The sequence below is a fragment of the Spea bombifrons genome, chromosome 3 (genome assembly GCF_027358695.1).
Source record: "Spea bombifrons isolate aSpeBom1 chromosome 3, aSpeBom1.2.pri, whole genome shotgun sequence".
Classification (NCBI taxonomy): Eukaryota; Metazoa; Chordata; class Amphibia; order Anura; family Pelobatidae; genus Spea; species Spea bombifrons.
The window spans coordinates 78,384,129-79,531,526 of NC_071089.1; the positions used below are offsets into that span (position 1 = coordinate 78,384,129).

Sequence of the window (1,147,398 nt, forward strand, 5' to 3'; positions counted from 1 at the left end):
TCCCCATGTATACTCTGAATACATTTAAATTAAATATATTCAATGTAGTAAGAAAAGTACTTAATCTACCTAAATTGTATTTATAAATAAATAAATAAAAGCCCAGGAATGCAGCTCAATGGTGACACTCAATGCGTTTCGCCTTCTCAAGGCTTCTACCTGGTGCCAGGTGCTAACTTCGTTATGCATTATGAAGGGCTAACACTGGAATGTTTCTCCTGTTAGAAGGGCTAAATTGCAGGGCCACGTAATGAGGCACTTTTCAAAAAAGCTCACAAATTTAATAAAGGGGCAACTCAGCCATTCTTCTTTAAGCTGATTCTTACTAAAGGTTAGCCCTTAATAATGAATAGTGAAGCTGCAACTTTCTTACAAACGTCAATGTATGTTCTTGGCCTCATTAAAGTATAACATATCTGACACCCCACCCCGCTCTTTACCTTGAAGAAAAAAAAATGGCTGCATTTAGCAAATCCCATCGTGCACGTTCACACTGTTAGGTTGATATAAATGTAAGGTTATGACCACGTCCAGCGCTTGGAGAAGATATTTGATTGGATCCAAGCCACAGGTATGACCATACGTCAGTGTCAAGTTGGTATGGCATTGTTCCAGTACTTTTGTGAGGTATAGGATGCAGTTTTTCTGATAACAGAGACTATCGGGATGATGCCCCACAACAAAAAAACAAATATTTTATTAACTACAGAGGAGTACTGCCTTAAATTTGGGCCTTGTTACAGTGAAACAACCAAAATCCTGATAAGTTGTGCGAGCTATAATAGGCGCTATACTTTTGAAAGTTGCTGCTGCATGTAGTATGTACTGGCAGTTTCTTGACACTTGTCAAAAATGAGTTATGTTCCAAAAAGTAGATATATAATAGAAGCTATGATTGCAGCTTTGTATGAAATACAAGTACATCTGACATCTATGTAACACACATTCAAACTCATACATAATTATGACAAATCGTTCGTGAGCATTATTTATTATTTAAGAGGTATTTAAGAAATCTGAATTCAGTTAAAAAGAGAATGTACAATGCAAAATAAACAGTTAAAATCCTACAGGCTTAAGACATCAGACATCATCTGTACATTTGGCAGCACGTTCTTCCATTTTTCAGGTCATGTATTTTCAATGCTGAACCACACTTTTCGGACCCAGTATCCAGGGTGAGGGGTCACAAAGCAAAGTTCATCGATTCAATAGGTAGTTTTCTAGAGACTGCAGCTTGTGTTGGGTGACAGAATCTAAAGGAAACAATAAATGTATTGAGAAAATTAATTGTCTACTTAATGACCAACATTCTCAATTCAATCTAGCATATGGTCCTGAGTACCTGGCAGAATTGAGGACCACATCCTGGGAGTATCCAGGGCTGGGTCTCAGAGCTCTGACCATAACATTTGTTTTGGGACGCCAAGGAATTCCTTGAGTCTCCAGTTGAAATTGATAGGTATGGCTGTACCATAGGGGTATACTATATGCATTATAAAAGACACATACTCAGGGCATCCATGTGTTGAGATATCAATGCATAATTTTGTACCCTTCTAATGACCTAGCCAAACATACCCAAGCATTGCTCATTGGACAACTATAAAGGCAACCAAAATGTAAACAGATTTGTCAATCACAGATAATAGTGAATCCCACTAGGAAAAATACACTATGCAGAGAGATGTATCTAAATACATGTAGTTGAATAACAACATATAATTAAAAATAAAATGATAACAATCTGCCCAAATAACAACCATGCTGCTTAAATATGAGAAAAGACAAACCATATTGTGGGCTAAAGCAATACATATTAGGATAGTTTTATCATTTCTTGCACTTTACTTAGAATAGAACACCCATGTTGGTGTATGAACAAAGCAAAACTAGTTGGTAAAAAGTATGTAATATTTCATCATGATATATTAATGCAAGATTATAAACTTATAAAATAAAGCTAGAGGTTTTTTTGGCAATACATAATAGACAATGCAAATATATACAGTTCTTTGTAATAGTAAAGGGAATATAAAGGCAGTTTATGCATTTTATTTCCACTGTTTTACATTAGTGTTGGAGTTATAGAAATTAAGAGCACCCTGGGATCAGTATTTTATATCTGAGAACATTTTAAGACAACACAATTTTATTGGCATTTATTGGCTCTTTTTTCCCTTTCCTTTTTATTCTGTCATCTGTTAAACCCAAACCTTTTATGTTTAATCCAAAACTCAGACAGCTATATTTTATTTTGCTTTTAACTTCCTATGCAAACTATATTTTATAATTTAAAGGTGGTTTATCTACACCTAGTGAAATACCATTCTGATTTTGAATTATTTGGCCTCTATGTTTCTGGGTGTAGAATTATGCCCTCTCACAAAGGAGCCACCTGACCTGTAAATCTCTGTGGTCTCTTGCAATCTCAAAATAATAATGAAGTTACTGTGATCACAAGACAAAACACTTTACCTGCAGGTTGAGCTTTTGAATTGAGTCGTTATTAAAAATCAAAGTGGACTTAGCTTAGACAGTGTGGGACATGTATGATGCATGACTAGTAGTGATTTTTGGCATTTTCATTGGATATGAGAGTTACCGGTGAGCTTAAGTCAGGAGTTGGTTAATGCATAGAATCTAAATGTTTCCCTTACCCTCTTAGTTTCTTGGCAGGGCTAAATGGGTGCCAATAGTCACATTTCATTGGTGATCAAGACCACTTTTAAAACTTTACTTCAGAACAGTTCTTCATAAGTGCCCCCAAATGATTTGCATATGAGATTGTGTGATGAGCCTAAGCTTTGTAACTAAGCTTTGTGTCTTTCTTTATCCTAGAACCCATTCTAAACCTGCTGTTAACCAAATTTAGTTTCTGATTACCCTACTGCTTTTGAAGCTGGTCACCCACAAATGCCTCTCATTCTTTAAAATCATCACTCCTCTCTTTCTCATTGTACTTTGACCTCGACAGTCCATCAGTTTTTTATTCACTGACAGATTCTGGTAATTTCCCATTCTTTTTTCTTGGGATTAAGGGAAGCTTTCTTAATAAATATATTTTTAGCCAAAGTATTTGGCGTTCTTCCCCACATACCAACCTCCTTGCTAATACCATGAGAGGCATTACCCCCCTACTTAAATGTGCAGGCACCAAACTTTTGGAATATTGTACAAGTCGCCAACCAGGTTTACTCCCATCACTAAGTCAACATGCTACAATATGATATAACAGAGTACAATACTATCTATCTAGGGAGATCTCCACAGTAGAGCAGTCTGTGTATCTACAGATTTATTTTATTTTTTTTATTATTCACATCTGTGGTAAAGAAGATTATATATTTGATTCTTATTTAAATGTCACTTCCGTTTCTTTGTTAAGAATTATTCCTTTGTTTCACCCATTTTTCTTACGGTTCATCATACCAATCTGTCAGCATAGATAGCGTGACAAGGACCACCGTGGATGCACAAGGAGTCCTCTTTACTCTATCCGCAAATGATGACTTCCTACTTACAAAGATAAGTGCTCTAGCATTGGTTCTTGTTGAAGCCTGGCTTTAGATAATAAAAATAATGGCGAAGCATTTAATATCGCTCTAATAACCACAAGCCACGCATGTTTAGAAGAAAATGCACACTAAGTATATTAGAATAGATTTCTATTAGATTTCTGCTTACCGAGTAGAAATTTTTCGGACACATTCTGCATGTCAGGGGGTTTCTTCCCTTTAAAGTCTCCAATACAGATCTTGGCATGGCGCAGTGTCTTGGATACTTTACCTCCACATAGCTGGACCATTTCAGAGAGTTGATCGCATGGTGGCTGACTGTTTGGGGATATGAACAAAGTAGGAAGGCTAGAGAGCAAATCCTGCTGATGTTCTCCAGCTGATAGGTGGCGCTGCAATCGGCAAATCTGTTTTAGATGGAAAATAATTAAAAAGTTATTATTGAGGTTGAAATTCTATTTTTTGATGAAAAAACATTTTCCAACACATCATAAACAACCATTCTCTCTATCCATTATTTTCTGATTAGATACATAGCTCCTTTAAACCTTTAGTGACTCTTATCTTTAGTCATTGATAAGTTGGGCTTCTCAGATCAATGCACACAATTAAGGAGCAGACTATTTAAGGTATCAGATGAGCTTCAGCCTCACAGTTATAAACATTTAAAAGCAACATAATAACCCAATGCAATACTTGGTACATTTCATTTTCATTCACATATGCTTCTCCACACCCCATGCATGCCCTTATTGACAATTACCGAAAATACAGTTTTAAAACATCCATGGATTAGTGGTTTAGTATACCAACTGAATCACAAAAAAGCAATATTAACGCTACAAGGTGTGCTAGAAAGGGGGCCAATACTGCAGGGTTGCTCTAGTTTGAAGATTTCGGGTCACTACCTTAACACCTTTTGAGTTTTTATGTGCAATATGGCCACCAGGCTGTCTAAAGTAAGAACAAATGTATGTAGTATATACCCTGATTGGATCCTTTCTGTGCAATGCCTTAGTGTACCGTTAGTGGGTTGTTTCCTAAATGTGTTTTTAGATCCTGAATTCATTTTGCTGGATTAACTACTTGGGTTAAACATTACCATCTGTAGTTATACCATCTCTACCGTTATGTACAATATAAGCATATCCACTATTTTTACATAGAAGCTCCTAATTGAAGGCTGTGTCTTTCTAATCACATTAGTTGATCATGTATTGAAAAAAAAGGAAATTTATTATTAAACATATATTTACATAGGCTAATTCATGCCACTATTGAAATTATCACAGAGCAATACTAGCTATCCATCCATCCTAAGAGGGACTGACACCCATAAACAGTCACACTGAGGACAAACACAGTACGTTAGACCGTGAGATTGCTGAGTTTCCCCAATCAATGCAATCAAGGAGCAGAACAGTCTTTGCTCCAGATCACCAATATGAGCCCCTCAAGTAAATGTGCAAGGGGTAAGAAATAAGTTGGGCTTCATGACCAAAAAACTCTCTGTTATAGTGGTGCCATAGCCCAGCATTTCTGTTCTACTTCCTTTCTCTGTAAAACAGCACAAGCTGCAGATCTTTTGTGATGTGGTGTACAAAATGTCATTAATAAATTATGACTTATATGACATAATCCTATTGGCTTGCAAACAATCTCATCAAGGATAGCCTTTCAAATAATTCACATTGATGCAAATATTTATATAAACATCATTATTAAGTATGTTTTTAAGAGAGAAACAGATGTGGTTCTAATACTAAGAATTATGCGTCAAGGGAATTGCTCAGCAGAGTGTGTATTTTTATAAAGACTCAGGAGAAATGTGGTCACTACAGCTGAAGAGTAAATCATCTATATTTATAGAGATATATATATCAAAATGATGAACCTTTAATGCATTCGGAATACATTTATGCAATATCATGTTGGGGGACATGGGCATATTAAGTCATTACAAAGATGATTAAGCATGAGCCCCTTGGTTTTCTTTTGTAATTCTGTAATTGTATTTATATATATATAAGGATGTTGATTTTGTCATATAATTCCAATGCTATTGAGTGATCTCCAAAACATGTACTTCTGGAAACATCAGATACAACATCATAGACAAAATGGTCTGTCAAAAGATGTCCACCTTACTGAGCACCCCTGATACCCCTACATTTCCCCCTTCCACGCACATCTATTTTATCCCAGTTTAGTTTATATGTCTGGTCATAGTCGAAAGCACGACATGTGCCGAGTTGTCTCTGTATAATAGATAATGCGAGAGTGAGTAGAAGATGTGCCCTTATAAGCCTTTGTGTTACTCAACTTATTTTTATGCCATATTTTTATAGTTCCTTTGCAATTTTTTTTTTTTAAGTGGTCGTTTCTTTGTGTTTCTTTTGCAATGTAGCTGAAGCATTTTAGGTTTATTTAGCGTTATAGATATTGTTCGTTTTGGAAAAGAAAAACAAAACAAAAAATATAAGAATCACTTAATCCGCATCTTTAGAATTATGTACAATCACCTGTGTGAGAGTTATTCTACACTCTGAAATTAATAGGGTGACCAGATACCACTTTGAATACATATGCATCAGGCTTTACATACAGTTTTGTGATAATCTTCAAGACAGATTGGGGATTAAAATTGGCCCTGGTTTTTTTAAGGCCAGGAGCCACTAAAACGATGAGGGTGCAGCTACTGACTGGGATACATGTGGCCACACTTTACGTTGCTACACTTTTGCAGCTGTGTGTGTTCAGCTGACGGCCTCACATTAAAGAACGGCATCTGCCACACAAGGGGTAATACAAAGTATGCGGAAGGAGCCATTGTCTAGGCCTGATCTTTCATGACCAAGCAATTGGCATTTCAGGTGGCAAGGGTGGTTCTTTATTTTCCTGACATTTTGCTTCTGAGATTGTTATTCTTATTTCCCACAGCTCTCCTCAATAAACCTTTTTTTGGAGCCTTCCCTTCTGCTGTATGGGGATAATAGATATTGACTGATGACTAATGAGCCGTCATCCAGCCAGCAACTCAGGGGTCATTTCAGAGGTGTAGCTGGTGTTTTTATAAAAGGAGGCAGATGTGTTAATAAATCTCTTTATAGTTACCCGTCTGAAACATGTCATGCTTTCCTACCTTTTTATCTGAGTGCAGTGTCAATAATGAAATGTAATCTAATCAATGATGCCTGCAAAGGAATTTTGGGTATTCCTTATACAGACATGCAACTGTATTGACAAAAGCAAAGAAAAATACGATATCCTTACAGAACTGCATAAAATAGCAGTGAATGATACATACGTCTAATACATTATAATTTGATGACAATATACATGATGACTATGTTAAGAAATACATTTCCCAAGACTAAGACACTCAAAGGGTTAAGTATTTCTTTTTTTCTTCTTAACCAAGCGTACATGTTCCTTAATACTGAAAACATGACCAACTAAAGCATTTTTCAGCATGAAGAATGTGCACCGATGTTAAAAGAAATAATGTTTGGATTGGACATGCAGGCCTCATAAGACTTCCTATGTGTGCCAAGTTAGTGAACTTAACTAATGGGGTAATTTATCAAATCTAAATGAAGTTGTACACCCCTTGCAGCTGTAAACCTCTTCCAGAGCGTTTACTTAGTGGAGCAGTTAAAGAGGGTCTGAGAATGGGCACGTCTCGCTGTAAAGAACTATAAACAATGGCTTCATTTTACCTGCTCATGTCATAACAATGAATCAGATCCTGCACAGTTTTAGTAACCTAAAAATGAGCAACTTAAACAAATATTTTACATACCAGTAGTTGAATACTGTAGTTGAATAATTGGTGTTTGAGGAAAAAAAGACTCATAAATGAATATGTTGGAAACATGATATACAATTAACTTTTGTACTAAGAAAGTCGTTTTGTAAGAACTACTGTGACTTATAAAATGTGTTTTACTTAAAGGGATAGTTTACTGTTCCTGACACTCGGTAAATAAGAATGCATATTAAAGCACAATGCTGTGAAAAAAGTATTTGCCCCTTCCTGATTATTTCTTCTTCTAGTTTTGCACGAGTCGAAAAATGTTTGACCGTAAAATTAATTTTAATATTAGAAAAGATAACCTGAGGAAACAATACAATTTTTAAATGATTATTTCATGTATAAAAGGAAAAAAAGCTATCCGACCCTACCTGGCCCTATGTTAAAAAGTGATTGCCCCTTTGGTTACTAAATTAACCAATTACCCAAATTTGAAGAGAATTGAAAATTGGGTTGAATTTCCCTAGACACACCCAGGCATGATTATTGCCCGTCCTAGTGAATTTAAACTTCAGTAAAATGCCTGCCTGTTCTGTGGACTGTGGTCCCGTTACAATTGCTTAAAACGAACACAGCATTCCACAATAAGATCATACCAACAGTCAAACACAGTGGTGGTGTGATGGTCTGGGGCGACTTGCCATAATTGACGGAACCATGAATTCTGCTCTCTACCAGAAAATGCTGAAGGAGAATGCCCGGCCATCAGTTTGTGGCCTAAAGCTGAAAGCGCGGTTGGGTTCTGCAGCGGGACAATGATTTGGACCACACAAGCAAGTCCACCTCTGAACCTCTGGTTCAAAAGGTTTTATAGTGGCCTAGTCAAAATTATTATGATTGTATATGTGTGTGCATTTCTTATCCACTGTCACACAGTTTATCAAATGTTCACTACTTACAGATGCATTTTTCCAGGTATACTGCACCAGTCCCTTTCACCATCTCTCCACACAACAGAAGCTCTATCAAAACTGAGAAGTACACAGAGAGAGAGTGACTGAACTTGCCTGATGCAAGACGTGTTTAACTACTACACACCTATGCGTTATAATTTTGTTTTACTCCTGTTCCCAAAGACATTCCAAAATAAAACATATACCAAAATGAGAATGCATGTAACTGTATAATGTTCTGCCCAAAACAATTAAAGATAAGCTTTTTTATATTCAAGTTCAAGTTGCATCATGTGATATTGAAATAAAAAGAATATGTAATGTAAAACTATTTTTTAATGAAAACAATGCTTCCTTAGCTTCAAAACAACCCCAATGTGAATGTTTTTTTTGGTTCAGCTTGTAAGTAAATGTGTTGTTTTTTTGTTTGTTTGTTTTTTCACTGCTGCATTTGCTCTCCTCCTTCAAGGTCAAACAATTTTTGCCACTAATTGGTCACTGGAAGCAGCCAATCACTGGCAAAAAAGTAGTTCAATTCAAACTTCCATTCTAGAAGATGTCACACAATCTCTGTTAACTCTGTCTACAACATTGATGTGGAATGGTTTTTTTTGCCTGTAATTAGAATTATTTTAATTTGGAAATCATAGTTAACAATTCAGTCAATATAGTTAGCGTTTGTTATAATATGATGGTATTTCTTAACCTTAATACTATATACGATAGTCTAAGTATCTAATATATGTTTTACCTATTTTCTTTTGGACATATGTTTAGCTTAGTTTACCATAAGTTTATACTTTCAAGTAGATTCCTTTCCTTGTAATCTTTTTGCCATAGTAGTTATTCAGAGGAAGTTAGCATAGACTCTGACATGGCATATAAATCTACCAATAGTTCATTATTACAACTGACTTTCTTTGCAAAATATAACAATAAGTATATTGTTTATACAAACTTTGAAGAGTAATTTCACAGTTTTGGCATATCTTCAGTTCGGATAGATAAAAATGGTCAGTTAAATTCTTTCAAGAGTCCAGTCTGAATTCCCAAGGGAAGGGAAATTGCCATTATTTATTTAAGAAATGACATGTAAGGAACAACAAATCCTTGGAATGGGAAAAGTTCTAAGGAGCATGTTTCCCATTTTCTGATTTAAAGCAAAATCCACTAGGATTATGAACATCAATGTGACGTTCATTTAAACTCCGCTACAGTTTGAACCTAATTAATCTGTATGTGAATTTAGAGGAATGTTTTATTTTAGAGTTACAGTATTTGTCATACACTGCTAGGGGGTTGGTGAGGTATCAGGACGGAGTTTGACTTTACTAAGTGTTACTGGAGTGGGAATAATATCCTATTGCGTTGTACATAGGGTATAAAATTAGAGCTATGCTGTAGTAACAACTTTTGCTCAAAGATTAATTGTCACATTGGATGAAAACAGCACTAGATTTAAATCTCAGGTATGTATTTGGCTAATTGTGGAGGGAAGCAGAACTTCTAAAGCTTCACCTTTTGTATCAGTGTGTGTGTGTGTTCATGTTATTGTTCACTTTGAGTATAGTTAATTTTATATTCTCCCACCACTGTAATAATGCTATGAAATCTACTGGAGCTCCATAAATTACATGTATTACTTTTTTTTTTTTATTATGAACCTTAGCACATTGAAGGTGGTGATATTGTTGGCGCTTTTGGCTCTCTAGATATGTAGTTAAAAATTCAGTAGCCCATAATTACTCTGGCATCTGTGTTTATGGAAGCAAAGCTCCTTGAGATAACATTATTGTTTGAGATGTGCTTAGAACCCATTTGGATATAATTTTCATCCTCAAGGATGCTTGTGTGCTTAGATTTTTTTCTGTGTTATAAAAGGATTTTGTTTCTTTAGGCTGTGCCTCAACTCCATAAGGGATATGCTTTATTAATAATTATATTTTCAACCCCATGGGTTATTTCAGCAGTTTATTAAAGAAAACAAACCATGGCTAGAAATGTAACAATTTTACATTGCTAACAGAACATAAATGGCTCTAATACATACAATCACTCTGTACTGACTACTCCAAAACACATCCATGAAGTTGGGAACCATTTCAGTGACATTTCTGACAATGTATCACATTTCTTCTTACTTATGACGGTATGAATTGTGGTGTTGACATTTCAACTCACAGACTACACCGTGCATTATGAAATGCTAACCTCTCCAAGATCGTCCACCTAGAAGGACCAGATCGCCCTGCATAATAGTTAATTTCCTATGCTGTCATAGGGTGATGTCACAAATGCAGGTCAGATCCATTCAATGTCTTGACTTATGTGGGCAGGACTCAACCGACGATGGTCGGGTGGCCCCCTGATAACGCCAGTGCAGCCGACATCTGGATATGCAGAGCTGCATGCTACTTTGTTCTGCTCACACAGCATTTGCTTGGTGTGCCAGATGGCCAGTCTGGGCCTGTTCATGGGTTCTACTTGCATTTCACTTCAACTTGCTGATTATACTTGCACAAAGAATCCCTAAGGGATACAAGCCTGCAGATTTGGGGGATTTGCTGTTAGTTCCACAGGCCTGTTTCCGTAAAAGCCCATAGAAAGTCCTTTGATACAGACAACTTGACAACTAATTTGATACGTTTGCTCTTTGTTTCGGGCCATTTAGATGTTGCCTCCCATTGTCTATGAGAACATCTTGTACTTGCAGACCATTGGTCCATGTATAGTCAAGCCTACCAGTCATCGTGTTAGAATTAATATTTATTATGTTTTCTGTAGACAACCTTTAACACTGAAGGTGCTGATCGGCATTACTGGTAATTTCTAGTAATTTATTTTAGCAGATCTGTCACTTTATTTTTTTTCATCTAAAGGTTTAATCACATAACATTAAATTTTCTGTCCTTATAGCAATGTCACCTGACAATTAACTTTTTCTCAAATTTTTACTTGATTAAACAAGTATTTCTGGGAAAGGTCTATGGACTTAATAGTAAAATGAACATTAAAATTCAGCAGAATAGGTGAAGCAGCAACCTTTTTAATTATGAACATATATTAATATATTTTGTAAGTACTTTGTTTGTGTGTGAGGGCGTCTCTTTAGCCCTTTTGGAACTCTTGAGCAAATCAGCACTGGAGCCGGCTGGCAGTGAGTAACTCGCACACATGCATTGCTAAGCAGAAGATGTTTAAACAGAGAGAGATCAAATGATAAATCTCTCTATGTATTTGCCTGCAACAAAAATGGTAACACTCAGCTATCATATGCATTAGAGTGTTTATGAAGGCTCGAGTGTAACTTCTAATTCTCATAGTATATGAAAAAATATTTTAACATGTACATTGGGTATGTTAGGAAGGTATAAATCACAAATGTTGTTATAACATTTGGATTAAACAATATCCTGTTCATTTGGATGAAACTATACTAATGAAAAAGCAGAGAACACAGATTTTCCAGTTTATTTCTGGTTCTCTTCATAACAGGGCTAAAATCTCTGAAATAATTCCAACATAATGAGCACCATGGGTACAATACTTTTATCAGGAGAATTTATCGTGTGTATCGCTGACATATATGACGAAATGCGCCAAAGTAGCAATTTTACTCAGGGTCAAATGTGTTATGCGTGTCATATAGGGACAAGTACTATGAAAGATGTTAACTTTCTACGTGCCATAAACTTGTTTGCATGCTATACATGTGCATAAAAGTTCAAATAGCTAACTCCTAACTCAGGTAGAATAATTCCTTATCAAACATAAATGAGTAAGATTATATATATTTTTTAAATGCACTCCATCTCAGTAGATGAAATTGTTTGAAGAAAAATAATTCCTAGAATAATCTCTAATATTAGATGCCTTGTAGGTACACTCTTCTGGATCTCTTCATTAGTTTCCTACTCTCGGATTATAAACTGGTATGCATACTCTTTGAATTACAGAAATTAAGGAAATATGACCTCAGATAAACAACACGACATATCACACCATGTCATGATTTATTCAACTAAAATAAAGCCAAAATGGAGAAGCCATGTATGAAAAACTACGTACACCTTATGATTCAATAGCTTGTAGAACCACCTTTAGCACAATTACTTGAAGTAATCAAGTATGACTAACAGTCTCACATCGTTGTGGAGGACTTTTGGCCCTCTCTTCTTTACAATGTTGCCTAAATTAATATGCGGTTTGCGAGCATTTGTTTATGCACAGCTCTCTTTAGGTCCCGCCACATAATTTCAATCGGGTCAAGGCCTCGACTTTGGGCCATTGAAATACCTTGATTCTTATTTTCCCCCAGCCATTCTGTTGTTCCCAGGTCCTTTTGCTGCAAAACAAGGCCAAATCATCACTCCTCCACCACTGTGTTTGACAGTTGGTATGAAATGTTTGTGCTGATATGCTGTGTTTGATTTTCACCAAACGTGGCACTGTGCATTATGGCCAAACATCTCCACTTTGGTCTTGTCTGTCCAACGGACATTGTTCCAGAAGTCTTGTGGTTTGGTCAGGTGCAACTTTGCAAACCTAAGCCATGCTGCCATGTTCTTTTTAGAGAGAAGAGGCATTTCTAAGTAACCCCAAACCTTTGAATGGAAGTGTATACACACACAATATACATATAGTTGAAATGAGTGAAGGAAATAAAACTGTCCTTTTTATCCGTAAAAAAATACTATTTAGGTACCCACTAGTATGCAGACTAACACGGGATTGATAAGAAAAACACTCCCTATTCCTGCTAAAGCACAGAGCAGCACTGTTGCCGAAAGGAAAAGTCTGGCAAACGCACAAGGTCACAGAGTGAGAGATATGAACAGTGACCTGCATATCCAGACTGAGATACTTTCCCAAGAAACATTCTTCTCCTATCTTCAAATGAATCTAACTTGACACAAATACTCTTCCTTGATTTATCTGACCACATTCATATAAAGCATTGATCTCTCGTTATCTAAATAAAAATCAAATTGATCATATGGAACATAATATAATTTTAATTAGTAGTGCAGATATCACACAGTGTATTTAGCATGTGCCAAAAGGCCATATTTTGTTATAAAAGCAATAAAATAAGATGGGAACATAGTAATTATCTCAAACCCACAAATAACTTAAAGAAGGTCATAAATCAGGCTCATAGATCCAAAGCCTTTCAACAACTGTATGAAATATGCCAATTCTAGAACAAACAATCCTTGGTTTAACAACCTGCAACTTGAAATAGGAGAACCAAAAAGGAATCACAAAATGTATAGCATCTGTTTTTGTCCAAATCACAAAAAAACATTAGAAATACCTTGGGATCAAAAGGTTATCCTCCTGACCTCATGCATCGGACATTGAGTAGGTAATGAAGAGAAATTCAAAAAGATGAAGTCTCTCCAGCAATTAACTGTAGTGACTGACAAGCAGCACATTAGGGAAGTTGGCGTATAACCCCTTTTTGGGAACTTAATATTATGGGATAAACAATAAGAAGTATTCATAAGGCTGAGTGACAGCTAAGAATTTGATCATTCCAGTGACAGTATAGATTAAGAGTAGATAGAAAAGAATTAATGTATGTATTGATTTTACAGCATGTAGACTGAGCCATTGTAAATATTTGGATACACTATATTTAGATTAGCGCTTACTTGCCAGAAGCTTCCAAACAACATTTGTGTTTCTTAACTTAGACACTTTGCGCATATTTGTTTGACTTTGTGAACAGCTCTGAATTATGAGTTGTCTTAACCTGCCAGGAAATAAGCACAAGATGGATTTGAAGAATCTTAATGAAAAGTCAGGTCATTCCAAGAAAAGTAATGTATGTTACTAAATAATATTTGAATTGGTAAAATGCTTTGTTAAAGGAAAATGATCTCTCGATTGTTTCCCTTATATGTTTAATAAAAACATTTCATTAAATTTCTAATTTTATTATGTTATTGCTAATTTGTGTGCCAATTTACACTGGCAACACTATCGTTCTAATTTTGGTTGAATTTTCAGAGGCCCTGGGAAAATCCCTTGCTGTGATGTCAGAACTCGACAGGACAGCAGGGCTTTTTTTTCAGCCTCTAATTTAAAAATGTAATCTAAAAAGTAAAGTAGCATAATATACCAGTATATTATTTATAAAGCATCAATACCAGGGCTGTTCTTTATTTATAACAGGGGGTTGCCCCAGGGGCCATGCTTCCACCTGTCCTGCATGCATAATCGCATGTTGCTGTAAATGTGCCTGGAGAGAAGTTGCTGGGAGCTCTTGGGGTCTCTCTTTCGGTAGCTTTGTCACTAATGGTGGACCCTGTACCCTACTAGGCCCTAGCCACAAAGACCCCGTTCTTCATAGGAGCTTACACATTGGCTTGAAAATTTAAGTTTTATGAGCTGCAAAAAACCCAAAACCCCCCCAAATTTTAAATTACTCATTTTCAGAAAACAGAAACAAAAATGCTGAGATAAAAAATAGCTCAAAACTGTTGGATACATGCAGATATAACTTTGTACAAAGACTCACTACTTCAACTATTGCCCACCCCAGTCTACCTCTTTTCTAAATGAATGTTGGTAATACTTGTTGTTCCTGTTGATACATACTAAATTATTGTATATAAAGTTATTATTGTATATTGTTTCTGTTATTAGATTTTATAACCGGTTTGTCAATTCTACTATTGTCATATCCTTTGAATGTATGTTTTGTAGAAGCTCTGCATAAATTGTTGGAGCTATATAAATAAAAATTAATAATTAAAATAATTAAATATAATAATAAATTATTGTAGCCAGACTCTTGCTCGACCACTGCCGCAAGCATTCCATCCACCTCTAAAAGTAGGGGGTGAAGTCTTCATATCCCATTCAGAGCACAAACTTCTTACGGGTTTACGATAGGATAGCTTTGTAAACATGGCTGAACATAAATTTAAAAAAACCAAACAAGGCAAAAAACTACATTAAATGTTTTCCCTTTTTAAAACTTCAACACTATCTGATGAATTCTATCTGACATTCTAAATCTAAATTCAACGCTTTTTTTTTTTAATGCAGCGTACATTAACAATTCCAAACCAATTGGAAAGCATGAGAACTCTTTCTACTTCTCGAAGGCTCTCTTTCACACGGTCGGAAAATATCTAGTAGGAAAAAATAATAAAATATAAGATAGTTTGGGTAAACCATCAGTGCTGAAAAGGAGTTGGCGTGGTAGCTTGACAAAGTGGGCAATGGGAATGCTGCTTTCAATTATACTGGGATGAGAAAATATATAAGAACAGTTATGTTTGGTATGAAAGAATTTTTGCGATTATAAAGACTTTGCAAACTGCATCCATGTTACTAAACATGCGTCTGTGTCCAAAAGTCATCATGTGTTAGGGCTTACACAACATCCAGAACTAGAATTCTGTGTGGGTCATCTTCATGTACCTTAATCTATTAATTCATGCATTTATTGATATGATGTTATGGGAAGCCTTTTCACAACTGCTTCAAGTTACACGTAAACTGAAATGAACAAATTATTTTGTATATTACATAACTCCAATTGGTCAGCATTTCCTTCCATTCTTTTTTCTTCTTCTTCAAATTGTGGATGAAAAGCAACTTCAGAGGAAATTTACCACCGCAGACTTCTAACAACAGATGACTCAGTAGCACCTGAAAATATGTTGTACTGGTATTCTGAACTTCCTGCAGCACTGAAACACCAAACAAGTTGTGTTTCCTTTACAAATAAGCTATTACATCAAACCTTGTCCCTATAACTTCCGTATGTGTCTCCGATCCAAAATTTTTGTTGGCAGACGTGGATATTCTAATTAAAGTACGGAGGAAAACAAGCATCATTCAACAGCAAAATGTTTTAACTCTCAAAAACAAGTCTCCACTAAAACAACTTAACAGAATGTATTCCATGAAAAACAAAAAATATATGGCAATAACAAAAGCAAAAGAGATCAGCTATACACAAAAAAAAATATAGAAAGTGGTCATGTTAAGTTAACCACCATTTGTGCTCTAAATCTGATATGCAATCCATGTTGAACATGTATAAGAGGTTATTTCAAACAGCCCGATGGTCAACCTGCATGTCTGAGAAGGAAACCAGCAGATCTGCAGTTTTTTCCATACTCGGCAGTTAAGGGCACCTTAAAGAAGTATTTTTGCTGCTTCAAATCGATTAGTGCTCTATATAATCGGAGCTGCTTGCAAACTGCACTTGCCTGAGACAAACTGGAAAACATTTTACATTAATAGTATCATTTTCTATAAAATATTGCTTATCTATTTCAACTGTCAAGAGCTGCCCAAGAATCTTCCCCTTCAGAAAACCTCTGCAGAACACAGCAAACTATGCATACTAACATACCTGGAAACTTCCCATGGTAGGCTACCTGGAGCTCTCCCTCTTCAGGGGGGAGTTGATTCATGAAAATATATGTCTAGCCAGCAAAAATTGAAGTGGGCATGACCAGACACCAGTCCAATGCCCTGAGAAAGGAGGGAACTGATTCAGAGACTGTGGAAAGCAGGGCTTTACCCAGAGACTCCAAGCCAAACCCGGAGAGTTCCCAGTATGCCTAGAAACCAGAGGCTTATCCTAAGTGAAGGAAACAAGCGCAACATGTTTGGATGCATCCTGTTCCATACCTTGTACTTTCACATAAAGTATAAACAGATTTATTTGTTAAGAATCCCTTACTAATACCATACACAACTGCCCTGCTACGCTTCTTGTAAAACAAGTGCACACCTCTTGTCATCAATAAGGGTACTTGCTAGATAACATGATATTTTTAGTCTGAGGTTATCCAGGCCAGGGGATGAGTTTGGGAAGTTTTGGTATTTTTCCTCCTTCCTGGGCTGATGATGAGTATGTATGGCTACAATGGGCGTATAATTACAAGCACGAACAACATTTGTTATAGGCTTAAATTCTTTGGGTGTCTGTGCTTTCCACTAAGCACTTCATAGACCATAAAACTAATGTAAACTAATTAAAATTTAAAAAGGGATGATGGATGTAGGATGGCGAAAACAAACTGATGTGTAAAGACATAAAAAAAAAAAAAAAAAAAAAATTAGTTTGCAAGATGTGTTTGTAGTTAGGATATGGCCATACCTCCAAGTCTCTCAAGACCCATCAGCCAGAGCTTTCCATCCCACTTCATATGGGGGAGAGCCAGCTCCATAAGAGTTAGGATTGAGGGAGGTATAGAATTTTATACTCCATGAATGGGACTTGAAGGAGTGTGGACAGAGCTAGCAGGCACCCAGAGGTGGAAGACCTACCCTTGAAGCCTGGAAATCTAATGTGCCTGGAAATCTATTGCACCTGAAGCCTCAGACAAATCCCAAGAGTTCTCGCAGGCTTGTACTGGCCGTCTGGGACACCGGTATACCGCTGTCAGACATCACTCTATACACACCTGATCTGCTGATCCAGCGACTAGTAAAATATGCCCAGGCGCACGCTACATGAGTATAAAAACCATACCATGCAGTCTGTTATAGCCAGTTGTCAGCCATGTTGATGTAAGTTCTCAGCCGCTGGCCTAAAAGTGCCAGGGCCGCCATGTTTTCTTCAGTCTGGCCCTAAGTTCTCAGGTACATCACCACTTGTAGTTGACATTTTTAGGATAATCCGCCCTTAAATATTCTTCCTATATTTTGTGCATGTAAAAGTACCTTAATTCTTGTGTGCTTACATCCACCAACGTTATGAAAATACACAGGGAAGGAGGGGCAGAAGGTAGAAGAAATATTTTTAGAAATTATTTATGGAATTCATGAAAAACACATTTTATGTTCCACAACAAAATAATGAATCCAGTAAACAAATTACTGGCAGGTTGTTCTGGTAAATGCTTTAAACGTTGATACATTTCACTTCCTGAAGAAACCCAAGAGACCTTATCCTATTGGGTCAGGAAACTGCTGTTTTCATGGAATGAGGAAGACTGAGCTTTACTTTCAGTGTCCCACATTCAGATTCTGTCAAGTATTTCTATTTCTGTGAGGCCACAGAAGTTCTAGGGAATTACCAGCTTCTCGTTGAGTTTGCTGTCAGTGATTGCAAGTGTATTTTATGCATTCATGAATCTCTGACTTTGTGCAGGTGTACCTAGAAGAACCGACAAAGGGTGGTCACACCAACTATTATGTATATTTTCCTCTCTTCACTCACTTTTCATTTTGTCAGATTATAAAAATAAGCATTCTTACTTTACAGTGTTTTTTCACACCTGCCTAAAATGTTTTCACAAAACTGTATATATATATATACACACACACACACATACATGCTGTCTATATAATATAGTGTTTGTGGTATCAAAGAATAAACATTGCTATAATCTTCTCAAGTAAGACATTGTATTAATTATGCTTAGGTCTAACCAAGAGGACACATTCTGTGACTTAACATAATGGTCTAAGGAACAAACGTTAACATTAATACATCACTGCTCTCCTCTGTATGTGCTTCGTCCAGTTAAAGCCCATCCTTCACATCATTATTTGCCTTTGTGTGTGTTGTATTATACTAGTTTTGTAAATATCTTTTTTTCCTTTTTTTAAACTTTTGATTTTGTTTTTAAATTCCAGAATAACTATTTTGCACTACTTAATATGCCTAAGGAAATATACTATGCACTCATTAATTAGTAAGTAACATTATGATTTCCTGCGAGAGGAAATAATCCCCAAATAACACTACTGCAATTGAAAGGCTAGACAAATAAAAGCAGGGTTTCACAGTGCTAAATACATGAACATTAAGGATGAAACACAGCCAAGAATCTGTGAGTTATTTTAGTCTTTTGTTCACCAAAATATAGGTGTATGTTCTGGTAAAGTCAAGAAAAGCCAGTACTTTTTACCTAGATAAGGTAAATCCAGTATGGAAATATCTGTTGTCAGAAAGATGTAGAAGAGTAGTCAACGTAGCTCATCCTGCTTCTTTTTGTTCCCAGAAAATGTATAGTTGGCGTACGTAAACCAGCACTCACAGACTTGTTAAAACTAGAAGGATTAGGCAGATTCATACAAACAGGGGACTGGGAAAATTGCCAGATCAAATGTAGAATGATAGTATATCTGGGTGCTGGAAAACATATTCACAAAAATGCTTGTTACGCAAAATACCCTGAGAAATGTTGGCAGTGCATTCAGTTCAGACAAGCACTTCTTGTCCTGGAGGGTAGATGTATAAAAGGTTACGGTGTGATCCACTGGGACATTATCCTTCATGTCATTAGAGACTAAAGCTTTACAAATATACCTTAAAAAGGGAACGTAAGTGAGATGACATCTCAAAAGGAACTGTGTGTTCACCCATTGCCAAAACGAACAGAAAATATAATTGTTTCATAGCTGCTAAATTTGCTGTAAAGTGTCAGCTGTACTTGGTTCTTGGCCTTGTCTTGTCAGTGATATCATTAGACCTAACCCATGCATGCCGACATTCCATCGTAATCATTTCTACAACTGTTGCTGGGAAGCTTCTCTCTTATTGAAGTAACTATTCTGTATATTACATCTAAGCTTCAGCTCCTCCAGTTATGATCTAGTAGGCCTCTTCTGTAAAATGAGGTAATATATTATTCTTGAAGTGCTATTCTAACACTTTACTGTTAAAATGGGATTATTTGGGTTATATCCCTGCTATTATATTTTCTTTGTTTTGTTTAGCTTATTGGTATGGTTTCATGTATACATTAATACATATTATTGGGACTGTAAGATTTTGTATTTTCACCCATTGCCATTTCTATGTGTATTCAGAATGACTTACCGTCTAGTCTACATTTAATTGTTACTTCCCTAATTCTTTTACCTCTGTTGTGTATACGCCATTGTTGAATGTGTGAAGAAATTAGTCTTGTGTCAGTATTTTCTGGATAATCTTTTTCTTGCATGTATATGTTTCTTGTCTAGTATGTGTTAATTATGTTAATCTTTTATTTTTTTCTGTCCCCTTCCCCTTGTGATATGGTTATATAAACCATATCTAGTCCCGATAAAGGTTCTCTTGCATCCTCACTAGTGTCTGGTGGTCAGTTTTTTTTTTTGGAAACCCTTTTTCTCTGTGGAGTACCTTTACATTGAGAACTGAAGCTGCTATCCATTTGCTTTCGCTACGACGAAGGTGGCAGGGATGACCAGGGTCGTCCCAGTAGGCCCCTGGTTCCAGCTATAAAATGGGGTTATAGATAAGATGACACATTTTAACTGAAACAATGAAAGTATAAATGAAATTTCCGATTATATCATAATCTATCATCACCAATAACAATAGCAACAATCTTACAATTCCCTATGTCAAAACCCATCTTGGTGCATCTCTAAATGATAACAGGTTCAAAGTGGTTGTTATTATTGTATATTATTGAGGATTTTTTTCCATTCACCACAACTCTCTGTTACTCTAAAAGTCTACATGAGGTTGTAAATATAAAGGCAAGGGTATGAGCACAGGCAGAGAAGAATCTCACTTTATGATTCAATAGCTTGTAGAACCACCTTTAAAAACAAAGTGATCATTTTCATGGTTGTGGAGGCATTTTGGCCCATTCTTTTTTAAAACTTTGCTTTAGTTATCACAGCATTTCAATCGAGTTGAGGTCTAGACTTTGACTATGCCATTGTAGCACCTCAGGTCTTTTTTCAGCCATTCTGTTGTAGATTTGCTGATTTGTTGCATTACCCAGTTTCGACCAAGCTTTAGTTATCAGACAGATGGCCTCACATTTTATTCTAGGATACTTTGGTATACAGATGAGTTCATGGTTGACTTAATGAGTGCAAGGTTCACAGGTCCTGTGGCTGCAAAACAAGTCCAAATCATCACCCTTCCACCGCCTTGCTTGATAGCTGGTATGAGGTGGTTGTGCTGATATGCTGTGCTCGGTTTTCGCCAAATATGGTGCTGTGCATTATGGCCAAACATTTCCACTTTGGTCTAGTCTGTCCAAACAACCAGTCTTGTGGTTTGTTCAGATGCAACTTTGCAAACCTAGGAGTGCTACCATGTTCTTTTTAGAGAGGAGAGGCTTTTTCCTGGCAACCCTTAAAACAAACCATACTTGTTCAGTCTTTTTCTAACTACACTGACATGAACTTTTAACATTTCACATGCTGTAGAGTCTAAGACTAAGACTGTAGAGTCTGAGCATTGCAGGGTCTGACCTTGGGTTAAAGTTGCTAGGATGTCCACTTCTGGGAAGATTGGCAACTGTCTTAAATGCTTTCCACTTTCGAACAATCTTCCGCATTGTAGAATGATGGACTTTAAATTGGAAATGGCCTTATAACCCCTTCAAGATTGATGGGTAGCAACAATTGTTGCTCCAGACCAGCAAACTTCAGCTTTTATAGAGGTGGTCACATTTGCTCATGATCAATTAATCAAGGGCATTTGATTAGCAGCACCTGTCTGCTACTTAGCATCTTAAGGATGTACTTAGTTTTCACACATGGCTTCTCAATTTTGGCTTTATTTTTCTTGACTAAATCCTGACAGTGTAACATGTATTGTTATGTCCTTTCTTTTTCACAGCACTGTGTGTATATATATATTGCCACTGCCATAGGGAAATATTTTCTGTGTTGAGCTGTAACTGTGGATAACCCACATATTGTTTTATTTTTTGCTACTTCTCTGCTCTCTACTTATACTGTTAATTTATAAAGCATTACATTTAAATTGAGTATTTAAAATATACTGTAGAGCTGTTAGTATTTTTACTATGTACAATATTATCAGACAGTAGAGCTTGCGACAATGTGCATATTTTATTTACTGAGAAGCATCACCGTAGCTTCAATAATAAAAAAATATTATATACGCCAAATGTTTGTGTGTCACTATAACAATCTATGCTGAAACGTTAAGTTGTATTGTGACAATTGTTTGGGGCACCTGAGACACAGAATATGAGAATTCAACACAAAAACCTGTACAAGAGTATATTACGTCAGGTTGTGAACACTGTCAAGACAAGAAACGCAGTCTGGGAAAATTTGTCAGTGAGAAGAAATTGCCATAGTCAATTTGTCTAATGTAAATAAAAAAAAAGTGAGATCGCTGAGAGAATCTAGAAAAATGTGCTGCTGGGATTTCTCGGTTAAGAAATTATAGCTGAGGTTAAGTTATTCAATTTATAGAAGACCGATGTGGAGCAGTTGATTCACATGAGACCAGTTGAGGCGGTTTGACCCAAAGTGTTAACCGCGGGGAGCTATGCGCCTATTGGAGCAGCACGGCTTGCCTACTATTCTCAGTGGCTACACACTTCCATTGGAAAGTGCCAAGATGTCTGGCACATATGTTATGACTCAGATTGGATGTGACAGGGTCTGTGAGAGAAACACCTTAATTTACCCTTTCAGAATTATTTAGTAATGCTTAGTGCACCCACAAAGCCTCATTAAGCCAAGCAGATAATGAGTGTTTGCAATATTTTGTAACAGAATGTAATTTATATTGATAACTTATTTATGGTGCATAAAGTTTGTATTTGACAGAAAAACTGAAAGACATACTAAAAATAATGCATTTTGTTTTGGCCACTTTTAAAACACACAAAAAAACGTATTTGGTTGTTCTATAAATGCTTGCTAAAAATCTGCTGGTATCTGGGGCAGCTCACATTACAGACCCAAGTAACAAATACATTTATTTAGGATAATACAGATACCAAAATCTAGGACTTTGAAAGGATAGTATAAGAGGTAATCTCAGAGCCAAAAAAAACTGTTAAACAGTATTGCAAATAATTACATTTGAAACGCCTCCTCACCAATGTGCCAATGTTGCTGCAAACACCGATACACCTGAAGTGTGCTCATGATGTTCTTGTATATTTGGGAACCCATTTTAGGCTTTCCAAAACTCTTCCTTTTCTAGCGGTGAGGTGTTTCGAGGTCGTGAGGATAACCACATGTAAGGCAAAGGTAGCCACAAACTGCCTTGAATGTTCTGGCAGTTGGAGAAGTGGGCAGTGAGTGAGCTTTCCAAAATGCTGCTTCCCTGCCCAAAGAATGAGGAAAGCGACCTGAAGACCTGCTCTTCACCCAGAGTCTCCAGGAGAATTTCCAGGTATGCACTCTCCAAATATCAGACTGTCACTATATAATACTCACTGATATCTTGTAGCAGCACACCTGGGACATACTCTTTACATGTCCAGCACAAGTCATGGCTGGGATAACTAAGTAAATACATTCATTTGTCCTTATACTTGTTTTTGCAGCTCTAATTCTGCCTGTAGGTAATTATGTTTTTGTTACCATGTAAAAGTTGGTTACCCACAGCACTAATCGTTTCGAATATGTTATTTTATTTAAGTGGAAATGAGAAACAGCTAATCGTTTTACTCATTGCTTCAGGCAGCAGAATGACTGGAACTTGACCCAACATGCATAATATCTAATATGTTCTGTTTTCGTGGCCATTATTCAAACTCCTCTGCAAATGACTACAATAATCCGGCTCACAGGGTTTTTATCAATAAAAATGAAACCCAAGCTGTTAAAATCATGCTCGCCGTAACAGCTAATATGTCCTGCTCCATGGGTAAAATAAACCGATACTTTTGAGAAAAGTTAAGACAGAGTTGATGGAAACAAATGTTTGTGTTGGCAATAAAACATGATTCTAATAGAGGATGATGGCAAACCACTAGCACTAGAACATTATTACATATTTTTATCATAAAGACCTCCTAATTCCAAAGTTTGTAAAGATGCATGGTCAGATCCAGAATATTTTATATTTAAGTTGCTTGAGTACAAAATATATGCTTAAGTAGTTTTCACATGAAACCATACATTTATATTCTCTCTCTTTTCTATGATAATCTTTGATGCTGTTTGCGGCTAGTGGCCAGAACTAGCAAATAGCAGGGGATCGTAGGTAGGTGAGAAATCATGTGAAACAGTAAAAATTGTAACATTACTATTTATAAGGTTTTTTTGCTACAAATATTACATACATATGAAAATATGGTGGGAGTTCCCCTTTATAGAAAAAAAACCTTAAATGATTATCCTGTACGAAATAATGTTAATATAATTTAAATATTGTTTGCGCTGGTCGTATTTACTGGTACATAACAATTAACCACACAATGTCTCGGACAGGAAGCTCACTCCATGTTTATAAAATGAGTGCCAGCAAATAATAATGGCTTTGATGTCCGAGTTCAGTGAACGGTTTAAATAAATGAACCATTTCCAAATTCATCCTAATTATACTGAATGATAGACTTTGTGCAAACTGAACTTATTTATGCTGATGTTGTTTTTTTCAATAACTATTATGGGTTTAAACAAAAAAAAAACACAAACAAAAAAACCCCCAACAAAGCATATGTTTTTCTATATTCTATGAAGTACTACCTTATTTTATTCATATAACACAGTAAGTTCATAAATTACTGGATGATACACATACTTCTAATATTCTTTATCACACTGAATACTAAATAAGCCTATTACTATGTCTGTAAGTAAAAACATTGACAAAAATACCCAGAGATGAGGACGATAAGTTATATTACTTACAAATGGATATTCACTTACTGAAAATGGTTAAATGCCTAAGGAACTGGAGAAAGGTTTAAAGGCTGTTTTTTGCATTTATAAATTGGTGTGTTTTTATACTAAACAAAATATATATCAGTACCAGCACACATTTATCAACAATGTCATACTGATCACAGAGAAGGCAGAGGAAGCACAAGATCATTTTGGTTGAGAGAACAGTACAATGTTACATGGCCTTACAAGTACATCCTTTCCAAGCATTTAAACTTACATGAATCTAGGCTGTGCTGCAATAATTTCCAGGTCCATCTTTAAAGCAGCACTTTAGTCTTCTGTCTCATTTAGCCCCTCCCCCAGGTGCCTCTACTGAAAACAGGAAGCATTCATATGTATGCCTTTTGCTGATGCTCAGCAGAACTCTCATTTGGGTCCACAGGACTAGAATGAAATAGAAGTAGCAGCAACTAATCACATGTGTGCTAGCAAAATATCAGCATTCAGATAGCATACATGTGGTTGACTCCTGCTTCTCCCACTGAATATCAAGTAGTTTACATACGAACGCTTTGTGACTTCAGTTAAAACAGTCTGGGGAGGACCTAATGTCACCTAAAATGTATATCTCAAATAACTAAGGAACGCCTGCAGTTATAATGCTTTGGCACTCGTGCATAATGGACTTAAGCTTGCATTAAAAATAAGACTTTTGGCTTTTAGATTGTCTCTTTAAGATCCGTTACCGATGTTATTCTTATAACCACAAAGCCGTAACTAGATCACATAACGAAGGCAGCTCCCTTGTGCATCCAGTGAAACGATACAGGGTTTCTTAATTTCAATCCTACTTGTATACATTTTGTCTGCATGGCATTTTTTTCCTGTTTCCTATGAGAAAAAGTAATTTTTCAAAATATCTGCAACATTAAAAGTAATATGATTTAGGTCTCTAATATTTCAAGAAAAAAAGCTGATCACAACAAAGAAAAACACTAGATCGTATTTTGAAAATGCTATGATTTCCTTTTTAACGTCAAGTTACTGTATGTGGCTGTATTATTAAATTATTAACTTAAAAAAAAAAACCTGAAAACACAACTGTTTAAATATTCAAGGGCTTGGGGGGAAAAATAGCAGACTTCAGATACGTTTGAAAACCAAACTTTCTTGACCAAAAAATATCTTGAATAGTTTTCATTGGGGGGTGTGTTTAATAGCGGGGATACCTGTGATGTCACAATCCTTGATCCCTGCATGTCAGCAGGGTCTGGGTTTTCTAGCGGCATGCTAACCAGCTTATCTCACAATAGATTCTATTCTGCAACAGAGTCATGTTGCCAGGGTCCTGCTCTGAGGACCCGATTGCTGCCTTTGGGGTTTCACTTCTAGGGTGTTCCAGGACATAAAATATTTGTAATTATTGCAAACTTCCCTTTTAAAGCAATTCATAATGGGCTAAAAGTACCTAAAGTCGCATGTCGGCTACTCTAGTTAAATTCCGTGTACACAAATACAATTTTTTGTGGCTGCATATTCAGAAACAACATATTTACCCGTTATTAATGGCAACTCATGCGCAGTAATGCAGACGATAGTTTCAGCCAGTAAAGGTCTGGAGGAAATTACAGGAGATATTGCACGAAAGGTCTCGCATCATGTAGTGTGTCCCAACCACACAGCTGTTTGATAGAAAGGATGGCTGGTGAAAATGCTCAGCTGGTGACAATACAAACATACAATAGGAGGAAGCACCCTGCTCAAAACAGCTGACATCTAGATGAACACAATTACACAGCTAGTGGTCTGTCTACCTTCCATGTTTTTTTTTAAAGAAGCACTGCCCCATTACTCACGCACTTGGAAATCAAACAGTTAAATGGTTATGAGTGTAACGTCCTTGAAAATAGTGCACAAGGAACAAAAAAAAGTCACACTCAACTTTATGTATAAACGCACAGATTCCTACCTGGCCATATTGTGGTTACAAAGTATTGGTGATGAAATCCCTGATGCTCCATATTTTTAATTTGTATTTCATTCTTTAGATTTTCCAGTAATAAAAATACACCCAGTGCTTCACATACTTATCAACAAAAGGATGACAAAACTCTGACCGAAATGAAAAGGACTTTTATAAATCTTATTTGTTTCTATGCAATTATTATTTGCTGTACTGGAAACTTGTGTGTGATGTCACTATGCCTGTTCTCCCCTGTATACAGTTGGGGGGGAAAGTTCAAAGGTAATAAATTGGTCAGTGATCTACAAACGGTCCAAGAGAAGATCAGTTCGATATGAGGACTGGGAAGAGATACATATTACCTATTAACTATAGCCACTTCTGTATCATAAAATGTTGCATAAACTCAACTGGGGGCACAGGAGTCCAGCTATAAAGGTTAACACAATGCCCAGGTGAGTAAAAAAGGGGCCCTGCCACTTTTATATAAATGGCTGATAAATCACTGGCATTGTAGCCACCGACTGAATACATTTGACTGCAGCTAACTTAGACATGTACAGCTGCATGTTAAAGTATTACACTAAATGGCCTTAATAGTGGGTAGGAAGCGTTATGAGACACCGATACACCTGTCCACTTGCCCTCCAAAGGTGATGCTCCAGGTAAGTACTGGGTCTCCATTCTGGATCTTCTAGTTCTGGTGACATCCTGTACAATATCCTCATTGTTTTATACAGAGCCATAGCACGTATTACAGATTAATCAATTGAATTATTAAAAATAGTTTTACCTTTAAATCCCATAATTATTGATTTGTTCATTTAGGAAAAATGTTCATGAGGAATGGCCACTAAATACACATTCATAAGCTGTTGAGTGTTATCGTTTGGAAATCGTGCCATCCATGATTGAACCAACTCATTGATTTCGTTTTATGTTAAACAAGGCAAGTGTACGTTTTGCGTTTATGAATCATTATTTTAACCAAAACAGCTACAAGTAAGTACTAAACAACAATTGGAGGAGATGCTTTCTTTAGTGGCTGTAAAAGAATTTCCTCTTCCCAGCAGGATCTTTTTGTACGTGGATTCATTCACAAACATATTTGGCATTTGCTTATTCAATGAATTTGTATAAAAGTAAATATTGTTAGCTATAACGTGCTTTCCGTCATTCCGACATGAAGTTTACAGCTCCAGTCAGGAGATCACTGGACCTCCCCAACTGGTGCATGATTGCCACTGCCTGCAAAAACTGGCCAGTGTGGCAGCTACTTGAAGCGTACAGTGCTCAGAAATCGGGATTGTTGGGAGGTATAGAGTAGTACTGAATAGGACAATAAAAGGGACAAGATATGGATGGAGCTGGGCAGAAAGCGGGTCGATCTAAACACCACTTTTTGTCTAGCTGGAGACCAAAAGGCAACACTTGTGGACCTCTAACCATCTAGACCTTCATGGGCAAATCTAGAGAGTTCCCAGGTGTGGCCAAAACACCCTAAAGAGAATAAAGACTACCAGATTAACACACATGGAGAAAAATAAAATGAAGCCCACAGTATTTCTTGGAACCTTAAGCTTTGAACAGAAGCTTAAAGGCAAGATTGCCTTGTTATAGTAACTGAACTGTTTTGCCCAAAACAAAGTTACTTTGTTTCTAATATACAGAAAGCCAGAAGGCTTGGTTTTAGAAATACATTCCTTAAATCAGATAAAACATATTTTCCATTAAACACTTAAAACTTCCTATATGAGCTTGTGTAGGTTTTACTTCTGTAAAGCATGCTCCTTGGATGATCATTTGGGAATAAAAGTACATTTTCTGATACCCGTATTTTAAATACTAAGGGTTAAAGTACCAATCCACTTAAGGAAGAAGGAAACTTTAGATCCTAGATTCAGATGGTACAGTTAAGATCTTCTCTCTTGGCAAATGCCTTGATTCAATCCAAAAAAGGGAGTTTTAGAGTTTATTTTTATGAAACGAAAATCTTCCAAAATTACAGTTGTGGAGGCCAGAGAAAACTGGAGAAATGAAGAGTAAGAAGAACTTGATGCTGTAACCGATACATTATGGAAAATTGTGTTTTTCTTTTTTCTTCTTATGGCGACCTATTTCTGAGTGGTAAGGTGCTCTAAATGGAGGATAGAGACAAAGAGCTCAACTGAGATGGAATTCCACATTTCACATGTGAGATCTCTAATGTCCCTACAGCATACATGGGTCTTCACCTTGTTCAATTAAAACATTAATCCACCTACTGTGTATCACAATCAGCTAAGAAGCATCTGGTTTTCTTGTATTCTCTATGTTATACATACACTATACATAGTATACTATGTATACTATGTATGATATGTAATAAAAATATAGGGCCAACACAAACTCTTTTTACAACTATACATAGTATACCATAGGTATCGGTGATGTATTTCTAATGGTTGCTGCATCAGGCTTTACCCAGGAGAGAGCCCCACAGGCCTAGAGAGAGGCAACTGAGACTGCCTAAATTAGCAGAAGAACTGTGGTTAGTTTAAGATACTAGGAACAACCTACCTGGTGAGTTCCTTAGAAAATTATGTCCAAGTGTACCTAGAAGAAATAATGGTGTTTGAAGGCAAAGGGTGGTCAAACCAAATATTGATTTGATTTAGATTTTCTTCTGTTCGCTCACTTTTATCATTTTGTTAAATTATAAAAATAACCTATTGAGTAATTTTTAAAGCATTCTTGCTTTACATGTTTTTACACAAAAAAAAAACCCTGTACTATGCGCGTGTGAAAATATATATATATATTCAAAGGCGGGAGACTGTTCTGACACAAGCAGTTCTCTGTACGTTGAGAACAGTATATCTGTCTTAGTAAACATCCTTATCAACTGTGTTTGGATGTATATAATCTTTTTGCCTGCAACAACCGCATGATTTAAAAGCATGCTGGTATGTAGAAAATGCTTACTTTGTTAGAGACCTAAGCTGTCATGTATGATCACAGTCTGGTTTATTTAAAAAAAAAACACACAAAAATGATAAATGAATACATAGAAATGAATAGATCACAGATTAGGCTTATCTTGAAAGGTTGGTTCAGCTAGTGGGCTACTCAGGCGTCTTAGCGCTTGATGTAAATCACATACATTTATTGAAAAATGTATCACTTATTTCAAACAATAAATGTGCATTATGTAATATATACTTATATTAACTTGTATTTATCTTTAGATTGTGCTTTTTGTAAAATGTAATAGTTTGACTATCCATCATATAAAAGCTGAGGTTGGTGGCAGTCTGCGGTAAAGGCAATATTATCCAATCAATTTCATATCTGCTAAAATATTCCTTTTGTTAATCCCAAGTCTCTCTAATACTTTTTTTGTACACAAAAGTTCTAGGGAGCCATATAAACATAGAGGGAGAATGGATATTCATCATTAGTTGGCACCACACCTATTTTCCCCCACTGTTGGAGCGTAAGTCCTTTTAAAAAATAAATTAATTTATGACAGCCAAAAGTAGGGATACCAACATCATGCCACAGAGCTGCCGTGACTTGTAGACAGGCTTCTTTATCAGCACTACGCAGATTAGTGTTTTAACTGAGACAATATCCTTTTACATAAAATATATTGTCTCCAATTAGTGCATATTTATATTTTACAGTATGCATATATGCCATTAAGTCTAAAAAATACAAATAATCAGATGCATGATGGTATCTACCGTATAATAAATGCCATATGGTATTTTCCTCATTTGCTGTTTTATCTCCTCTTGGGTAATTTGTGTTGTCTGGTTTCTGTCTCTATTACAAGCTGCAAAAACCTCAGCATAACAGTTTTCACCATGTAATAAGTAGCCCAGAAATATGTTTCTCAGAAGAGCTTTTAGAAAGTGGACTTTACTGGGAAAATCATTAAGCAAGTTGGTATCTCTCTTTGTACCTATCCATGACTTGTCACTATACTGGAAATGATCAGTGTGTGTCTCTGTGTGACTTGAATTCTTCTTCATTAATTATTACATGGATTCATGTTAATAAGACTTACAACAAGAGGATGAAGGTTTATTACTACTTCGACACTACTTTGAGTTTGTTAGATAATTATACGTAGTAGACAAAGTACACATTTTGTCTTTAATACAACATGAAAACTCGTATATCCAGTATATTACCCAAGCTGTACCAATTTGGAATTGCCTACCTTGTTCTTGTGAGACCCAAACCTATTAATTGTATTTAAAATTGTTAAAACTTACCTACCTTTATTTTAGAAAAGCAAAATCTATCCTCTAAAATCTACAACCTGCATCCAGAAAGAAAACATCTGTTCTCCTCACCTTCAAGATATCTACTTCTTATCATTATCATACATGAAGTCCCTTATGCATCTGTCTTATTCTATCTCAATCTCCAAACCGAGTGAAAGCTTGCAAGAGCATAGCCCTTTTCTCCTTCTATGTTGGTCTTAACTAAGTCTATGTCTTAACATGTGTTAATGGTATGTGTTAATGTGTTAATGGTCAAATTATGTATCTGGTCACAAAGCAAAATTTATTGCAGTCGGTTCTGCAATATTCAGTTCTTACGCCTTGTTGCAGCATTTTACAACTTTGCATCTTGGCAAATTCCTGAGGTTTGGCAGATACTTAAATTAATCAGTTAGGATGGACCTGTTTAGCACCGCAAACTGGAACATGAAGAACTTTAGATAGCAGGAACTTTGAAAATATCCAGGTCAGTTGTGACAGACAAATGAACCAAGAAACCTTTTTTTATTGTTAAAAGACCTGTATAAACCTAATAAAATTATCTTAAAGGTCCACCTAGCTTGCTGAATTTTATACCGTAAAAGTGAATAAAGCATTGGGAACATCCAAATCCAGACAGGATCAATATTTAGTGGAGAAATGCTGCCCTGCAATGCTTTTTTAAGGACACAGTTAATCTTTCCTGTAGTCATTTGATTCAATTTGTAGGTGAGGCTATTTGTCAGACAGCTAAAGCTTGGCTGAAATTGGGTCATGCAACAGGACAATGATCCAGAACACACCAGCAAATCTACAACAGAATGGGTTAAAAGGAGAGAATCAAGGTGTTGCAATAGCCCAGTCAAAGTTCAGACTTCACGCCCATTGAAATGCTGTGGTGGGACCTTAAGAGAGCTGTGCATAAACAAATGCCCACAAACCTCAATGAACTGAAGAAATGCGTTAAAGAAGCATGGGCCAAATTTCCTCCACAATGACGTGAGAGACTGATAACGTCATACAGAAAACAATTACTGCTAAAGGTTGTTCTACAAGCTATTGAATCATAAGCTGTACTGTTTTTCAGACATGGCTTCTCCATTTGGGCTTTATTTTTGTTGAATAAATCAAGACACAGTGTAATATGTCATGTGTTGTTGTTCATCTGAGGTTATATTTACCTAATTTGTATACCCGCTAAGGAACATATGATTGTTAGTATGTCCATAGAATTTGGAGAGGGGGTACTTTTTTCACACGACTGTATATGACTTAAATATAGTGTTAACATGGGTTAATATGTGCCAGTTTGGCTTTCATGGCCTCTCAAGAGTAGGGAGGTGCAAACACATATATCTGCTTCACAGTAAAGGCTATATATTTCCCAGCCCTTTCTTAATCCCCAACTCTGTTCCCTAGGGAGTAAATTGGTTGTCTGGTTTCTGTCTAATACAAATTACAAAACACTAGGTTCTACCATGCAACACACAACCCTGTAATTGTCAAATGTATTCAGGAATAATAATAATAATATCCCAGATGCTTAAGCTAATGTAACATACAACTTCCTACTTGGGATTCCAGTGCAGCTTTCCTTGAGGAATTGTGGGAAATTAACATGTCAAATTATGTCAATATGGGTATATCTACAGACAGTATATCTGCCCTGAATACAAAATGTGCAACATTTCCAAAGCACAAGGATTGTCGGTGGACACATGCAAATAAGAACACATGGTACATCACACAAGCTTGTAATGATGTATATCATTATATGTACCCTTGTTTGCATTTTTTTGTGTCATTGTATACATTTCAGGCAAGATTTGGTTTGGATTGTATGTGCCACTTTGTTCTTCTTTTTCATGTATTTCAGGAAAACAAGTCATGTTGCTTTTTCATATAACCATCACATGCTTTCACTCCTGCTGGGTATCAGTACAGGCACACATGGTCCTAATGGTACAGCGCTGCAGAATGACGGTGCTGTATAAACAAATAGTAATAATTTTGTGTTCTTCTTAGGGGCTAGGTTGGACTGAACCCAGCAGGCATCCATCTGTGTGCATGGTAATCTGCTACACAGGGTAATGTGCAGTTATGGGTTAAAAGGACACTGTTGCCCCCTTATGCATTTGCTTATTTCCACATCCCAGCTCTTTGTCATGCAAGAGATGGTTTCGGCCAAACACATGATATACTTAATGCTAGTCAGCTCCAGTGCTGCCTCGTTTAGCCTTCCTGGTAAACAGGGGTCCATGAAGCCCCCATGTACATGCTCCTATCAATTTCAATATGGGAGCTTTTTTTGCCACTCCAGCAAGTCAGTGGTGTAAAATGTCAAACCACGGTGGGGAGTTCTTCTTCAGCTCTGGAGCTTAAGCTTCTCCTTAGGGTATGTACATTTTTTTTTTTTTACAGGCTTCAAGAATTTATATGAGAGTAGTTACAAAATACTTTCATATGTATTCATTGTTCAGGGTGCTCCCTGGGACTCTAGGGATACCACTAAGGGGAAGGCTTAGGAACCCAGCAAATATTTCACACAAAACTAATCTGCGCTGCACCAAGATAAATAATTTTTATTTCTAACAATAATGGTAAGTAACGGTTACATTTATTACTTTTGAACATAAGCTTAAAATATGAAGTTACTACAAACTTTACGGATATAAGAACCAAGTAGTGATATTTCACATATCAGCGCCATTTTTAGTAAGTAAAATGGCTTTGAAGATATTCACTACAAACGGTAGGATTTATAAACATTGTTTTAGGCACTTTTAGAAATATGAATGTGTATATACAACAGATCATTACAAGCGCTAGATATTATAAATCTTCTTTTACGATTAGTGAGGCTATGTTCACGTCTCAATACCACGAGCCATTCAAAGACAGGCTCACAAACATTATATTACCAGTTTTCCCAGGGCTACACCGTACGAGAGGTTGTCTGGAGTTTCCTTCTACAGATAGTGTTGGAAACTTGAAAACTCAACTTCTAGCTGCCTTCATGTGATAAGGATCCCCAAAATAGCACATTGACAGAACAGAATACCTTGTTTGAACAAGGCAGGGATGTGAAAAGTCATTAAGAGCTGTTAAGACGGCGATAACGCTTATACCATAAAATCCCACAGTGGCAGGGTCACAAATAATCCTAGAAAGCTTAGATATAGATATTTCTAGTACAATATCCATAAAATACATGGGCCTGGAAGAAACCCGATATGAATATGCTAGTATATATTTAGATCCTTAACAGAAGTAACACAATTACATACATTAGAAGGAAAATATGGAATTAAATATAAATCACACCAGACAGGATAACTAGGCATTGTTTTATTGGAATATATATAATAGAAAAGTGCAACTCAATTAGATTATGCTACTATTTAAATATTTGAGAAATCAAATTAAATTATTTTGAAGTAGAGGTTGAAAAAGGAAGGTTGATGCTCTTGAAAGCTCATCCATAAGATAGAATATTTATACTATAATTATATCTACCCTACTGGAGAAATACAGCTGTCAAAGCTACATTATAACTACACAGCAAATATGTGTATGTATCACACACATATACAGGGATGTCTAGGAGGCCTGGCACTTTAAGGCTAGTGGGTGTTAAATGATGTAAGGGGGACCACTGGCTGGACATGCGCTGTTAATGCACACTGAGCTCTGTTGGCAAGCAGAACATATACACATACACCCCTTGAATCCTCTTAGTAGCCCTTAAAAGGTTAAATATCCATGTACCGCTTACATAAAATAACAAATATATATGAAAATGTCAGCATGTTTCATCAAGGTATACTTAACATTCACAGCTCAACCCCATCTACTTGAGAACCCCGGCCTCAGGAGACCAAATGTTGTTGGGTTTCCTTGTTTGTATGAACAGTCTTAGGACAACTGACTGCTCAAGTAAATGGCCTGTCTTCAACATCATGGGTACTGTGAACAGGATAGCGGGACAGGAGAAGGTTAATGCTTCCAAATGTCATCTGCCTACATCTACATGTGCAAATATCTATGTAACATATAAGATAACTAGTGCTGGGAAAGCCAATGGACACTCAAGCAGGAATCTGCGGAAGTACTTCCTCTTAACCCAACACTGTCGCATGTGAACAGACCTATGTCATGTACGGTCACCTCAATCTGGACTTGGGTCTGGCTCAGCCCTGGTACCGCTTCTGCAGCCAGGGGTCGGCACCAACATTGCTCATGATGGACATTTACTGGTGGAAAATTTAATGGTGTGCTATGGACCTTCACAAACCTTGCCACAGACACTGGTGTCCTTGTATGGATGCTTTGCCTATCCCAGGTTACAGCTAGCTCATCCATCTCTACAAATTCCATTAAACGCTGTCCAAACTATATAGCTCAAATACAATTGTAGTAGAGACCCCTGAGGTCTTGAAATCTTACCTAATTCTACACTGTATTCTATGACTAGGAGTCTGTATCAATAGTAAAAATGCAAGATGCATAATGTAATCACAGATCCAAAAGCTATTAAATATCTAGATTTTTACATTTTTAGAATACGGCTCTATGAAATATAGGTAAGAAGTTAGCAGAGGAACATCTGAGTTCTGGCTGTGGCCCAAGTGTTAGCTGAGCTCCTCACCAGGGCTAGGTTAGGACTAAGTTGGGCTTCTGGACAAAACAGCAGATCAGCACCATAATTTTCAGGTATTTATCCAACCTTTTTAATGATTCACGAATGTCACGTAAAGGAAATTAAAAAGTTTTATTAAAACAAATTTCTAATTGCCACATGAACATCACAGCAATTTACAAATGGCAGAAATTAAATATTTGCACGACAACCGGTTTTAGTTTGTGATTTATTATTGTTATTAATAGTAAAACAAATATATTTATTGATTAAAGATGAATATGGTTATTAATAAAACTGGCTTTTTTAATATGCATTTACATTCTGATAGGGTCACTTTAAGGTGCACGTTGTTAAAATGATTACACATTCATACAACAGTACAAGACATGGGTCATACTGCAGCACATCTGTGATTGCCGTTTATGTATACAGTGCAGTGCAACCCCCAACACAAAGTGTATAGATTGTATACACACAAGCACCTATGATGTTTATTGTATCCTTGTCTCGACGTTACTGTAGACTGCAAGCGCCGGGTACATGGTCGCCCCTCGTGTCAGTGCAGCCAGTAAGCAGTGAAGCCCCTGCAGGCAGCTATATGGTGTGTGCGGGATGTATAGGGCAAATGCTTGACCGGCGTGTGTTGGACAGCGGTGGGCGTGGTTTCTGGAAGCTGCGCCTATAGCAGCGAAGGGGAGGTCTGGTCTCCTTACAACACATGTCATCTGTCCCTGATGAAGGATAAGTGTTCCAGGCTTCAGATCTCTCACCCAAGAAGCAGCCAATATAACATTAAAGAGACAGCTCCTGCTCGGTTAGCTAGGTGAGCTCCGCGCGTGTTATAGTTGTGCAGCGTTTCCATTGATCCAGCCCGGAGAACTAAATCATGATGTGGCTGTCTGCTGCTGTCACGCTGCTCATGGTCCTGAGGTCCTGTGATGTTAGTCTGGCCACTTTTAGGAAAGCCGTGGAGGGTCCAGGAAAGAAGCAGTACCAGGTCCAGCACGGAGCTTGTAGCTACACCTTCCTGCTGCCAGAGGTGGAAAGCTGCCGATCTGCCCCTGCCAGCACCTACGTGTCCAATTCCGTGCAGAGGGATGCCCCCTTGGACTATGATGACTCTGTACAGAGACTGCAGGTTCTGGAGAACATCATGGAGAATAACACACAGTGGCTTCTCAAGGTAGGTGCTCAGAAGATCGTAGATGTGCAAGGATATTGGGAGTGCGATACAGGTTGTGTGTGGATTATGTATTACCTTCTGTATAGTGCTTGTGGCTAGGTCAGCTATGGTCCTATTCCATCATAAGGAAAACTTTATAATGAGTCTTAAACTGCTTGAATAACGTTCTGTAGCTCAAACTGAATGTCCAAATGGTGACTGGTGATGTGGCATTGACCACAGATATAACTTTTGGAGCCCAGAGAGGTTTATGGGTACTGGGGTGCACACTGTCTTAGACACACTACATTGGGGGGGTTATTCAGTAAAGGGAGAGTTAGCAGTAGTGTTTGTGGATTGGACTCCCTCACTTTTCTATTCAATATGAACAAGCAACACTGACAGGATTCTTTGTCTAGAAGGGCTGGCTACACTTTATACAGGGCCAGTCAAGCTCTACCTGCAGGAGAAGCTTTCTGAGGATGTCCCTTCATAATGAATAGAGAAGTCAAGGAGCTGAAGCTACAACTTTCCTGTCAACCCTCCCTCTAGTGAATACAACCTGTTAAAGCAAAAGTGAATCCTTTACCCTTTCTAAAGTACTGCTTGCAGGACATTACAAGACAGTCTATAAAGCTACCTGTAACTTTTCTATAATTGGCACCCCAGTTAAGTAAATCAGGCATTGGATTCAACATTGTCTTCTGTCATGGTGTGTTAGATTATACAATATCATTAATATTATTATTGCTCATTTGGCATGATGTTCTAAACTGCTTCTGCTCAATTGGTGTCCCGCTATGTTGCCCTCAGATGAAGCAATAGATGCATTTTGGCTTATTATTATTTATTATTCTCTATGTAGTGGCAACAATTTACGCAGCGCTTCTTACTGTACATACATTCAAAGGGTACAACAAAACTAGAACTAGCGTGTTGTGGAAGTTTGGAGTTTTGATGGTAGCCTAACCTCGCTGAGAACTTAATCCCAGAAAATATGTGAAAGGGTATCAAGGCACAGTATGTGTAGCTAGTAATTTAGAAACACAAAACAAATGCTGTGCTCATATCAATCAGGGCAATGTGTTTTCTGGGTCCCCCAGCATGGGGCGATCATTTGGGAGATATGAATTCCTCAGGGTTCTGGTGTGTAGCGAACACGCCAGAGGACCAGTGTGACTTGACAGGGAAGTTTAGTGGATGTGACACTGTAACAAAGGCTCTGTCTGGTATGATGTTTATCCTGCACTCCATGCATGGGGTTACCCCCACATGGCAATGTTCTTTTCGTTCAAGCACAAACCCCTTGTGGCTCTTGGGAAATCACAGCCATGCGACAAAAATATAGTATGCACAGTCCTAGCAGAACGTGATAAATCGTTTTTACGACTGTCGCATTAGAGTCGCGTACAATGGGGTATGGAAAGGTTCAATGTAGGAACACTTGACTACAGAAAGATTGCACTGATGTGTAAATCACTCTGCAGAAAATCTTAACTGGACCTGACAGCATATAGTGAAAGTTTCTTCTTTTTTACATCAAATCACATTACTGTTGGCATTAAGTTAAAGGGACAGTTTTTTTCTCCACCGGAACGGAAGCCCACAGAGGATGAATCTGTTTTTGATCCATTAATACAGATTCCCCTGTGACTGTTAATACATTTGCAGTAATGTAATGTGACCCCGGAAACATGCTTAATTAGGGGTTCTTGTGGTTTGGAGTTTCTGGGCTACATATATTAGAATCAACTAATATATGACTAATTTTCTTGAAAAAATGCCAAACATAGATCTGCGTTAGAAACAAAACAATGTGTATGTTTAAATAAGTTAGAGGTTGGATAGCCTTCTTCTCTAGGGAAAACATTTGTTACTTAGATTTCGCTGCAAAGTAAGACTACACAGTGCCAGCTAACATGCAGCTATTTCATGATGTCCAGGAGTCCATTGGGATTCCAGTCTTGTTTTAGGGTGCTTTCTGAGCATTTTAGGTGTTGGCATTCCCTAATCCGCAGAATTATATAGGGGAGTTCCTATCTCGTCACCACTTTGTAAATCCCGTAGGGTTTAATACCATATGGACAATGTTCTTTACAAATGGCTTTACACTTTCTTGCATGACCACCAATTACATAACAAGCACCTTTAAGCATTTAAAAAGCAATGCCTTCTAAATCATGCTTGGTAATTGGTACATCTGGTTCCATTTTGTTTTGCCAATTTGCTTTTAGCCTACATTTTATGTGCTGATTTGTACGGCATCTTAGAATCTCCTCCGGTTACACTCGTAACCAGAGGTCAAGTGGAATTAAGATGAAGGACTAGCTTATTGATTAAGTAAGAACAGTGGTAGACCAAGCTGCCCTGGTACCAGCTCCCAGTTTGATTTCAGGCAATCATATCTGCCTCTTTGTTACATTTCCACGACAAAATAGCAGATTTATTGTATCGCCACCATTCCTTGTATATTTTCACAACCCTATTCCCTCACTTATAGATAAAAACATTACAACAAAAACAAAGTCTTCACATGTGGTCAAATGAATTATCACTGGAAAACGTTCATTATGATATGGTCATTATATCATTAAACATTTTAATAAATGACAATATTTTATCAAATCCATTGAAATATTTAAGCGTTTTCCACTAAATCCAGAGCATTGCCCCTGAGTGACATTTTAGAGCTATTTTGAGATTTATTTTACTGCTACAAGATGTTTGTGTTCATAAAACCCAATGAGACACCCAAGACATGGACTGTAAACCAACACATGGTGAACATACTAGAAGACGTATGAGCTACAGATAGTTTGTAAGGGGATGCCCTTGTCAGCAAGACTCATCTTTATAGGCAATAAATTAATGTGTGAAGTTTCCAAAGGTTGGAAAGAGATTGCGCAATAGACTTAAGGGTGTAAATTAGCATGGCCAAAGAGCCACTAATTATTCCCTGGCAAAGGCTGAATAGCTGCAAAGCTATCTGGGCCCTTCTTGATCCTATTAAATGTGCTGCTCAACCAAAGGCAACCAACCATGACTTTTATCTGTAATGATGTCTGCCATCAACCTGTTCGCAGACAGGCTGGAGACAGACTGGAGACAGTCGTTTTTTGGCAACATGTAAAGCAGACGCGTTCATAAAAAGCAATTTCTGCTAATTTCTATGTCATAATATAACTTGACAAACCAAGCATATATCTGGGCAAGCCTGCAAAGCTGTCACAGTTATTTCATATAGTCTAAATAATACAATAATAATTGTAGGTCAGCTACAAATGTTTCAAGTATTCAGCACCTTTATCAATATATATTATTCCTCGATACGGTACATTACTAACACACTATTTGTTTTGAAAGTACGTTCAAAACTCACAGCAAAGAGATGAATGAATTTGGTCAAGTATTGTGGTCTGACTCTAAACCGAGAGGTCGAGCCTTAAGAGGTGAGCAAAATTAAGAGAACTAGAAGATATTTTATAAACTATAGATTGCCCTTGTATTCGAGGTACAGTTTTTTTTTATATTGTCAGAGTTTGATATGGCAAGAAATTGCTAATTTGAATATATCATTTTAGCACTTGTTGAGGAACACAGTTCCAAGAAAATGGGGGAACAAAATCAGGCCGGTGACACTAAGAGGCTGGGAATATACCTTTTCAACAAGACCCTTTGTATCATAAAACGTGTATTACGTTCTATCTGTTCACAATTGATTTTATTCTGTAAAATAGGTCTAACAGAGCAGCTATTTAACAACCAACAATTACAAGAGGAAGTATCGTGTAGTTAATATATAGCATCCTGTCTGTTGTTGCATAGAAAAATTTTGTGATCTCTGGCTTATGCATATCCAAGCCAAAATCCCATAGGATAAGTTGCTTCCTATTAGCGTTGATGACAAATAATATGGATAATGTATAACAGTTCATTTTTTTAAAGACACTTCCCTATTTATAGCAATGTTTGTCTTAAACGTCTCCCCCTTAACAGAGTTTTCTCTCTTACAAATCCTTTTTATAAACATAAGTCACTCTCTATGAATCTATCATATGAATTTGATCGCTATCTATTTATAGCTTCCATAATTACCAAAATAAAAAAATAAATATAATAAACATTATGTTTGTGTCTTTCCATATCGTTGGGATTTAAACACAGAAGAGTTTGTGTTTGTTCAGACTTTCAGATCATGGCAGTACATTACATTGGTATTCATAGAAACCTATAACAGAACAGCATAGTTTTCCATACCTCACAATGGGCTTTATTCACTACAGGGGAAGTTGTGGTTTCCCCTACCTGCTTTCATTATTCATCATGAAGGGCCATGATTGGCATGTTTCTCTAGGGTTTAAGGCTGAGTTGGCCCTATGTAATCCATAATTAGATAGTCGTGAAAGCACCATAATTAGGTGTTGCCTGAAGAACTCTCTAGGTCAGTTTAGATTATGGGCCAGAACATCACATTTAGAGGTTGGTTCATTAAGCTCAATAAGCTTCAGTTTGATCATTTTCTTCTTAATCGAGGACTGATTTAAACTTTTTTGTCAAGCTAAATGGTTTCTCAGTTAATGCAGGATATTGTTAAATGGTGGCTCTTGGTGGAAATCTAGAAGCTTTTCAGATACTTCAGGCAGAAAACTGAAAATATGTTACGAAACATGTAACACCTAGCATGTAAAAATACTAGATCATAAAAAAGTGCTTATGTGATCTGCCAAAAATTTTTTTTATGTCCCCCTGTCAAAGTTTTTAATGAGTGCGTTGTTTCAGAGGGGGCATTGGATTACACTAATGTAGCACATAACACTGAGTTAACTCAGAATGGGGTTTTGCAATAAAGGAAAATGCTAATTTTTGTTACTGTGCCTATAAAAATGATTTACAGGGACAGTCAACTCCTAATTCTGCAACTGATAAAATAATAGATATATTTTCAATTGGTGACAAATATGTGCATGAGAAAGAAACACAATAGAAAAAAATGTATAAGATGACATTAGGTAGAAAGCCATCGATCTACTTGGTATGACCACGTCTGGAAAGAGTCCTCTAGATGTGTTTCATGGAAACACTGCTTACATATAAAACACATACTATGGATATACTACCACTGTGTAAGTAAAACCAGTAACAAGATGGTTTAGGTGGACCCAAACCTTAGCTGCCAATATCTATGTGGAGAGAAATCTGAAAGGAGGGTGTGGGGCCAAAAGGCCACTTGGGAGGTTTAGAACAGTTGGCAAAACAGCATACATTTTAAAGCACGGGTATAAAGGGAAATGCTCGACCGACCCCTTAAAGCTCATAATCTAGTGTTTCTGTGTAAATATTCTGCACCTTTGAGTTAAGTGTTAGGCTTTTTTTACACACTTCTTTTTAAAATTGTAAACGAAATACGAACAGAGCTTGGAATTCCTTTAGACATAGTCTGCACATAATCCGCATTACATTCCTGACCTGCATGTTTTCTCTGACAGGGTCAAAGCGAATCTTGTCTTAGTGGTGGGAAGTGGCAATCATTGCAGACTGCTGCGTGTTACAAGCTGGGGTCAGGTAATCATTTGAGCCAGATCATTAATATTTACATGCAGAACTAAGTTTAATTGAAACCAGATTAGATTTCCCATAGTATTAGCATCTCCCTGGGTGACAAAATATTTAATTCAGCAAAATATATATTTTTTTCATGAATGTTGTATGGTTTAACAATCCATTTTTTTTAGTCAATACCTGATGTATAAGAGTGCCAATATGTGTACTTGTAACACACATCTTAAATGAACTACCGATGTTCTACACAGGCATGATACCGCTACATATAGGCCTAATAAACAAACGTGAAACGTGTGAAAGGCAGTTCTGTCTCATCTAACGATCTTCTCCTGCACACTCCACTCCTCGTGCTCCTATACAAAACTTCTCAAAGGTTGTCCTATAACATGACCTACATTGGCTTATCAGACTTTCCCCTTGTCTCCAATACTTCAATAAAATCCCTCAAGACCTACTTCTTCAGGGAAGTCCATCAACTGGCATTAACTCCCTTGCTCCCACCTATCACTATAAAACTCGTCTTGGTCTTAACTCCTCCTGTCTCCCACTATGTCTTCTTACTCTCTAGTCAGTCTATACATGTCTAGAAATATTTATTTAAGCAATCTTTACACAGGGATACAGTTGTGTTGCTGGTCCACCACAACATTTGCACTCTTACCTGTTGTGTAATATACCGCCACCTCCTTCGAGATGGTAAATTCATTTGAGCAGTGACCTCTTCCTCCTGTAAGACCAAGTTTGTTATGTGATGCACTACTTGTTATGTCATGTTTACCCATTGTACAGCTCTGAAGAATAAGATGACACTACATAAATAAATAAATTATAACACGGAGTTAAGACTGGGGAACAAAACAGATATGGCTGGTGCATATCTACCATGTGTTTCTTTATCTTCTGTATACGTCATTCCTGTAGTTCTGTTACTTCCATTTAATAAATCATGCAATAATCTGTGCATTGTGCCTAAATGAAACGCGATTCCCCTATTATTGCTCATGTAAAGCTTCTGTTGTCTTATGGTGGGGGCTGACGTAAGTTGGGTTCAGCTCTAGGCACATACTGCATCACGCATTGCAACTTGGCAATGTAACCTACAACTACTGCTTGTCCTCTTTACACATGTCTTCAAATACCAAATAGTTGTTTTTAAGTTTGGAAACCAACCCAAATCACTATTACTTGCTGCATGTAAAGAAGGTAGTTAACAAATACAAAAAGTGGGACAGGGGTCCCTAAGGTTTCCAGATTCTTCGCTGTGACAGTTTGTTGTTTGAGAATAAGACATCTTTTGGACATGTCACTGTAAACCACTTCCTTTACCTGGTGAAAGTGCTAGACAAAACTTTCACTTTGCAGCACAATCAAGCTATTGCTGTGCAATGTCACCCTTCACTCTACTCACATGCCTTTTATCTTCCTTGCAGTTGTGTCTTGATCAACCTTATCTTTGTGAAATATGCTTTTTTTTTCATTTGAAAATTAACACTTATCAGACTTGGGGTTGGGGGGACATATCTGTTTCTAATTCTCTCTACTAATGGAACTCCTAAATTGTAATCCATCATACTTAATTTCTGAGATCACAATGAATTTAGTTCATTGAAAGTAGTGGTATTTTAGTATACATCTTAATCGGTTTAATGCTGGTACTTCTTATAACATCTATGACTAATTGAAAAGCAAACATTAAATAGAAAAGCAACTGAGATTTAACATATACACAGCCGAAAAAAAAGTTAAGAAAAAGTTAAGCCAAGTACTGTTGGTCCCAACAACATGAACATTCCATTGGCTATGGATAGTAGACAATTTGAAAAAATATGACAACCACTGATGGATGTAAAGCCTTAAGACATTGCAAGTGTGTCTTGAATAGCATATTTATTCAACATTACCAGAAGCCAAATAGTGCCCAAGTTACCTTGTACAATTCTAAGTTTGTGCTCCTTAATAACACAGCAGAAAATACCACATGGAAGCAGTTTAGATCACTATGTATCATTGGTATTATTCCTATATTAGAGTATTAGATGAGCGGATAACCTTTAATTCTGTATAGATTTCTCTTTTTACTGCACAATGTTTGTTTGTGGTGGTTCATACAGAATCCTTGAGAGCACATAGTTAAAGGAAAGTAATCACTTTAGACGGTTGATCTTTGACTCTTCTCCATCTTTCATGGCACTCTTTTGGTAAATGGAGGTCAAACATTTGTTAAGGGCAAATACATCTAACAGGGTTGTTTTCTTGGACCTTATCTCCCTGCCCTTGCATTCCCTGTTACAAGCTTGCCCTGTGATCTTTGGCACAATTGAGCTTTGTCTGTCAAATTGCAGGGTGCTTTAAAGACAAGCCTGTTAAGTCGACAACAGAAAGATGAATGGCATTGTTACACAAAGTTTGTTACCTGTTATATCAGTATCTCAATTAGAGAATAAATTAGAGCCAAGGTAATAAAGGTTCCTTAGCCAAACATAAAAATAACCAGCAGTCTTCCGTCGTTACAACCAACAATGGGTCTCTTTCTTTGTAACGGCTATTCGGTTCAGCAGTCGGTAGGTTTTTCTAATCATGCATTTCTGTTAAGGCTTATTAACAGAGGAAATCATTCAGCATATCTGCTAGTAAATTACAAATATCTTTGGTCAGGCTTTAATGGTGATTAGGCTCAAGTACTTGGAAAAACAGAGGTAATTATTGGATACATTGATTGCACCATTTATATTAAAGACAAAAAATAGATGGGATGTTTTTGTCCAGTATGCATGGAACAATGCATTTTCTATAACTCTTTAGAAGAGAAGAACGATGATGGTAGCATACCACAATATACTGTATGTTAGTTAACTTGTTTGGAAATGTTAGGGTGTTAAGTTAACAATTGCTAAAGAGCCATTCTAAATCTTCTTATCCTTCTAAATGATTAGGTATTTAAAATATACCTAACTTTCTAAACCTCCACAATAGAGATATGAATACTCCTACTACACCTCTGCGAATAAGCTAGATATCATTTGATGCATTACATGTTCTTCACACAGTGCATGGAGGATGCCTGCAAAGCATGAGACATCGACATCTAGATGTGCCACTAAATATGACACCCATTGTTGCAAGGCAATTCTGCATAAACGTATCGCAAGACCAAACATACTTTTAGTAGTTTTGAACAAACATTTTTATTTAACTTCTTTACAACAAACACAGCAGTATATTATAAAGGCAAAACCTCAGCTAACTTCTCTTGCGTGAGGACCCTATATAATTCATATGTAAACTGGTGAGATGCAATTTTAAGAATCCACTCCTATTTAGCAATACAAGGAGAACTATGTCAACAGACTCAGTCCTTTATAATAGGTATTCAGTATAAAGAGCAATTATATGTAAAAATCTGTTTTGTGGCAAAGTATCAAATGTGTAGCAATCAGTAGGAACGTTCCATTAACTTAAATGATGATTGCGCCCCATTTGGAACTATACTCCCAGAATGGTTCTTTAAAAATGAGGCTTATTGTTTTTATATTCCTTGCCGCGTGCAAAATGTAGTAAGGGGTTATTGTATCATTAGAGGAGATGACATTCGCAATATATAGCTACTGTTCTAATGCAACAGAAAATGCTGTTAAAATGTGTTGACAGATAAAGATACTTTGGTCCATCTAGTCTACCTAATTTCTGAATACTTTCCTTAGTCCCTTACCTTATCTTATACCTAGGATTGCTCAATGCCTATCCCATTAATGCTTAAACTCCTTCACTGTATTAAACTCTGCAACTGGAAGGCTGCCCTATGCATCCACCACCCTTTCAGTAAAGCAATCCTTGCCTCTATGTCCTCTTGTTGTGGATACTCTTCTCCCTTATGGTGTTGATTGCCTTTATGTATTTAAATGTTTCTATCATATCCCTCCTGCCATCTCTTTCTCCTAGGCTAAATATGTCAAGATCAAGTTTTATCCTGCAATCCATGAACCATTTTTGTAGCCTCTCTCTAAACTTTCTCCAACATATCTATATCCTTCTGGAGATATGGTCTCCAGTACTGTACACAATACTCCAAGTGAGGCCTCACCAGTGATCTGTAAAACGGCATGAGCTCTTCCCTCTTTCTACTGCTAATACCTCTCCCTATACAACCAAGCATTCTGCTAGCATTTCCTGCGCTTGGGTTTTATTGCCCCTAGGTGTATTATCTTGCACTTATCCAGATTAATTGCCAGTTGGCTTCTCCCTCCAGGAACATCAACCCAGTTACAAATCTTTGTGTCATCAGCAAAAAGACATCCCTTACCATCAAGACCATCTGCAATATCACTAATAAAAATATTAAATAGAATGGGTCCAAGTACAGATCCCTGAGGTACCCCACTGGTAACAAGACCTTACTCTGAATAGACTCCATTGACTACAACCCTTCTGTTGTCTGCCACTCAGCCACTGCCTGATCCATTCAACAACATTGGGATCTAAACTCATAGATTGCAGTTTATTGATAATTATTCTTGTGAATAGGCGCAACATTTGCTAATTTCCACTATTCTGGTTCTATTCCTGTTAATGATTGGTTAAATAAATACGCTAATAGTTTTGCTAGTACACTACTATGCATCAACTTTTTCAAGTCTTTTTTTTCCTAACTGAGGTACCTTTCCTTCATTTTCATCTCTAAAAACTAAGCAGAAATATTAATTGAAGCAGTCTTCTCGTCCTTTATCCTCTTCTACATACCTTCATTGTTTTGTTTTTCTTGTTTTACTTTCCTTTTCTCATTTATGGATCTAAAAAAAAAGATTGTATCTCCCTTTTTACTGACTGAGCAATTGTCTCCTCTGTGTCTCCTTTGGAAGGTCTTATAACTTGCTTTAATTGCAATTTTGTGTGAATAGACTGCTCAAGCAGGCCACACAAAGATAAATTATGTTTACAATGTTTTGTGCCGTGTTTTTGTGTTTTAAAAATATGAGAATAATTAAAAGAGCAAATATTTTTAACAACTCAGATTTTGCAGGAGACATTATTTGCAGATTCCTCTGGTTTCTATGGTTGCTTGTTAACCAACACAAGAAAAACATCCTCTGTGGCTGACAAAACATGTACCAACAAGAGCGATACCACTTCGAGCCTGAAACCCTTTGCTTGGGGGTGCAGAGGCAAGGGATGTTTAGGCTGCTTGTTGGAGGAGATAAGGGGAAATAGTTTTCATTTTCAGGCAACAAGACCCAAGGTTAATATCCTTAGGATATAATATGTCAAAATACATCCAAGTACATGGATAACATATCAACGCATCACTGATTCACAGCACCTTGGACTCGTCAATTGTTTTATAGAGCGTTAGGCTCCAGTTAATAGTATTTTCTAAGTGTTAATCCCCCTTTTTCAAAACAAGACCATTCAAAGTATTTATCTACACTCATATCACCTGATCATACACAGGTTATTAAGTTATTGGTAGATTCTGAGAGATTGGAATCCAGCAGATATGTAGCCAAAACACGCCTGACTCCTGGAAAATATTGCAATTATTGCTTATTGGGCAGCTGCTAGTGGAGTCAGTTGTGGTTGCTGCCGGACTCACCCTAAGGGAAGGTCAAGCATGTTTTGGCTACTATTTGCTGTATTCCATTGGCATCAGTTGATATTGTATAGGAACATTACTTGACACCTAAGTCAAGTCACAGTCTCTCAGAATCGACCAATAACCTAATAACCTGTGTATGATCAGGTGATATGAGTTATACATAACAAGATTATTACTGCCCCTTACAGATAAAAAGACAGCTTAACTTTACACATGTTGTTGTTATAATGGAGGTGGATGTATCATTCATCTTACTAAAAACAGCAATGCTCATATTTGCATTTACACCACCGGGCTAACACAGCTATCAAAGTTTGGTGTACCAATAAATTGTGATCTACCATAGCAAGATCTTTTGGTTTCACAGGCTGCATACAGTGCTGTGACAAAGTATGTGTTACCTTACTGATATCTTCTTTTTTTTTTTGTCACACTTAAATGTTTAGGATCATCAAACTTAATTTAATATTAGAGAAGGATAAACTGAGTAAAAACGAAATGCAGTTTGTAATTGATGATTTCATGTATAGAAGTAAAAAAGCTAACCAACCTTACCCAGCCCTATGTGAAAAAGTAATTCTCCCCTTAGTTACTACATCAACCAATTGTCCAAATTTAATTGATAGGTTAAATTTCACTACACATACCTAGGCATGATTACTGTCAGCCCTGTTGAATCTATACATCAACTAAATAGGACCTGTCTTACAAAGTGAAGTAGGCTAAAGGCTTCAAAAATCAGCACATGATGTCATCTGTTTAAAAACAGATGAAAAACAAAGTCATTGACATCTTTCAGTCTGGAAAGGGTTACAAAGCCATTTCTAAGGCTCTGGGGCTCCAGCAAACCACGGTGAAAGTTGTTATCTCTCCAGTCCTACATCTCGTACCTAAAACATAATCTAATATTCTTTCTAATGTACAGTTAAGGCAGACAGCAAAATGTTTATAAAATATGCCTACAAGAAACAAATAACTAAACTGTTTGAAATTACCATTATTAATATTTTAGGAATGCATTTTAGGAATGCAGTTTGTCTGACATATTTAATATGTTGCTGTTGGCTTCTACAGTTTAGAATGCATGATTAAAGTCCCGGGGGAAACAGTATTCTTTATAAAATGTAGCGGTTTATACAGTGATGTAGGTTAATATTGACAAAACCTGGTTTATATCATCCTGTTTCAATATACTTCCTGCAGATCTGGAGGCAGCCATTGTTTTCAGTCATGTGATTTTTGCATGATACTTCCTGCTCAAATCACACTGAGCTTATTCTTTATGGTAATGCTAATGAAGTTCTGTATTCCATAAACTCTTTTTAGAGTATCAGTGTCTGGGTGATTAAGACACTCCATTGTTTACCACAAGGAGTATGATGAGGGTGTTTCTCTAGTAGATTGGCTACGATTGGCTAGATTGGCCTTAAAACATGCAAATATATATATATATATTTTTTAACATATCAGAAGGTACCTATATATTCTGTATAGCATGAATTATTTGTTAAAAGTAATCTGAATTAATAAAATGTTTAGCGTTTAAGTTTAATTATGAGGGTATGGCATAACTCTGGAAAGGGCAAAAGGGAGCACATTTGGAATTGTGTATGGAGCATATATTTCTGGCTAAGTGTGCCTAGGAGATGGCTTATTGTTGTTATGTGAGGAGGATACATCCAAAGTCAGTTGTTTAAAACCCATGCAAAGTCTAACATGTGTAATTAATTTTCTCTTTAAAGGAATGTTTGGACAAATTATATATATTAAAATTGACCTAAGGTTACACTTCAGCAGGGGCCTTAGCAGGCAGTTTTAGTTTATGTTACCTATAAATGCAAAACAATGGCATGCAGTTTGAATTAGGTAATCACAAATTTTAAATACATGAATATTGTGATAACTTAAAAAGAGTTAAATAGGTTAATTAATGCAAAAAATAAATTTGCATTTTAGCACGTAAGTTATTTAAGTAGCATTTAATAGTGATGATGAAAACTTTTTTTTGTTACCCATTGCATACTTGGGAAAAGGAAAAAAGACATTTATATGCAAAAGATATAGCTCTGAAACAGTAGTTAAAACAAAAACCTAGCCTTTTATGAATTCTTACTTGGGAGAGTCTCATTTTAGCCTCCTCCTGTCATTAGAGCAAAAATCAGCATTTTAGACTATCAAGGGAAGCGAACACTTTAGGCATACCGCATCAGCGGGATGTGGTTGATATCCCTCTAGGCAAAGTGAGCAAGGAGGTCCACATCTGGATTCACTCTTACGCTTGGGGAGAACACCAAGAGAATCCCAAAGGGAGAAACACATACCATAAGTTATGAGACAAGCTCAGCTGAGAATGGACAGTGTTAAATGAGATTTAAGATGACAATAGTGGTCATCCCTGCCTAGTACCTGAATATATTGTTATATGGTAGGCCACTGGATATTATAAAATGTAAAATATAAAATATGATATTAGTACCTAAAATAGTGATTTTCTAAAAATAAATCCATAATTTGTGATTATGTGACAACTTAAAGCGGTATGATTATAAAGTATGAGTCTGTTTAGGGTTTTAAAAAAAAACATTAGTGCCATAAAGTTGGTAATATCTTAACATGTACTGTTTTTAGAAAAAGCATTATGTAAATGATAATGAGTTAAGCAAATCATTTTTTGTGTTCATAAAAGCAGTAAATAGTCTGGCAACAGGGCTTGAAATTACTTTCCCTTTTGTTATGCGTATGAAACTATATATTATACATAAAATAGTGATCTGATGAGAGTGAATTTTATATTATCAATTTTGGAGCTAGACAAACACATTTAGGAGATTTTATGTGAGAGGGGGTTTACTGCCATAGGTGCCAGCAATACATTTTAGAAGCCATTTCTACTGGAATTTGGCACTGGTCATTTTATGCAATTATGTTTATGTATGGGAACAGTTATGTGTGGTGAGATTAAACATCTTAATTTAAGATGTAATTCCAGATCCTTGGTGCTGACTATTATAAACAAAATATGGAAATGGTTTTGAGACCCCCCCCAATCACTTGCAAAGAGAAAATCGTTTTAACTAAGTAACCAGAAAGAAAGAAATCCAAAGCGCTCTTCCTTCTTTGTAGAACAAATATAACGTATGCCGCGTGGGTACCCAAGGGGTCACCACACGACAGATGCTACAAGTCCAAAGCAGAATTATTCATTGCAGCTCCTTAAAGTCATTTCTTTTCTATGTTGTGGAACCGGATATAGAATGCATTTTTCTCATGAACCTGCCCAGCACAGTACTAAGTTCATGCTGTGAGCTAAATGGCCTGTTATGTTTGCAAGCATTGTCCTTTTATTAAAATTTTATATTAAATACAATGTTTGTTTTGTATTGCGTGGGTAACAAGAAAAAAATAAAATAACAAAATGAATGAATCAAAACAACAATGTTTCTCTGAATAATGATAATAATCACTCTTCTTTTATATAAAAATAAAAAAACAATGAAAGATGTTGCTAAGGAAAAACACTAGGTGCACATTAATACAGTTAGATGTAAATATATTTCTATATACCAGATTATATATACAGCTAGGGATTTTATGGTACGTATGGTAGTCTGCATGTCCAAAAAAGTATATTTTAGGAATCAACAGCTAAGGGAATTAACATTTTTTTAAAACTTATTTAATATGATTCTAACTAGTGCGTCGACAAACAATTCTAGGGACGAGCCTATATTTTGTGTAATTTTATTGGCTAAAAATATACTGAAACTTGTCTAGAACATCAGCTATGTGTTCCCTTATATATTTCAAGAAAATATCTTAAAATTTTACGAAATACGTAGCCATATTTACATTTGAATGCAACATTTTGCAGTGCTGACATTAAAATGAATGCTTCTAGCTGAGTTCACAATTCTTATCTCCACAGCTGATCAAAACATAAGAAATGTCATGTAAATACTAGAGGTGCACATATTTTATGCTTTATTCCTTGTCAGCCATAAAAGTAATGGGATTAAATTAATTTTAGAACATGCTATAAATGTAATGTATATATTTGGTGCATATTTCAAAGATATTTTGATTTGTGCACTGATGATTCTTGATTATAGCCGATGCATGGTTCACATCAGCAGATGTAATAGCGTGAATAGCAAACTCAAAATGTTTGAATGCTTTTTATGTCAAAATAGCTTTAAAACACACCTTCAATCCTTACATTGATTGAGATCAGATTTGCCAACTCCTGACTCCAATTAGCTTTTGTTGAAATGATTAGCGTAGGGGTTCACATGCGGTTACCAAACTACACTGTGAATGTTTGAATCATGTATTCAATATGGACAAGAACAATACAATAATTTGTGTCCTATCAGAAAAAAAAAACAGATTGTGCTTGTTCATTATTGTAACTTAGATAATCTTATCTTATATTTTATGTATTCATACATAAATGTTGGTAATTCCAAAGGGTTCATTGCAGCAGAAAGGTCCTGCAACTACTTTTGAATTGTCATTTATCGCAAAGTGTTCTCTAATTTTCATTGGGAGATACCCAGATGCATTAATAAGAATATTCTGACCTTTGACTATCATTTTTGTTCCATTCCATCACCAATGATAGAATGGGTTGTTAATCAGCCTTCCAATGTGTGGTTGATGTGTGCCAAGTTAATGCCTATAGAAATACCATTCATAAATCACTCTGTTTAACTTTCAGAGTATTTGAGAAATGACAATGCTCTAGAATCTAGACGCTCTCTTCTCAGCTAAGAGGTTTTTTTTATTACTCCAGAGCAAGAATGAAACATTATCTTTACTATGTACTAAGGGGCATTGCACATTGAGCATTGCATGTACAGGGGGTAATAAAATAGATTTGCAAGCATATTGCGTGATTTTAACGGCCCTGTGTCTTAATTTTTGATACACTGCTTCCATGTTGGAGATAAGATGTACAGTACTTTACTTGCTTAAGATTTTGGCAAGCCTTCAAAGGTTCCCTGTTCACGGGATGATATTCATCTGGAACTTAGGTTTTCTAGTTTTATTACAATAAGGGTTCAGGAACCTTGAAACAAGGGCTCAGTTTATGCAGCGAAAAGTATTGCTGTGAAGAAGAGTACATAGTCAGGGATTGTAGAAGTAATGTAAAGTGCCTTGTGCTTGTGGAAGTAGTGATTGGGCAGGTAAAGAATAGCGCTTTAAAGACTGGACCAAACTTGCCAAGATACTTTCCTATAAACAAAAATATGCAACACTTTTTTTTTTTTTTAACAAAATACCAGTAGAAACATAGAATTTGATGCCAGATAAGAACCATTGTCTAGTCTGCCCATTTTTCCTGATGTAAGGGATTCAAACCTTAATCAGTCTTGGGTCCCGTCTTAGATTCAGGATAGCTTTACGTTTATCCCATGCATGTTTAAATTTGCTCTTATCCACTACCTTCTTGGTAAAGTAAAAAGATCAGAAGCAAATTCTAGCTATAAAAATATACAAAAAACATGCAGATGCTATTTGGAACAAACAAAACTAATGTAAAATATGTTACACGGAAATCAGGCCTTAAATAATCGTATTAGTTCGATTATAAGACAAGGGTTTTTTTTCAGTGCGAATGCTCTGAAAAATACCCCTCATCTTATATTCGAGGTCGTCTTCTAATCAGACCTCAAATAGAGGTCTGACTATAAGACTAAGATCCAGATCCCCGCAGCACTGCAGGGGACCTGTATCTTCCTCTCTGGCAGCCGGTGGACGTCTGCACGACGTGCCGGGGCTTCTATGACAGAGCGACGGCATGACCTTCCGGTGCTCCACCATAGAAGCCCCAGCGGAAGTACCGGCCAGCAGCAGGAGACCTGGATTCTCCTTTCTGGCAGCCGGTGAACGCCTGCGCGATACGTGCAGACAACCCCTGCTGCTGTAGGCTCTAATTCCAGGGCCTCTATGATGGAGCACTGGCGTGAAGTGACCTTCTGGTGCTCAGTCATAGAAGCCCTGGCGGAAGTCCCACGTAGCAGTGGAGGTTGTCTGTTTTTTTATAACTCACATCCTGAGATCTACTGGTTCCCAAGTTACACATTAGTATTTGGTGTTGCAAACACAGGAAATGTAAAAAAAAAAAAAAAAAAAAAGTTAAGAAAAAATCTCACGTGCCTTGCTGGCAAAAAGAGTCAAAACATAAGCTCTACCTGCTTCCTATTACATGGCCTTCTAAATTCCTAACTCATTCATCATTTTCACCGGAAGCAAAAGTATATGTATATTTTTACTTTTATTTCAACAAATGCTCATCATCTCCCGGTATAAAATAAAACATAAAACAGTTGATTAAAAAAAAAAAGTTGATAACTAGAGCTGCTGCTTATTATGAAAAATGTGTGTTAAGATGGTCTGGATAGGAAAGGCAATACAGATGTGAACACACATGAACGAGATGCCTAACCAGGACTAATCTGTTACTGAGGCATGTAACCCAGCTGGTCTATATTCAACCCTGTATATATCCTACAAGGTGATACAAACTAAAACAATTGTTGCAATATCATTAAGCACAGTAATTGTGTGTCTTTCCATATTCCTGCCTGAATCATAATATGATCTATGTTAGTGTAACTTAAAAATAGGTATTGTCCTATACCATAGGTTACCTGTACGTATATGTTTTTTTACATAAATAGTGATTCAGTGTGACTGGTCATGTAGTTTAATATCAAGCAGCGTTTCATTGCCTGTCAGAGCATCATAGGAGGTATAGATAAGAAAAGGGGTAGAGGTTGGCTGCATCTTCTTTACAACCTCCTGGTCTCATTGTCCTGTATGTCAAAGTATTAGGACATATCACACAGACTCATATTCCATATTACCGTCTTCTTCCTTCTGTAGCTCGAGAACTATATTCAAGACAACATGAAGAAAGAAATGGTGGAACTGCAGCAGCACGCAGTGCAGAACCAGACGGCGGTAATGATAGAGATAGGCACCAGTCTATTAAACCAAACTGCAGAGCAGACAAGGAAGCTGACAGATGTCGAAGCTCAGGTAAGAACATTCCCTCTGTGTAGTTCAAATAAGAATAATAATAATAAAAAAAAATCTACTGGAGCTAATTGTTCTAAAATGTTTTTATAGACATACATCTTTACATTAACTGAGGGTTTAAACATTTACGTTGGGAACATGTTTTTAAAATGATTAATACAAAAAGTAACTTACCTTGTGTTTATAAATAAAATACTAATCTATTTTTGTTATTACTGATGCTGGCTTGCTATTACTTAGCACAACACGATCAAATTTGAAAAGTAAATTTGCATAGTGAAAGATCACCAGATCTAACTAGTAGGTCGATATGTATAAGTTTTTGTAATACATTCTTCTAAATAAGTTGAGGGCCCAAATTGCCTCTAAGATAAGAGGTTCCACAGTAGGCAGACTGAAATGTTAACCCGTTCCTCTGAAAAGATTCAAAAATACTACTTCACAGAATGCCACACCTGCTCTTTTGTTCAGGATTAACTTCAGAAAGTCATTCGTGCTTAACAACGTTTAACACAACCTGGAAATTTAACACAGTTGCAACATGCCATTGGTTTGCTATATACGTGACTCCAGTATCGCCTAAGAAGACATCTGTGTATGTAGTGTGAAAGGGCAAATTCCACTGGAAATATTCACTTAAACCCCTAAATGAAACTACAAACAGCCATAAGAGATATTTGACTATGACCCAAGACTAGGGTTTACAAAGGCAACTCTGTGTATCTTTATAAAGACAAATCCTTCTTTGACACTGTCTTTTCTTAGTAGAATAGTTCATCTTTCACTGACCAAATATTAGCTTATCTGTCTTTTCTTCTCGGGTGATGCAAAATAGATAACTTAAAAAGCACCAGCAACAAGACATTTAAACATTTATAGTAATTCCGTCTATTGTTATCCCCTGCCGCCATTTTTTTATGCCCTGGGAATTATGACTCTTCTGCATAATGCCCTGCTGAAGTTTTCCTTTTACACAGAGCAGTTTTGAAGCTTGGGGAGAGGTGTAGGAAACAAGGCTTCATTTACATTACAAGCACCACAGGGTACAAAACAATAGTACCCCATCTAAACCAAACTAAAGGTTTTACAGGAGGGCATATGATGAAAATGATCAAATTGTAATAAGTAGACTGGCCGGTAGGGGGGGCAGCAATTGCTCCACGGCCATCGAGATATCAGAAAAGAACAACACTTAATACTGGACAGACCTACTGTGGGAAGCGGACACTTAGCAAGGTCATGTACGGTGGTTTACTTGCCTTCAGCAGAAAAGTGGCAACCGCCACCATGCTTGGGCAAAGTAGCAAGTGAGTGGGATACTTGCTGACATCCCCAGGCCAGAAGATGCCAACCCTTCCCTGGGGTCACAGTTGCACCAACATTAGCAAATTTGTGTAGCAGATAAAGTATGGGCTTTAGATCAGTTTATCGAAATGTTCAATAAACTGTTTTAACTTGAAAATGCATTTGCAAACTTAACAAGAAAGGTCTTTGTACTAGAATGCCTGTATAAATAAAATGTACCTACTACAATTTCTTAGCAGTCAGGTAAGCAGCAATGTTGATATAAATTTGTGATAACAAATACTACTCCAAGATCACAACACCATAAAATCACATCCTCAAGACATATTTAGCATGTCGGATGTGAATAACAAAGTCTTCCTGTCAACAGAAAGAAGCCCCAGAAAAACATGTACTTGTAATCACTGTACAAGGACAAACACTGTTGCGGCATTGTCTGAGAAGGAGGCAGTATGACGAGGCAGAGCCTACTTGGTGGTGCGCGCACTTCCAAAGCATTTCCTTTTTTAAATACCGTCATCAATGAAATAAATAAAATTCCTCAGCATGGCCAGAGAAGATGATGAAAGTTGCAGGAAATTATTATTCTGTGGAAGTCATGCACGCTTGCCCATCACACATTTTTAACATATACCAGTAACTGTTCATTCTTATATCAGGTTTCAAACACCACCATACAATTAGGTACATAATACGTAAAAAAAATGTTTGTACGATTACAAAATAAGACAACTTAAAAATGTATTTAAATATTTTGAGGATTATTGGCGATATGCTTCGTGGAGGAAGGATACAAACTATTTGCCTCTTCCTGATTTCATCAGTTTTTGCATATTTGTCACACTTACTAATTTTAATATGACAAAAAAGAATGTAAGTAAACACAAAATGCAGTTTTTAAATCACAATTTCATGTATAGGAGGGAAAAAAAGCTATTTAACCCTACCTGCCCCTATATGAAAAAGTAATCACTCTGTTTCATTGATAATTGTGTTCAATTTCACTAGACACACCCAGGCATGATTACTGCAAATCCTGTTGTATCTTAACATCAATTGAATAGAACCCGTCTTACAAAGTAATGTAAAAGACTCGCTGCCAGTTATCGCAGATAACTGATATTAGTTGTCATGTTTAGGGGCCAATTACTTTTTCACATGGACGCTTAACTCTTTACATTCAATACATGAAATAATAATTTAAAAGCTACATTTTGGGTTTACTCACACTGTCTTTGTCTTATATTCAAATAAGTGATCTGAAACATTTAAATGTGACAAATACAGCTCAGTGGGTCGAGCAAAGGAGATTCTGTGATCTTCCTTACTAGCCCATGAGGGACACCGCCTGTAAAAGCGGGACAGCCTAAAATCAGAACGTTCTTGCTTAAAACGTGGCACATGAGTTATGCTCTAGAGTCTGGTATACTCAGGAGACCAGCAACAGTCTGTACTGTATTATAAAATATGTTCTGATATTCTCTATAAATTAATTTAATGCATTTTCAAACAGGTTTTTAATCAGACGACACGACTTGAACTTCAGCTTTTGGAACATTCCCTCTCAACAAACAAATTGGAAAGGCAAATATCAGATCAGACAAGTGAAATAACCAAGCTACAAGACAAGAACAGGTACAGAATATTTATGTTAAACTGACTAACCACGGTATACACTTTTTGATTTTATAGGAATTTCTGGAAGCACAGCCTTTTAATTTATATATTTAGTAAATACAAACCTATGCTTTGCGCATGACCTGTGATCCACAGTATTATACGTGGCTATGTGGAAATTGGTTGCTTGCTTAGAAAATTCTGGTGGCAGATTCTAAAACTAGACGAAAGCAGTCATTTGCCTACAAAGTAAGCAAATCTTTGGTTCTCTCCTAAGAATCTGCATCAAATTAACGGTTTAGAGTCTATATATGTGGCTAAGGGGTGAATTGGCTAAAAACAGCACAATTTACATTTTTAGCTTGTTCTAACTATATTTAAACAAGAAATATACCACAATAAGCTTGCTCAGCTGGTGTGTGCTGTGGGCTAAAATATGTTTTTGTTGTGGGACACCGGAGTTGTCAGAGGAGAGAGACAGAGATAGCCGTTGCGGGAAATCTGAAAGAGACTCTTCTGAAGAGTTACCAAGCTTACATGTTCTGCTGCTTGATCTGGATTTTGTTTCACATGTGACTTGGCAATGTACTACTGAACTACAGTCTCCATGATGCTCAGCCTACTTGTGTAGCTGAATACCATGGATTATGTTCTAGAGCAACCGGAAAGCCATGTTGCCAATAAAAACAAACCATTGAACATCCGTAAACAAACTTTTCTAAATACTTTAGGAAATTAAATTTAGGGATTAACATGGTTTTGCTTTGTGACACACTCTATTGAATTAAGGTTGATTTACTAATTCAATTTCCAGCCTTAAATAAGTACATTTTGATAGTTATTTAATAAGATTTGATCATTAAATAAAAATGCACATATATATATATATATATATATATATATATATATATATATATATATATTTGAGATTTCACTTCAGAAACCATTTGGCTCTTTTATTGTATGAGTAGCAAGTTTGTAAATCATATGACTTGTCTACAGTACTATAGATGTTTGTTCCACATACTCTTGGTTTTTGGTTACAGATTTCCTTTTCATGCAGCATAAACTGGTCTACAAACAACCCTACCAAATGTTTTTAAAAAGGTGATTATTACGGCAATAATGCTCATTTCCCCAGTGATCAATAGAGGAAATACCATCTGTTTTCATAAAACAGCAATTGTGCCAGAGTTCATAGGTTCTTCCTCAGGACGGAGATAAAAAGCATTTCCACAGACACAATGACATATTATTCCCTCTTTCTGTCTAATACAGCCTTTCCTGTGCACTAGGTGTGCAATATGTGGCTAACGCATGAGATTAAATCATAATAAAATTAAGACGCACCAAACAAGCTCCTTACAAATTTAACGTATTACTTTTCAAGGTAAAACTGTTTTAACGCATGTAATGCAATCCTAAAATCACAGATGAGAAACAAATTGCCCATATTCATCTATGCAGAACTAATCTCATTCTCAGAATGTGCCATTTCTAGGTAATTGTGTTACTTGCAAAAGTGAAATCAAACAAAAAGAAAAAAAAAATGTTTTCAGAAGTTAACATTTGCTTGATGTGCTGCTATAATATATATATATATATATCTATATATATATATATATAGATATATATATATATATTCCTACAACATTTGGTGTTTGAATCGATCAGATTGCTCCTTAGTAATAAAAAAATACAAAATAATGTGTGATACTTTAATACGTGTGTGTGAACCGTACTTAAATAAATGAATGAGAATTTTTATGCAACTTACAAAATCACAAATAGCTACAACTCTAACAAATAATTATTTTCTAATGGGGTTCAGCTAATATGGTAGTACTTTGGCTTGTTATATCATTATTTATGCATTCCTGGGAACTTTTCAGCATTGGGTGCCAGGAGTTTCAGGAGGGCAGAGCTAGACACACTTAAGAGCAAAACAACATAATGGAACAGCTAACGGGGCAGAAAGTGAATGGAAAGTAGGCAGAACCTACTCAGAGTGAATAGTGGATACTATTCTCCTTTGCGTAGAGACTGAATATATTAACCTGGGCCCTCAGGAAGGCAGAGCTTCACCCTGAGATTCTGGTCAAAACCTGGCAAGTAACCCGACTAAAAACACAACTCTTAAATGCATTGCTAAATTTTGACTTGGCATCTGATCACAAAAGATGTACTGTACATTGACAATATTGTGCTAACAGACACTGTTTCATCAGTTATTTAGAAAAGAAAGTTCTAAGCATGGAAGATAAACACACAGAACAACTTCAGGCAATGAAAGAGGAAAAGGATACACTTCAAGCACTGGTTTTCAAGCAAAATACTATTATTGAGGAGCTAGAAAAACAACTCATCACAGCTTCCGCCAACAACACCTTTCTGCAGAAACAACAACATGATTTGATGGAGACTGTACATAATCTGTTGACGAGGATGGCACCACAAGATGGTATGTAGAATATCATACAGAACAATGAGAGAGTGAGAGGGCAAACGGGCGAGAAAAAAACCCATCACCCGTCGTGCTAGAATAGAATATAATAAAGGCCACTATTATTGTGTACTTTGTGATAAGTAAGCCCCATCCAAAGGCCCCATTGTTTATGTTTTAGGATTGTGGTTTTAAGTAAACTACAGCAGATAATTCTTGCATATTCTTGAGAAGAACCTAGAACCTATGTTAAGGCAAAACATTAACTAAAATTTCAGGTTTTTTTCACATGCTTTGTGAAATATTAATTTATTTGCTGCTTAATTCGAGTAGACGATAAGTTATATCTCAAATAAGGTCTGTCATTCTTCTCCTGAACCACAAACTGCTATAACCAAAAGATGCCTATCATTTAGATAAACACAAAGCAAAACAGTGGGGTCTATTCACAAAAGGGATAGTTCTCATGATAGTTGTGATTTCAGCTCCTCAACTTCACTCTTTACTATAAAGATCTAACACTGATATGTTCCTCCAGAAAGAAAAGCTAAGATGGTGTAGTTATATGATGAACAGTTCATTGTATAAGAAAAGATCGCTGTGGTTGGACCTTCATAATATATAGTGAAGTCAAGAAGCTGAAACACAACTTTCAAGACAAATCTCCCTTTAGGGAATAGAAAACATTGAATTGTACATCAGTGCAAACTACACAAACAAGCAAAACACTGTGTAGGTGTTCTATAAATAATTAAGTAAATAAACTGTTCTGCATTATTATTTCCCCCATAACAAAAGGTCCTAAATAATAAAGCCATCGGAAATATTAAATGTGATGAAAACAAAAGTTTTGGACAGAGCTGGTGTTCTGGACGAATACCAAACAAGATTAGTTTAGCACAATAACAAAACTGTTATTTGGATCACAACATTAAGAACATAACAATTTCCATAACCATATGGGTATTAAATTTAGAAACTGATACTGCGCCCTATAAGATATTGATATTTATTTAAAACAGAAATTAGAGTTTCTAAAAAAAAAAAAAGAAGTCACATTTTAAAAAAAAAACTTAAGATGCCAAACTAGGGAAATAATGGCTTATCCCACCCATCAGTACCACCTACACTTTCGTATACGACTTCCTATTCACACTGTGAAGTCTGTCACTTTCCATAGCAGCTTGGTTTCCAATCATAAATGCAGAATGTCATTCCCATTGCCTTTGGGTCTCAGTCTTTCTACAGTGCTGTGGATCTCGCACAGCATACGTTAAAGGAAACATATAAATTTTAAAGGTTACTAAAAAAACAAACATTTTTGTAGAACATATAGATTTTCTTTTTTTTTAACAGTATATGCAAAAAAGGATGGCAAATATTTATTATTTTAAAGGTTTAAAAATGCACTTTTATATTCTAGTTTCATATTATTTATATTTATCTTTTTTTATAGCACCAAGATCCTCATTTGTAGCCAAAGAAGAACAAATAACATTTAAAGATTGTGCTGAGGCTTATAAATCAGGACTGACTACAAGTGGCATCTATACCTTAACTGTACCAAACACTACAGAACAAGTCAAGGTAAGATGGTTAATAGACTTGTCTACTAGAAATATTCTTATGAATATAAAATTCAGATAAAATTCAAATGCAGCTTCAGTATCATCCAAGCTAATTTCCAAGATGACTACACAATACTTAGTACATATAGGATTGAATCTAGAACACTATTTCTTAACGGATAAGCGTGACAGATACTTCCTGTTCTGAAGGTTTTAACTAACTTATCCTAAAGCATTTGTGTTTCTAATCACACACACACTGGCAAATTTGGATCTGCCAAGGCATTGAAAGATGATCACGGATGGGCTGCCTGGAATGTTAAAAAAAAAAAAGCTTTACTTGGAAAATAAAGTTTCTTGTTACCCAATAAGTTCAGTAATCTCACTCAAGAGCAATGGGCATTTGAAAGCATTTTTCATACTAATGTTTCATTTGCTAAACCATGAGTTAGATTTGAGTTGAAACATGTCATCACATTATTCTGCATAATAAAAGTCCAATCCTGCCAAGAGTTTACCCTATGAAAAACACAAAGAAACCCATGACCATCTCAGCCCTTGCAGAAGGCCAAACGCTTTATGCCAAGGCTTGAAAAAGTACTACGAATCTTATATTACAAACCTTTTTAAAACTGCCATATAGTATGTTAAAGGATGTCAACAACTTTTATGTTTATGTTAGGTGAGCAAGCACTTTAATTGAGTGAGACAAAATATTTGATGCTGACCCTAACTAAAAAAACGGTCTCACCAGAACTGTTAAGTGGTTAACCCCCAAGTAGATTTGGATTTGTGATTTTTATTTTCTATGCTTAACATGCTTGTAGTTAACCTTACATACAACTTATGAAAAAGGAACTTTGAGAAAACTCCAAGTACTTTCTGATGGCAAGCAGATGGTGACAGTCTTGTATTGTCCGTTCGTTACGAGATCTACATTTCACTCCCAAGGAATCTAGAATTAAATCTAATGTAGATGAATATTGGCATCTTCTAAAGAAACCCAAGTTAGCTTTCAGCTTTAGTGGCTCCTTGAAATGAATGTAAAGGGTTCAAAACTTCTAGATTTAAGAATTTGCAAAAGACTTTGAGCTATATTTATGCGTAGATCCTGAAACACAAGCTTTAGCTTGCTCTCAGCTAATTAAGTTTTAATGTCAACGGGATGTTCCCGTCTTCTTATCTCCGGTACACTGGGATCTCTTGGAAGCATATTTGTTAAAACAATTAAGTGATTGTGCTATAAACATAAAACATAAAAATATAAATGAAATTAAAGGCAAGTCAAAGTCTTTCGAGAAAACAGAAATTACAAGGATAAATACACTCTGCTTTAAGTGATGTGTGTTTAGTCTAGTGGAGATGTACTGATAACGCTATTTAGTAGACTTGTGCATTTAGATTTGTACAGTCTGCCGATCAAGGAGAGGGCGTCACTAAAAGTGCCACCATGTTAGCCTTAAGATGAACTTCTGCCCAAATCGAGGACCTTTCGCTGACGTCCTCTCTCTCGATTTGGGTGAAGTTCACTTTAGGGCAAAATCATAGCACTTTTGGTTCACACCACGTTATGTACAGGGAGATACGAGTGAATATAAAAGAGAAAAGATAAAGGAGAGAAGATGAAGAAGACAATGCAGAAGCAAAAGTTGTCAGCAGAAGAGGCATGGAAACATTTTGAAAGCGTGACAGAATGAATGAGAATGTGAGAGAGTGAGAATTAATGTGGGCCACCGGTTAACAAATTTTGTTTCCAAAATAAACATTTTATCTGAACTGAATGGGCAGGGAACAGAATTCATTGCTCGAAAACAAATGGGCCAAAAACGAACCAAAACATTTGTCTGAATCATTTTTGGCCCATTTGCACATGTCTACTATTTTGCACTACCATGTTAGAGAAAGTGCTCTATAATGTGATCATAGGACACCACAAAAGTGTGGCATTAATCTGTTTTTTTTTGGGGGGGGGTGAATAATATATTTATACAATTTTCAGGCATTCAACAGATATATTATTTATGAATTCATTACTTAGATTTGCGGTCACTCCTTTAGATATCATGAGCCAGTTACCAGGCAAATGCATAAAGAAAATGCCTGCTTGCTTCGTTGGTTTAAAATGCCACGGAGCATCATCCTGATGCTTTGACCCCTGTCTGGATAGTTTACAGAAGTGTATATTTTTATTATGTGTGGAGACATGCTCTACTGCTGGTGATGTCCTAACGACAGACAGTTTATTGTGAGTCTGGCGATTAGAAGACTGACGGGATAGTCTTATTTTTTCTCTTTCTGAAGGACCTGGTTTTTTTACGTGTTTATTTTTATGTTGTTCTTCAAGCATGTAATGATTAAGTAGCCCAGTCAGACATATGGGAGCCGGGTGCCCATGCTCTCCCTGCCCAGTTCCTTTTGCACTTCAGAGGAAACTATTTTCATTATAATGAGCTAAATGAAATCAAAGCAGCAAGTTGTATGTGGCCTACAGCAGTGTAGCTATAATATATTATTTGCTCTCTTGGGACAGGCTATATTGATGTGCATCTGCAAGCTATTTAACACCTTTTCTGCTTTTGGGCTTTTAGCAAATTGTAAAGTCATTCATTTGAAGTTTCTTTCTGTTTCTTTCTTCTAGTGCCTTTTTGTATACATATAAATTGAACTACAATACTTTGTCTTCATTATGTCTTTTGGAATGCTGTCTGATAATTTCAGAATAAACACTGGTGTGCTTCCCTTCCCTTTTTGTTTTAATTCTTAGTTAACATATTATGACATGTGAGAACAGCATTCGACAGACTAATGTGTACACAGTATGCGTTTGTCAGCACTCTGTGCTTGTAAAATAAGAGATTTGCAAACAGCCAATAGAGACAATCGCACGGGTTAAGTGTGGCAGTTTTTACTTTAAAGAGTACAGAGCACGCTACGTTCTTGGACTCACAAAGCACTCGATAAATTGGTACAATACAGCCCTTTTCTCACAAAGTGCAAGACTGAATAGTATATTTTTAGACCGAGTCAGTGAACTTGTATAAACCATTCAGATCAGGTACAGATACTGATGGAACTGTTTGCTGAAAGGACAGTTGGCAGGAGAGTTCGTAGGTGAGTTGCATTTCAGCTCCTTGTCTTCTCTATACATTATTAAGGGACAACCACTGTGACAGTATAACATATAGTTAAATTGACAGGATTCTATTAAAGTCTCCTTACAGATGTAACTATGCATTACGCAGGGCCAGCTTTGCCATTCTGAACCAGGAGAACCAAGCCAGTGTTGGTCCATAATAATGGATAGAGAAGTGTTGGGAGCTGAAACCACAGTTCTCCAGCTAAAGCCCCTCTTTAGAAAATAATTTTGTGTTAAGAGGGCGTGAAAAACCCTCAGTATTATTATTATTATGTATATATATTTCATTCATACATTTCCCAAAGTGATGATTTGAAGTTAAATAAATGGTGCCTCAAACTTCAGTTGAAGATCATTCATATTTACCTTTTTTTTTTTCTTTGCTGTCAACACTTACTCTGTTTTATTCATATTTGTCCGTTACCATACTGTCAGAAATTTAAAGTGGAATGCACTATAGCCGCTTATACCTGGGTAATAAGTAGCCATTAACCCAACATGTGTCCTTCATCAGGTTCATACAAGGGTTTGATACAAATCAGTATGTATGTTTTTCTTTTCCCAAAATATAAAAACTGCAGGAAGAATGTGTACCACCTACATACTAAAAAATATACATTTTTATCTCCATCTATAAAGTTAAAATTAACAACCGTAAGAAACTGTTCAGAAGCAATTCAGGTTCTCTCCTGTGAAAACAAACCCCTAATACAGGGTAATTAACTAAACCATGAAAATCTATTATAAAGAATATTGAATGGGTAAATACACAGCTGTCCTCTGTATGAGTTTATAACGACACTCTATGAGATATGTTTGTATACTTGTGTTACATCATTTCTATGCTACACAAGCTCAACAGAGTAATTGAGATTTATCAGCATAATAGAGAAGTATTGCTTTCATGAACAGAAATACTTATGTTGTAATAATAGCCCCATGTGGCTTGATAGATGACTCTGTTTTAAACTTAGCAAGCAAAAGAATAAAGGTTAAAAAAGCAAAAAAAATAAGAATTTCAGTTTGTGAACTGGAATATCTAAATTACAATTAAAATATTAAAAATCATACTATAAATATGTATACCATACTTATTAATACTTATCTAAACAAAGTAGGTAATAGTTTGTAATAGTGATATTTTGTAGAAGGGTAAAGTGTGCTGGAACTGTTTTGTAACGTGCTAGTGTAGCTGCTTTGACCGGAGATCCTGTTTTTCCCCTCAGCTTTCCATTGTTTAGGTCAAACGACTTGCATCTACGAGATGCTAACAAACACGGACCCGAGTTCGTTTCCAGGTTTCGTAGTTGTTTTTTCCTACCAGTTATATGGCAAAACATCATGCCCCATGAAGTGCAGGGGCAAACGCAAGGGGAAGTACAGTAGCATTCTTCAATAGGAACACTATGAAAAAAATATGTTATTGCTGAGTGCTACATAGCAAAACAAAGTCGAACCATTAATCCTAGCTTATGATAGGAAGAACTTTAGAATAATGAGAATAATGGAATATGTTTGGCACTGACTGACATTTCTGCTATCAACTAAAACTTAACTCGCAAGGCTCCAGTACTAAGGGATTAACTCTTGGAATGATTTGAAGAGCCAATCCAACATAACATATATATAGAAACTAGTTGTACACCTGCCTGATAACGCAAAGACTAAATACTGTATTAGATTTTTTTCCCTCATTATTTTAGGACAGGTGTCAATATATGTATGCATTTGCTTCAGTTAATGAAAGGTGCTGATCAATTATGATCAGTATCACGCAGACTAAAGCAAGATCTACAGTTTTCTAAATGATTTCATACGGCTTTTGTTCAACAGACTTACTGTGATATGAAAACCGGTGGCGGTGGATGGACTATCATTCAGAAGCGTTTTGATGGCAGTGTTGACTTCCACCGAACATGGAAAGAGTACAAACAGGTACAACAACAAATATGAAACGCATATATTATATATATATATATATTATATATATATATTCTGAAGTTTGCACCGATTCTCTGAGCGTTAACCCACAACATTAACCTGCATTTAACAGAAGCAGGATTAAATTGACATTAAAGCTGTTAACTTAATTGTCAAACAACACCCGGGAAAGTGAACAAAATAAACATATGTAAAACTTATGTTGTGGTAGCTAGAAATATACATTATATATGTATGTAAGTTAACTCCCACTATTGTTGGATGTTGATTGGTTCAGGCATTCATTTTAATGGGAGAACATCAGGGCAGAAAGTGGTATAGATAATGCTAGTTGTGCCACAGATCTTAGCTTCCCTGAGGTAAAACAGCGTTTTACCTCTCAAAACAACAATAACCAAGAGCATTTTACTCATAAGAAAACCAAAAGCATGGTTCTCAAATATAATTGACATCAATGTCTGAGAAACAAAAAAAAAAAAAAAAAAAAAAAAAAAGATATTACTGCCCCAATAAAAAAAAAAAAATTGTGGCAAAAAGTTACCTCTAGATGAATAAGATGTTTCGTCTTATTCCTGTAAACAATTTGTATGTTAAGCGTGAAAGGGCTTTTTAGAACTATTTTGTTCATCATCTTGTTAGTGGGAAGCTGTAGGTGGCAGTAAATAGAGAGCTAGATTTTTATATTCATCCAGAGCCCACTCCCTTTGAACTATTATTGAAATTTGCTATTTGCTTAGCTGACAATCCTGAGTTTACAGTGGGATAACCCTAAGCTAAGTTATTAGGGGGGTCTTAAAGTATTTTACTCTGGTCTTGGTAGATACCAAGCAGAAAGAACAGCCACACAACTTAACCGTTTACCGTAGTTGGGCCCTTAGAACCTTTGCTTAGAACTGTAGTTCTCACCAGACAATACTGGCTCTCAATACTGGCTCTGGCCAACATCCAGGACATTTTCTTTAAGAACAGTAACTATTAATATAGCCAACAATTTTATTTATGTTTGGTGCCACTAAATTATATTAGTGATGTAATTAATCAATTACTTCATCAATATACCAATCATCTTTTAAAAAAAATCCAGAAAATGGAGATTTAAAACAAATTACATACGGATTATCCGTTAAGATGTGAAACAGTGATCCATTGTAAAAAGCAACACTTTTTTTTGCAAGTTTGCAAGATTATTACTCAACATCTTTTATTTTAAGCATTAATGCAGATGTATCTTGCTTTCTGGCTCCCTTCGTGGCAGCTGTAATGTTTTAATAACACTGGTATCCCTCGGAAGCTTGTGCCTCATACAAAGTGTGTAACCATTTTCAAATCCCTGACCTAATATAAACAGTGAATCATTTCACAGTAATGGGACATGTTAATTCTAGAAATGCATAATTCTGTAAAAACTAAAGGAATAAAGTGGACGAAGTACAGTTTGAATGTTGTAAGAGCTAAGCGTATGCCATTTGATTAATAGGGATTTGGTGAAGTGTCTGGAGAATACTGGCTGGGAAATGAAATTGTGTCACAACTAACCAATCTACAAAAATATGTTCTGAAAATCCAATTGAAAGACTGGGAGGGAAACGAAGCATTTTCATTATACGAACACTTCTATTTGGGAAATGAAGCACAGAAATATAGGTAAGTTGCTTTTCAATCAATGATATAAAAAGCTCTGTTTTTTAGATTTTTTGTTTCATGATGTGTGTTTAATGTAACTGGATTTTGCTTAGATGGTCTGGCTGCCATCTCAATTTTTACTTCCAAAGATAGAATTCTTATTACAATCTTTAAAAAAATGTTTTAAAAAATAAAAACATACGGAGACTTATAGTGTTCAGCAGAATGTAATGGCAACAGTAAACTATGACGAGGTTGATTTTCTCTCAGACTGAAAGACTGCAGGGGGTAATGTTTTCATCTCCTCAAAAACTGCTTTCTAGACTGTTTTATGAAATCTGGCAAAAGCTAAAGAGCTGTTCTGTGATCAGAAAACATTTTGAAATTGAGTCGCTGGTAGTGGATATAAGTCACGCTTTGCACAGTTGATTAATTCTATTTAAGACGTTTAATTTATTTAGACACTTTACGTAAAATAAGTGGACCAAAGATGATCATTTCTGGATGTTGTCTGTTGACAACATCAATGGGTAGTTACTTAAAAACTGACTTTCAAAATAATTAAAAGTATTTGGAGAAATCTTAGAAATACATTTGTCTTAAATCCAAACAAAATATGATTTTTTTTTATTTGCCATGTGTTAACAATTTATTCTTCAAGCCAGATACAAATGCTTACAAAAGCAAAGCACACCATGGACCCATTTATCAGTAACCAACAGCACAGTTCAAGTGCAAATACCATAGATTAAGATGCTAAGACGGCATTTCCTCTTAAAAAAGCACATATTTGAAGCATCATAAACTGTGAGTTTATAAATAACTGCAGTACATTTTTGCAACAGCAGACTTACATATACATTGAATTAAGTCTTCTGGGAAATCATACAGAGCAGTGTTGCATAGAAACCTCAGGCAAAGTTTACACAATGATAAACATCAACGTTAAAAGCATACCTTTCAAGTGTTCCTCTTTAAGAGAAAAATTCCCTCTCTGGGCCCCAAATCCAATTTTTCCTCCCCTGATTTCCCTCAAAAAGTTTACGTCGTATGAGTCCATCACAGTGTTCTACAGTTTTACAAGTAATTGGGGTTGAAAAAAAGACATAAGTCCATCAAATTCAACCCTTCTACTTATCCTTCCTACTTTTGAAAACCCAACTCTATTTTTTGAGTTTTGTCTCTTTTCTCCTTGGACCGTGAAGCTGTTATGTATGAAATCTTCGCTCTTCCGGTCTTAAAGGATGACCGCTTGTTCTTTGTACATTTCTGTTAATGAACAGGTTACTGGAGAGGTCATTATATTGGCCCTGGACATATTTACACATTGACATTCGTGTATAAGAAGGACATAAAATGTTCTAACAGATTAAATTGGGTGACTGAAATGTATTCTTCGATATGCCTTACTTATTTTCATAAGTAACTAAAGAGTTGCAAAGTCCTACCCACTAGTCATGCCTCTAGCCACACTAAAGCGTCTCCATGTTGGTAAGAAAAGTATTACCATCGTCATTCTTTGTATATCACTAAGTCGCATTAGAAACATCCGTAAAGCCTTGCTTCCAAGTTAGACCACTCCTTATGTCTACCACTGGTCATTTCAAATGTTTGTATACAGTATATATATATATATATATATATAAAAAAATATTTAAGGAAATATTTTCATAAAAATGATTTGATGTAACAGCACTGACAATGACACATTGTTGGACGGTGGTGTGTTTTAAGCATAAAAAAGAAAACTAATTTATGTTGTGATATGAAAGCAACCATTTGCTGGCCACACTGCCAGTATACTTCATAATAAGAATTCTTATGGTAAACTTACAACAAGATAAATTGTTCAAGAGATGAAATGAATGGAATAGAAAAATGTGTGATGTATGTTTCTAGGCATGCAATAAAAAAAAAGGTTTCCGTTAATGTAAATGAACAGTACTTCGATTCTGTCTCACACTGTCTTTCCATTTTCAATTACAACAGGATTCACCTCAAAGGATACACTGGGACAGCGGGCAAAATAAATAGCATAAGCCAGCCAGGAAATGATTTTAGCACAAAGGATGCAGACAATGACAAATGCATTTGCAAGTGCTCACAAATGGCAACAGGAGGTAGGAACTGTTTTGTGTTTCACATTTTTCCTATTTTTACTGGCACCTGAACACGGCTCTGTTCATTCAGAGTTTTCCATAGCTGACCATGAATTGTGTAAAAAAAATTTGGGTACTACTGCTTATAACACGATATGCTTATAAAAGAAATGTTGTAGACTGGGAGAATTTAGGGGACAGTCCAGATACTAGGGGTAAATTGTGGGAAAAGGTCAAGGAACAGATTTTGCCCACACCATAGTGGTTGGCTATTATTGGATAATATATAAATATATTCATACATCATTATTACCAATATTCTATCGTTCAAACCGGGTAGCATTGCTTTAACTGCCTCAGGGTTTTTCTTTTACACATAAAATTTGAGAAGACAGTGGTGTTTGAGGAATTACTAATACTAAACTGAAGATTAAATTAAATTGCACACATATTCGAAAAATATCAGTTAAAATACTAGTCAAACATCTACTTTATGTGACAAAAATGCACTTCCATGATTAGTAAGGCGAGTTGCCAAAGAAAAATGTCAGTAGATCAGACTTATGACTTGAGGCATTGACTAAAATAATGGTACTTTGTCAGGCGAAACCTGGGGACAATGAATGGCAGTGAGGGAATACATACCATACAGATGGCCTTTAAACTGGATTTAAGACAAACACATAAACCCAGCTCTCCGCTCTTGACTTTTCCCAACATTCAGAACATCAATTAATCAAACTCATTTCAGCAATACCAGTTATTCACATATAGCTACAGCATGAACCCTGGTGTCTGATCATAGATTCTGAATTACTTTGGGGTCCATCAATGACTGAAATTCAGTATCATCTTCGGATGGAGCCTTGGGAAAGACATTCTATACTTTAAGTGGTTGCTAAAGTCCCCATCACCATTGTTTGGCCAAAGTTAGCTTGTACTTATGAGTATCAGATTTAAATTTGCTTTATCTATGTAGTAACAGAGTGTCTAAGGCAAAGAAATAAATGAGTTGTTGTGGGACATTGGGTTCACCTAGATTGCCTTGGGTGCTAAAATCTAAAGATGTGGTCCTGCCTGGAATACCTCAACAAATTTGCTATGAGTTATTTTTTAATTTCTAAACTAAAAATGTAGGAACATTTTTTGTAAGCTTTTTAGCCAAAATAAGCACATAATGCATAGAAAGTACTGAATTCCAATAAAATACAGTAGTTTTCTCTTGATGTAGCACTTTACTCTGAATAGCTTTAATAATTTCACTGTATACGTAACCTTTTTATTACGTTTCTGTTCCTTTACAGGCTGGTGGTTTGATGCTTGTGGTCCTTCCAACCTGAACGGCATGTATTATTCATTGGGACAAAATACAAACAAGTTTAACGGAATCAAATGGTACTACTGGAAAGGTTCGGGCTACTCTCTGAAAGCAACAACAATGATGATTCGACCTGTTGACTTTTAAACAACATCGTATAACAATGGGATGTAATTTTTTTTATTGTCCACTAAGCAAAGACTATTTGCCAAAATAAAACCACAGCTGCAGCCTTGTTTTCTTTGTTCCCTATGGAGTAAAGTGGACAGCGGATCCAAATTACCAGTGCATAGTGTTACCATCTGTCAGCGTGCATTGACACTGAAGCAAATGTGCACGGTAAAGATTGGACACCAGATGACTATCACACCGGCTCTTGGTGCAGCGTTTCACATGACTGCCTCTAAGTGGCATGTAAATAACTGGAACTGGAAAATATGCGGAAAATATACACCAAACATACACTGTGTCTTTCTGTGGAATTAGACATGCAGTCCCCAAGGGCAGCCTACCTGCAAACCACTTTGTGTTATATTTTGTATTATGGAGTGTACATACAATTGTAAAATACCTGTAAACAGTATTTTGTTGCCAACTTATTACACGCCATTAAGACAATGCCAGATTACATATTGTATCCTTTTTCTACTTATTTTGTATTAATATAAATTATGTCATCTAATGGATAAAACTTTATATTAAACACAATGTTTCCTTGACCACCTACTGTCTATTGCATGAATACATGGGCAAATGTTTTGGATGATATCAAGTTTTTATATAAAAAAAAAAGTGTCAAAAATACGCAAAACCCCCAGCTTGCCATGGTATAGGAGACCAAAGCAAAGAAGAGGGTATAGTTCTTGACTCTCATAAAAGTCATCAACCATACATACTTACATGTCAGGTTCCTGCGCCTAGCAAATAAAACACAATTTTAATGACCACTGCTCCAAACTGAGAGTCAAAATCTTGCTAATAAGGCACAGGTGTAGTGAAGAGGCTGAAGAGGATTGTAGGTCCTAAACCTTCCCTCCACAGTCTTCCATAAACCATGCCACTTAAGACATCAACATCTCCCCATCAATAAAGGGGAGAAGAGACTATATAAGGGTTCCAAAACATGCACATTCACTGCTTATTAATTACAGTACTGTCGGTACAGCACACAAAGCATGCAGCAATACTTTTTTTCTCCCTGTTCCCATTGACATGCTCATTGTTTCCATGTAATAAATGATCAATGTACAAGGTGTCATTACAACAAGACTTACAGAGAGTTCTGCTGCTAAACTTTTGATGATACAGACCCATACCGTAATACTTGTAGCAAAATAACCTTTGACTTATAAAAAGATGTCCAGGAAACACTGATTGAGGAGATTGACACATTTGTGCAGAATTATGATCTTCTGTCCTTCACCTTGCTTTTTAACACAAAAAAAACAATAAAGTAGTTTCCTGCTGTCTGTCTGGTAGCCCACTGGCCAGTTGTTTGCCCATATCCATCAATAAGAAAAGTTTGGTTGCATTGTATTTAAGTCAGTTATTTACTTCAACCTGTGCTATGGAATGGTATAAATTTCTCCACGTTGGAAACTTACTCCAAGTAGCATATATGATTGTCTGCATTAGTCATACTAGTCATTACTGACCCTTTAAGAAATTAGTGTCTGCTGTTATTAATTGCGGGATGGAAAGACTCATTGTTCTGCTGGATAATAAAACATGCTTTACTGAACAGATAAACCCACCCTTTTTCCTGTATGACTTCAGGTGAAAATGTATTTTCCCTACAAAACCATTCATAAAGAAGGAAAGCAGCTTTGATATAGAACAGCATGGGTTACCCATAAAGTCATAGCCTACCAGTGGTCTGCTGGATTAAGTGACAGCATGGTCTGTGCAGGGCTGGCCCGACAATGGAGCTGAGTGGGGCAACTGCCCCAAGCCTTTTTTTTTTTTTTTTTTTAATAAAGCGGAAGAGAGAGAGAGGGGCGCCGAGTGGTTTTCACTTACCAAGTTGTCAGTACCTGCTCGGCGCCCCTCTCTCTCTCCTCTGCGAGACCTCTAGCTCGGTCTCGGTGCCGGCTTGTAATGCTGAGCGCCGGAAGATGACGTCATTTCCGGCGCTCAGCATTACAAGCCGGCACCGAGACCGAGCAGGGAGACTCGCCGCAGGACTGCTGAAAGGTAAGTAAAAGGGGGGGTAGGGTAGATAATAGGGAGGGAGAGAGAGAGAGGAAGGGTAGATAAGGGGGGGCGGCAGCATTTTAAACTTCGCCCCAGGCGGCATTTTGTCTTGGGCCGGCCCTGGGTCTGTGCCACTACATTAATGTTACTATTGAAGAGCACTATCTATCAAATTAGTTAGCACTATTTATGTTTTTATTGAGTCTAAATCAGTGCAACAAAAGCCATTAAATCCATTCCTTAAATTCTTGATAAATTCACTTTTAGTCTAAGGCTCCCAGAACATTCACCAATGTCAAGTAATAACAATTCAAATATATAATTTAATATAGATAGCTGTGCTGTCTTGAATACTGATTAGATATAATCGGTTACATGCACCCATCATTAAACCCTTTATTATATTTTCTTTACACCATAAGAAAGGCCATTTTTTACCACACAGCAATAGGTGTAGGTGCCCAGAGCCCAATCATTCTCAGGTGCCCAAACCCAGCTGCCCATTTTTCCCATCTTAATTGAGCCGGCTGACTCCTTTGCGTAATTAGAGGCAGATAAACTGCTGCGAAAATTAAAACTACCCGCACTTCAAGGTACTGACTGCCTCAATGAATATTTCTGTTCAGATTTTACAGATGAAAATGAAAGAAAGGGACCTCAGTTAGGAAAAAAGACATTTAGAGTTTATCGAGGTGGAGATTCTACCCCAGTTGTCTTTGGTAAAAACAAATTAGTTGATGGGGCCTAATGGAATACACCCCAAGTTATTAAAAGAGCTTATTTCACAAATCATGTTTCTACTTCCTGTCTGACCTGTGAATGTTCAGACCATTTGTCTTGTAATACAGTGTCTCTGTAGCATTATCATTCACTGGAACGAAGAGGACTAGTGCAAACCCTTAAAACAGCCCTAGACCATCATCCTGCTCCACCAAACTTTACAGTAGGCACTATGCGTTCCAGTATGTGGCATGGGCCAAACTCAGATACGTCCATCAGACTTCCAGATGTGATGCGTGGTGGTCTTTACACCACTCCATCTGACGCTTGGCATTGTGCTTAGTGATCTTTGGCTTACTTACCCAGCTGCTCAGCCATGGAAACCCATGAAGCACCCGATGCATTGCGTGTGCTGTTGTTGGTTCACTGGCCATTTTGGAACTCTGTAGTGAGTGATGCTAACAAGGAAAGGTGTTCTTACTCCTAAATGCAATAATAGCACTTACAGTGGACTGGGGCAGACCTAGCAAGGCAAGGGTGACATTCTGTCCAATATTTATGCTTCAGATAAGGGTTTAAAAAAAGTATTTGCTGGGTGTGTGCAGATTACTTCCTTTGTTGTATATATGTGTCAGTTCAGTAGTACATCAAAATCCGAATTTATATGCTTTTTAGGCTGAGCTTCTCTTTCTGTATTTTTGTGCCTATTTTCAAGTCTTGCCGTTAGGGTTACACACCCCATCTACCAAACAGCTGCCTAGGAAGCTGTATCTCCCAATGTGCTAACTGATGATAAGCAAAGCAAATAAATTCCCAGGTAAGGAGTTCTGCATTACTGTATTTATAAATACATGCAACAAATAACCTCAGATTTTGCGAGTATACTGTGGCATCAACTTTCTACTCTATGACAGGCCAAGTATGACCTACATATGGTTCATATGACTAGTTGAATCTGCTATCACAGACTCAACCATGTATTATGAGGATCAGCTCAGTGCTGAGTACCCCCTTAATGACAAAGCCCGTACATGTACGGGCTCAAAATGCATTGTTTTCAATGGGTTTAGGTACTGCCCATTGTCCTTAAGGGGTTAATAGATGATACAAGCACTTTCCGGCGGAACCAGATTGGCACCCTTAAAAAAGCAGACATGCAACAAATAAAATGAATTTCGTTCCCGTCAAAGAGGCAGCTTTACTGTACTTTGTTTAGGGAATAATGAACTCAAAGCAAATATCCATGTGGGTTTGGAAAGGATTTAGTAAGAAACCCCCTGAACACTCTGAATAGATATAATTATTAACGAAAGAGGCACTAGCACTTACCCTTGCCAAAATGTTCTGCAGCTGGATAAACAGATATTTAAAAAATACATAGCTTTATAGAGCAGTTTAAAAAGGTTGGGGAAATTAAACAAAATATTTTTGTTATAAAAGTTAATGTTGGGTCTTTGCTTTCCCAGAAAAGCTCATTTTAAGGACTGATATCACAATACCTATCTGTGTATTAGTTTACATCTGAAGACAAAACCGCTGAAACCCTAAATGCAAACATGGTTATATGTCTGTTTCTGTGTTGGCACAATATAAGTTATCACCGTCAATTAAAGACTTGATTTTGTCTTGGACCAAAACAGTCCTGTTTTATCTTAAAAACAGCTAGCTAACCAGAAACTAAACATAAACAAAGTACAATCCACTGATCTATCACCTATATGTACACTATCACACGCCGCAATGGTATTGGGATACTGTACTTCTCACCACATTTGAGCTTAAGCCTCTCCTCTGGATGCATCATGAACACATTAATGGACCTTTTCCTCTTCAAGCTGACTAACATAGTATACCTTAGACAGTATCCTGGCATAAAATATGTAGGTGCAGGTGTCTCTGATTGCCTAAATGATTAATATAAGTGAGATAAATAGTGCATTTCTTAGATATGAATAAGAGGTCTTTAGGTCTTAACATCTTAAGTCACCTTAGTCTACACCTTACACTGTTTATTGGCCCTCGAAAAGTTAGAACAAACCTCTTAAGACTGGTGGCGAGAAAGCCCTGTTTATTACTTATGAGACAGCCCAAAAGGCATTCCTAACAAGAAGCGTGTCCTATTACGCATATCTGGCCATTATGGTGCATTGGCCATGTACTACCAAAGTGTAAATTCCTCATTAAAAAGTTCCAGTCCTGGTAACAGTTAATCCCTTCATTTGCCCTGTATAAGAGGGCATTTCATCTCCAATCTATTTATCTGTAATGCCATAAGAAAAAATAAGCAAAAGTACAGTGATATTATTTAAACTCACTTTATCAATGGAGCTGGTGTGACAATGGTACAATATATTTGACTCTATGGATAAGTGAAGCCCCATCAAAGTACATGAAGCTAGTCATTTTACGCAATCATTACAAATATTATATGACAAATTATATACAAGGTAATATGCATAAACAATACATATGAGTGCTGATATCTATTGCACTGTCAACATTCATCAAATTATTTAGAATCAAAGAGGATCATCAACTGTTGGGAATCACAAGCAATCTGTTTAACAATTTAGTCGTCTCCTCTTATAACACATTGTACTTTCTTGAAATAAAACTTTGTCAGCATAATATTTTTTCCCCCTTAAAATATGTGGCTTACGTTTCGGTTTGGAAAAATAAAACAAAAAGGAGCCAAAATTGTTTTCTTATTACAAAATGTTTAGTAGAATAAACCCTGTCGTACCGTTTAGTTTTTTCAATATAGGCTTTGTGGTTTACACAATTTGGCTTTAATTAAACGACCAGAATCTATAAATGCGAACAATGTATAACCTGTGCATTTAAAAAGTGATATGGGGCACATATTTTATATTGTCTGAAATACAGTCAGTACTTGCTAGTTCATAATGTAACATTATTAGGATACTTATAAAACACTGCCTAATTAATCTGACAAATACAGAAATGCTGAACCCACAGATGAAGGTTTTTACATCATGTAGTAATCTTTGCAACATGCTTAAAGACAAATGCTACAGCACAGAAGGTTTCTCAGAACATTAATTTGTAGAAGTAGGATCTCAAGCAAGGGGGACTGGCACTTTTTGGTACAGCCAGCACTTTTGGTACAGCCACCACTTTTCAGCAGCCCCATCAATTCTGTATTTATAGACCCACACTGTCACACATACACACACACGCACACTTAATCAGTGGCTACTTTCTTGCTATTGACCTTTTGCGCCACCACTGTGGGGATATGTATCATTGCTGCACAAGATGCCAATGCCAAGGTCACCTTGGGCCTGCCCTTCTTGAAGAATTCAGACTAACCAGGGGAAACCGTTGGCTCCCTATCCACAAGGCCAGCCAAACCCCTAATCTCAAGTAAAAGCACTCGCTTCCTTCTCACTTCCCAAGCTCACAGACACTAGCGAGCACACCTACTGCTTCCTTCATTTTTATTGGCCATTGGCCACTTCCCTTTAACTATAGAGCCATTAGACGTGTACAGGCTGGTATTTACCATGAAGTGGAGTAAGAAGATACATTGAGTATAAGCCAGTTGAAGACTTTTTTCACGTGTGCGAACCAAATTTAATTAGTAACATGACTAGCTGCGTAAAGTACCCACTGTACAGTGGTAAGGAATATGATAAAAAAATAAATTAGCTATAAAAATAGTATCTGTAACAAATAAACTTACAGGAGCTCCTGGAAATTGATCAGAAAGTTCATAGGGTTCCTCAGGAATCCAGTTTCCATGCTCCAAAGACCACAGAACCTGAAATAAAACAGAGCTGTTTAATATCCATAATTCTTTGAAAACTACATGACTGGTGGACTCTAATATATATATATATATATATATATATATATAGTATTAATGTATTACAATATATGTCTTTCTATTCATTTGCGGCATTTATGCATCAACACATGTCTTTCTATTCATCATATTATAACGCGTATTTGCAAAATAAAATTATACCTTGTAATAGCTTTTGAAGCTGGTTGAGTTTAAAAAGTCTGTTAGCTCTAAGAGAAAAAACGTATGAATATACCCCTCCTCACAACATATCTAAGGCTATTATGTCACATACAGAGAAAAACTATTTTGTATAGTAATGCATTGTTCAGGTAACATGACTTTGGCTAGAAGCTCATTACACTTTACAGTTGAATTATTATAAAATGATACTTCATATGTTGGATGTATTTATGTGTTGGTACAATGCCCCTTCTAATATTGGCACTCTTGGTAAAAATTGTCTATTGTTTAACCTAATGTTTTTTTAAAAAAAAACTTACACAAAAATTCTTGTCACGGAGCTTGATAGTCCGACCGACTACCTCCGCTGACTTGTGCTCCCTTAGCCTGGGACAACACACTCTTTCCCTGGTTTCCCAGTCACTAGCCGAGACTCAGTGTAGGGTATAACCAGAACAAAGACTGATTTATTTTAGACACACAGGCCTGGATATATCCAACAAAACACACATTAACATAAAACAAGATATTGGGATACAAACCGCCCCCTTAATCTGCCTCCCAGAGACAACAGGGCCATTAAAAGGAATAAACAATATAATGGGGTCCGCACCTCCACTAACTATTACTGTCCGAAATCAGTTCCAAGGTTTGGGCAGGGTAAATGTCTGTAATGGTGGGACTGGGGGGAAGGGGGGACAACACAGTAGTGCACCATGGGGTGGGGGGTCTCACATTAAACAATGGCGGTCACTCCCTGGTTGCATATCCTCTACACCTCTGCATTTTACTCCTCCGGGCCCATTATTTATGACACCCCACTCACCCCCTCCCCTTCTCTAATACCATCACTTGTTTTTAGTTGTAACCTCTGTCATGCTGATCAGTATTGCCTCAGACCTGATCAGTATTGCATCAGACCTGATCAGAATTGCTTCAGACACAACCCCTTATTTGGAAATATTGTTTGAAAGTCAATGTACAGTATTTCACTGTAAAAGCTCTTGTATTGATGTACAGTGCTGTGGAATATGATGGCACTATATAAAACAAATAATCATAATAATAAATGTCAACTTATTTGGTAGCTGTATATGACACACATATACAAAGTTACAAGACTTGTATATAAGGATTCAACTACTTTAAGCAAAACTATTATCTGCTTTTGAAAGACCAACCAAAAACACTGCTTTAAAGCTCTAGACAGAAAAGTATGAGTACATCTAGAGTAAAAACAAAATCATATAGTATTACCTGCATATAAATAAGCATAAATGGAATAAAATAAAAATAACCAATAAACGAAAGGCAGCGCTAATGTCATCTTCATAATTATTTTAATTAGAAGCACTGCAAAGGAGCATAAAAAAAGAACGAACAGAAGCTATGCATCTTAAAAGAAATCTTTAAAACTTAACACCCCCCCCACACAAGATATTCCTTGTAGAATGTTAGTAGAGATAAATAAACCATTTGTTCCAAGAGGCTTGAGAATGTTTAAGCTAATGGATCATTAGGTGGATCTCGGCATACCATGCTGCTGCAGTGTTGACATTAGTTCTTAAGCTGGCAAAGTATCTCCGTAACTTCAAAGCAAATACCGTCAGATGTTACAGTGCAGAGATTGCTTATTACCATTTGTTAATATTTATGCAATACAACATTGTGAAGTTTTTTTTGATATATGAGTGATCCTTCAAACTGGCTACGACAACATTAAATAATTTCTATTTTAATTTAAGAAACAAATTATAGTTTTAGTGGATTAAGAAATGCTACATAAGACTTTTTTTAATATATATACCGTATTTGCTCGATTATAAGACGAGGTTTTTTTCAGAGCAAATGCTCTGAAAAATACCCCTCGTCTTCTAATCGGGGTCGTCTTCTAATCAGACCTCAAATAGAGGTCTGATTAGGAGACTAAGATCCAGATCCCCCGCACCGCTGCAGGGGACCTGGATCCTCCTGTCTCACCCGACCCCCCCCATCATACACACACTTACCGGTGCTTCCTGATGTGTTGCCGGGGCAGCGGGTTGACGTCTAGACAATGTCCGCTGCAGCCGGAAGGAGGTGTGGCTAGCAGCGGGGGTTGTCTGCGTCCGTCGCATAGACCTTCCCCGACTGTCAGAGATCAGAGTTCTGATCTCTGACAGCCGGGGAAAGTATACGCGACGGACGCATACAAACCCCCGCTGCTAGCCACACCTCCTTCCGGCTGTAGCAGAAGGCGACGTCAACCCGCTGCCCCGGCTGGAAGCACCGGTAAGAGAGGGGGGAGAGTGGGGGAAGGGGGGTGAGAGAGGGGGGGAGAGAGAGAGAGAGTGTGTGTGTGTGTTAGTTAGTTAAATGGGGGTATAGGGTGTGTGTGTTAAATGGGGGCATAGGGCATTTCTGGAGTGGCGTTAAGGGGGCATTTAATAGAGCACTCTGCCTCCTGAAATGCCTTATGCCTCCCTATATGCCACTCTGCCCCATAATATGCCTTTTAACCCCCTAAATGGCAGAGTGGCATATAGGGGTATAAGGCATTTCTGGAGGCAGAGTGCTCTATACAATGCCTTTTAACTCCCTTAATGCCACTCTGCCTCCTGAAATGCCTTATACCTCCCTATATGCCACTCTGCCCCATAATATGCATTTTAACCCCCTAAATGCCAGAATGGGATATAGGGGTATAAGGCATTTCTGGAGGCAGAGTGGCACATAGGGGGGGTCAAAAGGCATACCATGGGGCACAGTGGCATATAGAGGGTTAAAAGGCATATCATGGGCCACAGTGCCATATTGGAGTGGCAAGCCTGGGGGCAGATGTGCGTAACTGGGGGACAGGTTGGAAAATACAAGAAATAAAAACAAAAAAAATCTTTTTCTCAATCATAGCTTTTATTAAAAAAAATAGTTTACATGAATTAACATTTACTGGTAAAACTTTTTTCCTTTGGGGTCGTCTTATATTCAGGCTTTTTCTTTTTTTCCTAAGTTAATATTCAGATTTTGGGGGGTCGTCTTATAATCAGGGTCGTCTTATAATCGAGCAAATACGGTATATAAACGTGAACGTTATACAATAGCAGAGGGGTTTACCCACTAAAAATTAATTGATTGTGGTTTTAACTCACCAATTTCACTTTACATTATGGATGGTAAAACATAGTGATCTTGACAGACCCATTATAATGGATCGTAAATCAGTAAGATTTCCTGATTGATTTATGAATTATGCATTATACAAGGCAGCTCAGACCTGCCAGAGAAACTTGCAAGGGAAAGGTCTTCATAATGCATCATGAATCCACCACTCTCTGGACATCTCCAACTTTAGTAAATAAACCTCAATGGCAGATCCTCAGAGCAGGGCTGTCCAATCACTTAACTCCCCCCTTTTCAATGATTTGGCCATAATGAGTTGCAGATGAACAACTGACACTAAAGTAGATTTTATTGTCAATAGTTTCTTATGAGCCATAAAAGGACTCCTTGATATAAGCACATTGCTTTTTTATGCCGGCAAAAGAAAGGCTAGAGGTTTCGGCTTGCCCATAGATAAAATAATTGCTAGATGCCTATACAGCTAGAACAAAATACCTTGGAGGCTTTATTATACCTACTGGTTAAACTGGCGGTTGCATATTTCCAGATTTACTCCTGGACTAAACATGAGTAACAACCAACAGAAAAAGTATTTACTCAAAGTAAAAGAGTCGCAGCGGGACTCAGAGATACAATCTAGATAAAGTTTACTTGGAACAAGGTCCAAGAAATATATCATGTCAAATCACTATGTTCATGGCATCCACCCAAACGCAGTTGGTTAACCCGGTGGTGATTTTCAACAAGGTTGTGACAGGTTGATGACTCCTTTGCTTTTAGGGACTGTCATTCCATAAGCGTTGGACACTGTCAACATTATTCACAGCTTGTCTCTTTTTCTAATCAAATTATCAAAACAATCATATTTTCTAAACATGGTTTTTATAATTGAAATTAAAATATATATATATTAAAAACCAAGCCCCCTGAAAACAAAGCAAAGCTTTATTTGATAATCCATTGGATTATTTCTATGTTTTCCCTGGCTGGGGAAATAATGTATAATACACGTAGTATAACATGAATACTTCATATAATGAAACATTCTGTAGTGGCAGATTTTTGGCCCTTATTTATACCACATAAAATACAACTTGACACCCAAGATTAACAGTTTTATCAGCACTAAAATATTTAACAGTTCATGCTTCATATCACTTGCCAATTTTTTTTTATTATTTCTTTTTATAGAACACGCCTCTAATGAAAACCCTAATTTTAAATATATGAACAGGGCCATTTTTGAAACACAGGTTACAACAATTTTGATATATTTCAATTTATATATTTATTTAAAAAAAAATATATTAATGCTTAATGGAGAACTGGCACATTCTAATTTATCTTTAGTCATTTTTGTTGGTTTACTTGAAGACCAAAGGGCGTGCTCCAATATCAAAAAAGTGAGTGACGATCATACCTAGGAGCTATCTGGGTTTCATCCAAAGTCTCTAGATGAAGCCCTGTTGACCCAGCTCAGTTTTCTCTTGCTCCTGGCAGGTGATAGATGTTTGGCCATGCCTACACCCCCCCCCCTTCAATCCCTAGGTAAGCTAGGCAGTGTCTTCGGCAACCTGGCAAGAGGGCCAAATGTTCCTCAAGGACCACAGTTGGCTACATTGGAAACAAAGGGATTGATCCGGCTTCTTGGGATGGTTGCATGAAAGGTCAAAGTGTGATGACAACCAACACTTGCTCTGTGACTCAAACCTGTCTAATGATATAAAATAACCTGTTATCGTCTCTATTATAACTAAGATTACTGGCACATCTAAAGACATCTATGATAATATTGTTGCATACCTGTAAACAATAGCTAGCATTATTTAATATGCAGTCTGCTAAACAGGTAGCATGTTATAACTTCCTACTGGCTGTAATAAGGAGATTGAAATGCAATACTTACCTAGGGATAATAGCAAATGTTTAGGCTATGGCTGGTGATGGCAGATGTAGAAACACAAACATAGACAAAAATAGTTTGAATGCTTCTAACTTTGAAATATTTGCAAGCCTATATAGTCAAGAGTCATTTTCTGGCATCGAATGATTACCTTGTCACATTGAGCATTTAAAAAAAAAATAAAAAAAAACAAAAACATTTTTGTGTGTCATGCAAACAACCTTTTTAAGGTTCTCTTAAAAAGGACTCTCCAGCCATCATACGCATTTTAATGCTTTGATAGCTGAGTGGTCCCTTTTTTGTGTCCATGCAAATGAATGTGCACCACTTATTGGCTGCTTCCATTGTCAGACCACAGCTCTGAAGCCGCATCTCCTTTATAGGGTAAGCATTTTATTATGTATTATTTATTAAACTGTCCCTTAAATGGTATGCCTCTTTTTCCGTTGACTAAAAAGACTTTCACTAAGTTAGCGCTTAGTATGTTTACAGATGTCTAGGAGAACATTCCAAAAAAGAAAACACGGCAAGGGCCTTTCCATAAAACAAAAACAGAATGCTGCTAGCTGCTATACAGTTAAAGGAATAAATTACATCAACTTGCTAAGTGTCCAAACCAAAACGCTATTGAAGTATGATGTGTAAATGAAAAAGAAACAGAAAATATGACATGTTGGATCTATTCTTTCCTCAATTAAATACACAGTGGAAGGCTGTCCACATTGGCCAAATGCAGATAGTTTTGCAGGGCACTAGGATTATGTAGTAGCATTACATTTAAATCAAGATCACTAAACACCTCAACATCATGACAAAATAATTAAAAATGACAAAATGACTGACAAATAATTGACAAAATGACTGCTATAAAGCCTACAAATATAACGATAAACAAGTCTGTGCAATCCTAGTCCCAGTGGAAATGTGAATCTGTGAGACTGAATTACTCCCTATTGTTTGCTGTGTTGGTAGCCAAGAGTCTAGATACAGCCATACCTACATGTACAAATCAACGTAACTTCCACATACCAATACAAATGACACATTAAAATAAAGTTGTTTTTTTTTTAGTTAGGCTGTAATAAGGAAAATTGATGTAGCCCTATCTGTCTGCAAAAGTGCCATATTTTATTTAACCAATGAAAAATGTCACAAGAGCTTTTGGGACAAGGGTTAGATCCAACATTTACCCTCATTGTTTTCCATCCAACGTATAAACCTTGAGGTTCTGTGATGACAGGTGCACTTTCCTTCACGCTGTTGAGATTTTTTTTTCCCTTTTCCCTAAGACAATGTTCAGAAATGAAAGGTCACCTGTGTTTGTGCGAAACACTATGAACAACAATTCAGGTTGACAGCACATTAACCCTCCCAGAAGGTGAGAAACAGGCAAAGTAAACAAGTTATGCTTTTAAGCAAACTGGATGCTTACTGAAAGAAAGTCATCAACGGCCCAAACATTGTTTTGTTTAGCGCCCTATATTCGGGCAAATACGGTATATCATTCTTTACACCGGATTACCCGATTTAAGTAGTAAAATTATATTATTTATATAGTTTTATAGTAAAACTTCCACATATATTTGTAATATAAACATATATTTGTATTTGTATATAGTTGACTGCACAATGTAGGAAGTTTGTTTGGATCTACCCCAGAATTTCAGCAACAGGACCCTGATTTCATCATCACTAAATTTATATACAAAAATTAGACATAACATATTGTGATCAAAAGAAATAAAACAAAAACAAGACGGAAACCCCCTCCCATCCGGCCCTGATAGTGTTATATTGCCCTTAGATTTAGTACTTTGGAGAATTGCGCTAAATACATAATCCTGCAGTTCTATTAATACATTCTAAAGGACTCACAATCTGAAAGCTGGTTGCCCTGAAGTCCCTTCTATTACCACCTTTTCATATTTTGTGCATACACCTGGACTGTTTAAATCTTAGAATTCTCAGTAAACAAGACATGGAAAAGGTGTGGCTGTATTTTACCAGTTGAACGTCTATGGCAAGTAGCAGAAGAAGTGGGCTATGTATATGACCCCATACAATTGGTTGCTATGATGATAAAGTCCACCTTTCAAGTCAATGGTAATATCGGATTTCTCAAGATTCTTAGTCTTGTTTAATTAGTATAAATGTCAGCAATTTGTGTTTAGCTATAAAAAAAATTAAGCTAAAAATAAATGTGAAACAGTTTCTGAAGGGTAGTACTGTATATGGCACAACCACAACTAAACTAAGCAATAGCTCTGCTGTCCTTGGAAAAGCAAACATTGAAGATTAATGATACTAAGTGGTTATTATCAAGCCCAATTAGTCTCTATTGTTTTTGCTTAAAAAAAAAAAAGAACATTGCATTGTAATAACATGTTTATCCAGTTTGCTGTTGAATGTTACCATTCAAATATGACTACAATGTGTTAGCTGTTTTAATATGCTCAATATGATGTATAGATCACAGAAGAGCACATAGGCATGGACTTCATGTAAGGGACTGCAAACAAATCATATGGTACTCCAACAATGTGATGCCTGTACTTGATAAAGGCTCTGTAGTCAATACCTTGTAATTTATATAATGCATTAGAAAATAGCTATTTGATGTTGGGGGACATTGCCCAACTTTTATGCATTAAAATTTAACCATGTGATTGGCATATGACTAACCTGAATCTAAGAGGAGACCAAGGGCTGATTAATGTATGTCTTTAGAGAAAGACAATATCTATGTTTCTTTTTGTCACTTTACCTTATATTATGTTTAGTCTGTTCAGATCACAAAGGCCAGATGGCTCATTGGCTTGTTTGCCAATCATGCCTATTCACATGCATGTAAAATCAAAATGTTTTTTTGTGCTTTCTCACCAGAGAATTACAGTTAGTTTCAGATGTCATTGACCTAGGACCCCAATGAATCTCAAACAGCTTTTGGATGGCACTTTATAACTGAATGACATGGTAGTTGTAGTTCAACAGCTTGGGTGCTATATAAGATAGCACTAAACAAAAATGATTATCATAATAACAAATAAAAATAGCAGGGAGAGTTTCAAGCTGCGATTCTGCTCTATAACTTTGCTATATATGATGAAGGCCCAACCCTAGTGAACTTCTGCTTCTGGAAGAACTTGGTTGGTCCTCTATTAGGAATACCTAAATCAATGAGATTTCCTCAAAGTTTCCTTACATATTAAATTAAACATTATACTGGGCCACATTAGACATACTTGGAGAAACTTTCCAGTGTTGGCCCTAACCAAATAGCGACATTAAAACTACAACTCTCCTGCAAACTCCCCTTTTATTGAATAAATCTCAATGGTTTCCTTACACAAAACAAAGATCGCTGTCTGTTCCTAAATTTCTAAATATAAGGGGAACCAATGTCCTCATTTTAGGGTGTTTCTCTTACAAACAAGGAACACTGTCAGTTGTGCTTTGCTTGGGCACAGGAATTAGGGCACACACATCAAACGCTTTCTAAGCAGGCAGCATTACTGAACCCAAGAGCTCCCCATTTGGCACAGTAGTACATTGGCCTACTATAAAGCCTAAAGGGTTGGAGAAATAACTGGTTCACCTAAAATAAGACAAAGAAGTAACGGTATACAATTTGTCAAAAGCTTTTCAACCAGTTGTTCCCGTTGCCTTCTCCCTACTTTGTGAGTAGCTTTTAAGTTTGACTTTTGTACACTTTGGAAACATGGATCAGACTCAAACAGATGGTTGTACTTTAAACATGGCATTAAATGAAGCAGATCAGAGCAAAGTTAAAAAATAACAATAATAATGGTGTACATGAAAATGGCATTAAAAAAAGCAAACAGTATAACTGTAGCTCCCAGATGTAGCTATGGTCCAGGGAGATCTGAAAAGATTCCAACCAAAGGGGTATTACATGAAACGGACATGAAGAGGTAGCGCAGATGCAGTGTGGAGGAATATTTTTGCATTCTGGAATGCCAACAAAAGCAATAATATTTAGATATATTCCAACAATAAACATGAAAAAGCAGTTGTATCCCTCTGATATATAAATCGTATGAATCTGGTAATCTAAACAAACAGAGAACAGCTTATCTCTGCAGCGAAAGCTTTCTGGATGACTTCTATGATCTGTGAATTATTGGAATCATTTTTTTTGTTTGTTCAGTTGTCTGTGGCATCTCTAACACTCAAAACTTGGTATAGCTTAGCAGTGCTATTGATCTGGAAGTCGTTTTTAGCATCTTAGATCCATATTACAAATGGATCGTGACAAGAGGAGACATATAGTCAATAATTACACAAATGTAATGCATGCAACATACAGGGGAAACATGTATATTTTAATACGTTTTTCCACCCCTATTTCTTGTCTTGTAGCCTGTTACAACCCAAGCTGTGTGCCACCTTACAATAATGAGTGTGGATTCATGTGCATCCAATAAATGGGATGCTGGCCAGGGCCTATTTTCACTTCTAGTTTTTCCCAGAAGGCAGCAAAGAATCAATGAATAAGAAACAATGCCACGGAAATTCACCTACAAACCTCTCCTAGGCATTGATCTGATGTGAAGGGCCAGAGCTTCAGTGAAATCCATGAAGCATAATGTGTATGTTAGATAAAAAGTAGACATGCTATAATGGGGTTATTTATTAAAAGCAATTCTGAAGTGGTTTTTTGTTTAATTGATCTTATTGCCAAAGTAACTAATGCAATGACCCAATCAGAAGGCACTACCGTAGGTTGCTATAGTAATAATCATCAATGATCTCCGTTTTGAGATCTAGGTGCTATACATGAGGGACTTAGGCCCCTCCCATTTGTTATGAGATGTCAGCAGTGTCAGAAGGGGCTTAGAGCCTGCTATGACATCAAACCCAATCTCATGAAACCTGAGATTAGTGTCAGCCATTACTTGATCGCCTGTCCTAATGTTGCCACCCCAATTCTCAGCCACCCTAACAAAGGTTGTCAGAACAACACATAAGGATGACATGCCAATATTAATAATCAACATGACAACACGGCAGCAGATATAAGGGAGGACAGTGAGGAATATTCATGCAGATTCTGAGAAAGTTTCCCTTTACGATACCTTTTCCTCATGGTACATACATTAGGTGGGTTTTTAATATAGATACACTATATTCCTTATTTCAACCTATAAACATCATTATAAATGTTTATTACAAAATGTAGGATTTCAGTAGTGAACGATCCACTTTAAAATATTTGGATTAACATGCAAGTAATGGTAATATTAATTGATATGCATACAGGAGGCTGCTGATGGACACTGCTGTTGTGCTGAGATTGAAAAATCTATTTTTTTGTATCTTATCTATATAACAAAAGACACAAGGCAGTCTGTGCCGACACACAAGAAGCAACAAAATTACTCATCTGTAACAAAAAGCTAGTCCCACAACAGGAACATACATACATATATATGTATGTATGTATGTATGTATGTTTGGGGTGAGTCACTTAGAAATTTCCTTGTTTTTGACAGAAAAACAGATTGTGTCCATTAAAATAACATGAAATGTTTGAGAAATACAGTGTAGATGTTGTGACTATTGGAAACAGCTAGTTTTTGATGGAATACTTTCATAAGAGTACATATGCTCTTTAGGGAGCAACCAGCACTCCTTTGTTCCAACGACCAGTTGCGTTCGTTAATCCAAGTTTACGTTTAAAAGGCTAAAACCCTTTTGCAGCTAGACATTCCCCCCCCATGAAAACAGCCGATCCCAAACATTTGAATGCTAGTATATTTATATTAATATATATGCTTTATAGCATTATTATTATTGGAAATTGTAAGAGTGCTTTAGACAAACTATATCCTGCAAAGAATGAATAAGCAAAAAAAATAATCTTAAAATACATAGAACAGCAAATATAAACGTCAAAACAGCTATTAGGGAGCACAATATATATATATTATATAAATACGTACCCAGTCATAAGAAACTATCCAACAACCTCTTGCAATGCCCAAGAGTATATTTAAAGTCCTACGTGGACTTCCGGCAATGACGTGAGTTGTGGTACGACACACATTGTTGGTAAAGAAGAAACCTCCAAATTTTTTGACCACTTGGATCACAGTGTTCTGTTTCCTAGAAAATACAATGGAGGATTCTTACAAAAAGTAAAGCAATTCATCTTTCGAACATTAACTTTGGTTTCAATTACAAGAATATGCTTTAACAGTACATGGCAACATCCATGGATGGAGTTGGACACACACATGTATAAGGCAACTTGTTTTAGCTCCTTGTTTTATTTTTTATTGCAACAATATAGAAACAATAGCATAATCAACAACCTATGATTTAACAAGACACTATACAGAAGTCTCACTGAGGAGGATATGAAATTGCAAGTGAGTCCATAAATTATTATAGGAGGACAGGCCTAGAAATTGTTGGAGGTACTTGGGTACTGTTAGGCTATAGGTATCATGTAATGGTTTATTTTTATGTTTAAACTTGAACTTTTATGTTGCCAGTACCACATGAAAATGGCAGCTCTAGACATAAAAAAGGACTTGCCATTTGATGCCCCAATTCCGCATTCAAATACTAACTGCACAAGGATTTCTCACAGACAGGGCGCGCCGGCAGCCGCGAACCACCAGCCGCAGTCATTCATTAGAAGCGCGGTCGCGGCTCGCAGTCACTTGATGGGAGGCAGGCAGCCGCGCAGGCAGTGCAGGCTGCAGCCACCTGCTGCGGTCATTCAGAAAGCGCAGCCACGTTCCACTATGGGGAAGGGTGGGGGTGGAGCCATGTACAAAATGGAGGGGTTTGTGGGGGTGGAGCCAGGGGCGGCAACATTATGTTTTGCCTAGGGTGGCAAAAATCCTTGCACCAGCCATGCTCACAGGAAATAAGCAAATATAAGCTCTGCTCATTTTCACAACAAATAAAACTGCCGTTTTTGTAGTTTTTAATGATGCTTCCAGGGCTGGTTCAGATGTGCCCTTGAATCACACGGGACACTGATTTCGGCAATTAAGTGAGACAAACTGATGAGGCTCTACCACAACTAAAATAATACAATAATCAACTAGTCAGTGAATGACATTCGGTTCTTTATAGACAAAGTAGCTTCTTTCTACCTTTCATTCGCTCCCAATGAATGCTTTTAAAAAATAAAATTAAAAAAAACACCCCTAACAAATGCAAAATCTTGAGCTGTGTTTTCGCAATGATTTTATATGGCATTATTGGAAATGGAAAAAAAAAGTGTTCAACTGTAGAAAATACAGAACACTAGTTAACAAAACTAGCTACATCTCTCTAAATCAACATAACAGCCCCTTTTCCATCACCACTCAATCTCTTTGCTATTTCTATTTATCTTTCATTTTCTTTATCTGATATCAGCTTCGGTTTGCCTTTATAAAACATTCATCTTACAAGTGATTTTCCCATCTGTAATTCTCTTCAACAAGTCCAAGCTGAATTGGAGATTTCAATGAAGGATTTTTGGCACCGAAAAATCTTCCTGGAACCATCTTAATTGTTATTTCCATTTGCTCCTTTGTGACAAATGTATCTTTTAGATCTTTTAAGCAAGATGCTAGATAACGTTGCTCAACATAATCCCTATATTTATATATAGTTTACTCAATCACATATATTTAGTCCCTCCGTTTACATGCTCTTGACAAAAGATTCAGGAACAAAGAGGTTTTTTTTTTCCTAGAAATGTTAAGACGTTGCTGTAAATGGATTGAGCATCTCTGCTTATTATACAAAGAAAAGACTACACATATCAGTCAAGTAATTCTACAGTCCAACAGTCATGCCCAGGGTGCGAAATTGCTATATATAAAGATGAAAAGTGTTTTATAAAGTGTGAAATTGGGCACTCATAATGCCAATTTATGTACAAATGTCGTGACAAAGGACATGTATCTACTGATGTTTTCCACCTTCAGGTTCAAGTCCTAAAATTTCCCTACCTTGGAGATCGTCAAGTAGAAGAAAAATGTATATGTTGCCTCTGTTTAAAGAAGGACAAGAATATAAGCTAGAAAAGAGTATTTAACATCACAGTTAGGCATGTACAACACAGCACTGAATATTTCGCATAAATATATTGTGGAAAATAAAAATATTTCTGGACAGCAACATGTTTTATGAAACAATGATCTAGCCAAACTATTCTTCAGGGCTTCTTTGACGACACGAGTGGGAGCTTTACATGAAGGCAACTAGGCCTAAGGGATACAATGTGTAGCTTGATGGAAAACAGAAAAGCTGGAATAAAAAAGATGCTTTTATAGTATAAAAAAAAAATAAAAGACACAGTTAAAGTGATAGTAGCAGCTGTTGGCAAACTGGCCCCTTAACACATTTTATATAACAATAAAGATAAAATAGAATATGAGATGTGTTTCTTTAGTGGAGCCATTTGGCAGTGACATGTTGAAGAAACTCCCGTTAGCCAAGGTGTGTGTTTCAGCTACAGTATAGAGATGGTTCTATATATATATATATATATATATATATATATATATATATATATATATATATATATATATATATATATATATATATAATTTCCTGTTATGAAGGTTGAAGGCAAGAGTGTCACACTCAGTTGGGCAGAGGGCTGGTTTGGATCCACGCACACAGTGCAGTTGATATGCTGCAACTGTATCCACATTTATTCTTTAATATGTAAAAATAATACTTTCTTTACCTTCGGTAGAAGCTGCAGATCCAGGGCTGCAGCACTCTACCTCCTATGTGGTCCAGCAAGTCACATCACTTCCCACGCATGCTTACAGCTCACTGAGGTGCTGGGGCTTACTGGCAGTAAGTATATCATGTGTCAGGAGATGTGCTGAGCGGAACACATCGCCTGAACGGCAAATAGATAGGGTTTGGAAAATGGCAAATGCACGTAGGGAGATTCTGCAAGCTAATTTGGGAGAAAAAGTCACCCTTTTATGCAGGTTAATGGTGCCCTGTATGAAAGAGCTTGCCCTATAGCTCCAGAACGGGCAAAAAAATAAATAAATATATCATAATATTAGTAATTCAAAAGCACAAACAGCTGAAATGTCTTATGTTTAATTGATGTAGAATGTATTTTGATTTTTGGTATGCGTTTGTTGTGGCATTTATCATTCCCTTTGTGTAATTATTTTGCAGAGAGAAATCTGAGATTTTGCATTACATTTATTAAAACTGGAGTACAGGGAATAACAAAGTGAATATATCAATTTAATTTTGCTAATTACTAGTTTTCTGTCAGCTTGGTGTTCTTATTCCACTTGTACTGATAAAAATAACCATATATTTTATAGTAGTTTTATGATTCAGAGTTTTTTCATCCCTTACACGTACACACTCATCAGTTTTCCATCTGATCTCTATGTTTCTAAATGTTGTCATAGAACAAAAATTTATAGAGATCGTAAATTTACCAGCAGGGTCCTCTTTACTTAATGTAACAGTTCATCATAATATGTAAATTCTAGCTCTGTCATAACCTTTGAATTTCAGTTCTGTAAGAAATGTTGGGCAAATTGTTGGCACTATATAAATATAAAATACTAACTGCACTTAACATGTTAATTAAGGTGTCACATACCCGAGAATGTGAAGGATAAAAAAACTGAACAATGATTGAGAAAATTAAGTAATTTAAGTCAATGGCGAGTCTAAGTGAAAGTAATTTCTCTGAGGTATAACTCATTAGCTTTACCTACAACAATGATGCTTTCTGGGTACTCTGAAGTTCAGTGTACTAAACATGAAAAGATACATGTTCACGTGTCTCAGCAAGAACTTGAATCCCAATGTCACACATAGACAATCACAATAATAAAAAAACATACAACTATATAGTATAATAATAATAATGTTAGACCAAAGTTCAAGATGTAACTCTCCTGCTTTTAGATGTACACCTTCATAACCAATAAAAGGGATCATGAGTAGGTGATTAACTTTGTAACATTGTGAGGCCTTCTACAGAAATACATCCAACAACCACCGAAATAGCTGTCCTCCTTTGGTGCAGACAAGCACTCACCAAGTCTCATCATGGGCAATCATAAAACGTCCCAGATTACTGGGTAACAAAATAAAGAAACATCCTTTATAATGAAATCATTTAATTGAACATTTTCTATACAGACTCAACAGAACTAAATTATCAAATATGAGCGAAATCAATGAATTTCTACAAAGGTTGGCAAAAATCAAAGAAAAAAACTAATCTTCAAAATCATATAAATATGCTTAAAACATTACATTAAAATGTTAAAATAATGGGGCTACGACTGCTGACCTATGCAGAAATGCTTTGTGTCCTCCTTCATTGGTCATCTTCACACCTTTGTATCAAACAGGTATATAAGATGAGGTGGCCATTCCCCTTTAACCAGGATCAGGCAGGAAGAAGATCATTAACTTTACCACCCTCCAGCCCGAAATGGATTGCTAAGAAGACAAATTGGTATCCATAACAGCAGGAATTGGGAAAGACCAAGCCTGTGGGTGGCCAAAGCAACTGGCTTGAAGCCCTTGATGAATATGATGGATGTAAACGCCTGATGTGCTAAATCAGCTGTCAGTTGGCAGATGATTAATGTTCTTAAGTTGGCCTAGTGGTGGATGTGTGTTCAATAATGCTGTGGCAAAGCCCTTGCTCACACACACTGTATGGGCAAAAGTATTGGGACACACCTCATAATTATTGAATTCAGGTGTTTCAATCAGACAGATTGCCACATGTGTATAAAATCAAGCATCCAGCCATGCAGTCTGCAGTGCAAAAAATGGGCTGTTCTGTAAACCTTAGTGAATTCAAGCATGGTTCTCCACTAGGATTCATGAAGTCAGTTCATGAAATTTCATTCCTGCTAGATATTGCACGGTCAACTGTATGTGGTATTATTGGAAGTGGAAGCGTTTAGAAACATGAGCAACTAAGCCATAAAGCAGAAGACTAAGTAAAGTCACATACAAGACATTTTGGAACTTTGTGGGGATAGTTTGGGGAAGGTCTTTTTCAATTCTAGCATGACTGTGCCCCAGTGCACAAAGGAGGTCCCACAAAGACATGGCTGGATGAGTTTGGTATGGAAGGACTTGACTGGCCCTCATAGACCTTTGACCTCAACCCCATTGAGCACCTTCGGGATGAACTGGAACAGAGATTGCAAGCCAGGCTTTCTTGTCCAACATCAGTGTCTGACCTCACAAATGGTCTACTGGATGACTTGGCAAAAATCTTGTGGAAGGCCTTCCCAGAAGAGTGGAAACTATTATAGCTACAAAGGGGGACCAACTACAGAATGTGATGTCATAAAAGTCCCTGTGGTTATAATGGTCAAGTGTCCCAATACTTTTGTCCATATAATGTATTTGTGTCTGGTGTTTTACTGGGGGAAACGTAAAAGGTATCTACTGCTATCTGTATGTATGCTTTAGGCCTAAGCCGTCATGACTTTACATGGAATGGAGAATTTTAATTGCAGAGGAAGCCTCCTACCAAATGTTTTTGTGGCTTCTTGGTTTGTCTGTTTTTTCAACAGCAGTCACCTTCCCAGACACAGGACACACGTATTACACAGACATAAAGGCATACCAAAGAAATGTAAACATGAGACTAGATTAACAGGACCTACAGAAGGTTTGAAAGGCAAGAAGGGAACAACATGATTAAAGAATAAACATATGTAAGACACATAGGCAGGTGGGAAAAATCTAGACATGTTTACTTATTCAGATTTTGTTTGTCAACACATGTGTAAGGCCATGGAATACAAACATCCACTAGAAAACAAAAGGCACCAGTACCACAAAGGCCTGGCACATACCTTCAAAACATGCAGTAAGTTACAATTATCTAGTAGTCATTTGGAAGTGAAGCCTCACAACGTAATTAGGCCCAGGTGTCCCAATTAGCCTAACAGGTAATTCACAAACCCTGGGAGATAATAGCAGTATATACTTAGACCAACTCTTGCCAGTTCCCAATGGGAGGTGATGGCTCTCAGCAAGTGAAGGCGTATTAAGGTGTTTTAACTGATGCACTAGTGAGAATTATCAACTAAGGTCACCACTGCTTCCGTGGACATGGCTGCTTGTAGCTGCAACTACTTCAGGACTGGGAGTAACATTGCAAGTTTGCATTCTACAAATATATATATATATATATATATATATATATATATATATATATATATATATATATATTTGTAGAATGCAAACTACAATGCAAACTAGAATGCAAATTATATATATATATATATATATATATATATATATATATATATATATATATATATATATATATATATATATATATATATATATATATATATATATATATATATATATAATTCTGTTGCTCTGATTTATGTGAAACACATTCCAGAAACAGGAAGTTTGTTAAGCACATAATAGAATTTCAACCTCACAGATATAACACATGGAAGCAACCAGCAAAAATAAGGAAACTAACCATTGATCATTTTGTAGTGTATATTTATACTTAATGTACGCATTTCTGCTTCAGAATGCTGAGAAATTGTCAGAGCTCTGTCACCTAATGTTCAAGAAAAAGTGTGTTTTATTCAGCTTTTGAGTAGAATTTCTGCACATCCATATTTTGTTAAACTGTGGCTCATGTCAAAATAAAACAAGCTAAATAACTTGATAAAGTATTATGAAAAATCCTCCAGGGAGAGAATTTCTAATTTACTTTGGTTTTCAATTATTTAAAGCTTCCTTTAGTTTTAAACCACAAATATTCTACTAGACTAAGGTCTGGTGGAAAACATGAATATCTGGAAGTAAGTTTAAATGGATACTACGATCACAAATATTTTCCTACTTAAACGTAAGAAGGTCTAAATTATAAACCACATCTGAATACTGCAACTTGCTGATTTTGAAAAATAAAATGAGGGTATGCATTTGAAATTACTCCATAAAGAAGTAATTAAATTTTTTTGTTCATCTAGGTCATTTTGCTGGAAGGGTTATTTTTTTTTTTTTTATTTTTATTTTTTTTTTACACGCCATTACATTGCATTAAAACAATTATGTTCAAGGTTGCATTTTTGGAAAAGGCTTACTACTTTGCATTAAAACATCCCTTTAAAAATTGAGAATGAGTGCATCATTGAAAAAAATTATCAGCATGTTCCATTTCTTTTTTTTTATACTAAAGTCACTGTTGTTTTAATTAGAGTGCGTTAGTTGCTAGTTCAATATCATTTAATAGCCACAGCCACTCTTTATGAGGGCTTCTAATAATTAATAATAAAGTGATTACATTATTTGTAAGGACCAGGGCTGTTTTTTACTGTTCCACTGTTTCAGAATGCCACAGAGATAAAGTGACATATATATCTGTGCGGCACAAACTTCACAAAATGAACAAAAATATGTGGATAACTGACCATCATACCTATATAAGCTTACGGGATATCCCTTTCCAAACCCATAGACATTAATAAGGAGCTGGTATAACAGTCTCCACTCTTCTGGGAAGACATTTCACAAGATTTTGGAGCGTGTACATGGGGATTTGTGCCCATTCAGCAAAATAAACGCATATTAAGTGAGGCATTGATGTTGGATGAGAAGGCCTGGCTCACAATAGGTTTTCTAAGTCATCCCAAAGGTGTTATGTGCATGCCATTCAATTTACTCCACACCAAACTCAGCAAACCATGGACCAAAAACTGTCTTTGTACCCTGTAGCATTAACATAACAGGTTTGGGAAAGGGTAATTAAGTCCTAGGACGTGGAGTCAAGACTGGTAAACTGCTGGACAATCCCACCAGATGCAATTTATGATGCAAAATAACTGACATCTTCTCCAATGAGCATCTGAGGTCAAAAGAAAGATTTCAGCCAACATAACTGGAACGCAATAACCATTGTTTCAAATTACAGATTTGTTTCCCAATGAGTAGTCCAACTGGACAATGAAAGAGGGATAAGCTATAACATTATGACCCCCTGCCAAATATTGAGTAGGCCCTCCTTTTGCCGCCAAAACAGCCCTGAGCCGTCGAGGCATGGACTGTACTAGACCTCTGAAGGTGTGCTGTGGTATCTATCCTTAAGTCCTGTAAGTTGCGAGGTGGGGCCTCCATGGATGCATCCTGGTGCCATGTGTTCTTCAGGTAAGCGATGCATATGCCCCGGTCATCCACGCGATGTAAAAGAAAACCAGATCAGACCACGCCACCATCTTCCATTGCTCCGTGGGCCAGCTCCTATGCTCACGTGGCTATTGTAGGAACTTTCACCAGTAGCCAGGAGTCAGCATGGGCAACCTGCTGCCTAATATATCTCACCCACTGATAGGTGCCATGATATTATCAGTGTTATTCACTTCAGTGGTCAAAATGTTATGGCTGATTGGTGTATTCCTTAAAGTTTTTTGCCAACTGGGAGTTCCAATTAAAGGCCCTTTTCCCATATTATAACTGTAACAGACTCCTGGTACTCGGCCCGAGAACCTCCGTTAGATTGATGATTATAGTTGTCACGCCACACCATGAGTTGAGACTACATACAAGGGTCCAAACCAGAAAATAAGAACACTTTATTATAGCCAAGGAAGGCTATTTATTCCAGAAATGGGTCATTAACATACAATACCACATTTAGCTGTGCATGCAGTTTCCCATCAAGCCATCTGCCCATAACACCCTCCATTTCAGCTGAAACATCCCTCAGCCCCACCAAAGCAAACAAGCTATTTAGACATCCTCGGCCCCTGCTGGTTACTGCTCCAAACTGGGGCAAACTGGGTCACGCCAACCAGATACCCCAAACCCAGGGAAACCTAGTGAAACCTCAGCAATCTGTGCACCAAATTGTGCCTTCCTAGCTCCACTGGGTCCTGGGCAATCACAGTAGAAAGTTATCTGATCGGCAGGTAGTTCAAATACAACTCAGAATACACACTTTATGACATAACAACTGCTATGTACAACTCCCACACAAACAAATCCTGTCCTTACCCATGACAATAGCTAAGTAACAAACCATAAAGAGGTTAAAAATTAATCCATTTGTGTTAAGGTTTACAAAGCTTCAACATATGAGGTTTTGGGATTGTTTGATATTAGGAGGGTACCTTGCATTGGACCCCATATTTTTATCTATAAAGTCCTTTTTTTTCTTTTTAAAAACTCAGCTGATAAATAGGGTTTTGAGGACAAGATGATACTCTGTGTCTACATTTATATGAGATGTAAATGCAGCCGTTAACAATTTAAGCATTATTTGCTAGCTAATACATATAATTATTTTCTTTCATATGTAGTTTTAGGAGTCAAACATATTTTTCCCTCCACAACTGGGGATATCAGGTTTAAGTCAGTGCAAAACTGACAATTTTATAATCAAAAAGACTCCTTTTGGCTTTAGTAAGTTAAAATATCTATAAAGAAGAAAACATAATTTAAAGAGAAGTGGAAAATACTTACTCGGAGCTCATGCTTGTCATCACCAATGATCTTGTATTCTAAAATAAAAAACGTATGGTTAAAAAGACAAATATTTGATGGCACACACATATACTATATGGACACATGTATTGGGACACGTGACCATAACACCAACAGGGACTTTTATGGCATCACATGCTAAGAAAATAGACATTACTATGTAGTCGCCCCCCTTTGCAGCTATAACAGCTTCCACTTTTCTGGGAAGGCTTTCCACAAAATTATGGGATGTTTCTGCCTATTCATCCAGTAGAACATCTGTGAGGTCAAGCATTGATGTTGCATGAGAAGGCCTGGTTCGCAATCTTTGTTCCAGTTCATCCCAAAAGGTTCTCAATGGGGTTGAAGTCGGAGGGGCACACAAGTTCTTCCACACAAAACTCATCCAACCATGTATTTATGGACCTTTGCTCATTGGGCACAGTCTTGCTGAAGTAGAAAAGAGCCTTCCTCAAACTGTTCCCACAACGTTGGAAGCATAGCATTGTCCAAAATGTCTTGGTATGCTGAATCATTATGATTTCCCTTCACTAGAAGTAAGGGGCTTACCATACCATTATCCCTCCTCCAAACTCCAAACAGACTGTCACCCATCAGACTGTCAAACAGAGAAAAGTGATTCATCATTCCACAGAACACGTTTCCACTACTCCAGAGTCCAGTGGCGGAATGCTTTACACCACTCGATCCAAACATTTTACTTGGTGATGTGAGGCTTGCATGCAGCTGCACAGCCATGGAAACCCATTCTATGGAGCTCCCGCTGCACAGTTTTTGTGCTGTTATTAATGCCAGTGGAAGTTCAGAACCCTTCAGCTATAGAATCAGCAGAGGGTTGGTGACTTTTAGGCACTATGCACCTCCGCTTTTGCTGCTGTTCCTAAACACTTTCACTGATGTTCTTTCTAGTTGGGAGGGGAAGGACAACAGACGTGTAAAGTTACATGAGTGAAATGAAATGTAGAAGAAACGGTGGGCTTGAGAAATTGTTTGCCTGTTATTGGCCCACACTAGCTTCCAGAAATACTTCTCTTCTGATAAAACTTATTTACTTATTGTGCATCACACTCCAGCAAGTGGTATTTTATATAATGTGCTCTCATAGCTTTCCTGCCATCTTCAATTTTTTATGAAGGGCAAAAAAAAAAAGCATAATAAACCTCCATTCAAAGTTTAGGCTGCATAAAAGCCTTCCTCGCGAGACTATATAATTCCATTAAAATCAAACAAGCCCATAGAGACACAAAAAGCTATGGTAACAACATCTACATAAATGATTACATCGCAAAGAACATCTTGATATAAATGAGGAAATATAACAAATAAGCATGTTAAAGTGTTGTGTTAAGAGTAATGCTTGGCAGAAACAAGAGATATACAGCAGAGCCAGAATCAATCCATCATCAATTAGAAATCTGTTCTCACAAAAAAACATGATCCTGCCCTGTTGTATGTGACTTCTGACATTTGATTGCAGCAACTGAAAAATTAGATGTAAGCTACAGAGAAGGTCTGGAAACGAAGACTTGATCCCTCTGCTGAAGTTGTCATGCAGAGAAGTTTGTTTTGGCATCCATTTGCTTAGCTTTGTCAAACTTGGATTGACCACTGCAAGCTCATAGAAACAGATTTTGACAGAAAATGAAAACCATTCAGCCAATCTAGTCTGCCCATTTTTCTTGATGCAAACACTCAGACCTTAATCAGTCCTTAGTATTGCCTTAGATTCAGGATAGCCATATGATTATGCTTAAATGTCTACCTCACTGTATTAGCCTCTACAACTTCTGCTGGGATCCATATTCCATAATATTCTAAAGCTAGCGGTAACTGGGCAATAATGTTAAAAATATTTTTATTAGAAAAATATTGAGTGTTTTTAATATACATACACACAATCACTGGCCAATTTACTAGGTACACCTGTTCACCTGAAGCAGATGGGCTACAGAAGCAGAAGACCGCACTGGGTGCCACTCCTGTCAGCTAAGGCTCAACAAATTTGGACAATGCAAGACTGGAAGAACGTTGCCTGGTCTGATGAGTCTCGATCCCAGTCGTGACATTCAGATGGCAGGGTCAGAATTTGGCGTAAACAACATGAAAGCATGGATCCATCCTGCCTTATATCAACTGTTCAGGCTGGTGGTGATGTAATGGTGTGGGGGACATTTTCTTGGCACACTTTGGGCCCCTTAGTAGCAATTGTTTGTAATCCTTGGTCTACAGAAGATTACATTAGAACTGCTGTGTGTAGGATCTTTAGTGTAGTATAGTAAGGTCAGTAAGAAATATGTACTTCAAAGACAGAGGTAGATAAATACACTGTAGATCCAGCTATCTGTATTACGAAGAACTAATTTAATGTAAGGACCTATGTACTACAAAGAGGTGGCACTTTTCCTATTCCTCATTTAACAAAACGTATATATTGTTTTGTAAAGAACATGTATGGTTTTCAGGCCATATAATATACAATCTGTCATTGACCACTAATAACCTCCAGGTGCCACGGAAGAAAGGAAGACCTCCATCCGCCCTCTGGTAAGTCATGGGAATTCTGGCTCCTATAGATTACGGATACAATTCTCTCCCTATCCTATAGAAATCTTTAAAAGGCATCAGACCTTGCTAGTTCTAGACTTTGTTTCAGCTCGCTCCTTGTGGTCCTACCTAGCATCAGCATTTCAAATCCTCGCTGTGCATGACAGCGGGTCAACTAAATCATAAAACTAGAATTTTAAAAATTTGCCTTAAAATATTTTTCCCCTATTTGTAAAATCCTCTTATCTGCAATTCATCCAATACTGGTGGTAATGGTTGCTGCTATATATTTTTAAAGCCTATATTAATATATACACACAACTCAAATTTTATGATGGCTTTATAATGTACATTAATAAAAACAAGTAGCAATGTGTCCAATGTCTGTTATAACAGTGGTGTACTTTGATGCCCAATGAAGCCTTATAGAAGCATGTGTAGGGGCTGGCAGACTTGGTGCATGTTCCAAGATGGCCAGAATCATGATGTATATGGCTCCCTATTCGCTGCCACGTTGCTGTGACAAGTTTCAGCAGTTTACCTTGTCATGTCTCAGAAAGGTAAGAGCAGAGAGAATGTTCTGTGGTCTGTTTGCTTGCAACTCATTTGTTAGAACAGCAAAGATAACTTGATGAGGTTATAGATTTTATAGGGCAACACAAACAACTTCACGGCACTAAAGCTGGTATCACGTGTCTCTTAAAACATGGTTAGCAAGCTGAAAGTCACCACCCCCAGTTCTGCGTGAGTTTCATTGCTCCATTCAGGCAAACTATTTGGCTAGATGGATTACTTTTACTATGGTTTTAATAGATTACAGACTTTAAGTGTGATGAACACAAACCTGGAAAAAATACAGATTTCCCCAGGCACAATTGAAGAAATTTTCTAAGGCTCCCTCTAGTTCATTAGATTGGAACACAGTTGCAAGTGGTAGCTTTAAATCTATACTATTAATATGCCACTAGGATACAAGTTATGTAGCTGTGTGACATGATTTAAGTCCTGCAGAAGATTTCATTATTGTAGCTCTATATAGAATGCCAGTATACAATAAATAAACCAGGAAAAATTTGACATAAAAAAAAAACATAACGGAAAGAACATGCAGGTCTGGAAAATCCTCTATATGTTGCTGCTGCAAAATAGGTATAAACATTTTGAATCAATTAAATAGTATATAAAAACAAAAAAGATTAGGTGAATGCATAGTCTTCTAATTCCAAAGTATTTTACCGTTCTGGAAGTTTGGGAAGAAACTCCAGCAGACTGACTGATGAGACAAGAGCACAGCCTGGTGGTAACATTCAACACAGGCAAGCAAAAAGCAAAGGACAGTAGAAAATTTCCTACGTGAAAACTGTTAATATTGAAATATTATACGTTAACATAGAAAGGAACCAGTATTAATATGTGAAGATACATCTTCATACAGAATATTGACAGTTCCTTATCTACTCACAATTGTTTTCAAAAACAAAATTTGAATATACATACATTATATTTATAATCAGTTACTAGTTTAACTTGATAAAAAACAGTTGTGGGCCTATTTGTTATTGTAATTTTGTTTCCAGATTTTACAAAGGTCCTGTTTTTTATGTTGAAAAATAGACAAATGTAACAGTTACATCTCAATTTAAAATCTAATTATTTTATTTTAAAAGACAATAATATATCAGGAGGGACAAAAAAAAAAAAAAAAAAAGAAGCACTGTCAAGCGGCAATTGGTGAATTGATTCACGCAAGAGCATGATTGGGAAAACAGATAGTGAACAGCATGAGATAAGTTCCTAGCTATGTTTCTTTGTCTAGAAACATTTCCCTAATTAAATGTTTCAGCACTAAATGCCTAAAATATTAAAGCCAAGCTGAGAATATCAATCAGGACACTATTGTGAACATCCCTGAATGACATGCAAGGAAATCGTGTTTTCCTTAGAAGATGTGGATCTAATTTCATAGAGAAGGCAAAAGCCTCATGCAAGTTTTACAGTAACAAATCTAAAAAAATTGGAGCTTTGAAACATTATAAATATATATATATGTATGTGTCCATGTTTTTTTTTACTGCCAAAAAAGATACCTACTTAATGATTTGATAAACCTTAGTTCCTGTACAATTCTGCCATAAATGGATGCGTTAGTAGTCTTAAGTATATGATGTATACAATGGGAAAGTATCCTCCTAGAATTTCATCTTGTTGGTTAATAAAAAAGACTTATATTACTTATCCTCTTTCAATTTACAGTTCTATGCCATTTCATGAGCATACAAGTTGATATATAGTGGACACACAAATGGATATATAGTGAAGAATATCAATGGTGAATAGGGTTTCCTTCTCAGCATAAATCAACATGTAATGTTTAGACTTTACTGTATCCGGGATCTAGTTGACAATGTGTAAACTATGTGACGGCATTGTGTTTTATTAAGAAAGGCGGGAATGTTGTGACCTCCATTAGGAACTTGTTTAAGACATGCCCCATCAGCTCCCACTTAAAAAGTTCACTCTTCTAGAATCTTGTTGGAATGAAACCAAATATATTTGAACCAGAATGGGACCAACGGAGGAAATTGTTCTTATCTGCAGCCAAATTCTTCTTCTATTAAGTCCAGCCTGCACTGCTAAGTTGTTAGTCGGCTAATTACTGAGCAGACTTATATTAGAATAAATATGGATATACGATCTAAGCCCAAGAGAAAATGGAGCTCTTATTTGAAGTTGATACTTAAGCTTTTATGACCTCAGAGGTGTCTTCTTCAGGCGATTACATGCTTTACTTTTCGAGTGGTAAGGATATGGAGTTGGCGGCATTTAATTATTTTGAATTATGAAAATATGGAATTATATTCCTCTTGCTTGGGGTTAACTTACTTGTTATACTATCCTGTGAGTAGGCAGAGATGGCCCTGTTTACAAATACTTTCAAAATTCTATATACATTTTTATTTTGCAGAGAACACAATTATGATTTGACATTTCACTTGGTGTTTGTTTTTATTGGTACTCACTTGCATATCTTTTGTACTTATGCCCTGACTGCGAGTGTTGTCACCTCATATGTGTTTTGTGTGTTATGTGGTAATTGTAATAAGGCAATCAAGCATTGAAAGGATGAGCCTCTGTTTGTCAGGTGGGACATTTTGTTTTTACAAGCTATAATAATGGATTGGAACCAGGGGGTTGAAGGTTGAGTGTCACTATATTTTATTTTTATTGGATGTGCTATTGGGAAATCAGCTGAGAAGTTTAAATGTTTTCTTTTGTGGGCCGCTTCATATTACCATGTCAGAAGTAAAAAATATTTTTGCGCTTCTTTAACGTATAGATGCTGTTTTTCGGACCTGATGCATTACAACATTCCCTTGGGTCTCTCTTTTGTTATGACCATCAATCAGCTTAGATCATGTGGACATTTACATGAACAAAACCCTGTTTTTAAATTGTATGTCACATTCTCACATTGCTGCTCCAGACAAGAAGTACCAACTAAAAGTCAGAAATCATAATATATTGTTTTCACTGTGATTTATCTGCTGATTGTACCTACTTAAATGAAAATGCTATACTGTATAGGTTTGTTTTGTTTAAAATTGACCTGTGTCAAGCTTGGGGGGAGCCACAAATTATAGCAAGTTTATTTATAAAATATAAATCTGGTACAAAGCTTAAAAAGCACGCTTCCCTGCTAACTAAACTAACTGCTTGCTATGGTTTCAGTATAATTTTCTACATAAATGACTGTGCAACAGCGTACCTAGACAGAAAAAGTGCTTTTAATGGGAAATACCCAGTTGCGTATCTATCTTCAACATTGGCCTGGGCCTAACCAAGGCAGCTCTAGCAGGGGCCTCCACTACGCTGCCTTCCTTACAGCTGAGCACCAGAATATAGCAGCGTATCCTAGTGCTGTCTTTCAAGGATGCATAGCTCCAGCAAATGTGGACTATGGAGGCTGCAGACTCTGCACAGTCCTCCACAGTGTTAGTGGGCTAGCTGGGGAGATTGCCCTTCTTACTGACCCACAACAGTGGTGTTACAAGGAGCCTGATCAGCCAAGAGGGCGATAGGCTTGCTGTTTGCAGTAAGGGGTTACTGGTACCCACCAAGACCTGCCACCTTAGGCCTAGTCAACCAAGGCCAGAATACACCACTGGCAGTGCCCCTAGGGTATGTTAATATTTAAAATAAGATCATGGTTTGCTTGAGACCACAAAGACTATTTAAGTATTTAGAAATGTTAGCAAATACCTGCAGAAGTTACCAGTTGCCTTCCACAGAACAGTCCACTTAATTTCAAAAAGTAAACAACTCATACTTGGATTAGGAGGAAGTTTTAAATATTTTCCATCAGAAATGTTTTAAGGGCATATGAGATTATCGTATAAGCACCTTTCTGCTTTTCAATTAATTTGTGGATTATTTAATCAATAATATATTGAGAGAAGCCGTTTATTATCACATGGCAGAATACAAAAGCTCTAAAAAATTGATTCCCCCAGCATCATTCTTTCATTTTCAGTTAACGGATTCTAAAGTCCTTCATACCTATTTCAAATAAGATTTTATTTTACATAACAGTAAAATCCAAAAAGCTACAGAAAACCCCGAGTCTTCAATTTGCAAAAAAAGCTGCAATATGGACTGTCAAACACAAACGCTATGAACCCTAATAAGGCTGCTGGTTGCTCCATAAGCACAATTTTAAATGTGTGGTCTCTGCCCTTGGAAGACATCATCATTGAGGGTGCAACATATGGTGATGTCATAAAGGCGGCAAAAAACGTAACGCATTTTTCTTACTTGCTAGCAACAGTGATCTTTAAATATTGCTTTTAAATATTGCAACAGCTTTGGTGACAAATCAAGGATCTGGCATTTCCGGTCACTTTTAGCTTATCTGGTCAGCTATGGATATGTTACACATTTCTAGGCAAGCTCTTGCAGGCTACTGGCTATTGAAAGGGTTACTACACCTACTAAAATCTTAGGAATTTTAGCCAAGAAACATAGTATTTATTTACTTGGTTAACTAGTTAGCACCACTTCCTATCCTATACTTTTATCAATGAGATTATATTGTTTAGCTATCATTTATTATATATATTATATATATAATATTTATGTATTTGTAATACAGGCATGTTTCCTGACCTGTAAACGCATTACAAAAACAAAATTGATTTGATTGTACAAATTGAAGAAAATTTAGTTTCACATCTATGGATCCAAAGGATGTCTTAAACCCTTTGCAACCTATTTTTATTACACTGTAAAAACGTAAATCAATTGTACAAAAACATGTTCAAAAGAAGTGGATTATTACTTATAATTTATAGCTTATAAAAGATATAAAAGCACATTTATTGATCAACCTAAAAAAATTCTCATTATGTACCAAATGGTAGGATTGTTTGGTATAAAAAAAAAAAAAGCATCCAATGACGCTAAGATCTTTTAGCTGCAGTAATCCTTTATGTGGTTGTGTTGGCATTAATTTAATCATTTACATTTTGGAGAAACAATAAGTTAAACACATACAGTGTCAAATTTAAGATTCCTAATGCCCTGCCATCTAGTTAAGAAAATATTACTATATTCATGTCATTTTTAGAATTGATGGAAATGTATTGTAATATATACATATTAGAGATGAGTAAAAATTCACCAATCTCACGGGAAAATTCCCCCCATCAAAATAGACATCTTGTAATATATGTGCCACGCAAATGTACAAGGCAACACACACACTAATATGTAACCTTCCAGCAGATATGGGGGCCGGCTCAAATTTCTCCCTTTATTTAGTATTTGGTCCTCCCGAAGACTCAATATATTGCTAGAAAGTCTGGCCTAGCCCTTGCTTAGCTGGGCTAGTACACATGCCCACACACGTGTACCGACTACACATGCCCAACACCTTCTTTCATAAGGACATCTTTGTATTGCTACTATAGTACACAATATTGCTTATAGTACATATTCACTGACATTTTTTTTGCCAGTTCAATATTATATGTACCGATTTAGAAAAAGCTCTGCAACGCCGAAGGTAGATTAATGTTTTAGTCTAACCTGAGAAAAATGTAGCATTTCACGCAAATAGCTGCAATTAAGAAACATGAATCATAGTTACACGTAAAGAAAGGTATTTTGTAATACAATTAAGGTAGCGATTGTAAATACTGTGGGTGTTGCTATTTGTGGGCAAAGTCATCTCTCTTGTGTTTTTATTACTCCTGCTCTAGCTACATAAGAGGTACAAAAGTTATTCCTCTGGTTTTTGTCATTATTTTTACAGAATAGACAAATACACTGTAGGTGCAATTAATTCTATTCTTTTTCTACAGTATGTTAGCAAACCAATACCAATTAGCGCTGCATATTCAGAAACCACTGCAGAGCAAAACACTACAAAAAGGCACCAAAGTAATTTACCATTCAACTAACCTTTTTGGTTTTGTCTGTTTTCTTAAATTCGCTTTTCTGTTCATTAAGCATTGCAGACGGTCCGTCTATTATATCAGATGCCGAAGTTCTACAATCAGCACCTAAAATCAATGGAATGAAAGATATAATTAGCACTCAAAACGTTCAAGCGGCTAAGCATTCAAAGTACTTGAGAGCAATTGACAAAATACAAAATAAAAACGTATAGAAAGGATTTTCTTTTCAATCATCAGTTTAACTCGTGTGCAAAAAAATTACATGTAAAAAATGCATAAGCACATTTTCATCAAGTGCGGCTGACAGGTCTTAAAAAATAAATCAATGAACAACCAGAAATCTCAATAAGCATTACAACGGCATTGTGATTTTGACAGGTGTAGACGAACATACATACACAAAAATAGCAATTATTGGTCATCGGTAACAGAACATCTTTAGTACACCTTAGCGAGCTAAACAAAGATAAACTCAATACTTGTCCATTATTTATATAGTGAAAAGAGAGTTAGGTTCGTTAAACCAGGATAATACATTATATCGCTTTAACTTCACTATGCACAATGAAAGGCCAACCCCATCAAGATTTGCTGCATTAACCCTGCTTAATTCATAATTTCTTTGCAGGCGAAGCTTGCGCTCTATACGGCAGTTAACGGCGAAAAAAGATCTTCCTAATTTACAGCTTAGTAAACACGCCACACAATATCAAAACACTTACAATGGCATAAAACAAATAAAAAGTAAAAACTGAGAGAAGCGCTCCTGGCTCTTCTCTTAATGTCCCTGCCTTTAATCTTTCTCTCATCTTTTACCAACCCTAGAAGGACGATGAATATATGGAATTCCACCACTGAAAGAAAACTATAACTAAGTTTGGTGTAGCTCCACAATCAGCAAGAGGGAATAAAGCTTCTTAGCGCTACAGAGTACAAGGCAAAATAAGTACTATTGATCCAGATTAAAACATAAAAGCAGAGAAGAATCTGAGCGTACAGTCAGACTGTGGACCCGGGATGCAAGCCCATTACATGACTCTCATACTGTGCTGTACTTCTCTGCAAGTGTGCTTCTCAAAAGCTGCTTTGCAATCTGTTATTAAATATTGATCAATAAAAATTTCTTTGTTTGTAGTTTGTTTTGCCAAAAAGGCTTATCTGAAACCGTACAGTGTAAAACAAGAGATTGCATACAAATTGAAAGAAAAGAAAAACGTAAGATTTCAACAAGAATTTAAAAAGTATTTACAATGGGTTAATCTTGCAGTTTCCATTGTATTTTATTCAACATTTCACACACACACACACACACACACATTTATACATATACATAGGTACAGCTATATTGACAACCCGGTTCTAAAACCGGAGAACACTTCTTTAGGCATTAGCAGGCCAGTTTAATTTAATAAGCTTACGGATAAAAGTGGCACACAATATTTACTGGATTGCCTTGGATAACTGAAGGAATCAATACCTCCAAAATAGTTATATTTACAGATTAAGGCTCATTCAACAACCAAAAGACTCTAGTACGTTAAAGGCTAAACAGGTCCAACATGGCATACACAAGTACTTTGATCAGGGAAAATGTTTTACAGGCTTTCATCCTGGACATGGGCTTCTCACAGCTTTAAATTTGAACTGTGATTTAGCTATTTAAAATAAATAATAAATAAGCATATTCAAATAAATGTGACTAGTGGCTGAATTTAACTACAGATTAGTTTCTTATAAGTAATTCCAATGTAACAGTCTAGTTTAAAAGAATGAAAAATGAAGATCATTTCTATAGAGCTCAACTTAAAATACAATTGCTTTAATACACAAATAACTGAACACGGGGTGATTGGTTTTCATTACAAATTATCACACATAATAACAGGGTACTAAGCTGTTTATGTCTATCCAATCTACATGTCTTCGCTACACACTTTTTCTATTTACCAAGAAATAGGGATATTGAACTTCCATCACATGAAGGTCTGGATTCCCAGATCACAACAATAAAAAACCCTGTAATTTTATGTAAATTAATACAAATATGATACAGAAAATTACACTCGCCTGCGAAAGGCTGTGTTTAAATGTAAATATGATTAGGCTAAATCTTGATTGAACAGGTTTGTGCTAATTGCAACTGACATTTGGCTGTTTGGATAAATTGTCAATATGGATTTGTGTATATATCTTGTGTATCTAATATAGAGGTCATCTGAAATCACAGTGATAAAGACACAAGCTGCTGTTTAACAGTATAGACTAGAATTAAGTGAGGCGTGTGTCTTGCCTACAGTCAAGCATGGTGGTGGGAGTGTCATGGTCTGGGCCTGCATGAGTGCTGCCGGCACTGGGGAGCTACAGTTCATTGAGGGAACCACGAACGCCAGCATGATCCCCTTCTTTCGGAGACTGGGCCGCAGGGCAGTACTCCAACATAACGACCCCAAACACACCTCCAAGACGACCACTGCCTTGCTAAAGAAGCTGAGGGTAAAGGTGATGGACTGGCCAAGCATGTCTCCAGACCTAAACCCTATTAAGCATCTGTGGGGCACCATCAAACGGAAGGTGGGGGAGCGCAAGGTCTCTAACATCCACCAGCTCGGTGATGTCGTCATGGAAGCGTGGAAGAGGACTCCAGTGGCAACCTGTGAAGCTCTAGTGAACTCCATGCCCAAGAGGGCAGTACTGGCAAATAATTGTGGCAACACAAAATATGGACACTTTGGGCCGAAACTGGACATTTCCACTTAGGGGTGTACTCACTTTTGTTGCCAAGGTTCAGGCATTAACGGCTGTGTGTTGAGTTATTTTGAGTTATACAGGCTGTGCACTCACTACTTTACATTGTAACAGAGTGTAATTTCTTCAATGTTGTCATATGAAAGACATAATAAAATAGTTACAAAAATGTGAGGGGTGTACTCACTTTTGTGAGATACTGTATATATGACTTCAGATTGGGTGTATTACTATACTTGTCTAAAAACAGTGTTTTACTGTTGATGTGACACAACCCTACTCTACTATAGACTTACCCACAAGAATAAACCATAGCAAAAGTAATTCAAACATAACTCAATTTAGTGAGCTCCTTGGCTATGCTATACATTATCAAGTAAAGCTCAGGCCTGTGTATTGTTAGGTTAAATCAGTGATATTTCTTCATCCATTGAATGTTGAATAATACAAGAGAAGCTCAAATGGCTTGCTGAGGATACCAGTAATGGTCCTTGCATAGTGGCATCAAGAAGCTGAAACAACTATTTAGTCAATAAAGCTAAGAGTATTTCTCTATTAAAAACTAAAGTAGACAATGTGGTCAGGCTCATCCCATCACTAGACTGTACTTTTCATGACAAAAACAGAGGAATATTTGCCAAAATAGATATTTGTGTAGCATGCACTTATGCTACAGATACAGGTAAAATGTATTACCAACCCAGTATTTTACCATTGATGGTTCTTCTTTTTTTATATAAATAATTCTAAATGCCACCCCCCCGATTTAAAGTTATTATTAGAGGCTTATTTCATTCTTATAGGATCCTTGAAGTACAAAGGACAAAATAGGATGTAGAATGTGTTTCCAGATGTCCTTTGATTTCCTCATCAGAGCTGCCATTGTTGAAATGTGGCCAGCAAGCAAATCTAACCAAGAGACAAAAAAATCAACATTACGCCCAGACTGATGCAAGTCAGGTCAAGTCAGTTAAGGTCTGTGCAAACGGCACGGAATGATGGATTGGTAGAGAGTCAACCAAGCACCCAACAACATTTGTGGATGTGAAAAGAATTATATACACATACATACCTGATGGCTTTGCATTCAGTTTGTACTACATGGTTTCCATTATCAACATCAAGTTTTTTGCAGCAACATTAAAGATATACGTATCAAAATGTACTTTAAGTTCAATAGAAATACCCTTAATTGCATTTCACCAAAATAAACCAAATATGTGTTAAGAAAGGTACAACCAGATGCAATTAGTGTAATTTTCCATTGAAAAAAAATACTCTGGCTATGTTAACACATATAAAAGTACGCTGCTGCACGTTTACATGCCTAGTCTAATCGTATGTACTACAGTACAGTCTTTGGCCCTCTGCTTTTCTCTCTTTATACTTCATCTCTTGACAAACCAATCAAATAATTTGGCCTCCAGTATCATCTATATGCAGATGATACCCAAATCTACCTGTCTTCTCCTGATCTCTCTCCATCTCATGTCCCGTATTACCAATTGCTTGTCTGCTATTTCTTCATGGATATCACAACGCTACCTGAAACGTAATCTTTCTAAAGCTGAACATTATCTTCCCTCCTTCCATCCCCACTCCACTACCTGAATTCTCTATCACCATTAACAACACAACTATCTCTCCTACCCTTGATTCTAACCTCTTCATCATCCCTCACATTCAGTCCCTCTTCTGGTTGGCATTCCACTGTCTCGACTCTCTCCTCTGTAGACTGTCCTAAATGCTGCTGCTAGGCTTATCTTCCTTGCACGCCGCTTCTCTTCTGGTCCCCCACTCTGTGAAATAACACCGCTCCTCCATACATTTCTTCCCTCATACTCTCCTACTCAATCCTTACGTTCTTCCCATGGGCTAAGGCTCTCCTCACTTATCACCTCTTCCTTTTCCCGTCTACAAGATTTCACTTGGGCTGCCTCATATCTCTGGAATCTACTTCCACCAAACCTTCAGCATTCACCCTCCCAACATTCAAGAAACATCTCAAAACGCACTCAGAGAAGCCACACCATCTTAGCTGCTAGAACTTCCTTGTCATTGATACAACCACCACACTACCTCTCACCCTTTCTCTGTGCCTTATGTTTGTCACCGCATTCCCTTAGGATTGTAAGCTTGCGAGCAGGGCTCTCTCCACCTAACATCGGTTTGTCTTAGTCTGTCAATTCTCGTCTTGTCATACCCCTTGAATATACGTATTGTATTAAGCGCTGTGTAAATAAAATATATTAATAAAAATAAAAATAATACAAGCCTACAAGAATGCAATACTGTGCATATAGATATAGTGATCAAACAAGGCTTGGACACATATGGTGATGTGTATATATGTACAACAAGCTCAATAATTTTTGCTCCATGTAGCCAGAGAATGTCATGGGGTTTAATTCACTACAGCAGGATTTGGCAATTATTATTATGTCTTATTTATATAGCGCCAACATTTCACGCAGCATTTCTTACAAAACATATATTCAAGCGGTATGACAAGACTAGAATTGACAAACTGAGACAAACCGATACATTAGGTGGAGAGAGCCCTGCTCACAAGCTTACACCCTTAAAGTGTAGAGTTATTTATACTCCCTGAATTCATTATACTTTGTATTACTGGTAGAATTCTCTGAAAGAACAGTTGAGCTGGCAATTTATAATACATAGTTGGTCATATCAAGAAGAAAATTATTATTTTTAATTCCTTACAAACAACATAATTGCGGTAAAACCTTAATGGTAGTTTAAATAAAATACCTTTTTTCCAGCTCCCACATCTCTCATATAGCATGCTGGGTGCATACATGTTGCATAAAACATTGGATCCAGACAGATGGTCTCCCTGTCTGTATGTCCGCCAATAAACCAAACGGCCACCGTCATTCAATGTAGTGCCTGCACCAGTATCAAAATGGTCATCCAAGGTATTTCTGGAGTAGAAGCACACTGGATTGACCCTTCATACTGTAAAGTGAAGTCAGTGAGATAGACCTTCAAACGTTCTAGTGAATAAACTCCTGGTGAGAAGTTAAAAACGATCTTGATGATCCCTGACTGCCTAGAGGTTTTTTTTTATGTTGATTATTTTTCCCTTCCTGTCACAGCTTTCCAATTTTGGCTAGATGACTTTCCCACACGGAGAACACAGAAAACGATAATCCCCAGAGCAGGTCACACCTATAGGCTCACACACCTCAGTTCCAAATAAAACTCAGCGGGCACAACTTGTTTTGCCTAATGGACAGTCTGTGCCAGGTGAGGCAGGTGAAACTAAGTAGACAAAAAATAGATGTGGCGGCTTTTTCTTCTATTCATGTTGTGAGAAACTAAGTTTTCTAGAAATAATTCACACTGTACAGTAGGGGAATACTACTGCCCTACTATACAATACCTACACACTCACAGCCCACCTACACTCAAGGTCATTGTAATGAATATTCATTGCACTTTACATACAGTATAAAAGGCTGGTAGAAAAGGGAAAAAACAAAGGACTAGTCACAACCAGAAACTTCCTACAGTTGGCTACCCTGAGTACCCCTGCTTCTCTTGTAGGTGTGGCTGTGAACCGGGGCAAGACGAGCACAAGTAGGCCTTTAAATGGATGGGGAAGATGGCAGAGAATAGGGGAAAGAGAGGGAGTTGAGTAGGCAGAAGGTAGACAGGGAGTGTGTGTGACCAAACATTGCTCCTGTGGTAGCAATTGAAGACTGAGAAGGAGCACTTCACCCAGAGACTCTAATTAAGTTGAGTAACGTTTTGTAAAGATTGTTTGTTGCCATATCATACCATTTTACCATGGGATGTGAATATTCTCTAGAATTACCCAATGCAGAATTAATCTTGCGAACCATTTTAGACCTTAAATTGGGTCCTGTTAGATTTTTAAGAAATCCTGTAAAGTTACCGGATATTGTCTAGAAGGCCTCAGCTCAAAATATATCTTAAAAATAAAATCACATACAAATACCTATAATTAGTTTGCAACTATATTCATTAAATTAGGGTAGCCTAAACATATGTCCATAAGTGGACAACACACTAAGCCACGTCAGTAAGCCACGAAAGATGTAGGGGAACAAAAATTGCCACAAACAAGGGGTGCTGAGCAGGAATGGATGTCATCAAAGAAAAAAAGGACAGAGCTAAAAACCACTGCAGAGTAACTAATACCAAAGCTTCTGCAAGGCTATAGGATGCTTGGGGACATCAGTATTCAGTATGCTCCTTTAAAGAGCGAAATCGCAAACATTTTAACATGCAATGCTAAAATTTAAAAAATTACAAGAAAATGTCTGTATGCTCACAATCTACCATCACAATACATATAAGGTTTAAAGATAAATGTTTCCCAAATCATTTCACCTGTACAGTAAATTAAATGCCCAAGTTTATTACTCTTAGCTAAATCAATCATTTAATCGAATAGCAACAAAAAACCTTGCATTTGCAGGAATACTTGTTATAAACGTACATATCTATCTATATGCAAAACCAAAACACATTGTGATTGAATTTTAGAAAAGCATTTTATATGCATTAATGAAACGATGTCTAAGTTTAATCAAGGTCTTCAAACTTGGCAATTATTGGCCTGATTGGATTTAGGCAATGTCCTTTTTCTACAGCAATAGCCTGCACAAGAACTTAACAGCTTTTGATATATTATGCCATTGGTTTCATAGGGAACTAACCACCAGTGTATTAAGCCTAAACATCCTAAACACAACTCATAAAAAAGTTCTGAAGCTGCTAAACTCATAAGTATCCTTGGCTGTCCTCAGGCTCCCACAAATTGTGTCATTTTTTCTGGATGACTGTATATTAGCGACAGTGACTCTTTCATCAGCACAAGCGAACATCTTTCAGAAGAACCGAGACACTTATTAAACCACTTGAGCTCATTTGAAGAGCTCCTAAAAACAAAAAAAGATCTGTTGAACAAGTTATAGAAGTAGAATCTTTAAAGCACTGGCTGCTCAGTTAAGCTTTTATTGCAAATTGCTTGCCCTATCTGTAACTGGATCTTAGGACCTTTGATCATAAACAGGGCTACAAGTCTGTTTTACATTAGCCCAAAAACTAATGGCACTTACTGAACTCTTCATACATTATACAAACACTGCTACATAAATAAAGATTATCACAAAAACACTTCTTAGTGTATTAATGTCATGTCAATCCTCATGAACATGCTCATTTTTATATGGACTACTAACCAGGTAGACGCAATTGTATAGCCAACATCTTTAAAACGTATTAAAGTATTTACATTGAAAAAGAACCATTGTTAGGTTTTTTTTAAAATCAGTGTATGTTACAACTCAAAGAGACCAGTTGCAAAAACCACAGGCATTCTACTTGAGAAGGCAACTTGAGCTGACCCTAAACGTCATTGCAGTTTCAACACAACATCCAGATAAACATTAAGTTAAAAAAACGGCATGACATCCATCCAAGATGGCACGCCCCGCACTATGGTGTTTATTCACTGTGGTTTTTGTGGTTTTAATGTTCATTTCAATATTCAATATGAGAGGGTAAAAACTAATGTGTTTCTTCAACCTGAAGGATTGAGCTGGCCCTATATAATGCATAATTCACTATATGCAAGGAGAAATCTTACTTAATTTTAGTATACATCATATAGGGCCAGACAAGCGCCTCTTGCAGCAGAAGCTCACTGGGATTGGGCCTTCTTTATACATAGTGAAGAAGCTGAAATACAAATCTCCCCAAACTCTTATCACTTTAGTGTGGTGGTGTGAGAGGTTTTTCATAAATTGGGTAAGGCATTGCCTGGTCCAAAAAGTTATCTGGTTACTCTTAGAACTTTCTAGGACTTGATTTAAAATTTGAGTTTCAACATGTATTTTTTTTCCGTAATCAAACATTCGCAGTCATGGCATTCAGGGTTGACCTGTGCAAAAAATATATTGGCCTTCGTCATAGCATTCACACAATTTTGAAGAGGGATTCATCTCTGGTCAAGGTGAAATGTTGTGAATAGACATATTCGTCAATGTTGTCTCAGAGAAACAGACCGCATAAAAAAAACAAAACAAATGGAATTACTGAAATCCAAAGAAAAGCCCCAGGAAAATTAACGCTGTGCAATGCAATGATAATGAATGCCAAGTTAAATTGCAAAATATAGTTTAGCATAATTCTATGTATCGTGCCAGCCAAAAAATTTCATAAACATATTACAGGAATCAGAGCTTTAATTACATAAAAACACCCTGCATTTATTTGCACACACACACACAAATACAATGTTAATGAATTACTTTAAAAAAAAAAAAAAGAAAAAAACATGATCTAAAACTGCATATCTCCAGCCGCTAAATCAACACATCCATAACAGAGCCATCACTATTTAAGAAAGCACACATTCTCATCTTTTTATAAACAACTCTTTAAAAAAAAAAAAATAAATAAATAAAAAAAGAAAACGTATTATAGATACCTTCCTTCATATATATGATTAACAAAAAATATCACTTTCATATAAAATAATGGATAAGCAAAACCTGGACATTTTTTTTTTGTTTCTATTATTGAAAAAAAGTAAAAATGTCAACCTTTCTAATCAACTGGGTTTCTGTGAGGGTCAGGGAGGCATAGTTTATTTTTTCTGATGCCTTATCACAATATTTAGCGAATTACCAGGATTAACAAGGTTCACATACTTTGATTGGATCTTTTCACATCTTCTTTGTGCTTCTCAAAAACTGTGCCATTTGTCACACTTAACCTTTCTTCTTTAGGCTCAAGCCCCCTCAATTTTGTTTTACATGGTACTAATGGGATGACTTCTTCCAGTCCTTTAGCATGACAGATATTTTCTCCAGGGTCTGATACACAAGCAACTTCAGGAGCTTTCTTTAATGCATCATTCCGACTTAAAGTCAATGCTGTTTCCTGTACATGGTTGATCACAGGGTTTGTTTCATTACTACTAAGATAAGATGATCGCCATTTGTTTGGAGTACTTATATTTTTAACACTACTATCCAAAGTCTCCATAAGATGATGTGTCACTTGTTTGGAATTTGAACTTGTCAGCGTTTTAGGGATGAAATTGGTATCTGTATGGTCAATTTTCCTTTTCTTCTTAATGCTGCAATTATCTAGTTCAAAAACATCTAACGTCGATCGTCTAGCTTCACCATACGACCTCTTTTTTTTGGAGGTCAGTGGAGGGGGGCTTGGAGACTTTCGTGGTAATGTGCCCAAAGAAAACCTAGTGAGAGGTTGCTTATGGTTATTTAAATTAGAGGCAAAGAAGTCTTCAAAACATGATTCCTCCGAATCAGACTTGTTGGAGTTCATATTAGGTTTAGTTAGTTCTTGCGAAATATCCTTTTCAGAAGATACACTTGGAATAGTTTTTGATTTTAAGCTAAGAGACCTGGTTTTATTAGCTTTTCCTTTACACTTTGCGATAAGCCTGTTTGCCAATGTGGCGTAAGTCACAGCAGAGGTTTCTTGCTTTGTACTGTGTGTTTCATCAAATACATCTCCTTCACTATCAACTGAACCATCAAGCATTTTCATTTTATTTAGAGATTTGCGGCCCTTCTTTTCAGTATGTGAATCCATCTGACCTTTTTCTGGTTTTATTTCTTCCTTGTTTTGTAGAGTCAAATTAACCACTTGCCTGCTGGCATTTGATAAAATCTGTTCGTCGTTGAGTATAGAACCAGATTTTTTCTTGGCTTTTGAGGCAGTAGGAGACAGTCCTTTTGTTGCATTTCCCCAAAGTTCATCATAACTGGTGTTAAGGTCATCATCAATGTCTGAAAAACACAGTATATTTTGTATCAGTACACAGCTTTCTGAACCATAAGGTTGACTATTCACTCACCCTTTATAATAATAACGGCAACAGCCAACTTTTACTAGTTGGAAGACACACAAGCTTACAACATTATCTCACAAAGGCCGGTCCAAGTCTGATGGTCTCGAAATATATTGGAGACAAGTACCCAACAACCCCCAAGGCTAATGACAGAGATAACGCTATAAATATTCTTCTGCATTCTGTGGGGCGCAAAACAGCCCCACCAAAACAGATCACCAAAACAGAGTATTAGCCATTCAGTCTGGCCTCTGCCAAGTCAGGCTATGGCAAAGTGTTTTCCTTAATTTTATACCGTATTTGCTCGATTATAAGACGACCCTGATTATAAGACGACCCCCCAAATCTTATTAATTTAGGAAAAAAAGAAAAAGCCTGAATATAAGACGACCCTATAGGAAAAAAGTTTTACCAGTAAATGTTAATTCATTTAAACTATTTTTTTAATAAAAGCTATGATTGAGAAAAATATTTTGGTTTTATTTCCTTCTATTTTCCAACCTGCCCCCCAGTTACGCACATCTGCCCCAGAAATGCCTTATACCCCCTATATGCCACTGTGCCCCATGATATGCCTTTTAACCCTATATGCCACTCTGGCACTTAGAGGGTTAAAAGGCATATTACCGGTGCGGGGAACTCTGATCTTTGAGAGCCGGGGAATGTCTGTGCGATGCACGCAGACAACCCCCGCTGCTAACCACGCCTCCTTCCGGCTGCAGCGCGAGTCTACACGCTACCCCAGCTACATGACAGCTGCACACCGGGGACTCTGAAGTACTGGTAAGTGGGGCAGGAGGATCCAGATCCCCTGCAGCTGCGGGTGATCTGGATCTTAGTCGTCTCATAGTCAGACTTTGAGGTCTGATTATAAGACGACCCCGATTATAAGACGAGGGGTATTTTTCAGAGCATTTTCTCTGAAAAAAACCTTGTCTTATAATCGAGCAAATACGGTAATTAAAAAGACATGCATCCAAGGTTAGTTGAATACTAGGCCACATTGTTCCAAAAAGTAGCAATTATATATTAACAATACAACACAATGGCACAATTAGATGGATGCAAACACTTTCAATGAAATATACATATACATATATGCATTGCAAAAAACTGTTCACCAGTTTGGCACTCAGATTCAAACACTATTTTTGCTCTATAAATACAACTAACAATTGAGGTGGTCAAAGGATTTTGTGATCTAAAAATGTGATGTCTGTGCAGGCATTGACACACAGGCAACTCAGGTGTGGGTATACTCCTCTATTTTAGAAGTTTGCCTCTTTACAAATGTCTCCTAAAACACCCAGACCACCTAAAACCTTCTAGGTTTGTAGTCTTATAGGTTATTATGAAAGAGTTATCAGCAGTTATATGGCGTTTAGAACGCCTCTTTGCCTTCTATAGTATTCAGAGCCCTGCAGAGACATGACATTTTTGTGTGTTGAGTGGCATCAAACAGCTAGACTTATAGGCCATACATTCAAACACTTTTCATCATTTATTTATAGGAATACATAAAGTGTTGTGTATGAGGCTGTATTTATTGTTATTTTTATTTTAATACTTCAAAAAAGATAACGTTACACACCATGTGAAGAGTCTCCCGTGACTGAAGGGCTGTTGCCAAGCAACGGCTTTAGTGAAGAAAAATCTTTTGATACTTGAGAGGCTGAAGAAAAAACATTTAAAGTACATTTTAGCAAAACATTTAACTGACCTGAAAGTGTGTGTATGTGTATGACTATGAAATATACACACACACACAGTGGCAAGAAAAAAGTACGTAAACCCTTTGGTATTAATGGTTTCATCTGGTTTTCTGCATTAATTGTTCCTAAAACGTGACCTGATCTACATCGAAGTATAGAAAACACAACGTGCTTAAGCTAACAACACACAATTATAATATTTCATGTCTTTACTGAACACACCCATTAAACATTCATGGTGCTGGTGGAAAAAGAGAACCTTTGAATTTAATAACTGGTCAAACCATATTGGCAGCAATAACCTCAAGTGCTTCTGGTAGCTTAACTTTGATGTTTAGGGCAGGGGTATCGCTGGGTGGGGGCTACTGAGTCTGAACCCCCGAATCTCAACTTCATAGTCCTGAATGGAGACTCTGGAACTAAAGTATGCTTGCCGACTGGGGATAGGCAGGGAGAAAAAGGGGGGGGGGATAAAGGTGTGAAAATAAAGAGAATAGATAAAAAGAAAGGGAAGATATAAAATGAGAGAAAGAGGAGGAGAGATAATGACAAAGGGGATCAAAGGGAAGGGGGAGAGAAATGGAAGAGATAATGAGGCTAAAGCCTTTAGCGGTGACTAGGGTCCTTTTTTTTTTAACCACTTAATTGAACATTCTGGGTTGTGCCCTTGAAATTATCTTGGCTGGGTGCCACATATAGTAGTATGTGACTGGAGTATAGTATAGTTCTTCTATTTTTTTTTATAATTTTTGCCACATTTAAACGTTAAGATGACAGATTAATATAAGAAAAAAAGGTTATATGAAATTCTCCTTGAGGATTTTCTTGTACAGAGCTAAATTTGTGGTTCCATCAATTATGGCCTGCAACAGCACCAGACCATCACACTACCATCATGTTTGACTGTAGGTATGATGTTCTTATAGTGACTCATCACTCCACAAAATATTATCCCAAACGTCTTGGGAGTCATCAAGATGGGTTTTTTTTTAGGTCAGAAGTTGTTTTCATCTTACAACTTTCCTATGGGTGCCATTTTTGCATAGTCCTTCTTATTGATGAATTGTGAACACTGACCTTAACTTAGGCAAGTGAGGTGTGAAGTTCTTGACACGTTAGTCTGGGTTCTTTTGTGACCTCCTGGATGATTCATCGATGAGCACTTGGGGGAATTTTGGTAGGCAGGTCACTCCTCGGATGGTTCACTACCATTCCAGGTTTTCTTTATTTATAGATAATGGCTATAACTGTGGTTCGCTGGAGTCTCAGAGCCTTAGAAATGGTTTTGTAACCCTTTCCAGACTGATAAATGACAATAGCTGTTTCTCATTTGTTCTTGAATTTCTTCTTATAGCTGCATCACATGCTTTTTGAGAACTTTTAGCCTACTTCACTTTGCAAGACAAGTTCTATTTAATGGATGTTTAGATAAAACAGGAATGGCAATAATCATGCCTGGGTGTGTCTAATGAAATTGAATCCAATTAACAATTAATTTTGATTAATTGGTTGATTTAGAAACTAACAGGGCAATTCAGTGTTCACATAGGGCCAGGTAGAATCAGATAGCTTTTTTCCTTCTTTCCATGAAATAATATTTTTAAAAGATGTGGTTTGTGTTTCCTCTGGTTATCTTTGTCTAATGCTAAAATTAGTTTGACAATCTGAAACATTTGTGACAAATGTGCAAAAATAGAAGCAATAAGAAAGGGGCAAATATTTGTTCACAGCACTGTAGCCTGTTTAATTTAGCTTTACCTGTAGGAGACAGATTTTCTCTTTTATTCTTCATTTCCCTTAATCTTTTTTGCATTGCACTGCACCGATCAGCTACAGCCTTCGGGCTGTACGTTAATTCCCCTACTTCATCAAATAACAAAACAGGAACATCTGTAAAACGCCAAAAAATAAAACTGATCAACTCTTTCAATTTTGCGGCAAATGGCACAGACACTGAAAGTAGCAAACGGTGCTACCTAACAGGCACCCCTAATACAGACTATGTGTATTCAGTTTGTGGTGTAGGTATCCTGAGGAGGACATTAAGAAAGAACTGCTACTACGGGGATATTTTGAGAGTGGGTAAAATTTAGTGATGGCGTGCATCTTTCTGGGTTCTAAAAGAAAAAAACAACAAAATCAAATGCTATTCAAACTTACCAAGTCCTGAATTCATAAATATACCTATAACCTAATAGCATATACATATTTGCTTTATCATCCAAGCAATGGAAGTTTGTTCATAGTAGTTGCAATTAGTGTTTAATAATACTTCTGCTATCAACCAAGCAATGAATGCAAGAAACAAAATAAAAATGAAAAATGTATGATGTGTATTTAAAAACAAAAATATGAATTTTCTTGGGCAATCTACATTCTTACTAGCGATATTCTGTCTTCTGTCTTGAATAGTCACTTGTGCAAGGTTCTCATATTCCGCATTTGGTCGATTATAAGACAACCCCCAAAGTTTGAATATTAATGGGGGGGGGAGCCTGAATATAAGACTGCATTATAGGAAAATGTTTTACTAGTAAATATTAATTCACATGTCAACTTTTTTCAGATATAATAAAAACTATGATTAAGAAAAATGCATTTTTTTTTTTTTATTTCCTTTTATTTGCCAGACAGTCCCCCCCAGATATGCCTTGTACCCCCTTATATGCCACTCCGCCCCCAGAAATGCCTTATGGTCCCCCGACATGCCTTTTAACCCCCTATTTGCCTCTCTGCCCACTAGATATGCCTTATTTTTCAGAGCATTTGCATTTGATCGAGCAAATACGGTGTATCACGTGTATCTTGGCATTGTCATCGGGTCACAATAGGTTAGTTAAAAATGTCATAAAAACCAAAGAGATGTACTGTATTGTTATGAGCCAGGGAGTGGTCCAATTCATTGAGAGAAATGCAAAAAATATGATTTGCATGCAAAGGTTGATAAGCGCCACATGACTATAGCAAGTAATAGAATGTTCAATGGGACATTTCATTCTACGACAAAAAAAAAACGCACACAACACTCACTTTTCATACATAAACATTAAAATATGCTTTTGTTTCAATTATCCATACTACACTGAAAAGCCCACCATTCCTGCCTGGAACTCTTTGTAAAAGTGCCATAAGACTAGATGGCAAGCTTATGGGCAGAGTCCTCAACTCCTGATGCGTCTGTATGTATTAATGTATATTTGTTGTGCTTACTGCCCCATTTTAATTTTACAGCATTGCTGAATTTGTTGGCGCTTAATAAATAATAATAATATATTTAGGTGCCAGAAGTATAATCGAAGCAATTACGACTGACATGCATGAGTTCTTGTTTAACTTACCAACTGATGCTTTTTGCACATCTAGTTGTTTACACATTTTATCAAATTTCTTTTGGAGGCGTCTGTCGTTTTCTGGTGTTTTCTCGACAAAGTCCTTGGGCTGCATACACTTGCGCTAAAATATTTTGAGAAAACAAAAAAAAAAAAAGTCTTAAAAACCTAAAACAAATCTAAGAATCTAACTCAGAATATGCACATCTCTGTTGTATGAGGTTTTAAAGTCTCAGCTGTATGTTTACTAAGATGGCATAAGGGAACATCTGAAACACAGCTCCTTATATTTGCATGACCTCTCTAAACCGAATCCTGAGGCAGAAATGTTCTCTGATCGCTTTACAAATCACACTGGTCTGATGTCCCCTTTAAATGGGGGGAAAAAAGCCGATGAATAGCTGTGATACACCTTCAGAACACCCATCCATAATACATGTCTTCAATTATATTGGATTACAAACTATCACTTCTTAAAAGAAATACTGTAAAAATTGCAGTTGTGAATTATTTAGATGCGATGTTGCAAAATGGTATTTTTTGTTATTAAACTGTAAGCACATCCATATATTTTATGCATGTAAAATATGAGATTTAAGATTTCCTCTAGCTTCTTATGTAAAAATTATATTTTGAATTCAGTCAGTAGCTCTGTAGTAATTATTTATATTAGATCCGGGTGGAGGGCTGAACAAAATAATCCCTGCTAAGAGTGTATGAATAACAGCACCTGAGAAAGTACACAGTGATTTTATTTTAGTAACAGATTGTGGCAGAACTTAGTCATCCGCTGATAAACATAAAATATACAATACTATTTACAATTTAATTAGAATCCTTAATATGTACAAATAGTGCCTGGAATGGTTTATTGCTTAGAACACTGCGTGCTTACTTTCTTTTTAATCAGATCGGGCAATCCGTTATTGGTATTTATTGGGAGAAACAATGATTCGTCAACATGGGAACCCAATTCTCTGCACCTGTATTAAATATATAAACAAATCAAACCCATAAGATATCATACAGTAAAAAAAGAAGCTATATATTAAAGTAGTTACCCAATTCTAGGACTATGAAAACCTAGGCATGATGTAAAGACAATTTTATCAGAACTATGAGAGGGCTGTAGGAGGCTAGTAATTTGGGAAAGCGTCTATGGAAAAGAATCCTCCCACGTGGACTTCTTGTCTTATTTATGTTGTGTTAGTTCCCCCGTCGCATGCTGGATGGAGCACAGCACTAGCTGGCGATCCCCATGTGGAGAACCTCAGTCTACATCGCCCTGCATTGTCAGTAGCTGGAAAAAAAAAAATCATCCGCTTTCAAGTGATCAATCACATCCTACAGGGAATGTGATTATAAGCATGTTCTTATACATTAAGCAAGATAAAATACACTTACATCAATACGTGACTAAGACTAAGACGTGTACATATTGACATAAGGGTGTTTTATTCGGCTTGCTGTGCTTTGTCACTTTTCACCCACCATAAATGAAGAATCGTTGGCTTCATACATTAAGCCAACTAAATTGAGCAACCAATACAATAAAGGACTATTGATAAAAAGTGAAATAACAATGGAAACCAGCAGTTTAACAACATGCTCTATGGCTCCCACACAGTTAGAAAATTAAGGAAAGAAGACCACTGGTAGGCGCTAACGGTAAAGGATAATGCCAGTACTTTACTCGCGGTACCCTGGTCCCACTACGGCAGTATTGTGAGGGTTTCTTTTTTTTTTTTTTTTAAATCAACAAAGACATAAAATTAAAAATCTGTAGCCATGGTGTCATTCAAACCTGTCATGCTACAGAACGGGCATCATTTAAATTGATTTAGAATTATGATGAGTGCTACTTTATTTTGTGAGAATAAGGATGCCTTATCACACTTTTCACCCGGCCATGTCAAGAGGAAAATAATTTACTTCCATGGGAAAGTACAATGAACTTGCGAGAGCTGATAAGAATGCAAAATTATACATAAGCTCCATTTGTGCATAATGGACACACAACTGTGACTGCAATACTTGTGTCACATTCTATTATTCAATAATGGATGGGTACACATTCTGTGTATAGTAAAGGAAATACAAAACAGTTTACCTTTATAAACATTTCAAAATACAATAAAAGGAAGCAGAAGTATTGGGACACCTGACCATTACACCAACAGGGACTTTTATGACATCGAATTCTAAACAGACATTATTTTCACGGACATGCGGTATAGCAGTATATGCATTCATCTCCACGTACTATAAACCAAGGATAACAGTGCAGATTATTAATCCTTTATTTTCACTCACACGTCTATCTGGAGACAGTCATGATAACTGGTTAACATTCAGTGAGTTATATTTAAAAAGTGACTCAGGTGCCAAGTCGTTTCATCAACATAGTAGACAACGGAATGGTCTGATCAGAATAATGTTCCATTGGTTGCTATGGTGAAAAGCCTACTTTCTGTCTAGAATTGACAGAATAAGACAAACCGATACATTAGGTGGAAAGAGCCCTAATCGCAAGCTTACAGTCCTGAGGGAACATGGGTTAGGAGAAACATAAGGAACAGAGAAAGGCGAGAGGTAGTGTGGTGATTGCATCGTCCCTATTAAGTTCTGATGGCAGCACCATCTCTCTTCTATGCCAGCATTGTGGTGTAGAGACCCTGCAGGGTCCGTACATATGATCCTCCTGCTACCGATCACAAATGGTGTGCATTACAATGTATATAAAAAAATAAATAAATAAATACTTGTGCGATCCCCAGTGATGTCACAGCATTACCATGGGTATCCTCTATTTATAAACATTCTGGCTCAGAATAAAGATGCAAAATAAAAAGCGTAGAGGGTTTATGTTTTCAAACAAAGGTATGGGACTACAGGAAAAAAAAGGTGAAAGCAACAAATGGTAAAAATGCCAAGGAAAAAAGTTCTTTACAGCACAAAGTACCATTAATCCACAGGGACAGTCATAAATACTTTGATACGTGGTGCCTAGCACTTTTTTGAATTGATATACTTGAATTCTACAAACTACAGGGCTGTACTTTCCAAAGACTTATTCTAACTTTCACAAAAAAAGGTTTTAATATTCATAAAAATGTATGACAACAGATGCCCAAAGTGTTTTTTATTAAAGGGATCTTACAAGGTGCAAGAGAAGTTTACTCTAAAAAGAAGAAAAAAAGGCTTTGGTATTGGGTAAAGAAATACTTATTCAGCTGCATGCCAAAGCCAGTGCAAAAACGTCGCTTATAAGTAGACATTTAGCATTAAATCAAAAATTAATTAAATCTTCCATACACAGAGCTACACTGGACAGTCTGTTGAACTGCATAACATAAGCTGTATATTAATCCTGTATGCGCCAACAGAGCCCATAATGTATTGAATTTCTTTGTTATGTCTTGTCAGAAAGAGTGCGATGGTACTTGCAGTGATATATAGGGTCTAAAAATTGCTGCCAAGCTGATATCTGCATGAAGGTCTGGAACAATTAAAAGCTTAAGTTTATCTGCAAAGCTCTACTGAAAGACTCGATTGCAGGGCATCTTTTTTTTTTTTTATGAGACCACGTTGGTTTACATTGGAACAGAGATGTTGAACCTTTAAGGCTGCAACAGGCAAGAATGTGAAGATATACCTGATTTGGGGCATGGGGCTTAACTCAAAATGATAAAAACATAAGAAAAACTATTTTTGGACAGGGAAATGAATACGTCCTAGTCTGATAGCAGCCTCTGAAGCTTGGGCATCAGCACCCTTGAGTAAGCACTTGCTTGACTTAAGTATTCACTACAAATACCCAGCCCTAGTAAGCTTCGGAGGCAAGAGCTTGGCTGGCCATGTATGGTTTCTTTTGAAGTCTTATAACCCACTGAATTGTGCACTTTTTGCCATCACAGGCCCTTTGTAATGAATGGCGCAGTGAGGGAGTTGAAACCGCAACTCTCCGAGCAACTCTTCCTTTTAGTATATAAACCCTAATGACTGATCCCACCTGCATTAATCAGAGGAGGACCTGAAAACATTCTCTGCTTGAGTTATTTGAATTTTTTGCTTGAGGTGTGCTAATTTGATAATGACATTTCAAATAACTATAAAATCAAAGGTAATATCCCCTGTACCACATAGCAGAAAACGCCAATAAGCCACAGTAAATGAACCAAACAAACCGTAATTTCATAAACTTAATGGCAAAGGCAAGGTTCATTAGACTTTCGCTTGGGACATATGCGATTATTGATTACCAGCAGAGAGAACTGACATGTTGAACACTCAAAGTGACTGTTTATGAGAGCTTGATTACCCGGTTTTAGTAGATAAATCTCACATGCAGGCATCACAGTCAAAAGGGAATATTACAAAAGAATGCACGCTATAAATGTTCAAACCCGTATTTACTAATGATGGATTGCCCCTGAATGCTTCGATAAACTTTCAATACATTGGATCTGATGAAAAGATCTACCATTTTCCAGTGCCTAAATATGCGACATCTTCAAATATTTGTTACTGATTCCCTCTGTATAGAGATAGAGTGACGCCAGTTTTTAAATACCTTAATAATTAAACCACAGAAATGTGTTCTTACTGGGGGGGTGATGACAATAGTATGAAGGATATTTTTCATAGCTGGCACTGCACTTACTTTTCCACCCAAAGGACAGACACTAATTTTACACCAGTCTTGACGGCTTTATTCCACGTTCCCTGAATTCCATCTTTAAAAACCACATGGGTAACCTGTTTGTTAAACGTCTTGGACACCTTGTAGAGAGGAAAAAAAATGGAATCAATAACTATACATTTTCCATAGTAACCATGAACATCAACAACAGTTATGAGAGGTCAAACCAGATTAAACAAAAGCTGTATTTATTGCCTAAAACAATGAAGAATACTTGCCGCTACCACTATTTAAACATATCCACATATATATCTGCAAAACCAGGCCACAGGTCGCCATTGCAATGGGGAATTGCTTTACAGTGCCTACGATTTCAAGAACTCGCTCTATATAAAATCAATGTATGCACCTCAACACGACATCACCCTTTCCTGGGTATGTGCTTACAGAACACATGAGCTTGGCAGGGTTACGTGACCTTGAAGCGGTAGCGTGGCAGCTCATGGCTTTTGTGGCTAGCTCTTTAGTGGAGAAAATTTGTTGAGCCTGCAGAGTTTTATGGTGTGCTGTAATTCACCAGACACTATGAACTTAGCTGCATTAGGCATTAGGATAAAAAAAGGTCTCTGCGCCACTAAGCTTACATCCTAAATGCACACACAAAATAAGGCTTTTCTAACAGATCTTATGAAATTTGCAACATTATGTTTATAAACGGAAGCAGAGGGATTATATTAAGTCACAAAATGTAATATACATTGTTAACTCAGAAAAGGAGCTTGGCCGAAACCTCATTGTCATCATTGGACCAACATATGAGAAACTTCTGAAGATGAGCTTTTACAATACAATCGTTCTTCCTCTTGATCCAGTTAGTAGCAATTACTTTCACTCAGGGCCAGACAAACGTATAAACCTGCCACATATTGTTTTGTTTTCAATAAACTTTTGGAGCAAGGGAAAAAAGTTAGGTATGACCCGGCAACCCTAAAAAACCATCAACTTGATCTTATATACTATTGTATCTTCTTTCAAGTAGGAACAGGAAAGATTTTATCTTTAACTGTATGAAAAACACAGAGGTGATTACAGAAAAGAAAAAAACCTACTTACTTTTGCTCCCAAATTCAGCAGCTGCTGTGAAAACGTTTTGGAATAATTCTCTGTCCGGTTCGACGACCATACTTCAACATATGCAGTAACACCTGAAAAGAGCAACAGAATGGATGTTAGAATTGGAATTGTCATTAGAAAAACCCTTTCGGCAGTCTATACAATGCTGAGGTTACATGCTCCTGGTCCTGAACTATTACCTGTATTCTGAAACCGGGTCTTTAATGTATTTTCCCTTCTCTCAACACGCTCTGCATCTCTCATTGTTTGGATTTCTCCACCCCACCACTAACCCACTAATTCCCACTGCTGCATTAGCAAGAAACGTTCCAGTGCCAGGCAGACATTTAAACCCACTATAAATTTCCAGCACTGAAGGTCCATCATTTTTTTTTTGTTTGCATTATTATGAATCATTGAAACAGTCTTGCACGTTATTGTCAACCGGAGAATATGTTGAAAGCGGTTTATTTATTTTTTATTAATTATTATCTTTTATTTCATTTTGAAATCCCAGACACGTTTAACTGCGTAGAATAACACTGTTGCTATTCACTTCATCCGATGAAAAAAACATGTTTATTCCTACAAAATATTCCTGCAGGTTTCTTAATGTTCCGGGATGTGTACAAAGGGTACTGACAACACATGTTACCGTGAGAGATGAGTATCCACATTGAGGAGCACATATTCTCAGATGCATGAGCCGTCACTAAACCCTGCACAAAGGATATTTCTTAATAAAAAAAAAACAGCAAGTTGATTTTACTTCGATCTTCATTGAATAACGCAGGGGAACGTGACTCCTATTTTAATTAAAATAAGAAGTTTATGCGTCTATTAACGCATTTCATTTTAGCTGCTTATTAAAAGGACCCCAATTCTCCATCTGCTAGAAAGGTCTGACACGGAGTCTCATTCTCTCCATCGCCCAGACTCCTTCCAGCTCTTCACTGCTGTGATCATAGCTAAGACTCCCAATTGGTGATTTTGCTACCAGTATTTTATAGTCGATATCCCTGCTTGAATGTAGGTGACTCATTATAAGTATCTTCAAGTAATGACAAGTGGGTGTTTCCATGTGGACTGGTGAGTCACTACATAGAATCTTCACGATGGGCTATTAAAGGGTTAATATCCCCCCTTTAATAAAGGGTTAACATTTCAAGGATCTCAGGGTCATCTCATTTAAAAAGCTTCCAAGTATACATAAGGGGCATGACATCAGCACCAGAGAACAACATACCCCCCATGAAACAATGTGCTGTATATGATGCAGAACATACCTGATCGTAAGCAGGTACATGTGAAAGCCCCTAGTAACTTTCATTTTTACCATTGGTACTTTAAAACAGACCAGCTTTAGAGGATTCTTTTCTTAGCCAAGTCTCTGTAAACGTGGTATTTGATGATGATTGGCTGTAAAGCTCCATGTTTCTGCCTGCATGCTTTATGCTTTAAGTGAAACCCATTTCGCGGCATTACATACAACCGAACCTGCTGCGAAGGTTGACTTCTTGCCATTACCTGTGAGGATATCCGAACTGCCGCACACCGGTGATGATGGATCAGAAACGTCCATGCTGCCCGCATACGGCACAGCTTTCCGACCCGCCACCACTTCAAACTTCACTTCCGCTTTCGTCGAACGTCATCACGCATCACGTGCCGTGGCGTCACGAACGTGGCTCGTTGAAAGCGTCTTTCTGTTGCCTCGGAAACCGCCCCAGAAGAAGTGCAATTGCTTAGCTCTTCTTAACTACAGGGAGCGGATCTAAGCCGCAGGTATTTACAATGTTATAATCCAGTAAAGGCATATGATCCGATGAGATCATTTTTAGAGTTATTTCTGAAATATCATAGACACAAACCTTCACAAATATATTTATTGTTTTGTGATCGAATGTCACAATAAATAAGAATAAAGAGTTTAATAAAATTGGTGAATTCCATGTAGAATTGCCATATTTTCCTAAGGGTTATATAGTAATTCAGCCATGGTAGCCAAGAGGAAAATATATATATATATATAAAGGAGAGAGAGAAGAGTAACAGTGATTATCAAGTAGATGTAACAGGAGCATTAACAGGTTTGCTTGGGTTTTAGTTTCAACTTTAATAGTGAAACCGTGACCTGGTTTAGGGCCAAAGAACACCTTGGTTCCTCAGCAAAGAACCTGGTGGTCCTTATGAAACATAGTGGGGAGTTCCTTATATGAGAGGTGGTGGATCTCCAAAACTTGGCTTGCATTGTCTAAGGTCTTTCTGGATTCCAAAAATAGCTCTACTTAGAGCTTGGAGCACAAATGAAAGATTCCGAAGTGTTGGGGAAGTTCTGTCAAAAATCAGGAGACAAATAGCTTTGATGCAATAGTCACATCCATTTTTAGTTGTTATTGAGAAACAACAGTCTTGCCTTGGCTTAGCCTGTTTCAAGTTGAAATGGTTGTAGTTTAAATCCTGAACCCTGCCCTCAGAAGAGGTAGAATCAGTGCTGTATTCTGGTCTAGACTGACAGGTCCAGTGGGTTGGTGACCCCTCTGCCACAGTCTATCCTGTAGTCCTACTGATTTAAGAGGGAAATTACTGATCTTCCTAATGTGCCTGTTAACATCCTGGAGGGCTGTGCTGTGATGACACAGCATATGTAGTCCATTTCCACCAGGCATGACATCATCAGTGTGGAAAGGATGGCGCCAATGGTAAATATGTCGCTAGATAGAATGCATTATAAAACCACTTTCCTAACACGTGTTTGTATGCCATGCTACTAGGTAATTAGTAGCCACCAAGAAAACAAATAGGCAGTACCTCTGAGCAAAACACACCTCATTGTACTTAAAAAGCGGTTTTGCAAAAGCCTTTGCACATCAATGCTCCTTTGATGTCTTTCTAGTCTTTGTAAGAGATGATAGCTGCATGGTAGCTGAAACTCAGTAACAGTAAATCATACGCTCCAACGCATTCACGGCTGGCCAAGATGGCTCAAGGATGACCAGGATAATCGACATGAGATGAGGACACAGGAACGTAATAGCAGAGACTCCAAAGGGTGGAACAGAAACAAAAAATCTGTAGATGCATTTACTGAACATGAACAACAAACTTTACATTTACCATTTAAAAAAAGCTTTACTAATATAACCGTGGCAACATTTTCAATCAAAATATGGTTATGTCTTTTCAATTACCTTGTCCAATTATATAGCCTTTAAATATAATAGTAACCACAGACCATAACAATATACGCCCAAACTACAGCTTTCTATTTGCAGTGATACATTGTTTTAATTATTTTACAGAAAACCAAAGAGCTTTAGTCTGATTAGTGCAAACATTTATGGTTTTAATATGACATGATAGCAATACCGTCTTTCTACATAGTATTCTTCGCCCATGTATTGTACTGTGCTTAGCAATATTCACAAAATGAATTTCATCATTAAATAGCTTGACACCTGAGGTTCTGGGATGGAAAATGACTTGTAAGAGGTCATACTGAGCTAGCACCTGGATTTAAAGTGATGTTTCCCACTTCATTGGCACAAGCTTTAATTACAATTCCGCACTCGTCAGTCAATCAGTTTTGTACCATTTAAATCCCTAATTAGTTCACAACCAACTGCTACATGAGATCTATATTTTCTCCCAGTATGTTTTGTCCTCCATTTATCCTTTTTTCATTAATTTCCATTTCCTTTTCTCCTAGTATTGAGCAGTTGCTATAAAGTGAAGTACAGACAGTTTTTTTTATAACATCTTTAAAAGTGAAATTATCTCAACATTGCTTCAAGCACTGATGCCGCGTTCTCTGTACAAACAGCTGGCACCGGCATTAATTGGATGGGGTGCGGTATGGCTCAATGATTCATAAGTGACCTACCAAGCATCTTGGGACATGTACTTCAATGACACAAAGGGCCACCAATTTTTAGCATTCCATACCTCCCAACACCATTCCCCATAAAACATGGGTGCCTAAAGAGCTGGTATTTATAGGGCTTGTATCGTCAGCTGCCGATATGCAGTGATTTGGAGCGCAGTCTGAATTTTATGTTGTGTGCGCACAGACCATAACATCCATGTACTTGTGGGGCTTTATTTACTAGTTTTATTTTTATACCTATTTTTATCCAGTGATCTGATCTGAAGGGCCACTGCTTAGGTAAGCATACATGATAAGACACAGGTAACAAAGAAGAAGATTCCTGTAGAACCCAGGACTGTTGGCCATTGCAGGATTAGCATAGCTGGTGCCAAAAACAACGTCAGGGGTAGCAGTGTACGCTAACATATTCCACAACAAAATCTTTTGTCTTCTGTTAAGGAAATTTGACCATAATTATGGCATTTTCTAGAAGGAGCACACACAACTTATGTTATTCCTTATCAGGGAAATAAAAGAATAGTTTGAAACGTTTTGCTGACACTGATGATTGGGTTTAATTGTTGAGCTTGTTTGACTTTAAAATGTCCTATAAAATCAATTATGACTTGTCAGTATGTTTATGGATGGTTGGCAAAGTCGCTTAGTGACAAAGTATATTCCAAAAGACCAATTTTCTTGCATCGGCTATGAGCTAAATGAGTTTAAGTAGCATTAAATTGTATGCACAGTTGTCTATAAAGGAGATGTTCTCTATTTGTGACTCACAAGAGGTTAGCATTCGCCAGATACATCAAAGTTGACATTACCTCCCTCTTCAAGTTCAAATAAAGCTGATTAAAAGTAAGACGTATAAATGTGTGTACGAACATTGTCTTTCTGATTAACTGGAACTGTTCTGCTGAACCTGATATTAAAACCTCACCATAAATCACCTTCATTGTCTTCAGTAACAATACTTGTCAACAGAGCACGTTTTTGATTAATTCCGGATATTCTCAGTATTGTGTAACATGTGCCAGGTTTATTTATTATCATTATAAAGTGCCATTCGGAGCGCATTACATACAGTATGTTGTAGTAGTGAGTCTCAGGAGGCTCCCGGATATAATTAATTATAATCACTTCCAATAATTGTTTCTTTTTTGTGGATGTTATAACTAAGAAAATGTATCCCAAAGGGCAAAATATGGAAGCCAATAAGCAATACTGTTGGCTCTCTTGTGCAGAAAAAAATAGCTTTATACTTTGTATCTAAAGTGCCCTTATGGGTGACATTAGTGTTTCGTGTTGATGGAGATTTTTCCTCTTTAACAGCACAAATGAGCTTAGAATATCTAAAAAGCCTGCACTTATCACACTTATTCGATTCATTTCCATTTCTAAAGGGCAACCTGTAAGATCAAAACCATAGTCCAGTGGAACCCCTACGTACCATGTCCATAATGATGCAATGCCCAGCTCACCAAAGCATACGTCTGCACACTTGATGATTGTCACGTTTGTAGCGAACAAGACTTACCATCCGGCTGACAGGAACCGTGTTGTTTGCACCATGCACGTTCCAGCCGACAAGGCTCATAAATGTGATCTATTTGTATGTTAGCAGGGGGCTGGACTTTTTTCAAGGTGCTTAGTTGTTTTTCTCATGTATCTTGCTGCAACTTGGTTTCGGATGCCCCTTACTCAATGCCCTTGTCCAGTTTCTTGCCCCCTTCCTCTTTTAGATATTAGTTTTGCTTAATTATCTAAATGACTCAGTGACTAAAGATCAGTTGAAACCACAGCTAAGACTTTATAAATAGGTTAATTTATTATACAAGGCACATGTATACATACAGCAGCATTCAATGATAGATGACACTTACAGGATAATGGTGCTTGAGTGCTGTAGGCAGTAGGAGTAGAAAGGATTGAAAGTCTCCATGTCCTCTGATAAGTTTTTATACTCCTTTTCTATATTAGGCAGTGTAAAGTGATTACTATTTTTTAGAAGGGCATATATATTACTTCATCTTGCATAGAGCCCTTTTAGTCTGCCACATGATTACAACACATGTTCCCGTCACTCATGTTTCGGTTATACCTAATGTGAATGTATATTTAGAATAAGGAAGAAGTATGATTTTTCTTACGCTTTTCTTTTCTCTGTACCATTTTGGCCAACTTTCAGTGCCAACTTTAGATTTTGTATTTTGACCATGCTTAACATCTGATCCCTGTACTTTGGACTTCCTCCTGGTTTGACCCTTGCCTGTTCTTTGACCTTTTTTTGGAATCTACGTTACTCCTGCCAAAGTCATATTTTATATATATACCTTATATATATATATATATTTGCATAATGCAGTGCTATAAAAAATAATGATATGGTTGTATTTTCTGTATATTCCTTTTGTAAAGACTATGTAACTGCCTTACCCTCACTCTTTTACTCACAATGACAAGTTATTTATTTAAGAATTACATGTGTCTCCATGAATGACCTATGTGGCTATATACACGAGGTCTTGCCCTGCTTATGTGGACATATTAAGAATAAAAAAATAAATGTAAGAAGAAAAACAACACATATTGCCATCAAATGCACATTTCCAATAACGAAAGTTATTTTTCCCCCATGTTCCTGGCTATCTAAGCAAAAAATGGAATCCACCTCTGCAAGCTAGTCTGCATACATCCTGAGACATCCCTTGTAATAAGATATAATCAGCATGTCCTATGTTGGAAGTAAAGTATTGTGTGATCTTGTAATTGCAGTAAAACTTTAAATTGAGTTATTTTCTCCATGAGACATAGTTAAAGACAGGTTTAGTTAGTATGCTTTTCACTACTTTCATATTATTTCAAAGAATGAACCATTACTACAATAAAACTTTGTTCTCTTAAGAATGAAAAAGATCTAGACGAAAATTGAATTTGAATGACAATATTAATCTCAATTATTCTCTGTTTGAATTTCTTGGAATTAGGGACATATATACAGTATCTCACAAAAGTGAGTACACCCCCCACATTTTTGTAAATATTTTATTATATCTTTTCATGTGACAACACTGAAGAAATGGCACTGCTACAAAGTAGTGAGTGTACAGCCTGTATAACAGTGTAAATTTGCTGTACCCTCAAAAAAACTCAACACACAGCCATTAATGTCTAAACCATGGCAACAAAAGTGAGTACACCCCTAAGTGGAAATGCCCAAATTGGGCCCAAAGTGTCAATCTTTTGTGTGGCCACCATTATGTTCCAGCACTGCCTTAACCCTCTTGGGCATGGAGTTCACCAGAGCTTCACAGGTTGCCACTGGAGTGATCTTCCACTTCTCCATGACGACATCATGGAGCTGGTGGATGTTAGAGACATTGCGCTCCCCCCACCTTCCATTTGAGGATGCCCCACAGATGCTCAATAGGGTTTAGGTCTGGAGACATGCTTGGCCAGTCCGTCACCTTTACCCTCAGCTTCTTTAACAAGGCAGTGGTCGTCTTGGAGGTGTGTTTGGGGTGGTTATCATGTTGGAATACTGCCCTGTGGCCCAGTCTCCAAAGGGAGGGGATCATGCTCTGCTTCAGTATGTCACAGTACATGTTGGCATTCACGGTTCCCTCAATTAACTGTAGCTCCCCAGTGCCGACAGCACTCATGCAGACCCAGACCATGACACTTCCACCACCATGCTTGACTGTAGGCAAGACATACTTGTATATGTACTCCTCACCTGGTACTCCACACACGCTTGAAACCATCTGAACCAAATAATTTTATCTTGGTCTCATCGGACCACAGGACATGGTTCGTCTGCTTGTCTTCAGCAAAATGTTTGCGGGCTTTCTTGTGCATCATCTTTAAAAGAGGCTTCCTTCTGGGATGACAGCCATGCAGACCACTTTGATGCAGTGTGCGGCGTATGGTCTGAGCACTGACAGGCTGACCCAAAACCCCTTCAACCTCTGCAGCAATGCTGGCAGCACTCATACGTCTATTTCCAAAAGACAACCTCTGGATATGCCGCTGAGCATGTGCACTCAACTTCTTTGGTCGACCATGGTGAGGCCTGTTCTGAGTGGAACCTGTCCTGTGAAATCGTTGTATGGTCTTGCGCACCGTGCTGCAGCTCAGTTTCAGGGTCTTGGCAATTTTCTTATAGCCTAGGCCATCTTTATGTAGAGCAACAGTTCTTTTTTCAGATCCTCAGAGAATTCTTTGCAATGAGGTGCCATTTTGAACTTCCAGTGACCAGTATGAGAGTTAGAGCGATAACACCAAATTTAACACACCTGCTACCCATTCACACCTGAGACCTTGTATCACTAAGGAGTCACATGACACCGGGGAGGGAAAATTGGGCCCAATTTAGACATTCCCATTTAGGGGTGTACTCACTTTTGTTGCCAAGGTTTAGACATTAATGGCTGTGTGTTGAGTTATTTTGAGGGGACAGCAAATTTACACTGTTATACAGGCTGTACACTCACTGCTTTACATTGTAGCAGAGTGCTATTTCTTTAGTGTTGTCACATGAAAAGATATAATAAAATATTTACAAATATGTGAGGTGTGTACTCACGTTTGTGAGTCAATATTTATTATGAGTAAATGGATCTCCCTGTACGTAATGTGCTGTCCTCCATAATGATCCAACACTGGTTCTGTTGAAAGCTGCATAGAAGAGTCTGTTTAGACCAGGCATGTCCAAACTTTTTTCGAAGAGTGCCAGATTTGATGAAGTGAACATGTGCGAGGGCCGACCATTTTGCCTGACATTTTCTGAACCATTAAAATTAAATGCAAATTAACTATTTTATGCAAAGTTTATTGAAAATGGCATACCACATCTATCCCTTTCTCACTATCTCCCCTCCCTACCCCCCTTCTCACAATCTCCCCTCTCCCTCCCTACCCCCCTTCTCACAATCTCCCCTCTCCCTCCCTACCCCCTTCTCACAATCTCCCCTCTTCCTCCCTACCCCTCCTTCTCACAATCTCCCCTCTTCCTCCCTACCCCTCCTTCTCACAATCTCCCCTCTTCCTCCCTACCCCTCCTTCTCACAATCCCCTCTCTCCCTCCCTACCCCCTTCTCATAATTTCCCCTCTCCCTCCCTACCCTTCTCACGATCTACCCTCTCCCTCCCTACCCCCCTTCTAACGATCTACCCTCTCCCTCCCTACCCCCCTTCTCACGATCTACCCTCTCCCTCCCTCCCTACCCCCCCTTCTCACGATCTACCCACTCCCTCCCTACTCCCCTTTGTAGGTCACTTACCGTCAACTCCTGTGTTGGGAGCGTGAGGCGTTTGTCTCGGGTGCCGGCGCTTCACTGCTGAGTGCCGGCATATGACGTCATATGACGTCATATGCCGGCGCTCAGCGTGAAGCGCCGGCACCCGAGACAAACACCTCACGCTTCCAACACTGCACTCTGGGCAGCGCAGAGGCAGGCGGCGGCGGCAGCGACGGCGAGCAGAGGAGTCCTGGATTTCTGTCAGTCAGGGGGGCCCAAGAGGTGCCGAGCGGTCGTTTTCAGCAACCGCTCGGCACCCCTTGGGCCCCACTGACTGGCAGAACTCCAGGGCCCGGTCGTAGTTGCGACCCCGGTAGTTCTGCCACTGCCTACAATTTCTTCATCAGATGCCCTTGTGGCTGTGTGTGCCGGCGCAGGGAGAAGGAAAGCCCAAATCTAGCGACGTCCGAGATCGCAAGATTTGGGCTTTCCTTCTCCCTGCACCGGCACACACACGGCCACAAGGGCATCTGATGAAGAAATTGTGTAGGGGAGGGCAGGGGCGTACCTAGAGTATTTGGCACCCGGGGCGGATCCTGTATGTGGCACCCCCACACACACACACTTTAAAACTACCTGGCCGAAACTGAATATGACCCCCCCACACACACCATAAAAAAATCTAACACTTTTATTTAAAGTAAGTAACACACCAAAATAGGACAAAACAATTAAATATATATATATATATATATATATATATATATATATATATATATATAATTGTTAACAGCAATCACATTCCTCTCCCTCTTTGAAGTTCACTTACCTTTCAGGAGTCCTGCGGTGGGGGTGCAAGGCCTCTGTCTCCCAGCTCTGCCACTGTATGGAACAATATAGAGTGATGGGAGTTATGATGTACTTTAGAGCATAATTATATAATAAAAAATACATTGGAAATGGTACAGCATAACACCCATCACTCTCACACACTTACCAATCCACACACGCATACCAATCCACACGCATACCAATCCACACACGCATACCAATCCACACACATACCAATCCACACACATACCAATCCACACACACACCAATCCACACACATACACCAATCCACACACATACACCAATCCACACACATACACCAATCCACACACACATACCAATCCACACATATACCAATCCACACATATACCAATCCACACACATACACCAATCCACACACATACACCAATCCACTCTCACTGTATGCTTTCCTACCTTTCCTCTTTACAGCTCCTTTTCCTGCTCTTCGCTCCTCTTCTTCTTCAGTTCTTCTGTCTTCTTCCGAGGGCACGGGGTTCAGAGGGCACGGACAGCGCTGGGCGACAACAAACCCCGGCGCACAACAGCTGTTGCCGCGCGGATCGCAAGGGAGCGGGAGATCCTTGAACCGGCTTAAAATCACTCAAGGGAGCCGGTGGTCTGTTAAAGACCTCCGATACCGCTCCCTTGCGAGTCTGCTCCTCCAGCGGCTCGCTGGAGGGGTGCCGGGTGCCGGCAAGTTGGCACCCCTCTGATGAGCGGCACCCGGTGCAGACTGCCCCCCGCTAGGTACGCTACTGGGGGAGGGTTAGATTTCAACCCTCGTCTACAGTCAAACATGAACCCTGTTTAAAGTTACTGTAGACGAGGGTTGAAATCTAACCCTCCCCTACACAATTTCTTCATCAGATGCCCTTGTGGCTGTGTGTGCCGGCGCAGGGAGAAGGAAAGCCCGAATCTCGCGCTTTCCTTCTCCCTGCGAGGGCTGATGACGCCAAGTCCCGTGGCTCACTTGGGGGCCGGATCAGTCCGGAACGCGGGCCGCAATTGGCCCGCGGGCCGGACTTTGGACATGCCTGGTTTAGACTCAAGATCGCATGCGTAAAGTATTCTGGTTGATTCCAAAGGTAACATTTTCTTGCAGCTCATTAACTGCTTAAGATGTCAATCAGTGGCAAGACACGCTCCCTATGATTTCATTGGAAGCCATTTACAGCCACTGATTGACAGCTTAAGCAGCCAAACAGTGGCAAGAAATTCTGAATCATTGGGCAAGATTGTGTCAGTAAGTGTTTTTTTCTTTTGGTTTAACTTTGCCTCAACCTTGCCTCGTGAGAAACAAGTAAAGGTGTCAGGGTTCCACACTGCTTGCCTGAGCTATGTGACATTGTCATGTCTACCTGCAGCCACTAGTGGCCACTAGTTCCCTCTCAGGAGCACCCCTTTAAAATTAATTGGGACAGCTGAGCCACATTACCTGAGTTTAGCCCTGCCCTTATATACCTGCTCTGCCCTTCAGTCTGGGCATTTGCATTGTTAGGCTTTGGTTCCTGTTAGTCTGCTTGCAGCTAAAGTTCTGTGTACTTCATTCTGATCTCCTGTGTATGACCTTGGCTACGTTCACTGTAACGGGTTCACCAAGAGAGCTGTAGTAACTCCCAGAGATCACCCACATGTATCCTCCTGTTGTTCCCGGAATCACTTCCAGCACCAGCCAGCATGCGCACCTTGGAACCCTGCTATGTGTACCCAATAAGTAGACACAACTACCTTGAACTGAGTACAGCAGGAATGAACAGTTTATTGTTGTAAAACATAGACTCATATAGCCACAGAACTTCATTAACATAAATCAACATTGATAAACAGGTACATGTAGACAACCCAACCTTTATTCCCATTTAGCTACTGAATATCCCCCTGGCAACCATCTTGTTAATGGGATTAGTTTACACAATAGAGTTCCTGCCTGGGCTGGAGCCATCTCTGACTACCTTGGGGCCCTGTATGACAGGTCATTCTGTCACATTCACGATCCAGCTTTGTGTACCAGACCCTGGCGTGTCCCAGACTCACCTATCTATCCAGCCATGTCCAATCCGTGTGCCCTGTCTGAGGGCTTCCAAGCCGTGTGCCCTGTCAGCCTTGCCAGTCCCAGTCCTGCTTTTCTGACTGTTGTGTGCCTGTCTGTATCTACCTACCAGTCATGTTGCATCAAGGGGTACAGACCGAGCCCCTGGTATCCCCTGCAACTGGGCTCCTACCTGACCTGCTTGCCTGGGTCTTGACAAAAGGCAAGATGGACCCTCCTGCACCTGCATGATTATTCCCCCCAAAACACCTTTGTAAGAGTATATGAGGGAAAGGTAGGGAACTTGCAATCGTTGCTCTCTCACATGCAGGCACCCAGCCACTATTAAGTTAAACTTAAGTTAAACCGTATTGTCCCGATTAAAAGCTGCACTTTTTTCCTTATTTAAATCTTTAAATTAGGGGTGCACCCTATATCCCCACCTTATCTGCAGATCAGTTCCGCTTCCCTTTCTCCTTTCACGTGGCTCCTCTTCTTCTCTTGTATCTTCTTGTTCCGTCTGCTTTCTTCTGCTGTCTGTCATCCCTGTGTGTTCAGTCTTGACTCCTGGTGTATTTCCACAAAAGGGCGTGGCTCCCAGGTACATCACTTCCCCGATTAAAGAAACGGGGATAAGGCTGTCCCCATGACTCCGTGTTTTTGCGGAAGTACCCTAAGAAGCCCAATATTGCAGACAAGTTAGCAGAGAAAGAGATGTGTTTCTGCATCTCTCTTTCTATGCAAATCTGCCTGTAATATTTTGGCTTCTTATGGTACTTCCACAAAAGAGTGGAGTCACATGGACAGCCTCTTCCCGTGTGCCAGGAAGCTTTGACCTTTTTGCAGAAGTGCGCCAAGAGTCAAGATTGAACACACTAGGACAAGCGGAAGGCGGACAATGATACGGACGAAATTCACAGGGATTTTCTATTCAGAAATGAAATTCGTTTTCACTCTCTCACATCCGCTCTCTCACACTCTTATTTACTCTCACACTCTCATTCACTCTTACCCTCTCATGCTCTCATTCACTCTTTGTTACACTCTCAACATCTCCCTACCTTCTCTGCCATCAACTTCCACGTCCCTGTCTCCTTTGCCCCAGTTCTGCTTCTTCTCTTGCCCTCTTCATTTTCAGACATTAATATGAATTAACAAAATTGGCAAAAAATGTAAAAAAAATGTGTACGAATCCGAGTGCTCATGTCCAGATAGTATAGTCTCAGACATTTTTATGATTAATTGTTCCATTGCAGAAAAAAATAGTTAATCAGCATATTAGCTGAATAACCACCATAGCGGCAGTGCAGACCTTGTAATGCCTGGGTTGCTTGCTCAATGTGTGTGTGCATCTTGTAGAAAAGGCTTTTCATGAGCCACATGAAAAAATATTCTGTAAATAGTTGACAGAATTACTTATTATTATTTGAAGGGGCTTTTACCAACATACTGGAGCACTGGAGATCACATTCCTTTAGTAGGGTCTGTACTGCCTTTGTACACAGCATATGTGTAATATGGATTATTGAATAGGACAGTCACTTGGACAATGCTGGGTATGATAGCTTGCTACTTGGAACAGCCTTACAGTATTATATGAGGCTTTTTTTCTTTTAATGTGCAATCATGATCCCTAAGTGATATTATAATGTGATTTACCCTGGAGCCATATACTCTCGTGCTAAGGCTTGTTTTTCATGAGAAATCAGCAGCTTGATTCTATAAGGAGTTTATTACCCCACTTGGAGTTTAAAGCATTCCTCCATCTGATGATTTCATTGCATTTGCTGTACAGCATGTGATCAACATTATTATCTAACCCGAAGCAGACCACCCGCGTGTCTAAGTTGCAGACCCGCAACATTGTGTAGTATGTGTTTTGTTTGATTGTTCTATTGGGTCTGTCTCACAGGAGGGTCTTAACATCAGAGGAATATAGATTTGGAATGTAAATCTAGACAGAATTCTGTTTTCAAGCCTTAGGGAAGCCCTAGGCAAAGTGTTATATTTATCAGAAGCATAAATATGTAAACTGTAATCTATTAACCCTTTTAATAGATTGAATTTATAGGTGGATTTAAAGAAAGTATGAAACGGCAAGTAACTTTTTTGTCTTGAATCAATACTTTAGAGATGAAAGGCTTTTATGCAGCTTCCCTGTAAGACAAATAATTATTGGAGCTCAACTTGCACACTATGGGATTAGTGTGGGAAAGAAGATATATCAAAATATAGAAGAAAAATCAATAAAGTACAGAATGAAGGTATTTTTCATGCAAAGCAGACAGGAACAAGACATTATTAAAGGAACAGTTGGTGTTGAATGTCTCAGGGGATGTGTTAGTAAATGCATTTTCACATTATTGATAGCATATTCTCCTGTATGAGGTGGTGAAGTCAAGCGCAGGAATGAGCTTTATGTACGTTTTCATTACCTTTTCTTGTCTAACAGCTGTAATTTGTTTCTTAAGATTAAGATGCTTGCTTATTGCAATGTTCTGTCAAGAGACAGAATTAGATGCAATAATGTGCAATGTGGCTTCTAGACTTAAATATATGAGTAAAAAGCACTGCTGGATGGATAGACAGCTTTAATCATGGAATGCCACAAATCAAGTTTTTAGGCCATGATCAAAGTTCAGTCGAGCAGCAGTTAAATTCATTTTAACAAGTTCTGCTTGTTCTCTGCATGTTTTGGATGAAATTTGGTGCAGACTCCGAATACATTTCCCTGGTTTGTAGGCTCAGGAATTGGACCCAGTGGGTAACCATAATGAGCTTGAAACCACTATACATAGAACTACCCTCTACACATGTCAATTACACAATGCAGTCACACTACCCAGGTATGTTTAACTCTACACAGTGCCCTTACCCTATGAAAGCGCTCACTAAGTATGCTATACAATACACAATCACATGTTCACACAACCCCATACAACTGCATACTATACAATAGTATATACTGACATTACCCTATACAGATGCATACTAAACAGTACACCATGACACAACTCTATGCACATACATACTACTTTGTACAGAAGCACATGGGCAAGGTCTCAAGTGGTTAAAATAAGCACAGCAAATGGAATCCAGCTAAAACCGACAAATGGATGAACTAATTTATAAAGAATATTCAGAGGTTTCTCATTCATTTCTGTCTGTTTTGTTGGGGTTCCATCTAATTCCTACAAATGCACAAATTGGGCAAAATTTGTTAAAATTAAAATACCTGGCAGAACTAGGGAAATCTTTCACAATATAATCACAGAGTAGAGTAACAATCCCCTACGGAATCATTGTGGGGCAATACGAGCAGAAGTGAAAATGTTGGCTTTAAGGGTTTTTAAGGCGTCACATACCCAGTGACCTTTCCCTTATTGTCTTAGCGCCTAAGCCGGGTGGGCTGACGATTTAAAAAAAAAAGCTTAATGAATACTCATTGTCACATATCCCATGCCGCAAGTTGAAAAACTGTCAAAGGCCTGATTTTTAAGCATTCTGGACCTTACAAAGAGTTGGCAAATCCCACTGACAAAACCTGTGAAAGAAAAGACCACATTTCTTAGGTATTATCTGTTGGGTAGATCTTTCACCCTTATCACTGATCATGCTTTGCTACAATGGAGAAATAGTAATAAGGGCAAAAATGCTAGGGTCACTCATTGGTTTATTTCGTGTTTAAGCACAGAACAGTTTTACATGCTAATCTGGATGCTGTGCACCAGATTGCACAGCATCCAAACACAGACCAAGTTATTAAGATGGGGGTATATGTGGCAGAGGTAGAGATGCTTTTTATGTAGTAGCAGGTTGCCACACTCTTTATTCCCGGTATTTAAAGCGGTGGAAAGACTTTACGATTTTAAAGTGGTCGACGTGCCTGCACCATGCCGCCCAGTGCGTCAGTGAGGCTCTTCGATGTGATGTCCCGCTCAAGGGGGCGGAAACACACGGAACAGTTCCTTGTGACAGCTAGAAGAGCACGTCGGAGGACAGCAGCAGCTTCCCTGCTGCTGTCCTTCAACGTGCTCTTCTAGCTTCCGAAGGCAGCAAAAAAAGTAAGTATTAAAAAAAAAATAGTTGGGGTAATAGGTGGAAGGGGATCCATATTCAAAGGGAGGGCTCACTCTGGGCTGTTTGGGGAGAAAGTTGGCTCACTCTGGACTGTATTTTGTTAATGTTATCTGGGTGCTGGTCAGGTTCTATGTGGACACCAGGGCTGGCTTTGGGGTGTGCATCCTTTGATCTGTGGCTGTAATTTAGAGGATTTTATCTATACCTTTAATGCTGAGTTGTTATATGATTCCCAGTTGATCTATACCTGCAAAGCTGGGTTTGTGTGATATTCTGTTGATCTATATCTGCTATGCTATGTTTCCATTATTTATTTATACCTGCTATTTCAAGATTGTAAGCTTGTGAGCAGGGCTCTCTCCAACTAATGTATCGGTTTGTCTTAGTCTGTCAATTCTTGTCTTGTCATACCCCTTTAATAAATGTATTGTATTAAGCGCTGTGTAAACTGTTTGCGCTATATAAATAAAAGATAATAATAATACAGGGTTTTTGTGTCTTTTTCAGTTGATCTATACATGCACGTGCTGTTTCCATGTGTTGTTTATTTGATCTACACCTGAACTACAGGGAGAAAGTAAAAGAGAGGTGTGGTTTAGTGAATGAGGGACAAAGGGACTCTGTGGCTGATTATTGGGGAGCTGACCTCTCAATGTCTAAGGGAAGACCTCTCAATGTCACAGGGAAGACTGCACTGACTCTCACAGTCTTTCTCTAATCTGCAGTCAGTGTCGCAAATATTTTTTGATGCAGGAGCAGAGGGAGTGATTGCATGCTAGGGAGCGTGGCCCAAAGAAATGTCTAGGGTCCAATTTTTCAATATTTACAAAAATATTTTTGTAACAAAGATTAGCTGTTTTTTAATGTATTAAACATACATTATTTTACCAGTGTTTCAAGTGATATATTATTATACTTGTTTGCAAAAAAGATGGGGAGAAAGTGGGGTGGGGGATGGTGAGGAAAGAGGTATCTGATGGGGAGAAAGAAGGGGGCTATCTGCTGGGGAAAATGCTACCCTCCATATTTTTAGGGGTTCCTATGCCCATGCTGGTTTGTGTGTGTATTTAGTCATCTGTTTCCTGGCACTTTACTTTCTGTAGGAATTCATTGAACTATGTAATTTTTACTTATCCCCAGAGAAAACACCCTCTTGAATTTGTAGTCACTTCAGTGGACAAAACGTTCTAGGCCCTGAAATCGTGAGAGGAAAAGTAAAGGTTTCATGTTATTTACTCTATTTCAATCTGCATATTTTATTAAAAAGGATTAGTGGCACTAAATTGTGGCTTCAGGCGTCCCATGTATGATGACCTTTTTTAGTGTACTGAAGTATTCCCACTCCCATCACATTACATCAATATGCGTTAGAAAATCAGGAAAAGATGGGCATGGATGGTGGGCTGATTCGGTGGTGCAACGGGCCACTTGACTAGACCTGCCCCCAAAGGCCTTAGGCTGCCAGCCCTCCCCTTGGTTTAATAGATTAAACACAGCCTATTTAATGTGAATGTAATTAACCCGTGCTGCAAGAGTTTCAAACATAACCTCTGAAGGCATTTAATGTCTGATGTAGGGGATAGAGGAGGCAGTCAGTCTTAAGTCTTGAGACAGGAAAAGGTGCTGTGTGGAACTTTTTGAATTGGTGATATTTGTAACTGGAAACTGGATTAGGTGGTCTGTTTGATAGAGTTACTGTCTAGCCAGTCTCCAAGCTGTAGTACATATATATATATATTTTGTTTGTTTGAAACACAGTACTGTTGAATTGGTAAATCAATCACTTTAAAACTGTATCCTGATTTTTCATTCTTCCATGCTCACAGTTTTAGTTCTCTCTCCCTCTAGCTCTCCTGTTGTCACAGCTCTCCATCCCTCTTACTATGGGCATAGTCTTTATCTTTGGTGCAACTTCTACCCTTTGTGTGAGCTGCCTTACTTCTGCTTCAGGGTAATGTAATGTGTTACATGACCCTACTGTATGCCTTGGTCTCCTGGAACTAAAACAGGCCCTGTATCTGAGGAGGTACATCCCTGATGCTTGAGAGGGTTCATTGATTGGTACACCTATGACATGGTATCTTTACAAAGTCAATAGAAAGAAAAGCCCAAAACACTTTAAAAAATGCTATGGAGACAATTTGCTTTAAAGTGCTTCAGTCAGGTCTTTCAATGGTCAGTAAATAAATTAATTTACCGATAGATATAAATAAAGAACAAAGTGCAAAGATAGCAAAATAATGTCCTCAACTCGTTTGTTTCGCTACACCTCGGCTTCATCAGCGATACGAAGGAGCAAGTAAAGCTGGGAGAATATGAGTATATGAAAGCGTATGATAACTAGATTGGCTGCAAATATGTCAGGAAACAGAAATGGTGATATGGGGAGGCAAAGAAGCCAGTGACCCACTATGTGTGCTGGTGTTCATATGGGTGGATGAACAATTGTCTATACTTATGTTCGCTGATTTAAATCATAAGGTTCCTGGTAGGTAGAAGGGGCCACCACATTTCTTGCAACTTTTTATAATATTAAGAATATTAGGAGGCTCATATGGAGAAATGTCTAAACTTGGCAAAGCAAAATATATATTTTTCTTTAGAGACATTGAGCATATTACAATTACAACAATTCTGTGATTTTTACAACATGACTCCAAATGAACACCCCCAAACTTGCTGTGCTCCATGGAGCATATTATGTTTCTGACCACTAAAAATACATCACATGGAATAAATAGTTTTTTAAACATTCTGTCCACATAATTGTGTAATAATAAAAGAAATGGATTTCGATACTGTTCCAGTAACTAGTTTAGACAATGCTGCACAGTTGGTCTCATGTTAATTTCTCCATGCATAAGGAGCTATTAATTAGAACATTATGATGGAAGAGGCAGCTATAAAATACCTTACCCAACAATGTTTTCGACTAATGATTTTGGCAGCACCAGTCCACGGTAAAACAAAGTTAAGAAATTAGTCATTAGTACATTTTTTTTTACATTAGTACATCGATTGATAGCAAATTAAAAGAGAAACAAAGAAGACCTTTATAGTATGTACATTCCCTAATTCACACCATTAAATTAGCCAAACCATAAATATCTTTGGGCCTAAGCTATGTTGGGTTTTGGGCTATAAACTAGCAAGTTGGAAGTGTCCACTCTACCCTTTAACTATATATCAATGAAAAGGCTGAGTGCTGCCTGACAGCCCTATTAATGAAAAGGCATATTAAAGAACTCCCTACATCTTGGGGAGATATCTGACAATGCATTTCTTAGTTTGGTGAGATAAAAGGGCATCTAAATATATTTTTCTAGTAGTTTCCACATGGTTTATACATGTAGATGCTTTGTCTAATTTAACAGCTGCAGTTTCCCAGTCCCCTCTGTACACAAAAAATCCATGCTCCTCTTCCTGAGTGGATAGACCTCCCAAAAATGCATGTAGGATGTTTCCACAGATGATAGGGAATGCACCATCATTTGTGGAATAGACCCCAGTTGTGGCATATAGATCAGATGCAGGAAACTGCTGCAACTACAGTAGAAATTAGGATAGCAAGAACAGGGCCCTTCTTCCCCTTCTTTACCAACATGTTTTAATGTGTTGGTGATATTTTCACTTTGAATTGTCTTTGTTAAACATTTTCACTGGCACATATTATAACAGTGCAAGCGAATCTGCTGGTGCTATATGAGTAAATGTAATGGAACATCCTCTCGCCATCCTGTTGAGCAGCACCCTAGCATTGAGAAAGCTTTGTGTCATGGGTCGACAATGAAGAGGTAAGCAGGCTATCTGAAGTTGTGTAAGTTGCTGTGTTCGCCACAAGCAAATTGATCCAATGCCCTTCCCTACCATCAATTTTCTTCCAGGCGTGCCACCCCTGTCTTGTCTATTGCTTAATGGAGCTTCTCCGTCCCCCTTGTCATAGCACTTACGTCCACTTTGTTCTGCCTGACCCAGTCATGCTGCCCCTTCTCCCAACTAGGGCTGCCTGTATCTGTGATATTTCTTGAACAGCTCTCTTCTAACATAAAATGGAAAAAATGGTAGAATTTTTCTATTAGAAGAAAAAGATTCTGGAAGATGTGTTGAAGATCTGACAGCTGTGTCTGACTAATACAAATGCATTCTCTCAATATTTTAATAGTCCAAGATGCCTGCTTTTCCATCCATAAGTTTAGTGTCTAATCTCACAAAAAGAGAAGCTCCTGTATGAATCAAATGCGACATGTAAATAGGGCTGTCAGATATTAACAATAATGAAATCAAGCAAAGTGCTCTGTTATTCTGCTACAAAGGAGTAAAATTGATTGCATGAAATCCATCAGCCCAGTTTTACCTAATACTTCTCTTTTCATTATATTCAGATGCCTTTACTCACCTCTTTATTTGCCAGATATGATCTGCATTTCTGTCAGTCAGATGTACAGAAACCTGGAGAAAATTTAAAGTGAATCAGAAAATGAACAAATCACTTAGTATGTTCCTTTTTTTTTTTTTTTTTTTTTTTTTACTTCCGAGGTGACCTTCTAAACTTAATCCAGAATCAAAAGTTATTTAAGGATAGTTTTCAAAAATGAAGTAGAAGCTTCCCTACAGCAGTTTGCAGTTGATCTGGCTCAAAGATTAATGATACTCCTCATTCTCTCTTTATGACCAGAAGCATTGATCGGTTTTGATTTAGTAAGACACAAATCTAGTTGTTTCGTTTTCTTCCTCTGAGCACAAAGGCTGAATTAAGTTATGATCATTGTTTGTTTCATCATTAAACATTATCATTTGTGGCATTTCTTTTTTTACGCCCCTCAATCTAATTAATCAAACATTTCAATTGAGGCGATCCTTAAGTGTGCAGTATGAGACGTCGAGCCTTGCTTTAATTCAAATGGAATTGCGTTAAAAGGCATATTTCCTGTTGGAGCCAAGTGGCGAAGTCTGGAAACAGTGATCTCTGTTTTTATGCTTCTCAAATTCCGGATACAAAGACCATATCAAATTAATATTTTTCTAAAGATCTAAATATTCAGAATCGGAAAAAATAAATAAATCAATTGCATGAAATTCACTGGAGAGGTGTGCAGATGTAAACAACATAGATTTAGGAAGTTTCTTGCCCAATTGTTACTTTTATTCAGTCAGTGCTGGTCAATCCCACTAACTAGAGTGCACAGTGCAGTTTATCAGAGGATTTAAAATACACTATAATAGTCTAAGCATTGCTCTTGCATTCAAATGATTAATGCTCAGCAGAATAGATTACATTAGGCAAAGTTTTTTTTATAGAAATCATATACTTTTATATAGTGGGAATCCATCTCAACTCTTTTTTTTACATTTCCCCTACCAAGATTACCATTTGTATTCTTCTCTTTCATGCTCAGTTAAAATTTGAACAGAGACAGTGTATAGACTCATGGCCGGATTAACGTAGGTGCTGAAGGAGCTGCAGCTCTAGGCCCCTACCTGAAAATAGGCCCAGACAGGGCCGGACTGACTGGGCCTATGTGTGGCCGATGTGGCTGCCAGACAGGGCCGGACTGGCCCGTCGGGAAACTGTCCTGGTGTGTTTGGGTGTCTTTGTGGCAGAGCTTGTTCTGGTGTGTGTGTTCTGGTGTCGGTCTGGCAGAGCCTCTCATGGTGTGTGTTTGGGTGTCGGTGTGGCAGAGCCTGTCCCGGTGTGTGTGTTTGGGTTTTGGTGTGGCAGAGCCTGTCCTGGTGTGTTTGGGTGTCTTTGTGGCACAGCTTGTCCTGGTGTGTGTGTTTGGGTGTCGGTGTGACAGAGCCTGTCCTGGTGTGTGTGTTTGGGTGTTGGTGTGGCAGAGCCTTTCCTGGTGTTTGTGTTTGGGTGTTGGTGTGGCAGAGCCTGTCCTGGTGTGTGTGTTTGGGTGTTGGTGGGGTAAAGCCTGTCCTGGTGTGTGGTTGTTTGGGTGTTGGTGTGGCAGAGCCTGTTCTGGTGTATGGGTGTTGGTGTGGCAGAGCCTGTCCTGTTGTGTGTCTTTGGGTGTCAGTGTGGCAGAGCCTATCCTGGTGTGTTTGGGTGTCTTTCTGGCAGAGCCTGTCCTGGTGTGTGTGTTTGGGTGTTGGTGTGGCAGAGCCTTTCCTGGTGTGTGTGTTTGGGTGTTGGTGTGGCAGAGCCTGTCCTGGTGTGTGTGTTTGGGTGTTGGTGTGGCAAAGCCTGCCCTGGCGTGTGTGTGTTTGGGTGTTGGTGTGGCAGAACCTGTTCTGGTGTATGGGTGTTGGTGTGGCAGAGCCTGTCCCGGTGTGTGTGTTTGGGTGTCGGTGTGACAGAGCCTGTCCTGGTGTATGTGTTTGGGTGTTAGTGTGGCAGAGCCTTTCCTAGTGTGTGTGTTTGGGTGTTGGTGTGGCAGAGCCTTTCCTGGTGTGTGTGTTTGTGTGTTGGTGTGGAAAAGCCTGTCATGGTGTGTGTGTTTGGGTGTTGGTGTGACAGAGTCTGTCATGGTGTGTGTGTTTGGGTGTCGGTGTGGCAGAGCCTGTCCTGGTGTGTGTGTGTTTGGGTGTCGGTGTGACAATGCCTGTCCTGGTGTGTGTTTGGGTGTTGGTGTGGAAGTGCCTGTCCTGGTGTGTGTGTTTGGATGTCGGTGTGACAATGCCTGTCCTGGTGTGTGTGTTTGGGTGTTGATGTGGCAGAGCATGTCCCGGTGTGTGTGTTTGGGTGTCGGTGTGACAGAACCTGTCCTGGTGTGTGTGTGTGTTTGGTGTTGGTGTGGCAGAGCCTTTCGTGGTGTGTGTGTTTGGGTGTCAATGTGGCAGAGCCTGTCCTGGTGTGTGTGTTTGGGTGGCAAAGCCGGTCCTGGTGTGTGTGTGTGTTTGGGTGTTGGTGTGGCAGAGCCTGTTCTGGTGTATGGGTGTTGATGTGGGAGAGCCTGTCCTGTTGTGTGTCTTTGGGTGTCGGTGTGGCAGACCCTGTCCTGGTGTGTTTGGGTGACTTTGTGGCAGAGCTTGTCCTGGTGTGTGTGTGTTTTTGGGTGTTGGTCTGGCAGAGCCTCTCATGGTGTGTGCGTGTTTGGGTGTCGGTGTGGCAGAGCCTGTCCCAGTGTGTCTGTTTGGGTGTCGGTGTGGCAGAGCCTGTCCTGGTGTGTTTGGGTGTCTTTGTGGCAGAGCCTTTCCTGGTGTGTGTGTATGGGTGTTGGTGTGGCAGAGCCTGTCCTGGTGTGTGTTTGGGTGTCGGCATGGCAGAGCCTGTCCTGGTGTGTGTGTTTGGGTGCCAGTGTAGCAGAGCCTGTCCCGGTGTGTGTGTTTGGGTGTCGGTGTGACAGAGCCTGTCCTGGTGTGTGTGTTTGTGTGGAAAAGCCTGTCATGGTGTGTGTGTTTGGGTGCTGGTGTGGCAGAGCCTGTCCTGGTGTATGTGTTTGGGTGTGACAGGGCCTGTCCTGATGTGTGTGTGTTTGGGTGTTGGTGTGACAATGCCTGTCCTGGTGTGTGTGTTTGGGTGTTGATGTGGCAGAGCATGTCCTGGTGTGTGTGTGTTTGGGTGTCGGTATGACAGAGCCTGTCCTGGTGTGTGTGTTTGGGTGTCGGTGTGGCAGAGCCTGCCATGGTGTGTGTGTTTGGGTGTCAGTGTGGCAGAGCCTGTCCTGGTGCGTGTGTTTAGGTGCCGGTGTGACAGAGCCGGTCCTGGTGTGTGTGTTTGGGTGTTGGTGTGGCAGAGCCTGTCCTGATGTGTGTGTGTCTGGGTGTTGGTGTGGCAGAGCCTGTCCTGGTGTGTGTGTTTGGGTGTCGGTGTGACAGAGCCTGTCCTGGTGTATGTGTTTGGGTGTGACAGAGCCTGTCCTGATGTGTGTGTGTTTGGGTGTCGGTGTGGCAGAGCCTGTCCTGGTGTGTGTTTGGTCATCTGTTTTCTGGCACTTTACTTACTGTAGGAATAAATAGAACTATAAAATTTAGTAAAGGTTTTGTGTTATTTGCTCTGTTTCAATCTGCATATTTTATTAAAAAGGATCAGTGGCACTAAATTGTGGTTTCAGGTGTATCATGACTTTTTTTGGTTACTGATGTACTCCCAGTCCCATCACATAAGATTCTATCTCATACATCTACCAAGTCATCTTTATCCAGCACGCATGGGTGGTGAGGAGTTAACATTCTGTCCATTCCCAGGTACTTATTTGGGATTTTAACACATTTGGTTCCTGGGATTTTAATAATAATAATGTGGTATTCTGTTATTCTAAAGGAACAATTTAATACAGTTTTAAAAAGAATGATTTATAGCTATTTGGATGGTAAATTGAGACCTCGACCACGCGATACAATACATGGGGCTGGTGTCCCAATATTTCCAAGGCTGCTTTTTCATTCCCAGTCCGTCCCTGCCGCTTCGGCTGTCTTTAACGCAGGGCAAAAGAGGCAGCTGCCCCTTGAAGAGCCGAGGTGGTAGGATTCTGTCTATTCTGCCTATTTTATTTATTTCCATAAAAAGGCCCACCAAAATATATACTATGTGTAAAATATATATAAATAAGAATGCAAGCACTCACTGGTCTTTGTAATAAAATAACTTTTTTTAATAAGACTTTTATCCATGAGCGTCTGCATTCTTAAATAGATATTGGAAAGATCAAGCAGAACTGCTTCAGGGCAATTGTTTGGATTTGTTTGGGAAAGGCTGAGTGCAAGCACCTAGGACACATACACACACACACATATATATATATATGCTATGTTTTCCTCTCATTTGGGTATGTGGCCAGGTTTCTCTGAACCAAGATGTCCAATTATAATGCAGACATGGACTTTGGAGCAAACATTGTTTTTATGCTCTAAAGATTAATGACAACCTTTCTTTAGGTGACAAAGGCTTTTTAACAGCCAAGTGTAATCTATTTTCATCTATTCTAGTACGCTGAGAAAAAATATCAGATACATTAGTTTCCAATTTATAGAGAGTTAGGTGTTTCAATAACAGTTTTTTTTAGGAACAATAGTTTTTTTTACCAATATTACATTTCAGCAACTAGTCTGCATACATGGATTATTTTTAATATTAGGTTGTGAGAAACTAAATTTAAGTATACAAAAACCTTTCAACTTTAAGGAAAAGACATAGCTCATATCGCTACTTTTGTAGATCACTTTTGTTTTAAATTTGAAAATTGTAAGATAATGCAGACCCCCAGAGTCTGTCACAGTTTGCAATGCATTTACATTTCCTTTATAATTTTGACACAACACCTTGCATTATAGAAGGGGGTAAGAAATATATCCTATTAGCAAAACTGTAAACATTATTTCTCAATGTGCTACTAATAAGTTTGTGGGTTTTTGTAATTACATTAAAATTGCCATCTGACATTGATACCTTCTCTCTTACGCTGTTCATATCCTCAGAAATAATTGGCGGCTCTAGATCTACAATGGTTTCGAAATATGCATTTTTAATTGACTCCAGCTGGATGCTGGTTGTTAGACTTTCTAGGTCAGATGGTGAGCCAACTACTGTGTGAAATGTGCGTTTTTACATCTATACTAATGTTTATATTAATAGGGAGAACTTGATGGTGAACAACCAGCATTCTCTACTGAAACATTCATTTACATCACTGAAAAAATAGACATGGTTGCTCTTAATAAAAAAAAGAATTTATCAGTTACCTCTAATTTTCCATAATAGTAACTCAGATTTTCTACACCTGAGAATAAAGCTAGCCAAATACATTATGTTGCCTCTGTTCAAGGATGAAATGCTGCCATCAAAGCCACAACCCAAACACACAGTCATGTACCCCCACACACACCCAGAAAGACTCACACACCTAGACAGACACACCCACTTACCCAGATACACACACACACCTAGACAGACAGACAAACCTTACCCAGACACACATGCTATTAACAGACACACACAAATCCAGACAGAGACATACTTATACAGACACACAAGTAGACACACACACATAACCAGACAAACATTCTAACCCAGACACACACATACCAGACAGACACACATGCTAACTTACCCAGACACACACCCAAATCCAAGCAGACACCCAAATCCAGACAGACACATGCAACTCACATACCCCGTCTTCAGCCTGCACTCCATGCAGCTCCCTGCCGAGCTACTCACATGGGGTCACACAACACAACGTTACATGATGCTACTCAGCCCCGCCTACTTCTTGAAACTAGTTAATTGCCCTGTTCCCCCCTATGGATACACCCATGCTTAGGCAAATTGCTGCCCCTGTCAATGTGCTGCCTGGGTCCCATGGATCTACCCGAAACCACTTAATAACCAGCTCTGTCTGGAAATGTCACATGGTAGACTACTTGGAGTTCTCCCTCTTCTGGGGTGAGTGGCTTTGAGAGTATGTTGTTTTGGAATACTTTTGTCTGTTCTGGTGGAAGGTTGTATCAAACTTGTATCAAACTTTCCTCCATTGTTTTAGAAGACTATGCATGAGCTCTTAATGCTAGAGATTGTTGGCATCTTTGCAGTTCCCCTGTTAATATCACTTACATCAGTGGATAACCTGCTGTTTGGGTTGTCATCTTGTTCTCAGGCAATGATGTGTTCTACTCTAACTCTATGGGAGTATTGCTCATCTTTTTTAAGGGCTCTGCCAATTTCACTTGATTCTGGTACAGGTACATATAACATCCACTTTAAGGGTTCCATATTTCATTGAAACACTTTTGTTTTAAACTTCCATCTTGTGCAATGGCATAGTTTTTGAGAGCCAACTTTCTTTCATAAATATGATGTTCTTAGACACCTAACATGTGTCTTATTTGGAAAAAAACTAAGTAAAAAGGTGTAAGTATTGTAAAACAAAAGTTACCATTTGATTTTTATATAAGAAAATATGCAAGTATAAGAACTGTAAAGATGAAAAATGGGGAAACAAATTCTAGCAAATTGCCATCTGAATGAGTTCAAAATGAGTCAAGAAGACTTCAAGCATTATGTTATTTAACTGTAAATGGGAAAGTAATGTTTAAGAGGAAACAAATTATGTTTCCGTTGAGCTATGAACAAACACTGCTTTTTATTTGACTTTTTGTCAATAAAATCTCCCTCAGTAGGAAGTCCACCTGTAACAAGAACAAGGTCAATAACATGTACCGAGACTTTTGTTTTAAACTTTTATTTTGTGCACTGGCCTGGTTTTAGTTAATCAATAATAATGAAGGAATATTAGATATAACAAAACTTATTTGGAACAGAGGGTCAAAACATCAATACAAAATATAATATTATAATATATAATATTAAATTATTTTAAAAGACACATCTTAAAGGGCTCCCATAGAAAATAAATATTTTTAAGTTTGAGCATAAACTACAGTGTTGTATACAGTAATATAGCCAAGAAATAGCCAGACCATTGCCATTACATCTTCATGCATTTTACTAGAGGTGGTAGCAATATTTAAAAATAAATAAAAATCTCATGTATAGGACACTTGGTTGTCCCTTTAACTTAAACTTGGAGCACATTACATGTAACCTACGTTTCATAACTTTACACTGTTGGAGTGGACGACTTGGTTTTCATACCTAATGATAGCATTACATTTTAGAGCTCTAGAGCTAGAATTTGTTTCCCCATTTTTCATCTTTACTGTTTTTATACATGCATATTTTCTTGTATAAAAATCAAATGGTAACTTTTGTTTTAACATACTTACACCTTTTTACTTAGTTTTTTTCTAAATAAGATGCATGTTAGGTGTGTAAGAACATCATATTTATGAAAGAAAGTTGGCTCTCAAAAACTATGCCCTTGCACAAGACGGAAGTTTAAAACAAAAGTGTTTCAATTAAATATGGAACCCTTAACGTGGATGTTATATGTAACTGTACCAGAATCAAGTGAAATTGGCAGAGCCCTTACATAAGATGAGCAATACTCATACCATAGAGTTAGAGTAGATAACTGAACACATCGCGGCCAGAGAAAAAAAGATGACAACCCATCACACATCTTAAGTGTCTGGACAGCAGGTTATCCGCTGATGTAAGTGATATTAACTGGGGAACTGCACAGATGCCAACAATCTCTAGCCAGGGCTGGTGCAAGGATTTTTGCCACCCTAGGCAAAACATAATTTTGCCGGCCCCCTGGCTCCACCCCCACAAACCCCTCCCCCTTTGTCACACCTACTTATACCCCACCTCTTTTAATGCTTGTTATTCTGGGCCGCCCCCAACCAAGTCTCAGCAGACAGCACCTCAGCATGAGCCTCCCCCTCCCTCCTCCTCCCTCCTCCCACCAAAGCACTAAACAATACATATCACAGTCACTCAGTCAAACAAATGTAGCCGAATAACTGTGCATAATAACAGTTACTGGAAATTCAAGGGAGATCAGTTCCAAAAATTCTAATTTTGCAATTATCATGCTTGAAACAGCTCTGACTGGTCACAGTTTTACCTACTCTGTGCAGGTATTCCTAGCAATTATACATAACAGTATGTTTAAAATCCTTTTAAATCGAATTCTAGTTCAATGGTTAGTTACTCTAGCATGGAACACAATTATGCAGACTATTAAGAAAAAAAGATATATAGGTCACAAAGTTAATATAATCAATCCAATCAGATTTTATTATCCATATTTTAAGCACTGGTAAAAATAATGAACAATATCGTTTAACCCCTTCAATCACGTCCCGGAGCAATTTTGCCATTTTTGTGCTATGTCGGTTCAGTGATTATTTTCTTTGTCTGTGAATAGTGTACCCATGTAAACTATATATTGTTTTTTCAAGGAGAGATAGAGCTTTCTTTTGATACCATAGTTGGATGATTAGCTGAAAATTTAGAATGAGAAATTTAGTAAAAACAAAATTTAGAAAAAAAACAACTATTTTTTAAAAATGTTCCCTCTGAATCCTCACAGAATTAGGTAAAGTGATGGGAAATCCCCTCCAAGTTTATCAATTCAGGTGTCCTGATATCAGAAATACCTAATTTATATAGATTTTCCATACTTTCCCAGCACCAGGGAACATACTATAAGGTATACATTTTTTGTAGAATTTTTATGCTTATGGCTTAACGGGTTTGGGGGTTGTGAACGGGGGCAGGAGGGTTATACTGGGTAGATGTTATGCTAGGGCAATGGGATGTAAGTTTTTTTCATTTTTTCATTATTATTATCTTTTTTTATAATTTTATTTTTTTATATTTTTTATATATATATTTTTTTTAAAAATGGTTAGAGGTCCTCTTAGGGACCTCTTGAACATGTTATTAATGCCAGTAATGTCACAATGACATCACTTAGCTCACTTTATTTTTTATTATTATTTATATTATTATTTTAATGATTTTTTTATTATTATTTTTGAAATGACTAACCGTTTTTTTTTTTTCCTTTTTGCAACATGGTTTCTCACTCTCCTCCTCGCGATCCCCCTGCCCTGATCACACTGTGATCTCTATGCAAGTCCTCACAGACATGCATAGAGATCGCTGCATCTGTGCCTCATCGGAGAACAGGATATCCCCTGGAGGACAGGGGGGGAGTGCAGCGGCGGGGGAGTGCAGCGGCAGGGATGTGCAAGAAGGGCAGGACGTACCGGTATGTCCATTGGGGATTCTTGGGATGCGTTTTTTGGATGTACCGGTACGTCCATAGGGGACTGAAGGGGTTAAGCAATTGTCTTATTATATGTTTGCAGAAGTCCTTACTACAAACAAACAAAGAGATGTAATATTAGACCTATTACTAAACTACACAGCAAATATATATTTATATATTTATATACCGTATTGGCTCGGATATAGGCCGGAAGTTGTATACGCGTATTGCATAGATGCCCCCCGCCGGCCCCGCAAGACACCCGGGAGTCTGCTCCGGTAAGTCTTGGGGGCAGAGGTAAAGCGCATTGTCCAGACGGTCACCGGCTGCGGCGAAACGGGTAGACAGTCTCCGGGTTGTTTACCCGCATCGCCGCAGCCGGTGACTGTCCGGACGATGCGCTTAGACAACCTCCCGTGCGGGCCCCCCCCGTGGAAAGTGCTGGCACGGGAGGCTGTCTGAGCGTATCAGACAGTAGGATACAGGTCCCCTGCACCGCTGCGGGGGATCTGTATCCTAACCCCGCTAGACCCCGAATATAGGCTGCACCCCCACTTTAAAGACTTAAAGTGGGGGATAAAAGTGCGGCCTATATTCGAGCCAATACGGTATATGTAAATGGGTTAAGCCGTATTAATCCAGTAGACATGATGTCAAAAAATTGCAGAGTATGCGGTGATACCTTTTTTATTGGACTAACATAATATTTAAAAGACAAGCTTTGGAGAGTTATCCTCTCTTCATCAGGTCTGAAGCAATACTGATCAACATGATAGAGGTTACAACTTAAAACAAGTGATGGTATTGGAGAAGGGGGGGGTTGAGTGGGGTGTCATAAATAATTGGCCTGGAGGTGAAGAATGCAGAGAGGTAGAGAGATAAACAAAGGACAGAACAAATAAACCTAGGGAAACCAATAGTCCTCTATAGTTTAAATGGTCCGTTTGGGGAGATTGATTTTACTTTTAGCCAGTCCATTGAGAAGATGCTGCTTCCCTGGAGCTGCTGCTCAAGTTGGCCTAGGACAGAAGATATCACTCTATCTATCCATCTATCATGTTCTATAACTATTTAGTGTTCCAAGTTAATATTTCTGTATTCTATAAAAGTACAGTCAATGTAAGTCACTAAAATGTCCTAATCCGATAATTTAACACAAAAGGATCACTAAAAGAGGATAGCCGCTTTAATATTAAAACATACGCATTTTCGAAAACTCCCATTCCCAAAGATAAAATAAAAAAGCAGATTTAACACTAACCTGGTTCAATACATCTCAGTTGATCTTGCTTTTCTATTAGATTAATTTAAAAGTGTTGCACTAGTTTAAGGTTTATATTTATCTTTATAATGGTCCCAAGGAGCTTCACCTATTCTCTTTCCAATTTATCTAGTGCTTTTATCCATATACATTAAACAGCATGGGTACTTAGGAGAGCATACAACAAAAGATGTATAGCATTTAATAAAATCCCTGTACTGGGATACATTCTGAGAAATTTGTCTTTATAAATGTCACCTTGGGAACAAGAACAACAATCCAGAACATGCATCGTATGGTAGATTGGCCTAGGTCTTTGAAGTTTATACTTCACGGAGGATTGCTTCAATGCCACTTTAACCTTTTTTAACATGTTTTTTTTTTACCAAAAAGTTTTAGGGATTACATGAGCTGCATTTCTGATTGTCTGGATGAATTAATGGATTCAGTTATTAGTTATTTGCAAAAAGTAAACTATAACTAAACATGATCAGGTCAGTCACTGTTGGTTTCAGCCTACGTACCCCGTGGCAGGGGCTGGATGGCTCTCCTAGTGCTAACACCTATTGAAGCATGTCTTTTCTGCAAAGAGCACAGCGGCAACTGGTGCCTTTAGAGAAGAGCAGCTGTTGTGTAGCAGAAAGCCTTGTGCTCGTTATAAGTAGGCATGCTAATGAATGCCTAGCTACATTAGTTTTTCAGGCTTTGATGAATCAAACCTTGTGGCGTTCTTTTGCACCACTGCACTGTAAAGTATCTTCGAAAGCAATGGCTTTATATTCACCATGTGCATCATTTTTTGCTCTGCAATATTTTAATACAAATCATCTGCAGCTGTTTTTTCCACTTAAATGCTTCATAAACTTGTGATGGGAACACATTTCCCTTTGCTGTACTTTTACTCTGTTGATTTTCTCTAGTTACCTATATTTTATTTATCATGCATATTGTGCTTTGTCCTACTTACTTATTTTATATCCCCTTTGGTTTTGCATCTTCCTGTCCCTTTTGTTTGTGTCTTCCAGTGTTCCTTAGTGCCTTATTTTAATTTCTAATTATAAATGTGGTCACTGTAGAAGGCACTTAATGTAGTGTATACGTTTCTAAACCCAAAATGTTGATGTGCATATGTACACAGACACACTATATACAAATAATGCTTCAGTCCACAGTTTGACAGTCTATCTGTCATTTGGTATCAGCAGGAGCTTTTCCGTGTATGATGTTGTTAATTGTAATCTTCTTTCTGTTCCTTCATTAATGGTGTTGCAGTATAGCTCTGTGTTTTTATTTATAATATCTTAAGTATTATAGACACTTTACTGGAAAAACTAGATTTTTAAAAAGCTCAAAACATTCATTTATATTTTAATTTTGTCAATTTACAACAAATATTTGTACTAGATGGCAAGCCACTTGAGCCACTTGAGGACCAGGTATGCCATGAGGGCTGCAGTACTGATTGTAGCTAGAATTGTGCATTATGAGTGCTATTATATACTAATAGGAGTGAGATATCCATTCTATCTGCTATCTATCAGATGATGTACGACACAGGACATATTACACATTGTCATGATTTATTCGACAAAAATAAAGCCAAAATGGTCAAGCCATGTGTGAAAAACTAAGTACACCTTATGATTCAGTAGCTGGTAGAACCACCTTTAGCAGCAATAACTTTAAGTAATCATTTTTTGTATCAGTCATTGTAGAGGAATTTGGCCCACTCTTCTTTACAACAATACTTCGGTTGTAGATTTGCTGGTGTGCTTGGGGTCATGGCCCTTTTGCATGAGCCAATTTTGGTCAAGCTTAAGCTGTCTGACAGATGGCTTCACATTTCACTCTAGAATACTTTGGTATACAGAGAAGTTCATGGTCGACTTAATGACTGCAGGGTTCCCAAGTCCTGTGTCTGCAAAACAAGCCCAAATCATCATCCCTCCACCACCATTCTTGACAGTTGGTATGATGTGTTTGTACTGATATGCTGTATTTGGTTTTCACCAAACGTGTTGCTGTGCATTATGGCCAAACATTTCCACTTTAGTCTGGTCTGTCCAAAGGTCTCGTCTGTCCAAAGGTTGATGGCAGGCGAGTCCCCTGCTGGCGACCAATAGTAGTACAGACTTTTAAAATCATGGTCCAGCAACTTGGCTGGCAGAGACCCTGGTCTCCCTGCTCCAACAGTTAAAGGTAGGCGAAACTACACAACATTGCAGGGGTTAATGGGAGTGGAAATCTGTAGGTTCGTCGTCAGGAGTTAAAAAGACTGTGCGAGTGAGCCTATTGGTCGCCTGCAGGGGCCTCCTCTGGCATCAACCAATTGGTTGACCTTTTAAAATCGTGGTCCAGCAACTTGGCCGGCAGAGACCACTGGTCTCCCTGCTGCAACAGTTAAAGGTCCGTACAAGCAACTTTATTGGTCGTTCATACAGACTTTTAACTGTTGGAGCAGGGAGACCAGTCATCTCTGCCGGCCAAGTTGCATCAAGTTAACCCCTGACAGCGAAAATCCGTAGGTTCTCGTCAGGAGTTAAAAAGGCTGTGCTAGTGAGCCTATTGGTCACCGGCAGGGTCTTCCTCTGGCATTAACGTGATGCTGCGTAGATAAGGTAGGCTAGATGGGGAAGGGACCAGGGAGATTAGTAGACGAAGACGAACACAAAGATTTTTCGTTTTGTGCGTCTTCTATGCTTCTTCGCTTCTTTGGGACGAACAACAAAAACGCACTCTTCGTGTTCGTTTTCATGTTCGCCCGAATACGAATGTACAAGTCTTCTTTAAATCGTTTGGAAATGGCCTTATAAGCCTTCCCATTGAGTGGGAACAACAATTGCTTCTCTAAGATCATTGCTGATGTCTTTCCTCCTCTGCATTGTGTCAACACACACCTGAATGCTCTAGACCAACAAACTGCTAAGACTTTGGCTTTTATACTGAAGAGGTGGTTATACTTGCTGATGATCAATTAATCAAGGGCATTTGGTTAGCAGCACCTGTCTGCTACTTAGCATCTTAACTCCTATGGAAGCAGTAAGGGTGTACTTAGTTTTGAACACATGGCTTCTCCATTTTGACTTTATTTTTGTTGAATAAATCATGGCACAGTGTAATATGTCATGTGTTGTTGATCATCTGAGGTTGTATTTACCTAATTTTTAGACCTGCTAAGAAACAAATAATTGTAATTTTGTTTTCATTTGTAAAACCACAGATTTCAAAGAGGGCATGCTTTCTTTTTTACACAATTGTAATTGTGTGTGAGAATGAATGTGTATGCATAAGTGTGTGTTAACATGAATGTGTATGTGAAAGTGTATGTACGAGCGTTAATGTGTGTTTGTGTATTAGCATAGATGAGCATAGAGGTAAATGAGCATAGATAAGTGTTTGTGGGCATGTATGTGTAAGTGGTGTGAGATGGCGTGTGTTAACATAAATATGTATAATATATATATAAATCACAAATAGCCCTGCAGTCGCCTTGATACTAGCCTCGTCCTGAGGAAAGTCCACGAGGTGGACTGAAACGTTGACATCTTGGCATCTTGCAAATAAAAATGAAGCATTATTGAAGACCGTGAGTGCTGGCTTTACTACTTTTAGATTATATTGAGAAGGAGTGTGTGTGTTAAAATTAGTATGTTAGTGAGTATGAGTAAGTGTATGCATGTGTATATGTGTTAGCATGTGTACATTTGTGTAAGTGTTTTTACAGTACAGTATGTGTGCCAGACTGTATGTTGGAGGGGGACAAGGGGCAAAGACAACCTGTTTGGGGAGCGATGATTGTACAGACAAGCTGTTTGGTTGCAATGATGGTACAGACGAACTGTTTGGGGACAATGATGGCACAAATAAGCTGTTTGAGGCACTGGCAAGCTGGAGCAAAGGTGGCACAGACAGGCTGTTTGAGATTTAGGATGGCACTCAAAAGCTGTTTCGGCAAAGGTGGCACTGTGGGTCATGTTGCTTGGTGAAGTTGGCGGTCAGAGGCAATTTCCGTATGGAGGTTTCTAGTTACGCCTCTGTCTTGTACCTGCATAATCCACCATCAGAGGCACAAATCATATGGGAACATTTGGCAGAAACATAATATCCGCAAAGGAAATTAAAGCTACTGCCTATTTCGCCTCTCAAAAACTATTAGCATGGCAGTCCCTAACTCGGCATCCTGTCAAGGGCACAATGGCATTTTAGTCTACCTTTGCATTTTGGTTAACATATGCATCCAATCGAGCTATACTGTTGCAAGTATTACAATTACAATCATGTTTCTTATTATTATTATTGACCCATATGTTTTGGAACAATCTCAAATTCCAACTAAAATTAACAACATAATTTGAAGTGTTAAGACTGACAAATGCAGAGCTTATACAGCAAAGAAGACATTTTGACAGCTAATTTAAATGCATGGTGGCAACTTCACGTTGCAGATATTCCTGTCAAGCAACACTTAGCTGCCAAAAACCTTCTGTAGATATCAATAGGTAATGCAATGTAGTACTTGAGTGGATTTAGTAGGGACGTGTTGTGACCATTAAGAATACCAGAGACATACTGCTGTTAAATTAGGAGACTGAATATATCTGCCATCTATATGACCTCTTTAGTGATTCATGTCCAGGAAAATCACTAGAAGCAACTTAGAGCTTGATTACTTGTGTTAAGAGTATGAATACTTTTAAGTCATTGTTTTTCAACAGTGAGTATTATGGTCCATTCCGTCATAATGCATAATTGCATACAGTATCTATCTAGGTATCTATGTACTGTACAGTATATATATATATATATATATATATATATATATATATATATATAAATACTATGTATAGAGGCTTCTAAGACAATCCAACACATATTGTCAGGTATAAGATGCTCGCAGGTACAGCATACACTGAGCGCCACAGCCAAGTAACTGGCATTGTGTACTGGAAAATCTACGCAGAGTATGGGTTAAACTCTCCCAAGTCCAACTGGGAGATTCCACAGAAGGTTGTGGAGAACAGCAGGGATAAGATCCTGTGGAACTTCCAGATTCAGACGGACAAGCAGGTATGACCAATCAACACAACATTGTGGTAGCAGACAAGGACCAGAGAACACCGGTGGAGATAGATGTAGCGGTGCTAAGTGACCCAGAGGGATGACAAGGGATTTTTATATATGTATATCTCAAACATCAGCCTTGTTGTATGTACAGCTTGGTGCATATTCCCTAGTACACACAGTGGAGGCAGCTCTGTCAGAACTGCAACGCAACTATTCAGACTTACTTGTCATTCCTAAAATCAATTGCTTGGGGTTGCATAGATCCAGTTTAACTGATAATCTATTTTGCATGCGGTTTTTACTTAAGGAGCTAAAAATTCAAGCCACAAATCTACCCACTTAACTAAAGAGCTGTTAAATAAACAATGTGTTACAGGTGAATCAAAATATTTCATCTCATTCTGTACAATCTTATATCTTTTACAAATCCTATATTTTATAGATTAATGTACTAAAGCAACAGAAACCAAAATTATGTATATAACATATGAGCAGCCATCTTATCATCAGTCCACAGGATCTGCATGCTTATTCCTCCCCATTACATCATCTACCTTTCCACACTTTATTCTTACTAATGGGGTACCTCAGGTATCAGTACTGGGATACATACTTTTTAATATTTTATTAGCGATATTATAAAAGATAAAGGTAAGGTAGGTCTTTTTGCAGCTAAAACAAACATCTGCAAAATGGTAGACATTCCTGGTGGAACAAGCCAAATGGCAAAGCGATTTGAGTAAATTAGAAGAATAACTGTAGCAACTTTAGTTTAATGTTGATAAATATAAAATAATGTACTTGGGACATAAAAATCCCAAGTCAAAATAGAGGTGTTGGTAGCAGAAAGAGGGAGGTGGTTCTGCCACTTTACACATCTACGTTCAGACCTTACCTTGAGTATTGAGTACAGTTCTCCAGATCCCATCACCAGAAGAATATTAACATGTTGCCATTGGCCGGCTTCAAAGATACCCGAAATGGCACATGGGGGGAAGAATTACCAGATTTGGAAAAAAAGTTTTTGAAATAGCAAAATTAAGTAATTTTTTTAACATAAAATCCCCATATTTTATCATTTTTTTTATAGTAAATTAGATGATATGATAAAATTAATGGTATCTAAAGAAAGCCCTGTTTGTCCTGAAAAAAAACAATATATAATATGTGTGGAAGCACGAAATGGGAAAGAAGAAAATCACAGCTAAACAGCAACACTGAAAAATGTTAAAATAGCCATTGTCCCACAATATACTACGAGTAATAACCCCTATTGTCCTTAAGGGGTTAAGTATCCCTTTTGTTTTGTATTATTATCAAATGTTTTCTGTATGTTATGTTTTATCACCTGTAACAGTGACCTAATTCAATATCAATATACATTTTTCTATACGCTTGTATTTGTGCTTTATTCGTCACACATTCCCTAAAAGAATAACCCTGTAAGAGGGTCATACTTTCTTACATGTGAGAAAAACAGATCCCTAGCACTGTAACCCGAAAAAACAAATAGAATAAGAAAAATTAATCTCTAACACTCTAACCTGATGCTTGTTTCGCCGAGATGCACCTCGGCTTTATCAGGGCAGGGAATGACTAAGCAGAAGACCCGGCTTTAGCGCCAGGATTTAAAGGACCATATGAGGGATTGTATTGGTCACCGACAGAGGCTCGTCTGACATCAACCAGTGAAGAGCAGCTGTCCTTTCCCATTGATTCTTTAGTGTGAATGCAGTTATGTCAATGCTGCGGCTAACTATTACAGTCTTATACATTTGTTTGATTCATATGCTTGCTTCTGACGATTTATATAAATCCTCCAATGCTGTCCCTTATTCATTAGAAATCAACCATATATATTAATCTGCGTGATTATGCTCTGTAACTATTGTTCAAAATATGGTGGTTAATTTAAAAAAACAGGATTCTCATGCTGCACTCCTATTTCTGTCAGTCAGGATTCTCAAGCTTCCAACATCCCAGGTTCGAGAACATGTTCAACTGTGTTCAACCACACTAGAACATTCTACATTGCATCATTAAAGTTCCTGTTATGTTGTTTTTAGTTATTCTCTGCTTAAAAATATATTAGAACCTTCTCAAACAATTAACCCTTATGCCTTCTTTACACTATTAACCCTTTCATGTCACACCCTCTGTCCCTCTATCTGGAAGCCTAGAGTTTTTTTTTTTGTAATAAACACTAGGAAAAGTGTTTATACATTAAAATTGTATTACATAGATAGAAATAGGCATACCTGGGAACTTCTGGGCTCCAGCTACCCGGAGCCTACCCTTGCGGGACGCGGCCAGGACAGCACACTTGGCGGGCGCTCCCACTGATGTTAATGGGAGTTCCCGCTGACGTCGGGGGAGTTTTAAAGGAAAAATGGGCGGAGAGCGGGGCGTGTCAAGACCCCGCTCCTGTGACCTGGAGATTTCCCAGGTATGAAAAAATAGGTCACAAAATCACACAGAAGTCTCAGAAAAGCCCTGCTTCTTAACCATCTAACCATATCACCTAGAATGTCCTTCTTTGGCCATTTATAATATTACAAGGTATGTTCTTTGGGACAGAGCTTTGATGATCAGTACAGTGTTCATTTTACTATTGTTTTAATATTGCCTTCATAAAATATCAATAAAAAGATTTTACTTAAAGCAATGCCTTTCCATTTATTTCCACCTTTTTTTAAATGTTCATTTATGGTCTGCTATTCTTATAGGATAAACTAACTTAGCCTTAGCTAAGAGGGAACTTCAGTGGAGGTCAGTCAGGGAGATCTCGCCAACCGACCCATGTTCCCCATTGCTTGTAAAAATTGGACAATCGGGAAGCTTCCCTGGACAGCACCTGAAAAAATGGGACAGTTGAGTTGTTTAGTAAAAAACAATCATATGTCTCCTAGTTCTGGTCTTTTTAGTATCTCATTAGAGAGAATATTTGCGTGATTACCAAATTAACGAATGAAGATAAGGTCCAACAGTCCATACCACTTAGAAAGCTAATACATACAGTATAGAATTTTTCAATAAATCAGACATGGCAATAAATCACCCAGAACTCAATGTAAAGTAAAATTAGAGACTATAAAAATGTTTAGTGCTAAACAGGCTGTACAATGTCCTAATCATTTTCTTCGTGATCCCCTGTAATTAATTTATTTACCCATATTACAGCAGCATTGGGTTAGTGTTAATAGGAGCAGCTAGGTGGAGCTGTTCTGCCAAGAATTTAATAGTGGCCAAGAGATTTGTTAGGACAAAAAAAAAAACAGACTTATGAAGAAATGGAAGATCAGCACATTCACACTGCTCAATCTGCACAGCATAGTAACACATCAATACTATTTGCAGAATTTTAAATTGCAATATTTGAATTATGGTTGGGATATTATGCGTAATATTGCTGTAAGAGGTTTGGCATAATGATTTGCACATTAACACATTTTACTATAAATAAAAATCCATTTTCAGACTGTCTTATTTTTGCTCACTCTTATTATTCACACTGATTTACTGCTCAAATGCGGCCTTTCTAATCTCGTTATATAGACGTAGTACAGAGTGGACTACAAGGAGACCATTTTTATAGCATGTCTCAAAGGCTTCATGCAGTAAAGGTCATATAACAGAAGATATTCAAGGGCAGTACATACTAAGAGTACATTACAAGGAACCTGTCCCCTTAAAGATTACTATCTCTCATTAAATATCACTTAAGTGTAACAAAGCAAAAGACTCATCATTCTACAAGAAAACTTCAGATTGTTAATTAAGGCTTACTGGAGAGAATAATGAATGCATAAATAAGGATTACTTTTTCTATTAACTTCATCTGGCCAGTGAGCAAATGTCTAGATGTATGGTGACTTTCATACATTGTTACTGTTAACTACCTTATTACATTTAATGTATATATAGTGCCAACAGATTCAGCAGCACTGTATAACTGGTTACAGGAGGTATGGAGGGTCCTGGCCATTAGGCCAAACAATTTAAAGTGACACGATTAACACTAATATGCTACTTTGACTAATATACCTACAAAAATATAGTGGCTACCCTACTAATGGGATATGTCTGAGGAGACATGTTGAAGGTACCTTTGGAAAACAGGGCTGGATTTCACACTAGATTAGAAATATACTTACAGCACCATAAGGAGATAAATGAACTAATGGCAGCCCTGCCAACCTTCTAGGACAGCACAAACCAAGTGAGTAAAGCATAAAAAAAAATAATATTTTTTATTTATACAATTTAATTCCTAATTTTTTGTTCTATCTCTATACAAGTGGGCAGGATCACCTACCATTTTAGGTGTCAGTGTGCATACATATGAAAGTTAAAAAAAAAAAAAAAACTTATCTTCTGAGCATACCTTGGTACTCTCTGAATTTCTCCCGGAACCTCCAGAAATCGGAGTTGATTACTAGGGCTTCGGGTAAGTATGTTTAATTTCCATATGGGGAAGCCGCATTTGTCCCCACCTAATTCCTACCTACATTCCGCCTACTCCCTGCCCAGGTTCTTCTCCTCTGAAGTCTATTTAGGGCCACTACCCCTTATCTCAGCCACACCACCTTTTTAACTCCTAAAATGAGCACCACAAGGAGTAGCCATGAAAAGCTTACAAGAGGTTAATATTCTTAACTGATATACACCGATCAGCCATAACATTATCACCACTGACAGGTGAAGTTAATAACACTGATAATCTTATTATCGTGGCAGGTCAGTGGGTGGCATATATTAGGCAGCATATTTCGTCTGCAAAGTTGATGTGTTATAGAAGCAGGAAAAACGGGCAAGGGTGAAGATCTGAGCGACTTTGACAAGGGCCAAATGGTGATCGCTAGACTCCAAAAACTGCAGCTCTCAAAAGTGGTCCATGGAAGGAAAAGCGGAGAACGGATCACTTTCTAAGCTTGTTTAATGGAATGACGTGTCTGGCACGTCATTGGTCGTCACCTGACCATTTTTGCGTGACATCAATGGACGCTAAGCGGTTAATGCCCATGGTTTTGGAATGAGATGTCGAACAAGCTCATATAGCTGTGATGGTTAGGTTTCAAATGCTTTTGGTCATTTAGTGTACATTGTCATAAGTAATCATAAAGACTAAAATCTGCAGTAATAAAATGCATAAATTACCTCTTTATTATGATGTGACACATGCCATCGACACCCCCACAACCATTGTCTCTCCATGGTTTTTCAGGTGATTGATCTCTTTATGGTACAAAGAAAAGCAGGACAGTTATAATATTTTATCTTAATTTCATTACACATTGTTTTATGACAGTACTAAGTTTGATCATCTCTTCCTCATAATTTATTCATAAGTTCACCATATTTCATTATAAATACCTCCTACTTGATCATGTTTATGATTTCTACATGAGTAAAATCATATTATCTGTTATACTTTGAACAATCGTACTTATTATTATTACTGTTATTATATTCATTCTATTTTTAATATGTATAATTAATGTGGAAGTGTAACAGCAGTAAGACCAAAATGCATCACTATCAAGTGATCCATAAGCAGCTTTAAAATATCTTCATGATACCAAATGAACAACTAACTCTACATTATGTGGCTACATATTTAAATATGGTTGGCATCTAATTGCACGTAACACACCCTTCATATAAAGATTGGGTCATGTTGCAAATTATATTATATCTTCTGTAACAATTATGTAATAAGAATTCAACAGTGTTTTTTTTTTAAAGCCCAAGCGTTCATATGTAATTTATTCACAATAATCGCCCAACTAGAGTCTCCAGCGAGTGTCTCAAATAATAAAGGAGGCTTGGGTATCCCCTCCTCTCCAGTGGCGTCGGCAGGGGGGGGCCATAGGGGGCCATGGCCCCCCCTACATTATGCTGTGCCCCCCAGTGTGCCCCCCCAATTGAAATGCGATGCCGCTTTGACCCGGCCCACCGCCGGGAGACCGGGACATTTCCCGGTGTGCCGGCAGATTGAGCTGAAATTGCAGCCGATGCGGCTGACAGTTTCAAAGCGGTTTTAAAACCGAAGCGGTTTTAAAACCGCTTCGGTTTTACAGCCGCTTTGAAACTGTCAGCCGCATCGGCTGCAATTTCAGCTCAGACAGTTTCAAAGCGGCTGTAAAACCGCTTCGGTTTTAAAACCGCTTCGGTTTTAAAACCGCTTTGAAACTGTCAGCCGCATCGGCTGCAATTTCAGCTCAGACAGTTTCAAAGCGGTTGTAAAACCGAAGCGGTTTTAAAACCGAAGCGGTTTTACAGCCGCTTTGAAACTGTCTGAGCTGAAATTGCAGCCGATGCGGCTGACAGTTTCAAAGCGGTTTTAAAACCGAAGCGGTTTTAAAACCGAAGCGGTTTTAAAACCGCTTCGGTTTTAAAACCGCTTCGGTTTTAAAACCGCTTTGAAACTGTCAGCAGCCGGCCGTTTAATGGCTTGCCAATCGCTGAGGCTCTTCGTCCCGCCCATTTGAAGATGCACCGTGATGCTCAAGGGGGCGGGCACTTTCGGAACTGATGCTCTATGACAGGGAGCACGCGGTAGGAGAGCAAGAGCAGCGGTGTTAAGGCGGAAAAACGAAGACTTCAAAAAAGTAATTATTTCATTTTATAAAAATAGTTGAGGGTCTTCAAATGTCATTTGAAATTAAAAGGAGAACCCCCATTAAATATGTTTGGGTTAAAAATGCCATTATTTAATATTTGTGTTATTTGCTCTAAGTCAGAGCAAGGAGCAGTGCACTAGAGCAAGTACACCAGATCTCACTGGAGGTGGCACATTAACAAGGGGGGGGGCTGCCTTGGGAAAATAAAATACATAAAGATGGTGGCTGGCAGGCTGGGGACATAATTACACATCAGGGGGGGTTAATACACATTTGTATGGGGGCCATTATAATAACCATTACAAGGGGTTGGTGCATCAATACACAAGGGAGGGGGGCAGGCTTGGGGCATCAAATAAATCAATACACAAGGGAGGGGGGCTGGCTGGGGGCATCAAATAAATCAATACACAAGGGAGGGGGGCTGGCTGGGGGCATCAAATAAATCAATACACAAGGGTGTATAGCAAAAATGCACAAAGGAGGGTGGCTGGGGGGGTACAAATACACAAGGGGCAATACACACAAACAGAGCAATGTGGAAAGCATTTTTATACTAGTAGTAGTATATACTTAATAATATTAGTAGGTTATCCCATCCTGGTGTGGGGGTCCATGTGGCAGCAGAGCCTGCCCTGGGGTGTGTATTTGGGTGTCAGTGTGGCAGAGCCTGTCCTGATATGAGTTTGGTCATCTGTTTCCTGGCACTTTACTTGCTGTAGAGGGTTAAATAGAACTTTGTAATTTGTATTTATCCAGATTTTGTGGTCACTTCAGAGGACAAAACTTTCTAGGCCTAGAAATCAGTGAGAGGAAAAGTAAAGGTTTTGTGTTATTTACTCTTATTTCAGTCTGAATATATTATTAAAAGGAAACGTAGATGTTGGTTCAGAGTTTGTGAAACTCAGTTCTTGATTTCATTATACAGGACGCTATTCCCCTTTGGTTTTACAGGCCTTCACAGACCAAGTGGTACTCAGCTTAGTTATATGCAGCTGCATGCATTGTGTTATCTGTAATGAGGTGTTCATTTGTTCATTTGGTGACGCAGTGCTAAGATGGTTGTGATGCATTAATGCATTAATATTGTTAAGAATAATGCTATCACTGTTTTGTTGCGCTGAATAAAACTGGACTTTTTCATCTAAAATTTTTTGCAGTAGCAAATGTTTGATTCCATTATGTCTAATCTTAATTTATTTGGGCCTTTTAACTTTTTTGATTTCTGGGATTTTAATAATGTGATAAAAATGATTTATAGTTGTTTGGATGTCAAATAGTGTGTATAATTCTGTTGATCTGTATCTGCTATGTTTCCATACATTATTTATGTATACATGCAAATACAGGGTTTTTTTTGTCTAATTCAGTTGCATGTGTTGTTTCCATGTGTTGTTTATTTGATCTATACCTGAACTACAGGAGAGAGGACCTCTCACTGTCACGGTGCAGGACTGACTCTCACTGTCTTCTCCCGATCTGCAGTCAGTGTGGCAAATATATTTTTTTCGGTGTGGTAGCGGAGGGAGTGATTGCATGCAAGGGAGCGCTGAGCAGGACCCAAGGAAATGCTTGGGTAGGGTCCAATTTTTTCACTATAAAATATATTGGCAACAGGGTCTAATGTTTATATATATATATGTATATATATGTATTGGCAGCAGGGGCTAATATTTATTTATATATTGGCAGCAGGGTCTAATATTTATATATTGACAGCAGGGTTTAATATTAATATATATCAGCAGCAGGAGCTAATATTAATATATATCGGAAGCAGGGGGTAATAAGTGCATATTATGTAGTTAAAAATGCACGTCTAACGTGTATATGTACCATTTTATAATTGGCCCCCCTACTTTGGTCCCTGGCCCCCCATGTGCCCCCCCTAAATATGAAAGCTGGAGACGCCACTGCTCCTCTCCCTTTTATATTATGCCATGGCTATATCCCAAGCCATAATGCTTCACTCTAGACCAGGAGAAGTGTTTTGGGAGGATGTTGAAGATGCAGCACTAAACCCATATAGAGTGTGCAACTTCATTTGGCTACCTAATAAACGGCAACCTGGGACCCATTTGCTTGAAAAAAAAACTTCTTCAAATCATAAAATCCTATATTACTGCTTGAACGCAGATAAGGCACAAAAATCATTTTGTGTTACAATATCCTCCTGCCACAAGATGTACCCACTAAACTTCCCTATATGACTTTATGGGGAGAAGATTTGGGTAAACCCTTCACGTAGTTTCAGTAGAAATCAGCTTTGTAAACAGATTATACTTCATTAGTATCTTGTCCCCTCAAGCCTACCACACATGTTCCAAGGAGTGACTTGCTTGAGCTGGAGAAACTGCGGCCAGACCAGCCTCTTGTGCCTGTTGTCAACTCAATTCTGGAAACCTTTCAGCTTATCACCAAGACTTGTAGAAACCTCTGCAATCTGCCACCCCAGAGAATACTAAAATATTTAAATATTACAACATAGTACTACATAGTTGACTAGTACAACTAGACTTAGGTGCTGGCCTACTCTTCGTCTTGGTGGGAAAAAAAATCTTCCTATTCCACGAATATTCGCCCGTTCCTGTGTTTGGTTCGGCCAAATATTCGTGTACATTCTTCGTGTTCGTTTTTTTTCTTCGTTTTTTTAGAAGGGGTTAATACGGGGTTAACGCCGTATGCACTACACAGCAGCTTTGGAGCCAGGATTTTAAAGGTCCATAGGACCAACTATATTGGTCACCGACAGGGGCCTCCTCTGCCATCAACCAATGAAGTGCACCCTAGAGTCGCTCGTACGGACCTTTAACTCTTGGAGCGGGGAGACCAATGGTATTCACAAAGAGTTTCACTGTCAGGAGTTAAAGGTCCATAAGAGCGACTCTATTGGTCGCCGGCAGGGGCCTCCTTTAGCATCAACCAATTTGTTGATGCCAGAGGAGGCCCCTGCCGACGACAACTAGAGTCGCTCGCACGGACCTTTAACTCCTTGCGCGAATCTACGGATTTCCTCTCCCGTTAACCCCTGTGATGCTGCGTAGATAAGGTAGGCTAAATGGGGAAGGGACCAGGGAGATTAGTAGATTGACGAACCCGAAGATTCTTCGTGTTGTGTGTCTTCGTCTTCGTGTACGTTTTGCTGCTGCCACATTCGTTTCTTCGGTGTTCGGGCTGAACAACAAAACACACACTTCGTGTTCGTTTTCATGTTCGCCTGAATACGAATGCACAAGTACAACACACCGGTTGTATTACAACACACAGATAATGTAGAGATTGCTTGGCTTGAAGATATACAGTATAATATATCTCATGCAGGGCCAGATTGTATTTTCTGTGAATTTTTTTTCCCTGATAATTATTATCCCTGTTATTGTTTAACATTTTAATCTTTCCTTAAAAAAATACATAAAAATAGCCTACTCTGGCATTGAACCTTGAAAAGCAAACGAAAATTAGGAGCTCTCTGCTTTGTTTTCCGACGAATCTGAAATTAGATGTCTACAACAATAGTGTGACCTTCCACTTGATTGCAATGCACTCACGACCATACCTGGGAACGTTGTGGGCGGTCCCCTTGATGTCGGTGGGCGGTCCCCTTGATGTCATGGGCGGTCCCGCGGACATCGTGGGCAGTCCCGCGGACATCGTGGGTGGTCCCGTTGACATTGGGGGACGGTCCCGCTGACGGGGGCGGTTCCGCTGACGTCGGGGGGAACACCCCCATGTAAAGGAAAAAATGGGCGGGGAGTGGGGCGTGTCAGGACCCCGCTCCCACGACCCAGAGGATTCGGGTCTTGACCTGGAGAACCTGATGAGCAGAGTTCACCCGGCAGTCTCCGGGTCAAAACCAGGTATGCTCATGACATACACGGGATATATCATTATTATGTTATCTGTGAACATTAAATTTAAATAGTCATAGATTTGTAGTTTTCTAACTTTCTAGCCTTTTTTAAGTCTCTTTTTTCATTTTATGTATTTCTGTGACCTGAATAATATATGAATAAATCCTCTGAGTGTGCAGTATTGTGTTGTCTATAATGTTATTCATTAATCTATACAGAACAAACAGTGGGAACTGGTCGATGTGGTTAAAGGATAATTAGCAATTGATCAGCACCTGTGAAGTCAGATGAAAAGCCGCATTTCTTTTCCGAATGACTTGAGCTGTGAGAAAGACAAGATTTTTTTCAACTTTGATTTCATTTGTTTTTACTATTTCAGTTTGTACTTTTTTCCTCTCTCTTAATAACATGTGATTACCATGCATCAACACATTACCTATGCATGTGTCCCTTGTGATTTGGCCTTATTTAAATTATCTTAAAATGTGCTCATTTAAACGCATCTTAATTATACAGTTGTGATCTGATGAAAACTAGCATGCCTGGGAATTTCCAATGATTGCTTAAATCGGGCATTCTTCCTTCTGCATATAAAAGTCAAGAAAAGGTGGGAAGTGGTACCAAACCCCAGTCTGGGAATGCTCAACTTCAGTCATTTCCACCAGAGAATAAAGTGTTGTCTGGAGGCCCGGTAATCTGCTACAATACCTGGGACCTCCAAGACAAACCAGGGAAGTCTCCTATAAAGAACTTTTATTTATTTTATACAGTACAATACATTCCTGTTTTTCATATTTTCCTAATGCACCAACAAGATGCTAATACAGGATGATGTTTAATAAAAGGTTTGCTCCACTTGTTTCCAATATATATATATGGCTCATGACTGCCGCTCTTTCTCTCTTCCGATATTCATTCTGTTATCCTTGAGGACTTCAACATCCCAGTTGACACCCCATTAAATCCAATGGCTTCAAAATTTCTTTCTATTACCTCCTCTTCTGATCTCACACAACATATTAACTCCCTTACTCATGATGGTGGTCACGCCCTGGACATCATTTTATCTAGCATGTTGTCAGGGTTCTCAAGGGGATGGAGTAAGGAGCCGGAATCCTCGGACGCTTCTCCTATAAGCAAGGATAGGACATCTTAACTGGGACATGGGGAGACGAGAGAAGAACCGAAATCCTCAGATGATTCAGGGTAGGAGGGCAAAGGTACACAATATACAGACACACATGGATACAGAATTAACTAAATTTCTTGTTTCTAACTCCCTACTTGACCCTCTTCAATCTGGTTTTCGCCTTTGACACTCTACTGAAACTGAAAAGTTACAAATTATCTACTAACTGCCAAATCCAAGGGCCAGTTCTACTTGACCTTTTTGCTGTTTTTGACACTGTGGACCACCCTCTTCTTCAAACTCTTCATGGTCTTGGTCTCCATGACACTGCTCTCTCCTGGTTCACTTCCTACCTCTCTGATCGTACCTTCAGTGTCTCTGTCTCTGGTAACACTTCCCCTCCCACTCTCAGTGGGGGTACCCCAAGGCTCAGTTCTAGGACCCCTTCTGTTCTCAGTCTAAACTTCCTCACTTGGCAAACTTCGCATTCTTTGGCTTTCAATACCACATGTATGCTGATGAGACCCAGATTTATCTATCCTCTCCTGATCTCTCTCCTTCTGTCTTAGATCGTGTAACTAATGTCTGCACGTTTTCTGAAACTCAATATCTTCAAAACCAAACTTCTCATCTTCCCTCCAATGCTAAGATTCTCTCATCAATTTTCCTCAATGTTAATGGTGCTATCATCTCCCCGTCTCCTCACGCCCGCTGTCTTGGTGTCTGTCACGGACTGGGTCCAAGCTGATGACCGGAAGGACCCAGCGCGCCCGATGGTTGTATGCAGGAGTCACGATGCAGCAGCGGAGTCTGGGCAGGGCCCGGTTGCAGGGTGACCACACTCATCCAGGAGATGAGCACCTAGGGAGTGCAGCCAAACACCAGCGCCCTGATATGGCAGCAGATGAAGTCCGGAACAAAACGAATCCTGCAGGCACCCTGGAGCAGGCATGAAGCATATCACATTAATCACGAGCAGGATGCTGCAGGCTGGGAGAATGGAAGCTAGGCAAAGGGTTAATTTAGCAGACACATAAACACAGCAAGGGAAAGGGAGACCAGGCAAGAAACATGATACAAGATATACACGAGAAGTGGCTAGAAACATGAACTGAATAGCGCAAAGAATAAACAGGCACAAGACAAGGAATAAACATAACCAGACAAGACATACATGTTACAGGGCACAACAAAGGACAGGGAAGAAGGCAAGGAACACAGGGGAAGGAGTGAGGAGCCGGAACCCTCGGACGCTTCTTCCTTTAAGCAAGGATAGGAAATCTTAACTGGGACATGGGGAGAGGAGAGAGGAACCGGAATCCTCAGATGAATTAAGGAAGAAGGGCAAAGGTACATAAAAGACAGACAAACATGAATACAGCCTAGGACTACAAGATAACTATTGGAGATTTCGTCACATGATATGGCCATAGTATGCTTAGCCCACCACTACGCCAAAGTACTCCAATGACGGTGGGTCCTAACGCTAATCCCTGCTGACAATGGTACACAACAAACCAAACATGAAAACCAAACACATAGCACTGAGACATAACTTAGACTGCAGACTGCAGACTGAGACAAACAGAACACACAGGTGGGGCACACCAAATAAAGGAAGCAGAGCTGAAGCAAAGAGCCGGAGCAGAAGCAAGGAATGGAAAATAGAACAAAGCAAAAGGAAATCCAGGAATGGATCAAAGCAAAACAGGGAAACTAAAGCAGGACAGATATGAAGCTCCGCAGCCAGGGCAGAACGTGACAGTGTCACCCTTGACTCCTACCTTTCGTTCACCCCCCACATTCAGTCTGTCTCTAAAAACTGCCCTCTTGATCTTAAAAACATTGCGCACATCCGTCCCTTCCTAACACAGCATGCCACTAAGGCTCTCGTCCATGCCCTTATTATCTCCTGCCTTGATTATTGTAACTCTGTCTTAGCTGGTCTCCCTCTGAACCGTCTCAACCCTCTACAATCCGCAATGAATGCTGCTGCCACACTTATCTTCCTCTCCCATTGCTTCACTAACATCTCTCCCCTCTGTCAGTCACTTTACTGGCTGCCTGTGCGCTTCAGGATTCATTTCAAAATCCTTACTCTTACTTTCAAAGCCCTTTACAGAGTTTCCCCTTCCTACATTTCATCACTCATCTCTAAATACACTCCACACTGGTCTCTCCCCTCGTCCAATGATCTCCTTCTATCCTCTTTTTTGATTTCTAGCTCTCATGCACGCTTACAAGATTTCTCAAGGGCTGCCCCTATCCTCTGGAATGCTCTCCCCTGGCCTATCCGTCTTTCTCTGTGCTTTTTTCTTTCAAAAAATCCCTCAAGACCTACTTCTTTAATCCTTTTGCTGCTAAGCAATTTCCCACCCTGGTGCTAAGGCAATTTTGAGCATTTTCCTGCAGCTCACGTTTAAACGCGTTTAGAAGTAAATATCTTGGGAATAAACTATACAAACCATATATTGTTTTTTTTCAGCACACCCAGCAGATACCATTTTTATATGTGTATGTCTCATTAGGTTTGCAAAATAAAGCCAAAAATGGGAAAAAAGTGTATTTTTCACTTCTGACTCAATAAAAACTAGTTTGTAATTTTATTTTTCTAAACTCTAATATCAAAACCTGTGTTTCAAAAATTGCCTCCCTCTACCATTGGCTAAATTTAACCCCATGATCAAAGGGATCATGGGATTAAAATTTAGAATCGGCCATTTTTAAAAAGAATGTGACTTTTCATAGCTATATGATCACTGTGGTAACATTGGCTACCACAGTGATCATTTAGCTATAATACTTAAACTTTTTTTTAAGTTAAACTAGTTTGTATTAAGATAATTTAATGTGGGGCTCTCTAGGCAATTTTGATCTTTATTTATCTGCCTTTAGAGACACCCTAATAATTTTTTTTACTTTTTTTAAAATTTTTACTTTGTTAACTTAATATTTTTTTATTCTTCTTTTATAAGCCTTATGCCGTTGGAAAGGTGAGGCGATTACCTTTAAAACTGTATATGTTGGGGGTCTGTAGCTGCTTAGATGCCTGAGATACAAGCAGCATGCCCCCATACCTCTTTAACTGACAATTGTCAGTTGTTAATAAATTTGTTAGATGACGACATTGCGTGATGACATCATCACTGGAGGACGAAGCCCCGGGGTTGCCTGTGAGGATACAGGCCAGATCTCCGGGGCAGACGGTACCTCCACAGAGGTAAGTCACTGCTGAGGATGTAGTGGTTACGTCGTTAGCACCTGAAGCCCACTTGTGAGGACGTAACCACTATGTCCTTAGCAGTGAAAGGGTTAAGGACGCCCTCCCATATTCCTTTAGCTCACTTTTCCTAGTCCCTCTCCTGCAATACTTTTACTGGTGTGGCTGATCCACCTCTAATGACAGCACTTTTACCTATTGTGTAAATACACCCTAAATCCCTCTAGATTGTAAGCTTGTTTGAGCAGGGCCCTCACCACCTGTTGTCTCTGTCAGTCGAATTGTTATGTTACATACTACTTGTTTTGGCCTGTCCACCCATTGTACAGCGCTACGGAATTTGATGGCACTATATAAAACAATAAATAATAATAATAATTATATATATTTATATACACATACACTCACACTATATGGACAAGTATTGGGTCACCCGCCATATACACCAACAGGGACTTTTATGATATTGCACTCTAAAGACATTAATAATTAATAATTAACCCTAGAATTCTCATTAAGTTAAATGACCAACATTACTGAAGTGTCACTTAATGCAGGACCACTTTTAGTGCCAGTTTACGTAGATGGCCATCTAAGAGACTTTCACCATAAAAAATGTTGAAATTGATCTGGTGCCTGCCTGGGACTCGGAAGAAACATCCACAATGTGTGGGGGATATACACAAGATAACTACACCTACACTATGTATGTGTGTGTGAAGAACAAATGGGGTTTCTTGTCTAAGGTGCTGTTTGGTTAAAAACCAGTCCTTTCTGATGTATCAACAGCCAGCAATTCTACTCCCATAGTTGTATATTGAATTAAGATTTGCATAAGGATGAGAACTTTATCTACATTAACAGAATGTGAAGAATATCAGTATCAATGTACATACTTTCACAGCTGCAGTGTGCATTGCACTTCAATATTCTGATATACAGGATGGAAAATGTACAACATATGGATTCTCTTGTGAGAGTTTATATACATTCCACATATCCCCTGATGTCCTTATTGCGACTGCCCTTCACTGCTAACAGGCATCTGTGCTCTGCTCTGTGCTCTGCATTCATGGTAACTCTGAGTTTCTAATGGTGTTTTACCCCCTTCGCGACCTTTGCCGGTTCAGGACCGTCATGACATGAAGGTCGCTAAATGACCTTTGACGGTCCTGAACCGTCATAAAATAAAATAAGCTTAGAAAGTGATCAACGATCACTTTCTTCGCTTAAACGGCGTTACTGTAATGCCTCGATGTCGAGGCATTCAGTAACGCCGAGATCGGCATCGGGGGCCATGTCTGGCCCCTCCCCGGGGCGTCAACAGCCGCCATACATTGTATGGCGGCGGACGCCCGTTTTAAAAGCGTTTAGGAGGCGATCGACGATCGCCTCCTAAACTTAAATGGTGTCGCTGGAATGCCTCGATCAGGAGGCATCCAGCGACACCAAACACTTACCTTGGGATGGACTGTGACCGCTCCGGAGAGCGGTCACAGCCGCAGCTGCCGGTGATCTTCGCCATCAAGCAAGATGGCGGCGGCCCGGGAAAATAAACAATAAAGATGATAGAGTTAGCTAGACGGTCTCCAGACCCTCTAGAGAACTCTGGCTCCACTTGCAGGTTGAATACAGGTACTGCATTCAACCATGCAAGTCAATGGAGCCCAGCTTTCTAATCACTATGTGATTAGTAAAATATTCAAAAAAAAATAAAAAAAAATAAAAAATGGAAAAAAAATAAAAAAAAATGTGCTAACATTTAAAAATAATTATGCACTGATGTCACTAGATGAACCATCCAGTACATTGCAAAATGTGTAAAAAAAAAATATAAAAAAAGTATTAAAAAAATAAAATAAAAAAATAAAGTTTATTATTTTGAGCAAGTGCTAAAATTTCTCAAAAATCTCAACAAAGAGTTAAAATAAAAGCACTTCAAATACCCAAGGGGTGTCTAATATATAAAAAAAATGGCTGATGGGGTAAATTGGAGTGGCCAAGCTCAAAGATAGGGCATAGGTACAGACTGACCAAAATGGAGAAAAAAAGCGCACTTCCCAAATGTGGCATTTTAAATCTCAAACAACCCGACAAACCCATGCATGTCGGGTATCACTGCACTCAGGAGATGTTCCTGAACACACATTGGGGTGTTGTTTGACAGTGGCATATACCAGAACCTGTATATCTATAACTAAAGTACAATTTGTGTGGAAAAAAAATACTATTACAAAGTTTGACAAAGTGTAGTTCTATAATTGGGGCATTTGGAATACCCTGGGGTGTCTAGTTTTCAAAAATATATGGTTTGAGGGGGTTAAATTGAGTTAACTGGCTTCAAAGATATTCCAAAGAGGAGATGGAGGCAGAATGACCAAATGACCACCTGGATTACGCATGCCCCAAAAGTAGCCTTTTAGCAGCCAAACAATCTGACAAACCCATGCATGTGGGGTATCGCTGTACTCAGGAGATGTTCCTGAACACATATTGGGGGGTTGTTTTACAGTGACATATATCAGGACCTGTATATCTATAACTAAAGTACAATTTGTGTGAAAAAAAATTAAAAAAAATGACTATTACAAAGTTTGACAAAGTGTAGTTCTATAATTGGTGCATGGAAAGGGTTAAAATAACAGCATTTGGAATACCCTGGGGTGTCTAGTTTTCAAAAATATATGGTTTGAGGGGGTTAAATTGAGTTAACTGGCTTCAAAGATCTTCCAAAGAGGAGATGGAGGCAGAATGACCAGATTTGTTAAAAAAGATTTGGAAATCATAAAACGCTGCTTGTACTTATTGCCCTATAACTTACAAAAAACAGCAAAAAAACATAAAAACATTGGGTATTTCTAAACTCAGGACAAGTAGTAGAATCTATTTAGCTAGTTTTTTTACTTGCTTTTTTAGGTGAGTGAAAGATTTTTCAAATAAAAGTCATAAAATGTGTTTTTTTTCAATTTTTCACCATGTTTTTTTTATTTTTTTTATAGTAAATAAGATGATACGATCAAAATAATGGTATCTGAAGAAAGCCCATCTTGTCCTGAAAAAAACAATATATAACTTATGTGGGTACACTAAATGGGTGAGGAGAAAATTACAGCTGAACACAAGCACCACAAAAGTGTCAAAACAGCTGCGGTCCCACAGGGTACAAAACGAAAAATGAGCCCGGTCCTTAAGGGGTTAAAAAACAACTCTTTCCTGTTATGTGTCTTCTATAACAAAATAATTAGGATGTGGTTAAATGGTACCAAGAAGTAACAACAGTTGGTAGCTTCTAGTTCAAGTTCAATTAAATGTTAAGGCATGCTAGATAAAGGAACAACATGTTTGTCAATCAAGATTTTCAAGTAGACTGATGTATCATCTACGATAAGCAGCTGCCTCATTATTTCTGACAATTTTCATCACATAAATACATGTGCAGAAATGCATCATTCTCAATTTAACAAGAAGATGTGATTAATAGTAAAACCAAAAAAGATGAATCAAGATACTTATATAAACTAAACCAAAATAAACCTTGTTAGATAGATGTATACACGTATGACTTGGAATATGGAGTTCGGTAAAATTATTTAAAAACAAGTCCCATGAGTGCCGGCAACCTCTTTTGGAATTTATATGCATTACTGCTGCAGTTACCAGGCACCGGGCAGAGCAATTAAGGTTGGTGTGCAATTGTTCATATATGTCTTAGACCCTGCTGCCTATATATATAAATATTAGACCCTGTTGCAGGTATAGATCAACTGGAAATCACATGTAAACTCAGCACTGAGGGTATAGATCAAATAAACAACACATGGAAACAGCACTGCAGGTAATGGTTATTATTATTATTATTATTATTATTATTTATTGTTTAAATGGAGCCCAGCTTTCTAATCACAATGTGATTAGTAAAATAAATGTAAAATAATAATAATAATTTAAAAAAAATAAAAATATTTTAAAAGTTTTTTTTAAAAATTGTAACATGCAAAAATTATTTCCCACTGATGTCACCATCAGGGGAACCTTCCAGTTCCAAAAAATGTAAGAAAAAGGCCAAAATAAATAATATATGTCTAAAAATATATTTTTATGAGCAAGTCCTAAAGTTAGCGCTTTATTTTGTTGCAGGAAAGAGTTCAAATACTGTCATGTTAAATGCCCATGGGGTGTCTACTTTTAAAAAATGTATGATTTGGTGGGGTAAATTGAATTGGCCGGGTTCAACAATGTCCCAATTAACACAGGGGGAAGGATGACCATATGTCTAATTTCCAATTAGAAAAATGGACATGTCCCAAATGTGGCCTTTTAGCCCCCAAACAACCCGACAAAACCATGCATGTGGGATATCACTGTACTCCATATACCAGGACATAAACCAGGACCTGTAAATTCATACCTAAAGTAGAACGTGTGTGGGGAAAATACACACACAAAAAATGTGTGCATGAAAAGAGTTAAAATTCCAGCATTTGAAATACCCTGGGGTGTCTAGTTTTCAAAAATATATGGTTTTATAGGGCACACTGAATTGGCCAGGCTCAAAGATGTACCAAATAGGGCATGGACAGTTGATCACCAAATGTCAAGTTCAACATTGAAAAATACACATGCCCCACATGCGGCCCTTTTCCCCCCAAACAGCCAGGCAAACCCATGCATGGGTGGTGTCACTGTACTCGGGAGATGTTGCTCAACACATATTGGGGTGTTGTGTGATAATGGCATATACCAGGACCTGTTAATTCATACATGTGAAAAAATGTGTGTGAAAAAAATGACTACCACAAAGTTTGACAAAGACTGGTGGTATAATTTGTGCATGGAAAGAGTTAAAATACTAGCATTTGAAATACCCTGGGGTGTCTACTCTTCAAAAATATATGGTTTGATGGGGTAAATTGCATTGGCCGGCATCAAAGATACCCGAAATAGCACATGGGGGAAGAATTACCAGATTTGGAAAAAATACTTTTGAAATAGCAAAACGCTACCACAACGTGCAGAAAAAAGCAAAAAAACATGAAAACATTGGGCATTTCTAAACTCAGGACAAATAGTAGAATCTATTTAGCAGTTTTTTTTAGCTTTTATAGATAAGTAAAAGATTTTCCAACTAAAAGTCAGAAAAAGTCATTTTTTCCCTAAATTTTTCATCATCTTTTATACTTTTTTTTATAGTAAATGATATAATACAATCAAAATAATAACATCTAAAGAAAGCCTTTCTTGTCCTGAAAAAAACAATATATAACTTGTGTGGGTTCAGTAAACGGGAAAAGAAGAAAATTACAGCTAAACACGAGCACCGCAGAAATGTTAAAACAGCCATTGTCACGAACGAAAAATAATATCAGCCATTTTCACAAAGGGGTTCATAAAAACTATGATTGAGAAAAATGCATTTTTTTTTATTTCCTTTTATTTGCCAACCTGTCCCCCAGTTATGCACATCTGTGCCCCTATATGCCACTCTGCCCCCAGATATGCCTAATACCCCCCTATATGCCACTCTGCCTCCCTGATATGCCACTTTGCCCCCTATATGCCACTCTGCCCTCCCTGATATGCCTTATGTCCTCTATTTGCCACTCTGCCTCCATGATATGCCTTATACCCCTATTTACCACTCTGCCCCAGATATGTCTTATTCCCTCTATTTGCCAATCTGCCCCCTGATATGCCTTATATCCCTATATGCCCCCTCCCCTGACTTACTGATCCATCTCTAGACTTGTTCCCCGTGCTCCAGACTCTCTGGTGTCTAGTGAGGGCAGCCGGTGAACCTCTGTGCGATGTGCACAGACATACTCCACTGCAACCCGACACTTCCGCCGGGGCTTCTATGACTGAGCACCGGAAAGTCACGTCACGTGTCGGTAGCAGCTGAGGTTGTCTGCGCGCATCACGCGGACGTTCACTGGCTGCCAGAGAGGAGGATCCAGGTCTCCTGCAGCGCTGCCAGAGATCTTCCTCTCAGGCAGCAGTGAATGTCTGTGCGATGTGCGCAGACAACCTCCGCTGCTGCTGGTCGGTCCATCCTCCGCTGCTACCCTACACTTCCGCCGGGGCTTCTATGACTGAGCATTGGAAAGTCACGTGTCGAGAAGTTGACATCCACCGGCTGCCAGAGAAGAGAATCCAGGTCTGATGCAGCGCTGCGGGGGATCTGGATCTTAGTCTTGTAGTCAGACCTCTATTTGAGGTGTGATTATAAGACGACCTTGGATAAAAGACTAGGGGTTATTTTCAGAGCATTTGCTCTGAAAAAACCTTGTCTTATAATCAAGCAAACATGTACTTCCAACAAGTTTCAAGTAGGAGTGACTTCAGTTCCATACAAGGCTGATTGCCATATCTGTTTTTTTTGTCATGGATCACAGTTTCCCTACACGCCGTCCTTTCAGGAGACAATATTACTGCTTGCCAGTTACATCGGGTCTGTTGCTGATTTATATACCCCATATGGGGTTTTTAAACAAGTTTGTTCTGAGAAGGAGCGAATACTCTATGCAAGGTAAAGCTGCATAGTTACCTGCATTTATAGTGCCCTTCACTATTATTGGCACCCTGGGTGAAAATGAGCAAAGAATGCTGTGAAGAAATGTCTTTATTGTTTAATCCTATTAGGGATTGGGGTGTAGCAGTAGTGTATGAGATGACCTTAAATGTTAGACAGCTCTATGTATCTTACACCCAGTGGTATAGCACCTAAATTCAGCAATTTCTCTTCTATCAAAATAACACTTGAAACTCAATAAAAGCTTTGGAATCTTAACATCTTAATGATCGATCAAAAACCTTTTTTGTAGAGAAAACTTTACTTCTTTCATTTAAATTTTATTTCATTGACTCATCTGGAAGAGGTTTTGCTGTTATTGGTGAACATGCTAGACTTTTTATAGATATCTGGTTGAATGATTTGCTGTTTTCAAAGATATATTGTCTTTCCTATTAAACCATTAGGCCTAATAAAAATTAGCTTGACAGCCTGTTACGAAGATTTGCTACCTACTCATAAAATGAGCACTATAAAGGAACCATAGATCTGGCTTGTTCTATTACCACACGTCACAGTTTTCAATATATACATATGTACTATATTGTGTTAACATTAATGTTATTGTTAATTGACCACTTAGTCAACTTGGGACCATTTTTTACACAGCTTAAAGTTGGGTGAAAAGTTGAATATTCTTCCTGCATGAATACATTGTGACGTTTGAGGGTTTTTTTGTGAAACCTGCCACAGGAACACTGATCCCTGTAAAAAGTAGTGCGGATACAATATCTATTTACTCACTCCAAGACATGCAGTGACACTATTCACTACCAAAAGCATTGTGTGCTTTGTGACATGCACCATTATTATTATTATTGCTTTAAGGTGTTTCTACCTGAGAGGCAGTGTTTTCAGAAACAATAGATGAGACATGCACTACTCTAGAGATGTTGAGCAATATTAGCAAAAATCTTGTTCGTTACATTGCTACAAACATTTGAACTTTGCAGTGGCGCCCAAATTGGTTGCCTGAGGTGCACCCAGGCGCTCTGCTGACGAGTGGCTGCCCGCAATCCTGTCTGTCAGAGCAGCAAGATCATCTTTTTTTTAACCATTTTTTTTAATTATTTTAAATTAGCTTTAAAATTTGTAACCAGTTGGAGCAAGCTTGGATAATAGGTATTTAATCAATGTCTATGTGTTCACGTAATTAAGGACTGAGTGTATAGTTTTAATATGAAATTGTTCATTTAGTTATTGCAGTTTTAAGTTTATGACATTTTACACATTTTCACTTTTATAGTTGGTCTGATGCAAACTACCATTTACAAGCTGGGGCAAATTGCAGCATGTAGTAGTTACAAAAAATGAATGCATATAAACCATCACATTTATATAGATTTGTGTGTTTATTGGGCTCATAGGTAATTTTTCTCCTAGTTCACAGAAACATTGCCTGGATTTATAGACTAATGAAAACCAATCAATATTGTAGTTTCATTCTGAGTATTTCATCACAACTGCAGTTGTTCATCCTTCCTAGCTTGATAAATACACTGCATTAACTAAAAAGTTCCACTCTAATAAGCAATCCTGTATTAAATAACAATTCAGTCAAATATGTTTCATTCTGATTTATTATTTTGAATGTTTCTATAATGTCTTAACTTCTCCTCTACATAGATATATGTGACCTCTTATTGTTAATCTACATCAGAGTATCTTAATGTTGCATGCATTGAATATTGGCACTGTCTACTTGCTGACCTCTGCAAGTTGATTCTGAACTGAGCAATGCCTCATTTTTTAAAATCCTTAATCTGAATTCACACTATTTTCTGATGTATCAGTTATTTAATCGTCCCAGCATAAAAACAGTTAAAAACAAATCATACCAGCAAATGAAGAGTACAATATTTAAATCAAATCACAAATCAAATCAGTAAGCAGATGTACAAATAATTACAAGGACATGTAAATATTTTATTTAAACAATTGCCAATCAGGTGTTAAAGTCAACTTTGCTCTAGAAATTATATGATATGATTGAAATTATGGTATCTAAAAAAACCTTCTTTTCTGAGAAAAATATGACTTGTGTGGGTACACTAAATGAGAGAGAATAAAATTACAGCTATACACTGCAGAAATGTTAAGGGAAAAAAACATCTCATCCTTGAGGGGATTAGAACAATATCTGATAAGTTGAAAAAATAAATCAAGGATTTGTGACTTTTTATATATTATATCATTTGGAAAGAATGTGTGAGCAGAAGCGCTGCCATTTTGCCCAAAGATAACCTTCCTTTAACTTCTGCAAAAATGGTGGAGCTACTGGTGAAATCCTTTCCCCCAATTCAGAGATGTCACCAGAAGCTCAAGGGGAAGTCATGTCCGTCAAGATGCAGACAAAGAAAGAATACGGAAGACAGAAGAGAGAAGAACAAGAAGATAAGGAACAAAAAGATGAAGAGGATGCTAGAAAAGAAGCAGAGGTGCAAGACATGGTAGCAGAAGCAATCGGCGGAGAAGGTAGAAAGACAGTCAGAGAGCGTGAACGTTAATTAAAGTGTGAAAGAGTGAGTGAGAACGAGAGTTTAGTTCAAAATGAATGGCCAGGAAACCAAATTTGTCATCCAAAAAAGAATAGGCCAAAAATGAGTTTTTGGCCCATTTGCACGTTTAATAGAAATGTGGTTTAAGAGTGTGAAAAGTATAAGCATATCTTTCTAAAGTCCTAAATTACTTTCTGCCAGTTGTATGTTTCAGTTTTGTGCATGTACTGTCATTATTGTCATTATTGTTTCCTTAATCTCTTAAATCAATTCTAGCCTTTAGAACACAGAGACATTTACTTAAATGGAATTTAAAAGTAACCTGAAAATGTTACTTTGCCATTGTCGTTTTAATTGTGTAGTCATCCTTTCGTTTATAGCTTCTTTTTATTTTATTTTGGAGATTGGATATTTTGTACCCTTTTGATATGTTTGCATTATAAACAAGCCACAAATTGGTCTTTTCAGAAGCACTCATTATTCTACAATCATTCAACTTCTTAAGTGCTTCTTGTAATGCAGAAGTTTGGTGAGAAATTGATTCCCATTGTATGGCCGTAATAATGATTTTTATTTTTCTAGTGTTCATCATTTTTTTACTTTGAAATCATCATTGTCAACTTTGCTACGGCTTCACAACGTATCAAACTTTCTTACAGTACAAAGTATTTTATGTTAATTACTGAGCTTAGATTTAGTTTGTGTGTTAGGTAACTGTTCTTATGGCTTTGGATTGAGAAATAGTGTCCTATTAGGAATGAGCACATGGATAGGTAAAGTGCCTAACGGCACTCCCTTCTCTTCTATCTTCTGTCTTCTCTGTTCTATCTTCAATCCTTAATCTGCTATCTTCTTTCTTCATCTGAATCTCTGCAGACATAAACCGGTGGGAAATTAAAGTAATAATAGCAGAGCTGCAATTAAGTCCTCCCCTATCCTCCAATCAGGGAAGAGGATGTGAATGAAATTGCCAACCAAGGGCAATATGGCGGCGCTTGTGGAGACATCATCTCCCCGATCCTCTGATAGGAGATAGAAAATGCAGAAGTGGTTGGCATAAGCAGAAGTGTGAGAGAGAGTGAACAAGAATGCAAATTTGAGAGAGTGTGTGAAAGACTGAGTGTGTTGCCACAAATTTTGGATGAAAATTCTGAGTTTGTACAAATTTGCCAAATTTACCAATTCGTATGAATTCGAATGCACGAGTCTAGTAGGTACTATTCAATAGAAAGTGTCTGATGCTAACTGTGTGTTCTCTGGCCTGCTAATTATACACCTTATGCCTTTAGTATACCTGTAGATCCTATGAATAATTATTTCCAGCACATTGCTATGTCTGGACCAACGGGGGTTACAGTACTTGTACTTGATGGCCGTACCTGATGGCTGCTCTTTGTAGCAATGTATACTAACAATTTCTGTTCTTAACCAGTTCATTGAACAATGGAAATGTTGGCCTCAGATTATTTGCTGAAATATGATCCTATTTCATTAATGAGATATGGTACATATTGCTATTCACTTTAAAGTCAACAAGGAAGACAAACGTGAAATATAAAGATTTGGAATTACCTTTTGGGATGTCTCAGTCATGGTTTCCTTCATATAAATCTGACCATCATGTGAACAAAGCTTTTAGCAGTTGGATGCTATGTATAAAAATTCAATAACTCAAATACGGAATTGGCATTCTCTTAGTGACAGATGGAAGGCTTTCTAAGTACAGCTTATCTGTTCAAATTTACTTTGGTACAGCAAAGATCTACACCCTGTAAATAACATGGAGGATGCTAAATGGCTTCATAAATCCAGTCTGCAAAATGTAATGGTATTCATTCAGTTTCACCCTCACTCTAGAATCATCATCAATTGAGCCAGTGGTACCTAGAAAGATACAGGGAAATATGTGATGTAATATTTTGAGACCAACTTCTTGATGGTTAACAAATTACAATTATGTGTCAATTATACTAAACATGTTATACATTAAACTAGTGTTTAGACATTCAGTTAAACTGAAATTAAATTAATTCTACAGCATGGCAATATCTATTAAAAAAAGTTAAGAGAATGGCTAAATTTCACTTTTTTTAACAAGCTGATGATAGATTATACTACTATATTCATAAACACTATGTTTTTCCACTAGATCCAACATAGGTTAATCAATTATATTTGAGAAACAGAATCACATCAAGGTTTTACGCTGCCAATGTGAAAAACAACTCAATATTTTCGAAATACCTCAGAGTATGTGGCATTGAACAAAATTTGGAAATAATATTTTTTCATTGCTGTTCAGGTAATGAGAAATACCTTGCCGACACACATTTTTGACTGTTAGTTATTTAACAATAAAAGTTGTTTTTGATTGTTAGTTATTTAACAACAAGAAACAATGTATCATAAACCAAACTAATTATATATATATATATATATATATATATACAGTGTGTGTATGTGTGTGCATATATAATATAATATATAATGATGGATATAGCAGTGCTAATATAACAGATTGGAGAGCACATTCAAGGTCCAGCTAGATGATTTAGAAAGAAAAATATTTAGAAACAATGCCAGTATATATTTAGTAAAAAGGAAAAAAAATAACAACACAGTGCTCTACCCTCTCACCAGCTGCAATATGAACCTATATAACTCCATTCTTACACCTTCAGAATAAACAACAAAAAAAGTGGTTCATGCGCTATTGTGAAAAAAACAATCATGAAAATAGTAACGTTTTTTATGGTTACTATTTTCATGATTGTTTTTTTCACAATAGTGCATGAACCGTTTTTTTGGTAGTAAATAAAGTAAAAATAGTGTTGGTTTGCCCTTAATGCAGGAAAAAAGGGGGATGTGGTGCAATATCATTTGGACTTGTGTATTCCGATTTGTAAGAATTGCAAATGTAATTAAATTTCCCAATTTCGTCAATTCCTACAAATCTCAGAAAATAAGCCCAGACCCCCCACAAAACTAATGAAAACATTGCAAAAAAAGCTAAAAGTTTTCATCTGAACTTTGCGGGTTCTTTCAAACCTACCCTCTCAAGTCTCTGAATGTCTCCCTAATTTCTCTGAAGACTACTTCTGCTTCCATGTCTCGCAGCTCCACATCTGTGTCTTCTTGTTCTTCATCTTCTTGTTCTTCTCTTTTATTTCTTTATCTGCATCTCCACAGACATAACCTCCCGGCAAACTTCCGCAAAAACGGCAGAGCTTCCAATGACGTCCTCTCCCCAGATTGTAGGGTCGTGGTAAATGATGCCACCAGAAGCTCCACCATTTTGCCCTAAAATAACGCTGTGTAAACTTCCACCAAAATAGCGGAGCTTTCCATTAACCGCTGGCTGGCCGGATCTGGATGTACAAGTTAAGTTGAGGAGTAAGATTGGTCGATAGTTCCTCTGGATTTTTGCCCTCGTTCGGGATGATAAATATCATGACAGACATATTTTATTATATTTGAAAGATAGCCCATCCGGCTTGGGCACCTCCCCGATTGAGAAGCTTTGATGGAGGAGGAGATCAGGGACTCCATGGAGCCTGCCTCCTCAGCAGAAAGGCTGTGTTCTACGTATTCTGTTCTCCAAATAGTCCCCAATGCTATGCATTTTGTCTGGTGAGGAAGATCGGAGTTTGGACGACCTGATGTTGTAATGCTATTTGTAATAAGTCCAAAACCCCCATCAGATCTCTGCAGAGAGTAGGGGGTGGGCGCCCATTGATAAGCATATTTTAGATTACAGGCTAAGTACTTGTCTCCATGTTCATGGAAAAGGCTCTGATGTAAGTTCTGTGTGCCTGCTGGTTAAAGAGGCCAACTCCCGTCGGTGGGCCAGGAGCTCCTCGAATTCTCCCTCATCTAGAGAAACATAGAAATATGTATAGTTAATTAGCTATGTGACCATTTGTGTCTTCCCCCTGTGAGTATGGCTGCCTTTGGTTTTGAGTGTTTGTTATTGCTGAAAACCTGATAGGGAAGTCTTAGTTAGTCAGAGTGGGAGTGGACAGCCTTCGGTATACTGTTTATAGTTGATCAACACTTCTTGGCAAGGAATATCAGGGAGGCAGAATGACAAATAGAGGGTTAAGAGGAATATCAGGGAGGAAGAGTGGCATATAGGGGGTTAAAAGGAATGTCAGGGAGGCAGAGTGGCATATAGGGGGTTAAAATGAATATAAGAGACTAGTAAAGTCATACAGAAAATGATTACTTCAAGGTATTGCTGCTAAAGGTTGCTCTATAAGCTATTGAATCATAAGGTGTACTTAATTTTTCACACTTGGATTCTCCAATTTGGGTTTATTTTTGCTGAATAAATTATGACACCGAATAATATGTCATGTGTTGTTGTCTTAACAACTGTGACAACTTTATCTGTGGTTGTGTTTATCTAATTTTTAGACCTGCTAAGGAACAGATCATTGTTATTATATCATGATATGTAAACCCAAAGAATTCAAAGAGGGTGTACTTTTTTTATCATATGGCTGTAAATATTCCCTGAAAGCATACCCACCGTTGAACATTTGAACACTTCAGAACCTCAAATCTAATCGGAACACAGGATTGTGTGGTTTTTGTTCCACCTTTTTCACATGCCAGGCACATTTTGGGATGCTACTTTAAACCATTAGTAATTAAAATATAATCTTTAACAATGTATAAGAGAGTAGACTAAAACTGAATAGGATTACTGGGAACTGAGCTACAACTCACTGGAGCAAGATATCCTCTCCAAATGGTGAATTGGCCAAGCAAAGGCTCATGAATGTAAAAGAAGCTCCCAGCAGTCTATTTCTTTACATACGACAAGGCTATATTTGTTACAGTAAGTGTGCATATCGAGTTTATTGTGTATAAGTCTTAACATCTAATATCCCCTCAGTGCATGTGGATAAAGTAATGTTCTGTAATCTGAAACCAAAATGCACATCCTGAATTCTGAAACCTGCAATAATAATTATAATAAAATACACTTTTATCATTTTGAAGACACTTCAGAAAGGTTACGGGAGCGGCCAGATGAGATGTGGACCCTCGTGAAGGTTGAAACATTACATAGAGGAAACAATAAAAGGAAATTACTTTTGCTTCCTGAAGCTAAATGGACAATCATATTGACATAGATGCACCTAAAAAATTAAACAACAAGCTATAGCAATTGTTGCATATTCAGTGCTTGAATATTTAACCGCTTCACTTCTTCCACAAATAATTAATACATATGGATCACTGGATTATTGGATTATTTTCCCTTATAACTCCAGTGAATATTGAAAGGTTCCTGATTAACAAATTGGTACTATGCACAATGCATTTCTATAATAGAAATAACATTTGTGATGCATATCTACCACCCAGCTGTATCCACGTAATTGTGTTCTCTTATTTTCTCGATTAGATATATTTATAACGTATGAGAATTAACGTTTTCAATGTTGCTTTACATTTTTCTGGTGCTGGTATTATACAGTTCACTCCGTGCCATTCAGTTATGTATTAATTAACACATCTGCCTTGTAAAGTGACATTAAAGGAAAGTGACCTACGCCATCTAGCACTTACCCACTAGGCATTTGCCAGGTTTGATAAATGGCTATTTATTGATCCATTGCCCTCTCCTCTGGATCAGATCACGAGACTAAGATCAGGAAGCATGGTTAAATACAACTCACCTTAAGCTTGAAATATATTCCATGCCCTTTGCTGAATAATGTTATATACTGTCAACCCTTTTGTGATATTTTACAGTGGTAGAAAGCCTTGGAAAACAGATACTATACACATGTGATGGAAGTTGATACATTTTGCATACAAGTGCCTCTGTTCTGCCATTTTCTCCCTGGTGAAACCTTTTCATCCTTCATCATGGTAAAAACACATCAATTAACTATATACAGAAACATAGAAGAGTAGCCTAAACATACCGCTCCTCTGCAAACTCTTTAGTAAATAAATCATAATGAGTTGCTTAGGTTCTGTGAAATACTTTTGTTAGTTTTAGAGGCTTGAATTGGTACATACAAGCTCAGTTCAAATGCCCCTCCACAACATATTCCTCAGTGTTTGGCTCTTTTTGGCTAAATAAGGAAAATGGAACTTTTAAACTGACACCAAACAAGCTTTTCAGTTGTATTGTTTTTCTGTAATTACTCGTCAGGTAATACGATATTTACAAAACACACTTTTTTACAAAAGGAAAAGTATATGAAATACCTATGGTATATACATATTATCAGCATTTTTTTTAATCTGATGTTAGTTTACCTGATGGACCCATTCTTTACCATATTACAGTTAATGGTTAGTGTTAACATGGTTTAATATCAACTTAATAAAAATAAGATAGGTGTGCTTTAAAAAATGGAGATCTCTGCCGTGAAGCTCTTTAAAGAATACAGCAGGCTGACTAAAAGGTTATTCTGTTTTGGACAGTTATTTTAACTTCTGTTTGATGGGTCAAATCCCATCCTGAGAACACTTAACAAATGTTGTGAGGAGGTTTAGAAGCCATGCAGAGAATTAAAGTGAAGGGGAAGCTGTACCAATGTAATTTGCTTCAAAGTATTCCACTTCAACCTTTTTTGTACTATTCTGTACAGAAATCCCGACACATTTTGACTTACAATAACAATGTAGTTTGATGTTTGTGTCAAGAAAAAGATTTACATTTACATTCCTTTTGTATTAAATCAGTACATCCCGTGGCATGTCGGAATATCTTAATACGTTTTCTATGTCCCATGTATTGCAAGGCATTTTGAGAAGATTAAATATGTTTGACACATCCTGTTTATATATTTTTTTTTTATAACATTATGTGCATCTTTCGTTGAACCTTGAGATTAATATTTAGAGACAACAGAAAACTGTCTACAATCCTGTATATACAGAATTTAGAATGAGGTCTGCTTTCTGAGTACAAAGTTTATGTTTGCTTGGTTAGATTATGAATGCCAGTCAGTTAAATATTTTGAGTTGAGTTTGAGTGGATGGTCGATTTCTTAGTGTTTTCGATGAAAGGTTCAATGCATTTTACATTATGCAATTTAATTGTATTTAATGAAAGGTACACATTCTTAAAAAAGGGAAGTGCCCTAGTACCGAGCTACCTAATACTGAGCTTGGTTGCAGGGTCTGATGCTATCATCCTGCTGTCAATATGGATGCGTGACAATGTTTAGACAACCATGAGTTACTGGTTCTGTTTCCGTAGAGGGGGGCTACCTCTGAGTGGACTGTTAGCTTCCAGCTTGGGGTTCAGCCTGATCAAGTGGCTCAGTATACAGACTGTATACTGGGTGGTTCTGTCCAACAGATATTAGCATTCAGTGGCAACATACAAACTCTGTTGAAGGATTACGGAAAAGATCAAGATATTTCATGAAATTCATTTTAAAGAGCTAGCTTCATCCTAGTTGCTTATTGGTCTTACATGAAACTGCTTGAAAAAAAACCCAAAGGACAAGGGGCATTAGCAATATTTCCCCTTATCAGTCTCATTTATAAAGGAACCCCAATCAAGATGGTGATATACTTGTGTAGGCAATAGGGTCCTTATTAATGTGTGCTAAGTAAATGTTATATTTAATGTAGTTAAATTGTATAGTGTTAATTGTGTAGTGCTTTCTTAAAAAATAAATAAATAATGAAAACAGCAGATCTATGTCTTCAAAACATGACAGGTTATAAAAAAGTGTGTATATGTATATTTGTATGTATATGAACCCCTTGGAATTCATTGTTTTTTCTGCATTAATTGTTTATGATGTTAATCTACATCTAAGTCACAAGTATAGACAAACACAATATGCTTAAGTTAATAAACAATTAATTAAGTTAACATAAACAATGATAATCTTTCATGTCTTAACTGAACAAAAGTAAGTGAACTCTTAGATCACTTAGATTGAATAACTAGCCGAACCTCCTTTGGCAGCAATAACATCAAACAAGCTGTAGCTACAGATTATACCTGCACACTGTTCAGCAAGAACTTTAGACCATTCTTCCTCACAGAACTGCCATATTCTTAGAATGTCTGGTGTGAACTGCTCTCTTGATTCCACAACATCTCTAATGGGTCTGACTCTGACTGGGCCATTTCAAAAGGTGGATTTTCTTTTTTAAGCCATTCTGTAGTACAATTACTTGAATGTTTACGGTTATTGTCCTGCTGCATCACTCAATCTCTCCTGTATGATACCTACATAAGCTTGGGACTTCATTGTCACCTCGGTGATGGCAAGTTGTTCAGGCCCCAAGGCAGAAGAGCAGCCCCAAATCATGATGCTCCTTTCACCATACTTTACCATTGGGATAATGTTTTCATGTTTATGCAGCACCTTTTTTACACCGTACATACTGCTTCATGTTCTCCCGAAACAATTCAACCTTAGTTTCACCAGTCAACATGACATTTTCCCATTAGCATTGTGGAGTGTCAAGGCAGCAATGTTTTTTGGAGAGTAGCGGCTTCCTCTGTGATATTCTGCCATGGTCTTCATACCTGTTCAATGTTTTGAATATGGTAAACTCACCAGTTCCAATGACTCACCCAAGCATTAAGCTGTTTCTCTAGCATTTGTTTCCCACATCATTGAGCAATCTGTGTTGTGCCCTTAAAGTCATCTTGGCTGGGTGCCCACTCCTAGGGAGAGTAGTCACAGTACTAAATTGTGTCCATTTATAAACAATTTGCCTGTGGACTGACAAATATGTAAACTTTTTGAGATTACTTTGTAATTTTGCTAAATCTGTAGCAGGTTTCAAAAAATAATATATATACTGTATATATATTGTGTCTGAAATGTGTCCTTAAATTCCTTGTACCAGTCTTATGTTCATTTCAAAAAGATTTCTCAGATCAGGTGAGAAAAAATATAGCAGTTCTCTGTGTGTCGTTTAGCTGTCAGTATTTTGCCACAACAGCACTCTGTAAAAAAGCATTGAATTACTTGAAGAAAATGAATTTCCCACAGAGAGCTCTGTAGTGCTTGTTTAGAAGTCTTTTGTCTTTGTTTAGCAGACAGCTACCTGAAAACTTGATTCACATTAAATACTAAATGTTTTTCGTAAACGAACCCAGATTACGTTTGATTTTTGCTCCACAGACTTACAACTGTTATGCCTTATAATTTTTCAAGCTTCAATATAATAACTTTTTGTATCTTTATGCAACTCAAGTTTGAAATGTTGTATTTTTTCCAGCAATATTGTCACCATATGCAGAAGACAATATCTTTCCAATTGGCCATGCTCAGCAGGCACCCTCATGGGCGCCTGATATCCAGACCAGTGCTCATGGTGCCTGGTTAGAGGGAGATTGTGATCTCCCCAACTGGCCCTGCTCAGCGTACCAGACCAGTGCTCATGGTGCCTGGTTAGAGGGAGACTGTGATCTCCCCAACTGGCCATGCTCAGAGGACCAGACCAGTGCTCATGGCGCCTGGGTGTGTACTTCAGTGCTGGTTGGGGAGATCACAATTTTGCACATGCCTCCGTTCAGCCCTGAAGAATGGCCCAGGGGAGGTGGCCTTCACATGATTAGTAAATCACAGGGCCCCTAGAATGTGGCCCCATTTGGCTCCAACAACCTGTGAGACTTTCTCCTTACTTTTTTCCATTCTGGCAAATCAGCGTTTACAAGGGGAATGGACGAGCATTAGGTATATGTGTGTTGATGTCATTAGAACTTGTCAGTATCAACAGTTACAGACTGATAAATGTTGGAGTGTGAGTTTTTGATCAAAACAAACATTTGTGACAAAATTAGCATGTAACTGTGCATGCACACAGCGTGTTTTAGCTGTTTATTAAATACTGTTCTATTCCTGAGTAGAGTTTAGTTGATTAGGTCAGTTGCCCATTTATGGACAGTTTGCCCATAGGCTGCATGTGCCTATCATCTGCCGGTGCCTGCATGTTTCATCTGTATAGAACAGCACCTTGAATGTAGCCACACGTCAACTATCTTCTCAGACTGCTTAATACAAATGTATGCATGCTCATGGAGGAGTGCACAGGTTATCTGTCTACAGGCTACAAACTCCTAGAACATTTGTTTTAAGCAAAAGAAACACTTCCCTTCTTCTTTATCAATGCTTGACTTGGCTAATTTAATTGCTCAACAAGAGAATTCTTTATAAATGTAATGTGTGTGTGTGAATTTCTTTTGACATCTCAAAATTGTATGCCTTTAAAATATCCTAAAACAAAAAAACAAAACAATTAGTTAAATTACACATTTCTAGAATTTCCAGTAGGTGTCTATTTAACATTTATGTCCCTGCTCTTCTTTCATCATTTTCCTCATTATTTGCCTTTCTCTTTCACATACTTTTTTGCCTCCTTTTTTTTCTTTGCCATCTCACTCTTTTCTTCCTCTTACAAAACTGCTAGTAAAGAAAGCTTAACCGATACTTTCAAATACTGCATATATAATATTTGATACAAAGATGCAAAGAAAAGAGATTTAATATGTCAAAATGCTAGCAGACGGAATTAGGTATTTAGTATTTTGAAACACACAATTGAAATCCTGTGTTAGGAATTTAAAATATTCCTGGAATACAAATTAACTTTGGTAAAAAAAAAAAAAGAATAACCTACAGCATTTTTGTGCGTGTATGGGTGATAAAGGTAAAATGTTCGCTCAACAGAAATCTAATGAGAATAGCAGTAGACAGAAGACAGTGGTAAGGCTATGGGCAATTTTTAAATAACATCATTTTTAACCAACCTGACAGGGAACTAGTGAAAAATACAGGAATGAATAATGTGAACCACATTTACCTGTGTGATATATCCTATCTCTAGCCAAGGGAAACATGCAAAAACAGTAAAGGGGTCCAACAATAAATAAATAAATAAAATAATAGAGAAAGTGCCCTAGTGGATTGTTACAAATATCTTGGTAATTGTATTGTATGTATCTGGAATATTTCCAGAGCAGGACAATAAATTAACAAATGGGTTAAGAATATATTTGTGTTTTGTTTATGCCACAATTGTTTTTGAGTCACATATTTTGGACACAATTCGGGGGTCATTTTTGATTCAGAACAACATCTGCTGGGTGCTCCCAATGGGGAAGGTCCCTGACATCTTCTGGACTCAACTTTCATCATAGATGTTTTTTAAAAAAGGTTACCCCCCGAGTTAGGACGACCAAAGAGGTGCAGCAGCAGTAGTAGGCCTATTTCCAAAATTTTACATTATACATATTATAGTGTCATCAATGTTTATTTATCAATGAAGACTAATAGATGATATAATAGAAAGATAATAGAAAAATTAACTTGTCCACAAATTACAGGTTTGGTTAGTAGCATAAATGGGTAACTGTCTTAATCAACTAAACTACACTCAGGAACAGGGGGGGATGTCTACTGCAGTCCCTGTAATACACTACAGTAGTCACTACAGCTTCTCCAATCCACCCCACAATACTACATTTTCTGCACTGAAAAAAATATTAATTACCTTGCAGTATTGTATATGAGCAATTGGCACCAATCTCAGCCTCTGCTAAGCTAACTGTCACTGTCTCACACTCAAACTCTCATCAGTCTGTAACTGCTGCTACTGACAAGTTAAAATGGCATCAGCACCGTTATATATCTAATGCTTGTCCCTTCACTTGTAAATGCTGATTGGCTAGAGGAAAAAATACCACAGGTTTTTGATCCATCAATTACAGCCATAAAAATCCACGAGACCCCCCCTTTTTTGGCTGCCTCTACCTATTAGTCATTGATATGTACCCTCCTACGCACAATACTTCCCACTTTACCTTATCAACAAGCGCCAAGGCGGCCTGTAATGGTGGCTTCATGTGGCAATGACTGGACGAATCATGACGAAGTTTCTGAACTTTAGCAGTTGGTTTTCACCAGTTTCGTCGCTGCCCTACAACAAATGCATGAAGCGCATTTATTTTTTTTCGTTAAAAATAAAGTTTGTACAAAAATGAAGTCTAATATATATATATATATATATATATATATATATATATATATTCAAGCCAGTTCATGAAATTTCATCCCTGCTTAATATTCCACGCTCAACTGTAAGTGGTATTATTGGAAAGTGAAAGAGTTTAGTAACAGCAGACTACGTAAAGTCACAGAGCGGGGTCAGCGAGTGCTGAAGCAGATGTGAGTAAAAGTCACCAGTGCTCTGCTAATTCCATAGCTAAAGAGTTCCAAACTTCCACTGGCATTAATAACAGCACAAAAACTGTGCGGCAGGAGCTCCATAGAATGGGTTTCCATGGCTGAGCATCTGCATGCAAGCCTCACATCACCAAGTACAATGCCAAGTGTTGGATCGGGGGGTGTAAAGCACATGGGATTCTGGAGCAGTGGAAACTTGTTCTGTGGAGTGACGAATCACGCTTCTTTGTTTGGCATTCTGATGGACACATACATTACTCTTTAAGGAGCTGACAAACCTCTAAGAAAAAAACAAGGGACTACCTGAATAAGTCAGGAATAAAGAGATAAAGCCCCCTTTATGTTTTATGTAACCGAGTATTGGCAAATAAGAATATATTTCTCAAATGAAATGTGCTATATTTACTAGTTTGGAATTTTAAATGTTTTTATGTGATCTTCACAAAAAGTAATTCAGATCCAGATCACCCCATTAAAGTAAAAAGTGTAGATTTTCTTTGAAATATAGTTTATAATTCGGCCATTTTTTGGAGTAACAGTCTCTTCATTGCCTTCATCAAGGCTAATGATCTAGTAGTGTGTGTCAGGAATCTCACATTGTCGAACACTAAATTTTACAATTCTAACATAGTTTATCCAGCACCAAAGAGATAGGGCTCAGACATTGTCTGTGTACTATTTGGCGTACAGCTATTGATGTGAGGTGTATGTTATAAACGTTGGTTTAACAGAGCTTAGTGAAGCTTTTGAGTGCTTTCTGTAAAACAACAGTTTCCTTTTATCATAAAAACAGAAAGCATAGAAATGAAACAAAGTCTGGGTACTTATTGCACAAAAGAAAATAGCCCTGCCACAGTACTTAGTAGAATTATGTTCCTTTATGTAATGTTTACAACTGAGAATGAGAAACATGGCTCTTAGGATCAGAGTTGGGACAGATCAATAGTTGTGTTATTTTTTAGGCTTCTTGAGATATGAAGAGCCATTTTGAGGCACTGAACAAATGTTCTTTTGATATTTCCATTTCTACAGCTATATTTAACATATTACATGATTCTCACACGATATACATCAAATACGTGTTGTTGTATGGACAGATAGGTGACATAGAACATATTGCTGGTTGGAATACATTGGTTCTTATTGTCAATATATGGATAATGCAGAAGAAGCAATATCGCTCTGATGAGCTAATCTATGTTGTAAAGCACAGATGAAAGTGTTCTCATGTATCCATATGCATGAAGGTGTTGATGACATATTTTCATAAAACAAGCCTGCTGTTCATATTTTATAATCCTATTCTAGTCTCATTTACATTTAATAAATAAATAGGATGCACCATGCAGTACATGTCTGTATAGGTGTATGTGTTGATATCTGGAATATTAGAAGTTTTTTTTCATCAAACAAGCGTCCTGTTTAGCTGAGCTAATTTACGTTTAATGCATTAGAATATGTTCATATTTTATAGTTAATGTTTTGGCATTTTTTATGTAGGAGGTAGGTAGTATCTTTCATACTGGCTGTTTAGCAAATTCTGGGAATTATTTCTTCAAAAGGTATTTTAAACATAAAATAAGCTTCTGTTGATTTGTGTGCAGTTTAAAACGATTTTATAAGAAATGTGTAACTATACATTTAAACTTATTTTCGTCACTGAAATTATATATATATATATATATATATATATATATATATATATATATATATTCTCCATCAAAATCCACTGCACAGTATGGTTGTACTTTATTTTCAATTTTCAAGTTCAGTGTAAAAAGTTATAACACGTTTACTAAAACTGAGACTTGGTATACAATTCCTACAAGAGTGTGTTTGTCTCAGGTGGAGAAATCTCCTGAAATCCATATATCACCCAAAAAAACAATTAACATCAATAAGAACAGAAAAGATTAGGGCACACGCTGATTCCACAACACCTATCATGGTATATTAGTGTGAACAGCTTGACTCGCAGTGCTTTGTAACATGATATAATATATCTAATTTCAGTTTGAAATATGATGAGGTCTATCACATGAACTCTATCTGTGCTGTTAGGCTCAAAGTAACATAGCCTCCAGCAATATTTTTCACTATGACATTGCTTTTATATTTATATTTTATCTTGTTGATAATTCCAAGTGCGTTCAAGTCCCTTTACTTTTTGTTAACTTAGAAGCCACTTTCAATGAACGTTGTCACTGACGATTTGAATATTTCCCATAATATTACAGTATAAATGTAAAAGAAATGTCTAGAAATGTCTTCATTAGAAACTATCTTGTAAACATTTGAGTTTATCAAAATTCTCCCTGACCTTGTTATCTCTCATCAGTTAGACATGAGTAGACATGTTCTATTACAGTCATGCTTTATCCTTTAGAGCAGGTGTTATGATTGTCATGCCATCGATAGGAACATTATGAATGGAATAAGCATAATAGCAGAATGATTTTTTTTTTACATTTGTGTTCAGCTAAGGTGTTAAAGAAGCTTTATCGCTAGACTGAGTTGCTGGTTAGAAAATGTAAAGAATGCATCATGCAGGGGCAAGCTACCTACCCTTCTAGAAGAAATTTGTTAGTTTGACCCACAATACTACATAGCTAAATCGATACATATTAATCTAATGGTTAAGTGACAAACCCTAACCATGCATCATATATGATTATATGCCAAATTCTATAACAATTTAGAAAACGCCCTAAGGTGAGTATATGGAACAGACATATTTCTTCTTCTATCTTTTGCTTATATCTATTACATTCACCAGAAATAACTGTACAATCGAATGTATCAAGTTTAATATTGCCTTACTGTGGCTTCTATCTATCCAAAATGCATAATAAGCAGCCTGAGTTCCATCACTTTGATGAACAAAGGTACCTTTCTTCCACTGAACTAAGATAACAAGTCTCTCAAATAAAGTTAAAAACGCTTATGGATCACCCCAACAACCGTCACATAAACTGTTGTTTTTGTTGCTCTTGTTTTTCTTAAGTCATTCACTATAATATCCATTCTCAATCTTGCAAATAATCAGAAAAAAAATCCTAGCACATACTTTTGGCAATATGGCATCAAGCAAAAAGTGTGAAGCTAGCTAGTTTACCAAATGCATATCTCTATTCTGTAGTACAATTTTAAATGTACTGGACTTTGGGCTATGACAACACATGAAATACCACACATTGAGTGAGCAAACTGACTCCCAGTGTCCAACATGACCGCCAGTTCCTTACTTTCCTCTTTTCTGGCTTCTTACATGGAGACTGCCTGCCTCCATATATATGTAATATACTCCATCACATCCTGGATTATCTCTGTTGGGCCTATATGCTATTTGGAGAGACATTGGGAATGCACATCAATGAGAAGATTTCTAGTTATGACTGCCCTTGCTCCATATTTTGTAGTCCAACTCATTTCCTGAATGTTGTATTTGGCTCATGCTTATAGGTAAAGGTCATGTCTATCATTGAATGCAGGCCCAGATGTTTAGGAATGCTTCTACCATATGCTATTTATACGCTGTTATTTCTTTATAAATTACGGTTTCTTTGTTAAGGAACTGGATTCTAGACCCTGTTTTGCAGGTTTTGGCAACACCTTGCCCTAGACACAGCTGGCTTCACAACTTAAGTTCAGTTTGGTAGAAGTATTTTTAACTCCAGTAACTGAGGAATGCATGTTCCAGTTTGCATTGACACAAACTATAAGTAAGAAAGAATGAAATTAAAATACTAAGGTAAAATAAATACCCAAAAGAGTAAATGCCCTTACTCTACTAGCAGCCTGACAATTTTCTTTTTCCAAAAAGATTTACGTTGGTTGGTGTATTTCTGCACTTTGTATCCAATTTCTATTACTTTATGTGTGGAAAACAAAATGGGTCCCTGATTGTGTATTGATTTGATACACAGTCAGAGTGCAAACAGTGTAGTAAGTAAGCCCTGGGGGTGGAAGAACTGATTGCTTAGAAATGTAACATTGCCAAATGTAAGGTCAGAGAAATACACCATTCATTCTTTATAGTGAATGATACCTTTCCTTCACGTATATTGTTTCAAAATTCGAATTTGTCATCATCTTAGAAAACAAAGTCATTCCTACAACAGGAAAAACGGCAAAACTACATCAGCATCTATTGCAGCCAGCATCAATAATATATATTTACTATTGTCAAATTATTCAATAATAATATACAATTAAATATTGTTTAAAATCTACACATATTTAGATTACTCTGAAAAGTGGCTCTTGACGTATGATCTTAGACAGGTAGCTGTTAAATAATCGTTATAGCACATCATAGGAAGAGAATCAAAACATACACGGGTTCTTTCTTTTATTCAGTTCTAGTCCTACAAATAATTGCAATTTATCCTGTGAATAAATCTTATATTTTGTAAGATCTACAGATTTGTGAAAAAGAAGGTTATTTAAAGAGATGTTTCATTAAGGCTCTGGTTCCATCTGTGCTTGTAGGATTATAGACAGAAGCAACTGTGATAATGGATGTCTAGTTTGTAAATCGATTGAAAAATCTTTTCAACACCCACAATAGCCTATACCTAACTACTTTATTTTGTTTTCCATTTGTATTAGCTGTTATCGTAATCCTTAAAGTTCTACCATTTTAACAGAATGTCTAACCTTCTGTGTGCAGAGAGGCACATAATGCTTCTAGCATTTAATAAGTTTTTGAAGTAACATAGAAACATAGAATTTAACATCAGATAAGAACCATTTGGTCCATCTAGTCTGACCATTTTTCCCGATGTAAAGACTTTAACCACTTCAGTTGCGAGGCTTCTCCATTTAGCTACCATATTTTTTATTAAACTCTGTGCCATCAGCAAACAATGCATTTTTGCCCAGCCAAGTGTCTCTGTAGAGGAGCTTTATGAAGAAACAAAAATGTAGAGCATGGTAAAGCAACATGGACTTTGAAATGAGTTTTTTCCCCTTATATTTTCTTCTATTCAAAAGTTGAGTTTTATACAATGAAGCTTTATTACAGTTACTATTAATATTAAATACTGGTAGTAAAAAAAACTTTCATATTCGTACAAAAATCTTGACTGCACTTTAAAATATAATTATTGTTTTACAGGTTAACCTAATATATACTCAAGTCCAAAAATACTCAAATTCAAGACAAGATCTATATAAATTGAATACAATTGTTTTTAACATTAACAAAAATATAATTTAGTTAAGTAAATTCAATTTTTACATTTTGTGCAAGAGATAAGTTTCAATTACTTTGGTAAGTTTATTTCTACTGTTAATTCATGGTGAAACGGTAATGATGTGGTAGTAGGAGACATCTCTATTGGTAAACAAATTCTTTAGCTGTGATGTAATAGACCCTTAAAGTCGGGTAACATGGATACCCTAGGATATAAGCTTAGCAATATAGTATATATATGAAGGGTTCACGGTGGAGCAACCCTTCTTACTCTGTTAATCGAAACATACTATAGCATGAGGCTTTTAAAAAATCAAATTCACAGTATCAGTTTGAAGAATTGGGGTTAAAATAAATAGTTATTTTGTAACAGAAAAAAAACTGACAGTGTCTCATGAATATGTGCATGCACTATTACCTAAGTGGTTAAAACTTTGAGTTCGTATGGTAGTACAAATTACTGGGTGATGTTTAATGCTTAAAAAAATTGCAAGTGATAAAAACAGAGATACCCAGCTTCTAGCTAATTGTTTTACATGACTTAAAACCTTCAGCTATTTCAATATGGGGAAATTTGAATACATATTAAATTAAATTGAATGATAATGAAGTTTATTTGCAGACAACCTTCTATTAACATTGGCTCTGCTGCTAATCTTGATCATGGAGTGCTTATATTTACTGAAACAAATTAGAAAATTATCTGAACGGGTATTAAAGTATATCATAGAAATGTAATATCAATGTTCATTTAGCCTTTGTGTGGATTACAAGTGAAAAGCTTTAACTTCTAGCGGGGATAAAAAAAAAAACCCAAACATTTCTTTAGGCTAACTCTGCCATAGCCAGTAAATGTTGAATCTTTGGTTAAGACGCAAGTTACAAGATCAGTCTTGTGTTGAGTAGCTACTATTTAAAGTGCATGCCATTAAAAATGACTTGTTGTATTCCAGAGTCAGAAATCGTAATTATGTACTTTCGCCATTATGATACATTTCTACGTTAAGTGCCAGCAGATTCCAATTTGACAAAAACATTAACACACTGTAAGACCTACTGGTGCAGACCGAGTTAGCAAGACCAGACTATATTGGTCAAGTATACCTTTTATATGAACAGCTGTAAGGCGGTTTTACTTTACTGAGATGGTGGAACAGCCTCCCAGCAGAAGTAGTAGAGGCTAAAACAGTAAGGGAATGTAAACATGCATGGGATAGCCATATGGCTATCCTGAACCTAAGAAGAGACCAAGGACTGATTAAGGTCTAAGTCTTTGAATCCGGAAAAATAGGCAAACTAGATGGGCTGAATTGTTCTCATCTGTCATTAAATTTCATGTTTCTATGGTACCAATTCCACTAGAGCATTGTACATATAAAAAATGTTATGTTTCCCTATAGTGGATAATGTGTTTGGCATAAGAGATTTTTTGCAAAGTATAATAAGCAAGAACAAGAGAGTATTTGAGATGTACAGTATTCAATATTCTATATTATAATCTGTTATGCTAATCACCATTAATATAAAATACATTAATATAATATACTTGTCAGCTACATTATTTAAAAAGGGAATGGTCACATCTGAGACAAAACTATTATTGAATTGAGCACTGAAAACCATCTATCACTTGTATCATTACTTTTATTCATTGTTAAGTTTTCAAGTTATTCTGATTTATATTTCCCAGCTGTGGCATTACATCTGCTTTCACCAAGGACATAGCTGGGTATTTTGTGCAAATGTCATGCCATTCTCTTTGGTCCTTTGGTCAATATTATATTGGAATTCTACCGTCAGCCATAGTTTTATATCAGACTGTATTGTATACAATACCGCAGACAAAGTGGGGTTTAACTTGAGGGTGAAGAATTTACTGCCCTTTTTAGCTGTAGCTGTAGAAAAACTGACATACAATTGTCCATGACTAAAGCTTGAATATAAGACTACCCTATAACAAAAAAGTTTTATTAGTAAATATTTTTTTATATTAACTAAAAACTATGATTGACAAAAATGAATTTCTTTGTTTTTATTACCTTTTTTTTCCCAACCTGTCCCCCAGTTATGCACATCTGCCCCACGGCTTGCCACTCTGCCTCCCCTGATATGCCTTATACAACTGTATATGCCACTCTGCCCCCCCCCAGATACGCCTTATACCCACTATAGGCCACTCTGCCTCCTGGTACTCACAGTGACTCACAGGTACCGGGTCCACCACTGCGTCTTCGGGGCTCTCCATCTCCTCCACATCCTGCGTGGCTGCAGCTGGGGGCGCGTGCCCTCACTCAGCTTTATGCGTACCCGAATGGAGACAGCAGGGAACGTGCTTGGGTGACGTCATGCCCGGAGCCGGGGCATTCCTCGGGCAGCAAAGTTTAAAACCAAGCACTGAGCACAGATATTGTGCCTACCTGTTGCTACTATCCTTGTGTTATATTACTTACCTTGATTCCTGTGTACCAGACCCGTGAATTCCTTGGACTCTGCTCTACTTACCTTGATTCCCGTGTACCAGACCCAGCTATTGCTTGGACTCCGCTTTCTCAGTGTTCCTACCGTATACCGACTTTTGGCTAGTTCCCGACCTTGCTTTTGGGCCCTGTCTACTAAATACCTTGCTCTAGTTCTTGTGTCCTGCATACTGGACTCTACTGTGTCCATCTACTCCTGTAGTCCCCTGACATAATAACTGAGCCTTTATGGAGCCCACAGGACTTACCGATGCCCTTACAGCCCTGATCAGATGGCCGCTATGAATCAGTCCCTCCAAGAACTGCAGACAAACCAGAATCACCAGAGGCAACAGTTGCAGTTACTTCACCTACAGCAAGGCTCCTTGTCTGAAGCAGTCGCAACCCCTCCTGCACCCACACTGGAGGGGGCCTCAGCGCTGGAGCCGTCAGTTCCCCTGCCGGAGAGATTCACAGGTGATTGCACAAAGTACCGTTCCTTTATCACCTCCTGCGAGATCCTGTTTAACATAAAGCCTAGGACCTATACCACTGACTACGTGAAGGTCCACACCTTTAGATCCCTGCTGAGGAACCACAAATGTAGGCACACAATCTCACCCACAGCTGTAGCCCCCTCCTGGTTCTCCAAGCACTTCACACGCTCTATGACGACCCTTTCAGAGCATCCTCCGCTACTACTACCCTGAGATCCTTAAAAAAGGGAGATGGCCGGTTGAGGAGTATATCACTGAGTTTAGACGCCTGGCTCTCGATTCATGGTGGAATGAGGCGGCACTGCATGTTGGGGCCTCTCAGACGCCGTTAAGGATGAGCTCACCCGCACCACTATTCCAACTGGACTAGAGGAGTTCATCGTGCTCGTTACCCAGATGGACCATCGTCTTAGAGAAAGGAGAAGGGAACGGCTGACCACCACCTCCACCTGGTATGGTCCTCCCTTGCTAGCCAGTCAACCACATCTCAGGAAGAGCCAATGCAGATCGGGATCATCCAAGGACCCCTGTCCGCAGCTGAGAAGGAGCGACGCAGAAACCTGGGGCTTTGCCTGTACTGTGGCAGAGCAGGCCACGCTTTTAAGGACTACAGAACCAATGCCCGCTACTCCAAGGGTAAGAGGCCTGTAGCCCATCTGTACGTTGGCTCCGACCAGTTGTCTAGCATGTCAACTCACCTCTCTGTCTCCTTGCAGTGGAGTAATAGATCGACCATTCTTCCGGCAATGATAGACTCTGGAGCAAGCGGCAACTTTATGGACTCTAAGTACGTCCAATCTTGATCCTACTCGGCGAAGGCAGCCCCTTGAAGACTGGGAAACCATCGCCTTGCTCATCAAAAGGAGACAGACACATCGAGCCTCTTCGTTTTGATGTCGTACCATCCCCCATTTTCCCGATTATCCTCGGTCTTCCCTGGTTAAGACTGCACAACCCCTCTATCAACTGGGAGACAGGGGTTTTCCGTTTCGGCTAGCCTTATTGCAACCAGACCTGTCTGAAACAGACCGTATAGAAGATTTTCGGATGTCTTTGAGAAAAAGGACGCTGAGACTCTATCCCCTTCTAGACTCATCTAGGCCATCCCATTCAGCCAAATTGTCTGAACAAGAACTGGCTGCATTAAAAGAAGATATTGATGACCCCTCGTCAGGTGTTTCATTGATCCCTCTATGCCCCCAGCAGGGGCTGGTATGTTCTTCGTTCATAAGAAGGACGGGGGTTTTTGACCCTGTGTCGATTACAGGGAATTAAACAACATTACAGTGAAAAATAGATATCCCCTACCACTGAACCCAGAGTTCCTCGAACAAGCATGGTTCGCTAAAATCTTTACTAAAATTGACCTACAGGGAGCCTACAACTTGGTGAGGATACGAAAGGGGGATGAGACTTCCACCGGCTGCCAGAGAGAAATATCTAGGTCCCCTGCAGCGCTGCGGGGATCTGGATCTTAGTCTTGTAGCCAGACCTCTATTTGAGGTCTGATTATAAGACAACCTTAAATATAAGAAGAGGGATATTTTTCAGAGCATTTCAGAGCATAGTGTGGAGGCTCAGGTAGAGGCAAATACTGCAGGAACTGAGTAAAGATAGTAAAGCACTGGCCGGAGGGCCGGATACCTATATATAGGAAATGTCACAGATAGTTGCTGAGGACAGGTAGCCCCAGGAAGCTAGGTGAGACACACAGAACAGGTAGTGTACCAAACAGGGTTTGGTACACTAAGCGTGTAGTCAGGTTAACAAGGTTACCAGGCCAAGAGTCAAAACAAAACTTCAGGATACAGGATTGCCAGATAAGCATCAAAGGACCACACCATCTTTATAGCAGTTCTGGGTGTTTAAATACGGCAACAAGCCATCATGGGTGCCCCCTAATGCACATCAAGGTTTCTCTGAGAGCCTGATGGACCGTGCAAAAGACGGCGGTCGTGTAGGCACAGGGTGCATGGAGACCAACCTTACTTAAAGTCTGACTATGCCTTTGTTTAAAATTTAAGGAAAATCACTATCTGAGGGTACCAAATCGACATGGTATCCATGCTACTATAAACAGTGTCGCTGGTTACAGTCATTTAGATTACCTGCCATTTGCAAATAATGCCTGGTATATACTTACAACCAAATATTGTTTTAGCCTTAAGGGCTATAATGCCACTAAAATTGTCTCTAGGACAATTAAAATTGCCTCTAGGGTGTGACACAAAAAACCCCCATTATATTCAAAAGTGTATCTTACTTTAAATATTAGTAGGGGTCTTCCCATTAATTGAGCTTTAAAAGGCCGTTACTGAGCTCTTCCATTTGAAAACAATGCAATGACATACTGCGTTACTCACTTAGTTACCCAAGTCTGTCTTATTATATGTAAAACTATTGTTACAAATTTTAAGGCAGTTCATCAATTTAACATGTCACAAAACAGCAAAATTGCAGCTTAGAAATACAACAAAACAGAAAAGAATGGGTATCTTGATATTAGTGATCAAATATGGGGTAACGCTTTTTCCTTAGTATATGCAAAATTGCACATTGAAAAACAGCTCTTTGAAATGTTGTATTTTTAATTAGGAGACAAGAAAACAACACATTTCTTAAAATACATGTAAATACAGAAAGACGAAATATAGTGACAAGGGTACAACAAAAAGCACATGTATAATTTACTAAATTCCAGAATTCTTAAACTGAATCTGCAAGCATCACCAACTCCATGAGGAACCTCTTGGGGAGGATGCTTGCATCTCAGAGCAAAAGATGAATAAGTATGAACTTATTTAACATTTATAACTTTTAAACCTGTTGGATATTTATCAAGAAGGAATGTACAATCTGTAGAAACAGAATGCATCAACGTCTCATTAAATAAAATGCATCTTATGGAACCCATCATTAAGGGCACATTTGGTTCTACAGATGTACTGGGGATTAAAACCAGTACCAGTTAGAATTTAGATTCGCAATTAATAAAATCACTAACCTTATGTAAAAAAACTGTAGGAAGCCAATTGTATGCTCAATGCTCTGCAGGACACACTTTTGACTTATTATTTGTGCACAGCTGGAACAGAAGGCACTCTGAACGCAAGTTCATTTTTAAGCTTATCACATTCAACTTTATCGGTGGTGAAATATGAAGGAAAATGGTAGGCGATGAACTTGAAAATAAATTCTTGCCCTACCAAAGCACTTACTTGTAATAAAATGCTCATATTGCAAATCTGGTACTTAACACACAGGTACAAGTTGTTCATGGACTGCCGGCATGAGAATACCTGTCATAAAATAAAAACATGCAATAGCATTTATCAGTCATGTGTATATAAATAAATACACCAATGGCTTTTGGATACAAATTGCAGAATCAGTCCTTCATTTGGAAGTTGATTGTACTATATTCTTTGTATTTTGCTTAAACTTACCATGTTTGATCCAAAGCTGGTATTTTGAACTACATTCTAAAGTTCATGTCGCCTACCTTCACTTTTTAAAATATTTATCATTTAATTCAAAAATGTAATAATAGCAATGTTCTAAGTTTTCCCAGGCCATATTCACTCCCCAGAGTAATTACTTGCGATGAGTGCTTCAGGGTACAATATCCCCAAAGAGCCTCTCTGGCTAGAGAAGAAATTACCTAGATGCTTCTTACTCTTTTCTGTTCCCATCCCTGAGGGTAAAGGAAAATATTAAATTGTAATCAACTACAAAATTAAATTTTAAATCTCAAATCATTTAATTATTAGATTAACCATATGGTGACAAAATATGTAATTTTGTCACATTTATCAAGTAAAGGGTGAGCTGGTTTTTTTTTTTTTTGGAAAAGTAAAATTCCTCCTGTAGTATACTGTACTATAGAACACACATATTGATAACAGAAGAGATAAACAGGCATTGCATCTAATGTGAAAAATAGGCAATAAACCGTCTATTTGACTCATAATTACTATGAGACTAAGAAGATTTCTGAAGAAATCAAATGTATTTTCTTAAATATTATGATTTTATTTAATCAGTCCATTACATGTGCCCTAAGAAAAAGAATATTAATGTCACACACCTGGCAGGGAGATCCTCCGGGTCCCCTGATCGGTAACCACAGCCACCGCGAAGAAGGGGGAGACCCCCGCCTCTGACCAGCAGCCGCGAAGAAGGGGGAGACCACCGCCTCTGCACGGCAACCACAGCCGCCACGAAGAAGAGGGAGACCTCCCGCCTCCGCACAGCAGCCACAGCCGCCGCGAAGAAGAGGGAGACCCTCTGCACGGCAGCCGCAGCCACCACGAAGAAGAGGAAGACCCTCTGCACGACAGCAGCCAGGAGACAGGTTCAGCTCCGGGGTCCTGACTCGATCCTCTTCACGCCACCTAGTGGCGCCCCCGGAAACTGCACCACCTTATACTGGAAGGTTATGAATACGCCACACACAAGATGGCCGCACAGGAAGTGACGTCACGGGACTTTGAATATTTGGAGGGAGATTCCTAATTAGTGCCAAACGCCTGTAAACTCTGAAACCTACAGCCATTGCCTTCTGATGGTCGTGCCTATCTCGGTAGTGCCTATTCCTCAGTACGCGTTCCATTTGCTTTCCTGTTGCTTACCTGGCTTGTTCCCGTTAACTGTCTTCTGGTATCCTGACCTCGGCTTATTCCACGACGTTCCTGTTCTCCGGCATCCTGACCTCGGCTTGCATTTCGACGTTCCTGATCTCTGGCTCCCTGACCTCGGCTTCCTGGACTATCCCTTACCAGTCCTACCTGACTTCGGTGTCTCCTTCCTACGTTGTGTTGTGACAATCATTTTTTTTAATTTTAAAAGGATGGAAAAGTATGCAACATGAACAAAGAGCATATTGCATATAATTTTAAGATAAACCTATATATAGCACTTTTTTAAAGTCTTTATAAATAATGTATTTTCTTCTGCAATTGTACTTCATAATCTTGCCTCTTCTCATGGTATTGATATCAATTTCTTTGCTATTGACACCTAGGTTTTATAACAAGAACATTTGTTACAGAAAATGTGGGGCAATGCCATATATAAATCATGCTGACCAGCTAATCCAATAAGCAGCCACTCTACTTTAAAGAAGTTTAATAGAGAAGCTATTATTAAGTCACTGATCTGTAGCAGTTGATCATTTTTAGGGGTTGTTTTACCAGTTTTAAGGTGGACCCAAGGGTGTAACTAGAAACCACAGGGCACTGGTGGGAAAATTGTCCTGGGGCCCCCCAACTTCAACAGCTAGTCTATGCCATTGTTGCCCCCAAACAACTTGTCTGTGCCTTCTTTGCCCCTTCCCAACATATGCTCTGGCACACATATGTAAACACACACATATTACACATATTTACTCATAGTCACTAACACGCATATACACATGAATTTCAACACACACTGCATCTCAAACTACTTACACATCCATGCTCAAACATGTACAATGACACATCCATGCTCACACACACAATTACATATCCATGCTCACACACACAATTACACATAAAAATACTACATCCCACCACCTCCCGCCCCCGCCTTACCTCTTACCAGTGCTGCAGCTTTCTCCGCACACACTGTGTAGGCAGCCTTGGTTTCACTGCGGGGTCATGTGACCCTGATAGTTCCTGTCTCCCCGTGCCGGTTCAAAATAGTTTTAAAAGGGCCCTTTTAACCTGGACCGGTACGGTTCAAGTCAGAAGGACCCTTTCTAAACTATTTTGAACTGGCACTGGGAGACAGGAAGAAGGGGTCACAGGAGTCACACTGGCCCCCCTTGTCAGGGTTCCACCCTACCAGCCTGGACTATGTGATAATCATAACATTGTCATGTCTACCTGCAGCCACTATTGGCCACCCTTCACTCTCAGCAGCACCACTTTATAATTACTTGGGACAGCTGAGCCACGTTACCTGAGTTTAGACCTGCCCCTAAATACCTGCTCTGCCCTTAAGTCTGGGCCTTTGCATTGTTTGGTTTGGGTTCCTGTTAGTCTGCTTGCAGCTAAAGCTCTGTGTACTTTGTTCTGATCTCTGGTGCATGACCTTGGCTATGTTCACGATCCAGATTTGTGTCCCAGACTTTCCTACCTGTCCTAGCCGTGTGCCCTGCCTGAGGGCTTCCAAGCCATGTGCCCTGCCTAAGGGCTTCCAAGCCATGTGCCTTGCCTGAGGCCTTCCTAGCCGTGTTCCCTGCCATTCTAAGTCCCCTGTCCTCGCTACAGTTCCCCTTTATTTGTCGATTCCAGTCCTGCTTTTCTGTCTGTTGTGTACCGACCAGTTATGATGCATCAAGGGGTACAGACAGAGCCCCTGGTATCCCCTGCGACTAAGCTCATACCGACCTGCTTGCCTGGGTCCTGACACCCCTTGAGGCATGGGCTGTCGTAGCTGTGACCGCTGCGCACCCTGTAGTTACACCAGTGTGTGGGCCCTAGAGTGTCACTACATACATGGTACATAGTTGGCATCTATGTTAGATTGCATTTTTAAAACCTTTGTTTATGTGCACTCTGTCGCAGAGCAAATTTGCAACATTGCACAAAGCTAAAAGTTGTAATAGTTATGGATTTTACAAAGTTATGTAGGCTGCAGTTTGAATACTTTAAACAGCAGCCGTCATCTTTACTGTTATGAAAAAATAATGAGTGTTATTTGTTTGTCTTGCCTTTTAGAAAAAAAAATAGCACAATGGGCATACACTTGAAATAAACTCATAAAATGAAATTTGGAAATAATTATTGAGTCAGTCAACTTACATCAAGCTCTCATTTCATTGTGTCTTCTGAAGAAGGAATCCTAGCAAGTGTCATTTATAACTTTATTACCACCATTTTAATACCTGCTAGACAGCCAAGAGAAATATGCTTTGAAGCTGGCCTAATTTAAGAAATGTGCTTTAAGCTAGCTTTTTATCACATGTGTAATAAGCTACCCTTCACATATTCACTCACCACTATCCACTTCCAGACTATTCATTGGGACTAAAACTAAGTTGACTACTGAAATGAACTGATAATGACAATGAACTGACAATGAAAAGCTAGCTTAAGCAAATTGTTATTTTCATATTGTCATAGTAACATAGTAATTTAGGTTGAAAAAAGACACATGTCCTTCAAGTTCAATCTTGCTGTTGATCCAGAAGAGTCCCCCATATTAAAGAAATTTCCAATTGTGCCTCAAAAAGGTGAAAATACCTTATTGACTCAGCAAGATCAGCAAGCTATATTCTTCTTTGATAAAACATCATCTACCCCATAGTTTAAGGCATCTATTGAATTTGATAACATAACTAGGGTAGTTAATCTTTATGGTGGTACCACATCTTTATTGTTATTATTATAGAGAACCCTTTTTATTGATTTACGTGAAAATTCCCTTTTTCAAGTCAGAATGGATGACCTCTTGTTCTTTGTACAGTCCTATTAATGAACAGCTCATCAGAGCGTGGATGGTCTTGTCAGGTTAAAAAAAAATGTTTTCTTTTACCCTTAACTATATACATTTTTCTGAAAAACAGAAAAAAAAGAGGATTTTGTCCTCTACTTGTAGCCTGCATACTGCACAGGTATATAATATGACATTGTATGTTTGAATCTTTGTTCAAAAGCATTTCATGCCAAGCCAGTCACTATCGGAGGTAAAAATGAATAATAGTTAAAAGCACCCGAGTAATGATTTTAACTATTTAAAAATAACTACAGAAACATCCACTTTCTGAATAGCTAGTGTACTATATTAATCAAACATAGTATCACAAATTCACAGGCTAGTTACTAGAACATACATCCTTTAATGTTATCATAATTCTTTTCACCAATTGTTTTCTGAGATGCTACAAATAATATAATATAAAGGTAGTTACTGAAAAGTTTCATGGGTTGGTAAAGTTAGAACAGAAAACAGATACAATTTGAAAAAATAAAGTTTCATGGAAAACGGATGACACTAAATTAGCTGGTTAATATGAGGTCCTATAATGCCGTTTGTTGCATAGTAAAATATAGTAGAATATTTTATTGAAAAACTTCTAAAAAGTCCATCAAGGTTGACATATCCAAGATTTCTTTAATTCCATTGATCCAGATGAAAGCAAAAAAAACCCTTTTAAGGTCATGCCAATTTTCCCAAGAAAGGGTAAAATGACTTTTCATAACTCCATGGGCAGTCAGAATAATCACTGGTTCAACAACTTTTAAATCAAAAGGCAATTTAGTTTGTTTTTAAAAGTCTCTGCAGTACCTGCTGCCGTCACATCCATATGTAGTGCTTTCCATTGCTTTGCAACCTTTACTTTGAAAAACATTTTTTTTTTAAATTTCTAGTGTGTGGGATTTTTTTCTTCTTTGAGGCGTATTTTCATGTTGTTGAGTTCACAAACTGAGTTGAAATGCTACTAATGTGATCTCAAATTCTGTTTGAATAGCTAATTTTATTAAAGGAATACTCCAGTGTCAAGGGAAGCACTTTGAACAATAAATACTTATGAACGTAAATGTATGTATATAGTAAATTATAATATATATTATTATACGTATTTTACAGGTATATGCATACAAGAGAGAAAGAGTGAATTATCTGAAGTATGAGGAGAAAAGAAAAGGTTTTAAGTCTTCTTTTTTAAAAGTCTCTAAAGATGAGGCCTCTCTGATTGACAGTAGTAGAGAGTTCCAGACTGTGGGAGCAGCATGACAGAATGCGTTGCCAACTTTATTAGGTTAAGAAGCGCAGACAGTTTTTGTTTTTTGTATACATTGTACAGCCAATACACTGTTTTTGCAGCATGCTCACACTGTTTGGTAGGCCTCGCGCTGGCATTTTTTCTTTTCTTTTCCCAGAATGCGTTGGAGCCTGATTTTGTGCGCACTTTGGGTATTGAGAGAAAAGACAAAGCCTTTGTTCTTCTCAATTCCTTGCACTGAATATTTCTAGTAAGTAATCCATCTTTTAGCCACAAATAAATGGACGACCTTATGCCTTTAAGCTCTGCACATAAAGGACAGACGTGCTTACCCCATAATACCTGAGTGTCAGCTGTTCGAGCAATATTTAAATATCTGAGAACAATTTCAGTGACAAAGACAGTTGGATTAACAAGAGGAATATGTATACGCCGAAAATATTCTAGTATTATTTTATCTATTATTTGAGGTTACCTTTTTAACAAAACAAAAGTTTATTACTCCAGGATTGAAATGCGAAATAAGCTTTTGGTTTCAAAAATAATCTTTTTAAATGACTGTCTGCAAACATCTCAAGCTACACAACAGCATCTGACAAAGTTTCATTTGGTATGCTTTATTTGTATTTAAAAGACGAGACAGAGTTACTTCTACTTGATAAAAATCAATACAGTGACTGCAAAAGTAGATATTAAGAAACAAATCAATTGTAATGTCTGCTGAATGTAACTAATCTGATCAACGAACTAGGTTTAAACACCAACTGAACCCCAATAAAATAAATTTAACGATTCTGCTTGTTTCTGTATAAACCTTTGTGTAGTACTCTCAGTTGACCAGAAAAGGAGTCAGTGCCAAGTACCTGCCTGATCAAGCATGGTAATTACATTTGTACGTATTCTATGGGAGACGTTGCATGTCTCCAAAGCAACCATGGTCTTCACTATTAAAATTGCTTGACTGAGCAATAATTGAAAGGATGCAAACGTACAGTATGTGTCTAAGAGAGGATTACTGAAAAGGAAAGGATTTCAGAGTAGTATAATGTACTGTGTATTAACCAAAAAAAAAAAAAAAATAACAAGCTGTGAAAAGGCACTATCTTTTCATAATTTCATAATTCTTTTTAAAACACTGTTTACATTTCTTATTTTTTTGTTGAACTTTGTTGGCACTATATAAATGAAAGTCATATTAATTAAAGTAGTGAATTATACAAACTGTTCAGTGCTGCCTTGGAGGAAATCTTTGCATAGAAATTATTTTGTAAAAAAAAAAATTAAGAAAAATGAGCATGTAATTTAATTATATTTAAAAAAAATTAATTAAGTAGAGCACTTTAAGTAACACTGTGGTATTGCTAAGTTGTTACTGTATATACAAATCTCTATATGACATATGCAAATTTTCTCTATATGACATATGCGTTTCATTATACGATATATATACATTTCAGTATATGCTATATGCAAAAAAAAAAATACAAAAAAAAATTATGTCCCTAACAGACCCTCACACATATGTAGCTTTCTTTTGTAAATATGATCTAGCAATACCAGATTAATTAAGTGCATCACACAAGAAGAAGATAGTTCTAATAATGTCAATGTGCCAGTCTTGAGAAAGATGGTTATTGCAAAATAATTTCTACCATAGTATGTAGTTCCAGTTGCTAATATACTTTGGGAGAACATCCTACTAAATTCACTGACACATTATGAGATGTAAGTTCAAGGTAATGGTACTCAATGGAAACAAAATCCAATTCTTAGCTGTTCACAATATGTTTTTTTTCTCATTTCACTTTGTCATTTAATTGAATCGAATTTCAATTGAATTTTGGAAATACGAATTACAGTACATTATAAGATAATATCTTATGATGACTTGTGGTAAATCTTAGGATATCTGTTTCAGACAGTGAACCAGATGTATTAATTTGATAAAAGCACTTATGAGTAGAAGCTGGAGTAATGAAAACCCATGACATCTGATATTGTATGTGCCTTAAGCTATGTTATTTTATAGACATTTATAGACACTGATATGAATTAGGCAGCACAAAGTAACTACATTTTTTAATGCTGTTGATAATGCAACTTTATGTTGTGCATTTAAAAAAATGATAGGCTTTTTTAAAAGCACAATTTACTGTCCATGACAGCCCCACTAAAGAAAAAAGCATACTAACATACTCTGAACAGACACCTTGTCTGCATGTATGTAAAAAATACTCTTTCTTTTTGCAATTGTACTAAGAATTTCTTCTACACCGTAGGTGCCACTGATGAGCAATGACCCAATTTATGTTTGGCAACATCCCCTGATCCCGGTGCTGGCTTTTGCTGAAGGGGGGGGTCCAGGGAGCGGCGCTGCCACTTAGAAAAAAGCATGACGTAGAGGTAATCTTGCCACACCTTTTGTAAACTTACCTGTATGCCTATAGGGTAATGTAATGGCTAAAGCGCTAATCTAGTCATTGTTTGTATCTAATTTTGTGCCAGTCGGTGTTGAAAGCCTGTGCAAGAAATGAGGACTACATTAGTATCTGGATATTTCTGTAATACAGGGCTGGAATGGAAAGTGGGTCTTTAAAGTCCCCAGCAGTCCCATTAAAGAAGAATATATATTAAAGCCAGAAGCCCATTGATCACATGCATCGGTCCGCATGCCAAGCTTACATACACTGTTAAACTATACTGGAGGTTGCATGTATCCATCAGATACACGCATGCTACATTATTACATGGGTTACTTGAACAGCCTTCACTGTGTTTGGGAGGGATTATTGGGTATTTACTCAGGTTGCTCAATGGGCAGTCTGAGTGTGCTGTAGCCCATCAGTAAAACCGTGTAAACTACTTATGTTTCAAGCAAAATTATGAATTAGAAAGAATAAAATTAGATTTAAAGTATCTGAGTCATACATAGGCACAAATAACACAGCTGGAAGAGATGGAAGTCACACCAACATTTTTTCCAGAAAGAGTAGGATTTACTCTAATATTTCTCTGTATATTTATTATTTTCAGGGTTTGCACAATAATCTGTGATGCATATATAAAATCCTGCTGAGTTGGAAAAAAAACAATTGAGTAATTCAGTATTAATGTAAATCACTGTTTTGCACATCCCATAATGCAATCACTTAGGTTTAAAATCTTAATGTTTTGGGTAAGGTTAATGGTTACTGGTTTTAAACATTGTCACTAATTTCCTGCCTATTGAAGGAAATGAGATGGCGTTTTGTTATTTTAGGGATATTTTTGTCACTAAACCATAGGAAACAATGTAATTTACAGGTATATTCCCTGCAGAGGGCTAAAGTAACCATTGCCATCTATGCATTCAGATACTTTATCAGATACATATCTTAAGACAAATTACTAAAAGCTCTATACAAAAAACTAGTATTTGAAATTAAGAATGCTCACCTATCTATGAAAGTACAATAGAACATCCAAACACAAATATGCAGTTCAAAATTGTAACAGTTAATTTATTTATGTGATGATGTTATAAATAGAAAACAGCACAAAGACACTCAAAGCTCATTTTATCTCGATCTACATACCTTCTGGTTATTTGGTAGCATAATATATAGATTTCTTCAAACTGTACAGTCACTGAAAAAACTGTTTAAGTGATGGTCCATTTAAAACATATTAAAAGTATATAACGTCCACAGACTAGGTGCAGCTCAGAACTTGGCACCCTAAAAATGCCATTGGCAAAAAAACTTTTTTTTGCAAAGCGTAGGTGCACTGCAAGAGCCAGGATATCTCCATTAGTTAATACAAAGTGGATTATTTTTTTTCTTGTTTTGGTAAATAAAAGCACAAATTAATGATTTCATATAGAAACAATATAAAAATATTATTTTCATATAATTACAGGAACTCCATATTTCCTTAAAAGCTACTTATCTATGTTTGGCAACGGCCCCATCTGATCTGGACAGTTCAAACCAGTACCTCAATTTGCAAGGATTGATAGCAGATTCACACATTAGGTGCCCCAACCGAAAATGTCTACATGTTGCCGCTGCATATATATATGGCTAAAGTGACTCAAGCAAAATAGTTAAGCGTGTGCTGCATATGACTATTTAAATAAAAAAAAAGGAGAAACACATTTGATTTAGGATAATCTTATAATGTTTTACAGTAAGGGTATTTTAAACGCAAATTTTCAAACCTACAGCAAAATAGCACAGACATTTAACTTTTTGAGTGCCAGACACCCCCCCTTGGAAGCCAGGGACATTTACAACTATTTTCACATCCTTGCACAAGCTACGTGCTGCTTGAAAGCCGGACTCTGTTACTAAGCAACTCTAGTATAACAGTTAACCTTTTGATGCCAAGGCCACCATCTTGTTTTGGTGCACCTTACCTAACAAATGGTCTGGGCCACCCTCCCCATATGACCCCCACCACAATGCTTTTTTTGGTGACAAAGATGGTTTCTAACCTGGTGGTGGCTGCAACTTACACTGAGCTCTGGTTGTAGGGACCCAGCCAATCAGGAGAGATGAGAAGTCAAACTAGCGAGGGATCCTCTCCCAGCCCACTCTCTAATGGTTGTAGGCCCCTGATGGTGGACCTGTTTGATGTTGCTGTGATAGGGAGCAAGTTTCTTTTACTTCTCTTTACATGATGGTAATATTTTATGAGGCACCCTAGGTAGAACAGCACCTTCAATGTTCTTTATACAACCATTTTTTAAGTCTGTCCAATACATACGCCACTCTGCTCAAACACTCTGTCTTCTCCACTCACCCATACTCTTTGCCTTTCACAAATTCTACAAAGATTTTGAAATGTGGATGTCCCAACAGCCAGATATGAACTTGATCAGTATTACATAAAAGTACAAAACAAATATAGATCTCTGTATTTCAAATCTCAGTCCTTGTATGATTTGGACAGTTTCATTGTTGCATAAACAATAAATTCAAAGAAAGATGAAAAACATATATTCCTGATAGGCAAGCTTCTCTAATGAATATTAGTTACAGTAGAACAATCACTGAAATATTCACACCCAGAAATTGATTGAGGAGCGCTGCTTAAATTGGCCTGATGTATCTAATCACACTGTCGTTTTTCTCTCATAGATGTTATCTTTACGAGCCACTTACTTGAAAGAATATGAATAGAAATGTCAAATTACGAAAAGAAATCTACTCTATAAAAATCGATTTTTTAAAAAACATATGTCATAATGTACAATGTTAACCAAAAGGGTGGTCAATATACTGCGGCGTTCTTTTGTAATACATTGTACTGCGTCTATTTCTTTGAAGTATATCAGTGCTAAATTTATATTATGTGATGGAAAAGCTTATTATATGCAAAATGAATACTTAGAGTTCAATTTCATTATCTACAATCCAGAATGCCAAATAATAAATGCAATATTTTATTGGATGTATCACAATTTCTTCTGCCTGGCTTAAAAATAAGATAATTTCACAATAAATGTAACATATTAGTCAATTAGGTAGTGAAAACACATGTACATTCGTGTGGCTAAAAGATGCATCCAATATTTCCTGCTTATGCTGCAACTGCAAGTAACACTTTGAATGCAAACTAGTCACAGCCTTGCACTCATATAGTCTGTTATGACATAATGTGTTATGGCATAATGTGTTATGGCATAATGTAGTCTGTTATATCATAATTCAAATGTCTGTTATACCATCATTTGCAGATTTCATATCTAGAGAATGTTAACTCGCACAGGTACGTTTGGGTTGTAACATTTTAGACATTGTGAAGGAAGTGTGTTTCCCCACCAAGAAGAGCTTGGATGATCTATCATAATGCATAACCAAATTGGTGACATATTATTCAGGAAATTTAATTTAATTGTGAATTGTCCAAAGGCAGCTCAGTCCTTTTTTGTGAAATCAGTTGTCAACTAAAAGTATGAAGCGAATGGAAGGAAGATCTTTGAAAGGCTTTCCTGTTATCTTTGCAGTGATGGAATTAGTGAGCTGTAGTCCTCCTAATAAAATGATTTTTTTAATTAAATGTTTTTTTTTTCATAATCTTGAAAACATTAAAAATTCTGGGGTCTATTCACTAAGCAAAGATTTTGTGAGAATTTCAATGGATTGCAAAACTAAAGCCAAAATAGTAGAGTTTTAATAACAGCTGAATGGGACACTTTCTTTACTACTCTATTTTTTTGTTTTTTTTTTCCCTTCTATATGTCTTTCCATTTTTTACGAAACTACAATTCATTCCTTACCCTCTATCATATCCTTTGCCCCAGCCTCCTGTCAAATCCCTTGCCCTGTCATATGCCTAGTCCTTTGTAATATCCCTTGCTCGCTCTCATATTCCCTGGCCTGTCATATATCCCAGTCACTTGTAATATCCCCAACCTGCTCTCAGATCCCCTGCCCCCTGTCACATGCTTTATCCACAGCCCCTGATAGCTAGAAAGGCATATCCCACATCCCCTACTTCTCTGTTATATGGTATCATAACCCCTAAACCCTAGTCATATTGTCCCCAGGCCCTGTAATGCCTCACAACCCATTTATTGTCCATTGCAACTGTATTGCCCCCCACAGCCTCTGTAGTGTTATATATTTTCTTTAACACTTGTTTGCATTAATTTATACACTAACATATACATACACATGCATTCAAATATACACACATATACATTATACACAAGACTTTTAGAAGAAGAATGATATATTTCGATTAAACCAGTTTGGGAAGTACGCATTTGTCTCCGAATTTAATTATAAACATAGTTATATAGAACTATATCTAAATTTCTAAAGATACTTTAAGGCTACTTAATGCAATATTTTCAGTATTTGCATGTTTAAAATACTAATTTAAGATATTTAGTACCATAGTCCAATCTGTCCCAGAGGATAGGAAGAGGGCTTGGTTCCAGGACATACTTCTAAAATATATCCTGAGCAGAAACGCTACTTTTGGATATAGGTCTGCAGCACAGAGAAAACTCACTTAATGCTTTGAGCTGTGTCTGCCTGTGTGTTTCTTTTGATCTGTCACTCTGTGTGTTTGTGTGCTTCTCTTCTCTTATCTGTCAAAAAGTAGGAGAGAAAACACTCAAAGAATATTTAGAGAGTTTCAGCTCAATATGTCATAATTCCAAATGACAGTTTAAAGATCATTTCAGTGTTGACATCAAAGTGCAGTTATAGGCCAGACTATTCATTTTTTAATGTATCAAAATGCACTACACTAACCATAGATATTTTCCTTCAATGTGCTGTAAATGATGCAACAGAGCCATGGGACCCAGGCGACAGTTTGACAGTGGCAGCAATTTGCCACCCCAAGGCATGTTTTTTCGTCATAGATTCGAGGATGAAGAGAAGTGTTTCTGCACCTGTATTTCTGCGTCTGTATTAGTCTGACCTCTCAGTGCACGTCTACAAAATGGTGGAGCCACAGGGAAAGCCTATCTCCTATTCCTCCAACCAGAGGTGAGGAAGTGCACAGAAACTATGCTTTGGTGCACCAAAAGGCCAGGTTTGCAGAGAAGCAAATAAAGAAAGAAGACATAAGAACAAGGAGAGACAGGGGAAAAGATGGAGCTGCAGGAAAAGAGACAAGAACACAGAAACAGTAGGGAGACATTGAGAAAGAATGTGAGAGATTGTGTCAGTAGTTAAATACGTAGAGCCCAAGTAGCAGAGGCAGTAGCATAGGATTCCCAGGAGATAAATCAGGTAGTTTCCAAATACTTGGTACAAAAGGGGCAATCCAGGAATTATAGTCAAAATGTAAAATAAGGTCAGGGCAGGTGGCAAAGGATAAAAGTCAATAGACATAGCAAAGTTCAGGTAACAAAATCAGACTGCTAGCAACAGGCGCACACAGTGCACATAGCTCTGAAACTGAGCACTGTATCTCTGGAATCTTCCAGCTTTATAGAGTGTGGCAGAAGGAATGCAATTGCTGTCTATATGAAGAATCACTATCTTCGCGTAGGATGCTAAAGGACACAGATAATTGATAACAGGGCCAAGGACTGACATGCTACTATTGCGATGACCATTGTGGTTGGTAAAGGGAAGTTGCGGATTGTGAGAGATTTTTTAATCATGTATTAATCATAATATAACATAATGGCTGTTGATTTAGGATTGGGGGAGGGCAGCATTTCATTTTTAGACCCAGGCAGCACAAAGTTTTGGGCTGGCCCTGTGATGCACGCTACACTGTCAAATACTACAATGCATGTGTGGTATACATACTTAAGTATACCGCCTGCTACAGTAGAAACTGTATTAAAAATGTAATTGATGCATCTATTTGCATTATATGTATACATTGAAATATTGTCTAATACCTGTCCATAAATATCAGAGATTTATCAAGGTAAAGGAATGCTGTCAAATTGTGAGCTCTTAGTTCAATAACCCAAATGCATCCTATAGAAACATCTGATCCACACACATCTGTATATACCAAAAGAATATACACTACACATATGAATGTCAAACGTCCATTTGTATGTACCTTAAGTCTTAAGTGAGGAGTAAGTAAGTGAGGAGTTAAGTGTAAGAAAGGAACTCTATGCAACTTCATTGCTGTAACTCTCTGATACTCTGATATACTGTGTTTGCATTTCTGGTAAGGAGAATACAGTTTTGGGAATACACATCATGGAGAAACATCCTGTTGCCGACAATTGACACACCTGACACAATCCCTTGCTTCAACCAAACAGTGTTGCTGTGATGCCTCGATGTCAAGGCATTCAGCAATCCCGAGATCGACAGCAGGGATCCTGTGTGACCCCTGTCTCCTCCACTGTGAATGTCTGCCACATATTGTATGGCGACAGATGCCATAAAACAGCTTGGGAGGTGATCAACAAAGTAAAATGTGTGTGAAAACAAAACGCCAACAAAATTCTAGCAGAAAGCTTGGCAAAGGATGGTGGTAAAATGAGTGCATGGAGTTAAAGCACTAGCATTTGAAATACCCTGGGGTGTCTAGTTTTCAAAAATATATGTTTTTATGGGGTAAATTGCATTGGCCAGCTTAAAACATGTCCCAAATAGCAAATGGGGCAGAATGACCAAATTTGAAAAAGATTTTTCAAGTAAAAGTCAGAAAAAGACATTTTCTTGACAACTTTCACCATATTTTATACTTTTTAATAGTAAATTATAATGGCATCTAAAGAAAGCCCTTCTTGTCTTAAAAAACTATATATAACTTGTGTGAGTACAGTAAATGAGAAAGAAAATTATACCTAAACACGAGCACCGCAGAAATGTTAAAACAGCCATTGTCACGAAGGGTACAAAAATGAAATCAGCCATTGTCATAATTGTGTTTGGCCTGCTTGGCTTGTGGAAGCTTTTCTTCTTTTTCTATTTAAACAGAGCTGCAAGGCTTGGCAAACCTGAAAAGTGCAAAACTGGTAAGTGAGTTCATAGACAGAAAGGAGTTCTATTTAACTTCACTGCTGTAACTGTCGGACTCAACGTGTTTGCTTTTGTAGTGAGGAGAGTAAAGTTTTTTTTATTAAAAAAAGCTGGGGGGCTTCTCAGGGCTTCTTTATCAGGGGGCTTATTTATATTATTTACTGCAAATAATAAATTGTTCTAGTTGGCTTGTGGGAGTTTTGCATTTAAACAGAACTGCAAGGCGAATCCTGTGCCTTGACAAAAGTGAGGAGCTGGTTGCCTTGAAGTAGTTAAAAGTCAGGAAGGATGATAATGTATATACCGTATTTGCTCGATTATAAGACGAGGTTTTTTTCAGAGCAAATGCTCTGAAAAATACCCCTCGTCTTCTAATCGTGGACGTCTTCTAATCAGACCTCAAATAGGGGACCTGGATCCTCCTGTCTCACCCGACCCCCCCCCATCATACACACACTTACCGGTGCTTCCTGCTGTGTTGCCGGGGCAGCGGGTTGACGTCTACGCGATCCGCGTAGACAACGTCCGCTGCAGCCGGAAGGAGGTGTGGCTAGCAGCGGGGGTTGTCTGCGTCCGTCGCATAGACCTTCCCCGACATCAGAGTTCCCCGCTGCCCTGGCTGGAAGCACCGGTAAGAGAGGGGGGAGAGCGGGGGAAGGGGGGTGAGAGACGGGGGGTGAGAGAGTGTGTGTGTGTGTGTGTGTGTGTTAGTTAAATGGGGGTATAGGGTGTGTGTGTGTGTTAAATGGGGGCATAGGGCATTAAGGGGGCATTTAATAGAGCACTCTGCCTCCTGAAATGCCTTATACCTCCCTATATGCCACTCTGCCCCATAATATGCCTTTTAACCCCCTAAATGGCAGAGTGGCATATAGGGGTATAAGGCATTTCTGGAGGCAGAGTGCTCTATACAATGCCTTTTAACTCCCTTAATGCCACTCTGCCTCTTGAAATGCCTTATACCTCCCTATATGCCACTCTGCCCCATAATATGCATTTTAACCCCCTAAATGCCAGAATGGGATATAGGGGTATAAGGCATTTCTGGAGGCAGAGTGGCACATAGGGGGTCAAAAGGCATACCATGGGGCACAGTGGCATATAGAGGGTTAAAAGGCATATCATGGGCCACAGTGCCATATTGGAGTGGCAAGCCTGGGGGCAGATGTGCGTAACTGGGGCACAGGTTGGAAAATACAAGAAATAAAAACAAAAAAATCTTTTTCTCAATCATAGCTTTTATTTAAAAAAAATAGTTTACATGAATTAACATTTACTGGTAAAACTTTTTTCCTTTGGGGTCGTCTTATATTCAGGCTTTTTCTTTTTTTCCTAAGTTAATATTCAGATTTTGTGGGGTCGTCTTATAATCAGGGTCGTCTTATAATCGAGCAAATACGGTATTGTACACTTGCACTTTAATCTAGATTATTTTGTAACATCAGGGATACCATGTTGGGAAATACCACCCAGTGCACATTTTGCCACCTGTATGCACTCATAGAGCAAGTTTTGTTGTGAAAATTGTAAGCAATTTGCCTACTTGGAATCCAAGATATTGGATCAAAGAGAGCAACTGGCAACACAGAGGGATATTGAGAATATGGAGAGGAGCCTACACTGGCTGGGGTTAAGGCTGGTGAGTGTGGAGATGAGTTGGGGAAGTGATCTATATAAAAATTGAAAGATTTGTAGTTGAGTCCTTGGTGGCCTGAACATTTAGATAGGGTCCAGGATAAATGGAACTATCAAAAAGATCTTCTACTAGAACATTGCATTAAATGTGTTCGTAAGACTAAAGGAAAAAGGAAACAACTGTGGTACGCCAAACATATTCAATGAGAAGAAGCTAGCTTTTATGAACTAGGAACAGACTGCCCCAACACACACTTAAACATACACATTCATGCTAACACATACACACTTGTGCTAACATGCCCACACATACACACAAATGCTAACACATACTCCCTCTAACACACACAAGTACATACTCACTCTAACATACATACATACATACATACACACATACATATATACTTGCTCCTTCTCTCTCTAATTCCCTCTAACCTTATCCTTTTTACTCACTCCCTTGCCTCTTTACCTTGCCTAGAGCTTTCTTTCCAACTGCTAGCACATACTGTGCTTTTACCATGGATTTGGGTTACGTGAGCCTGCTGTGCTTCCACCTCCGCTTACGCAGTCCAAGTCCTACAATTCAGATCATTTTAGACAGATTGGCAATTGCCAGTGGCACCCTGCCCCCAGGCCAGCCCACCATTGTTTATATGGGTGATCTCAGTCTGCTTTAGACAATTTCCTAATGTTGAGCCATTAATCAGATGAATGGTGTGTCTAATACTGCATTCAGTTATAAAATATTGTTAAATTTAGCAGAGTAAGGAGCTTTTGCACCTTTAGCAATCATAGATTCAAACTTTCTTTACTTCACGTAGATCTGGCCCCTTAGCGTGCGGCCGCTGACTGGATACGTACAGCAACATGCTGAGAGAGAGCACTTTGCTGCCACATGAATGTCATTGACAGGCCGCTGTTGTTAATGTTCTAGGGCCTACTTGAATTTCCAGTCTGGTCCTGTTCATAGTAATGTTAATTTTGAAAGTTTAGTATTAAATTAAAATTCTAGAGAAACAATCTGTATTTTGGGGATGCCTCCTGCTCTTCGGTTTGTCAATAAAAATGGATTGTGCCAGTTGCTTAAAAACCTATACTGTAAGTCTAGACTGCAAATGATGTTAAGAATAATGCAGAATCATTGAAATACATTGTTTTAACTGTTATTAGCCTGAACTATTAAAGAAATTCACCCTTAGCTATTGCTCTTTTTTTTCAAGCTTTAGTACACTATGCTATTGATTTTTTTCTCCACATGTCTTTTAGCCTCATTAGGGGGAATTAAGAATAATGCAAAGAATACATTTATTGATTATCAACTGTTTATGAGTTTTGCACCACTGCATGCTTCACATACTATATAAAGGTCTGTTAAAAATCATGGCATAGCTTAATGTAGCATGGCTTGGGGTGTGTGGCTGGTGCAGAACGCACCGGGTGACACCATCAGCGGGGGTGACAACCGAAGCCACCATCCTCTAGTAACCTGTTTTTTTTTTTTCCCCTGCACGCACAGAGCTTGGTTTTCTCCATCAGGGACACTGTCCCAGAATTGGCTGTTTAAGCTCTCCTCGAGGTGAGAGCTGGGGTAGGAACAATCAAAGCCCACACAATGCAATTTAGTCTGTGCACTGGGACGTGGTCTAGTCTGTATGGTCTGGTATGAGAGGAGGTCTATGGGGATAACACCATAAGCTGCTGCACTGGATGACACCAACCCTAATGCAGCCACTGTAATGGGATAATCAAGCATATGCACAAATGCACATATTACAGGCAGCTCGCCAATGTCACGCCAGGCATAGATTTGAACTTGGGACCTCACAACTACAAGCAGTGTCATAGTTCTGTCTACCACTTCCCAAACTGTGCTGCTTATCTGTTCTACTGAAGTTACCTGCTGTCATGTATTGCTGATGATACTGCTGACGATACTCAGAGTACTTCCACGTGCAGCCACTGAGTGCACCTGTGACCTATTAACCCCTTAATGACAAAGCCCATACATGTACGGGCTCAAAATGCATTGTTTTCAATGGGTTTTGGGACTGCCCGTTGTCCTTAAGGGGTTAAGAAGGCCTTTTAAACCGGTCTCTTGCCTGCATCCATTGATCAGCTTGCTCTGTAGTCTGTTTTGGAATTTATTGTTTGCCTGTTTACTCTAATACTATATTGCTGTTGTTCAAAAGGAAAATAAATGCGTGATATAATACAAGCATGTCTATATTGATGCTTTTTTCATAACTAACAAAGATTAACCAAATATAAAACTCTATCAAGAAGATGTACAATAAGGTCAAGTTGAATGCTCAACTGTAGAGGAATTCCTTTGAAAAGGATCTCATAGAAAATAAAAAAATAGATTAACATGTATACCCCTTAATGACAAAGCCCGTACATGTACGGACTCAAAATGCATTGTTTTCAATGGGTTTAAGGACCGCCCATTGTCCTCAAGGGGTTAATATAATCAATGCTTTGACAACTTTTGTATGATCCCAGCAATTCTGAATTCATTTAAACCCCAGAAATTTGTTCCACATCAGGAAATGGAATGTGATGTATTTACTTATATATGGCCTTGTAAATAACATGATTTAAAATGCATGGTCGTAAATGATTTTCTGTATTACAAAATGCAGTTTTTCTTAAAAAACAAACAAACCAAAATCGGTTTCCTGTTATCTTTTGTGAAATGTCACTATAATACCCCAAGGACAAGCCAGTTATGCCAATTAGCATGAATATGCACATTTTAATAACGAAGAGATAAAACATTGTTTTAATCTGCTTTGTGACAAGGGGAAAGAAGCCTATCAGGAAAATAAAAAAAAATAAAGTGTGATAATAGGGATTTCCAATTATAATAATAAACAGATGTGATCATGTAGCCCCTTTAGAATTTAGAAGTGTATTGAAACATATTAGGGATTCAGGAAAAGTCATGTTATTTGTGGAGTCATATCTTGTTTGGAAAATTATTGGTTCAAAAACATATGTGTTGTATAACAAAATAGCTTGAAGGGGATGTGGAATATGGAATTCAATAAAACTTACAGGATATAATCCTGTAATCATGCAAATGAGACAACTATTCTCTATATCCCAATGAACAGATAGAAGTGGATAACAATGATGGCATTTTAGAAGAATGCATTTTTAGAACATGATTTTGAAATTGTAAAGCTCAGAAAGAAAGCATTATAATGGCATACTTTCCAGTACAGTTTTATTCAGCTGAAAGGTATGATATTACTTCACAACTAACCTAAATGTTTTTTTAGATGGAGAGTGTAATAAGCTACTAACTTTAATGTCATATAGAGATCATTGTGACATGCTGGCCAATATTCTGTTTCATAAAGTAAGTCATCAGTGGGAGACATCATACAAGATAAGGTCTATACGCATAAACATAAAAAATACTGGCAATAATTATCGTTCACTCATAATGGTAAACTAAGCAGCTGCCTGAGCTGATGGGATAGGGCCCCCTGGAATTTAAGGAAAGGGGGAATATGACTGCTGGCGCAGGTCAGGTCATGGGGAGGTCAGGATAACTTTGGCCCTTATTGGGTAGTGGGGCACAACATTGTTTAATTGTGTTTAAAAGTTCAGGACAAATGCACTCCTACCTCTTTTCCTGCTTGGAGCCTAAGCTCAGGCACTGTCCCACCTTCCCTCCCCTTCAACTGTATTGTGATGTTCCATTATGCATGTGTTTGGTTCTGTTTTTGTTCTGTGGTTCTTTTATAGTCACAGCACGGAAGATTCCCCCCCTTTTTGGTCAGCATGGAAGTGGTGGCATCTGGAAGCTGTACCCGAATGGGCTTGGGGAGGCGGGTCCAGCGAGTGGCTGATGGCACCTGCTGGGCCAGAACTCTTGTTATTAAGTGGGTTGGAATCGCCTGCTGGGCTTAGGCCTAGCAGCTGGTGGGTTGTTATTGGTTACATCAATGTTATATTCTTATGGGGGAACTGTTAATAAAGCTGTGGCCAATACCCTTATCAGTGATTCATGTTATTATTTATGATGGGTGGGTGAAAGTGTTGGATTCAGTCTTCAGGAGCATCTGGGCCTAAGTAGTCAAGTAAATCCTAGAGTAGGGTGCTGGAAACAGTTTACCGACACTGTATGGTTATTCTACAAAACACTCAAAGAATCACCCAGTAATATTTACTGTTTCTTAGAAATACAAATGTGGTGAGACATTTTCAGAAAAGTCTGAAGCTGATTAGGAAATGCATCCCATAAATGGCAGGGATGGATATGAACTAATGATTTAATGGCTATCGTATGTAAGACATACTACTGTGTCAATTACTTACAAGTAAGGGGTTATAATTGTGATTAACAAAGATCAACGTAGAAGAGGGTACATATGAAGTTATTAAACAATCATCAGAATGTACTTGAGCTTCCCATCTGCTGCCTGTAACTAATGTATTCCGAAAAAGTTGATTTTGTAGCTAAAAGCCTAAGAAGCTGTCTCTACTTATGTGCAATTTACCCTTCGCATATTTACAGGTGCCTTGTGCTGATAGCATGACTCAGAAGTCAGCCACTGGGTTAGCAGTCAAACAATATACTTGTGAATGTGCACCAAAAACAATTTGGACAACAAATTACATTTCCTGTCCTTTCATTTCAGATACAATTGGAGGGCTTTTCCCATTTGGAAACAAAGTTTATTGCCACTCTCTTATGCTCTTTTACTCACTCATATTTTACTCCTTCTTGTCTCCACTTCTTTTTCTCCTTTACTCCGCTTCTTGTTCTCTGTTTCTTGTGTCTTCTCTGGTGGTCTGCTTGCCCCAGCTCTCCTGTCGTTAAACTACTACGACCTAACCTGGATAACACTGCTGAAAGCCAGGACAAGCTGACCACTGGAGCAGACAGATGAAATGAAGAACAAGAAGCTGAGCGAAGGAGGGGTGGAGGCACAGAGAAAGTGAGCTATAGAAAGCATGTGAGTAGAAAAAACCCCCCAATAAAATACAAATTAAAATTTGGAGCTCTGCTTTATTTTTGTCTGTTTCCTTGAGGCTCTCTTCATTTTCAGACATTAGTATGAATTGATGAAACTGGCAAGTCTCATTAAAATAAAAATTTGTACAAATCCGAATGTACAGGTGGAAAAACAGCAAAACAGTGTTTCTGAGTGAAACATTGCTCAATTTGTAGTTGAACATGATCTGAAGATTCCTAAACTCCTATGGCTTTTAAGAAAGGTTTGATAATTTTTGGACACTTTACTCTAAGGATACATGGCTAATGATACATCGCTCCTTAAGACATCACCTGATGAGACAGTGATGAAGAACATGCACAGACCTCAGGTCATAATGTTGGTGTCTATGAGTATTGTTACATGTGCTTATTATGGCATCAGCTTGATCTAACAGATCATCTGTACCATAGTATACATAGTATAGGAACAGTTTGCCTGCTATATGAGCTAATGCTATCTCTGTAGAGCACAGATAGAAAGTAAAACATTCCATTTTTGTACTGTTGAATTTTGATTATTGACAAATATGGCCTACAGTCCTCAACCATCCGTTCTATAAGTATTTTTGTGTAAGTGCTAATTTCCTTTTAAATAGATGAAGTAGAAGTTCATTGTTAGTACAATTGCCCAATGAGTTATGATATTGCATAGTCTGTTTAGTTCACACCTGTTAAAACAACACTACCATCTGTGCTACCTAATGGTGCATACCCCAATGAAAACACAATTAATAATGTCCAGTCAGGAAAAAAATACATCATTGGATTTCCCAAGTAATATGATAATTATGTGCATTTGTGGTGCCAACCTCGCTTTATTGTTTAAATATATGATAGTTTAAGAATAAAGGTAAAGGATTATAAAGGAATAAATTACTGTCTCTTGTTTCAATGACCCATAAAATATGTATTCTAAAATGCAGTGTAGTTTGTGGAATATGAATCAGTGTACTGGAATATATGTAAATATTGTCAAACAACGTAAGTCAAATGACAAAATAATGTGAACATTACCAAGTAAAATTACTTTATTAACACTTTTTTGGCCTAGTTATTTTTGTAACCATTGTATCCCATGAATGGCCAGACGCTATGCTGGAATGATTATTGAATCATGCCAAATTTATGCCAATTGTTATTTTCTCCGGAGAAAATTTGTGAGAATTGTTTGTGTTCTTGAATGAAACTTTTCATATGCTCTACCTACCAGGAATATATTTGAATTTAGAGTAATTTAAGGAATCGAAAGTGATAATGCTCTCTTTGATCAGAAAACACCACACATCAATAATTAAGCTCACTTTGATAGTTAAATAACACACTCAGTGGTAATAAATCTTGCTTTGATTGAAAATAGATTAACTTCATATCATACTAGTTTTTGGTTTAACTATTTGAAAGATTTGCTTTGCATGACATCGATTTTTAATCACTGGTATTAATAGAATAAAATCACTGCATACTGATATGACTAATATGTAAATATTAAAGGATTTATTTCACTTATTGACACTTGCCCACTGTTCAACTTTAATTTATACATTATTCAGAATTTTTAATTTGGGGACAAAATAAAAATGTTATCTCATGAGCATTTTGTATAAGTAATTCATTATAAAAAACATGAAGGACAAATTTTCTTTTTTCCTTTTTGAGGTATGTTAGAATGAATTGTGGACGTGTATTTTTAATGGCGTACTGTACGTGTGATTTTATGCCATCCTAATCCTCCATAATCCATAATTGGAAATTCAATCAAAGAAATCTGTCAGCACATTACTTATCAATAAGCACTTAGATGTATCATCCAAACTTAAAATTAGCACTAGATCAAAGTAGAATAATCACAAGACAGGACCATGGAGAATTAGGAGCCACTAAATGAGAAAGAGAAAAAAATCTGAAAAAAATGCTTGAAAAATATGAACGCACGTTGTGAAATCCAGTTTATACTGCATGTATTTCCACCCAAGGTTGTATTCAATAAAGAAATACATTTATAATCAACAATCATGTCATATTATTAGTATTTAATATATATTTGATATAGATCTTCGTGTAAAATAACAAAATCATATATAGTAATATAAGATAGAAGCTAAATTCTCTGGTCAGAGGTGCTATGAAGCACACGGTGCTGACACCTCTTGTAGACTAATTCTCACTTGACAGGTGTTTCTTGACAGGGCCACATAGCACTAAACAACTATCCTTTTTACTGATACCCTTTACTTTGTGTTTTGGCAAGTAGCTGGGGCCAATTTGGTTTTCTGTTGGACTTCAGAACTCTATGAATTTTGTTTGTCTTGTGTTTGTTAGTTTTTTAAATTTTTACAGAGGAAATGCAACAAAGGAGCCAGATGCCATGCACCTGAAAACGAATATTTTTGGTGGGTGGGTGGCATTCTGTTCTTTAACCTACATCTGCAGAGGAAGACTAGTTGAGCCCTGGGGCACTGATGGTGAAGAATCCAAACCTCTTTTTAGGCCTCTGGGAAGTGAGATACCAGTAGCGCCCAGGCCCTCTGGATAATGGATAAAAAAAATACTAGACTTTGTTGCCAGCCTTAAAAAGGGTTATATTGGTCATAAAAACAAGAAGAGAGTTTTAAATGACTGTATTATGAGTACATGCTTACCATGTCTGCAAGATATGATAATTTGTAATTCTCATATTTGCTTGCAAGATACACACAGATGCTAATCTCAAATAAAATAGTGAAATTACAATTACAAATTTGTATAGAAACATAAAAAATGAGTATTAAAAGTACATATATTATATGTACATAATACAAAAATCTTACGTTTTTGTTACAGTGTAGGGAAACCAACACATGGGTATAGTAATGAAAATTATTTCAAAACAATGATACCTTGTAAGGCCAACATTTTCCATGATGTACGTATTTTAAAGATCTAGATATTTTTCATCTGCAAAAAAACTAGTTAATGTTAATCAAAGCTGGGATTACCTACCAGGGTAATGAAAATTTTTGCCCAAAATGCCTCTGTAAGTCATCCACCTCCTCAGTGTGGCTGCAAAGTGCAATGAGACACTCTGAGGGTCCATGGGCCTGTAAAATTAAGATGATTAGGGTGCTTGGTTGGTGAGTGCTCCTAAAAAGATTCAGTGAGGTCATGTCATGTGATCTTAAATAGCACCACGTACAAGAGGTATTGAAGGCAAGAGTCTAAAAATGGGCAATAAGGTTGTGTGTATTAATGTGTTTATACGATAAGTAGACTGGCTGAGGGTGGCGTGTGAGTAGCTGACAGTGGTGTTTGTGGTTGAGATGTGTAATGCTTATGTGTCAAGAGCACTGCTTAACCATATTCACTGTGGCAAAAATAGTTCAGCAATTTCAAACATTCTCTACTCTTTCTCTAATGATGTCACATTATCCTGCTTAATAGTAAGGTTTTGTTCATTTTAGCATAAAGAAGGGTGTCATTGAAGTCAGACAAAGCCAGCAAGTGGAGCAAGGGCATAAAAAACCCACCATGATTTGAAGATTCTGGGCCACTGTCTGAATACTTTTTTGGTTAATTCACTAAAATGTGAAGTGGTCAGTCTAGTTAACAAGCTAATAGTAGCAAAACAACTACAAGGGCTTGCGAGTGGACAACATGAACTTGCAATTCCTCTTCGGCAATTCACAGAATTAACCCATCTGCTACATTAAAGATTGTTTTAAATTATTCCTTTACAAAAGGAAACTGGGGTCCCAAGGAACCACTTAAACAATGGCAGAGGGGACAATTGACCCACTTCTTTTCCCACGATGTGCACAGTGGGGTGAGGAGTAATCAAATATCCCTTTCCTCTATTCTCTGCTAATGGAGATGGGAGTTAAATAATATAAAAAGCCCCATGGGAGGCACAGACCTCCAGCCACACCTCACCCCACCCTATCCTATTCCCAATGTAGTGAAGGTTAACTTTTAAAAAAGATACAAATACCAACATTTACATTTACAACATTAAGGTAACTACACCTTTATTTTTCCCTAACAAAAGCTACATAAACAAAAGAAACATGTTTTATCTTGGGCCATACACTAGCCAGCATGCTCTAATAGATAGCAGCTCAGTAGGGTCATGAGTGTTTTACATGCTTTACTATTATACTTGTTAATAAGAACAGCTGTGATATTTGTCCATTTTCTATAATTCTTGTACATTTGACTGACATTTTCTAAGGTTCTGTTTGCAACAATTGTGATTGTACAAATCCTACAAATTGCTAAAAAATGTCAAGATGTATTCAAAGTTTGATAATGTTAGAAATGCATTACAAGTATGATTAAATGAAGTGCTAATGGTGGAGCATTGTGAAAAATTAGAGTAAATGGAACCTATGATAAATATGTAACAAATGAAAATTATACAGTTATTGAATTTGCTTATTTTTAAGGAAGTTAAACTAATCAAAAAGCAATACATACTGAAGCTTGAAACATACCATCCCTGTGCCTTATTCTTTTTTTATGCAGGTTTGTTAATCAGATAGCAGATGTCATGCCCAACATATCAGATGAGGCGCTGGTGCATGGTGGGACACTGTGTCCCCACAAGAAAAAGCCATGGAGATCATGGAGGCAACAGCAATGGGAAGTGGATGGGTGTCTACCTTGGTGGTGGACCAGCAGGTAGGTGACAGAAGAATAAATAACATGCCAAAGCTCAGGACCATAGTAGAATCATCCCTGCTGAGGCAGGTTCCAGAAAACCCACTGCCTCGGTGCAGTTTACATCCTAAAAAGAGTGAAAGCCATTGGGAGACATTATTTGTCTATTATCATATAAAAATAAATATATCACACATTCACTCGAAGAGATTAACAATAATCTATAAATGCTATAAACAAAAAATTAAGGAAGTGATTAAAAGAAGATCATTGTTTTAATCATTTTAAAATATATAGTTAAATCAGTGAGAGCTCTGGGAGTTTGCATGAGCCTTAATTTATAATTCACCAAAAATATTACGTATGGTCCTCCTGCAAGAAAGATTGATTTGGCCCTGCATAATACATTGATTTAACTATGGCATATAAAGGCCAACCAAGCTAAAAGATTTCAGTGAGAGTTCACTTTAGGGTGAAGTTTCTGTGGAGATGGGGATGAAGATAGAAGAGAGAAGATAAAAGATAGAAGATGAAGAACAAGAAGATGTGGAAGCAGAAGTGATTGGTAGAAATGAAACTGATCAGCGGAGGTGGTCAGCATTTAGAGAGCATGAGAGAGAGTGAACAAGAATGTGAATGTAGAGAGTGAATGTGGGCACTGGGCAACAAATTTTGTTCCTGAATTACAAATGCCCCCTCCCCCCATTTTCTTCCAAACGGAATGGGCAGAGAACATAATTTATTGCCTGAAAACAAATGGGCCAAAAACAAACTGTAAAATGTGTCTGAATCGTTTTTGGCCCATTTGCACAGGTCTACTAGTAAGCTGAAACTTCAAAACTCAGAAAATTCCTGCTTTAACAAAAAAACTAATAAAATACAATACCACTAAATAAAATACATACATTTTTATTCAGCAGGCAGCCACATACAGGAACCAATCTGCCATAGGAGTAACTATATTGGTAAGTATTTGGCCCTATCAGCCACTGGGCATGTGTTTAGATGGTCAGTCTCGTTCTGTGCAAAATATGTGGTCTTATTTCCATAGAAATAAATGGAATGAGACCACTGATTGGATTATTTTATTGGTCTCTAGGATGTGAAGGACACTTTTTAAGCTCTGCGCTAGAAGCACATTTTTATACATAACTTCCATGTACCAATTCTTTACATTGCCCTCATTCCAAGCAACACCTTCCTTTTATCTGCTAGATGTTTTATGTTTTCTCATTTTATTACACCATCTGACTTATCAAGAAAAAACATACCTTTCTGAGCACTTTGTTTATCTAAAGGAAAAGGATTTTAAATTTGACAGCATTAAATAAACCAAAGTGTGATCCAAAGGACAATTGATAAGTAGTGAGGGAAATATGTTTTCCGTAGTTTAAAAAAAAAAAAAAATCTAACCCCATCCTAATTGCATAAGGTTAACAAACTCTTAATATTGTCATTATCTCACAATGTCAGAAATCAAAATATGGCAAGAGTAGGGAAGATTGCTTCAGGTCTTCATTTCTAATATGATTTATGATATGAAAAGGCACTTGGGACTGAGTTATGGGAATCATTAAGAAATAATTGGCAGTAACCTAACATTTGGGACTATGACCTAAAATGCTGTTGCTGTTCATTAAGTATTCAGTTTGCAAAGCAGCTGCGTATATTTTAGTATTCATGTTTTATTTAATATATTACCATTTATTTATGAAGAAAACATTTCCCTGTATCCATTGTATAGGGAAATGTAATGCAATGTTACTGCCGAAGTCATTCTCATTAAAAAGTGAAACATTTTTTGTATTTAAACTATTATCTTTAGCAATATATTATATACAGTGTACTTATGTCGTAGAATATATCGTTCAGTTAGTATTATTTCCATCTTTAATGTTAAAACTATTTTCATTTCTCCCGCCAACATTTCAAAATTTCACCGTTAGGTTATTATTCTCTGTTAGCTTGACTTTTTTATTAAATTTTTTATATGTATTATGAATGCTGTATAAGCTTGAAGAGAGGTTTGGAAATATAGAACTGATTTACAGTAGATCTAGTAAAGACCGGGTTAAAAGTGAGGTTTATATCAAGGCCAACACAGTAACTAGAATGTTCTTGTATTCAATTGCATTGAGAATCTTTTCTCATGGAAATTGTATTGCGATATTTAATGCTTCATATAGTTCATTTGAAATAGTTTGTGACCTATCTGCATAATGTTATATGTAAAATGCTTTTAACACAAAAATTTTAAAAATATGTTAATCCATTGTATGCCCTTTAACTGGAATACACTTCAATTCACAGTTGAGAATAAATACTTTGAAATTACTTCATGTATAGATGTTTCTCCGTACTTGGATGAATCAACTGAACCCACATAGTTGAAAATCTAATTATTTTTTTTAATTTGGACTGATCTCTGCCACCCTTCCCATTTAATATTTGATTTGTTAACAATATGACTAACTGCATATATCTAATTAACATCACTGTTAATCTGCTTTAATTGACTAAAAGTGGACATGTAACACAAACAAATGGACAATTTTGCAGGTAAGTAAAGTAAGTAAAGTAGTATTATCGCAATACCAATTAATGGAGTGTTCCTGATGTTAGACCATGGTGATGAGCTTACCTGAAAACCATTTGGATTTTACCTTGAGGCTGCTGAAATCAGAGATGATTATTAGGCCTCTTGTTTTTATATGTACTCCCCATTCTGTCAGACGAACAAAGTTTCAGCAAAAACATCCCACTAGTTGTCTTCTTGAATGCTAAATTATATAGTCACACAAACTCAATATATTCATATTTATTCTTGGAAAGATGTCATGTAGTCTAATCATAAACTTTTGCAGCATTAGAAATCTTAGGCTATGCTCTCCATCCAGCTGTGCGAGTGTTTTTCTAATTACCCACATCCTACTTTTCCTACTCGCATGCATATAGTTCTGCCCTTTAGCTTGGTTCCACCAGCTATTGGGTGGAATGAGGAGGCTTGCGTGCCCACATACCTGGCAAATTCACAGATATGGTTGAATGACTGTACTGTTTAATAACAGGTGTTTGGACACAGATTGATAGATTCCACCGAATGGATCAGATATTATCTATGAATTGGGAATTTGGTAAAGAGCATGTATAGACAAAGATAGACAGTCTCCTCCCCAAGGAAGTGTATGTAGTTAGAAAGGATTATACTATAAATAGATTTCATTCCATCACATTAGCATTCAAATGCTTAACATGGTTTACTTCAAAGTGTATCTGCACCAATTAACATGTTCTTTGGTAATAGTTGAATAAATCCTTAAGCTACAAAACAAGGGAAAGATTAACAAGAAACACAAGAAGAATAAAAAAACTCCTACAGAATTTTCGACCTTCATAAATATTCTAAAAATGTTATTCTAAATAGAGCTACGATGTATGGCCATATTTTCTGTACAAAGCTTGTTAAATGGAATAAGCCATTTAAATGCACAGCAAATACCATTTTACAAGGCAGAATTACTGCTCACACAAAAGATTCACAAAAATGAACTTAATAAAAAAAGAAAAATCTGAACACACAGATCTATAAGTTTCTGTTATTGTATAACATCGTGATTGGTTTGATTGGACGTTGTTTTAAAACGTGAATCTATTTTAATAATCAAACTGTTGTTTTTGAGCAGATATTTGCTAGCCTTCCAGATGTTCAGAGCTACAGGAGGCTTGGAATCTTCATATATGCCTTAGATTCCATTGGGGGAGGAGGTTAAATCATTACTATGGTTTAAATACATTTCATTCTGCCTCTATAGCTGTATTGAACTCTTTAGACATCGTGAAAGGCATGGTTAGATTTCTTCCTGCAAGAAGACAAGATTTGACCCACCATAATACATAGTTATATTTCTATAATATTTTCTTCAATATAGCATTCTTTACCATAATGCAAACTATATCTCATATATGTTCTATTATGCTGTCAAATCTCAGATTTTGTTTAATGCTATACAGTAATTAGTTATTTTTTTCAGATAATATTTCATAATTACATTTTTTACTCATGGTTTCTAGTTTTGTATGAAATAGAGATACCTTTTATTTTTTTATAGTGGTGGAGTTGATGATAGCAGTGAAGCCGCTATGTCATATACAGCAGTCATTGTAATGTATAATGTGTAAATCTTTTCATAACATCAGTCAGACTATTACATAGTGGTTCATATTGTTGGATAACATAAGGAGTAATTTAACTGGCATGCATATAATTCATCAACACATTTTGTTCCATAGCTCAAGGTTGCTATATATTTAACAGCAAGTAAAAAAATGTTTGCAGAACGTAAGAAGTAAACGCAACCCTATATCAGTATATACCGTATTTTTTATAACCTCTGCTGCCGCTGGCCGGTACTTCCGCCGGGACTTCTATGACTGTGCACCGGAAGGTCATGTCACGCCGGCGCTCTGTCATGGAAGCCCCGGGGGACGTGCCGGCAGCAGCGGAGGTTGTCTGTGCACATCCTGCAAGCGTTCCCCGGCTGCGGGATGCGCACAGGCAAACTCCCCTGCTGCAGACACTTCCGCCGTGGCTTCCATGGTGGAGCACCGGAAGGTCATGTGATGCCAGCGCTCCGTCATAGAAGCCCCAGAGGAAGTGCTGGCCGCAGTGGAGGTTGTCTGCTCGCATCGCACAGACATCCACTGGGTGCCAGAGAGGAGGATCCAGGTCCCCTGCAGCGCTGCTGGGCATCTGGATTTTAGTCTTGTAGTCAGACCTCTATTTGAGGTCTGATTAGAAGACGACCTTGAATATAAGACAAGGGGTATTTTTCAGAGCATTTGCTCTGAAAAAAACCTTGTCTTATAATCGAGCAAAAATGGTATTTGTATTAATTACTCAGCTCAGTAGAATATACTGATATTATGTAAACAGTAATAAGAAATTTGCATAAGAATTATTAAAAAATATACAACAAACATGATTTAGGTTGATCAATTATGTTTTTTTTTTTAGAAAACAGCATTGATTAAGCTTTAGTAAAATAACAAACAAATCATTTATGTTATTATACTGAGTTAAAAGAGAAATCTGACAAGATTCCACCTTCACACCAAACATATTGTTTACTAGAAAATGATTATATATTTTAAAGTATTCTAGCATGTATTCCCATAGAAATTCAATAATTAATCTCTCACACCTGGCAGAGACCATCTGGCTATGCTGGATAATGGAATGCTGCATTGCTTTTGCATTACTATGCATGATCATGCGCTAAGGATGTTTCTTGAATATGAAAAGATGTGTACATGTATATTACCATCAATATCCAGGTGTTATTTTCTAAGTGAAATATTGTTCTGTGCCACAAAAACACTACTGAGATAGAATCTCTGTAAACCATTCAGTTTAAAATGAACCATCAAGTTCTGCAGGGCCGTATTTACTTAGGGTTGCTGTGTAGTAAAATACTTACCAGAGACATCGTTATCATTACACAATACAATAAATACAAAGGGAAAGTGACCTTAAGCACCAGTTGGTATCTTGCACAGTTGGACAATATTTAACATTATGTTGACTACTGGTTAACTCTCCCAAATGAACTCAGAAAATCTTTAATCCTTAATGTAGTCATGGGATCATAATGAAAGGTTGCTTTCCCGCATTACTTTGTTGGTAGCCACTTCACTTGACAGAGTTAGTCAAACTTCCGATAATACAGCTCAGCTCACAATAAATGAAATATATTTATTTGAGTATATCTTGAAACATCTGCTCCATTGCTCGGTCCTGACACCTGATTGTGAAAAACAACACTATTTATGGCCTATATAATGGTTTATGGGGTATATACAGTAGATGGATATACATTTACAAAACCTTAAAAGTAGTTGACCCTTTTTTTTTAAAAAAAATATTACACACAACATATTGATTACTAAACTTGTGCATTCAGATTCGAACAAACTTTAACAAAAATTGAAACGATAACCAATTCCAAATCCACCACTATTTTGTTAAGGTGGTTTATTTGTTTTCCTGCTATAGCTAAGTTATCTCTTCTTCTCACACATTTTCTGGGATGATTGCCAGTCACTGCAAAATGCTGCTTTATTTAGGGTTACATAGGCTGAAACAAGCTATGATTAGCAGTGTTGGCAACATTCCCAGGAAAATGTAGTTAAGGTTCAAAGTCGGTACATGTGCTAAGCATTCAGAGCCCAACAAATCTAACAGGTGAGTACTAGCAAATGCAAATTCCACAATTAATGGCAGGGTGCAAACGGCTACCTACAGCAAAAGTAAAAAAGGCTAATGCAATGCCAGATATATCTATACTGAAAAAATCCTATCTCAGATCACTGTAAAATGAAACTTAAAATTGAAAAATCTTAACCAAAAGAAGGTTAACCAAGAAGGTTGTTCTTTTGAGAGGCTGTTTCACATTAAAATAAGTCTTCTTTATATTAACTTTATTACATTAAATAAAAAGAAAAAAGGAGGAGCATAATTAATATGCAAATGACAATTAAGCATTTCAGTGTATTAATTTACTTCTACAGACAAGCAAGGATTATATAATAATTTAGAGTAGCTTCTATTGCCAGCACTGATCGTGTGCACTACACACCCCTCCCCTTCTTTGTTTTTTTTTCTATGCAGCAGGACACTGTCTCCCATACTGACTCCCCCCTCTTAAGAAAACAGTTGTAGAAGGTAAGTGAGCAGCCAGGACTGTGGAACAGAGTGTAAGAGAGATGTGTTTTTGGACCCAAATTTAGTTTCTGAATTTAAAGAGCCCCTGAATTTCGTCCAAAACTAAAGGGCCGGAAATTTAATTTGTTGCTTGCAAACAAATTAGAAAAAAACAAAATTTGTCCAAAACGATTTTGGCACTTGTGCACAAGTCTATTGATAACATTATATGGTAGCATCCCACTGAATGCAAAACATAGCTATAAATTTATATATACAATTATATGTGCATAGTTTAAATGTTACAGATGAAATATATACAGCAGTCAAATACATAATCATTGTTAATTTAATTATATAAAATATTTACTGTGTTTCAGTCTAATCATTAGCTCCAAATACCGTATTTGCTCGATTATAAGACAAGGTTTTTTCCAAATGCTCTGAAAAATACCCCTCGTCTTATAATCGGGGTCGTCTTATAATCAGACCTCAACTAGGTCTGACTATGAGACTAAGATCCAGATACCCCTCAGCGATGCAGGGGACCTGGATCCTCCTGTCTCCCCCCCCAACTTACCGGTACTTCTGAGTCCCCGGTGCTTAGTCCCCATAAGTCCCCAGAGTGGCATATAGGGGTATAAGGCAATTCTGGAGGCAGAGTGGCACATATGGGGTCAAAAGGCATATCATGGGGCACAGTGGCATTTAGAGGGTTAAAAGGCATATCATGGGGCACAGTGGTATATAGGGGGGTATAAGACATTTCTGGGGCAGAGTGGCAAGCCAGGGGGCAGTTAACTTTGCAATGCCATATCACTCTAAATCTAAACTAAAATGTCATATCACTCTAAATCTAAACGTTTAATAATATGTTTAACAATCTCAATTAAGACACCAACTAACAATACAGAAATGTAAAGGTAAGTAAAATAAAAATCTCAGTGGTTCTGATTCACAAATCAACCACCCCATCTGTAAAGTACATTTTATATTACATAAAAGTTTCTTACATGAAATAAAAGTAAAAATGTCAGGGGTCCTGTGGACCTCAAGCTACTTCTGCTGGACCTTTTTAGAACAGAGAATAATTAAAATGCAAATGGCCATTAACCATTTCAGTGCCTGTAAGCAAAGCTGTGTATTGAGTTATCTTTACAGACAAGCAAGGATTATTTTTTAATCTAGGGCAGCTTCTATTGCAAGCACTGTGTACATTACACGCCCCCTCCTTCATTTTTTCTCTAGAGAAGCACATTATCTCTCATACTAACTCCCCCTTCCTGCCAATATGGTCTCTGCGGGTTTATAGAGAGATCAGAGGAGACTAGAAAACAGCTGGAGAAGGTAAGTGAGTAGGTAGGGGGAATACAAGGGGGCACATGCAGTTCTGGGGAGAAGATAGGGGCACAGAGAGAGAGAGACTTATTTTTGGGCTACAAATTTAATTTCCGAATAAATAATAAAAATAAAAAAAATAATAAATAATAAAGCCTTCTGATTTTCATCTGAACCAAAAGGTCAGGAAAAATGAAATTTGCTGTCCAAAAATGAATGAGCAAAAAACAAAAAAAATCTGTCTGAAATAAATAAAACAAGTCCTACCGTATACAATGTTTATTATATTATATAGTTCCTCTTCGTTGTAGCTGCCATTTTCCACAAAACATCTCAAAGCTGCATTTCTCTATAACACATTCTTGTTAGTAAACAGTTAGCACTCTCCCCTTAGAAATCAATTTCTATGAAGATGACCGAGTAATGTCAGGCAGTGGTGGGTGGCAATTCCATTATCTCTCATATTGGTTTTATGCTTAGTTGGCTCGGTTACTTCTTGTAAAGATGGCTTTTTTGTTCCTGTGCAATATTTCTATGCCAAACGACAGTTCAATTTAGTCATCTCTCATCCTAGAAAATGCTTCAAAATTGCTGTAAGTGATTTGACAGCAAAATCAAAAACGGGAAAGCAGCAAGGTTTTTTTTTTTTTAATTTGAACAATTCACATGTATTGAAAAATCCACATGTACTGATATGGAAAATGCAGGCTGTTAGAGGTGTGTAACACATCCGTTGCAATGGATGTGATTATGAGTTTTGAACTAATTCCTCAATTGGTAAGAGACCTCTATGTTAATGTTTTATTCTGTTATTATGCAGAAAATGCATACATTTATTTTAGTTAGCATTGAGTGGGGTTTGACCTACCAGTATGCTGGTATTTATAAAAAGCAAATTTGATACAAAGTTTTAGAATATTGTGTAGGTCTCCCTTTTTCTGCCAAAACAGCCCTGACCCATCGAGGCATGGACTCTACTAGACCTCTGAAAATGTGCTTTAGTATCTGGCACCAAGATATTAGCAGCAGATCCTTTATGTCCTGTAAGTTGCAAGATGGGGTCTCCATGGATCAGACTTGTTTGTCCAGAACATCCCACAGATGCTCGATTGGATTGAGATCTGGGGAATTTAGAGCCTCAAACCATTCTTGAACTAGTTTTGCTTTGTGGCAAGGCGCATTATCCTGCTTAAAGAGGCCAATGCCATCAGGGAATATTGTGTCTATGAAAGGGTGGACATGGTCTGCAACAATGCTGAGGTAGGTGGCACGTGTCAAAGTAACATACACATGAATGGCAGGACCCAAGGTTTCCCAGCAGAACATTGGCCAAAGCATCACACTGCCTCCGCCAGCTTGCCTCCTTCCGATAGTGCATCCTTGTGCTATGTGTTCTTCAGGTAAGTGACGCACATGCACCCAGGCATCCACGTGATTCATCAGACCAGGCCACCTTCTTTCATTGCTCCGTGGTCCAGTTCTTATGTTCACATGCCCATTGTAGGCGCTTTCAGCTACTCCTAGAATAAAACATAATACTAGTACTAGGATTACCTGCAGATTTCTTGTTTACCCATGATGTAATAGGCCAGAAACCTTTCACCTAAGGTAAAAGAAAGAAAATCATTTTTGTTTTTATTAGCGCCTTCTAAATTCAGAATTGAACAATTTTACACAAATAAGTCCTATATCACATACACACAATAACGATTTCATTATAGATTCTAAATTACTTTTCATCATGTCTTTAAATAAAGAAGGAAATTTATTGCAATTTTCTAAAAGCAGGCTAATGAAAAAAAGTAATTCTCTAGGTTAATGAAGCAAGCCATAAGGAAGGTTAATAGTACATCAACTTTGCATGGTGCTAGAAGCTTGTCAAATACTTATAATGGGATAGAGTTGTACTATTTTATGACACAGTTTATTTAAAGGAACAAATGATGTTTCCAGCTAAAATAATGATTTTGGAAGTATAGCAGTATATAACTCAGTATTCCAACACATTTGCTTACTTAAACAGGAAATGCATTTACAAATAGTCAAGTAAAACACCTTCAAGGAAACAAAACATCAGTTATCCTGTAATAAATGATTTGCTGAGCAATGACTTCCCAGTCTCTGTTAAACACCCTTATATGAATGTCGGCCTACCTTATGCTCTCAAGATCGGAATTATGTATCGGGAGAAGTAGACCTTTGATGAAATGTACCTAAAATCTCAGATATGATTATAAAGCAGCGATTATTGAATAGGCTATGACATTGTACATTTGATATGTCTGTTAGAATGAACTCAGTAATAAAATAATGGGTTAAAGTTTAAAAATAAGTATATATCTGTATATATATTTAAATTAAATGTAGAGGCAAAAGGTGATCATTGTTGACCTTATTTGCATATGTGTACCCAGAATCCCTTGTGGTTGTGGCAGCACCATGAGATTTCTGAGGGAAAAAAACAAGCCTTCTGGCTTGTCTGGTGTCTGTAGATGAGTGTTTAATAATACTTCTACTACCCCCATAAAATAAATATAAAGTGTTGGTGTGTTACATGACCATAACTTGTTTCAATGTATCATAAAAAGCGATGTCTGCTGTCACTTGATTTAATTATACTTGAGATAAAGGAGCACACTACTAGGCAACTTTTTCCTTTTTTCTTTCCATAGTAAATAATAACTGCCTTCAAGCTGGATCATTAACTAGATGTCAGATCTTCAAATCTGTGCCAACTGACTGCTACAACAATTTCACTGCAATCTTTTCTGTATTATTTGTTTTACTTCAATTATAAAAAAAAATGATGGATGAAATTCACAAAAGGTTACAAACAATTCTTAGAGAAGAGATTAATATTAGAATTTGCTTAAAGGCAAATTCCTTCACAGGAGCAAAAACATTTTTCTCCAGGAACATGCATACCTACTCATTTTGGAGTTAACTCTTATATGTATAAATCAAATCCAGCACTCAAATTCTAGAAACTTCTAGAAACAGGTAGGATCAAAGTGATACCATAATTGGCTAAATATAATTAGACTGTTAGACTCAGTCAATAAAGAGATCACCTTGGCTCTATTTGGTCTCCATGGTTAGCACAGTATCTCTCCCTCTTGCTAAGTTCTTTGTTACCAGTTTAGGGACTAGAGCAATATCACAATTATGAGTTCTCTTATTTGTCATTCTTTCTATATATTAAACAAGACATAATACATTCATACATGCATTTCTTACTGTGCAACATGCTAGTTTGGCTGCCCCTATTTGAATGCCTAGAAGTATTCCTGTAGGAAGCCTGTCCTTGCATTCTGATCAAGTTAGCTGACAACCTATCATTCAGTTTGTCAGGCTTCTGAGATATGAACAGAGAATGGCAGTTTATGATATTTAATTTATTTGGTTGCGGCAGTGCTCATACAACCCCAAAAATGCTATTTAAATCAGTTTGCATAGCATCAACTTTTAGATTCTGCTTAATTTAAAAAAATGTAATACTTGATTATAATACAATTATAAGTATTATTCACTAAGAGAGAGTGGATATCAAAGCCAGGTAAGTATGATAATTTCTTGTTTTTTTTATGAAGCTTGCAATATGTGCTGGATGTGGACATCTGAAATCCCTGAAAACTCACAATCAGAGACACTATTGAAGAGAGAACACGTTCATCTGTCCTCCCAAGGCAAGGAGAGGCTCTGAGACAGGATCCCTGTGTAAAGAGTGGCATTACCTGCCTCAAACAGACCCGGCTTAGCTGGGCCTGGCAGGGAACCCAAAGTTAGTAAGTACTTAGGCTATCCAGTTTGGTGACATTTTTTGCCCTCATCTACAAAAGTTTGTCAAAACACCAAGCATTGCAAGAACACAAAACACAACCTGTAAATACACATTTTAAGCAGACCCCTTAGGAAATCTGCACTTGATTTTCAGTCTTAATATATTTACATAAACAAAGAAAAGGAATCCCAGCACTCCAAACAGCTTCCAGTCTCTAGGACACTTTATTAAGCGAGGCTGGAGGCTCTGTCCTTTGTTGAAGTACCTGGATAAAGGAGCTGATACCAAGAAGAAGCAGATGACGAAAGAAGACGCAGAGATGCAGAAAAGTAGACAGGGACACGAAAGACATTGGTTGAGAAGGTAGGAAGTCATTGATAGAGATCGTGAGGTAAGTGTGGGAGAGAGTGACAATTTAAGAGGAACAAAAGCAAAAACAGTGGTTTTGATTTTTCTTCCAATAGGGTCTTATATCCAGCCCCTTTCCTTTTTTCTTTCATTAAGATCCAAAGTTTGAGTGGTTGTCCATTATTTTCTGTAGCCTTATTTCAATGTATCCAAGCCTCATTGTCAGAAAGGTTTCAGTGAGATCGAAGCCTCACTTTAAAACAAAAAACCCGTTTTTTAAGAGAAGGTGAAAAAATAAAATAAAAAAAAATGGACACATTTCCACTAGTTGAGAAGAGTTACACTAAGCAGACACATGCATACAACAATAACTCCTCCTCAATCTGCCCTAACTTTAGTGGTGACCAGCCCATCATAGGGACCATGTTGTGCCCCCTCATCATGGCACCCCATGAAACTGCTCTCCTAGGACCAACATTGTCTTCAGTTCCATTAGTACTTACCTAACAATGCCTTCAATAATTGAACAAACTGGAGTTGTGTTTTCTATTAAACTTTTGTTTCAAGTAATGGAAACCTTGACAATGTCATTATAACCATGTTACAACAAAATGTTTCCATTGTATCTTTAATGGTTAATTTAATTATATAATAGGTAATTGTTTCATATTTATTGATACAATAAATTATGAGGTAGCACATATTAAAAAAAGAAACCTACATATTACCCACCTAGAGCCACAATAAAAATTCGGTCACTGTTGATGCCTCAGGCTCACACTTTATTCAAAGATTTTCATTTGCATGTGCTGAATGAAATACAACATTTTCTGCAATGTCCAATGTTATATTTATTTATAATTTATAAGACTGCAAAACATATGCGGTACTACCACAGTGTCAAGTTTGAACTTTAATGAGTTTGCTTTGTGAAACTGACAGGAATGCCTTTAGAATACCTGTAATAATCACTAGAAGAAAACTGGGCAGTTCATATTCAAAAGATGTTACTAAACAGAATATTTAAAACAGTGTCCTAGAAAGAGAGTATAACTGTGGGCAGTGTATAGTAGACTTGGATTTGTACAAATTTAGGTAAATTCAGCATTTTGTACAAAGGCCTGAAAATGAGGCCAGACCCCCCTGAAAAAATATCACTTACCTTTAGGAGAAGTTGCAGATCCAGAGTTGCAGAGCACCACCACCTCGGTTGTGTGACTTTTGCACCATTTTCAGAAATCAATGGTATGTGCTTTACATACGCGTTCTCAGGGGTCTCAGAGATGTGAGCTTGTGCTATAACTGGCCTGTGGTGAGAATAGTAGACTCTACCACTTCTGATGAGAGGCTGTTTCATTTAACTACCACCCTCTCTTTAAAATAAAACTAACTGGCATTAAGCAGAAAATGTGCTTGGGTGAATGTATGTTGCTGGAGGAGCAAGGAAAGATACAAAATACATGGTGCGGGATTGTGATGAATCCGTCTATGCAATTGCAAAGGGGAAAACATATAAACTTTAAGGGGTTTTTATCATATGCCTCAAACTGACCCATCATTAAGAAGAAAAGTAAGCATATAATTTAAAAAAAATATGACTGGGCTAGGGGGGGCCCATGGGATGAGCTTGCACTTATTAATGATAATAATAAAAATTATAGCCAGGGGCGTAAATAGAAACCACGGTGCCCTGGTGCAAAAAATTGCCCAGTGCCCCCCAAGAGTAGAAAGGTTAGGTAGAAGGGTTGGACTTGATGGACTTAGGTCTTTTTTCAACCTTATGTACTATGTAACTATGTAACTTCAACAGCTGGCCTGTGCCTTCTTTGCCCCTCCCCCTTCCAACACACTTACACAAATTACATACACTTACTAATACTCACTAACACATACTCCATCTCACCCCACGTACACAATAACAGATCCATGCTCATGCACATACACCATTACACATCCATGCTCATACACACAATTACACACCCATGCTCACATACACACAAGTACACATCCATGCTCACACACACACAAGTACACATCCATGCTCACACACACAAGTACACATCCATGTTCACACACAAACAAGTACACATCTTTGCTCACACACACACACACACACACACACACAAGTACACATGCATGCTCACACACACACACAAGTACACATGCATGCTCACACACACACACCCATGCTCACACACACACATGCATGCTCACACACACACACATACAGAAGTACACATGCATGTTCATACACACATGAATACATCCCACCTCCCACCCCAGCTTACCTCTCCCCACTCCTGCAGCTTTCCCTGTGGCTGCTCACACACTGTGCAGGCAGCCTCAGTTTCACCGGAGGGTCATGTGATCTTGATACGTTCCTGTCTCCCCATGCCAGTAAAACATAGTTTAGAAAGGGCCCTTCTGACCTGGAGTGGTGCATTCCAAGTCAGAAGGACCCTTTCTAAAATATTTTGAAACAGCATGGAGAGGCAGGAAGAAGGGGTCGCAGAGGTCATACCGGGCCCTATAGAGGCATGGTCCCTATGACTGCTGCAACCCCTGTAGTTACGCCAGTGATTATAGCAACAGCAATAATGACAAACAGTGAAATGTAACCCCATGTTGATGAACAAGAAATATACTAAATATACTAAAGCAGTAAAAACTAGCTACACTGCAGATAGACAAAAGAACAATGGTTGTAATATGGCATTAGGAGATAGCTGAATGACAACTCAGTGACAGCACCTAACAGCCTTGAAACCACATCTCTAGCTCTTGGTCATGTGCATATGAAAATAATTGTATTTTCAGTAGTAAACATACAATCACTGTTGGTTGGGCCAGCATCATAACATCATTTTAAAACCATCCTAGTTCTTCCCATGACAAATGATTTATACTACCAATACTTCTTGTTTGCCCAAAGTGTCAATGTAATGCTTGGTTATGAACATGATGATGTGCTTAAATGATATGAATGTCAAACAACAGGATTAAAAACTAGAAGTAGACAAGGCAGCAAATTTTCATGACCCCGTATAAGAAATTGTGTTCAAACTACAAATAGCTCAATAATGTGTATGTTGTTTGAATTTATAAAAGATAATTACTCCTCTTGTAATAATGAGGAAAAATACACTTAACTTGGCTTGTCTGTCATTTCCTGACCAACAAAAAAATACCATGAATGATAGATATTGGCTGATTTTAAACAGCAAAGTTAAAGCAATCTGATTTAGGAAGACTTTATTCAATCGTTAGCACATATTCTATTAATCTATGATTAATGCTAAGGTGAAACTTGTGAGACTGTGTCCTCCTCATGCCATGAATAAAATTATTGTCACAAACTGGGTCCATACAGATGACTGTAATGACCCAGAGCGCCCAAAGATGGAGTTCAGGAGGTATTGTGCAGTAGGGGAGATGGATAGGGCCTGGTGCAGGGGGGCGACTGCACTCTCCAGGGTGTTAACCTAGGGTTGTGCAGCCACATACTAGGGCCCTGACATAGCAGTGGATTTTGTCTAGAACAAAACAAAGTGATATCCTGTAGGCACCCTGGAGCAAACATGAGACATAGCTCTCCAGACGAATGTGCAGGATGCCGCAGGCTAGGAGTAGGGAAGCTAAGCAGAGTACAGGAGAAACATAGCAAGCAAGGGGGCGGAGCAAGGAACATACCAGACAAGACATGGTACAGGACACGACAAAGGACAGGGAAACAAGGCACACAAGGGATGGAGTGAGGAGCCGGGATCCTCAGACACTTCTCCTTTAAGCAAGAAACAAAATCCTCAGATGATTCAGGGAAAATAGGGCAAAGGCACATAAAAGACTGACACACAAAAATACAGGACTAGCCTAGGACTATATGATAACAATTGGAGATTTAGTCACATCTTATGGCCATAGTATGCTTGGCCCACCACCACGCCAAAGTACTCCAATATTCGGTGGGTCCTAGCGCTAAACCCTGCCTACTGAATCACTAAGAAGCTGAAACTAAGCATTACATCTATACACAGAACAGAGAAGGGCGTACCTTTAGACTGCAGACAAACATAACAAACGGGTGGGGCACGCCTTATAAAGGAAACAGGTGGACGGGAATCAAAGAATCAGAAGTACAGGACAGAGCATAAGGAAATCCAGGAATGGATTACAGCAAAGGGGGAACTGTAGCGAGACAGGGGAACTTTAGCGAGACAGGGGGACTAGAGAGAAGCAGCCTGCATGGGGCCTGACAATTATACAAAGTACTATATTGCACTCACCCTCTCTTCCTCTCACCCCTCTTGTTTTATCTCAACTTTCTCAACATCTCCTTTCCACCTCTTCCCCTCTCCCCACTTCTCCTGCAATAGAGCTTTCTGTCCCACTCCCCTCCTTACCTTTAACTTTATCTTCAGTCCAGCAGGCACCCTTTGTATTATAGTACATGTACAGTAAATAGAGTACTTTTAATTTACTTTTATTTCCCCAATATGCCTTTAAACAAACTTATTAAATGCTGTTGTTTGAGATAACATATATTTATAATTGGGCAAACTGAATTTCCCATCATTTGAATATAGTTTCATTAACTTATACATAAACTTGGGGCATTGACACACCATGATAGCTTTGATACGAATAGGAAATTAGAATAAGACAAACTGATATTCTTTATTATTTAATATAATCACAACCAAGTTAATAAAGGAAAATCGTAAATGAAAAACATAGTTTTTATTGTCAGTGCTAAAAATATTTCCATTTGGGTTTCATTTTACACCTACACATGTATTTTATTGTTAGTTTGGTTTTATTAAACATGTCTAATTTCTAGTCCTTTGTTTAAACATTAAAAATGAAGAAAGCCACAGGTGATAAAGAAGAGAAAATTAGAGTAGGAGAGGCAAGTAAAATATTGGAAAAATACTGTCAGCTTGTTCCAGTGTAAATTATAGCCAAACGGATATTTAAAATACAGAGAAAACATTATTTTAAGCTGGGTGTAATAATAGGGGAGGCATAACTGTTTCATTTATATCGGGACACACCAGAAAGGCTGCTCAGGCTCTTGCTGTAGTTTTAATTACTACAACAACTATCCATTAAACAATGTCACCATTCTGTTGTATTTTAAGATTGCTTCTGTTTCCATTTACTTTTGCCAAATGCTTATTCATTTTGTTTCCATATGGATGCAAAATATATGAACATAAAGAAATGAAAAAAAAAATGTTAAGGTCCATAGTAAGGTACTTCATGCAAATAAGGGAAATGTTTGTACTATGTTTGTATATATTTTGTATGTGTCTGTTCATCGTTGTACATAGAAAAGATGAAAATACTATGCTGAAATACAATGACATCACTTAGCTCACTTTTTTTTTAAATAATTATTTTTGTTATTATTATTTTTTTATTTTTTTATTACTAACCTTTATTTTTCTCCGTTTCGTTTTTCAGCATGGGAGGAGGGTGAGAAACATGTGATCTGCTGCATTGGTTATCCTGTCCTCCGATGACCTTCCGGGTGACGTCAACAGTGACGTGACCCGGAAGGGAATGCCCGATCGCGCGATTGGCGTTTAAAAATGTAACAGTTTTCCGGCTTTCCTGCCGGAAGCTGTTACATCAGATCGGGCAGCAGAAAGCTGGAGATGCTGGCTTCTGCTGTCCGGGGGAGACAGCCTGATCTCCCATGCAGCGGCAGGTATATGTCCCTGCCGCTGTAAGAAGGGCAGGACGTACCGGTATGTCCATAGGGGATTCTTGGGATACATTTTTTGGAAGTACCAGTACATCCATAGGGGACTGAATGGGTTAACTTAATAAGTTAGGCAAAAGATACTAGCGGAGTTACTGTAACGTATCACTCAAAAGCGAGCAGATTTGTAGAACTTTCTATAAGTTCTGCGCCAAGATGGCATTCCAGCAACACATTTTATACTGCTATACTTCAGTTCCTGGGCACTCTCCTGGTGACTACGGCAGGAAAAGATGCAGACAGGGTTGTTGCTATTTTTTCTGCCAATAACCCTCCTACTTTTACAGCCCATTAATGGGTTGTCATAGCCACCTGTCTGTAGCTTGGGAGACCCTGTTTTTCCTTGCTACTAGCTTGGAAAATCTCCATTTTGCTTGGTAAGACCTGATAAAGGGTTATATTGTACTTTTTAACTTATTACGTTTTTCCGGTCCTAGGAACAAACAAACAAAAAAGTAGACATCAAATGTCCACATTTATCCTGGTCGGTAACATAACCTGTGGAGTCTGCTCACACTCGGCACAGTTGTCCATGGTGGTAATGGGCAAACTGGGGAGATCACCGATTTTCTTTTGAACTGGCAAATAGAACAGTGGTGTCAAATTGCTCCCTGTTATCAACCCTCCTAGGCCAGAATATACCATTGCTCGAATGGAGCCCACTTTGGAATTGGCAAACGAAGCCCATCTTGTGTTTCACATTTGTAAGTATTTACTTTTGCATTATTATATTTTCCTGTTATTCAAAATGGTTGTTGCCGATCATAGCAAAGTCAATATTTAAAATAAATTATCTAAAATGTTATCAATATAATATGAGCTCAATTACATGTTAGTTAGCTCATAAAGTATTTATAAAAAAAGAAACGTAATTAAAAAGCTGCCCTAAGAAAAGCACTACAATCCATAGAGCGTGATGCACTCACAAAAACAATTACAGCTGCTCGAAGGAAAAAATAATAATGCAGAAGCAGCTAAGCAATTTAAAGAAACAAACGAAAATGTCACCCAATACAGTATTATGGATATTCAGTATACAGTATTAAGTGCACAACATTTTGATGACTGAGGATGGAGGGATATGTAATTCTAGCAATGTATTTCCTAAATATTCTCACTTTAGATGTGAACTATCAATTAATACACTATGACCCACATTGTTAACTAAAAATAATGATGCATTTGTGTGTAAATATCATGCGAAAAAAAAAGCCCTTAATAATTTTAATATACACTAATAAAGCCCATTGATGTGAAATATATGGCTGTGTATTAGGGGACAAACGTCAAGTTACATTCAGGGAATATTTGATACATTGTCATGGTATAGGGTAGGTGGTATGGGGCTTCATTATTTGCCATAACCATTTTCTAAAGTAGTAGGGTTATGAAGAGAGTTACTAAAGTAAGCCCTGTAATCTACTGGCCCAAAATACCCTGGGCAGACTAACCACATGCACATTACTAACTACTCTCCAACACAAATTCACAAAATATATAAAATAAGGGCATAAGCGATATATTTCCATGTGAACAGTGTGTATGTTTTTGCTACTCCACTAGTTTAACTGATAACTGTTCATTTCAAAACTGCTTCAGACTCTAAAATACTCACCCAATGACTATGTAATGAATCAATTATTATTGATTGCATCATTGATAGTAAGACCTGTAATAGTCTCAGTATCTGCACAAATTGTAGATGTCGGTATGACACGATGTATCATCGGAAGACAGTGTGAGTGGAAGAGATTGTTCATCTATAGCTGGCAAACTAATGAAACCACATTTTTGCGTTCTTGCAATTCGTTTTGGTTAGTTTTGTCTGGGATCGCCCTAATTTTCGAAGATTTGGTCAATTTTCATTAAAAAAAAGTTTGTATGAATCTGAATGCAAACGTCTAATATATATCACAGTTTTAGTTTAACTTGTACATCACAGTCTCCATTTAAGATGACTCTAGGTGACAACTGCAAAAACTTGTATAATTCCTGCTAGAGAATATGACAAAGCTTTCTGATTAGATCTAACTGGATTAATAGGTGTAATAATAATCCATTTCTTTAGGCTAAAAGTCTAAAAATGTCTATTATATGATAGCTTTAGCCTTTTGTCAATATTGTGCAGACGCCAGTCACAAATTAAGTCATTCATTGAATGTAATGTGTGTATATATAAGATAGAAAGAGATGCTTCTGGGTATATAAGAATTTGTTCTTTGTCAGAAAATGGAACGATCCTGTTTCAATTTAATGTCAAGCTTCGCTTTCATTTTGTTGTTCTCTTAGGCCTTTTACCAAAGTAATCAACGAGAGATCTACAGCAGAGTTAAAATTCTGTTTGAATGATTCACACTTTTAACCTGAACATTAGTCATTATAATTTGTATAAAAACTGTAAATGATCCTAAGTAGTTGAAGTATTGCACTCATATTGCACATATGTTCAATGGATTAAAACAAAATTAACCCTATATCTCTCATCTCCAAACCAGTGGCATCTCCAGCTTTCATATTTAGGGAGGCACATGGGGGGACAGGGACGTAGCGGGAGGCACGTTAGACGTGCATTTTTAACTATATAATATGTACTTATTTCTTTGAAGTATGATTTCAAATTAACATCTGAACTGGCAGTTATTTTTCATTCTTTAATATTAGACCCTGCTGCCAATATATATAAATATTAGACCCTGTTGGCAATATATTTTATATTGAAAAAATTAGACCCTACACAAGCATTTCCTTGGGCCCCGCTCCATGCTCCCTAGCATGCACTCACTCCCTCTGCTACCACACAAAAAAAATATTTGCCATACTGACTGTAGATTAGGGGAAGACTGAGAGTCAGTGCAGTCTTCCCTCCTTCTGACCCTATATAAATCAACTGGAAATCACATGTAAACTGAGGATATAGATCAAATATGCAACACATTGAAACAGCACTGCAGGTATTGATCAACTGAATTAGACATACAAACCCTGTATTTGCAGGTTTTGTATGAAAACATAGCATAGCAGACATAGATCAACAGAATAACACAAAAACATACAAACTTAAGGGTATAGATACCCCCCTGAATTACAGGCATAGATCACAGGTTGCACAGCACAAAGGCCAGCCTTGGCATCCACATTGCCAACATACAGGGGAGGGCTGGCAGCCTAAGGCCTGGGGGGCAAGTCTAGTCAAGTGGCCCGTTGCGCCACCTTATCAGCACACCATCCATGCCCATCTTTTCCTGATTTTCTAATGCATATTGATGTAATGTGATAGGACTGGGAGTAAAATAATTCATGTTTAAAAAACAGCTAATCTTTGTAACAAAAAAAATTTAAATATGGAAAATATGTAGTTCAGGTATAGATCAAATAAACAACACATGTAAACAGCACGTGCATGTATAGATCAACTGAATAAGAAATACAAACCCTGTATTTGCAGGTATAAGTAAATAATGTATGGAAACAGATACAGATCAACAGAATAACACACAAACCCAGCTATGCAGGTACAGATCAACTGGAAATCACATAACAACTAAGCATTAAAGGTATAGATAAAATCCCCTAAATTATAGGCATATATCACAGGATGCACACCCCCAAAGCCAGCCCTGGTGTCCACACTGCCCACATAGAACCTGACCAGCACCAAGATAACATTAACAAATTACAGTCCAGAGTGAGCCAACTTTGTCCCCAAACAGCCCAGCATAAGCCAATGTTGTCCCCAAACAGCCCGCCCTGACACAAGTACAGGCTCTGGAACACCCAAACACACACACCAGGACAGGCTCGGCCACACCGACACCCAAACAGACACACCTGGACAGGCTCTGCTACACAGACACACACACACCAGGACAGGCCCTGCCACATAGACAGCCAAACACAAACACCAGGGCAGGCTCTGCCACACCGACACCCAAACACACACACACCAGAACAGGCCCTGCCACACAGACAGCCAAACACACAGACACCAGGACAGGCTCTGCCACATCAACACCCAAATACGCACACCAGGACAGGCTCTGCCACACCGACACCCAAACACACACACACACACCAGGACAGGCTCTGCCACACCTACACCCAAACACACACCAGGACACCCACATCCAAAATGCTTTCCACACTGGTTTGCTGTTTGTTTGTTTTTTATCCTTGTGTATTGATGCCCCAGCCAGCCCCCTTTGGTTTTAATATATTTCCTCCCACCCTTGTGTATTGCCCCATGTGGATTTGTGCCCCCAGCCAGCCCTCTTTGTACATTATGCCCCTTGTATATTGCCCCATGTGTATTTGTGCCCCCAGCCAACCCTCTTTGTATATTATGCCCCAACACCCTTGTGTATTGATTTATGTGATGTCCCCAGCCAGCCCTCTCCCTTGTATATTGATGCCCCCCTTTGCATTGTTAATGACCCATGTATATTGAACCCAGCCACCCCCCCCCACCTTTGTGTACTGATTTATGTGGTGCCCCAACCACCCTGTTGTGTACTTATACCCCCTAGCCACCCCCATTTTCTATTTAATTGTTGTCCCAATGCAGCCCCCCCTTTGAATATGGCTCCCCTTCCGCCTATTTCCCCAACATTTTTTTTAATTTTTTTAATACTTACGTTTTTGTTGCCATCCTTCACTGCTGCTGTCCTCCAATGTGCTCTTTTAGCTGTCACGAGGAACTGTTCCGTGTGACTCCACCCCCTTGAGCGGCCCATCACATTGACAATGTGACGTGGCGTTCAAGGGGGCGGAGTCACATGGAACAGGATACTGGGCGGCACTGTGCAGGCACGCTGGCCGCTTAATGATTTTAAAGCGACCAGCGTGTCTTACTGAAGTTCCGGGTGCCGGGCAGGCAGCAGGGTTAGGATCCACATCCCCGCAGCACTGCAGGGGACCTGGATCCTAATCTCCGGCAGCCGTGGACATCTACACGATGTGCTGAAACGGCCTCCCCTGCCAGCACTTTCCACAGGGGGAGTGCCGGCACGGGAGGTTGTCTAAGCGCATCGTGCAGACGTTCACCGGCTGCGGCGATGCGCGTAAACAACCTCCGATGCCGGCACGTCTGCTCGATGTGCTTTAACACCCAGGAGTCTGCATTGGTAAGTCTAGGAGGGTGCATATCTAGGGAGCAGATTGGCAGCATATCTGGAGGGGGCAGAGTGGCAGCATATCTGGAAGGGGCCGAGTGGCAGCATTTCTTGAAGGGGCAGAGTGGCAGCATATGTGGAGGGGGCAGAGTGGCAGCATATGTGGAGGGGGCAGAGTGGCAGCATATCTGGGGGGCAGAGTGGCAGCATATCTGGAGGGGGCATGGTGGCAGCATATCCTGAGAGGGCAGAGTGGCAGCATATCTGGGGGGGCAGAGTGGCAGCATATCTGGGAGGGCAGAGTGGCAGCATATCTGGGGGGGCAGAGTAGCATATCAGGTGGAGCAGAGAGGCATATCTGGGGGCAGAGTGGCATATCTGGGGGCAAAGGGGCATATCTATAAGTAAGGTGCATTAAAATGGTGTAAAATATTCTAATTCCCCCTGATGATAGGATAATATCCTTATCAAATGGGTATTGGTTTTCTGTTTGTATGTAACATATGTTGACTAACTGCATAATAGATGCCAAAAATGTTAAATACATTGTGTTAGTTAGAATACTGTTTTGATATTCCACTAATGTGTATTTTTTCAAAAAAATCAACATTTTTATTTAAAAAAAAGCTTTTAGGGTGTGGCCTATAATCGGGTGTGGCCTATAATCGAGCCAATACGGTACATCTATGATACACACAAATACTTTTACAGCCACTCACTAATTCACACTTTCATTCATACAATCATTTATTCTCGCACTCTTTTACACATATTCATTAATGCATTCTTACAAATTCATAAATTCTCTCACTCGTTTACACAATTCGTTCACACATTAATTCATACTCTCGCTCATTCACACAATTCATCCACACATTAATTCATGCTCTCATTCATTCTGATTCTTTATTTCAATATTCTTAATACCCTCCTTTCTCACTACCCTGCCCCCCTTTTCTCACCATCTACCCTCTCCCCCATTTTCTCACTATCTACCCCCTCTCCCCCCTTCTCACTATCTACCCCCTCTCCCCCTGTCAGGATCTACCCTGGCTTCCAGGAATATGCACTAATTTCCGGGTGCCGGGCAGGCAGCAGGGTTAGGATCCACATCCCCGCAGCACTGCAGGGGACCTGGATCCTAATCTCCGGCAGCCGTGGACATCTACGCGATGTGCGATGTGCTTTTACACATATTCATTAATGCATTCTTACAAATTCATAAATTCTCTCACTCGTTTACACAATTCGTTCACACATTAATTCATACTCTCGCTCATTCACACAATTCATGCACACATTAATTCATGCTCTCATTCATTCTGATTCTTTATTTCAATATTCTTATTACCCTCCTTTCTCACTACCCTGCCCCCTTTTCTCACCATCTACCCTCTCCCCCATTTTCTCACTATCTACCCCCTCTCCCCCCTTCTCACTATCTACCCCCTCTCCCCCTGTCAGGATCCACCCTGGCTTCCAGGACTATGCACTAATTATTCACTCTCATGTTTTCCAACAACCACGAGTGGCCGCCCTTCTTCTTCTTCTTATTATTATACTTTATTTATAACGCACCAACAGATTCCGCAGCGCTGTACAAAGTATTTTACAGATAATGACAAGTACCAAATGACAAGCAATTGACATACAGCTACAAGAGGAATGGAGGACCCTGTTCCTGCAGGAACTTACATTCTAGGTGGATAAGGGGTGAGAAACAGGAGGTGAGGACTGCGTGGTAGTGAATGATGTTAATGTAGGGGAAGTTTATGTCAGTGGTAGGCTTCCCTGAAGAGAAAAGCCAGTGGGGAGCCAGTGGAGGGACTTGCAGAGAGGTGCGGCGGATGCAGAGCGTCGGGTGAGATAGATTAGCCTAGCAGATGCATTGAGCACAGATTGAAGAGGGGATAGTCGGGAGAGAGGGAGGCCGGTAAGTAGGTTGTTGCAGTAGTCTAGACGAGAGATTATGATAGAGTGGATTAGTTGTTTTGTGGTGCTGGCAGTCAGGAAAGGACGAATTTTGGAAATGTTACGCAGTTGGAAGTGGCAAGATTTAGAGAGTGATTTGATGTGAGGGATAAAAGATACTTTTTTTAGATAGGTTCTTATTGCAAGCAGCTGGGCCTTGGTACCTGGATTACCCTGCCTTTATAAACCTGCCCTGCCCTTCAGTCAGAGCCTTTACATTGAAGTTATAGGACTGTTTTGCTCTGGCCCTGTATCTGATCCTGACTTGTACCAGATCCTGAATTGTTCCTGCCTTCCAGCCGAGTGCCCTGCCAGTGGGCTCCCAAGCCGAGTGCCCTGCCAGTGGGCTCCCAAGCCGAGTGCCCTGCTAGTAGGCTCCAAGCCAAGTGCCCTGCCAGTGGGCTTCCTGCCTTCAGCCCTGCCAGTGGGCTCCCTGCCTTCAGCCCTGCCAGTGGGCTTCCTGCCGTGCGCCCTGCCATCAGGCTTCCTGCTGTGCACCCTGCCATCAGGCTTCCAGCCACAGAGACTTATTACCTGTATTTACTTGTCTTGCCAGTTCCCTCAATATAGCCTATATCATAGTATCCTGCCTGTGGTGTCTTTCTTTGCACCTGTCTGTATCTTCCCTCAGCTATGAGGCATCGTGGGGTACAGACGGAACTCCAAGTATCCCCTGCGACTGGGCTCCTACCCGACACCCCCCTTCTTATTATCTACCCCTTCTTCTCACTGTCTAGTTGCCCCTCATGATCCCAGCATCCACAGTGACGCTGGATGGCTCATCATCGATGACGTACCTGGTACGTCCCGGTCTGTGGGTGACCCAACCAGGAAGTACCAGGTACATCACCGATACGGAAGGGGTTAACCTTAATCCAAATGCAGAAATGTTGTTTATATACCTTATCATTTCTGAGACTGGTATGTTTGGTCGGTTAATCTTGATTATTGTCTCATCCTCTGCTACATGAGCCATGTACTAGTGGTCCACATAAGGCAATGGCAATGTTGCTCTGGATAAGCTTCCCTTGTGCTTGTCTATTTTGGTTATCCTGCTCCTTAACTCCCTCCAAGTATAAAATTGAGTTCATGTGTAAACAGCAAGTACAGTAATGCCCAAGTGATGTGGCAAATAAATAATGACATTGAAATACATACACGGATTTAGCAAGGCGTTTAGATCAAAGGAGGACACATTAGAACAACAGATTCTGTTTTTAAATTTGAGAGACAGAGACTTAGACATAAAACTGTAAGGATGTTTTATTTTACTGGGTGAGTTATAGATAAGCAGAAGAGCCTCTCAGTAGAAATGGTAAATGTTATAAAGTGAAAAAATTTAAACATGGATGGGATACGCATGTGCCTATTCTGAATCTAAGACAAGACTACATAGTGGTGAAGGTTTAAGTCTATATAGTAGGTAAAAATGGGAAGACTAGATGTGCCAAACTTTGTTTATCTGCCGTCGAAGTCTGTGTTCCTAATTTAATTTTCAAGTGTTTTAGAGGCTTTCTTATGGTTACATTTCCAATCAACACAGTAGACAAGTTGGGCCACAAAATCAGTATCATTTGTAAAACCTGGTTTCTCCATGTTAAAGATACTGAGATTAATTTTGAAGGTGCAAACATTTTTTCAATAGTAGTAGATTGTACATCAATATGTGAGAAGAAACTTGGGTTCTCCTCATCCATGTAAATTGGACTTAATGATGGTGATGTGGCAGCTACTTCAAAGTATAGATCTTTAGACTCAATCGCTTCGTCTTCAGGTACAGACCCATTATCAGATGCGCTGTGAGTAGCAACTAGGTTTGTGCAGATTCACTTCACTGTAATATTTAAGCATTTTACCTAATTCGTGCATTTGTATTAATCTTCAAAAAAGACGAGGCACACTCAATGAAACTAACGAAAACAAATGTGAAACCTCTGAATATTAATTTGTCCGTTTTGGCAACATTTTTTTGTTCAGTACAGAAAGTGGGAAGGGAATGTGTGTAGGAGGGCACAATAATATGTGATTGATATATAGAAGAGGTCAAAACAATCCTGGCATGAATTCGAGTGACAGTCTCATTGGTTATGGGTGTAATTGATGTTTCCAAAAGCCTGTGGGTTTTCTATTTACATACATTTTTAACCCTGGGCAATCTGCATTTACAAGGGAAAGGGATATGCATAGTAAAATAAGCTTGCTGACGCCATTTTAGTTGTCAGTAGCAGCCCCAAACAGATGAGCATTAGATCACCACAGTCCAGTCAATTAGTATATGTTATTCATTTTATACATACACTTTACATGTGATGGTCAGTAACGTGCATTTAGGAGATCTGATTGTCTAGACATATTTTCCAAATGAATTAAGTGTGAATAGGTGTAGTTGCACCTAAATGAATACAGGAAAAACCACTCAGCTTTATGTCCGTTTTTACACAACTATACAAACGTGAAATTATATGAAGCAAGTAAGGGTGCTCCTATTTAATAATACACTTAAGTTTTTAAAATTAACAAAAAAAACAGATTTAGTAATACAGTTATTCTTCATATGAGAAATGAAAATTGCAAACTGTAAATGTACCAAATTTTGGCAAATTTCGCGATCCGTACGGAGCCACAAAAACGAGACCAGACACCCCCCATGAAGCGGACAAAAAATGAAGCAAAAAGCTCAGAATTTTCTTCTGAAATTCACAGGCCCTTTCCCCCACAGTCTCATTTTTGTTCACTCTCTCTGACGCTCCCTAATAGGCAGCAAAGAAGTGAAGCAGGAGAAGCAGAGCTGTGGAAAAGGGAACAGGTAGAGACTGAAAATTCTTAGCTTTCTCATTTTTTTTTCTCCTTGTTTTGTACATTCATATGAATTAACAAATTTAGCACAATTAACATCCTGATGAATCTGAATCAAATGTGTAGGTGTGTGTGTTAGCGTGATTGTATATCTGTTAGTATGAAAGTGTAACATAGCATAAGAGTGTGTTAGTATGAAACTGTATACATATGTTAGTTACTGGAGGAGGGGCTGATAAGGACACTTAGCTATACCCTTTTCACTTTAAATTGTTAGTTTTCCCTCTTACCTATTGTAAATGTACTACAAACACTTCAAATACAATGTTCAATAATGGGGTTTAATTACTGAAATGTAAGTTGGCAGGAGATTTTGCAGGAGCGTTATGAATATAACTGCTTGAATTGTTTATACTTTCTAAAAGGCTATCCCTGTTAAATGTCTCTGTAAATAATTGCTGATCTGGGCCTGCATAATAAATAGTTTAATCAGTGAAGTGAATTTCAAGAAATCTCCCAGAGTTAATTATGCTTTAGTCGGGGCCGTCCAGGATGTGCATGGAGCAGACACTCACTGGGGTTGGCCCTTTACAATGTAGTGAGATTAAACTGGAACTCTCCTGCCAACTTTTGTGGATTAACCCCAAATTGTACTTTTAATTGTTACACATTAGGTGCCATGACCCATCAGAGGGTCTGACATCAAGAAAGGGAGTCCAGTGTGGAGAGGGATGTGCAGTAGTAGGGATTGAGTACAGGAACAAAGATACATTTAAGCCATACTTGCAGAACCTGTATTCAGGCCTGATGGTAGAGGTGCAGAGGCAAATCCAGATGGCAAGCAGACATGGCAAACAGAAATACAGGACAGGCATACAAGCAAGCGTGACATAAAAACAAAGATAGAAAATAATTTTACAGGTTAGCTCTAGGACCTGACACTTATGTAAAACATGTGAATATTTACTGAATGATATGGCTATAAAATATAATATTGCCCCACTTCATGTTACTTCACATCATGCAAATCCTAGCACTAGGGCCAACATCAATTCAGACAAAATTTTCAGTTAGTTTTTGGCCCATTTACTTGGGTGTCCAACACCCACATTTAGTCTCACACTCTCACTCATTTGATACTCTCTCACACTCTATGAATGTCTCCCTAACTTCTCTGCTGACCCAGTCCATGTCTTGCAGCTCTTTTTCTTCTCTAGCATCTTCTTCATCTTTTCGTTCTTCTGTTTTTTTGCCTCCTGGTGAACTTCCACAAAAATGGCAGAGCTTCAGGTGACATCCTCCAATCTGGGGATAGGATGTTACTGGAACTTCCACCTTTTCTGTGAAAGTTCACAGAAGGAGCTTGAGGGGCACCAAGCAGTTGCTGAAAACATCATGAGCGACCGATCGGAGCCCCCTCTCTAAAAAGACGGCGTTTCAATTGAGGCTGCCCGGGACCCTGGGCTTAAAGTCCCATTGCGGGGCTGTCCCAGGCAATCCGGGACATGTGGTCACTCTACTCCTCACCCGAACCTGACAGAGAGAGGGAGTAAATGAGAATGAGAGTGTGGGAGAACGTGAATGAGAGTGGGAGCAGATTTGAAATTCTGATAAATTTCAATGCACATGTCTACCTTAAACATTAAAACAGGGCAAACAGAACCAAGGTGCTTAACTGTAACAAGTAGGAACCAAACAGCAGTACAGGGTAATGCAGGTTAAATGCAAAGAACAAAGAAACACAAACTAAGGAACAGACATATAGGGAACATGATGCATACTACAGCAGCAGTATGCAAAACATGGAGCCTGACACTTGGACAATCCAGACATGTACTTTAAGAGAAAGTCTGCCTCTTTATTCTTTCATTTCAGTAGAACTTAAGAGTTGTGCAGTAGCATATTGTGGTAACAGCAAATAATCTGTTGTGGCTTTCAAATAATGGATCTGAGCTTCTGCCTGGAACCTTTGCAGCTTTTAACCTTTTAAAAAGCTTTCTATTGCTTATTTCCTCCATTCTGTTTTATTATTCATTTGTATTATTTATTTATAGGATGCCAAAATAGTCCATAATAGTTTCCAATATATGAATATATTAATAAAATCTGAGTATTGTTAGTTCTAAAATATTACAAGTATTTTTGTCTAACTGTAAAATAAGAAAATAACTTATGGAATAACATCATAAATAGTTTGCAAATTATACAATACATTAAAATATGGTATTTACTAGAAACAATTTTAAAATAGTGAAAGTAAAGACAACACATAAGTGCCTATAATATGTTTTCTAATCATCACATTTTACTATGCACTTTTAGTCAAAGGGAGGCAGCACACACAAAAAGCATGCAACTCATTGATGACGTCTGCAGAATTATACATTGTTACTAAAATTACCCTGGGAGAGCTATCAGGTGGTTACATTTCCGAGTCATGATCTCTTTCAGGTGAAAATTAGACTTGTGCATTTGTATTGGGGTGAACATGAAAACGAACACGAAGGGTGTGTTTTTGTTGTTCAGCCCGAATACCGAACATATGAACATGGTGGCGGCAAAACGCATACGAAGACACACAACACGAAGAATCTTGGTCTTCGTTTACTAATCTGCCTGGTCCCTTCCCCTTCTAGCCTACGCAGCATCACAGGGGTTAATGGGAGCGGAAATCCGTAGGTTCGGTGTCAGGAGTTAAAGACCTTCAACTCTTGGAGAGGGGAGACAGGCCAAGTTCCCTGTCAGGAGTTAAAGGGCCGTGCAAGGAACTCTATTGGTCGCCTGCAGGGGCCTCCTCTGGCATCCACCAATTGGTTGATGGCAGATGAGCCCCCTGCTGGTGACCAGTAGAGTCACTCGTACAGACTTTCAAAATCCTGGTGCCACAACTTGGCCTGGGCCTGCTCCAAGAGTTAAAGGTCGGTACGAGCGACTCTATTGGTCGTTTGTACAGACCTTTAACTCTTGGAGTGGGAAGACCAGTGCTCTCTCCCGTCCAAGTTGCGGCACCACGATTTTAAAAGTCTGTATGAGCAACTCTATTGGTCACCAGCAGGAGGATCGTCTGCCATCAACCAATGATGTACAGGTTTACTTCATTGGTTGATGGTAGAGGAGGCCCCTGCTGGCGACCAATAGAGTTGCTCGTACGGACATTTAAAATCCTGGCACCAAAGCTGGTGTGTATTTTGGATGTGGAGAAATCAGTTCTTGGGGATTTCTTTTCTGGGATCCATGTGAACAAACAATTGTGTGTGTTATACTGCTGGCCACAACTATCCATAAAACACATACCCATATGCAAACTGTTAAAAACCTGCGCAATAATTGAATATGATCTATTCTAGCAATAAAAATGTTTGGGGTGTTAATGGTCAATGGGATCAATCTGATAAACTGGTTAAAAAAATCTCCATCAGATTACTGACAGTTAGAATGGCGATACTCAAATTGTGGTACTCAAAGAAACATACCTAGTGCTTCAAGTCGAGACTACCATTAAGGATGGAATTAATATAATCTTCCTTTAAAATTTGCCTTCATGACATGGTCTTTAGACGAAAAGGGTGTAAAGTCACAAATATTTTGGGACGTCAGATGGCATTTGATGGAACGGGCTAATATGGGTATGTCGATTTCCTTTTGTAATGGCACAAATTTGAAGATGCTGACCATGGTGCATTTTTTTAAAGCTGCTCCTAAGTAGGGACTTAAGATATGGATAAGTATTCTGTATGTCCTGATTTTGTTCAAATTGAATTTGAAAGTTCCATATGCTTTTTATAAGAATAATATCGTTCGGGGTGCTCCAGTCTTGAGTAGGGACTCAAGTAGAATCAAGCCCCGTTTTAGGTTGAGCTCTTACTCGTTTGCATTTCTCTTGAAGAATCAAGGTTCTCTTTCAGATGGTCTAGTCAGACCTCACCTAGTGATCTTAATATGTATAGCTTGGAGGAAAGAAGGGAAAGGGTAGATGTGATATAAACAATTAAATACTTAAAGGGATTTTAGAAACTACAGGAGTTTATTGCAGCAAGAAATGTTAGTACAAGAGGTCATAGTTTGAGGGTCAGAGGTTTAAATGTAAAATGAGAAAGTTTTACTTTACCGTGAAGGTAGTAGATAAATGGAACAGTGTCCCATCAGAAGTGGTAGAGGCTAATACAGTGAAGGAATTTAAACATGCATGGGATAGGCATAAAGCTATGCTGAAGCTAGGACAAGACCAAGAACTGATTAACGTCTGAGTCTCTGTGTCAGGAAAAAACAGGCATACTGAATGGACCGAATGGTTCTTACCTTATATCAAATTCTATGGTTCTATGTTTCCTAAAAGTAAACAAGGAGGTCAGATTTAGACTGTTTTCCACAATGTCTTTAGAGAGATAATCCTCTGTAGTTGGACAAGTGATCAAAATATTATCTTGAAGTCTTTATTCAGGGAAATATAGCCTCCAGGTTTGTGTTTTAATTTTTTATTTTTAAATAAAAACATTTTAAATGAAATTGTTTATGGTGGTTTTGTGCCTTTCAGATAAATACATGGAAGTTCATATTGAACATGCAGGTCCTTGCCTGTAAATATCATAGGCACTCACATGCCCTCACAAACAACTAAATTGCATTGCAAGTGTTAGCATGCAAGGGTATATGGTTAAGTTTGGTCAGTGGAGTTTACCCTTAATTCGACTGACCACTTGACTTTGTAGTGAATAGACCCAAAAGTAATATATGTTAGTTTCTGTTTCATCCTACTCTTATTACATTAACAGTGCATAGGAGTGTTTGACACATTTTTCCATTGTAAAATACAGTATATTGATTTTTCTTTTTATTTCTTTTTATTTTCTTCTTTTCTTCTTCTTTTCTTCTTTTATTTCTTCATATGAAATAAACTAATATCACATGTGAAACCACATGTGAAACCAGCTTAAAAAACAACATACATTTGCAAGGACATAAGGTATATAAATTTTGTAAGCAACATATTTGTAACTGTATGACATTTAAATGAAAATTAACTTTGTTCTTTTTTATTAACTTTGTTCTACTCCAGGGTTAATTTTTCCCATTGCATCTCAAATGACATAAAATAGTATGAAAAACATAAATATACATATTCATAAAGTTGAAGCTATAAATCATAGTCTTCTGTAATGTGAAAATTGAAATCTACTACAATGAATTACCTCCTTTGTTAAATGTTGTATGAGGATAGCACTGAAGAGCACCGAACAATAAGAAAGAAATTCTCGACAAAAAGTTTAGATACCATAATTTGCTTATTTGTCCAAATCTCCACTTAAAATCGTATAATTACTTCATGACTAACTCGAAGAATAGTTTGCATAAATAGGAATTATTTTTATTGAATTTCACCATGAAACTTTTATTTTAAAAAATGCATCTTCCGTGTCCATAAAACATATGAAGAGAATAGTCTTCGAAGAGCATAAGAGTTTTTTTTTGTCTTGTTTTGGATCAAGAATAGAAAGGTTAGGTAGAAGGGTTGAACTTGATGGACTTAGGTCTTTTTTCAACCTTATTAACTATGTAACTATGTAACTATGTAACTTCTTACTGACATTTGAGTAGAATACATAATGTATTCACTTCATGCAAATGGACCCCTGCATATTTTGCATTGGATAGGTAATATCCAATAAAAGCTGAAAGAAGGCATACATTTAACCTATGTGCAGTCCTTGGGACTGGAATACCAGTGGCCATCTAACTGCTGCCTCTGTGCAACCCATGAAAACATGAAACAGAAACATAGCCAAATCAACAGTAGTCAATGTTAGAAATCAGAAAAAAAGTCTGCTGCCCTGCATAATTTGCCACCAATATTAATGTTTTTTTTAAAATTATTTTGTGTTGTCCACAAAGCAGAGTTTTTTTTTTTGCTGCAGCTCTAGTAAACACCAATTCTGGAATAGTATTTCAAGAACTAAAAATGCACTGAATGCATGTACAGTACACACCTATGCCCTGCCTAATTTGTCAAAACTATTTAATTATCAATGAATGATTGTTCTAGGCAGGGCCGGCCTTTGGGGTGTGCGACCTGTGCGACGGCACAGGGCGCCACACTCCAGGGGGCGCCGCCTCCGCCGCCGCTGCCGCCGCCACGGGGTCCTCCGCCGCCACGGGGTCCTCCGCCGCCACGGGGTCCTCCGCCGCCGCCGCGGGGTCCTCCTCCCCGCGGCGGCGGCAGAGGACCCCGTGGCGGCGGCGGAGGACCCCGTGGCGGCGGGGGAGGACCCGGCGGCGGCGGCGCCCCCTGGAGTGTGGCGCCCTGTGCGGTTTGAAGGGGCAGAGGGGGGGTAGTTTGAAGGGGCAGAGGGGGGGTAGTTTGAAGGGGCAGAGGGGGGGGTAGTTTGAAGGGGCAGAGGGGGGGTACACTCCTGTGCCTGCCCTGTGTCATTTGTATCCAATATAACTGATTTATTGTTTTGTATTGTCCAAAAACAAAAAGTTTTGCTGACATAACTAAGTGTATTACTAAGGCATGACTTAATAGGAAAATGAGAACACGTTAAAGAATTTGCCTCCTAAATGTATTTTTACATTGAAAGCCAGCCCAAATATAAATAAATCAATTATTAGCTAAAAATTTTAATAAGTCTGCTGCAGTCCCTGTATATCAATAATATAATATGTAATGGCACCAACATGGCTTGTAATGGAAGCAAAACATGACATATGCAACCAAATCATCTATAATAAATGAGTACATACAGTTTGTATGACTACATTCATGTTTCTTTGTTTATATGTTAATTATGAGCATTCTATTTTACAATGCATATGCTACATATTTTAATTAAGGAACATTCATCAAGAAAATTCTGAATTCAATACTACAGAAGGAATGATAAAACAATAGTGTTTTATTCATCACTTTCTAAAACATTTATAGGCTAACATTTGGCTACATTTTTAAAAATGATTTTTGCCAACAAAGTGCAGGTTCTTTTTGTTGCTAGGCAACACAATTTTAAATATAGAAAACATGTTCTTAAAGTATTAAAAATGAAATGTTAGGTGGAGTATTTTCTCTTTTGTCTTTTTTGGGTGTAACAGTGTGCCTTATTAAACTATTGCCCTTACTGATGAGTAATCTCCTTTTTTCAGGAAAGTATCAGAAGTAAGACGTTTCCACCATAGTCTCTCGTAAATGTCATGAATACTATAGCAGAAATACATTACATATACTAGACCTGGGCGCCGGCTAAGTCTTTGTGTTCATGTTCATCTTCGTAAAAAAAAATTTCTATTCCACAAATATTTGCTCGTTCCACTGTTTTTCCGTGCGAATATTAGCATACGTTCTTAGTGTTCAGTTTTTTCCCTTCGTTTCTTGCTGTTTATTTTAACAGGGGTTAGTACAGTGTTAATGGGGTAACAATACTCAGCAAATTTGGTGCCAGCATTTTTATGGTCCGTAAGAATGACTCTATTGGTCAATGGCAGGGGGCTCCTCTACCATTAACCAATGAAGGACAGCTGCTCATCATTGGTTGATGCCAGAAGAGCCCCCTGACGGTGACCAATAGAGTCGCTCTTACGGACATTTAAGTCATAATGCAAAAGCCATTAGTCTCCCCAGGCCAAGTTGCTCTGAGGTGTACTTTGCCCCATGCTTTACCAGGGGGACTAAAATCCCCATTCGTCACAGGCCAAGTTGCTCAGAGTGGTTGTCTAAGACTCAGTGTGCCGAGGAAATGGGAGGAATGGGGATTTCAGTCTCCGTGACAAACAGCAGGGCAAGGTACACCACGTAGCACCACTTGGCCTGGGGAGACCATCAGAAGTTAAAGGTCCGTACGAGCGACTCTATTGGTTGCCGGCAGGGGTCTCCTCAGACATCAACCAAAGAAGGGCAGCTGCCCTTCATTTGATTATGCCAGATGAGCTCCCTGCTGGCAACCAATAGAGTCGCTCGCATAGTCCTTTAACTCTTGACGCCGAAACTTAGCCTGGGAAAACCATTGGTCTCCAGGCTCCAAGAGTTAAAGGTCCTAATCTGACATCTATCATTGGTTGATGCCAGATGAGCTCCCTGCTGGCGACCATTAGAGTCACACATACATACCTTTACACCACTTAGCTACTTGGCCGGGGGAGACCATCGCTTTCCTGGCTCCTGTCCCCGTTAACCCCTGCGATGCAAGGTAGATAAGGTAGTCTAGAGGCAGTGACTTGTATGGTGGAAACAGACAAGGGAGATTAGCTAGGAGATATTAACGAAGATGAAGATCTCGCTCAGCATTGTCAAATGGTAGCTGTACAGGAATCTGACGACTGGTGGAGGTTCTTTACTGAACCTATCGGGAAATGTTTGGTATTATATGGTGGCGCGCATATAAAGCAAGACCTCTTAAGGGTACCACTTCCCAGTTACCCAGCATACCCAATTAACCATATAAAGGTGTTTGGTGCCTTTCCGAGTTGCTCAGTTGTTGTGCCTTGTGAGTATTGCAACTCACTGTTCTTGCACCCGCACCCCTGTTTGATGCTCACTGTCCAGAGCTGCCCTGACGGCTCCACCCTCATTCCTCCAATCGAGGGAAAGGGTGTTTTATATTATTTCTTTTTCCTCTCGCTTTAATCCTTAAAATTCAGAAGCTTAGTAGCATAGAGTGGCATGTTGGATTCACTTTTCAAGAGTAGACTCACCTGAGAATCTGAGAGAAATGGGCACTAATAACACTTCCTTCTCTCTTACACCCTTTCCTTCCTCTCCATCCATCCTACCTTCCCCTCCTCCCTCCTTTCCTTCATTTCTGTCACTTCTTCCCTTTCTTTCCTTCATTTTCATCATTCTTTCTTTTATGCCCTTTCCTTCCCTCCCTCATTTTCTTACTTTTGCTTTGTTACTTCCTTTGGTTCCTTCTTTTTAATGCAATACAATCTCTTTTGACATAATCACATTTTTTTGGCTTTTTTAGTATACCAATGTGAATTTCAGTACCTTTCTTAAGACACATCTTGTTTTATCATGCTCATTTTTTTGTGAAAAAGATTAATTCTTGATATATTACAGCATATAACATGCAACATAACAATTTCTGTTATTATAAGGAAAATAGATTTGTTTTATATTAAATGATTGATTTGTAAGGTGTAGTACAATTCATTTTACTTCAATGTGTGTCTTGTTCACAAAAGGTTAGGAATCAATAATTTATTAAGGAAATGTCAGGATGAAGAAAGTGTATTTTCTCATTGTCCAGCTCAGTTATTTAAATAGAGAATTTTCTTCTATGATCAATATTTTTTGGCACATTACTTATTCTTACACAATTTTTAACCAAGTGGAAAAATGCATCTTTATTGGTTTAAGGCTCAAAGAAAAAAATATTGTTTCTCTTCAATTTCTTTGATACAATAATCACTTAACCATACCGTAAATCAGAATAATCTGATAATTATTGTGAAATAATAAAAAATGTGTGCAAAAATTTAATGATATATATATATATATATATATATATATATATTTATATTGTGGCAGGATGGCCCAGTTACAAACAAGAAACTCCAAACACCAGCAGACTAAAAGCAAAATGTGGTTTATCGTAGCGTTCTTTAACCCCTTCAACCCAGGGTTTTTTGGTACCTTAAGTCCCAGAGGAATTTTGCCTTTTTTGCATGTCGGTTCAGCGATTATTCTCTTTTCCTGTGAATAGTGTACCCATGTAAACGTAATTTATATAGATTTTCCATACTTACCAAGAATCCCCTATGGACGTACCGGTCCATTAAAAAAAATTCCCTCGGAATCCTCACAAAATTAGGTAAAGTGATAGAAAATGCCCTCCAAGTTTATCAATTCAGGTGTCCTGATTTCAGAAATACCTAATTTATATAGATTTCCCATACTTTCCCAGCACCAGGGAACATAGTATAATGTGCAAATTTTTTGTAGAATTTTTATGGTTATGGCTTAACGGGTTTGGGCGTTGTGAATGGGGGCAGGAGGGTTATACTTGGTAGATGTTATGTTAGGGCAATGGGATGTAAGGTTTTTACATTTTTTTATGATTATTATCTTTTTTATATATTTTTTTCGTGCGACCGGGCAATTTGAAATTTAACAGCTTTCCGGCTTTCATGCCAGAAGCTGTTACATCAGATCAGATACCAGAAAGCCAGCAATGCCGGCTTCTGCTGTCAGAGGGGAGTCCAGGCTATCAAAGGACAGGATGTGTCCCTGACACTGCAAGAAGGGCTGGACGTACCGGTACGTCCATAGGGGATTCTTGGAATGCGTTTTTTGGACGCACCGGCACGTCCATAGGGGATTGAAGGGGTTAAGGTCCACCGTGTCGCGCTTCACAGTGTAAATAAAACAAAACAAAAAACAAATCCTACTCCATGTTTGAGACTACCTATACAAAAATTTTCACTCACCAACCAACTGGCCAGCAACAAATTACATCAAACACAAATTACATCAATTACAGCAATTTTCCCAACGTCCAAAAAACAGCAAACAATATTTTTAGTTGAACATGTAGCCACTGATGCACCGTTGCTTTCACATCATCATCATCATCATTATGGATGCTTCCACTGCATTCTCTGCCAATTGCTTTCAGGCTTGCACCGGTGAACCCAGGTTTCTGCAGAAAATCATCACCTTCTTCACGATAACGTGGCATGTGTTGGGAACAAACGTATAAGCGCTTGCGCTTATGCGCCTCTGTCAGCTGCTTAGGCACCCACCTGGCATACAGTTTACCAAACTCAGGGCATGGGCAGATCCAACACTCACCTTCAGCTTTCCTGCAACCTCTTCAACTGAGCACACATGCAGAGAGGAATTTGTTCTCCCAGCACACCTTCCACGCTATTCCTCTTTAGTGCAATTTATACATTTTGCAGTCATGGAAGAAGCAAATGTTATAATTGCACACCCTCTACAGAGGTGTACCTAGAATATCCAGCACCAGGCCAGATCCTATGTTTATCACTCCCCCAGGTAACTCAGAAATGCACTGGCATACATAGTTACACACTCTCTTAATTTGCAAATACTTACACACTCATGCCAGCACACATGCACACACATACTCACTAATACACACTTCATTAATGCTGGCACACAAACACATATACACTCTCACTGCTCCCTCCCTCTCGCATCCCTCTTACATCACTAGTACCTGTAAGGCTTGCTAAAATGTATAATGATGCAGATAATTGCTGTTTGAGATGCAGCCTAGAAAAAGCAAATTATATTCATGTGTGGTGGCACTGTGAACCAAGCAAAAAAGTATGGAGCTTGGCAGTGGATAAGATTAATGTTCTGTGTGGGATGAGAATGCGCTGCATACCACATAAATAATTGCTACAAATAGACTGGCCAGCCATGCCTATCCTAAATAGAATGGTGATAATACATATTCGGATGGCCAATAACATGATAGTAGCCAGGAATTGGAAGAACACTAAGATCCCGAAATGGGGGGAAATAAAGTGGCAGGCAGTGTACCAGTATAAAATGGAATTGGGGATAATAGAAGCTAATAATCATGGTTTGGCAAAAGCGGAAAGATACAGGAAGATTATAGACAACAGCATAAGCTTAAAAATAGTTAGGAAAAGACGACAGCATAAGCTTAAAAATAGACCTGCGGTAGGTCAAGGTAGCTCTGCAAGGTGGCTTTAGGTCCCAGTTTCCCATTCGCCTCTCAATGTGCTATGTGTATATGTGTAGATATATCTGACCCAGGATATGCAGCTTAAGTCGCAAAAATCATGCTATATCAAGTGCAACACAGGATATGTGGAATTTTTGTATGAATTACAAGTTGATAAATAAAACCATTTAATAATAATAATAAAAAAAGTTACCCAAGTTCATTTACTGTATTGAGCTATAAAATGGATGATTTGTGAAATATGACAGATTTCCTTTAAAGACTAATGCCAGTATATACCATCTCCACAATCAGGACACCATAACAGCTTTGCACATAACTAAATTAGCCAATTAAATCAATATATAGCTTGTGTTTTTTGTTTGTCAATGTATATTTTGGAAATGTAATCTAGTTTAAAAGCTGTTATGGGATGTTTTACGAACACCAGAATTGTATATAAATGTAAACAGATATAAGGCAGTCACATTATTTTAAACACAATTCAAATAATGTTAATAGGTATTTCACTGAAATGTGCAAATAACCAACAAGAAAATGAAAACAGTTTGTAGTAAGCAAAAAAGAAAATGTTTTTAATGTATAAAATAAGAGAAACAGATAATACAAATCAACTTGTGCTTTATGTCTGGTAATACAATAAACTTTTCTTTTAGAGAATGAAATAGCCCTGTGGATAAGTACAGTAAACAGTTATTGACAATAGAGGAGAAACAAACCTAGGATATGTAGGAAATCTTATCGGCAGTCACAATTAAATTTGCTTCCCAATGCAATTCCCTTGGTGTAAAAAGAGACAGGCTTTTAACCTTAACAACTCCAATTGTAATGTCGACTTTGTGGATTGAGAGGTTTTAGGATACATTTAATATAATTATATGATACAATACATAATACAATTTAACATTATATAATATAATATGATGATACCCAGAAGCAGCATAGAGTAAAAGAATACACATAAGAGGATGCGGATGCCATTTAAAGAGATTTTGAAGTAACAATATCTTTCTACTTATCAAAAAGCAAAGTATGCCACCTTAAAAGGCTCACTGTTTCGATTTTACTTATTATTGAACAATGAAAATGAAGTTGTAGAATAAGATATCTCCTAGTACTTATAGTTACATAGTTACATAGTTATATAGGCTGAAAAAAGACATGCGACCATCAAGTTCAGCCTTTCCTATATCTGGTAACTTGTTGCTGTTGATCCAAAAGAAGGCAAAATACCCCAGTTTGGCTCTTTCCAATTTTGCACTAACCAGGGAAAAAATTCCTTCTTGACCCCAAAACGGCAGTCAGATTTCTCCTTGGATCAATAAGCTGTTTCCCCATAATTAAAGATTATATCCCCGAATATTATGTTTTTCCAAGTATCCATCCAGTTGCAGTTTAAACGTCTGTACAGACTCTGATAAAACTACCTCTGCAGGCAGAGAATTCCACATCCTTATTGTCCTTACTGTAAAAAACCCTTTCCTCTGCTTTAGACTAAATCTCCTTCCTTCCAGTCTAAACGCATGACCACGTGTCCTATGCATAGTCCTGTTTATGAACAGATTTCCACACAATGGTTTGTATTGGCCCCGAATATATTTATATAATGTTATCATATCCCCTCTGAGGCGATGTTTCTCTAAACTAAACAGATTTAAATTAGTTAACCTTTCTTCATAACTATAGTGCTCCATTCCTTTTATTAATTTTGTAGCCCGCCTCTGCACCCTTTCTAGTGCTATGATATCCTTCTTTAGAAAAGGTGCCCAAAATTGCACAGCATACTCAAGGTGCGGCCTTACCATTGGTTTATACAGAGGCAAAATTATATTTTTATTCCGCGAATTGATGCCCCTTTTTATACACGACAATACCTTACTGGCCTTAGCAACCGCAGACTGACATTGCACATTGTTGCCTAGTTTGTTGCCTATAACAATTCCCAAATCCTTCTCATTTGTCGTTACGCCTAATTCACTACCGTTTAGGGTGTAGGTTGCTTGTGCATTCGCTACCCCGAAGTGCATAACTTTATATTTATCTACATTGAATTTCATCTGCCATTTGTGTGCCCATCCCCCCAGTCTATCTAGATCACTCTGAAGCACTGTAATATCCTGCTACTGTATTACTTTATCTAGTTTAGTGTCATCTGCAAACACAGAAACATGACTTTCAACGCCTATTGCCAGGTCATTTATAAATATGTTGAATAAAATTGGTCCCAGAACAGAACCCTGAGGGACACCACTTACCACTTTTGACCAGCTTGAAAATTTACCATTTATAACAACTCTCTGTACTCTATCTCTAAGCCAATGTTCTACCCAAGAACAAGAATTTGCATCTAGACCAATTTCTTTCAGTTTGAATACTAACCTATTGTGTGGAACCGTGTCAAACGCCTTGGCAAAATCCAAGTAGATTACATCCACTGCAACACCCTGATCTACACTTCTACTTACTTCTTCGTAGAATGCAATTAAATTAGTTTGACATGACCTATGTTTCATAAAACCATGCTGATTTTTGCTAATAATACTGTTCTTCCCAATGAATTCTTGAATATTATCCCTAAACAGCCCTTCAAATACTTTCCCAACCACGGAAGTTAAGCTCACAGGTCTATAATTTCCGGGCACAGAGTTTGAACCCTTTTTGAATATAGGAACCACATCTGCCTTCCTCCAATCCTCTGGTACAATTCCTGAAAGAAAAGAATCCCGAAAGATTAGAAACAGAGGTTCACTTATTTCCTGATTTAGCTCCTTAAGTACTCGTGGGCAGGGCCGGCCTTTGGGGTGTGCGACCTGTGCGACCGCACAGGGCGCCACACTCCAGGGGGCGCCGCCGCGGGGTCCGCCGCCGCCGCAGCGCGGTCCGACGCCACTGCCGCCGCGGGGTCCGCCGCAGCGCGGTCCGACGCCCCTGCCGCCGCGGGGTCCGCTGCCGCCAGTATGGGGGCACCCGGCACCCCTCCAGAGACGGACAGTAATGTCCGCCGCTGGAGGAGCAGGCTCGCAAGGGAGCAGTATCGGAGGTCTTTAACAGACCTCCGATACCGCTCCCTTGTGATCCCCGCGGCAACAGCTGCTGTGCGCCGGGGTTTGCTGTCAGATCCCGGCGCACAGCACTGAAGCCGCGCCCACCGGTCTCCGTGCCCTCTGACCCGGAAGAAGAGAAGACAGAAGAACTAAGAAGAAGAGCGAAGAGGAGGCAAAGAAACTGAAAGAGGAAAGGTAGGAAAGCATAGAGTGACAGTGAGAGTGGATTGGTGTATACGTGTGTGGATTGGTGTATGTGTGTGGATTGGTATATGTGTGTGGATTGGTGTATGTGTGTGGATTGGTGTATATGTGTGGAGTGGATTGGTGTATATGTGTGGATTGGTGTATATGTGTGGATTGGTGTATGTGTGTGGATTGGTGTATGTGTGTGGATTGGTGTATGTGTGTGTGGATTGGTGTATGTGTGTGTGGATTGGTGTATGTGTGTGGATTGGTGTATATGTGTGGAGTGGATTGGTGTATATGTGTGGATTGGTATATGTGTGGATTGGTATATATGTGTGGATTGGTGTATGTGTGTGGATTGGTGTATGTGTGTGTGGATTGGTATACGTGTAGATTGGTATATGTGTGGATTGGTAAGGGTGTGAGAGTGATGGGTGTTATGCTGTACCATTTCCAATGTATTTTTCATTATATAATTATGCTCTAAAAGTACATCATAACTCCCATCACTCTATACTGTTCCATACAGTGGCAGAGCTGGGAGGCAGAGGCCTTGCACCCTCACCACAGGACTTCTGAAAGGTAAGTGAACTTCAAAGAGGGAGAGGGTAGATAGTAAGGAGGGGGTAGATAGGGAGAATGGAGTAAGACAGGGTACATAGGGCAATCATACTCCTATCATGCCAAGTAGTCTACGAGTACATCCTGGAATCTGCGGGCATGATAAGAATGTGATTGCTGTTAATCATATATATATATATATATATATATATATATATATATAAATAAATATTGTTATTTAATTGTTTTGTTATGTGTTATGGTGTGTGTGTGTGGGGGGGTCATATTCGGTTTCGGCCAGGTAAATGCTGCACTTTCGGTTTCAGTCCAGAATTCGTTTCGGTGCATCCCTACTACTAAGCCAGACAATGAAATGGTAGGCCTACACCACATCAATGTTTGGCGTAGTATATAGTGATTGGGGTTTGTTACAAGTTTTGATTCCTTTCTTTATTTGGGATGGGGGGGGCGCCAGACGAGTAGTCCGCACAGGGCGCCAGAACACCTAAGGCCGGCTCTGCTCGTGGGTGAATACCCTCAGGCCCTGCAGCTTTGTTAACATTAACTTTCTTTAGTTGCTGCAGCACCTTGTCCTGAGCCATCCTCTCACAGTTTGACTGCAATTTTTTTCAGTGGTCCTATGTATCTCCATTGCCATAGGTTCCTCCTTAAGATATACCGAGGAAAAATAGTTATTTAAAGTTTCTGCTTTTTCCTGGTCCTCCTTAACCAACACTCCCAATGAAAACCCACGTTTTCATTTTTTTTTTTTTTTTTAGAATTTATGTACTTAAATAATTTTTTGGGGTTAGTTTTGCTCTCTTTGGCTATCACTCTCTCATTTTCTAGTTTAGCCCATCTAATCACCTTTTTGCATGCTTTATTGGCTTCCTTATATCTTACATAGGATGCCTCTGATTCGTCTGATTTAAATGCTGTAAAAGCCATTTTCTTATTTTTAATTTTCTGCTTAACGTCCCCACTAAGCCACATTGGTTTCAATTTGTTTCTTTTATATTGATTTCCTACTGGTACATACTGAGACGTGTACCCTGCTAATATTTCTTTGAAAATACTCAATTTTTCCCCATTGGTTTTATCCCTGAAGAGTTTATGCCAGTCAATAAGTTGTAAAGCTGCAAAAACCTGAATCCCCTTGCAGAACTACTAGTCCCTATATCCCAATTTACATCCGGGTAATTAAAATCTCCAATAATTAACATGTTACCCATATCTGCAGCTTTCTCAATTTGCTCTAGCAGCTGCTCTTCCTCATCATTATTAACATTAGGTGGTTTATAACATATCCCAACCAGTAGTTCTTTTCCTTTTTTTTGCCCCAAGTTGATATCTACCCATAAAGCTTCCACATTTCCCTTGTCGCATTTAAGATGCTTAATATTTGACTTTAGCTCGTTGTTAACATACAAGCATACTCCTCCTCCCTTCCTGCTTTTTCTGTCCTTCCTGTATAACATGTAACCTTTTTAAGTTAACTGCCCAGTCATGGGTCTCATCCCACCAAATCCAAACACAAAACGCACTCATGCTAACACACACTCCCTGTAGCGTACATTTAGACATTCACACTAATGCAAACACATACAAAAACACATTCTGACATAGATACATACACACTACCTCCATCCCTCCCTCTTTAACCTCCCCCCGTGCCCATGTGCTTGGCCCAGAGCATTTTTTCACTTGCTTGCACACATTGTACGAGCAATGCCTTACTTTTAATGCAAGGTAGCATAACATCACATTACATGACCCTGCCTCTGTGAATGAGCAGGTCCAAATTGGACTGGCCTTTTTTTTTTGAAGAATTTTGGACCAACAATTGCCCCCTGTCCTTGGCCTGCCCACCCCTGAGTTGAAACCATAACTCTCCTACCAACTCTCCCATTTATGTAGCATCAAATGTTTATCAGATTTTATATCCAAAATGAACAATAAAAATATAGTATTTTCTTTCCCTGCTGTTGTACCTTAGTTCTGGGATCCCTAATATTTGGGCATATGTTGGGCACATTTAGAGAAACTATGCATATATTGAATATGCTCAATTGAAGGTGGTTAAGCAAAAACACCGCATGGCATTGGGCCTAACTGGCCTACCTGAATTTACTAAAGAGACAGTTGTGAGGAGAGTTTGTAGGAGAGTTGCAGTTTCACCTTACTTCAGTTTACATTATTATATACATAATTCAGTCTTTAGTACAGAAGTTATATTTTAATTGAATTAAAGCTTATGGCATGCAGAAAAACATGAATTTTCATGGTGAAATAAAAAAAGTCAAAAAAACATTTGTGCTGAAAGAATGAAAAATGTAAAAGTGTAATGCTGGCTCAAAAATGCAAATATCAGTAAGTGGAGATGAGAAAAGCTAAGACAATATGTTCTGGACTGCTAAAAAACAGTGGTACAATTCCTGCGATTGTTGGTCAATTGCTTGGAAAGTCACAAGCTGGGAATATAATCTAAAATACTTTATTCTGCTTTAGGAATGGAGGAGGAACAAATTGCTTTTAGATTCTCTTTTTAGTCAGGAAACTTAAACAACTAAAATGGAAAATAAAGCAAAAACATTACAAAAGAAATATTACAAAATATATCCAAAGTGTGCATGTTTATTGCCTATATGAGGACCTTTCCTCACATTCTTATGTGTAAAGAGCAAGATGTGTCAACGTGACTTTTTGTCTAAACACTGTATGATTAGTTTTGTAGATATTTAGTACTCACCTTTGCCAAGATGTCATATCTCTTCTGGAACCTGCAACCTCCTTTGGCACTCTTTCAGCCACAACTCCGATAGGGGAGGGTTGGCACCAATGTTCCATCTAATTTTTCTTAGTTGGCGTGCGCAGAAAATTTCTCTTGTGCAAAAAGTTTCACAGAGCAAAAATTTTGTGCGCACAATATTTTTTCTTTTTTTGGGAAAAACTGTTGTGCGCACAATTTTTGGACATGTGCGCTCTCTAAAAAAGCTATGTGCGCGCACACAAGCACACAGCTTAGAGGGAACACTGGTTGGCACCTTTGGTCCCAGATGCCTTGTAAGGCCCCTTCAGCCCCTTGCCCCCAGTAACTCACACACTGGCAGATATATTAAAACACACTCTCGCTAACACACACATACTTATGCTAACACACACTCTCACACAAAAATACTCACTCATGCTAACACAAAGTCTCTCACACACTTACACGTACATTTACTCTCACTCTGACCTAGTTATATACTCTCTCTCCCGCTCCATTCTCTCACCATCTCCCCTGAGTCCCCTCACCTTACCTCACGTGCAGCTTTCTTTCTGGCTGCACATTAACACACTGCAAGCAGCCCCACTTTTCCTTGTATGATGTGACCCCGCTGTGTTCCCGTCACCTGCAAATGGCCCGGTCTAGGTGAGACTGGACTGAGGGGGCAATTGCCCCCAGCCCCCTAGACAAGCCTGATTTTATTAAAAAATGTTAAAAAATAATAATCATATATGTTTAGGTTAGTCTTTGTTAACATAGTATTATTTCATATACCGTATAATGTGAGTGTGTACATATACAATGTGTATATACAGTATACAGTATAAATAAACTACTATTTTGGTATTCTTCAAAAGGTAGTTACCAACAGCTATTCCAAATGGAATTTTTCAGGTGATGCGTTATTTTGAACTCAATTTCTAGAAAAGCATAGCAAGTACATCTTATGTATTTATGTCTGTTAGAACTTAGCCATCTGTCAGACAAAATAAGCTATTAAGTGTCAGTCAGGACCATGAAAACTTAATACGGATCATCATTGTCATGATTCCGGTCCAGAAGGCATCAATCATTTCTTCTTGAAGTCAAAAAATATTTAGTGTCATTCTAGAATTTTAGATCATTCTGTGAAATTGTGGGAAAGTGCTTCTCTTTACTTGTATAACATTTCAGGCAAAACACAATTAAGTGTCAGTCAAAGACCTGACAATCCCAATAATATTGCCCACCGATTGTTGCTTCAGTAATACAAATAATTTTTTTTCTTTCAATACATTATTAAATCTTTTAATGTTTCTGTAGGCTGCAATTTTTCTTGTCATGTGCATGACGATTTTTATTCCCATCAAATTTCATGTATGTGAGCTATCATTTTATAAATGGTTTCTGTTGGGTTTTGCAGGGAAAACTGTTTCTGTATTGTTATTAAGGTCTAGCTTACAGAACTCTTTTAAATGGACTTCAGTCTTTCCTTTTATGAGAGCAGATTATGATTAATGTAAAAATGTTTACAACTACAACAAACGTATTTGAAAAAAATAGCATTTTAAGAATTAGGAATTTAATTTAAAAGGACAACCTGGTGTCCAAGGATGTCTAACTGAATGAATATGAAAAAGTACTTTCATATGCATTCATTAAACCTATAAAAAAAGTGTCCTGAAGTAGCCAGTCTATGACACAAAAGTACAAAAATGCTGATTTTGACGAGATTGAAAAAGAAGGAAAAAACCCACAGGCTGCTGGACCCAGCAATCACAGCTATAACCAACAATGAGAGCCCCCATATTTGTAACTACTTCTACCAATGAGTCATTTATATGTACCCCCCTACCCACAGATCCTTCCCACTTTACCTCATCAAAGAGTGCCAAAAGAGGTTGAAATTGTACCGAAATGGCTCGAGATTTGTATGAATGCATGAAATTGGAAACTTTCCCTATAAATAACATTTGTGTGAATACAAATGGACGTCTACCGCGTACTATGCTTATCTAAATTAGACAAAAGGGTAAAGAAAGAGCACTTTATCTTACTTTCCACTGTTGTGCTTGTTAGTGACATACAACGTACAGTTGAAACAAATGTTTTATTGACTTGTACACTGACTAAATATATTTATTCATCACCAACTGCTACTTTCTCAAAGTAGTCGAATTGGCTTCGTGTAATAAACCAGTAAATGAGTCACACGCATTTCAAGAAAATATGCATTTACCACTGTATAACTGTTTCATCTACTTTGTAGCTTGCATTTTTTTTTTAAAACAAGGAAACTATATAGCATTATTTGAGGAAGTGCAATGAACAATGTGTTTATGTCTCAGATGCAGTTAGGAGCAACTCTAAACGATTTTGGGTAGTTCATATAAACATGTGAAACAGGAATGGGTTTTAGGAGGAACGTTCTAAATATAAGGTTAGGTTCACTAAATTATAAATTATAGTTAATCTATAACTCTCCCAAACATACAACTCAACTATTATTATTTGTATAGCTATTAGGGCTTAAACTAGAGTGGTGACTAGTATGACTTAATAAGAGACCATTTTATTTGTAAACCTTCATTTTCTCAGAATGTACATACTATTTCTTGTTTAAATTATTAATTAATTTGTTGTTTTTAAGTTAGTGTTGATTGGTTTTAGGCAGCCTTTGACACTGCAGGCTGTGCTAGAACCTTATAAAAATCTCAGCTTCCATTAGATAAGCTTTTTAAACCAGATATATAACTGGACATTGTATCAACTTACTTCAAGTTAGAAAGCTGATTAATGAAATTGAGGTGTACATCATGACTTAAGAACTAATGACACAATTAAAAGACTGTTAATTGCCTACTAATGTAATTAACAGATTGCTTTACATTAGAAGACATTTAGTTGAACATGTGCACATAATGACCTTGGTGCACAAGGCAGATAAAGTCCTATGGCTTCTTTTATTTCCTAATAAGTTGAAAGAGACATAGTAATTATTCACAAGTGGACAAATGTCAATACTGGGGGGGGTATGAGAATCATAGGGCTGGGAGAATCATAGATTTGGCTCATTTCTATTGTGTATAAAAGCATAGGATGCATTTTGTAAGCCCTGTGAATACTTGTTTGTCATGCTAAGACTTGTATGCAGACATGTGAAGAGAAGCCTCAGACGCTGTATCACTGATAGATGCTGTGAAAGCTTTCAGAACAATCAGAATTCAAATTTGTGCTTGGAAGTGATGTATTGTTGAGTTTCTAACTTTGCTCATTGTGGGGATAAAATAACCCAGAATTCAAGCCCATTTAGAAAAGGTCTCTCCAAAGAGATAATAGCCAACAGCAGTGGATTCTGTGTGAGTTGTTAGATCTTTCATTGCCAAAGATAATAACTAGAAATAACATTTGGATCTGTGAATGGCTAAAATTCAATGAAATGGGACAGACATTGTAAGTATTGATTCAAATTAAAGGGACACTCTAGGTATCATATGCAATTTAGTGCATATGACAGCCAAATGGTGCCTTTAACCCCTTGAGGACCAGGCTGTTTTTTACTTTTTGTACCCTTTGGGACCGAGGCTGTTGTAACACTTTCACAGTTTTTCGCTTGTGTTTAGATGTAATTTTCTCCTCATCCATTTAGTGTACCAACACAAGTTATATATTGTTTTTTTCAGGACAGGAAAAAAAATAGATGATCATATTGTCACGGAAGCCACCGTGACTTGGGGGGTGCCTGGAGGCTGTATTTCCCATTATAGATGGTGGACCCCTGGATTAAATACTCCCAGCAAGCGACAGTGGACTCTAATTGCAGTGCAATATCTGGTTCCCTTGCTTGGATTTATGTGTAAGTCACCCTGTATTTTGTATTTAAGTTTATTATACAAAACTGATTATGATAAAACAGACATCAACCTGTTTTAGCAGAAATACATAGATCAGTAAGATTGGTACAGATAGTCGATAAGCAGTACTGTGACGCAGCACAGGGCAATACACGTTACAGTACGACTTCAGTTTACGGAAAGCTCAGTAGAAGACATGGCACATATGGTTAGCACTTTAGTGGAACATAACCTGGAGAAATGGGGGAAGGGGGGCCGAGGAGAATGGGGCTAGTCTTCAGCCTCTAGACTGTCCTTGAGAGAGTAGTCTCTCAGCAGGCAGTGGATAAGCCTGCGGCAGTCACGGACCGTGACCTGCTCCCTCCTCAGCACCAGGCGGTTCCTGGCAAACCATAGAGCGTCCTTTATACAGCACATGAGGTGCCAAGCATCTTCAATGGTGCTCTCGGTGTGTGTTCCTGGAAAAAGTCTGTCAAGTACAGAGTGGTAAGACAGGTACTTTCTCTCGATAGAGTCCTTGAGATCCAGCTCCAGGGCTCTTAACAAAGCCTGTGCAAACGGGCACTGCCAGAACAAGTGAAGGGAAGTCTCCTCCTCCACAATGCACTGTGGACAGTGTCTATATCTGCACAGCTCCCTGGCATGCATGAATGTCCTTAGGGGGAGGCCTCCCTGAATGGCCATCCATGCAATGTCTTTATGCCTGTTGGTTAGCCTGCTCGACGACACGTTAGCCCAGACAGTCTTGGCTGTGGCGTCGGGGAGCCCTGGGATGTTCTCGATAGTGTCTTTGGCTCTGATGAGCTTGTGGATCACACGGGGTAAACACTGGTCTGGTTTAACTCCCTCCAGTTGGTGCTCCCTTACAAATTTGCCCACGTCCGAGTAGAACCAGGGCATAGTCCAATTGTAAGGGACGGAGCTGTCCCACTTTTCCCACTTGAGCTGCCTCCACAGGGGAAGTAGGAAGAAGCGAGACATGGAGTTTCCAGCAGAGCCTTTCACTACGTCTCTGAGAGTCCTGCGCACGCAGTTGCACACAAAGAAGGCCCTCAGCATGGTAGGGATGTCAAGCACTCCTTTGCCTCCCTTCCCGGGTTCCTTGTACATCACTGCGCATTTTACTCTGTCCATTTTGGAGCCCCAGATGAAGTGGAAAACTGCTGGGTTGATGGCTCGGTGTATGGTGACCAGCAAGGGCCAGGCCTGAGCCACTTACTGCAGCACGGGAAGAATCTCGTTGCGCAGCACCAGCACTTTCCCTTCAAACTTTTTTTCCAAATCTGGTCATTCTGCCTCATGTGCTATTTCGGGTATCTTTAAAGCCATCAAACCATATATTTTTAAAAACTAGACACATCAAGGTATTTCAAATGCTGATATTTTAACATTTTCCATGCACTTATTCTACTACCATCCTTTGTCAAACTTTGTGGTAGTAATTTATTTTGTGTTTTTTTTATCACAAAAATTGCGCTTCAGATATAGATTTACAGCTCCTGGTATACGTCACTTTTCTTTTACATTTTGCTGGAACTGGATGAATCATCACTGTATAATTATTTTTAAATGTTACCACTTTTACCATATTATATTTTTCCATATTTGTTTTATTATTGACTTGCATGGTTGAATGCAGTACCTGTGTTCAACCTGCAAGTGGAGCCAGAGTTCTCAAGAGGGTCTGGAGACCCTCTAGCGAACTTTCCCAAATAAAAATTTGAAGTAAAGACTATGATTGAAATATGACTTCAAAATAACAGCTGAACTGGCAGTTTTTTTAATATTAGCCCCTGCTGCCAATATATATATATATATATATATTAGATCCTGCTGCCAATATATGTTAATATTAGCCCCTGCTGCCAATATATATATATATATATATATAAATATTAGCCCCTGCTGCCGATATTTATTAATATTAGCCCCTACTGTCATACAAACCTACATACATAAATAATGTATGGAAACATCGCATAGCAGGGATATATCAACATTAACACACAAACCCAGCTTTGGATTTATAGATCAATTGAAATTCACATGTAAACTCAGCACTGAAGGCATAGAATCAGTCTAACAAATCATGTATTTGCAGGTGTACAATAATAATGTATGGAAATATAGCATTACAGGTATAGATCAACAGAACACACAAGCCCAAGATTGCAGGTATAGATCAACTGGAAATCACATGTAGACTCAGCACTGATGGTATAGATCAAAAAACACAGAGAAACATAACTGCAGAACTCAGCAATAAAGGTATACATAAAAAACCTAAATTACAGGCATAGGTCACAGGTTGTACACCCCAAAGCCAGCACTGGCGTCCATACTGCCCACATAGAACCTGACCAGCACTCAGATAACACAAATAAGACTTGCCATCTTTGTCCCCAAACAGCCCAGCATGAGTCAACTTTGTCCCTAAACAGTCTGTCCTATGCCATCTTTGTCCCATAAACACCCTGCCTTTGCCCCCAAGGCTCAAGCACCCTGCTTGAGCCATCTTTGCCTTTCTACAAATCAATTATACATCTACGATACACACAAACACTTTTACAGTCACTAATTCACACTTTCATTCACATAATTCATTCACATAATCATTTATTCTCTCTGTCATTCACACAATTTATCCACACACTAATTCATTTATTTTCTCACTTAATCTCACTCTTTATTTATTTTAATATTCTTACTTCCCACTTTCTCACTATCTCCCCCCTCTCCCTCCCTTATCATAATCTATCCCCTTCTCCCTCCCTTCTCATTATCTACCCCCTCTCCCTCCATACCTATTATCTACCCCTCCCTTTGTAGTTCACTTACCTTCCAGAAGTCCTGCGGTGAGAGTGCAAGGCCTCTGTCTCTCTGCTCTGCCGCGATGCATGCTGCTTCACTGGTGAGCGCTGAAATATAACATCATATTACGGTGCTCAGGATGACATGCCGGCACCGCAACCGAGCTAGAGGCCTCGCAGTAGAGACGGAGGGGTGCCGAGTGGTTGCTGAAAATGTAATGAGACGGCACTTCAATTCTGGGACAATGCAATCCAGGACGTGTGTTCACCATTGAAGTTGATCGCCTCCTAAACTCTTTCAAACGGGCGTCCGCCGCCATACAGTGTATGGTGGACGTTGACGTCCCGGAGAGGGTCAGATATGGCCCCTAATGGCGATCTGGGTGTTGCCGTATGCCGCCTAGATCACTTTCTAAGCTTGTGTAATGAAATGGCGTGCCAGGCACGTCATTGGTTGTTACCTAAATGTTTATGCCTGACGTGCTGTCATTGGGCGTTAAGGGATTAAAAATGCATTTGTTCCTCTCCCCATCCCCCTGCTACATAGCTTGAAGGAGATGTCTCCTGTTACCTGTGCCCACACAGTATATTCACTGCCACTCAAGTCCATTATTACTCACAAATGTCAGGAGAGTATTAGAGGAACAGGCACTCCTACACTTCTGCTCACTTGTATCTTATAATTACAAAGGAGGTAAGTAAATACTCTGCTTGCCCTGGGGTAGATTTTGTTCTGTGAGATGAGTGAACAAACACCTTAATCTTATGGTTGGTGAACAAGTATAGTAAGTAGAAGCATTGTTCAGTGAGTGAAGATTTTGTTTTGTTAATACTGATTATTTTTATCACATTAAAACCAATAACAAAAAGGCAAAACCTTTGATTTGAAAAACTTCCGTCACCTTAGAGGACATTGTGTTTAGGGTGATCCTTGGACAACAGCTACAATACCAAACATTGTCACAATATAGATCATCCGAGGTGACAGACTTTGACATCCTAAATAAGCAATAAAAGAATAATTAACTTTTAAGAAATATTTTGTCCAATCTTAGGTCATTTGCATACAGTTCTAAGGAGCTCGCAATTTTCCTAACACTGTCACTCCCATTTGTAAAGACACAATAAACCACATTTAATGCTTTCCTTGTTGAAATCGTGCAAAATCATTAAATGTTGATTAATTAACCTCTTACTATGACCTACCAGTAGTTGCAATTGCTACAGTACATAAACAGATATCTGTACTCACAGCAACTAATAAAAATATAATGAACTCCAACACAAAATGTGTTATACTAAAATAAAATGGAGAAATTTATGGCAGTGGTTATAAGTACTGCCTTTTTTAGCTTCTGACCTGTGGACCAGAACTTCATATTTTAATTTGCAACATTAAAGTGATTTATATGCAGTAATCGTTTCCGAATAATACGTTATTTGGTGTTTTAGAGTGAAATTATAATTTTTCTGGGTGGGAGGGGGTGGATATTAATTTCTCTAAGTAACTGAATTTAGGCTTCTTTCAGTTTAGTTGGCAAAAGAGTGCGGTGATGTGATAAATTGTAAAGATTAGTTCCTGTAACCATTTTACTGGTTATTGCATATATCATTTTGGCTTGTTCAACATACATTTTCTTTGGTGTGTAATATTCTAGATGCATTCTGGTAGTATAATGTATGAATGTATGAGCAAAAACTTGAAGTTACCAAGTAAATGAAGTAACTTGGGGAGCAATCCTATTCATAATAGAGCAGAAGTTTAAATGTATTGAGAGAAGGTACTAAAGCCTTACTGTCAAATATATTTATCATATCATGGTACGTAAGGACAAAGATTGTGTTCTCAATAAAGGTCGTTCATTGGGAGGGAGCATATTAGCGCACCGGGAAAGGGGTGGTCTATGCTTAGACCTATTTTTTATACATTTGTTTGCCTCATGACATATATGCCAAGACTTGGCAACAGGTGGTTTCCACAAAGGAAAAATCAATAGTGTAGAGTGTCCCTATTTGACATTGATAGACCATGGTCCCCTAAGGTAAGCTTGGATTCATTTTAAATGTGGCAAGACTCCCCATTGTCTGCTCTGCTGTGACCCACACTAATTCCCCCATCATACACAATGCTGATGTTATGCAAGCACTTCACAATGGAAATCCAAGTGAAAACTGCCCTGTTCCCCTAAGGTAAGCCTGGATCTGCCCATTATGCCCTGTGTTCCTGAGTACTCAGTTCTGTTCACGATAATGGATCCAATTATGGGAAACACTAACCAAAGTCTTTGTTTTTTTCCTAGTTGCTTTATGGAAAATTGAACACAAAAAAAAGTAAAATAAAAAATCTAGTAGTAGTCAAAAATATTCAAACCAGGGGTCTGGGGTGGGCGGATTGCCCACCTGTCTATCCCTTCTTTCACACTGATATATTCACGAAGGCTAAACGAGGATTTTGGTAATTTTTAGTCATGGTGATAGATCTACCTACCACACAATTGTGCTTACAGGTCACCAGGTTCTACCTGTGTTCTCAGGGTTCCGTTAAGCCTCTCTATATATATTATGCAACTTGCAAGCTTTGTCTGTTATAACCCAAACTACTTGCACTAAATTGTTATTTCAGAAAATCTACCATCATTTGCATAGTATAGTGTACTATTTTGTGTCAAATCACACCATCTTTTCCACCAAATATTTATTAAATCCATAAAATCATACAATCTTTCCCCCATATTTATTAAATCAATCAAATTTGATAAGCAATTCATTTTTTTCAATTAGGATATTTTTTGTGCTTTTGAATTATACCATGTAGGTTTCCCCCCAATAAAATATATTATGGTTAAGATATTAATACGACTTGATTATTTCCACAAAGTAATAGCAGGATACAAAAATAACTCCTGGAGACCAGCTTATTGAGGTCATTTGTCTTTGATACTAGCTTCTGTTCTAATGCATGTTGCTGATGAATTATTCTTTTTTGCCCCTCCTCTATTAATTGATATACATTTTTTTTGCACATAGCTGCACACAATCAATGAAAAATTTTATTTGAAAATAAATAATAAAACATAATTTTGTTAAGGTTGGGATTAACAAAACTTCATAAAAAAATTATTTATAATGGTGCAACCTTTTTAAACTGATGGATAGACACCATCATTAAGCATAGGTGTTTCCACTCTACATTTTACAGCTAATGAATTTAGTGCCTGCTCTACTGAGATGACAGTCACCCAGGATTATTTCCAAAATAATGCTCTTACATGTGCCTCTGATCACTAGGTCCTTTTGTGCTTCTCTTTGACGGTATGCAATCTATTTTTTGTTAACCATTGGCTAATATTCAGTGGCTTAGTGAAGAAATATGAGAGTAATCATTTTTGTTTTGCAGTGATTTTGGGTGAGTCATCAAGCAACTGAACAAGTTGAGTTTAAAACGACATCAGAAACACCTTTCTAATTTACAGTTCAATCTTGTGTAAGCAACCTTTACGGTGCTGTGCAAAAGTTTTAGGCAGGTGTGAAGAATGTTGTAAAAAACAAAAGTTGATAGTCTATTTTTATCATTTAACAAAATGCATTGTGTGTGACCACACTTTGCCTGCAAAACAGCATCAGTTCTAGGCAGGGCCGGCCGAAGACTTAACGCCGCCTGGGGCGAAGTTTAAAACGCCGCCCCCCCCGCCGACGCCGGGGGGGGCATTTTAAACTTCGCCGACGCCATAATCTACGATCCCCCCCCCCCCGGTACTTACCTTTAAACAGTCCTGCGGCGAGTCTCCCTGCTCTGCCACGGTGCCGGCTTGTAATGCTGAGCGCCGGAAATTGACGTCACTTCCGGCGCTCTGCATTACAAGCCGGCACCGGGACCGAACAGGGAGACTCGCCGCAGAGGAGAGAGAGAGAGGGGCGCCGAGCGGGTAAGCGAAAACCACTCGGTGCCCCTCTCTCTCTCTCCTCCGCTTCAAAAAAAAAAAGCGCTTGGGGCGGCAAAGTGCCGCCCCTTCTAAAGTGCCGCCTGGGGCAATTGCCCCAGTCTGCCCCATTATAGGGCCGGCCCTGGTTCTAGGCACACTCGCACAAAGTCAGTGGTTTTGTAGGCATGTAGCTAGGTGTGTGATTAAACAATTATACCAAACAAGTGAGCATCAATTTAATATGTAGGGTGAAACACAATCATTAACAGAAACAGCTGTGTAGGAAGAATAAAACTGGGTGAGGAAGAGCCAAACTCACTAACAAGGTAAAGTTGCTGAAGTTCATTGTTGAAAGTCACACACCATAGCAAGACTGACACTAGTTATACTGCATCAGCAAGGTCTCTTCTAAGCATACATTTCAAGGCAGGCAGGGGTTTCCAGATTTTCTGTCCAAGCTTTTAAAGAAGCACAAAGAAACTGGCAATGTTGAGGACCATAGACACAGTGGTCGGCCAAGGAAACCTAGTGCCTGCAGATGAAAGATATATCAAGCTTACTTCGCTTATCAATTGGAGTCCAGCAGTGCCATCAGCTCAGCATTGGCAGAAAACAGTAGGACCCTGGTATACTCACCTACAGTCTGGATAAGTTTGGTCAGAAGTTGCCTTCTGGCTTGGAGCCCAAAAAAGTTGTACCTCTGATGTGGAAACAAGGACAAGTAACCCAAACACAGTTACTGGGATGCAGAAAATGACAGCAGGTGCTCTGGACTGATGAGTGCAATATTGAAATTTTTGGCTGGAGAGCAATACAAGAATGAGTGTTTGACAACAGTGAAGAATGGTGGGGGTTCCTTGCATGTTTGGGGCTGCATTTCTGTACATGGGTTGGGTATTTGGCCAGAATTAATGGTCTCTTCAATGCTGAGAAGTACAGGTAGATCTTAATCCACCATGCAGACTAACAAGGCATCTGATTGGACCCAAATTTATTTCACCGTAAAAAAAGTGATGGAAGTGATGGTATGGCCTCCACAAAGCCCTGATCTCAATAATATCCAGTCTGTCTGGAATTACATGAAGCAACTGAGGCTGCCTTAATACACAGAAGAACTGTGGTTGGTTCTCCATAATGTTAGGGACAACCGGTCCACTGAGTTCCTGTGTGCATGTGTACCTAAAATAATTGATGCTGTTTTGAAGCATTCTTACGTAAGTCTTTTCTCACACCTGCCTAAACCTTTTGCACATCCTTTTTGCTAGCTTAGGGATTCATCAGCTTTATCCGCCATTGTTTCAGTATTTCAGTATACTATGATAATTATTGCTCCCATGTAACTCATCCAGTAATTAAAGTATTTATTTTCTCCAATACTACTCTTAGCAGGTGAATACCCATTAAGGAAACCCAAGTTTCTACCAACCCCTTATTGGATATGTTTCCAAAACACCTAATAATTACAATCATTTAAATGCACTCACTGTAATTGGATCAAAATGTTGCCACATGGTGGAATAAACATGTGAATTCACTGAGTGCTGAATTATATCGTTTTATTTTAATTTTCCTGCTAGAGTGGCTGAGCTGACCCTACATAATACATTGTTTAAAGGTAATGTACAAGAACCCCCTATACAGTCTACAAAGTTAGCTCAATCCTTCATGCAGTAGGATCTCACTAGGGTTGACCCTTCTAAATAAATGGAAACTCCCACTTTATTGATTAAGCCATTGTTTGACTTCAATTTGCAGAGTAGTTCAACTCACTCTCAGTTCTCTATACGTTATGAAGAGCCGACATTGGTACTTTTCTCCAGGAAGAAATGCTTAGCTGCCATGGGCACAATGCATAATTCAATTTGTAAAGAGACTGTAGACATTTTACCAATTCATGAATCGTACAGGCCCAGCCAAGCTCTTCTTGCAGAAGAAGCTCAGTAGGACCTCCATAATGAAACACAATTGTGTTTATTGAATAAACTGCATTGTCTATAGGTACCCACCAACTTTAAATCTAGTGGACAAGCCATTTCATTCCATTCCATTCCACTGACCTAATAATAATACATTTATAATACAGCATTAATTATCGGCCTTCAAGGAAAACATCTTTATTTTTATGTCCCCCGACAAATGTGTCCAGTTAGATTTAATGTTTCCTTCTAGAAATCCCTGGTATCTAAATATTGATTATGTTTGAATCTTTCATTTTTAATGTACATCCTACTGTGTCAGTCGAAAAGAGAAATAAAACAAAACTTTGTTTATAACTTGTCCGTTGATGGTTTTAGTGATTTGTTTCTGAAATTATTTTTTTATGCATCAATGCAGGCACGGTGTTACAGCATTGCACAGTTTTCCAGTACTGTGGACAAAGCTTTCTCAAATAGGGGAGAATGGGTGATTTTTTTTCCAATCCTGCAACACTGTTTTTTGTACAGCATGGTGCAGAAAAGTTTAATACAATATGTTGTTGGTGGCACTTGAGATAGGCTTTTGTTCAGCCATTTAGCAAAAAACAAATATGCAGCTCTTAAAAAATTAACTAATTCATCTAGAAAATTTTCTGGTGTACTGCAGCTGCTAGGTTTTATCTCTGTAAGCCTGTAACATTGTAACACTCTTTACAAGTTGATACCAACTGCAGGAATCCAGTAGATCATGATGGGAGATGTAGCTCTACAAAAACCAGGATGGTGTTTTGTCCTCTATTTCCAGGTGTCCTTTATTTTAAGTGACCATTTTCCGAAATGAAATAAACTAAGCTACTTCTACAACGTACACCACTATTTTAACCCCTTAATGACAATGGGCGGTCCCTAAACCCACTGAAAACAATGCATTTTGAGCCCGTACAGGTACGGGCTTTGTCATTAAGGGGTTAAGATCAGTAATACTGAGTCCAACATTATGATGACAGATCGAGATAGGATAAGGCTGATTCATTTGCTAGTTCTGACTAATGGAACCAGCCACATGCATAGAAAAAACACCTCTGGTTTGTTTCTTTCAAGAAGAGCATATTACATCTCATATTGATTGGCAAATACACTATTAATGTTCTAGATTTACTTAACCAGCTCACAACCCAACACTAAAGCCTTTCTTTTCTTCCCTTGGAAAACCCTGATGCTCCTATAAGACTCATTCTTGGACAATGCGTGATTAAGCCATTTATTGTGATCACAATAACATAAATTTTTTATTTGAACAGTTTCTTTTAGGAGCCACATTGCCTGGGATAATGCTACAGTTTTAAGAGGCTAAGTAAAAGAAGAGTTAAGGGGACCTAATAATTGATATAATTAATTAACAAAAACATTGATGTAACACTATGTCATAGTTTTTATAATTGATCCTGGGGTCCAAAGACGGGTAAATGCCCCAACCAGCTGATATGTTTGTCCCTACATACATTGCATGCATCATTTACAGAGCAGCAATACAATCCTTGGAATGCAATAAATTATATAAACGTTAAAAATGTTTACTATGGGCTATTTACAGTGACAGAATAAAGAGTTCAAGCTCCCAGTCTCAGTTAATAGGCACTGGATGTTATAGCTACACTACTACTGGCGTTGATAATCTCTGTGATTACATTGATTTTGTCACTGATGTAGATGTAGATGCATTTTTATAGTGAGTAAAACTTCCCTTCTAACCAATTATTTAAATAATAATAATAAAAACACATTATTCATATTTAAATTTATGTGCATATCACTTGCATTAAAATACAGTACACTATCCAATAATGATTTAAAAGAAATGTGCAGATATGAGAATAATTTTATATTGTGCAGTATAATCTTTTGATTACATGAATTTTAGTGTGCCTTCTTTATAGATGTTGGCATAAACACTACGTTGCTTGCAGTGGGCAAATAGGGCATAGGCAATTGCTCTTTAAATAAGGCATCCATGCAGACAGAAAAGCAGTGTGCAATGGCATTATGGTTTGTTCTAATTCTGCAATAATGGGCTAACAATGCGGCCACTTGAACCTACTAGGCACATTAGTTGTGTCCTCCTGTGTAGGCAGGGCAAAGTAGTACTGGCACTTTAAGGCCAGTGGCCACCACAATGTAAGCAAACGTATATGCTACTGGCCCATGGGGCATTTGCCTGTATGTATGCAAGCATATTGGTGTATTGTCCTATATATATATATATATATATATATATATATATATATATATATATATATATATATATATATATGTATATATATATATATAAAACACTTTCAAAAGATGGTCAGCACTCCAGGTCTTTAAATTGACAATTTCATTTTATTCAAAGTCAAGTCGACGTTTCAGTCATTGCTGACTTTCATCAGGACATACATGTATATATACATGTTTCTATTATACGTGGATATTTTAAAGTCGTATGCTGTTCATTTGTCATAACATAGCCCTTAATTTATATCGTATGCTATAGGAAGGACATTAAATTTGTGGGTGGAAGGTATCATATATCTCTCCATTTATACAATTTCTAGCTATATAACAGGCACAATGTGTTTTTTTAACTACCTGATGTGGAAAAAACTCTTGTTGAATAGGTTGTCTGAAAACAATAATTAAAATATCTTTACCATTCCAAGGTTAAAAAAAACCTTCCTTGCATTTCATTGATTTCAGATCCCTTACCTTCAGAGTTCTCAATATAATAATTTGAACTTCCCTGCTCTTCTATCTCAGTACATCTTGTAATAGATGAATAAATTATGTAGAGATAAAGAATAGGTTGCCAACATTTGATAGGGTATAAATTAAAGGCACACAACTTTGCTGTGTCCATAAGGAACTTGAACTCTCTTGCTGATACATACTATTTTTATTGTAAACTGACTAATGCTCTTCTGTGGAGGCCAGAATCAGGAAGAGTTTACAGACTTTACTTCTGAATTCAACTCTTTTGGGGGACATATTTGGCCTGAGTTTGGGGGCATTTATGTTTAACCTTTACCTGCATTAGTGTGACCTGGAATATCTTTTAATAGATAAACTTTTTTTGCCTTCTTCTGGATCAATAGCATGGTTGAACTTGATGGACTTGTGTTTTTTTTCAGCCTAAATTACTATAATAAACACAATACATTTATGTCTTTTTTCACATTCCAAAGGTGTGCAAAATACAGGACAATAGACAAAAAATGAACAATTCCATTCTCAGTTAGACATGCAGAGTATGAAGGTAAAAGTGGTTAATTGTGCAGTTGATGGCAAGACTGTTAGAGTAGATCCAAGAGGAGAATCTTTACGGCCACTAGATGGCAGCAGTACCCCATAATTTACACACTTTTTCACTATTTTTTATATTAAAGACTGCAATCACCTCTGTGGCACTCACAGCCATACAGCAAAGTCAGCTTCCCCAATGCCCATTTTCTTTATTAATCCTATTCAAATAGAGAATATGATCTCCCTGCACCTTGAGCCTACTGGATCAGTGAGAAACTTGTTTGAACAGTTAATATGTATTTCATTCTTTCATACAGCCATGCTGAAGATGTTTAACCCTGCCATAGCTTGAGACTAGCAAAACTCCCATAACCAAACCAAAATGCATATTGTCTACCACTCCCTATTGAAAACTTCAAAATGCTAATAAGCTGTATTTCAGCTATACACGAATAAGCCTTAAAAGAAGGGTGTCTAAATTTAATGATGTAATGATGATAAATTGTTGTTATAGCAACTAAAATTGGCAATCTTTATGACTGAAATACCCACATATTTGTCTAGCGTATGACAGTTTAACTATCTGATTGCCAGGTGGATGAGATATATATATGGGGCTTTAGGCATTTACAGCCTAGGTGCTGTTCTGGGGAATTTCATAAATATTTCTCTTAGAACAATGATGCAGTTGCCATGCAACTGCAATACATAGTGATGCTTAGTAACCCAGTGGTAGGTAAAGATAAAGAATGTATATATATGAAATTCATATTTAATGCAGAGGGAAGATTGCAGACTTTTAGAAGCTGTTTTTGGTGATAATATGCATTAGGGATGGCAGTGCTCTAAGAAACTATCATTTCTGTCTCTACTTAAAAAAGGGGGTTAATTTGTTCTGATAAAGAACTGTAAATGAACTTAACAGGGTACTAAAAGGCTGTCCTTCAAGGTTCATGGATGTGTGGCCTTTTGCATTTTTAGTTGCCAATTTCCAACAAGCCCTGATCCTCTTTAATTAGGATGCAACAACTGATCTCAAGCTATTTATTTGTGAGCCGTGATCACTGCAACAACGCTGTAACAATGACAAGTACAAGAAGCAGATCTCACCCCACGAAATGCCTAGTAACAGCATTCTAGCACACGCCAGATCTGCGCATTGCCAAAGCAACTCAACACCTTCTAGCAAGGCTTTCTTTATTTCGGGCAGCAGCCCCGTCTCCCTGTTCGCTTTAAGTGAACTATAACCTGTAGCGGACTCCACGTCTATGGAAAGTACATCATTGACATCCTGATGTGTGTGTCTGCGCGGAATGGTGCGCCGCTCCAGCATTCTGTACGGACTCCCAGCGCTGCAGAGTGCTCGCTGCCTGCATGCCCGTGCGCACTGAGCTTCCCCGTGTCAGGGACTGTGGGCTTAGTCTTGGGGATACGCGGAGACTGTTGTTGGGGAGGTCTCTGAGCCTAAGCAGCTCCTCCAGTGTCTTTCCCCTCTTCGTGTTCAGTGATGGTTGAGTCCAGCTCCTTCTGCTGCTAGCACCACAATCTGCTTGCTTGAGCCCTCTCTCTCTCTCTTCTCTCTCTCTCTAGCCCCCTTGCCGGTACCTCCTTCCCGTTTTCAGCTCACTTTCATCTCCCGTTAGCCTGCGCTGTCTTTTCAGCACTACCTTATTCCTCCCCCTCCTTGCCGTGATCCTTTCGGACCCAAGCTTGCAATAAGATCTTGCAGCGCTACCAGTCTAATCCCTGCAGTGGCTCCAGGCTGTGCACGATGACATGAGAGCCAACCGAGATCAACGCCAACTCCAAGTGGCATCAGACCTTCTCTTTGAACCTGGATCATTACTCGATTTTCTGGCTATTTTATGCTCCCTTGGCTTACATTAAGTGAAAATTTGCAGGAGATCCTCAAAGATCTTCATCGAAGCCCTTGGATGTGTGGATTAAATACAGACATGACTGGGTTGGGGAAACTGAAGTATCTGCTTTCCCTGTGCACAGTGTTCTTCACTGCAGCTAATGGTAAGATTTATGAACACTCTTGGAGTTTTACATGTTCTTTCTTCCTTTTTTTTAGGATTGATGATTAAAAGTAAGAGTTGGGTTGATAAACCTGTTAGTGCGGTGGCTATAAGTTGGAACACTAGCTTTTTGCTATGATAGGTATTGAGGTTGGAAGTGGTGTTGTGTGTGTTTTCTTCCATACAATGAAGAATACAAGTTGAACAGAGGTCTAGCTTTGATCTATGTATTGTCCAGTGTGTGGGGCAGTTCCAGGGCACTTTAATGACCATTAATACCCAGGAAGATGCAGAAAGGATATCGGACACGGTCATCTTTTATTCCTCCATCCACACGATTTATTCACCTGGTTGCCAAGTATATGTCACAGTACCCTTCATGGCCCAAGCACAGCTCCATTTGCCATATAGTAACACAACATTTATAGTAACTTGATACATGGCAAATCATTTATCCAATGCCTGATGGATGGCATGTCATGCAATTTTATTGCAGAATAAGAAAACAAAAGATTTCTGAAAATGAGGGGAAAACACATGATTTAAAACCAGAAACGTATACTTATTACTGCATGCTCACACACAAATGATTATATGACCATGGAGTTTCACTTTCTTCCTTCAGCCAAAGGGCTAGGGAGGTGTTGGTGAACTATTTGTACTGAATTCCATGTGTCATTTGACTGTCTTATCTACACATATATCATATGCAGTGTTGTGGAAGGAAACTCTAAACCTTTCTCAATTACTATAATCCTAATGCATAGTGATAGGTCATTCTATTTTTGAGAAACCTCGTCACACCTTTCTATGATGTCATTGATTCCATATAAAACACAATACAAAAAAAAGACAAGGTGAACTTCCAGTGGGATAAACGTTAGTGGAAATATTACACAAAAAGCAATAATTTCATGAAACCTAGTGTTTCTAAGGTGTGTGAATATTCTTGTATTCTCTTTAAGCAAGATAGAATCAATGTGCTCTTAGAAGATTTATCTTGATAAATCAATTGCCTATAATTTAATTCCATCCCCGAGTTAGAGATAACATGCACTTATTGCCCTTAGCACCTTCAAACATTTTTAGATGCCCCCCAAAAAATATATAGGTGCTTGCCTGTTTCTGATTGTTTACAGAAGTGATAATCTTATATATTAATTACACATACACACACACATATAATTTCTATTATACACATGTTCCTTTTTGCCATATGCCGAATAGAACTTATCTGAAAAATAAAATATTAATTAACATAGATCATACTATAACATGATATCCTTTTCAATACTATTCTCTGTTTCTATACAGTTTTATATTATGCTGTATGATTTATTGTGTTCCTCATGGAGAGGTAAAGGAATCAAACAAAATCAATATACCAATCTTCAGAAGAGATCTCAACACAGTTATCATACAGCCTAGTCATATTTAACTGCTTCTGTATACAACATGCTGGTGGTTTATGGTGGTAAATTGATGAATCAGTATCATGCCCTTCCTAATGGACTCCTGGAACTCCAAGTACCTTTAGATACTGGGAGTCTTGGTCCACACCTGCTAGAGTGCCTTGTTTCCTGACTTTGTTAAGGGCATTATAGAAGTCAGTTAATTAAAAATTGCTAATGAACATAGGTAAGTATGCAATTATTTTGAGTTTCTACAAAAAGTAGGCAATACAATAATATCTCCTATCATTTGCCTAAATTATCCAGATGTGTTCTGCTGGTGGGTATGCAGAGTATTGGTGAGACGTCATCCATAAATTCCATTTTAACCCATCTAGTGTCAGTGTGAAACAAGCCTTTGTAATTCAATCTGGTAAAGCATAGGCTGAGGTAGATGTGTGATCTCTGTACAAGCTCTGAATAAATCCCCAGTCTGAGGCATTCGTGTGTAGCCTGTAGATGCAGCAGGCAGCCTGTGTGTGGGGACTTTCCTTCTTCTCTCTGATCAGTGTGTTCTGTCCCTGTGACACAACCATTCCAACCCCTACTTACATGTGAATGCTAATAAGAAATGATATGTCTCAGTCATCAAAAAGAACATTTACTCACATCAACATTTACACAGAAGCTAATACTTTCACGAGATTGGATATTAGCAATATATTTATCTATGTCTATGCATATTCTCACATACATTAAATTTTACTCAATTATTTCATAGTGAAAATGGATAGGCTTGAGTTAATATCTCCGAAGACATCTCAAGTGCTATGTGCTTGGAGCACTATTTTGATTTATATCGAATTTTGTAAATATTCTGTTATATTTGTGCACAGTGAATTGGAGTCACTGATATTAACAAGCAATACAGACTGCGACTTAACCCCCCCCCTCAGAAAGACCTAGTTAACAGATGCTGTATTGTGGTTTTTAGTAATGGCAGGTGTAGTTTTGGCCAATAGACAGCAGCTTAGACTCCAACTAGGATAAGCATGTTTACAAGCAAAATAAAACAAGGTATTGGTGAATATCGAGTGCAAAACTTTCAGTCCAATTAAAATTTAGGCAATGAGCCACAGCCGTCCTTTTATTTCAATACCCGTTTCAGAAAAAAAAAAGATAACTGGGGAATCTTGTGTTTGAGAAAAGATTAAATTGATTCATGTTTGGATGATTTTGACTAAAAAAATGAATGCAACATTGGCTTATTTGACATAAAAATAACCTTTCTTTAGACCTTTAAAATCTTCCATCTTCATAAAATTGAAATAATGACATATTTAGTGGTTTCATTGGATATAAATAGCCTCAGGGCCAAGCAACTGCCTGGAGCACTTGGCCAGAGAGGGTCCTGGCTGTCACCCCAGAAGAAGTCCCCGAGGTAGGGAGGTAGATCAGGCATCTGTCAGAGAAAACAACAGAAACCTTATGCAAAAGTGAGGGGGCACATTCACAAGGTCTGTGCCTCCATTGGCATTCTAAGTGTAAATAAGGAGATCCCAAAGCTAAAAGTAGGCTGAGAAAAATATTATCTGACACATATGGTGAAATAATATCTCAACATTTTAAGAGGATTATTTAGGAGGTTCCTCTTTAAACATGCACCCCAGGCAAGAAGCCTCTCTGTTACCAACACACATACACCTTTACAAGGTCTCCATTGGCATTCTAGAAGGAAGTCCTTATTTACACCTAGAATGCCAATGGAGGCACAGACCTTGTGAAGGTGTATGTGTTTGGGGGTAACAGAGAGGCGTCTTGCCTGGGGTGCATTTTTAAAGAGGAACCTCATAAATAATCCTCTTAAAATGTTGAGATATTATTTCACAATATGTGTCAGATAATATTTTCCTCAGCCTACTTTTAGCTTTAGGATGGAAACCTATGCTCTATAAAGATTTAGATTTTACCGTGTCTTTCTTATCAGCCAGAACACAACAAAGACCCAACACTTAATTTATGCATAACATCGTTCAATATAATATACATATCTGAAAGCTTCGATTGTCAAGTTTATTTTTTTTTTACCACCAATTGACCTGATTTTAAAAGAATGCCTCCCGGCTTTTAGCTAAGGAAAATATCTCCTGCAATATTGGACACCTTTGACAAATCAGATGCTTTAAAGTTCTGCTCCTGGCTCTCATTGTTTTTGCAAAAATCTAAATATATTTTAATTAAATAAGACATGATGGATGTGGCACTTGGCATCTGTGAATTTTCCATTCTTAGCTGATGGTACATATGAAATATAAAAGCCCCATATTCCAGGATAAGTTGTCCGGATATGGAGCCAAGACACATGTTCTGTTTTTTTTCTAAATACAATGTACAGTGAATAACTTTGTGCATATACAAATTTAGCTGTTGTTAATGCACATACATAATTTATCAAATGTTAAAACATTTGTTTTTGTAAAAACAAATGTTTTTAAATATATATATATATATATATATATATATATATATATATATATATATATACATTGGCTTCATTCTTCTCAAATTTCACTGGACTTGCAAAACGATAACTTAAGGTCAAACATTTGAAGTAACATTTATTGTGTTAACATTATTGGTGTAATGTTTTTACCCCAAGGCAGGCATGCTTGACTGAATAAAAATATAGAAGATTTCTATTTATAAAACATTTCACACACACATACATACTAAAATTATGCACCTTAAGCAAGATTTATAATAAAACATTGGCTCATGTAGAGCAAGCATTACACAAATTCAGTGTCTTGCATACTGTTTCACAGGGTTTAATTGGAATCTGTAGAATGTATTTCTAACTTTTGCTGTAACCACCCACACCTCCTTCTGTTGATAAGCATACCCACATGCATCCAGAAACATTAAATGGATTTTATGATCTGCACGTAGGGATGCTGTGATTCATTTAACTATTCTTGTGTTGGTGAAATAGTAAGTCTAAAACTGACTTCTTGACTCAACGATAAACTTTTAGAATAAACATAGATTTTTTTTTTAATATGCTTTCTATCTTCACATCAACAAACATATGTATGGCCTGTTTTAGTAAAATCAACTTGGAATGCTTTTTAATTATGGTCTATAGGAAACCCATGGGTCGTAGCATTTTTCACAGTCAATGATGTATGACATAGGTTTGTGCTAGGCAGGTAGGTCCATTAAATAATATAAAAGACACGAGTCGAAGTGTAATTTTTTAAGGTGTGTTCCAGTATCTATTGATAAGTAGAGTGAGTTATCAATATAGACATAAAAGAAACTAGGGTTTGCATTTTTGGTGTCTATAATAATGCTGCAGTTGATATCCAGACTGGCTTCCACTGCCATATGTGAACAAAACAAATAAAAAAAAATGTTTCATCATTTGGGTTTTCTTTATTTATATTAATGGTTTCCTGCTCTTTTTGCATGACGATGTACCTACCGGTCCACTGAATTAGAATACACAGAAGCTTTTTTTCTTGGCTACTATTTACTGCTCAGAATTCCACCAGTTGGACACATTATTAGTCATAACGCTAAGGTCTGCAGTGTTAGCAGAAAGGATCACTGACCTGGAGAAAAATTGGTCTCATAAAAGTCAGGGGTCAGTAAGGTTATTATGAAGCAAAGTAACATATTACAGCGTTTTTGAACGTGTCTGCATCACTGCATCCCTATTTGTTACACGGGGTAGCTGCTTGATATATAACCTTTCTAAAAGTCACATATTAGATGTACCGTTACAAACTCAGTACATATAGAGCTATAATGTGTGCTGTTCAAATATTTTAATTTATTATGAAACCTTTGTTGTTGTCTCCGGTAATGTAAATTATAGCTAATACGTTACAGCTCAATTACCTTTAATACAATGTTTTGTATCACTCTTCCTGCGTCATACTGATAGCTGTTTGGACACATGCATTTGCCTTTTTGTGCATTTGTCATAAAGCTTTTTTTATACAAAATGTTCAGGATGTTTTTGTTTATCAATTGCTTCCTTCCTGAGATCTCAGTGCTAAATAGTGAGAAATATTACTAAGTGGTTAGCGACCGAGTATCCAAGTCAGTATTTCTTTTAGGTTCAGTAGGTGATAGAGGAATTCATTAGGTTGGTGAATGTAATACTAATGAAAGTTTGAGATCATAGCTCCAGGTTGATCTATGTTTTATGCAACATGATTTCTGCTTGCCACCAGTTATATGGCATCTGATGTAGGTTCCTTCTTGAGTACTCAAAGCTTTTAAATTGCAAAAGTGGTGGAGTGGGTCTCTGAGATGACCATACTTGTGCTTCCTTCATATGTTAAGCTAATAATTAAATGTGTTTTGGTTTTTTTTAGACTGCAGGTGGATAAGCTAAGTGTTTAGCTCTCATTCATTCCTTTTTTCCCTGAAATCAGGGAACCGCAATCCCTAGACTTTGACCCTGACTTCTGAAAATGTTTGCCATTATCATGTCCACAAACCTGTCCATGCAGCTTACTTTATACGGGAGACCCAAGTTTTATATTAGCCAGTTGGGTCTACGCACTAAAGGGAGAGTTGACAGGGGAGTTGGCAGGAAGAATTGTGATAACTTGTTGACTACCAACCCTAGTGAAGGTCTACTCCAGGAAGATTTTGGGTGGACCTGTATAATAGACTTGCACACATGGACCAAAAATGATTTAGACACATCTTTTGTTTAATTTTTGCTGCCCTTTCGATTCAGATGAAATTCGGAGTGCTTTTTCCATTCAGAAAGGAACTTTGTTGTCGCTCATTCACTCACTCAAAAGACAATTGCAACAAAATGCAAAAGACAATTCCGAGGGCCCTCCTCTTTTCCGAAATTCTTAGGAATTCACAAAATTTACGAATTTTGTTAAAATGTGTACGACTCTGAGTGCTCAAGTCTACTGTATAATGCATGCTTAATCCAGTGAGATTGTTTAAAAATTTTAACCATTTAATTATGTATATGCAGAGCCAACAAAGCCTGGAGAAAAATGCAAAAGTTGGGTTTTCATAATGATTAGTAAAGCAAGGAAGTTGAAACCAAAGCTCTCCCTTTAGTAAACAGATCTCTCTGAGAATAACTCATAGACAACATATATGAAGGAAAAAAAATCCCTAAACAGCCAATTTACATAATAGTCTCACAGTTCCACTTTAAAAAACATATGCTTATATAATTTTAAGAGAAAGCAAGTGATTTTACTATAGCTGTTTAGAATATTGTGACAGGGTAAAGGGGGCTTACTCACGAAACTGACACATTTCATAAAAATTAAAATGCCTACAACTTTGAATGCACAACTCTATTGAATAATACATACTTAATTCTCAGGAGGATCACCTTCTCATTTATTGTTATAGTAAAATCATTTGCTTTTTCTTAAAAGAATATATGCATATGTTTGTTAAAGTGGAACGGGGAAAATATTATGTAAATTAGCTGCTTAGGAATTTTTCTCTTTATGTACGTTGTCTATGAGTTATTCTCAGGAGGATCACCTTCTACATTAGTAGGAGATTGGAAAGGGCATCGTAGTCTCTGACTAATGGGTTAACTGAAAGTCTAATTAACACAGCTCCCCCAAGTATCATTAATCCCTGGGTGTTATATACAGGGCGGAAAGAAATTATCCTGGGTGGAAGTAGAAGGAACAGAGTTGGTAGCAGTGCCAGCTTTTTTTCTTTAACCCCTTAATGACAAAGCCCGCACATGTACGGGCTCAAAATGCATTGTTTTCAATGGGTTTAGGGACCGCCCATTGTCCTTAAGGGGTTAAGGTTAGTTTGCTTATTTTTTTCTTTGTGAATCCAGTGGTCCACTGCTTAAAGGGACAGCATGCTACAATAGTGTAAATAAAAGTATTAAAGCTCATTGGGTCTCTGTAAGCCTCAATGAATTACATCCACAATATGTACTTACTTTTTTAGAATGTTGTTTAGGCTATCGTGCTAAACCATACAGATCGTCGTGCCCAAAACATAAATAGCAGGAAAGGAGGACTCAAGGACATACTATATAGAGATTACTCAGATGCAGTGCACAATTAGATTTTCAATTTCCCTTGTAATGGATTGTTTGGCGATCTTATTTCATGTAATTGCAGTCTGAATTGCTCACCAAAATAAGGTAATAATGTTGGGTGAATAATTAAATTGTTGATATATATTTATCTACTTCCACAAAGAAGATACTTACATGTTGCCTTAATACATTTTAGGAAAAAAAAATAACCAATTGCCTATTATTGCCATTTGTGGCCCTTAGAAAAAAATGTTGACACAGGCTTTTTTTAGGAAAAAAAAAATAACATGCTGAGTTTTTATGGAGCTGTTATGTCTGCTCTAAAACCCAAATGCTAGTGTAATATCATTCAGGTTTTAATTCTGCACAGCAGAATTCTGTGAATTATAAGTTGATATGAATCTGACATTGTACGCATAGTGTACATTTATAGTATTAATTAATTATTGTTAGACTGAAAAAAGGCCTCCAATGAAGTGCAATTCTTCCAAAGACCAATTTCTGTTGATCCAAATATCAATTGGCAATTACATACCGGTATGTATATATTCCTATATATATGTATATATATATCAAAATATCAAATATGCAAATATATGCTATATATATATATATATATATATATATATATATATATATATTTGCATATTTGATATTTTGATAATAGGGTTTACAGGGCTGCATATTTTGCATTTATTCAATTTTAAGAATACTATAGATAGGAAATTGTTAATTCAGTAGAAAATACTTGGTTTCATTTTCAGAGCTCTTACGTTATCTTTGCTGACTTTTGAGAATTTGATTCTAAATGTCATATACCCTAGAAAAAAAAATAGAAAAGTTTTTATCTATGCCACTCCCCAGTTTGTAGTTACTTGGAATTATGTCTGATATAATACATTCTAAGCAGTACCGTATTGGCAAGACTTGTGCATTCGTATTCGGGCGAACATGAAAACAAACACAAAGGGTGCGTTTTCGTTGTTCAGCCCGAATACCGAACATACGAACACGTCGGTGGCAAAACGTAGACGAAGAAACACAACACGAAGAATCTTCATGTTTGTCTTCGTCTACTAATCTCCCTGGTCCCTTCCCCATCTAGCCTTATCTACCCAGCATCGCAGGGGTTCGGGTTCAGGGGTTAAAGGGCTGTGCAACCGACTGAATTGGTCGCCTGCATGGGCCTCCTCTGGCATCAACCAATAGGCTCACTTGCAGGGCCTTTTTAACTCCTGACAGTGAACCTACGGATTTCCGCTCCTGTTAATCCCTGCCAACTTGGCTGGCAGAGACCACTGGTCTCCCTGCTCCAACAGTTAGAAGTCCATACAATTGACTTTATTGGTCATTCGTACGGACTTCTAACTGTTGCTGCACCAGGATTTTTAAAGTCTGTATGAGCAACTCTATTGGTCGCCAGCAGGGGGCGCGTCTGCCGTCAACCATTGAAGTACAGGTGTACTTCATTGGTTGATGGCAGAGGAGACCCCTGCAGGCGACCAATAGAGTTGCTCATACGGACATTTAAAATCGTGGCGCCAAAGCTGCTGCATAGCCCGTACCGCGTTAACCCCGTATTAACCCCTTCTACAAAAAACGAGTATTGGCTCAATTATAGGCCGCACAATTAAAGTTTGGTGCCATTTTAAAGATAAATGTATTTTAAAAGCAAAACTACACGAGTGGAATAGTAAAATCGTATTTTATCTAATAGACAGGAAAACATGTATTTGATATGACGCTCTGCCCCCCCCTGAAATGCCACTCTGCCTCCTGATATGCTTTATGCCCCCCAGATATACCACTCTGACCCCCAGATATGCCACTCTGACCCCCTTACCAATGCATCCCCATAGACTCCCTGGTGTCTAGCGGGGCAGGCAGTGGACGTCTGCCTGATGCGCGTAGACAACCTCTGCTGCTGCTCGCCGCTTCAGCCAGGGCTTCTATGGGAACTCCGTCATAGAAGCCCCAGCAGAAGTGCCGGCAGCAGCGGAAGTTGTCTGCGCGCATCACACAGATGTTCACCAGCTGCCAGGTCTCCTGCAGCTCTGCGGGGGATCCTCCTCTCTGGCAGCCGGTGAACGTCTGCACAATGCGCTCAGACAACCTCTGCTGCTGCTGGCCGGTACTTCCGCTGGGGCTTCTATGGTGGAGCACCGGAAGGTCAGGTAATGCCGGTGCTCCGTCATAGAAGCCCCGGCTAGCCCGCAGCAGGGCTAAGTGGAAAAGAAAAACGTCTGCCTGGCGCCCGGAACTGCATGTCCCGGGCATCGGAAGATACGAATAGCGCATCCCTGCACTAAACCCTTATTATAGGCCACTTTAAAGACTTAAAGTGGGGGGGAAGTGCAGCCTATAATGGAGCAAATATGGTATTTATGATGGCCACCAATGGCCACCAACAAACTGTCACACAATGTAAACAGTCAAGGGGAGAATCTCTTTGAATATTTAATTGAAGGATCTGACGTAGCAGCAGTACGTGTAAAAATGAGGCCCATTCCTATGTACTTCCACCATGATGACATGGTCATCGGTTGCACACGCAGAATGGAGGTATTTGTGTTTGTCTAACAATGTAGTATGTAGTTATGATGTCTTCTCAAAGGAGTGTGTCCCTCATAAAGTCCAAGTGATCACTAAAAGAGATTGTTAACTGTTGTGCTCTTACACCCATTCCTGTGACTAGTGACTTAAGGTGCTTTTGCTAGGTTACTGTGTTACTATCAAACTGAACATACTCTACACAAGCCCAGCCAAACTGAACTTACATGGAGCAAAGCAAGTACATCGGCAGAATATTTATCATGTATCATTAAATAATACAATAGAGATCCTTCATACGGATGGCCTCCCTCATAAGATGTTAGACGATTGTTGATATGTTATATGCAATAGTAAAATGTGCATTACAAGTGCAAGCCCTATGTCTACATTTAATCTACAAAGTTCTGTGTTTAAGATCCCCCCGCAAATTTTAGATAAATAAGACAAATAATTTGATTAAGTAATACATGTAAGTGTAAATAGCAAACTATGTTTTTTTTCTCTCCAAGTAATTAGAATAGCTTGCCGTATAATTAATTTTATAAAAAAGAAGGGGAATTGATCACTCACACTGTCACACTCGTGTTCAGAATTTGTAGGGCAAGTAATTAACTAAATTACAATCTATGTAACTAAATTACAATCTGATTTTGACTATGCAGCACAAACAAACCTTGAATTTTTTCTTGTGTCTAGAAGCACTGGGAATATATATATATATATAGATATATCTATATCTCTATCTATATATATATATATATATATAGATAGAGATATAGATATATCTATATAGATATATCTATATCTCTATCTATCTATCTATCTATATATATATATATATATATATATATATATATATACATATATATATATATATATATATACATACATTTTTTTTCCCTTTTGTTTCATTTATATAATGGGACTCCAACCAATCAATATTGTGTGATTTATATCCCTTATAATACCTATTTATCTTACCTTTTCTGATGGAGTACATTTTATACCCTTGGATTTTAGCTACCAGCTTTTTGTTCATTGCAATGTGCTGGGGTAGACTATATGAGGCTCTGGAAAAAAGTATATACGTTATGTATCATTAGTATAGGAATTTAAAATTAACTAAACAAGGCACAATAAAGATGGCCAAAGCATATTTTTACTGGCCTATAACTATTAACATTTTAATGTTGCCAATAGGGAAACATAGAATTTAATGGCAGATAAAGACCATTCGGACTATCTAGTCTGCCTATTTAGATTTAGATTAGGAATAGCCATATGCCTGTTCCATGCATGTCTAAGTAATTCCCTTACTGTGTTAATCTCTACTTCCTCTGCTGGGATGCTGTTCCATGTATCTACCACTCTCCCAGGAATGTAAAACCTTCTTACATAACATATTTTTCACTGCATAAGTAAATGAAAAACATTGTTAGCTGCATTTTTTGCAGCATGTTTGTATTTTGGAAATACCGGTATATCAATATTTTAAGTACCCTAATCTAGCATAGATAGAGGTTAATGTAAGCGTCTTAGCTAGTTAAAAACTAGTCTAAAGTTATTATAATCCAGTATAGATGGAACAGGCTTAACCAACTGAGTAAATGATAGCAGAAGAACATGAATAGTTTAAGAATTCCTGTGAAGGGTGATGTTAATGCTATAGTATTCAAAGACATTTTAGACAAGTGTATGCGTCCAACTTTCTGTAAGACCCTTTCCTGTTCCAGCATGACTGTCCCCTGTCCATAAACACATGGTTTGGTGTGGAGCAGTGGCGGAACTACCGGGGTCGCGACTGCGACCAGGCCCTGGAGTTCTGCCAGTCAGGGGGGCCCAAGGGGTGCCGAGCGGTTGCTGAAAACGACCGCTCGGCACCTCTTGGGCCCCCCTGACTGACAGAAACTGACTCCTCTGCTCCCTGCCGCTGCCGCCGCCTGCCTCAGCGCTGCCCAGAGTGCAGTGTTGGGAGCGTGAGGCGTTTGTCTCGGGTGCCGGCGCTCAGCGTGAAGCGCCAGCACCCGAGACAAACGCCTCACGTTCCCAACACAGGAGTTGACGGTAAGTGACCTACAAAGGGGGGTAGAGAGGGAGTGGTAGATCGTGAGAAGGGGGGGTAGGGAGGGAGTGGGTAGATCGTGAGAAGGGGGGGTAGGGAGGGAGAGGGTAGATCGTGAGAAGGGGGGGGTAGGGAGGGAGAGGGTAGATCTTGAGAAGGAGGGGTAGGGAGGGAGAGGGTAGATTGTGAGAAGGGAGGTAGGGAGGGAGAGGGTAGATCGTGAGAAGGGGGGTAGGGAGGGAGGGAGAGGGGAGATAGTGAGAAGAGGGGGTAGGGAGGGAGAGGGTAGATAGTGAGAAAGGGATAGATGGGTTGGGGGGGCCTTAACAGATTCTCGCACCGGGGCCCTGATGTTTCTAGTTACGCCCCTGGTGTGGAGGAATTAAAGTGGCCTGCATAGAGCCCTGGCATTTAACGAACCTTTTAGATGAATTGGAATGCCAATTGTAAGCCAGGCCTTCTTCTCCAACATTAGTGCCTGACCTGAGAAATGCTTTTTTTGAATGGTCAACACATTCCCACAAACACACTCCACAATCTTGTGTAATGCCTTTCCAGAAGAATGGAGGATGTTCAAGCATCAACTCCATATTTAATCCCCATGGTTATGGAATAGGATGTCCGAAAAGCTCACATAGGTGTCATGGCTTGTCCATATAGTTTTGGTCAGATAGTGTATATAAATATCCTTTACTATGTTAAAATGTCACATAAAAGAGTCCTGCCTCTATTTATACAAAATAATCTATTTATAAAAAAAAGAAAACTAACTAGGCAACTTAAAAATAAGTTAGAAGCAGAAGTACTTGCACGTTCCCTTCATATGGATATTACAAAAGGGTTACCAAGGAACACACTAAAGCGTGACAATCTACAAGAACATTTCAACCTCAAATTAAATTGTCCTTGGAAGATGTAAGAGAAAATCCAACATTGATAAATATTAACCTCCTTTACCGAATAAAGGTATGTTAAATACTACAGGTACTTGGGGATCTTTGTTCACAGACAGAATAATATTTTTTTTATCTTTTAGAAATACTATTTATTCAGGACATATCCCACTGGATTAAAGGAACGGGAATTTGATGCCATAATACCATATATAAATAAAAGAAACATAATCCTGGAAACTAAAACATGGTTACCTTTTGTTATTTTTCTGTTGCAGTGTATGAGAGGTGCAGGATGGCATTTAAATTGTGTGTCTGCCTTCAGTTAGGAGAACAGCATTGCAGAGGAACTGCATTTATGAACAATATCTAGTGCTGAAAATGCTTGTACAATCTGATAAGGCATCACAAGTACAGCACATGCAGTGTATTAGAATGTTCTGTCGTCTATGGCTTAGGTTAAGGCAGAAGTGGCGTTAAGAACTAGATGTATGTAATATCAAAACCCTAAATGGGAACAGGTGATAGATGGTATATTGTTTTATGTGATGGATTTAGGTGTTGGTTTATCTCGTACGACAGTTCCTCTTTATATCATAAAAGCAAACTTTGAAAATAGGACATGAAAAAGAGTGACTGCAATGCAAAGATCTTCATACAAAGATATTGAGCTAGATTCAATGATAGCAATAACGCAAGTAATTGAAGAGCTGTCCTGCCATAGGCTGCAATAGACAAAAAATGTGTTTTGTCTCAGTTAATGAATCCCTCCAAAAATATCTGTGGTTTTTAACCTACATTTTTCCAATCATGTCTAAAGGAACAGAGTCCAGTGAAGAATAGTGATAAAGGCCACCCCCATAGAGTGCTAACACAGACCCATTGTTTGAAAACAGATGTCATGTTCAGCTTACAATTCAGGACAATTGGAATTATTTGGCTAGAAACAAGCCAAATAATTTTTCTACTTTTGATTTAGCAAAAGCAAACAAAAATTGTTTCTTCTGTGTGGTTACAAATGGACATGGGGGGAAAAAAAACCTCCTTTAAAACAGGTATATTCATTTATGAGAAATGTCAACAAGATATTTTAAATCGTCACACCTGCTTTGGGTTAAATATATCCAGGTTTTAGATGGTATCAACTGAATTTACCAAAACAATTTCAATTGTATTTTTTTTTTTTTTTAACCCAACCCAAAATAATATTGCAGCAATGTTTATTTCCTAGTACAGGTTTTAGTTTTTTTTTTACTCTAGCCAAAAGGTACCCCCAAAGGAAATGTAGCCTTTCCATCTGTCCATATTTTTTTTTATCTCTGTATTTATTCATTCAAGAAATTGAAAATAATGGCAGTGTTAAATGTGCATGCAAGCAGGGGGCTTAGATGCCCCTGGAAATCTTGCAGAAGCTAGCGCTTTAGCTGGTTGGAGGTGAGTAGCTGAGTGAGTGCATTGCGAAATAAGAGATGCATTCAGACAAATGCATCTCTGAAAGGCAAGGAGATGGGAGGGAGGTAAATAAAAGGCCAACTGTATAGAGAAAAAAGATAAAATATAGGGTCTCTTACAGCTATCATATTCATTCGAGTGCATATAATGGCTGGAATGTACCTTAATTCTTTCACTAATATCATTACATGGCTTTCCAGAGATATAACAATTTACTGAACATTATCAGATGTAAATAAAAGCATCTGTCTAGAGGAAATAAGCTTCAGCTAAGTAGTGAACAGAACAGATCAAACAAATAGGATTCTTAATGTAATAAGATATGCCATCTCCTGTGAAAAAAAAAGCTTAATTCCTTGTTTTACACTAATGTTTTGAAGCCAAACTGAATGTTGAATACAGTTTTTCTTTAAATAAAAAACAGTGCATATATTAGCTAATTTGTTTTCAGACCATAGTTATATTACATCAATGTTATTATTATTATTATATTTAAAAATGCGATCTATGTCTCCAATGTTTGTTAACTATTGATACTTTTTTTCAGGACATACCCCTACAAACAACTTGGGGCTTTTTTCATATGAAATGTGTTTTGGGATCCAGTGTATGTTGCCCAGTGATTAAAAATTGTAACCACTTTTGTCAATAGACATATCCCTAAATAAAATGTGTATATAAAATATAATGCTGAGAAAAAGTTCTAATAGAGCAGTAATGAGTCACTGCCTGTAGCATAAATCACACCCATTATTATATACTTAATTCCTTAGGGCTTTTGTTTTGCGGTTGTTCACCTCTATTTATTTATTTGTTGCTAATATGTTCTCATAACTAATCCCTGATATGCTATGACATTATTCTGGAGGTAAAATGACATCACTGTGAGGCACCATATCCAAATGTCCTACAAGAAAATAATTTTCATGTGATCCCATACAGTGTTGTAAAAACAAGGGATAGATCAGGCAAATCATTTTTCTCTTGATATATGAGTTGTTATAAATGTTATTGTAGGTGTGCTACATCAATGTATAGATTGTTTTCTATTCTATTAAAACTTTATTAACACATTTGCCAATTTGGTACGAATATCCGATAACTGGGAGGGCCCTTAACCATTCAAACAAAAATTAATGGCAAAACCTCAGGAATGTTAAGTCACCTCTGGCACATTTTCTGGGAGAGTTGCCAGTTAATTAGATGATGTTGCTTAAACAAGGTATGATTAGCATTTTTGGCATGGTTCCCAGAAAATGTGGTTAAGGTTCAAAGTGGGTACAGGTTAAGCATTCAGGAGTCCAATGACAGGTGCTGCTTCATAAGTATTAGCAAATGCAAACTCCCCAGGAAACAAACAATGCCGGGAAGGACAAGAGGGTTACATGCAGCAAAAGAAAATAAAAGGCTATATCTAACAATTGCAATGACAGAGATATCTATACTGAAAAGAAATCCTATATCAGATCCCTCTAAAACTAAATGTATTAACTATACCTTTAAGAATCTTTACAAAAACACCAACTTCTAATAGAGAAGTGCAAAGATGAGTTCCGTGGACCTCAAGCTACTTCTGCCGGGAGGCTTTTCCACCTATGCACCACCCTCTCAGTAAATTAAATCTTCCTTACATTTAGTTAAAGGTTGTTACTTTAAATAAAAGTAAAAATCTTAGGGGTTCTGTTTGACTGTTTGTTCATGTTGTAAATCATGTTTAGTCAACTAAACTCCTTTAAGGGTTGATACAAAATATATTTAATTTAACACAGGTCCAAAAATGACTGCTGCAGCTCTGGAGGAAATTACCTATATTTTTTTGGTTCCCTACATATATCACATCCATATTAAAGTACTTTGTACGTACTTTAAAGTACTTTAATATAACATTTCTATTGCAGTGGCTGAATGGAATGCTATACCGTCCCTTCAAGAAGTTCCTTTTGAAATTATATTAATATCACGTGAACGTCTGTTTTTATCAAATTTGCGCCGTATATTGTTTTTTTAAAAAAATCTTGATTTATCATCCTACATTTAAGCAATATCATCTGTAGCAGGCTAGAAATATGGCATCTTGTAGTAATCTACTAATACACATGTACTCATAACAAAATTGTTCAGTGGCAATTAATATGTTAAAAGACAAAAAAAAATAGAAGCATAAAACAAAATGAAAACTTTTTTGTAACATGTCCTAAAGCAGTGATGCGTTGGGAGATACAGTAACCATGGTAACGATGACATGCGATAAAAAATGTTCCTTAACAATTTGTTATAAATATCAGGTAGATAATGATTTTGCCATATAACTGGTGTCGGAAAGTGTAAATTGTTCATGAATCAGTTTAAATACAATCGCTACATAATGTACTCTTAAAATATATATATATATTTAGCAGCTCTCTGGAACTTATCAAGGAGTTACTTGTGGTTGTAGGAGTGCAAGTTGAAAGAGTAAGCTCTTCCCAAGGGAGCCTGGGGTACTTTATACTTTCTGCAACCTGTGTCCCTGGTGTATTGTTGGTAGCAGATCTTCCTTGCTCCTTTTTGGGCCTATATTTGTCATCATATCTTCCATTCTTGCTGTTATCATCAGGAACACTGAACCATGCAACTGTGTGCATGTGTGTGTGCATAGCACTTCATGCTTATGTACAAAGAAAATGCAAATTTGAATACTATATTTTGTCATTCTCCATTAGTCCATCTTTATCCCCTGTACTTCATATCACTGTATCTATAATTTGTACTTGTAACCATTTGTAACCATTTATTTGTATTATTTAAACATGCATTCATCAAACATTTGTTAAGAAAACATTAATCTGATCAATCTCTTCCTTCAAATTACTGTCCACATATCCCTCTTATCTTTTGCTTTTTACATGTTGTTAGTATACTATTTACTTCCATTTGATTTAATTTATATCCTTAGTCTGTTTTCCACGATAAACATTCTGACAAGTCTACACTAACTTACTCTGCTAGCAATCTGCTTACTGTCAAATCTAATGGACAATGTTCTCTACTAATCCTCGTAGAGGAGCCTGCTTGTCTTTCACGTTAGGCACTACTGATCATTCACCACTAGGCAGCTCAAAGCTTCATTAAACTCAGTATCCATGACACAGTTTCACAAATTTCTCATCCTAACATTTATGCAATTGGTTGCCAGTATCAGACAGAATGTGATCCAAAATCTTGACACCATCTTGAAGCATTACAGCTCCTGTTTGCATCTCTGCTTGTTTCTAGCAACTCAGAGGGCATCATAGTGTCCTGTAATTGAAAATGTCAATAGAACGCTTAGGTTAATATACTTGGCTGTTTGGGGTTATAGATGCCATAGTAAGAAGACAAAACATTTAAAATGAAATCTACAGGCAATTAGAAGAGATGTTACACACAAACTAGCAGAAATTGTACACAATTTGTGCCATTAAAATAAAACTAATTTAATCAGTAATGTCTAAATAAATATAACATGGATTTAGCACGTAATTCATGTGTTCAGTATATTAAAAAGAGGACTCTTGCAGCTGAACATATTCACCTCCTTTATATCACCATGGCAAGATTGGGGATAACGTGGCCAAAACTGTATATGACAGGCCACCGGGGATTTACGAAGTGTGTCAGATGGCCAATCTGGACCTGGATATCACTATGCATTATCAAGTGCCAACCCTTGTAAAACAAGCTGAGTGGGTGCTGCACAATACGTGGGTCACGTGGGAAATTTGTTAAACCTCTCCTCGTTGATTTAGTTATACATTATGCAGGAGAAGCTTACAGGGGTTTGCCCTTTATAATGCAAAGTGATATATATAGAAGCTGAAGTAATACTTCAGACTACCTCTTTAGAAAATCCATTGTCACTGGTAGTCCATTAACCTCTTCAATCCCAGGGGGTTTTGGTACCTTAAGTCCAGGAGCAATTTTGCCATTTTTGCGCTATTACGGTTCAGGGATTATTCTCTTTTCCTGTGAATAGTGTACCCATGTAAACTATATATTGTTTTTTTTCAAGGAGAGATCGAATTTTCTTTTGATAACATAGTTGGATGATTAGCTGAAAATTTAGAATGAGAAATTTAGTAAAAACTAGCGACTTTTTTTGTGGAATTTTTATGCTTATGGCTTAACGGGTTTGGGGGTTGTGAGCGGGGGCAGGAGGGTTATACTGGGTAGATGTTATGCTAGGCCAATGGGATGTAAGGTTTTTTTAAATTTTTTTATTATTTTGTATGTTTTTTTTATTTTGTTAGAGGTCATCATAGGGACCTCTTGAACATGTTATTAATGCCAGTGATGTCACAATGACAACACTTAGCTCACTTTATTTTTCGCTTTTTTTCATTATTATTTATTGTATTATTTTAATAATGTTTTTATTTTTTTTAAATGACTAACTGTTTTTTTCCCTTTCGTTTTCTGTTTCAGCATGGGAGGATGGTGAGAACTCTCCTCCCTGCGATCCCCCTGCACAGGGGGAGTCCAACTAGAAGGGCTGGACGTACCGGTACGTCCATAGGGGATTCTTGGGATGCGTTTTTTGGACGTACCGGTACGTCCATAGGGGACTGAAGGGGCACATTGGTTTGCAAAACACAAAACTGATGGTCATTAAATTGGTGACAAATGCAACTTAAGTTGCTGCAAAGAAAAGGGAAAAGTATACAGATAACTTAGTATAAATAAAACAATATATTTGTATCAATATTTCCAATTTTGCACTCAAGAATCTATTTTTATCTTAAACACAAACATTAATTTGCTTTAGTCTTTCAACTTCTGGAATGATTTGAAACTCATGTTAGTAAACTATACCATGAAGACCATGGCCATTACAAATGCGGAAATGGGAAACTGACAAAAACATACAGGGGGTTCAAATACAATTCTGTGCTTATTAAGTTTAAAAGACTATTCAGAGGGTTATAGCCTTCTCAGCATATTGTTAGCATGTTATTTAATAATACTTACATTAGCATGCATAGAGATGGAGACCAAACTTTTTTCTTACATTTTCTAAGATGATATTTTTCTTATTTTATTGGCATGGCATGTAAATATAATGTAAGTATAATACCTATTTAACCCCTTAAGGACAATGGGTGGTCCTTAAACCCATTAAAAACAATGCATTGTGAGCCCGTACATGTACGGGCTTTGTCATGAAGGGGTTAATCAACTTATTTTATTGTGTATAATATATTTAAATAAAAAGGGAAGATGTATTATTGTCTAGTTCCACATAATATATTATAAAATGACAAAAAATATATTATAATTTTGTACTTGCAAATATTAAATAAATATTGTATGTTTAGGTAAATATGTGTCATTTGGTTTATGTGTTAAGTGCAATCATGTTTCCCAGGTGTTTAAATCCATTATGGCCTCTGATAAATAATTGCCATTATGTTTAAATTATTTTAGTTTGTCCTAGTTAAAAAATATTTTACATGGTACAATACTTGTTTGCAATGATCTATATTTACAACATCTTCACCGTGTCTAACAATATTTTACGTCCTGCTGCACTTTCATGTTGTTTTAATATGCATGTCCCTTTTGGGGTTTCTCCCTGCATTATCATAAATTATCGTTATAATTTGGCATTCTTTTGTTAATGCACATTAACATATCATGGTGGCCTTGCCCTCAAGATGAACCATGGTATCGAGCCATATTAATTAAGCACGCAACAGTCAAAGTTAAATTCATGGTGTACGTTTGTTGAAAGTTGAACACCTTAATTCAGCGTGAACCTGAACTCACATAAATTATAAGCACTTTAATTATGTTGATTGGTAAGGTAATTTGTTTCTAATCCTCAATCAGTGATCTAAATGTATAAAGACCTCAGCATTTTCCAGTTGAATTCTATGCTGTGAAGGAACTCAGGATTTAGTATCCATATTTTTGCAATAACTAAGGCAATATGTTTCTATATATATATATATATATATATATATATATATATATATATATATTAGTAGAAGCATTATTAAACACTCATCTACAGACACCAGACAAGCCAGAAGGCTTGTTTTTCCCTCGGAAATCCCATGGTGCTGCTACAACCACAAGGGATTCTGGGTAGGCGCATGCAAATAAGGTTAACAATGATCACCTTTTGCCTCTATATCTACTTTATACATGGATCCCTTGAGAGTAATTGCCTGCTGTACAAGACAGCCTTTAGACAAAACCCGGGTAAGAGGTGCAATAGGGAAAAGAAAAAATGTCGGTGCGTTAAGCTAGTCACAGGCTCAAATAATACAAATGTATAATACGAGGCCTACCAAACAGTGTGAGCATGCTGCAAAAACAGTGAATTGGCTGTACAATCTATACAAAAAACAAAAACTGTCTGCGCTTCTTACCCTAATAAAGTTGGAAACACATATATAAACATAATATAAATGAGAGGTTTTGGTTATATGAATTGGCCAAAGCATAATTAAGCTCACCCGCCACGTCAAGGCACACTCTCAATAGGGTGAGAACCTACTCTCAATACGAGGCCTACGTATTATACATTTGTATTATTTGAGCCTGTGACTAGCTTAGCGCACCGACATTTTTTCTTTTCCCTGTTTGCACATATTTGAGGTTGTTGGCTCCTCATCAGTCTGGTTGCAGCTTGCTGTCCAGGGGTTAATAGGGAGGAGGTTTAATTGCACCTCCCCCAACACATTAATAAGGTTTTGGTAGCAGTATAAACTGCTTTGTGTGCCCACTATGTAGGAGGTGAGAGTAGGTTCTCACCCTATTGAGAGTGTGCCTTGACGTGGCATATAACCAAAACCTCTCATTTATGTTATGTTTATATATGTGTTGCCAACTTTATTAGGGTAAGAAGCGCAGACAGTTTTTGTTTTTTGTAAGAGGTGCAATAGCCAGATCACCACTCATGGACAGCTGTTTCGTCCTTAATGGGACTCGTCAGCATGAGGTTGTGATACTGGCTTAATACTTGAGGCCAAGAAATACCATTACATAAGTTATGGTGGGCGTCTGGCCTGTCTGGTGTCTGTAGTGTTTAATAATGCTTCTACCACCCCTTAATTAGTGGAAGGGTTTTCCATCACCTTTACTCACCATCCCATATATATATGGGATTCCATCACACTATATGAGAGTTTCATGGGTTAAAAGACAGTGCAGTCCTAGTGATTCGACTCCTTGCTCTGTTTACATCTTGGTCATTTCAGCAGCACCCCAGAATCTGAATGTGAATACTTTTTAGGGCATTCTTTCCTTTCTGTATCCATCCATCAGAAACTATCCATTGGTGTGACAAACATAAACCCATGTTTCACTTATGTGTTCTAAAAGCCAATTTTTAATAGCATAACATTCACAAACATTCACAAGTGTTGAAAGTAAAGGGTTTATTAGGTATTCATATATGCCTTAAAAAACACTTTTAACTTTTCAGCTTCCTAAAGAAACCTTTATCAACCACTATGACTTTTATCAACTGCAGTCCTAATTGAACTTTGAATAAAAAAAAATAAAATGTAAATCTTAACATTTAACTAAGGTACATCTTACACTAAGTAGTCCATGTGTCGAGCTATGTCACCTTCAAAGATCTCCAGAGTAATAGGATTATTAATGTACAAGTGAAAACCCAGGGGAAAAAGGAGAGAAAAAATATATCATAAACATGTAATTAAGGAGGTAATCAAAGTAAATTTAAAAAATGGGAACATGTCCTCCCTCTGGTGCTCAAATTCACAAAACACTGATTGGTGGAAGATCCACTACTACTGTGTTCCCTCTTTGTGGTAGGCCTGTTCTTTACAGATACTGCTCCTAGTGATCTCACTTTTTGATATATTTAGTTTTAGGAGTGTGAAGGTATCTAAAGAAGGTTTAGGGCTACTAAAACCTAAACCAAGGAAACATGTCTTACAAAATGTGGTTATATATCTACTGCTAACTATAGAGAGAGTTCTGGCGATAACAAATATTTTCATTGCAAATGTATGGATGGCCAGCAACCACTGTCAAACTGCCCCTAAAAGAAAAGGAGTTGTCTGATGTCATCAGAAAATAATGCAAGGGACATGGTGCTTCCAGAAGTAAACATCATCTCCAAACTGTAGATTAACTTCTGTACAATATATAACCCAAAGTAATATTTACTACACACAAAGAGGTGAGCTGCAAAACATTCCAATAAAAACACTCACATTCATGCGTATACATCTGCATAACAGGCCTCAAGCATATGTTCAATACAAGTACAAAAGAAAGAACAGGCCTGAGATACTCTCCAACATAACCGTGCAAGAGACCTGCTAGAGCTGTAGTGTAGGGGAGCAGGGACTATAGAGAAGCATAAGGCGTGCGCCATTGTGTGCTATTTATTAACTTCCATAAGTATATCTTTATTGATGCAAATGAAAATCTAAATTACATTTTTTATATATTGACAGTTGTGTCAGAGATAACATTATTTCCCATTGTTGGATTTTAACTGGGTAATATGACTTTCAGCAGTATTCAAATCACTCGGCTGCTCTCTGAAATTCCGTTTCTTAGAATTTTGGGCAGCAGAGTTATATCCTCAATTCAATCCAGCATTTTGAAATTCTAATTATTGAGAAGTAATTGACATTTAAGCTTTCGGCACCATGGTTAACAATGACCAGGGATCTGTTGTCCTGAAAACTTTGCCTTCTGCCCTTCTCTATGGAAAAAACGCATACAGGCTGTTAGTGGTATCTATAATATATTTCACATTATGTTACACTTTAACTCCTGGCTATATAACCTTCCTGCTCAAGGTGAAAACCGAAGAGTACAGTAGTGTGAGGATCTATCATAAACTATGTGTATAAACAACAATTTTCTTTCATTATAGACAATGATGCACCTTCCTAGGGCTAACAACCATCATAATGTTTCATTTGTGGTCAAACAGTAGTTAAAGGGAAAATAAAACCCTTAAAATAAATACAAATATTTACCTTGCCATTCTAAAACAATAACTAAAGAATAGTTTAAAAAAACAGAACATTTCATGGAATGTTTCTATTATTGTTAGCCACCTTAATATTCTGCAAAGTGCTTTTTGTTACAATAGGGACCCATTGATGGCATTAGGTATACTTACTAAAAGCATACACAAAATGGTTTGATTAGTGTTGCACTTCTGTTTCTTTACCCCAGTATGCAGTACCTCTATAAACAAAGCTTTTTTTTTATTCTAATTGGTACTAATTTTCACAGTCCACCATCTATCACAGACAAATACCTTCCAAGTGTTCTTATGCTGCCTGTTCCACTTTCCCTAAATGCCCTATTCAAGGATCTTTCAATGCTTGCCACTCACAAGTGTATCACAATGGTGCTAATTATTTTCCTTCTTGTGGTTTTTATTTACTGTACTCTTCAGACCTTTTTTTCAAGTATTTTTTTATTGAATGTTATATATTGAATATACCTGTGTGTCTGAAAGGTTTACACAATGATGACTCCATAGTGGTGAGAGTGACAAATAGTCACAGGGAGAGTGATCACGAAGATGTACTATAATTTACAGCATCACCAGGATAGTTGACTGATAAAAGTTCCTATACCATTCTTAAGTGTGCCCCCACATTGGATAAGGGGACAATAACAGGGATTTTCAACCAAAAAAGAAATAGTAGACAACAGATGGGCTATCCCTCCTTAATCTTTGGTTTCAATTTCAGTAGTTACAAGGTACACAAGATTATTCCTAAAAAATGGAATTATCCACCACAAAAATCAACATAGATGCTCCTGATTTAAAATCTTGCATCTCTAAGAGTTTTTTTTTTTTTTTTAAAAATACTTTTAACCACTTTTTACATTTCAAGCCAAGTTTTTTTATCTATGTGGATTTGTTTTCTGCTTGCATTAATACAGGTTCCAAGAAGAGCCATTTACTTACTCTTGAGTCCCAGAGTGGAACGGAAGAATTTTAAATGAAAGGAACTGTTACCTATAGTATATTTTTTAGAGTGCACTTACGACAAGCAGTATGTTAGCCGAACTACAAGAACCCTCCATGTTCGGATAGAGGAGTATGTCGGTAATATTAAAAATAAAAGTAAACAACATAGTGTCCACATGTTTTTCCACAGAACACCATAATAACAACCCCATATCAGCTGAGTATTATAGGGATTCAAACAATGAGGCACCATTGGAGTGGTGATAACTTAACAAACAATCTTGCTCTGTGTAAAATGAGATGGGTTTTTAGCATGCACTCTTCAGTCCCAGGATTTTGAATTGTTTCATTATTTGTAACCATCATTTTTGAACAGCTAGAGACTTGTTTTTTATTTACTGGGTTTTCTGTATTTTAGTGATATGTTTGTCTTGCGTAAAGAAAGTATAAGATTTATTGATGGTTGGACCTGTTTTTAAATTTGGAAAGTAAATATTGGATTAAATATTTTGGAAAAAACAAAGATTTGATTTTTTTTTGTAAACGGTGGAACATTTGTTCCATATAATTGGTTCCCGCTTATAATGAAGACTTAAAAAGGAATGGAAAGAAAGGAAACGTTGAATTGCTGAGGAAGCTGGAAATGATGAAATACTTACACTGTTACGTGTGTCAGGAGAAGAAGCAGTAGAGCTACTAGAGTTGTACTGGGACCTCACTAATTTCGAAAGTAAGTTTTTGATTTAGGTATTAAAGTTGTTTACTGCACAAGGACCTCACTGGATATTACCAGTTGAAGCAACACCATTGTGAAACCATTTATTTAATCATCTAAAGCCTGATGTTCACTTGTTCAATACAACATCCAGGAAACACTACAGAAGTTTCTCTTTGGAACTACTTGGCACCTGGTCTGAAATGGGAAGGAACATCCTGGCCAAACTATTTTTTAACCATCTAAGGTTGAATCTGAACTTTTCATGTTGATAACCTCCAGTATCCATCTGTATAAAAATATTTTATTTCCTTCCACTATAATATATATTTTCTTTAATTCACTTGTTAGTTTTCAACACTGTATCACACTTTCTATGTTTTTTTCAAACCTTGTGGTTTGCATGTGTGTTTTGTGCAAACTGTGGATGTGGCTGTATAAGTTTTTTTTTTAACTAGTCCACTGATGGATTGCAATATTGACATTTTGATATTATAAGAATTAATGCAAATGTGCCTTATGTTTCAGTTGATTATATATATATATATATATATATATATATATATATATATATATTTAAGTCCAAAAATTGTGCATTACTTCCTATATTTATTTTTGTATTCTTGTGTGTATTAAGTGTTTTTATTTTTTAATTCAAGATAGCCTCTAAAACTTTGTCATATAACATGCTATTTTCTCTGGGACATAAGATTGTAAAATGCATTATACTTTTAAAAACAATACATGGAAAATATTTTTTAGCATAAATTGCAGAAAATACAGTAGTTTCCTCATGGAAATGAAAAGTGACACGGTAATAAAAAAAAAAAGCAAAAACAAAGCCCCTTTTTTCCTGAGAATATTCCTTAAATGATTAAGCTAGATATCCCACAGCTCATTAAACTACGCTCCAAGGTCTAGCTACTACCTAAGAAATTTCAGCTTTAAGTCTACCTGTCAGAATTATTGCCTCAAGGAATATTACCGCTCCGATAGCTTTGTTTTGGTAGTCAATATGAAACTACTTGTTCATACAGCTATTTTTTGAGAATTTTGGAATGTGTGATGATCCAGTTAAGTGTGACTAACTGGATAAATTAAACATAACATTTTATTTGTTTCATTAAAGTGAGTACACAAGAGTATGACAGTATAGGGCAAAAGATTAAATCTGTTTAAAAAGAACGATAAATGTGGTGAAAGCAACAAATAGTATTTACATTTGTATCACTTTTTACTTATTTGCATGCCTTATGATTACAGTCTTCTACGCATTATGAAGTATGATGCTGGAGATGATAAATAGCTGATGAACTCTCCATTGACCTCTGATTTACCTTATTATTGATCAGTTTTGGTGTATATCAAAATTAGTAAAAATAAAAAAGAGTAACCTCAGTCATGAGTCGTTTCACTATGAGAAGTGCAAATATATTACTCTTGGGTGTACTGTATGACCATACTCAGATGAGATTCACACAAGCTATCTATGTTTCTTTGAATCATTTTATGGATAATGGTTATCATGTGTTGACAAATTCTAGACTGTTGTATCAATTCGTCATTAACAATGATCACACATGGCCTCCATTCCAGGACAGCCATGGTTCCAGAAATGCAAACGTAGCAATTTTCTTTCTATTATTCTTCTTTGTGCTGAGCAAGTGCTGAATCAGCTAAAATAAATGCCAAATGGTTTAGTCTGGCAACAAATTGTAGAACAAGTACGGAAAGTAAATTATTGTCAAATATTGTAGGAAGTCATGGTGACAGGATATTAGGTTTACATTGTATTTCTTTAATATTAAAAAATATTATTTTTTTAACACAAAATGAGGACATTAAACATTTAAACTTAACTTAAAATAATCTGTAAAACAGTGCATTAAGGTAGCATACAGTTTGGAACAGGTGTAGTGGATCAGATAGACTGTTCTTGTGATTAAAAAGGCGGGAAATTGAGATACTATGGAGAAACTGTTTATATACCACTTATATTTCTTACCCACACAGCACTAGAGGTTAAAAAAGTAAATCTACAAATCCTTTTTTTTTTAATGAATCATTCATATGGCTGATATGAACAGATTTATGTCAAATAGAACATAAGGCTACTCATAGAAATCTTAATCCTTACACATTTACTCTTTTTTAAGAAAGACCCCTGATGTAGAAGTTTCAGACTGGATGTGCTTACAGAAGAGTATGGGCCAGCAGAACCCATTCTTCCTGCACAAACTGTATATATGAAATCAGTGGGATTAGCATTTTGGAAGGGCTACTCGGTTACTTTTCTATTAGTTTGTCTGTGTTCCTTGCTCTTTGTGCCTATAAAAAGTTAATTTGATCATTCAGATGTCTTCGCTACTTCAGTTTGACTTACAGTGCAAGGTGGCTTTAGTTGATTGACATATATTGTAACATAATAGGATGTGGAAGTTCAATGTGTAGCATCATTTCCCCTCTCCAGTTAAGTAATGATCAACTATTCAAAGAAGTATTCATAACATCTGACTACTATACAAACCATTTTCAAATAATAGGCTTTGTGTTCAAATTATTCATATAAAGCAATTTAAGTGTATCTTTTCTGGAAGATGGCTTGACACTTGTTAGGCAAAGGCTTTCCAGTCTGTCTGTATCAAAACATCCTAAGATTCCTTTGTGTTCCAGATATTGATGTCTTATTTTGTGAAATGCAAATGGTAATATTTGATTTAACACATATACGATACGTTTTTCTTCAATCATTTTTTATTATACTGAAGTAACAATGAATATTTATCAGAAGGCCAACACTGCAGTGCATCCAGCCCTAGCTCTGTGTGCGGGTTACACATGTGAGTGTTTGTACGAGATCTTATTTACGCGTGTGTGTGAGAGGGATAGTCAGTTTGTATATCATTGTGTGTATTTGAGAAGAGTATATGTGACAACACTAGCAGTAATTTATAATGGAGTTTCTGTCAAAACAATGAAAATTCAAGCTTGCAGCAAGTTATAACACTAAATTCCGACAGAATGAGTAGGATATCAACATGTATGCCAACCTGCTAAACTTGTCAGACTTTTGCGATAGCAGTGCAGGTGTCTTGTGAACTAGTATACTCTGCATACACAATTGGGTGATTAACAAGCAGTATACACCACAGAGTTGAACCCTTTCTCTGCTCCAGTATTTATTTTTAAAAATTGCAAGGTTAATAAAAAAAGAGTCTTTTTTTAGATAAATGAAATAAATGTAAACAAGGAATAACAAATTAAAGGAGTTATATAAATGAGGATAAAAGACCTAGCCAGCATCCTAAATATGCAGTGGAAAAAGTATTTTTATGTTTGCTTATTTGTCAAATTTAAATGTTTAGATTATCCAATTACTTTTCATATAATACAATGTGTGTAATCAAAAATGCAGCTTGAATTTATTGAAGATAAAAAGTTCATCAAAACCCATATCACCCATGTAAAAAAGTAATCCCCCCCCTACAATTAAACCCCCAAATTGGATGTGCCACTCTCGGCAGTAACAACTGCAATCAAACTTTTGCGTTAACCCCTTAAGGACAATGGGCGGTCCCTAAACCCATTGAAAACAATGCATTTTTGAGCCCGTACATGTACGGGCTTTGTCATTAAGGGGTTAAACAGCAAATCTTTTACATCGCTGTGGAGGAATTTTGGAGCATTCTTCTTGGCAGAATTGTTTTAATTTAGCCACATTGGAGGGTTTTGAAGCATTAACTGCCTTTTTAATGTTATGTCACAGCATCTCAATCAAATTCAAGTCAGGACTTTGACTAGGCTATTCAAAACCTTCATTTTGATTATTTTGAACAATTCAGAGGTGGACTTGCTTGTGTGCTTCAGAACTTTGTCCTGCTGAAAAGCCCAGTTACGCTTGAGCTATAGGTCACAAACTGATGGCCGGACATTCTCCTTCAGGATTTTGTGTTAGGGAGCAGAATTTATGGTTTCATCAGTTATGGCAAGTTGCCCAGGACCTGAAGTAGCAAAGCAACTCTAGACCACCACACTACCATCACTGTGTTTGACTCTTGGTATGATGTTCTTATTGTGGAATGCTGTGTTAGTTTTACATCAAATGTAATCGGACCCATCAAAAAATCCACTTTTGACTCATCAGTCAACAGAATATTACCCCAAAAGTCTTTGGGGTCATCAACATCTTTTTTGGCAAATGTGAGACAAGAGTGAATGGTCTGTGAGAGCGCATAAGAGAATGAATGAAATGAGTGACATTTCTGAAAACTAAAAAGCCCTCAGACGTTTGTCTGAACCGAAATGGCAGGAACCTAAATTTGTTGCCTGTAAAGAAAAAGACCAAAGGGAAGCAAAAAAATTAATCTGAATCGTTTTTGGTCCATTTACATTAATCTAAGTAGAATTATATACACGAAATACTGTTACAGCACCCATTTCACTTGTGGCACATTTGGCACCTTCAGTGAATAACTGAATTGTATTATTGAGAATTTCTAAGCGTTTTCAAGTCTCTTCTTCAGACATTTTTTTTAAAGTATTTTTCTCTGTTTTGGCTTCAAAGAGAAAACAAGAGCATTTTCAGTGTATTTGCCAATTTCCTGTGACACTGAGACCAGATAACTTTCTCTTAAATGAACAACTCAAATTGCCCATTTTCCCCTGTTTACTTCTAATGAGAACTCTGTCAAGGGTGCCAGATTAGTTTTTATTCCATGTAATAATAACCTGTTTTCTTTGAATATCCAACCATACAGACCTCATTTTCCCATACCTGCTGCATCAGCAAGCATGCTATATTTGAATTAATACTCTACAATACATTTTCTTGTAATAGAAATGTTCTAACAACTGTTACCATGGAGATCTCTGGGCAGCCTTTATAAGAGTGTTTCAGTGAAGTTCTGCTTAAAATATATGAGTAAATAAAACATTTTAAAGGGTTTTGAGACTGGAATGTTTGCACTTCTATATGCTGAAGTTATGGAATTGGCAGTGACTCCAGTCACCGAACAGTATAGTGTAATATTGCATGCCTCACTAGTACAGAAGCCCAGCTGAAATACTTTGATGGAAACTATATATGGTTGTTTCTGGACAATAGAGACAACATCATTTTTTTAATATTAGCGCAGATTAATACTAACAAAACCAAGCAAAAATCCATGTTATAATACTATAAGTCAAAATATGTAAGCAAAACAACTCATGTACTAGGGTTCCCAGAACACAGCAGCTTGGGCTAGTGGCATATTATGACCTAGGCCAACTAAGACGGCAGTCAAGGGAAGTGGCAGCCTCTGCTGCATAACAAAAAGCCAGTCACTATTTTCGGTGATCAGGCTCCATGTATTGCCAATGTTCAGCCGGTCAGTTGAAAGGGAGATCATTGTGTTGGAAAGCCTCCATATTTAATTTCTGCCTGGGCCGCACATTCTTAAAAGGCTGAGTGTGGGGATATGATGTCACATCCCGGCACTCATTAGTAAGGATGGTGGTGCTGAGGTAGAGGCTGCTGGCGCTGCCCTGGATTAGGGCTTGGGAAGCATGAAAGGTAAATATGGCCCCCCGGTTTGGGCCATCCTATACTACAGGGCAGGGGTGTAACTAGAAACCTCAGGGCCCCGGTGCAAGAATCTGTTAAGGGCCCCCAACCCACCCCTATCTATCCCTTTCTCACTATCTCCCCTCTCCTTCCCTACCCTCTCCCTCCCTACCCCCCTTCTCACAATCTACCCTCTCCCTCCCTACCCCCCCTTCTCACAATCTACCCTCTCCATCCCTACCCCCCTTTCTCACAATCTACCCTCTCCCTCCCTCCCCCCCTTCTCACGATCTACCCCCTCTCCTTCCCTACCCCCCCTTCTCACGATCTACCCTCTCCCTCACTACCCCCCACCGTTTGTAGGTCACTTACCGTCACGCTCCCAACACTGCACTCTGGGCAGCGCTGAGGCAGGTGGTGGCGACGGCGGCGGCAGCGGCGGGGAGCAGAGGCATCCTGGATTTCTGTCAGTCAAGGGGGCCCAAGAGTTGCCGAGCGGTCGTTTTCAGCAACCGCTCGGCACCCCTTGGGCCCTCCTGACTGGCAGAACTCCAGGGCCCGGTCGCAGTCGTGACCCCTGCGACCCCGGTAGTTACGCCACTGCTACAGGGGCTGCAGGTAGGAGTTGCCACCTAACTATTTTATGCTAAGATTAGTAAAATATATAACAACCACTGCTAAAGAGAATGTCAGCACTGACATTAATTTAAATAGTGATGATATTTACAATAACAGTGAAAAATGTTAAAGTCCTCAATCATTTTAGTTAAATGCCCACAGAATTGACATAGCCCCAAAAAGGTTTCATCCTGACCAAAAACTTCAAAGATCTCAGAGAAGATATATTTCTGCTGACATATTTGAATGGTGTGTGGCCCTTCTTAACATTAAAATTTGACAAAACTATCCTGTATATGGACAGCCTGTATGATTCTTTAAAAAAAAAAAGAAAAAAATTCCATAGTTTCTGTCAGAGTACAACAGAGTTTTGCTTCTGTATTATTGCCATGTTGTGTTTATTTAATACAAATGCTTTTTGAACATCCTCAAAGACAATCTTCTTCTTTCTTATCAATGACAAAGGTGTCACACAACAGAGGAAGCAGACGCTTTTGTATAAACCTATTCTCACACGATGGACCCTTTGCCTAATTGGTGCTTGATCTACCGGTGGCATTGCCTTCAAATAAAGAAAACCAATACAAAAGCTGTTTGAAAGTGAATGCCTGTTAATGCAGCCTGAAGAAGGTACTGTCCTGGGATTCCCCCGGGGATGTTCACACCAGCAGTGGTGTTGCAGTGGTGTCCCTCACTATTTTATTGCACTCTTGCTAGGGTGGCAATCAGCCCTGGTGGAAGTATTTTATTTTTCCAAATGATTAATCTGCCCATACTTTTCACTAAAATGTTTTAGGATATTGGTACTTGGTTGCCATGGAGCTGATGAAAAAGAAAATGATACATATTTGAGTCATAATTTAAATGATGTATTTCCGTATACAGCTTTTATTTTCAGGGATTGGGCAGCAGACACAAGACTTGCTTCTTCTATTATTCTATCTAACACCTTTTAAAAATATCAACTGGAAAATGTTAATGTTAGTTACATAATTTGCATCAGTGGCCCATGTAGAGCAAAACAGAACAAGCAGCACAGTTATGTGAAAGCTACTTAAGATTAATTTAACAAACAGAATATGTTTAAGGTTATTGCAGATAAGTAGCAATTCATCATACTGTAGCTCCACATTCACATTACTTACAAGAAATCATTGTCAATGGATCTAGTTTATCCCGCTAATTCTTCATATAATGAAAAGAACAAACTGATTTGCTTTATACTATAAAGCATTTACACTATAATTTAAGACTCTTTCAGGACATCTACGAGCAATTTCATGGATTAAGACATAAAAGGAAATCACATGGATGACATTCTGTACGTTTTTACCGTAACAATGATATGCATGTGACAAGGTTATAAAAATAATGCGTCACAGGTAATTAATTGCCACATTTTTGCATTCCATAATTGCAGTTTTTTAATAGAACCATAGTACATAGCATACATAACCCTATAACGGTGTTTTCAGTATTATAGCATACAGAAAATGTAAGTCAGATGCTAATATTAAAAACCATAGCTGTATTATGTCTACCCTTGTTGACTAGTGGTTGGAAAAAAAAATGGAAATAACAAATATATATCTTTGATTTTATTCTAGTTTCTAGAATTTGCTGCAATGCCGCTTTTACATGGGTTATGTACACCAAATAAACAAGTAAATGGATGGATGGAAAATGCCAAAAGAGATGTAAACCACAGGAGTGCTCACTCGTGAAATAATGTCCTTGGAAAAGTATAATCATCAGTATTAATAGCTTGGGTGGATGCCTGGGATATCTGCAACACATTTGCAAGCATTTCTTTTTAAGTGGAAGGTCATAATACAGCTGATACATGAATAATTTGTTACAAAATCTTTAAAATAAAAGCAAGAGAATGACTTTTTCTCTCTTGCCATGGCGGAGATGAAAGTCGGTATTAATATGTCAACTAAAGAACAACAGGCCCGAGTGCAATTTAAAAGAGAGGTTATTCTAGTAATAAAATATCCTGGCAGAGTACGATAAATGTACTGGCAATATATTGATTTTTGAGGTTAAAGGACTGTTTTACACAAAGTTAACAAAGTAGTCAATGTTAAAATTTTGAAATGAAATGAAATTAAAGCCACCATTTTCTTATTTCCTAAGTAGCGGTTGTCACGTTCTGCCCAGCATTGTATGTGGAACAGCAAGGTGGAATCGTAAGTCACTGGGGGAAGCAATGACAGGACCATACTGTAGGCAGAAGGAAGTTAAAAGATTCCAGATGCTGGTGTGACACACGTAGAGATAGAAAGGACACATAGTTCCTGGAATGTTATAGTTATATTTTAAAAAGTTTAAATAACGTCGCCTGGAGGAGGAACTTTTCCTTCATACTCATCACTTATATGCTGTTAATGTCTCTTACCATTAAGGTTCTTACATTTAATTCAAGGGTTTTAAATTAGGTCCTTGAGGCCAGCAAGCCAAGCAGCTGCTCCAAATGATACATAATGATATATACATCATTGTTCATAGGGAATATGTTAAAAAAAATAATAATAGGACTGTGCCCGTAAGAAAAAAAGATTATGCTAACCCTAATTCCTTAGATACTGACTCACTCTGTAAAAAAGAACTGAATTGAGGCTCTATATGACAGGGTACCTTTCTAGGGCCCTCTGCCATATCCCCATACATTCAGTGGTGTATTTACCTTTGGTGTCACCCTAGGGAGACTTCGGTACCCCCAAATCCCTCTACCTCTATGGTCGGTGTCTCCGATACAATAAGGCACTGTGCACATTTAGAAAACAGGGCGTTGCCATATGACGTCATATCCAGGCGTGCCGTATCTTAAAGGCACATAGCACCCTTTAATTACGTTTATAGAGGGTGTGCTGAGTCGGTACGGCCTCTGTAGTGGAAATAGGAAGTTGGGAGAATCAAAGATCTCCTTTGTAACCAGCTCATTGTGCAGAGAGACACCAGGTCAGGGGGATATATTGCCTGGTTTTGTACCACTGCATAAATTATTAAAAGTGCAATCTTATGCTCCTTTCTTATTATTATAGGTGAACCGCCTCCATTCCTGTATGATGTTTGTTAGGTAGAACCAGCCAATACTTTCTGTTAGCTGGCACAAAGAAACACAATGATGGAGGTTTCCACAGTAGCAATGTTAGGATGCCCTTCTGATCTCTCTAGCCTTCCCATTGCTAGACCCCAGGTACACTGTTAATGTCAGCTTGGCAATCCTCAGCCCTAAAAAGCTACCTTGGGTGCCGAATGGATCATTTGACTCTGTTTACAAAATAGACACATTAAATCATATATTTCTTCAATGTGGTTATTTTTTTTACATTTATACAAGCGTAGTGATTCTTAACAAAGTTATATAGCTAGTCTTTAAAATAACCCCACTCACGGAATGATGGGTGTGAAATAATGACAATAATAACAGTAATAACAGTTATATATTCTCAATTAAAAAAAAAAAATCCAAAATACATTTGAAAGACAAAGCCTGAGAAAATATTGTGAAACACAATGTCTTTCCATCAAAAATAGATCCAATTATTCTGTAGATTTGCTTCAAGATGCTAACAATTTGACATGACTATTGTTGGCAGAATATTATTGCAGAAGTAGGAGTCCCATTAAGCCATTAACTGAGGGGAAAACAAAATTTAATTTTCAAAATTGTATTCTAATGTCGAAAATCAGCTCTTCTGTTCAAAGCCAATGCTGAGGCGTTCATGAGCCAAGGTATTTGTATTCAGAAAATCAATTTGCCCCAGTAAGATGTTGTTACTGTTATAGCAGAAGTGTTGTGCTATTAACAGGAAAAAACGAAGCAGAGTTTAATTTTCATAATTACCCTTTAATTTACAAAGGTTGCATTTAATATTCAGAACACAATTGTTGCTGACATAACAGATGCCTTTAAAGAATTGTGTTTTTCCAGCTAAACCAATCACAACGCGGGCATTAAAAATGCATTTGCCGTTATTCTGTAGGCATTTCATTTTCATTCAGAAGAACACAACAGCTCCTGCACTGAATCATTCAATAGAAAAAAAATTGGTACAGTGAGGTTGGCCTCTTATGTGAACATTTTCCCGAACATAGCTTGGAAAAAGCCAAATGAAACATATGGCCAAACACTGTTACTGCTCCTTACAACAAAACAAAATGGTTTAAAGTAAAGCATGGTGCAGAAAACAAATACAATATGATATGCTATATTAGTTTGTTAGTTATTATGATCCACATTCCATATCATAATAGCCTGGGGTGGACTGGCCAAAGAGGCTTGGTGGAAATTGCCCCTTTGGTCAGTCTCAATTCCTTGTGCATGGCCGGTCCCCAATTGCTATCGTAGGTAGCCAATCAGTAGGGTCTCTTAATGCATTGTAACAGGACCCAACAGTAGTAACACAGAGGTTTGCACCACAGCTTTTCAATTAAATACATGAATACATTCCAAATTAGCCATTTTGGTCAGAAGCTTTTTCTTGAATGTCCACCAAGGGTCAGGCAAATTAACTGAAAAAAATAGCACTAAATATGTGTGTAGTGCAGAAAGGTGTTTGGGACTAGACCAATGAAATATAAATGTAAATATAAATCAAATTTTAAATGTGGAGAATAGATGCAATTCCAAATAAATGGGCTGCCCAAGAAACTGTTTTAGTCTATGACCTCTTCTTACACCTGACTACAATTCATGCCTTTTTTAGTTTATGTTTACCGTTACACAGGTTATTGCCTCCTTCAGCTTGACAGGTTCCTCCTGTTGTCTGGGCATGCACTTCTTGATTTGAGGTTTTGAAGTCTGGTGTTCCTGGTGGATCAATAAACTCCGGGATCTGTGTGTGTCTCTTGAAGAACTCCATTGGGGCTCTAGTTCACTCTGACCTTCAGTGTGCATATAGCATTCATAACACTCTATAGTACATAAATAAGTACAAAGCTACAAAAATAATTTAAACAAAACATATTCAGTTTCATTGAATGTAAACATGATATCAAAATTGCCACTAATAGAGAGAGACTACAGAGAGACTGCATGAACTGAATCCCAGTCAACTGTAAATAACAAGGAGGCAAAAGATGAATAAAATGTAAATAAATATCCATAAAGAAGAAAGAAAACTATACATGCTAAGATTTGAATAGCTCAAACATAATAAAATTGCAGTGGACGAAGTCTTTAATCACGGATGAATTAATGCAGGATTAGGATCTATTTCTCAGTACCTACCACACCATACCCTGCCTAAAATAAAAATGCAACATCCCAATCCCCCCCCAAAAAACAAATTGAATAGCCCTGACGTACATTATGCTGATGATATGTCATTTCTGACAGTGGTTTAATGGGACTTACGGACAGTTAACATCAATCAGGTGCTTTTTATTTGGGTGAGGCAGAAGTGGATTTTAACCTTCCCTACTGATTATATCGTATTTGTCTACATCCTAGGCAGAGGTTCTCTTCAGGGGCTCACTAAGGTTAACCTAGTAAGTGGTGAAAAGGAGAGTGTGTATATGTATGCGTGTTAGCGTGAGTAAGTTTGCGGGTTATTATGTGTGTTTAAAATACAGGGTGAACCGAAGAAATACTGTTCCCAGGTGCCACTAAACCTAGACTCACCCCTGATTTTCTAATTAGCCTGCCTGGGCTGCTAGTATGTATTATAGTGTCTTAATGGGGGATTATTTAATAATTGGTAAGTTTGCTTTTATTCTCGTTCTGTTCATAGTATTAGTACCTAAACTATTTAGCCAAAATATTTATGAAGGAAAGACTTTATGTAGAAAATTCAGAATTAAATAAATAGTTGTGTATACATTATCCTTTTTTGGTTGATAGCACCCAATGAAGAAAGTTGCATAGCCTTGTTTTTAAAAATAGTCTCTTACAGTATTATAGGTAACTTCCCTAATGTATGCTTAGTGCGTTAGATTTCTTAAAGTCATTTTGTACAATGCAAGAAATTTTGACCTTCATTTGTGATGTTTATTTTGAACAGTTTGGGTATTATACACATACAGATCTATGAAATATTCTTAGTATTTACATGTATTTACATGTTTTAGCACAGGTGAACCAAACAAGCAGAACTGTTGTTATTCTCAGATGGCATTTCAACTGCTTATGGTATTCAAACACATATTTTCAGAAACACAATGTTCCTCTCTCAATTTTAAAGGCTGTAAAATGATTAAGGGAAGTCCAAATAGCTTTGCTAGGCTCATAAATCATAAGCGGGTACCTAAAATTGTACATTTCCATTTAAAAACATCTTTTACAACTTAATATTCTGCCATGAAGTTTCAAAATAATATGCTATACATTTAGGTCTTGTCAAGTAACGGACAGAGGATATACAGGTCTTTAGGGCATATAGATATATTTTTATAAAAATCTACATTCTACAGAAAATTACAAAACTCAATTTCGACAAGCACAAATGCCTAGAATGTAATATTTTATGTAAGGAAACAAATGCAATTGTCACATAACCCATACGTTTTTGTGGTTTATTGTCCATGTCTGCGAATAAAGGTTGCAGCTTGATTGTAGCGGACATGTTCTGTATAGATAATAGATGCTTTGAGCTTGCTTGGGGGGGAAAGTTCCTTTTAGAGCTTGATTTAAAATTTTACCTTTAAAATAGCAATATTTTAGCCTGGAAAATCTTGTGGTCTTTTACTACTGTTAGTATGATAGAAGGCAGACATTTTATTTTCCAACTGTGTGTTTTTCTCATGGTTTACAACTTATTTTGTAGATTGTAAGCTCGTTTGAGCAGGGCCCTCCTCCCCTGTTGTCTCTGTAAGTCAAATTGTTATGTTACATACTACTTGTTTTGTCCTTTCCACCCATTGTAGCACTACCGAATTTGATGGCGCTATATAAAACAATAAATAATAATAATTTGTCTCCATTGATGGTTCATTATGTCACCTTTTGAAACAAAGGAAATTGAAAACATAATGCTATTGACTAGTACACGTATGAGATTAATAGAAATCGCAGTTGATTCTTTCATTCACATCAGTTAAGATAAATGCCTTTTAGCAGGAACACTACTTTATTGACTGATTGCTCAATCTATGTTAATCACAAGCCCAAGGGTATGTGTGTATGTATGCATGTATGTCAGAATGAGCATGTTTGTGTGTGTTTTAACTTGAATGTGTAAGTGTATGTAAGCATGAATGTGTATGTGTGTTTGTGTGGTAGCATAGATGTATATGTGTAAATGTGTGTTTATGATTATGAGCGTATTTTAATCTTTTATGTTTAATCTGTATAGATGTGTGTTAATGTGAGTGTGTAAGTATGTGTACATATGTGTGCCAGTGTATATGTTGGGGGGGGCTGACGAGGCTGCACTACTACCTCTACTTGAAATAAGGGTGATATAGGTACACCTGGATTTACTCTGGTCAATTGCCCCATTGCCCACTCCCTGAATCCACCCATGGTTGTTGCCATAGAAATTGTGTTTGTGCCCAAGGGAAATTTTAAAATTTTGAAAATGTTTAGAAAATGATTGTGAATTTATGCCTAAAAATGTGTAAAAGAAACATAGGGAGTTAATTATTAAAGTGCCTTTAACAAAAACAAATAAATAAAAATAATGTTTTTTTACCTAAGTAAAAGAAAGACTATAAATTGAAAAAGCAGTTTGATGCCGAAATAGAAAATTGATAATTTTATGATAATTAAGAATCCTGCTGCTGACCGTGTATAAGAAAAAAATTAACTCAATTTATTGCGCTAGCAATCTCTGTCCCTGCTATTATCTGTACTGATAGTAAAAAGTTGCAATTATCCCTGTTTTTTCTTTTTTGTTTTTCATGTCTAAAACCCACTGAGACACTGTTTAACATACCATGCAGAGACAAAAATTGCACCACGGGGGAAAACAGTGCTTGATTTTAGACATCCCTGGTGCTTTGCTTTGACACAAATATGATTATACCTGTACCTGTGAACTTGGGTTTGACCTGGGTTCTCTGGGGTGAAGCACTGCTTACTATGGATAAACTTTCTCTTTCTCTGGAGTAGGGAGCAGCAATGGGACATGCCCTCTCCTCACTCACTTCACCTCCTATACCCAGTACCTGTGCCGGGTTTGACCTGAAGTGTTAGGTGGTTTAGGATCATAACAGCCTAATACACTGATTTAATCACTATTGATATGAAACAATAAAAAATACATTTTTTTAATTACCACAATAATTATTGTGGCAGCAACCTTTTTATTTTATACACTCTAAATGATTGTCTTACTCTTAGTCTTGACTTCAAAGACCCAGGAGAGTGACCATCCAAATCTCTTTACCACCATAACCAAGTATCTAGTAAATTGTTGACATCACTTAGTGGAACAGCTAGATCTGTACTGAGATCTGTTTTTTTTTTTCTTCTTCTCATTTTTAAGGAAAAATGCTTCTAGTTAACGTGACAACAATACATCTTGAAATTATTGCATTTATCTTTTATTCACTATGTCTTTTCTCTGTTAGAATTAAACTTAGGTCATAATGGGTTGTACTATAATATAACATCAAGACAACGAATAATCATTGCAGGAGTAATTATATCTCTGATGACAGTGTCATCACTGTGTAATAGAACTGGCATAAATTTTCTGCCTGAGTGATCTTCTGCAATCATGTAAAACCACTTGATATAAACCAACTAATTTATGTTTAAAGTCATGATCCATATAATTCAGCAGTTATGAAATCCTTATTTTTTGTAAAGGGGAAAAAAGGAATATGTTGATATTATACATACTATATTATATATACTAACATATAATATTTTGTTTAAAAATGTCCTTTCTGGGCTCCGTCTGATTGATCTAAAAAATCAAAACCAAAAATATTCCAGAAAATCCAAAATTTAGTAGATCTGTATTTCCCCAAGTAGGCTACAAGGAGCTGTCCCTCTTCTGAGGGAGTTGCTTCATGAAAAGGCAGGGCTAACCTTTCAAAGGGCAGGCTAGCACCAGAGAATTAACGTGTCTGGGAGGGGGAGGAGATGCGTCCAGTAAGTAGGAAGGGCTAAACACCTCTCCCCTGCCCCTAAAAAAGAAATGTGACCCATGGACCCCTGGGAGGCAGCATTTCACCTGGAGACTCTAGGTCAAACCTAAAGAGTTCCTAGGTATGGCTATGTGTATTTTTTGTTCCTTCAAGCAACTCATAATTAATGGAATCAAAATGAGTATTGTAATTACAATAGGGTTATAGAACAGTTATTATTTGCATATATTTAAATTAGCCAACTGTTTTGTTTTTTTTTGCAAGGAAATAAGGAAAAAAAAGCATTTTGGGACCAATTCAATTTAAAGTTTGCTTACTGTACAGTTTTGATATAGCATAATATTAGGCAAAAACCATACTGTATTAAGAATGTGTGACTGAATTAACACTTTTACAAATTTCCAAAAATAGTTATTTTTCAATGTTAAAGAAACCGATTTAAGACTCACCTGCAAAGTTACATACATGTTTTACTTTTAAAGTAAACTTTTAAAAATTAAACTTTAACATTAATTAATTATTGTTTTTAATTTAATCACATAATGATTCACAAAGGTATGTAGTCAGCATTTCAGCAGAAATGGACTAATCCCAGGAGCCAGTTCACCGTGCCTATATGTTTTTTTTTCTTTTTTCTTATATTGATCTCTATGCAATCATTTATTTTCTGGCTCCTAAATAAATCAAGCAGACCCCTAAAATTAACATCGTAGCCTAAATTCTACATAGGCTTGAACATCCCTGCTTCCACACATCATGTCTTTTTATGTATTATTTAGTATGGTAGGGTATAAAAGGAAATGAGGTTTGGAGCTACCACGCTATTCTATTGTGCTAACACTCAGGTTCAGGAATAGTTTTTATAAAAGGCTTGCAGCACATACATAACTTAATGATTATTTTCATAATTTGTGAACTTGTGAGTTCATTTACATGCGTAAAGCACACCAAAGACCTGCTTTCTTTTATAAAGTTTATCTTAACACTGAAGAGGAAAACGACTTACACTGATGAGATCTAAAAGGTCAGATAAGTTGTGTATAATAGGTTTTTTATGTCTATCATTTTATTGTTAGTGTGAAGCACTGAAAATAACGTTAACAATTTAGTTTCAACTAAATGCTGTAATGTGCTGCAGAATCTAGTGCCCCCCAAAGTTGTTGACATGTTTAAAAAATCATGATTGCCTTTTTACAGAACTGGTAGTAGTAGTGATGCAAAATAGGTTGCAGAGCTAAGATGCGTGCCCGTGCGAAGTGTGCGAGCGCCACAGACAAATCTGCAGTTGAGATTAGGGAGTTTGGGAGGGTGTCTGAGTATTTGAGAAGGAATATGTGTAAATGGGGGAATATGTGTAAATGGGGGAATTATTGTGTATTTTGTGAATGAGTATCTGTGAATGAATATGCACCAGCAAATGAGTGAATTAATATTTGTGAATGAGTGAATGGATATATGTGAATAAGTATCTGTAAATAAGTGAATGAATGAGCGTGTGTGTGATAGCATAGAGGTGTAAGTGGGGGGCAGAGATGGCACAGGCAGGCTGTCTGGGTCAAGCATGGCACATGGATGCTGTTTGAGGCAAACATGGCACAGACAGGCTGTTTGGGGCAAACGTGGCCCAGACAGGCTGTTTGGGGCAAACGTGGCCCAGACAGGCTGTTTGGGGCAAATAGTGGATGGCATGATTGTATGGCAAGGAGGGGGCATAGGCAGGCTGTCTGGGGCAAAGATGACACAGGCAGGCTGCTGGTGCAACGATGGCACACGGAGGCTGTTTACTGCAAAGATGGCACAGGGAGACTGTTTGCAGCAAAGATGGCACAGCCTCATGTTTGGGGCAAATATGGCACATACATGCTGTTTGGGGCAAATAGTGGATGGTGTGATTGTATGCCAGTTAGGGGGGCAATCAAATGCTTGCCCAGGGTCCAATCAATTATAAAGGGGGCCCTGGGCAAACAAAATAGTAGTGGGACCCTCCAACCAATACCCAACTGTGTTTCCAAATAGGTCCAGTAAAATAATGATCATAAAATATTTAAATGATTATTCAAAATATTTAATCTTTCCTTTTTTAATGTTTCTTTTTGGGAAAAAACACCACATGCATACAATGCTGAAAACACGGACTGCATTTGTCAATATTCTCAGACATTGCCAGGGAAAGTCGGAGAGTGAAATGAGTATGACAATGTAAAGAAGGTCAGATTTTGAACTTAGAGACGTTAAACATGCTATTACGAGAATAAGTAGAATAAGGCGAAGTATGAAAAATTACTCACTAAGGAAATCTTGAGAATAATAAATAAGATAATAAGTAAATAATGCTCATGCAAACATACAAACTATATAACAATGAAAATAAACTCTAGCTTATGACCATATTTAACCCTTTAGTTCTAGTACTTAAGCTTGTGGCTAACAAGCATCCAGATGCAAAAATAACTGAGAAATATAAAAATATGAATATATTTGTGAATAGACCAAAAACTAGACAGAGGTCACAAGTACCACTGAGCCTGCCTATTTCATGGCATATAGAAGATCAAGTGCATCCACAGAAAAATCAATAAAAATAAGTTGCTTGGTGCTAACTGAAAGAGCTTAAGTACTCTCCCCAATTACACTTTGGATATGTTTATTTGCTGCTCATGATGTTATTGGGTGCAGGGAGGATTGTTTTTATTTTTATTTTTTGTTTCTGTTTTGTAAATTCATTAATGATGTCTTCAAAATCAATTTGCTTCAAAATGTCACTCTCAATTGGCTTTATTGTTAATGTGTTAAGGCGTTCTTGCATTGATTTTATAAGCTTCAGCTTTGAAAAGAAACACTCTCCTTTAGCCACACAGACATGCAATGTCAGGTACAGATGAAAGGCTATATCAATATTTGGGTAGACTGAGATGATATTTCTTTCTCCTTTCTTTCTCCTACAGTATACACTATTTGCAGGGAAGACAGCATTGTAGTAAACTCTGGAAAGCAACAACTTAATCTGTAAATGTTTTCCAAATCGTCTTGATAAGTTTTTTGTAGAGTAAATGCATTTTGTCTTCATTGTTCAACTGATATGAAAGCCAAGTCATCCAAAAAAGCTAAACTTGCTGATTTTTGAAGAATTTTGTCCCCTCTTCCAAGTGTGTCGATAATGACATTAAAAGTTTGAACTTGAAACTTTCTTCTTCCTTCTAGAAGAACATCTTCGGTCCTTTGCACTTTCACTATCAGGCTAGACAGTTGTTTTTTCCATGTCTTAAAACTCAAAACTTTATCATATGATGCACAAGATATTTTCCAATTTCTTTAGAACGTGATTTCACTTGTCGGTGTGTGTCATAATTTTCATCTGAATCATTTCCCATATTTTAGACACATTGAATAATGTTGCAGTAGTTCAGTTGCAAACTTTTAAGAGCATTAGCATGGCTGGACCAACAAGTATCTTCTAGCTGCTTCAAGGAAAGCGATGGCATTAGCCATATTGAAATGCAGCATGCCTTTTAAACATGGCGGTGCCCTGTTGCTGGAAAGATCTGTTGCAGCTGATCAATGCTCGATTCTGTCACTCAGCAGCATTCATTGGCAAAGAACCAGCAGCACTTTTTATGCTGGTTATTTATTTTTATTTTTGACTGTAGTTTATTTTTCATTAGTTAAATTAAAACATTTAAAATCATTAGTGAATGAAATAATGTATATTTTTATGTATATTGTATATACAGTATTGTGAAAAAGTTTTAACAGGTTTTAAAAAGTTAGAAAGTAAGAATACCTACTAAAACAGAATGTAAACATTTGTTTTATCATTTAACAAAACGACCATTCTTTGCCTTCAAAACAGCATCAATGATTCTAGGTACACTTCCAGGTCAGGGATTTTGTAGGCATATAGTAAGATGTATGATTAAACAATTATAGTAAACAGATACTAATAATCATCAATGTAATATCTAGGTTAAAACACAATTATTAACTGAAACAGAAACAGCTGTGTAGGATGAATAAAACCGGGTGAGGAACAGCCAAAGTCACTAAGGAGGTGACAAAAATAGGGGAGCGCACAACCTAAAAAGCATAAAGGGTATACACATCCAGATCCCCTGCTGCTAGAATTATAATGACTAATAAGTACACAGAACAAACCAAGAATTCAGCACATACGTAGAACATACCAGAACATCTCAGAAAGGCTCTGCTTGGTTATTTAGTCTCTAATTCCTCTGTCAATTCCACTGTGAAGGACTGAGAGATGAGCCGGAAAAACTAGACACACTTACACATGGATTTTCTTTTGGAGCCAATCAGGAAGTTACTAGGTGGAGTATTGGCTAGATACCTTTTTAATCCGACCAATCAGAGAGGTGCTAGGTTCCTGTGTAAATTTCGAAGCTCTAGTTACAGCTGGTAATGTCAACAACAAACAGCTGGAGCACCATGTGCAAAATACTAAATGACGTACTGGGTTTTTATGCCCTTATTGCTTCACACTTCGCTATTTTTATGGGTATGTTCTTAAAATTGCTTTGCAATTATACTTTTAAGGAAAAGAATTGGGTCATCTTTTTTTGAGTTTTGCTTTCTCTATCTGTTTCCCTCCTTTGTTTGTCTAACAGGCTAGCGAGCTAATAGATTAGTTAAATCATAAATCCAACCAACATGGTAGAAGCACTCAGTGCAGAGTGCACTCAGTGTCTCTGCACTGTAGCCTTGTGCACGCAGAGCTCCAGTTTGCCCAGGGTCATCAAAAAGGTTTGCAAGCAGGGGCTGAGCTGAACAAAATTCCTTCTTCCATGTGTATACGTGAGAGGACTTCTGATATTCAATGGCTAGGTCTGACACAGTTCAGAGTGTGGTGTCTGGCTTTGCCTCAGCTCAGCTTATGCTGAACTAGGGGCACTTGCCCCCCAATATCCTGCTGCTGTCAACTGACAGCTGGCATGATCTAGGTAAGTCAATGAGCAGCATTCATCGTTGAAATATTGCTTCGATTTCTTTGAAGCAGTGATCAATTAACCCCTTAAGGAAAATGGGCGGTCCCTAAACCCATTGAAAACAATGCGTTTTGAGCCTGTACATGTACGGGCTTTGTCATTAAGGGGTTAAACAACTTTTATGTGTCTATGTGCCAATTTAAGTATACAATAAAGTGCTCTCTGTGAACAAATAATAATAATTTGCTTCCACACCCTTTATTTGGATAAACAATACAACATTATGTATTTTAGTAGAAGATAGGTAATAACAGATGTATAGATTGTGCTGTGTATAAAATATGTCATTTTTTTCTCCTCGGTTGCATTTAAAGGAACATATTAAACACCAACAATAAATTCTCCAAAACACTGTCTAGTATTAGACAGATTTGTCAAAATAACAATGGAAAAATCAATAGTGCTTTAACATCCAATATCATTGCTATGAAAAATACCTTATTTCTCAGTATTAAGAAATACTAAAAGTTCCAGTAATTGGAAAGATTTATTGACTATGGGCTCTGCACCAGTTCAACTATAATCCAGTCCTTTTAATAAATACATTCTGCCTGTGCAATGGTGTATATTAATATGACAAAATGTGTGTTTAAACTAGACTTGTGCATTCGGATTCTTATGCATTTCAATTTTAACAAAATGTGCAAATATCATCAATTCATTTGAATTCAAATGGGAGAGAGCCCCAACAGAACAAACAAAAGAGAAACAAAGAGCTCAGAATCTTCATTTGAAGTTTTTTTTTTTTTTTTCATTATTCACTATTCTGCTGGCCTCCGGGCAAACTTTTGCAAACTGGCAAAGGTTCCAGGCACACCCTTTCACCGGACTGGGGGGACAGGGAGAAGGTGTCACCGCTATTTGGCAAAAGATCTTCCGGAGGCCAAAATAATGAACACAGATTCTCTGAGAAAGGGAAGCGTTTCTGCATCTCACTTTCTCCACAAATCTATCTGTATTATTCTGGCCTCTCTGTTCACTTCCACAAAAGGCAGGAGCCATACGGAAAGCCTCTCCCCCACTCCGCCATTTGGGGTAGAGGGTGTGCCAGAAGGCTGCACCCTTTTGCAGAAGTTCACCAGAAGGCCATGTCCACGGAGAAGCGGGCGAATAAAGAAGACACAGGGAGCAACGGACAAAGAAAGAGAAAAAAAAACCCAGAAGAACAAGAAGATTCTATTTATTGTATTAAGCGCTGCGTAAATTGTTGGCGCTATATGAATAAAAGATAATAATAATAAGATGTAAGAGAAGAAGCGGATCTGTGCAGAACGAAACAAGGACACAAACATCAGGGGAAAAGGTATGGAGACACTCAGAGACAGCCTGAGAGTGAATGAGAATGTAAAAGAGTGTGAAACAGCATGACAAAGTGAATGAGGGTGAGCGGCAATGAATTTCATTTGTAAAATGCCCGCCGATTTTCATCCTAACCAAAAGGGCAGGAAACTAAAGTTATTGTCCAAAAATGAATGTACCAAAAACGAAACAAAAAAATCCTTCTAATCGTTTTTGGTCCCTTTGCACAACTCTGGTTTAAACTAAACGCATTTCATAAAATCTGTACATGATCACGATGAGTGCAGTTAAAGCTATATGAGCCAATCTACTGTAATGGCCCAGAAGTAGAAGGAACCCATTGGCAAGAATGGAGCATTCACTTGGCAGAATCAAGAAGTCTAAGACAAAAAAAAAACACAGGAAGAGCTCAAAAGCAATGTAATACAAGGTGAGACATTTTCGGGATCAGGACAGAAACAGCTCATAGTCTACTTTACACTGCTTTAAAGTGAAACTTACCACCAAACATACTATTGTATGTTTCCTCCTGGTTGCATCATTTGTAACGGTCCACATTGTAGCTTGTTACAGCTGTTCGCTTTGGTATTACCTGACATCTGCAATTTAAGAGTATAAAATGTGTAACATGTAAAGTTGCTGTTCATAAAATACTACTTGCATACCTACATGTAAGTAGCAGCCCCTGTAATTACACAGTCTACTATCAATAAGTGCATGGTTATAAATGTGGCATAAAGCAATCTAATTAGTAGTAATGGTATGTCTAATCTATTAGTTAAATATGATTGAATAAGAGCCACATAAATCATACTTTCATATCTGTGTAGCACACATTAGATGTGTGCATACATTTCAGGGACTCAAAGCTTCAACTGCACTATAATTCCACAAAAAAAAACATTTTACCCAAGAACGTTGTTCCTTTTCAATCAACATTTACTTTCAACTAATAATGATGTCAATAGGCCATGTCAATTAGAACAATAGGTCATTTCCTGTGTGTTAACACACTTGTAGTTCCTAATTAATATTTAATTTATTTAAATCCTATGATGTGCCCTAAGTTTTTATTTAATTGTCATTACTTTTTGTTACCCAACCCTTACAGACTTTATGTTTTTATATAATAAATAATAAATAAATAATTTCCAAGCATAGTATTTGTCAAAAACATCATGCTAGGTGTTTTTGCCCATCCCCGTTTGCTCTCAGGTAGTCCATGTCAAAGTTTTCATGCTAATGGCATAGACAGCCTGTGGGCGCAATCCGGCATCCAACAACCAAGGTGATTTGAATGTGGATCCCGTGTAAGCATACATGCTTTTCAATAAAGATTTATGCAATTACACGATCATACATATGTATGCATATACTGTACACTCCTGGAGTGCTAGATTCAATTAATTAAAGGAGCGCCTTAAAAATTGCACAAGTGTTCAGTAACCTTTCTTCCATCCCAGAAAGGCAATGTTTGGACCTTGCTAGGTCTTCCTCAAACCTTACTTACTTAAAGGACATCGCTGGTTGAGCTTAATATCTGGCAAGCATGTTTGGGGCTGCTACATTAATGGCTACTTGTGTTACCTTGCCTCCCTGGGCTGAGATTTACCAACCCAGATAATGGAAGTTTTTTCGTGTTCTAGCACCTTAGGCTATGGTGTCATTTACAACAATTCATAACAAACACACCACGCTTTTACACTTCTGCTTACCAACAAAGGGAAAACAGCATTTGCCATTTAGCATATCAGTGACCCTCAACTAGTGCTATATAATCGCATTCAATTACATGATGAGTGGTTATTTGAGAAGAGCAACATTTTGAAGATATAATGCTGTGTTGCCAATTTAAACATTCCACATCTAGAAACAAAACCTGGCCTTTGCAAATTGCATATACAATTCCACTAAATATTTTATGATTGCGCAATTATTTTCTTGACCATACAATTCACTGTTGACATCAAGTACTTAAATGTTGCAAGAAACTGCGCTACAGTTATGTCTCAACAATATTGTAGTGGTTGTAGTAGTAAACAGCATATATTAGTCAACGACACACAAAATACTAATAAAGTAAGAATGCATACAGAGGTCTGACTTTTTTAAAAGGAAAAGTTTACTGTCCTTGACAATCTCACAAAAGAAGCATCAATATTAAAGTACTGTGAGTAATATAATATGCATTATTTAAGCAAAAAAAATCAGGGACCTACCTGAGGTAGAAGCTGCTTCTCTATGGTCCTACAATTCTCACCAATTAATGACTGCTCGAGGCACGCTTCCCATGCATACGTATAAAGGGTCTCATTGGACCCCCACAACATTCTCGGAACCAAATCTGGAGCTGACTGGTGGCAATATTTTACATGCAAAGAGTGTGCAAGTAATAACATCTCCTGCATAGAAAATAGATGAGGCAAATGTATATAAGAGGGTTCTAAAGAATCCTTCCATACATTTGCAAGGAAGACATGAAAATGTGAAGGGACTTCGCAGCTATCAAATGCATTAATGTGCATATGATGGCCAGAGTGCCCCTTTGGAGTATACAACATATACGATTTAAAGGAATCCTTTAAAAAGGTAAAATGTTTGCACTAAAACATAAAACATTTTTTGTGGTTTGTAGCATTGCTATTTTTTTGAAATTATACTTTTCTTATTTGCTTAACCACCGATTAAGCATGTGAATTTCCCGAATGGATGAAACATATACTCCCTCTTGGTATTATATTGTAAATTCACTGGGATGCTATAGGAAGGCAAGGTTTTAGAAAGAACATCCTTGTTAACTATCCATTGACAATATTACCTCAGTATTTGTTGTGACACTTAGAAAGTGAAAATGGCAAGTGTAATATAAGTAATATTTTTTTTTCTGTTTGTTGCTTATAAATACTTTTCACCTGCTGCTTATCATTCCTTTTTTCACTGGAAGTAAATTTGGGAACATAGTTTATACAGGTGGCAAGACCCCATGTTTATCAGAGGTCCATGAAGCAAATTTTCTTTGCTACACTGATTCCTTTCTTTCAGTTAAATTAGCAAAGCTGCTAATTTAAATTCCCAGTGGCTATCTGGGGACTTGGTAAAGCAAGCATCTTCACTCTTGTGAACAAGTATTTGGAGTGTAACTTCAAATGAACCTAATTTATTCTTCCCTGTGGATAGGTGTCGGGATTGGGTTAGGAGCGTAAGAGCAGAGGATAGTCCAAAACAATGTCAGGAACAGTCCAATAGGTCAGGGGCCGGCGGTGATCAGAGAAAAAGGTAGTTCAAGCTAGGGTCAGGAAACAGACAAGCAGGGTAGTCCAATAGGAAAGCCAAAGGTCAAGTAATGGAGAATCCAATAGCCGGTCTCTTGCAAGGCGAGCAGAGAAGAACGGGAATCTGGAGTCCAAGGACATACAGGAATCAAAGTTCTGGAACACTGGAGTAAAGTGGTCACAGTCTGAGGGGTTTTTATAGTGCCGCAGGTATCTACTCCTCCCCTGTGCTGAACAAGCGTCTCACTGGATTGGTTGCCAGAGAGGAGTGATTCCTCAGCACCTGGTTCACTGTTTCTGTGTGTGAACATTATTGGTGGATAGTTGATGGTGGAGGCAGGCTTCACCTCCCCTCCACAGGTGTGCAACATTATGCTGATGTTTGGGCAACACCTGGAAGTCCTTCCTGGGGTTTGCTGGAACTGGATCACGATCGCGGGTAGACGCCACTACTACAGAGCGCAGCTTCAGCCTACTCTGCGATTGCAGAAGGCCTGCAGTGACGGAGGACAGCTGGAAGAGCAGGTAAGGATGAGAAGGGCATGACAGTAGGGTTCAAGAATGAACTTGGCATCATCCTGTCTGTTCCATTGGCGTTTTAGCCTACTACACAGGCTAGTAAGCCTTGTCATTGAAATTGAGGAACTCATGGAGGGAACATCAACATTGGAAGGTCTTCAATATTTTTATTAAAAAAAAAAGGAAAGACATGACTATTCTTTAATAAGTAAAATTAGATGAACAATGCATTATTATTATTAATGCAAAAAGGGAAGAAGGAACTCTACTGTAGGTATCCAATCTACCTAATGACTATGGTTGCAGTGGTGGTGGCTGAAAACAGTCAATGCAGGAAGATTAAATGGTGACAAATGGAAACGGCTGGTTGACCATGTACTGTACATCAAGTCAAGAATGGTAAAACTCAATTAAAAAGGAAAATTTCAGGGAGGAAGATAAATGGTGATTTTGTGTACATTCCAGTAATGGGAACATTCCTTCTATACATTATTCTTCACAGTTAAAAATCAAAGCAATTACTCTTAAAGGAACCCAAATAGTCTGTAAAATGCCAAACTCATTTACCTGTATGTATGCCTCAGTCTACATATCCTCCTGCAACTAGAGTATAAATTACTTAATTTACACATCCATGCTAAAAACAATATACATAACTGATAATAGGAAACATGTATTTTTCAATCACTCGCTTTTTAGGATATCCTTGGCACAAACGTGCATGTATTCGGGATGTATCCATTATATGATCCATTGTGACCCGTACTTAAAAGTAAGGGAAACCTAGGGTATAGATCATACCTGAATATATTTTATGTTCAAAACTTAAAATATACTGACAAAAGAATTACATCTGTATGTAACGGGTTCACCAAGAGAGCTGTAGTAACTCCCAGAGATCACCCACATGTATCCTCCTGTTGTCCCCGGAATCACTTCCAGCACCAGTCAGCATGCGCACCTTGGAACCCTGCTATGTGTACCCAATAAGTAGACACAACTACCTTGAACTGAGTACAGCAGGAATGAACAGTTTATTGTAGTAAAACATAGACTCATATAGCCACAGAACTTCATTAACATAAATTAACAGATACATGTTTTCAACCCAACCTTTAATCCCCAGTCAGCAATCCTATTGATGGGATTAATTAAACAATGGAGTTCCTGCCTGTTTGGCAGCCAGGCTGGAGCCATCTCTGACTACCTTGGGCCCCTGTATGACAGGTCATTCTGTCACACTGTATATTAAACTAATGAAGCTATAGTTTATGCTATGTCATTCAATGGTGATGCTGGCCCTTTAAATCTCGACCAGTAGAGGGCACTTATTGATGTCGGTTAAAAAAAGATTATTTGGTTTAGAGGGAAAGTAGTTAAGTTACAAATCAATGAATACAAAGTAACTCTGAAATTTTGCGGTATTGAATGCCAATTAATCTGATTTAAATAAACCGAATAACAATGACACGTTACATTACAAAACAACGTTCATTGGTTGTAAGATAAAGCTAACACATTTGGGATTTTCACTCTGCAAGCTCACATATCTCTCCATGAAGACTTTCATTTTATGAGACTGAAAAAATAATGATAACATTATCATTGGAAGATAAATGTGAATTTATTTTAATTAACCTGATTCATACCTTTTTATATAAATATTAATTGTGGGATAAATGATGGTTCTAATCTCCTGGTACTATTCATAGATTTATACAAAAAGTTGAGTATGCAGCAGCATCATACTTGGAAGTTGGAACCAAGTGAAAATTTCTCCTAGTAGCTGAATAAATTAAAGAGGGCTTATGCAGTGCATTTTAAGTGCATTTTCTTGGAAGCTTGCCAGGGTTCTATTCAGGCAGATGACCTCATGAAAGCTTACTTAACAGAGACTTCACTATAGCTTTATAAAGCAGCCAAGTGACATTATTTGTTGAATCTCTTTTCATTGATTACAAATTTATATGCAAGGAAATAGGATAAATAGTATACTTTAACACAACTCACAATCACTCCATTTAAAAGAGTGCGCATGTGAGATATCTATAGGTATACATATATCAAGTGAATTAACGTATGAACTAGCTTGCCCTTAATACATTAGTTAATAAATGCCATAACGAGCATGTCAGAATTAATTAAGTAAATTGGAATGTTTCAGAGTATTCATGATGCAGCATTTGACCATATTTTAAATGTACATTTAGAAAAGACACTTTGAAATCGTAAAACATTAAAAAGGGACAGCGGCAGCCAACTACTAAGATAATGAATAATGTTCTTAATGTCATTAGAAAACGCGGGTTTAGTGTTAATTCAGAGTTCTGGCATATAAAGTGTCCCAAATTGCTGGGTGCTGCTGTGCAACCCTTACTGCTTGTTATGTTAAGGAGATGCAATTCCTTGTATGTTTTATACGTGTGTAAAAAAAAATAGGACAATTGTATGTACCAAAGGGGGCTAGGTTAGTGTTGTGGCTAAGAAACAAGGGTTTATCAAGGCTCTTTAGTGACTTTATGACCTACTAATGGCTTTTTATATATCTAAGTATAGAATTCAGAAGAAACATGTATTTAGCTTAAAGTGTTCCTTATAAATTACGGCCCTCTTTTAGTGTTCCTTATAAATTATGGCCCTGTTAAGCTCTGTTTTCTGAATATAAGTCATCAATTAATACTCCTATATGATTCACTTCAGAATGTTTGATTCTTGATGTTTTGAATTGGCTGGAAGAAAACCATAAAGCTGTGCTATTGACACAGGGCTGTGTAAAGTGGTACAGGGGCAAGTTGTGCCTTCCATCTAGCACACACAATGTCACCCAATGGCTTGATTGGGTGGTGGTAAATACGTGGGGAGATAAAGCTGAGAGAAAGGAACTTAGGAAAAGGTGCTGGGGAGGTGGTGGTGGTGAGGATGTTGTGTGATGGTGGGTGGTGATAGAAGTTGGTGTGATGGTGAGAAGATGAGATAGTTTGCAAGTAAAGCATATATACATCGATGTATGTATGTTTGAAGTCAATAAGTCTTGTGGTCTAGTGTTAATGTGGTATTGTTTTAATTTCAAATATTTTTGCTCTGATTAGATTTAGGGTTAGATTCACTCCAAAAGTTGAGATTCTCATAACTCTGTTATAAATACACATTATTGTAGGTTTTAGACCACACTTTGTGGAACACAATGGTACACCTTTACAGAAAGCATTTTGAGCTCCTAAAAACAAAAACAACATAAAAAGCACATCACAAAAGATAAGAGGGACAAATGGATTTGAGAACCAGACCCTCCTAAGGACACTGTGGAGGTATTATATTGTCCTGGACAAGCCTGTGAGACTGGAGCATGCTTCCACTCTTCCCATGCTCCTATTAGTCAAGCTTTCCTCATCTTATGTTCTAGATGTTACCAGTTCTATTCAGATTTACATTTAACTTATTCCATCAATTATATTTTAAAATATATATATATATACTTTACTTTAAAGAGCAAGTTCATCTTTTATTGAACTTTAATAGTTAATTATGTATTTTTCTAATGAAGTTTGACAAGCACAAACACAAATTTATTTCTTCTTTTGTGCATCAATTTTGTATCAATAAAACAAAACCACATGTCAATTTATGTTCTTATATTCAGATGACATGGCATCGGAAAAATGTTCGTTAAGGAGAAGGTTTTATCAGTAGGTAAACACGCTTACAGTTATTTATTTGAGTCAAAGGATAACATCAACAACAAGGTGCTTTAGAAACCGTTGAGGTGTTGCATAAGTGCCTCATTTGAATCTGAATTAAACTAAATGAAATCTGAAGCAACAAAATATGCTCATAATTATCAATTTCATAATCAGTTCCTTATTTAGCATTAGAGAGTAATGAGCTGGAATAATATTGAAAGAACACTTAAATGAGATATAACTAGCAGTGAGAGGAAGTACATCATGGCTATATTGTTAGAGGGTAAGTACTATAATTGATACGGGTAATTTAAATGTTGGTTAATTGTTTTTGTAAAGTTTTAAGTAAAATTCTATATGAAGGATGCAATATGTATTTGAGATAACGTAGAGTGGGTTGTATATTAGAACTTGAAATCAATGTGTGGATTAAAACAGGCCCCAAAAGCCCATACCCATAGTACAGCGCTACAGAATATGATGGCGCTATATAAAATGATGATAATACCAAGGTTATGTGTCACTCACCTTCAAGTTCAAAGAGGGACGTTACATAACAGAATTTAGCATTGACATAGAAACATGGAATCTCATGGCAGAGGAGAACCATTTGGCCCATCGAGATAAAAACATTTTAATGAGCCCATAGTCTTGCCTCACAGTCAGAATAGCTTTATGACTATTTCATGCATGTTTAAATTCTTTCACTACCTGTACCTGTACCACCTCTGATGGGAGATTGTTCCATTTATCCATTACCCACTCAATAAGGTAAAACATCCTTACATTACATCTAAGACTGTGACCCACTAGTTTTCGATTATGACCTCTTGTTCTATCAGTTCTCCTTTGGTGAAATAAACTTCACTGTCCCTTTAAGTACTGCTTTCTCTTATCTTCTTTCCTCCAAACATAGATCATTTAGTTCTAATTCATTTAGATCATTTAGTTCTAAACTCTCTCCAATATGTTAAAATGCTTTTGGAGATGGGGTAACGTCTAAACAGAGATCTGTAAAGTGGTTTAACCACCTCTCTTCATTTGTCTTATTTACTTAATTAGTTTGCCATTTAGTTTATGCCACCAGGAATATCTGCCCTGATGTAGACCTCTGTATCATCTGCAAAAAAACATAACTTACCATTATGACCTTTTGTAATATCACAAATAAAAATATTAAAAAGCATGATACTTAAGCTTTGTGTACACCTTCCTCTGAAAATGCACCATTAACTACAACCTTCAGTCTCCTGTCACTCAATCTGATTTTTAAAATCCAAACCGAAGCTCTGCATTATAATGATAGGTCCTTTATGGATCTGTTGAGAGCTGGAGCTACCTATAGGTTCTACTGAGGGCTCCTTTTCTGAGGTGGACTGCTGGAGTAGCAGGGCTAGTTGGGGAGATCATGGTGACAGAAAGAGAAAGAGGTGAGATAAAGAGAAAAGGGAACGTTAACGAGAATGGGAGAAATAAAGTGAAATATAAAGAGAAATGGGAGAGATGAGATAAAAAGAGGATAGATAATGAGAAACAAAGATTAAAAAAGGGGGAGAGGAAAATGTAAGAGGTGTGGAGAAAAGAGAGAGAGAGAGATAAGGGTAAAATGTTGAGGTAAAGAGAGAACAGGAGAGGCAAAACAGAGAGAGTGGGGAGATAAAAAAAAACCAAAGAGATAAAAATAAAAAAGGGATATATAGAGAAAGAGAAATGGGAGAGATAGAAAGGAGAGATGAAATGAGAAAGAGGAGATAATGAAAACTGGGGATCAACGAAAACGGTAATGATTAAAAGTAAGGACAGCGGTAGGGGGAAAAGGGAAAGATAAAGAGAACGGGGAGAGCTAGTGAGAAAAAGGAGAAAAAATAGAAAAAGGAGGGTGGGTGGTCCTTACAGAGTGTCTGAACAGACTGGCCTGGCCAGTGGGTACTGTGTCCAGATACAGGGGAGAGAACAGGTGCCGCTCTGACTGAGCAGTCTAATCTTAAATGATATGACACCTAGTTAATAAGAATGAGAACCACAAGCACTGTAGTTCTGAAAAACTGCATTGTGGACACCTGTTGTGCTTATCATAGGTTCTTATAAATATACAGATTTTTTTTTAAACAGAATTTATTTGTGTTTTGAAGGCTACAAAATTAGAAAGTAACTAATTTACATTACCCCTAAACTATGTAAAGTGACTGGTAAAGTCAATGTGTAAACAGTTTCTATATGCTGGATTTAAATTGGAATCTTAAAAAAAAGTAAAAATAGAAGACCAATTTTTCTATTACTTTTACAATTTAAACATCTTGTTGTGATGTAGTTGAGGCTGCAATAAGCGGTGATCTGTAAGCCTGGTAAAATGAGGCTCTGGCATTAGTTGGATAGTTTGTGATTTTTAGTAACATTATCTCTATAATAAGTCCCTATGGTCTGTTGCTATAGCAATGCCTTATATTCTGATGCTATGTATTTGTCTGAACACTTTAATTTTTAATTGATATAATTTATTAATATATTGGGTCTGTCATTGCGCATGTTCGTGTATCCCTGCCTGTTTGTCTCTGTCCTAGATACAAAGGGTCTGAAATAACTATTCAAAATCCCTTCAAAAATACAAGACAAGAACTCGAACTAATCAAGGCTTTTAATTTTGTACTTCTGAGAAAAGAAATGATGAACGGCAACTGTTCATTTATTGGCATCCAATACTTTAGTGCAAACAAAACCCGGAGAAGGGCATTCTTTGCCATCAGGGCTTTAAAGCTCTGAAATCCACTGCCTAAGAAAGTTGTCTGCCTTTAAGTTTGAATTTAATGAACTTTGAGTGGTCTTTTTTCAAAAGTACTGTAGGGCAGCTTTAAAGGTAAGGATAGACAGAAGGACAGCTTACATTTTGGTGTGATGCGTAGCAGTTAAGTGTATCATAACATTTATTTGGTCCTTGGTCTTGTCTTGTCAATAATAATGACTGATCAGTTATAGAAGTAGCATAAACAGAAACAGTTTAATTATGTACAATATATATTATGTATATTATATATATATACACACTTGGGAAAGTATGCTGACTAGAGGGTCACTTTGGGAACCAAGAATGAACAGAGCTAGGGAGAAGGAACTCACAATGTATGGGTGTGGTAGAAACAAGTCGGGGGAGAAATGTCTTGGTACAGAGGGCAAATTCAGGTTAGCACTGAGCATGGCTACTACTCGCTATACCAGGAGGTCAAAGGACTGTCCCGGAGGCAGCTTTTATACACTAAGCCTTGGGGCAGACCCATAATGTTCTTAGGTTCCTGGTATATGTCCGTTATATTAATATATTCCCAATGCTTGGTTAGGGCATGTCTCCAAAGCTCCAATTCTCTTTGTTTTTAGTTGCTGCAAAAACATCCACATAATAAACATTTTGAACAATATCCACTACTTTCTAAAGAAGCAGAATAAAAGTCACGTACAATTTTCTACCATTCCACTAACCGCAAGTCACATGCCACCTGAAAAAAGTTCCCTGTTAGGTCATTTATGAGGAAATCATAATAGTGTTTAGTGAGTATGTTATCAAGAGATACTTATTTTTTGTCATAGTGTATTTTTGGTATTTTTACATTGACCCTTGTCAAAATGTCACACGCTGTGATGTGATACCTGCTATTTTCTTCTCCACTGGTGGTAATTTATGCAGAATTGGAAAAGAAGGATAAACACATTTTCAGATGTGTTTTTACACATTGAGTTGAATTCTAAGCATTGCTTTCAGTGAAATGTTCAATAGAAGATGGATTCTGTGTCAATGCAGAAAATGAAAAGATTATTTTTAAGACAATATAGGAATACAATGCCATCGCATCATATAAAGATGGGACTTCTGTTTAGAAGGAAAAAAAATCACTACCCCAAAATCTCCAAATGCATCCCACACATATGTTGCCATAGTGACACAGTTGTTATTTAAATATATAACAAAAGAGAATAACAAGGCTGGTAGTTTTGCCATAAAACCAAGAATTATTAATATTAAAGAAATATATACACAATATGACCAAAGGTACAAGGACACCACTGCTAATTTTGCTAACAGGTATATAAATGCAAGCACATAAGCAGCCATCTCCGTAGACAAACCATGGCAGAGGTATGGGCCATATTGGAGAGCTCAGTGACTTTAAATGTGGTACAGTAATAGAAGGGCCACCATTTCTACAATCAGATTGTGAAATTTCTGCACTGCTATATATGCCAAGGTCCGCTATTTTTGTGGAAGCGTCTAAGGGTAACAACAGCTCAGCCATAAAGTGGTAGACCACACACACTCACAGAGCTGAAGCGTGCAGCAAGTAAACATCACCCGTGCTCTGTAGCATCATTCACTACAGGGTTCCAAAGTGCCTCTGGAACAAACATCAGCACAAGCGCTGTGTGTCGGTTTCCATGGCCAAGCAGGTGCACATAAGCTGAAGATCACTCCCCACTATGCTAAGGATCGGCTGGAGTGGTGTAAAGTACCCCGCCACTGGACTCTGGAGTAACAGAAACATCACGCTCGACTATCTAGAAGTCTGTTGGATGAATCTGTGTTAGGCGGAAGCCAGGAAGAATGCAACCTACTGGAATGCATAGTGCTTACTGTAAAGAGAGATAATGTTCTGGGATTATTTTTCAGAGTTTGGGCTGGCATTGGTTCCAAAAGCAATGTTAATGCTATAGCATACAAAGACATTTTAGACAATTTTATGCTTCCAACTTTGTGTCAACAGTTTGGGGAAGACTCTTTCCTGTTCTAACAGGACTGTGACCCTGTGCAGAAAGCAAGGTCCATAAACATAGTTCGATAGGTTTGTGTGGAGGAACTGGAGTGACCTGCACAGCACCCTGACCTCAACCTCACTGAACACCTTTGGGATAAATTAAAATGCAGATTCTGAGACAGGCCTTCGTTTTGAACATTAATGCCTGACTCCAGGCACACTCCAAAATCTTATGAAAAGCCTTCCCAGAAGAGTTGTGGCTGTTATAGCCACAAAAATAGGGACAACTCTATTAATATATGGAAGGGGATGTCTGACAAGCTCAGGTGTAATGGCCAGATGTTCCCATACTTGTGGTAATATAGTGTATTTAGTGATGGATGAACTTGAGTGTTATACTGCATAAAAAGAATGCTTCCAGTGGAGTGAAATTGTGTTTTTGTCAAAATCTAGAAGACATACAATGGCAGCATGGATACATAAAGCGAGTTTCTAGTGTATAGTCCTAGGCGATACTATTTAAGCCATCATAGAAAAAGATACAGATCCACGTTTTTAGGGCCAGACATATCTTCTTCAGTTGAAATTAGTTAATGTTAAGAGAAAAAACACTTTAGAGAGTGTCATTTTCTAAAAATAGTAAGAAATGATATGATTGCCATATGAAACAGCAACTTCCATAAATTTCATAAAACCATAACTGAATCTCACACCAAAACCCATGTCAGTTTATTTATTATCCATTTGAAATGTATATTTCCTTGTAAAGACATAGCTTTGGCATACCCTGCATTTCCCTAACTCTCTCATTGAATCCTGCAATAAAATTCTCCTAATTCTATAACCGGGGGTGGTGCTACCATCTAAGAAGAGTAAGCATCTGCATAGGGCTCCCACTGATCTAAGGAGCCCTTTACCGGGTGAAGGTTTAATGTCAATGTAAGTTTGACACTGACGTCTTGTAGATGTATGGCAATGTAATGTATTCTTACTTAACACACATTTGTGAACATTGGATAACAAAAGGGGTAAAGTACTTTGGGTTTGCCATATTAGACAATCATAAATAGCTGTAACAAAGTATTTTTGGATAGTATGTATATATATGTTGAGCTTTTTTGAAAAAAATGAAAATGTATATTCTATGTATATAAAAAAAAGCATAGATTGTCTGAAGTGTAATTTAAAACACATTTTAATAATAATAATAAAAATTCTAATCCTATAAACCGTAACCATTTGTTCTTTACATTTTTTCTACCCGGCCACAGGGCAGTGACTTGGCTACTATACAAAAAGACGTTAACAATAATCTCTGCTAGATACCTTTTACAGAAATAATAAACTAGAGATGTGTTGTACAAGTACAGTCGTACTGTAACAATGACTAAGGATTCTCAGTGCCAAAGCAAATCCTTTTGTGAATCCAAACAAAAAAAAATCTATTGTGACTAAGACAAGAACATGTAGTATTTTCTGAAACATGCTGACAACCTGAACTAACATTGTTTATACGTTTAGAAAGGCGGGTTTTGTGGAAAATAGAAGGTTGCTAAAATGGTTCATCGAATTGTGTAACCCTTCAAGGTACAAGGCAAATATATTACAGTGTAGGAAGGCTGTAATTGCATTTGTAAAGTGATTGCTTAAATAGAAATCAAAGGAAAGTCAATTCAGAGTCACACTAGGTAGCACATTTTTAACTATAGGTGATGACGCAGGCCTTCTCCTGAACTGTGAATCGCAATGTTTTCATGGAGACATACATTTTCCAGGAAAAAAAAACCATGGTTTAAAACATTTTAAACCATGTGGCTTATCAAGTTTGCCCTATAAAACTTAAAACCGTCACTTCTGCGCCATTATGAAAGAAGTAAAAATGTGTTACATTATATCTAAGCTTCTGACACTGGTGTTGAAAAATACTTTTGTGTTTAAATGTTTGTATTTAACCCCTTGAGGACAATGGGCGGTCCCTAAACCCATTGAAAACAATGCATTTTGTGCCCGTACATGTACGGGCTTTGTCATTAAGGGGTTTAATGTTGTATTTAAATGTTTCTATCACATCACTTCTACTTCTTCTTTCTTATAAGCAAAACATGCTGTGATCATTTCTTTAATTTTTTATCCTGCAACATGTTTACTATTTTACTAGCCATTCTATAAACTCTCTCCAGAATAATCTATAACTTGTTGTAGATCTGGGGTACAGTACTGTACACAGCACTCTAGGGGAGGTCTAACCAGAGATCTGTATAAAGTGGCAGAGCCTCTAGCTATACAACCGAGTACACTGCTTGCATTTCTATCTGCTTTGCTAGATTGCCTGCCTACTTTTAAGTGCTTAAGAAATAATTACTCCCAAATCTATTTCCACTGTTGTCTATCTTGTAAACTAATGTTTGGTTCACATTACATTTCTGAGGCCATAATCACCATCTAAAATTAACATTTTTTCTCTTTTGAATGTTTTTTTAAGTGATTAACAGCTGTAGAGCAGCTGCATTCTGTTAGAAGATTACTATAATGATAAGAAGCATGAGGTCACCCAACAGGTGTAACAAACAACCCATGCATCATTTGCTTGTTCATCGTACACTTTTCTATTTTGTTCATAAATATCTTCTGCTTTATCTTATTTACAACATGATCCGTCCTGTTTTTTTTATTTGTTAATGAGCATTGTATAAATATTATTGGCTATGGTATCTATTTACCAAAGTTCATGTTTTGCATAATTTCAGTTATTGACCTCAGTACCATTGTATTGATCGTTAACAACTATGTGTTACACAAAGACAAAGAAAACCTGTGTTATATTAAGGCACATATGATAGTTTTATTAAACAATGATTATGTCATTATTTATATTAAATAAAGGTGATCAGGGTCCACCTCACCTTTGGTTTCTGTAAGTTTAAATTGTTATATGATACACTACTTATCATCACCCGTTTATCCATTGTAAAGTGCTATGAAATATGATGGTGCTAAATAATAATAATAATGATATTAATAATAATAATAATAACAGCAATTATAATGGTAATACAAAGGGTAAAAGTGCAACATTCAACAAAAATATTCTATGTTTGGCTATAGTGATTGCACCCAATTAAGTCAAGTTTTGTATTACGTATATATAAAAAAAAATCGACGTTTCAGTCATTGCTGACTTTCATCAGGACATCATGTCCTGATGAAAGTCAGCAATGACTGAAACGTCGACTTGACTTTGAATAAAATGAAATTGTCAATTTAAAGACCTGGAGTGCTGACCATCTTTTGAAAGTGTTTTGTATGGAAACTGCTGGTTACTAGCACCAGGCTTGGAATATTTGGAATGGTGTGCAATGGACTCTGTGAGTAAATATATATATATACCGGAAGTCCTAATAATTGAACCAACATTAACAAATACACTCATGTAAGTAACCTATTATTTTAACTTAATACAAAATAGAACCTTTTGTTAACGTTTTTCAATATGTGCTTTGTCTGTTGCAAAACAGGCATATTTATTTCCTAATAATAAGGACATTTTATGTTGCCTAAATAATGCAAAAAAACCCAAAACTTAGAAGGAAGCAATATTTTTTATTGTATAATAACCTAACATACATTAAGATTCTTTAACATGAAGGACTAGGAATCTAGAAGATTTTAATAGCGTAGAGAAAAAAAAACACTTTAACCAAGGCGGCTTCTAAAAGATCTGTCCAAACATCTTTTAAAGCAGAACTTGTACTTCATGGCAGATTTATTTTCCACTGTGATGTAGGCGTTTAGACACCGAGTAGGAAGCAAAGCCATATGGAAAGAGGTACAGTAATTTAATTAAAGGGATATGAGATTTAAATTGGATTGCGGGAATAATGATTCACCCTAAAACAATGCATTCATTTTGTAGTTATATTATACATATCTTTTTTTCTGTTTTATAACAACTTGAAATTATGTTAGTTTAATATAAAGAACACATAAATGAATCTATTACCATTCTTGGCAAGCAGTCAAAAATATATATGTAGTTATTTGTCCTTTTACAAAATGAGAAATTTTTGTCATCCGGGATTATAGAACTAAAAATACATCTGAGACTTTTCTGAAGTTTGTGACGTGGTTGAAAAGGAAACAATTAATAATTTCTTATTACTTGATAATAGCAGTACAGTGTTCTGTCTGCGGCAGACAGCCAGCGCAATAAAAAATAGAACACAAGAGGTATCCAGGATTTTACATTCATTTTATTGAATTTGTGATTTGTGTTGAATTCAATCCTTAACATTTATAAAGAATTTTTTTTTTAACATTAAGTAACCAAGCTTAATTTTCAGTGTAGTACATGAGCATTGATCACTAATTAGAAATAGTTTATTGATCTGTGATTATGTTAAATGCCCTTGAAGTTCTTTACTGCCTCTTTTGTGTTTTTCATCTGAAGTATTCAGATTAGGGGTGACAGGGCCAGGGTCTAGATTTCTATAAAACTGGAATTTGATACATACGTGCGATACCAACACAGTTATCACTCTCGCAGAGCCAACAAATGAGGTGGAAGGTAGAGGCGTATTTACCGTCAACACTGCTGTAGGCCTAAGCCAAGGCAACGCCACTAGCTGCCCCTTCCCCATCTCTGTTCTTACTGCTCGGCATTGGGATTTTAAGGATGCACAGTTCTTAGCCCCCATAACTAACGGATACATATTAACACCCACTCTCTCAAACACACACATTCTTTCTTCTGATCCTCTTCTCTATCTCCCAAGTGCCATTAACTCTAGGCCCACCTATGACACTCCAACACCGTACACCGACACTCACAAAACCATCATACACTGACACCCATGCACACTTGATAACACCAAATACTAATATACACAATTCATGTCAACACCATACACATACAAACTCCAACACTACATAGTATCATAGTATATAAAATAAAATAAAATAAAAAAAACACACTGACTTTGGCAGTACATTACATAGAAATACTAGAAACAACAGGCTCACGTAATGCACATTTTACCCTCTCCATTATGTTAGATATGACATATAATATATTTGCCTTTTGGTGCCCCTTCTATTTAAAAAGTGTTCTATACATATCTTAACAGTCACATTAGTGAAATGCATATTAACATAGAATACAGGCATCATTTATACAAATGAGTTTAGTAGTGACTATTATGCAACTGGACTTTTGTAGGTTTCAAATTAACAGCTGTTAATTTGATGTTAATAAAAGGGTGAATATTGCATGTTTTGCTTGTCCCTGAGCCACATCCAATGTTAAATGTTTTAAGTTTGTATGTGTGAATCAATAATAATATTCAATAAATCTTGTTGCTCATCTATAAATTGTAAAATGTTTTTTTTTTCTTAAAGAATCATCTGTTATATAATATTTTTAGCCAATTTCGGTCTAGCCTCTCCCCAAAGTTACATTTCTTGTAGTATAAAATAAAAGGGAGAGTGGTTGATATTCAATTATTGGTTATTCAAACATGCATGTATTCCATAGTCCAATCAATATAATTAAATGTAGACATGGGGTTCATCTAAGCACAAACTGTATTTGTAACGTAGCCCGAACATTTGCTTGATGAAGCCTTTAGTCTGTGTATTTTAATTTTAAGTGTTGCCAAGGGATTTCTTCACCAGAAAAAGTATGTAGTACTTTTAAATCAGAAACAGATAATGTTCTCTACAGGAAATCATTGGATCAGACTGCTGCAGCCTTGTTCTTTTGAATCAAATCATGAAATATACTAGAATATATAAAGATTTAGTTATTAAGATGACCTACCGTACATCCAACACATTATCACTGGGTACTTTTTTGTACTTTACATGAGGTCTTTCTTTCATATTAAATGCTGCAATTTGTTTTTTAAATGACTCTTGTAAATTGAGTTCAAACAGTTGGGTGTTGGATGTTTATTTGCAATGCATTTTCAATATGCAATCTTTACTAAATAAATAAGTACAAGAACACAGTGGTTATATTTATCAACAGTAACTGGAGCAAATAGCCTATTTCAGAACATTCATCAAATGCATTTTTTTTACATGGTATTTGCCCCAAATCGTGTACTTTGTCTAGGAATTTCTTGTTTTTCTTGATGCATATGGTGACATTTTTACGTACAATTTTCATGTTTGTCACACCTAAATAGATGGAACATACTTTTTTTTTTTAATTAAATTGTATTATATATGAATTTACTATTAATTAATTTGAAACATAATAAAACAATAACAAAATTGTGTTTATTATTTTACTATGTATGCTTTTCCTCTTGGTATCCGTAAAGGCTGCTAAGTCCTTTTTTTCTGCATGAATTGACTCATGAAAGAGATTCTGAAACTGAAAATCATATTTATCAAACATGTAGTGATACTGGAACAGTGATTTATCCACATTCATCAGTCACATAAAAATCAATAGAAACCTTCTGTTGGTGCAATCATTTTGTCCAAGATTTCTCCTAATTTTGATAAATGACCCACAGAGTAAGAACAAAACAGGAACAATGCAAGGACTGTCTAGACTTCTAACTATTGGTTCAACAATGTGTGAAATCATAGAAAGCGACATCCATTACCAAAGGGGTAATACCATTTTTTTAAATCCCTATCTTTACTGTAGAACTACAGTTCTTTTATAAACACCATTCACTTTCCCTGATACTGCCATCTAATGTCATGGGTTAAAACACTTGCAGTTTTCTCACTCCTACTTACTGGGTTGCAATTTCATTTATGCTCATTAGGATAAGATGTATGCTTCATTCCAATAGTATCTTGCACGGTGATGTCAAATGGAGGAACATGTCTAGCATTTAAGTATGCACTTTTTATTAAAATTCTATATATACTTATTTTACATACCAGAATGATTTTTATTAATAAAATATTATTTTTTGACAGTTTCACTTTGACTCTGAATTTGGTTTGGATCTCCCTTAAATGATTTTGAACACAACACGCAATTTAAAAGCTATTCCTTTAAAGGGAACTTGCCACTTAAAGCAGCTAAGCCATGTTTCACTATTTAATTTTGTATTCTTTATTATGTTTTAAGAACATTTGTGCTAGCTTTTAAATTTATGAAATTGGTTATGAAAGTGATTTGCGTATACAATTATTTAGTCGTGTGATAGGGTGAAAAATGGCATCTATGTAAGCAGGAGATTGGAAAGAGCAGTTTATCCCAGTGACTAATGGGTTAACTGCTGGTCCTATTAACACAGGTGCCCCAGGTTTAACTCTGCACTGTGAGATAAATGCAGGGTGAAAGAAACAGCCTCTCTCTCCCTCTGACTGAGAACAGCCCACTGCAATTTGTCTACATCTTGGAAGGAACAGGAGGTGTACCTGAGTTCAAGTGTGCTACAAGTTGGGCTGATAGGAGAGATGACTTTTGGGAATCCGTTTGACGTGTCTTCTGTTTTATTTTATACTGGAAACCAGCTTAGCTGGCCAGTTCTTTGTTAGTTAAGGAGGACTACTGTTTGGTAAGCCTCCTAAATAGCAGTAGGTTTTTCTTTGTATGTTTGTTTGACTGAGTTGGTGCAATAAAAGCCTGGAAACATATTGGGTCTCCTACTGTCCCTGCTTCTCTAGAAGTGTCCTAAGAGGTACCTTACTACAGTGGGTATATTCAATGTAAATGGGAAACAGTTTAAGGTTTAAGAGTACAGTGTGATGTACCTATAAATCAAGATGAGTTCGTAGAAAACGCTAGAAAAGTTGACAAAGTTCCAGACTAATATTAGACAAGTTGGGCGAATCATGAGGGACTGTGTTTCCTAGCCTCAGGGCTGTCGTTATAGGGGCCCACTACCTTGAATAATAACAACTGATACCTTGTTTTAAAGGTAGTGATTTGAATGGGGGGGGGTTACTAGTTCAACATAGGTAGCAGAAGACAAGGTAGGCTTGGATGATTAACACTATAGTTCATAATGGGATGGGGTCTGGGTGATAAGTTCATACTGGATTTGAAAATGTGTGATGGACTATACCCTGCTTAGCATTGTTTTTCAGGTCCAGATGATGAATGAAGTCAATATAGAGGAGTGGGAAAGCCAGGCCTGTGAGAATTTTTTCTTTGCCCCATTAATTTTAATTTTTATCATTGATTTTTTTCCTGTCAATTCAGGATTCTGTTTGCTGGAACATAGGTTATATCCTTGTTTTTCTTTTTCATGGGCTTAGATAGGTGTTCCAATACTGGTATGGGTTTACGAAAGCTGTACTTTATTTTATTGATCATCTTTATTATTATTATTATTATTGCAAATCTTTAGGTTAATTTCATCTCAAAGTATTGTTAAAAAATCCAATGTAGACTGACATATTTTGCCATAGCTATAATATAGATACATTTATCTAGATGAACAAGTATCACATAATGTACTTGGGTTTATATTTTTGGAGATCATGTACATGGATTTATAAAAAATAATTTTAAATTGCATTAATTTGGAGTATTGCAAAATATATGAAGTATAGTATAGTGCAGGGGCGTCCAACATGTGGCCCGCGTTACATGTTACAGAGCCCTGTTACAACAAGAGCCCTGCTACTTACCAGTGGGAGGGTCTTTTGTACTGCAAAGAGGAAGCGGAACCTAGCAGAGTTCACGTGACATCACATGACTCTGCTCCAGTCCTGCTTCCTCTGTGCAGTACCAGAGAACGCAGAGGGAGGCTGCGCCCCCTGCTGAAGTCTGTGAGCGGCATCGAGGAGCTGCAGTGCAGGTAAGGGGGTGGGGAGGGTGTTTGAATGAGTATGCGTGATTGAGGGAATGAATCTGTGAATGGATGAGTATATGAATGAATGAGTGTGTGATAGCATGGCATGTGTAAGTGTGTGATACACATAGCATGTGTAAGTGCTGGGACCTAGGCATGATGGGACTGTGATTGCTGTTAGCAATCACACTCCTATCATGCCAAGTCAGCCAGTACATGCTTAAACCTAGCTAGCTGCCCCCCTTGTGTATTGATGCTGCCAGCAATATGGGGTCTGCACATCACTTACAGCCACCCTCTACCAGCATGTACTGGCTGACTTGGCATGATAGGAGTGTGATTGCTAACAGCAAGCACAGTCCCATCATGCCTAGGTTCTAGCATTTACTGGTTGGATATGTAAGTGCTGGAACCTAGGTATGATGGGACTGTGATTGCTGTTAACAATCACACTCCTATCATGCCAAGTCATTTGCTAATTTTTTTGTCCAATTGTGGTGTGTTACCTACTTTTATTAAAAATGTGAGTTTTTATTGTTATTTTTAAAGGTGGGGGTCATTTTCGGTTTTGGCTAAGTGAATGTTTTGGACCAGAAGTTTTATTTTGGAGCATCCCTAGAATAAATAGAACTATTTCATTTTTAATTATCCTTAATTTGTAGTCACAACACTTTCTAGGCCCAGAAATCAGTGAGAGGAAAAGTAAAGGTTTTGTGTCGTTTACTTTATTTTAATCTGCATATTTTATTAAAGGCCATATTTTCTCACAGTGAAAAATGAGTGCGGCCCACGCATGTATACAATTCTGATGAAGTGGCCCACTGCAGAAAAAACTTGGACACTCCTGGTATAGTGGAAACAAACTCGCCTGATACAATAAATATACTCATTAAAAAAAAGACATCTGAACAAAAATTAAGATTGGGAATGGACATATTAAGGAATAGTACATGTGGACCTTTGATTTCCCCAGATATAATATTATGACTGGTAGTCAAGGACAGGGCAATGTTCAAAGTCCTATAGTGAACAAATGGATCCATATTGACACAATTAGGGCTATATCTAAAAAGCAAAATCTGTTATTACTATAGCAAACAATATAAAGCTTCTGATAATTGTAATACTACTACTTTACACTAGAACTACTCTATTAATATTTCGAAATGGGGCTTCTCCCCACTGGGAACACTTTCATATGATAACTATGGTTAGAATGTTACATAAACCAAGGCGTACACACTGTGCCTGTGTATAAAAGCAGCTTTCTTAGTGCCCCACAACTAGAAGAAAAGTATAAAAAATGAAAAAGTTAAGGTGTGCACTCAAAATATGCTCAATAAATAATGTCCAACAGTAAGAACACGCAAACGTTTCTAAGTGTCTGTTGCAAGATCAAAATAGGCATATATTAATAAACAGAATGTCTGACCGACATGAGATGAAGCTTGCAAGAGCAAAAATGCTTTGTGAGAGATCATCAAGGACATTCTATTGTAAATCCATTTGCTCCATATAGAGATGACTTTACTAAGAAAATTGCACAACAATGGTATAAACACTCATTATTGATATAAAAACATATTTAATGGGTTTTTTTGGCTGTGACATAACAGAAAAATAATAGAGGGAGAGAGAAACAGAATGATTTTCTGAGGTTTCAGAGAGTATATTATTTATTTAAATATATCTATCTACAACATTGTAATTGTTTTATCATTTGCTGTTGTTGTCTACCGAAGTGTAAAATGAGAACTTTTATGATATTAATGTAATTATTTCAATTTGTTGATTTTTTTTTTCTTTTTCCAAATAGGTACATTAATTAGTTTGGTGGAACATAGTATGCAAAAACTGTTTTATTGCTTGGTTGTATTAAAGATTTTCTACAATAAATGTGCAACTATAATCAGATGTTATAGATATAGTCACAGATATGTTTGTATCTATCTCATTTACCAAATTCAATTACAAAGGCTTTCAAGTTATATCCAGAAATAAATTATGTAATTTAAGAATGGGAAACACACCTTCAATGACTTTAAAATGAACAGGTAATTGCTACAACATTTGTAAAAGTAGTCAAAGATCTTGCGTCTAAATACATTAATTTATTGAGGAATGCTAACATTCCCATGCGTTTAACTGTCTTGGTACACTGTGGTTATTCTGGGGCTGCCAGGAAATCACACATTGGTATATTACTATTAAAACAATCTATTAACCCCTTAAGGACAATGGGCGGTCCCAAAACCCATTGAAAACAATGCATTTTGAGCCCGTACATGTACGTGCTTTGTTATTAAGGGGTTAAAATATAGTCTATTAAGATGTTACAATAACCTATTGTATCATATTTTCATTCGTAGTATATATCTGCTTTGCCCAATATTGTGATTCAATTTTAAGGAATATGCATGTCTGTGAAAAGTGTTTATATACCATTTATTCAGAAATAGGTAAAATACACTTGCAGAAGAACTAAATTAAAAAGGATTCCTCGAATTGACAACTATGTAGCATGATTCTTTGCTTTGATTCCTTTATCAACTGGTAGGCTCACATATGTGATAAACACCAATAAAACTGCCAGTGTTTACTCAACGATTGAAAAGTTACAGCTTGCCAAACTGCTATGTTTATGACATTGGCAGAGTATCACTTTGATATATTGTACAGTAAAAACCTAGAATCACCAAAGATCGCTCCAGATAGTAAAAAAAAAGAGCTTTAAGATAACAAAATATATTCTGTTTTGCTGCCCATAAAACACTTAATGGAAATTAGAATTCCTTTGCTTTCCTTAGTCAGATGTGAAATATGAAATGACCCAAATTTCTAGAATTACATAATTCAGACTTAACAAATAAGAGCGCTCGACATTTCTTTATTCTTTTTACGTTTCCGAAATCTTTCTGTCAAAGCTGTAAAATAAAAATGTGTAAGGTTTTCAATTATGTTTGCCTCTTTATCTTTGTTTTGCTTTTTAATAACAGACTTTTTTGTTGTTCAAGTGATATGACATTGCAAAAACAAAAACAAACTAAAAATTATTTAATTCAATCCAAATTAAAGCTGTCAAATGTTTTTACTTAATGTATCAATATATTCTTCACATTGTTAACATAGCACGGTTAAAAAAAACTGACTCATATGGGACTCATATGGGGTTTAGTTTACCACTAAATATTAAAAGTGACTTTTTAGAATAACATTCACTTTTTGTTGCTAAAGATAATAAACTGATTTGCATGGGGTTTGATTTACCACTAAATATTTAAACTGACTTAAACTTCTTTTGAAAAAAGCCAGTAATTTCAAAACCTTAATGTGTCGAATGCTAAGCACAGCTGCATTGATACATTTGTTTTGAACAGTACAATCTATGTTGTGGAACAAGAATACCCCCATATTTAAATTACCCCTTTGGTTGGTTGCACACATTTAACATTACAATACTGTTAAAACAAAATTGAATAGAAAATTGTTAATTTTTGTAAAGTTTCTTTTTAGGCTTTGGTGTTCTGGTGCTGAGCAGTCTTTGACTGTAAATGGTGCCTCATTTATTTGTTCTTTCTTGTAGACCGGTAGAATTCTACAACAGTCTAGAATTTTATGCTGGATATTTCATTTAGACCCTACATTATATTAGGAGAGGACTTCAGTTAATTAGTAAGTAAAAACATCCTTTTCTGAGGCTGACTGGTTAAAACATTCTAGTATGATCTCCCTGGAATTTCCATCTTACCCTCTGGCACATAAAATTGTCATCTTGACATCTGGAAATGTTTCTAAAGGAAAACAAGTGGGACTGCATCTGTCAATAGGTAAGGCAATATCTACACCACCAAAGTAAATATTTGGCCATATATTCTTAACCATATATTACAACCTGTCTTTAGTTTTGTGTAATTCGCAATCTGAAAATTGACTTCATTTGCGCAATAAAGAAGTAGCAAAGAGGCCTCATGGGCAATATCTAGTGTTTAATCACCTGTGAATATTTATACATATGACCTCAATCAACATCAGATCATTTGCATCAGAAGCAGTAGCTTTCCAATTTCTGTCAGGCATCCAGTATATTGATTTTAAATATATTTAGGTCCTACATAAAACCTATCAACACCTTAATAAACAGATTTAACATTTTAAATCTACTTCGCTAATTTATCTTAAACACTAGTCATAACATCCATATTTTATTATTATGTATCACCCTTAGGTCATCAACACTGTATATTCTATTAACACTTTTAGCAAGTGCTTAAAAACCTAAACCACACATTTGCTCAAGCGATAACAATAATTGTCAAATAATTAACAAAATAGTATTAATGATAAAAGGTGCTGTTTGTCAAGTCTGCTGAATTTAACATTCCTATAAGCATAAGTGGGAGTTCTGTCTAGGGTCAGTTTCTTCTTCTTCTTCTCCAGGCAGAGGAGGCGTCTGACTAAGCACACTCCACACCTTCTTCCCCTGCCCACCTTCCTCCCAGGGGAGGGCTGGCAGCCTAAGGGATGGGGGGGCAAGTCTAGTCAAGTGGCCCATTCCGCCACCGAATCAGCCCACCATCCATGCCCATCTTTTCCTTTGCCTCAGCTCTTAAAAGGGGTGGGACGAAGTGCTGAGGCACAGCCATTGGCCGGCGCAGTGCGTGCGTGCTAGCCCCTTTAATTTCACTAGACGCCGGAGGAGGCGGCTTTCAATTAGATTAGGTATTCCAGTGGGTCAGTCCGGCCCTGACAGTCGGCAGCCCCGCGTGCCACTCATTTGCGCCCTGCGTGCCATGAGTGGCTGCAGTGGCATCTTGGTGTGACGGACTGGTCGGCCCACCGCGGGTGCTGCGGGCTTTTGCCCTGCATTAAAGACGACCCTGGCGCGGCCGAATTGTCCTCTTCAGTGGGAGGCCTCGCAGCCGTTTTAGATTCAGGGCGGCCTAGCAATTGCCCCCCTGCCCAGCCCACCCCTGCTTCCTCCTACTTGTCCTACTTGTCACTAGCATTAAAAGCCCCTCTCGCAAATAATACCGTATTTGCCCGAATATAGGCCGCACTTTTCCCCCCCACTTTAAGTCTTTAAAGTGGGGGTGTGGCCTATATTCGGGGTCTAGTGCCTGATGCCCGGGACATGCAGTTCCGGGTGCCGGGCAGACAGCAGGGTTAGGATACAGATCCCCCGCAGCGGTGCAGGGGACCTGCATCCTACTCTCCCATACTCCCCTTTCCACGGGGGGAGTGCCGGCACGGGAGATTGTCTAAGCGCATCGCGCAGACGTGCCGGCAGCGGAGGTTGTTTACGCTCGCGGGTGAACGTCTGTGCGGTAAACTTTAACAACCCTCCTTACAAGTGCAGACTCCCGGAGTCCCCGGTGTCTTGCGGGGCCGGTGGGGGACATCTATTCTATGTCCCCTGCCGGGCCCGCAAGACTCCGGGAGTCTGCACTGGTTAGTCTAGGGAGGGGGGGCACATCTCCGGGGGGGCCACAGAGTGGCAGCATATCTCGCGGGGGGGACACACACAGAGTGGGACACACAGAGTGGCAGCATGTCTCGGGGGGGGGCAGAGTGGCAGCATATCTATTACACTTTAAATTGCATTTTTTCTTTAAAAAAGCACCTAACTTTTAGGGTGCGGCCTATACTCGGGTGCGGCCTATATCCGAGCCAATACGGTACTTTCATCTTTCATTTTTAAGGAACTGTTTGATTAGCACATGACAGAAATGCAGGCACAGATTAAGTGAATGTGTTATTTTTCTGCGATAAAACGTGATTTAAACTGAATAATATACTAATGGACTAAATGGAAGAGCATCTTTAACTCTGCCATTTTTTCCTATGAGAGACTGGTAGGAGGAAGCCAGGTCTTTAATTATGACCTGGCTAAATGAGTTGAGACACCCTTTGAACCCTGACCCACGAGCATCACCCACTGGAACTATATTCCATTTCTTCCTGTGAGTGAATTATAACTCTTCTTCGGTTATTTTGGTACTGCATTATTTCTTTTCTTCAGCAGTGTGGAGATGTTTATAGAAGAAGCTCATTTTACATTTGGCCTTTGTGAGTGTATAGCACAGGTGCTCCTTGTGTTGGTGTTAAGATTATATCACATAGTATAGAATTGAGAATTATGTTTCAGTTCAATGCCTGACCCATTGACATAACTTAGCAGACATCTCCCATTGCAAGGTAGACACCATGATAATTTACAAGGGGTCTCTCAGCAATGATATACATTAAAGTGCATATAATGGGTGTAGTGTCACCTTAATTGGTATGTTCACGGAAAATATAACAAAATAACAATATAAAATGTGGGTAGCAAGCAAATCAGTTTTTTTTAAAATACATGTTTCCGGCTAATGCACTTGAATGAACATTTTAAAGCTTTGCAGCTCTGTCCTAATGCCTGCATTGTCACAATAGCACAAAATATCATAGTATTAGAAAAGGAACAAAAATATAACTTGTATTACTAATCTAATTCTGTCTTGCCTCAAGGTATCACAATTTAGTACATGTTCCATGAAAGATATGCTGCACAGTGGTATTTATTTTTAGAATGTTAACCTTAGTTCTAAATAGCCTGAGGCTCACAATACCTACCAGCGAGGGGATTCACTGTAATTGATGAAGCTGATAAACCTTATTTTATTTCCATAGTAATATCAAATATGACTAGACAACAGCATGATACATCGCAAGAACCAATTCAAGGGATTATCTGAATAATAATTTAAAATGGAAACAGTTTACATCCTACTATGGGTTTTTCAACTGAAAACAAAACAAAAAAAACAGCCTACAAAAAAAACATTTATAGAATCCTTTACGGAGCTCACATTCTCTTTCGTATGAGGTTAAAAGTTACCAGGAGGATGGCCGTTGGTTGGGTCTATAATGAGATTACAGTTTACAGTATAAAAAATGTATAGAGATAGAGAGTGAACAGAGTTGAGAGCAGCCAAATTTGTAATAATACAGAAGACAAACATACTAAATATAACGTTAATAGCCAGTAATGTATTTAACTTTGGGCAGCAACCCCAGCCACCCCCCCCCATCCACGGTTGGCATCAAAAGTAAAATAAAAGGTCCTGTGTGCTTTAAAAAAAACATCATATGCCGGCATACTGTGTTTTAAAGGTGTGCAGTGCCTTTTACTGAAGTCTGCTGAGATGGCACAGCCTCCATGGCGTAAATTGGCCAGTTGGGGAGATGAAAGATCTCCCTTGTAACTGGCCTAGTGTGCAACAGAACATCGGTTTTGTCCTGCCGTCCTGGGTCTAGTTGTACCAAGCTAGAAGGGTCACTGTTAATAGCTAAACCGCAAGACTTCTCCAAGCTTCTCAATTTTCTTTACCACATTTTTTTTCTAAAAAAACCTAAAAGTATACATGGAATAAAATATTATGTGTGATATTTCATTCTAAGATACAGAACATTGCAAACATAAAGCTGTGAGTAGGCTATTTCACATTGATGATACCAATGTACTTGAATTCTCCAAACCTTAGGTCATGGAGGGAATAAATACATGAGCCTAATAAAAGTGGAAATTGAACTTTTCATCTCTGTTGGAATATAATATTTCATTTGATTTATTAGAATTAATAAATCACGATTCCATTTCTTTGACTTCCAATTTTGCATATTTATTGCAAGCACTATTTCATGCATCAGCAGAATCGTATGTGTATAAAAACACTTTACTAAAATTACTTTGACCATTTTACATTTGCATCTGAAACATCACAGCAATTTTCCCATGTATACCTGTAGCAAGCCTACCAATTTAACATGCAAACTAAAGCCACCTGCCACTCTTTGATATGATTTAATTGAGGCCTTTATTTTACTAAAACTATTCTGCCAGTATCTCAGTCTTTATAAACTTTTTAGGATGTTTGAAAATAGCCCAAAACATTTCCAAGACTGAGTTGGAGAAATGAGGGCACCTGCTTCACTTATACTGTATAGTCTATATGTTTTTTTACATTTTTTTCATTGTCTATATTTGAGTATACAGTGTGTGTGTGTATATGTATATGTATGTGTATATACCGTATTGGCTCGGATATAGGCCGCCCCCGTATATAGGCCGCACCCTAAAAGTTATGCTACCACTGTCCTCCTCCCCCCCGATATGCTACCACTGTCCTCCCCCCCCCCGATATGCTACCACTGTCCTCCTCCCCCCCCGATATGCTACCACTGTCCCCCCCCCGATATGCTACCACTGTCCTCCTCCTCCCTCCCCCCCGAGATATGCTGCCACTGTCCTCCTCTGCCCCCCCCTCCTCGACTTACCGGAGCAGACTCCCGGGTGTCTTGCGGGGCCGGCGAGGGACATCTACGCAATACGCGTATGCAACTTCCGGTACCGGAAGTTGCATACGCGTATTGCGTAGATGTCTCCCGCCGGCCCCGCAAGACACCCGGGAGTCTGCTCCGGTAAGTCGGGGGTGGGCAGAGGTAAAACGCTTAGACAACCTCCCGTGCCGGCAACCCCCCCCCGTGGGAAGTGCTGGCAGGGGAGGCTGTCTGAGCGTATCGGGGAGTAGGATACGGGTCCCCTGCACCGCTGCGGGGGATCTGTATCCTAACCCCGCTGCCTGCCCGGCGCCCGGGACTGCATGTCCCGGGCGTTGGGCGCTAGACCCCGAATATAGGCCGCACCCCCACTTTAAAAACTTAAAGTGGGGGAAAAAAGTGCGGCCTATATTCGAGCCAATACGGTATATATATATATTATAGCCGGCATGGCACGTAGCATGTGGCCGAGCATGTCCAGCCTCTGACCACGTGCTACAGCAACAGATTAAGTGAGTGTGTGGGGAGCTCTTGGCCGCCGGCAAAGCTTTGATAAGCGGAGAGAAAATATTGTTAATTCACAGAGTGTTCTCGATTTATACTTCTATAGTAGTTCCATAGGCATAACATCATTCTGCTTTGGACATGTTTCAGTGTCTAATCTCCAATAAGGATTATGACATCTAACTGCGGAAACAGGCGAAAATGGTATCAGTTTCAGCTGTTACATCAAAAATGAATTCTACTAGTTAAATATCATTGTGTTTTCCAGCTGTTCCCCCATATGCAAATACAATTACAAATTTGTGGCCCGGAAGATCTGTTTATTTCCAAATCTATGGCAACTGTATCTAAATGATTTGTAAATAGTGGTTCATTAAGTGAGAACTCTACAGAGGAGTAGGATTGTTTTAGTACACAAAAAAGATCTTACAGATTGTTTTACTAACGAGATCTCGTAAAAGGAGGAGTGTGGTTTAGTTTACACAAGGCACAGGGATTGGCTTTTATTATTGCACAATAACTTTAACAGGGATGAATTGGCATCTGTGTAATCATCCCAAATTGTATAATATTCCTGTAGAATATAGTATTATTATTATTAATACTACTAATATAAAATATCTATAAATAATAGTCTTTCTTGATTTGTGTGTTTATGCATAAACATTATTTTAGAAAAAAGGGTCTAAAGACCACCGTTTTTAAAAATCAGTTCTTTTTTCCACCTCATAATGAAAGATTTACCAGTATCGGTATCTTATTTTTTCCTTTAGCATTTTTTTTCTACAGGGCACTATTGCATTATATGCTTCCCATGGTAATATGAAGTAAAAATAATAATAATAGTAATAAATGACCATTAGTGCTAAATTATTGATTTAATTTTGTTTGTTTTCACTAATTACCACTCAAAAGAAACATATCAGTTAGATCTTTTAATTCATACGTAGTTGTGTTTTCAACTGTTTGTATTAAAATGCCAATATGGTGGTTTTTAGCAGATGTTGTGATGTCATAAAATGTAAGTTAATTAAAATTTTCCTTCAAAGGCGGCTCCATTTGTATAGTGAATTTGAGGAAATTTAAAAATATTTACACTATATACGCAGTTATATTTTGATGTGATTAATGATTAGTTAACTGAAGAAGTGGCACTTGATCGGTAATTATATTAAGAGCTCTTACTATCAACGTGTTACTTATTTTAATTTATTAGACAATTTTGATAATGAGTGTTTTTTATGAACTTGGCACATACCAGGCTTGGTCTAAGTCTTTTAGCTTCCTGTAAAAAATGTTTTTTATTGCAATCCCCTCATTTTGGGAAATATATCCCCACAATAACTGTGGAATTGTAATCAGCAAATATTACTTTTAATATTTAATATACTTTTGTATATTTATATATGTAATAGAAACCTTACACCTATATACATTCATACAGTACATTCATTGCGGTTCAAACGTTTGGGGTCACCTAGCTGTTTTCATGGAAAACAAGGACATTTCTAGTTGTGCTAACATAATTGCAAAGATTTTTCTAATGATCAATTAGCCTTTTAAACTTAAACTTGGATTACCTAACAAAACATGTCGTTGGAACACATGAGTGTTCTGTATGCCTACAGGTATGTCATTAAAAATCTAAAAATCAGATGTTTCCAGCTACAATAGTAATTTACAGCAATGACAAAGTCTACACTGTATTTCTAATCAATTTGAAGTTATTTTAATGGACAAATTTGTGGGGACACTTCCCCTCTCCCCAAACTTTTGAACAGTAGCGTGTATAGTTTTCTTGAAAGCCTCATAATCTAAATATTCTACCGACATAATTTAGCTGCATATTTTCTGCTAATCCTTAGTTCGAGGGGAAAAAAAGAGAACTCTAAGCGGCTCATCTGCATAGGAAAGCATTTCACTCGGGCATTTATCTTATTGAGTGATGCAGGAAAGGCAGTGAAAAGGCAGCTGTGTTTATCTCATTTGCACACATGGTGGAGGCTCTGAACTTTATACCAAGCAGACATTTGAGCTCTCGTCATCCACGATATGTCCAGCTGTGCTAAGGAAGTCTGTAATAATACACAAATTTGAACTACAATACAGTATAAAAAGTCTTTCCGGTGCTTTTTGCTTTTGACATTCTACCAGTAGCAATTGTATGCCTTTTCAAATTATAAAACTCATTGCACCAATGATACAAATTATAGTTTTGATGGGAATTTTATAACTTTTCTTAGAGGCAGTTGGTTTTTAGAATTCTGATTTTTTAATCTCCCTGCAACTCATTGATCAGGTTGATTAGATCAGAATGATGAATGTTTTTCACAAACCAGCATTCAAGAATCAAATTATATCACCTTTGTTTTACGATTTAAGCACACGTCTAAATACTGCTCGATGTATACACTTTGGTGAAAATTATAAATATAAAAAATTGTTGACTAATTTAATCCGTTATGGTCCAGGATTTCCACAACCTGTAAAACCAAGGATTTTTGGCCATTTTGACTATGTTTGTCTAATAATAATTCTTCTTTCATGTTTGGTATATCAACGGAGAGGGTTTTCCTTGAATAATACATTTATTCTTCCACATGTTGGGTGCAACTGCCAAAAAAACAATTTTATGTTCTGCAACATCTCTCTCGTAATACCTCACATGCATAGTATTTTTATGTTTTGTATGGAAGCCCTTACCACTCACCGCCCAAAACGAATATTCCTAAGGTAGGAAGGCATATTTTGGCAAAGTACCTATAGTAATTGGCACCCCGGTCAGATCCTGTATGTGGCACACCCTCACACACACACAAAAAAAATAATGTTGACATGAATATTTATTTCACAGATTTGTAAACTGTATGTCAACTGGAAAACTAGACATCTGAAAAAAATAATTAACATTTACTGAACAGATATGATACAGCATGTCTCCCATAATTATACATTGACGTGGAAGGCCTCTGCCCCTGAGCCTGTGCCAACTCTACCCCGAAACAACCTGCCCGTGCCACCTATGCCCCCCTTAAAAAGCCTCCCTGTCCCATTTCTGCACCTAAACACTCACTCATTCATTCACAGTGTGCAAGCTCCACAGCGGTAAGCTGCGGCCCTGTGTTAGATGGCCGTCAGGCCACCAGGTACCCCCTCGATGAGTGGCACCTGGGGTGAACCACCCCCTGCTCCCCTTTAGGTACACTACTGTGACAAAAATGGTATTTATTTGATTTTTTGTAAGTATGAGTCATATGACGTCCCCCCCTTTTAATCATTTATAAGTGACACTGATGTTTATCTTTATTATTCTAAAAAAAGACTAACACTAATAACACTGAAAAAACAGACATGCACATTATTTAAGATAATATTCTTGAGATGTGCTGCAATAACAATAAATAAATGAGAGATTTGGTTTGCACCACTGGTTGCTATTAAAAGAAGAATGTCTCTCTGCCATTCCTGTCACCCTTGGCTACTTAAAGCACATCCATACTGGTCGACCTCTTTCGATGAATCATTCTATGCATTTAGATAAAAAAAGTAAATAAAAGCTAACATTCAGCCATCATATGCATTAAAGTGTAAATGTTATTTTGTTCAAGAATTATTGTAGTATGAGTCCTTAGGAGTGTTTCACAGCCCTCCTTTCTTTTTCTTTCTTTCTCTTTCCTTCTTTTCATCTTTCTCACCCTCTCTTGCATCATAGATAGAGTTGCTGTTCTTTCCTAAGCTAACTGAATAGCTGTTTGAAAAATGCAATTAAAGAATTTTGGAAATGATTCCTTAAGAGTTTTGCTCTTTGTTGTCAATTGGTAAAAATGAAGACGTTAATGTTGTTAGTCTGTGTTCTGTAACCAATGTAATGAAAGTATTGAATTTTTAGGGAGTCTGTACTTTGTGTAGTCTTGCAGAATTATTGTAGGTGGTTAAATGTTGCTCTGTAGTCATCTTATTTTACTCTTCAGTATAGCCATAAGGGCTTCAACGCACCAGGAGGTTAATTGCTGTAACAAGAATAATCCAGCTGAGTAGGTGTAGTTTAAGCCACACAGCAGAGAAAGTAAATTCCTGTGATTGGGTCTTTCAGATCACAGCAGTTTCCAGACTGGTAGCTCTTGAATTAGAGAAAATAAGTTTCCAGTCAGTAAAGCCCTAAGGGTATTCAAAGGGGGTCCTTACAATCTCCTGTCTGGACACATTTTTCAAATATCATATTGTGGGAAGAGAATATTTATTTGGGTTCACATGTCTTTGCATTTAGGTGAGGAAATCTGTATGTGTTGTAAGCCTGCCTTTATGGAAGCTTGGGTAGAGTAGCATTATTATTATTATTGTTTTATATAGTGCCATCAAATTCCATAGCGCTGTACAATGGGTAGAAAGGACATAAGAAGTAGTATGTAACATAATAAATTGATTTACAGAAACAACAGGTGAGGAGGGCCCTGCTCAAACGAGTTTACAATCTAGAGGGAGTATGGCCACCATCTCTCACTATGATTAACGTTTTATATATATGGACCCTGCACACTCGTTTTTCCATGAAGTAGAACCAGAAGTCCACCAAAAGGCCAGAATAATGAATGCGGATTTGTTGAGAAAAAGAACCATTTCTGCACCTCTCCTTCTCCTCGAATCTATCTCTATTATTCTGGCGTTTCAGTGAGCTTCTGCAAAAGGGTGGAAGCCAATGTCGGTACCGGGCAACGAAAATACCAAAAATTAATGGGACAAAAATGAACCAAAAACTTGTCCGAATCAATTTTGACCCATTTGCACATGTCTAGTTTGCACAGTACTCTATATATATATCTATGTTAATTCATACTGAAGTTTAGGGTAAGATTTACAACATTGTTTTCAAAAGGTTACTGTCTGTTACTTTGTATTGTGGAAGTTTTCTAAATGCTGTTATATGACAAGGTTTGTGTGTTGCCATTGATACGAATACCTAGTAACCCCTCCAACATTTCTGGTGCCCAAAGCCCTTGTTGGGGAAGTGTTTAGATCTGAGTGGAGGATATGGTTGGTTAAGTAATTTTGGGGCTGAAGAGTAGATTTTCAATCAGAAATACTTTAAGGAGAAAACGATGAGCTAACACATGTAATAAATGTAATCTTAAAACATATTTAATTTGAAAGTATATTACCAGCATAATATTAAGATTCCTCTCATTTGCAAGCATGTCCTGACATGAAAACACTTAGGCACATGATATGTTTAATTGGCAAGAAAATGCTTGGTACTGGTCTTGGATGGAAACATGCCAATAGTAGGCACAATAATTTTACTACCATGGATGTGATCAGGCGCCGGATTCCCTAGGTTGCCGTAATGCAGTCTAATGACAGACAACAATGGTTCTCTTGCAGTTACCACTGATAAATATCAAAATATATTCATGTGGGGAAATGCTACCAGTTGTCTTTCTTTTATTATTTTATCTTGTGAAATTCCATATAGCTTATGAATATATATTCCTTTACAGTATGGTATGATAAGCAACTTTACAGACTTGTTTAATGTATATAGCCCAATATTTATTTTTAGTTGAGTGCACCACATTTATATTATGTATATGGAACCACATGGAACCACATGCATTAATTTCCAGATGGTAGTGGTACACAAGACATCAAAATGTGTCTGTTTCTAGCCATGATTTAGAGGTAGTGATTTCAGCATTTTTTTTTAATTTCATAAGCTTATGTGTTCACACTGCTTCACTTCAGAGTCTGTCTGTATTTATGGCAGACTTTTCCGGGAGGCTTGCTTCAAGGATCCTTGGCAACCTTTTCGTTTCATCTTTAATTATGTTAAATTATTTTCTAGTTCAGCCTGGGGGTTGTACAAAGCATAACATAGTTCCTTTGGTTCTCTGTGGACATTCTACAAATATATTTGATATATAGAAGTAAACCAGCCAGCATAAGATAGATTTTTTTCCTTTTTGTGGAACAAATTAGAAACGGTTAAACAGGAATCACATTGTAATATGTCACATGATATAAATTGTGTGGTGCTCATGGAAGATATAAGCATCTCTCTCCTTCGTAGTATCAAGTCTACCACTGCAATGAAAATGAGAGTGTGAGAGAAAGAACCTGCAAATTTTGGACAAAAATTCAGAGTTTTTTGCTTCATTTTTGTCCATTTGGTAGGAGTCCAGCCTCGTTTCGTGGCTTTTGTGCGAATAACCAATTCGCACAGGTCTACTGTATGTGTGTATGTATATATACCATATTGGCTCGGATATAGGCCGCACCCGAATATAGGCCGCACCCTAAAAGTTTGGTGCTTTTTGAAAGAAAAAGTTTTGTAATATGCTGCCACTCTGCCCTCCCCCCCCTGAGATATGCTGCCACTCTGCCCCCCCGAGATATGCTGCCACTCTGCCCTCCCCCCCCACCGAGATCTACTGCCACTCTGCCCTCTACCCCCACCGAGATATGCTGCCACTCTACCCCCCCCACACTGAGATATGCTGCCACTCTGACCCCCCCCCCGACTTACCAGAGCAGACTCCCGGGTGTCTTGCGGGGCCAGCGGGGGACATATATGTAAGTGCGGAAGTGCCGGCACCGGAAGTTGTATACCCGTATTGCGTAGATGTCCCCCGCCGGCCCCGCAAGACACCCGGGAGTCTGCTCTGGTAAGTCTTGAGGGCAGAGGTAAAACGCATCGTGCAGACGTTCACCGGCTGCGGCGATGCGCATAAACAACCTCTGCTGCCGGCATGTCTGCACAATGTGCTTTAACAATCTTCCTTACCGTGCAGACGTGCCGGCAGCAGAGGTTGTTTATGCGCGCATCGTCGCAGCCGGTGAACGTCTGTGTGATGCGCTTAGACAATCTCCCATGCCCATTATACATCAAGACAATTTAGTACTGTGACTATGCTCCTTAGAAATTGGCTCCTGGTCAAGATGCCCCCAAGATCACAACACACATGCTCAATGAGGTAAAAATGAACCTTAGAGTAACAGCTAAAGGCTTGATGAATCACTGGAACTGGTTAACATATCTGTTCATGAGTCTACCATATGCAAAACATTGAACAGGCATGGAGTCCATAGCAGAACACCATACAGGAAGCTACTGCTCTCAACAAATACATTGCTGAGAGTCTGAACAACTGATGAAAATAAAGTTGAATTGTTCAGGAAAAACACGCAACCCTACATAAAGCATAAAAAGGACACCACATAAGAACATAAAAACATCATCCCAATGGTGAAGTATGATGGAGGGAGCATCCCGATTTGGGGCTGTTTTGCTGCCTCGTGACCTGGACAGCATGCCATCATTGAGGGGACAATAATTTCCCAAGTTTATCAAGGTATCTTATTGTATAATGTCAGATGACTGCCTGCCAGCTGAAGCTCAGTAGAAATTGGGAGATATAGCAGGACAATAACCATAAACATTGAAGTAAATCTACTACAGGATGGCTTAAAAGAGTCTGCCTTTTGGATTGGCCTAAACCATACCTTAACCCATAAGAAATGCTGTGGAATAACCTCAAAAAAGCCGTTCACACCAGGTATCCTAAGAACAAGCTTAAGCATTTCTGTAAGGAAGCCTGCAGGGGCCTCCTCTGGCATAAACCAATAGGTTGATGCTAGAGGAGGCCCCTCTCGGCGACCAGCAGAGCTACTCTTATGGACCTTTAACGCCTGACAATGAACGCTCGTACGGACCTTTAACACCCGGCCAAGTTTCGGCACCAGGATTTTAAAAGACTGTACGAGCGACTCTATTGGTCACCAGCAGGGGGCTCGTCTGCCATCAACTAATCCTAGCTCCAAAGCTGCTGCGTAACCCCATATTAACCCATTCTAAAAAACGAAGAAAAAAACCAAACACAAAGCATGCACAGAAATATTCGCCCGAACCGAACACAGGAACAGGCGAATATTCGTGAAATATGAAGATTTTTTCCCCCACAAAGACGAACATGAAGAGTTGGCCGGCGCCCAAGTCTAGTTATTATTAGATAACTTGTGACTTATGAACAAATGTGCAGAAAACCAGGTTCCAAAGGGGGTATATATATATATATATATATATATATATATATATATATATATATATACCTCTCAAAACTAGACTTGAGAGAGAGAGATAGAGAGAGAGATGTTAAATCTTGAAATAGAAGTAAGGCAATCATAACACATTATTAAATTCATTTAAATGTAAAAGGGAAATATACAATATAAATTTTTGGTCCCTTTTTCTTTCTAAACCACCAATTTGTGGTTGCATACTTAGTTTTATTAGTTACGTAAGTAGTATTATTTATAGAAACCTGCTTCAAATAATTATTTACACAATGGCTGTTTTGTGAATAATATTGCATTGCTGTATGTTAATGGAACACTGGTAGATATTTTTTGCTTACATCTCAGAAAGAAGACTCTCAAATTCAATGTTGTTTCTATAGGCAATATAATTATAATGTTACCATTTGACACAAAGGGTGCTTCAAAATGGCATTCATTCTTTTGCTGGACCATTTAATTGCAGAGGCGGAGAAAAACACTAACTTTGCTCCATTTTTAATGAAGCAATTAATGATAAATTGCAAATTTACATAAACTACCCTGCTTGCAAGACAAAAACAATCTTTTCGCTGCTATCCTGTCAGAGAGCCATCTATATGTAATATGCCGCAACCACAACAATAGCCACATTAGTACTACATTGTTTACAATAAAAATTATGGTTAGTAAAATGTACGTAGGGTTTAAAAAAAACATCAATTTCATTAAATGCAAGATCATTCTTCCTCAGATCTGTGAGATATTGCACATTATTTACAACTGTGTGGTTCCTCTCTAAAACTATAACAAATATCTGAAAGTGAAGATGGCAGCTCCCACATACAGCTGAACAAAACAAAGAAAGATGTAATTTGTACGTTTACTACTATTTTCTTTTCTTATAAGACTGAGCTTCAGAACTTGTACGTACACTATATGATCAAAAGCATTGTGACACCTGACACAGTCATGCTGGAATAGAAAAGGGCCTTCACCAAAATGTCTTGGTATGTCCCCTTCAGCATACCAAAACATTATGGACAATACCCTTGTCCATATGGTGTATTTCCAGACTACGCTTGCTGTTCAATGCTGGAGAAATACATAATATTTCAATATCCCAATGGACGGCAAATTGGTTGGATTCTGCAAGAAGAATACTGAAAAAAAATTAAAGGGACCATGCATTAAAGTGACTAGACTGTCATTTTCAGAAATTGATTAACGCTCTAGTCTTTAGAAATATTAAATGCAAGCGTCAATCAGTATAACTTTTAAAATCACACTGCTTGACTATAATAGTACAATAGGTAGTATATGAAAAAAGTCAATAAGTAAAAAACCTCAGCAAATAAGGTCTGAGACAAAAGATGTTTCCTGTTCTGAAAGAATTCCTGATTTGACATTTTAAATTAAAACAATATTAATTACTATCATTGCAAATGCTTTTGATAGCAATGTAGTTTGAGAGTGGCCTACTAGTGCTGAATACATCAACAGAACAATAACTAAAGATTTTGTGCCGATTAAATAGTGTTGCTAAGCAACTTTCTTTTTGAGCCTTTTTCAGATTGTTTTAGTATCTATTGAGAGCTCTTTTCTTTTCAATCTAAATAATGCTATAGCCATATGTGATGTAACAAAAATGTATTATTTGTGATGTAAAAAATGAGAGATTACATATGCATACCTCCCAACAAGAAGGACACTTTTTTTTTTTAATCTCACAGAACTCACCAATACAAGCAATTGCACTTGAAAATGTTGCGCTTGCATCGCCACTTAAAACACGCTTTATTTTTTGTCAGCACAGTCATGCATATTAAAAATAACCAACACATTGAATTGAATTCCCATAAGGCTCAGTCATACTACTTCCAGGATGCTGGCTGAGCGTCATGGGAAGTGCAGCAACAGTAAAGCTGCAGATGCTAGCTGTGAACTAAAATTCCTATGATTCTCAGCCAGCCAGGTGTCCACCATAATGCTGGCGGAGCATCATTGGAAGAGTAGTCCACAGCAGCAGAGATTTTCTTTGGCTGGTGTGCACGTACCACGCCACCCAATGGCCGTGTCTCAGCACTTCGTCCCACCATCTGCCAGCCAACATTCAAATCACCCATTGCGCGGGTGCGAACGGGATTGAAAGTCTCTTCCGGCCACCAGTATTCTGGTGGGCCCGCCTGGCCCTGGCCTAACCCTTCCTCTGCCCCTGCAAAGCGGGACAGAGGAAGGGATAGGCGGGACAGTTGGGGGGCATGCATATGTACATATATTGCCGTATTTAAGCAAAGAAAAAAGAAATAGTTGCTGGCAGGTGTTGCAGTTACATATTTCAGTGACGCTGGCAACAGGAAACCTGAGCCTCCGGCGATTGCTTGGAGATGGGGACATCTTCTTTCTTTATGCAGTGCGTCCGCTCTGTGATTTGTACTATGTTGAGTAGGGGAACCCACCCACTGAGAAATGGTCCTTTCCACACAAGAAAATAATGCACACACAACTAAAATGCAAATGATATATAGAATGTATTTAAATAAACAGATATTATAATATAAGGACCCTGCTGCTGTGCCTATGCAGTTCAGTTCTAGCAGTCGGTGCCCAGTCCTGAGAATGTATAACACAGAAAACTGATTAACTTGCAACACCAGTTCCCCATCCCAAATGTAGGTGTCCCTGTGTTGGTTCACTGTTGGGGCCCTTAATGCAGGTAGCGCTACCTGGGGAGACAAGGATATAAAATATAGTACAGGATGCAGTCTCTCCCACTCACTCGCTCAGGAAGCATACAGCACCATGACTGTATTCTCTACACGCTAGTACTTCAACTTCAGTGTAGAGCTTGGATGTCAGCTGTACATACACTAAAGGCAGCAGGCTTACTTCGGGCCTGCTTACAGGGAGGGCAGTCTGTCTCTTTCCCTTCTTCACTCCCTTGCTTAGCTCTGCTCTTCCAGAAGCCTCTTCCTAGATCCTCTCCTCTGATAGGCTAAGAAACATATCCCTAGCTCAGGAAGACTGACATATGTCCAAAAGAGATCCTGATTGGCTCATAGGAGACAAGTGACCTGGTGCTGCAACCCAGCTGCAATGTTATTAGACAGAATGACTGCACTGGGTTACATATGTATATATTAGGGAAGCAGTGCCAGTCACATAGGACCTCCTACTTGATTTGAGGGCCCTTAACTAATGTTGCTAATGTATGTGTTGCACCACCTCATCAGGTGTTCATTGGCAGCAGCAGTTTGCACCCCTCACCAGCTTTGAAATCCATCAACACCCCCCTCCCAACTCCTCTTGCCACATTTCCAGTGTTTTCTAAATCTGGTGTGATGCTTACTTGCCATCACTTCTCTTCAGTGGCTAAAACCTACTGCTTTAAAGGATATTTTTAATTGTTTAAATATCTGAATGTGGATATTTAATATGTGCATCTATTAGTATACTATACCTAAAAAGATCCATGGCTGTCTCCAGGTGTACTCCCTCTTTTGCAAGGGTGTTTTTTGACAGGGCCGGCCCAAGACAAAATGCCGCCTGGGGCGAAGTTTAAAATGCCGCCTCCCCCATTATCTACCCTTCCTCTCCCTGCCGCTCCCCGTACTTACCTTTCAGCAGTCCTCCGGTGAGTCTCCCTGCTCGGTCTCGGTGCCTGCTTGTAATGCTGAGCGCCGGAAATGATGTCATCTTCCGGCGCTCAACATTACAAGCCGGCACCGAGACCGAGCTAGAGGGCTCGCAGAGGACAGAGAGAGAGAGGGGCGCCAAGCGGGTACTGACAACTTGGTAAGATAAAACCACTCGGCACCCTCTCTCTCTCTCTCTCTTCTCGGCTTTAAAAAAAAAGGGATTGGGGCGGCAAAGTGCCATCCCTTCAAAAGTGCCGCCTTGAGCGGTTGCCCCACTCGGCTCTATTGTCGGGCCGTCCCTGGCTTTTGAAGGGGAAGGGCTAACCACACATAGTGGCATGGCTAACCCAAGACAAACTTTAGTGGGAAGGAAGTAGGTAGGGACGAGTGCATGGGTAATTGGTAGAAAGTAGGTTGGAGCGGGCACAGCTAAGCACAACTCCTCTGCCCAGACAAAGATGTCTCCCAGGGAAGAGAGTCACCTCAAGACTCTGGATCAAACCCAGAGAGAATCTGTCACCTAGTCCAGTTGCTTCCTTATTGCTAACAATTTTACTCTCTTGTCAATTATACAATAAAACACTGCCTATGAGTCATTATTTTCATGTGTCCTTTCTCTTTTCGGACCATTATAAAATAATGCCTTTTGCTTTTTGTTTATATATTAATTTTGTTTTGCACGTGGAAACATATTTCAATGCTTGCCTTCATTTTCCCTATTGAAATTTTGGATCCCTATTGAAACTTGTATAATTTTAATTGTTTTTGGACACTCTGTACCTGGAGCCTGTTTCTTCTAGAATTAGAATACACTGTATGTCTTGCATATTATGTTTACAATTCAGGAAGGTGATTACAACCAGTGGTTTATTATATTCTGATTATTTCAGCGCAGGAAATGAGATGATACTTTCAATTTTACTATTTTGACACTGATGTCTCCTTTGCCATCTCTGAGGGGCCTATTTATGAAACTAGATATCATGTTTCATTTTGATGTTAACAGTTGAATTGGCATTCCAACACTAAAGGGATTATATTCATTAACTGTCTGTGAGCAAGGGTGGGCATAATGTATTTTTTTCCTTGTATTATTTACCCCCTGGTCATAGAACCAGAAAAGCAAAGAACTACACTGCAGATAAAAAAACTCTTCAGCCTATCTCTATTTCTTCATTGCTTGAAAATCTTGGTCTTATAGTATATAATAAATATAAGTATATAATGTATTATATATATAAAATAATACTTGGGTAATATTCAAGCTGACATCTATCTATCTATCTATCTATCTATCTATCTATCTATCTATCTATCTGTATGTATATATTAGAACAGCTTAATATTATTAACCCTTTCATAACCAGTAGCATAACAGGTACATCAGTGATTCTGTAGGCCCAGTTACGTACCTGGTACGTCATGGGTTAAAATGAATTGGGTTTATTTTAAGCAAAGTGAAAGTGTCCTTAACGCATATTTTTTTGCATTAGGATATTAAATGAGAGAAGGAAAGCAATGCTAACTAAAGACATGGCACACACACAAATAATGACTCTACTGAATAACAGAAAAGAGAAATGATTACTGGGTTCTAAAACTCTACTAGCTGAGAAACTCTTTTAAAAGAAAGAACCTTATCTTATGAAAGTACCACTTATTATGGTACAGCTAATATAGAATTCAATATATGTTAATCACATGAAAAATACAATTTGTCCCTCCTTAACCTCCATCTGGACAAGGCATAATTGTATCTCTAGTGGTTGCTAATTAGTCCTGCAGAACTGCAGTTTCAAGCCCTATAACCTCAAGTGCAGACTCCCGTTCAACAGTCCTGTGTAAACCCTGTCAAATATATCAAGAGGGACGAATAATAATCTGACTAAAAAATCCCCTGATGATATCATAAGAATAACTACAGTGAGACCCACAAAGATTATTTATATTGGATTTAGTCAGTTTATGGGTGCCTTTTGGGTGATCAGGCTTCCCATTAACCCGCTGCTCAATGGGCAAGTTATGGGGAGATCTTTGATCACCTCAACGAGCTTATTTACACTATGGAGGCTGTGCCGACTCAGCACAGTCCCCGTAGTCTGCATAAGAATGTGTTGCGCGACATGAAGACGTGGAGCGCAGGAATATGACTTTTAAGGCAGTACAGACTCCGACGAGGAAGGGGATGCTGGAGGCACTGCCCTAGGTCGGGACTAGGGCAGGGCAGAAGGTAAATGCGCTGCTGGCAGCTTGCATTGATTTTTATCTAACAAAAGCCTCCTACTTGTCTTTTTTATGTCTTAAACCTGATATTGGTAAATCAAAGATTTGGGATCACGGGGTTAAACTGGGTTTAATGCTTGTAAATATTATTGTTCAAACCACAATAAATTGGTTTTGTTGGAATGTGTTAAGTGTTAATATTCCCAAGTGTCTGAAAGTCATGTCATTTTAAAAGGTATATATATATACATACCAGGTATATATTTTTAATATGACAAAGGCATCTTCCTATTATAGATTATTTAATGAGAAATTAGAATTAGAATATGTAAATACTGATGGCATTATGTTACATTATCTGTAATAAAAGGCTTTACTGATTCTTTGTAATTATTATTAGTTGCCCAGACAACATAACAGCAGGGACGTCAAATATGCACCACAATGGGATTCCTTTTAATACATTTTGGTTCCTTTATACAATAATCTTGGGAAAACAAGACTTGCATGCCTTTAATCGGCCCATGTATATTACTGGAATCATTTGTTCTTATATAAAAAATATAAATATAATTGCTACCCTTCCTTACAAATGTTCATATATGAACTAACGCTGTTTTATATGTTCAAGAATGTGTTTCAACATAGGAGATACACCTTGTTATTTTCTGTGCAGAAATACCTTGACCTGAAAATGCCAAGTTGTGATGGAGAACAGTTTATGGAATTTGAACTCTGATACTGGGGAGTTTACCTACCTGTGATTATTTTCTCAAAAGACAATTTATCATTTTATGTGACTTGGTGTGGAAGATTTTCATCAGTAAGTTTGGAAGCTACAGAAGACATAATTTAATCCCTAGTTGATCTTCCGCTTTCCCTGTGGGCATTTTTAGGAGTTGAAAGATTTACTCCTTTTCAGATCTTGTGATTCGTATTATTTTTAAACAAAAAAAGAATTGCTTATGGGAATTGAGTTGATTATACCATGAACTCTGTCATATGATAACTATGATAAATATACAACAAATGGGTATTGTTATAGTGCACACATTTATTTGATTACTGTAAATAATATATCTGCAACCAATGTTTTTTAGACCATCCTTAGTCTTAAACCTTCCAAAGTCCATGTGTATATACACACACATACATAGAAATGCAGAATATAGCTGCTGCCTAGTTCAGAACCCCCCAAAAATAGTCATTTAACCCCCAGGACTGGCTTCTGAAACTCAGAGGAGATGGAAATTCAGACCCAGAAGCCAACAAAGGACATGTCTGTCCCGTATTGCTCATATTCTCCTCTTTTATAACTTTATTTCTATCATTTGCCTATATTACATTGGAAAGGGGTTAGGGCCTGATTATACCAATAACTGATATCTGGTAAAACCTACTGGAAATGTCCAATACCAAGGTATTAATGAAGTAGTTACTCTTGACCACTTAGGGACGTATATAATGATACAATTATTATTTGGATGAAAATCCACTGATAACATGTCTGACTTAGGTTTTGCTCGGTAATTATCAGGGCTGGCTTGGAAAATATAGACATAATTCTAAATTCTAGAATATTTTAAGTAATGTTGCCTTAAACAAGTGATGGGAAAAAAAATCAACCATTATATTTCGAGAACATTCATCATCTGAAAACATTCTTAACTACTTCATCAATATATTGAAATAAATGAAATATAAGATTATATGTAATATAGGATTAAATGTATATATGTAATCTGATCTATATTAATAAAATAAATATTAAGTAATCTTGATACCTGAAGTAAATATATTCTATAGAAAAACTCTGACAGGCATCAAAATATATCTATCTAGCCATTGCCAAAATGATTTGTTTATTCTTCTTGCCCTGGGCAATCTGCAGGTGAAAAGACTGAGCAGCAGATCATTGCCTGTCCTAAATAATTTTTCCCACCTAACAGTACTATCATTGAGTCACAACTATATAATTCCATGTATAATATAATGTAATATGAAGTCAGAAATATTGTAAAAACAAAATTTTATTAGTAAAAGGAAATTCCAGCCACCATATACACTTTAATGCATTTGATATATGTGTGATCTCTTTAAATGTCCATGTTTTCTGCAGAATCCCCCATATGCCTTTGCCCCTTTTGCCATGATACCTAATATACTCAGCACCAGCAGCTCCAGCAATTGTAGTAGGATTTGTTCAGACCCCTTGATTTCGATGGAAGTACTTTCCTGCCACTGATTGGCTGCTTTAAGCAAGAATCCTCGGACTATGAAGGAAGCGCCAGCAGGGCTGCAGCTTCTTAATCAATTAAGTGGTTCTTATTTTTTTCTCTCTGAATTAATTCATACTAAAGTACTCAAAGTGCTTTAATATGAATGCTTCCTTAGTGACAGTAAACTGTGCCTTTAATTCACATGTAGTGAATAGATCGTTTTCTAATTCCTAAACTTTATGGTAAAGCAATGGGAAGGATCGTCTTATTAAACATCAGGTCAAATATAGAGCTGTAACTACATTTCCACAAATGTAATATTCAGTTTTCCTAGATTATGACAGATGTAGCATCTGTCACATCTGTAGCCCTTGTCCAGAGGCATATATGCGTATCTCAGAAATGTAACAGAGGTAACAAACAATTTTTTTGATGCAATAAATCACTGCTCGCATAAACCCTCTAATCATTTGACCCAAGAGCTGTTTCAATCAAAAATATAAATTTACATTTACTTTTAGTAAAATATTATTTTTAAACAGCACAATCACAACCTTTTTTTTTTTATTTCTAGCAAATCAGGTAAATTTAAACGCTTGGTAGCACTACCTAATGTCATCTTTTTAATGATGCAACAATAGACATTATGCTTCCAGTTGTCAGACACCCACACACATTGCCGCCCACATACTGCCAGTACCCACAATAACCTGCAAAATCGAATCTTTCAAGCTTTGAAGTTTAGAAGGAAAAGCTGCTCATCATGTCACAAGAAAACCCTTGAATATAGCAAAGATCTTAATGTTTTGGTGCTACAAATTTAGAGGAATTAGAAACGCACGGATGCACATACACGTGTGTGTGTGTCTGTTGTGCTATTCATGTAATAAACAAACATGCAAGTATTTGCATCAAATAAATTAACGTATTACAGTGAAACCAGTAATCCACATATTTAGGTAAATGTAACATGAAAAAAATGTGCAGTTTTAAATAATGCAAATTATTAAAATGTGATTGTAACAATGTAACAGTTATGAGGTATATCAGGGGATGTCTACCTCTATAAAAAGTATGTCACCATGGGAACTGTTCGTTACTCTAGGCAGAGATAGGGAAGAGCTAAGCTCCATGCAGGGGGATCGACAGTCTTGGTGGTCCTATGTCTTTTCTATGATTGGAACCGGTGCTGCTGAGTGCATGGGTGTCAGGGTTCCTGATGTTGGATTAAGTGGGAGTTCAGGTGATAGATTCACACACAAGACCCTTCAGATGGCAACAACTCTCCCGCACGGATTGAGTCTGTAGCTTTTTTTTGGTGGCTTTAAAAAGTGACATGGCAGTACAGAAAAGCACAAAAAAGGCAGGTTCAAAGGTAACTCGGAACAACAATGTGAAATCCACAAGAAACACAACGTCAGAGGCAAGCCAGGACAACAACAGGAATCCACAACAAAGGCTGGGTCAGAGGCAGCCGGATCTGCAACAGGTAATGCACAGGAAAATTAAATATCACACAGCTAGAAATTTATCACCTGCCTGGTAATAATTAGAAAATTACTTAATGAAAAAAAAAGGCTGAACCAGCCCACAACACTTATTCTATCACACTTTATTTATTGTACGCAAGAGTCCACTGGTTCTGCCCTTTTTTTCATTAATGCATAGGAAAATCAAGGTCAGAGGCAAACCAGGTCTGCAACAGAGCATCCACAAGATGCAAAAACACAAGTCACAAGAAAACAGGCTCCAATGCCCCAGCACCGAATGCTGAGAGCAACAAGTTTAAATAGGCTACCCTCTAGCAACTAATTAGTACTAGGTCACAGGTAAAACGAAAGGTGTGCCCAGAGGTCTGGAGATCAAGTAGGAAGTGGCTGAGTCTGCATTACACTAACATGATATAGCTTTAGTGGCTACAGATATAAGGGTAGGTAGGTAGCAGGTGCACCAAGTCCCCAGGTTCACCAAGTACTTAAGATTCTGACAACAGGTCCTTCTAGGGAAGCAATAAAGGAAAAAAAGTAGCTGTGACTGCCACGTGAGAGTTGATGAAGCAGAAGGATGCATGGTGGTAGTTTGGGCAGGATTGTACTGAGAAAAAGAGAAGAGAACACCAACATTTTAATATATGCTAGCATAAATACATACCTGGGAACTCTCCGGCTTTGACCAGGAGATCTCCGGGTGAAGCACCGCTTCTCCGGTTCTCCGGGTCAACACCCGAATCCCCCGGGTCACGGGAGCGGGCCCCGCTCCCCGTCCATTTGCCGACATCAGCGGGAACACCTGTGACTTCACGGGACCGACCACCGACATCACGTGACCCCCCACCGACGTCAGTGGGAAGTCCTGGCTGTGTCCCTCAACGGAAGGCTCCAAGTGAAGAAGTTCCCAGGTATGCATATATAATATTATGAGAATATTTAAAGGGGGCCTGTCACATAAAATAAGCATGTAAGTATTCAAAAGAGATACAAACTGTTGTTCTATAGATGTGTTTGTTTTTGCGGGATAATGTGTATATACAGTTTAAGAGAAGAGAGTACTTAGTCAAAGGTGATACTTTTATTGGGCCAACACAGTAAAAAATGTCACATAGAAAGTACATTAGAGGTCTCTTCTTACATCTAAAAACCTCAATTTTATAGTTCCAATATAAAACCCTGTGCATAGCAAAATGTGAAACAGATGATGCTGAAATGTAAATTAAAGGCTCTCATACAAACAATGGCTTGATAAATCCAGTTTGGAGGTTCCTGATTTATCAGAAGCGCCTGCATGCTTCAATCAAAAACACTTACATTGAGTGCTTATCAAAAAAACACCAATCACACAAGGTTGGTTTTTTTATTTCAATATTTTTTTATTTTCTTAAAAATACCTTTAACGCTAAAAATCAACAAGTCATATATAGATTTTTTGCTCTTTTCTGTCTTTTAGAAACAGAAATTTTACATCAAGCTTTGCATAAACTCTCAGTGTGTGAAATCTCTAAAATGAGTCTTTGTACAGCTTGTTTTTTACAGTAATAAACAAATGCTTTCCCTCAAAAGAGGGAATTAAATTGTTTCTCCACTGCTCTAGTTAACATTTTGTCATATTACAATTTGATATAGTAGGTTTATTATTGAAGTATTACTGTTCCCTATACTAGGACACATTTCATTTAAAATGTGCTATCTGTTATCACCAGTAAAGATACTTGATAATTTATTTTTATTCTTTTCCAGATGGCTAAAAAAAACATAATTTCACAGTGTAAAATTAAGCAAACAAGTGCCCTCCGATTTTTATTGGAGCAAAAAGGACAGGAAACTAAATTTGTGTTCCGAAAGGAATGGACTAAAAACGTCTAGAAGGCACAGCCATTGGCGTAGGAACCCCTAAAAATCTGGGGGGACAGCATTTTCCCCCATGAGATCCCCACTTTCTCCCCATCTCTCACACGATCTACCCCCTCTCCCCCTTCTCACACTATCTAAGCCGCTCACACTGTCTAAGCCCTCTCACACTATCTATCCCCTCTCCTCCTTTTCACACTATCTACCCCCTCCCTACCCTCCCTTCTCACACTATCTACCCCCTCCCTACCCTCCCTTCTCACACTATCTACCCTCTCCCTACCGCCCCCTTATCAGTAGCTACCCTCTCCCTACCCCCCTCACTAGCTACCCTCTCCCTACCCCCCCTCACTAGCTACCCTCTCCCTACCCCCTCTCTCACTAGCTACCCACTCCTTACCCCCCTTTGTAGTTCACTTTCCCTGCAGTCCTGTGGTGGAAGCGCAAGGCCTCTGCCTCGCTGCTCTGCCACGATACGCGCGGCTTCACTGCTGAGCACCGGCATATGATGTCGGCACCGAGACAGACGCCTCATGCTCCCACCACTGCAGTCGGGGCAGCGCTGAGGCAGTGGCGGCGACGACAGAGGAGACAGAAGGACGCCGAGCGGTTGCTGAAAACGACCGCTCGGCACCCCTCTATCTCCTCCTGTGGCGTTTCTATTGGGGGGGGTTCCTACGGCCCTGGGGGGGATTTCTTCATTATCGCCCCCCCCAGCATGAGTTACTGGGGGGGATCTGTCCCCCCATCCCCCCTCAGGTTCCTACGCCCATGGGCACAGCCTCCATAGTGTAAATGGTCCATTTTAAAGTATAAAAATTGTATGGCTGAAGGGTTTTGTAGGTGAAACCCCTGCAGTATGGGAATCACAAAGGTCCAGCTAACCCTAATAAAATGCTTTTTAGTATTCAGAAAGTAATAGAAATTTATTTTTATTATTAATATTATGATTATTGTTACGATTATTATTAAGGTTGTAGAATAAACTTTTGGTGTACAAAATTTAAAACATAATTATTGGGAGCAAGGCTTGCAGAAGATTTCTACTATGTCATGCACAGTTCTTAAAATATACTTAAGTGCACAGCCATTGTTATGGGTTCTGCAAGGCAGTCTATTTTTTGCAGCTAACAATTTGCAAATGTTATTATGACTGCAGCCTTCAAGTGTTTAACAGACTACCTTCTAGAACTGAGAGCATGACTAGGAATAAACAGTATTGCACACACATGATAATGAGTAAAAACAATACAAATATTGATGTGAAATGGATGTAGAATATTTTTGTTTTTACGCTATTGTGGTAGGAGCTATTTTTAAAATAATTATTTTGGTTTTATACAGTAGAATAATACCATTTTTAAACATTGTTTTTCAAACGATATTGAGATTTTGACTTTTGGGATACACGCTATTAAGTATTGAACAATGTCTGATGCAGCTATGTGAATTAAATATTGAGCATTTTTAAGATTCATCTGGTTCAATTTCTACATGTTTGGAGCATTCGTTTTCCCTAAACAGAAGAGGTATCAATGAGCAAAGATTTAATACGTGTATACTGTCTCTCAATTGCCAAGTTAGATTGCCCACAGAGAGTACGTGGAGCTTTTTTGGCAGGCAAATCTTTAGTGTTCTATTTAAAGCATTCATGGTAAATTAGAGTAATCTAAAGCAGAGAGCAGAAGGCGTATATTTTTGGAGCAGCTTGATTTACTGGAAACCATTATGGTTTACATTGTTACAGACATGAATACAAAATGGTCTGTACTGTAAATATGAAAAAGTTGGCCTAATCACCATCAAAATAAAGAAACAGAAACCTTGATTACAAAAGTAATCACAAGATAAAAAAATACATTGAGGTTCAATCTTCTTGGATACAAAATTGTTTAATTACATAAAACGATTTGGTATAAAAGTAATTTCTGCTCCTTAAGGAATCATGGATTAATTGGTTCAAATAACTCACATTTTTAGAATTAAATAGACTTCCTGTGTCATTTGTTTTAGTTCGTCACACTGTGCAGAAATTAGCTAAGTGTATAAACTACTATTTGCATACAACATAAATAATAAGAGTTGTTAGGCTATCAAACAAACATTTCAGGAGCCTCAACTATTAAAGCCCTAAGTACAGGTCCCAGTGTGATCTTCGAGAGATGGGTTATATAGGAATCAATGGGCATTTACAGTAATAGTCTGCTAGCTTCACTGCTGTTGTGCTAATATTATGTTACACTAGATTAAGAAATACATTTTACTATTGTGTAAGTATTAAACAAACAGAATGCTGTGTTGTTAGGAAACTGCCTGGCCCAAAAGTACCTCAAGGAGTCACACAGTCCGACACAGACACAAACTTCTGTGGACAAGGAGGCCAGGGGTGCAGAAGGACTCACGGGGCAGAGGTGAAGCTGAAGGTGATGAATCAGGGTAAGCAGCCAGGAGCATGACTGAATACAAACAGGAGTCAGAAACCAGGAGGTCAGTCTGGCCAGGACAGCCAAAGTCCAGGATACAAGCTAGGAGGACTATCCTTAGAAGTCAATGCAGATCTGGACAAAACTGAAGTCCAGTAGATCAGCCAAGGGATAAAGCCAATCAGATTTGAAAAAAAAAAAACTTGAACAAAGTATTAGGTGTGTAACAAGAAAAGGTAGATACTTGGGGTCACTGTTGCCTCCAAGTCAATTTCCTGCAAAAAAATGAAAGAGTGAAACTTGGTTACATTGTAAATAAATAGATATAAGTGCTGTGATTATGTTCTTAAAGGACCTACAGTAAAATCCATGTATACACAAGAAATCCCCTGTGGCTTTATTTATTAATTGCAATACAACTAATATATTTTATTTAATAACCTGCATAAAGTGCTATACACAATATATTGGAGGAGCATATTAGGGTACATTTAAATTATTTTGGGGGTAGTAGAAGCATTATTAAACACTCATCCACAGACACCAGACAAGCCAGAAGGCTTGTTTTTCCCCTCAGAAATCTCATGGCGCTGCCACAACCACAAGGGATTCTGGGTAGGCACATGCAAATAAGGTCAACAATGATCAGCTTTTGCCTCTAAATCCACTTTATACATGGATCTCTTGAAAGTAAATGCCTGCTGTACAAGACAGCCTTTAGACAAAACTTGGGTAAGAGGTACAGTAGCCAGATCACCACTCCACTACCCCCTTAATTTGAATTGGAAGGGTTTTCCATCACCTTTACCCACCATAACTTATGTAACGGTATTTCAAATTATATTGAGACTGATGAAAAAAAGGTCCCTAATAAATTGAAATAGAAGAGGCCATAAAAACGAATAAACTAAATAAGAGAAACCTATTGAATTTTGAATCTGGAGACCAGGCGACCTAAAGGGTTAAATACAGGTATTTTTAAATAAAATATAATAAATTAATATTAAACTATACAAAACAGTAGTTTCAAAACTTGTCTTTGTATTTATAGGTTAACATAGATGTCCCCCAGGTTCTGGAGGGGTTAATGTAATTAGTATTTTCTGTAGGGTATGTTGGGAAGTATGGGTAATCACCTATGATTAAGCTCAATCAATCGCTGTGCTTGCCTAAACCCCTACTGATGTAAGATTTATAATTAAGATGGACTTTTTATTCATATGGTTGGGAGATCCTCTGCTCACTGGGGTGCCAGTTGTTGAATCTCGTGTCTGAAGCCATGAGGTATATCCATGAAGGGTCAAGGCATGTTAAGAAAAAATTCAAAGTCCAGGAGACAAGCTGGGGTCTGAAACAAGGAGGTCAATCTGTGAGGGGTCCGGGTAGGTTAGGATAAATAGTGAGAGTTACAGTGAAAATGCCTTAAGGCACAGGACCCGGGAAAAATCAGGCTAGGTGCAAGGAATTTAGAGACTTAAGCAGAATCAGAAATATCACCTTAACAACTTATTCAGTTGAAATTACCCCTCTCAATAATTTTCACAGTGGCTAAACTCATTTATGACCACTTTAAACTGATATGACCTGTCATCCTCCTTAACCCCTGTACTGCTGTCTATGCCTTACATGTTCTGTGGTCAGTATTGTTTTTGACTTGATAAAGGGAGATTGATATTTTCAAAAGCCCATCCTTAAAAATGGAAATGGTCCAATAAAAAAAGGTAAAAATCTCATTACTGAAATTCCTGTTACATTTTGATGCTGGGGACGAAAATAAACACGTGAGCTGACAGTCCTCTGTTTGTACACGGCAGTCTTTACTTTATGCGACATGATGATCTATCATTTTGAAATGTGTAACTATTATTCACTGTAAAATGTACAGCTACATATGTATCCTGCTGCTGGCAATGCTGGTTCTCTAATGCAAAATAATGGATCATGTGTCACTCCTCTAGTGGGATCATTACTGTTCTGAAAGGAAATTACCTCTCAAAAAGAGACCTTAGCAAATGTTATTTTGCCTGCACAATTACATGTATAAGTATGTATATATATATATATATATATATATATATATATATAAATATATAATTAGTATACTGCATTTACACTTTCAGATGGTATACAAAAAACACTGTGGTTCTCCTCCTACTTTTGCATAAACAGGGATTTCATGAGCTAGAAACAAAAAATAATTACTATTGTATAATACATAATCATATGTCTAATGCATAATGTATGATACAATTATCTAACATTTTATATGAAATACCTTTTATATTTAGGTTTATTTTACCTAACACCTACTAAGTACACATCACTAGATACTCTACTGACTAAGTAACTGTACACCAAGAAAAAAAGTTGACAGAATCATAAGAGTCATCATGATTGGCATGAAGTCATGTATCATCAAATGAAACTTTAGGCGTACAATAAAAATGGGGATACTATATAGCTTCAGTTCTGTTCCAAGTTACCTGCTACCTTAAGGCTAGGTTTCCACTTGGTTTTTTTTTGCTAAAAACGCCCATAAAACGCCAATTCAGCCACACGACGTTTTTTTTAGTGAAAAAACGCTGCGGCCAGCTGTTCTTCAATAGGAAATCGCACAATTTTCTTTGGCGTTTTTCTGCTTTTTTGGGCTCTGTGGCAGTTTTTCAAAATCGCAGCATGTTGACACTATGGCGTTTTTTGCAAGGAAATCTTGGCGTTTTTCTCCAATAGAAGTCTATGGGAGAGAAAAAATGTCATGGAAAAGCCATGTGGGTTTATTGCCTTGGCGTTTTTTATGGTGTTTTTTTCCACAGTTACAATGCAGAGGATGGACCCAGTATCTGTGTGTCCTACGAGAAATAGGCTGGAAACAAAGAGTTTCACACAAAACAAAGTTCATATTGAATTTTACACCATTTGGAACAAACATGCCATTACAAACAAACATACCCAACAGGATCCTGCGTGCCAAAAGCAACAGCAAACAATTTGCACCATCATTTGGGGCCAATCTTCCTAGAGGAGCAGACATTCGGAATAAAGCATCCCTTACAAACTACAGAAAAGAGACACAAGGGTCCGCCGGGGCGTGTTTAAGTAGAACTCTATCAAGTAAATGACATCAGGAGGGGGCAGATACTTGCCATTTATCCTAATCCCTATTAGCTGGGTGAAAATTCCAACGTGTAAAGGCTGGAAAAACTGCCTAAGGTCAAAAAAGCAATTTCCACAGAAAGGCTAAAACGCCAGAAAAAACTCCAGAAAAAACTGCAGTGGCAGTTTTCTTGGCGTTTTTCCTGGTGTTTTTCATCAACAGAAAAACGCAGGACAAAAACCCAAGTGGAAACCTAGCCTTATAGAAAAATTCACACAATTATGTGTTTAAGAACAACATGTGCACTAAATGGATTAACTCAACTGACAAGTAGGTAACATATAGTCTAATCACTAAATTGCTTTAGTGCACCTGCCCTAAAATGGAGGGGTCTCCAGCCTACCTTGACACATCTTAACTTTCAGCTTGCAAACACTCACCCTTAACTGAAAAGCCCACATATTGCTTTCTACATTTCTCTTTACTAAAACAGTACATTTATTATTACAGGCATGGAAGCTAGTCCAAATTATTAGCCTGAAGTGGTAACTGCCACAATTTCATATAAGCAAATTACAAAAATAGTCTGTGACAAATTTAATCCATGTAGCATATTTGATCTGCAATGCATACTTCTGTTCAGAGATGCATGTTACAAGATTTGCTTTGATTTTAATCATCAGAATGCCACGTGAACCAAATAAGAGCAAATCTTTTAGACAAGATGTATTATCTCTTTGTTTCACACCATTTGTAAACTTTCTGCTTTAAAAAAAACCTACACCAAATATTAGGACTTTCATATACAGTATACATTGTATTAAACATTTATTTATGTTTGCTTATGTCTTCCATTATGTATTCCACAGCTAGCTCCAGATAATTTGATTTAAAGTTTATTGGCAGAGACCTGAAGTTATATTACTACGCAAGGTATATTTTAAGCCATAAATCTTCTGGTTGACAATGTTTTGTATTTCAGAATCTTGATTATTTCTGAAACCTGCACTGCGTAATAAACTGCAAGATGAAAGAAAACTCAAGCTGCTTCTAACTTTAATCTGTCACCTTTAATAACGTAATTCCATATTTCACTTGATATTGATGTTTAGAGACATACCTTGAAATAGAAATTACAGCTTTCATTGCTCCAAAACAATAACACTGTGCAAGTTATAATTGCCATCATGGAAATTAGAGTAAGAATGCTTCATATCATGTAATAAAAACACACCTTAGTAAGTGCTATTAAAGCTAGCTATTTAAATGAACTCTTAAATGATAGTACAGTTCCAGTGCAGTGAGAAAAATGTTACTTTTCCATAGATAGATAGATATTGTATATATTTTTCTATCTATCTATCTATCTATCTATCTATCTATCTATCTATCTATCTATCTATCTATCTATCTAACGTGCATATATATATATATATATATATATATATATATGTGTGTGTGTGTGTACAGTATATTTACAATATATATATATATATATATATTTTTGTATAAGATTCAAACATACAGTAAAAGTAGTCAAGACAGCAATTACATATGATGTATAATTTTACTATTTTTTTCTGATGTTTTATGCAGAAAGGGAAATAAACTATAGAAGGGAGTTTTAACGTAAAGAGAAATACCATATAACATACAGAGCCAGGATATAACATAATATCCTGGGGCTCAGAAGCAGAATGGTGTAGTGGAGGGGGAGGCTAATGGCTCTACTCTGGCTTTGGTCTAGGGCAGCGCTAAATATTAATACTCCACTGTATATATTACAATGGTAAAGCTCGTTAAGTAGGGTGCTAAGGACATATAAATACGGAAAGGGGGACACCTGGGAATGATAGAGAGTAAAGAAACTGATGTCAAAAAATTAAAATGATGATTATTTTAATTTGCAAACCCTGCAGCATACGTCACATGTCTCTTATTATTAAACCAATGAGAGTTACACTATTGTTACTAGACTTGGGCACCAGGGGGCTCTTCGTCTTCGTGCTCGTCTTTGGCAAAAAAAAAATCTTCGTATCCCGCGAATATTCACGTGTTCCTGTCTTCTCTTCGGGCGAATATTCGTGGACATTCTTCGTGTTCCTTTTTTCTTCGTTTTTTCCGGTTAAGGGGCTAATACGGGGTTAACGCGCACCGCAGCAGCTCTGGCGCCAGGAGTTTAAATGTCCGTATGAGCAATTTATTATTACAGGCATGGAAGCTAGTCCAACTTATTAGCCTGAAGTGGTAACTGCCACAATTTCATATAAGCAAATTACAAAAATAGTCTGTGACAAATTTAATCCATGTAGCATATTTGATGCAGTGCATACTTCTGTTCAGAGATGCATGTTACAAGATTTGCTTTGATTTTAATCATCAGAATGTCACGTGAACCAAATAAGAGCAAATCTTTTAGACAGGGGGCTCTTCGTCTTCGGCAAAAGAAAATAAATCTTCATATTCCGCGAATATTCGCCCGTTCCTGTCCTCTCTTCGGGCGAATATTCATGGACATTCTTTGTGTTCGTTTTTTCTTCGTTTTTCCGGTTAAGGGGTTAATACGGGGTTAACGTGTAGCGCAGCAGGTACTGGTGCCAGTAGTTTAAATGTCCGTATGAGCAATTTATTATTACAGGTCGCCAGCAGGGGCGTCGTCTGTCATCAACCAATGATTGTTCTATATGCTTGAAATCCAAAGTTATTATGCTACTCAATGTATCTTACCAATAGATGGCAGCATTCGGCCTATGTCTGTGTGAGAGGGATTGCCTAAAAAAAGAGGAACCTGAGGAGGATGAGGAAAATTAGATGTTGCTTGTGTGCCTTTGAGATCTAATTTGACCTCCTTTGTAGAGTGGTTTCCTCCATCCCCTTTCTAAATGTAGTCAACTTCTCATCGAATTGCTTGGTTGTTTTACTTCCGGTGAAGTAGGGCATGAGATGAGGATGTCAGTCCTACATTCCAAAAATAAATACACATAAGGGGGAAGAGAGTGAATTTCTCCTTCTTCTCACAGGGAATAAGTAAAAAAAGAAAGAAAAGAAGTATCATGAAACATCAATAAAAATGAAAAATATAAAAAAAGAAAAATACAGTGAGCTCTATCCTTATTGCACTGATAACAGATCAAATATATTTTGAATGATAACAGTTAAAATACATTTTAAGCTTTTTTTCTATTTTAGTATAGGTTTTTTTAATCTATTATCACTGATTATGTTTTATGTATTTCTATGATTTTAAAAGACAGCCCTATTTATTCTAAACCAAACAGTGTATAATTTGTGTTTATCATATATGGAAAATGAAAATCATGGTTTACTTACCATATAATAAAACTCTGGTCTTTGGGGTATGAAAAATCCCTGGCGAGCATAATCACCAGGACGATCAATTAAATATTCAGTTGAGATGTTTATTTGGGGGTTAACGTTTTGGATATCTGGGGCCCACGAAATCGACGGTTCCTCAGTCATGCTTCTGAGACTTTGAACCAGAATCACTTTTTATCCAAAACCCACCATTTTACTCTGCTTCCTAACGTGAAGCAAATTGTACCAACAGAGCTGCTAGTTCTAGCATTAATAATTGTATTTGTGAACATTGCAACGCAATTAAGTATTTAAGCATTTGTAATACTGCCTAAATAATTGGCGCTGCTAAATAATAGTGATAATGAAGGCTAGGTTTGATTGGATTTGCACACCCAGATACAACTTACAATCAATGAACTCATAGTATATGTAACATAAAATGTTTTTGTATTGCTATCAATATGCGAACTGTTATTGATATGCAACATATAAGTGGATTTTAAAGAGTACTTTCTGTTAAAATAATTATATCATTAATGTTCCGATTGCCTTTATTTCGCGGCCATAGATTCATCAGGTATTGTGAGGTAATATGGTATGGTAATAAACAAAAAAGAAAAATCATTTTTAAAATTTTTTGCCTTTTTATGTCAAACAAATCAACAGAATTGTTTTTAAAAAAAAATAATAATTCAAATTGCATAATAGAAATTTTTATTTTAAGAATCGATTTAACTTTAGCTGTGGTTTGTGATGTATATCAGTTCATTTACATTCTACCTCTCATTTATTTATGCCATTCTGCAACAAGCAATAAAAGACTAAGAATAAATTAAATTAGCCCTTTCTGTGCACATCCCTCACTCCCCGGGAGGCCAGGCCAATTTTCATAGTTTTTTTTAGTTAACCTGACAACTTTATAAACAGTTATACTTAGCCTAGGGAAACACAGATTTTTTTTTTAGGAAGAGTGAAACTATTCATACAGACTTTGTTTAAAGTAAATGTGTGCCTAGAAGAACTGATGCTGTTTGGAAGCCAAAGTTTGGTCACACCAAATATTGATTTGATTTAGATTTTTCTTACTTTGCATACCCCCCATTGTAAATGTATCCAACAGACATGGCTGTACATTCATGTAGATTGCAGATGCAGCCCATTTAAGTCCACATTATACCACAAGGTATGTATACATAGGTGGAAAATGACATTGCATCCATGGTTTACCAACTATTGTGGACAACTGTCATGGTGCTCTTCACCATCATACCCGGGAACTCTAAGGGTTTGACCATGAGTCTCTGAATTTTTGCCCCAATCTCAGAGTCTCATGGCAAAGGAGCAGATTCTCAGGGTCACACAGTCTGGAGATGACTCCTTCCTATTATACACTTCCGGGATTGCATACAATAATTGCTACCAGCATGTTATAAGTGATATTCCAGCTTGAATGCAGGTGGCTCCTTAAGAACATCCTTAAATAATAATGAGAAGAAAAGTTTCTCTTTCTCCCCAGAACCTCTTACATTATTGTGGCCTCATGGACCACTTCGAATCAGGGTGGAGCCTTGACACGCATGAGAACATTCCTTCAGTCAAGGAAGAGGTTGTCTCAGTGGTGCTCACTTTCCAACTATAATACATCTTCAAAATTGATACTTTTAACAAATTTCTAAGCCTAAATCCATGTTAGGTTCAATGTAATTAAATGCAGTATTTCTTAATGATTCCTTAACTATGGCAAAAGTATGCAACATTAACTATTTTAATACAGTAAGTAGTGGGTGCTAGGCATGGTTGATTCATATATATTTGGAGTGTTGGAGTATACTTTTAATCCAATTTATTACAGAAAATAACTACTGCTACTACCTTGCAGGTTTACTTTTTGCCATAGCAATTTATTCCCAAGTCATTAAAGTAATCTCATTATTTCAGAAACCTTTATTATATTTTTAGCCAAAGATTTAGTAATGACTCTCATTTTTTCTACATTTCATATGATTGACAGATATTATTTTATGCAATGAAAGAGTAAGTGCTATAAGGTGGGAAAATAATTTGAAGTTACTTCCAGTTTCTTACCTACTCTTCTTCATGCAATACCATACTGAAACTTGTCATTTTGGAGGAAAAGTAAGATAATATATATATTCTGCATTAATTATAATGGTTTGGAGGGTATAAATTGGAAAAGATTATGATATATTAATTTAAATTAATTACACTATTTTTATTTCATAAAAATTTCTAAACCCTTATTGCTGTGCTTCTACATTAGTAGAGATAATAGACTTTTTACAAAAAATAGTTCTTTGGGCAGGCTAATCAACTGATTTTAAATTATACATGTTCTGTAAGAAGAAGATGGAAACTATGCTTCCTTTTTTGCTATAATCTTGTATAATATTTTTTATTAATATTTAATACATTAGTGTACATATTTATGTTCTGGCTACTTAATGCAAAAAAATGATTTGTTTTTATTATTTAAAACCACAAGCTTCCCATAGAACACCTCTAGCCTCCAGTGATATATTTACTTTGGCTGCTGTCATACCTTCGAGCACAGGGGTATGATGTCATATTCAAGTGCTCCATGATTCAAAGGTGCAAAGCACCTTTTAAAACAGGATATTGAGAATAGTTTCAATGAGGCAGCTAGGGAGATTGGCAATGGTGATCTATCCCCATGTTTTTGCAGCTAGGGACTGGCTTTACTGGACTAGTTGACCTAGGCCAGAATATGTCACTGCTGACCTTGTTTTTTTAATTCTCACTCCCTTCTTATTTTTCCTTACTTTCTCACATTATTTTAGTCCCAGGGTCTTTGTGCTGCATAGTTTACTTGGGGGGTCTTATGGGAAGCAATTGCCAGGGTCCCAGAATAGGGCAGAACATGTTGAGGTCCATTAAAACGCATGGAGTATTTCAAAGTTGTTTAATTATTATTATTATCTCTGTCCCCTTGTTATCTAATACCGTATTTGCTCGATTATAAGACGAGGATTTTTTCAGAGCAAATGCTCTGAAAAATACCCCTCGTCTTCTAATCGGGGTCGTCTTCTAATCAGACCTCAAATAGAGGTCTGATTAGGAAACTAAGATCCAGATCCCCCGCACCGCTGCAGGGGACCTGGATCCTTCCTGTCTCACCCCCCCCCATCGTACACACACTTACCGGTGCTTCCTGCTGTGTTGCCGGGGCAGCGGGTTGACGTCTACGCGATCCGCGTAGACAACGTCCGCTGCAGCCGGAAGGAGGTGTGGCTAGCAGCAGGGGTTGTCTGCGTCTGTCGCGTAGACCTTCCCCGACTGTCAGAGATCAGAGCCGGTGCGGGGAACTCTTATCTCTGACAGCCGGGGAAAGTATACGCAACGGACGCATACAAACCCCCGCTGCCAACTCCACCTCCTTCCGGCTGCAGCGGAATGCAACGTCGACCCGCTGCCCCGGCTGGAAGCACCGGTAAGAGAGGACTGAGAGGGGTGAGAGGGGAGAGAGGGGTGAGAGAGAGAGAGAGAGAGTGTGTGTGTGTGTGTGTGTGTTAGTTAAATGGGGGTATAGGGTGTGTGTGTGTTAAATTGGGGCATAGGGCATTTCTGGAGTGGCGTTAAGGGGGCATTAATAGAGCACTCTGCCTCCTGAAATGCCTTATACCTCCCTGTATGGCACTCTGCCCCATAATATGCCTTTTAACCCCCTAAATGCCAGAGTGGCATATAGGGGTATAAGGCATTTCTGGAGGCAGAGTGCTCTATACAATGCCTTTTAACTCCCTTAATGCCACTCTGCCTCCTGAAATGCCTTATACCTCCCTATATGCCACTCTGCCCCATAATATGCATTTTAACCCCCTAAATGCCAGAATGGGATATAGGGGTATAAGGAATTTCTGGAGGCAAAGTGGCACATAGGGGGTCAAAAGGCATACCATGGGGCACAGTGGCATATAGAGGGTTAAAAGGCATATCATGGGCCACAGTGCCATATTGGAGTGGCAAGCCTGGGGGCAGATGTGCGTAACTGGGGGACAGGTTGGAAAATACAAGAAATAAAAACAAAAAAAAATATTTTTCTCAATCAGCTTTTATTAAAAAAAATAGTTCACATGAATTAACATTTACTGGTAAAACTTTTTTCCTTTGGGGTCGTCTTATATTCAGGCTTTTTCTTTTTTTCCTAAGTTAATATTCAGATTTTGGGGGGTCGTCTTATAATCGAGCAAATACGGTATTTGTGATAAAATATACTCCTGCTTGGATTGATAGAAATGTTGATTTAGAGATTATGGACAAGAAGAACTTTTCCATGAAATGCTTTGTTATGCCTTTGGTTGATGCAGACTTAGACTTGTAGTAAATTCTTAATCATGATAGCTAAGTACATTGTTGGTGACGGTACCCATGCTACAGAGTGGGTACTTAAACAATAAATATGGCATCTTAGCTTCTAGTAGCCCCCACCTTATCAATTGACCTGAAACTGAACAATTCAGTAAAATAATTGCAAAGTTGCAAGTACCTAATAGCTTTCGTATAAGGATCTTGTGTATGTTTGTATTGCAAATCCCTGGTATATAAACGTTCATCCATTTTATGGATCTTTCATTCAAGTAAACACTTTATGTGTATTATAGTTTAAGATTGAACATCATGCATAGAAATGAAACAATATTGCCACAACATATTTTTTTAAAAGCAACCTTTTTATCTTAATTTCCATTTTATAAAGAATTGTGCATACATATTTCATTCTTTCATACATTACTTTGTAGGCTCTAAAAATCAAACATCTATATCAACTTACATAGAGATCATTGATCTATGAAAAATAATTCAGGATATCAAAGTGATTGCTATTTTCTTTGGCTACTGTACTAGAAAGCATGAATAAAGTTATCGCCATAGCAACTATTTTTTGCTACAAAGCAACCAAGCTTACATACTGTGTGTTAAAATTAGATTTTGTTATTTGCGTTTATAATGAAATATAATGCTTTGACAATATGCTCAAACAGTAGAATTCTTTCAGATGATCAGATTTAAAATATATCCTGCAGATAAAACCGATTTTCGTATTAAAACCCGCGATTAAACTTTCCTCTTTTTACCACAAACAAAATGAGAATAAACATCAGATACTTCTGTTTGTCATAATTACTGCCTTAAAACATTCTGTTATAAGGATTCCAAGTTAAGTGGAAGTTAATATTTTGCACAAACGTACAAACGTAGTTTGGAGGCGTCATCAGTGTAAATGTATTTATTTAGTAATATGCAGGTATATGAATGCATTAATCAATTCATTAAAAGTACTGACAACTGACAGCACTCTTCTTATGCCTGAAACATGATGTTGCTCTAAGGTAGCTTTAGTGCACACACATTAGACCTCTAATATGTTAGAGTCCTGTATGCACAAACAACACAAGCCATCTACTTCAGAAGGGAAAAATACTGTTGATTGTTCAGAGACCAATTGTCACTTCTGTTCAATGTGAAAAAAAGATTCAGGTAGGGATTGGTGAATTAAGCATCATGGTGTAGCTCCTAGTTTCCATGGTAGCAACAGTTTTAACCCCTAGCCAGCTACGTAGTCGATCCATAGCAAGCAAACTGGTCTCAGGCATTCTGCTACTTTTTTGCTATTTTCACTCTGACTGTAGTAGCTAGCGATTGCTTTTTGTTGGACAGTCTACTTTTACCTCCCTGGCAGAGATCTTGCATTTGAAATATACATTGGAGACTTTTATTATAGATTAATTCCTCATGTAAATGCAGTGGCTCCGTCTAGGACAGATCTGCAATTTTGATGTGAGTGAGAACCAGTAAAACAAAATCAGATTGTTGCCTTTAGGCAGCAATCGGTACATGGAGCAAGGGGCCTAACATGGCTGCTTGCTCCCATGACAACAAAAAGAAAAAATAATGGAAACCATGCTGGCCCAATGCTAGCATAGATTGCTTAACTACTGACTTGATTGACAGACTTAAAGGATTCTACCGCTGACTTGCATCAACTTGATCAACTAAAACAACAATTGGGGAGATCATGTGGTCTCACCAGCCTGAACCATTGATACAAGGTGGGATGGATCCATGCTTTCGTAATGTTGAGGCCAAAGTCGGACCCTGCCATCTGAATGTCGCAGATGGAATCGAGACTCGGGTAACGTTCTTCCAGTCTTCCATTATCCAAGTTTGGTGAGCCTGTGGGAATTGTAGCCTCAGTTTTCTGTTCTTAGCTGACAGGAGTGGCACCCTGTGTAGCCTTGACCTCTGACATTAACAAGGCATTTCCGTCTACACAATTGCCGCTCACTGGATAGTTTCTCTGTAAACCCTAGAGATGGTTTTGCGTGAAAATCCCAGTTAATCATCAGTTTCTGAAATACTCAGACCAGCCTGTCTGGCACCAACAACCATGACACGTTCAAAGTCACTTAAATCCCCTTTCTTCCCCATTCCGATGCTCGGTTTGAACTTCAGCAAGTGGTCTTGACCACGTCTACATGCGTAAATGCATTGAGTTGATGCTATGTGATTGGCTGATTTGCTATTTGTGTTAACAAGCAATTGAACGGTACCCAATAAAGTGGCCAGTGAGTTTATATAGCTAAGCATGAACAGACGTGGATATGACAAGTAGACTAGTGAATAGGAAAATGTCTTTACAATAACATCAATTTTTTTCCTCTATTTTCCGAAAATCGTGCGTAGGGAAAAAAAAATATTTTTTGATTTCCCATTGTCAAGATTGGGTTTGGAGCGTAAAAGCAGAGGATAGTGAAAAACAATGTCAGGAACAGTCAGGGGCCGGCGACGATCAGAGAAAACGGTAGTCCAATCTAGGGTCAGGAAACAGACAAGCAGGGTAGTCCAATAGAGGGTATATAGCAAGGCGAGCAGAGAAGAACAGGAATCTGGAGTCTAAGGACATACAGGTTTTTTTTTTATAGTGCTGCAGGTATCTACTCCTCCCCTGTGCTGAACAAGCTCCTCACTGGATTGGTTGCCAGAGAGAAGTGATTCCTCAGCACATGGTTCACTTTTTCTGTGTGTGAACATAATTGGTGGATAGTTGATGATGGAGGCAGGCTTTACCTCCCTTCCACAGGTGTGCAACATTATGCTGATGTCTGGGCCACACCTGGAAGTCCTTCCTTTGGGTTTGCTGTAACTTTAGACAGTAGTTTTGGCCTACCGCGATCACAATCGCAGGTAGACGCCGCTACTACAGACCGCCTAAAAGTAAACCGTTAAATATTTCAGGGGAAACACATACAAATGATTATGCGGATGATTTTATTACAGGTGCTTCTTCCAGGTTTCAAAGAACAAGTTAGTATTTTTGCAAACTTCTTTAACTAGGGGATTTATATATTTAATTTTATTACAAAACAGCTGCTCTAGCTCCCTTACCATGGTTACATTAAAAAATAGTAGCACAATCAAGATAAGCTTTTTAAGGGGAAGCCATATTGGGAACTTCTGATTATTTTTTGGTACATAAAACATATTTTAAACTAGTAAATCACACTTCTGGTGAAAGATGTTTGTATGCAATTTGGTTGTGAATATCAAAAGAAATCACAAGGCATAATTGCTAGCTGGTTCTTGGGAGTATTTTTGAACTGGTAACCAATAGCTAGTAGTTTGCATTGAAGACCATATGCTTAGCCATCCATATGGTCATTAAGAGCCATTGTATTTAAGAAAGCTCAAGGGGTCTATTAAAACATAGGAAGGTTAAGCATGTCAACTCCCTGATATTACTATGTATTACGTGGTGAAATCTCAGTAAAATGTCCCGTAAGAATGTCTAAGATGAGCCTATATAAAGCTTTCCTTACTGTCATAGCTATGCAGGGCAAGCTGAACACCTTGGAGGAAAAGCTCAATAGGGTTTGTGCTTCATAATGACCGGGTCAGTCACAAGTCAGTTTGCAAGGACGTGTGCTCATTTAAAACCCTGTGATGGACTGGTTGACTCTTCTCCTGCAGCCTTGTCTTTCCTCTTTGGAGCCATCAACTTACAAGGCTTTTACATTGTGGCATACAAAAGGCTAGGTGTAAGGACACAGAGGACCTCTGAAACAGAAGTAAGCAGCACTTCCAGAATGTACTACTGTATGAAGGACCTAATATTTCTAAAGCAGATCCCTTATAGCTAAAACTTTTAGAATGTGTTTTTTTTTTCTAGATTTTACATCCACTTTATATTCTTATACTATTTCCAATAATATCCCTTGAAGAAATGTTGCCTTACCTCCTTAACAAGCATAAAAGAGAATGTATTATGTACAAAATGCTTTTGTGTTTTGTACCATTTTGTATTGTGAGGAAATGTAATTTAGCACTGTAGCATTTTCTTAAGGGTTTCATTGATCTGGAAATCTTGCATGAATCCACACTTTTTATATCTAAAAGGAGCACCCAGGTATTGAAACTTTCACAAGCTCTCTAAGTTGAATATATGACTCACTTATTGACTGAAATATTAGGAGCATTGATATATATAGTTGCCATGCAATTCATTTTCTATTTATATATATAATCAATTACAAACTGATAATGTAAAATGTTTAACCTATGCCCCAAGTCTATTTAGAAAGTAATTTCTATATTGTATAGAAATGACAATATAAATAACAAATAAGGTTCAATACAGTACTTTTTGAGCTGAGAAACATATATCCCTAATTCTGATTAAAAAACTGTAAGGTCAAGTCCACCACTTACTGATTTATAGAAAAATATATCTATATTGACACAAAAAATAATATTCATTATGAAGGATCAACACTGGCATCTGTCTCCACCATGAGGGATTGAGTTGGCCTTGTATAATGCATAGTTTAATGTGTGACATAAATTTGAAAAACCAATAACCATTTTAAGGTCCCCCCTTAATTCATAATGCACCTTACTTATAGATATGCCCCTCTGCCCCCCAGATATGCCACTCTGCCCCCCAGAAATGCTTTATGCCCCCTAGAAATGCCGCTTTGCCCACCCAGATATGCTTAATGCCCCTAGAAATGCTGCTTTTCCCACCCAGATATGCTTAATGCCCCCTAGAAATGCCACTCTGCCCCTAGATATGCCATTCTGCCCCCCAGATATGCTTTATGCCCCCAAGAAATGCCACTCTGCCCCCAAGAAATGTCACTCTGGGCCGGCCGATGGACAGAGAAGCACCGGAAGCGCTGGCAGCTGATGTTGTCTATGCGCATTGCCGCAGCCAGTGAACATCTCTGCGAAGCACGTAGCCAACCTCTGCTGCTGCCAGCCTTTCCGCCGGGGCTTCTATGGTGGAGCACCGGAAGGTTATTTCATGCCAGTGCTCCGTTATAGAAGCTCCGGCGGAAGTACCGTCAGCGGAGGTTGTCTACTCGCTAAACCTCAATTATAGGCCCCACCCCCACTTTTTTAGACCCCTCACAGCACATGGTTAGAATTCACCTAGTTTAGCCATCTCATTTATTACCTCTTTCTATAAATGTAAATCATATGTTATCATATTCTAGATTGAAATGGTCAAAGTTAAACCGTTCTTTTAAAAGCCTGTGTAGAGGGCTAGAGATAAGAACTTTACCAAGACTTGTATGTAAATATGTTATGAGTCCTATTTAAAAAAGAATCATCTACATTTAATTAGACAATTGATGGCATTTTAATATATGCAACATTTAAATCTTCAGAACACTGAAACACTCACACAAATCTGAGCCCCTAGAAAAGAAGAAAAAAGTGGGGAGAAGGATTGACAGCTACCTTTGGGGAACCTATATCAGCATACTTTGGATATATGTTGTAGACATCTTGGTAAATATTGCCTATGAGTATACTAGCAGGGGCAGATCTGGCATACACTAGTGAATCTCAAGAATGGCACTTAGCTTTATGGTTAGGGTTAACGGCAAACACTACCGGGTACTTTGAAAAATTATTCATATGTTGGTTTAATAGACAGAGAATGTTGTGCTTTTTTAAAATGTATTTTAAATTAAATGGAAACAAATGCAGAAATCAGTGAAGAAGAAAATTGCAGATTAACTTTTTATCAACATCTTAAATACTCACAGGTAATCAGTTATTCACAAGGTACAGTGTCCTATATTGGAAAGAAGATGAAAGAGGCTATTCAGAACTTTCTATCTCCATAGAATTTCAAGTTTTTGTTATTTTGTATTTGATATGGCTGTGTATGAGACTTTCAATGCAGGTTGTCTCCCGAAAACAAAAAAAGTATAAGGAAACATTTTGCTTTAGATGAAAAATAATATATTTTGCAATGGGGATATGCAAACTAATGTGAGAAGAGAGTACACATAAGCAATGTGTTTATGGAATTATATTGTTAAGAATACTAGAAATGTATTATTTTTACAATAAATTAAATAGATAAAACCTGATGGGATATGTAAAATGTTTTCATAAAAGGATTTATATAAAACACCCAAGACATTTCTGTAGTTTTTGATTTAATATATTCATTTATTTTACTTTCACAGTTTGCAATATTTTCTACCCTGTGAATATCCTGTAATAATTAACATTTATAACAGCACCAATTATATGTATAAAGTTAAAAAAAAAAACTGAATCCCTTAACAATAATATTTAATTTTATTCTAGACGAGGAATAAAAGGTTATTCACATTACATTTAAACTGTCAAATACACTGCACGATTATGATTAATCTTCTTATTTTCGTTAAGACTATCCCTATTGCCAATATCATAGGGTATTTTTGCATTATGTGCTAATTAAATAGAGATTTTGGATATCAAATATTATGAACAAAGCCTTGTAATTCTATAGCTTCCATCTTCATTGACAACCCTCTATACAAAATTAAATATATACTATATAGAAAATCTATGATATTTTAAGTTATTAAGATTGAAAGGCACCTCACATTATTTATGTAATTTGTTAATAAGGGAAAATTGCAAGAACGTCAATTTATATGCCATTAATAATACATTTGAATGGATGTTCACATACATTTTAATAAAATAGTTTCTTACTGTGTTCCATTTGTGTGCACATTTTAAATACCAATGGAAGTACTGAGTAATTTTTATTATTTAAAAAATGTCTATCGTTCATAATTATATCATCAATTTAATATAAAAAAATGTTGTTTCTTGAATGAAATAGTGTACCTAGATATGCAAACAATCTTCTGTTTTTATGCAAAATATGGATTATTGATCATTTTGGTAATTTGTTTTGAATGGTGGGGGTGTCCAACCCTGTCTTCACTTACTAGACTTTTAAAATATCTCTAATTACCTAGATCCTAACATGTAATAAGACCAAGCATTGATGTATGTGTCTCAATGAGTGGCTTTCAAGAACAAGGTTGGACTATATTAAGTGCAAGCTACAATATCTCACAAAAGTGAGTACACCCATCACATTTTTGTAAATATTTTATCATATCTTTTCATGTGACAACACTGCAGAAATGACGCTCTGCTACAATGTGAAGTAGTGAGTGTACAGCCTGTATAACAGTGTAAATTTGCTGTCCCATCAAAATAACTCAACACACAGCCATTAATGTCTAAACCTTGGCAACAAAAGTGAGTACACCCCTAAGTGGAAATGTCCAAATTAGGCCCAATTAGCCATTTCCCCTCCCCGGTGTCATGTGACTCGTTAATGTCACAAGGTCTCAGGTGTGAATGGGAGCAGGTGTATAGATTTGGTGTTATCGCTCTCACACTCTCTCATACTGGTCACTGGAAGTTCAACATGGCACCTCATGGCAAAGAATTGTTGCTCTACATAAAGATGACCTTTTGTGGGATACTGTATATCTATGTAGGGCTATAGTGCCAACTATGTGTTTCGTTTAGAGAGTGTGGTGAAAGATGAAGTCTCATTCTTTTAAAAGTATGCTTAAGACTTCCGTTAAAGAGGAAAACTGAATTTTTACTTCTAAGTGTGCTCACTTTCTCTGAAAGAAAATAGAAATATACAGACAAATCAGCTGCTTCTCTATCAATAAAAATATAAAATAGAAGTCTGAACACTGCCTTTAGGCTGCTTGCTACCATGGTGACAGACACTTTTGAGAGGGAGTTAAAGTGGTCGGATGCTGCCAGCAGATCTTTTGTGCGATCACCTCGCTTGGATGCTGGTGAAAAAAAAGTCAGATCCCTGCTAGCATGCAAGGATCAGGGATTATTAGCTCGCAAGTGCTCCCCACTCTAAAACTTTTCCTGCAATAAAAAGAATAAATAATAATTTATTACAATAAATGTATCCTTTGCATTTCTAAATATAAAAATATTACTGAATAGCTTTTGTTGATTCAAATCCAAGGTAACTATGATTAGCTTAACTTGTCCTGAAAAAAAAACAATACATAGGTTTCTATTGTTAAACTGTATAGGATTGTCGCCTAAATATAAGTATAGCAAAACATCCATTAAGAGTTCACTTTTAAATGCGGAAGCAGTTTTTTTTTTTTTATTATAGATAGCATTGGTCCAAGTCAAATTTAATTTTCAATAATGTTGCATTTCTCCCAATCTTTTCTTTTTAAACTGCAGCTTTGCTATTCCCACAACATTTTTTTTTAGATATGAAGAATAAGACAAGTAACACAGACCCTGAGTTTATGGCTGCCAGCTTCAGGCCAATGAAGATTAATAATCAATGCAAATAAGCACAGTGTAGATAATATTTTACCTGGAGTTTATAGACAGTGAACGTCATTACTTGACCTAGAAGTCAGCTACAGATTCAAAGTAGCCATCTGGTTAGAATTAAGAAGAAAGTATACCTTAAATGTATCTGCTAAACTTGAAAAAACCTATCTTTTGTTTGGACACCAGATACCGGAAATCATTCTAAAATGAAAACAAATCTGTAAAAGAAATTTGAAATGTAGACAATATGTCAAAATATTTATTTGTACTGATTATTGATAAGATACATTAAGATAATATATACGTGAATCTATAATCAGCAGTTTGCTTATATTAATCATAGTACCTCCCCATAGTATACCATATTGCTCTGTTGGTTATCAGTTTGTATTGACTTAAAATACAGGTTTCTTTTAAAGCATAAAAACAATTAAAATATATTAATCGACATATTAAGGTATCTTGCATTCCCTAATTGCACCCTAGTGATTACATAAACTTAAGCCATTAAAATGCCTGGTAAGAAGATATAAACACCTGTGTAAAGATCCCTTGTCAGCTCCCTTACATCTGGCTGCCAGACATTGAACAGACTCAGGCCATATACTGTACCGTAATAGTTGATTTGTCTGCTTCTGTAAAAGTTTGCAACTATAAGTTAAATAGTGAAGGGTAAGCATAACATCAGAGAAATTCTGAATACATAACGTGCCTTAGTCCTTTTTTGGCACACAGTTTGATACCTCATTATTGTTTTTCAGGCAAATCAATATATTCATAATACTGAGATTGTACTATTCATTACAGGGCTTGTACAGCTCTGTAGCTTAGGTTTAACTCACAATTATACTCACTGTAGATACCGTATTGGCCCGAATATAGGCCGCACTTCCCCCCCCCCACTTTAAGTCTTTAAAGTGGGGGTGCGGCCTATATTCGGGGTCTAGTGCCCGATGCCCGGGACATGCAGTTCCGGGCGCCAGGCAGGCAGCAGGGTTAGGATACAGATCCCCCGCAGCGGTGCAGGGGACCGTAGATGTTTCCTCTTTCTGTCTCCCCTCTTTCTGTTGCTCTCTATCTCCACATTTCTTTCTTATCTCCCCATATCTCCCTACTTTTTAGGGTATGTGCCCATCATTAAAAGCTCCTTATTTCTTCCCTTGACCTTTTTTATGCTCTCTCATGCCCTCTTTGTCTTCTCTCTATATACATATCTCCATCCTTCATTCTCTCTCTCTCTTTCTTCTTATCTTTATACTCCCCTTCTCTTTTTTTCTCTTACTCTTTCCTCTCTCTCTCTCTCTCTCTCTCTCTCTCTCTCTCTCTCTCTCTCTCTCTTTTGTATTATTATTATTATTATAATTATTATTATTATTATTATGCCTCCCTCTGCACACAGTACCAGATTCAGACTGGCAATATGGTAGTACTATACAGCAGACCCACACACATCTGGCCTCATCTCCCTTACATTACTATTCAGCAGCCCTTTTCCACATTACTTTCTGGAAGACCTCTACAACATAGTCTGTCTGCCACTCCCCATCAAGTAGCCCCTCTGTTAACTCCCTCCACTATCTGGCAACCCCTTCCCTCCCACCCACACAACTCTATCTGACAACATTTCCTTCACACAGTTTGCAGTCTTTCCCTCATACAACACGGATCTGTTAACAAATATATATATATATATATATATATATATATATATATATATATATATATATATATATTCTAAAGCTTGTCTTTTCATAAGCAGCTCTTAGTAAGGTAAGTAAATTAACCATAGTTACTGATGCTGTGAAGGGTTAATGCGGCTCTAACACAAAGCCAATTTTCTTGTGTATGTGTACAAAATCACTGCATGTCTCAAATTAAACATCCAGGTGTATTGTGACATTTGCTATTGCTGAATAAAATACAAAATGGTAATTAAGTACAGTAGTGAGGTACGACACAGAATAAAAGGACACATTGGAAACCGTTTAAGGGTATTTGCATGATGGAAATGGGAGGAAGTAATGCCTGACCATTTTCTGCTACGAAAGGAGAAAAGTCAAGTCCATTACTGCCAACAAATCTCAACTGTTTACTGCAGGACAACATTGACAGTTTTCTTTAGCATCTTAAAACGTTCTTGTAAGGAGAAGTAAAAACTCACTATTCTTTAAAATGAATGATTTTGTACTGATGGCTTATCAACCATGAATTTCCTAGAATAATTAGTTAAGTGAGTTCTTCTTTGAGCTACAGGTCTGTGAAAGTATTTGTCCCCTTTCTGATTTCTTCTATTTTTACGTATTTGTCACATTTAAATTTTTCAGATCATCCAAATAATTTTATTAAGACAGAGACAACCTGAGTAAACTTAAAATGCAGATTTTAACTGCATTTAATGCATAAAGTGTTAATGAAAATCTATGCCACTCATGTGAAAAAAGTAATTGGCCTCCAAAACCTTATTGGTGGCCACAACTGCAATCAAACATTTGCAATAACTGGCAATGAGTCTTTTACATCACCGTGGAGGAATCTGGCCCACTCTTCTTTTAAGAATTGTTTTAATTCAGCCACATTGGAGGGTTTTCAAGCATGAGCTGTCTTTTTAAGGTCACGCCACAACATTCTAGTCCGGACTTTCACTAGGCTACTACAAAAGCTTCATGTTGTTTCTTTTGAGCCATTCAGGGGTTGACCTATGTGTGTGTTTCATACACATAGTAAAATGTGTGTTGTCTTGCTGCATAACCCAACTATGCTGAAGCTTTAGGTCATAAACATTCTCCTTGAAGATTTTGTAGTACAGAACAGAATTCATGGTTTCATTAATCATGGCAAGTTGCCAAGGTCCTGAAGCAGCTAAGCAGCCCAAGACCATCACACTACCACCACCATGACTGTTGGTGTGATGTTCTTATTGTTGAATCATGTGTTAGCTTTAACAAATGCCACAGATGTCCACAGAATATTATCTCAAATGTCTTGGAGGTCATCTAGATGTTTTTTTTTTCAATTTTGAGATGAGCCTTTGTGTTCTTTTTGGTCAGCAGTGGTTTTTGCCTGCAACTCTCCCATGGATACCATATTTGCAGGCCTCTTTTTTATTGTAGAATCATGAACACTGACCTTAACTAAGGCACATGAATTTTACTGTTCTTTACATGTCAGTCTGGGTTCTTCTGTGACCTCCTGAATGAGTCATCACTCTTGGAGAAATTCTGGTCAGCTGGCCACTCTTGGGAAGGTCCATCACTGTTCCAAGTTTTCACTATTTGCACATAATAGCTATAACTATGGTGTGCTGGAGTTCCAGAGCCTTAAAAATGGCTTTGTAACTCTTTCCAGACAGATAGATGTCTATGATGTGCTTTCCAAGCAGGTTCTATTGAATTGATGTTTAAATTGATGTGGGCGTGTCCAGTGACATTCAACCCAGTCATCAATTAAATGTGGTTAATTAGTTGAGTAACTTCACTTCTTCATGTAGGATTGGATAGCTTTCTTTTTTCTATACATTAAAACATTTTTGGCTTATACATGTTTTACATGTATAAGCCAACAATGTTTTAATGTATAGAAAAAAGAAAGCTTTTTTTTTGAAGAAGAAGAAGTTTGATATTTACATTAGAGATTTATTGCTATGTGATGGAGGCATTTGGTCTAAATTGTCTAGTGCTACTTTCCTCTGACTTGTTGCACTTCTTCATCTCATGAGCCATCTCGCAGTTTTTTAAATGTGCTTACTGCAAGCCCATCTGCTCGCAGCTTGATTGTATGGCCACAGATTTAATGCCTGTAGCATTTTAATCTGCTCTGACAGCAATGTAGATGATTAGTTTTTAATTAACGCTATTTGAATCATCCTGTATTAACTTGCCATTAACTGCGATGCAGTATCCAATGTACTACCACTATTTCAAGAAACTGAAAATAAAGTCAAGATGATGTATCCTACATTATTTATTCATATTGAAAATATTTTTTGCAAAAAAATTGCATATTTTGTGGAATCATAAAATTAATCTTAAAGGTTTAGCAATGCGCACGTAATAAAAAAATAGCTTTTTTTTCTTTAGATATATCTTTTTTAAAACAAGACTTTAATTTCATTTAAAAAAACAAAAATCAACAATAAAAAAGGGCGAAACCAAGGAAATCCCTGTTATATGTTGATAATATATTGTATTAAGCTGCATATTTTAATATACGCCATCATGTATTATGTTTCAGGCCTGGCATAGGGGAACATGTGAGGCATGTGCAAGACTGTGTAATAAATAGATAAATCAATCAGTTTATGGTTTCTCATCCCAGTAAGCATTTTTACTCTCACGTATACCTGTGACCATTTACCACACATAAGAGGCTCAATCTTCCTAAAAAGTATTTTTTTTATATAAAATGAAGATGGTACATTAAATCATTAAACTCACTTTATGCATTTCCTACTTCAGTGGCATATATTTAGTGAGGAACAATGTAGTGGCCTCTTTAAATGCTACACTCCATGTGTCGGTATTGAGATTTTTTTTGCTGCATTTCTATTGTTAAAGAAAGGGAATTAAATCACAAACAATGCATTTTCCAGCCAAAAGTCCTTAAAAATATCTGGGTTTTTTTTTTTTCTGTTTCATATGGGAAATTAAGCTCTGATTTTTACAGATATTACTACATTAATCACCAAGACAAAGACTTCTGTGAGGGAATCTTGTTGTCCATAAAAAATGGAGAACTAGTCTGTTTTGTTCCAAGAACAATAAGAAAGCAGGGCTTGCAATTCATTACATGAAGCATGCAACTAGAATCTTTATTGACTATACATTTAGGTGAAATTTCATAAACACATTTACAGTAGAATCATGAATAAAATGAACATTTTGATACAATATGATGTGTAAATCTGTGTTACTATAATTCAAAACACTACAGGTGTCCAGAAGATATCCATAGGGAAACAATCATTTCCGAGATTAATTCACTGACAACTCATTTGTCCCAGGCAATTGGTTTTATTTCCTGGTGTATTTGCATTAATTAAGATCTAATGTATGGGATTCCTCTGATTATATATATAAAAAAACTATATCATAAACTAGGTGACACAGGGGTTGTTTGTGAGGTAAATGTCAAGTTAAGTACAATATAAGGTACAAAGGACATCTTGTGCAAACATGCTCTAGTGGCAAATACAGTAAATTAATCTCTATTATTCCTAAACAAGATAACTGATCTTTGATGTCATCCAGTGTAAACATAAGTATTACATATATGTGTAATGGTCTAGTTAGACATGAGATCAAAGATCTACCCGCCACTGGCTCATCAAGCTGCAATCCACTAGCAAGATTTAGAGGCCTATTGTGCAATCTGCCACTTAAGGGTTACAAGAAGTAAACCTAGCCCAGAATACACTGCTGTTCTCAAGATCTGGGACAGTAACAGTGCTAGAATATTAGGGGCCCCGAGCAAAACATTTCACGGGGCCCATCTTTGGCACAAGCTGTGGACTTAAACCAAGTAAAACTCATATTTATGTCTGTTATGAATAGTTTATAATATGATACATCTTTGTTACATTTGCAAAAGTGTCATCTTCCGTGCATTGACTGATAGGGATGTCAGTAAGCAGCAGCCTAGCCACACTTATTTTATTTCCCCTTTTAACCTCTCTAATTTCTAAATGTTTTCCACATAGTTTTAATATGATCAGAACAAAATATGTAAGGAAATCCACTTCAACTGCCCATTTAAGATATATATTAAAGAAAGAAGCAAATGGTTTTCTGAAACACTTACTAAATGTAACTTTTATTGTTATTTCCTGCAATTTAAGTTAAAAGTACAATTCAAGTTCTGTGATGTAACTGATTTTTTTTAAACCAAACAGTATCTTGCTAAACGATGATTTAAAGAATTTGAGCACTTAAGGTACTCACTTTCAAAGTTCTATTTGCTATAATGAACACCGAAACAGAGACAAAAATATCACTTTTTCTTCTACTCTTCAGTTCTGTAACTTTCACTCAACTCAATTATTGAGTTGCTTTTTAGAACAAACTCCACTTCATCAATGAATCACAAACCAGTCAACATTATTTATGTGTCTTCTCCAGTAAACAGGTGAATCAGCCTTGATACAATCTAACACTGATGAGTTCTGGACTGGTTTTCTTGATAGCGGTAGATTTGTATCTCAGCTGTGTCTGTACTTATCTAAATACATGACAGACCTTTAGGTGCATAGTAGAAACCCAGCCACAGTGGAACATTACTCTTTTACTGGACTGAGAAATAAGTTCCTTATAGAATTAAGTCACTTATAGGGAAAATAATTACAATGGTGAAGGTTCACGTCCATGAGGAGGGATACAGTGGGTGTTAAGTATAAAAGTGTCCACAATGCCTAAAATAGCTCTAGTTGATTGATATATTTATACTGAATTATCATCTTTCATACATGTATCATGTAACAGATACAGTTCCACCATTTTGGATGTAGTGGTTCCAAGATGGTGCCTACTTTGGCAGCAAGTGCTAGCTCACCCGTCACTCATTGATATTCCAAACAATGGCTGTCTCTGCATCAAGCCATTTAGCCAACCCTCTAGTTTACTACTTTCATCTGAAGCATGTTAAGTGTTTTTTTTAGCCTATAATAACATTTGTGGTCCCTTTTAGGGCATCAACTCAGCATTGATTTTTCACTTTATCCATGTTCTTAGATCTATGTTCCTGCTCATTTCATTCATGATCACACATCCCTGAATTGTCCACTGGGATTGGTGTTCTTTCCCTACTATCTGCTAGTGGGCACGTCCAAGTAGGTAACTGATCTTAAGGACACGTAGGTTCATAACAGATGGTTAGTGTTGTGATAAATATTTATACCAAGGTTGACCAAACATTATATGCCTTGATTGTGTGCATCTTAGCTCACATATTTACTTTTTGGTATGACTACTACAGTTGAATCCAACAGAATTTAAACAAAACGTAATTTTATGGTAAATGATAAAAAAAATATGAAACCAAATTACACATTATTGTTAAAATATAAGGAAAGCATGCTTACCATAGCTTTACTTGATGAACACTTGTTCATCGATAAATAATTTATGCTGCAATAAGATCGGTGCTATTTTAAAGTACAGCATGATTTTGTTATGGTGAACTTTAAAACTTGCTAAAACTTTTGTTGTGGAAAGTTACATTTTCTTTACAGTGGAGTTAGATATAAAGTAAATTCAAGATGATCAATGCAAACTATATAAGTGTCCAAATGACTTTTGATCCTTTAGTAATCTAATGAAACTACTGCATTTATTCACGTGTAATCTTGTGCGCAATTAAATCTAGTCTTGTGAATCTCCTAGCATTGGTTCCTAATGTTGCTTGCTTAGTTCTATATATTGATGAACTAAAGAATGCCATGGTATAGGTTCCTTATAAAAGACACTATGATTGTCACAAAAAAGTCTTAATGGCCTGATTAAAGTATGGCTTTTTTTCAATAGATCTTGGCAGATGCAATACATTGACTACTTTTTGCTTATTAGTTTTGACAAGTTTGCTCAGTTGTAACATTTCTGTTCCACGCAGCATTTCTCTCACTTGAGACTGAAATGCTACATAAGTCCAAAGGGAAATTTGAAGAAAGTAACTATGAAAAAGAATATAGCCAGGCTTCATAACTGGTCTGGACTGACTCATTGTATATAACATTGCATGTGGATAAATATTAATGCCATAGCTAAGCAAAATAAATATATGGAAAGCAAAGAACAGACCTCTTGGGGGGAAATCAAGACATACCAATCAAGGTCAGCAAGTTCCTTGAGCGTATGCCTATTAAAAAATAGCAAATTATGTTTATGTCATCTTTTAATACACAGTGCTTGCTTTCTTGACCTGGGGCTGCTGACAGAAATGTTGATACAATTGCTAAAATAACCATCTTTGCCTCTGGCTGAAGGAAAATTGAAAGATTTAATGATTAAAGTAACTACACTCAAGATGGTTGCTGATTCCGTGTATATTTAGTGTTTTCTAACATGCAACAAAACATGATAAAAGTTTAAAAAATCCGATTTTAACGTTATTTAAAAATATTGGAAAATGATACGCAAAAAAAACAAAAAATGTACCAATATGCATCAATATTATACTTACAGAGATAAGGTACAAAAAAAAAAAAAAAAAAAAGGAAACAAATGGGGGGAGGGTCAGCGACAGGAGAGCTTCATCATGAAGATGTAGTTAGAACTGAAGACATTACTAAATCTTTTATTTCTAGGGGCTATGATTCTGATCATCATAGGCGGTATGCTGTGAGGCCTAAGCAGGAAAATAAGGATGAGCTATTTTTAGGACAGTCCAATAAAAGCACCTCAAAAAGAATTCCATGTGTAACTACTTATTCCACCAAGTATGGAGAGGTACAAAACATCTTGATGGCATTTGGGTTAGCTTTGGAGTGTTGCACAGAGTGATATATTTTTATCATATTTTTTAGAGTGCTACTCTAAAAATGTAATAGGATTTTTGAACTTGAGCGTACAAACTGGTCCAGGTGTCAAAATTCCAAAAAAAAGCACAACCTCCACTAAAAACCACCTGACAAACCCATGCATGGGTGAAATAACTGTATTCAGCAGATGTTGCTGAACACATATTGGGGTGTTGTTTGACGGTGACATACACATATACGAGGAGCTGTTAATTCATACCTGAAGTACAAAAGGTGAAAAAAATGCAAAAAGGTCACTACCACAAAGTTTGACAAAGGCTGGCAATAGTATTTCTGATTTTATGGATGAGTAAAAGATTGTTCAAATAAAAGTCACCATAATTTATATTTTTTATAGCAAATTAGATGATATGACCAAATATTATTGAAATAAAACCCTTGTCTTAAAAAAAAAAATATATAATTTGTGTGGATCCACTAAATGACAGAGAAGAGAATTACAGCTAAACATGAGCACTGCAGAAATGTTAAAACACAAAAAAATAAAAAAAACACTCTGCCTTAAGGGGTTAAAGGGGTGAGAAGTGGACAGAATATTTATGAGTGGAATGCCTTTCTACTAGTTATTCATAGTAACTTCGAGAATGGAGGCACAATGCCCATGTGACATAGGTGTTGACCAAAACATGTAAAACAAATCTTACAGGGAGCACTTAAAAGAGAATAACATAGGACAAAACTTTTCAGTGTCAGTCTCCAAACTTCACTGATCTGTGAAATAAGATGTATCACTGTCAAATGTCATACCCCAGAAATATCCTTTATTATTTTTAAAAAAATACATTTAGAATCAATTCAGTATGAAAGCCCGGCAATGACAGATATTCTGTTAGGGTACCTTAGCTAATGTGAGAGCAAATTACTGGTCTTTCCTCAAATACCAAAGTTTGTTGACTGCTAAATTCTTTGCATAGTTCACACCTGCATATATCTAATGATATACAGTAAATGAGAAGAGGAAGACTTAGTCCACCTTCTAAAGTAGTCTTCAACGATCAACTGACAGCTAAACTATTGTTACATAGGAATTGGTTAGCCTAGAGATTAATAATTTTTGCAGTTTCACCTCCAGAGGTGAATAAATACATTGAAAACCAATTTGAACTTTCAGAGGAAACATCCAATATGTGTTTAAATGACCCAGTATTTTACAGCAATATCTTTCCAGTCCATTGTAATGAAGTGGTACCTAATTAGTAAGAATTAATACCTCAGCAGAAATGTGTCTTAAATTAAAGAGGATTAATGGACAGCTAAACAGACTGGCAGAATGCCAGAAGGGTAATCATGAGATAATAGAATGCAACATTCATTTATTTATTTCTTTATCTGTGTGCTTGGATATTGTATCTGTACAGTATACAGAAGGTATATTCCAAATTATTAAAGCACATGCCTATGTCTCATAAACCCACTTAGCCATGTAGAAGAATCAATGCTTTACACTATTAATAAGGTATTAATCAGGCCCGGACTGAAACAAAAAAATAGGCCCGGGTATTTAAGCAAGAGCAGCCCATTTTTATTTAAAACATCGGGTTTTTTTTTTAACTTTATTTAACATCCTCCAGGTTAAATAAAGTTAAGCCCTGTGCGGCCGCACACCCGTGAGGCCGGCCCTGGTGGGGGCTTCCCGGCCCCTTAGAGTGGCGGACCCGGTCGCAGTATGGGTCAGTATGCCCTGCGTTAATGAGGCCGCATAGGCCCGGTCAGTCCGGTCCTGACTGGGCCTATTTTAAGGTAGGAGCCTGGAGCTGCAGCTCCATCAGCCCCTAAGTCAATCCGGCCCTGCCGGCTGCATAGCATGGGCTCCCTGCCCTTCCAAAGGGGCTTTCAAATATTTTGTAGTAAGGAGGTGGGGCCGGGGGGTAAGAATGCCACCTAAGGGTTTTCCCCCAAGGTACTGTGTAGACTTGTGCTTTTGGATTCTTACAAACAAAGAAGGGGTCCCAATGAAACAAATACAATTTATGAGGAAAGCTCTGAATTTTCATTTGCATTTTGTTGTTTTTCTCACTTTCTCTGATGCCCTCTACCACACTTTCTCTCTCTCTTTCTCATGAAGTCAATAAATGTCTTCCTACCTTCTTTGCTTCTTGCTGTTCTCCAAGTTCTCTGCTGCATTATCCTGGCCTCTTTGGAGTGGTTTCGCGAAGGGCACAGCATTCCGCCCACAACCTCTACCCCAACTGGAAGAATGGGGCATAGGGTATCCCCATGTTGTATGCGGAGGCTTCACCCTGTTGAGGAAGTACTCCAAGATACCAGAATAATGCAGATGGATCTACAGAGAAAGAGAAGTTGGGTTGCATGTTTTATTTGTTTGAACTATATACATTATTCTGATATTTATCATGATAAAATATTTTTAAATGTGTCCTCCGTGGCCCTAACCAGCATATATATATTTCACCTACGCCTTTGATGTAAAACTGATAGCTGTGTTTGAGACAATTTAACTTCAAATGGTTTTGGTTTTTTTGTACTAACAAGGACGACACTACTTATAAATGACAAATGGCATGCTTTATTATAAAGAGAGCCATCAGTTATCATGAATAATTTAGTAAACAGTCTGAGAGCAGGGCAACAATAGCATTTATCATTACTATCAGCACCATCAACATATGTTAGCGAGGTTGTTGGGTTTTTTTTTTCTTGAAAATATTGTAATACTCCATTTACAGCAAGATTACTGTAGGATTAATGAAGTGAAATGCTTTGTGAATGTCATGTTGCTGGAGTGTTGGAAGGATTTCTTCTTTACAATTCCTTGCAATTCAATTTCTAAAGAGCTTAGGAAAACAAAAAGTGAATGATGAAATGGAAAGATGCTAGATGAATAGGGATAGGTGGAAATGTAGGATTTAGGAGAGGCATGAAAGAAACAAGTGAATTATAGCATATACAGATAAAAGAAGGGAACATGTGAGCACTGCTGGAAAAGATAATCAGGTTGAGTTACTGTTAATCAGAGTAAAGAATGGTAAATAATAAAGAATAACAGAGGATGATAAGTAGACAGAACAAAATAAAGGAGGAAATAACAGAAAAAAGTGTAAAGACAGTGACTTATAGGTCTTAAAATATATTATAATGTATATATGGCAAATGCTACAGAACACAAGTGCATACATTTTTTCTAGTCTATGTTCCACCTTACACGAATAAGAAGTGGATTAATACCACACTGGGATAAGCTGTTTTAAAAGACTGCAAACTAAAATCTGGTCAGAGGAGAGCCATTGGCATTTAACAATTAGGTGTTCTCTTCTGGTGGGGGGAGCCATTCTGCCACAGGAGGCTGCCTCCCGGCTATGGTATGCCATGTCCTACCTCTCTGCTGGAATCTATTCTAGTCGTCATGGGGTGTTTGATCTGCACACGTATCTGCCATGGATGTTTCTATTATCTGTGAGCCATCTGATAAATGGGGTCTATGATTGTGCACTTAACTGGCTCCATGCTCTTGTCATGCAGTGTTGCAGGGTTTGCTGTTGCTGCCTTGACCATCTCTATTACCTCAATCATAGAGGCCCTCTCATGCTGCTTGAGGACCACTGCCTAGGTGCATTTCAGCTGTGTCAATTAAAACACTCTTATTAGTGAGACATGTGCTTGGGATGCTCTGAAGCATTGATGCTCTAGCATTGCTAATCTAGGAAAGTAGACTCAACGTCTCACCTCTACTTTTCTAACAATGCAGTATTTACCTCATAAAACTACCCATCAAAGCCCAGTGACTAATGATCTGGCAAGTAGGTGAAGTGTGCTTTATCATAATTTTATCATTCAGATGTCAGGCCATCTCAAGTAAAATATTATGAATTAACAAGTACAATTCATTTCAACAAAACGTATATGTATTATACATATTTAAATGGCCTTGGTGTTTATGGTGCAATGTCATTGTTTTCTTTAAATACCACATAATTTGAAGTACTAATGTCACAAGGCTGCAGGTCATAATGGATTTACATTGTAGACTATAATGATCGCAGCTGATATTTTATATCTAATGTAAATGTATGAGACTCCATGTACCTTTGATTCATCTTGCCTTTACATTTTCTGTGTAGGATGCTCTATACTTCAAAGGCAAAGATATATTAATTATTTATAATTAAGCTGCATGTAAGACAGACTCAATTTACTTTTCATTAGCATTGATATTTGATTACCCAAATTGCTTTCAAATGTCATAGCCATTAGTGTCTTACACACTTCATAATAGAAGGTAAGCAGTCTAGAAGTGAAGATGTCAAACTTCTAAATAAAACTTGTGCACATTAATAAAAATATTTGTAATCGTCATATTGTTGAAAGGATTTCGGTTAAAACACGTGTTTGAGATGATAAGGGGCAGGCAGAAGATAAACTGCCCATTGGCCATTTAAAACTCTTTAAGCCAGACAAAACTGTTTGAGGGCCTGTGCTCTGAAGACATGAGCAGGGCTGAAGCTAGGGGCCACACCAGATAAGGTGTTTACTGTGTATATGTGAAAGTAACTACAATGCCCTGAGGCAATGCTGTATTTATTTTGGGTACTGTGCCAGAATGTGACATCATAAACATCATACCCATCTCTAAAGGGTGTATAGTGCTGGGTACTTCTTACTTCGGAGGCTGTGACAGCTAGACATAGTCCTCCATAGTGTATATAGGCCAGTTGGGAAGAACAGAGTTCAAGAGGAATGGCCCACTAATCAGTGGAACGCCAAGGAACCTGACCACCCAATCAGTTGATCTGCTTTAGTTTTTGGTAGAGGGTCACCCCCTTGGATTCAGCTGGCCTACGTCCCAAAAACACTGCTAGAAGGAGTATGTGAATAAGGGGGTTAAGGGTTGGGGGCTTACTTAGCTGTACTTGCTAATTTCATGTAAATGTATTCATGATTACTACCATTTTACATCTTATGATGTATGTTTTTGACATCCATGTCAAAAAATTAAAAAAGGAGCACACCAGGAAGTTTGCAACAGAAATTTATATATGTATAGATATATGGTAAACAAAAGCTTGATGTTATAAAGGGTCCCTCTTATAAATCAATGAAAATCATAAAGGAAGCACAAGAGTCTGTATTTTTTGTTATTGTAGTTATGTATATTTGTTTTAAAAATTATAGCATATTCAGCTATTTTAAACTTGAAATACATCAACACATAGGTTTTACCACAAAACATGAAATAATTTCAGAATATAGCTGTATGGTGTACACGTGTCTGTGTGTGTAGGGAGAAAGAAAAATAAATACTGCAATCAGTTTAAGTTGTATGGGCATGGGATAAATGAATCTATATTTTTAAATATTTTTAAACATTTTAAAAATGCTGGAAAATGTGCAAAAAAAATAAGCGTTTTCATCCAAAGAAACAGACCATGAAACAGACAGTCGGCATATTGTTTCACTATTAATGGTTCATCAGATATGACTGATGTAGTCAGGTAACATTAGATGACCTTTATGTCAAGAAGAAAACATTATATTTTGACTATGAGAAACTGAGTTGATTGCTCAATTTATTTAACTATAACTGTTACATGAAATAGCTCACAAATATAAAACATTGCTTCTTTTCCCATTCCATTCTTTAAAAATACATCACAGAAACTGTCTAAAAAATTACTATGTCTAGGAAGAATTCCAATATTTTCTTAATTTCTTATCACATCTTTAGGTTTGGGACTACCTTAGCATTGTATTCTGTATTATTGTTTTTGTTTCTTTCAGCTGCCTACCTTAATTCTTAATTTTAAGAACTAATGAGTTAATCACTGATTATTGTAAAATAATCCTTAAAAGCAAATCAATTGTTAACAAAAAAAAGTGTTTTCTTGGAAAATATTTTTAATCATCGTCATTTCTTTTGGAATCTTCCTAAGTGTTTTTCTATACATTAATGTTACACTAGATTTGAAAACTGAAAAATGAATCCATAAAATCGTGTTTGCTGCAAAAACCATACTGTACAAGATCTACTCTTTTCACTCTTGACTTTTTTTACTTTGCCCAAAGCAATCTAATACTGGTCATTGTTGACACAATAGAAACTATATTGTCATTATGACACGTTGATTTAAATTTCTACAGAGGGAATGTTTTTATATATAATGTCTTTTATAATAGCTTCCTGTGCTGTCCTACCACTCATAGACTGGAAGCATTAGGGAGGTTTTAGAAGCATTAATTGTCAGTTACTCATATTCTTACTTACTGTACCAGTAAAATAAGTACATCTGTGTAAGCACTACTTGTGTCCCTTGATAAACCACCCATTGAAACAAAGTTGCCCCTCAGGAGACAATAGCCATTCTCAATAATGACTAGCCTAGCATAAGACAGCAGTTATGCTCTGCCTCCTAATGAGTCCTGGAGTGTCTCTTATTAGTATAAATGATCCATCTATGTAAATCCCATACTACACAAATATTTGGTAGAGGTATTTCCAGTCATAGATCTTTACAGAAGAGTCATTGCCATTGGTTCCATAATGATATAGTAGCATATTTAACAAACAACTACCAAGCATGAGATTATTATCTCATACGAATCTGTGTCTAAATATCCAGGCGGTGAAATTAACCTCCAATTTCTATCTGTTACAACTCCAGCAGGATTATATTTGGCAGTATATGTCAATCTGCAATTAAGTATAGGAATAATATGACCACTATTGAAAAAAGGCCTTAAACAAATTGAGCAATAATTTGAACATTGTTATAAGAGAAAAAAGATGAGAGGTGCAATTGTCATATACAATTGTGATGATTATATTAAGAAGGCTACGCGTCTCTACCTATCAACAGCTGTCTTGTGATCCTACTATATCCTATAAGAATTTCCTGAAAGAACTCTTGACACGGACTACAGAGAACAAAGTTATAAACAAAGAGAAATATTTATTCATTCGTCTCTTGTGAATAGGTCAAAAGAAAGCAATATACAACATAATTCGGAAATTTTATTTATTACCAAATATAACAAAGGAACCAAACAGATGAAGAACATTCTGGCCAAACACTGGAACATTTTGCAATAGGACCTCGAAGATCACCTTCCCCCAAAAAATCACAAGTGTGCTCAAAACTTTAAAAAAACTATAAAAAACACAGTGGGCCCCAGTCTATCAAGTCTATCTCTGTAAGATCGTCATCTACTTCTAGTTATGACTCACTAAAAAGGGATTCGCAAATATGCTCAAAAATGATGTACCAGGTGTCCACATATTCTTAAAATTACATCAAGACATCATGATTTTGCAGTACAATCAAAAAGAGTGAAGGTAGATCCAATTTATGAATATAACAGACAATTTGTGGTATATATTCTGGAGTGTGGTTGTGGATGTTCTGTGGAGATTCGTTTGAGACAGATTGATGGATTTCATTCATCATACACCGGCTCTGTGGATTTCTCCTTACTGTAGTTTAAAGATTCTTCCTGTAAGTAGCATATTTGGACATGGGGCTATTTTGTTAATACTAATACCACACTAGGCCAGTCCTGTGTTGCACTTTTGACAACAGCTGTCCATACACAGACACCTTGCTGCATATACATTTTTATTTTATTATAGATTTTTCCATAGTTCATGTAATTTTTTTTATAATGAAAACTAATATGTTTATGGTAATACTGAATAGGAAGCAGCATTCTCGGAAATGTTTCTATTGGCTGGCTTATCTAGTTGACTAAGTTTTTTTGTGTTTCCTTTTATTACAGGACAGAATTGTGGGGGTTTAGTACAGGGTCCAAATGGCACAATAGAAAGCCCGGGATTTCCACATGGGTATCCAAACTATGCCAACTGCACATGGATAATAATAACAGGAGAACGAAACAGGATACAGCTGTCATTTCTCATCTTTGCTCTGGAAGAAGATTTTGATATATTATCAGTTTTTGATGGACAGCCGCAACAAGGAAATCTAAAAGTCAGGTAGGAAATGCTATTTTCTGCCTGTCTATTAACAAATGTAAACGTAATACTTAATGATGTGCAAAACAAAGTGTATAAAAATATTACTGTATGTTTGCTTGATAGATGCCTTCTAGGCATGTTTATGGAAGCCTGTTTGATATTTGATATTTTTTTATACCCAGTAGACCAATATGCATAGCTCCCCACTCCACAAATGCTTCATAATATAGCAATAAGCATTAACATGGAATGCAAACACAATTGTCTTAATTTTGTTCTCAGGATAGTGACTATATTAGCATAAATTGATGAATATTTCTAATGAATTGCAAATGGTAACATGTTTTTCTGAAAAAAAACATACTGAAAAAATAGATTTTTTTTAAATTGTACTGAAAAGTTTGTACTCATTGATGCTTTTTAGATCTGTCAGACGTATACATCTGTTTTGAGTTTAAAATATAAAAACATGCATAAATGAGATGTTTAGAAGTCACATAGTAACGATATATTTTCGCGTATTAACAAGCGTGCTTTGTATGAAATGTTTAATTAAAAACATAAATATACTCACAGATGGTTTTTACATTTAGCATAAATCCAATTTAAAGCACTTAAAAGAATAAATTAACATTAGTAAGATTGTTTAGAAAATCACAATTACAAATATCTTTACTTGATACATTTTTCTTCTGCAAACATTTTCTGATTTTTCCGCACTGAAATTATAATTAAAATATTCTTAATTTATTAGTGCTTAGCTTCCTCTGTTTTTTTCTGTGTTTGTATATATATATATATATATATATATATATATATATATATATATATATATATTAGACTTTTAACCTTTTAACAACATTTTCGTACCAGTCTCCAATAACAAGGAGGGCCCTTGCCAAAACAAACAAAAATGAATGGCAAAATTTCAGACATTTTGAAGGAATTGTTAATTCAGTTTCCACAATTTGGTGTCATATCAACCAGTTTTGGCTCTCTTTGATAACGTAAAGTGAGAGGGTATATAGAAATGACTTATAGGTCACTTTGATGGTTATAACCCAATAACCTGTAGAGTTTCTTCTTTACTTTTTTCGCTTTGGACAATCAGCATTTAGAAGAGGATGGGAAAGGCATAGACAAATAAGTATGCTGACATTATTTTAACTTGTCATTAACAGTGACAGACTGCTGTACGTTATCAGTGTGAATTTTAATTCTTGAAATACTATGCCTAAATGGGGTTTACTGTGCACATTTACACTGCCAGGAAAACCTCTTAGTTATGGACAGTGCAAATAATAAATCAGAAAATATTGCTGACAAATTAGGCAAGGCATTGGATTATCCATGAGCCCAGCATGTTGTAGAATTGGGTTTAAGACAGTTGCTTTTTTACTTGTTTTGGACAAGTTGTGTTATTCCTTATGCAGTTTACTGTATTTGTTGGTGAAGAGTGTACTTTGCTTTTAAATATTACTTAATTACCAGTATTTTCATTATATACATAAATATTAGACGATACGATATTAGGCAAATTGATTTGTTTAGTTTTTGCTGCATTTAAATTTTCAGGCTGTTCAGCTTTCTGGGGGTGGTTCTAAAGTGGGAGGTCCCTGACCTTCTAGACTTATCTTTCACCTACAGCAGCCCCATCTCAAGATAAAGAAAGAGATCCATACTCTCTTTGCACGACCACCACCACCAGCAACACCAACACTTCATCAATGGATACACACATCCAACAGCATGCTATGGGACTCAAGTTCTCCAACAATTGGACCAGTTTGATTAATTTATCCCTAACGAAGGTGAAGCAGTAGAAACAGGGCATTGGGAGTAGGTAGACACTGGCACAAATGCAGCCCCATATATTAGAACAAATAAGAATGAATCCCCTAGAGTAAGAACAGTGAAAGAGGAGCAGCAGGAGTAACCATAGTAGTAGAGCTCTGGGCCTGGGCAGACAGGCTGTGGCAGATGATAGGCACATGCAACCCCTTGAAGCAGGACTGAATTTCACCAAAGTTTTAGAAATATTAAAAATAAAGATTTCCCCTAGAGTAAGGACAGTGAAAGAAAAGCAGCAACAGCCATAGTGGAGCACTGATCCTGGGCAGACAGGGACTGCCAGATGTTAGGCGCAAATGTATGTTTTTATATAATATACTGTATATATAAATTATAAATTATATTATTTACTACACCATAAATGCAAAAGCAAAAATACAAAAGACATGATTATTAAAAATGGCATTAAAAATGTATTAAAATGTATATTGACTGTTACTCTCAATGGTATCATACCTTTTTAGGTATCGAAAATGTATGCTGTACAAATGTCATGACTAGTGTACCGATTCCTGGGCCAGGCGCAACCCAGGTTAGCCTACCCCAAAAGCAACACACCGCCAGAATTTGGGTTTCAAAAGGCCACAGCCGATGTATTATTTTAACCTATTCATTGCCACCTCAAATCAAAACCTAGGTACGTTAACAGGGCAATGACTAACAAATTGAACTACAACAAATAACGGATAATTAGGAAGAATAAATAACAAAAAAAAAAAACAGAAAAACCCCCTTAAGCTTACCAAGCTATCCAGACACCACCATAGGGAAGGACATACCCGGATCCCCAAACCCACACCTTTCCAAGCTCCACCCACCAGGAACCTTCCACCAAATGCTGTCCCCAGAGCATTCACCTCTCTCAATTTCTAATAAGCTTCCTGTGACTGTAAGAAATTAACACCACCCAACACAGCATCACAAAGAGGTAAGAGAAAACTACACGAGGTAAGGTAAAACACAAAATGGCCCCTGATCTAGTGACACACGTCCTTAAATAACCTCCCTTTAGCACCACCCTTAAACTCAAAAAATCCAGCTAGGACTAGCCCTATTCGGCATCCTCGTGGGCATTAATCTTCTCCTATTCACTCAGGAGACTAACGATTATTGTTGGAGGGGTCGCAACTGCAATTTTCCACACCGGGTGGTTTTCTGTTTATGCCCCTGTATTCACGCCTGATAAATATCTAAGTCCAGCTGCCTGTCACAAAATAATTTGCTGTTAAACTACAGAACAGAAGCCATTGGCTTCATTATAAGACAGAGACATCTAGAGACTTTGGAAGCACTTCAACCAGCATCACAATCTTACATAACAATATAGGTAATTGATAGCCCGAGTACAACCTAGGATGAAAAGCATTTCTGGAACGCTTCCAAATACTTTCAATGCTCAAACACCTACAAGGTCAAATACAGGAACTAGTACATTGTTTAATGATAATAAAAGATCCTGTGCGGAAGATCAAGCTATCAATTACCTAGATAATCTAATAAAAACATTGTCTTAACATGTGTTTTACTTTTTATTTGATAATGTTACTTGTTGATTAGGATAATAATTTAATGTATATACATATGTTTTTTGACCATGATATACCGTATTTGCTCGATTATAAGACGACCCCGATTATAAGACGACCCCCCAAAATCAAAATATTAATTTAGGAAAAAAACAAAAAGCCTGAATATAAGACGACCCTATAGGAAAAAAAGTTTTACCAGTAAATATTAATTCATGTAAATATATTTTTTAAATTTCCTTTTATTTGCCAACCTGCCCCCCCAGTTATGCCACTCTGCCTCCAGAAATGCTTTATACCCCCCCTATTTGCCACTCTGCCCCATGATATGCCTTATACCCCTATATGCCACTCTGGCATATAGGGGGTTAAAAGGCATATCATGGGGCTGAGTGGCATATAGGGGGTTAAAATGCATTTCTGGAGGTATATATGCATATCATGGGGCTGAGTGGCATATAGGGGGTTAAAATGCATTTCTGGAGGTCCAGAAATGCATTTTAACCCCCTATATGCCACTCAGCCCCATGATATGCCTTTTAACCCAGCATGTACTGGCTGCCTTGGCTTGATAGGAGTGTGATTGCTGCTAACAGCAATCACACTCCTATCAAGCCAAGGCAGCCAGTACATGCTGGAACCTGGGGATGATAGTAGTGGGATTACAGCCTCCCTATGCCATGCTACAACCCCCACCCCCCTTACACATCCATGCTATCACACACAAACACACATTCACAAACATTTAAATACTCATTCATTCCATTAATCACACATACTTCACACATTAATCACACATACTTACCCAAAAACCCTCCCCCACCCCCTTACCTGAACTGCAGATCTCTCACTCGAAGACTTCTGCAGGGGACCGGCTGTACCAGCAACTTCTCTGGCCCCGCCCCCAGAGGAGGGAGGGGGAGATAGAGTTCTGTGAGGAAGCTACAAGCTTCCTGTCCTCCTGCTTCTAACGGAAGAGACACTGCTCGCGACCGGTAAGCTGCATGGCCCCAGCCATTTTTTTGGGGTCTGATTAGAAGACGACCCCGATTATAAGACGAGGGGTATTTTTCAGAGCATTTGCTCTGGAAAAAACCTCGTCTTATAATCGAGCAAATACGGTATGTACCTGACCATTTCCGCATATTGAATACTATCTTCATTTTACAATCATGACTTGATTAAGCACATCAAAGCAACACTTTGGACAACCACTTTAGATCAAACTAATTGACCAATTAGGTGCAATTAAGCTAAACTAGTGATAAAAATAGTCTATATTCACATGAATGGCAGCTGAAATACAACTTTTACAGATAATTACATATATAGTTTAATGTAATAGTAAATATTAATGATAATGCATTAATAACTGCGAAACCTCTGAATGACAAAAAACGAGGAATTAAAAAAAAAAATAGTTTGAACCCTCACCAATCATAAACACATATTTAAGTACCTTACATGTAAATTTACCTTTAGGAGAAAACTACTGTACCTACTTCAGAGCTGCAGAGATCCACCCTTTCCATGGTCCTCTTTTTTTCTGGGATGATTTTAGAATCACAAACCATGGATTTTGCACCGCCACTAAAACAAATAATGTTTTAGACTGGTAATTGGATTGAGCCCCCCTGCTTGGTTTCTTATATGCAAATTTACTATTTCATAAATGCTACATAGAACACATGAGGTTTTACCCCACTACGGCCCTTGTCCATTGTCTCTAAAATGAACTAAGTGTTTTTAAAGCTAAAAATTAGAAGGCTTTACTTGATGTATCTGTTTCCTCAAGCTAGATTTGAAATAACGTGTCAGCGCTATTACCTATGTCTATCTCAGAATGTAGGGTTTCAGCCCCATCAGCCCACCCTCATACCTCTTTTCCAATGCCTATAGCCTTTTATACATTAATATTTCACTTAAACAAGATTGTGGCTTTGTTTCACAGAGAACCATTTGTTTCCTGACCCCCAACATGGGATAAACAAATTCACTGACAAGCAGTCTGCTGTGTGGATTATCTCTTGTTAAGTCAAGATCCCTGTGGAAAAAACAGAGTTTATATGTTCACGAAATATAGATCTGGAACAAAGGAGAGGATTTTGAGCAAATCTGTAAAAGTCACCTGTAAAAAATAGTGAGGGATTATTTGGGCATTGAAAACAGAATCTGAAAAAATACACAGTGATTTATTGTTTTATTCTGTTCCAGTTTCTTCGCAGGTATCAGCTTCAGTGTTCAGCATCTAGAATGCTAAGAGGAATTTTTAGATATAAAAATTCTGCTATACAGTAGTAAATGTTGCTGATATTAGAGAAATGTGTGCTTCTCCATAAGTGCATTTATTACTATAATGTATATAACTTACAAGTCAAAATACTATGATGGACAGTACAGTATGAGTTAGTCCTGCATAATGCATAGATAGCGTGAGAGGGGTGGTTAATTTCTTGAAAGCCTTCAGATTTCTAATTATGTTTTATGTAGGGCCAGCTTAGCCCCAGAAACTTTTGCATCGAAAGTCTAAAGTCAGTGAATACACACATCATGAAAATCAAATTATTGATGGATTATCTTGACTTTTTTACATTGCAGTTACAGGTGGGTGGCAACATCAGTATGTGTGCATAAGTGTGCTCATATGCGATTATTTTATTTCTTTGGCTAGTAATAGTAATCCTCGCCGCTACCTATATGGGCATCAGCTGGATTCTTTCCAGGGTGGGAAAAATATCCTCCCCATCCCAACTCCCACCCCAATACCTCCTTACCTCTCCCATTGCCTTCCTTTGTTGGCTCAGGAGAGGAGTTTCCTGGTGGGAAGCAGATGTTAGTTACCCATTAACCCCTTAAGGACAGTGGGCACTCCCAAAACCCATTGAAAACAATGAATTTTCAGGCCGTACATGTACGGTCTTTGTCATTAAGGGGTTAGTAGAAAAAAATTGGATGAACATGGTAGCAGTAACTAACAAACCAGCATGTACCTGTGCATCATGAAAACTTTAGTGTACAATAGCTGGGTGACAAAGGTTAGACACAACTGTCTCGGTCTACAATCCCCATTAGGTTCAGCTAGCAGTATTGCAGGCTGAATATTATTGTTAATGCAGTTAACAATACTAAGTGTTTGTCCTGTAGACATAGTGTAACCCCCAAAAGCCCAATCTACAGTTATTAGCTACTATTCCCATAATAATCAACTAGCAATTTTGCTGCTCAACATTGTGTGAGTTGCAGTCAAGAAAAGTTAATGTTTTGTAAAGTAGTTCCATGATGCACAGCAAACATTATAAGGTATTTCAAAAAAGAGGGGTAGTGACATGATAGTTAAAAGGGGACATAAAGACTTAGAACCATAATAAGACAGTTTGGAGCAGTTGTGCTAAAATTTTGCACTCGGAGTGCTGTTATTACATTTTTCATGACTTTCAGCCAACCAAATGGATTGCTGAGAATCATAAGTAGTTGCTTAACCAACCCACAATGATCATACCTGGGATCTTCTGGGCTCCGGCTACCCAGAGCCTTCCCTTGTGGGACGCAGCCAAGACTGCACACTGACGGTCCCGGTGACATTTGCGGGTGGTCCAGCTGACGTCGGCCAGCAGTCCCGGTGACGTCGGCGGGTGGTCCCAGTGATGTCAGTGGGCGGAACCACTCCCATTTGAATAAAAAATGGGCGGTGAGCGGGGCTCACCCAGCAATCTCCGGGTCAAACCCGGAGCGTTCCCAGGTATGACAATGATAGAAAAGCTAGCCTTTGACACTCCAGTTGTTGAGTACTCACTCTACCATGATGCTTAACGTACCAGACTGCCTGAGAGTCATGGGAAATGTAGTCTCAACAGCTAGAATATCAACGAATCCTAGCTACAATACATGTTTGAAATAAACTACCTTGTGTCTGCAACATGAACACTGTGTCTCTTCCTAGACAGCAATGGATTACAGAATTAAATAAAAGCTTTTTTTACTGCAGTTACTTGACTACCAGGTTGTTTTTTTCTGCTCTCTCTGTCTAGTTAACCTATTCTAAACAGTTTATGGTTTCCCCTCCCATGTTGCTGCTCCAGTGGGCATCTTTAAATTTCCTGGGGGGCCTTCCCTCTGCACTTCCATGACCATTTATTGTAAAAACCTGCAATTTAAAGATCTAAAGTAAAGTAATAGTAATTTAGATTGAAAAAAATATCTAAGTCCATCAAGTTCAACCTTTCTATCCTTCCTGCTTTTGATCCAAGAGAAGGCAAAAAAAAAAAACCCATTTGGATTTTGGATTTGGATCCCAAGGCTATGGGATTTCTCCTTGTAACAATAAGTTCTTAAATATTAATGTTTATTCTATCTTTATAGCTATGCAGTTTTAAACTATGATTAAATACTCTAACACTCCTATCACTTTACAATATGAAAAGGTATCATTTTTAGAACAACATCTGTACAATATTCTCTTCTGACCTTGTGCATTAGTATTTTTTATCAAGACTAATTAATGAAGGGTTGGTCCAAAGTTCATTTGGTAGACATGGACTGTGTTATTGTGTGTATATGTCTGTATTAGCATCCCGTCATGGAGCAGATACTATTACCTCAATTGCTTTTAAATGACCCAGAGGACAGGTGGAACCATTTATTTTAAAATCTTATAGTAACACATTATAGGGTAATATATTCCAACAGGGAATAAGAAACAAAAAAATATTATCTTAATGACAGATGGTTGCAACATCTTCAAGGTCTAATGACCACATAAAGACTTTAATGCTGCAAGCCCAAGGATAAAGTAATTGTATACGATTGCATTCCAATGGACAATGGCACATAGAAAAAATGTATGTTAAAAATATATTGTGACACAATATTAAGGAATATTGCAAACAAGCAAGACTAGACAAATTAATGACAAAATTATTCATATGCACAACAATAAAAATAAAAACAATCAACGCAGGTAACACTTTAAGAAAGATTCCTTTTTTGTTTGTTGTTTGTGAAATTAGAAATCATTCCAAACAATATACTATTTGAATTATTCACAACTTGAAATTCAAGTTATGTAATCTAGCTGTAATGTTAATATACTGATGATTCAAACAATTTGCCATATAAACCATTTATATATGTATGATCTGTACTTAAAAAAAGGCGTTTCATAAAGTATTACAGGCAATTGGGAAACACAGTATAAAAAACGAACACAGAAAATCAATAAAAAGATATCAGATTCATTTTTAAATTCATTATTCAATGTTACCAAAAAAATTGCAAGCCATTCATTACTGCAGACAGTAAGAATTTTTCATTTCATTTTTGGTTTCATTTAATAAGCATCAGGTATACCCTTAATGATGACTTTTTTAAATCTCTGTTTAATAATACATTGTTTTGCTAATATTGAATATGTTTTTTAAAGTAACCCCTTATCCCCGATCCTAGTTTTGCACAGCTGTTGCCTCCATTATTAATTTGTATCCTTTCTACCCCTGGCAGCACAGTGGATAGTGCACTGCAACAAACTGTGATGCACTGTGTGTTCTGACAGCTTTCTATCAGAACCAGATTTAAATGTTTCAGCAATTTGAGCTACAGTAGCTCATCTGTTGAATTTGACCTCATCAAGTGCATCAATGAGCCTTGGCCGTCCATAACCCTGTCGCCAGTTCACCGCTTTTCCTTCCTTGGATCATTTTTGATAGGTACTGACCACTGCAGACTGGGAACTCCCCACAAGAGCTGCAGTTGTGGAGAATGCTCTGACCCAGTCATCTAGCCATCCAATGTCAAAGTCACTCAACTCCTTAAGCTTGCCCATTTATTCTGCTTCTAACACATCAACTTTGAGGATAAAATCTTTACTTGCTGCCTCATATATCCCACCCACTGGCAGGTGCTATGATAAGATTATCAGTGTTGTTCACTTTACCTGTCTGCGGTCATAATCTTATGGCTAATTGGTGTATGTATAAGTGTATGGTATTGGATGGGCTGTGTGTGTGTGTATGTATTCAAAAGTGTTAAAGTGGTCTGTGTATGTATATGTAAGTGTATGGTGTTTGAATGACTATTAGTGTGTATGTTTCTGTAATTATATGTTTCTGCATGTATGTTTATGGTGTTAGAATGGCTGTATGTAAGTGTGTGTATGTATGTATTAGTGTATCATCATACCCCAACATTCCAATACCTAACCACAATCATTATCCCCCAAACACCATATTCATACCCCATCATCATATCCCTCCCCACATTAATTTCCATCCATTACCATTATCACTCCATATTACACCACAATCATCCCACTCCATCTTCATATTCCCTAACATAACTTCTTATCATCTCTCTACTCCCCCCCATCATTTTAATACATTTCCCTTGGCATGCCCCCTTCATAGTCATACAATATTCAACAATTATTTTGATTAATTAATACAATTTAACACATGGCTCCGGTGCGACAATTGCCCTTCCCTGACTTCACAAGTAACATGCCCAAGAATGACAAGTTTGTCCCCAAACAGTTGTGATTTGCCACATTTATCCCAAAACAGCTTGTCTGTGCCATCTTTGCCCCAAACAGCTTCCCTGTGTCATCTTTGCCCCCAAACAGCTTGTTTGTGCCACCTTTGCCCTAGCTTGTCTGTGCCCCCTAACTGCATTATTACAACCAGGCAGCCTGCCTGTGACATCATAGCCCCCAATGTGTCTGTGTCATCTTTGCCCCAAAACAGCTTGTCAGTGCCCCCAAGCAGCCTGCCTGTGCCATATTTGTCCCCAAACAGATTGTCAGTGCCCCAAATTGTTTTTGCCATCTACTAGCTCACTTCCTCCCTCTTGCACCAGTTTAGCTCATCCACAGCTTTCTCTCTGGCAACCACACACTGTGAGAGCAACCTCTCTTTTACCATGGGTTGATGTCTGCCAGTCAGCCCAATGCAGCATATGATGTCATATCCAGGGCGGCACTGACTGGCTTATGTGTGCTGTGACCGCGGCCGCCAAAGCAGCTGAAGGGACAAAATCTAAAACTTGCTTCTGCAGCTTCATGGGTGCTACGGCTTGGTCAGCCTCAAGGCTAAGCTTCCGGTATCCTAGTAGGCTGACTAGATGGCCAGAATAGTTCTTATGTTCAGTCAAAGTCTATTTTCTGTATCTCTAATGTTGAAATCTGCATTACAGAAACGTGATACAAGTCTGTTTCAACACATTCCACCTCAATAAGTTGTAGTGGGAATTTATTTTTGAGATTGTGTGAAAAACTATGAGCAGTGCAGTTAAGAATCATGAAGAGTTGTCACTTATCATCAAATACAGCAACAGAGTTTACCTCAGATTTTTCTGTTTTACTTGTTTTTGACAAATCTGTGTTTTACATTAAGGCAGGGCTCGACAAATCCCAGGTGCCAGGTCGCCATGGCGACAGAGAATTTTGTCCTGGCGCCTAGGTTTTGTCAGCCTCTTACATCCAGAAAAAATTGTGGATGTAAGAGGCTGAGTCACCACACGGGGGCGCTGCTGCTGTCTGCCCAGGAGTCTGGGCAGGCAGCACAGCCACTCTGAGCCCGAGCCTGTGATCACTCCCACGGAGTGATTCTGTAGGCTGAAAACGCGGTTGCTGCAAAACCAGCAATCGCGTTTTCAGCTGCCACAGGCAGCTTCAGGGAAGGGGGTTGTTTGTTGATTGGGACCTGACACAACACCCCCCAGCTGCCTGATCGCTCCATGAGAGCGACAGTGCAGCGTTAACCCCTTCAATGCCGTGATCGGGGCATTTAGGGGTTAATTCCCGTTTTGTACGGGGCTCTGCTGCTGGTGGCAGACCAGCAACAGCAAAAACGAGCCCCCATAAGCCCTTTGATGATTCCTGTAGGCATGGAAGCCTACAGCAGTCATCAAAGAGACTCCCCCCTGCAATGGCTGGTCTATAGACCAGCAATTGAGTCCCAGCTGCCAAAGGCAGCTTCAGGGACAGGGGAGAGGGTTCTTTGGGTTCTTGTGGGGACCTGACACAACACCCCCCTGCTGCCTGATCGCTCCCTGAGAACGACAGTGCAGCGTTAACACCTTCAATGCCACAATTGTGTATGACACATTCGTGGCATTGCAGGGGTTAACATTTGTCCCCACAAGCTTGTGGGGACTAAATATCAGTCAATGCTGTGCTCCAATGGAACATCAGCATTGAAAGGTTTAAAAAAAAATAATTAAAAAAAAAAAACAGCACTGACCTGAAAGTGGGCTGATGATGATCGGATCGCTCCTAACCAACTGTTAGTTTAAAAAAATCCTGGCTCCTAACTTTTTTACCTGGCGCCTAGATTCACAACAAATTTGTCAAGCCCTGCATTAAGGATTGTGTTTAAAATTATTCTAAAGGTCTAACACATTAGAAAAGCAAAGTAGTATTACAATGAACCAATTGCAGAACTGTGTACAAACACAGAAGATTTTTTTGCACTACCAATGAATATGTATTTTGGCTTACACTAAGCTGATTGCAGGGTATTTGTATAATTTGGCAGGTTTGCTGGGAAGCCATATAATAATGTGCATTTTTGTTAATTTTAATTCAGTTATTATGAATATAGACCAATTTTGTGCCAATGCCTTTGCATATGTCATTATTATAAGTATACTTCCTTTAAAAAAAAAAGATTAATGTATGTAATGATCTATAAAATTGTTACAAAAGAGACATATGATGTTACTGATCAGTGGTTATGTGAACAGCAAGAAAGTGTTTAAAGTAGTTTTAGCCCCATTTTTAGTTTAACTTGCATAAATGAACAATCTCCATATTTTACCCGGAGCAAATTTTGTTTAATTTAATAACTCAAACTGAGATCTAGACTCTATGGCGGTCCCAACTGAGCAAAATTTCAAAAGCATCACTTACATACCTCCCAAGTATCCTGTTTTAAACAGGACAGTCTAGATTTTCAAAAACTTTCCCATCAAGCTGCCTCCTGTATTTCTTTCGTGGGCAAATATTGCATAAGGCGGTTAGAGATCAGAAGAGCTCCTCTGGCCAGCCCAATAAGCTGTGTATTCTATTAAAGTACCTTGTTTTGTAGAACTCAGTCACAGCTTACCCATGACAACCTTATGATGTATTGAGGAAGCGCACTGGTATATGACATCATGCCCTAGCATTCTGTTTAATTGGATCATAAAGTGGCTGGAAAGGGAAGTTATGTGGATGGTCCTGCCCAGAGCTCTTCCTCTAACAACACAGCATAACAAAGGTGTCCCTTTTGGGACACCTGAAATGTTTGGGGCATGCTGATAAAAACTACTGCGGGTGATAATATATAATATATAAGCCTCCCTACAAATGAAAGCAGTTTAATAACAGTTCAGTTTTATAGCTACATTAATATTTTATTTTAATAAAAATGAACTGATGTGCCTTTCTTGTAACCATCTAAAGCATAGTATTTTTTTTGTAGTTGTTTATGCCTTTATTTTCTATATGTTGTTTTTTTTTTTTTTTTTTTACAAAATTCCCTTTCAGTTAGAAGATGATGATAAAGAGTAATCAAAAATGTCCAATTGGACTTTTAATCAGAACAGGGCTGAGTGAAACCTTAGGTTACGATAACATTTCAGTATCGTTTTGAAAAATAAAGCAAATAAAGTAAAATGATATTTGCATTGCATTTGTATGTTTAATATAGTATATGTTTCCAAAATTACTTTAAAATTTAATTATTCATCATTTTTCCATATGTTCTAATAAACAACATTGTCATACAGTTTTATAATGAATAGAAACAAACATTTGCATCTATATTAGGTATTTGTAAAAATGAAATATATTTTACAAAAACATTCCAGTATTCTATACAATAAATATTGTACAGAATCACTGATTGCTTGAGGCAAATGCAGTACACATCAAAACTTGCAGTCATTGCACAGAGACACTGAATATCAATTCTAACAGCTTCATTAACAAAAAATACCTCTAAAAAGTGTAATAAAAACACACTCATATACCAGAGGTACAAAAGGTTGGGAGGACATGCCTTTCTTAAATGCCAACAATAAATTTTTCATCTGAAGGATTTCTTTCAAAAGCTGGAAAAAAATATGATATTTATAAATGTAAATGTCTTGTATTTCTTCCGTTAAGTATTTCAATGTGGTTATAGCACATACGTTCTCTACGGAGTAAAATGTACTAATAGAATAGCAAAATGCTATTCCACCAAAGCTATGTTTGTTATGTAAATCAGAATAGCATCTTAATTCAATTGCTTACCTCCCAGCTGTTTTTTGACATCATAGGTTCTGTTTTTTATGCTATAGTCTGGTTGCTGAGTTTACCACTAAATGGGAGGTCCTCTGTAAAAATAGCATTCAATATAGTATTAAAACAATCTAAAGAGAAACCTCCATCAAAATCTCTTTAATATGCATATCACTTAACAAAAAGCGTTTAAAACATAGCCTATTTTAAGTACAATAACAATTATGATATAAATACAATGTTTTTATAGCTGCACTGGATTGAACGATAGAATGACTCCTAACAACCCAGACTCCTTGAACGTGGTAAAAGACTTCATAAGCTCTGCCATAAATAAACCCAGTGTTTATTATGCAGGGAATGGCACCCAGGTATATTAAGATTGCCTATAATGGCTAACTTTTTTTCATCATTGATATACAACATTACTGTATGCATCCTGTGTAGCAGGATGTCAGGGTTAAATTTATTACACACGTGGCTGCCCACGGCGCCCTGGCGCTGTAACAGGTCAATAAACTCAACCTCTTCCATATAACATACCATTGCTACTATAAAGTTATTAAAAACACCCCATCTACCTCCTACATCGATATGAGGGTTAGTACAAGTAATATCATGCAAATTGCTGCCAATCCATTGTTATCAAATGTTCTCCTTTTATGAGATTTACATAAAAAACATATTTTTCTGAATTAGGATTTTTTTATTTCGTGTATTACCGTATTTGCTCGATTATAAGACGAGGTTTTTTCAGAGCAAATGCTCTGAAAAATACCCCTCGTCTTATAATCGGGGTCGTCTTATAATCAGACCTCAAATAGGTCTGACTATGAGACTAAGATCCAGATCCCCCGCAGCTGGAGGGGACCTGGATCCTCATGTCCCCCCCCCTGCGCCCCACTTACCGGTACTTCTGAGTCCCCGGTGTGTACCTGGGGCAGCGTGTAGCTGTCTACGCGATTCGCGTAGACAACTTCTGCTGCAGCAGGAAGGAGGTGTGGCTAGCAGCGGGGGTTGTCTGCGTCCATCGCGCAGACCTTCCCCGGGTGTCAGAGATCAGAGTTCCCGGCACCGGTGCCGGGAACTCTGATCACTGACAGTCGTGGAAGGTCTGCGCGATGGACGCAGACAACCCCCGCTGTTAGCCACGCCTTCTTCCGGCTGCAGCGTAAGTGCGTGGGATCTACACACTGCCCCGGCTACATGACAGGGAAGTCAGAAGCACCGGTAAGTTTTTTTGGGGGGCTTAACCCCCTTAATGCCACTCTGCCTCCAGAAATTCCTTTTTAACCCCCTATACGCCACTCTGCCTCCTGAATGCCTTAAACCTCCCTATATGCCACTCTTCCCCATAATATACCTTTTAACCCTCTAAATGCCAGAGTGGCATATAGGGGTATAAGGCATATCATGGGGCACAGTGTCACATAGGGGGTCAAAAGGCATATCATGGGGCACAGTGTCACATAGGGGGTCAAAAGGCATATCATGGGGCACAGTGGCATTTAGAGGGTTAAAAGGCATATCATGGGGCACAGTGGCATATAGGGGGTATAAGGCATTTCTGGGGCAGATGTGCATAACTGGAGGGCAGGTTGGAAAATAGAAGGAAATAAAACCAAAATATTTTTCTCAATCATAGCTTTTATTTAAAAAAAAATAGTTTAGATGAATTAACATTTACTGGTAAAACTTTTTTCCTGTAGGGTCGTCTTATATTCAGGCTTTTCTTTTTTTCCTAAATTAATATTCAGATTTGGGGGGGCGTCTTATAATCGAGCAAATACGGTATAAATAAAATAGAAAGGGACAAGCCAAGATAGAACATAGCTCAACTCAACCAAAACATAATGAAAGTCCTCATTAACACCTGTACGGACCCACACAAGGGCCAATACGCTGAGTGAAAAAAAGGAGTACAAGCTGGGGCTTGCTCATCTATATATTATATCAATATGATAACACCAACTCAAATAAAAGCAATTTACTTTTTATTCTAAGTACGCAAGCATTTTGTCCAGGGCTTGCAATGACACTAAAAGTGACTTTTACTTGGTCGGAATAAAAACCTGCAGGAAACCTGCAGTATTCCTGTTTCTTAATCCTATGTCATGTTTCCTGCAATGTTTTATGCATAATGGAGCTTCAAAGTACTCTTGACAAGTGAACTTTTACAATTTCCATTTTGCCTCAAGAGCCTATAAATTTTATGATATTTAAAGCTTTCAAGCTCCAAATTTTTATCAACCTTGAGCACACTGAACATAAAATCAATTAGCCCTGGTTTACGTCAGCACAATATAATTCTCTATTTAGGTTTTAATTTCACTTAACAGTTAAATAATATAAATTGCTGCATTATGATTTTCTAGTGTAAGAAGAGTTTATTCTTTGTAATTAAATTTTAAATGGGACCAAGTATTAAAGGAAACCTAGTTATTATTCTAAGGGCAGCTTTTAAACAGCTTAAATCAAGCAAGGAAGTTCTTTTTTGTTTTGAAAACCTAGCCATGAAATAATTAGGTGTCATGGAATGAACAGTCATGCATTAGAATGAATGTTAGCCATCATTCAGCTCCATTATTATCCTATTTATCCTTGCAAGCATATCTCCATAAAACGTAATTAGTATTTTTGTTATAATATTACCAAAGGGGATCAACCACAAGCCTCCTATCTAGCCTGTCTGCCATTATAGGAAATTAATTAACGCTGGCTCTACCAAATGTAGCTAATTTCAGCTTCCGACTAAAGTAATTACATGGCAAACCTTGACACTAGAATAGGTTGTAGTGAAGAGCACAGTGGCTTTGAACAGGACATTGCCATAGGATGCCAGCTTCGTAAGAACTCAATTCATGGGATTTTTGCCTTGCCATATATGTCCTGGTCCACTGTAAGTACTATTGTTGTATATCTTCTAAGAGTAACAGCTCAGTCATGGAGTGGTAGACCATGCACACTGACAGAGTAGCACTTACCAAAGAATTCCAAATTTGAGCAAAATCAACACAAGCACTGTAAATTGGGAAAATGGGTTTTTATGGCTGAGCAGCCCCACGCAAGCCAAAGATCACTAAGTGCAATGCCAAGCGTCATCTGGAATGGCCTAAAGCACACCACCACTGGACACTGGAGCACTGGCAATGTGTTCTCTAAGGTGAGAAATCTGAAAGTCTGATGGACAAATCTGGGTTTGGTGGCTCTCAATGAACTCTAACTACCAGAATGCATAGTGGCTCCTGTAAAGTTTGGTGGAGAAGGGATAATGGTGTGGGACAGTTCTTCAGGGGTTGGGCTAGGCTGCTTAGTTCCAGTAAAAGGTGATGTTAATGCCACAGCATATAAAGACATTTTAGACAATTGTATGCTTCTAGCCTTGTGACACCAGTTTGGAGAAGTCTCTTTCCTGTTCCAGGATGACTGTGCTCCTGTGCACAAAGCAAGATCCATAAAGAGATGGTTTCATGAGATTGGTGTAGGAACTCTAGTATCCTCCACAGAGCCCTTAACCTCACTGGACACCTTTGGCTAGCTAATTGCAAGACAGACATCCAACATCAATGCTGTTTTAGATGAGTGGGCACAAAGTCCCACAGACACACCCGAAATTGGTATGGAAAGCCTTCTATATATCCATAAAAAGTCCTTACTTTTCAACACTTTGCATTTTGCATACACATCACTCATCGTATTGCATCAAAACATTCTAATTTCTCAGCTCATATTATTCATATTTTTATAATTATTTTGTTATGTAAATTGAGTTACATGGTTACTATGTATTCTGAAAGACTAGCATTTATTTGACAGCTTCTCAAAACAAAAGACAATTGTATTTAGTATTCTTTGTTATAACAATTTTTATCTATTGTGATTATAAGCTTCAAGTTTTAAATTAGAATTTCTATTTTACATCCAGGCTATATTGTTTCTTAATCAAGACTCCTTGCACAATTAGACACATTTATCCTCTAACATTGATTGACTATTGAAATGGGCCAACATACTCCAAGCCCTCTTGAACATTAGTTAATGGAAAATACTAATCAGAATGATGGAATATAGATCTAGATATTCACCTGAACTTTGATATGATTGGAAAAAATCATCTATGCATAATGTATTTTACTTGTTTTGTTCTGTAGATCAAAGATGATGTCTGACTTGTATGGTGGAATACAATAAATCATTTAATACAGTTTACAGTACTTTTATTGTGACAGTGATAGGACAGATATAATGAGAATGAAGGTACACTGAAGCTAGGAATAGACATGAATGTATTGCATACTAAATAGGCATGAGTTTGCAATCTATACTGTACCTACAATTTGTCTTATAAAAAATCAGTGTTTTGTTGGCCACTAATTTTGGCCATAAATGTATAAACAAGACCCAAGGTTGAGCTAGTACCTGCACAATATAAGATAATAATACTCTATGCATTTGTACAGTGTATAGAGCCTTGCCTCTTCTTATCCTACAATACCAAGGAGGCAGTGGAGGCAAATGGGGCAGTGATAGGTTTAAGTCTCCTATTCCCTCGTGTTGCTCCTAGGAAAAATCAATAGATGTGCCAGGTATGACATCACATTCTGTGCACACATTCCCCTGCAATGGCAATGTGTTCCCTAAAGCATCATCAGGAGGGATGTGCTGTCTGGGCACACAAGGGGTTAGGTTGCAAATGTTCTTCCTGTGAATTCTTTAATGCCCCTGTATGTAGAATTATTACGTTCAAAGAACTGTCATTTTAACAAAAATGGAGAAGTGACAGGAATAAATAGGGGTTAATAAAGAACTCGAGTGTATATCGATGAGGTCTAAGGAGCTTGGCATGCAAATATGAAAACAGGTTTCCGCACACACTAAGTGCCTCTTGCCAACCATAATTCTAACGAAAGTGAAAAAGTAAGCAATTCTTGTCATTTTGTGACTTTTTATGGGGTCAACCTTGATATATTCAGTGTAGGCTTTTAGATGGTTGGCAATATAGTATTTAAAGAATGAGAAATGATTGTACTTATCTTGTAAACGTGTGACCATGAATACCAATTGTTATGCTTTCCTGATGAGTGAAGCACTGATGTTGAAGATTGACACTGAGAGGTTGGTGAAATAATCTGAATACCATTATTCAGTTTTTGTTTTGTAAAACCTGTCAGGATGATGAGATGTGTCTGTTTGCAACCATTTGTGTGCTAAATAAGACACAGGTAGATGTACACTGTCAGTTCACTACTACCATAAATGTAAAAAGCATATGCCACCCCATAAACAAATCTTCCACTTTCATGGTGTACAACATAATTTGGGATCAATTAATTGTGTGGACTGAAAGCATTAACGTGATAATAATTTTGCGCTGTTTCACACATGGTAAGTATTAATGGTTGTTATTACCAAATAATTTAACCTTCTAAAATATTAATTAATATGGGATATATTGTGCACTATTATGTCATCACAGTCTACGGACCATTCAATAGTGCAGATTTTCAGATAAACTAACAGTGTGTGGTCAACACATGACTTTGGAACCTATAATGCACACATTTCCAATCTGAATTGCAGAAATTCATAACCTCGAAGATATCTGAAGATGATGAAAAATGGGTAAACTGACCTCACTGAGTATTTTGGCCAATATGCTGACACCCCAAGTAGTTCTAAGGTCGCTGCTGTTCAACATATATCAGCTGTGACTGAGCCAGTTCAATTATTCATTAATCATTCAGCTAGCACTGATAGGTATAATGCAGTGATCTTGGAGTGAGAATATCAAATGACGGATTACACACACACAAAAAAAAGCGTAAGTGCAAGCAGAGTACAAAGAGGACAAAGGTCTTCAGAGTTAATATAGATATGTTACGTTGAAGAGAAATAAGTAGCGCATTTTAACACAGATTAAGACGGAACAGTTAATGGGTTGGTTGAGGGTGGATGATAAAGGGTAGAGATATATTTTAGAAATGTCTGTGATAGAAGAAAATTTGTTTTTTTTTTCAAAGTGTTGAGGAAATAGATGTATCATGTATTAGGAAAATTCTGAAAAACTCATGAAAAACAGACCCAGTAAAGGAACCATATGGATGTATGTACATAAAAATGTTAAGTTAGAGAGTGGCAGGGTGAGCACAGAGATGGTATAGAGAAGGGGGCTGAAATGTGAAAAAGGCTGGGATGTGGTCTGGAACCCAAGGGGAAATATATTGCCCTTTGATTGGGTAACTCACATAATGGACCAAGGAGGGGCAATATATAAAGCCTATATATATTTCAGTAAGGCCTTTAACACTGTCCCTCATGGAAGACTTCATTGCAGAGTTTGGGTTTGGATGTTAAATAGTGGAATGCATAAAGCAATAGTTCAGTGACAGGAGACAGAAGGTTGTACTTGTCCGTGTATATTAAAGGAAGGTATTGTTACTAGTGGTGTACCACAAGGATCTCTGTAGGGACCCATAGTCTTTTTTAATAGCCATTTTTTTGAAGATGATACAAAGGTGTACAACAGGGTAGAACAGTCCTGGTGGAATAAGCCAAATGGTCAAGAGTGTTGCAAGAAACGTGTTGTAGCTACAGTTTGGTGTTAAATATAAAATAATGCACTTGGGACATAAAAAATCCCAAGGAAGAATATAGTAGAATATGGTTCTCATCTGCCGTCAAATTCTGTTTGTACGTGGTCACCTTTTCTTTAAAAAGAAAGAAATGTTGGATTCACCCTTGATTCTCACAGCAGCTGCAATTTCAAAGATTGGATACAGTTGATATTGATGATCTGCATAAAAGTCACATAACTTTATATTTTGGAAAGGTTGTACAATCTGGATCAATATGTTTCAACTGCTCATTAAATTCAATGAGATCTACTGAGAATTAGTGCAGATGGTGAACAACACTATTAACAGTTCTACAAATTCAGTTGTTTTTCTCATATTTCTGTTTTCATTGTGTTTATCTGTGCAGTGTATTACCAATGCATGTTAGTCAAGCACTACATTTTAACCTATATATAGAGAGATATATATCTATCTATCTATCTATTAGACTTGGGCACCAGGGGGCTCTTCGTGTTCGTCTTCGTGCTCGTCTTCGGGGAAAAAAAAATCTTCGTATTCCGCGAATATTCGCCCGTTCCTGTCTTCTCTTCGGGCGAATATTCGCGGACATTCTTCGTGCTCGTTTAATCTTCGTTTTCCTCCTGGTTGCCTAGCAGGGGTTAATACGGGGTTAATAACACATCACAGCAGCAGCAGCTGCCGTGAAGGTACGTGTGTGCAGCTCTATTGGTCGTTTCGGCAGGGGGCTGGTCTGGCATCAACGAGTGAATTGCAGAACTGCAGAATGCACTTCATTCGTTGATGGCAGGCGAGCCCCCTGCCGAAACGACCAATAGAGTTGCACACACATACCGAGGTGTACTGTCCATAGATGTTTAATAAAAGAATAGGGAATATTTTACATTTTTAAATTGATTTTGGACCACTTTACATGCCTAACATTTGCTACCTATTTACAATGGCATACTTTGCAACAACCCAACTTACTTATTGGACAGGACTGGAAAATAGCAGGACTGTCCACCAAAATCTTGGGTGTGTTGGCAGGTATGCTGATGGAAAAATGTTGGACAAGAACTAAAAAATAGCTTAGGGTTAATGTACGGTTATGTTTAAGATTAGTAGCAGTGCACTGGTTTGGTTAAAGATGGATTATGTCTAAATAATAATAATTTAATTTTAATGTTTTTTTTTTAAAAAAAAATAGGGGTTTATTTAAATGTATTTTAAAGTTAGATTTATTATTTAGTACTTGATTATATTTATTAAATGTTTATAGTAGCGTTACCTACCGAGCTATAACTACCTATGTGTATTTGCATTTTGCATACCTAGTTTAGCTAAATTAGATGGGACAGGACTGGAAAAAAGCAGGACTGTCCCTGAAAAAGTTGGGTCTGTTGGCAGGTATGTGGATGGAAAAATGTTATAGGGTAAAGTGTGAGTTATAGTGTTAATGTAATGCTATTAGTGAGTGAAGGCCAGGGCAAATAACAAGGAAAAGGTCCTTGTGTTTTGTGCATTGTAAGTGTGTGTGTATGTGTGTTATGTGTGATGTCACTGTGTGTTATATGTGTTATATGTGTTATTGTGTGTGTTATGTTTGGTTGGTTGTGTATCAGAAGGAAAATAATGAAATGGAAAAGGAAATGGGAAAGGCAAATGAGTGGGCAATTGGCGACCCGCTCACCTGTTTCACCCCAGGGCAAAGCACCCAAACACTGTCAGTCTTAGACGTTTGGCAGCAGACTTCCAGAGCTCAGACACAAGGCCCTAGCGTAAGCTGGCCACTCCGGCGGAGGTAGCAGGCGTTGCCACACCGCAAACAGAGGCAGCCAGGGGGGAGAAACTGCCCTTACCATTAGGGACATTTTGGGTATGACTCTAGCCAGGAAGCGAACTGGCAGAGAAGAGATGCTGGCACCACCACCAGCAGCAGCATTGAAAAGGCGAATGAGTGGGCAATTGGCGACCCACTCACCTGTTTCACCCCAGGGCAAAGCACCCAAACACTGTCAGTCTTAGACGTTTGGCAGCAGACTTCCAGAGCTCAGACACAAGGCCCTAGCGTAAGCTGGCCACTCCGGCGGAGTTAGCAGGCGTTGCCACACCGCAGACAGAGGCAGCCAGGGGGGAGAAACTGCCCTTACAATTAGGGACATTTTGGGCATGACTCTAGCCAGGAAGCGAACTGGCAGAGAAGAGATGCTGGCACCACCACCACCACCACCAGCAGCATTGAAAAATTGGAAAGGCGAATGAGAGGGCAATTGGCGACCCACTCACCTGTTTCACCCCAGGGCAAAGCACCCAAACACTGTCAGTCTTAGACGTTTGGCAGCAGACTTCCAGAGCTCAGACACAAGGCCCTAGCGTAAGCTGGCCACTCCGGCGGAGGTAGCAGGCGTTGCCACACCGCAGACAGAGGCAGCCAGGGGGGAGAAACTGCCCTTACAATTAGGGACATTTTGGGCATGACTCTAGCCAGGAAGCGAACTGGCAGAGAAGAGATGCTGGCACCACCACCACCACCACCACCACCAGCAGCATTGAAAAATTGGAAAGGCGAATGAGAGGGCAATTGGCGACCCGCTCACCTGTTTCACCCCAGGGCAAAGCACCCAAACACTGTCAGTCTTAGACGTTTGGCAGCAGACTTCCAGAGCTCAGACACAAGGCCCTAGCGTAAGCTGGCCACTCCGGCGGAGGTAGCAGGCGTTGCCACACCGCAGACAGAGGCAGCCAGGGGGGAGAAACTGCCCTTACAATTAGGGACATTTTGGGCATGACTCTAGCCAGGAAGCGAACTGGCAGAGAAGAGATGCTGGCACCACCACCAGCAGCAGCATTGAAAAGGCGAATGAGTGGGCAATTGGCGACCCACTCACCTGTTTCACCCCAGGGCAAAGCACCCAAACACTGTCAGTCTTAGACGTTTGGCAGCAGACTTCCAGAGCTCAGACACAAGGCCCTAGCGTAAGCTGGCCACTCCGGCGGAGGTAGCAGGCGTTGCCACACCGCAAACAGAGGCAGCCAGGGGGGAGAAACTGCCCTTACCATTAGGGACATTTTGGGCATGACTCTAGCCAGGAAGCGAACTGGCAGAGAAGAGATGCTGGCACCACCACCAGCAGCAGCATTGAAAAGGCGAATGAGTGGGCAATTGGCGACCCACTCACCTGTTTCACCCCAGGGCAAAGCACCCAAACACTGTCAGTCTTAGACGTTTGGCAGCAGACTTCCAGAGCTCAGACACAAGGCCCTAGCGTAAGCTGGCCACTCCGGCGGAGGTAGCAGGCGTTGCAACACCGCAGACAGAGGCAGCCAGGGGGGAGAAACTGCCCTTACCATTAGGGACATTTGATTCATGACACTAGCCAGGAAGCGAACTGGCATCGAAGAGACACTGGCACCACCACCAGCAGCAGCAGCAGAATTGGGAAAGGCGAATGAGTGGGCAATTGGCGACCCACTCACCTGTTTCACCCCAGGGCAAAGCACCCAAACACTGTCAGTCTTAGACGTTTGGCAGCAGACTTCCAGAGCTCAGACACAAGGCCCTAGCGTAAGCTGGCCACTCCGGCGGAGGTAGCAGGCGTTGCCACACCGCAGACAGAGGCAGCCAGGGGGGAGAAACTGCCCTTACCATTAGGGACATTTGATTCATGACACTAGCCAGGAAGCGAACTGGCATCGAAGAGACACTGGCACCACCACCAGCAGCAGCAGCAGAATTGGGAAAGGCGAATGAGTGGGCAATTGGCGACCCACTCACCTGTTTCACCCCAGGGCAAAGCACCCAAACACTGTCAGTCTTAGACGTTTGGCAGCAGACTTCCAGAGCTCAGACACAAGGCCCTAGCGTAAGCTGGCCACTCCGGCGGAGGTAGCAGGCGTTGCCACACCGCAGACAGAGGCAGCCAGGGGGGAGAAACTGCCCTTACCATTAGGGACATTTGATTCATGACACTAGCCAGGAAGCGAACTGGCATCGAAGAGACACTGGCACCACCACCAGCAGCAGCAGAATTGGGAAAGGCGAATGAGTGGGCAATTGGCGACCCACTCACCTGTTTCACCCCAGGGCAAAGCACCCAAACACTGTCAGTCTTAGACGTTTGGCAGCAGACTTCCAGAGCTCAGACACAAGGCCCTAGCGTAAGCTGGCCACTCCGGCGGAGGTAGCAGGCGTTGCCACACCGCAGACAGAGGCAGCCAGGGGGGAGAAACTGCCCTTACCATTAGGGACATTTGATTCATGACACTAGCCAGGAAGCGAACTGGCATCGAAGAGACACTGGCACCACCACCAGCAGCAGCAGCAGAATTGGAAAAGGCGAATGAGTGGGCAATTGGCGACCCACTCACCTGTTTCACCCCAGGGCAAAGCACCCAAACACTGTCAGTCTTAGACGTTTGGCAGCAGACTTCCAGAGCTCAGACACAAGGCCCTAGCGTAAGCTGGCCACTCCGGCGGAGGTAGCAGGCGTTGCCACACCGCAAACAGACGCAGCCAGAGGGGAGAAACTGCCCTTACCACTAGGGACATTTTGGGCATGACTCTAGCCAGGAAGCGAACTGGCAGAGAAGAGATGCTGGCACCACCACCAGCAGCAGCATTGAAAAATGGGAAAGGCGAATGAGTGGGCAATTGGCGACCCACTCACCTGTTTCACCCCAGGGCAAAGCATCCAAAGACTGTCAGTCCTTGGCGTTTGGGAGCGGACTTCCAGAACTCAGACACAAGGCCCTAGCGTAAGCTGGCTACATTGGCGGAGGTAGCAGGCGTTGCCACACCGCAGCAAGTGCAACCAGGGGGGAGAAACTGCCCTTACCATAAGGGACAATTAAGGCATGACACTAGCCAGGAAGCGAACTGGCAGAGAAGAGATGCTGGCACCACCAGCAGCAGCAGCAGCAGCAGCAGCATTGGAAAAGGCAAATGAGTGGGCAATTGACGACCCGCTCACCTGTTTCACCCCAGGGCAAAGCATCCAAAGACTGTCAGTCCTTGGCGTTTGGGAGCGGACTTCCAGAACTCAGACACAAGGCCCTAGCGTAAGCTGGCTACATTGGCGGAGGTAGCAGGCGTTGCCACACCGCAGCAAGTGCAACCAGGGGGGGAGAAACTGCCCTTACCATAAGGGACATTTGAGGCATGACACTAGCCAGGAAGCGAACTGGCAGAGAAGAGACACTGGCACCACCACCAGCAGCAGCAGCAGCAGCATTGGAAAAGGCGAATGAGTGGGCAATTGACGACCCGCTCACCTGTTTCACCCCAGGGCAAAGCATCCAAAAACTGTCAGTCCTTGGCGTTTGGGAGCGGACTTCCAGAACTCAGACACAAGGCCCTAGCGTAAGCTGGCTACATTGGCGGAGGTAGCAGGCGTTGCCACACCGCAGCAAGTGCAACCAGGGGGGAGAAACTGCCCTTACCATAAGGGACATTTAAGGCATGACACTAGCCAGGAAGCGAACTGGCAGAGAAGAGATGCTGGCACCACCAGCAGCAGCAGCAGCAGCAGCAGCAGCAGCAGCATTGGAAAAGGCAAATGAGTGGGCAATTGACGACCCACTCACCTGTTTCACCCCAGGGCAAAGCATCCAAAAACTGTCAGTCCTTGGCGTTTGGGAGCGGACTTCCAGAACTCAGACACAAGGCCCTAGCGTAAGCTGGCTACATTGGCGGAGGTAGCAGGCGTTGCCACACCGCAGCAAGTGCAACCAGGGGGGGAGAAACTGCCCTTACCATAAGGGACATTTGAGGCATGACACTAGCCAGGAAGCGAACTGGCAGAGAAGAGACACTGGCACCACCACCAGCAGCAGCAGCAGCAGCATTGGAAAAGGCGAATGAGTGGGCAATTGACGACCCGCTCACCTGTTTCACCCCAGGGCAAAGCATCCAAAAACTGTCAGTCCTTGGCGTTTGGGAGCGGACTTCCAGAACTCAGACACAAGGCCCTAGCGTAAGCTGGCTACATTGGCGGAGGTAGCAGGCGTTGCCACACCGCAGCAAGTGCAACCAGGGGGGGAGAAACTGCCCTTACCATAAGGGACATTTGAGGCATGACACTAGCCAGGAAGCGAACTGGCAGAGAAGAGACACTGGCACCACCACCAGCAGCAGCAGCAGCAGCATTGGAAAAGGCGAATGAGTGGGCAATTGACGACCCGCTCACCTGTTTCACCCCAGGGCAAAGCATCCAAAAACTGTCAGTCCTTGGCGTTTGGGAGCGGACTTCCAGAACTCAGACACAAGGCCCTAGCGTAAGCTGGCTACATTGGCGGAGGTAGCAGGCGTTGCCACACCGCAGCAAGTGCAACCAGGGGGGAGAAACTACCCTTACCATCAGGGACATTCGAGGCATGACACTAGCCAGGAAGCGAACTGGCATTAAAGAGAGACACTGGCACCACCACCAGCAGCAGCAGCAGCATTGGGAAAGGCGAATGAGTGGGCAATTGACGACCCGCTCACCTGTTTCACCCCAGGGCAAAGCATCCAAGCACTGTCAGTCCTTGGCGTTTGGGAGCAGACCTACAGAACTCAGACACAAGGCCCTAGCGTAAGCTGGCTACACCGGCGGAGGTAGCAGGCGTTGCCACACCGCAGCAAGTGCAACCAGGGGGGAGAAACTACCCTTTCCATTAGGGACATCTGAGGCATGATTTCAGCCAGGAAGCGAACTGGCAAAAGATACTGGCACCACCACCAGCAGCAGCGTTGGAAACGGAAAAAGGTGAATGAGTGGGCAATTGACGACCCACTCACCTGTTTCACCCCAGGGCAAAGCATCCAAAGACTGTCAGTCCTAGGCGTTTGGGAGCGGACTTACAGAGCTCAGACACTAGGCCCTAGCGTAAATTGGCTACACCAGCGGAGGTAGCAGGCATTGCCACACCGCAGCAAGTGCAACCAGGGGGAGAAACTACCTTAAACATTAGAGAGAAAAAATTTAACTTTCCAAGCTAAGAGCTGGGTAACCCAATTTGGGCAGATTGAATTTAAGAAAGGCAATCTGCTCCATGAGATGAGGTGCCATGCGTGAGCGCTGTGGACTCAGTATGTTTCCAGTCATAGAAAACACGCGCTCACTTTGAACAGTGGTTGGCGGACATGATAGAAGCTGCTGCGCAACCCATGAGAGTGCAGGCCACACACTCTTCTTTTCATCCCAGTAGCTAAGAGGATCAACATTAGGAGCAGAAGGAACTTCACAGAGGTAAAGTTTGACCATTTCAGCAGCACTACTCTCCTTTCTGCTGCTAGCTCTGTCAGATGGTCCAACTATACTGCCAAGTGCCTCTTCCCAAAACGCAGCTACTCCACTCAGCTGTGTTGTGCTGCTTGTGGCACTGCTGCTGATGCTGCTGCTAGGGGTAGCAGACCACATCATCTCTTCCTCCTCCTGCACCTCACCCTCCTCGGACAGCATTCCCATTTTACGCTGCCAGTCACGCACCTTGTTGACCAATTGCTCCCGGTAGCTACTGAGAACATTGAATTTCAAAGCTAGCTTTCCCTTAATTCTTGGATCACAAAGGCACGCTAGCATCATTTCGGGACTCTCTTCCATTCGCTTGCGAAGGTGTACTTTTAGCAGATCCTTCAGCTTCCTGACTATGGCTGCTACGTCAGGATGTAGAGTGCCACCTTGAACAGCCTCACGGTTTCCAAGGAACACATCCATCTTGCTGCCTAGATGGGAGAACACTGGGATTACCTGGGCCAGACTGGCAGTGTTTGAGCTTAAATTTTCTGTGGCATCCCTGAATGGTTTAAGGACTGCCACTAGCTGGGCGATCACTGTCCAATCCTCCCTATTCAATGGAGAGGTAATCCCAATATTGTGCTCTGAGGCAAGATTATGGATTGCCCTCTGCTGCTCCAAAATCCTCTCTAGCATGTCTAACGTGGAGTTCCACCGTGTACTGACATCCTGACGTAGGCAGTGTACGGGAAGACCTGACCTCTCTTGCTCTTCCCTCAAAAGTTGGCTAGCCTTAACACTATGGTGAAAGTGCCCAGCGATCTTTCTGCAGCGGGACAGAACTACTGCTGCCACATTAGTTCCTTCTGACATTGCTGCCTTCACTACAAGATGGATGATGTGGGCTGCACAGCGCACACCAACAATATGACCATCTCGCAGCGCTTTCACCATATTGGCACCTCCGTCAGTTACCACAAAACCAACTTCAACATTGGTGCCCGCCTCTGCTCCCACCCAAAGGCTAAACATTTTCCTAATCGCATGCAGAATATTTTGGGAAGTGTGGAGAAGGAATGATCGGTAGCCTGCTGCAGCAACTTCCTTAGACACACCGGGCTGCCACCAGTGTGCTGTCAAAGAAAGAAAGGCATGCTGGGCGCTAGGTGCACTCCACAAATCTGTAGTGAAATGAACACACTGACCAGCAGCCTTGGAAAGCTCCTCTTTCACTGCTGCAACACAGGACCGATACAGCGAGGGGACAATGTTCCTGCTGAAAGTGGAACGTGACGGAACTGTGTATTGTGGAGCCACAGCCGCCATCAATTGTTTGAAAGGCTCCCCTTCAATCATAGAGAAGGATGCCCCTCCAACAGCAATGAACTGACCAATAAGTCGCGTTACTTTATTGGCCTGCTGTTTGGGCATCGTTCTCTTGGAGTGGAATGCCCCAAATTCTTCCAGGGTGGGCTGGGCATGCAGTGCTCCAACCTGCCTTGGTCTCTGGCTGCCAGCACTAGTTGCTGCTGCTGCTGCTGCTGCTATTGGCTCAGAAGAAGAAGCTGTTGGGGTTTTTCCACGGCCACCAGCTATGCTGCCTGCACTAAGTTTTACCTCTGCATCTTTCCCCAATAGCACAGCGTTGTGTTGAGTGCTGAGGTGATGCTTCATGCTAGCACTGGTAAAATGGCCAGACACTTTCCCTCTGCTTATTAGCTTCCCACAATGTTTGCACTTTCCATAGCGCCCTTCTTCAACATTTTCAAAGTGCTCCCAAATTGGGGCGCGCATAGCCTTGGAGTGTGCCTTGGGTGCTGCTCTTACTGCTCGGGGTGGATGAACAGGGGCAGAACTAGTGGTGGTGGGACTGGTGGTAACAGTACTGGCCATAGTGGGACTGCTAATTGCTTTAGATTTGCTAGGTTTTGCTGCTGCTGCTGGTGGTGGTGATGGTGATGATCGTAGCGGAGAAGGTGGAGGCTCAGGGGAAAATTGTGCACTAGTCATTTGGACACTGCTCCCTGAGGAATCTGATTCCTGACCACTCATCTCCTCTACTTCCTCTGGCTCATAGTCTAGCTCTTCATTAGCCAGATCGAATGGAATTCCTGCTAGGCTGGAGCTAAGACTGATATCGTCGTGAGACTCGTGACTAGTAGTAGTGCGAGCAGGAAGAATAGACTCTGCACTTGGCCTCTCAGTCTCAGGCTCCTCTGCTACCTCGCTAGGTGGAGTTCCACTATGTGTAGCCCTCTCTCTAACTGTCTTTACAAAAATTTTGTAAGGACTTGGTGGCTTGCTAGAGGTACTAGGAGGACATGGCGTGGCGGTACCAGTGGGAACAGTAGGCGCAGCACTAGTGGTGGTAGAGGCGGTAGAGGTGGGGGTGGTGGTGGTGGTTTTCCCTACAAAGGAATGAGATCGCTTTGGTTTGGGACCCCTCTGAGTCTTGCTGCTAATTTGGCTCTGCTTGGTACCTTGCATGCTGCTGGTGGATGGGGAAGATGCTGCTTGGGGCAAAAGGCACTTCTTTTTAGTCACTGGGCTGGTACTACTTGTGCTACCCTTTAACTTTGAACGTGCTTCTGGTGCTTTAGGCTTTCCGTAAAAAACCATAGAGCTTGTGGGCCTAGCCGCACTACTACTGCCTGCTTTTGGTGCCTTTCCTTTACTTGATGATCCTTCAAGCAATGCTTCCCCAAATGATAAGCGAGAGCTTGGCCTACTTGGCCGACTAGACTGACGCAAAGGCTGCATCTTAGAACTGGTGGTGGTGCTGCTGCTGGTGGTGGTGGTGGTGGTAGATGGAGCTTGTCCCTCCTTAGTCCCAAAAGGAGGATCCATTTCAAATTTTGTGTTGTGTGTGTAGTGTAGTGTAGTGTAGTGTAGTGTTTAAAAAACTATAAAAAAAAAATAAAAAAATAAAAATAAAAAAAAGGAAAAACGAATTAAAGACAAAAAAATTAGAGGAAGTTCTCTTCAGTGCTACTGCTTAAAAAGTAAAACTATGCACTACTGCACTGTGCTGTGTGCAATCTGCCAAAATCCTAAAGTTATTTAAATTATTAACTCAAGATTAACTATTTAATAACTAGCAGTATTTTATTTTTAATTTGAATTTACACGGGCCTAAGAGCTTAGCCTACTACTATGCTAGCCTAAAGCTATATTTCCTTACTATAAGTCTACCTCTAGGCAGACGCTCTCAAACCCACTAAGCTAAAGTGAGGTTAAATCAGATTCAGTATATGATTTATTAATTAATATTAAGTTATATAATATTAATAGATTAGAACTAATTTACTTATATATTATGTATTATAGATAGAAGAATATAGATTATGAATTAGAATTTAGAATTAGAATTACTTATATTATAGATTATGAATTAGAATATTATTATTTATAATATATTATAGATTAAGATTAAAGAAGATTAGAATTATTTTAGTACTACAGCTAGTAGCTTGAAGCTTTGCTTAGTACAGCTCGTCACAGTCATTTTTTCTTGAAAAGAATTAGAAATAAAATAAAATGTCACAGCAAAACAGTTATCTTCACTGCTTGCTGCACTCACTAGCCCAACAAGTTCACTTCACTGATGGACTGAGGTGAGCAAAACACTAAGGGTACTTTTAATAAAATTGAAATAAAATGTAAAATAAATGAGAAAATCTTTGCAAAACAGTTAACGTCACTGCTTGCTGATCAAAAAAAAACACAGCACTTATGCGGCTGCACTCACTAGCCCAACAAGTTCACTTCACTGATGGACTGAGGTGAGCAAAACAAATGAAATAAAATGAAAGATTAATTAAGAAAAATTGACTTGGTCTCTTACTGTTGCTAAAACAAAGCACAAACTATAGAGCTGCAGCACCAGTACTAATAAGATTAGCTGAACTATACGCTAGTAGTAATTAATTAATATTATTACTTTTATTTATAGCTAATTTAATTAACTATTAAGATAAGAAAGAATTAGAGAATTATTGATATTACTGATTTTAGATTAGACACTAGTAGATGTTCTGAATGTCTACAGTACACTCTACACTAGTATACTATTACTAACTATAACTGACAAATATATATATAATTTTATAATGAATTCAATTATTAATTATATTAATTAATATTACTGATTTTAAATTAGACACTAGTAGATGAATGTCTACAGTACACTCTACACTAGTATACTATAGTATATATATATATGACTGACAAATATATATATATATATAATATTATAATGAACTATTAAATTATAGATTCTATTAAATTGTAATTTATAAATTCTATTTAATTTATTTAAGCAGGACAGGCAATAGGCACTAGTGCCAGCCCAGGGCAAGGGCACCCCAGTGCCACTGAGGCACTGGGTGCACTGTCAACTCAACAGCACTTACACTAAAGTTGATGACAAATTAATTTAAAAAAAAATAAATTAATCAAATTATTATTATTAAATATATTAATTAAGTAGCACTGAAGTGAGGATGAAGTACACAGTGAGAAATGGCAGGCTAAGGCTTACCAGTCTCACACAGAACAGAACAATCTCTCTCTGTAACGCTCGGATGCAGCACAGCAGTGTTGCCAAAGCAGTCACAGCGAAAAATGAATGGATCTCTCAGGCAAGCTCTGGTCTTATAAAGGCGCCTTCAGAATTCAAAAAACAGCAGCACAGGCATTGGACGAGACCCTTAGCGTTACGTCACAAGAGTGAGCTGATTGGACAGACGAGGATCAGCTCACTCCTGTTTGAAATTTTGGCGGTTGCGCGGCAAAAACGAAGACGATCAAGAAAAATCTTCGATTCTTCGTGATTGTGAGTCTTCGTCTTCGCCTACGGTTTGCCGGCACTGTATTCTGTTCTACGTTCCTTCGGAACGAACAAAAAAACGGCCTCTTCGTGCTCGTTTTCATGTTCGCCCGAAGACGAATGCACAAGTCTACTATCTATCTATCTATCTATCTAGATCTATATATAGAGAGATCTATATCTACAGATAAATATATATATATCGATATATATACACATACATACATACATAGCATGTGGTCCAGTATTTCCCAAACAGAAATACATCACTTGCACTAATTATTGTAGTACATGCTGATAATCATAATCAAGCTTTCACTCTGAAATGTCTGTATTGTTTAGCTCATTGTCTAAACGAGTTTATTTGATGAAGAGGTGGTTTAGAGTCCACCACTCCCCAATGAAGGATACACTTTGCTATTCATTTAGGGCACTGGGAGAGTGTTTAGCACCCAGGAGTGTTTAGCACCCATATTGTTCTCAAATTGATTTACTAAGCTCCATTGACATGATTACAAAAGGCATTTCAACTGATATCCGGTTGTCAAAGACTTCTTAAATGTATTAATTAATTAATAGCAAGTGTTCACTGTTAAAGGACAACTACAACTTACATATGTGCTAGGGTGAATTGAATATATAATCTTACACCATTTTTGAAAATGATCAACTGATTATGATATTTTCTGCTACTAAATAAATAAATAAAACCAGTTGTTAATGGTAGACTTTTCCCATGAGTGTGAAAAAGAGACTTTCATCACAAGCAGTTTGTAGCATATATAATAGTAACTTGCAAGTCTATTAACTTACTGCAGAAGTTGATAAAATACATTAGCATTTCCTAAAAGGAATGTTTTGGAGTACTACTTTTTATTACAACTATTGCCTTGTCATCACACAGCTATGACTCAAATACAAAATAAAACATCCCAGTAATAAAACATGCAGCTAATTTCTACTTTTGTTATAACTGGGAATGTCACCCAAATCACCTCTAAATCACTTAATATTATTTTATTCTTAATATTCTGAATATTATTTGATTCCTATTATAAAGAGTAGACGAACCAAATCTATAACAACAATACTGCCTGAATATTTATGGTCTTATATACAAATGGTACATATGTATGTACATTTTTTTGCAGTTTAATATTTTAGCTCATAATTAAAAAAAAAAACTATTTAGCAAATAAATAGCAAATAGGAGAAGTCTTTGTAATATCCTTGATGTGATAATAGAAAACATGTTTGCATTATCATTTGTTATATTAAATATAAAGTTAAAATGAATTGCTTAAAATATCACATGAAGAGTCATTAGAGTTTTTCAAAACAAGTAAAGAGAATTAGTGATTTCAGCTATTTAATTTGTTTTGTGCCACTTACAAAAGAATATTAAGGCATATTAATTAGGTAGTAATAGTCAAAATGAAATTAGCAGTGAGACACCCACTGAGATTCTATTAACCTTGACTTAATGCACTTAAAGAAAAATCCACATTCCACTAATCACAATGCTAAAATATTCAGAATTATTTTAATCTTGAAATAACAGCATTAGTAATTTTGGTAAAGTTTTTGTACATCGGATGCATCAGTTACAAAATAATAAATTATCTTGTCAAAACTAATGGAAGAAGATATGATACCATTAATATTATATTGTAAAATGTTGGAACTCATCATTTGGGGATACTGTTCAATGAGCAGAATTCAATGTTAGAAATAAATGTATGAACGATAGAAAAAAAAGAGTTTAAAAAGCAGAAATTTATTGACCCGGAATCATTAACAGAAAAAAAAATGTATCACCTTTTAATCTAATTATTTCCTCTCCTGTGCAATGTCTTAGTCAGTTTTCAGAGTTTATTTCTGGCATTGGATCCAGCCCAGCATCTGTTTGCAAATGAATAAAGAAGATGTAAAACTAAATATTGGATTGAGCCATACCTTTAAATCACGTCTGTTAAGTAATTCAGTTGCAACAAATATTGTTTCGTGCCCTTTCAGTTTGTGCAAGATTTTTTGATTCAAAATGCACCATTCTACTGTATAAATATATATATTTTTTTGATGTCACAATAACAATAATAATACCTAAACAGAACAGTTCATTTAAAAAGAACAATGGTTTTGATTGAAGCCTGGCTTTGTTTTAACTAAATTATTTAAGCAAATTTCACGACCAGCTAAAGTAGATTAGTTTCCAATTATTTTTTTGGGGGGGATCTACTATATTCTATAACAATGAATGTTTGTAATATATTTATGTCTAAGTAATAGTAATATCTGTATAGAATTTTATTATTTGGAATAAAATATATCTACGCCATACTTGCATTGCTCATCCATAATGTATAAATGCATTTTAATGTTTCTTAACTTGCTGTCGGTTGACAGCGGCATAAAGAGCTGTGGTACCACTCAACTTAAAAGCAAAGGAAATGTTTGTACTCAAAAATTGGAAAGACCTCCATTAAAACAATTTTCAGGACATTGTAAATAAAAATGTCAATTTTTTGGTTCACTGCCCTGATCAATATTTTGTTCATGTAATTCATGTTTCAAATCATTATTTCAGATAACGGAAGTATCTTAAAAAATATACTGCTCAGGCATCTAGCACACAGTAAAATGTACTCATTATTGGTGGCGCATGCTTACACAAAAGTCTCTTTAAGTGTCTCACTTGGTTTTTGTTCACCGAATTAACCAGACCCTCTCAATATCCACAATATTTGAGAAAAAATCACATTATTATTATTCGATTATGTAGTTCAAAATAAAAATAAGTTGTTTTCACTTACCAAGTTGTCAGTACCTGCTCGGCGCCCCTCTCTCTCCTCTGCGAGACCTCTAGCTCGGTCTCGGTGCCGGCTTGTAATGCTGAGCGCCGGAAGATGACGTCATTTCCGGCGCTCAGCATTACAAGCCGACACCGAGACCGAGCAGAGAGACTCGCCGCAGGACTGCTGAAAGGTAAGTATGGGGGGGGTAGGGTAGATAATAGGGAGGGAAAGGAAGGGTAGATAATGGGGGGGGGCATTGTAAACTTCGCCCCAGGCTGCATTTTGTCTTGGGCCGGCCCCGTTCCTTTGGGAAAAAATTTAATCCTTGTGAATATTGTAATCTATTATATGTAATAAAAGCAATCAGAAAAGAAATGGTCTGAGATTATCTCTGTTGAGCCATGTGAGATCTAAATTTCAAATTATGAGTAAAATTAAGTAATCTATCATTTAAGATAGATCTTTTATAAAACTTTCACAATCATACACAAACTATACAACAGAGCTTAGCATTGCAGTATATTATTACCTCAACAGAGACCATTCCTGTGTTTCTATCTATGCTGTTAGCACGTACACTACCCTCTGTATTGGGCAAAACTGATCTAAAATAAAGGTTAATGTGTGTTAGTTCTTGTCATCCCTTATAATGAAATTGTTTAGGTGTTTAGTTTCTTTTAAAATGTTCATTATGTTTTCATTAGACTTGTCATTCATTATCTGTGCAGAATCTGCCGCGTATTGAAGAAGCACCCCAGCTATGTTTTAATGTTAAATACAATTTGGAGTCTATTTTGCATGGACGCCAGTGGAAATATACTTTAATTATCGTGGTTTCTTTGTCTCATTTAACTTTTCCCAAAACTGCCTCTATTAAAAGCATGGAGCATACTGTGGAATGCTTCTTGCACCTGCTCATTAGAACTTAATTGTATGTCAATTAGAACCGAGTAGCAGCAGTTTGTTACATGTATTCTATCTAGAGTGCTACTGAACATGTGCAAGAGGTTTATTTACTAACGCTTTCTGATTTCAGCAGAGGCAGCTGGGAGAGTACCTAAATAAAACAGATGTATAATTTCCAACTCCAATATCTAAACATGTATATTTAAATATATATATATATATATATATATATATATATATATAATATTTTGCTGCTATGTCAATTAATATACAAAAATATGTTAGAATTCTGCATTCCGATTTGTACAAATTACAAATTTACAGAATTTTTGTAAATTCCGTAATTCATACGAAGCCCTGAAAATGAGGCCAGACCCCCCACAAATCAGACAAAAACAAAGCAAATAGCTCAGAATTGTTGTCTGAAAGTTGTGTTTCCACATTCACTCACACTCTCGTTCACTTCCCTAACTTCTCTGCCGACCACTTCCGCTTTTGCCGACCACTTCTGCTTCCACATCGTCTTCTGCCTCTTCTTCATCTTCTGTCTTCTCCCTTTTCTTCTCTCTTCTCTATTCTATCGTCAATCTTCCATCCATAGTCTGTTATCTTCTTTCTTCACCAGAATCTCAACAAACATAACACGGCGGCAACTTCCGCCAAAATAGCAGCGCTGCTGTGACGTCCTCTTAGATCCTCCAAGCGGGGAAGAGGACATCACTGCAAGCGCTGCCATATTGCCCAAAATGATAGCACTTTCAGTGACGTCCTCTCCCTGATTGAACGCGCCACCATTTTGATGGAAGTTCCCGGTGGGTTATGTCCGTGGAGAAAATAAAACATAGAAGATAGATGATGAAGAAGATGCGGAAGCAGAAGTGGTCGGCAGAGAAGTAAGGGAAACATTTAGAGAGCGTTGGGGAGCGAATGAGGATGAGAGTGTGCGCAAGTGAATTAGAGTGAATGTGTGCAACGGGCACTACATTTCTTTCCCAACTTAAAAATGCCCCTGAATTATCATCCAAACCGAATGGCAACAAAACTCATTGCCTAAAAACGAACCGAAAAATTTGTCCAAATTGTTTTTGATCCATTTGTGAATGTCTGACATGTATAATAGATATGTCAGTTAATTATTGCCAATAATAGAAATTTTGTTCCTAAAAGTAAAGATGACCTGACATACCGAGACTCTTGCTAGAGCAAGACATACATTTAGAACTTTGATGAAGATTGAAGAAATGATACATTTAAACTAGTGACAACCATTTTACATTTCTTTATACCTTCCCTGTCTACATGCTTACTGCTTATTATCAGCATCATTGTTCAGCACAGCTTGTTGCCCAATTTAATTATTAGTTTCAGACTGAGATCGACCCCACATGTGAAGGGCATGTAATGATGCAATTAAGCACAGGTGTAATTGTTATGCACAGTATCAGAATTGAAACAGATGTAAAAATGATCCACAACCAATCATGCATTTTCATATTTTAATACCAGCTACTCATGGCTTGCTAACATTTTCTACAAAAGTAGATCAGTTAATGAAAAAGTGCACATCACATCATAAAAATGGTGTGTATAAACATTTATATGTTTTTGTACCAAAAAACATAGTAAAACTACCTGCTACATTAAAGTGATAACATAAGGATTATTATTCTGTCCATACATATCCTATGTTTTTTGTAATTGTAAATATATTTTTGATTTACTGTCATGTCCATTATGCTACTGATTGAGAAATAGAACTTAGTGCATGTTGTGATAGATTTATATATTCAAGAAAATTAAGGGTTTTAAAAGCTTTAAAAGAACTGAGAGCAAAGTCTGCACAATAAATGCTTAAAAGTTGTATCCATTTTTTTTAAAAAAAAATAATCACTTAACCGCTAGTGACGGAATAGTTAATGTAACATTTACTTTTCACCTTAAGGTCTGCAGCATGTTTGTAAAATTGATTGTAACCTGCTCCCCACAGCTCGCATCAGGCAATGGGCTAGTGGACAGAAAAAAAGAAAGCAAATCAATCTGAATTTTGATTGTTTACCTCTTGATTGGTCTTAACCTTTTCATGGTCGACGATATTCCTTATTCTCACAGTTTTGAAGTTTAAGACATGGAACAACGTAGTTGAAACAGCAAAGCCTAATACCTGGTTCACAATAAAGCTTCACAATGCTCATTAAATATTGAGTAGTCGTAACATTATCGGCAAGAAAAAGAAAACAGCCTTTTTCTCCAGATATTCTATATTCTATAGATACTATGAGACTGATTAATATGCAATGGGATGTACTTTTAATTCCTTGATGGGAAGGAAACTCATATTCCAGTGTTGTCATCATACAACAGACCTGCATATTGTTGTTTCATTTAACTACATAAGCTAATTGACAAGCTTACTTAGGTAACAAAGGGGAACATAAGATGTAAGATGAAGAAAGTATAATTGAATATATTGTTATATATATGTAACCTATAAGCTTCACGGTTGGGGGATGCTTTAGTGAAGCCTTCATCAAGACCCTTAGTTATCATATGAGTGACTTGTCGGGCAACATATGAAGTGCAAAAACAGTGTCTGTAGTGCATGCTTTCTTTAGACATCCGGTCCAGCATATTTATTAAATGTCTGTCTTTACATATTAAAAAACATCTACGATCACAGTTAATATTACCCAGGGGAGAAAAACATACCTCCATTGCAAGATGCCTGTGACTACTTGAGATATTCGTGTCCTACTGATGTCCAATTCTTCAACCCGGCAGTCTTGACCACTGTATTCAACTGGTGGCTGTTTACCTCTGTGAACAAGAAGAATATAGCAGATATTAAACCATTAAGCCTTATCTTCTCGTGTGTTACTGGTTTAAGTAACATGAGTTTGCTAAAGTAAATGTAATAATATATTTTCCTGATATCAGCTTCTGTGAGTACTCTGTTTTACAAAATAACTATTTTGAAATGTAACATCATCATCATGGTGGGCTTTGTACATAAATCATAGTCTAGTGCTTCCAAGATTTTTTCCTGCAATTTCAGTTTCTTGTAAATAAAACTCTAAAGTAAAGTATGCTTTTTATCCACGCTCAGAACCAAGGATGGCTAAGTGACCCTTTTGTGATTGCAATGTTTTAGAATGATTCACGACTAGTGGTTATAAAGCATTTAAAGAAGATTGTACAGCTGATGAGACTCACATTATCTTTTTTTCAGCGGACCTGCTGAAAAGTTAGCTGATAAATTCCCAAACATTCTAGGCAACGGAGCTTTTAAAAAAGAAAAACTATCTTGTGTGTCTGCATTGTTATCTAGTCATTATATTACTGTTTTTTCATTGACTTTAGTGAAAAAGCACTATCCCCTTAATGACAAAGCCTGTACATGTACGGGCTCAAAATGCATTGTTTTCAATGGGTTTAGGGACTGCCCATTGTCCTTAAGGGGTTAAACTAAATTTGTTTTAAACGAAATTATAATTACATTGTTGTAATTCATAGAACACAATGGTAGTGGTTTTACAGGTCTGATGCAATTTACTTTCAGGTGCAGTTTTATATCTGTTTTATATATCTTGGTCTTTCGGTAATACAAAATGGTTAAGGAACCAACTCACTGAGGGTTTAGTCACTAAAGAGGAATTTGACAGATAGCAGAGTTTGCAGTGTTTCAGCTCCTTGACATCACTATGCATCATGAAGAACCAACCCCAGTGAGCTTCTGCTGTGGCAAGTGCTTAGCTGGTCCTAGATAATGAATAGTTACATCAGAAAGCTTTCTTCAGTCTCTTCGCAGAATGGATTATGCATTATACAGCCCCAGCTAAGCTTTTCATTTAAAATGAGTAGTGAAGTGAGAGGGATGAAACCATAACTCCAATGCAGGTATTCACTTCTCTATAGTGAATAGACACTGTTGGGAAGCAATATTAGATTCCGTACTAGTATAATACTAGTATTCCGTATAGTAATATAATGTAAGATATATCTGTGCCCGGAAACCTGGGATAAAATGACCATCATTTGGTGCATTTCTGTAAACGCAAAAGTTTTGGATTCTTAGGCTGATTTCACATACATGGGATAGCAAGTCAAGAATTCTCTTGAATTAAATTCAGGTTAGGGTTGAATTTATTACAGAGAGTTCGACAGCAAAAGGAACAAAAGAAACATATTTCTGGAAGCAACAGCTCATTGTGTCAGGCATGTCAAATAAAACGAGAAATCCTGTCTGTTTTTGAAGAAAGGTGACAGGTATTCTAAAAACAAATAAAACTAGTATAGAAATAATACATGCATACTCAAATGAATAGTGCAGAAAATAACGTATTTGCTCGATTATAAGACGACCCCCCAAAATCAAAATATTAATTTAGGAAAGAAACAAAAAGCCTGAATATAAAACTACCCTATAGGAAAAAAGTTTTACTAGTAAATATTAATTCATGTAAACTAATTTTCATTTTTAATAAAAGCTATGATTCAGAAAAATATCTTTTTTATTTCATTTTATTTGCCAACCTGCCCCCCCCCAGTTATGCACATCTGCCCCCGATTTGCCACTCTGCCCCATGATGTGCCTTTTAACCCTCTATATGCCACTCTGCCTCCAGAAATGTCTTATACCCTCCTATATGCCACTGTGCCCCATGATATGCCTTTTAACCCCCTATATGCCCCTCTGCCCCATGATATGCCTTATACCAGAGTGGCATATAGGGGGTTAAAAGGCATATCATGGGGCTGAGTGGCATATAGGGGGTTAAAATGCATTTCTGGAGATATATATATATACACTGCTAACAGCAATCACACTCCTATCAAGCCAAGGCAGCCAGTACATGCTGGAACCTGGGGATGTTAGAAGTGTGATTACAGCCTCCCTATGCCATGCTACCACCCCCACCCCCACATCCCCACATCCATGCTATCACACACACACGCTCATTCACAAACATTTAAATACTCATTCATTCCATTAATCACACATACACACACACGCTCAAACCCCCCACCCCCTTACCTGAACTACAGATCTCCCACTCGCAGACTTCTGCAGGGGCCCGGCTGTGCGAGCAACTTCTCTGGCCCCGCCCTCAGAGGAAGGAGGGGGAGGTGGAGTTATGTGAGGACTGTGCTAGCTTCCTGTTCTCCTGCTGCTAATAGCAGAGACGCTGCTCGCGATCAAAGCCCGGTAAGCAGCACGGCCGAAGCAGAATGAGGTCTGATTAGAAGACGTCCTCGATTAGAAGACGAGGGGTATTTTTCAGAGCATTTGCTCTGGAAAAAACCTTGTCTTATAATCGAGCAAATACGGTAATTTAAAAGTAAACAGAGACAGGGTAGAAAACAAAGCAGGTGTGGAAAAACTAGAGCAGAGCAATGCAATTAAGACAAAAGGTGATTTCACATTCGTATAGTGTATAAGTGAGCAAAGAAAAGCGAAAGGGTAATTGTTAGACTTTGTGGAGGGATATATATATATAGAGCACAGAAGACTTATTATTTCTGCTTGCTTTTTACAGACAGTTGTGGAGAAATTAATCATGAAAGGAGGCAATTACATATATGAGAGAAGGAAAATGTACAAGTTTGTGAGTCCAGTGAGTTAACCCCCAAAGTATTAAATTATCTAAAGTCTATGCTTGTAGCATTGGTCATTACAATTTATAATCATTCTCATCAGACGCTTCAGCTGACTAGAAAAAAGCTCATAGAGTACAGCTGTACAAAAAGGATAACAGGGATGACTCTGTGAACTACAGGCCTGTGCATCTTATCTGAGTGGGAAAATTGAAAAAAAAATTGCTTATATAAGTATAATGATTTATAAGATACCAGTCAACATAGATTTACTGTAAGGAGATCACACCAAGCTAATCTTTTTGATTTCTTTGTTCGGTACTATAAGAGTAATAGATGAAAGTGGAAAACAGTAGATGTAGCTTATTTGGAGTTCAGTAAAACTTTTGACAATGTTCCTTACAGTAAGTTAATCAATATACTGCATATGTTGGTACTGGACTTACTTGTAATAGAGTAGAATAGGTGTTGGATAAATGATAGGTTACCCATAGAGTTGGCCAATGTATGTATTGGTGATGTTACTGGTGTTCTACAAAGGAAGGTATGGGGATGATACAAATATGTATAACACGAGAATGTGTAATACTGTCTTAAGATACAAAATACAGATGGAATAAAGACTAAACAATACTTTACTCAATATTAAATCAAAAATGGACTTGGGAGTAAGGGTGAGCAGCCAGTGCACACAATCAGCAGTAGAATCCTATATGACGATTGGCAGCAGAGAAATTATGTACTAATGGGACTTCATAGCTCACTGGTGATGCTATATTCAGAATACTGTATCCAGTCCTAGAGACCATAACTTTAGAAAGACAAATCATTTAGAAATTCAAGATTTCCATCTGAAACGCTGGGTGGTCTGACTAAAAAGAACACACCAGGAAATACTTTGAAACCTTAAAATGTACATATTACAAGAAAAAAAGAGAGATAATATGGAGACCTTCAAATATATCAACCAATTTAATAAAGCCAGAGAAGAAAGAGTTTTAGTAAAAAGAGGAGAGGAAATTCTACTTGACAGAAAGAGAATAGACTTCAAGTTGAGGCACTACAGCATACACGAGAAAATAATTCTTTCCTACATAATTCATCAGTAAATGTTTTTTGGAAAAAGGCAGACTTTTACCATAATTAAATAAACTTACATAAATAAATATAGCTTGTGCTTTTTGTTTTTCAATCAATGTAATTGCTAAGAAAATATTTAGTTTAAAAGGTCACCTAATGGAAGCTGTGATCTATGTCTCAAGGTGTCAGAACCAGCACTGTCTAATCAATATCCTGATTTCCAATTAGTTCCTACCTTCTCTACACCTACCCATACAAAGGCTGCCCGAACCATTCACCAACAATCAGCAACCTAACATATTTAAAAAGATCAACAACGTTTGCCTATTTACATTTTTAGTTAAATACTATCAGTTACCCTGTTTGAACTGACACCGTGTGTTTATATGGTGCATAGGCAATACATTATACATCACATGATTAAGAAGACGATTACAGTTCATGCTATAGAATGTTGCTGTCTTGAGGTGAGCAGTCACAGACTCAAAGCTACCCCATTAGCTGCAAAGTTTGGGGTACAACTGAGCTGCCTGGTGGCATTGCTCCTGCACCCCTATCTGCTTCCTTTCTGCTTTAAATGCCACCGGTGCTTTTGCTTCAAAACATTCTCCCCTTCTTGGATTTTAACATTTCTATTAGACAAGGTTGCACTTGCGTATAGTTAGTGAGTGGTGCGCTGATTTTAGTCAACCTCTTAAACTAATTTAAAAATCAAAATGATTTAATATGGGGTTGTTCCTTGGAATTCCTCCAAAGCATATCATTATATTAATTAATATCCACGAAGTGTAATATTCTTAGCTTTGCACATGGTACTGTTTTGTTCTGTGCATAGCATAAACACGATTCTCACTGAACTGAAAGACTAATAATAGTCATTAACGGCATCTGAAGATTAGTTTGAGAGCACAATAAATCCATCAAAATCTATATCTATTTCTTTGTGTGGTAAGAGAAAGCATTACAGTAAGATAACACCATAGACCTAATAACATTGTATGAGCATGCAACTCAGTGCATGTTTGGCCAACCTGCAGGGTTGTGATTTGAGGTCCATTGGAGTCAATGAAGCAGATGACTCTCTGGCTGACATTAAAGCAGATTAATGCATCACTTTGCATTCTGTAAAATATACAGGAGACCGTGGAAATTTTTTTCCAATGTACTTTTCACTTGTGGGGTCTCCTGAACTGTCCCTCCAAACCCATTGTTATGTATTGGGGTATTATACAGTCTGTTTTGCCAGTAGGTGGCAGCATAATGGACATGTGCACTTGTTCTGTTGTGTTAGATCTCTTGTATATATATCTTTATGTGTGCATGTGGTTACTGAAGTAAAGAAAAGAAGTTATGTTCCACTGCTTGTCTGTGTTTGGAGCAACATCTACATAACATTCAAATACACAAAACCCATGTTAAAAAACGTGTTGCTGTAAAATATAGTGAATACATATTTAGTTATTTGGTCCTTTGTATGAGTTTTGAAACAAGTGCATTGTAATACTCTCTAGTAGGCACACAAGTTAAATAACAAAATTAACCATCCCCATCATTACTTTATACCATCAAATGGTATTTCCATCTCTTGTTATATTATGGGAACCTACAGTCCATAGCTTATTTTTATCATTCCTTCCACAATGGCTACAGAGCTTTATACATAGTAAGTTCTGGGGTTTGTCATATCTATACTTATGATTTATATACTCTTTTTGCTCATCTGCCTAACCTCTTGCCCCATGATCTCTTTAAATAGCAAGTAGTAATAGTAATCACACACATGATTTATTTCATGAGTTTATCTGTCCCCTTAGCATAATATTGAGAGTTTTACACTTGTAATGGGAGGAATAAGATATGGCGGCTTTAATTGTATTTTCTGGAAACCATTACGGGCACCTGCCTCCTAGACCTTTGCTGGTGATATAGATCTTTAATCTAAGAGAATATAAATCTATGATGTTTCTTTTTGTAACTGTTTGAAATAGTACACATTTTGCAAATATCTGTGCTTTATGTTGTTCATTAATCAATGTCCACACATCATTAGTTCTTATAAAATCCTTTTTTGTTAATCTGTTAAAACTTAGAACTCAACAAAGACAATTTGGGGGGAATTGGGACTCTGTACTAAGACTCTGTACTAAAGATATACAACTGAAATGATTGTTATATTGTCTGTATACCATATGTTTCGAGATAGCAAGGTCAACACTGATAAATGCTCTTTAGATAAAAATGTTAGAAATGGGTAGACTAGGTGGACCAAAGCGCTCTATGTTTCCATGTTTTGTTAACTTAGACTGTCTTATAAAATATGAAGAAGGTTACATCAATTGTGATTATATAATTTGAACGTATGTGTACAGAGAGAAATATATATATGTTTAGTCGTATACAGTATACGGTATGTTGCGTAAAAAAATATTATGGCAACTTTATGCAATGTAACTATTCAGCGTTGTTATAGCATACAGTACACGTGAAGAAGGAAGAATGTATCCTTAATTGTGTTTAGTGCTGATAGAGACAGAATTGTGTCTGCTAAGGGAAGTGACAAATTTCTTTATATAGTATTGTTCTCAAAGAGATGGAAGAAATCCAGACGCTTTCTATGCAAGATTTAAGTGTTCTGAATAGGTTGCTATTTTATCACCTGCTGGCACTACTTGAATTTTATGACACTATTGCATTTGTCACGTTCACTTTTTTCATTAGCAAATGACCTCTAAAAACAGCAGCTGATAATTTGTTTCATTTTAAAATAACTGATTTTTTGATGATGATCCAATGTTAGCATTCGAAGGAGGGATGATAAGAAGTTCTGTTTTGGAGAAACTGAGTTGAGAGAGATTGGGAAAGGATAGATAGATCTGAGTGTCATTGGCATACAGGTGGAACTGAAATCCAAAGAATGAAATCAGTTTTCCAAAGTCAGAATAGAACTGAGCCTTGGGGAAGGGGAGAGGAAGAGTTCCTAGGAAGGGAGATGCTGAAGGTAGGAAGTGAACCAGGAAAGAGCAGTGTCACAGAGGCCAAGCTTGTGAAGAGTTTGAAGGAGAAGAGTGTAATTGCCCTTGGATATGAGTTAATCATTGAATCCAGATTGTAAACGGTCAAATAAAGAGTCGGAATTGAGAAACTTTGTTAGTTGGGTGTATACAAGTCATTCAATAGGCTTAGAGGTTAGAGGAAGTAGTAAGATGGTACGGGAGAGAGAGAGAGAGATACCTCAAATAAAAATAAGTTACAGTAAGGGTGATTTTAAAGGCCTTTTTTTGTATATTGGGGTTAGCTCAATGACCAGCCTAGAAGCTAGACTAGAAAAGAAAATTATATGCTAAAATCATACTCTCAAGTAATTTAATTCCTGTGGCATGATTAAAAAAAAAGACCGCTAGCTGATGCATGAAACCATCTTGTAATGACAGCATAGTGCTATATCTAAGTGTGCATGTAATCATAAATAAATAAATAAACCAATAAGATCAAAAGGAAACCACTAACTAAGGTCAGTGCCTTTTGTTGCCACAACAAAATATTATTACAATAATGTAGTCCAGCCAGTAGTGAGAGTATTTGTATGCTTGCTGATGTTTGTTTTGATCTCTCTTTTGCAGCTAATAATATGTATAATCAGATGTGCTAGAGTTCACAAATAGCATAATTACGTGTGTCATGAAAATATATGACATGATGACATGCCAACACTACGGAAGTCACTGTAGATAATGTTTGGTATAAAATATGCCTAAAAGAAGAACTCCTAATTCAGGGATATATAATTTAGTATCAGAAAAGCATAATGCTTTTTTTAATACTGTGGTTCCATGCTTGTATTTAAAGGGCTGAATTGTTACTCTTGTCATTTGTCACTTTCTTGCCTGATCATCTGCAGGGTATTTCTACTTTGTGTTTTATTTCTTTAACTGTGTTTTGTAAGCTTATTTAATTTTTCTTTGGTCTAAAATGTATGTGTAAGCGTGTATCCATTTAAGTCACTCTAATAGCCCTTGAGCTACATTGAATAGACAATACTGTCTATTGATTTTAATTTAGCATTTCTTTACCGGTCGAAGTCTAGAATCTACGATTACTATATGAGATTTAGTCAGGGAGTTGAATTGCAAACCATGTATTTTCAACCAATGTGGTTAAGTCAAGTCAAGGAAGCATGTGATTAGTAAAAAAATATATAAAGAAAATTGAAAAACAAAACATAAAAATAGCAAAAAAGTGTAGTAACATGTAAAAATAATTTTCTAATGATGTCACCATCAGGGAACCCATCCAGTTCAAACAAAATGTAAAAAAAAGTCGACAACTTGTTGAATAAAAATAAAATGTTTTTTTTTTTTATTGAACAAGTCCTAAAATTGGTTCTGTATCTTCCCAAAAATAACAGCATGGAATTTTTTTTAAAAACGCATTTGAAATACCGTGAGGTGTCCAGTTTCTAAAAATATATGGTTTGACGGGGAGAAATTATTTGGCCGACTTCAAAGATGGCCTAAACATGAACATGGAAGCAGAATGACCAGATGTCGAAATTCCAAGTTGAAAAACTTAATACGCATGTCCTAAATGTGGCCTTTTAGCCCCTGAACAACCAGAAAAAACCATGGGTGGTATCACTGTGCTCAGGAGATGTTACTGAACACATATTGGGGTGTTGTTTAGAAGGGACATATAAAAGGTGCTGTAAATACACACCTAAAGTACTATGTTTGTGGAAAAAAAATACTGCCACAAACTTTGAGAAAGGCTGGTGGTAGAATGTATGGAAAAAGTTAAAATACCAGCATTCGAAATACCCTGGGGGTGTCTAGTTTCCAAAAATATGTGGTTTGACATGGTAATTTGTTTTGTGCTGACTTCAAAGATGTCCCAAATGTGACATGACCCCAGGATGACCAGATTTGAAAAAAGTTTTGGAAATAGCAATATGGTAATTGTACTTATTGTCCTAAAAAAGCAAACAAAAACATAAAAATATTGGATATTTGTACACTCAGGTTAAATATTAGAATCTACTTAGTAGGTTTTTTCATTAGTGCAGATTCATTTCTTTATCATTAATTGGATGATATGGTAAAAAATATATCTTAAAAAAGCCCTGCTTGTCCTGAAAAAAACCCTAATATATAACGTTTGTGGGTACACTTAATGGGAAAGAAGAAACTTACAGCTAAACAGGAACACTGCAAAAATGTTAAAAGAGTCTTTGTTCCAAAGTGTACTACTAGTAAAAAACTTGTCATTAAGGGGTTAATTACCATTACAGTTTTTTGTCATCTTTGGCAAGAATATATACAATACATTTCACAGATTTGTTTTTCATTTGTAAATACTAGACACTGTTTTGATATTTTATCGCCTATGTGAAGCAAAGCTATTAGCGCCTGATTTGTTATTTATTTTCTTTGCAAGATGCAAACAGTATATCTTTTATAAACATATTATACTGGAATAACATGTGAGTAATAAAATCCACCTGTTTTGGTATGCATGATTCCATTTGTGGAATTCAGTATTTGCCGTCGGATACCTGAGCTGTTTTTACATGCTTTTCTATACGTATGGCATGTTTTGACACTATTCATATGAATGTTGGAGCACTAGATGCATAAAGTTTAGCAATCTTTAACAAATCTAAACCTTATCAAAGTAACAGCTAAGTGAGGCGATAACATTAAATAAATAGTGTTTTTTCCTTAGTTTCACTACTCCCAACAACTCTATGTGTTTTATTTTTTTTTTTAAACACCCGATTTTTAGAAAATCATACAAAGCGATGTACTGTATTTTAAATAAGTGGAAACATTTTGCACTCCATTTAGCCATTCTATAAGTGATATTTTACGTGTGGGTTATAAATCATTCACCTTTAAACAACTAAATGGCAGCATTATTCATTATATGTATTAATAAATTATGTTAACCTGGTCATAGCAAGGTGTACTGTAGGATAATTATATTATGTATGCTAGATGGTAAATTACTTCCTTATTTACCATTTTGCTGCATTTGAAAAGCTGTAGATTTTATTTTTTTCATACAGCACTAGAATTTAAAATCTAACCCAAGAAAACCCTTTTGAAACCACAATTGTGTATTTATTATTCAAAAAAAACGTATATAATTTTTACTTTCATTACTTTTATCCATAATATTGTTTTGCTATTATGAGTATTTCCGATTCACAGTTACAATGTACTAGGTCAGTTCATTGCAATCATTAAAGTATTATTTGACATTATTATTTGATATCTTACAGCATTTAAACTTGAAATTACCACCATGGCTAATATTAGCATTTTAGAAATTACAGTGATGAAAGCTTAAACCTTAAAAAATGACCACAATTCAGATTGGTTTACGGTGTACTAGTCCTTTACTTCAGTTCAATGAACAAGTCTAGTTTATTTTTTGTAACTGATTGGAATCTAAATAAACTTAAAACAAATAGTGATGGATCATTCCAATTGAAGACAATACTGCTGCTGATAATGCAGTGCATTTCATAAGCACCGTTTGCATCAGCATCTCTATGATCTGGACCAACGTTAGCACTGATGTAGAGACAGAAAAAGTATATGGGTGTAAATTATTGCACCTACTACCATAAATAGTATGATGATGTTAGTGTTATTAGTTTTTAAAGGATAGTCATAAACATTTTTAGCAGTTAACAATTTAAGAATTTGCATGGATGTTTTGGTAGAATTATTCTCACATGACACAAGTTTGAATTTTATATCAACCAAACTCTAAAACATTCATTAGTGAGATTAACACTTAAAAGTTTAAATCATCATTCATTAGTTGAAATCATCATCTTGAAATCATTATTCATTATGTTTAATTTTATGTCCAGGTTATTTTGAGTATCTAAGTGTTTGTAAATTTAAAATAATTTATTTTTTTAGTTACATTTTAGTAATAATAAAAGCTACAATGTCATTTACTTTTCTGAAATATTGAGTGAAGGTCTAGCTTTGTAAGGGGAACATCATATACCGTATTTGCTTTTTTCCTAAATTAATATTCAGATTTTGAGGGGTCATCTTATAATCGAGCAAATACGGTAAATTAGGAAAAAAGAAAAAGCCTGAATATAAGACGACCCTATAGGAAAAAAGTTTTTCTAGTAAATGTTAATTCATGTAATATGGAAATATTTTTTTGTTTTTATTTCCTTTTATTTTCCAAACTGTCCCCCAGTTATGCACATCTGCCCCCCAGGCTTGCCATTGCGCATACACTCTCCCCTCTGACAGCCGGGGAAGGTCTGCGCGATGGACGCAGACAACCCCCGCTGCTAATGGCACTTCCCTCCGGCTGCAGCGGAAGTTGCCTACGCGAATCACATAGACCTCTACCCGCTGCCCCGACTACACATCAGGGAGTCAGAAGCACCGGTAAGTTTGGGGGAGAGAGTGTTAAATGAGGGGAATAAGACAGGAGGATCCAGGTCCCCTGCAGCGCTGCAGGGATCTGGATCTTAGTCCCATAGCCATTGACATTCTTCAGAGCATTTGCTCGGAAAAAAAACCTTGTCTTATAATCAAGCCAAATACGGTAAGTCGACACTGACTAAACACATGGTGTGCCATTTTATTTCAGCCTATGAGTCCCTTGCATTACTCCCTTGTAGCCATGAAGTAGGGCACTGGAGAAAAGTTATCATAGTAAGATCCAAACAAGGAATTTCCTGTGGAATCTGCGACTTTTATGTGCTTTAAGGTTACGTTTAACAATCAGATAACCCAGAGTAATAGCCAAAGCAGAATGTCTATATGGAAACAGTAAAATAATCTTTAGTTCCTGCCATAAATTGTTATTTGCCAGTTTCTTAGCACCACTTGAAAATCATGGATAGCTTGGAGCCTTGAAGAACATGTTCACATGGCCACCTTAATGTTGTGTTGTGAATGTTCACCAAAAAGTGCAATAATCATCTGAGTTAAAGGTTAACTTGACTGAGCAAATTCAATGCCAGCCATATGCCTCTGCATGCTAACAAAACAACGTACATATTCACTAATCTGTGTGTTTTGTATGAGGGCATACACCTTAAAATTTGCAAGTGCAAGGAGAGGGCATGTGAGTTCAATGTGAAATTACATGTTCTCATCTAAAACTCCCCAAATTATACCCTCCTACATCAAAATAAAACAACTAATAAATAGGCAATCATGGGAGATGATTGCGCTCCCTCTTCTCCCACCTTCTGTGTGTTGAGGGTAATTAAATAACATTGGGGAGTATATTACCCTATATAAACCCATTTTCCCCATTCCTTGCTCATAAAGACTTAGAGCATTACATTGTTTTAAAAAAAAAACATTATAGGAGACACATTTCCATAATCTTTGGCTGCATCGAAGTGCGTTTATATGCTCATGTGCAGCAGCAAATACTATTTGGTGGGTTTCTCTGCAGTTGCATGTCATTTGTGCAGTTTAATTAATGTTAAGGCTTATTTTTGACAGGGATTAGTGACCAACTGGTTGCATGATATGTTTCCAAATGCTGTCCATTTTGTGCCCCATTACTAACCTAAATATTTTTTTCATCCAAATGCATGTAGAAATTTATTAAAATCATTTGAATCAGAGGATCGGGTATCTTTTGTTCCCTCAGGGGCAGAAACCTCACTATTTTCCAGGATTATGATATAGCATTATTTATAGTTATCTTTTTTACATGAAATATGAAGTAGCATATTGGGTGCAAACTGTAAGAGATACATCTACAATGATCTTTTTAAATTCAGAAATAGCCAAACTGTCAGACATGGTGTCAGGACTCGGGTGATCAGATCGGGTAGGAGCCCATGTGCAGGGGATACTTGGGGGTCGGTCTGTAATGTTGTGATGTTGTAAGTCTTGTGATGTTAGTGAAGTCACGAGCAATAAGCAATTACTACAATTGTAAGCAAAAGAAACATACATAAAATAGATATAAAATAATTAGAAATAACTAGAAACAAATATTAATGATATAAATGATAACACAAATACACATTTAGCCCAATAAATAAAAAACATATTGACTATAAAAATAGTTGTGTAAACAAATTAGTTTGAGAAAGAGACTGGTGCTAATCTTTTATCGCCTGTGCTTTATGTTGATAGATAAACAAAACTAATCAGGTTTCTTGAACATATACGGTAACTGTTTCATTTATTTAAACATTATGTAATATTTTTTTCTTTGTTGCTATGAAAATAAAGAAAGTAAAACAAAATATGAGCCTCCTGTTTCTAATAAAATCTGATTATCTCTTATATCCTTCTGTGGCATTTACAGTCAAATGCTTAAACCTCTCTACATTTTATTTTCCACAAACGAATATATTTCCTATACCAATGGCAATTCAAGTACATGCTCTTAGGTAAGTATGCATGTCATCTAAGGCAGGAATTCCGATGCATGTATCTATAAGAATCCCTTTGCATATATTTAAGAAAACCAGCAGATGGCAGAAATGCTCTCTTGTAGAAAGAAATATCAATTACACGTATGTTTAATTACCTAATCCTTTCCCATGAACCCTGAGCAAAAACAAGTGATAAAACAGATTCAATGATTATTGCATATGTACCTATTACTGCCAAAGGACCGTAAAACGTCACTGATACAGCAGAAAACACATGAAAGATATTGCACCCAGTCTATAATTTCCATAATAAGGACAAAAATGGGTAAGAGGACAATGGAATATGATACTGTGCTCATTAAAAGGTCAGAAAGGTCAAATCTAAACCGAGCAGTGGAGTAATACTTCATCTAAAAACAAAACAAAAACTGAGCGTTTCTGATGTCATTTGTTCTTTGGAGAAAAGTAGCTACTAATTACTTGGACACACCTGCACAGAATATCCTGCACCTCATATCTCTCAACTGTCCAGTTTAAAGTACAGTGACAATTATTGGGCACTGCTGCACCAAGCTACCCCACTGTTCTTTGGCAGGCGATGGTGATAATGGGTCAGTTAGGGAGATCAGAGCGCCCTGACGTGTGAATATGATCAAGGTCCTATTTTTTTGCAGCACAGACCACAATACCAGCTGCCATGTGGCTTGAAGCAGAGCACTTAGATACAGTATCATATCTCAACATTCTGCTTCAATACATTGCAAGGTGGGCAGATGAGCAGGTGGATGGTCCTACCTCTAACCATGCCTCCACCCTGCCCCTAACCATGCCCACCAATGAAGCTATCATAAATAGGGCACCTTAAGCATTCATTCAATTTTTTTTAAAAAAATTCCTTGAAGTTAAACAGTATTTTATTGTTCTAAGATGGTTTGATCAGAACTTTCATTGGCTTTGGTTTCTGTATGTCCATATGGTTATGTGATGCACTTCTACATGACCTTTTTACCCATTGTATAGCACTATGGATGTATGGTTGCACTATATAATTCAATAAGCAATTATAATAATAATTGTACGGCTTTTTATGTGATGGTCATGCTTGAGACTTAACTTGCTATTTTTGGGATTACCATGGCAACAGACTCCTTTTAATAGTGCATGTGTAAGTGAAAAAAGAGCAATGCTTGTGAAGTGATGCTACTAAAAATGAAACTTGACAGGTGACTTCTGGCTCACAATGAGGAATGTAGGAATGAGGAATGTAGTATGTTAACCGTTTCTGTGACATTTAAAGAACAGGTGTTACTTTTTCATAGATACAACTGATATTACAAATCTGTCATATAAAAGGCAAAGAGAACTAATATATTTCATGGCACATAGTGACAGCTATATTTACCTGCTCAATTTTACCATTATCAAAAATAACAATATTAACCAAGATCATCCTTTCTCCACTCCACACAGATGATTCACATTCCAGAATGTCAGTTAGGATTATCTATCACTCTTACTTTACTTTGTGTAGTGTGTGGGATAGATACAGTATATATATATATATATATATATATATATATATATATATATATATATATAATATGTACAAAACACCTGACCACTACACCAACAGGGACATTTATGGAATAGTTTTGTGAAGCCCCTTTTCTATTCCAACATGACTCTGCCAAACTGCACAAAGCATAGTCCATAAAGACATGGTTACAAGAGATTGGTGTGGAAGACTTGACTGGCCCCCACACAGCCCTGACCAGAGCCGGCCTTAGGTGTTCCGGCGCCCTGTGCGAACTACTCCTCTGGCGCCCCCCCTCACTACCCCCCCCTCTGCCCCTTCAAGCTACCCCCCCCCCCTCTGCCCCTTCAAACTACCCCCCCCTCTGCCCCTTCAAACTACCCCCCCCCTCTGCCCCTTCAAACTACCCCCCCCTCTGCCCCTTCAAACTACCCCCCCCCTCTGCCCCTTCAAACTACCCCCCCCCTCTGCCCCTTCAAACTACCCCCCCCTCTGCCCCTTCAAACTACCCCCCCTCTGCCCCTTCAAATCGCACAGGGCGCCACACTCCAGGGGGCGCCGCCGCTGCCGCCGCCGGGTCCTCCCCCGCCGCCACGGGGTCCTCCGCCGCCGCCGCGGGGTCCTCCTCCGCTGCCGCCGCCGCGGGGTCCTCCTCCTCCGCCGCCCCCTCTGCACTTAAATGAAAACGTTTTTTTTTTTTTGTTGTTTTTTTTAACTTTATTTAACATCCTCCATGTTAAATAAAGTTAAAAAAACCAACAACAAAAAAAACAACGTTTTCATTTAGGTGCAGAGGGGGCGGCGGAGGAGGAGGAGGACCCCGCGGCGGCGGAGGAGGGCCCCGCGGCGGCGGAGGACCCCGTGGCGGCGGCAGCGGCGGCGGCGGACCCGGTGGCGGCGGCAGCGGCGGCGGCGCCCCCTGGAGTGTGGCGCCCTGTGCGGTCGCACAGGTCGCACACCCCAAAGGCCGGCCCTGGCCCTGACCTCAACCCCAGCAAATGCCTTTGGGATGAACTGTATTGGAGATTGTGAGCCAGGCTTCTCGTCAAACATCAGGGTCTGACCTCACAAATGCTCTACTGGATGAATGGGCAAAAATTCCCAAAGAAACACTCCAAAATCTTGTGGAAAGCTTTTTCCAGAGGAGTGGAAGCTGTTATAATTGCAAAGGGGGCCCTTTGCAATGCTTCATATTAATTATTAATGTCTATGTATTTAGAATGCAATACCATCAAAGTCCATATTGATCTAATGGTCAAGTGTCCCAATACGTTAGTCTGTAAAGTGTGTATGTATGTTAAATCGACAAATTATAAACCCAGTACTTAATTACACGTAAAGCCTAAGTGAATATTTTGGAATCTATGAGCTGGAGTTGGGGGGAGAGCAGTGGCATCTCCAGCTTTCATATGTAGGGGGGCACATGGGGGACAAAGTAGGGGGCAATTATAAAACGCTACATATACACTATATATATATATATATATATATATATATATATATGTGTGTGTTAGACATGCATTTTTAACTACATAATATGTACTTATCTCTTTGAAAGACTGTAATTGAACTATAATTTAAACATAACAGCTGAACTGGCAGTTATTTTTCATTCTTTAATATTAGACCCTGCTTCTGATATATATAAATATGAGATCCTGCTGCCGATATATACTAATATTATACCCTGCTGCCGATATATATATATATATATATATATATATATAAATATTAGACCCTAATGCTAATATATATAAATATAAGACCCTGCTGCCGATATATATAAATATTAGACCCAGCTTCCAATATATATTAATATGAGATCCTGCAGCCGATATATATTTATATTGTACATAAATAAATTTGTATATTAGTCGAATCCAAAATCAAAATAAGTATGCTTACGAAAGCTATGTTCACTATGAGTATGGTGATTTTCATTCTGTAAAGCAAAATTAAAAACTGTAAATAGCAACACAAGGCTAAATATTGAAGCATTTTGTGCAGATGTATAGGAAAAAAACATATGTAGAATAATCTTTTGATAAAGCAAATATTTATGCCATATTGACTGAAATTATTGTTTATAGCTTCATCTTTCTGTTCTAAATTAGTTTAACTACTTAGAAAACTAAGCAAAATAAAACAATGATATATTAAATAATATTAAATATATTTATAAAGTATCCTTTTGATTGGAGATTGGATTCGGGTGTTCGAGTTCCCACGTATGGGTACACAGTATATAGCTTCCATACAGTGAAGCATAGCCTACTCCAGCCAAACAGCACACTTAAACAAAACAGCCCAGCCCAACCTCATCATCTTGAGAAATAATAACACGTGTTTAATAATGTATTACTTTTTTTTTTCACACATCATTTTAAAAGTATTCTTGCTGTTATATATTTCTATATTAAAACTACCTTAAACACTGTCATAGTCATGTTCATTTTGTAATTTCACCGTTATTATTGTAATTTATGGCTTAAGAATAGTTTAAACCAGAACTGAAAAAACCTACATTATTATTATTATATAAAAGATAATACAATTATATACTGTGGTAATTATTTATCAACCTAATATTTATGACATAAAGCTGCATATTTCTATATGTATTTGTAAAAAAAAATTCTGCAATTTGAATAACACACCTGTTGATGCATACCTCCCAACATTTCAAAATGTGAAAGAGTGACATTTTTTTTTTTTAAATCGCTCTTGCAGAAGTCACCAATACAAGCAATTGTACTTTCCAATGTCGCTCTTGCATCGCCACTTAAAACACGCTTCATTTTTTTCAGCACAGTCATGCATATTAAAAATAACCAACACATTGAACTGAATTCCCATGAGGCTCAGCCAGACATACTACTTCCATGATGCTGGCTGAGCATCATGAGAAGTGCAGTTAACAGTAGAAGTTAGCTGTGAATTACAATTCCCATGATGCTCAGCCAACCAGGTGGCCACATGACTAGGCATCGTGGAAGTTTAAATTCACAATTAACATCTGTCATATCATCTGCTGTTAACTACAGTTCACATGAGGCTCAGCCAGACATACTGCTTCCATGATGCTGGCTGAGCATCATGGTTAGTGCAGTCAACAGTAAAGCTGCAGATGCTAGCTGTCATTGGAAGAGTACAAGAGTCAACAAAAGCAGAGGTTTTTTTTAAAATTAAAAAAAGGCTAATGTTAGCCTCCCTCTCAGGACCCTTACACGTTGCCTTTACACACACCTATCCATAAACACACATATACACATACACTGCCCTTACACACACACATATACAAATACACTAACCTCACACACACACACACACATATACACGTACACTGCCCTTACACACACATATACAAATACGCTACCCACACACACACACACATACACGTACACTGCTCTTACACACACCTGCCTTTACACACATATACACATTCACTGCCCTTACACACACATATATACATACACTGCCCTTACACAAGTCTTACAGACACCTGCTCATACACACACAAACTTACAAACACACACACATATACACATACCTTACACCCCTTTCTCCCATCTCTTACCTCTTCTTTCATCTTCCATCCTCCATCCCTCATCCTTCATCCTGTGGTGGGAGCACGGGGTCTGTCATTTCAGACCTCGCGTTAGTGCTCCTTCATCACTACATGCCGGCTATTGATGCAGAGAGCGGGGGTACGACGCTATATCCCCGCACTCTGCATCATTTGCCGGCGCATAGTGATTAGGGAGCGGTAAAGCGAGGTCTGAAGTGACAAACCTTGTGCTCCCTAATGTTAAGCCGACTAGAGGGAGATTGTCCGAGGTGAGTATCGCTCTCGCCTCACCCTTCCTCTGCCCCTGCAAACGGGACAGAGGTAGGGATAGGCAGGACAGTGGTACTGTTTGGGGGCATGGTTGATGGCCTATTTAATTTTAGAAAAACATTTTTTTTTGTCATTAAAACCAGGACTGGTTTAAGATCATCCCAAAAGTATTAAAAATTTTGCCAAATGCAAAATCTCTCTACTGCCTCATACGAGATCAATCTGTAAATAATAAATTCAATGTTTGAATATTTTATTAGATATTGAACAAAATCTATTGCCCCGGAGAAACTAAACACAATAATTTTCATACTCCTAGACAAATGCATATCATAAATTCCAAGACAAGTACATCCAGTTTTTTCTCATTGAGAAAGATAACATTGTCCTTATGTGCCTTTTATTACCCTAACAGGTTTTATTACTTTCTGTTTTTCTCTAAAAAGATTTTCACTTTGTTTCATTAACTATTTTAGGACAGCAGGGTATTGCCAAGCACCTCTCCAGAGCATAGACAAATGCAGCATAGCTGTGTTTCCTCCTACATATGATTTTGGAGTATATTCAGTAAAGGCTGAGTTAAAGAGAGTTCAGAGCTTACAAGTGCTTGAAGGAGGTTAGTGGGCCTCTCTGCTGACTCAATGGCCTTGCCAAAGATGAATTCTTATTAAAGTTCTTAATAAATATTTTCATTAAAAAAAGCCAGCATTCTGGCTTCTCTGTTATCTGTGATCCGGAAAAAAATGAACATGGATGTGAAGGTCTGATAAGACCCACTAGAAATCTCACATGAGTCTGTGCTGGAGCTGGCTGGAGGTGTGTATCCATGCATTTACATCACTAAACAGAAGATGTATTTTTCTCAAAAGCATCCTAAGTAGGGCTTGGAGTGTCGGGGGAATCAGAAAATGCATAGAGGGCATACTGATGAATCCCTCTGTGCCTATGGATGAAAATGAATGCAATACTCAGATGTCATATGTATTAAAGTGCATATGATCACTTGAATATATCTTTAAATGCAAGTTGCCATATGAGTTGGTGTGTACTTGTAACATGTTATGCAATATAAAATGATACATATAAGTCTAGTTAACGGTTATTTTGTGTAGCCATGGCTCACTATTCATGCCAATCACTATATCTGCAGTCTAGTGAAAAATAAAATACACCCTATTCGGATTATATGTTTTTTTCATATTAGGACATAATAACAACCATTTGTTCCTTAGCAAGTCTAAAAATTAGGTAAATACAAACTCAGATGAACAACACATGACATATTATACAGTGTCATGATTTAGTCAAATTAAGCCTAAATGGAGAAGCCATGTATGAAAAACTAAGGACACCTAAGTACACACGATTCAATAGCTTTGCTAATTTGCTGGTACATCCACTACTGGAAAAAATGCACTAAGAAACGTACTTGCAGATCTGGTATAGTGGTCCAAATGAGTTTGATTACCTTTTCTATCTTGCAAGAGCTTGGCTTGAAATGGTAGTAAGCAGGATGTTTGTTATAATGCAGGAAGGCTTTTCTATCTTGCAAGAACTTGGTTTGAGATTATAGTAAGCAGGCTGTTTGATATGAAGCAGGAAGGCTTTTGCAAGAGCTTAGCTTGAGATGGGAGTAAAAAGGTAAATAAAAACATAGGCTCACACAGAGAAGCATGTAACAATGAAACTTGGACATAATACTGCACATTTATTTGCAAATTTTGAAAAAAGTAAAATTGAAACAAGATGTTCACATAGCAAGAAGAACTAGATTGGCCAATCAAATTTTGGACTAAATACCACTTGACAGCAAATATATTTCTGGATCAAAAGTTTGCATACCCTTGGAGAATTGGTACTATATGTACCATTTTTAAAGAAAATATCAGTGAGCAGGAAAAACACATTTCTTTTATTTGTTATAAGATTCATATTCAGCTGTAGTTTATAACAGAATGGCACAAAACATGGCAACCAAGAAAAAAATGAATGACCCCTGTTCAAAAGTCTGCATACCCTTAGTCTTTAATACTGTGCCATGGACGCAGACATTCCCCGGCTGTCAGAGAGGAGAGTTCCCCACACCGCTGAGGGGAATTCTCTCTGACAGCGGGAGGGTGTATGCGCGATGGACGCAGACAACCCCCGCTGCTAACAGCACCTCCCTCAGGCTACAGTGGAAGTTGCCTACGCGAATCACGTAGACGTCTACCCGCTGTCCCGACTACACACCAAGGAGTCAGAAGCACCGGTAAGTTGGGGGGGTGTTAAATGTGAGGGCATAAGGCATTTCTGTAGGCAGAGTGCTCTATGATATTCCTTTTAAACCCCTTAATGCCACTCTGCCTCCAGATATGCATTTTAACCCCCTTTATGCCACTCTGCCTTCAGAAATACCTTTTAACCCTCTATACGCCACTCTGCCTCTTGAAATGCCTCATACCTCCCTATATGCCACTCTGTCCCATAATATGGCTTTTAACCCCCTAAATGCCAGAGTGGCATATAGGGGTATAAGGCATTTCTGGAGGCAGAGTGGCACATAGGGGGTCAAAAGTCATATCATGGGGCACAGTGGCATATAGAGGGTTAAAAGGCATATCATGGGGTACGGTGGCATATAGGGGGTATAAGGCATTTCTGGGGCAGAGTGGCAAGCCTGCAGGCAGATGTGCATAACTGGGGGGCAGGTTGGAAAATAAAAGGAAATAAAAACAAAAAAATGTTTCCTCAATCATAGCTTTTATTTAAAAAAATAGTTTACATGAATTAACATTTACTAGTAAAACTTTTTCCCTATAGGGTCGTCTTATATTCAGGCTTTTTCTTTTTTTCCTAAAATAATATTCCGATTTTGGGGGGTATAATCAGGGTCGTCTTATAGTTGAGCAAATATGATAATAATATGAACTTATAATAACATAGGACATATTTGCCTACTTGGTTAGGTAATGCCTTATACGAATGACACCATTATTTATAAAACAATTATAAATCTAATATAATCTTATGCATCAGATCATCAGAATTATCCTTAAAAGTCCATAAACAAAAATTGACTAAATAGGGATTTCCTAACCAAAGTCTAAACTGCCGATCTGGTGAAACGGCCAAATGCCCAGTAGGCTGGTAACTGATGGTGCCACAAACTTAACTTTACTAATGTACTGGCTTTTTTTGTTTATCCCCAGTTTGGCCCTAAACCAGCTACTATTGTGAACCAACTTGTCCTCGTACTGCTTTATATCATAGATACCATAGATATCATAGACACCTTGTATATGTAGTAATGTAGATTACAAAACTACTGTATCCCATAGCTTATATCACATTTCTATATTACTGTCCACCCTACTATTTTGTTGATGCCTAAACCCCTGTCTTCATCTGTTCTATAGTAAATATTGATTCTAGTCTTTAACAGTCTTTTTTTATTAGCTTGTATTTATAAATTTTAAACAGAGGACCAGGATCTGTAGAGCACTTCTAGTAACCTACTTTAAAGTCACATACTTAAAGTCACACTCAAGTTTATTTACTTCTTCATAGTTTTGTCGGTGCAACTTTTGTTTATATAATCTTTTAAATACGATATAGCACATTAGTAGTACTGATAATAAATGTGTTTTAATCAGCCGAACATAAGTCCAAAGGCTTTGATTTTGAGAAATTAAGGAAAATATTAATGCCTGTGCACAAAACAAATGACACAGATGACTGGGATGCTCACAATACTTAATTTCCAAAAACAAAATTTATAAGTGCTGTAACTTCAATTGTTCTAACAATAAGTCCATCATAGGAGCACAACCTTTAGTGCATTATAGATGCATTATCAGTGTTCCTTTTTATAGAAAAAATGTTTTACTATTGCTTTTTATGCAGGTTGTCGTTTTGTGTGGAATGCTATATGTAGGTTAAGTATATTTTCATTTTTGTTTATTCATTGTGTAAAGAAATACATTGGTGTAAAAAATAATAATCATAATTTTCACCCATTCACCTAATTGTGTTCAAGTATGCATTTTTAGTCATTGTTTGCAATGAAAAACTCCAAGGTAGAACCCAACGCCAGCATGGTGGAAAAAAAATGTTTCTGTAAAAATATAGATTTTTTTTTCGGTAGTATTCATTTTACTTATACAAACTGAAACATTCAACATATATTTCAGGTCCCATACTTATAAAAAGCCACACACTGCAAGCTAATAACAGTTAATGTAACCCAGGTGCTAGGAGTCCTTTGGGGAGAAGTCTTTCATTTTAGATTACTGTAATTTGTGCCACCAAAGGCTCAAGCACATTACATACGTGCTCTGAGGAAAAGAAAAAACACATTTGTTGTCATGTTTTGTGTTCTATACAGTATACCATTAGAGCACAAGTTCAATTATCTAGACCTGTTTTCCAGAATTAAATGGCATGAGGAGAAGGCGGTAATGGGCTGATACAACACTGGAAGAAAAAGTGTAGCTATGGACAAAGACATTATTAACTCTTTAAGAGTAGCTGTGACACTTTTTGTACTCTTTACTACAGTTATGTTTAAGTGATGACTTTAGTAACAACTTGCTCTTTTTCTAGGACCAGCTAAGTTTTTATACCTAGCCTAACCAATTTATACACGCTTTCTTTTTTTTATTCATGTGTTGCCTGCCAGGTGATCTTATTTGCTCTTATGGTAACAGACAGCCATATTATGCAACCTGTTCCATGGACTGATGACCCCTTTCCAAAATCAGGAATAATTTCCTAGCAGTACAGTGTTTTTCTTTTTAAGTATTTATTTGTATCAATTGCTTTAGGGAGCCTACTGAGGGTCACTACATACAACATATTAGAACTATTCACAAACTATATATATATATATATATATATATATACCGTATTTTCCGGCGTATAAGACAACTGGGCGTATAAGACGAGCCCCAACTTTTCCAGTTAAAATATAGAGTTTGGGCTATACTCGCCGTATAAGACTACCCCTCTACCCAGTATACAACAACCAGACAATCACATCAAGCGATGTACCTTACCGGTGATTGGCTGGTTGTTGTATACAAAGCCTGCTTGGATTGGGTGGGTCAGCTCTCCCTGCCTGCCCAGCCCTCCCTGCCCTCACCACAGACCCCTGCCTTTACACACACACACACACACATATATATATATATATATATATATATACACACACACCAGCTTACAAACACACAAATACATACACTGCTCTTACACACACCTGACCATACACATACACTGACCTTACACACACATATATACACATACACTGCACTTACACCCCTTTCTCATCTTCTATCTTCCATCCAGTTGTGGGAGCGGGAGGTCTGTCATTTCAGACCTCTGCTTTACTGCTCCCTCATCACTACGCGCCGGCAATTGATGCCGAGCGTCGGGATATGATGGCATCAATAGCCGGTGCGTAGTGATTAGGGAGCACGGAAGCCAAGGTCTGAAGTGCCAGACCTCGAGCTCCCTAATGTTGGGCTAGTCAGGTCAGGGCTAGTGCTGATCAGGGCTAGTTGGGGAGATCACGATCTTGCACCTACCTCGGCGCGGCCCTGAAGACCGACCCAGGGGGGCGGCTTCTCCGCTCGCCCCTCCCCTAGAGATACGCTACAGTTTTAGGGGCTTCGTGGGGAATCACTTTGCTAGGTAAGTTTCAGCACCCGGCGGATAAGACGACCCCCGACTTTTGAGAAGATTTTCATGGGTTAAAAAGTCGTCTTATACGCCGGAAAATACAGTATATATAACATTATTATTATTTATTGTTTTATATAGCACCATCAAATTCCATAGCGCTGTACAATGGGTGGACAGGACAAGACAAGTAGTATGTAACATATCAATTTGACTTACAGAGACAACAGGTGAGGAGAAACTGAAACTCATGGATTTCATTTACTTAATTAGAACACACAGACATTTTAGTGCATCATTTCTCAAATTCAGCAAGGGACCGTTTCATTTTAGGACTATAACAAGTTCAAGAATGGATGTCATCATATTGGTTGGAACCATATAAATAATGGCCACATCACAGTGTCGTCAGTTGCATCAGAAGTAGCTAATGAAGTAAGGCTTGTGAAAGTGGATCTGTCCCTTTTCCCAAAACCTACATTTTAGCTACTATAAATAAATCTATGTACTGGCATTGGCAGATGTTAAAAAGCATCATATATCTAAAAACAACATCCACTTAATATGGGTACTATGAGTCAAAAACATATCTTCATTTTCATTTATTTCTGCTATTTTTAAAGTATACTTTGGATACTGGGGAGTGGTAGACCAGCTACATTCCAAGATAATTATAGGATCTGACAGGAGGTGAATTAAGAATTCACTTTTTTCTCATGTGCTATCAGTACTGGGCTGTTTTAAATGAAGTAAAAGAGATTGCTTGATGACTGGCACTAGTGCTGACCCCTGTCACAGTATATTATTTTGTTTACTGTGGTCAACTGAACGTAATGATAAAGGATGAGGGGTATACACGACCAGAAAATTAAATTGTCTACTTCAATTATTTTGCAACTGGCAAGCAAAATGAAAAAAAGTGTTTCATGTATTTTCCAACCAATGATACACAATTTTTAAAGTCAAGATCATAAAAAGGTGCAAACCAAAAAAATACATTATAAAAAAATATGTTAAAGTCATACACTTAGACATGTATACATTTAAAGGAATAATTACAATACATTCTAATACCAGGTTATTACACACATCTGGACTTCAAGTTCTCTCTTTTTCTGAAACAGCTAATTGTGAAGCTCTACTGATATTAGGTATAATGGATTGTAACTTTCAAAATAATCTGTGCTGTTTAAAAAAGGTAGGTAGCTGTTGGATTTTTATAATGAGACATGCCTTGTATTGAAAAAAAAGGATTAGGTTAGCTGGAAAAATGCAAACAAAATATTACACATGAAACATAATTGATGAATGTTTCAAGAAATAATATATTTGGTCGAAACAAACAAAAAACAATAATGTAGTATGAAGTAGCCTTTAAACATTCTCTATCAATGCTAGGTTAAAGAGTCTCTATTGCAATATCTATGTTACCCTCATTAAAATGTTCTAACTAGAAAGGGCTATTGAATTAAAATAATTAAAGTAATTTATTTGAACTAAGGTGACCTGATTTCATTTTAAGTCAGCTCCATGTACAAAATAGTGTAAATGTGAGATCCTGTGCCAATCTTGTGTAAGCAACAGCCACAGTGGAAAAAACAAACAAAAAAAACGAAACATAAAAGGACATTGACTCCAGTGGCTAGTCCTGCCTATGGCATGGCTGTATCCATATAATTGCTGTCTAACTACTGCTACATATCCATCTTTCATTTATTCAATCAATAGCATCTTTACTTGAGGGTCAGCGTGATGGGGGATAATGCATAGCAAAATGATAGCTTGATTTTATTTGCCAATTTTATTTACAACAAATCTTATGAAATACATAAGCAAGGGTTAATGCAGTTGTACTAGTTTGTATTTAAGTTGGTTTAGTTTGTACATTTACCTAGAAATATGTTATCCCATTGAGTAATTAAGACATGTTAACAGCAGCTAACTGTCCTATATACACAGCATATACACTACCGTTCAAAAGTTTGGGATCACTTACCTGTTTTCATGGAAAACAAGGGAATTTCGAGCTGTGCTAATAAAATTGCAAAAGGGTTTTCTAACGATCAATCAATTAGTCTTTTAACCTTAAACTTGAATTAGCTAACACAACATGCCATTGGAACAGGGGAGTGATGATTGCTAATAAACAGCCAATGTAAGCCTAAAAAGATGTTCTATTAAAAAAACAGCAATTTCCAGCTACAATAGTCATTTACAACCTTAATAACGTCTACAATGTATTTCTGATTCATTTGATCTTATTCTCATGGACAAAATGTCCTTTCAGTGTAAATATAAATAATGGGTAGAAATAATCAGGCAGGAAGTTTAGAAAATGAAGATACATTTTTTACTCATAGTACACATATTAAGTAGATGTTCTAGATTTATGATGTTTTTTTAACATCTGCTAATGTCATTAGGTTTGTTTATAGTAGATAACTGTAAAATGTAGGATTTGGGAAAAGTGACAGATCTACTTCATTAGCTACTTCTGGAGCAACCAACAATACAGCTCCATGTTTACAGGTACAATCATTTTCCTACCCCGTACCCTTACATTTAACCTTTAAAGTGCCAACTACATACACTAATCACCATAACATTATGACCACTGACAGGTGAAGTAAATAACACTGATAATCTTGTTATGGTGGCGTCAGTCAGCGGGTGGGATATATTACGCAGCAAGTGAACATTTCATCCTCAAAATTGATATGTTAGAAGCAGGAAAAATGGGCAAGCGGTCAGTATGTATCAAATGTGGTCCAAGGAAGGAAAGTGGTGAATCTGCAACATAAGAAGATATGAGATAGGTTATGCATACATAACATGTAAAACCAGATAACATTTTGTAGGGATATCCCGCCAAATACCATACGGAGACCGTTGGGTCGGAACAACCTACCCTTTAAAGTTCCTCCAGGGACTGAACCCGTGGAGAAACTGAAATGCACATAACTGTTGGTATAACAACCCATAAAAACACAGCATACCTATCTCAAAACATCCGTCATAAACAAAAGTCAAATAAAGAAGGGGACGATTAAAAGGGAGGGAGGGCGGGGATTCACTGCTTAAAAGCGCTGGTCAATAGTATCTGACCAGTGGCGGGAAAACGGTCCCCTAAATAGACAACCAAAACCTACATAACCCCTAAAACCTGGCCAGCATGCTTACTGTTAATCTAGGCCCAGTCATGCAGCCCTTCCTCTTAGTATCCAGGGCTTGACTGGATTTAAGGGATCTGCTGCTAATGTCTTAGTGCCAGATACCATAGCACACCTGATAGGTCAGGGCTGTTTTGATGGTAAAAGGGGGTCTACAGAATATTAGGCAGGGGGTAATAATGTTATAGCTGATTGGTGTAAATATATAGTTTATGTGCTGATATTAATGCCAGTTGGAGTTTGGAACTCATCAGCTGTGGAATCAACAGAACATTGGTGACTTTTACGCACCATGCACCTCAGTACTTGGTGACCCCGCTCTGCAACTTTACTTCACGCTCTTCTGCTTACACTTCCACTTCAAACAATACCACTTACAGTTGACCGTGGAATATGTAGCATGGATGAAATTTTTATGAACTGGCTAATTGAAAAGGTGGCATCCTATGAAAGTATCACGCTTAAATTGACTTTTACACACCATGTGCCTCAGCACTTGGTGACTGTGCTCTTAAGAATGACCTATTTTGTTCACAAATGTTTGTAAATGCAGACTGCATGGCTAGGTGCTTGATTTTAAAACACCTGAATTAAGTAACTGAGTGTTGTCTCCTAATATTTTTGTCCATATAGTGTATGTGTGTGTATATGGGCAGTGTATAAGTGTGTATATTTGCAGGTGTGTGTGTGTAAGGGCAGTATATGTGCATATGGGCAATGTGTATGTGTGTCTATGGGCAGACATGTGTGAGGGCAGCATATGTGTATATGTGTGTATAAGGGCAATAATTATGATTGTGTATGGGTATGCATATGTAAGGGAAGTGTATATGTGTGTATATTTGCAGTTGTGTGTAAGGGCAGTATATGTGTATATGGGCAATGTGTATATGTGTGTATGGGCAGACATGTGTGGGCAGTGTATGTGTATATGTGTGTATAAGGGCAATAATTATGATTGTGTATGGACAGACATGTGTAAGGGCAGTGTATATGTGATTATATGGCAGGTGTGTATAAGGTCAGTGTGTATGTGTGTATATGGGCAGGCATTTGTAAGGGCAGTGAGTAAGGACAATATGTATGTATCAAGACGGCCATCTGAATATATGTACCGCTGCACCACGGCCACAGCTATGTAAGAGATTTGTGCAGATTGAGGCACAGATCTCCCATCCACTCCGCATCTGATTCTGAGCACCTCATGCAAAGCAAGAAAGCACTGCAGACCTGCAGGCAGTCCGACAGACTCAGAGGCCGGGGGACAGGGAGGTAAGGGGATTAACACATACAAAAATATGAATCGGGGCATGATGAGGGAGGGTATGAAGGGGAAATAATCCTGGGTATATAGATGAAGGAGGAGATTTTTGTGCATTACTGGGTGATTAGAAATCAAGGTAGTGAGGAATATGCATACCTGGGAACTCTCCGGGTAAGCACTGCTTCTCCTGTTCTTCGGGTCAAGACCCAAATCCTTTGGGTCGTGGGAGCGTGGCCTGGACACGCCCTGCTCCCCTCCATTTTCTCTTTTAATGGGGGTGTTTCCCATTAACGTCAGCGAGACTGTCCACTGACGTCGTGGGACCACCCCTGACGTCAGCGGGTACTCCCATTAACGTCAGTGGGCAGTCCTGGCCGCGTCCAGCAAGGGAAGGCTCAGAAGCCCAGAAGTTGCCAGGTATGGGAATATGACGATGATGATGGTTGAGGATATGGCTTATGTGAATAATGATGTGTGATGTCAGGGGCAACATACACACACACATACACAGCCACTCCAACACCATACACTGGCACATACATATAATACATACACACACAGCTATTACAATCCATATACTTACACATCTTGTTAGGGAATTTATTAAAAAATACAATAGATATACGTTTCTCATTTGATCTATACCCACAATGCAGGGTTTGTATGTAATATTCAGTTGGGCTCTATGTTTATATGTAGTTCTCATTTCATATATACACAATGCAGGGTTTGTATGGGATAATCGGTTGAGCTCTGTGTTTCTATGTGGTTCTCATTTGATGTGTACACACAGGGGCAGTGCTTGCATGTGATCTTCAGTTGACCTGTTTGTTTATGAGGCAGGCCTACTTTATGACATGCCGAAGATATTTGCATATTCTGACCTATAAACCTATAAATGTTTTTGGACTGTTGCAATACAGCTTAGTAAAAATATAATTAGTTTAAATATATATATATATATATATATATATATATATAGTGACAGAAAGCAGGGGATGATAATGGAGGGAGTGTATATATCCCCTTATATTTTGCAGGGTGGTTACCCACAATAGTTTTCCCTGGGGTGGAGCATTTGGAGAGTAGGGCGGGCCAGTGCTCCACTCCACAGTTTATGAGCAGCCGAAGACCAGCAGGTGGGAATCCAGTCCGGAGATTATCGGATACTCTCCTAGTACTCACCTGGTTCCACTAATTAATGGGAGAGGCAGTTAAGTAGCCTCCTGGTCTCAGTGCAAGGGAGATCATTTGGCTCCCTGAGAGAGAGAGGGAGAGAGATTCCAAAAACATTGACTGCTGCAATTATTGCATATACTCTGTTATTTTGTTTGTTGGGAATGGATAAGCCATCCAATTGTAGTTAGGTTGGAGAACCGTGTATTAGTAAGTGCTCGCAAGAGCAAGGCTTTTGTTTTGATTTGTTTATTTTTCCTGTTATGCCTGTGACGAAAAAATAAAAACAGGCCCAGCCTTTTAATTTACCCTCCTTGTGTCTGAGACGTCTCTGCAGCCTGGTAGACTGTGTGTAAGTAAAGATTCCCGGACAGAGTACCAAAGTAAAGGGGTATTGTGTCACAATATATATATATATATATATATATATATATATATATATATATATATATATATATATATATATATATATATATATAAGTACATATGAACCAGCAGAACCAGCACATTATTAGCAGATCCCCTGTGTTTCTAACGGTTTTCTAAAAGCTTCTTATCGTATCAGTTTTTTTATAAACTGATGCAAAAGACACTGCTAAAGCTTGCCTTCGGCTACATTATTCTCCATTAGGATACCAACCCTGTCACTTAGTGGTCCTCTACAGAACTGTTTACAAGGATGGAAATAGAGGACCTCTGGCCTACTTACATCTTAAGAAAATGTACATTAAAGATAGAATTCACTGGAGAAAATGTGGAAAATATACAGAGACTAAAATCATTATACACGGAATGTGCAAATAACCTTTTTCTTAAAAGTGCAATTCTGAAAGATTTGAAATTCTGAAAAGTCAGTGGCTTTACCACAATTTACTTGTATGTGGCAGTTAACATTTTGGCTTTCAGATTATTATTTTCCTTCTGCTCCATTATTACACTAATTTAATATAACTGTGACTTTAGGCAATTAGGTAAGTGTTAGAGGAGGGAATAAGTGTAAGTGCATAGTGTTAGAGTGAGTGTTAGTATGTGGATGTGTTTTAATGAAATTAAATAGAAAGTTTCTATGCTTTATACTGTCTTTTTTTTTAGTAGTATACTGAACAGTATTTGAACTACTGTATATCTGCTCCTATTTTTGCGTATGTTATTTTACCAGCATAACCAGTAGTCAACATTCAACTACTGGTTATGCTGGTAAAATAACATACGCAAAAATAGGAGCAGATATACAGTAGTTCAAATACTGTTCAGTATACTACTAAAAAAAAGACAGTATAAAGCATAGAAACTTTCTATTTAATTTCATTAAAACACATCCACATACTAACACTCACTCTAACACTATGCACTTACACTTATTCCCTCCTCTAACTCGCACCACTTACCCTATGCTCACCCCTGCCGCTCTAACATCATACACGTATACACATCCACACACTCATGCTAATGCCATAGAGAGTGGCAGATGCAAGAGGGCTTTAATCCCTTCTCTGACACACCAGGGGGCAGATTTCTCTCTTGGGCAATCAGACCTCCACGTGTGCCACTGCTCAATGAAACGGTTCTGTAAGCCTCCCTAGACTCTGTTCAAAGGCACTGCACACCTGTTACTTATTGTGTGTTGGGATATGACATCATATACTGGACCTCTACTGAAGGATGGAGTACCCAGAGTTGGTGGCTAATGACGTTTCTGTGGGTTAGGACAATGGCAAAACATATGTTGCTGATGCTAACATCATATAGTAACATGCACACACACATGCTAACAGCATAACCTCATACATGTTAACACCAGAAAAGAGTCAACAAGCTAGTATATCATCATTTTAGAGTCACATTTAAAAGTAACTACATTTTTGTGCTATTAGGTTTTTTGCTTGCTCACTGATCTTGCTCTGGGCGGCAGGGAAGGACTGTGATGTCCTTCAAATGCAAATATTTACGTCTTGTCTGTATAAGAAACTGGGTAGCCAGCCTAGGGCAACTCTAAAAAAATAATCTCTGACTAGCAGTTTTGATTAAGGTGGCCAGACTTTTTAACAAATCCAAGAACGTTTTAATACTATTGTAACAACAAGACAGAACATGGAAATGTGGCATATGGCAACAGTTGGCAACTTTAAATACTTCTTTTTTTTCAAAATCTATATTACTAGTATTTTCAATATTTTAAATACCGGGTACGTTTGAATTGTAAATGTAGCTTTTAGCTTAAGAGTGTTTTGAGGTATACGTAATCACTAGGTACAGAAGCTTAAATCAGGAGACTGTCCTCTGGTGACATTTTCTTTTAATAAAGGTAGTTAATTTTGTTGGTAAACCAAATGCAAAAGGAGCATATACTATTCTTAGGCCTACACATTTAAAAGACTAGATTACAAAAAAGCTTTCACAAATAATTAACTATCAATGCTTGCAGGTATTGCAACAGGAACAATAGGTAATAATTGTGATACAAAAATCTATTGATAGTACTTTATCTTTCGTGTTCATTTGCAATCTATGGAGCATGGATTCAGGGCCGGCCTTAGGGGTGTGCGACCTGTGCGACCGCACAGGGCGCCATGGTTGCAGGGGCGCCTGACCGGGACTTAGATTAAAGCATCGTTTTTTTATTTTTTTTTTTTTTTAAACTTTATTTAACATCATTGATGTTAAATAAAGTTTTTAAAAAAAAAACGATGCTTTAATCTAAGTCCCGGTCAGGGGCGCCGAGCGGTTGCTCGTGAAGTTCTCGGCAACCGCTCGGCGCCCCTTACTCTCCGTGACTCCGTCGCGGTGCCAGCATCTCATGTTGAGCGCCGGACTATACCGGCGCTCAACATGAAATGCCGGCAGAGCGAGAAGACGGATGCCTCCCGCTCTTACCGCAGGACTCCGGCAACAAGGTAAGTGGGGGGGAGTAGTTTGAAGGGGCAGAGGGGGGGGTAGTTTGAAGGGGCAGAGGGGAGGGGTAGTTTGAAGGGGTAGAGGGGAGGGGTAGTTTGAGGGGGGGTAGTTTAAAGGGGCAGAGAGGGCGGGTAGTTTGAAGGGGCAGAGAGGGGGGTAGTGAGGGGGGGCGCCAGAGGAGTAGTCTGCACAGGGCGCCACAACGCCTAAGGCCGGCTCTGCATGGATTGGTCTAGTTTAATCAAGTGAGAGTGCTAGATTTACTTGCTTTACATTCTAGTTGTCTTTTTAACGTGAAAAGGTGGTATACTTTATATTACCATCCCTTTTCATTATTTCTCAGTGTTACAGCAATACAATTTAAATTTCCATCCATATAAGTCTCTTGAAAAAACATGTTTTTCGTATTGTTGTTTATTTTTCATTTCAAAGCCTCAGTTCCAGACCGTCTCAATGTCATTTTATTGCTTTTTCACTTAAGCACTTGTTAATTCAGTTGATGGTATAAGCCTTTCTCCTACAGAAATATATCACATATTTCTGCTGATTTGCGTGAGGATTGTTAACACATTAAAATATGTTTCCGCTGCACAGAAATAGTCGTATCATTCAGAATGATGAATATCCCCTTACATAAGTTCAGCTTCAGTTGCTTTCATAATGTCTGAAGTTTTGGTCCAAAAACCTTTAGCAGAGTGAGTTTATTAAGTATTAGTCTGCTGGACTTATGAAGGTCAGAGGAATGGCACAAGATCAACACTAATCTTTTCCTCTGGCATACCCAGTACTTTAGCTTACAAAATGCTAGCCAAGTGCTGAATTTTTATACTGAGCCTTGCTTAAGTGAAGCTATCCCAGTTGTGCTGAAAAACCACACATGCGAATTTTGTACATAACGAATGCTTATGTGCACTATATTCAATGAGAATAGTTGAGAATATATATATCTATATATAAAGACGCATGTCTTTTTTCAGCCTATATAACTATGTAACTATATATACACACACTACCTATGTGTTTACCATTGTGTCAAATATAATAAACATGCAGTTTTTCCAGAATATAGCAACACTTTTGTTAATTTAGATTATCAGATGCTAAATAATGAAATGATTAATATTATTAGAATGTAAAGGTGTGCAGCAGTTAGAAATACAAAGGCACTACATAATAGACTTGTGCAAATGGACCAAAAACGATTCAGACAAATTTTTGGGTGCATTTTTGGTCTGTTTTCAGACAACAAATTTTGTTTCCTGTCCATTCGGTTCGGATGAAAATCAGAGGGCTTTTTACAATTGTGAACAAAATTAGTTGTCGCTCTCCTTTATTCACATTCTCATGCTCTTTCACACTCTCACCCACTCTCTCATTTATGTTCTCTCACGCTCTCAATAACTCTCTCTCATGCTCTCTCTGAATGTCTCCCTACCTTCTCTGCCAACCACTTCCGTGTCCCTGCAGCTCTCCTTTTTCTCTTGCATCTTGCATCAAGGTAGAGGGAGAACCTGGCTGAGAAGATAGGGAGACATTATGAGAGACTGAGAGAACATAAATGAGTATGAGAGTAATATGTATATGAAGAGTAAATGAATGAGAGTGAAAGAGTGAAAGAACCAATGAAATTGAAACAAAAGTTTGGAGCTCCTTGCTTAGTTTTCATTTGTTTCGGTGAGGTCCCTCGTCATTTTCAGAAATATGTAGGAATTGACAAAAATGAAAAATGTTGTCAAAATGTAAATTTGCAAGAATTAAAATACACAAAGAGGCATTGATGTCCTTTAAAAAAACCCTTTAAACAGGGCTGGTCCTAGTTGGACTGACTCACTTGCAGAGGTAGGAGCAGTGTAGGGTCATATAATGCTATGTTTTACGAATATTGTGGCTGCTCACACAGTGTATGAGTGGCTCTATGGGAGCTCCAGGAAAGGTAATAAAATAATAGGTCTGAAGTGCGATGATAGAGTGTAGATGTTTTAGTGTGAGTGTGTATGTGTAAGTGTCTTAGAGTGAATGTGTAAGAGTGTCTGTGCATATGTAAGTGTGAGTGTATGTTAGTGCGAGAATATATCAGTGCATATATTTGGTCCTGGGGGAGAGCAATGGACCCCCGGGCCAGAAGATACCAGCCCCTCCTGCCATTTTTTTTAAGGAATAAATATAGTTTATTCCTCTGGCATCCCTGGCCGATTATGGAAACATGCCCATCTGTGCCCTAAAAGCTCTTTAGAAAATGTGGCTTTTAAAGGTTTGTATACTTAACGTTTTGAAATGTTGCCAGCGATTCTAGTTGCCAGTTGAGTTTAAGGGTTAATGTCACTCTTATAACTTAACATGTATCTATGCTTACCTACAAGCACTTACTCAGCCCATCTCATACCTTAACCCCTAAATGACAAAGCCCGTACATGTACGGGGTCAAAATGCATTGTTTTCAATGGGTTTAGGGATCGCCCATTGTCCTTAAGGGGTTAAGGAAAACATGCAAATATTTATTGTAAACTGAGTTGACAAGGGTCAAATTGTACAGTGCCAAAGATGATAGAAAATATTTAAAAAGTAAACAACGTCACATTTGAGGTTAGATATATGAGAACCTGTAATTTTATATTATAATAAATCTGTGATATAAAGTATTACATTTGATTTTAAAAGATATACAAATGATTACAATCTGAATAATCAATGTAAATCTGTGAACTGCTTTGAAAATCACTGCTTTGTTTATCAAACTTACTATGTACATATGCACATTCCAATGCTAAATTGTTAAACAACAAAAAGGTAATTCATTCTAACTGGTGTATAATTACCCTCAAATAAAGCCCACATGATTTTAACATAAATTGGGGCTTATGTATGAATAGTGACGTGATGTAATTTGAGGGTTAGGTATAAAAATTGGCCCTATCACCAAACGAACAAATGGAATCGTCCAATCAATAGGACTGTTTCATTGCTTACTCTGGTGATAACAGAACCGATAACAGATCGATTATATATATATATTGTTACAGAAAGGCCGGTACAATAGTGGATGGGCGGTATATACGCCCTACTCTGGCTAACTTTGTCTGTCCTTATGTGTAAAATTGAAGTCCCAGGGAAAGATGTTGTTTGACTACAAACTGCATTACTGGCAGTTTGCAAAACCTGGTAAGGGTCCCTGGGGCGGAGCATCTGGAAGAGCAGGGTGGGCCAGTGCTCCAACAGCACTAATTGCTGTCCAGAGTCTGCATTCTGGACAGGAGCTCCACAGGTGTGGACTAAGTAGCAGCTCACCTGTGGTTGATTAATTAGCAGGCAGAGGGTAAAAGGAACTGAGCCTGATTCAGGGGGAGGTCATTTGTTATTCCAGCTAGGAGAGCTGAGGAACTGAGGAGTGTGGTTTCTCTCTGAAAAGCCATTTGATGGAAACTTGTGACTTGTTGGAAGGTGAATGTTTGGAGCTCTTTTATACTAAGTCAGTGCTCAAGCAAAGACTGTAATCCTGTGCTGCTTATAACTGCTGCTGTTTCTTCCTGTAAAATAAACATTGATACTGAGCTGGATGTATCCTGGGCTTCATTTACCCTAGAAGACTGTGGTAACAACCGAGATCCTTGACAAAAATCCCAAGGAAAAGGGAGGCCTGTCGCAATATATATATATATATATATATATATATATATGTATATATATGTATATATATATATATATATATATATATATATATATATATATATATATAACCACTTTGGATTTCAACTTTCATTCAGTTCAGCACTACTTATTCTTACATAATAGCAGTTTTATACCTATTTATATTCAAAATCAATTGAATATAAACAATGTATATAAACAAGAGTTTTAACAGAGGTATATAATTGTATTGTAATTTTTCATTTAAATATTGTCGAGATATAGAGGAAAGTTTGAACTTGAATGAAATGTAATTTCACTTAAAAAATAAAACGTAATCTTCTATAATTATTCATTTTCCTATCCATTGGTTTTGTATCAAGTTATTAAACACATGAATGAACTTTCCGTTTCCATCTGTCTCAGAATAATTTTGGCTATCCCTTCTGGTCACAGGTCTGCAGTTCGAAGGCACTGTATTTTGTTTAAGTCAAAGTGATTCCTCCTTCCTGTGAATATTGTGTGTTTTGTCTCATACTTCAAAGGAAATAACAAAGAGTGAAATTGAGCAAAACTATCATTGTATTAATGAATAGACTTGTACATTGGGTTTCGTGCAAATTGCAAATCTACAGAATTTTAGCAAATTCAGTAAATAAAGTTTCCCTACCTTCTCTGCCGACCACATCCGAAATGAATGGGCGTTTTTGGAGCACTTGCACATGTCTATAACACATGAATGTGTTTGTGCAAAAAGTACCCTCGACAGGAGAGTCTAAATTAAAGGTTAGATTTAATAGTCTGGTAAGTTAAAGTCAGTCTCATAGTTTCTAACTTTTTGATTGTCTTGGTAGGAGAACATGTCTTGATGGTCACCTCAATCATTTAAAATTGGCTCCATCATGGCATCATGTGAAGATTTGCCTAATCTTTGGCCTTTTACCATTCTAAGGCTATATTGGTCGAGTTGTGGTATTGAGTAATTACGTAGCTGCATTGGTCTGTATAGCCAAATAGCAAGTGGGTTTGTGAATTTCGTGGTTACTACAGAGTGTATTTTTGTTGTAACGCAAACTGATTTTATTTTATGTAAATTAAACCCAATTTTAACCATAAATAAAACCTCTACCAGAACATTATGTTGAGTATAACTATATATACATCCTAGGTGAAAAGGTAAGATACCTTTAAAAGTCTTAAACACCTCTTAGCAGCATTTTTTTCTACACTGACTAAGAAACATAAAAAGTATTTCATATCTGCAATGCAGTCGCCTGTGGCAAAGATAGGTTAAATAAAGCATTCTGTTCTTTTATGTACTTTAAAGCATTTTCTAATCTGTCACATAGACACATACATTTTTTAAGAAAAAACAAGAAATACTCAACAAATACAATACTCAAGATTCTTAAAGTTAATCAAACTTTAAAATGGACTCACAACTACTTTATCCCATCACTTAAACAGACATTCTGTAGACCCCACACCCCTCTTTACTGGTGACTATAGACTTTGCTCACAACTTACATCATTGATGAGATATTGAATTTTCAAATGACAATTGCATCACAAATAGCATCATCAATTACATCACCGCTGAAAATACAGAAAATAACTAATACTCTCACACCAGTGACATTCAAAGTTACACAAATATGTTACAGCTTAGTGGCCTTAATATTTTCTGTATTGATATGTTAGTGTTGTATTAATAATTGGTGACCGGTAACAATGTTGCTTTATTAGCCGCATGATAAAATGTGTGTCCTACTTGGCAGAGCAATGTTAAATGAGGAGATTCAATGGTTTTCCAGCATTTCTTCTGCACAAGTGTTCAAATGTAACATTGTGTGCTTGTTAGGACACAGTACTTATGTTTTATTAAGTTGTGTCATAGCAGTAGACAGTATCTAGGTGTATTATTTACTTAGCACAATGTCACTGCTGTAACCAAAGTATAGGTTTCTGTCAGCCGTAATGATTTTTTAATGAAGTGCAACTGCTTAGTTATTAAGAGTTTCATATAAAAATAGTTTTCTGGTGTAAAGTCAGAAAATGTAATAGTGCTCATATTTTCTGATGATGGGCAGTATTGGCATGAACATTTGTGATGCCAGCATTGATGATAATGATGTTATGGGGCTATGTCTGATGCCATCAACAAAGCACTATTTACATACCCTGCCTTGTGCGAAATTCTGTAACCACTCGCAGAATTGCAGACAACTGGAATTTGTGTAACATATGAGCAGACTCTTGCAGACTGCCGGAACTCTGGAACTGGTAGCAGCAGGTGGTACAGCAGGCAGTAGTCAGGGTCCAGCACACCACTAGTTAAGTAGCGAAGCATCCAAAAGGGGCAAACCCAAATCAAAGTCCAGGAACAAGGTCCAGATCAGAAACCGGGGAGTCAAGCCTTGGAGTAAGGACCAGGGGCAGGAACAGGCTTGAAGCGTTAACAGGGGAAGTTCTGGTTCAAAGGGAATATGCATGTCAAGTTGCAGTTTGAGAAAGGCACCAGTGGTTTAACTAATCTCAGCCTAGTCTCCATTAAAACGTATTTCTAAATTCATAAACTTTGATAAAATGTGAGATTCACTTAACAAAGCAAGTGCATACTCAGCCAATATTAAAAACACTGATCTGAGGCATATACATCATATCTATATACATAAACACTCAATGTGAATAGAGGGTATAACTGTGCAGTATATTTGTCATGGTATATAGCAGTTAATGTGAAATATACTTCTAATAAAGGTGAGGAAACTGGCTTTATACCATGAGATAATATACATACATGATGATCACAATGACACATTGCACATTGTTAATTAAAAAATCAGGAAGAGATTAAGACTACAGTATATCGCAAAAGTGAGTACACCCATCATATTTTTGTAAATATTTTATTATATCTTTTCATGTGACAACACTGCAGAAATGACACTCTGCTACAATGTGAAGTAGTGAGTGTACAGCCTGTATAACAGTGTAAATTTGCTGCCCCTCAAAATAACTCAACACACAGCCATTAATGTCTAAACCTTGGCAACAAAAGTGAGTACACTTTTATAGATAGATAGAAGATTGAATAAAAAAGATACTGTATGTTTTGCTTATTTGTTATGTATAGTATAAAGAATATTTCTGGTGCAATTGCTGCCCACAAAGTGTCATATTTGGATAAAGGTGTTTTTTTTAATGTATTTCTTAATAAGCTTATTTTTTTATTCTACTACATTTTATTTGATCTGCAATGGCGCTAAATGAGTTTGATTAATAAAGAAAATTGCTAATTATATGACTCTGAACATCTATATATGGCAAGAACCATTTGTTCCTGAAATAACTGTATCACGTATTATAATAAGTATTAAAAATGTGTCACATAAATTAACTGCAACCTCAGTCCTTGGACTAACAAGAACAATTAGGTTAAGATCTAAGAATTTCCAAATGGAAAATAGAAAAGTGTTCCTAAAGTAAAGGCTGCATTCAGAAAAAAATAATTACAGTCATCAACTAGACTAATTTCCATGCTATTTACAAAGTAAACTGAATTCCTTGTACATAGTAAAAGACAGGGTCATGCATTTACAACAAGTAAATTGTCATTAAATGATATGGCTATGAATCTATCCAAATTCATTAGTGAATAGGAGAAAATTGTATCTTTGTTGTATATATGGTAGAGATTTCTGGGAAATGTGTGAACAGCATATGCCACTCACCTCCAGAACCACACAGCTTCAAAATATACTCTAAGAATACATTTTTTATTTCTTGCAAAATAATTAATTTTTAGTTAGTAGATTCAGAGTTTGTCCTGGTCTCTTTTAACAGGGGCTAACAAGCAAATGGTCCTTCAGTCTGTCAAGGACAATACTCTTGAAAGGAGTATGCTACAGTATTATTTGCTTAAGGTGCATCTATTTTTTTTATTTGGTAGGGTATTAATGCATGCTGGGAACAGACAACAGCTTTTAAAAAACTACACTTCTGGGAAAACTCCACCCAGATCCTTCCATAAAATCCTGTGCTCAGTAACAGTAGTGATCATTGATCTTCATTATATATATATATAAATATATATATATATATATATATATATATATATATATATATATATATATATATATATATATATATATATATATATATATATATATATATATATATATAGTGCCTACAGTAACTGAAGACATGTCAGATACAAGGGTTGCATTCCCCCACTCTCCATAGATAAGTAGTTATTATCCTTAGTAAAAGGAGCACTCATACTATCCTGTTTGTCAGGACATATACTGTAAAATCACATAAATATGCACGCCAGAAATGTAAGAAGGAACTAAGAGAATCTATGTGAAACTTTAGGTACGTTTGTTTTTTTGGCTGACTTTCTCCTTTTCTTAACCACTTGCAACCTTGCCCAGATTTCCTCGGAACTCCTTCAACGGTTAATTACTGCATGTTAGATTTGATAACTCCAATAACATTAGCTGGTGATACTGAACTGTTTAACAATAAGCACAGCGAAGGGGAAGCCAGCCACAAAACAGACAAACAAATTAACACATTTGTAAGGAATACTTGGAAGCTTATCTTTCGTTTCAATGAAAGTCCTTCCTCATTTGAGAGATTTGTACAAATGCATTAATTAGGCAAAATCTGCTAATATTAATATATATATTGATAATACTATCTACACATTTAATTTTCCCATTAAAATTTCCCATCAAACAATATTCAGAAACCACCTTATCCAACAGTCAAAGAGTATGACCAGAGTCCCTCTCCGGAGAGTCCCTCTCCAGAGCATTACCTTATACAAATTATTTAGTCAGTACTGAACTTGTGCAAATGGACCAAAAACACGTTGGATTCATTTTTCCATTACATTTCAAACAACAAATTTTGTTTCCTGCCCTTTTGATTAGGATTAAAATCAGAGGGTATTTTATATTCAGAAAGAAAATTAGTTGTCGGTCATCCTCATACTCTTTAATGCTCTCTCCCACACTCTCACCCACTCTCACCCTCTTTTTCACATTCTCTTACACTCTCATTCACTGTCTCTCATGCCTAAGTGAGAGTGAAAGAACCAACAAAATTAAAATAAAAAATTTGAGCTCTTTGCTTCATTTTTAGTTGTTTCATGGGGGTCCCCTTCTTTTTGGTGATTCATACACAGTCTATAGTACCTTCGTGTTTCAATAGACTAATGTCCATGTCAGAACACTGTTGGCTCCTGCTAGCGTAACCATTTTATAAAAAAAATGCAACTCATGACTGGCAAACAGATACATTGCCCGACTCAGTAGATGAAAATGGGTGTCCAGAGCTACTTTAGTTAGCCAACAAAGCTGACTGATGACAGGAAGTCAGAATATGATCTCTGAACAAAACAAGATCTAGTTGCAAACCGTCTTCTGGCAGCCTGGAGATAATGAAAAAGTTATTTTCATTGATGCATGTCATACCACGTTTCTATATATAAGGCTTCTTAGGATACAAAGTCCATTGCCATGGAAATCAAGAGTCACAATGCTGTTTAAACATCACCTTCAGTGCAGCTAATTCTAATAAGATGTATACCACTACTGGAGCTATATTTCAATGCTTTTAGAAGATTTTTTTTGCAAATGGTTCTTATTCTAACTAATATTTTGACAGATAATGATTCTTTTGAATGTATGACAGAATAGTTAATTGTCACATCTGAATCATTTCACTTTGTGTTGTATAAGGCATATATTTCATTTCTACACCAAGATGTTGCATAATAATTTTAGTTTTAAAAAGACCAATATTGCCATCTAGAAGCCATTGATTTTACAGGAGGAATAATGCTTTCTACGTGCCAAATTTCCCTAAAGTGAAAATCCACAATTCCCACTTGATAAGGCTGGCAAATCGTCTTGTTGAAATGCCAGGAATTAGAAATTTACATCTGTCATCAAAGAGGCAGAACATTGCAGCTCATGTTTTGTCATTTGTTTAGTCAGAAAATCAATTCTGTACCTTATTATAAAAATTGCTATGGCTTTGGTCAGACAAGGATTGTAATTCACATTACATAAAGGTGTGAATTCTGTAATTAAATATTTAAGACATTTTAGTCTTTTAATAGAGTTTTGCTTTCCATGCAAGTGTGAAAGTATGGTGTTGAGGTTTTCGTATTTTTCTTTGTAGTTGATTAACTATTTTTTTATAAACATTTGTTAGTTTTTCCCCCATATCTATTTCCTATATGCTTGGTGCCCCCAAGTTTGAGCTTGACTTTATTCTAGTGGTTTTGTGGATGTCCCTAGCATCCCATTTTGTTTAGTTTTGGTCTGCTTTCCCTGGGCGGAAAAAGCTGCGGCTGTCAGGCCACATAGACATCTGCAAGGCCCCAGTGCTGCTCGGCCGCCCCCTAGGACCAGTGAAAGCTGCTGGTATGGTAAGGGGTGTGGGAGAGTAAATGGGTGAATGAATGAATAAATGTGTATAAGTGCTTAGGGGCAAGAATGGGACAGGCAAACTGTTAAGGAGGCAGAGATGGCACAGGTAGGCTACATAAGGGAAAGAGGCAGGCTGTTTCAGGGACAAAGATGGCACAGACAGGCTTTTTGAGGAGCAAAGATGGCACAGACAGGCTTTTCTGGGGCAGAGGTGGCACACACAGGCTTTTCTGGGGCAGAGGTGGCAGAGGCAGGCTGTTTCAGAGGCAGAGGTGGCACAGGCAGGCTGTTTCAGGGGCAGAAGTGGCACAGGCAGACTGCCTGGTTCAGGGGAAGAGGCAGCACAAGGAGCCTGTCTGTTTCAGGGGCAGAGGCGGCACAGGCAAGCTGCTTCAGTGGCCTACCAAGTCAATGTTTGGCTTAATATATCAATGCATTGCAGCAACACTGTTTAAGTGTAAAAAATTATCTTAGATCACTTTCTAAGCTTGTTTAATGCCATGCTTATGGGCACACACTGGTCGTTAAGGGGTTAAAGTAGAGGGTTGTCACATACAGGATGCACCCCAGGTACCAAATACTCTTGGTACTCCCCTGTATGTTATATCAATCCTCTGTGTGAAATATAAGTGACCAGCTTTTCTGTCCTCAAAACTCATTATTAGGAATAGCCTAAATTAAATAAGTCCAGTCTCATTAACAGTTAATGGCGTAAGTAGCTTTTTTTTTGGCAAATACTATGTAAGTAAAGTTTGGCAGTAAGGTTTGCCATATGCTTGAAGGTGCAATGAAGTGAGAGACGGATGCCTACACCACCCTTTCTGCAATCAGGCCTAGGAGTGTGGCTCAAGTGTGGCAGAGGCGGTAGTATCATAGGAGGGTATCCAGGTTTCAGTTAGTGTAAGAAGTTTAAAAGAATGGGAGAGAAAAAGGTCATGTATACTAGTGAGTTTGTTGCTTAAAGAGCGGGCATTCCACAGGGCACAGTTGAAGATGGGAGGGAATTTATGGTTGGAGATGATAGGAATGAGATTGTTAAGGTTGCACATATCGGTTGAGTTTAGTGGTTGAACGTGTTGAGAGCAGAGAGAGATATGTGGGGGACCAGAAGTAGCAGAGGTGTACACAAGATTAACAGAGCAAATACAGGCAGGCTTTACATATAAAGGTTTATTGCTGAGGTACTGGGGTAGCCATGACGGTGAAGAGATACAAAGGGAAAAGATTTGGAATAATCTAACAGAGAGCAGTGGGGGATAAAGGGATGCAGATAAAGAGTTGGCAAAGAGTTAGCACAGACTAAGTGCTTAAACCTTTTAATTGTCTAGTAAAAAATAATGTATAAAGCAGGATTTAGGATAGGCATTGCATTACATAAAAAAGTAAAGTATAAAGTATTACGAATGCATCTATCTGAACCTATATAGTTAGACATGTCTAGTTATCTTGTTGTAATCTACAGCACAGTATTTAAACTATATGCTGATTTACATCCACTCATGCACATTATGAGATTAAGGTTAATTTGATTGTTTAATTCATCCAGTTGACATTAAACTAATTGGTTAAATGTACCATTGTCTTCTTTCCTCTCAAATAAAACCAATAATTAATGCTCAGATAATGCTGGATTTTTTTATTCTACAAAATTATTCTAATGAAAGCATTTTGTATAATGTTTTATTAAGTGTATAAGTGTATTTTAAAACTTTTGTCACAAATATCAAAAAGGTGGTTTTAGTAGCTTGTCTTTGTGGCTATACTGAATCTATGGTTTAAGTAGACTTTACATATTATTTATTAGAATGAGTTATCTGCCAGTGTGAAAACTAAAATGGATGATGTGTAAAATATTATTTAATACCTATGTCATAGATTGCTAGTTATTTAACAATGTTAAAATCAGAAATAATGCATCAAGAAAATTAGCAAATTTGTAACAAATATATTTTTTATTTAAAATGATATAAAATGTCTATTTAATACATATGTTGTGCAGTTACAGTACATGTTACTGGTCATAGTCTAGAGTCATATCATATTATCACTCATAATTAAAATACTTTTAACACTGCACTGTTAGTAATAAATGTATGTTATTATCAATGGTAGATGCATTATTGAATTGACCAAATAAGATAATTCAGGATCTAAAATATGCATTTGACATTAACCACCAAGTATTTGGGAATTCAATTCAACAAGCTTGACACAAAAATAATCCTTTAAACTGCCAGGTGTTTTAGAGTAACTAATTTGAGGTACAAGAGAACTTCAAGCACATTGCACTGGTGGTTTAAGATAGGAAATGCATGACTAAAAAAGATCTAAACTATAACTTTTATATTTACAGTTAAAAAATAAAGACCTTTTCGCCAAGGTTCATATTACCATATAGTTATAGTATATAGGGATATATCCATGTTTGAACCCTATGATAATACACAGTTTACTGTATCCTTGTATTCATGTAATAAGTTTGACATAATATGTTGCATGTCATTGCATTTGTTTCTTATTTAGCAATTTCAGATATTCATATACAGTATTGATAAGTATAAAGTTATGAATTTGCATTAGGGAAATCATCACTTAACTAAATAATGTATCTAAATACATTAATTACATCGTTGATGAAGATGTATTTGTAAATCCTAAAGAACATCCTTTTTGGGTCTATTTGCTAAGACATCAATATCATGCGAGGGCCTGTGAAACTCTGTTGAAAGTTGAATAAAAAATTGGCTTTCCCCCTTCCCTGTATTAAGTTTAAAATGTATTTAAATAAATATTTTCTTACAAAAACAGGGGTCCCCAGTACCCTCTTAACTTTTGGGGGTCAACCACTTTTCTGCCCCTTTAAAGCAATTAGGTGTAGGTAATACAGAGAGAAGGAGACACAGATAAGTGGTGTGGGCAGTCTGTTTAGGGTCACTGATAAGCTTTTTGATGGCAAAAAAGCACAGGATGGCTATTGGGGGAAATATGGCACAAGTAGGCTGATCAGGGGCAAAGATGGCACAGGCTGTTTGGGGGCAATTCATTTTTTTCTTCTTCTTAAAACCCTTCCAAACAACTTGTGGTGATGTAGGTGACGTCGAATTGTAGTTTTGGAGACTTTCTGATCACAAAATGCAACTAACCTCTGCAATTCTTCAGTTGTGATCCTTTTGCCACACATCAGAGCTATAATCCTTGGCTTTATCCGTTGTGATGACTGACAATTTGATCTATTTGTAACCTAATATTTATACCCCCATGAAACAAGAAGTTATGTGAAACAATTTCCTGTCCCTAGTCGCCAAGGTTTACTACGAATGTAAAATATCAATGGGATTATACTTCAAATATATTTTCCTCATATGAATTCATAGGGGTGTCAAAAATTGTACCCCACAACTTTTATTTTTGGGGGCTAAACCAGTGTTGTGTTTGCAATTGTTTGATATCCATGAGAGCAGAGTATTTGTGTGTATTTTTGGAAGAAAAGATCAAATGGGTTAGGGCTAAAGACAATTTTCCACAGCCTTCTTTGCTTATATTTATAAAGGGGGCCAATATTAGTTAAAGGCACTGTACAAGTGGTAATGTGAGTTGGCTTTAGTGAATTTGTGAATTGGACTTTTGTCCTACACATGTGACCTTGCTGCTATAATGGGCTTACTCTCCATCAAATGTCTGTTGACAAAATGAAAAAGCCAAATAATAATGATGATACCATAACTAAACTTATATTATTAATTGTGCTAAGTTTAAAATATTCAGTTTCCTTATAAAATGTAGTATACAGCTTCCATTGTACCAATAGTGAGGAAATATGTTATATAATTAACATCATTTTTCATCTCCTTGTTAGAACTTTTTAGTCAACATTCTGTTTATTAATTCCTTGCACATTAGAGCATAATAGGTAACATTAAGTGACTAAAATACATTGATTCTGCTGCACAGGAGGGAGAACTAACACAATTCCTAATGACTTTTCACAGTTCTAGTTAGCCAGTTGAGTGTTGCTGCCAAACAATTATTTACATTTTTTTTTACCTAATTGTCTTCAGGCAGCTACAAACTCCAAAAAAACTATATTGTGAAAAAACATTTTCCAGTCTAAGTCAAATACATGGTGTAATTTAGCAAACGGAGGACATAAATAAATAAAATATTGAATTTGTTTTCTTCTGTATTTGCAATGCAAATCTCACAACAAAAGTTGCTTGGAGATAAATAACGGAGAAAAATATTACTAGATATCCTTGGAAATTAAATACAGGCTGTACATGGAAACACAGTTTTAGGGAATTAGGAAATGCTAGACCCAAATATTGCCTTCAGCCACCCTAATATCCCAGTACTCAGCGCCTGAAGCTTGTGCGGTACTGGGTTAGAGTTATAAAGCCGGTTAAGCATAGAACTTGCTGGTGAAAATTGACTGCTTAATGAGGCAAAATTGACCACGCAGTGGAACGTTTTTGTCATATATGGATAAATGATACATGATACATTCCTGAGAGAGAAAATTTCCACAAAGTATATTGTTTTCCCATGTTAAAAATGATCAATAAAAAATATATTGCACAAACGGGCTACTACTTTGAAAAACTAGGCTTACCTAGTCAAATTACAAAACACACATATGACATTGGGTCATATAAGTCAAGCTCTCTGAACGAAAAGAGCTACCCAGGTGCACAAGGTCCAGGATATGGCAAGTAGTAAGCAAGTACACAGACAAATATATATATATATTTTTTTTTTAATGTAATTAATATGGTAAATTAGTATACCACATACAGAAATTAAAAATAAAACCGTGGAAGTTTGTAACAGTGCTACAGAATCAGCTGGGGCTGTTTAAATAAATGTAATTTAATCTGTTCCCCTTTAAGGTTGTCCTAGTCATACGATACCTAAGTTGAAATACTACTACATTCCTCCAAATTTAAATACATTATGGAGAATTTGTAATCTAAAAATGTAAAGGTATCTTAAAAGAATATTCACTTTTCAACTTCAATTGCTTTTTACAGTTGTCTGAGCTTAGAGAAAATGTGTTTGAGTCAGCATGTAAGCGTTATACGTTAAATTGAGATAGATATTACCATTTTAGTCTAAGTATATTAATTAAAATATTTGAAGGCCCACTCACAGATGGAAAATCCAGGTAGAGAGGAGAATACAAAGTAGCTGCTTAATGAGCTTATTGATCTTTTAGTTCTTTAAGGATAAGACCAGTTAATATTTATGTAGTTAATATTAACTAGGATGCAATAATTCTTTTTGCTTCCCTAAAAACCTAAAGCCACCCCTTGTCCCCAGGGTACCTTGATAGAGCAAGCCGATTGATTTGGTCAGGAACCTTGCTACATCTTATATGGCACAAATGTCCTATGAGTTGCATGTCCTACTTCTGGTCATCATGGAATTAATGGAGACTGAATTTACTGCATTTGAAAACCAAGACAGTTTCCTGTCCTCCATTCTTTCTGTGAGTGTATGTGAATTATCCCCAGGTTGCAACGATCTCCTGAAATTGTAATTGCTAACATCTAGGAATTATAAATGTGTTGTATGCTCTTTATCAAGTATTAACATTGCATATATTTCTTGTTCCGTTCTATAGATTATCTGGATTTCAACTACCATCACCAATAGTAAGCACAGGGTCCATTCTTGCACTCTGGTTTACAACAGATTTTGCTGTAAGTGCTCAAGGTTTTAAAGCTGTTTACGAAGGTGAGTTACATTTTATCCAATCTGTTTGTCAATGGACTGTTAACAGCTAGTTTTCTTGATACCAAATAAGTGATGCGTATTACAGAAGAAGACAAACATCATAATTAGTAGTATAATCAATGTAACAGGAATAAGATACATCATGGAAATATAATTATAATATTACAAGTAAGGAGGTAAATATGACCAACCATGTTACTGTTTGTAAACTTCAGAAATCATGGGGTCATCAATTGTAGGTCAGAGATAATAACTCTTATATATATATTAAAATGCCTTAAGGTTATGACTATTCTCATGGAAACATTGATATTATGCAGAGCTATAAATACGGTTCTTGGCACCTGTGCTGGGCGGATGGTCCTGCTCTGCACTGACATCACATCTGCTTCCGGAAGCGGAATGAGGTGCAGGATGCCAGGTGGCCCAAGTGTCCCTATAACCTCAAGCCACCTGAGGCAGCCGTCGCTCTTACCCCATGGAAGTTTTGGCCCTAGTAATAGAAGACACTGTATGTTTTGTTTTGGTGTTTCTATGTTATACTTGTATAGTTTGCATTACAATGTGTAAAATGCTGATATTCTGGCATATGAGCATGATAAGCACATAAGCAACATAATGAACCCCTATACTAAATAAAGCCTGATTTGATCAAACATCATTTATGAGGATGTTTGTAGTTGTTTACATCTCAATGTTCTTTATTAAGACTCATCAATGTATGTTCAATTGCTTCCTTCTTCATATATCTACTGAGAAAGTATTCAGTTAGATATGTACCGGTAATTATATGGGAATAAAAGCTCAGCTTGACTAAGAGTTTGCCAAATACCTAAACTAATGAAACTGCATCCCTTCAGTTTATTTTGCATGTCCAAATATATTGTTTAAAATATATATTGCTAAATATATATTGTAAAATATGTATTTTTTACTACAAGGCATCTTAAGAGGAAAGTTGTGCAAGACAGAGTGATGTTATAGTAATGTGCACAGCTATTAAATAACCATAACTCATACAAAATAATGTCCATGTACATATTTGTCTCTAAAACTAAGTAATGTATTCTTATTGAACCTATCAAATTCTCTATCATATCAAGTTCTATCATAATAAAGTACTGTAGGTCCCCAAAAGCATTAGTTTTCAATTATTATAGGACTTTTTTTTACATATTTTGCTTTTCTTAGTGAAAATAACAATACTTGTTATGGTACACTTTAGTTATTTAGTTATTATGACCCTTGACAGATGAAGTAAATAACACTGACAAAGTTGTTATCATGGCACCTGTCAGTGGGTAAGATATATTGGGAAGCAACTGAACACTTCGTCCTCAAAGTTGCTGTGTTAGAAGAAGGAAAGATGGGCAAGCCTAAGGACCTGAACAACTCGATGAATGGGTCAGAGCATCTCCAAAACTGTAGCTTTTGTGGGGTGTTCCCGGTCTGCAGTGGTCGGTACCTATCAAAAGTGGTTCAAGGAAGAAAAAGTGGTGAACCATTGACTGAGTCATGGGTGGCCAAGGCTCATTGATGCAGGTGGGGATGAAGGTTGGCCAATGTGGTCAAATCCAACAGATGAGCTACTGTAGCTCAAATGGCTGAGAAAGTTAATGCTGGTTCTGATAGAAAGGTGTCAGAAGACACAGCGCATCACAAGTTGTTGCGTATGGAGTTGCCGCAGACCAGTCAGGGATGCCATTCGGACCCCAATCCACTGCTGAAAGCACCTACAATGGGCATGTGAGCATAAGAACTGTACCACGGAGAAATGGAAGAAGGTAGACTGGTCTGATGAATCACGTTTTCTTTTACATAACGTGGATGGCTGGGTGTGTGCATTGCTCACCTGGAGAACACATGGCAACAGGGAAAGAAGGCAAGCCAGCAGTGGCAGTGTGATGGTTCGGGCAATCTTCTGCTGGGAAACCTTGGGTTCTCCCATTCATGTGGATGTTACTTTGACACGTACCACCTACCTAAGCATGTTTCCCAAGGGCAGGGTGCTGTGGGGAGCTTAGTACTATCTAAGGCTGTTTCGCCTGCTATTGTAGAGTTATGGCAGGCTGGTTTATTTTGGCAGCACTATTTATATATGATGGTTTGTTTAATTCAAGTTAAATAATGGTATATATAAAGTTTTATGACTTTGTGTTTACCACAGACTATAGCTGAAGTAAACAGGTCATGTGGGTATGGTACGAGTTTACAATGCTTGACAATTTGCGTCAAGCAGTTCTTTGCACTTTAAAGTTATGGTTGGGCGTGTTACAGTGTGTAACAATCAAACAATAAAGTGCTGTGGGCATACACAATCCAAAGATTTAAATCTGTTGTCCTGTCTTTATTTGAACCAAATCCATTAAGTAGTGAACGGTCAAGGAACTGCTGCTAACATCTTGGTGCCAGATAACGCAGCACACCTTCAGAGGTCTAGTGGAGTCCATGCTTCAATAGGTCAGGTCTGTTTTGGCGGCAAAAGTGGGACCTACACAATATTAGGCAGCATAATGTTATGGCTAATCGGTGTATATCTAAAATAATACACTGAAAAACAAATATGTATGCATGTCCATACAGACATTGGATGTACCTGTAGCTTGCTAATGTAGATGTGGAGTGAAATTATGAAAATACTGTATCAAGCCTAAGCCACTTTCTTAGTGTAGATTAACTGCCACTTTGCAAACCAAAGACCGCTGTCATCACACATCCTTATTTATGGCACTATTCATCAGTAGTAAATTAAGGCATTTGTAACTCAGTAATGCATTTACCAATGCATGACATGAACTTTGCAAGCTGATATGTGAATTTAGCCACATTCCCTGATTTTATTTTTTACCAAAAGCTGATTTAAAACTCCTGTCTTAGATAAAAAAAAAATAGAATTTAGTCCAACTTTATGATTATGAACTCCCAAGCCTACCTCTACATCAAAGTACATTGAAGGTTGTGATTGAAGGTTGTGAATAAAAGCTGTACCTTGAACCGAGCCTGAAAAGTGGGTTTCCCACAACCAATGGTCCAATCAGATCCAATCAGCCAATGGAATGGTCCAATCAGCTGAAATGTTCTATTAGTTGCTATGGAGTTACTTTAATATTGTGTTAATCTACCAATGATCCACTACCACAAATATGGTATTTGTAGGAAACGTTGCACCATGTTTACTTATGCAAATTGTGGTTAACTATTTAAGCCTCAAAGCTGAACTTAAAAGAGGCCAGGATCACAAAATAAGATGTGATACAGAGTATGCCTGAAACAGCTTCTTGTAAGACTTGTTGTGCTTTTGCAACATCTGGTAATGACACAATGAAACATCTGCTGTTTTACAATGTAAATAGTTTTACTGTTAATCAAACTGCCTGTTGACTCGCTATGTAGATTATTTTCCATGTCAACTTCAATCCACACACCCCATTAGTGTAAATACATATTATCTACAACATCAATAATGGAAATAGGGTTTTAATCTAAAGCACAGCAAATATTTTACTTGCTAAAGTATTTGTTATTGATTCTTGTATACCAAGTACATCATTTAATATGCAAATGTAATTTCTACAATTGTAGTTTAGTTTAACACTAGACAGTATTGTGCTTTTATTGAAATATCCTTAACACATACTGGGGGAACATCGTCCAAATAAATATTTGGTGTAATGTTACAGCTTGCATCAAAGAATTAACTTTTTAATATTAATGGTTTTGCCACTATTGTCTGTTTTCATGTTTTACTACAAACGATGCATGTTCTTACAGGTGCACTTCTATTGGTGAAGTGCCGGTACAAAGGGCCATGGTTACATGTACCTACTAGGTTTGCTTTGACTGCAAAGTTTTAATGTTTTTTTTTTTTTGCTGCTATACTTGGAATGTAAATTCATATATACCTAAAATGGGGCACTCATAATATGAGGAAATGTAATAAAGAGAAATTATGTGAAATACATTTTCCAAAGATTTTTTAAAGTTAGATGATGAGAATGTTTATAGTGCTTCAAAGCTGATGAGTACATTTTTACTAGAGCTCAGCAACGGTTTGAACGCTATTCCTGTCACAAGACTACCTACCTGTTCCTCACATGGCAAACAGCTTTATTGCTGCTTAGCACAACATTTTTACCCGCTGAAACATACAAGTTGTTATGTCACATGAGGTCACATGATACTTGAGACTCAAAGCTCATGGCACAAAGGCAGAAAAACAATTGATGTAGCATTATGGTTTCTGTGTTAATTTTACTGGAGTAAAAAATTGCTAATTTCTTCTTATTTTTTAGCCTACGTCTAAATGTCACTTTAGGATTTCAACTTCATAACACACCTTTCTAGTATTAAAAAACAGGTTCGATAATACATTATGTATAAGACATGTGAGCCTTTTCTACCCAGTGTTAGCTACCGTGGTGTATTTACCTCTGGCGCTACCCTTTTCTTGATAAAAGACAGTGGCCCTGATCTTCCCCTCTGCAGCTGCTGTTCATATTGCAGAGTACAATTACATTACATTGAATACAACTCATCCTAAGTGATCCAATGGGGTGTGCAGACTATAAGCACAGCTGAAAAAACACATATTCCATACCATAAAATAAAACATAATTTTGAACCCTCAAGAAACAATTATAAGGAAAATGAACACACAATACAAACAATAAACACCCTAAAAAACACTATACATCATTGAAAATTCAACTCATTCAGTGACAACATGTAGACCATAACATAAAAATCTACTGCTCATTTGCTCCATTAACCTTAAGAATGTCAGGTATAAATGTATGTAGCTGAAATGCAGGAGAGAGAAGAACAAGAAGATGAAGAATACGCTATAGAAGAAGCTGAGCTGCAAAACACAGAAGCAGTCGGCGGAGATAGTAGGGAGACATTCAGAGAGCAGGAGAGTGAATGATAGTGTGAGAGAACATGAATGAGAGCGTGAGAGAGTGGGAGTGAATACGTTCATGTAATTTAAATAAAAATTCTGAGATTTTTGTTTTCATTCGTTTCATGAGGGGGTCTTGCCTTGCTTTCGGAAATTAGTACAAAATACCATATTTGCTCGATTATAAGACGAGGTTTTTTTCAGAGCAAATGCTCTGAAAAATACCCCTCGTCTTATAATCGGGGTCGTCTTCTAATCAGACCTCAAATAGAGGTCTGATTAGGAGACTAAGATCCAGATCCCCCGCACCGCTGCAGGGGACCTGGATCCTCCTGTCGTCGCCCCCCCCACACACACACACTTACCGGTGCTTCCGGAGGTGAAGTTGGCAGCGGGGGTTTGTATGCGTCCGTCGCAAATACCTTCCCCGACTGTCAGAGATCATTGTTCCAGAGTTCCTGATCTCTGACAGCCGGGGAAGGTATTTGCGACGGACGCATACAAACCCCCGCTGCCAACTCCACCTCCTTCCGGCTGCCGCGGAATGAGACGTCAACCCGCTGCCCCGGCAATACACCAGGAAATTGGAAGCACCGGTAAGTAAGTAAGTGTGTGTGTGTGTGTGTGTGTGTGTGTGTGTGTGTGTGTGTGTGTAGGGCATTTCTGGAATGCCTTACACCCCTATATGCCACTCTGGCACTTAGGGGGTTAAAAGGCATATTATGGGGCAGAGTGGCATATAGGGAGGTATAAGGCATTTCAGGAGGCAGAGTGGCGTTAAGGGGGCATTTAATAGTGCACTCTGCCTCCTGAAATGCCTTATACCTCCCTATATGCCACTCTGCCCCATAATATGCCTTTTAACCCCCTAAATGCCAGAGTGGCATATAGGGGTATAAGGCATTTCTGGAGGCAGAGTGCTCTATATAATGCCTTTTAACTCCCTTAATGCCACTCTGCCTCCTGGAATGCCTTATACCTCCCTATATGCCACTCTGCCCCATAATATGCATTTTAACCCCCTAAATGCCAGAATGGGATATAGGGGTATAAGGCATTTCTGGAGGCAGAGTGGCACATAGGGGGTCAAAAGGCATACCATGGGGCACAGTGGCATATAGAGGGTTAAAAGGCATATCATGGGCCACAGTGCCATATTGGTGTGGCAAGCCTGGGGGCAGATGTGCGTAACTGGGGGACAGGTTGGAAAATACAATAGAAAATATAAAAGAAATAAAAACAAAAAAAAAATATTTTTCTCAATCATAGCTTTTATTAAAAAAAATAGTTTACATGAATTAACATTTACTGGTAAAACTTTTTTCCTTTAGGGTCGTCTTATATTCAGGCTTTTTCTTTTTTTCCTAAGTTAATATTCAGATTTTGGGGGGTCGTCTTATAATCAGGGTCGTCTTATAATCGAGCAAATACGGTATTCAAGTTTCATTCAATTTGGGATTTGTGCAAATCGGAATGCACAAGTCAAATGCAGCTCAATATTGTCCAAACCCAGATTGGTTTAGAACCTCTTCTACAGCTTAACTAGTAAAGTTTAATACAATAAGTTAATTTAAAAGTTATGCTGAATATAAGAAAAGACCAAGGACCAAATAGAGTTTGGGGGTTTTAGAAAACAGGAAAAGTTGGCAGACTACATAGGTGAACTGTTTCTTATGTGCATCAAAGTATGTGTTTCAAATAACAGTTATTTCCATAAGGATGATTTTTATCCAAATATTTCACACATTAATTATATTTTTAGAACATTTACTATATTGGTTGATGCATATTTTTTAAAAGAAGAAAAAAAAACTTTCACTGCACTACTGGCTCTACCACTCTGGCTGTAATGAGAGTCTGTTGTGGCAGCAACATGCTTTAATGGCAGTTGTTATTCTTTGATATTAATAGATGTACAGTATGTGGAACAGTGCATGCTGGGTTGTGATTATGAAAAACACATGCTAAACATATACATGCATATGAGCATTTAGCAATCCTTTTTGGAACTGCTCCCCAGGGAAATGCTTACTTGTTAGTATGATTTTAGTGAGTCATTTTTATTTTCTGCAAAAATTTAAATTTTAGACCATGGTTATTCAATTATACCCCTTGTATATTTTTACACTTCTTTTATTTTTTGGAGTACAAAGAAAGAAAATGGTTGCTTAGCCCACATATACCGTAATCTATCTTATATATTCTTGTATCTTAAAATAGGTGAAGTGGCTATTGGCTTGGCATGTTTCTAATTGTAAAAATATATTTATTTTTTTATTTTTCTGATTCATTCCGCATCACTTTTAATACCCTACAAAGTTTTTAACACATACAACATTATATTTTGATTATTACATGTTTTATTTTAGCATTTTCTTGTAAAGTATAAAAATGCTTTGAGATGACAGCTGGTATGTGTAGGATGATGCAGTCTGCGGGTTCTGTGTCACACTTAAAATGTACTGTGGGAGTAGAGAAAATGTATAATTGATATTAATGAGTATAGAATACAGAAAAATGTTCATGTTTGATACATGTGTAATGTTGTGGCTTTTTAACCATAGTACAGCAATATTTATCTTTCTAGTCCATATACTCTGACAGCTAATATATTGAGTGATTTGAATGTTTCAATTTCATATGGGCTGTAACAAAGTAACTTTAATCCATCTGGATTGTATTATGGCTTAAACTAAGAATTTATATCAAAGGTTAAGTATGCGCAGTGGTGGCTTTCATAGCTCTAGCTGCTAACCAAAGAGTCAGCAACGTTCATCTACAAAAACAGTTCTTTGCAACCTTGCACTGACTATGTGTCATGATGAAACTGAGACTCAGACACTTTGTTATACTGGCAGGCAGGATCATCGGGCAGCTGCTCCAAAAGCTGAATGATGGTGGAGGATGTGTAAAGGGTCTGATTTGGCATTGTAGCTCTAAATTGGTGGGAATGCGAACTAGTAGGCTACTCATATCCCCAAAATGGGTTTAGATCCCAGCAAATTATGTTAAAATTACAGCTAAGGAAACTATATTCTACATATCCAATATCTGATCCAGTAATTGTCCCTAAAATCTCATAAACCTGTGTTTGTGGGTCATTTTTCAAATAATATAGCTGAACATAAATTTGAAAATAATATGCATGCAAAAAATAAATGTCTACAAAGTATTATAGACAAAAAGTAACTCCATTGTTGTCATTCAACTCACACGCCCTCACTTGCAACCTCATGAAATCTTCCACAAATTTCTTATTAATGCATATAGAAGTCATTATGTTAGTGTTAGCATGTGAAAAGATGCAACTAAAACTGATTCTGGTTAGTTACGGCAACCTTTAACTCAACTGCCCACTTGAATCGGCCCTAAACAAATAAATGTTCAAGGAGATTTAAGGCCTATAATGAATCTAGGTGAATGGAATCCACAGTTGCCCACTTTGTCATGCACAAAGTTGCAGGTAAACGGAAAATTAGATGCAGCTTCCAAATCTGCAAAGCAGTTGCATCCGTTTGTCCACACCTCCTTTTTCACGGAAATTGAGTTTCCATTTAACAAGACTGACAACTTAAAGTTTAGACCCATAGGGCACGTAAGTCTGTTTGGCATTATTAACTCTCCTCTAACATAAAGCCATGTCTGTGTAGTTATTCTTGGAAGCAAAGTAAAGCTTTGTTGGTGCTTCTTCCTTGTACTTATAAGACTAGACCAGTCAGGGGCTTTTCTCAAGTAAGAAAACAAGATAACACTTTTATTTTAAATACCACAGAGAAGAATAGATAGATAGATAGATAGATAGATAGATAGATAGATAAATAGATAGATAGATAGATAGATAGATAGATGATAGATATTTTTCACCTAGTTTCTTCAACTTTAAAGTATTGCTTTAAACCTTTAAAGATTGCCCTATCCTGAGAATTAGCTATAAGACATCAGTTACAAAATTGAATACAATACAATGAATCTTGTGTTATCTGTAGTTATAAATTAGATTAGAAGGCACAAATTCCTTCAATACAATGAAGTATGAAATTCTATACTATAGCATGAATTAAATGATAACGTATTCTTGAAGACTCTTTTTAAATTGTAACTAGGGTTTGTAATAATAGATTGATGTAAAATGACATAATATTGTACTCAAAAGTTCACCCAGGTACATTAATAATAATAAAACAAATAGCACAATAGAACTTTTTTTTTATTATAGTACCACCCAATGATAAACTCAGTGGTCTAATAACAAGCACTGTTTTTAAGTGTGAAAATTGTGCTCCTTACAATTGTTTCTAATACAACCAGGAAATAATTGCCGTGGAAGCAGCTGTAGTTTTATTTTCTAAAACCATAATTTCTGTAGCAAGTGGTAGATTTTCAGGATTTTAGAAAAATAATTGCAATTTAAGATAATGTGATATACGCACATGTTTTCTCTTTTGCAACACTTTTTGGTATGGGACTAAAGTATGGCTCCAATTAGGGGTTATTTAAGTAAACAACTTCAGTTTTATGTAATCACAATTTGAGCACCGTTGTTAAGATTGTGGGCAACTACATCTTTACCTGCGGCTGGCTAATTCCTGGCTGTAATATGTGTGGATATATGCTTTGTTGAAACCTAGAGATTACCTTAAATACGGGGGCTTTAGTTTGTTAATTAGGATGTTAGAACATGGTTAAATATTGTATTTCAATTAATTTAATTTCAATTTATAGTAAGATTCTACAAGGCAAAGGGGTATATACATCTAATGGGGAATAGTAGGTTACAAAAAGGTATTTTGTAGGATGGGGTGACCCATGGAGAATTATAGGCCAGCTATTTCCCATTTTTTAAATTCCTATAGGTTGAGGAGCATAATTATTTGGTTAGTTTCACAAAACAACATTTAGGGTTGCAATAACATCCCTGTTAACAAATGTACTATTGCATCATGATCAGGCACTGTCCATGTACTCAATTGTATAGAAAATAACTTTCTGTGAGGTCACAAGAGTACCTAAGTAATGTGGGCAGGCTCACCAATGACATCATATTCTTTATGTCTGTACAATATAAAAGCATAAAATATTATACATTTGAGAATATACATTTTAGAATCCTGAAACTTTTCTTTTACCTTCGTGTTTCTCTTTCAAACCTTACTAATTAAGCATTGGGTATCAAATGTAGATCTTTTGGCACTTAAATACTGCCAACATGCCTTCATATATTCAGATAAAGATGCTAGACGTTTTTAGATTACCCATCAATCTTTCCCAATGTTTACCTAAGGTTGAAGAAAAGATTATACATGCTCCAGTGGTGGATTTTATTATATGTAAGAAATTGATTGCTTTATGTCAGATTAGGTTGCAACCATCTTGCTTGACTGCAACAGTCAATTTGGGAAAATAACAGTAAACACAGTGAATATAGTGTTATTGGATTCCATTGATGAGAATCACAAAGAGAAAGAAAAGGTGAAACCTAAATGTTTATTTATTAGTGTTTAGCAGTGTAACATAAATAAACTGTTTTATTGCCAGTGCTGACAAAAGCACAATGGGTGTAATTTATAATGGTATTGAAAATGGGGAAAGGAAACATAAAACTTTGTGATAATATGCAAACATGAAATATGTGACAGGTCTGTGATCATTGGCCACGTTTTCCAGGAAACATACGATATTCACTTATTGCTAACCTGCACAAGTGAAGTGTTGCCTTGCTATGTATTATACATTATAAGTTACGCATACTTTAGGGGAGCACTTTACATGTGCCAGCCACCAATATGTAAAAATTATATATATATATAGCTGATGTGGTCACCCTATGCACATAGGGTACTAGTGTAAATCCTTTGCAACCTCAGGTGAAATAAAAATGTTTGCAATAAATCTCTTAATAATAATTTCTGACAGCCTGGTCCATGTAACCTGATAAAACGTCTAGTTGATGGCATTATCATGTAAAAATACCAGTGAACTTGCTGGTTTCACCTCTTGTATTTGGGTAAAGTGCTGCTTCCAGGTTACAAGCTCCTGTCTTCAGAAAAAGGAGCAGTGTATGTTCCTGCCTACAACCTCTCTTCCTGCTCCTCATCGAAGCTAGTCCTGTCCTATGTTCACCACTTACCAAAGACAGATCCACTCCCTGCCTCCTAAAAGCAAAGAGAGGAGGGGCTCCAGGCAGCCAATCAAATTCACAAGTACACATAAATAGAATAAGGAAGCAACCGATTGGGCTGTAGCAGCCTGTAAGAGGATGCAGTGAATGATTTCAACTGTGACATAAATGCATTTGAATATTACATTCATATATTTTAGTCTTTTCCAGACAAACTATTAAAATATGTATAATATTCCTTATGCGTTATATAATTTTATGTAGGTGCTAGAGATTAGATACTATATTGAAATTGCTTTAGTGCAGTTATGTCCAGTACACCCTATTGGACTTGTTAGGAAAGAATAACTAAAAAAAATTGTCTAGTACCACAAGCAAGCAAAGTTTCAACAATATTTTTTTTCCAATTTTCCCAGATTGTATGCAATCTTACAATTAACTACAAAATATTTAGTTATATTTTTTTTATATTGGCGATTCGTATGTCTTGCTTCTGTGCTTTCAAGCTGCATGCTTAACGGAGATTTTGAAGAGATATTGTAGAAATATCGCAGAGATACTCCAAGGATAGTTTAACAGACTGACCTACTTGTCCTAAAGCTGATATATCCTTTACAATGACCTGTAAGCTATCTCTGAGGACTAAAGTTAATAAACACTAGTTTAGAGAAATGGCTCTTAAACTCTTAAGACTCTAGAGCAATTCAAAGAATAGATGATAAGGAAATGTGCTTTATCTTTACTTTAAAGCAGTGTTAAAACCATCTAAAACATCCACTTAGCTTTAAAATAATATCATAACTTTTTCATGCTAATCATTTTACAAAAGTTATCAGACCATATTTAATTTAATATTTAAAGGAGACTCTACAAAAAAATCACGAAGAAGTAATCGTTATTAAAATGATATGCATTTGAATGTGTATGATAGCTGAGAGTCATTGTTAAGTTAACATTTGTTTTCTAGTAGAAGTTAATTAGACCCCCCCCAAGCAATGGCACTGTGTCCCACTCCCCAGCTCCTGGTTGAGTATCTACATGTTTTATAAACTCATCACAATGCACTGTATTCCCGGCTATTGTGAGGTTTCAATGGGAGCACCAAACGCAAACTGCCCCCCCCAGCTGTTTTAACAATGCATATAGTACCTCTTGATATATCAGGTAAGTATGTATGGACATTATCCTTATAGAGGAGAGACACAGTTTTGTATTTGTTGAAATTTCATAATTAGTGATATACTTTTGTACACACAAAAACAAAGCATAGTGTATCTTGGTGGAGGAAGCTATGTTGTGTATCTGTAATGTATCTCTCACTGTATGGTTTTTGTAGAATTAGATTTTTTTTGCCCCAGAATAAAAAGTGTATTTGCAATAATCTCTCAAAAAGTTCCCCAAAAAAGCTTCAAATAAATACAATTGTTGAGGGGTGCCTTTTCAAGTCAATAGGTATTTCTGTGAATAGGCTACCATCTTCACTTCACTTGGATAAACAGATGAAAAAAAGCTATTCAGTACTTTTTTCTTTGTTACCACAAGCATTAAAGGGACCGATAACTTATTTTTTTGTATAAAATTTTGAAGACTTGTAGCTAAAGGCTGGATACTTTTTTTTCTTGCTTTAACATTGAGTCATACTGGTCGTAATCAATGTATTTTGCATTTATTCACTCTTTGTGTAAATATTCAATAATATTTGACATGTTTACCATTTTTTCTGTTTCAACCTAGCTAATTTTCTTCAAAGCGCTTCAACTTTGTCCTTTTCAAATGAAGCATTTGCTATTCCCCTAATAGTCACTTTGTGTAATCCATTCATTTGAAAACACATTACACTGGTCCCTAAATGTCCTCCTAAGTAAATATTACATTTGTATTTTGTACTGCATGCATAGAATATAACTTTTGTAATATGTCTGAGATCAGACTGTGCAGTGAGCTTTTTCCCCTAGTTGGTACTATTAGCACTTGAGATACATACAGTACTTCTTTGCTCAAATTAATTTCCTTTAGCTTTTTCACAGGTTTCCAATTGGCAGGTGATTTCTGTGTAGTTAAAATCCCCGGTGATTATATCTTGTTCAGACTGGGCTGCTCTGTCCTTTTGTCATAAAAACTGGACCTGTTCATACTCACCGATATTAGATGGCTTATAACAAATTATAACTCCCCATGGCTTATTTCTTTTATTATTGCCATTGATTTCTATCCACAGAGCTTCCACATTATTAGAACTCCATATCACCTAAATAATCTCTTGTGATTGTGAGCAAATCTGGTTTAACAAATAGTACACTTTCCACTAATCATATGCTTCCCGAAAGCCATATATTACATTAAATTAACAGTTTGATTTTATCCCATCTAACCAGCTTTCAGTTATCCCAATTATGTCAGATTTTTCCATGCACACCAAAACGTTAAGTGCATCTACATTCCCAAATAAAACTCAAACATTACTAACTATACACTTATTGTATTAGAATTGATATTATTATTATGTCACAAAGTCACATAAAACGCTTTGGCTATTACCCTTGCTATGCATATAACCACACAGCCCCTTGGGCCATTTGAAATAGTGGGAGGTGTGCTGTGTAGCATGTATAATTATTATTTTTTATTTTTTTATATACTATTGTTTTATATAGCCCTGCTTTTCATATTAGGTAGCACTGTACAATCGGCATTTCACATATTATATGTTATGCAGAAATACTACAGGTCATATAAATATTGATGAGGTGTACTTCAAGGTAGAAAATATTAATCAATGAAACATGTCCAACGCAGCCTGGCCTGTTAGGCAGCAAAGCAAATGCCCCCAGCCTGGTCCAAATACTTCAAACACAGCCAGCTGGATTTAGGCTGGATTATTATGAATGGCAGAAGCACGGTGGGATCACATGGTATGAGCAGGGAGAAAAACAGTCTCTAGGTAAGTGTAGGTGACTCAGTGTGTAAATTACATTGGTTAAAAATGTAGCTAAAGTGGCCTCATCCCAAGTGGACTCATCATAAATACACAGATAAGAGTTACGGGTAGTTATCTAGACATCCATTCTCAGTCTTCATGCCTTCCTCAAACTACTCACCTGGTAATCTGTATTAATCTCCACCAGATCTGCCCTGAACCCATCTTCTGCTTTACTTGCCTTTTTTTCACCTGGTAAGGTAATATCATTGCATTTGGTATGCAAAACACAACCATTGTTACATAGCAATTCATTCAATGGCTTAACTAGCATTGGTTTCTGTGGTGACAAGACCATTTTTTATTTGGTCGCTTTTTATACATAGCAACTGATGATTTGTAAGGGATTTTAAAACTACAGGTATGCAAATCCTGCTTGAATTATTATTGTATTTATGCAATCTAATATATAAAAATCAACACAGAACCTGAATATATCAACGTATCTAAGGTTTAGCAAATTTTGTAAGGATATCTTGAAAAAGTTTAAAAAAAGACAAGAACAATAGTGTCATATAGACTACCCCTCCTCAATGATGGTTGCAGCCACAAAGGAGAAGCTAATATAGGCTAGGGATACACCCGGACCTCCAACACCTCCAGGTATACGGTAACCCCTCAGAAGGAAAGAGAGGACACACTTCCAAATTGAAATCTTCCTTTTATTTGAAATACATCCAAGTAATAAATAAATAAAGTTCACAAACCAAAATGAGATTAAAACAAATAACAAGTATGCTACAGTTTGATACCCCTGGTCAAAGCCCTAAACAGGTGAAACACATACTATAAACTGCATTCTTAAGGCCATGCCACGCCACGCCACACCATCTCAATTGGATTCAAGTCCTATTATTAGGACACTCAAAAACCTTCATTTTTAGCAGCACAGAGGTGGCTTATGTGATTCCTATAATTGTCTTGATGTATAACCCAACTGCGCTTGAGCTTTAGGTCACAAACTGATGGCCGGACATTCTATTTAAAAATTTTCTAGTAAAGAGCAGAATTCTTGGAATTTTTTTTTTTTGAGGTTACCGTGCTCTTTACTTTCTTCAAGTGTACTCAATTTATTTTCAACATCTAGATTTTCCTTTTTTCACTTGATTTTGCTCAGAATACTTAGCTCAGAGTGAGCCACTAGTTGTTTCATTATTCAGACTTGGCAGCTGATGATTTTATGTTACATTGTGAATAGAGTTCACTTAATGGTGTGTAACGAGGTTTAGTGGGTGCATACCTATATCTTTGTGGTCCCTTACCCCTGTTGCCTCTTTGAGCTCTGCAAGCTGATCCTCTGCCTCTGGTACCTGGGAGTTGGGGTACATAACTGTGGCAGTGCCTCCACCCAACGTAGCATCTAAGGTATGGCTGTGGGGTCCTGTTGGCTGTGGGGTCCCATTGAGTGATTAATTAAACTGACACAGGGCTAACTTAAAACTAACTTTGTATTGCACAGTAAAACACCTTTAGTTCTTGCACATAACATAGTTGGGCCCCATAAGCATCTTATTCCACAGTATAGCTTGAATTACATTGAAATGTTTTAGCATGTTAATAAAACTGGAGATCAAAGTCTTATATTTGTGTGACTAAGTTCAGGGTGCCCTGTTGTGGAAATGGGGAGAGGTTTTAGGCTTCCCGCTCTACAGTCTGCAATCAGGTCAATTCAGCTTTAAATCTCTTCACTGTTCACAGCAAACTCTGCTGCAAGCAGCTCTGTATCTTGGACTGACTGCTAGAAGATTCAGCCAGGATGCTGCGACACTCCTCTGAGCATGGATTTCAAGCAGGCCTCAAATCCTAGGCCTCTCCCTCTCTCTCAGAAGAGGTCCTTCACCTCTTGCATCCAACTCTGAACTCAACTAAAATGGGGTCTTGAACATGTCTTGAACATGTGTCCAGACATCAGTTGGATGAGAATTCTTCTGATATTTAATAGTTTAATAGAGCCTTTGCATCTCTTTTCTTTTCCTGTGTCCTATAATGTTTGGTATATTAATTACCAGTTGTGTGCATATGTTGCAGTATGGGGCATTGAAATGCCCTTTTAATTCTTAAAATGTTTATCATTCAGCCTTTACAATAGAAACTTTGTGATGGGCCGTTAGATGGTTAATATTTGGAAGATTTTCGGGTCATCTCATTTAGAAGATTCCTAGGTAAGGCGATTGGCTCTCAATCAGAAGGGCTGAAAATTGTATACTCTTGCAATGAACGTTCAGCAGTTAATCCTCAGGGGAAATAACCAAAATATTACAGACTTGCCTTCTTGGAATACACAGTGAACCTTTCTTGTCTACTAAATCAAACAATGATGTGTCTTCTACAGACCTTAAGCAGAAAAAAGAATGTTGTGTCACTAATACTTATTAAATATATTATTTTGTATACACATACACATTACTATTGTAATCAATTTGAAAAATAAAAATAAATGAATCACAATAAGAATAGTAGGATGATACCTTCAACGTGAAATGATTTCCTTTAACTGTATCTTAAAGACAAACCAAAATGTTTCAGATCCTTCAATATAAGGTTTAATGAAAAGGGCTCCAAAAAATCAAAGCTATGTGGAAGTGTACATATTATTTCTGTTTCTGAATACTCCATTTACTGAGTAGGTGAAACAGCGTCTTTAAGGGTTAGTTCCATCCCTAAGTTGAATTATTACTGAGGAAGCTTACAATTAACCAGTGCAGAAAATAAGTAAACAGAGAAAATTAAAAGGATATAACATAATAGTCCCATCAGCAAATAATACAAGATTGCTTTATCTGCTTCCTCATCTGCTACTCAACGATTGCAATCACTCCATTAGCTCTCTATAAACGTTCAGAATGAAATTTGACCTTCTGACCATGACCTACAGAGGCCTTAATGACTCTGCACCCCCCTTATTTCTATCTTGCTATCCAAATATACCCCTAACCACTCTCTTTGTTCCTTTCATGACCTGCGTTTGACTTCTACAGCCATTACCTCTTCTCGCTCCCGTATTCAAGATTTTACCCATACTGCAACAATTCTGTGGAATTCCCTTCCCCTTTCCATCAGACTTTCTCCTTTCAAAAGTTATCTGAAAAGCCACCTTTTTTGAGAAGTGTACAACCTTTCCTTCTAACACCCTCAGCCATCATCCTAATCAAGCTACCTGAATGGTCAACAATTGGCTCTAAATCAGAAGGGCTCCTCTCATGACCTGCATTTCACTTCTACTGCCATTACCTCTTCTCACTCCTCATTCAGGATTTTACCCGTGCTGCTACAATTCTGTGAAATTCCCTTCCCCGTTCCGTCAGACTTTCTCCCTTGAAGCAATTTTCAAAAGCTCTCTGAAAACCCACCTTTTTCGAGAAGCGTCCAACCTTTCCTCCTAACACCCTCAGCCACCTGAATGATCAACAACCTCCACAGATCACCTGGATCCTATCAACTCATCCCCATTCAAGCAGTCCTCTTCTATTGTTTCACTTGCCCCTCTACCAAGGACTAGATTGTAATGCTCGCAAGAGCATGGCACTTTTTTCCTTTTGCGTGTGATTTTAAGTTGATTGTACGTTGGTTGTAAGAGTCTTACGGAATCTGCTGGTGTCATATAAATAAATCTAATGTAATTATATTTCCATTGAAATATGTAGTATATTATTTGTAAATAAATAAAAGTTTTTAAATAATTTGAAAGTAGATTTAGTAGAATATTCCATGTGATACTGCAGTTTCTACTTTTTTTGATATATATATATATATATATTGTGTTTCCGAGTTGTTTTCCAGTTATTGTCTAGCCCCACGTTACATTACTCCTTGGATATAGCTTTATTTTGAGATTACCATGCTCTTCCCTTTCCTCAAATGTACTCAAACTATTTTCAGCACACAAATACTTCCTTTTTTGTGGTGTGCAAAGAATATATCACAATTAGAATAGTACGATGAAACCTTTACCGTAAAATGATGTCATTTAACTGTCTGTTGGATTTGACCACATGGACGAGCCTTTGCCCCCTACGTGCATCAATGAGCATTGGCCGCCCATGACCCTTTTGCCAGTTCACCTCTTTTACTTTCTTGGACCACTTTTGACCGGGAACACTCCACAAGAGCTGCCGTTTTGGAGATGCTCTGACCCAGTCGTCTAGCCATCACAATTTGGCCCTTGTCAAAGTCACACAGTCCTTATGCTTGCCAATTTTTTCTGCTTCTAATACATCAACTTTGAGGGTGAAATGTTTATTTGCTAATATATCTCACCCATTGACAGGTACCATGTTAACAAGATAATCAGAATTATTCACTTCTCCTGTCAGTGGTCATAATGTTATGGCTGATTGGTGTATTTTATTCCATAGTGTACCTAATGAGGTTTGTATTATCTAAAGGACCTCATATGGGATGCTAAACATTAAAAATAGAAAATACTATTTCCATAAACAAAAATGAGAAAAAATGCACTAGTCAGAACTAGAATTTTTAACAGATTTGTTATACCTGATGACTAATGCATTATCTTAAGCCTCCTTGTTTGGGTTGTTATTTCATTTTAATCGTTTATTACTATGGGACAAAATTATAATCCATACAGAAGAACATTGTTTCTCCTGTCCTATACCAAAAAAGGATACAACACAACAGGAAGTAGAGATAATTCTATTTTTGGAAATGGACATCCAAAGGTGGTTTGTCTTTAGGTTCAATATCAGAAAGGTCATCATGCTGGCTATGTAGCAGGTTATTCAGCTATTTCCCTGGAGAGCCTTGTCCAACAATACACAGTAAATGAATTTTGCAAGCAGTGGTTTGTTTTTCGATTCATTCAATTGAATTATTTCAATCATGTTGGATTTATACCCTAGCAGAGAGCCAGCAATATTTAATCTTTGTTACTTTGCTCATGCTGCTCTCCTTGAACAAGGGGACATCCTAGAACAAATGAATCCCTCCATCTAGTTTTTATTTATATATTTATTTATTGTTTAGTTCCTTTTTTACCTAGACCTGAATTCAGTACAAAAGAGATCCCAGTAGATTACCCCACGGCTCTTAAAGTTTGATTTATGAGCCCTTTCTTCTAACTAATTCCAATTTATTTGCCTTTGAAGCCCCGAGTAAAGATGCTTTGAGCTTGATCTGTACAGCCAACTGGCAATTTCTTCATCCAGATGCTAGAAATTTAGAAGGAAGATAAATGCTTTAATTGGCACATTTTATCACTGTCATTCTTTGTGCTTGCATAATTGCCCCACAGAAATCATCACGCGCTATGAAAAGGCTAAGCACAATCCTTGTAGCTAGTATGAAACTGATAACTGCTTGGTATGGAAATGTTTAAAGCGGGAAAGCTAAGTGACAAGATTGATGTTGATGCTTTCAGAAACAAAAAAAATGTGTAGTGGAATTTATTCAATAGAGGTAGGGTCACTACCATAATTATTATAATTAAACACATAACATGAATTAGCAGGAGACCCATGGACTGACCAATGAATAAGCAGCAAACCTACAAACACATTTGATGTGCTCTTGGTCCTCAAGCCATGCAAGCAGAGAGAGTTCTGCTCTGACTGTCTGCTTACTATTCAACTCCCCAATTGACTTGAGGCTAAATAGCAGCTATTGTTTACCCCTGCCTTATTGTATATGGGTTCATAAGGTCTTTGTTGACTGGCCATTGGGAAATCCTACATAATTTGTTGTGAACCTGGGAAATTAACTTTTAGCTCCATTTACACCAAAGCTCAATTTAGCTCCATTTATTCAGTTTGGGTTTGGATTTTAAAGCTATTTTAAGGAAATGGTTGCCAATGTTTGTTATGTAAACTGAAGCAATAGTAAAAGTAATAATTGGTTCATAAGAAGCTTTTACATCGATCACAGAACATATTCTGCTCTCCCCCAGGGAGAATACCTGTCCTTACATGAGGTGGGAAGGTGATATTAAAAATTACCATTGATAGAGCTGTGTTATAATTATTTGGACAGTAACCTAAGCATTCTAAATTTGACCCTTTTAGTGCAGTACACAACAGACTTGTGCAAATGGACCAACAACAATCCAGACATTTTGTTTTAATTTTGTTTTTGGTCCATTTGTTTTTGAAAAACATTCCATTGCCTATTACCGTATTTGCTCGATTATAAGACACCCTGATTATAAGACGACCCCCCAAAATCTGAATATTAATTAATGAAAAAAAGAAAAAGCCTGAATATAAGACAACCCTATAGGAAAAAAGTTTTATCAGTAAATGTTAATTCATGTAAACTATGTGAACATTTTTTTTTAATAAAAGCTATGATTGAGAAAAATATTTTGTTTTTATTTCCTTTTTTTTTCAACCTGCCCCCCCAGTTATGCACATTTCCTCCCAGGCTTGCCACTCTGCCCCAGAAATGCTTTATATTGCCTATATGCCACTGTGCCCCATGATATGCCTTTTAACACTCTAAATGCCACTGTGCTACTGTGGGTTACCCCAATTTGCATACCATTTAAAGCTGCCCTTTTGCCTCTATAGTTAAGTGTTAACTTTATATTATAAGTAGTATTATATTATATACTACTTGTTATCTCCTGTCTACCCATTGTACAGTGGTCCGGAACAATAAAAAATAATACTATACGATTCTTCTTCACAAAATATTTTTTTTATAAATCGCCTATTGATGATATCATAGATATCCTTAACGCACAGGCTAAGCGTAAAGCAAAATGTATTTTAAATATATTAATCATTTTTTTGTTGTTGTCCAAGCGATAATTATCAGATTTTAATCTGTGGAAAAAGGATATCTGTTATTTCTTCTAATAGTTAGGAATTAATTAATGACATTTATTTTTTTCTGGGCAAAATATCTGTTCAAATAGCTTCTTCTGTAATCTCTGGCACATTATCATTTTCATTACTATGCAATTTGGTATCATTCACCAATTTTCTCAATTAGGCCAGGCGACATAATGTTAATTTAGATCCAGTAATGCTGAATGTTATGCAAATACTATACACTAACATTCTTATAAATGATTTTCTTTCTGATGAAAAGGTAAATGTAAAAAAAAAGCTGTATTGAGTTGGAAAAATCTGTTTTGTTATTTGAGTATAATTTGTGGCTCTATAATGTAATCAATTGTTTAGAGGTCTCTAATCAATTAGGTAATTATTCAGTTCAATGATTACAGAAAAATAAAAGGCCAGTAATCAGTAAATCCATTGCTTGGTGCATAAATAATCATTCATTAACATCGCAGACATCTTTAAAGCTTAGAACTGCACGTTAATGTTTAATGTTCGCTGATTACCCTTCTACAGTCACAACCAAGTAAATGTAAGCTGTTTTTTGAGCAGTGACCTCCTCACCTTTTGTTTCTTTAAATCCAAATTGTGAGTCAGTCCTGTGTAGCAACTATACAGTGCTGGAGAATATGATAATGCTATATAAATAAAAAGGAACATTATGTTAGTTGCATAAAATATGTAGCAAAGTTGCACAGCTCGGAAGATGACATAGTTGTCAGGTGCAGAATGGCTATTTGGCAAACTGGCTACTTAGCCAATGAAGCTGCCATGCTCTATTGGCAAATTGGGTTTCTTAAATGTTAGGCATTGTTTTTGGTGGTTTCGTTGGGGGTCCCTCATATGAATTGATGAAATTGGCAATTTAAAAAAAAACTAAACTTAGTACAAAACTGAATGCACAAGTCTGTGTATGGAAATAGTAGTAGAGGGAATGTGTGTTAGTATGAGTGTATTGTTTGCTACATATGTGTAGATATAAATACTCTTCTATGAAGCTCATTCCTTTGTTATTGCCTAATTTATTATTTTGTATTACTAGTTAGTTAGGGAAGACATAATATTAGTTAACTGGCTGATAACTAATTGTGAAAAATAATATACTATATCTAGGAGCGCTTTCTTTTGTCCATACAGTAGCCATGGTTCACAAACAGAAATGCTGCAAATGGTCCAAATATATTAGCATCAATAGACAGCTATTAAGGCATTTTAGACGGTAGATCTTATCCCATGGTAAAAAGGTTACTATCCTAAGGCATTCTAGAAGAAGACTGTGACAGAACATTAACAAAATAGATATATGATGAGAAACATACATAAAATGTTATACATACTTATACACTGCTCCAATATGTAAGAAAGGTTACAAATTTGCAAACGTCTTAATATTTAGACTAAATGGCACTGAGGAAGACTAACCACTCTTTTTCTTGACGCACTTTTTTTTGCAATACAATATTATGCATCATTTCATTTATATGTTAAGTGTGCAGAGATGCAAAATACTAAAAACAAGTATTATAGTTTGCATAACAAACAACCCTTGAGTATTGTTTTATTCAGCCATGTCCTAAACAATTATACAGATGAAACATTTATTGTATAAAATTACACAAGGTATAAACACATTACAAAAGATTGCAAATGCATCACAGGATTAACCTTTTGTGAGGCTGAAAGTGAATACTTCATATATCAGTTGTTACAAATGACCTGTTTAAACATAATGATATAAAGCTACAAACAAGGGTTGGCCTAGGGTTAATGGCCTCTAGGTGCGGTATTTCTTTGGTGCTCCCTCGTAATTAACATGCATACTCACTCTATTACCCTGCAGAGGTAGATAGGCAGCACAATTAACAGGCATAGGTCGGTTGCAGGCAGGGAGGTTTGTACACAGTTAACAGGCAGAGGTTCATACACGGTTAACACAAGCCAAGGTAAAAATCGGAGTAATAAGGAGAAATACTATAAAGCACAGCACAGGAACAAGCTGACTGTAGCAAAGGCATGAAAGTCAAGTAATTGACCTAGAGAGACCCTGCTCCTGAAGGGTTGAAGATAGGGCTAGGCACTTCCCTGTGCCGGCCCTCTCTGTTGAGCTGCCTAGGGCTGAAGGCTTTGCCCCCTCTTGTCCCTTGCTGGCATTTGGAATGTGTGTCACCATTATGGTGTGAGGGGGTGTCCCTAAAAATAGTGCATCATTGCTCACAAGAACCTTACGCCCCATAGTGGACACCAAGGGCATAAGTGAAGGAAGTAAGTAAGTGTGCCATCTGCAGACTTGATATTCCAGGACCTTCCCATAAGTCACCCACAAACACCACGCGACTCCTGGGGGAGCTGGCGAGGTGAACGAGAGTCCCATTTGAAGACATGACAATTTAGTATAAATAAATCTATACGATTATAGCAGTATCTGTATTAATATTTCTCTTCAACAAACATAAGAAAAACCGTTTAGGAATTAAATTATTAATAGGATTTTTATAGTGTTTGAAACTGGCACCCATTTGTTGAAATTATATTGTTTAGTGCTGAAGATGATAAGCAAACAGCGTGATTTCTTAGTTATATCACTTGAAGAACAAAAATTCACTGAAAAAAATATATGTGGGCAGCAGGATGCATCTACAGCAGTAAATTTATATGTGATGATAATGAATATCCTTTGAAGAAATGACTCAACAATGACTCTAAAACACAAGCCTCTTGAAACTATGGGCTCATGCTGAGTAAAAGAAAGTAGGGATATATGGCATTTGGAAATCCATACCACATCTCAAATTACAGCATAATAGTTGTTTCAGATACTGATATCCCTTTATCAAATTTAATTGAAAAGCAAATACCCAGCCAGATCAATTGCTGCAAACAATGGCACTTTACTGCTTATTGCTGCAATAACGCTAATACAATATATGTGACACAGGTTGAAAAAGTGTACTTCATTTGTGTTTTTCATAGGTATTTCCCCTGTGAACTGTTTAAATCTTTTATGAAATTAAAGAAATTAATATTTCATATGTCAACTGTTTGAACTAAGATGATCTTCGAATATTTTTAAATGAGCACGTCTCATTAAGACATGCTTTCTAAATCTGAAAACAATTAACGTAGAAAGTATGCATGGACAATCTGAATATCATAGGACCAGGGTTTAAAATTGAACATTATAGAGATGGAAACGGAGTTGCAAGCAGTATTGGTGCTATTGGCTCTTGGTCCAACAAGTGTGGCAAATGGCCCATCAGTTTTTCCCAACATAAACTGAATTATATCTATATTAATACATGCCCAATATCATATTTCAATGTTCTTGCAACTTTGTATATGATGTATTCACTCCTATTCTCCCATTGAGCTGCATATACGCTACTATTCTAAAGCTTGGGGTTGCTTAGAAAGTTCCTTGTTATTTAAAGAAAATCACATTTTAAAAATAACATAAAATGGATCAGGAATACAGTGTAGTTGTTGCTATTGTTGTAAATACTATCGTAGCTGGATATTTTTTTTTAATGGGATATCTTCATAGGCCCTTTATCAGCAACCATCACTCCTGTCCTATTAGCTTATCCAAGTTTAAATTTAAAAGGCTAGTTGATCATTACAAAATCCTTTTGCAGTTAAGTTAGCACAGCTAGAAATGTCCTTGTTTTGGATGAAAAAGGCTAAGTTTTGAACGGTTGTATGTAAAAAAATAAAATAAATGTATATATATATATATATATATATATAGTTACCAAAAAATTATGTACATGAAATATTAATATATTAATATATATATGATATATTATATAAACTACCTGTGTAACTATGTTAAATAGAAACCAGTAATCATTTATTATGCATTTTAAACAGGACACATTGGGCAAAATTATATATGATAAGCCATGTGGAGTTGGAAATTAATAAATGCAAAGATTGGAAAACGTTAACTTTTCAATCATGAATAATTATAGTTAATGTCATACACAAATTACTTGCATTACAAAAAAAACTGTAATTAGTTTTAATAGGTATAGCAATCTGTATGTACTTCAGAAGAAAAGAAACTTTTCTAAAAGTTTTTAATTTAAATGTATATTGACTCCCGTTTCAATGATAATATTTTTAAGTACTGTCATCATTTTGCGTGAATTAACACGAGTGTTTGCTTAACAACATAAAGTGATCTTGCTGGATGTTTTTTCTTTTTTTGCTTTGCTTTCAGCAAACATGCCTTTTTTTATATTACGAGTCAGTGTTCGTAAAATACAAAATACTTCAAATGAACTGTCTTCAGAATGCCTTCAATAAAGACATGTTTGAAAAGAAATTGCACCTGAGACCTCCAAGCAGATTGGAAAATTGGAAGATTGTGGCTTGTGGGTTTTCCTTCCAATGTAAAATTCCGTAAAACGTAAGCATGGTCAAGTGGCAGATACTTTTCACATGCCAAAAATAAATAAGCCTCTTAATAAGGAATTGTCACAGTCACAGGTTTTTGCATAACATACTTTCTTTCTTCCCATACCCATTAGAACTTTGTTTCACAGAAATATATAGCTTTGTTTAATATGTGAACATTATTACGCAACTTTATTACACGGTTTGACTTGCAAACTAGAAACAGCAACTATGATAACCCTACAGAAATGAGGATTAAGATTTAACTAAAACAATAATTCTTGCATTTTTACATGCAATTCACAATATAGGAGGGCAAATCAATATATAGGAGGGCACAATATATACCCAACCCTCTAACCTCTGCTATCCCAAATAGAGATTAGCCATCCGAAAGAGCAGTGTTTGGTAGTCAACTATATCTTGTCTAGGTTTCTTCAGGGTTAAACTTTTTTACAACAGAAAGATCCATAATGACACACATGTCAGATTTCAATCAGCAAGAATTATATTCTCACCTATAACTTTTACCAACGTTCAACAAAGATTATCAGTACTTAAATCATTATTTTAAATATTCTTCCTTCAATGTACATTTTCATTTTAATTAAATTAGATGGAATAGGTCTTAAACCCTCCTTTTTTTTTTTTGCTAAGCAGATAACATTGTGCTATTATTATTGAGAATCCCTGAAGCTGTGTTCTGCTTTGATGAATTTGTCACAGTCAAAGAACACTGGGAGACAGTAACTTGCCAAAAGGCAAGATTTCAGATTTATATTGCAAGGTTTATTATAGCTTAACTTCAAAATATAGGGTTGATAAATTGTTTACATCCTTCATTTCTAAGTTACGTTCAGTGCTATTGTTTCGGGACATAACATTCCACCCATAAAAAAAACCAAAAAACAATGGAGATTTTAAAACAACACAGTTATAAATACACAATGACTGCCGAGATATATATATATATATATATATATATATATATATATATATATCATGCAAAATGTAAGTTGGAACCACATCAGTCTAGGCTGTTCCAGGGGGATGGTAGCCCATCTGCCACATTACTGGGTGCCTTATCACCCTATTGGGTAATCAGGCCCCCTGTAATGCCACTATTGAATGGGCTGTTAACACTATAGAGGGATGCACATTCCTCCATAGTCAGCGCAGTCCTCCATGGTTTTCTCCCAAGCCACACTTCCTCGTGACATTCCTCGTGACTTCCTCCTGAGACTCGAGTGTCAGGATATAACATGAGATCCTGACTCCCAGTATGAAGGATAGGAGCAGGGAGAGGGGGAGCAGGCGGCACTGCCCTTGGTAAGACATAGGACAGTGTCAAAGAGAAATACTCCGCTGGACCACATAAATCTTAATGTTGAGGATGCGGAAGACTTTACAGCCTTGTTTTTTTTATTTAATAATAGGTTGGTAAATATTTAGCAGGCAAGTTAATGCTACTTTACATTTAATTTGCACAGAAAAAAAAAACCTTTTATCAGTAATGACTTCTGTTCTGCATTCATCAACAGTTATTAGCAAAGCTTTATTATAAACAAAATATGATTCTTAAAGTATAAGTGACCTACTCTGAATATGAATATTTATGCAGGATATGATCATGCATGATTTTTAAGACTTTTACAGCAAACAGAATAAATGCCTAAGATAGTTGTTGAAATGTTTGTATGATTATAATTTAATGAGATGGCTAGTAATAAGATTCTGCACAGCTATCATATACCTTAAGTGAAAGCTGTCGCCTGAATCATGGAACCATCAATTGCCTCTTTATATTCACAATACTGTTCTTAACAACAATTTAAAGAGATATCCAGTATGTTAATAGCATTTTTTTTCCCAGCAGCATGAAAAATATTCCACGTCCCCAGAGATCTGTGATTTCAAGTAATAATAAATGACCTGTTTCAACTGTAACTATTGCAAATCACAATCAGTGAGCTTTGATTTCATAGAAAAATGAGTCTGATCTGAATCTGGTTATATTACTTAAGTTACAATTGATGAATCGCTGTGAAATATACTACACAGACTAAGATTCCTTGCTTAGATATGTCTGAAATGATGTACTGTGCAACCCGATCAATTTATAAAGCACTTTAAAAAGGATCCGTTTAGTTAAAACGCAGTTGGATGGCAATTGTTCTTATTTAAGGTTTTTAAATATGGAGGGAGTGCCTTTAATCTTTTTTGAATCCGCCAATAACATTAATTAATTATTCAATACACTTTCATTCAAGTCGTTTCATTCAAGACCAAGTGCTGTCAAGTTGGTGCTCAAGCAAATTTTCAGCAGCAAGTTTAAATAAGTTGGATAAAGTATACAACTTGCACTTATTTGCGTGTACTTGACGGCACACTGAGCTGCAAGTCAATTTTCCATGCAGTGAAGTTGATGCAGTTGGGATTCAAAACGCTGAGTTACTGGCATCTTGTGGTTTAATATGCGAAATGAAACAGTGTTCCACCTCCTAAATCCCATCTTGTCTCCTCACTAACGGGGGAAAGTAGCAACATACGTTTTTAAAACAATGATTGCTTACGCTCAGTCCGCAATCAGGGGCCATCAAAAAATAATGGTTAAAAAAAGTGAATCAAAGCAACTAAAAAAATTATGTACGACTAGTGGTAGCAGATTGAAAAATGTTATCCTTATTGTTCTGGAATGAATAACCACCAGTGACACCAGTGGTATTTAATGGCAGAAGGATGAATTGCATTCTTAACCCCCGCAGGATCTTATGGACAGGCTCTGAATTAACCAGTGGACATTTCTTTTTTTTTTTTTTTTTTTTTAAGATTTATTGAAACATGGATACAAAACAGTAAAACAGATATTCTTTAAATAACATAAAAATATATCTATATACTATCTGTAATATAGATTGACATCTTAGCATTGATAATACAGAATTTAGCTAGATCGAGATACTTCACATATTATCTCATGGTCTAGCGTAACATAACATAACATAACATAAACATAACATTCATACCTCATCCACCCATACTAAAGATGTCAGTGGACATTTCTTGATTCGCTACCAGTAGGAGTTATTTTTTATATTTTTTAATTTTACAAGTTGCATGGGTAAAAATGCCTGTTTACCTTCCTGGTGCCCATAGGGTACAATTGATGAACCTTGTCCCATAAACCTAGAGGCTGAGTAGGCACTTACAAAAGAATAGTTACCTAATTGAAATAAAATAAAAAAGAGGGAAGGTGTAAAAAGACTTATGTAGGACAAAGCTCACTTGGCTTTCAGAAAATCTCATATATGAACATGAGAGATAGAGACTAGGGCAGAGATCCCGTGAAGACCATTTGATTAGCAAAGGTGCAGGATAGGTGTGTATATGGAGGAGATCTAGGTAGGAGAACTGCTATAAAGAGTTTTATAGTTGAGAATCTGAATTTTAAGTTGAATACTGAAGAGTGCAGGCTGCCAGTTAAGGGATTGACAGAGAGGATACATGTCAGTTGAGCAGTGGGTGAACAAGATATGCCTAGTAGCAGTATTCATGATAGATTGTAAGGAATCAAGATGGGGAGGATGGAGACCGGCTAAGACTGAGCTGTAGTAGTCAAGATGACCAAAAACTTTTGGAAAATAACAAACTTTTGAAAGTTAGAAACTACAATAAAGAGGATAAATACACAAAAAGTATATCCATTTTTGGCATGACTGGTACTGCTTTCTATTGCCATAACAACTGTAGGTGTAATAACAAACACTGAACTTTCAAAAAACTTTTTTGAAAAGTTCTCCATTTAAATATTGTATTTGACAAAATATGTGCAGTGGAATGATTGGCATGGTAATGCAGCTAAGCATTCTGTTCTGTTTTTCATAATCTAGTTCATCCCTCTAGGCTTTCATTAAAAAAGAGCTTCTTATAAGAAGGTATACAAATAAATGAGACTGTAGGTTTTTTAACATTACTATGTATGCTTGTAAATTTCCCTGCGCCTCATGAAGACACTAAAAAAGAATGTTTCTTTGGTAAATAAACTAAAATAAAAAAATTAGCTTTGATTGACACAAATTATTATAACTATTGACATGTCTTAAAAGCTATGTGGCAGCATATGTTATTTTAATGGTTGCATTAATGTCAACAAAAGCAAAACACAATATGCTATATATTTTGATCCCATGTCATTAATGAGGATAATCGACTACTGTGAATAAGTTGTTTTCTAAAAAGATGTGGGGTTAATAGTCCTTTTTTTTAAGGGACCAATCTCTTTTAATCATTTATTTTAGGTTTGGAAAACAGATGAATTACATTCAGGAGAGACCTGGCAAGTGGGCAATTACCAACTACCCGGACGCAGCCAGTACTGCCTACTCACGTCCATGGGCAATGCCGCTGACATCGGGGGTGTTCCTGCTAATGTCAACGGGGGGTTCCACTGCGATCAGTGGGCGTTCCCACCGAAATCAGTGGACCTTCCCACTGACATCATGGGGAACTCCCACATTTAAAGGGGAAATGGGTGGGATGTGTCAGGACCCGGCTGGTGTGACCCAGAGGATTTTGGCATGACCCAGAGAACCATCTCTTCTTCCAGAGTTATCTGGGCCATACCAGGAGAGTTTCCAGGTATGGCAATTACCCCTACGGCAGGTCTGATATGAAGGTTTTTTTTTTACCATTAACTAAAGTCTGTTGTTGTGTGTTAATTGCAATACTACAAAATGCCATGCGTGTTTTAAGAGTCACAAGGACTTCAGGCTACATTTTCCCAGTGTCTGAGTTCCTTCTGAGCTCCTTTTATGTGCTTTCTATGCACCCCCTTTAGGAAGATGTGTGCAGGGCATGATCATATACTGCATAAGAGCATTTTGTTTTCCATCAGTGGGACACTATAAGATGCCTTCCAAGGTCTTATTGGCTCCTGTACAATCATCAATTAAGATCATTTGGACAGCAATCCGGAAACCATGAGAGATTTTGTAACCTGTCAACACATTCATAAGCATCTGTTTGACAACTTTTCTTGAACTTTTTCTATCCTGTTGTTCCCTCCATTGGTTGTACAGCATTCCAATTTTAAAATTCCAGCATGCAAATGCACATTCTTCAAAGACTTTCTGCAAAGTCCCCAGTACCTAATGCCTGTTCTCTTTTGAAAATGATACGGTTATCAATAAAATCAATTCATGAAAAAGAGCCCTTACTTAGCTGTATATTAAAATACAAAGCACAAATATGTGTTTCTAATTAATCAATTTGAGAAAATTACAAATTGATGGCATTGAGGAATGCCTATAGTCAGTATAACCCCTTCACTGTTTCAGGTGCGCTATTTGAATTTTGAATATCTGCCTGCTGATCTATCTACCTATCTCTCCATCCATTCATCCATCAGGATATTATATTTTTAATCACATACTTAATTAGTTAAATTAAGACATACAATAGAATACCCCTCAATATTTGGCTAAAAAAGCATTGCTTCCTCTGTTCAAACTGTAATGACTTTCATATTATTTAAACTTTATAAATTTCATAAATTTAAATGTATTATATTGAATTTTAATTTCTCTCTTTTGAAGCCAATTAGGTTAAAAACTTACATTTCAGTGTTTGGCACTAGAACACAAAATTAGAACAAGAAAATACAGACTTGTAAATTGTAACCCAGGTGGTAATAAGAAAGGTAATACTTCATCAGATCAAGCTGGTGAAGTCCTTAATCTACCCCATATGAACACTGCCGAGAAACAGCTTGCTCAACATAGCCTTTTTCCTGGCAAAGCTGTGTTAGCCAGATGAGCCATCATTAAATGTGGGTCATTGAGGAGAGAAGCTGCACTTTAATCATAATATCATAAGAAAGCATACAATTAAGCGACTAACTCAATCTTTTTGGGAAAATAATATTAAAGTGTTTGTTTTCTAAAGTGAAAGTCTTATACAATTTCATATATAGTGATTGGACTTCATCATACACTTCCGGTATTGTTGCTGTTCCAGTTGTTATAGTTTTTAATCTAATTATATTTATATATATATAATATATATATATACATACACACACACACCATTCAGCCATAACATTATGACCACCTGACTAATATTGTGTAGGTGCTCATTTTGCCACCAAAATATCCCTGACCTGTCGAGGCATGGACTCCACTAGACCTCTGAAGGTGTGCTGTGGTATCTGGCACCAAGACGTTAAGAGCAAATCCTTTAACTCCTGTAAATTGCAAGGTGGGGCCTCCATGGATGCATCCTGGTGCCATGAGTTCTCCAGGTAAGTGACACACACGCACTCGGCCCTCCATGTGATGTAAAAGAAAACATAATTCGTCAGACCAGGCCACCTTCTTCCATTGCTCCCTGGTCCAGTTCTTATGCTGACGTAAGCACTTATGTAGGTATTGTACTGACATAGGTATTGTAGGCACTTTCGGCAGTGGACAGAAGTCAGCATGGGCACCCTCACTGGTCCCCATACACAACAAATTGCGATGCACTGTGTGTTCTTACACCTTTCTCTCAGAACTGGCATTAAACTATTTCAGCAATTCGAGCTACAGTAGCTCATCTGTTGTATTTGACCACACAGGCCAGCCTTCACCCCCATCTGTATCAATGAGCCTTGGTCGCCCATGCCCCTGTCACCTGTTCACCATTTTTCCTTCCTTGGACCAGTTTTGATAGGTACTGCCCGCTGCAAAACCCCACAAAACCCCACAAAAACAGTATAAAACCCCACAAAAGTTGCAGTTTTGCAGATGCTCTGACCCAGTAGTCTAGCCATCACAATCTGGCCCTTGTCGAAGTCACTCAGATCCTAATGCTTGCCCATTTTTCCTGCCTCTAAGACATCCGCTTTAAGGACAAAATGTTCCCTTGCTGCCTAATATATCCCACCCACTGACAGGTGCCATGATATCAGTGTTATTCACACATTTTTCAAAAAACAAGGAGAGTCTCCAACGAAACAAGCAAAAACAAGCAGAGAGCTCAGCATTTTCATTTGCATATTGTTGTTTTTTTCACTCTCACTCACACTCTCTTTCACACTCTCTCTCAGTGTCTCAGGCTTCCTGGGGCACTTCGGCAGTAAAGCGAAGCCTCCAAGGACACCCTGTCTCCCGATGGAAGCAATGTGGAAAATACACTGAGAGGCCAGAATAATGAAGACAGATTCGTGGAGAAAGAGTTGCAGAAATACTTCTCTTTCCCCCAATACTGTCTTCATTATTTTTGCCTCTAAGTATGACAGTATGGTGCTACAATTTGAAAATTAGGATTCCAAGAATCTACGGTATTCTAAATTACAACAAATGTTGTTCTGTATATTAACAGATACACAGAGTATGGTACCCTAGTGTCTGTTTTATAAAAGTGTAGAACACCATATTTGTAGGGTTTCTACCGCTGAAGCCAAAAGTTGATACACGGAACACTTTTACTCAGCAGTATTAAGAATTCATGTTAAGAAACCACAACTACTTTAAAACCCCAATATACATTGCATCAAACTGATTTAATGAAGCTTGTCAGCTTGCACTGGCATATTTTTTAAACTTTTTTGTGAAAGTTGGGAATTGCTTAAGAATAAGATTTAATCTGATCCATTTGTATTTCTGTAGGGCATATAAACTAATTTTTTATTGTACCCTTTATAATCTATATAGGATGTTATTACCGTATTTGCTCGATTATAAGACGTGGTTTTTTCAGAGCAAATGCGCTGAAAATGACCCCTAGTCTTCTAATCGGGGTCGTCTTATAATCAGACCTCAAATAGGTCTGACTATGAGACTAAGATCCAGATCTCCTGCAGCGCTGCAGGGGACCTGGATCCTCCCGTCTTATGCCCCCCCCCGACTCCCCGGTGTGTAGCCGGGGCAGTGTGTAGACGTCTACGCGGTTTGCGTAGACAACTTCCGCTGCAGCCGTAAGGAGGTGCGGTTAGCAGCGGGGGTTGTCTGCGTCCATCACGCAGACCTTCCCCGGCTGTCAGTGAGAAGAGGTCCCCCACACCGGGGCAGCGTGTAGACGTCTACGCAATTCGCCCCGCACCGGTGCTGGGAACTCTTCTCACTTACAGCCGGGGAAGGTCTGCGCGATGGACGCAGACAACCCCCGCTGCTAACCGCACCTCCTTACGGCTGCAACGTTGTCTACGTGAATCGCGTAGACGTCTACCTGCTGCCCGGACAACACACGGGAATCAGAAGCACCGGTAAGTGTGGGGTGGGGGAGGGGGAGTGTTAAATGGGTGGCATAAGGCATTTCTGTAGGCAGGGTGCTCTATGAAATGCCTTTTAACCCCCTTAATGCCACTCTGCCTCCAGAAATGTCTTTTAACCCTCTATACACCACTCTGCCTCCTGAAATGCCTTATACCTCCCTATATGCCACTGTGCCCCATAATATGCCTTTTAACCCCCTAAATCCCAGAGTGGCATATAGGGGTATAAGGCATTTCTGGAGGCAGAGTGGCACATAGGGTGTCAAAAGGCATATCATGGGGCACAGTGGCATATAGAGGGTTAAAAGGCATATCATGGGGCACAGTGGCATATAGGGGGTATAAGGCATTTCTGGGGCAGAGTGGCAAGCCTGGGGGCAGATGTGCATAACTGGGGGGGCAGGTTGGAAAATAAAAGTAAATAAAAACAAAAAATTTTCCTCAATCATAGCTTTTATTTAAAAAAATAGTTTACATGAATTAACATTTACTGGTAAAACTTTTTCCTATAGGGTCCTCTTATATTCAGGCTTTTTCTTTTTTTCCTGAATTAATATTCAGATTTGGGGGGTCGTCTTATAATATACGGTATATTATTTATATTCAACCACAAACCTCCCATATAGTACCAGTAGTGATCTTTTTAGAGGACTACAATGTGTCAATATCTACAGAATTAGCAACATCCTACAAAATGCGCTTGAAATCAGCAGCAGCTGAAAATAGTACAGAACTTCATACTGTCTCAAAAGCATCAAAACAGTTACCATTGCTATACTTGGTGTTCCCTGTTCTGCCCGTATAATTAGATCTTAGCACTAGCTGAGTCACGCTTTTGACTTGTTCACATAACATGAAAGCAAATTTTGAAGTCTGTGCAATAAGTATCTTCAATTTTTCATTATAAACGCTCCATCATGTATGACTAAAACCAAGTAGGCGATTTGAAACACTTTATATACTGTATATATAGACTGCAAAGTTGTTTATATAGTAAAACACATAAGCACAGATACAAAATATCGCTTTTAAGAAGTCAAAAAAATTACTTTCACATATCATACCGCAGTTCTCTTTTGGCAGAAAACTTCAAACAGAGTGAAATTGTAGAATTCAGTTTCAACAGTAACATTGACTCAATCATCCAAATAATATTAATTGTAAACTATTGCAATCATTGCCATAGAAATTGGCCTGGAGAGAAGGATTTTGAAAAAAAGAACATTTTTTTCCCTAAATATCAACCTATAAATTATAATGATAGGTTTTTGCTTATTTTCTGGTAGTATCATAATTTCAAGTAACAGAGTGACAGAGAAAAAGCAGGAACTCTATAGGAGACTGATAACTGTGAAGTGAATGACTCAGAACCAGATCACAGCGGATTCAGATCATACAGAGAATACTTCATTACCACTTATTAACATGACAGCAACCTGGGGCTTACAAACAATCTTACTGATTTTGAGAAGGATTTATAATTTGCATAGTCTGTAAGCATTATCACAAGGCAGGGTGCATATACACACTGGGATAAATGCTTACAAGATGTTCACCCTCATGTCTACTAGCACTATGATTATTCTTATGCAAACAGGGAAATATATCAAATCACTCACTTTTTCCTTCACAATATCACTACATGAGTTGAAAAAAAACAAAACTAAAGAAAACTTCACATATTTTTTTTTATGTGGTATTTTACCATGAGGTTATTTATATAATTATAAATATAAAGGCTATTGACACCCATGTGCACAATTTATAATCTAAAATATACTGGTTCCAAGTTCTTGTTTGGGTTGTTTAATAAATTCACAGGCAAATTTAACATGTTTCTATGCTCAATAATTGGAATTTTTTTCTAAGCCTTTATGTCTATACTAAGCTAACACATCAATATATAAAATATAATTGTTGGCTTTTAATGATGCAATTCTTAATATGTATATATACCTGTGTTAAAAATCTACAAAACATGCATATTATGTATTGGTGTCCTCAAGGCCTCTTAGATTATCCCTACCATGTTCCCCCATTGACAGTAAATGATCATTCCTGGGGACTTCCAAAGTTAGGATAACCAGATTACTCCCTCTTTTGAGGGAGTGGCTTTGTGAGAGGGCTAATGCTGGTCACCAGTGAGGGTGGAGTTAGCTCTCCATGGGGCAGGGCTAGCCCCAGACATTCTAACGTGGGTGGGTAAAAGAAGAGGAATGGGCATGGCCAACCACAGCTCCCTCAGAAAAAGAAGAGTGACTCAGAGACCCAGGAAAGCAGTGCTTCAACAGGAGACCCTTGGACAGTTCCCAGGTATATAAATAATATCCCTGATGTTATAAGAAGCTTCCACAATCAAGCCATCCACCTTTTGATGCTCCATTTGCAAATTTAATGTTGGGAGCAAGAAAGTTGCATACACAGTTACATAGTACATAAGGTTGAAAAAAAGACATAAGTCCATCAAGTTCAACCCTTCTACCTAACCTTTCTACTCTTGATCCAAAAGAAGGCAAAAAAACCCTAATTAAGCTTCTTCAAATCCTGCCATCAGGGGCAAAATGTTCTTCTTGACTCCATAAGGCAATAGGATTTCTCCTTGGATCAAGATGCTCTAAAATGTGAATTCTATTTAGAGTCCTGTATATCACGTCTTTCTAAAAAAAATATCCAAACCCGTTTTGAAGGCATCTAATGTCTTTGATAACAATACCTCCCTTGGCAGTGAATCCCATATCTTTATTGTCCTTAACCCCTTCAGCACCGGGACGTACCTGGTACTTCCTGGTTACTGGTCACCGGTAGACCGGGACGTACCAGGTACGTCGCCTCCAAAAAACGCCCCCCACATCACCACGATCGCGGTGATCGTGGGGGCGCTGCTGCTGCTGTCTGCCCAGGAGTCCTGGGCAGACAGCACAGCCTCTCTAAACCCGCCCCCAAGCCTACGATCACTCCCACGGAGTGATTTTGTAGGCAGAAACAGCGATTGCAGAAAGATCTGCAATCGCGGTTTCAGCTGCCACAGGCAGCTTCAGGGAAGGGGGGGTGTTGAATGGGTCCCCACACAAGTGTGGGGGCCTGATCCAACACCCCCCTGCTGCCTGATCGCTCCATGAGAGCGTCAGTGCAGCGTTAACCCCTTCAATGCCGCGATCGGGTTAATTCCCGTTTTGTAGGGGGCTTTGCTGCTGGTGGTCTGCCTGGAAACCCAGGCAGACCAGCAACAGCAAAAACGAGCCCCCAGAAGTCCTCTGATCAGTCCTGTAGGACTGATCAGAGAGACTCCTCCCCTACAATCTCCAGTCTTTTGGAGATTGTGTCCCAGCTGCCAGAGGCAGCTTCAGGGACAGGGAGACAGGGTTCTTTGGTCTCCACATGAGTGTGGAGACCAGCCCCCCCACCCTCACCCTTCCTCAGTTAACCCCTACCCCCCTCTTCCTCAATTAACCCCTTAAATGCTGCGATTGTGTATGACCCCCATCGCAGCATTGCAAGGGTTAATATTACTCCCCACAAGCTTGTGGGGACTAAATACCAGTCAATGCTGTGCTTCAATGGAGCATCAGCATTGAAAGAGTTAAAAAAAATGTAAAAAATAATAATAATAAAAAAAAATTAAAAAATAAATTAATTTAAAAAAATTAATAAAATAATAATAATAATAAAAAAAATAACAGCACTGACCTGAAAGTCCAGGGTGCTTCCAGGTCAAATGCTGGGCTGGGCTGATCAGATTGCTCCTGGCCAATAGGAGTGATCGGATCATTATGGCAGCCCACGGATGACCCTGCTCTACAAAGAGAGAGGGGTCATCTAGGGTAAATATGAAAAAACACAAATTATTAATAAATGAAAAAATCATAATTATTACCTGATCACTTGTCGGTGACATTTTAAGTCGCTGATTATTGATCGGTCTCCCTGATTGATGTCAGCGGCCTAAACCTGTCACTTACAAGCAATCTGATAAAAAAAAATATTTAAAAAAATGTAAATGCGCATGTTCCAGTTTTGCCCTCATAGCTTCCTCAAAAAATGCATGAACCATGCATGTGAGGCCTTGTTGGACTCATGGGATGTTGGTGAACAAAATGCGGTGCTTTCTTCCACTGTTGCACTTATGGTGTGCAAGAAATTCAGTGCAACATTGAAATGTATGCGTTAAAAACGCAATAAAATAATTTCCCTGTGAAGCTTGGCAGACATCAGTGAAGAAATGGCTAACTGAAAACTGTCAAAACTACCCTAGTTGAACACCTTGACTTGTCTACTGTTCATAAATATATACTTTTATGGGGTAATTTACATTGGGGGGCTTCCAAAATGTCCCAAATGGGATATGGGCCCTGGAAACCAATTTCTGAAAATTCCAAATGTGAAAACGAAAATGCGCATGTTCCAGTTTTGCCCTCATAGCTTCCTCAAAAATTGCATGAACCATGCATGTGAGGCCTTTTTGGAACCGGGGGATGTTGGTGAACACAATTTGGTGTTTTTTTCTGCAGTTGCACATATTCTATACAAAATATAATATAAAATCTAAAGCAACATTGCAACATATGCAAAAAAAAACAAAAAAATATAAAAATACCTCAAAATTTGGCAGCAATTGGCGATAAAATCCCTGTTTGAAAAGTGTCAAAATGACCCTAGTTGTACACCTTGACTTATCTACTGTTCATAAACATATAATTTTGGGGGGATAATCAGTATCTGTGACAACTATTGCAGTTATTAGACTACCATGCCAAATTTGAAAAAAATTACATTTCAAAAACGTAATGCATGCCTTGCAATATTTCCCCCTATACTGGTCAAAATAGATAAAAATCCTGGCCATGTTGGGTGGTTTCCAAATCAGGACAACTTAATGAATATATTTGGGATAATTTTTTCCCATTGGTTCAATGTGTGTACAATTTGTATGTATACAAAACTGTAAAAAAATGCATTTTTTTCATTTTTTCCCCACTTTTTCCAGTTTATTTCAAATAAAACAATGTACTACCCAGCTTAATATGGTTTCAAATGAAAGCCCTACTTGTGCTGAAAAAAACAATATATGATTTGTGTGGGTGCACCACTTGATAAGAGAAAAATTACAGTTGAAGAAAGACATGGCAAAAACACAAAAACTGCTCCGGTCCTTTAGCGACACCCTAGCTTAAAAATCCCGGTCCTGAAGGGGTTAATGTAAAGAATATCTTCCTTTGTCATCTATGAAACCTTAAGGTGTTTATGGCTTATAATAAAATTTGAAGGCAAATAAAAATAAAATAATTTTTAAAATTAAGCCAATCTAATCTGCACATTTGTTCTACTGTAGATACTTAAACTACAATCAGTCATTGGTCTTATCTTAGATTCCGGATAGCCATGTCAATCCAAAACATGTTTGAATTTCTGCACTGTGCTGAAGCCTCAGCTGGGAAGCTGTCCCACTCAACTACTTTTCTCTCAGTAAAATAAAACTTCCCTTATATTACCTATATAAATATTATACTATCTTATATATTTTTTCATCGCATGATTTTTGAATATATCAGATTGTAGAAGAAATTAAATTTCAACTTTGAAATCACAGTGATTAAATGTAAAAATACAATAAGTAATATGAAATTATATTACAACGCTAACATTCAGTTTTGAGTAAAGATACTATACGTAAGAGAATATATTTGTCATATCTTAGTGAAAAAAATATGGCACCATCGCCACATGTGCCTCTTAATTATGCTGTTTTGAAGAAGGTTGATGGCTACTTCTTATTCTTGCTTCATACTTTGTATTGTATGCTGCTCATTTTGTGCTGCAGATCAACATAGACAAAAAAGGCATTTTGAACTTCACAGAAACATTGATATTAAAATAACTCCTGCATGCCTTGTCATCAATTAGAAATTATTTCAACAGCATATAAAACTGCCTAATTATAATTATAACCAGTAGGGGGCTTGTAACATTGGCTCACCATACTGGAAGTTCGTACTCGATGACAGTAATTGGCAATATAAAAGCCTTATTTTGCACGCATAATGGCTGCAATGCAGAAAGAAGCAGAGAGGGTCATTAAAATTTTAATAAATACAGCTACGCCTTAAATCTGAATATATTTATCCGTGAACTTTTGAAAACCTGTCTTTTTACTTTTTATCTGTCATTTTATTTTATTTTTTTACTATTTTTACCCACAATGATAAGAATATAAATTGTTAAGACAAATAGAACCATCATTATAATTAGGGATCCTGTCCTCACAGGATCCACAGCAAGCATTGTAGACTTGTGCATGCTAATGAGTGGCCTTGTATTGTGAATTAAGTTCAACAGTTCTGGGATGGCAGGCCCAATCTTGGTACACAAAGACACCATAATCCAACTCTGATAATGAACTGAAAAATAACAACACAGCTCTATATAATAATGTTCCCACATAAATAGTTATGTTACACCCATTATCACATAACACAGTTGTTTTATTGTTGGTTATTAAAAGTAGGGATTACATGTAACTTTTATAGCATCTATTTTATTTCATGTATCCTATAACATCTTGGCTCTCCTCTGCCTTAGTGTTGTATTTACTGAAACTAACAGCTTTGGCAATATTTTTTTGTATTAGACATGTCAGTTCTAATAGTTTTGAATGACTGCACTCTGAAATGACTGAAATGATATATGGGATTATCCAATTAATTAATATTTCTTTTATTCATGGAAGGCTGCTGTTAAGTGGCACAAAAATAAAAACTGGTAGGTCAATAGGCTCTGTTTGCATTGCAGAAGAAAAAGCTTCCTTACCAATTCTCTATCACTTGTGTCAGTTTTAAAGAAAGAAAGAAAAAAAATATTTATTATTATTAGTGTTTATTTATACAGTGCAAACAATTTACTCAGTGCTTCTTACAATACAAATATTCAAGGGATATGACAAGACTAGAATTGACAGACTAAGGCAAACCGATACATTAGGTGGAGAGAGCCCAGCTCACAAGCTTACAACCTTGAGATGTATCTTCTGTTTTCAGGTTCTTTGCTTGGAATTTCACGTTTGTTTTTACATTTAAGCAGCAAATTAAGTTTGGCTTTAACAAATGTTTTTTTGCCACTGACACTTGTAAGGATCTGAGCAACTTTGACAAGGGCCATATTGTGATGGCCGGATGACTTGGTCAGAGCATCTCCAAAACTGCAGCTCTTTGGGGGTGTTTCCGGTCTACAGTGGTCAGTACCTATCAAATGTGGTCCAAGGAAGGAAAAGCGGTGAACCAACAATAGGGTCATAGGTGGGCAAGGCTCATTGATGCACGTTATTGCATAATCCAGGCTGGCAGGGCGGAGTCTGACAGAAAGGTGGCAGAACACACAGTGCATCGCAGTTTGTTGAGCATGGGGCTGCGTAGCCGGAGATCAGTCAGGGTGCCCATGTTGACCTCTGTCCACTGATGAAAGCGCCTACAATGGGCACGTGTGCAAATGAACTAGACCACAGAGCAGCGGAAGAGGGTAGCCTATTCAGATGAATCATGTTTTCTTCTACATCTCGTGGATGTCCGGTTGTGTGAGCGTCTTACCTGGAGAACACATGGCACCAGGATGCATCCATTGTGGCCTTACCTCGCAACTTACAGGACTTAAAAGATCTGCTGCTAATGTCTTGGTGCCTGATACCACAGCACACCTTCAGAGGTCTAGTGGAGCATGCTTCGATGGGTCATGGCTGTTGTGGTGGCAAAATTAGGCAAGTGATCATAATGTTATGGCTGATCTGTGTAAATTGTCTTTACAAGTAGACTGCTGTTACATGTATAGCTTTTTCTAGCTGTTTGTAGCCTCCATTCCTACAAGTCAAGAAGCTTTATGTTCTATATTCCAGAATATGAATATAAAACTAGATCTTGGAACTGTACAATATTCAACTAATTCTAGAAAAGAAGAACAATTTATAAAAGTTTATTTTGTGTCAGTTTGTGTTTGATAGACAAGTGTTTGATAGACAAGTGTAAGGGGTATGGTAGGGTCAAGAATAATGCTTTATCTGTCTAATAACCACTTCCAATGAGTTGACAGATGCTCAGTTGCTGTAGGGTATGAATTGCAGATTGCTAATTATCTGCAAAAACAACTTGCATGTTTTTGACCTTCCATTAATACTAATATACCTGTCTTTGTTGTGATGAAACAAGCCAAAAATGTCTTTCCAATTCTATTAAGAAAAGTCATCCAAAACCAATCAATTAATCATGTACCAATATTAAAGAAGCCCAATAAATGAGTAACATATATCAATTAGGATCATATACATTTTTAGGGCTGGATAATATATAATTCTCTAAATTCTATAAATGTAATATATATATATATATATATATATATATATTTTTTTTAAATTAATTCACCATCTTCACAGATCATTGGTATCGATTATTGGTATTGGTCTGGTATTATACCTTAATAGGGCGGATCTCCCTCTTTATAGATGCCTTGTCTAGATTGGAAGATTGCTCACTGCTGGAGAGTGGACACCCTGTTATCAGCTCATAATTATAAATACTAGATATTCCATCAGTCTGTAATACCAACTTAAAAAATGATCATACAGTAGAGCGCTAAAAATGGGCATAACACTTTCACCAATAATCATACATTACATGCAAATAAAATAATATATTACTTTTGAGAGTCATTACTACTAAGTTTTGTTTCAATTACACATTACTACAACCAACAATGACCGGATTAGCTACTATATATATATAGATAACTACTGATGTGTTCCCTGCTTTTAGAGAATAACACTGTATGTATGTTGGCATTATTACAGTTTCTAATGATCTATTAGTTGTTTATTAAAATAGAATCTAAAGTTTCCTTTCACACTTTTATTTTCACAATCATATTGTCACAGTCTTGTGCCTGCACCAGGAACAGCGAATTTAAAAGGTAAATCATCTCAATGTTATGCGAGGTAGGATTAGAAAAAGATAGTGAGTTGGTTTGGAACTTGAAGCCTTTGAAATAAAATTCAAAGCTATACAGAGAGCATATTTAATAAACTGAATACCTAGCAATGAACTGTTATGTTAGTGACAATTTAAATAAGCTGGTCATTTCTACAACTGCCAAAAGTAGGATTAGAGCAATTTATGTCATTTGAAAAGTAGTACATAGCAATGAAAGCTATTATTTAAGGAAATTAAAGTTATTACTATATACAGTCTACCTTTCATATATACATGAACCATTATACCAAAAGCATGTTCATAAATGGCACTTTAGCTTGTAATATTATAAAAGTATTTTTAAGACATTCACTTAAGATATATAGATTGATTTTTTTTTCTATAGATCAATCGGGAACATCTATATATATTTAGTACATAGGACTACAGTATGTTTCAACATTACATACCACTTCCCTTTCCCCATCCAACAGGTAATGCGATTCAGGTCCCTGTGTGTGCAACCATACCATATGTATTTGTCATGCATTCGTCTATGAGTCACTCTTCACCAAATGTGTCCTGTTTGTAAGAAAATGTACAATGTAATACAGTAACATTATTATCATACAATTAATTAGTATTAGCCTGGAGTTAACAAGCTCACTGGATACAAATGACACAAATAATAGTAAATCAGATTAAATAAAATTATAGCGAATCACAATCAAAATATTTGGTGTCTTTCTCCATATAAGTATGATGAATAAATCATGACACGGTGTAAAATGTCATGTGTTGTTGTTCATCTGAGGTTGTATTTACCTATTTTTAGACCTGCTAAGGTATAGATGTCCTGAAAAACCATAAAATCTGGTGTACTTTCTTTTCACATGAATGTGTATATATATATATATATATATATATATATATATATATATATATATATATATACACACACACTATATAAAGTACACCCTCTTTGAATTAAATGGTTTTAATAGTAACAATGATCTGTTAGTAGGTCTAAATAAATATAAGTAAAATAAGTAAATAAAACCATACAACCTCAGATGAACAACAACACATGACATATTACACCATGTCATGTGTGAAAAACTAAGTACACCTTGTGATTGAATAGCTTGTAGAAACACCTTTAGCAGCAATAACTTGAAGTAATAATTTTCTTTATGACTTTAAAAGTCTCACATCGTTGTGGAGGAATTTTGTCCCACTCTTCTTAATAACGTTGTTTCCGTTCATTGAGGTTTGCGAGCATTTGTTTATGCACAGCTCTCTCCACCACAGCATTTCAATTGGTTCAACACCTTGATTATTTTGAGTTATTCTGTTGCTGATGTGCTTAGGATCATTTTCCTGTTGCATGACTCAATTTCTACCAAGCTTTAGCTGTTGGACAGATGGCCTCATGTTTGACTGTAGAATATTTTGGTACAGAGGAGTTCATGGTCGACTCAATGACTGCAAGGTTCCCAGGTCCTGTCAGGGGCTGGGCCGGGGGGCAGGGGGGCAATTGCCCCCCAGGCCGCCCGAAATCTAATCTAATCTAAACGCTGGGTGCTGATGCCGCTGGCCGGGGCTACTTTAATACTTTTTTTTAAAATTTAATATGGCAAGCCGGATCGGCTATTAAATGAAAAAAAAAAAATATTAAAGCAGCGCCGGCCAGCGGCATCAGCACCCAGCGGCCGTATGCGATGGCCGCCAAGTGATGGGCGCAGCGTGAGAGGTGAAAGCTCCGCCCCCTCGCACTCACCTTTCACCCCTCACGCTGCTCCCATCACTATGCGGCCATCAGACTGCTGGAAATCGAATCTAAACGGCCTCTGGGTGCTGATGCTGCCGGCCGGCGCTACTTTAATACTTTATTTATTTATTTTTAATATGGCAAGCCGATCCGGCATATTAAATAAATTAAAAAAAGGATTAAAGTAGCTCCGGCCAGTGGCATCAGCACGCAGCGGCCATTTAGATAAGTTTTCCAGCAGTCTGATGGCCGCATAGTGATGGGAGCAGCGTGAGGGGTGAAAGGTGAGTGCGAGGGGGCGGAGCCACTTCACTTGACTTGCCCCCCAGGCCTTAGGCTGCCAGCCCTCCCCTGGGTCCTGTGGTTGTAAAACGGCCCCAAATCATCGCTCCTCTACCACCATGCTTGACAGTTGGTATAAGGCGTTTGTGCTGATGTCCTGTGTTTGGTTTTCGCCAAGCTTACGATATAACCTATAACTCAGAATGAATCTTTTTTTTAAAGTGAATTTTATGCTGATTTTATGCTGATACAGATTACTTTCTAACTTCCTATTTAACCTTGTTCCCATTGCAGATAATAAAGTATTTCAATTTATGTTGTTAATGTCTTCTGAAACTTTATTTCATTATATTGTATCCATCCCTAGTGACCCAATTATAAAATATTAATCCGCCTCATGAAACTTTCTATGTGTTGTATGATAATATAAAATAAATTGGTATTTTAGAATTTTTTTTTACATAAAATCAAGGAGAAAGACGTTTAATGTGTTCCCCATGTATAACTGCTTACATGACAACTGTAAATCGTAAGGCCTCCAAGTACTGGAAAGAACACATCATGTTTTATATAAAGTGAATTAAACATGTACCTTATGCTCCATACAGAATGTAGGGCTTAATCATACTCCTTCTCACTAATGTCCCATTAACTTTTCCCCAAGCCTTGAACGTCATTTACTGTCCCTTTATGATCACTTCTGTCTATAACTAACCTATAAAGTATTTTTTTTTAGCATTAAAGGGCACCAGTTGATGGGAACTATTCCCCACACAATCTAGGGTTTATTTTCATGTTAGTTCCAGTAAATTTTGGAAACATTGATAAAACCAAAATAGACAATAAAAATGTATCAGCAGTCAGACAGACATATGGATGAAAATGGTCTTAGTTGCCAATCATCCTAAACAACTGAGGGGGAAGATAAAAAGCTCCACTATGTATGCCCTATGTAGCTGGCTGTGGGGTCCCATTTTACCTGCTACGTAGGACACACGTAGCTGGCACTATAGGGAGTTAAAGACTGGAGTGTAATAAATTAAATAAAAACTAAGATACATTGGCCCATATTCCTCAACTAAGATAAAATGCATCCCTGATTCTTAGCTAGTTATAACTTATTGCAGTCTATAAGAGAATTGATATTCAGTTACTTGTGATGGATTTCTCTTTGATATTGAATCTAATGCATTGTAGCTTGGTCCACATTGCTAATTAAGACTAGGACAGATTTCCATTTCAGTTTACCCTAGAACACAAATGCATGTCTAAAACCTCTGGGATTGTTGGCATTTGAAGCACAAGCCTTATTAGCTACACCCAGCCAAACGGAGCCAGATTAATTTAATAAGGATTATCAATGTGTGCGGATTTCATGACTGATATTTCAAGTTAATGAAAGAGTTAAATAAGATTCTAGAAACGGATATCCTTCCAGAGGCACACAAAATACAGTTTACATCATTTTAAGGTATTTTCTTTAAATTAATTGATATGTTAACTATTTATATGTAAATAAAGAACAAAGAGGCTTCCTAATATGGATATAGTATATATATTCATACATATACAGTACTGTGCACAAGTTTAAGGCAAGTGTGAAAAACAGTATAAAGTAAGAATGCTTTTAAAAAAAATAGCCATATTTATAGTTTATTTTTACCATTTAACAAAATGCAAAATGAGTAAACAGAAGAAAATCTAAATTAAATAATTATTTAGTGTGACCCCCATTTACCTTCAAAACAGCATCAGTTGCTCTAGTCAGGGGTTTTTAGGCATATTCTTAGGGATGTGATTTAGCAATTATATGCTAATCATCATCCATGTAATATAAAAGTTGAAACACACTCATTATCTGAAACAGAAACAGCTGTGTAGGAGTAATAAAACTGGGCGAAGAACAGCCAAACCCAACCACAAGGTGAGGTTCCTGAAGACGCTTTAATGTCAAACGTCAGGCACCAACCAATGGCATATCATAAACATACATCAACACTATATTTCTTTTCTTTGGATATTCTGGTCCTCAAGAGAGCTCACATGGACAAAGGGGAAGTGAATGAACAGCAGGAACATACGTAGATATGTAAATATTTATCCTCTGGATTTTCCAGTGCCTCTAAAACGCTTTTAATATTAAAATACATGAATATATCCATTTTGTCATCTAAGAGCAAGGACAAAATAACCTGGTTTTGAAGTATTATATTAATAGCCCTGTGGATTTATTTTGAATATAGCTAAGCTGCTTTGATGTGCTGTACACCTATGTAGTTTTGTCATGATTTGTGTCATTTTGTCATAAAAAATTTATTGGATTCAAGCTGTTGACACAGTTGGCATCTGTTTCAAATTCAGTTTTTTTACTGACAGCAAGCTGCTGCTGGCAAGTATGCCGCCTTTTTATCATCAACAGGGTGGCACTTTGAGCATTACTTTTTATCCTTCCCTAAAGTTTACTTTATTTTAATTAGATTTACAGAGCTCGTTTTGTATACAGTTTTTTTAAGGTGTGGATTAATAATAATATATTATTATTATTATTATTTCATATTTGTTTATACTCTCCTGAAAAAACCATCATAGGATAAACTTGTTATCCTTTACTGTCCATTTAACGTAAATATATATAGTATAATTGTAACAATGATATGCAACAGAATTGTGTGAAACTGGTTGGGTCTTTTGATGAAAACAAGCCATTAGTGGCATTGTGATAATTCTGGTCACCGCAGTAAATATAGTAATGTTGATGGTTGCTAACGTTTGGTCTATTGCTTAAAGAAGGCGTTTGCATAAGAGTTGAACATTTCAACTCCCTCATATGACTGCATTATGAAGTGCAAAGCTCAATCAGCTTCTCCTGAAAGAATGTTGGCCATGTTCTTCATCTATTATGCATCAGGTGAGGAGGAGGAGCCCATGGAAGTTTGCCTCTCATAATCCATAATGAGTCAGGGAGTTGAAATGTTTCCTTTTCAGTTATTAGGTCCCATTTAGAGGATGTCCATATATATATATATATATATATATATATATATATATATGGACATCCTCTAAATGGGACCTAATAAGAGAGAGAGAGAGAGAGATGAAGTTTCTTCCCTATTGTGTTGATTTTTGCTTATTATGTTAGGTAAGTTTTTAAACCAAATATATATCTAAAACAACCCCAAAGAAAAAGCACCAGGTAGTAGGTAGGTGGTTATGCTAGAAGTCTTGATACATTTAGAAGTCCATTAGTGTAAAATAAATAAACACAAAAACCCATGTATTAAACAAAGTTGTACACATAACTCAGTTTTACAATGGGTTATACAAATGTGGCCAACAATTTCATTTGTTGCACCAGAATATAAATGCGGCTAGATAAAAGTAAGGGCTCAATGTCCATACATAAGTGCCATTTTATCGTTGTTCCATCAAGTGAAATCAAAGTAACTCCCGCGGAACTGAATGATATATTAAAACTTGCAGAAGAGAAAAATAACATGTGATTAAACATCAACTACAGTAAATAAAAAGCTCTCGACTACACATCCAGTAGAAGTCTAGTTTATTGTGAACTTTAGCCTGCAATTTGTGTGATGTGGTGATTCAAGAAGCAAGAGGTTGCAGAAGATAATGCCTTGATAAATGAATAATAAATGCTGATCCACTTTTTAGGACATCGGTATGTAGATTTCATCTTTCTTCAATGCTCAGAAGAAAAAAAACTCGAGACGGATTGAACATCCCTGTGTTTTGAAGCTATTTTCATTGAAGCCAATTGAAATATATACTGTCATTACATTTCTGTTGTGTTGAGAGTAAGTTGCAGCTATCTGTAATTACATGCAAGAGTGAAATCATCTGTATAAATTGACAAATCCAAAGCAATGAAAATGAATGCTTGCAATTTGCGAACAAGTGCTTTAGGAAATTTTGGTGGAGCTGCACTTAAATCCGCTGTAGTCCTGCTTGGTATTTATCTCAATAGAGTCCGTCTAATATAATATTACATTTTACTTCACTAGTTATAGACTGGAAAAAGAATGTGTTCTGGAATTATAAAACTCCTTTTCATACAGGTATTAACCGGTTAGGTGCCAGAGGGGTGTGCAGTGTGTTGCTCTGGGGCTCAATCAGTTAAAGCTTTGATAAGTAAATACAGGTCTTGACATAAAAATGAAAGGTGCTTTGAATGTTTTCACATTGTTATCCAAATGTAACATGTATTGTAAGGCATTTTTGTTCTTTATTGCTAATAGGAAACATATATGACCTTTTGCTGTTCAGAACAATACAGCATTCATTAAGCACAAATGAAAATACTTTTTATAGTGTTTTAAAAAAGATGTTAAATGCTTGTAAAAATAAAATAAACAAGTGGTTGTTACAATTATGTAAAAAAAAAAATGGTTTAATCTTTAGCAACAGATACTGTTTCAATCTTAAAAGTTGCAATCATCTAAAAATGTACTTGAACTTGACAAAGTAGTCATAAAGATGTAATTCTTGTACACTCAAGGTTCCAGGTTCTGTAAAGATGATGTTTCCTTAAAGTAAATAAACCAGTTTCTGTATTAATCATTCCCCTCATAGTCTAATTATATAAAAACAACAAAGGAGATATGCCATAGTGTATATATCCGTGCCTGGTTGTGAGTCACATGACAAGTATGAATGAAGCAAATTTCCTTGATTAAAAAACAATTTCTGGGCATTCAGTGGTAGCAGGAAGGATGTTTCTAATGCAGTATTTAATTCTAATAGTGTTAAGTGCAATGGAGTAGAAGGAACAGCAGAGAGGGGAGCACAAATGTATGCTACAGTTCACTATGAGGAAAATGGTGACATTTATGCGTTCAAGACAAGCCTGATAATTAGCAAATTCACACATTTTAAAGATTCATAAACCCATAAAATAAAAAAGTCAATGTTATGGTATCTGTAAAAACTGAGGTCACTATTATTCCCAGAATAGAAAGTCTAACTATGGTGATATGTAAAGGGCAGGTAAGCAGGTAAGCAAGTGATAACTAGTTCTGTGTTGGATAATGATGTTAGAATTAACAGAAAAGATACTTGAAGAATCCTCTTTTTAAGGTTCCATTCATGGTGATCCTAAGTATTCTAACAGTTACAGGAACAATCAGCACCATGAATGATTTATATTCAAATGTACCATATTCAACCTTGTCCATAAGACATTTTTAAAACTAAGTTATGGATATTGCTTTGAACCCCAGAAGCAACAAGATACACTTGCTTGGACAGACTCAGAATGTCAATGAAACCAACCAGGGACTGCAGCCCTATGGCTACTCCAGGTATTAAGACTCAATTTGCTGCACCATCTTAACTTTAATTGATATTAATAGTTGGTAATTTAATGCTATTTAATTAATGGTATTAAAAAAGGTTTGAAGTTGTAAAATCTAAACTGCTACATTCAGATTTGAGTCCAGCGAGATGAATTGTAAAATCATTTTGTGTCTGTTTGTAGGAATAGTTATTTAATCTGGCCCATGGCTGGGATAAAATAACGACAAGGTCAAGTTGTCCAAAAGCCAGGACTCAAATATTGGAATAAGCTTATTGGTTGATGAATTAAAGTTCAACGCAGTAGGGAACCTGATACAAAAGACAAATCAAAGTCATGTGAATGATGGGGTGTACATCTGAACACCAGGTTACTGATGGAAAAGCTTTTAAGTACATAAACACTAGCTAGGAAACGACAGAAATTGGAAGAGGGAATAGTAAGCGCCACTGGTGCATCATATTGCAATTTGTCTGAACTCACATTAGTTGCACTGGTTTCTTATGTGAATGTATGTAAAATATGAATAAAGAGGGCTGAGTTTTAAAACAAGACAATAACGAGAATAGAAAAGTATGGTTTAATATATTTTACTGACCCTTATCTAAAACATAGGCTCTGTCGTTTAAAAAGGCAATTTGATTATCCTCTGAAAACATTGCACTTTCACATCTTTTTTAAATTTCTTGATATGGTTTGTTCATATATGTTGAATAAAACAAGCGTTAGACTAGTTTGATAACATATCTAGTTCAACAAAAGATAAGGAATATATTTCGAAGACATAGCCGAAGTTGAATCAGCACTAATGCTATCAAAAAGCCTGCAAAAGCTTTGCTGAATATATTATTTAAGATATTGAATATTAATCATGCTTCTTGAAAATCCATCGAGTCAAAAAAGAACTGAAGGTTTTGAAGCTATTTTCACTAATGCAGAAAAATCACTGCGAAAAAACGCAAGTTTATTTCTAAAGGAACTCAATGTGTTTTAAATACTACCTCTTTAGGTAGGTGAGCTTCAGAAAGGTACTATTATTAAACAAGTCAGATGTATAGCTTAATCCTTACCAATGTTTATAAACAACTCCCTTACAGAATCCCTGTGGATTTCTTTATCATGAATATTATTATGATTATTATATTATTTTTATAATTATTATGCTGATTATTATTTTTTATATAGTGCCAACAATTTACACAGCACTTGTAAATGGCAAAGATCGAATGGACACATTAACAAACTTATACACTAGGTAAATAGGGCCCTGCTCACAAGCTTACAACCTACAGGGGATAGGGTATAGAAAGACACAAGCTATAGTGGAAGAGGGCGAGATGGTGCCATAGATTAATGTGGAAGTTGCAGATAACAAAAGCTGGAGATTAGGTATAAGTGAGTTCCAGAGGTATGGGGCAGCACAAGTGAAGTCTTGTAAGCATGCAAAGGATAGAGAAGAGCCTTAGGCTATGGGAAGAATCTAAAAGGCTTTTAAATATAATTCTTGAGGAATAGGAAGCCAGTAGAGGGGTTTATAAAGGTGAAAGTCAAGATCTAGCAATTGAATGTAAGGTATGAAAAAGAAGGAGGAGTTAAAAATGACCCAAAGGCATCGGGCCTAGTTAGAAGGAGAGATCCGGCCATCCATGTGATGTAAAAGGAAATGTGATTTATCAGACCAGTCCACCTTCTTCCATTGCTCCGTGGTCCAGTTCTTAGGCCCACATGCCCATTGTAAGTGCTTTCGGCAGTGGACAGGGGTCAACATTGGCGCCGTGACTGCTCTGCAGCTATGCTTTCAAGCTTTTCTATCAGAAAGAGCATTAACTTTTTCAGCAATTTGAGCTACAGTACCTCGTTTGTTGAATTTGACTACTCGGGCCAGCCTTCCCCTACCATGTGAATCAATGAGCCTTGGCTGCCTATGACCCTGTAGCCGGTTCACTGCTTTTTCTTCCTTGGACCACTTTTGATAGGTATTGACAACTTCCGACGGGAACACCCAATAAGAGCTGCAGCTTTGGAGGTGATCTGAGCCATTCCTCTAGCCATCACAATTTGGCCCTGCTTCTAACACACCAACTTTGAGGATGACATGTTCACTTGCTGACTAACATATCCCACCCACAGACAGGTGCCATAATAATATTATCAGTGTTATTCACTTGACCTGTCAGTGGTCATAATGCTATGGCTGATCAGTGTATTGTTTAGTATACAAATCTGCCAAGTCTCCCTTCTCTAGTCCTGCTGATCCATCTCAGACAATATAAGATATAATTATGTGCATAGGTCTTTGTGGTCATATTGGACCCTATAGCCACCTATAATAGGATAGTATATTGATTTTATTATTTACCTAACAAAATAGTTTGCACATGGAATAGAGGATTTGAACATAAATAGTGTTAATGAAAATTACACCATATACCTGAAACACCACACTTTACAATAAGCAGTTTCACCTCTACCAAGAAAACTTATTTTTAAAGGAAAACCTTACTGATACACTTATTACTATCTTGATTATATTTGTCAACAGCTCATATAAATCTTTAGAGTATATATAACATGTCCAAATGTCAAGTGGTAGAAAAAAGGTCAAATGATAGCTTAAAGTCAAAGTTATGACTTTATAGGTGACCCTTGGTAGCCTGCAGCTCTATGAATTTAATGAAATAAGAAAGTCTCCATTCTTTGTGATCCCTTCTTAAGCATTCTGACAGTTACAGGAACAATCAGCACTAGGAACGACAAACAACCGCATGCTGTTCCGAGAAATTGCACAAAGCTATGTGTGTGCAGTCTTTTGTGCCAGACACCATAAGGACATTGTAAAGGTTAAAGAACAGGACACACTCTGCATAATAGATTGCTATGTAAGATGCCCACACGCATACTCGACTAATAATGTATTTTAATTCAATTTGTACTTAAATTAAAATTGGTGTTGGTAGCAACATTGTTTTCAGAATAGTAATAATCTGCATAATCCTGATTCCGTCAGTACTTTGCTATGGGTTATTTTTCAGTCGATATACACACATTTAATATTATGAGAAGACCAAAAATGTTGATATATATATATATATTGGGAAATCTTTTTCATGGAGTTTGAGGTTGAAAATTTTTGGCCAGGTCAAGGGATGTATTTGAAAATTGCTATTTCACTACAACAGAGTTACACTAATAATTAAAACAATCTTTTCTAATATTGTTTTATTGTTAATAATAATAATAATAATAATAATAATATTTCATCTCATTATGCTGCATTACTGCCACAGTACATAGGTTGAGAACAGGTGACCAGTAAATATTTGTATGACAATGTAAAATTCAAAAGAACATTTATATGGCGATATTATATATTCATGTTTACAGGAGATGAATATTTCACATTACAGTGCTAAAAACCATAATGTAATTATGGTAATAATGTCAGACGTTTTCATTAATATTCTTTGCCTTTTTAGAAAAAAAGATCTTTGTATGTTCAGCAACATATAGAAAAGGACCAAAAACCACAGAGTGTGATTGCGTTATAAGTTGACAGTGATCTTTGTACATGTAATGAGATATGGAAACACTGCGCATTTAAGTAAATAATGAAAGACCTCAAAGGCAGATGAACAAAGTACCTACTGAGATTCTGTGTTCTGCTATCTCTGATTCACTGTTGGATACCCGTCTGATTCTGGATAAGTTCTTTGTACTATAGTTAAAAGCCTGTTTTCTATTCTTCATGAATAGAGAACACTGTCTTTTTAACTTGCTGTTAATTTTCTGCACTGTTTTCTGCTGTTTTACACCAATGGATGCAACTAGAGTTAGGGGAAATATTTCAGAATTTTGCATTTGCATACTGCTGAAGTATAACAATTATAGTAACATTCAAATTACCGAATCTGATGTCATTCAGATTTTCTGTGCTTTTTTTTTTTAATTATAAGTGCCTCTTTTGCGTGTTTTTTGTGTTGCATCTTTTATGATCAGAAACTTTAAAACTCTAATGTATAACCTATTTGTGGACAACACAACAAATGATCATGGGGTTTGATACTTTTCCAGTGATGGACTTTTGGCAAAGAACAAACAGATATAATACAGTTAATATGTAATTATTGTATTCTTCACCTAGTAACATCTCAGTAAACGTCAGGGCTGGGATATGTTTAATTGTAGACAGTGCAAATGATTATTGCAAACGCCAGTGAGGCATCGGCTCCTAAGCGGAGTACACCGCCTCATTCTGTAATAAGTATGGAGAGAAAAAAATGCCCTTTATTCTTTCTTTATTCTTAAGGGGTATTCTTGGTGAGCTTTATGGACATTTTTAAAACCTAAATTAGTATATGAATATGTGTTTGACATTAATTTGATTTTACATTTATAATAGATTATGTGAAATTGTAACTTGCAGGAAGTTGCACACCAGTGAACAAGCTCAGTTCAGTCCTGCATCTTCTCATCTGCCAAAGTGTGCATCATGATTTAAGATGATTTTTAATAAAATCTGGCAAACACCTCCTTGTATTGTCTTGTTGCAAAGGCATGCGGCGGTTGCTGACTATTCACCACCAGTGTTGAAGGTACTGTTGCTGGAGGAATCAGGGAAACAATTGTATTGTAGATTTTGACAACCTAAGCTCCCAGTATTACTCAGTCACTGGCATTGGTGGCCAATTAATTCACACTGGTCACATTGATAGTTGATGACTGATCCACCAGTTCTCATCCAAGAATACCCTGTAAACATTTGCTGTTAGGTGTGGGAAACTTGAGGATCATTTATCACTTTCTATTGTGTGAGTGAGAGTGGGCATGCCACAAGCGACTCCCCTCACCAGAGAGAGAAGAAACTGACTCATAGAATTGGGAAAGCAGGGCTCCACCAAGGGACTCTATTTTAATTTATTGTCTGTAGCTGTTATTAAAACACATAAACATAGTACTATGTAAACTGATTTAATAAAACGAAATTACATTTTGATACAAATGGATAATAACCTAGTAAATGTTCACATTATAGAGAAACCTCTTTTACTGTGCAATCTATGAACTAATGAATGTGACTTCAATAAAAAATATAAAAAAATCTTAATGGAGTACAAATATATATCTCCCTAGTGAATTTTTCTTTATGAATTGCATAATAGTTGCTTAATTTATCATACCTTTGTCATATTAATTGTGTGACTTTTGTTCTGTGCAATTGAGAATAGCTCTGGTATTTATTCAATAAAGCAAAAACATTTAAATGAAGATTATTGTTTTTTATAATGAACTCAATACATTTTAAGCTGCGTACTAAATAAGTATTATAACTATAAAACATCATTATTTCTTAATTTTCTATTACATAACACCTAGCAGTTCTCTATATTGGTTTGTTTTTCAAGGGTAAACTATTCTCAGCAGGGGCGGGCTGGGCCGGGGGGCAGGGGGGCAATTGCCCCCCAGGCCGCTCGAAATCTAATCTAAACGGCCGCTGGGTGCTGATGCTGCCGGCCGGCGGTACTTTAATACTTTATTTATTTATTTTTAATATGGCAAGCCGATCCGGCATATCAAATAAATTAAAAAAAGGATTAAAGTAGCTCAGGCGGGTGGCATCAGCACCCAGCGGCCGTTTAGATAAGTTTTCCAGCAGTCTGATGGCCGCATAGTGATGGGAGCAGCGTGAGGGGTGAAAGGTGAGTGCGAGGGGGCGGAGCCACTTCACTTGACTTGCCCCCCAGGCCTTAGGCTGCCAGCCCTCCCCTGATTCTCAGGCAAAACCCCTGACATTTTACTATGCCATTTTTAGTTGTTCACACTTTGTATAAGCATTTTTATACTATGTTTTAAAAACTGATCTAAACCATCATCTTTGATAAATATCTATACTTTTCCATCTTACTAATAAAATAGGGTGAGTACAGAGAAGGACTAGCACGCCACCAAACCTAATCGCCGAAGAAATAGGCATCAGGGTATTATAAGTGGGAACTAAATTCTTAAAAGCAATGAACCTGAAAAACACAAAAATTTGAAAGTTTATTAATTTAATTAAAACACCACCAAAGGGGGGGGGAATATATGCACCTTTAATCTTGAGGTAAATAGAATCTTAGGTAGAAGAAAATCTAATTACCATTCTGATATCACCCCCCTGGATTATAATATCAATATAACTACAGTATGTCAAAGTAACCCATAGCTGCAACATGTAGAAAGCCTAGCTCCCTAAAGTAAAAAAAAGAAAAAGAAAAAAGGAAACAAAAAAAACCCACCTGACAAGCGTTTCACTAAGCCATAGCTTACCTTCACCAGGGGTCACCCTGTGCTAAACTATGTCTTAGTAAAACACGCATCAGATTTTTGTTTTCTTTGTTTTTGTTTTATTTTGTGTTTTTTTTTCTGTTTTTTGCTTTAGGGAAGTAGGGTTTCTACATGGCTGGAGTCTGAGGGGGGATGTTGCATTGAAATAGATAGCTCCATGATACATCACTAGCTGTATTGATATTAGAATCAGAATGGTAATTAGATTTTCTTCTACCTGAGATTGTATTCAAATTAATAAATTAGTAAAATTAAAAATGTTTGTGTTTTTCGGGTTTAGTACAGAGGACAGAAAGGTTTTTGCTGCATATAGGATTAAAAAATCAACTTTAATTGCTCCTTGGAAAAAAAAAAATATTATAAATCTGTGTATATCAATGAATCAAGGAGAAAGTAACACTAGAGAAATAATTAAAAAGAAAATATTCTATATACTTACAAGAGAAGAGAAAAGAAGAATATAATTGGAAATAAATAAGGCACCAAATTATCTAAATGGAATTAGATTAAAAATACTTAGAAGTTGAAAAATAAAAAAGACACAGCTGTAAAAGGTGCACAAATTCTTTTGTATAACAAGCCCAAAACTAGTTTATTCCTCGTATACAGTTAGAACATTTCAAACATCATCTTAATCCATTTAGTAATAATACATGTCAAATAACACAACTGTAAAATGTATTAGACTTGAATTTGTATTTATCAACTGTAAGGCTGTGTAGTTTGGAGAGTTAGTCAGATGACCTGAGAAGTGTAGCATAAGCATCTTTAGTTGTTGGTACCAGCGCCGGCCTTAGGGGTTTGCGACCTGTGCGGCCGTACAGGGCGCCATGGCAACAGGGGCGCCTGCCCGGGACTTAAATTAAAGCATCGGGTTTTTTTTTTTTTTTTTACTTTATTTAACATCCTCCATATTAAATAAAGTTGTTTTAACTTTATTTAACATGGAGGATATTAAATAAAGTTAAAACAAACAAAAAAAAAACGATGTTTCAATTTAAGTCATGGACAGGGGCGCCAAGCAGTCGCTTGTGAAGTTTTCAGCGACTGCTCGGCGCGCTTCACTCTCCATGACTCCGTCGGGGTGCCGGTGTTTCATTCTGAACGCCGGAATTATTCCGGTGCTCAGCTGTGAAGCACGCACCGCGGCAGATCGGGAAGACGGAGGCCTCCCGATCCCACCACAGGACTCCGGCAACAAGGTAAGTAAGGATAGGGAGAAGGGGCAGTGAGAAGGGGCAGAGGGGGGGCAGTGAGAAGGGGCGGGGGAGGCAGTGAGAAGGGGCAGAGGGGGAGGCAGTGAGAAGGTGCAGGTGGGGGGTTAGTGAGAAGAGGCAGAGGGGGGCAGTGAGAAGGGGCAGAGGGGGGGCGCCAGAGGAGCAGTCCGCACAGGGCGCCAGAACACTTAAGGCCGGCTCTGGTTAATACATTGAGAACCTTCCAATTTTTTTTCTTAACAACATTAAAATGTCATGTATATTGGGAAATGGGCATTTATGCAATCCTCTGTACTTTCACCTGAGCTTCGACTTTTATGAGTTTTGCTCTGGTTATAGGAACCTACAGACGATGTTATGTCTTTATTAGCACTTCTTGGTGAACATTGTTAAATAAATGTATCTTACATATTGTCGCTGTTTTTAGTATTGTCTTGCCAATCCAATAGAAACCTCATTTATATTTTTTAGTTATGGAAATTGTGTATTTTTTTTTTTTCTTTTTCCTATGTAGGGATTTCCATCTATATTAAAATGAATGGTCAGTTAATGAATGATAATTCATTCTAAGAGGTATAGTGATAGGAATCTGTTTTTATTTTCAAAGGTAAATCAATTTGAACCCTGGGGAGTAGGGCGCAGCTAGGCAGACAAGGACCATGTGTGAGGGAAGTGTAGGGAGTGGGAGAGGTGGATAATTGCATGATAGTGAGGAGGGGAAAAGTCCTGTCTAGCAGGACATATAAAGGGATGCCACACTCCCCCACCCATATCACTGCCATTGATTGTGCCAAATTATCCAAAGAGGGCCGGCACCTTTTATAGCCTAGCATGGCCCAACCTACAAGGTCCTCCCTTTCATGTGCCACTCAAGACTTCAATTCAAATTTAAGGAAACCAAACCTGTATTCTCCATGTCAATGCATTTTCTATATTCTGTAAAGTAATCTTGCTTGTCAGGGCTTACTGTCAGGGCTACTACCCTTCATGATAACGAGTATTCTTATCTAGTCTGAATTAACATAAACTCTGGGATATTACTGTGTCATACTCCATAAAGCAGGCATTTTATGACTGCTTATCACCAGCGTTTTCTAGAATATGTAACTACAACTCACATAAATGAGGACTCTTACCTAGTCTTAAAAATAGAATTCCTGCACTATGTATAGTTTTACATTAAAAGTTTTAATGTTTCTCATGTAGCCCTTGCATCAATGCTTAATTTTAGGGATTTTCTGGAAGCTAAATTTCATTCTTAACCTATCACTACTTCATGCTTATTTTTAAAATGAATTATATTGGAACGTGAATACAGTGTACTTAACGCACAAATAAAATACATGGTATGTAAAACCAACACTCTTATTTCATAATAGAATGGGTCCATCTAGAGGCTAAAAACTGAAAAATCAACGTGCCATGTTTTGCAGGTTTTATGTTCGCTTCTGCACATTCCCATATATTGTGGCATTCTTTCTAAGCGGGTAATTATCATTTCAACATAAGCATATGATTAGTGGCAATAGTACATTTAAAAAAAAAAAAACATTGCTTCAAGTTATTCCAGAGATCAATACTTTGAGTTTTTGTATATTTTGTTATCTAGTGTGCTTGCTAATAATTGCAAATGTTTTTTTTTTATTATTTTTGTTGCTTTTAGTTCAAGCTTCTATTCTTTTGTTCAAATGTCTAATATTTGAAACTCGTGTAGGTATAAGTATGCCACACTCTTTGAAAAAGAACAAATCAAAGTTGGGTTATAAGTCCTAAGTGTGCTTTAAAGAGAAAAGGTCAGGATGCATGATAAAAGGAGCTGGAGCTGAAACACTTTCATGTTTTTCAAAAGCATGTATATTGTCTATAAAGGCATTTTATTGAACATTCCTTATTTTTGCTGAGTCATCTTTAACCAAAGAATCTCATCATATGCAATTCTCTACATTATCCACAATATATTATATTATATATATATATATATATATATATATATATATATATATATATATATATAATCAGATTTATGCAAATAGACCAAAACAATTTCGACAAAATTCTCCTTTTCGGTCCATTCATTTTAAGACAACTAATTTTGTCTCTTGACCTTTTGGTTTGTATGGAATTTGAAGGGATATTTTCATTTAGAAATTACATTCCCTCTCTCTCATACTGTCTCTCAATGTCTCTACCTTCACCACCGACTGCTTCCGTGTCATTGTCTCCTTTTCCGCAGCTCTGCTTCTTCTCTTGCCTTTGTTTGCTCGTCTGTCATCTTTCTTCTGTTGTCTTTCATCTGTGGTTCTCCCTGGTATCAGCTCTGTTAACCAGGCCCCCCTGTCATGCCCCATCCAGGCTGCGGAGCTGCATATCTCTGTTTCACTACATTCCTGGATTTCCTTATGCTCTGTCCTGATGTTATGATTCTTTGATTCTAGTCCTGCTCTTGGCTTCAGCTTCTGTTTTCTTTATAAGTTGTGTCCCACCCGTTATGTTTGTCTCAGTCTGCAGTCTACAGGTATATCTGTCTGATATGTGTTTAGATTCAATGTTTAGTTTGTTCTTCTGTAGGCAGGGTTAAGTGTTAGGTCCCACCGTATATTGGAGTAGTTTGGCGTAGTGGTGGGCTAAGCATACTATGGCCATATGATGTGACGGAATCTCCAATTGTTATCTTATAGTCCTAGGCTAGTCCTGTTTGGTCCTGTGTAGTCTTGTCAGCCCTGTACTCTGTTGTCCTGCCTTGTGTCCTGTCCTATTTATGTCAGATCTTGTGTGTAACCTGTCCCGGTAATGTGTTTGGACTGCTTTGCTCTGGCCCTGTACCTGACCCTGTATTGTTCATGCCGTGCGCCCCGCCATTGGACTTTCTGTCGTGCGCCCCGCCATTGGGCTTCCTGCCGTGCGCCCCGCCATTGGACTTTCTGTCGTGCGCCCCGCTATTGGGCTTCCTGCGGTGCGCCCCGCTATTGAGCTTCCTGCCGTGTGCCCCGCCATTGGGCTTCCTGCAGTGCGCCCCGCCATTGGGCTTCCTGCCGTGTGCCTGGCCAGTGGGCTTCCTGCCGTGCTCCCCGCCAGTGGGCTTCCTGCACTAAACCCCAAGCATCCCCTGCGACTGGGCTCCTACCTGACCTGCTTACCTGGTTCCTGATACCCCCGGAGCATTTCCGCAAAAGGGAGGAGCCTCCGCACATTGAGGAACCAGGAAGAGGCTATCTGCATAAGGCGATTTAATGGTGATTAACTAAAAATTAAATGTAGTTGATGTTGCTCTGCTGATGCTATAAACTACTAGGGTGGGGCATAACAAGAAAGAAGGAGGAGGGGTATATCACTATATGGATTGGTCCATAATGTAGCCACATGTTCTTATGGGAGATAAAAGAATCCTGCAACCAGGCACTTGTGACCCAAGGCATTACAACATTGGACTTGATTCATTGATCGGACTAAACCTTAACTGTCCTCAACAGAGGAAACAGAATACAGAAATTCAACAGCCTGAATAAACTGCAAAGGACAACAGTACATTTTATGGTACAAATGCATAGAAAATACTATTCATAAAGAGATTTAATGGAGAACACAGTGTGTTGAGAACATTTTGCCCATACATTTCAGACCATCAAATCTTTTGTCTAAGCTCCACTAGACCTGACTAAACTAAATGTACACACCACACAAGAATCAATTAAATGCACTGCACCTGCACAGTCAAGCAAAAATAAACCAAGGAATTGAATTGCTACATACATAGTGTGTACTGTTCTGTGTATTCTAACTATGACTAGATTTTGTCTGGTCCATTGAATCAAGGCCATTATTCCTATACTTGATCAAATGTGTTTTGGAAATATAGTTAAAATGAACAGATTTACATTTGCATCTAGGATTTTTACTGTATGGTCCTGTGAGAAGAGATAGCTAATGGTTTTGTTGCTAGCAAGTCTTTTTTTGTAGTAATCAAACTCATGTGAGAATGTACGTATATGCTCTATTGAAGAGCAATTGACACTCCAATGGACAAACTAATTTGCAGTAATCAATATGTAGCATAAAAACAATTTAATGTGTCTGAATGTGAACTTATCAATACTGATGCAACATTCCAAGCGAAGGGTTAAGTTGTATGCAGTTAATATAAGGACAAATTTTAATACATGGAAATACATATTTCTGATTATATATTACCATATCAAGGTCAATTTGTTTTTGCTATAATATGTATTGTTTTGTTCACAGATTAGATAGAATATTTTCTGGTTCAATATGTTAATACATTTAATATTTCAGAATTAAGAATATGCAACATGTATATGAACACACCTTGGTACTCTGCATCACCGGATCTCGTGATCAATGCCCTTTTTCATTGGGCAGGGAACCAGCATTTGGCCACAACCACTTTAAGTTGACCTTCCACCTGTTTCCCCCATCCTACTTTCCCAACCCCTTCTTAATAAAGGCTGTCTAGGGTTAGCCAAGTCCCATCTTGTAGACACTCCCCAGAAGATGGAGAACTCTGGATAGTACACCATAACAAGTTCCAAAGTATGCATATCAATAACAAGTGTCAACACTTTAAGAACTATGTAATATTGCTATTTTTTTGTAAATAATTAAGGTAAAAGCCTTACTGACCAACATATATGGTCATTTACTAGAATGCCCAAGGGTTCCTTGATATCACATGCAGGTCTGCCTGTTTTATGTGGGTGGGCATATTGATGCCACTTTACACTTGCCCTTGTTAGGCTGACGGTGATGTGGCATCACACAAACCTCTGCTAACATAACATTATTTTTGTAGTGAAGTGCCTGATTCAGCCACAGTGCATCTAAAGCTGACCACAGTCCATGTACAAGAGTTTTAGACCATAATTGTTAAGTTTACACATGTAAATGTTCAAACCAAGAGCAAATATTGTAGTTTATCTTATGTGACAGACACATTTGTAAACACTGTTTATTTTAGTCGTATTACAAAATTGAACAATTTACTGCGAATTAGTAAGTGACTATTTGGCATATAATAAGTGGATTTAGAACTTAAAAAATTAAGTTGTTTGTTTATAATCCCTGCCTGCAGTATAATAACTGTCACAGGTTAATTAGAACGAGGATCAGTCTTCATTTGCCTGAAAGGTCATATTCATTTGGAATACTTTATCTATACATGCTGGATACACTTACAGAAATGAGGACATTTAAACAGATTTAACAGGGGTACTGCAATAAATAGTTATATTTGCTATCTTGCTTATATTAACAAATAATATAAAACACCTGATGCATAATCAATTTAATAAAAAATTATTTATAGATATATTTTAGCTCGAGAATGAGGAATGAGAATGAGGCTAGACGTCTAATCAAAAGACGAGCATAGGTATTTGGACATTTCCACTTAGGGGTGTACTCACTTTTGTTGCCTAGGTTTAGATATTAATGGCTGTGTGTTGAGTTATTTTGAGGGGACAGCAAATGTACACTGTTATACAGGCTGTACACTCACTACTTGAACAGTATTATTAGAAAACATCAGCATGGTTTTATGAAACATAGGTCCTGTCAAACTAAGTTAATTGCAAGTGTAGATCAGGGTGTTGCAGTGGATGTAATCTACTTGGCTTTTGCCAAGGCGTTTGACACGGTTCCACACAATAGGTTAGTATTCAAACTGCTGGTCTAGATGCAAACTCTTGTTCTTGGGTAGAACATTGGCTTAGAGTACAGAGAGTTATTATAAATGGTAAATTTTCAAGCTGGTCAAAAGTGGTAAGTGGTGTCCCTCAGGGTTCTGTTCTGGGACCAATTTTATTCAGAATATTTATAAATGACCTGACAATAGGCGTTGAAATTCATATTTCTGTGTTTGCAGATGACACTAAACTTGGTAAAGTAACAGTGTGAGCAGGATATTACTGCTGCAGTGGGATCTAGATAGACTGGGGGGATGGGCACACAAATGGCAGATGAAATTCAATGTAGATAAATGGAAAGTTATGTACTTCGGGGTAGGGAATGCACAAGCAACCTACACCCTAAACGGTAGTGAATTAGGGGTAACGACAAATGAGAAGGATTTGGGAATTGTTATAGACAACAAACTAGGCAACAATGTGCAATGTCAGTCTGCGGTTGCTAAGGCCAGTAAGGTATTGTCGTCTATAAAAAGGGGCATCAATTTGTGGGCTAAAAATATAATTTTGCCTCTGTATAAATCAATGGTAAGGCCGCACCTTGAATATGCTGTGCAATTTTGGGCACCTATTCTAAAGAAGGATATCATAGCACTAGAAAGGGTGCAAAGGTGGGCTACAAAATTAATAAAAGGAATGGAGCACTATAGTTATGAAGAAAGGTTAACTAATTTAAATCTGTTTAGTTTTGAAAAACGTCGCCTCAGAGGGGATATGATACCATTATATAAATATATTCGTGGAATATGTGTGGAAATCTGTTCATAAACAGGACTATGCACAGGACACGAGGTCATGCATTTAGACTGGAAGAAAGAAGATTTAGTCTAAAGCAGAGGAAAGGTTTTTTACAGTAAGGACAATAAGGATGTGGAATTCTCTGCCTGCAGAGGTAGTTTTATCGGAGTCTGTACAGACGTTTAAACTGTGACTGGATGGATACTTGGAAAAACATATTATTCGGGGATATAATCTTTAATTATGGGGAAACAGCTTATTGATCCAAGGAGAAATCTGACTGCCATTTTGGGGTCAAGAAGGATTTTTTTCACCCTGGTTAGTGCAAAATTGGAAAGAGCCAAACTGGGTTTTTTTTGCCTTCTTCTGGATCAACAGCAACAAATTAACAGATATAGGAAAGGCTGAACTTGATGAACTTGTCTTTTTTTAACCTATATAACTATGTAACTATGTAATCACCCCAGATAATAGTGGCAACAACTCATCCAGGAAAAATAACACCCCATTAAAGCGTTTGCTAAATTCCTATACACAGAGTATTAAATTCCAGAACTAAATGATCATATGAAATATGGAAAAATATGTAACATCAGATAAGTCTGCACTTACAGAAAACTTACAGAAATATTTTTTTTTTTTTAAAAATACAGACTTCCATTCTGGTTTGATTGCTGACTTTCTCACTTAAACCGGACTTTCTGTCAGTTCCAACAACAATCACCTTTTGGGTCGAGGATGACCTCAGAAGTTAAAGAGCACATTAACTTTTAAACATCAGGGGTAATAATGTTAAAAGCAAGATTGCCCTCTACAGCTCTGAGAGAGTGTGGTTTGGAGCTAAGTTAGAGAGACTTTGTAGTTATTGTTGCAATAAGACTGGAAATGTGATGCGATCACAGCTTAAATACATTTTGAGTTTTTTCTTTTCTTTTTTATTAACTGCCTCTGGGCAGAAATTGCAGTTCATGTTCTTGATCTCTTAAGCAAGTAAATATTTTAGCAAACAGCATATCTATAAGGCAACAAATATATCCAATATAAGATTTTATACAAAATATAGCTAAGAACATAAATTGAATTTGACATCTTGCCCTCACCTGTTTTGGTGATTAATAATAATAATAATAATAATAATCTGAATATCTGTTTATTTGTTTATTTTTATTTAAAATTGAATATGTCTTGGTTGTTTTCATTACCCGTGTAACAAAAATGTATATAAAACTTTAAATATGTCAAAAATATATAGAAAATAATGTTGCTAATAAATGGCTATTATATGTGTGTGCATGCTCTTTTTGGAAAGATTGCCAAAAAAAAGATAAGTGAAATCAAATATATTGCACTCTAGTGCTGGATTTCATTCTCTTAGAATCTCAGAGACTGAAGGGCAAAGGTCTCTTGTATACTAATTCTCAGTCCTTGTGTCTACTAGTTTCCCAGTTGCTTAGCAACAACCAGACAGGGGATTGTCTAAATCATTAGTACGCAGAATGGGTTACCAGTTGGCTGGTGTTTCTAATCCTGTTTATTGTTGCATTTTTTAAGAAATCGAAATATTTATGTAAAGTAGAATTATTCCATTCCAGTTAAGATCTATAGGGATAATTTTCATAGATTATGAATCTCATGCTTTCCATGCATTTCGAAATCTCTGGTGAAAAATGTTGAACTGAATTTAAATACTTTATAGAAATGTATAATCTGCAAGTTTAAATATTATCATACATTTATGAGATTCAACTCACACACACACACACATATAAGATACTTTTTCTTCTTTTTTTTTGCAATCACGTTTAATATATGTATTGTTGCTGGATCTGTAAATCCAATTTTATGCATCATGTACTAGATTTCCGTATATGTGAAATATGCACATCAGCAAATATCTAACGAGATTTTTAGTAACAAAATATCATTATAAATAAACCTAAGATGCTACTTAGTTTAAAGAAGACAAGGTTTGATTATAAACTTGTAACAGTAGTATAGCCAACTTTGGCTTTCAGCGCCAAAGCTATGTCAACCATAGTTACAGTGTAATGACACAGTTACTATTAACTATGTAAAGTTTTTGTAGTAACTATATTACATTTATTCTGTAAATTATTCTTAGTTTAATTGTCATCTGTTTTGTACAATTCCTTTCTTTAAACGGAATGTTTTAGACATATACAGTATATATATATATATATATATATATATATATATATATATATATATATAAATATGAAACCAAAGAAAAAATGGGCACTCACGGGTCTTTGCAGTAAAGTGCATTAAGCACAATTTTATTTCAACCAGCACAGCCAACGTTTCGGACCACCTCCGGTCCTTTCTCCTTAAATAAATAATAATAATAATAAAAAAATATATATATATATATATATATATATATATATATATATATATTTTTTTTTTTTTTTTTTTTTTTTTAGGGAAGCTTTCATTTTTTCCATGCAATTTCAGTTTTCATAACCAGTGTTTACTGTTCTAGTATCATGAAATCAGTTACCACTATAGATTAGAAACTCTTCTGCCTCTGTAGCAATTAAATGCATTAAGGTTATTGTCAATTTTAAATTGTCTTTTTTATTACAAATATGTGCTGTAACAACACTAAATAAAGGCAATGTAGTATTTTGTTTTTAGTATTACCACACTAGATAAATTGTAGTCTAACTAGCTGGCCCATTGTGCCTTCAACATCTTAGTTGGCAACTGCATGTAGTTTGCCTACTAATTGTATGATTCTGTGAATGCTAATAATAATGAAAAACTGTAAGCAATTATATTTTAGTTAGCAATTATTGTTTAGCTGGGATGTTATTAAAGTTCACCAGTCCTCTCTTGCTCTGCAATATCCAATCATTTTTATTTGTACTAGAAACAAAATGATATACTGTATGTGTGAAGTTGGACGAGTTGACATTGCTCTTGAGTCCTACGTCTGACTCGGCTTTGGCACATTGGTTTGGTCTTAGCCTGGTCCTGCTCATGCTTGCCAGATCTGCGTATATGTTATTAGAAAGAAAAATCAGAAATCTGGTCATTGTTTTTAGTTTTATATAGTGCCATCATATTCTGCAATGCAGCGCACCGCAACAGGACATAAAAAGTTATACATCGCATAAGACCCACAAAAATAAGTACGCTTCCCATGTGACCTCTGATACAAGACTGGCTCTTTAAAGTACTGTCTTTGCTTTTAACGGTGGTAATACTGAAATCCCCAGGAACCACAGTTTGCACGTTGTAAACACAGAGGAAACGACCTGACAGAAAAGCAACCAAGTTCCCCCAACAGTTACTAGTTTGACAAGAACACGGTAGCTTTCTAACTAGGTCCCTGAAGAGAAGGCAATTCTTGCTCTTTGTAAAGCCTAGAAAAGTTCCTGCAAGCATTTTTTAAAGCTAGTTTGTCAAATGTAGTACAATAGACTGCACATTTATAGATATGCTACATTGTACATTCCAGCTAAATGTTTTCAACACTGCTTCTGTAACAGAATAGGCCATGGCGTGAGGGACCGGAAACCAGAAAAAAGCAGGATGTGAGGGCCAAAATCTTCGGACAAAAAAGGTCAAAGGTCAAACAAAGCCAGGTCAGAACCAGAAGGATACAGTAAGCAGGGTCAGGTCATGCTTGGTCACAACAGGAAAACCTACCAAAATAATGCAACAATCGTAGATATAATCGTATATTACACCAATGGCAGTTGTATACTGAATGTCCCGAGCAAATATAGGCCATATAGACCAAGAATAAGGCAATAAGGCTCAAATGGGTGTCATTTGGGGTCATAAGATGTGACATACATGCGCCAGTAGATGTGTGGTCTCATGACTGTGCATACTCTTTCAGACGAGAGCATGGGTTACTGCATGCTGTGATGCAATGCGTCTGCTGCAATGACCCGCTGTCTCAGAGGAGGTTGACTCCGAAGCGGATCCCGTCACCATAGTAGTTTGCAAGCAGTGGTTGTTACAGCTTCACCATACAGTGTCTAGCAATTAAGGTGTTTTATCTATTATTTGATCTACCTATCTACTCGTATTAGTGCTAAACTCAAATCAAATCATAGCGTGATTTATAATGGTGATCGCTGCAATGCCTGAATAATGCCATAATGCCCAAATGCAGCAACGTGAACTACACAAAATAATTCAGTGCCACGGCAAGTACATATTACCACATTGGTATATAAAGGTATAGTGTTAATGCAAAATATCTGGCTTAATGCTCAAACGTAAAATCAGAAATAATTTCAATAATATCTGCAGAATAAGCTAAAAAACAACCACTAAAAAGTTAATATATGTATGTATAAAAGAAATTCCACTTTCACAAGCAATTGCAGTGACAGCAAGGCATAAAGTGATGTTTCCCTTGAGAGGTGATACCTCTAACATTCATTCATAATGCAGGATATAAAAGGTAAAACAATTACATTGGGTCCCTGTAGGTTCAGATGCAATGCAATCTTTTCTCCCAGTGTCCAGAGTGATAGAGATAATGCCTATACTTAAAAAGACATTGGGAAAAAGATTAGGCAGAGAATATATACAGATGGATAGAGGAGATAGATCTGGGATGGTAAAAACCTTGCGATAAAAAATACCTTATGATATATATATATATATATATATATATTTATATATATATATATAAAGATTTCGTAAAACAGAAAATTATCAAGTTATTAAAAACTAGTGAAGTGAATCAAAAAGTGAATTCCAAATTGTCATAAGAATCTCTCTATATATTATTTAAATAGCAGTTTTCTATAATTTGTATTAATTGGAGGTTACCTTAAAATCATAATGATCATATATATAATTTTCCCCCATATTATGCCACTTGATCGGTGTAGAACCTTCACTTTTATAAAAAAAATAACCTAAATATACTTGTTTTTTTGTCACAGTGGTACAGTAAATACTATGTCTCTCATCGTCTCCCATTTTCCCCACGGAATCAGGGAGAGGGCTTTCTTCATCAATCTGGGTCTGCCAGCGTCTGGGGGTTAACTTATGGAATGTGTCTTTCAAGAATAATGGCAACCCCTTTTGTTTTTTATTCTTTGGTTTTGGCACAAAAACATTGGTATAATGTCTGTTGTACACAGACCTGAAAGTGTGTTTCTTGTATAAAGGCCACGGGCCCATAACTCCCGGAACATTCTAAAATGTTTTTCGTGTTTGTTAAGGTCCTTTGCATTATTAGTAAGGATGTGGAGTGAGGTCTGTATGTAGGCCATGGCTTGCTGATGCTAATGTCATATGTACTTGGGGGGGGTAGGGAAATGGGGAAAGGGAGAAAGTAATATATCCTAGAAAGACGAAGGCTAGGCTCATGAGGGATATGATGCTGAGCATGTGCACTCAACTTCTTTGGTCAACCATGGCCTGTTCTGAGTGGAACCTGTCCTGTGAAACCGCTGTATGGTCTTGCCCACCGTGCTGCAGCTCAGTTGCAGGGTCTTGGAAATCTTTTTATAGCCTAGGCCATCTATATGTAGAGCGACAATTATTTTTTTCAGATCCTCAGAGAGTTCTTTGCCATGAGGTGCCATGTTGAACTTCCAGTGACCAGTATGAGAAAGTGTGAGAGCGATAACACCAAATTTAACACACCTGATCCCTATTCACACCTGAGACCTTATGACACCTGAGGACATTTCCACTTAGGGGTGTACTCACTTTTGCTGCCAAGGTTTAGACATTAATGGCTGTGTGTTGAGTTATTTTGAAGGGGACAGCAAATTTACACTGTTATACAGGCTGTACACTCACTACTTTACATTGTAGTAGAGTGTCATTTCTGCAGTGTTGTCACATGAAAAGATATAATAAAATACTTACAAAAATGTGAGGGGTGTACTCACTTTTGTGAGATACTGTATATGATTGTATGTACACAAACTTCTTTTTTCCTGCAAACTTACCGTATTTGCTCGATTATAAGACGACCCCGATTATAAGACGACCCCCCAAAATCAAAATATTAATTTAGGAAAAAAACAAAAAGCCTGAATATAAGACGACCCTATAGGAAAAAAAGTTTTACCAGTAAATATTAATTCATGTAAATATATTTTTTAAATTTCCTTTTATTTGCCAACCTGCCCCCCCCAGTTATGCCACTCAGAAATGCTTTATACCCCCCTATTTGCCACTCTGCCCCATGATATGCCTTATACCCCTATATGCCACTCTGGCATATAGGGGGTTAAAAGGCATATCATGGGGCTGAGTGGCATATAGGGGGTTAAAATGCATTTCTGGAGGTATATATGCATATCATGGGGCTGAGTGGCATATAGGGGGTTAAAATGCATTTCTGGAGGTCCAGAAATGCATTTTAACCCCCTATATGCCACTCAGCCCCATGATATGCCTTTTAACCCAGCATGTACTAACAGCAATCACACTCCTATCAAGCCAAGGCAGCCAGTACATGCTGGACCTGGGGATGATAGTAGTGGGATTACAGCCTCCCTATGCCATGCTACAACCCCCACCCCCCTTACACATCCATGCTATCACACACAAACACACATTCACAAACATTTAAATACTCATTCATTCCATTAATCACACATACTTCACACATTAATCACACATACTTACCCAAAAACCCTCCCCCACCCCCTTACCTGAACTGCAGATCTCTCACTCGAAAACTTCTGCAGGGGACCGGCTGTACGAACAACTGCTCTGGCCCCGCCCCCAGAGGAGGGAGGGGGAGATAGAGTTCTGTGAGGAAGCTACAAGCTTCCTGTCCTCCTGCTTCTAACGGAAGAGACGCTGCTCGCGACCGGTAAGCAGCATGGCCCCAGCCATTTTTTGGGGGTCTGATTAGAAGACGACCCCGATTAAAAGACGAGGGGTATTTTTCAGAGCATTTGCTCTGGAAAAAACCTCGTCTTATAATCGAGCAAATACGGTATATCTGGGTCAGGTTATTTTTAATACAAGTGAATCTTCTACACTGATCAACTGGCATAACATGCGTAAACATTATAAGTATTATCAATAAGATTTTAAGGTAACCTTCTATTAATATAGATTATAGAAAATCGGAGGGAGTGGTGTTTAGCTCTGTCCACTTCTTGCCCTAGCTTTGCCTACTCCTCACTATGCTCTATCGCCTTTTGTGGCTTGCCCTGCCTCCCTGAAACAATCCCAAGCTCATCTGCGTCTTTTAACAAGTTGTACGGTTGGAGCTCTGAAAGGCCAGCCGAGGTATGGAAATCCCTTTGAATGAAGTTGATAAAGTTTATTAGACCAACACAGAAAAAGGAAAAGGACGTTCGGAAATGAAGAAAAAGAGACTATTGAGGTCCCAACGGCCAACGTAAAATTAAATAGTTTTCTATAATGGCCTAGAAAGCAATATAAGTCTTAAAGACTACATTTTATCTTATACATTTGTACCAAATTATTAAAAGTGATATAAATGCTTATATTATTATTTTATTTTTAATTAAATAGTGCCAAAAATGTGATCCATTAGGTAAAAAGTGCCCTGCTCACAAGTTATATGTTTATGATATTAAAGCTAAGACAGATGGCATCGATATGTTTTAATTTGGGAATACAGTAAGTATATCCTTGGATGAGATTTCTTGCCAACTTCTTTTCTGTTTTTGTGTTTCATTCCAAATGTCATCAATGCGGAATACTCTATAATGTACTGTACAGTGATGTACTGTTTTTTCCTAGTTTATTCTGGAGATAAAAAAGTTACTTTGGTTAAATTACCCCAAATCAGCAAAATCACAGGCATTTAAAGGATATTAAGCAACAGGACCATCAGTCCTCTTGTTTGAGGCTTGTAATTCAAATTATTTTTATTCTACTTCTTCTATACAATGCAATTAGCTAGAAGAGCCATCACGACGCTGAGAGAAGCCTATATGGTTCCTGTGATATTCTATAAAAAGTAAAAAAGGGCCAAATCAATTTTGAAGGCCACAATCGTCCTTGATCTTTTGAATTTACGTACATGCAGTCCTCAAATAATAGCCCACTGAGATCAATTGCACCTCCTGGACTAAATTGAGTGAGGTGTTTTGGACAAGTGACCTGAAAACGTTTCTTCCACGATAGTGAAATATTTCCCAACCTAACGCACTTCTCTTCAGTGTGTTCAACATCTTTAAACCCTTTAGTGTCTGAAACACTTTGTTCTAGGACTAGAACTGTCGGAGGAAACACAGTAAGATCGTCTGGAGTCCAAGAAAGGAAGCATTCGTAATTGTTTATAACTGTTATAAAGAAAAACAAGACAATGTTTTCAATGGAGCTCTAATTACACATCAGCATCATTGAATAATAATACAAAATAATGGTTTAATCTTTTGTAGTACAATAACTAGTGAAATAAAATATAACAAAATTGCCTCCATTAAATAATATTACTGCAGTGATAACCTGCTTTCTGACATTAAATATTAATCAAAAATATTTCAGCTATCAATGTTCTGTCTTTGCGTGTGATTAATATTAACAAAAGCTGAATATTGTTATAGGTTTAATTTTCTTTGCCATTTGAGTTTATTATTTTATAATGACATCCGTACAACCCAGGGGAAGATAATTTAAACTATAAATAAAGTGATTTGTGCAAACATCTTTGCATGTTTTTGAAAGATTTTTGTAAGCTCTCTTTTAGGTAAATGACACAAGTTTTTAATTGCATCTGCATCTTAGAGGGGATATTATACAAGGTAGATCTTGTTTTATAGATATGTTATCCCACTTTAAATTGCCAGGAACCTCATAAACTTGCTGCATAGAAAATAAACATCAAAATGAATTTTGTTTTCATGTCCCTTCAAAATTCTTTAAAAATATGGTTTCGGTGTAGTGAAGATATCTAAGTTAGTTTAACCCTCACTGTTTCTGCGCATACTTTAAAACAATGCATGGCTTCACAACAGAATATAAATAAGACTTGTGTATTTGTATTCAGGAGAACATGAAACATGAACATGAATCTTCGTTACTTTGTGTTCGTCTTAGTTTTCATGTCGTGCCCGCCATCCCTTGAAAGAGGAGGAGGGACATTGATTGAGTGAACTGAACTTCACTTGTCTATTCACTCTTGTGGCATCATGCACTACATTTTAAATTAGATAATAATATTAGATTTTTAACTAAACCGGTGCACTACTACTATCCCTATGCTTAAGTCTAAGCTTATTTTGAGTTGTTGACCCACTTTCTTTCATCCGCATTTCATCCTGAATTTCCCAGGACAGTCCAGTGCCATCAAATTTGGGTAAGGTAGGCATGCAAATGTAGCTAGAATAAATATAATAAATTAAATAACTTTAATAATATAATAAGAAAATAACCCCTAATTTTTTATATTATCTATTAAATTTTAAAATTAGATAATAAATTAGTAATAGATCTTTAACCAAACCGATGCACTACTACTATCCTTAGGCTAGGTTTCCACTTGGGTTTTTGTCCTGCGTTATTTTATTGATGAAAAACGCCAGGAAAAACGCCAAGAAAACTGCCACTGCATTTACCTGCGTTTTGGCGTTTTTTCTGGTGTTTTAGCCTTTCTGTGGAAATTGCTTTTTTGACCTTAGGCAGTTTTTCCAGCCTTTACACGTTGGAATTTTCACCCAGCTAAACGAGATAAGGATAAATGGCAAGTATCTGCCCCCTCCTGATGTCATTTCCTTGGTAGAGTTCTACTTAAACACGCCCCGGCGGACCCTTTTGTCTCTTTTCTGTGGTTTGTAAGGCATGCTTTATTTCGAATGTCTGCTCCTCTGGGAAGATTGGCCCCAAATGATGGTGCAAATTGTTTGCTGTTGCTTTTGGCACGCAGGATCCAGTCGCGTATGTTTGTTTGTAATGACATGTTTGTTCCCAATGGTGTAAAATTCAATATGAACCAGTCCAGGACTTTGTTTTGTGTGAAACTGTTTGTTTCCAGCCTATTTCTCGTAGGACACACAGATAGTGGGTCCATCCTCTGCATTGTAACTGTGGAAAAAAACGCCATAAAAAACACCAAGGCAAAACCCACATGGCTTTTTCATGGCGTTTTTTCTCTCCCATAGACTTCTATTGGAGAAAAACACCAAGATTTCCTTGCAAAAAACACCAGAGTGTCAACATGCTGCGATTTTGAAAAACTGCCAGAGCCCAAAAAAGCAGAAAAACACCAAAGAGGACTGAAAAAACGCCAAACAGAAAAACGCCAAGTGGATATGGCATTGTGCGATTTCCTATGGAAGAACAGCTAACATCTGGCCGCAGCGTTTTTTCACAAAAAAAAAACGCCGTGTGGCTGAATTGGCATTTTTATGGGCGTTTTTAGTGGAAACCTAGCCTTAACCTTACAGTTCTAAGCTTATTTGAGGTTTTGACCATCTTTCTTCCATCCGCATACCTGCCAATAGTCCCGCATTTCCTGGGACAGTCCTTTTTTTTCCAGTCCTGTCCCATGAAATTCGTGTTGTAGGTAAGTTTCAAACGTTAGGCAAGTATGCAAAATTGGTCTCAAATTTCCTATTCCACTTCTATGCATTCATTTATTAATTTCATCGCCGTTTTACAGCATTTCCATGGAAACCGGCAGAAACCAAAGAAAAAAGTAATATGAAGAACGTATACGAAAAGAACATGGGAATGGACGAATATTCGTAGCATATGAAGATTTTTTTCCGAAAGATGAACACGAAGACTTTGCTGGCGTCCACAAGGGCGTGTACTCACCAGTTTGCTGGTGCCACGCACCAGACAGCTCACAAATTAAGGGTGTGCACCCCAGTGATGCGCATTGGTTCTAAGATACCTTGATGTGGTTCAGTGTTACAACGTGAGACTCTGATCCGCGATATTTGACCCATGCCTTTCTGGTTTATCCGTTTGGTCACCGTACCTGGCTTGTTTGACTACTCGCTTCGTGAACCAACCTTTATCTTTTATGATAAAATGTTTAATTTACCAAACCTGGCTGTGTCTGACCATCCATTCTGTATTAACTATTTGTAACTAGTATGTTCTGTTTGGGATTCCTGCCTGCAGTTTACTTAAACAGGTATCTAGATGCGTTTGTGCTTTGCCTACTATACTCACTACAGAACTATACATGCCTACACCTGAGCCTCCTCAGAGGATTGTCTAAGTCCATGTCCCATTAGCTTGGAGCTCAACTTCTTGCTAGGTGATTCAGGGCTGTAGAACACATTCGGTGTTGGCAGACATGACACTTATCCACAAGGACAAAAAGTCTACAGCCTTTTTGTAAAATTAAATAATATAACCATGTATAGATTTTATTTTCACATATGCTGTTTAGCATTGTTATATTGAAATTTCCAACTTTCACATTTCAATGTAATTTGAATGGTGACAGCAGTTGAAATAATATTTTTGTCCGTTTTACATCATTTTTTACCAGTGCTTGGGATTTTGCTTTTGTTTACTCTGTCATGTTTTAATTTTATTGTACAATAAAAAAACAGATACAACAATAATTATACTGATAACAAGCAGGGGTGAGCCTAGGGTTAGTGGTGCCTGGGTGCAGTATTTGCTTGGTCCCCTCACCCATCACTAAAACACACGCACATACTAATACCATACAATTAAATGAGCATGCTCACATCTTCCTCTCCTTCTGCTCTTATCCACAAATAACCCTAGGGTCACCCTTGGCACTCTAACACTGCATGCTGACACACTCACGCTAACACCATACCCTGACACCTACACACACGCTGACACTATACACTAACACACCACTCACACAAAATACTAATACACACATTGATGATAGCACTATGCACTAACATATACACTCTATCACCATGCTCATACACATGCTAACACCATATGCCCACACAAATGCTAACAACATATACTAATACATATACACTTTAATGCCATATAGTAACACACACTTACTCTAGCACCATAAAGTAACAGACACATACATAACTCCGATCATCTGTACAGTTGTCCCTCCTTACCACTCCCTCTTACCTTTGCAGAAGCGATGTCTTCACTGTCTAAAGCCTTTTCTTGGGAGTAAATTGTAATTTTACTTAATTCTGCCATGATGCCTAGAGTTACAATTGTGTCATCCCTCCCCAGCAGGTAAAGGATCTAATCTTTATAGAATATAAAATATATAATTGTTTTCATTAATTAAAAAATCTTTATATCATTCTAATTAGTGCTGCAACTAACGATTATTTTAATAATCGATTAGTTGGCCGATTATTTTTTCGATTAATCGATTAATCGGATAAAAAAAACAATATTTAATAATTTAATGAAATGCCCTGCACCCACCCACACTCTGCCCCATCAGTTTCCCACCCGGCAATCATATATTTATTCATTCATTCATTCATTCTCTCTCTCTCTCTCTCTCTCTCTCTCTCTCTCTCTCTCTCTCTCTCTCTCTCTCTCTCTCTCTCTCTCTCTCTCTCTCTCTCTCTCTCTCTCTCTCTCTCTCTCCATACGTACCTCCGCTACCGAATCGTTCCACTTACAACGTTCAACCGCAAAACTTTATTCAAATCTTCATCGTTCACGCGCGTCACATCCGTCATTACGTAACTTCAAGCAGACGGACACTACAGAGCTCTGCAGCAGAAACGGGGGAACGCTGGCGGAGGTAAGTGAAAGGAGCCGAGCGCTCCAACGACGAATCCATCACTCGATTAATCGATAACGGAAATCGTCGACAACGATTCCCGTTATCGATTATTATCGATTTTATCGATTCGTTGTTTCAGGTCTAATTCTAATTTCAATCAGTTAACAAAAATGATGACTGGCTGTCTGACTTTAAGTCTATAGCTACTTTGTATCACATCTAAGGCTGTGAAACTAATTTGTATTTCTATATAAAAGATGTTGCCGATGGTATTGGAGCTTTCTTTTATGACTTTATCTTTTATTCTTGCTAATTGATAGTTTAATGATTTTGTGAAAGAAAGTATTTTAAAATCCATTACCATGTTTCTTAAAATGTCACTGACCATTAAAGCCGTCATTGGCGGCTCATAGCTACATGATCACACTGAGTCATATTTCTTGGAACCATGGAAATTTACTAAGAAAATCTATTTAATTAATGACTATTTTTTAAATTGTGTTTCTAATTATACATTTGCTACAGCCTTACCCTTAGCATTTAAAATAAGATTTTGGCCATCTTTTGACAATCTTTTTTTTTTTTTTGTAATTAACAGAATAAGGTATGTTCTCGTAATCAATACATTACAAAATACATTATTGCCTTAAAATTGCACTTTTATGTGCATTTGGATCTGAATTTTGAATAAATCAGTGATCAGTCGCATCAGGGTATAAACAACACATATTAAGAATAACAGTGGGGATAATCTCTGCAAACATTAAAACTGCTGGAACTGCAAATTAAATGACTTTAAAACGCCAAAACATAAAGATTTAGGAATGAAAAATAAGCTGGTTATAAATCTTGAAGAACTTTAAAGTAAACATTTCATCAAGAAATGGTATTTGATTAAGTGAATGTAGCTGTCTTGCACTGCCACTTTTAAATACCAGTACATTCATCAAAACATGTTAATAAATACTAGCAGACTATCTTGCAAATATATCTAACAAATATTAAATTCAACTTGGACAGAGACCTTATGTAACCAGATATGAACGATTATTTATTACCTTATAGTAACAAACTGCATCGTGATATTTATATTATTACAAAAACACACAATGGACATTATTATTGTGGTTTGTTGATTATATGTTTACTTAGTAGTTTGTGTATTATTGTCTGTTTTTCAAAGTAAATATACTATGCGGCAACCATTGACACATTGCAAGATAATATCAATTTAAGCCTATTAATTTGTGGTCACTGTTAGCTGTAGCATTGTCAATCTTAAGGAATTGTTCAGAGATGTATTCATTTATTGAGGATAACTTACTTTAAAGGATCACACACTTCCTTAGATGTAATCACCAAAGTCTGCCAGGATACTGCCATGGTGGCATTTAGCTGGCAATAAATAAGCAATGATATCTGTGATAGCTCTTGGTTGCGACAGTTAGTATAAGAAAGTGTGGTATATTTGCTGTATGATTCCTTATATCCTCATAAACCCTTCACTTCTCCTTGGCCATGTTATTGTGTTCATCATGCTCTAGGATAACTCTATAAATATTCAGGTGATAGCATTTGTAGCTCCAAGCAATGATCTATAGCAAAAGAGACAGACATGACATAAGCACTGGTATTATGTTTGCATGGTCTGATTGCTAGTCTAAATAATTCCATTATAAGCACCTAGTCATGATAAGACATCACAACACATTCAGCCTTGCACTTCTTACACTGATTTTTTTTTTTATGCCCATCAGTATCCAATGTCCCACATGACTTAAGGCCCAAGGTTTGAACATCAATTTGACTTAGGTACTTAGGAAGACAGGGCAAAGTCCCAGAGACACATATGCAGAAGGGCTTCATAACAGGGCCGGACAGCTTGACCAGGATGGGTTAATCATTTACCAGGATGTGGGGGCATTGGGGAAGTGAGTGCGTTCATTCAGAGTTCACCGGATTTAAGGAGGGGGTATATATAACCAAAACATTCCATCAAGCTGGATTTTTAGAAATATGTTGGGGCCCTTGTGTGAACATTTGTTTTTCCCCATAACTAGCATTATCACATTTAATTCATTTTTCTCTTGTATTAAGTACAAGAGCATCTGCATATTTCACATTCTAAACTATCTTTCCTAATAGCAGAATGTATTTTTTCTCTTTCTTTTCCAAGAAGCCAATTGTAAGACACTTGAGAGTATTCTTTCCCAAGGACAATATCCTGAGAACTGCTGGAAGAAATTCTTCTTTGCAAATTACTTTTATACTAGGAATATGGCAATATCAAATGACAGTGCAGGCAGAAATCACACAGGTCTATAACTGTAAAACATTTTAATTGCATCATTCTCCTGTATTAAATTCGACAAATTTTAGACCTGTCTATCAAACAGCACATTTTTCCTATCAGTATGACTCATGGTCAGAGGTTGATTAAACATTCATTTCATTCTATTGACGCCCCCAAGAAACTTAGTGTCTAGACTGTAGTATGTTAGAGCGGGGAAGAGGTGATGATATAATGCCAATGAAATAACTGGTTGGCATTTGTATGAACTGCTTGGAAACTTGCTTCATTAACTTTTTAATCATTGTCTCAAAAATCACTATTACAGGGCTTTTGCATATTTTGATAAATAAGACCTCTTTTTCTGATTACTAATCAAGTGAAACTAGCAATTACCTTCAACCAACGCTAAGAGTAGAAAAAAACGACTTTCTCATACAAGTTTGTAAGGTTGTTATTTAATCCTGTATCACGCATGTTCTACATTTCAATCAAATATTGAATGTTAGAGGTTTAGAATATAGTTTCTTGGAACAATTTACAGGAAATTAAAGGGAAAGTTTCATGGAAAAAGTATTTTTCTTCTGGAGTATAAAATACATTGCTCAGTAATATAGGTATACATTAACATATGTTAATATTAGCAAAAACATGGCTTCATTTTATATTGTTCCAAGAAATGTGTTTTATGTGTAGACCTGGAAGCTGCCATAGTTGTCAGGGATATTTTGGGTGACCTTCTCTCCTTAAACACCAAGCTTATAAGCACTGCCTTTGTCATCTGACTATATCTGTTCATGTTATTGGTTGTAGTAGTGATCATATGCATAGAAATGCAGGGTTTCTGCTGTAGGATGACCACTTCGGTCATGGAGTGGTAAGCTATAGCAGTGATTCCATGAACAGCACTATCTCAAAGGCGTTGGACCATATTTTTATCAATAGTTTACCAGGTGCATCATTGGTCGTCTATTGACATATTTTCATGACCTACCTAGAATGTTATTGGTCACATAGGGGTTAATAATTAGCCATTCTATTGATTACCACAGGCAACATGATAATGAGTCAGGGTATTTTTCAATTAGATCAGGCTACGTTAAAAGAGCTAGAACACAAATGGATAATATGACTTAAAACACTATTTTATGTTTTTTTTTTAAAACCTTTTTGCAAAATGTAATACTAGTAATAACAAGATAGTAGTCCCCTTTTAGTATAATGTGTTGAAAAATCTTGTGATACTTAAAATCTGATATGTGGATTATATGTCCACATGTATGTATGGCGGAAGGAATTAACCACATGGTAAAATGAATAGTTTCACCTGCATTAGGCAGCCTTTTTACTGAAAGGACAAAGGTGATTCACTTACAAAGAGAGATATTGGGTAGCTGCTTACTTAAAGGGCCTTTACTTAGGAGGTCTCCTTCTGTTGACAAATTATAGTAATCTTGTGAAAGCTCACATTATCCAACCACTTTCCATAAATTCACTGTGATCACCTCCATAGTTCAAAAGAGTTTTTACAATATGCAGCTGCCTATTTGGAGGAGTCAGTGGTGACATAAAATACCCAGTGCATACCAGTCATCCATATAGTGCAAAAGGACGTAATTATTTAGCTCTTTACTCTAAGCGAGGGAGAATGGGATAACCACTGTTTTAATAAGAGTTCCTGGTAATACTAGTCATTTTATTTAGTTATTTACATGCTTTTTAGATATTGTCGAGGCATAAGAGTGAGACAAGTTAATGACATTACATAGGCTAGTGAAATAAGTATGCGGTGAAAAAACGGAAAAGACTCAGCTAAGGTCTGTGTACAAGCTGAACAAGCTTAGCTCTCCAGTAAATTTTCTCCCAATTATATACATAGATTGCTTTATATAGTCATATAAAAAAGCCTTGCTTTAGAGCAACAAAGCTGAGCAGATGAAAAATATCTGGATAGAAGGAAAATAGACTAAACTTTGTTCTACATAAAAAAAATCTTCACAGGTGCAGAAAGTCCTACCCACTGTCCTTCTTATATGTATCACTAATTAATCTTAAACAGAATCTCCACTGCCTGCATGTATTTAAGCAGGTGCCACATTCTCTGCATACTTATTATGATGGTGTGTTTACTTGTGTTGAACAATATAAGAAAATTTGAAACATCTGCTTTATCACTGACACAGCATATTAAAATAAACTTATGTGCGTTGTTGATACAAAGTGTGTACTAAAACAATACGTTCTTATACGTAGATACATCTATTACAGAGGACTGTGCTGCAGATAAAACGTATTCCCAAAGTATCTCTTCCTTATAGTCTGTTATTGTGTGACTTACCCTCTGAACAGTAAATTAAGAAAAAAATGAATTCCAGTGGGTAGTAAATATAGGGACATTGTTATTTTCAGTTTTGCTAATTTTGGGCAGAGTTTAGCTGGTCCACTGGAAGACAAAGCTCCAGACACATGCTAACTAAATATATACTTTCTACTGATTTTAGCTTACAAAAATGATCTTCTTCACACATGAATACCAGCATAATCAGGTTGAAAAAAAATCCATAAAGCTCATTCACATACGCGCCTGTTTGGTTATTTTTGAAAGTATTAACTGAATTTGTGGGAAAAAACAATAACTTTACTTGGTAGTGCATTACACACGTTGACTGTCCTGACTTAAAAAAAGAAAAACTTCAACATTAAATCCCTTTTAGGATTAGAAAAGGTCTTTGTAATGTCCTTGAAATTACTTTTATATGGTAATTATATTCTTATGTATGCATCTTTTCTACATGATAAACAAGTCTAATTTGAAGTTAGCTTAGCTGTTCTCTGCCTCTGAACCCTTCCAGTTCCATAATGTCTATTGTTGTGAAATGGTACATACAATTGATCTGGATCTTTATGGTGTAGTCTTGCCATTGATATAAGAGGATTTTCCCAATAAACAACCATTTAATCTTATTTCGCGTTTTACATTGCTATGTGATGGAAAGCATCTGCCATTAAACTGTTCAGCCTCCGGTGTTGTCTAAAGCCCTCTGCAAGGAGATAATATCTAGTTTTCATTTATTTATTTTAATTTAATTGTGTGTCATCTGTGAATATTGAGATGTTGCTTTCAGTACCATGTTTCAGACTAATGATAAATTAAAAATAATTGGACCAAGGACAGATCTTATGGGTACATCACTTTTGTTCAACTGGAAAATGTCCCATTAAGGACAATGCTTTGTATGCTGTCTTTCAAGTAATTTTTTATCCAAGTCCAAATACTTGCTCGTTATTATAAATGTTTTAATGTATAATGTGTTTGGCACTGTATCAAAAGACTTGGCAAAATCCAGGTACATCACACATACTGCATCTCTCTGATCTACATTGTGACATGCACTACATGAACAAAAGTATTAATATGTAGTTGCCCTCCCCCTGGCAGCAATACTAGCTTCCACTCTTCTGGGAAGGCTTTTCACAAGATTTCGGAGTGTTTCTGTGGGAATATTTGCCGTTCACACAGTAGAGCATTTTTGAGTTCACTAATTTTGGACGAGAAGGCCTTACAGCCAACAACTTGCCCTCTTAAGCCACTCAGACTGACCCACACCTTTTACATACCAGAGCCCTGCAATAAATTCATTCAGGTTCAGGTTCAGCTTCAGTGACCATTGGTGGTACCTCCCCTATGATAAGGAATTTAGGGTGATGTCTTTCTATGCTGGGTTTGGGTCATCTTGAGGACACAATGAGATCTGTCTTTCTTAACATATGTATATTAAGAGTATATGTGTGTGTGTGTGATACTAACGGCTAGGCCTGGGACATCTCTCTGTAACACTGGAGGGGTGGAACATCTCACCAGGGGATACAATTTACTGTTTTCTGGAAAATCATCAAACCTCTCTTAGAACCTCTCTTGGAACTTTCATCAACAAACTTAACAAGGACATTGAGGTTCCCGCAGTTGACCTATATGGGTTTCATATACCGTATTGGCTCGGATATAGGCCGCCCCCGTATATAGGCCGCACCCTAAAAGTTTGGTGCTTTTTTAAAGAAAAAGTTTTTTTCTTTAAAAAAGCACCAAAAAAAAAAAAAAAACATTCTGCCACTCTGTCTCCCCCCCCCGAGATATGCTGCCACTGTCCTCCCCCCCGAGATATGCAGCCACTGTCCTCCCCCCCTCGAGATATGCTGCCACTGCCCCCCCCGAGATATGCTGCCACTGCCCTCCTCTGCCCCCGATATGCTGCCACTGCCCTCCTCCTCCCCCCCCCCGAGATATGCTACCACTGTCCTCCTCTGCCCCCCCCCCGACTTACCGGAGCAGACTCCCGGGTGTCTTGCGGGGCCGGCGGGGGGCATCTACGCAATACGCGTATACAACCGGAAGTTGTATACGCGTATTGCGTAGATGTCCCCCGCCGGCGCCCCGCAAGACACCCGGGAGTCTGCTCCGGTAAGTCTTGGGGGCAGAGGTAAAACGCATCGTGTGGACGGTCACCGGCTGCGGCGATGCGGGTAAACAACCCGGAGGCTGTTTACCCGCATCGCCGCAGCCGGTGACCATCCAGACGATGCGCTTAGACAACCTCCCGTGCCGGCACCCCCCCCGTGGAAAGTGCTGGCAGGGGAGGCTGTCTGAGGACATCCGAGAGTAGGATGCAGGTCCCCTGCACCGCTGCGGGGGATCTGTATCCTAACCCCGCTGCCTGCCCGGCGCCCGGGACTGCATGTCCCGGGCGTCGGGCACTAGACCCCGAATATAGGCCGCACCCCCACTTTAAAGTCTTAAAGTGGGGGAAAAAAGTGCGCCCTATATTCGAGCCAATACGGTAATTAGGTTTTTCTGTGTTTCTCCTTGTTTTATTTTTATAAACTGTGTTGTATACTATGTGTCTAAATTGTTATCACCTTTGTTCATATTTTTGTACATAACCACTGTAACACCCGTCAGATTAAACTATATATTAATCCAGTTTCCGTCTCTGTGCTCTAACCGAACGCTAGCCGTGACAGCCACTATATGGACAAAAGTATTGGGACACTTCTTAATTATGGAAATCAAGGTTTGGCCACCAGAGAAGGATACCAAGACGTTATGGAAATCAATGTTTGGCCAACAGAGAAGCATACCAAGACATTTTGGACAATGCTCTGCTTCCAACGTAGAAATAATTTGGGGAAGACCATTTTCTATTACAGCATGACTTTGCACAAAGCAAAATCCATAAAGATATGGTGTGGAAGAATCTGACTGACCAGATTTTCATACGGTTCTGAGGAATATGTTCATAGGTGTTCTATACTTTAAAAAAAATAATACTAATTATTGTGAGCAAATGATACTGCATTATCAGAAGGTTATTCATGAGAATGTACAAACCAATTTGATATCTATTTCTCATTTAATTATGATTTTCAGTATGTTTAACTAGATTAGATTAATTTCAGACTTTGCAACACTTAATTATTTTCTTTTGACTTTAAAAATTGGCTACATCAGCAGGAAAATAGTTTTAGTTTTCATCGTTATTAGAACATTAAACATTGGTAGCACTCTCTGATTTGTATAATAAATTGATCCAAGTTCTATAATAACTTGAAATTAGCTATGTATAGATTATAATTGTTACTCTTAATGTATATCATTTATATACTGTTATTATACTGTGTTTATACAGTATTAACAATAACTGAAACTGTAGCAAATTATCCAAATAAAATAAAAAGTGGTAGTTCACAAATTATTTACTACTGAGTAGTCTGGAAAGGTTTAGATTTCATTAATGCAGGGTCTGTTAAAGACTAGTATTTTATAATACAGTCACTTGGTTCAATAGTTATGAATAAAACATAATCTGACCAATCCTATTCACTCACGTATTTAAAGGGGCAGTTTTAATGTCTAAGACTGCCTTAACAAAGATACATGGATATCAAAGTATATTATTAATGTTTTAATATGCATTCTTAAAAAAAAGGGGAAAAAACATATTCCTCAGGAGGAACCTGCACCTCCACTCTGTTGTCCAACAATTCTTGTCACTGATTGGCTGAATGTCTTTTTTCTGCCAAGCACATCTCCTGGATAGCAGGGGGGGGGGCTCATGTCAAAAGGGGAAAATGCATATAAATGCTGCATATGATAGTTAAAGTATTCCTTTAAACTAATTCTAAAATGTTAAACAAATGTTGCAATGTAACCACAAACTAAACTATAGCCACACTCTTCTTCTTCATGGTTGATTGTTAGACATCAATAGGGTGATTGCTAGACATCAATAGGGTAAAAACTTTAGGTTTTTCAACCATGTTCTGTAAAATAACCTCAAACTGTCCTTACTTTCTATTTAGTTTGTTTTCCTTTATAATTGGTAATTATGAGCAATAAAAACCATGAATAATTTTACAGAACTTTGAACTAAAAGATGTGTATGCAATAATCTATATATGTTTTGATATTATAGCTGTGTTCTTTATTTAGTCCTAGGATATGTATTCATTCCCAGTATTTCAATATCTGAGTTTCGTTTAAAATTATCCTACAAATCATTGGTTTAATTGTGCTTGCTATGGATTATTTAGCAAATGGATTCTGTTTTGTGGTGCTAGCAAGTTTAGCAAACTATTTCAGAACTAATCCACTGCTTTATATAAAAGCATACTTTAATAATTGTTTTAGTGGTGGGATTAAGTATTCAGTTGTTTGAAGATACAATGCCTTAATCACTGTGTAATGCTATAATTGTCAAATAACATTTTAAAAAGTGAGTGTGTAGTTTGTTATATTAAAGGATACACCAAGATAGATTGTATATGGTCTCCATTTCATAGAATTGCACATACAACATCGGAATTTTGTTCATCATAATTTATATTGTGTTTGTGGCAGCCCATCACATATACAACATGACTTGGCAGAGCCACTCCACACAAACACTATATGATAGCCCCTTTCCTGTCTGCAAACATGAACAGTATCCCTTCTCCTGATACACTGCACAATCTGGAAGAGCCTTGATGTGAATTCTCAAACTGTGCTTGGCATATGTTGATGATAGGTTTAAGCCACACCCAGCATTCCAAATAATTATGTCAAGGCTTTTATGTGCAATCAGATTATGTCACAATATATATATATATACCTTGGTTAAATAAGACACCACAGAACTTGTTGCTGGTATTTTAACACTTTCCCTGTACTAATTCTACTACTAGCCTTTGTGGTTTGTGATTTATTTTGTGTTTTTTTTCACACAAATTGTACTTCAGGTATAAATTTACAGCTCCTGGTATATCTCACTTCCAAACAACACCCCAATATGTGTTCATCAACACATGCATGGGTTTTCCAGATTTGGGAGGTAAGAAGACGCATTTGGGAAATGCTCATTTTTTCAACTTGGAACTTTGAAATTTGGTCATCCTGCTGCCATGTCCTTTTTGGGACACATTCAAGCCAGTCAATTCAATTTACCCTGATCAAACCATATAAAACTAGACATCCCAGTGTATTTAAAATGGTGGCATTTTAACTATTTCCACACACTAATTCTACCACCAGCCTTTGTCAAAATGTGTGATTTTGTCATTTTTTGTGTATTTTTTTAACACACATTGTATGAATTTATAGCTCTTGGTACATCCCAAACAATACCCAGACATGTGTTCCTGAGTACAGTGATCCCACCCATTCATGGTTTGTCTTGTTGTTTGGGGCTAAAATTGACTTGTATGATTAAAAAGCAATACCTGTATTCAACCTGCAGGGGGAGCTCAAAGTTTTCAGGAGAGTCTGAAGAAACCCTTTTGGTAACTTGTTTATTTTGTTGTGGGCACCGCCATCTTGCTAGAGGCTAAATCTCTCGCTATGGTTCTTATGTATCCTGGGGTAGGTTTTTAGTGTTGCTGAATCCCTCAATATCGAGGCATTTCCACAACATTGTTTAAGCTTTGGAGGCGGTCAGTCATAGCCTCCTAACCACTTTTAAATGTTATATAATATTGTTTAATATTGTATATGCACATTTGAAAGGATTCCTATATCTGACTTCAGCAGCAACTCGTCTATTTGGTGTAACATTGAGTCAGTTGGTCTTGAGCTGGATATTGTATGCCTCTGGCCAAGCTGAAAAAAATCTTTAAAGTAGAACTTGTTAGCCTAGTCTGTGATGAATGTGCAAATCAAGTCTTATAGTTCTCATGAACATTTAGCAGAGTCTGTGCCGATGCTAAACAGGTCAGTTCAACTGAATCCTGGGTCATCTTATCGCTTTCTATGGAGTCGAGTTTAATTTTTAAATTCAACCAACAACTTAATTATTTTCAGTGAAATTTCATTAAATAACAACATTTCTTTACATCAACTAGCTGTGAGACAACAGTTGATGTGAATTGACTTTAACTATAGTTAAGTTAGCACTTATTGTATAGATGTCTTTTTCAGGCAACTCATTTTTAAATAGACACCATAGAGTACATCAAGCTATGCTAAAACTCTAATATACTTTTGGATAAAAATATAGCATTTTCAAACCATTACATTAATCCACCTTTCTGATAACTTGAGTAGAAATATTTAAAATTACACATTTTATGGACTTACGTACTTTTGCCTGTGTACCCTATAACATTCATTATCATGCAAAATATCGATGTTACTGATACGTTTCAAGGTATGCTTTATCTGAGGTCCCCGAGTTCCATAAAAGGTGATCCATTACTGTTTTGATTTTAAAAATGTATTATGTAAATGTAATGTTTTTTTTAAATAAATTTGCTACTTGCATAATTATTTTGAGATGTTTGATCATACCTGCTTTTTCTTTTAATTTCAATTCCTTTACTTGCATTAACATTTTGTTCAGTTTCAATTGTCTCTTCATATAAAGGTCAGTACACTGTCTCATAAGCTGACATTTTCTACAAGCGATCCCAGAGCTGTACATTGTTGATTTCAGCATTAACTTGAATATGTTTTCCTAGTAATGTAAATGACCTTTCCAGGTTGTAGGATGTTTCTCTATCAAGTATATTTTTATTACATTTTCTAAATTGCATGTTTGAGTTGATCCTTTTTGCAGCTATGACAGCCTCCACTCTTACAGGAAGGCTTTCCACATGATTTTGGAGTGTGTCTGTGGGAATTTGTGCCCACTCTAAAACAGCATTTGTGAGGTTAGGCATTGATATTGGATGAGAAGGCCTATCTTGCAACTGAAGTTCCAATTCATTCCGAAGATGTTCAGTTTGGTCAAGGTCAGAGTTCTGTGTAGGTCACTTAAGTTCCTCAAACTCATCAAACCACGTATTTTAGGACCTTCCTTTGAGCACAGGGGAACAGCCAGGCTGGAACAGGAAAAGGCCTTACCCAAACTGCTGCCACAAACTTGGAATCATAAAATGGTCTGAAATGTCCTTGTATGCAGTAGCATTAACATTACCCTTCACTAGAACTCTGACACTGTCGCTCAGGGTCCTGACGTCAGATCACGTTGCTTTTTTTGGATCTTAACATCTTCGCCCCGAGCTCTCCATTGGTGCCCCGGGATTGATGCTGCTCCCTCGGGATCACCCCGGAATAGTGACTCTTTGTCAGGTGGGCATTGCTGGCCATAGAACTGTATGGAGGCGCCAGGCTTTCTGGTAGTTGATGGGATTAAACACCTAATCCTATAATTTTTGCTGTATAAATATCTGTGCTGTCTTCAATAAAGAGAGTTCTGTTTTACCCCTACACTAAGTCTCAGCTAGTGCTTGGCGGAATATGAAGGGTTAAGCCCTTGAGTAATTAAGCTTTCATTGTCAAGGAAGATCTCTACGGCGGAGCTACTCAGTCCAAGTACCTGTCTCCATCACAAATGGCATGCAATGTGCTTGATTTTATACACCTGTAAGCAATGGGTATGGCTGAAATACCTAAACTTTACTGTGTGCAATCTGCTCTGAAGAAAATGTTCCTGTAAACTGAGTGAGTGTCTATGTTAGAGTGTGGTGGTGGCTTTTGTGCAAGTGTGTATTACTGTGTGGTGGTAGAGTGTACTGTATGTGTTAGCATGTGGTAACTATGATTCAGAGTGCGCAGCTATTAGAGCAAGTTTGTGTTGTGTTTCTCCTTGGATCTGTCTGCATTATTCTGGCCTGGTGTAGTAGTTTGCAACAGGGCGGAGCCTTGGTGCACACAACTGGGACAGCCTCTCCTCCGTTCCTTCAATCGGGGAAGAGAAGTACAAGGAAGAAGCCAGGATAATGCCAGGAAGAGCTTGGAGCAGCGTAGGGGTGGGAAAAGAAGACATTGAAAAAGAAGAGGAGCTGCAGAGAAGAAGATCAAAAAGTAGAGACACTTAGCATTATCGAAGAAGAAAGTAGGGAGACATTGAAAGAAAGTGTGAAAGAGAGAATGAGTTAGCAGCATCAAATTTTGTGTCTGAAAGCCTTCCAAATTTCGTTCAAACCAAAACACCAGGAATTTGTCTGAAAACAAATGGACCAAAAATGGAACCACAAATTTGTCTAAATCTTTTTTGGTTCATGTGCATATATATCAACTTAAGTACTTTTGAAAGAGCAGGACCTCAATGCTTGTAAGGATTTTTAGAGAGATATCCCATACTTCTTTACACACCATCTTCCTCTTTCTGAGGCTTACTGACATTAACTGAACGCTGGTGCCAATTATGACCTTGGCTGCAGTTTGAGATTCACCTGAATGGCTAATGAGTCTTAGGTTCTGTTTTGTCGTTTTCCTTGTCACTTGACAAGAAAAAGTGAGTACTGTTAGGCTCAGTCTCAAGGGGAAAGGTGGTTGTCACAGACAAATAACCTACCACCAGTGCTAGGTACTGAGATTGTGGGTGCATCTATGCATGGAAGTTGTTACATGAACTCAATAAAAAATATGTTGATGATAGGTTTAAGCCACACCCAGCATGCCAAATAATTATGTCAAGGCTTTTATGTGCAATCAGATTATGTTACAATGTTATTATCTTCCAAGATATATATCTTGGTTAAATAAGACACCACAGAACTTGTTGCTGGTATTTTAAAACTTTCCATGTACTAATTCTACTACTAGTCTTTGTGGTTTGTGGTAGTAATTTTGTATTTTTTTCACACAAATTGTACTTCAGGTATAAATTTACATCTCCTGGTTTATGTCACTTCCACTTCCACACCCCAATATGTGTTCATCTGGTTTTGCCAGATTTGGGAGGTAGGAAGACACATCTGGGAAATGCTTATTTTTTCAACTTGGAACTTTGAAATTTGGTCATCCTGCTACCATGTCCTTTTTGGGACACATTCAAGACAGTCAATTCAATTTACCCTGATCAAACCATACAAAACTAGACAACCCAGTGACCAATTAGGAATATAAATGTGGTGCTTTAATACAGTTTTATACTTAGGATTACTCACATTGCTCATGACTCTTTATTATGTTTGAGGGTGTTGGGTGGAACCCTGCTCGTACAATTAAGGTGATGTCTGACAGTCTTCTAACTATGCAAATAGTTCGGTGCCCCATACAGCCCCTCCAATGAGGAATGCATAGTAAAGTACTTTGCAAGTACATAAATATGCATTGTTTAACTGAAAGAAAAAAACTCTTACCTACCCACTTTTTCAAACAAAGATACTCACAATGGCTAGCTGTCTCAGCTCCAATCAAGACTCCCACTCCCACAAAAGATCAGTTGGTGCTCTGCAATCCATGGGGCTGGAATTAAGATCACATTAATTCCTCATTCCATTTCCAAGGGCAAAAAACCTTTAATTTTAAGGGGGCATGCAGCTACACATGATTATGAAGTGCATATGATGGCTGGAATGTCCCTTGAAATTTGCAAATTCAAACACTTAGAAGTAGCAGTTATAAAATTGTATGGAAACATTTTCTGTTCAAATTGAAATATAAAACATATGTCTAAATGAGGAAAGTAATGATGCATGTGTGTTTCTCTGCCTAATGTCATACTGAAAATACTTACTGAAAATGTTTTTAAAGCCCAGAGGCCACTAGCTGCTATCCATCATTGTATGGGTTCAATTGTGCTCTCATGATCACCAGATGTGGCAATAATGTCCCGGTTGTTCATACATCAATATTCCATTGTCTCTTTTCTAACTGGAGACAAAGTATTAATGTGTCAATGTTTTTTGTTTTTGACTTAAATATGGAAACCGGTTGATATCGTGCAAGGGGGCAGGCATTTTCTGGTCCAGGGTCAGTCACAGCCAAGTGGCCCATCGACCCTTACCTCCTTCCGTGCCTAACATATGCCTTGGTACACCTTTTTGCACACACTCTCACACTAACACAAACTCTTGCTAACATACACATATTCATTCTCTTCCTCTTTCGCTCTTTTTGAATCATTTTGAACCGGTCTTGGGGCAAATGAACCACCCCTCCCTCCGGCCAGCAAATGTCTGATATTGTGTCTTAAACTTTGCAATGAGCTGGAGGTAAACATAAGGGATTTCTACCTCCCACATTTCCCTGTTCAGGTATCAAATTTCTCTGCCAGCATCTTGAACAGCAGTCTCAATTTTCATAGTGCCATTTTTGTATGGCACGTATTTCCTAACCACTTTTTTTGATGCAAAAGCAAAGCCAAGGTGTTATTGTTATCCAAAGTTTTTGTAGGCCTGACAGCTGCTTTCTGGCACCTAAATGCACTAATTGTCATATGTGTTCTAAAAACAAAATACCATAGCCCCCGACACAAACAGTGTTGAGGAGCCCCATTCCCATAGACTGTATATTATACTGAATATATTCTGTTTTAGACCACAAAGACTGTTTTCTTAAATTATGTTATTGTGCATATGTGATACTGGTATGCTTTAGGTATGGTTGCATTATGTTATATACTTAGTATATGTTAGTTTGGTTATATCATGTATGAAATAATTTTATTTTAACCAAATATAAACCAGTGACATTACAAACAATATCAACTATTTACAAAGGTATGTCGCCGCAGTCATCATTAATGACAGTTTGAAGGGGTCTAAAACATATGGTCCCCTATATAGCATGGGCTTCAAATGACTGTGTTATATTCCATTTGTATAGGGACATGTGAAAAAAATAATACCTAGACATTACGTTTCACATGCACATACAGTCTTTTTTTCAGAGCAGCCCTGTATTTACTATACTGGTCCTTTAACTTGAGGTTACTATATCTCCCAGTATTGCATAATTAAACATATCACTCAGTACAGGGGATATGGTTCACCAATGATAATATTTTTTGTACCTAAGTTATCCAGTCAAGTGGAAACAAACATATACTGTGGCTTCAATCTCATTGGGAATTAACTGCAACACTGCAAAGAAAACCCATCAGACTAAAGTGCTTTTCATCTTTATAATAAAAATGGTAATTTTACTGTCTGAAAGGTGGCTAAAATTAGAGCCTATCTATTGCGGCACTTTATGCATTAGCTTGCAAATATAACAAATAGTAGGAAAGATTAATCTGGTTGAAAAAATAGGAAACTGGCCTTGTAATTGTGCCGGGCATCAGTATGTACCTGAAGAAAATTATTCTCCAGCTAGGCCTCATCTGTTTGACTGAACATGAATGTCATAACCTCAATTGACTGGAATTGTCAAGGTGTCCTATTGAACGAACAAGATAGAGTTAGTATAATCCCAGGGAAATAAAAACACTGTTCAGCATGAGAAATGGAATGGAGTCTCTGATCTGTTAGTGAATAAGCAGCTACATTAAAACGGCTAATTGCAAATGAATGTGTGTTGATTAGCTGCTTACATTGAAATATTAAAGTTATATTAAATATGAATGGAGTAGATTCTAAACAGGCAAAAACACTTTTCAGCTAATGTATTTAACCAGGAGTATTTATTCTACACCTTTTTATGTTATGTCTCTTCATATTGCACTCAATGTAATCTTAATTGGATTTAAAAGTGGTTTCAATGGATTTAATGTTATGTGACTACTAAAAATAGTACAATGAAAGCTAATGGAAACATGTTATCTTAAGCAATTCAAGGGGATCTGTATGAATTTAGCACATGCTCAATTCATATATTTTGGAAAAGTATATTTTACAGATTAGATTTTTTATGAGGTGTGGTGTGTATTAAATTTGTACTAAAAAATAAAAGGTGCCACCATTGCAATAATTATTTGAAATCATTTTCTACTGTACTCTGCCATCATTGCAAGGCTTTTTTTTCCCGCTCTCCCACTTATTTGATTTCTGGGATGTTTGCCAGCAACTTGCTACAAAATGATCATTGTCATGAACAACATGAAAAACTTTTAATTTTTGTATTTTTTTTGCCCAACTTGCTACAATGTATGTGTTAATTACAAGATGGTTTCTCCAATGAAAATCATCAGGATCCTAGCATAAAGACCTGAGAAATGAATCTTTCTAATTGCTAAAAGCCTTCTTGCACTATACAATGATACATTGTAGCAAATTGATGGTGAATGTCACAGAACTCAATTAAGAACCATAAAAGAATGTTTTAAAATTTACCCTTGCAATTCTGGAACAGTAAAAAAATATGTATTTAAGAATAACCTTTGTAATGCTTTGCCTTAATGCCCCCTCCTTTTTTATTTATTCAGAGATCCCATTTTTCAATTGTTAATTATTATTAATTATAATATACAACCATATCAACAGAATGCTTGATAATGTAATAATTTAATAAATTACCACACCAATGCTAAATGATATATATATCTATAGCCACAAAATTATTTACACATATTGAACTAATTCTAATTATCTCAAAGATTTTCGTCAACAAAATAAAGGAAAATATTTATTGCTCAGTCTGAGATAAGTGAAAATGATTTTTTCCCCTCAATATTACTTCCAGTCTGTAGATTATCATTGCTATCACCTAATCCATAAATTATTCAAGCGCTGAACATCTACATTACCCATTACCAAGAGGACTTTACATCATTTTTTTTTCCATGACATTTAATCTGTTCCAAATATTTGTATACGAAGATTTATGCAAACTGCCAAGCATTTTTGACAATGCTTAATTCTTTTTTTCTGTATATTTTATATATAGCATAATAGGCTGTGAAAGATCAAATAAAGAATACATTGCAGATCAATCTGCCATGTATTAAACAAATTCCACACATTCAGTTCTGCTGATTTGCTAAATCCTGTGTAATCTGAATAAAGTCTGAGGTTCTATTCTTGGATTCATTATGAGTGTGTTCTGTTACCCCTTTGGAGAATTACTAACTGCAAGAGCTGTAGCACCTGGAACAACCTTTTTGTTCAAAAGAGTTCTGAAACTCTGCTTTGGGATTCATATGAAAACATCATACTTGCATCTGTACTGTCTGTTGCATACATTTTTGTTTGCATAGTAATAATAATTCCTTACGTTCAGACACGATAATGCTTGTGTTCCCACATCACAGCACAAAGGTGTATATATCTTCTGCCTATGTCTCCCTATGTCTCAGATTTAACCTGGTACCTTGTGCCTCATAGTCTTAAAGCTCCAGTTTCAGTACTCAAGATGTCTCCACTGAATCTCACAGTTATACCGAATCATTAATGGACACTAATGGAAGCTGTGCGTGGCATTTCTATATATTATATTACTTGAACCATTATTTTAATACATAGTAGTTTTCCCTCCCTTTGTCTGAAATAAGTATTTTGACAGCATAATTACAGCTAGTTAGAGCTGTGCTACGGTTTATAGGGCATATTGTCTTTTATTCCCAACCAAAGAGCCATATGAACCAGAAAGAAACCTAAGCACCGGTATCACCAGTGACACAGGCAACTAGATAATAGTTACATTACATTACATGACTAAGTCCAACTATATGAAATGTGCCAGTGACCGCTGCTCTATGAGGATTTGTTTTTATCCTTTGCCATAGAGGAATTTATTATTTTATAACTTGAATTTAGAAACAAAAGTAAAGTACCACAGATGCTCCCTCTCACTGGCTTTAGCCTGAGATTTACCTGGGATTTTGCTAGTTTTTTGTTTTTTTTTTTTAACTTAGATATTGTATCCACCATAGCTGCTCACTTATGTAGAAGAATTTTCAAATGTCTGCATTCGCTGCCGCATGTTACTAATCACCATTAAATAATGCAGCAGGCATCCATAACTGCCAATATAACAGTAGGCAAATGTAAAGTGCTACATATGAAAAGCAGCCAGAGCCTGAGTAACATAGAAAAAAGACCCTGCTGTTAATCCAGAGGAAGGCAAATCCCCCGCAATAAAGCAATTTCCAACAGTTGCTAAAAAAGGGGGAGAAATAATTTCTGACCCTGCGTTCTGCTTTCTTATTTATTCAAGAAGCTAAAAATAATATTGTCCTTATCAACATTAAATCCGTGTATATTAGCCCTTGCTGAAAAAGCATCCAGCCCATTGTAATGGCGTCAATTGGGCTTGATTGAATTTCACATCTTTATTGTTCTTACTGTAAGAGGACTTAAGCACGTATTCTTCTGCACATACTTTACCACCTCATTTATCCCACATATGAACATGTTCAGTATCCTTACATTTTTAAATCGTATTAAAAAGTATCTTAATATTATTTTTGTAGTATTACGCTTGATTGAATTTCACATCTTTATTGTTCTTACTGTAAGAGGACTTAAGCACGTATTCTTCTGCACATACTTTACCACGTCATTTATCCCACATATGAACATGTTCAGTATCCTTACATTTTTAAATCGTATTAAAAAGTATCTTAATATTATTTTTGTAGTATTACGCCCAGGAAGTCATGTGTCTTGTGTGTATTAATTTTTGTAGAATGCAATTAATCCAAATTAAAAAAAAGGTCTTTATGTGGAAAAAACTATTGTTTTTTGATTGTTGGATATTCTTTTATTATACAAAGCAATGTGGAGAAATAAGTAAACATGTTGGGGTGATTTATAATTGTATGGTAAGCCCAAATTTCTTACCTGTTAGCAACAAGTTTATTAACCTAGTACACGTGTCGAATTTCTGTGCCTGTGGTAACCGTTGCATCACTTACTTGAAAAAGTATAAAAGCTGACATGTTCTTATGTAATATAATACAACCAAGTTTCACATGGAGACATCACATCTCAAACCCATTTAAATCTGGCCTATGTTTCATCAAAATTCTGTTTCAATTTCTATGATAAACATGGTCAGAATACCTGAATGCGTTTAGAAACAGGAACAATCATAATTCCACATAAACCCAAAAGAGAGACTAAAACATCACTGGAAATGTTTTAGCAGTATATAAAATACAATAAAAAAATCCTAATTGCAGATGGAAAAATACATACTTAAATATTTTGAGTCACAATATACTATTCTTCAAAATTCTTGAAAATTAGTTAGGAGGGTAAGTCTACTTGAAATGAGTTTTATAGACACCATGTGTGTCACGCCTCTTCACGTCTGTGTGAACCTGGAGTGGCAATCCTTTGAGGATTTTCAGTATCTTTTTATAAGCATTATAAATGATGGAAACAGCAGGATACTGCTAAAAATTCCAGGCCTGTGGTATTCATTAAAATCAGATGCAGTTTGTTTGAGGAATACAAAATAGATTTGATTACTGAACACAAAATGACAGAGGAAGGTACATTTTATTACTAGCACCAGTTGGCAACTATTTTGCTTTTACAGTGTTGCCATGTGCATTTGCTTTTTATATTGCTCCCTTTGCTTGCATTTTATAGAATGTAAGCTCACAAAAGCAGGGTCATCTTCTTATGTATCAATACACTGTATCTTACTGTTGTGTTAAGGTTATTATTAGTTTTGTATATGATGGCAGAGAAGAACCATCTCATATAATCTGTCTATTTTTATGATGTTAACCCCATAAATGATTAGTGATCCATGGCCTTGTATTATAGTCAGAAAAGTAATATGTCTATCCCATGCATGTTGAAATCCTCTCACAGTATTAACCCCTACCACTGGTGGGTGGCTGGTCCATTCATTTAGCTATAACCTTGCTAGTAAAATTAAAGTTTCGTACATCGTACAGTACATCTAAACCCCCAATAAGCAATACATACACACACTGGAAACTTACCTCTCCACATATTATATTCCTTAGAAGAAAGTATACCTGACTTCACCTCTCCCATCCTAGACCAAGTGGCGTCCAGTCAAGAATATTCTTAGGTGCCCCTCCGCTTTTTTGTTTTAGACCACATTATGGTTTTAGCATTTTTGTAGCATTAAACATCTGTAAAATACTCGCGTTCAACAAAGTCCAACACTAGTAAAGCATCCTATGTGCTACATCCACTTCAGCGCTCTCTGTCCATGACGAATACACTACTGCCAGTGTTGTGCCCCCTCCCCTGCTGGCATTACTCCTCAGCCACCCCATAGCAAAATGCTTGTGAGAAATTGGGTACTTTGATTTAAAATGGTTTAAGTTGTAATTACTAGCATGTCTCAATGTAATCACCTATTGTTTAAAATGATTTTTTTTATTTCAATACTGATTTTTATCACAGATTATCATTACCTGTATGTGTTTTTGTAGAGTAAAAGATCAGCAGTGTTTAACTTTTAGTCGAAGTTTTCATTATTATGCTAAGTAGTATTCCATTTGACTTAATTGGGCAATTTTATTCAGCTGGGGTTGACATTACCAATAATTAAGTTGATATATACATACATTTTTGCTAATTAGCATTATTGACATTTCTCCAGATGTAATATTAAGGTCATTAAATGCTGTAAAATAAATGGGGATAGTTTCAGGATGCATGACTTTACGCAGTTATGTGATCAGTCATTTGGGTTACACCAGTGTTTTCTGGGAGCTAATTATTGTGTTGTTTCAAATGCTGTATCTGAAACTACACATTTTATACAAACACAGATGCCACAGGAGATAATTACAATGTTGTCAACTTTGTAAGCTATACAAAAGAAATACTTGAAATGCTGTGATTGATGGCATTTCATCATCTTGTAACATTACATTTTAATACTAATTTATTTACATTGTGTTTTATGCATTGTTTTGAAAGTGAAGATCAAGTATTCTCTAATTACACTGGGCAATGCATGTTGCCTGGAAAGAGTCAGGGATAATAACATCAAATGCAGCTATTGTGGGAACAATCATTTAATACAGTCATATAATTAAACAGCATTTTCATCTTTGACTGGCTCTTCACTGCGGTCTGTATGTGGACCATTTCTACAATCCATTTACATTTGTTACATGTTGGACAAAGCTGGCCAATGTGAACCTTGACTGGGGAACTGGAATGTGGGTGCATATATTATTTTCTGTGCAACAATATCACTTGGCCATTTCTTTTTCATGATCATCTGTGCCTAATAAATCCATAATGTAGCAGAATACTTAAGCCGAATCGTCATTTGTTCTGGATTTAATTTGCTTGCAATTTTTTACAAGTAGCCAGACTAATATCCAATATAGTCCTGAAAATGTATGCTGGTATATAACATAGTTGGCACCTTTTTCTTGCTCAATTTTAAAATATATTAGGTTTGGAATAATTTGCTAGATTGATTTGTGATAGCAATTAGTGAGCTGGGCTCCATTGACCTGCATGATTGGCTGCAGTACCTGTAGTTTTTTTGAATGGGCTTCACCATCTTGTTAGAACCAGGGTAACCTCACTCTTCTGGGAAAGTGGCTTGGTGGAGGGGTGGACTAGCCCCACATGAGTGTTGAACTAGTCAAGCAAATGGTGTAGGTAGCCATGACAAGGGCAGTGCTTGCCCCAGAGAACATTACATGATTTGGGAGTGGAAGTGGTGCTGGATGGGGAGTGGATGTGGCTGAACACTGCTCCTCTGCTAAGGAGAAAGGGAGCCCTGGAGACAGCTAGGCAGAAAGGGCGGCATGACATGGCCTGTGATAGGCGAATGAGAGAGCAGAGGGGTCAGCTAGGGGACACTGGTTGTTGCTGGGCAGCCCACCCTCACTGATTGGTGTATGGGCATCTGAGGTGTTTAGGGAACATTATATAAACAATGCACACAGCATCACAGCATCACAATTTATTGAATTTAGAAGGAAAGTTTCCCTCCCTCCCTCCCCATGTTTGTGTTTGTCCTGTGTTTCGGTGTTTTTCGTTGTTTTGTATTTCATCAGGTGGTGTTCAGTATCTTCCTGTACGGGTTTCCAGCCAGGCGGAGGCAGTCAGCATGAAGAACAAAGAAAGTAACAGAAAATTGGAGGTGCCGCACGACAAAAGGCGGCAGTTTTGGATGTGTGTTTTGTTTAAACGTTCCCTAATGGGCTGGGTCCCTGGGGAATTGTAGTTAGCCGATCCCCTTGCTATTGGAGACTTTACGGCTTGGGGGGAATTGTCGGCCTGTGTATTAAGTTGTTTATGTTTAAGGGGTACTGTTCTTTTCGTATATTGTTTATGTCCGGGACTGGCAGGGGTTACATTTTAGACATTTGTATGGCACTCTGCCAGAGTATAATCGTGTGCCAGTCCCGGTTTTATCTTTGTTGTTTGTGTGTCACAGTCTGTCTAAACGAAAAAAGTACTGTGGCCTTTTCACATTCCAAAGTTTATTGTCTTTGCGTGTTTATTGGGTATGTTATCAGTAGCCATATTCACAGTGCCTATGTCAAGAGGAGAGTGACCCAGAAACTCATGAAAGCGGCACTTCCGCTGGAGCCTCAAGGTCAAACCCAGAGTCCCTATGTATGCTTTCTCTACATTTTCAATTATTTGTTATAATGTACTAGCAATGAAGAAGAATCTTATATGAAATGATGTTCCCACTTTTTGTTAGTGTATTTTTAGATTTTGATAGTAATACAAAGTGAGTAAATCGAGTCATTATGCACACAAATTAAAATATTCTCAAAATGGAATAAAACTAGTGCACCATCCAAATGTATAATAGTTTGCATTCAAAGCACAGAAAATGATTAATTGAAAAATGGAGAAACTGTTTTTAGCATGAATGATTGCACTAACTTATGCCTCCAAATCAATGCAAAAGATTTTCAAGTATAATTTTATTTTTGATCCTTATGAAATAGACTTCCAATCAGTAGAAATGTATTTTGAGATATGCATTGGCGCTTACGCATATTTACTTTCTGCTTCAGAACATTTGAATAGTGCAAATTTCATCTTCAGAAATCCTAAATTATGACATTATGAATTCAGATCTTAATTCTATTCTGTGAACGCAATATCTTATATCCTACTTTATGCAAAGCCAATAATATTAAAATTGTTGTTCTGACATTTTAAGTGGTATTCAGGTGATGGAATCCATGCATTTTTGTTCTTTGTGTTATGCATTTGTTAAGTATGAGTAATTGGCATGTAGTATCAACATTTAGTTACGACGGGTTCATACATATCATATGAGTTTATATTCTGTGTGCATTTTTCAGGGTAAACCTTCCTATAGGAAGAGCTTAATTGGGCCTAAATAATTCACAGCTGTGTTAGATCAATAATGCATCATGGTGGCCATTCATACTCCTCATTGTGAAGGGAAACTTGCCAGAGTTGGCTTTTCATAGCACATAATGATGTTGGTGAGCTGTAGGCTTAACTATGCTGCAACTGTCACATTCCTTGATGAATTCTATGGTGTATCCCTCGTGTTTGACTAATGCTCATCAAGTGTTGTGTTCTCCAATGCAGTGTTAGCATTTTACATTTTTTCTTGTGTAAAGGAAGGCTCTGAATACCATTAATGCAAGCAACTGTTTTTTTTAAATGGGATGGTTAGGTATATACTGGGAAAAGAAAGTGCACATGCTACACAGGTTAATATACTAAACTTTACATACGACGCTCTAATTTTAGACCACGTTCGCTCTTGTGTCTGTAATAGTTAATGAGTTAATATATTACCATGTGAATGGTGTATGAAATCACAGAAAATGGGTTAAAATGTTTTGATATATTGCATCTGCTGTATTCTGTGACATAATGCATAATTGTGTGGAATTTTACTGCACCAAGGCAGAATGTGACACATCTTTAATTGTTTTTATGAGCGTGTACACAGCACTTAAAACAAAACCTGGTCATGTAACAACAGCTTCATCTTAACAAATCAAGAAATGCAAATTATCAACAGATGAAATCTGACTAAGAGGGAAAGGTGATTATATGGCAGCTAAGTGGACACACCTAAGGTGTCTATTTACTAGTTTGAACATTTTAACTCCCTGATATTACTATACATTATCAAGGGCAAATCCCAGTGAGCTGCTTCTGCAGGCAGGTGTGGATTAGCTCAGCATAATGCAGTGGTAATATTGGGTGATTTCATAAAAGCAAAATAAATATACATTCATGCCAGCAAAGCACATGTCTTAGACACTTTTTTATCCTTTATCTATGGTTACGTGAGCTCCGTCATTGGCATATGCATGCTGTTTCCAACATATCATAGGGTCAGACATGCAAGAGCCTGAGTATTCTACCTACATACAGGGTTTTCCCCCCATATTCTTAGATCTCATAAGTGCATAATAGGAAGCCCTCAAGCTAATGTAAGTGAGTCTTGGTATGGCGTTTAGCCAAAGTGTCAGTATGCTTACAGTGAACAAAAATGTGACAAAATATAATTACACTTATGGCAATAAGTTCACGTCTAAGGCTTTCATACAAGGACACAATGTATGTCACTTCTTTGGTTTCCTAAAATTCACCTCACTCATTATGCATTATGCATGACAGCTCTTCTTACAAGAGAAGCACACAGAAGTTGGCTATTAATAATAGACAGTAATGTCAGCGAGTCCACATATTCAGAGTTCACAGTTCACATATTACCATAAGCATACAGAATAATTTGCGTGATGACATTCTTATACAAAACTGTTTATAATATCACAATATTGTTTACCTTCCCTTTTTAAGAAAGTTAGGAAAAATATGAAAGTTAGTTTTCCTCATGAATTCCTAAACACCAATCTGAAATTATTGTGATGGATTGTCTTAATTTAAAATGACAATTATAGCATGGATTATTTTACCTCTGAGGTGATCAGGTTCTTAAAATCAGTAACAAACATTCTATGAAAATGACCAACTGCATAATTCTAGAAACGGAGTAAAGATTTCACTTTTCATTTTGGAGAAAAACTTTTTACGCTTTTCTCCTTTGCTGGTTAGTTACCACAGTGACTGGACAGAAAGGAGCCAAATATGTCTATAAAAATGAGAATAATATAGATTTTACTGCTGAAAAGTCAAAAGAAACAGCAGTAACCAGCACCAATCAAAAGCATGAAAATGTTCAGAAACTACATTAAGTTAAACAACATTTCAACCTGCTGAAATTTACAATATCCCACAGATCTTTGTGAAGGACCTTTCCAAAGAAACAGCAGTAGGCAACACCACTTAAGACACTTTGTAAATGTGTTACTGTTTTTCTGAATAGATTGCATGCCACATAACAAATAACACTATATTATACACTATAAGATGGAATGCCTATTCTAAAAGAATTTCATAGTAAAAAAAAACAAAACATTTATGACAGATGGGGAATGAGTATATTTAATCGCTAAAACCTCGACAAACGACTTTTCTTAATTTTGTAATATATCAGGAAAGTTTGAGTTGCCATGTTATATCATGAACATACAGGCTTTCAGAGGTTAACATTTCAATTGGCAAGGACAGTTTGAAGCTCAATTTAAAACTGTACTTCTCAGCAAAACAATTTGTCAAAATGTCATGCTTTTCTATAATAGTAATAAGGCACTCTGGAGGCTTCTGACCGTCTTCTGCTCCTCTGGGTTAAGATTATCTGGAGAAAATCCAACCTATATTATAAAACGTTGGCAGAATTGTCTTGCAAAGTTGTCAAGGTTTTCAATTATGTCACCCGGTCATAAGCTAGTACACAGGGTAACTTAACTCTAACAAATGTAAACATGAAAATGACTTGATGTCAAAGGTAGCAATTGGAAATGGATTATTAGAATACATCGGAACGCCTACTATAGGCAACAATGTCCTAAATATGTTCCGCAGATGATGTTTCTAGAGATGAAACTATAGGGAATGATAGTGAAAATAAAGGAGCAAAGCTTCATATTAGGAGAAATCAACTTGGAAACACTGTGCCAGTAGCCATAATATTACCACAGGGTCACGTTGCATTGCATGACCCTACCGTGTTTCTGCCTCTTCTACTGGGCCTGTTTAAGTCAGACCAGACCTGTTTGAATAATTATCGACCAGCCCGAGGAGCATTTTCCCTTGAGCCAATCCGCACCTGATGGAAAACACATGCAACATTTCATCGAAAACATACAGGAACCCGCATGGTTTCCACATTCGCTTTTGTGACACATAGACTACCGTTCAAAAAGTTAGGGGTCACTTAAAAATGTCCTTGTTTTTGATGGATCTGAAATAACAAAGTATTGACTTTGTTAATGTTGTAAATGGCCATTGTAGCTGATTTATATATATATCATGGTTGCTCAATGCATGATGGGGTTTTCGTCTCCTCATTGTTATTGTTAGTAGTGCATTATTATAGGTTTAAGGTGAGACAACTGGAATAACTTGTGAAAGAAAAAGACTCAGAACTGAAAGCATTACCATTAAGTAACGAATAAGACTCTATAAGGACTTATACGTATTCTGATATACTTAGAAGAATAAGACTGCAGAAGTGACATCAGAAATGTGCCGGATAGTTACTTTTCTTTAAAAAAAACAACAGAATATTTAGCTAAACTTTGGAACAGCAGATGTAGTAACCACTAGACATTAGTAATGAATGTTTAAATGCATGGACTAAAAGCTGAAAATTACAAAATACACACTTTGAAGCATAATTCACACAAAGTAAAGCATTTTCATTTTACTAGTAATGATAATGTGCATTTCTATACATTCACTGTTTCCCAAAGCTGTTCATTTTAAAATACAAACTAAGATCTATTTGCTTTTAACATTTCCTTTAAGGGCCAATTATGTTCTCATATGTACCATTGTATCAGCAGATTTGCAAGCCAAGCAGAAACTCACAGGCCATTTAGAATACCCAAAGACTACACAATGTTTATAGTTAGTTGGTACTTTACCAAACAGTTAAACAAGTCTAATGACTCTACAGGTGGGTTGAGACAAAAGAATGAACCTTGTTTCTTTGTTCTTTAATTTCTACTTTTTTCTTTTGATTTTCTCTCTCTCTCTTTGCCTCTCACATCTACTCGCTAAGAAGTCTAATTGTCAATCAGGTTAAAGATTAGATTAACTGACTAGAGTAAACTGAAGCTGCATGTCAACACACGCCAACAGCTGTAAAAATATTCACCAACATTCTAGTTGCTTGCAAGTGCAAGTGTCTTTCAATTTTGCACATTGCAGGCGAGGACATTCAATTTAAATGAATACTTACATGTCCTAGCCATGATGTATCGAGTAGGGTAGGGAGTTGTTAAACTTACACATATTTTGCACATTAAAGAAATGTTTTTCTTAACTACTACAATAAGCTTTTATCAATTATATAACAATATACCGGAATAAAGACACAATTGGGTTGTAGAAGATGTACTGTATGATTACATTAATGCAGTCTCAATATTAGAAAGGTGGGATAATACAAATAAAATAAAAATCATTGGTGTAATTCCTCAAATAAACCATGACCATGGCCTAGGGATTAATCCATCTCTATAGTTCCTAGACTTAAAGTGATATATGTTAGATTAAAATTAAGAAATCAATAAGGAAGGAATTCTGTGGGGATATATGATGTGAACAGTTTAGCTACAATTCAGTAACTCTAATGTGAGAGTTCTTTAACTATTGATTTTTTTTCCATTTTGGAATGTAATTCACTTGGGTAAATTTGGTCACTCTTGTAACATGGCAATCAATGCATGCTGGGTCCTTAAGCTTATATTGTAAATGCATCAGAAGATGGCAACATCAGTAGATTTTTTTTTCCATATCGCGAGTGTTTCTTTTGTGTTTTTCTAGCTCCCAAAGAAAAATACCGTATTGGCTTGAATACAGGCCGCACCCGATCATAGTCCGCACCCTTAAAGTTTGGTGCTATTTTAAAGAAAAAATATATTTTTAAAGAAAAAATACACATTAGTGGAATGGTATAACAGTATTTTATCTAATGAACAGGAATAAATGTATTTTAACATTTTTGGTATCTATCAGTTTGTCAGCATATGTTATATACAAGCAGAAAACCAATAGCCATTTTAAGCCCCCCCCCATAATTCATAATGCACCTTACTTGTAGATTTGCCCCTCTGCACCTAATATGCCACTCTGCCCCCAGATATGCTTTATAACCCCTGATATACCACTCTTCCCCTAATTCACTTTATAATCCCTGATATGCCACTCTGCACCCAGATATGTCACTCTGCACCTGATATGCTTTATGCCCCCAGAAATTTTTTTGAAATCTTTTAAGTATGGTTGAGTAGCATCTCAGATTATTAAAGGCAGGCAGAGCAGATGTGACAAACATGAGACAAACTATGCCAACGCCAGACAAAGGGGAGCTGGCACATTTACAAACTTACACATGCACATTAACATACATAATAACACACATACACACTGACATTAACACACACACATACACACTCCCTCTCACACATACACTTACACTAAAACATACATCTTCCTAGACAGTTTTACAAAAGGCGTCACACAAACTAAAAGGCATTGCATTAAAGAAAAATAAATTTAAATTAAGGATGAAGATCTTAGGTCACGAGAGCTGAAATTGTATATGCTTCTGAACTTGTTTTTTAAAGTATAGTAAATCATTACATTTTTTCCCTTTAGATAAAACAAGTAAACGCTAATGTTTAAAACATAAAAACTATATCCAAAATCAAGGAAACAACTTATGTAAAATTATGCTCAAGTATTTTGTTTCTTTGCCTTTTTTGTGGCTTCTGAACAAAACAAATCTTGATTGCAAGACTTATGTACATGAAAAAAGGTATTATTAGCAAACATTTTACTCTGCAAAACAGAATTGTAGTACATTTGGTTTCTGCACTTCATGTTGTGAATGTTCTTTTTAATTTTTTTTCCAGTAGTTTTGGGATATCAGAGGATATTACAGTTTTAATATGGAGAAATGCCAAATGCGTTAATTCAAAATTAGAAATCTATGATCCAAAATGAAGCAAGAAAAAGTTCCACCCTTCACCACAATCATGGACGGATTAACAGTCGGGCAAAAGGGGCATTTGGCTAAAGGCTCACAGTAGTTGTTGCTGCTTATTTCTTGTTGTGCCATTTATATAAGACAGTGCTTGTTATGTATGGGGGCCAAAATGTGGAACCACTTGCTGCATGTGGTACCTTTCCTGCAGCAGTGGAATTTGCAGAGACAAGGATATATTACATTTTGTTGACATGGACAGTGATGACGGAAGACACTGCAGCCTGCATTCACAGGGACAGGGAGATAATCTGTGCAGCTAGGCATTAAAATTAATGTATGCGTCAGTCCTTATGTATGCATAGTATGCACTTATGTGGGAATGTCTTGTAAAAGCACAAGTATAACAATAACAGCAAACTGGAACTTCAAGGACTGAAGGTAGCTTAATAGCTAAGCAGGGATTGAGAGGAGGAGCGGCTATATAAAGGCATCAGGGCAGGTAACTCTAACCTGGAGAAGATTACTTTAATTAAATTGTTGATGCAACGCTATGGCATCTCCATAGCAACGCTGCTGCCCTTCCCATATGAAGGTTTAAGGCCTAGCCCCAAGACGGCTGTGTGCGTGTTTCTATCACGGCTGACCCGTGAGCTAAAAGGCTGGTAGTTCCTAATAGCAAATGGCAACTCACAACACACAAAGTCCGAGCGAGGTACAAAATAGAATCCAAAATCCAAGGTCACACGCAAATGGTCGGGGCAGGCTGCAAGGTACGCTGGTCAAAATTCACAAAAGGAGGTCTGGTATACGGGTAGATAGGAACAGGAACGCTTAGGTATAGAGGCAACAATCAGCTTATACTTGAGCACTGATTACTGAGTGAAAGGGGCTTTTATTATTTGAATTTGGCGCCAAAATGACGTCACACTGAGAGACTCCTCTTTCCTCCTTCCTTGCCGGCCTCTGCCGGCAGTGGAGGGGGCGTGCCTGCATTAAGCCTCTGCTCGTGGCTGTGTCGGTGAGCAGAGGGGGAGAGGAAAACCGACGCTGCATTCTGCCAACGCTGGAGCCGGGGAGAGGGTGAGTAGATTTATGACAGTTTCCCAGCATATCATCATTCTCAGGAGAAGGGGCTAAGTGGGGCTGATCCTGTCATCTTGGATTTTCAGCAAAATCCCTGCTTCAGGTTTTGGGGCTCATCTGGACTAGTGTGTCCCCCCAAATTAAATGTTGCTGGGCTCTCATTATCATTATCTTGATAACCTAATTTACTATACAAATCCCATATTACAAATTCATGCTTCGTTCCTCTCTCCAAACATATTTATTTTCATTAATCTCCTCCCTTTCCCATAGCCCTAAACAACTGTTTTCCACAATTAACACCCTTCAATGATTGGAGGATTGGGAAGAAGACATCACACAAGTGCCGCCATATTGCCCTCAGTTGGCTCTTTCGGTTACGTCCTCTTCCTCAGTTGGAGGATCGGGGAAGAGGACGTCACAGCAAGTGCCACCATATTGCCCTCAGTTGGCGTGTGTATTTAGATGGGAGGCTGGGACCACAAGGCTGCACTTGCCTCACAAGTCCTCCCCTATTTCCTAGAAGTGTTTTCTATAAGAAACGGGTTAGCAGTTACAAAAAAAAAAGAAAAATGGTGATTTCTGTTTTCTCTGGAAATTCCCACAAAAATATCAGTATTTCACCAGCTGGTCTTCATGCAACAGTAGAAAAGCAGAGCATCCTTGTAACACTCCACAAATGAAATTACTGTTCAGCAAAATTAGCTGCAAACATGTTCCTTAATAATCATTTAAAAATCACTAATCCTCCTTATTCTTGAAGAAAAAAAAAAAACGGCAAGTGGCAAACTCCCCTTAATGTAGTCCAGGGACTTATGTGCCCTTTGTCAAAAGTGACATATAAGACATTTGCTGCTGGCACAGCTAATGGCTTGTACAGATACAGCTGGCAACAGAATCTGCCATCTAGAACAGTGTTTTTTATAGCATTTACTGAGCAGTTCTTTTTTATGGCACGGTAACAGACCAATGAATATGAATGGCTCTGTTTTTTTTCATGTTTGACCTTGGCTTTTCAGTGCTGTTGACAAACAATAAATATTATATTCTCCCGATCTGACAGTATTCACCTTTACACATTTCTTTAGATATACAAGCAAATGAAAGACAAGATATCATACAATATGCATGTGCCCCTAAATTACAGGCAACTTTTGGATTTTGAACAATATTTCTGCTTCTCAAATACAGAAAAAAATAGAGGGATGATACATTTTAACCTTTTCTAATTCTGCAGGATCATCCAAGGAGCATGTGAAAAACAAATATGAAAAAAACTAATTGTTTAACATTTGCAGTAAGCCAAAACATTTTTGGTCATTTTTCTTGTTTTACATCAGAAGAGGTGTAGCTATGGTATTTGGTGTCATGTAGATGAAGTGGGACAATAAAGTAAACTTTCGCCTTTTGTGGCATTATCCTCACAGATGGCTTTATTGTTCAGATAGCCACAATGATAATTTGGCTGTCATAATTATGATAAAACTGAGAGGATTAGCTTTGCCGTATGGTGATCCATATGCTGTTGAAAACCTAAGGTTAAAATAAACAACTACAAAATTGTACAGAATATTTGATTGCAGAAAATGAGTCAAATACAAGATTATTTTAGATCTGTGCTTATCATAGACAGATACTCTATTTTTAACATAAACACAAATGGCAGCCCCATGAAACATCTGAAAAGCTGATAGCATAAGACTTTTAGAGTAAAAGCTTTACAGACATAAGAGTTATATATTTAATAGGGCAGGGCTTTATATATATTTAAAAATTAAAGCCACAATAACAACTTCTTCACATATTTTCAAAAAATTAACAGTAATTGTCAAACTCCTCTATTTGTAAATAAGTATGCATGAAGAATTAACATACTAATGTGTATATCCTAAGTGATGGAAACATTTTCAGGCATATTTGGTAAAGACCAGATTCACCAGCATCACTGTGAAGAACATAATCCAAAAGACAAGATCTCAAAGATTGATTAGAACACTTTTGGCAAAGGTCCATAGTTTTAAATAGGGGCTGTTACATTGCAGATTATTTTCAGTCCTCGTTATGCACGCCAAGTATATTTCAACATTTCACAGCCCCAGGTGCATGTTTTGTTGGAATTTGTGCACAAGTGTTGCATAAATCAAATATATGGTCTCTGTAGTGCACCGACTGGGAAAAAGAGTAGGTCAATGCTCCATGCTCAACAGATAGGAAGTCCATGCCAGATTTTTAAAGTCTACTCCAAGGCTTTGATGAAGCATGCAACAGGTGCAAGGGATGAAGAAATGTCCATGAGACAAGTGTGGCTGTTCCTGCCTGTGCCTGTGCAGGTAGTCTGTAGGAGTTTTTCCACAGCCTAGCTAAGCTGCCTCTGGCAAGGAGGTTGAAGCTAATGCCATTGTTTTTGGGGTTTTTGTTTTGTTCACCTGTAAATAAAAAAAGCAGTTCACCAGAATATTTCTGTTCATTAGCCTTATTGGCCTAGAGAGCTGTACTATGAAAACCCAGACACTAACAAGAATAAGAAGCCTTTTTAAATCACATATACTGCTGAAGGAGTTATCTGTTTAAGATGATCCAACATGTCTTTCCCTCTTTATTTATCTTTCATGCAGCGTGGTTGTAAGTTTGATGCCCTAAATAAAGTGGGTCCTTGAAACTAACTTGAATAATGGATTTAAATTGTGCACCCAATATAAGGATAAATCCTTGTCATACTTGGACAGGTCCTTCTCCCATCCACAAACGAGCTCCCAAAAATAATTATAAGCCCAAACAGCTGCTTATTCTATTTGAATGGTAGGGCTATATATAGTATGTTATCTTTTCCAAATAAACAAATGCAAAGTTTCCGGTATAGATACCACAAATGTGAAAAAACAAAAATATGTTTGGAAGGGGTAATTCAAATTTTCTCTCATTAGCACACACATAGAAAAATACACAAGAGAGATCCCACAAAACTGTAGCTTGGTACTTTGCCCCTTCAAACCCATTTTGCGGTGGAGCATTAGTGACATATTTTTGCCCGGGGAACACAAATGTCTAGGGGGCTCATAAAATGGCAACAGTGTAATATAATGTATTTTAAATATCAGTCTGCTGTATAAGAGATTATCACAAAATGATGTGTCCAGAAAAGTAATGCTTAGTTAACATATATTCTGGAACTTGTGCTCCCAGACACAATTTTTGACGGTTTTCAGTGTCAAATGTCCCTGTGTTTCTGCCAGAAGTCAGTTAAAGAGAGAAGCTGTGGACTTGTGCAAAAAGTCCACAGCTTCTATTGCCAAGTATTATAGTTTTTACAGAGGTTGGCAATTTAAAAAACAAAACTAACAGAAAAATTACAAACAAAAGCCTAGATCAATCTGAGCGTTAAACAAATAATAAACCCAACTAGCCAGCTAGCTAGGTATCTGTTTATAACCCATTCAATATATTAGTAATTCAGTCAATTTGTTTTAAAATACTTGATATAAATAAAATAGGTTTTGTATTTTCCTTACTAATTTTTAAACTAGCAAACACATTTATTTATCTAGGATATTGATCACATATTGCATTAAACATGTGACCTGAAATGAGTGTAGCTATAAAAAACATATTTGGAGTCTTAGGAAGTTCTATTGATTAAATCTATTAGTCGGTGTTATAAAGATTAATAAATACACATATCTGACTGAAAGAACAGGTTAATCACAGCTTACAAATTGCACAGACAGTCTTGAAAGAATAAACGAAATTACTTAATTGATGGGCATACATCTGATTAACATATTTAACATGCTTAATTTAGAGCCGCTTTGACTTTTTGAATAAATGCCACGCAATACATCATGGAAAATAGATGTGATGATATGATCAGTTTGAACAGCATTTGTGATTAGTGATGTTCAGTTTACTTATATAATTCTGCATTACAGTGTTAATTATATGCACAATTGTTTAATAATCGCTCTTTATTAATCATGTAGTTCGTCGTTTACTGAACCACATCCCCAATTTAATGTTGTTATTCAATATACTTGGTTGAAAATGTAGATTAATTAATATAAATATTTTTAACAAATATTTAATTAATATGCATACAACAAGAGAGTATTCATTTATTGATTAGTGAAACCACTGTATTGCATAGAACAGGCAGTGTTTCTCCATTAACCCCTTCGTGCTGGAACGAGAGAGGGGTGGAGCTACGGGGGAGGTGCCTGTCAGTCCTATAAAAGCCCCTGGAACCATTATGGCAGTGCTCAGTATTCACAGCTGCTTAGTTGCATTCTGTGTCTTCTTGCTGCTGTTGTCTTGTCCTTGTGAACCCTGCTTCTTTGACTTGGTTTGTACCCCGGCTTCTGCTTTTTGTCTGCCGCCTGCCTCTGACCCTTGGACCATGACCTGGATTGCTCTTGTCTGCTGCCTGCCCTTGATCTCTAGACTGTGACCTGGATTAGTTATTTTGCCGTTTAACCCATTACCATTTGAACTGGTTCCTGTTCTCGGTTTTACCACATTGTGGTGCCTTCTTCGTTGTCTCCAGGGTCTCTCCTGCATAACGGGTTCCTACTCCTGATACCTACCCAGGTTGTTACAAGAACATAATTATTTCATATGACCAACCAACATGTTCATGTAATTATTAGTATTATCATTATTATTATTTGTACTAGTTCGTATTACTCATGACTATACTATTAGAAAGAAAATTGGTACAACAACAATAGGACAAAACCACAATACAAAACAGCGGATACAAAAGTAAATGTATTAAAACTGCAATATTTTTTTCAAATTTGTATGAGAAGTGACAAATGAAAAATGAATTAACAATTTTTAATGCTATATGACATATTATAATTATATATATACAGTTGTTATTTTATAAATGTATGAGAATTTCAGATGATTTCTAAATGTACTTTTATAGGACTCTATACTTATTTATTTGTATCTTTTTTTTCAGTGTTGCCAAGCCATACATGTGGAAATCCTGGTGAAATACCTAAAGGTGTTCTGCATGGAACACGATTTAATATTGGTGACAAAATTCGATACAGCTGCATTACTGGATACATTCTTGAGGGACATCCAACACTGACATGTATTGTAAGTCCAGGGAATGGAGCTTCCTGGGATTTCCCTGCTCCATTTTGTAGAGGTATGAGGTCTTTCTTTTAATGCATATGCATTTACACATGTTATAGAGGTTATTATAGATAACAATATTCTGTGCAACTGTATGTAAATGTATGAAAATTAGTAATGGTTTATATTAAAATACATTGGGAACATATAAGGGCTATAATGTATTGGGAAATCAAATACATTAATAAAGCAACATGGGGGAAGAGGAGGTATGTAAACACTGAGATACAAAAAATAAATAAATTAAATGTCGGTTGAGAGCCTATTCAGGTTCGGACAACTTTTTTCCTTTGGAAACAAAATCCATTGTCACCTTAACTGCAGTTCAACTTCTTCTCTTGCCTCTTCTTGTTCTTCTGCTGTCTTTCTTCTGTCTTCTTTCATCATCCTCTTCTACCCACTATCTGCTCTGTTAATCAGGCCCCCAGAAGTGCTTCCACAAAAGAGCTGAGCCTCTACACACACCTTGTCCACCAATTGGAGTAGCTGGGGAGAGGCTGTCCCCATGATGCTCGCTATGGCACTGCCTTTTTGGGCAACTGCTTCAGAAGGCCAAAATAATGCAGACTGATTCACAGAGAAGAGAGGTTCAAAATGTCAGTGAATCTCTTTTCTTGAAGCACTATTAACAGAGCCGATATTGGGGAGAAGCGGACAAAAAAAGACAGAAGAACAAGAAAAGGCAAGAGAAGAAGCAGAGCTGCTGAAAAGGAGACAAAGACTGAAAAGTAGTTGGCGGAAAGGGTGGGGAGACATTAATAGAGAGCCTGAAAGAAGAGTAAAAGAGTTTGAAGTAGAGGTACATTAGACATGTATACAGAGTGATACATTCTAGGGTGTTTTTTTCATATTCTACTATGAATTGATAATATCTGCGCATTGGAGTCAGTGCTTTTCCAACTGTCATGTTAAATTAAGGTAAATTAATTCAGAATTACTTTACTTTCTAGCCAAGTTATGGGTTCATTAAGGCCATTATTACAACCAATTAGTTGCCACCATTATCATGTCATTGAAATAGTGTCTGTGATAGGCTGTTCAGAAGTATTTATCTGAAGAGGCTCTGTTAAATTATAAAGTAAAAGCCCTAGGTCGATAAGTACACATACCTAGGAACTGCCCAGATTTGATTGATTTCTAGGTTAATTCACTCTGCTTTCAGTTCACCCACTTCCCACAAAATAGCCCAGTATGCTTCCTGGTAGCGGCAACCTCTCAGGACAGATATCCCTGCCCCTAGTTCTGCTCCTACCAAATATAATATAGAGAAAGAGGTGGGTCTCCAGTGTAGCATACCTGCCAAGATCTTAATTGTGTAAATGTGCACAGACAAAGGGGAAATCCGTTTGGGGCTGCACCAGGCCATTGTATTTTTAGAAGCATGAATGAAAAAAAAGATTCCTGGAGACCATTACACAACTTTTATATGCTGTTCGCCAAGATAAAACATCTAGAGACATGATACCCCCGGATTTTTTATTTGAACTGAGTTGTGATTGGTTTAGTTCTAATGTATAAGCAAAAAAATATTGTCTATTTGTCCTGCTGTGGTAATTTAAGACTTGTTACTGACCTAAATAGTTATATTGTAGTTTGAAAGCAGGGAAAAATCTAAACGCATTTTGGCCACATCATTTTAGTGATGCTAGTATTAACATGTCTGAGAACATGGATCAATATTTGCACATTTGAATATATGATTGTATCGGTGTATTAATGTAGTCTAGATATACTGAAGTAGTTAATGGCATTTATATGTATATTAACATTTCTAAAAATCTTCCCCACTCACTCTGTTGTCGGAGAACACATTTTTTTTTTGCCAGAATTGTCTCCTCAGTAATTGGTCTGTTGTTATTAAAATCTATTGGAGTTGTATCATTGATGGCATTTGATGTCACATTACACATTACAGAATCTGGGCCTATGTTCTCTTAATGACAGCCATTTTTTACTCTGTCTCATTATGTCAAGGATTTTTTTTCTAGGAGATGTGCATTGATTCATAATAAATGATAGGCTCTCATTTTAAATGATTGCAGTTTTATCTATATATTTTGTATTGTTCCTACATCAGAGCAAATGGCTTATGTATTCATTACTGAAGATGCTGCAAGGGTGTTATTGAACATGCAATTGTTATAGCTTTGTGTTAAGTCATCTTATTTTTATTAGTACGAATATTAATCTACATTTTTCAGCTACAACCTGAATATATATCCTGCTGTATAAATTAAAATTATATAAGCCAATAACATATTATTTTAATTTTCCTATTTAGAATGCATTTTAATAATTGTAAGTCTACTATCTATTCAAAGAATCAATTATTTTATTTAAAAAAAAAACTCCCATGGAAATGTGTGTATACTAAAGTAATCCTAAATTCTTCCTCTTTTGCCAACCTTGGATGCCCATCTTGTTAAAAATTTAGTTTGTATGGTTAAATTAATTTTCTTGTCTTACCACATAGTTATTATTATTATTATTATTATTTTATATTGAGTCATCACATTCTGCAGCTTTGTACAAAAGGAGGACAGGACATAACAATTAGTATATAATATAACAAGTTGACATACAGAAATAACAGGAGAGGAGGCCCTGCTCAAACATTGCAATCTAGAGGGAGTTACGGTGTCAAAGTGCCGTTGTTAGGGATGGACCAGCCACACTAGTATAAGTATTGCAGGAAATGGACTAGAAAAGGTGAGCTAATTACTATGGAAGGAAGAGTGTTAACATGTGAGGTTGTAGTTGTCTTTAAAAAAAGTGGGTCTTGTAAGCGTGTTTTCGAACTAGAAACCAGAGGAGAGGACAGACAGATGAGTGGAGAGACCGGTTAGGAGTGCATTTTGAAAACAGTGAGCAGATGTAAGTAGGAGAACTGCTATGAAGAGGCTTGAAAATAAGTCAAGATTTTGAAATGAATCCTTGAGCACAGGCAGCCAATGAAGAGACAGAAATAGGGGAGAGATGTTAGTAAAGCAATGGGAGAGGAAGATAAGTCTGGCAGCAGCATTCAAGGTGGATTGTAGAGGGCCGAGACCCGTTAAGATAAAATTACAATAATCGAGGTGGGAGATAATGAGGGCATGGACAAGAGCCTTAGTGGCATCTTGTGTTATGAATTGACTGATGCAGGCAATGTTTTTAAGATGAAAGCAGTAGTTTTATGAGGCAGATTAAATGTGGGGGAGAACGACAGGTTTGAGTCAAGGATGACACCAAGGCAGCGAGCTTGAGTGGATGAAGAGATGATTGCACAATTGACATTAAGGGAAACTAATTAAGGGAATGTTAGTACTAGAGGGAAGTTTTTTGAGAGATTAAGTTTTAGGAAACATGCAGATATCCAGTTAGAGACAGAGGTAAGGCAGTTAGTTACATGTCTAAGACAGAGGGGGAGAGATCAGGAGATGATAGGTAGAACTGGGTGTCATCAGTATACAGGTGGTATTGAAAGACAAATCATTAGATTGGTTTGCCTAGTGAGGTAGTGTAAAGAACGGACAGGGTTCGAGGGACAAAGGAAAAGAGAAGATCGTTAACCTCATCTCCTGTGACAGGAGAGAATTGGTTAAATGTAGAGAAGGGAAATTAGTTCAGTGAATAGGGGGGGTGAGGCGTCAAAGGGAGGAGAAGGGCAGGTTGGGGTCAGTGCTTATGTATCATATCCCTTTTATTATTGAAGTATGTGACAAAATTGGCAGCAGAATGGTTAGTGGAAGGGGTAGTTAAACCACTAATTGCGCATCCAAGAACAATATGCATTCAAACATGCTAGGTTTGCTTTACTTAGGGACCAGAATATAATCACCCTGAAATATTTAAAGAATATTATATTTCACCTTTACACAAGAATAACGGAAACGGTAAACGTGTTGTTGGTTAATATTCCAGCTCTGGAATAAAAAATGAAACAAAAACTGCTTCAAAAACTCTAGTGGTTCTTGAAATATGTACTTGCTAACGTAATATTAAACCATCTTTAGGCTGGAACAGATTATATTTACAAAAGATGTCACCAACAAAAGCTCACTAGCTACCTTTGTTGTAGTTTTAATAAGGCGTACTAAATAATATATGCCTATGGTTCGCTTGGATCTGTCTAAAGCTTCATTTATTTAAATTGATAAGCCTTATATAATGTGACTGGCAATGACAATATGTCACTTGCTGGTGTTTTATGAAATGTCAAGCTTCTTAATTGCATCCATTCAGCTTGTAGAGAAGAAACAGAAAAGGGCAGACATCTAAAAGAAAAAGTAGCTACTTGTGTTGGACTCTTATTTCAAATATGAAACAGATCTGTTTCTGTAATAAAAAATAAAGTTAAATCTCTTTAAAGACATTCTTTAAAGAACAGATTTAAAAAAACTGTAAACCCAAACCTTTAACTAAACCATACTCAGTGTGCCTAACTACAATTAAAAAAACTATTTTTGGTATTAGCAACATATATAACTGTTACATTTTTGTGCAAGTAGATAATTTAACTTTGGCTAATTTATTATATGTTGAAATTGACTAGATAAGCAGATGTGGAGGAGGAGAACCTGCCACTTATACCTGCCAATGTCATGCGTTGCAAGATCCAAGGCAGCATGGGTTTGTTGTTTGGAGATCATATCTTCAACACTGTAACAAAACCTGTAACAAAAACATTTTTTAAGAAATGTTGTATTGTATTCTACATGTTAAGTATAAATTATCGATGATTGATTTGTAGTGTGTTTATTATTTTAAGACCTATCTAGAAACATAACTCAGTTTTGGTAAAAACAATCTAAAAATAAAACATAATAAAAGTGCTCTTTACATAGGCATAAGCTCACCAAATAGTAAATATATATAAATACTGTATTTGCTTGATTATAAGACAAGTTTTTTTCCAGACCAAATGCTCTGAAAAATACCCCTCGTGTTATAATCGCGGTCGTCTTCTAATCAGACCTCAAATAGGTCTGACTATGAGACTGAGATCCAGATCCCCCACAGCGCTGCAGGGGACCTGGATCCTCCTGTCTTATGCCACCCCAACTTACTGGTGCTTCTGAGTCCCTGGTGTGTAGCCGGGGCAGCGTGTAGACCTCTACGCGATTCGTGTAGACAACTTCCGCTGCAGCTGGAAGGAGGTGCGGTTAGCAGTGGGGGTCGTCTGCGTCCATCGCGCAGACCTTCCCCGGGTGTCAGAGATCAGAGTTCCCCGCACCTGTGCGGGGAATTCTCTCTGACAGTCGGAGGGTATATAAGGCATTTCTGGAGGCAGAGTGGCACATATGGGCTCAAAAGGCATTTCATGGGGCACAGTGGCATATAGAGGGTTAAAAGGCATATCATGGGGCACAGCGGCATTTAGAGGGTTAAAAAGCATATCATGGGGCTCAGTGGCATATAGGGGATATAAGGCATTTCTGGGGCAGAGTGGCAAGCCTGGGGGCAGATGTGCATAACTGGGGGGGCAGGTTGGAAAATAAAAGGAAATAAAAATGAAATATTTTTCTCAATCATAGCTTTTGTTAAAAAAAAAAAAAAAGTTTACATAGTTTACATGAATTAACATTTACTGGTAAAACTTTTTTTCCTACAGGGTCGTCTTATATTCAGGCTTTTTCTTTTTTTCCTAAATTAATATTCAGATTTTGGGGGGTTGTCTTATAAACAGGTTCATCTTATAATCGAGAAAATACTATATATTTATATGTGTGTATGTATGTATGTATGTATGTATATATATATATATATATATACACAAATCAGGTTAGAGAGCGTGAGAGTAAACGAAAATAAGTGTGAGTTCATAATGAATTTTGTTGACAAATTACAAATGCTCCCCTATTTTGGTTTGAAACAAATTGGCAGGGAATGTAATTTGTTGCCTTAAAACATTACATTAGAGTTTGGTAAATCTACTAGACAAAAATAAATGTTATATTGTATCATCAATATTTTATCATACTATAATATTTTATGATACAAAAATAATACAGCAATACGGACATTTTAATATTTCAATGTCTTCACCAAGAAGTGATAATGCTATGTCATGGGCCATGAACAACATAATCAATACCACTACTTATTTAAATACATAGAGCCTAAAATATGCAATATATGCATGCTAATGTTTTCATTTCTGGTATTTTCCACAAGCAAAGACAAACTTTTTTCACTTTTACTATCCTCTGCTTTATTGATAACTCCTCCACAAGTTCATCTGTAAAGTTCTCATTTAGTAATTTGGTACTCAAACTAAATAACTCAAGCATGCTGTAGGCTGATCACTCCATTGTGAATTTGCCATCTTACTTTCGCTTCTCCTCTTCTAAGTCTTAGTATTGACTTTTGTAGTTTGAACATATTCAGTTTAATCTATTGACTGACAAGTTGAGTGGTTGGTAGAGTTAATAAATAACGCAATTGGACAGACACAACTGAAGCTACAAGCCCTTATGTATTAACACTCACAAAACACTTATTCACCTGTTGTGAGCACCTTTGAATTTTGTGATGGGTAGTGTATGTATATGGGTGTATTTATGGGCAGGTGTGTGTAAAGGCAGCATGTGTGGGCAATCGTGTGTAAAGGCAGTGTGTGTGTTTATGGGCAGGTGTGTGTGAGGGCATTGTACATAAAATAGCCTCTGTAAAAATAGCTGGGGGACACAATTTTCCATTTTCGCCCTGGGCGCAAAAGGAGCTAGCTACTGCTCTGTGCTATGGGGGTAAGGACACCAGGTTTCCGTTATGACTCATATATGCAACTCACAAAATAATAAATCTTGCTTTTTTTAATTGCAATTTGGACTTTGAATTTGCAAGCTGGCGCCTGAAAACTTTTAGCCTTCTCACATGCACACCTCAGTAAATAAAAACTAAAAACTAAAGTACATTCTCGTATATATGTCCCATACAGCTTAAATAATATATATTAAGACATTGTGTCATTAATAGCATTATACATTAACTGAATAACCTATATTACATGCATGATTTTGTTTTTTCTTTATATGCATTAGCGGAAGGCGCATGTGGAGGAACATTAAGAGGAACTAGTGGGATCATTTCAAGCCCTCATTTTCCTTCAGAATATGAAAATAATGCAGACTGCACATGGACTATCCTAGCTGAACCTGGAGATACTATCGCTCTGGTTTTTACAGACTTCCAAATGGAAGAAGGATACGACTTTCTAGAAATAAGTGGAACTGAAGCACCATCAATATGGCAAGTACCAAATTACCCATCTATTTAGAATCACCATTATGTTTAAAATATGTAATATTGATTTTATGGCACAAATGGATTAAATTATGTTATACATTTAATGCTGGGATATACAACTTATTTTTTCACCTTTGTAAAGCAGCCTTTTAATTTGTGAAAGAAATTTGCACATTCACATATTTTCTTATGAATGAATGGAAACAATATGTTTATCCATGCCACACCTTTGTATTCCACTTCAAAATTTATTGGACACATTTGAACAGTGTAGGCTATGCTTTTTGTGAGGACAATATTTCCAGGTGCTGTAATATAACAAGATGTCTACTCATTATACTGATTAATTCTTATTTATTCAAAAAGATTTTTTATCCCATTGCCATAGTATCCACGTTTCTAGTTGCCCATCGCAAGATTCTGCGAGTCCTACCGTTCCTGCACTGTGACTCCAGCCTGACCTGGCACCCTTAGTCTTGATGTTATCATTTAATTTCTATAGAGAAGTCATTTGAAAACTTTGTTTTGCAAATAAATAAAGTATATTAATATTAATGAATGACTAATGACCATTTTTATGCATAGAAACACAATAAGACAAACTAAATTAAGTTTTCTTAATTTAGTTCTGGAATTATATAATTTCTATTATTATTCTAGGAGCCCGGCTCAAAAAAACATTAAAGACAAATATCCTCCTTTGTAAATACAAAAATTTTTTTTCTAAATCATTATTGTGAATAGACTATAATTAATTTACTGCCATATATAAATAGAATGTACTTTATAAATAGCATTTTTAATGTATGTACCACTAAAATATTATCTGTGAGAAAACAGAAAAGTGCATTATTTCTCACTTCATCCATTTACAATATTCTAGATAATAACACCACAATTTTAGCACTGCTCTAACAGAGTAAATGGTTTTGACATGCAGTAATGCTACTGAGATTGTTCATGGTGCTGAAAACATTTTAAAGTCAAGCTTCCTGTTAGAAATACAGAATATTTTTTACATTTTTTTTCATTCAGATCCTAGGAAGTTTAAAGATTAGACACATAAAAAGGATTTCTTTTCAATACCTCAGTATGGGTGCTTTGCTTTTTTTCTGATACCTATTTTCTGTAAAATATTTAAAAGTAATTTGGCTTTATCATTTTTATTAAAGTTTAGCACAATATGTGTATTTGCAGAGAAAGGAAAAAAGAGTGACTAGCACAATGCCAACAGTGTAACATTTCAGAAAATGTAATATATCTATATTAGTGACATGTATACTAATCTGTAAAAGTGAAATGTATAGTCTGGAGATATTATCATTATGCACTGCAAGGAAAATACATGTACTTTAGATACAGTATTTCCAGACAGAAACAATTCATATCGGTAATGTAAACCCAGTGGTGTATTTACCATTGGCACCAACATAGGCTTAACAGATTTTAACACCGCTTGCTGCTCCCTCTACTCCGCTATCCTCAATACAGGGTGTTGGGATATGATGTCAAATCCCGGCGCTCCACTTTTAATGGAAATGAGGAAGAAACAGTCGGGCAGGGCTTACAGGCTCTCTGTTATGCGGCAGAGGCATGGGTGGATCCAGGGGTGGCCAATGTACAGAAAGGAATCGGTATTAAGGCAATCTAGCCAGATTGGCCTGGGAGCATTAGGACAATAGCGAATGTAACTTACATGTTTGTCTACATGTTCTGTGTTCCATTATCCCTTAAGACAGTCGGGTTGTGTGAGACGCAAGGTCACGTCAACATCACATGACCACATTTCTGTCAAGCAGGCTTAAAATATTATATTGAAATATAATTATTCTATTAAGTTAATGGTGGTACTGGAGTCTGGGACTGCCTAAACATTTCAAAAGGAGGGCCAACATGCCCCCAAACAGTGTATCAGTGCCATCTGTGTCCCCAAACAGCTTGCCTGTGCCAACCTAAATGCAAACAGCTTGTCCCTGCCATCTGTGTCTCCAGATTGTCTCTGCCATCTGTGTCCCCAAACAGCTTGTCGGTGGCAGCTGTGTCCTTAAACATATTGTCTGTGGTCTCAAACAGGTGGTCAGTGACATCAGTGTCCCCCACAGCTTGTCTGTGTCCCCAAACAGCTTGTCGGTGGCAGCTGTGTCCCTAAATATCTTGTCTGTGTCATCTGTGGCCTCAAAGCGGTGGTCAGTGACATTGGTGTCCCCAAACAGCTTGTCTGTGCCACCTTAACAACAAAAAATATCCACATGGCTCTCCACTTAACCCCTTCAGGACCGGGATTTTGATACTAACGTGTCGCTAAAGGACCGGAGCCGTTTTTGTGTTTTTGCCATGTCTTTCTTCAACTGTAATTTCTCTCTTATTAATTGGTGCACCCACACAAATCATATATTGTTTTTTTTAGGACAAGTAGGGCTTTCATTTGAAACCATATTAAGCTGGGTAGTACATTGTTTTGTTTGAAATAAACTGGAAAAAGTGGTGAAAAAATGAAAAAAACGCATTTTTTTACAGTTTTGTATACATACAAATTGTACACACATTGAACCAATGGGAAAAAATTATCCCAAATATATTCATTGAGTTGTCCTGATTTGGAAACCACCCAACATGGCCAGGATTTTCATCTATTTTGACCAGTATAGGGCAAATATTGCTAGGCATGCATCGTGTTTTTGAAATGTAATTTTTTGCAAATTTGGCATGGTAGTCTAATAACTGCAATAGTTGTCACAGATACTGATTATCCCCCCAAAATTATATGTTTATGAAAAGTAGATAAGTCAAGGTGTACAACTAGGGTCATTTTGACACTTTTCAAACAGGGATTTTATCGCCAGTTGCTGCCAAATTTTGAGGTATTTTTATATTTTTTTGGGTTTTTTTGCATATGTTGCAATGTTGCTTTAGATTTTATATTATATTTTGTATAGAATTTGTGCAACTGCAGAAAAAAACACCAAATTGTGTTCACCAACATCCCCCGGTTCCAACAAGGCCTCACATGCATGGTTCATGCATTTTTTGAGGAAGCTATGAGGGCAAAACTGGAACATGCGCATTTTCGTTTTCACATTTGGAATTTTCAGAAATTGGTTTCCTGGGCCCATATCCCATTTGGGACATTTTGGAAGCCCCCCGCTGTAAATTACCCCATAAAAGTATATATTTATGAACAGTAGACAAGTCAAGGTGTTCAACTAGGGTAGTTTTGACAGTTTTCAGCTAGCCATTTCTTCACTCGTTTCTGCCAAACTTCACAGGGAAATTATTTTATTGCGTTTTTAACGCATACATTTCAATGTTGCACTGAATTTCTTGCACACCATAAGTGCAACAGTGGAAGAAAACACCACATTTTGTTCACCAAGATCCCCTGATTCCAACAAGACCTCACATGCATGGTTCATGCATTTTTTGAGGAAGCTATGAGGGCAAAACTGGAACATGTGCATCTACATTTTTTTAAATATTTTTTTTATCAGATTGCTTGTAAGTGACAGGTTTAGGCCGCTGACATCAATCAGGGAGACCGATCAATAATCAGCGACTTAAAATGTCACCGACAAGTGATCAGGTAATAATTATGATTATTTCATTTATTAATAATTTGTGTTTTTTCATAATTACCCTAGATGACCCCTCTCTCTTTGTAGAGCAGGGTCATCCGTGGGCTGCCATAATGATCCGATCACTCCTATTGGCCAGGAGCGATCTGATCAGCCCAGCATTTGACCTGGAAGCACCCTGGACTTTCAGGTCAGTGCTGGTATTTTTTTTATTATTATTTTTATTATTTTTTTATTATTTTTTTTATTTATTATTTTATTAGTATTTTTTTAAAAAAAATTATTTTTTTTTTTTTTTTTTTAACTCTTTCAATGCTGATGCTCCATTGAAGCACAGCATTGATTGATATTTAGTCCCCACAAGCTTGTGGGGACTAATATTAACCCCTGCAATGCTGCGATGGGGGTCATAAACAATCGCAGCATTGAAGGGGTTAATTGAGGAAGAGGGGGGGTAGGGGTTAACTATGGGGGGTGGGGGTGGGGGGGGCTGGTCTCCACACTAATGTGGAGACCAAAGAGCCCTGTCTCCCTGTCCCTGAAGCTGCCTCTGGCAGCTGGGACACAATCTCCAGTGGACTGGAGATTGTGGGAGAGGAGTCTCTCTGATCAGCCCTACAGGGCTGATCAGAGGACTTCTGGGGGTTCGTTTTTGCTGCTGGAGGTCTGCCTGGGCTTCCAGGCAGACCACCAGTAGCAGAACCCCCTAAAAAACGGGAATTAACCCCTTCAATGCCGCGATCGCGGCATTGAATGCAGCGATCGCGGCATTGAAGGGGTTAACGCTGCACTGATGCTCTCATGGAGCGATCAGGCAGCAGGGGGGTGTTGGATCAGGCCCCCACACTTGTGTGGGGACCCATTCAACACCCCCACCCCTTCCCTGAAGCTGCCTGTGGCAGCTGAAACAGCGATTGCAGATTTTTCTGCAATCGCTGTTTCTGCCTAGAGAATCACTCCGTGGGAGTGATCGTAGGCTTGGGGGAGGGCTTAGACAGGCTGTGCTGTCTGCCCAGGACTCCTGGGCAGACGGCAGCAGCAGCGCCCCCGCGATCACCGCGATTGTGGTGATGTGGGGGCGTTTTTTGGAGGAGACGTACCTGGTACGTCCCGGTCTACCGGTGACTGTTAACCAGGAAGTACCAGGTACGTCCCGGTACGGAAGGGGTTAAATAAAGGGGTTCTAGTACACTTTACTTTAAATCAACTTTTGTTTATTATAAGTAAATATTAAAATTGGCATTTCAGCATATAGATTAGTGACCTATGAATAAGTGCCAGAGGGGCAGTGTCACCTGCTCCCGTGGATCCGCTGTCCCCCGTCGTCCTGCGTCCGTCCGCTCGGCTCCCGGCTCGCCGCTTCACTTACCTCGTGGTGAGGTCAGGAGGAAGCGCCGGCTGGGTGCTCGCCGTTGCGGTCGTGCTCCCTCTGCTGGACACGCGCGTAACTGCAGCTAGGTTTAGCTGCAGCTGCCGCGTTTTGGCAGGCAGGGGGCGCGTGTGACGTCAGTGTTGGGGGCGTGGTGTCTACTGGCGCCAAATTTAAAAACCCAGAAGCCCTGTTACCGGTACCCTGGTGTGGTCTTTTGCTGGTTATTGCTACTGTACGTTTTATCGGAATTTCTGGATTATCTGACCCTTTGGCTTGTCCTGACTACCCTTTGCTCTACGATTTGGCTGTGTTTGTCTCTACGTGTATGACCTGGATCGTCTGACTACCCGCTTTGATTCTGACCCACCTTCTGGCTGACTACCCGTCCTGTGTATGACCCCTGGCTCGTCTGACTCTGCGTTAGTTTTGCCCTACTCCTACGTTACTTGGGTGGAGATCTCTCCAGCTGTACCCAGAGACTATCTACCTCTCCATATCTACCCACTCCGGGCCTCCTCACTGTTGGGATCATCGAATACCTGGGGTTTGCGTCTCTGCGCACTCCTCCAGGAGAAGAACTTCTGCGGTGAGTGCTCTGGCTTGTGGTAGACGTGACAGGCAGGACTGGTCGCAGATGTGACCACTGCAACATAATTGTTACATGCCTGTGTCTAGATGTTCTACAGGGACGTTGTTGTGTTTATTGTTCTCTGTTTAAAATCACCCTCTTTACAACATGTGTTAAATGCAGCTCATTAAGTGCATGTATGATTTAAATATTCAGGGACTGACACTTAATATTAAAGATTGTGTGCAGATGTTCTACAAGGATATTGTGGTGTTTATTGTTTTCTATTTATATTACCCTCTTTACAACATGTGTTAAATGCTCAGCTAAGGGACTCGGAGTGGAGTATGGGGCATGTAGTCCTGCAATTTATGCTCTTTGAGCATAAATTACAGTGCTGTATATAGTAATAACCCCCAGCTTTGTATACAGGAATGTATGTTAGTATCGACAAAACATGGTTTATCTAATTTTAGTTCTGTTCTATCTCTTTTTGCACACTTGGAGGCCACCATTGTTGTCAGTCATGTGATATTTTGGGTGACCTTCCCGGAGCTGATTTTTTATGAAGTCTGTTGACTTTTATTAGTCTGGATGGGTGATTAAGACTGAGCCATTTTATTGTTTCCCACAGACATGAGTCAGAGTGTCTATCTAGGAGGTTGGGCTTAGATAACAAAGGTAGAACACATACAAATGCTAATGTGCAGCTGCCTGAAAACATTATATTATGCTAAAACTTCAACTGAATTAAATATCTGTGAATGGATAAGGAAAAAGAATTGAGCAAGGGAGGGTAAGCGATTATGTTTCCTTTTTCAGTAATTTGGTATGAATCATTTGCCTCTCTCATCTTTGTCTGAACCCCCCTACACCCCTTACTATATCCTGTCCCATATCAGTCTGTAATGTTAAGACCGCGTGATACTCTGAATGAAGCATTGTCCATTCTGTAAAAAAACACAAAACTCCTAATTTTGTGGTAGTATTATCGGTATTATTCTCCTAGATTGTCATAGATTTCCTGCAAACCCTGATCATACAGTATATGTTAATTTGTAAGCATGCCTGGAGACATCTGAATACACTGCTGCAAAGGGAGTCTGATGTTCATGTTAAGACAATAACATACTCTTACTTTTCAATACTTATCGCAAACCAAATCCTTTCACAGTGTATTTACGCTTTGCATGCATGAGCCAGCCAGCGCTGAAAAGAAATTGAAATGTGTGGTTGTACATATCAGGATACCACAGAGTTAACTGCAGGTTGCAGCATATCAGGTCACGAAAATTATTACCGCCATTATTCCATTTAGAGAGAATGTCGGATTAGATAAATAGCTGGAATAATGATCTGTTCCTCTGATAAATATTTTTGTGTCTATCTTGCTGTGTGCGTTTTAGTGAACACGATCTTGTCTCATAGTTCTACTGATGCAGCCTTACTAGAATTATAAGACCATATGATATTAAACGCAGTACAATAGAAAAACCACATGTGATATTTCCAGGAGGCATTTGCATTTCTTTTTATGGTTTGTATTTATAAATGGAAACCTATGTTGCACACATGTTGGTGCTTTGGAGATAAATTTATTTTCTCACTTCTTTCAGAAGTGATGTGTCAATCACATTGAAAATGGAACAAGTTTCAAAAACAATTGTGTTCTTGAATCAAACCATTACATAAAATACATCTTTACTTTATCACTGCAGAAATCAATTGTTTTCCCCCTACTCCTACAGAGTGAGAGATAGTCAATTTCCTTTAGAATGAAAGAACAGGAATGACATACAAGGCTATAGGAACCTTTAATCTTTCAGCTTCCAATGCAATAAAACCAAACAAAATCTGACATTTAGAATTGAAAGATACAACGTGATCGCTTACAGCACCATACTTTAAAATTGCTGCAATATGTGGAGACAGAGATAAATTAGGCACCTTTCACATAGATAAAATAATACAGTGCATGTCTGTACATTCCTCGTTCCTTGTATTCACTTCCTGACACATGATGAAAGTGCAGAAGGATATAAATATAAAGCTGTGATTTGCATGTAAGGATCCCAAGGCTCAAGGCATTTTGCAACAGTTGCAAGACTGACATTACCCCTAAAACTACAAATAGGCAGACCCAGGGCTGGATTAACCAAGGGGCACATGGATCAATTGATCCAGGTCCCTGGAGTGGTAGGTAGTCCCCATCTTGTAGAAGACTTAATTGATTTGTAATAGCTTGAGCTGCTCCACTGACGTCATAAAATGTGCTGTCTGTGAGCTCTGGAGTAAGTTAAGGGAGTGCCAGGCACTAGTAGAGAGAAGGCAGCTCTATGGCAGGCATGCATATTATCTGATTAATCCAGCAAAGAGCCAGCTCCTCTCTTTTTAGTATCCATATAAAAATAGCACAGTGTGTGTTCTGACTAGCTCTTTTTTCCTTTGCTTCACTGTCCTCCCTTTCCTTTCCTTCAATGCGACAGCATTTTCTATCTTCTCTTTTTCTCTCTTCTTTCTTTGTCCGCATCGCTGTGGACATAACCTCCCAGCGAACTTTCACCAAAATGGTGACGCTTCCGATGACGCCCTTCCCAGAAGAGTGGAAGCTGTTATAACTGTAAAAGGGAGGGGAAGGACTACATATTAATGTCTATGTATTTAGAAAGACGTCATAAAAGTCCCTGTTGGTGTAATGGTCAGGTTTCCCAATGCTTTTGTCCATATAAGGCATATGTATAGGTAGAAATCTAATTTACTGCGCTAATTAGCAAGTGCAACGTACATAGAAAAATATGCCATTTTGCAAATTTACAGCTAATATTATTTTGAAGTCTCATAATGGAGATATGAGGATTTGAATTAAATGTTAATATGAATTCCCAAAGATTAAAAAATACTGCAGTGGTTTACCCTTTGCTTTTAAAATCATTATGCATTCAGTACCAGAGGAGATTAAGTTTTATATTGCTTAGTTATTTCCCATGAACTGCTTCTGGAAAGTTGATTACAAAACAGATGCTGCAGCTAATTTATCTAATAAAGCTTCCTTTGTCAGCCATGTTATGAAATACAACAGCCTCTGAGAAACAATGATTCACGTGTTGCGCTAAAATAGATGATGTCTGATCATAAGGAGATGGCAGTAAATCAGTGTGTAATTTACATAACACTCTGGGTTCCTGGTCACATGCTAAAATACCACCCAGGGTGCAAAGGAAATATAAAAGTTCAATTCATATCTTTTATAATATATCACATATTGACAATGTTATTGAAGTCAGTTTTGACCTATTTAAGAACAGCAATTCAATACCTGGATGTAATTATAGATTTCAAGTCTCAATCAAGGCATTTTTGTAACAAAAACTACAAAAAGTTGCACATTTTAGAGTCAATAAAGCATTTTGTGTCCATATAAACTGATCCCAGAATAATAAGTAAATACTGTTTATTATTTGTTTTTTGAGGTAGCAACCACACTATGACATTACAAAAGGTACGTACATAGCCATACCAAAACCTACATTGTGTAAATCAAATCTCAGGGGATAAACAGGAAGGTAGCAGGAGAAGCAAGCAAAAAATATAATCAATAAACAAAACAATAAAAAGTGTTTATGCATCTTTAAAAATGTCTTAATGTAACAGTAATACTTATTAGGTTGAAATGCAGGGAAACACCCGAGACATGTTTCGCTTTGCATATTAGAGACAAGAAGATCCTTAAACAGAGGTGTATTGTGGCCAAGAGAGACAACTTTGACTGATCTGGCAATAGTAGAATTTAAATAGGACGGTCAAAGATCAGGTGGAGAAGGTAGCTTTTTGTGTGATTGTGTAATGGTATGGTGAGGTAGGACCCCAGATGGCGGAGTGGGCCAGGCCAAACAGGAACCAGAAAGTCAGAGAACCAACCGGGTCAGACAGGTAATCAGGATAAGCCAAATCAGAATCCAGAGACGAGGTCAACAAGCCGAATCAATACCAGACGAGCAGGAATCAGGAGCCGAATCAGGAGACAGCAACGAGGTCAACAAGCCAAGTCAAACCGGAGCAGTCAGTCACAATCTAATGCGCAAGCAAATAGCAAAAATACACCAACCAAGGGTGACCCAGAAGAGGAAGTCCGGGTTTAAATAGGGAGAGGAGAAGGCGTGTCCTGCATGAAGAGGTCACCCGAGGTTATAAAGGCATGTTACAAATGTAACGTGCAATATTAAGTTTTGACCACACGGTGGTACCTGTTTGCCGCGTGGTCGCCCGTGCGGTGAAGACGCCGACCGGGTAGCGGTGGTACTCGCTGCCCGGGAAGCCGCCTGAGGAGGAAGCGTCTCGGGAGCAGCCATGGAGCAGGACCGGAGAGGCAGGTAAGTCCTTACAGATTGCATCCCAGAAGGGTCTAATTTTAGGGCAGGGCCTCCAAATATGTAAATTGACCCAGTACCCCACCATGACCTCCAACACATCAGATTAAGAAGGAAAGATCTTAATTAATAAAGTAGGGTCTTTGTTCCACCTGGTAAAGAGCTTAATCAATGTATCTTGCATTTTACTGCTGATGGAGCAATGGTGGGAGAAATCCATAATCTCCTCCAACTCTAAAGGGTAAATTGTTTCCCTAGATCCATTTTTAATAACCTCAAATAATATGGTTCAGCTTCCATCAAGTAGAATTAAAGATATGTGACAAAAAAGCATCAAGGGTGTCGGAGATACCAATAATTTGTCAAGGTCAGTCAATAAGTTGCTGAAGCATGTTGGAAACTTTCCCCTTACAAAGTGTTGTTATTGGTACTGAAATCCAATTAGGAAGGTAGCCACTTGCCATAAATGAACTGGTCATTCTAAAGTATTAAAAAAAAAAATTGCTCCCGGGGTAAAATTGTACAGTGGCATACCTGGGCAAATCACTTTAACTTTTTAATGGATTAGACTTAGATATGTTGCATAGTATTCTGTGCCATGCTCTCAAAATAAGTGGGGTAGTGTTACAAAGAAACCTCAAAGTGATTATATTAGGGCCATGTAAAAAGACAAGAGTCACAAAACCAAATGGATTGATTGTTAGCTAGCCTTAAAGCCACACTACGATGAACTCATAAAGTTAACGCCAAAACTAAATGGAAGGAGATTACTCCTTTAAATGAAGGAAGATAAAGACATATGCAACAATATTACAAAAAAGAGTTAAAGTACTATAACATTTCCCATGTAAATCTAATTACTAACTAGAGATGACAATTGTAGTTGCTTCTACAGTTGCTTTATGTTCTAAGGTCAATGTAGACATTTTAGCAAGGAAGTTCAGAGAGCAAGGACTTTGGTCCCTACACTGTTCATTTAAACACTAAGAAGACCTTACTTGTATCATGATCCCTGGACATGGTACATTGATGATGGATTCTTCTAAATAAAATAGTGCATCCTGAATAGTATTAGTATCACCCAGTGATTCCATAATTGTTATTAGCACTCATTCTAGTAGATTGTTTGCTGCACTGCAAGTCAAGGGAGTGAGGCATCCACTAAGAGTTCCAAACAACCAAGATATCAAGATACCAACAAATTCAGCTCATTGGTGTGGTGGTGCCATTAACTTTATGCTTTTAAATGCCTCTGCATAAACATAGCTTCCATATCATTGGTTTGATAGGTTAAAGACTTGTTTAATTTTCACTTTTCCTCAGAAATTCCTTACCATCGTTAGTTTCAACCTATTGCTAATGTATATAATTAGCGCCTCAGTGGATTTGTTAAGTGATTCATATATGATATACATGATGTTCTAAGCGTTAGCTGTTTTTTACTTATAAGCATACCTGGGAACTTATGGTCTCCGGCTACCTGGAGACTTCCCTTGTGGGGCACAGCCAGGACTGCCCACTGACGTCACTGACTGGTGGGCAGTCCTGTGACATCAGTGGGAGTTCCCGCTGACATCAGTATGAGTTCCTGCTGATGCCGGGGGCATTCCTGCTGACATCAGTGGGAGTTCCTGCTGGCCCCACTGACATTGGGGGCAGTCCTGCTGATGGCAGCGGGAAACACCCCCTTTTGAAGAGAAAATGGATGGGAGCGGGGTGTGTCAAGATGCTGCGACCCGGACGATGCAGGTCTTGACCTGGAGAAGCGGTGCTTATCCGGCAATCTCCGGTTCAAACCAGGAGAGTTCCCATGTATGCTTATAAGTTGTCGTTTAAGTGTTGTATCTCACTAATAGGATGATGCCCTGTGATTAATAATATTGATAAAAAGAATTTTCCAGTTGCCCTGTCAGTATATTTCCTTGTTACAGGATACTTTTTACAGTTTAGTAATGTACAGCCGTGATGTAATAACAATCATACATTGCCACTACACATTGTCGTTACACATTGGCATTGGCTAAACTAGTTTACCAACTTGAAATTAGGAAGCACATTTACATCTATACATCTATAGATGTAAAAGTTTAGTACATAATTTTTTATTGAATGACATAGATAGTAAACTAATTTAGTAGGTGGGTGCTAACCACAAGACTTGCTTATGGTCCTTTCTACTAATTATTACTGTGAAAATATCCAAAAACATCTATGTGCCCTCTTTAACCATAAATCCTGATAGGGTTTTAGAATCAGACACGTTTAAGTACAGTTTTACTTTATACGGATAGTTATTATGGTCCTTTCCATGTATTATAATAACAACATTTAACGTTGTTGACTCAAACAGTTATTATAGGCCATTTATCCTAAAAGACTGGATGTTTGGTATCTTGCAGAGTTGCTTAAGATAATTAGTTAGGGATTGAGAGGATCTAGTAAACTAACTTGAAACTAGAAAGCATATTTCCATGTAAATGTACAGTACATCATTTTTTTATTAAATGACATGGATAGTACTGGGTATGGAAGCCATATTGGAGGCACTTGTTTATTGTAAAGAACTAGCCATCATACAGTCAAAAACTGACAAGTGCACATTATAATAAAAAAAATGTGTTTTCAGATGCAATAGAGAACCCTCTTGCAAGAAAATCTGCAGGAGCAATAAGAAATGACCAATATGCACTATTACTGAAAATAATAATAATAATGTATTTAGTGAAATATCAAGCACCAACATACATTATGAACCAATTCAATGGGTCTTTACAGGACATAAGCTATGAAGACCTCAGAGATCGTACCACAATGTTATGAACTATCGCTATCGTATTTATGTATTTTTAGTATCTTTAATATATCAGAATTGTCAGCAAATTAAGACTGAAAGACTAGAAAGTTTTCTAAAACTTAACTTAATAACCTGGGAAAATTTTAATAATGTGTTAGAATTAGTTGGAAGAAGTGCATTTTACACTCCATGAAGAGAAATTGAAATAATTAGCACAGTAGATCACTTGAACTTTGCCTCATTATTCGTCTGTCATTTTTTGCTTGCCAAAGCCCTTATATTTGGTAATTTAAAAAAAGGTAAAACGCCTATGTTTGTGCTGCTGGTTTGAAAGACAGGTAAAACATAAACAATTAGACATCATTCTGCAATGTGCTCATTAAATGTCTGATGTTTGTGAACCTTTGTTACAGTCATGAAGTAGATACATACATTTTGATTCTGGGCAATCATTTTCAAATTGATATTGTGGTTAAATACAAAAAATACGTTCATTAGTATTAGCATCATTATAAAAGATGCAAATCTCTGGAGATTTGAGAAAGGTGAGCCCCATTTAATCAACCATTTAGAATATACATTAGCGAGGACAGACATTTTCCATGAGATGTAAATGCAATAAAATCTGATGGTAATTGAGGGTCACTAAGAAACTGGGCACACTAGCCCACTGGCTAATGTGACCTAACTTCAGACTGTCCTCCTCTTCTCAAATCAAGTACGAAAAGAACCCATCGACAAGCCAGGGAAAACTTTGATTGGAAAGAGAGGTGAGGCAGAGGACAAGAGGTCGGTTTATTTGACCATCCAGGTTAGAGGACACTCTAGTCATCATATGCACTTTACATTTCCATGTGGTCCATTTTGCAAATGCATGGGGGGATTCTGCAGACTCTCCCAAAAATGTATTTCCCCCTTTCCCCACTAACCTAAAGATATTTTTAATTCACTCTCAGGTTTTTATTTTATACTACACTGTGACAGAATGACCTGTCATACAAGGCCCCAAGGTAGTCAGAGATGGCTCCAGCCTGGATTCCAAACAGGCAGGAACTACATTGTTTAATTAATCCCATCAATAGGATTGCTGATTGGGGATTAAAGGTTGGGTTGAATACATGTGTCTGTTAATTTATGTTAATGAAGTTCTGTGGATATATGAGTCTATGTTTTACTACAATAAACTGTTCATTCCTGCTGCACTCAGTTCACGGTAGTTGTGTCTACTTATTGGGTACACATAGCAGGGTTCCAAGGTGCGCGTGCTGGCTGGTGCTAGAAGTGATTCCGGGGACAACAGGAGGATACTGGGTGATCTCTGGGAGTTACTACAGCTCTCTTGGTGAACCCGTTACATACACCTTAACTTTTTTTCTATAAAATCTAATGCCCTATGGATCTAAAGTAAATTCAGAATTTACATTTACCGTATTTATCGGCGCATACCACGCACCGGGGTATAACACGCACCCCCGTCCGGGCCGGAAGCGAGGGACACGTGGCTGCAAATTTTTAATTGGCGTATAACACGCAGGTAGGGTTTCTCTTCTTATTTTAGTTATCAAAAGTGTGTGTTATACGCCGATAAATACGGTACATTAAAAATCCTCTGATACAAAATTGAATTATTTATAACATTCTAAATATAGACATGTGAAAATGGTTGTAATGAATAGTCCTGTTGCTCTGCCAACACACGTCAGTCTAAAAAAGTTTCAACAAGATATCATAAGCTGGTTGTGAATATAAATGCATACAATCAATTGATTTTTATTGGATGTAAATTAGTTTGTGTGCATTCCTTATGATGAACATTTAGTATACTTTTTACTTGTTCATGCTAAAAACATTTAAAAATGCACTGGGATTGCGCTGGGGTTGAATTTTCAAAAAGAAATCAATGTTGGTTGATACTCAAATAGAAGCTTATAATATCAGCAAACCGATGTTTGAAATATTTTATATAAATTTAAGGATCAATTGAAATAAAGACCTATCTATAATGTAGACTTTTACTGAAAATTTAAAAATTGTACTCTAGTATAAAATAAGCGTCCCAACTTCCAAATCCTAAGGCCAAACATTTCTCAAATGCATATGCTCATGTTGCTGGTCTCATTGCCGCAGCTCAGCATGCACTATTTCCCTTTCCTGATCACATTGTGTTCAATAAGATCAAAAGAAAGCTTTTAATTAATGAATTGATTAGTGTAGCTTGTTCCCACAGCAGTCAATTTGATGCAGCTAGTGGTGTGAGTGCTTTTCTGTGTGCTGACATTTATTTTGTATATCTGCTTACCTATTTAAATAATAGATAATAGATATACATGCTATAGTTTTGCAGGTAATATTATGTACAAACTGATATACTTAAAAAAAAAATAGCAAATGTAACAAAATTGGCAGATTTTATCAATTCTTACGAATCTCTGAAAACAAGGCCAGACCCCCCCCCCACAAAACAGATGAAAGCTAAGCAAAAAGTTATAAATTGTCATAGGAAGTTTGAGGGCTCTTTTACTCCCACTCTCTTACACTTTCTGATTGTCTCCTTACCTTCTCTGCCGACCACTTGTGCTTCCCCTTCTGCATCTTGCATCTTCTTGTTCTTAATATTCTTGTTTTTTTTCTTTCTTTGTCGGCATCTCCACAAACACAAACTCCAGAGTAAAACTGATCAAAATGCAGAACTTCTGACCATCGATTTTGTTCCCAAAAACAGTTCGTTATTAAATGAAGGGATGTTGTCCAAAAACGAATGGGCAAAATATGAACCGAATCATTTTTGTCTAATATTTATGGTGTGGTAATAAACAAATATATATAACTCCTAATCTATCTATCTATATATATATATATATATATATATATATATATATATATATATATATATATATATATATATATATATATAAATTAGCATATATGTAAACTATTCATTTCAATTACCATTAATCCCAATTACGGATTAGACAGGTAATTGAATTGAGCTGTCGGTCCTTACATGTTTTTACGTGTACAATATTATAATGACTTACCCTAAAACATCTGGTGTCCTAGGTCCTATAGCCATATTTCCAGCACCACCTCCTGCATTTACTTGTTCGCCAAAATAAGAAAGTTGCCTAGTTTGGCTGTATGGTAAAGCCATACGTTTTTGGTGCATGTATCACATGCTACATGTGTAGGAAAGAAACACAAGTTACAGTATCATCATAGTATGGTCCACTAGGGTTAAACACCTTTTAAAAAAATATATTTTTATTGTGTAAAAATATGCCTATAAAGGTAGCATTATATCTAAACAAAAAGAAAATCTGGCTTTCAAAACAGTGGCAAAGTGCACAGTGTTGGATGTTCTCTTCTGGCATGATAATTGGATTAGAAATATGGTGAATATTTAAAATGCCAAGTGACATTTCAGACCCTGTAACATCTGCTTTGTAGATGTTAACCATCATTCTACTGGATTTGTGTCAACATGAGCCTGGTTTATGACAATTACAATATAAGTATGAATGGGTAACTGAGATATATATATATATATATATATATATATATATATATACATATATACACACACACACACACACACACATGTACACTGTATATACACACATAGGTAATTAGAGAGTTGTTCAAAATGGCCTCTTACACAGCCTTTAGTCTCACCCATTCAAGTTCTAGCAAACTTTCCCTAGTCGTAATTATTTCACAGTCAGTGTGGATCTAAACAATTGTTGCTCAGTTATAAGCCTAGCCTTTTTAAGGACCTTACACTTAAACATCTGAAACATTCCATTCCTTCATAACTAATTCTCTTTAAAAAAATATGGATAGCAATATACAAAATGTTTCCGTAAATGTTTGTAAGTATAATAGAGATTATACCTTGTATTTTACTTTTATCTGTATCATGGCCTAAACAATTGCTGGCCAGAATTTGTTGAAAAACTTAACATGCAGTCCTCTGGCAATGCAAAATATTACCTTCCCCAAGCTGGGTTATAAAATTAAAAGTGCTATAACAAATTCCTGCTGGCCAATAAAAGTTGGACAGCAGCTGATTATACATTTTAACAGCAGTCTTCTGTCTGGTAAGCTAATCTTTCCCACATTAACCATTTGCTTCTTCTGATATTAGGTAGTTTGTATGCATCTCAGTGCAGTGGCGAGGGAGGGCTGGTCATTTTAATAAACATTTATATGTAAATACATTTCATTTATGTAGTTTAGAAGTCAGTGGTCTTGTGATTTAAATGGTAAATCTCTCCGTGAACTGGGGCTATCATTTTAACAAAATATTGCAGTCCAGACAAACATACACATTTTTTGCAAAAAGCAATTATGCATAAAATTGCTTTGCAAACCTTAAATAATAGAGGGGACAGTTGTTTAAATGTTTTAGTAAAATTGCTGTAGGGTTATGCGATTTGGAAATTGCTAAGGATGACAGTGAGCAGACTGACAATGCCTAGTATGTAGTGATGTTATACTGGGTAATCGGCTTCATGAAGTGCTGTCAGAAATCTTATTTTTAGATATATGAAATTCATATGATGGGTTTTATGATGATAACTATTTCAGACTGCTTCCCTTTTCAGAAAAGTTTACAATAAATTGCTAATCAACATAACATGAAGTAGAGACCCTATACCAGAAGCCAAATAGTGGCTAGCTGGAATGAGGTCTCTATTCTACCTAGCCGACGGATGACAGCACGCTCTCGTCTGGCTGTTGAACCTTTTTTGACACACAATAGGGGGCAAGACAGTGACTCGCAACAAGAGGCAGGGACAAGATCCGTCTCGGGTGTAAAAACCTGAAAATACTATTATGCTTCACTTTAGTGTGGTCCTGTATTACATATTTGACAAATTGATTCCTGAACTTATACTTTAACTCGCTGCTTGTCTGGCCATCCTCTGCCTAGTGTTTGTGCACCTTGCTCACTTGATCTGCGTACCATACCTGGCTTGGCTGACTGCCTGCTTATTGCACTGAACCCAGCTGTGGCTGACTATCTATTTAACAATTCTACCTGGTATCCAGTGTTATTTGCCTTTGTCTTCTGTTCCCCACCAGATGGTTTCCACTAAAGGCCTTTTTGGCGCTAGTTCTGCCTCGTGTGACTAGTCTCACGCCTCTTCAAAGCCCTAGAAAAGAGATGGCTCCAGCTAGCCAATACTGATAATAAGTCTTTGGGGCAAAAACATTTTTTAAAAAAAATACAAGTTACATGAAAGCAAATTTTACATTTATATTTAAGCAATATTTAAAACTGTTTTGAAATACTTTTAATAAACATACTAAAACTCAACATAAGCAATTTTCTTTCTTTCATTACACAACCTACAGTCTTGGTTAATAAATTAGAAAACTGTTGAGACTGACAAATACTCACTTTTATTACTAACCCCATTTGACAGTGATATCAATTTGACAAGTTGCATGTGAGAAAAATAGCCGCTATATGTCAAAAGTGATACTTTGCATAATAAACTCTGGTAGGGACACTGCTGAGATAAATTTGTATAAAACATGATTAAATGTTTTGGCCTTTAACAAGAAATTGTATTCAACAACATCAAAAAACATGCCAGTAGATTGAAATTATACATAATTGTTCACAATATTTTACAATCAATACAATGTAATGTTACATTCATACGTATGCCTAATTTATGTAAGGGTTAAAGTGCATCTCCAGGAAGGACAGTTTCTATTTCCTGTTAATTAATGCATTCTTTTATGGTCACCATTATGTGTAGTCAAATTTTTTATTTTGTTTTTGGTGCATTTGTTTTCAGTCAACAAATTTTGATTCATGCCCTTTCAGTTCGGATGGAATTTGGAAAGGCTTTTTCCATTTGAAAATTACATTTGTTGTCACTCACCCTCATTCACTCTCTTCTACTCCCATTCATACTCTCTCACACTCTCATATTCTCTCACAGTCATTCATGTTCTATCACACTCTCATTCACTCTCTCAATGTCTCCCTACCTCCTTTGCTGAACAAAGGCTTCTGTGTGCCTGGCATCTGTCTCCTTTTGCTCTTCTTGCTATTTTGTCTTTTTCTTCATCCTCTTCTCTGGGAATCAGGCCTCCTGGTGCACTTCTGCAAGAAGGCGAAGACAGAGAGGTGCAGAAATGCTTATGTTTCTTTGTGAATCCGTCTTCATTATTCTGAACTCTTGGAGCCGAGAGGGTGTGCCCAGAGGCTCAGCTGTTCTGTGGAAGTGCGCCAGGAGGCCTGGTTCACAGACAAGCGTATGAAGAAAGAAGGCTTGGGGAGAAGGGGGCGAAGAAAGAAGTTTGTGTGTTACTATAATATTCAACGTTTTTATATATGAATTTATTATTTACATATACAAATTATATTTGGAAATAGTTAAGTGCAAAGATGAGCATTAAAGTCTATATTTATTATGTAAAATGTGATATGTTCTTAGAAATAATCTGAAGTCTCTATATAATGCTAGGTTTTGTTTTTTTTGCATCTTGTTCACAGCACCATCCAGTGGACAGTGTTATTAATACATTAGAAATAGTTTTACATGTAATCCATTTTTATTTCATGTTTACTTTTTGTGAGTAAATAATGTGAGGAAGAGCTTCAGCGTTAAAATGTAAAATTAAACTGTTCTATACTTAATATTTGTAAGGCTATATGACCAAAAAAAATATGTATGAAAAAAATAAGTATGAACAATCTAACTCACCTTTCTGCTTAACACTGAGAAGTTAATTAATATATTAACCATATTATAAATGATATTTCTGGGGGAAAGTCCTAAATGTAGTACTTAGTGATTCTCTGTTGGTTTCCATGGTAAATGCCCCATGTTTAACACTTTGGCCCAGTGCTGTGCTTTATAAACATCTTCCATTGTCAAATGTTTTTTTTCAGGAACCACATGTCCCCAACTGCTGTTAAAAACATAATAACATGCATGCAATTTAAAACATTGTTATCGTAACAATCTCACTAATGGCTTCCATCTAATGGGCCTGTGTAAAGACCTCTTTCAAAATGTAGCCATTTTTCCTAACATTTTGATCTGCAATTAAATATAATTTAAACAAAGGGGATTTTTTATGTGTTTCAAGGAGATGTGAGAAGATGTGAGAAGGCAAATAATTTAATAGTAATAATTGTTTCAGTGCCAGAAGTGTTTGCTGTTAATACGCAGTGGATGTGGTAACATATGTATGTATAACAAATGGATAAAAAACCATAATAACAGGGCTTCTGATCTTAGAACATCATGGCATTTCGGTCCGGAAATTGGACCTTCGATGATGTCAACATTGTTTTGTTGAACTTAATAAATATCTTGATTTTCTGCAATTAGAAGTCCCGTGAGCGCTTGCTTATTATGATTTTTTTTTAAATGGATATAGGTATATATATTAGACTTATGCATTAAGATTTCTACCAATTGCAAATTTACCGAATTTGGTGAGTGTGAGAGAATGTGTGACAGTGTGAGATAGTGAGTGAGAGTGAATGTGGGTACCGAATTAAAAACAACAAAAGTGAATGGGCCAAAAAGAACTGAAAATCAATCTGAATCAATTTTGGTATAAAGGGCCATTTATGGGACATTACAAAACATGGTGAAGTGCAGCTGCACAACCTGAGCTAAAAACTTTTTTTCCTTAGAAGAATGCATATTAGAGTTCTCACAGACTACTTTGAAATGCACTCCTCTGTAGTGGGTCTGCCAGGGACATTAAGCTGTTCCATTAATTCCCTACATTGGAAATCAAAATATTTCTGCTATAAAAAGTCATACTGCATTGTGTAAAATCTTTAATATTTCGATTTTTATATAGCAATGTTATTAACAAGATCAACAAGATCATTCACTGTAGAAGTCCAAACACATGATGTGTACAGTCAGGCCTGGCCATCGGGCATACCAGGCCCAGGGCCGGATTGACGTAGGGGCTGATGGTTATGCAGCTCCTGGCCCCTACCCTAAAATAGGCCCAGTCAGGACCGGACTGACTGGGCCTATGCGGCCTCTACGGCCGTCCTTAACGCAGGGCAAAAGGGACACCTGCCCCTTAAGCCCGCAGCAACTGCGACCGGGCCCGCCCCTCTAGGGGCGCCTGCCCGGTACATAAATTAAAACATTGTTTTTTTTTATTTTATTTAACATCCTCCATGTTAAATAAAGTTAAACAAAACACATATAAACCCGATGTTTTAATTTAAGTCCGGGTAGGGGTGCCGAGCGGTCACTCGTGAAGTATTCAGCAACTGTTCGGCGCCCCTCACTCTCCATGAAACGCCCTCCTGTATTTGTAGTCACTTCAGAGGACAAAACATTCTAGGCCCAGAAATCAGTGACAGCAAAAGTATATTGTATAAAGGTATTGTGTTATTTACTCTATTTTAACCTGAGTATCTTATTAAAAAGGATTAGTGGCACTAAATTGTGGCTTCAGGGGTGTATGATGACTTTTTTTTTGTCACATTGCTCCGTCTAGAGGATTGGCTGAGCGCCGCAATTCAGTCGAGGTGGTCTGAGGTCTGTGAGTCTGTGACTGCTGCTCAGTCTTAAATGCCCGGGCCTATTTTTTGTCCCAGTCTGGGCCTGTGTACAGCTATTGCTCAGTTTATTGTTATAATGCTCAAAGTAATACTGATACATTATTTATAAATATTGCATGTCAAAGAGTCATAGTGATCTGCATTTTCTTTGCATTATTCATAGCAGTTAAGCTTCTTTTGCCCCAATGCACACATTTCTCAGGCCACTGCTTAGCTACTTATCCATGTATCGTTTACATTATATGGAAAATTATTAAAGAAGATGATAATCCCAGTTATACAGAGACCATGATTTTGTGACCACATTTCCAAAAGTGTAATATTCAGGCATATGTCAATTTTAACATTACAGTAATATTGTATATTTAAAAATCAATTTCAATACATTGAATAATAGATAGATAGATAGATCGATAGATAGATCGATAGATAGATAGATATGTAGTAATTTTGGTCTTCTAACATATGTATAATACTCCAGGTCTGTATTAAAATAGTTATTGCCCTGTCTTAAGTCTTGTCTTAAGTGCTGTTAAAATGTAAGCATTCAGTTGTGGTTTTCAAAATGGAAAACCAAGCTTTCAAAAGATAAGTGCATTAAAATAGTAATTGATACATTAGTTTTAATACGATATGATTTAATATGAGTCTTGCAAGAACAGTTGTTTCTTGCTAACAATATTGCTATGAATAAGGTAAAGGAAATACAACCTTTAAAACCACATTGTATGAAAGTTTAATGAAAAAGTAATCATTTTTATTCTCAGCATGCTACAAGAAACAGCACACATCTGACCTAGCAGCTGCATCATGTACCAACTCTTGAGAGTACTTGTGTAGGTGAGGGGAATGTAAATTATCAGTTGAATGATACAACACTGGCAAGGAGAATATGTACATAACATGCAGATGGATTTTAATCCTTTGAGGGACCAGAAAGCTATTCAGCCGATGAAGAGCTTTTCACTTGTTTACTCTTATGGCCTGCAAAATTGACTGACTATCTATCTATCTATCTATCTATCTATCTATCTATCTATCTATCTATCTATCTATCTATCTATCTATCTGTCTGTCTATCTATCTATCTATCTATCTATCTATCTATCTATCTATCATCTGTCAATCTATCATTCATTTGTTCAGAAAACAAATGTGTAATAAAAATTTATAGGTTATGATCAATACTTATTGAATATTCTGTATTTAAGGTATAGTACTAATATACACAGTGGTAAACAAAAAAAACAATGTGTGCTTTTTATGACAAAGTGTTAAAAGATATTATCATCTGAAAGGTTGTTTGATAATCCTCATAAAACATTAGTAATTCATAACATGTAAAAAAATATAAATAACAAATCATAGTGTATAACAAATAATTTCAATCTTAGATGTATAATATTGCACTCACAAGTGGAGTAGATTTAAAGACTCATAAATGCTCCCACAATCAAGGAATGATCAGCAGCTTTAACCTCATAAAATAAGGAGATGAAAACAATCTAAAGGTGTGTAAAGTAAACAAAACTTTAATAAAAAATGTAGTACCTTACAATATAGTTCTTGGTACATCGAAAAAATTCTCAGTTGAAATACAAGTCCCGAAAGTTATTCATTTTGTATGAAATCAGTGTTTAGTTACCAGCCCGGTATTTGCTGGCGTGTTTCGCCTCTCATATGCGGCTTCCACCAAGGAGATGGTGTCTGAAGGTGGCTTCTCATGTAAAGTGTAGTTAATTTTTTCTTGAGTTGAAACCCTTTTTCAGCATAACTACTAACTCAGCTCAATTTGAAGTCCATGCAACTTACTATAAGTTGGCAATCAAGTAACCTTGAACTGTGTTTAGTCAAGTAAACACAGTTAATCAATTTTACCCAACTCAGTCAAGTTTGTTTTGCATGAGCAACTAGACTCAACTACCAGCCTAGCTCAATATGACACAGAGTGTATAGATGTATAGATCCTTTTTTTAAAAGCCCTTTACTACAACAGCACAACTTCTAATTAAATTACCTCTTTTCTTTTTATTTAACCTTTCAAGGATGAGGACCATGATTAATGTAGCTCTAGTTAAACTCTGGAATCTCGTACAGTTTGATTTGCATTGATCTTAGGGGACGTCCAATGGAAAAATCCACTGTTTGGGAATAAAATGCAGTAAGAAATGTAGGTTAGCATTGACAAAACGTAATTGTTTGCACCAGTAAGCTTCAGGGTTTTTGTCTACTAGACTGGGCTAAGATAACAGAGCTGAAACACATACAGATAACTAATATGCAGCTGTCTAAAAATATTATATTATGCAAAATCTAGAATGTTTTTAAAAAAATAAAAATAAAACTGAACAATACTTTAGATGTTTTTTTGGGAGTTCATCTTGAACTTTGTTATTTCAGCTATGGGGAGATACAGTTAAGTATTTGGATTTTTAAGTAGTGATATAGTGATAGTAGTATCATGTTTTTAGAAAAAGAATGCACATAACATTGCTGTGAGTTTATTATCTTTGGAATTCAAATGATGATAGTTACCTTGGGAGAAATTTAGTACACTGTATGTTGACTAAACAATATTAATTCTACAAGAAGGTAAAATGTTTAGCACACTTTGAAAGATGTCTCATATGTATGAAGTCTGTAAAATATGAACTTTTGATATTTTAAAATGAACTCGTTGATAATTTAGTGCCATCTGTGTGCACCATAGAAAGAGCTGCTTCATTTAGCTTCTGTCTGCTGAATATGTAAATGATAAAATGGCTAATCTGGTAACAATTTGACTCTGTCTATGTAAGTTCTTAAGTGTTGACACTAATTTGACATCCGCAAAATGAAATGCCACTTACTCTTCACACCAGAAGAGAATAAATTTATAATAAAAAATGATTCGTACGGAAATATGAACATGCTGTCCAGGAATGCCAATTTTATAACTGAAAAGCAAAGCAGTATTTTATGTTGGCAGTAACTACCTATCAATACTTCTTTTAAGACAATGGCAGGTGTCCCAACAGGTAAGAAAAACATATAACCCAAGCACATTAAGGCAACTGATATTCTTACAGAGTTTCTGTCACTGCCACATATCTGAATCAAAACTACCTATAGCTTGTATTTTTTGTTTATAAACCAGTGGCTGGTATGGTGGCTCCATGAACCATGGTGACCCATCCTCGGCTGCCATTTCCATATTGCCAAGTAATGTGAACATGCAGAGGAAGGCATGCTGGACCACCATGCACACTATTATCTGCCAGCAAACTACGGGACAAATCCAGCCTGGCTTTTGAAGAGGTCCAAATGATAAGGGCTCTGAGTTGATAAGATAAGACCCAGCTTGAGTCAGCTGCCCCTTTTTTCCCACTCATTTTAATTAATTTCTAAAGTCATTAAAAAAAAGGTCAGTTACTACATACTGTATCCTAATAATACTAAAACATAAATAGTTTTCAGTTACTACACCATCTTCCCTATATTGTATCAAAGTGGAGTATATCATGGAAATCTGTACCCTTTTTAGTGTATCTCCTTTGTACAAGTATTTTTAATACAGGCCAATATAAGGACTATTTCAAATTAGTTTAGTGACACACACACACACATATATATATATATATATATATATATATATATATATATATATATATATATATATATATATTATTTTTGCTGCTAATTCTTATAGTTCTGCATGACATTTCAAAATATATTAATTGCAATATTCATTTATACTATGGACATAAATTCTAAATTCTTCTACCCTCTAATGTATCCTTCTTCTTGCCTCCCTTGAAACGCATTGCATGGAATTGATTAGTGGCCTTTGAAGGGAATTATATCATTTTAAGAGAAACAAAAAAACCTAAACATATACATATGTACAATTACTTGTGTCGTTTTCTCCCACAAATGTTTCACTTTGATTTTCTATAGTTGCATATAAGTGACATTATTAAGCACAATAAGCTTGTCTAGAAATGCTTTGTGTTTGTTTTAGTATAAGAAATAAATTACATTTTAACAGTCTATACTAGAATAGAAGTTGTCAGGAACTTGTTAGCTAGTTAATAGAGCTATAGAGACTATATATTATGTTATAACAATATTGAGTGGTATTTTGATATGCACATATTCATTTTAATTAGTTACAGAGCTGATTTATTGATGAGATTATGGTTAAAAGAATGTTAAATCAGGTTGTTATCTACAACATTACCTTTCTGTCTAAATTTTCAGACATCCTAATTGGCCATTTCTCGGCAGGGTATTATCATTATGAGCTAAGTTGCATGTGGCACTAAAGTGGTTTGTACCTAACTACATTTCACAGTTTCAACCTTTAAATGGCCAAAAATAACACTCAGACTTTAAAAAGGTGCTTCTTGGAATGATACAGCTTTGAAAAGCTTTGCTATCTTTGGTAAGTGTTAATTCCTTTATAACTAAATAGAAACAAAAACATAAAAAATTACATATTGTGTATGTGTACGTATGTGTATATAGAAGTATGTATAAGAAACGGGGATTCTCAAATTGTTGCCTATTTAACTAATTAATTGTGTTTTGCCTGGTTGGCTTGTTGGAGTTTTGTTTGTTGTCTGTTTAAACAGGACTTCAGGGCAAATCCTGAGCCTAGGTGAATCTTTTAAGTATGGACTTTGGGTATGGCTTAGCATTGGGAACCTGGTTATTTATGATATACATTTTTCAAATATTACCTTTGGGGAGTTGTGAAAGGAATGCTTGGATCAGCATAGACAAAACTAAACCACAACATGTGATGACAACTAGTTTGAGAAAATAGCTTGAGGGTGATGGGTACAAATATCTGCTGATTAGGGAATACGATCCCCACACTTACGGCATTAGTAAAAAGTGCTAAGGTGGATTTAGTGGTGGTTACTGAAACCTGATACAATAAGCAAAATGATTGGGATGTTGCCATACCAGGATGCATGTTATAACGAAAGGATGGAATAGGCATAAAAAGGAGGAGGGGTTGCCCTTTATTGTTATTATTAACATTATTTATTAATTGCCACAATTTATGCTGTACCATTTAAATGGGCCCGCTAACACAAATAACAAATATGCATTAGTACATATAGACTGAGTTTGATTTTAGATGTCACTTTATGAGAGTATCTGACCCATTGATCATCAATCGATGGTTTAATATTAAGAGAGATTTCTTTGCACCACACTAAAACTAAAGAAACATATGTAGGTGAGTCTGTAATGGTCTGCACATCCTTAAATAGAGTCCAAGAGAAATAGAACTAGTTAAGAAAAGAATATTGTTAGTAAGACTAAAAGAACAAAGGAAACCACTGTGGTACTCCGCAGATGTGGCAAATACATTGAGGAAGAAAACGGTAGATTTTAGGAACTATAAACAGGCTCAAAATGAGAAGGATGGGAGCAAATATAAAGCTGAGATTACAAAGACAAGGAGCATTATTTAATGCACCAAAACAAACACAGAGGAGAAAATTACCAGGTTAACAAGAAAAAATGCTTTTTAGATATCTAAATTGAAGTAATTAGATTATATAAATGAGGATAAAGATCTAGCCGACTGCTTAAAAAAATACTTATGCTCAATTTTTATGGAGGAAGATGAAAGGGGTGGACCTTGGTTAGTAAACAGAAATAGGGTGATATGTAAAAGAGGTGTGTTTACAGAACTTTCCAAAGCAAATACAAACAAATCCATGGGATCCAATGGGATTTACCCAAAGTTATTAAAGGAGCTCCAGAGTGTCCTGGTAATACCTTTAGCAGACCTATATATAACTATTTCCCCTATTGAGAGGAAAAGTTCCAGAAGACTGGAAGTTGGCAATTGTAGTACACATACAAATTTAACCATGTTAAATTGATGGGTTTGAATGTCAAAATAGTTGAATGTATAATGCAATGGTTGAATGGCAGGATACAGAAAGTTGTAGTTATATTCAGAAGAAAGACGTATTACTAGTAGGGTACCTCATGGATCAGTATTGAAACTCACTTTTATTGGGGATATTATGGAAGGTCTTAGTGGCAAGGAGAGATGTTGGAGAGAGTTCACAAGATGACTAAAAAAATTGTTAGTGGTCAGGAAAGACTGAGGGATCTTGATATGTATAACTTGGATGGAAGAAGAGAGGGACTGTAATAGAAACTTTTAAATGCTTAAAAGGATTTAACACAGTACAGAATTGAAGCTTCTGAAAAGAGGAGAAATGTTAGAACAATAGGTCATAGTCTAGAGTGTCAGAGGCTTAGCTGTAATGTAAGGAAGTTGTATATGACAGAGAAGGTGGTAGATGAATGGTACAGTTTCCCAGCAGAAGTTTGGGGACTAATCCAGTGAGGGAATTAAAAAAAAAAAAACCATGGGATAGGCATTAAGCATTCCTAACTCTGGGACGGGACCAAGGACTTGTTGGCGTTTGAGTCTTTACTGTACACCAGGAAAAGTACCCAGACTAGATTGGCCAAACGGTTCTTATCTGCTGTAAGATTCTATGTTTTTATGTTGTTTTCTTTGTTTCTGCAACTACTGGTTGAATGCTATTTGTTAACAAATCTCTGTTGTGTCAGTTAATAGTTTAGGATGTGGTTCTGCTCAATTATATTTGACATTACCTGGATCGCCGTGGTAATACTGTGTGTATGTGCTGCCATGCATATAATCTATACAAGGAATTCTTTGTTTCTCATTCTGCTGCTTTTCATTTTATTAAAAAATATGCATCTTATGGTTCAGTATGGTTTGGGGTGGGCATTCAGTTCTGCCAAATGCTGCATGTGTGCACATTTTCAACAGATGTACCATGTCTAAAAGCAAGGCAGTGGATGTGTACTCTTTTATACCAACCAAAGGCAGCCAATGCATGAGACCCAGTAGCCCTTCTAGAGAGCCACAATTAGGGAGAGTCTCCTGATGCAGGAATGAGCAAAAATGTTCCTTTGTGTTTTTGCTCGAAAAAAAAAGAGTCCAAAATATGGCCACTGAATGCCAGAACAATACAATAGAGAAATATGAGCTTTCAAACTATCTGCTGCATTATGAAATGATGCACACATAACAGCTATGAAGTGCAGTAGGGACAACAATCTGAATACATTGGTTGACCCAAACTTCAAAGAATTGATCAGTTTGCACCAAGGCATGGGTAGGATTTGGATTTAGAGGAAACATACATATGACTCTTGTTACATACTATGTCATTGACAATGGCATTAACATAATTATGGATGGTGCCTCGTATAGAAAGTTGGCTTGCTGGTGATGGTGACAAGAAGAAGGCTATGGATTTTCTTTCCAGCATACAGCTATATCAATCTCCCAGAAGGACATGCTGCCTGTCATTCAATGGGAGATACAAGAACAGCTGACATAGTAGCTACTTCTAGACAGGACAATTCACTGATGTGCAAGTTTGTGTGAGTTGGATTAAAATGCAGCAAACTCACATGAGTTGGACAAAACAATAGTTCACAAATTCACTATAGCCAACTGATATTTTGACTCTCAACTCAAATGTACTTGACTGCATTCTGCTTCTTCCCACACCTTGTATGTGGTGGGACAGATGGAATAATCTCAACCTTGGGGATAATTCCAAGTATACCCTTCTCCTAAGTGTTCCTCAGGAGGATGGAAGGGTAAAATGTTCTAAACATTACCCTATGTGTGGCTCCAAACTCACTCCATCCCTGCCTTTCACCCCTCAAAAAGCTCTGTACTGTATTTTTACATGGTTACTTTAAATTGGATTTCACTTGTATCCATATATCTAGTTAGCACTCTCTGTAACGTTTGTAACCATCTTTTCACAAGCAGGAGATCACAGTGTGCAGCCTATTGTTTTAGAAAACACATTATTCAAAGTCATGTTAACACCGACAGAACAGTTCTGTCTTTTTTTCTTATTGTATATGATTTGTTGTCTTTCCTTTAGTTATTACTGCCAACATTTCCACTGCCAATCTGTTTAGTAGGAACATTTCTGAATGTGTGACCTTCTGAACTGCTTCACCTCATCAAACTAAATAAAAGCAATGATTCAAACATAAGTCTGGAGGTCTGTAGCATTCTTACACTGGGGAGATTCTGTTTAATATGAATTTCCCTGCAGACTTGAATTCAGACAGAATCAGCCACCAGCTGTCACGGTTATATTACAGAAGTACATGCCTTCCGCTCCATCATTGCAATGATTTAAAAATCAGCTAAAAACTATGGGTTTTATTACCGGATAATAATAACAGGTTAAATTGAGCCTGTAAACCTATATTGCGTGAAATACATTTATATTTCAGTTTTTGAACAATTAAATGTTAAAAAAAAATTGCCAAACATGTATATTCTGTAGGTTTGAATATAAAATAGACGTGCAAATGGGCCAAAAATGTTTTAGATTATTTTTTCGGTTTGTTTTTGGCTCATTCATTTTCAGGCAACAAATTTAATTCCCTGTCCATTCGGTTTGGCCAAAAATTCTGAGGCATTTTTAATTTGGGAATGAAATTTGTTGCCCGGTGCCCACATTCACTCTCACTCACTTTCATTTTTGTGCACTCTCTCTCACACTCTCTAAACATTTACTTACCTTTTCTGTCGACCACTTCTGCATCTTCATCGTCTTCTATCTTTTATCTTCTCTATATCTTGAACTCAGGGCAATATGGTGACAAGTTCGGTGACATCTCTCACCGATCATCTAATGGAGGGAAAGGATGTCACCACAAGCACTGCCACATTGCCCAGGTTCAAGTGAGTGCAAAATGACAGCACTTGTAGTGATGTCCTCTACTAGAATTGGGGGATCATGCCAAGCATGACTGTTTTGGTGGAAGTTCCCGCCGGGATATATGCCAACGGAGTTGCTGATGAAGATTGCAGATAGAAGAGAAGAGAGAAGATGAAGAAGATACATAAGAAGCAGTGGAAGTGGTCAGCAGAGAAGGTAGGGAAGCATTTCGATAGCGTGAGAGAGAACGTGCGAGAATTAGAGTGTGAGTGAATGTGGACCAACACATCAGCCTTTTCCTACTATAATAGACATACTTTGTATACATAACATATACATAATGTGTATGTGCATTGACATATAATATACAAAGCTAAAATTTGAAGACAAAAGAAATCTATTCTTTTATTTTCATTTTGCATTCCTTATTAGAACAGTGTGTAGGTGGAGAAGTTTCCATGGAAACAAATTGCTCATAGCAATAGAAAATGGTCTGTTTAATTATAACATATTCACATTATTTAATAATGGGTTTTTGCTACAAAAATATTCTGAAATAGTTTGAAAGCAATAACCCAAATGTGTAATGATACTTAAACTCATTTTTTTATTTAGCTGACTATTGAATATTTGACTGCATGTTTTCTATCTTTTCGCTATTGTTTATGAAATGTATATTCCATTGGTATTATTTGTGTGAACATAGGCAATATATACCATGCCCTGACCAGAAATTAAAGTAATACAAATCTCATAAAAATGAGAAGAATATTAAAACATATATGTTATCTTAATGCATTTCCCAGTTAGTTGCCAAGTTGTATAAAGCATCAGTTTGAGCATCGTGTGATGACTGGGATCATACAGTTTTGCACAAAAAAAAAAAAAAGAAGCTAGCTCTGGTAGGCTACCTGTAGTTATCCCTCTTCTGGGTGAGTCTCTTCATTAGAAGGTGATACCAGTCATTTGTGGAGGTGAGTTTAGCTATTAATATGTGTAAGGATAGAACCAGAGTGGCATGACCAAACCTCCCCTGCGAGGAGAAAGATGCGCAAGGTAACCTAGATACCTGGATAAGCAGTGATTAACCCCCGAGACTTCAGGTATAACCTAGAGAATTTTCAGGTATGTATATGAATTAATGAGCAAATATTTAAAAAGATACAGACAAACAGATAAAAGTAAAATAATTGCTTGAAAGGCTTGTCGTGGGCAGTTGGTTTCAAATGAGCTTAATGTTGGCCAAGAGAGCAGATCTGTGGCTGAAATCATGCAGATGGCAATGTTTCACCTGTTTTGATAAACACAAAATGTGATAATTTATTGTAGCTGTTTGATCCCTCAAGAAATCCTGATAAAGGACAGAAATATTTGGAGGTTATGTATGTCACCTAGGGTGATACTATCCCATCACAAATAATTTCAGTTATTGGCAAGTAATGGTTGTTCTAGATTATTCTATTCAGATTATAAGGGTAATATGCTATAAAATAAAAACCATCAATAACATGATCATGTCAACAATGCATTGTAGGTATGTGTGACACTTTACCTATTTTAGCAGTAAATAGAAATTATAAAATGAATACCGTTATTAATTTTCTAACATGCTAATTTCTTCATGTAGGGTTTATTTTTGTTTCAGTTAACATTTCTCTCTTTAAGACCTTTCTGTTGTCATGTAATGATTAAAGACTGTAATTTTTACAGAAGTCATTTGTTTAGTAAACGATCTTGTACCTTGCTCTTTCTACATCAAGCACACTGTCTGTACATGGATTAACATGTCTTTCATGGATTGTACTCAATCAAGATATTAATGATCTAAAAAAAAATCTTTGCAACTGGCTTTAGCACATTTTGTTGGATTATGGAAAACATGTATCGTCTAACAATAATATAGTAGGAAAATGATAATAGATTAAAATGCTTAATTAACAGACTACAGAATATGATATTTCTGTTTAATGTTCATGGGACAAATACAAATATAGATTTCCTACTCTGCTCTAATTTCAGGTACAAATGACTGAAACATAATATATTGCATGCTGAATCAAGTAATATATAGGAACAGTTATTTGGCATTCAAAATATTACAAGTTTATATAATCAATTAGCAATAAACAAGTTTTTCTTGTTTACACTGTTGCAGACACATATTCATCCTGCTTTTAATCTCTATGAGATGTAGTGAAGTGTACATTTGTAATTTAGAATTTACATTTTTTTTTATGAGAAGATTGTATGATTTAAATATATTAGGATAATGTAAGCACCAAGTATCTCCAAAAATTGAAGATTATGCTAGTTTTAGTGTATTCATAATCTTAATTTTACTACATGACAGGATGCTTCATATTTTGCCTCTTTAATGCTAATGAATAAAAGCAAAAGACGCATGGTCCCCCGGACAAAAATAAAACGTACATCTCTTCCATAGACCGATAAGCCGCATGTAAAAATGTCAGAAAAAGATGCACCAGCCAAAAAAGCCAGAGAAACTGCAGCGCCCCTAACCAAAAGAGCGTCGAACAAAACCTCCACCCTGGCCAGAGATAGGATCCATCAGACTCATCTGGCCAGAGTCATAGCAGATACCGGCTTGTAGGGCTTGATATAGGACACCAACAACTGTGCGGACCTGACAAATCCTAAGGACGATGTCCTGTCCACATAACTGCGTAAGGTGAAAGCCATGCAGTTTAGGAGACTCCCAGAAAAAGGGATAAGAGATGGTCGTAGAATTGCATGTTGTACAACGGGAAGCAGAAAAGGAAACTCCCTCAGGAGTAAAGACGAAGCCATCAACGTCAAAAGCCTTAACATCAGAAATCCTCCTAAAAGACACCAAACACAAAAGTAAGGTCAATTTTGCCGAAAGCTGTCTGAGAGAAAAAACATCATTGTCCAGCCAGTTCCTGATAAACAAAAGGACCTCGTCGATGTTCCAGAGTGGAGTATATTCGGGGCCTGGCGGTCTCGCCAGCTTAATGCCTGTCGCGGTCCCGGGTCCGGTCGCGGTCCCGGGTCCGGTCGTGGTCCCTGGGTCGGTCGCGGGGTCCTGTGTGCGGCGATCCGCTCGCGGGTCACGGAGACCCGAGCTGGAGAGCTCGGGCTCCGTCTCCGGCGGGCGGACGTCCGCACGTAAGTGCGGTGGGGCCCGGAGTTCCCGATCTCCCTGCACTGGCGATCTGCAACTCGATCGCCGGTGCAAGAAGCAGGGTGGCAGGTCTGGGGATTCGGCAGCGTTCAGTATGAAAACTGCTCGCTGCCTTAGGAATCCCCAGAGAGGTTTACTTACCGGTTCGCCGGTCTCCACTGGGGGCGCAGCCAATTCTCACGGCTGGAGCCGTGAGTCAGAGGGACGTCTTAGGGCACGCCCCTGACGCTCTGTTGGGGGCGTGGCTTTAAGTGGCGCCAGATTCAAAAACCCTGCAGATCTGTTCACTGGCACCCTGTTGTGGTCTTATCTCTGAGTCTGCGTTTGAGTTTATGCTGTTACTTTTGGTTGACCTTTGGCTATCCTGACTACCCTCCTGCCTGCTGATTTTGTACTTCTGCCTGAGATTCTTGTTACCGACCCCTGGCTCGTCTGACTACTCGCTTCGTGTACCGGACCCCTGGCTAGCCTGACTACCCACTTCGTGTACCAGACCCCTGGCTTATCTTACTACCTGCATCGTGTTCCTGACCCCTGGCTTGCCTGACTACCCGCATTGTGTTCCCATCATCTGCTGCTTGCTGCACCTGCTGCTTCAGCTCAGTATCCACCTTTCTCTGCTATCACTGCGGCTTCCTCACAGTTGGGATCATCCCGAGTTCCTGCTGGTTCCCTGTTCTGAAGATCTCTTCTGGTGAGTGCCTTCTGGTGCTAGCATACGTGACAATGCCCTTCAAAAGCCTACACACCAAAGGCACACATTGAACACGAACATGGGCAGCCGAAATAGTGGATCCCCTGAAATCGTCCAAGCCACCAAGGTGAGGCCTTCCTCCACCAGCAGTGGGCATGGTTGGCCGCTTGGATCCCAGAGCAGAAGCGGAAACAATGGAAGTACCAGGTGATCCCGAAACGACAAGTCCAGAAGACCGGGAAACCAAACCTGGGTCTGCCAGAATGGTGTGATCAAGAGAATCGACACCCCTTGATTCGTCTAACATCCAGTCGCTGACATCTCTCCAGTGACGCGAGAACCAGTCTGCCGTGAGGTTGGTCTCCCAAGATGATGTTGCGGTGAAAGCAGAAACTGAAAGATGTCCTTGGTAACCTCGGACAGGGCACGAGAACGTGCTCCCCCTCTGACGATTAATGCTGAGATATTGTCCATGTGCAGCAGGAAACAATTGGACATGTCTTTTGCCAGACTCCGTATCACGAAGGATCCCGCTATCAGCTCCAGGCAGTTGATGTGCAAACTTTGCTTGGCCTCTGACCATTGGCCTCCCATAGCAAAACCGGCTCATGACACATCCCAGAGGCTGGAGTCCGACTCCACCACAAGGTCTGGCTCTGGACCGAAGATGGCTGTGCCATTCCATGCCATCATATGCCGGATCCACCTACGCAGCTCCATCCTCACCTCCTACTTCAGAGGGATCAGCTGATCATAAGAAGCATGCTGCCTGAACAACCAGCTGAATGGCGCGATAATGGAGTGGACCTAAAAAATAACCTGAATGGAGGACGGTAGTACATCCACCAGACGGGCCAACTGTCGGAGAAGGATCTGATCCCGGCGCAAGGTCTTCCGCAGCTCCTTCTGAATTGATGCAATCTTCGTCTGTGGTAATCGAAGGGTGCACTGCGTGGAGTCGATCTCGAAACCCAGGAACTGGATCACACTGGCAGACGTTAGAGCCGACTTGTCACGATTTACCATGAAACCCAAGGATTCCAATAAGCGCAACACATATCTCGTCTGTAAGCAGTGGCGACTCTAGAAACAATATATAGGGGGGGCACACAAGATACCACAGTCAAACTGGGGGGGCATTAATAATTTCCACCATTAAATCATACCACTGAAAAAACACACACACACATATATATATATAAATATATATACCGTATTTGCTCGATTATAAGACGACTCTGATTATAAGACGACCCCCCAAAATCAAAATATTAATTTAGGAAAAAAACAAAAAGCCTGAATATAAGACTACCCTATAGGAAAAAAGTTTTACTAGTAAATATTAATTCATGTAAACTAATTATATATAATAAACTATAATTATTGTATAGATCAACACATTAGCACACAAACCCAGCTTTGCATGTATAGATCAATTGAAATTCACTTGTGATCTCAGCACTGAAGGTATATATCAAATAAACAGAATCAGACATACAAATCCTGTATTTGCAGGTATACAATAATAATATATGAAACGTAGCATCGCAGGTATAGATCAAATAAATACATGGAAACAGCATTGCAGGTATTAATCAACTGAACAAGACATACAAACCCTGTATTTGCAGGTATACATAAATAATGTATGGAAACATAGCATAGCAGATATGGATCTACAGAATAACACAGAAACCCAGCTTTGCAGGTAAAGATCAATTGGAAAACACGGCATTAATGGTATATTTAAAACCCCCTAAATTACAGGGATAGATCACAGGTTGCACACCCAGATAACATACATACGATTTGCCATCTTTGTCCCATATACACCCTGCCTGTGCCATCTTGGTCCCCAAGGCTCAAACATCCTGCTAGTGCCATCTTTGCCCTTCCACAATTATACATCTATGATACGCACAATCACATTAACTCATGCTCTCCCTCATTCAGACAAATCATCCACATATTAACGCATGCTCTTCCTCATTCAGACAATTCATCCACATATTAACTCATGCTCTCCCTCTTTCAGACAATTCATCCATTTTAAGAAACTACACCCCTTGGAGCTTCAAATGAGGGGCTACATGTATTTCTAGGACAAAAGTTGAGTGCACAAATAATGATGGAATATGTCGCTTTGGCTAGAAAATATGTTTTTTCTATCCATAGCGACATGTTCATTTGTGTCTTGCGCACTCCAGGTTTGTACTAGAAACACATGCAGCCCCTAATTTGATGCGCCAAGGGATGTCGTTTTTGCAAATGTGTACTTTTTGTGCCATAATTTAACTTCCTACGTGAGCAGTAATGCCACGTCAAGGCTTCAACCCTAATTACTGACCATTCACACGCCTTTCATATCTCCATTCACTCGCAGAAGCACACACCATACTTTAAATACATTCACTCACAGACGCACACACCATTCTTTCCCCTTACAATCCCAAAGAAATGATGGTAAAGGGAGAAAAAAAATCACTTTTACAGCAAAAATAAGTTTTGCAGTAAAAATGCAAGGCGCTCCAGGGATGAGATGGTTACTCACGTACCGCACAGGCTAAATGGCTGATTTTAATAATATTTGCAGTTCATCAGGATTTCAAAAATTGCCTCCCTCTACCGTTGGCTAAATTTAACCCCATGATCAAAGGGATCATAGGATTAAAAATTAGTATCGGCCATTTTTAAAAAGGGAATGTGACTTTTTATAGCTATATGATCGCTGTGGTAACATTGGCTACCACAGTGATCATTTAGCTAGAATACTTAAACTTTTTTTTTTTTTTAAAGGTTAAACTACTTTGTTTAAATAAATTATTTTGGGGGTCTCTAGGCAATTTTGATCTTTTTTATCTGCCTTTAGAGACCCCCAAATCATTTTTTTTACATTTTTATTTTTTTAACTTAATATTTTTTATTCTTTTTTTACAATCTATATATGAGTCTATTACCTTTCCAACGGTATATGTTGGGGGTATGTAGCTGCTTAGATGCCTGAGATACAGGCATCTAAGCAGCATGCCCCCATACCTCTTTAACTGACAATTGTCAGTTGTTAATAAAGTTGCGCGGTGACGTCATCGCGTCATTGCGCGAGACGTCACTGGGCAGATCGGGTGGCTCCGGTGATGCCCTTCAGTTTGAGGGGCAGATCGCCGGGGTAGGTGGTGATGGAGGTCCACAGACCTCCATCAAGGTAAGGTAGTGCTAGTGACGGCATGGTGCCGTCGTTAGCACCTGACTGGGACTGCTAGCGAAGGCACCATGCCGTCGTTAGCAGTCAAGGGGTTACAAATTCGGCGGGGGGGCAACAGGGGGGGCAAGGAATAACCTAGGGGGGGCAATTGCCCCCCCTTGCCCCCCTGTAGCGACGCCATTGTCTGTAAGCATAGCAAAAGAGAAGCAAATCGTCCAGGTACACTATGCATCTGTATCTTCTTTCTCTCAGGTGAGCCATCACCGGCTTCAGGAGCTTGGTGAAGCACCTTGGGGCAGAGCCCAGTCCAAAAGGAAGGCAGGTAAATTAGCACAGCGGCCCTTTCAATAAAACTGGAGGAACCGGCAACATTCCTGGGCTATAGGGACTAACAAGTCCAGTCTTGTGAACCAGTTGCCTCTTTGCAGACAATCTCTCAGTAGACTTAGAAGCTGTGGTCTTGATTGTTGTTTGGTCACTGGAAACATTTGGATATTCAAGACAAAGAATAATCTAACAGATACTATCCATTTTGAAGTTTCTGAATACCACAAACGCACTGAGCTGTCATAAATTGACGTGCCTCTGAAGGGGTCCCAGATCCTTTGAGGCTAGGTCTGCTAACTTCGGATCCATCCTGTGCAGGGCGGCCCTGCGCCTCTCCGTAGACAGTGCAGTGTTAGCATTCTCCATTAAACAAAGGATCAGAGGGCCCATTCACGCACGGAAGCCGGATCTAGTTGTGAACCTTGAATAAGGGCCTCATCCGCCAACATCAAAATACGGATGCTCTGTGGAGGGTTGCGGAATCAACTTGGCCAGGGCCCTTTCCACTGATGCCACCACGTTAATCATGTCTTGGGGGTCCTGGGGTTGCCCAGACATATTCTCCATTGCGGCTGAATACAGGCTCCTGATCAGTAAAATGTATAAAAATCAGTAGGGGACAAGATCACAGTAGCAATAGGATACCTCCACCAATCGCACCTGAGGCTCACCCAGAGCAAAGCTGGCTGCAGTACCAGACGAAGGAGTCAATATATATAAATAGGGTGTATTATAGTGCGATGAAATGTCCCTGACATGGGGTCTGAAGCTGGCTACCCTAAGGTAGCGGCACATATAGCTAATCCCAAAGGAAAAGCAATAAGGAAGAATATCCAAGCAAAGCAATGCTAAATGACAGTTGCATGTAGCTCAGCAGGGGAGAGCTGCAGAGCATAGCTGAGGTATAGGTAAATACTATCTGGAGAACAAGAAATAAGACATCAGCAGACAGAAATACATAAAATATGGCAGTAGGCCAAAATACAGTGACAAGGGCAGACACCTGAGCAAATAAAACATGACCAAAAAAGCTAAAAAACAGACAAATAATACCACTAAAAACCCCAAACCAGGGGAAGAAAACAACATGGCAAACTACCAGAAAATGACATGCATAAACTCTGACCTGTAGCTGTCAAGAGCCGCAAAGAAAGAGGAAGTGGTTTGGGATGCAGGGGCCTATATAGACTGTAACTGGTTTTGTGATTGGTTCTTTCTGTTAACTCTTTTTTTTGCTGCTGTTGGGAGTTAGTAGAGATAAGCAAAATATGAAGCCTCCTGTAGTAAAATTGTTAGCTACAATTAGCAACTAAAGCAGTGCTCTCAATCTGCGGTCTCTAAGAACCCAGTAATTCCATTTTGTGCAAGGCTTTAACATTTGGTTCACAAATGAAACCATAATGAAAAATGTTTGCTAAACTGTTATTAAATAGTGTACATAGAGAATACTGTAAACAATATTTGCATAAGTACATTAAAAAAATCAATTTATACAAAACTATTTTGCTCGGCTTACTCTGTCTCTTTGAGGCAATGTGCACACATGGGACTAGGCTTAGTCCCCCAAAAAACTTTGGTAGGAGGCAACTAGAGGGGAGCAAAGAAAAGTGGGCTTGGATTAGTCAGAATGGGGAGTAGGCATGGCCGGATTTCGATCCTCTACCTGGAAAAGGAAAAAAATGACCTGCACACGAGGAAACTGGTCAAACCTGATTGGGCAAATCTGAGGACACACAACAGAAAATGAGCACTTCTCACAGGTTCCAACAATAATCAGCAATTATTTGGCAAGAGATGTTGTTTCCATCCATCCACACATTGAGAAAAGGCAGTGTGCTATTATGAGCTCAGCAGTATTGTATAGTGACTCCACAGAGGCAACAACCTTCAAGTAAGTATATTATTTTTCACAATAATTGTTCTCAATATAACACACAATAAAACTGTACTGAAACCTATTCTGTTCCTAATAAAGTTTCTCATTTCTCTGCCATGGTAATGTGATTTAGTTTTAAATAACTGAATGTGACTATGTTGCCTTTGAAGAATAGCTCAACTTTTTATACTATGCCTATTGTGTATTGAACAGTAATTACCAGAGATTTCTGCAGAATTTATGTTTAAAGTTGAGTGCTAGTTAGTCAACAATTTTAATTCATTTGGGAAGCAAATCATTCTTTCAAAGGGATATTTATTCCTGCATCCATCTGTTGCTTCATCCATAGCAACATGATTAATCTTGGAAACAAAAATGTAAATTGTTGTTAAAAAATGGGAGTATTACAAATGATTTAAGTATAACTGCAAAATTAGTCTTTCCTAAAGAAGCCTGGCAGCTGTAAATATATAAGACCCCTTAATTATGCTAAATATGCTTCATTTCTAGCAAAATATTTAATTACTAATAAACGTATTTGGTAAAATATATATCAATTGTACTTTAATACTAAATTATATTTTCAAAAATTGTCCTTTATATATTATTTATAAACATAAAAATGCCAACATATAGTGCTAATTTGTCATATCTGTTGATACTTGTGACAATAATTGACAGAAATAATGTAATTTATCGTAAGGCACATTGCTCTAAAAAAAATCTTAAGTACCTTTTGATTTACTATACAGTTAGAGATTCATAAATCATAATATGTTTTGATAATTATAGTACTATAGTACTAAAGTATTATTTCTCAGTAAAACCTCAAAAATTAGTAAAAAAATGTTAGACTATAAATATCAGCTTTTACTACAATGTTTAAAGAGAAGCTGGGAAGTAAATTTTAGATAAAACTTTAGATAAAACAGCAGACCTCATAATTGCACTATACAGATGCCACAGTGAAAACCTTACAACTGGCATTTTGTTAGTCATTTTTAAGTTGACTAGTGGTCAGATTTCAAGAAAAAAACATTTGAAAGTAATTTTACATGACATTCAACATGAACTATTGTTTTAAATTATACGCCAAAAGTTTTGATAGAAAGAAAAAAAAATAGATTTAATTTAATTTATGATTATGTTTTTCACATTATCATATGCTCACGTTATGCATGTCTGTTCATAATCTTGTTTTAGATGGACGCGAATAGTTAATTTTATGAGCAGGTTCATAGGACTTTGATGCCTTAAGTGGCACATAAATTATATAGGTTTAGTGAATTGGCCTAGGAACTGCTATGCCACCCTAGGCCAACACAATACGCCAGAGAATGTGTGTATTAAAACCATACATACCAAAGGCTTATTGAACATATATTCCTGGATGTTTGAACATTTGAAACTTGTCTGCAGAAACATGGCACTATGAGAAAATGAAACCTGACTTTGTATGGATGTGTTAAAATTGAATAAATAGCAAAGTTTTCCACCTGGATCCCTCTAGTCACTAAATGAATTTAACTTGTTAAAAAAGTTTGGTTTTATTATCTCATAGATTAATGATTGATTTCCCTGTAAAGTAAGGTGATCAGATTTTTAAGATGAAATCCGGGGACATTTTTTTTTAACTGGCTAATTGTAAAAAAAAAAAACATTTTATAAGCATATTTTCTTCAAACTTTATATGCAGTGTTTTTGGAAGGTGTTTATGAATCTTTTGGGCAGGGACGGATTAAGAGCATCACAGGCCTGGTGCCAAGAATTTTGGGCCTTTTTATGGAAATAACTCCTCGGTATCCATGTGTACTGGATAAAGTTGACATCAGTGCTGGGCAGGTTATATAGGATAGAATCTTATGTGATGGGATTGGGAGTACATCAATACACTAACAAAAAAGTCATCATACATGGGACACCTGAAGCCACAATTTAGTGCCACTAATCCTTTTTAATAAAATATGCAAAGTGAAATGAGTAAATAACACAAAACCTTCACTTTTCCGCTTACTGATTTCTAGGACTAGAACGTTTTGTCCTCTGAAGTGACTACAAATTCAGGAGGGTGTTTTATCTCTAGATAACTAAAAATAAATAGTTCAATGTATTACTACAGCAATCACACTCAATATGATGCACAAGCAGCCAATACATGCACATCACTTACAGCCTCCCTGTGTCATGCCCCCCACACTTACACATCCATGCTATCACACACTCATTCCTATACTAATCATTCACAGATACTCATTAATTTCCTCAATCACGCATACTCGTTCATACACCCTACTGAACTGCAGATTTCCCAGTGCCGCTTGCAGACTTCCATAGCGGCCACTGCTTCCCTCTGTGTTGCTCGCACTGTGCGGACCACTTCTCTTGTCCTTCCCAAGGAAACCAGGAACAGAGCAGAGTCATGTGACGTAAAGTCATGTGACTCTACTGGGTTCCTGCTTCCCTTGACGTAAGCGAAGTGAACATTAATCCTGCCCTGCAGGGGCATATCCAGGAACATAATTTGTCCTGAGCCGTGTCCTCAATCCGAGGACTGTCCCAGGGAACCGGGGATGTCGGGTCACCCTGCTGTAAAGAACACCGAAAATTCTGAGTACACAACATGATCCTTTAACCCCTTCATTCCCAGGGGTTTTTGGTACCTCAAAGCATGGAGCAATTTTGCCATTTTTGTGCTATGTCGGTTCAGCGATTATTCTCTGTTCCTGTGAATAGTGTACCCATGTAAACTATATATTGTTTTTTCAAGGAGAGTTAGAGCTTTCTTTTGATACCATAGTTAGATGATTAGCTGAAAATTTAGGATGAGAAATTTATTAAAAAATAGCGAAAATTAGAAAAAAACCCTAATTTTTATATATATTTTCCCTCTGAATCCTCACAAAATTAGGTAAAGTGATGGAAAATCCCCTCTAAGTTTATCAATTCAGGTGTCCTGATTTCAGAAATACTTAATTTATATAGAATTTCCATACTTTCCCGGCACTTATAGGGAACAGACTATAAGGTGTACATTATTCACAGTATTTTTACATTAGGTATGATGGGAATGCAACTCTAATTTTGAACAAATAAACCAAAAATACCCACAAAAGTATATATTTATGTAAAACAGACAACCCAGACTATCGTATCAGGGGTATTTGGGCACTCTTCACGCAACAATTTGGCCACCAATCACTGTCAAAGTTGGCCGGAGAAATTATTTCCTGCACTATTTTTCACCAACACTTATGTGTTGCTTAGAGTTTTTCGCACAGGGTATGTGTTACGGCAGAGAAACCCAGCCAAAATTGTTTAACTGCTTCTCCTGCTTACCGACATGCTCCACATCCTTAGTTTTTTCTTTCTAAATTGCCATATCCATCCCTTACATATAGTACCCTATGATCCCCCTGCACTGATCACACTGTGATCTCTATGCAAGTCCCCACAGACGCTGGCTTCTGCTGACAGTGTAGCGGCAGGGATGTGCCCCTGCCGCTGCAACAAAGGCAGGATGTACCGGTGTGTCCATATGTGTTTCTTTAGATGCATTTTATGGATGTACCGGTACAGCTATATAGGGGACAGAAGGGGTTTATTCAGGGGAAATAAGAATGTGTTGTGTTATAGGAATATTCATATCTCTTTTTATTCCAGGCTCCTACCAATATTATAAAATAAAGTGTAGTAAAGTAATTGATGTGTTACCAGCCAATAATGAGTATTTTAGTGGAATCTGGTGTAATGAGTAACTCTGGGGCATATAACAGGCCCCTTCACTGCAGGGGTACCCTCAAGTCTCAAGAGGGCCTCAAAGATTTTTGGCATAGAGGTAGGCCCTTTGAAACCAGTGATACAGTATTTTGAGCCACACTGCATTTATTTCCTTCATAAAATTTGGTTCCCTTTAGACCCAAAACAGGAAACATACATGAGCAGGGTGTCCTGGACACAGCCTGCAGGGTAGCTTGGAATTTGTGTTAAGTCACTGGAGTAAATACATTTTTCAGAAAAATCCATAGATGTATGCTTTCGAGGTAAAGGGCATCAAATAATTTCACATCAGTCAACGTGGTATTTGGAGATAGTGCCCAGGGCTTGTTTTCCACAAATCATACAGTATTTTGCTACATTAGTTTCCTGTAAAACACCAAATTGATCTATATTACAAATGACATTTTGAACTTCATGTAAAGCATATGTTTTAAATCAAATTCAAGTAAACCTACAGCTATGGTGTTTTACTTTAGGATGGAACATAGAGCTATCAGATGGAGATGTATGAACACATACATAATGTACAGCGCTGCAGAATATGATGCCACTAGATAAACCAATAAAAAGAATGGATATTTTAATGCATGAATTAGTAATATTTGAGATCTTTCTAATCTTTGATACAGTTCTAAGGGGGGTAGATTTGAACAATAAATAATGTTTATTTCAAGTAGGAAGATTGAGGTAGAGGGACACACGATCTTACTGAAACTGTATTAAACCCGAAAACAAGATGGGCACAAAATAATTAATAGAATTTCCAGGCCAGGGTATGGAGCGTAGCGCAGGAAAACAGGACAGAGTTCACAAATGTCCAAGCACAAGGGAAATCCAAAAGGAAAGTTGGGAACAGAATCCAGGTTGTCAAGGGAGGCAGCAATTATCAATATCAAAGTCACAATCCAGGGGTCGAGGCAAGCAGCTATTATCAATATCGAGATCACAATCCAGGGGCCAAGGCAGGCAGCAAACAAACAGTATTGGTGTCACAAGCCATTGGTCAATGTAAGTAACAGAAGTAGAGTAGTCTGTAATGGAACGCCAGGGGTCCGAACCAGGAAGACATAAATGTATTTTGAACGGGAAGCGGATGTAGCAAGGTACATAGCTCAATATACAGGGCCAGGAACACAATGCTCTAGCACTGAGGTTAGAATAATGCCTGGTTTATATTGGGCCTTAATTAGTCAAATGAAGGGCAGGTGTATCAAGAGCAGGCAGGAATAACATGGACAAGGAGTGGCAGAAGGAAACAGCAACCCAATATCCCACTGGTAGATAGGTGATTCATTTGAAATCCACAAGGTTGCTGGTTCAAATCCCTGCAGATACTGACAACAGCAAGTGTTATAGATCAAAAGGAGAGGTTGTAATTGGTATAACTTTACAGTGTTTTAATTTATAAAGTAAATAAGTGTTAACAATAAATAAAAGGCTAACATTAATGAGTTGCTCCTATTTTTAAAGGGCTATAGTTAGAGTTGTTGCTAGGGGGCAGATACTTTTGCTAATTATTTGTGTAGCTAAATGACACAATTTAGATAAATGATTACACATTTTGTTGACACTATTTAAATTGTAAATACTTTATGTTGTATATACATGATTTTAGGGAATTTAGATATACTTAAACAGCCAGAGCCCATCTAGAAAAGAGGGACATCAAAGGAAGAAAAGGGGACCAAGGTATTTGAGTCCCAAAGAGACACTTAAAAGACACCCAGGAGGAATCTTATCGGCTTTTTTCAATTTGTGACTTAAATTACCGTGTTTTCTTCTAATTTCTTTGGAACTCATATTAAGGTCTCTAAACACCCAATTGCTATATGCACAAACAGGTAGGTGTAAGCTCATGCAAAGACAGGAACGGTATAAATGTGAACTTCAATTCACATGCACATATATGAAGGATTACATAAAAACACACATTTACTTTTCTTTAGTTAACCTATTTCACTGCTCTACTCTATTAGAATTGATATCTGTTCAGTGTTTTGGTCCAGTTTTTGGGTAATTATAGAAGTTGAAGTCCAACCTAAGGTATCAGCTCTACTCAAGAGAGTGTGCTGAAATTATGGGAGTTTAGAACACAGTATATGTGGAAATGAAAAACACATATGTGAATAAAATATATTCTGTGAAATATACGTACGTTAACTTTACTGCAATGAAATGTGAGATGGAAAGGCTTCCTGGATAAATAAATCTATCAAAATTACCTCCTCTCTAACTTTACATATGAGACATCTGGGCTACACACAACAGGCCCTTGACTCTATAATCTTCATTCTCAACAGAGGAGCACTTATGAGTGCCGATTGTATACCCTTGCTGGGAATGAAGTTTGATGCAACAACCAAACAATTTAGTATTCCTAAAATTTCGATTTTCTTCTTTAAACCTTATATCCTATGAAATTCTGTATAACAGGTTACAAAGAAAAGTGTAATCATCTCATTTGGCTCTGTTTCTAAATTTATCATAACCACACAGCTGTAAAATAATATAATATCTTAATAAATCTCTTTTAAACATGTGTTTGAAATTAATTTGCATGCAGCTAAATGATTTTGAGATAATTGAGATCTGATTAGTGATTTTGGTGATTTTTTTTCAAATTACAAGAGAACAGGCTGTTGGAATTGTTGTATTGATTCAATATCAAATCATAACAAAATGGGGTACATTGTTTTTTCTAAGAATTTAGTAGGTATTGTCCTAAGTTAAAAAAGCAGAATGATTAATAACATGCTGTGTAAAACAAATCAAAATAGAGCAAAAATATATTTTCAAAATATATTCAGTAATTTTAACTATTTCCAGGATGTTGGTGGTTTTTACTACAAACTTAAATAGGGAACCCTCTAGTTTTTGTATGGTATAATATTTTCATGGCACTGCATATTAGCATACCTGGGAACGTCTGGGCTTTGGCTAACCAGAGCCTTCCCTTGCGGGACGCGGCCAGGACTGCACACTGACGTTGGTGGGCGGTCCCGCTGACGTTGGTGGGCGGTCCTGCTGACGTTGGTGGGCGGTCCCACTGACGTCGGGGGCGTTCCTGCTGACGGCAGCGGGAAATACTCCCATTTAAAGGAAAAATGGGCAGGGAGCGGGGCGTGTCAAGATTCGGGACTTTACCCGGAGAACCGGCGCTCACCCGGCAATCTCCGTGTCAAACCCGGAGAGTTCCCAGGTATGCATATTAGCCCTTTGAACAGATAGCCTGACTCCTTATCATATTACATGTGCCAAACAATGCATCATGTTAGTCATTATCACATATTTCATTAGCATAGCTGTAAAGAAGTATCTCAGTGTGATTTTTAAACAGGGAAAAGCCTCCAAAATATCGTGGCTTACAAAAATGGCAGCTTCCAGATCTAGAGGCTGCCATCTTTTTCAGTCATGATATTTTGGGTGACTATCCTTGTCATACAAAATCGCATAAAACCACCCCAATTTCACCCCAATGTTATGTAATGTGCTGAATACACCCCTCCCATTCTATCTCTGTAATGACTTCCCTGTCACTGGGAAAAGTTATAATGTATTGAAATGCCAAAGACGGTTTTTGACCTTCATTCATTGAGATTAGGGCCACACCAGCTTGACAAGGAGGTTTCTTTCAGCGAGAAGCAGGCCAGACTGATCAGACTTGACTCTAGTCATGTGTGGTAATCTAGAAGTTATTTGCAAGGACATGCAACTTTACATTTTGTGCATTTCAGAAAAGGGCATGCAAGTTCAATGTTCAATTCAATTTGCTATATTTTTAGCTTTATATTATTTTTCAATAAAAAAGGAACTGGGGTCCCAAGGACCACTTATTAACCAAGAGGGCTGATGATGACTTCACCAGAGTAAGGGTAGAGTTTGCTTAAGGACTGATTGGCATTAACCTTTTAATAACCTCATCATGAGCTCATCTGAGCACTGGCCATGGAAAACTGTACGAATCTTAAAAAAATATATATAAACTGAATACCAGACAAAGGATGTCATTAAAGGGACACTCCTACCTTCACATGCACAATTGTTTAGGATCCCTCCGTGTGCATTTGCCTCTCTGCCTTACCCCATCCCATCCTCATGCTCTTTAAAGAGTATGCAAGATACACTTATCTCCAGACATCCCCTGTGATGACTTGTGAATGTGTTTCAGGGGATCTAATTTATTGTGTGCTTATTTTGTTACTATGGAGAGGGGTGGTATACTGCAGCATGTAAGTGGTCCATTTTCTTGTTTGTTAGAGAATGAATATGTACAAAGTACATTGTTAATTGGTGGGGTTGCATGGGACACTGAAGAGCCTCCTTAACTATGTTTATTTATATCTGTGAATGAAATGTCAATGAGAATTATTTGAAGGTTCTGCTGTCTACCAACAAATTAACTCCGAGCTGTCTTTCTTGGGCATTCCCCACCATCATTCAATGTCACCCAAGGTAGCAGGTTCTCTCAACAAGCCGCTTCCACTCGCACTGGAGGACACACAATTGTATGCACCCAATGGCTGTACACTGCACCATTAGCATTTGCCTAATGTATAACTAATACTGGATTAACATGTATCTTTTAGCAATTCAATTCAGAAGCCTGTTACAATTGACTCTATTCTGAAGTCAATCAGCAGCCTCAGGTTTACATGTATGCTTTTGAGTCAGAGTAAGAAATATATGTTCCTAAACTCACAATTCTTTTTTCCACTTCAGACAGGTTCAGTAATGGCGCCAGAGATACTCTATCTGAGCAACTGCCAATGGCTTTTACAAATGACAAATGGCAAAGATTTACCTGACTTGTTCACTTATGGCAGTAACACTATACATGGCATTTGGGAGCTAGGGGAGTAAATTATGTTAAGAAGTGCTACAAAATAATTAAAAAAAATTAGATCAATGGTCAATGGATTGGAAGCAGTATACCTGGTTGCTTTCAGATAATTTGTAAACAAGATAAGGCCATTAATGCTTATTAAATCTCAGTGGATGGTTTTAAATAACCAAATTACCATTAATACATAACGTGACACATTAATATTAACATTCTGTTCGATTATTCCATATAATGCATGCAATATCATTTCTTATGGTAAAATAATCTTCTTCATAATTCCTTTAATTATTGCTTTGCCTTTAAAATATAAGCGGATGTCAATGCACCCGAGGATATATTTATAGTGACAGTAGATGAAATTCTGAGACATTATTTCCTTTTAGTGGCAACTAATTAACTCCAAGCAGGAAGTTCTGCTATATTCTAATTCAAACCCAAATGTTATGTCTGCAATTGGCTATGACACAATAAGTTAGATAATATCCTTAATTTTGCATTTAATGTTACTTGTTCCTAGAATGTGAAAAGCCACAGGCATAAAATCTTTTCATTTTTAATTACTTGTTGAGAATGGATTTCCTGCAGGGAATATAAGCCAGCAGTAACGATGCCACAGAGTGCATAAATACAAGAGAAGTCTCACTGTGTCTCATAATTCAGTGCAGTATAGGTAATTCTTCAAAGCAGAAAGAACAGAGAGCAGTCCATGTAAACAAAACAGGTAGACCAGTCAGCTGAAGTTGGCAAACGGAATAGAATATTTAGCAACTTCTTATCTGTATTTTATTATTCAATCTGTATGTACATGTAGATAACTGGGAACTCTCTGCCTGGAGACCTGCTTTCCTGGGTCTCCAGGTGAGTTTCTTATTTCTTTGAGCAGGGGATCAGTGTTTGGCCAGGCTTAATGCAAGTGAAATACAATAATGCAAGTGAAATACAATCAGGCAAATATAGGTCAAGAAAACCCAGACTGATAAGGCATAGATTATAGTGATCTAAAGCTGAGCTAATTCATTTATGTGACCTTAAATTGCATCTCAAATGTTCACCCTAAAAATGGAATGTTAGTGTAATATAACAGGTATTACTATATACGGTATGTATGTTAAAGGCGAGGGAGAGGACCAAAGCAAGGATGATGTGATTGATGGAGGTATATTGTAATACTGAGACTAGGGATAAGAAAACCTGAAGTGGGGGAATTTCTGTGGGGCTTCCAGCAGAGGCTTGCTCATGGCACTATTAAGTAGGTTTGCCATATATATGTTTATTTTTTAAAGGGGCACACATTCATTTTCTGCATTGCCGATTATTTCAAGTGCTGCTGTATAATATGTGGGATGTAGAAACTCACATAAGGGAATCAGAATCAGTTATAGCAATACTATAGGGCATCACAACACATGTGAAGATCAGTAATATGCTGTGTATATATATACCTATAACACTCAAATGGTTAAAGACAACACTACAGTATTCAAATAGACACTGCATTTTCATCCTGGAAATGCATCTATATCGTATAAGCATTAATTTATTAAATAGTGATATTATACATCCCGTTTTCTTACCTAGAATTATAAAATCCAGGGAAAACAAATGTGTGTTAGTGACAAGGGGATGAGTGTCATATGTCTTTTAGATGATTTCAAAATCTGACAGGTACTACAATCTACTGTTACATAATGACTTACATATTCTAAGGTTTAGATCTTTAGGGTATTAGTTACATGACAGTATTGAAATATACAAATAAATGTAATTTACCCTCAGATGAAGCTACCCATGGCATTTTAGAAAAAATGACATATCCACTCGAAATCATGTTTTTTGTGTGAAATTACAATTAAGTATATGTTTTTTCTCCATTCATCAGATTTTCTGTATTGCCATTAGTGTTCACTACCACTAGCTCATGGCCATTTCTAAAAGAGCTAACATTGTATGCAAATTATCCATCATTTAAATCCCTGGGACATATCATCACATATTGTTCATCATGTACCAGTGAATTAGAATAACACTTAGGGTCTCAGTTGTCAATCAATACAAAATTAATTATCTTAATATGAATAATTATGTAATTGTGTTATATAGAAATGAGAAACTCATATAGAGAATCATGAGAAGAATAGGGATGATTTAAGTTATTGTAAGCTCGTTTGTGCAAGGTCAAAATGTTATGTTACGTACTAGCTGTTATGTCTTGTTTACAGCGCTGCAAAATATAATAGTGCTATATAAAACAATAAATAATAATAATAATCTAAAGTTGTTAGTTCCATACGTAAAAGCTCGTTAAACAGTCATAAAAATAACTTGAGGTAGAATGACATTTGTTCTCAAGCTACAATAACAAAAACACATGATTTGTAAAAAAAAAAAAAAAAAAAAAAAGACAGACAGACAGACAGACAAAGGTCATGGACAAAAGGTTATCCTTTACTTATTGTGTAATTTTATAAGACTATCTAAATAGCATGCTGTATTGTTTTTATTATCATGGATAGAATTATGACGAGATACCAGGGATAGGCAATTGCAATATGTATTATAGACATTGCTCTTTTCATTTAAAATTAAGCAGAGTGTTGGTAACATATTCTCATTAAATTCAATGTAACTAATTATGGTTTAAGACATTCTTATGAACACATCTGAAGAAAAAATCAAATTGATGTTTTCTAATAAGGCTATAATAAAACCATGTAGATACATTTATGGTACACATACAGTAAAAGAATACTATTATTATGCATTGGTTTATATAGCACCATCATATTTCTCAGCGTTATACAATGGGTAAACAGGCCATAACAAGTAGTGCATAACCTAACAATTTGACTTACAGAAAAGTTGATGGGTGATGGGCAGGCCCGGACTGGCCATCAGGTACACCGGGCATTTGCCCGGTGGGCCGGGCAGGGCCGGATTGACTAAGGGGCTGATGGAGCTGCAGCTCCAGGCCCCTACCTTAAAATAGGCCCAGTCGGGCCCCATAAGCCTGCCGCAACTGCGACCGGGTCCGCCGGGAAGCCCCCACCAGGGCCGGCCTTACGCGTGTGCGGCTGCACAGCGTTTAAATTAAAACATTGGGTTTTTTTTTGTTTGTTTTTTTTTTTACTTTATTTAACATCCTCCATGTTAAATAATGTTTTTTTTAAAAAACTGATGTTTTAATCTAAGCCCTGTGCGTCCGCAGACCCCTAAGGCCGGCCCTGGTGGGGGCTTCCCGACCCCTTTAGAGTGGCGGACCCGGTCGCAGTTGCGGCGGGCTTAAGGGGCCCTGCGTTAATGCGACCATAGAGGTCCTGACTGGGCCTATTTTAAGGAAGGGTAGGGGCATAAGTCAATCCGGCCCTGCCGCCGGCCCGGTCGCAGTTGCTGCTTGCTCCGGCAACAAGGTAAGTAGGGTGAGGGAGGGGGGTGCAGTGAGAAGGGGCAGAGGAGGGTTAGATAGTGAGAAATGGGGAGAGGGGATAGATAGTGAGAGGGGGTACATATTGAGAAGTGGGGAAGGGGGTACATAGTGAAAAGGGGGAACATAGTGAGAAGGGGCAGATACGATGGGGAGAGGGGGTAGTGTGAATGCGTATGAGAATGAATGAATAAATGTGTGGATGAATTGTGTGAATGCGTATGACAATTAATGAATTCATGTGTGGATGAATTGCTTGAATGATTTGTGAGACTGCATTAATGAATATGTTAATGATTTGTGTGAATGATTAAATGCAAAGATGGTACATGAAGCGTGGGCTTTAACAATAAATAAATACATTTTGTCCCAGTCCAGGCCTGGTGATGGGTCCTTCCTCAAAAGAGCTTACTAATAACTGAATGAAAGAGTAAATCCCCCAGATTTAATATAACTTCAAAAGAGACACATTATTTTCTATAATTTTCTATTTCCTACAAGAATCTTAACAGTTTTGTCTCATTGATAGATGGAAACCTGCATGTATCTCTGGCTTCTGCTGCCAAGTTTTTTTCGTAGACAATTCCACAACAATGTTTTGCAGAATGTTAGTTTACCCTTTAATGCTAGTAGCTCATTTGTCAGTGTATAGATCATAAGAGTTTTGAGGAGAGAAAAATACGAGAATGAATACATAGGGTGATACATATTTTGGTACAATGTCCTTTTGGTAACATTTTCTAACCATTTGTTTCTACCTCAAATCCCGCATCTGTAAAATATTTGCTGTCGCAATGCGCCACATATGCATATCAGCCGAATTTAATCACACAGAACTGTCTTGTGACTGTTTGTTCCACCTATATTTAATGAGAATTCATATTCTGTGCACATTGTATTTACATGGTAATTTAATTATGCTAATCTCTATATACAGTTTCACTTCTACTCTTTTATGTATCCTATCTATCTATCTATCTATCTATCTATCTATCTATCTATCCCTCATGTAATTCTCATATTTTATGTTTTTATAGTGTTTCAATCTTTATACAAACCTTAAAATATTTTCTACTCCTTCAATAGTCTCCAATTTTGTGTGTATGTATCTATGTTTACTCATATACGTTTCCAGCCGGTGGCTGCTTACATGTCGTGCTGACAACTGTGAAGCTTATGGGTGAAAATACAGTACTATATATTTTATTGATACATTATATATCTCCTTTGAGGTGATTAATATTTTGTTTTCATTTAAACCTTTTATGACATTGTGATGACGCTTGTGTGACTCACAACCGTGAACCTGGATATTAGCATACTTGTTACCTGCTATTTTCCCTACCCTTATCTCTGTTGCCACTGGAGTTTTCCATTGTAGATGAGTGTTTCTAAGACACAGAGACTCAACCACTACCTAGTTGATCTCCAGCTATCTGGGTACACCTGTTATTTCTTCATGTTTTTAGAAAAATAGTAATGTTGCATGTACTTGTGTATCAAAATGTGTGCAGTGAACTGGTACTATCTAGAGAATGTATACAGGCTTTCCTGTGACATCATCGGGGAAACCAAGGATTAAGATAAAATACTACTAGTACTACTACTACACACAAGAAAGGGGTTAAAACTGAAGATACCAATTATAAGTCTCCCCAATAAAAAATGCATTTTAAAGTACTTTGTAACCACTTTAATATGCATTCAAAGAAGCTACATCCCAATACCCATTATTGAGCAAACCCCAAGAACGCCCCCTGAGCCAGCACTGGAGCTGACTCGAGTTGAGTATACCACTTAGGCACAGGCAATAGAAGTTGTGTTCAGCCATACACACATCTTGCAAGACTAGAAGCTGAATAGCATGGAACAGATTAAAGAAAAATGTCAGTGGCAAAGTATCAATTGGTAAAGTTTCAAATAACAACATAATATTCTGCAGCCCCATATCCAGGAGTCTCTGGGTAAAGGCTCTCCTTTATGTAGGGGTGAGACTCCTGGTAGCTTAACCTGGAAAGCTTCCAGGAATGCCTGTATCATAGAGGAATAATAATAATAATAATAATAATAATAATAATAATAAAGGAACCTAAACGATTAATGTCTGTAGTGCCCTATGTAAGTGTTACTACCTATGTTAATAAATAATGTATAATTGTGATGACCCTGCCTCTATAATATATTGAGAAGGAAAGCAAATCTAAAAAATAGTGAACATCATTACTAAGGCTTCAATGTCTAACTGTATAGAACAACATTAAAACTTAAATAGAACGTGAGATTGCATAAATCTATAGCTCAATGACAAAGCACAATGGTTTAGTTCTTCTTAGAGAAAACATCCCGCATGACATATGTTCATTGACAAAATTGTAAAAATGTGGATGTGTGCACTGCAACTTTAATCACAATAGCTGCAATCTAGTGTTCCAACCAGCCAAAACCACAAAATATAAGAAAAAGCGAATAAGGTTTGTGCTCAACACATATAATATATAATAGTATATTATATAATATAACATATAATAATGAAATGGCGCATTTATATTTAGGGTCACAAAGATGCTCATGAGGATACAAAAGAAATATATACAGTACAATATATTTATAAAAGTGATGATAACAGTTAGAATATTGTAGGCAACGACCACTCACTCTGAATAGAGCAGAGCACTGGAGATTACTGTGCTCCAAACTACAGACCTGGACACTCAAGAAGATGAAGGAAGCCCTGACATTAAAAAACATTTTATTCCATAAAAACAATGCATCATCTATCTTACATTAAAATCAGATGTTATCCCCCAGGGGACTAGTAATTAAAGTCCTCAAATTTGGACCAGGTTCCTTTCCCTTCACAACGCGTTTCACTATGTTCATTGTGTGTACTCAAAATATCCCCAGGCCCACTAATGATATGACAATTTGCAGGAAATTGGTGGAAAATGAAATAAGCTATGGGTGAAAGGTACCCATAAATCAAACAGCATACAATACAACATGTATGCATTGGTAAGTAATGTTCAGGCAATTTGTAGAAAATAAAGGAAGCTATGTGTGAAAATTGCCTATACATCAGACAGCATACAATACCTGATTGAATAACAAAGTGCATTGAATCTATCAGTGTGATAGGCAGAAGTGTACTATATTAGATAGACATGACATGATATTTTTTTATAATAAAAAAATAAGATGACTTTATGAACTGTAGATGGTTTAGTTGTTATTAACTTTTTTTACTAATATGCTTGTGACATGATTTGTTCAGTGCTAACATGGTATAGAAGGATGCTTTTCTATATACAACTATAAAGGTGTCACAATTTTAAATAACTAACACAATTTTAACTTGTAGGCAAAGTGTTGCATAGTTTTTCTTCCTCTAACGTTTACTTATGTTTTTCCTTCTGCGTAATTGTTTTAGGAACATTTATCTGAAATGGGTTTTTATCTAAGATAAAGATCTGTGTCAAAATGTAGGAAAACCAACATATACAACTAAATTCTCATGTAATCTATCTATCTATCTATAGAATATACAATAGATGAGTTTCTAATACATACATATTCCATCTGGAAGACTTTAAAAGTAATCTACTGTTTTTCAGTTCATTATAATGTTTAATGCTGTATGAGATTCATTTATACACCCTTCCCATTTTTATTTTCTATAATTATTCTCATTCAATCCTACTTAGGGCTGATTATTAACAATTCTATTCCATCCACTTTACTTCAGCTGGTTGTACAACCATTAGACTGATGGGGGGAGGGGCTGTGAAACAAACAATAGCATATTTGCATTAAAAAGAGGTTCATTTTAAGACAGTAATATTACAGAAAACGATTGCCTTCTTCTTCTGGGCAGACTTGATGGGCTAAATGGTTCTTATCTGCCATAACTTTCTATAATAAAACATTTGAGTAAAAAAATTTGATACATGGTGCTTTATGTGATTTTAGGGGAAAAAAAACACTGCCTTTAAAACCTCTACAGCCAGGATGTATTTAAAATATATAGAGTTTTCTCACTCCTGTCTGCCTGATAACCCATATTACAGTTTAGAATGGTCTTTGCATCAGAACCAATAACTCTTCTAACACTTGGGAGTTAGACTGTATTTGAATTATGTCTCTATACAAAATAATTTAAGAATAATAATGCTTTTGGATGGTCTATCAGATACACTGTGAGGTTTATTTATTGATGAAATATGAGGATGTCATATCTTGCCAATAATTAATTCTAGTGAAAAAAGTAAAAATAATTATATTGAAAGCTATCCACTGCATTCGAAATAGACAATATTATTATATACTTTGTCATGTTGATTCCTATGTGTCTGTGAACCCAAATACTTCAATAACAATACTGTAATGATATGTTGAATGAATCTATCTATCTATCTATCTATCTATCTATCTATCTATCTATCTATCTATCTATCTATCTATTTATTCATTATGTCTGCCAAGTCTCAGAATTTGATTTTGTTACTGTTACTGTTTCATGACTTGTTAAGCAAGGTCAGCATTGAATAAACAGATTAAAGATTCCCTATTAATGCAAATATAATATTCATTTTGCAAAGATATATATGATTCACTTTTGTGCAGAAAATGCTGTTCTTATGTATTGTTCTCTTTACACATGTATTATTAATACATTACAAGTTCTCACAGCAATATGGCTTTTCCTGCAATGCCATGATAAATATATCGAGAAAAATGGAAAGTCACCTTACATGTCTAAATATGGCAATTTTTATCTCTGAAAAGTCCCACAGTGAATTGGTCCAGCTGTCATGGGTAGTTTAATTCACTGTACCTGTATTCTTGCTCTTCCATATTTTATTTATTTTAAACGTAATATTTCATATTCACATTTCTGCTTTCTATGTGCATTTATTACATTACGTACATTGTATGAATGAGTTAATCCTCATTATAACATTTCTTACATTAGTAAGTAATATAGTTCTACTTTTTGATAAGGAAGTGACTGTTGTACCTTAAACATACAGTGTAATGTTGTATCTTGTATTTATTTACTATTTTATTTTATTTAGTTATTTATTATTTGTATACCCCATGGATATTTAGGTACAATTACCCAAGAAAGTGGTTAATAAACTGGAGCTCTATGCTCATGCCCACTTTTTGTTTGAGAAATGATAGGACATGGACAGTTGGTTCACTCCTTATAATTAAGCCATTTACTTTACTTAAGTAAAGCCAAGAGGGTTAAATGAATTCAAGCTTTTGTAATCATTATTTATATTATTTATGAATTCTTTTTTCGTATTTAAAAATCAATAAAATCAGGTTCACCATCATATCCAAATTAAATAATATAATCATTTACATTTTGTGAATAAACAATGGCATATGAGGAAGTTTTCAGGAACATTCATATTTGTTGGTGTATTAAATTGGTTAAACATCCCAATTCTATGGGAGAAAACATTATGGAGAATTAATATGTTAAGATGTTTGAAACGATAATAATACAATGAGATGCAGTAACAGTTATATAAATAGGAACATAAAAGAAATTCAGTATTCTTAAGAACCCAAATGTGAAAGTCAGTGTTATAACAAATGAATGGGGATCAAATAATCCCTTAAGTTTCGTTATATCAGGTGCTCTTTCCAAAAGCAAAATGAGATCTGAAGAGATATCTTGAAAGGACATATTTTTCAAAGAAATAGCATTAGATAAGTCCAGAGTGCTAAACAGATTATACATTTCACAAGAAAAAAGATTTTCAAGTGGTTTGGAAGTTATACTAAATCATGTGAGGTACGTTTAACAAGCAAAACATTGAGAAACACTTGTCTTTTTATCAAGTACACTTGTTAGCATTGTTACTGTTTATGTCTAATTATGTAATTATGTTTAATTGCAGTAATTTGATTTTGTCAAGATGTAATAACAAAGTGATTTTTTTCAATATAGCTTGCATATAATACATGATGGTAGTCCTTATTCTGAACGATTAGTGATAAACTACAAACATAGACATCTATATTTATAGAATAATTATGTTGGTACAAGACTAGAATAATCATAAATAAATATTGCTGCCACTAAACTACTTACACTTTTAATAGATGGAGAAAACATTGGGAAATGAAAACTTCAGCTCATTGCTTAGGTTAGCTTTGACTGCTAACCAATCCACTCTGTTTCTTAGTTTTTAATGTTAATATTTTTAAAATATATCAAGGGAACCTCCTTTCGTGGTAATAAATGAGGAAATATGTAAATAAATTCATGGTTGTATTAATAAATGGTTGTATTGGGAATGTTATTATCAGTAGAAAGAGGGAAGTACTCATGCCATTGTACAGAGCACTGGTGAGACCTTACTCAGAGTATTGTACAAAGTACTGGATACCATATCTGCAGAAATATATAGATACTTTGGAGGGCATTCAGAGAAGGGTACTAAATTGTAACATATAAAACTTGGAAGAAAGATGAGACAGGAGGGATATGATAGTAGCTTTTAAATACATAAAGGGAATCAACGTGCTAAAGGAGGAGAGCATTTTTAAAAGAAGAAAAACTACCACAAGAGGACATAGTCTTAAATTAGAGGGTGGAAGTTTAAAGGTGATAATACATATAAATAAATCATTAAATATTACTTTACTGAGAGGTAGTGGATGCCTGGTCAACTAGATGGGCCGAATGATTTATAAAATATTTTATGTTTCTGTGTTTATATCATATGCTAGCACTAAATTAACTTTAAAGCATTGGAGTAGGAATTTGAGGTTTGTATATCCCTTTTAAGTTTACTCACACTCACACTATATGGACAAAAGTATTGGGGCAACTTGCCATTACACCAACAAGGACTTTGATGATATCGCATTAATATGAAGTTAATGCCCCCTTTGCAGCTATAACAGCTTCCACTCTTCAGGGAAGACTTTTTACAAGATTTTGGGAAAATCCATGGGAATATGTGCCTATTCATCCAGTAGAGCATTCGAGAAGTCAGCCACTGACTGTCATAACTAGAGACGGAGGGTTGTGATCAAGGCTTTTTAAGCAAAATAACAACAAATAGCAACAGCAAGAGGATAATCCGAAGAGTAGTCAAAAAACAGTTCAAACGGTCAAAGCTGGCAGCAAAGGTTCAGTAACAAGGTCACAGTCCAAAATCCAGGGCAAGGGCAACAAGAGGAATCCAAAGGGCAGCCAAGGGTCAAGACCAGTAATCCAAATAGAAAGTTCCAAAAAGTCTGTAGAAGGGAGTAGGGAACAAACAGGAAACACAGCTTAACTAGCATTCTGTGAAGGGGTTACATGGTTTTTATAGTGTCAGTGATCGGAGACCCTTCCCCTTCACACCTGGTTTCCTCCCCTCCACACCTGATCTCCTTCGTATGGCAAGGATAGGGATGAGGTAGGGTGACTCCACCCCTTCTCCCTCTGATTAGCCACTCCTCCCGACTTCCACCCTCCCTTCTGAAAGCGAGGCCAGGCATACGGCCTACACCGTGGATGGGCGATCGCACCACGAGGAAACTGTCCCCGAGATGAACACCCCCTCGATGAGGTAGGTGGAAGTCCCTGATCCTGACACTGACGTTGGACAAGAAGGCCTGGCCCGCAATCTCTGCTCCAGTTCATCCCAAAGACGAGATCAGGGCCAGTCATGTTTTGGCTGTTTAATAAACATAATTGGACAATTGACCCAAAAGCTGTTTCATGGACAGGTGCGGACTATTGCTTCATTATTTCTTCATCAATTAAGCAGGTAAGATGTCTGGAGTTAACTCAAGGTTATAGGGATGTATTGTCTGCTCAGATTCAGCCTAATTCAGCGAAGTTGATTGGAAGGTGCTTCACTTTACAGATGGACAATGACCCAAGACATACTGCAAAAGCAACCCAGAAGTTTGTTTTAAGGCAAACAAGTGGAATAATCTGCAAGTTGATCCATCATGCATTTCACTTGCTGAAGACCAAAATTAAGCCAGAAAGACCCACAAACAAACAACTAAAGACAGCTGCGCTAAAACGCATCACAAAGATGAAAACCCCAGCGTTTGGTGATGTCCATGGGTTCCAGACTTCAAGCATTCATTGCCTGCAAAGGATTCTCGACGAAAGTATTAAAATGAACATTTGATTTATGACTGTGTTGATTTGTAGTGGCGTACAGAGACAGAATTATGAAAATTGTGTCAGTGTCCAAATATTTCCGGATCTAACTGTATAACCAATTACTAAAATTAATAAAAGCAAAGTTATTCTTTTATATTGTAGTGGACATTTTCTAATACAGTGTTTACACTGTATGACAAGAGGAATAAACATTGATACATGACACTTGAAAGTGGGTAAAATGTACTATGCTGCTTTGAAAAGGAAACACTCTTACAATATCAGTGATCACTACAATATAGAAAACCAGCTAAGTGATGCCCAATATTAATTTTTGTACAACAATATTAAGAAAGTTGATTTTGTACGAAGTAGTGGGTCCTGTCCTAGGCTGACTAGGCCTGGGGCCCACAGGTTGGAGAGGTGGCAGCCCCTCTGCTGCAGTTTGATGATGGTCACCATATTAGGTGATCTGGCTCCCTGGTGCACTGCTACCTAATAGGTTACAAGGGAGATCTCTATGGCAAGACTCTAAGGATGCTGTGCCATATATCTTAATGATATATAGTGCTGAGCATAGCATGCCATAGAAGATTGTCCAAAGCCAACACAACCTCCATAGCACATTGTACCCAGCACTGTACAGTGGACCGGCATATGAAATACAGTCCGGACACTCTACAGGACCGCAATCGCACAAGGGGCAGCGCCTAACATAATTTATTGCTTATAGGGATACACTTCTTCCAATAACTGTAGACTTACACATTCTCCTAGATCCGTGAAGTTTAGTGATAACTCTCTCTTTAAACATTAAACTATTTGATATATTACAGATGATCTGAAATAGCTTGCTGAGAGATATAAATTGGGGTTTTTGGTTTTATCTTTTCCTTATGGAAAGGCGTTTTTTAAATTTGTATAATGTTTAGAAATGTAAGATTACTACTGGAAAGCAAGGTATACACTAGTTGCTTTTATGTTAAAACATTTATTTGACCAAAATGGTTAACGCCATGTGAGTCTTAAATATAGTTTTTCATATGGACCACTAACAAATCATGCATAAGAAAACAAAATATTATTTTCCTGAAAGCAACACAGCGCACTGAAAATGATTTTTTTCATGGCATTGGAGGTTTGACATGAATAATGATAGCTACATAATCCTGCATTCATGAATGTGGAGACAAGCATGTGTTTTTCAATACTAAATTACTCTTACAAAATTGTATTTCTTTCATTTTGTGATAATGAATATGAAATGCATCCATTATTTCATCTATCATGGACGGACAACAGTTGTACTATAAATGCATAAAATCTATTTAGTTTATCTTTGTCAGTTTTCGAAGGCTGTTTTTGTGGATTAATTATCATTTACAGAGTAGGCCAGATTTTCTTACAACATTAATCGTGACATGTTTTGAAGTAAATCCAATAAAATGTTTTATGAGCCTTTCCAAAACATATTTTCTTTTTTAATATTTTGTTCAAAGATTAGTTCTAAATGAATGGTTGATTTTATTGTTGAAATGGAAGTCGTATCTGATAGATTGTCTTTTGTGAAAAATGCCAGAATCTCAAAAATACATGCATTGTTTCTACAAATTTTCATTCCAATGTGGCACATGTATTGTGGGATCTTTGCATTTGAAAAGGTTGTACATTAGATGCAGGATTCTTTTATTCTTATTACTATGTAATAAGAATTATTAATTGTACTTCGATTTTTATTGTCTGCTCCTATATTTTAATTTGCTACTATTCATTTTTTTAAATTCGATATTTATTGCAGCATTGATGGGTCAGTATTTAATAAAATAAATCCCACATTGCTCTCACTTGGCTCTGTTAAAACAATACTCAAGGATTACTCTATGTTGCACAGTTGTTGGTTATACCTGATAATGAAAGTTTTTTCCACATAAAGCTGCGTTAGAGTGCTGTGTTAGAGCAAGTGTCTGGGTGTGTGTTAGTGTCTGTGTGTGTGTGTTAGTGTGAGTGTTCCTCCGAGGTCAAGCTTGTGATCCGCCCCTGGTGGATAGGAGAAGCTTCCAGCAATAAAAGCATCATTAATACAGGGTGATAATTTAATCATAAACCATAGACACACAACACACATAAAACAAGGCCAATGACCAATTAAGGTTTGAGATCTTAAAGACGAAATAGGCTGAGTGACTCTTGTCTCTTTTGAAATTCTAAGAGTAAGTTCATCCCCACTGCTATTGAATGTATATGTACAGTTATAAGATAACTTGATAACCTGCATAGGGATCTATATAGTCCCTTTTCATATATTTCCTCTTTCATGCGCGTAGTTCATAAGTCATACACTGAGTTTGTCTTCAGCACTGTGACCATCTGCACAGCTTTTAGTTACTACATTTTTAAGATCACTAGGAAGCAGACAAGATACAGAAAACATAAACAGTGGGTCTTATTTTTTTGCATATGTTAATGTTATATGATACAAGGTACAAGGTAATGAATGATACTCCTGATCATTTTTAAGGCCAGTGTTTAGCTTAGTTTGTGGCTAACATTGGGTTAACTGCATTTGGGCCTTTAACTGCATCCATGAAAGAATGGATTTACAATGGACTCCTACTTATCATGTCCCATGCTACTCTTCACATTTTCTTCCCTGCCCATCGAGTTATTGGGATTTAATCACTGGATTAGCACACAGGAAGACGTCAGGATATTAATCTTTCAATGGTCCGACATATACTTTGGAGTTTAGATGCTACTACCACAATTCAGCAACATAAAAACAGTTGATAAGATGGCAGATAAGAACCATTTGGAACATACTGTATGCCTGTTTTCTCAAATGTCTTCAAAATCTGACTATATTGATAGATGAGCTTTGTGCAGTTCACTGAATAGCATTAGTTATTGTGATTTTGTTATTGCCATTGCAGGTCAGTGCCTAATTCACTTCCATTGTATAGTATTTTAGCGCGGATCAGTAAATTATCTTTATTGAGACTTAACCTTTATGTTCAAAATAATTCATAAACCATATTGCAATTGTATCTGGTTCAATACTTTGTGTAATAGATTTTATATAAGTCTTAAAACGTTTACAGTTTAAAGATTCAATAACTCTTTTGAATGGATATATATATGCATAGAAATATACAGAGATTTAATTAGCAGTGAAATAAAGCTCACATAGATTATACTTACAACAATACATATTGTAAATGGGCAGAGGCAATGGATTTCAATTTATCTTCTTCTCATCAAAAGGTAGTGCTGTGCAAAATTCAGTAGTATCCTTAAATACTGGTGTTAGAGTATCTTGGTTAGTCATGTTAAACAGAGTTTCTTTTTTCACTAAACGGAGTTGGCAGGAGAGTCTGCAGGAGAGTTGTGTCTTAACCACTCATTACAAAGGGTCAATACTGACATGTATTTCAAGCAAGAATACCCTTGGATAATATACAATTTAAGGGGTAAGGAGACTTTGAAGAAATCTGATTTAACTATAAATTATAATGGCCCAGCCAACTGGGGTTGATCCTTCATAACGTATAGTGACGATGGGAGCAGAAAACCAATCCTTCTTCTTTCAGACCCAGCAGCACATCTGAGAACTCTTTGGTTTAACCTTGACACTCAAGGTTTCTACTCCAGTCTCCTGCTGAATAAGCAAATTCTCAGGATCATATATTGTGAAACTGGCTACTTCATGTTTATTACGTGATTATATCAGAACACTCCAGTTAATGCACTTATCACTAGTTTATCACAATAAACACCTTGTCCAGATACAGGACTTCTTTACCTCCTGACAAGTAATAGTTTTCACATAGGCCATTATTTGTCATTTAACACTGTCATCTTTGCAATGTTCTATGAAACAATACTAGTTGCATAGCTTCTGCTCTTTTAGAAAGTTGCCAGATAAAGCAAGCAGCTTTTACCAGAACCAGACCAGAGGCAACAGTGTCATTTGAATAGAATCTTAAATAAGAGTGAGCATAGATAGGTTCAACCTCTTTGTAAAGTAATTAATTCATTAATTAATCAATTAAGAATTGATGTCGCTATACAACATAATGGTTTAGGCACAAGGAGAATACTGTGTACTTTACTGAGAAGGTAAGGGTAATGGTTAATACAGTAAGGGGATTTAAATACACATGGGATATGTATGCCTGGGAACTCTCTGGGTTTGTCCTGGAGTGTCAGTGAGAAGTGCTTCCCAGTGTCTCCAGGTCGACCTCCTCTATCTCAAGGGCAGAGGAGCGGTGTTTAGCTACACCCACTTCCTGATCAATGCTCTTCCCACTCTCAACCAATGTAATGCTCTCTGTGGTTAACCCCGCCCCTAGCCATGGCTATCCCCACGTAGCTGTGCCCTTGTGTGGACAGCTTTGTGAAGCCAACGTTGTGCCCAGAGGACAAATTAAGCAAAGTCCTTATGAAGTTTTTCTTATTTTAGACACCCTCACGGTGGGTATATGTGTGATTAAAGTGAGAAACATATTAATTGCCTTTTGGAAATAAACAATAAATATAAGATCAATAAGTCATGCAATCCTATGTAATGATGGGATTGGAAGACCTTTTCCAAAGGGAGCAATCTCAAAGTCAAAGTGATATCTGACTACCCTCCCACATCTATTTCCTTACGTCTTCATGCCACACACTTTCTTTCTGCTCTCTCCTGAAAATTCTGCTGAGTGTCCAATATCTTGAAATAGTCATTGTGTTATGTGGCTATTACTGGACTGGGTGTTTTTTACTAGGCTGCTGGAAAAATAACAAGCAAGTGAAAGATGATGTGACCAAATCATGCCCTTCATACTCAGAAAAGCAGTAGCTTCCCTCTAAACAACACATACATATGTGAGGTAATAACTGTCTTCTCCATTGGATTTTTGGTGGGTTTTATATTAATTTTCAGATGAGATATAAAGAGGTGTATGTTTTAATGTCTAAAACATGCATTAAAGATAATTGGTTACTTAGGGACTAATTCGATTAAAAATAACTATGTTTGCATAAAAAAGAGTACTGAAAACAGCAGTGCAAGAGCCAGATAGGATTACCAAACACGTAAACTGGCTAATGAGTGCAGATCTGTGTTTAAATAAGTATATAAAAAAAAATAGTCACTTTTCTGTGTTAAGGATTCCCTGAAGACTGGTTTGAGAACTACTGACATATACAAATGGATGCAGACTTTGAAAGGAGTGATTCTCATCACAGTCTGCACAGAGCTGTCAGATTATCTTTGATACACAGTCTCATGTATGCCTCGATGCTGGAACACTCTTAAAGCAGATGCCATTTTATTCACACAATGCCTTCACCCCGTATAATAATAATAATACGGATTTATTTAAGGGATATTTTTATTTTATTTTTTCTTTATTCATTACTTTTTCATTGCAATGTTGCTTCATCAGAATGAAATCTGCCTGGCTTTAATTTTGGTATGGCGTGCTGTGACTAAAGGACTGAATGTTATCCCCATGAGATGGTGTCTTCTGACTAACTACTATACATCAAAAGAACATTGCATTTCATAACTTTCCTACTGTGGAGTCCTAGAATCGAGACTCTACATACTGCTGCAGGTTTTGTTATAAGTGAGAACGTCTAAGCAGCTGGGAAAATAATAGCATTTAGTACATTGGGACACATATGAAATGACTTGTAATAATAGTAAATGTATACAAATGCACCATTTGTACTTATCTTAAATTGATTTAAATGGTTCACATGTTTATTTATTCCCTGAATAAACAATGCATATCATAACTGACTTTGAGGAAGGAAAACTCCAAAAATGTGGCAATAGCCCCGAACAAGCAGTCCAATGGATTGATAAATAAAAAATAAGACAAGTAAAAAGTGCAAAATTAGATTATGTCAAAATAATCCAAAGGGATTACAATTTAGCAAACTGTATGAATGGTCTATAGTGTGTGTGTATAAAATGCTATCATTTTATCGGACACAGCTGCGTCTTAAGCGGGTTTAGACAAATCTTTCTCAGAAAGATACATTATCTTAAGATCAAGTTGATCTAATAAGTATGTTTCCTATCTTATGTATAATTTAATCAGGATCCCACTGAATTTTTTATTTTAGGGCTCCCAAAAACCTTGAGCCACTATGATTTCCAAGGTAGGAGGACAATTATGTGCAAAGTTCTAGAATAGTGAACGATCGGCATATTCATTAAAGTAGCAGGTGAATGATAATCTGGATAATAAGTGGTGCTTAAACCACTTTCCTGTTGGCAAGAGTAGTACATTTCATTTAGAGTTAGACACTATGAGGAAATGTCAGAATTTTTTTTTATATTCAATGTTTTTTATGTTGGCCAGGGGCAGCTGACAGCTACACAAACTTTACTTTTCACAATGCATACTACAGGAACTACCCAAGTCTGATACCATTGCTTGCAAGGAAACCATGCCGAAATGACACTTTCCATTAACAATAATTTCAGCTTCCCTGCTTGTGGCCCTTAAACAGGCACATTTAGATAACGCAGTATCCCAACTATTTTCATATGTGTGCGTGGATTAGCACTATATAAAAAATGTGCAGTTCAACACAATGTTAGCTTTACTTGCTAACTTGATATTCATGTAAAGCCTCATATAATTATTATTATAAGTATCCTTCATTTACATAGCACTAACAATTTACACAGCTCCTCTTCCAGTACATACAACAGCAACACTGTTAATGAATTTATTTAACGAATCATTGTTAATGGGAGTAGTCTCAGAAGATTGGAAATTAGTGAATGTTGTGAACATTCACAAAAAAGGCAGCAGGGAGTAGACGGGCAACTACGGGCCAGTAAGTCTTATATCAGTAGTGGGGAAATTAAGGAAAGTTTGTTAAAGGTTAGGACTGTGGAACATCTAAAATCAAATACAACATGGGTTAACTTCAGGAAGACCATGCTAGACTAATCATACTGACTTTGATTGAGTGACTAAAGGCTTTTGACACTGTCCCACGTAGAAGACTTATTAATAAACTTCAATCTCCGAGTCTAGATCCCAATATTGTTGAATGTAATGTAATGTCTTTGTGCTGATGACATAAAGATTTGCAACAGCATTGATGTTCCTGGAGGGAAGTCAAATGGCAAATGATTTTGGTAACCTGGAAAAATGGTCAGATCTGTGGCAATTGATGTGTAATGTTGATAAGTGCAAAGTAATGCATCCAGGGCCTTAAAAGGGCAGAGTATAGAATATTTGATACTGTCCTAACCTCAACATGCGAGGAAAGGGCGTTAGGGGTTATTATTTCTGAGGATTTAAAGGTAGGCAGACAATGCAGGTACTGCTAGCAAAATGCTTGGTTGTATAGGGAGAGGTATTTGCACTGGTGAGACATCCCTTAGAATATTGTGTACAGTACTGGAGCCCGTATCTCAAGAAGGATACAGATATGTTGGAGAAAGTTCAGAAAAGGACTACTAAAATGGTTCATGGGGGGGCTATTCTAGAAACATTTAAATACTTAAAGGGAATCAACATGATAAAGGAGTTTATTTAAAAGTGCACATAGTCTTAAGATAGAGGGGCAACGGTTTAAAAGTAATATTAGGAAATATTACTTTAATGAAAGGGTTGTGGATGCATTGAATAGCCTTCCAGCAGAAGTGGTAAAGATTAATACAGTGAGGGAGTTTAAGCAAGCATGGGATAGGCATAACGCTAAGCTAGATATAAGATAAGGCTACAGATTAAGGAAAGTATTCAGAGGTTGGGCAGACTAGAGGGGTCGAATGGTTCTTATTTGCCATCACTTTCTATGTTTCTATGTAAAGGGTTAACAAAACTAAAATCGTGAGACTAAGACAAACCACTATAGGCAAAAGATCCTGCCTGTTTGCAAGTGTGTAGAATGTGAACCAATTGTTTTTGATAATATAGAGTCACAAAAGCATTTACAAATGTGACTAATTGTTTGAGTAGTTGCACTTGCAAACTGTTATTTATTGTGTTCATGTAAATCAAGACAGATTTTTTTATTGCAGCTTTTATTTTTAGGTGAACAAATAGTTAATACAGAATTTCCTTTCGAGAATTGAACTGCCTCCTTTCCTTACAATGATGGAAACCTGAACTTATCAAGGCAGACAAAACATATTATCGTGGCTACAAAATAACTGGCATGTCATTAAGCCGTTCTTCATTGGCTAATTCACAAACTGATTGAATAAACGCAATAAAAATTATTTCTTCCTCCAAGGAAGGAAAGTTCATTTTGTGGCTACTATTGACATACTAACAGCTAATTGAAGGCGGCAACAATGGTCAGGAGTAACCAAGCCTGAAGACTGAGAAGCCCATACTTTAAACAATGTGATTCATGACATATATTCCTTATTGTCAGCACCTATCTAGATTATATAAAGAAATAAAAAATAGTCTTGATAGTTTGAATATATGAAGGAGCCTGAGATAGGCCCCTTTGTTAGTGGAGCTCAGTTTTAGGGCTGGTTGGCAAAACTGTGGCTTTCTTTTAATGTTAGCAGTTTATTTTTTTAAATCACAAACAGTAGCATAAAAACCATAATGCATCAGGTCTCTTTTCTAATAGTAAGGAATAGACAACATTGTAATAAAAAAAATTATGTAGAACAGGATCCCTGGCTTTGCAAGATGTAAATAAAAGAACCTCCGGTTTCTTGAGTATGCAATATTGTTTAACCTGTTAAATGTAAACCGCAAATCATCCTTTTTAAAAGGGCTCAAAATCTAACAATTTAAGCTCCCAAGCTATATTGTAGATGCAGTGAAATTGGTTCCATGTGAGAAATACAATGTATTAAAGGTCATCAATCATGTTTACAATTTCAGTATTTGAAAAATGACTATATTGACAAAACTAGATAAGTCGGTATATATTGATGTGCATACAGCTGGATTTTCTATTGCAGGTGCAAATATTCATCCATTAGCAACCTTACAGGCAATGGATGGTACCATAAATAAACTAGAGATATGCATTCCAAAAATATAGAGATTGGCACAACAATATGCTTTGTTGTGGTTTCGTTGTTTTTATTTATTTTTTTAATTTTATATGCGTTTCTCCAAGTAAAAACCTGAGGTTGGAAAGGCAAGTCAAAAGCATCAACCAGGGATCTCGCTCTCCTGACCAGCGATCTCGCTTCCCTGACCTTATGTAGATTTGGGTTGTTGTCTACATATCTAGTACCCAATCGGGATACATTCTTCAATCCAGGGTTGTTGAAATTGGGGGGGCACTGGGGCACAGGGTCCTGTGGCTTCTAGTTTCTACGCTCCTGATCACCTCTGCCATCCATTACATATGGAATACAGTACATGTAATGTTGTCTAGAAAATGAGAACAAATTGGTTGAGGGGAAAAAATGGTGTTCAATGGCCAAATCCCAAACAAGTAATTAATAGGCTAGTAATGTATCAAGGGCTTAGACATAGAGTGTAGAACACAGAAGAGATGATTAAAGACAGCTCTTCCCTCCCATAAGAAATATAAGGCACAATGCATCCTGCTTTATCAAAAAAGGTAGGAAATTGGAGGTAGCATCAAAAAGATTGTACCTTACAAGAAAGGTGTAAAGCAGGGAAATAAATATTTGGAAAGAAAAAAACTGGGACATAAAAATGGGAAAGAGAGGATAAACAGGAGTATAAACTCATGTGAGGGCCTAAAGGAACTATGGAAGGTAAGATTGATTATAAGAACAACAGTCACTTTTAAGTGACAGTGGGAAGGCTTGAGAAGGGGACAAAATAAATACTGTAAGACTATGAAATGGTATAACATTTTACATTGAAGAAAGTGGTAGTTACCAAAATAGATTTTCCCGTATATTTATTTTGAGTTTTAACATGTTGTAAACTATCATATTAGTTTAAATTATAACGATTTGTTTCTTTAGATAGTTATTAAATGTATCCTGATTATTTGTTATTAAACAATTTATTTCAGGAACATAATACATACCTAATAATAATAATAAAAAGTAAAAGGTTTTTGATAAGAATATGTGCTTTAAATATGCCAGTTTATCAAAACTGCATGTCAGCCGCAGCACTCACCTCAACGCGTGCCTGTCACCTTCCATGACACATACTGTCACAAACCGGGTAAACAGGTTTGGTAGGAGCCCAGGTGCAGGGGTACGTCTGTACCCCACGATGCATGATGAATAAAGGGATATTACAGACAGGCGAAAAGAAACAAACTCCAGGCAGAATACAGTGATATGATCTGTATTGCAGATGATGGTATGAACAACAAATACAGGTGGTAAGTCTCTTGACTGGAAGCCCTCTGGATGAGGCACACGGCCGGTAGCCCTCAGGATGGGGCACACGGCAGGTAACCCTCAGGATGGGGCACACGGCTTGGGAGCCCACCGGCAGGGCACTCAGCTTGGGAGCCCACCGGCAGGGCACTCAGCTTGGGAGCCCACCGGCAGGGCACTCAGCTTGGGAGCCCACTGGCAGGGCAATCGGCTTGGGAGCCCACCGGCAGGGCACTCAGCTTGGGAGCCCACTGGCAGGGCAATCGGCTTGGGAGCCAGGGATAATTCAGGATCAGGTACGAAGGAAGCCAGGAACAAGTCAGGATCAGGTACACAGGAAGCCAAATAGCACATCAGGATCAGGTACAGGACCAGAGCAAAATGGCCCATTTACAATGCAAAGGCTCTGACTGAAGGGCTGGGCAGGTTTATATAAGCAGTCTTGAACATGTAACAAGGTGCAGCTGAACATGATCATTAGGTCTGAGTGCTCCAGAGTGACAAGGGCCGCCACTAGTGGTTGAGAAACAACAGATTAACAGTGAACACTCCAGGCTGAGTTGTCCTCCGTCGATCCTCAAGATCTTCTGTGAGCCGGGTAAGGATCCTCCATCATCCTAACTCTGTCCTACACTGTCTGCCGACTGCTGCTGGAAGCATCCAATGAGTCTCTGTGACTTTCGTCTGTCGAGAGTTTTTCTAAAAGGCTCCACAACAAATTTTGACGAGAGACTTCCCAGTGATTTTCCTGATACTATAAAACAAAAGGGTTCTTGTCCATAAGGTCCAGGTAGGCTCAGCTGTACCGTCAGACAGTATATTTAGTTTAGTCGAGCCTAGTGGAGTCTGAAATGTACATGCAAAAATGTATCTATCTTAGTGCAAGTACAAACTATGCACCTCACTGAATTGCAGGGTTTAAATGTATGATTATTATATGCAGTTTCTTTAGGCTATGAAATTGCTTTAACATCAAGTCGCTGAACGCATACACATACAGACACCAGGTGCTTCTGTCACACGTATAGACAAGTCCTGAAGTCCAAAATGCACAAGCATTTTTGAACCTCCCTGCAACTTACCACTGCAGATTTTCCATTTTTCCTGTTCCTGAGAAATTATTTTTGGTGTGAATTGACTCTGTACACCTTTGCCTAGCTCATTCTCTGATACAGGGTTGAAGTGCAGCTGTTTTTCCTCTGAAGTCTACCAGACTCAATTATCAAAGAAATTTCTGTTGCAGGCTAGGATCTCGAGCAATGTAATTCATCACATTTTTTGTTCTTATGCCCAAATTTTCTTTTGCTTTGTGAAGGAGTTGGTATTCAATTACTCCGCTATGTGGAAGAATCTGTATCAAGGTACTGTAGTTGGGGTTACCTCAGGCAATTCAATCTATTCTTCACACTGCAATCAAAATTTTTGAGGTCAAAAAATTATAAATTTTTATCCCAGCTAATTGAATGTAACGTATTTATGTTTTTTCCCCCTCAATTCAATCTTCTACTTTCACACCTTTTTCCTTTTAGAGACTTACAATCTTGCAGCAACGTTTTGAACTTAAGTTGTAGCTGGTGTAATTAGTCCTCTAAGATTTATAGATGACTTTAACAACATCTAACAATAACAACCATCCAATTTTGGTGCTAACTTTTCCAATATTTGAGAAAGCAAAAAAATGTAATGCGGTTCATTGAGACATGATGGATTATACAGCGATATTTAATTTTGAAGTAACAGCTTATTTATATGCTCTTGTATAAGTCTGCCAAGATTTTTTTTTAAGTACAAATCATCCTGCTGTTGACTAACAAGACACATACAAGACTTACAAGCTATAAACTGATTCGGAACATAAGACAGACTTGTTGATTGAAATATACAGTATTGTTCAAATGGGAAATAACTTTTAGCTTCCTTATTGGAAAAGAATCACTCGTGGCAGTAATAAAAATGTCTAAAACCAACAAATATATACATAGGAAACAATAACAATACGTGGGAAGTTAATAACAGAAAGCTGATTCATTCTGTATCTTCATCCATTATATCGTTTTAACTGAATTTGGGCTTAGCCATTTTCCGTCCATAAATTTACAGTATATTAGGGAACAACATTTTAAAGTGATAGTCTAGTGTCCCATACATCCCCATCAATTAGGAATGCATACAAATGTATGTTTTAAGTGCTTTAATATGCATTCTTTAACCTGTATGTTCAGTCAAACACATTTCATGCAATCCATTGAGCTGAAAGTGAGGAAAAGAGCCAAGGACATAGGGCATTCGCAAGTGGAGGAAGTGAGAATTTAATAGGGGAATGCAGTTATCAAATGCATTCACATGCATACGATTGTTGGAGTGTCCCTAAAAGCATTCAAATAAATAAAACAATTTTAATTGTGTAAAATAAACTTTTTACGAACATCTTTGTATTTATTTTGTCATTTCTGTGCACTAATTTGGTCATTGTATCCTAAATGTTTAATTAGCCTTATAAATGACAAAGTTTGATAACAAGTTTGATAACAAATATAAATATAACAAATATAAATATAATATAAGTATAACTGAAGTATGTATTGAGCCAAAGTAATGCATTTATATCTCGTCCTTGATTATTGAGCTTATAATTAGATGATTGTATCTTAACTCCTACTATTTGGACTGAAGTGTTCAAAGTAGTGTTTTGCTGTAGTAGAAGTGGAAGATCCATACTGTTCATTCTACAATGTAGAGACTGTTAGGAAGACATGTTGGAAATATAAAGGTTCTTGAGCTGAAATGTTAACTTGTACATTACTTATATCAGTAGATATTAAATTATCATATTTACTAAAATAACAAAAAAACTGTTACTACGGAGGAACAATTTTAATTATTTTTGTTTGTGTATATTAACAGTAAACAATGATATACCTGTATGGAGCATTATATGCTTTAGCAGTTGTTGCTCTTTGTCTTTCTCAAGTTTCTGACTTCCTAACAAGTAAATGCACAAGATTGATGCTAATGTAGCATGTTCAGTTCAAAAACAGTATTATTGTTTTTAGAAATCAGGAAGAATTCTACTTTTTTAGCATTTTCTTACTACAAGGCATGGTGCTCAACTGCAGCTTCTCAAATCAAGCTTGGAACTTGTACATACCATACCTAAGTAACTAAAGGCAAGTCTACTCAAGTTAGTGTGTTAAAGTCACAATAGTTGTACATACCATACCTAAGTAACTAAAGGCAAGTCTACTCAAGTTAGTGTGTTAAAGTCACAATAGTTTAACCAATATATCCAACATCCAACAATACTAAGTCATCAGCACACTCTCCAGAGCAACTCAACCCACCTTGAATTGTCTACTGAAAGACGTAAAAGGAGGTTAAGGCCTACTTAGTCCACATTCCAATATATTATATGCTGAGGGATGGTTAGTTAGAAGAATACAACGTGCAGTATAATGTTTGTGTCCTCCTAATGCAGCACAACGACAAACAGGCCATCAATCTCTGCTGAGTATTTTACTCAAAAACATTCTGCAGTAAAGAAGTATTGTGGTGATGATATATTTTAACAAGAATACTACAAAAACGTAAAAAAAAGATTTAATATGACTACTCCTTTAAGGTATTACTTTTTAATTATGTAGTTGTAGGGATATCAATCTATGTTTAGGAGCTACATTTTGAACGCCTTCGTAATCCAACTCTTTCCTTTCTAGTCTGTATGCAGTTTCAGCGGGAAAGTCCATTTAAAAGTGCTGCTGGAGTTTTTGATGATTTTACAGCTGTTTATACAACAAAGGGATAGGACTGCATGTCTTGCTTGATAAGCTGTGAGATTCATGTGGGCCTTGGAGATCATTCACATTTTTTCTCTGTGGGACATATTCATTTTACTGTACTAAGAATTGTGCTGCGTAAAATCACCAGAAAATGAGATGCAATCTGATGTGTTTTTTAAATGAATTGCAGCAATATTTATTAAGGAATATCTTTGCAGAAAACAGCGGAAAGACCCTATGTTGTTTAAGTACATTTTGCTTTCACCATAAAATGCGTTTAAAGTAAATATCTTATGCTTTCTGCAGATAAACAATAATAAGGATTTTTATTGTGATTGGGAGAGTAGAAAGCAGGAGAATGAAAGTACAGTTTATGGAAAATGCTCTATCTCCCTGTACACTTCTAAAATAACTGATTAAACTCTAAAATATATACACATTTTTTCCATACATAGTGCATATTTTAGACATCTATATACAGGATCCCAGTAACTGTCTCAAACATAATTCTTCTAAAACCACAAAATTCCAAAAAACAGATTGTGGCCATTTCAGCACCACAAGATAAGCCGCTTCTGGTGGGAGAGTAAATTTTCCTTCATTTACTTCCATTCAGGACCCTCAAAAAGATGATGTCTAAGTTTCACAACATTGCAGAGGAAGTAGATATAGAGGATGTGAGAGTCTAGATGCTCCATATAAGATTTTAGTGATGTCCTCTCCTGCAAAGAAAATGTCTTCTTCCTAATCTGATGACTAAAATACATGTGACATTCAGGGTGTGCAGAAGGGCAAAGGTGGCATGTAACGCATACAAAGCTCCTAGTGTGACCAAGGGGGCTGAGCCATCCATTGCCACATTGACAGCTACCCCATGCACCAAAAAAATACTTCTAGGAAAACTTGAAGTCAGTCTTTTGCCATCAAGCTGAGGAGATTTACTTCCTTAGCAGAGGTGATGCGATAAATCCTCAACCAGATGATGGAAGACTGACAAGGGGGAATTAGTTGGTTTTCCTGGTCCTATTGTTCCTGAAAAAAAAAAATCGAACTTACTTCTCTTGAGGAAACCGTTTTGGTGAAACGCATCAGAAGGATCACACGGGACACTCCATTGATCAAGTTTCTGGTGGACTTTAAACCTAACGCTTGTATATGCACTTAGTGCATGGACAAACTATTCTGTATGAAGATTTATTAAAGGAATTTTTTCAACATACTTTGATGGGCCTGAAGCAACTTATCCGTTTGTGAGTGCAATCACAACATCACTTATTTAATTTGGATTTATACTTTTTACACTATATTTTATTTTTTTTCCCTTACATGTACCTGCGCCCCAACCATTTGCTCATCTTTAAAAAAGCACCAAACTTTTAGGGTGCAGCCTATATTCGGGTGCGGCCTATATCCGAGCCAATACGGTATATATACACACACATTATTTTTCTTACATTAATTAACAACTTAAAAATATAAATGGTAATTAAATTCACCAGTTTAATGAAAACAGCTTCATGATTCATCTTTGAGAAAAGACAGTTTAACCTTAGAAGAATTAATAATACAGTGTAATGAGGATTTTATCCTTTACTTATCCCCCTTAGGTTTCTTTTTAAACTAATCTCTGCATTTATATTTTACGAAGTTGGCATAATTTCATTCAATATGAGTTCACAAAGCAAATGGGGACTATCGACTCATTCCTATCAACTACATTTTTGTCTTATTAAATAGGGTTATATACATTACCAATCATTATGCTTTAGAATTGTATCTGTTGAACATTGTACATATTATAGACAGGTAATCTTACATTCAAACAATGATATAAGGGTTGGAAAAATACAGTTTATGTACTTGTTTTTTCTGGTTTCTTTTATGAAGCTCACTCATATGTTATACCATATATGAAAACATAAATATTTTTTAACAAAATGAAGTTTACTTATATGAAATCAATGGTAAAATGTACTATAACATTTTGCTCTGATTTCTTGTGCCATACCTCCCAAAATGGGACAGTTTTGTTTTAGAGGTTTGAATAGAGTTGTAGTAAAATAAAGATCATTATGAAACGAGCTGGGGGTGCAGTACCATCTGCCCCAAACAAAACAGTATTATCATATTCTCTCCAGTCTGCTACGATGATCAGTTAATAATGCAGCACATTTATGCATGTGTATATATACTTTGCGGATATGCAGACTGCATCATTCAAGATGGTGTACTCATGATACTCCTTGTTCACTGACAACCTGCAAAGGGATTTTATAGACACCTTTTTTGAGCACACTATATTTCTGTACAAATAAGTATGTCACACACATTGCAGACTTGTTAACTCACTGTCGCTTTCCTAGAGCTAATAAAAACTGGAGAATTGATGAGATGTAACTATATAAGTTAAAAACGTATTTATATTTACAGTTCTTCCTTTAGCAACACACCCCAGTTGGCAGAGAATACTTTCTCTAATACTATGGTTGAAAAACATTTTTTTTATCTTGGATATGTCTTAATTTCAATTAAGTTGTTTTTTTATTTTCTTTTTTTTCCCCTTATTTTAAATATGTACTAGTTTTGTACAATACATCTATTATGTAGTAGTGGTTGGGCTACTAACATGACTTTTGAATGTTGGCAATCTAGATTGTAAATTTAGGTCGTTTATGCATATTTTTATCCAGAACTTTTTCGTTTGTAAAGTTTTTGTAAGTCTACATAGTTAGTGACTAAAATCACTGTTATGCTTTACCTTTCTAGACAGAGACTTTGAAGTGCTAAAATTTCCTATCTGTCAGATCATCAAAGACATTGACAAAACACCAATGGGTTATGCTTTTGATTTATCTTTGACATTTTCCTTTTAACACCATGTTAAACAATGCAGTTGAGCTATAAAATTATACTTCTAACATTTTTCTTGTTTTTAATGTACAAATACATTGACTTTACAAAGTTTACAAAGTTAAGGATAAAGATATGCTATTTAACATATGAAAGGGCTATGATGGTCAGTGTAGGAGGTGAATGCAGAGCAGAAAGTTGGGCATGCATGGGAGAGCACAATGCCTTGCTCTGCGTTATGAGCAAAGCCTATTCAAACCATCTCTGGGCCTAGGACTAACAAATACCAAGGTTAATGAAGAAATTTGTCAGGCTCATCATCTCCACCCTGAGACACAAGCGGAATGTTTGGTTATAGGTATATTAAACAAAGCAAAGCAGACATTTCACCATAAGCAGCAGAGTAGGAGGCATATCATGTATACAGACTGCTGGGGAGTATGAAGGTAGAAAAGTCCAGGTAAGTATCCAAAAGGGTCTGAGACAGGTAGCAAGCAAAAAGGGGAAATCCGGTAGGCATTCCAGGTCAAACAGGCAACAAGCTGGCAAAACGGTAAATCCAAAAGGCAGTCCGGGTCAAAAAGGTAACAGGCAGGCAGGTAATTCCAATAGACAGATCCAGAGTCTGGCATGAACTGTAGCTCCAACTCTATTACTGGGAGGCAGGGATATAAAGCCCGTTCATTAGGTCAGGTGTGAGTGGTCTAGGCTTCAGGTGAGGGAGGCAGGGTGATAGCATAACCAAACACAGCTGAACAGAAATACACAGAACAGAAATACACAGCTGAACAGAAATACACAGCACATTAATTATATACATAGCAAACGAAGGGTAAAACTTTAACTATCCTGCAGTCAGGATAGAATCCTGACAAAACTATGATTAGATGTCAAACCAAATGGGCCAAATGTATTTTGACTATCATAATTTTTGTTTCTATCAAGCTTGTTTAAAAACTCATACCAGTCTACATTATAACCCCAACCCCTATAAAGTCATACTGTATACAATACATTATATATATATATAAAATAGCACAATTCCATGAGTATTTTTATCTAAATATAAAAATATATAAAGCTCACACTGTCTCATGCTCTCTCAATGTCTCCCTACCTTCTCAGCCGACTACTTCTGTGTCCCTTTCTCCTTTCCTGCAGCTCCGCATCTTCTCTTACCCCTTCTTGTTCTTCTGTCTTCATTCTTCATCTGTGTTGAGGAATGGGGTGAGGCTGTCCTCACAGAGCCAGACCTCATGGAGCACTTCCACAAAATGGCAGAACCTCTGGGGACACTATGTCCCCCCATTGGAGGAAGATGGAGAGATCCTGTCTCTGTGGCTCTGCCCTTTTGCAGAAGTACTCCAAGAGGCCAGTATAACAGAATAACGCATGACAGATTAGTGGGGAAAAAAAGGAGTGCAGAAATGTTTCTCTTTCTCTGCAAATGCTTCTCAATTATTCTGGCCTCTCAGAGTATTTCCGCAAAAGGGCGGTGTTTCAGGGACAGCCTCATCCCCCATAGGGTGTGCCTTCAGGCTCCACCCCTTTTTCAGAAGTGCTCTTGGAGTCCTGGTTTGTGGAGAACAAACCTGGAGGTAAGAAAACTAATGAAGCTGTGGGAAATGGAGACAGTGTCACAGAAGAAGGAAAAATGGTGTGTGTGAGAATGTGAAAGAATGAGTGAGAGGGAGTTTGACAGACGAGAGGATAAGAAAGTGAAAGGGCGAGTGACAATTAATTTAGTTCCCAAATTTCATCCAAACCAAAAGGGCAGAGAACGTTTACCTTTTTTTGGACATCCTTCTACCTTTCTCTCCCCTCCCTCTCATATCTCTCTCTTCTCCTCTTTTTGCTGTCTCTCTCCCCACATCCTCACTCCCACTCTACAATTTTTTCATCGTCAATTTCTACCCCTCCCCCATTATTCTCTCTTCCTCTCTTTCGCCACTACCCTCCCCGGTCTCTCTCCTCTGCCCCTCCCCACCTGGCTCCTGCAAGGGCCATCTCTTCTCTGTTTTTTTATAAAGGCCATCTCCCTCTCTTTCTTCTTGCAACTCCTGTCTTCATCAGCAAGGATTTTCTCCAAAAGCACTACTAACTACATATAGATTTGATTGTTAGATTAGTTGGTCACGGTGAACAGGGCTTCTAACCTTGACTTCTAAGGCTCATTTTTATTTATTTTGTATTTATTTATTCATTCCATATACAGTATATTTAAGTTTTGGTCACTAACTATAACATTGTATTAATCAGTTAAAACTATGGATACAAAATTATATTGGGACATTTATCAGAAAATGAATAGAATCATTTAATATAATTCACTTTTTTGCATTTAATTGACCTTTACATTGTCAGCATTGGAGATGTAGAAATCCATAGGCTTTATACTCTGTGATTATGTTAAATATAAAATATTTATAAAGATGATGCACGCATTACCTTATTATACAGATTTGCATCACCATAGTATTAACAAATCACAAATTCAAATGCATAATGTTAGAACAGTCTTTTTCCAGGTTTCTAAAACTGAATACCTGAAACACTTAAGCCACTTTCAACTTCAAGGTTCCCAAAAGTAAATCCTAAATTCATACCATACTGACCCAATTGTATGCATGTCAACCATCCCTTCATAAGACCAGACCCTCTCGAGACCCATCAAGCCTATATACATGAGCCATTGTACATTATAGACCCCTCCACACGATGGGCATCTGTTCCAGGCCAGCCTGAAAACCCAAATGTCCAGCTCCAACGAATTGAGTTGAATACATTAAGTCCGCTATGCCTCCATTATAATGGCCCTATCAACCACTGATGCCTACTAGTCATTCCTTCATATCAGGTAGGCCACAATATTACACCACAACAGAATAATGCACAGGTCCTTGTTGTTACCCTTGTGTGAGTGGCCAAAATATGTGGCATCTTGCTAAAGGATATGATGTCACACAGTAGATGCCCATTTACACACATATGCACCTACACTGCCCTTAAACACGTCTGTCCATACACATACATATACACATACACTGTCCTTAGAAAAGCTTGCTAATACACACACATATACAAATACACTGCTCTTAAACATGCTTGCCCATACACACTCATATACTGTACAAATACAATACCCTTACAAACACCTGCTAAGACACATACACATATGCTGCCTTTACAAATGGCTGTCCCTACACACACATACACTGCCCATACACATATACACTGTCCTTACACACACATATGCACTACCCATATGCACACAAACATATTGGCTCACAATTGCCCTTACAGCACCCCTTTTTCCCAATCTCCTTTTACTCTTTCTCCCAATATCTTATCATTCTCATCTTCCATCTTCTTACTTTCATCGTCTGTCTTCCATCCTGCATTGGGAGTGCAGACCTCTGCTTTGGTGCTCCCTAAACACTATGTGCAGGCAATTGATGCAAAGCATCAGGATATGACAATTGCCAGTGCAGAGGGATTAGAGAGCATGGAAGCTGAGTGACAGACCTTGTGCTCCCTTAATGTTGGGCTGTGTGGAGGAAGATAAGGGAGTTGAGCAAGCCTGGTTGGGAAAATCACAAACTCCCATCTGTCTCTGCGCAGCCCTGAAATCGAATAAAAGAAATGCAGATTTGGGGGTGTGGCGTTACAGACAAAGTGAAGACAAATTTAGTTTATGGGCAGAGGATTAGAATTTTCAAAGATCATGCACTTATTGTCACATCAGTTTAAATACCATTTCTTTTATCATTAGTCACAAGTGTCAATATAGCAAATAAAACATTTTCCAGTTATAATAAATTTAAATAAACATTTATTTAAGAGTGAGGAAAATAACAACAACTGGATTATATGTTGACCACAATTTTTTGCATGTTTCAATAAATTAGCGCTCTATTATCTAAAAAAGACAAAAGAGTGTCCGTTCTTATGTGCATATATAAAAGATATGGTTTAGTAGCGATTACTATTTAGTGGATAATATCAGACATTAGGATTGTCATTTAATTTATTTTTTTAGTATTTAGCTAAAAATATATATTTATTTTGATTTTTAGGATAACTGGAATGAACTTACCATCCCCAGTTATAAGCAATAAAAACTGGCTGCGTCTTCATTTTACATCTGACAGCAACCACAGACGTAAGGGATTTCATGCTCAGTTTCAAGGTAAGAAATTGATGTTGTATACCTCTTTCCTTTCCGCTTGCTGACTAAAATGTAATAGAGGAAAACCTAAGTTACTAAGTATTGTTAAGGCTGATGAAGACTGATATAATGAGTTAGCACGTGTAAGTAAAAAATGGGTACTCTCCAGGTTTCACCTGGAGTCTCTGGGTGAAGCTGCTTCTTCAGTTCTCCAGGTCACCATGCTCTATCTTTGGGTCATGGAAGTAGAGTTTAGGCATGCCCACTCTGATTTATGGTATCTGGGGCTATGGGAGGGTGTAGAGCCCAACTGTACCCCATCCCCTGGTCAGTGTGCGTGTGATTAAAGATATATATATATATATATATAAAAATATCTTATGGGGAGCACAGACTTCATCCCTAATGTCCCCTCAAACGTCATCCCATGGCCAGTGATAAGGAGGTTAAAAGTAAAAGAAAAGCCATGAGGGCATTTATGCACTCTGTGCACCCTACTTCATTGGAGTTGGTTTAAAGTGCCATAGTAAACCCTTTAACCCCATTTAGCCTCTCCAACTCCCACATGCCTGTTAACCCACATGCTCTTGCCTGAACTTACAAAAGACAAATCTTCAGTGGTGAATATACAATGTTTTGGAGGGTTTTATTTGCTTGTGTTAGCATGTGAGCACATTCAGTTGGAATTGAGCTTGCATTAACCCTTAACTCGACTTTAGCATTGTATTCAAATTATATTTTTTAATCAATATTCTGTCATAGATTGTAGCCCCACCCTTACAGTCTAAATGAAGATCAAGATCTGTGACACTCCAGCACATGTTTATAGTCAGCTTCTGATAATGCTCTATGGGGCCTAATTTTATTGAGATATTGCATTCAATATTTTGGCCCTCAGTAAAAACACCCAATAATGGTGTGCTGAGGCACAAATCTACCTTTGCTCTTGATCTTGAATACACATTGGGTAAAGCATTAGGGGAACTGGGCATTATCTCATATTTACTAATTTTACTTTACACATGACTAGCCAATCTGTAGCCCACCAAGGTATCCTACCACCAGACTGTCGGTTCTCAAAGGATTGTTGTTTGTTGAGTGTTGAGGCAGTGGACAGATGTAAAATAAAAAATGTGCACATACATTAGTTTTTAATCTAGTGAATAAATCAGTATATGAGTTACAATTAAAGAGATTTGTGTTACTAATGACCAAAATGTTTTTTTTGTCATGTTTACCATATGTTTGTTAAACCATGATTCCTTTTTTTCCATATTTGATATAATTTTGTTCTGGACAAGTAGGACCTTCTTTTAAAATCATAGAAATGCATAAAATATATTATTAGTCATAATTTGTATAAAATATATTATATATTTATATTGTATTATTTTTCTGATCAATGACCCATTTTCTGTTCAGCAACATTCCCTGATTATCGTAATACCTCACATGTATAGTTTTTTAATGCTCTAGAGGGCCACATCCATCCTTTACATATTACTCTATATTGCATTTTCATAAATACCATTAGCTTAAATGGTTTGGGAGTAGTGAAGTTTTTTTTTTATTTGTGGTGGTAGGGCTAAGGGAAATTGGGGCACTTTCTAAAATAAATAAATACATATATTTGGATGTTGCATGGATACCAGTGATGTCACAATTACACTACTGGGCTTCCTACATTATTTAGTTATTTTACTTTTTTTTAATTCTGTTATTACAAAAATCTTTTATTTTCCAGTGTGATCCCCTACACTGATCACACTGTGATCAGCAAGCATGGCTCCATAGCCTTCCATGTCTGATCACAATGTGTCTAATAAGCCAGCAAGGGGAGCAATCAGTTCCAGACAGGGTCTTTTCTCCTCCAAAGACCTTCTTGTGAGTGACAGCATTGACATCTACCGGAATAAGGAATGCACGGTCAGGAATCCATATTAGAGCAGTGTACCGGAGCTCGTGCCAAGCGTTGTTACACCTGTCAGCGTTAGACAGTCCCTTTTGCTGCAAAAAAAAATAAAAAATGACATACAGCTAAGAGGCATCCTGTCACCTTTTTATGGACTTGCTTCTTTTTTCTATTGGGGCATCAAAGGGTTAATGATTGAATATTCGTTCATGTTAGCATCCAAACCAACTGGAATATCCTAAAGCCTAATGCACTTTTTTTCTTATAATTTATAGTTAAACATTGATGTTCCAAGCCCATCATGTGAAATATTCACATCTTTGAAATGGTTACTTGTATAGACAATAAGGAAGAAAATTCTTTTAGATAAAATAAATATGAGTCAAAGTGACAGTGTAGCCTAAAATACATTGTCATTAATCAAAGATGAAACTTTCAAACTGCCTTAAGCTTTAATTTGAAGATCCTGTACATTCACAATTCATTCATAATTTCCATTCCTAAAACAAAATGTCAGTTTCATTTATATTGAATCTTCGCATGATAATTTATTCATATTTAAAGAAAAACATCAACAAGAAGTTATCAGTATACCCACATTATAATAGTTATAACTACAGTTTTCATTCTTTAAAATCTAACCAATGCCTTTGAAAATTGCTTGTACAACCTTTTTTGCAAAATACCGTAATTAATGTGCATATCCACTTGTTCCTGTGCATTTCTTATGTGACGTAACAGACATGTTAAAAAGCGTATGTAAGATGGACAATCATTTTACTAATACTGTTAAACAGTGGAGGGACATGCGCACATGAACCCCCAAGCGCAAAAGGAAAAACAACTGCAAAATTCATCAAAAATCCATTTTAATCTAAATTAAATAGAAATAATAGTTTATTATTTCTATTTAATTTAGATTAAAATGGATTTTTGATGAATTTTGCTATTTCCCCCCCCCCAATTGACTGTAATCAGCTGCTGCTGTGGCAACAAACAGCCCTAATATTGATTAGAAGTTTCCCTTTGCTCTTATCAGATCTAATGGTTTACACTTGGAATCAGTATACAGTGAGCTGTAATTATGAGGTGTACTTGCTACATTTGTAGTACATTTGAGCAATTACAGATATATTTTTGACTTTGTGTCCTTTGAGTTGATATGCTTACATGTGGGTATGACTTTTACAAAGAATCTACATTTTCAACAAAAGTCTAGATTTTGCATATGCCATGGAATCAAATCAATTGAATCAGTGAGTGTTAAATGATTACATAATAGTGGCTTGTCACTTTTTATGACATCCTCTTTGGAAATGCGGTTCAATACAAGCTCACATTTTAACATTTTTAAAATACAATAAGCCATTTTTCCTCTAGGGATAAACTCTGGACAAAGAATGTTCCCTCAGGGTACTCATTACATGATTTGGATTGAACTTGTGCACATTTTGTAACTGGCATTTAGAATCTGCCGTAACAATCCTTAGACAAAGCAAAGTGTGAGCTACTTGTACTTTATAATCTCCTGTTCGAATACAATTTGCAACTCAGATCTATTGAATTGTTATGATTTGTGATGCACCGAATTGGATCTGGCCAGTATGACCAGTGAGTACTTTAATTACTCCCCAAAGTAAAGCAGGCATATTTCTTCGTTGTTTAATCACACAGTTCTGCTTATACTTCTAATCCCAATGTGCCTCAGTTTCTTGATTCAATATTGTATTTATCGTGATGAAGATGTAGCTCAATCAGTATACCTTTTTTGTTTTGGCAAAAAGCTTCCATACATAGCTGCAAAAAATAAATTTAGAACTAAAGATTCAGGGACATTGATTATACATACACTAACAAATCTAAAGCAGAATAATAGTGTGAGCTGAGTGCTACTGAAATAATTTCTTGCCATTGCCTAGACAGGAAATTGCTTCAGTCCCCTACTGGAGAGATCAGGAAGTATCATTAGTGAAGTGTCTAACATAGACTTTAGGTAGCAATTGTATAGATCAAGGGGTGTTGAAATGTAGGTCTAAAGGATCATAACGTTCCAAAGGTTTTCTGTATCCTTGTTTGGCTGTTTGAATCCAACTGATTTAATCAAAGTTCAAACATGATGGCCGAATTTCTTGTATTAATTTAAAAACAAATTTCTAGGATGGCCATTAACAAACAAGACTGACATCCTACTACTGATAAATCAATGGTGAGCATTGCTTGAGTTGCTGTATTACCAAATATACTTTCTGCAAAACAAACCAAGGTTTCAACTTTTCTACTCTGTTAAGATGTATCCCACCTCATATACAAAAAAGAAATGCTATACAGTCTTACATATTGTACACAGTGAAATCCTTTAGCTCAAAACATGGTCATTTATGCAGTTTGACAAATGTTATATTAACTTTTTGTTATCAGTAGTATTGTGAATGTTTCACGGAAACAGTTGTCTTCATTTCCCATTGCTATCTGGTCAGGAAGTATGTATTCTTTATGGTGTGGTGAAATGTGGTAAAATTGAGCTTTTCATCTTGTGACAAGAATCTTGTGTTTGTTGTTCTCTCATGAGGCAGACATTTGAAGGTAGTAGGCTGTGACATTTATTCCATCAAATTAACTAAGCACTATCAAGGAAATTGAGACAAAGAGATACATTTTTGGACATCAATTATTGTGTTTCCTCTCATTAGAGAACCTGGAAATAGAGATAAGTGAACAAACTGCTGATGGTCTTTTCAAGATGCATTTAGTTTTCCAAATGTGTACCATTTTACGAATTAATAGATTGTTGGCTATAACGAACTATAATGCCATATGTGCATTTATTCCCCATATCGTTTATAAATGTACTAATCATAATAATCATAATGCTCAATATAAATTTTACTTTTTCTCTCTGCAGTTAAAAAGGCAATTGAACTAAAGTCCAGAGGAGTAAAGATGTTGCCCAGCAAAGAAAGTAACCACAAAAACTCTGTCTGTGAGTATTTTTTTCTTGTATTAATCTATACATTTTAGTTATGCACGGTTAGGAATAAGTGTTTAACTACTTCAGTGCCTGGTGGGGAAGTGTAACAGTTTTTGTTAAAACATAATACTAGTACTTATATAAAGGGTTTTTCAATGACCATTCTTTTTTATATACATATATTATCACGCTGCTACTATAAGTTTATTTATATGGTAAGGGTATTTGGAGATTTCATTTTATATGCAATAATAAGCAGTATTTCAACATCTTCAAATTATTTTTATGATTTAGATATCCGCTACTAAATCTATTAAAATTCCAATTTCGGGTACAACACATTTTGCCTGTTTAAGTGGCAGTATATAATTGTCATATCCTTGTTTAATCATGAGCTTGATCTTGAGGTGGTGTCCTGGCACCTATGGAGGAATGGAGGAATACATGAAAGGGCACACAAATCATAGGGAAGAAAGCTTTTTGGCAAGCTGGGCAGAACTAAATGATGGGCTTCAGCAAATGTATGCTCACCCTGCTCATGTATGCCCACCTATGTGGTACAATGGATTCTGTGCATTCCCATAAGAAGCCTTAAGGAAAACAATCTGTATGTGAATCTGGCTTTAGCATCAAAATGCTTACAGCCTATATAACTAAGAGCGTGTTCATTTTTTTGTTTTGCATCTTAATACCATTGCATTGCACCTTTCTTTTTAGAAAATATTCTTATAGCTTAGCACATTAGGACACAACAAATACAGAAAACATTTGTAGCCAGTTTGCAATCTATATGTTCTCTAAGATTGTGTGAATTTTGAGAATACATATTTATATATCCATTCTAGTTTTACAATAAAAAGAAATTAGGCTATCAATGTCTATATTTCCATCGATAATTATCTATATCTACCAGCAACGTATCCCATCCATTTACCCATCAATTTATCAATTCATCCAGCCACTGTGATCATACATTGAGACCTGCGTTGTTGTGTTTTTCAATAATACTTAATGTTTTATTGTGCCATTTTATAATGTCTCAAATATAATTTCTTCCATATATTGGCTCTTAGCTCAGTGCAAAAAAAACTTAAGGTAAAATGTTGGTCTATCCATGCCTCTGCTGTAACACAGAGCTATGTAGGCATGGGTCGTTTTTGGTGCCATAGGGGTGATGGCAGGCAAAAGGTTAAAATCCTGAGGATAATAATACTGAGTAGCAATTTTCCACCTTTGGGTTTATGGGCAAGTGCTTACAGCCTCTGTTCTTGGATGTTCCACAGGCCATTCATGGATTATTTAGTCCATCCAAGATATTATTGTTATTTTGTTAGGGCCAGTTATGCAAATATTCGACTTTTTATTGTTCAAAACAATTTAGACATGGAGGGTTTGGACATATCCCAGTACTAAGAAACATGCTGCCAATTTGTTTTCTCTAATACGCTACTGAGTGAGAGGTGCCAAAGTTTGAATATCACTTGACTCAATATAACAAATATTAAAAAGCTGGCTGAGAACTTAAGTATTTGTGAGTTCAAAACATTAGGCTATATGTAAGCTGGAACAATTACATTTTATGCATTCCTTTTGCTTCCGAAAATTACAATTTTATAGAACCCTTCATATACTCAGAAATCCCATCACCTGTTACAAAAAATATCTTTGTTGTGCCTTGCTCAAAATTGCTGTTTGCAGACCACTAGGCAGCATTCAAATTGGTACTAAAATATAGATCAATTCTTTGCAGAAACTCAAAAACTATTATGATATTTTTTGTACGTTTTGGCAGGTATGTAGATCCACATAATGTGTATTTGATTTCAAACAGAACACAGTTCATTTCAGAAATAATGAGAAGACTTTAAGGGCTTCTAACAAGTCAGATTTTCATGATTTTTGTAACTAAGAATAATTACCCATATAACCTAGTTTTAATTTTTTTAAAGAGGCATTGCTTAGGCACCATGTATAGCTTTGGCTTCCTGTATCATTAGAAAATAAAGTTGGTTGGTTTGCTTCTTACAAAAGTTAAACAAGTAGCTAATAAAATATTGTATAAGATAAATTGTTGTATAACTTAAATGTTCAAATTTGTTTAACTAAAAGGTATGTATAATACACAGGCCAAACAAATGTATACATCTGGAAATAAGACTCAAGAGAGGACTGGCAAGGGAAAGATACCATAACATTTTATTCCAAGAGGCTCGATTGAATAATCAGTCTATAACCGGTCTCAAATCTATACTTTTACAGGAAATAAAGACAATGCAGTTTCACTCAAATGTTGCCAATTAATTCCCAAGTGAAGAAATATACAGGTTTAGCGTCTCATAATTAGAGCCCAGTTTGCTCTATTCTCCATGCCACAACCACTGCCTGTTAATTTAGATCAAAATGTCCAACTTAGATTATGTTGTTGTCACAGCAAACCCTAATTGCAGCAAAATAAATCGTTTATGATTTAAAAGGTTTTTGATATTAGTTTAAGTCTGTGTTAAAGGGACAATCCAATGTGCTGGTCCCCTGAATAATGATTGCATATGAAAAGCACTTGGTAGGTAACTTCATATAAATTCATTTCTCCTGAAAAAAGAAATACAAATCAAATCCTGCTGTGCAGGAAACACATCTCCTGCACAGCAGATAGCTGGGGCTTGGAAATGGCCAAATGCATATGGGGATTCTGCAGAATCCCCCCATGCCTCAGAAAGGGGGACGCCATGAAAATTAAAAAGGAGAGCATTCACTGCATATGATGAATATACCTTTTTGGTTGTGCAGTTTAGAATATGTACTATATCAACCTGTACAGTGCCATATTGTAACACTCAATACAAAACCCTGTTGAGTGTCTGTTTAAATAAACTTTAGGTGTAGTTTTCTAAAACACTGTTTGTATCCACTCATAGTGCAGCTTTGTAGAAACTGTATCTCCCAGAGACAAACTATTTGATATTTAGAAATTGTAAAAATTAAAAGTTATTTATGTATTTTCCCCAATTATATTTGACCCAAGTGATTTCTAGGAATATGACTCAAATATGACCCAAAAACTCTAATTTTCAAAGTATACACAGAAAATGTAGTCAGCAGCATGCCAACAAAAGTTGGATATAGCTATTAATCTGTACTTCTATAACAGGCACAAGAGTAAAACATAGTATCCACAGGCACTATTTGGAATGTAGCAGGGGGGCTAAATCACAAGTCATGTATTATAAACCATTGTTAGCAACGACCTAGGTTTAGATGAGTCACTGAATCAAGCCCTTGGCGTCTATAGCATCAAGGGCATTAGGCAGCTTTTACATCATGATTGACCTCACAGTCCCTTTGTGGGTTTTATATGCAGTACTTCAATCAATGTGTAATCCACAGCCCTGGTTACTGTGAAATGGGATTATTGTCATTTAAATGTATTTTTCTATATTTCGGAGAAATTTGACTGGGCTTTCCCCTGGGTAGAACATTGCCAAACCTGATTTATATCTCTAAATCCATTTTTGTTTGATCAGTCAAACAAAACTCTTTGCAACAATTTGGTATGGAAAATTGCATTAATAATTAGGGTTCATGATTTGTAGTAACCTTAAAAATGGAGCTAATATTATCTATAGCTAGAGATAATTAAGTTCCTATCTTTTACTGGGCATTTTTTTACTGATCAAGTTACTCTTATGACCAATAGTACTAAGTTGGTTTATTTACTGGCTAGCATAAAAAAAGAAACAGCAAATGGCACTTAATTAGTGAAAATGACCTCTTGTGTCATGACCCAAGCTTTTGAAAGTGTCTGTATAGTTCCCTGTGTTTTGCTGATTGAAATGAATCACTTATGATCACTAATTTTCACTAATTTTCACATATGTATGAAAAATAAAATGCATCATTATATATATATATATATATATATATATATATATATATATATAATGATGCATTTATATATATGCATTATATGATGCATGATGCTAATATATGTATATATGATGATATATGATGATAATGATGCATTATATATATATATATATATATATATATATATATATATATATATATATATATATATATATATATATATATATATGACTATAGTAGTTGGTAGAACTTTAGAACTCTTTGTAATATCCTAAATCAATTTCAGAGCAATTTTCAAATCATGGCACCTTGGGCTTGTAAGTGGACGTGAATTGGATAGTACTTTTTCTTCCCTAATGAAATATCTGACATAAACAGTTTCTATTACTCATTCAGCTTAAGTCTGTTATTTCTCAACAGGAACCAATCAATTTAGAACATCCAAAAGCAGTTTCAATATACATACTGTAGATCGAATTGCTCTTGCAAGCAAATTCTAATCCTTTGATAGTAAGGTCATGATTCTTAAGAAGTTTTCAGACCATTTTTCATTGGCACTAAAATGATGATACAATCCCAATCAACTGTAAGATGATGAAATATTGGAAATAGACTATACAAATTTGCCCATAGTTTTAACACCATTGCATAATTGCTCAAGTTGAAAAAAATAAACAAAACTAAAACAGTAATCATGTTCCACCCCTCCAAGTGTCCACATCTGTCCATCAACAAGAAGGCAAACAAGTCCCAATGAGTCCTTTATCCAATATTGTTCCAAATGGGTAAAACATGCTGCTTCTTGATTGCAAATGTATGGAGATTCATGGTTACCTAAAGTTTTATTATTATAACAGTGAACATTGTTTTCTTGTTAGGCATCCAACCTTATTTTTGAAGCACGAACCAACTAAAATCATTTAACTTGGAAGTGCATTTCACATCTCAACTACACTAACTGAAAACAAAACAAAACACTTCCCTTCTTGTGAAATAGTTTTTTCTAACATAAAAGGATGTTCCCTTTTTAAGGTTCATGAACAAAAGCATGATTGAACAGGTTTTTGTAAGGTCACTGAAAATAGTTTCATGTCCCTATCCTTTTTTATCCATGGTAAACTCAAAATCTAATTTTGAAAAGTCTGCCTTCATAGCTTAAGTCTTTGATCTCCATAATTTTGCTACCTTTCTGTCAATCTTTTAAAGTTCCATGGTGCGATTTGTATGAACTGGTACCCAAAGTTGTACTGCATATTAAGGTATTACCCTCCAATTCTCCAATTCCAGTAACCCATACATCGCTCAGCCTCTGCCCCACCTAGTAAATGACACAATGCTAGAATTGTGGGTTAGACTAGGTTTCCACTTGGGTTTTTGTCCTGCGTTTTTTTCTTGATGAAAAACGCCAGGAAAAACGCCAAGAAAACTGCCACTGCATTTTCCTGCATTTTGGCGTTTTTTCTGGAGTTTTTTCTGGCGTTTTAGCCTTTCTGTGGAAATTGCTTTTTTTGACCTTAGGCAGTTTTTCCAGCCTTTACAAGTTAGAAGTTTCACCCAGCTAAAAGGGATTAGGATAAATAGCAAGTATCTGCCCTCTCCTGATGTCATTTACTTGGTAGACCCTTTTGTCTCTTTTCTGTGGTTTGTAAGGCATGCTTTATTTCGAATGTCTGCTCCTCTGGGAAGATTGGCCCCAAATGATGGTGCAAATTGTTTGCTGTTGCTTTTGGCATGCAGGATCCAGTTGATGCGTCGGGTATGTTTGTTTGTAATGGCATGTTTATTCCAAATGGTGTAAAATTCAATATGAACCAGTCCAGGACTTTGTTTTGTGTGAAACTGTTTGTTTTCAGCCTATTTCTCGTAGGACACACAGATACTGGGTCCATCCTCTGCATTGTAACTGTGGAAAAAACGCCATAAAAAATGCCAAGGCAATAAACCCACATGGCTTTTTCATGGCGTTTTTTCTCTCCCATAGACTTCTATTGGAGAAAAACGCCAAGATTTCCTTGCAAAAAACGCCAGAGTGTCAACATGCTGCGATTTTGAAAAACTGCCACAGAGCCCAAAAAAGCAGAAAAACGCCAAAGAGGACTGAAAAAACGCCAAACAGAAAAACGCCAAGTGGAAATGGCATTTTGCGATTTCCTATTGAAGAACAGCTAACATCTGGCTGCTGCGTTTTTTCACAAAAAAAACGCCAGGTGGCGCTATTGGCGTTTTTATGGGCGTTTTTAGCAAAAAAAAACCAAGTGGAAACCTAGCCTTAAGGTGTCAGCCATAGCTGTATTAATATATCACAAGCCAGCACACAGCCAAGCCTTGAACAATCTGCCAGTGGTTGGGTGACCCAAACAGGCGCAAACACTTGAACAGGGGTGTGCTAAGGCAGGTTCAGCGCCCTGTAAAGCAGTAGGGTGTAAAACAGTAGAGAATGCAAGCTGCAGTTAAGTCAGAGCTCCTGTTGAGGTAAAAGTGTAAGGCAGAGGGAGATATGTGTGAGCCACGTAGAATATAGGAGAGAATGTGTGAGTATATAGCGTCCCTGTATTGTGTTGGCGTGTATATGTTAGAATAGTATTTGGAGTATATGTTAGAATAGTTTTTGAAATCAGCATGTGTATGTTGATGTATGGTGTAAGTGTGTGTTTCAGCATATTGTGTTAGAGAGAGGAAGATCATCTCTCTCTCTCACCTAAACTAACAAGCAGCAAAAAAAGGCTAGGGTGGAATGGAAGCTGAAATGTTTCTCACTGAGTTGTGTGTCCCACCTGCTAGTCCCTTCTTAACACCCTACATTGCAACACTTGCCCCATAGCAACCAGACTGAACTACTGACCTGGTAATTGCCAACAGTCATCCTGATTAGTCTAGGGGCCCCTCTCTGCCTTTAATACAGAATAAACATGTGCTTACTTTTGCAGCAGTTGCCTGTGATTGCCAACTGTTGGAAAATCTCTTGGAAAATCACTTACCTGCCCAATTGTTTTTGTTGTCTAATTGTCTCTGTATTTTTGCCAATTCTCTAGCTAAGTAGAAGTACTTTTTCCCCCAATCCTATGTGTTTTCACGCATGCAGTGAAGTATTGTGTATCACAACTATCAAAAGCCTCTCCAATATCAAGAGAGTTTTGGTTACTACTTTTACAGATGTTTTTTTTTAACTGTGTTTTGCTTCAATGTAGGTTGCTGTGAACACATTAAGACTGCTCTGATTCATGCTGATCATAGACTTTCATTTTATTTTAAATGCAATTGAAGAATTTAAGAAATTAAAGGATTGTATTGATTTTGTGTTTGAATTTTGATTAGAAATTGGTGATACCATGTTCTCACTGACTTGCATATCACCGTTTTAATATAAAAACATGAGCCTGTGCCAGGCCCGGACTGGGACAAAAAATAGGCCCGGGCATTTAAGCCTGAGCAGCCCATATTTATTTATTTATTTATTTATTGTTAAAGCCCACCCTTCATGTACCATCTTTGCATTTAATCATTCAGACAAATCATTAACACATTCATTAATGCAGTCTCACAAATCAAGCAATTCATCCTCACATGAATTCATTAATTGTCATACGCATTCACACAACTCCTCCACACATTTATTCATTAATTCTCATACGCATTCACACTACCCCCTCTCTTCATCTTATCTGCCCCTTCTCACTATGTAACCCCCTTCCCCACTTCTCAATATGTACCGCCTCTATCTATCCCCTCTCCCCCTTTCTCACTATCTAACCCCCCTCTGCCCCTTTTCACTGCACCCCCCTCCTTCACCCTACTTACCTTGTTGCCGGAGCAAGCAGCAACTGCGACCGGGCCCGCGGCAGGGCAGGATTGACTTAGGGGCTGATGGAGCTGCAGCTCCAGGCCCCCACCTTAAAATAGGCCCAGTCAGGACCGGACTGACTGGTCCTATATGGCCGCATTAACGCAGAGCCCCTTAAGCCCGCCGCAACTACCCCCTCCTAACTATCTACCCTCTCCCTCTTTGAAGTTCACTTACCTGTCAGGAGTCCTGCGGTGCGGGTGCAAGGCCTCTGCCTCCCAGCTCTGCCACTGTATGGAACAGTATAGAGTGATGGGAGTTATGATGTACTTTTAGAGCATAATTAGATCATGAAAAAGACATTGGAAATGGTACAGCATAACACCCATCACTCTCACGCACTTACCAATGCACACATATATACCAATCCACACGTATATACCAATCCACACGTATACCAATCCACACATATACACCAATCCACACGTATACCAATCCACACCTTTACCAATCCACACACATATATACCAATCCACACACACATACCAATCCACACACACATACCAATCCACACACATATACCAATCCACACACACATACCAATCCACACACACATACCAATCCACACGCATATACCAATCCACACATATATACCAATCCACACACATATACCAATCCACACATACACACCAATCCACACACACACACCAATCCACACACATATACCAATCCACACACATACACCAATCCACACACACATATCAATCCACACACACATACCAATCCACACACATATACCAATCCACACACATATACCAATCCACACACATATACCAATCCACACACATACACCAATCCACACATACACACCAATCCACACACATATACCAATCCACACACATACACCAATCCACACACACATACCAATCCACACACACATACCAATCCACACACACATACCAATCCACACACACATACCAATCCACACATATATACCGATCCACACATATATACTGATCCACACATATATACTAATCCACACATATATACCAATCCACACATATACCAATCCACACATATACACCAATCCACACATATATACTAATCCACACATATATACCAATCCACACACATACCAATCCACACACATACACCAATCCACACACATACCAATCCACACACATACACCAATCCACACACATACCAATGCACACATATATACCAATCCACACATATATACCAATCCACACATATATACCAATCCACACATATATACCAATCCACACATATACCAATCCACACATATATACTGATCCACACATATATAGTGATCCACACATATATACTGATCCACACACATACCAATCCACTCTCACTTAATGCTTTCCTACCTTTCCTTTCTTCTTTCAGCTTCTTTTCCTCTTCTTCAGTTCTTCTGTCTTCTTCCTGGTTCAGAGGGCACGGACAGCGGTGGGCGCGGCTTCAGTGTTGTGCGCCGGGATCTGAAAACAAACCCCGGCGCACAGCAGCTGTTGCCGCGCGGATCACAAGGGAGCGGTATCGGAGGTCTTTAACAGACCTCCGGCTCCCTTGAGTGATTTTAAGCCGGGTTGAACCCGGCTTAAAATCACTCAAGGGAACCGGAGGTCTGTTAAAGACCTCCGATACCGCTCCCTTGCGAGCCTGCTCCTCCAGCGGCGGACATTACTGTCCGTCTCTGGAGGGGTGCCGGGTGCCGCAAGTTGGCACCCCCTGATGAGCGGCCGCCCCTGGAGTGTGGCGGCCGCCCCGTCGCACACCCCAAAGGTCGGCCCTGCCCTAAGGGGCCGGGAAGCCCCCACCAGGGCCGTCCTTAGGGGTCTGCGGCCGCACAGGGTTTAAATTAAAACATCGGGGTGTTTTTTTTCAACTTTATTTAACATCCTCCATGTTAAATAAAGTAAAAAAAAAATCCCCGATGTTTTAATTTAAGCCCTGTGTGGCCGCAGACCCGTAAGGCCGGCCTTGGTGGGGACTTCCCGGCCCCTTAGAGTGGCGGACCCGGTCGCAGTTGGTAGGGTAGGGGCCTGGAGCTGCAGCTCCATCAGCCCCAAAGTCAATGCGGCCCTGCCGTGGCCCGGCCCACCGGGCAAATGCCCGGTGTGCCCGATGGCCAGTCCGGGCCTGGCCTGTGCCCAAAAGTGTAGAAATGATGAGTCTTTGTGTATAGGGAACCTGCATAAAGCATACCAGAAGAGAAATTGGACCTTGCATTAATCTCATTTGCCAAGGAATGTTACATCATACCTACCTAATGTCCCAGATTATGAATGATAATTCATTTTGGGGGAGCCTAATGAATCTGTCCCTCTAGAATTTCATTATAAGTCTATCACAGTATTCTCTCATCCTAAAAGTCACAATAATTTGTAAACAAACTGCAGCGCATTCATTTCTGAACATGGTGATCTGAGATTAATGAGTATTTATTTGATGAAAAGATGCATTGGGATATCTTTTTAATGCCATATGTACTGTACATTTGGAAGGGATAACCATTGGGTTCATGATGGTCAATATGAAGCTGCAAAAGGTTTATCTTGGGTACCATCTTATAACCTTGTATTGTCTGAGGTTTGTTGTATCTTATACTCTCTTCTAAAATGTAAATTGCATAGGGACATTTTTGTTATTCTCTGATTCAAATCGGACTATATAAAAGTAAAAAAAAAATGTTTATTAGGCCTCAGGAAAATCAGTTTACATACAAATTTGTCTTTAACTACTAGATTTAATACCAATGAAATCTTCAATTAGATTAACTGTTTTAAGTGATGTACTTAACAGACATGGTAACTGGGATTTATCTGGGACTGCATGCTGTTCTTAATAAGCAATTGAAAAGACGTGAGCAAACAAAAGCTACCGTTTTAATAAAAACTGGGTTTAGTCTCTAAACACTTTAATGATGTTTTTCTTATATAGGAAATACATATTTGGCAGGGTAATTAGCTACGTTTGTTTTTTTTTATTACAATATTTCTCTATTGCATATTTCAGTAAGTTCTGCAACTTTAAACTTGAGTTTTTAATGCCAAGCTACTTATATCACACGTGTGTTGGGAACTGAAAGGGTTAAAGACTGCCTCGTGTTTGCACTGAAACATTAAAGCTCTTTCAGGAAAGCAGAGAATGCTACTGATATATTTTCTCTATAAATGTTGTTCCTTTGGTATATATATATGAAAGTCTGTAATAAACAAGACTGAAACGTTGACTTAAAAACCAAAGTTGTTTGTGTGGTCATTTGCAAAGTCCCTGGAGTGCCGGTAATTATTTTTGGACTTTATATATATATATATATCTATATATATAGCATTTAAGCCCTTAGGTTTGTCTACCTTCCAAATGTTTGATAATCTCACCTTCTTGTGCAATCTACATATACAAAGAAATGTTTACTTGTGATGCACAGTTTGCGGCAATGTTTGTTTAAGACCAACAATATATAATATAATTATATTATAAAACAATGACAATTACCCTGGCCCCCTTGGGGGAAAATATGCCCCAAACTGTGGCGCTCAGAGAGTTAAAATCTACTTTTGAAGCAGTAAGTTTGGCACACCATACTTCCCAGTACATAATGGTTACCAGCACGACACAGTGTGTGATAGCTTAGATTCACCTTTAAATTAATGTTTTTCTTTTCTTGTGCAAATGCATTTGCTGCTTTTTCCCTGCCACCCAGCTGTCTGCATTGCAGGACGTGTGTTTGGTCAATCAGTGTCCATGAGGGGGTTTGTTACATTATTATTTTTGCATTTGTTTTTCAAGGCCTAGTGTTAAAACGACTTAGTTTTACAGTTGTCTGGATATGATAAAAAGTTGGATACATTTGAGTAGAAAATAGCATGTACAACTGTTGTAGCAGATTACAGAATGTTTAATATAATCATTCCTCAAGGGATGCGTTTTGTCCACCATCCCAGAAATGTAGGGCATTCTGCTGGTATTTCAATAAATTTTTTCTCTCATTTACTCTCATGCTGGTATATGCAGTGGTCTGGCTGTTAATGTTAGAACTTGGAATTTATTTTCAGCTAAATCAATGTTAAAATAGACATCCCATAGTTAGTCCAGATGAAGAAAATTCAGTTCAATATTCATATGTTCTGCAAAGAAGAGTATATCGGACTTTATAGCAGCAATACAACTTAAAGAAGAACTATCACCAAAAATGAATGTACAACAGCCTGAATTTTGTGTCATTGGGGTTTATTCACTAAAAAGAGAGTTCTGGTCTAGTCAAGTCTCCACTTCCCTATTCATTATGAAGGCCCACCACTGGGAATAAGAGCACTAATCTGGCCCTGCATAATGCAAAGGGCTGTGCTGGACTGGGAAGGAAAATATTTGGACACCAACCCTATATATTTTATTACGTGGAAGAGCTCTTTTGCCCACAAGCCTCAACCCTTATACATACCTATCTGAGTCACACTATGTGCCATCCAAGAAGCTTCAAATCATTAAATTATAGTAAATTGTCCCTTAATTATAACAAAATATTACATTATTAATAAACTCCCAGGAACCAAATTATCTTTACCCTGAAACAGCTGTGCCATCTTTACCCCCTAAACAGCCTGTCTGTGCCAAATGTGCCCCCAAACAGCCTACCTGTACCATTCTGCCCCCAACATTTATACATCCATGCTAACACACAAACACTCACACAACCACCACTAACACACACTTATTCATTCATTCATACTCTCTCCTCCAACCCCATATCTCACCTGTAGCTTTCTATATGGCGGTCACATACTGTGCCCAGGGAAGGCAGGAACACAGCAGGGGCTTATAATGTATGTGACACAGTGGTAATTTATGGACCTGTGTGACCCTGGTTGTTGTGCCATTGGGCCACTAATATCATTAGGCAGCTGCCACGGCGCATAGACATAAGCGCAGCCACAGTGCTGCTATACCAGCCTGTAAGCCAGTCCTGCCTTGATAATGCATAATTCAATTTATGTATCTAGTACTATATATACATATGTCTATGTACGTGCCTGCCTAGGGGTTCTGGACTGTCACTCTGGGATTGCCTTACTGAATTTAAAAGAATCATTTACTGCGAATTTTTAATCCATTGCTCAGTCCTTTTACATGTATTATCATTTATCCAGCATGGACCCCTTTATGATGCTTTCAATTTGCAACCAAATACTTTTATAGTAGCAGTCATGCTTATGGCATAATGACAGAGAGGAGTTCATTATTATAATAATCTTATGCACTCACTTAAACCACATAACAACATTATTTCTTCTTTAGTAAAACTGTGTGTCAAGTACTGTAGGTAGATAGTTTAGATCAACTATGTTTTGATGGTTTTGTGTAAATTTAAGTATTTAGCACCAAAGGTAACATATACCATGCATTTACTGTGGGATATCCTATTAGAGTATACATAGGTAATTGCTATATACATTTATGTAATATAAGCAGTATATAGCAAAGTAATAATAAATATACTAAGTGCACTGTAATACTTATCTTCAAAAATAGTTTATCCAACCAAACCCCTTGAAACTTGGTATAATATCTGCACAGAGTGCCGTTTTTCACATTTTAATTACTTTACCAAGAACACTAAGCTTAATTTTAGAACACAGTTTTTCTGCCAATTTTGTCAATTAAAGTCATTTCATTAGTGTTCTGAAGGGCATAATATATTAAACAGCATCGACAGGACAGCTATTATAAAATTAATTAGCTGTTACTGAAAATGTTTTGATTTTCCCTACTCTCTTTGCCAGTATTGGGTTAATATTATTATATTAAAATGCAAATTAATCCTTTTTGTGGACTTTATTTTTTAGGCACAGTTTTTTTTAAGGAACTCGGCGGATAATTAGCTCCAAATATCATGGACAACTGATCACAATTCTTCCGTGGATTTAGGCAGCCTCGGTTGCTTCTCTCTCTTCATGTAATCCCAGAAATGCAACCCCATCATGTGTCCATCATGCTTCACCGTTGTCTGCAAGCACTCATTCTTCCACTGCTCTCTAGCCTGTCAGTGAACAAACTTTGCGCAAGCGTACCTAGAAGAATTGGTTCACTCACTTTACATTTTGTTAACGGATAATAAATTAATATGTCTATTTTTTAAATAATTCTTACTGGTACTTTACAGCATTTTTGTCACACCTGCCTAAAACATTTGATTTTATTATAACATAAGAAAATGCATAGAATATTTTTTAAAACTTTGTTGTATAATTGTTCTTAAACAGTTAATGAGTCAGTACATTTTGACACTTTGGCACTTATGATTTGTTCATCTGCTCTTTTTTATACAGCTAAAGACCCCAATGCACAGTTACCGTCATGCTCCTTTCATTCATGGGACCATTAATCTGCATGTCATTTTGTTAAAATGCACCCTGTACAGTAACCCTGTAACATTGACACTTAGTTTACCAGCATTTGTAATTATATTAGTATTAATAAGTCTATTAATATTTGTGAAAAAGGAAAGCAATACACCTTGGTAGATAAACATTGTCAATTCACGTATCCAGAAAAGTTGTTGTACATTTTGTTAGTGGTATTTTCCCTCTTTTTGCAGTGATTATATAGTCTACATAAAAGTAATCATCAGGATTAGTCACCCAAGTTAAGTGTAGGAATGGATGGAAGAAAGAAAGTGAGAGTGCGGCAAAGCGATCAAAGAATTGGAAAGTAGTGCCAGGAGGCTGGTAGATCATATGGTAATTGGGAGAAGAGACTGACAGAATTAACTTCACAAGAAGAAAAGGAGAGTGTGGGAATTGGAAGGAGACATTGGAAGGTGCAGTGAGGGAAGAGGGGAATTCCAATACCCACTCCCCGTCTGTCTCCAAGTCTAAGCGTGTGGCTAAAGTGTAGACCACCGTAGGAGAGAACAGCAGGATAGATAGTGTCAGAGCATGTTAACCATTTTCAGTGAGTGCAAGGAGACTGAGGTGGCTAGAGATGAAAAGGTAATGGACACAGATTGCATTCCAGAGGGCACAAGAAAAATGTGTGCTGTAGTTGATTGATTTGAAATTGAAGTTATTTGTGTTAGTACAGTAGGTGTAGGGGCAGGTTGGAATGAGCACAGAAGGAGGAGTATGCAGAAAGATAACAAATGGGATTGAGATTTATGGGAATGGGTTGCCTTCAAGATCAGTTAGTTGTTGGAAGGGTTTGAAAGAAGGAGAGAAATGCATCTGAGTTAAGGTGGGGTGATGGTACAATAGAAGGAGATATGTGAACTGTGGCGAGGCTGTTAAAAAGAAAGGGAGATTACATCTGTTTGAGGAGCAGGGATGCAGAGAAGAGGAGTGAAAACAAGTGGGTGTCATACTGAGGATTAGGGTGAGTGGGATAATAGGGGGTTACCTGCTGACTGCAAGGGAAGATGGTGTTGCCGTTTCAGAAGTTACCCTCCGGTGTAACTCCTATCATCTGTCCACTTATGAGGAGTCCATTTAGGATGTGGCCACATCAGCTACATTTCCAAGGAGCTTGTTTCAAAGTGAGACCTACGACTTAACAATATTACCTCACAAGTGGTCAGATGTGTTTCACATCTTGTCTTTACAATTGCAATTAAGCTAGACAAGAAGGCACCAGAGTTAACTCTTTGAGGGGTGTGGAGACAAGGAGGATAGATACATACCAGAGGGAAATAAGGGGTTAAGCAGGAGATAAGGGGTTTAGGGTGTACCAGATGAAGATTTCAAATAAGCATACAGGAGGAAAACAAGGGGTTAAGCGGGAGATCTTTTTTTTCACAGGTTTTACTCTTTAACTGCCAAAATCACTGTTTAGCCTCCTGACACCCAAAGTACGTGTTTTTTATATATTTATTTTTTATTTAAAACTCAATCCCACAGGATTTGGATGGAAGGAGAGGCACAGGATAGGGTCTGTGCCTAGCTCAAATGTTATCAGGCACTTTAACCCTTCATCCAAATGGGCATGTGGGGGGCATCTATGCCCTCCAAGGTTTTGTTTAGCCTCTCTTCCGGCAAACCATGGAATTGGAATGGCGGGAAGGCACATGATGAGCTCTCTGCTTTCCATGTTGCTATATTATCACTTATTTGCCAATAAGCAGGGTATGAGAGGATATTTGGGCTCTATACCCCCTACCACAATGCTGATTTACTACTTGCCTCACTGCACCTAGGAAAAGAGGGGGGAGGTAATCATCTGTACATGTAATTTATGTATATACTGTAGCATATAATTATAAAATACATATGGATTTGTCAGTAGTCTATGGTGATAAATAGCAGCAAATGATTTAGATTTCTAAAGTGATCTTTATTATTCCAATAAACCATTTTATTCTTCCTTCATTACAATTGTGAGACTTCTTTGAAAAGATTTGCTGTTTACATATGTCACATTTCATTTTCATCATCATTTGGAGACACAGTGTTACTTTATACTTTACTCTCACCTAGTTTATAGACTTGTCAGTCTGAGTGAAAAAAACTATCATTTTTAATGACACATTAGCTGGAATAAAATGAACGTCTAAGATTTCCCATTTAGCTGATCTGCAGTTATGTATTTCAAAAAGATTTTGTCATTGCCCAAGTAAGACAACAGGAGCAGTTAATATGATTTCCATTTTTCTCCCTCTGCACAGTAATGCTGATATCTCTGTAGAGCTATTCGTTAGTTTCATGTTTCTCATGTTAAAATTGTTTGACCACATTGGAAGTTTATTATTAAGAGAAATAGATAATAAACAGTGATGACAAAATAATGAAAGTGGGATTTGGTAGGAAAGAATTATCCTCTCTAAATGTCATCTTAAACTCGAATTAAGACTGTAAAACCAATTTAACTGGGTGTCTTTTATAGCAAATAAGACTAATAATCTGCTGAAGGTTAAATGATTTCAGAAGTTTCAGTTGTTATAGGACTTGTCTGAGTTGAACATGAGAGCAGGCAATAAAAACATATGCTGGTGGGATGAGTGGTTTTATACCTGTGATATTTACCATCACTTTACAGAAACAAATCACATGGGTATAGACAGAAAACAAGATGATATAGAGATTGGAGAACATAATAACTTGTAACAAAAAAAGTCACTTAACTTTTACTACTTGATTTACGCGACTGCATGCTATGGGAAGTTGTGTGTATGCAGAAGGTTGCTGCATGTAAGCCACTTCTGGGCTGCTGGCCTTAAAGTTCCAGGGACAATTTTAATCCCCAGTCCTGCCCTATTTACAATGCTTAACTTTCAGCAACACCATCCCGTTCAGAGCCGGCCGTAAGTGTTCTGGCACCCTGTGCAGACTACTCCTCTGGCGCACCCCCTCTGTCCCTCACTTCCCCCCTGCCCCTTCTCACTGCCCCTCCCCCCTTTGCCCCTTCCCACTGCCTCCCCCTCTGCCCCTTCTCACTATCCTTACTTACCTCGTTGCCGGAGTCCTGCGGTGAGAGCAGGAGGCGTCTGTCTTCCCGATCTGCCGCGATGCACGCTTCACAGCTGAGTGCCGGAGTCACGGAGAGTAAGGGGCGCCGAGCGGTTACTGAAAACTTCATGAGCGACCGCTTGGCACCCCTGCCCGGGACTTAAATTGAAACATTGTTTCTTTTGTTTGTTTTAACAACTTTATTTAATATGGAGGATGTTAAATAAAGTTAAAAAAAAAAACAAAACAAAAAAAAAAACGATGCTTTAATTTAAGTCCCGGCCAGGCGCCCCTAAGGCCGGCCCTGATCCCGTTATCCAGTAATGCACATAATACATAAAAGACAAACCTTTGGAAGTATGTTACCTCAATATTGAAGCCCCCTCACTTTTCGTGATCAGGGGCAGTTCCATCCTCACTTTTCCTTCTTGTAATTGCCAAATGTTATGTTATACACTAAGTGTTATGTCCTCTTTACCCATTGTACAGCTTTGAGTAACAATAACGATAATAATAATAATAATACATGAAAATGTAATATAAATTTACACCAGAACACTAAAAACATCTCACTTTATTTTGATTTATGATATAGAATGTTAGGAAGACTGGAAGCCAAAGTCTAAACTTGTTCACTACAGCTATTAAAGATATAAGACGTAAATGTTTATGTTAAATATTGAAATTATTTGGGGACTGGTAATTACTTTGCATTCCCTTGCAGAAAACAACCATATTTTATATATTCATAATGAACTACATGCATGCACATAAACTTTATGGTCAGATGCTAGGCTATGTATTATGAGGCCACAGGAGCCCATTTATTCACCATATAAAAATTCTCACTTATATAATTGATATGTGTATTCCATTATGTTTATCCGGCATCATTGGAGTCTTGCTGGAAAGTACCTCCTCGTAAAATTCAGCTATCAGTTATCGCAGCAGAAGCTGTTTGGATCTGAACTTTTCATCAATGCCCAAGACAAACAAATTTTGCATAGAAAAACATTTTTTTATAGGGAAGCCTCCATGTTTCCATTAAAAGTAAATAATTAAACATAGACATTGTTATAACATATTAATGTTCATTTGAAATCTACACTTGCAAGAAGGACATAGGTTGTATTTAATCAATGCCTGTGGTGTACAAATGTCTTCGTAGAACATTATCCATTAATACAATATATTGTATGTCTATTTTATGTATAACATAACAACCTTTTCCCTACTGGTTATTGATCTTGACAAAGATAAAAAACACAACTTAATCTGGTAAGCATGCAAAATACTATTAAGTTATAAATTATGTAACTATCTAGCATAAAACAAGGTTTTTATAGAACATATATTTTATAACCAGTACAATACATTGAACATGAAAAGTCTCCTCCATGGGCCCTTTCTAATTCTTGTAATGGCTCAGTTTTCATAGAATTAAATTGGCAATGATACTACTGGAATATGTACTTCAAATGTGTCATTTTTATATTCTGCTTACACATAACATGTTTGTTATTATTTTAACCGTTCATTTATACTATGTTTTGGTATTCAAATAAGCATAGGAGTCCATGACAAATAGCTGTATTTTTATATATTCTTCTTTACCTCTCTATCACATTGCTATCTTTTGTTCTCTGTGATCCTCTTGAATAGATTAAAAATTAGAAAGAATTCACCGCTTTATAGCAGTATAATCTAAAAAGGGAAAATCTTTATTGGGTAATTTTTAATTAAATCTTTAATTTCCCCAATGGGTAATATTGGGGAAATTATATAAATACATGCTTTCTTCTGTTAACCATGACATGTTAATGATACTATTGAAACAAGTATTGAATAAATGAATTGGTATCAGCATGTATATGCAGGTGTGTGAGATGGAGTGTCTGTGTTAGAATAAGTGTATACCTGTGTGTTCGTGAGTATGAGTAAGTGTGTGTGTTAGCATGTGTAGATTTCTGTACGTGTGTTTACATATATGTGCCAGAGTTTATTTTGGAGAGGGGGCAAGGGGCAATGATGGCACAGACAAGCTGTTTGGGGCACTGACAGGCTAGAACAAAGATGGCACAGGTAGGCTGTTAGGGGTTAGGGTGGCACCCAACTGCTTGGGGCAAATGACGTACTCACAAGCAGTTTGGGGCAAAAGTGGCACTAGAGCCCTACGGTTCCTAGTTACGCCCATGCTCTGAGATTGAGACAAATCAAATAGTATCTTTATATAGTGTAAAAGTATAATGCATTTATTAGATATTGATTTGATTATACATAACAATAAGTGATCCAGCGAGGAAAGGTAAATATAATGAATTCCAAGTGTGTGAATAATAGGTTTAATAGGATGACACGCATACAAAGAGGATGGATGTAGAAAAAATGATATTTAAGACTGCCTTGTGGTGGCCATTAGACAAAGAAATTAAAGAGTTTCAATTAAGCAATAGAAGGACCCTTGAAGCAATAATTAAATCGGTAGAAATAATATCAAGAGAAGATAGGAATAAAGAATGTATAATGTACTGTAAAGGGGTGGTCAACTGTGTTAATTAGACATACTAAGGTAGAGCAGAATAGAGTCAAGAGTAGAGTTCTTGAATACAGATGACAAGAGCTTAAATGAATGAGCATGGAAAAGCAGATACTGATAATGTAAAAATGGTGAAGCTGGTGGTTTCATTGAAGTATTGAGTGATTGTATATATCCAGGTGTATTTTATTACACTGTATAAAACTATATGAACCTTAAGCTTGATCTTGCACTTAATCACCCAAGAAAATAAAGAAAACATTCCGAAAGAAAAATGCAAATTAAGATGTGGAGAAAATTAATCTGATGAAATAGGACCACAAAACAGAAAATAGTCAGTTTGGTGATTTGACTCCTCCCTTAACTTCCAAGTTCTGGGTCTATATGATGTGTCTGAGCATCATCAACTTTAGCCTAGGATTGAGAGCCTTGTTAGCGATAAAGCCCTTTTGTATACAGATTTTGTTGGATCATTTTTCTCCACATCTTCATTTGCACTTACTTAACCAAGCCTTACCTTTGCTATCAGATAACTTTTACTGGAGCACAGTCTTGATTATTAAACACCATTCAGTTATGACATAGCAATTTTAAAACAGCTAGGTTATTCACTAATTGGTAACACAAGTGAAAAGAATGGAAGTGAGGATAATGGAGGAAAGGAAGGCTGTGAAGCTATGAATATTTTTTTTTATATGTAGCATTGGGAACATCACTCTTATGAACTCCTGGATCAACTCCAATTTTCTCCAGTCCATGCTGTAGAGTGGCAAGAATTATTTACGCAGTCAACGATTTGTACATGGGCATCAGCACTTTTAAAGTAGGAATGAACAGTTTTAAATGAATGTTGTCCAGCAAGAGATAACAGGGTATAGAAATACATACATAAGGAATGTTTTCAACCTAATTTGGCATACATGTTAGCGGCATTCCATGTTTGTGAGAAATAGCTCTCCTATATAATTGAAATGTATAATTGGTCACAATATTTTAGGGACATTTGTAGTTCACAAATATTACTACATAATTAGATTTAATATTCAAAACAATCAAATAACATTTTATTGATGACATTCCGAGAAAAGTGAATGCAAGCCAGGAAGCCTGGTTAAAACTGAATTGAGTAAGTATTCTATCAATTGAATCTTATTTTATTTTTTTCAGTTTTACTTTAAATTATGTGTAAAAGCAGGCAAAAATACAAGGTAGTCATATTTATTTACTTGCTTGTTTACCTATATATATCATTTTTACTGTTTCTAGTAAGTCAAGGAGGTGTGCCGATGGCTACAGACATGTGTCCTGACCCTGGAATACCTGAAAATGGAAAAAGAACAGGTTTTGACTTCAGGTATTTTTCTAAACATGTATTTGTAATATCTTTGCAAATGGTATTTCATATTTAAATGAATGCATTTTATGTAGCACCAGAGCAAATTAAGAGCATGATAAAAAATTACAAGGAAAGGTATGTTGTATTACTATATATTCTTGTCTTGTTTGCAAATTAAGTTTCAAGTTCCTAGTTTCAATTGTTCTTTAGTGTTTCTACATTACAACACAGTAGAAAGAAGCAGAATAGTGTATTAGAGAATTCCAACCAATAAAGTTCCGTATTTGCTCGATTATAAGACAAGGTTTTTTTCAGAGCTAATGCTCGTCTTATAAACGGGGTTGACTTACAATCAGACCTCAAATAGAGGTCTGACTATGAGACTAAGATCCAGATCCCCCGCAGCGCTGCAGGGGACCTGGATCCTCCTGCCTTATGCCCCCCATTTAACACTCCCCCCAAAACTTACTGGTGCTTCTGACTCCCTGGTGTGTAGTCGGGGTGCAGCGTGTAGACGTCTACGCGATTCGCGTAGGCAATTTCCGCTGCAGCCGGAAGGAGGTGTGGTTAGCAGCGGGGGTTGTCTGCGTCCATCGCCCCTGCTGCTAACGGCACCTCCTTCCAACTGCAGCAGAAGTTGCCTACGCGAATTGCGTAGACGTCTACCCGCTGCCCCGACTACACACCAGGGAGTCAGAAGCACTGGTAAATTTGAGGGGGTGTAAAATGGGGGGCATAAAGTATTTCTATAGGCAGAGTGCTCTATGATATGCCTTTTATCCCCCTTAATGTCACTCTGCCTCCAGATATGCATTTTAACCCTCTATACACCTCTTTGCCTCCTAAAATGCCTTATACCTCCCTATATGCCCCTCTGCCCCATAATATGCCTTTAAACATGAAGTGTCCAGAATTGGACAGCACAGTCACATTTTAGTACCTATGCCCAGTCTTTTTGTTTATTGCTCCCAAAAAATAATCATGTATGTTTGATACCCATTAACTTGCTTGCCTGCTCTTTGCACATGCACAACAACCTCACAACCACCTTATGTGATACGAGCAAAAGCCATTTCCCCCGACGCCACAGTTCCAAATTATGTTTAGTCTTTGAACTTAGACAGAAAATAGGTTGACCAGATGTCCACATTTTCAGTGACACTGTCTTGTCTGAGACGTCTTTTTCCGTTTCTGTTTGTCTTTGGAATTGTTTTCTGAACTCATGTTGCATCTAAAGGTAAATTGCATTTCAAAAGTCTTTTTTGCCACTAAAGCTAGTAAACAGAGTCAATGTCATGATATACACCCCATCAACTTTATCCCATCTTCAAAACATAACATCAGATTGTGATACAAAATTGCTTGTTTATCTTATGTTTTTATCTTAAAAACAAATATTTTTTTGACAGACTTGGGCCCCAAATTGTAACTATCCCATTGATGTGGCACACTTGTCTTGTATGTTAATAATGCTACTAACAAGCCACAGTTCCAAGTTTGAGCATGTAGTATGGCATAGTATTGTATATAATTGTGCGGTATATTATAGTACAGTATAGCTCACTTACCACATTTCAATCCCTCTTGATTAAACATTTTTACAATGTTTGCTGTGATTAATTTAGTATCATTTCTCAAATGCAGAAACAGATTTTTTTTTCACATGCATGTTTTAGAAGTTTGGCTGCCTTTATTAGCAGAGAATACAAAAATCATTTTATGGGTGACTGGGGGAAATAAGAATAATTGGATTTATTTTGGAAGGTTTTGATGACTTTCCAGAATGCTTTTTTTCTGCCAAGGACTCATTTCTGGAAAAGAAGAAAGCAGTTGTTTAGCCCTTATTTGCATTTCTTTGTTAGCTTTCTGAAGAAATAACTCAACAAGATAGGCTTTCTCTCCATATTTAGCCCAGATTAATAAAAAAAACATGCATTTTAATACTTTTTAACATTAAGCTGTTTGTAGGATTGATTTTGAATTTAATATTGGAAGTATTTAGATACTATTCTGTTCAATACTACGTGCACTCTGAAATATTCATTGATTTCACCTTAGTTTAGCATTTAGTGGGCAGAATACAAAAAGCTTCTGGTCTTACCAAAAAAACCTAGCTTTAGTTCATCATTTTATGGTGATTGATTAGCTATATACTTTCCTGTTACTACTGTTGTATGCCAAGTCCTTGAGCTGGTTTTAATTTGTAATTTGGTAGTACAACACATTTGAGTCTTAGTGAACAGAAAGGATATATTGATTTATAAGCACAAATGCATGACAATTACTAAAGTGTGCCATGATTCATAAATATGCAGATTATATATTCTCATAAAGGCCAAATAAAGTATAAATATTTACATGTATAAATGTTTACAACAGTCATGTATTACTTTGTAATATGACATGGATAGCAATGCTAATACTAGCATGTAAGGGTAAATGTTCAACTAAATAGTTGCATTGACTGCAATTAATGTTCGTTAAGTATAATTTAGAGGTCTGAATGTATAGATATCCTAAAGGAAATTAAAATTTGTTGTCTTCCGGCTCCAGATATTTAATTAGAATTCATGGGGGCATGTAATGTATTAAAACAGCATAGCATATTACCATAGCATATTAAAATAAAATATACTATCAATTTTCGCACTGGTGCAAATCGTGTTGGTCATGAGGAACTGCAATTAATTATGGATCAAACAATTACTGGGTTGTTTGTGAAATAATTAAAAGTTTGGAGAGAAAAGCTAATAAACAACAAACAATATTTCACTGCCAAAGGCGAATACAGAAATACTGAAAGGTATTTATTTAATACTGGGGAGGATATATATTCCAGGGTAAGCACAATGTAACATTGCTTTTGCTTTTAAAAACTGTAATATTTAGCAGGAACCCATCATTAAAACATTAGTCTGTTGTGTAATAACATATAATTATATTATGTAACACTAGTTAATTTAATCTGTTTGAACGTCATATACATCTGCCCTTTTCTATGTACATAGACATAAAAGGTACAAGTAGTTCCATCTTACAGCTTCTACTGTACAATATAAGTCTCTGTCCATTAGTATGTCTGTATGTAAGTGAATCCTGAATATTTGAACTAAAAGAATGACCCATTGCATAGCACTACGGAATTTGATGGTGCTATATAAAACAATAAATAATAATACTACTAATAATAATTAACTTGACAGCCTTTGTAACTATAGTAGGGATAGTGGTGTGATCTGTAGGTCTAGGGCTATAGATTGAAGAGTAACAACCCTTGTCCACTTTAACCAGAGTTCTATTGGGCAATCAGATTCTCCACTAGGCCACAGCTTGATGGACCAGTTGAGAAAGCAATCTCTTTACAACTGTCCCATTTATACTCCATGCTTCGAACTTCATAGTTCTTCCTGTGCTGCACAACCTTCAGAGGCAGAGAACTGTGATCTGATTTTGTATCCAGAGATGCATAGCATTCGGAAGGAATCAGCATGGTGAGTCTGGGGAAGAGGAGAGGCTGTGGATGCTGCCCTTGGTAATGCCTAGGACAGCATCCTAATTAAATCTATCAATGTCTAACAACCTTTGGGCAATGCTTACATAGCACAAATTCAATACATTATGCATTGATGTAATAATGAGCAATAGAGTAATAATTATAGTTTATGATTTGTCTACCCTACAGACAAGTCCGGCTTCACTTATACTCACAGAGGGAATTTTAATAATTATTAGTAGAATTATTATTTTATACTAATATTATTGTTTTTTAAAAATATAACGTACCCATCTCATATAGATACATAAATAGGCAGATAGCTATGGATTGTTTTTTATGATATGTGTATCAAAGTAAATGATTCATAGGCAATTATTTAAATTTCCTGAACAGTTCATAATAATCAAGAGAAAAAAAAAACATCAAAATTAACCTACATTTTATAGGTCTTTTCGTTAGCTGAGAAATAAATTATTTTATATTTTTTCTCGAGCTCATTTTCATTATAAGGCATACTGTGAGCAAATGAAGTGAACGGAAAAGGGAAGTGGATGATTACGTCTAAATTACTGCTTCCTGTAGAAATAGCATGGATAGAATCATATCTTTCATTAAGGAAAATAAACAACGTAATTTGATGTTAGAAATCTTGTGGATGATTTGTTGAACTGTAAATTGATCAGTTACTATATATGTCTCTAATTCAAGTTTCCTCCCATACATGCATGGAATTCTAATATCATTCTTTTCTTGGTTGCCTATGTTGTGGTTTCATTAATAAATGTATATAAATTATATAAAGTAGCTGAGCCAGAAAATTATTACTGTGAATTATCAAGGGTTCTAATAATCAAGCCAATTTGCGAAGTGGTGGCCCTGCCAAGATGGATTAGTCACCTAGACCTATTTTTGACACTGAAGCAACAGGGTTCTTTTCTCCCTTTATGGAGCTCTGTACTTAAAAAATAGCATGACGTAACTTTATCTGTAAAGGAAAAGGAATTATTTAAATACTCAGTATACCAGGGAAGTGATCATTTTTAGTTGGTCACTAAAGTGTTGCTACATAGCAGATACCTGACTGGCTCTGTGAGTCTTCTTTGCTTTCCAATGATTTACATAGCCAGTACCCAATGAGTTAAAGAGAAACTTTAAAGCAAGGTTTAATTTTTTTTTATTGAATTTCTATTAGACAGTTTTAATGAATAACACCACCTATCCAAGACAAACTGTTGGGAGTATTTAATTATTCTGTCCACTAGGGGCTTGTCAATATAAACAATGGGAGAAGCAGTGTATCAACTTTATAAAGATGAAACATGTAGAAAACATAAGTGTTAATTAGCTTTTCATAGCTTCAAGGTATCTGGAAAGTTCACAAATGGAGCATGTTCACATGTGTCTCTGGATCCCTATGTAGATAATATCCGAAGGTTTCTGGAAATCCCTTTCCAAAATAATATTTAATCTTAAAAAAATGGTTTTGTGTCTCCACAAGAAGGATAAAACTATAAAGATGTATAGTATCTATTTAAAAGTTCATGACAAACATGGGCCATGGCACTCCAATAATCCTAACTGGTTTCAGCATTTCTTATGCCGTTTTCAAGGTTTGACTTGAGTCGATTTTAAAATATAATTTGGCAACTGGTATTTTTGTGATTTTCGCATTAGACAGTTTTAGATATTGCATAACCCTGTCATTTCTACTCTAGTGAGAAAAGGTCAAATTCTCATTCTTCAATTGTGATGTATGTACTACTAAGGAATATTGGCTTTCCAAGTGTCTGATAGTGTTTCATATTTAAAAATAAATAAATAAATAAAATAAAATACAGAGAATGAGTATTATTAGCAAGATTTTACTTAAGCTTCATGACATTTGAGAACCCCTAGAAAATAAAATTTGGTAGAAAGGACATAATAATAAAATGTGTAGTGCAAGGACAATAAAGAAAGTAAATATTTGAAAGCGGACAAGGGTTAGTAGGAAAGTAGAGCTTGGTTAAAACATCCCTGAAATGAGCCAAACGATCAACCCCTGCCATTGGGAAACTGTTGCAGAGAAAAATGTATTACTGCTTATGAGTGTTTGTAGAGGCTACAATAGTTACATTGGCGGACAAAACCTGCATGTTCATCAATGCTTTTATGGCACTTTCCGCTGAAGCCTGTCAAAAAAAAATCTTTAAAATTGTTACCTATTTCTAGTAAAAAGTAGTGTAACATGTTAGAATTGTTAGGGTTACCATTGTATCATCCCTAATGTGGCTTCTTCTAAATGCGTACATCCCTGGTGTGCGTCATGAAAAAAGAAACAATATACCAAAATTCCACCAGTAAAATTGTCCCAACACATTATTCTGCTTTGTTATACCATAACTGCAGCTTATATTTATTCGTATTGTCTGATTTCACATAGAATTCTACCTCAAGAACCAATTACACTGCCATTCAAGTCATATCAAGTGAGGATGCTATGTTATTTTGCTGGCAGTTACACTTCAGCTGATGTAATAACAGATCCTAAATTATCTGGACACCTCATAATACTGCCTTTGATACAAACATATATATATATTTCTTTTTACCATTTCTAGAGTGGGAGCCAATGTCCAATTCTCCTGTGATGATAATTATGTGCTACAGGGCTCAAAGAGTATTACTTGTCAGCGAGTAACTGACACTCTGGCTGCTTGGAGTGATCATAGACCGATCTGTCGTGGTAAGTACATTGAAAAGCAGAATCAAATTTAAATACTTTCAAATTATAGATTGTACCTTTTGTAAAAAAAAGAAAAGAGAGTGGAAATATCATTGAATCACAGGGTAATGGTGTGTTCTGTATGACATATATACATTTACATTGAATTGAAAAACAAAAAGCAAAAAAAAACCTGTTGACAATCATCAATTATAGAAGAATTTGTGGCTGCTGATGTCATAAATTAGCTAAATTGTGCAATTAAATTGTGCTGTTCAGATTTGCTTTTCAAATAAAGTCATTTAGAAATCATAGGTTCCCTGCCAAGGTGTTTCAATATTACAATATTGCAGCTACAAAATAAGGCAAAATGTTTTATATTTATTTCTCTATAAAACAGACATTTATTAGATAATGGTTAAAATACATAATATTTATCATTTTGCAAAATATGGCAAGTTGAATAGATAATGTATACATTTTTAAAATTTTAAATTTATAACCATATGTAACATATTTAAGTAAGGACTATTTTAGCTTTTATGACATTTTTATTTCGTTTTTATGTATTATTATTATTTCATTCTTTACTTGAGTTCTGTGAGGATCTCAGTTTTGCAAGTTACAGGTGAGGGAGGAAGTTGAATTCAACCTGTTGGTTAGGTAGCAGGTATTGCAAAGTAAACAAGCAAATACAACCTCTTTAGTTGTTCCAAAATAATAATACCAAGCTCCTTTACTTATGCCAACATTATTCATCTCCTGTACAGTATTAACAGACAATTATAGAATTTTAGTTATATACTCAAAAAACTTTTTGTTAATTACCTAAAGTGTAATTCTCTGGATAAGTTTTTGTGATAGATATCCCAACATGTTTTTCTGTTTTACAAAGAGGTTAGGCAATATTTACATCTTAAAGTTATGGCGGTAAAATTGCTACATTCCTCAATTAGTATTTTCCTTCTGCATTTATTCTTTCATGTAGATAAAGCAAAGTACTAAAAAGTACATGAATTATTTGCCATTTGCTTTCTATATGTATTAATGCATTTCCATTATATACGACCAAGTGCTTTTCTGGGGAAACAAATGTAAACATTTAGTTTCAAGACTGGGTGATCATTCTACATTTTCATATCTAACCCAGTATTAATTCAGAATAACTGTCACACATACAAGATTTCAAACCCCAAATAATGATGTTCATATTTATTAAGGTACAGTAACTAATAACCTTGAGCAATTGGCATGGAAATGAATGACAGAGACAGTGGAAAGTGACAGTGCAGTTCATTGCATCTGTCAACTAAGCGTCTCCATTCTATTTAGTACACACTGTTTAATGACATGTTCTACCAACTTATGAGACACCATATTTACTAAACAATCTGTATTACAAAATAACTGAGGCAAATACAAAGCCTATTACCAAACCTGGGAACTCTTCCTCTTCTTAGGGAATGACTTTGTAGGGGGGTGGTGTTATACATGCAGGCGGAAACAAAAGTTTGGGAGTGGGAGAGAAATTGGCTAAATGCTGCTCCGCTGCACTGGACAAGGAAGTGAGTGACCCAGAGACCCGAGGAAGCAGTGTTTCACCCACAGGTTCTGGATTAAACCTAGAGGGTTCCCAGTTATGCTTATTACTTTAGTTTGTGTCTGAACAGTTACAGGTATATTATGGAACTGAGCTACTGAAAAACAGAAAGGACACTTTTATTATTATTAAAACCTCTTAAATACTATCACACATTATATCACTGACAGGGACTCTCTCACCTACCTAAACTCCAACAATAGTTGTGGAATTGAGTAAACACTGGCAATAGTCAGCTATTCTGGCTTGATGATTCAGTACCCTAATAGTTCCTCCCTTTTTGCGGTTTTACTAGCCATTCTATATATAACCAACCTGACAAGGTCTTTAGGTACACCAGATGGGTACTTTCCACGTTCCTTCCATGTATATCAAGCACTGAGCTTGTTGTCACTGAAATGGATCTTTGTGTTAGATTGAGCAGATTTGCTTTTCTCCTGGACTTTTCACAAAATGTTCCTCTAACTAGCATTAAATGGATAAGTGCATGGGTTATATGTTTCATTATGCAAACTTTTTACTCAACACAAAAAATACCTTTGTAATAAGATTTCCACCGCTGCTGCAGACTAGAGCCCTGCGCGAGACTGCTCTTTTAATCCCGCTCCCGCCCACTCCTGCTGATTTGTTGCTCAATCCCGCCTGCTCCCGCAATGTGGGTGTTCCGCTCCCGCCACATTTGTGTCCAATCAAACTCGCCTCCTTACCTGAACTGCAGATTTCCCGCGCAGTCCCACAAGGCTGCCCTTGAGTTGCTCCCTCACAGCGTCTCTCCTCTTGCTCCGGAGAACTCACGTGACTCCATTTTGTTCCTGGGCAGAGCAAGAGAGGAGACACCCGCGGGACCCACCTCCCAATGCAGTCCTCTACTGCAGACCACTCCGTGAGTCGATCGCCTATACAGCCAATCACATGCATAGAGATGAGAGCTGTGTCTCAGTTTTGCATTTTTTCATTTAAAAACATTGAGAGCACCGCCCACATTTTTTCAAATATGTATGTCATTTGATACTTTTTAAAATCTATCTATATTAATTATTGTGAAGGTATGAATAAAGCTTACAATGACAATATTGTTACAGCAAGAACTTGTGGATCGAACCTCCAAGGGCCAGCTGGAACAATCACATCACCCAACTATCCTGTTCAATATGAAGACAATGCACATTGTGTTTGGGTGATAACAACTTTGAATCCAGAAAAGGTATGAGAATCCTATCAATGTATTCCAACGCAACAAGATATGTTTTTTCTTATAATGTGGCCTGTTTGTAGACACTTCTGTGTGACCCTTCAATTGGAGAGACTGAAGAAGGTACATATGTCTTCCTATGTGAAAATTGTACTTCAGGTTTATAGATGACCACAGAAAGTGTAGGATGAGCAAAATATACTAGTAGTCACCATAAAAACGCCTGCTGCTAAAGGGAAAAAAACAGACAATTTAGCTGTATAAAGGTAACAATAAAGGGAAAAACGGCTCTCTGTGTTTGGACCTTTAAAATATACAATTGATGTAATGTGAAACCCATAAAAAGTGAAACTGATGAACAGAGACCAACGACAGCGTCTGGAATAAGGGTGAAATGAAATGGTGGGGAAAAAAGTGCCCCAATAAAATAAAAATAATGAGATGATTCCACATAGGTATTGCCCAACAAATTACATTTCACTACACATAGATTTATATAAACCTACAGGAAGAGCATCAAAATAATAGTGCAATATCTAAGGTTAAAAAAAAACAAAAAAAAACATATCAAAGAGAAGACTGATGGTTGTACTCACAAACGTGACTCCTATGGTTGAGGAGACAAAGTGATTCACATCCACTAGGAGAGAACTGACTTTTATCCTCAAATCAATTGCCTTCCACTTTGTGAATTCCATGGTCTTTAATGTTGTGCATCTGATAGTAACTTACAATGAATTGTCCACACTCTTCTGAGCCTATAAACTAGTGTCCTTGCACTAGATCATTGCGTATCGGGACTATGCTGTACTTCTGGGAGTGACATAAGCAAGCAGATACGGTAGCTCAAAAGATTAAAAAGGGAGTCCAATGCTTTTCATTTTACACTTCATCAGAGTGATTGGTGGTCGTGTCCCGACTGTATTAAATCCTGTGTACATTTTTAATTTGACCAATTGTACACTTAATATTGTTATTGCTAATTTTAAAGGGTTAAGTACTGTTCAAGATGCCATAGCAGCCTTTATACTTAATCGACCACACATATATCATATGTAAAATAAAAGTAAACACATATATGTGTATATATATATATATATATATATGTATATATATATATATATATATACACCTTATTTATACCAAACAGATAAGATATAAAATGCAATAAAACCTCCATAAAAAATTAATTATACTTAATCCTTTATAAAAAGTGTCACAACACCAGAATGAAGATACATGCTTATGAAAAATACTCCAGAATATAAATATCCTATCTCCTCTCCTCCAAGTACTGGGAATGTTCTCTATTCTCTTAAATGTATTATTCATTCAGGATCCTTTCAGGCAATTTCTGCAGTGGTTGGTGAGACAATCTTTGTCACACTCCTTACGAGTGAGGCCTAGGTGTTCCAAAATCGTTACTTTCAATGATCTGTTTGTCTACCCTATTGGATACCACAAGCACATTCTATTAAATATACAATATAACGTTATTGCAAGCAATACAACTGCCATTTTTGTAGTTTTGGAGGTGAATTCAGTGATTGTTCTAACCTGATTAATACAGGCCTTGCGATTCACACACTTGAAGAAACCCCTAGTCTTATAGCTAAGCCATTACCACAGCCATTACTTTACCACAGTACAATCTCAAATGGGGCTGTTATAGGACACTTACCTGTGTCCCTATAAAAGTAAAGATATAAAAATAAAGAGAAAGGAGAGGTTGTCCAAAATGTCCATTTAAATCTATGTATTATGAATAATATTGGTATTAACATACCCGGGACCTTTCTTAATGAGCTGACCTTAAAATTATTGAAATATTAACCTTCAACTAGCCCATCATGAATATTCAATGTAGTGACTGACCAAATTTCTTAACCAAATGGCTCTAATACTGGTCCTGATGGAAACATTAGCATGTCATTATTTAACCCCTTCACGTCTGGTAACGTACCAGGTACGCCATGCTCAAGTGGGCTTAACAGTACTGTGAAGTACCTGGTACATCATCCAAAATGCCCCCGCACTGCCACAATTGTGGTGATCAGGGGGGCACTGCTGCTGCTGTCTGCCCAGATGTCCTCGTAATCTGACAGATTTGGAGCGTTTATGCAAGGAAGAGTGGGCAAATATTGCCACGTCAAGATGTGCCATGCTAATAGACTCCTACCCAAAAAGACTGATTGCTGTAAAAATCAGAAGGTGCTTTAACAAAGTATAAGTTTAAGGGTGTGCACACTTATGCAACCAGGTTATTGTGAGTTCTCCTCAAAGATTTCAGTTTGTTTTGCAATTGAATTGTTCACGATATAGGTCACATTAGAGGTTGAAAAAGTTCTGACATGATTTATCTTTGTCTTTAACATCCCAAGAACCTGGCATTTTAACAGGAGTGTGTAGACTTTTTATATCCACTGTATATGTGTATATATATATATATATATATATATATATATATATATATATATATATATATATATATATATACATAATGAAGTATATGAATAATAATGTTGTAATTAGAAGATTTACTTTTTACTACTTTGTAGTATCTGTTACATCAATTACCAATTACTAATTGGTTATTTTGGATTAAAAAACACTGATTACGTTTTTGTAAAATATAAGAAGTAAGTAACATGTAAGAAGTAAGTAAACTTTTAGAGAGTAAAATATAGTAACTCCCAATATTTCTTAGCCAATAGATTTCCTAAAAAATATCCATCTACAAAAAATGGTAGTGGATTAAAAGGGGTATATTTTTGTGGTGGTGTCATTATACATTTTCATTTAAATGTTTTAGCTCTCTAATGCCAACTTAATTATGTTTCTCTAGTGGATGCTAGCATGATTGAAGCACTTCTTAGAACTCTAGCTATGGGCAAAGGGTAATGTTATGGCTTGACCAGTATTGGAATGCACGTTCTAGTCAAATGGTTCATGACTCAAGACCCCAGGGTAGGAGTAAGCAATCACAACTGGCTGGTATCTTGTATCACAAGATGCTACAGCAAATTTCCCATGGGTTGGTGGGGTAAAAAAGAATGAAGCAAATGCCTCGCCATAGAAAATACAAACTCTTATACATGCTGGTCTGTGAATAAAAAAGAAAACATCACTCCATGTATGTGGATATGATAGAATGGCTAGATAAGCGTATGAATAAAATATAAAGTGCACAACAAGACAATAGAATATGTGCCAACTCTAATGAATACAGCATAAACAACAAAGTGGAAACTACATTTGCTGTTGCCATACGTGTCATCTAAGTCTACAGTTCCTGGCCTAGTATTTGATATGCGTTTGATCATTCATGAAAACTGTAAAATATACACAATATTTTGTTGTTATAGTCTTTTTTGCCAGGATGGATAATATTGTATTCAGTCCAGATAGGGATGTCAGACACATATTGTATACATTTCAAAGTTTGCCAACCAGCAGATGTAAAGTGCTGCCCTGCAGTATGTATGATTTATCTAGGCACAGTAATATTCAGTTACTCTGCAATAAGTCCCAGAGCAGCCCTTTTATGATATAGCACCTTACGCACTGCTAACCAGCAATGTATATGTGCACCCCAACATATGCCTTATTGATTCATATTAGGTGACATATGCCTTCAAGACCTCAGAGGTCCCTTTGTAATTTTTTTCCCAAACACTGTAGAATTAATTAAGCAATTTTTCTAGATAATTTTAGCATTAGAATTCTTTAAAGATGCAGAATCAATATAGATGCAAATCTATGCAAATCGCATAAAACATAACCGGAATTGGCTTTTAAATATTAATAAAGACAAAGGGCAGAGCATAAACAATAAAAACATAAATAACCTATTTCATATTTTCATAAATGAGCAGGAAAAACATTTTGTGCCGAGACAATTGGGTTTTTTTTAATTATACATTTTGCAGTTCCGTATACATGATAAACAAGTGAAATGGTGTAACTATATATGATTACAAATCCATCTTATAATTAATATATCATTTATATAAAGCTGTTTTAGCTTCATGTTCTCTATCTATTTTTGGCATTTTTGTACATGCTTTATATTTGAGATGATTTTACCTTTTAATATTTTTAGACCTTAGTTATCTGACCACCAAACAGTGGCATCACTAGGGCCTGTGCAATTCTTTCAAACACTGATAGTGTAACTGTTAGTAGAAATGCTAATCTCCTGTGTGCCAGTGAGAATTTGCCTCCTGAAGAACACTTAAATATGCATTCTTCTTTTAGGCGTTCAGGGACATTTAATTTTTTAATTTTTTTGAAAACATTTTATTTTGGTTTTTTTAAAATCAACTATGTAGATGGTTTCTGTAAAAATATGTATTCTCAAATTATAGCAACATTTTATAACTAGTCATTCTTTGCCAAAATTAGTCTTTATGTAATATGACATGATAATATTATAAGATTCAATGCAGCATGTGAAGCTCCTTTGTAAATTAAGCTCTTCAATTTATATTACCGTAATTGCTAGTTTGTAAAATTACCCTGCTTGTAAACTGACCCCCTGAAATTTGAATAATAATTTAGAAAAAAAAAGAAAAAGCCTGAATATAAGACTGTCCTATAGAAAAAAAGTTTTACTAGGAAATATTAATTTACATGTAAAAATGTTTTCATATTTTATAAAAACTATGATTTATTTGCCAACCTCCCCCCTCCAGTTATGCACATCTGCCCCCATATATGCCTTATAACCCCCTATATGCCACTCTGCCCTCCAGAAATGCCTTATACCCCCTATATGGCACTCTGCCTCCCTGATGTGCCACTCTGGCCCCTAGATATGCTTTATACCCCCCTGATATGCCACTCTGCCCCCCTAGACTTACCAATGCATCATCATACTTGTCCCCCGTGTTTCAGACTCATGCGCTGAGATAACCTCTGCTGCTACACGGCACTTCAACCGGGGCTTCTATGACTGAGCACCGGAAGGTCACGTCACGCCAGCACTCTGTCATAGAAGCCCCAGTGAAAGTGCTTTAGCAGCTGAGGAGACGTTCACCGGCATACATAAAAGGTATGCTTTTCTTAAGTTCATGCCATCCCCAGAAATTTTATTTGTGCAGGCCATTGTATTTTGTTGTTATTGATGGCCCACTCTCTACTTTGCATCCATTTTGATTTGATATTTCAGCAACAACATGGGGAAAGCCCATGTTAGCATCAGCCAACGCCCATGATTGAGAGTACACTACAAAACAGCTGGACACAACCACTTGGTCCCACGTTCAAGTAGAACTTCAAATTAATAACTGCTCAACAGGTCTTTTTATTACACTCAGAACAGGGTGGTGACTGTGCAGCCTTATCTAAATGGACAGTGGTTCTACTTTTGCTAGACTTGCAAATATACTGAATATCGGCGAATTCCACGATTTGTACGACACCATGAAAACAAGGCCAGACCCACCTCACTCTCTCATGCGCCCTAAATGTTTCCCTACCTTTTCTGCCGACCACTTCTTCTCTCTTTTCTCTTTGTCCTCTGACGTTCTCTCCTCCTGATCCTAAAGAAGAGAGGAGTTGAAAGAGAGAAGATAAAGAATAAGAAGATGCAGGAGCAGAAGTGAAAGTATTTGGCAGAGAAGGTAGAGTGAGTGAGGGCACCGGGCAACACATTTGACACATTTGCACATGTCTAACGTCTGCCTCACTATGATCTTGTGCCAAGAAACCAGTAAAGCAAGAATGAAGATAACATAGAACAGAACAAGGAGAACAAACAGAAGCATGAGTAGTAAGGGGCCATAGAAAACAACTCCCATTACAATATTACATGAAAAAAATTACTTGGTAAGAAGATTTGACATTATAATTATAATATTATTCATCGCTACTTAAGGATACAACAAGAAGTTGTATTTTATATAATTATTGTTATTGTAGTTATATGTTTAGAAATAGGGAATTAAAAGATACGTTTAAGAGAAAAATCTAAAATCTTACCTGATCCAAGCATTTCCATCAAAGAACATTTAAGAGTGGAGTAAAACTTAGAATTATATAGAGAACAAATCCCAGCGCTCCATTAGCCTCATTTATGTTACATTAGCAAGCTTTTACCAGACATTAATCATAATCCTACATACATAAAAGGACAAATAGTACAGCATTACATAAGATGCATATTGACCACGTAATTAAACAATACTGCTATGCCTGAAGCTTAGCTGACTAAAGAAAGAACATTATGTCATAGTATTGTCATGCAAAATGCCTTTGTTTAAGGGTTAACAAGGTATCCTGCAAGACGATAATAAAATATATTTTATTATTAGGCCACATCATGTCATAAATGTTATCTGAAATCCTGGCCAGATCCCACCATAACATTAATGGGGCATGAAGTGCATCCAAGCAGGGCATCTTCAAAGGATGCTAGATGTCCTGTCCTGTGTGCCATAAAATCATACAGGGGACCAGGCACCAGGTCACATAGAGGATGCAGCACCTAGCATCTTCACAGTTTTGAATTGAAAAATATGATTAACTTTCCATAACAGAATCATAACCATACCTGGGAACTTGTAGGTTCTGGCTACCCAGAGGGACCCAGCCAGGACTGCCCATTGACAGTCCCATTGACATCAGGGGTGTTCCCACTGATGTTAGTGAGTGTTCCCGCTGACATTGGTGGGCGTCCCTGCTGATATCACAGGAAACTTCCCCATTTAAAGGGGAAATGGACGGGGAGTAGGGCGTGTCAGGACCCCGCTCCCATGACCCAGTGGATGACATTGTGGGTTGAACAGGTCTGGAGTTAAGGTATAGTTGCTCTGGACCCTGTGGGGGAGCAGCTGGTTTTTACCATTAACCCTTTCCCGCCCACCTTCTCTTTAACATCAAGATGTGAGTCGGCAAGGCAGAGGCTAGTCATTGCTGCTCCTGCTGCTGTTGTGTTTAAGGGTCTTCCGTGACAAGCGTATTTGATTTTTCATCTTTGTGGCACAATTAAATTCCTATAAAAATGACAAGACCACACAATTTTTTGAGTCGGAAATGTATCATAAAAAGAGGTCCAGAATAACATTTTATGTATGTATAGACAGAGGTCCCTGGTGTCTTCAAACCACTGAAGTTTTAATAAACCTAGGGAAATAAGCAATGCCTGACTGCAGTTTGCTCTGTAGAATGGAAAAAAGTGTGCAATATTTATTGGTGAGCATCTGATTTTGATAGGTAGCAAATACTTTACTAGTTTAATATTTGAGGCATTGCACAGTATTGTATTCTGGAAAACATGTAATAGTACGGACAGGTCGGGAATTGATTTATATTTTAAAATAATGTTTGTATTTGCAGATGGAGGTGCTGTACATTTATAACCTTATGTAGGTTGAATAAAAAACTTAAGTGACGTGTACATATTAATGATTAAAATGGGCTGAATATAAGTAAATAAAGAAACTGACATATGAAAATGGATTTCATTATTTACATTTGGAAATTGTTTTACCTTGAGCTTGTTTGGATAACAAAGTATAATCTGCTGAAAGACAAAATGAGCAATGCACAGTATTTCTGACTCTTTACATTTTCTTAGATGCATTTGAATGCATTATTTTCCAGATGCAGTTTGTCTCTCAATCAAATATAATCCTGTTTGATCAGATTACACTATTTTAACTGGATTTATTATTACCAAAATTGTATTTTCCCAAAATATATTAAATACCAAATATTTAATCCTGTATACAATTATTCATATTTTCACCTAGATCAGTTTTATGCCTCATATGGTTGCAATTTATGTGACACCATATAAAAATAATAGTAATATTCATTTTATACCATGTAAATGCATAAAAAAAAGTTTAGTGAAGTTGATAAAATATAACAAAAGTCAAAAACAGAAGAGGTGGGTATATCCCTTCATGGCTGCCACTTATTTTCAAGAAAACTGCATTTAATAAGAAATATGTTCCTCTTTGAATGCCTTCCTTCTTCTCAAAGAAATTCAGTACAATCTGAAAAGCATAATCACTTTCTTTACTTTATGCTTCTCGAAAGAGGTAGGTTTTCAGAGAGCTTTTGAAATTTGTGTACGAAGAAGAGATTCTGATGGAAAAGGGTAGGGAATTACAGAGAAGGGGTAAAGCACAGGTGAAATTATGGACGCAGGAGTGGGAAGAGGTAATGATGATAGAAGAGAGAAGAGGGCATATAACGGTGGATTTGAATGGGAGTGTAGAGATATAAGAAAGTTAAGGGCTCTGTATGTCCAGGTCACAGGTTTGAATTTGACTCTGAAGGGTATGGGAGCCAGTGGAGCAATTGGCACAGAGGATTGCCAGGAATGGTGAGAGAGTTAGTAGTGAGCTCCAATAACAAACAATATGTGAATTCAACGATATTCCATTAATTGTCTTAATAACCCTTTATCATTTACTGCCATTCAGATGGAATAAATATTCAATAAGGTAGTGTTAATATACATCATAGGGGATACTAAATATATTTCCTTTGCATTTAAGTTTTTTGTGCTTAGCACCAAGCTGTTCATTTCATTAATTGTCACTTGTTAGCTGATGACAGTCCAGAGATTTGTAATTAATTAAAAAAAGTTGCCAAATAGTTGCATTTCCAGTCCTGAGAAATGCATAGAAAATAATTTTATTTTTTAAGTATTTTCTGTGATATGTAAACACTGTAGCCCGGGATGCAAATATCTCTCATCTGACAACTGCTGTCTAAGCATATTTCATATCTGTCTTGTTTTCCTATACGGACTAAGAATAAACAAGTTAGTGAATCTATTAAAAGGAGGAGATATTACAACAAAACGTAATTTTGCCATGTTCTTTTTCAGAACTGTTCCAGTAACATAATGCAAATAGTATTTGCAATGCCCCAGTGCTTTGTAAGAAATTCAAGCTATCTGGATATTTCAGTAAAGAAACAGGTACTTGATACAGGAGGAAATACAGGAGGAAAAATGCAGACTATTAGTTTCCTTTTTGCATTAGCACTCCAATCCCAGATAATAATAAGCTGGCTAATAGATAACTTGGAATATGTAATACATATTTATGTTTTATGCCTTTCTAAGGCTTACTTACTTAGTGCTTTATGATTTTGCCAAAGTCAGAAGTGATATTGATAGCTATAATGCACATTAAAAAAAGGCTAGGCCTTACTTCTATGGAATTTGAAAAGTTTAGCTTATTTCAGAAGTATTATCTTATGTATACTCACTCACCTGTACTAAAGAGAAACATAAATCACATGTAACCCATGTAATTGCCATTTTTGTACAAAATTAATTTCAGGATACAATCAAGAATATGAACTTTTCTGAAACTACACATGCTTAGCCAGATTCCAGCCAAACTAAAGCATTAAGAAGTAGACAAATCCTCAAAAAGCAGGAAACTCAACTAGAAAATGAGTTTATCAAAATAAATTCAGAAGTATGCATAATAATATTGGTCATTTACAGCACTCAGTGCATTGCTAATTTAATCTAAATTAAATTAACAGATAAATGAAGGAATTCTGTCCTAGTACTTATAGAGCTCTTTTTGGTTTCATAAAAATAAAATATTTACTCGCAAGCAAAAGTCAATAAAACCCAGTAATTCAATATATCAAATCCTGTAACTCAAAATCACACGTAAGCAGTTTTTAGTTTCTGGTTTTGCATCTCATATTCTGGATTCTACATTTACCACCGCATCTTAATTGACATTTATTTTCTCAGAAATAAGAACAAAATCTCCTATGCCATAACATTTCTGAAAATGTAATTTATACAGACAAAATCAGTCAGCGGTGATGGAATGACACTGCAAATACTATTCTGCATATAAAACATCCGGGAGGCTTTCAAAATACACTTGGTATCTATCTATCTATCTATCTATCTATCTATCTATCTATATATCTTACAGTTATTCTAGAGGGAGACCGTATAATATATACAATAATGGGCACCACATTTAAAAAAAGGCCACCGTGACATAAAGGGACAGTCACCTTAGTTATCTATACCAAACACTGCAATCAACAGCTCCAAAGGAAAAATTGGAAATTATTCTAGCCTGGGTGCCCGAATAATTATAATTTTAATAAAGACAGGAGGCGAGTATTTTGCATATCTTCCTTTACTTCTCACCAATAGCAGCAAAGAAAGAAACATTGATAAGGAAAAAACAACCAATAGGCATACACCACAAGGTATATACACCCTAGCCAGTCCTTCCACTTCCTCTTGCGACCGCTGCGAACCGGAACCTACGAAGAACATCCAAACACCGGCGACGAACACCGGACACAAACTGGAACTCCAACCAGAAGTCGGAAGAAGGCGAAGAACAGCCGACGACCTCCGACAACAAGAAGACCGGATCCATGGCAGGCTCCAAACAGGAACAGGGGAGTCCGCATGGGAAAGAACCTCAACAGCAGGTAACGAAGGATCTCAACCCGGAGGGGTACCACCCGGACAGGGCATCAAGCTGAAAAGCAAAGAGAACACGTAACAGTACCAGATACCAATGATACGGTAAGGGAGAGCACAGGTACACAGAAGCTGTAATATCAGAGGCAGTAATCACCACAAAAGCGCCGAAATGCACTATTGACAATAACAGGAGTAAAAGACACCACAAACGAAAATTACCTCACCATGGATCCCGAAGCTAAACGGGAGGGAAGGGAGGGAAAGTACTCGCCTCCTGTCTTTATTAAAATTATAATTATTCGGGCACCCAGGCTAGAATAATTTCCAATTTTAAGGCAAGACAGGAGGCTTCCTATTTTGCAGTTTTAACGCCCGACACCAACGCGGGAACTGCAGAGGATAGCGGACGAAAGTAAAAGGTGCGAAAGGTAGCAGCACGAGACCAGTCCGCCGCCGACAAAATATCGCTCAAGGCCCCCCCAGCCCGAAGAGCGCCCGAGGCCGCCGCACCCCTGACCGAGTGGGCGCCAAAAGAGGTCGCTACACCCGCCAGGGAGAGCAACCAACGAACCCACCTGGCTAAGGTAGGGCTCGAGACCGGCTGAAAAGGCCGAACATACGAGATGAGCAACTGAGAAGAAGAGGGAGACCGAAGGGCCGACGTACGTGCCAGGTAAGCCCGAACGCATCTGGCAACGCAAAGTTTAGGATCGTCGGACAGGTAAGGGTAGGCTACGGAAGAGGACAGAGATTTAGTCCTCCTGTGAATGGAGAAGCGAATACCGTCAGGCGAGAAAGAGATAGCCGAGGCATCGAAAGCCCGAACGTCAGAGACCCTGCGAAAAGACAAAAGACATAAGAGCAAGGTAAGTTTAGCTGACAACTGACGTAAAGACAGGGAATCGTTATCGGGCCAGGCCCGAAGGAAATCCAGGACCAGGGCCACATCCCACAGGGAGTCATACCGAGGGGCCGGAGGCCTGGACAATCGAATGCCCCGTAGCAAACGGCACACCAAAGGAGCCTTACCCACAGCCTACATGGCCAACAGAAACGGCTGACCGAAAAAGGTTAACAGTCCTATAAGACTTACCTTCCTGAAACAAACCTGCCAGGAAATTAAGAACACCCTCTAAAGGGGCCGAATAGGGATCCATGTGTTGTCCCAAACACCAAGAAGCCCATCGTCCCCAAGCCGCCCGGTAAGACTTCCGGGTGCCCGGAGCCCAAGACTCTCGGAGCAGGGACTGAGTGACCTCCGATAGGCCCTGGACAAGCTGGGGTCCCCCGAGATTGTCCACAGGACCAGAGATAGGCGTCCCTCTAGGAGGAGGGGGTGAAACCGCCCCTCCGGGTCCGTCAGAAGAGACGGAAACACCGGAATGGCCAACAGATCCTGAACCGACAGTTCCAGCAGAGCCGGGAACCAGGGCTGCGCATGCCAAAGCGGAGTCACCAGAACCAAGGAGCCTCCTGCACGCCGAAGAAAGTGGACGACCCGAGGAATCAGGGCGAAGGGGGGAAAGGCATAAGCGCCGGACACCGGCCAAACCTGAGTGAAGGCGTCCGTCGCCAGGGCCTCCGGATCTGGAAGCCAGCTGAAGAACTCCCGGAGCTGGCGGTTCGTCCTCGACGCGAAGAGGTCTAGGTGTAGAGGCCCTCGGAGACGCAGGATGTCCTGGAAGACCCTCGGGTGAAGCCTCCAGTCGCTTGCATCTCTCCAATGTCTCGAGAACCAGTCTGCTAACAGGTTCTCCGGACCCGGAAGGTATTCCGCCTGCAAGGTGATGTTGCGAGGGAGACAAAAATCGAAGATGCCTTTCGTCAGATCTGCGAGAAGCTTGGAGCGCGTACCTCCTAGGCGGTTGATGTACCGCACCGCCGAGATGTTGTCCATACGGAGAAGGAGACAGCAATCGGAACGGTCCCTTGCCAAGCTGTGGATAGCGAACGAGCCCGCAATCAGCTCCAGACAATTGATATGGAGGGATCGCTCCTCCAGCGACCAGGAGCCTCCCGTTGCCTCGGTGAGGGATGCTGCACCCCAGCCTAGGGAACTGGCGTCGGACTCCAGGATGAAATCGGGCTGGGACCCGAATATGGCCCGGCCGTTCCAGGCCTCCATATGACGAAGCCGGATCGGCTGATCGTAGGAAGGGAGAGAGCGGAGGTGTCGCGCCTTCAAGCGCTGGAGAGCCCGGTAGTGCAAAGGGGCTGGAAAAATGGCCTGGATGGACGCTGAAAGCAGACCCACCACTCGAGCTAGCATGCGAAGGGAGCAAACCTCCTTCCGCAAAAGGACGCGGATCTCCTTCCGAATAGTCACCATCTTTGACCTCGGGAGACGCAGCATAGCCGCCTTGGAATCTATGATGAACCCCAGGAACTGAATCCGCTGACGAGGAACCAACTCGGACTTGAGCGTGTTGACGATGAAGCCCAACTGATGTAGCGACCGGACCACAAAATCCGTCTGTCCCTGGAGGAGAGTCCGACACCTGGAGAAAAGAAGAATGTCGTCGAGGTAAACAATACACGTAATCCCCCGAGAGCGGAAGAAAGCCATCACCGGCTTGAGCTTCGTGAAGCACCAGGGGGCCGAACTGAGGCCGAACGGAAGAGAGCGGAATTGCCAAAGTTGATCGCCCCAGAGAAACTGAAGGAACTGCCTGTGATCCGGGTGGATAGGGACCGAGAGATAGGCGTCCTTGAGGTCCAACCTCGTGAACCAATCCCCTTCGGACATAAGGTCCCGTAAGAGGTGAATACCCTCCATTTTGAAGTGACGGTAAGCCACGAATGCGTTGAGGGACCGGAGATTTATTACGGGCCAAATTCTCTGGAGCGTTTCCGGACTAAGAACACAGAGCTGAGGAACGAGACGGGACCCCTGGACCGTTCGATAGCTCCCTTGGCCTGTAGAGACCGGAGCTCTGACTCTAAGAGATATTGGTCTGACGCGGATCTGACCGCCGGAGGAGGTTTGCTTACCTGGAACGGGGGAGACACGAAGTCTATCAGATACCCGCGAACCGTTTGGAGGATCCAAGGGTCTGACGTAATCCGCACCCAGTTGCGGAAAAAACGGGAGATCCTGCCAGCGACCTGTGGATGGGAAGAGAGACAGGAAACATCTGTACTCACCGAACCCTGAGCGTCCTCTGGGGAAGCCGGTAGAAGCTCTGCCTCTGCTGCCTCCACGTTGTGGAAAGGGTCGCTGCTGGAAAGCCCCACGGTAGGACGGTTGAGGCTGCTGGGGGTATCTGGAGCCTTGGAAAGAGTAACGGCTGGCGACCCGGCCCCGCGGTCGTCCAGCCCTGGAGGAAAAACGAGGGGCTGGCTGGAAAACCTTCCTCATGGAGAGCTTCGCTTTATTCCACGAAGACAGGAGGGAAACATGACGATTGAGCTCTTTGACAAAGGCGTCGCCAAAGAGCATTCCGTTGGCGGCTGCCCCCAAATCTTTGGAGCCCAGTTCTGCCAGCCGAGGATCCATACGGAGCAGGACCGCCTTACGCCGTTCTGTGGCAACGGCGACGTTGGCGTTTCCCAGAAGGCAAACAGTCCGGAGAGCCCATTCCCGGACAAGCTTGGGATCAAGGGGAGAGGCCTGGAGATAAGCCTTGTCTGCTAAAGACAAAATTTGGGTAATGGGGCCAACAAGATCCAGGATCTTATCCTGGGCGGATTTAAGACCCTGTTCCAAGCCCTTTCTAGGGTAGCGCGAGGCGGACAAAAGGGCGACCACATTAGGGTCAAGCTCAGGAGTGAGCGCCACCTTGTCGGGAATGCAGGGACGGGGACATTCAGCCCGTAGCTTATTGCGCACCTCCTTAGATAACGGTTTGCGCAGCCATTTGTGAATATATAGCGCAATGTGCTCAGGAGGAGCCCATTCCGTGGCTCTGGGATGGCGCATTGTGGTGGGGTCAAATAGGGCAGAACCGGAGGGGTCTACGACCGGTAGGTCCGTAGAGGTAGAGGCAGAGTGGGGGGTAACCGAGGGGCCTCCGGAATGATGGGGTTCATTAAGAAGGGGTTCCTCCACCAAACACTCACGTACGTATCGTGAGTCTAGAGTCCTGGACGAGGCCAGGTTAAGTGACGCCTCAGAATTATCAGAACCCTCTGCCTGCCATTCGTCTAAAATGGAGAGGGGTAGTTGGAGGGAATCCTCATCCCCAGCAGCATGGTGCACGGAGAGCAGGGAAGGGGCAGGAATTTTCGGGCGTTTGGCAGGAGCCTTGCCCTTGCCCGCTGAGGCACTGTTGCCCTTCCAGGGGCATTTAGAAGATCTAGTCTCCTCCTCGGACTTGTCAGACCCAGAGTCTGAGATGACATTAGAAGGAGCCACCGGGGCTGGAGGTGGAGGAGGGGCCGACTGGGGTATAGATGCCGACATTTTAGAAATGAATGACTCCACAGAGGAGGAGGATTTGGAATCTAGCCATGCCATGAAGGCGTCTTGGCTCGGGGCATTATCCTGGGACATGATAGGATCACAGGGGCTCAGCCTGATGTATATAAGGATATGAGACAGGGACTCAGCCTGCCGAAAGCCAATGTGATAATGGCCCTCAATATATATGCGCACAACAGGGGCTCAGCCTGTATAGTGTGACAGGGGCTCAGTCTGTCTGAAGCCAGAAGCAATAAAGGCTCCAACAATAAACTCTGAGGCACACAGAGAATAGAATTCAGGGGCTCTGAAATAGAGAGACCTGCAATAAAAAACAGATGAATAGAAATGACAAACGAGTAGAAAATATAAACAGACTGAAAATAAATCATAAATGGCGACCAAATCATGAAAATACCCGAGATCCGGACGCCACCAAAAACATGGCCGCCGAAAATGGCATCAAGGAGTCAAAAAAGGAGGCGAGATCTCCCCGTCAAACCAACATGGTGTGATGGAAACGAGCACAAGAAAAGCCCGCGAAAACGGCGAAAACCGCCGGCAGCGGCTCCACCAGCACAGCGAAAACGGCGGCAGACAGAAACGCCGACAGCAGAGAGAAAAACCAGAAAGTGTGGTACTGATCCTGGGGGGGGTTTGGGGGGGGGGCTAGTGGAGAAACCGAAAAGCCCTCAGGAGAGGACTAAAATGACAAGGAATAAAGCCTATGGGAAACATTCCATAAAAGGCAAGAAACATACAGAAGACACAGTAATGGATAATAGATCAAATATTATTAAAACAGAAATCTGTAATAAACGAATCTGACCTGTCACTATCGGTGAGCAGCAAAGAAAGAGGAAGTGGAAGGACTGGCTAGGGTGTATATACCTTGTGGTGTATGCCTATTGGTTGTTTTTCCTTTATCAATGTTTCTTTCTTTGCTGCTATTGGTGAGAAGTAAAGGAAGATATGCAAAATAGGAAGCCTCCTGTCTTGCCTTAAAATAGCATTTATTGAGAGATTTGTTTTACATAATTCTTATTAGTAAGATAAATGACATAATGTCTACAGAAAATCTATAAATAGGATGGCATGGTAGAGTATGCCTATAATTGGAAGCTTACCAAATATCGTAAATACAAATTTACTCCAAAAGGCCTTGGAATATAAAGAGGTAGTCAATGTTCTAGGCAGGCCTTCATTCTGGCCAATAAATACATAAGACTCAGCATTCTTCACTGTATATATTAGAGTTAATGTTTTCCATTAATACTTACAATGACAGGTACTAGACTAATATTTAATTAGAGAGTTTTAGAAGCATGCCATAGCTTTTAGTAAGTAGGCATATTCACAAAAAAGAGGCAGACTTCCATAAGCTTTTAAGATCCCAAAGGGCCCTTATTTTCATCTTAAAAGCAATATCGGTTTTGGAAGACTATATGACAATGTTGCATTGTATTTTTTTAATTAATTTATAGTCATATGAGTTGCTGTTTCCTTTAACTTTCATTCATTTTCCTTTTTTATAGAGGAAATAAAGTGTTACTTTATTTCCCATCAACTATTTCGCTTAAGGTCATAACTACGAACAGGTTTCGTAAAAAAAAGGTGCCTAAGACTAAATTTAAACTGAAAACTCCATGCACAGATGTTCTGCGAGCATTCAATAGTTTCCATCGTACTCGTGTGATTCACGCTTTCACACATTTACTTTTATTTCACATGTAATGCTGCAAAAAGGCTTCTCGCATATGCAAAAGAAAAACAACCAAATCACGATTCTCTCCGACAAACCAGATTGTGAATGTGAATATAATAAGTGTATTCGTCTCTAGAGCTAGCTGTGTTCTTTCACATTTTAACATTTACTTTAAACTGGTGAATAATTGTGGAGCTGTAAATCCAGTAAAATACAATTTATCTGCCGGTTTATGTTTTCAAACTGGAACCACCAGCGTGTTGTGAAGCATGTGGTCTGCACAAATATTCTTTTCTAATGTACCCCACTAAAATATTTTAGGAATTATGTATTTATAAGAGACTCTATATAGATTTGTCTCCTCCCATGCTTACAAAACATTTAAGGTCTTACAAAGCACTCCTATTGATTTCAAAGGGAGTGCTTTCCTGCCAGTGACACCCAATGCAGATAGCAAGGGGGTGGGCAGCTAAAGAATGCATATTATAATACTTACAAAGTACTTTTAAATGCATTCTTTGTCGCTGAGGTTTTATGGAACATACTGTCCTTTTAATCAATCTATTGTAATTTCTGGGAAATAAATTTAAAATCCTACAATTTTTATTCTGCTGTATATCGTGTTATTTTGAGGATATGGCCTGTCTTGATTGCTTAATCAGTGTTCTAATTAGTAAATGTGCAAAATACCTTGATTTTATGAATTGCTGCAATTTAAAACTTTATTAAAATGATTCTATGGAAATTAATGAGGGTTTGAGATCGGATATAAAATACTTGTTACAAACCTAAAGGAGAACCTACACTCTGACTGCAATGAAAAATACCAAATTGCCATATACAATCTGCATTGAATCCACAATGTATGTTAGCATGGGTGTACCTAGAAACCACGGGGCCCTGGTGCCAAAGATTGCTCTGGACCCCCCCCCAACCTGGAGGAGAGGAGATATTTATAAGAATGCATCTTCATTATAGTGTTGTGACACTTTTATAAAGGATTAAGTATTTTTTATTTTTTTTATGAATTTTTTATGGAAGTTTTATTGCATTTTATATCTTATTTGTTTGGTATGAATAAAGTACATTTATATTTGTTTTCTTTTATTTTACATATGATATATGTGTGGTCGATTAAGAATAAAGCCTGCTATAGTATCTTGAACATTATCAAGTACCTAAACCTTTAAAATCAGCAACAACAATATTAGGCATACAATTGGTCAAATTAAAAATATACATGATTTAAGACAGTCGGGACCCGACCACAAATTACCCTGATGAAGTGTAAAATGAAAAGCATTGGACTCTCTTTTGGATCTTCTGAGCTACCATATCTGCTTGTTTATGGCACTCCTGAAAATACAACATAGTCCCGATATGCTATGATCTAGTGCAAGGACACTAGTTTATAGACTCAGAAGAGTGTGGACAATTCATTGTAATTTACTCAGATGTACAGCATTAAAGACCATGGAATTCACAAAGTGTAAGGGAATTGATTTGCGAATAAAAGTCATCTTCCGGATGAGGTTATCGGGTTAGTGGGCAGTCAGTTCCCTCCGGCTCCCTTGAGTGATTTTAAGCCGGGTTCAAGGGAGATCCTTGAACCGGGTTAAAATCGCTCAAGGGAGCCAGTGGTCTGTTAAAGACCTCCGATACCGCTCCCTTGCGAGCCTGCTCCTCCAGCGGCGGACATTACTGTCCGTCTCTGGAGGGGTGCTGGCAAGTTGGCACCCCCCTGATGAGTGGCACCCGGTGCGGACCGCCGCCCCCCCAGTGGTCTATAGAACGAAGGAGGTAGTATTATCATTATTAAGAATATTATCTAGATTTTTTTAAATTTATACTACAACATTGTTATTAATAATAGCAGCAGAGATAAACAAGGGACTAACCCAAAATGCAAGTTTCTTGTGTTTAGCCCTGATGGAGCCAGCACCTACACTGGCGAAAGGCATGTTGGGCACGCTGCAGTTTTAGTTAGAATAAAGGTATACCTCTATATAAACGGCCCAGTTTATATACAGTGTATTCATATGAAATAATAATGGATTGGTTCAAAAGGCAACATAATGTACAGAAAATGGTTATTTCAATGTTGATCTTTGTTGGAAAAGTAATTACATGTAACATCTTGCTTCTGGCCCTTCCGCGTCCATGTTTTCTCACTAATGTAGGTCATGCATGCCTCTCAGTCTTTGGTGATTCACATTTTGTCCATCTCAGTGACTTACACACACACAACCATATACACATATCCCAAAAGACTATATCTACAAAAATATAATGTTTTAACACTTCTTAATGGAGCTGCAATATGTATTACATGTACTATATAAAATAACCTTGTCAAACCTCTGATAGACCCATGAAAATTGAAGTGACATTGTGACAATGTGCAGTTATGCCAATGATGTATGCTTATGGAAACATTAGCAGTAAATAAAACATACATTTGAACACAAGTAAAAATAGATTATAGATATATATATAACATTGGGGGCTTTCAGTCATAATAAATTGCCAGGAAGAATGAGAAATGAGATCTATAATACCGTGTTTGCTCGATTATAAGACGACCCTGATTATAAGATGACCCCTCAAGATTTGAATATTCATTTAGAAAAAAGCCTGAATATAAGACTACCCTATAAGAAAAAAGTTTTTTTAGTAACTATTCATTCACATGTAAACTATTTTTTTTTTGTATTTAATAAAAACTATGATTGAAAAAAATGCATTTTTTGTTTTTATTTCCTTTTATTTGCCAACCTGCCCCCCCAGTTATGCACATCTGCCCCATGACTTGCTAATCTGCCCCCAGATATGCCTTATACCCCCCCTATATGCCTCCTTGCCTCCCTGATATGCCACTCTGCCTCCTTCATATGCCTCTCTGCCTCTCTGATAAACCTTATACCCCCTATTTACCACTCTGCCCCCAGATATGCCTTATCCCCCCCTTTTTGCCAATCTGCCACCCTGAAATGCCTTATGCCCCCCACCGACTTAATGATGCATCCCTAGAGTTGTCCCCCGTGCTCCAGGGTCCCTGGTGTCAAATGGCAGCTGAGAGATTTCTGCGCGCAACCTCTGTTGCTACCCGGGAAAAATCATAAGATATACAGTAGGTAGTATCAATAAATTATTTTGGTTATGAGCTGCCATGGTGTCAGTTCTTTTTTAAAAGTACATCTGTTACTTTTGCATATTTCTACTTCTTACAGTTTTATACACTAAAGAAATATTTACAAATTAAAATAAGTAATAGAAGCCCACCTTATAAATTTAACATGGGAGCAATTATCATAACACCCTTATAAAGTATAATAAAAAGGAAATGCGGACATGAATTTAACTTCATCAAACATGGACATAGAAGATTTTAATGAAATGTTTTAGATATTTTTGTTAGTATACCTATAGTCTGTCACCTACCTGAATCGGCAGCCGCTGGTACGTAGGAGAGAGAGACCCCGTCCATCAGCCAGCAGCCTCAATTACCGGTACCAAGGAGAGGGAGACCCCCCCCTCCATCAGCCAGCAGCTGCAGATGCCGCCATGGAGGAGAGGGAGACCCACCTCCATCAGCCGCCGCAGCCAGCACTGAGAAGAGGAAGACCTCCACCCACCTCTGTGCGACCAAGAACTGCAGGAACCTATACTTATAGGCTACTGTCTTGCCACACTCAAGATGGCAACCGGATTCCACCAAACCGGAAGTGACGTCAGACTTTTTAGATTTTGGCACCAAAACCTCTAATTGGTGCCTAGTCACTTCCCATCCTTCAAAACCCTCAGTGGACATCAAGACCTTGCCCTCTGATGGTCGTGCCGTGATATAGTCATTAAATAATATAATTACAAACTGTCTATACTATCATGAAGTAATGAATGATATACTGTATTTATTCTAATGAGAGAGACAATTTCTCAGCTGTCATGCTATTTAGTTCACATCCAATAAAAGATATTGAAAGCTTTACCCACATAAAGTATCTTCCATAACTGGGCATAAAACATTCAATTCTGAATTAATTCAGCTATTCCACAAATATTTTGTAGAGGATAAGGCTGATTGACTTGTGTATATCATTGTCTTAAAAGAGTTTTATTTTGAATTAACAGGTGATCAAGCTTTCTTTTGAAGTATTTGAACTCGAGAGAGGATATGATACCCTAACCATAGGAGACGGTGGGAAAGTTGGTGATACAAGATCTGTTTTATATGTGTATGTACAAATCATGAAGAATAGTGTCATTTTTTTAATGTGGTCTCATACCATTACATTTTAACAAGAATGTCTCATATTTTATTGCCTACTATAAAACAGTTATATCTAGACAAATAATTGTATACATTCTCTAGAAAAAATGCAGAAAACCAATAAATAATTCTCTGTTAGGTATTGGTTATTGAAATAAAATAATCATATTGATTGTGCCAAAATTATGCATACTGTAGGCAGGATTCTTTTCTCCATCCGTACTCGTATGTCTTAATGTACATTAATGTTAGTGTCAGTTTTGTATATTGTAGTTTTCCGTTTTCGTTTCCGCTAGAGAATGTGCAGGTGCAGTATAAACAAAATGTAACAGCAAGAGCAGATTAATCATTTGGACAGTAATACCTAAGAATATATTAAAATATCATCTGAATGTGTTGAATTACTGACTTAAATCCTTTTTTCTGCCGTGCATCACACGTGGTAAAGATTTTCTTACTTACTTTCCGTCTCCTATAAATAGCTCTAATCAACACTTTAATTCACAGCCTCCACAGAATTTATTATCACAACTTGATCCCATTTACTCAAAAGCTCATAAAGCAATTACATTGGAAAATATTTACAAGGCCTTACATTAAAGGAGATGAAATTATGACACTATTATGTTCGTATTATGGTACATAAATTAACTTTTTTGATAATCAAACTTCACCTTTGTGATACTTGTGCGGCGCTCAGTATTATAACATAAAATGTTCTGATGCATAAAAAAAAATGCTACAGTGTTTGTTCTTGACTGTTATTTTTTGTTTGTCATTGAGTGTAGTTTTCCATCACAATGTTACTAAAACACCATATGTACTTTTTATTAATGCCTGTATATTTAGTCTTCAAAACATAGATTTGACGGCAGATAAGAACCAAATGGCCCATCTAATCTGCCCATTTTTCCTTATATAAAGACTCAGACCTTAATCAGTTCTTGGTATTCCCATAAATTGAAGATAGCTTAATATTTAAATGTTTCCATCATATCTCCATTCTCCCATTCATTTTCCAAGCTATAAATATTGAGATCATTTAGTCTTTCCTGATAATTTTACCTTGCAAACCAGTCATCGTGTTAGTAGCCCATGTCTCTAAACTAAATCTATGTCCTTCATGAGCTGACTAGAGATGACTAGAGATCAGTACATTTGCAATATAATAGAAACACAAAACATTGTTGTAAAAATTAAATATATAACAAACAATAACTTTATGTTAGACAAATATAACAAATTGTGAAAGTCTGATTAAACTGTAAACATGTAGATAATTTATATGTACTAATTTATATGTTAATCAAGTAAATGTATGGAACACACTTTGCAGGCTGTACATCCATATCATGCACTGCCTTCCCATTTTTTATGTTTTTTTTCCCCAAGCATATGAGGTGCTTACTCATATTTTTTCTCTACCAATAATTAGATTGACAGGTTCTAGTGTGCCCGATCTCATTGTTAGTATGAGTAACCAGATGTGGCTCCATTTACAGTCGGATGACAGCATTGGCTCACCAGGATTTAAAGCTCTATACCAAGGTATGTCTTTTGTTGAATGTAATATATGATTACAGTATGTTGTTGCCTTACAAACTGTGTGATTAAAAATTCAGAGAAAAGATAGGGATTGCTTGAGGTTCATTTGTTTAAAGGAACGAACTAGTTCCCCAGATTCTATTTTTATTGTTAATTCATGTTGCGGTCCATTGTTCATGGACTCCAATGCATTTTACTACATGAATTTTGAAGCATGCATTGTTTAGCTATTGGAGATACCTCTTATTGGTCACCTCTACTGAAACCAAGAAACATTGGTATGTAACCTCTTGCATGTGTTAATAGCATTCCCATGAGTCACTGAAGCAGTATCCAATTGCACATATGCTAGCACAGCATTCAGGCGGAATTCACGGGATTGGCTGATGCTACACCATTTGATTGCACTCTACTAAGCATGTGCAAAAAGCATATTGTGGTGTGTTCCCAGCTTTCATTAGACACAGCTTGGGGTGGAGATAGCAGATCTCAAATAACTAAAGAATGCCTGCACTAATATGTATGCAGTAATATACACCAGAGTAGAGGAAAAAAACTTGCGTGTGGTCTTTCTGGGGTTGCGGGCAGGAGCGGGTGGTCAGGCACTGTACCTGCGGGTCCCGGCAATCCCTGCCTTCTCGCTGCTCCCTCTTGCTCCACCCAGGAACAAGTCGGAGTCATGTGATGTGATGTCACTTGCCGTGACTCTGCCTTATTCCTGGGCGGGGAAAGAGAAGAGACGCTGTGAGGGAGCAACTCAAGGGCAGCCTTGTGGGACTGCGCGGGAAATCTGCAGTTCAGGTAAGGAGGTGGGCTTGATTGGCCACAAATGTGGCGGGAGCAGGCAGGATTGGCCACAAATGTGGGAGCGGACGGGAGTGGAACACCCACATTGCGGGAGCAGGCGGGATTGGGCAAAAAATCTGAGGGAGCGGGATTAAAAAAGCAGTCCCGCGCAGGCCTCTACACCAGAGTATGTGTAAAGTGGTTTCCATTATGCATTTGGCATGAAAACAGGACTGGAGTGCTCCTTTCACAAACCAAAGACACATACAATGAAAAACATACTGTGTCACATTATAAAATTTACCATACTACAGTACTGCCAATATCAAATAATGTCTGATCATATGTATTTACATATACATTTTTTTTTTAAAATAGACAAATAAAAAAGAAACTGGATTGTTGAGCACCTAATTTATTGACATGGACATGTTTCTGTTCTAAATTATTATTTTATTTTTTAGTTTCACTAATTAGTTACAGCAAACATTTTAGAATTACTATGGTCTCCAACTACCATCTACCATGTTGGTAGATCCAAGTAAATGTTTATGTCCATAGCACTGAGACAAAGAGTCCAACCTTGGGCAAAAATTCCATTGTCCACTCGTCATTCCACTCGTCAGGAAAATCCAGACCGCGACTGTGACAAAATCAAAATACTAGCACAGAAAAAAACATCGACCACATCTATACTCAATGGCCTATACATCATACGAACCTAACCAAACCAAACAGGGTGGGTGAGACAGATCGGCTAAACCTTACTGATGTCGCAGGGAAAGAGATAAGACATATTTCCCCTACTTTAATCATTTAACCCTTCTAGCTGCAACCAATGGTGGACCCCTTTGCAGCATCATGCATGGGCTAGCAGCCATAACCCCCTTCCCTATTGGTCCAGGGGGGGCCTTTTCTATCATTTTTGCTGACTGATCGTTAGCTTCCATATCTTTTACATTTATGCCTCTATGTCAATCCTGTGAAAAACACTTCATATTCGCTAAAATCTGTAATTTTTTTTTTGTTTGCTTACATAGATCTGCTAATATAAATGCAGGACCAAATATTGAGATAGATAATATATGTTGACTTGAGAAAAGCTACAGGGAGCTGCGGTTGGTCTTCAAGCAATATTTTATGCTTCAAATGTCACAGTCTACTGGGATTTATTTTGAAATCTCAAATATAGACACAAAGAAGGGAGAAATGGCCTTAGGTTCTGCAGTTACTTTAAAGTACCAGGGGATAAACAACATGAACAATCCATACATCCTTGTTTTTATAGAGAGTAGACAGAACCTGTGACATTCCAACCTAAAAACTCATATATTCACTCATTGTTTAGTCACTTAAGTGCCTGAGGTTTGAATAAAACCATATTTTCTCCATAATAAAATCTAACAACAAAAGGTCAGTATTAAGTTCATCGGGGCTATTTGTGTAGCGGGCAAAATAATACACAACCTTTTTTTAAAAAAATAATAATAATAATAATAATTCACTGTGTCAATGCAGAACAGCAGTGACTGGAATTTATTTGGGAATTTTTAGTAGTGTCCTCAATTTTCACAAATGCAGTTGAGTTATTTCTTATTTATATTTTTGTTCTGCAGTTCAAGTAAAGGACAGGAAGACGTTACTAACATCTTTATTCTTTACTGCTTTTAATGTGTGCATTCTCTCTGTGTCAGGCAAGTCCTTCTGGTCTTGTAGTTTGTCAAATGCTGCCTCTTTTTATGGAAGGATTTTAAACTATTGTTAAAAGTGCCGGGAGCTCTTAATAATGAAATACTGACAGAAGATATTTTTCATTGCAGTAGCTTCAAAGGCGATATATTCCTGGAGCCCATGCAAATTAAACAATGCAGGTTAATAAAAATGTTATTATAAAATGTGCTAAAAGTCGTATTCTTTTCTGTAGAGATGCTAATGGTTTAGAAGTAAATATCTACATGTAAAATAAGAACAAGATGTGTTAACTACTGTACAGCTTCGGTATATTTTAAAATCATTCTAAATGATAAGACAGGTAAATTCATTTAACCTCTTACGGACGCAGGCTATTTTACTTTTGGGTATGCAGGCAGTTTCAGGATTTTTATTGTCTTTTTTTTCAACTCTATTTTTCTTCTTTCTTGTTTAGCATTTTCAGTTCAAACACATTACATATTTTGTTCTTCAGGACAAGTAGGGCTTTTTTTTTCAAACCACCCAACAAGCTATCATTTGACATGCCAAAAAAAAATTTCAAGATATGACAGAACATGATAAAAAAAATATTTCAAGATATGACAGAACATGATAAAAACATATTTCAAGATATGACAGAACATGATAAAAAAATATTTTTTCACATTTTACATTTACACTCTAAATGTTCATAATGAAAAAATGCCTTAAAATATTGAAATATTTCTTTGTCTGTCTTGGAAATACCCCATATAATTAGGAAGTTAATCTTTCTTTGACATTTTCAGGCAAACTTTGGGTGATGGACATCACTTTTGTGTGTTATTTCTTACAAATTTGATATACTGGGACTGTAGCTTTGATAGCACTCACTGATTGCAAAAAATGTGATTTGTGTTTGGCAGCATCCCCGAGGTACAGTAGTCCCCCAAATGAATAGGATGTTTATATTATGGAAGAAATTAGAGCGGCTTCTTGAACAGAGATGTAAAACAGAATTTTCAATAAAATACTTGCCTATTTAATTAGAAAAGAACAAAATGCCAGTAAAATAATGTCTTTACTTCCGTCACTTTATTTTGTGCAATGTGATGACACAAGAAATATTCAGTTTTGCCAGCAAAAGTAACTTGGCTAATAATACTAGTCATTAAAATTCTATGATTGCCCAATGTTAGTAATGACTGTGTTAAAGTTCAAGTTCAAACAATCTGTCCTCAAAACTTTCATGTAGTTTGAATTTTCAGAACAGCCTGATTAGAGGAAAGCTTTTTCGATTAAAGTGATTACTAAAGATACTCAATGAGCCACATATTCTTGAGAGTGGATGTTCCAAGTGAAATGGAACCATAGGGAAGTTTACTGAAGTTGGTTTATATGAAATCATAATTACTGTTAATGCTGCTTATAAGAAATATGTATTTTTGGTAGATTCACATATTATTGATTGAACCTTAAAGCCCCAAGTTTGGGAGGAATAACGTTCAATGTCATTAGGAACTTCTACCTCCATCCCTCAAGGGGGAATATACACGACCCATGCTGCAAACGTTTAGGAGTAAGAGGCTATGTGTATCCAGCAAGTGACCGCACATCATTTATTAACTACTGATTTTAAAGAGCCAAGGACAATTTTAATCCCTAGTCCATTCCTGAATGTGACTGTAATTTATATTTAAGCCGCCTTTAAAATTGTGCATAAAAAATAATTTTCATTGTTTGGTATTTAAAAGTGGAATTTTACGGAAACTCACCAGTATATAAGTATTATATTTCACAGTGTAGGTGGAACAGCGCCTTTAATACATGAAGCTACTTGAAAACTTGTTAAGTAATTTTTACCATTTTTTTTTATTAGATTCTTAAAATTATTACAGTAGTTTGTAGTATGAATTTTTATCATCCATTATAGAGAATATTCATCAAACATTCTGTATTCATTAAGAATACACATGCCATATTGAAGCTTAGTAACCAAAATCATATTCTGCTGGCTGGTCGCAGGTAAATTTTAAGTGATGTCTATAAATACCCATAAAAATTATATTCTTCATAAGCCAGATCATAAACTAGAAATCAGAAAACAAATCAAAGTCTTTCTAATGTAAGATAGCTAAATGGACCCTATAAAACTGCTTAAGGAAAAATATGAGTCGGATAAATAGGCATCTGTGCAACAGAAGATATATGATTTATGGCAAATTGAAAATGCACCATATGCACAATGCCTGAAGTAAAGTGCTTAAAATTTTATATAAAGTTCATATGTAAATTATTCTATTTAACAAGAGTTAACGACAAATGTTGAACACTGAAATCCAATTTGTTACTTTCTAAAATGCATTAAAGGTTTCTCTCACCAAAATGAAAGTCAGCATTGTTAAAAAAAAAAAAAAGAAAAAAAAAAAGATAAAAAGGTTTATACATTTTAACACGGATGCATAAGTACATACACACACAAGAAATGATACACATGTTAGATGCCTGAGGATTGCACCCAGGGTAATGAATGCTGCTGAAACCATTTACAGGGCCAAATTATATATTTATATATGTATATAGTTGCGCAATGTAGTAATTATTATTTTGCCCTTTTTTAACCCCTTAAGGACAATGGGCGGTCCCTAAACACTTTTGAGCCTGTACGTGTACGGGTTTTGTCATTAAGGGGTTAAATAAAATGAAACAATGTATAATGTTGGTCATTTTTACATTTTGCTGGGAGAAGAAATATAACATTGAACTAATTTTACTTAAAATTATTATTGAACTGCGTCTGGAAGCAAAATAGAATGACTTAGGCTTTTTGTTTTACAACCAGAGAAATTACTGATTTTTGTTTTGCAAGAAAAAAAAAGTCCCAGAAAATTGCAAAATGAGTCACCAAGCTCTTTAGTGAGACACAGCAAGCTTACACAATATTACTCATTTCATGCCCACTGTTTAATGAACTCACTTCCAAATAATGTTGCATTAGGGAGCTATAAACAGGCTGCTACTCAAAATACATTAATCAATGAGAGAAAAAATCACGCAACAGGCTAACAAATCAATAGCTTATTTATTTTCAGAAAAAAAAAATAAAACTATAATATTTTAGGAAAATATGCTTTCGTTCTTTTACCATGTTAGTGACCTATGCAGGTTTCTCACGACTCATTGGGTTAAAATAATTTGGAAAATGTTGCTATACATTTCAAGCTTTTAAACTGGCACACAGCAGCATAGAAAAGAGAAATGTTTCCTTTAATTTACCCCCTGCTAAAATTTAAATAGCTGTGTCAAATATCACAAACTTGATTTGTGGAAATGTATTCTATCAACAGGTGTTCAGGCGTAAATGCTAAAAGGGATTTCTGAGATGTTAGCAGATATTACTCCTTAGAAATTTGCCTCAGTAGGAACATATGGTCTCTATATATATTTTTTTTCGATTCGTCCCTCAAAAACTGATTAGAATAAAATTTTCTAACCTGTTACATATATATATATATATATATATATATATATATATATATATATATATATGTACTTCAAAGATGTATTTTCATGTATAGGACATCTGTAAATCACATTTACTCATGCCGCTGACTACGTCATCAAAAGCAAATGTATTCCAGTTAAATTCACTTACATTTTTAGAGTTTTGCTATAGTTACATTTAAGTAACACTCCTTTACTTACCTTGCACCTTTATTAGGGAAACACACACACACACATATATATATATATGTATAGGGTAAACAGTGTGTCCTATCACATTATTCATCAGTAAAGATATAGAAAAAAAGAGCCATGGTATAGGGTGACACAGTAGATTAACCTCCATAATGTTCTAATACTAATATGTATCACAAAAAAATAAAACCTTTTATAGTAGTTACAATTTTTTGGCAAAATGTACTTTGATTAAGAAATAAAACAATTCCAAATAAATTAACCTACAAAATGGAGTTTAAAGGTTTTATTTTTTTATCTGACGGAATCATTAAATCAAAATGTTGGAATGAAGGTTGATTATATGTGCTGTGTATGGTGGTGTGCCTGCTTCATAATAACTGAAAATTAAAATATGAATTCTAGAAGAATGCTGTTAAATTATTTCTAATATGTTAATTATTGATAAATGAGGTCGACAGGAAAGGCATGTCAGCAAAAGCCATTCAGACACTAAATACATTATACATAGGGCTTGCCCTAGGGTTTCTAGTGCCTCCTCCTGCATGCATTTGTTCCTAACATAGGACAGAACAAAATGACAACTCTACCTACCCCATCTAAGCCACTCAGCATTCACCAAGGTTACTTTGGTACTTAGGTATTCGCCTGCCATCTAGAACACCAGTCAACGTGAAATTATGGACAGAATGTAATGTTCTCTAACCAGATTTTCAGGGTGAGACTTTAAGGTGAAGTCAACAATCATCAGCTTTTGATTGGACTAATATAGGACTGTTTTAACCTAATAATACAAGACAAGAAGTAGGAGCTTGATAAAAAATATCTTTTGTTGGAGCTGAAATTGGGATTTAGCAGTTTTAGTGTCATTCATGGTCAGTTAATTTACAAACTGAGTCACTCAATCTCTGTTAGCTAAATTTCCTTTTAGACTATAAAATAAGCAGTTCATAGTAATAAAAATTAGAATTAAAATCGGGAAAATCAGCAACATTTCATTTGAACAAGCTGAGTAAGGCTCGATTTTGACCTCATGGTTGGCAAAAGTCTATTTGTATTATAATGCATCTGGCCGACATGCTTTATTATTGCTTTGTTAAAGAGAACTATTCTGTCCTTCAGAACTGACATTTCTTGACTTAAGGTATGCAGGTATAAGACCATGTTGACAGTACAAAATATACTCCATCATTGCAAATGCTTATCTTGTCTTCTATAAATGATAGTGTAACAGATGAATGCATCATAGTAGTAGTGTAGTGGAGGGTTTTATGAGTTGTTCCCTTGAACAACATTGTGAAAGATTGTTTCAGCATCATTTCCTTTTTTTTTTTCTTTAGAAGGTTTTTCCATTGCTTTGCTGGGATGATAACTCAAAACAAAATAGGTTTGCCCTTCAGCCTTTTGATGCATAGAACCCACCTTGCTGCACTAAAAAAAAGAGTACATCAGTTAAGGGAGCAAAAATCTCTATTCCTTTTCTCATCACAGTTTTATTTTGTTACAGAAACATATTTTGTGGGATATATAATTCCAAAATCCTTGATATTTCATTAAAAAACCTCTAAGAAGCGTAGATTATGCAAGCAGGGGGGACATTTTAGGTCATTGATCTTAATATGGTTTATTGTTGAATTACAAAGATGTCCTTCCCTTGGGACTAACAAAAACACTTAATTTTCAAAGGGCAATGTCCTTAAGGTCAATCACAGGGTAAAAAAGACACACATAGTAAGTTGCAGAGACCCTGTAATAGACTACACAGCAGACACAGTCTACAGATCTTACCTCTGGTTTCTCCCACACACACACACACACACACACATGGCTTTATTCTAGATCCTTTAATTTGTATTTAATAACCTAGACATCAGTATGGATAATACAATGTCTATTGTTAATAATAATAATACTACAACACTAAAGACAAATGAAGGGAGTTATATAAACGAGGATAATGATCCAGTCGACTGCTTAAATAAATACTTCTGTTCTGTTTTTACAGAGGGAGATGAAGGTGAGGGACCCTTGTTAGCCATGAGAAATAGGGTGGCATGTGACAGTGGTGGGTACAGAGGAAGAAGTTCTGCTTGAACTCCCCAAAGTAAAAACAGACAAATCCTTGGGACCTGATGGGATACTCTCAAAATTTACCAAAGCTGTGGCTAAACTGTGAAAAACAGGCTGGTGTGCTGGTAAGGGAGAGGACAAGTAACCTGCAAGTCAGGGTTTAGGTCCTGGCAAAGTCAGTTCCTGACACCATGCCTGTTAAAGGACTCATTCAGAATATGTGATTCAATTTTGAACACCAACTCCTTTGAAAGATTAGATTTGATTGGGAAGTGTAAAAAGAAGGGCTTCAGCATTAATAAGGTGAATGAGTGATTTTAGCAATGGGGAGCGTTTCAATAAATCAGAATTATTTATCCTACAAAAGAGTGACCTAAAGGTCACATCATCATCACAACATACAAACACATTTAAGGTCAATGTGAAGCCCTTCCAAGGAGAATCTGCACACCGCTGACAGAACAGTTGACAAGATTACAAAAGCATTGGTTCTATCTTAAAAAAAGAAGGAAACTCTTTAACAGTAAGGTCTATAAAGCTCTGGAGTGTAATGTCTTTGGACACAGTGACTGTAAATACTGTGGAGACTTATAAACTAGACAAATAAACTAGTTTTTATTTTTGGCACGTGTGTTCAGTCATACTTTTAGTAATTTAAAAGTTGATGTTCCAGGGCTTGTTCTCACTGCTTATAAAGTCATTCAGCATTTATTTTATTTAGTTTATTTTAGAATTTTTAGATTTACCTTAATCTAGATCAGCACAATTAAAAATGGCTTGGGAAGGTTGAACCTTTATTTTTTTGTACCACTATTACTATGCAACTATATTAAAACCAATGTATGCTTCTAATAACAGGCATGGAAAATAAGAATGGGAGCAATTAGTTTTAGAAAATTAGAATTTTTATGAGTTATACAAATAAAAATATTAATGTTACTGGAGTTATTATTTCTCATGCTTGTTTATTATAAAAAGCTAGTGGTTTAAAATATTAGTTTTACCACAACAGAAATTGGATTTTGATTAGCAAACATTTTGAGTTACGTGATGGCCTGAAGTGGAAGCAAAGGTGAACCATTTAAGAAAAATATTAATCGATTTTCATCAAACCGATTTGTTTTCTTTTATACGACTCATCAAACAGAATGATGTGCATTTTCGAAAAGTGTTTGACGTGATATGGCAATACAATCAACAATGGTAAATGATGAGAAAATTAAACAATAATAGCATATACATAACTTAAGAGATGCATGTGGATGAAACATCTGTCGGCACGATTAATGGCTTTTCTCAAAAACATACTTTAAGTGTCTTACTTTAATATCCTAGCACGCCCTTACACTTTTTGGAGTTCATTGTATGTATACTGTACATACTTAACGTTAAATAACACAGCTCATACTTCTCAGAAACAATCCAGTTCTCTTTTCATGTAAAACGCGTATTGCTTTAATGACTTAAATGAGAATGCTACTGAGCATGTGCAAGAAGTGTATGTACTAGTTTCAGTAGAAGCAGGAAAATGGGGCTTAAATGAGACAGAATTTCTCATTTTCTATTTCAAATAACTAAATGTATGCTCCAGTTTGCAGGCAGTAAAATGCATGTGAGTGCAGAAAAAAAAAAAGACTAAATACAATGTTGAGGACTAGACCATTGCTTTAAAAAATGGTATGTCTCATGATCCAAACCATACCACATAAAAAATGGTATGTCTCATGATCCAAACCATACCACATAAAAAATGGTATGTCTCATGATCCAAACCCGTGTTATGAGATGGGAGTGTATGGCTGTGCATGGCTGTGTTTATTGAAAATATGACTGCTGACAGATGCAGTAAGATGAATTCTGAATTGTAAAGAGCTATTCTATCAGCTCAGATTCAGCCAAATGCTACAAAAATGATATGGCAGCGCTTCACAGTATCGATGGACAATGACCCCAAACATACTGCAAAAGGTACCAAAGAGCTTTCTGGGGGCGTTTAGGTCATTGTAGCGGCGTACAGAGACAAAATTATGAATATTGTGTTACTGTCCAAATATTTATGGACCTAACTGTATATAAGAGCTACTTTGGCAACTATGGACTGCTGACAGAATCCCATTTCCCCCCCAAAAAACATATATGTAATGCATTTTTTAAAAAGAATGTTTTGTCACAATGTTTAAGTAAATTCACTATTGATGTTTATATCTTAATTTTTGGCTTTTCCTGCAGAATTTAGAGTTAAATCTTCCCATTTTAAGCATTCTTTTTTTTTAAGTCACAATTCAGTCATGCAAAATAATGTGGAAATTCTTTTGGAAAAAAAAATGAATGCTCTTTATGGCTCATCAGATGAATTACTTTCTTTAAATGTTAAATTTTAAATGCTACTGAAATAGTTCAAATATGTTGTAACCAAAAACCGAAAAAGTTAAAGACTTCTAGTAATGCTATTTTATAGGAGCCTTATTCTTGAAACGTGTATGTACTATTATTTTGTTTGTTACTTTTGTGGACATTAAATATTAATGTTTAACAACAATAATGGAACAGGCAATTTATTTTGTGCAAATGTATGATTGAATTCTAGGCTACACAAACTAATATTAGGGAGACTGGTTACATTAACACACACTAGCTCCAAAACTTCCTATAGTAATCATACTTTGTGGCTTTGAATAGATCCACATGATGTATTTATCAGTAATTTCATCCAGTAATATTTATTGCGTAGGTTCAAAAAGGCAACTTTTCATAGTTGAACCAAGCAGCAAATATTTGTTGTGGGTTTTTTTGGCAAATAGAACTTACTTTTAAATGTAATACTTCTGTGTAACAATTAGAATAGCAATTCAAATATGTATATATTTTTTTTTATTATTCAGAAATTGAAAAAGGTGGCTGTGGGGACCCAGGAATTCCAGTTTATGGAAAACGGAATGGGAGCAGTTTTTTTCATGGGGACATTCTCACCTTTGAATGTCAAGCAGCCTTTGAACTTGTGGGAGAAAAAACAATAACATGCCAACAAAATAACCAGTGGTCTGGAAATAAACCCAGCTGTGTGTGTAAGTTTTCAACTTTTAATGTTGTTGTTCAAATGTTATATATAACTATATGATTGTATTTCTATAATTGTGGTCATTTCTCCCAAACTTAGGTTCAGTTTTCTCTTAACAAATTATTTTTTAACAACATATTTCAATACTTGTTTCTTAAAACTTTACACGAAAATGTACATTTATTACTAATTTGAAAATCCTTTTAAAGCATCCAGGCAGATTAACAATGAACCCTGGAGTAAATCCAATGTCAATTACTGTAAAGTGCTTGTAATATGTAACGTAACACATCACCAATTGCTGTTTATCAGAATTATACCTTATTTTGGGAAAGAGCTTGAAATGGCTAGGGAAAACTGTTGTACCTGACAATATTTAAGTACTTATTGTTTAGGATTTTCTATTTAGAAAAAAAATGATGTAACAATAGAGAGAGACAGAGCCCCAAAAGCCACTGATGTACCCCTTATGGTCCCTTTGTGTGGTATAGAGTAGACATGTGCAAATTATATTTCCCGCCCATTTGGTTCAGAAATTGGGGGTACATTTTAAATTCGGTAAAAAAAATAAAAAAAAATGCCCGGTGCCCACATTCACTTTTATTCACTTTCACTAACTCTCTCACACTCTTACTTGCTCTCACTTACTCTCTCACACTCTTATTCTTGTTCACTCTCTCACTCATGCTCTCTAAATGTTTCCCTTCCTTCTCTGCCGGTAACTTCTGCCAACCACCAGAACAAGAAGATGCGGAAGTGGTCGGCAGAAGGAGAAGTGGTTAGTAGAAAAGGTAGGGAAACATGTAAAGTATGTGAGAGAGTGAACAAGAATGATAGTGTAAAAGAGTGAGAGTGAAAGGGCCTGCTAATTTTGGATGAAAATTCTGCACTTTTTGCTCTGGGGCGCTTCGTAGAGGGCACTGCTCTTGTTTTCGTACAAATTGCAGAATTTTATTCCGATGAATCCGGATACACAAGTCTAGTATTTAGTAAAAGAGCAGCTATATCCCCCTCTGCTACTATGTGGTTTGCACTTTAGTAGGGATTCAGATGTCATAACAGCATAATTTGGTGCTCTATTAATACCGACAAGTAAAAAAAAAGAATAAGGCTAAGCTACTCATATTCAAAAAGGACAGATAGTTATTTATTCATAAAAAATAACATATTTCTCTTCCCATGCTCGTCATGCTATGTTAAAAATTAGTATTGATTCTTACAAAGTCAATACCCAAGTCCTTATTAGCAGTATAGTTTGTGCAGTAACTGAAAGTGTGGAGAATATTAATATTGCTCCTATATCACTATATCTAAATCAAAATATACTCTGACGAGTATAGTTAAACATGGCATGACTATAACCATCTGATGCAAATTCTTAAAGTTGGGTTTAATGCATACAAATGGGGTGCCAACAGGCCACTGGGTAATCAGTGTGCTAAATGGCAGGTCTGAGTGTGTAAGCCAATGGTACAGATACAGGCTTTCTTTAGTGAGAAAACATACATATATATTACCCCCTACTACTATCTGTCTTCTCCTACTACCGCAGAGTGTTACTTCATGTTACATAACCCCATTGAATGTGTCCATTATGGGGAGCCAGGGTGCTGTGCATCTGTTGCCTTCCTGTGGATACGCATAACTGGCTGAAGCTAGGCTTCTTCTCTTGCTTATTCTTGTTCTTCTGTCTTCGTCTGCCTCTCCATGGTATCAGCTCTAATATCCAGGTACTTCCGCTAAAGGGAAGCGCCTCCGTGCACATCCTCTCCCATGATTTGAAGAACAGAGGAGCCATTTTACAGAAGTTCTCCAAGAGGCCAGAGTATTACAGACAGATTCACAGAGAAAGAGAATCATTTCTGCACCTACCAATTAGGCATCTTCTACCTAATTGGTATACTGAGTGTAGCAGCATATGGGTCACTCTGAAAGAGATCTTTATCTGATTTCTGTGACCATTTCACTTTCATTCATTCAAAAATAACTCTAGTATTTATTGGGAAAGTTCGGGATAGTTACTACCAGGGAACATGCAAATATAATGGTACCAACATGTCTTGGAGAGGAGATACTTTTTAACACCATTTGCAGGCTCTGGCAGGAATTCCTTTATCCACTTTTAACACCTCTTTTCATCGAGTATGGTTGTTTTACATGATATCACAGCCCCTACCTACAACACAATCCATAAAGACTCACAATAAAAGACAGCGTTTATATGTTCATGTTGAAATTGTAAAACTGAAAATTGATGGACTGTTTGGAATTGCTGAGGCTTATTGAACTGAAAGGTCATCTAAAATGGCATTTTAAAGGTGCTGTTCCTCAGTTTAACGATTTTGTTACTAAATATAGCAGTAGAAACATCATTTCTAGTACTGTTGAGTCCCCAAACCATTCAGAGAAATAATTCTTTAATCATATAAAATTGTGTCTCATTCATATGCTGAGAACATTTCATAAATATGTGACACAGGAGCAGAGGTGTTGCTATAGAGACTGAAAAATGTTTCTGTGTTGTTTTCATGTTATTAAACTTTCAGTGGAAGATGTAAAACGTCAGATCCAATATTTATTTCATAATTTTCTAGAGAGCTTATTTAATGTTTGGAACAAAACCTTGTGCAGAAACAAGCTGGCATATTTTAATTGTACTGATACATAAATGGTTTATGTGTTTATATCGACTTAGTCCTTTGTACAGGGGATACAAGATTTAAACATTGCAAAGTTATTTTAAAATTAAAGGGACGCTCCAGTCATCATATACTTTTTTATGCATATGTTAGCTGAGTGCCCCCTTTAAGTTATGGCAAATGCATGGAGGGAATCCCCATTATACACTATATGGACAAAAGTTTTGAAATACATATCTTAATTATTGAATTCAGGTGTTCAAACCAGACGTTTTGCCACAGGTGTATAAAATGAAGCAGCTAGTACAAGTACAATGCCAAGTGTTGGATCGAGTGGTGTCAAGTACACCACCACTGGACTCAGGAGCAGCGGGAAAGTGTTCAAATCGTGCTTCTTTGTTTGGCGGTCTGATGAGCTAGTCTGGGTTTAGTGCATGCCAGGAGAACATTACCTGCCTGACTGCATTGTGCCAACTGTAATGTTTGGTGGAGGAGTGATTATGGTATGGGGCTGTTTTTCAGGTGTTGGTCTAGTGACGGGAAATCTTATTGCTTTAGCATACCAAGACATTATGGACAGTGTTATGCTTCCATCTTTGTGGGAACAGATTGGTGAAGGCCTTTTTCTATTCCAACATGACTGTGCCCCAGTGCATAAAGCAAGGCCCATCCATATTTGGATGAGTTTGATATGGAAGAACTTAAATAGTCCACACAGAGCCCTAAGCTCAACCCCATCGTACACTTTTGGGATGAACTGGAATGGAGATTACGAGCCAGGCCATCTTGTCCAACATCAATGCTTGAACTCACAAATGCTCTACTGGATGAATTGGCAAAAATGTCAACAAAAATACTCCAAGATCTTGTGGAAAGCCTTCCCATAAGAGCGGAAGCTGTTATAGCTGCAAAGGGTGGGGGACAACTACATATTATTCTCTATGTATTTAGAAGTCATACAAGTTGGTGATGGTCCGATGTCCCAATACTTTTGTCCATATAGTGTACTTGCCTCTTTCCCTGCCTCCCAGCTCATATGCCAAGGTGAACATGTCGTATCTCCTGCTCACCAATTAGCATGTGTACTTTATTATTTTTCAGTCAGCTCCAGTGACTTATGTTGATTTAAGCTTTCTTGCAGAAGAGTGCAGCGGCAGAATAAAACATTACCATTGTACCATTAAAACAATGTTCCCTTTCAATGTCTAAGGGGTGTATTTGTAATTTTCTATAAAATGTATTTCACTGGGGGAAAATAATTATCCAATAGACATTTTAATGTTACTTTGAGAAAGCCACATTGACAAAATGCTTTAGTGGGATGTCAAATTAACATTGTTCTCAGGGAATGCTGCTTCTGAGATCCACCTTCAGCCATTCAGGGATTGCCAAAATGTGATAATTCAAAATAAAGGTATTTGTGCCTGTTTTAAGGAAACTCATATGAGTATGAAAGTGGATGGAAACAGCCAATTTTTTACATAAAGTCATCATGCTGCAGGCTATGTTTCCTGAAACGTCAAATGCGTTGTGAGGTCAGGAGTGGCCATCTGACATATACATCACAATGTTCGTGATGTACAGTATATGTGAAAATTCAGATATGGGAACAAGAGTTTTTCCTGGGACAAAACTACCGTTTTTTACCCAACTCTATAGGGGATATTTATTTGGCTATTTCTTTTTTCTATATGCTGTGGTGAGAGTAGAGCCCTGTTTACAATGATTAATAGAAACGCTTAAGGGCCACCTAACTGGTATGTTTAATGTGTGTAGAGTACTGTGCTTCCTACTTGCAATGTTTTCTCCAATTCAACACAAACCCCTGTAGGGCTTGTCCTCTTGATATGCTACACTTTGTTCATTTAGTCATCTGTCATAACACCAGGGTTTTGTTTCTCTGCTGTTGCTGTCTGTAGGATGCTATTAATTCTATACTGTGCCATTGAATTATGATGCCCTGCGTGTGATACTTTGCATTTTTGACATTCAATTGTGCATTTCACACATCTGTCAATTCATCTAGTTTATACGCATCTTGTTTGCTTATTTTTACCCTCTAAATGTCAAACATGTTGCAGGTTGTAGGTATGCCTTCTCTTACAGTCCAGCTGGGAGCCATAAAAAGACATTAAAATGAAAGTGTAGTAGTTCACAGCTTGTGGCAACTACTTGTAACTTGCCATGACCTTACAAATATCTACTTCATTTTAGTAGCCCAGTGCACATAGTTTACAAAACAATTTCAAAACAATTAATTTCTTATCTGACATGATCCATTCTACCTAGTTAAATACTGAAAACAAAAAAAAATATGCAAGGAATCCCATCGAATAAATGTTTAAAGTACTCAGTTGACTATAATAACAATAAATAAAAACAATAATACCAAATATATAAGGATGCGACAAAACCATGTAGTTGAGGTCCATAAATGTCACTGCCATGAATCTTATGCATGGTCCTTTAGGGTACTATGGCTCAGGGCATTGACTCTCATTCCCTCTCTTTCTCATACTCATTCTCGTTCACTATGTCTTTCACTGTCCCTAAATGTTTCTCTACCACTTGTGCTTCTTCTTGATCTTCTATCTTCTCTATTGTATCTTCAATCCTTAATCTGGTATCTTCTTTCTTCGTCCGCATCTCTGTGGACATAACCCGGCAACATCTGCCAAAATGGCAGTGCTGCGATTTTGTCCTCCCTGATCCTCCAATCAGGAGGAGAGGACGTTACCCCAAGCGCTATCATTTTGTAAAGTTGTATACCTACCTCTCTCTTTCTACTTCTAATACCTCTAGCTATACAACCCTGTTTACTTGCTCTGATACTTTATTGCATTGTTTCTGATATAGATGTACTAAGCTTGTTAGTAACTTGGAAAAAGTAATGGCAATGAGAAACTGTATTGGTTGATTGATTACTGTCAAGGTATGGTACAAATCAATTTTACTTTTTTTTCTATTACAGTTTCTTGTTTCTTTAATTTTACTACTCCATCTGGGATTATCCTTTCACCAAACTATCCAGAAGAGTATGGAAACAATATGAATTGTGTATGGTTGATAATATCTGAGCCTGGAAGTCGGATCCATCTGATTTTTAATGACTTTGATGTGGAGCCTCAGTTTGATTATGTAGCAGTAAAAGATGAAGGGATTTCTGAATTACCAGCACTCGGTACATTTTCTGGAAACGAAGTGCCTTCTCAGATTGCAAGCAATAGTCACATTGTGCGTTTAGAGTTCCAGTCTGACCACTCCACCACTGGAAGAGGCTTTAACATTACCTACACAAGTAAGTAATTATTTATAAGTCTATAACCATGAGTAAAAATCTATAAAAATATAGTTTGTAAGGATACAACAACGTATTTTGTGTTTGCTTTCTTTTTGTGATTTTTTTTTTGTTCTTAAACATTGTCCTTGACAGCCTTTGGTCAAAACGAATGCCATGATCCAGGTATTCCAACAAATGGAAGGCGTTTTGGAGATAGATTCCTTCTTGGGAGCACTGTATCATTTCATTGTGATGAAGGTTTCATCAAAACTCAAGGATCTGAATCTATCACTTGTATTCTACAAGAGGGAAATGTAGTATGGAGTTCTGCTGTACCAAGATGTGAAGGTAATACCAATTTTATTTTATTAAAATTTGTAATCTTTGTTGCAATAAATCTTAACTAATCTTTTCTTTTGACTTTCTAATCGGATCATTATGGGGGACAAACACCAGTTGAGTTTCTAATAGAAAATGGTGGAGTCGTAATACATAGTTATATCATTTATAATGAAGCTTGTCGAATTCTTCCTTTTATGCTGGATAAAGCGTCCAAAGTTTCTTAAGTTTTCCTCTCACAATGATTACTTTATGTTGGTGAGAAGAAAAGCTTCCTATCTCCCCATTTCTATTACTATTGAGAAAAAGAACACCAAAAGAATATGTTCAACCAAAATGTAATTGATTAAGAAGAAGGAAGATTACAATGAGGATATATTTATATCTCTATGTATCAATATAGTCCTATGCAAACTTTTTATGCAGGTGTGAAATGATCAAAAGTACAAATGCTTTAAAAAATAAACATGAATAGTTTATTTTTATGATTTAACAAAATACAAAAATAACAGAAGAAAAATGTAAATCAAATCAATATCTGGTGTGACCAAACTAATTGGATAGTAACTAGCACCTATTCCAAAGAGATTATCCTACTGATATATATATATAAATACAGATTTGATTTCACTGGGTAATAAATAGAACACCTTAACTGAAGATGAAATGCTAATCCATGAAATTTAACCTTTAAGGATTGTATACTAAAAACTTAATAGAGCATCAACATAATCTAGAACAGTCCCTAGCCCTATCATACACATAGTGGACAGGATTCATAGGATATAACTGACATGCCATGATCACTAAGCCCTGTAATTCTAAAATAGACAATATATCATTGAGTACACTACTATAAGGCTAATTAGCAGTGATCACCTCCTAAAGTATCAATTCACCTATGCCCTGCCTAAATATCAACACTAGGACTGCAGAAGCTTCATAAACTAATAAATAAAAGTAAACCTGATGCATGTTTCTCTGTAGCCATCACTACTGTATCTGACACAACATAAACACAACTAGATAACCATTTAACTAAAGGGTCCACTTATAGGAAACAAAACCAGGGGAAACTAAAAAGACAAAAAACTGGATCAAAATACAACACTATGCAGGAACAATTCTTCCTTTCTTGCAGTGAAATCTTCCAAAGGCATACAGATGGTACAACTTACCTGCAAACTCTCCTTCTGGTTACTGTCTAGGTTGATGTGTTCTTTGTGGGTGTTTCTTAAAGTGGACCTAAGGGCTATTTTAACTTCTGCAAAGGCACAACGTCTTGTGGTTTTAATTGGAAAATCTGTATAATTACCTACGCCCTGGGCTTTCCTCCTTTTGCTTACTCATTGTTACATGCACATAATATATATCTATATATATATATATATATATATATATATATATATATATATATATATATATATACTCACACGACTTCATATTAAAGTACAAAAATGTTTATTAGTTTAGGTCATATTATATGACTTAAACTAGGATGAGATCAAACTGATCGCAGCCAGATAAACAGGTGAACTTTATTTTGCAAACTACACAAATATAATTGTGAATCTATTTATTTTCAAATACCCAATAGCACAAAAAAGTTATTTAAACATATCAACCAGTTAATTGAACTTGAAATGTTTTTTCTTTTTTACTTTTCAGCACCATGTGGAGGTCATTTAACTGCATCAAGCGGTGTTATCCTGCCTCCAGGTTGGCCTGGATATTATAAGGATTCTTTGAACTGTGAATGGGTGATCGAAGCTAGACCTGGACATTCAGTAAAAATTACTTTTGGGAGGTAAATAAATATTAAACAATGACAATATAAATCATACATAATTTAACAATGTTTCAAAACATATTTAAATATGTCTCAAATAAAGCATCAGCCAAAAATATACAATGCTAAAAAATATACAATGCTAAAATGTATAGTTCAGAAGGCTAACATCTCTATGGACAAATTGGATAACATTCATGGAACAGTGTTACAATGTATCAAGAGGAAAGTGTTCATTCAAAAATATAGACACTGGAGAATGATTTCATGCTGTCATCATCTGTCATAAATGTATGATCTAAAGATTCAAGGAGCAGTAAATACATTTTAGCTTGTAAGAATTATATCTAAGTACAGATGTTTAATGATATCATATCACTATTTTGTATAAAAATACAGCAAATTCAATATCAAAAATACAGAGACAGAACTTGCACTAGTATAGTTAAGACAGAAAGAGGTGTGTGGACATTCAGAAGTGGCATAGTTCTGGCTAAATCTTAGGCCAACTAGGAAAACACTTCTGCAGCAAATTTGAGGTCGCGCTTGTAGCCAGCCCAGATACACTGTCAAGCTCTGTATCTAGCTGTTGCAACCTCCATAACATGTTGTATCTGTGTCTATCGTTCCAAAGAGACATCTTATTCCACACACAGTAAAGAGAGTGGTGACGGAGTGACAGAGTGGCCCCAGCCTAAATATACCCCTGTCTATCAGTAATGTATGGGATAGCTGGCTAACTTCCTTTATTATAATAAAACTAATGGACCCACAGGCTACATTTTGTTATTGAGGTTAATCAAATAAATCCTAACAAAAAAGAACTGGTAAAATACATTTCCATTGGAGTGGCATTAGCCTTGTTTTCTGTATAAAATAATAGAACATTCACAAATACGTTGGAGTGATAAAGATATTGAAATGTCGGTTTTGTTTATGTTAAAGGGTTTCAATTTTGGTATCTAAGTTTTAGCTAAAAATATATACAGATATATGGAAGTTGGCTTGTCATGAGAAAATGCAACACATATAAATGTTTAAAAGTTAACTAAATAAAAACCGTATGAACATGTGCATTAAACACTCGTTTAAATGGAATTTTGCCGCAATCGGCCACTAGTTCTTCGTTAACAAGTTAGTTCAAACAATGAATGTAAAAATTATCTTTTTACATGTGAGTTGGAGAGCATAATCTGAATCGTTAATGCTATGTCAAACACTATGCCATTTATTAAAAATATTTGCAGAAATGTTTAAGTATCCATGAAATTAGATCACATTTATATGATTTCATTTTTTTATTTTTTTTAAAGAAAAAAAATTACTAATTGTTTAATATTGATTTTCACACCATTAACCTTCTCTTAACTCTTTTGTTTATCTCAGGTTTCAGACTGAAGTAAATTATGATATTTTGGAAGTACGAGATGGTTCAGCGAATTCCTCACCATTAATTGGAGAATATCATGGAACACAAGCTCCCCAATTCTTAATTAGCACAGGAAATTACATGTATCTATTGTTCACGACTGACAACAGTCGTTCTAATGTGGGCTTCCTAATTCGCTATGAAAGTAAGTGTTTCTGTGATATAGTTTAATATGTATATATATATATATATATATATATATATATATATATATATATATATAACATTTATCTCTCTATCTCTCTTTTCATTTAATAAAACTATACAAAATTAGAAAAAAAATTATAAAATTGTAATATAAACTGAAATATGATTAAAACTGGAAATGTCTGACACCTTGGAGATAGATCAAAAAATAAAATTATATAATATTCAGTATCTGAAGGTATGGGAAATTATAATATTTCTTCATGATAACATGAGACTTATGTTTGAGTAGGGAGTAAAACAATGTCATAAATGAATAAAAAAGGAAACAGAGAAGAATTGAACAAATATTTAATTAATCATGCAATCAAATAAAGTTACGCCCCTGGAAGAGTTTTCAATTAACCTTTGTTCTGGTATGATTTTTAATTTCCTAAATAATTAAAAACAGCAAATAGGAAAAAAATTGCAATGACCTTCATTGTCATGTATTTTTTTTTATTATTTGCTCTTTGTTTAATAATTCACACAATATTTCATCAGGTTATTATAGCTTTCCCTCAAATAGAAGCAACATTATTTTAATATGACATGTTGTGATGGTAAAATCCTCATCATAAAATCATCACTGTGGTGCCATTGTTACAATAGTCAATCGTCAACCTGTCTGTTTGCAGGTGTTACTCTGGAAATTGATTCTTGCCTTGACCCTGGAATTCCAGTAAATGGCTACCGACATGGTAAAAATTTTGGTATTGGATCTTCTGTAACATTTACTTGTGATCCTGGATACATACTGAGTGATGAGGAGCCATTGGTTTGTGAAAGTAACCATCAGTGGAACCATGCATTGCCAAGCTGCGATGGTAAGTTCTGGAATGCTGACCAAGCATGCATGGGAAATGCACTACGTAGTGGCTCAATTATAGGCCGCACCCTTAAAATGTGGTGCCATTCTGAAGAAAAAAATATTTTTAGAGAAATAACAGTATTTTATCTAATGAACATGAAATCCCTGCGCTGAACCCCGATTATAGGTCGCACCCCTACTTTAAAAAATAAAAGTGGGGGGAAAAAGTATATTATGATCACATTCATAACTAAATTCAATATAAGGTCTTTATAGAAAACACAAGAGATGGGTTGGATTAGGGACTACAGTTGATAGGAGTATAGACAGGCGGCTGCCCTCATAAGCTCCAGAAATTGCCCAGGTATTGTTATAATAGAATATCTATTCGATCAGTTTTTCATAAATATGTTCTCTGCTGTAGACAAGGTAAACTAATTAGACATTAATGTTTTCTAGTAAATGAAACTTTCTTAGCAGTTATCACTAAGAAACGATTTCAGCATCCCAATGTAATATTTTGTGCTTGATATGTGACTACTCTCTGCAGGCATTCAATGTTGTCGATATTTTAACTGTACAGCATAAAAGAGAATAACTCCCTATTGCATGGAATAGAATTACTATATGGAATATGTTAGTAAAAAATGGAAAAAGTTATAGATGAACAAAAACCTTTTTGTCCAAGGGACCACTTGGTATTTTTTCTTGTGAAGTGAATGTTTATATACATGCTTCATAAATAAAGAATAAATATTTAAATGAATATTTCAGCAAGGTAGTATAGCCTTTGTTTCAACTAGTCCACACCTTTACTGCAAAGTGTTTAATGGCTCATTTATACATTTTGTTTTTCCTATTTGTTGCTTAAAAAAAACACTTCTGTTCTAGTAGGTCCCTTCTGTAAGTAAGAAAATTCCTGTAGCAAATCTGGCATGAGATATTGGGAAAAAATATGCAATGCTGATCCACCAGTCTATCAGCCACATGGCAAAAATGCATATATAATTAAATCATGTGGCTGTGGACGCGGCTAATTTTTATCCCCTGTGGTTTCCAGACTTCTCACTTTCCCTAGATATAAAGCGTGTAACTAGTTTACAGTAAACTCAAACACTGATCCATCACCTGATCCAATATGGCAATGTATTGGATTTCACTATAGCAGGTTGCATTATAGACCTTCTTGTAAAGAGACATTTCTAAATCAGAATCACAGTATATATACATATATAGTATAGCCAAGCATGCACAATAAGACCTGCTAACCAGATACTTGGATGGACATAATGCCTTGGCATGCCACGTGCATATTAAAGAGAAAATAGGTGCTCAATTTTTTATTTCTTGTCAAAACGTTGTACAGAAATACTAACATTCCTTATTCTGTTGCCAGAGACATCATGCTTAACTATACGGTTTGAAGGGAGTTTGCCCAAAACCAGGTCTACATTTTCAAGGGGCCAAGTAGCCCTGCAATGCATGAATGAATGAGCAGTGGTTCTGTTCCTTTACTCGTCTATATTGAACTGCATTCAATCTCTATCTATTTCAATTGAAAGTTAATTATATAAATATGAGTGATACTGTATACCAATTTTAGTCTAATGAACAGCCCCATTACAGCACATTAAAGTGCCTTCATATGCACTCTCTACCTGTCTTGTAAGACCACCTGAAAATGTCATGCCATCCAGTACTGGAGCTGGCTGGTGGGGAGTATACGAAACGTGCATTATGATAAGCAGAAAATACATTAAAATGCATAATCTGCAAGTCAAGGAGGAACAGTGCAAACAGAGATGCGTTCTGATGAACACCTATGCACATTTACATGGGACAAAAAAGTTCATTTAAAGGTGAAACAATGCATATGATGGCTGAAAATTACCTGGAATGAGCCTCAGCAACAGTATATTTAAAAAACCAATTTCCACCTTGTGCAGGTGCTAATGAGTTTTACTTTTTCATTCAGACATAATTTTTTTTCTTTGACCAGATACTGGTCAATATAGTATATATATATAATTTTTCCCCATAAATGATGTAGTCAAAGTTGTGCAAATGAGGCATATCCAATTGTGTAAATGAGACATATTCTTTATTGTGCTGCTGAGTCAGTTTAAAGTTCGTTCGGATCAGTGTTTATCATATTTTGCTTGCGTATGGCATGTAAATAGATGGGCGCAGTTCAATCTCTTTCATAAATCTACTTTATTTTAGCATTGTGTGGTGGATATATTCATGGAAGAACAGGAACTATACTTTCACCCGGTTTCCCCGATTTTTATCCTAACTCTTTGAATTGTACTTGGACAATCGAAGTCCCTCATGGGAAAGGTAAGAATTATGTATGCTGTTTTATTTTCAGTATGCAAACGAATGTTAGTGAATCTGAATTCCCAATTCCGCACATACAGTTTGTATAACTGAATTCACCGTCATATTCGGTTACACAAAATGACATAACCTTTTAAAAAAAGGCTAGAGAGTGTTTTTGCATCCTGCAATATTCTTAGTACAGACTGCTGGTTGTATATATCAGAATAATATTGGCTGTATGACATAGCTGGGTCAGCACCAAAATCCTGGAGAGTTTATAACCAGCATTCTAACATAATATTGCGTAATCATATTATTTTATTTATCATAATTTTACTAGAATCAGACCAATTTATAATTATATCAGGGAACTATTATTTTTTTATAATTAATTAATATGAATAATTAGAAATAATACAATTATTACTAGCATTGTTACAAAGATACAATTAACAAAAAAATGTTGGCTGTATTTATTGTATTTTTCTACATTATCTGGAAATTCCATTTTACAAATGTTGTATTTACAGCTGGTATAATTATCACATACATTACAAGTTTGTATTACCATTCTTGAGACTGTTATATTTCCTTTAGCGTTTTATACATGTCAGTGTTATTCCTTATTTCCTGTAGGTGTACAGCTAATGTTTCACACTTTCCACCTTGAAAGTTCCCACGACTATTTGTTAATAACAGAAGACGGCAGCTTTACTCATCCAGTTGCCAGATTGACCGGGTCAGTCTTACCACAGACTATAAAAGCTGGGCTTTTTGGGAATTTTACAGCTCAGCTTCGCTTTATATCTGACTTTTCCATCTCATATGAAGGCTTTAACATTACGTTTTCAGGTAAAAAAAAAAAAATAATAACATTTGAAGAACGTTATTTGTCATTGACAACGTTTTTGTGAATAAGTAAAGAAGATGAAGTAATGAAAGTAGATCATTAAATCTCAGACAGGGTGTGTGGAATTTTATGAAACAGACCACACACGTCGTACACAAGGTATAGTAAATCAGTGTTTATTGTTAAAACCTCAACTTATCAACCAAGCATGCACAATAAGACTTGCTAACCAGATACTTGGATGCACATAATGCCTTGGCATGCCACATGCATATTAAAGAGAAAATAGGTGCTCAATTTTTTATTCCTTGTCAAAAAGTTGTACAGAATTACTAACATTCCTTATTCTATTGCCAGAGACATAATGCTTAACTATAGGGTTTGAAGGGAGTTTGCCCAAAACCAGGTCTACATTTTCAAGGGGCCAAGTAGCCCTGCAATGCATGAATGAATGAGAGTGGTTCTGTTCCTTTACTCGTCTACATTGAACTGCATTCAATCTCTAGCTATTTCAATTGAAAGTTAATTATATAAATATGAGTGATACTGTATACCAATTTTAGTCTAATGAACAACCCCATTACAGCACATTAAAGTGCCTTCATATGCACTCTCTACCTGTCTTGTAAGACCACCTGAAAATGTCATGCCATCCAGTACTGGAGCTGGCTGGTGGGGAGTATACATAGTAACATAGTAACATAGTTCATAAAGTTGAAAAAAGACCAAAGTCCATCAAGTTCAACCTATATACATATTGTGTCCCTACTGTGTTGATCCAGAGGAAGGCAAAAAACCCTTATGAAGCAGATGCCGATTGCCCCATACCAGGGGGAAAATTCCTTCCCGACTCCAAATATGGCAATCAGAATAAATCCCTGGATCAACGTTCTGTCCCTATTAATCTACTATCCATAACTTGTGATATTATTGCTTTCAAGAAACACGTCCAGGCTCCTTTTGAACTCTTTTATTGAGTTTACCACTTCCTCTGGCAGAGAGTTCCATAGTCTCACCGCTCTTACTGTAAAGAACCCCTGTCTGTGCTGGTGTAGAAACCTTCATTCCTCCAGCCGTAGAGGATGTCCCCTTGTTATATACGAAACGTGCATTATGATAAGCAGGAAATACATTAAAATGCATAATCTGCAAGTCAAGGAGGAAACAGTTCAAACAGAGATGAGTTCTGATGAACACCTATGCACATTTACATGGGACAAAAAAGTTAATTTAAAGGTGAAACAATGCATATGATGGCTGAAAATTACCTGGAATGAGCCTCAGCAGCAGTATATTTAAAAAAAAAAAAAACAATTTCCACCTTGTGCAGGTGCTACTGAGTTTTACTTTTTCATTCAGACATTATTTTTTTTTCTTTGACCAGATATATATATATCAGGCTGTCTATATTTTGTATCATTTGTGCAGAGTATGACTTGGAGCCATGTGAAGATCCAGGTGTCCCAGCTTACAGTAGAAGAATTGGATTTCATTTCAGAGTTGGGGACTCTTTAACTTTTACTTGTTTCCCTGGATATCGTCTGGAAGGCGCAAATAAGCTTACCTGCTTGGGCGGTGGTCGGAAAGTTTGGAGTACACCTCTTCCAAGGTGTGTGGGTAGGTGGTCACATGCTTTCATTTCATTCATCAAATATTAAACAGTCCTGGCTTAACACTGCGTAATACTAACAATTTGTTGAACCATAGATTCTAGAGATAATTACTGAATATAAAGCCAACCCAAATTTTCTTTAGTGCTTTAAAATAATCATAAGCATTTACGGTATTTTCACTTCTACTGTAACTGCATATTAAATGTAAGACGTGATGAATATGCCACTACAAACTTTTTGAGTTTTCATTTGATATCTGTACTGATTATTAACATTTCTATGTGTTGCTTATACTTTGGCACACATAACATGACAATAGAACCATGTTGAGTATTGTTTCTTTTTGTCGACAATCTTCTTTATTGAACATGTATAACCAATGGTTTTACAAGTGAGCTGTGGGTAATTATGATCATGATGGTCTAACCTAGGACCTTTAAGCAGCCAATCAGTAGAGAAGAGATCCTATTAAAATCAATGGGGAGGCTTTCCATTCATGAGCATAGGGCAGTGATGTAAATGACTGGTAATAAGTATATCACGTGACATGTGATGTGTGAAGCGGAACACATTTTCCGGCATGGGAAATAACTGGGGGAATGGACAAAGGGACAAATGCATACAGTAAAGGATGATTCTGCATAATTGCCCAAATGCGTTTAAAGGACAGATATCACCTAAGAATAAATGGACTTCTAAGCTGTCACGTGCATTAAAGTGGCTATGATAGCTGGCTATGATAGAGTGTCCAAATTCTCACAACAGCAGCAGTCACTAAAAACTGGTATGTTTCATCTTTTTTTTTCTTTGTTGGTTCTGATGCATTTTTACAATTTTAAATGCTTTTGTCAACTTAATACATTGTACAGGGCCGCTGTGTTTCAGAGTCAGACGATTTGTTCAGTTGTTCATTAAGATCTGTGTAGTTTATTAACAGGTGTTTTTAAATAAAATGACATGGAAGATAAAATCATTGTATTCCTCTTGATACAAATAATGACCACGTGGTTACTGATTTAGTTCTTGTTGGGCTAGTTCTAATTTCAAAGCTATTCAAATAATAAGTGATTTTTTTTAATGACATACTGGAATTAAAAAATCTGCCTACTGCCAATGAAGGTGGAAAAGCAAATACCAAATCATGCAATTGTTAAAACAGCTTCATTCACCTACTTTTTGTTGTTCCTTAGACATCACTTTGGTCTTATTTTGACTGCATACAAATGAATACCTCTGTTAAGAATGGAGAAGGTGAAGGAAAAATCAATAGATACTTAGTTTCAAAATAGTGCATGACCCATGTATCACCTTAATTAGTGAAGTGACTTACTAAAGTGAAATCTTTATCTGAAATAAATTTACTGGGGCATAAGGGATATGACCTGTATTGTATAGTGTTTTATACAATTTACTTAAACGAACACTTCATAGTTATCACAGCCATAAAAAGCAGTCTCGACATTATCTATGTATATTTTATTACAATAATCTATATCTACCTTGTAATTTACTGCAGCTAAACTTCAGTACATTTACGCATTTACGCATTTCCTCTGTATCAATTATCACTATTACATTTTTTTAAATTAATCTGTACAGACGGAGCTGAAATGCAGTATATAGTAGAGGTGCATTCGAATTAGTACAAACTCGTGGTTTTTTGGTTTTTTTTTAAACAAAAATTGCCTATTTTGTGCGTTGCTACCGATCTCCCACAATGAGGAGGGACCAGTAATTACAAGATGTTACTTTTTCTATTATTAACATTTAAATAAAGTCAAATAAATCTTACATGTGCTGCTTATTAAGAATTACCAAATATAGACTATAGTTAACCATTGCAATGCCAGAGATATCTATACTGAAAGAACCCTACCTCAGATTACTCTTAAACTAAACTTTTAATAATATAATGTAAATTCTCAACTGAAACATCAACTTATAACAGAGGAGAACTAAAATGAGGAACAGAAAAATAAAAATCACAGGGGACCTGTGGACCCCAAGTTAATTCTGCTGGGAGATTGTTCCACATACTCACGACCCCTTCAGTAAAGTAAATCTTGCTTATATTAACTAAGACTTTATGACATTACATAAAAGTACAAATCTCAAGGGTTATGTGGACCTCAACTTCTCTTGCTGAGAGACTGTTCCACATATCGACCAATCTCTCATTAAAGTAAGTATTTCTTATATTAATTAAAATGTTATTCCAGTTTAAAAATCTTTGTGGGAGCTTAATTAATATGGAACGCTGTGCATTAATTTACCTCTAGAGACAAGCAAGAATTATACTATAGTTTAGGGCAACTTCTATTGCAAGCACTGGATGTGTAAACTACATGCCCATCTCCTTAATCTAGTCATCTTTTTCCTCTGAAGCAAGACACTCACTCACATACTGACCCCTTCCTCCCTCCTCCTGCTCCCCGATCTCTGTTAGCATGGACTCTGCATCTGCCCAGAGAGAGATCAGAGGAGAGCAGAAAACAGTTGGAGAAGGTAAATGAGCAGGTGGGGGCAGATACAAAAGGAAATCCACTTGGGGGCGCTCATATAAGAAGATACAAGGCAGGGGGAGAGTGCAGGGGGCAAAGACAGGACTTGAGGACACAGAAAGAGAAAGGGAGATGTTTTTTTGGGTAACAACTTTGTTTCTGAATAAATCTTGTCCTAAAACAAATGAGCCCAATACAAAACAAAAAATGTGTTTAACCCCTTCGAGACAAAGGCTGATTTTACTTTTTGTACCCTTTGTGACAATGGCCTTTTTAACATTTCTGCGCTGCTCGTGTTTAGCTGTAATTTTCTTCTTTCCCGTTTACTGAACCCACACACATTAGATATTGTTTTTTTCAGGACAAGAAGGGCTTTCTTTAGATGACATTGTTTTGATTGTATCATATTATTTACTATTAAAAAAATTATAAAATATGGTGAAAAATTTAGAAAAAAATGACTGTTTTTAACTTTTAGTTGAAAAATCTTTTACTCATCTATAAAAGGTAATGAAAAAACCTGCTAAATAGATTCTACTATTTGTCCTGAGTTTAGAAATACCCAATGTTTTTATGTTTTTTTGCTTTTTTCTACCCATTATGGGGCAATAAGTACAGGTAGCGTTTTGCTATTTCAAAGCCATTTTTTCCAAATCTGGTAATTCTTCCCCCCTTGTGCCATTTCGGGTATCTTTGAACCCGGCCAATGCAATTTACCCCATCAAGTCATATATTTTTGAAAACTAGACAGCCCAGGGTATTCCAAATGTTAGTATTTTAACTCTTTCCATGCACCATATCTACCACCAGTCTTTGTCAAACTTTATGGTAGTCATTTTTTTGCATTTGTTTTGTCATACACATTTTACTTCAGGTATGAATTAAAATGTTCTCGTTTATGTCACTATCACAAAACACCCCAATATGTGTTCAGCAACATCTCCTGAGCGCAGCGATACCCCACATGAATGATTTTGCCTGGCTGTTTGAGGGCAAAAGGGCCACATTTGGGGCATGCGCATTTTTCAATGTTGAACTTTGGCATTTGGGGATCCACTGCCCATGCCCTATTTGGTACATCTTTGAGCCGGGCCATTTCAGTGTGCCCAATAAACCCATATATTTTTGAAAACTAGACACCCCAGGGTATTTCAAATGCTAGTATTTTAACTCTTTCCATGCACCATATCTACCACCAGTCTTTGTCAAACCTTGTGGTAGTCATTTGTTTGCATTTGGTTTTCCACACACATTTTAATTCAGGTATGAATTAAAATGTTCTCGTATATGTCACTATCACAAAACACCCCAATATGTGTTCAGCAACATCTCCTGAGTACAGCGATACCTCACATGAATGATTTTGCCTGGCTGTTTTGGGGCAAAAGGGCCACATTTGGGGCATGCGCTTTTTTCAATGTTGAACTTTGGCATTTGGGGATCCACTGCCCATGCCCTATTTGGTACATCTTTGAGCCAGGCCATTTCAGTGTGCCCAACAAAACCATATATTTTTCAAAACTAGACACCACAGGGTATTTTAAATGCTGGTATTTTAACTCTTTGCATGCACACATTTTACCACCAGCATTTTTTCAAAGTTTGCAGTAATATTTTTGTGTGTGTATTTTTCCCACACACACCTACTTTATGTATGAATTTACAGCTCCTGGTATATGCCGCTGTCACACGACACCCCATAATGTGTTCAGCAACATCTCCTGAGTGCAGTGATACCCCACATGCATGGGTGTGTCATTTTTTGGGGGAACTAAAAGGCCACATTTGGTACGTGTGCATTTTTCTAATTGGAAATTAGATGTGTGGCCATCCTTCCCCCGGTGTTAATTGGGACGTTGTTGAACCTGGCCCATTCAATTTACCCCATCAAATCATACATTTTTTAAAAGTAGACACCCCACGGGCATTTAATATGCCAGTATTTTAACTCTTTCCATGCGAGAATTGTTTTAAGCTAATATGCTAATTTTAGGACTTGCTCACAAAAATATATTTTTTATATATATATATATTTTTTTTTATTATTTTTTTTTAAAAAAAAATTAACATTTTTTTTCAACTTGGAGGTTCCCCTGATAGTGACATCAGTGGGAAATGATTTTTACATTTTACTGTTTTTTTACTATTTTTTTCTAATTATTATTAATTTTATTTTATTTTTTAATTTATTTTTACTAATCACACTGTGATTAGAAAGCTGGGCTCCATTGACTTGCATGGTGAATGCAGTACCTGTATTCAACCTGCAAGTGGAGCCAAAGTTCTCTAGATGGTCTGGACCATCTAGCGAACTTTTAAAATTTGTGGTTCCTGTTACAGGACGGCGGCCATCTTCCTTGATGGCGAACATTGCCGGCAGCTGCGGCTGTGACCGCTCTCCGGAGCGGTCACAGCCCATCAAAAGGTTAGTGTTTGGTGTCGCTGGATGCCTCCTGATCGAGGCATTCCAGCGACACCATTTAAGTTTAGAAGGCGATCGTCGATCGCCTCCTAAACGCTTTTAAAACGGGTGTCCGCCGCCATACAAAGTATGGCGGATGTTGACGCCCCGTGGAGGGGCCAGAGATGGCCCCTTCGTGCCGATCGCGGCGTTGCTGAATGCCTCGAGGTCGAGGCATTCAGCAACGCTTTTTGGGTGCAGAAAGCGATAGTAGATCGCTTTCTGCACCCGTTTAAAGACGTGCCGGTCCTGGCACGTCAATTGTCGTAAAGCACATGCTTTTCCGTGCCGTGCCAGGACCGGCAATTGTCATTAAGGGGTTAAAACTATTTTGGGACTTGTAATACATTTAGTACATTGGCAATAACAGAAAATGATTAACAAATAACTAAGATGTAGTTTAGAATATTGCATATTGGACTGACAAAAATAATTTTTATATAATTGTAATTTTATATTTACTTTAAGAAAGATGATCCTTGGCAGATTTTTCTGGTGAACTGGCAGGGCTGGTCCATGGCCAGATAACACCCCAGACACGAAGCCTCTCTGCTGCCCACCATACATCATGTTTTGTTTTTTGTAGCCAGAAAGCCAATGTAGGCATAATTATTGTGATGTCATCTTTCTGTTCCATGGGGTTCATTTGTACCCCTGTTTGATGGCAGAACTATTTACACACATTGGTGACATTTTCTGGGGTGACAAATGACACTTCTCCCCAAAGGCCAAATACTATAGGCTACTGCCTGAATAGCCTGGCAATAAGACTAGCCATGTGAACTGGCTTTGTGGCGGGATTTAGTGATTCATTAAGATCATGTCCATGGCATGGTTTTATTCACTAAAGGATCTATTCATTATGAAGGACTCATATTTGCAGGTTTCTCCAGGAAGTTCTGAGCTGGGCCCATAAAATATATAATTTAACATGTAAAGAGATTTTGAAGAAATATCTTGCTGAATAAATTATACATTATACTTAGGCAGACAAGTTCTTCCTGCAACATAAGGTCACTGGGCTAAGACCTTCATAATGTATAGTAGAGTTAAGAGAATAAAGGAGAATTAGAAGGAGGGTAAGTGCTTGTTTAATTTGTGCATTAGACTTTGGTGTTGTTTATCAAAAGCACATGACAACAATGAAATAAGCTAAAATTCAGTTAACAGCAATTATGCTGTTTATTTTCAACTTCGGGGCTTTCCCAAATTCTAGGGCATTCCCAAAAGGGGGAGGTCCATGACACCTTCTGGACTCAACTTTCATTATAGAAAAAAGGTTCCCCCCAGAGTTAGGACGATAAAAACCTTCCAACAGCAATAGTAGTAGAGCAATGGGCCTGCGCAGGCAGACATTTGCAGATAATAGGCACATGCAGCCCAGTGGAGCAGGACTCAATTTCTACAATATTATAGAAATTAAAAAAACGGTTCCCCCGGAATAAGGAAAGTCAAAGAGATGCAGCGGCAGCAATGGGGCACTGAGTCTGGGCAGGCGGACACTGGTATATATATATATATATATATATATATATATATATATATATATATACACATATACACTGTAGAAATTTCATTTTTGTAAATCATCAGCTTGGTTCCTCAAAAATATCCCAGCTTATCCGTATAAGTCATTTTTTTCTTTTTACGAGTCCATTTAAGATTTTCTTCCAACAAACAAAAAAAGGTTTTGCATCATAAATTATTGGACTCCCATTTAAAGGAAAGTCCGACAAAAAAGGTATTATATACTGCAGTACTACTTTTTTGCATTTATACTTCTGGACTAACATTACTGTCCTCAGCGATCTTTTTTCTTGCTAAAGACTGCGGTGTTGGTTATATAGGATAATTTTGGTGTTGGTTTATCTGTTGACAGATTTAATTTCTTAATTTAGGAATTATAGCAGAACCTTTATGCAACCGGAGCAAACAAGAAATCCATTGGTTATTATTATTTAGAAAAAGTAAAGTGTGGAAAAATTGCAACATGATAAATGTACATCTACTATCTTGAGAGAATCATGTGATAGTTTTCCACAAGTAACTGACTTTTCAATTTCCTGTCTCATAAGGGCTAGGTTATAATGGAATTTCTCAAGGGAAAAATTGAGTTGTGTGCTTACAACACATGAACATTCCTTATTATTGCTGTGACCAGAGCAAAGGACTCAAATGACTCAGATAGTGCCAGAAAGCTGTGATGTACTGCTTGATAAGTGTTATAGCTTTCACACATTGTCATTTTGTCTACACATTGTAAGGCACAGATATGCCATGGCATTGTAAAGAAGAAAATATAATTTTATATATATATATAGATATATATATAGATATACAAATACATACAAAGTGTATGTGTCTGTCTATCTAGCTATTAACATGTGCAAATAGGCCAAAAACAATTCTGACAAATTATTTGGTTTGCTTTTGGCCTATTTTGTTTCCTGCCCATTCCTGCCAAAAATTCAGGGGCATGTGAACTTAGGGCAATATGGCAGCGCTTGTGATGACATCCGCTTCCCTGATTGGAGGATCAGGGAGGATGTCACCAAAGTGCCACCATTTTGGTGGAAGTTGCCACCGGGTTATGTCCATAGAGAAGCAGACAGAGACAGAATATAGCAGATTAAGGATTGAAGATAGAATAGGTAGGGTAAACCTTTAGAGAGCGTGAGAGAGAGAGAGAGAGAGAGAGAGAGAGAGAGTGAACAAGAATGAGAGAGTGAATGTGGACCCATAAAAATTCTGAGATTTTTTGCTTCATTTTTGTCCGATTTGTGGGGGTCTGGCCTGTTTTTGGGACTTTCTATGGGTTGCAGAAATTACCAAGATTCAGTATTTGCAATTAGTTTGAATCCAAAGTCTACTAGCTATGACTCCAAATAGCATTTTTTATAGGAAATCATCTTAGATCGTCATAAAGCGTCATTTTAAAATACAATACTCTTACTGTAAACATAGAATGAAACAAGATGAATATAAATCCTTGTTGGATAATTAAATGGGAGTAAGATAAGCAACAGATTAACCTTATAATGCACAAGTGTCCCTTGGCTCTCAACACTACACACGTTTTTCAGAAAAATCTTTGAATATCTAAACTGGTGAAGTTAGAATTCAAGAAGCTGCCTTGCAAGTAAATTCCTACCGTTGCTTGAGAACTAAGCAAGCCATTATTCCTACAAAGAACATCTGCTTGTACTGATGCTTCTACAAAAAAAATCACCTTCCACAGCCACCTCTGGCATTGCTTCAAAGTCTGATATTAAATCATACATTTTAGACAGAACCTGATGCACACACCTCTGGTATTCTGGTATATAAATAGAATATCAGATTGAGACATAAATGACTTGATCATATTTTTCAGAGGGGAAATATGACAGAACTGAGCAAGTCACCATTAAAACAAAAACAGTTTAAATGCACATAGACAGAGGGCATTGGTGCTACTGGCACCATTATTAAAGCAATACATCTTTGGGAATATCCCTGAGGCATTTGCCCATTCATCAAAAGATTTTTTTCCTTATATCCTTTAGGTCATAACAGTGGTACTTGCTCAACTAGATCGGAAAAGAGGAATTCAATTCTGAATGCAAGTTCCATACAATGCCAACAAATAATTAATATACCGTAGATGCAGTTTTATTGTATTTTGTGTATGCATGTCTGTGTTTACAGCAAAACAGATCATCCCCAGAGGGAGAGTAATTGGACAGATGGAATGGCATCCAGCTTTCCCTGGGTATCCTTACTATTCTACCTTCCTTCCTTTTCACCCAAGAGGCCAACGTGACAGCATATCTGGTTGGTGCATGGTGGTCGGGTATGGGGAGCTTTGAGTGATACGTTGAGGCCTCCCTTGAGGGGGGGTAAAAACGAAGAGCTACCCCTGAGCCAACTCTCTGGTCTGAAACATGTAGACAGCATTTCCAGATTCCTTAAAAAAAAAAAAAAGAAAAGAAAAAAAAAAAGATTTACTTATTGCTGGTTTCAGTTTCAATTTCCCTTGAACTATATATTCTGGAAATAAATAAATGAATTGAGGGCCCCTAAACCTCCTATTAACCAAGGGGGAAGGATTTCTAGTGGGTCTCCCCCATAAGATTAATTTCTAGTTTTTAGATCGCTTTGCTACAAATTCTCCCTGTAACTTTATCTCTGGAAAGAAAAATAATAACACACGCGTTTGCGGCTACAAAAATATTAATTGCACGGTCATGGAAAGAAATTAAACCTATAAGCAAGATGGAAAAACAATTAATGTTTCAGCTGAAAATGGAGAAAGATATGAGTTGGATAAGTATATCTCACAAAAGAAAATAAGATATATGTACGGACTGGATTAAAAAGTTACAAGTATTATGAAACACTTGAGTTGGAGGTTTGCCCTATACCCGGCTTCAAATCTTAAGTTTTTTTTTTTTTATTATTATTATTATAATAATTATATTATTATTATATTTTTTCGTTTTGTTATATGTTTATGATTATGGTCTTGTTTTGGTGTTTGTATGGTATATTGTAAAATATGTTGCGTTGATATGGAAAATCAATAAATACGAATTAAAGAAAAAGATTAATTTCTAGTTTTTATATGCTTGTATTATATTGAAATGGTAGGAGGGATCAAGGAGTTGAAGTCAAAGGCTATCAAGCTGTAAATCATATTAAACTCCACTTCCAACTCACCTGAAGTTAACTTCAACCAACAACATTAAAAATCATACAATGCAACTTACACCTACAGTTTTAGTGAATAAATGTATACAATTTTAAGATAGCCTTATTGTTTGTCAGAAAGTCACCTTCATCTTCCAGGGGCACCTAAAATGTTGCAATATATTGCCCAAGAAGGTACCTCTAGGAGTTACATCATTAAGATTTATTGTAGTTGGTTACAATCCACAGCCAATGTATCTTTAATAAATAGAACTTTCCTTTCATCTTTCCCAGAACTGTATGCAATAAGCTAGAGGAGCTGTATGTGACATGAAGATGAAATGTTATTAGTAAATGTTTCATGTATGGTGAAAAGGAAATTCTGCTACAGTATATGAATATAATATGCAAAGGGACACTTTAAATGTATGTGTCTACCTGCTGACAGCACTGAGAAAAGTAATCCTTTTCCTGCTATGTCTTGAATTCCTTTTTTTGCTTGCCATTTAATGCATGAGGGCAAATCATTTCTATGCTAAGTGAAAACTTCTAGCAGGACAGAAAAGGACAACAGAGAAGCATAGCAATACCTTCATAAAATTACACTGAGATGGGCAATACACAGCATACCCCTATAGCAGCAAAGTAATTATTATATTCCTTGTAGAACACATGAGGACTTGTGAATTCTGAAATGATACATGTGTTCATTGTACCACTTGTAAACATTGATTTACAGCACTATTAGATACAATGATGAATGAGGATGAAATAAGTGCTTCATTCAAAACTTAAGACAAAAAAAGCTCTTTTTTAGGATACCAGAGAAAACAAAATGCCAGGTTATTTGAGTGGTTACAGTTGTTGATTACTTGCCCAGCCAGGCACATTGTTCCTGATGTATGTTGTTATCGCTCTTAGATGCCCTTATCTTGTCATAGATTACTTGAGTTATATCTATCATTAGTGGGTCCTGGTCCCATCTCATATATCTTTTACTGTCCTGGATTGCTCTCTGTACAGTTGTCCAGCACAACTTCATTGTTATATCTGATCCATTGAGCTGATGTCCACGGTTATATGAACTCATTAAAAGTGGTCAAACAATAATTCTGTGTGTCTTCTCTTGAGGTTGCTTTGGTTTATTTGATATAAATTTTGAGTATGACACACACATATCCAAAACTCTAATAAATAATTAGCAAATTGTAAGACTTAACATTTTCCATATACATATTTGTATTTACATTAAGTAATTTTGTTTCATTAATGTTTTTTTTAGAACAAATTTTGTCACAGATAACCCAAAATCTATTCTTCTAATTAAACAATCTTTTCAAATATGCCATTTTTGATGGCATATGCTTATACTGTTCTTGGATTTTCTATGCTTTTTATTCTTTTTATTATGTAAATTGTACCTACCACATGAAGGTAATTTGATTTAAATGCACAGAATGTACCAATGTTTTCTATAAATAAGACATTTCAGCTGTCTTTTGTATCACTGAAACGTGATTGTCACTCTGTGGTAGTAAGAGAATCAAGATAATTGGAAAATAAATTATAAAAACCTGTCTAGATATTTAATAATGTTAATCATTCGGTTTGATTTACAAAACAACTTAAGACTTTTTTGTGAATATACAGCAGGTTTCTTGTAAGATATTTGGTGATTAGTATTATGCATAACTAATAACATTTTCTGTAAGCGCCAGAAACCCTCATATGTTTTCCACTAGAAGAAGGCATTTGATGTCATCTTGCGATGCATGATGCAGGATAGATGCCTAGTAGGGAATAGATTTAGGAACTGGAATAGGATACTTACCTCTTTCCTGTAACCGGTATAAGAAATTGAAATGTGATTTAAAGAAGCAGTGGAGTTATTTTTTGGCTCTTAGGAAATCTTTTAATCTATGTAAAAAGTAAGGTTTGCTCGGTCGTTATAAGTTAAATTACATTCCTTTCAGGACTATCTTTATATCTAATGTAGCCTGGGACAAACTTCCTTATGAGCCCCAATCATACCCAAGTGAGAGTAAAGATGCAACCCGGATAGACCTCGCCATTAACACTTTGTTCTCAGTGATGTGCATGCTGCTTGTTGTTGGGAACTAAGATACGACAATGTATTCCCTGTTGCTGCACGGTAGCACGTGATGTGCATGACATGAAAGATGAATTGTTGTGGGTAAGTTTGTAATGGCTCAACAGACCTCCACCTCCAGGCTATGTTGGTTGTTAAGGGGTTCAATGGATAGTTGACTTGGGTTCAGTTCTGCTGCAATTTAGGTGATCTCTTATGATCAGTTCCCTACCAGATGTGCCAATCACTCTGGTATATCTAAGTTGTTTAAAAATATGTGCAGTAATGTGCTGGGATTTAATAGTTAATGGTTTTGATGCTGCTCATAAAGGTCAGCTAAAACCTGCTGTTATTCTATTGCATAACCTGAATTCTTATTAATGTCTATCAGTCAGCTGAATAAGGTTTTTAATATGAGATTTCTAATAAAGATAATTCGTTTATATTATTATTTTCATTATATGGTATATATTCGTTATTTAAAGCATGATTTGATTAGGAACTGGCATTTCATTTTTTTAATTCTTGGTTCATGTTGTAATATATGTTACCCTGAAAAAAATTTGAATAGCATGCGAAAAGTTTTTAAGTTTATTTCAGTGATTAAACTTTTAGTATATTTGTGGGTCAGCAGTGCCTAATATCTTGGATTTGGCCAAATTAAATTCTAGAGATAGTTCTATAACAAGAAAACGAGTAGCAGTCTGCAGGCTGGTGGTGGTGCAGATTATCCATTACCCCCAGAGCTCAGGATGTGCTACGCATGTGTCTAGTGTGCTTAATGGATAATCTTCCACAGATGGTAGAGCATAAAAGATACCTAAAAGACACCATTCCAGTGGAAGTCTTACACGTTAAAGGTATTTAAAAAAAAGCTTGAGATTCACTAACACTTGATCACTTGATCACTAACAAGTAATATAATCAATGTGGTCCAATTGATTTTTTTATGTTGATTATTTTATGCTGTCAGTGTCTATGTCCTAAAATGAAAAAGAAAAAAAAAAGTATGGTATTCACAAACTAATCTGAAGGGCCAATTCAGTTGCTCATGCAAGGAATACCTGTCTCGGGCACTAGTGAAAATACCTTAGACCTTAGTGAGTCCAATGTAAAATACATAGATTCTTGCTACCAGTTAAATACAATTTTAATTTATTTTTGAGAACTTGTAAAGTTATTCATCCGCTTTAAAATATTCTTACTATCTGTCGATTCTGAGCAGTTCTGTGCAAACTAAACTAAAATAACTAAATCTCTCTGGAAAAATATAATTGAAACCCCCTAAAAACAATGTGTAGCTAAAATGCAGTGATATATATTTATTTTGTGGTAAAGTGTATGGGAAAGTGGTGGATGGGATATATATCTCACCTGGTTTCCTCAGCCAGACACAGTAGCAAACCCAGGAGCTCTCAGGGGAGGCTTCCTATGCTCATTACTGGGGAGGAAGCCTTAAAAGAGAGGGCTGTTGGGTTTGCAGGGTGGAGGAGGGACTTGAGGCAGGGAGCAGCTGCAGCCCACCAGGTATGAAGCTTTACCCATGCAAAACCTCTTACTTTGCTTTGTGCCAGACCGTAGGCTTGTAGAGAGGTATCCGGATGTTTAGTCAGAGCCGGACAGGCTTAGAGTTTGTTTTATTTTCAAGGTGCTCTGTGCCTACAGCATCTAAATAAACACGCTTGACTTTTGAAACCTGTGTGAATACTGTCATTGCCGCCCCATGCGTGAGCTGTCCCCTACAATATTATAAGTGATGCATCATATCTAGTCAGCAATTAGCACTGTAATGCTAAGTCTCTGTTCTTTAGTAACTTTGTGAGGTGCAAACTAATTCACTATACTTTCACAAAATCTGTATAGCATACTTATTTAATATAATATAGTTGTAATTTTAAGGTCTCGGATGAAGAGTAAATAGTGAAATAGCTGAGCAAATATTAGCATTTTAATACGAACATATAAATTACAATAGTAAAATTAGCATACTAAAACTGCTTCTTGTTGTCTGATGTCAAATCCAGGCATCCTAAGGAAAGCTTCAAGTTACATCATCAACGAACTGGTAGGAGTTTCAACAAAAGGAAGCAGTTTGAGGTTTTCATAGTTCGCATCTCAGTATTTATAGGTATTGGAATTCAGCAATAGCTGTGGAAATATATCAACTGAAATGTTAAGTGCACGGTAGACGTTCATAATGTGCAATTGTTCAAATACTTGTGATGTACTCATTTTTTATATTTCTTTGTATTTTGAAGTAGTAAATGCACTATAAAAAAAAGAACCCATGCAAATATGTTTAATCAATGTATTGTTTAATTCGATATATTTTATGTTTATATATATATATATATTTAAGTCTATTTCTTAATGCAATTAGGATTCACCATTTTTTAATCATTTGTTTTAACTATGCCCATTGTCTTCAGCTGAATGTGGAGCAACAGTTATTGGCAATGAAGGCACTCTGCTGTCCCCAAATTACCCTGCTAATTACGACAACAACCATGAATGCATTTACAGAATTGAGGCCCAGGCGGGAAAGGGGATTAATTTAAGGGCTGCCACGTTCCAGCTATATGAAGGAGACATACTTAAGGTAAGATGAAGCATTTGTATTTATACCCCTTCTGTTGATAATGCTTAAAAGTCACAGAAAAAAAATAAACATGATGAGCTTTATTGTAACAGCCTAATTGTAACAGATATGCCAGTATACGGTATAAATGAGAGGGAAAAAAAAATGTGTGTGATATTTGTGAAAGTTAATTAATCTGAATGACCTAACAACATCAATTTTAAAGCTAATGAACCGCAGTCAAGTACTTACGTCTTCAAACAACTTGCAGAGTGGTTAATGGTTGGTAAAAATATTAAGTTGTTTCTATAGCAGTGGTTAAGTTAATTATAATTTCAGGTTGAAAAATAAGGGGTCAAGTGTAGCACATGCAGTACACAGTAAGAAGTGACATTTCATTGCGTTGTCTGCCCTTCGTCTTTCATCTTTAAAGTGGCAGTGTCACCAAACACCAAGCAGCTTGGATGTTGTTAACAGATTTAATGCACAGTATGGCTATTTGGATTATGTTTATAAAGGATTTGCAAGCTACAGAAGATAATGATGTAAAATACTTTTAATTTACCGAGGAACACCAGCATTTGTTATTCTAGTATCAGTTTAAAAATAGATTTTCAAAATATGGTACTTTTTTATTTTTTAAAGAATATAATGTTATCAGGCAGCTGCATATTAGTTTTTTTGTATGTGCTGGTATTTTGGCCCAATCTACTAGACAAAACACCTTGCCTCTATATTGTACTGCTTGTAATAATTAAGAGACTGTCAATCTCAATCACCAAGCGGGACAATATTTTTTTTCCTATGGGACCTTCCTCTTTAAGACAGGCAGCGCCTGTTAAGACCTTCCACACGTCTTTGCCCCAGTTATAAAGCAAATTCTAACAATTTCAAACTGATGAGTGACTAGCTAATCAGGATGGGAGGCCAGTTGCTTTCTTTTCGCTGTCATGTTGTACTTATAAATAGTTATTGACGTCTTTACACTCACAAAAATAGAAAATATCCTTCTACATGAACTTTTAGGTAATTCATGTTCACACAATTGTCTAATTATATCAGATTATATACCCTCATTTTTAACATCCTGCTTGATATTAAGGTTTAGTTTTGTCTACATTCTGTGAAGTACATTGGTGGTTGGTTTCTTTTCTAAAATTTTAAGGCCTTAATACATTTTTAGCTATATTTATATTTCGGATTGTTTGCATTGTGACAAACACACAGTGTTTTCCTTGAAACTTAAACTGTGATTAAATGTAAGCGAAATCCCACAGAATAGTTAAAAAAAAAATATATATATATATTATTTATACAGTATGATGTACTATACATATAAAAATATTATTAAAACAAAGTTCCATTTGTCTTTGAAAAATAATAATAATAATAAGTGCGATAAAAGATATGCTGAAACAAACATATAATTAAAAATATAAAAAACCTCCTTTTATTAAGTTTGGACATACCTTTATCATGAACGGGTTAAGCACAGGGTCCCAGCCCAAAAAAACCTTTATGTTTATTTGGTTTTCACCAATTATGGAAATACGGTACAAAAAAATGCAACAGGACAACATAGACGAACCTTTGGGATATTCAGCAAGACATGGTCATGCATTAAACTAACATTTCCAACTAATATCAGAAAATCAGAAATTTGATATGACCCCTAAGACATGCCTATCATTTAAAAAGGAAAAATAAAAGAGACAACAATATAAAAGCAAATGTCCAATCAGTGTACCCAACAGGCAAGTATCTTTAAACTGTTGTGTAATGCATTAAGTGTTACGCATGGTTATACAATATAAGATCTTTATAAGATACTGAGAAATACATACATATATATATATATATATATATATATATATATATATATATACATATATATGCAAATCCTATGATAAAAAAGACAGCAAAAATACTAGAAAGCATGATAAATGTTATATGTCCAAATATTCTTAGCAGATTTGTTCTATTATAGAAAAGCCATTTGTCAGTTTCAAAATGTTCAGCTTGAAATAATTTCTAAATGCACAATATATTTTGCACTTGATCTATACATATGAGTAGTGAATTTGTACGCCTCATACACATAGTATGTCCTTTAGGGACTTCACTGATGCCTCTGTTTTTCAGGCGTATTGGAGTTTTGTATTGTTGGTCTTTTATATGTAAAGAACCAGTGCGGTCTGAAATGCCTGAAACTTAAAATGTTAATTTGATAAATTAAATTAGACAAAACCATAACAATGAACTTTGGATGATATAATAAAAGCTCATATCTTTCTAGTTATCAGGTCAAAACATCTGATGATCACCAGAATTCTGATACATAGTAATTTAAGCTGTGGTTATGTTTGTCTCTTTGTGTCCTTTCAGCATCCTTTTCTGTTAGTGTGATGGACATTTCTATAAACATCTGTTGATTTTTTTTTCTTTGCATCCTTTCCTCTCCTCCTTACTCTCTTTCACAATATTCATCCGGTGCTTTGTTTTAACATAAAGATTTATGTCTATTTGAAAACAGAAAATGTGCAGGGGGAAATTTATTACAGTAAAATTCCCAAAAGTTTTTTTAAAGCATCCTATAAAACCTTAAGTTCCATTAACAAATATAATTCAATACAAAATACATCTTCAAGCTAAAACATAATATGTCAAGAAAAAATACAACACACAATATATTTATATATCATAAATAAAAACAATAAAATATTTACATTATAGTTTTTATGCGACAAATTATATTTTTGTGGAAGAATGGTTTCAATTGTAAACTGAGTATAAATGGAGAATATATTTTTTTTCACATACTTTATTCCTTAACTAAAGTCACCTCATACTCTGACACAAAGATGCAAGGTGACAGCTTAACTTCAAATTCCCAATTTCCTTTTAATAGAACCTGACAGAAGGGAACAGACTGGACATTTTCTCTTTTTTTCCACCATTGATGATCTTAGAAAAGACACACTTGACTGAAATGTCAGAAACCTTTTTTTTTTGAGGCTTTATAAGTAGATTATCAAAAAGACTGAGGGTTATGAAATCTCTAAGGATGGACTCAGGTATAAATATTAATTGTATTTGAACTAGGTTCCAAAAACATAATTGAATATATAAATCTTGACAGCAAGTGAATCGTCTGAATCTTTTATGTGACCTACCAAATTTAACACTTAAAAATATATCAGTTAACCACAGCTTTCTAACCTGAATGAACAGAAACCTAGTATATAGATTGTCGTAGGACTTTGTCCAGATCTTAAAATAATTGGTTTCTTTTTTCGCCCTTTTAAGGTATACGATGGGAAAGACAGTTCTTCACGACTTCTTGGAGCTTTCTCAAAAAACGAGCTATTAAAGTTAACGCTCAATAGTACTTCAAACCATTTGTGGATAGAATTTAACACAAATGGGTCTGAAACTGACCTAGGATTCCATCTCACTTATAGCAGTAAGTAGATGAAAATTAATATTTATCATCATTATGTGTCTTGGCTCGGTCTTGGAAGTAGCTTTCAACTATAATGGACATTTTCCTTTTCAGCTCAAATAATAATCAATTCTCTTGGAATTGTCTAGAAAGGAACTTTAAGCAGCATATAAAAAGCCAAATATAACCTTGTATTCTTAGAATCTGTCAGCGCTGCTACATTCATTTCAAAATCCACAGGGTCCGTCACCAGGCTGTTCAATACAGGTTTTCAAATGTATATATGAAATGCAATTCATGTATGCAAATGTTTAAGGAATCAGCATGAGGCAGGAATGGTGCAACACCCCTGGTGGAGAATTTTTTTGTTCCCTGTAGACCATCCTGCTGTGACAATTTCTACAAATTACATAAAGAAAAATACAGATGGATCTGTGAGAGTTTACATTAAGGATAAGGCCCACGTGTCTTTCTGTTGAGTGTATATTTGCAATGATTTGTTCCTTCTAATAAAGATGTATATGCACATTCACATGGTAAGATTCCCCTTTTTAATTTAAAGATATTTTTTTATCCACAGTAAACATGCACATGGTTGATAAAACAACAATGCAAATATTGAATTTCTAAGTGCCAAGTTACATGGAAGCCTTGATTTATTGTTATTAATGTGTCTATGATTTTAACTCGCCATATACATTTCATAAGTGGCCAAGCAGCACCATCACAATGGTACATGAATTTGTGGACATACTGTATATTGAAACGAACAAAGAAAATATTACCTTATCATGGCAGAATGTCTACAATAAATAACAAGATGATTTGATAAATTAATTGCCTCCTTATTCAAATGTAAAATACCAGTTTCTAGAAAATGTGGAATTAAGTTGTATCTTTTAGCACATGACCAAGTCTGGTAAAGGAATGCGTCATATTAAAGATAAAGATAATAAAAAATGTAAGGCGTGTAATACATCTTAAAGTTAAACAGGATTATTAACGAGTTGAGACATGTAGATATTTTTTTTTTATTTCTCATTAGGGTACAAAATGATAATGTTGGGTTTGTACATGAAACTCTGGAGCTAATGTCTCAGTCCTAGGTATAGAGACTTAATTAACAAGTTTTGCTAACTTTTAATAAGGGATGAGGCAGAGATCTTAGACAGGTGGAAAGAAAATCATCTAGTAGCTAAACTGAAGGACACCAGAAATATCATTTGCCACGCTTTTTTAGTGTAATCTATGTGCTTTACTACAAGGTGCTATTATTTAATACAATTACTTTATATGAGTTGAAATTTGTAAAATTATGCTTAAACTTTTAATATATATACAACGGCAAGTAAAAGTAAACAAACCCTTTGGAATTACCTGGTTTTCTGCATTAATTGTTCATAAAATGTGATCTGATCTACATCTAAGTTACAAGTATTGACGCAATGTAATTAAATGAATAATACACACACACAATGATCAGTCTTCCATGTCTTTATCTAACACACATTATCCTGTATGATACCTTGATCCGCTTGGGGATTCATTGTCCCTTCAATGATGGCATGCTGATGGCAGGAAACCAGCTCCGAATCATGATGCTCCCTCCACTGTAATTCACAGTTGGGATGATGTTTTCATGTTATGCAGTGTTCTTTTTATGCCATACGTGATGCTGTGTGTTCTTCCCGAACAATTCATCCTTAGTTTCTTCGGTGCACAAAACATTTTCCCATGATGCTCTTTGGCAAACCTCAGGCGCGCAGCAATGTTTTTTGGAGAACACGGGCTCCATGCCTGTTCAGTTACTCTGGTTATCTTTGGCTAATATTAAAATTAGTTTGATTATCTGAAACACATAAGTATGAGAAATATGCAAAAATAGAAGAGATAAAACCTTACTGAGGATCAGAAATGTCACTTTCAAGTTTCTTAAAAACAGTTCTCTAGGGCAACAATGCTCAGGAACACTGATTTATAGCAAACTGTGAATTTGTTTACATGTGAAAAAAAAAAAAATCATAAAAATAAAGCCTAGTCCCAGGCTTTTTCAACCTATATTCAAAATGACCAGCCTAAACACCCGCTAACTTCAGCCTCCCTGCCACTGTGAAGGGAAATGGAGCACTGACTCACCCGGCTCTCCAATTGATTCACCCCAAGCACCCATCAACATGATTTGTACAGCACCTATGTAAAAAAATCCAAACAAGTAATCTCACTGGGGTTTGCAGACTTCTGGTAAAGTCTTTGAGTATCCAACAGTACTAGAGATGATGTTTCCATTCTTATATTTAGTTACAAAAGAATACAATTCAGGGTTATGGATCCATCACGGATACAAGGAATTAGTCAACTGTAGGATGAATTTAAGCACTCAGCACTATTGTACCAAATTGTTGGCCTATAATCCCATAGTATTACTCGTTGTCTCTTGGCTGAGTTGGATGCACCTCCTTAGTTTTCTTTGTTGCTTTACAGACTGTGTGCTGTTAATCTTTGTTCCGCAGAAAAACATTTCTATTGGAAAAATGTGGTTCCTTGTTGTGTGTAATATACTATTGTTGTTCTCAGTGGTTAAATCGCAAGTATTTAGCATTGAATACAACAACAAAAAGTTATTTTCTCTAAAATAAAATATTTTAGTAAGGCAAAGAGGAGATGCAGTAACATGCAGTTTTTAACTGGTAAATTCTGTATGTCTATAGTTCACAGTAAATCTCTCTATTGTCAGTGGTAGTATAAATCCTACTATAACTGTATAAACATGTAGCACTATGCATTAAGGTTTTCGTTTTACCTTCTATTCTTTACCATAAAGGTGGTATTCTTATTAAGGATGTGTTTGCTTTTGAAAATATGCTTATACATTTTTCATTGTTGGCTTGACAATTTTCAGATGAAAAGATGAAAATTAAGGATTGCTGTTACCAGGAAGCAGTTTGTTATAAATTACATAAAAATTATAGCAAGTGTCTAAACTAAAACAATTTGTAGAATGGAGTCATGTTTGATACATTTACCTCTATTCGTTGATAAACAAAATATAATATTGCCATTTTAGGGTTGTAAGTTCTGAGGACCAACTTAAAAAGTAAAAAGGTATCATCATCATAAGACTGCATGAACTATTTAGATACTTGAATTATTGTATTACCATAATAGGCTACAAGAAATTTGAAAAGAAAAAAGATTTTTGGGTCACACTTACCAGTTCCTCTGTACGGTCATAAATATCTCCCACCCCTTTGCAAAACCAGTCGCCAGAAGATGGACAGCTCCATGTAGCTTAATTCTCAGGTATGAGTAGAAGTGACTGTCCTCACATGTTGAGACTATCTCAATTGTATACCCAGCTTTGGGATTAAATAGCCCCTGGCCAGTATTATGTGCATTATTGCAAAGTTGTTTGTTCTCAGTGCCAGTGAATGCCTGTTACTGCTGTGATCTCTTATAAATCTCTAAAAATAAATTGATTCAGGAAGTAGAAACAGAAAAATTGCTTTAGAAAATTGGTTTATTATTCCTTGTGCAGCTGCAAGAACTGAACTATAAGAAGGTAAGCAGGTATAAAAAAACAGCAGTTTATTAAAAAGGAAAAGGGGAAAACTGACTTTACTTTATCTTTAATCATTACTAACTTATGAAAGAAATTGGCAAGTGTATTTGCTTTGATCCTGCTCGATGTTCTTTAGCATTGTGATTTAATCAGGACTTGCGTTGTAAAGCAAATTGTACTTGGTCACTTCATTGAGCATTCTGAGTGTAAACTGTTATGGAATGACTGGAGTCAGCTTATGGACTGGATAATTAATCACGAGCCAGAGCTAACTGAATCAATAAGTCACCTAAATATGCTTCCCGTTGGTGTTCCACGTATAGCGGCTGCAGTGAAGACCCCACTAAGAGATGTGTGAAAACTTATACCCATGTCTGAAAATCATCAAAACAATAATGTCCCCTCAACATTTGGTATCACATACACACAGTGTGTCTTAACATTTAATTCATGATGCATGATTTAGGAAAAGTTTGCAGAACCGGCCAATCTCCACGCACTTTTCTGTGTCAGTGTTCCCACAGATACCCTTAAGCAACATCTCGTCACATTGGATACAGCTTTATTTATATATTTTAACAACAAACCATAAATAATGACTCATAAGCAGACCGCTGCCCAAGCTCACTGATGACATGATGACATGGTTTTCGATCGCTCAAAACATTATTGAGAAACCAATCCCCACCAAGGTTATGATAATAAATGCAACAAAATACTATTAGAGTAGTAGTAGTAGTAGTGTTGACCAGTAGTAGTATTGATGAGCCTGGAAGTCAGGAAGGCTTGGCATAAGATATCAGCCATGGACTGCATACTGATCTGGTTGGCTCCTTCTTCCAGTGTATTGAGTGGGGCTTTTAAAACTGGATTTTTTAGAGGAACAGTAATGCCCCCTTTTCAATCCTCAGTAAAACAATCTTTTTTCTGGCAGACAGTACCGCCGGGTGTACTAGTCTTGGACAATGCTTTCTTCTCGAGCAGCACGGTTGAGGACTGAACCTGACCTATAATGTTATTAGTGTAAAAGGAGATGACTAAAGTTGGTCTGAGAAATCGTTCATACAGAAACACTCTACAGAGCGAAGGGATGTAGAACTGTTAGAAATAAATCAGTCAGGAACATATATGTCACAAAATGTACTTTGTTCCTTTAATGATTGATAGGTCCACTCTGCATTCAGAAATCTAGGCCCTTGGGTCTATGTTCATTAAATTAATTTGCATGTATCCATCAGTAAATACATCCCCTGTTAACAATTTAATTCCTGTGTGTATCACATGTAAGCATGTTATGAGCATACAATTATGATTTTAATTATGTCACATAGGTTCCATGAACACAATTTCTATGTCACTCAGTATAGTTCATTATAAATTTTATACTATTGTGTATTTGTGAATTCCGTTATTTTTCATGCATTGTACTTTCATTTTAATTATTCTAGAATATAATCCAGTTTACAGCAGTGTCATATATATATGAATAGAAGCTAATATAATTTAGTGGGCTCATTTCCCATCCCCAATGTGCTTTGGAGTGGGTTGTTTGTTAATGAAATAATGTGGGCCCCCCCACCTCATTTATGCCAGAATGGAAGGCTAACAGGTTTTAGCGATGAACATTTTCACTTTTCCACTCCACTTTGGACCTTCAGCTTCATTCACATAAAACACACACACATGACGATAACGAATGACCATTCCTTGTATCTTTCCAGCACTTCCAATTTACTGAACATTAACCACCGAACATGAAAATCCTGGCCATTATACATTTAACAAAATGAATAAAGTTGGAAAATGCTTTTTAAGTAATCCACAGACACAATTTCTTTACACCTTCAAAGTGTCCTTGTTTTTTGAATATATTATCCTTTTACACTTGCCAATGGTATTGTACGCGGGAATGATGGTCCTCAAAATCCATCTTGTTAGAATAACACATTTTTTTTTGATACTGCAGCTTATCCCAGGCACCCTCACTATACCAGTGTCATCTCTAACAGATAATAGTTTTCCATACAGCTGTGGATAAAGTATGAGATTATCTTTTGTGTATACATTGTCAGGACAAAGGGTTCTTTAGAAACGCATCTGTGTTACACCAAGGCTTATTCTTCTCAATTAAAAACAGACTTGCAGAGATGCCTGCTGTTTCTATGAATGAAAAAGATGAAGCCCTGAGCAGCTTCACATTTGTTCATGTTTTAACTGCCCTCTAAACAGCAGGCAACATTTGCGTTTGTTTGGGTCTAAGGTACAATACTGCTGGGTTGCACTGATAGAAATCTTTGATTAACCTTAATAGTGACATTAAATGCACATCACATCTTATCTAAATAATTTACTAGCATTTTATTTTCAGTTGTTAATGAGGTTATACAAGGGCAAAATGTTTCTAAACTCTACTGTGAACAGTTTGTCAAATACGCACCCACATCAGTTTTCATGTAGAGGCGTGAATTGATGTTGGCTTTGTTCTTGCATATACACCTGTGGGTCTAACTAAAGTACAGGGCAAGACATTGTCAGTAGGAGTGTATGGTGAGTTCACCCCTCACATTGAGCATCTTTCATCTCCCATGAGTTAGGTAGAAAAAATGAGTCCAAGTCAGAAGCTCAAGTGACATCTGCTGCCTCTGGCTTTTGGAAATAGAGACTTGTACCACAGAGACCATTATTAATGTATCACTAACACAGGTAACCTAAGGAAAATAAAACTGAACCTGTATTGTAAACAATTTTAAATTATACACAAACAGCAGAATAGGAAAAACCCCAAATAGTCAGCAGCTTACCACACACCTTTCCACCATTACACACGCACCATTTTGCCCATCATAATTCACATACATATATTCAAAGAAGGGTGAGCTTTCTTAAATTATTCATGGTCTACACCATATTTTTGCCCTTTATGTTGTCTTTTATCCATTGGTAAGTTCCTGATTGTTGTTGATTGGTTCAGACAGGCTGGACAGGAAGGAAGTGATCTGCAGGACATAAAAATTGATTAGATGACATTTGTTGCTCTGTAACACAAATCTCATCTTCTCCGCAGTTATTGCTTAAACAAAATAGCTACAAAACCAGTTAGACTTATTGCTAAGCCAAAACCACAGGCAATCACTATTTTGAATTAATGAGTTTAGTTGGGCTAAATGTTGCAACAACATCAGTTTCTCTTTAAATTAAAATGAAAACGTTTGATTTTTTTTTCCAATAGGTTTTGATCTAGTGAAATGTGAAGACCCTGGAACACCAAACTATGGCTACAAGATCCGTGATGATGGTCACTTTGCTGACACCACTATTTTGTATAGCTGCAACCCTGGATACACCATGCATGGAAGCAGTATTATCACTTGTCTGAGTGGAGACAGGAGAGTGTGGGACAAACCTCTTCCAACTTGCACTGGTAATGCAGATAATGCATCCAAGTAGAATGCAATTAGATAAAAACAGTAAAAATAGCTATACAATGTATTAAAATATATATTTCTTTGCAGCTTTGAGATTTAAAAAAAGATGGTTGGAAATCCCTAGATTTAATTTATTTGCGTGCAATTAAAACACATTCCTATGCAGTGATACCAAAAACAATTGGGGGTTTATTTTAAAGCAAGAGTTTGCCTGTGAGCTGAGATTTTAACTGGTCAGATACATTGGCATTATGAAGGACTATGCCTGGCATGCTTCTCCACCAAGAAGTGCTGAAGTGGCCATGCATAATGCATAACGCAAGCACTCAGGTGACATTTAAGAAATCTCATCAAGTGTGCATTATTCAGAGCCAGTTCAGCCCTTTCTGTAGAGAAAAGATCATGCTTTAGAGCTTGCCAAATATACTAGCCTCCTGCTTTTTATTGGAGACAGAAAGGGGCATGACAGTAAGATACTAGCTTCCAATAGACTTTAAATGGATGGGAAGGGGGCCAACAAACCCAATATACAAAAAGTACTGTAATGCATAAGGGGGTTTTCAGACTATTTTTATCTCTTTTAAAATACCAAAAACATTTTCTTCCCCCCACGTTTTAAGATTGTTTCATACAATAAATAAATAAAAGCTCTACTTTTCCTAGAAGAATATATATATATATATATACATATATATATATATATATTCCACTTAGACCCAGCATTTATTTCTCTCTATAAGCAGTTAAGCAAATAAACCTTAGCAGATCTTCCTTTTTATTATTTCCATAAAAATACAACACTTTGCATAAAAACACCACAGTAAAACAGAAGAATCCTTCTCACTTTATTTGGCAACAACCTATAAGTGCCTGCTTTTGTGTTAGAAGATAATTAAGTCATAAAAAATATTGAAGAGGCAAACGTTTACACGATTAAAGAACTATTTCGAGGAAATAATATTTTTTACGCTAACAGTGTTAAATTAAGCAGTAGGAGGAGCATCACTTTAAGGCTGTTTTTTTGCCAGTAATAAAGCCTGTTTCTATGCTGCAATATTTCACATTACTTTACACAAAGAACACACTTATTTTATAGATCATTTCCTATCTCCCATTTTGTTAATATTTAATTGAAACTCTATTTGTTGCTCTTCACCTGTCGTAGCCATGGTCTTGACAGTTTTAAGGGAAATCAACTGATATTCTGCTGAATCAGGCTCTGCCCAGTTACTAACTAACTATGTGAACCCTGTTGAATTACCTGGATTTCACCATATAATCTATTAGTCACTAAAATTTGATCTGACCTTCAGCTTCCAATATAAACCAATAGACAAAAACATATCAATATCTACACAATAGGGGATTTCCTTTAGTGACTGCGACGTCCTCCCTAGTCCAGGCACCCCAGGGAGCTGCGGACGAGCCAGTGTGATAGGATTACCAACTGTACACTTAGGAAATCAAGCACAAAGGTTCTTCTTCAGGCTAATTTTTTAAAGGTGATAACACATGCATACATACATAGATAATACGGACCTATGCGTATACAGCCCAAGTCAACTCTTGCCACTCCTGTCATCTCATAACCCGCTACCCTATCATTTGTATTATTTCATATTTGATATATCCCCAACTTAATAAAATCAGCCCTGCATCAAAGCGATCCCTAATTCTGCAGAACTACATATTGTTTGTTTGATCACCTTTGATACTTTTTTCTCTGTCCAATGAGCAAAGAAATGTTTATTTATTTATTTTCATTAGTTCTTTATTAGTTTTTGTTAAAAATACATAAAGTATCGATGACAGCGTTACATCTCAGGTTCAAAAATACAAAACAGGTAGAAAACATAACACTAAGAGGGAGATTAAATCTATTGTGGATTGTTTCATTTATCACGCTGAAGATTAACAACCAAGAATGAATTCAGTGTAAAATGTTAATAATGCATATTGAGAATATGTATCATAATCATGTCCCATAAGAAAAGGCTGCGTCTATGGGTGCTTGATCATAATGGGTGAAAAGTTATTTGTTGGCTAATCAAGTTCCCAGCAAATTATATATTTTACCATACAACAACATTTATGTATACTAAATCATTTTAATTAACACACTTGAGCTTCATAGTTTTATTAACCTCTATAGGCAATATTATACTGCAGTTTATTGTTCTTGCACATATTAAAACAAACAACAAATAAACAGATTTGATTAAAGATTTGATTTAAAAAAATGAAACATATATTAGTGCTCTGTAAGTAAATAATCTTAATAAATAATAAATAATCTTAGCTAATCAAAGACAAATAAAATCCTCTTCTGTCCAGAATGTTCTAATTCAATAGAAAATGATTGTTTTATACATATTACAATTCTTTTTATATCCAGCGGAATGTGGTGGACGAATCTATGCTGCAGCCTCAGGACGCATTTTATCACCAGGTTATCCAGCACCATACGAAAATAATTTGCATTGTACTTGGATTCTAGAGGCAGACCCTGGGAAAACGATAAGGTAATGTGTAAGAATGAGAAATGACAACAACTTTACATATTTTGCAAAAAAGATCATTAAAAAAATGGTAACAGTGTCATACCATATTGAATTTAAATTTATAATATGAATATAATTACACTTGTTTTAATATAATTCATATTTTGAAGTTAGGTATGTGTGTGATACGGGGAAGCAATTTAAGAATAATAACATAATAGCACCATGATACATGACAATGATACATTGGCCTAACCTGATGTGAGGGAGCATGCCGTATGATATGTATAAGTGTTGGTAAAGTTGTCCGTTCCCTGGCAGACATATTTGAACTTGTATGTATTACTTTCAGCAATGTGAGGAAATCAATCTTCCTTTGTCCTGTTCCGCTTTTACTATGGACAACACAGTAGAATAAAGCATCCTACTGTGGAAATGAACAATAAGATGGAACCGTTTTATTCCTCAACTTACTGAAAAAAAAGGTTTTGTCAAGGGGTTGAGCATTTTTTACAGATAACAGACATGAACAACAGTATATAGTATGGTCTGTCCATGCACACAGCAGGGGCACAAATACAATAAGAGGATGTTGTCTAAGCTAGTCCTTTTTAACTGCATGGGAAATTAGTTAAAGCCACATCAAAATGTACTATACTTTTTAGCACACAGTATGACTTATTATATATAGCATAGCACATGGTAAAATAGATCCATTGCAAATGAAATGTATAACAGGTGACTTCAATTAGGATGACCATATATCTCATTAAATCATATAAGCTTAAAACACATCACAATGTAGGACAACAATCCTAGACCCCTTTTGTCTGTTGATGGTCAAAGTGGTTAAAAAAGAGTACTTTTTAAAGAATTGTGATGAAGTCTTTGTCGTTTTACCCCCATATCAGGGTCACATATTCTGGAGGCCACTGGAGTGTGTTGATTTAATGTGGTCTTCTCTTTCTGGAATGCTATGGTCAATCAGTGATTGAATATAAATTATGTTTTCGTAGAGAAAACAAATCATGGCAAATCACTTGAGTAGAATCTTTGCTAAGTACTATGAAAAGTAGAGCTGGGCAAAACTATTCAGCATTATGTCAGTATTATAGCATCAGGTTCAATGACAACTTAATAATAAAGTATCCCAGAACTTGTCTGGTTTAAAAAGTCTTCCTTAATTAAGTGAACTTCTGTATTTTTTTCCATTGCATTCATGTTGCATATTGTTTTCCAATTATGTGGATGCAAATATAATTATCTACAAAGCAAAATTTTATATCTCCCTTTATGTGTTTTTGTTGCAGCCTTCACTTTATAGTGTTTGACACTGAAGTCTCTCATGATATCCTAAAGGTATGGGATGGACCTATAGACAGCAATGTTCTTCTGAAAGAATGGAGTGGTTCCTCTCTCCCTGAGGACATTCATGGCACTTTCAATTCTTTGACGTTACAATTTGATAGTGATTTTTTTATCAGCAAGTCTGGTTACTCCATACAATTTTCAAGTAGGTATAAGATGCTTGTCATCAATATTGCATGAAAATGATTTTTTCCCTTTGTTTTCCTCAATATGAAACCAGCGTACAGTGATTTCCAACACAAAGTAACTAAAGCATTTGGCGGCACTCTTGTTCTATTTTTATTGCTTTGTTGTCCAAACCAATAGATCATGGCTATATGCGACCCAATAGATTCCATTATATTAAAATCCTAGAATTGATCATGGCAAACCTCACCCCTGGGGCCAATGCTATATATATATATATATATATATATATATATATATATATATATATATATATATATATATAGATATAGATATATATATATATATATATATATATCTATATCTATATATATATATATATATATATATATATATATATATATATATAGATAGATAGATATTTATCTATATATATATATCTATAGATATCTATCTATCTATCTATCTATCTATCTATATATATATATATATATATATACTAGTGATTTCATTTTTAATGTATTTATTCATAGAGATTCATTCTCTAATCTAAGACTTGCTGCTTCTGTGCTGTTACTCAGAAGGCATTTACACCTAATTAAAAGGTTGTTGTCATTCAATGCAGCACAGCATGTAGAACACGAGGACACAAACTGACTAGGGCAATTATATTAATTGTAATCAAGCTAAATTTTTTCATTAAAACTTAATTACTATTTAATCATGCATAAAAGCATGGAAATTGAGCCTGGTGTAAAAAATGACCCTGATTCTTCAAGCTTCTGTATTTAAAGTATATATTATATTAATGAATTGTCAAACATCTCAACCCATCAAATCTAGTTTTCTCCCTTTGCACATCAGAACAGAATAAACCTTTTAATGGGTGCTTCACATTATAAATTAAGCACTGTTTCAGTGTCATTTTATAAAAAAACAATGGAGGTGGATAGATCAACCAAAGCATTACACTGACCAAACCAGTCAGTACTGTTAGTGCATGGAGCCCAAAATGACTTAAGTCAAGCTTATAGCTGGTTCCAGCCATTCCACTTTATACTGATTTGTGCCGGCCATTTAGCAAAACTCTGAAAAATATTTATAAATCTTATCAAACTAATTATACATAGAACACTTTAAGTTGGTGATCAGAACTCTGTGCAAGCATTCCTTCAGCAAAGAAAAAAGTAAGGCTTATACCACATTGGCACTAATATACTATTAGTAGGCAGAGTATATTTTCTCAAACACATTTTTTTTAATATTACTTAAGCACAGGCTTAGTCAATCAATAATATTGATTTATCTGCACGATTACAAAGACTTCTGAAAAATGAGGCCGGTCTGTGATGTGTGTAAAGGATTAACCCATGCTTGAGGCACTAAGTATATTGGATTTATATGTGTGTGCGCGTGAATTTCAAATGCAAACAATACGTATTATCATTTGACCACATCATAGATAAATATGTGTGATTAAATGTTTTACCAAGAGATTTATTAAGGTCTTCTTCTCCTCCATGGCTCTTATTTGTGGAAAAGAAAAAAAGGTCTATAACATTATGGATGAGCAATGATTCTTAAAATATGAATTGGTTGCTTCTTAATCCCATTTCCTACGACTGACTGAAGTATTTGAGGAAAATATATAAATGAGATGTATAATATACATCTATACTACCTAGTGTTAAATTAAAAGTCAATCTACTACACAACATTTTATTAATATTAGATGGGGCAAAGCTAGCTGCACAGAGAACAGGGCTAACTTGTAACCTCTGCAGAGAAAATACATAGAGACTCTATAGCAGGCAAGGAACCTACTAGCTGATTTAAATATTTCTCGCTCAGGAAATCCCGGCCTCCAGGTGATTGGTAAGGCGGGGAAAAGGTGGGTATATTCCTTTAATTAGTGGTCTGGGCATGCACGGAAAGCCACTGGCTGTGCTTGGTGGCCATCTTGGATACAGCTGGGCTCTGGGAAGATGGCGTCGCAGACCTCCATATTTGCCACCAGGAGGCGCTGTGTTGAGTCTCTCCAGCGGCTACAGCATAGGAGGAAGCTGCGGAAGCCCCAAACAATCTTTAGTAAAGAGTGGGAGCAAAAGTGAGCTGAGAATAAGAAAGAGAGTTCCCAGGAATGAGAACAGAGCAAAGAGACAGTGTAATGGAGCTAGCTTTTGAAGAAATGGGAAGCGTAAGAGAAGTCGTCTGTAGGAGCTGTTTTTTCCCTATTAATTTGAGAGATCCAGCACTGAGATTGCTAAAGGGGTACTCATGTCTGATGTATTTTGTTTCAAGCATCAGTGAACGAAACATCATGAAAGATAATGGATGGGGAGAGGGCAAGCAGTTCTGTAGAGTGTTTTCTTTTAGAACAAAAATTAATAAATCTGGCTCCTGGTGAATTTACCTTGTCTATCAACGATATTAAAACAATATTTGTTTTAAACAAATAAATGTGAGCTACTAATGCACCATTGACATTAGGGGGCTTAATGCATTTTAGAAAGGTATAAAACGTAAATTAATACAAATGCTGCCTTACTGGATGTTCTGTTTCAATTTAACTCTAGCTGAAACTAGTGATCCATGTTCCAATAAAACATATGTTCAGCTCTTCATAATAAATTAAAAATGTTTTCCACTGCTGGAGGCATGGAAGACAAACTGCTTGGGTTCATACATCCATTGATTTTACTTTAGTTCTATCAAGATACTTTGACAGTGGAGGTCATACCGTATATTGACTTTGAAATAGAACCCAGCAAACTTGTAACATCAATTACTTGTTTGTGATTCTCATAATTGAGCACAGTAGTTTCTCTTATAAGTAATACAAGTCACAGCTACCAGTGATGGAGATAATGTCACCAGGGAGGGAAATTGTGCATTGTCTCTAATCAACCGAAATTGATGCTCACTTAAATACACTTAATATCTCCACTGAGTATTGTTTCTGCTTGATGTGGTGCTAAGGGTATCATAACATTTATGTATTCAGTACACAGTTACTAAAATCATCTTAGCATGCAGATGTCTATTTAATCCCTGAAATGCAAATGAATTGAAATATTTATATCTTAAAGCTCCTTTTATATATCCCATGCACAGACCTGCATGTTTGCTATAATGTAGAATGCTATTGCATTCCATATAACCACTTATAAGGGAAGAGTACCTAGATGTGATGTTTTTTATATGTAAGATGCTGTACTGTGTGTCATTTGAAATAAATAATGCATATCAAAACCGCAAAGGGATAATGTCTCTCAGTGCCCTTTATAAAAGCCTCTGGTAAGAATAATATAGAATTATATTTGTTTCAGATTTACTTGGGCTAAAAATAAAATAAATAAAAAATATTCTCATTGTCTTAGACAGCTTTAAATTGTATGTTTTTTTTTTATTTAAGTTCCTTGAACAAATTCCTGAAACATTGAAAAACAACAATAATGAAATAATGTTTAAATAGTAGGCACGGCTAAAAACATTGATATAATTAAAAATAAATTACATCTTTATTATGAAACTATGTAAGTGTCAGGTGGCCCATGAGCAGCTACATTCTCATCCACTGAATGAAATATTTTTTCTTTAATGTGGCCCTGTTGTGTAAAAATGTGCAGATTTTATTTTTTCCTGGTGAGCAGTTAAGCTACCACTGCACATTAGATACAGGGTTAATTCTCAGCAGGGCCATGCCATGTTGACAAAGACCTTAGAACATGACATATGAGCAAAGGTGAAGCTCAAGCTATGCATCTTTGAATGACATTTTGGACAATCAGCCCAGGTTGCATGTCATTCAGTGAGATGATATGTATTCCTCTGTTAAGTACACCGACATATTTTTTTGGTATTGAATATTTAAGTTAGCATAGTGCTTTTTATGATATATTTATATACTGTGTTTGCTATGTTACTAAAATCACACATCACATTTAATAATGCTCAAGAATTAAAATGAGCCCATAATCTGTTGTTGTTGTATATATATTTTAAATATATTAGAGCCAATAATGTTTATTTTTTGTTGTATGTATTTAACTATATTTCACTTTTATATTTTGCAATTATATGAAACATATTTCTCATATATTTCTATATTCCTTTGTAGTTCCTTTTGAATTTTTTCTATGAGTCACTTTTTTATTAAAATAGCCTAGCCATCCTTTGTATTATAAATGAAATTGTTATAAATAATGGTGTTGCGCTGAAAAAATTATTCCAGGCTTTATTAACAAATAGTTGCTTAGAAGCATTTTAGAAAACACAATTATTTGCAAACATTACCTTTTCCAGTTTAATTCCTTTTTCAATATTTTTTCAGCGTCAGTTGCATCCACATGTAATGATCCTGGTATTCCTCAAAATGGTTCCCGATATGGAGACAGCAGAGAACCTGGAGACACTATAACTTTTCAATGTGACCCTGGCTATCATCTACAAGGACAAGATAAAATCACATGTGTACAATTAAACAATCGATTTTTTTGGCAACCAGATCCACCAACTTGCATAGGTAAAAAAACCACAGCACATATTTTATGTCTTACTATATTTTGTTAGATATACCACGACACATGTACTAAACTACATCATTCAGTGAACATACAAGTGGGCATGATTTTAAAGAAATTCCCGAGGAGGGAGACTTGAGCGCACTGGGGTCCCTTCCCAGCTTTAACTAGGTCTGTTAATGAAGATCTATTAAACTTCATTGATTGATTATTTATAATAAATCATCTCACTAAAAGGTGTATTTGGCATCCGATGCCTCTCAATGAACAGAGGCCAAACCTAGTTATGAGATATCTGTAGAGTACCTATGATGCACTTTTTTGGGGGTAAAAAGTAAGGTGAATGACGCAATTAACTAAGTAACTGCATTCATGGAATCAGTAACATTGTGATCGGCAATCATATGTTCAGTATCACATTAATAATTTTCTGTGTATGCGGAACAACAAGTATCTTGTGGTTTCACTGAAGTGCTGATTTTTATCTAAAAATATTAAAAAACATTCATATGTAAAACAAATACAGGAGAGAACGCCCTCAAGTAGAAGAGTACCCAGGACCACTTAAAGACTTAAATAATATTCATAGTTTAAAGTACTAGCTACTAGAAAGATTGATGTTTTGCAAAGCATGCAGCCACCAGAAGAAACGAAGATCACTTCAGGAAAGCATACACTATGATTTGCTTTTCAATATGTATACATTAATGCTTAATTTCAACTGTTATAGAGACATGATTTTTTAATTATTTAATACCAATTGTTAAATGACATTAACAAGCAGCTGAATTTTTTTTTCAAATCCCTAAATTCTGCTTCATTTATATCAAATTTAGAAAGGCACAGGAATGTAAATATGCCTACAAACTTAAATGCATGGTTAATGATTAGCACAAAACAAGCGAGAGTGCTATAAGCCTATATGTTTGTAACGGAAACGTATTAATTTCTGTATGGAATACTACAAAACATACATACACAAATCAAAGATAACCCAGAAAAGGAAATGCTTTACGATTTTAAGAAAGCAGTGGGTCTATCATATTAGTAATATTACAAAAAATAGCATGTGCAATATAGTAGTTTTGATTATTGTCTGATTTATCAAAATCCAACTTCAAAAGCCTTACTAGTGGGAAAATGATAGATTATAGATTCATATACTACATACTTGTATGTTATCACCATGGACTTGTTTTCTGTAATAAAAAAGTGTGTCAGTGTCTATTTTCAGAATAACATAATGTTAAAGAATCTTATACCTTTAGTTTATATATATATATATATACCTTTATATATAATACCGGTAGCTTTTGGGAGGTTTTCTTTATCAAGTCAAAACATTTCTGACCAACAAAGTAATTTCACAAGTACATGTCCGGATACAGGGGTGTAAACAACAGTGCAGAGAATGCACAGATCTAGTCTATCAATAGAAAACGTTTGGGGGTGATAAATAGTTAGGCTTCAGTAGCATAGGCTGCAAACATGGGGACCGCAAATTTATATGCTCACTCTTGCTCTCTCCCCTTCCATCTTTGAGGTCTATGCTACTCTCAAGCCTAGATCTGTGTATTCTCCGCCCTGTTGTTTTAACCCCTGTTGTTTTCACGTGTACTTCTGAGGTTTAACCTGTGTGTTTTACTTTGTTGGTCAGAAATCCTTGTGATTTGATAAAAGGAAGACCCCCGAAGCTTGTTATTCCAAAATACTTTTAGTCCAATAAAAAGGGTATTACAGGATTCTTCAACATTTGGTTATTCTGCATCACTGGACTAATATGGCCATTCCAAACTACAGTATCTAGTAATATATTTGGTCATATTATATATATATATATATATATATATATATATAGTTTTTTTTTCTTGTTACAAAAGCCCTCTTGTTACAGTCTAGTTTGTATAGTCCTGAAATTCCTTTAGTTTGGTTTAACAAGTGATTGATTCTGTTTCTTCTTCCTTTGTTGTGGCAGCTGCATGTGGAGGAAATCTGACAGGCCCATCAGGTGTTATTTTATCACCTAACTACCCTCAACCATATCCTCCAGGAAAAGAATGCGACTGGAGAATAAAAGTAAATCCAGACTTTGTCATTGCCTTGATATTCAAAAGGTACACGTTATGAGACAATCTCAATTCAAAGGTTTTTGAATGTCAGATCTAAAAATGAAACAATTTGCTACCTCACTGAGCTTGTAATAACATTTTGTAGTTATGTCCTGGAGCATGTGTCTAGTAACCAGCAGCTAGTGCAGGTTTATGTCAATGTGTCATAAAGATTGTTGTGCTTTTAATTACCACAGGAAGACAAGTATTTGCTGTAAGTAAAGACCTTTTAATTAGTTTGGGTCTATGCATCCCCTTTAGAATTACCTAAATCATCCATTACGCTAACGTAAGATGGTTTGTAGACTTCATTGGTTCAAACAACTTTTGGTTAAATCTGCATCAAAGTCTTTTTAGTATTTTGGATTCCCAGGTTGCTGCTAGAATAATAATGACCAATAAGTACACAAAACAAAACAAGAATTCAGTGCATGCCCAGCAAATACCATTCAAAAGCACCAATCTAAGGCATAAACATTGGGAATTCCATCACACGATATGGCCATAAATTACTTAGCCCATCACTATGTCAAAGTAGCCCAAGTTTGGCGAGTCTTATCTTCTTTTTCTTGGCTATGTTGCTTACCAAGGAGCTCAATCAGTGGCACTGCACTGTATTTTGACCCAAATGAAACTCTCAATCAATTTAAAGATTTCTGTGGACACCATTACTGAGGAACCTCTGTGGCAGTTTGGCCAGAATCTGCAAATATGCATCGCAAAAAATAGAAAGGGAAGCGCACAACCTAAAAAGCAAAACAAATACATTCTAATTTAGGTTCCTGGGTTGCTGCTAGAATAAGAACTAATTGGGAAATATGGCAAATTTGTTTTAATGTAAATGTGATAAGTGTCTCTAAAGGGTGGATTCGTTTAACCCCTTAATGACAAAGCCTGTATATGTACGGGCTCAAAATGCATTGTTTTCAATGGGTTTAGGGACCGCCCATTGTCCTTAAGGGGTTAACCTAAAGTTTTCAACTTGCTTTTATTAGTAAGCATTATGAAAGGCTGGCTCCAGTGAGATTAGCCTAGCCAGCCAGTTAGCAATAGTTAAATTAACCTTGCATAATGCATAATGTGGGAACTCCTTTCTATGTAATTAACCCCTTAAGGACAATGGGCGGTCCCTAAACCCATTGAAAACAATGCATTTTGAGCTCATACATGTACGGGCTTTGTCATTAAGGGGTTAAGCTGCGTTTAGCCCTGCCTCCCCACCCACTTTATTCCTTCATGCTGTCTGTGAAATTCCCTGGTAGTTATTGTCAGAATATTTTTTTATGTAATCTTACAGATTTGGCATTTTGCAGGGACAATTGGGCTGTTCCTACTGGAGAAGCACTTACAAAAAATAATTATGTTTTAATCGGGATCAGGTGCCTCTTCTTTTTCTCAGTCAAATGATATTTTTCTTCATAACATTATACTATATATTTAAAAACATGCTCACTTTTCCCTTTTAATGACTTCTGCCACATGCATACTCTTTCCCTTACAACAGTATAGTCCCCCCCCCATTATGACGCTAAAGGAATTCCGCACAAGTCGCACATAAGAGTGTCTGTATCTTGAAATTCCCTGATTAGATTATTTTAAGTTGCCACTTTAAAGGTCAATCACAAACATATTTGTTATGCAGCATGCATCTAATTATCACGCTGACAGGTTGCCCAGCTGGACTACAAGTTTTCAAAATTAGTTTTTTAAGAGAAGAGTTAATTTTACTTTTTCATTTCACAAAGCCATGTCTTCAGTGCAGACTTTGAGTCCACTAAACATAGTGGGCTTGATAAATAAATAAAACATTTTTATTTTGTAAGTGTTCCCTTTGAAGTCGCGTAAGAAGCTTTCAAAGTCATTGTAAAGAAAATTGTGCTCAATCACATTTAATGTTTTTACTTTTGCTCCATTCTTAGTAATCTTTAAAAAAAAAAAGCTGACAATGAAATTTGAAAACACCTTGCAGAACATTTGATGTGTTAGCATTAGTACCACAAAATTTAGACAGCCAACATTTAATAATCTGGCTGCAAATCTATGGTGGCTGCCTATATCATTCATATGTAATTCCAATGTAATTTCATTCCTTTTTTCTGTCTCACCTCATTCTTCCCTTAGGCCCTTCTATTACAAAATGAGATACTAATTCAGCATTTCTACTTTTACATCAACAATTTCTTCATGAGATTGTGTTGCGATCAATTTAGTACTTTCCTTCTATAATAATTTGCTTAGCCTGTTTCAATCGTCAGGATTCTTACCAAGCAACTATAACTAATGTTCTGCTGGAGCTAAAAGAGGCAGTGGGACGACCTGATATGACGTAAAGGACTTTTTGATCACAAGCACTTGTGATCACATTTTATTTCTTGAAAAATTACAACTAAAATAAATGTATACACTTTACGCTGTGTCATTTGTTTGTTGTTTGCTGTGCCTTTCTTTTTGCCACCATAATCAAATGAACTGACTCTTTCTTTAAATAAAAGAAACCTGTAGTTATACACTGTTATTGTTTCTGCAAAAGTTGTAGCATTGGCTTGATTTGTCAACTTGTATGTAGGCTTTCATTCTTAACCCCTTAATGACAAAGCCCGTACATGTACGGGCTCAAAATGCATTGTTTTCAATGGGTTTAGGGACCGCCCATTGTCCTTAAGGGGTTAAAGCCATTTTGCTACAAATAATGTATTCTACAGTTTCATTCATATACCCCTTTGCTTACTAACTATGAACATGGACAATTCTTAAAATCTTCCTTTGTCAGACACTGATTATTTTTGTTTTCCTTAAAATTGACAAGGATCAAAAATGAAGGCTAAGTGATTCTTGTGGATCTAAGTAGTATTAACGGTATGATGCATGAGCTTTGTACCTAGCTGAGCCCAACTGCCCATATCACCTAAAATACTTCATTGATAAAGCTGTGGAAAGTACAGACCAAAAGGTCACATATAGAACATCCTGTTGAAACATCAGGTGCACCCTGTACACAAAAAAATGAATGCGGGAACTGTATTTGTAGACCACCAAACCAGAGAATGATGTTTAGTAAACATCCTTTGGAACCGACACAATGGACATTAATTCCTAAGCACTAAATGCTAGATATTTTCAATGAATTATATCATTGGTTCAATTAAGACATTTAATTTAATTTGAATAAGACATAATACAACAACTTGAAACATGTGAAGATCATCAATGACTTTTGACATTTTTAAAATTTCCATTTAAAAAATAAAGCCTCCAGTTTCAGGTATATATATATCATTTTGCAATGTTATACTATTTCTCTCTTTCAGTTTTAACATGGAGCCCAGTTACGACTTTCTACATATATATGAAGGTGAAAATTCTAACAGCCCTATTATTGGGAGTTATCAAGGTTCTCACGCTCCAGAACGAATAGAGAGCAGTGGCAGTAGTTTGTTCCTGGCCTTTCGCAGTGATGCATCAGTTGGAATGTCCGGATTTTCTATTGAATATAAAGGTACTGGCAGACTTTGTTATTTATTTTAACAAAAATAGTGTACCAATCAAATAAGCTTGAAATGTATGATACACAATGAAAAAGTATATTAATAGAGTGAATATGAATACAAAACTAGCAAAAAATTAAAATAATATATAAGGCTGCGTGTTAAGGTTTATTCCCTGGGCTTCTAGCAGTAAAATTAATTATAGCACTATTCCAGATAACGGCACCAAATATCCATAGGCTCTAAGACTATAAAACAAAATGGTTACGTTGAGCATGAAGCTCAAGGGATGTCTTTAAATTGAAAATATGCCATTTTGGATAATTACTATATTTCATCCAACAACACACATTATATAAGAATATTTCTTTCTCCCTTAGGAAAAACATATTTTTTTTATTGCAGAATTCTTGTTTGTTTCTAGGGCTTTCATGCTGTCAAGCAGTGATTGTGGTCTAAGCAGCTACTGATATGTGTCTGGGCTCTGTGCTGGAATGAAAAGAGACACAGAATCCAATACAAACAAACAATGATTTTTTTATCTTGAAATATGTATGTCTTTCCACTCAGATTTTAATATGCTAGGTAAAACAAAAGTCAGAAGAAGATTACAAAATGGTTAGACATGAAACAGAATGGCTAACTACATATATGACTTAATTCATAAACTGCAACTTACTTTAAGTCAATATAGAAATAACTACTATTATGAAATGCAACTTAAGAATCTGCATTGATATTCATTTTCTAAATAGTAGCATGGGACTATGTTGAGTCAATATTATTTATACACGTTTCTAAAATATATACATGTTTTTAATCCGTTCTTTTTCTTCTTAATAGAAAAGCCGCGAGAAGCCTGTTTTGATCCTGGGAACATTATGAATGGGTCTCGTATTGGAACGGATTTCAAACTTGGATCTACAGTCACTTATCAGTGTGACCCAGGCTACAAAATTATTGAACCTTCTACCATAACCTGTGTGATTGGCTCAGATGGAAAGCCTGCGTGGAATAGGATCTTACCATCCTGTAATGGTAAGTTTACCATAGCCTCTCATTCTACAATTAAAATCTTCATCTATAACTATATGTATATACTCTGCCTAGGCTTTATATACCCCCAACCAGAGCATAGGCAGTAATCAACACATTTTGTAAAATGTTGGTGTTCTTAATATTTCATACCTGCTTAATTCCTTCTTTATAGAGCTAAATGAGTCAAACTGATTCTAATAGTGCTATGATATGTGGCTACTCCCCTCTAGTGGTTAGACATCTGTAATTTCAGGTGATAGTCTAGTTCTTGAGCTCCTTCTACTCAAAAATGGTATATCTATTTACTATTTACACAAAGAAGGTTTGATTTTTCAAACATACAACCAACTGAATTCTGGGTCTTTTTTTATTGCTAAGATTGCTAACGTATTGTTCCATTTTACATCCCACCGTTCACTTTAATACTATTACTCCATGAATACTGCGTGCACGCACTTTATGTAGTATATGATTTCAGATTTTTACTCATATACTGAGTGCATAATATTGCTACTAAAAAATCCTACAAATATGGCAAACAGGTAGACTGCATTTGAATGCATCCACGTTCTGTTATTCCTTCCTTTACATTACATTTTATTTCTAGAGCACCAGCTGATTTCATTATGCTAAATATCAACCCCTTATTCACATGGGATATAATATCAATCTCTGCAGAGCCGTAAGTTAAATACCGGGATGTACTATTACTTTCTCTGGCATTTTGATCTCTGATCTCTGTTTATATTAAATTATATTTATAGCGCACCAGCAGTTTCCGTGGCACTATTACTATAGAGCACAATGAAAATGAACAGTCACATTAGAATTGTATATACACAAAATTAAAATATTCACTAACACACACACACATACAAATTGAAAAGGGGTTAAATTACCAAACACGAGAGCTCTGTTCCGTGTCACTGTCTCAATCTTCTAAAATGAAAAATAATGAATAACAATAGAATTGCAGTTAATTAAAAAAAAAAAAAAACAGCTTAGTGTGTATTGGCCCTTTAATCTCCTCTGAAACATATAAACTTATGCATGTAGATATACAGCACCTATCGCATGGAAGAAATCCTATGCAAAAGGAATTGAGAGAAAAACACAGATTTTGCCCCAATACTACAAATAGGTTGTTGGTTGTTATATTTTCAAAAATAGATTATTTTGTTGGGGGTCCCCACCATACTAAATTTGAAAGACAATATATATAGTTGTAATGCTTATCTTCTAATATTTGCCTATAAATTCCAAGGGAAGGTGAAAATCATAGGCATATGAGGTACATCCGCCGAAGACATTCTTATATTATGAGTTTAGTTTTTTATTATATGAATTAGCTGTGTACAATTACATAGAATTTGACAGCAGGTAAAAACCATTTGGCCCATCTAGTCTGCCTATTAATCAGTCAGTGGTCTTGTATTATTCAGCGATAGCTTTATGCCCATCTCATGCATGTTTAAATTCCCTTACTATATTAGCTGCTATGACTTCTGAAGGGAAGCTGTTCCATTTAACTACAATTTGTAAACTGAGGGTGTTTTGTTTCCGTTCCCACTTTTAAAGATGTTTCTACAAATCTTCAGTGCCCCCTGGGATACGCAGTTCTACACGGTTCTATTGCAGTGATTAGCTAATGATTCTAATAACGGTCCTTACAAAAACCATTACTTGTCAGAAGGCAAGGATATTCTCATCTAAAGCATCTGTATTCAAGTAGGGATTTCAACTGTTATAGACCAGTAAGAAAAGTACCAATTATTGTCAAATATAATTGAATAAAATGGTGAAAATTATGACCTGTGTGACCTTGATATCAGCCCATTTACCCTTTAATCCTGATACTGGTATAAAAACCCTTAGAATTTAGAGCAAAACCTGGGTGTATGGACTGGGACATTTGTGAACAGTATTATGTGACACTGTACAGAAAAGTTGCACTGCGCATATATATATATATATATATATATATATTCTGGTCCTGTAAAGTATGTATTATGATGTGCAGAACCCTGCTTTTACTTGTAATAATGCAAAACTCATAGCGTCTGACAAGTGCAGATTGTTATCAGGCTAAAATTACAATCCTGTGAAATCATTTGTCATTTGTCAAGCAATTTTGATAAGTCTTACATCGGATTGCCAAAAACCGTGCCAACAAAAAATCTCACAGAGATTGGTTTCATGGAATACAGTATGAACTAAATATTTAAAGGTACACTATTGTATACATTTATTTTTTAGTTCCAAAAATATTAGGATTCACAATGCCTTGTTTGTGAAGAATATGAACCAAGGCTCATGCTTTTTTATAAGAATGTATGGTTTTTTGGAGACACATTGTCTATATATATTTTTTTTTCTTAGTTAGCTGCAGCTAGTTTAATATAAAACTATGAAGTTGAAAAAAAAAACTAATTGGGACGGAGACCCGTACTGAGTAGCACCGCTACCCTTCATATTCCCCCGAGACTCATTGTAGGGGTAAATATAACTCAGCATAGATATTTATACACAGGACATGATAGGATTAAAGGTATAATCTCCTCAACAATCAGACAGCCTGGCCAGCCATACAGTTCTATGGCCAGCAATGCCAACCCGACAAAGAGTCACTATTTCAAGGTGATCCCGAGGGAGCGGTGTCCGAAGATGTTATGATCCAAAAAGCGGCGTGGTCTGACGTCGGGACCCAGAGCGTCAGCGTCGGAAACTTCCACGGGAACAGTCCGTGCGGTAGCTATGGCAGAGTTTCATAGCCGCGGCTGGGTAAACCCCAGTCCTAAAGATTGGTAATAAAACCAGGGTTCCCAAACGAGCTCCCTCTCTGTAACCACCACCAAGTGTTGCCCACCACAAGCTTAATGTAACATCAAAAGAATGACATGGTGGGGCAATGAAAGATTATCATTGTTTGTGTGTTACTAGCTTTGAGCACATTGCGTTTGTACTATGCTTCAAGTAAGGAAATAATAATGCTATTAGTATATTTATGCTCGGCTAGATTGCAGCATGTATCTTTCATCAGTAATACACAGTTTACAGTGTTACGCACCTGTGGTAATGAATAGGCAAAGTTCTATTTGTCTAAATTCAGCCTTCAAATGTATAAGGAAAAGCGTGCTTAAAGCCAATTAAAGTGGCAAAATATTGTAGTAACATATGTTTGACATTTCTAAAAACATTTTTACATGTTTGCACCTGTGTGAATCTTAGCATTCACTATGAAGAGAAAACAAGTAGCTCTTCCACAAAGCCAAATCAGTTAATATTGTCTTGCTTTTTAAATTCACCATGAAGCACAAAAGCAATTATATTCCTACTACTGAAATGTTACCGATAATCAACATTGTTTAAAACATGACCGTTTTTGAAATAATGTTTAATAAACAATTCATCCATTTTGTTGTTGCTTTTTTAGCCCCTTGTGGAGGGCAGTTTGCAGGAACCGAGGGAGTGGTTTTGTCTCCAAATTATCCAAATAATTACACTGCTGGCCAGATCTGTCATTACTCAATAACCGTTCCAAAAGAATTTGGTAAGTTTATCAATATATATTTCCATTATCATTTGTGTCTTTTAACTTTTTAAGCTGATGTCTTACATTCAGCATTTGAACAATACATATATTAGTTATTTGCCTTTTATTACAACTGGAAACCCGTAATATATTTACGTACTTCTCAATGTTACTGTTTAAGACATCTATTTCATTAGCTACAAATAGTTTAAACAGAAAAACATATGATATAAAATATAGTAGTACATGAATTGTTTACTAAATGTTGTCATATACTGTAATATAACCTTATATGCATGCATAGAGAGACTGTTCAAAATAATTAACATGTTTAATATTGTTTTAGTTTTCAATATAATAATCTAGAAATTTGACTTTTTTTATTTGCAGTTGTCTTTGGACAATTTTCATTTTTTCAAACAGCGCTGAATGATTTGGTAGAGCTTTTTGACGGTGCCCAAACACAGGCCAGATTGCTGAGCTCCCTTTCAGGAAGTCATACAGGTAGCCATTTTTTTCTTCTTCTTCGGTATCAAACTAGCCTTATTTTTAAAAAGGAAAATACTTTAAAAATAGTCACTAATTACTAAAATGTAATTTAAATGACACTGCCATATATGCAACTATTTTAGTTTCCCTGTTATATTGTGATTAACTAATTTGATTTGGTTATTGTGTATAGGCTGTGATTTCTGATAAAAAAGCACAATCTAAGGAACATTGCTTTACATTTACAACATGTAATATTTTTATGTACAAGTAGGTAAAGCAGAACCATTTGTTAGAAATATATGACAAGATTTGTTGTATTCTATTTTATTGTGAACATTGCACTTTGGCTAGCTGTATAAGAAGACCTTAATTTAAAATAATAATAATAATAATAATAATAAAGACCCAAAAGCATAGCTGCCATTTTTTGCAACAAAAATGGGGAAATATCATACAAAACAAATTTGAGATCCTCAACCAAGAATAGACCATTTTTCCATAGCCTGGGAAGTTCTAGCTCTCTTGTGCCATTACAGAGGAACATTCTCCATCAAAATTTCATCTCATCCTCCCCTAAGGAAATATAAATGTTATTTATACCTGCAAGATTACATAGGTTAACTTGGGTTATGTTCACCCACTTTATATATTCATAGTTAATTACATTTGCTTTTTGTGTGTATTGAATGGGAACACCTTAAGTGTGGTTTAAATCAATCTATATTAGCACTTATATCCTACATAAAACTTGACAGGAGCCAACATGAAGAGCAGGTCTTGCCAAAACAATACTTTTGAATTTCTATGATAAATTCAGTACATCATCAATGTTCAGCATGTTACCCAGGGCGCCAACACAGACTTTTCCTTCTCCCTGTGAGCAGACTGATTTTTATCATGCAGGATGTGATGTCACTAACTGCCGGCTGGATCACTTAGACACAGCGTGCCATGTTGCTAGCTGCGGGTATTACCTACACGTAACAGCTTTAACCCCTTTATGACAATTGCTGATTTCATTTTTTGTACCCTTTGTGACAATGGCTGTTTTAACATTACTGTGGTGCTCGTGTTTAGCTGTAATCTTCTTCTTTCACATTGACTGTACCGTATTTTGATGTCATTATTTTGATTGTATCATATAATTTACTATAAAAAAGTATAAAATATGATTTTTTTTTTTAAAAAAGACTCACTTTTTCACTTCTACTTGAAAAATATTTTACTCGTCTATAAAAGCTGCTAAGCCTGCTAAGGAGATTCTACTATTTGTCTTGAGTTTAGAAATACCCAATGTTTTTATGTTACTTTGCTTTTTTCTGCACGTTATAGGGCAATAATTACAAGTAGGGTTTTGCTATTTCAAAACCATTCTTTCCAAATCTGGTAATTCTGCCCACATGTGCTGTGTGGGACATCTTTGAAGCTGGCCAATGCAATTTACCCCAACACGCCATATATTTTTGACACCCCAAGTATTCTAACTCTTTCCAGGCACTAATTCTACCACCAGTTTTTGTCAAAAGCTGTGGTAGTCATTTTCCTTTCTCACATGTTTTACTGCAGGTATGAATTTACAACTCCTGGTATATGTCACTGTCAAACAACATCCCAATATGTGTTCAGCAACATCTTCTGAGTACAGTGATACCACCCATGCATAGGTTTGCCAGGTTGTTTGGGGGGTAATATGCCACCTTTGAGAGGTGTGTAGTTTTATGAAATTTGGACATCTGGTCAGTCTGTGCCCATGTCCTGTTTTTGGGACATCTTTGAAGCCAGCCAATTCGATTTACCATATCAAATCATACATTTTTTAAACTAGACACCCTATGGACATCTAACATGCCAGTATTTTAACCCTTTCTGTGTGAGAATTTTTTTTAACGCTAATTTTAGGAATTGCTCTTAAAATAAACTTTATATACAATATATTATATAGTATATATATACTATATATTATATAGGGTTTTTGGTGTCGCTGAATGCCTCGGTATCGGGTGAATGTTATGAAGTGCCAAGCAAGTCAAATGTCATCAGAGCCGGCCTTAGGTGTTCTGGCGCCCTGTGCGGACTACTCCTCTGGTGCCCCCCATCCCAAAAAAAGAAAGGAATAAAAACTTGTAACAAAACTTGTAACAAAACCCCAATCACTATATACTACGCCAAACATTGATGTGGTGTAGGCGTACCACTTCATTGTCTGGCTTAGTAGTAGGGATGCACCGAAACGAATTCTGGACTGAAACCGAAAGTGCAGCATTTACCTGGCCATAAACCGAATATGACCCCCCCCACACACCATAAAAAAACACACCAAAATAGGACAAAACAATTAAATAACAATATTATATATATATATATATATATATATATATATATATATATGATTAACAGCAATCACATTCCTATCATGCCCAGGCATACCCAGATTCCAGGATGTACTCGCAGACTTGGCATGATAGGAGTATGATTGCCCTATCTACCCCTTCTCACTCCCTTCTCACTCCCTTCTCCCTATCTACCCCCTTTCCCCTGTCTCACTCCCTTCTCCCTATCTACCCCCATCTAACTATCTACCCTTTCCCTCTTTGAAGTTCACTTACCTTTCAGGAGTCCTGCAGTGGGGGTGCAAGGCCTCTGCCTTTCAGCTCTGCCACTGTATGGAACAGTATAGAGTGATGGGAGTTATGATGTACTTTTAGAGCATAATTAGATCATGAAAAAGACATTGGAAATGGTACAGCATAACACCCATCACTCTCACACACTTACCAATCCACACATATACCAATCCACATGCATACCAATCCACATGCATACCAATCCACACGTATGCCAATCAACACGTATACCAATCCACACGTATACCAATCCACACGTATACCAATCCACACATATACCAATCCACACATATACACTAATCCACACATATATACCAATCCACACACATACCAATCCACACACATACCAATCCACACGTATACCAATCCACACGTATACACTAATCCACACGTATACACTAATCCACACATATATACCAATCCACACATATACACTAATCCACACATATATACCAATCCACACACATACCAATCCACACACATACCAATCCACACATACACCAATCCACACACATACCAATCCACACATACACCAATCCCCACACATACCAATCCACACATATACCAATCCACACACATACCAATCCACACACATACCAATCCACACATACACCAATCCACACATATACCCATCCACACATACACCAATCCACACATATACCCATCCACACATACACCAATCCACTCTCACTGAATGCTTTCCTACCTTTCCTCTTTTCTCCTTACAGCTCCTTTTCCTTCTCTTCGCTCCTCTTCTTCAGTTCTTCTGTCTTCTTCCAGGTCAGAGGGCACGGACAGCGGTGGGCGCGGCTTCAGTGTTGTGCGCCGGGATCTGACAACAAACCCCGGCGCACAGCAGCTGTTGCCGCGCGGATCACAAGGGAGCGGTATTAAAGACCTCCGGCTCCCTTGAGTGATTTTAAGCCGGGTTGAAGGGAGATCCTTGAACCGGCTTAAAATCACTCAAGGGAGCGGGAGGTCTGTTAAAGACCTCCGATACCGCTCCCTTGCGAGCCTGCTCCTCCAGCGGCGGACATTACTGTCCGTCTCTGGAGGGGTGCCGGGTGCCCCCCTGATGAGCGGCACCCGGTGTGGAAAGCCGCCGCCGCTAGGTACGCCACTGGCGGCGTCGGACAGCGCGGCGGACCCCCCGGCGGCGCCCCCTGGAGTGTGGCGCCCTGTGCGGTCGCACAGGTCGCACACCCCAAAGGCCGGCCCTGAATGTCATCAAGGAGTTAAAGAGGCAGACACTGGTCGCAGGGGTTGCCCTTTGTGATCCCTGTGACCATGATTGTTATGTCCCTGGCCGGGGATTTGTACTAGTGTGGCAACCCCTGATGAGTGACACCTGAGGCACCGCCCCCAATATCTCTACAAAATAACTAGGCAATGAGATAGTTTATTGCTAAAATAATTATGCATCTCCCTTGTTTTTATCTGTATGAATTATGTTTACTTATTAACCAGAATTAATAATAATATTACAGTACATGCAATTAACTTACATTTTATTCCCTGACAGAACATTTTATTAAAGCTTTTAGTACAGATAGAGTTGAGTTTTTGTCTGCAATTTACAGATATTAATTTTGCTAACGGGTGTTCAGGTTTGTATAAACTACTTATTGTTTAATAACCTGAAAAGTTAGATTGTATTAACTTTAAATTTACTCACACTGTACTCAGAGCTAACCTTTACTTGACATTTTATCGAGAGAATTCTGAAAGTCAGCTATGACTAGGCTGAGGATACAAAATCCTGTAATTCCAAAATCTAGGGAGGTGTAAATTCTATTATCCTTTATTGCCTTCTCATAAGGAATCTCTGCATTAACACAGCCTAATGTAGAATATAGTCTAATTATATACATATATAGTCTTACTAGCAATATTACACTTATTATGAAATGAGTTAATATTTTCATAATAAGTGGTTAAATCTTACTGTTTATAATAAAGAGAACATTGTACAAACTCACATTGTTTTTTACAACAAATGATTTTGAAGAATGCTTTAAATGTTATTTTTTAATATGGTTTACTAAATTTTTTGTATGATAATCTGTAATGTTTTTGCAAATGCATTGACAACATTCGTAAATAGATTATGTTATTTAAATGAATAGTAAATCTTATGCCAAGAAAGCCCTCTGTTGTTTAGCACCAAACTTTTCTGCATCCTTCAGGCTATTAGGCATTCATCTGATATTAAAAAAGCACTTATCCAGTTAAATAAAAAATGAAAATGTCCTTCTTAATGTACAGCTTCTGGATGATTTCTATTGTAGTGCAAACTCACATTAACAAAATTAAAGGGGGCTATGGGGGGTTGTGAATTCCTGTATAATTGAAATACATACTGCAGATATAGCCTTAACAGATTTATAATGCAAAATATAATTACTATTGATACAATATGAATACATTAATATTATGGGACATCATTGATGCAAGACCCATGCAATGCTATGACCTTCTTGTGGCATGACAGGTTAAAAAAAATCTTAATGGTACTAGTTTTAAAAACACACACAGATTAATTTTATTCATTTAAATGTGTTGATGGATGATTGCATTAGTTTAAACGTTTGTTTTTTTGTTTTCTTGCGGAACTTAAGTTTACTCCAATTATGTCCTAGTAGTCCATTTGTTTTAACTTTCATTTGAAATTCTTGGTATCCTAGAATTTTTTTTTTATGAGGTTAGTAATATCAATGTTTGTCCACAGTATCAAAAAAACTTATGTAGTGTATGATTTGAAGCAGGTTTTCATTATTGACATAAGGGGTCATTTTTTAATGTTCAATCAAGAAAACTTTATGACTATATACCTTTAAATGTGAAAGTTCTTGTTGAAGTACAAAAATCATAAAAAAATTCCATTTATAACTTCAATCAAAATCTAATGGAAGTGATATTGTGGTAGTCACGTTTCTCATGTTGCAATTTTGAAAACCGAAGTGAATAGATTATACAGGATATCTATGCATGCATATATTTCTGGGACTTTATCCTGTTTCAGATCAAGCAGTTCTTGTCCAGAAATTCATTTTATTAAGATCAGAGGATTTGCTATGAGAAATAGACTAAATGATTTGGGAAGTATGCAGCAGAAAAAAGTAAAGAGATCTTCATTATGATTATTAGGATAAAAGACTGATACACATATCATCTAGCACATTCATTTAGTGGTTTAGGTACAATGCACTTGAATATGGACAACATTTTTCATGTGTGTGATAGATATCAGAAATGTGATGTAGTTTAATGTAAAATAGAACAAGGAAGCTCTATGTACCTTATATTTGTAATAGATAAGAGCAAATTTCACTCAACATTAAAACAAGGGAAAATAGGTTACAACTATTATTAAATTGTGTTTCAACGTACACGTCTTCACCTCCAACAACTCTTATATTAGTGAGGACTTAAAAGCTATAAATATGTTGGCCCACTGTGTACCCTACTATTTACTATTATTTTTCACATAAGGTGCCAACTTTTTTGAGGGGCTATGCACAGTTCTAGACAGTGTTTATGGGCTGGATCCAAAGGAGATCCTTGATTCCTACAACTGGCTCATTGAGCAGGGGTTCAATGGGGGGGCCTGATGTTGACCATGGAGTACCCAAATATCCTGGGTACCTTGAGTTATGTGAAAGAGGGGCTAATGCCCCTGGAGCCACTCACCATTTTTCATACATATATGCATACTTACATTGTAAATTTACATTTTATTTTAAAATTTGGTCTTGTATATCCCTAAATACCATTAGTTTATGTTTAATGCTATAACCTACATCTCTATCCTAATTACAAGTGTAAAGCCACAGCCTAACATTCTTAATTTACTCTTTTGCAGGGGAGACAATGCCATTAGCCACATCTAATCACATTCTACTGAGATTTAGTACAACAAATGGCGCACCTGCCAAGGGATTTCACTTTGTTTACCAAGGTAATTGAGAATCACTCTCTCATAAGGTTATCAACACTGAGTAGTTTAATATGTATGAAGCATCTTTTTTATTAAAGAAATCCAATTTTCTTTGACTTTCCACTCTATGCTAAAATGCGTTCAAGAAAATGTCTTTATGTATGCATGTATGTCTATATATTTTCTATAACATAGTTTATTTAAAGGTCAACAAGACAATGTTTGGGAACCCACTTTGTACCAATGCAATCAACAACCGCAGATTCTATATTCTAGATAGTGACAGCCATCACTCAGACCAGGGCCTACCACAGTGGGTGCAAAATACATTTTGGACGTCAATACTTTAAATATAAATATATTTTAAAGTGTTTCTCTCAGCACAAGCCTGGTATTAACTAATAACCACTATTAACCCCTTAATGACAAAGCCCGTACATGTACAGGCTCAAAATGTATTGTTTTCAATGGGTTTAGGGACTGCCCATTGTCCTTAAGGGGTTAAAAATGTTTTGTTTGCAGTATATGTAAACACAGTTTTGGCCTCCCTCATGAACTGATGAGCAAAATTCAGACAGCCCTCCTATAATTTCATTTTGAGAATAATTTGAACAGTTTTTACTTCATTTAGAACACTGTATGAGTAGTATTGTTTAATGCTGTGGTATATTCACATCAACAACAGGCCTGACAGAAATACTGCTCCAAATATCCCTTGCCTAGATTATTTGTTTGAATGCAACATAAAGACAATACTGATGGAAATCTGGCATTCAAAGTCTAGTTTGTGACCATCTGTATATGCCTAACCAGTGTCAAATATATTATGTGGCATTTCCAGTACTTTGGCTTTCTCACACTAAGAAAAGTTTGAGTGCTTTCTATCCTGAATATGCATATTATGATGTAACTTGTTTGTTCACGTTAAAGAAAAACAGACTCTTTTTTTGATGACTGACTACAAAAATTATATATATTTGTCTCTACATCCCAGTCCTGCTGACCCTGCTGCCCTGACTGTGTGAAACAAGTTTACAATCAGGTTCAACAATTTTGTTTTTAATAAATAAGGGTACCAGTGACCCTATGGTGAAAATTAGGATACGTGTTACTCCAGATACCTCTTTAGAAAATTAGGAAGTCAATAAATAGAAGACTGAGTGCCCAACCATCAGGATTTCGCTGGTCAAACCAACTAAGAACCGCAAGTGACCGCAACAAAATCCAATTTACCTGAGGTGGCAGCAAGACTGGAAGAATCCTTTCAGAACGAGGTTGTTGAACCATAAGCATATGTCATGTCCAAAAAGTACCTGTGCCTTGAGCAGAGCTATATGGTAGAGGCACATGAGCAATAACTGTAATGGGGGCTCCAGAGACTGAAAACTGACATCTCTATACTCAAGGAAATTATTATTTGGAGCTGAGGTGTAGATGTGCAGAGGAGTACAAAGGGCTGCAGGAGACATAGCTCATGGTGTGGTAATTTAAAAAGACAAGGCCTTTCAGTTGGACAGCATGGATATAAAAGCATTTTCCATTTGGGCTCAGACACATTAAAAAAAAAAATGTTTGACAATTTTTCCTTAGAGTAAATTGTTTCCTGTATTCATAACAATTTATTTCAGTGAACTGTAAATGATGGCAACAATTTTGTTTGTGTCCTATAAATATTTCATTTGGCATCCACATTATTATGGATTTTCATTATCTATTAAAATGTGAACATGTTTGAATCTGCTGCACTTGCCGTGTTGCTATTGTGCGTTCTCCTTTGAGCAATGTATACTCATTGAATGAGCACACCAGCCTGACCTGCAAAGTCAATCATCTTATTTATCACTCTCTATTCCTGGTTGACCTTATTCTCTGTTCACTTTCCACTGGGCTGATTTCAATTTTGTTTCACAGCAGTGTGAAACATTTACTAAAGAATGAAAAATAATTACTGCAGGAAATAGAATTCCCATTTAACGCTGGTTTAAAAATGCCAGCTAGTCAGCAATATGTCGAAAAAAGAAAAAAAAACAAGACGTCTATAACTTCCAGTGCTTCATCTTTCTTTGTCAATATGAAACCAACATGGAATAAAGATGAAATCTCATTAGCCACTAGTTCTCACGCAGTGACAATTAATACCACAAAGACAAGTATACGTGCCTCATTTACTCTATTCAAAGTTGTCTATTTCCTTAGAATTTGTAGTGGCAGGGGGTACCATGTTAAACAGAGGGGAAAAAATACAATTTGCAATGTAAAAAAACAAATAATTGATGCTTGAACATTGAACTTAACTGAGAGTTGACATTACACTTTCTAGCACTATTTGAGATGATCTGTTTTTTGGACCAGGTTCGATTGACATTTAAGAATGACCACAATTCTTGTACACTCTAAACCATAATACTGATTGTTTTTTTCATTTCTCAGACTTTCATCTAGGCTTACAACTTTAATTTGCGAGCAGTTCAGAAATCCCCTTTACATTTCTATCACTCAGCGTTCGATTGAAACACATTTTTAGTTTAGATTGCAATTTTACTTCCCCATGGAAATCTGTTAGTGAACAAAGCAGTACTGGGAGACAGATAAAGATGTTTAATGAAAGTGAACTTATGTACAGAAAAGTGACACATCCACACTGCTCAGGCTGACAGACACATAAAAACGTATCACACTGATGCACTCACATAAATGGAGATTGAACCTCTTTAGGGTGACCACGTTTTATTTCTGCCATTCAGGGAGACAATATGAAGGGGATTAGATTACACACATAGGTGTATATTTATATATATATATATATGACAAACACACTGATTCACATATGCACACATCGTCACAAAATACATTTTAGAATATATATATATATATATATATTATACTGTATATATATATATATATTATACTGTATATATATATATATATATTATACTGTATATATATATATATATATATATATATATATATATATATATATATATATATATATATATATCACATACACACTAATTCACATATACTATTATATATTAATTATTAGGAAGCCTTGGAAACCATGTTGATTTCAGATTAAATATTATACATATTATCGTTACACACATGAGTAAATTCAAAGTGTTAACCCCTCCATTACCAGGCATCAGCAGATTCAGAGAATAAACTTCTCTATTACCAGGCATTACACACACAGTCACACAAACAGACAAACATGGTGACACAAACAGACAAACACAGTCACATACACACAGTCAAACACACAGACCTGGTGCCAGTCTGAAGGTCTGAAGGAGGTACTTGGTCTATCAGGAGAGGCTTCTAAAATCTCAGGCAATCAGGAGAGTTGAAAAGTCTCTCCTGATTGGCTGAGACCTCCACTCAGACTTCTCATTCCGGGCAATCCGGGACATGTGGTCATCCTAAACCTCTTTCTGGCTTTAGCATGCCAGAATAGACTTTTACTTATCACATAACGGTATGTTCTGAGGTAGATATATATAATCATTAAAAACTTCCTACTGAAGACACCCCATTGTCCCTTAATCCTAAAAAATGCATAATCTGTTTTTCAACTGCCTAACAAAAAAGAAATATAGTGATTATGGATTCTTGACTGTGACTCCTAAAAAGCTTCATTACAATCAAGAGAAAACACATTGTACTGGACCATTCAACTAGTACAGACTATTAAAATCAGTTTACATAGAAATATATTTACCCCTTTAAACTTGGACTGAAGCATAAAAATATAACTACACTAGTCCCAATAGTTGATATATAAATGTATTGTTATTTAAAAAAATAATAATAATTATTAATACTTTAACTTAAGTATATTGGTTTATACATATGTTTAGCTGCAAAGGCAAAACAAATATATTCATTTAGCTGTCATGGGGGGTCTAGTTGTGCATGGGAGTCCAATATGCAGAAGGGATCACAGTTGTAGGTATCCAGGGAAATAAAAGAATAATTGCTAGATCCACTGCCAGGCCTGGTCTAATGGTACCGCTGCTTAGGCAGATCCAGATAGCAAGCAGGCATGATAAAACAAAGTAAAAGATGGGGAAGCATAACACAAAATATTCTAACGCAAAACATAGTTAATCCTATGGTCATAATATGTAAGCTTGCCACCAATTCGTGGTACTTCACATGAGCCAACAACCCGGACTACAATAAATTAGAATTGTTCTTTGATGTAATTGGAAACACAGTGACTTGAACACAGAATTGTTATATGCTGTGATTTTGAGATAAATAAGTATGTACATGCTTTTGACTAGTTGGTGATCTTTTTTTGAATTTGTGTACTGGGAGTCGAGTCGCATTCTTGACTGATTTTAGCAAAAGACTGTCTTGAATTGAGCTCATGATCACTTAGACTCCGCTGAGCAATTTGTTTGAAATGTACAATATGTGTATGCCTTCCAAAGGATAAGTATAATAAAAATTACAATACAGTTCTGTTTAAAACTTCATAAAAAAACTTAGAATAATTCTTGAGAGAAACTGCCAATACTTTATGTAATTTACAAAAATCTATGCTATTAATAATGACATATACCATCAGAAAGCAATTCAGCAATCAGCAAAACTGCTGAAAATTCTCTTCTGCAATCTTCATGCTATTTGAATATAACTGACACTTTATAAGTAACCCATATAGTTTACCACAGAAACACTTAGAGAAAGTGCATTTAAAACTATATTTTGTAGACAGAATATGTGATAGAAAATATTAAATTAGTTTTTTCATTATGGAATACTGGACCATATTATTTTAAGTAATGAAACATAATTGCCATCATAAATCAGTAAGTGGTTAATATAGCAATTGTTGCTGTCATGAGCGTGTGTGACATTTAACCCCAAATAATTAACATAAAGCAAGTAAATAAACCTACTTAATAGTATTTTGTCACAGTTGAAATATTAACTACTTAAATGTGAATTAGAAGCCCCTTGATTCTATATGAATATAAAAATATAAAATGTAATTCGACCGCCCTCAGTAATGCAAACAATACATACACAGATATAAGTGAATGTGACAAATTGGTATATAAGATAATAATAGTGCAACAAATGTTTTCCATGTAAAATGTACTAATGTGAGTAAGTGAAAGACTAAGAGGAGATTAGGTGGAGTGGAAAATCATTGGCAAAGTATCCTTTGCATGGGCAATGACTATTTATACTAATCAAGCCACTCACTCAAGCTTATTGATGTTCCATACGTCTGTTGTATTTACTGGTTTTTAGGTTCTTAGGAAAAATGAAGCTAATTGCATCATATAGCCCACTGTGGCCCATATACTAGCACAGTGTGGGTTTTTTTTTTAGAGGTTAACTGAAAAATTTGATCTAATCTAAACTTTTCTTGGAAATGATATAACTATCATATCTTGTATTTACATGCCATTGACTTTAACTTAGTTAATTTTTTTTATTTTTCCCCATGTTTAGCTGTGCCACGCACTAGTGACACACAGTGCAGCTCGGTTCCTGAGCCCCGATACGGAAGAAGGATAGGTTCTGAGTTCTCAGCAGGCTCTGTAATTCGATTTGAATGCAACCCTGGATACTTGCTTCAAGGATCAAAGGCAATTCTCTGTCAGACTGTACCGAATGCTTTAGCGCAATGGAATGATACAGTTCCAAGCTGCCTAGGTAAATAAACCTTAAATGACCTTTTCTTAACAAAATCATGATACAAAATCATAGCAATAAGTCATCTTTTACTGTTGCCTTTTCTAACTGTTATTTATAATCAGAATTGAATTTTTACTCGTTGTAAAGTTTATAAAGAAGGGATTCTCAAAAAGCTTTAGCTTTAATGTATTCACTTGTATCAATTAACCATTAGGCTTCCTTACTTTTACTATTGACAAAAAGACAATGAGCCAAGGAATTGGTGGACACCCAGTAAATACGTACCACTAATAATCCCATGAAGGTTTTTAAAAGTACCTAGTACCAATTAAAATATTAGAGATTGAGTTACTCCATATACCCATATAAGCCCACCATTGTGTTAGATGAGTGCTTATATTTTCACTTCTTTTTCTTCATCTCCGTCCGTCCATCTCTTTCTTTTCTTTCTTTCTTAGTACCATGTAGTGGCAACTTTACAGAGAGAAGAGGGACAATACTGTCACCTGGTTTTCCTGAACCTTATGGTAATAGCTTGAATTGTATATGGAAGATTACTGTGACTGAAGGATCAGGTATTCAGGCAAGTATATGTACATATTATATATATTGTACTTGAAACTATAGTAAAATTACATTTCAGTGGGACCAAAAAACCCTACATTTAACAAAAAAACCTGGCACAGTTTATAAATATGTTATGGACAGTGTGTATAATTTAGGAATTCCATATAAAGTCAATGCAGTAAATACCTGATGACGTCAACCAAAATCCCAATGCAAATTCAGACATTTCACTTTGTAGAATGAACATATTTTTAAATGACATCCATGATGATGAATTAAATTATGTATATAGAGTAAAGTTTAGATATAACAACTCAAGGGGCATTGATGCCCCACAGGCAAATTCAATATTGATGCATTGATTTACTTTTATTTATATTTTGAAAGAATAGATATCTCTAATATCGCTCACTTATTTTCTAATACTTAGGGAAACTTGAAATAAAAAACCTACTAAAATGTTAAAGATCCAATGTATTTATTTTCATATGTTATGTGCTTCTTTTGAATGCTATCAATGGATTACTTTTCACTATTTTTTCGCAGTATTTTCTTCAAGTACAGTTTACATTTTAACTAAAGCATTCTAGATTTTAATCTATGTTGAGTGTATATTTTTGTGTTTAGTTGTATGAGGAATCAGCACACATCCACCAAACACGATTTAAAAGCACCTATCTGAGGCAATAAATATTGGGGATTTCATCACACTATATCACCATATGTTGCTTAGCCAACCACTATCCAGAAGGATAGAGCCTTTAAGAAGGTCCCCTAGTTGACTAAACATGTTAGGCACCTTGGTCTTGCCATAATTTGTACTTTGGACCTTTATTAAATGGATCCTGAGTGTTACTTGTGAGGAGGAGGAAGTGACCACCGGTAAATCGATTTTATAGTGTATGGCCAGCCTATTTGTCTTTTCCAGCCTATTTGTGGTGTGTCCAGCTACTGGATTCAGTTATCCTGTTAATTCCAGGTAGTGGCTGTGTATCTATTGCGCTCTCACTGAGACAGTATGCCCTTTTGGATCAGCACAATACCCGAATTTGGGGTTGAAAATGGCCACAGTCAATTTGTTATTTTAACCTAGCCATTGTCACGGAACCTTAAATCAAAACCTAGCTGTAACAGCAATGACTACCAAAGTGGACTCCAAGAAATAACATAAATAACATGATAATTAACATGAAAAAATTACACACACAGAAAAGCCCCCTTAAGCTTCCCACGATTGTGACAAATTTACATCACCCAACAAAGCATCACAAATAGGGAGGGAGAGTGGGGCAAACTACACAAGGTAAGGTGACACACAAAATGGCCCCTAACTTAGGGACATCACCTCCCTTTAGCTCTGCCCCTAAGCTAAAAAAATGCTGCCAGCCCTACTCGGTATCCCAGTCAAGTCCCTACTTGGCCCATTTTGGCCCCCCGTGGGCATCATGACTGCTTATTATGCATGGGACAGTTTTGACGGTTTTGGTACAGATAGCTTGGATATACACGATCAGCCATAACATTATGACTACTGACAGGTGAAGTGAGTAACACTGATAATCTTGTGATCAGTGGGTGGGATATATTAGGCAGCAAGCGAATATTCTGTCCTCAAAGTCGATGTGTTAGAAGCAGGAAAAACGGGCAAGCGTAAAGATCTCAGCAACTTTGACAAGCGCCAAATTGTGATGGCTAGACAAATGAAAACTGCAGTGTATCACATATGTATATATATATTCAATGTTATTTATTGTAATGAGCTGCACAATGTAAGGTTTTGATAAATCTACTTTAAGGAAATATAGATGATAAATATAGAAATAAGAATGCATTGTAGCATTGGGTTTGCAAGTATTTCTCTACTGTAAATAATTATGTAGTTAATCTTGTATTTTTTTACAGATTCAAGTTTTAAGTTTTGCAACAGAGCACAACTGGGATTCGCTTGAGATATATGATGGCTCAGATATGACAGCACCAAGACTGGGCAGCTTTTCTGGTAAACTTCCTCACCTGTTTGCTTTCTCAATGCGTCTTTTAAAAAAAGTACTTTTCAAAATATTGAAAGTTTGGTCCCCATTTCTCTCTCAAACTATAGCCTAGTGGTGGGTTAGCTCATAGTAGGCCCATGCTGAGTCCCAGACCTAGCCAGATTTAAGTCTGAACAAGAGGCTTGTCTTTAGGCTGCAAGAATCCAAAGTTGGAAAGGAATGGAATGTCAAGAATGCTTGGATATGGCTTGTTTTACTCCCCTTCTGATGAGCCTGTCCGAGCTATGCATTTGTCTTGCACTTGACTCAAACTAACAATAACTCAGCCAGCTCTATTATTCTCGTTGCCCCCATTCTTCTTTGATCTTCAAGTCAGGGAACTGCACTGCAACTTATTAACATTTTCAGTTCTTGCTGAATCCTTCATTGCTTGAAAGCTGCTATAGACAGGTAGCTAAGTTTCTGTCTGAACCCATGGCAACAGTAGGCTCCGTTTGGACCATTACTGGTAATTGCAGTAGTGCCACTTTTGGACAAATTATGGACGAGATGTTACATTGGTGCAAGGAGCACTTTTCCTGCAAGCCAAATAGCCGGGTGGATAAGAAAAAAGGCAATATCATATGGGGGTAATCTACAGAATCCCTCCATTCATTTGCAATGAGATCACATGTAGATTTGAAGGACCACTTAGCTGTCAGTGTCTCCCTTCACAAGCCCCTTATATGCTGTGTATACTCGCATGTTATCCATTTCTCAAAACTGCATGCAGTTAGTGACTGTATTGCAGCACAGGAAAGAGTCAGCTGAAAGAACTAGCATTACTACTAATAATGTGGATGACTCCAGTCTGTGACCTCTGTCTGCCACAGATGCCTCTGATAGATTTATCTGATCATTAGATCTACATCTTAGAGATTATTAGATCTTTGTACAGTAACGTTCCCAATGTATTAAAAAGTCAACATTGTTTTTGTCTGTAATCATATATTTTTACTTACACTGTGTGTTTGATAGAACCAGATATTTTTTCTTGTTTTCCTATTAGGTACTACAGTTCCAGCTTTATTAAACAGCACTTCTAATCAACTTTACCTTCACTTTCATTCTGATATAAGTGTGGCAGCTGCTGGATTTCATCTGGAATATAAAAGTAAGATTATATGGTGTTTTTGAATGAACAGTATTCATACAGTAATTTCCAAAACCTTTTTGTTCTTTTGTATTTTCTCTGCCTGACAGCACAGCTAAATATGTAAATGTCACACATTCCAGACAGTTATTCACCAGCACACATGTTCTCTAACTTGAAATCTGTCTATAGACAAGTTTATATTTTCCTTGGTCCACTGCATCACTGATGATGGTTACATCTATTTGTTAATTTGCAAGGGTGCTGTCTTGTAGAAGATGTAAGCAATTTATTCCATAATTCATAATAAAATTTGTCAGTTTTACTATATTAATGCCAGTGTGTAATCAGCACCGATTCAGACACACATTTTTTTATGTAAACCTTTTTAATAATTGCAGAAAAACAACAAGAGGGTTGTATAGTATTGGAGAGCATTTAATTGATGTGAAAGAAATATTAAAAAAAAAAAAAATTGTGTTAACCTTTTTAGAATGAATAGGGTTTTGCAGTAACAGTATGATGAATGGGATGACAAAGGTCAAATTAACAAACTATTCTAGTATTTCATTATGGAAGTATTGCTGTAGCTGGTTAAAGAGAGTAAAATGGCTTTTGAAATGTTCAGCTTTAGCCCTTTGGAAATTAATCTTAATGAGTGATCTTAAAATCTGAGAAAATATATTCAACTGGACATAAATGCATGCTCTCTCAGGAATGAACAGGTCTTTTAATCTCATAATTGTCATAAACCCGACACAAATCGCCAACCACTCCATCATTCAAATATTATTATGCTGCCTGTTTTTGTGTTCAGGATTGATTGTTCATACATTAATTATGTAGGTTCATTAAGTAATGTGATGTTGCTTTGCATTTGTAAATGCTCTAATTCTATTAATTTTTTTTTAGTGTTTATAAATGGCAAGCTAAGAACTTATTCTTTTAGACTGGCGGTTTTCTTTGTCCTGATGACATGATAGTAAGAAAACTAACTAAAATTAGAACCAACTTGGTCATTTGTATCTGTAAGCCTATACCAACTTCTCATGAAATTGATTTTTTTTTAGATTTGTTTTTGGAGTGAGTATAAACATGTTAACATTTGGTTATGGACACGATTATAGGTGTAGTGCTATTTACTTAATGCATAAAAAAGACACAAACATAAACTAGCGAGTATTTAATAAATGGCAAAAAGAATAACAACAGAGATAACGCTTGAGTATCTAATTCATACATAGATGTGTCTAAGTAACTAATTAGTTTAAATGCTGAACAAAGCCGTTTATTTCATTTATTGAATTTTTTTGTAAAGTGAAGATTATCACTGTGCTTGTATATGCTAATTGGCATGTCTGTTGCTAGCTGTCTTGGATTTAATTTCTTTTTTAGAAAGAATGCTTCATTAAGATAATATAAGCAGTCATTTTCACTGTGCGTGAATCACTGCACCATTAGGAGAATCCATGTCTGTTGATGCCTTGTAGATGTCTTGGTAATTCAAGGGTTTTAACATCTACTTTAAAGCTGCAAAGATTATATGCAGATGTATATTCATCATATATTAATTATATTATCTATAGAAAAATATTTTCTGTATGACACACAATGCAAATGTATCTGCAAAATGTGATATTTTAGAAAGCCATTGGATTAATTAATGGGTCAACCTGTAAAGCGGCTGACTTAAAAATTGACATAACCTAGTTAAAGGGTTAATGGGCAAAACATAGTTCACAAGGGCTTCCATGCTACAACTGCAATACGTATATTAACATTCTACTTGCTTTGAATATGAGTTGATGTGAATGTTAGGGCTTTTTTGAGTTGCATTTGCAGTCAGGCAAATTTAAGTAAGCTTGAAAATTCCTACTTTTCTACAAAATAGATAAGTTAAAATGGGAACCCCACTACCTCTACCCAGTGTGCCAGGGTGTAAGGATAAAAAGCAGACTTATGGAAAGCATAGTACCTATCATGCCCTCCTCATCCCGTCATCCCGTATTGCATGTGATGGGGGGGTAATATAAAAGTCTCCTTGGTGGAGCTTGGTGTCCATTGTTGCGATTTTGCTGCTGCAAAGTTACCTTGGCTGCCATCCTGACTGCACTCGATATTTACTGTTATACTTGAAATGTTTTAAGGGTACTTTCCCCCTAGTTGGAATTGCCAGGTACAGTAAGTTTGCAAGAGAGCTGTAGTTTCAACTCTTTGGCTTTGCATTATGAAAGACAAACCCAGTGAGTCCACCCCCCTCAAGGAAGAGCTAATCACGTCTGTGTTTGGAAGTGCCCTTCTACAATTTGCTTATGCATTTTTCATTGCAAGCTCATCTCTTTTTACTGGATAAATGTGCCAGAGTTGAGATGAAATTTCAACTCCCCTGCATATTCACTGGCAAAGTCCTGCATTAGCGAATAAACCCTTGAGTGTGTTTCTCTGCAACTCACTGGACTTGGATGACTGGGCAGGGGCAAGTGAAGGAACAGAATCCGTTTACCTGGAAGTCCCCTTTCTTTTAGATAACTCCCCTCCAAACAAAGGCATACCTTGGTCTATTGAATTACTATTACTATTTAATTAAAACATTTTACCAGAAAATTGTAATCAGCCTTGGGTTAGGGTGCCTGGGTGCAGTATTTCTTTGGCTCCCCTCCATAACAACACACTTTCACCCACTTCTTCTGTCCCTGTCCTGTCTTTCCAAGAAGCAACTAATCCTAGGTTTAGACATTTTACTTCAACACCATACACAAGCACACACACCTACACAAACACCTGCTTACACCAAATTATAAAACACACTCATTTTAACACCATGCACTGTAGCAACATATGGTGACACACACACATACACTCTAACACAATATGTTCACAAAGCGTTAGAAAAGATGACATGTTTTATGAATGATAAGAATATTTACTTTTTAAATGTGATATTTTGTTAGTAGTATGAATATATACAATTTTATATTTGTATCTACTTTCTTACACCATCAACTGATTTGTTTTCTCTGTCACGTTATAACATATTATGCAAGTATTTTTGTCCTTATAACATGTTGTTATACAAGTCTTACATACAAGCAAATGGTTGCTGTGACCTCTTTATCACAAACAATTGCTCAGGCAGACCATTAAATCTATTTTATATTCACATAGATTAAAGCGCTATTACTGGTACATTAGCTGAGGTTAATTAAAAGCACTTTTGGTGAAGATACATTTTCACTTGAGTCTATTTAAGAAGTGTGACAAAACCATCAATGCACGGCCAGACTAAGACATAATTATGTATGCCATTAATTAAATTGTTTTTTTTTTTATAATTATAGGCACATAATAAGATACAGGTACAGATATGTTACAAGTGTTCTGAATTACTAAGATAGTGTTGTGATTTATTTTACTACAAGCTCATTTATTATTGAGGACATACTGGTTTTGGTCTAGCAAGTACATTTTATCCATATGCTAAACACAATACTGATGACTACATAACATTCATGAGCATGGCACAGGAAGTAACACAAAACCACACATTTTGATTTTAAAAACACAATTTCTTTACCTAACCAACAAAAACACAACAGACCCACAAAACAATAGCCTTCTAGCAGCAAGGATTCAAGGATTCTTCTCAGATAGTTCTCAGTAAGAATTTAAGATACTGTATCATGTTATGACACATCTGTACATCATCCTCCAAGACCCTTTATATTGAATGCTTTCGTATATTATTCACCCATATAAATGCATGGTACCACCCCAGAACTGCAACATTGAATGAAAACATGTAAGGAAAGGAAGGTAAGAGATTAACGATTTACCTTTGGATGCACCAAGAAGAAAGAAGGAGGTACGTTAGGGACAACACAATAGATACAGTGGTTGCTCGGAACAGACTGGACCACTGACTCTAAAGCAGTCAGTAGTAGAGTGCAAGAAGATTGCAGCCACTAAAGAGCAATTTAAGCCTACTTAATAGAAGGCTCATGATGTGCTAGTTTGCAGGCGAATAAAAAAAATATGCTGTTTAAATTGACATTGTTGAATGCTCTCAAGTTGTTTCAGGTTCAGATTACCTCTGTTACTCAACTGAGTGTTTGCCTTTAGTGGCCATTGTGGTCTTATTAATTTACATCAAACCATGAACTGTTGGATACTTTAGCAGATTTGAATTAGATTTTGTTGGAACAGTCTGTTGCCATATTATAAAGATCAATTGGGAATCAAGTGCTACCTATGGAGCAATCACAATGAAGCCAATAGAATGTTCATTTTGATTGCTTCTTAAAAAGAAATATTAAAAATACGGGTCTTTATATATGAAGTATGATTATGTCAACAGTTTTATATATATATATATATATATATATATATATATATATATATATATATATATATATATATACTTATGACTATAAACCTAACATAGTAGGTATATTTGTATCAAATTTGAAAAACAAACAAAAGTATATGTCTAAGAAAACAAACTTACGTAAACAGCGACTTAGCTGCTTATCTGAAGCAAGGCAGAGACTATGTAGGAGGGAATGGGTAGAACCAGGACAGGAAGTATGTGTAAAATAAAAACCCTTGCTCTGCCCAGAGGTTGTGGATAATAACCCCCTCCCCTTCAGAAATCAGTGTTTCATAAAGAGACTCAAGTTAAAAACCGCCATGTTTCCAGGGTTGTTTGTTACCATATCTGGGAACTTTCTAGAAGAGCTGACCTTGAGACTCTTGTAATATTAAACCTTTAACAGCCTATTGTTCTGCTCTACGTAGTGATTTGTCAAATGGCTGTAATACTGGACCATGGGAAACTTGACTTATCGTAATTTAAGTGAGTCACCTCCATTCAAACAGGAATATCATCCATAACATACCAGGTAGAGTAGGAAAGGGTCAGCTCCAGGTTGTGTTATCCTGAAAATATTCCCTTCATCCTGAGACCCTAAAACTAGGGCAAAAACTCTGAGACTTAAATATTAAAATGTATCTATAGAATTCTTTAATGTAGGAACTATTGATGTTTAATTTTTATAACAGTGTAAATATAAGAAAATAAACTTAACACATCACTTTATATATGCGATATTACATTCTTAAATTTTCAGTCCAAGACAAAGACATACAAAAGATACAAAGGGCTTGCAATTTTACAATGTAGACTGGTTCTAGTGCAACCACTGGTTCTAGTGGTCGTATAACCACAGCAACTAATGTAATTGTTAGGCCTACCTGGTCCTGGAGAGGAGGAATCTTGTGCAGGAAGGCCGATCCTTGCACTGCCCACCAGCTAGAAGGTAGAATGTTGGCAACTAGTAGTGAGATGAGCCGGGAGGGGGTGACTGGAAATGTAGCAGGCGATGACCAGACCACCGGTATACAGTAATACCAGTATCACAATAACTAGCATTGTTCTTCTTTAAAACATATGTATTTACTTTGTTTTACTCCTCTTTCTATCTGATTTAGCTGTGGGTCTTACTGCCTGTCCAGAGCCATCAGTACCATTAAATGGCATTAAAATTGGAGATCGATATATAGTTAATGATGTGGTCTCTTTCCAGTGTGATCTTGGATACACGTTACAGGTACATTGTAACCTGCAATTATTTGAGTGATCGATTTTTTTAAATTTAAAGCATTTTCTTGAAATTCCACACATACGTCACCAGTTAAACAAACAAAGAAAATTATCTGATATTGTGAGGTCATAAGTCCACATATTATAACCTTTCTTCAGAAACATTGCTCACCCACTGCCAGGACATACACATCTTCTTGAACACAATTGAAATACTCAGGATAGTAAAACTCCCAAGAAGTCTGGGAGCTCCGGTGGGCACAGTGATGCACAGAGATGTGAACTGGGTGCCAATCACACAGCATTGACTACAGAGCGGAGCAGGGTCTCAACTACCTCCTCCTGGTTCAGCCCCCATGCATCAATGGAATGGCCAGACACCCTAAGTTCCCCAAGCCACATACCAGGCTCTTTGGGCACTTTGTTTGCAATATGGCTTTGCTAACACCTAGAAATGGAATGTACCTTTGTATTTATATGTAAGCGTCCAATGAGGACATTTAGACCTTAAAACAAATTCAAAAATATCTTTATTTATCCTGAAAAACAACTACATAGAAACAAAGGAACAGACAATCAGTTATTTAAATTGTTTTGAAGAATGTTATTTAGTACATGTGAGGTATGTGATTGTTTTGTCCTATGTATATTTTTGTTGGTAAGATTGGTAAGAAATTAAAATACATGTTGTTTATCAACCTTGTATTTTGTAATAAATACCAAACCGTGTATATTATGTTTGTTCACAGGGGCATTCACATATCTTATGTATGCCCGGGACAGTGAGACGCTGGAATTACCCCTCCCCTTTATGCATTGGTAAGAATGTTTACTTTTATAATAACCACAAATAATGCATATCTAGTGTGCGTATTTTCCTTGCTTTAAAAAAAAAAACCGAAAAAAACGTAATTTGTTAATCAGGCAGTGGCACACTAACTAGGCCTAGGATAACAGTTCCAGGGAGACAGCAGACCCTTGTTGAACCTCTGCTCCATGGGCCTTATTTGGGAGATCCAAGACCTCCCTTGTAACCAGCCTATATACACTACTAGATAATAATAAAGCCTGCAGTACCATGGACTCAGTGGGTGTGATGACAATTTTCCATATCACAAGTCTCTTTGTAAACAACATGTGAGGTATAAGATTAAGAGCATGAAGTTTTTCACCTTGACTGCCTTTTCATCTGAAGGGGCCAAATCGATACAGGGAATATAAATAAGGTGTCAGTGTATTTAAACATTCCCCTGGAAAATGAGTTTTTTTTCTGCTCATCATCAGTCAAAATGGAATCCATGCACAATAGCGCTGGCTTCTAGTCTTTTAAGTACATTTTTGTTTATCTTTAGTGAATCATATTTTTTTTGGCAAACTTGAAATTCTGTTGCTATGTTAAATTTTGCCGTTAAAGCCACTAATGAGCTCTCCTGATAGAAAACAATACGATGTTTATACTGTTTATTATAGAGATGGAGGACTATACATAACGATATAGCCTCAACAGTAAAATAGTGGGATATGACATCATACTCTGGCCCTAAGCATGATGGACGGGGGGAGTGGAAAAAAGAGGCAGGGAGTGGCTATAGTACTGCCTTGTGCTAGGCCTAGGCAGCACCCTTTATGTCTTTCTGATACATCTTCACTGTATTAATCGTTACAATTTCTACTACTAATTTTGCAACATTGAGTAGTTACTAGTGATTAGACTTATTTCATCGTACTGTGCTTTTAAAGTCACTAAAAGCCCCTTTTATGTTGTAAATATAGTAAAATGTATACAACATGTTAATGAAGAATGATAAACATGATTAAGGCATTCATAATTGCAATCTCATACAAACCTGCCAAATAAGGACAACTGAGAAGGGATGGATTTAGAAATGGCCACAGTATTTATTTAAATAACCAGTATACTGTGACAATGAAACCATGATGTTAATGTCATACTAAGCACTTAATGCCAACTGTAAAAACTGCACAACAAAGTTATGGGATAAGTTACCCTCTGATGGATCCTTGATCATTCAACTGAAATGTCCTAGCCGTTTAGGACGGGGACCCTGAGAAAGCCACTCCTCAGATTTACATAAATGATGGTGTGTGTCCATAAATACCAGCGTGTGTCCAAGAGAACAGTAGCAACAAGATAACCACTCGGAAACAAGAAACAAAATGGGAGGGAAGACTGTTTCAAAAGTCAGAGAGGTACACCCCCAGATCTAAACCGTACATAAGGAAACCAAACCCCTTATAGTGCTCACCGCACCCCAAGCCAAGCAGGCTTATGCCACCTTTGTTACCAACCCCCAGACAGACCACAGGCAAAAAGAAGGCAGGGAATACATGTATTCACCCTCATAGTCTTGGTTAGGGTGTTCATAAAGTTCACTATCATTTTAAAGTACAAAACATTACTTCCATGGATACTATTTCACTGTAAGATACTAAAGGAGAAATATGTATGTGGTATGGCTTACTGGATCAAAAGGACTCATTGGAAAGTACTGGCCTGACATTTAGAATAAATGCAAGGGTGAATACATGTATTCACTAATTGGCTGCTGTTGACTACTATAGGTTTATACTGGTTTGCCTACCAGAACCCCTAACAGCCTTTATTGTATATCATTAGCAAATATATTTACACAAATTTATTGTATATAAAAAAGTATTCCATAGGTATAAATGGGATGGATTTTGAAAACATAGAGTTTAATTCACATCATGAATTTAACATTTCATTTTTTTTTTTTTTTTTTTTACAGAAAATTGCCTCTAATGTCAAAAATGATTACTTGTTCACATCACACACCAAGGTTACTGAATGCAATATTAAAATGTCTTACTACACAATAAAAATAATTGAAAAATAACCTGCACAGAGGAAGGGCAGATTGCTGAAAAGCTTAGTTTGTATTTGTATAAGGTCATAGAACAAGTCTGATTAGAAATTACATTTTTTTCCAACTTGAATAAAAAAAAATGTTAATAAAATTATAAAATATTTTAAAAATGTATAACTTAAGTAATTTAAATGTTTTTTAAGTTAACATTTGAAAATTGAAAAACATTCCTAAATATAATAATATAATATTAATATTAATTAATATTAATAATATTCTCAATAAAGCCTTTTTAAATTTTTGCATATTAATGCAACTGAAGCACTAGAACAACTAGTCTGTTCACTGAACTGTGTTTCCCCTCTCTCAGAATAGATCCACGGGGTCTGAAAAGACCCCATTTGGGATCACTAGCTGTAGTGTGCTGCTCTCATGTAGAGAACAGTGCATAAAAAAATATGTTTTCAAAAATATTTAACATTTTAAAAGTGTAAGAAATAAAAAGTGTAAAAACATAGACACAAAAAGAATATCCTGTATTATCCCTTCTCCTAGAAAAATACAAGTCCTATAAAGAAATACTGCCCCTCGGAACAAAAGTATTTAAAAAATGTGCATGTTCTAAAACTGGCCCATAGTGTACCCAAAATATGCCAAACCTTTGCATGTGGAATGTTACTGAACAGAAATTATGTGTGTTTTGTGCAGTTGCACATATGATGAACAAGGAATCCAAGCAACATAGGATTATATGTGTAAAAAACACACAAAAATGTTACCACAAACTTTGGCATGATTGGTGAATTAATGGCTGCATGAAAAATGCCAAAATAACCCAAATTAACTCCCCAGAGTCATCTGCTCTTCATGAATATATTATTTTCTAGGGATAATTTGAAATAAGGGTCTCAAATAGGACATGGGCCTTGTAAAACTGTTCCAATTTTGGCCTTGTAGCTTTCCTAAAACATGCCTAACCTACGCACGTGAGGCATTGCTGTCCTCGGGGGATGTTGCTGAATACATTGGTGTTATTTACTACGGGCAAAAAATACATATAAGCATTGCAAAATGTGTTTCAAATGCTGATTTTTTTACCACCCAGTTTGGATGAGATTGGCAGATAACCTGATGCACAAAATACCCAGTGCAATACCCAGGGTTGCCTAGTTTTCAGAAAAATATAGTTTAATGTAGCATTTTACATCCAAACTCTGGAGAGGTATATGAATATATCTTGGGTTTTTGTTTTCTCATTTGCACTAGGTGAGTTGGTCATGTTTCCTTATTTTCACAGCTATCCATTAATGCTTGTGGCACTGTTTATGTTACACGGATGTCTTGTTGTGGTCCACATATGGACAAGCATTTATCAATGATTCCTTTTGCAAATGAAGCCGTGAAGGACTTGTTATGTTCACTGCTATCCGATAAAACAAACATTCTGATGTGTTTTGCAAGGTTTGAAAACTATGAAAATATAGAAGTGAATTTCTGTGAGTAATAAAAATTGTGCAGCTGAATCAAGATTGATTTGGATGTTCCCAATTGAATAATTTTATACTCAAGAACTTGATGTGCCTTGTAAACTTCTATGATAACTTTGTCAATTAGGCTTGATAAACTTGAAAAATGCTTAGATATTTGAAACTAGTATATCTAATGCTTGTTTTCCCCATCAGCCAAGTGTGGTGGAGCCCTGATGAGCATGAGTGGAGTCATTCTAAGTCCAGGTTTTCCTGGAAATTATCCAAGTAATTTAGACTGCACCTGGAAGATCATGCTACCTGTTGGATATGGTTGGTATATATAAATAATTACTTTTATATTGTCAACACTGCTTTCAATGAGTGCACTGTTTAGTTTGATATGTTCCTGTCATAGCTTAAATAATACACTGCAGATTAGTAATAGGCAGCTTTAGTTTACAAAAGGGGCTAAAAGCGAATTAATTCAGGGGCATCAATTCGCGGGATAAAATTATAATTTTGCCTCTTTATGAATCAATAAATATGCTGTGCAATTTTGGACACCTATTCTAAAGAAGGATATCATAGCACTAGAAAGGGTTCAGAGGCGGGCTACAAAACTAATAAAAGGAATGGAGCACTATAGTTATGAAGAAAGGTTAACTAATCTGTTTAGTTTAGAAAAACGGCACCTCAGAAGGGATATGATAGCATTATATAAATATATTCGGGGCCAATACAAACCATTGTGTGGAAATCTGTTCATAAACAGGACTATGCATAGGATACGTGGTCGTGCGTTTAGACTGGAAGAAAGGAGATTTAGTCTAAAGCAGAGGAAAGGGTTTCTTACAGTAAGGACAATAAGGATGTGGAAAGACGCATGTCTTTTTTCAGCCTATATAACTATGTAATAAATGGAATTTATAAACATGTAAACCATTTCAAGCTGAGTGCATGTGTAACGCATTTACGATTTAATAAGTGCTGCTACCCTGCCCTATTATAATATTAATAATTCTTTGTTTTTATAATCTGTTTTAAACCTGCATTACTGGTAATATAAACAGACAAATAATGTATTTTTTTATATTTTGTTTATTTTTATACCAGGAGCTCATATCCAATTCGAAAATTTTTCAACAGAGGCAAATCATGATATTCTTGAAATTCAAAATGGACCTTATCACACCAGCTCCCAGATTGGGCAGTTTAGTGGAACTGAGCTCCCACTATCATTACTCAGCACAACCCATGAAGTACTCATCCACTTTTTTAGCGATCATTCAAATAACCGACAAGGCTTCAAATTTCAGTATCAAGGTAAAGGTTATTTTAAGATATTTAGTAAGTCATGACTGGCAAAGTGTACTCAGCAATTAATCAACAAGACCAGACACATTTCTTCTACCCAAGAGGTAATGTGTCTTGCACCGTGTTCCTGAAGTATCAGAGGAGAATAATTCTGCACTACCAATTGCTGCTACACACACACGGACAGTAAATATGTGTTATTCTGTGTTGTGATACAGAGTTCCAAGCCTTTTATATAAACTCCACAGCATTCTCTTTACTCAGAAGAAAAAGACATATATAAAGATCTTTTGCGACATTACTAAAATACATATGCGCAACTCTATTTCATTGATTTGCATAAGTAATGTGCTTTTTAATAGTCATCACTGACATCACCTTTAGGGAGTAACAAATCATTGCTAAACCATGAGTTCAATGTTACTTTCGCATTACTTTCCCATTATAGCGGCTAGCATAATCAGCATTTTATTATAATTCTTTACATTTGCACTTAAAACATATCTCTTCACTTTATGAATACTTCTCAAACTATCTAGTAAGTGCTCATGTTATGATTTTGGTATCATGAAATAATAAATTAATGTATTTAGCAAATCATAAAAAGCTAAAGTGTCTACTTGTTTGATCAACGCGAGTGTTGTTAGCATGCTTTTAGTGTTCTTGGAGAGCTACATATTACTTTACTTAAAAAGTGAATCTTTTTTTTTTTTTCTTCCCTAACACTTTGAATTTTTCTCCAGTGGTGGGATGAATTATCATTTGAATTTAGTAAAGCTAAATTAAATAAAATTTAGGTTGTTTGGACAGTGGAACAAAGTACCTCAATACCACCAAGAGCTAAGGATATTTTTTCTTTGGAGTTTTTGTACGCATAGCTTCAGACGGAGCCCCATGCAGACATCATGCATGGATATTTCTTTAGCCCAAAAAAAATCAATATAGTAGCACTGCAAGATATGTATGAGACCTAGTAGTTTAGTGGCTAAATCCCAAAAATAAGATAAATAAACATAGCTCATCAATTGATTACTGCAGATGTTGACTATGTTTTTGTCGGCATGCCTATCTTTTTAAACATTTTCAATTACAATCCCTTTATCAGAATAAAGTGTTTTCTTCTTTTGTTCATTTGTTTTATTTAAGATATTTTAATATATTATTTTTTGTTCCACAGCTTATGAACTTCAGAACTGTCCTGATCCTCATCCTTTTAAGAATGGGTACATCATCGGTTCTGATTATAAAGTGGGACAATCAATATCTTTTGAATGTTATCCAGGGTATGTTCTCAAAGGACAAGCCGTTCTAACTTGCCAACATGGTATTAATAGAAATTGGAATTATCCCTATCCAAGATGCGAAGGTAAGTGTATTATCCTAAAAGCTTGTATGCCAATTATTTATTTTTAAGTAGTTCACAAAGCCATGCCTCATGATAAGTCTTTTTATGTAAAGATTAATTAGTGCTAAACCTAAAAGCATTGAAGGCTTACAATTTGTGTTACATTTTAGACAAATTAATGCTGGCATTTAGTACTAATAAACAAAGTTGTTGGACACAGTCTTTATTTGTAGGAATTAGCATATGTTATAAACCAGGAAAGTACCGTATTTGCTCCATTATAAGACAGGGTCGTCTTATAATCATTCTTGCCGGAGAATGAATAATGAAGTGAGGTTGAAACCAACACATTACTGCAATCTCTTCTTCCTCTCCTTTTTTGTGAATAATGGCTATTATGTTTGGAATGTCACTTACCAGATAATTATATAATCAGATAATTTATAATTATAAATGTCATCTGTGTATTTTAATATCCCTTTTTTCCATTTCAGCCCCTTGTGGATATAATATTACTTCGGAAAATGGGACCATTTACTCACCAGGATTCCCAGATGAATATCCAAATTCAAAGGACTGCACATGGTTTATATCTGTTCCACAGGGTCATGGGGTTTATATTAACTTTACTTTACTCCAGACCGAACCAGTGAATGATTACATTGCAGTATGGTATGTGACCCGAAGTTAATAAATTGGTTTTATATTGATTATTTTGTCTTGACTCTGCAACTATGTAATGGATGTGGAATTACAACCTGACATTTTTAAGAAGTAAAATAATAACATATAAGGTCAGTACACAAATTTGGAAAACTAATCATTTTTTACAGATCCTTGCATAGAGCACATAAACTAAGTAATCAATCATTTACTTTTCAGTTATCATTAAAGCCTTGTAATGGCTTGGGTTCTTATTAAAACTAGCCACAGATGCTTAATACACAGTGAAATCTATCACAGTGAGTAAAAAGAACAACCTTCTGTTCTTGAGAGCTGTAAAAGAGTTTTATACTCAATCCAGTGTACACTTTTCTATACTTTTATATACAAATATACATGTATATATACTCAAATACACACATACCAGCAATATTTAAGAACATGTTTCCAAATATTATTTCATGATAGAATGGATAAGGAATCACAGCCTAATGTACTGTACATATCTGGAATCTTGCCAGGTGTAGCCTTTCTGGGGCGCCAGGTTAGTATGTTCTATCTCCAGACAGGAAAGCAGCATAACTGTGAACTTCCCACTGAAGGCTAACCAGAGCTCTCTGTCTTCTGGAGAAGTGGATTCCCGAGGAGGAGGAGCTAGCCATGTGTGGGGTGGGCCTAGCCCTAAATAGTCTTAAGTAGGCAGAGAGCAGATGTAGTGTGTGGGGAATGGGTGTGGCCTGGGGAATGCCAGTCCCTTGCTCCAAAACTGTTGCACAATGGGCTAGTTACAGGAGAAAACTTTGCTCTCCCCAACCAGAGTGCTTATCCTGGCTGGCTGTGTCTTAAAGGTGCATTCTGTATTAAATGCATGGAGCATCTTTTAATGCATTCAGGGTGATGAGGGGCTGGCTAGGGGTGCTCCCCTGGGTGGGGCATGGGTCACTGCCCCAGGTAAATACACCACTGAATTCCAGGTCAAACCCAGACAGTTCTTATTTATGGGATTGGTCATTCCCTGCTTAGGTAGTGTCCGCTCTCTGACTACTTTCCACCAATTATGAACCCTTTATTAGCCTAACTGTGCAAGCCCTGGTCTATGAACACTACTTAGAGAGATAGCAACCCTTGTACATTCCCACATGTGCTAATGAGCTATTCAAAACTTGCTTGAATATTATATGCTAATATGTGTGGTGGATGTTATCACATAACAGGCCGTGAAATTATTCAAGTCGACCAAACTGGCTTTTGATTTTACATAGATCCATCTTTAGAAGGATATACCTATGTACATTATATTTATTCCTTAGATAAATTATTGATATAATCAAAGCACTACCTCATTTTCTGTTCCATGTAAACCGAGTAAATACAATTTTATGTGGAATGTAGGATGCTATCTTCTGAAGAAAAATAATAGAATGAAGGGACTTGGGGACTGATATATTCTTTTGTCTTTATAAGAATTTAATTTTGACGTTGACAACTGGATTTCATGGATTTAGCATTTTGATTGGTTTCCCTTGGCTAATGAGGGACTGAAAAGGACACAAATAGATGGTTATTGGTAGTTGGATCTCATTGCGGGAGATCAAGGATCCACTAGTTGTTAAGAATCTCTAATCTGATGCAGTTTTGAAGTTTTGTGGAAGAAGATCCAACCACTTTGGGCCCAAATATGGCACTGATAAGCTGTTTGGGGACAAAGATGGCTCTGATAAGCTGTTTAGGCACACAGGTTGCACTTACAAGCTTTATGGGGACTGAAATGGCACTGACAATCTGTTTGGGGGCTATGATGGCGTGTACAAGCTGCTTGGGGTTGAAAATTGCCCTGCCAAGCTGTTTGGAGGCAAAGATGGCACTGACAATCTGTGGACAAGGATGGCACTGACAAGCTGGGGCTCCAAGATGGCACTGACAAGCTGTTTGGCTCTCAAAGTTTGCACTGACAAGCTTTTTGGGGACAAATATGGCTCTGGTAAGTTCACGGACAAAGGATGGGACTGGTAAGTTTGTGGACAAGGATAGTACTGACAAGCTGTTTGGAGGCAAAGATGACACCGACTAGCTGTTTGGAGAGAAAGATGGCACTGACAAGCTGGGGAGAAAGATGGCACCGATTAGCTGTTTTGGTGCACAGATGGCAACGACAAGCTATTTAGGGGTAAAGATAGCAGTGGCAAGATTAGGGCAAAGATAGCACTGATGAGATGGGGAAAATTGGCACTGACAAGCTATTTAGAGACAAAGGTGGCACTGAAGAGCTTTGTGGGAGCAAAAATGGCACTGACAAGATGGGAAAGATGACACTGACAAGATTTTTGGGGCAAAGTTCCTACTATGAGTACTAGGTGACATATTGGTGAAGTCTGGGGGTGCAAAGAGGTGGGGTGGTTGCCATAGGAATGGGTGTGATTAGAACTGTTATGTTTGTTAAGGAGAGGAGTTATAGCAATATAGCCACACCCATCTTGGGTCGCCTTTCGCACTGCATTATTAGACCTACAAACTGTAGTAATTAGCCCTCACACATTTTGCCAGTGCTAAAGAAGTCTTGAGAAATATAAGCTTTAGCTGATTTTATATGGGCTTTCAACAGCCAGTTGGATAGAGACCAGAATACGTTACCCAATACGGGGGACATTTTTTTAGTGTTTCGCTAGGGGTCAATCTTTAACTAAATTAGTCTTCAAAAATACTTACTTGCAGTTGAAGATGCTTATTCCAATACTGACATCATATTTGACCCAGCAACGTGGTCAAAGTTTTGGATCGGTCTTTAGCTGATATGCCTTACAGATGATTGTATGAATTCTACACATAAAACAGCTTAAAGGTTTCATTCCTCCCATAGACGCTAAACTACACAAACAAGGTTTTCTTTTGGTACATTGCAATTTGTAGAAAGTCCTGGTGCTATCATATGATGCTTTGGTCTAGTGGCTGCACTTTCCCATATTGTTTGACATGGATGAACTTCCAGTTGGCTTCTCACTCCTGCAGAACATAGTTATTCTCACATTGACAAAGAAGCTCTATTGGTCACTGAAGAAATTACATTTGTTGTATGACAGACATTTTACTTTATACAGTATGAACCACAAGCTTCTGAATTCAATATTTTGCCCTGAGCAAGCATATCTCTAACCACGACAGCCAGATCGCAAAGACAAAAACTGTTTTTGAAAGCAAATAGTTATGATGTCAAATATAACTTCACATATGTGGCTTTTCACGTTTGCTCAAGTTAGTACTGCCAGTGTCAGAGGTCGACTAGCAAGGACGACCTACTAGTAGTGAACACTGCATTTACTACAAGACTGGGAAAACAAGTGAAGGGACACCCATGCAAAACTTTATGTTCCTGCTCTTCTGCTTCATGTAACAAAAACCTACTTAGCATACATCGCTACATCCTCTCTCTTTATATAAAAGTAGGACAGAACTGTAGAAGAACACACTAGATTTTTATCTATGAGATTTAGTTCTCATAGGATGTAGGTGGTCAAAATGTCTGATGAAGAAAATAATAGTAAAATGATTTCAGACACTAATCTCTGATGTACTAGAGTACATATTATAAAAGAATGTGGATTCTGCTAAATTTCAGACATTGCTGCCTACAAAGCAAACATAAAAGAAAGGCTTGATGCTTTTAGAGGTGTCTCTTGGGTGACAACTTGGTACTTTCCTATATTCCAATTGAGTAAAAGTTAAAGGCTCTTGTGACTGATATTAACACTTAAAAAATTGCAAGTTACCTGCGTTTTACAATGTACTGTATTATCCGCTCTGTTCATGGGAGATCATATATTGACAAAACGCTATAAATGACAGTAAAGCAAAAACCTTTTTTGTCTGGTCTTACAATGAACCTGCTACATACAATACAATTTGTGAATTCTACAGGTCATTCTATAGACACTATTACTTTTCAAACGAAAAAATAAATAGTGATACCCGGTATGTTTGTGATTTCCCCATTTGATTGTTACAACAGTTTAAATTTTCTGTAAGCATGGATTGGGTCGTATACTTTTCTCTTAACAATGAATCCATCTGAACTTACCAATTCACAGTAAAAAAAAAATAGGGTGATCAGTCAATGACCAATCTTTGTGTATCCTTATTTTTTGGTAATCACAATGTTGAAGTGTGTACTTTTTAAATTTCATAGCGTAGACCAGGAGAAACGGTGTTCTCCTTGACCTTCAAGAGCTATTGTCCTGCCAGAATTTGAGTTTTCTATAATTTACTGAACAGTTGTCAACTTGAAAACATGTTGTGCTTCTAGCTGTTGTTGCCTTTGGGTACTGAATTCACGCACCCTTATATTAATGAAATATGTAATGAAACATGTGTAAGAGCTTCTGATTCTATCAAACGCACCAAACTGAATGACATTGTGTTTGTCAAAAGTTATTTACAAAGCCAATCATGTACCCATACATCATTCTGAATAGTTTCATGTAGGTGTATGTGAACAATATCGCAATATTATATTTAACAGCACCATCAGTTTCTTCAACACTGGAGGGTCCTGCTTCTAGCTATTTAAACTGATGCTGGATTCTGTTGCACCTCCCTCCTAAACAATTTTATTAATTCATTTTTCTTTCATATCAGCTTGATATCAAGGGTACCACACTTAATAATTGCATTCAACGAAAAACAAGTTTCAGTAGAATTATCAACCTTAATTAAGATAACTGGCATCACATCAGAAATAATAAAAACAAAACTAAACAAAAATAAATTGTGCATTTGCAATATATAAAATTACTAAAATTCAATGTATTTAAAAATACACAATGCACCTTCCAGTAAGATATGGGTATATTATGTGTGATGAGAATTTTTTTTATATTTTGTACAGTATTGGATGATCACAATAGCTATGCATACCACACAAAATTATGTTATTATGTGCATCCATCACTAAATGTTTCTGTAAGGGACAAGTTTGATGTTTGTCTGTTATATTTTTTGTTACTTCTAGGGATGGAGCTGACCAGAATTCTCCCCAGCTTGGAGTTTTTAGTGGAAACACTGCTCTTGAAACAGCATACAGCTCCTCACATCAAGTCCTTCTGAAGTTTCATAGTGACTTTTCAACTGGTGGATTTTTTGTCCTTAATTTTCACGGTCAGTTTACAGCTTTTATATTTTGTTTGCTATAAAATGACTAGAAATGGAAATTCACACTCACTGGGTCTCTTTCATTTAGTCAGACTTTATTCAGTATATATCTATAATCTTGAAAGGTCTGATATCTGTACCAAACGTCGAAGATGTTCTGTTGAATTTAATAAATTACGTGATTTTAGGATTAGGATTATTATGGATTTTTTGTTTATCCAGTGCCTTTCACTTGGTTGTTGAGAACACCTGTTGTTTCTGTAAGTCAAATTGTGATGTTATATACTACTGGTTATGTCACGTCTACCCATTGTACAGCGTTACGGACTATGATGGTGCTATATGAAATAATAAATAATAATGTGCATGCAGGGAGGACATGTTAGAATTGTATTTTCTGTTGTGCGTGAGGTGGGGTCCAGGATGCTTGACAGTATTGTGTTCAAGCAGGGAAGAGGCAGTGTTGTGTGCAGGATGGAGAGAAGTGGTGGTGAGAAATAGAAAGTGAGGAAGATAGAGAACAAAGAGATGAGTGAAAGGAGGAAAGTAGTTGAGAGAAAACAGAGAGAGAAAAAATATAGAAGAAAAAGAGGGAAGTAAAGAAGAGAAGACAAAAAATGCAAGCCATTGAGGGGCATATACACTCGTTTATTTATATTTGAGATGTGTTCTCTAAACCAAAATGTGTTAGTGAGTTGACCTTTTCGTGACTTAACGATAGATTATGAACAGCCAAAGTTATTGTGAAAGAGGGGCTAATCAGCCCTGCATTATGTCTAGTTAATGTGGGAAAATATATTGACATTAACCTCACGAATGTAGCTTTGCATTATGAAGGGCCAACTTGGGCCTCCCTGAATGGTTACTCTCACAGGGGTTAGCTCTATTTTATTAACCCCTTAATGATAAAGCCCGTACATGTACGGGCTCAAAATGCATTGTTTTTAATGGGTTTATGGACCACCCATTGTCCTTAAGGGGTTAAAAAATTAGGGAGCTGAGATGTTTAGGTGTTCTGTAATGTTATACACATTCATATTAGTGAATGTAACGCACATCTTTGCCTCTTCTTATGAAGTCCATACAATGTTATGGAATACAGTTAGTTTTGATATTATTTGAAAATGTTGCAGAAAAAGCTGCATTCATTCCAGCATATGGCACCCAAAATAAAATATGACACACACTGAGCCAATTTTGGTTAAATAATGTTATATTTATGAAATTAGTCATCACTGTTCTAACAAGGGTTCTCAGCCTATGTAAATTTAATAGGCTCATAATATAATCATTTTCAAATGTATGATGCTATTATACTGGTAAATATTTTCTTTCTGCTGCAGCTTACCCACTTAAAAAATGCCCGCCGCCCGCAGCTGTGGCAGAAGCGGATATCATTTCAGATGGTGATGATTTTGAAATAGGTATTGTATAATTATTTGAGTTTCTGGGTGGAATTTTGCATTTAATTGTCATAATTTAGTTGTGTAATTTAGAATGTTATAGTCTATGAGTTATCACAAGCAACGTGATTTGTTAACTCTTTCGTTGCTAGCAGGATGTATTATGTCATGACACTGTTTATCCTGCAGTGAAACAAAATCCTTTGGATGAACATTTAAACATTCTGCTGGATCCAAGTGTGATGACATAACAAGTATTGTTGCCAAACTTTTTGCCAGTTGAACTCTTCCTGTATCACATGTGTCTTTTGATACGTTAACGAGGGCACACCTCCAGTGATCTCACAAGCAATTCAATATGCATGTTGAATGCAAAATCGTAGTTCAGTCTCTCCCTGCGCACCATCCTGCATGGATGGGGCAATCTGTGGTGTGCTGGGTTATATTGGGCCTTTTGGTTCCAGGTTAGTCTTGGAAAGTGTTGCATTGGATGTTGGGCTGTCATTCTATTGTAGGTTACTGTGTTTTTGTCTCTTAATAAATATCTGTTAAAGTAGACGAACCTTTGTGATATATTTTTATATTTGGTTTAACACCACACTAAGTAAATCTTTTTTTTTTTCTTTTTTTTTTTCAGGGGATTTCGTGAAATATCAGTGCCATACAGGCTTTACATTGGTTGGCAATGATATGGTAACTTGTAAATTGATTGATCAGTTACAATTTGAAGGCTCTCTACCAAAATGTGAAGGTAAGTTCACATAATGTAAACAAAGTATTAGTCCGACTCCTATCAACAGCTTTTTTCTATTCCGCTTAACTATGTGGGAGATTACATTTGGTACTATTTGCTAAGTGAGAAATGGGAAGGAAAACTTGAAAATGTAATTACTTCCTTTTCAAAAACAAGAACTTATCAGGTTCCACCAAGCAGGACAGAAATCATTGTTAGGACAAATAAGCATCAAAGGATGTGTCGGATCTCATATGTAGTAATAATAATAATAATAATAATAATAATAATAAATATATATATATATATATATATATATATATATATATGAAATATTTAGAGTATTGTAAGTGTCCCATGTACTAATGGACTAGTGGCTGCACGTACAATTCATTTTAAAACTGCATACATATAAATTATGCAGAATTGTCTGTGTTTTGAAAAAAACATTTTATTTTTAGCAACTTCTTGAAAGTAACAATAATTATATTTGTGTCATCGATCATTCGGTTAAAGGAAGTTCTAAAGTTTATTGTCTGCAGCTTGGAGAAAAAAAGTATATAATTATATTACCCAATAGAAAGCATCCATTGCGAAAATTGGATTGTTTCCTAGATTCTGCTACGATAAGTAACATGTCTGTTTTTACAGCTTCCCACTACCATTTGAAAATACCATTTGCTCATAAAGAGGCACAGACATTTAGAAAGGCATAAATAGTTTTACCCTACAGCAGTATATCATTGTCTGAAAATAATGTGTTTGTATAAATGTGTGTTAAAAGTGTTATTATGGGGTAACAACAATACAGTGTTAAGGAGTTTTAGTATCCAGGCAGAAATTTGCTTCTTGATGATTTCTCTTTTGAAAGATGCCATAAAAGAGACAGCTTGTGTTTGGAAACCAAGGTTAAAAAAAATTAAGATATTATTTAACATCACAAACAGTTTAGCACCTGCAAAATTTCACATTCTTGTTTTCCTTGTATAATGAATGTATTACATATTAATTCAATATCTGTTGACAAAATAAATTAGTGATTTGTTTTAACCCATTAAAATCACATTCAGCTACTTATTTGGAGGGTACCTTACACATCCCAATAAAACAAAGCTGCAGATGTCCTAGATAACTCTTGGCGTTACCTAGAGTTGTTAATGTCTTATGAATGTAACCAGTTTGGCTGCATATCTAGGGAAGGCAGGTTTTTATGTAGTGGATGTAAAGTATAATTGAAACAATGGAAATGTATATGTAAAAAAAAAAACGAAATGGCAAATTTCACATGGTATATGAAGTTTTATCTATACATTGCATAAGCAAAATCACATGTGCATGGATGAAATATGCATTATATCTAACCTGACTTTTCATCTGTTGCTGAATTAGAAGTGTACTACCTTAGCTTGGGCACCCAGTGTGGGTATGAGCCACCTCCGGTGTGATGACCCTGTCCTTGCCACGAGGAACACCTTCTGTGGGCCTGCCCCTCCGAACATGTTCAAAGCTGCACAACGGCTGCTTTAAACTTCCCAGCCAGGGGCCGCTTTGAATGTGGTCTGCCGGCCCACGGACCGGCAGACCACCGCGTGAGCAGGACCGGTGAGCAGGACCTTTGGGCGCCCCTGCTATAGACTATAAACTACTTTGGGATAGCTTTATGCCTATCTAATGCATGTTTAAATTCTCTTACTGTATTACCCTCTAGGTAAAGTAAGTTTCCTGTAAACCTTTGACCCTCTAGTTTTAGGTTATGACCTCTTGTTCTAATAGTATCCTTGTATTTATATGCATTGATAGACATTTTATTTCCTAACTTGAAATATAAGGAGTAAACACTAAATCATGGCAGTAGGTTAATGCTGCCTTTGAATGTTCTAAATTGAGCTTTTTATTTCATTGATTTATGCAAAAATAGGTACCTTGCTAATCTCACAAGCCATCCAGTGACTGTATGTTGTTTTATATTGAAGCAGATGTTAATGTAAAATGTCATAAGGGGCTATAGATTTATTAAAAAATGCTGCATCATCAACTTACCAACAATGTACATTATTTATGTTAGGCAGCGTAATTGTTTTACATCCATTCAAGTTGGTTATTGTATACATTGTGCCTGCTGTTTAAGGCTATAGGAACAGAATAAATATTTTAGGTAAGGATACATTGTTGTAAACTGTTTTTTAATTATTGTTAGGAAAATGGTGACTGAGATTAATATTAAAGTATATAGGGCCACTATAGATTTTCCAAATACATACAGTTCATATAATAATGTTATTTTCCCATTGTAGTAAAATAAGACAATTTGTATGTGTAAGTGTAATGGATAGAAATCTGTGATATTATGTTTTTAACCTCTAAAATCTCTAACAATTGTGAAAGGCAGCAATGGAATACAGTGGAAGAGTGCATATGGCATAGGCTAGGTAGTCATACCAATGATATACCATTTTACAATCAAGAAATTCATACAGATTTGTTTTTTCAGGATAGAAATACATATGAAATGCTTTTTTTAAATGCTGTTTTTAAAGCATTTTTAGGCAAAACGGTATGTGATATTTGAGTGTTTCTTTTTTAAAATTATCACTTAATGTTAGTATTTTATGTGTAAATCAAAGAATGGTTTCTTAAAGAAGCCAAAAAGCTAAATCTTTGTGTACTTTTTGTTGTCTGCTAAACAGAATGACAGTTCAGTCATGTTCATTGTCTATTCCTGCATCTATGTTTAAGAGGATATTTGTGTATATAAGTATAACTTTGCCTATGATTAGAGCTCTTTTTCCAATGTAATTTTTTCTCTACATTAAGCATAATGCTTGTGAGCATGATTTGCTTGTGCTTATATCATGAACTTTTATTTAACTAAGATAAATGGTGGGTGAAAATGAAACCTCCGGGCAGAAGTGGCGGATGCAAAACAGTGAGGGGTTATAAATGATGCGTAGGGCAGGCATTAAGCAATGGAGACAAGACTAAGGACTGATTAAGGTCTGTCTTACATAAGATAAATTTAGCATACTGAATGGTTCGTATCGGCTGTCAAATTCTATACTTCTATGTTTATAATTGTTCTACATTGTGTTTATGAGACATTAACTTGTTGTGGGGTTCTTCTTCAACAGCACAATGTCCAGCAAATGAAATCCGTTTAGCATCATCTGGAGTTATTCTTAGTCCTGGATATCCAGAAAACTACCCCAATTCTCAGACCTGTTCATGGACTATTAAAGCTGAACCAGGTTATAATATATCCATTTTTATGGACACATTTCAAAGTGAAAAGCAATTTGATGAGCTTGAGATATTTGATGGTAAGAAAAATAATGATTGACAATAAAGAAATTAATTACCGTGGTAAGGAGTGGTAGGAGTTAGAACCATGATGTCATCATTGAATGCAATGTATTCAACCTTTTGTATAGAAATTGTTATATTCTGTTTGTAAGCTGTTTTAATCGTCTAGTAGCCAACCCTGTTTGACAAATAGCATTTGAAGTTTTTTTCCCGATCCAAATCTGACAAGTGAGATCAGAAGGAAGAGGACAAGGAGAGAATGATAAAGGAGAGATACATTTATACTACAATATTTTTGGTCTTTATTGATATGATTAATATCCTAATGTTTGTACTTAAATCTCCTCTCTTCATTCCATAATTTTTCAATCTCTCTCATACTCACATAAGATACGTGTGTACAGTATATACACTGATCAGCCATGACATTATGACCACCTGTCTAATATTGTGTTGCACCCCCTTTTACTGCCAAAACAGCTGTGACCCATCAAGGCATGGACTCCATGGATGCATCCTGGTACCACGTGTTCTCCAGGCCACCTTCTTTCATTGCTCCGTGGTCTAGTTCTTATTCACATGTGGACAGTGAGACAGGGTCAGCATAGACACTTTGACTGGTCTGCGGCTATGCAGCCCCATATGTAAACTGTGATGCACTGTGTTTTCTGACACCTTCCTATCAGAACCAGCATTAACTTTTTCAGCAATTTGATCTACAGTAGCTCATCTGTTGGATTTGACCACACGGACGAGCCTTCACCCCCAAGATGTATCAGTTAGCCTTGGCCAGCCATGACCCTGTTGCTGGTTCACTGCTTTTGCTTCCATGGACCACTTTTCATAGGTATTGGCCACTCCAGACCGGGAACTCCCCACGAGAGCTGCAGTTTTGGAGATTCTCTGACCCAGTCTTTTAACCATCACAATTGTTGCTCAGATCTTTACACTTGCCTATTTTTCCTTCTTCTAACACATCAACTTTGAGGACAAAATGTTCACTTGCTGCCTAATATATGCCACCAACTGACAGGTGCCATAATAACAAGATTATCAGTGTTAATCACTTTACCTGTCTGTGGTCATAATGTTATAGCTGATCGATGTATACGCTATATGTGTGTGTATGTTTAACCCATACATTTTATATTGCAGATCACTTGTAATAACATGTTATAATTATTTGTCTTTTTTATAGGACCCTCTGGACAAAGCTCTCTAATTGTGGCTTTAAGTGGTAATTTGACTGTGCAACAAAATTTTACTAGCAAAAGTAATAACGTTTATATGCGATGGTCAACTGATCATGCAACAAATAAAAAAGGTTTCAAGATACGTTATTCAGGTTAGTAAATCATTAATCACATATACCAGTGTAGTGTTTTAATGATTTTATGTAACTAAAGTTATGTTAGGAACAAGTAGTTCCACTGAACAAATGCAATGGATGTTAACAGAAAATATTTATTGGGGGTATGTGGACACCCATGGACCAAGACTCTGACCTGTATCGTTAAGTTACTTGTCCAGCACACGACTGCAGACCAGTTAACATTTGAACATTGGCCTTAACCTGGAGAGAGAACTAGAGATGTTGTGGCAAAACTGTGAAACTACATTTTTAAAGAAGAAAGAAATATGGGGGCAGCTAGAACAACAGTAGAGAGGCTGGACAATATAAAAATACAAATTTATGCTGTGCTTTCTCTTTGAGGACTCTACAAAGATGGCAAGACCTTAAAATTTTGATGTTTTGTTCCCCAAGCCACTTATGGCAATGTGCTCCATCCATCCATCCTGATGGAAAAGGCATTGTTCGTCACCAAACTGTTCTTGAATGGTTGGGAGAAGTTGCTCTTGAAGGATGTATTGATACCATTCTTTATTCATGGCTGTGTTCATAGGCAAATTTGTGAGTGAGCCCACTCCATTGACTGAGAAGCAACCCCACCCATGAAGGGTCTCAGGATGCTTTACTGTTGGCATCACACAGGACTGATGGCAGCGCTCAACTTGTCTTCTCTGGATAGGCATTTTTCCAGATCGGAAAGTGGATTCATCAGACAAAATGACTTTACCCCAGTCCTCAACAGTCCAATTCCTGTACCTTTTGCAGAATAGTCGCTGATGTTTTTCCTGGAGAGAAGTGGCTTCTTTACTGCCCTTCTTGACACCAGGCCATCCTCCAAAAGTCTTTGTCTCATTGTGCGTGCAGATGCACTCACACCTGCCTGCTGCCATTCCTAAGCAAGCTCTGCACTGGTGGCACCCGATCGCGCAGCTGAATCAACTTTAGGAGATGGTCCTTGCTCTTGCTGGACTTTCTTGGGCGCCCAAACGCATTCTTCACAACAATTGAACCTCTCCCCTTGAAGTTCTTGATGATTTGATACATGGTTGATTTAGGTTCAATCTTACTAGAAGCTTTTTTTGTGCAAAGCAATGATGACAGCACATGTTTCCTTGCAGGTAACCATGGTTAATAGAAGAAGGACAACGATTTCAAGCACCACGCTCCTTTTAAAGCTTCTAGTCTGTTATTCTAACTCAATCAGCATAACAGAGTGATCTCCAGCCTTGTCCATGTCAAAACTCTCATCTGTGTTAATGGGAGTCACTGACATGATGTCAGCTGGTCCTTTTGGGGCAGGGCTGAAATGCAGTGGGGATGTTCTTTTTGGGATGAAGTTCCTTTTCATGGCAAAGAGTGACTTTGCAATTCATCTGATCACTCATCATAACATTCTGGAGTATATGTAAATTGCCGTCATCTAAACTGAGGCAGCAGACTTTGTGAAAATTAATATTTGTGTCATTCTCAAAACTTTTGGCAACTCCCATGCCTCTATCGAGTACTGTCTGATTTCTTGCAGATCTCGAGGAACAAGATGAACACTGGCTAGACTCTCTCAACTGGGAGCATGGCCCTACCCCAGATCCACCATCCCATGTATGGACTTTATCCCACATAATCAAATGATGGGAATGCACTCTCAACCACCACAGAATATGTAAAGCCACTGCACATGTTGTATTGAAGCATTAGAAGGGTTATACAATACCATATGGCAGTTACTAATCGTGATTTAACCAAATCACAGGCTATGATTTGAAAACATATGAAAACCATAGATACATCTTTATATACCACCTACCATAACTCCGACAACAATCCACCTATAGAACATACTCTTGGGGGGGGTGTCTCTGTGCCTTTGCTGACTATTCCTTTCCCCTTATTCCCTTATTTCTATTTACCTCTCTTCGGGCCAATCTCTTTGCCATTCCTACACACTACTCTGGTAGACCTACCTGCTAGGAAAGAGAATGGACTTATAAGGAATGATTACTCTCTGTTGCTCCATTATAGCTTTCCAATACCAGGGTTGGTGGTTTGGGTTCCCAACCCCATACCAGAATAAGGTGACAAGGCAGATCTTTACCTCCGGACAATAAAAATTACTTCCACATAGTTACATTATGCTCTGTAAAGGAGAATACCGTTACTTCTACCTATGTACTGCCAAACATATCTTATATTTGTTTAATGTACTTTTTGTGTGCTGATTTGGCGCAGATTTAAATAATATAAAATGGTAAATTGTGCTTGTGTAATACATGTCCATGAAATAAAATTCTACTATGTAATCACTATTACTATACTTTCCACTTACAGTAATGATTTTCTTTTTTAACAGCTGCCTATTGCAGTCTAAATACACAGATAAAAAATGGTGGAATATTGAACAAGACTGGAGTAGATCTTGGATCTAGAGTTTACTACTTCTGTAAGCCAGGGTATCGAATGATAGGAAACAGCAACACCACGTGCATAAGAAAGTCGAATGGGATGTATCAATGGGCTTCTCCTACTCCAATATGTAAGGGTAAGTTATACACAATTTAGACTATATATATATATATATATATATATATATATATATTTATTTATTTATTTTAGGTTTTTGATCAGACACCAGAATATTAAGTGTGCAATATGCAGGTCAAACATTTCAGTTGTGACCAAATATGTTATCATTTACATGTATTAGCTTATTTATTTCTGTCCTTTAGAGAAATTTACACATGACATGCGCACCTTGACCATCTGATATGAGTCACCTTTAATTGAGTTTTTCTATTATTAATGTGCAGTAAATATGTTATCAATCTATCAACCATTATAGTAATTATGTATAGTAATAAACTATTGTATCTGTAAATCTCTTAAAGTCTTACATTTAATTGCTAAAATTCTGCTTTAATTACATTTAAAATTAAATTAAATTTAACTTAATTTTCAATCTCAACAGAACAGCAATGTACTAATCTACTATTAGTGTGTTCTGCACTCTGCATGCTGAGACCAAAACTCCTATAAAGAACAGTGTTACCATACATACATATAATCAGTAGACTTGTGCATTTCAATTTGTACAAATTGCAAATCTACCGAATTTCAGTAAATTCTGCGATTCGTACAAACCCCAAAAAACTTGTCCGAAATTTGTGGGTCCACACTCACTCACACTCTCTCATTCTCTCGCATTCACGTTCACTCTCTCCCCCATGCTTTCTAAGTGTTTCCCTACCTTCTCTGCTGAACACTTCTGCTTCTGCATCTTCTTCATGTTCTTCATTTTCTGTCTTCTCCCTTCTCTTCTATCTTCTCCATTTTATCTTCAATCTGGTATCTTCTTTCTTCGTCTCCATCTCCTTTGTCAAAACCCAATTTTAAGATCAGGGAAATGCCAATATATTGCCGTCAGTTTATGTGAGGATAGCAGATTGAAGAAAAGCTAGAAGATGAAGATGCGGAAGTGGTCGTCCGAAGCGGAAATGGTTGGCAGGGAATTTAACCTTCTGTTCTACTATGGTTATACTTCTAATGAGTCCAACTGATTAGATTTAATGACTGTCCTGCATTATTTATTGTCCCTACTAAAAAAGAACACACATTAAAGTACAATGTGATTACTTAAATATGCATTCTTTAAAAAAGGAAAAAACATTGAGTAGAAGCTGTAAGGGTAAATGCACATGGGGGAGAGAAACCATAGAAATTTAAAGGACCTTTTTAGCTATCCTATGAATTTAAGTGCATATGATGTCTAAAGTGTCTCTTTCACATGCTGTTACAATGTAAATAAAGGATTCAATTTAGAAATGCAATAAGAAAAGCTTATTTAAAAAATAAGCAAATTTTGCTAGATTTTCATGTCTTCAAATTATTCAATGTATACCATGTATCTAAATGTGTGTTAAAACTTTAAAAAGTTGCAAAGCTCACCGTTACAGTATATTACAAATATATATCACACTTCAATGCTACAAAATAGTATTTTACAATTCTGTAATCTGTCTCACACTGATCATGTAAGTAAAGATATCATAATGGATTGCAAAAATGTTGGGAGTTCAAAAACAATAAAATTTCTGTTTTATTTTTCCAAAAACATTAATTATTTATGCATCCAGCTGTATCGTGTGGAATTGCCCCATCTCCTGGAAACGGATCGGTTTCTGGAAATGAATTTACTTTAGGAAGCAAGGTGATATATGAATGCAATGAGGGCTACAGATTACAGTCTAGTCAACAATCAACAGCCATATGTCAGGAAGATGGATTGTGGAGTAATGCAGGGAAACCACCTGTTTGTCAGCGTAAGTATATACAACCTTATTTTATTTTCTGACATAATCACATTTATATCCAATACTCAGAATTTAATTTGGTAGAACCTGCAAAGAGAGTCAAGTGTAAAGAAAATTGTTCTTTTCAAAGTCATAGGTTTGTCATGTTTAGAAGGCTTTATAAGCAGTAATCATGATTTTTACACTGTAGAGCACCACAAATATCCAATTTGAATTGCTAGCCCGGAATTCACACAGGAATTTTCAATCTGAGCTGTGTATAGTCTCTGACAGGGTAGATTCTGGGTTTATTGCACCCCAGTAAAGATTATCCAATCTTTTATTCAGTGTGTTTGATTAATATGTCTACTCTCTAAGCTACAACAGTAATAAATATATCTGTAAAAGTTGGTTGGAGGCAATGATTTCATAAACTAAAAGCAGAAATGACTCACGTTTTAAACACATAAGCGTTTATGTCTGTTTGATCAATGTTTGAGATGCGATAATAGTATAATGAAATATACATAGTTGCATAGAATAATGAAAATGCTTATGATTGCCGACTTGCATGAAAGCCAGAAGAGAAGGGATGTATAACCCACATACACCGTTACCTAGCAACTCAATAATAGTTCTAAACTACAGAAACATATAAACATAGAATTTGACAGCATTGTTTCTGCTGTAAAAAAAAAATGCTATTGTGCCCTTAGTCTTATATTCAGGATAGCCTTATGCCCCTCCTATGCATGGTTAGATTCACTCACTGTGTTAGACTACCATTTGTGCTGGACCACTTATCTATGACCATATCACTGAAGTAAAACTTCCTTGCTTTAGAGAATGACACCTGTCCTGACATTTCTCATGCTTCAAAATATATATTGTTGTACATTGTTAAATACCGTATTGGCTCGAATATAGGCCACAATTTTTTCCCCCACTTTAAGTCTTTAAAGTGGGGGTGCAGCCTATATTCGGGGTCTAGCGCCCGACGCCCGGGACATGCAGTCCCGGGTGCCGGGCAGGCAGCGGGGTTAGGATACAGATCCCCCACAGCGGTGCAGGGGATCTACATCCTTCTCTCTGATACACTGAGACAACCTCCTCTGCCAGTACTTCCCACGGGGGGGGTGCCGGCACGGGAGGTTGTCTAAGCGCATCGTGCGGGCCGTCCGCACGATGCGTTTTACCTCTGCCCCCCGGACTTACCGGAGCAGACTCTCGGGTGTATTGCGGGGCCGGCGGGGGTCATCTACGCAATACGCGTATACAACTTCCGGTGCCGGCACATCCGGTAGCATATCTCAGGGAGGGAGGACAGTGGTAGCATATCTCGGGGAGGGAGGACAGTGGTAGCATATCTCGGGGAGGGAGGACAGTGGTAGCATATCCTGGGGAGGTTGGACAGTGGTAGCATATCTCGGGGAGGGAGGACAGTGGTAGCGTATGTCGGGGAGGGAGGACAGTGGCAGCATATCTCGGGGGGGGGGGCAGAGTGGCAGCATGTTTTTTTGGTGCTTTTTTAAAGAAAAAAACTTTTTCTTTAAAAAAGCACCAAACTTTTAGGGTGCGGCCTATATACGGGGGCGGCCTATATCCGAGCCAATACGGTATCTTTATCTCAGCCCAACTGCAACAAAATCTCCTTTTTTTGGCTCAGTGGCCATACTCTGGAAGAAGAGCTCTGAGTGAAGGAGGTCTCAGCCACTCATGAAAGACTTCTCAACTTTCCTGATTGGCTGATATTTCAGAAGTCCCTCCTTCACACAAAGCTGACTTGCAGCCAGGACCAGGTAAGAAACCCACTGTGTGTCTGATGTGTGTATGTGACTGTGTGTATGAGACTGTATCTGTCTGTGCGCCTGTGTGTGTAATGTCTGGCACTAAACAGCTTGCTGTGCCATCTTTGCCCTCAAACAGCGTGTCTGTGGCTTATGTGGCCCCAAACATTACTTGTTTTAAAACAACGGAAAGTTGAACCCTTTCAAACACCAATCTGAATTGAACCCTTTCAAAGGAACATTTTAGTTTCCTGCTGTTAATAGTCAAACATGAACAATGTTTTTTTTAATATTACATAGCCTGTGGTACTACAATCCAGTATTTGAGGACACTCAACACTAGTTCTAAAACATTAGGCTTGTCTGTGCCATCTTCGTCTCCCAACAGCTTGTCAGTGCCTCCAAACCTCTTGTTATTGCCCTTAGACAGCTCTTATGTACCAAAATTGTTCATAAATAGCTTGTCTGTACGATTTTGGCCCCCAACTGCTTGCCGATGCCATCTTTGTCAGTACCCCCAACCAGCCTGTCTGTGCCATCTTTGTCACCAAACAGTTTACACCATCTTGAAAACCAATGAAGCTTGTCTTTTATGAAAGTGTGATTTGAACTGTTTAAAGGACAATAACTATAACAGATCTTGGGCTTGTTTACTTTTCACATTTTCTAAGCTATCAAGTCCTCTGGCTTAAACACGATCTATCTATAATTAAAAACATATTTAACAATAATATTATGGTATTATAGAAAAATGGAAATGATACATTCTTCACTTAAAAATACATGAACTTCTTTTTCCAAGGGCGTCTTAGTGATTAAGAATGAATGAATGAATATTAACGTATAAATAGAAGGGAGTATTGATATGTCTACATATTTTAACAGAAGTACAAGATCAGACTCACTTGAATGTTCATATTCATATTCAAAATGTTGAAACGCCTTTAAAAACATATTCATCATGGTTATTTTCTGAAGCTTCAGTGATCAGAGCTGTAGAGAATGGAAAGACCAATGTGTGGCCTTGACAGTTTAATTTTCTTTTGAGTTACAAAGGGAAAACTGAAAAAGGCAATTTAAACATTTATATTGATTAAAGGCCTTATATTACGATAGTGTCTTGGGAATGCCTAATTAATATATATAGTTTCCGTTTTACACAAACATGCCATTGCATCCAGCTTTGAAGTTGTGATCTGTTAGATTTTAACTGTTTGCTGTAGAAGCACCAGCAATAAAGGTGAGTCAAATACAGGGAATAGCAAAAAATGTACACGAAAATATAGAAACACCACAAATCAACTGGCAAACATCTATATTGTCGTATACATGAAAAAAATTAAATGTATGCCATATAGTAATAAATACACGCACTACGCCCATGCAAAAAAAGAGAGGCAAAGTGTAGAAGAATAAGATTTTTCAGTACTTATATTGTTTTGGTACTTGAAAATGATTTGCTAGAATGTTATTAACCACCCACAAGAGAAGAAGGTTAATGATAAAGATGGGTCAATGACAATCCAGATTATTCCTTTACTTGTATGTTGAGTACAATTATAGAAACCTAGAATTGGATGTCAAGTAAGATCTATTTGCCCCATCTACTCAGTCCTTTACTCTGCCTACTTAAAAAATGTGCATACTGTTAAGAACATAGTTTAAAATAAAGAAGGTAACATTAAATAGGTTTCTTAGCATTCTCATTTATGACTGCAATTGCAACTTCAAAATAATAACAAAAAAATACCAATAAATCCAAGACAATGGATTCCTTTTTCAATGCAACCTAGAAATGTCAAGGGACTCTAACAGCGTCAGCTTCTACAAATGATGATAAATGGAAATATCTAATTATTATTCCTTCGTATACATATTACCCAACAGCAGACAATATGCATTATGGCGATGAATAACAATAACCACAGCAAAACCATTTGTGTCTTATAGACATTCAATGTACATAGGTTATGCAAAGCAAAATAACATAATTAATGACCGAAAAAATAAAAGGTTTTGCCTTTGATAAAACTCCCTTCAAAATCCTGACAGTTCCTAATAAAGCATCTATTAACATATTTTATTTAGATGAAAGCGGCTAAAAAATAACACTTGAAAGTAGAAATTACTTCCAAGGACAATGTATATTATTCAAATTCTGAGTCCGTAATACTCTGATAGAACTTGTAAAGTAAAAATGAAAGCTACATTTCTACATGGTCCATGTGGTTCTCTATTGGATTATGTTGCTCTATGTATTTCTAATTGGCAGGGTGTCCGTCTAGTAAAGAAATGGACTGAAGATAGAGTGGCATCAAGCAAAGCTTTGTTTGTGCTTTCTATAAAGTTGGACCCCCCCAGTGAATAATAAAAAGGAAGGGTTTAAAGCAATACAGAATATGTAGTGCTTGCATACAAAGAGGTGCAAGAACAACTCAACCTAGAAGCAAGTTAATAGCCTGGTCTATGGTGTGTCCCTGTTTAGTAGCATTCACATTTTAGCTCACTTTTGCCATTACAGAGAAAAATCTCCATCAACAGTATATAGTGCTTATGGGTTTATTATAATAAACTTAGCGCAAACCTAATGGGGAATGGGTCTAATTCTATCATGGTGCTTTAATAAACATCCATGTGCTAAGGTGAAAATGTGACATTGGAAGTTTCGGGTTGTTTTTAAGTAAACTGTCAGGATCACAGGTAGGAATCCAGTTGCAGCTCTCAAACGAATCAGGCAGAAACACAGTATTGATGGGGTCAGGCAGAAATCGTGGCCAGGCAGGTCCGAAGGTCAGTATACCAGGCAGCACAGGATCAGAAACAGTAGTAGCAGGCCAAGGGTCAAGTAACAAGAAACACTTTAAATCACTGTAGGAGCGCAGTTACTTCCAGCAATAGCACAGAACAACTAAGCAATGATCAAGGTTGGACCTCCACCCTCTAACTGCTGTAATCAGTCTCCGCAGGTGTCCATGGTTCGTTCTGCAAACCTGAACACCTGTGGAGACCAAGAGCAACCGTGTCTCCAACAGAGGCCAGGGAGGCGGTATGTTGAGTGTGGGGGCCGGTCTTCTTCCTGGTTCGTCTCCCTGGTATCTGTGATTGCCAGGGAGACGATACGTTGGTTACGGGGAACAGTTCCCTATCTGACTTGTCTCTCTTCCGTCTTTTTTCGCCGGGGAGACGTTGTACCGAGTCCCGGGGTCGGCCCTTCGCCAGAGCCGTCTTGGGATGCCGGGGAGAGGGGGTGTATGGTGGACGCCCTTGTTGTCATAGGGACAGGACATCCCTATGCGTGACATAAACAGAAATCTTGAGCAAAGTTTTAAGTAGTCTTATCAACACAGCAACCAGTGGAGGTGGTTCAAGAGTGCAAAAACTACTTCTAACGCTGTGCACTAGAAGTGCTCTGTCAGGGCCTTCAGCATTGGGGTTGTTTACCTTCAGCTGCTTTTTCCAGCTCCCCTCGCATTCCCAATATGGCCACACATTTATAGAATAGGCCATATCCCTGGCCTCGAGTTGTATGGGGAGATTATGTAACAGGTCACATCCCTGGACAAAGGTTAAACACACACCAGGATCGAAAACGTAGCTTTGGCACAGGCCGCATCCCTGGCCTCCAGTTGCATGCACGGCGCATCTGGTGACGCGCACTCAGAATAGGCCACATTTTCTGTCCACGCTCGACGTGCAGTGGAGTGATTAAACTGCAGTTGGCATAGGGGAGAGGCCTGTTATCCTAGACGTTTCCCATTGGCTGAAATTTAATACATGACCTACCTGAGGAACACAGTTACCTTAAAATACTGGGAGGGGTGGATCACCTGTAGCTCTATATGAATGCTGCTAATCCTTAATCCCTTTCTTGAGTGTTTCCAAGCTGTCATGTCTGTCTTTGTACAGTCACCATTCCCCTTGTGTCCTTGTGTACTTGCTTCTTACCCTATTTGAACTTGCTTGACCTTGTTTGACCTACCGACTTTTAACCTTAGACCCTAACTTATCAAATGCATGCCTCATGGCAAAATATATCTTGTTCTTCAAGTTAACTCAAATTAATCTGTTAACTCAAATATTAAGGATATATATTAAGGATACTATTTTATATTGCACGCAACCTCTGTATAAGACATATTTTTTGTGCAAGCAAGAAAAATTTTCAGATTAAGGTTTGATGTGAATGATAGATTTAAATTAATTTGGACATTTCATAACTATGACTGCAACTATACAGAAATGCATGAAATACTATGAAATACTATAACACCTACATATATAGAAGATTAATAGTCATAACAATCAATTCAAGTAGCAGGTTGCAGGTGTGCACGTTACTAAATAACCCCAAACAGCTTTAATGGCTTTAAGCACACTTAAATCTGAGGTAATGTACAAGTTGGTTCTGCATCATTAGTGTATCTTAATGAGTCATGTCCCCAGCAAAAAAAGGCTCTGTATAATAGGTACTGATGTCCCTATTTAAGGCATACGGGTATCCAAGCTGCTAAAGAACATATCCATTTTATGTCTACTTCACGGGTCTTATTAGCGCTGAGATATTTTGTGAATCGCATGTAAATGCTATAGCAAATATGTTATACTGTACATAACACTGAGTGTGTGTATAAATAATCACTTAAAGTAGAAAAACGAAAAATAGACCAAACCAGTATTTCATCTGAAAAACTGAAATGTTTATTTATTACTTAGTTTTTGGATTTGTGATTATTTTGAGTGTTTAGGGTTTTTTTTTTAGTCAGAGGGTTGAGCGTTGTGTTGGAACTTGCCTGGCAACATAAGGGTTAACCTGAATACAAATAGGTATTCATCAGCCAACTTCTATTAGTCATACAACACCCCAAACCTACCAAAATAAAAGCAGCTCTTCTGGGAGATATTTGGCTTCTGGCAAGAAGAAACTTTTAGCAAGAACAAAAGTTTAGTAAGTCTGCAAACACCCTGAGAAGAATGAATACAATGGATATCATTTAAAAAAGAGCATTTCAGAGAAAACATTTTAAGAAAACTTTTTTCAAAAGGCAAAATTTGTGGGTACCTAAATTTTAAAATGACAAACATCACATCTGACGTTTCATGAATTAAAAACTAAGCAGGTCCACAGTATCTTATCAAATGAACAAAGGCAAATTGCAGAATGCCCACCTGGAGGCAGATTGTGAAATGTTGCAAACGCTTTTCATCTTATGAATTATTATTCTGGTTAAATGTACAAATGTAGAAAAGATCTTTAAAAACAAGAAAAAAAAACACTAGCATTGGAACAGATAACTTATCATATATTTTTTGACTGAGCACAATAGTTCCATGTTCATTTAATGTACAATAGTTCTTTCCTTCTCAAGGACCATTTCCTACTTGTTTCAGTATACTATTTAAGATGTAAAAACCATGTGACATTCAGAAGCAAGAAGTATTATTTTTTACTCATTTGCTATTTTACAGCTATTACTTGCCCAAGCATAGATACACTGCTTTCAGAACATGTCAACTGGAGGCAGGTTTCAGGATCATTAAATGAATATGGATCTCAAGTCTTGCTGAGCTGCAGCCCTGGTTATTATCTTGGTGGATTGAGGCTTCTACAGTGTAGAGCTAATGGAACGTGGAGTGGAAGTGATGTCAAACCAACTTGTAAGGGTATGCATCGGATATTTATGAATTCAAGCATGCTTAATGAAAGCCACCCTACATGTTCTATTATCATAATGGTCTCAACATACATTGTTTATATGATTTTGCTTGTGGTAAACTTTTTTGAGTGGAAAATGCAATTTAATGCTATTTATATTTGGTATGAGACCATGGCTAATTTTTATGTGACCTATTATGTGACCATTTTTCTAAATTGCCTCCAATTTCACTAACTTATATAATTTTATACAAACCACCCAATAGGAAAACATAATACATGTTGTTCTGAAAAAAAGATCTGAACATGTATGATTTTAAATCCAATAAAATCATGCATTTATTAAGGCACTTTAATTCCATACCTGAAATTTTATTTCTGCTCCTGTGTTATTACGAAGTCCCTGTCATTTCCTAAAATGCCTCATTATTAAAAGATTTATTCACCTCAAAAGTCATCTTTTGCAAATTTTACTAAACATCATTACTTAACCCATTTTCCAATTGCAATGCCATAGTTGACATAACTTTTATTATACTGTACATTTTTGCTTATAATTATAAAAAAAACAAATTCCACCCTTGAAAAATATGCTGTCTTTTGTTTTCTTCGTGTTTTCTACTACTGTGAGCATGATCTAACAATTGATCTAAAAAAGTGTATTTTTAACAATTAATTATTTAAAGATAAAATAAAATATTTACATACGCCTCTAGTTTCTTCTTCTCTCAGTCAGATTCAATTGCTACCTGGTCTTATGCCCAATGTGACTTTTTTTCCACAGATGTGGCCTGTGAAATAACTTTTTTCTAGATGACTTCTTTCTTCTTTTTGATATTTATTATTTGCTTTTAAGAACAGAACACCGAAGACAAGTATTTATTTGTTTACAGAAACTACTTTATATTATTAATGTCTACCATATCCATGGAAGCTAGGAACCCCTTATTGCTGATATCTACAGTACTTCTAATCACAATATATATATATATATATATATATATATATATATATATATAGATAGATAGATAGATAGATAGATAGATAGATAGATAGATAGATAGATAGATAGATACCATTTGTTAAACACTTTTTGTGCATTGCTTCATTTTACAGTGATTTCATGTGGAGAGTTACCTCCACCACCAAATGGAAACAAGATAGGAACTTTGAATCACTATGGAGCAACTACAATCTTCACGTGTAACACAGGTTACACACTTGTTGGCTCACACGTGAGGGAGTGTTTATCCAATGGCCTTTGGAGTGGCACTGATACTCGATGTCTGGGTAAATATGTTTGTTTTTCCCTTTATTAGTTTCGTTTCCTATTATGTGCTTGAAAGAAATCAAATGCCATTTAGAATTTAAATGGATTATTGTACAGTTTTCCATGGGAATAGCCAGCTTTTTGAGCCTTTCTGTCAGCAAACTTTCATCAGAAACCAGGTTGACAGTCACAAAGAATGTATTTTACATCTTTATTATCTGCTCTGCATCAATCCTCATTACTCATCAATTATAATGAACTTGTTCTCCTTAAATAATTTATACTGCAAATGTCAGACTGTCTGCCGTCTACTTTCTGGCTTAGGTCTATAGTTACCATAAAGCAAACAGATACACTATAATTTTAGAGCATGGTCATTATATGGTCAGACTTGTGTGAGCACCAGTTCTAACCGTCAGCAAAATTATATTTTGTTTATTATGTGAACCTTTCAATGGATACAAGAGATCTGGGAGGTGGGATGGACACTGCTTTTGTAAGGTTTTGCGCCTTGTCCTAGTATTTTGCAGAATTGCAAAGGAAGCACAATAGTTTTCTTTATGTTGACAGCCGTGTTTATTTCACAAATACACGTTACAGAGGAATTTTCCTTATTTCTTTCTTTTGGAAGTCATTTGGCCCTTCAACCCAGCATCAAACAAAAAAAACCACCCAATGCATTCAGAGTTTCCTCTCTTGAACTTTCCAATCAAACTCTGCTACTAAAATGTAAATTAACCCTTTGTAAAATTGATGGCCTGTTTTAACATGTGGCTGACAAAGTAGTTATGTACAATCTCCCTTTTCCATTTCATGTTGGACTTTGTTATTGTTTTGACTTTTCATACTCGTTTAGTTAACTGATAAAATCTAATGGGATGTCTATAGAACCTTGTGTGATACAATATAATCTGTTACGATCCATAGGATAGATGTTTATCACTCTTAAAGTGATTGGATACTTATTTTTGAATGTCTTCTTGTATATTTCTCTTGTTATTATAAAAACTGAAAATAATGTGTGAGCCTTTTACTTAGCGGTACAACATTTTACAGGAAACACTATATATTATTTGATCCTTAACCTTTGTTATTGCCATATGCCATCACAGATGCTATTATAAGTAATATGTACCTTCTAGCTGTAATACATCTATGTACAATCTGTATACTCTTTTGTTATCACGCATGTATTTAAAGAAAACGTAGTACATTCAATACTTATTTTATAATTCTGCATTCAAATATTTTATAATAATAATTACATATCTGTGTTTTTATCGTAATGGGATATATCATCCCTTCTTTGATCTGCAAAACAGTTTTCCAAGGTGAATACAATAAAAGTTAAATATATTTCTGTTCCCAAATTTTTTACTGATCCCTTTAAAAATGTTATCCCTGATTTTACTCATTCCTAAACTTTTCTTCTGATTGTTTTGCCTTGACTTTGAATGGTCCTTTTGGGGCATTGCTACTCTTGTAGAGGTTGTAATCAAGTGTTACTGTGTCTTTTCAAAGATGTAAACCTTTGTTTGTCAATTCTTACCTTAATTTTTTAACACTTGTTGAACACGTACCTAAAAATTGGAGGGTTACTGTTAATAATTTGTAGATATGTATTTTTATACAGAATGTTATTCTGAAAATCAGTCTGGTGTATGTTTTCATCACAAATAAACTTCTTTGTCTATATTTGTTTAGCTGGCCACTGTGGTTCTCCAGATCCAATCGTAAATGGACATATTAGTGGTGATGGTTTCACTTATCGAGACACTGTTGTCTATCAATGTAATCTAGGCTTTCGATTAGTTGGTACATCTGTTCGCATTTGCCTTCAGGACCACAAATGGTCTGGACAAACGCCAGTTTGTGTCCGTAAGTATTCTATCTTATATACCACAGTATAAATACAACACATTTCTAGTTTTCAGATAGTTCTTTCCCTGGTGTTCACACAGTATGAATGTTGTTGTTCTTACCATGTACCAACATATTCATTAATACAAGCTGTGTTACAAATACCAAGCTCCTGACAACAGTATCAAATAAGAGACTACTGATACCTAAAATTGATTTAATTGGAAATTCCATTTTTAATACCCCTTATTCACAACGAATGGAAAGAATTTTAATTATAACCTCTGAATGACAAAAATAAGCCGGGAATGAATTTTGCGGATGTGGAGGAAAATGGGTAATTGATACAATTAATAAAGATATGCCTTTTTGCATTGAGTACTTGTTCATAAACATGCACTAACAAACTAAAAATGAATTATTATAGTCATCGTGGTGCCAAATGGACCTGTTTTATTATGTCAATGGATGCTCAGCTGCACAAAATGTAATTAACATTCCCTGTGCATCAGTGATTTAGTCAGCTTTACTTGAGTCTTGGCAAACTAACTTGCTAGCTAAAATGTAAATGTTTAAGAAAAAACTAAAATGTTTTGCATGTGGATATTTTATATTTGTATTTCTTATATTAAAAACAAGAGACATCTTATTCCTCTCCTCGGTTGGTTCTCTCCTTTCTTTCTACTTCACAGCTTTGAGCTTTTATCCAAGTCATTTAATCAAGTATTTGTGTATGTGTTTTTATTTTCCATAATTCTAGAGTTATGCCACTCTACGTATTCTTCAACCGTTTTTGTCTTTTTCAGATTTAAATCCAAGTTAAGAACATATCCATATAATTTAAAAAGGGTGTAAAGTTCACTGAATCTGATTGAATGTGATTGCATATGTATATCCGTATGAGACACTCAGAAATGTGAAACCTCTTGTCTGATTGCACTATTTTCTGAGGTAGCCAAGGAGAAAAAAAACACAATTTAGAAAAACCATATTGTGACAGCTACAGAAGCTAAGCATAGCAACAGAACATTGCATGCTTGTATTGTATTGAAAAAGTTGCAGTGTTTATTATATTAATTATATGAATGAAACCAGTCCAAGACGGCAAACAATTTAGTTACTTCTTTAAAATCCCCCGATGTGCAATTGGTACCAAAAGTAGGTAAATTAGGTTTGAAAGGCTTAATTTAACACACTGTAAATTGCACGCTAGGTAATTCCGAATTTGGGGAATGATTCACAAAGAGCGTTTAAACCACTAAAATAAGTTGGTATTGTACATAAACAAGCATTCCATCATTATTTAATTAGAAAAAAAAAAGTCATAGTCCTAAGACTGGTGAAGTCATCTTATATTGCTCCATCTTGTTTTCCCCAAATGTATAATTTATTTTTCCAGGTAACAGCAAATAGACATTACAAACGGGTCAGTTAGTAGTGCAATTATTACATTTTGAATAAGAAAAGTAAGTCCACACAATTATTTCAATACAGTGACGTTTCACAACAGTAAATAGGTTGAATAGGAATGTCAACAATGAATAAAATGTATTGTGGGATCCTGTGACTCTTACACCACTCCCAGACATCCCTATTTCTTCCTGTTGGTTAAAGCTCATATAATTACTAAGACCTAGAGTGAAAAGTATTGTTTTTTTCTAATCAGTGATAACTAAATAATTAGCTTTTACTATTCTTTGTTTAAGCGACTACTTGTGGTCATCCTGGAAATCCAGCATATGGGATCACCAACGGAAGCGAGTTTAATTTAAATGATATTGTTAACTTCAGTTGCAACGTGGGCTACATACTTCATGGAGCATTTCAGGCACAGTGTCGCAGCAATGGATTGTGGAGTAGTCCTCTCCCTTCTTGCAAAGGTATCCTGTTCTGAAGCCATAATTTCTGAAAACTGTTTATGTACTTGTTAAATGTATGGATTTTTAAATAAGCAATCCAACAGGTAGATGTGTGTATTCATTGAAAATAACCAAGCAACTAAATACTATAGTTCATGCAAACCACTTATGAAATACGTGGTTGAGGAACTGGTCCCATGCATCTAACCATGTATCCCTTTCTGTGGGCAGTGCGACTGCCTAAGGGTCGCATAGCCACTTACAGAGAGCAAAGGCCACCAAAAACTGTGAGGCTTAAAAATGGGGAAAAGGTGAATTCCCTGTTCCTACAAGAGGCCATTAATTCTTGAGCCCGTCTATAGAAGAATACACAACAGACTAGAACACAATCAATTAATTATTTATGTTATAAAATGTTAACTTTACAATATGTGTATCATTCATTTTATCATTGAAATGGAAAACTAATCCTATGTACATTAAACATTTGTAAAAAATGACTTCAGTACAAATTGAATTTTATAGTAAAATCATGTTACGTTTAATTAGCTATAATCTACATAGCATCTATACATTGTTATTGGTATCCTTCTTTCTATCCAATAGCTATATGATAAGGAACTTCTACGCCTTCTCTGTCTATTTCTTGTATTTTATTCAGGAAATGTATTATTACAAGCGCATCTCTAAGTTAAGGAATCATTTTACTAGATATTGGATAAGTTTATCTTATTCCAGACTTTGGTTCACAATTTGCATTACACAGTAGGAGATCATAAAGGAGATGAATACAGAAACCTTCTTCTGAAAACTATTCTCTTATCAGCTGTGGTTTTGAAACATGTTTTATTTGTTGATATTGAATGTTGATGTTCCATCTAAATGTAAATGCAATCCAACTGTATCAACATCCATGCAATTTTTGTTTTCCAGAAATTATCTTTAAGGTATATACATTATGGGAGATATTATTTTACAAATAAACCTAATCAGACCAATCAGAGAGAAGGTTTCTAAATAAAGACAGGGAACTTTAGCCATGTTCTCACTGCAATCTAAACAATGGTTTAATTTCTGCACTCAGTACGCTTTTGGTCTTGTCACGTCGAACATAGGCATGTGTATGCTTTCATAAGTATAGATCCATCTTTTTACAAGTAGATTATAATGCAGAGAAGCACCTATGATTCATTCTTCTATGAAATGGAACTTTTGAAAGTTCTAAGAAAGAAAAGATTTTTAAGTTTTATACATTAATAGTTCTTAACTGTTTACTGAGCTGTAAGAGCATCTAATCAATGTAAAAAAAAAAAAAAACAATAAAGTGACAGCAGGCTCATAGAAACAAAATTACTGTTTCATAAATTACCATTAAAAATATAATGGGAAATCAGAACTCTATTTTGTATGAAAGAAACTAGATGTGATAAACTAAAGTCCTAACAATGTTAACAACAATTTTATATCATTGCCAAAAAGTTCTAATCCTATCTTTAGCAGATGGGAGAACACCATTGCTATGCAAAGTGTTGGCCAGTATTTTAAACAAAAGGATACAACATGTTTTATTTTTTATTGAATGTCCAATAAGATGTGTGTCATTTGGTAATCATAACAATCAAAACACCATTGCTCTCTCCAAAAAACACATCTATATCACATAATCAATAATAATAATATTTGAACTGTCCTTCTCAGAAGCCTTCATTGCATTTTGAAATTGCTTGAAATTGTCAATACAATTAAACAAGAAAATAAAAAAAATAAAAATTAATAATAATTACTGTCAGTTTTACCAGTCAGTTCTATAGGTGTCACCAGTTTAGTCCAAGGTTTAAAAATATAAAAAGAGACCTCCAATTGTTTGTATATATCTTTGTGCCTTCATTTGATACCTCTGGATAATTAGCGGTGCAAATTCTACCTGAGGTCTATTTTTTTCTAGAAACACAGCAAGTGCACATAGCAATGTTTTTGGATTACTATGACAAGTTATGTGCTGCTGCTTTAATTTATGCTCCAAGTAAAGGAATAGCCCCATACTTGTGTTTTAGTTTTTGAGGGCTCAATTTCCCCTTTACTATTATTTTTTATTAGTTTTTAAAACGTTTGCTTTGATGGTAGAAAATTGTTTTGTTATTTTATATTTCTAGTGGGAGGAGTATAAAAAATTCTAGTCTTTCCATTTTTGTATTTTTCCCCTATGTTTTCCTTTTTTTATTATTTAGTAAATATTTATTTTAATTGAAATCCTGATCACTGCTGTAACCAGGTGGTACCCCTGATGATATTACTATGTTATATATATATATATATATATATATATATATATATATATATATTCATTTTTTCAGTTTCATAAAGTTTCATAAGTTTGACCAAGGTAATCCAATTTTTAAAAATCCAGGAACTTGTAATACAGTGCAGAACTTTTTGTCATTAAACTTTTACCCTGGATTCAAAGAATGTGAATACAGGATCATTTTTTTTTTAAATTGCTCACATGCCTTACTTATATTTGGTCATCTAGGGCTAAATAAGCCTTTTATTTTTGTAAAATCCAGCATCATTCATATATTGTTGAAGGATAATATTCATTTAAGTGCATTGTCTGTTGATGTTTTTATAAAGATTTAGAAATATAGTTCATGGTTTTTAAATGAAAACACTAGCCGGTTTCTGAATTGTATTTTACATTTAGGCTTAGCTGAGATTCTAGGGGACATAAGCAAATAATAACCAGATAGAAACCTCAATGCCTCAATCTGGGGATATCTGTTCATCTTAAATTCTACTGTCCAATTATGTCAGCATTGCGTAGAACAGGTATATAATTTATGCTTCCTGCTTAATACACTAAAATGATTTCTTAAATCTCTCATAAGATCATAGTTCAGGGGGAGACTACATTTTTCTCCCTGCTTAGTTTGTTGAGCAATAATAGTTCTTTGTTGTTTGCTGTATATGAAATTATTGACATTACATGAAGAAAAGGTATCGTGTCATCGTGCCTATGCATTTTGCAGTGTAACCAATATGTAAAAAATCATATATAAAGCTTTTTTGTAGACAAGAGAGATTGCCTAATTTATCCCTTTTGACTACATAGAGCCTAATCAAATTTGACTCATTTTGTGATCTATTAAAACATTTTGCAGCTAAGTTGGTGGGCTTTAAACTCTAAAAATAGTTTTATATACAAATATATTATTTCTGTCTTCCTTTATTATCTGTTCAGTATAGCTTAAGCAGACATTATGTAAAAGTATTGATTATTGTACCAGCACAATCACAACCAAAAATGGCAAAGTATGTTCCTAGGACCCTAGGGTCTGGATAATTGTTACGTTAAAATATATTATGTTACGTGCACTTTTGGTTTTTGTGCAGTATCCAATATATCAGGGGTAGTCTAACAGGGCTGGGTCATAGTGCAGCACATATTTGGAGGGTCCCCAGTCTGACAAATGTTCAGCCATCCTTAATAAATGCCCCAGCACCACAACCATCATGCTGCTATAAGACACTCACTTGTATTGATAATCCTTTGCCATACTGATGCAAACACACTTTGCCCTGCCAGCAACCTCAATCACACATAACTCTAAGCCTAACTAATATGCATGTTATTCTCAAATGGCACACGCTAAAATATACATATCTCAGCCACATACCACCTACCTACCAAGTTTTCTGGTAAGCCAGTCCTGCCCTGTGGTCAAAATATACCAGTAACATAGAGATGTCAGCTATAAACTCTATTAATATTTTCCATTCATACAGTATATTAATTTAAAATTTTTAAGGGCACAATATATCTTTACTCCCCAGGGTATTAGCACAGAACATATAGCATTATACACTCATGCCGTGTTCAGGGAAGCAACGAGCAAGAAAGGGCTGTGAATTCTGGCTATAGTATAGTAAGTAAAACATACAAAAATGAACACTTCAGGTTGTGGCTCCATTTTTAAATAAGAGAAGCAGTCCAGGGGGTAATTGGACCCATTGTCATCCCTCCCCTGTCCGTGCCTTTAAAATATTCTTGGCATTCACTCATTCTGACTAGGTGGGTGGTCTTATTGTGTAACTGCAGGTTGTAAGTTGCATGGTTGTCTACCTAGAAAAGAACAGTTAGTGAATAAGTCTCCAAAAAGAGCAGATGTGTTTATAATTTTCTTGTTGTTGAGATAATTATGTCTTTTGTAAAAATCATGTGATGTCCATTCATGTGTCCTGGCAAATTGGCATCACCACACAGTACAGTGTTAAGTAAGGACCCCTATCAGATTCCGTATACATAAATAAGTATAATGTTTTTGAGGCAGAAAAATCTGTCTTTTAGAAAATATTTTTCAGATAGGGTTTTTGAGCTACTTGTATGCTGCCAATCTATATTTATATATCCTAAGGGCTTTGAATCTACTTAGATGAAAGTTCCAAAGTCATCAGGACAAACTTAGGCATCATTCTGACTTTTTCGAGAGACCAAACTGAGAATGCCAGAACTCATTTCCTATGTATTTCTTGACAGCTGTCATTGAGAGAAAGCAATCTGCTTCTGCTCTATCACCTGGATTTACAATAGAGTCCCTGGGGTAAATGATAATCAAGGAATCTGATGGCACAGATGTGCATGCCAACCAACCTCATTCTTTTATAAAATATGTCTTATTGAATCTTACTAAAGTATACTTGTTTAATTTACGTTGTTAAGAAAGAACAATATAAATAGCATTTGGAAGCACTAACTTATCTAATATAGTCTGGAGGTCATGTTGTTATTTTATGATTTTTTTGTCCTATGCATTTAATATTGATGATATGTTTTTCAATCAGTTTTGCAAACCACTTTTGTTATGTGTTTTTAATTTGAAATATAGTTTATAGAGAAGCAAAAGCTGATGTGGTATTAGTCAGTTTTATAGTACGTATAACAATATATTAGAAATAGAATATTCAATGTAGCCCTTTCTTTTCGCTTAATATAGTATAGGTTATAATACTCCTAGAAATATCTGACACTATGTATAGGCAAGTTTCAGAACGTAAAAGTTTTAGCTGCATCCGGGAAGACACATCAAGGGATACATCTGTATGAAAAATGTTGCAGAAAAGATGTTACAGTTGACAGATCTTTGACACCATCTTTCTAAATAAATTCTTTATCCAGTGCCAACTAAAGTGTTTAACCACTGTCTTAAGTTTCAAATTACTTTGCTCTGAAAGGTGATACTTACTGTTCTGTTTGAAAGTGTATCCTATGATTTGATAAAATGTATTGTTTCCCCATTTACTTATTTAATGATATATTTTATTTTTTCCCCCCAGTGGTAAACTGTACAGATCCAGGGTTTGTGGAAAATGCTATCCGCCATGGACAACAGAATTATCCTGAAAACTTTAAATATGGCATCAGCGTGACTTATCACTGCAAAAAAGGCTACTACCTTTTGGGGTCATCTGCTTTAAATTGTAAGGCAAATGGATTGTGGGACAGGTCGTTACCAAAGTGCTTACGTAAGTCGTCAACATATGGTGATTATTTTAAATCACAAATACATTTAAAAACCAAAACGACATCATACTCTAATAAATCTTTTCAATGAATGCCAATAGGGCTATGTATAAAAAGTATACTGTTTAAATGTCATCTTATCACATGCCCTGTTTGTTCAACCATTCAGTTGGTTTCTAATGTGTCAAAATTCTTTAATCATGGTTACTTTCATACACTGTATATTATTTATAATATGATATCATGTGTTATAAGCCCTGCTCAATTGCTTGGTATGTTTTTTTTAGCTGTATCATGTGGCCATCCTGGGGTTCCTGCTAATGCCCTACTAAGTGGAGATAAATTTACATTTGGAACGAAAGTTTATTATACATGTACAGGAATGCATACTCTCATAGGAAATGCAACAAGAGTGTGCCAAGAAGATGGTCAATGGAGTGGAACACTCCCTCACTGCTCAGGTACAGTATATGGATTCATGTGAAAACGCACATCATAATGCCTTATACAGTCTATATTATATTAATTTATATTATATATATGTGCTATATTCTAATTTATGGAATTCTTATGGAACATTCAGCGTTTAGATGATGGAATAATAACATGTCCACTGAAAAAAGGGTATCATTTTAAATTTATTCCTAAAAAATCATTCCCAAAAAAATAATTTTTGTTTTTAATTTATTAGGAATTAGCCCAGGAATTTGTGGTGACCCAGGAATACCAGCTCATGGTTCCCGCTTAGGAAATGATTTCAAGCTGAAAAGCTTGCTTCGGTTTACTTGTGAAATAGGATACACATTGAAAGGGTCTGTTGAAAGAACATGTTTATCAAATGGATCCTGGTCTGGGATACAACCATCATGCGAGGGTAAGCAGTTAAGTGTTGTACAATACAATGATGCCTTAAGCAGAATACTATTAACTAGATGACATTGGTAGGCTACACATCAAGATGTTTTCTGGTGAAATAGCATGGAATAATGATGCATACGCCATCAACACTAAAAAAGGACATTAGGTCTTCATTTCTAGTTATATTCGTTAATATCAATAGCGATAAGTAGTGGGAATTAAAGTATATTGTTTGCTGAAACCTAACTTTTTAAATGAAATATTGCTATATATATTGCAGTCACATGTCAATATGAAAATATTGCATAGATCTCACACTGTCTCACTTATCCTAACAAGGCATACAATTATAATATGTAGGCAAGTGCAGAAATAGTCTAACAGCACTGACAATTGGCTTAACATACATCATGACTGACAGATTGATTTAATTATTATAAACGACGCCTGGAGCTCCCTCAAAATTTGGAATACTGTGCTAATTATGTGAACATGTAGAAAATGTTTTTTGTTTTTTTTTCCAACCATTTTTATTGAGACTCATTTAATGTTTAGTAACCTTGTTATTAATAATGCAGCAGTAGTTTAGTCTTCAAGTTGTAGTTAGTGTCTCAATCAAATACTAAAAACTGGTCTGATGAAGGAGGTAAAAGGGGGACACAATTCCTACTAAAATAAATATACTTGCACACACATTTGAATCTTGAAACGTGTAAAATATATTCCCAGTGTATATTTTTCATTTAGTCCTCTTTCGCTCTGATCTCTCAGTCTCCTTTCCTCTTTTTTTTCACATTCCAGAATAAGTGATATTTTATTGTCTCTGTGGGAATAAAGTTCAAGTTAGGTATGATTTAATTAATGTAGCAATATTTCCCAGTGTTATTCTTAATGGGCCATAGAGAATAAGATGAATATTAACTAAGATGTGCTGAACTCATTTGCATGTCATTTGGAATAATGACCTCTAAAAATAATTCTCAGTTTTCAGGGAATACAAAAGATAAGTGAGGATCCATGTAATTTTATCGAGGATAAAATAAAATAATTGGGCTGTTTTTAGCAAACTAAATAGCGACGTAAAGACATTTTCTTAGTCTGAAATCTGTGGGAAGGCTGAAATGGGTGTAAGAATGAACGTAAAATGGTGCCATATCTGCTATTACATCTATTTAACTTACCACAATGTCTGGAAACTAGTTTGGTATACACAGTGTCATATGTATCATTAAATATACTTACCTGTGAATATTATTGTGCATTGTAATATAAGAGAATGCATATACTGAAGCAATAATCTACACATTAGATGTGTATAAAGATAGGTAATATACTTGCACTAAGGAATTAAGTACCATCTTTCGAAATGTTGTAAGAATCGGCGGTGGGGAAACAGCTCGAGACTGCACTAGCCTCTTCTCGGAATGCACTGCTCTGTGCTGATCACTCTGCGAGATTTAAAGATTTAAAGATTAAGGAATGATGGTGATGTGAACAAGGTTATTTAGCCATGTTTTGACCTTGTTGAAAATACACAGCTGTGAGTAAGTGGAGACACTTACAGAAAATATGCAATTATCCAGGTAAGAAAGCAAGAATGGGCTTTGGAATTTGAGACAACATATAAAAGATAAGAAATGTTGTAGAAAAATAGAGTAGAAAAATACAAAAAAACATCTATGATAGAGAAACAAAGAAAAGTACGAAACCTAACCTCTAAACATTGCACCTTTTGAATTTGTTGGTGGCAGATGTGTAAAGATAATAGAGACATGTGTGAAAGTCCCCAAGGGGAATATAACAGGAGGCATAAAGTATTCTTTCCTTAATCATTCATTGTTGTCAACATTTTTTTAAATGTGTATTAAGGTTTAATTTCGTATGGTTGCTCAATTTTGTCTACTGCTCTGAATTATCCAATTAACCTACCATATTTTTAAACAAGTACTTGATTGGATTGTTTCCTCCTATAAAGTACTTATCAATTGTCTGGCGTTTAAGTAAATAAATACTAAGTAAAACAATAATTACACAGAACGGTTGTCTTAAATTATAATTTTATTAAATAATAACATTATTAAAATAAAATATTTAAGGATTGGTTTCATTTTCTAAGGATTACGGCTAACTATGCATTGTGGTGCGTAGAAGTAAATGTAAAAGTGTCTATTATTGAAGTCTTTCCGCAATAAATAATTTGTTTAAGTTAACCTTAGTGATCAGTGTATTTTACTTTCTTGTTGTCATATGATGTATTTATATTCATCTGGTTGCTTATATACATCAGCACTGAGTGCCAACATAGGCAAAGGTACTGCATAGATGAAATGGATGTCATGCTCTTAGTACATTCAACTTGTGACTCATTCCCAGCATTTAGTTCTTTCAACTGGAGAGCAATAAATATAAACAGTTTTTCCTCAAATAAACAGTTCTTATAATTATATTATATATTTACTTTTCATACATGTTGGAATCCATTTTGTATGGACAGAAATGCATTTCACTGAATGCATATTGCAGCATGAATTACTTGGTTAACGGAGTCAGGATATTAGTATTATTGTGGAAGGTCAGTAGGAACTAGTGACTGCAGTGGATCAGCTTATGGTTAGAATAGGTAAGAATAACATAAGCTCCTCGTTGCCTTTATAAATCTATCAAAAATAATGACATAATAATGAATAGCAAGTCTCCCATAAAGTGCCATGGGAATAATAAGATACAAAAAACAGAGATATTGGCCCAGATTCATTATCTCAGATGAGATGATTCAGTGTTCCTTTCTTTGTTATTATAAGTCTACATAAATTTGGTCATGGTATGTAGTGTGATAACTCTAGACAAAGACTATAGTTCCTTCTCAGATCTCAGTGTCAAATAAAAAATGAGATAAAAACAAAGCTAAATGTTATCTCAGTTAAAAAACCTAGGCCGATATATCTTAATTTTTCTTTAATTTCTGTCCGTTCCAATCTATGCAGTGATCACTATTCATTTAGTTTTTATAGATGTATCACTTGCTTTGAATCCAGCCAATTGTAATGAACACGGAGCTTCTTTGTTTTCTCTGTTGACCAAGAGCCTTTTATACAAAATATGTAATATTTTGTTTATGCACGAGCAAATATAATGAGGATTAAAATGCATGGTTTGAGTTTAAAACGTGGACAAGGCAAAAAAAATAATAACTGAAATCTTGTTTCACCAGAAAAACCTTTGCATTGTCTGTCACCCTATGCTTCTATGCATTGCTGATATTATTAGCTCGTTTTTATTTAATTAATTGAAAATCTGAAATGTAAAACCTGCTTTACAATGATTACTGTTCTTGTACATTCCGATCAAAATCACAAGTAAAGCAGATATGTGTATGTTATCGCAAGAATAAAATACGTCTGCGTACTTCCACCCTAGTGCAATAATTAGGACTTTGTTATCAGTTGTTACACATTGATCTATGAAAGATATGTTATTAGAGATAAAGCTCTCTTCTTCACTAATTATATTATGCAGTGTTCTAATGAGATCCCTAGCTAGTCACAGTTAGATCTAATTTGCTGAGCCAGTATATCAGACTGCTTAAATTATAGATAACCTTTAAGGAAAGGCAGTGGCATTTATTCAATATCTTATTAGGAAGAAGTAATACAGATATTACACATTGACAGTTATATAGATATTATTATGTAAAGCTAAATTCATTTTTTTATGCTCTGGGTTCTGTTTATTTACTTGGGCCATGCTGATTTTTATTTTATTAGGCATGTTATTTCTTCTGCCTGAGCAGCTCCAAACTCTAACTTTATCAGGAAAATCAACATAGAAACATAGAATTTGACAGCAGATAACAAAACATTCAGCCCATCTAGTCTGCCTATTTTTCCTGATGTAAAAACCTCACACCTTAATCAGTCCTTGATCTTGTCTTCTATTCAGAAAAAACTTTCCACCCTGCAAAATTCATGTTTAAATTCCTTTTATCTACCACCCTCTCTCCACATTGTCCAACTATATATGACACACAAAGAGGGTACTAAAAGGCCTCCTAGAAGCTCTGTGTTTAAAAGTACTAATTAAATAATACAATTCTAGTTACGCTTTCTTTTCTGACCATGCAGGAGTACTGTGTTGCTGTTATCAGTAGCCATCATCCTGCTGCCAATTTAAACCAATTCATTCTTATTTTAGTATAAATCAATTTCCAGACTTTTGGAATCAGAGATGGTTTGTTTACCAAATGCATTTTTCTAATGATAGAACAGTATGTGGATTATTGTTGGCCTCAAAGTGTTTGTTGTATGCATTTACAGGACTTTTGCTACCCCAACAGTTGCCTTATCTAATCAGGATCTGTTAATCGGTAACTGTTATTCTGCTAGTTGGTTTGTCACTATGATGGCCTGACACAAAATGCTAACCTGGCCATTTCAAAAGGGCACTTTTAAATTGTACATGCTGAAGGCCAGTCTAGTAATTGATGCAATGTGTACAATCCATACATTCTATTCAATGTGTCTGAAGGATATGAGATTAACCTACTGCTGGGCAACATTTCCCAGACTGACTTGCAATGTGGAGAATTCATTGTTGGCAGGTTCATGTACATGATCCTGTTATCTTCATCTGAAAAAAAACAAAACACAAGCTAGGGTCTGTAGCAACATTGAGTACCAGTAGTGTGAGTGAGGTACTAAAACAGTAATCAAATGCTAAAATGTATCCGGTTCTCCGGGTAAAGACCCGAATCCTCCGGGTCACGGGAGCACGCCCCGCTCCCCGCCCATTTTCCCTTTAAATGGGGGTGTTTCCCTCTGACGTTAGTGGGCAGTCCTGGCCGCGTATCGCAAGGGAAGTCTCCGGGTAGCTGGAGCCCAGAAGTTCCCAGGTATGATTATGAGTCAATCACTAGAAATCCAAAAGAGGAACAAATGTAAGGTCACTTGGAGTATGAGCTGAAACACACTGCATTCTCCATTGTCTTGATTGGATCACGTACAAGTAAGCTACCCCCCTCCTGGCACCAAAAGAATATTTTGATGGCCCTCACCCCTCTGCCTGGGGGACTTACAGGCAAGGGAGCATAGCTATATTTTTTATTTTCATTTAGTTTAACAGTCTCTACCCCCTCCATCCCATAGGGAAAAGATGAGAGAGGCGGAGAGGCACGAGATGAGGTTTATTCCTCTTTAATGGGTATTCTTAAAGAGATTCAACCCCCCTCACCCCGAGCATAAATGGCATGGTAGGTGTGGCAGAACCATGATGGGGTTCATACCTCTCATATTTTTCAGGAATTAACTACATCCCTATGAACAAGGTTTAAGGGTGAGGTGTTTATTCCTTAAATTTATACAATCCCACTGTTTGGGTGGAGGATTAGTTTTTTTTTAAAGAATTTAATAGTTTACTGCACAGCAGATGTTACAAGTCCACATACTAAATCAACTGATCACTAGACTTATTTTTTAATTGGCCCAGTTGTTCCTTTTCAGAATAAAATTAGCTTCAGATAGCCTCTAAAGTTTTAATATTTTCATTTATCAGACTAAAAAACTAAAAACTTCTGCAAAAATATATTATGGAAATGTAACAACTAGCAAAACTCATCACACCAAAGAATGGATATTATTAGATATGCCTGAAGTCGAGAGAGTCTGTTAATCTACTATAGTAATTATGAATCGACGGCAAGCCGTTTTAGCTTTTTTTTTTAAACTGATGTACTTTAAATAATCCCACTTGTCACGACTATATGTGTGTGTTGATTTTAGTTTAATCTTTTTGACAGCGGTATCCTGTGGAAATCCTGGAACCCCAGCCAATGGCATGATAATTTACAGCGACGGAATACTTTTCTCCAGTTCTGTCGTCTATGCCTGTTGGGAAGGTTACAAGACATCAGGGTTAACTACTCGACATTGCACTGCCAATGGAACCTGGACAGGCAATGCTCCAGATTGCTCAGGTCAATAACCAACACATTGTCACAACCTATTACAAAAGTGACAACTGGTATTGTATTCAGACAGGGGACTACTATTGATTTCTGCTTTTTGTCTTATTTTTGCTTTTCTTCCTTCTTTCACACCCATTGAATTTTTTTTGCATTCATTTGTGTTTGATGGAAACAGATTTTTTTGTATCCTCTTTTCAGAACAAACGCATGCACGTAGAAAACATATTTCATTATGTGCTTGAATTGCATGTAATAGGATATTTGGACATGCAATGAAGACACAATGAACCATGACATACAATTAAAAGTGAGACTAGGCTTGAGTGAATCCAGGAAAAGATAGGAACATGTTTTTCTTCTTTAACCACAGTCAATTAGGAATAAGTGTGTGTAGGTTCAGGAAAAGGCAAATATTCACTATTTTGGAGAAGCCAACATTTACAGATTGACATTTACCTACATACAACAATGTAATAATTCTGAATACTGAATTTGCAACAGTTAAGGATCATGGTTTAGAAGTAAAGTCATACAAATACTACATTTAAATAAATATTATTAGTGATATTTTGCATGAGCCTATTGTTCTGGGTAACTTTGGCACATTGGGTTTTAATATTATTATTAAATTTGTAGAGTACCAGCAGATGAGTGATTCAATATTGGTTGCATCAAGTTGATGTTTATCAGAGGTGACGGATACTAGCATTATATAGTTTATGTAGCATTAGTTAAATAATAGTGTACACCTTTGTACTTTATTATAGGAGTTCTTTTATCATTTTGACATTGTACATTGTGTAAATCCAAAGTTTGTTGTTTCATTCATCCATTCATTAATTGTTTGTTTTCTTTTATTAGTGATTAACTGTGAAGATCCAGGCCCAATTGCAAACGGTATTCAGTTTGGAAATGATTTTACTTTCAACAAGACTGTGACATATCACTGCAACCCAGGGTTTGTGAGAGATCCTCCCATGCAACCTCCTATGTTATGCACCAAAGATGGTACATGGAACCAAACTAAGCCCACATGTAAAGGTATACAAGTGCCCTAGTCTACAATTTTGTAATATGTTGTAATGTAAATTCATGACTTCTAAAACACAACGCTTCTCCACATTCCCTCGCATTAATCTACTTATACGGCATTATGCGTGTGCTTTGTTAAATTAGAAAGCACCAACGTAATTAAATGGAACATGATGGATTTTTTAATCCCTGTCCATTAGAGTTTACAGTATGACTAGTGGCAGGGAGTGGGCAGATACAATGAGGAGGAAGAGGTAGGTGCAACTTACAAAACACACATTTATATTTGGATCAAGTGCATCTTCTAATCTAATAAAACCTTAAATATAAAATGTATATTTGTGGGTTTAAATCTACTTGCATTTGAATAAATGAAGCAGTGATAGTAAATCATTTCATCATGAAATAGCTTTTTCTGTTTTTTTTTTTTTCCTTTCTTCTTTTAGCTATAAACTGTGGTCAACCTCCTCAAGTGTTGCATGGAAAACTGGAAGGATCAGACTATAGTTGGGGGTCCAGTGTTAGTTATACATGTGTAGACGGATATCAGCTTTCAAGCCCTACTGTTCTTACCTGTGAAGGAAGAGGAATATGGAGGGGAGAAATTCCTCATTGCCTACGTAAGTCTCATTTTTTTGTTTTTGAAGACATGACCCTTTTGTTTGAATCAAAAGCTTCAACAACGTGTAGCTAGTGTACTTGGATTATCTTTGTGCTCAAAAGTTGTCATACCTTGGCAGAAATTGTGAAATGTTGGCATTGATTTTGAAAATCTGTAAAGAAACCCTGTCTTTTATTTAAGGCTATTGATCATATGAACCCATTTATTATCACATAGTTGTCTGGCTCCTTTTTTAATCATAATGATAACAGATATCACCCAAATAGCCTTGATCAAAGGTTTACATAACCTTGAATGCTTGGCCTTCAAGGTGACACACATAGGCTAAAATGGCAATACAAGGTTAATTTTCCTTTTTAAATTGCAATTAGTGTCTGTGTATAAATACTCATTGAGTTTGTTAGCTCTCACATGGATGCAATGAGTAGGCCAGATACTGAGCCATGGGGAGCAGAAAAGAACTGTCAAAAGACCTGCGTAACAAGGTAATGGAGCTTTATAAAGATGGAAAAGAATATAACAAATATCAAAAGCCTTGAAAATGCCAGATAGTATTGTTCAATCATTTATTAAGAAGTGAAAATTTGGGGGGAGTTCTTGATACCAAGCCAAGGTCAGGTAGACCAAGAAAGATTTCAGCCACAATGGCCAGAAGAATTGTTCGGGATACAAATAAAACCCCACAGGAGAAATACAGGATGCTCTGGAAAAAGATGGTGTGGTTGTTTCAAGGAGCACAATACAAAATATGTTTGAACCAAAATGACCTGCATGGTCGCGTTGCCAGAAAGAAGCCTTTACTGTGCCAATGACACAAAAAACACCTGTTACAATATGCCCGACAACACCTTGACACACTTCACAGCTTCCGGCACACTGTAATTTGGAGTGATGAGACCAAAATAGAGCTTTATGGTCACAACTATAAGCGCTATGTTTGGAGAGGGGTCAACGAGGCCTATAGCGAAAAGAATACCATCCCCATTGTGAAAATTGATGGCAAGATGAATGCAACATATTATCAGAAACTACTGGCAGACAATTTGCATTCTTCCGCACGAAAACTGCCCTTGGGACGCTCTTGGACTTTCCAGCAGGACAATGATATTAAGCATGAGGCCAAGTTGAACCTCCAGTGGTTACAACAGAAAAAGGTGAAGGCTCTGGAGTGGCCATCACAGACCTTAATATCATCGAGCCACTCTGGGGAGATCTCAAATGTGCGGTTCATGCAAGACGACCAAAGACTTTGCATGACCTGGATGCATTTTGCCATGATAAAGCTATACCACCTGCAAGATTTTGGAGCCTCATTGACAACTATTACAAAAACTGCCCGCTGTAATTGATGCTAAAGAGGGCAATACACAGTATTAAGAACTAAGGGTATGCAGACTTTAAAACATGGGTCATTTATTTTTTTCTTTGTTGCCATGTTTTATGATTGTGACGTTCTGTTATAAACTACAGAATATGAATCCCATACGGAATAAAAGAAATGTGTTTTGCCTGCTCATGTTTTCTTTAAAAATGGTACATATTTTACCAATTCTCCAAGGATATGCAAACTTTTGATCACAACTGTATATGCCTGATTGCTGAGGCCTACTGTCTTTTCATGTAAAAGCATGAGAATGTAATCTTGGGCAGATAGTGGTGGAATCGGTTTTCAAAAGTGTTTGCCACAGTTTACCTATCCTTGTTTTAACTGTTTTTTTTCTTTCTATCAGCTGTCTTTTGTGGTGACCCTGGGACCCCATTTGAGGGTCGTATTAATGGAAAAAGCTTTACATACAAATCAGAAGTTTCATTTCAGTGTGGACCATCTTTCATTTTGGTTGGCTCCTCAAGGAGAGTTTGTCAATCTGATGGTATCTGGAGTGGAATTCAACCTGTGTGTATAGGTATGTACAGTTACCATAAAAGCTATTTTCGACATGATGTAATTCTTAAAAATTAAACGACTTATTTAACACTATACACAGGTTGTATTCATTCTTAAGGCCTTTATGATATTCAGTCATTGTCACACTGGGAAGAGCTTCAAGTGATATTATTATGATAATTATTATATTATTATGATTATTATCATAATGATAGGACCTTCAGTGCATGCCTGGCCCAGCGGGATGCTGACAAGGGGCTGCTGCATATTGTTGTGTGCAGGGAAGAGATGGTCTCCTGGATAGTGAATGGCTGCATAATTCAGTTCTCCTCCCGTGTCCCTAGAAAAAACAGCCAGTAATCTTTTAGCTACAATAGGGCGAAGGACTCCCAGACACTAGGGAGCGGAAACCCATTGAGCACTGCAACACCGCAAGTGGCAGAAGATCTAGACTTGCGATCCAACATGGTGGATTATTTCGCCTTAGCATCTAATACGGAGGAGGCAGGCCTTTCATTTTTCACCCGGACCAGCATTGCAGCTTGAACTGCCTTCCATCCTGACCTCAATGTTTTAATCCCTGCCCTCGAAAGATGATTTCAGCAATTTAGTTGCAGACTTGAAACAAGTGATCCATACCCAAATGGCATAATGTTGCCAGCGTAAAAGCCTTATAAACTCTGCCAGTACATTAACAGTACATTGACAGCAAATACTTTCCACACGTTGTGGCAGGTTGGCAAGGTGGATGAGTTTCAACAAGTTAATAGTGTTGTCCCTAGCCTCCCTGGTGTTGCCCCTAGCCTTCCCTGAACCTAGGGGACACCTTGTAACCGTTTGCAGCTGACTAGCCTATGTCTAATGACTTCACGCAATGCATAGAGATCTAATGTCTATTCTGAAATAATTTATATGTTCAACAAGGTATGCTGTTACATATGTATAACTCCTCGTTTCTGTACCCTTATGAAATTGTTGTAGCGATATGTATAAGAATGTTTATTTACTATTCATTCCTGCACATGTATAACACTGTATGCACTATTGTTACACATGTACCACCATTCCCATTATACTCTTGTAAAGATGTTATGACAGCTGAAAACTGTTTATTCAGAGTATATTTCATTTACAGGATAGGGTGTAGTCCCTCCTCTTTTTTTTTCTTTTCCCCCTCCTCAGTTACACTATTACCTCTTCTGTAACTGTGACTTGTGATAACCTTTAATGAATTCCTAATGACATTAGAAAGAGAAAGAATAAAGCGATTGAGAGAGAAAGAGGAGAGAGAATGAATGAGGAAACAAAGGAGAGAGCGAGAAAGAGAGAGCGAGAAGGAAGAAAGATAGGACGAGAGGGAAAAGTCATTTTGATGATGGAGTATTATGCTTAATAAGTTACAAGCATTTTGTGACTTAAATATAGTAATATAAATATAATCTATTGTTTTTTTTTAAGAAATACCAATATGGAAGTTGATACCTAGAGTCTGTGTGTGTATGCGTGGTATGCTATATCCTGAATTATTGTTACTTGAATATGTTCTTTTATGTATATTGTGTACTTCACAATAGGCTTATGATATATTAAAGAAATGTGCTATGACTTTAACAAAGTGCAGTGTGAATTATCATAATAGGACTCTTTCACCAGCACATAAAGCGCTGGATGCTTCTGCATTTTAAAGTAGGATTTACTCTAGACTGGGAACCAAGGTACATAACCCTTTGTCTTCTTCAGGGAATAACAATCTCTAGGAGACAAAGTTTAAAAATTCTACCTGCAGGCAACCAGCAGGGCTCCTGTGGACAGAAGGCATATGGTTTATGTAGAGTTAGAATTACAGAATTGATTTTCATGATTTCTCCTCATTATTATATGATCTTTGCATTCATTTGTATTTCTGTGCTTTGCACTATGGCACACAGACAGACAAAACAAAGACAGTATTCTACGATTTGTTATGTTTTTTTTTATGGTTATACAATATGTAAATGACACTTAAAACAATGTGGAGACAATAAACTGTTTATTTTAAATCAAGAGAAATGCAAAGTAATTGTTTGGTATTGCATCTGGTATGATTTCAAGTGTGTCAGTAAACTTGTCAATATGTCCACAGAAGAAGATATTTCTTCTTTTTAGAAACATGAACTGGCAGTTACAGAAGGGACCATTACTGAGGTTAATGATAATAAAATTAAAAATGTCAAGACAGCTGGGACCTGTTTTTATAAAAAAAAAAAATTACCATTGGTGAGGTAAATGATGCATTGCTGAAATAGCTGATTTTGTTTCAGTGCTGTTCCTCCTAGATGTTTTTTTCCCAACTTTCCAAAATACTTATAATAATAAAATTATTATGTACTAACTACTCTTGTATGCTTGTAAACGCATTGCTGATCTAAAATAATGTACACATTTCTTTAGTTTCTTACTATTTCCTGCTCTGTTCTATTTACCTGCCTGATTTCTGACATCAGATAAGGAACATTTGCTTGATATATTATGAGGAAACCTTGGTAAAGCATCTTTATTACATAGTTTGCCTTGGAAGAGTTAAGTCATTTATTTTGTAGGAACTGTTTCACTGTATTAATATTCACAAGAAAGTATGATTCAAGGAATTGTGAATTCATCTGAAATACCATGAAACTAGAATGATAGAAGTTTTTTAGGAACAGGTTGTTGCTGGCTTGAGAAAGGTTGTTTGATCATGCATCCACATTACTCTGGTCTGTTAATAATTATGCTGTGCCTCTGTGTTTGCGCACAGAAGAAATCTGGGTGATTTATTTGAATTATAATATTTACATTTTGTTCTAGAGATGTACAATGTAATAGTTATAAGAAGAAAGCAATTGATATTATTTTGTGTATGTTCAGCACTATTATTTTTGTCCGTGTGGAAATACCTACCTTGTGCTTAAAAATTACACTTTAGAAGTGGGTTACCCGATTTAGATGCACTTACATCTTAAAAGTGCTTAAAACTTATATAAAATAATAAGCCCTCAAAAATATATATGTTAATGCTCTCACAAATTATAACTTATTATTTACATGCTATGGCTTCGGCCTGTAATGTAACTTTATCTGTCTCTCTTACTTCCCATTCGGGTGTCTGGCAGAGTTCATACATACCGGTATATGTGAAGTTGCTGTTTGTGGTATGTCACTCAAGTAGACTGGGACATGATTTACAGCGTATTTCTGTAATTTAAAAAATGTATAAAGAAACAAAGGTTACCATGTATTCTTAAATTCCATCACTATATTAAGTGTTCCTGTGGGAATTACATGAGAAGCTTCATAATTGTGTCCTCCAAGTGGAATAAAGACACTTGCGAAAACATACAGAAACTACCATGATGAAAATTGTGTTTACTGAAAAGTCACATCTTTTGTGTTGTCAGAAGCAGTGAAGTGACATAACTGTCTATGCACATGACACAAATAGCGGTGAAAGCATAATGGGTTCTACAGGCATTTCCTTAGATCAGGGGGAAAAGATTAGGGGAAAAAGTTTTCCTCTAGCTATACCTGTGTTTCATCCCTCACCTAAATCTACTGTATACACCCTAGGCTCCCATACCCATTGAGCTAAACTGAGCCAAGCTTTCGTCTAGCTCAAACCAACATCAGCGGGCCCAGCTATAGTTGGGCTTAAGTTGAGGTTTACCAATAGAATGGATTTGATGAAATGTGCCGATACAGTCAGTCAACCACATCCATGGTGTTGTGGCAAGATTTTTTGAGGTGCAGAATGCATTAAGCTTCTCACAGTTGCAATATCTTGGATAATAATTTGCTATGATGGTTCCTCTGATAATATCAGGTCCACCAACAGCTGAGTAACTTATTTTTCAAGGCACTGTTTTCCCACAAGTGTCATTAATTTATTATAGTTATGTTTCCTGTAATCAGCATGTAACTAATCCCTACATTTAATGCAATGCTAAGCAATATGTTAATTATTACCCTAAAGATCTGTTGAGATTCATACCTCTAACAAAACATTATAAGAATACATTATTAATTACATTAAAACAGGTTATTTTCCATCAAAATATAGATGCTGTGAGTGTGGGTAGGGATGTAGTTGTGAACTTTCTGCATTTTCCCTAGAGGCCCTAGATATCAGAGCTGACTAAGCGTGGCGTTTGGCCATCACACATTCTGTAATGTAACATAAGTTGACCCCACTCCATTGAACAGAAAAGTTCTCTTTACCATGGACTTCCCCCTTCTGGCTTTGTTTTTGGGTCAAGCATTCTGATAATTCAGAGGTATAATTATGCTGAAAAGAGGATTCTGGTGTAAAGTTTGAAAATTGGACCCATTACCATAGTAACCAACTGAATAGTCCAATCAGAAGTTGATAAGACTATGTTTGAAACGTCAAACTAAGATTACTTTTTACACATAACCCCATGTTTCTGTGCCTGCCCTGTAGTGAGGGATGACTGTAGAATCCTATTTTTTCAATACATAATATAAGAGAAATTTATATAGTCAGATTAGCCCAACAGAAAATGAAGTCTTTAAGTTGATACATTTAATTGGACCGACCCAAAAAAAAATCAAGTTGTGTTTTTGTACAAAATCAAAACCTTGGTAGAAAGGAGTTGATATTTTTGGCTTCACTTACTAAAAATCTAAGCTTTTTTATATGCAGTTATTTCGAACAGTTTTGACAGAGATTTCCAGTTGGTTTGACTGTATAAATGTATTGTTTTCTTGTTTAATCCATAATGTAAGTAAGCTGTCTCCAATGCTGTGGCACATATGGTTGCTGTACAAAGCCATCTATTCTGTTTTAAGCATGTGAATGGCACGGCGTACAGAGCATTGTCTTTGTGCTTTATAATACTTTGGTTGAATTGCTAAAGTAAATAGATAGCCAGTGACAAGTAACAGATGCATGCACTGCAAAGGCTCACAACCTCTTAATATTAGTGACATTGCCCACAGTATCTTTAGTTTCATTTGAATCTTTAAAACATTTTATTTCTTAAATAGCTTAAGTCCTGTCATTAAAGTGGTATGCCTATGTCTTTTTCTCTTTCTCCCTCTCTAACCCCTTTCCTCTGTTACTTCTCTCTTTTTATGTGTAGACATATTATATATGTTTGTATATGTTTTATCTTTCTCCTTTACTCTCTCTCCCATATATATATAGATATATAGATCTAGACATATATATATATATATATATATATATATATATATATATATATATATATACATTTATGGGGTCAAGCCCTGATGTTGCAAAAAGGCCTGGCTCGCAATCTCTGTTTCAGTTTATCCCAAAGGTGTTCGATGGGGTTAAGGTCACGGTTCTTTCCATGCCAGTCAAGTTCTTCCATACCAAACTGATCCAACAAGTCTTGGTATGTGCCCTTCAGCATCCGAAGACAATTTGGACAATGGTATGCTTTCCACTTTGTGGGAACAGTTTGGGGAAGACCCTATTCTGTTCCAGTATAACTGCCTCAGTGCACAAAGCATAAAGACATGGTTGGATGAGTTTGGTTCCTCTTCCTGCACTGGCAACACTGCAACCACCACCATTATAATCATTACAACTACAATTATGGAAAAAAGAACAAAAAACTCTAATACCACTGCTACCTCGTATGGCGCGCAACTTGTTGTGGGAGCATTTTGAGACTATGAGAGATGGGTGCAGTGCAAGTTGTGTCATAAGGTAGTGAGCAGGGGTAAGGTGAACGAACATTTCACGAATTCTGGGATGAATCAACACCTACGTACGTAACACAGTGCAGCTTTTCTACTGGGGGAAATTCACAGCAGCCACCACCAGGAGCAGCAGCTGCCATAGCAAAGGGCATGGTGAGTCCTTAGCCTTCTTGAGGAGTGTGACTGATTCCTAGAGACAGGTAGGGCACACACATCCACTGCACCAGCCTACCCTAGAACACTTTGGGGCTTTCAAAGCAGCAGTCAAATAAGGTGACAAGTCTGCTTGGTGAGGTTGTAGCTGTTAGATGTGCTTCCTTCTCCATAATTGAGGGGGAGACCTTCAGGCAGCTGCTAGAGGCTCTCGCTCCCCACTACCACCTCCCCTGTCGCACCATTTTCAGCAGGAATGTAGTAGACGGCACACTGGTGGCTGCCAAATATTTGGAGGACAAGGACCGGACCACTGTAGCCAGCGTAGGAAAAGGCACGCCGGGTGAAAGGAGGAGTGGAACTGGAGCTTAAGAGCAGCAGGGTTACAGATCCTTCCTACTTCATGCTGATGTTATGGACGAGTAGCAAACATGAGCTCACATTTTAGCAGCTATGAAGATGTTGGTGCAGTGGATTGGACCACAGGCAGGCACCGCAGTAGAAAAGGGAGTGTTGGTTACTGATGGGGCAGCAAATATGGCTTGTTAGAGATGGATACTTTACTTGTTAGAGATGGATACTCTAAGCAGTTACTTTATTGGATACTTTATTGGTTTGCGTAGGGCGGTACATATACCACACCTGGAGGTAAGGACAGCTATTCCAACTGACAGGCAGTGTAGGCTTTTGAATCTGATTGAAAAGTGCTGTAAGATTGCTGGGCACTTTCAACACATCATTAAGGCAGCAAGCAACCGAGGGAGGAGCAGAAGAAGACAGCCCTACCACACTACCGACATCAGGATGTAGTCACCAGCAGGAACTCCACCTTGGACATAATGAAGCAGATCCTAGAGCAGGAGCTGGATTTTTACTCCATGTCATCTGGGCAGAGCACTGGGGTGCCCAGAACACTTCCACTTTGGACCCGTTCACCCCCATACTTACCTTCCTTGAACAACAGATGCATGACTTGCTGGAACAAAATGAGTGTAATGGTATGATGAGGCAGGACCCCAGATGGCGGAGGTAGCCAGGCCAAACAGGAACCAGAAAGTCAGAGAACCAACCGGGTCAGACAGGTAATCAGGATAAGCCAAATCAGAATCCAGAGACGAGGTCAACAAGCCGAATCAATACCAGGTGAGCAGGAATCAGGAGCCGAATCAGGAGCCGAATCAGGAGACAGGAACGAGGTCAACAAGCCAAGTCAAACCGGAGCAGTAGTCACAAGCAATGCACAAGCAAATAGCAAAATACACCAACCAAGGGTGATCCAGAAGAGGAATTCCGGGTTTAAATAGGGAGAGGAGGAGGCGTGTCCTGCATTAAGAGGTCAGCCAAGGTTATAAAAGCATGTTACAAATGTAACGTGCAATATTAACTTTTGACCACACGGTGGCGCTGTGGTACCCGTTTACCGCGTGGTCGGCCATGCGGTGAAGACGCCGACCGGGTAGCGGTGGTACTCGCTGCCCGGGAAGCCGCCTGAGGAAGCGTCGTGGGAGCAGCCATGGAGCGGGGCCGGAGAGGCAGGTAAGTCCTTACAATGAGGTCTTCTCAGGGGATTACAAGTGGAGGTTGCAAAGCTGATCAGTAGGCTGGAGCTAAAAGGTCACATGCAAGCGATCAGGGACACCCCAGAGAACATGCTGACCACCCTCTTTGACTCATGGGTTAAGAGAAAGTTGGCCCTTAAAAATAGTTTTGAAAGTTGGAGAAACATGCATGTCTGTAGGGTGCAGGAGAAGCAGCACAAAAGGGGCATACTAAGTGGAGAGCTGCAGGAGCTGGAAATGGAAATTCCCAGCAGCAGTGGCGGTAGTGCCAGCCACATGTCCCATTCACAGTACCTTGCACCCATGTTGAGCAGCTGCAGTAGACCAACTCATTTGAATAGTGGCCTTTGATACTTTGGTGGGTACTAGTACTACCCAAGCTCCACAAAGTAGTGCCTCTGAAATTGTGAATGCGTTTCTTGAGAAACTGCTTCCTGGTACTGAGCCTCTATGTTATTGGGATTCGAAAGCTGTTGCTTTCATGCGCACCTACCAATGTTCAAAATGAGAGGGTGTTCTCTGTGACTGGCGACATACTCAACCCCCAGAGAACACAGCCCTCCCCACACCTTCCTAAATTAGGTTACCCAACATTCAATATTCAAACTAGCGAGTGAAATCTAGTGCTGCTTCTCTGTTTCCATCCTTAGTCTGAGTGATATTTTTTCCTACTCCTACTCCATGTATATATAACTTTTTCCAGTGTCTGTCTGCACAAATGTGTCTGCTTACTCTGGGGGAACTGATTTAAAAAAAATCTATAATAAATGGTGAGTCCAGAAGGTTTCAGGGACCTCTCCCTTTTAGAATGCCCCCAAATGTCATTCTGAACATGTGTGCTTATTATTTCTTGTTGCTGTTATCTAAACCTCTTGTTACAGATCAGTGCATGTGTACTTTAATATTACAATATTTCATGGTTTATATGTATATTTAATATTTAACTGATTGCTACACATATGATTATTGGCAGATTAAATGACCTATCCACCAGATCATTAATGTTATTTTGATGAAAGGCTTTAAACCGTGCTGGAAACTGAAATGATTGACAGTTTTCATAAAAACCCTGTCTTATGTTCAAATGTTATGTGCATTTCAGATCCAGCTCATAATACTTGCACAGACCCTGGTACTCCACATTATGGTATGCAGAACAGCTCCAAGGCTTATGAGGTAAAAAAAAAAAGTGCTTAAAATGTCACTGTGACATCAAGTATAATATGTTTCCCTGTTTTTACTGTAATCAAAATTGAATGTGATTTGTATTTGTGATAAATGCCAACCTAGTTAAGATCTAGGAGGAATATAATCATAAGTATATATATATATATATATATATATATATATATATATATACACACACACAGTGGATATAAGAAGTCTACGAACTCCTGTTAAAATGCCAGGTTCTTGTGATTTTAAAGAATGAGACAAAGATAAATCTTGTACCTTTAACTCTTGAAGCAGGAAGATCATGATCTCCCCAGGCCAAGTTCGGCCGTCAGATGTTAAAGCTACGGATTTCCGCTCCCGGTATCTACATAGCATCTCAGGAGTTAACAGGAGCAGAAATCCGCAGGTTCGCTGTCACAAGTTAAAGCGCCACAAGAGCAACTCTATTGGTCACCGGCAGGGGCCTTCTCTAGCATCAACCAATCGCTCGCACGGACCTTTTACGTCTGACGGCGAACCTACGGATTTCCGCTTCTGTTAACCCCTGTGATGCTGCGTAAATAATGTAGGCTAGATGGGGAAGGGACCAGGGAAATTAGTAAACAAAGACGAAGATTTGTGTTGTGTGTGTTCGTATACATTTTGCCGCCGCCATGTTAATTTCTTCGGTATTTGGGCTGAACAACGAAAACGCACCCTTCGTTTTAGTTTTAATGTTTGCCAGAATACAAATGCACAAGTCTAGTTATTACTGCTAAAAATGGTTCCACACGCTATTGAATCATAAGGTATACTTAGTTTTTCACACATAGCTTCTCCATTTTGGCTTTATTTTTGTTAACCTAATTTTTCAACCTGCCAATGAATAGATGCTTTTTATTATGTCCTGATATGTAAAACCATCAAATTCAAAGTGGATGTACTTTATTTTTCACACGACTGTATGTGTATGTATATATATATATATATATATATATATATATATATATATATATATATAGAAAACAAACAAACAAATAAATGTTAATCTGATCAAATGCTGTTGTGCATAGAAATCCATTATATACAAAATTAGGTGAATGTTGTCATAAAAGCTGCAACAGATTATACCATAATATTTTTCTTAAGTGCATTTGAAAACATGATGCCATGCATGTTATATATTGAGCGGTGATTCAAATGCAAAAAAAGTGATTTTATTACAAAAGCAACCAGTGAGATTTTCTTGTTGATATCCGCATATTCCTATGCATATTCGTTATTGTATGATTTTATGTGGATGTGTTAGTATATGGTGTTAGCATGTGTAAGTGTGTATGTGTTACTATATAGTGTTAAAATATATGCTAGCGTATGGTGTTTACACAGTTCTTGTGTCAGTTTTTGGTAAGTGGTGTGAGAGAGAAGCTAAGGCAATAGTGTGTATGTATGTGTAAGGGTATTTTGTTCAATCTAATTTGATTTGCCCTCTAAAAATTGGTGGAAGATAGCCCTTTCCTGCCTGTGGAAACCCCCACAAGAAAACCAAATGTGGTCTTGCCATATGTAAAAAAATGCTTAGAAGAAACTAAGAGAGGTTGCCATCCCGGTTGCTCGGGCATTGGCTCTAGCATATTTTAGATGGCTTGATCTGGGAATAAAGGAAGAATAGTTTTAAAAAATATATGATAAATGGTGTTTCATCCCTAATCACACTCAAAACAGACAAGCTTATAGAATAAAAAATATAAATTTGCATACAAAATTAATGGAATATAAAAAAGCAATGTCTGAGTTAAGGTTTGTTGATACGTATCTTAGCATGGTTTCTGCTTTAGAAAAGAAAGCAAAACAAAAAACTATTCTAACTTGCTGTGTTGTTTTCATTTTCTTCTTGAATACATTTACAGAGTAAAAATAGTGTTTTGACTTACATTTTCTGTGCCTGGCAAAAAAAAGCTACCTTTCTGATTCATTTATTATATACACCTGATTATCATTTAAATAGCTATTTCCAGTTCTATTTCCTGCTAGGACTTATGCATACTTTTGATATTTTTGCCTTTTGAAGATTGGAAGTACTGTCTTCTTCAGATGTCGGAAAGGCTACCACATCCAAGGTTCAACCACACGTATTTGTCTTGCTAATTTAACCTGGAGTGGAATTCAACCAGAATGCATTCGTAAGTGGTATTACATTTTGTGTAAATGAAGATCTATTTTAATATGCTACAATCTCATTATCACTCTTTTTAAAAAGGGAAAATATAAAGAGTTATGTGAGTTGGGGTATTCCTGTTCTTTTAAGAGATAAGAAACATAAAAACCAAAAAGCCCAAGCACTGGTTAAAGATGGGGATAAGTAAATCTTTAAAAACAACTTGCTTCAGTTTTCTTCTATTATATTGCCATATGGACATGAATCTTGAATATAACACAACATGGAGACTCTTTATAAAAGCTATTTCAACATAATTTGCTTATGTGAATAAACAACACTCTTATGTGCTCTGTACAACAATGCTGTGAGCCATATATTCAGTGTACTGATCTTCCAATCTTGCCAAACTTCACTTCTAGGCATTTTACCTATTAAGCTTTACCTAGAGGATGTGACATGGTGTGTATATATACACCGATCAGCCATAACATTATGACCACTGACAGATGAAGTGAATAACACTGATAATCTTCTTATCATGGCACCCGATGGGTGAGCTGTACCAAATGTAAAAGGGGCCCTATTTGCAGTCGATCAGATAATAATTAATTATATCATATGTGGTATCAAGACAAAGGACTGTGTTTCCTCTGAAACCAGTAAGCGGTAATTGAAATATACAATGGCAAAAATTGCCTGGTTTTCTGCATTAATTGTTTATAAAATGTGATCTGATCTACTTTTTAAGTCACAAGTATAGACAAACACAATGTGCTTAAGCTAATAACAAACAGGCAGAATGTTTCATGTCTTTATTGAACACACTCATTAAACATTCACCATGGTGCTGGAAATAGTAAGTGAGCTCTTGGATTTAATAACTAGCTGAAATTTATTTAGCAGCAATAACCTCAAACAAGCACTTCTGGTAGCTATGGGTCAGACCTGCACAATGTTCAGGAGAAATTATAGATCATTCTTACTTACAGAACGGCTTAAGCACAGCCATATTCCTAGGATGTCTGGTATGAACAGCTCTCTTGAGGTTATTCCACAGCATTTCTAATGGTTTATGGCCTGAACTCTGAATGGGCCACTTCAAAAGGATTTTCTTTTTTGCAAACCATTGTGTAAATTTACATTTATTTGATGTTTAAGATTATTCTCCTGGTGCATTGCATAACTTCTACTGAGCTTCAGGTGGAGGACAGCCACCCTAACATTATCCCGTATGATACCTTGACAAACTTGGGAATTCATTGCCCCTCAATGATTGCAAGCTGTCCAATGCATGAGGCAGCAAAGCAGCCCTTATTAATGATGCTGTATCCACTTCACTATTGGGATTATGTTTTCATGTGGCTATGTGGTGACTTTTTTTTTACGCCAAATGTAGTGCTATACACACTTTCACTCACATTCTCTCACACTCATACTCGCTCTCTCAAACTCTCGTTTACTGTCTTTCTCACACTCTCTTTTTCTCACACTGTCTTTTCCCTACCTTCTCTGCCGACCACTTCTGCTTCTGGTGACCACTTCCAAATCTTTTTGTTCTTCATCTTCTATATTCTCTCTTTTATCGTCATTTATCTTCTCTCTTCTATCTTTGTCTGCATCTCTGCGGCCAAAACCTGGTGCGAAAATGGAGGCGCTTCCAGTGACATCCTCTCACACCTAATCCTTAGTTCAGCTTAGTGTGCCGCCATTTTGGCAGAAGTTCACCTTAGTGCACCGCCATTTTGGCAGAAGTTCAAGAAGATGAAGAACAAGAAGATATGAAAGCAGATGTGGTCGAACGTAATGTGTGCCCTAAAAACAAACTGAAAAATTTGTCAGAATCATTTTTGGCCCATTTGCAAATGTTTATAGCAAACTAATGAAGAGAAATGTTAACTGGTTCCAATAAATTCGTCAAGCCTTCTTTTTCCAGAGGTATCTTGCCTGGGTGCAGACTTCTAGGCAGAGTAGCTACAGTCCTAAATTGTCTCCATTTACAAATAATTTGTCAATTGTGGACAATAAATATGTAACCCTTTTTAGCTTTATGTAAATCAACAATTGTAGGTCTTCTGAGATTTCATTTTTTGTGAAGCATTGTTCACATTAGCAAATCCTTCTTGAAAATAGCAAACACAATTTTTTTAGAACAAATATAACTCTAAATGTAGCTCTAAAACACACCTCCAACCCTGTTTCATAGATTGGACTCCAGGTTTACTAACTCCTGACTGCAATTAGATTTTGTTGAAGTAATTAGCCTTTGAATGATGTATTCAATATGGACAAGAAAAAAACACCAATTTATTTTGCGTTATTAGTTAAAATAGATTGTGTTTCTTTATTATTGTAACTTAGATGAAGATCATAGCATATTTTAAGACACAAGTATACATAAATGAGGGCATTTCCAAAGAGTTCACTTACATTTTCTTGCCACTGTGTATATATATCACATTCAAATCACAAATCATGTGCATGGGTTAAGCGTAAAGATATCCCAAATCTAAGATGAGATCAAGGTAAAATAGGCAGACTAGATGGGTCTGATGGTTCGTATCTGCTATCAAATTATATCTTTCTATATTTCTATGATAAAAGATCAGTTATACACTACAGAGTTAAATGTGAATGGATAATACAGTAAACAGCTACTTTTTTGGAAGTCACCGACTTGATTACCATGATAAAGAAATATGCATCAACCAAATCAGCAGGAAATCACGCTGCTGACCACTAGTGATATAGCTGGTCATGTTAACACGCCCAACCAACAGCTAACAATTCTTAAAAACCATAGATGTAACGTAATATGAAAATATAGAAGACTCTAATGACAACCACCATCGCTGCACTCACATACTGCTGATTAGCCTAGTACAGTAACCTTTGACCTATTAGTTATGAGATGTATTTATTTTTTATAAGAACATTTTTTATTGAAGAGAGACAGATCACAATATAGTGATTAGATTTTTATTTGATTTACAAAGTGTATATCAGTTTAAAATTAGCCACCAAATGTTTGTTATGATGGAAAGGTAGTTTTTGTAAATAAAAAATATATAAATAATAGTCTAGTTTCAACTATTTATGTATGTTTCATTGTTATTTGTATTTGTATCACAATTTGTATTGACATTTTACATTTAATCAATTATTTTTCTACCATTTTCAGCTCATGCATGCAGGCAGCCAGAAACACCTGGTCATGCAGACGTGAGAGCTATTGATCTGCCTACCTTAGGATATACACTAATTTATATCTGCCAACAAGGATATTACCTTGCTGGTGGATCTGAGCACAGGACTTGTAAAAGTGATATGAAGTGGACAGGAAAACCACCCATCTGTAAAAGTAAGTTTACAGGCAAAATGTAATGTAATAATGAAAGAGTAATTGCAATCATTTTCATTTGCAGTTCATTCAAATAATAATAATTTATATACACTCTTTATTTGTTTCAGTATAATATTTTATAGAAATGAGATAAGCCAACATTTTCTTGCTGTAAAAGAAAAGAATCCTAGTGATTAGAAACCCATGGGCTTCAACTCCAATGCACTCAGCTTAAATGAGCTTGATATCCATAAATTGAAGAATATTATTTATTGTCATATATAATATGAACCTTAAATAGCTGCAATTAGGGTAATTTTAGACATCCCTGAGCATGGGATTGGGGTGTGGAGGTATACCTGATCGAAATACCCCTGTCAGTTAATTTAATGGGTACTCCCACTATTGTTTGGTTACACGTATTAGATTAAAATGGGTTTTCAAAAATATTGTATTGTTCTATTTGTACAGTTCAGTATTTTAGATAATACCATATTTTCAGACAGGTTAGCCATGAGTTTGTATTCTAGCTAAGACACTATGGTTAATGAAAGTCTGTAAAAGAAAGATTTAAGCCGAACATTTGCATTCCCATAAATAATCAGCTCAGTGTGGTGTTTGAGCAGGGAAAGTGATTAAAAAAATCATATGACAACAATTGTATTCTCCAGGACAACAGATAAACAAATCGTTTGCAGTGCTCTATTTAAGGCTCAAAGAAAAATATTGAATTCCCCATTAATTACCCCTTCCACCACTGTATATAAGGTGGATACAATCATTTTTATTATTTTTTATTTTTATTTATTTGTATTATTATGTACTTATTGTTTAGGGGTTTGCATTTAATTTGGCATTTTTTAGGCAAAGATGTACAAGCAATCATTCAACTCGCATACCCTTGCCTAAAGCTTGCAAAATTTGGTGTCACAGGTATTTTTATGCCCTTACAGACATCATGCATTTTATTGAATATACACATTGTTTTGTGAGTGTTAGCAAGTAAGAACATGTGACCTTAGTCCTCTAGAGTTAGGGATTCACTGAACTAACCACTCAAGTCTTAAAATAGACCCACTTGCGGAAATTACTTTTTGAAAAGTATTATCCTTCTGTATTTTACCCTCTAAATTTAATCATGCCCACCTGTTGTAGTATTTCTCTTTTGGCCCCGCCCCCCTCTTTTGCACCTAAAGACTTGATGCTTTAGTTACATGATTTTTAAAATACTTTTCTGCTTTTGTAATGCTGTTCTGCTTTTGCAGGCAAAGGACTCAGGGAACTTAATACAAAAGCTACAAAAACTCCAGGTTTGTTTATTTTTTTCTTGTTAATGTTCATGTGATTTGCCTATTTCTCAATTGTACTGATTGATTTAAAAACATCTACAGGTGAATTGTAGGATTAGCAGGATAAAGAAGACACTGCATAAGTTAATTCAACTAAAACCAAAGGGAGAATGGATAGCTGTCTCCATATAAAAAGTCTAGATTAATTCAGTGCAAATGTTCAAAAACTCTTTGTTGCAACACCCAGCTGGCAAGTTGGAGTCCCAATGGGAGCTCTTGCTAAGGAAGGCAAAATCATGGTGTGTTCACAGCTACCAAGAAAATCTGCCTTTTTGGCTCACTCTATTTATGTCATGTATTTATTAATTACATTTATGAAGGCACTCATAATTGCCTCATTGGACTCAAAACCTGGCCACACTGATAATTGCAATCAAATACTTTTTGTAGTTATTGATTGGCATCATGAAAGAATCCTCCATCGAGTAAGCATGGCTCAAGCGGTGGCTCAGTGGATCCCTGGAGCTTTGGAAATATATCGGTTACACTTTCCAGATTGATGAGCATCAACAATTCTTTTCGAGAGGTTTTAGCCATGTATTTAAATGTGGAATGATGTGGAACCATTTGTGCTGACAATATGATGGCAAGGACCAACGTCTGTTAGATATGGATTGGATGAGACCTCCCCAAAATCATGCCTGATCCATATAATCTATTTTATTGGGTTGAGTTTACTTTGATGTCATTTGTTTTACCTGACTCCCTGTATGTATTACTAAACCCTACAAAATGATCTGACTAAAATCAATTTGAAAAATATGTAACAATGCAGAAGACAACAGGTCCCAACCTGACCAGAAAATTGGCATACACAGATCTCAAATGAAATTGTGAAGCTTTTCAGGTCATATAAAGCAGACAAAACAAACAAGCATAAAGCTTACTTACCTTTTTCTTCTTTACTGTCTATAAGTGTCTGTAATCTTAAATCTTCCAATTTAATATACTATTAGCACTGGAATGGAACACTTCGTCAAGCCCCCATGCTGTTCATGCATGACAACAATAAAGTTAGCACAATCATAAAATCTGATTATATGTACCAGAATCTGTTTAGAATTACTTATTTGATGTTCTATATGTATAGTTAGATGTCTTTACTTTAATATATATACCCCAATATAGCCTTGGGTAAGGGAGAATTGCATAAAGTTTCATAGTAATTTGCGTTCCTCTATTATTTTTCTTCTCTTTACAACTAATAGGAAGTAATTAATGATTTATAGACAGTACTTGATGTGTTGATTTAATATTAATTTTACTTTGCCTTCTGATAAATTAATAACTTTTTAATTTGTTTGCAGTTCCCTCGGATGTTTTTTTTATAAGTTCTGCGTGGAAAGGATTTTATGAGTATCATGGGAAGCAACATTCAGCAACCTTAACAGTAGACTGGTTCAACAATACCAGCAGCAAAGTGAATGGGACATTGTTGGATATTCACGGCAGTGAGATGAAATTATCAGGCAAGTCTAAATACAAGCACATCAGTTACTGATTAGTTCCAAATGACTAAAACTGATGCAGTTTTTATTAAGAAGTGTAATATTTTGTGAATTCCTAAAAGAAACATCCAGCCATCAAATGTACTTTAATGCATATTAAAGTTGAGGTCCCTTTAATTTTATGTGGTGTCTCCCTTGCAAATACATGGAGAGAATTTGCAGACTCCCAACTGCATATACATTTACTGTCTCCCCTAGCAATTTTGTGTGCATGAGATGTCTTCGGTCAAACGCATCTCGACACCATATTTCCCTGTACTCATTAATTTCAATCAGCCAACTCATGACCCAAAACATCAGACCACAGAGCTGCCATATCTCCCTAAGGTGCTGAACAACTCTGAACAATGTATATGAAACTTAAGTGTTTCGTTTACTCTGTGTATCAAAATGAATGATACTAGACAGTGTTGGTAGTGTGTAGACTGTCAAAGCTGTTTAGTTTTAAGAAAATGTGGACTCATTTCTTGTTGCATTTTCATAGGAGTTTACAAAAAAGAAGAAGCTCATTTGCTCTTGAAAGTTTTTCAAGTTAAAAAGCCTTCTGAAGTTTTAATCAAAAAGTTTGAAAATGAAAACTGGTCAATGGATGGTTTTGTAAGTACCTTTAATCAGCTGCTGGTGAATGAAAATTACTTTTGTGGGTATAAAGTTGTTTTAAATATAAGCTTTTTATTAATTATTGTATTTATTTATTAATATAGGTGTCATCTGGGATAGAAGATGGTGTTTTTAACTACCAAGGCGATATACACAATAAAGACTTTGGCAAGTTTATATTTCAAAGACAAAGTAAGAATATGTTTGCATATTCCATGTTACTTTGGTATATTGCAATGTTCCATCCTGTTAAAATTGTCAACAGATTCTGAAATTACAACGTACGATTTTTTGCTAATGGGGCTTCGGTAAGATTATATTCACACACCCTCTACTTGTTCTGAATGTGCCACTCTCTTTCACGTCCCCTCTTTCCATAACAGCGCAACTTACATACCCCATTTCTCCTCCACCCCCCCTCTTCTCAGACCACCCCTCATTTTTTGACAAGTAGCGTATATTTCTGTGGTCTCCTGAAGATTTTATGTAGCACATTTACCATGGATCAATATTTTGCTTGGTGGTTTGTTTTCATTTTCCAGAGGAGTGAAATGTAATCTTGCATCCTTTGTAATAAATTGTCAAGATGTCTAATATCATGTCACAATGCTTGTTCTTAAAATGACAGGATAATTTACATCTTTACACATGTACAGCATGAACTCTATAAACTGAATTTCTGCCTCAGTTGTAACTATTGTTTGTATTCACATGAGTAGCAGGTTTTTGTAGATGCATATATGATTTGTCATTATCCGCACTGGTTTTACGTGAATGGTTTACACGAACATAGGTCACTTGTTTTTCTTATTTGATAACTTTCATAGAATTCAGCTATGTTTCATGTTCACAAAGTTACAATTTGACTATGCTAAGGCTTGTTGCAATTACTCATATTCAGAATGTATTAATTTAATAAAATAACAAAGATGAAATGTTTAAAGCAGCTATCACTTTTTCTCAAATCCTATATTACAAGGCACTAAACCCACTTTATATGTATACAATACGAATAGCTATCTAAACTTTGTGTTGTCAGAATGCCCATAATCATTTCCCCTCAATGTCTCTCAGTTAGAGTATCTCTCACATATTCTTAAGTCACTGATCGTTATTGATTTCCAATTTTTTTTGGTCCATTCCTTTTCGGATAACTAATTTCATTTCCTGAATTTGGGTTTGACCAACATTTGTTGCTTTTTTTCCATTTGGAAACAAAATTCATTTTTACTCATCTTCACTTACAGTCTCTCACACTCTGTCTCACTTTCTCAGACTCGCTCACAGTCTCTCACACACATTTATTCAATCTCTCAATTCCTTGTCCCTGTCTCCTTTTCTGCTGCTCTGCTTCTTCTCTTGCCTCTTTTTTTTATCTTCTTTTCTCTTCCACTTCCCCCCGGTATCTGCTCCGTTATCCATGTACTTCTGTAAAAGGGTGGAGCCACTGCTCAGACCCTTTCCCCCGATTGGAGGAACTAGGGAAAGGCTGTCCCCATAGTAAGTGCTGTTGCCCCGCCCCTTTTTGCAGAAGTGCTGCAAGAGGCCAGAATATTGCAGATGAATTCACTGAGAAAGAAAAGCGCTTCTGGTGTGGGTGGAGGTTCAGGCCTTTTATTAAAGTATCTGGATAACAGAGCTGATTCCAGCGAGAAGCAGATGTACAAAAGAGAAGGAGGCAAAAGAAATAACAGGGCTGCAAGGAGACAGGGATATGGAAGCAGTCAGCCAAGGAGGTAGGGAGACATTTAGAGAGAGAGAGAGTGAGAGTGTGAGCGAAAGCGAGTGAGAGAGCAATGAAAGCAACAAAATGCAAACAAATATTCAGAGCTCTCTGATTCATTTTCGTTTGTTTTGTTGGGGTCCCTCATCATGTTTGGACATTCGTACCCAATTGGCAAAATTTTGTTACAAAAATACATTTGTACGAATCCAAATGCACAACTCTAATGAGTACTTGTGCATTTGGGGTATGGTTCAAATATTTTACCTAAGCATATCTTGAAAGAGGTATTTCCATTTTGTAAAAGCATTTATAGTTAAAGTTTAAAGTAGTAAAAAAAGAATAGATTTGTTAAGGAAAAAAGAACGGTCAGTGTGGTCACAGTAGAAAATGAATGCATACTGAAGTATATCTTGTACAAAGCATTTGACGTCAGTCCAGCAAAAAGTGCTTATGAAGAGATTAAAATATTCATTTATAGCTATTTGCTATGAGCTATATGCCACTTAAATCAAGATTGGTAGACATTTTAGTGAAATTATCTTTTGGAGTGGAGCTGTGAATATATGACTATGGATTGCTTTATATTTAGTGTTTTAAAAGGTGCTGTTCCACCTATCCTGATGAATACTGCATTTTTATAACTGAATGCAGCATTCCAGTTGAATTCCCAAACCCTTTCCAGAAATAATTCTTAAATTGTGTAATTTTTCAGGCAATGGGGAACTAAGAAAGCTTCATAAGTTTATGTCTGTAAGCATGGTGCTGTTTTCTTTTCTGAAACAGTTCTAGGTTATGCATTATATAACATTTGTCTGTTTTTGCTCTGTTATCTTTGCCCAATCAACTAAACACCCTGACTCTTTATCATACTGCCTGTGGTAAACAATAAAATGGCTAAATCTTAATCACTCATCCAGACACTCGTACTAATGAAAGTCTATAGAGGAATGCACATCATTAACATATTGAATTAGATCAATGTGGAGTTTGGGAAGAGAAAGTCACCGACTATATCACATGACTGACAACAACAGCCTCCAGGTCTGCAGATAATTGAGGTCTATTGGAACAAAATTAAATAAAACAGGCATTTAGTCAATGCTAACCAACATTACCGTATACAGTACCATATTTTATGATCAAGGAGAAGAATCTTTTTTTTTCCATCTGACTGGGCACAAACATTTTATTATGGTTAGTATTATTGTGCACATGTATCTCAGAAGTGTAAATGGTGCATGTTTAGGCTTTTCATTTAGAAATTATATGTATAATGTAGGCCTTTTGTAGCTACACCATCTCTCACGAGAAACAAAGGGAGGCCCATGATCCTTGTCACCAAATACTAGATAACTCTTGCAACAGTTTGTATGCATCTCCCTTTTATACTAAAAACACAAGATTGTAAATAGGACAATTTTCTATTGTTTATATTGTTTCCTTCAGTTATCACATTGGATTGCAACATGATGGCACAATGCATAATACCTCATGCTCAAAGAAAAGTAACTCAACAAGAAACATTTTGTGTTTTAGGTTCCCAGAATATTAATGACTCTTCCAATAACCACAACGGCACAAACAGCAGTTCTGTAGCAGCTGCAATCTTGGTACCATTTTTTGCCCTTATTCTGTCAGGGTTTGCCTTCTATCTTTATAAACACAGGTAACTGTAATCCGTTATTGTATCAGTATGTTAAATGTGCAGTTAAACGTCATATTGTCTGTGTGTGTCTGCTTATGTGTATGTGTCCTGTATATGTTACTGCGTGTGTGTGTCTGGGTGTGTTAATGTGTATGTTTTAGGTATGTGCAGTGACTGTCTATGTCTGGATATGTTAGTGTGTGTCTGGATATGTTAGTGTGAGTGGGTATGGTAATTTGTATATTTGTTAGCGTGTGTCCATTCTTGAACCTAGGCAGCACACTGTTTTGGGCTGCCCCTGATCATCAACAATATCTTCTATGTGTGAATATTTGCATGTATAATATACTGTAACTTTCTATTTGGCAGAGCAAGACCCAAAGTACAATACAATGGATATGCAGGCCATGAAAACAGCAATGGACAAGCTTCATTTGAAAACCCTATGTATGATACAAACTTAAAACCCACAGAGGCAAAAGCTGTTAGATTTGACACAACATTAAACACAGTTTGTACAGTGGTATAGCCTTTGGTACCCAGAATGACTGATTTATAGCCATACCTCTGACGGACAAGCAGAAATCCCATTGGTGCCCTAAACCAATATCTCTTCTATTTTTTGCAACACATGCATAAGAAATTACTGATTCAAATGAGTAAAGTATCTGAAGATCAAATGAAGAAGGTCCCATTGTTTTAGGTATGATTAAAACGCCTGGCTGCACCTGCTTACCATCAAGAAGCACTTCAGGAAGACTGCCAAGTCATGCCACTTTGTCATTTTAATGCCTCACATTTTGAAATGTGTACGGGGTTGGATGCCTTTCACTGCAATAGTTTGGGCACTTGGACAAATCCTATGGGTACTTTGATAAATGATAGCACCACAGTATGCTTTTTTTATATCCCAATGAACAGGAATGTTCCAGAAGAAACAAAAACTCACATTTGAAGGCAAGGACAACCTTAATTTTGGTTGCAAAAATGTTAAAATGCTTTACCATGAAATCAATGAAACTCTGCGACAGTTAAAGCAACCAGACTATTTCAAGACACTGTTTGTGCAACAAGTGGTTTGCGACTTTTTCTCATTCAGCTGATGTTGCAAGATATTACTGCACAATTTTTTTGCACTAGTGTGTTTGGAGTGACTGAGTACCATACCATCAAAAACAGGGTTTCTAATGACAACATCCATTATTAAAACATGTCCATAATCACTTACCACACCTTTCATTCTATCCATATGTTCTAATTAATTGTTCATGATATTGTTTACATAAAGATTTGTTCATTTTTTAATTAACAAACATTTTCATTATAGTAAAATAACATTTGACATCCAATCCAGAAGCAGCAGTAAGTTTTGTACAATATATATATATATATATATTTTGTGTTATTTTCTTAAAAATGAAGAAAGAAATACAAAAAAAGAAAAAAACAGGGTTGACGGTCATTAAAATTCTTACAAATGAACATCCAATTGTGAATAGTTATTTATTTAAAAAGAAACTCACTAAACATGCTTCATTTTTGCATTTTTTGTCATGTTATTTATTTGCTATGGCCCAATACGTGTTGCAGCATTTTTGCAAAATGTTAGATAAAAATCATAAAAAGTTAATGACAGTTCATTAATAGAATGTGTTTTAAGATTATTTAGCATTTTTAACCCTATTAATAAGATATGATCAAACACTTTAAAGTACAGCTATGCTAAATTATGCAAATATCAATGAAAATTGCACACTTGTATCAATCTGTTGTGAAATACCTGCAGACCATTGAAAGATTTTGCATAAGAATTATGTATGTGAGCGTTTTATGTTCATAGGACAACATATATTAACAATCAGAAAAAAACTAATACTTCAGTAAAGGTTTTATAATGTTCTGGTTTTTGTGCTTCCTAAGCAGTAAGATATGCTGTCATTTACAAACTCAACAAATCAGTGTACCCTTGCAAAGTGGACCTTATTTGCATTTTTTGCATTTTTCTATAAAATAAATCCAAATATTTTCTGGTTTTGGTCAAAATCTTATTTTTATCGTATTGCAGAATCATTTTTTTTTTTTTTTTGAAGGGTGCCTTGATAATGTTTTAAAGTATTGGTAATATGATACATTATGTTGAACACCTGGAGAGAATAAATTATGGACTCACCGCAATTGTTCTAGTAGGCCTAAAGGAAGAGATATATCATATGCAAAACAATATGGAACCATCTTTAGTTATACGTAATAAATGCATATTCAAACATATAATTGAAACAGACAAATATATAGTTTTATGAATATTTGAAATGTCCTATTTAATTATACATATAAAAGTAGAGTTTAACTGAAATGCAACAATGCTTAGCTGCTACATGAGAAATTCAAAACCATGCAGTTTGTATGTATACTGGAAAGATTTTGAGAATAAAGAGTTCATTTATATAACCACATGTTCTATCAACTTTACATGTTTAAAACAACAATTTACACAGCACTTTTTACAATACATATATTCAAGAGGAAACGCGAGACTAGAATAGGCAGACTAAGACAAACTGATACATTAGGTAAAGAGGGCCCTGCACCCAAGCTTACAATCTAGAGGGAATGGTGTAAGGATCGACATAAGATATGGAGAAAAGGGAGAGGTAGTGTGGGGGTTACCACAAGATGATGATACAGGCATTCACCAAACTAAAGTAATACCAGTGTTTATGTTATTCATGCAATTTACATCTGTGTTTATAGGGCTACTGTAGGGGTGATAAAGCATTTTGCAACTGAATAAGAATAATTTATCCTAACTTTTTAGATCCAAGGTTCATATGTTAACTAACATATAACCAAACTTATCTTAACTTTCCATACCATATTTATATATTTAGCAGTACACCACTGTGCCCCCATGTTTATTAAGTTAATAAGTGTATCAACTAATCAAGCAGACTTTCATATATTACAATCTACCATATGTCTGTACCAAATACTGAAAATGCTTGTTACATTTTTCATTCATTTTTTCTTTTGTCTGTACCCATTCCACCCTGCCTCTGGTGGGAGAGACAATGTTACCACACTAGTCTAGTACAGGACTTGGAACTAAATCAGTTGCCACAGCAATCACCGACATAAAAAAGGTTTGCTCATTAAATCACGAGTTCACAGGTGACATTTCAACTCATTGACATAATTATGCTTTATAATTAAGTAGGTCTGCATAACGTCCAGTGAAGTCTGTGACATTAAACAAATTACACTGATTTAACTATGTATTATGTAAGGCTAATGCCTCCTGTCGGATCATAAGCACATAATGCATAGTAAAGTCCATAGGCTAAAATATTCTCTAACTTACTTTACATATGATAAATGCCTCCATGGCCTTTCAATGTAAGCTGGTACTCGTATATGATATGATAAGTAAGGATATCTGATTTTGTGAACACACTTTAAAAATACATGAGAACTCACTGGGTTTGACCTGGAGTCTCTGGGTGACGCATTGCTTCCTAGTCATTTTCAGCTTTCTCCAAGCACCTGGAGAACAAGTGTCCACTTGCTGCCCACTTACCATCCTACTCACCATTTACTGTCTGGGCATAAACACATGCACAGCTAACCCCGCCCCTATGGAAAGCTAGCCCCTCCTCCAAAGTCAGCTTGTCCTGCCCCTCAGTAGGCCACCACCACAAGAGGGAAGGCTCTGGGTAGCCTATCCTGGGAAGCTGCCAGGTATGTCTATATAAAATACCTAATCGCTCTAACAGCTTTTTAAAGCTTTTTTGCTAAAGCTACATTTTAATATAAATCAGATCTATATAAAGCAGGAATTGTAAAGCATCTGTGATGTTAATAGATGAAATTATATTGCTTATATATGCAGTGGGTATTAGAATAATGTAATTATTTATGACAAGTAATCATTATATCTTACAAATTATTTTAGCAAAAGAAATTGCATTTTACCTACATTCCCTTTTTAAACACCAATGTTGCCTTGTGTGCGTTTAATGCATTTTTTTCATGCTCACAGCAGAACATTTTGTAGATTCGTATTGATCATGTGATCTCTGAAGTGCAATACTTCCTACAGTTGTAACATGAGAAATATCTTACTGCTATATACAAATGAAATCAGAGTAATATAGTCCTAAGTATGCACTATATGCACAAGTAATATGTGTGAAGCATTTAGCAGGAATATTTATTTGGCATACCTAGGACCCGGTGGAACTATTGCCCCCCTCTTCATATGGGAGAGTAATAGGGGCTGAAGATTGGGGGTGGTAGGAGAGTGGTAGGAAAGTGGAACACTCTTCCAGGAGAGGTTTGAGAGGATTACACAGTGAGGCAATATATACTTAGGCTATCCTAAGTATATGACAGGACCAAGGAACAAATAATGTTTCATGGTTTTACAGTAGAAACAAAACCTAGCATACTAGATAGTCAACATTGTCCTTATGTGCAATCAAAGTCAAAGTTTTTGTGTAGGCTCAAATGAGCTGCTTGGGGAACTTAAATTGCAGTCTATTTGAATCACTGTTTAAAAATGTTTAGAGGCCTGGTAATAATTTGGCATTTCCACTGGTTTCCATACCTTACTGTTTTCTCAAAATATCTCAAAATATCTATAATGGCTCATTACAAGCATCCAATGGAAATTAAACAAAATAGATATTCCTCCAACCACTGACTTTGAAAGGCTTTATATGCCCAAAGCATCTGCTTCCACTGCTGAACTTCAGTTGCATCCTTATTCAAAAATTACCACATTTCACAATAAATCTGGCCACCCTTTTGCAAAACAAAATGTTGCAACAGTTAGTCACATTCCCCTCACATTATGACTTCATATCTAATTGTTTTAGATAAGAATAAAAACCTACATATAAGACTATAACACTCCCAAAATCCTATGTTTTCCATAAAATCATACATTCTATAATTGTATAGTTAGTTATAGTTATTTATAGTTAATTTTAATGTAAAGCAAATGTTCAGTAGTGATATTTGTTCCGAGAAGTACTTTGTGTATTAATGATTTCAAACACCAGGTCATAACGTTTACAACTAAATATGTGTTACTAGAACTATTAACAAGTTTGAGAAAAATATAATAAGATCAAAAAGTCCCTCTTAATCTACGTCCTAATTTATATTTATTAACATATTCCTAAATACATGTGCACTTTAGAAATTTTAGAGTATATGTTTCTTGGCAAAAAATAAAATATATAAATAAGGACACATTCATTTTAATGTTCCTGCGTAAGTGAAAGTAAAGGAAACAGGACAAAATGAAGAACATTAATCAAAGCTTTTAAAAATGTTAAAATATTTTGCTGTATTTTTAAAGACTTTTTGTATTTATCATTAGTATTCTGAAGATTTTTGTTAACCTCACATTACTTAAGTTCACATTATTTGGTTCATCGTTTGCAATTTTAATCAGGAAAGGTTCACAGAAAAATGTTCAGGAAATCATTTTAGACTTTTCACTTTATATAGGATGTTAGGGCTGTTATGGAGAACAATTACAGCATTTGCCACACATCATCAAAACTCTATATTAATCAAGGATATGTTTCTTATGTTAATTTTTATGTCTTTATTCAGGTTTGCTGCAATAATTTTGTTTTCATTTTTCATAAGATGTATAGGAAACAAAAGAAAACATTTAAAATGATCACATTATCACTATCAATACCACTCATGCCTGTCATTATGTCATTTCTTCACATGCTGCTGACATTAAGAACAGTAGGTGCAAAAGAAACTTTTGTACAGAGATATATTTTTTATGGAAGAATTTGTAAAATTATTAAATATGCTGTACTTTTTGATTCATGTAGCTAAATTGTTAAAAAATAAATGTTTTTACAATACATAACAATGTTATTTCCCAAGATTGCAAATGTATCATATATAGCTGATTTTCAATTTTTATTCTACAACATATGTATCAAAGAAGTGGCCTGTTCAAATAAACTTTATCCTTTTAACAAAAGAGAAAACTATTATAAGATATTGTAATATAGCCTGTGCAACACCACCTTATTATTAAGGCAGAATCAAAGTTTTCATTAAATATTAATTTTAGATTTGCACTTTTGGTGTCAGAAATTATTTTACAAATATTAAATTGAATTTAAATATTCCTGTTGAGAATAATGTGTGTTTGGATGGGTCAAAGATCATATTTACTTAGAAATTACAATATCCTTGCAAAAACAAAACGAGTGTGTATTGTGGGGGCAGTATGAGCTTAATTGAATGTGCCGTCCCCTTTTTTACTTACTGTGGTACCCGTAAAGAACTGTAGGTTTTTGTAAGTACCCATGGTACTTTAAATGAAGCCTAGCTGTTAGTGAACTATATAGTTTTTGGTGATCAATTCAAGATCACCATTGACTGCCTCATCTAGACAGCAAAATAAATATTACACACACAAATTTCAAATATATATATCCATGTATCTCAGGTTCAGTGAATCTTGTAAAGAGATCTTAAAAAATAAAAAATACAAGAATATAGTGCAATACAGTTCACATAAACTATCCCTCCACAATGATGGTTGCACTCACAAAGGAGGAGATAATATAGGTTTCTCAAGGTATGCACCCAGGTTCTCCAGGTATATGATGACCACTCAGCAGAGAAAAGAGGACATACTCGGAACTATTTGTGTTTTTCTTTTTTCCTGCTCAAAATGAATATATTTATTTATTGTGTATATATTTATATAAATATATATAAAACTATACACACATGCATACACACTGACTTCCATTCATATGGTTCCAAGCTCCTACCTGCCAATCCATCACTGATCCCATGACTATAGGCTGCTGGCTGAGTGATCCTGGCACATTAAATCTGAGACTTGCCATTTTCTTATAAAAAGTCAGCAATGTAGCTTCCACATGTTCTGACTGCAACATGTGACTGCAAAGGGAGCTTCTTATTTGCTGAGCCTGCCACATGACAGGAAGTGGGAAGCTCCATCTGCTAACACTTATCTTATTTAAAGTAGCATTAAACTTATTAAACTTTTACTTTTATGAAAACAGTTACAAAAAAGATTTTCAGAATTGTTTTAATACTTTAGAAGAATAAAATATTTTTTACTTCCCTGCTAACGCCAACTTCCACCCAGCCCCTTGGCACGAAAAGGGTACACAACATGTGTGTGTGTGTGTGGGGGGGAAATAATCACTTACCTTTTCAGAACGACCCACAACAACATCATTGAGTCTGCAAAAATAAAAATATTGCTGGTTGTGTGGGAGCATGTATATAGAGCCTTAGTCAACTCTATTGACACAACTAAATTCTATGAGACCTATTCACGTCTATTAATAATATTGGGTGCTGTTCGGGATTTGTGTCTTCCATAGGGTAATTTTATACAATACAATCTCCTGTCCCCCTGAACAGGTTAATTTACACTTTGTCCCACTGCCAACGGGCTGGGCCTAGTCAATTAACTTGGCATATTAGTGTAGGAAATGTTTAGTGATGTGGAATTATAAAAAAAATTAAAAGCTTACCTCTGTTTGCAGCACATGACTTTACAGCTCTCTCAGACTCCATTAGTCTATGATCACAGTGCTTCACTTCAATAGGTTGAAAGGGGCCATATGAGAGCTGGACTTAAGTAATGTGTGGCAAACAGACATTAAATGTTTTTACAACACATTGGACCAGTACGGGAAGATCTTGTTTTGCCATCAACAACCCAGTGACCATGGTTGGCAAGACAGGTTGACAGATTGGAACTGTTTAAAACTGGTGGTAAGATTCAAGAAATAAGATAACTTATGTATCATACCTATTTAGCAAATATATCTTTAGCCTAGCATGGAACATCAAAGCCTTATATTAACTTTACATATAGCAATAAACAATGCTGTTTTTAGAATAGAATGCAATATGACCTTTTTATTGAACTCCCTAACATGTCACAAACCTTTCATATATACATAAATTGTCAGTTGGAGCACTTAGTGTTTTTCACACAAAAACACCCTAAATGTAGGTGGCTGTTGCAAGAGACCAGAGTTTCAGGAGGAGACAATGAGTTGGCCATTCTGGGAGACCAGAGAAGAGGGGGGGGGAGAGAGGAGAGGGGTAGAAAGAACTCAAAACAAAAGAGAAAAATTGGCATGGCATTTTAATAATGGACATGCAGGTGGCCATGGCAACCTAGCGCCTGGATTTGTTGAATGTGCAGAAATATTACATTATTAGAAAATAAGTTCCTTGAATGTTTTGAGCATTGACAGTGCTAGGAGAAATGTTTCTACCACTACTTTTTTTTCGTTAAATCACATTTAGCAGAGCAGGTGGAAAAGCACATTTAAAGGAAAAAGGAAATGCCTAGATCAGAGGGATTACATACTACTTGGCATAATTAAGGAAATGTATTATTTTTAATCAAATCGAATATATACTAAAATATTCTAAAAGCATACATCTAACAAAATATGTTTGGTGTTAAGATAAGTCTTTAGTAGCAAGCTCTCACGGTAATTATTTCACTTTTTTTGTAATTGAGATTTCTTCAAATTAGAAGATTACATTTATCCAATGAATGCGGTTGTACCTAAATGTGAATATGTGAAGAAATAATTTGTCTTTATTTGGGTATATAAAAAATCCAAATAAAAGGAGAGGATTAATGTTGATCCTTTCCTGGTGACGTCTTTATCCAACTTTTATTGTTAAAGATAGTGCCAACCTTATACATGTGTAACTCTATCATGTATCACTTATAGTTTTGTGTTTGTTTCTTTTTTTTTTTTTTTTTACTATGAAGCTTACCCTTAAGGACAATGGGCGGTACATAAACCCATTGAAAACAATGCATTTTGAGCCGGGCTTTGTCATTAAGGGGTTAAATCATATACCGCAGATACTAACATTTTGTTGAATTTTTAGATACCCTTGGAGTGCTGCTAAAATCTCCCATTATTCATAGTAGATATTTTAAGATTTTTGCAGCCCCCAAAATATAAATAAATTTCAATCCAAGTAGGTAATACACATTTTGCCAGTTATCTGCAGAGATTAAAAAAAATGGTCAGGAGTAATGTGAAATTAAACAATTCTAGTCTTCTCATTCTACTGGGCTATATTGTGTAATCTTATTATTATTTTGATACCAAACAGTATTAATCAGTTTAATAAATAAGGGAGTGTGGATCATTCTACTGCCCACAAATACTTCAGCTAACACAACTCCATTAATTTGTTGTCAAATGAAATGCCAAGCTAGATGACAATAAGGTTAAAGAATGAAAACTGACCGGCAGAAACCATTAACTTTCTATTTCATTAAAGGTCATATTGGCCACAGAGGGATACCCTCTCCCTAAGAAGACGAGATGACAATATATGTTTAATTGTGTATAAGATGTTTATCAGCAGATACCATTTTATTGATGCATTGTTTTCCTTTCTTTTTTAACAAAGGGTTATAATTGTATATACTGGGTTAATTTAAAGGGAACCCCTGGAGCAAACGAGATACAAAATTTGTAGCTTTGGGTCTATAAGTTTTCTCATAAGTACTAGAAAGCTAATTAAGCTGGGGCTCACAGTACTAAAGTTTATCCAAAATAATATAACAGTTTAAAAAAAAAATATTTGTGATTTTTTTCTCCTCAATTGGTTTCCTTGAACCAGGAATGCATAACAAAATCCGACTACATGTGTGGATACATACTAGTATAACAATTGTATCTCTACATCCCATCCTTACAAATGCCTCAGCCCTAATGTAGCTGCTAATGCATTTGATGTCCAATCAATGGACTGCTAGCGAGGTTGATATCTGCAGCAAAAACCATAAAAACAAATAGCTTAATATCCTGAATGTCATGCCCATCCTTTCAACTTACCCTTACAAAGGCTACCAATCCACATCCACTAAAGGGGAAAGTGTGGGGAGAAATAGTCGTGCAAATCCTGAAAACAGAAAGTTAACTAGTATTAGTAGTATTAAAGGAGGAGTACACCATGTTAGCCATTGAGATACAGGGATTGAGTAGTGTGAGTGGGGATACCTTAATGGGCTAACTTGAATTAGAAGCTTTGAAGACAACCTAGGTCTCCATTTCTGGTGTGTTACTGAATGAAAGCTTATGTGTCACCTAACTACAAATGCTCAGACAGTAAAATATATAAAATCAGGTAAGTAAAGCACAGGCTCTTGGTCAGCCATTAGAAAAGTTGTGATGCATGAACTGCTCAGCAGATATTAATGTTCTCTTGAGGTGTCAAAAGTCCTTCTCATTAGTCATATAGGTTACTCAACAATCTGATAATGTTATGCAAAATTCTTGATTCAGACCATAGTAAAGCATGCAGAACCAGTGCATTAATTGTACTGCCCATGTTTTTATGCTTCTTTTTGCGCAGAAAAAACCATTAGTGGCAAAGAATGACACAGCAAAACAGAAGAGAAATATAAGTTGAGAAGGGGGAAAATTCCCACTCCAAATTATTATTACCAACGCTCTGGTAGTCCACAGAAGTTAGATGAAACAGGAATGTATCAGTTTCCAAACAAGGAGACAGAAACTCCAAATTCTGGAAGAGGGTACCTATAAACAAAATCTTCATATCCTTCCATACTTAATATGAGTAGGATTTTGGAGTTCCCAGTAGGTTGCAATAAATATGGATGTAGTAGTGCACATCTAAAATAAGTGCCTTGTAGGGGATACGAGAAGGTGTAGGGTGATTGAAGAGAGCTATCCAGGGATCAAGGGGCAGCAAATTGAGCAATTATGGAAAGCTTTATAGCACTTGGACGGATACATGTACTGCAAAGAGAATCTCCTACCTTAGACCTAAGGAAAGAGATGAGAGAAGGTGAGAAGTACCCTTTGTTTATGGACCTCAAAGGTTGTTGCTACTAGATTCATACAATTTTAGCTTCAAATGTTGTGCATTTGTACGACTCTCTGAAAATGAGGAGGGACAACGAGTCAGGTGAGGAAAATAAATACTAAATAGATATAAAATAAATGTTGATAAAGAAACTTGTGTAGTTTTACGTATATAGAGTAGTGTAACTATGTACAGGGTAGTATGAATGTGCATAGGGTATAGTCACTGTGCATTGTTAGTATGTATGTGTATAAAGTAGTGTTATTTTGTATAGTATAGTATAGTATACATGTGTATAGCATTGTGTGACTAAGCATTGTGAAGCATGCGTAGTGTCACTGTGAGTTGTTTAGGATGCATGTGCATATGGTAGGGTGATTGTGTATAGGGTATTTCCAATGTGTATTGCTTAAATTGCTTGTGTCTAGGGTAGTGCATCTGCATTGAGTTTTGCATGTGTATAGGTATTGCAACTGTGTATAGGGTAGTATGCATGTACAAAGGGTAATGTTTCTGTATTCTTTAGTATGCTTATGTATAGAGTGGTTTGACTGTTTTATCATATAGTATTAATGCATATAGCATTGTGTAACCTTATATTGTGTAGCATGCATAGAGTCGTTGTGAATTGTTTAAGATGCATGTGTATAGGGTAGTGTCACTTTATTGTTTAGTATGCTCATGTATAGGGTAATGTGACTTTGTATTGTGTAGCATGCACACACTGTAATTTGTTTAGATAAAATAAGAGAGGGAGAGAGAGGGAATATTGCACTTAATTTTGGTTTGTAACACAACAAAAACTCCATGAATGTCACTGTGTATTGATTCTCTGTGATCAAAGTGAAGGCAGTATGTGCTCATATCTTGCCATTCATTTCACCTTCCACCCAGTGGTGTATCTTCAGCATTGCCCTGAGCCTAACCCGGTGAAGCACCACCAGCCTCCCTCTTTGCTCTGCCTTTCTTACAGCTGAGCCCCAGGATATGCCTTTTAAACCATGTGCCAACATGGCACATGCCTCTATAGTGTTAGTTGGCTGGCTGCTGAGATCAATGATCTCCCTTTTAACCAGCCAGCTTAAAAGTGGTGCTACAGGGAGCCTGATTGCCAGGGCCGGCCCGACAATGGAGCCGAGTGGGGCAACCGCTCCAGGCGGCACTTTTGAAGGGGCGGCACTTTGCCACCCCAAGCTTTTTTTTTTTTTTTTAAAGCGAAAGAGAGAGAAAGGGGTGCCGAGTGGTTTTCGCTTACCAAGCTGTCAGTACCCGCTCGGCGCCCCTCTCTCTCTCCTCTGCGGCGACTGCTGAAAGGTAAGTACAAGGGGGGGGTAAGGGTAGATAATGGGGGGGGCGGCAGGGACGGAGGGAGAGAAAGGGTAGATGGGGGGGCGGCATTTAAAAATTCGCCCCAGGCGGCATTTTGCCTTGGGCCGGCCCTGCTGATTGCCCAAGAGGGCAATAGGCTCCTTGTTTTGCGGCAGAGGTGCTGCCACCTCCATACACATGCATCCCTAGGACTAGGCCAGTGTGAACCATTGCTTCCACTATGAAGTGGGGATGTGGAGTATTTTTAAATTTCAGATTTAGAAACCCAATTAAGTTAATTTTAAAATAGCACCGTATTTCCCTAAACATGTAACTGAATACCAAAAACAAGGCTAATAGTATATCAGTATCCACATGCATTTAAATTTCACCATGACAGCATTTGGTACAAAATCGTTTGATTCTAGTTGAAGAACTGCTAAGGGAGATTTGGAAAACAGACTTTTATAATTATTAAGGGATTTATTTAGACTGAAAGAAAGTGCTATTGTACAATATTAACATTTTACACGCTATATATATAATTTGATATGCTGCATATGGTAACAACTACTGTTAAATTATCCATTTCTAATCGGCGTTTTAATTGTTCTTAATCTGAAGTAGGTAATTAAACATACTCTGGGCTGTTAACTGGTGCATATTTTAGGTGTACGGCTAATTGGGCATTTGCTAAACTATTAATTTGCATTTGAATAATTTATTTGCTATGATTCACTACTATGCAAAAAAAAAAGTGTCATCGTCATTTCCAGTGATTAAATTTACAAAATACAGTACAGATTCTTAGTTAAAAATGAGAATTGAACAGAAATAAAATGTTAAGACTAGTGGAATACTTTTATTGGATGCTCCAAGTGGGCGATCTACACCATGACTACTGTTACTGCATAGATAAATATGGCCCTATATAATAATAACATGTCCATTAACAAAAGCATATGGCATACACATACAGTATCTCACAAAAGTGAGTACACACCTCACATTTTAGTAAATATTTTATTTTATCTTTTCATGTGACAACACTGAAGAAATGACACTCTGCTACAATGTAAATTAGTGAGTGTACAGCCTGTATAACAGTGTAAATTTGCTGCCCCCTCAAAATAACTCAACACACAGCCATTAATGTCTAAACCTTGGCAACAAAAGTATTTCAAATATGTAATTGCCTCTATAGCAAAAAAAGAGGCAATGAATTGGTTCTTTTTCTTTGAATATTCCCAAAGAGGATTTTTGAGACTAAAAGTAGATCAGCAAAACAGGAGCAAGGTCAGCAAGCTGGGTCAAAAACAGAGAAGCCAGTCATAAAATCCACGCACGAGCAAATCAGTAGTATACACCAACCAAGGGTAACCCAGAAGCGGAAGTCCCAGGATTAAATAGGAAGAGATTTAGGCATTTCCTAAAGGCAGAGGTCACCCAAGGTTATTAGAGCACGTTACGGCTGGAACTCGCAATTTCAGGTTGCTGTTGTACTGGTAGCGGGTGCAGAAGATGTACTTGTTACCCGGGAAGGTCTGGAGCCAGCCTGGGAAGCCGTCTGAGGAGGATGCAACGCGGGAGCAGCCAAGAAGCGGGATGTCAAGGACAAGTGAAGGTAAGTCCTTACAATGATCAGTTCCAGGATATTGTATCATACATTAGCATTAATAAGCAACACGCAGAACGATGGAATATATGCACTACTACAGACATGATTTACCTTGTTGCAAAGTTTTTGCTGGGTAAGCCAAAAAAGATAATTACACAATTACAATACACAAGAAAACATTATATAGTGATAATAGTAGATGATGAGTAGATAGATCAATAGCTAGATGTCATGCCATTACACGCACATGTATTAATAAATACAAGTGCATGGTTTTGTTTATATATAAATATATATCTTCCTATGCAAGTAATATTTGTCATAAAGCGTCATATAGAAGCAATTTCAGTTTATTTCAATATTTCACAAGAGTAATCCCATATAATGACCTTCTGCTATTTAAGAATGTCTGAATCATGATTGGCACCTGTGTGGCAGAACCACATCAATATTTGATGCACAATGTATATGTAACCCAGTGCAGTCATTCTGTGCAATAACAATACAGCTGGGTTGTCATGGATACTGACCTTTCCCTCCGGCACCAGGTCACTTGTCTTCTATGAGCCAATCAGAATCTCCTTTTGACAGATGTCAATCTTCCTGAGCTAGGAATATGTTTCTCAGCCTATCAGAGGAGAGGGTCTAGGAAGAGGCTTCTGGAACAGGAGAGAAGAGCAGAGCTAAGCTGTGCACCCACTGCAAGAACTGAACTGCATAGGCACAGCAACTGGGTCCATTATAATGCCTGTTTATTTCAATATATTCTATAAATCATTGCATTTTAGTTGTGTGCGCATTAATTTCTTGTGTGGAAAGGATCATTTTTCAGTGGGTGGGTTCCCTTACTCAACATAGTACAAATCACTGAGCGGAGGCACTGTATAAAGAAAGAAGATATCCCGATCTCCCAGCAATTGTGGAGGCTCAGGTTTTCTGTCACCTGCGTCACTGAAATGTTGCCTCTTCATGTTCTTCTGTCTTCTTTCTTTGTCTGTGTCTCCACAATATCAGCTTATTATCCAGGTTATTCTTTAAAAGGGCAGATACTAAGAGCATACTCTCTTCTCCGATTGGAGGAATGGGGGAGAGGGTGTCTCCCTGCTGCGTGCTGTGGCTCTGCCTTGAAGCAAATTATTGCAGATGGATTCAGAGCGAAAGAGGTGCAGAAACAGTTATCTTCCTCAGCTGATCCATCTGCCATATTCTGGCCTCTTGGAGTATTTCCACAAACAGCGTCACAGCGCACACGATGGGGGCAGCGTCCCCCATTCTTCCAATTGGGGGAGAGGGTGTGCGAAGAGTCTTTTTATGGAAGTACCTGGATAACAGGGCTGATACCAGTTAGAAGCAGACAAATAAAGAAAACAGAAGAACAAGAATAGAGAATAACTGACCTGCGGAAAAGAACACAGGGACATGGAAGCAACTGGCAGAGAAGGTAGGGAGACATTTATAGAGAGCATGAGAGAAAGAAAATTAAAGTGAGAGAGAATGTGTGACAGAGAGAGTGTCAGAGCAATTAAAGCAACAAAATACAAACAAAAATGTGGAGCTCTCTGCTTTGCTCTTGTTTGTTTCATTGGGGGTGCCTGCCCTTTTTTGGGGCATTTGTACTAATGAACAAAATTGACAAATTGACCAATTCAAATGCACAGTGGATGTAATACCTGTAAATTACACTGGAAAAATAGAACTACCCTGCTCTTCTGCTTCAAGTACCAAAAAACTTTATAAAACATATTGATAGATTCCCTACAAACAACATAAATATGCCACATTAAAAATGGCGCTCTTCTTTACTTCCTTAAGGAGTCCTTAAGGATCAAGCTTTTTTAATTTTTGTGCCCGTTAATGATGAGGCTTTTTTAATGTTTCTACAGTGTTTGTGTTTTTCTTTTCATTCAGTGTATCCACCATTTTTTTTAAGACAAGAAGGGCTTTCCTTAGATATCATTATTTTGATTTTATAATCTAATTTAGATTCATAATTTCCAATGTTTTTATGTTTTTTATTAAAAAAAATTGCAAGTTAAAAGGGAATAACTACAAGTAGCACATTGGTATTTCAAAACCATTTTTTCCCACATCTAGTCATCATGTGCCCATGTCCTATTTGGATCTATATCCCATTTTGGACAATTGAGCAGACAAACAGTTCAAAATACGTTTTGGAATAGTAAAAACCCCCAAAATAAATTAATTTAGAACAAACATTAACCAAAACCTATAAAAAAATTAAATAGAGCAGTGGGACACATTATAAATCTAACTTGAATAGAAAATATGTAAATCTGTACCCTGTAAGCTTACACCTGAAAAGCAAACCAATAGTGAGATACTTTGGGGGAAGGATAATAATATTAAGTAATTCTTAACTGCGTGTCTTGAAGCCTGTTCTTGTAACCCACTCTGCAATGGTTCTGTGCTGCACCAATTCTATTTTTTGCAGACACCACAGGCCCTGAAGGTACATGCTTTTTATCCCTATAATTAATTAGAGTTGATATTGCGGGAATATCAGGGTTTATTTTTTTTAAAAAATAGGAATGAATTATATTTAGCAATCTGCATCATATAGATTGCAACCTTCTTGTAGCAGGCCTTCTACCAGGCAAAAGTCGATCTGCCAAATCAACCCCACCATTTGCCTTAATACATGCCGGTGTTCTTAGGACCTCTCTTTTTCCTCTGACACAGAGATACAGTGCTGTTATCATGGATGGTGATGATCATGCACACATCCTTCCTGTCCCTGAATTTAACCGCCAAGAAGCAGGTCCCATACAATTTTATCACTTATGCCTAGATGGTCTGGGCAACATGATGGGCCGTGGTGGAAGTCCTTGCCATCATATACTCGGAAGGAGTATGTATAGCCACTGGCACTTCAACATAACCTGTAGAATTGACTCTATACCTAGAGTGCTTGGAGGGGATAAACTGCTTAATCACCAATCTTCCCTTATATTTTATGAGGGATTTGTCTACACATATTTCCTTTAAGGGGGTATATAGCTCTGCAAAAACACTCTGGAAGTGACTAATTAGAGGCCAAATTTTAAATAGCCTGTCAAATTGGGGATCAGAATTGGCCATTATGATTAAAATGTTAGAAATGCAGTAGCATTTCATATTTGGATCTTGGCATAGTATGTGGGAAAATAGAGAATGGAGAAATTGGGGTCAGCACTCCCTTATGACTGTAAAGATTTATAATTCCTATAAGCAATGTAAGCGCCTGTGGTAGTGTGTGTCCACTAACCACTAACCTTTTTTTTTCCGTTTCGTTTTTCAGTATGGGAGGAGGGTGAGAAACATGGTTTCTCACTCTTCTCCCTTTCACCCCCTGCACCAATCGGTTAAGTTATAGCCTGATCTCCCATGCAGCGGCAGGGATGTATGCAAGAAGGGCAGGACGTACCGGTACGTCCATAGGGGATTCTTGGGATGCATTTTTGGATGTGCCGGTACGTCCACAGGGGACTGAAGGGGTTAATGATACTCGTGAACGGAAATGCACCTGATAGGCTGTAGATTGACCTCTAGGGTCATGGGGCATCAGTCACTGCCATCCTTCTGCGATTGCAACCTGCATAGAGCTTCTGCACAGGTTTCAATGCATGACAAAGGGGATACGTCCATGGTCCTCAATGACCAGATTTTTGGTGACGGATCTCCTACGTCCTTATAGGGGTAAATCTAGTCCAAAATAATGCTTAAATAGCTTGCCCTAGAGTGAGTCCACACTTGGTAAACCATACAATTTTAACTAATTTGTTCATGAAGCCATCCACACAAGGACTTCCGGACTATTATAAAGCTTGTTAATTCCCTTGCACAAATAAGATTAGCCTAGCATTTCAATTCTTGTGGGAAGGATTTGTGGAATTTATTTCCTCTGTCATTCCACAAATACACTAAAATTTTAGATACTCTTAAGAAGTTACTGTGAAAAAACTGTTCTTGGATGAGTTGGTTTAGCACTTTTTCAATTTTCCTTTGGAAAATCTAGAGGCTCTCCCTAAGAGTAAAATGTAAAAAGAGTCCAAACATGGACCTCCTTGGTCACATTGCTTAGCAGGGTACCAAGCTAGCTAAGGCCAACTATTATGTTGTTGATTCTTTCTTGCATAGTAAATCTGCCCTGGGTTTATTTACTGCTCTTGTGCGCAGGAGTTTTTTCATATTAAGTTTGGGATTTTGTTTCCTCAGTAATGGTACAAGTGAGCTATAGTGTGAAGCTCCATTTACTAGGTCTATCGTAGAGCAAGCTCATCAGGTGTTGTCTGTTCTTGGTTAAACTAGTCTTGCGCTGTTTAGTACATATGCTGTATTTTTTGTGTTTTATATTTGCAGCTTCTGTCAGGACTTACCTCCATTGGGTGCCCGACCATGAAGCTCCGCTTCTTCCTCCTCTTCACTCCATCATTCCTTTCATAAGTAAGCTTAGCGCCAGGCCCTCCTTGCTTAATGAGGAAACATGACCATGCACAGACGTGTGACCATCTCTTAAAGGGTACCTGCTTGACCCCCTTTTTCTGGCACTTTCCTCTATTTAAACTTCAGACCTATACCTCCTCCCCATTTGTTGGTGTAAATTGGTAATTTCTTCTTGTGAATTTGGTAAGTGCTACCTGGTTCCTGACTTAGCTTCATTATGATACCTGCCATCAGCTCAGGAATTGGTCACAATTTTCACAAGAAAGGGTTAGACTGCATGTACTTCCTAAAGAAATATTCTCTGAGCATGACATTCAGATCATCTCCCATTTCTGCCCTACAACCAGTTACCTTTTGATCCAACATTTCTAAATCTGATATTCCTGCCCTCAACACCCATTTTGTCACTTCTCCTCCATATGGTCCTCTGTCAATCAACTTTTCTCTCTGTCTCTGCCAAGACAGTAGCCAATCATATGAGATTGCCTGTGCATACTTTACCCCGGAAATAAAGATGGTTATCTACCCAACACATTTGGCCATTCCTGTATAGTAAGCTGCATTATCCATTTATCCTAAGGATTTTCTGTACCCAAGAACTTGCAGATTCCAGAACTTTTCATCTGTCTAATAAAACCCCTGATTTGTAATTATTTTACTACTACTACTAGTCTTGGACCAGTATCTGTGAAATTCAGTCAATATTGGGCTTCAGCCTTCACAGAGGCTCTCTTTTATACATTGGGCAAGATCCTGTGGAAGGAGCCATCCAGTTACGTTTTGTTGACCAACCTGGGGGTCTTTCTTTCTGCGATCATCAAAGATGGCATACTGTCAGGGCTTACCACTGTTGTGGTGCATGACCGTGACACTCTGCTTCCTCTTTCACTTCAACCGCATCATCTGAAGGGGGTACATCCAATTTCAGGCCTTGCTCACATAATGCAATCACATAACACAAAACACATCTCCAGCTCTTAAAGGGGGCCTGCATGACCTTAGATTGACCGAATGTCCTGGCAGTTTGCTTTATTCAAACTATAGGCCTTCAGATCCTGCCTACCCTGTGTTGGTGTAAGTTGGTAAGTTCTTCTTGTAGATTTAGTGAGTTCTTCCTGGTTCTTGACTTTGGCTTGTTCCTATGACTGCAACACCTGTCTGCTGACTCAGCTTGGTTCCCATCCAGTGTGTGTTTGCATAAATTGTCAGCAGTATAGTTTCTTTCTGACTGCCATGCTCTCAAGCTCTGCCTTCTGCCATCCAGTCTCTGCTACTTCTGTTAAACGTTACAATCTCTATAATTATTTATTTATATGATAAGATAGACATCCACTTTGGGTCCTGCAAAATGCCAAGCAGAACTGGTCAATTGTATTATTGTAAAGTAATGATTGATGATGCCTTATAAATAGGCAGAAGAAATGTTTTTTCTTATGTCATGTAACAGAAACAAATCTAGAAGCATATTAAAAATAACAACCTTTGTGGGATGTTGAGCTCATAATAATTTAACCTAAGGTTCATAGTTAATGTTTTTATAGGTCTGAACCCAATTAATACTACTATTTGAAAGGACATTAAAAATTAGCAAACTTGTATTTATTCAGTTAAACAGTGCCTGTTGACCTTAATTAAGACTTGTAAGGAAACTCAAAACACAGCTCAAGACACAAAGGTAACGACTACGATAATCCTACTTATTGGCTATTCCTTTGCCTGACTTGGTCCTGCTTGAGTCCTGATCTTGTTCTCTTTCATATTATGTATGTTATGAATGGGATTTTTTGTTTCTCTTGTGGTTTCTCCTTTTGTTGTTCTAGACATTTTTTTTGCTAAGTCTTAGTTTGTACAATATGCCCTTCTAGATGAAGGCTATCCCATTTCATCTCCTAATATACTACTATCTACTATACTGTAGTCATATATAAATGGTGGCTCAGCTAGTTTATATATATATATTATATATTTTCTTACGTTAAATATGTTCTGCCCTTCTGACTTGTGTTGTCTGTGGTTTTTTCTTGTTAAGAGAAAAGAAGAGATAAAGAATTCTCCCTATCCTGTACACCTGGAGCCGTACTGTCACCTCTAAATTATTTTTATAAACATATATAGTCAAAAGTTCAGATCATATCATATCATGAAAGTAATTGTTATTGAATTATAGTTATGATGTAATATGTTCTGCTACCCAGGGCCGGCCTTTGGGGTGTGCGACCTGTGCGACCGCACAGGGCGCCACACTCCAGGGGGCGCCGCCGCGGGGTCCGCCGCCGCCGCAGCGCGGTCCGACGCCACTGCCGCCGTGGGGTCCACGGATCTCCGATACCGCTCCGATACCTCCGATACCGCTCCCTTGTGATCCCCGTGGCAACAGCTGCTGTGCGCCGGGGTTTGCTGTCAGATCCCGGCGCACAGCACTGAAGCCGCGCCCACCGGTCTCCGTGCCCTCTGACCCGGAAGAAGAGAAGACAGAAGAACTAAGAAGAAGAGCGAAGAGGAGGCAAAGAAACTGAAAGAGGAAAGGTAGGAAAGCATAGAGTGACAGTGAGATTGGATTGGTATATATGTGTGGATTAGTATATATGTGTGGATTAGTATATATGTGTGGTTTGGTGTATATGTGTGGTTTGGTGTATATGTGTGGTTTGGTGTATATGTGTGGTTTGGTATATATGTGTGGTTTGGTATATATGTGTGGATTAGTATATATGTGTGGTTTGGTGTATATGTGTGGTTTGGTGTATATGTGTGGATTGGTGTATATGTGTGGTTTGGTGTATATGTGTGGATTGGTATATATGTGTGGATTGGTGTATATGTGTGGATTGGTATGCGTGTGGATTGGTATATATGTGTGGATTGGTATGCGTGTGGATTGGTATATATGTGTGGATTGGTGTATATGTGTGGATTGGTATGCGTGTGGATTGGTATATATGTGTGGTTTGGTGTATATGTGTGGATTGGTGTATATGTGTGGTTTGGTGTATATGTGTGGATTGGTATATATGTGTGGATTGGTATGCGTGTGGATTGGTGTATATGTGTGGATTGGTATATATGTGTGGATTGGTGTATATGTGTGGATTGGTATATGTGTGGATTGGTATATGTGTGGATTGGTATATGTGTGGATTGGTGTATATGTGTGGATTGGTATGTGTGTGTGGATTGGTGTATATATGTGGAGTGGATTGGTGTATATGTGTGGAGTGGATTGGTGTATATGTGTGGATTGGTGTATATGTGTGGATTGGTGTATGTGTGTGGATTGGTGTATGTGTGTGGATTGGTGTATGTGTGTGGAGTGGATTGGTGTATATGTGTGGATTGGTGTATGTGTGTGGATTGGTGTATGTGTGTGGATTGGTGTATGTGTGTGGATTGGTGTATGTGTGTGTGGATTGGTGTATATGTGTGGATTGGTATGTGTGTGGATTGGTAAGTGCGTGAGAGTGATGGGTTTTATGCTGTACCATTTCCAATGTATTTTTCATTATATAATTATGCTCTAAAGTACATCATAACTCCCATCACTCTATACTGTTCCATACAGTGGCAGAGCTGGGAGGCAGAGGCCGTGCACCCTCACCGCTGAAAGGTAAGTGAACTTCAAAGAGGGAGAGGGTAGATAGTTAGGAGGGGGTAGATAGGGAGAATGGAGTGAGACGGGGTACATAGGGCAATCATACTCCTATCATGCCAAGTAGTCTACGAGTACATCCTGGAATCTGCGGGCATGATAAGAATGTGATTGCTGTTAATTATATATATATATATATATATATATATATATATATATATATATAAAAATATTGTTATTTAATTGTTTTGTTATGTGTTATGGTGTGTGTGTGGGGGGGGTCATATTCGGTTTCGGCCAGGTAAATGCTGCACTTTTGGTTTCAGTCCAGAATTCGTTTCGGTGCATCCCTACTACTAAGCCAGACAATGAATTGGTAGGCCTACACCACATCAATGTTTGGCGTAGTATATAGTGATTGGGGTTTTGTTACAAGTTTTGATTCCTTTCTTTTTTTGGGATGGGGGGGCGCCAGACGAGTAGTCCGCACAGGGCGCCAGAACACCTAAGGCCGGCTCTGCTGCTACCAGTACCAATAAAATCTTTCTTGCAAAATCCACAATAAAAGGATATTTTGCTTTTACTTAACAATCCTATACAGCTGTGGAGAATATTGCTGCTATACTGCACAACTCTGTTCTTTAAAAATGAAGTTTGTGATTAATTGCAATTTTTAGCAGAATCACTATGCATAGGAATTAAAGCTAGATCAATGTGTTTAATTTTTGCTTTCTAATTTGCGAATTGTGAAACTAGGGTTATTATACAAAGCAGCAACTACAATGTGGTATACAGTTAACCATAAGGCATTTATTATCTCACTTCATTTGTTGCCAAGCCTTGTGGTAATTAGCGAACTACATAGAGGATTATGTGACTGCACATGCCATCTATTAATTTAGCGAGGGCAAAAAATGAAAACCATATAAGTTTAGAAGGGTTTTCTCTTTCAAAAGAAAAACCCAATTCCTTTGTATCCATAAAATGTTAACCATAAACATGGTTTATATTTTTCTCTTATTTGCAATAATTATTTTCTACTGGTTACACTATATATTATGTTTCATTCGTCTGTAAGCGAAGATGTGACTTTTATTTTTATAATAGTCCTAAATCAACAAATGAAACATGATAACAGTTTTAGAATAGAATATTACAGCCCTAAAATTCCTTAAGTTGCAGTATATTCATAAAGTTGCCCATACCACTATTTACTAGACATGTGCAAATGGGCCAAAAACGATTCAGACACATGTTTGGCCCATTTGTTTTCGGTCAACTAATTTTGTTCCCTGTCCATGGAGCTATGTTATTGTGAGTCCCAACTTAATTCATTGCCCTGTGCCCACATTCGCACTCGCTCTCTCATTCTCTTTCTCTCACTCTCTCTAAATGTTCCCCACCCTTCTCTGCCGACAACTTCTGCTTCTGCATCTTCTGCCTCTTCTATGTTCTATCTTCTCTCTTCAATCTTCTATCCTTATCCGCATCTCTGCCGACATTAAGCCAGCGAGAACTTGCGGTCTTCCGATCCTCTGATGTCTTATGGCAGTGTAGTCCTGATTATACACTCGGTGCATTTCGCCACATGCGCATTTGTCGTGTCAGTGTCTAGTGATTTATTTCATACATATTAGGGGGGTTTATTCATTATTGTTTCATTTCTTTATGAATTTAGCTTTAAATTTATGAATTAAAAGTTATATTATATCTTTAAATAGGGCTCTCTGAGTTTCATATTGTAAATAGTTTTCATTTGTGTATATAATAAAGTGATGTTCTTATATAGAATGCTGTGAGGCGTGAGCTGCTCGGAACAGAGTTAATATAGGTGGAAACCCGGTATGCAGGTAACAACTTGGAGCACAGCACGAAAAATAGGAACGTCAGGAATAGCCGGAGCCTGGTACACGAGAAGGCACGTCAGGAATAGCCGGGGTCTGGCACACGAGAAGGCATGTCAGGAATAGCTAGGGTCTGGTACACGAGAAGGCACGTCAGGAAAAGCCAGGGTCTGGTACACGAGAAGGCACGTCAGGAATAGCCGGGGTCTGGTACACGAGATAGCAACAAGGAATAACAGGAATACAAGGTATAAGGTACAATAACTGAGCACTGAATGAGTTTCAGTGCTCAGTTTTTAAACTTCCCGCCAGTGATCGCCACGCCCATAAACGTGACATCACTCGCGCGTGTTCCCCGCCGGCTGCGACGGGGAACACATAAAGTTTTGTGAGGGCGCGCGGGACCGTTTACCCGGAGCGAGTAAGTAATGCCGGCGAGGACCCCGTCGTGGGTTCTCACAGGAGGACGGAACAGCCGCGGCGCGGGACCGTTTACCCGGAGCGGGTGAGTAATGCCGGCGAGGACCCCGCCGTGGGTTCTGACAAATGCCATTGTTCAGAGGATGATAGACAGTAGATGGAGAATGATAGAGGATGATAGTTAATCTCTTTATAATAATAATAAGTAAAATATTGGGAGGTTGTATTTTGGTGTATTAGTAAGATTTAAAACAGCTAAGCAGGACATTTCATTATGGCCCAAGCGAAGCCTCAATAGTTGGTGAAATGTAGGTTGGTCTGTTTTACCACCCTACTATGGTCTTTCTGTAATGCTTGTCTTTTTCAATCTTTTTCAATGTTTTATTTGGAGACCAGATTTGTTGATAGGTAGCACAGCACACAGTGCGTTCAATGGAGCTATGTTATTGTGAGACCATCAGTTCATTTGGATGTTTATGTTAGAAAGTTGTGTAGATTTTAGATATAGAGCTTTTAAAGAAAAGTTAAATCAGACTGTTTTACACTTTATAAACAATTAAAACAATAAATGGCACAACACGGCAGCCACTAAAGATAGTGTCAAAAATACACATTTCAAATAAACAAAATAGTAGCCCTTGTGTATGTTATAGATAAGTCACTATGCATCATTCCCTGTGACACGCACCACTATAGAAAATACATATTACTGTGCTTTGTGAATATGTTAGTGTGAATTGTTCCAAAATGAAAGCACTTACCTGACACAGAACCTTTAGCCCTACTGCTGCAGTTGACCCCTCCTCCGTGATCTGACTATTCTTGCAGCAGCCAATCTGCGACAGGAAGGCATTCCCATTGAAATCAATGGAAGAGCTTTCTACGCATCAGGATGTTGTGTCGCTAAACTGCTGTCCGCACCGAGTCAAGGCTGGAGCTAACTGAAGGTGAGTGTATTGTGTATACGGAGTGCATATGATGGCTGGAGTATCACTATAAGAAAGAAATCGATAATACAGTCATGAAGGGGAGGTATCTTTGTTATGTCCCAGAAGATTATATTTCAGAAGCCCACTGATAATTTGAATTGTGTCACTACATATTACTTGATTATAAGGCCACTATGTGTGACATCACATACACTGGTCCCTTTTCATGTTAACATAGACATGTTAGCATGAACCAGACTTTTTTTTCCGAGCATTCTAGCCAGTTGAGCTCACAATAAATTACCTGAAAGCATGGGGACATATCTTTTTTAACAACATCGTACCACAAGCACCGATCAGTAGCCTCTCTCTTTAACAGGACTTTTGCATGTACATCTTAACATTTACACTCAAACCTGACCTAGGAACCAGTGGGGAACATGATGCTTTAGCCACAGCAACAATTTTACCAGAAATATAAATATATATATATATAGTGTAGAAATCACCAATTTTAGTTGTTTTTTTGTTTGTTTTTTTACTTTTACCTACAAAGAAACAAACTAGGTGTGGGCAACAGGCATGTCCTATGGAAGAAATATTTGGTCGAAGGAGTCTCTTGGCCACATGATTAGCATAAGTGCAGTTGACACTTGACCTTTTACTAATACTATGAAAGTGTATATGTGTGTGTGAGCAGATGGTTTTTTTTCGCTTTATGGTACTGAACTTTTCAGAAATGTAATTGGATCAATCCTGAGACCTTGAACATTTACTTTCACAGTGGACATAATATAATTTTAACACATTTTAACCACTTTACAATGATGCCAATTTTACCTTATTCTAATTGGGGGGCTTTCTTTTGTGCCAAGGTGTACAATCTGTCTAGAAACCTATCTTAGTCTATGTAATAGATGCAACCTGGATGTAGAGGAGAATTGATGATTAACTCTTCCTGTATGTATTCTGATCAGTAAATTACTAAATATTCTTACCCGCACAGTTTGTCTTGTTTTTCACCGATAGAACCTTAAATCACAGCCCCTTTTTGTTATTTTTTTTGTTAAATAACAATGCACAAAACCTGATGATGATTTGTATTTTATTTGGGAGAGTTGTATGTAAGCCTTAGTTCTAGATAAAGTTGCTCCTGCTGTTGCCTATGTCTTTCTCCTGAAACATGGCACTCCAAACATACCTTCCACCTGCAAAGGTGCCCTTGTACTGCTGTGCGTCCACAAAAGTAATGTCATTTGTCCAGGGATTTTGTATCTACAAAATACTTCCTATACTTCTGGTTTCCACCGTTTCAAACTTTCTTTGTTTCAATAGCCTCTCCTGTCATTCAGAACATTAAACATTTGTTTCCCACTTGTTACATCTTGTTCTATCACCCAGTATCCTGTTCCAGCTTCCCTGGAAGGACCTTGCCAACCACTTTAAAAACACAGTATCATCAGGAATAATGTTCACCTTCATGATGCTGCTTACACAGTATCTCAGATCCTCTCCTTGCCTAATCCGCCTGGTTTATTCTGGCCAACCCTAACAAGGGCTCATCAGAGACCTTACAGCAGATGTCAGCATTGGCAGCATCACATGATGAGGCATTCTTATTTTAATGGTGTACCAGTGCTCGGTTTCTGCTGACAGGGGAGAGTCCAGGTCTTTAGCGGCTTTTTTGTAGCTGTATCTTTATGCCATAGGGGAGTAAATGAGTTAATCAGGTAATATATAGTACATGCCCACTGTAGAGCCAACAACACTCTTCTATTGTCTGACAAGCAACATAGTTTTACAGCAGCTCAAGCTATTACAAATCAAGTAAATCTACTACGAAATAGGGGCTTGGGACCCTCTGCCAATTTGGAGCCCTGGAGCAATTGCTCCATGTGTCCCTTGGTTAATCTAGTCCTGAGTATGTCTATGGGATCTTCAATGTGTTAAGAATTAATAATACACATTTGCATGGTATGAGATGTCAATTATGAAAAATACTTCCAAATATCTACACTTTTAATGTTTATATAAGTAAAATATATTATTTTGCAACAATAACAAAATGTTTCATCATTATTACATTTGACTTGCATTGTAGATAATTGTCATTTAATGCAGTAATGCTGACATTGGAAGTCTGTGTAGAATAAACATGCCAGAATTAGCAGAGCTTGACAAGTGATTACAAAGCATTTAAATAGAATCCCATCTAAAAAAAGAAACAGAATAAGAAAACAGTTTAATCAGGCATCTAAAATAACAAAATACAAATGTAGAAATAGAATAAATTAGCATATCAAACAGCCTTGCTCTATGTCACGCGAAGTTCACATAAAATATAATTAAACTAGACCCACGAATTGAGCTATTGAGCAGTTGTCAACCGTGACTTATGGAAGACTCAATTTCCTCTTCATTCTATTTTTATGTTATTTAAAATGAAAAACTAAGTCCTTTAACTTCACCTCTACACATAACCTTTTTTGCTTTCTGAACAATTTTCACTTAGGGGGCAACAATATCCACCGCATAAAAAATACTTCAGTGCATTTCATGAGGACTTTATTTTAAATAAATCTTTTTTTGTTGCTAATTAATCTTTCTGTTTTAATATCAAATAACTCCTTGTGCTATTTTTTAAAGATGATGGAATGCAGTTTTTAGTCACAATTTTGACTTTTAAAAAAAATCCCTTCTCACCCCTATGAGTGGAATGTGTCCTCTTAAACCTCAAGTCCTCTACCAGAAGCCTAGGAGTCCTTTGCGGTATGTTAGTTGTTCCTAGCACTGCACTTTTTTGACAGAGTGGTCTGATTTTGTTCCTGGAATCTTTTGGAGCCACTCTCCTAGTGTAGGATCCTCAGCCTGAGTGCTCCTATGACCACTGGGACCACTTTGACTTTACACATTCTCTCTAGTTCCTCTTCCAGACCCTGGTACTTCTCCAACTTCTCATACTCCTTCTTCCTGATGATGCTGTCACTTTGTGATGCTACATCTATCACCACTGCTGTCTTCTGGTCCCGGTTGCCAGTCTGGATCTGGAAGCCCCACAGGATTTTAGCCTTGTTATTCTCTACAAGCTTCTGAGGAATCTGCAATTTGGACTTGGAGGGGAGGTGGGTTAGTTCATACACTGTACAGCTGTTCCTGTATACATAGAGTCATCTCTATGGAAGTGAATTTAGTAATAGCAATAATTCTACGAACATGTTAATTTAATTGCAAATAATTTAGTGTATGAGTAGTATAGTTGCTTCTTATTTATGCTACAGTGCATGATTTGACACTTAAAGTGCTGAATTGTCTGCACGGGGTGTTTATTTCAGCCTATTTGTGTTAGACATGCTTCAACATTTCCAAATTTTGTACAGTACAATCTATGTGTAAGACTACACATAGTCTACTTTGAATATATATATACGTTGAATATATATATATATATATATATATATATGTATGTTAAATTTGGTGATTCATACAAAGCCCCAAAGTAGCGAGCCGGGCCTGGTACACGAGAGGTTAACGTAATCAGGATAGCCGTGTCTGGTACACGAGAGGTTAACGTAATCAGGATAGCCGGGTCTGGTACACGAGAAGTTAAGGTAATTAGGATAGCCGGGTCTGGTACACGAGAGGTTAACGTAATCGGGATAGCCAGGTCTTGTACACGAAAGGTTAAGGGAATTCGCATGTCTCGTCTACATGGCACAATAACCGAGCACTGACTGAGTCTCAGTGCTCAGTTTTTGAATTGCACGCCCATGGGTGTGATGCTACGCGGGCGCGTTCCCAGCCATCTGTGTTGGGGAACGCATAAAGTTAGTGGAGACGCGCACGGAGAACGCGACGCAGGACCTGGTGTTCAGACTGAGCGGGTATTCAGGTGAGTTGCTCCGCTGGAGTGTGTATGTAACTGTGGGAATATGTTATGTAAAGGTACTTGTGGAGCTGGAGTTATGGGTTTGTGTTGTACACATGTACTTAGTTTTCTCCAAAAAAAAATTAGAGTACATTTTTACCAGCATATTATACCCCTGTGTTTTATACCCTTGATTTTACAGTAATGGTACAATTATAATTTGTTTTGTTTAGTTATACACCAGTCCAGTTCTTATGCTCACGTGCCCATTGTAGGCCCTTTTCGGCAGTGGACAGGGGTCAGCAATACGCAATGAACTGCGATGCACTGTGTGTTCTGACACCTTTCTATCAGAACCAGCATTAACTTGTTCAGCCATTTAACCCCTTCAGGACCGGCGTTTGCGTACTGCGTCTTCCCTTGAAGACCGCAGTTTTTTTTAAAAAATATTTAATTCCGTGCTCGTGATTCGCTTCAAAGCAATCACGTGCACGGAATTGAGGGGGAGTGGCTGCTACGGATCGCTGCTAAGGATCGCAGCCGATCCCAGCGTTCATAGCGACACTGGATCATCGATGACGTACCTGGTACGTCCCAGTCTGGCGGTGACCTTTGACCAGAAAGTACCAGGTACGTCCCGGTCTTGAAGGGGTTAAGCTATAGTAGCTCATCTGTTGGAGTTGACCACGCTGGCCAACCTTCACCCCCCATGTGCATCAATGAGCCTTGGCTGCCCATTACCCTGTTGCCAGTTCACTGCTTTTCCTTCCTTGACAACTTTTTGACTACTGCAGACCAGGTACACCCCACAAGAGCTGCAGTTTCAGCTCTGACCCAGTTGTCTAGCCATCACAATTTGTCCCTTGTCAAAGTCGCTCGGATCCTTACACTTTCTAACACATCAACATAAATTGAATTCCTTTTTATACAGATATAAAAACTAATTAACCTCTAGATGCAAAAATGTTATTAAAAAGTTTCTTATAAATACATGACAAAGTGGAACTATAAATCATAGTGTGATATATATAGAACTGATTGCATACTTCTTTTGTCAGACAGTGTGTATTTTTGCTTAGAAGTAATTAATGCTTTCTTTGTACCTATATTTGTTCTTTACAAACCATGTAGCATTGTCTAACAAGCTATTAAAAGAAGCATTGACTATGAAATAAAACACGCTAAAATAAGGAAATAAAGTAAGAGGAAATCAAAACAAAAAGTAAAAGTTGCTGACATTGTTGTGAGTGATTATATAATTAATGATGAGGAAAAAAGTATTTGGTGCATCTAGAATCAAAACATCTGGAAGTAATGGCCTTATCATAATGCAGTTTTGATGTGTATTTAGCGCTACTTGTATCACTAAATAAAGGTTCAGTCACTTAAAGCCGAGTTTTAGGTACTAGGGCAATAGAAGTGCAATAGCATTTAAGAGCACACATTGATTATTCACATTATCATCATTTTGGCGAACTTGAAATGTAAACATCAAAAGGATTGAATTGAAATATGCCAAAAACATCACACTTGATCATTTAAAGGGTACGAAATACTAAAACATTCAAATAATATGGATACCATATGGCCAACTAAACCAATTCTTGGAACATAACGTCATTTTGCTTTTTTGGTTCTGCGTCCCCTAGTTTGTATTTTTTTGTGCTGTGCAACAATTAAAACGTATAATTATAGCAGCAATATCACAGGGCAATAATTATCTGTTTTGTCATACTATTGCTACGGGGAAACGTGAAAAAAAAAATATACAGTATGTTTAGTTCTTTACAGACCCAGGACCTTAATGCATAGCTTGACAGTAGTAGATATGGTTTTGGGGTACTGCAGTATGCATCATCTGAGAAATGTTGAGGTTCCGCACTGTATTGACTTGATGGTCACCAAATTGTCTCCTTGCTGTCCTAGTGATTCAATTGCCCCAGGCAGCTGTCTGGGTGGCCTGACCATGTCCTTAGATCAAGTATGTTGGGGATAGGTAACTGCTTTATTGTAAACAACCAGCCCCAAATGGCCTTGTCTCACAAAAGAAACATTGAATGAATACAATTTCTGGAGAACAATGTTCTGATACAAAATATTCATATGCTCCAAATCCGCTTGAAACTGAATAAGGTTTTTGGCAACATTTTTGGCACTTGTGTGTTACATGCTTATAATTTCATGAATTGTAATACCCTTTTTTGTGAATTCATCATAGAACCGTAATATATGCTGAGAGAAAAGAATAATTGCAATGTACTTTGTGAATACAAATATCCTTTCAGGCAAACATTTCACAAATATATTATAACAAAAAAGTACTTACTGATTTCTCCTTTCTTCTTCACATATATGGCTTTATTTTGTATTAGGGGTGAGACAGCAGAACTTTTTTACAACTTCTTTTTTTTTTGTAAAACTTGTTGATGGACTGGACTGGGTGTTGGTGAGTAACAGCTTTAGAAATTGCACAGATCATATTTCTATTTAGAAGGAATGAATACAATCTCTATAAATGCTAGTTATGTGTATATTTGAATAAGTCTTTTCATTTTCATTTGCAAAGGCTCTGTCAATATCCCCCTGATGTTTTTTCCTGTGATTCTATAACCATCATTAACAAGTGCATATTTCGATTTGCAATGATAGGCACTTCTGCAAAAGGCTTAATACATACTCCCTTTGAAATACTAGCAGAAAACTGTTCTGTGGAATATTTAGATATCAACTCTATGTGAATGCGCTGAAGCTGACACATCTGGGTCACTTAAGTCTCCTGACATACAGGTGTATATATATATATATATTGTTTAAGCTTGAGAAAAATATTTTTGTAGGTTACAAAACTTTTCAAACTTTTAATGGATTATTTTCAATTGTCATTTCATTTCATTTGATGGGGGAGGGGTGAATCTGAAAATACAGGGTAATAAGCCCTTATTTTATGACTTGTAGAGTTATCTGAAAATATTGTACGGTTGCCCACAGGCTGTTTTCACAATAAGATGCCCTTATGTTTGTCTTAACATTCCTAAAGGGGTTCTGCTAAAACCATCTATCCAAGGTTAATTGTGCATCCATAAAATTGAAGATGAACTATAAAAAGTAAAAATGCTCACCAAAAAATCTTTCAATTCCTCCATTGCATGCTTTGTAAGACAAGCCTTTTAAAGGTGGGTAAAACCCCCAAAATGTGCAGGAAAACTTTCTGGCCCAAAGGGAAACTCTTGCAGAAACAATCATGATATACATGACTGCCAGTTGCCACACACTCTCCTACTGGTCAGTGGTCCCACTGGAGGTACCTCAGAAGCGATGGAAAATGGTTTCTGTGGCAGCTATTGTAGTAGCTTGTAGGTTGCTACCTGTTGGTGACCCCTGAGTTACAATCTGGTCTAGGTAGAACAAAGCCCACCCTACATTTTAGATATGGCTCCTGTAGTATACTTGCAAGATAGAACCAGAGGCCAGGTCAAGTGGAACTCCTTTATTGAAGTCTGTCTGCTACATAGTGCAACGTAAAAAAATAAAAGATAAAGACTGAATAAACATATAAATAAGGTGTATACATGTATGTAAGACGTAGAAAGAGAATAGAAATGATAAAGCATATTAGAGAATGAATGTCTATATGTGATGAGGGTGTACAGTATGTACAAGTGTAAGAATGTGAGTGAAAAAAAGAACAAATGTGATATACAACAAGTCGACCATATCTGGTTTCTTGAGACAAAGTCTCTAATATTATAATTTTTAAATGAATATTTTATTTTTATATAAACTTCCATAACGGATGGGGTGATGAAATAAACCATAAGAGAAACACAACAACCCGAAACTAAAAAAAAAAGCATCTTATTTTGATTACAAGAAATGTGCTATTTTTTAATAGCAATACTAGCACCAATTTTCCATGTCATTTCATTTAATAATTGCTTTTGACTATGTTACAAGATCTATTCTCCCTTAGCAATAGTGATTCCCATCATACAAAAGTGTTCATCTTCTAAGGATTATTTAGTGATCACCTATAGATCTCACCAAAGAAACACAGTATTTTTCAAATATTTTTAAAATATATTTAAGAAAATATTTTCTGGGAATAACGAAATGAGATATAACACTTAAATAACAACAAAATGTAAACGGAACTTGGTGTTTATCATTCACATTTAAATCATTACAAACTAAATGTACCATATAAATGAAGATTAATAACTTTTGGTTTAAGCACACACAGACCTTTATCAAGATATTTATGCGCGAGATACATAATTTCTTTTCTTATTTTTTACTTTTTCTAAGCATTCTCAAAAATAAGGTTGCAAGAGGCCACCTTTTGTAAAGAATATATTTTCATCTTGGTATTTTCAATTTTGTTTTTTTCTTTTTAGTGAAAGGAGAGTTGAAACACAATATGTACCTGCTGAGAAATTAATATGTGTAGTTTGTCAGCATGTCATTCTCCAACGTACCCCCTGCAAAACTGAACCAGGGATCTCTAATGAAACTCAGAGTTTCTCTCTGTCTTCAGTTTAAGTAATTCAGAATAGGAAAAACAAGTAGCAGATCTATCAGAATGTATAAAATGTGTTGGTGACAGTGAATCAAGAAACATGTATATTTAGAGGTTATTGCTTCAATGCTGTGATATGATGTATGTTTAAGTTATATTACCTTAAAAAAGTGAATAATACATTTGCACATCATGTTTCCCTTGAGATTTTGATAAAGGAACTTAAACTTATTCTCATCATGTCTGGGTGTATACAAGTTCCTTTCTATCTCTCACATTCCATATTCTGTATTTTTATTGCTCAAATGTTTGATTCTTACTCAAGACTCGGAAACAGGTTTTGCAATTCCGGAGATTTGCATTAAAATCAGTAGATCAGTAAATCTAGACTTGTGCATTCGGATTTGTACGAATTTCAGTTTTAATGAAATGTGTTAATTTCTTCAATTTGTACGAATTCAGACTCAATCTTTTTGTAGAAAACTGTGAGATCAGAATAACGAAGACAGATTTGCTGAGAAAGAGAAGAGTTTCTGCATCTTTCTTTCTCTGTCTGCATTAATCTGGCCTCTCTGTGCACAGAGCCACAGGGACAGTCGTTCCACCGATTGTGGGAGAGGGTGTGCCGGAGGCAACGCATTTTTGTGAAAGTTCACCGATAGGCCATGTCCACAGAGAAGCAGAAAAAGAAAGAAGAAACAATGAGAAGTAGACAAAGAAGGAAGACAGAAAAACAAGAAGATGCAAGAGAAGAAGCAAAGCTGCAGGGCAAGGAGACAAGGACATGGAAGTGGTTGGTGCAGAAGTTAGGTAGACATTCAGAGAGAGCGTGAAAGGGTTAAATGAGATTGTAAAAGAACGTAAATGAGATTGTAAGAGAGTGTGAAAGAACATGAGAGGGTGAATGACAATTAATTTAGTTTCCAGGTGTATAATGCCCTCCAATTTTTGTCCAAACTGAAAGGACAAGAAACAAAATTTGTTATCCAAAAAGGAATAGACCAAAACCAAAACTGAAACATTTGTCTGAATCGTTTTTTTTTTACTTGCACAAGTCTAGTTTATTTATATATACACACCAATCAGCCGTAACATTATGACCACCTGCCTAATATTGTGTAGGTCCCGCTTTTGATGCCAAAACAGCCCTGGCCTATGGACTCCATTAGACCTCTAAAGATGTGCCGGGTCTGGCACCAGGACATTAGCGTGACACCCGAGGTGCCGCTCGCGTGTCCTCTCCGGCACACCTAACGCACAGTGACAACTTGGGTCAAGCTGCCGCGGCGTATCTGCGGCGCTCGGCTGATTATCACCGATCCGCCGCGACACACTTGCGGCGCTCGTCTGTTACTGCTTCTGCCTGTGCGGAGGTAACACAGGCAGAGCTTGTTGTGTTGTTGGCGATGTTGCCATCGCGACGCCACCACTCCTGCTTAGTGGGTCCGTTATCCTGTGGTGCCTAGGCCTGCATAACAATTAGCAGCAGATTTTTTAAGTCCTGTAAGCTGCAAGGTGGGGCCTCCAATTATGCATCCTGGTACCATGTGTTCCTCAGTGATCAAACTCCCTGGTGTGCTCATTTTCAATGGGTTTGTTACAGGGGAGATCTCTGGCTTAACACAGCCTACCTAGACCGCATTGAAATTATGTCATATGCTAGTGGTTTGTGTCTTCAAGATATTCAGTGCCATTTAATGCAGTAAGGATGGCGACCTTGGAGGGGGCACTGCCCTGAGTTGGGCATGGGGCAACATCAAAGGTAAATACATTGTTAATCTTAGTTGTGAATTTTAGATAAACAGGTTCAATCAATATAGGGGATTTATTATAGAGTTGCACAATACACGTATATGCAGGGAGACTGCGCCAAATAATATTGTACTAAATTGAAGTACTTACATATTTTTAATACAAAAACAATATTTACCAACATTCAGGTGGTTCTTCTGTTTTAATCTATTAAAGAAAAAAAAAATATGCAGAATTTGACATGAGTTTAGCGTTATATTTACATATATTGACACATTTAATAATGATTTTGTGATCAGATGTAAGTGAAATTTTTTTTTTATCATCATTACATGTTTTTACCCCTACTGTTTGCTTGAGCTTTGATGATAAAGAAGAGGACACCACATTCATTTTGAAAGATCATGTTCTATGACTTCTTCTATAACATTACTAACTCACATTATTAAGGATAGCTCTATTGTGTGAATTGTTTTACTCTATTTGTTGGTGTGAGTTACAGGTAAAAATAAGCTTTTCAAGTAAAGATGTGAAATTGAAATCCTCGTAAGACTTATTATACTAGACAAATAATTCATAATCCTTTTTGCAAATGAAATTCAAATTCTAAATGTGTGCAATATTAATTTTGTGAATATTTATGAAACAATAAATAGTAGAATAGTACGACTGGATAAATGAAAACAGCAGATAACTTAGAGTTTGTTATCTAGGAAAGCATTTGATTTTTCAGGTAAAAAAAAAGTAATTTTTTTCATTCTAACAATTTCTTTTTTTGAGGGAGCCTTAATGACTTAAATTCAAACCTAAAAGTCATGAGGGATTAAATATGAGATTATTAGAATGCATTTTTAACAACAACAAAAAATCTATGTACACTATTCTGTTCAAAGCACTACACTAGGCACAATTGCATATGCTATATGATTGTAGTGTTTGTGGGGCACACAATTTTTATTAGCACTCCAGACTGAACTAGTCCTAAAGTCTGTTTTAATATGTTCAATGTTGAAACACAGCATACTTGCAATAGAAGCTGCTCTAAATTAAAATATAAGCCTTGCTCGTCTGTAGAGGTAAATTAATGCACAGCTTTCCTTACAGGCACTGACATGGTTAATTGTCATTTGCATATTAATTATGGACTTTTATTTAATGTAATAAAGTCTTACTCAATGTAAGGAAGGATTTTTTTTATGGAGTGGGTGGTAGATATGTGGAACAGCCTCCCAGCAGAAGAAGGTTAAGGCCCACAGAACCCCTGAAACTTGTACTTTTATTTAATGTAATAAAATATGAATGAATATAAGGAAGATTAACTTTACTGTGGGGGTGGTGTATATGTGAAACAAACTCCCAGCAGAAGAAGTTTGAGGTCCACAGGACCCCTGAGATTTATACTTTTATATAATGTAATAAAGTCTTACATTAATGTAAAGAAGATTTACTTTACTGAGGGGTGGTCGATAAGTGGAACAGCCTCCTAGCAAAAGAAGTTTAGGGGCCACAGTGTACTTTTATTTACTGTAATAAAAGCTTACTTAATCTAAGGAAGATGTACTTTACTTTACTGAGAGGGTGGTGAATATGTGGAACAGACTGCCAGCAGTAGAAATGTATGGACCACAGGACCCTTGAGATTTGTACTTTTAGTTAATGTAATAAGGTCTTACTTAATGTAAAGAACATTTTTTACTGACAGAGTGATGGATTTGTGGAACAGATTCTCAGCAAAAGTTTGAGGTCCACAGCAGAAGTAACTTGAGGTTCTTCTATGAGTTGGTGTTTTGGTTAAGATTTTTAATTATCTTGTTAATAAGTTTACTTTTAAGGTGATCTGAGATAGGATTTTTTCAGTATCAACATCTCTGTCATTGCAATGGTTTATTATAGCTTTTTTTTTTCTATTTTGCAGTATGTAACACCTTGCGCCCTGTCCTTAACTTTTTCCTAGGCAGTTTACATTTGCTAATACTTAGTAAGCAGCATCTGTTTATTTGACTCTGAATGCTTAACACATGTACCCACTTTGAACCTTGGACACATTTTGTAGGATAGTTGCCAAAAATACTTATCATAGCATGATTAAGCTTGCCTGACCCAATAAAAGTAACATCTCCTCATTACTGACAACCCTAAAAAATGTGGGAGAGGTAGTGATGACTTATCTATTGCAGGCAAACGAATGGACAACATTTTGGCAGTTTTGCCATTTGGTTGCACAGGGCGCCATGGCAGCAGGGGTGTCTGCCCGGGACTTAAATTAAAACATCATTTTTTTTTAACTTTATGTAACATCCTCCACGTTGAATAAAGTTAAAAAAAAAACTAAAAAACCCCCGAGTGGTCGCTCGTGAAGTTTTCAGCAACCACTCGGTGCCCCTCACTTTCCGTGACGCCGTCACGATGCCGGCGTTTGATGCTGAGTGCCAGAATATGATATCATATTCCGGCCTTCCGCTGTGAAATGCGCACCGTGGCAGAGCGGGAACACAGACGCCTCTCGCTCCCGCTGCAGGACTCCGGCAACAAGGTAAGTAAGGATAATGAGAAGTAGGGAGAGGGGGTAGATAGTGAGAAGGGGCAGAGGGGGGTCAGTGAGAAGGGGCAGGGGAGGGAAAGCAGTGAGAAGGGGCAGGGGAGGGAAGGCAGTGAGAAGGGGCAGAGGTGGTAGGTAGTGAGAAGGGGCAGAGGTGGTAGATAGTGAGAAGGGGCAGAGGGGGAAGGCAGTGAGAAGGGGCAGAGGTGGTAGATAGTGAAAAGGGTCAGAGAGGGAAGGCAGTGAGAAGAGGGAGAGGGGATAGATAGTAAGAAAATGGAGAGGGGGTACATATTGAGAAATGGGGAAGGGGTACATAGTGAGAAAGGGGGGAAGGCGGGAGAGGGGTACATAGTTATAAGGGTGTACATAGTGAGAAGGGGCAGAAAATAAGAAGGGGAGGGGTAGATGGGGAGAGGGGGTAGTGTGAATGCGTACAAGAATGAAAGAATTAATGTGCATACGAGAATGAATGAATTAATGTGTGGATGAATTGCTTGAATGATTTGTGAGACTGCATTAATGAATATGTGTAAATGATTTGTGTGAATGAGTGAGTAACTGTGCAAGTGTTTGTGTCTATCATGGATGTTTAAGTGATTTGGGGAAATGTAAAGATGGCATGTGAAGGGTGGGCTGTTTGCAGACAAAGATGTCTTACACTGGGCTGTTAGGGAACAAAGTTGGCTCAGGCTGGGCTGTAATATGTGTGTAAGCTGGGTGCTGATCAGGTTCTATGTGGGCAATGTGGACATCAGGGCTGGTTTTGGGGTGTGCAACCTGTGATCTATGCCTGTAATTTAGGGGTTATCTACGAGTTAACATGTGATTTTCAATTGATCTATACATGCAAAGCTTGGTTTTTGTGTTGATTCTGTTGATCTATACCTGATATGATATTTCCATACATCATTTATGCATACCTGCAAATATAGGGTTTGTATGTGATCTATACATGCAAGTGCTGTTTATATGTGTTGATCTATAGTTCACAGGGAGGAAGGAAAGGAGAGGTAAGGTGAATGAGGGACAAAGGGACTGGGAATTATTGCAGGGGAGAGGACCTCTCAAAGTCATGGTCAGGGTGAGAAGGGGAGAAGACTGCACTGACTATCACAGTCTTCCCCTAATCTGCAGTCAGTTCTTTCTGGGGTCCATTTTTTTCAATATTTAAAAAATGCTTTTGTTACAGCAGATTAGCTGTTTTTTCCTTGTATTTAATGTGTATTATTGTTTCCAGTTATATATTACTGTATATTACTTGTTTGCACTTGCATATAAACTATCTTTAATGAAAGCTAGTTGTTCATTACAAGACTTTTTTCCTTTCTTTTTTTTTGGGATGGGGGGCGCCAGAGGAGTAGTCCGCAGAGGGCGCCAGAACACTTAAGGCTGGCTCTGCTAATGGACAATGAAACTTTAAAATATCTAAAATATATAACGTTACAAGACATTAAGAACATAGATAACTAATTATGAATGCAGTGTTGTTATTTCAATATAATTTGCCATTTAGGCATAATGCCATTAAAATAACTCAGTGAGTAATCATTTATCCTATGCAAAGACCTATTATCCAGTCCATAGTGTGTTCCACAGTGATGGTATCTCATCAATAACAATATATTTTAAATAATTATATTTTCTAGTATAAAGCACTAGTGAATTATGAAGAACAGTATCTGAATTACAGAACTTGCATATGATCACAATGAATTATACCATGTTATTCATATACTCTGCGTTTTGTTTTTCAATATATTTCATATGGATTTCCGAGAAGTGAGAGTTCAAAAAAAGAAAACTGACTATTAACTTGCAAAATGTAGTCATTAAATATGTTTAACACTTTTATTATATATTTTTAATTCTCATTAAAACTGTGATTTTCGACATGTTGAATAAGCAAGTGTAAAAGATATGGAAAAAACTGGTAGTGGTTTCTGTTCTAACAATAGATAAGTATGAAGTTTGACAATCTCATTAGTAAAAACATAGAAATTTAAAACAGCCTGGGGGTACGGTTACATTCAAACCTCATTATGGTTGTTACCTGAGATTTTTAATTATAACTGAATGCTAAATTACTGATATAGATTTTCAAGTATTACACCTCAACTTCAAAAAGTTTTACTACTTATGCATATACTAATAACATCTGTTTGGAGTTATTTCTCACAAAGCTTTGTGATATCCATAGAAAAGGAAAAAGCAAATTTGGTAAAGAGTCTAGTTGGCCTAGGCCAGAATACTTTGCTGTCCTTAGCTACTAAAACATAAATAAATTGAAGTTAAATCTCATTTGGCTTGCATCTGTCCTATTCATAACATGCAAGTCATAAATTACTCATAACATGCTTTAATTGCCAGAATTTTGGTGCCAGTGGTTTCCATATACAGGGCCATTTCAGACCTTCTCACATATGAAGATATGAAGAGATTGGCTCTTCATAATGCATCTCATGGATTTCCTATTTGTACATATATAGTAAATCGTGCACAAATTGTTTTGTGTCCATACTAACACATTTCCATCAAACTACATATACAAAATTACATTAAACACACTGATCTATAATTATGTGCCATTTAAAATAAATTATTCTGGCAAAATATGTACCTAGTGTCATTTACAACAAAAATCCTTTTCTGTTGCTGGAAACATTAAATTAAACTAATAACTGCATATGGTAAATAGATTAATGAAGCACCTGTGAATAAGCAAGTTACAAACAATTCTTCTGTGCCACCCACACACCCTGAATGATATGCCCTTATAACCCTATGATGCTGATTGGCATGTGTTGAGTCTTTATTAATTGCTGTAAGGGGATTCAGAGTTTATTTCCACTTACTACTATTCATGAAACAATTAATGATGAAATTGGTTGTCTAAAAATAAATGTCCATGACCTGTCTGCATAGGAACCACTGTAATTAGAGTAAGGGAAATTTCTGAATACAAAATAGGTCCAAGGACAGAGCAAATGGAACATTAACTTTGAGGAGATGGGAGTCTCAAACAGGAAATGTTTGTTATCAACATACACTTTAGTTTGTAATAGGGGCTTATCAGTAGGAAAGTGTCATAGTACCATGTTAAAATTCATGAAGCATATCCAGTGCACTCCAACGGTGTACATTTTGTAGAATATACATTTTTTAAACGTGCACACACCTACGGTTATTGGATTAACAATCACTGTCTATGACGTGACAGAATTAATACTGTTTTTTTTTACAATTATATCATGCTTTGATGCTCAGTTTGTCTTAAATCATGCAATTATGAATAGCTTCTCTTGGAAAACAAAAATTGTAGATAGTGTATAAGGTTGTCTCCTAAATATAACAGCAGAAACCTACAAAAACTGACTTGACTTTTCAAGTGCAGCAGGACCTGATTGGACCCTGGGCAAGCATTTGATTATCTCCCTAACAAGCAATCACACCTTCCACCCCAACAACAACTAACTATCTCACACTCTCACTTACTATCTCACTGTTATGCGTTTGGTAAGAAGGCTGGGTAAGTGGAATTTAGGGCAAAATAACGGCAATTTCGGTGACATCCTCACCCCCGATTGGAGGATTCAGGAGAGGGCTTTACAGGAAACACTATCATTTCAACATAAGTAAATTCAACTTATTTCAAGTTCAAGAGACAAAAGAAGAGAAAGGAGAAGGGAAAAGATAAAAGAGAATATGAAGAAGATGTGGAAGTGGTCAGTTGCTGCGGAAGTGGTCGGCAGAGAAAGTAGGGAAACATTTAGAAAGCATGAGAGAGGGAATGAACATGAATGTGAGTGTACATGAATCACCAAATTCACCAAAATTTGATAAAATTGCAATTCTTATGAATATGAATGCACAACCTTATAATCTGTAAGCAACAAACATTATGATGTTGGGGAAACACCACACATTGAGGAATGATTACTGCATTAAGGGCTGGTAAAATAGATTATAACTTTTTATTTTATGGATGTGTTTCACAAAAAATATTTTATATACTGTATGTTGTACTATTGCCTTACTTGTGTTATATTGGTCAATTTAATTCAAATAGTTTGAAGTGTTGAGGCCAGGAATCCTATAAAGAGCTTCTCTTCCTGATGACATCAAAGTATAAAGAGCCAACTCAGTGTTTCTTATAGAAGAAACTCATCTATATATGCCCCTTAATAATGCATTCTTAAAGCTATTAGAGTTTATTTTATCACAACTGAGTGACAAGTTTGTGACGAGAAGTTAAATGTTTCAAGTTTCAGGTAAGTGCATATGAGTTGATTAAAAATATGTGTTCTAATTTTCAGAATGTGTAAAAAATGTGTCACTGTCTATGACGTGATGAAAGGTTTATGGGACTAGACAGATAGAATTATTATGAACCTTGGAAAAAAGAGGCTAAACCCACAGTTTAGGACTTATCTGTTATATCAAATAAATCATACCTTAAACAAAAGTATAAATTAAAGGTAAAAAGTGAAATTAAAAATAGAAAAAAGAAGCCTGAGGCAAATTTTAAAAAATGCCAAAACCAAAATGTAATAATAAAACTAACCCATTCTGCACCAGATGTTGGCTTATTGCAAAATAGCACGGAACAAAAGTGTTTACATACACCATGCTGAGCTCTACATGGGATGTATTGCACCCTCTATTGACTTTGATGAGGTCCATAAACTTGAAGGGATGCTATCCTCCACCCAGTGGAGATCACTACTGCATTGGGATATATACACACACTCCTCCTGCTATTTGGGAATTAGCACACCGGTTAAGGGAAGAGGGGGTCATTTTGTTGTTTGTTTTTAAATTCTTATTTTTTCTGTTTTCATGCTTGTACAAGTGGATTTACTCAAAGTAAATCGTTAATCCCTTTAAATGTAGGTCCACTCCATCTCCTGCAGTCATTTTTTGTGAGGTTTGAGTGGGGTTTATTAATGTGCGCTAATGTGAATTGTCTGTAGGGATTTTCCAGATTGGCAACTCACAAGCAGATAATTAGATAGAAAGCTTTTTTTTCTACGTCTCTCTGAACTTAAAGTTCTCTTTTTTGTTATTTTTATCTGTTTACAAATTCCAAGATGGTAGCTTTGAGCAGTCACTGTGATGTCATAGACATATGCACATAGTGAGACTTTGAAACAGTCATTAACCTTTCAAAATCTTTACAGGCAACCAAATATGTGCCTTAGCAGAACAGTTTATATTTGCCTAAAAAGTCTTCTTTGTGTAGAGACTATTCAAATGCATTTACATTGTTGACATGATAAACTAAAGATGCTATGGGCATGGAGAAAGCCTCCGGTAACTTCTGTGTTCAAGTTTAGCTTATCTAATTATTCAGCTGTTTCTCTCTTCTCTTTAAAAATGTTAATTTGTTTTGCAGTTGATTAAAATAGCTTATTAACAAAAGTGTCATGTACGTTCCAAAAATGTGTTTAACTCTTGCAGTTGTCAGGAAGTATTTTCAATTCTGCTAATAAGTTTGCCAAGTTATAATAACTGAGTAAAATGGTGTGCAACCAACTGTTGTTTTTGAAAACATGGCTTTAAGCATACTATTTAATTTCTCCTTATTTTTAATCATATATTTGGGAAACAAGAAACAAATACTCAGCATTTAAAAACAAATTAAAAGGTATACATTTTGGGAATTCCATCACATTATATGACCATATAACCACGTAGTGGGAAGACGGTCCGCCTCAGGTGCCCCTCACCATGTCACCATGATCAAAGGATGAAATATAAAGAGTAAGGTGGGACAATAAAGAGAAAAAAAATATAAAAAAATAAGGATGAGATAAACAGAAAGGGAAGAGACATAAATGATAGATAAAGAGAAAAAGGAGGAGACATAATGATAAGGGGAATTGAGATAAAGGGGAGAAATGAAGAGAAATGGGGGAGATAGAAAACAGAGAGAAAGGGAAAGAAGAAGAGAGCTAAAAAAGCAAAAGTAGAGCTTAGATAAAGGTAAATGGAAGAGATAATGGGGGGCAAGTCTAGTCAAGTGGCCCCTTTGCGCCACCGAATTAGCCCACCATCCATGCCTATATTTTCCTGATTTTCTAATGCATATTGATGTGATGGGATTGGGAGTACATCAGTACACTTAAAAAGTCATCACAGACGTGATGCCTGAAGCCAGAATTTAATAAGATATGCATATTGAAATGGAGTAATTAACACAATACCTTTACCTTTTCTCTCACGGATTTCTGGCCATAGAAAGTTTCAGAAGGACGTTTTATCTCTGGATAAGTAAAAATTAAATAGTTCAACTTATTACTATATGAATTAAAGTGCCAAGAAAAAAAGAAGATCAAACACACACACACCAGGACATGGTCTGCCCCATTAACACCCAAACACACACACACCAGGACAGGCTCTGCCACACTGACACTAAAACACACACCAGGACAGGCTCTGCAACACTTACACCCACATCCAGACGGGCTAAGCTACAATAATAATAAAAAAAGGGATTCTCCATGCTGCTTTGTAGTTGACCCTCCCTTTTGTGCTTTTTCCCCCTTGTCTATCTCACCCAGCCAGCACTATGCATATTTATGCCCCCAGCCTGCCCTTTGCTTTAGTATTGATTTATGTAATGGCCCCTGCTCTTATGTATTGATGCCACCAGCCCAGATAAAATGCAGCCCTGCATTATGGGGATGTATATCTGACTAGTTGGTTCCTTCCATGAGTCTATACATCCCCCATACTGCAAGGCAGCATTTTATCTGGGCTGGTCAGCAATATGTAAAAGTTATGTGTGTCCTGGAAAACATGGCTGATGTGGTCACCATAATGCCCCCACACCCTTGTGTATTGCCCCCAGCTAACCCCACATTGTATATTTATCCCACCACCCAACCCCCCTTTAGTATTTATTTATATGATGCTCCCAGCCAGCACTCTCTTGTCAATTAATGCCCCCCCCATAGTATCATGTCAGCCCTGGAACCCTGATTGCATCCATAGGATTTGCCCAACACCCAGATTGGAAGCATAGGACTTGCCCCCAAGCAGCATGCCTGTGGCATCCTAGCCTCAAACAGCCTCCCTAAACCATGCTTTCCCCCACTTACACACCCATGCTATCATACACATTCACTCATTCATATATTCATTCACAGACACTCATTCATTCACTCATACTCGTTCATACGAGTATGATTGTTGGACATATGGTAAGAGGCAGTGGTCATGGAACACATCACAGGCTGCAAGATGCCCTGTGCGCCAGATGCATTCTTGTTACACCACAGAGAAAACCCTGATGGAAGGTATAAAACGCTCACTTCAGAGATACCTGCTCTTGGCAGCAATGGTAAAAACATGTCGAGGGAAACAATAGGTGCCCTTTAATTAGTAGTTGATTTTAGAAAAATATATGATATTCTATGGTGTTTCTCCTAGCCTAAGCGTTTTCTCTCTTTTCCTTGCTTCATTTAATAATCAAGAATGAACAGTCCAATTTTCGCTTAATGCTAATTCGGATACAATTTCAACAATGTATGAATTTATCAAATGAATACCTATCTCCTTAACAGAAGGCAGACTCAAAAGAAACTAATTAACTTCAAAGATAAATAGTAAGATATGTAGGTAGTTACAATTGAATGAAAACATCCCTCAGAATTTTTATGAATTACCTTCTGCACTAACATTTAAAACAATAACTGCAGCCATTCTTTGAGATATTCTCAGTGAGCATTACGTGTAAATTAGACAGACTATTCTGTACATTTTTAGATAAAGATGCATCATAGATTGTAGGAGCTTCAGGACACAGTCAGGGTTTGTAATGTTGTTTTAATAGCACAAATCTAGGTTGTAGTTTATTTGTTAGCTTACTCTTTTCTGCTTAATTTATAATTTTTTTCAGACTTATTTAGGGTTACCCCTTAAGGAAAGCTCAAGTAATAAACGGAGGTCTATTGCTTTTCTTTTGCTTTTTCTTTTTTTTGTTGGACTAGATACTTGAGACAATACATTCAAAGTTTAAGCAGAGCCCACCTGGGGCTCATGTTTTGTGGATGGATGAGCATTGTCCAGGATTCTTTCCAAAATATGGTTAAAAAGGATGAGTAGAAATACATGTTTATGCTTACTGAATGTAAACACGTGTTTACCGTTTACTGTATTTTACTGTAACTGTCAAATGCATTTCATTACTTATGTACAGTATCTCACAAAAATGAGTATACCCCTCACATTTTTGTAAATATTTTATTATATCATATGACAACACTTAAGAAATGACAATCTGCTACAATGTAAAGTAGCGAGTGTACAGCCTGTATAACAGTGCAAATTTGCTTCCCCCTCAAAATAACGCAACACACAGCCATGTGCTGTAACTGTGGACACCGTGTGAAGGCTGCCACAGACAAGAGGTGTAGAAAGTACAATCGCTTCAGCTGATTTGAAGCTGTGTGCAAGACTGAGCTGGTGGAAGGAGTATGCTTAGAGAGTTACCCAGGGTAAGTTACTGAAAATCTTCCACAGGTTCAGTGTCAATGCGGTCAGGCTTTGATGAAACCTAGTGAATCGCTTTCTGCAATAGGAATGGACATAAAGATTGACACTGGGGTGGACTGGGTTATGAACATTCAGAACATTCCAGAAACTGCCATAACATCCTCTTTTGAAGAACACCAGAACATGCATCCGCAGCCGAGGGGGCCAAATTGACTCTGTTGGCAGGCTCTAAGCTTGCAGTGAGTGTCGTATAGGTGTATGTGATCCAGGGCCGGTATATAGATAATCCTCCTTAGTCGGAAGGATTTGCAATAGCTTGCAAATTAGGCCTAGTGACCAGAGTACATGAGATCCAAAGTCTCATATTTTTATGAAGATTTAGACCTTCTAAACTGTAAGTGGGTCTGGATTCAGCTCAGGAAATTTAATTCTGATTATGCAGAATGTAAAGGCCAAGCTTAAGCCAATGCAGAGCCTTGCCATAATTGAGGAAGCCACCGAAGCAACGGACTGGTGTGTTCCGATGGTCCCAGTGTCTAAGAAAAATGAGAAGATCTAGTTTTATGTACATTTGAAGCACGTGAATGAAGTGGTAAAGAGTGAGTGGTATGTTTTACCCACTCTCGAAGATATAGCCACTAAATTGGCAGGGGCAATTGAGCCCCAGAGCACAGGGTAGGTAAACAGGCACATCCAGCAATATGGTACAACACTGATCTTCCCCCAATATTAGCAAAGCAACAATAACTAAGAAAAGAAATAGTAAGGATAGAAATAGTGGAGCAGCAGCAGAAATAGTATGACATGTGGCCTGGGCATGCACAGCCAGATATGCATATGTAGCCCCTTGGTTCAGGAGTTGAATGTCCTCAATATTAAAAAAATAAAGAATTGATAACCTCAGATTAACTCCTGCCAGTTTGCCCCTGAAGCACACCTGCACTCTTGTGAACACATCGGTGTTGGTTCAAACTAGAATTGGTGAAATGTCCTAACCCCCTTACCATGGCTTACTTCCTTATAATACAATTTGTACCTTCACAACAATTGAACTTCTCTCCTTGAAGTTCATGATGATCCGATAAACGGTTAATTTATGTGTAATCTTACTAGCAGCAATATCCTTGCCTGTAAAGCCACCCTCCTTTTAAAGCTTCCAGTCTGTTATTCTAATTAAATCAGCAGAACAGAGTGATCTCTAGCCTTGTCCATGTCAACACTCTCATCTGTTTTAACGATGAGCTGGTCCTTTTGGAGCAGGGCTGAAATACAGTTAATTTTCATGACAAAGAGGGACTTAGCAATTGATTGCAATTCATCTGCTCACTCTTTATAACATTCTGGAGTGCAAACTGCCATTATCTAAACTGAGGCAACAGACGTATTATATAAAAATATTTGTGTCATTCTCAAAACTTTTGGCCACAACTGCACATACACTATACGGACAACAGTATTGGGACACCTGACCATTACATCAACAGGGACTTTTATGACATTGCATTATAAATAAATAGACATTAAAATGCAGTTGGTCTCCATTCTGCAGCTATAACAACTTCCAGTATTATGGGAAGGCTTTCCACAAAAATTTGGAGTGTTTCTGTGGGAATATTTGCCCGGTCATCCAGTAGAGCATTTGTGAGGTCAGACACTAATGTATGACAAGAAGGCCTGGCTCCAGCTTATCCTAAAGGTGTTCGATGGGGCTGAGTTCAGGGCTCTGTGCAGGCCAGTCAAGTTTTTCCACATCAAACCCATGCAATTGTGTCTTTATGGACCTTGCTTTGTGCATCGGGGAACAACCATGCTGGAATAGAAAAGGACCTTCCCTAAACTGTTCCCACAAAGTTGTCTAAAATATTCTTCATACCAAGACATTTTGGACAATGCTATGTTTTCAACTTTATATGAACAGCTTGGGAAAGACCTTTTTCTATCCCAGCATGACTGTGCCCCAACACACAAATCTACACGCTGCCCCGGCTACATGACAGGGAAGTCAGAAGCACCGGTAAGTTTGGGGGGGCGGGGGAGTGTTAAATGGGGGGCATAAGGCATTTCTGGAGGCAGAGTGCTCTGTGAAATGCCTTTTAACCCCCTTAATGCCACTCTGCCTCCAGAAATGCCTTTTTAACCCTCTATACGCCACTCTGCCTCCTGAATGCCTTAAACCTCCCTATATGCCACTCTTCCCCATAATATGCCTTTTAACCCTCTAAATGCCAGAGTGGCATATAGGGGTATAAGGCATTTCTGGAGGCAGAGTGGCACAAAGGGGTCAAAAGGCATATCATGGGACACAGTGGCATATAGGGTTAAAAGGCATATCATGGGGCACAGTGGCATTTACAGGGTTAAAAGGCATATCATGGGGCACAGTGGCATATAGGGGGTATAAGGCATTTGGGGGTGCATAACTGGGGGGCAGGTTGGAAAATAGAAGGAAATAAAACCAAAATATTTTTCTCAATCATAGCTTTTATTAAAAAAAAAATAGTTTAGATGAATTAACATTTACTGGTAAAACTTTTTTCCTATAGGGTCGTCTTATATTCAGGCTTTTTCTTTTTTTCCTAAATTAATATTCAGATTTAGGGGGTCGTCTTATAATCGAGCAAATACGGTAATACTCACGTACATGAAGATGTGTTCAGTCAAACACATTGTCTGTGCACAAAATAGCTGGTGGGCAGGAGCAAATGTATGTGGAATTATGCACAATGCATTTGCAAAAGAAACACCACAAAAAATGTACCACACAGCTGTCACAGCTGTCATATACATTGTACAGTGAAGGAAAAAATATTTGACCCCTGCTGATGTTGTATGTTTGCCCACTAACAAAGACATGATCAGTCTATAATTTTAATGGTAGGTTTATTTGAACAGTGAGAGACAGAATAACAACAAAAATCCAGAATAACGCATTTCAAATAAGTTATAAATTGATCTGCATTTTACTCAGTGAAATAAGTATAAGATCCCCTATCAATCATCAAGATGTCTGGCTCCCAGGTGTCTTATACAGGTAACAAACTGAGATTAGGAGCACCTGTCCACTGAAGCAATCAGATTGCAAACTCTCCACTATTGCCAAGACCAAAGAGCTGTCCAAGGATGTCAGGGACAAGATTGTAGACCTACACAAGGCTGGAATGGGCTACAAGACCATCACCAAGCAGCTTGGTGAGAAGGTGACAACAGTTGGTACGATTATTCGCAAATGGAAGAAACACAATATAACTGTCAATCACCCTCGGTCTGGGGCTCCATGCACGATCTCATCTCGTGTAATTTCAGTGATCATGAGAACAATGAGGAATCAGCCCAGAACTATACAAAAGAATCTTGTCAATGATCTCAAGGCAGCTGGGACCATAGTCACCAAGAAAACAATTGGTAACACACTAAACTGTGAAGGACTGGAATCCTACAGCGCCCGCAATGCACGAATAATTAATGATTCAGAGGAGAACTGGGTGAAAGTGTTGTGGTCAGATGAGACCAAAATTGAGCTATTTGGCATCAACTTAACTCTCCGTGTTTGGAGGAAGAGGAATGCTGCCTATGAACACCATCCCCACCTTCAAACATGGAGGTGGAAAAATTATGCTTTGGGGGTGTTTTTCTGCCAAGGGGACAGGACAACTTCACCACATCAAAAGGACGATAGATGGGGCCATGTACCATTAAATCTCCTTCCCTCAGCCAGGGCATTGAAAATGGGTCGTGAATGGGTTTTCCAGCATGACAATGATCCAAAACACACGGCCAAGGCAACAAAGGAGTGGCTCAAGAAGAAGAAGGTCCTGGCGTGTCCTAGCCAGTCTCCAGACCTTAATCCCATAGAAAAGCTGAAGGAGGGAGTTGAAAGGTCGAGTTGCAAAACGTAAGCCTCTAAACCTTAATGACTTTAAGATGACCTGCAAAGAGGAGTGGGACACAATCCCTTCTGAGATTTGTGCAAACCTGGTGGCCAACTACAAGAAACGTCTGACCTCTGTGATTGCCAACAAGAGTAAAATGCAAATCAATGGATTTTTTGTTGTTATTCTCTCACTGTTCAAATAAACCTACTATTAAAATTATAGACTGATCATGTCTTTGTCAGTGTGCAAACGTACAACATCAGCAGGGGATTAAATAATGTTTTCCTTCACTGTATATGATAGCTGGAATGTCCATTGAATAGCTTATTGTTGTCATTATTATTATTATTATTATTATTAATGGATCTAACTGTGTGCATTGGTTATTGGGCTGGATTCTGTGCCCAAGTTAAATCTATACGATAGGATTATTGTATATGGGCATCAGTAGTACTTATATAACAATTATATAGTGCACTTATCATGATATGTCTGTTTAAAAACTTTTATTTGAATACTTATTGAAATCCATCTATTGCTACTTTTTATCGTTGTAGGTTGCATTCAATAGAAATTGTAATTATCAAATACCTCTCTTGATTGCAATAGCAAATTGAAATTATGAATGTTAATTGCATTACAGGCTATTGCATTCTCCTGCTTACGTTTTAATGCTCTGTAGTGTATGTAGACAAAAATACATGGCTATTTAAATGTTGGCTTTTAAAGCACACAAGTGACTCATTTATTTTAGAGGTAAAAGGAAAATGAAATAAAACCAAATGAAGCATTGGTTGCTCTACCTTTCCAGAAAATGATCTGGGACCTCTGACAATCTGTTATTGAACAGGCCTAATTTATAAAACAAGGAATCACAGGAGAATAAAATCCCTTAAAATAATATTGATATCACAAAAATCTATGTTATCATATCCTATAGCTCTAGCTCACTCTATTTAATGTCCAAATGTAAAATGGCACTTACATATAGAATACAAAATAAAGTCTGATAAAATAAATGTTTTCTTTAAGGACAGTTAGAGAGTAGCTAGTTAATATATCACAAATAGATTAAAAAAACAGTCATTTATATAGAACATTCCACTTAAAGTTTAGTTCAGTATTAAACACGAGGCCCAAAATCCTTTCCAACCAATTTTTTTGTTTGTTTAGTTTTTGGACAACCAATCTGCGCTTTAAGTTCAGATGAAATTCAGAGGGCTTTTTTATTTTTGAACTAAATTTGTTGCTTAAAAAACAAGTATCTTTCTGTACCCTCTTCCAATTCATTGTACCTGCCCCACTCCCCTGCTTACTCACCTTCTCCAGCCGTTGTCTGGTCTCCTCTGATCTCTATGCAGTTGCAGAGAAAAAAAAATACAGGAGAGATGAGGGCAAGAGCAAGAGGGTGGGGCAAGTCACTATGTTTAAGGACAGAGGAGAGGGAGAATGTAGTGTACACAGTGCCTGCGATAGAAACTATCCTAAATTATAAAAGAGTCCTGGCTTGTCTGTAGAGGTAAATTAATGCACAACTTTTATCACAAAAACTGAACTTGTTCATTGTCATTTGCATATTAATTATGCTCTATTATAACAATTATTGATATTACCCTTGCCCATGAGGTGTATGTTTAATGTCAATGCCCAGTTTAATGGAAAGACGGGCCTACCTGGTGACAAAGCTTTACTGGAATTTCACAGCAGATAAGATCTATTCAAATCATCTAGTCTGCCTGTTGTATCTGCTATAAAGCCTCAAAAAGGAAATCCCAGGGGTTATGTGGGCCTTAAGCTATTAGGTTTGAGAGTTTAGTCTGTACTACTGCCGTGGGAGCAGCACAAGAGTCCCCAAAAATAAAAACATTGGCTTCAAAAGAAAACTACTGTTGACTTCTTCTCTCAGTGAAACAGCCTGCAACTGTCTTTTCTTTCCTGTCCACTTAAGAAATTATATACTTTTGTTATTGATGTGTTTACGTTTGCAAAATACTCATAATAGGGCAGTTAGGTTGACTCACCTCTGTTACTAGCCATTTTCACTTTCTAGTATACACCATTCAAAGTATTTAATGAGAATGTGTCACGCTTAATATTGATAGACATCAAACCCACATATATTAAACCACTTAAATTAAATATATAAGGTTTTTTGCTCTTGTTTATACAATGGGCACCCTAACTATAATAGATCTTAATTTAATGTTCTGATACATTGTGTGATCCAGATTAAAATAATTGTCTCATTTGGAAAGGTCATCTCTTCCTCGCTCTCCTAACAATCTGTGGAATGCCATGTTTCTCACCAGGATCCAAAGCTTTATGCTGTATCTGCTATAATTAGGAATGAATACTTCACTATTAAGAAGTGGCATGTGTTAGATGACAGCATGAACAGTTTTTTGGCAAACATTTTCTTTCACAAATAATATCATTACAGATGAATCATCATTTAAATGAATGCTCACAGCTGCACAAAAAGATGCTGCTGAATAAAGACTGATTACATTAGATGGGATTTCTGCCTCTCGACAACTGTCTGGTTGACTTTACAAATGTCATATGTGTGGTATCTCAGTAGCCATAGTGAAGAACTTTAATAAAGATGGTGAGCCATTTATCATGGTGTCATGGACAGAACAATAGAAAAAAAAACACTTGCTACTAGTTGTTTTGCAGTAGGCTAAACAGTTGAATGAATAATGATTTATGTAAAATGACATATTTAAAGTAGAGAATGAAAAAGAAAATATATAGTTCAGCAAAAGAATGTTGAATATGGAAAATGTTTCAATAATGTCTAAATGGTTTTCACTTTCATGTTGCAAGCAGAGGATAGAAACTGAGACAGATCAACCATTTTATCCTACCTGGTCTATTTAGAGAGATTTCATAGAACATTTTTTGCACAGCAAAAACAATAGATTCATATGAAATACAAAAATGAATAAGGAGATAAATGAGCAATAGCAGAAACAAGGCACTGGGTCTGGGCAGGTACTGGCAAATAGATGGGTTTGAGGAGGTGTTTAGCCTTTGTGTTGGCCTTCTTTTCGGCTTTCCGAGTCTCAGAAAGGTCAGCCTGAATACAGTTGTGTGAAAAAGAAAATAAACCTTCTTTGAATTTTATCAGGACATAACAATAAGCTGTTCCTTAGCAGGTTTAAAAATTATGTAAAAACAATCTCAGATGGACAACAACAAATGAATTATTACACCGTGTCATGATTTATTCAACAAAGATAAAGCCAAAATGGAGAAGTCTTATGTGAAAATCTAAGTACATCCTTACTGCTTCCATAGTAATTAAGATGCTAAGTAGCAAACAGGTGCTGCTAATCAAATACCTTTGATAAATTGATCAAGAGCATTCAGGTGTGTGTTAATACAATGCCAAGGAGGAAATAGATCAGCAATGATCTTAGAAAAGCAATAGTTGTTGCCCATCAATCTGGAAAGGTTTATAAGGCCATTTTCAAACAATTTTTCCAAAAAGTGGAAATGGTTCGAGACAGCTTTTAATACTAGCAAATTCACCCCAAAGACAGATACATTGCAAAAAATGATGGCTTATGTTTGCAAAGTTGCATATGAAGAAACCACAAGACTTCTTCTGGAAGAATGTCCTTTGGACAGAGGAGACAAATGTATGGTGTTTGGCCATAATGCACGGCACCATGTTTGGCGAAAACCTAAACACAGCATATCAGCACAAATATTTCATCCCTAAATTCAAGCACAGTAGTGGAGGGGTTATGATTTGGGCTTGTTTTGGAGCCACAGGACCTGGAAACCTTGCAGTCATTGAGTTGACCATGAATTCTAGACTAAAATGTGAGGCCACCTGTTGGACAGCTAAAGCTTGGACGAATTCGGGGCATGCAACAGGACAATGATCCCAAGCACACCAAATGATTGACAAATAAAATAATCAAGGTATTCAAGGCCCAGTCAAAGTCCAGACCTCAAGCCAATTGAAATGCTGTGGGGGACCTTAAGGGAACTGCAAACCTCAATGAACTGAAGCAACGTTGTAAAGAAGTAGGCCACAATTCCTCCATAGCGATGTGAGACACTGCAAAAATCATACAGAAAATTATTACTTCACATTATTGCTGCTAAAGGTGTTTCTACAAGTTATTGTATGGTGTTCCTAATTTTTCACACATGGCTTGTCCATTTTAGCTTTATTTTTGTTGACTAAATCATGACAGGTTGCATTATGTTATATGTTGTTGTTTATCTGAGTTTTATGAAATTTTTAGTTATTATGTCTTGATATATAAAATCAAAAAAAAATTCAAAGAGTGAAAATCTGAAAATTCAAAGAATTCAAAGAACACCTCCTATGTATTTCCAAAGATATGGGCTCTATGGCTGGTTGCTCATCTACCCCAGTGGGAGCATTTACATTGTGAGACACTGCAATGGGAGAGGGGAGGCCAACCTCTTTGATGGCTGTATGAGGGCTTTGAGCCCCATACTTCTTTCTCTCTTTTCTCTCTCTTTTTCTCTTTTATCCCCTCGCTCTTTGCTCCTTCATATGTAAGCTCGTGGATTTTGAAGGGGCCACTATGCAGAGCCTGCTCTGACAGCTTTTGACCAAAACTCATAACAGTTAACATGATAGCTCTTCCATAAACTTTAGGGGAAAGGGGTTTAGGGAGGGAGAAGGTGTGAGCTGGAGGAGAGGAGGGAGGTTGGCTGGGAGTGTTGGAGGTGGAGGGGCTGGACACCGCTATTATATGTTTTTCTTTTGGAATTTATTGATTTAAGCATACATAAAGAATTTCAAAATGTCCTTATTCAAATTGTCTGCATTGTTTGTTAATGTGGTATGTGGGTTATCAAACAACAAATAATAAATAAGTACACAATTATTTGTAAAGTAAAACTAAAGATTTGAGACCTAGCTATTACCACGGTTAATAATAAAATGTTGATGTCAAAATATTTTTCCTTGCTAAATCAAGAATGCTACATCTTCCTACAATGGGTCTCTCCTGTGAATGTTGATTGCTATGTTCTTGACAAAAATGATGGATTGGGAATTATTCTTGCTATGTATGTGACAAGAAAAAATATGCAATCCATTAGAACCCTATATTAAAATACCCCTAAGCATTCAATCAGCACAGTAGAGTATCCATCATATTACACTGTAAGTAAATATCCTCATGAAGCTAGATTTTACCATACATTATCTGGCAGACTAACTTTAAAATAGACTGGGTCATATTCATTCGGTGCCACATACTTTATGTTATATAATATTGTTTACATATTAATTAAAATCTAATAAACACAAAAATGTGAGGGTTTTTTTACTTGCAACACGGGGAATCTAATTGTATTATTTTAGCAAAGGCAAGTTAAAGTTAATTGTACTGATATACTAGGCAAGTTCAAGCTTGAGCCTCTTTCGAACCATCTTTTTAGTTTCTTTTTAATAGAAACCTATTACAAAATAGAGTATGACTGCAGAAGGGAAACAGATGTTCTATTAGGCCTTTATATTTCCAAACAGCTTTATATATATCCCATTTATAACATTTTTATTTACGTGCCATTTTATAGCAAGTTATAAATTATACTAATTCTCTCAGATTTGTTTAGGCTTCTACTGTATTACTTCAAATGAACAATAGCTCCACATGACATGGTCAGATGAATGTTATGAGTTTAGATATTATCAACAGCTTTACTGGTTTATATTTTCACACTTTTAGATTTATTTTGATGTCTCCAGTAAGGAAAATTAGACTTTGAATGAAGAGCAGTAAAGCTATCCCACAGGTGTACCTGAAATTAGTGGGCAGGAGGGTGGTTGTGGTCTCCACAACTCTCTATTATCTGTCCACTCAAAAAGTTGATATACAGGTATATGTTACAAACACACTACTCACCCACTGCCACGATCCAGTGGTGAACAGAGACTACGTCGCATCTCTTGTCCTCCCTTGCTCGCTTTCATGCACGAAAGCGAGCAAGGTTTCTATGACGATGTCCTCCCCATTGTTGACAGAAGTTGGCAAGGAGAGGAACGCGTTCCAGGGTTGTTATGGCGATGTGTCTTTTACGATGTCAAATGCCAAAAAATGTAAACCCTGACTTCCCTATACACTTTGCTCAAGTATCAGCTGGTTATTTTCCCTATACCTTAGCGTTTGCTTACTATTTTGATTGACCGTGTACCAGACCCTTTTCCGTGCTATTGATCTGGGATTCTTGCAGCCTGCCTCGACCTCTGCTTTGTGACCTGACCTGGATTTTGGATTTAACCCGTTTGTTACCACACCTGGCTCTTGTCTTGCTATTTCTTTTCCTCCAAAAGGGACTAACTCTGTTTACCGGGTCATGGCTCGCGATGACAGTATCCATAAACATAATACAGTAGCATGTACAAGGAATGTACATACTTAGGCACATAGGGAAAATGAACTACTATAGTTCAAGACTTGTGGACTAGGATACCACTTTCAGTGGTACACAGAAAATAAAAGTTAAAAAAAAGTATACTGATGTCCAAAACCACCAATGTACCATAGATGGACACAATCATAAGTCAATGTACTAATTCTCAAAAAGTATTCCTTATACCAAAAAATAATAGAAGAAAACATATCTATACAGCAAATTCTCATAGTTCTTGAGAGTAACCCGGTAACCCTATTATTTAGCTCTTGTTTAAACTGAATTCTCTTTACCAGTCTCCTTGGTTTAAGGAGTTCACCAGTACAACCCATGAGGAAGAGCCCCAGAGATCAGCTGGCCGACAGTCAGTAAGAACCGTGTGCAGGGTCCAAAAAAAAGCTTAATCCAGAACCATAGTCAAAATACAAAGTCAAGGTCAAGGGAGCAAAGCACAGCTTTAGTACACAGAAGAGTTATCAGGAAAGCACCATACAGACTGAGCAGCTTGCTTTTATTTTTAAATGTGATGCCCTCCACTGATGTCGTTCCTGCTCAAACTTGCCTCCTGAGAAGTCGGCATTACTTGTGCAAGGTAACTAGGTGTCACGGTCCGGGACCCCGAGTACCTGCGGCTAGTGGGTACTCGATACCTACCTCTTCCACTGACTGGTCGTGGTCCTTCCCAGGGCCGTGCTTCAGAGTACCTGTGTTTAGCGGGTACTTGTGGTGTGTCCTCCTCAACGTCTCTTCTCCAAGGGGTGGGCAGTGCGTGCGCGCCACACCCCCTTTTTATTTCATACCTTCATGGAGGCATCGTGACGGACATAGCGCTATGTCTTTGGCTGGGGACAGGGCTTTAGAACACGGCAGATTTAAAAAGTGAACACCAACTTTCAGTCAGTGATCGGTTGTTGTTTTGGCTGAGCTTCTACTCTTGCAGTAGTTACCCTACATACACTGCGTTGTTGATTTTTGCATGTTCCTGACCACGCTGATTTCTCCATTACTGACCCGGCTTGTCTGTGTTCGTTACCTGTGCCTAGCGTTGCAATCTCTGCATACTGGATTCCTTACCTGAACATCACGCTACACTAGGATGCTTTGCCATGGCAACCTTAACTACTTCCACTCATGCAAAGCCACACCTCCTAAGAAGCCTGTGTAGGCTGTGTAGGTGAAGCAGAATGTGTCATACAGCAACCATGTTCTTCTCCGGTTTTGCAGTGGCAGACATGAGGCAGCGTCTTAGTAAAGGAGGAAGACGAGCAGCCGCGGATGGGCTGCTGTGGTAAGTATGACAAGAATTTGCAAAATGTTCTCCAAGGGCTTCAAAACAACAATTGTAAAAATGTCAATATTCTGAAGTCTGGGGGCTACGTTAAAGAGTGTTACCCCTTAACGCCCAATGGTGGCCCAGGCACGTCAGGCACGGTCAGGTAACGACCAATGACTTGTCTGGCATGTCATTTAATTAAACAAGCTTAGAAAGGGATCTACAATCACTTTCTTCGTTTAAACAGTGTTGCTGTAATGCCTCAATGTCAAGGCATTCAGCAACACAGAGATCAGCATCAGGGGCCATGTCTGGCCCCTCCCCGGGGCATCAACACTGCCATACACCCGTTTTAAACGTTTGGGAGGCGATTAACGATCACCTCCTAAACGTCAATGGTGTTGCTGAATGCCTCGTTATTGAGGCATTTCAGTGATACCATATATACCCAGGACGCGCTGTGACCCCTCCGGAGATCGGTCACAACGCCACTGCAAGTGGTCCTTAAGGGGTTAATGATTGCATATGCTCATGCTACACAACTTATAGACAACTTACATTCACATCACACAAAGAGCACAATGCCCCATTTGGAATCAATTCCAGGAGGAGCACGGCTAGTGGCAAGCGGACCAAGTAAAAGGACAAATACAATATTAGGTTATATTATAGAATTAAAGAAATGTAGATGGTTGACCCTTAACCACTATAAACATAAACAGCTGTCAAAGTTTAATTACGTATTTTAGAATAAATGAAGAAGGGATTGTTTCATAAATCGTCAAGTGTTCCTATAAAAAGTGGAACAACACAAGTAAGGTTTTAAAGGCAGATTGCTTAGTAACACATAATTGAAACACAGAAAAAAAAACACTGGAGAAAATCATTAAAGCATAATTACCCTAAGAAAGTAGTGTGTTGATGAACTGATGTGAATGAAGACTTTAATTCCAAATGAAATACCAATAGTCAGAATGAAATGTCAACACAATTACCCTATAATGACTGATGTAGTAACAGCAGTGCCAGTATGACTGCAAAATCAATGTAGAACTGCCGCCCTTTAAATTTATGTACATCACTGTAAAACTTCAAACTTTCAAGTGTCTTAAAACTTTAATTTACGGTGATTTCTATTAAGGAAAGATGGTTTCTGTAACATTAAGTGTCTGTTACTAGCGAATAAAATAAAAATGAGTTTTATAAAATGGTTATGTTAGTCACACTAATCAAAAGGGAGCACACAGGGGACATAAAATGATTGTCATTTTTTGTCTTCTTTCAAAGTCGGTTTAGATCAAATAGTAGACTTGTGTATTTGGATTTGTACACCTCTATTTCTTTGCCAATACATCTGCATTATTTTAGCTTCTTGGAGTGCTTCCACAAAAGGACATATTCACAGTGCACCCCACAGGGACATCCTCTCCTCTATTCCTCCAATTGGGGAAGAGGGTGTGAGCTGATGCCAGGGTGAAGTGGACAAAGAAATAAAACAGAAGAACAAGAAGAGGCTGGAGAAAAAAACAGAGCTGCTGAAAAGGAGACAGGGACATAGAAACGGTTGTTGAAGAAGGGAGACTTTGAAGAGAACGTGAGAGAAAGTGAATGAGAGTGTGTGTGACAGAGTGAATAAGAGTGTGAGAGAGCGTGTGAGTGAATGACAAAGAATTTATTTTTTGAATGGCAAAAGTACTACAATTTTTTTCTGAACCGAAAGGGGAAGAAACTAAATTTATTGTCCAACTACAGATGCACCCCTAATGAAATAAACAATGTGTATATTTGGTTTGCACACGTCTATTAGATAGATAGACACTCAGACCCGGAATGAGATGACTCAGCTTTACTAGACAAAGTACTTTGGTAATTTAGAGAGAAGAGTAACATGGGGGAGGGGTAAAAATTGTAGACCACAAATGTTTATACTTTTCCAAAGAGCCTTTAGAAGGGTAGTGCAACTTCTTCATGCTCAAGTTGGATTCTGTTAAGGTGTTTCGCTCAATGGTCATAGGATGCAACAGAGATTTACAGCTCCTTGCCAGTAAGGTCTTGACTGCTATTAATATGTGGCCTGCCAAAATCACAGATAGATATGGTAAGTGACTTGGTAGCTCAAAAAACAGGAGAGAAGTATAATAGACTTGTGGGTTGGGTTCCGAACAAATGCTTGACCAAACTAATGAAAACTAATTGGAAAATGTTGTTAAATTTTGTTAAATTCGTTCATCCGTTTGCCTGCTATAGATGAGTTATCTCTCTCTCATTCAATTTTCTGAGATGGTTGCCAGTAATTACAAGATGTTGCTATATCTGGGGTCATACAGGCTTAAACAAGCTATGATTAGCATTTTTGGCAGCATTCCAATAAAATGTGGTTAAGCTTCAAAGTGGGTATTTAGAGTCCTAAACAGTACTCCGGAAATGCATCAGGGAGTTTTGCAGGATTCAAAATTTTGGTTTAGATTGATATTAATGAAATAAGGGATGGCCAATTTTGCTTTTTTCTTTTTAAGTTTCCTGACTAATAAATCTCCTGTGTTGTTCCCTCACATAAAAGTTTTCTTTCAATCTATGCAACATCAGTTGGGTGTTGTAGGCCTGAATTTCTTCCAGTTATTTGCTAGATTTGTTTACACCGAGTCTCGTTGTATAAAGTTGCCATGAATGACTGCCTTTTATTGAAGTGACAAGTAGATTGTCCAAGGAAAAATAATCATTTAATGATTGGCTTAGGAAGCTTTCTGTGTCTGGTTTGGAAAACAGATTATTATTTGATCTCAAATGTGCTGCCCCATTGTTTATGAAGTGTTCAGAGAGATCAAAATTGAGAGGGGTATGGTCATATTAACTAATTGTGCCAATAGGGCATTTGCACAGTGTGCTTGACTGTGAGGAACTAATAAAGTCTAGAAGATGATTTATGTACGTGCGAGAAAAAAGTGGTCTTTCATGCTTGGACTCAGCATACACCACACATCGAACACCTTGAGTTCCGTTGCAGTTTGCATAAATTGTTTGCTCTGGGGCGTGAGGAATTTCATGTACTTGGCTGTTAAGCATGTGGCGGTATCCAGGAGGGGATTTGTTAGGACGTTTAACTCCCAAGAAACAAGGACACGCTCTTCAATTGACAGCAGGAGCTTCCTTATAAATTGTGCCGAATCGGAACTAGGCTCATATAAATTAATAAACGTGTAGTCTAGATTGTTGAATGCTTGGGTTCATCATACGCCACACGTCAAGCACCTTGACTTACGTTGCAGTTTGCATAAAGTGTTTGCTCTGGAACATGAAGAATTTCATGTATTTGCCTGCTGACCGTGTGGAGGTATCCAGGAGGGGATTTGCTAGAAGGTTTAAAACAAGGACAAGCTCTTTAAGTGACGGCAGGAGCTTCCTTATAACTTGGGCCGAATCGGAACTAGACGTGCAAATGGCCTAAAAAATATTCAGACACATTTTTTGGTTCATTTTTGGCCCATTCATTTTCTGGCAACTAATTTTGTTCCCCTCCCATTCGGTCTTGCTGAAAATTCAGGCCATTTTTTATTTGTAACGAAATTCATTGCCCGGTGCCCACATTCACTCTCACTCACACTTTTATTCTCATTCTCTTTGTCACGCTCTCTAAATGTTTTCCTTCTCTGTCGACACTTCCACTGGTCAGGGGAAACTGCCTGGAACTTCAGTTGTATTTTATGGATAGAAACTAGACTTGTGCATTCGTCTTCGGGCGAACATGAAAACGAACACGAAGAGTGCTGCGGTAAAACGTAGACAAAGACGAAGACACACACCACAAAGATCTTCGCGATCGTCTTCGTCTTCAAATCTCCCTGGTCCCTTCCCCATCTAGCCTACCTTATCCTTGCGGTATCGCAGGAGTTGACAGAAGCGGAAATCGCTTGTTAGAGCCCTATCATTTTTTAACACAATGCACAGTTGTCACAACTATGTATATATGTTTTGAATCACAATTGTGCAAATGTGCTTTAAGAGAACAATATAAGATTATAGAAAATTTTATCTTCTAACATGATTTGATGTATCCTATCTTTAGGATAAAAACAGACACTTAATTGGTCTTTTGTGTATTAAAAGTTTGACGAAAAGCTTGAAGAGTTTTATCTGTTGCTAAAGGAAGCAGGAAAACTGAAAATTTCAAAGAATGCGATCATTATTATGTCAACTTTAAAAAATGCATTGGCTAGGGAATTCATTGAGCTAATATCTTAAATTGTTCATTGAAAATAGTATGCTTCATTTCTAATGATCTTTTTATTGGAGTTAATTTATCTTTACTTCTTTTACCTTTCAGATAATTAGCAAAAAAATTATACCTTGAATCATAACATTTGTTCTTTAAAATATTACTACATCTTATGTGCTATTGGACATTGTAGTACATACCAAAAATCTAGTCAGCCCCATTGTAAAAATGGCCCAGTTGTTTTTCTCGATTTTAGATTTTTAGACAGCTTTGAAATAAATGTGGTATCAATAGGCTGCTAGGCTTAGGTTGGTAAAATAGTATACCAAAATGTTATTCATAATAGAAGATAATAGAAGTATTTCAGTGCACCTAATATCTTAATATAAAATAGTAAAAATTCATCTTTTGGTTAAGATTGTATTGAAGTTTTCAAGCATTTAAGTGGTATCGTAAGTCTCCAATAGTATTTCACATTCATATATACCGATAATATACAGATAATGCATATTGTTATAAATGTTTAATCATATGGTATGTAATTATTATTGTATTCTATGGTAACATTGTAAGACAAAACTAATATGATGCATGGAGATGTATTTAACAAGCATCAATGATGCTTCTATATGATGCTTTGTAAATTCGGAATTTAAATTTGTTGCCCGATGCCCACATTCACTCTCGCTCTCTCACACTTCCACTATCTCACACTCTCTTTCCCTACCTTCTCTACCGACCACTTCTGATACCATGTCTAGCAGCTCCAGTTCGTCTCTAGCATTCTCTTCATCTTCTTGTTCTTCTCTCTTACATCTTCTTTTTTTGTTCGCTCTTTATACCTTTCTTTGTATCTATGCAGACATGACCTCCCAGTGTCACTGGAAGCTCCACTATTTTTGCAGAAGTTAACCAGGAGGTCATGTCCTCAGAGGTGCAGATGAAGAAGGAAGATTGAATACAAAAGAGAGAAAAACAAGAACATGAAGAAGATGCTAGAGAAGAAAGCGAGCTGGGAACCATGGAAGGAGAAGTGGTCAGTGGAGAAGGTAGGGAGACATTAATAAAGTGTGAGAGATAGAGTGAATCAGAGTGTGAGAGAACATGAATGAGCCTTCAAAAATTGAGTGAAAATTCTGAGCTTTTGCTTCATTTTTTTCTAGGTGGTTTTTCCTCATTTTGAAGATTCATACAAATTGACAAAATATGAAAATGTCCTTACATTTGCAATTCATACCAACCCGAAGCCTACTGACCATAAAAATCTCAATTTTCCTAGGATGGCTTCCATGAGATTTTGGATTGTGTCTATAGAATTTGTGCCCATTAAGCCGAAATCGCATTTGTGAGGACAGGCACTGGTGTTGGATGACAAGGTGTTCAATAGGATTAAGGTCAGGGCTCTGTGCAGGTCACTCCAATTCCTCCACACCAAACTCATCAAATCATGTCTTTATGGACCCTGCTTTGTGTACAGGGCATAGTCATGCTAGAATAGGAAAGGGCTTGCATGCTGTAACATTAGCATTACTCTTCATTGGACCTAAGTAGCCTAGCTCAAACCCTGAAAAATATCCACAGACCTTTATCCTTCCTTCACCAAACTTTACAGCAGGCACTTTGCATTCAGTCAGGTAGCGTTATCCTCGAATCCACAGAACACAGATTCATTAATCAAACTTCCAGATAGTGAAGCATGATTCATCATTTCACATGTTTCTACTGGTCGAGAGTCCAGTGGTGGTGTGCTTTCTGCACAGTGATCTTCGGCTTCTGTGCAGCTGGATGGAAGCCATGGAAACCTATTTCATGAACCTCCCAATGTATAGTGCTTATGCTGATGTTGTTTTTAGAAGCATTTTGAAACTCTGTTAGAGATGCTACAGAGGACAGGTGATTTTTTATGTACTCAGCAACCACGTTTTATAAGTCTACCACTTTGTGGCTGAACTGTTGTTACTCCTTGGTGCTTCCACTTGACAATAAAAGCAACTACAGTGGACCAGGTCAGATCTAGCAGGGCAGAAATTTCTGGACCTGACTTGTGGCAAAGGTGGCATCCTATGACGGTGCCACATTTAAAGTCACTGAGCTCAGTGCAACCCATTCTACTGCCAATATTTGCCCACGGAGAAGGCTACCTATGTGCTTTGCAAAGGTTTTGGCTGAAACACCTAAACTCAATAAGGAGGGGTGCCCACATACTTTTGGTCATAAAGTGTACATTTAGCTAAAAAAACAAGCACCTTCCCACTTTGACTCACCCATGTATGGAGGGACAATGACATTTTTATCCATGCCACCCCAAACCCCATCCTTTGTGCATTGTAATGTAGGAACTGGGAGATATGGAGGTCAACCATAATTTTATACCTCTACCCCCCTCCCATGTGGGACAATGGGTTAAGAATGAAGAGTTACACTTTGGAGAAGTATGGGCCTACCCATACCTCCCAATGCCTATACATATCCCTTATGTTATGGATTGGGAGTCTTAAGATGTCAGTTTAAAAAAAAAAAAAAAAACATACCTCTACATACACCAAATAGAGGGGATGAAGTCATTTAATCTTTTAAATATCAGACCAACATAAAATAACAAAAATAATAATCTCCATGCAAGATGACAAGGGTATAGAAACATAGCTGTTGCATGCATAAGGACATGTAAACATACACCTGTGTAGCTTTCAGCTTAGTTGAAAGATGAATAGCATTCTTCATGCAACATAATACATTGAACGATACAGTGTACACTGTACACTGTTGCTGTCTGGTCAGCAACTGCATTAGTTGCTATGGTGATAACACAACCTTTCAAAGTCTGAAGTTTATTTTAGGCTGTTGGCATCATAGTTTTACCTTATTGTAGAACATTCCGTTAAAAGTTATTGTAAGTGATATAAATGGCAAATTGTCAACGGCATACTTAATCTTTTGCAGTAACAGATCAGTATTTTTATATTCTTTTCTGTAACCAAAATCACATGGACTAGCCTGTAAATTCCAAAATTTAAAGTCACATTTACTTCCACCTGCTTTTGAAGACTCGTAGTTGCTTTGCTAGTGCTAGCATGCAAATTCAGTCAGCTGAGTAAACCCTATGTGAGACTGAATTTGCTACTTTTTAGTGATTACAACCAAAACATATTATTTTTACAAAATAACATCAATAATGCTAATACTTATAAGAATAAATGCAACATATCCTAAAAGATTATATACTGAGATACATCGAAAGTAGCTAACAATATTGGGCTCTCTATGTCTAGACTTGTAGTATAACAAGAGTTGAGTGAAAGCTACCTGTTTGCTACCACTGTTACAGCATGATCATATAATACATAATTTTATATCTAAATAAAAATGAGCTGCATTGATAAGAAATTAAAATTATGCATTATGTCTGTAGAGATCTGAAGAAAAACATATTTTTAAGAGCAGACCAAGAGTGACATCTAATGGCTTAATAAATCATTTGATTGATATAAATAAGTTTAATGCATTTTATTTTGAGTTTTCACAATCTGCTAGATGCAACATATGTAATACAATATAATACAAATACTTATAAACATCAGATATTCAGTGAAATGTATTGGCATGTAGAGAAGTGTTAATTCAGACAATCCTTGTGTCTTTTTACATGTATATTTCTATAAAATATTAATGATAAAAAAGAGCTCCTTAAAGTAACAAAGAATTCCAAACATAATAAAGAAACATATAAGGTCATTCTTAATAGTTGTATGCATATGACAAAGTTATCAGGCAAAAAAGAAAGGGATTTGGCAATATAAAGACTTGTGCATTTGTATGAATTGTAAATTTACCGAATTTGCCTAAAACAAGGCCAGGTCCCAATGAATCGGATGCAAAATGAATCAAAAAGCTCAGAAATTGTCCGAATTCATGGCTCCACATTCACTCACACTCTCTTACACTCTCACACCCTTATTCTTGTTCACTCTCTCACAATCACTAAATGTTTCCCTACCTTCTCTGGAGACCACTTCCGCATCTTCTTCTACATCTTCTATCTTCCCCCTTCTCTGCAAGCACATGGCGGTGCTTGCAGTGACATCATCCCCCCCATTGGAGAATTGGGAAGATTATGTCACCATTTTGGTGGAAGTTGCCAGGTTATGTCCGCAGAGATTTGGACAGAGAAAAAGGTTAAGGATTGAAGATTGAAGAGAGAAGATAGAAGTTGAAGAAGATCCAGAAGAACATACGGAAGCAGTTGTCAGAGAAGGTAGGGAAACATTTAGAGAGCAGGAGAGAGAGAGAGATTGAACAAGAGTGAATGTGAGAACGGGGCAATGAAATTAATTCCTGAATGAAAAATGACCCCGAATTTTCAACTGAACCTAATGGGCAAGGAACGAAAATCAGCAAATCCGAAAAATTAGTCTGAATCGTTTTTGGCCCATTTGCACACGTCTAACGAATGTTATCAGTATCCATCACAAAGAATTCCAATGTCAGCCACTGAGACCACAGGAAAATTAAAGGCTGTCATGCCACGGTGACCTGATCTGGTTCCAGAGCTCAATCTCTTTAAAGGTAGCATTTTCTGTACACGGCGCTGTGAAAATTACATCACTTGTGAAAAATGAAAAATGGGACAACAATAGAAAAAATATATGCTTTCTGTGGTTTTGAGAGGCCAGGTTTGAAAAGACCTTTTGTTGTGTGTATTGAAAACACCAATTACATATACTCAGGATTGTGTTAACCAATTAAACATAACATAACAGAACATTGTTTTTTTAAAACTGTACTATTTATACTATTTTATAACTGAAGTGTGTTTGCATATTTTTGGGACCTATTTAGTTAAAAGTCCTGTAATTTGTGAATATCTAGTGTATTTTCCTGGAAAATGACAGGTACACGCTCTTGCTAAAGTCCTCAAGTTCCAACTCCCGGGCTCTGGACAAAGCTTGTGCAAACAAACATTGCCAGAACAAATAAAGGGCTGTTTCCTCTTCCACAATGCACTGTGGGCAGTGTCTGTGTCTGCACAGCCCCCTAGCATGCTTAAATATCCTTAGGGAGAAGCCTCCCTGAATGGCCATCCATGCAACGTTGTTATGCCTGTTGGTCAGCATGCTTGATGCCACATTTGCCCATACAGCTGTGGCTGTGGGAGCAGGGAGCCCTGGGATGTTCTTGGTAGAGTCCTTGTCTCTGAGGAGTTTGTGAATCACATGAGGTGACCACAGATCTGGTTTAACTCCTTCCAGTTGGTGCTCCCTTACAAATTTTTCCACAACCGAGTAGAACCAGGACATATTCCAATTATAAGCGAAAGAGCTGTCCCACATTTCCCACTTGAGTTGCCTCCACAGGGTGCGCAGGAAAAAACAAAACACAGAGTTTCCAGCAGAGCCTTTCACTATGTTTCTGAGAGTCCTGTGCACCCAGTAACATACGAAGAAGGTCCTCAGCATGGTAGGGATGCCAGGCACTCCTTGTACACTTGCACTTTACTCTGCCCATTTTAGAGGCCCAGGTAAAGTGGAAGACTGCCTAGTTGGTGGCTCTGTGGGCAAGGCCTGAGTCATGTATGGGAAGACTATCATTGTGCAGCACCAGCACTTTTCACTTTCTCTGAGCCTCCACAATCTAAAATTCTGCTTTACTTTAGTGAGTCTCTCCTCTCAGCTCTTCAAAACCGTGCCATCTCTGATGAACCAGACTCTGAAAGTTTTTTTAGGAAGTTGGTGGGAAACAGGAGCAGGTCAGAAGTCAGATCACATTGGCCACCCAGCATGGTCTCTGACTTCTCACAGTTGACCTTCGTACCTGAAGCTCTGCTGAAGGCCTCACATGTCTGGACGAGCGATCTCACCAACTGGCAGTCGGCTCAGAAGATGGTTATGTTATTCATGTAGAGCAAGCATTTTATGTCATTTTTTCCTCTGCCCAGTGTGGTGATCCCTCTGATCTCTGGATTCTGTCTGATGCATTCGGCAAAGAGCTCAATACAACAGACAAAAAGAAGAGATGAAAGAGGGCAGCTGTGTTTGGCCCCTAGAGAGTACTGGGAAGGGGATATAAAGTAATCTCAAAAAAGTTTAAATATTCATCAGTCCACAGTTAGACAAATTGTTTATAAATGAAGATAATTTAGTACTGTGGCTACTCTCCCTAGAAGTGGGTGCTCAGCCAGGTTGACTCCAATGCCATTACAGCTAGAGTAACCACTAAACACATGCAGGAATCATCGGAACTGGTTAACATCTCTTCCCATGGCAGGATATCATAGATGAAGCTGCTACTTTCCAATTTAACATCGCTGTTTGCCTGACATTTGCCAAAGAGCACATTGACACTCCACAACACTACTGGGAAATTGTTTGGTTGACTAACGAAACTAAGGTTGAATTGTTTGGGAAGAACATACAGCACTACGTATGGCACTGGTAAAAAGGACACCGCATACCCACATTAAAACATCATCCAAATGGTGAGGTATGGTGGAAGGAGCATCATGATTTAGGGCTGCTTTTGATGTCTCTGGGCCTGGACAGCTTGCCATCATAGAAAGATGCATTCTCAAGTTTCTCAAGATATCATACAGGATAAGATCAAAGTGGCTATCCGCCAGTTATAAGCTGAAGCTCAGTAGAAGTTGTGTAATGTAGTAGGACAATGAGCCTAGACATCAAAGTAAATCTACTACAGAAAAAAAAAATCTACCTTTTGGAGTGTCCCAGTCAGAGCTCAGACCTTTAGCTCATTAGAAATGCTGTATAATGACCTCAAGAGAGCCGTTGACACCAGATTTCCTAGGAATATGGTGAGCTTAAGCAGTTCTATGTGGAAGTATGGTCCAAAAACGCTGTGCAGGTCTGATCTGCAGCTACCAGAAGCAGTTGTTTGAGGTTAGGTATAATGTAAATGTCAGATTTCTGTCATGAATGTACCAGATGAACGCAAAAAAGTGAATATAAGATTATTGGCTTCAGAAACTGCTTATTTTAAGTACTAGGAAAAATAGTTTTGATAACAGACTATAACCTCAAAGATTCTACTCCACACACATTGCAATAATAATACCTGGAATTTGAGCAATCTAAAACAAATACTGTAAACTCTTAGGTATATTACTAACAATTTAGCCACTATTTTAGAGCACTTGAAGACTCTTGCATATTATACGCAAAAATACAAAATATCATTTTGTCCTGCTTTTAGGAGTACATTAGGTATAAATATTATACATGGGTTGATATTATTCTCAATATTTTAAAGCAATCAGCACAGGGAAATTAGCACTTAGAGGCATAGTTATAAATCTATATATCATTTAAAGCCTATTTTCGGTCAAAAATGAAATGAAATTTGAATATAAGTGTTTTTTCTCTAGTTTGAAGAAAAGGACTATATATATGTATGTGTATATATAGTGAGGTAGGTGTGTGATCGCCCCTCGCTGAGGTCAAGGGACAAGTGCCCGTCTTCATTCACACCAGGCCAACAGCAGTAGGTTTGTGCAATCTGACACAGGGTCAGGTTTATTGGAAAGGTTGCAAAGACAAAAAAATATAACAACACAGCAACAAAAGAAATACCTTGCCTGTCCGGCACTTACTATACAAAGGATGTCCCTCACTACCAGCTGGAGAGCTTCTCTCTGCCAACTTAACAATCATATGTCCAGCAACCTTTACTCACAGGTCTCTTCCACAGACAGGCTTTCTGTGTCCTCAGCCAGAGAGCTACCTGCCCTCCTGGCTTCCCTTTTATATCCACCCTCTCATTCACCTAAATTAATCACCTAGCAGGTGGAAGACTCAGGTGTTACTTACATAGGAAAGGAATCTAGGAGAAACATACCTCCCTTCCACCACCAATCCTACATGAATGTCACAATATATATATATATATATATATATATATATATATATATATATATATATGTGTGTGTGTGTGTGTGTGTGTGTGTATATATATATACTTACGCATTTGGATTTTTAATGCAATTTATCAATTTTTTGCATTTGTATGAAGTTCTGATACTGAAAAGGGTCCCTAACATAAAACCATAGGTATCCAGAGTGGGGGAGGGGGCAAGATGGGGCACTACCTACCTGTTTAGAGTAGGTTGACTAGACATAGAGAGCAGAAAAACACCTGGTAGTAAGGGGAGTTCATTAAAATAGCATGTACACTCCCTGCTGTCAGAGTGATCTGGTCTGCTCTCTTCCTCTCCCTTCAGTTGCTTTCCTCTCCTTCACTCTGGCACCTGCTTCTTTACAGGTAAAGAGTCCCATCTGGGAAGGGGCACCGTTTGCATTTTGCAGACACAAGATAGTTGATTTCAAACATGTATTGTAGCTAGGATTAGTTAATACTCCAGCTGTTGAAATTAAATTTCCTATGATTCTCAGCCAGACTGGTATGTTAAGCATTATGGGAAAGGGAGTATTCAACATCTGGAGTGCCAAATCGCACGGTACATCATGCATATCACATGATTCGCAGGCATCCATTTGGTTGGCTGAACATCATGAGAAGTGTAATAACAACACTTTGAGTGCCAAATATAAGCCATGACTGCTACAAAATTACCAAGTGTCCTATGTTGGTTGCAAGCCTTTATATTTCATTTTTGATATATGTCCTAATGTTACCTGTGCATTGCAGAGCTACACTACACAACATTAAACATTTTTGACTGCTACTCCCATAATGCTGACCAAGCAACATTTCTAGTTGATTATTACATACCTCCCAACATTTAAAAATGTGAAAGAGGGACACTTTTTTTTTTAAATCTTGCGGAATTGATACAAGCAATTGCACTTTACAATGTCGCACTTGCATCGCCACTTAAAACACACTTCGTTTTTGTCAGCAGTCATGCATATTAAAAAATAACCAACACATTGAATTGAATTCCCATGAGGCTCAGCCAGACATACTACTGCCATGATGCTGGCTGAGCATCATGGGAAGTGCAGCAACAGTAAAGCTGCAGATGCTTGCTGTGAACAAATATTCCCTTGATTCTTAGCCAGCCAGGTATCCACCATAATGGTGGCTGAGCATCATTGGAAGAGTAGTCCACAGCAGCAGAGATTTTTTTTAAATGAAAAAAGGCTAATGTTAGCCTCCCTCCCAGGACCCTTACACACACCTGCCCATAAACACACATATACACTGCCTTTACACACATACACTGCCCTTACACACATTTATACACGTTCACTGCCCTTACACACACACATATATACACGTACCCTGCCCTTACACACACATACACATACACTGCCCTTTGACACACATATACATGTACACTGCCCTTACATACACATACGCTGCCCTTACACACACACACACATACACACGTACACTGCCCTTACACACACATACATGTACACTGCCCTTACACACACGTACATGTACACTGCCCTTACACAGACATACGCGTACACTGCCCTTACACACACATATACATGTACACTGCCCTTACACACACATATATACACATACACTGCCCTAACACACACACATATACACGTACACTGCCCTTACACACACATATACATGTACATGTGAGCTTAATTATGCTTTGGCCAATTCATATAACCAAAACCTCTCATTTATATTATGTTTATATATTTGTTGCCAACTTTATTAGGGTAAGAAGCGCAGACAGTTTTTGTTTCTTGTATACATATATACATACACTGCCCTTACACACACATACACATGTATACTGCCCTTACACACACACATACATGTACACTGCCCTTACACACACATATATACATATACACTGCCTTTACACACCAGCTAATAAATACCTATACTGCTTTTACACACACCGGCCCATACACACACACAAGCTTACAAACACATACATATACATACACTGCCCTTACACCCCTTTCTCTCCATCTCTTACCTCTTCCACCATCCTTCATCCTTCTTCCTTCTGCCTCCATCTTATATCCTGCAGTGGGAGCGCGAGGTCTGTCACTTCAGATTTCGCTTTACTACCCGCCGGCTACTTGTCGGCGCATAGTGATTAGGGAGCAGTAAAGCGAGGTCTGAAGTGACAGACCTCGCGCTCCCTAATGTTGAAATGACTAGAGGGAGATTGTGATCTCCGAGCTAGTCTACAGGCTGCAGCTGCTGATCGGGCATCTGTGCGCCCCCCCCCGCAGCTGCAGCTGAGGTGAGTATCGCTCTCGCCTCACCCTTCCTCTGCCCCTGCAAAGCGGGACAGAGGAAGGGATAGGCGGAACAGCGGGACAGAGACCCGAAATCGGGACTGTTGAGGGGCATGTTATTATGGGAATAGTATTTTATAACTGTAGATTGAGCTTTATGGGATTACATAAAATCTACTGGACAGTCGACACGTTTGTCGAACACGTCTGATGACTATATGGGAATTTTAGTTATAGACTTTAAGTTGTTAACTGCAGCTCCCGTGATATACAGGTAGTCATTACTGGCAGAAAAACATAGGAATTGTAGACTGGGGTAGTTGTGGATAACAGACATTTGCAAATGTACCAAAAAGGATTTGGACACATTTTTTGGTTTCTTTTAGACCATTCATTTTTGAGTAATCAATTACATTCCCTGCTCATTCACAAACTGCATTTTTAATTCAGAAACTAAATTTGTTGTCCAGTGCCCACATTCGCTCTCATTCACTTTTACTCACTCTGTCACACAATGTTTCCCTACTTTCTCTGCTGACCACTTCCGATCCTGCTTCTGCATTGTCTTGTTCTTGACGGAAGTCCGCAAAGGTGAAATAAAGAAGATAGAAGAGAGAAGATGAGGAACAAGAAGATACAGAAGTGGAAGCAGAGGGGGAAATGGTGAGCAGAGAAGGTAGGGAATCATTTAGAGAGTGTGAGAGAGTGAACTAGAGTTTGAGAGAGTGAATGAGAGTGTGAGTGAAATGGCTGGCGGATTTTCGTCCCCTCGTGGGGGGTCTGGACTCATTTTTGTGGGTTTGTACAAGTCACCAAATTTGCCAAAATTGTACAAATCCAAATGTCTAGTGTCTAGTGTCTAATGTTTACCACCCCAACTTTTGTAAAGTAAAGTTCTCATACTGCACAGGCACATGCTGGTCTTATAGCTACTACTACTATGGTCATATATTTTTCCTTATTAAGGGGTAACTAACATTTGTCTCACATCTAGAAACCGCTCTCCTAAGCCAACAAAGGTAGACAATGGGGAAGAGGTAAGAAGGTATTTAAGGGGGAATGAGGAAATGTGGGGAGGACATATCCTGCAGACTCCCATGTATCAAACAAGTCATATTGATATTAAGTATAAAAATAAGGACAATCTTTGTTGTTTTTGTATTAGGATAGTTCTGAACACGTTATTCTATTGTTTTACATTCTGTAGCACCAGAGGTAAATTGACACCAGACCTTTTAGCCTATCAAAAATCACAATCTGAACTGCAGGATATTAGAAGCTTCCTTCTGCTTAAATTTTTATTCCTCGTAGATTTACTCTACAGAGAAATGGTACAAACTAAAGTAACTAATTTCCCTACCTGGATTGAAATTCAAAGTATGCTCTATTAACCGTGAAATTTCTACTGATTACAAAAACTTCACACTGTGACTTGCACATGTACTATTGTAAAATAACAGCGTCCTAAAAAAACAAGATTGATTTTTGATGTTTCCATGGTGATTGAAAAGATTAAAGTAGGTTAATGTGATCAGTAACCAGAATTAGAGATGCTGATTATGTTTCTTGCAACATACAAGCTCCTTGTTTTGCCCATGAACAGAGTAAAAGAATGCTATCCCAGAAACGTTAATACTCTACACCATAATCTACAGTTTGTAACCCCCAGGTATAGGGCACTGTTACCCAACTAAAAACCAGGAGTTTACAGGCTGCCTTTAGAAGGGTATTATATCACAATCCAGGCAGATCCCTTTCATCATTTCTCCCAGACACCAACAAGGGCCATTTGTATAGAACCCAAAATGGGTTCAGATGCCAAATATGTTATAGCTTTTTTGTTCTAAGAGGCATCCAGAGTTGATGTCATGATTACATCATTGGGTACTCCCTTTAAGTATACTTATTTTTAAGTTGCTTACAATTTTTCACTATTATTTATTTGCTCATCACACAGTGCTGCACTTTTCAGCCACTTAAACCATCTGGGGCAGGTTTCTTTGTAATGCACCTCAGGCACTTGCCTAGGGCCAGCCCTATTTAGAGTAGCATTAAACAAGTTATTCATGATGAGCTAAAGCTAGATAAAACTAGCCAATAAATTGTAATTTTGTAATTTATATTTAGATTTTTGATAGTATATGCTGTGGCAGTGAATAAATGCCTTAAATATAATCAAATAATGGGCATTAACTTACTTGCCATCTTCATCTTTCATAACCAGCAATCATCATCAGAAATAAATTACCATTGTCATTCACATCTTTATAAATTCTTACATTTTATTATACATATTATACACTTATATATGTAATACTTGTAATTGTAGTAAATAAGACATGCCTTAAAAACATTTTTGTAGTGATTTGAAAGCCATGTTTTCAAATATATTTCAGGTTTAACATAAGCACCTTTAGAAGAGATATTAGACTTGTGCATTCAGAATCGAACAAAGCCCTGAAAATGAGTCTTGACCCCTTACGATTTGGACGAAAAGGAAGCAAAAAGCTCAGAATATTAATTCAAAATCCTTCAATCCTTAATTTGGTATCTTCTTTCTGGGTGTTTATAAGAGGGGCCATCTTAAGTGTGGTTTAGAGCATCTTTTCTGTATATTAAAGCTTATATTGTTTAATATCGATTTCACATGTCACTAAAGGAGAATGTTTGGGCTCCAGTCATTATCAATTAGTATGCACAGCACATATGACCAAAAGTATGCGTGCACTTGACCATCACACCTTTATGAACATGTTTGACATTCTGTTCCCAAAACACAGACATTGATATGGAGTTGCCCTCCTCTTTTGATGCTATAATAACCTCCACTCTTCTGGGAAGACTTTTTGCAATGTTATGTAATCCAGCTAAACCCCACCTCTTTCTTTACAGTAGGGGGATAAATTGGTAAGTCAGGGACCTGGTGGAACAAGGCAAATGGTTAGGGATTTGAACTAAATTAGAAGGATGGTTGGGAGTGTAGTAGCTGCAGTATAATGTTAATAAATGTCAAATAATGCAGTTAGAACATAAACATCCCAAGGCAGAATAAAACACTGAGGACTGTCAGCAACAACAGAAGGGAGGGGCTTTGGAAATGCAATAAAGCATCAGAGAAAGATGAGGCCAGTGTATGATCAATTAACTTCTCCTTATTTCCAAGTAGAATTTACAGGCCATGTTAAATAGTATTTCACACAAAATTACCACAAAATATTAATATTTCAGGTACTATTTCAGAAATTGTAAAGTTTAAGGCTAACTTACATTATGTTCAGCTATATACACCAGAGTTTGCCCTGTGCAGGTTAAAACAGGTGTTCTATTCTAAAGACCATAAAGAAATTAAAAACAAAATAAATCACCTAATATCCAAAACAATAATATATATATATATATATATATATATATATATATATATATATTGTGAAGGACCCTGTCTGATCTTCACTGTTATTATTATTATATTTATGTGTACCCTGTTTGAATGTGGCTGCAGCTCCGGCCTTCAAAGAGACGATCCTATAATCTTGCTGGGGCTCTTAATCAGCCAGCACAGCCTTGTCTGCCCAGACGGCACCCGCACTACAGGGGGATAACACAGGTGGGGGAACCCATTGTATCCCTTAATCCCCTCACCTGATACATCCCCTGTATACCGATGGGATTTGTGAGGGGATGTGGCTGATGGGATTTGTGATGGGATGTGGCTGATGGGATTGGGGGTTGGGTTCGGTGCACAGTGAATGGAGATTGTATATAAGTTCTGTGTGTTTGTAATAAAGAAAGTTCTGTTTTAACCTCAAAGCGTGAAGTCCTGTCTCACGATTGAGGGAAGTGCTGGTCTGTGACTGCTTTCTTCGGACAGCCACAGCGTGTCCGCTTACTGGGAGAGGGAAGGAGCTGACGGGTGGATGTGTCCAGTCTGGGGCACAGGACGATCCGTCACATATATATTTATATATATATATATATATATATATATATATATATATATAGTTATTATGAGTACTTCAGCCAATTTGCTCTCTTGCTGTGGTCCAAGAATTATTGACCTTCCACGTTAGCAAACAAGGACTTCTCATAGCTTTAATATCTCTCAAACCACATAGGGTTCTTGGCGACGATTTATTTTTGATGAACTATTACAATATTTTCACAGCAACACTTTTTTCACACATGCTAAAATAGAGGAGGGCTTTATCCCAAAAAAAGTTGCTGGTGTCTACCATAGTCACCCTCCTGAAACCAGACAAACCCCAGAAAATCTGTGTATATAAATTATAAGTACAAAAAGAACTTTGACACTAGAATCGCCTTTTTATGCATAACTGTTACTGAACTACAAGGATGTCTTCTGCTATAATAATGAAACTCGTTACATGTTTTCATTGAATCCAAAAAAAGGTTAATGAATCTCAGCTTTTACTTTGCTGTTAATTTCTGATTATATTTTCCTTGTCTGAACTGGAAGAGCTGAGTTAATTATGAAATGGTACAACACATGTATTTATCAGCAATTTCTTGTGTATTCATAACCTGCAGCACGCACATTTATCTTTTAATTAGAAATTCTGTCTTGAAAGCTTTACATATTGTTGCCTTGCAAGTGCTTTTTAGTCTATGACATACAATATAACATAGAAAAGATAACCTTCCTTTTATTTATAATGCTTATTGTAGTCATTGTACTTTTTAGGTATTTGAAAGAATTGTTTTTGCAGAGGGTCAGAAATAATGATTTATAAACTGTAGCGGAATCACGTATTTTGATAAACTGTAGGGTATATTAGTTTAACTTTTACCCCTTCATAATTTTGAAACTGCTCCTACAATAGTTTCTATGGGCTTCAGAATTACATTATTCTTTATTATCTCTTCCTATTGTATTGTTATAGCTAGCTTTTAAAAGATGGGAAGCTATTTACCAAACAGATTATATACTGTATATGAATTAAATGTTCTTTTTTTTGTGGAACATGTCATTGGGACTCTAGTTTTAACATCTGCTTAAATGCAATGGAAAAAGAAGGGAAAACGATTGATACAATATGTGGTCAAGGGAAGATTCATAGTTTCCACCAAGATGTCATTACACAAAAAATGAAAAAAAAATGTAGAGGTTAAAGATTAGAGCATATTTGAAATGAGGAAAAGCAGTTTTCTGCTGACCTTCAAAAATAAAAATAAAAATTCTTCAATTGTTAGGATTAGTTTTCACAAACACTGATCAATTTTCATAGCAGCAATGCCATAAAGTCTATGTTTAATAATAGGCTTATCTGTTAACTTGGCTTCTCTTATCTTGCTAGAGAAGTCAAATTGTCATTAATCTCTGGAAGCCTTTTTTATTATTGCATTCCTCAGCTGTAAATATAGCTGAAATTAGATGTTTTGCTGTATCAGATGGTTTTCTATACATTCTTCTACCAAATTCTGGTTTAAATCCTACCATTATCACAAGCAACATATTAACTCAACTATAATATAAAGGCATCTCAATATGCACTAGTGTCAACTTGGCTTTCCTGTTGATGTGTGCTAAACTACATGCTTTGATGGTCTTGTAAAGTCATGTCAAAATTTACTGGGGCTCTTTGTATATTAAGTAGCACTTCCAATACATGTATAATGTAGAGTATGTTAGTCAAATGATTTGACCTTTTATGACACTTGTGAGATTGAAAAAAGCCAAGCTTCATGTGATGGCCTTTTAAGCTGAAGTCTAATATCAAATTGTGTGCTCCCAGAATTCCGTTTTAAATTGGTATTCCATCTTAATGCATAGATTAAACCACTTCTTGAAATAAAATGACAATCAATTTCTACCCGTTTCTGAGGAGAAACCACAAATAGATTTGATGGTATTGGTCATTGGATATTCAGTAAACAGATTTAGGAAGCTATAATATTGATTGTATTAATAGTAAAAGGGTTGCGCAATCACCTCTAAACACTGAATTAGTTACATAGTTATGTAAAAGGGTAAATCTTTATCAGCAACTGTTTTGAAATTTAAAGCAACCTTTTTTATATCATTTCTATATTAAAATTGGTATTTTCTGTTTTATACTTTAGTGCGTATTTTATGCATTAGAGTTCTAATAAGAAGAAAATACTTTTCTGATATCCTCATGATATTGGGCATATCCTTCTGCAGGCAACATTATCCAAATTTCGTCAAATATGCGTTATTCCATTTCATACAAAATTATGATCCTACTTTAACACATGAGTGACATGTGTGTTGTGATTTGTCTGCATAGTGTACAAAATTCTTCTGTGGTCCAATAGGAACTGCACTACTGTACATGTGGCGGGAGGGATTTCTAAAACCTTGTGCAATTAATCAAAGTATGCTCAATGGCTACCAAGAAATGTTCTACTTTTGGGTACTCTTTTTTAAGTGCCCATGTGTTTTCTTTTGGCTGATACAACTCAGCTCTATCTGTTCCTATATCCAGTTTGTTGCCTATCTTTGTGGTTTCTGATATTGAGACCCGTTTGGCTTTGTTTCATGACAATGTTTTTCATATACATTGTGGCCCCTAGCATGGACTGACCTATCTTGTAGTTTTACTCTGATTCTGAGTTTGCTATGTTCCTTGCATCCTTCAACTATTTATCTTTTGTACCTGCTTCAGGTGGAGTGTAAAGTGTAATAGAATGTCTCTTGATGAACAGAACACAATAGCCCCAACAATTCTGCTTGCAAATTCATTTCACTAAAAGAAATGTCATTGGCGAGACAAACACTGCTTTGATATTTGATTCCTGAAAAGGAAAAACATCTTGGTATTACTGCCCCTTATAATAGAACTGCTCAATGTAATATGTAAGTGTGAGCTTAAAGAATAATAAATGGGTTTATTAGAGCAAAAGAGCATTTTGGCAGAAAATGGAGTGGAAATCACACCATCCCCTTCCCAATAAAATAGTTTTAATATTTACTAATTTTAAAAGGAATTCTGAAAAGAATATACGATCTCAACTTGATTCATGTTGAAATGAATATGCCCTTGCATCCCAATCCTGCCATTTATTGTTTAGGCACTTATAAATATACAAAAAAAACAAAACAAAAAATAAAGTATTTGTCGATTTAGCATTACCTACGGGTTTTGTGATTTTCTATGATTTTCAGTGATTTATTGCAGGTTTTATTTTTGCCACAGCTCCTCTGGTGATGTAGGTACACTTAGAAACATGTGTTTTTGTTTATTCCTCTGATTTATATTTAATGGATTTGAATGTGAGTAAAAAATAATATATAACTGCATTTTCCTTGTAGGGATCTGTAGTTTGCATTCTGCTGGATATAGCCTATATATAATCTTGACTACATATCACGATGCATCATAATGTCTGAATTTGTTGCAAATGCAGTTGTAAGATATTATTTCCCACATGTTTTTCTTCTTGTATTGCTCTTGTGAACTGGTTAGTCTTCATCTACTGAGAGTACTTTCTTTGATCTTCATCTTGAACTTGGAGGGATCTCTCCCTGTTGGGTCAGATCGCCTTTGATATTACTAAGGGGAGGTGATGGAACTGCTAGGACAAGGTAAAGTATCTCTGCTGGCAGTCTTTTTTATTTCCATTATTTATCAAGTTATTCTTTGAATGAAGTCATATCACCCTTAACCTGATGTATTTTATATCCAGAAACATTAAAATTTCATTTTATTATAGTTTCCTGAAATGCTGATGTCATATGAGGCCACTTTACTTAAATGTCCAAGACTAGTGTTCAGAAATAACTAGTGTTATAAAGTTCCACAGAATATACTTTTTTTTGGAAATTCAATAATTGACAACATCAGAGATGGGACCCTAAACAGTTTTGGGTGATACAAAACTAGGAATTAATAAAAAAAAAATAAAAAAAATAAAGTCTGTATAACAGAGAGAGTAACTTACAGAAAACAAAAATCAACATGTATAAAGTCACAAAGTTTAAAATGAGAAGACAAACTTTGTAATATATGTTAGGGTAAAGCAGTCATACTTGAAGATATGAAATGTATAACTATAAATACGACAGAATTACCGAAAAGGGACATAGAGTGACATCCAACCTTGTATTACTGCAGAGTGAAAAGCATGTTTTTTTGGTTATTACTGCTTCACAATGGTGCTGAATATCTGGGAAAATAAAAAGTCATGAAAGAATTGAGAAGCTGAAAAACTCTAATAAATTTATTGATAGAATAGCATTGCCTGAGTCATGCAACTGAAGAATAAAATTGCCTGGAGAAATAATAGCCATCTGTCAAATTATTGGCTTTTCTTGTGAGAATTCCAGTGCAAGTGCTATGTTTGAGATCATTATTGTGAGAATGTGATTGTTGACATTCAATGAATCAAACACGCAGCCATGTTATATCTACAGTCATTGTTCTTAATTACTTATTAGTAGTACAACGATTATGGATGCTGAACATCAATTACAAGGAATTGCTAGTCCTTGTCTACTATTAGCTTGAAATAGTAACCACTGGATTTTCTAATAAGATTTAAAACCCCATCAAATACAGTCCTTTAATAGTTGAGTTTTTCTCCCTACATTGAAAATCACTATTCAGGCCCTCACTCTCTTTAAATAATTGCATTTCAAATAGCATTAGTTCAGTCATCTGAATCCATTGATAATGTGCATTTTGTAACTACATTAGAATGCAGAAGGGGTGTTTAAAAATGAACCTGCAAATAAACCTAGTTTATTATAGACAGATTAACATGTAAAGGTATTTGGAGAAACATCTAATGAAACACACAAAATATTAGTTTTAGATACATAGTTCAATCTTTCCAAAACCATCTCTTTATAAAAGTAGCAGTTTTTATGTGAATTTCATATTTGTTTTGAATACAAATACTAAATAATAAATAACAGTGATTGCAAATAATTTTATTTAAAAATATGGTCAAAATGTACCTCCTGTGAAATGCTTACATAATTTTTACAATATTGGAATCCTGCTCCAGTCAAAAATACTATTTTTAATGTATGCACTTTCCATGTTCCACTTTTGAGAGGGAAAGGGACAATTTGTATTTCTGTCAGACTGCTTGAGAACTACCTGTATTTGAGGTTATATTTAAACTGGCTTATTGTGGTCATTTACTTTACAAGGATATATGGAATGTACTCATCGCCTTTCTGACAACCTTAGGAGAAAACATTTGTTATTTAATGTTATTGGCAGTATTTAATATTGATGAGGCTAAGTTTGCAAGGTGGATCTGGTGGGCCAATCATGAGTACTTTGTGCTATAGTTGCCACCTGTCCAGGTTTCACCTCAAATGTCCTGGAATAAGGAAGTACCCAAATGTACCTTTTATGTCCTAGGAAATGTTGGGCTAGTGGTCACATGAGTCTTCTTTCTGCAGGGAAGGAGGCTCTGTAGCCTTTGGAGATGGGGAAAGCAACCAATTGCCATACACAGCAGAGCCTGGAATGCATTTGGGGGTGCTCTGCAGAGGAGGAAAGTAGTTACAGTATCAAGGGGTACATGTACTGAAGATTTGAAAGTTGAGGAAAGGACCCTTTCAGTGCAGTCCAATTAACCAATCCACGAAAGCCAATTTATGTTAATACTCCAAAGAAATTACTCACAATTCCCTCACCCGTCAGAAAAGTTGAGTGGATGCAAGCTTATGTAAGTTGAAAATGTAACAACCAAGTTTCATGTAGAAATCTTTTATTAACACCCTCATGAAAATATGTGGATTATTTATTAAGCGACTAAGACACAAAAATAATATTTCATTCCATAAAGAAGAGGATATTTAAGTATGAGATCTTGCCTTTGTTTAAGGACTTGTGGACAAGCTAAACTATGTTTGTTTTTTATTTGTTTGTTTTACTTTTTATTTACATGCCATTATAGGCCTTGAGGATGCATAACATTTGAACAATCAGAAAGAAATGTTTCCACTCGAATATTTAGATTATCCATGTTACGTGCAGTGTAGCAGTGAAAGCGATATACGTGACTGTTGGGAGCACAGTAACTAATAAAACACTTTGTGGCAATATTTTCCGTATGCTTTAATTCTAAATAAAAATGTCCAGTATAACAGTAGACATACTGAGTGTTATGTAGAAAGAGAAATTGTGGTGCTGCTGCTCACCATAGCAACCAATAGAACATTCTTGATGATTGGCCTGTATTTCCAACGTTGCACCAGAACGCCTATTCATTAATAAATACGGTTGTCTAAAATGCATTGAAAACATGATTTTGCTCAGAATTTCGTGTGTAAGGATGGCAATATGAACACTCAACTGTCTATAGCTCACACAAAGTTTGTGATTATATTTATAGTATATATATATATATATATATATATATACACACATTGTTTAAATAGACAGCAGTGGCTGTTTTTCTTATCTGGCATTCAGATATGAAACTAGATTTTTATATAGGTAGGTTTACTGCCAGGGAATAAACATGAATTATGAATCAATTACCAATGAACTCACTAGGGCTTGAAGTTACAGAATTCTTTTGCCACTGGGGAGAAACTGGGACATTGAATACAAAAAAGATAAACAAATGTGTAAGTTCACTTGAACCAACTTAAACATAAGCACTTAGTCCAGAAATAACTCAAACAGCTTAAAAGAACACACCAATTATAAAAGTATTTAAGTAAAAAACTCATTTGATTTCCCAAAGCATATACATATAGAAAAATGTATTACAGCAAGATGTGATATGAGCAGGCCTAGACTGACCATCTGACCATACACACAGCCCCATGCTACGCATAGTGTGTAGCCATGTGTATCTAGCCAGCAGCCACACATACATCATGTAGTAGCCGCTGGCCATAAAGTGTCAGGTGCACCTTACTTCCCCAGTCCAGGCCTGACTACTGGTATGTGGTAGCTGACATATACAGTTACATGTGGTTGAAGAATTAAACATTTTGGGGGGCTGCGTGCTGCATAAATACCAAAAAGAAAAACATGACATAATTTTTCTGGTATGAAAACTAAAGATTATCAGTTATCTTGCAATTCTCTTGATCATCTGTAGAAAACTGGTTGTTCTTTGTTTTCTTTGTACATTCTACTCTGGGGAAACATGAAAATACATGAATGAATAAAATGAATGAATGCATCACATACACATAAAAATATACTGTATGTCCTACATATACATTACATTACTTACATATATGTTTGGATAAGGGTGGATTCTAAAGAAAAACTGCCCTCTATACTACTTTTAACATCATCACATTATTTTATTAAAGCAACAGTACTTCCACCAAAGAAGGGCATATATCTAATGGGGAATGTGGTAACTATGAAAACCCAGCATGATATAAACCATTGGAAAAATGACAGACCCTTCATATATGCTGGTGAGTAGATTTCATCACAAAGATTTCTAAGAATAAGCAAGCACCATAAGATAAGATTTTATTTTGAGATAAATGTGACTCTTTTGTATGTATGGTAGAGGTAATATAGTTCTATCTTTTTCAGTGTCTTTTAATGCAACATGGAAGGCTATTTGGTGTGATTTTATGTTCTGCTGATGACACCTGAATGGTGTATAACTTACCATGTTTTGCACATTTTTACCATGTTTTGCACATTTTGCATACTTTTGCACATCATGCTGTACAATAAAAACAACAGCTATATTATTTGCCAGTTTCCATCTTAAATCATTACAACAGCTTTACAGTTTTGCAAATAGATTATTTTAAACCTAAACCATAGAAAAAACTATACAGAGTACAGGTTCATCTGAGGCCCCTGGGCAAAACAATAAATAAATGAACCAACGGGCACACACACTTACTTACACTTACCTGTCAAATGTCTAGCTCCACTTCTCTTTGGCATATGGCACTGCCATGCTACTGGGGGGTCATATTATGTGATCCCACTTATCGCTCACCTTCACACAGCTACAGTACCGCCACCAGTAGTACCACATTCACACACTGGATTATCCATTAAAGCATAGGGGGGCACATGCCTAGTAGACTTGTCCATTCAGATTCATATTTACTTTTTTAACTCTGGTTGGTATTTACAAGGGACAGGCATAGACATACAATTTAATTCAGTAACAGACAGAAACATATGAGAGAAGCGTTAGTTTTAGTGACAGTGTTAGAAATTGATGTTCATCTCCCATTCTACATGTAGTTGTGTTTCAGTAATACACTTACCACTACACAACAAGCAAAGCCTCATATTTTTGTAAAGCACAAAATAAATATATAAAAAATGTTCTCAAATTAGGCCAACAGGCAGGGACTGTGCATGCACCGTGTGTCATTTGCAGTAATACAGTTACACTACCAGCAAAGCCTCATATTTTTGTAAAGCACAAAATAAATAAATAAGAACATTTAGACAGGGTGTTGAACTGTCCACTGGCACTGGCCACTGGCAGTGCATAATTTCTTGAAATACTGTCCCTGAGTTGGGGATCTGTCTTACAGTCTCCGCTTTCCTGTTTGCCTATATATCCACGGCAGTGCTTTATACGATTTTACTTATTTTTGGTAATAAAAACTATATTTTTTAATATTGCACATTTTTATTTAGTGTAATTCCTTTTTCTTTGAGAGGATTTCTATAATTAACATTTAACTAATTAACACTTAACGTCACTAAGCAGTGTGTTATGTATCACCCCAAGAATGAATTGTGCTTGTGACCAGTGACAATAAGGGATAGGGGACACTGTTTTATACTTTCTTTTAGGATAATCCTCTGCTCTTTAATATACATCACTTTAAGGGATTTAAGCTCAGTATAAGGAGACGTTCGCAAGGAAATTACTTGTTAGGTTTGGAATCCCTACTATTCAATGTGAAAGAAGAGGTTAACCAATGTTCTAATTACAAGTGTGAAAATGGATACTACTGTTTTTGTCTTTAAGAACATTCCTATATTTGTAGAGTGAAATATATAGTCACCTAAGCTTTGAAGACCTCAGAAGACATTCTTTACAGTCCTGAACTTTTTGTCTTACAATATTCCTTATCAATATCTGATAGGAAATAACAATATGCAGTAAGATATGAAGATAATTTCTAATGACCCACAAATTACCAGCACATTATTAATAATGATTCCAAATAAGAGGGGAAAACAGAATTCCTTATTATGATGATCCTGCTGAAAAACATGGTATAGTAAATAAACCCTATAATGTCTCCTCCATAAGTCTATTAATACATGTCAAGACAATGCTCTATTTGAATTTGTTACAGTTTGTAATGTAACTACAAGGGTTATAGTCTAGCTGTGTCTGAGCCTTTAACCTCTGAGGGTCCATCAGCCATGCATCACTGCATCTCAAGTCACTGACAGTATACTGGGAATATAAGCAGTGCTTATTCAGTAATTAAGATGCAGTGCAATGTTTTATGATGTCATAGCCTGGCTACCTTAATCATTTTTTTGGAATTTTGTTATGTATGACTCCTTATACACACAAGTCTTAAGCATGCAAATTACACAGATATGCTGCCACTTTAAATCCCCTGTGCGCATAGATTACCATGGCAACTCATCACTATTGCATTATTTCAAAGTTAGCAATCTACTTTCCCTTTTGTTCTCTTTTGTCTAATTTATTTTTGTATACATCATGGTTTGGTGAGTTCATTTTGTTTATATATATAAATGTATGTATACCGAGTGTCTCTTTTTTTGATTGTGACAAAACATTGTAATATATTTACTAACAGTATTTAGATCATAAAAATATTCTTACAAAGACAAGCATAGCTACATAAGCCAAGGGGATGACTTGTCTACAAATAAACATTGTAGCAAGTTTAAGTAAAGTTAATATGAAGGATTCTTCCAGCAGACAATCTCATATTACCTAAGACTTGCTGTTTATAAGTAATGTGATGTGACATGCAGCCATTCTTCCTTAAATAAGCACATGCCTTAAGCCTGGCAGGTTTTATTAAAAGAAAGGCAGCACACTGTTACGTGTCCTATGGTTGTGTCCAGCGATTGTTCTTATGTGGAATTTAGTATTTGACTAACTGGAAAACCATGTGTCTCATGAACATCTATAATGAAACATTTTGTGTATTTTTTTATACAGTGCAACACTATGAAGATTATAGCTATGATGGATGATGTGTAGCCTGACGGCATTTTGTGTTTTAATGCAAAATCATGTCTGTATGATAGGATGTGTGTATATATATATATATATATATATATATATATATATATATATAGTTTAATTACCATAAGCAAAAACATTCAACCCATATTTTGATATTTTTTGGGATATAGTATCCCCCCCCCTCCAAAGATACCTTTAGCTTTTAATTTAAAACAGGTGTAAAAAAATGACAAATTTTTATGTTCCTCTTCAAGTTTAATTCACTCTTCTACCCCCATTTACTATTGTTGGTTTCCCATTTGCACTGGCCTTTCTCTGCTATTTTTTTTCTCCTTTTCCTCTCTCATTCTTACACAATTTTCCTTCTCAATCATTAGTCTCATGTTTTCTTCCCGTTCTCACTGCCCTTATTTTTTTTAAAATTCTTTCTTGTTCACTCTTTTTCCGGCTTGCCAACCTTTCCTCAGACATGCAACCCAAGATGCATTATCTCATTTGGTTTGTTAATCGGACAATGGGATTAATACCTGCGCCAGTACAAACATGAGTAGCATGTTTCCTCATAGTACTGTTTTGGAATGTTAAATATTGGCAATGTCCCTCTCAAAGGATTATGATGCAGAAATGCAATGGATATTCATTCTGATTGGGATAAAGGTCAACACAAGTAATACATTTTAAAGGTACAATGGTTTTCATCTTCATCACCACTTTTAGCCCGCAGGCCCATTTGGGAATACCTGACCCCCTGGTCAAAGGATTCATTTTTGTGTGCCTTCATCTTCAATGTATTTGCATAAGATAAAAAGAATATTTTAGTAAAAGAAGTATAACACCATGTTATACAATTTTTCACTAGTGAATGTAACATAAATTTGGTAAGCCATGTGTAAAAATGACAAATGCATTTTCTGTATCACCTGTTTATTTTATTATATATATGAAATACCTTCTTTTGTCGTATATTTCATCCTTCTTTCTGTTGCTTCTTTATCTTTTAGGCTGTGATGGGACCTAACTCCTCTACCAGTTGCAACAACCTGCAGTTAAAAAATATATATTAATGTTCAATATTAATGTATCAAAAATCGTAGAAAGGTTTGATTATTGAAGAATGCATTTCATGTGTCTCAGATTAAATGGAAAAATTCTCAGTAAAACGCTCTGTAGCCTATTCTCTTGATATAGTATAGTTAAGCACATACATACAAACTTAATATTACTTAATATATTTACCTTCTAAAATGTAATAAGTTGTAGCCTTCCCATTATTAGAACTATTTGGTTGTCGCCAAGTAACCAAAATGTTGGATTATTAAAGGGTTATTATCAAAACATTCTCAGTGTCAGCTCATTTAAAAGTTCCCAGGCATTTTTCTTATTATTTTATATTGTTCATTATATTGGCATTTGGCAATGTAACTCAATGAAGTGTAAGATGGCTTTAGAAATGACAGGCTAGATACAGAGCAGTCGATTAACTAAAGGGACAGTTTAATGAGATTTTGCAGGATAGTTATTGTTTCAGCTCTTTTACTTTCCTATACATTAGGCTCAACCCCAATGAGCTTCTGTTACAGAAAGTGCTTGGCTTGCCCTGTATAATGTATAGTCAAATCAAGAAGATGTTTTCAAAGTCTCATCACCCATTATAGCATGCATTGTCAGTGTTGGCCCTTCATAACGAATAGTGAAGTGGATGTGTGGTACCCACAATTGCCCTACAAACTCTCCACTCAACTCCTCTTTAAGTGAATTGACTTTATAAAGATATAACCTTCATTGAAATGAATCTTACAAAGTTAATGCACTTAATGGGCAGTTTAGTGTCAGTTTTGCATAATGCAAATGAAAGTACCCTGTGAGTAGTGGGGTGATATAACAGTAACACACACTTACAAACCCAGACACTTACACTAACACACACTTACACTTGCATACACATACCCAGACACTCATAGACACAGACACAGGCACACAGTCACAATAACACATATATGCACACACTCACACTAACACATAAAATCAAACACTAACATACCTAGTCATTCAAACTAACACAACCAGATACTTACACAAACACACAGACACTCACACTAACACACACAAAAACACACTAACACAACCAGACATTCAAACTAACACACTTGCACAGAGACAGTCACTCTAACACACACAGACACACACACACTAATGTACACATACCCAGACACACACTAATGTACACAAACACATGCACAAAATAACATAGCCAGACATATACACACTGACATGCTGACATACCCCCCCACACACTAGCATATTCAGACGCACACACATACATCCACACACATACACTGACATACCCAGACGCACACACTTACACAGTAACATACTCAGACACACACACATTAACATATCCACACATATACTTACCCAGACGCACTGAGACACAGACACTAACATACCCAAACATAAAAACAGTAACATACACACACTAACATACTCAGAAACACACATACACACACACTAAAAAACCCAGGCACACACACTGACATACACAAACACATGCACACAATAACATACCCATATATCAATTCTGACATACTCTGACACACATACACTAGCACACCCAGACATAAAGTAAAATACCCCCACATACACACACTAACATACACAGCCAAACACTAATCCACGAATACACACATACACACTAACATAATCAGACACAAATTCAAACATGCACACACACACACAGGCTACTCACTAACCCTGTGAAGCCTCTTAATGCAGCTTAGACACAGTGAAAGCTATCATGCTACTACTGTGGGGTCACACAATGAGATGTTATGTGACCCCGCCCAACTCTATCTCTGTCAGGGTTTGTCCTACCTGCAATGCTTGCCTCATGGTTTATGTTTGTTAGGCCACACCCACTTTCCTTTATAGCCTTAATAACCCAGCTAACCCCTCTTCTTCGTTCAGGTTGTGGCTATAACTGCTGAGCTATTCAGTTGCTCATTGCCCTTTTGTGGTATCCCACCTGATTAGCACACTTCTAATTCCTGTGTATGACCCGGCCTGGCTGATGTTCCTGATTCCTATATATTGACTGCTGCTGGTTCCTGACTACGGGTTCCTCTCCTGATCTTGGCATGCATGACTACCAGTTCTGGTTTCTGACCTTGGCTCGTTTTATGTTTTATGCTTTTGGATTCTGATTTGGTTTATTATTTACTTGCCTTATATTTTTTTTTACCAATAAAGGTGTGTTAACTAGTATTCCTGTCTCCATTCTGATTCTTGGTACCCTGACAGTCTCCTACGCCAAACTTGGCAGATAAAGAAATAAGAATTTACTTCTTTATACTTACTTCGCAGCGTACCACTGCCTTTCTTGGCAGTGCCCCATTGCCCCCCCCAGTCCAACATTTATTTCAATCAGTGGCAGCAAAATCATTCAATGATCAATGGGAATGCTTAATGTACATGTGCACTAGGGTCTGAACAGAGCCCTGCCTGGAATGCTTGCCAAGCCCACACTAGATCTTACTGGAAGTTAATATATCATGTGTACTGAGATGTGTCCTGTGGAGCAACATGCAAAAATGAACAACATGAAAATTTAAAAGGGCTACTCAGCAATCATATGCATTAAAGTGCATATGAAACATTAAGAAGTAGAAAGGCATAATGGAATTCAGCATTAGAAACCCCTTCTGCTTTTAGTTTTTATTTCATTTTTCAAGTTAAATAATGTCTACTATACATCTGGAACATCAAATCTGCCTCTACCAACTCCAGAATATTCCATGTACTTTATCAATCATTCCCTAAGATATCTCTGTGAAAGTTCCACTGGATCAGCCCAGTAGGAGGTTGTACATACTTCCTTAATTTATTTCACAGTCTGCACATGAAACGTTAATGTTAAAGTTTGTCTATATGTTTTTCTATAGAGCTATTGTTGCAACTATCATAACATAAGACAGTGCTTCATTAAAAATAAAAAAGAACATGTCTGTGTTTTACAGATGTGTTAGAATTAGAATTGTATTTAAAATGAAATAAAATCAGACTGTGGAAATATGATAATGCCGTTTTAATTTCTATACTGGTTTTCAAATTCTATGAAATAGAAATACAGATACCAGCACTATTCTGTACTTATACATTTAAAGCATTGAATGGTGCTGTATTCTCAATTACAGCATTATGACTGGAATATATGTCACTCTAATAGATGTATTAACCTTGCATCTTGCTAGTACATTGGTTTTAGGTAGTATTAACTGTGGAATACATGCATAAAAATGAGTGACAATGTGATAATACATTACCCAAGAACCTTCTAAGCCAGCACATCCTTCTATCTACCGTTGCTGAAGGTTATACACTCATGTGGGTCAATATGTCCCTGGTATGAAGGTACCAATTATTTTGTGTGTGTGTTTAAGCACACTGAGCACATACATATAAGATTTTACTGGTACAGACAAATTGTATGGATAGCTAATTATGCTGATTGAGATGTCCTCCCAGCTATCTTCATATAAGATGATAGAGGGGGTTTCCAGGTTACAGTGGCAGGGCTGGCTAAAAGGGTGAAAAGTACCACTCCCCTATTCTGTAATCAGATGAATGCTGCCCATCCCCACAGATCCCAATTATATCTGTTCTCCTTCTAGGCTCAGGAGACATTGAACCCAACTCTGGTCCCCTATCCCTAACCCTTGCTTGGTTTCAAATAAATCATATAACCTTCTGGTCTCATATCAGTTCATTCTAACTACCCCTTCTCATGATCCTTGGAATGCATATTTTCCTGGGGGGAAACAATCCAAACTTTTTCATAAGGTTACTATCACTTAAACCTGACTCTCACCTTCTAACACTACATCTCCTACAACTGTTTCTTATGGTGGCCAACAATTCAGCTACATCTCCAGTCCTGGAGACAGACAGGAAAAATATTTTAGTCCTTCTCTCTCCTAAGGGTTCCTTCTCTTTCTTTGCTTTAAAGTTATAGTATTCCTATCTTTTTCTCTGTTTCCCCGCATATGATAGTGATTTAATGTCCTGTGGTCCTATATCCTAATTATAATTTAAAATAACTATCCTATTATTTTCTGCATTGCTCTCTTGCTTCCTCTCCTCTACCATCCTCACATTAACCTTGCGTAGTTTCAACATACATACTGACAATCTCCCTTCCCCTGCTATATTTTCTCATCCTTTGGTTGCTTGCAATGGACCAACTCCTCCACACATTGTGATGGTCATCTAGTCTTCCTTTAAATATCAAACATCCACTATTCTCTATCTAACACCACCTAACCTTCATTGTTGCCATATTTCCCATCCATCCTTCATCTAAAAGACCTCCACTAGACTGCCCCTTGAGCAGCTTGCCTGTGCCACCACTGCCCCTTTCTCTCTGGGACCTATTTGTCTGCTCTAGCACTATTTGTTGGTGTTCCTCAGGTCTCGGTTCCAGGGGCTTTACGCTTCTCTTCCTACACCTCCTCTCTTGGAAAACTAATATAATATTTTGAATTCCAGTACCAACTTTATGAGTATGGCTCACTAATTTAAATTCCCTCTCCTGGCATTGCGTCTTGTCTTGAACTCACCTCCTATGCTCTTTCTCTCTTTTCTCATCTTGGATGTTATCTCAAACACATCTCCATGACTGAGCCTTATGTCCTTAATCAACTGTTCCTGATATCACCATCACTCTCAAGAACTGCACTCTGTCTTAGTGTTCATATTTGTCCTCTGTAGGCTCAAAAAGACAGGCTCTTTTTTCTGTACAAATGTGTCCTAACAAGTTAATATTATTGTCAATTTGCATATTCTCAGTTTAAAATAAAGGGTCACATCATCCATCACATGAAACTTTAATGCATATAATAGCTGTGTGTCCCAGCATTTTAATGTCCATTAGGACAAATGTTCCCTTTTGCACCCTCCGGGGCTGTCCAACTCCCCTCCTATATTCAGTAAATTATGATTAAGAAGAAGCATTGAGTATCCATGCATCTGCAATGTCACCTATCTCAAATACACACTTTTCTTTGGGTAGTATATCACAAATGTTGCAAATACGCTGCAGTGTATTTATTGATTTGTGTGCTACAGAAAAATCAATGTATAAAATGATCTAAGTTGAACCTCCAGGAAGATCTCCAACTGTTGTTGAAAAACAACCCCTGTGAGAAATGTAAAGTAATTGGTAATGTTACCAATACATGAAAAAATACCCATAGTGGCCATCTGCCACGCAGCCAAATCCCTGGTGAGCCGGTGGCCGATAGGGCTACATACTTACAGAAGTCCTGCAGTGTACGCTCACAGGCTGGATACGTGGGGCTGCACTCTGAATAAAATAATGTAACACGTGGCCTCCCATATCATGTCGCATCATTTTTTGACCACTGACTTAAAAGACCGCATAGTTATCCCCATTCGAGCCCTGAATGAAAATGTCATTTTCTTGACATAGTTATTATGATGTGCATTAGTTTTGTTTAAACCTTAGATTTTAATGTGTAGTTCCAGTAGATCTGTGTTTAATGGTCTCAAGGATGGATGTAGATAATTGTGGTTTTGGTGCTGCTATAGAGAGTTAAGTGTGTATTTTTTGCTATTTATATTTCTTTATACATTTCAAAGCAGTTTTTCAGCTACATAATGAAATCAATTACCTGCCTTAAATATTTTGCATTTATTGATCCCAAATTTTGTATTTTCTCCAAATAACAGATTCCATGTGTGCTGATGTTTTGGTGCCACCTTGTGTTTAAAATCATTTGAACTGGTTAAGGTCCCAAATACTGATATTTACAAATTTCACAAACTTCCAGAATTCTCTGAAAGTTTTAGATGCACAGTCTTTGCAATTTGCTCAAGGATAAAAAAATTCTAATCATTAAGGTCTAATTAAAGAATGAAATCTAAGAGCATAACAAGAAAAAAAAGATGCACAGTCTTATAATTTTGTAACTGATTTTAAGATGGTTAATAATATTATGTAAACTTTGGTCAATTTAAATAATACATTTACAGGAGTAGGATCTGATGATTTATCAACTGATAAACAGAGGATAGTAAAAATCAAATAACATGAATACTGCTGAAGATGGGAGACACCACAGTGGGTTACTTACATGAGAAAGACTGAGAAAGTTGGGCCTTCATTGTGTTTAGATAAATCATGAAGTTGTTTTTTGTTTTTTTGCACAGTGCAGGTTTAGTGGGCATATTATTTTGACCGTTGTAATTTCTGTAGTGGTATTCAAATGTGTATTTCCTTCCTTAAATCCTCCTAAATCCTGCTCTCTCAAACATTCTTTCTGCTTCTTGCCACTTGTATTATAATATGCACTCCAGCATGATAATTTCTCCTTCGTTTGGGCTCCTTCCGGCCCTTGTAAACTTCACTAAATAACTAGATTTTTTTCTTTTTTTTTTAAATTCTTCCTCCTCAAGTGCTGTTTATATATTAAGTCTTTACATTTTATTTAAAATATTTTATTTTATTGAAGGCTAGATTTTGTTTTGCCCTCATTTAACAGGAAACCCATTTGAACTGATTAGAACACTATGGTGACAGCAAAAAAGGTGTCAATATTTATTATATTTGACTACATTTTTATGTTTAAGTGACTTGGCTTGCTGTATGCCACATATTCGTATTGATAAATAATCAATGTTATGCATTATATTTAAATAATAGCTGTTTTATTTGAATCCCTTGATTGTAATAAATATTGCAATTCATCCCTTTTTGTTTTGATGGCTGATCAAGTCATTCCAAAGAGCCCATGGTGGCTTAGTTGGAATGTCATTTGGGCAATTCTCTTTCCTTAATTGTACTCGCAATTAACACAATGGTATCTAATCAATTCACTAAACTGCAAGTGATTGTGATTTGCCAATCAGCTGCAAACCCAAAAGAGTTTGACAAAAATTCACATGGGCACTTTGACCTGCAGGGTTACATTCATTCATTCACTCACTGCCCACTGGGTGGTTATAATTCTACCCATTAGCACTGGGTATCTGTTCATGAAGGCACTTCTGCACGCACATTTATGTCACCAACAGACATTCTACATAAGATAAGGACAAAGGAAAGGTCCTGTGTACATGTTTTTTTTGCATAGAAATATTGCTTTGTAACAGGGAAAACCAAGGGGTCTTCATTAATGTTAATAAATCAATAAAATAATAATTGAGTATGACTGTGCCTTTCATAATACAGTAACATCATAGATTTTCTTTTACATAAACCTTTTTACACTCCACAGTAACCGTTTTACAAAACCTTGTGAAATGAGCCTTAGTTCTAAAAAAGAGTAATCTATTTCTAGACATGCTTTTTATTTCTGTTTTAAAAGCACATTTTTGATCTTGTAGCTTTTCCTATTCCTTCATCTTATACTAACATATCTTATGTGACATAATCAAGAAAGCATTTCTGAATAGCTTCCATTACTTACTGAATAAGAGCTCTGGAGGTTGACTATTGCTTTTGTCATTTTATTGAAACGTGTTTGAATAGGATCACATGTGTTTGGTCTTGGCTCTCAGTCTGCCTGTGTCATCTCAAAATTCATTTTTTTTCATAAGCTGTAAAGTGCTTTTTAACTATTGGATACTTCTGCATATCTAGATGTAACTTTGAAGAGGTTTTTTTTTTTAGTACACTCTATTTTATCTGTCAGTCTTTCATGCCTCCTTTATTACTGAATATTCCTCCGAAAGGTAACACTCTCTTTTGCACCGCTGACCAGCGCCTTTTCTAAGTGAATTTCAGCATCATTTTTATCAAATACCCTTTTGGTGCATCAATTTCTGACAGCTATTTTATTTTTTACTTATTCAGTGGAATCCAGTTCCATGAACCAGACAAAGATTAAATCTGTACTTTTCCATCTTGAATTCCATAAAAGAACTATTGACAAAATCTCCATCATTCACCTAGAAAAAGTGCCTATGTGTTCAGAATATTAAAATCTCTACATTTCCTATTGCATCCTTCAATGGAGAACTAAAACGGTAATTCATATTTCTATCACCTTAACCCTGTAATGTGACCATGGTTAGGGCTATGCATACTTATAGACACAACTTGTTTTATTAGGGAATTGTACTTGATGGTAAGAGGGATACATTTGTTTCGGAAGTTAGAGGCATGATTTAAGACTAGGCTTATGTTGTGTGACTTTCTGACTTATTTTCAGGTTTTTGTTAAACATTGATACCCAGAAAATGTTCTGAGATACTGGAAAGGGGGGGTCAACTTGCCTTGGTAAGAGGGGCATTTGAGCATTATATGGTAAAGCAGATTTAAGCTTGATCCTACTACAGTGTTTTAGTGTCAGATATATAATAAGTTCCCAAGGGCCGGATCTTCCACGGGATGTCACATGAGATTGCACATTTGTCTGGTTTTCAAAATTTTCATAAACTTTGGCTTTTGAATTTGAACAGTGAGCACACATATCGCCTCGCTAGAAAATCCCTTATGTGGCCCTTTGCTAGATGTATAGTGACCTTGCTTTCAATCGGATTCCCCTAGCTGCATTCATTTAAGCATATCTATAGCTGTCAGTATTATGAATTTAGAAGCTTCTCTGTATAGCTGTATGTTTTGTTTTATAAACTTTACTTTACGTGTTTTTCCATGTTGATCCTTTCATTCCTGTTCCTGGTATTATGGGTATGTGTTCCCTAACTGTTAATCTTACTTTTCTGTATAGTGTTTATACATTTTATGACTTTCATTTTTGTGCTCAAACCCTTATAACTTGTTATTTTGAAGCCCGGGGCAAGGTTAGAGGTCACATCTCCTTCTGATGTCACATCTACTTTAGAAAGCAGAGGGAAGCACAAGATCTGGCAGTGCGCTTAAGCAAGTCCTCCTTGTTGCGGTGCCTGACTTGACCCATGGAAGCTAAGGTCCTCTTGTACTTACCTGCTTACAGATCATGGTAGTTGCCAAAGGCTAGACCCTCAGCATTTCTGGCACAGGTGGTATTCAAGGCCAACATACGTACTTTTTTGTTTTACCTGTTGTCAGTTGGATATTTACATTGGATATATAAATCAAAATACATTGTTATAATACCTTTCTTTTTTACACATCTTTTGCCAGTATAATGAGGCTAATAAAGTTTCATACCTGTCCCTTCAAGAATGTAACATTAGAATTTAAACTAGCAGAACAGAACAGTTAAATTACCATTAATCAAGAAACTTTATAACAGGAAGAAAATTATCCTCAATAGAAAATATGATCATTTCACAGATATATAACAAAATGTTTCCTAGGATTGGAATATAATATGTTAAGTAATTTAATTAATTGCAATACACTATTTTATCATTTTTATTATTTTATATTTATATATCAACATTAGAAACAAAACATAAATGTAATGCCCCATTTACATTCCGGTTTGTTTTTTTAAAGCATTTTCCTATATACTAATATATATATATATATATTAACATACCAATTTAAATTATCATTATAACAAACGATAACTTCATCTCGTTTTTGTCCCTAAACATATTTGATAAATATATATTTTCTTATACTCCATGGGATAATGACCGTACATCCTGTGGATTTTGAATGATTGGGTCTTGTTTAATATAATACAGTTTAAACTGTCAGCTTATGTGCACTTTTTTGGAAGTTTCGAGACAAGGAGACACTTTGACATTATTTTGTTCATTGTCTCTTAGAATTCTATATTTAGAGTTCCTATCTTTTATATTGGACTAATACATAGTGCATAGCTTTCCTCACTTTGCTTTTCAGCTGTCAAATCCTGGAAAGTTTAGTAATGTGTGGCACTCTATTACAATACCAAAAGAAGTACGGTAGCAGTAGATAGAACCAGAACAGGGGGGTAAAGAAAGCAGATATATCAAATTTAGCAATACTTTTCTTTAATTGGATGAGTTTCCCAAACTATGGTCGTGGTTCAAGAAAAAATAATTTAGAGGAAACGGCAAATAACAAAATGTTTGAGTGAAACATGTACCAATTAGGGTCTCACTGGGCACAATAATAACAAAAATCGTTGCTGTACTCATATGACAGACAGATCTCTCCCTCAAACAAAAGCTCTTATTTATTATTTTATATTTTTTATGTGTCAGATTAACGCAGGAACATTGTTGTATACCAAAACCCCGAATATTTTACATAAGAATACACAAAGGAATCTGAGGAATGAGGCTGCATCTGCATTTCCAGCACAATTAGGTTGAGATAAAAGCTATCCATTTCATTTAATAGGCCACATTTTATACACATTTCCCCATCTTTAACATGAAGTACGGCAATCCATTTATATATCATGGTGTATATTTAGCTAAGTGTGTCAATATTAAAAAAATATATAGTACACCGAACAGTAGTGAAAACACAGCTGTCGCTAATACAGTTGATTAATATTCATTGGAACTATTTCTAGAATGCTGCAGTAGAGCAGTGGCAGGTCAGAGGCTAGATAAAGCCTTTAATCTACATAGATTTCTTGTAATGGAATATGACCTACCAGAGGCACTGCTGATATAAAAAGAAGATGTGATGGTACTGAGTATTTATATTCAGGTAATTTACAAAGGGAGATGATATATATATGTTCTTAGTTTTTGAGTCCACTATAAAAACTCAATATTTTCATCATTATTTTTGAAACATTAAATTACATAGGCCATTGTAGTCTACTTAGGCTAGTGGGTTAATCAATTATTTTAACTTTTCTAGTGTGCATTCATCTTACATTGATTCAATTGGATTCAGAGGTAGAACGTTTGGTCCCTAAGACAATGAGCGTTAGCTAAACAATCTAATGCAATACTTGAAAAATACAATGCAGTGGCAGCATTGGTCTAATCAGCAGGAACATGCCTTTGGTTGATGAGAAGATCCCTTTCAAATTATACACCCAAATTATTATTTAAGCAAAGGAGTAATGTATGATAACTTTCAGTAGGCCCTCATATTTGTAGGAGAGACAATCTTCCAGATAACCTTTACAGATGTATGAAGAAAATGTGCTCTCTGAAATTTTTAAAACTTGTGCTACTTGTCTACACTTTGTTTTATAAAGATGTTACCCAAATGAATAGAGGTTGGGGAGAAGGCCCTGACAACAGAGCTTGTACCCAGCTGTAAGTGAGTAGACTTTCCTCCCTCATCTATATAGACAACCTCAAGGGCCAGATCACCAAATGGGGAGATGTTTTAGCCAGCATCTTCTTTTGATGAACAGTACAAAGCCAGGCATTGGGTTAGAGCATGGTTCAAGTCCACACTGGCTGCCTACCTATAAAAATAATATCCCAACAACTATGGACTCAAATATTGCAGGGGAGGCCAGGCTATCAAGTTAAAACAAAAACCTCAAGATGGGAGGAAATTGCTGTAGCAGTATAATACATATAATTGATACTATTTCTTGCAGAGCAACTTAAACCAAGCAATAATATAAAATTGACTTACCTTTTTACCTTAGTTAAGGTAATATGCAAGATAATCTTAGATAAGAGTTTAGTGATTATTGTGACATAAAGTCTCAGTGAATTATAACCAAAAGTGATAGCTAGAATAGGTGCCATGTGTACATGTGAATGGTTAGCGAGCTTTGTGTAAAAAAAACACAATACATTAAAATACAGGTGATTAAAAGCAGGAAACAGAGGTGACGTTTGTAGTTTATTAGCACAAAGCAAGGAAAACAACATTAGTAATTCTGTTTTCAATAATACCAGCATTACAGGGAAATATTTCATATGATGAATACATACATATAATGTAATGTTTGTACCAGCTGATTGCAATAAACACATATATTAATCTTAGCTATGGGCTATGCTTGTTTCTGTAAACTGTGTGCTGTCTATTCATTGTTTTATATTATAACAGCACCAGATAAAATAATTTAAACCTTTGAATTAAATCCACTTTGAGAAACACACAAACTATGAGAAAGAATACAAAGTTTTGCTTAGGCAGAATTGCAATTAACTTGAGGCTTCTTCCCTTTTTGTTATATTGTTGACGTTAGTGAACTGAAAAATCTTTGAAGAACGCTCTCCAAGGGCCAAGATGTGTCCTATGATGACAGTTTAAAGCATTGCTCCCCATAGTGGAAGCAAGTGTCATATAATTCAATATTTGCTAGACTATATCAGTGGGATATGTTTTGGCATTTTAAGTTAAGAAATTCAACACATTGTGCAGACACTTTTCAATTTAACTGTTTGAAAGCCAAAGGCATGCACAGTACACAACTGTGCTGTTTGAGCATGATTGAAAATACTATTCATAAGCATTCTAATTAAAATATGAAACCCATTCTGTGTATTCAACTAAATAAATTAGGACAGGGGTTATGTGTGATTATAATTAAACATTTCTCGATTAAATAGATTGAATATTAGCTTTATTCATGAATCTAACTCGATTTATACCATGTACTAGCAATGGTTTAATCTGAGGGATTTGAAAAGTAATTGTTAAACTCTGTGTCCTACTAAGTAGTTTAGAGAACCGCCACGACTAACTATAGGTTCCATAGTTTCCCAATATTTGAATCATATGTCTTTAGCTGATTTTCCCATAATAACTAAAATGTACACGTAAAAGTACAGCATTAAGCCTTGTAAACCCTTTGAGTGCCTGAGGGGTAAACATTGTATTGGTAGACAAGCTGCCACTCGCAAGGAATAAAAAAGCAACACTGCAGCATACCTATTAAAACAAATGCACTTTCTATATAGTTTAGTTATTGCAATCTTTACTTTCTAGTTGTTTTTCCTGCTTTCTGAGCTGGTTTAGCCTTTTCTGGTGCAGGTGCTGGAGCAGATGCAGGTGCAGGTGAAGGTTTAGAAAACTGAGTAGGCTTAATTTCAGGTACCTCCTCACCATATTTATATACACTTACAGTGATGTCTACTGTTTCACCACCATACTTGTTTCTAACATTGATGCTGTACTTCCCAGAGTCTTCGGAAGTCACATTTTTGATGGTTAGGCTGGAATACTTCCCTTGTTCAAGTGTGGACAAGTAATGCTCATTTATTTCGAGATCCCTGTCATTCTTCAGCCAGGACACTTCTGGATCAGGGTTACCAAACACTGTGCATGTAAGGTTCAAAGTCTAAAAACATGAAAATAATAAACATTGCATTTACATTTATATTTTCTTGAATATTATTTTTAATAGCTAACTAATAGAATTACATTTTAAAAATAATTGTATAACCCCCCAAAATTGTAATGAATGCACAATAAAAAAAAAAAAATGTTTGTGATGAACACAAAGTTACTTAACCATGTTTTTCCCTCATATATGTGCATATTTGGTTCTTGATTGTTACCCTTTTAGTTGTGACAACAACAAATTTGCTTTATAGTGAAAACAGAGAAATTAGATTTCTAGATACATTAATTATTCTGGATATATTGAGGTCCATTCAATGAACCATTCAATGAACCAGCTAAATCTTAATTTTATTTAACAGAGGTGAAAGATGCATGACTAGTGACAGATGCATGACCCTGGCTTAAAACTAGTTTTCAGTCATAGAATCTAGACTAATTTCGCTAAACATTGCTAAAATAAAAGCACTTGAGTGATTCAATGGAATGACTTGTCACAAAAGTATCATTAAAACTAACCACATTAAAATCATTTGTAAGCGCAAGTATAATGTGTCAATGTTAAGTACGACATGGTTTACCTATGAAGTCCTGACAAACTATTATTATCATAATTTGTGAAAGTTATCTTGCCGTTCACATTGATACATTGGAGCAAACTGGTGGAAAATAAGGGATACCTTAAGTAAAAAACGTAATAACTCTTGCAATGCTAACACATTTTGTATTATTTTTAAATAAATTAAATCAAGAAAAACCCAGCTCAACCTAAACTACTTAATATGAAATTCAACTATTTATGAATAATGACTTTAAAATCTGGCTGTTTAATACTAGACACTACTACTTGCAATGTAGATGGTGATATTAAATTATGCAATTTAGTGGGTTTGACTTTAATGTTCACATTTTTTTTTACTTATTTAGATGTCCTTTTTTGCAATTATTTCTTTATTCATGATTATTATTAACAGTTATTATTACATTCCGTTTGAATTAAGCATAATTGTTGCATTGAGCCCAATGACCCTGTGTATCTGTTTTAACCAAAAACATTCTTGTGTACTTCTATTTATTTGAAGCACATAAGGGCAAATAAAATGTAGAATTCACAGCAAAATGAACATCAGTTTGCAATGAATTTTACATCTTATTTGCTCTTAGTGTAAAGAAATCCATATTCCTGACATGAAATATTGAAATGATCTCATAAATCTTTTATGTTTAACAATGTCTTATGACCTATGACTGTATTTCCAAATTTGAGGTACAAAATCCTTTCATTGCATTACTATTAAGTAGAATCAAGGACTACATTAGACTAAAGACATTTTTGGGAATGCTCATGTACTAAAAATAATAAATCAGTTAGTTATGCTCCATTTTTAAAGAATATTGAAATAAATTCTAAGAAGTATGCAGTTATAATTTGGATATGGAAATTATTTTATGGATAATTTTATGGATATAAAAACGTTTATTGCATTATGAGTGATAATACAGAAATAATAATGCATTTCTGCCCATATATTTATTTATTTATCAATTTTGTACCTGATCATACAGGTTACCTTACCTTGCCTTCCATTATAGTTACTACATCAGGCAAACCACCTATGACTTTACCACGATCTGAGAATGAAGAAAGACATGAATCACAAACCATTGGACTGAAGCACAATTTAGCAGTTGTCTCATATGTTTTTCAAGGAAGGAGTTACTATTGAAACACATATTTTGCCCTTCGATTGTAATATGCTGCCACTTAAACATAAGCTAAGCCCACATTTTAATGTGGTGTCCTACAAGTCTTTCTTTTACCGTTCCATACCTTTAGAAGTCCAAGGCACTTTCCTTTGTAAACTGGAAATGTATCAACTAACGTTTTTTTACCATAAGGGTAACATGTCTAGGAAATTTCTTTATCCAGTAGACCCATCTGAAGCACTAGGGTTTCACGTCATGTCAATGAATTCTTGTTGCTCAGTGAGATATGCTTTAGGAAATTATAGCCTTCAAATAGGTGCTGCATCAACAACATTTTTCCATAAAGTAGACATGTACTACATAATAGTAGCCTGGAAAACCTCAGTACAGCCTAATGGTGCTCAATTGATATCACACACACACACACACACTAGCCAAATGGCCAGCTAGATACTTGACACTTCTTGGAATAGAAAAAAAAACATAGGCTTTTCATGCTGTTTCTAAACACCAGCAGCAACCACACGTTTACTATTTTTGAATGTAATACTTACTCTTCTCAGCAAAGGCAGCAGCCCTATGGAATAGAGAATTAAAGAAAAAAAAACATTTTTTAATAATTACATTTTTGGAAATATGTTTTTTTTAAAAAAAATAAGTATGACATTGTAAGCTTACTTCAGCCTCTGGAATTCAGCGAAAGCTTCATCAAAAGCTGAAAGTGAAAGAATGATGTGTTATTTGTGGCTTCGCAATTAGACATATCATAGTAATGTAATTTACAATATATATATATATATATATGCAGAGGGAGGGAGAGAGAGAGAGAGAGAGAGGGAGAGAGAGAGAGGGAGAGAGAGGGAGAGAGGGAGAGAGAGAATGTATACTAGGCATATATATCTATATATATATTTGCACACATGTTCTATGAATATACAAAATTACCTTGTCCTGATAAATCTATGGTGCGCTTATGGGAAGTTTTGCCATCAAATATCTCAAATGTATATTTTCCTTTATCTTTCTCTGTGGGTTCACAAATCTGTAACCAGGCATATTCATCTGTGCCTCCAATCCTCATCTTTTCACTTGACGAGATCTTTGATTCCCTTTGTATTTAAGAAAAACACACGTTTAGAATTTGATTTTTGCAAACATTACCTAAAAGGTAAAATGACACACAAAATAATAATGTTTTGTCAGCCAGTAGGATAAATGCCTTCAAGATTTTACATTTGTATTAAGGGCATATGGCAGAAAGCAATAAATACAGGACGTTTAATACAATGCATCCATTACAAAACAAAAGGTCTACTATTCAGTAATGTATGTGAAACACATGTCCCTGCAACCATTACATGCTTTCATAGCTTGATTTTATTCACCAAATAATGAATTTAAAACAAAATGACACCAGATACCTTCTTCTAAGATAAAATATTGTATGATGAATAGTTCAAGAAGTGGTGTCATTATATATATATATATATATATATATATATATATATATATATATATCGGCAATTTAGCTATGTACTATGCAGAGGTTGATTTCCTTGGTATATAGTGAAGTTGGTTGGGTCTCATACAAACTCATGGCTTCATGAATAAACCCCTATATCCTACGTAGCCTAAGTACACAAAACAACAACTTCAGTTGCACCATTACATTAATTCAATCTATAAAGCAAAAAAATTATCAGTGAAAACTGTTGAAACATAAACAAAATGTCACCCTTGTAGCCATTCCTTCTCTAATTGACACTGCTCTGTTCAGTATTTAGCGCAGCAGTAATACCAGAGCAGTGCTTGAAAGGAATGATCTGAAACTAATATTAATCTGGGAGATCAAAAGCTGCAGACTCTACCAAATTAATGAACATTGCACAACTAAGGCACTCTCAAACAACTAAGGCATTCTTTTAAAATTAATTCAAATGTCATTCCGCAGACAGCTGTTTAATTTGTCTTTGTTATGTAGATGCTATAAAGTTTATAAAGAATAACAGGTATACATTTTTATTAGTTTTTGTTTTTAGTACTTTATAGTGCACTATATAAACCAAACATTATTTAGCAATGATCAGAGTACAACTGATTTCATACAAAGTTGTATTTGTCAATATATAATTTATAACATGGCATATTCAATTATAATGGGGACAGAAGAAAAAGGATTCTTTTTTTTGTAAAAAAAAAAAAAAAAAAAAGATGATTTTATCTGTACATTTCTGAGATGTTCAGTAATGCATGAGGCATAAGTATTGATTAAAATTTTATGGAATATTGCAATAGAGCACACTTAAAAGCTGCCATTTAATATGGACATGCAGACAGATGGAGAAAAAAACCCAGAGAAATAGATAGGAATATATATTCACGTAATAAATCATGTTAACGAGCAAACAACATAAGGGTCCAATCAGCAGGGATATTGAATTAATTTCTATGGTGATAAGACTAATATGAAATCTTATACTTATCAAACTTATCTAAAGCTGGATAATAGTTAAGTAATAAAACGGTTAATTTGCAAACAACTAGTGCTTATAGGTAGCTGTGAATATCATTTATGAAAAATAAGTATATGATGTTGTGGTTAATGATGTCCTTTTATGGCGTTGTGACTGTAAATCACTAATATTGCAGTTTGCTAACAATCATAGGTCAGATGGATAAGAGTAAGTGAAATGGTAGGCAATGGTACGGGTCACTTAGCTGTTTTTATGAAAAACAAGGACATTTCTAGCTAATTGCAAAAGGGTTTTCTAATGATCAATTAGCCTTTTACACTTAAACTTGGATTAGCAAACACAACGTGCTATTGGAACACAGGAGTGATGGCTGCTGATAAAGTGACTGTAAGCCTATGAAGATACTCCATTAAAACTCAGCCGTTTCCAGCTACAGTAGTCATTTAGAACATTGTCTTCAATGTGTTTCTGGTCCATTTGATGTTATATGATGATATTTCATATATAAATCCTCAATAATGTAAGCACTCACAGGTCTTATAAAGCCAAAAAATGTACTTTAATAAGAGGTTCACATACAGAAGATCAAAGCTTTAGTCCTGAACCAGAACTTTTATCAAGATCTTCATCTAAATATATATTAAAGCTATTATTTATCTATTTGAGCAAGTGGATTTACATCAAGGTAATAAGTGCAAACACAATGAACTCCCCCCCCCCCGCATAGAACCACTAGTACTGGGACTAGCCCCACCAGCAACGTCACTAGCCTAGCACACTGACAGCATCTATCCCATCCAGGTCATCAGGCTTCCCAGGTATATATATTTATGGATTTGTGATATAGATGCAAATCGTGAACCTTTCTTTGACCTCTAGTTATAATCCAGCATATTATTATTTCTCTGGTTATGATTAAATTAACATTTTGATTATATCTATTGATAACTAGGTCTGTCAGTTGCTGATAATGTTAAAAAGCAACTGATTTTAAGATTTTAAGATTAACACCTAACTAACCCTACTGAAGTAATGGTATATCCTCAAAAAGGTATGCCAAGATTATCTTTAGGAGTTACCTGTAGGTCATACAGTTTTCACAGCAGCAGGGACATCTCCAATTATCAATTTGTTGGTATTATGAATTGCACTATAGTTTTGCTTATCAATTTATTATATGCTTTTCGTATTGATATTTTGTATTTCCCATTGGGTATTAATGACTAATTTGTTGGCATTATGAATTGTGTCCCTTTTCTATGAATCATGATGCTATGAACTAATTATATTAAGAGATGTTATCATTTTTTTTACATTATGTAAATTATATGTATAATATAATTATAAAATGTGTATTAATTTAATAATGTATTTAATTTAAATTAAATATTAATACTATTTGATTTACATATTAGGAATTGATTATGAATGATTAACTAATTACTTAGTTTACTTATTACATTTTTTTTATTGGTATTTTGAGTTTATGGTGTGAAGGGTTAAGGGCAATGTGTTTTCCCACTTTCAATTGATTGATTTAATTTGTGTTTTATTGTTTTATTTAATAATACCCTAATATTTAAAGGGTTTAACCTTCCTTCTACACCAGACTGCTTTTGATTAAGCACGGTTGTGCGAAACGCATCAAACGTGAAGTCTAGTCCTGCTGGTTAAGGTTGTTGACTGCTGCTGTCCAAGGACAGGAATAAAGTTTTTTTTATTTTTTTATTTTTACTCTAATAAGAGTATCAAGCAACTTATGTGAAGGTTATTAAAATTTTCAAATACGCTAAATACTAAATATCATACAAATGAATTCCAATTTGCAGCTGTTTTTTTATTCATCAAGCATTTGTCCTAATTGGCTAACAATGGTGATCAACTTTCTCAATTACTATCAAGTCATTATTCTACTTGAAGCACTGATAATTTCAATGGCAATGCTTAGGTATTCCTACAAATCTCTGTAAGCATTCTCCATGCAAATTATGATTTGTAATATTACAATTGTAGTGTCTTAATCGCACTGTTTACTAGGGGACTGTATTAAAATTCCCAGTAGAATTGCTTCATGCAGGATATGGCAATTTGTACAGGATGTGATATGGATGCCTGACACCTTTGACTTTTCTGTCTTATCTTACACTGGCCTAGGCCTAAAGGGGCAGTGGGTAAGTATTGTATCAAGACAAATTGTGGCCGCCAGACCCAAACAAGAAAAACACTTGTTATTATGCATATGACCAGCAGAAGCTATATACAGAATAGCAGAGGAAATGAAAAGCAATAAACATAAAAAAAACCTCATTTTTAATACAAGCATTTGTTTAACCCTTTCTGTATTGGAGGACAGGACACATTTTTCCAGGACAAATTATGGCAGATATAGTTTAAGGGAAAAATATTTTTCTCTTTGAATTTATATAAAATCATTTGGTTAGCATTCACAAATTCTGGGGTTATACCATTTTGATCCAATTTAACCTTCTTTTATCTGAGGCCTGAAGGCTGCCATTGTTGCCAGTAATGCAATATTTTAGGAGACTTTCCCTGCAGAACAGCACATAAAATGAAATAAAACCAAGTCTTCAATGCTAAACTACATTACTAAACTAATTGTATTCACATAATATAATGTTTAGACAGACTGCTATATGTTATACGGTATATACACCGTGGTGATTTTTTTCAGTCTTTTTTATTCAGTTCACACTTTTGCTTACAAAGTTCTCAACAATAATTCTAAATGCAAATGGGGATCATTTCTCTGTCTTACTTAATTTTAAGATGCAAATGCTTTTAGATATATATGTCTCATGTTTATGAAATGTCTCATTTAGGAGCTATTTATTGATTAAAAGTGGTTTGATTATAAAGTCTCCATTATTCTGTGTGGCTTGGTTTAAATTAATTGGTTATTTCCATACAATATTCAGAACTGTACAGTTCTAACCAATGTAAGCTCATGTGATATGTTTACAAAAAAGGAGTAGCTCTATAAACCCAATTATCAAAGTTGTTGAAAAGCCTATATTTATTGACAACCCATAAAACTGCTTGTGAACATCCAACAATCTTTGGTAGACAGAGCAGAGATGCAACAACTGTGCATATCACTGTGTTCTGTATATACAATTTTGCACAGAGGATTATTCTTAACTTTTTTACTGCAAGTCCATCTAGCATGACAAATCATAAATAAAAGTACACATTCTTTTTATTGCAGAAACATCAACTAAGAAGAAAGACTATGGAGTAGCTCCATACAGGTTTTGTTAAAAGTACAAAATGTTAATGCTGACAACATAATGAATGTAGGAGAAAAGATATAATAATAATATGAGACCTTAATGGGGACATTTATACTGCACCAACACATTTACCTCTTTCGTATATTTACCAGAACATCTAAAATATGCAATATGGCACAAAAGTGAGCTAATCTGTAGACAGATGAATAGGTGGAAGATATACTAATTCAAATACATTACTTGCATGCTGTTGAAAGACCTTTATAATCCATATCATTTTCTGGAATATGATTTAGTAGACTAAGGTATGTGTCCTTTCCCATATACATATACATACTTAGTAATAAATATAACTCATTGCTTAATTACATCACCAAATCCCACTGGTGAATAGGAGGATTGTGTTTGAATATTTACAGGTTCATCCATGCTAGGTCCTCAAACCACTTTCACATGTTTGTGGGCAGGGTCAGCCCTATGGTTTCTAGCCTCCCAGTTGACCCATGAATATGGTTCCCTCTGCTGCATGCATCTATTTGTTTACAGTGGGGAACATAGTGGTGATGTCCCCACTACTCCAGCACTCTAAGCAGCTGCATGCCTTTATGGTAGGGCTGGACCTGTCAGTGGAAGATGCGAGAAGTGTTGCTTGCCCTTTCTAGTGTCTTTACAGTGGTGAACTAAGTGTGAGGAGTGACTACTCCACAGCTTTGCCCTCTAAAGGCACACTACATTCCCCTCCCAAACGTCAAAGCTTTCATACTCGCTTCCATTGTCCTTGTAATTACCCACCTCTGGTACCAGGAAACTTTCATTTCTTCTGTATAGTATTTCATGAAACAGTGTAATCTGATTCCTTCTGGGGTGCAATGGATATTAAGCTCAGAAGCAGAAGATCCTACAAAATGGAAAAAAAAAACAACCGTCATTAATTTATAGACTATTTATACCACTGTACATGTCAAACTAGACAACCTTTAGAAGTCATGGCAAGACTAGCTATTTTGAGTCATGTGTGGAGGTATTCTTAATTGAAATTGTGTGAAATAAACCAAGACAGCTGCACCCCCACCACACCGCTAATGATTGTGTCCCTTATCCATCCAGCATCTGTCATACATGTTTGTAATGTAAATGTGAGAAGTTTTTTTGGGGTGGAGGGCAAAATTAATGGACCATGTAACCCGGAGACATGTTTCTTCCGGGAGGCACCACAACATCACCACAACTGAGTTGGTCTTCGCAAGAAGCCTTCTATCAACTTTCATTGAATATCTTTAAAGCCCACCAACACTGAATTTTTATTCCGAAGCCTGTGGGTGTACTGAATTGTTAGTCATTCCAATGGCAGTTCATAATACAGAAAACAAAACCACTGTTGCTGTATTCTGTACGATATAATACATCATGACCTGAATGACATTTTATTTATGATTAACATAGCTTCTACATTTTTCCATAATATATTTTACAAGCATCTGACATTTGAATGGTCTATTTTGCCTGCAATTTATGTGTGCTTACTCTTCCTTCTCAATCTGCAAATATGTATATCTCGCTGAAAAGACTGAACATAAAATTCCACATTAGTCAGCAAGACTTTCACAGCACAGATGAGCTAAAGAACATTAGCATATTCATTTTTAGACCCAGTAAAAGTAAATTTAAAGTGAGGTGAAAAGCTTTAAAATACATTTTGAAGTAGAGCTTTGTAATTACTCGAGGGAATTTGAAAGTGGGAAAAAATGAAGAAAATTAAAAAGATAAGATAGAGTTTATACGCCAATGTCTCTGACATTCCAGTATTGCAATAAAGGTTTGTCTTCTACAATTGCTAAGCGTAAGGTGTTAAAGTCTTTTAAAAATCTGTTACATGATATCTAATTTACTTGTACATTATGACTCTCTGAAAAAATGCAGCATTTAACAAGAAAAAGCAGCTAGGAAATTCAGCACTACAAGTCACTTGCTGTGTATACACAACCTCTAATGATCGAAGTAACAATCATGTCTTAACAATATGCCAAGTAAGGGTAATGGGTAACTGCCACAATGAAGATAAAACTGAAACCAGCACTGGAACAATTTGATGGTACCCACTTCCTTGTGAGAGGCCAGGTCTGTTTTGCTGTTAGAACCTTAGAAGCAGCTTAGACTTTAGCTGGAAAATGTTTGAGGCTCTAAAAGAGATAAAGGGTCTGGATACTGTATCAGATGGCCGGTTGGACAGGTAGCATATGTTGTTTAGTTAGCCTCCACAATGGAGTAGGATTGGTTTTCTTTTCTGTTTGTTTATTTCTCACATTGTGACACAGCGCTATTTGCCTGGAGCAAACTGTTAATAAAGTTAAAATGTTTATCCTGCCAAGAACCTGGCCAACCTACTACAATTTGTTGGTTCATTCACTCACACTCTCTCCCACATTCTCATTCACACTCTCTCATACTCTCTCTCACTCTCTGTCACACTCTCTCTGAATGTTTCCCTACCTCCTCTGCTTACCACTTCCGTGTTCCTGTCTCTGTGCCCCACAGATTTGCTTCTAACCTTGCATCTTCTTGTTCTTCTGTCTTGTTAAGATGAAAGATGAAAAGCGGAGCTGCGCAGCACAGAGACAGGGATACGAAAGAGGTCGGTAGAGAAGGCAAAAGAGACATTCAGAAAGAGTGTGATAGTGAGTGAATGAGAGTTTGAGCGAATGTAAATGTGAGAGTGTCAGGCAAGAGTGTGAGAGATTGTGAAAGAGGATGACAGAGTGAATGAGGGTGAATGGTAACAAGTCCTCTGATTTTCATCCAAAAGGACAGGAAATAGAAGCCATTGTCTGAAAACAAATGGAGCAAAAATGAAACAAAAAATTGGAATTGGAATAAAAGAACAATTTTTATACCGGGATGGGATTTGTTCTGCCTTTATGTTAATCAAATTAATGCTTTCCAACTAACCAAAGGCAAACTCAGAGTATATCATGCAAATTTCTTCCAACCTCCCCCCTGTGACATAACACAAAATTATTTTTATTATCACTTAATGAAAAATAAATTAAAATGTAGGTATAAAAATATATTTTTTTAAACTCAGCTGTACTAAGTATTGAGTAATTAAATATTTGATTCCATATCTGCATTGATAACTATATTATATTATTATTCAATTATATGTATAATTTATAGGTACCAACATATTATAATCTGTATTAAGCATGATATTATCATACTTTAACATTTGCAGGTGTATAACTCCAGTCTTATGTGGAAATGTACCCTGCTTTATCCAGACATTCCAATCTCAACATCATCAGGGTATTTGTTTATACTATTAATTTTACATCCCATGGAAGTTCATACTTTATTCTAACACAATGGACATGTACACTTGTCATTTTTTGATTATGCAAATATGACCTTTGTCACATTAAAACTTTTGTGATGTGATCTGAAAATAACTTAGAAAAATATATTTAGAAAAGAGAAGAAAATACTATGGGAAAAAGTGATCAGAAGAAGCAAATGAACACATTGGTAAGGCAGATGTCCAATGAGAACGCAAACTTAATAATACATAAGGCTTTAGGATTCTTTTCACACACCCAGGCACCAATAACCCTTCTCTCACATCTGATACACGTTTTTATAATCACTTTTACATGCAGGAAATTGATCTCACGCAATGTAAATATGGTAAAACTGTGTTTTTTCTATCAATAATAAGAATGTATGTCTTACCACTGACTTTACTCATTCCTAGGATTATGTCTTCATACACTGCAAATGAGAAAGGCACCGTAAGAGAATATCAACAAAGCTGTGTATTGCTACCGATAAATGGGATGTAAATTAATTGCAAGCACATGATTGAGTTTTTATTTCAATCAGAAGCAAATATGTGTAACTTGCTATAAAACTAAGACCCATTTATCTTCATCATCTTAACCTTCCACACAAACTGCCAGATACGCGTTTTGACTTTGTTTCTAAAGCAATGCCCTAATTGCTGTCTAAGGAAAATGTTTAGTCAGGTAAATGTGGATGAAAAGAAAAAAGAAAAAATCTTGTAGCAAAAAGCAATTATAACTGAAATTGCATATTTAAATACCACTACTCTCTTATCTACACTGATATTTTTTATGGGAAATTGAATGATGTATCATAATTGAAATTAAGCTACATCACCACATTTTATTTTCTTATAAATTAAGGCCAGTTAAGTAAAATAGATGTGTAGCCAATTTAAAATAAAATAGACTATATGAAGCCAATCTTAGGGTGGCAAACATGCATTTGTAATAGACAGGTTGACAATATACTCTTTCTTAAAGGGGTACTGCACTAAAAATATTTCACTCCTCCTAGCTATTTGTATACACTAGAACAAATGTTTGATGTTCTAGATGATTCTGAATATGCATGGCAAGGATGTTTTGATTCACTGTACATACAAAGATGTGCTTTCAATTTGTCTATGTTTTTTTTTTTAAAAAAAGCTCCATATCAGGTTTGCCAGATATGCCTTTTAATATAAGGTTGATAAATAATGATGCATTGTTGGCTCTTTAATTATTTTGTTTCCTATGTGAAATATAATGTTTTCACAGGTTGATGTTTACATTCTCTATAGTTAAATACATGGGGAAATTACAAATGATTACACCAAGTGATCTCTCATAACCATCAGTAACATTTAACTCCCTATTTAACATTCAACATTTCACTATAAGCTTCTCTTATACAATTAACATTAGTATTAAAACATATATATATATTTATAAATATATATATATATATATATATATTTTACTACTGTATTATACTACTGAAGGTAGCGCATAAAAATAGGAAATGTGTTTTACTGTTGTAAACAAAATCGATAATATATAAAATAAGATGCATATACACAAATGTATGTATACCTTTTCCTGAAAGTTCAAGGATAGATATATCTTGACCTCTGTCATCTTTTAATGTTGCCTTGTATTCTCCTTGATCCTTTTTAGACAGCTATCAATAAATACGACAAATTGTTTAGTATGTTATTATTCATTCGATTTAACAAGTTAAAAACCTTTCCCATCGACAACTGGTAGACCATTGAAATACCAATCAAATTATCAAATTAAAGAAAAAAAAGATCTTAATTATAGTTTGTAAAAGAACAATGGCATGATCCACAAAAAGTTAGTGAACAAAGAACAAAATATCATACAGTATTATTACATGATGTGACTGTTTTATACTGTTGTTGTGTGGTATGCTATTTAGTTCCTTGTTTTCTTACACCAATAAAATGTTACAAGTATTTTATCGATGCGTGCTTGATCTGTAATACTTTCTTATGTACAAGGTCCCTTAAATAATTTAAAAACAAAATGCTAAAATGATTTTATGATTGGATTCAGTTAAATCTGAATCCATCGTTTATACTGCCACACTCATATAGTCTTTTGATGTTAATTATAAAAAGAAGAAAAAAAAATATCAAACATGTTGTTTAAACAATATTTATTATTCATTTCTAATTGTAGAATATTACCTTCGGAATGCGAAAAATGCAAACTCCTTTCTGCAGATCAGGAACATCCTCAGCCTCGGTTGGAATCTCATCTTTATACCACTTAAATATTGTCTCCTTCTTTGTGTTTGCTACCTATAAAGCAATAACTGTTTTATTATTCATAGCACATTTTCATTATACAAAATAACACAAAAGTCATACACAGACTAGTACAATGCTGCATTTTTTTTGTATTATCTATATTCATCTTAATAATTTAATTGACCTAAAATTAATTTTAATAATTTATAAAAAAAAACAAAAACATATCAGCATTAGGGACTATACAAAAATAACAAATATCTCTCTAAGTGTTGTCACTGTTGTGTTTCTAAAGTGTTATAGAACTTTTTATTGAAATTTTCCAGGGCTAAAAACTTGACGTTTGTTACATAGATTGTTCACAAGTTGAGATTCTTATTAATTATGTTTGAGTTTGGTTTGTGAGTCTATTTTTGTCTTTATATTTACAAACACAGAAGAAACATGTAAATGACATACCTTGCACACCAACAAAACTTCACATTCTTCTGAAACATCCCAATACAAATATTCAAGAAAATGAGGACCTATAATCCAAGTAGATACAACAAAAATATGAGCCCATTCATAATAAAATGCATACTACAACTTTATTAGTTATTATATGTATAATATATTTTATGGCTCATATTATTAAGATTAACAGAAATAAAATCAGAGTACATATATGCTTTGACACCCAAATCATAATAAAGCAATAACATATGCCCAGCGTGTAGGCACCCCGCTATATGCAGTACATTTCCAGTAGATCGTCCCTTCCAACCATACACCTACCTCATGGGGGGGCAAGTTATTTCTTTCTCTCTATTCTATTCACATTGTGTGTTCCACAGCATTTGAGGTTGTTAGAAACAAGGGCAAAATGCAATTACAATGCAGTGGAATGCTGCGTCGTTCTGATGTGGGTCTCCCTCACTCCTATCTACATCCTATATACCGACTCGGTCAGGGGCTAATCTCTGCAACCTTATGTGCCACTGCAGGGTTACCCTGTCCTCCCAAGCAAACACCTCACATGGTGGGCAGTCCGCCCTATGCTCTATTCTTCCTACTATGTGCATCTATGAGTAACACGTGCCCACTGAAATGCAATATATACGGAATTATCCATCTGGTTTATACATACTGATATAGTCTTTAAATGTACCTGTCTTTAAGAGACTATTAATGGTGTCCACACTCCAAAATCAAGAGAAAAAACTCATTTTATGTGGTTTTATGCTACCTAATAATCACCCAGCCTAAAATCGTAATAGAAATTATATAACAAATATTATTTTGGATTAATATAATAATTTTATTTTATAATTTAATGGTAAAACACTTATGTTTTTGACTAAAACTCTATTCTTGATCTGTCTTACCGGTTATGCTTACATTTTTTAATACATATTTAACTGAGGCTTGTGATTGTAGCATCAGAGAATATCCCTACATACTTTTCTAACTTAATACAACTGCTTGCAGACTGATATACTTGGCATAATAAGAGTCCTACTAAATAATAAGCAACCTAACATCAGGGGAGAGATAAAGTAATGACAAGAAATAATCATGTGTACTCCAAGAAAAGGACGTTAAGAAGGCTTTGCCTGTGGTAACCACACAATAAGGGTTTTTAATACATATATATTGCTTATTTTATTCTGAAGATACAATTACATAGGTTTATGTAGTGTATAGAGTTGTAAAGTATAGGAATTTGAAGATGTGACAGACCCACTTTAAATAGTCATCTTCAACAGCCAATTTGCTAAAATACTCATGAATCACATTTCCTTGGAATGAATAATTTCAAATTAACTTAGAATGTTGGAATGGATATCATCCGTGAAATAATAATGGTTATGTCGCTTAAACCTGTATGGAAATTAACATAACCTTTAGGGTATGAACAGTTCTGGTCCTGAAAGCAACTTTAATCAAAAATATTTGCATACTGAAAAAAGTACTTATGTGATCTCCTTTATATAATTGTGCGATTTGGTTTCATTGTGAAAGATTTTAACAATTACACAAAAGCATTTATTTTCAATGATCAGTTAAATTATTTGCTCATAAATGACTATACCTTTTTATTGTGGCAATAGTATGGATTTTAAATTAGCAGAACTAGATTAAACTAGTTTTTACTTTTCTACATTGAGAACTCTTCTATCCTTGTTGCCATTTACAATGCAGTGTGCATGCTGTTTCATTAGATTTTGTATTTTTGTATCTTGTTTTACCTTGTTTTCTAATGTACTCCTTTCTCTGAAATTCAGCTTCCGCCAACAATGCCTTGAATGCTGGAAAGAAAAAATATACAGCTTATAACTGTAATTACACCCCTTTTAACAAAGGCTGATAAGGAATGAAGTATGGCTCAATTATTCGGTATTGGGGCAGATTGTTTCACCGATGAAAATGTATCACTAGTAACAGAATACCACTTATTCCATGAACTGCATTACAGTTAAAAAACAATGTTAAGTGTTAGGGCAGGTACTACAGTTTAGACCAGTATATGATAAACGCTGAAGAACAATGTTTAACATTTAATCTAAAGTATTATGTTCTGTTAAGTTTTAACACACTGTATAGGTTCTGTATGTTTAAAATGCCAGTGAGAAGCAATAAACAATGACAAGAAAAATTATAAAGTTGTCTTAAAATATTATATGGACAAACACAATCTGTTTTCACTAACAGCATACAAATTATTGTATTGTTCCAGTCCTTATTGAATACATCAATCAAACATTCACAGAGTTGAACCCCTAGGCTAATCAGCAAAAGCTAACTTGGCTCAGGAGTTAGAAAACCTGGAGTGCAATCAATGAAATGGGATTGGATATGTGTTGTAGGGCTACGTGGACATAAAAAAAAACAAATTGAGTTTGCTTCTCAAGAAGCATCTGCTGATATAAACCATTTCTCACTAAAAATGTCAGAAGATCTTCAATTGAAAATTGTTGATTTGCATAAAGCATAAGATTGCCGGGGGCCCACTGACTTCAACAAGCAACATGTCCCACAGTGCCGGCTTTGCCCCCAAACAGCTTGTGAGTGCCCCAAGAGCTTTTCAGCGCCATCTTTGTCCCCAAACAACTTGTATGTGAGATATTCGTCCCCAAACAACTTGTCTGGGGCATCTTTGTTTTGAAACAGCTTGTCTGTGCCCCCAAACAGCCTGTCTAAGTCATCTTTGCCTCCAAACAGGTTGTCTGTGCTACCTTTGTCACCAAACAGCTTGCCAGTGCTATTTTATGTCACCAAACACCATTAAAGTGCCTCCAAACAGTCTACCTGTGTCATATTTGCCCCAAACAGCCTTTATGTGCCATATTTACTCCAAAACAGCATGTGCCCCTGCCCACACTACTTACATGCAGGAGTGGTGTGTCTCTCTTCCTCTGTGCTGTGTGTAGACTGATCCAGCATAGAGGAAGTAGAAGTGATGTCACTTCCTGCATATTGGATCAGTCAGACACGGCATACAGGAAGACATTGCCAGATAATTTAATTGGATGATCCCTACACTCTCTGTGCCACTAGCTGCAGGTAATACCCACACAAAACAGCATTAAAGGGGGGGCAAGTGGGAGAAGTGGTTACCTGGGTCTCCTAGAGTGGCGGGCTGGTTGCAGTTACGACCCCTGCCACTATGATTATAATAATTATAGTAATTATGTACAAAATAAGATAATTTACCATCACCAATGAGGACTAATGAAGACTGGTTCTTGGCTTTTCCATCTTGAATTTGTACAGTATAGGTTCCTTCATTTTCAATTGTAAATCTTTCCATTACCATCTCAATGATGCCAGTGGATCTGTCAAATTTGATCCTGTGACTCTATACAAAGGAAAAATGTTTAAAGTATATATCCAGTGGACAGTGTTTTTTAAATATCAAAAAATATTAATCACTTTGCATCCTTCATAGCTGCATATTACATGTGAAAACAGATTGTGAGATTAATATATGTTGGACTATACCCTACGTTAACTTTGTACCATTACCATTACATTCTAATTAAGCAGTGGCATCGCTAGGGGGTAACTTCATAGCCTTGAATGGAGACTCTGGGACTATAGCATGCTTTGTGGGAGAAAAAGAGATAAGGGAGAGCTGAGATACAGAGAAAGCAAAAGATCAAATAGAAGGGAAGAGAGAAATAGAAAGGAAAGAGATCAATAGAAAATGGAAAAATTATGAGAAAGGGGAGATAAATAATGTGTTTTGTGTTTTGAAGTATGATAGAGCAAGCAAGTGTGTGTATATGCAAGGGCAGGTGTAAGCCAGCATGTTTATGTGTAAGGGCAAGTTTGAATGTGCATGTGTATGTATGTATTTATGGGCATGCATTTGTAAGGGTAGAGTATGGCCTAAGTGGTAAACAAATGAATAAAGGATGTGCCTGAGCCACACTGAGAGAAGACCAAAGAAGGGTGCAATCTGGGTGCTGGGGCATGTCATGTGGGTATAATCTGGGCATGTCCTGTATTTGTGTGTAATCTGGGTGCTGGGGGAAACCTTTGGGAGCAATTTGGGTGAGGGCCATATCCTATGGGTACAATTTGGGTGCTGGGGCATGTCCTGTGTCCTTATGTACATATTATATAGTTAAAATTGAATGTCTAAAGCAGATCGACTTGGTTTCATTTTCTGGAATTTAAAAAAAGTCTGAATTTCTAAATATTTCAAAAGTATTTGTGTGTGTATATATGTGTGTGCATATATATGTGCAATGTGCGCAGCGGCCACTCCCAAAGCAAACTCCACTGCTATCAAATCTGCTGTGGGTTCTATCCCTGGATCTTTTAGAGACCTAGGAACACCCCTGCATTTAAGCCTAAAACATTTAAACAAGTATGGTTACATTTATGATCTTCTAAATCACAAAACTTCTCTTAAAAGAAGAGATATGTCAAGATAAAAGCGAAGCACATTAACATGATTTCATGACTTCTAAACAGCCTTCCATTTTCCCACTGCATTTACAAGCTGTATTTAATCACATGCTTATTACCCTTTATATTTCTGTATGGTCTTTTCTTACTCTTTTTTTCTGATTGTAAAGATTCAGCTGTAAATTCCTTTCCGTTCCATTAATGAACAGGTTATCAGGGAGTGGTTTGCGTTATGCTCATATGTATTTATATAACATTATCACACCCTATCCTAATAGTATTTAATATCATTTTTTAATCTATTATGTTTTAGGATTTCTTTGCTTACATCTATTTTCATATTTCCATAAAGTTATGTCCAATGACTTTAATTCTGTTACTGGTTTAATTATCCACTAGACTCCTGCATTTGGATTCAGACAAACTTTTTATATCTAACCACACCGCTATGTGTAGCTAGAACGGCCATTGAAAACTCTGAGACCTCTATAACTCTCTATTAGGATTGAGATCAGCCCAAAGGTGTATATCATGGGAAAATTGGGTTCCACTGTGTCCCTGCACTTATACCAGGTTATTTTATTAGATCATGTTAGATCAGGCACCTACTATGAGGGGCAAATTACAATAAACCTGCCACAGAAGAGGACAGACTGGGGATGATCTAAGTATCACAAAAGGCACCAATGACTTCCACAAGACTTATCACAGACACAAATGTCTTTGTACTGACACCTTGCCTACCCCTGATCAGGCTACGGAGCTAGTACCCTGGTGAATAAAACAAATGCTACATGGAAAAACAATGTAACAATCATGAAATGTTAGTTTTTTTTTTCCACATTGCTTTTAGAACAAAATGTAGTTCTCTGGGGAAAATGAAAATATAATTGGATCTGTGCCTTAAGAGAGGGAAAAAAATATATTTAGAGATTATATAACAGATCAATATTTGCTTCAGCTTATTATACAGATCTATATCCAACTACCAAGAGTTTACCTTGCGGCAAAGAAAAATATTACAATAATCTTCTGTTGATACTGATGTACAGTAGCAGTTTATATTGTGAAGAGATGTGGGATTTTGGAACTCTGACTTAATTTACTGCTAGTGCTTAGCCGTAGAAAACTTGTCTTATTTTGCCTTTGTTTGGGATCAGCTTAATATATTAGACAACAAAGTTGTTTGATGACTCTTAAGGGGCCGTTCTCTCTTTCCATACCATGTGTTATTTTTCTAAGTTTGAAGGTTAGGTATAATATACAGCAGTCTGAGCATCTATTGTTCAAGATAAATGCATTGAAAATGTCTTAGAGAAAATATGTATACATACCTCACTGTCTTTAACTTCCATGTCATTCACGACAAACCTGTAGTTTGTATCAGCAGACAAGTTCACAGCTTCAATCCAGAAGCGAACTTTACCTCTTTCTAATATTTCATATGCTAGTTCAGTCTTCAGAGGAATAGCTACACAACAGACAAAAAAGATGGTTAGTAATTCAACATTTCTATATTTAAATATAGCAAAATTAAAAACAATGATTGTGACAGTGGCAGCTCAGGCATTAATTTCAATATTACTGATCTACATTTAAATACAATCTATCTATCTATCTATCTATCTATCTATCTATCTATCTATCCAACAAAAGCTGATTGAGATATTATGTGTCTATTGAAAATACCTGCATGGCTCTATAAAATGCATGTAGGATGTACAAAAATGATAGCATTTTGTAAGCCTAAATTAAAGACTTCAAGCTGACGTTAAGTTGCTTATCCATTCAGTATCAAAATAAAATAAAATTGCCACTTACTTGGATTCTTGATTTCATGACTTAGAGCCATTAGACGTTCAAGTTCTATAAGAAAGAAGATATTTTGGATGATTAAATCATAACGTAAATGTAAACATAAGCATAAAAATAACTACTTTGTATAAAATGGAACAATTTGTATGAGGTAGCCTTTTATATACAGTATAAGTACCTACGTACACAAAAACATATTTACCCCGTCTAATCTTAAGAAATGGATCATGCTTAGAAGCTTTGTAATCAGTAACCACTTGATCAAAAGCAAATTAAGCAAAGTAGACACATTAATTTTTATTCTTGGTTGCTGCAAAACTGTCTTATTTTCCTTGTCATAATACAGGTATTTTTTTTAATATCGTAATATAAACTTTTTAGTTACATAAAGCTCAATAAAAAAGATGTTGTTCAGCAGAAACCATACAATATATTGGACAGCAGTTCATTTAAACCTTGACCTTTCAATGATGAATACCGAGCAGTTCTAGACATTGCTATATTGATTTTACTAGTAAAATCTCATAATACCAAATACTGCTATCTCCTGTGCCAAGATATATTTTTCATAATAGACCATGCAATTCTCCAAGTGATATAATTTAGCCATGTGACACATTAAAGAAAAAAAAAATTCTTACCTTCTGAGTCCATTACAAAGCTAGATGAAATTCCATCTGTATCACTAACAGCAACTGAATAGGTTCCCAAATCATCTTTGTCTGGGTTTTTAAAATATAGTTTTGATCTAAAATGAAATAAATATATATGATGTAAAAATAAGTGTTTTGATGAAATCTATAATATGTACAGGATTCAACAAAATAGAGAAATATATTTTTTAAATGAACATGTATACTAGAACAAGATGTTTATATAACCTAACTAGGTAAAGGATACGGCAGATGGTAACACATGCATGCATGGCTTAGACATAAGGCTATCGTGAACATAACAAAAAGCCAAGAACTAAATGTTTTAGGTTTTATGGTTCACCACATATAGAAGAACACACAGAACAAATACTCCTTATCAAAGTATGTGTATAACATTTACTAAAACATACTTCTCTCCAGCGGATTCCATTTTGAATTTGAGCTCATCATCAATTTCCTCATAAGATTTGCACCATGAAAACTCAGATGCTTCAGAAATTTCAGAGCAGTTAAAGGCAAGGTAAATGTTTCCTTCTTCATCTACACCTGAAGTTATCTCTTGAGTGCCTGAGATTTAAGTAACAAGGAGAGGTTACAGTAACAAAAGGCATGAATGCATTATTTATTTGCATCGATATGTATAGGAATGAGACAACATCCTTTGATCAGGAAATACATGTGAAGTTTTCCCAGCTCATATATGGTTGTTTGAAGAGCTCCAGAGCCCCACGTAGCCCCATCAATGAGGACATATATTATATTTTGGAGTTTACTAGGCATTCTTCAGCAAAAAACTAACCAGTAGGAGCCATCTCTTATCTGATTGTCATTCAGTGTTTGCTACCGGAAGCAGTCAATCAATGGCAAGAAAGCACTTAATGAGCTTTTCTGCACATGCACATGGTGGGGGGGGGTCAAATTAGATCCCCTTGGACCTCTTGAGGGAATTCTGATGAATCCTCCATGTAAGAGGGAAAGTGCTACTTTAAAGGGATACTCAGATATAATATACATTAATATAAACATGATGGGTGGAGTGTGCCTTTTGTTATACATATTACTAAATTATTATGATTTCATGGCTTTGCGTCGAGCTATCATGCAACATTTCCATTTAATCTATGGCAAACATTCACTATTTTCCCAGTATGAATATTACATGCCAGTCTTGCATTCTTAATCAATTTTTAATTCCAGAAGTGTCAAAGAAATGTAGTTACTAAATATAATGGAATTTTCCCAGAATTGCTTTGTATAAATGCCAGGTTGTCTATATATACTGTGGTATGCATATATTGCTAGTATGTGGCAGAATGCCATTGCCACCTTACAATTCATGGCTATTACTGAACAAAGCAAGAATCATACAGCAAATTATATGAAAATGTAAACACGTGAACTAGCTTAAACAGCCCTTGGCTTTGTATAAGTGTGCCATGTGTGCACACCGTTGTAAATATAGGACAGTTCAAGGATTTTGCTAATTGACTAGCATTGACTGGTAAATTGAATGACCCTAAATGACACTTTGTGAAAAAGTAATTGCCACCTTAGTTATTAAATCAACCAGTTACCAGATTTAATTCATAATTGCGTTCAGTTTCACTAGACACACCCAGGAATGATAGGGGAGAGCACAATCTAAAAAGCATAAATGGAATAAACATTCAGAGTCCTGGGATGGTTTGTGAATTTGCAGGTTCTGACCAAATCTTAGGATTGAGCAGCTCCTCTTGTCACACAAGTGCCTCATTAATGGTGAATAGAGAAGGTTTTAAATATTTTGAGAGTCTATTTTGGGTTAACATCCAAAGCAGTCCCACTGATTCAGCTCCTTGGTAAGCAGTACAGCAAGTATATAGTAATTCAAGAACACATGAGAAGCAAAGTCATTGACAGCTATCAGTCTGTAAAGGTTTACAAAGCTATTTCTAAGGCTCTGGGATGTCAAGAGTTAAGAGCAATTATCTACAAATAGAGAAAACTTGGTGGTGAACCTTCCCATGAGTGGCCAGCCTACCAAAATTCTTCAAAAAGGAACCTCATCTAGGAGGTCACAAAAACATGTCTAACATGTAAAGAACTGCAGGCCCCACCTGCCCCAGTCAGAGACTATGCAAAAATGGCATCCATTGCAAGGTGAGAACCACAGCTGATCGAAAAGAACAAAAAGGCTCTTCTCACATTTACCAAAAAACATCTTGATGATCCCCAAGACCTTTGGGAAAATACACTGTATAAACCTAAGTTGTATGAATGTTCACAATAAACATTATTATTCCATATTACTAGACCTTGATAATTAGAAGTTGATATTTTAAACAGTCATTATTAAGTATTAATTAAGTATTTGATGCCCTATCCTCTATGAATTAAACATAAATTTGAGCAAAGTGTCCTGGTACCTGGTACCATGCAGTGCAGAATTTAAAGGGTTTAACTCAAACAATACAAGAAATTTACTTATGTTTAAATATAAACCTGTAGCTATGATTCCTCACAGAAAATGAGCCACTGAGAACTCTATTTATTTTGTAAAGTGATTTTTAGATAGAATGTTATTTACTACATACCTGGCCTGGACTGTACCAAAACTGGTTCAGAAACATCAGAGGGTTTGCCAACTCCTGAAGCATTCACGGCACGGATTTGGAAAACATAGGTTTTACCTTCTTCTAAATCCTTGACCTTGAAAAAACATAATACCAATATGACATATTAAACCAAACCAAATCAAAGAATTGGGAACTCTGCATTTGCTTTGGAGGCTCCATGTGTTACTTCTTGTTGGACTTTTTTGGTAGTAGGAGATGATTGCATTTAGTTACACCCCAAGTTCTAAAAATGAACAAATCTACTCCTTTTTTCACAAGTATAATGCAATAAGGATTCTAGATTCCTTGTACACCAAATTAATTCTGACGTCATCTTAACAAGTGCAAAATAACTGGATTGGTTCTTAAGGGCTTGTAAGTGTTTAATATAAAATACCTTTTGGGTTAAATCCCAATTGCATAAATTTAGTAAGTTAGCAAAACTGTACAGAAAACTGTAACAACCCATTAATTGGCCCATCTAGTAACTATACCTTTAGGTAGCGATTTGCTGTGGCCGTCTCATTAACTCTTGTCCACTGTTCTGAATCCACTTCTTTGTATTCCACAAAATACCCAGCGATAGGGCTGTTTCCAGAGTAAACTGGTGCTTTCCAGAGAATCACCAGGGAAGAATCTCTGACTTCACAGAATGTCAGATCGAAGGCAGGTCCTAGTAAAGGATATCCACGTAATATTAAAATGTGATTAACATTTTCTACATGTCATGATAGGTAGACGAGAGGAAAAATGTTATGACTGGCCAAATATTTCTAGTGACAGCATATTCTACATAACATATAACACTAGGGATTTGTGTCTATTATAAAGACGCTAACTTTTATCACCCATTATGTATCTCATTGGAAAGTATAGGTCTGATACTCTATTAAACTCTTCATTGTTTTATAGTTCATGCAACATGAAATGGTTTTCAATCTGGTATTGGAATGCACTCATCTTTTAAATCTGAGTGCTTTACCCACCTAAAGTTTTTAAAATGTTTTCAATACTACATTACTATAATATCACTTAATTTTTTTTTTACACATGCCATTATATAAAACTTCCTTTTCAACACATGGTATGGATGATCGATGAGATCTCTATCCACATCCAAGTAGTCATACAAAGAGTTCATACCTAAAAATTTTCTGTAAAACCATATTTGACGTAAATAACTAACAGTTTGGCACATTGTCAGTTCTTTAAAATGCACCACTGTAGTTTTTGCAGTATTGGGTCTCTTACCTGGCTCAGGCATTGTCCATGCTTCACATTTGAAGTGCTCACTAGGATCAGAAGGAAGACCAAGGCCAGCAATATTGGATGCTGCTATTTTAAATTCATAAAAAGCACCTTCGTTCAGATTCTCAACCTATAATTATAAAATAAGACTGAATTTGTAGTGTTAATACCAACCAGATGCATTCTACATCATATACAGTATTAGTATACAAAGTAATAAAATAGATGCAGAAATAACGTTGCCCATGTGTTAAACCAGCCTGGTTATGAGTAAGCGCCAAGTGAGGCGCGAAATACGTTAAGTTTTGTACAGTTTTGTAATTTCAAAGAATTCCCCACGCTGATATAATATAGATTGATTCTTTCAAAATAAATACATATGAATTGGAAGCAAACCTGGAGTGCCTCTCTTTCTTTCTTCTTCAAATCATTGAAAACCTTGGCTAGTAATGGGACTTTCTTTTCCTTTGATTGATACTACATTCAGTGTCCCCTCAAGACAACTAATACGTGCATGATGTACATAGGGTGCAAGAACTATGTAAACTCCATGTAAACGGTTTTGTCTAAACAGGAAGTTATTTAGAACATCTCTGCATATTCTGTCATTCACTTCCTCTGTATTAAAGTGCAAACCATTGCTTGTATGCCTATATTCTTTTATTTATATGACAACCTCATGTGTGTTGCTATTTTAAAAGCTTTCTCCAAAATGTAAATGGATCACATCCACGGCGGTATCCTAGTTTAAAATTCTTCTTATTTCTTCACAAAATCAGGTAAATGAGTTTGCCATGATCTATTAGTTATAACCTCCTGCTGACTCCTGCTAATGATACCAATGTATAAAGCAAGTTCTTATATGCTGTCCCAGTAGCTAGTAAGTGCAACTTTCTCCACAACAAAATATTTAAAAATAAAGGCACAATAAAAAGATTGAATGGATTATAGAAGTTATCAAGTGTAGAAGGCTGGACAACAGATATATTCTTAAATACTACCAAGGCTCTACGAGAGAATGCCAGCTATACAAATTTCTTGTATGTAAAGATATATGACATCATAGCATTTCAGCGATAAATCCGGTAATGCATTCACTGAGGATTTCCTATGCACATCCACATCCGCATTACGATCCACATCTAACTAGCAAAATATTGGGTGCAAATTAACTGTATTTAGGATAAGAAAATTTAAAAACGAAAGCACTGGTACCTCCTAGTATGAGGGTTCAGTATTCGTGTGCAATTTGTGAAGATCCGTCATTATGATCTAGAGTAAGTACTATTAGATACGTTACAACCAAATTACTTGTAGATGCCATTTCATAAGGGCGTAATGCCGTATAACTCATTGAACTCATTGCATTCTGACAGGCGCACGATTACTTAATCTACCAAGTACTGTATGTCTGGCATATGAACTTTTAATAATTAATCATGACAGTAGAGAAAAGCATTCCAGTGTTGAATCCCATTAAAATAAAACTGTTCTTAGTAAAGCAAGATGTTCGTGGTAAAGGATATTTAAAATGGGTCTAAATTTTTAAATCATTTGATTCTCAAACAATATATAGTATTCAATCTTATTAGCCTTTGTATCAGTAATTTAAACGCAGTTGTGTATTTTTTTTATTTAAATACTTTTAAATAGTTTTCTTAAATTTCTTCTCAAATACTGCAAAAAAAAAATATCTAGTTCAAGATTGTGCCTCACAATCCTTTTTATTTTCTATTCATACAAAAATATCTAGACTAAAACTGTCCTTCACAGACTTTTCATATTATATTTCCATGGTTTAGTTTTCAAAAATTGGCTTCACTGAACAATTGACATCCGTCTCTGGCAGTGGAGGAAGGGCTAGTGACTGGCATATTGACTGTTTTACACCATCAGCTCGCAAACTTTATGCTACTTATACATTTTTCGGGCCTGGATTGGCCAATTTCACTTGTAGACATTTTACAGTTATCATGTAAAACATGTATTTTATTTACTTTGAAACCTCTTGTACAAGGTAGAAGTAGTGCTACCATGTAAGTGGAATAATGAATTTACACTTAATTAAGCCAGACCCCATCACAGGGAATAGCAGTTCATATAAATTTTTGGTAAAACACAAGCTCTCCTAAGTCTGAAAGTTGAGCTCTGCTGCACAGTATAATAGACAGACAAAATTTGCGGTTCATAAGACTGGTGTCTTAATCAGACAAATCAAACCAATTACCCAACCACACATTGAAGATTGAAGGCAACACTCCACAAAAGCAAACACAGCCTTTGCCCAAGCCAAAGAAGAGTGAATTTTCTTACAAGTTTCCTAAACTTTATGATTAACCAACAAAGGCTACTTTACAAGAACCTCTCTGTTGAATCAGAGTATCCATAGCCTTTCATGCTTTGTTTATTATCTCCATTTACCATTTTAAAAAAAGTAAAAAAATGCCTAATTGGAAATAAATCATTGTCAAGTAGATGAAACACACACACCACACACCACATAAATGTCACTATCTCCCACAGACATTCCATTCTATAAAAATATGTCCCCATTCTTGTCAGTAATAGTGAAAAATGATATGAGTGTCAGATTTCCGCTCCAAACCATATTTTCTATCAGTACTCACTGTGTAAATTCTTTCTTGGATTTGCCTGGAATTCACTTCATGCCAGTTAAGGTGATTAGCCTCACGCTTATCAATGAAGTATCCAGAGATAGGAGATCCACCAGTAAATTTAGGCAACTTCCAACCCAAAGTCATTGAGTGACCATCGCAATTTAGAAGGGTAATCCCATAGGGGTGAGATGGGCTAGCTGGAAGAAACAGGAACATTTCATTTTGTTACTGTACTGAAGTCAGTTTATTTTGGTTAATAATAATGTCTACACTAACTATTGTAGGATGTGAACAATCAAAACATAAAGTGTGCAACATTTTAATAAACTATATTTTGTGAAAAAAAAAATATGTGCATTCAAATATTAAATCAACTATTTTGTTGTGTGCATTATGAACTATGGGGTTGTTTGCACAGCCTAAAAAGAACACTGAAAAATATACCAAATGTGATTGAATGCATCCCCATGTTTCCATATTATTCTTTAATAAGCAGGCTAATAAACTGGACTTAGAAGAACAGTAAAAATTAGAATGCTCAGGATCTTTAAATTCATACGTGTTGATCCTATAAGGTTTTTTGTACTTTTTTCCCAACAAACCTTTACCTATCGCTTGTAGTGCTGTGTTTGATATAACTGTTCCGCTATAGATGGCTTAAAACAAGAGTTACTTGAATGAAAGGCGAATTTGTTTAGGTACATTTATGTCAACGTTAATAAAAGTGCAAGTGATTTCAAACAGGAAATACGTGATATAAAAATAAAATAAAATGTTTTGTTAATCAAGTCTGAAAATTGCTATAATAAAATGTGGTACTTTCTGTCCATTTCTTAATGTATTCATTACTGTTGTGAAAGGAAATTGAATGTTCTGCAAATTACAGAAACATTTTAAGATTAGAGAATGCTTTGGACAAGCAAAAATATTTTACTTCCCAGGATAGTTACAGGATAAGAATGTGTACATTTAGAGAAAAAAATAGCTTAAATAGGAAGTGTTTTATATACGGTCTAAAAGTGAGCTCCATGGACCTGATAGAATAGATAATAGAATATCTAACTTATAATTCATTTGTTTATTTATTATATAATCATATTACTATTGCTTCTTTTGTCTACTTTTCTAATTCTAAGAAACTTACATAAAATCAATGCAAAAAATACAAAGTAAGTATGTATAGCTTATTTTCATGTTGTTGCTTTTGTGGTTTGTGACATTAGCCTAGTGAAGGAAACAAAAAGTCAATAGAGGGTGAAGAGTGTATTTGAGCATGCATTTTGAGACCACCTACCATGAGGGACACCACCTCCTAAAACCATTAAATTGAAAGAAATTGTAAGTTTTACTTTTTTTTTTTTTAATATTCTAGACATTGTTTAACCTGTTACCGTCAAAACAAAACAAAACAAAAAAAAATCTAGAAGAATAAGAAGAGTACTTAACCCATTTGGAGAGTAAAGAACCTGAAATTCCCATGAAATGTATTTTATTATACCAATCTATCATTATATTCATAGGTTTTGGTATAGATATGCTGTTTTATATCACAGTACTTTTTCATTTGCTAAAAAACTGCTACTTGAAATATAGATAAAATTGTTAAGAATTATTCAAATAATTCAATTACAAAAGGTTTGTGACCTAAACTTTTCTTCCTTTTCAGTATATTGTATCTTTTTATGTATGAAATATATATATATATATATATATCTATATATATATATATATATAGATATATATATATATATATATATGAATTTACTTCCATGAATTCATAGATGTATTCTAATTTTAAAACCCCGTCCATCTGGTGCAGAAAGGAGGACAGGTTGAGATTCATGCCTCAAGACCACTTGACCTTTTAGTGAATCAAACTATTTCTCAGCACCAAATGTATGAACAAAGTGAATTTTTATATGCACCAGTCTGGCTAAGGGTTATGTATTTCCATGTTTTGTTTATAAAGGTTTATAAAGGTGCAAGATAATATCCATGTCCCTCCTAATGCAGGGTTAAGTCAATGAAGTGATTAAAAACTCATTGATAACAACTGACAAACACAAGTAACTTGATGTGGATACTTACTCAAAGCAGCCTTAACCGTTATTGACTCTGACTCCTGCGAATTTTCACTGACTCCAACCGCATTAACAGCCTTTACACGGAAAATGTAACTTTCTCCAGTTGTTAGACCATGTACGACAAATCTATATAATGCAATGAACAACATTATCAGATAAGATTAAGAGAAGAAAGGTGCTTTTTTTATCTAGGATCATTATCTTAACTACCAAACCTTCAAAGGTTTAATATTCTGCATTTAGTTCTTAAATTAGTATCGTCTGTATTTAGCTGTTTACTTTTGTTGTATCTTTATATTTACAATATTATAGTCACGTGATTCCTAATATTTAGGAAATACCTTATAGCTTAGCCACTTGATTCCTAATATTAAGGAAATTCAGCTAAACATTGGTTAAATGTTTAATGTATCATCTAATTATGTACTGTGAAGAAAAAAAATAGATTTTCCACAACATTCATATCCTAAAATAATGGACCCTGAATATCATGTTGGTACAAAGAAGCTCACAGTGTAAAATTTTAAAAGGATTCAAATAAGGAGGGCTAAGTAAATCTCCTTGGGTGGGGAGCAAACCCTGTACACTTATAATTCTATGTCATTCCTCCTCCTTCCATCTATGTCCTGTGGAATGGAAGGATTTAGTTGAATAACATAAAAAAAAACAACCCTCTATACCCTTCCACCCCTAAGATGTAATGCAGACTTCTTACACTGGGGGGTGCTGGTGCACATTAGAATATAAGAGCACTCTGTAGCCATTTCATAAGATGTGTGGGGTTTTTTTGGGTTGGAGGCTAGTTATGGTTTTTTCTTATCTAACTTAACCTCATCCTTTCCACATGGATTGTGGAAGGGGCATGAGACAGGGTCCATTGTATGGATTGTATGTATTTTAAACCCCCACCCCAATGAGCATAGGGAGAGGGAGTTTGTGGAACAAATATGCCCCCCTGAGCATTACTTACATTTTAACCACTCCAATCAATTACGAATGAGATGAAAGGGGTGAGAGGGAGGCATGACTGGGGGTTTGGGGTTTTTAGAATTTTTAAACCCCTCATCCCTATTAAATTCCCAAGTTCCATTTTAAGGTGCAGACAACCTGCAAATTAGTGAATTTGAGTTGCCTGCTTTTTTCAACCTTCATGCACTCACGTACACTCATATCTCCTGCATGTGTGTATATCCAGGTTTTTGTTAATTTTTTTTGTGAGTACTAGTGAGTTGGCTTTATTAAATTTGTGAGTTAGGTTTTTGTCCAGCTTGTGCACGTTTTCTACTGCATTCTTTGTCAACTCGTAACCACTCTCAGAGAGGCCCTGTCAACTAATATAGCTAACGTTTGGTTATATAAAGCAGTCACAAACTAGTCACTGAAGTCATCAATATCCCATTGCTTCTTACAAATACCTTGAAATATTGCCTTAAAATACCTGATTCTCTGGATTGAGCTCAAAAGCTGAAATAACTGCATAAGGGAAGTAGTTGTGATTAGGCCAAAGTCTCAGGGGTCCAGCATTTTGTGTCTCTTTTGAATGCCAGTGTTTGTAGTTCAACTGAAGAGCAGAGGGATGCGTAACGATGGATGGATGATATCATCCTAACCACACCCCTGTTAGGATATTGTAAAACTAACAGTTACATTTTATGATTCCTTTAGTATGTAACATGGGTGTTGGTTTCTGAATTCCATGCTTGTGTCTATTCTTAGCCTTTCAAATTATATTAAATCCGGTTTTGCTATGGAATGATTTTGCAGATTTAAACTGATTTGAAATAGTAAACACTCCTACCTATTATACTTAATAGGCTTATGATTGCAATGTTCCCAATGATTAGATCCAACCACTGATGAATCAATGTAGTATCCAATTAATTCTTCCTCTACTTTAGCCTTATCGAACTGTACGACTACCGATGTTCTGGTATTTCTAGATGCCAAGATACGACCAGGAGCAGATGGTACCGCTATGGAAAAAAAGAAAAAAAAAGAAAGACTATAAATTTTAGGTGAACATAAGCATAAAAACAGGAAGGAAATAAATCAAGAACCAAGTATGCTTGTACTCTTTATTGCGCGAGGAAATAAAATTTCAGGTGGAGTAAAAATAAAAACAAACATATGAGAACAAGATGATTGCAATACAAGATGTCTTAAAATAGAAGACAAGCTCTTCTGAAATAAACTGTGATTAAGGGTTTTTCAGTTCGCTGATTCAAAATGATTCAGACAACATTTTTTGATTCAGACAAATTTTTCGGTTCATTTTTGGCCCATCCATTTTCAGGCAACAGATTCAGTTTGATGCCCATTTGTTTGAGATAGAAATTGGGAAGCTTTTTTCAATTCAGAACTTCAATTTGTTGTCTGACACTCCCATTCAAGCTCACTCTCTTACACCCACACTCATTAACTCTCTCTCACACTCTCTGAATGTCTCCCTACCTTCTCTGCCCACCACTTACATGTCTTGCAACTCTGCTTCTTCTCTAGCACCCTCTTAATATTCTTGTTCTTCTTTCTTCTGTCTTCTTTCTTCATCAGAACTTCAGCAGAGATGACCTCCCGGTGAATTTCCGCAAAATTGTAGCGCTTCAAGTGGCATATACCAAATAGCAGAGATTCCATGCACACTCTCTCCCAAAATTAATTAGGAAGCTCTGCCATTTTGCTGAAGTTCACCGGGAGGTCATGTCCATGGAGATGTTGAAAGAAAGAAGACGGAAGAACAAGAAGATGCTAGAGAAGAATCGGAGCTGCAAGACAAGGAAGCAGAGAAGGTAGGGAGACATTTAGACAGCGTGAGAGAGGGAATGAGTATGTGAAAAAAACGTGAATGAGAGTGTGGGAGTGAATGAGCCCACAAATTCTGAAAGAAAATTCAAAGCTTTTTGCATTTTTTCATTTACTTTGTGGGGGTTTGCCTCGTTTTCAGAAATTTGTACGAATTGATGAAATATGCAAATTTCAAAAGTCTAATCAAAATGTTATGTCTACTTAGCTAAAAGAATCTTGTGTGTAGTTGTGGTAGTGTGCTTGAAACGGTAGAAGGTCACCTTCTTTTCCAGTGACTTAACTTTTGCATAACATAATTATATTTAATTATTGTAATTATATATATGTCAAATATGCTAATTATACCATCTTACCTAAACGTTCCTGTGCTTGTATCGGTGGGGTTATTTCTGATGGTTCACTGACACCATACTTATTTGCTGCAATCACTCTGAAATTATATGACTTTCCTTCAACTAGGTCAAATATAGCGTAACGAGGAGATCTTACTGCGATATGTGAGTTAACTCTTTGCCAGCTTCCACTGCCAACCATTGTCTGCAAAACAAAAATCCAAATATTTTCTTTGATATATCACATATCACATTGCAGAGTTTTAGAAAAAAGTTATTTTCAGTTCTGCATCCAGAGCAAACTGAATACTACTATTATTCTTTATGGATTTATATAGGCCCATCATATTCCAGAGCACTGAGGTATGGTAGAAACAAAGTCACAAGTTAATACAAAATGAAGAACAGCAGTCTCTCTAGCTTTCCAAATGTAGAAATGTGTAGCAACAGCTGGGTTATGGTGAATCTTCTGAACATCATCACCTTTAACACAGTGATGAAGCAACTGTTGAACATGAGAAAAACGAGAACTAATACTGACTGGTGAAACCAGCAGCATTTTTACAAATAGAACTGCGGGATGTATGCAGAACATTCTACCTTACATGTTTCAAGTGCCTCACATTGCATAATTACATAAAATGTTATTTAAAGAGCGCCAGCAGATTGCATAGCACAATTAGAATTTGGAGAAAATAAGCAACATTAAAACTTACAATATCCAAAATTGACAAAAACATTAACAGACCTTAAGACATGCTGGTGCAGAACTAAAAGAGGGCCCTGCTCTTGATATCTTACAATTAATGTGAAATATAGCAGTTATATGAACTGCATAATTGTTTATATGTGTTATACATATTATATAACCGTTTGTCTTAGTCTGTCAATTCTCATCTTGTCATACCCCTTGAATATATGTATTTTATTAAGCGCTGCGTAAATTGTTGGCGCTATAAAAAATAAAAGATAAAAATAATAATAATATAAAGTTATAAAAAAGTGAATACACTGTATGCTTCTTTAAATTATCATCTACGGGTCTCCTGGGGGTAATTTATGTTCAATGTGGGTTTTTTTACTGTTAAATCATATAAATCGACAATCTTCACAATAAAGACAAACAGCTGTTGATTATTAATACACAATCAAAGGCGATGAAGTGGCTAACCACATCTAAACTAAGGTCACATAAAAGGATTAAAGCAGTATGGAACAAAACTAAATAAAGAAGTGAAATGGAGTAAATAAAGAAAATACATAACAATGTAGGGTTTGTTGCCATCAGAACCTAAACAATTCTTTGGACCTTATTACATGATGGTAAGTCAAGATGAATAAGAAACATTTGGGGTGACAATTGGATATTGGAAAGTAGAAATCTATTAAGAAGTTATGACAGTTCTGTCCCGTGATATTAGGTCTTCACACTCCCACAATCATGTAGTAAATAGAGCCTTTATATCTTAAACATCTCCAACATACATTAGATTTTATTTTAATTTATGTAATCTAGTGGGGACCATGTACCATTAATAGATGACTTTATAATGGAGCTCATGGAGACTTATACAGTGGATATTTTTCTTTATCAAAGGAATACCAGAAAGCCAGTCTTCCTGGGAGAAGGACTTCTAATTTTTTTAGGAACATTGCATTAAGAAACAAACACAAATCCCTTAGTTTGATTCGTATTCATCAAAGTAAAGCCAAGTTTTAGCATAAAGTGTTACATTTGGAGTAATTGACAGAAATGTTCAATTTGAGCAACATTTGAAAGTAATTGCTCCAAACATTGCCATAGTTCACAGGGTTCTAATGACCCTTTATAGTGCATCATGTCTAAGCTTTTTATAGCAGCTTTTATGAAATAGTGTCAGTTTATTTAATGTCCCAGAAAATACAAAATATCATTTTATTCTGAAGCATTTGTATGTGTAGGGGATAGGCATGAGGGGGGTATGTATGGGCAATACACTCCCAAATTTATTTTTTTAATTTTAAGTTGTTTATTTACATTGAGCACTAGGGGTAATTCTGTGAGCTTCAGGAGAGAACATGAGAGTTTTCAGCCAACTTGCATGCTCTCTCATGCTCTTGCCCAAAAACTTGCAACATTTAAAGTCCAAGGCCCTGTCAGTTGTTTTGTGAGAGTTAGCGTGGTAAGGACATGCAGCCTCATTTGAGTGTGGACGGTTGAATAAACCCATAAATCTACAGGGTACTCCACTTTTAAGTGAATAGACAATTGTTGTGTAATATTAAATTATTTATTTTATTAAAAACCCACTTTTCCTGTAGATTGTCTAACCTTTAGAAATTCAACACTGAAAGTTATCAAGACTTACATTACATTATATTACATTTATTTATAAGCGCCGTCCGATTCTGCAGCAACTTTACCTTCTCAATGTAATACACTAGTTGATCTCTGCCACGGGGAACTGGTGGATCCCAGCTAAGCACAACATATGTTTTGCTGGTTTCTAAAGCTTGAACATTGGTGGGAGGACTAGGGATTTTGACATCACCTATAAAAAGAAACATCAATCTTGAATATCCAGAAAGACAGTGATATTTTTATCCTTTGCTTCTTATAATATATTTGCAAAATAGAGTCATAGACTATAGAGACAGCCACTCCCTTGCAATCCTAAAGCTATGTACATATATTTGTTCTCTACTGTATGGGCCATCTGAGTGTTAGGGTCATGTCTGACTGGCCCCTCTTAAAGGATTTGGACAACCTAAGAAGGTAATTGCCCATCTTCCCACCCTCCCCTGAGTGCCACACTTTAGAAGGGACAGTCCCTCTTTGAGACCCAAATTTTCACACTTTCCCCTGTCCCTCCCTTCTAGGAACAGGAATTGGTGGGTATATGTACAGCCATAATAGTGACAGTAATATGTATATGTTACTCTACACATGCAAAAAATAAAAATGAATATAATTAGCAATGTCCATAAAAAATGTTATATATAAATGAATATTTCATTAAAACAATAATATTGAAAGATATAAAATGATTTATTGCTAGGGCCTCTTCAATTAGGCAATAAAAATATTTTATAGAAATGATAACTAATAAATTATCGATATATATATATAATTCATTACAAATAAAAAAAAACATATTTTAGAAGTATGTTATAATTGAAATTATATTTTATGATTGGTTAAATAATTATTGGAAAATTATGAGCCACTGGTACATAGCCTTCTCTGATTTTTGTGTAGCACCACAGAGTGTATTTTTCAGGGGCACTTCTCTTGAAGTGGTCATATTGGAAAGTATTATATCGAAGAATAAAAAAATATACAAAATTACATAAAATTGAACAACATATGTAGCATAGCACTCAGGAAGTTACTCTAAAGAAAACCAGTCTTTTTCTGCTTTTCTCAAACGTCTCTGATGTGGTATTACTTTATAATCAGGATAATATTCTTTTTTCGGCACAGAGAAGCTAAAATATATCAGGAGAGCTGATGGAAACTTCCGTCTTCTATGTTACTAATTTCAAAAAGCTTATTAAAGTTAAATACCTTCCAAGTCATCTTGACAGATAACAATTTCACGTCCTCCATCCAGATGGATTGCTGCAGGGAAGGAAACAAAGGCCATAAGAATATTTAAATATAGGTGTTAAGTAAAGATCACATATCCTATGCAAATAGAAAGGTTATCCTTAGGCAGTTATATAAGGATCACTGACTTTTAAGTTGTATAAAATGTTCTAGATTTACTGTATGTTTTATTAAAAAGTCTCATTTTGTAGCAGAAATGTTTTATTTTATGGTCTAACTGAATACCACAATGCTGTATAGTAGGTAATAAGCACAAACATTATTGACATATTTTGCCTTGTTCAAACCAAATGAATATATGTAAGTAGCATTTTATTATTATTATAATTATTATTATTATTATTACATAATAATAAAAAAGGAAAGAAAATAGCAAACAGTGAGGAAAAGATGTCATTAGGGGAGATGGAAAAAAAATTGCCAAAGATAGAGCAAAGAAGAGAGAAGAATGAAAAAAAAGAGTAGAAACGACAGAAATCAGAGAAAAAAGGGAAAAAAAACTAAACAAAAAAAGATAGCTATAGTCAGGAAATCCAGAGAAGGAGCCCTTCCTGTAAAATTCCCCCCAGGGCCCAAGGCTCCTTAATCTGGCTTTGCATATCAGTGTCTCTCATTTTTGAATAACCTATTAAAGCAGAGAAAGCTGGGCCACTAAGGAGGATGGTGGAGCAATTTCATTATAAATAGGGCACAGCCAGAATATTCAGAATTGGATAAATCCCAAAGTAAAAGATGATGGGGCAGGGTATTCTTGCCTAGGGTACTGTTTGGTCTACATCCGACCCTGCAGTTGGGAATAAAAACCACTAACATTAAAAAAAAACATTGTTCTTTCAAAACATAACAATATTTGAATTGTTGGTTAGCATGCTGAAATCCTTCAACTTTTCCAAATTCCATAAACTTACAAATAATGGATACTGATATAGTGACACCATGAACTATATGTGTTTAAAATGTGTATTTTAATTTAACATTTTACAACAAAAAAATAAAATAAAAATCAATCTGCTTGCACTGACACATAACCCTATGATTTATGGCTATGATGGCTTAACAAGCTTGCTTTATGCTCTCTCCTAGTGGCACACAGCTTGACATCTGCTTTTAAGTTAAAGTTTATGAGAATTGTATGCACATTTTGCTTCTTCTTGGCATAGAAAGTACAACTAAAACATTCTATTGAATACAAGGTTTGGATCATACAGGATATTCAGTGTGTGACTATTGTATAAATAAAATGATAAGGGCAGAATACGTTATTACTAGTTAATCAATTATTCAGAAGATGGATGTGTATATAGGCAATTTATGTTACAGTGTCTCAGTTTTCCATTTCTAATGTTATTGTTTCTTTTTTTCATTGTAATGTTTCTGTTGTTTCTTAGTGAAATTTTACTTTTTTACTTGTTTGTATTACAATGTAATATTAATGTGTGCTCTAACTTCATAATGTGCATAGTGTTCTTTGCTGCAATGTTGTTTACAGTCTTGGCTTATATTATTTTATGTTGATTTTGAATTCTACGGTTACCTGAAAAAGTTATTTCCAGAGCAGTGAATGTAAGACTGTTTCTGTTTCTTCTTATTTCTCATACCTCAAATCTGTTTCATTCAGTTGACATGATATGAGACCGGTGGTGATATCTCTCCCAGTTGTTGGTCTAATTGTACACAATGCTCACTGCATAGTCTACTGAGCCAAGCTCTCGGACTAAAAGTTAGAGCATTAAGAGCATGATGATAAAGAGGTCACCCAGTAAAACCTGATATATCATCTGACCTTAAGCCAAATTTCTTCATTGTTCCTAACTCTTACCTGTGATAACATGAAGACTCTTGGAATGGACCATTCAAAGGTTATGTTTCAGATGCATTTTTGTTTTTGCAATTAGACATTAGTTAGTTGACAGTAATTTGTATCATCAAGCTTCACTTAATGCCCACTGCTTAGAGAAACTACTGATTGTGGCTTTTGATCAATTAATAGTGGCTGATATTTCACTAATCTAGGAAAGTAACAAGTTAACATGAACTGCTGTCAGTTTTATAGGTCATAAAATATTCATGTGGGTTAAATGTTTGATCTATAGTAAGGAATAATAAAAATATTTGGTGTAAAAGATTTTTGGGGTTTTGATGATGAGTTAGTTATTGCATTTATGTTCATTTTACAAAGTTGCTATCATATAATACATGTAATAATGTTTGAAACTGGTTAAAAAAACAGATACAACCAACAGTCTATGTGTAGACATTAAAGTCAGTTTCTGTATGTTCTCTATTAGGCACCTACTTTGTAAGCGAGTCAAATCAGCTGGATCCAGAGCAGCCACTGCCAAGGACTCTCTAGATGGTCTGCTTACACCGGCTTTATTAACCGCTCTAACACGGAAAAGATATGATCGACCTTCGAAGAGACCAGTCACGGGATATTTGCAGATCTTCACAGGAGCGTCATTGCATTGAATCCAGTTCTCAGTGCCTACCTCACACCTACAAGGATAACATTATATTTATTTAGTGAATGGTTAGTATTAGTACTGTATTTCTTTTAAAAAAAAACAATTACACAAAGTTCACGTCTACCACGCATTTTATTTACATGGCACAACATAATTTCATAGGCCTGATTAGTCCTGCATAAAAGGTGGTTTAGTCAAACTGCTAATTTGACTCTGAGAATGGAAATTCACCGTATTATACAGCATTTGTATAGCAAAGCAGACAGAGCAAATATTCTCTAGGGGGGGAACGTGTTGTGGAGTGATGTACAGTTGTGCCTTCTGGCTGCTAATGTACATTAAAAGGCAGATACTATAGTTGTGTAGACATTTTTATTATTTATTACCAGACTCCAAATACACCCCTAATTGTACTCTTCCTTCTTATAATGACTTGGGTCTCTCTTCTCTGTGGAATTCCTTTGGCCGTTCCACCACACTTTCTCCCTCATATGCAACTTTGAAAAGCTCTCTGAAAGCCCACCTTTTTAGAGAAGCGTACAACCTTTCTTCCTAACACTCTCAGCCATCATCCTAATCAAGCCATCCAACTGATCAACAACCTCAACAGATCATCTAAACACAATCAATTCATTCCAACCCACGTAGTCCTTTTCTGCTGTTTCATTTCGCTTTCCACTACTGACTAGATTGTAAGCTTGCAAGAGCAGGGCCTTCTCCCTTTGTACCAGTTTGTTATTGTGTGTGACTTTAAATTATTCCACTGATTGTAACAGCGCTACGGAACCTGCTAGCGCTATATAAATAAATGTAATGTATTATGTAATGTAATAGTTTTTTAATGTCTAGTGAAAGATCCATTCTAGGTGATGTATATAGAAAGCTACCAATGGAATGTTTCAGCCTATTGGACCAATACTTTTTTTTAGGAATAAGACATTTTTTCTAAGCTTGCACCAGAATCACTTATACTTAACTTACATTGTGCTGTGCTATGTCAACATGTAAAAGTATGATCTATGCTTTAGGAAGTTAAGCAAATATGATCATAAATAGCTTTTTATATCTGAATGACAATTGTCAGACATTATTATTATTATTAAGACTGTCCAGATTCTAAAATGAAAGGTAAAATGGGAAAGGGCAAATATAAACAGCACAAAGGCTTGAACCTGGCTTTATTGTGTGTCAATTAATGATTTAGGACTAAACAGCCAAATCTACATCTGACCGCAAAAAATAAATAAAACTTGTACATACTTATCCACAAAGTAGCCAATAACTGGAGCTTCGCTTGCTGTATTTGGTGGTTTCCATGTAACTATCACATAATCTTTGTTAGCATCATGGCATTCAACCTCCATTGGTGCACCTGGGGCCCCAGCTACCAAGGCTGCAGCATCTTAACAAGAATCAAAAAGAGGTCTTTTTTAGTAGGTTTTAAATTGATATGTTCAAATGTGTTTCTCTGTTACCTTTTTTTAGCTTGAACTGATTACCTGATTCTTCATTAACAATCTATTCCTGAAATAGTTAACCTAGCTATAAATACCTAATTAGTCATAGTATGCAAAAAGAAAGGAATAATCATACATAGCTATGGCGATGTGCCCTCTGACCAACATATCTTCAACTATGCTATGCAGTAATCATAAATATTCTTCCAAAACTAAGAAATAAATTTAATTTTGGACTTTTGTCCCATTCACCTCCAGAGATGTTTTGGTGTCATAAAATAAACTGTGAATATATTTTAAGTGCTAGGAATGCATGTTGGAGTAATTTTATCTTCCTATGCTTCTTCAGTGTATCATCAGTGTTTTATTTTTAACATGGTAGAGCGTTACCAAAAATCCTAATTAACTTCAACAGAGGTGGAGTACAAAAGTCCCTTATTAGGGCCACATATAATCCTGCAAGAAAAAAGTTAAAGTTTCTATCCCTATTGTAATTGTATTGTAATTATAAAATCAACAACTTATTATATATTTTGCTATACATCATGTTACTTCTAGAAGGGAAAGCGTAAATACATCAGGTTATGTATAATGTAAAATATGCTGTCATGGACTTTATGTACATAAACTTGTGACAGATTTGAAAAGTGTCTGGTTTCTATGTGCAACAACTGGACTTTACTAAAAGAATAACTCTTCTAATACATATTTTAACTCTATTGTTTATGTTTTATCTAAGTAGTCATGTGGGCTTATTAGAAAACCTTTCATATTTAATTTGCTTGTTAATCTGCACTAGTCAATATCTTAAATTAGGAAACATTCTGTCACTGTTGTCTTCCCGGACAATGTCTTCATTAACAGATTTATTGTCCTTCATTATTCACAGCAAAGCTGACCTTCTACTTGAGAAACTGTTGTGTAGAGAGCTACAGTTGGGAATTGTGCACGGTGTTAAATCAAGGGATTTCGCTAGAATTACTGTTACAAGATTATCTGCTTTTCAGGAAATTAAATTTGATACCATCTAGACATGAGTCTGTATTCTACAAACATATTACAAAGCATGTTAATAAACACAAGATGAACAATAGACTGAAAGTAATTACATTACTAGGTGTTCTACTACTAGCAAAATAACAACAAAAATATTTTTGGAGATTTACCCACATATCTAAATGATTATATTTGAAATAAGACACTCCAATATTAGAATGGAAAAAAATACCGGCCACGAAGAGGAATCCGCTGTGCTGATTGACACCACCCCTTGTGATTATTCTTACAGTGTACAGCCCTTCATCATCCTTATTCAAATGTTTAAGTGTCAGGGTGGTGCGCCCCTCTCCAAAATGCAACTGGTTCCACTTGGAATCTTTGAGTAATACGTCTGAAATGTAAATCATTAGAGTCATTATTTGTTGAAACAGGAACTTTGTTAAGATAATGAGTAAAATGACAAAAACAGTAGAACATTGTCTCAAAATAATCAGCATTTGTCATTTCCCATGTAAATGTTTCTCAATAGTTATATGCCTTTTCTGTATAATATGTATCTCAGTTGAAATCCTGATGCATTTATATATTGTTATGGCTAAAGAAAAACAATTTGGGTATAGGAGGCAAAATTATGTCTACTGCATGGACATGTACTATGATGTGGAAGCCACAATAGTAGCAAGTACAGTATATCCGACTTGTTCCCTATGATGCTTCATTTCAACAGCATCTTTGTGAGCCCCAACGATAAAACCAGGCTGATTCTTAATTAACCTGAACAATTTGGAAAAACTATTGCATCTGTGTATCATCTAAGCAGGTACAGAGCGAATTGGCACGATGAAAAGTTTAATACATATTAAAATGAATGCCCCCCTGAACCAACGGGGAAGGAGAGTATGACTGCTGGTCTATGCAGGAATGCTTTTTGTACCTCTCATTCGTTGGTCATGTTTACAACTTTGTATCAAGCACAGGGGCGGGCTGGGCCGGGGGGCAGGGGGGCAATTGCCCCCCAGGCCGCCCTAAATCCGGGCCGGTGGGCCGGATGGACGACCGGCAGACGAGCATTCAATGCGGCTGTGGCCGCAAAGTTAAAAACTAAGCGGCCGCGAGCAGGATTGAATGCGGCCGTCATGCGTACCTGGCGGGGGGGGCAGTCCGCCCCGGCTGCCGCTCATCTGAGGGGTGCCACCGTGCCGAAACGCCTTCAGAAACGATGCACGCGGCAACTGTGGCTGTGCGCCGGGACTTGATGTCAAATCCCGGCGCACAACACTGAAGCCACGCCCACCATCTTCCGCGCTCGGTGCACAGGACAGGAAGAAGAAGAAGAAGAAGAGGAGGAAAAGTGAGAGTGAAAGAAGAAAAGGTAGGAGAGAGTGGATTAGTAAGTGTGTGAGAGTGATGGGTGTTATGCTGAATGTAAGTGTGTGAGAGTGATGGGTGTTATGCCGAATGTAAGTGTGTGAGAGTGATGGGTGTTATGCCGAATGTAAGTGTGTTAGAGTGATGGGTGTTATGCTGAATGTAAGTGTGTGAGAGTGATGGGTGTTATGCTGAATGTAAGTGTGTGAGAGTGATGGGTGTTATGCTGAATGTAAGTGTGTGAGAGTGATGGGTGTTATGCTGAATGTAAGTGTGTTAGAGTGATGGGTGTTATGCCTAATGTAAGTGTGTGAGAGTGATGGGTGTTATGCTGAATGTAAGTGTGTGAGAGTGATGGGTGTTATGCTGAATGTAAGTGTGTGAGAGTGATGGGTGTTATGCTGAATGTAAGTGTGTGAGAGTGATCGGTGTTATGCCTAATGTAAGTGTGTGAGAGTGATGGGTGTTATGCTGAATGTAAGTGTGTGAGAGTGATGGGTGTTCTGCTGAATGTAAGTGTGTGAGAGTGATGGGTGTTATGTTGAATGTAAGTGTGTGAGAGTGATGGGTGTTATGCTGAATGTAAGTGTGTGAGAGATGGGTGTTATGCCTAATGTAAGTGTGTGAGAGTGATGGGTGTTATGCTGAATGTAAGTGTGTGAGAGTGATGGGTGCTATGCTGAATGTTTGTGAATGAGGGTTTCAGATAGCATGGATGTGTAAGTGTTGGGGGATAGCTTGGCATAGGGAGTCCGTAATCACATTCCTTTCATGCCCAGATTCCAGCATGTAGTGGCTGCCTAGGCATGATAGGAGTGTGATTGCTGTTATAACTTATTTTTTGGTCCAACTTCGGTGTGTTAACACTTTTATTGGACAGAATAATTCAATGACAGTATTAATATATATATAACAGCAATCACACTCCTATCATGCTAAGTCAGCCAGCACATGCTAGAACCTGGGCATGATAGGATTGTGATTGTTGTTATATACATGTGTATATATATATATATATATATATATATATAATGTTAATATTGTTGTTGATTTTTTTGTCTAATTTTGGTGTTACTTTTACTAAGTATTTTAAAGTTGTTGTTTTTTTGTTTTTTTTTTTCAGTTTTGGCCAAGTGAATGCTGAATTTTTAGTTTCAGTCCAGAATTTTCATTTCAGTGCATCCCTACTATATACTATGCCAGTCACTAAAGTGGTAAGCCTACACCACATCAATGTTTGGCTTAGTATATAGTGATAGGGGTTGTCAGTGTCTGGCTCAATGTATAGGCACACATTGACGGTGGTGCTGCGTAATCCCTAAGTATATAATGATAACAGTTATCCTGTACCCCTGTCAATGTTTGCCTAACCATAGAAACTATGCAGTTTTAAAGTGTGTGTGTGGGGGGGGTGCCACATACAGGGTCTGCCACAGGTGCCAAATACTCTAGGTACGCCCCTGCATCATGCAGCTGTCAGACCCAACGGCCATTCCTCAGCTCCTCTTCCCACTTCTTAAAAGGGGTGTGATGAAGAGCTGAGGCATGCGGTGTGTGCACGCCGGCCACTTTAATTTCATTAGGCGCTGGTGGAGTGACTGCCGCACGACGGCCACTTTCAATGTCGCTCGCAGCCGCTTTGATGGTGCAATGGGCCAGTTGACTAGACTTCCCCCCCAGGCCTTAGGCTGCCAGCCCTCCCCTGATCAAGCAGGTACTATATATAAACAGAGGTGGCACTTTCTTAGTTACGTTTTAACCAGGATCAGGCAGGGAGAAGATCTGAAACTTTAGTAATGGATTTCTAGGAAGACTAATATTGGTAATTCCGCAACAGCGGAAATTGGGAAAGTCCAAGCGAGTGGTGGCCAATACAACTGGTTTGAAGCTTTTGGTGAATATGATGGATGTACCTACCTGACATGCTAGAGGACGTCACCTGGCAGTGGCTTATTCCTCAATTTCTCTAGTCATTAATATGCATTAATATTCACAGCTGCAGATTGTTGTCACATTGCCAGTGCCTAAGAGGACTATATGGTACCTGCAACTGCGGATATTGGGAGAGACCAGGCCAGTGTGGGCTGATGAGCAAAACTGGTGTGAAGCTCTTGGTGTATTCGTTGGGTGTAACTGCATGATGTGCTAAATCAGCCATCAGCTGGCAGGTGGTTAATGTCCTCAAGCTGGTCTGGCAGTGAATATTTGGTCAATAAAGCTGTAACCAAGCCTTTGCCCACAAGGTGTCTTATTGGGGAAGAGTAAAGTTATTCTAAGGATATCTGTATGGATGTTATAAGCCTACGCAGTCATGGGGTCTCTGACAGCTCAGGGATGCTCAGTGTTCTGTCTTGTGGAGGTGCTCATAATTCCTTTGGGGTTTAGCTATGATAAAACTTGAACATAACTTGAAACATGTAATTAATGCCAATATTTAACTCTACCGCCAATATTTTTCTAACACCAGATTTCCATTGGCTGCTTGTAGTTCTCCTATACACTTATACTAGTATTAGATTGCACTTACCATCTCTATACCATTCTGGCCGTGGCTGTAGTCTACTGATATCAGGAGTTAAAAGCACAGAACAAGATAAGGTGATTGTTTGACCTTCAACCCCAAATGTCACACCAAACTTTTCCAAGAACTGGACGTCAATATGGGCGAAAGAAAGTGCAGCTGACAAAGGTACTGTAGTAGAAAAAAAAGTTTATTAATATTTAATTGTAACATGTTAAATATATATCAATTTACATAGAATTATTAAAAATTACTCAAAACTCCAATGATCATTAGCTGGAACAAAACCTTTAATCATCTAGCCTTGAGTCAAGTCCTAGAGTTGGCCCTTTGTGTTTGCATTCATATGTCTGTTATGTTCTATCTTTTTTACTTATCGTGCTAGTACCAAGCCGAAAGGTAATTGCCTGAAACCTCTCGTGTCTGCCTCTGAGTTACAGTATAATGGTTGCTTGCCTATGTGTTTTTCTTGACTTGTTCCTTGTGCTGGTTGTCTGCTACTTTGTACCTCTCTGATTATTGGTCTTCATAAATCCACACCCATTTGGATTGTGGCATTTTCAAATAAATCAAAGAACATTTTCCTTATTTTTGGATTGGGTGACCTCACAAGGGGATCATGGACACCCAGCTGGGCCACAGTGATTTATACAGGTTGGGGGGGGGGTCAGAAAACCATCACAAAATGGTATGTCCAGCAAGGAAGCAAGAGCTTGGGTACATAACTCTATGTTCCTCTTCCCTTATGCATATGGAAGTAGTGTGTCAGGGAGCAGAAAAAAACAGAGGCGCATGCTTGTGGAATTGGAATACATGAGGTCAGAAGGGAGAAACAGGGGTCAAAATAAACTATGGTTATAGCTTCAACAAAGACCTTTTTGTTGAAACACGATATCTGCAAAATAGATTAGAATCTTTTGGGTATCTAAGTAAAAGCAAAGTAATTAAAACGATAAGGTAATACCTTCTTTACTTAGGTACAACAAAGAGAGAACTTACAGCTGGAAGGACTACTACGTTTTCAGTAGCATGAGATCACATTGATTTTCAACATTATCCAAAATGACACGTAACATCTGCTGTATGGTGCGGCTAAATGTGTTTAACAGTTGTGTATCATTACAAATTGTCAAACGCTGCTTACAGAACTATAGCAAATTTAGTACAAGAGGTGTTTTTCATCAATGTCTTATTAATTTTGTCTACAAATCAATCTCTTCTCATGGATTGACTTTTCATGCATGTTTTAAATTTGCTCTATTCATCATTTCACTTAGAGGAAAAAAATGAGAACGCCTTCCATAAATCCATCAGTGTTCTTCTAGACATGAATAAAACTGAGAAGATATATGTTTCCTGCTGGTAAGTAATACTATCACGAATGGTTCCGTGATGAATTAGCCTGTGAGATGCCTTTTTCACAGAAATAGTCTGGCGTACTGTATGTGTTTTAGCAGTTTTTGCCACCGTATTGTGTTTCATGTTAAACTATAGCGCTATTAAAATGCCAATTTGGTTCATATGATATGGACGTTTATTACTCAATGACTAAAATAAAATTAACTACAAAATGTTGCATGCATGGATTTGAAATTCATGTGATAGACAGTGATGGATCCTCATATGCTAAAATTATACCATAGTCTTATACAGCATTTATTGATTAATATATTTTTTTATATTTTATGGAAATTGCATACTCCTCAAGTAGCTATATAACAGCCGCATATAAATGTGCACACATGAAAATACGAAATTTAGAATAATATGACATTGATGTATTGAGCTCAAAGTTCAATATTCAATTTTTTTCTTTTATACTTACAATGTGTCTACAGGAAATAAATGATTTCAATTTTTTCAACAAATATTTTTGTTTTGGATTGATACTATTGAAAAATGAATACATATCTGAAAAGGTACTACAGTATGTGTGTTTACATATCATATTATTGGCGACATCTAACAAAATTAAATTCTATAATAATAATAATCAAAAATGTGACATATACAGTAATTTCTGCTTTACATATATCTGGGATGTCCTAAAGTCATTGATTGCTAGATCTTTTTGTGCTCAGTTCATCTGGTTTGTGACTCTTATTAGTTTGGGCTGTGTGTATAGGCCTAGTTAGACTGGAGTAATGTTGTTTCTTCTCATGACTAGGAACTCATTGGATGTCTTCTGGAGGCTCTATGTATGGCAGCTGATTGACAGGCCTCCTGGGCAGAATTTTAATCTCTGGTGGGGGCCTTTAGCCATAGTTGCCAACAGTCCTGAACAGCCAACAGCCTAAACAATGGTAAATGAGTTTCAAATACCCAGTATCTGTACTAGGTAGCCTGGAGTCCAATGTTGCAGGATCACGCACCACCGGTAATACCACCTACTTTAGAGTCCACAACCTTTTTGTCCCCGGACACATGGAGCAAAGGTTGGCAAGTATGCCTTTAGTTAAGCCATGCTTTGCCCGCTTCCCACCCATTGCCCCTTTTCATTTGTGGCTATTAACAGTTAAGTGCATGAATACACACTTTCACTGGGTATTACTTTCATGTATTTTGTAAAGAAAAACAAAGCTTGGTACTAGTATATTTGCTTAGGAGTTTACCAGCTAACCTGAAAATGAAATGACATTAAGTATACACAGGAAATAGCATTCAATGGTTTTCCAGGTTTACTTACGACTGACTGGTATTGAAACAGAGCGTAGTGGATCTTCATCACCTCTAAAGCCTTTAAAACGATACATTAGATAATTAGTGCATGTTCGGTTCAAATAGTAGTGAGTTTGTTAAAGTAAGAAATAGATGATACAGAAGTACTGTATATTGCTGCAAAACATTAGAACCCAGATGTAACAATAAAGGAGCCTTTTGGCTTTCTTGCTCCTAAGATTTGACCAATTATAGGTAACTATAGGTAATCCAAAATCATTTTATATTATATTATAGAAAAGAAGATTATTTAATACAGTAATTTTCTATGTTTAAAAGGTTAACCAGGATTAAATGTATACAAACATCCTTGGATACCCAAGTGCCGGAGTGTCAGAAATTGGCTCTCCTAAACATGTCCCACACCAGCACAGAAATCGACAGAAATGGTGGTGGCTAAAATTGGAAGAATTCACACCAACCTTAGGTGCAAGAGGTCTTAGAACTGATGGGCCACATATGTCAGGCTGAAAGGGCATTTCATAATGCCCAGAATCAGTAAAATAAGTTCCTAACCCTATGGGATCCATAGAGTGATGAGTGAGGATGAGGTAACCGATTGGTGCGAGACCTATTTTGGGTTAGCTTACTGACAGATCAATAGACACATGGCAATTAGCGCAGAGGTTTCCCTTTACCCTTCCATTTTTTAATTTTTATTTATTTTTTCTGAAGGCATGTAAGCACTTACGGTGCAGATTTTTTATAGAGCAGAATTGGAGGATGTTGCTCCGTCTTTTGAATCTTAAAATTGTTAAAATTGCTACTACTTCTGTAGTCACAGCACTGTAGAGATTGGAGGAAACTATGTTCTTGCATGTTGAATTGCATTATGTTCCCCTTTTTTCCTTCTGTACCCACAATATTTCATTTGTATACTCAAAACCAATAAAGACGATATTACCAAAAAAATGTATGCAAGCTCCCAGGTACTAGGTCTTCCCCGTATTAGCATGCTTATACCCTTTTTTCCTTAAAACCCATAAAACAATATGTTACTGGGTACTCACGTTTTACGATAACAGCTGCATTGGTGGAAGACTGTCCGTGAATATTTGTTGCTACAGCTGTATAAGTAGCAGTGTCGTTAAAATTGGTTCTAAAAGGAAATAGAACAAAGATCGTTATTGTACGGCATTTAAACCACAATACTGAAATACGGTCAGTTGTAACCCAGTTAAAACATATCTTATCTTATAGGAAGGGTTTGAATAAAAGCAATGCATTAAATATAAATTAACCCTTTAGTGGCTATGAAAAATATGCTCCCTATTCTACACTCAAACGTAATGGATTACTTTTCTTTACTGATAAACCATAAGTATCCAAATAAATATAGACACCTCATTTACGGTTTTATTAGGTTGACTCCTATGTCCCAATTAGATTGTTTTATGAACTACAATTGCATTTTCTAAAACTCTCCACATGGTGGCAGTCATAAAAAGAAAAAGATTTATAGCTCATCTAACATGAAGCACTGTTAAACATTAACATTAAAGCGCAAGTATTCTGTGATGTAAGTTAGTTCTTCACCTGCAATATTTCTGAATTAAAAAATAACAACGTGTTACCTATACTTTATAAAAACACAAAGTGACTGCAAGTTTTGTAAAAAATAAAAATAAATAAAAAGTAGCTGAATGATATACATTAGTAGAACTATAAAATTTAAAGTGGACAAGAGGTAAAAGGGTGACTGCATAGTCTTCATATGCTGAGTGAATGATAGATTGTTTAAAAAAAAAATAAGTACAGTGGTATATCTTCAGTGAGTGACTAACACATTCATATGCCTTTACCCAAAATATTTTATGCACTGTGATTGCTGTGCTATCAAATAGTCTAAATTACTTTATGGTTCCAGGCAGCATAATATTTTAACCCCTTAATGACAAAGCCCGTACATGTACGGGCACAAAATGCATTGTTTTCAATGGGTTTAGGGACCGCCCATTGTCCTTAAGGGGTTAATATGAAAAAAAAGTGTGGATTGTTATGTTTTATGTGTGCTATATTTTGGAGCAAGAAAAAGACTATGTGATAAAAATGCCCTGTTGGTTGTGAAGGGAAGTGACCACAAGCAAGTATAAATTTAAACATGCATAGGATAGGCTTATGGACTATGGACTGATTAAGGTTTCAGTCTTTACAGCAGGAAAAATGAGCAGATTAGATGGGCTGAATGGTTCTTCTCTGCTGTGAAATTCTATTTTGTATGTTTACTTTTTACTAGTGGATTGAGTTATTACAAATGAAGTACTATAATGAAATAATATAAGTGGATAAGACTGATTGATGCTAGTAAAATCTGTTAAAAGTATATAGTTAAAAGTGATGTTCTCAATTAGGCACTTTAAGCATTTTCCATTCCAACCAAAGAACACTTGCTATGTTCAGCTAGACAAATGTCACCAGGAAAAGTTCTCTAACATTACAGTACAGTCAAGATGACAGCCAAGAAATTCCAAGCCGTTTTAAGTATCCATAGATCAGATATCATACAGCTCAGCAATTTGGTATGAACAGCTGAGAATATAATTTCATGCATTTTGTAGTAAGAATTTCAACAAATCAAACAAATGTACTTTATGCAACCGTATGATTAGTTCGGCCAGACGTTAATATTAGTCGTTAGCTCGTTTTGCAGATCCAAGGAGAGGATGGTTCCCTGGAAACCATTTAGAGCCATTATTTCTCACTCAGCTGAAATACATTTGAATTTATTGTTAATGCATTTCAATAAATAAAGATAGATACATATCAAGTATAAGGCCTTCAAATAAGTCATACATGTTGCTCTTTTAACATTTATACAATTCATAAAATTTAAGTTTAAAAAGTTAGTACAATGGCTCTTGTGAGCACTGTCCTCTACCAATCAGGGTGGTTTTCTGATTATTACAAGTGTTTCAGTCATTTAAGTTTTAGTTATAGACGATTTGCCCGCTACTTTATTGCCAGTTGGGCACAATGGCATGGTCCAAACGTTCCTGCAATGTATTTGCCTAAATATACATAGTAAGTCTATTATTCTTCTAGGTGGAGGCGTCAGCGTCTGGGCGTCAGCCTTTGACAATCTTCTTTCCTTATACATTAATGCTGTGCTCCAAATTTCAATGCATTCTCTAGCTCTCTAAGGCGTTTTATTTATGAAGTCAGAAATTTGTAGGTAAATCTAGGTGAGCTGTATAGTTTGACTTAGTGATGTTATCCTTTCATTGTGAGAGGTTATTTCCAGTTAACTTTGCTTGTTAGAAGAGTAAGAATGAAAAATGTATAGTTAGAAATGCATGATGCCTTTTAAAAATGCAACTTATATTAAGAATAAATTATGCCGGGCCAACTCTCCTTCTCTTGGAAGAAGCTCACTGGGGTTGGTCTTTCATAATGGACAGTAAAATCTGTGTGTTGAAATGTTGTACCTCACGCCACCTGCAGACTCATGGACTTGTGAAAAAGAATCTGTGCAATGAGGGTTAAATCAGCAAGCCTGTGTGCTATTATAATTTGACATCATTAACGGAAACAAAATAATGCTGCAGTTTTGTTTTACAAATCAGCGCAGGTATTCACCTGTATATTTCCAGACTATTCACGCCATACTTGCTTTCAATCCTGTATTTTCCTGGTTCACTTGCTTGGGTAATCAAAGATTCATTCTTATACCTAATCACAATAAGAAGGAGGGCATTCTTTACATCGGCAAACACAATTTTGTCATAAACAATCGTATTAGTTCTAAATAATGTCAAGGAGCATTGACATTTCATAGAAACCAATAAACAGCTCATGTATTTCAAATGCAACCAACAATTTAATTATAGTTAATGGCTAGCGTGTTGTAGGAGGCATTTCCTTGTAGTGCTCTTCAGAATGGAATTGTAATGTTTTTGACTGTGCTACTATGGGGCTTATGGACCATGCAGTGTTTTTATATAGTCAAATTTGTGAAAAACAAATTAAGCGGGAAATTAATTTGGAAAATTAAAATTCAATTGGTTTTTTCTAGCTGTTTATTGAAAGTCACAGCTTAAAAAAAATATATGTTTTTGGTAAAGAGGCGCATGATCTGAAAATGTTCTATGTTTGCTTCTTAATTTTATACTCGAGGTCAATATATCCCAGTGGGCACAGAGAACAAGTATCTGCATTCTTAGGTGGATTACCAGTCACTCTCAGTAACTCCCTACATGAAAAAAATAAATTCAGCTATGTCAAGTCCCTGCCAACTGTCAGAGTCAGAGCTTTTATATGTATATATGGTTGTGCACTGGACTTTTTCAGAATTGCTGCCAGTAATCCTGACTATTAAGAAAAGCCTATAAAATATTCATAAATTATTAAAGCAAAGCAACCCTTAAGCATTGATTCTATGTCCTCATTAGACATACAGTTTATAGCTTTCTATGTCAGTGTGTAAGTCTCCTCTACGTGTTTGTAATGTGTTTATGGCCTAGGTGGATTGTTTGGGTTTTCAATTTGTACATAGCTTAAAACTGTCCTACATTGTGGTTCAGGAATCTGGTGGTCTGCTTAAGAAAAAACACCTACATTTGTAAAAAAACAACTAAATTGTAATTATACAATTGTGAATCTTTTATCAAACATATAAACATAGAAAGTGACGGCAGATAAGAACCAGTAGGCCCATCCAGTCTGCCCAACCTCTGAGTACTTTCCTTTAGTACCTGCCCTTATCCTATATCTAGCTGATGCATATTATGCATTTATTCCAGAAGAATTGTGATGTAAGAGAAGTTTCAGCAATCATAGAGTGATTTCATTTTTTCAAAGTAAAGTCCAAGAAGACCTGCTCGCATGCACCAATTCGCAGATTTAGGTCTAATATGGTCTTGTAGATTTTCCTTACCATTGTACTAAAGGAGTAGGGTATCCTTGTACAGTAAAGAAAAGCTTCACAGGCATTCCTTCCCAAACAGTGTGGGATCTCAGCCGGACCAAGATATCTGGAGCTCGAGTTATGCATTCTTCGTGGATGCTTCTCTGCAATGCCAATTTTTCTTCTACCTGCATGAACATATAGTTAAAACATGTGATTTCAAAGTATATTTTCATTTAAGTACAATCAGCATGCACTTACCATTCTTTGTATGGATGCTTTGTCAATCTGTTCTCTTGCTAGGGCTCTTGCAATACGAACATCTTCTTGCAAAAATGCCAGTTCAGTTGAATAGTGTAAACTTCTGTCATAACTGCGATGTTGCTGAGTCTGCTGAGTCTGCTGCATCTGCTGCATCTGCTGAGTCCGCTGAGACTGTTGCTTTGTATGTTCTTCATGGGTTCTGTATAAACAGGAAAATTAAGTAAGGAACAAGCTCTAGAAGATTAACATTTGTATTTGTCAAACAAAAAATTGCTAATTAATGTACCATGTATATTGTAATTTTTATCGGTGTTTTATTTATTTGATCATTGCAAACACATGCATTCTATGAGAAGCAGTTAGAATGGACAACATAGCAGATACCATCATTATTTCTCTCTCATTCTTTCACATCAATGTCTGTCTACTGGATATGACTTCCCTTTCTCTCTTATCCTTTATCTGTTATTGTTTTTCCTTCTGTAGTTTCATGTTTCTTTTCTCATATCTTCATTAATATTTCTTGTTTCCTTGATATGAATGACTTTTTTCCTTTTTCAACTTTTCTAATAATCTGCTCACCTGTCTCCTACTACTTTCTAAATCCATCCCATCTTGAAGCTGCTTTGTCTCTTCAGTTTTAAACACACAATGCATTGATTTAAGTCGTATCTCTTATCAGTAAACTAGGATGTATATATATATACATATACACACACAAACATACATAATTAAAGCAAGATGAACAGAACTAAAAAGATGTGTCAGAGACTAGAGAAGAGTTTATAGAGAGCTGCATTGAAAAAGGTGTTATCAATGAGAGCAATGCACTTAGAATATTAAAAAGAACAAGCAAAGAAAATTAGCCTGAAATGAATTGGAAATAATTGGAAATTTCACCAGAGATTAATATTTTTATATAAAAAAAACACATTGACAACACAAATTGTTTCATGAGTACAGGACAGCAGAAATGGAACATTGGCAGGTTGAAAAATAATGGATCAAGGCACACTACACTATATAAAATTCCTAAATGAGAAAGTATGACGCTATAAATATAAAAGTATGTATTATACATACGGTTTCGGTCAGATTATTTTGCCAAAGAAGAAGTATAGCAGAAACTTTAAGAAGATATTTTGTACTTGAGAAAAATCTGAAAATGGGCACTGATGTCAGCCTTGTTTTATTATATAAGAGAAATAAAATTGCCCTGTAGTACTTTCGAGAAATCAGAAAGGATGGAAGAGTCAAATGCAGAAGCTCAGTTTTTTTGGCAGAGGAGTAGCCAACACTCCAAGATGCATGATGCAGTCTTTGATATGGTGACTGATATGGTACCAATCAGGTTCACAAAAACACAATAATAATGCATGGATGGCCATTAAGAGAGGCATCACCCTAAGGGCATTTAAGAATGTTAGGTGGGACTTTTGCAGTCTTTGTTGGGAATCCTGAAACATCTTGTACACTCAAATGCATAGAGAGATTCATCAGACTCCTCACTATTCATTTGCACGTTTCCCCTTATAGCTATTTGACTTGCAGAAGATGCATCCTATCAAACGCAACTCTTGCTCATCTGTGTGCAGATACTCACCACCAGCCAGTTCCAGACATGGCTCACATACGATATCCATAGGGGGTTTAATAAAGCCCCCTGTATACATGTCTGTGAAAAGGGTTCTCATTGCTTTCAAAGGAGGTGTTTTTCTGCCAGTGATTGACTGCTTTTCTTTGCATTGGCATACTCCACAAGGACTAATCCCCAGCCTTGCCTCTACTGGGTCCCTCAATATTATTACTTCTTTCTACTTTTAAGAAACAATATTTAAAAATGGCAAAAATAAATTCCAGAAGGATTCTTAGTCCAGAAACACAAAACGAAACCTAAACCATATATTCCATGCCATTTCCATCCCTGTATGTCCAAACTCTTCCGGGGTATGGTTTTATTTAGCGGCAGGGCTAGCCACACATAGCGGGAGAGGTAGCGCCACTAGTGGGTTGGGAGTAGGCATTAGTGGGTGAGGAGAAGGCAGAACCTAGGCAAGGAGTGGTGTGATGTATTTTTTAAAAAAAAAATTCAAATGTTAACATGTTATTGATTGATTGGTTATTGTTAATAAAAAAAAGGTTGAAGGGGTGAATATGAAAAGCAAGTTAAAAAATCCAACTTATTAAAGAATCACACATTGTAGCAATATCATTTATTATTAATGTGATTAGCACCAAATTGGTGAATGCACCCACGCATTCTTATTTAAGAAGGGGCAACTTTATTTGTCGTACAGTTGCTTTGTTCTGCCATGCCATTAATGCTCTCTGAATGGCATCCAGCAGCATGTACCTTGCTCTAAACTCAGGGACATAGTATTGTTGGACATCTCTATCAGCCCCACAAATGCATCTGCTCCTTGACAGTGATGAGCTTGTTGAACTTGCTGCACTTCTTTCAACAGAAGCCGAGGAGCTTCTTCTACAGCGACACGAAGGAAATCATGTATATTAAATGGTTCCTAAGGCTAGTGTTCACATATATTTTCACATATATTTGATTTAAATATATATACTATATTTATATATATTTACTGAATTGTGTGATAAATCAGAATTGCAGATAAACTTTTTGGGTTTTTTTAAATCCGTAAGGGGAACCTATCAATACATATTGCACATCTTTGTGAATTGCCTCTAAAAGTCTTAGGATATTGTTAAGGACTTATGAATCAGTTATACAAAGAATATAATTAACATACAGTGTTATTACTGTTCTTTTTACTTAAATTACTTTATATCATTGTAGGCTACTGTTATTCAAAGTATTAAACTCCTACTGGAGATTAACACAAAAAGGTCAAGTTTGTGCAAAATGAATTTTATAGCCCGCCTGGTCGAAACCAAACAATGACTATAAAATTGCCTTTAACAATGTATGGCTTTTTTGGCATTGCCTAATAGTCTGGAATAATAAAACCTAAATTGAAGCTTGAAAAGCCTTTGTTACTTACAGGTTACAATGACATACAAATTGAAATATCTAAAACACAATGGAAAATTGAACATCCGCAGGTAATTAGTGTTTTACAATAACATGTTGGTGATCCAAAAGACTCAAATCTAACTTAGACACAAAGTATATATTCCATATATATATTTTATATTTCTGATCATATCTACATAAAATAGATCTCTGGAGTTATTTAATAATCTGGATGAAAGAAGACACAGGTGATGATTATCCAAGAAAAATAAAGAGATAGGCTTCTCTGATTTATGTCAGGAAAAAAGAAGAGCTGGAAGAAGAAAGTGAAAATAAATTATGAAAATTACAAAAATCTATTATGAAAAAGATATACTTAAAACAATGTCATTCTTACAAGAAAGGCATAGAAATTGCTTGGTATGTGTTTGATTTTTCTGTCTATGGATCCCAAAATCAAAGGTGTCATTAACAGAAACCTAAGCTTCTGCCTGCCAGTATAGAAATGGGAATTATAGCAACTGATATGTTAATGTGTTCCTGGCAATTACATCATGTAAATGTAAAATGTAGGGTAATCTATAGCAAAAAAATTTCTGAAGGCACTTCTTTATGTTGTTCTGTAAGCTGAGCCAAAAGTGGAGCTGGTAGTGGCATCTTCCAGCGACAGACTGGAAGATGCCACATGATATTATGCTACAATAATACCATTAAGGCAATAATAATAATATAATAATCCTGAACTAGTCTGAAATGCATTAAACCATGAACTATTAAGGCATTGAAGTGTCTACCATTATGAGTCAATTCAGTCTTCAAAAGAAATAGTTTGGACCTCAATGTGGTACAAGTTTAAGTCTATCTTCAGTGGACAATCTATAAAGTGTTTATTATTATAACCTCCAGTCTCATTAAACAAAGTAGTGTATATATTAAAATATTGTACAAAAACATAATACTATGACAGACTGAGATCTTAAATATGAATTATAATCACTGTATGTTTAAAATGTACATTTATGCATCACATAGCGCCTGGACTTCATTAGCATCATGTTCTCCATAAATAAATACATTTTATGTAACTTTTTGAGTTTAAGTGATTTGCAAGGCCTATCTATTCATAAAGAAATATAAGAAAATGGTGTATTGACGAAGGAAGAAAGTTTCATGCGTTTAGAATCCATGTTTTTTTCTACTGTTTACTACTTACTTTTGTGCAGAATATTCCTGTACTACATATCTGGTCTGGAGGTTGCGATACGATTGGTCATAATGCTTCTGTCTCTTTTGGTAGAAAGGAACCACTTTGGACGACATTGTGCCGGCCTCTAGAATTAAAAAGAAACCCATGCTGATTATATATGAAAATAAATGTGTTTTCTTCTATCAATGAAATGCATTTATGATTATATATGATATCCTAGGTGCTGTTTCACCTACTACTGATGGATTTAACTCTTATGTCATTAAGCCCTGGAATAATTGTTCCTAGTACTGCTGAGTTACCAAGCGCTTCCCAGAAATAATCCTTTCATTACGTGAGGTGTTGTCTCAGAAATAATGTTTGCCCGAAACTGTGCTATTAACACAAAAGAAAGCACCCATATGTTATTAACATGAAAACGGAACAAGATCTTCTTAAAGTTTTGCATAGCAGAGGCACATTTGTTTACTAGCAGTAAAACCAATAATGACTGACAGCATTCTGCTAGAACAAAGCCCAGGCAAGTGAATCTTCATTGTTGGCAAAGGACCTTTTACTAAATTCCACAACATTGTAACAAGCTGAGCAATAACATTTATTTGTATGTGGTTTTCACTGTTGGACATTGGCAGGATTTTGTCGGCATGAAGCCCAGAAGACCTTTAACATAGCAAAACCAAAAAAGCCAAGAGGGGTTGGATTAACTTTTGCCATGTCTCTACAGCGAAGAACAGAATTAATACAACAATGCTCTCACAGAATGAAAATAGTAATTCATTAATGATAAAATGCTAATAACTATCTCCTTTTTAAATAAATGAAACTATCCCTCCAGTAACTACTAAAGATGAAACCAAACTATTTAAATATTCGTTTTCAAGTCAGCATTTTCTAGCACTAGGCCTCCTCTCCTTGCATCGTGGATGATGATATTAATTTAAGCTTTTAACATTTTGTCACATTGACGTCAATTCTTTACTTAATCAAAGATCTTTTTCTGCAGTTATTAGTAGTATACATGGAGCTGTATATATAATTGTCATATATGTATTTAGTACTCACATATGCAGAACAGTTGTAACATAAATATAATAATACATAGGGTTTAAAATGTATACGCAAAGGTTGCATTTGTCTTGTATCAAGTTAAGTTTTATCAAGGAGATATGGGTATTTTTTTGGCTAACTTAGCTTAATTGAACCTAATAGTTGCAGAGGTCCAGCATTTAAGAAGACTTTGTGGTAGAAGTTGCTTGTAACTCGAATATGTGCCATGGGAGCATTTGTTCATTTTTCCATTAATCTCTGAATTTCATTGAATTCTCTAAAACTTACAAAGGTATGTGAATTTATCAGTTATATTTTTATACAATAACATAAAGTGAAAGCCGAATCATCATAGTTTGGGTCATATATGGGTGAGTAAAAAAACAAACAAACAGAGAAGGAACTTCTGGCCACATTGCTGGCCACATTCAGTAACAGCAATGAACACATAATATTTTAGTTGTTTTACAGAGATATTGTTTAAATTACAAAATATATACAACTTTCATATATAACTTGGCTCCTTGGAGCACTGCTACTTCATCTTAAACTGGATACAGTATATCTTGTCTAACAGTAGTACAGAAATCATTGTGATTGTCTGATTGCCTATGTGCATATATGTTCATATATGAACAGAGGGTAGAGAACATAAGAATGGCCAGAAGAGGGTCTCTATAATCAGGGCCGGCCCAAGACATAATGCCTCCTGGGGCGAAGTTCAAAAGAATACACACCCCCTCCCCCGGCGGCAGGGGTCATTATCTACCCTTCCTGTCCCTCCCTATTATCTACCATTACTCTGCCTCCTTCCCTATTATGTACCCTTCCTCTCCCTCCCTCCCTATTATCTACCCTGCCCTCCCTTTGTACTTCACTTACCTTTCAGCAGTCCTGTGGCGAATCTCCCTGCTCTGCCACAGTGCGCACTGCTTTACTGCTGAGTGCCGGAAATGACATCATATTCCAGTGCTCAGTATTATAAACTGGCTCCGAGACCAAGCTAGAGAGCTCGCAGAGGAGAGAGAGGGGAGCCGAGCGGGTTCTGACAACTTGGTAAGCGAAAACCACTCAGTGCCCCTCTCTCTCCTCCGCTTAAAAAATAAATACATTTAAAAAAAGGTGTTTGGGGTGGCAAAGTGCCGCCTCTTCAAAAGTGCCGCCTGGGGCAATTGCCCCACTCTGCTCCATGGTAGGGCTGGCCCTGTCTATAATGACTAGTGCATTAAATATTATGAGATAATGAACAGATGAATGATATACAATGTAATAATGTGACACTTTGTTTCTGAATAATTGTTACTGTATAGTTATAACATATTGAGTAATCAGTGTGTCCACTCCTGGGCATGTACTATAAACATTGTTATAAGAAATATTTTTGATGCAATTGAATGTATCTGTGAATGCATATTTATGATACTACTGGGTGTGTAGCATATGGAAAGCTTTTTCTTTAAAATCTTTTCAGGACTACGTGCACCTTTTTTAATGCATCCATCTGAGGGTACTGAAAAAAATGAGGGGGAACAAGATACATGCATAACGGTTACAATGATATTTTATGTACACTATATGGACAAAGGTATTGGGACACCTGACCATAAAACCAACAGGTACTTTGATGACATTGCATTTTAAATTCATAGACATTAATATGAAGCTGATCCCCTCTTTGCAGCTATAATAGCTCCCACTCTTCTGGGAATGTTTTTCACAAGATACTGGAGTGTTTTTGTGGGAATTTTTGCCATTCCTCTAGTAAAGCATTTGTGAGGTCAGGCACTGATGTTAGATGAGAAGGCCTGGTTCGCAATCTCCAATTCTTCCCAAAGGTGTTTGAAGGGGTTGAGGTCAGTGTGCTGTGTGGGCCAGTCAAACTCTTCAACACCAAACTCATCCAACCATTTCTTTATGGACCTACTACATGACACTAGGTAATGTATATACATTCATAATTAAAGTGAATCTATTATAGAAACATATTCTATTTTTATTATAAAAATAGTCACTCATTCAACAGGAATTCTGGTCACCTTAGAAAACAAGGTGAATTTCAACTGATACTCCAATTTTTTATTTCAATCTGAGAAAGGAAATGTGTTCAACCTGTTTTCTATGTCATCGGTATGTAATGGGAACAATTGTGATGGCTTAGAATGCCACATTTTAAACGTAACTTGTATGGTGGTCTTTGTTGGGTTCTAGTTCAGTGGGTTGGCTCTGGAACCCAATCCTGTGATCTCCTGGTCATGTGATCACTGTGATGTCCAATTACAACCAATATGACATGCAACGCCAGTGTTTACGAAATCTTGATAAAGATTTACCCCTTGATCACTGTTTATTTACAATTATTCGTCTTCGCTACACTTGTATTGACTTGTATCTGATTGTTGTTACAACTTGATTACAGAAGTCAATGGTAGGGGGCGATAAAAACATACAAAAACATAAATATAATTTGTTTTTAAAAATCTGGTTAGAACCTTTTTTATTTCTTTGTCATCTGGAATTTTTGGAGGTAACAGAATAATAAATTAGGTTTTTTACGAAAGAAAATTTTATTTTAAAAAAATGTAACCATTTTTTAAATCTTTTAAATCTGAAAACTGACACTGTCATGAAACACAAAACTATTTTACTTGAGGTTAGGTTTGATCTTACATAATTTTAACTACAAAACTCATATCCATTTGTCTTAAATGACTACTCCTCAAAATCCCCTTAAGCTAATTTGTAGCATACTTTGAATCTAGCCAGTTGTTAAACAACAGAAGTTCCTATAAAAAGTATTATGGATAAGGTCCTTAAAGAGATCTGATTCTTGTCTAGGAGTTAAGAACGGCCAAGGGCAAAATTAGAAGGTTATGCGCAGCTGTTGAAACACACAACTTACCAGTATGGTCTTCATGGTAATTTTGCATGTAATAATTCTATTCTAAGCTGAACATGGGTGTGTTAAGATACACAAATCAAAAGGACCCAAGCAAGTAAGCGTCATCCGTTTCCAGCTTCATCTTAGCCAAAAAGAGGTAAATCTTCCAAAGATCCTATTGCAAATTTTACACATGCCACTTTTATATGCGAACATAAAGTACTATACACACATGAAGAGCAGGGGCATCAGAAAGCCCCACAGCTGGTTAATATCACCCCTGGACAGATATTGATTCAGCTAATTTGCTTTAAATTGTGTCACAAAAGTATACTCTGAAACTGTAATGCTATCTAAGATAGCACTGATATGTGTACATATTGGCCATTATTATTTTGGAAGCTACCAGGGAATCTGAATGTGTATGCCTTTTATGCTCTTTAGGGTGTGCTTCCATTTCTGTATTCTTGTTGTTTTGCATATTTGCAGGTTTTGACCAAACCTTAGGGTTCGGCACCCCACTTGCCTCACAGGTGCCTCATTAAAAGTGTCCAGAGATGGATTTAAGTTGCTTGAGGGTCTCAGTGGGTTAAAATGCAGTGCAGTCCCACTTATTTATCTCCTTGGTAAGCAGTATAGCTATGAGAAATTAGTTGGGGCTCACCAAACTTGGGGTGCTTTGACGTAGTGGCGGGCTAAACAACATATGGCCAGATGTTGTACCAGAATCCCCAATACTTAGTGTTTTTGAATGGTATTCGCTGGGTATACAATGGTTTCTTGATCTGTTTTGTGTACATACTGTACCTCTGATGGTATCTAGGCAAGCACTAAAGAGTTATTAGAAACGCCAATCAGATTTGCATGCCGTTTTGTAACAAAAAAAGTGGTTATATTGACAGGTAACAAAATAACAAATCAGACATTGTCACACTCACCGGCTTCTTTTTATTTATTGGCTTCCTGTGTACAATCTGACGTACCCATTTTGTCATGGGCTAGATGTAGAATATGGTACAATTGAGCAGGTGGTGGCAGGCAGTCGTGATATAAGGGTAGACGTTGTCAAGTAACCTAGTTAACTTCCTTTTTTCCAGTAAGGTATTTACCTTGGTCACTGCCTAACCCAAGGCAGTTCCCCAACTGCACACAATGACCTCACTCCTGAGGGATATGATGTCATATCCCAGCACTCTTTGTCTTAAAGACACATAGCGATATGTACTGCGTATTATGGAGGCTGTACCTGCCTGGTAAATGGCCCAGATTGGGAGATAAAATATCTCCCTTGCAACCAACCTATTGAGAACCAGTGAACTATCAACCCTCTGGAGCTGATGCCTTAGATCTAGTTTGGCCCAGGTCAGAATACACTATTGCTTTCCTATATTGGGCCCAATATATATGTACTGACCATATATGCTGTAACTTTTAACATATTTCATCTAGTCTGCTACATCCAAATTAACACTGCACCATCATTTGTATTCAAGTAAAATGTGTAATGGAATAAAAATGACATCACATATGTAAATTGGAATATGACATTCTGTCATTTGAGTGTAATAAGACAGATTGTTTTTATTATTAAAAAAACTATTTTATTTTTCTCTGCAGCGCTATGTTTATTAATGTATTTTATAAACTGTATTCAGTTTAATTTACTTATGTAATCTTTTTTTCAGCATCCCTCCATAGTTACACACAAAGATGCATATAGTACTTTGGTTGCATAAACACTACTTGTGATGGTGGTACTTTAGTTTCAATATATATTGTTTAAGAACAATCTCAGTGCAGGTCTCATTCATTAGCTAAATATCTTTTAATGTGCTAGCTCATGAATCAGAGTCTCAACTGAACACGGTGAGCTCACGGTGTGAAGATCTGGCAGCCTTAAGAAAGCAGATTTTAAAACTAGAACTGCAGCTGGCTACTAAAACATATAGAAGAGATTGCACATCCCAGAGAGAAATGGGAATGAAAATGTATGGAAAAGAAAGGTCAAAACAAAAGTAAAGGGATCAAGGACAGACCTCACTGTAGCCAATACGTCACCAAATACCAAAATTCAATGTGCAGTTAGCAGGTATACCGCTGTTATGGAAGTACTGCTAAGCCTCTCTAGCTTACCAGCCCAACTGTGGACTGTGAAGGGCATTTTACAGTGATTTATGTTGTTGTTCTATAATTTTCATTGACAAATAGTATGCAGCCCACTTGAAATGTTCTCTGTCCTGTTCTTACATACTGTAAACACAAGTGCATACCATGAGGTCCACAAGAGCAGTTACTAAAGATACCAGTTGCTTATGATGTCTGTGTAATCAGGTTTGTATAAACCTATAATAAGCTTATTCTTACACAACACTTGTCCCTGGCATTTATTGGATCCATAATATAACTGCAATTCACATGTATATTCATGTGTATGTTCTTATTAGGCAAGTGTGCAAAGTTATTTTCTATAAGCAATGGACCTTGCAAGGAGCCCCAGCAATGTTGGTTATAGAACTGCATAAACAGAAATATATGGCATAATGTTGTTTGTGTCGATGGGCGATTAGATACTTTTTTGATTAATGGGAATTAATAACAACGTGAAGTATTATAAACACCAAGAAAATGAGGCAGAGCTCACAATAAACATCATACAATGCAGCTAATAGATAATCCTAATTAGTCCTGGGCCATTAAAAATCAATGATCACTTAAAAGAGAAGCAACACAAAACTGATGGGCGCAACCAAATACAGTGATTTAGAGAACCCAATAAAGCTGGTAAATAAAAGTATAATTGCTTCTCAGGGAGTTAGGCAATTGATTGCCTCAATCACAGCTTGCATATCTTAATAAAGGAATATTGGCCAAATAAATAGCATTGGGATGGTCTTAATCTATAACAACTAGTTTGTTAGCTTTGTGTGCTATATTATACACTATAAGCTATATGCCTGCATTGAAACAGTGGTGTAACTAGATGGCAGGGTGCCCCATGTAAGAAAAGTTTTAGGATACCACCATTTTTTCTGCTTTCATACATATATCGAGTGGGGCCATACTCACCCTTAAGAAAGTGTTTGGTTTGTTTGTTATGCAGTTAAATATATTGGTTTATTGGTAAATAAAGAGCACTACTAAACTATGAATAGTGGGAAAAGGGGTAGGTGGAATGTCACTGCCGCTGTATAATAAAACGTAAGGACTAAAACATTAACCCCTTACATTAGGCCAGGGTTTGTCCTTCAGTAGAGGAGAATAAGGACACTGAGCTGGTAGAGAATGTCTTCCCCATGTTACAAAAAAGTATTGAAGCACAAAGATGTGAAAATTCTAGGGATCGTGAAATGATTTTTTTTTACCCCTGTTTGTTGTTCGTGGTCACTGCCAACATTTTTTTGAAATGTGGCTAAGCTAGGGATGTCTTTGCAGAAAGTAATGGAATGTAAGGACAATTAAAGAGTCTTGTCAACTTTCACCATTCATTAATTTGACATAATATGATTTTGACAGAACAGTCTAAGTACACACACACACACACATATATATATATATATATATATATATATATATATATAACTTTAATATTAGCAATGTCCTAGTGTATTTATGGCAATGAGCCAGAAAATGCACTCTATATTTAAGCAGTCGGCTCACTGGATTCACAAGGACAAAATTATTTTCTGTCCTGCCCTGTGTGTCTTCCGTCAGTACCATGTGGTAAGCGTGATAACATCCAAGTCGCCTTTGCAGCTGCTCTAAACATTCAGCAGACGAAAGACTTCCATCAACAGAAATGCTTAAAACAAATCCTTCTCTATCCAAGACTGGCTTAAGTGCACACTGTCAAGCTAGCAAGGGAGGCGTTTGTTACTACCGTGTTTCCCCGAAAGTAAGACAGTGTCTTACTTTCTTTTTATCCCTAAAAGCCCCACTATGTCTTACTTTCGGGGTATGTCTTATATTGGGAAAAAATTGAGAGTGATGGGAGTTATGATGTACTTTTAGAGCATAATTAGATCATGAAAAAGACATTGGAAATGGTACAGCATAACACCCATCACTCTCACACACTTACCAATCAACACACCTACCAATCCACACACGTATACCAATCCACACACATATACACAAATCCACACACGTATACACAAATCCACACACATATACACTAATCCACACACATATACACCAATCCACACACATATACACCAATCCACACACATATACACCAATCCACACACACATACACCAATCCACACACACATACACCAATCCACACACATATACACCAATCCACTCTCACTTAATTCTTTCCTACCTTTCCTTTCTTCTTTCAGCTTCTTTTCCTCCTCTTCGCTCCTCTTCTTCAGTTCTGTCTTCTTCCGGGTCAGAGGGCACGGACAGCGGTGGGCGCGGCTTCAGTGTTGTGCGCCGGGATCTGACAAGAAACCCCGGCGCACAACAGCTGTTGCCGCGGGGATCACAAGGGAGCGGTATCGGAGGTCATTAACAGACCTCCGGCTCCCTTGAGTGATCTTAAGCCGGGTTGAACCCGGCTTAAAATCACTCAAGGGAGCCGGAGGTCTGTTAAAGACCTCCGATACCGCTCCCTTGCGAGCCTGCTCCTCCAGCGGCGGACATTACTGTCCGTCTCTGGAGGGGTGCCGGGTGCCGCAGGTTGGCACCCCCTGGAGTGTGGCGCCCTGTGCGATCGCACACCCCAAAGGTCGGCCCTGCTCTAAGGGGCCGGCCTTAGGGGTCTGCGGCCGCACAGGGTTTAAATAAAAACATCGGGGTTTTTTTTTCAACTTTATTTAACATCCTCCATGTTAAATAAAGTTAAAAAAACTTTATTTAACATGGAGGATGTTAAATAAAGTTAAAAAAAAACCCCGATGTTTTAATTTAAATCCTGTGCGGCCGCAGACACGTAAGGCCGGCCTTGGTGGGGACTTCCCGGCCCCTTAGAGTGGCGGACCCGGCAAATCCCCCGTGTTTCCCCGAAAGTAAGACATATGTCTTACTTTCGGGGTACGGCTTATATTAGCCGACCCCTCTGAAACCCCCGATACGTCTTACTATCGGGGGTGTCTTACTATCGGGGAAACACGGTACTACTGAATTTATAGTTGTAAGTCATATATCAAAATCCACCTGTTGATATCTAGTAAGTGGTCATATCAATTCATTAATATTACAATATCGTATAAGGTAACAGGTTATTCACTATATCTATTTGTAACCCGCAGAATTTCTCTATGAGAGGAGATAGTAGTGAAACGTAGGACACAGCTTCAAAGGCATACACACAGTAGCAGAGCCTGCAATTAGTGCTTAGATAGGTAGCCATAATTGCAAAGAATTTACAGGGACCCTATACACTGGAGGATTGTGTATAAGGGAACCATTAATGTTCTCAACATTTCATGTCTGTATGCAGATTTCAAAATTAGTAATTAAAATGTCTATTTACAGACACTTTATGAAATGTCTTATCATACTTTCCAAAATATGTTAAAATAGCTTATGTGGACACAATGTTGTAGGGGTAATTGTGCAGCAGCTTCTTCTACACCCCTGTCCTCACAACCAAATTTTATAAACCGAAAAGGATATTTTGTACTTGGTATGTAATTAAAATTGCAATTACCATAACCCATGTAAAAACAGGACAGGATCCAAAAGCTTGTCAATGCATTGGCTTTCTCCAAATTATTTTTTAAAAGCCTGCTATAAAGTCTCCGATAACTGCTCCACTTACAGCAAATACTCAAACAGGAGACTTGTTAAACTGAAATATGGTGACAAATACGCATTTGTTTTGGAGTAGTGCCACACTCTCTTAGTTCTTTTGCACAAGAATTTCACCTAGCAAGGGGACATTTTTTAAATACTTGTTTTAATATTTGTCTAGTCAAAAAACATTTAACTTCTAAGCAACGGAGAGTGGAAGATAACAAATAGCAAAAAGGTATGCAGTAAAAAAATATATAAAATTAGGCACACAAAGCGTCTGTGTCCTATTACATTCTTGAGAACTCCATAGCTAGGGTGAGAGAATTTTTCTGGCATCTGTGGAGCCCATCTCTAAACCTTTGCAAGAATGTATAGAAAATGTATAGAAAATCCAAAACAAGAATGCAGAAATGATTAAATCGCCATGTTAAAGCTGCTTAGACTCTTCTTTACTTTAGACACCCTGGTGGACTATGGAATTGCAAGTAAAACAAGTCGTCTAGTAGTGGCCCAAATTCTTTAAATCAGTGCAGAACAGGGGCAGCCCTTCCAAGATAACGAGAGGGCAGTAACATATATGCCAAGTCTGTCATGATGTAACTTGAGATCACATCTAAAACGGAGGTGTGATGTAAGTGGAAATTGTGGTAAGCTGAACGAAGACTTTTTTTGGTTAAAATAATGTGATAACAAATTGACTGTACAGTCAATTACGGGCAACGTCATTGTGTCCTGTAATAAAACGCCTCCTGCATCTACAGGATATAACAGCATATCCTCAAACCAAGACTTTGTTACCTAGACAAATGGTGACAGATGTGCATTGGTTTTGAAACATAGCCATTTTCCTGGGTTCTATTAAGTCAGAATTCCAAATATCAGTGGTATATTTGTTTTATTACACACTTTAAGATCCAGTAGAGCACACACTTTCAAATTTACACGCATAGTATAATTACACTGATACACAAAGGCTTTGGAATTTCATATTTACTACCAGGAGTAACCTATTGCAGCAAAATTTACACTTCATGCAATACCACTTTTTGTATGGGGACAGCAGGATTTTGGGAGATAAATGTCAGCCGCTTTGTTGCTATGACCAGCAATTCCATCATATACGTTCATAATGATGAATATTGAACATCACTAGTTCTGAATTTAGAAATAAACACTTAAAAATGAGTTACCTTAGCATGTTTGAATTATATTAAGCATGTCTATGTAACTTAAATGTGGTAGTCTGAATGAAAATAAGCATACACAATCATATTTATTTGCTTAACACGCCCTAGGCTAATATCTCAGAAACATCCTTACTTGAATGAAACACATTATTGCATGCTTTAAATGCTTGACTTTGTTCTAAAGCCACTCTCAGCAATTGCCAAATAATGCATCTAATGCCACGTTGGATGTTAGTTTATTAGTGGCATGTGTTCAAGTTAGCTAAGTAGAAGGATTTTTTTAATGGTTCCTAAGAGATCTAAGAGGGCACATTAGATGACTCAGTTACTAACAAGAAGTTTTAATGCTTGGCTGTCATGGTTATCCATCCTATTATACAAATATACTCTTTGTTCACTCAATATTTGAAATGTGATATAAAGTCGGACATGGTAAAAAACTCAAAGAAAGATACTAGGGGTGCAATAACAGTTACATCATCTGATATTTTCATACAATAGAACACACAGATTTAAAATAAAACACATAATAAAGCCATGTCATATTATTCCTTTACATGTATTTAAGAACAAAGTATTTAACCCTTGTAGGTTATATTTCAAATGCTCCAAGCAATCATAACCTACAAAAAAGAGGCAGATTTAAACATAAATTATGTATACAGATGACATCATCAAAGTTACCTGTAACTGAATTCAACTTTATATGTCAGTATGTGTTTTCCTTCCTGATTATATTTTCTGCTTCACCAAATACACCTCCACTAGTCTATGTCTTCTTAACAATCAGCAGATAACTAGTTTATCGTATATTTAAAATGCATACAACTTACCTGTGGAAGTAGAAGTAAGGCTTTCAATGCAGAGAAGAGCAAGATCTGTGTTAACCTACTAACCAGGCTCAGACTGATGAAAACAAAAATAATATCTATCTGTACAGGAATGCTGCTGGCCTTCCATTCCATGTATGGAAAGACAAGATGCTATATATAGCAGCTATGGAGTGGTTGTCCCACAAATTTAGGTCACCCTGGTAAATATTAGTGTGCATCCTAGTCAACAACATTAAAACACAGTTAGTGTTTTGAGATAACCTCCATCTGGCTATTATTTTGATATTTAGAAATTGGTGCATTGCACCAATATTAATGTATTTCAACTTTCTCATAGCTCGGCTACATAACATGTACATTCAGAAGGTAAGATGATCCCGGGAATGCCCATTTAAAAAAAATAACAGGATAGCCAGACAGGCATTTTGATATTTTTAATTGAGCCACTCGAAAATATTCTTATTTCTTATTAAAATTCCCTGAGGCACAACATAATGGCTATATGAGTCTGTTATTCCACTGTATACACACACAGCCCTATCAGCATTGCATAGTATAACACCAACTTCTATCAAACAAATTAATATTAAGAGGATTTCATAAGTCATTTCTAATTAAACATTAAAATTGGAGTCATACATATTAGCCTAAAAAATATGTAAGGCACCGTATTTGTGTGTGTCGTTTTACAAAAGGATTTCTATTCCCTGTGCATAATGGTTAAGTACAGGCATTATTAATGCCGTAATTCTTTAATAGCCTATGCACTTAATAATTTTTGGTAGATGAACGACCTTGGAGATTCAGAAGTGATATGGATCTCCTTGGGACACTGCTGTGCTCTCTGATTACAGTGAGTCATACCAAGGAGAGAGGGGGTATGGAAAGGCTGTCTTCAAACACAGCGTTAATGTCCGGATGCAAGATGTAGAGGAATATTAGGCTTCTAAATGTGGTTGGTGGCCTAAGCATACTGTAGCATGTATGTACCTATATTTATGCAGTACCTACATGACAGCGATTGCCTCATAGAATAGAAGAACCATAACAGGCAGTGGCTAGCTACCATGTACTGAGTCTATGGGGTGGATGACGGCAATGGATGTAATAAGAGAGGGTACATAATACTGCTTATTAAAAGTTGCCATGGATGAATGTTCTTAGGTTAAGCTCCAAGGTACACATTTAAATATCTCACCACCAGTTGCAAGATGTTTGGTTTAGTACTGGAGATAAGGTCCTGATCGATAACTCAATACATAACATTTAGTTTGGACATGGTCATGTTATTCCCCGAAGAACAATTGTCCACTCAATGTAAACTTTGTGAGTTAAATATTTATTGTGAATGTGGCTGATGTGCCCACCTCCTACTAAAATTGTTGATTGCACACATAATACATTATCAGCATGTTTACTGGGCAATATATAAAATAAAAAAGCCTTTAAAATGTGTACAAAGAATCAAATTGGAAGAGCAGTTTGTCCAATCTTGTCTGACATTATGTTTCTTCCTGCTGAAGGGCCATAAACTAAACCTACTTTCTCTTAGGTTTTCTCTTATGTTGAGCAATCACATACCTCTCAAGTGTCCCATTTTCCCTATGACAGTCCCGATTCTACAACATTGTCCTGTTGTCCCACTAAGCTTTCCAGCTGCCCCACTTTTGTAAGCAGTGGGGATCATGGGTCAGTTAGGTTGATCCTCTGATCACCCCTGACCAGCCCAGGAAGATGTAAAATTCATGGACCCATTGTATCATAGACCTCCATCACAGCTGTGGAATGGCTGCCTCACGCAGTCCCATGTCCATCACGAACCTTACCCCCAACAAAGGTGGCCAAGGTTGGACACCTGACATTTTGTAGTATATAGATTCTCTTCAGTGACAAAGGTTCATGATTACCTGAGGTGCAGATTTTTAAAAACTGTTTATAGTTCATCTTTCAGACTAAGATTACTTAACTAATGTACTTGTACATTTCTGTGTGTCTACATGACCTATAGAAAAAAACATTTATATAAGCCATATTAAAGCTAATAAAAATGTGCAGAGCTTTAGACGTGTCTTAATAGTGTCCCTAGTCCAGCAATATGCTATTAAACTGATTTGGGAAGCCAGATCATTTTAAATAATGCTGAATAGGGACAAAACCTGGCCTACGGCCACAAGCTACTACGGTTACACTGTCTTGTTAATAGAGGATAGAAGATCTGGTAGAGGGAGTCTTCTTTTCCTTGGACCACCATATTTTTTGTAGCGTTTTATAAGACCCTTACAACTGTGGACATTTAGACTAATCTGTGGAACTAAAACAACTAGGTGTTTCACTCTTCAATGAATACAGTGAAAATGAAAATAATTATAATAATACCCACGCATAAACACGCAGCCTTCCCTAGCACTCCTCAGGTGCTTATAAGACAGTGGAAATATATGGATTTTGGAAGGCGCAGGATGTAATATGTGTGGAAAAAAAACAAATACAACTGATAGTGTAGTATTTTGTAAACAACAGTAGGTGATATTAAATTTTATGAACATAAAGTGAAAAATTGCCTCAATTGAAAATATTCCAAATTGGTTTTACTCTGTTAAAGCAATACAATAAACATAGTGTAACAAAGTACAATAAAGGATAGAACCTGCTCTGTTAGAAAGACTCACAGGCAGTTCCAAAACAGATCCAGGAATGCTGCTTCACAATGCCTCTAGACTCTCAACGTGTTTCACTGGGTAAAATCCAAGTCCCAGCTTCTTCAGGAGGTTCATAGGGCAATCGATCAAAATTCAATATCACTTAGTGTTGTTTACAAAATCAGTTGTATTTGTCCCCCCCCACATATTGCAATCTGCACCCTCCAAAGTCCATATATTTTCATAATCTGTGGAACTAACAGTTTGAGTTTGCTAGTTTTTGTGCATTAGATCACTGCTATTCCATATCAAATTCCTCTATTTATTTATTCATTAATTACAATACATTTATTTATTTTATTGGACTTTAATGATGCGTGATGATTTATAGTGGTGTGACTATTTTTGTACATTTGGTCATGCACATCAAACCGAGTACCAGTATATTTGTTCATTCAGAAGCGCCTCACTTAGTAGGAGGGTGCCTGTTTGTTCTCCCTGTTTCTGGTTATATCATTTTATTTGTACAGGGTGAGAGTGCACTCCACCTGTGATGAGTGCAGCTAAGGTTCACAGTCCTCACTGGTAGCTATACAGTTATCCATTTGTTTTTTATTTGTTTGCACTGTCCTACAGTACTCTTTACAAATGGTGGTTAATGCACAGGAGCTGCTCTCAAGACTTAATAGAGAGATGTCAGGGCTTACTGTTGCTCATCTGGATTGTAAACAGATCTATCTGCATTTAATGTAAAGGTCAGTTTGTAGACCAATAATATCATGACCTTGTCTGCTAAAGTTCATATAGCTATTCCTGGAATATTTATGTTCAATTTACAAATAAGGAAAACAAATATGTTTAGCTAATCGCCCCATGCTAAATTATATTGAATGTTGGTGAAAGAGAAGATTTTTTATATTAATAACTCTATATACGGTATTATGAAATCCAGAACATTTCTACATCAGACATGTAAAGAATTTGTAGGTACTTGTGTCATAACTATCTGATCATGAAAATATCCATGGAATACCAACATGACTTACCTTCTCCCAGTACATAGATAACAGGGGGAAGCTTTATACAAAGTTAACAGGTGGTTAATTAACGAATGTCCTGTTTTTCTACTTTACTTACATTACTTTAAGCATACATGTAGCCGTATCAGTATTTCCCAGTGCGATCTTTTCACTCACTGACACTAAGTACTAACCTAAAGCTTTTTATATATTTTTAGCCCTTCTCTGAAATTTGTTACATGCATAGTATCAATTACAGAAATGCTTTTGTTACACATGCCTAGAGGAATAGTAATACAATAACCTATTTATGTGCTGATAGAGCACAGTAGGTTATCTGACGTGATATAATTAAAAAATCTGGATTATGACATTACATACTTCATTTAAGTGCCATTTAAACTCCACAAAATTACATTTAAAAGTGTATGATGCTTTACACGTTTTCTCTTATGCAAATAAAATAAAGAATTTTGTCACATGGCTGGTGTGTGGCATACCTGTCAACAGTTTTAGCACCATTAATCATACCATAGTTGTGCATGATATACATGTTCTTGCATTTCTTTCACATTTTTAAGGTCATAGCAGGAATGTAGTCTCAAGGACAAATAAAAATTGAAAAAAAGCTTCAGTGTCGGTAGCAGTGTAGTGCAGTAGTGTATATATACACAGGGTAGTGTTAGTCATGTGGCCGTCCCATCACTAAGGCCAGGGCCGCATCGAGGCGGCAGGGAGAGGAGGAGAGATAGGGGCACCGAGTGGTCGCACATGAAAACATTTTCAGCAACCGCTCGGCCCCCTTTGTCTCCTCTGCTTCCTACCGCTGCCCTGAATGGGGTGGTGGGAGCTCGAGGCCCTGGTTGCGGCGCAGCTTCACCACCCTGTGGCAGGACAGCAAGACTGAGGCCTTGCACTCCCACCACAGGACTTCACCAGGATAAGTGAAATGCAAAGGCGGGGGGTAGATAGTAAGGTCATCTACATCAAGGCCTTTCATGCCCACCCTAATGCGTGTCATAGGCTCTCCGGCAGTACAGCCAGAAGGATGACGTGTCTCATGTCTATCATCGACATCAACAGTATTCAAAAGAATCACACTAGACTCTTATTTACAGCAATCCTTAAAGAGAAAACAGAAATTAAATAAACACAATCTCTATTTTGCCTTTTAATAAAGTGAAGTTTAAGCCAAAATGAATAAAACTAATGAAACAAATACAATATATACAGTGGTATTATTTAAAGTGAAATATTTTATTTCAGTTATTCATGTGAACAAATGTATTTATTGACAAACCCGGAAAAAAAACAAATGTGGTTTTCAAGTTACTAAACAATCAAGAATAAATATTTTTAAACAACTATTTATATGGTCAGAGTGGAAAATGTGTGGCCACAGTTCGACTAGGTACAGTGAAATGTTGAGTGAAATACAAGCTCATGCTGGCCACCTGACACCTAAACAATTTTTCCAGTTGGCTGACGTGACATCACATGAAGTCACATTGGAGCACAGAGCGTATGTGGCCTTTGTTGTCTGTATCTGTCAAGACAAGAACATCACTCATCCCTGCCTCCTATATATTGTGACAAACTCCACACACATGACACCCCTGGATGGATAGAAAGCACTGTCTTGTAGGATAATTATACAGTCCACCAATCTTTAAAATAGAGTACAAAACTACAAACTAAAACCTAGCCTGTCTAACCACTGACTAAACATACAGTAGATTCCTCTCTACTATAATGGAAAGTAAATTCTGAAACCAACAATTGGCATATTTTTTAATAACCTGCTACACACTCCTCCTCTCAGCAGTGCGGAATATATATACTATATATATTCTCTTCTAATGCATGTTTTTTTAAGCCCTACTGTGCATTGGTGCACTAGCACCACCTCAAAGAGGGGAGGCCTGCCTACAAAATAAACAATAACAAAAATAATGGGGAGGGAAGCAGGAAACTAATTCTGGCACATGCAATTGAAATGTGTGGGAGCCACAAAACGCAGAAATGTTTCTATGAAGTCATAGCAAGTCCAGTCCAAGACATTGTGCTGTCCTAGGATGAAATGCTGCCCCTCTCCCCACCAAAACCATGCCCACCAAATTCACATCCAATCCTAGACACATACACACTCAAACCCAGGCAGAAACAAATGTACACACACCCAGACGAACATTACCAGACACAAGCACAGAAAAACGCACACAGACTCAGGCATGAGCAAGACACACAAATACCCAGAAACACATGCTATCATACCCAGACACACACTCTGGCAAATACACACACAGGCAGACACAAACACACATACCCAGACACACACATGCTCCCATACCAAGACACACATGCTATTATACCCAGACACATGCACAAACAAATCCAGACAGTCACATACAACTCACTTGCCCCGTCTTCAGCTTGCAATCCATGGGGTTCGTTGCAGTGCTACTACTGCAGGGTCACGCAATATGATGTTACATGGCCCTTCTCCATCCAGCCTCCTTGTTGAAACTAGGGGTATAAAGAGGTAAGTCCAGGACTCGGGACTTAAGTCTTTATCCCTACTTGTGAAGAATACTGTCGGCTTTCTCGGGGGTTGGGGCAATTGCCCAGTTGACCCCCTGGATCCACCTCTGCTTGTCAAAGTGCCGCCTGGTTTCCATGGACCCACCGGTCATTGGTAAGTAACCTCCCACATAAGCTATTGCTGTAGTTTACCCAAATGCAATTGATTATTGAAATACTAGTTATTAATAATAATTATATTAATTGCTTCTGCAACTTAAAAAATTTATGTGGTTGTAAGGGTTCACAAAAATAATTAAATGATGCTTTCATGTTTTTTTTTTCTCTGTAATTCACTGGCATCCACCACTATCTTTGGTTGTGGTGACCTTTTTCCCATTATAGATTACTGCCTAGGACATCTGAACATAAGAACCCAGGAGCATATTAGTTACCCTGATATCTGCATGCATAAATATAGAAGTACATCTTAAGTTTAGCATCATACCTTGTTTTGTATCTTGTATCAAGTTAAAGGGACCAGCTTACTGTCATATAATATAATAAAATTCCTATCAATATCTTTCTAATTAATGTGGTATAATAATTTGGCTTATCCTTAAAATATCATGATCTTTTTAAAAGAAAACAAAAACTCTGTGAAAAAGATTTAAGCCCTTCTGATTTTTTTTTTGCATTCTTTCAGTGGATATAAAAAGTCTACACACCCCTGTTAAAATGCCAGGTTATTGTGATGTTTAAGAATGAGACAAAGATAAACCATGTCAGAGCTTTTTCCACCTTTAATGTGACCTATAACATGAACAATTCAATTGCAAAACAAACTGAGATCTTTGAGGGGAAAAACACAACTCACAATAACCTGGTTGCATAAATGTGCACACCCTCTTATCACTGGGGCTGTGGCTGTGTTCAGAATTAACCAATCAAATTCAAACTCATGTTAAATAGAAGTCATTACACACCTGCCATCATTTAAAGTGACTCTGATTAATCACAAATAAAGTTCAGCTGACATTTGCTTAGTTGCATCTCAGACAGAAGGCCGTGGTCCGCAGAGAGCTTCCAAAGCATCAGAGGGATCTCATTGTTGAAAGATATCAGTCGGGAGAAGGGTACAAAATAATTTCCAAAGCATTAGATATACTATGGAACACACTGAAGACAGTCATCATTAAATGGAGAAAATATGGACGTCTCTCCAAAATTGATGAAAAAACGAGAGGAAAACCGGTCAGGGAGGCTCACAAGAGGCCTACTGCAACATTAAAGGAACTGCAGGAATTTCTGTCAAGTACTGGTTGTGTGCTACATGTGACAACAATCTCGTATTGTATTCTTCATATGAATGGGTTATGGGGTAGGGTGGCAAGACGGAAGCATTTTCTTACAAAGAAAAACATCCAAGCCCGGCTGAAGTTTGCAAAAACAAAATCAAGTTCCCCAAAAGCACGTGGGAAAATGTGTTATGGTCTGATGAAACCAAGGTTGAACTTATGCAACCAGGTTATTGTGAGGGTTGTTTTGTTTTTTCCCCCTCAAAGATTTCAGTTTGTTTTGTAATTGAATTGTTCACATTATAGGTCACATTAAAGGTGGAAAAAGTTCTGACATGATTTATCTTTGTCTCAGACTTTTTATATCCACTGTATGTTCCGCACTTGTATTTTGGGTTGTAGTAATATTGATAAACTCAACCCAATGAAAAACATTATCATGGTCAGGTGTTTGAGGACTTTGGCAAACAATCAGGCCTGATTTGGACAAGCCATGTTCAGAATAAATGTTTGGACCATTTGTTTTCAGGCAATTAATTTTGTTCCCTACCCATTCGTTTCAGCCAAACATTTTTGGCAATTTTTAATTTGGGAACTGAATTTGTTTCCCAATGCCCACATTCACTCTTTCACACCCTGACTCTCTTATACTCCCATTCTCGTTCATTCTCTTACTCACGCCCTGTAAATGTTTAGCTTCCTTCTGTACCGACCACATCTGCTTTTGTCGACCACTTCTGCTTCTGCATCTTCCTCTGCATCTTTTATCTTTTTCTATCTTCTCCCTTCTCTTCTAGCTTCAATCTTCAATCCTTTATCTGCTATCTTCTTTCTTCGTCCATAGGGGCACTTCCTCAGAGGTGGGATAAATATGAATAAGCACAGTTCCAAGCCAAGTGTGACAATAAATTGATATTTTCTGCACCTGTTTTGTAGGTTGCAGAAATGTTGGTGCTACGGCGTAGTTTGTCTTACTGGGAGGTTTACACTCTTATGAGGTTTTACCACTAGAGAGGAGGAGATACCCAATACTATGTGTAAAAACGTATTGCTTGAAAACAATACTACCTAGGTATATGTTTCATCTCATGTTTATTTTGTATCATATCTCTCATGCAAAATGCCTATGTGTTCTTTTTCTTAGGCCACATCCTGTCATAAATGTTATCTGGAATCTTGGCCAGACACTACCATAAAATCAGTGGGGCAGGAAGAGAACCCAACTAGGGCACCTTCAAAGGATTCCAGATGTCCTGTCCTGGGGACCAGGCACCGGGGTCAGATAGGAAGAGCAGTACAGATCATCTTCAGAGTTATTATATGAGAAATATGGTTAAGTTTCCATAACAGAATCATAACATAAAAGTGTTCTGTGTGCTGACAGTGTGACCTCATTATTTAAGTTTTTTTAGAAGTTTTCTGTATGTATTTTTGTATGTCTTCTTACCATTACTATTGTAAAACACTTTGAATATTTTGTCAGATTAAATATAAATTAATCACTTAATTAATCTTTGTGCTTTAATTTGGAGCTCATAGCTTTTAGGGATAGCCGGAGTTATCACTTTACCATATTTCTAATTTGCAAGTTTTACTTTTTTTTTACCAGTTTGGGTTTTTAAGGTTTTTTTGAATATGCTAAATAGTTTTATTGAATAGAAAAGCAAATTTAAGGTTCACATTTTTAAAACCGCAGGGTTGAACCACATGGCTTGTAAATGGATGTGTTTTAAAAACCCTAGATGCCCCCTCCAAAAAAGACAAAAGCACTGTGTAAAAGGTCAATGGTGGAAATTTGTGGTAATTGGAGTACGGATGACCTATGGTCCGAAATTTCCCACTGAAATACAAATTACATTTTTTGCTGGAAAATTATTTGTTCTAATTCAAATTTTGACACAAATTACTAGATTTGGACATGAAAAAAGTATGAGCATGGTATGAGTGAAAGAAGAATGGTTATTATTATTATTATTATTAAAATTATTATTATTAACATTATTATTATATATTAGTTAGTATTAAGTCCCAAAGAGGTTTTTAGGTATTTTTAAAGACCTTAAACAGAACTTTGTGGTGGCAGCAAATAAAGTTTGAGGGTGAAGAGATTAATAGGTTTGGGCTTAAGGTGTAGTTGCTCTGAGCCCTGTGGGAGACCAGCGAGTGAGCCTGTGGGCTGGGTTTTACCATTAACCCTTTCACGCCCACATCCCTCCTTAATGTCACGTGACAGCTGGCAAGGTAGCAGACAGTGTTCGCTGCTCCTGCTGCTCTTTTGTGTTCCTAAGGGCTTCTGTGACAATATCCTTTATACTTTACACCCTTCCCATCAGACAACATATGGTAACTAATATATAAATAATCCTATGAGTGTCGTTTCTGACATTCTGAATACTTAACCTGGCATTAAATGACTTGATTGAATGTTTCAGTCTGCATTATCACGTCTAATGCACAACCAAAAGTACTTGAAATTGTCCTGGTAGGACTTGTTCAGCATTGTCAAGCTAAACAATTGTTTAAATTTCCTAGCGTGATTCACAGTCACTGTTGTCATGCAGTTAGATACTGTGTGACAGCTGTTCACATTCAGGTTTTGTGTCAGTAAGTGTCATTTAGTAGCTACATGTCAGCAAGATCCTGCATCAAAACTTGATCCAAGGGAGACTTCGAATTGCACGGTCTAATCCAAGATGAGCTATGCCTGGTTGTGTTAAAAAAAAAAATTTCAATAAAGCTTTCAAATCAAAGTGGGTCAACACTCATTATGTGAACCTAATTCCAAATGTCACAGAGGGTAGAAAGTTTTAAGGCCTATGCTGTGCAGTTAAATGCCAAGTAAATTTACTGGCACTTCCGTGGAAATATTATTATTTGTTATATTATTATTGATTATGTGTAATGTTTCACCATGCGCTGGCTGGACTTGTTCATACTTTGCGTTGCTCATTCATGTTTCCAACCACTAGTGGCCGCCCTTGCCACTCAGAACCACTCTGACTCCTTATCAGGTCCAGCTGCAGTTTATTACCAGATCAAGACAGCCTATATAAACCTGCCCAGCCCTGCAGTCTGGGCCTTGACATTGACGTTTGAGGACTACCTGCTTTGGCTCCTGATTTTTTCCTGCTTTGGCTCCTGATTTTTTCCTGCTTTGGCTCCTGATTTGTTCCTGCTTTGGCTCCTGAGTTGCGGCCAGCGCCCCACTAAGTGGACTCCCAAGCTGAGTGCCCTGCAAGAGGGCTTCCTGCCGTGTGCCCTGCAAGAGGGCTTCCTGCCGTGTGCCCTGCAAGTGGGCTTCCTGCCGTGTGCCCTGCAAGTGGGCTTCCTGCCGTGTGCCCTGCAAGTGGGCTTCCTGCCGTGTGCCCTGCAAGTGGGCTTCCTGCCGTGTGCCCTGCAAGTGGGCTTCCTGCCGTGTGCCCTGCAAGTGGGCTTCCTGCCGTGTGTGCCCCAACCAGAGGGCTTCCTGCCAAGTGACTTTCTTTGTATATATTGTTGTACCATCATATACAATACAACTCTTAATCCTGATCTTCTGTCTGTGGTTTATTCCTGCGCCTGTCTGTAACAACCCCAGGCCATCATGCATCGTGGGGTACAGACAGAGCCCCTCATATCCCCTGTACCTGGGCTCCTAATAGACCTGCTCCCCCGGTTCGTGACATTATGGTGCTTTTAGTAGGATGCTTCTATTATTCTTACCATTATTGCTATTCATTTATATAGCATCAACAATTTAGGCAGAGGTTCTTACAATACTTACAGTTTATTCAAGGTGAATCACAACACTAGAACTGACAGACTAAGACAAGCCGATACATTAGGTAAAAAGGGCCCTACTCACAAGCTTACCTTCTAGAGGGAATGGGGTGAGGAGAAATATAACATACACTGAGAGGGGAGAGGTAGTGTCAGGGTTGTATTACTGGCCAGTACATTCTAGCTACAAAGATGGTATGCTCCTCTGAAAAATTGAGTTTTGAGATTTTTCTTGAATATTAAGAGGAATGATGAAAGCTGATGGTTAAGTGGAAGTGAGTTCAACTTGCCTGTCCTCTGTAGCTACAGAGTGTAAAACTCCCTCTGGAAGAGACATCAGACCAAGAACCGTGTGTTGGGAGCTTTAGTAACTAGTTTCCCATGGCCCACTGTAGTGCCCTGTATATCTCTGTGTCCATTAGCTAGGTGAAGCTACCCATTGCAATGTCCAACCTTCCTCATTAAACATTAACATATCTTATAGTAGTATCTTTATTTTAAACATTCTACACAGGTGTTAGCACAGGGGACAATAGGAATAGCATTGGACACGTGCCACCCCCATGCTACTTTAAGGGGTCCCAAAGGCTACTTGTTGCAATTTTTCACACATTTGTAATGACTTGGACTGTTGCAGGACTTTGCCATTTAGATACAAGATGAAATATAAATTAAGAGGAGTCCCCAGTATTTTGTGTTAATGTTTGTTTTCTGAAAGCATTGCATATAGTTTATAGTGATTATTTTAGGCTGTTAATGAAAAAATATGTGTTATTTGAACGCTGCCTAGAATAATGTATTTTATTCCATACGAGTATTGTATTAAAAGGTAAGGTTAGGTTACCAAAAGTATAAGGTGATTTATGGCTTATAATAGAAAGCCTGGCATGGCAATAATGGTATACTGTCATGCAGATGTATGATTCTTCAATATGCTATTTTTGTTAAGCCTATTTATATCTCCAAAAATATGAATCCCTGAAAATAGAAGTCTTGAACTGAAGTCTCAAAAAGCTTTACACATCATTAAATGTGCATAGTTATATAAGAGTTTCACAAATACACATTAATGCTACTAAAAATATAATGAATCGTAAAAACAGACCTTCTAATACAGAGTTTTTTTAATTGGTAAAATGTAAAGCACACTTGTGATGACTTCCTGTCGGGCTGCAATGCCTGTTTTGGCAGAATAATATTACTCGTGGAAAGTTATCATGATCTTTGCTGGTGACCTTGTATGATGTATTTATGACCCAGAAGGGTAGATCTACTGAGCTGGAGAGGTCTTTGTGATGTATTGTTTTAACACAGTGACCAACAAGTTAGAGAATACCTTGACTTTCCACGAAATGTAATTTAAATTGCTCATATCCTAGAATTGAATTGCATGAGTAAAGTGATTGATAGACCAACATCAGGACTTCCTAGGTCTATAGCCTAGAGTATTCACCAAATGTGTATACCATAGGCTGTAAACAGCATGACCATTTGGTGGAATTTTGATGTGGCCAGGAACAACCTAAATGTGAATGCAAACAGATATAAAAAATGCGGAGAGGGATATTACAGGAAAGTCTACCATCAGACAGCAATGCTTGTCAAGGCCAGTCCAGCTTAAATAAACCATATTGCCTACTTACACTATGGATTTCTGTGCCTAGGCCACAGGATCTGTAGTATGTCATACCTGACGCTCATTTCCTTTCACAGTTCAGCTCCAGGTTATATGACATCATATGCAGGCACTCTGCTTAGAAGGCAGCGGGTGCCAAGGTATGTGCTGATTGGCAGGTTGAGGGGATTAGGCCTATTTTTACATATTTCATTTTTTAAATATTTTTTTCCATTATTACTATTTTGATGTTATGGATCTATCTCAGAACTAGACATTAACCTTTAAATGTCATGGTGACATCACTGGAGTACATTTAATTATTTATAACATGTTTTATTTTTTTTAAATGTAACACCTTAATAAAATATAACTTTTATTACATCACTTAAAACAGGGCATACAAAGAACTAGAAAAGAAAACCTCTGTATAGTGCTACTAGAGATTAAAATTTAGGCAGAGAAGAGGGCATATCAAGTGGATATAAGCAGGGCCGGACTGGCCCACCGGGATACCGGGAAATTTCCCGGTGGGCCGGAAGGTCCGTGGGCTGGGGGGCCAGCAGACTTACCCTGAAGACAGCCGCTGAGCGGCTGCAAATGGCATTCAACGCCTCCCTCGGTGCCAGGGGCGGGCTGGGCAGGGGGGCAATTGCTCCCCAGGCTGCCCGAAATCTAATCAAAGCGGCCGCTGGGTGCTGATGCGGCCGGCCAGCCGGCCGGCATCAGCACCCATCAGCCGTGTGCGATGGCCGCCTAGTGATGGGAGCAGTGTGAGGGGTGAAAGCTCCGCCCCCTCGCACTGACCTTTCACCCCTCACGCTGCTCCCATCACTATGCGGCCATCAGATTGCCGAGAATGTAATCTAAACGGCCGGTGCGTGCTGATGCCGCCGGCCGCCTCTGCTTTAATACTTTTTTTTTTACTTTATATGGCGAGCCGATCCTGCTTACCATATAAAAAAAAAAAAAAAGTGTTAAAGTAGCTCCGGCCGGGGGCATCAGCACGCACCGGCCGTTTAGATTACATTCCCTGCAGTCTGATGGCTGCATAGTGATGGGAGCAGCGTGAGGTGGAAGCTCCGCCCCCTCGCGCTCAGACTGCTGCAGCACCGGATGTCGGGTCAGTGGCATCCTGGCTGTCAGCATAGAGGAGAACAGTGTGCAGCTACCAGGAAGTCAAGAGAAGTAGAAGGTGAGTAAAATGATGTATTTTTTGTACTGTATTATGTGTTTTGTATTTGTTAAAAACAAAAAAAATCGGCGTGTGTGTGTGTGTATGTAAGTGTGTCCCCCTATATGCCACTCTGCCTCCAGAAATGCCTTATACCCCCTATATGCCACTCTGTCCCATGATATGCCTTTTAACCCCCTATATGCCAGAGTTGCATATAGGGGTATAAGGCATTTCTGGATGCAGAGTGACATATAGGGGGTCAAAAGGCATATCTGGAGGCAGAGTGGCATAAAGGGGGTTAAAAGGTATATCATGGGGCAGAGGAGCATATAGGAGGGTATAAAGCATATCGGGGAGGCAGAGTGGCATATAGGGGGCATAAGGCTTTTCTGGAGGCAGAGTGCCCCATGATATGCCTTTTAACCCCCTTCATGCCACTCTGCCTCCAGAAATGCCTTATACCCCCTATATGCCACTCTGTCCCATGATATGCCTTTTAACCCCCTATATGGCAGAGTGGCAAATAGGGGGTTAGAAGGCATATCATGGGACAGAGTGGCATATATTATTTTTTATTTAATATGGCAAGCTGGATCGGCTTGCTATATAAAGTAAACAAAAATGTCCCATGATATGCCTTTTAACCTCCTATATGGCAGAGTGGCATATAGGGGTTAGAAGGCATATCATGGGACAGAGTGGCATATAGGAGGGTTGAGGCATATCAGGGAGGCAGAGTGGCATATAGGGAGGTATAAGGCTTTTCTGGAGGCAGAGTGCCCCATGATATGCCTTTTAACCCCCTTTATGCTACTCTGCCTCCAGAAATGCCTAATACCCCCTATATGCCACTCTGTCCCATGATATGCCTTTTAACCCCCTATATGCCAGAGTGGCATATAGGGGTAAAAGGCATTTCTGGATGCAGAGTGACATATAAGGGGTCAACGGCATATCTGGAGGCAGAGTGGCATAAAGGGAGTTAAAAGGGATGTCATGGGGCAGAGGGGCATATAGGAGGGTATAAAGCATATTGGGGAGGCAGAGTGGCATATAGGGGTCATAAGCCTTTTCTGTAGGCAGAGTGCCCCATGATATGCCTTTTAACCCCCTTTATGCCACTCTGCCTCCAGAAATGCCTTATACCCCCCTATATGCCACTCTGTCCCATGATATGCCTTTTAACCCCCTATATGGCAGAGTGGCATATAGGGGGTTAGAAGGCATATCATGGGACAGAGTGGCATATAGGGGTATAAGGTATTTCTGGATGCAGAGTGACATATAGGGAGTCAAAAGGCATATCTGGAGGTGGAGTGGCAAAAGGGGGGTTAAAAGGCATATCACGGGGCAGAGGGGCATATAGGAGGGTTGAGGCATATCAGGGAGGCAGAGTGGCATATGGGGGGTATAAGGCATTTCTGGAGGCAGAGTGACATAGGGAGTAAAAGGCATTTCTGGAGGCAGAGTGGCATATAGGGGATTAAAAGGCATATTATGGGGCAGAGTGGCATATAGGAGGGTATAAAGCATATCAGGGAGGCAGAGTGGCATATAGGGGGGCATAAGGCTTTTCTGGAGGCAGAGTGCCCCATGATATGCCTTTTAACCCCCTTCATGCCACTCTGCCTCCAGGAATGCCTTATACCCACTATATGCCACTCTGTCCCATGATATGCCTTTTAACCCCCTTCATGCCACTCTGCCTCCAGGAATGCCTTATACCCACTATATGCCACTCTGTCCCATGATATGCCTTTTAACCCCCTATATGGCAGAGTGGCATATAGGAGGTTAGAAGGCATATCATGGGACAGAGTGGCATATAGGGGGTATAAGGCATTTCTGGAGGCGGAGTGGCATATAGGGGGTTAGAAGGCGTATCAGGGGGGCAGAGTGGCAAGCCTGGGGGCAGAGGTGCATAACTCGGGGGTAGGTTGTCAAATGAAAGGAAATAAAAACCAAACATGTCTCAATCATAGCTTTTATTAAATATGGAAAAAAATAGTCTACATGAATTAATAAAGAAATAAAAGTTTCTTACCAGGATATCGTGAAGAATAATGTGATCAGTGTTTTGTTCCACTGAATAAAATGGAACTCTTTCATCTAAAAATGTTCGCAGTAGTAAATGTTTTGACACTTTTGCTTTCTGGCATTTTAATACAAATAATGAGATAAAAAGAATGGCACATAGTGTGACGCGGGTGTGTATAAGGGATGCGTGTGGGTATAAGAGCTTCACCGTGAGATAAACTATATGGGGCTGGTCTCCAAATTTTTCCAGGGCTGCTTTTCAGTCCCAGTCCGGCCCTGGATATAAGGATTCAATCAATCCACTATAAATCTCCCTCATTCTACCTTCTAACTAAAATAAGAAAGCCTCACTGAAATGAAGTATTAATTTGTAGCCTACCGCAATGTTGTAATTGCTATCTAGAGTCCTAGCGAGGCATAATCTCCCTAACACTAGTTTAGAACCTCGTTGCTGGTGATATCATTTCCCATCTTGACTATTGCAACACTCTTCAGGTTGGCATTAGTTTATATAAACTCTCTCCTCTGTAGTCTATCCAAAATGCTGCTGCTAGGCGTTTCTTCCTTGCACAGCGCTCTTCTTCTTCTTTCCTACTCGGTGAAGATCTCCACTGTTAAGCTCTCCACCCTAAGAATTAAATTTAAACTTCTTATACTAACATTTAAAGCCCTCCAAAATACCGCTCCACCATATATTTCTGCCTCATAACAAAATACTTCCGTATTCGATCGTTACATTCCTCAGTTCCTCAGTTATCACCTTTTCCCTTCTACAAGACTTCCCTCGTGCTACCCCACCAAAACTACCTTCACCAAACCTCCAGCTTCCATCCTCCCTCCCAACATTCAAGAAAAATCTCAATCTCAATTGCAAGCAGGGCCTTCTCTACCTAATGTATCGGTTTGTCCTAGTCTGTGAATTCTAGTCTTGTCATATCTCTTGAGTAAAAGTATTGTAAGAAGTGCTGCGTAAATTGTTGGCGCTATATAAATAAAAGACAACAATAATAATAATAATAATAATACATAAAATAAAAAGCAACCCAAGGAACCATTTTTTACTAGAGACAAAAAAACAATTAAAATATCACAAATGTTAACAATGGTAGCCTCCGGGTCTGCAGATCAAGGACGTTTATTGGAAAAACACAAAATAAAACAAAGTTTTTGTCAATATTACTCTACTGAGGGGGGGGGAAACAATGTATTGATTATGATTCCATTGCTGTGTGTATGGTCATCAATAGTAAAATGCTGTTCAGTATTGATTTTTTTCAGAACCTAGCAGCACCCCTGTACATCAAGCTGTAGTTTATGAGTTGCCCTTTGCAGGGTAGGAATGTGGTGGAGAAACTGTAGAAATATAGCAGATGTATATTAGCAGGACCAGTGCTCCCACTAGTGGCGTGAAGATGGAAAACTTACACATATATTACATACTCAAAAATAGTGTGTGGAATGTCATTACAGATAGTTACGTTTGCGTTCTGTATTTATTGTGTCTCTTGCACACTATTGCTAATAGTTATGATCAGGCATAATTATAACAGAGCATAAAAGTTTCACTGGTATGGTGTAAGCATTTTACATAACATTTTACATAACAAATAAACAGTATGCTGACTAGAAGTTTCAATGACATTTGGGGACTGTTTGGTGGATATAATTGTTCAACAGCACTAAATGTCTATGTTTATAGAAATAGAAAATATGTTGATACGTTTATCTATAAATAAAATAAATTTTTTACTTTTACTAAACGCTTAGTTTATATAAATAACTGTCAAAAGGTCTAGGTCACAAAGTCACATTTTCCATATGATTCCATTCTTGCGTTAATAGTCATCGATAGTAAAATGCTGTTCAATATTGCTTGGGACTCCAGCCCCTGATGTTTTGGGAACTTAGCCAAACTAGACACCACCAGGCCACGATGTGAAAATTCCCTCCGGGCACCCCAACATCAATGGCTAGTATGTGCCTTCTTTGCCACTTGACCCCACTCCTACACATCCACGCTCACACACACACAAGTACACATCCATGCACACACACACAAGTACACATCCATGCTCTCTCACACACAAGCAAGTACACATCCATGCTCACACACACAAGTACACATCCATACTCACACATACACACAGAAGTACACATACCTGCTTACTTCACTCTTCTGACTCCCGTGCGGTCCAGGTCGGAAGCCCCCCTTTCATTTTGAACTGGTACGGGGAGACAGGAAGACGTTCCCAAGAGGCACGCGTTCCCAAGAGGCATGCCTGTAGTTATGTCAGAATGAGGAATCTGCACACTCCAAGGGAACCCAGGTGCTTAACTGTGCCAGGAAGGGCCAGTTCCCCAGTAAATACAGTAGGTAAATATAGACTCCAGACACTCAAGAGTTCCAACGTCAGGCAGATTTATTGAGACAAAAAAACCAACGTTTCGACATCACAATTAGGTCTTTAAGCTAAAAAACCTCCTAACGAGATTCTACTATTTGTCCTGAGTTCAGAAATACCTGATGTTTTATGTTTCTTTGCTTTTTTTCTGCAAGTTATTGGGCAATAAGTACAAGTACTGTTTTGCTATTTCAAAACTATTTTTTCCAAATCTTTAAAGCCGGCCAATGCAATTTACCCCATCAAACCATAGGAATGTTTGAAAATGGGTAGCGCCCCCAACAAAACAAATGATTTATCTCAATATCTCCTTATCTTCTCTGTATACCACTTCTCTGTCCCAATATTTTCCGCAGCTCTTTTTCCTGTCTTGACTCTTCTTGTTCTTCTGTCCTCTGTATTCTTTCTTCTGTGTTCAGTCTTCTTTATTGGTCTGCTTCTCCTCTCTCTAGCCTGGGCTCCAAGTGCACTTCCAAAAAAGGGGCCAGAATAATGCAGATAGTTACACAGAAAAAAAGAGAAGCCAGAAGAGGAGAAGGACAAGAAGAGGCGAGACGAGAAGCAGTGCTTTCATTTCCAAATGGAAGAATTTCATCTGAACCGCAAAGACAGGAAATGAGATTTGATACACCAAACGAATTGACTAAAAACAAAACAAAAAACAGTTAGTCCGAATTGTATTTGATCCATTTGTACAAGAAAATCTTTCACTGAAAATATATATTGTGAATTTATATTTGTTATACTCAGATATGATGTGTAGGGTCTGTAAATGTAATATATTTCCGATTCTTTTCTTCTCTTGTATATTTTGTAAAATGGTCTCCTAGCTTGAGTATTTATAAACCGAAATCCATTGATCTATTTAACTTGATACATTTGTAAAAGTAAGGTGCTCAGGTATTGATAAAATCATTCCTAGTTCTTATCTCTGTATCTCTGACCCTGTGTAAATAGAGGTTAATGACTTCAGGATAGGAATATGTAATATGTTTCATATTCCATTCAATTCCCAGCCGCCTCATTCAGTTACTGAGATATGCTATGGAGCAATTTGCTGACAAACCTCACCACTATCTTTACTGATAAAGCATGCTTACCTTGCAATAAAAAATGTCCTGCTTTTCCCAGGGTAATGTGCCATAAATATCTAAAAACGCTTGTCAAAAAATATTTACAACACAGTTCTATGTATGGTGCAGATTTAAACCCGGTAGCCGAGATGGTACACAGCTGACGTCAGAGGAGATTGATAAAAGATTCCCTCCAGTACCAAGGAACAAGTGAGCCGCAAATCTTTATTCACTTGAGGAAAAAGACAAGGGCAATTTCTTATATTTATCTTTGGTTCCAGGAAAAAAAACATATCTTTATCAAGATTATTCAGAGCCAGAATATGATTCCAAAGCTTGGAATCTGTATTTACGAAATAGAAAAACAAAAGCCATGTCCTGTGTTGATTGTCAAGTATTTTTGTTTTTAAATTAGCTTTGTATACATATGTAATTTTTAACGTTGATCTTTATATTCTTTTTCAGCTCGTCATCAATCAAATGGAGTTTAACTTGCAGCGAGCTCCAAGTTACTAGATTACATATTATCGATCCATTATTTTGAAACAGACGCAACAAGCCTTGATCATTTCAAGAACATATAAAGGTAAACAAACAATAACAAGAACAGATTTGGTGTCAGTTATTTCTGTAGATATTACACATATAACCGTATGCGCAAGCTTCCCTGAGGTCTGTGTCCCTTGAACGGACAGTAGTCAGAATAATTTATCCTTCCGCATCCCTTATAATTGCCATGGGTAATACCTGGTGGCCCCCCCGTTACTTCCTTTGTACCATCTGTCTGACATAAACCTGCCAGATGGGTGCACATTGATACCCTTTCTGGTTTCTGGAAACCATCGACTTTGCTGCCAGTATTATATGGAGGGCTAGTTTTCTGACGGTAGAGTTGATTTTCTCAGGAAGTATATCTAACAAAAACACAGCTAGTGAGACCTGCGGCTGGGCAGGAAAGATTTTGTCAAGAAAAGTTAGAATGTGGGCACAAAATTATAGTGGATTCCCATCATATATGAAACATTGTACCCCCAGCATGGCACCCCCTCCAGCACGTCCAGTTAACAGGGGTCAGCATGGGCACCCTGACTGGTCTGCGACTATGCAGCCCCATCTTCGATGCACTGTGTGTTTTGACACCTTTCTACCAGAACCAGCATTATCCATTTCTGCAATTTGAGCGACAATAGCTTATCTGTTGGATTTAACCACATAGGCCAGCCTTCTCCCACCATGTGCATCAATGAGCCTTGGCCACCCATGATCCTGTCACAGTTTTACCTTGTTTCCTTCCTTCGACCACTTTTGACAGGATTTGACCACTGCAGATCGGAAAGACCCCACAAGAGCTGCCGTTTTGGAGATGCTCTGACCTAGTCATTCAGCCATCACAATTTGGCTTTTGCCAAAGTCGCTCTGATTCTTACGCTTGCCCATTTTTCCTGATTTTAACACATCAAATTTGGGGAACAAATGTTCAAGTGCTGCCTATATCCCACCCACTGACAGATGCCATGATAACAAGATTATCAGTGTTATTTACTTCACCTGTCAATGGTCATAATGTTATGGCTGATCGATGTATATGCAGGCTGTGTCAACAGGTGGCACTAAAACCATTCACTGTTTTTATCACATCAGTTTTCAAGGCATTTGAATTCCAGTTTTTCTAATAATTACACTTTTTATGTTTCATAAAAGTGCACATGTACCGAAAAACCTAAATTGTATACTTTGAATGTATATCCACTAGAGGGTGTAAAAGGATTAATTATATCAAAAACACTGCACATATTCAGTTTATTGCACAAAAATTTTTATATACTGTAGGCATAATTAGACAGTGTATATAATATATGATGTTCTATGATAATTCACAAAAACACATATGTGGAGACCAAGCATGTGACAAACTGGGAAAAAGGTGTCATAGTGTCACAGTAACAGAACAGTGTCATAAATTGTCTGCATTCACACCTCAAAAATGCCAGAGGCTCTAAAAAACAGCCAGGTACAGGTGATACAGACCAAATTATTTTTTACAAGCATATATCACACAAATAGAAATTAGATCTCTTAGATTTGTGCAATATCAATTTTAATGAATGTGGTGAACTTCTGTAAAATGGCAGAGCTTCCTGGCACACACTTTCCATTGATTGGAGGAATGGAGAGAGTGTGTACCTGGATGCTCTGCCTCTTTTGCAGAAGTTCAAAGGAGGCCAGAATAATGAAGACAGATTTGCTGAGAAAGAGAAGGGTTTCTGCATCTCTCTCTTTCTCCACAAAGCTTTCTGCATTATTGAGGCCTCTCTGTTCACTTCAGCAAAAGGGCAGAGTTATGGGGCCAGCCATTCGGGAAGGTCCGACACTCACATTCACTCTCACACTCTCATTCACTCTGTCTCATGTTCCCTTAATGGAGCCGTACTTTCTCCGCTGACCACATCAGCTCCACTTCCTCTCTAGAATCCTCTAGAATCCTCTTCTTATTCTTCTCTCTTTTGTTTTCTTTCTTCGTGTACATTTCCACAGATATGAGCTCTCTGTGAACTTCCACAAAATAGCGGCACTTTTAGTGGCATCCTCCAATTTGGAGTACGAGACACTTTACCATTTCTGTAGAAGTTCACTGTATATGAAACCTCTTGCTCGGACCCTCAAACTAGGGTAAGAATGCCATGAAAGCGCTGCCAAGTTCACCAGGAGGTCATGTCCACAGAGATGCAAATGATGAAGGAAGACATAGAACAGAAGAGAAAACAACAAGAAGTTGAAGAAGATGCTAAAGAAGAAGCGGAGCTGGGAGACACAGAAGCAGAAGCGGTCAGCAGAGAAGGTAGGGAGACATTCAGAGAGCATGAGATAGAGAGTAAATTAAAATGAGAATTTGAGAGAACATGAATATGAGTGTGGGAGTGAATGAACTCACAAAATTCTAACGACGTTTCAGAGCTTTTTGCCAAAATATGTTAATTTTGTTGCATTTGCAGTTCGTACTAATCTGAATGCAAAAATCTACAGTATATTGTAATGGAATTGAATGCTGAACACAAAAACATATCTAGAGCAACATGGAGATTAAATGATTTTTTTACTACAGGATAACCTAGACTTTATGGCACAAATGACAGATTTTTTCTCAAGAGAACCTAAATAAAGAGGTGTTCAATTATAGGGTTTGATGTGCCTATAAAGCTTTAATTTGGGTCACGATATGAGGTAAGCCTTCATGAAAAGACAAAAGTCCACAAAATAGTTCCCTCCAGGGAAAGGGCAACTAAAATATCTGAAATAGAAAATACAATAAATTATCTTTTGATAAAAATACAGAAAGGAAACGTGTGTATTTAAAAACAGGGTATTATTATAAAGGTAATAGAGTGGATAAACTATTAACAGACAAAATGAAAGTGATAAGTGCAAACAAAAGGTTTATTCGGATTGTTGATGGACAGGAACTCTGTATGACCCCTGACAAAAATGGAAGGAACTTTAATAAGTTTTATAAAAAAAACATATAACCTACCAGAAGGAACAATCCTACATCGGAATATGAGGTCAAACTCTCAATAGACAAATTATGACAGAAAGGAACTGGACCTGATAGCTTCAACAACCTTTTTTTTTTTAATAATGAAGGAAAAGCTGGCAGGGCCTTTAACTCTTGCATTCAATGATTTTGTTGACCAAAATAAAATTTCTGATGAATTATCAAGGGTAAATATTGTCCCCATAATTAAACAAGATAAAATTCCAGAAATTTCCAGCTATCGTCTCTGTTGACTTTGGACCTTATAGTAAAGTTCCAAAACATACCTCACTATAAATTGAATATAAAAAAAAATAGATCTTGTGGTAAATATTAAAAAATAACTAATTTTTACAAGCCAAATTTGATTTCTCTTGGACTAAAAAAGATATCAGTTAAAATTACTGTTGACCCTAAACAGATAAATTAATCATTTTTGTACCTTTGTTAAAACAATCCAATAAGAAATTTTTAAATGTTAAAAAATTCAATAATTTCCTGATAAGGCAAGATTAATGTAATAAACTTATAATACTGCCAAAATGGTTGCTTATGTTTAGAATGATACTGTCACGCACAGCGAGGTTGGAGACACTGATGCACAAGGGGCAGACAGGTTCAAGGTCAAAGTCAAGCCAGGGTTGGGGTGCCAGAGGTCAGAAAATACAATAAACAAGCCAAGGTCAGGAATCCAGAGGTCAGAGTAAACAGGAACAAGCCAAGGTCAAACACTGAAGACGAAACACGTGTGCTGAGGAGTTGTACTATGAAACATAGGCACGACCATCAGAGGGCAAGGTCTTGATGTACACTGAGGGTTTATAAAGGATGGGAAGTGACTAGGCACCAATTAGAGGTTTCGGCGCCAAACTATGAAAAGTCTGACGTTGCTTTTGGTGGATTCCGGCGGCCATCTTGAGTGTGGCAAGACCGTAACCTATAAGTATAGGCGCCTGCAGTTCTTGGTCTTACTACCAGAGTAGCTGGATGGAGGTCTTCCTCTTCTCAGTGCCAGCTGCTGCAGCTGTTGGCTGGCAGAGGGAGGTCTCCCTCTCCTCCGTGTCAGCGGCTTGCGGCTGAGGTTGCTGACTGATGGAGGGAGGTCTCCCTCTCCTCTGTACCGGCAGCTGAGGCTGCTGGCTGACGAAGGGGTGTCTCCCTCTCCTCCATGGTGGCAACTGAGACTGCTGGATGCCAGAGGGGGTTCTCCCTCTTCTCCGTACAGGCGGCTGGCGATTCAGGTAGGTGACAGATACCCTTAAAATCACCTGCTGGATCTTTTACAGTCTTCCTTCAGTAGTGCTATGATTAAGAAAATAATGGAAGAAGTTGAATGTCTAAACAAATGTTTTATACATTTACTTAATAGGTGGGAACTTTTAAGACAATTTTCTAACTTCAGAACTTTTTGATTCGCATATACAACGACAAAAACGGGAAAGAATAGATTTTAAAAAAAACAATGCCACTACATGATGTGATGGGATGTTGGTTTGCCTTAAATTGGTTATGTAGGGGTTACGGCACAAGCTTTTTTGGACTCTGACATACTAATGAGAGAGAGTCTGTTTAACAGACATTACATCAGATAAAAGTGAGTCATTGCTTTCAGTAGGTCCTTAATAATGGTTTTGTTTCTTACTGAGATTCTCACATGTACATTTTCCCAAGATGTATGTTGGTGTACAGCCAAATGACTAAATCACAACAACCTCCTTTGTGTCTTACTGTCTCTTTGTCACCCTGTGCTGTGTCTAATAATGTGAGCATTCTTCCAGGTGTTCTCTGCCTGTTTGAATTGCTTGGACGCTGAATTGCTTGAATTGCTGACCTTGTCTTGACTATGATTGATCCGTATATCCTGTTGCTGTACCCAGCTAGTCCTAACTACAATTGATCCATATATCCTGTTGCTAAACCCAGCTAGGCCTAACTTTGGTTCTGCCTGACCGTCCAAGTTCCTGCTTTGCGGACCCACCTGGTGTGTCCCACCTGGACATGTTTCTTGTAGGACATTTTCCCAGTTGCTAGTGAAGGACACTATCATTGTTTTTTTTTTATTAGAACAATACTAAATAATGCCCCTGGTTTAAACGTGCCATAGAGTGAATCATTCTATTCCCTTTAGGTCCATAACAGTAAAAGTAAGAATAGCCCCTGGAGAAAATAATTTGAAACAGGGGCTAGGGGATGTCAGGAACCCCCCCCCCCTTTATGTTGGTGGCAGTCAATCAAAGTTTTGAGTGAATGTAGGGTCGCTGGGCCTGATTGGTGGGGTAAATAGTAAGGGGCACCCTTGGAAGTCAAGGGGGAGAAAGGGTCATATAAAGATAACCCCAATTTTCCAGTGATATACACAGTAGTTGTGTCTGGGGACAGCAGAAACTCCCACCCTCCCACTCCTTGTTAGTTATTTTGGTTGGTTATTGGGCAGGCATGATACAAGGTTTTCCACCTACAGGTGTTGTTGAACTTGTGGTGACCAAGCCCTAGTCATAGGTGCAGGACACTCCTGGGCCTTTGCCCTTGTGAATCCAGTGGTGATGAGGGTTGCCATGCATGGGATGCCTGTGGTTGCAACAGGGATATGGTTTTATGCCTATGCCAGCTGGGCTGTTATAATGAACATTTAAATAAGCAGTTAAGTAAAACATTGATGGTGTTTGTTTACGAACAATTGGGTATCTCAATAAAGTTTTGGCTTGAATAGTATTGTCACGTGCTTGTCATGTGTTTATCAAGTGTTTATGGTATTAGAACAAAATAAAAATTGATATTTCTGTTCATGTCTTGGTGCGGAAAGTGAAGCTGATGGCACCATGGCCCAAATTATCCATAGTTGACTTTAATAAGGAACAATTCAAAATATCCTTGTTTCACATGTATTTATTGGGACGGGAAGGGTTCCGACATTGACATTACCTTAGTCATGAAATATGCACATATACACATAAAGTGCCATTACAAATGCCCGCTCAAAAACACATCCATACACATATAAAGTACATACACATTCACACTTGCACTTACACATAAACATATTAGTTCACTTGTCCTTGAAGCCACTCCCTTACTTGCCCTTAGACACACTTGCTCTAACATACATACACCTTCAAAATACAAACACACACTCTCTCCACTTTCTCATTACCCCTCCCCAGGCCCGGACTGGCCATCGGGCACACCGGGCATTTGCCTGGTGGGCCGGGCCACGGCAGGGCCGCATTGACTTAGGGGCTGATGGAGCTGCAGCTCCAGGCCCCTACCCTACCTACGGCCGCATTAACGCAGGGCATAAGGGGCACCTGCCCCTTAAGCCCGCCGCAACTGCGACCGGGTCCGCCACTCTAAGGGGCCGGGAAGTCCCCACCAAGGCCGGCCTTACGGGTCTGCGGCCGCACAGGGTTTAAATTAAAACATCGGGGTTTTTTTTTACTTTATTTAACATGGAGGATGTTAAATAAAGTTGAAACCCCCCCCCCCGATGTTTTAATTTAAACCCTGTGCGGCCGCAGACCCCTAAGGCCGGCCCTGGTGGGGGCTTCCCGGCCCCTTGGGGCAGGGCCGACCTTTGGGGTGTGCGACCGCACAGGGCGCCACACTCCAGGGGGCGGCGGCGGGGGGTGGTCCACACCGGGTGCCGCCAATCAGGGGGTGCCAACCTGCAGCACCCGGCACCCCTCCAGAGACGGACAGTAATGTCCGCCGCTGGAGGAGCAGGCTCGCAAGGGAGCGGTATCGGAGGTCTTTAACAGACCTCCGGTTCCCTTGAGTGATTTTAAGCCGGGTTCAACCCGGCTTAAAATCACTCAAGGGAGCCGGAGGTCTGTTAAAGACCTCCGATACCGCTCCCTTGTGATCCGCACGGCAACAGCTGCTGTGCGCCGGGGTTTGTTGTCAGATCCCGGCGCATAGCACTGAAGCCACGCCCACCGCTGTCCGTGCCCTCTGACCCGGAAGAAGACAGAGAAGACAGAAGAACTGAAGAAGAGGAAAAGAAGCTGAAAGAAGAAAGGAAAGGTAGGAAAGCATTAAGTGAGAGTGGTATATGTGTGGATTAATATATATGTGTGGATTGGTATATATGTGTGGATTGGTATATATGTGTGGATTGGTGTATGTGTGGATTGGTATATGTGTGGATTGGTATATGTGTGTGGATTGGTATATATGTGTGGATTGGTATATGTGTGTGGATTGGTATATGTGTGCGGATTGGTATATATGTGTGGATTGGTATATGTGTGTGGATTGGTATATGTGTGTGGATTGGTATATATGTGTGGATTGGTATATGTGTGTGGATTGGTATATGTGTGTGGATTGGTATATACGTGTGGATTGGTGTATACGTGTGGATTGGTGTATACGTGTGGATTGGTGTATACGTGTGGATTGGTATGTATACGTGTGGATTGGTGTATATGTGTGTGGATTGGTGTATATGTGTGTGGATTGGTATATGTGTGCATTGGTTAGTGCCTGAGTGGGATGGGTGTTATGCTGTACCATTTCCAATGTCTTTTTCATGATCTAATTATGCTCTAAAAGTACATCATAACTCCCATCACTCTATACTGTTCCATACAGTGGCAGAGCTGGGAGGCAGAGGCCTTGCACCCCCACCGCAGGACTCCTGAAAGGTAAGTGAACTTCAAAGAGGGAGAGGGTAGATAGTTAGGAGGGGTTAGTTGCGGCGGGCTTAAGGGGCTGTAACAATCCGACAAGAGACGGGTCCCGTATGCAGAGTGGTGAGCTATCCGGACAAGTAGTTGTAGGAGGAATAGTGGGACAGCAGCGGAACAGTTCAGATAGCAAAAACAGGTCACAGTCCAAGGTCAAGGCAGGCAGCAAATAGGCAAAGTTCAAAAAGCAATCCGAAGTCAATCCAGGCGGCGATCAAAGAGTAGTCAGGAACAAAGCAGGAGTCAGAAAACCAGAATATCAGATATATAGCACACTGAGACAGTGATAACGAATGTACCACACAAGGGCTCAGATTAGAGTGAGCAGTGGGTTTAAATTTGGTGCCAAACAGCTGCAGGCAATAATCAGCCAATCAGATAAAAAGCGGGAGGACCCGCCTCCTAGTGTGACGTACGCAGTTGCTGGGTAAGGATTCCTGGCCGCCATGACAGCGTGCACGTGTGTGCACTTCCATAGCACCGAGGACGGCAGCAGAGGAGCTCCCTGGACAGACCCGCCGGCGAAAGGTAACAGGGGCTCTGCGTTAATGCGGCCATATAGGACCAGTCAGTCCGGTCCTGACTGGGCCTATTTTAAGGTGGGGGACTGGAGCCACAGCTCCATCAGCCCCTAAGTCAATCCTGCCCTGCCACAGGCGCGGTCGCAGTTGCTGCTTGCTCCGGCAACAAGGTAAGTAGGGTGAGGGAGGGGGGTGCAGTGAGAAGGGGCAGAGGGGGGTTAGATAGTGAGAAAGGGGGAGAGGGGATAGATAGAGGCGGTACATATTGAGAAGTGGGGAAGGGGGTTACATAGTGAAAAGGGGGAACATAGTGAGAAGGGGCAGATAAGATGAAGAGAGGGGGTAGTGTGAATGCGTATGAGAATGAATGAATAAATGTGTGGAGGAGTTGTGTGAATGCGTATGACAATTAATGAATTCATGTGAGGATGAATTGCTTGAATGATTTGTGAGACTGCATTAATGAATGTGTTAATGATTTGTCTGAATGATTAAATGCAAAGATGGTACATGAAGGGTGGGCTTTAACAATAAATAAATAAATAAATAAATAAATAAGGGCTGCTCAGGCTTAAATGCCCGGGCCTATTTTTTGTCCCAGTCCGGGCCTGCTCCTCCCTATTTCTTTATTTCTCTTCTTTCTCTTTATCTCTCCTATTTTTTATCTATCCCTATCTCTCTTGCCCCCCCTTTCTCCCCACATTTCTTCTTTATCTCACCACTTTTCTCCCCATCTTTTATCTTCCTCCCTTTTCTTTTTTCCTTCTTCAATCCTGTAGAGCACAATGTTTGTTTCTTCAAACCTCTGCATCAGTGCTCTCTTGTGGGGAGCGAGGCTTCAAGGCTGAGGGCCAGGATATGACACATCCTGGAGCTTGGCATCAAGTGCCAGCACACAATGTTAGTGAGTGCTAAAGCAGAGGTCTGAAAGAATAGATCTTAGGGGGGGGATAAAGAGAAAGGGGAGGTAGAACGGGAAAAGGGAGATATAGGGAGAAAATGGAGAGATAAAGAAGAAAAGGTGATAAAATAAACAGAAAAAAAGAGATGAGAAAAAAATGTGAAAATGTGTGCACCTTGCAATATTTGCCCTATAATGGCCAAAATAGATGAAAAATCTGGGCATACAGGGCAGTTTCCAAATCAGGACAAGTTAATGAATATACAGTATTTGGGTTATTTTTTTCCGTGGGTTCTAGGTGTGTACAATTTCTAAACATAAAAAGAGGTAAAGAAAATAGTTTTTTACATTTTTTCCAATTTTTTTAAATTATATATATAATATATAAACAAGGTATTACACATCATAATATAGTTTTAAATAAACGTCCTACTTGTGCTGAAAAGAATATATATGATTTATGTGTGTGCACTTTGGGAAAGAGAGACATTACGAACACGAAAACTGCTCTGGTCCTTTAGTGCAAAAATGGTAAAAAAGGGGTTTTAACGGGATTAAGTACTCTCCCACATTACATATGTATTGTACATTGTCCAACTCTGTACTCTTGCTTGAAACCGATAATGCTAAACAAATGCCAGTCACACATTTCTAACCATTGTTATATTGTTTACAATTTGAATTGAAGCCATATGCTTTAACATGAAGTGGCACACCATAATGGCCTTAAATTGTTTGTGTCTGCTCTTGAGTCGGGAAAGGAAGCTTGAAGTTAGCTTCAAAGATATTTGGTTAGCACCATGATGTCCCACCAGCACATATACTGTATGTCTCATGATAAACAAGCAGTAAATTGCAGCTTTTGTGAGTCTTTAATCCTGTGCCAAAAGAGCATTATGGTGCCTTAGGACATCAAAAATAACAAATATGAAAGTCTGGAATGCTAAATATTATTAAAGTTACTTGTCTGATATCTTTCCTCCAGTTGGGGTAGCATATATTATATAAATAATGGGGTTATATGATGCAACATCACTGGTAGCATTCATTGCTTGATTTTCTAGGGTTTTATTTGAATGTGTGTATTCACTAATCTGTTTGCTAGAGTTTGCAGGCAAGTTGAACATTTCCAGTTGTGAAGTGCACTTAAATACCGTATTTGCTCGATTATAAGACGAGGTTTTTTTCAGAGCAAATGCTCAAATAGGTCTGACTATGAGACGACTAAGATCCAGATCCCCCGCAGCTGCACGGGACCTGGATCCTCCTGTCTCCCCCCCCCCCGCCCCACTTACCGGTACTTCTGAGTCCCCGTTGTGTAGCTGGGGCAGCGTGTAGATGTCTACGCGATTTGCGTAGACAACTTCCGCTGCAGCAGGAAAAAGGTGTGGCTAGCAGCGGGGGTTGTCTGCGTCCATCGCGTGCGGGGAACTCTGATCTCTGACAGTCGGGGAAGGTCTGCGCGATGGACGCAGACAACCCCCGCTGCTAGCCACGCCTCCTTCCGGCTGCAGCGTAAGTGCGTGGGATCTACATGACAGGGAAGTCAGAAGCACCGGTAAGTTTGGGGGGGCCAGGGGGAGTTTTAAATGGGGGGCATAAGGCATTTCTGGAGGCAGAGTGCTCTGTGAAATGCCTTTTAACCCCCTTAATGCCACTCTGCCTCCAGAAATGCCTTTTTAACCCTCTATACGCCACTCTGCCTCCTGAATGCCTTAAACCTCCCTATATGCCACTATTCCCCATAATATCCCTTTTAACCCTTTAATTGCCAGAGTGGCATATAGGGGTATAAGGCATTTCTGGAGGCAGAGTGGCACATAGGGGGTCAAAAGGCATATCATGGGGCACAGTGGCATACAGGGTTAAAAGGCATTTCATGGGGCACAGTGGCATTTAGAGGGTTAAAAGGCATATCATGGGGCACAGTGGCATATAGGGGGTATAAGGCATTTCTGGGGCAGATGTGCATAACTGGGGGGCAGGTTGGAAAATAGAAGGAAATAAAACCAAAATATTTTTCTCAATCATAGCTTTTATTAAAAAAAAAATAGTTTAGATGAATTAACATTTACTGGTAAAACTTTTTTCCTATAGGGTCGTCTTAGATTCAGGCTTTTTCTTTTTTTTCCGAAATTAATATTCAGATTTGGGGGGTCGTCTTATAATCGAGCAAATACGGTATAACCACGGTAGCATGGCTTAAACATTTTGAGCTACTATCTGAAGCCTTGCAGAGAATCTTCTAGCAGCTGTACATACAACCACCTAGATGTTTAGAGGAGGACCTTAAATGGATTTGGGTTATCTATTTACATTTACATATGCATTTCTGTACATTCTCTTTCTGTAAATGTTTTTAGACGGAACTGGATGGTGCACATGGAACATGTTATATTGTGCTCATTTAGTACAGGGCTTGATTGGACTTGTTTGGACTTGTCCCATGGGCTAAATGTTGCCATGTGTATGTATGTAAGTGTATGTACACTACTAGGTGTCCAAGAGTGTCTTAATCCAATAGTGGATATTGTCATGAAAGTAATAACTATTTTTAATTTCTTACTAGTTTAATCTTGCTCTATTCTTCAGCCTAGATTTCTGATAACTTTACTGTGTTTTAGAATCATTTTCCATAAATGTCCCCCAACTTCACTTAAACCTTTTTGACTTCTCTATGCCAGATGTCTCATGGCAGCTTGTATTCTCAACAGAATAGACCTTTACTTTGCAACCAACATCATAATTGCCTGGCAACCATACCTGGGACATATCCCAGAATTGCAAGTAATGAAGAAAAAATAGGAAATAAGCTGTTCAAACAGAAAGGGTGATTAAGTTGTTTTTAAGCAGTACAGTGTTATTAAGTTAATGATATTTAATAAAAACAACAATTGTGTTCTCAGTTCATTTATCTTTCGCTCAAGAAGAGTTCTTTTTCTAAATCAGCCATTGCGATGAGGACTTTCATACACAGTGAGGATGAAAAAACAACCAACCATTGTTATGTTATTACACAATATCCCTTCTTAATATTCTGGGATGTGTTGCCACATGA

At 37.1% G+C, this 1,147,398-nt stretch overlaps 5 protein-coding genes across 6 annotated transcripts; 2 read left to right on the plus strand and 3 right to left on the minus strand.

Annotated features, from left to right (window-relative positions):
• Window positions 1-975: 975 nt before the first annotated feature.
• On the minus strand, window positions 976-131,514 carry MCPH1 (microcephalin 1). The gene is made up of 14 exons (XM_053458712.1): window positions 131,411-131,514; window positions 129,884-129,975; window positions 128,792-128,910; window positions 125,024-125,111; window positions 124,138-124,252; window positions 122,558-122,689; window positions 120,679-120,759; window positions 117,916-119,025; window positions 108,468-108,568; window positions 99,444-99,481; window positions 89,915-90,077; window positions 78,665-78,742; window positions 3,688-3,925; window positions 976-1,256 (listed from the first exon to the last, which is right to left on the minus strand). The coding sequence occupies exons 1-14, from the start codon at window positions 131,463-131,465 to the stop codon at window positions 1,201-1,203; spliced, it is 2,466 nt and encodes an 821-aa protein (XP_053314687.1). The 5' UTR covers window positions 131,466-131,514; the 3' UTR covers window positions 976-1,200.
• Window positions 36,386-72,764, plus strand: ANGPT2 (angiopoietin 2). The gene is made up of 9 exons (XM_053458713.1): window positions 36,386-36,820; window positions 54,840-54,995; window positions 57,814-57,935; window positions 60,146-60,378; window positions 61,817-61,947; window positions 66,898-66,999; window positions 68,483-68,649; window positions 70,618-70,748; window positions 72,032-72,764. Exons 1-9 carry the CDS (start codon window positions 36,524-36,526, stop codon window positions 72,190-72,192), a joined length of 1,500 nt encoding a protein of 499 aa, XP_053314688.1. The 5' UTR covers window positions 36,386-36,523; the 3' UTR covers window positions 72,193-72,764.
• A 171,377-nt stretch (window positions 131,515-302,891) lies between the features above and the next one.
• On the plus strand, window positions 302,892-948,887 carry CSMD1 (CUB and Sushi multiple domains 1). The gene is made up of 70 exons (XM_053459630.1): window positions 302,892-303,337; window positions 436,953-437,169; window positions 524,387-524,499; window positions 636,370-636,564; window positions 643,574-643,781; window positions 724,198-724,310; window positions 729,104-729,181; window positions 750,078-750,165; window positions 756,244-756,368; window positions 759,030-759,151; window positions 779,813-779,916; window positions 781,387-781,499; window positions 792,605-792,787; window positions 798,391-798,717; window positions 798,853-799,047; window positions 800,707-800,845; window positions 802,214-802,401; window positions 803,081-803,269; window positions 805,477-805,593; window positions 806,212-806,427; window positions 807,854-808,042; window positions 822,187-822,356; window positions 825,642-825,798; window positions 832,566-832,757; window positions 835,157-835,283; window positions 836,573-836,775; window positions 841,090-841,281; window positions 843,255-843,393; window positions 846,696-846,883; window positions 847,716-847,910; window positions 851,344-851,460; window positions 851,833-851,946; window positions 858,421-858,516; window positions 863,965-864,168; window positions 864,609-864,733; window positions 866,620-866,716; window positions 867,757-867,861; window positions 873,328-873,446; window positions 874,189-874,258; window positions 877,971-878,087; window positions 878,871-879,080; window positions 880,249-880,437; window positions 880,911-881,088; window positions 886,082-886,227; window positions 887,565-887,645; window positions 888,262-888,375; window positions 891,486-891,674; window positions 892,856-893,002; window positions 895,356-895,544; window positions 897,136-897,321; window positions 904,545-904,739; window positions 905,848-906,021; window positions 907,706-907,879; window positions 909,568-909,741; window positions 915,052-915,240; window positions 915,526-915,699; window positions 915,930-916,112; window positions 921,888-922,064; window positions 922,917-923,096; window positions 923,534-923,707; window positions 925,440-925,613; window positions 934,115-934,188; window positions 936,239-936,350; window positions 939,507-939,686; window positions 940,934-940,978; window positions 942,325-942,486; window positions 943,010-943,122; window positions 943,230-943,317; window positions 946,388-946,517; window positions 946,866-948,887. Exons 1-70 carry the CDS (start codon window positions 303,181-303,183, stop codon window positions 947,023-947,025), a joined length of 10,764 nt encoding a protein of 3,587 aa, XP_053315605.1. The 5' UTR covers window positions 302,892-303,180; the 3' UTR covers window positions 947,026-948,887.
• Window positions 769,263-773,684, minus strand: LOC128483427 (uncharacterized). Its single transcript, XM_053459629.1, has 2 exons — window positions 772,722-773,684; window positions 769,263-769,632 (listed from the first exon to the last, which is right to left on the minus strand). The coding sequence occupies exons 1-2, from the start codon at window positions 773,494-773,496 to the stop codon at window positions 769,628-769,630; spliced, it is 780 nt and encodes a 259-aa protein (XP_053315604.1). The 5' UTR covers window positions 773,497-773,684; the 3' UTR covers window positions 769,263-769,627.
• Window positions 948,888-1,045,526: 96,639 nt separating the features above from the next.
• Window positions 1,045,527-1,115,293, minus strand: MYOM2 (myomesin 2). 2 transcript variants are annotated; one of them, XM_053461297.1, is made up of 37 exons: window positions 1,115,163-1,115,293; window positions 1,103,485-1,103,602; window positions 1,101,639-1,101,767; window positions 1,099,283-1,099,484; window positions 1,099,052-1,099,209; window positions 1,097,755-1,097,847; window positions 1,095,189-1,095,277; window positions 1,094,147-1,094,197; window positions 1,091,467-1,091,631; window positions 1,087,801-1,087,962; window positions 1,086,376-1,086,517; window positions 1,084,947-1,085,146; window positions 1,082,609-1,082,662; window positions 1,081,465-1,081,592; window positions 1,079,083-1,079,266; window positions 1,077,726-1,077,900; window positions 1,075,932-1,076,053; window positions 1,073,853-1,074,040; window positions 1,071,229-1,071,355; window positions 1,070,472-1,070,650; window positions 1,069,957-1,070,071; window positions 1,067,794-1,067,950; window positions 1,067,369-1,067,475; window positions 1,066,734-1,066,778; window positions 1,066,247-1,066,383; window positions 1,063,710-1,063,854; window positions 1,062,245-1,062,304; window positions 1,060,473-1,060,540; window positions 1,059,951-1,060,064; window positions 1,059,331-1,059,418; window positions 1,058,147-1,058,185; window positions 1,055,213-1,055,318; window positions 1,049,641-1,049,804; window positions 1,049,374-1,049,410; window positions 1,049,250-1,049,272; window positions 1,048,565-1,048,620; window positions 1,045,527-1,046,986 (listed from the first exon to the last, which is right to left on the minus strand). In XM_053461297.1, exons 2-37 carry the CDS (start codon window positions 1,103,589-1,103,591, stop codon window positions 1,046,624-1,046,626), a joined length of 4,479 nt encoding a protein of 1,492 aa, XP_053317272.1. In that variant the 5' UTR covers window positions 1,103,592-1,103,602; window positions 1,115,163-1,115,293; the 3' UTR covers window positions 1,045,527-1,046,623. The 2 variants fall into 2 exon arrangements, with proteins under 2 accessions (XP_053317272.1, XP_053317271.1); XM_053461296.1 differs by lacking the exons at window positions 1,045,527-1,046,986; window positions 1,048,565-1,048,620; window positions 1,049,250-1,049,272; window positions 1,101,639-1,101,767 and having other exon boundaries at window positions 1,049,294-1,049,410.
• Window positions 1,115,294-1,147,398: the final 32,105 nt, after the last annotated feature.

Excerpts from the sequence above, each read along its gene's own strand:
- ANGPT2 (XM_053458713.1), top strand. The coding sequence starts at position 36,524 with ATGATGTGGCTGTCTGCTGCTGTCACGCTGCTCATGGTCCTGAGGTCC. Across the intron at positions 61,948-66,897 it reads ACACTACAGAACAAGTCAAG|ACTTACTGTGATATGAAAAC; the intron begins GTAAGATGGTTA and ends TTTGTTCAACAG. Across the intron at positions 70,749-72,031 it reads CTCACAAATGGCAACAGGAG|GCTGGTGGTTTGATGCTTGT; the intron begins GTAGGAACTGTT and ends GTTCCTTTACAG.
- MCPH1 (XM_053458712.1), bottom strand. The coding sequence starts at position 131,465 with ATGGACGTTTCTGATCCATCATCACCGGTGTGCGGCAGTTCGGATATC. Across the intron at positions 90,078-99,443 it reads ATGACAAGCATGAGCTCCGA|GAAACAGAACACTGTGATCC; the intron begins GTAAGTATTTTC and ends TGTATTTTCTAG. Across the intron at positions 3,926-78,664 it reads ATCAATTTCCAGGAGCTCCT|ATTTGCCGATTGCAGCGCCA; the intron begins GTAAGTTTATTT and ends CATCTAAAACAG.
- CSMD1 (XM_053459630.1), top strand. The coding sequence starts at position 303,181 with ATGCTCCCTTGGCTTACATTAAGTGAAAATTTGCAGGAGATCCTCAAA. Across the intron at positions 843,394-846,695 it reads ATTGCCTTGATATTCAAAAG|TTTTAACATGGAGCCCAGTT; the intron begins GTACACGTTATG and ends TCTCTCTTTCAG. Across the intron at positions 907,880-909,567 it reads ACAAACGCCAGTTTGTGTCC|CGACTACTTGTGGTCATCCT; the intron begins GTAAGTATTCTA and ends TCTTTGTTTAAG.
- LOC128483427 (XM_053459629.1), bottom strand. The coding sequence starts at position 773,496 with ATGCGCCATCCCAGAGCCACGGAATGGGCTCCTCCTGAGCACATTGCG.
- MYOM2 (XM_053461297.1), bottom strand. The coding sequence starts at position 1,103,591 with ATGTCGTCCAAAGTGGTTCCTTTCTACCAAAAGAGACAGAAGCATTAT. Across the intron at positions 1,099,485-1,101,638 it reads GTCCCTGAGTTTAGAGCAAG|AACCCATGAAGAACATACAA; the intron begins GTACATGCTGCT and ends CTGTTTATACAG. Across the intron at positions 1,087,963-1,091,466 it reads GCCAGAATGGTATAGAGATG|ACGTATTACTCAAAGATTCC; the intron begins GTAAGTGCAATC and ends TTTACATTTCAG.